The sequence below is a fragment of the Rhynchophorus ferrugineus genome, unplaced genomic scaffold (assembly GCF_030347505.1).
Source record: "Rhynchophorus ferrugineus isolate W39M unplaced genomic scaffold, kcgeb_rfMv2 rfM9, whole genome shotgun sequence".
Taxonomy (NCBI): Eukaryota; Metazoa; Arthropoda; class Insecta; order Coleoptera; family Curculionidae; genus Rhynchophorus; species Rhynchophorus ferrugineus.
In genome coordinates, this window is record NW_027472588.1 from 7723416 (window position 1) to 8716914 (window position 993499).

The 993499-nt window shown below is 31.9% G+C and overlaps 16 protein-coding genes and 1 non-coding gene across 40 annotated transcripts; 6 read left to right on the forward strand and 11 right to left on the reverse strand.

The window, feature by feature from the left end:
- Positions 1 to 7292: 7292 nt before the first annotated feature.
- Positions 7293 to 79037, forward strand: sfl (N-deacetylase and N-sulfotransferase sfl). Its single transcript, XM_076413485.1, has 13 exons — positions 7293 to 7513; positions 7662 to 8169; positions 69158 to 69352; positions 71583 to 71749; positions 71807 to 72058; positions 72112 to 72373; positions 72435 to 72806; positions 72868 to 73030; positions 74219 to 74401; positions 74460 to 74680; positions 74741 to 75016; positions 75073 to 75249; positions 76559 to 79037. The coding sequence occupies exons 2-13, from the start codon at positions 7985 to 7987 to the stop codon at positions 76794 to 76796; spliced, it is 2691 nt and encodes an 896-aa protein (XP_076269600.1). The 5' UTR covers positions 7293 to 7513; positions 7662 to 7984; the 3' UTR covers positions 76797 to 79037.
- Positions 79038 to 79383: 346 nt separating this feature from the next.
- Alg2 (alpha-1,3/1,6-mannosyltransferase Alg2) lies at positions 79384 to 80804 on the forward strand. The gene has a single exon (XM_076413487.1). The coding sequence runs from the start codon at positions 79384 to 79386 to the stop codon at positions 80641 to 80643; it is 1260 nt and encodes a 419-aa protein (XP_076269602.1). The 3' UTR covers positions 80644 to 80804.
- Positions 80645 to 81343, reverse strand: LOC143202188 (protein FAM32A-like). The gene is made up of 2 exons (XM_076413488.1): positions 80912 to 81343; positions 80645 to 80848 (listed from the first exon to the last, which is right to left on the reverse strand). The coding sequence occupies exons 1-2, from the start codon at positions 81128 to 81130 to the stop codon at positions 80726 to 80728; spliced, it is 342 nt and encodes a 113-aa protein (XP_076269603.1). The 5' UTR covers positions 81131 to 81343; the 3' UTR covers positions 80645 to 80725.
- A 422-nt stretch (positions 81344 to 81765) lies between these two features.
- Positions 81766 to 99101, forward strand: LOC143202186 (uncharacterized). Its single transcript, XM_076413486.1, has 8 exons — positions 81766 to 81924; positions 82047 to 82174; positions 95496 to 95727; positions 95849 to 96067; positions 96117 to 96355; positions 96570 to 96817; positions 96870 to 96983; positions 97804 to 99101. The coding sequence occupies exons 1-8, from the start codon at positions 81843 to 81845 to the stop codon at positions 98984 to 98986; spliced, it is 2445 nt and encodes an 814-aa protein (XP_076269601.1). The 5' UTR covers positions 81766 to 81842; the 3' UTR covers positions 98987 to 99101.
- LOC143203123 (uncharacterized) lies at positions 82252 to 86019 on the reverse strand. The gene is made up of 7 exons (XM_076415261.1): positions 85567 to 86019; positions 84612 to 84935; positions 84385 to 84558; positions 83951 to 84323; positions 83725 to 83902; positions 83429 to 83672; positions 82252 to 83373 (listed from the first exon to the last, which is right to left on the reverse strand). Exons 1-7 carry the CDS (start codon positions 85690 to 85692, stop codon positions 82384 to 82386), a joined length of 2409 nt encoding a protein of 802 aa, XP_076271376.1. The 5' UTR covers positions 85693 to 86019; the 3' UTR covers positions 82252 to 82383.
- A 2390-nt stretch (positions 99102 to 101491) lies between the features above and the next one.
- On the reverse strand, positions 101492 to 111650 carry LOC143202184 (uncharacterized). 3 transcript variants are annotated; one of them, XM_076413484.1, is made up of 16 exons: positions 111529 to 111650; positions 111300 to 111475; positions 110658 to 110832; positions 110404 to 110605; positions 110076 to 110347; positions 109879 to 110024; positions 109651 to 109819; positions 109385 to 109591; positions 109183 to 109329; positions 108988 to 109121; positions 106476 to 106739; positions 106103 to 106400; positions 105951 to 106044; positions 105691 to 105893; positions 105300 to 105633; positions 101492 to 102789 (listed from the first exon to the last, which is right to left on the reverse strand). In XM_076413484.1, the coding sequence occupies exons 2-15, from the start codon at positions 111453 to 111455 to the stop codon at positions 105314 to 105316; spliced, it is 2787 nt and encodes a 928-aa protein (XP_076269599.1). In that variant the 5' UTR covers positions 111456 to 111475; positions 111529 to 111650; the 3' UTR covers positions 101492 to 102789; positions 105300 to 105313. The 3 variants fall into 3 exon arrangements, with proteins under 3 accessions (XP_076269599.1, XP_076269598.1, XP_076269596.1); XM_076413483.1 differs by having other exon boundaries at positions 109385 to 109543; positions 111300 to 111467; positions 111529 to 111612; XM_076413481.1 differs by having other exon boundaries at positions 111300 to 111467; positions 111529 to 111612.
- A 999-nt stretch (positions 111651 to 112649) lies between these two features.
- On the reverse strand, positions 112650 to 140683 carry LOC143202183 (uncharacterized). Of its 2 annotated transcripts, XM_076413479.1 has the most exons (12): positions 140508 to 140683; positions 129615 to 129797; positions 126388 to 126510; positions 122116 to 122194; positions 121273 to 121422; positions 121111 to 121215; positions 118730 to 118788; positions 118522 to 118624; positions 118422 to 118466; positions 118164 to 118365; positions 113824 to 115670; positions 112650 to 113768 (listed from the first exon to the last, which is right to left on the reverse strand). In XM_076413479.1, exons 1-12 carry the CDS (start codon positions 140624 to 140626, stop codon positions 112725 to 112727), a joined length of 4059 nt encoding a protein of 1352 aa, XP_076269594.1. In that variant the 5' UTR covers positions 140627 to 140683; the 3' UTR covers positions 112650 to 112724. The 2 variants fall into 2 exon arrangements, with proteins under 2 accessions (XP_076269594.1, XP_076269595.1); XM_076413480.1 differs by lacking the exon at positions 129615 to 129797.
- Positions 140684 to 177429: 36746 nt separating this feature from the next.
- On the reverse strand, positions 177430 to 502453 carry LOC143202192 (adhesion G protein-coupled receptor E2). Of its 3 annotated transcripts, XM_076413499.1 has the most exons (8): positions 493380 to 493532; positions 478091 to 478255; positions 346839 to 346944; positions 289467 to 289627; positions 238772 to 238891; positions 227710 to 227896; positions 178031 to 178333; positions 177430 to 177555 (listed from the first exon to the last, which is right to left on the reverse strand). In XM_076413499.1, exons 2-7 carry the CDS (start codon positions 478246 to 478248, stop codon positions 178049 to 178051), a joined length of 1017 nt encoding a protein of 338 aa, XP_076269614.1. In that variant the 5' UTR covers positions 478249 to 478255; positions 493380 to 493532; the 3' UTR covers positions 177430 to 177555; positions 178031 to 178048. The 3 variants fall into 3 exon arrangements, with proteins under 3 accessions (XP_076269614.1, XP_076269615.1, XP_076269613.1); XM_076413500.1 differs by lacking the exons at positions 177430 to 177555; positions 493380 to 493532 and adding an exon at positions 502360 to 502453 and having other exon boundaries at positions 177899 to 178333; XM_076413498.1 differs by lacking the exon at positions 177430 to 177555 and having other exon boundaries at positions 177899 to 178333.
- On the forward strand, positions 260339 to 269263 carry LOC143202189 (putative peptidoglycan muropeptide transporter SLC46). 2 transcript variants are annotated; one of them, XM_076413489.1, is made up of 9 exons: positions 260339 to 260476; positions 261802 to 261883; positions 263809 to 264066; positions 264126 to 264300; positions 266157 to 266337; positions 268218 to 268455; positions 268521 to 268658; positions 268715 to 268955; positions 269010 to 269263. In XM_076413489.1, the coding sequence occupies exons 2-9, from the start codon at positions 261820 to 261822 to the stop codon at positions 269146 to 269148; spliced, it is 1434 nt and encodes a 477-aa protein (XP_076269604.1). In that variant the 5' UTR covers positions 260339 to 260476; positions 261802 to 261819; the 3' UTR covers positions 269149 to 269263. The 2 variants fall into 2 exon arrangements, with proteins under 2 accessions (XP_076269604.1, XP_076269605.1); XM_076413490.1 differs by lacking the exon at positions 260339 to 260476 and adding an exon at positions 260573 to 260704.
- Positions 273738 to 284200, forward strand: LOC143202191 (putative peptidoglycan muropeptide transporter SLC46). 6 transcript variants are annotated; one of them, XM_076413491.1, is made up of 9 exons: positions 273738 to 273956; positions 276844 to 276930; positions 280198 to 280455; positions 280513 to 280687; positions 280736 to 280916; positions 281928 to 282165; positions 282218 to 282355; positions 283595 to 283835; positions 283895 to 284200. In XM_076413491.1, exons 2-9 carry the CDS (start codon positions 276867 to 276869, stop codon positions 284016 to 284018), a joined length of 1419 nt encoding a protein of 472 aa, XP_076269606.1. In that variant the 5' UTR covers positions 273738 to 273956; positions 276844 to 276866; the 3' UTR covers positions 284019 to 284200. The 6 variants fall into 6 exon arrangements, with proteins under 6 accessions (XP_076269606.1, XP_076269612.1, XP_076269607.1 ...); XM_076413492.1 differs by lacking the exon at positions 273738 to 273956 and adding an exon at positions 274023 to 274208; XM_076413493.1 differs by lacking the exon at positions 273738 to 273956 and adding an exon at positions 274107 to 274224.
- TRNAL-UAA (transfer RNA leucine (anticodon UAA)) lies at positions 302702 to 302785 on the forward strand. The gene has a single exon. It is a non-coding gene; the product is annotated as a tRNA-Leu (tRNA).
- A 1018-nt stretch (positions 502454 to 503471) lies between the features above and the next one.
- On the reverse strand, positions 503472 to 738378 carry knockout (Stork-head domain-containing protein knockout). Of its 9 annotated transcripts, XM_076413507.1 has the most exons (12): positions 738158 to 738320; positions 694555 to 694580; positions 643706 to 643769; positions 611951 to 612133; positions 585088 to 585119; positions 533933 to 534094; positions 518925 to 519120; positions 509906 to 510164; positions 508055 to 508254; positions 507767 to 507982; positions 507555 to 507706; positions 503472 to 505721 (listed from the first exon to the last, which is right to left on the reverse strand). In XM_076413507.1, exons 6-12 carry the CDS (start codon positions 534077 to 534079, stop codon positions 504153 to 504155), a joined length of 2739 nt encoding a protein of 912 aa, XP_076269622.1. In that variant the 5' UTR covers positions 534080 to 534094; positions 585088 to 585119; positions 611951 to 612133; positions 643706 to 643769; positions 694555 to 694580; positions 738158 to 738320; the 3' UTR covers positions 503472 to 504152. The 9 variants fall into 9 exon arrangements, with proteins under 9 accessions (XP_076269622.1, XP_076269621.1, XP_076269618.1 ...); XM_076413506.1 differs by lacking the exon at positions 694555 to 694580 and having other exon boundaries at positions 738158 to 738378; XM_076413503.1 differs by lacking the exons at positions 585088 to 585119; positions 611951 to 612133 and having other exon boundaries at positions 738158 to 738378.
- Positions 738379 to 752927: 14549 nt separating this feature from the next.
- Positions 752928 to 850790, reverse strand: Tet (Ten-Eleven Translocation (TET) family protein). Its single transcript, XM_076413511.1, has 9 exons — positions 849310 to 850790; positions 768359 to 768541; positions 765262 to 765331; positions 763997 to 764171; positions 763731 to 763941; positions 763469 to 763669; positions 758850 to 760220; positions 758028 to 758764; positions 752928 to 756208 (listed from the first exon to the last, which is right to left on the reverse strand). Exons 1-9 carry the CDS (start codon positions 850666 to 850668, stop codon positions 755146 to 755148), a joined length of 5370 nt encoding a protein of 1789 aa, XP_076269626.1. The 5' UTR covers positions 850669 to 850790; the 3' UTR covers positions 752928 to 755145.
- Positions 850791 to 894070: 43280 nt separating this feature from the next.
- On the reverse strand, positions 894071 to 896949 carry Pus7 (Pseudouridine synthase 7). 3 transcript variants are annotated; one of them, XM_076415266.1, is made up of 8 exons: positions 896438 to 896949; positions 896129 to 896398; positions 895603 to 896075; positions 895351 to 895551; positions 895122 to 895296; positions 894862 to 895069; positions 894653 to 894804; positions 894071 to 894593 (listed from the first exon to the last, which is right to left on the reverse strand). In XM_076415266.1, exons 1-8 carry the CDS (start codon positions 896661 to 896663, stop codon positions 894223 to 894225), a joined length of 2076 nt encoding a protein of 691 aa, XP_076271381.1. In that variant the 5' UTR covers positions 896664 to 896949; the 3' UTR covers positions 894071 to 894222. The 3 variants fall into 3 exon arrangements, with proteins under 3 accessions (XP_076271381.1, XP_076271379.1, XP_076271380.1); XM_076415264.1 differs by having other exon boundaries at positions 896129 to 896947; XM_076415265.1 differs by having other exon boundaries at positions 894862 to 895054; positions 896129 to 896761.
- A 941-nt stretch (positions 896950 to 897890) lies between these two features.
- LOC143202200 (popeye domain-containing protein 1-B) lies at positions 897891 to 941342 on the reverse strand. Its single transcript, XM_076413524.1, has 8 exons — positions 941197 to 941342; positions 935637 to 935902; positions 918445 to 918583; positions 915238 to 915418; positions 909607 to 909752; positions 909330 to 909550; positions 909063 to 909275; positions 897891 to 900821 (listed from the first exon to the last, which is right to left on the reverse strand). The coding sequence occupies exons 2-8, from the start codon at positions 935890 to 935892 to the stop codon at positions 900616 to 900618; spliced, it is 1362 nt and encodes a 453-aa protein (XP_076269639.1). The 5' UTR covers positions 935893 to 935902; positions 941197 to 941342; the 3' UTR covers positions 897891 to 900615.
- Positions 941343 to 950411: 9069 nt separating this feature from the next.
- LOC143202201 (popeye domain-containing protein 3) lies at positions 950412 to 959142 on the reverse strand. Of its 3 annotated transcripts, none has more exons than XM_076413525.1 (8): positions 958961 to 959142; positions 956435 to 956524; positions 953984 to 954124; positions 953751 to 953932; positions 953530 to 953661; positions 952812 to 952919; positions 950896 to 951160; positions 950412 to 950759 (listed from the first exon to the last, which is right to left on the reverse strand). In XM_076413525.1, the coding sequence occupies exons 1-8, from the start codon at positions 959085 to 959087 to the stop codon at positions 950530 to 950532; spliced, it is 1275 nt and encodes a 424-aa protein (XP_076269640.1). In that variant the 5' UTR covers positions 959088 to 959142; the 3' UTR covers positions 950412 to 950529. The 3 variants fall into 3 exon arrangements, with proteins under 3 accessions (XP_076269640.1, XP_076269641.1, XP_076269642.1); XM_076413526.1 differs by having other exon boundaries at positions 950412 to 950809; XM_076413527.1 differs by lacking the exon at positions 956435 to 956524.
- Positions 959143 to 969658: 10516 nt separating this feature from the next.
- Positions 969659 to 970702, reverse strand: tap (Basic helix-loop-helix neural transcription factor tap). The gene has a single exon (XM_076415278.1). It carries the CDS (start codon positions 970700 to 970702, stop codon positions 969659 to 969661), a length of 1044 nt encoding a protein of 347 aa, XP_076271393.1.
- Positions 970703 to 993499: the final 22797 nt, after the last annotated feature.

The window sequence follows — 993499 nt, forward strand, 5'->3', positions numbered from 1 at the left end:
AAAAACTTATAAACTTACGTGTTAAATATTGTTATTTTGTTAACAGTGTCTTTATGGTTTTTTTCAGTTAAAATGATTTGTTTAAATCAAAAGACATGTCAGGTGTTGCGTTCCAGGATGTAGTACCCTTTGTGAAATAGAATGCACAACCTTCCTAGGGATCCTGCTCTATATCAGCAATGGCTTTTGTGAGGTCTTAAATAAGAGCAAAGCGGTTTGCAAATATACGTGACACAGACTGACAACCAACTGAAATGTGGAAGAGTATTGCTTAACAGAGATACGGTTTCCAGTTGTTATTTAAATTGTAAGCCTTTTATAATGGTAATCATATGCAACTGATTTGAAAAATATAAGATGCCTTTATTTTAGCTGTGGCATAGAAAAAAGAAAACATTGATCCAAATATGCCAGGAAATGTTGAACACTGAAGTTATTAAAGCCCGACAGTATGATAGATACAATTTGACAAACCCAGGGACTTTTTTACTTTGTTAGCAAATTATGTCTCGACTGTTCTATTTAATTCTCAGGTTATGCACAAAACTTAACTTAACAAGCGGTCTGTTCAATATTTTATATCACAAAATGTTTGTATTTTTTAAAACGACAAACTGTATTGAGCATTCTCAACAAGACGTGAATAAAAGGATAATAGTTAGGTGTTGTTTGTTTTGGTGGATTAGAAAAATGAACAAATATATTGTACTGTACTCTATATTTGGCCGAGTTATATTTAAGATAATATAAAATGTTCCATATTCAATAGTTTATTAAACTTTGTATATTTAAAAGTATAAGTTTTGTGTTAAATCTGTCATATTATATTTTAATGCATTGTTAGCATAACATATTGTCATTAAAGATACAAAAATTTAATATTTATATTTAAATAAATTATATTTTGAAACTTTTATTGCATTTTTATTTTTACTATTTTATTAATAAAATATTTTAAATTTCCCGCTGCTCACATTATCAGTCGCGCCCTCTGGTGGCAAGTAAACGCTAAACTTATTCACAGGTTGCTCTAAATCCTCTGTGTTTTGTGATTTACTCAGGCGTGAAATGTGAAAATCTATGTGCCATATATTGAATGCAGAATTTATATCGATTTGATTTTTATATACACTGTCTTAAATATAACAAAAATTGTGTCGATCCAACTTTTAAACAAAACTCGAGATTGTCAGGAAGCTTTAACACATTTCGTTTCGGAAGGAAATTACAAGGTAGTGAACAAGATATATAGTCTATTCAAAGTTATTTTGTACATACGTCATCTAAATTTGTGACATCAAAACGTCGCATTGTTGCCGCATCAACTATGAGTTTTAGTTCAATTTAGCCGTGACATTCAACAGAATTCTAATCTAAATAAAATAATTGAACAGAAATGTTATCAAATATAATTATTTTTTAACATTATAGTACATGTAAAAATTATATTTAATTATACAGCCGCAATAATTTATAGGTTAGAGTTATAGCCTCTTATCACTATTGCTTTCAAGAATTTTGCGTATGTCTGACAACTGGACGAATTGGACAGGCTCATTCGTTTACGTGTTCAAAATAATCAAACAGAATTGTCTCTTTGTAACTAGAATATTTTTTTTATTATTTAATTATTACATTGTTACTAGTTCATGATAACTTAAATCTAAATATATAACTAGGAGGACCCATCGGTCCTATTTCAGTCTCTGGTGAAATAATGTTTATACATGTCACTGCTGTATTTTTATTACAAGCACCTCAATACTCAACTCTACACAAGATCAGATGGTTTAATTCTTTTGAGTTTGTCCTGTTCTGGTGGTATCCAAAGCTGCAATACTTCAATATTCTCATCAGAATGGAGTCTTTCCTCATGCCCCCTTGCAATTCTCTTGATCATTTCCTGACTGACTGAGGGTATATAGGTCTCGATGTTGGTAATCAGTCCTATAGTATTTTATATATATCCATATATATTTTGTTTATGTTGCTCTTTGCAGAACATCCCCATAATTGAACTCATCCCCATAATTGTAGGTTTCAGTATTAGCTTATAGAATAGCAATTTGTTATGTACTGATAATTGTGATTTTCTTGCAATTAGCCAATACATTTTACTATATTTCAATTCCAGTTCTTTTCTTTTCTTCGTTATATGTTCCTTCCAGCGAAGTTTTGCATCTGTATGGACTGATTGGAAGTGAACTGCACATGCACAGATTTACTTTCGTTAATTTTTATTTTCCAAGCTTGTGTCCAATTATTTATATTGTCACTTGCCTCTTGTAATTTTCGTGAGGCTTCTTCACTATTGTCTCCGACAGCTATAATCGCAGTATGCATCAGCAAATGTAGCCATCGTAATATTCTTCATTTCTGGTATATTACAAGCGTAGGGTAAATAAAGCATTAGCCCCAGTACACTTCCTTGTAGAGTAAAATAAGAAGGAGAATATTGTCTGATTCTGAGACGAATTAGAAAGTGCGGCAGGAAACACATTAAATATCTTGATGACATATGTACAAAAAAATCATTGAATAAACTATAGTAATATATAAATATATATATATATATATATATATAAATATATATATATATATATATATATATATATATATATATATATATATATATATATAGCATGTAGAATATAGTGATTACTGTTACAGATAATATTCTACATGTTTGAAGTATGAAAAGTGCTTGGATGTGATGAAAATCAAAATAACAACAGAGGAACCCTCAAAATTAAGTCACCGTCTAGTAATGAAATAATGGATCAGTAATGACCAAGAAACTTACCAAGAAACAGTCTCAAAAACATATTTTTCGGCCATTTATGAAAAGTACTGACGTTCAAGCTCATCCCGAATAACATCAGCATCACCTCCTGAAACGAATCGAAGCTACGATCTTCTGCGACTTGGGCGTGGAAGTAAAACACTACTCCAATCACCAACAACCCACCGAAATAGATCGTCATCCGTTTATAGTTGACCAGTTTGAAAAATATGCTCCAGTAATCTACCAGGGGTATAGGCATGAGGACAATCATACTATCCGAGCTGAGAATCGGAGAGAGATCGAATAATCCCGCTAATAATATATCGGTGATGCCAACAAACATTTGGGCGTAACCTCGGGCCATATCCTCGCTTGCTGTACCATAGTAAAAGCCCCAACTGATCTCATCTATGTAGATCTGGTCATAAGGACGAAAAATCACTGGCCTGTCGCTTATGAATCCGAAAGAATCCATCAAATCCACGAAAATACCTTTGGCTTCTCCATCAATTTGTTCAACGAATGGAGGCAAACTGGTCCATATGGTGTATAACGGACATTTTCTGAACGGAGACTTCATATCAATGTTATACGACCGCTCATCAATAGCGCAGCTGTTGGTAATTGTATTGTCAAATATCAATGAAGTTGAAACTTTCTCGCCACATTTCTTTAAAATTATTTTATACACCTTGAATTTGTTTATATTGTCCGATAAAACTATAATTCTTGACTTAAGTAATCTAAAAATAAGAAGATAACACATTAACAGCTCAATTGAAAAGTCACCGGCCTACCATAGTAAAACACATTTTTTGGTAAAAATATTTTTTTATCCAATATAATTCCCTTCAAGGGTGATACACTGATTATAGCGACCCTCCAACTTTTCGATACCATTTTTGTATTGCGATTTGTCCTGTTTCGGCGATCACCTCTTCATTTGACGAAAATTTCTTCCCAGCGAGCATTCTTTCCTTCCCAGCAGATCTGGAGAATACGGTGGATGAGGAAGCAATTCGAAATCCAATTCATGGATTCTTGCCATCGTTTTCACTGACCTGTGACACGGTGTATTGTCATGTGCTGCTGGTGTTTTACAAATGTGGTCATTTTTCGGCGATTTCGTCCTTCAAACGGTCCAATAACGCTATGTAATAGTCGCTGTTGATGATCCTTCCTTTTTCAAGGTTGTCAATAAAAATTATTCCATGCGCATCCCAAAATACAGACGCTATAACCTTGCCAGCCAACTGTTGCGGTTTCCCACGCGTTGGAGCGGATTCATCGAGACTGTCGATTGGACTTTGGAGTGAAATGATGGAGCCATATTTCATCCGTCGTCACATATTGACACAAAAACTCGGGTTTATTATGCTTGATCATCTTCAAACACTGCTCCGAATCATCAACTCATCGTTGTTTTTGGTCAAAAGTGAGCTCGCGCGGCACCCACCTTGCACAGATCTTTCTCATACCCAAATATTCGCGAATGATATGATGTTCACGTTCAGTTGATATCTTTAAAGTGTCTGCTATTTTATTCAATTTCAATTTACGGTTGTTCAAAATCATTTTGTCTATTTTTTAAATGTTTTTGTCGGTAATAACCTCTTTTGGGCGTCCACCGTGTTCAACGTCTTCGGTACTCATTTCACCACGTCTAAACCTAGCATACCAATCCTTGATGGTTGGTTTTCCTGGGGCAGTGTCCGGAAACTCGGCATCAAGCCAAGATTTCGCTTCAACTGTATTTTTCCTTTCAAAAAGCAATATTTTATCAACACACGAAATTCTTTTTTATCAATTTTTTTCACAACAATAAAAGTTGCTTCACTCAAAATACTATAATGCACAATCTAATGGTTCGACAGCTGTCAAATTTATACACGCATTTTTTGAGGGTTAGGGCAAACTAAAAAACATATGGATTTAATTCTAGTAGAGCCATCTATGTGTCAGGCCGGGAACTTTTCAATTGATCTGTTACAATGAAACATTTATAATAAAACACTATATACAAAAGCTATAAGAAAATTAAATAATATATATTTTACCATTATAACTACTAGTTATTCTCTACAAAGATTATCTCTATTGCTTTAATAGAATATAAACAAGTAAACAACCATATCCACTTTATTATCATAAGTACTCTATTAACTTTTACATTTTTATAAACATGTCTTTATTAGACCATAAAAAATTTACTTTCTTATCAAATCTTTTAAGGTAACTAATAGTGGGCGAATTTTGAAATTATGTTTAAAACTAAAGTTAAAAGATTATTAAAAATGCCAGATTTCCGCTCACAATGTTGTCATATTGTATGATTTGTATTAACATAGCCTGTCCAATAAAACAGCCAATGCACATCATAGATGGAATTAAATATACCACCAAATGGAGTTTATAAAAATATAATATTCGTTTTATTCTTGGAGCGGATTTTTTTTCTTATTTTATCCGAATTCGAAAGAAACAGAACGCCGTCTGATACGTTGGTATATGTAACCGAATCAATCTATAAAATTCGATTTGTGTCGGTAGTGGTGGACCCTGTTGTCAAATATCTACAAAATTCTTCAAAATATTAATGATAATAATGGGTGATTACATACCGGCAAACGTTGTAAATGAAAAGTTCAAAGTTAATTCAAATGCAGTGAATTGAACGTGTTCATGTCACAAATTTTGATAACGTACATAGGCTGTTTTATTGGATAGATTATACACAGGTGTAGCCACCATATTTTAGTCTTTAGAATATGTTAGGAACGATAAAATCATATGAAATCGGATCAAATCTGTTAAAATAACATTATTGTAAAGATAGTAGTGGATACAAAAGTATTATTACGATTTTAATGCGCAGATGGTACAGTCTACTAGTTACATCAAATACTGACATGAATCTCTTTCATATAACTGGCAAATTATACATCTAGTATTAAGGTTACATTTTTCAAATTTCATTATACAATTATTGATCCTTTTCATACCCAGATGGCGCTTGTAATTGGATGTATTTTTTAAACTGACAAATCAGACTTCAATTTGAGGTTATAGCCCAAAGAATTAGTGATTTTATTAGTCAATATTTGTTAAATAACTATGCTTACCGATAGTTCCATAATATTTTAGCAACCATTTTAACATTGCTGGCGTCTTTAATTATTACAAGATAATTTGCTTCATAAAACATGTCGGAACTGACAATATTGTTCAGTGTTTGATTCAGTAAATCCATATTACGTGAAATAATAGTGTAAGACTGTGGTTTGTTTTTTATATTCAACAAATATTGTTCCAAATTTAAATCATCTGTTTTGTAGACGGCTATATCTAACTTCAAACTGAATTCATGTTGACTTATGAGCATATTATGAACAGTGCTGTTGATATCATGTTGAATAACAGTCTCCAAACATGAATCGTCATTTTCTTTTGTTAGAATGGGAATCAATTTTCCATAACAAGTATAAGTAAAAAAGAGAATCCCTATTAGATGCTTCATTTTGTTATAGGCTCGTATAACTTACACAACTGAGACGTATGGAATGATCGGGGCTCACTGATAATCTCCAAATAGATCTAATTTTCCATTCGAATCAGATGATAAAAGTCACATTTGATAATGTTAGACACTAAACAAATTAGGAAGGGACGGGTAATCGAAAATCATGTTAATGGAAGTGACAGAACCATTAGATAAATCAAGATAGATTAGAGGAGATGGTGATTTAAATCAAATTATACATATTATATGGCCAACATAATAATATTACACTCGAATTGTCAATCTTTCAATTTTAATGGATTACTATTGCAAGAGGCTTATATCAAGTTTATTTTAAAAAATATTATTACAAAATAAATTAAATTTTACTACCAAAATGTAACCTATCTAATTGGACATAGTATAAAGTTTTTTTACTCATTAAAAAACCTTTATACTATGTCCAACCAACCTTGCAAAATCAAGTTATATACATATATTTATGGATACAAGTAATGTCAATAAAATTCCCACAGTATGTCTGCTTCGGTTATCTCCCAAACATTGATTGGAATAATAATTAGGCTTACGATTTCCTTAATGCAAAAATTATACGAAACATAAAAATGCATGCATTGATAGAGAAGATATATCCTGACAAATCGTATCATTGGAATATTAAATTTAAGAGGGTAAATGTACCAAAAATTGATAAATTCAATTAATAAAAATACATGTATAGTTACAACATAGAAATTGTTTTTAAAATTTATAATTAAAGCTAGTTTAATATATATTTTAGTTACTGCAAATTCAATTATAGTCAAATATAACTATAATTTTGTTATTATGCTTGTTAAGAATTAATATTACTATCGATTAAATAAACAAAATTATTTTTTCATAAAATTATTAACCAATATAGAGGATAGGCAACTAGTAATACGCATATAGACAGATCTCTGTACAAGTCATCCGTCGGCCTGAGAATGTATAGAGATTATTTTCAGTTTGTCAATGGACTCGGCGAATGCGACAACAATGACATATATCTGTTTATGAAAATTCAAAATAATTAATAGTGGTTTCCAGTCAGTTGAAAACATTAATTGAAATTATGTTTTATTGACGTTTCCAATATGTGAATAGTGTCGGTTTTTTAAATTATCTGTGTTAAATGAGAAATATTATATATATTTGAAGGTTATACTCCTTTTAGAAACATTTAGGTATGTGTGTTAAGTAAATAAACATCAACTATTTTAACATATAATCGATTTGGTTTTATGATATTTATCTAAATTTAGTGACTTTAAGTAATATTTATGACTTTATCTTATGTACATATCCCTCTTTTTATAAAATTTTTATTTTTAGGGCATTTTGGAAACTAAGGGATGTATTTATCATGCAGAAATGTTCAGGAGTTTAACAATGACATCACAGATTCCTTTCCAAAACATGATAAAATTTATATTCTTCTGTAGTTTAGAAATTTGGAAACATAGCAAATGGAGAACTGTTGATATACCCAGATAATATTTGTGGCAGAGAAGACCCTACTTAGAGCATATTTATCTACATTCCAGTATAGGATGTGCCATACGTTTTAAGCCATAAGAATTCAAACTTAATCTTAGTGTCAGTTGTGTAACCAAAGCCCCAAGTTGTTGCTATAGTTTAAAAAAGAGATTTTTAAAATGACTGACGATGACTGGCCCCTTCTGGGAGACTATCATGGACGAAGAGTGAATCGTGGATTTAAAAGAAGTGTTAAATGCTTTTTTGGACTGGCAGCCTACAAGAAAGTTTTAGTGATACTTTTGGTGTTTGTTATATTCGTACTCATAATATCATTTCGGCTGACTAATACACCTATAAACAAGTAAGTACTTTTCTTAAATTCATATATATTCATATATAATAATGTCTACTTTAATAATAATAATAATAATAATATAATATAATGTTTCTTATTGATAAGAATACTATTATCAATTAAGTAAATATTTAAAGTTTATTCTGAATAGTAGTGAAATTTTGAAATATTTCTCCTGATAAGGCTAGGGTTTATTGTTTATAATTGACCTCTTTAATAGATATCACAATTTTTATATTTTTAATTAAGGATATGCTGTACTTATTTCAACTGATTCTGTAAACATTTAGTATGACAAATAATTAATCTCAATCTAAACAACAATATATGTTACATAATTATCTTATTATATGATACTATATATATATATAAAATAGTATATATTATCATAAACTATATATTTGCAAAACTTCTCAATATTAAACGCCAACTAACTGTATGTTTGCTTAAACCAGGGATTAAAATCATTGAAATGTGAGTAATACCCCGATTTAACTGGTCAATTAAATGGGACTATATTATTGAGCTCCTACACATAGAATTTGGTCAATATTCTTTTGTGTGGGATTAAGTATATATTTTGTATTTTATTTTATTTGATTTAGAGAAAAAAATTTGTTGTATATCAGTGAATGTATAAACCAGCACATCTTATTTAATTAAACACAAAATATTTTATATAGTATCAACGTAATATAGATAGTAGATGAGTGTGTTAGAAAAAGAAAATTGATATAGATTAATTTATCTAGCTTCAGCAAGTATTAATTTCCTTGAATAATGACTATAAATGTGAGACCTTAGCTGAGCTGAGCAATTTGTGAAAAGCTATTAATCTACTAGATCACTTAACATTATATCAAAGTTAGAGCCCTATTTCGAACTAAAAGCTGTAATTTATGATTGTAGAGTGTGTTAATACAAAAAAATTAGCTCATTAATTTAAAAAGACAATTATTGCTATACTTACACCTATAAAAATCTGAGTCGCTCGATGTTTTGCTATTATATTTTGTTTTCATTTACACCCTCTTTAATTAGCCGAAAATAATTAAAATGTTCATTGTAATCCGACGTTAATTTAATCTTCAATAGGGTTTCAATTAGTTCTTAAGCCTTTTTCCTCAGTTAGTTGATTGAATTTCATTCCTAATGACAAAACAGATTGAACAGAATTGATTATCGATCGAGAAACAAAGACAAAAAAACAACTGCCCATCGCCAAGTAATGGCCTACTGGATATCAGAATAAGTGCACGACATTTATAACTTAAAAGAGTTATTCAATTTACCGTATTTAATTTACTGGTTCGATTTTTACAGCTAAAAGGAAAATATTTTCTTGAAGTCCAAAAAAAAAAACTGTAGGTTAGTATAACACGTGTACTGTTTCTAAAGGCAGTAACAACAGTTTCTGAGAACTTGTAAAATCGTTGAGGGTTCACAGTAGGGGTGATATTATAGTCTGTGGGGTGTTGGTCAGTTTTAGGTAAGACTGTAAAAACTACCCTTATTTTAATATTTCTTGGCCTGTACATTTTTATCATTACATATTGCCGTTTATACAAACATTCAACTGAAATGTTTGATAGTTGAGATACTAATTAAAATTCAATCGTTTTTTCGATTATTTGTCAGCAAGTATTATTGACATAACAGTAAAGAAAAGAAACATTTATATTCATTGGGGGTCACCTGAGAATGAATAATACTGACCACACAGATTGTTCCAAAATATGTTAGTGAATAATTTTACTGAATTACTGTACTCAAGAGGCGCTTAGTAATTAACAAAAATTGATAACATATTATTTTTTCGTCTTTTCTAGAATCGTAAAAACCAGCTTACTAAATACTTACTAGGTACAAATTCAAACCATGATTAACATGCAAACCAAAATCCATTTATAGATACTGTTCTCAATTAAATTTCATTCAGTTCGTTTTTTAACATTATATTTCTGGTAGTAAATGATGCTCCTGCGGTGTAATAACTTGATTTATTTAATAAATAATGCATCTGCAATTTGTAATGGTTATGCATGGTTGTATTTGGTTGCAGTCGAATCAGGCACCGTAATTAATATGCTAATAAAAACAATTTTTATTCAGTAACCATATTAACTTGATTTCTGGGACATCTGGATTTCAAAACAAGTAGGGCATTGCCGGCATTTTATGGAAAATGTTTATTTTAGATATAAAATAAACCGAGAGCTTTGTTACAAAAGCCAGTTGTATATTTTATTTCAATTGATATTGACTTAATGATGTCGAAATATCGATATCACAATAATAGATGAAATTTGTGAAGTGTTTTTATAGGATTTAAGTATGTCCTAATTATTTTATTAGTCCGTTATAATCCAGACAGGAAAATATTATCAGTTTGTGTAAGTTTTAGTAAAAAACTTTTTTTTTTAATTTACGTGGATGTTATGACAACTGAAAATTTAAGTCATCATAATTAATGAGCTTTGCATTATGTGAAATAAGATATAATAAAAAGGTGCTAGGTCAGATTGGTATGAAGGAAGCGACAACATTTTCGTTTCTTTGATGGCTTCAATATTTAAATTAAATGTGTAGTAGATATATTTCTACTGAATTTGTAACATTAATCCTCTGTTATAATTTCTCCTTATATTTGAAATGTCTGTTGATATCATATTGACAAAACATTCTTATCTTTTGTCTAAAATCCAAGAGTATTTTATAACAATTCTGGGGATCTGAAGACAAAAGTTTCCTATATTTTTTCGGACTGTCAGTCATCATTTAAAGTAACTTTGTTGTGGAGTTAATTATCTGTAAAATTGATAGACATATTTCAGTGCTTTGAAACCAAATCCGGCTGATAATTAATTTTCTTTTTGCATAAACACATCTGTTTAAATATTGACATGATGTGCGGTTTAGTATTGTGCATTATGTATCATCCCTGTCTTTTATTATTTAGGGATACGTCCACAATCGATTAAACTATATTGTACTCATCATTTATACATGATAACATAACACGGGTAGGAGATACATTTTACATGCGAGGTTCTATGTTTACTAGTAAACGTGATGTAAAATATCAAGAATATTCAGTACCATATCGTTGATTGTAATAATTTTGAAATAGGGCGTTTTTTGCAACACCATCTATATATTTTTAAAGAATAATGAGCAATAAGAAATTTTATATGTAAGATTTTAGACTAACGAGAAAACGATATTAAAGAATGGAGGTTTGTATAAAATAAATTTTTTATTAGTTCAATCTTGCCTTTCTAGCAATGTTTTTTTTTTTCGATTTTCCTATCTTAAAATATAAAAATATATATATCACAGCTGTAATCCGTTCACACCGATTCTGGGTCCTCTCTTCAGATGTATCTGAAAACATTTTGCTTTTCGAAGGCAGTTTTTGTGCCCCACATATGTTTTTTATGTATTTTTTAAAAAGGTATCCCATTTACCAGTTTAGGTGTATTATTTACGACCTAGGATAAAATGTGTTTTCAATATGTTACACTTATCGCCAAGACTGTATCATGTATATAGTTACGGACTCATAAAATATGTATAGTTTTATTCACGTTTGTTGAGAAAATCGCTATATTTTCCCTAAAAGCATTCACTACATCTTATCTACAATAATATAAGTACCCATGCACTCAAACATTCTTATCAGATTCGTATACAAACACATATATTTTTACTATTAATATATACAAATCTAACATGCTTTAGAAATCGTCATACGTAGTTAATTTTTATACAAATTTTCCTTGAATTTTGCTTCAACTTTCAGTGTCACCTTGTGTACTTTGTTAATTATCATATATCAAACATATGCGAGAAAACACCAAGCCGTTCATTAAGTTTGCATAAATCAAAGAACAAATATTATGTTTCTTTTTTAACTAATAAAAGGTCAAAATGTTTTATTAACTTATTTTGATGTATACTATTATTATGTTATTATCCTCTTAATTTATATTTAAGGTATTCTTGTATTTTATCAAAAATTCTCGATACTTTTATAAAGGAATTCCTAAAGGTTGAACTATTTTTCGATGGTACGTCTGATGATCCTTATTGAATTAAGAAAACTGGAAGATATTTAATCTCGTTCTGACTGTAGAGCTATGGATGTCAATCAAAGAAACTTTTCTCGTTTAATTTGATTTTTATAGATTATGGATTCCCTCGACTTCCTAGCAACACAAGCCTCTAGAAATATGAAAGAAAAATTACACAATCCACAGTATTTTAGTATTAGAACCGTCCCGGTGTATATAGAATGAGTTTTATTAACACATATTTTTGAATAATGATGACCTTTTGGTGTACCTTATGAGGAATAACTAAGATAAATTAAACTATTACGAATAACATCTTTTTAGTGTTATTTTGTAAGACAATTTTTTTCGGATGTGTATTACTTTTTACATTTTTTCCTAATTGGCACGTAGAAAATCTTTATCGTCATTGCCTGAACTCTTATTCGAATCTAAATCTTATTCGACAGTCTCTATCTTAATAATTCAATAATTAGACTTAATTTTTTGGTTAATAATTGGTAATTAATTGGTGTAAAATTTTCACCAACTATTTTAGTAAAGGGCCTATATATTATTTTTACTTATATTAAATATGGAACTGAAATAAAAAGGTACAATAATTTTTTTTTGCTTTTATTAAAAATAATATTTCCTCTACATTGAGTGTCTTTTTATTTATGTTCTGATGCCAAGAGAGTTATACGCAATATGGTAAAAGCCTTCCAAGAATTCCCGTGGAGTATATATTATTACATTTGAAAGCCTATATGTTGCTGTTTTTTTATTTTAGATATACTGCTTGCTATTAGTTATTATTGTACAGTATATTAGAAGCCGAATAATTTAGTTGTTCTTAATGTGTACTAAGAAAATTGAACGATTATTATTGTATATGTTATATATGTATTTTTTATTTGGAAATTCCATGTATGTCATTATATGTGTAATATAACATCGTCCATATGTTCTTTGAGGCTTCTCAAAATGATACCGGTACCATTGATTCAATTTTCACTGACTCTTCTGCATAGATTACATACATGCGTTATGCTGGTTTTAAAAGCATATAAAGGTGGAATGTAGCTCTTTGGCATACAAGTTTTTAGTCTATTTCATGTGTGATGTAGTTCCACCACTACCACAGAAGCCAACTTAATATTATAAAAAAGTCAGAGGTGGACTGAAATCATTAGTTTTTGAAACGAATATTTCTGATATTAACGACTTGAGTCCACAAAATAAAAAAACTGACCAAATAAGCTTTTATATTTTTAACAATGGTATATTAACTAATTTTTTTGGCATTAATTCTCATTAAAGCATTTAATAAACTATTGACTTAACAAAGTTCAAGAATCAACAACCTGTTCGAAAAAATCACACTTGAATTTCGATCACATTTTTAATGATTGTGCGATTGTATTTTAAATGGATTTTTGTTAGGTTAAACACTAGAATGTTGATCTTATTATTTACTATATCTGCTTAATGTGAACTCCAAGGCGACAACCGATTATCCCCCTTTGTCAAAACCCCATAAAGTATTAATTTTTAGCAATTCTTGAAGTTTATTGGCAAAGTCAAGACCGGATCTTTAGGTCCAAGTTAGTTCTATTAATGAAGTGATTGAGATTATTATTGCATGGCATTTTACTGTTTTAAATATAAACAATTACTAGGTCTTTATTAATTTTGCCAAGTTGGGATCAGAGGTAGGGGATCTGGCGAATAAATTGAAGATTAAGACAATTCGTACTTTTTACGCGGTTTTTTTAATTTCCATTGGGCCCAGAGAATTAGAAAAGTACATTGACTTTATTGTTTTACCAACACTATTCATTATATCAATTTTTAATTATATCATGATCTGGTTTTCAGATCATAATGATGAACCAAATCACAGAATTCTTTTAACCGCAATTATTGTTGCAATGTCAGCAAATGCTGACTTTATTACTCACACTTGATTTTGTAGGATTATGTCATGAATATAATAAAAATGAAGTTTTAGTTGAGGTGTATGCTGTAAGTTTCTCAAAGTCATTTAAGTTATTCTGGAGTTTTATCGGAGAGCACCGTTTCCATTTGTGAATGGTGGTATTATCTTGAATTTCTTTCGAATGATCTTCCAGGAACAGTCCTTATTAGTGTATTCAGTTACTTATAGACAGACACTCGTAACACTGCAAACTATTAAAGGTGGTACTTCTGAGCATTCTAACCCAATGCTCAAATATATCTATGCCAAAGTCAGCAATATTCACTGTAAGTTTCAGCTAAACTAAAATTTACAGCATATATTGATTTCATATTTGATTCAAGTTTGATTCCACGTCAGTGTGATGAACAAAACAGACTGGTAGACCGTATGCGCACACACGTCATGAGGTCTTGAGTATATTCTTGCAACATGACGCGGACTACCAGTATATTATGATGGGAGAATATGTGAGGTACCGATGTTATCGATATCAGTTGTTCCGTCAACGTTACTATAGGCCTCAAAAGCAATGATTCACTTGATTAAACTTAATGTGTCGTAATGGCTCAGTTTCAGTTCAAACACATATCAACAATGTAATGATGAAATCGTTGGCGGCATCAGAGAATGTTATTATCTTGATTGGCACAAATCATCAGTCGACATACGTTAGAAGTTCATCGCCCTAACTTTTTTGTTTATTTTTGCATCTGAACAATAAAGAGATAAATGCGATACAAAGAAATTACTTGTATATGTTCTGAATGCCACTGGATTTCTTTGTTTTATGTTTAAATGATTCTCATCTTCGCCTTTCTAAGATATCAATGGATATTGCAAAGCTATGATGGTCTTAGGTTATCTGCATCGTGTTATCTCGTTATTTAAATGGGTCGCAAGCCATAAAGATTGCAACTTCATTAATAGTTGTTACATTGTTTGTTTCTACATGTTCTCCATGTGGTACTTTGACTGGTTTAATGACAATAACGCAATTATCATTTTGTAATCTATTGGAAACGGTGTTGAGAAGTTGCCACAAGTTCTCTCTCCTCCATCTGCTTGATGTGATTGTGTAGACAGTGCGTGTTAGTTTTTGCTTCTTGTCACACAAAAATGTTGCCTCGGCATTAAAAACAAAAAACCAATTCGATGCTATACTTTACCCTGAATCTTGAATGTTGTTTTAAAATTCTGACCATCCCCATTTGGAAAGATTTTTGTTGTTCCTAATGATGTAATTTGGAAGCAAGAAGTGCATTTATGTCGCTCCAGCCAATAGTGTTTTCAATGCTTCTCATGACATATGTAATAATGAAAGTAAATATAAGTATCTTTGTAAGTCAACATTAACAGGAATATAGAGGAAACTTCACTAATATAACTAAAAACGTACATTGGGAATGAAACTGACAATGATATTATTGCGATATATTACCATACCATACCAATACACACTGTATAATGTAATACACAGTATATCCCATGAAAGGGTTAAGTTAGCAAATATCTGCCAGGTCGTATGAATACATCAATGTTATGGGAATTAAATTTGGTTTTATTTGATCTTTCGCAGACATCACGTTTTACTCTTAATATTACAACTGATATATCAATATAATATAATATTTAATTTATTCTATCTACAAGAACCGCCATTATTGCGAAGGTTACCATGAAACTATCACTGACACATATACGCCAGTCGAAATCAAAAATATTTTTAAAATTTACTGGAACCTTATCGCAGACTAGAATTAGACCCGGTAGGTGACTACCGGGTCTAATTGTGACTATAAACCATTCTCGAATCGATATAAACACACACAAGCAAAATATTTTCATCAAAATCGTCTAGACAATCGAACAATTAAATTTTGAAGCAGAAAAAATCATTGTAGATATCCGACAAGCTGCTTGGAATAATACTGCAGAAATTAAGAGTACAATTAAAGGGATTAATTATCCGAAAGAAATCAAGGAAATGATAGGAATGGTTCTAAAGCTACATACTGCTAAAACATGGCAGTAAAATAGAACGCCTGAAAATAAAACTATTTTAAACAATATGACCCAAAAGTTGAAAAGGGAAACACTGCAAATTAAAAGCAAATCCATAAATAACTATCTGTGAAATCTAACAGATGACATGGAAACAGTAAGAGACCCATGTGGAAATTGTGCACGCAGCAATTGAGAAAAAGCTGAAGCGTTCGCTGACCATCCAGAAAGAACCGAAAAAAGCCTAACGAAACTGATATTCAGTATAATTTGCCGAACATAGAATGTGAAAATTCTCCAATTCAACGTCACGCCGGGGTTAGGACTTAATGGCAGGACAATTGTTGCATAAACTACCAAGAAAAGCAATTATGAAACCAACAAACTTGATCAATGCAGCATTTTGACTACAAAAAACGTTTGGAAGATGCCTGAAATTATCATGATCCCAAAAATCCTCAAAAATCATCAAATGGAATAAAAGCCTATAGATCTGTTGTTGAATAGGAAAAATCCTATTATAGAAAAAAACCTAAAGCCTACACATCAGTTTGGGTTTGTTAACAAACATTCGACAATAACAGATGTAATTGAAAAAGCATATGAAGGTGAAAAGCTATGTTCACCTATATTCTTAACAGGTCAATTGAAAAGTCCCCGGCCTACCATAGTAGAACACATTTTTTTAGCAAAATTAGTTTTTTATTCAATATAATTCCCTTCGAGGGTGATAAATTGATTATAGCGACCCTCCAACTTTTAGATACCATTTTTATAGTACGATTGGTACTTCACCTCTTCATTCAACGAAATTTTCTTCCCAGCAAGCATTCTTTTGAGATCTGAAAACAGGAAATAGTCGCCGGGGCCAGATCTGGAGAATACAGCGGATGAGGAAGCAATTCGAAGCCCAATTCATGGATTTTTGCCATCGTTTTCACTGATTTGTGACACGGTGCATTGTCTTGGTGAATCAAGACTTTCTTTTTCTTCAAATGCAGTCGTTTTTCGGCGATTTCGTCCTTCAAACTGTCCGATAACGCTATGTAATAGTCGCTGTTGATGGTTCTTCCTTTTTCAAGGTAGTCAATGAATATTATTCGCAATGCACAATACAGGCGTCATAACCTTGCCAGCCGACTGTTGTGTTTTCCCATACTTTGAAGCGGTTTCATTGTGTGCAGTCCACTCGGATGACCGTCGATTGGACTTCGGAGTGAAATAATGGAGCCATGTTTCATCCATTATCATATATCGATGCAAAAACTCGGGTTTATTACGATTGATCATCTTCAAACACTGCTCCGAATCATCAATTCGTCGCAGAGCTTTCTTATACCCAAATATCCGTGAATAATATGATGTACATGTTTAGTTAATATCTTTAGGGTGTCCGCTATTTCATTCAATTTCAATTTACGGTCATTCAAAATTATTTTGTCGATTTTTTAAATGTTTTCGTCTGTAACAACCTCTTTTGGGCGTCTAGTGCATTCACTGTCTTCGGTGCTCATTTCACCACGTCTAAACTTAGTATATCAATCCTTGATGGTTGATTTTCCGGGGATAGTATCCGGAAACTCGGTATCAAGCCAAGTTTTTGCTTCAACTGTATTTTTCCCTTCCAAAAGCAATATTTTATCAACACGCGAAATTCCTTTTTATCAATATTTTCACAATAACAAAAGTTGCTTCACTCAAAATACTATAATTCACAAACTATTGATCCGACAGCTATCAAATTTATGCAGTCATCTTTTGAGGGTTAGGGCTAACTAAAAAACATACGGATTTAATTCTAGTAGCGCCATCTATGTGTCAGGTGGGGGACTTTTCAATTGACCTGTTAGATGTGGCACGAGCCTTAGCGATAGGGTATGACATGACGGCTTTGTTCATAGGCTACAGAAAAAGTTATCGAAATAGTACATTGAGCTATTGAAATCTTACAGCCAGAATGTTTAGACTCAAATACGAGGAAGTCCCCTCTACAATTAAAGAAGTTAAAACAGGTGTACCACAAGGAAGTTTATTAGGGCCAATTCTTGAGCTACTCTACATATGTGATATACCCTTTAAATGGAAAATAGTAGACTTGGAAAATAAAAATTAACGAAATTAAATATATGCGGATTACGTATCAGACAGCATAGGCACCAATAATAATAAATAATAATATCATGCCATATAGAAACGACGCTAAGTAAAAAAGAAAACGAAGTAACTGTAGTTTTGAAACCTACGTGGACATACGGAATTGAATTATGGGGATGTTCCTCGAAGACTACAAATACAATGCAGGTTTTCCAGAATAAAGTCCTGAGAAGTATTGTAGGTGCACCCATATACTTCGGGACTTATACATATACTTTATACATATACTTGATTACTTACACCGAGACCTTCAGATACCCACAGTCAGTCAAGAAATCAAGAAAATTGCAAAGGGGCTTGTGGGAAGACTCCATTCTCATGAGAATATTGAAATATTGCAGCTTTTGGATGCCACCAGAACAGGACACAGACTCAAAAGAATCAAACCATCTGATCTTGTGTAGTGTAGTGAGGTTCAGTTAATAGAAAAACAGTAGTGTTCATGCATAAGCATTATTACATCAGATACTAGAATAGGACTGATGGGTCCTCCTGGTTACATACCTAGATTTAAGTTGTCATAGAGACAAATTGTAGGTTAGTTGGTAACGACTAGTAACAATGTGATATATTTTAAAAAATCAGTTCAACCGTTTAGAAGGAGTTCAATTACATACACACGTATAGAAGAATTATATGTATAAAGATAAATAAGTTTTGCTAGCTTGAACGATACAAGATCAAGAAATGTTTTTTTTGCTTAATTCACCGAATCGCCGTTCATATATCAGTATATATATTTATGTAAATCTTATTTCGCGCCGAATGAATGTTAATACGGCGTGGGTAGCGAGCCGGCTTTGATATCATAATATAATTTGATACAGAACGGTAATTGCAGAAACGGTTCTCCCTTCACATTTAACATTTCCTTATCGGCAAAGTAAATACCTTCCACGACGGATTTTGAATTGTTGACTGTTTTCTTACAACGGCGCTTTTCGTAACCTAAATAAACACGATATTGGAATTTAGTTAATCTTCGGTTAATTGCTCCTTACTGTTCTTAATTCTTTATTATTATTATTAAATACAACTAGTTTTTTTTTATAATACATATAGGCCTATAAATAAGTTTTGAATGAACCGACTTCAAAAAAGGCGGAAGTTCTATGGTCATCTGTATAAATTTTTTGATTGTACGTAGGCCGATTTATCCGTCGATTAGGGACCGATTTTCAAAATTCTTTTTTTATTGTAAAGAGTGCACTTCTAAGGTTGGAACCAAGTTAGGATCTGATGGAGGTAGGGGGGGGGGAGTAATCAAGGAAAACCTCAACTTTCAAAGGCACGTACAATATTTTCACACATTTTTTATCTAAAATAATCAGATATTGATGCATAATGTTATTGCTGAACTGATGTGACGAAAAATCGGAATTAGTTCAGGGTAAAAGTTAGTCAGTTTGCTTTTTAAGCATCAACCATATCATATGAGACGCCGTAGAAACGTTATAGGCAACTGTTTCTATGGTGTAATGATTAGAACGTTGAGCTCACTCGCGGCCGTCGCGGATTCGATTTCCAACAAGACAGCAAGTTTTTTGTTCTAGTTTGATTGGAGAAATTTTAAAAGCAATTAATAAAATAACTGCCTAATTTAATGAATAAATATCTAATACTAAAAAGAAAGAAATAAAATATGTTTAACAAAAAAAATTTAACCGACACTAAAAACTAAAAAATAATCAAAATTAGATTTTTAACACACAAAAAAGTTTTAAAATAAGATATCTACGTAATAATCGTAATAACTAAATAAATGTAAACAAAAAACTTATTTAACCTATTTACTACACGTATTTTATACTCTACTATATTTTATATACAATTTGGTTTAATACCTACCTAACCCTATCTCTAAATATTTCTATAAATTTATATATATATATATATATATATATATATATATATATATATATATATGTATATATATGTATACAAAATGGTCACTTTTAAAACGTTTATTTTCAAAAAAAGCAGACAATATGACTGTATTTCTACACTATGCCTTTGGTATATTCTCAGGGCACTAACAAACATATATATTTAAATATATTTTACATTTGCAGCAGTACTCCACCCAGCAGTCGTCGCATATCTAACTAAAACTACGTAATATTGGTTCTATTATTTAGCATCTATAAATATATAGAATAGAATTGTATAATGGGGGTATTCTAACCTACAAAGGTAGAAAAACAATTTTGTTCATATTTTCAAAGTTAACCCTTTAAGAATACTCATTTAAAAGGATTTTTCAAAATTATTTTTTTATGATCGGATCATACTGATGAGTATACAAGAGATAAATTACTAGACCCATTACATTCCTATGTTACTAGCTACAAATAAAAAATGTAGATACAAGAGATGAAAGGAAAATGAAAATAAGATAAATTCAGTATTACAAGAATGCACACAATAGAATTAAAATAAAAATATAAACATAAAGTAAAGTACACATAAAATTATAGTATATTTTTTATACATATTTTGAACCCTCCTTTTAACAAAGGAGGGTTTATCTGGAGTGGACCTACTGTTTAACCTGGGCTCTGGACCATGGACCTCGGCATTAAGCCTACCGTCTGGCGAGTGACCAAGTTAGAAATCATCCCAGAAGACATCCGGTCTTAACCAGCCTGGTTACTGGCGTAACTGGGATCATTTTCCATTTCGGATTATGCATTCTTGCCTGGGACAATCATACATTTTAAACAATCACAAACATAAATTTATGATCATGCCCCAGCAGGATTCGAACCCGCGACTATCGCAATAGTAGGTGGACCGTCCTGTCGTCTTTACCACTGCGCCAACCAAGCCGCCATGAGTATGAATTAGAAATGGATAATAAAATGAACACAATATAGCCAGATTTTTGTGCGTTAGCTCTTACTTAGGGTAGCTCAAATCTAGTAAATTGCAATCAAATCATCAAAAATACGGCGTCATTTCACTTTGTAACATTAGAATCCAATCACAATAATTATAATGATCTAGTTTAATACTTTATTGCATTTCAATATCATTCTACAAGCTTTGAATCATTAAAATTATCAGATAAATGACAAAAACTCTGTAGTACAAAGTAGGAAAAAACTAATTAATCGCTTTTGATGTAAAAATATTTTGTTTCACGCTACAAAACTAATATATCAAATGTTATGACTGCGGTTTTTCTCTTGAGTTTAAAAGATCGATTTAAAACAAGTACTGGTTGGATTTATGCATGGTTTGCGTCTGGCTGGGACTCTTATTTTAATGAAAATAATATGTTTTAAGAACGCTTGTTTTCTTTAACACGGTGTTATATAACAAAACTAGCTTCTTCTTCCGGTTTATGTGGGTGTGGATGTACTTAAAATTCAATAGCCCACGAGTTCATTAATTTTAACATTCTTAAAATTAATATATTTTCGCTGTTGTAGACGCCAGATAATTGCATTAAAGTTATATGGATGTCCATCTACATATATATAAAATAATGTAATAGAATAAATTTGCATCTCATATTGGCAAGATTCTATGAATAGTTATGCAATAAAATGGACGCTTAATTTATGTCCCTCTAGCCTTATATAACAGGTCAGTTGGAAAGTCCTCGGCCTAACGCATAGATGGCGCTACTAGAATTAAACCCATTATGTTTTTTAATTAGCCCTAACCCTCAAAAGATGCATGTATAAATTTGACAGCTGCCGGATCAGTAGTTTGTGAATTATAACATTTTGAGTGAAGCAACTTTTGTCTAAAAAAATGCATAAAAAGGAATTTCGCGTGTTGATAAAATATTGCTTTTTGAAGGGAAAAATACAGTTGAAGCAAAACTTGGCTTGAGTTTCTGGATACTGCCCCAGAAAAATCAACCATCAAGGATTGGTATGCTATGTTTAGACGTGGTGAAACGAGCACCGAAGATGGTGAACGCAGTGGACCCCCAAAAGAGGTTGTTGCCGACGAAAACATTGAAAAAAACACACAAAATGATTTTGAATGACCGTAAATTGAAATTGAATGAAATAGTAGACACTCTAAAGATATCAACTGAACGTGTACGTATATCATTCACGAATATTCGGATATGAGAAAGTTTTGTGCAAAGTGGATGCCGCGCGACCTCACTTTTGACTAAAAACAACGACGAGTTGATGATTCGGAGCAGTGTTTGAAGATGATCAAGCGCAATAAACTCGAGTTTTTGCATCGATATATGACAATGGATGAAACATGGCTCCATCATTTTACTCCGAAGTCCAATCGGTAGTCATCCGAGTGGACTGCACACGATGAACCCGCTCCAAAACGGGGGAAAACGCAACAGTCTGCTGGCAAGGTTATGGCGTCTGTATTTTGGGATGCGCATGGAATAATTTTCATTAACTACCTTGAGAAAGGAAGGATCATCAACAGCGACTATTACATAACATAACATTATTGTATATATTACATAACGTTATTGGACCATTTGAAGGACGAAATCGTTGAAAAACGGCCGCATTTGAAGAAAAAGAAAGTCCTGCTTCACCAAGACAATGTACCGTGTCACAAGTCAGTGAAAACGATGGCAAAAACCCATGAATTGGGCTTCGAATTGCTTCCTCATCCACCGTATTCTCCAGATCTGGCCCCCAGCGACTATTTCCTGTTCTCAGATCTCAAAAGAATGCTCGCTGGAAAGAAATTTTCGTCGAATGAAGAGGTGATCGCCAAAAATGAGGCCTATTTTGAAGCACAGGACAAATCGTACTTCAAAAATGGTATCGAAAAGTTGGAGGGTCGCTATATTGAAGGGAATAATGTTGATTAAAAAAACTAATTTTGCCAAAAAAATGTGTTTTATTATGGTAGGCCGGGGATTTTTCAATTGACCTGTTACGAACTTATATATTGTATAAGTGTTTACATTTAACTTTAGCTTAAGTAGTCTAATTTATTTTTAGTTTGAGAAATACTGATGTACTTATGCCGCTGCGTATTGATACAAATACAACAGAACCATAGATTGTACGAAAGATATCCAATGTAAGATGTAAAAACAATTAAGAGACACAATTACGGCAATAAAATATCATGTTTTATTTAATATATGTGAAGTATTTACTTCGAAAAGCTGCACTTATCTAAATATAAAAAATGATTCAGCTGATATATGCACTGATGTTTACATCGGATGCAAACACGCAACTGGTTTGCTCTGTCTGAAGATGGAAAACAACTCGGGCCCGTCAAGCGCATGCAGTAAAACTCAAATAATGCGTAAAAATACCAACATTAGAATGCCGGCGTACCAGATGGGAGTGTTCGGCCGATTCGATCTCGAGATTTAAATAACCGCATCGTTATTTCTTTCATATTCGCGTCTCGACGATGGCCAAACATCATTTTCTATCGGGGATATAATTGCACATCCTTTCATTAAAACGGTTTTCATGAAAACTTTAAAAAGATTAATATGACAAAAATAATTTATATAAATTCCGGGTTTCATTATGTTGCAAAATCTCTTTAACAGTTTTTCATCCAATGTTCACGCCGAATGCATCAGTGTTCATTAATAAATTGGGTTTCCCGTGGCCTAAGGTTCGAATTTTTAACATTTACTTCATATTCTTCAAAAGCTTCCAACAGCATCTTGTTGGTTTCTTTCAGTGTTGCTTTGTTTGAATTAACCAATAAAAATTATCTCAAATAATATCTTATTAATTTTAAGTTCCTATCTCTATTACTTGTGAAGAAGATTCTTGCACCAAGGTAATGTCATTCTTGCAGTTTGTTGTTTCAATCTCGATGATATCATATCTGAAATCCGCCCGATAATTTTTTTTCCATTAAATTTAAATTTTACAATTTTATCACACCATATATCCAGCTAATACCGTAATAAAAGTGTAAAATAGTCCTTTGATTAATTATCACTATTTATCGCTACGTGACGAAGGAAGAACTGCACGATGATCTCGAAATCAAATGGGTCAACAAATTTATCGAAAGTTCGGCCTTAAAATATGAATTTATGCTACAAAATTACAGTAACGTGAAAGCAATACAACTAGAATTTGTGTAGTTTATAAGTGTTACTTTTAACTGTAGTTTTAATGGTCTAATTTGATTTCAATACATACTGATATATTTGTCATGCATTCGCCTTGATCGTGTACCCAAGTACAACAGAACAATACTAATATATCAGGTCAATTGAATAGTCCCCGATTTGACACATAGATGGCGCTACTAGAATTAAATCCATTATATTTTTTAGTTAGCCCTAACCCTCAAAAGATGCATGTATAAATTTGACAGCTATCGGAGCAACTTTTGTTATTGTGAAAAAAATTGATAAAAAGGAATTTCGCGTGTTGATAAAATATTGCTTTTTGAAGGAAAAAAATACAGTTGAAGCAAAAACTTGGCTTCATGTCGAGTTTCTGGACACTGTCCCAGGATTTTCCTCAGGAACAACCGTCAAGGATTAGTATGCGAAGTTTAGACGTGGTGAAATGAGCACCGAAGACAGTGGACGCCCAAATAGGTTGCTACCGACGAAAACAAAACACAAAATGCTTTTGAATGACCGTAAATTGAAATTGAATGAAATAGCAGACACTCTAAACCCGAGTTTGTACGTCGATATATGATAATGGATGAAACATGGCTCCATAATTTCACTCCGAAATCCAATCGGCAGTCATCCGAGTCGGCGGGCAAGGTTATGGCGTCTGTATTTTGGAATGCGCATGGAATAATTTTCATTGACTACCTTGAAAAAGGAAGGACCATCAACAACGACTATTACATAGCGTTATTGGACCGTTTGAAGGACGAAATCTCCGAAAAACGGCCGCATTTGAAGAAAAATAAAGTGCTGATTCACCAAGATAATGCACCGTGTCATAAGTCAGTGAAAACGATGGCAGAAATCCATGAATTGGGCTTAGAATTGCTTCCTCATCCACCGTATTCTCCAGATCTTTTCAACTGACTTTTCAATTGACCTATTACATCAGTAAAACCTAAAAATTAATTATTATTATTATAGATATAATTTTTTGGGTTGTTTATTTTTGCATTACAACATTAATTATACTTATATATTAATTATAATTATACCTATAATATATAGATTTAATAATTTTCAGCGCTTCCGCAGTGTCTCTTTTTTAACTGACTTCAAAAAAGGAGGAGGTTCTATGTTCGACTGTATATATATATATATATATATATATATATATATATATATATATATATATATTGCAGAACATGCCCATAATTGAACTCCGTATGTCCATATATATAGGTTTCAGTATTTGCTTATATAATAGCAATTTATTATGTACCGATAATTGTGATTTTCTTCCCAATTAGCCAGTACATTTTCCTATATTTCAATTCCAGTTCTTTTCTTTTTTATATATTCCTTCCAGCGAAGTTGCATCAAAATTCATTCCGACAGGCAAATTAAATTGAAGCGATTTTTCATCAGCGATAGTAAATATGTAACTGTCTTTTTGATAATATGATTCGAATTTATTTTAAATGGTTTTATAAAATATATTTAACAAAAAATCGAACTGACTTCAAAAAATAAATAAGGAACTCACTAAAAATTAAAAAAATAATCAAACTTAGATTTTTAATAAAAAAAAGTTTAAAAAAAAATATGTACATAATAATCGTTGTAATAACTAAATAAAAATAAACAAAAACCGTATTTCACCTATCTACTACACGTATTTTATATTCTACTATATACATACAATTTAGCTTAATACCTACCTACACCTATTTATTTATTTACAATTTTATTTAACTAATACCAACTGTCCACTTTGAAGGTATATATATATATATATATATATATATATATATGTATATGTATATGTATATTATTCTTGATAATGATGATTGAGGTGGTCCAATTGGAAGAAAATCTAATTAGGGAAAGGGGGGGAAAACCTCAAATTTCAAAGGCACGTACAAGTTTTCACATATTTTTTTGTGTCTAAAATAACAGATATATTTGTATAAAGTTATTACTGAACTCATGTAACGGAGTACCGGAAGTCGTTTAGTGCAAAAGCCAAACAATACGAAAATAATAATATAATTTGTTCCTCCGTACCACGTTCAAAGTTGTGAGTTGGTATTAGTTAAATAAAATTGTAAATAAATAAATAGGTGTAGGCAGGTATTAAGCTAAATTGCGTGTATATAGTAGAATATAAAATACGTGTAGTAGATAGGTGAATACGGTTTTTGTTTATTTTATTTAGTTATTATAACGACTATTATGTATATATTTTATTTTAAAACTTTTTTTTGTATTAAAAATCTAAATTTGATTATTTTTTTAATTTTTAGTGAGTTCCTTATTTATTTTTTGAAGTCAGTTCGATTTTTTTGTTAAAAATATTTTATAAAACCATTTAAAATAAATTCGAATCATATTATCAAACAGACAGTTACATATTTACTATCGCTGATGAAAAATCGCTTCAATTTAATTCGCCTAGATCGCTTTTTGCTTCATTCATCGGGTTACATAAAATAAACCGGTTCCACAGCGGCGCAGCGCGTACACATTCTCGTTACATTGTTCGAATTGTTTCCGGCATTTTTTAATATTACGCGGACTCAATAATGTCCGTGGCCTCGATTCCCGTTCGAATCCGACTTTAATCTTATCTCGAATAGCGGTCGTACCGCTCGCGTTGTGTGGACCACTGTATCGTTCGTTGAATGAACCACTGTGCGGTGATTTATTACCCTACAAGGAATATGTTTGAGGATGGGTGGATGTATAGTTGGTTTTGTTTAAATCTTCGCAAGTAATCCATTTGTTTTTCGCACTGTTTGTAAGCTTGAGGTCTAGTGCTATCTAAAAGTATAAGAATACATACAGGGGATAGACAAAATAATTTTTTTTTAAATTATTATTGTGTTAACATTCCACAATCTATCCAGTGGGCAATAAGTATGTGATAAGATATACGTTATACAAAGACATGTAGAAGATGGCTTCAATAAGTTATATCCTGTACAAACTTATCAACTAGTAGGATACTTAATTCAAATTTAATTACTTTTCTATGTTATTCTAAAAACTATTTTATGCGTCTATTAATCAGGTCGAATGGTAATAAACGTTTTAACCTACGCACTTTACTGACATCGCGCACATTTAATTGTCTGCCGAGTGCACTCGGGTGCGCTAACACTCTTTCAGAGTATTTTACACAGGCACTTCGGATTACACTCGTTATGACTTCCCGGGATGAACTAGGTTACTGGCATAATATGGGGCGTCAATAATGGCACGTAGCACTTTATTTTGGAATATCTGAAGGATGGCTATGTTCGATTTGCTAGTAGTACTCCACAATTGTATATCATACGTCCAAGAATTGACTTATACAGCAATATTTTATTATCCAATGATAATTTGCATTTACGCCCTCCGAGCCAATACATCTGGTTCAGATTAGGTCTAGGTTGTTTACGCTTTATTTCTTCCAATTCCTCCAATCCTTCCACATGTTTCTTCATAAACTAAATAATAACTAAACGAAATAAAAGCCTATAGGCCTGTATCACTGCTGCCTCTAAGGTTTCTTCGAATTTAAGCGTCGATCCCGATGCATTTCCAGATATTTAACATTATCTGCTTGCGGAAGTTTATGATTATTAAGATATACCAGGAGGACATGTCACCGAGATAATCACCGAGCAGATCATAGAGAGAAAAAACCTAATACTAACACACCAGTTTGGGTTTATTAACAAATAATTAATAATTGACCAGCTCCACAGAATAACAGATGTTACTGAAAAAGCCTACAAAAGCTATAGTCCTAGGTGTAGCACAAGTCTTCGATAAGGTCTTGATAAACTACAGAAAATGTAACCAAAACAACACACCGAACTATTAAAATCATACATTACAATCAGAATATTAAGAGCAAACAAGAGGAAGCTTACTCTACAATAAAAGAAGTTAAAGCAGGTGTACCACTAGGAAGTGTACTGGAATCAATGCTTTATCTACTCTACACTTGTGATATACCACAAATCGAGAATACTACAATTGCTACATTTGTTGATGATACTGCGATTATAGCTGTCGGAGACAATAGTGAAGAAGTCCCACGAAAATTACAACAGGCAAGTGACAATATAAGTCATTGGACGGAAGCTTGGAAAATAAGAATTAATGAAAGTCAATCTGTATATGTGCAATTCACCTATAAACAGACCGTACAAGCATCATTAACATTAAATAATATTATCATTCCATATAGCAACAACACTAAATATGTCGGAATGAATTTTGATGAAAAACTTTGCTGGAAGGAATATATAAAAAAGAAAAGGACTGGAATTGAAATATAGGAAAATGTACTGGCTAATTGGGAAGAAAATCACAATAATCGGTACATAATACGGATTTCAACTATGGGGATGTTCTGCAAAGAGTAACATAAACAAAATACAAATTTTTCAGAACAAAGTCCTGCGAGGTATTGTGGGTGCACCCAAATACTATAGGACTTATTACCTACATCGAGACCTTCAGACACCCACAGTCAGTCAAGAAATCAAGAGAATTCCAAGGGGGCATGATGAAAGACTCCATTCTCATACGAATATTGAAATATTGCAACTTTTGGATACCACCAGAACAGGACACAGACTCAAAAGAATCAAACCATCTGATCTTGTGTAGTATTGTGTAGTGAGGTGCATATATTAAAAAATTCAGCAGTGACATGTATAAACATTATTTCACCAGAGACTGAGTTAGGGCCGATGAGTCCCCCTAGTTATATTAGTCTAGTTACCTAGATTTAAGTTATCATAAAGGCAAATTGTAGGTTAGACGGAAACGACTAGTAACAATGTAATAATTAAATAATAATAAAAAAACAGGTAACAGGCTTATAAGACGATAGAAGAAAACGTCTTTTGATTTTTCTCTGCTATGAGAATCATAATGATTTGGACCACTTTGTGGGCGACAAGTGCTAGGGAAGTTATTTAGACGTATCATGGCTTTAAAAATATAAAAGCCCTTTTCTGGCAGTTCTTATAATATTTTAACAGTTATTATATTAAATCAGTAAACTGTAAATTTTCGTGTCAAGATAGCCGGTTAATTGCTTTCCACATCTACAGATATTTCGCACGGAAATGGATTAAATTCGCGTTTTTGATGTTTAGAAAGAAAATCCACTATTCTTTTGTTATTCCTGGCCCAGGTGTGACACTACTATGCTTAGTGGATGGTTTTTTTATTTTTATTTTTTTCTGCGATTTTTTGTTTAATCGTTAATGATGTGAATTTAAAATTTTGATATGCTACACTACTAGGAGTTGCATACCATTCTGCATCTTGTATGTTTTTTTGTTACAGACAAAGTAATAGTACAATAGTGCGACGTGTATCTATTGCTCAATTTATATGTCAACCCTTGTAGGTTATATTTCAGTGCTTTACACTGCGACAGTTAAAATAAGCGATGCTGTTTAACGTTTTAAGAGCTACAGCGTACACAAAATATCAATATTTCGTCATGTATCGATATGTCTTTTTAAATATCGATATTTTTTACCGATTTTTCTTGAAAAATATAATATAAAGATATATCTTAAACAATATAAAATATATTAATATTAATCTTTTGATTATTATGAAAAATATCTTAATTGCAATATAATTTATATATTAAAAAATATATTGATATTATTTTAAATGGTGGCTCAACGTCTTAATAAACAAATATTGTGTGTAGGTCAGGTGTTCATATTATTTTGTCTACAGCCTATAGATGTCTATTTTCTGTGTACTAATTTTTCATTAAAATTGTTCATAAGTTTATATTAGCATTTGACGTACATACTCCCATTACTAGACAATTACACATACACACAAAACTATACAGTTTATCAGTTAGTACCTTGCTGCCATTCTTTCTTGCTTTACGTTTTGAGCTCTCTAACTTCTCTAGGATAGTTTACCAACATTAAAATTTAAAAAAGGTTTAAATTCGGACCAGAAAACCCTCCGGTATCATGTGATGTCAGTCCTATGTAAATAAACTGTAAACGTTGTGAGTCAGAGGATCAAAATAATTTATTTAGAGCGTTAGTTATGAATTCTACGGTGTATAAGTGCGGTAGAGAATTTAGCATGTTAAAGCAATATTATTGTATAAATCATGATCTAGTCAAAGTACTTCAAGATTAGCCGTATTAACAGGCTCTTTATAATAACAGGGGCATATGAGGGCCGTTTTAATAAATGCTGGGATATGACTAATTTCATTAAAATCTATTAACCATCTAATGATCACTTCTGGTCCGTTCTTATAAAAATATAGATTGATATAAAAACTATTTGATTTTAACACTGCTAAACTAAAGTCATTTTAAAACAAAAGTAAATTATTAAGTTTGTTGTTCTTCTGAGGGCGTGCTTGAGCATCGGAAGAAAGAAGAAAATACCTTTATAATCATCAAATGATAACTCCAATTGGATTTTGGTTGGTATACATTGGTTCTGTTAAGCTCACAATATTCATGATCTTCAGTCGTCGCTTAATGTTAACTATAAATTATCATTAAGTAACCCTATAAAGGGAAAACTCATTCTGATTCTAAATATCTCGGAATGAATCTCGATGCGAAACTTCGCTGGAAGGAACATATCAAGAAGAGAAGAAAAGAACTGGAATTGAAATATAGGAAAATATACTGGCTAATTAGAAGAAAATCACAATTGTCAGTACATAATAAATTGCTATTATATAAGCAAATACTGAAACCTATATGGACATACGGAGTTCAATTATGGGGATATTCTGCAAAGAGTAACATAAATAAAATACAAATTTTTCAGAACAAAGTCCTGGGAGGTATTGTGGGTGCACCCAAATACTATAGGAGTGATTACCTACATCGAGACCGTCAGATACCCACAGTCAGTCAAGAAATCAAAAGAATTCCAAGGGGACATGAGGAAAGACTCCATTCTCATGAGAATATTGAAATATTGCAGCTTTTGGATGCCACCAGAACAGGACACAGACTCAAAAGAATCAAACCATCTGATCTTGTGTAGTGCTTTGTAGTGAGGTGCATATAATAAAAAATACAGTAGTGACATGGTAAACATTATTTCACCAGAGACTGAGATAGGGCTGATGGGTCCTCCTTATCATAAAGGCAAATTGTAGGCTAGACGGAAACGACTAGTAACAATGTATTAATGTAATTAAAAAAGAATCTCTTAATCTAGTATTACCTTGACTTGATTTTCAAACGCCGTTTTTAATTTTTGCTTACTCACTGTGTTGAGACTATCCAAGACCTCATTTTCTTGTTTTTTGAATTATTCTATACTTTCCAAACATTTTGAAAGTTTTAAAAAATCAATTCGGAGAGAATCTAATCAAGCTCAGACGATGTTTCAACAAGTATAGTGAATTAAAATTCCTCACAAATATCAGGTTGTTTAACACTTTTAAAAAAATGGTTTACATTACATCAGGAATATGTTTGACACTGGTTTTATTTAGGCTAATAAATTCGAAAATTATCTGTTAGTAATACTATTAAAAAGTTGAATAACATTGTTTTATCTTTAATAATGTATTTTTAGAAACCTTTAAGGTAAATGTTAGAAGAAAAATAAGTATATAGAGATGAACTCGAGATATGATCATTAATCTGCCTAGCTTGGAATCTGTTTTCCATGATTGAAATGCATATCCTAATCTAAGTGATACATTTCAACAATTTATTTTTGTTTCATTTTCATCAATTTTCGTGTCAGCATAGCATTTGCATTTTCATATGTTTTCAATAAAAGCACTTGGAAGTTATCTATTTTTCTAGTCATAGTTAGTATGTGCGAATTTGTCCACGTCATCTTGAATGCACCAACACAAAATAACATTAAACAAACATATATTTCATATTCATATTTACTGGATTAATAAAAACATAACGAACGTACGAAAGTGTTGTCTATTGTTCTGCCATAACTATTTGCCTTGTTAATTGAAATAAACATTTGTTTTCCGGGCAAAATAGGTTTGCGTTTTCTGTGTGTGTCGTAATTCCCCAGAGTTGATAATGAATAAAGTAAAGGTCAATATGTTGTTTAGTGTGTTACTTTAAAACTATAAACTGATTGATTTTAATTTATATTAGGTGTACTATTATATTGGAAGGGCTCTACAGACAATACTGCCGAAGCAATATAATTTTAATATAAACAGAACTCTTAATTCTAAAGACTTCACTCATCGTATAACATCAATAACATTATATATATATATATATATATATATATATATATATATATATATATATATATATATATATATATAAAATATATACATGGCATGTAGAAAATCACTTCGTCAAGTAAGTCTATGTATGTCCAATAATCAGATAAGAGAGCCTCAAACGTTTTAGTCTACGCACTTCACTATCACGTCGTATATTTAACTGATTAGCGAGTACATTGGGATGCACTGACACTCTTTCGAAGTACTTCACACAAACACGTTGATTTGCACTCGTTATAGGTTCTAGAGGAATGTCGCGTTATATCCCTTCATTTGAGACATAGTATCAACAATGGCACGCAACACTTTATTTTGGAAGCATTGAATGATGGATATATTAGATTTGCTAGCGATACCCCATAGTTGGATTCCATATGACCAAATAGGCTTGAGTATAGACTCATACAGCAATACCTTGTTATCTAATGATAACTAGGATTTGCGCCCGATAAGCCAATACATTTGATATAATTTCAAATAAGTCCAAGTTATTTCCATTTAGAGAGTATATACTTCTTCCAGATTAGACGTCGATCTAAATGCATAACAAGATATTTAACATCTTCTGCTTGGGGGAGTTGACGATGATTGATATTCACTGGTGGACGCGTTCTTCTATGCAGGGTAAAAGTTATATGGGTGGATTTTGTTTCATTGGCTTTAATACGTCATGTCTTCAACCACAATTGTATTTGCTCCATTTGTGTTTGCAGGTTCATTAATGCTGTGACTGGATCTTAATGAGATGCTAAGATTGCTGTGTCGTCTGCGTATGTTGTTACAGTAGTTATTTTTGTGGTGGGTAGATTGGCTGTATATAGAAGATATAGTATTGGACCCAGTACACTACCTTGCGGATCACCTGAATATATTGGATGTTATTCGGTATGTTCATCGCCATATTATAAGTTTTACTTGGGATTGTAAATGTGGGGTTGCACTAAGACATGAAACCAACTAGTGATCCAAGCTGCCAAAACAACTTTGTTCAATTACCGCTAGGTATTCAGCGAAGAACTGCACGATGACCGCGACATCTAATAGATCGACGAAGTTATCCAATATCCACAGCAATGTGCACATAGCTACTGGATAAAGCGCAGGCAATCTAGGGATTGAAGCGAACCGAACTGGAAATATAAACTGACGTACTAATCTCGCATTCGTATTACTTGTGTATTGGAACAAGTACAACAGAGCAATACTGACCTCTTAATTTGTAAATTAAGATTGTACTAAGCACATCTAATATAAGATATCGTATCAGCTAGACCAAACATACCTTTTTTTCTTCAAAGAACCAGTGCTGTATCAGTCCGCCATATAACATAAATAAGTATAGACTATTCGAAAGAACAAGACACTATCGGCATCTAATATTAAGCGCCATGTTTAGCAGTCGGACCAGTAACTGGTACCGTCTTTTGGTACTTTCTTTTGGTAAGTCCTTCAAAATAGTTTCAGAGTTAGATACTTATTACATAGACAAAATGTGGTTGGGAAAAAAGTGACTCTAAAATATAACATCTTTCAAATGTACATGTTTGTAATTTTCACTTATAAATATTACATATATTTGTTTCTTTTTTTGAAGTTTGCATGAAAGGGTAACAATATTTTTAATAAAACAAACGTTCCATTCTTTGGCAATATACGGCCTAATTTTTTATAACAAAAAACGGACAGAACTAGTTTATATTCCCTGTATATTTTGGATTATTTTTATATATGTTTAATCTCATCAAATTTATCTGTAATATTTTCTCCTTTATATAACTCAGTACACTTCATAGCCCAGTTATAACTTTATTTTTCTCATTTTGTTATAACATAACTACTGGCACACAAGTTTGAGTGGTTTTAGTTATCTTCAGTCGTAGAACAATGTTGTTATCGGATCCATGTTTCTTGTCAAAGCTCTTTTGGCTTTTGCATGAACTATGGTTACCTGATTGTAATGAGTCTTCACTAACAATGCTAAAATATTTTGTTCATAATCATATCAGTTCAAAATCATAAATCAGCTTTGATTTTCTTTATGTTCCATTCTATTTCATCAAACATTTAGCATTGACAAAACCAAATTCTCAAACTTTTCGTGTATTATTACCATACGCTTCATCACCCGTAATGCTTCGAATATCTCGATCTTGTTACAGTAGCGACAAACGGAGATTGAGTCCATTAAATTTATCATTGAAAATTTACATGGAACCCAAGTATAGAGCTTTTTTTGGTATCGAATGTAGCTCGAAATGTTTATGAATTTCCTCGATTTTTTTCAACAATTGACCGCTAGGCCGCGATTCATCTTCGACGTCGACATTTCCGGAGCTCAAACGAGAAAACCTCCTGTAAGTTCCTAAAAAAAGCGTAATAACTTTTGACTGAGTAAGCCTATAAATTAAGCTTTAAAGGATTTTTTTTAATATGAAGCTTCATTGTGAAAAATCAGCATAATGATTTTGCACATAGTTTTGCAACATGTAGTCGAGCGTTGTCACGCTGAGGAGCAATATAAGCTGATTCCACTCGATATTAGCTTGGAACCGGGCCTTGTCGTTGATGTTGATGCATGACCAAGTAGTCCCCATAGTTTGTTTGCGTTTTGGATTATCGTAATGGATTTACTTACCATCACCAGTAACAGTAGGGTGAAAAATACTTTTCTAAATTGGCCGTTGAAACAACATTTCCATATGACCAAACGCCAAATGTCTCTTGGCTTCGATTCATACGGCACAAAATACCCAAGCTTTTAGATCATCCACATGTTCTTCAAGCCATCAGAAATGGTTCTTGTGTTACTCCCAACAATTCTGTATATTCCTCTTGCGTTTTACGTGGATCATCATCGAGTAATGCTTCGTCTTTTCTAGGATATCAAAATTCGCAATTTTAAAATGCAAAAACCAGTATTCACGTGTTGACATCGATGGAGCATGTTGCCATATGTTTCACACAGAATTCAATCATCTTCAGCCGCCAAAAAATGCGATTTACTCAATACAAATTAACATATTTTCAGAGCACTGAAAAAATGAGTTTTACTTCGACGAAATGACATATTGAAATGTAAAGCCTGGTGAGGGTTTAACATGAAGTTGGTTACAAACTTACCCGTTGAGATTTAGTGCATACTAACACCATCCGTTACAAATCCTTTAAAATTAATTTGGAAGACCTCTGATAATATACACAGAATAATGAAACTTGTTTCATGTCTCGATAGGCATATGTTTTGAGCCTGTTAATTCTTTCCCCGAAAATGAACGGCAATGAATCGATATTTCCTTTGATTTATTATGAACGATCCATGTCCCCCCGTCATTTATAACGACATCCACTGGCACAACTCTGACAACCATATTTCCAAATATTATCCGGCGTATTACAATGCCGTTATAGAACGTTGTCGGGACAGGGTTGATCTGTGTTTAATGACCCCGAGGTCTAATAAGCCCCGTAGTTGATTTTGGCGTTATTTACTATTGGGTTTCGTTGTGAACTGTTCCATTATTATCGAATAAACGTGTAGTTCTAATTAGCTTGGATCCTCCATAAACGATGTTATTAAACCTCTTTAATTATACCTTGCTTTAACGTATTATAACTTCATTTAAATTGATGTAATATTAACTTATACTGACATAAATTGATTTATATTAAATTTATATAAAACAAACTATTATTTTTCCAATAGACGAATTGTACTTGTATTAGGCTTTTTGCAAATTATTTTTAAAGGATCTTTTTTATTTGAAGCTTTATTGTGAAAAGTCTCTTGTCAGAACAAGTAATAATCAGAAGAAGCAAGGTCTGGATAATATAGCAGCTGGGGCAGCACATTCCATTTTAATGTTTCCGTGTATATATACACCAGTTTTGCAACATGTGATTGGATTATCGTAATGAATTCACTTGTCATCATAAGTAGCATTACGATGCGAAAGTTCTTTCTGGTTTTGCGTGGGCTTCAGTTCGTTCTCCAAGCTATTGGATCATTCCCATCTCCTTCAATAGATTTGAAATGATTGATTTCTAGAGTGAATTTTGCATGTTCTTCTTGTGTTTTACACGGACCATCATTGAGTAATGCTTTCAAGTCCTTGTCCAATTTTTTAGCTGTCCATAACGCTCTTTGTGTTCGGTGCCAAAATCGTCGCTTTTAAAACGTTAGAACTGGTATTCACATGTTGGAATCGATGGAGCATAGTTGCCATAAGCTTCCTAGAGCCTTTAATGAAGTGAAAAAGTAAAACCTCCCACAAATGCATTTTACTCAACACATGTTTTGTTCACACTTTCGAATAAATTAACAGTTAGCAGTACTTTTTATTTGGTTGTAGATGAACTCAATATATACTGATTTCCTCTGGTTCACCTTTTATTCTTCACGTCCGAGTTCACTTATTTATATTATTACTAACGTATTGCAGTTTTCTGGTTGTTTCTGTGCTATAGTTTCCAATATCTTAGTGTAGGAATATCCGTCTTGTCGGTTGAAATGTGTGGCTGTCGATGCGATTGTTTGTTCAAACACTCACTACTATTTTGTGGAAGGAATTCGCACGAGAACTGAAAACACTGGTTGAAGAAATACTTGTTTATTTCGATTTAAATTGATACATGTGGTCGATGGGAGAAGGGACAGTATATTAGGTTAGGTAAAGGAAATACGGTAGCGCTGTGGAAGAGGTACTGTTACAAGGAGGTAGAGAAAAAAAAGCGAGACGTCGCCGTGGTGGTCTTTTATAGCTGGGAACAGCATGGTACCAATCCACCAGCGTTGCCAACCTTTGAACTTGCTGTAGGTGAATGCGTGGTGGCTTAAAGGGTCGTAGCGGTATCTACAGTAGTATCATCAACAATTGTAAGCATTGTATCATTTTTTAATTATGATATGTACATGTATAGAGTTGTTTTTTGTTTCCTTCATTGTTGAGTAATCTTATTCTTGTTTAATTCTAAACATCCCGACTAAGGTGTAGGTGTTTAAGACAGAGTTTATACATCTGACATAAGGGACAAGGAGTCCCTCACGCCAGACTTTATCAAAGGCTTGCTCTACGTCCAAGATCAGCTATATTGTAATTTGTACTTTTCTGTCTTCGTAAGCTTTTTTAATAATCTTCGTTTGAATGATAAATAATGGTTCTGATAAGTACAACCGAAATGTTTTTATTCATTTAATATTTGAACAAAATGCAGAATACTTCTGATGTAAAACAATGTTATATTCTAATTAATGAGGAGATATTTTCAATATCAGTTGTCAAATACTTATTTTCAACTTGGCAAGAATAAAATTAATTAGCATCATTTGTTAAGATAAATTTTCAATATATACAATTTTTATACTATGTTATACTACAATAATCTTCACCGTATTTACTTACTTAATCACATAGACTTACTCACTATTCAATTAAATATAGGTTAGTAAAGTTCATGCAATGTTAGATAATATATCAATAAAGTATCGACAGTGTTATGTGTGTATCAACGTTTAATGGAACTATTTATCATTTTAAAACAATTTATTATGAAACCACATACATGTTAGAAATGATACATGTTTAAGATAAACTGACCTATATATAACTCTAGGCAGTTAAAAAATGTTTACTTATGTTAGGTGCTTGCATGTATTTCGATCGTTGGTTCCGACCTGATCCAATTTGATAGTTTTGACGTTTGACATTGAATTGTTCAGTGCATACGCTAATTTTGAAAAGATGCCATTTTCGACATTAATTCATTTTTTAATTGCGTGAATAAGACGGCTAACGAAACCGATCAAAAACCTTTAGGGACTTATGGTGTTGCTGCAATAGTGTGTAACATAGAAAGCAAAGCGATCCTCTTGAATGGCAAAGCTCGGCGATATGCACATGTTTCAAAACAAATTTAAATAACACAAATAAGTAACACATTTCTATCTAAAATAAACAAGTTTAAGTTGCGGTTACTCTCAACTCTTAATTTTTACATTCAATTTGTCGATGACTAAAAATCCGAGGTTAATTTATCGTTTCTTTGTCGTAGATTAATCATATTGTGCATTATGACAATATTCACCTGTTACAAAAATGTTGCCGCAGAAAATCAGTTTCTCGTATTAAAATCATGACGGTTTCTGACATTTTTATTTATTAGCTTTACATAACTGGAAATATATCTCTCTCTTGGCTTGTTGATTCGTTTGTTTTAGTTCTTATATATCTTAAAATTCTTCGCGTCTTAAACTTCACAAGAACGCTATTTGTTGAACTAACCAGAATCGAACAACTTATGAAGAGAAAAAGATGAAAGATGATGAAGATGAAGAGAAAAAGAAAAAGAGAGATTTGCATTACATCTCCAATAGATTCAAAGTTACTCTACCTACTTTATTAGAATTTAGGTAGAAACGTCAGAATAAAAGATCACCAAAGGTGGAAGTTGTTAAAAATACTCTCTAAGTGATAATACAGCAGTTTTTTTTGTTATTTGTGTAGAACGACTTGTATTTTTGAAATCTCTCTCTAAAGCGCCAGTAGTCACTAGGTGCCAGATATGGATTGCAAGGTTGATGGAAAAGCGATTCGTTCAATTTGGTCATCGTTTTCTTGACCCTGTTCGTTATTTTGAAACCTAAAAAAAATTGTTTGCTTATAACTGACTGTAACCTTTAAAATAAACGCCCGATGTGTCACTTGAAGATTAGGGCTACTAAGTTAGGTTTAAGAATATTGAAAAGTGGTCATGGGGGATTATATTAGTCATGGACATTGTTCGGCATTAAAATTGTACAAATTATTAGAAACTATGTATGTAGTTAGTATGAGCCCTTGGGATGACTACTTATTAGAGACTATATCTTACGTTATGTAACCTCAGTAGATTCTTAATTTACAAATTATTTTGTTACTGTTATTTTGTTATATATTATTAAAAAATATTTTTATATAAAATTATTTTATTACTGTTATTTTATTATAGTTTCCTTCTAACACTTAATGTACTTAATTTAACATTAAGAATAACACTTATACACTATATAAGTTCGTGTGGTCTGGTTTGGTTCGCTTGATTCTCCTGATTTCTGGCGTGTTGTCCAGCTATATCGCTTCCACGTTGCTGTGGTTTAGTAACCTTCCATGTTTTAATGCGAAATTTTGAATAGATTCGTAGATCTATTTGAGTTAGACCTGATTAAACGTCGGATTATATTTTCAAAAGTAAGAAGTAAGAAGAAACAAAAAAGACCTAAGTTCAAATAGGCTTTCTAATTGACCGATGAACCAATATTTTTGATCTTAAGTCAAACTGGGAATACCGTTTATCTAACCAGTACAGTTCTTTGACATATTTTGAGTATAATCTACCCTATTTTGCTTCTAATATGAAGTCTATTAGACACAAATGGAGCAGTAATACATTTTTTCCCGCAAATAATATATTTTTATTAAAGGAAATGTGCATTTCTTCCACCCCTGCACATGCCAAAATTTCTTTATGCTTACTATCGGTAAAAATAAGGAATAAGCAGTGAGGAAACTCAATAATATAAAATAGTTCTTTAATTGTTTTGATATACAGAGAAATTTGAACCTACATGTAAGAAGAAACAAAGACAAAAGACACACAAATTAACACACAGACTTTATCTTACCTTACTAAAAGTAATTTAACACTTTTCGTTTGCTATTAATGCTCGCTATGCCATATCCTGTATAGGAATCATTTTCATCTCCACGGAATATCTAACGATAATCCGGTGACGTCGTACGATTTTCCTGAAAATGTAATTTGCAAACGATGCAGCAGCAGCAGCCGCGTACGCAGGACAGGGCGCTCGGTCGGTATTAAGCTCGTGTAACTTTTAGTTTCACTAATGGTGTTCGCAGAAGTTCCAGATCGTATTCCAGATTTATCCTATCTAACGTACCATACCGTAATTTATTGTAACGCTAATGAAGTCAATTAGGTACCGTGTTTATTGGTGTTTCACTAATGTTTCAGTGTGTATTCTCCTCTCTAATCCGAAATTGATTAATTAGTACGTTAATTTTAGGTCAATTGTTTTTCCTGGCAGTTAAATTTGAGGGATTATGGATGTAAATTCAATATGCGATTGTGATAAATCGAAGAATGACGTTTTAAGTAACACATCAGGAGGATGTTAGATGCTTGCATGTTTTTGATCAGCGATATGTAGTGATACAAATGTAAACAATTTCTAAACAATCTAACCTAACTGTTAAATTTCATAGCTTTGACATTTCTCTAGATAAAATAATAGTTTTTCATTTAGGATTATTGTGTTATTTCGAGTATTCAGACGCTGATCATAAAACTGCCAAAATATGCATGATGATTAATAAAGAATCACGAAAATATTGATTTATAATAATGTTATAGAGATATTCTAAGAAAATTATTTATTTTTAAGTTACAAGTGCGATTACTTAAGAGTTTTAGCTAATAACAAAATATTAACATTCGCCATATTAAAACAAACACAGAGCAGAAGCGTTACGAAACACTGTGACGTCATTACGAGCAACAAATTATATTTGTTTTGTTTGTAGTTTAATTTTGTGTATATGTCACAAAATTATATTATTTTTGTATTGTGTGGGTTCGGCACTGATTTAAGTTAAAGTAATATTGTAAATAGGTAAATAGGTTTAGGTCGGTATTAAGCTAAATTGTGTGTATATAGTAGAATATTGCAATACGTGTGGTTGAGAGGTTAAATTAGGTTTAGGGTAAATGATGTAGCTCGGTGAATGGAGGTAAAACGAAATGAAACAGTGGTGTTTACATTATGTGACCGTTATTTATTGGCAGTATAAAAAAATGTGAAAAATACTATTAGATAAAAACGGATGGCAGATTTGTTACCTGGAGACGAGGCTTGGGCAGTCGATGGTGGCACGTCTAAACTAAACGATGGTTGAGCACTGAATGAATCGAAATACCCTCCAATAACATCCCAGATAAACGTCTCGGGGTTGCCGCCAGCTATTCGTTATCGGGTTCTAGTTGGCGCTGCTGGCACCCCGCCCGTGTTCAACATGTGGGATTAGATTTCTAGGTATTTTGTAGACCGTTATTCCACGATGTAAAATTCGACATGCCTCAAGGTCGCTACAATACTCCTTTGCCAGAATTTTACATACAATTTAGAATCAAATACAAAAAAAAATTATATACCAAACAAAATGTGCTGCATGAAAAGGGCCTTTTCATGGGCTTTGAAAAATATGGTTGTAGTTGGTACGGTTGCGATCTGGTACGGCTGTTGATATCTTCCGGTCCTACAGATACCGTTGCTTCATCGTCGCTTTGGCACTTGAATGTGGTCCATCGACGACGTTGAGAACAAGCTATTTATCGGACAGGGCTCCCGTAATCGACGCTGTGGGAGGATCGATTGTTCGACGACGCTACAAAGGTTTTTGTTTATTTTTATTTAGTTATTACATCGATTATTATGTACATATTTTATTTTAAATCGTTTTTCTTTATGTTAAAAGTCTATTTTTTGAAATCGGTTCAATCAATCGGTTTTTTTGTTAAAAATATTTGTTAAAAATATATTTTTCTCTTTTTCATGTCAAATATGTCCCCAATAAATTACGCAGTTATATTATTAAGTGTTATATATAATACAATAGGTAGGCCAAGTAAATGCACAGCCCGTATGAGGAAAAATAGTAATAAAGAAACAATGATTGAAAATAGGGAACGCTTCAGGCCCCGGAGTCCTCTAACTAGTCTAGGTGATTTGACAAATGTCGACAACTAGACCAAAGGTAACCAAACTAGAACAACAAAAAATTGTTGCCCCTGTCAGGAATCAAACCCGCAACCTCCGCGTGTGAGTCCATAAAAACAGTTGCATGCATTATTTATATGATATGTTTAGTGCATAAAAAGAAAAATCGAATAACTTTTATACTGAACGACTTCCGATTTTCCGTCACGGCAGTTCAGCAATAACATTATACACAAATATATGATTATTTTAGATAAAAAATATGTGGAATCTTGGTACACGCCTTTTAATCTAAAATCCTTGAGGATTTCAGATCCTGACTTGGTTCCAATGAGACCACCTCGGAAGCGAGCGAGCCCTTTCGAATAAAAAAAGAAATTTGAAAATCGAACCATAGTTGACAGTGAAATCCGTGAACATCCATAAGAAATATACAGTCGAACATAGAACCTCCTCTTTTTTTGAAGTCGTTTAAAAAATAGAATATTTAAACGCCAATTTGTTTGATTAACAACACTCATGATAATTAACACCGATTACAACAATTCCTTAACCATGACCAGCTCATAATTCAAGCCAATAAAATACCTCTGGGAAGCGACAATACTGTCGTAATTACATCATCGGTCATAAATTTATAGTTATCCTCAATAAATTCACTTCACGGCATTGAACTACATCGAATTGTTTCATAACCTAGTGATACACAACATCGGATGAGTACATAAATTTTGATTGTATGGACAGTTTCTCTAATATCGGGTTATTCTAATTTTATTTTTGTCAAGCTGTTGTATAAAAAGATGAGTCAACATATTTTGGTATCACGGTTGAGTAAAATAGAATTTTTAAGTCATTAGTTATTTTATAATATTTTAAGTTGCTAAAATTTATAGCCAATTCAACAGCTAATTTTTAAATTCTACAAAAGATCTACTTTAAATTGTTTATAACAGGCATAATCTATGATTAAACTTTAAACACTCAAAGTAATTCTACAGATAAACTATAGTATCTTTAAAGTTATTTTGTACATACGTCGTTTAAATGACATCAAAACTACATCTAAAAACTGCAGTTAATTATACAGCAACAATGGTTTATAGGTTAGAGTTATAACCTCTCAAGAATTTTGCATTCATTCATTCGTTTATATATTCGAACTAATCAGACAACATTGTGTGAAAATATTGTCTGATTCTAAAACGAATTTACAAATTGCGGCAGGCAATACATTAAACATCTTGATGACGTATGTACAAAATAACTTTGAATACACTATATCTGTGTTGTGACAATTAATACCATGAAAACTAAGCGAGTTTGGTTGCGCAAATTTCAAGAAAAACGTATTTATAGTTTCAACGCGTGGTTATTCTTTGAAACTGTAGGAGTTCAGTGCTATTAATATATTGCAATCCTTTATCAAGCAATCACAGCACACGTAACTGTCTTATCGTAGAGCCTGATAACAAAACTAAAATAGAGATAAACAGATATCATTAACACGATTTTGTTACTTTCCCAATATCCAGACTTTATTATAACTACTTCATCTACAATTTGTACATACTGCATACTGGGTTGATACAAATCAACATCAACATTATACACAAACGTTGAAGTTTCATATATAATTGTGATAGAGTGAATGATTGTGGAGGAACGTCATAGCCTTCACGGTAATTACGTGGCGACCGCCACGACCCTTTGTAATATATATCATTGTTTGGTTTCATCAACATTTTACTTAAGTAACACAAGAAAGGCGAATTAAAACATGGTAATATGATAGGAACCCAAATGAAATAGTGGTACTTCTTCATGGACGTCTTTTTCGACATGTTGAAGCAATATAGTTTTTTAATTTTACGTGGAATTAGTTAAATAAAACTGTTAATATGCTTTAATTTATTTTAATATGTGCAAGGATTGTTTGTTTTTTAACATAGATTATAATGAAAATCCTTCTCGTTGTGAGAAATATATAATTACTACCCTAGTTTTATTGCAATTGTGACTAAAAGGCGCATTAGAAGTTACTAAACAAACCTAGTTAAATGAAAGATATGTTCTAAACAACGCACATTTTGTTCAAACGTTAATCTGGCATTCGTAAGTGGCCTATATAGACTGAGAATAAACATGTTCGTGCTTCATTTGTTTTAAAACAATTACACAGCGTATATTATAAATAAATGCCAATTTATGATCTTTTTGAACTGAAATGTTTATCACAGTACTTAAGAAGCTGATTTTGCTCGGTCCTATTGGCCCGGCAATATGATGTTAGATACTAGCAGATGTGGTGGGGAGTTTTGTTATTGTTTCATGATGATAACGTCAATTTTTTATTCGAATCGCCATCATGGATAAATTGTGACACATCTAAGAAGACAAGGAAGTCAATATCAATAAAGAAATACTCCACTAAGATTATTATTTAAACTAAAGACAAATATATGATCGAGGGACTAGAAATGGCAGCATTTGGTGATAAAAGTTTATTTCTGGAACCTCCTTGAGTTATAATGAGCTGAGAAAAACGTACTTTCGATATGCCATTTGGATTGATGACAAATTACATATCTGGATAATCGACTGTTGATTAATAAAATTTCATCACCTTTTCAAAGATAAACAAACAAACTTATTGAAGTACTCCAGAGACCATCGTTGAACAGTTTATCAGGGAAAGAAAACATAAATAAGTATAAAAGTTAAAGTTGAAATATACTTGACGAATTTCTGTCGAGCTGTCGAGTCCTTGACATAACTGAGGGAAACAGAAAGCGCTGGAGGAACGTCATAGCCTTCACGGTAATTATGTGGCGACCGCCACGACCCTTTAGGCCACCACGAATTCATCAACAAGTACAAAGGTTGGCAACGCCGGTGGATTGGTACCATGCAGTTCTAGGCTATAAAAGACCATCACGACGACGTCTCGCTCTCTTTTCTTTTCTCCATCCCCTTGTAATAGTGTCACTTTTACAGCGCTACCGTACTTCCTCTACCTAACCTAATATCCTTTCAATTCTCCCGTCGACCACATGTATCATTTAACATTGAAATAAACAATATTTCTTCAACCAGTGTTTTCAGTTCTCGTGCAAATTCCTTCCAAAAATAGTAGTGAGTGTTCCGACAAATAATCGCAGCGGCATTCCTACACACTCATAAGTTTGTGAGTTACTATGCTAAGAGTGACACTACTTTTGTTATTTTCAAAACAATAGATCAAAAACAATTTCGTATTTTAATTTTACACTGCTTCTTGATGGGAAAAATACCGCTCAAAGGAAGCAACAATGAAACGTTGGTTTGCCGACTTTGAACGTGGTCGTAGAGACGCCGACGATGCAGAACGCAGTTGACGGGGACTAAACGGAGTGGTAACACCAGAAAACATAAAAAAAATCCACAAAATCGTTTTGAATGATCGAAAAGTGAAGTTGCGTGAGTTAGCTAGCATCGTAAAGTTATTAAAAGAACGTGTTGGTTTTATATTACATGAGCGTTTGACCATGAGTAAGCTCTGTTCAAAGTGTGTACCGCGTTTGCTCACTGTTGACCAAAAACGTGTTGATATTTCTGAGCAGTGTTTGGCCATGTTTAAACTAACAAACCAGCATTTTTATCACTTAACTCCGGAACCAAAACAATCGTCATCTGAGTGAACAGCAACTGGGAACGAGCTTATTTTGAGGCAAAAGATAAATTATTCTACATACATGGGATTAAAATGTTAGAGCGGCGCTGTAATGATTGTTCGGCACTTCCTGGAGATTACGTTGATGAATAAAACCAATTTTGAACCAAAAATCACGTTTTCTTTGTTACGCCTGGGACTTTTCCGATCATGTGGTAGATCAGAATACTGTATGATGAGAGAAAAAAATTAAGCAAATAAACAGATATCCTTAAAATGATACATTTTATCACCCGTTCTTGTATTATACTTTTTTATCCAATGTTCATTTTCAAACACCTTTACCAGCAGGTAATCAAAACTAAGATAATAATCAATAACAATATATCAGACCGGCTTTCGATATTTCGCATCTACAAATGTGATGATTTTTTTTCCTTAAAGCGCTGGCCTTGGATCTGTTATTCTCTCAAACTGTTCTGTTCGTTGTTTTTTTTTAGCAAAGCAGTTCGTTATGTTTGTGCTTTTCTTGTGGTCTACATTCGTATCCTGCTGATTCATCCACTCTAATAAAATTGTTTGATTTTTTCGGTAATATTTAACGCCTCCTACATTATTAGTTTAAGGTTACAACCGAACCGTGTGTATGTTTTATCAATAAATTATTGTTTGTTTATAAACACGAACTGATGATATACGTAAGTTCTAGTCTCACAATATAAATGTTTATTTTAAACGGTTTTACGTTGATATGACTAGTTGTAATGCTTTAGTAGACTTGTTTTGTGGTTTATTAAAAGCAGGTATAGGTTGTACTTAATTATAAAGTGGTTGCTATGCAATGCTGATACTGATAAATTGTTCACAGATACCTAAGAGCTTCTCATCGATACTGTCATATTCTCCGGCATCCTTTTGAATATCATTTATTTTGACGCCTCCTATTAGTTCAAAATTTAATTGAACTAAGTAAGTGTATTATCTCTGGACAAACTTTTCAGGAATGTTATATTGTCTCAGTTTACGAGACATAATTATTCAATGAAGTCTTACTACAGCGCATTTGAAAATCAACAATCATAAAGGTAGCATCATTTACGCGGTCAAAAGTTATTGCGTTTTTCAAATGGAGATTCCTGATAGTCTTTTTTTTTGTTATTTTACTACCAAAACGAGAAAAATACCAATAATTCCATTGTGCTTATGAAGCTAAATACTTGCGGTGCTTATTAAGTGACAGTGAAAAATTTACCGAGTTTGACAAGAGTCTAATTCTGGAGGTTTATGGCATGTGCCCAAGGATTTGAATTTGCAAGGTTGCCAGTACTTGCAAATTATACGTGTATATGAAGAATATAATTTTTAGGTTAAATTGATATGGTTCCGTGAATGAAGGTAAAACCAAATGAAACAGTGGTGTTTACATTATGTAACCGTTATTTATTGAAGTAATACAAAATAGATAAAACGGATGGCAGCGGTGTTAGCTGGTGACGAGGCTTGGGCAGTCGATGGTGGCACGTCTAAACCAAACGATGGTCGGGTGCTGAATGATTGGAAATACCCTTCAATAACAGCCCAGATAAACGTCTCGGGGTTGCCAGCTATTCGTTATCGGGTTCTAGTTGGAGCTGCTGGCACCCCGCCCGTATTCAACATCTGGGATTATATTTCTGGGTATTTTGTAGACCGTTATTCCACTATGTAAAATTCGACATGCCTCAAGATCGCTACATAATTATATTTCATTTTAAAATAGCTTTGAAAGGAAACAAGATAAAATCAAACAATATGTACATATTTCAATACACTTACATTATTACAATAACAAGCCAAAGTTATAGTTCTTGTAAATTAAGTATAATATATATTTCGAAATTCGCAAATTCACCTAAAAGTTTCCTTGAAACTCAAGTTCAAATTTAATTAAATGTATTGATACAATGTTCGTCTTCCATAACACAAATGTAATATGGAGAACCTTTTATAAACATATTTAATTTTAAAAGGAAAAAGAGAAAATCAAACAGTATGTAAGATAATAATCATCCATTTATCTTTTCAATTATGTATCTCAATAGTATATCTAAGTAGTAGCAAATTCTAGATGACCCAGTCAAATCCATATGCATTTAAATCTGTTTGTAGAATATACGCATATACAATCATGGCTATATTCTTTTAACATTTCATATTGTCATTATGATTAAGGTAACATCTTTTTTCTTTAAATCGGGGTAAATATCCAAAAACTGAGTTGTGGCTTATATAACAACAGACATCCCATATTTTTAACCTCATTTACCGATGCTTCAACACTTATAGGGTCACTTTTATTTATACTTTACACTCTTTTGAATTCCTGATTCACTGCACTCAAAAGCTGTGGTTTTTTATATGTATTTTTACTTTCGTAGCCTTGACTATGCCTAAAATATAATAAATTTGGTATAGAATTGTATCCAGTTTGACAAATGAAAATCAAAATTGAATAAATACACACCTGATGATGAAATAACCTCATATATCTCTTCAGATTAACATTCACAAATCTATTATTTACCCTATTTCTGCCTAGTATTTATAATCGTAATACGAATAGTACAAAAATAAATAAATAATAAACATATAACTCTTAACCTTACAAAACAGACCTCACACATAAATTTACCGAATTCCGACTATAATTCTGCAAAATTAGCCATTACTATTTACTTGGCACTGCTGTTGGTGGCGCAGGAACATTCTTCAATAAATCTCGCCAAAGAGGGCCTCTTTTTCAGTCTCTTATTTTCCAGATATGCATCTCTGAATTTGTTTCTCATTTTATTTGAATAATATTATACGCGTTCTCTTCCATTATGTCAATGCTAGCTCATCTAGGGCATCTTCATCGTTTTTCGTTAGTCAGGTTTTTTGAACTTGTGAGAATTGTATATGAATAAATTGTCTTTGAAAAATAAAAAAAAAACGATATTAGCCAATCCAATATATTCCACGTATCTTTCCATATATTTTCTTTTGCATTTCACGAATATTTTTAACACCAGTGATTCAGAAACTTCGGTCGTCTAATATCGAAACTAACAGTCATAACGAACGACATGAAACTGTAGTATTAGGTCATAAAATCAAAGGCAATTAGGTAACATAAACTATACGGCTATTGTTCAGTCATCTCCATAAAGCTTTATGGTGCGGAAAGGAACAAATAGAAGATGATGCTAACTGTTTTGGGTTGGCTATATTATATGAGGCAATAGTAAATTGAAAAAAAAAAACACTAGACTGCTTCTATATGATGCAGAACAGAATCATTTCCGTTTCCCCTTTATTGTGTAATATAACATCTTATTTTAGAATTATTTTTATATGGTTCATAACAAAATTATTGGTACGTCATGACGACACTGAATTCACAAAATCGAAATAAATTTCCCAGCCGACCTAGTAATATAAAATATATATTTAGTGTTGTAAAAAACTATCGATATAAAGCGGCCACTAGAATCGGTCATCAATGTTCATTCACGTTTAAAATTAGCGTACCACTCAATGGTAGTTAATTTCCGTGGGCCAAAATAACACAAACCAGAACACATCTTTCGGAACACAGAAACATTTCTTTTTTCATGTTTTGAACATAAACAACAATTTAGAACAATTTTTGTTTGAACAATAAAAATATAAATGTTAACTATATTTGTTATATTTTTTAGTAATTTTATATTTTGTCTTTGGGGTTTTTACTGAGAATATATTAGGAACTTGCATGTATTTTTGCACTTTGTATTTATAAATCGGTACAATATCTATATTTTTTTTTACTTTTACTATTAAAATCTTCTCATTATTTTCTACTCAACACTTAAACCTATTTCGGCTCTACACTGCTGGTATCCGAACAAACCAATAAAATAAATAGGACTTGGAACATTTACCGACGACACATTTATCGTGGCAAAAGATGTACATCTGCCTAAGGCTATAGAAAATGTACAAGAAAAATACAATAGAAAAATACAAATATACAGTAAGGAAAATACAGCTTAATAACTCCAAATTTGTCCATGTTAATTTTGCGTTACGGCGAAATGACAAAAACACTTGACCGATGCCAGATTTATCCAGCAGAACCAGCTAAATACCTGGGCATCCATCTCGATGGTAGGTTAAATTGGAAACACCATGTTAGACAAAAAGCAGAACAGATCAGATTCAAAATCAAACAACTGTACTGGATAGTCGGAAGATACTCTCAACTTGCATACAAAATGATTAGTTTATCAGTTAATCATAAGACCAATTTGGTTGCTTATACTAAAACCAGTAAATCCAACGCAGCTTTTACTTATCGCTACGTAACCAACAAAAATCTGCAGGATGACCTCAAAATCAAACTATTTACGAAGTGATCCAAGATTTCGTCTTAATACATGAAATAAGTTTGCTAAAACACAGCGGTGTGGAAGCAATACAGCTACTGGAGCAGGCAACACGCAGGAGCTCAGAAGATTAATGCGCCTCAAACCACAGGAACTTGTATAGTGTATAAGTGTTATTCTTAACTTCTTAAAAAGATTTTAGTCTCCTTTTTACCAACGTGGCTTTATCTGGACTGAACCTACAGTTTGACGTGGGCTCCGAACCACGATCCAACCAGTGACCAACTTAGAGACCATCCCAGAACACATTAGGTCTTACCCAGCCTGGTTACTGGCGTATTGGTTATTCTTTGTCGGATTTTCCACTATTGGGTGGGTCAAGTATAAAAAGCTATGATGCGTACAGACTATGATGAGAAATAAATCGCCACTTTTCGTTTTTCTTTTGTAGGCTAAGTACTTATCGGGCCACCCTCGTATTTTATCTGACGTTAAAAAACTAATTTAATCCACAACTTAGAAACTCTTATTAATTATTGATTGCCTTTAATTATCCCATTACGCATAAAACGAAGTCAACTATATTGATTAATTATAGCGCTCTGAAAACTAATTTGATATGTCCATGACTAAAATGGGGTAACCTAAATAAAGTTTAACATAAACAGTGTAGGCATCGCACATTGTTAAAGGAACAGTTCTATTTTTATTTTATTTTGTTATGACTGATTTGTCTGGATAGCCAGATTATTATGGTTTAATAGATTCGAAAGCGACTCAGTAAAATAAAATAGCGGAGATGAAGTTTATCGTTTATCTTGGTTTGGTGTTGATATAAATTATACCAGAAGGGTGGTATGGGGATTTTGAATTTAAATGAATTTTAAATTGGATTAATTATATTTTAAATTTCTGTTGATATCACACAACTTCATCTATTATGATATTTTCGTCAAAGCATGACACTGATATGACAAATGATATTGAAATATTAATGCCATTGAATCTACCATCATACAAAGAGCCAACTTCACTGACCATCCGTCGTACTCACCAGATATAGTCTTGTGCGACTTTTCCAACTATCAATTCGCTAAAATATTACCGATTGGGATAAAGACAAAGGTATTTATGCTACACTCGTCTTGATTATATAACAGGTTAATTGAAAAGTCCCCGGCCTGACACATAGATGGTGCTACTAGAATTAAATCCATATGTTTTTAGTTAGCCCTCATAAGATGCGTGTATAAATATGGCAGCTGTCGGATCATTAGTTTCTGAATTATAGCAGTTGGAGTGAAGCAACTTTTGTTATTGTGAAAAAGAATTGATAAAAAGGAATTTCGCGTGTTGATAAAATATTGCTTTTTGAAGGGAAAAAATACAGTTGAAGCAAAAACTTGGCTTGATGCCGAGTTTTCAGACACTGCTCAAGGAAAATCAACCATCAAGGGTTGGTATGCTAATTTTAGACGTCGTGAACTGAGCACCGAAGGCGGTGAACGCAGTGGACGCCCAAAAGAGGTTGTTACCGACGAGAACATTTAAAAAATCCACAAAATGATTTTAAATGACCATAAATTGAAACTGAATGAATTAGCAGACATTCTAAAGCTATCAACTGAACGTGTACATCATGCAAAGTTTGAAGATGATCAAGCGTAATAAACCCAAATTTTGCGTCGATATGTGACAATGGATGAAACATGGCTCTATCATTTCACTCCGAAGTCCAATCGACAGACACCCGAGTGGACTGCACACGATGAACCCGCTCTGGTAAGATTATGGCCTCTGTATTTTAGGATGCGCATGGAATAATTTTCATTGACTACCTTGAAAAAGGAAGGACATCAATAGCGACAATTATCCTGAACTGAGGTCTATTTTGAAACAAAAGACAAATCGTACTACAAAAATGGTATCGAAAAGTTGGAGGACTAAGTGTATCACCCTTGAAGGGAATTATGTTGAATAAAAAAAACTAATTTTGCCAAAAAATGTGTTTTGCTATGGTAGGCCGGAGACTTTTCAATTGACCTGTTACTGGTGCAGATACGACTGAATAATAGCAATAAATTAATTTCTAATTAATTACGTCTAATGTAAGATGTAATGGTCGTTGAAATCGAGGGAGATTAGTTTGGATGAGAAAGAAAGTCATTTTTACAACTACAAATCAAATTTTCATTTAATTTCCGTGAACTTATCGAACGACCCAGTACGGTTGTTTTGATAATCATAGAAAATAAAATAACCTTTAATTCCAGTTAGTTTTTATTATTATTTTGTATTCGACTAAACATCACACGTGTATGTTGCGGTAATTATCTACCAAACATACAAACACGGTGTTAAACGACCCGACGTGATTTATATCAGTTTGCTCAGAGCATTTCCCTATAAATCCTGTAGCAAGTATAGCCTTTATCTACAGCCAAACTACAGAAACAAACGAAAGATAAAGATATCATTTGAATAATTTTGATTGTGCACAATAAACGTTATCAACGAGATAAGGCCTCCATATGTACAAACTATATCTGAATAGGTCTAAAAAATAGTGTTTTTTTTTAAATTAATGTCGAAATGAATCAGTTCAGTGTCAGGAGTTTTGTTTGTCATATGCTAAATTTACTCGCTTGGTAAAGGCTGGATAGCAGCGATGTTTAGCGAAGGTGCGTTTTCATTTTCCTTTTAGTTAAATGGGCCGTTAAAAATATCCAGTTTTATTATTGACCTTTCCATTATGATGTGCTTTGCTGTTTAGATTTTGTTGTACTATTTTTAGGCTGAATTTGCGCGTATTATTTTTCCATGAATATGCGGCATCATGTTAACAAAGAAATTAATATACAGTAACATAATGTATGTACATTATTCACGTATTAAACATAACAATGGTTATAGTAGAGAGACAACACATTGTACAACTCAAGGGCTCTTTTGCTTTGCCCAATATCCAGATGGCATTATAGGTACCTGTGTAGAAAACATTTTGCTGTGAAGACGTTTGATTGGCTTTTTGATAAAGTTTGGCGCGTGACTGCCCGGACGTCACCAAATGACTAATAAAATTTAAATAAAAAACAATTTAATTTCTGAAATATAAATTATTAAATAAACTTCAGTGAATGAAATAAATATAATCTGTAAAACAGCAAATTATGTATAAAATATAGATATGGTATAAAAATAAATATATCTATAAACTATAAATATTATCATTAACAAAGAATTATATATTGAGCCTACCGACTGGCGAGTGACCAACTTTAGAAATCGCCCCAGAAGACATCCGGTCTTACCCAGCCTGGTTACTGGCGTAACTGGGATAATTTTCCTTGTCGAATTTTACGGTCTTGCATAGGACAATCACAAATTTTAAAGAATCACAAACATAATATCACGACCATGCCCCAGCAGGATTCGAATCTACGGCTATCGCAACAGTAGGAGGAAACAAAGAATTTTGGAACAAATCAAAATTATATCTTCTGTTTTTTCCCTTTTTCATATTTATTTAGGGCCATCAATTGTTTTTTTTTATACTGAAGGCAAACTTTGAGTCTTTCTCTGGGAAAATTCTGTTTACCTGTTTTATTCAAAAGCATACGGTGCATATTATTTTTAAAATTCTATCTAGAAGACCATTATACAATTAAAAGGTTTTAAATTTACATTTTTTAAAAGAAGTTTTAAAATCTAACTTTTAAAATCAAGCACCAAAACACATTACATTTTTAAAATTAAGTACCAACTTAGACAGTTTATAAAAAATTATTAAAAGGTTTTTTATGATGTTTAAGAAATATAATTAATTTCTTTGATATCGATGTTTTTTCGGCATCCCTAAAACACAAACTGATTTAAATATGTACATTACGCGTTTACGTCTAGAGTCACAACATAATATAAGCGAAGATCTAAAAAAAATCTGATACCTTTCTTTATTGTTCGCGAGCGATAGTATGTCTTGAATCTAGAATATACACCCTGTTCAGATAAATGCGCGGATAGCTATTTTCCAGTCTGATGCCAAAATGAACACGTGTTAAATCGCGCGATAGTGTGTAGGGTATTTATCAACGTCTTTTAATAAAAGGGGGATGTAAATAAATGGTAGAAAATCGAACGAAAAGGCGGAATCCGAAGTAAATGTTGAACGCTCGAATTTTCGAAGCTGTTATCACAGATACTGATACAGGCCGTTATCTCAGAGCACCATCTCCTGTATTATATCTTGTAAATTGTTGTGATATAGTGGAATTTCCTGTTGCTGGTTCATTGATAAATCAACAGCGATGACGCTAACAACAAGGTTTTTTTGCTCGTGCTTGGCGCCGAAGGAAACATGTGCTAAAGAATGCAAACACAAAACACGTCTGGAAGGATGGAATTAAATAAATACTACTTTCACGGTTAAACAAAAGAGTATCTTCTTTGTATCGCATTTAGTTAAGTGGATATTTTTTGAATTAACTTATACAGTATAACTGATAATAATAATTTAGACTGTCAAATAAATGTTTGGAAAAAAGATATTAATATAAATCTCAAATATTAGGTCTCGAAATTGATTTTAACGAGTCTACAACAGATGAAGTTACTATTGTTATTCGGGCCAAAATTCGACGACAATGAATTAAATGAATCATGTTAATCATGGCTAATTTAAAAATGATATATTACTAAAATTGTTTGTACAGTATTTTCAATATAGTATCAGAAATGTATTTGATACATTAATTAATTAAAATAATAATGTCTGTATATTAAAACATATTAAAATACATGCAAACTATCTCAAGAATTAACATACACTAACATTTTTTTCCTTTTTTTCAATCATTATTCCTTTATTTCTATTTTTCCTCATACTGGCTGCACTTTTACTTGGGCTATCCATTGTAATACCTAATAAAAATCTGCGTAATTTATTGAATAAATATATAACACTAGCCGGCTTGGTGGCGCAGTGGAAAAGGCGATGTGACGGTCCTACTACTGTTGCAATAGCCGCGGGTTCGAATCCTGCTGGGCCATGGCCGTAAATTTATGTTTGTGTTTGTTTAAAATTTGTAAATGTTCTAGGCAAGAGTGTAAAAACCGACAAGGAAAATGATCCCAGTCACGTCAGTAACCAGGCTGGGTAAGACCGGATGTCTTCTGGGATGATTTCTAAAGTTGGTCACTCGCCAGTCGATAGGCTTAATGCTGAGGACCGTGGTTAAACTTTAGGCCCAGTCGAGATAAACCCATAGTTGGTAAAAGGAGACTTTAAAATATATATAAAAAATATGTAACACTAAAAAGAGAAATATAAAATATTTTTAACAAAAAAATTGAACCGACTTCAAAAATTAAATAAGGAACTCACTAAAAAGTAAAAAAATAATCAAACATAGATTTTTAACACAAAAAAAAGACGTCAAATAAAATATATACATAATAATCGTTGCAATAACTATATAAAAATAAACAAAAACGTATTTAACTTATCTGATACACGTATTTTATATTCTACTAAATACACGCAATTTAGTTTAATACGTATCTAAATTTATCTATTTACAATATTATTTTAACTGCTAACAACTTTTAACTGCAACAGGCTATAAAAACTTGATTAAATCACATTATTCAATCAGATATGTAATATAATTTTATCATGATGGGATTTGATTGATACTTGTGTATTTCTCTGTATTTGGATATATATTTGTAGGAATGTTCGTCGGGTCGGTCGGTCGGTCGAAATGTGTGGCTGCCGCTGCGATAATTTATCAGAACACTCACTACTATCTTTGGAAGGAATTTGTACGGGAACTAAAAACACTGATTGAATCAAAGTTGTTTATTCTAACTTACGATTGATACATGTGGCCGATGGGATAATTGATAGGATATTAGGTTAAGGTGAAGGAAGTTCGGTAGCGCTGTGGAAGTGGTACTGTTACAGGGGGACGGTGATAAGAAAAGAGAGCGAGACGTCGTCGTGATGGCCTTTTATACTCCAGAACTGCATGGTACCAATCCACCGGCGTTGCCAACCTTTGTAGTTGTTGATGGTGAATTGGTGGTGGCCTAAAGGGTCGTGGCGGTCGCCACATAACTTCCCTCCTAGTGGAACAGCCGTGGAACGTACCTATATGTGGTGCAAGTTCCGGAATGCACCCGCAATCAGGCAAACAAACGGGGACTGCTGATGAGATGGGGATCCCAACCTGAGCGAGGAGTTTTACGGGATCAGCTGCCATCGGAGCTGTAGCAGGACGTCGTTCGTCTTGAGGCGTTTAGCTTTGTTTGAGGGTACCTGTAAATGTGTTACGTGTCCCGTTTCGTGATGCGAGGGTGCTCATGTGTTGCTGGTATACATGATGGGCTTCTGTGGTTTTCGTCCATCAGGCTAGTCTCGTGGGATGTCGTCGACCACGTGATGTTGATGAGTTCCGTTCCTCGTACTATCCTTCCGTGCACGTGTCAAGCACCAGTCGAGTGGCTTATGTTGAGTTGAGTTGATTTACCTGTTAGGCACTTTGATCACGTCGGGGTCACCAAGATGTCGTCGATGTAGGCATAGCAAAAATCAAGTCCCAAAAGTACCTCGTCAATGAACCGTTGAAAGGTTTGTGCTGCATTTCGAAGACCGAAACCCATGACTGTAAATTCATACAACCCGAAAGGAGTTGTAATGGCGGTTTTCGGGACATCTTCGGGTGCCACGGGTATTTGATGGTATGCTCTCACTAGGTCGATGGTTGAAAATACCTTTTTCCCGTGGAGTGTCTGTGTAAAGTCTTCAATATGCTTAACAGGGTATCAGTCTGGGATGGTGCGCGCGTTGAGCGCTCTGTAATCACCGCAAGGACGCCATTCGTCGCCTTTTTTGGAGACCATGTGTAACGGAGAAGACCAGCTACTCTGTGACGGGCGGCATAATCCTAGTTTCAACATGGTCTCGAATTCCCTCTTGGCGTCTCTTAGTCGGTCTGGAGCCAGGCGTCGTGGTTTCGCAGCTACTGAAGGTCCGGGTGTCGTGTTTATATGGTGTACCGTCGCGTGTTTTACGGCGGCCGTTTTACACGCTCCATCGGGTCGAGTGATTTCCGGGAACTTCTGAAGGATGTCGTGATATCGCGAACTGTTGTTTATGAGTTTTATACTCCCGATATTTTCGTACTGCGGTTGTCTCCCGTTGACACTCATGCGCGTATTCCGGTCCACCAATTTCCTGTTTCTCAGATCAACTAAAAGGTCGTAGTGAACCATAAAATCAACCCCGATAATAGGCCGCGACACATCCGCGATAACGAAACTTCATGGTACCAATCCACCGGCGTTGCCAACCTTTGTAGTTGTTGATGGTGAATTGGTGGTGGCCTAAAGGGTCGTGGCGGTCGCCACATATTATTTATCGAAAAAAGCCTGATCGAGTTTTAATCGAATACAATGTACGTATAGTTAATTTTATATCTCATTAATTATTTATCAATCAACAGTGTACATGTAGGGCCTTTTTATTATTACATTTCCTAATTTCGAATTTGTCGTCGCAATATACGTGTGTGTCTGTACCGTTTGGAATTTTAAATGAGTAAAAACACCATTTATTATTTATGGGCCGTAGGCTTCCTTATACATACGGTGTTTATTTATTTAAATTTTGGCGCGGTGTTTTTTTAATATGTGTATAATGTACCTATACTATATTGATGTGTTCCTGTGTAGTCGAACTTGATATGGGAAATAAATTAGCTTAATTAAAAATGCGAAGTGATTAAAATTAAAATCAACCGTCGTGATATAACAGTTCAATTACTTCTTATCGCATATCATTTAAACAAAGATACGTGGCATTCCTAATTGTTTTTAGTTACCTTTAGAAATTTTTAAATAATATTATAAAGAAACAATGCCTGTTAGAGTTATAGGATATTAGTATCTCTACACGAAGCGTTCTTTTTATATCTCAAGCCTTCGTGGGATAATTTTGATTTGTAGCGACCGCCACGACCCTTTAGGCCACCACGCGTTCACCTACACCAAGTTCAAAGGTTGGCAACGCCGTTGGAGTGGTACCATGCGGTTCTGGGCTATAAAAGACCACCACGACGACGTCTCAGGTCAGGGACAGGGTTAGAGCCTGGAATGAGAAGAAATGGGAATTATCTCAAAAGTTAGGCAACCTCTCTTCCCCAAAGAAGCTCTGGCGCGCCGTCAAAAGCGTAATGGGCAATTCGAAAGCAATCCCTCCTCTGAAGGCTGATTCCTCTACGGATATCGCTATAAGTCCAGAAAAAGCTGAGCTCCTCGCAGACGCGTTCGAGAACCAAATGAAATGCAATTCCTCTCTGGGCCCACCTCAACAGACATTATCCATCATAAACGACACTATCCCCTCTTTAATGAGGAAAGACTTCCAGTCAGTTCATCTTCTGGAGAGCATAGTCTCTCCCAGAGACTATTTTTTATTATTATTGTAATATAACTTTCCTCAGCTTTGCCGCAATTTTTGCTACTATTCTTGATAAACAAAGCTCATTAATAAACTGACTGGCCAGCTTTTGTATAGCCAGCTAGTATCTGGAAAGTAGGTAAAATATTAATGATTCTTAAACCAGGAAAAATACCAGAAGATGTGACCTTCTACCGACCTATAAGTTTATTACCGATAATCTCGAAAGTTTTCGAGAAACTATACATAAAGAAGCTAAACTATATAATAGAAAAAAGAAAAAATATTCCAGAACATCAGTTTGGCTTTCGCATTTCTCATGCAGGTTAAACTAAATAAACTTCTCCCTCATCCAGACTATCAGTTACTAAAATCGTATCACACTGATGGACATTTTTTTGTAAATCAAGGTTATGAACATATATTCTGAATTATGAATTAAATACCATATATTCAGGAGTTCCGCAAGGTAGTGTACTGGGTTCAGTACTGTATCTTCTGTATACGGCCGATCTGATATATATATATATATATATATATATATATATATATATATATATATATATATATATATATATATATATATATATATCGGAGTAATAACGTAGTACAATTGTTTATTAGTTATTACATACCATTTACAATGTTTTTGTTTATTTCAAAAATAAGAATAATTTTCTTTTTTTTTTTCTTATTATCATATGTTGATTAAAAATGTAACTTTACATTCCGTACATACTTTGTTCTTCCATATTTTAAAACCAATGTATATTACAACACTAAGAATAACACAAAAATTTAATTTTTATTGTTATTTAATTATCAGTTGGAGAAACAATGATTGAAAATAAAGAACGCTTCAAGCTCCAGGGTCCGCTACCTAACCTAGGTGATTTGACTAGAACAACAACAAAAAGTCGTTGCACCCGCCGGGAGTCGAACCCGCGATCTCCGATGAACTCTGTGATCTGAACGCTCTAACCACTACATCATAGAAAAAGTTGCTTGCAATATTTCTACGGCTTGTCATACGTTATGGTTGGTGTTTAAAAAGCAAACGGAACGGCTTTTGTACTGAACGACTTCCGGTCTTCCATTACATCAGATTTCCCCCCTTCACCCCATCAGATTCTCACTCGGTTGCAATGGGACCACCTCGGAAGTGCACTCTTTCGAATAAAAAGAGAATTTTGAAAATAGTTCCGTAATTAACGGAGAAATTGGCGGACATACATTAAAAAATATATACAGTCGAACATAGAACCTCCTCATTTTAGAAGTCTCTTAAAAATGATCGATTATGCATACTGTGGGTAGAAAAAGAGAGTCCAATATATAGAGCGCCGAAAATTTCTTTCTGACTAATGTATAAGTAGTATAAGACATGAAATAGTTCAGAAGAATCAATGGTTTAACAAGTCTAAGCGATCTAATCGAACTTGGGATAGATGTATCAGAGAAATATTTAAAAAGAGAAGAAAAACCACTGCCGAAGCAAGAAGACTGAACAGAGATAGAAGAAAATAAAATGAATTTATACAAGAAGTAAGAGAAAACATACACTATACATAATACACCCAATATCATTATGTTTTAAATAAATAATTTATATTCTATAATATTCCTTAATATATCGACACTAACAGGTAATTGATTATTTCTACAACTATTTGCGAATATATTTAATGATTAAGTAAACGCCACAAGTAAAAGGTACACGTACTGTATGTATGATGAGTTCACGGTACGTACTATAAAATATTGTGTACCATTCGAAATTAATAGATACGACCATAAAATATCGTGGAATTAAATTGCAGTGGGTGTGCCATCAGCCAGCGGATGCGGTTTCAGAAATATTAACTTTTAAACGTTCTGTTAGACGAATAACACCACTGTTATTACGAGGATAGTCTCAAAACAACCCTACTTACCAACAAATTTCAAACATCGAGAAACTCACAGAGAAAATATATTTATTTCAAAATATAGCTGCTATTCAATGACTTTGAAACTTATTGGAATTAGTTTTTTTCTAAATATATTAAAGAAAATATAATAAAGGATATGCCCTTAAGAGGATTTTTAAAATTTAAAATATTTTTTTAGGTTATAGCTGTTTTGGCATGGACCAATTTTAATTGGAATTTTTCCTATAAATCTCACGTCGTCATTTTTTATCAATGGCGGTTTCACAATCACCAACAATATCGTTTAATGTTGTGATAAAGATTATTTTGATGAGAAATACTTTTTTAACAATATATAATAGATTAAAGTGTCCAACAACTGCCGCTTACTGGTCTTTAAAAAATAATGTCGGTGTTAAAACACATAAATAACCAGATGAGAAGTAATTGTGAAATAGCTGAGGTTTTAAAATTAAAATATACATTTGTTTAACTTCCTTTAGACAATAGCGGGTGTACATTTCCTATTATTTTCCTATATCCTATATTACAACATTGTGTAAAAACTGTAGTCTACTAGTCCACTCAAAGTTTTGTTAGTAATGCGTCATGGATATTTAGATTGTGATGTCGAAACATTACAACGTTGCCGCATCAACTCTGAGTTTTAATTCAGTTTGGCTTTAACATACAACAAAATTCTAATCTAAATAAAATAATTGAACAAAAATTTTATCCAATATAATTTATTTTAACATATAACATACGTTTTATAGTACATCTAATACACATACACACACATATATATATATATATATATATATATATATATATATATATATATATATATATATATATTACTGTTTACTTAACAAGTCATCTTGGTATCACTGTATTTTTATTTATTCTGGTACTACCTATGTACACCATTCTTGATAATTAAATTAATCACTGAAATATATCTAAAGCATTTACCATATCTACAAAACAGTATTCATTCTTTCCTCATATGTTCTAACCTATTGCTTATGTTTAATTTTAAATAATTACAATCATATCTGTGCACACAAATCTTTCACACCCTACAATACCATTTTCTACAGTTATATTCAATTAATTATGTGCATACCTTTAGTTGTTTCCACTCTCATCACTCTGTGTCAGGAATTTCCAGCATTATCACATATCCTGAAAGTTTCCTTCAGTCGCTTTCACTTTACGACTCAATGTCCCTAATTCTTTTATGTATACTTTCCAGAGAAACAATTTTCTCTAAAATAATTTTATTAGGTTATGTTTATATCGATGAAATAGTTTCTGTAATTACTGTTTTTATACATTTCGTATATTTGGTCTCGAATAGAGCCAATATCAAGATGGTCAAGATTCGTCACCCGCTTTGTATGTAGACGGATTTTCTTGGGTGAATCTAACGTATTATTCTTCATTTTGTAAGCGATGTTATTCACAGTACCCACAGTAATATTTAGCACGTCAGCAACCCGCTAAAAACATTTTCAATAATATTGTAGTTTATTATATATGCGAGTTAAAATTTATCAAAATAAAGGGCTAAAATAATGTTTGCCGGTTTATAACCTGTAATAATTATAACTAATATTTTGAATAATTGAGCGTACATGTGACAACCGGACGGTGACCAGCTGTCAGACGTATGCAAAATTCTTGAAAGCAATTGTGATAAGAGGTCTTATCTAACTCTTACCTATAAATTATTTTGGGTGTATAATTAACTGTAGTTTTTAGATGTAGTATAATGTTAAAATAAATTATGTTTGGTAACATTTTTGTTCAATTATTTTATTTAGATTAGAATTTTGTTGTATGTCAAAGCCAAACTGAACTCAGAGTTGATGCGGCAACATTGTAATGTTTGGACGTCACAAATATCCACGACGCATTACTAAAAATCTTGAATAAACTATACGTAATTTTTTTATTAAGCTCCCCATATTTGATTTATTTATTAAGTACATTTTTTTACAATATTAACAAAAAACCATTTTTGTGTTAAAAGACATAAATAAGTAGATAAGAAGTAATTGTGAAATAGCTGAGGTTTTAAAAATTAAATGTACGTTTATTTAACATCCTTTAGACAATAACGGGTGTACTTTTTCTATTTATTATAAAATGTAAAAACTACGTAATTTTTTATCTCAGTTTTGTTTGTTTAGATATTAAAATAGAATTAATGTAACCGTTTAGTATAACAATCCAATATTTGATTTATTTATTACATATTAAATACATTTTATCGTAATACTAATTCATTGAAGTTCAATAACACTTATTTCAGCGATCTTGAAATATATAAATGTCATCACTGATTTGAGATCCGTTTATTACAATGTTAATTATACATTAATTTATTAGTACTTTTGATTTGTACTTGAACCAATTCACAAGCAAGACGAGTGCAGTATAAATACATCAGTATGTTTTTCCCAAATTAAAATAAAGTTAAGACTTATAGACCTTATACAAGTTCGTGAGGTTTGATTCACTTTAGACTTCTGATTTCTCGTGCCTTCTCCAGTTATTGCTTCCACGTTTTTGTGAATTATTAGTCTTGAATAACTTGAGATCCGTAATGACAAACGACAATAAAAGGACTGCAGCGTGTGTGTTGATTGGCCAGAACTGCTCATGCGCATTCTTTCTAAACTAGCTTGACAGGTTTCACAGCTGCGTGTTACTATTTACGAGTGTTGTGGTTAGAAAGTAATTTTTAGGTTAGTTTTATATTTATAAAGGTTTGTTGAGGATATAATTATCGCGAGAATAAGCGTATAAACTATAAATTATTAGAAAAATATTATAATTTTGTACACACTAATGTTGTAGATTGTTACAGAAAAGAGAGATATTTATGTTAAATAATATGGAAACGGAATTTGTTTGAAGGTTATAGTAAACTTAATTAAAAATGAACATATTTGTATACTTTATACTTATAACATGTAGATAATAGATAATATAAAACAAATTAATACCATAAGATGAAGCCTTGTGTTGGAAAATTAAAATAACATATAATATAACACATTTTATTGCAATAAATGGAATAAAACAAAGAAGAAAAATACAACAAAAACGTTCATTGTTTTTATTCCTATTTTTTCTCATACGGACTGTACTTTTACTTGGTCTATCCATTGTAATACTTAATAAAATAGTGGGTGTCGAGCCTAAACAATACATTTTTTTTCTCTTTATTATTCCACACTCTGCTCTATAGGCAATAAGTATTTCTTATGTCTATATTATATATGCATGGCATGTAGAAAATCACTTCATTAAGCGATCTCCTGTATAAAATATTATCTTAATTAATTAGTCTTATTCTAAAGCTTATTCTAAAGTCTATATAAGTCCAGTAATCAGATCAGGTGGTGTTAAACGTTTTAGTCTACGCACTTCACTATCACGTCGCATATTTAGCTGGTTAGCGAATATGTTGGGGTGCACTGACACTCTTTCGAAGTACTTCACACAAACACCTTGAATTACAGTCGTTATAGGTTCAAGAGGAATATCGCGTTGTATCACTTTATTTGAAATATAGTACGGAGGATCAACAATGACAACAACACTTTATAATACAAAAATAATAATATAATTTTGTGACATATACACAAAATTAAAGTACCAACAAAACAAATCTAATTTATTGCCCGGAATTAACAATTAAAAAGTTAATTAATTTTCCGAAAACGAATTCTCCAGGTAAAACGTATCCTATACTAATTTTAAGGTAGTTATTTTTGTTTATCACCGTCATAATTCAGGCGGAAGATCGTTCCGATTGTATTATTTTCATAGATAAAGATTTACCTTCAAAATCATTTATATTGTATGTTAATTACAGTTGTTTGTGATGCGCTGAGATCAAATGATGTAATCAATACAATTAATTTTCTGTTGTCCATACTATTCAGGCGTTGAAGCATACCGCTGAGATGACTTGAGGAGCTATGCATACATTATCGTATAATACAATACAAATTAATAGTGCTGTAAAAGTCGCTGGCTCTGTTTTAATATTGTTTTTTTATTTGTTGACGAGGAAACAATTCAAGTTTGTATCTTGTATCCTTTTTAGACGTATGGTCAAGGATTGATTCCTCTTATCGTCAAAATATTTAATTGAGATGGAAATGTATTCAATGTCGTTAATTAACCTTAATTAACGGACCGTTAAAAATAATTACGGGGTCATCAAAACTGGATAGTGTTCTAATTTTATTTACAATCGAGTGACTATAGCTCTTAATGTTAACAGATGAGGATATTATTAAGGTTGGTCAAGGCTGTAAAGATATAAATCTTCTTATTTTGTCTTGATTCACAATTAAAATTGGGCTTCACCTGTCTGTCATCAGGATTTGCAGGATTTTATTTCTAAATATATCGTTATTTAATGTAGTAGATTTGCCAGTAATTGTAGTAGATTTGCCAGTAATTACTTTCCGGTTTTTATGACATACTTCATTAGCCTTCTCTCTGCAAAATTATGATGTGATACATACGTAATTTTATTGCACTGGTATTAACTATTGACGTTGACGTTTAAAGATGTGGAATTACAGAAGTTATTGGATGAATATAATTGATTTATTTCGAAAATTTCAAGGTTATCACCCATCGACTACAAGACCAAATCGCTTCGGCCACAATATCGTTCTCTGTGCTTGATAAGACCAGGTTAGTGTCGTATATGAACTGTTAAAACAGTTTTAGGGTAAATGATATGGCTCGGTGAATGGAGGTAAAACGAAATGAAACAATGGTGTTTACATTATGTGACCGTTATTTATTGAAGTAATATAATACTATAAAAATACAAATGATAAAACGGATGGCAGCGGTGTTACCTGTTGACGAGTCTTGGGCAGTCGATGGTGGCACGTCTAAACCAAACGATGGTCGAGTACTGAAAGAATGGAGATACCCTTCAATAACATCCCAGATAAACGTCTCGGGGTTGCCAGCTATTCGTTATCGGGTTCTAGTTGGCGCTGCTGGTACCCCGCTCGTGTTCAACATCCGGGAATAGATTTCTGGGTATTTTGTAGACCGTTATTCCACGATGTCAAATTCGACATGCCTCAAGGTCGCTACAGTATCAAATCCATCTTGCGAAATCGCTACGGGATTAGATATTAACCATGAAATAATTTTGAGCCATTTACATTAGGCTAGGCACGAAAAGAAACTCGATACTTGGGTTGTATATTTATAAACAGTGGAATATTTAATAAACACAGTTTCTATTTGTGAGTTTATGATTAAACTGTGAAATGAATGATGAAGAGAAAGCATGGTCAAAACCTAGATGAACTTGACCAACCCATTTTGACACCAAGTGAGCTGATATTAAGTGTATAAGGGGATTGGCAATGAATTGTTCATCATGAGCAGGCTAAATCATTAATTAGACTATCGATTGTATACAACTAATACGATAAAAGAATTTTCCCAAAACATATTTAAATTTAAAAAACGCAGATTACTTACATCACACGCGATAAATGTATTTACTGTATCTAGTTTTAACGATATTTTAATAAAGATCTCTACGAGCAACCGTTAGATTAGGGGACTTCAATTTACTTAACCTATTTTAAGCGACCCAAAATCTTTCACAAATATGCTACGTGCAATACGACCATGTTATCCTACTGATGCAGCAGCTGTACGACATTTTATATATTCTTAAATCCTGCACTCAACTTATCTCTTACATGCTTTCATTTCGAAGCGTTGAATATATGTAAAAATAATTCGAAATATTATTTATTACGTACCGGAATTAATTGGTGAAGTTTTTATAAGGAAATAGTTTATTTACTGTTCCCAGTAGATCACGTCCTTCAGATAATGATAGCTTATCGGTATTAACTCATGAATTTCTATACTTGAATAGCGTTATAGAGTTTTGTAATATATTTTTGTCGTGAAGCAGAAGGTCACAAATTAGAACATCGCTTCTCGAACATATACCTGGTTCAATTCAAAAAAAGGAGGTTGTCAGACATTTAAGGCTTTTTCTATTGTTGGTAAACGAGCTCCCAATGATTTAAATAATTCTTGTTAGTAAGTGTAAGTTTCACGATAGTTCATCTGTCAATTCAAATCACACTAACTACTTTAAACATGTTTGTTTCTTCACCTAATATAATATTCTCAGTTTATTCAATATCTTACGAGAAGAAAGGAAATAATGTAAAAAATAGAAGGGCTTCACGGAAAATAAATTTAAAAAGTGTTCCTTCAAGGGTGCAAAAAGTCACTCGCATTATACCAAATCCCATGAGATATATACGCATATAGTTTAGTTTATTACCTACAATTTTTACAACCAAAATATTAACAAGAAAGATAAAAAGAAGAATTAGAGAAAATAATTTATAATTATTAATTAATTAATTTATAATTAATGTTGTTCTATATATATATATTATTAGAGAATGGTAGAAGTCATAGAATCTAACGAATTAGAAAGAGACACAGAATTATAAATACAGAAATAAGATAAAAGTTTAAACAAAACGTAGAACTGATTAGCTATTACTATAACTTATATTCATATAAAAAAATTGTAAATAATATCCGAACAAAAGACAAATATAATTATATATTCATAACCAAATACAAATGAGGTGTTAATATAAATATTAAAATATAAGGTCTAGCCAATATATCATAATGTATGATGTCAGCCCTGTCAAATTTCAGTGTTTTGAGTTTAACTTTACCATATAATAAAATACTAACGTTTTGAAGAATATTTCAGACATTTGGCAACATGGACCCCTAATATTAACCCAAATCGAACTTCATAAGCTGGTTCGGTTACATCGTTCTGACACATCAAACATCGTTCTATTCTGACTCTTTTTATCTAGTGTAAAATAAGAGGGGAAAAATCCACTCCGAGTTTAAAACGAATTGTACATTTTTACAAACTGCATTCGGCAATATATTCGACGTTATCTATGACGTGCATTGACTGTTTTATTCGACGGGATGTAGGTATAAATATAAAATGCAGAATTATGGAGAATGTAAGAAAGTAATAAATAAACAAAAAGTGCGAGTTAACAAGCTCCACATATATACTAGAGACGGGAAAATTATAAACATACCTTATGTACATTATATTTTTCAAAAGGAGATACTTAGAGAGAGAAAACATACTACATTTAACTAGGATCTGTCTAGCATCAGTCTTGGAAATCTAACTCTACTCAAATACGAAACGGATATTTCGTCAATATTTGCTTCTTATGACATTTATGCTAAAAGGAAAAAAGCTGCCGCGAACTTCGGATCCACTTGTACTGAAATTTATTGCCTATATGTAATAGTAAACATAATTTTAAATATTTTATAGGCGGCACCTTTGATAAACCACAAATGGAACATCATAACTAATCTTAACGATATAGATTAACGAGCAGTTTGTTTTTAATAACAATCTTAATGCTAAATGGTGGTGTAAATTGATTTTTCTTATCAATGTTAACACTTCCCGTCCACGTTCTGCTTTAGTATGTAGTTTCTTAATATTTCATGTTGATCAAGTACATATTATTACGCCTTATAAAACTTTCTAACGACGCTGGTTTCTGTTGATATGGTTTTAATTGAAAATAAACTGCAGCAGAATGATAATAAAGCTACAAGGTGCAATACATAATAAATGGTTAAAACCGATGACCTCGATATAAGCAACTGTAGAGGCCAAGCACATGATAATTATGCTGTTATGGCTTGTAGACATTCAGAAGTTTGGCAAAGAATCAAAGAAACAAATCTCAAAGTTGAATTCGTGGTTTAAGGGTATATCGCTAGGTGACCGATATATCGATATTTTTGTTGGCTGATATTTTGCGATATATTTTCAAAATAAAATTGGATAGATTTATTAAACATTATAAAAAAATATTTAATTATTTTTAATCAACCTTCAAAATTGGTACTTAATTATTGGATATAAATGTATTAACCTACCTATGTACCTAGATTTAAAATATGGTAAAGACAAATTGTAGGTTAGTCTCTAATAGTAAAAATGTAATAAATAAATTTAAAAAAACAGCCGATAGTTCCCAAGGCTAGTTTTTTGTATAAGAAAGCAAGAAAACATGAAAAATTACGATTTTCAATTTGTACTCACAATGTCATGTAAAAAAACTGTATCAAACGACATTATGTTCCTTAATTAAGTTTTCCTTTGTTACAGATTTATAAAGACAAATTCCCGACCCGAGCCGAACATAAGATGCGGAGTAATAAACGGACCCAGGGTGTTACAGAATCACGATCACAAGACGGACGCCAGGCTGAAGAGTTACCCGAAGGTGCTGGTGTTCGTCGAGAGCACCCTAATAAACTTGGGGAAGGATATCGCCGAACTGCTCGTTCATACCAGGATAAAGTACGTGAGCGCGAAAATAATAAATTCGCGATACTCGACGATGTTTACCTAAAACGCAAGACATATTTATGTCGGCCGGTAATTGGTTGTGAGTACACGCCCAACTACGTTTCTATCCCAACTAATATATCTTGCAACTATAGTGTTAGGGGGTAGTCTAGTCTAGAAATTTGAAAAAATCAATTTTATTTAATATTTTCCGAGATATGACGAGGCTGTTGACATTTTTTTTTATTAATTATTAATTTTACATTAGATATGATTAGTACAATCTTAATTTACAAATTAGTTTATTACTACTGTTCTGTTGTACTTGCATTAACACAAGCAAGTATGTATTTCCCAATGTAATATACAACTATTTAAGCTACCATTAAAAATACACTTATACACTAAACAAATTCGTATGGTTTGGTTCGCTTCAATCTTCTGATTTCTTGCCTGTTGTCCAATAGCTGTATTGCTTCCACGTTGCTGTAATTTAGCAACCTTATTTCATGTTTTAAGGCAAAATCTAAGATCACTTCGTCAATCCATTTGATTTCGACGTCGTAGTGCAGCACCTCATTGGTTACGTCGCAATAAGCATTGGTAATTAATCTCAGAACTTTGTTTTGGGTGAACTTTTTAACTAGAATAAAATGAGAAGGAAAATATTGTCCGATGCTAAAACGAATTTACAAATTGCGGCATGCAATACATTAAACATCTTGATAACGTATGTACAAAAAAAATTGATTATAATAATATATATAATATAATAGTATATATAATACAATAGTATATATAATATAATAGTATATATAATATAATAGTATATATAATATAATAGTATATAACAGGTGAATTGAAAAATCCCCGGCATGACACATAGATGGCGCTACTAGAATTGAATCTATATGCTTTTTAGTTACCACTAACGCACAAAACATGCGTGTATAAATTTGACAGCTGTCGGATCATTAGTTTGTGAATTATAGCATTTTGAGTGAAGCAACTTTTGTTATTGTGAAAGAAATGGATAAAAAGGAATTTCGCGTGTTGATAAAATATTGATTTTTGAAGGGAAAATACAGTTGAAGCAATAATTTGGCTTGATGCAGGTTCCAGACACTGCCCCAGGAAAATCAATCATCAAGGATTGGTGTGCTAAGTTTAGACGTGGTGAAATGAGCCCCGAAGATGTGGACGCCCAAAAGCGGTTGTTACCGACGAAAACATTTAAAAAATCCGCAAAATGATTTTGAATGACCGTAAATTCAAATTGATTGAAATAGCAGACATTCTAAAGATATCAACTGAACGTGTACAGCATATCATTCACGAATATTTGGGTATGAGAAAGCTCTATGCAAAGTGGGTGCCGCGCGAGCTCACTTTTGACCAAAAAAGACGAGATGATTTGGAGCTGTGTTTGAAGAAGATCAAGCGTAATAAACCCGAGTTTTTGCGTCGATATGTGACAATGGATGAAACATGGCTTCATCATTTCACTCCGAAGTCCAATCGACAGTCATCTGAGTGGACTGCACACAATGAACCCGCTCCAAAACGTGGGAAAACGCAACATTCGGTCGGCAAGGTTATGGCGTCTCTATTTTGGGATGCGCATGGAATAATTTTCATTGACTACCTTGAAAAAGGAGGGACCATTAACAGCGACTATTACATAGTGTTATTGGACCCTTTGAAGGATGAAATCGCTGAAAACGGCCGCATTTGAAAAAAAAAAAGAAAGTGCTTCTTCACAATGTCAATGCACCGTGTCACAAGTTTGTGAAAACGATGGCAAAAATCGATTAATTGAGCTTCAAATTGCCTCCTCATCCACCGTATTCTCCAGATCTGGCTCGCACCGACTATTTCCTGTTCTCAGATCTCGTCGAATGAAGAGGTGATCGCCGAAACTGAAGCCTAATTTGAAGCAAAGGACAAATCGTACTACAAAAATGGTATCGAAAAGTTGGAGGGTCGCTATAATCAGTGTATCACCCTTGAAGGGAATGAAAAAAATATCTTTTACTATGGTAGGCCGAGGACTTTTCTATTGACCTGTTATAATATAATTGTATATACAATAAAATAGGATATATAATATAATACAATATATCATATAATACTATATATAATATAATATTTGTTTACTTATACTTCTTGTCGCGAATTATAATCATTTTAAAAGGAGAAACCGCAAGTTTGATTTTCCGTACTGACAATAAATCAATTTTAGGTATAAAGCTGAGGTAACCGGTAAAAGTTTACCGGTATTAACAAACCTGGACAAAGGAAGATATGGCGTTATCGTGTTCGAGAATTACAATAAATACCTACAGATGGACAACTGGAACAGGGAACTGCTCGACAAGTACTGTCGCGAATATTCGGTGGGAATTATCGGTATGAACCTAATTTTAACTAAATGATTTCGTTAAATTTCATGATAACTTCCTTTAGGGTTTATACCACCGGAAGAGGAAACCTACGTGGGCTCCCAACTGAAAGGTTCCCCCCTATTTATCCACACCAACCTGAAACTACGCGATGCAGCTCTCAATCCGTCTTCCCAAGTGCTCAGACTGACGCGAGCCGGAGAAACCGCCTGGGGCGAACTCCCGGGCAACGATTGGACCGTGTTCCAGGCCAATCACTCGACGTACGAACCGTTAGAGTGGGCGTATCGAAACGATTTCTTTCAAAACAATGAGAGTAAGGACTCGGATATTCGAAAATTAAAGAAAATATACCTATTTCTTCCATAGGTGGTACGAGAACGCCCTTACCCACCGTCATCCAAGACCACGGTTTATACGACAACATCCAAAGAGTGATTTTTGGGTCCGGTTTAAGATTCTGGCTTCATCGGCTTCTTTTCCTAGACTGTCTCAGTTACCTCAGCCACGGTCAATTAAGCTTATCGTTAGACCGGTCAATTTTAGTCGATATAGATGATATTTTTGTTGGCGAAGTGGGAACAAGACTGAAACCGGAAGACGTTGAAGCCTTAATTAACACCCAATCACGGTAAGTAGTCATTTTCCCGTGTATCACTGAAGTCTGAATTAAATTTCTTTTTTAATAAAAGTTTGACCAGCATGGTTCCTGGGTTTAAATTCAACCTCGGATTTTCTGGTAAATATTACCATCACGGGAATTCAGAGGAGGATAAGGGGGACGACTTAATCCTACAGAATATCGATAAGTTCATGTGGTTCTCTCACATGTGGAACCATCAGCAGCCGCACCTATACGACAACTTAACATTGCTGATGGACGATATGATGTTGAATAAAAATTTTGCCAAACAGTACGGTATACCCATCGACTCCGGATACTCCATTTCCCCCCATCATTCCGGAGTATACCCCGTCCATGAACTGTTATATATTGCCTGGAAGAAAGTTTGGAACATTAGGGTCACTGCCACAGAAGAGTATCCGAATCTTAGACCGGCTAGGTAAGTATTAAATTCATAAAAACCTACAATATTTACAGTATAATTTTGTTGTAACGTCTAGATTAAGAAGGGGATTTATACATAGAAATATTATGGTACTACCAAGACAAACGTGTGGCTTGTTTACCCATACAATGTTTATTGATCTATACCCAGGTGGCAGGGAGAAATTGGACGAATCCATTCAGGGAGGAGAATTATTTCAAACGATTATATACAATCCTGTAAGTGTCATTATTTATTAACATAAATAAGTTAAATCATTTTTAAGCTTATAATGAAATGGTGAAGGATTCCTTGTTATTAATTCACCAAGCTAAATAACAGTATTACTTTAATTTAATTGTATTTGAATCATGTTTAAATAAAATTAACAATGGTTTATGCTTGTACATTTAATTAAACAGACGGTGTTACTACGAGGATGGTTCAAATATGATGGAGACAAACGCTGTAGATGGCGCGCATGTATGTTTTGAAGGTCGTGGCTTGAGTATGTGATAGCTGGGTCCCTTACGAACAGTGTGGCATAGTTTTTGTCACGCATGCTTCACGCGCGCCGCAGCGCAACATATTGTCATTCGCTTTAGTGTGGGAAGGCGTTAAAAGGACGGAAATTTTTCTGCGTTTGCAAAATCAGTTTGGTAGTGAGTGCCTGAATAGGGCTGCCGTTTTTTTAAATTGGCCAAAGCATTCAAGGATGGCCGCGAAACCGTCGAGAGTGAGCTGCATACACCAGACAACATTCGCCGTGTAGAACAACTCATTTTGGAGGACAGTGGGAGGAATGTTCGAGACATTTCGGCTGAACTCGGCGTCAGTATTGGTAATGTAGAGTCTATCATCCACGAACACCTTCAATATGGCAAAGCGCGATGGGTTCCTAAACTGTTGAATTTCGAGCAAAAATCTTAAAAAATTTACGAATCTTCACTATAGACGAGACATGAGGACACTATTATATTCCCGAAAGCAAGATGTCGTCTAAAGAGTGGAGGAAGAAGGAAAAAGGCCAGCCAAAGCGAAGACAACCAGGTCCGCGGGTAAGGTTCTGTGTACGGTGTTCTGGGACCATCGGGGCGTGCTGTACGTCGATTTCCCGGAACACCCCCCCTAAATTCCGGATTTATCACCCTGCGACTACCATATGTTTGGACTACTGAACGAAGCCCTCGGAGGTCAAAGGAATTATTCAATACCAGCATCAAAAAACTTCCGGAAAGATGAACAAAATGCGTAACTAATGAGGGAAAATACCTAGAAATACTGTAAAATTTTGTAAATTTTTTCAATAGTAAATAAACGTGTCAGAGTATTTGTCTCGATCATATTTGAACCACCCTCGTACATTTTCTATAATAATGAAATGGTGATTGCACTGCAGACTTTTCCAATTTTCGGTTTTATTTTAGATAAATATATTTATGACGCACATGTCCAATTATGGCAACGATCGACTGGGCCTCTACACTTTTGAGTCGGTCATCAAATTCATCCAGTGCTGGACGAATATCAAATTAACCTCCGCGCCGCCATTACAACTCGCTGAGAACTACTTCAAACTTTATCCAGGAGAATCGGATCCAATTTGGGGAGTAAGTATTGTCATTAAGGCGGCCGAACAACTCGATCTTATTTACTTTATTACGTCAGAATCCGTGCGATACTCAGAGACATAAAAAAATATGGTCGAAAAATAAATCGTGCGATTCTTTGCCGCGATTCCTGGTGATCGGGCCGCAGAAGACGGGGACAACGGCGCTGTACACGTTTTTATCGTTACATCCTGCGATCGCGAAAAGTCTGCCCAGTCCTACGACCTTCGAGGAAATCCAGTTTTTTAACGGAAATAACTACTTGAGAGGATTGGATTGGTGAGGTGTCTTTACGGTGGGCCAGCAAGCTCATTATTAACTTCTGTTCGTTATTTGTAGGTATATGAATTTCTTCCCCAGTGACGTAAACTCCACGAAGTACTATTTCGAAAAAAGCGCCACATATTTTGACAGCGAATTAGTACCAAAGAGAGTCCGCGCCTTGTTACCTCACGCGAAGGTAATAACAATTCTGATATCTCCAGCTAAAAGGGCTTATTCATGGTATCAGCATACGAAAGCTCACGGGGATATCGTCACCAACAATTACAGCTTTCACCAAGTTATCACAGCCAGTGACACAGCGCCTAAACCTTTACGTGATCTTCGCAACAGGTGACTAATGTCTAACTACTTATAATAATCTGTCCTAAACTCCCAACAATCTCCAGGTGTCTGAACCCAGGAAAGTACGCCCAGCATTTAGAGAGATGGTTGGACTATTTCCCCGCCCAATACATCCACATTATAGATGGTGAAGAACTGAAATCGAATCCTATTGAAATTATGAATGAAGTACAAAAGTTTCTGAAGATATCTCCGTTTTTCAACTATACGGAACATCTGAGGTATTAGTCACCAGTTTATCAAATTATATCTCAATATTGATAATTATTCAAAATTAATCATAGACCACATAAAATATCATCATCCGCATTAACATGACTAATTGTAATTGTTCATTTAAAATTAGAGGTTTTTAAAAAACTTGTGGAGTGTAAATAATTACTAAGTTGGGTCGTGTTCAAAATAATTATAAAATGATGGATGATCTATGAACTTATCGTTAATGACAATAACATGATTAGTCATTATCTTAGTGTTTAATTGTTATTTTATTTATTTGCGTGTTTTCACATTTTTGTTGAACATTAACTGAATATAAATTACCAACTTGATATCATATTTAAAAAAAATTAAATGCTTGGACCATAAATGGTGAAGAACTGAAATCGAATTCGATTGAAATTATGAATGAGCTACAAACATTTTTGAAGGTATCTCCGTTTTTTAACTATACGGAGCATCTGAGGTTTTAATCCCCAGTTTATCAAATTATCTCTAAACATTGGTAACTATTCTAAATTAATCATATACCACAAAAAAATATCATCGTCGGCATTAATATGACTAATTGTAATTGTTCATTTAAAATTAGAGGTTTTTAAAAAATTTGTGGAATGTAAATAATACTCAGTTGGGTAATATTCAAAATAATTATAAAATGGTGGATGAATTACGAAATTATCGTTAATAAAAATAACGTGATTAATCATCATTATCTTAGTGGGTAATTGTTATTTTATATATTTGAATGTTTTCACATTTTTGCCTAACATAAACTGAATTGCCAGCTGTGTATCATATTTAAAAAAAAAATTAAATGGTGGTACTTTTTTCAATTAAAATTTATATCAAAACTTAAAACTTGCTTTCATTGAAACCAGTTCAAAAAAAATATACTAATTTAGTTTTACTGGATTTGAACTATATTTGAATAATTCTAATAGTTCATTTGACCTAAATTTCAAGCACTGTCAATGTTATATGTGCCATTTTGATCGATGATCTGTCACTTTTCTTGTAAAATCCATAATTCTATCACCATAGAACTTTTATTGGCAATTTTTCACTGTTAATTAATGTAGAACACTTTTATGTACACATCGATATGGCGTTCATCACTATGAACATGACAGAAGCCTTACACCCCTTCCATATGACTATAAAACTAATCGAGTAGATCCACAACGTTTTTTAATACCAACAATTTTAATATAATGGTGAAGGAACATAGTTCATTCATTATATCGATTTCATTTAAATTATATATGACGTATATCTACATATATTTAATGAATTTCTGTTCTACTAAAGGTTCGACAAGAAAAAAGGATTTTATTGCCAAGTGGTCAAAGGGGACAGTACAAAGTGCTTAGGTCGAAGCAAAGGCAGACAATATCCACCGATGGAAGAGAAGTCATTGAAATATTTACAAAGGTACTATTTGAGTCATAACACGGCCTTGGTAAAACTGTTCAAGAGGATAGGCATAAGGGTGATTCCTAACTGGCTCAAGGATGACCTATCGGACAACAATGAAACGGAAAGTTAATTATGTAAAGTGGTTTTTCATAACCCAATTCTGTCGATTCGTTAAAATCCGCGTTCCCTTAGTTGATATTTCGCCTTCCATTATATTAGGAATAACTTAGCTCTTCTTCTATTTTTGCTATGATTTATAGTCTGTATATATTTTATGTAAATACTCTTTAACAGGTAAGGCCTAATGAGTTATATTAACTTTCTTCATATGTATATGGAAATACGGTAGCACTAAGTATGATTTTACATATCATGTGAACAGCAATATCAACGTTTATTTTTAATGGATATAAAAAGTTTTTATTCGTACGTCACTTTTTACAGATTGTTTTTAACTATTTTTATACGTGGTTGGTTTCGTTTCGATATCACTTCACAGGAATTCACACATCACAACGACGATCTAGTAGACACAGTGGATGTTCTCATTTCCTAGGCCGATCAAATTAATTAAGAACCAGCCTCAAAAACTAAATTTACCAATACGAAAATCACCCCCGACAGCTTCGTAGTATTGAATAGTTCCTATTTTATAAATTAAGTAACACGAGTAACTCTTAAATTCGAGACTGAAAGCATTAGGGCGATAAGACCTGTTTGTCTCTGTTTCGAATGGAATCGAATGAACCTGGTTGTATAAAACAAATAATGTAGCAGTCATTTCAAAGAAATCTTCTCGCATCGTTACAGATTAAGTGTTCTTCAAATTTAGTTTTTGAACGTGGGCTGATTGTATAATATAGATGTGATAAACATCAGTATTTGTACTTAAAAATGAAATAATTATAAGTTTCCATATATTTTATTTGATCAAATGCTCCAAACAAATGAAGGCAGTTCACTTATATATATACATATATAAGGTAATATGTATTCTATTGATAAGGAAATTAAAACGAGTGCAATAGGATGATATCATTACGTCCAATATAGAGCTTATTAAGGGATAATCGATGAATGAAAGGAATAACTATTAATTTAATCACTCTAATTGGTGTATTAAATGTTGAATGTTCAGTAGATCTTAGGTGATTAAAAAAAGCCGTTCTGTTTCTTGTTTAATATACTTGTCGTTAATTTTTTAGGATATTTCAAATTTTATTCACTTCGCTTCATTTTGTATATCTCTGCCATGGTTACAATATACATTTAAGATTTTTAATCGAAGGTAGCTATGTAATTGTTCAAATTTATAAGTTTTGGTGTATGCATTCCAGAAAATACATGCTTTTCATTAATGAAATAGCTTATGACATTTTCAAACATCAATATATCTTCCCTTTACAAATGAAATTCACTGCTTCCCTGATTAAAAATATTGTAACAAAACGCCGAAAAATTGTCTTATTCTTTTTTTTTCTGTACATGTGAAATTTACATGTAATTATTTTAGCTATAGTAATAATATGTTACCAAATAATTTTATTTTGTAGTTATACTTTTTTGTATTTAAGTTATTTTAATTTTAATGGAACATATCCATATGACTGAATGTTTATATAATTGCAGAACCTTTATGTATAGCTTATATACTATATGACAGAAGAAGAGCTAATAAAATCGGTTAAGTCAGTCTTGAAAATCGATTTGATATTATAAAAATACAGCGTATTTTGATTAAATTATATATATTCACAAGTCATTTGTCATATAGTATATTTTAAAGACTTTTCAAAAATAATACCAAACACCCTATCCTTAATATTTCAATTCTTATTTTTAATTGTAAATTTCAGTTGTATTAATAAATCGTACCTGTTTATTGCCTTTTTAAACATTTTAGTTGTTTTAACTTATTTATTTATAATGTTTAGTCGATAGATTAGTCTAATAAGTTTATTTTAATAATAAAGAAATTGTCAATTTTAAAGTATTAGCAACATTTCATTTATTGTTATTATATAAATTATTCAATCATTCTAAGTGTAAACATGTGACTGTACATTAATTAAAATCGACACCCATATTTCGCATCTATCATGTACTTTATAATTAAGATATATTGTGTGTCTGTGGAAGATGTCTATGAGAATGACCAATAATCTCAATGTTATGTTTTAATAAATTATAGAAGAAATCCAGTAATAATAGTTAGCGATATAAATCAATTAATATCCAGAATCAAATATAGATGTAAGATAAAATTCTGAACATGACTACAAAAATTTAATTGCGAAGACAATGTTTGAAATTAACTGACAAGACAACACATATGGACAATAAAAATATATAGAAATAATTTGTGCCACCATTCCAGCCTATTTGTACTTTACCCATTTCTTCCCATCTTTTCTGTTATGCTTTGTAGGTAAAGCGGTAAGTATTATCATGAGCACTAATAATTATTATGAAAAAAAAATCAACATTTTTTGAAAATTCAGAATAACGGAATTAGATAGACCCCATTATGGAAACAAGACAGCTACAAAACAACTTCGTACCGAGCCGATATCTGTACCACAAAATGGATAGACATATTTCGATGTTTTGTTGTCTACCTGCAAAAATATCTTCTAACCTCACATTTACATTCAAATATATGTTTTGATAGACGTGGCTTTTGTGATTAATTTTTTTCTATTGTGATTAATTGTACTATGGAAACTAAAAGAAAACAAAGAATTGCATTTATTCATCCGGATCTTGGTATTGGAGGCGCAGAAAGATTAGTGCTGGACGTAGCTGGAGCTCTAAAGCAACAAGGCAATGATGTTTTTTTCCTAACAAACCATTTTGATCCGTCTCATGCATTCGAAGAATTAAAAAACGAGGAATTTCCCGTAGAAGTTTTTGGAGATTGGTTGCCTAGGAAAATATTTGGAAGATGCCAGGCTCTGTGTGCTTATATAAGAATGATTTACCTAACAATAGTTTTTATTTTATTCTATAGGAATAAGTATAAAGCCGATCTCTACTTTATTGATTTGATACCAATATCAATTCCATTTCTTAAGATAGTGAAGGAAAAAGTGGTTTACTATTGCCATCATCCAGATTTGCTGGCATCACCTTCCGGAAATAAAATTAAAAAGCTGTACCGTATACCGATAGACTGGATGGAAATGAAAGCCACAGCGCTATCTGATATAATTCTTGTTAATAGTGAATATACTGCAAGCATATTTCAAAAAACATTTCCTGAAATTAAAAAACCAATACAAATATTATACCCAACGATTGCAGCATCTTATCAAGAAAGTGTAAAAAACATTAAGGATAAAAAGCCAATATTTAAAATTGTTCCTGAGATTAATTCCAATAGAGATGACTTATTTATTTTTTTATCAATTAATAGATATCATCCTGCTAAAAGGTTAGAATTTGCTATAGATGGAATGGAAAAGCTTCAGTCATTATGTAGTGAATCAGAATGGAAAAAAATATACTTAATTTTGGCTGGTGGTTATGATCCGATAAATCAAACAAATAAGGATACATTTGATGATCTTATAGGCTTAACAAAGGCTAAAAAACTGGAAGACAAAATAATATTTCTGAAATCACCTTCTGATCAAATTAAAATTGACTTATTAAATTCTTGTGATGTATTAATTTATACTCCACTTAAGGAACACTTTGGTATTGTTCCACTAGAAGCCATGTTAGTTGGGAAACCTGTGATTGCAATGAACAGCGGAGGACCTAAGGAGACTGTTGAGCATGGGGTGACTGGATATTTATGTGATCCTACTGCGGAAAGTATTGCACAACATATGTATCAAATAATGACACAGGACTACAAGGCTATGGGCACTCGAGGAAAAAGAAGATTAGAAGAAAAGTTTTCATATCAAAGTTTTCTTGAGAAACTATGTGCTGTTGTGGATCAGACTAATAATATAAGAAAAGAACTGTAACTACTTTTAATACTTTCTATTAATTAATTAAATTTATATAAATATATTGTTATCCTGCATATACATGTTCTCATAAAGTATTCTACTTTGTCCATGAAACCTTTGGAATATCGAAATGTTCTGTTAAGTTGTCAAGATGTTGATTAAATTTTTCTACTCTTTCTTTGTGTGTCATTGAAGCTTTCTCTAAAATCCTCTGTGTTTGCTGGAAAGAGAAGGCAAATACAGTGTTATTAACAATTTGTGACTTATTCTGATTGTGACCTACTATTTTTTCTTGTTGTTTTAAGAATGCAAGTTCGGCTTTTGTTTTTGACACTTTAGTTTGTTGTGTATCCCCAGGTTCTTCTGCATTATTCTCAATCACCTTCGTTATTTGTTTGAGAAGTTTATCCTTCTTTTTTTTCTTTTTCTTGATTCCTCCATCTCCCTTTAGTTTCAGTTTCCCTACAGCAACTTGAGCGTATGGATCATCCTCAAAAGCCATATTTAATAAATGTCTCTCACAAAATAAAAACACTGTCTTTATGTTTTGGGATTGTGCTTAAAATGACGAAAATATTTAAGTTTTATGTTATAGTTGATACTATGACTTGAGGTCAATTGAATGCTCCACAAAATATAAAGATTATTCTCAATGTTTCGTGAATGTACCAAACATTTTATATATTGTCATAGAAAAATATTGTAAATTGTAACTAATGTCAAATATAGTATGGCTGTGCGGAAAATATCGATATTTTTTACCGATTTTTTCGATATATTTCAACAAACCGATGTACTTTAAAAAACAATACAACTTTTGGTTATCTGGTAAACTTGTTAAAAACATAGTTATTTATTCTGTTCATTGACGTTTTTTTTATTGTTGCAATAATAAACCTAAACAATATCTACATTTTTAAAAAGTTTCGATAATCCAAAATTCCTCTCCACATTCCTAATAGGGAGGCCATCTATTGGTCACAATAATAAAATAATTATAAAACTATTACCTAGACTCAAATATTAGTTAGTTTAGGCCACTATACATTTCGTTACTGTATTAACTGGTTGCCATAGTCTGAAAAACATAGAGCATTGAAACTAAAATATTCCAGGGCGCAGCACCATCTGCTGTATTTTGTAAACGTCAAAAGAAACTTCAATTTGGGAAAAATTTTTTTCAATATAAAATAAATGCAAGTGATTTAAGAAAAATGGCTAGTGTCGGTTTCAGGTGGTTAGATATTTTAGAAAAGGAGTTTGATAAAGCTTTTGTCGACTTAGATTTAGCTCTAGGTGAGGAATGTCATTATCGGAAAAATAATATGATTAACACATGAAATTGTATATTAGATATGCCACAATAAAACTTACATATATTGCAACAATTATATTACCGGTTTTTCTCTCAATTTTAGGAGAAATTGAATCTGAGGAAGCTAATGTAGTTTTTAATGTTCGTCAAAAATTGTGTACTCTCGGATCATGTTTTGCCCAGCTGTCTCACAAAGCCCAAACTATATTTCAAAATAGCGCTAAATTAGAGGTAAGTTAATAAATAACAGTCGCAAAACTATTAAAGCAACTTATAATTTATGAACTATCTTGAATAAAACGCCATTATTTATTTAATAAAATTTAATTATGTCTGATAGATTTGTTAGTGTAAATAACAATCTTTGGTAATTAGTATACATTTATATAAGAAAATTATAAAATCAATCCACTTATAATTAGGTTAATCTATTTACTTATTTACTGGGGTAACTCAGTAGTAGGTTCTGTAGTACTAGTATAGTTTTCTGTAGATGTTTCTGTTGTACTTTCATATTCATCCTCCAAATTATAATCGTAATATTCATCATCAAACCTAATATCAATTCCTAATTTAGGTTTTCTGTCTTTCTTAGCACATTTTTTAGGATCATTGCACTGTTTTTTAGTTTTATTTTTTTGTCTCTTCCATATATTTTGCTTCATTTTAATGGGTTTCTCAAGTGGTTTTAAAATTGTTTTCGGCAATTCTTCAAGTGCATTAGTAGTTCTAGTATTATTTAAGTTTAATATGGCGTCACTGCTGTTATGTTTTATGTTTATATTATTTTTTGATTCTGGAGGTTTTCCAAATACTTCCAAGATTGCTTCCTGCAATTCTTTGTCAAGCACATTTGTAGACTTGTTATTTAAGTTTGATGTAGCATTATTAGTTTCAGTAAGTTGCAGGTTTGTTTCATTTTTGGAATTTGTTTTGGTATTATTTTCAGTCAGGTCAGGAGGCTTTCCAAATACTTCCAGGATTGCTTTCTGCATGTCAGCATCAACAAAATTTTGTGCTTTAGTTTTACTTAAATTTGAAGTTGAATTATCACTAGTGCTAGATGTTCTATTGCTGTAAGTGAGATTGAGGGCCTTGGGGTTTTCTGTAGAATAATTTTGCTGTGCAGTTTCATCGATATCATCGCATTCTACTAAATCCCCAGATCTTACATCGATTAAATGCCTGTAATTTTGTAAACATGGCATATTTTTTCGTTTAGATTCTACATTGCTTAAATTCATATTTTTTTTATTATTTGATATTAGGTTTGTAATATTCTTCAAATATTCTATTAATAACTCATGGATTTTGTGCTGTTTTGTTTGATTTATCTTTGCAGCAAGGAAATCTTTTTCATAGGCAGACCTGTCGCTTTTGATTGTGTTAGTTAGATTATTGATTTGTGTTGATATAGAAATAAGAGCATCCTGAAAAGTATATATACATGTATATTAAGATAAGGTATTTAATATAAATACTTGCATTTATATGTGTTGTGTTGGAGTCTTTCTGTTTTGGCAGAACATCCTGTATGAAGGTGAATAACGCATCAATATAAAATTTTATTGCTTTCAATTCACGTTCGGTAAAATCATGATGTTTCATACTTTTCTCAAACAAAGATACAATGTTTGTGCTAACTTGATATACATTTCTATACAATTTGGTATCATGAGTTTTTAGGTTTTTCTCCAAATTTTTTATGTCTTTCATCACAGTGGTCATTCTATAAGTGTATTATATGTATGTTCATTTTCAATTATGAATTTCTTACTTACTTTTTTTCCAGCATGTCTAGTAATTTTCCCAACATTGAACTGATTTCTGTTTCAATTCTTGACTCATCCATTTGAACTCTGTGACAACTCTCTAAAAACAGTCCTTGATTCGCCAGGATCTTTTCGAAGCTTAGGTTAATGCTTCTTTTTAGCGAATCAAACGCATTATCTGCTAAAACTTATTTTGGGTTTATGAAGTAATAAAATGTGAAATGTTGAAACATACCACTGTTTAAAGGTTCTTTGCCGGATATTTTACCTATTTGTAACATAAGTGATCTGATACCATTTTGTACTTCGGTTATAGTTGAATTAGCAACGTTTTCAATAACTTGGAGTTTGTTATGCAGTAGATCATTTTTCTTCCATATATCTGTACTCATATCAGCTACCTTATTTGCATAATTGTTGTAGTCATTTTTTAATTCTGATTTTATTTTTGATATCTGGCTGATGGAATCTAAAGATATGTTCAAGTTATTGGAGCTGATATTTTTTATTTCTCGTAGAGATTCACTGAATGATGTGTTAAAATCCAGTGGCACACTTTGTATAATTTCCTTGATATTTCGTGTTACTTCCATATTTTCTAGAGATGACTGAAAATAAATATAGAATGATTGAGTTTAAATACGTTTTATAACGTGTTTAGATGCATACGTTTAGTATGTTGTTGGTTACGTTGATTATAGTATCCTCGTTGCTGGTGATCGAATTCTTCAATTCTTCCAGAATGATTTGCGTGTCGGTAAATTCGTTCTCTATGTCTGAATGTCTTTGCGACAAGGTCTCCTCAACTTTTTCGATTCTAAGGTGGGTCGCGTCGACTTTATTCTGAAATTTCGTGTTTATATAATAATTTTTTTCCGAATTATAATTACACTTACTTGTAACTTCTCAAAGACCATGTCGTGTTTCCTATCAATATACGATATTCTATGGCTCAACCCGTCGTATATATTATCCAGCTTCCTATATAATTGATTTTTGGCGATGTCATTTCGATAGTTTTTCGTACTAATATTCTCAGATATTTTATCCAGATTGAGCATGATTATCGATTCAAGTTGTATCAGTTTCTTATCCAACGTGTCCAGCTTCATGTGGTAGTGATCAATTTTCGTTTTTATTGTTTCCGAAAACTGCATGGAGTAAATGTTGTCCAAATTTCGAAGACGTTCTTCGATAGAGTTCAGAACGGTCTGAAATGTCTGAAATATATATTTTAAGTTAGTATCAGAATAATTAAATTACTTATAACAGAAGAAGGTGCGGTTTATTTTTTTTAAATTCTGTTATTTAACTGAAAACTTGCACGTATTTGTGCTAGATACTGTGTTTTATATTCTTGTTTCGTTTGGATATCACATCTTATATTAAAGATGCCGCATAAATTCGTTTATTAATAAACTATATATTTTTATTAAATCTGGTTTAGTATATTATTCAGGGATTTATTCTCGTTTCAGATCTTATTATTGATAATAAATTTAGAGACAACACTTATATTAGCGAAATATTATTGGACTGAATATCTGTTACAAATATTTTCAATTTTTTCATAGAATTCAACAATATATGCCTAAATTACATTTATTGAATTAATTTGGTAATAATATTTATGACTATGATTTAATAAAAGCTTAATGATTTTGGAGTTGTATTTTTCTGCAAATTCAGCGTTCAAATTTTGCATTTTATTGAGGAACTATTGTATGTAGATTGTTTTATTTTAAAAATATGACAACAGAGGTAATGATTTTACGTTTTAATTTAAATTGTTACCATTCAACACTGAACTGAATTAACCTAATGTTGGATATAATTTGGGAGAAAACGTACCTGTTTGCTGATAGCATCTTGAAATCTCTCAACGACAACGGCACTACTTACAGCTGGTGGCATGGTGGCAATCAATGTAAAATTGTAACAGATTATGTAAAGTCCAAAAATTAGTGTTAGGTTCATGGCGCGGCGATTTTATTTACGCTATTTGAAAATTTTCTATTATCACTTGGCCGGTTTTCAAGAAATCCGATAGGGTTTTTCCCCTTTACCGTGTTGCTTCAGCCCGACGAAGGAATTTAGTTGTCATCTGTGAGAACCCAGAGCGGACTGCCCAAGCGGGAACAGAAATTCGTAATTATGGGATTTGTGTGTAGTACGACACACCGCAGGCGGCATGGTGGAGTAAAAGTCTGGTACCGGCCGATCAGATGGGTGGTACCCGGAGCATTGCGCCGACAGCACGTTGTAATGGGTTAATTTTCAACCTCCGTGAGACGTACCTGTTTTCAAGGGTTCAGCTCTGAAACGTTGTCATCAGTCTACTAATTGTTTTGACGTAATTATGATATTTCTTTCACAAGATGAAATGGTGGCTCAGTCACTAGTTCCATCGTTAGTTTTGATAGATTATGTAGTGGAGCTACCACTAATTTTTTATATGAATCATATATAATTTAATGTTTATATATTTTTAAATTTATATTCATATTGTGATATTGGCAAAATATTATGTGTTGGACTATTTTTTTTCAAAATGTCATGTATAACTTTTACAATGTTTTTCGTTTTAAGCTTTTGCTAAAACTAAACATTAAAGCTTTAACTAAACATTTCGGCACAATGTACTTTTAATTTAATAGTTTACATTCTTCTATATTTTTATCTGTCAATGGTTAGCTCCGACAGCATTGAGCACTTGAACTATTGGTTCTCGGATCGGAACCGCATTTATTGACTAAAACTAGCATATGTTTCGACAAAGAATGCATCTTCAGTGCAAGAGCGCCGATACCGAAGCTAGACAGGTTATTATATTTGAGCAAGTCATATTTCGTGTTTATTTGTCAAGCTTTGTTATATGCGGTACATTTAACTGATAAAAATTATAAGAATTTTATATTGAAAGCGTGACCATGTGACAATAATAATTTTGTCCCAGTTGAAATGGACGACAAACGTGCAGGTGCAGGCCGCTATCACATTCACGATGTACCAGTTTGTACCGTTGGTGTGTTCCAGTTGTTAGGAACGGTTGAATTGTTGTTCTTTAGGTTTTTATCACGAACAGCTGCGTGTTTGTCGAACGTGTTGAAGCTTTTGCATGTTCAAAACGTCCAACATACGTTCTGTGATTTTGTTTCTATAAATGGACGTTGTGTATTAGCCTTAAACATATTATGTTTTTAAATAAATGTTGTCTGTAAAATACGACCAGTATTCAACTTAATTAAGCGAGTTTCTTGACTGTATTTTAACTTCATCAGCTTTATTGGGCATTACTTACAGCTTTTCGTCAATGACAGTTTCGTGATGGCAAATTTTATTGATAGTTCGGTGTTGCCAGATATTAGTAAAAATTGATATTTTGAATAGCGTTTTATCTTTCGAAGTTTATTTATATGATACGCACATATTGTTTGATCAAACAAAACCCTTACGTAGATATTAAGAATGTAAACTTACAAAATACATATTTTGAAAAGAATCTTATACATTATAGAAAATTATTCTTATGAAAAAATATCGATATTTTTGGCCGATATATATGCCAAACAATTTTTCCAAAAACAGGAAACTATTTTTGATAAACCTTTAAAATTAAATTCTTTGGTACTTGATATTAAAGGTTTATTAAAAATATGGATATTTTTCTTTGAGTGGAGTTTGTAAAAATGTAAAAATTGTTTTAAGCTCCTTTTTTAACTCTAGCTAAAAATATAGAATGATGTCTGAAGCGTCGGAACATGTAACTGAATGAGTATAAAATTCAATTTGTGTTGATACTTGTCGACTTTGTCAAATATCTACAGGATTATTCAAAACATCAGTGATAAATGAGAGGTTACAAACCGACAAACATTGCAAGCCGAAATTGTAAGTTAATGCGGCAATATAGCAACGTGCTGACCTCACAAATTTCGATGACGTGCAGTGACTATTTTACTGGATAGACTTTTAGCCTGTTTAATAAAACAGTGAACTCACTTCACTTAAATTTATAACGTCAAAATGTCACAATGTTGCCGCTTTAACTTTGAATTTAGTTCATTTTGGCTTTGATACATAACAAAATTCTAATCCAAATAAAATAATGAGACAAAAATATTGTTATCAAATATAACATTAACAAATTGAAGTCGTTTCCACTACACCTATGAGGTAAAGTTCTAGGGGCGTTTTTAATGTAGTGGTATCCTCTGGAGGCCTCAATATATTTAACAATTGCCAAGTAATATTTTACGTTTAGTTCTTGTTTCGTTCGTTGCAATGTTTCCTTGTCAAGTCATTTTGATGGCAATGTATTTCTTCATAGTTTCCTTAGTTGTTTTTGAAATTTAGCAATACAAGCAAAGCGCCAAGGCAACGTTTGCTGGTTTATAACCTGTAATTATCATTTTTTGTAGGCGTTGGACAACCAGGCGACTTTTGTAGGATGTTTTGATTACATGTTCGAACGCATCAGACAGTTAGAACTAGTGTTAGAAATTTTATATATATTCATTTAGGATAAAAAAACAAAATTATGTTTAATTAATTAAATGATTATTTCAGTTTTATTAATTATTAATTTGATAGGTATTTCCGGAATTTTACGTAAATTGCATAAGCTAACGTCTAATTGGTACTATTTTACAAAAAAAAAACAAAACCTAATGAATACGAACGGACTTCAACCATTGGACGATCACTAGTACTAAAATTAAGAAAATATCTGAAGTAAACGGAACTAGTACCGTATATTACAATCCAACTTCATCTGCTTTACAAGATAATTATTTGGATTAAAAGAAAAATAATTTTTCCTGCTGGAACTGGCCATTTTAATTTTAGAATGGGGTATTAATTAATCCCCTTCTAAATCATTCATATTAAGGCAATATTGCCGCGAGTTAGCAGTCGGTTTTTCTGCTTTTGATAGCGACGACAAATTGAATCGGCAAATATTCGATTCCTTAATTAAAAAATAACAAATTTGCCACAATACGTTCGTTTCCCTAATGCGAATTTATTGCCGCATCTGCTAGGAATTGGAATTAAACCAAAGGTCGATAAATCACATCGAACGACTAGTTTAAGACCGAACGCATATCTGACTTTTCGCAGCCATAGGTTGATAAAACACAGTCTAATTCTGGAGAATGCCCACGAGGATTTGAATTTGCAATGTTGTCAGTTCTTGCAAATTATACGTGCATTCGAAGAATTTTAAAAAATAGATTAAATTAAATTCATTTCACAAATTAACCTAATTGCCGCATCAACTCCGAGTTTTAGTTCAATTTGTCTGTGACATGCAACAATTATATCAAATATAATTTATTTTAACATTATAGTACATCTATTATATATTTAAGATTGCTCAGTATTTTTACTTAAATCAGTCACCAATAAACCTGAGATTCAGAAACGTCTTCCTGTTAATCCTTTAAGAAATATTTCAATTGGTATTATTTAGGACGACAGGTGGTATGTCAAACTTAATTAAGACTTTTATTTAGTCTTCTAGGCTTGCACGTTATTTCTAAGTATTTGTTTAGGTACTTAACTTAGGGTAACATTCCTTTTGTGCTATGACAGAGAATTGTTATACTATTAAACATAACAGCGCTATTATCAATTCACGTCAATATTTGTTCATTGATAATTAGTTTTCTCAGACGTGTTATCTGTAAATTCCCACGTAAATTTAGAGCTATAGATTTCTATTGTACTTTCTGGAATTCTTCACATACCACAGTGTAATCCGTAAATTTGTATTTATAGAGACGACAGAGATTTATAGTTCCAATAAGTATATCCAGTTCCGGGAATGAATGAAAAAAGGCTTTTGATTACTATGTATTGCTTTTTTAAAATATATTAATAACATTATTATTATTTGTTTTCCACTGGCTAAAAATTGTGGTTCATTTGGATTGATGTATTTAGCTGTCACTGATCGCAAATTTTGCATATGTTCTTTTTCATTTGATTTGAGGTTTCTTATAAGTGGGCTGTGCAAATATGATAGCTATACACATTGACATCGATATTTGACTTTTAATATTATCTTTATTTTCGGGCCTTCTATTTTGATGTAATTTTTTTCTTAATTTTGGATTTTCAGCTACCATTTCCTTAACAATTAAGTTAGTTGATACTTGAGCTTAGATCAAAGTTCTTTTCATCGTTTATAGCCCGTCTAATAAAACGGTCAATGCCTGTCATAGATCTGGTCGAATATATTGCCAATTCCAGTTTGTTAAATTTAAAATTCGTTTTAAATCTGGAGTGAATTTTTCTTTATCACTTCACTATAATTAAAAAGAGATGACGGATGCGTGTAAACAAATCAGGCCATAAAATTCTATTTAGGGTGTTGCCAAATGTCCGCAGAATTCTGTGAAAGTGCAATTATTTCATTTAGTATGTATTATTTTTATTTGATCACAATATCCTTGAATGTGTTTTGTCTCACAAGTTATTGTGGCAAATACAGAGTGCCAATTTTTTAAATGAATTTAAAATGGATTTAAACCATGAATTTCCACAGTTTGGTTTGATATCATGATAATTTGTTAATGTTTAATGAACATGGCTTCTAGGTGGGTATTCTAGTGTAGAAATTTGAAAAACTCGATTTTTCATATTCTTAAAATTTTTAAAATATGACGTTTTTTCAAAATTTTAATTATTTTTGGAGATGTAGATGTTTTAGTGACGTAGTGACGTAGTTTTTTCGAAACGGTTGACATGATATGAAAATCGGTATTTCTAGGCTAGAGAATACTCCCTTAAAAGTATCATTATAAAAATGTATGACGACCCAATGAATTTCAAGTTATCTATTTTTTTTAAACTTTCCATCTTTCAGACACCATATACATTTCATCTACTTGTGAATAAAAATACTTTACACGACACAATCTTACTCTGGCATTTACAATGCGATAAAATGTAATTACATTTAATTGCTGATTACAGTTCGCTATCAAAACTGTTCGGCTGTAATTTTACTGAATTATTTTGAAAGCAAGTAGTCAGATAAGAATATTTAACCAGGCCCCGAGTAGTAATTTTAACGAAATATTTTTGATGATATTTACGGATAGCCCATTAAGAAGATTGGCTTTATATTTATAGTGTTTGCATTGAATCGGTAAAGGTTCGGGTAGTTGTGGTAGTAATCGCAATAATGCGTAATCTATTACGGAGATGGATGGATATAACTTTTTAACGATAAAACCGTCGAATGTAAACACGAAATTTAGAATTGGGTAATTGGTGGAGTTTTATCAATGGCACAAAAAACAGGAAAATTATCTTTGTACGCCTAATTAATAGAAGTAATCTTTGAGGACATCATAATTACCAAATACTCCCGGTAAATTTCAAGGATTTTATTATAAATTAATTGAAAACCATCCAATTATACAAAATGCATTCTAGGGTAATCCAATCATGCCCGTAATCAACCTCGGAGCTTATTTCAGCTAGCGAGAAACGGGGAGAAGTTTCTAAATTATCAAATTTTAAATAACTACTATTTTCTTTGTTCTTTTTTTGTGCTCCATCCCAATGTAGTTAAAAAACGAATAATTATAGTTGAATATGAAATATATACACTATACCAGTGAGATTAACTGGATGTATCTATATTAACAAGATGATATGTAATAGGAACCTAATAAGGATAGTGTTTTTCTTGTGTAATTTCCAAGTCACGTTCGTTAACCACCAATTAATACCAGTCGGTTCTTCCTACCTATTATAAATTGTGGGTTTCTACGTTCTTCAAAAGGAATTAATTATTTCAAATATAAATAGTACGTATTGTTTTTTTACTATTAAAAAAGTTCTATGGTGAAGGCGATGGTTCATATTAACTAAAATTAATTTCTTATTTGAGATGAATGTTCGTTTTTTTAACCGAAGTCAAAAGAGGAGGAGGTTCTATGTTCGACTGTTTATTTTTTTATGTATGATCATCGACTTCTCCGTCAATTATGGACCGATTTTCAAAATTCTTTTTTTATTATTCGAAAGAGTGCACTTCCGAGGTGGTCCCATTGAAACGAAATCAGGACCTGATGGTGGAATCCGGGGAAATCGAGGGAAACCCTCGAATTTCAAAGGCACGTACAATGTTTTCACATATTTTTTTTAATCTAAAATAATCAGCTGTTTGTCTATAATGTTATCGTTAAAACTGTTAGGAGTTAGAGGATATTTATTTAAATATTATGTGGGTATACAGACAACTAATTGTATACTTTAAACTTTAGGTCAGCTTATGATGAAAGCAGGGACGTTATACCGACCGCTATACCCTTCAGAGATTTTTGAGTAGTTTTTAGTAAGGATTTGTTTACCAAGGCCGTTCAGTTTGCTTTTTAAGCACTAACCATATCATATGGGAAGCCATAGAAACATTGCAGGCAACTGCCCCTATGGTGTAGTGGTGAGATAATACAGCTTACGCGCAGATGTCACGAGTTCGATTCCTGGCGAGGGCAACGAATTTTTGTTGTTCTAGTTTGGTTAGAAGGTAACGGACCACGGGGCCTAAAATGTTCCTTATTTTCAATAATTGTTTGTTTATTCCTATTTTTCATCATACGGAAAATATCGACACCTTTACTTGGCCTATCCGTTGTAATTTATTGAGTAAATATCTAACGTATCGTAAATTATATTTTACTATATACACACAATTTAACTTAAACCTATTTATTTAAGTGCAATATTAATTTAACTACTACCAATTGATCACTTTATAGTCGGTGCCGAGCCCAAACAATAGAAAAATAATAATATAATTTTGTGTCATATACACAAAATTAAATTATTAATAAAACAAATCTAATTTATTGCTCGTACCGTAGATAAATGGGATTAGGTAGGTATTAAGCTAAATTGTGTGTATATAGTGGAATATAAAATACGTGTTAAGGTTAAATACGAAATAAGGTTTTTATTTATTTTTATTTAGTTATCCAACGATTGTTATATACTTTTTTTTGTTATATTTTAAAGTCTTCTTTTACCAATTGTGGATTTATCTGGACTGGGCCTAAAGTTTAACGTGGGCTCCGAACCACGGTCCTCGGCATTAAGCCTACCGACAGGCGAGTGACCAACTTTAGAAATCATCCCAGAAGACATCCGGTCTTACCCAGCCTGGTTACTGGCGTGACTGGGATCATTTTCCTTATCGGACTTTGTACTCTTGCCTAGATCACTCACAAATATTAAACAATTACAAACATAAATTTACGGTCATGCCTCAGTAGGATTCGAACCCGTGGCTATCGCAATAGTAGGAGGACCGTCCCATCGCCTTTACCACAGCGCCACCAAGCTGGCGCTTTTTTTTATTTTATTTTAAAAATTTTTGATTTTTGAACATCTTGATTGATTATTTTAAACTTTTTAGTGAGCTTCGTATATATTATGTGAAGTAGGTTCACTTTAAAAAAATGTGTTCCCTATCGATCTCACATTGTTGAACTAATGTAGATAAATCGGTTCGAGACGGTCAGATTTATTGAGTGAATTAATGATGATCGAAAAATGCAAGTTGGAAAAATTACCATATTTCGTTTTAGCGCATTCTTTCGGCGGGTTTACATGTATGCTTGTATTGCCCATTAAAAAGCAATTTAGGACGTCTGTTTTTCGTTTGTAACCACGCTAAATTTTCGGCCAGCATTAATTGCGAACTTTTTATGTTCGAGTAACCAGTAAGTGTCCATTAAGCAACACCCATTTGGCGAGAGATTTTTTTCCTCTCGTCTGTTCGTGGCGGTGTATTAAAGACTAACAAAAAGTGATTTATTATTACCGCCATGAATAAAAACAATATTTTTATTAACCTATTAATGTTATCTTATACTGTTTTCTTGTTTTCGGTGTTAAAGGATTAAATTGCACAACGTAAAAAAGTTAATGGTTTTAAAGCACTGATGTCTTAAACATTGTAAAGTGGGTTTTCCAACAGAGCAATTGCTGGAATATGAATAAAATCTTTTATCTCCCCATATGAATCGATTATTTTTTTCTCTTAAATGTTTGCCTAAGAATATTAATCTTCCACATTATATCTCAGTTATTGTATTGTTTAGGCATGTGCTTATCACATTTTTACGATCTCAATTTTTTCATATTTGTTGGTTCGAGGGGAAATTTTCATTTTGTAGTAGTCATCTTTTGGTGCGGAAAAGAGAATAAATAGATCTTATGCTGATAAATAAAAGACATCAAACATCAATGTTACAACAGACACAGGATCTGAAGAAAAGTTGAGGGCATCTTCCGACTAGCCAGTACAGTTGCTTGACTTCGAGTCTAGTCTGCTCTGCTTTTTGTCTAACATGATATTTCCAATGTAACCTACCATTGAGATGCGTTCTAAGGTATTTAGCTGATTATGCTTGAGGAATCGTCGGGCATCCGCCAAGTGATATAATTAAGTTTTTGTCATTTCACTGCAGCGCAAAATTAGCATGGACAGCTTTGGAGCTATTAAGCTGTATTTTCCAGTTTCTAATCCATTTATAGATCTTGTTGACCTCCACTTGTATTTTTTCTACAGCCTTAAACAAAGATACATCTTTTATCATGATAACTGTGTCGTCGGCAAATATTATAAGTACTGTTTCTTTTGTTGTTGGGATATCAGCAGTATAGAGCAGATGCAGGAGTGGTCCCAAGACACTATCCCGTGAAGCTTCAACCGAAATAGGTTTAAGTGTTAAGAATGCCCCTTCATGCGAGACTCTAAATTTTCTTTCGAAAAGATATGATTCCAGCAGTATTTCTTTTCTTTGAGCGGCTTTTCAACAACCGCGGTTACTCTATGCACTTGGTCGATTATCGAGTTGTGATTTCGAAGTCCAAACTGGAAATTTGGTATTTCTATAAATGATTTAATATGTTTGAATAGTAGTCTCTCCAATAATTTTGATATCGCAGGTAGCAGCGGAATAGCGGGTTTGTCAGGTAAAGAGTAAGATGATTGTTATAAAAATATACGAAAACGAAATCCCAAAAAAGTCTAGTTTTTAATATCGATATTTTCTTTAAAAAAATTTGACAACCGGTGAAGAATATTTTTTTTAACTAATCTCTTAGAACATCAACAATCTGCTCGTGGGCAATAAGTATTATTATATGATTTTAGTTATATAATATAACTATCCTGACATCCAGTAGATCACTTCAGTAAGTATCGCGCTGAATCAGTTTGTTGGGCACGTAATATGAGACATCGGCGATGACTCGCAACACTTTATTCTGGAACAAGGGAAATTCAAAGTTTGATACTCTATTTAAAAACTATCGATGTTTTTACGGTCTCCTTACTGTAAACAATGCTGTAAAATTTTCTTAAAAAAGAATGTAAATTGAACATATGACACACTATTATTTGAACATCGAACACCAGTTTTTGTTATTATCCATATGTTGTTGAATATTGGATGGATTAAATATCGTGATATAATAGAGATTCTAAACGATGTAGATGTACACTATATGCAACATGAAACAAAGTTTTATATTCTCGTCCGCTGTTAATTCCTTTAAATATATCGTAGCTCAATTTTTTTCAATTTTTTTTTACAAAAAAATAGATCTAGATGCTACGCGCGTCACCTTTTGGGTTCTAAGAGCTCGTTGAACAATCCTAGATCGAAATCAACTAGAATTGTTTGAATAAAATGACAAAACTGTATTTAATTTCATGCCAACATGATTTAGTGATTATTTATTGTCTATTCTAGGCTGAATTAATTCACTTGCGTGCCGAATTGGTAGACTCCAAAGCTAAAAAGGAACTACTCGAAAACGAACTGCACAACCTGCTTCTCCAGCTGCATTCGTCACAGTTATCGCAGCTGCCCGACAGTTTAGGCAACAAAAAAGCCGATCAATTCTTTAAACCCGATGTAAACGCGATTAAGAAGAGGCTGGAGGCCGAAATCAGACAGAGCCCGCTGCGTATCCGGAGAAGCAGTAAGTATAGCAGTCAATCTATGGAATAATGTTAAAATGTTCAGTAAAAACCGTCAAAAGTCGACGGTAATTATTTTCCGAAAGGTCTCGGACATACAATAAACGAGCTCGTGCCTTTCAGTGAGCACCGATGCGAAAGATAAGGATCCCGAACTGAAATTCAGTCCGACTCTGCTCGAACCCATCCAGACGAAAATTGAAAATGCCCAGTTGTTGTCAGAAAATACCGCTCTTAGAAATGATATATTAGCTCTCACAGCGGAAGTATACGGAGCCAAGCTGGCGGCCAAGTACTTAGATAAGGAACTTGCGGGGAGAATTCAACAGTTACAACTTTTGGGTAAATATGTTTTTTTTTACTTTAACCGTTTCGAAATTAAACATTTTAGGAAAGGAAATGCGCGGGGAGATTAGAGATAAATTATGGAGCCAATTGGAATCTGAGATACTACTTCAACGACATAAGACTGTTGTAAGAGCCTGCAGACGAAATAGCTCTTTGAATAACAACCAGGACAAATGCCCCAAACCGCCAATAGACGTCAATGGTGGTACCGGTCATTTTGGGGACATCCGTGTTGTCGTGGTAAAACGAAAGCCCGAACAAGGACTTGGCATCAGTATAACGGTAAGATTGCCATTACAGAAAAATCGTTGTCAAAACAAAATTCTTCGATTAATTACGCATCTTTTAAGTGTTAGGGCTAACTAAAAAACACAAGAATTTAATTTTAGTACCGCCATCTATGTGTCAGGCCGGAGACTTTTCATTTGACCTGTTAATAAAGATGTTATCAAAAAAACAGAAATACACACGAAACTGACACTGACGCATTTTTTAGGGTGGTAGAGAACACGGAGTACCCATACTAATTTCTGAACTGGAACCCAACGGACCAGCTGCCATGTCAGAACAGTTATACATAGGAGACGCCATCTTATTCGTTAACGACATAGATTTAAGAAACGCATCGCATAAAGAGGCCGTTTCGATCCTGCAGCAGCAGAGCGGCGATTGTGTCCTTCAAGTCCAGTACATCGCAGCTGACGACAGCGATAACTCTTTGGAAGAGGACGGATTGAATTTCAGGTACACGTAACACCTCCTTTATATATCGAATATTCTAACTGAATTCCACTAGATTTTTCAATGAAGAAGTGTGCGAGTCAAATAGCTCGTGTTTGTTGAAAGGGTCGCAGGAAATAGTTAATACACCGACCGCCCCCAGAACTCCCGAGTCCAGCTCAGTTAGCAGGTGAGAGTTATGTTAAGGGACATACTAAGCAGCTCTTAATTTTGTTTGGTTTTTTTAAAAATTTTAATTTATCGATGACCAAGTCGATGAAAAATCTATTAATCTAGTCAAAAATTCATAAGAATGGCAACGTTCAAAACGACAAGCCTGAGGTTTCTGAACCTCTTAAAAATTATTAATGATAAATTATCATTTATGCCTATCTTCGAGTAGTTATTCAATGTTAACAAGTTCCTGCTTTGTTTTAAAGTAAGCATTATAATGAAAAATGCCAGAAGTTGAAGACAGATTAATCTGTGTACCTTCTTGTAGATATTCGATTTTACAAAGTTTCACTCTTGTTTTGAAGAAAGCATTCCATTTTTAGTGGTACTGGTACTGTTTGAGTATTGTACAAAAACTATTTAGTTGTTACAATGGATTTCTTATAATTTTGGTATCTAAGCAAGCAGTGTTAAAGTTTCCTATGTATAACCCTTTAACCAGTTTAATACGTAAGAAACAATTTCCTGCAACATTTAAGTATTAGACTGCATGGTTACGTTATGTTATCAAAGCATGTTGTGATATAAACATTATTTCTGTATCCTTAAGTTATTACCTTTATATATGTATGTTTTCGTGAAAATTCCTAAATTTTATTTTATAATTTTAGTTTTTAACTTATGTTTCTGTTAAGACTTTTTGTTGTAAGATAAAAATGGTTAAAATAAAATGACTTGACGCTTTATATTTTGTTTTTAGTTTTTTTTCCCTAGGTTTGTTTTGTGTCATTATTACACCTGTTGTATTGTATTTCTAACACTGTTGAATATTCCAGGTTGTCTCAGTCTAGTCTTAGAAACAGTAGCGAGAATTTAAGAACTACGAGCGTTTTAGATCTCACCGATAACGGCAATATCACTTACAAGGAACAAGCGAAGGAAGAGGACACTATTAACGAAACCCTGCAATTGCACAATTCTAATAATAACACGCTGCCCGATAACATTACCAAGTTTAACGACAACCTAGCCAACGTCGACACCAGCGAACTTGTCCTGTTGGATAACGCGACGAATAACATCATTAAGTTGGGAGAGTTCAAGAAGGTTGACATGTTCGCCACCCTCGAGAGCAATTTCAACTGTTCCGCCAACTCCTTGATATCGGATAACTTGTCTTCCCCTATGCAGACCAGCACCGACGTGTACATGGATTCGGAGGTTCTATCGACCGATGTCGCCTCCAACGACTCCCAGTCGCCCAAAAACCTGCAAACGGACACGATAAAGGGCAACCCGTCGTTCAGCTACGACAGTAACGTGATCGAAATCGAGAAGATCAACGACTTCACGTCGAAACCCTCGCTGTACGTGTCCAACGAGTCTCTTTCGGACGCGAAAAGCGACCAGAGCTTGCTGAACTCCGACGAGAGCTGTAGCAGTTCCCCGGTGCATAAGACGAATAGGAATTACAAAAAACAGAAGAAGGTCAAGAAGAAATACTTCGGCGTGAAGACGCTGCAGAGTATTTTCAGTAAGAACGACGGGTATTCGGATATATCAACTACGGCTAGTGAAATCGGCGATGAAACGCCACTACATTCGCTGGAGAAACCATCTGTTTTAACCGGTGATACGTCATCGGTAATACTGGTAAAGCCCGATTGTGCAGAGCGACCTAAGCCGACTAAGAATAACGTACCTTGTCCCGATACGAGTCCCCAGTTCGAAGAAAACATTCATAACATACTGACTGATATATTTTTAAAGAGTCAAATCGATACCACCCCACCGGTCAAACCCTTGAAGCCATCTCTCGGCCCATCCAAAAAATACTTCTCTCTTCACGGGCAAAATCTCAGAGTGAGTAAGGCTTTGAGGCTTTGTCCCAACGAAGAATTAAGCGACACAGTCGAAAACGATCAGAGGAGAGAGAAACTCTTAGCTAGGTACGTTTATAATGCCAATTCAATTAACGTTGATGGTGTTGGCGATCCTGATTTCGGTACACCAGTATAGGTTGATGGCATGACGCACTGAAGCTTATCTGCGCACATATAACGCTAATGAATTTTATAAATTAAAATTAAGACATAACTGTCAAGATTAGATTATACAATAGTAGTATGATAGGTATTATTAACGTTGCTTTTGTATGGATTTTATAGTAAAACATGATTTTTACGTTCGAAGATTTCTCGGCTCATTTTAAACGTAAACATGTAGAGTGCCATGAAGGTAATAGGATCAGTATGTTTCGTATATGTATGCCTTTAGTTGAGATTAATAATTATTTGTACATAACATCCAGAAGGCTGGTTACATTTGTTGCTGGTTATTCATTTACTGTATACAGTATCGATGTACAACTATTATATATATTATCGGAATTATCATTATTGATGTGATATTTAAAAGATATATTTTGAAATCTAGAAGGATATTTATCAAAACTTGTAGATATACCGTAAGATGGTGAAGTTGTACAGGATGATTAGATGAGACATATATTGAAACTAGCAAAGACTGCCTTTTTCGATATGATATTGATGTGTTTTCTAACAAAAAAATTGCGATAATATTACTAAAACACTGATTTATTATTTTTAAGATGGGTCGAGATAAGAAAAACGTTACTTTTTAGTTTCATGTATTGAAATAACGAAACAACATTTATTAGCTTCGTACATTCAATTATTCAGTAATTTAATTGCTTCTAATCTTAATAATATAATGCTTTTATCATAAATATAAGATTGCAAGGAAATTTAGCACGGGTATCTTGTGATGAATTTCCTGAATTATACTAGACAGTCGATACATAGCTTCAATTCACAGTTCTTGTTCCGGTAACGTTAAACATTTTAATTACATAAAATCCAAAATCGTGGTAATCCTTGGATATGCAAGAAAATAGTTGTTGTTACCCGGACGTGGCGCTGTAATGTTTCAGAATAGTTATTCGTTTTTCCTATTGACATGTGTCAGATTTTGTGTATTGAATTCAGTTTTGAAACATTAGATCAAAATTACTTTCTTGCCAATCTGATATTATATTTTAGTTGAACTAAGTGCTCGTTTAAATATGTTTTGTTTTTTTAAGTGTATAGTGTGCTTTTCATAACAATGTTTATGTTACCCGTTCATTTCTCTTGAAGGGTTAAACAAAAATAAAAATATTTTATATTCAAAATTTAACCAGTTAAATAGTTAGATAAAAACAGATTCGTAGGTAGCTCGATGTACATTTAATATAAATTTGGAAGTCTAAAGTATAGTTAGATTTTTTAGCAAATGTTGATGTATGCATATTTTACATCTAAGCTGTACTATTCATTAATGATAGAGGAAATTAAGACGTAAGTACTATTATTAGATCGGAGTTTTTCTTAAATATATCCTACTTTTCGTGAAATAACCACCCATTTTACTCGGTATATTTAAATAGTATGTGCTATAATGAAAGTTGTTGATGTTATATAGATTTTTTCGATATAATTATATCCAGTTGTATAAGCAATATAAAATTTAATTTCCATGTTGGATTCAAACATAGGTAGCGTTGGATGTTCTGTCAGTATTTTGTTCTTCTTTTCGACATTTTGCGGGTTGGAAGTATAACTGGATATAGTATTTCCATTGTTATGGTGTTCTCAATACATAGTTCTATAAGCATATTTTAAAGGCGGAAACGCATTCTCTCAGGTGGTAGGTATCCTTCCCCTTTGAAATGCCCATATCTTAAATAGTAAACAGTGAAAATAAGTATATTTATTTTTATTTAAATCGGAATGAATCTATGTTTATTTAACTATTTCAAAGTTAACTAGCTATTAATATTACATTTTAAATTATACTCCTCTGTATTGTCTATCATTTTATATATCTAAGGCTAAGATACATTAACGACCAAATGGAATGATATGATCACATTACCGAGTTTAACAAAGGAAACAGATGAATACAGCTCTTAGCCTTAGTTATAACGAGATTGGAGAGCTGTGTAGCTTTAAATAGAACGAGATTAATATTTTTTTAATGGTGATTTTATTTTTTTAAAGTGGCTCAAAATATAATAGGAAAAGTATTAGATATAACCCCTTAGCTGTAGACTGTAGCGTTACGACCTATTCTTAATTCAAATGTCTCATTTGACACAAGCTATTGAAGTTTATATTGTGACCGTAATTTAGTAATTACAATGTTAATAATCTCCACCTGTCAAATGAGACTTAACAGTATTTTTTAGTGATATGTAGTGTAACTTAACTAGCTATAACGTTTTTACTTCACTGAGCTTGATCACTTTGTATCTGTCGCCTATATTAAATGTATTTATACTAATGTATTCCTACAATAGTTATGGCCTTATTTTTTTCCTAAAAGCATTTATTAATAATCACATATCTATAAAAAAATTGATTGTTTTATTTGACGTTCAAAATCAATTGCGTTATTATTTTGTTTCACCAGCAAATGGGATTTTTAATCGCGCGGATGAGGAGATGAAGGAATAAGACAAAATAATAATCCTGCATATTTATTCACCTACAAAAACTACAAAATTATTTACATTCTTACTATATCAATCGCTGACATGACTTTTTGCATAAAAAGTAATGATACAATAAATAGTTTTTATTGAAATTGAATAAAGTTTTTTTTTATATATTGTACAAATAAACAAAAAAGTGCTCATTTACGGCAAATTATCCAAAAAAACTAAAATCAATTTCCTAAATAATATACATGCTTTTTATCTAAATTGATTTCAAGCTATACACAAAAACAAAAAATTCACTTATTCAATTTATACCAATGTAAATTCTTAAACTGGATGTATATCATGATGTTTCATATATAATGAAAAAATAGTTCTGTTTTCAACTTATTTGTGTGGTATTTTAACTAGCAATTATTATACAAATTATATATATTTACAATATCTTGTACTAAATCAACTTAAAATGATACTACTACTACTATATAATTTAATATATATATATATATATATATATATATATATATATATATATCAGTGTTATGTAAAAAGACAGTTTAGGTATCTAACCTAGTGGTTCGAATGTCTTTGAACATGACATCGCTCCAGACATGCTTTAAATAAATTAAGTTTTTTGTTTTCGTTGATAACCTGGTACGTTATAGGCATGACGTAATCCAGGAGGTAAAAATGAAAGACACAGTGAGAAAAATATTTTGTTCCTCGTCGAGGAAGCAAAAAGAAACAATTTCTTAGCATCTGCGGTCTCTACAAAAACTTATTTACATTTTATGTACAAAGGCAAGTATATAAAAACTATATTAAGGGGAAATCAGTTTAGGAAACCAATTTAAGATATGCACTGTTTTCGAAAGTGGCGTATGGCATTCGGACATTCATTGTGCATAATATTTAAAAATTATAAATATTTAAATTGTTACTATCACCATTGATACTCTTATGATACATTGTATGAGATTCTGTTCTACATATAAGTTCCTGAAGTTCTATTTAAAAAGGGTGATTGTTCAAGTAATACAGTAAAATCATACAATAAAATCATTATCCTGGCAAATATATGTTCCACCTATCTGACATAAAATGAATACATATTTCCAGTTAAATAATTACAAGGCTATAGTGTTACTTAAATATCCACCCTGTTTAAATGGTATTATAATTCCCTGATTACTTAATCTACTTAAACTATATATATCAACATATAGTAGTTCAGATCGGTTTTATAGCTTAAACACAGTACATAGCTCTGAAGAACTGGCACTGGACTATTCATTTATTTGATCACGTTTCCTCTTAATCCCTAAAAATACAGATATTTTAGTTAAAATGCTTATTTTATATTGAATATTGAATGATACAATTATCATTATGGTTTTTAAAACGGTCTTTTTTAAATGTTTGTTTTTTCACAAGTGGTTCAACTCACAAGTGGCAATTGGATTTTGCGAATAAAAAAAAAAACGGCTTTAGAACTCGGGTGAGTATGTAGGAAGTACTTAGGAGAGAATGTACTAAATCAACAAGTACTAGTGCACTAACACACGAAGGTAGTTCTAGCCTTGCAAATTTTATCTGGCAATCCATGAAAATAAAAGCTGAAATAACTAGACGATCAAACAAGTATTTCGGTTATCACAATAGAAAAGTCTTATAGATCCTTTAGTGTGGCCCAGCCTTTATTCGATTCTTATTTTATTTTTGACATTTCAGGCCTTTTCTTTTGTCATAATCTTTTGTTTGTATAGAACGCTTTACTTATAAATGAATATTTCTTGAATTCCTGGTTTTCTTTTCAAAAAATGGTTTGGAAATCAATTTAATTTCAAAATATTACGTTCTAGTGATTTTTCTATAGTAGTGGCTAGTTCTGGAGCATCTCAACTCTATTCGGTAAACTTCGGTAGGTTCCGCCTGACTATGCGACGTTGCCATTTATAAACAATCGAGAGGTTGAATCTTTATTTTCTCTATTTCCTTTTAAAATTAAATATATTTATAAAAGATTATATAACGTAGACATAATATATAAGCTTAAAATAATAGACAGTAAACGTAGTTAAATTTGAACTTGAGATTTTGGGTTAATTAGAGAATTTCAGAATATAAATTATACTCTTCAAGTATACGAATAATTTACAAGAACTATAACTTTGGTTTGTTATTGTGGTGTTTATGCATTGATAAATAATTAAGTATTGTATAATTTCGCTTTTTTCTTTTTAAAATTATTTTTAAAAAGGTGTTTATAAAAGGTTTTTCATATTATAGGCCGACCCTAAAATATCCGAGTAAATTTTTTTCCATTTATATTATATTCTTCAAATATACGTATAATTTTCAACAACTGGCAATATTGCATACCCAAACCCTTGTGAACACGCGGTGATTCTCTAGAACTAGACTCTTGTTTTTTCTTCTTACAATCAATCTTCTTTGGATTGTCATGGTTAATATCACGTACTAAATACACTCAATAAATCCCGGACTTAACATATAGATGACGCCACTTTTCAAACATTTCTAAACCTAACCTAGTAGTCCCAGCCTTTAAACGCCATATCTTCATATCGTAATTAGCTTAAATGTTAAGATAAAATATTTTCAAAGCAAAAACTAAGCTTTCTATGAAAAAAGAATAAAAATAATACATCACAGCCGATTTTCCTTAACATATCCGCACTGATAAAATTCAATTTTCTCGGCACCAACATTCATTAATATTATATCGTAATAAGTTTTCTTATGCCTATTCAAACTAACAGTGAACTCTCGCATCACTATGTCGAATGTATTGCCTATAGCAATTGTAATTGTAAATTCGTTTTAAAATCAGACAATATTTTCATTGTCATTTTATTATAGTTAAAGAGATACAATGTTGCCTGATATCCTCGAGCACGTAACCGAATCAGCCTATAAAATTGGCCTGGTTGCCAAATGTCTGTAAAATGCCTTAAAACATTAGTGATTATAATTATAGGTATAAATTTATATTAAGGTATATAATAAACTGGTAAACATTGTTTTGGCAATTATAACGTTATTTTTGTTTCATTATTTTATTTTAGATTTTTTTAAGCCAAAATTAACCAAAACATAAAGTTGATGCGGCAACATAGAGACGTTTTGGGGTCATAAATTTAGATAACGCGAGTTCACTATTTTATTGAACGCACTATAGCAGTTCAAACATTCAAATAATGTTAAAATTTAATTTGGCATTAAGTTACACTGGTTTTAGTGAAACAACTTTAGTTATTTTTAGAGCAATGCACATCGTCATCACCTCAAAGGATGTTCCAGGGAAACAGGTTGGGCTCAAATGAAGAAGTAATTACCGAATTTTAGGCTTATGTCGGAAGCAAGGGCAAATCCTTCTATGAAAAGGCATAAAAATTAGATGAGGGCTGAAGTGAATTTATCACCGTTTATCTTCATGAATAATAGAACAAGAATTTTTAATTGGACTGTAGTGGTGATGCAAATTCTTATTATCACTTAATTCAGCACTCACATTTATTAGAATATTAGAATAGATGATAATAAGTCACATCCACCTATGACTGCACTGTGGACATATAAACCCAATATGGCAAATAGCTTATGTTTTTATTTAGACCTTTCTATATTTCTTGTGACTGGTTTAAAAGTTGTTTACACTATAATTAATATACAGTCGTTATTGCCTCTAAATACACCCTAGACATGTCAAATCTCATCAAACAGCGCTCAAATCTTTTTGAAATACAGTTCATACCAAAACTGAACTACCTCTTTGCAAATATGATAATAAATGAAAAAAAATCTTACCATATTGTCTCCCCCTATACAGCCGGTCTTTGACTAGAACTAAAATGCATTTGTGTAAAAGATAATTGGGCTTGCAATGTATTTATTGATTGTATAAAATTATCTGGTACCATAGGTTTGGATAAAGGAACGGCGATTGGGGGTACTGGCGCAGGAGGGGCCATAGCTTCATCTATTTTCTCCTGTTTATGGATAGGTGGTAAGAGGTGATTAAACATGAGATTTTCGGGTATTACGGGTTTCGGTAGAGGTATCGTTATAGGAGGGGGTTCATCGGGGTTTTCTGTTTTGTTCACTGGCTGCAGTCTTCGGATATTGCTGACCACATTCAAACCTAGAAAATCATTGGTTGGTTACATCAAAGATCATACATAACTTTTTTTTGAATTACCATGGACTACTCGCTTGTGTTGAGTGAGGAGGTAACCCATCAAAAAGCTTTCTGAACATAAATCACATTGGAATCTCTCTCCCGTATGCCTTCTGATATGGGCTTTTAGATCATTGCCTTGGGCGAATGCTGCATCACAGTATGTGCATTGGTAAGGTTTTTCGCCGGTATGAGTCCTCATATGAACTGTTAAATTATAGGCCCTAAAAATCAGATGGTGCTCAGTATAATATTCCGGATTTACGTTGAGCCTAGTTTACCTGCCAAACCCACGACCGCATACTGTACATAAATGAGTCTTTTCTCCGGTATGATATCGTTCATGAACTGTAAGATCCGTCGTTCTGGGGAAACCTAAATCACACTTTTTTAATTATGCATCTGTTTGGTTCGATGTGATGAAAAAATATACCTTTGCCACAAAACCGACACTTAAATGGTTTTTCGCCTCTATGCCGTCTCATATGTATAACCAGATAGTCGTTACGGATAAATCGTTGACCACACTCAGAGCACAGAAACTTTTTGGACTGTTCATTGTGAAATTTCATATGCTCGGTCAGGTGGGATTTGGAAAAGAACGTTTTCTCGCACACCCTGCACTGGAACGTCTTCTCGCCATTGTGAGCCTTCATATGGATGTCTCGATATTTTTCCGTCGTGAAACCTTTCTGACAAATATCACAGTAATGCTTCTTTTCTCCCATAACCTGGAAACATATATTACTCGTTAAAGACACGTATCTATGGAAGTTTTTGGCAATTATCTTTGAAATACTACTTACAGCCGACTTATCTCCAATACCATGCTTGAAAGCTTTGTGTTTAGCCAATTGGTCTGCTTTGTTAAAAGGCTTCGCGCAAATATCACATGGATGGTCGCCACTCGATTCATGAAACTTCTGATGTTGGTTTAGGTGGTCGCGTCGACTGAAACTCTTTGTGCATATGTCGCACGTATGAGGTTTATCGTCTGAATGTGATGTCATGTGACGTTTTAGATGATTAGGTCGATTAAATTCCTTCCCGCATATATTACATTTGTGAACCTATAATAGAACAAAATATATTGTATTATTGATAGATATTTTGATATTCTAAGAAATCGGTACGATGTGTCTAGTGACATGATGTGTTTATAAGGGTTTCGTTTATATTAGAGTAAGATTGGACTGGCAGTATTGTCTCTACAGTCATTCCAAAAAGTCACTTAAAATAGCATAGTTGTGGAGTAAATTGAAATTGAACGTCGTCGTCGTCTGTGAAAATGTGCAGGAAATGCGGAAGCAGTCAATGGCGATGTTTTCTGCGTTTGCTACGATGTTGCCAGTTTTAGCAGAACAATGATCTTTTGCAACGAGGCACATTTTTGAATTTTGGAGCAATCCAAAAAGGTTCATCAAGTCCTTAAAAAATACTGTTTGGAACGGATTTTGGGTCCGCGATGTCAAAAAAAACGTTGGTGAGGAGATCATCGTCAACAAGTGCTATAGAACGATGATAACCAAATTGTTTTGGCCCGAATTGAAAGATATAGACCAGGACGACCCTAGATTCTATACGATGGACATTATCATGAACGACCGACCAGGGATGTGATTATCTCTCACGTGAGTAGACTAGGTCTTATGGAGGTTTTCCTTTAATTGTGTCTTTAAAGTTAATATAACCTCGGCCATCATCCAAAACCAATAAAATTGAATATCCATTAGAAAAAGCATCAATTTATTTGGGTCAGTCAAATATAAAAATAATTTCATTAATAACCCACACATCGTTTGTTTATTCCTTTTAAATATTGGCCGGAATCATATATTACTTATTAAACCAGGTGTAGCAGGAGTAATTAAAGTTTTTTTTAGGAAAAAATTACATAATTTTCAAGAAAATTGAAAAATTTATTTATTCAAAGTATTGGCTAATCGATTTTATACATCTTTCCCGTATTTCAGGAAATTTAGGGATGCCTTCCCAAAAAAAACTGTTTGACCTTTGAGCAAAATCATTTATCCACCCATCTAACCTCTTCGAAATTGGCGAATGCAAGCACGTGTCCCATTGATGCGAAAAGTTGATAGTCAGATATGTCCCATGCAAGTGCTTTCAACGGTTTCTTCGACCGGTTTTGCTTTATGAGACGACGCGTTATCGTGATGTAAAATCACTTTACCGTGCCTTCGGACCCATTCTGGACGCTTTTCTATTAATGATGATACAAATTGATCATTTGTTGTTGGGAAGCGATCATCATTAAGTGTTTCTGTAGGTTTCAATAGTTCGTAATACAACACGCCACTCTGGTTCAACCAAACACAAAGCATTGTCTTGCTGCCAAAACGATTTGGTCTTAACTATGATTTTTTGCGCTTAAGGTCTTCAAAATAAATCGATTTCTCATCACCCGTCACTATTCGATGCAAAAATGACTTCATACTTTTTCATACTAATGACGCGTATACCTTTGAAGCAGCACTTCGCGGACGATTTTGAGATTTCCCATTTGCCTGTCATTCGATTGATGGGCGCCACCCATCTTCCCATGTTTTGGATTTTCCCCATTGCTCGTAATCGGTCGCTAATCGTTTCTTGAGCAACATTTAACATATCTGCCAACTGTTTTTGAATTTGGTGTTCGTCCAGTAACTCTTACAGTTTCGCATCGTCAAATTTCTTCGGTCTAAAAGAACTTTCGTTGTCTTCGAAAACACATCGAAATCACCACTTTCGACGAGACCACGCCTCACATGTTAAGGTTAGAGCATGTTCCCCGTAAGTTTCTACCACCAAACGATGACGATGACGACTTTCAGCGGCTTTTTCTTTTGATTAAGAAAAGTAATACATGCCGCAAAAAAACTAGACGTCAGAAATATTGAAAAGTGAACATGAACACCTGAAAAATGAGCAAGTTGTTATAGCGTAACTACTCTGTTCTGGTAACTGATCCGATATGTTAATTAGCAAACGCTTAGTTGCCATGGAATTGATGAAAACAAAAAATTGAACGCATTGGATGGGAGGTTTTATTTATTTCTGTCTTTGTTCAACCTTTTCCTGAAGAGGAGATTAATTGGGATCGAAGAAACACATGACAATTTAAAATTGAACGTTAAAAACGCGTATAAGCGTACTTTTTAGCACAACTAACGTTTAAATTGTAAGAAAAATATCGCAGGAACAATTTATCCCTTTCAAAGAACTCCCCTCAAGTTTTTCGAAATAATTTAGTCACGACGATGCACAATATTTTTTTCACCAAAATACAGCGGCATCAAGTGACAAAAATAAATGAATTACCTTTAGACCTGGATGTGCTTCCCGTGCATGTTTATCCAGTAGGCTCAGCCTATCGTAAAACTCATTGCAAATCGGGCAAGGATAACTGCCGATTTCTTCATCTTCATCCTTGATCTTCTTCTTGGTTGCACTCCCTGAATATACACGAACATAACTGATCACAAATAAAATATAAATTATTGGAATATTTTGTACCTAAAGGTCTCCCACGTCGTCTACCTGGTACTTTAGGTTTGGGCGGATATTTTCTCGGTCTGCCTCTTCGTTTTCCGTTTGGTGGGGTCTGGACAACTTTCTTTGGTAAATATTCTTCGTCTGAACTATCCACTGAACTATCGCGAGCTACAAGAACACGAATACAATGGCGGAGAACAACATTTTATAAATATGCTCATACCGTCATCATTATTATCATTGTCGTTTCCAGTGTCGTGGTCATTATCATCATCATCTTCTTGAACTTGATACTCTATTTTTTCTTCAGACTTAACAAGCGCCGCCAACTCAGCTAGCGGTTTCTCATCGTTTTCAGTATCCTCCAAATCTTGTGATATATCTATGCAAGTTGGAGTATCATTTTGAAGCTGTTCATTCTTATCAAGCGCTAACGTTAAACAAACGCTCAGAAACAGATCTTACAGATATATATGAATTATTCTTTACCTGAATCCTCGATACTTGTGTTTTCTGTAATTGACTGCATGGCGACGCTGGTAGCATCATTTGCCATATCAAGTTTACTTTCGAGACTTTCAGTTACTTCTACTTGTGGTTCAAAACAATCTTCGACATCAGAATTATCGGAGAATGTTAAATTAGCATCATAATCAACCTAGAAAATTTCGATATACTGTACTTATATCCTGATGAGTTCTAAATCTTGAAGCTTACCTCAAAATAGTGTTGTTCTATGTTATCCAAATTTTCAATTGTAGGCAGAGACAGTTGAATACTATCATGCTGTTGTTTGTGAACTTCTAAACTATCTTCTCTGTTAAAAGCCTTATTACATACTGGGCAACAATGAACATTTTCTCCTAAACAATATCTAAACTAGTTTAATAAAATAAGCACAAAGAAAATGTTACCTTTGCATCTTGGAACGTGGTTGTGTAAATGTTCCACTCGATTAAAACCTCTATTACAAGTCTTACAATTAAAAGGTTTCTCCCTTAAATGTATTACAAGATGTCTCTTCAGATGTTCCATCCTAGTGAGTGTTTTGTTACAGATTTTGCAAACATGCACCTTTCTTTTACCATGTGATGCTTCATGTCTTTCCAGATGATTCTTCCTTGTATACTCCTTATCACATTGTTTGCATTTGAATAAAGTACCTGTGTGTGATCGTTTATGACTCCTACATAATAGCACAAAACATGAAATAGAAAAAGTACTTTCCAGATTGTTTTTTACCTTAAGCCTTCCAAAGTTGTAAATACTTTGGAACATTCTCTACAAGTTAACAAAACCTGATTGTTTTCCAAAAATTGTATGTAATCAGATTCTGGTGGTTGCGATTTAATATCAGAAAGTGATGTACTTGGCTCAGCCTGAATAACTGCAGATGGTTCTTTAGGTAAATGATCTTCATTGCTTAATAAATTACTTAAAGATTCTATAAGGTAAATTATCATTTAATGAAACCATCACTTAGTTCATTTACATACCAATAAAATCAGAATTTTGTAACTCTTGCTTGATAGCATTGACTTTCATACTCTTACAGTACTCCCTAAGAGTAATGTCGACAGATTCACACTGTTTTTTAAAACTGAAGGCATTTTTCAAAGTTTGTATACACATATCACAAATCAAACTAGGAAGTCCATCTCCAAATGAAATCTGGAATTTATTAAATACATATATTCAATTATCATAGTAAGTTATCTTTTTTGCAGTTATATATGCTTATATTTTTTTAATACTAACAAAGTGATTATTTGTTTAGAACATCATAACTTAATCCAAACAGATAAGTATATATCTGATATATTTTTATTGAATATATAAAGTGAATACGCAAATGACATATTGAATAAAATACATTAATCAAATAATTTTAATTGATATATTGGTTTTAAAATAATTTTGACAACTAACCAACAATATAGGCTATTGTTTATGTTTCATTTTGAGGGTCAAACAATTCGTAATTTTGGATTTGAAGGCCATCTTGTATTCGGAAGAGAAAAATACATACTACACATAATATAGAACTAATTTTTATTACTAAAATAGATATTAATTTATTTTTATAAAGCTACCCTAGAAACGAAACGTTTATGGTTTCACATGAAACGTTTATTTACCTGGACAGCGGCACAGGCCATTAGCATCTCGTCAATACGGGGATTGCGAGTCGAAATATTCCCACTGTTTAAAGTATCAAAAATAGACCGCATTGATGAAGAAACATTTTTACATGCCCTACAAATTAAGGACATATCTACTCTGTCCATGTCCATTTTTAAAACCACCTATAACACTATTATTTAATAAATTTAATATTACTTCATGATATTTTCTCTTGAACACTACCCAAGCCAACGCAATCGACAGCACTGGAATAATGACAGTCCATTGCCGACGTTTGGACATTTAAAATTCGTTTTTATCGTCTTAATACTTTATTTGACGAATTAAATTTCATATAGATATAGTATTCTCAAGTAAAAAAATTAGGCAATGTTTTAGTGAATTATTTATATATTTAATATTAAAATATAACTATATTTTTCGCGTATAGGCAACTTAATATTCTAAGACTTCCAAATTTTTATCAGGGCCATCTATTGACCAACATACTATATAAGTAATGCGAGTTGAAGTAAAATATAATTTATGGTAATAGTTATATATCAGGTGAAAGAAATGATACGCCTATGGTTTGTCAGCAAATTCAGAATATTGAGTAGAATCAGTGAAAGAATTTCCGTCTTTAAGAATGCCTATAAGTCGTATAATATGAAAGGTGTGTTGTTAACAGTAAATTGTCAAAGAATTAAAGCACCTAATTAGTATATTTAAATAAAATCCTTACCAAAATTTTATTTTTACAATCGTTTGTTATTAATATTTAATAAAAAATAACTGGGAATTTCATAAAATTATAAATTATATAACATCGGTATACTAACTGGAAACTAACTAAAGGTAATATTATATAAAGGCAATACTTTCATGAAAGCTTTCTCAAATGTCCAATGAAATTTCTCTCCTCTTAAACTAGAAATTTGTAAAAAAGAAGTGATTGAATTTTTAGTTGACGATATAGCATCAAGAGTACAGTTGGTCGAGGATAGATGGCAGCATTGTTTGTTGGCAGGCTAATTAAAGGTATATATATATATATATATATATATATATATATATATATATATATATATATATATATATATAAAAATTATAGCATTTTGTTAATTTAAAATAATAAATAAAAAAATATAGTTGACAATATAGCATCAAGAGTACAGTTGGTCGAGGATAGATGGCAGCATTGTTTGTTTGCAGGCTAATTAAAGGTATATATATATATATATATATATATATATATATATATATATATATATATATATATATATATATATATATATATATATATATATATATATTAATTATAGCATTTTGTTAATTTAAAATAATAAATAAAAAAACGCACATGTGGAAGAATAATTTATTATAAAAATATAAAATAATATTAACAAAAACTAAAAAATGTTACAGAAAAATAAAAATTATGTTTTTGTTCCAGATGTCAAATCCTTCATCCACCACAATATATTTTTAATAAAGTTAACTTCTTTATCTACAATATTATTTTTAGTGTTGCCCAGTAATTTCTCAGTACTTTTAAATAATAAATTTTCATTGTTATCATTGAGTTTTCCTACTTCATTGTTAATTTCGTCGAGTTTATTTTTCAATGAATTGATTTTACCAACATGAAATGGATCTTGGACATGTTTCAAGTTGTTATTAATATTATGGAAATTTTCTTCTAAAATATTGGTTTGCCTAGGATTCAGGGGCGATTTGACAGTGGAAAACATTGGTAGTTTTTCAAGCTTCGCATTTTTTATAAAATGATTTAAATCTTTATTATAATTAATTTTTTTCAAAATATCTGAATTCATTTCTTCTAAATAATTAGTTAGTTCTTCTCTGCTGTTTTCACTCCTTGTTGAAGACGGAAAGGTGGGGATATTTTTAAAAATTTCATTATCTGTTTTAATTTTGTTAATTTCATCCATGTTATTTTTCATTTCGTCCATTGTATTACTTAGGGAATTCTTGAACTGGCTGCCTATATTACTTATGTCATTTAAGACATCTTTCAAATTTGACAGTATTGGTAGTTTTGTAAGTTTATTTTCGGGTAAGTCTTCGATGCCGTTTAATAATTTGTTATTTAGGCTAGTTACATCCGGAGATCTTTTGGATACCTCCGATTTTCGACCTGGAGAATCAGACAGAGAATTACCGGTCAAATCAAAAGATCGTGAAAATAGGTTCGGATTTCCCTGCAACTGGTTTTCTAATTCAGCTTCCTTTTCCAATATTTCACCGACCGTTTTCTCGATGACAGCCGAATTTTTGGAACAAGTGGTGTTTTTGCACGAACAGAGTTTGTCAATGTCAACGGTAAGATCCAGGGTTTTGTCGCTTTTCCTGTGTACTTTCATGGGTAGCTTGATCCCGTTTCCTATAAAATAGACTTCGTTGGGATTGGACGACTCTGAAATGATTTTGCCCAAACTGTTTGACCAATCGTTGGTTTCCTAAAGTAGAGTAGTGTGTTATTTTAATTTTAATCGATTAAGGGATTTTACTTACATCTGTAAAACTATTTCTGCTTTCTAGGGTCGGTTCTAGCTGTGATACTTCATTGTCGTTTTGATCTTCGATAAAGTTGCTTGGTTCAGGGGCTTTTATTATATTATCAGTTGGCAACATTGTCGATTGTGGTTTATTTGGTAATTCGCCTTGTACAATTTCATATACAGTTGGTTCCGTATTTTTTGGCAGTTTGTCGGTTATCAAATGTTTTAAGTTATTTACCATCGTGTTTAGCTCCGATTTTTGTTTTTCGACAGATTTGGTTGGTAATATACGTTTTGTTGTGGGATTCAACCTGCTACGTATTGTAGGGACGTTTCTGTTTAACGGTTTCTTCAGCTTTGCCACGAAATCGTCCAGCTTATTCTTCAAAATATGTTTTTTATCGTCATTATTCTCGTTGACGTCACCCAACCTCGAACTTAAATTATATTTGTGAAGTAGCTTGCTGTTCTGTGTCGGCTTGATTGCACCGGAATCGTCATTAAACGATTTCAGGCTGTGACCAAGAAGAGTTCCCTCCGATGGCGATGCTATTTTGGGAAAGTTCCTGGTTTCGGATGCTCTTGACGCCGGTTTGTATTTCTCAAGAGGGGTCAGTTTGGCTTTTAATTTGTCGAAATAATTTTGGTAAGTCTTTTCGTGTTCAGCATCTCCATTTTCTTGATTTTTCGATACTGTAGCGTCCGAGCTTGCACCGTCATTAAAGTTACTACGCTGTGCTAAGTATTCTGGTTCTGTTTTAGCGGTATCAGAAGTTAAAACATCAGCAGCACCGACTTCCGGATTCTTCGTAACATGTTTCAGTTTTAATTTGTCGATATATTTTTGTAGCTTAGTTGGTTTTATTGCCTCGTTTTCTTTAATTGTCGGCATGGTAGGAATAGAGGGGAGTTTGAAGTGTTGTTTTGAAGGTGTGGTAAGTGATTGCAATAATGTTTTAGTCGACTGTTCGTTGTTTTTGTCCGGTAGAATATTATCAGCTCTTGATCCAACTATATTTTCCGTGTTGTCAGTGTCTTTAGGTTTGATTGTTGTGTGGTTTAACAATAAATGGATTTTATCCTTATTTTTGAGGTTTGACTTACTGGTGATTGGATTATTCTCGACAATATCGCTATTTCTGGGTGTTATTAAATTAGGTTCTGTGGATTCTCTAGTTTTACCTGGTGTCGTGTGTTTTTTGGGTATGTACATTCGTTGTTTCTCTTTTAATTCGTTAAAATACTGTCCTAACTTTTTCTTGGATGACGATGGTGTTGATATTTCTACGTTTGCATCCTCGGTGGGGCTTGAAACAATATTTGGTACCCCCACTTGGTAATTATCATCATCAGCACTGTATTTATCATCAAATCGTTGTTCAATATCGACGAGTCTACCATCGCTATCGGGTTGCACCGAAGCCAGATTGTTCTTTTGGAGCTGTGTAGCATCATCCTGTATCTTGTCCAATGAATCTTGAAACGTATCTAGAACAAATTGAGGCATTTTCTTAAAATTCCCGATTATGCTTTTCGTGATATCCGAATGTTGGTCCCTCAGGGTGCTCGTGTCTTGTGGAGGCGACTGCCTGAGTTGATCTCTCTCGTCCTGTATCACATCGAGGACATCCTGGGCCCTGTTCTTCAAATACTGGTTGACTTTCCTTAGATTGTCGACGACGTGGTCGGGAACGGCTGGATGGAGTTGGCTTGGCGATGAGTTCGGAGGTGGCAGGCCTAAGAGCTTCCCATCGACGTTGTTGACTGTATCCCCTTGCATTTTTTTGATCATAGACTTCAGTTCCTCTACCGCTCCCATGATTTTGGTGATTTGGGCATCGTTCACCATTTGATCCTCACCTTTGAATGAAATATATATAATTAAATTTTCAGGAAAATAACAGGTGGGATTTTTAAAAATATTATTACTCTAGTGTTTCAATAATCTGTCCAGTGGGCAATAAACATTTCTTATGATTATAATATATACATGACATTTAGAAAATTACTTCATTAAGGGATCTCCTATGTAAAATATTTTCTTAATTAGTTAGTCCTACTCTGAATGTATTCTAACCAGATCAAAAGGTGTTAAGGATTTTAATCTACACACTTGACTATCAACTCTCACATTTAGCTGATTAGCAAGTACATTAAGGTGCACTAACACTTTTAATTTTAAAGTACTTAACAAAAATTTCTTAAATTACACTCGTTATTGGTTCTAGAGGAATATCGCGTTGTATCACTACGATGGCTATATTGTTAGCAGTACCTCATGGTTGGATTCCATAGACCAAATAGGCTTAAGTATTGATTCGTATAACAATACTTGCTATCTAATGATAACTTGGATTTGCGCCCGATAAACCAACACATTTGATATAGTCCAAGTCCAACGCTGAGTGTTATCCATTGAAATCACTTTTGACAACTGATCAGTATCGCGATGAAAAATTGAATATCATTCTAAGCATAGATAATATGCTGTTGGTCTTAACAAGCGATGGTCGGAGAGGGTCATGTTTGGTGTATACGGCGGGTGTAATAGGAATCCACGGTCGCGAATTTTGAACAAATAGTAGTAGTTTGAACATTGGATTGTCTTTTGAATTGAACGGTGACGCGGTGCCAAGCCTAATTAACATAGTCTGCTGGAATTTGGATAGAAGCTTCAGGGTGAGCGGCCACCAAATGCGAATTATAGTTCAGTTTCTTAATAGGAAACCATTCTGTAGGGGGTACCATTTGAATAGAAACAGTGCTATTTCGAAGGTCTTCAATGTACAATCGATGCTCAAAACCGATTTTTAACTATAAGCTGGCCAGACGGAATAACGACCACATCATTCGGACATCCCTGAGGCCGTTTCTTTAGGAGGGAGGCGTTATGTAATACGAGCCTGACTATCTGGCCATCTGTTTTAAAAAACTACCTGAACGATTGAGACGTATTGTTCTGTTTTATAATAGATAAGAACCCTCAGTGTCGCTTAGTATCGCCGTTTAACATGTTGTCGTTTTTCCGTAAAACAAAACATATTTTTTTAAGTAAAATAATAGTTTTCTATTTTTAATAGTTTTGGTTAGTAGTTAATATTTCTTTCACAAAATAAAACTTATTTATATATATATATATATATATATATATATATATATATATTATTCTAAATATAATTCCCAGAACATCAGTTTGGGTTTCGCAATAAGCATGGGACCATAGGCAAGTGCATAGACTTGTAAACAAAATAAACACTGACCTAAATGCCAAAAGATATTGTTCGGCTGCTTTTCTAGATATATCTCAGGCTTTTGACAAAGTATGACATACGGGATTGCAGGTTAAACTAAAGAAACTTCTCCTTCATCCAGACTATCAGTTACTAAAATCATATCTCACTGATAGACCTTTATTGTAAATCAAATCGCTAAACATACCGAATTAAATCCCATATATTCAGGAGTTCCGCAAGTTCCACGCATGACTGAAATTAACGTTTACCCTGCGTAGAAGAACATGTCCACTAGTGAATATCAATCATCGTCAACTCCCCCAAGCAGAGCATGTTAAATATCTTGGTATGCACTTAGATCGACGCCTAACCTGGAAGATGCACATACTCTCTAAATGGAAACAACTTGGACGTAAATTATATCAAATGTATTGGCTCATTGGGCGCAAATCCAAGTTATCATTAGATAACAAGGTATTGCTGTATGAGTCTATACTCAAGCCTATTTGGTCATATGGAATCCAACTATGGGGTATCTCTAGCAAATCTAATATATCCATCATTCAATGGTTCCAAAATAAAGTGTTGCATGCCATTGTTGATGTTCCGTACTATGTTTCAAATGAAAGGATATAACGCGATATTCCTCTAGAACCTATAACGAGTATAGTTCAACGTGTTTGTGTGAAGTGCTTCGAAAGAGTGTCAGTGCATCCCAACATACTCGCCAACCAGCTAAATATGCAGCGTTATAGTGAAGTGCGTAGACTAAAACGTTTAACAGCACCTGATATTATTACTGGTCATATATAGAGTTTAGAATAAGCATTAGAATAAGACTAATTAATTAAGGTAAGTGATTTTCTACATACCATGTATATATAATATAGACATCAGAAATACTTATTGCCTATAGGGCAAATTGTGGAATCACAAAGAGTAAAAAAATATAATTCATCATATTTAAAATGCTAATGCTTTTACACAACACATTTAATGACAATCATAATTTCTACATTCATGATGGGCATTTTATCTTCACAGAAAAATATCTTTCAATTTCTATTTTTAATATCTGGAACACAGTTAATCTAGACCTGGTATTAAAATCGAAACCCACCTGTCACCAACATTTTGTTGAGTTCTTCGGTTTTTTCTTGTATGCGCGATTGTATTGACGATTTTGCGACAGGCAATTCGGATCCAGGTTCTCTGGTGACTGGTTCGTTTGCCCTCTCGATAGAGTCCACATAATCATACTCTTTATTCCCGTAATCGTTATCAGCATCTTCATCTTGAAATTCTTTTGGCTGAACGATAATCTTTTCATTGAATAAAATTAGGTTAAGAAAAAGTGCGGGAAAACATAAAGACTTACCGCTTTCGAGGGATCACCCACTTTTGGCGTTTCTTCATCTTCATTCTGAAAAAAAAGGAACTTTTAATATCGTGATGCTTTTTTGTGCTCGAGTTTTTACATTTATCTCAGATCTCATCAATGGTGGTGGACCTTCGATGATATCAGGATTTTTCTTTAAGCTGTCTGCTTGGTTCTCCGACGACTCAACATCGAAATCCTCGCTTGAATCGTTTAATATGTGTTAAATATATGTTTGTATTGAGGGATGTTGTTTTTTATATGTAGAAGAAAATGTTGAATAAAAATTGAAGATATTATTTACTTACTACTCTCCGAATCTTGATTTCATGTCTGCTGAATTTTGATTTGGTTCAGGTTGCTTCTGCTGGAATAAATAGTTCTTGTTATACAACGTGCGGCAAAAGTCCCGCTACCATTTTGATTGTCTATACATTTGCTCGAAGAAAAGATAAGTAAGTTTGGTGTTCATAAAAAGTTTCTTTGGTTTTTAAATTTTTTTTCGTTATGATTGTAAATGTATACCGGCTAAATGGTGACTCCCATTCGCAACGCAACTGTCGACTTTCTCTAAAACATTTTTCATGACATACTGAGGCCGAATTTGTTCAATTTCGTAACGAATATTATTTTAAAGATTTTGAGTAGTTTAGGGCTTATTTACACAAAATTTTGATTGAAAAAAACCCTAAGAAAAAGTCTGGTGCTGTTAAATCCGGTGATCTGACTGGCCATGCTAAATGGCCACTTTGCGAAATTAGTCTTCGTGAAAAAGGGCATTCAATAGTTGAATTGTTGAACGAGCTGGTTATGCTCTGGCCCCATCTTCTGAAACAACATGTCCTCTAGTCCCTGCTCTTACATTTCAGGCACAAGAAAATTTCGAATCATGTCTTGGTACCGTTCAGCAGTAAGAGTAACTGTAACACCTTGGTCATTTTCAAAAAATAGGGACCAATGATGTTTCCAGCATGAATACCACACCATACAGTTGTTTTTAGTGGATGCAATGATGTTTCATTAATTAATTGAGGATTCTGTGTTCCTCAAAAGCGACTGTTCGGTTTATTGACGTGGCCACTGAGAAAAAAATGGGCGTCATCGCTGATTATTAATTTAGACGAAAGATCTTCAATTTCATCAGACAGACTTAAAGTTTACATTACTGTACTCAATTCGTTGATCAGGATTTCTCGGTAGCAATTTTTCAAAATTCGCATTAAACTGTGTGCAGAAATGTGTAACTGGGAACCACGTCTCCGAATTGATGTTTCTGGAGACTCTGCAACACTATCGCACACCAGAGTCACCTTTTCAACGTTACGAGACGTCCGTTGTCTTCCAGAACGAGGCCTGTCTGCTGTCGAACCGCACTGTTGAAAATTCGCATGTAAACGATAAATTGTAATTTTGTGGGGCACTGGACGATTAGGATATTTTTGACGTAATTTCCGCTGAGTTTTCAATGAATATTGTTACTATTTCTGCTCGTTCTTGTGGCATATATTTATCCATAATAAAATTTGGACATCTACATAACATAATAGTTGAAGCGAAATTGAGCTAAATATCACATAACTAAGATGGCGCGCAATCAAAATAGAAGCGGGACTTTTGCCGCACAAAACAAGTTTTAGACAAGTTCACGTGGTTTGGTTCTGATTTCCTGTGCATTGTTTGGTCTTTCATGTTTCGAAGTATCGTGAAGTTGTTCCTTGATTACGTAGCGATAATCACCGGTAATCATTCGAAGAACCTTGTTTTAACAGCATTGGATTACTAGTCGTTTAAGTGATTTAGTGCAACTCTATATTTTGCAGCTCAAAGCCCAAATAGGCTTTATTATTGATTGGTCAATTAATCCCTTTGATATTGGGTTAACTTGGTATAATGTGGCGTTTCCAATTTGATATATTTGAGTAAATTAATCCTGCTTGTGACATTGGGCAACTCCAAAGTGATGTAATTAGGTTTAATTTTTTGGCCGCAACGTAACATTTACATGGACAGATTTCCAGGTACTAAACTGTCTTTTCCACTCCCATTAGTCCGTTTGTAGATCTTGTTGACTGCCACTTGTATTCTTCTATAGCTCTAGATCGAAGCATGTTTTTACTATAATGACTGTGCTGTCAGGAAATATTCCAAGTACCGATTCTTTTGATGTTGGATTATTGGCAATGTAGAGCATATATAGGGATGACCCCAAGACAGTACTCTATAGAACTTCAGTCGAAATTTGTTTGAATATTGAAAATACTTCTTCATATGGAACTCTAAATTTTTGTTCGAAAATATATGACTTCGGCAATTTGCTCATCTTACTGCCTGTGAGATGTCAGAAATGTGACATCACAGCGTTCCCCCTTATGTCTTAATAATAATAGTGGGAATTTTATTTGTTCTTGGTTTCATTTTCCTTGAGACTAAAGCATTGTATTAAGTAAAGTGTTATTTTATATACATTTCAGTCTTTTGATCTCGAAGAAAAACGTTCAGAATTTGCCTCACCACTTGCTTAAAGGTTCCCATCAAGTGTGAAATTTTTTCAATAGTTCAAGAGTTTTGGTAAACTCAAAAGAAACGTAAAGTGAGCATTTGTGAGCTACCACAGCAAAGCAGCAGCAATGTGTCTGTATTAATACTATTTATTATTTCAATTACCTACTATTTTTTACATAATACTTACTACAGCTTTTAAATTTTTATTGTTGGAGATAATATCTAAGTCACTGACCACTCCCTCCATTAGTTTTGGTGGATTGTTTGAATATGTTGTCACCCAGACTGTGACCTAAACATAATGTTATGTGATAGTGATATTCAGTTTTTTATCAAATATTTTTGTTACCGTTTCTATATCAGATCTGTCATACAGTCCCACCAGCTTACAAATAATGTCTTTGACTTCTCCTTCTTTGTAGGTCGATATTGGATATAGAGTTTTTGAAAATATGTTGTCCTTGTTATCGGAAGAGATCCTGTTGGAGAGGCTGACCATCTGTAACAGGAATTTTTTTTAAAAATTAAATAATTAAACTGAAAAAACGTATATATTATATATTTATAAATAATTCTAGTTAATACGAATTATGAATTAATTTTGAGGATTTTTTATGTGATATTTAATGACTGCTAAAGCTGAGAAATCAGCAAGTGTGTAAGAATTACTGACTGTTTTCAGATACGATCTTCCATGATTCTCGAGTTCAGCTTGAACTTCTTATTCCACATCCTTTCTCAGTTGCCTAAGGAGTTTTATATCAAATTTATAAAAAACACTTTTATATTGCTGAATCCATTATGTACATGGCTTTATTAACGAAGCATTTTCATTGGAAACCTCCAAAGGTACTAGATGACTTTCAGTGGAATTTTTCGTTGAATTAATATAGGATTGGCATTCATTGAAGATTCTGGATATTAAATTTAATTGTATCGAAGATAAGCGAAAATTCCATTTATTCAAAGGTATTCTAAAGTACTTTAGAAACGAAATACTTTTGGAAAAATCAATAAAGCTTTTTCGTTTTGTTTCAAAAGTCTTGTTTTTCTTGTCATAGTTGTAAATAAAGTTATATTCATGGATATAGCTTTGAATCCTTCAAAATCAATTCAAAATTCTGGTTTCTACTTGTTTAATTATGATAAAATTAACTTCTTGAATTAGATAATAGCTTTTAGTTAAACTTACCTCAGTATCGTCTACTTTATAGCTACAGAACTCTTTACAGTCCGTACATTTGTCTGATGTTTTACATCTCTTGTTGTGTCTGAAAATACGTAAATTAATATTTTTTATTTTATATGTTTTGCGTTTTTAATTGTCATATTTACATTTAAAACATGAATAATTTTCAACAAATTTCTGAGCTTCGTTTTTTTATGCCCATTAAAGAAACAGGCATTAAAAATTAACTACTATAGGAAAAGTAAGATATAGTTAATTCAAAACAGTAGTGACACGTGGGTCAATATGTGTCTGTCTAAAAAAGTTCGATCATGTAACCGAAAGAAACCGCAAGTTGTGCGTTTGTCAAACGTCTGAAAAATTCTTCAAACTATTATAATTACGGGTTATTAACCGACAAACGTTCAGCTGCACTGAACATTAGTACGGGCACGGTCACTAAAATGTCTCAAAAAATGAAAAAGAACATAACTTTAATGAAACCGTGTTTATGCGAAACAGATATAGGCCAAATATATTCAGTCTTGGTTTGACGAATATCATCAGACATCTTGCCTGGCCAGCATAATCTCCTGAACATAAACTGAACCGATATGAGGAATAGATTTCTATCACCAACATCATTGAAGCAATTAGGGGATGTTTTGGTACAAGAACAATATTATGTTCAGACATTATTATTATTAGTAAATAAATACTGTGTATATGTCAGGTGTTCATATTATTATGATCTTCTCCTAAAAAAATTTATGGTGTTATATAGTAAGAAGACAAGAGAGGTTTTAACAATTTTTTTAAATATATTTTTTAGGCTATAGAGCATTAGTTAAGTCTAAACGTTCTTTTTTTTTGGAACTTTCGTCTTTGGATGGTCAGAATTTTCAACAAATTCTCCAACTCAAATACCCATAAATCTGTTTAAATCCAGTAAGCAGTCAATAAAACGTCCTTGGAGCCTTCATAATATGCGTCATTCGTTGTTTTGAAAATAACTAAATTTCTTTTGCCAAATTCAACTTCTAAAACAACACAATAACATAAACTACTCGTAATACGATGATTTTAGTAATTATCTTTGGCCTGTCAGATTAGAAACATCATGGCGATCTATTGCCCGGTTTCTGTTCAAATATTCAGTTCTTTATTATAATTTTCCGTGCGAGAAAAGTCCATTTTCCCCTTAATAAAGGCGTTTCTATGCAAATTTCGCGGTTTGTCCCAGTAGGTGCATAAAAAACTTGTAAATGTTTTGTTTGCTATTTTGAATTTTTAACAGAAGCAGAAGCACCCTGGGGCAATCCGCAGTCGAAAGAGAGTAACGTGGGAAATTTAAATATTCTATAAGGCGAATGAAATTTTTGAGTAGAGGAAATGGAAGGAGGTTCCACTATTTCTATTGGAAAGTAGTTCGCACAAGGTGGTAACAATGAATTATTTCAATCTGAAGGTTTCAAGTTGTAATAGAATATGTGTAGTTTTTTTTATGTTAATTCTTAATATTTAAGTTGAACAAACCTCATATGGTATTTATGAGATTTGTAAATGTGGGTTTCTAAATTTTGGAGATATGTTTAGAGGAATTGGTACATTATATTTTATTGTTCATCGCCTTTTCCTGTAGTTTCTCAATTAGGTAGATGGTGTAATGTTCGGTAAACACTTGTAACAGTTCAATTGAAAAGTCCCCGGCCTGACACATAGATGGCGCTACTAGAATTAAATCCATACGTTTTTTAGTCAGCCCTAACCTTCAAACGATGCGTGTATAAATTTGACAGCTGTCGGATCAGTAGTTTGTGAATTATAGCATTTTGAGTGAAGCAACTTTTGTTATTGCGAAAAAAATGGATAAAAAGAATTTTGCCTGTTGATAAAATATTGCTTTCTGAAGGGAAAAATTACAGTTGAAGCAAAAACTTGACTTGATGCCGAGTTTCCGGACACTGCCCCAGGAAAATCACCATCAAGGTTTGGTCTGCTAAGTTTAAACGTGGTGAAATGAAAACCGAAGACGATGAACGGAGTGGACGCCCAAAAGAGGTTGTTATCCGACAAAAACTTTTAAAAAATCCACAAAATGATTTTGATAGCAGACATTCTAAAGATATCAACTAAACGTGTACATCATATTATTCAAGAATATTTGGGTATGAGAAAGCTCTGTGCAAAGTGGGTGCCGCGTTAGCGCACTTTTAACCAAAAACAGCGACGAGTTGATGATTCGGAGCAGTGTTTGAAGATGATTAAGCATAATAAACCCGAGTTTTTGCGTCGATATGTGACAATGGATGAAACATAACTCCATCATTTCACTCTGAGGTCATTGACTACCTTAAAAAATGAAGGAAGGACTGAATGACCATCTGAAGGACTAAATCGCCGAAATACGAACGCATGTGAAAAAAAGGAATTGGTGCTTCACCAAGACAATGCAGCGTGTCACAAGTTGGTGAAAACGATGGTAAAAATCCATGCATTGCGCTTCGAATTGCTTCCTCATCCACCGTATTCTCCAGATTCGGTCCCCAGTGACTATTTCCTGTTCTCAGATCTCAAAAAAATGCTCGCTGGGAAGAAACTTTTGTCGAATGAATAGGTGGTCGCCGAAACTGAGGCCTATTTTGAAGCAATGAACAAATCATACTACAAAAATGGCATCGAAAGGTTGGAGGGTTGCTATAATCGGTCTATCATCCTTGAAGGGAATCCTGTTGAATTAAAAAAAATTCCAAAAAATGTAGGTAGAATATCTGATGAAACTATTTTTGTGATTTTTGCAACATATGATCGATGTTGTCCAGCTGATAGATCACTTTATTTTGCCCTTTGCAAACTGGGGCGTTGAAACGTCAACGTCCTTCGGCTTAATACCATAGGTTTTTGTTCGTAATATCCCCCGGTAATGATTACATTATACTGGATTAACTCATAGTAAATTACTCTGACTTGATCATGATTATTTTGGGTTGTAGTAGAAGCTTTTCTTCCAGCAGAAATTTCTCCCAATTTTGCCCCTGAAGCTGTAATTCGTAAGTGAAAAAATATTCATTTAACATTTGTTGGCTAGAGTTCATACGGATTCCAATTTTTTTCAAACATTTTCAATGAACTTTTCAGCCAAAAACTTGTTATTTCACATAATCTCTTTTTAACTTAATACATTTAGGTCAGCGTTTTATTATTTCTTTCATTCCCGCCACATAATAGGTCTTCTCATTGTTCTCTCGATTGTTCCTTGATCTCTGGAGTTTTGTGATGTATCTTTGATTTTGTAGCAGTGCAAAAACTCCTTAGATTTGTCGCTAACCATCATCAAGCACTCCTTTGAAGAGGTTGAGCTTATGGTCGAGTGTGAAAACTCATGGTACATTAGAACCTTTGAAAGTAATGGTTCAGAAGTCTCCATATTATTCATTAATCTTTTTCTTGGTTTCGGTGAAAGATAATGCTTTACCAGCACTTGAAAAATATAAAAATTTCAATGGCTGTAAAACGCAAACTAAATGAGTCAAAAATTTCACAGGAGTATGAGAAATTCAAAAAATCAGTGACCTATTGACTAATTAAGTATAACTGCTCTTGTACTTAATGAAGCAGGTTACCCATATGCTTTACACATCAATATGAATATTCATCAGCGGCTTTTTTCGTGAAGTTAAAACACGAAACAGGGTTTATCGAAAAATGAGTATTATTATCACAAGGGTTGACATGGTTAGAGAACAAAAGAAAGGTCTTTTGTTTACGCTGCAGCGAAATGGCATCTGTTTTTTTCACGAAAATGATGACGATTTTAAAATAATCAAATTACAATTTCTCTACTGAGATCCATTTACGTTTAATGGTATTTATGGCAATTTTAAATGCAAAATTTCCCTTAAACATTTGAAAAATTTTATGCTTACAGATTCTGAACTTTAGCAGTTCATTTCAGTATCGAATTTTTATTGATTCCTCTTTTTCTGTCATGATTAATTACAGCTGATTAATTTCAACTGTTAAGATTCATATCAATTGTGTTTGTGTCGGTGTGATGGGTTGATGATATGAGTTAGTTAACAAGTTAGTCGATTGAATAATAATACATTTGTCCCTGCTAAAGAAACTGCTGCCTTCTATTAGTACCTTATAATATTTTAATTACTAGATATACGTAAACAACTTTTTTTTCTTTGGTAGTTGGTAGCACCATGTGGATTTCAAGTTTGATATCTTATTCACTATGGTGATTTTGCTGTTTTTATTAATCATGAATTGATATTATTTTTTTATTACCTGCAATTAAGACAGTTTTTCAAGTCCGTATTATCCCATTTCGAATCTCTCTTGGCTAGTAGAAGAGGTCCACGAAGTGTATGTATTAGTTTGGGTTTATGAATGTATCTTAAAGATGATTTCCTGAAAATAAATTATTATATTAGGATATTTAATTATCATTACTGTTTAAAATTAATTAAATATTCGAAGATATTAGGAGATTGAGAATTTTTGCGGTGTCAAGTTTAACCCATGAAGCAAAATGCTTGCAAGAAAAATATAGAAAAAGGTGTAATGTTATAATTCATTATATTACACTTGATTATATATTATGAAAAGATAAAAAGGAAATATATTACTTGAGCAGTTGAGATTTACGATTTCTATATAATATAATTAAAGGACTAAGAAGAATTAGGTCTCGAATTACTTCTTTATTATGACAGGATCATAAAACAGGAAAAAATATTAACTTTTAAAGCAGCTGAAACTTTTTTTTGCCTGAGTAATAATGTGCAGAAGCTGCCCTGGTAATATAATTCCTTAAATTGTTTTAAATCGCTCTGACGGTGGGTAGCATATTGCCTTGAGCATAATTTCAAGTTTCATATATATTCTGAGATCAAATTAGGCATGATGGATGTTCGATGGGCGAGGTATTGTTATTGCTATTACCTAAAGTTCAGTATGAGCCGGTGCGAAAAAAGTACTCAGATATTCTGGAATATTTAAATGGTTATAACTTATCTTATAGGTTATATTTTTTTTATTTCTACGTATAATTTTAAGAAGATTTGTTATTATGTCATTATTTTTCTAGTGTTTAAGGTAAATATGATTTGTTTAAATGTAAAAATCCCAGTCCAATTCATGTTGTTTTCCAGGATATGAAGATTCAAATAAAGTTAATTCTTTTCCAAAGGATTCTGCTTTAGGGCGATCAAAGTAAACAATGATAAACTTAAGGAAATATCTTCTCAGCTTTTCCATTAAGCTTTTGGACAGAACGTTCTTTGCATTTCAGACGAGATGATAATGGACCCAAATTTTTAACCTATTGAAAAGGAAAATATTGTATTATTCTGCTATTGTTGTTATGTTATACTATCTAAATGTTATTAACGGTACTAAGAAACTATTTCAATTAGTTTGTGTGTGAAACTGTCGATATTTTTTATTATGCATTTTCACCAAGTGACCAATTGTACAGCTTTACTATGTACGCGTTTCAAGACGATTTCGGTACTCATGACTTATCAGTGTTTATTATAGGAATACCAAGGTATTGCAAAGAAACATATTTTAGTGCATTTCTCATAATTTTTCACATTATATCTAGCATATAACATCAATAAACGCAACAAGAACACTTTGAATCGATTTTGTAACGTTGTCCCTGCATTTTCACACGTTACAAAGTACTATCACAACTTGAAAACAAGTTCCAATTGAAGTTTAATGCAATATTGTTAGCTGACTGTCTATTTTGATTTTTGATTGAGCTATTTTGAACTGTCCAAGGGAAATAAACGGCATTTTTTAATTAATAAACTACACTATTATACACGTGAACTATGTTACAAATATCGCGTTGAGTAGGCAACAACGTGTAAAATCCCTTTGAAATTTTTAAAAAACGTAAAAGTGATATAGCAAATTATTGATAAATATGAGAAATAATTGGAGATGGATCATCAAGAGAAAAGGGTTTTACTTAAAGCTCAGAAAAGTCTAACAGAAAAATAAATTTTGCTCAAATGAAGAAATCAAAAATCATTTACACTTTATGATGATTTCTAAAGTTGGTCACTTGCCAGTCGGTAGGCTTAATGCTGAGGACCGTGGTTCGGAGCCCACGTTAAACTTTAGGCCCAGTCAAGATAAACCCATTGTTGGTAAAAGGTGATTTTAAAATATATAGAAAAATATACGAAACGTAGTTGGTCACTCGCTAGTCATCATAGAGAAAAGAGACCTAATACCAACAACCAGTTTGGGTTTATTGACAAGCACTCAGCAATTGACCAGGTCCGCAGAATAACAGAGGTTACTGAAAAAGCTTACGAAAGAAAAAAGTATACTCAGTTATATTCTAGGTGTAGCACAAGCCTTCGATAAGGTTTGGTGTGAAGACCTTGTTCATAAACTGCAGAAAATGCTACGAAAACAACACACCGAACTATTACAATCATCAAACAAGAAGAAGTTTACTCTACAATAAAATAAGTTAAAGCAGATATACCACAAGAAATTGTACTGGGACCAATGCTTTATCTACTCTACACTTGTGATATACCACAAATGGAAAATATTACGATGGCTACATTATAGCTGTCGGAGACAATAGTGAAGAAGCCTCACGAAAAATGCAACAGGCAAGTGACAATATAAATAATTGGACACAAGCTTGGAAAATAAGAATTAATGAAAGTAAATCTGTACATGTGCAATTCACCATATATCATCATCATTCCTTACCATTCCATATAGCAACAATGCTATATCTCGGAATAAATCTCGATGCAAAATTTCGCTGGAAGGAGCATATAAAGAAGAAAAGAAAAGAAGTGGAATTGAAATATAGGAAAATATACTGGCTATAGTACATAATAAATTGTTATTACATAAGCAAATGCTGAAACCTATATGGACATACGCAGTTCAATTATGGGGATGTTGTGTAAATAGTAACATAAACAAAATACAAAATTTTCAGAACAAAGTCCTAAGAGGTATTGTAGGCGCACCCAAATGATGTAAGACTGATTACCTACATCGAGACCTTCAGATACCCACAGTTAGTCAAGAAATCAAGATAATTGCAAGGGGGCATGAGGAAAGACTCCATTCTCATGAGAATATTGAAATATTGCAGCATTTTGATACCATCAGAACAGGACACAGACTCAAAAGAATCAAACCATCTGATCTTGTGTAGTGTTGTGTAGTTAGATGTAATGAAAACAAATTGTAGGTTAGATGGAAACGACTAGTAGCAATGTAATAATTAAATAATAAAAAAAAATTCGCCAGTCGGTAGGCTTAATGCCGAGGACCGTGGTTCGGAGTCCACGTTGAATTGTATGTCCAGTCCAGATATACCCATTGTTGGTAAAAGGAGATATAAAAGACAAATAAATAAACGGGTAATATTTTAGTTAGAAGATTTCGTATTCATAGTCCATTACAATGTTACTATTCCACCCTCCCGCATCCCCATTTAATCGCTCCGAAACGGTACTTACGAATGACAGCGTTTAGTTTTTAAGTTAGGTCGGGCTCCAATGTCGCTCTCCTGCTCCGTCTCGTCTCGCAGCTTTCTTTCGTTTTCTATGTCTATCAGGGATATGGCCTGATCCGTCGTCGACGGTTGTCTGGTATCCGATTTAATTCCATTTTCGTCGATTTGCCGCTTCTCTCTGCACTTTCTGGGGAAGAAACACAAAAAGGGCGGTTACTGCGGAACGACTATCATCTGGTCGTATTCAATGAGCCTGTATTAGGATCGTTAACTTTAATAGAATATTGCTTGCAAAAGGGATATCGTCTGGGAAGAAACTGCCGCTTTATTAAGATATAGTTTATGTTATTTTTTGCATGATTAGGGAGGAAATATTTTTGGTTTAACTATATGGTAATTTGTGGTGTCAAATTAATATTTATTACAATAAAATGTACTATACATATGAGGGTGGTTCAAATATGATGGAGAAAAACGCTCTAGATATGTATGTTTTGAAGGTCGTGGATTGAGTATGTGATAGCTGCGTCTTTTACGAACAATGTGGAATAGTTTTCGTCAGGAGAGCATCTCTCACGCGCGTGCTACGACCTTGAATGTACATCAAGTGCTGATCGCCGTAGTGCAACCTATTGTCATTCGTTTTTTAGTATGGGAAGGCGTTAAAAAGACGAACATTTTTCATCAGTTCGGTAGTGAGTGTCTGAGTAGGGCTGTCGTATTTAAATGAGCCAAAGCAGTCGAGAATGGCCGCGAAACCGTCGAGAATGAGCCGCATGATCGTCGACCGCGAACCAGCGTTACACCAGACAACATTCGCCGCGTAGAATAACTTATTTTGGAGGACCGTAAATAACTTTAACCTACAAACTATTGTGACCGTAGTTTAAATCCTTCGATAATAAATTAGATGTACTATAATCTTAAAATAAATTATGTTTTATAATAATTGTGTTTCATTATTTAATCGAAGTATCGAAGCTAAAATAAACTAAATGGGTAAAATGTCAACCTTAAATACGTTTTGAAGCCATAATTTGAGATGATGTGAGTTCACTGCCACTTTGGATAGACTATATAATAGTTTTCAGAATAACATAGGTCAGTTATTAGGAGTTACAGGAGGTCACTTATTGAAGGGATCTTTTACATTTCATTGTATAATATATAATACCATCAAATACTTATTGATCATTGGGCAGGTTGTGGAATGCTAAGAGAATAATAAAAGATAATTAAAATTGTTGTGTACTGATATAAGGCCAACAGAACAATAGAAATAAAATCATTTTATAAAATAAGATTTTTACTAAGCGTACCTAACGACGTAGGATGTAATAAGAAACGTTATAACAGAAATCGTCCCATTGTTTGATTTCCAACTCTTACACTAATTAAGTTAAAAGGGTTCTCTCCAAAAATCCATCGAAACTTTATCGAGAACAACAGACCTGCCACCAAGAACTGAACAATTAGACGCCCTCTAACGGCGACGATGTTAATTTCGGACGTCGCGGAATCCTGCATAAAAGATGAAAGATTCAATAAATCATCGGCGACGTGGCTACGACATTTTTCATCCGGACTTCCTTCATAACTGCCCCGGTCCATTAATGTACCTCTATTGTGTTGTCGGTGGGAATTTTTTCAGCGATGGGAAAAAAAAAGAAGAAGAAAAGTAAAGACTAAGTGGCGATATTAATTAGAAACGTCGTTTGCTTTGTCGCTGTGTGTATAAAGAGCTCGGAGTAATTAGCTGGACGACAGTCTATTATAATGATTGATTGTGTTTGTTGTTGTTGCGAGAATAACCGAAATCCAAACAACGGAAAAATAATAAATGTTCTTAACCTTAATTGATGTTTCGATATTTCGGCGATTTTGATTGAATATTATCTAATCTACGGTCGTGTCATTAAGGCTTATTTAATCAAATTTTCAAATAATAATATTAGGAAATATATGTTACATTATCGAAATACTTCGGCATCCATCTCGACGGTAGGATAAATTGGAAACATCATCTTAGACTAAAAACAGAGCAGATTAAAATAAAGCAACTGTACTGGTTAATCGGAAGATACCCTTAACTTAGCCTAAGATCAAATAGATTGGTTTATTAGTCAATCATAAAGCTAATTTGGACATATTAGAGGCAAATATGAGGTCAAACCAACTAGTTATTCAACGCTTCCCTAATAAAGTTCTACGATTAGTTACCAAAACATATCTCTACGTAATCAATGAAAATCTGCACAATATTTCACCTTAATACATAAGAAAGGTTACCAAATCACAACAACATGGAAGCAGTACAGCTATTGGATAACACGCAGGACGTCAGACTGAAGAAACGAAACAACTTAAACACTTAACTTTAGCTCAAGTAGTTGAGTTTTATTTTAGTTTGTGAAATATATACTGATATATTAATCCAGTACTACCATTGCTTGTGTATTAATGAAAGTTCAAAAGAACAGTAGTAATAAATTATAAATTTATTAATTAATAACATTTGTAAATTAAGATTGTACTGAGCATAACTAATGTAAGATGTATTAACCTCTTTATAAAAGATAGAACCTATTTATAAAACATCACGTTAGACAAAAAGCAAAACACATTAGAACCAAAATAAAACAACTATTCTTGTTAGTCGGAAGATACTCTCAACTTGATCTAAAATCAAAGAGGTTGATCTATAAGACAATTTTGGACAATTTGGACCTATGGGGTGCAAATATGGGGCTGCACTAAAAATTTAAATCAACTAGTCATCCAACGCTGTCAAAACAAGGTTCTTCGATTAATTACCAATGCCCATCGCTACGTAACCAACGAGAACTGCACGATGACCTGAAAATCAAATGGATTTGCGAAGTTATCCAAGATTTCGCCTTGAAACACGAAAGAAGATTACTAAATCATACTAATGTGGAAGCAATACAACTGCTGGACAGCGCTCAGAATGTCAGGAGATTGAAGCGAACCAAACCATACGAACTTATATAAAGTTTATACCATTAGTGTAAACTATAGTTATAAGTTATTATAATTTTATTATTGAGGAATACATATTGATGCATTTTCTCGCACTCGTCTTGCTTGTGAAATAATCCAAGTACAAATGAAAAGTAGTAATAAATTAATGTATAATTAAGATTGTACTAAGCGTATCTAAAAGTTGTTATAAAAAAATATTTATATATTTTCTTCACAGAGCTTCTATATTACTAGTATGTCGATGTCAACTTCTCATACAAGGTTCAAAAAGTTAATTAAAATAAATGTTAGAAAGCTTGGAACTAATCATTCATAGAAAAAAATGTAATCAGTAATCAGTTTGGTATTATAAACAATAATTGAACAATTGATCAGGTACATAGAATTACATTTTTGAAAGAGCGCATGAAGAGAAAACCTTTTCTCAGTTACATTCTTGGTAGTACGTGGCGCCAACCTTCGATAAAGGCTGGCATAAAGGCCTCCCGCAAAAACCCCATAAATTGTTATCCAAGTAACACTGAACCCTTATACACCTGCATCTGAGCCAGAATTTTTATGTTTAGTTTTTATTATATAAATATTTCTTATGTTTATATTACATATATATATATATATATATATATATATATATATATATATATATATATATATATATATATATATATATATACGTTGAATTACACTAGTTATGTGCTCTAGAGGAATATCGTATTGTATCACTTAATTTAAAACATAGTACGGAGCATCAACAATAGCACGCAACACATTATTTTGGAAATGAGGGATATATTAGATTTTCTAGCAGTACCCCATAGTTGGATTCTATATGACCAAATAGGCTTGACAACAATACCTTCTATCTAATGATAACGTGGATTGGCGTCCGATGAGCCAATACATTTGATATAATTTAACATAACCGATATGAAATTCATAATATTCATTATAACAGCATTCATAATAACATCTTCAAAATGAATTAGAAGTAATTACAAATATAATATTTTTTTCAAAGGAGTGGTTTGAAACAGTACAAAACTAAAAAAATCTCTTTATTATTCATTTAGAACGTTGTCCCTTTATTTTGTGTGTCGAATGTTTCGAAACAATTTATCTATAAACATCGAAAATACTTACTGTATTACCGATCAATTATTAAACAAAACTCATTGTTTGATATAAGCCTACTCAGCACTATTACTAAACGCGAAAATAAATATTATGGTTCCTGAAATAAAAAGGTTTATTATAAATTATAATTTTGCTGAATTTGATTTTAACCATTTTCTACATGAATTACCAAATACTGTAAATAAATATTGTTGTTAATTATTTCCTAATTGCATTAATCCAATACAAACAACAAATTTTAATGAATAAAAGTGACTTTTAATTATGGAATATGAATAAAATAAAGTCCAGCTTTAGTTTTGGTTAGTTCTGTCTGGAAAATGTACTACGATTGTATAAGTTCTAATTTAAAGTGTTAAGAAATGCGCAGGAAAGAAACGAAAACTAATTAGCTAACTTCTTAATGTTGCTGGGACGGTCTTAATTTTGCGTTTCCACCTAAGAGATAATTAAGACTAATTTTAAATTTTCCTCAGTTCCTTTATTTACCTCGACTAGAGAAATAAAGCCTAATTGAAAAATATTTTCTTAACAGACCTTCTATTAGTATGTTGACGTCAAGTTCTTATACAATGTTCTAAAAGTTAATTAAAGGCTGCAGAAATCAATCAGCAGTAGTTCACAGATATAATCTCAGACAATTTTGAAAAAGCCTACGAAGAGAAAATAAGTTTCTCAACTATATTCTTGTGCTTACTGGGAAGCCTTCAATAAATAACTCATTAGAATTCATTAAATTTTTCATATACCAATAAATATCAATAACCCTATCAACCTATACAGTAACAACGCTAAGTACCTTGGGATTAATTTTGATGCCAAACTTCACTAGAAATAGCATATCAAAAAGGACAGAAAATAATTTCAAATAAAATTTTAAAAAATTTATAAGAAAATCTAAATTATCCGCACATAAGTTGCTGCTGTACAAGAAAATATTAAGGCCTTGTTCATAATGGTTCAATGAAATTAAGTTATGGAGATCTTCTACGAGAAGTTATATCGACATAATACAAACATTTTAGAGCAAAATCCTGAAGTATGGTGGATGCTTCTAGATGCTGTAGGAATAATTAGTTACACCCGGACATAATGAGAAAGAAAATATGAGAAAAGACTCCACTCCTATGTTAATATCGAATCTTACTTTATTAGATACTAAGTAAAGGCTAATGGGTGTGGTCTACATAGGTAGCTAATTTTAAGGTATTGTAAGATAAATTGTAGGTTAGTAGGCAACGACTGTTGATAATATATTACTGATAATTAAATGAAACCTTTTGTAAATGAAACTTTTGAACTAATTGAATATCAACATTCATGAATAAAGTCCAAAAAGGCAACAATATTCATTTCCTTAGTGAATATCCACCTAATTCTCCATATTTTTCTCCCTTTGACTTCCCTTTCTGATTTTTTCGTAGGTTAAAAAATACTTTTTTGAATACTATTATCTTTATGTCGCATTTAACTTTTTCTAAATAAACACAAATAATTTACAGTTTTAAATAATTAATAATAAATAATTTAAAAATGCTCATTGGTTGGGTTATGTTATATAGCATTATCTGGAATCCTATATTCAACAATGTAATACTAACAGACAATACGGCATTAATTAATCAGATCTAATTGTTTTCTTTAATTAGGATGTTAGTTAGTGGTAACACGTATCTGAATCAATTGTTTGACTGGATAGCATTATGTCATAATGGACATGTCCCTTCCAATATCATCAGTTATTTATTGTATCAAGTGTTTTTTAATATTAATTCGGATTTTATAGTTCAGTTTAATATATTTCACCTCGAGATTTTTCTATATGCAGTGTTTATAGGAATTAAAATGTAGGGTTTCATATGATAAAATAATATTATAGGAAGGATTTGGGAGGAAATATTGTTGGTTTAACCATGTATGTTTTCAGCTTTTTAATCAATACTTATCAATATTTATATTATTTCGTATTTAGTACTTATCATATACAGGCAACTGATAAAATAATATGAACTACTGACGTATAGTCTATCGAAAATAACAGTGAACTCACATTATAATGGATATGCTGAACTGAAAAAGCACACCTTTGGTTCGGATGAACACACTCAGACATATAGAAGATGAAATTCAGAAATGGTGGAATCGTGAATAAGTAAAATAAGTGACTTGAACAGTGATTCTGATAATGAAAGTGATAGAGACTGAATGAACCTTTCTTGATATGGGCTTATGATCCAATGCTGACAATTACCAATACACAGTGTTAAAAGCGCGATACAACTAAGGATGAGTATTAATAATAGAACTAATTAATATAGGATAATCGTAGAAAACCCTGTTATGTGAAATATGCATAGATATGTGCATATATCTGTACAAAACAATCTTTGTATTGACACCTTTGTACGAAACGAAACTATAATCCATCAAAGTTATTTTCTACATACGTCATCTAAATTTGTGACGTCAAAATGTTGCAATGTTGCCGTATCAACTATGAATTTTAGTTCACTTTGGCTCTGACATAAAACAAAATTCTAATCTAAATAAAATAATTGAACAAAAATGTTATCAAATATAATTATAGCACATCTAAAACTACAGTTAATTATACAGCCACAATAGTGTATAGGTTAGAGTTATAACCTCTTATTACTATTGCTTTCAAGAATTTTACATACGTCTGACAACCGGACAACTTTGACAGGATCATTCGTTTACGCACTTGTCGGACTAATTGTCTCATTTTAACTAGAATAAGATGAGAAGGAAAATATTGTCTGATTCTAATTGAATTTACAAATTGCCACAGGCAATATATTAAACATCTTGATGACGTACGTACAAAAAACTTTGAATAGACTATATATTCCTTTGCTTTTTATTTGACGAAGAATACTTTTTAATAGAAAATATACAAAATATATTGTGGATATTTGCTCGAACATTTTTACAAGTCATTGCTTTGTAAGGTGTAGAACAGAATAACATTTCAGTATATTATATATATTATTCATTGAACATAACAGTGGGAATATGGTGAATATTCACCATAAAATAAAACACTTTCATTTGAACTATGTTAACAATTTGAGGTCTGGTCTAGAGATCAAAGAGGATTGTTATATTTCGTTATAATGTGCGTCAAACAAAACGTTCGTATATCCATCAAAATTCTCGAATGTATATATATGCGGGATAAAATAACTGTATAATAATATATCTTATATGCAGCGGTATGGCATAAACGCCACGGATTTTTGGAATTAATCTAGCCAATATCTATGCAAATTTACAATGGAATTTCGATCGAGGCGCTTTTGTCGATGCCATTTTTGCATGAAGACGCCTAGCAGGGTATCCGTTTATAAAACCGTACTAATATTTGAAAGACAATGAGCCAACAAAGCGAAACCGTTTAAAAAAATATCTTATTGTTAACGTCATATATTAACATATAAATTGAAAAGTTTTCTTTCTGTTTTTTTTTCAGTAAGAATACACTTGACATTTTCTGGGTATCACTATTTAGAGTAAAGGTTTCAGATCATTTGTTTATATTAGGTGTTTGAATGTATTCTGATCATTTTTACTTTAAGAAAATTGGTGTTATGTGGAAAAAATATATTATTAAATAATATCGGTAATATATATTAATCAAGTTATTTTCTGCAACTTTTTTCTATATTTCTGGAAACATAGCGATATTGTGTCAAGAAAGTAATGTCTGTCAGATCAGTCAGAGGGCGCTATATCTGGCTAGGTACGCTGAGTGCTATAGAACTTCTCATTCGAGCCTCAACAGTAAAGTTGTGCAATGAGGAATACGCTCACAACTCTCGTAAGGTGTAACTGAGCGTTGTCATGCTAAAGGATGACTACTGCTGGTCTATTTAGCAACAATATATTGATTATTGAGGAAGTCTCGAGAAAAATTTTAAGACCTTAATGTTCAAGTAACACGATTGAGTTTTACGTTCGACAGGATATGGCACTAGCTTCATTAGATTGTTCATTAATCGAGATACATTTAATAGAAGTTTTTTAGATATCATAGATATCAATAGATCAGATAAGGGATATTTTACATTTTCTATTAATAGAAAAATAATACAAACTGAGGCTTAAGATAATGCGGAGGTTTGCTTGTTTGACGATAATTGGAATTATGGCTTCACAATAAATTGTTATTTTATAAAGAAATTTTGAAGGCTGTGTATTGCACAAAGGAATCAAATATTAATATGATACAAACTTATCGAAAAACGTTCTTTGGAGCATTATTAGAAGTGAGGACATCTACAAAAACCAAAGGATGTTGGAGTACAATATCAAGGAAAAATTACATGTGATTTTAAATAAAAATATGAGACAATTTGATTGCTAAATTAAAATAAGAACAATCCTTTCAGCTAATAAATTTTGGCCCTTGAAGGGAACAGGTGTTGCGAAAAAATATTTTTAAAGGAGCAAAAATGTGATGTGCCCTTTCAGTCTAATTTTAAATCTCATTATAAATTCTATTTTAAGATCACAATTTTTCTGCTTGTTTTAAATTTACCAAATTGCTAAAAATAAATGTTGTTTCATAACATTATACGCGATTATTTGGTTTAAATTTTTAAAATAAATTCTATCCGCATTATGTGATTATTTTAATTGTAGTCAGCGTATTGATTAAACATACGCAACGTTTAACTAATTATTATTACTCGATTGTTCGTTTATAATCAACTTGTTAGCAAAAAAAACACATTTTTTTAATCTTGCGAAAATATGATCTTGATATCAGTAAACCTAATTCAGCCCTATATACCCCTAGAAACCATAGCGAGTGTGATCCAAAGTGCCAGTGTAAAGTACTCTGAAAGAATGTAAGTGTACCCGATGGGCTCGGCACCGACTTCAAAGTGATTAGTTGGTAGTAGTTAAAATAATATTGTAAATAGGTAAATAGGTTTAGGTAGATATTAAGCTAAATTGAGTATATATAGTAGAATATAAAATACATGTAGTACATAAGTTAAATAACAATTTTGGTTATTTTTATTTAACCCCAGACCTGTTAGATTTCTTCATAGTGAGAAACATAACATCCAACTATATAAAAGTCGAAGAAAATTTTGATTCAGATTATACGCCAGTGATTCTGACGTTGAGCGAAAATATAATAAGAAAACAGAACAGACTGGGAAGGATTTGCTGAAGAATTGAACAAACGAATTCAACTAAATGTACCCCTCAAGACAAGTGAACAATTAAATCTTGAGTAAATCTCTTAATTATCCAAAAGAAGCGAAGAAAATGATGAAAAACCTAAATTACGAAAAAAATGCGAAAAGATAAAGGAAACATATAAATGAACATATAAAGAAGAAAAGAAAAGAACTGGAATTGAAATATCGGAAAATATACTGTCTAACTGGAAGAAAATCACAATAATCAGTACATAATAAATTGCTATTATATAAGCAAATATTGAAACCTATATGGACATACGGAGTTCAGTTATGGGGATGTTCTGCAAAGAATAATATAAATAAAATACAAATTTTTCAGAACAAAGTCCTGAGAGCTATTGTGGGTGCACCCAAATACTATAAGACTGATTACCTACATCGATACCTTCAGATACCCACAGTCAGTTAAGAAATCAAGAGAATTGCAAGGAGGCATGAGGAAAGACTCTGTTCTCATACGAATATTGAAATATTGCAACTTTTGGATACCACCACAACAGGACACAGACTCAAAAGAATCAAACCATCTGATCTTGTGTAGTATTGTGTACTGACGTGCATATAATACGTACAGTACGTAAGTACAGCAGTGACATGTATAAACATTATTTCACCAGAGACTGAGTTAGTTATATATTATACAGTTATATATATAGTTATATATACAAATATATTATGGTCCTCCTAGTTATATACCTAGATTTAAGTTAGCATAAAGACAAATTGTAGGTTAGACGGAAACGACTAGTAACAATGTATTAATTAAATAATAATAAAGATAATTTTTATTTAGTTATTTCAATGATTATTATGTACACATATTATATTAAAATGATCTTTCTTGTGTTAGAAATCTAAGTTTGATTATTTTTTAATTTTTAGTGAGTTCTTTTTTAGTGAGAAAATATTTTATTTTTCTCTTTTTAATGTTAACTTGGTTCTAATGGAACCACCTCAGAAGTGTACTGTTTCGAATAAAATAAGAATTTTGAAAATCGGTCCATAATTCACGGAGAAATCGGCGAACATATATTAAAAAAATATATACAGGCGAACATAAAAACTCCTCCTTTTTCGAAGTCGGTTAAAAAGGCTTACCACCATCCGACCTGATTAGTAGACTCATAAAACAGCTTTTAGAATTATATAGAATAGTAATTAAATTAAGTATAATACTAGTTTATAAGTTTGTACAGAAGATCACCTATTGAAGCGATCTGCTACATGTCATTGTGTAAAATAAATATCATCAAATACTTATTGCTCATTGAGCAGATTGTGGAATGTTAAAAGAATAATAATAATAAAAATTACTAAACAGTTGTTTTCATTCGATAGCTTCCAACGTTTATTTTAAACTGTCTGCGTTTGGGTTGGTCTGGTTAACATTTTTATTAGACAGAAGGTTCAACAATTACATCTCGCGCAAAAACAAACTTCTTTTCATTAATTATATTTTCTTTAAAATTAACTCTGGAAATAATTTGCGGCAAACTAATTAAAATATGACAACTACTTACGTTTCAGCCAGATGAGCTTCCGGTTCGACAATCCGTTCATTAACCGGGTCGATTAGGCCGCATTTGCAGTACGCAGAGAAATACAGAACGAGGATTAACAGCGAAAATTTTCCGTACATTTTCGGATATTCCCAGGTGTGATTTTTAACACATTTTAATTTGCACTGAATTGGCGAGGTACCTGCACCGCTCTATGTTTGAATTAGGCGTCGGAAATAGTGTGCATCAGCAAAAATTGCTTTAACTGGGCCATACGTTCGTTATTTTCTGTTTATATTATTGAACATAGTTTCGATTAAATAATAACTATAACCATAGTTATAGTCAAGGTAAGCCGAGACGACCGCTAGTGTTTTGATTTTATGTAATGCGAGGGTTGACTTTTATATTTCGGGATTGGGTTATATTGGTGCTACCGTCGGGTAATTTAAATTTATAGCATAACATTTTATATTTTTACTGAATTCTGAAATCGAATATGTAAGGAAGCTTTGATCCGTCTGACGTATAGCTCGGGCTTTGTCTGGTTAGATTATTATTTGTTCTTTAGGGCTCGCTTAATGTTGTATACTAGAGATGGACAAAATACTATGAACACATCACATATAAGCAATATTTATTTATTAATAAGATGTTGAGTCATCATTTGCTTTTAAAATATCTGCAATTCTTCGCGGAATAGATTCGTAGAGTGTCTGAATACTTTTTACTGGAACATCGTCCCATTCTGGTATCATTATTGTATCGAAACATCCGTGAATTGTGAATTGTTTCAATGACGTTGAAGTTGAAAATCCGCCCCTCACTATCTGATCTGAAACTCCCCATAACGGTTCAATTATGTTGAGGTCTGACGATTATATTCGTCAGGCAAGATATTTAATGATATACTGATGTCCCTCAAATTAAGACTCAACCTTTTTGGATGTGTGTATTATCATCTTGGAATATGACAGTATTTGGCAGTAGTATGCTGGTTTGGGATTCTCTATAGATAAACTCGACCTAAACTATAATGATCCCAAAACCTGGGAAGACACCAAACGAAAAACCTAATACCAACACACCAATTTGGGTTTATTAACAAACACTCAACAATTGGCCAGGTCCACAGAATAACAGATGTTATTGTAAAAGCCTACGAAAGTCAAAAAGTATGCTCAACTATATTCTTAGATGTAGCACAAGCCTTCGATAGGGTTTGGCATGAAGGCCTTGTTCATAAACTACAGAAAATGCTACCAAAACAACACACTGAACTATTAAAATCATACATTACAACCAGAATGTTTAGAGTCAAGCAAGAAGAAGCTTACTCTACAATAAAAGAAGCTAAAGCAGGTGTACCACAAGGAAGTGTACTGGGACCAATGCTTTATCTACTTTACACTTGTGATATACCACAAATAGAAAATATCACGATGGCTACATTTGCTGATGATACTGGGATGATAGCTATCGGAGACAATAGTGAAGAAGCCTCGAGTAAATTAGGTAAAACAGGCAAGTGACAATATAAATAATAGGACACAAGCTTGGAAAATAAGAATTAATGAAAATAAATATGTACATGTGCAGTTCACTTATAAACAGACCGTACAAGCACCAATAACATTAAATAACATTATCATACCATATAGCAACAACGCTAAATATCTCGGAATGAATCTCGATGCAAAACTTCGCTGGAAGGAACATATAAAGAAGAAAAGAAAAGAACTGGAATTGAAATATAGGAAATTGTACTGGCTAATTGGAAGAAAATCACAATTATCAGTACATAATAAATTGTTATTATATAAGCAAATATTGAAACCTATATGAACATACGGAGTTCAATTATGGGGATGTTCTGCAAAGAGTAACATTAATAAAATACAAATTTTTCAGAACAAAGTATTGAGAGATATTGTGGGTGCACCCGATTACTATAGGACTGATTACTTACATCTAGACCTTCAGATACCCACAGTCAGTCAAGAAATCAAGATAATTGCAAGGGGGCATGAGGAAAGACTCCATTCTCATACTAATATTGAAATATTGCAACTTTTGGATACCACCAGAACAGGCCACAGACTCAAAAGAATCAAACCATCTGATCTTGTGTAGTGTTGTGTAGTGAGGTGCATATATTAAAAAATTCAGCAGTGACATGTATAAACATTATTACACCAGAGACTGAGTTATGGCCGATGGGTCCTCCTAGTTATATACCTAGATTTAAGTTAGTATCAAGACAAATTGTAAGTTAGACGGAAACGACTAGTAACAATATATTAATTATATAACAATATATAAAATACATTACATTTGATGACATTATTTTTATTTCATTAATTTATTTTCATTAGCATGTTATTATATAACAAAGCCAAAATCAACCAAAATTCCAAAAGTTGATGCGGAAACCTTGGGACGTTTTTACCTCATGCATTTTAATGACGTGTGTTCATTGTTTGTTGGATACACTATAGATAATAAAGAATTGAATCATTCAGTCACTCATTTCCCCAACGTTAAATTCAGACCTATGTGTGCAATAAAATCATTGAAAATTCGACTTGTCGGATCTATGTGAAAGTGAAAGAACTGTGACAGACACTTGCATTATGTTTTTGTATTCCTCACATGGTCCTATACACTATTTTTAAAGATATTATTAAAGATATTATTGGGTAATTTGATGTTTTCAAGTAGGTTAGTACTGGTTTTGGAACATGTGGTCGAGAGTTCATGTTGAAGAATAACAATGTTGGGTCTTTGCTCATGTTTTTCCGACCATTATTCGTGCAGTGCTCGGCCCAAACGCATCAAATGTAGTCTGTAGTAATCCCCATTGACGGTTTCACTAGGTTTTAGCAGCTCATAATATACCACATCAAATACAGATAATTCATTCCACATCAAAAACAGAGCCTGTGGAGCCATGGATATTTGGTTTTGCCGCTGATGTTGATGTATAACCAGGTGGTCCCAATGATTTTGTTCACTTTGAATTAGCGTAATGGAGCCACTATTCATCACAATATGATGCAAAAACCTCCAATTTTGTTCAATGTTCCTTGGATTCAATGCACACACAATGTGTTCAAGCTTATGGACAATTTATCTATCTTTCAAGTGATTGGAAATGTTTTTTTTGTGTTAATGTTAACAATTCTGCATATTCTTCTTGACTCTTACATGGAGTAGTCATCGAGTAGTGCTTTCAAAATCTCAGCTTCAAATAGTGTAAATTCTGGAAAATGTTTTGTTCACACTTCGACAAAATGACAAATACTGAAAAGTGAAACCTGCTAGTGAGGGTTCGACATAAAGTTGTTTACAAACGTATCCAATGCAATTTAATAAACATTAACACTACATTTTGTAAATTCTTTAACATTGATTTATAGGATAATATAATGCCATAATGGGCCTTACACAATTTCCTCCAATATTTATTCCTCATTCTATTTCAACATCGACCCGCCCTTGTTGAAAACGCCTTATCGAAATAGTTGCTAATACTGACTGTAATGTAATACGGAAGCCAACATAACCGGAAACTGGTTTTATTTCGTTTTGCGTGTCTGAACGTGCCCTTTATTTTCAATTTTCTACTATCGCCCGAGACCAATAAAAAATCAAATGAGGCGCGACTCGAAAGAACACAGCTTTTAAAGCAGGAAACTCCTTTGTGTGTATTGCCTTTTTTATCGGTTTCTTCGTGGGCTATATGTGCACCGTGCCAGGGTCGTTTTTGTTTGGTTATGTTATTTCTCTGCTCGTTCTGGACACGGTGCGGTGCCTTTATTGTTTGTAAAACCATTTGCCGATCTGTATATGAAATAAATTATACATAAGAAGGTCTATAAAGGCCACAATTGACGTATATTACAATATACATATGAATATGTTTTTATTATTCCGAATAACAACCGAAAAAATTGGCAATATGTTTTTATGTTATGTTATGTTAGTTTCTCGTGTGTTTGTTAGGGGTACGACTTCATTTCAAATAGTATTTTCCTAAACAGTCTCTCCAATAGTACGAGGGTGGTTCAAATATAACGGAGACAAACGCTGTAGATGGCGTGCATGTATGTTTTGAAGGTCGTGGCTTGAGTATGTGATAGCTGGGTTATTTAAGAACAGTGTGGCATAGTTTTGGTACTGGAACACAGCCCCCCCCCCCAACAGCCGGATTTATCACCCTGCGACTACCACATGTGTGAGCCACTGAAAGAAGCCCTCGGAGGTCAAAGATTCAACACCGACGACGAGATAGAGAAGTTCGTGCGCGCATAGCTGTCCGAGTTGTCTAAGGAATTCTTCGATACCGCCATCAAAAAACTTTCGGAAAGATGTACAAAATACGTAACTAGTGAGGGGAAATACCTAAAAAATCTTTAAATTTTTGTAATTTTTTCAATAGTAAATAAACGTGCCAGAGTGTTTGTCTCGATCATATTTGAACCGCCATTGTATTTTCGTTGTCTTTCATGAATTTGAAAATATCAAAACACCGAATGTCAAGCTCAAACAGTTAAATAACTTATTAGAATAGTAGACTACCATCACAGACAGATAGATATTTAATTTTATAGGCTATTTTGAGGAAATGTTTCACCTTTTCGTTCCATATTATTGGATTGTTTGAATTGTTATGTTATGTTGGGAGGGTATTTGATTGTTTTATTTAATTTTTATGGTGCACTTGTTTTCTGTGTGCTGGACGTAAAGACTAGTAGTAAACTAATTTATAATCAAAATTAGTTCGTTATAATAGATATTCGTCTCAAGAAATGTAATCGAGTGTACAGAAAATAAAAAACCAAGACGTCTTATTTCTTTCAAGAAGTGTTTGGTACGTGACAGCATTATTTTTACCTACTATGTATAGAATTATATACGTAGAGCATTTGAATACATTTAAATATATACTGTTTTTTTCTCAGAAAATTAACATATTTCCCATCTTATTAACAACTAGTTACTAACAAACAAATGGGTGATGGTTGTATTTATTTTGTTATATTTTAAAGTCTTTTTTTTTACGTTATTCAACCGAAGAACTTTAGTTTTAAAGAATTATAATATCTACATGACTGTTTTCGCGTAAGAAAAAACATCATAAATATATAAGAGGTACAGGAATTTTACTAAACTAAAATAAAACTGCCAGGCCTATAAATTAATTTTAAATATTTTCAACAAATGTATTAAATCGCATTGGGTACATTCGTAACCAACTTCATGTTGAAGCTTCAATGACAGACTGAATCAACCACGAATGTTTGAATTTGTATCGAGTACTTTTGTCGAGTGTGTGAGTAAACCCTATTTTCGGCAACTTTTTTGAACATGATAGAATGCTGTATGATGCTTACACTAACCATTCTCCATCGATTTCAATAGGTGAATAATATTATTCTTTAGCGTGTGAAACGTTCAACCGCATGTTGCAAAACCGGCGAAAATATACTTGGAAACATTAAAATAGTAAGTGCTATGCCATCCATTGTATACTCCAGACCTTGTTCCATCTGATTACTACTTCCTCCGACATATAATCTGTCTGAGCAGCGCTTCACTACTTATACAGTTACCACAAAATGGATCGATTAGTGGATAGTCTCAAAAGATACATCGTTCTTTTGAGATGGAATCCGTAAATTGTCTGAAAGATGGGAAAAAGTAACGGCCATCGCTCGACAATACTTTGAATAAAATATATTGTGCGGATTTTTCTTATATATTTCAATTGCAATGAAAATTAATAGTTGTAATTTTAACTTGTAACTTTTTCTAACTAACTAGTTTCAAAGAATTATATTTTAAATGAACGTTTTCAATTCATGAGTTTTAAAATACTTAAATGAAATGAAAGAAACTATAAGGTTTTTTCCGTTAACAAATAAAAATAGATGTTACAAACATGTTAAATCCTTCATTTTACAACAGTTAAAACTACTTAAAACATTATCGAACGTTGTTGAAATGTTGTAATGGAGAACTGAATAAATAATGCTGTACATTAAGCACTTGTTTCGGAATGTTATTCGTTCTGTTGTACTTGTGTCAACTAGATTTATTTCTGCAAACGACTTGTCCTAAATCCAATTTCGAGACAGAGGAACGTAAAGCCAAAAAATCCGGTTTAAACGAAAAATCCCTTCACTGTTTCATAACGATTAATTTTTTTGAAAGGTCGGATATATCGGGCAGGATTGTTTTTGTCATAAAAAATATGGGTAATTGGGGTGGCTCCGAAGGCATTACAGAAAAAGATAAAGCTCTCTCTTTTTTTTCCTTTTCGAAATCTGTTTTGATTGTCTCTGTATTTTGCCTATTTTTTAGGCGCGAAACGAAGAAGAACGGAAATTGGTATTGAATTTTCCGGATATTTATTAAAATTTTTATTATTGTTTCTTTATATCTGAGTTTATAAGAAATTACTATTTATTTGATGTTTTTGGTTAAAAGAAATATTGAATCCATTAACTAATCATTTTTTTACTGTCAATTCATGTGGAATCTAGCCCTATATATATATATTTTTAAATTACATCTTACATTAGACATATTTAGTAAGAGGTCAGTTGAAAAGTCCACGGCCTACCATAGTAAAACACATTTTTTTGGAAAAATTACTTTTTTTATATAATATAATTTCCCTCAAGGGTGATAAACTGATTATAGCGACTCTCCAACTTTTCGATATTATTTTTGTAGTACGATTTGTCCTTTGCTTCAAAATAGGCCTCAGTTTCGCTGATCACCTCTTCATTCGACGAAAATTTCTTCCCAGCGAGCATTCTTTTGAGATCTGAGAACAGGAAATAGTTGGGGGCCAGATCTGGAGAATACGGTGGATGAGGAAGCAATTCGAAGCCCAGTTCATGGATTTTTGCCATCTTTTTCACTGACTTGTGACACGGTGCATTGTCTTGGTGAAGCAACACTTTCTTTTTCTTGAAATGCGGCCGTTTGTCGGCGATGTCGTCCTTCAAATGGTCAATAGCGCTATATAGTTGTCGCTGTTGATGGTCTTTCTTTTCCAAGGTAGTCAATCAAAATTATTTCATGCGTATCCCAAAAGACAGAAGCCATAAACTTTCCAGTCGACTGTTTCGTTTTCCCACGCTTTGGAGCGGGTTCATCGCGTGCAGTCCACTCGGATGACTGTCGATTCGGAGTGACATGATGGAGCCATGTTTCATCCATTGTCATACATCCACGCAAAAACTCGGATTTATTACGCTTGACCATCTTCAAACACTGCTCCGAATCATTAACTCGTCGTTGTTGGCGTACACTGCGTTCACCGTTTTCGGTGCTCATTTCACCACGTCTAAATTTAGCATACCAATCCTTGATGGTTGATTTTCCTGGGGCAGTGTCCGAAAACTCGGCTTTTGCTTCATTTGTATATTTACCTTTAAAAGGTAATATTTTACCGACACGCGAAATTCCTTTTTATCCATTTTTTTCTCAATAACAAAAGTTCCTTAACTCAAAATGCTATAATTCACAAACTAATGATCCGACAGCTGTTAAATTTATCTTTTGAGGGTTAGTGCTAAATAAAAATATATATGGATTTAATTCTAGTAGCTCCATCTATGTGTTAGGCCGGGGACTTTTCAATTGACCGGTTATTTGATGTTTTTGATTCAAAGAAATATTGAATTCATGAACTAAATTTTTTGTTACTGTTAATTCATGTGGAATTTAGCTTTATATAGTTTTTTGAAATAAATTACATCTTACATTAGATATATTTAGTATAACATTGATTTACAAATTAATTTATTACTTCTGTTCCGTTGTACTTGCAGTAATACACAAGCAGGGCGAGTACGGGATTAATACGTCAGTATGTATTTATCAAATTAAAATAAAACTAAAGTACTTAAGTTAAGGATAGGAAAAATACTTATACATTGTATAAATTCGTGTGGTTTGATTCGTTTCAATCTTCTGATTTCCTGCGTGTTATCTTGTTGCTGTATTGCTATAGCATATTCAGCGTCCTTCAGCTTTCATTATTTTAGGAAAATGTAGCTAAATGTTTAACGTATCTTATGTTACAACAATTTCCCGTCCCTTTTTGTAATTAACATTTTTTTCCCTCAATGTCATCAGAGCATGTCATCTCAAATTTTATTCAAAATTGGATTTATAATGTAATAAATCAGTGTTCCTGTATATATAAATAACGTATATCTAAAAATGGTGCTTTATATCTCCCCAAAATACTCTAATATTGCTCATTTAATTTTTTTTCAATTAATGGAGAACATTTCGTCTTATTCCGAAAACAATTCCAGAAATTGTGAAATCCACTGTTACATGTCCGGAACGGAAATAAGAAAACCAATTATGACATCGGTAATCACTTAAAAATACTAATCGCAGTAAATATCACACATTTTTCGACGAACCTGCGCTGAATTTTTCTTTTTTCGAAAATAAAAATGTAAACATCGTTCATATATATATATACCTGCTTTAGAACTGAAGAAGCTCCGAAAGGAATTTATCACAAGAAGCGACGTCTGATGACCTTGGGTCTGTTTATTAGCTATAGCTGATACTTTCTGTAATGGTACTTCATTTAAATTATTCTGATGACATTATTTTTATAGATTTTTGCTGAGATTTGGATTACTTTTTTACTTTGATTTACCTTACTTGAGACACCTTTGGAAGCTGCTCCCTTAAAATTATTAAACTTCTCCAGACATCTTAGGATGGTTCCTTTAGTTTTGTGAAAGTGTCAAATGATTTATGAAAGTCTTGCTGCTTTTTAACATGATGCTATATTCAGCTCTAAAATTCATCATAATTCATATTGCGGAGATATATGGCTTGAAGATCAATGAAGAAATGTCCAGAATATTGACAAATTATGGATGGTCTACTATTGTGAATTTTAACAGGATCCAGTTAAAGCAACCTTGGAATCAGTAACAAAGGAGAAGAACTCCCTATCTATCAAACATCTATCACTGAAGTAATAAGTTGAATGGGTCAAATAGTAGGAGCTTTTGCTTCTTTAAGATGACAGGAAATGTTCGTTCAATAATAAAAATCTCCTCTTTCGAACGCTGTCAATTTTTCTGTATGGCTCAGAGCCCTGGGCACTGTTCTGTAAGATGGTCTGACATCTGCAAGTTTGAAGTCGTTCAAATGCGATACCTAGGCAATGTGTGAATATTTAAGAAGGGCAATCAGTGCACATTTGAGAAACAAACTCAGCGACGCAGATTGAAATGCTTTAGATATGTCTGTTGAATGAAAGGTGATTCCTTCACAGTCATGGATCAAGATCATTGAAAGCGATTTGAAAAATAGGAGTTAATTGTCCGAATCTAGGACATCTGTAGGCGAGTAGAGATTTCGCAAATATTTTTAAAATCCTGCGGCACCGACAGCCTTCTTTGTTTGAGAATATGTGAGTTGATGATGAGGACATTGATGAAGATCAACAGTGATATTTTTATGCTGATTCTATCAGCCAGTACACCATTTCTTGCTAACTTTACGGAATGTTGAATTGGCTTGTTATTTTGTATGTTATAGTCGATCCCTTTTCATTATATGTTAAATATGTGTGAAGTAAGTACCTACAGTTGTTAGGTGAGTGTAGATAATTCAATATTGATCCAATTTTCAATGATATTTTTGATTAATTCCTTTTAAAGGAATTTGTATCCCTTTCGTTCTTTTGGATTTTGTCCATTCCGTACACTAGCATTGTTGCTTGTTGATTTGTATTAGTTGTATTAGTTTTCTGTTAATATAGGTAAATATTGTATTAGATCTATGTAAGATTTGTAATGTAAATAACAATATGTTTTTTAAACCACTTAATACGGAAAAAATGAGATAAAGAAAAATGAGAAATAAAGAGCGAATATATCACACAATTACGAGTCGTAAAAATCTCTCCATTGCCGCGATATTTCAAGAAAATAAAATGTCTAATGTGGCAAAATTAAAATGAAAAACGAGAGAATGACTGTAAGCGGAGAATGGGCCGACGATAAATAATATAATTTCGCTTTAAAATGATCTCTCATTAGTGTTTCCTAAGTGGCAACTTCTGAATGATGGCGGTTTTTTTTTGTTCGCTATAGTTTGGGCCAGACAAGAAATTTAAGATATTAGTTTTGGAGTTTTGGACTTTTAATTTTTGTTGTGTTACTTCGAAAAGAAACTTTAATTTGATCATCGTGTTTCTTTTATAAGATGAATATTTACTGAACACAATAAATATTTTTACGCTTTATTTAGTTGATATTTGATGATATACAGGGAATGAACTAAACAATATGAATATCATTGGTGTTGAGTCACCATTTGCTTTCAAAAGAGGCACAATTCTTTGCAGAATAGATTCATACACTGTCTTTATAATTTACAATGGAACATCTGTACCAAAACATCTGATAATTGCTTACAATATGTAATAATATATATATATATATATATATATATATATATATATATGTATATGTATATTCATATATGGTACAGTTTTAATTAAAAGAATATTTAAAATTCACTATAATTTGAAAATTTGAAATTAAATAACGTACCTAACAAATATTAAAACAAAAAAAGAACGCATTTAAATTTAAATGAAAGTATTTCGAATAAAGCCCATTATTGAAAAAGTATTTTCAAATAATAATTTTGTTTGCCTCGTCGGAAATTTCATTTCGAATTCGAATAGGACTACAGCAAAAGTTAATTACAGAACTTTCTGATATTCGTTACTCTTCCGGCATCAAACACACATTTCCATGATACAAAAAAGTTTAAAGCGTTAATGTCGTTTTGTATATTATGCGGTGAGTCAGAAATATAGAAATGAGAATTTTAGATTTTGTTGAAGAAACATGAGAAATGTATGTTTTTTTCTGTCTTTTTGTCTATGATTAGATATATGTTTCATTTTTATTTTTTAAAGCTAGTACGTGAAGGAATATGTATGTCTTCGTCTCGTTTACACAACCGTTGGAAAATATAAATACTTATAAAATTAACTGTTCCAATTAATTATCTCCGTCCTTTCATCTCTCACTATTTATACAGTAAAGGATTCGTAAATCTTCGACTGACATCACGAATTTAACACAACAGTCAAACCGTGCACTTAACTGAACACAGTAATTACTAATTTTGCTAGTTTTTTGACTATAGACTGTTTTGCGACTGTCGACTGTTTCGACTGTTTTCAGTTGATAGTCCCCAGCGCTAATAAAAACAACAAATAGCTCATTTAATTTGCTAAATTGTTATAATAAGTAATAAAAAGAAAAGTTTTTGATCAGTCAGCAGTGTTATGAATGAATTATTCAATGAATTAAATGAATTCAATGAATTACCTAGTAAGTTTTTTTAGATATATTTACGTAACTATAATTTTTTTCAACAGCATATCTTTGTTAAATGTTCACAATCACGTCCAATGAAACGCTGTAACGTTGACCTCATTAATTTAATAATTAAAATGGTTGAAATGATCCGGAATCTTGCGTCTGTATCGCGTTAATTAAAAATACTGTTCACCTCATATATAATGGACCAAATTCCTGCTTATCCTACATAATTTCTCTGCGACGGGGTTTATAACTCATTTCACCCATCCCGAGCTGATTGATGAATTAAACTTGTTTCTCAACATAGACCGTTGTTCCATCTATGTGACCCTTTTCAATGTATTATGACGTTGCTCTTCAAATACCCATATTGTTTTGTTACTGCAAAGTTGAGGGCGTGTTGTCGCCCGAAATTAGGGGTAGATTCACAATGGCTTTGTCAAAGAAAAATACTTATTAAAAATGATATCAAACTATAATAATTAATAGACAACAACTTTGTTTTTTGTACAGCTTTCTTTTATTTTTTTTTAATATGTTAAAGTCTTCTTTTTACCAAATAAAGGTTTATCTGGACTGGACCTACAGTTTAACGTGGGCTCCGAATCGCGGTCCTCGGCATTAATCCCAGTCCATCCCAGAAGATATCCGGTTTTACCCAGCCTGGTTACTGGCGTGACTGTGATGGTTATTCCTTGTCGGATTTTCCAGTGTTCCTTAAGATATTTACTAGTACCATCACAAACATAGAGTACATCCATGTCCCAGAAGGATTCAAACTCGCGACTATCCCGCCAAAACCACCGCGCCAAAGAAGCCAGTTTTTGTACAACTAATTTGTGTGTGTGTACTTTTTGTTTGATTTTCTTTTATCATGTTAAATATTAATATCCTTTTTAAATAATTGTTCTATTGGATTGTTTCAGCTTTCTATTTATCATGTTCTTGCTTTTAAAAATCCATCATAAATAAACATATTCATTTTATAAATATCATATCCCTATTAGTCCCCGCTAGTATATTGAACTAAATGGAGGAACTGAAGGAAGAATGTGAACAAATTCGAGATCCAGATCCATTCCAGATTTCCTCTAGATCTCCAGGTCTGTTTCCCTTTTAATTCTTTGTATGTGTTTTTTTTTGTCTCTTGGTTTTTTCTCATCTTTATTCACAATATTCTTGTCTTTTGTCACATCTCTCATCACCTCATATTATCGATTTACGATATGATTTATAGCCTATTTTTCTAGCGATATATTTTCTTCTGTTTAGGATTTTGTCTCTGTTCTTTTAACATGTCCTAGTTAATACATAATATTTTCTTTCAATTTCGTAATTTTATTTTTATTCTTCATATTCAGTTGTCTATTTTGGTAATTTCTAACTCAATTAGACAAGTCCCGTCTCCCAATCTTCTGACATTTTTACTTTAGCTTCTTATACCTAGGTTATTTTTCACGAAAGTTTGTATGCCATATAATAAATCCTATTCGTTTATCTATTATTATTGCATATTTTTGTTGCTGATCTTGTCGATATCTCCACTATATCACCTTATTTTTCTTAATTTGTCACTCATTGAGAACGTGAGTAATGCTTGGCGCATCATTTAAGTGGCCAAATGTTTTCACATAAAAAATGCTCCGACATCGAAATGTTATATTGAAATGTTCCTTAACTATACAATTTTCAAGAACGAGGTTACGAATTGACATAACTTCTGTGGCGCCGGATTTATTGGTTTACGTAGTAAGCTAAACAAATATAGAGAAATCTTTTGAGACATCTTGTATAAATTAGGCCTATACATTAGTTTTAAAGAATTTCTTTTTAATATGAAGCCTTATTGTGAAAAACCGGTGCAATGCATTTTATTCAAGGTATTGTCCATCGATAGCCGCTACTTTTTTCCATCTTTCATATAATCTGCGGGTTCCATCTCGAAAGTACCATGTGTCATGTGAGGCCATCCACGAATCGACGCATTTTAGTGTCATAAGAAATAAAGCACTGTTCAAAAAAGCCAGGATAGGGAAAGAAGTAGTATTCAGAAGGACCAAGGTCTGGAGAATACGGGGGATGGGGTGAACTTCCCGTTTTAATGTTTCCAAGTATGTTTTTGCCGGTTTTGCAATACGCAATCGAGCTTTGCCATGCTGAAGAATAATAATGTGGTGTCTTTCCTCGTATTCCGGCCGGTTTTCGCGCGGTGTTTCAGTTGTAGTTTATAGCGATCCTGATTGCTGGTTTCGTCAAATGTGATTTACTCGGTATAAATTCAGATATTTTCAATTTACTTACAATTTTTTTTCGTTTACACTTAGACGGAATGACTGAAAAGTGAAGCTTCAACATGAAGTTGGTTATAAACGTCCCCGATGCGATTTAATTTGCCTAATATAATAATAATTTTTATTGGAAATTTTGATATCAGTATTTCGAAACGTCTAAAATTATTTACATTTTTAAATATCCTATAATACAAGTATCACAAACCAAATTCACATACTCCGTGATATCGTGCGGTGGTCATGATCATTAATTCTGTTGACTAATTTCGGTAATACAAATATCCTCTTCTGCGTTATAATACAAATCGTCGGACAGCGGAAATCTCATTTTCACTAATTCCAACTACGGGGATCCTAAGCAAATATTTTCAGTTCACTCCATTTTGTTTTGTTTAATTACTCTCTGGAGATTAATAAAGTATTCCGGCCGTTGTTGACATTTTGCCTTTTGTCTTGATATTCGGCAGCGTCATTTATATTCTGTGAGTGACGAACGACTGTATTCTTCTTCTTTATTTATCCTGGATGAATCTTTGTCTTATCTAATGTTGTATTTTATTGTCGCATGAGTTTTGTATATCTTATAGAATTATTTATTTATATCTAAATTTTCTTTATATTTATATTATGAGGGTGGATTAATTTTAAATGGTTATCTGTACATTCAAGAAATTAGTATATTAATATTTTATTTACTGTACAACTACACGTTTTCTCACTTAATTTTATTAAACGTAGATTGTATTTTTACAAAATATGATCTAGTAGTGTTATAATATATATTAATTTGTTTGAATAATGATTGTTCTTATCAATATCATGGACTGTTATATCTGCTTGCTATAGAGATCTACCATTATGTTTTACTCTTCTTTATTCCATTATGCTCCTTAAAAACCCTTGAACTTATTACTGAGTACTTATTTTAAAGACTAAATTTTATCTAAAGTTATGTCAATTAATAAGAAGATAAAAGTCGTAATATATTATATAATAATAATTTGAATAATGTATAACTGTTACGCGCTAGATTGTTCAGAAACTATTCAAGGGAGATAAACTTGATTTATTTTAGGATGTTTTAGCATATCAAAAAGAACAGAAAATAATGGAATTGTGTTGGTGATTTAGAAGAAAGTTCGTATATAGTAAGTTCCTTTTACTGCTACAAGTTATACAATAAACTGCTGTAGCAACCTTGCGGCATGTCGAATTTTACATCCTGGAATAACGGTCAACAAAGTACCCAGAAATATAACAGAGACAACTAGAACACGATATCGAATAGCTGGCAACCCCGAGACGTTTATTTGGGATGTTATTGAAGGGTATTTCGATCATTCACTAACCGACCATTGTTTGGTTTAGACGTGCCACTATCAGCCCAAGCCCCGTCTCCAGGTAACACCGCTGCCATCCGTTTTATCTATTTTGTATTTTCTATATTTTTTAATGTAAAATAATGTAAATACCACTGTTTCATTTCATTTACCTCCATTCACCGAGCCATATTATTTACCCTAAACTGCCAAAACCATACGGACCAATGAAATTCAGATATGGAGTTATTCCGTGGGAAGTAATACCAACATAATAACTGAGAACTATTTTGGATGAACCCAGATATTAAAAGAACAATACTTATATTGGCGCCTTCACATTTCACACGTTACAACTTTCATAGAATAAATTAAGAGATTGGCAACAAGAGATGAGGAAATACTCCACTTCTGTTAACACCCAAGTGCAACTCTTGGATAATACTGAACTATGATGCAGACTCAAGAGAACCAAACCGTGTGATCTTATGTAGTTGTGTAGTGCAATGTACGTAATGGTAAAAAATCTCAAAAAAAGCTATTAACTTATATTTTGTTTTATTTTATATAGACACTAAGTAAGTGCCAATGGGTTTTATTGGATAAGTACTTAGTGTAAAGTCGCTATAGAGACACACTGTCGGTTATAGTTTATAGCGATAACATATTAATAAATAGATAAAATAAAAAAAACATTAGGATATTGAAATGAAGAATCCATAGACGAAGAGAAATAAGAGGTTTAGAGAAATTATTCAGTTAATTAAATATTTCTTTCAAAAATTTTTTTAAATTACTTTTAAGCTTAGAAATTCAATTCAAATTAAATTATGCTGGAAATTTTAATAAATATTGTTTACCGTATAATTCTTACAAAACTTCTAATCTGGTGAGTATTTAAGAAATATTGTGCCGAATCAGCCAAGGAGCAGGAGTTATCAAAACTAAAATCAAGTTCCTTTGATAGATTTTTTATGAGTGTTGCGACGCAATTATATTTTAATAACTTTTTGACAGACAAACAAATTTGAGAAAAACGTTTTTCTTTGTTGTTTAAGGTCTGACTTATTAGGCTTTTTAATTGTTTTATAACATTTAAGACATGGAAGCAGAATTATGGTTTTATAATTTCAACGGAGAAGCTTCAGCAATAAAACACTATGAATATGGTGAATAACGAGAGGGAGTATCAGAATTTACCAACGAATTTCAGAATTAAGAACAGTGTGAGTCAAGAACTAAGAACAGAACAATCAGGAATAAATAATAAGTCAATAACAGGAATTAAAAACAGCAACAGAATCGTTAATTGTCAAGTAGCAGATCAATCGGAATAAAGAAAGAGTTCTTATAGAGTCATTTGTATAATCAGTAGTTGGGTCCAAGGACGACATTAGCAAAATAATACATACGGTTTAGTAAGTCATATCAATTAATTTCACAGTGCTCTCCAGCATACATATCCTTTTATACAATTTCAATTCACTTCCTTTATTTTATATATTTGCTACATTATCCCTTTGATAAGTTCCTCTTAGAGCACCAATTTATACAAAGAAAAGATAAAATTAACAAGTAATATAATTATATTATTAGATATATAATTATAAATTAATTATACATTTTTTTAATCATATTGTTTCATCTTCTTAACACTCAATAATGAGTGTATATACAAAACGTGTATCATAGCACTGATAATTATGACAACAAAGAATTTTATATATTAATTTTATATTTTATTTTTTTATATAAAATGTCTTACATGGTGTTTCGGTTACGTGTTTGGATGCATTGTGCCTTTTTTTAACTGGGCAATACATTCGATATCCTGATGACGTGAGTTTACTCTTATTTTGGTAGGACTGTACGTCCTGTTTATATCAAGTTTACGTCCAAACCACTAAACAGCAAACGATTCGGCCCTTTTAACATACGTACCCTATTTAGATGAACGGTATGAATAATAGCGAAAGAAAACTAAAAGCTTAATGGCGTTTTAAGGCGCAACGTCCGAAACATAAAACCTTTTTAGCTTTTGAAACCTTTTTAAGGCGTGGGCGTTTTAAGGATTAAGACGAAAATTAATAGGATTTAATTCCAGTTCGGCTTTTTTTCCTCTACTCCCGATGGTATCGGGGGATCCCAAATCGAATTGGTCGAAAGAAAGAATTTTATTGAGATTTGTGATGTTGTTAGAGCCGGTACATTATTGGATGTTTAATCAAGGAGATCAGTTTTCAAACGAAATACATACTAATGGGAAAATAAAAAGCGCGTCTTCGATATTATTGAAATAAATTTAATGTAATATAGGGTAGGCCATCTGTTAGTTTAGTTTTGATTTTGGTTAGCTTTATATTTAGATATTTGAGACACTACTTTCGCTAAAAATGGATAGTATTGTTCTTGGACATTGCTACGAAACGAAGTTTTAACTGAGGCGTGAACAGATCATATGTATCTTGTTAAAATTCCTATGAAATTGGCATTTCCAGTGAACTATAATTTTATTAATACAATCACTTGACATTTTTATTCTATAATAATAATTAAGCAGTAAAAATAATATTTTTTACGTTGTTTTAGGAAAATTTTCAATCTCTGTTGCTTCCCATATGATTGTTGACATTTTTCTTATTGTCTTATTGATGTCTGCCATATATTGGCTATTGTTTTCTGTGTGAAATGCTTTTGGTTAGTTTTTCCATAGATAATGTTTTTTTTGTTTTTATCGATATTTTTTGTAGACTTATTTTTCTATTGGATTGTCTTGTGTAGATATTTTCGCAATGGTGGTAGGATATTTCTAAATTCTTTGACTTGGAGAATTGTTCTAGTTTTTTATTCTGTGTTGAATGAATGTTGTTTAAATTTTATCTCTTCTGAGGATTCTGATATAAGATCATCAGCTGCAGCCTTTTATGTGCGGTTAAAAGTTTTTTCTACATATATTTTGTAACTCTGTAATTTTATTTCTATTAAGTTATATATTTGTATTATGTACTGTCATCACTGAATTCCTCGTAAACCAATGATGTATATGTAGAGTAGTCCTAGAATAAAATAGATGCATAGTTGAATCTAGTAGACGGAGTTTTGATAATGTATCAGGAATATTTTTTCAATTATTATTATTTTGATTTTTCTAATTGATTGATTTCAAATTTAAGAGCCTATATTGCATTCAAAGGTGGTAAAGAAGGCCAAGAACAGTGTAATTAATATTTAAAGTACATACGTAAGTACATTTAAAATAAATACATATTTAAAGTACAGAACAACAGTGTTTCCAAGTACATAATTTTCGAATAGGTCATATCGATAAATTGTTATTGGTGCTATGGATAAAGAATACCAACTCTGCCCTGCATTCAAATACAAACGCAAATCGAGCCATTAAAAACACTCTTGGTTGGAGTTATACCTTAATCAATATTGGTTTTACGTCGAATTCAATTATTGCTTTCAAACTACATCATTTGGTTTAACAAAAATTGTCCAGAATGAGGATGATCGCATGTTTAAGTCAAAGTTTAAGATTCTGGCGTATGCGTATATCAAATTGGTTCTTTAATTTCAATGCCTGATTTCGATCTTACTAATTGGATCTTATTGTGATAATTGCATAGTAGTTTTTTTACTGTCGAAACACTTTTTCCATTCAAACGAAAAACCAGTGTTTGGGCAGGATAACGTCTATCAGGTCTGTATATATATTATTTCATAGCCTGTTTCAATTTTACAGACCTGCTACGACAACCAGCGTTTGTTTTTTTAAAGACAGCTTTGCTGCAGGGCCATAAATAGCCCTTCAGCAAAGCAAGTTCGTCAAAGTAATTTATTATTTGGCGATGTTGGACAGCAAGGAAACTTGAGATGTTCCATCCATTAACAAAATTGATTTGGTTCATGTTTCTAACTTAGGGGGGAAAGGCAAAATATCAATTAGTAAAATATCCATTATTTCAGTGGACCGAGGGCGGAGAGAAAAAGATTGTTCTGCAACTACCCGTTGAAAATTGAGTCATTATTATTTTACTATCTATTTTTTTAATAGTTGGCCCAGTCTTACAATCACTTTATGCTGTGCTCTGTTATTAGCTGTATATTTTTTTATTAACTAGGTGTACCGGAAAGTCATTATCGGTTTTTTTAACAGACTTAAGTATGCCATGTTAAGATTTGACATTTTATTGTCATTTTATTCCACTGACATCAAGCTTCAAAGCTATACATGTTATATTTTGCGAAAGTGACACCGCCATAGATTTATATCTCTTTGAGCGTGTCAAGTGTCGTTCCTAAAAACGTGCATTTGCGGCACGTATTACTTTTATTATTTAATAGAAATAAAAAAGCCCCTGAAACTCATTGTTTGTTGGTAGAAAATTACGGTGAGCATACTCTAACCTTAAAAATATGTAAGGCGTGGTTTTCAAAAATTGTTTGAGTCATGTTTTGAGGCAAAATCTTGGATAAAATCGAGGATCCATTTGATTTTGAAGTATCGTGTAGTTCTTTGCGGTTTACATAGCGATGAGTATGACACATTAACCTCTTTGATCTTAAGTTAAGTCGGGAGTATTTTCCGACTAATCAGTATAATTCTTTTACTTTGAATTTACTTTGGTCGGATTATTCCTTAACGTGTTGTTGTCCAATTGAGTTTACTGTCTTATTGATGAAAAAAAATTGTATTTTTTATCAATCTCTTAGAATTTTGACAATATGTCCATGGACAGTACTTTTTCTGATTTCCATTATACAATATAACGACATTGATACGTAAAAGATCGCTTCAGTAAGTGATCTGCTATACAAACTTATAATGTTGTTTGTTGGAGAGGTAATATAGCGCACCGACAATGGCTCGCTATATGTTATTCTAGAATCTCTGAAGGATAGCTATGTTAGATTTACTAGTGGTACACCACTGCTGAATACCATGGGTCCAAATGGGCCTAAGTATTATATGTCATGGTACTGTTCAGCAGTAACGGGAACGGCAACGCCATGGTCATTTTCAAAAAAATAGGGACCAATGATGTTCCCAGCATGAATACCACACCATACAGTTGTTTCTGGTGGATGCAATGATGTTTCATAAATTAACTGAGGATTCTGTGTTCCCCAAAACCGACTGTTCTGTTTACTGACGTGGCCACTGAAAAGAAAATGTGCTTCATCGTTCGTTATCAATTTAGACGAAAAACCTTCAATTTCACAGCACACAAAACAACAACAGTCTCAAATAAGCAACTTTAGAATTGCATTACTGTGCTCAACTCGTTAGCAAGGATCTCTCGGTAGCAATTTTTGGACTTGATTGAATTGAATTTTAAAGAAATGTGTAACTGGGAACCACGTCTCCGAATTAATGTTTCTGAAGACTCTGTAAGACTATCACGCACCAGAGTCACATTTTCGGCGTTATGAGACGTTCGTTGTCTTCCAGAACGAGGCTAGTCTGCTGTCGTGCCGCATTGTCGAAAATTCGCATGTAAACGATAAATTGTGATTTAGTGTGGCACTGGACGATTAGGATCTTTCTAACGCAATTTCCGTTGAGTGGCAATAACAGAACGATTATTTTCAATAAATATTGTCACTATTTCTGCTCATTCTTGTGGCGTATAATTATATACGGTAAAATTTTGATGTCTACACAATACAATAGTTAAAGCGAAACTGGGCTAAACATCACATAATCAAGATGGCGCGCAAGCAAAATGGTAGTGGCACTTTTGCCCCACCTGTTCTATCGCGCCGAAATATCGGTTTATGTATATATCGATCTCCGTCATCCAAATCACGGATAATGACAATGCCCAATCCAATATTTATGCGATGGGACGCTTTCAATTTTGGCGGGCTTAATGAATTTGACAAAATTATGTAATGTAAATAGGTGTTCTGCCAAAATAACTTCATTTTCGGAGTTGAATGTGAGGGTCGCGGACAAAGGCGATACAATTCTCCGTAATTTCCAGTTTACCGAATCCTAAGTAAATATTTCTCCATAATTCTATTCTGTTTTGCCTAATTACTCTGCACGGATGAATAATGTATTTCGGCTCTTAACCGATTTTATATGCCGTGAATATTTTTCACTCGGTACAGGGTCGAGTCAAAATTACTTAATATGAAAACTTATATAGAATCTTGTAATCTTCCTTGATATCTTACGAAATAATTTGATCGTTAGAATCCGACGTTAAGTTATTTTTGATTGCTTATTTGCTTTTACTTCAAATTTATTAAAATTTCATTGTGGTATATACATTTAATATCTATTTGCAACTGAATCGTGTTCGGAATGTTTTAAGATGGCTGTCACAATATGTTACTGGCTATATTATAGTGGTTTGAGAATCTACTGTTAAGACATGTTAAAATACTTTTAAATGTACCTGATTTTCAGTTTGTGCCTAGAGATTCTCATTCAGAAATCGACCAAGGATTAACAGCGATTATTGAAAAGGCTTCTAGAGAATTGAAATACTGTTCTACAATATTCCTGAACGTCTCACAGACATTTGATTGGGCAGCCATTTGAGAGCAATTCACCAAATTGTTGCTGTTGAACCAGTGTACATTTCTTTCGTAACTTTTATAAAGAGAATTTAAGGTCACATGAAGGAGTTCCGCAGGATAGTTTTTTGGTATCATTCCTCTGACGGCTCTGTACTGTTAATATTTTAACAGTAAAATACATTCAATAAAGAAGCAGTTGGCTACAACAGTCATGAGAATACATATATCACTGTGAAGAGTTATGTTAAATTTACAAGTAGCAGTCAACAATATACTCAAGATTAAATTATTAATTATTTTTTATTTTATTTTTTAACATTATATATATATATATATATATATATATATATATATATATATATATATATATATATATATATATAATTCAAGTCCCCGGCCTACCACAGTAAAACAAATTTTTTTGGCAATTTTTTTTATTCAACATAATTCCCTTCAAGGGTGATACACTGACTATAGTAACCCTCCAAATGTTTGGTACCGTTTTTGTAGTACGATTTGTCCTTTGCTTCAAAATAGGCCTCAGTTTGGTCGATCTTCATTCGACAAAAATTTCTTCCCAGCGAACATACTTTTATGATCCGAGAACAGGAAATAGTCGCTGTAGGCCAGATCTGGAGAATACGGTGGATGAGGAAGCAATTCGAAGCCCAATTCATGGATGCACATGCACATGACACGGTGCATTGTCTTGGTGAAGCAGCACATCCTTTTCCTTTAAATGCGGCCATTTTTCGGCGATTTTGCCCTTCAAACGGTCCAGTAAAGCTATGTAATAGCCGCTGTTGATGGTCCTTCCATTTTCAACGTAGTCAATGAAAATTATTCCATGCGCATCCCAAAATGCAGACCCTGTAAAGGTGCCAGCCGACTGTTGCGTTTTCCCACGCTTTGGAGAGGGTTCATCGTGTGCAGTCCACTCGGATGACTGTCGATTGACATTGTCGATTGCGACATCCATTGTCGCATATCAACGGAAAAACTCGGGTTTATTACGCTTGATCATCTTCAAACACTGGTTCGAATCAACAACTCGTCGTTGATTCTGGTCAAAAGTGAGCTCGCGCGGCACCCACTTTGCACAGAGCTTTCTCATACCCAAATATTCGTGAATGACATGATGTACCCATTCAGTTGATATTTTTAGAATGTCTGTTATTTCATTCAATTTCAATTTACGGTCACTCAAAACCATTTTGTAGATTTTTTTAATGTGTTCGTCAGTAACAACCTCTTTTGGGCGTCCACTGCGTTCACCGTCTTCGGTACTTATTTCACTACGTCTAAACTTAGCATACCAATCCTTGACTGTTGATTTTCCTGGAGCAGTGTTCGGAAAGTTTTAAGTTTTTACTTCAACTGTATTTTTTTCTCTTCAAAAAGCAATATTTTATTATTTTATATACACAAAGGTTGCTTCACTCAAAATGCTATAATTCACAATCTAATGATGCTGACAGCTGTCAAATTTATACACGCATATTTTCAGGGTTAGCGCTAACCAAATACATATGGAATTATTTCAAGTAGTGCCATCTATGTGTCAGGCCGGGAACTTTTCAATTGACTGATTGAATTTATATAAACGAATTAGGAATGACTATTTTCATTAATTGACAACATTTCCTTGCAAATTCACATAAACTCTAAAAAAGCCTTAATATCAGGTTTCTCTGTTAAGATTATTCTCTGTCCGACACTTCCTGAACATTTAGTATATAAAGTTTTAATGAAATCGAAGCAGCCGGGGTATGCGAGAACGTTGGACATTCAAACTTTTTATTTTGACGACAGGGAGACAAGAAAAAGTTCTTCTGTAGGGTCAAAGTTAAAGTAGGGTCAAAAACCCCCGATAAAAATGGCCTACTCCATATGCATGGTTTTAGTTGAGGCCATATGCGCCCGAGGCAGGTTTAACCAGTGATAAGGGTTTCTCTTCTAATATCGTCACTATACCAAGATTTTGTTAATAAACAATTACAGATTGTTATTTATGAATTAATTATTAAAAAGGTATAGTCCTCTATTTTTTAGCTGAATGCAATACGATTTTGTCATTTTTATTAATGATATTCCCCATTAGAATAATATTTCAGATAATTTATTGACCTTATTTGTCTTCTTTGATATGATTGAATTCTTCATATAGAAATACAAATGATAATTTGGAGGAGATATCCATTGAATGTAGCGAATAATTCAAATATTGTCTAAAGCATTTGCATACTTTTGATACATCAAGCAACAACAGATGATCTTTTTTGTATAGCTTAGTTCAAATGTGTCAAATATGTTCATACATTGTAGTGGAGAAATGTTGTTAGTATATTTTGGTATCAAATCGTTCTTCAACGAAATACCTAGTAGTAAGAGATATCGATTTCTCATTCTCTATTTACCAATCTGTGTTACTTGAGGACTATTGCACTAGCTCTATTTTTTGAGAGATTTGCAATAGCTATCGATTGTTAATAATTCGGTTTTTTTGAGTATCAACAAAAATCTAACCTAATAATTACTTTGTTACAACCGTAACAACGTTTCGATTCAGTAGAAATCTTTTGTTATCTTCAATTTCTTATAAATATCAAGAATATTTTTTCAACATTATTCGCTGGTAATTTTTTGTAATCTTGACTGTATTTTCAACATGGTGTCTCTTATTGTTAGGCTGTATTCCACACCTATTACATATTCAGTGGTTTTAAAAGAAACGTATGAAAATAGGAAACTAATTTTAAAATTAATCAAATACAAAGATACATCTGGAAGGTTTCTGCTGATTTAAAAGGTGTTACTATATTGCTTGGACTACAGAGAAGTTTCACGAAATATTGTTGTTTCCTCTATTTATGGGAGAGTAGAGACACCAAAAACCATGATGAATTTGAAGATTGACCAAAAAGAACTGACTTTGTAAAAATATGAACCTTTTATTCCACAAGAAAATGTGATTCTTCCAATCTTAGATATAGAACTTGGTTAATGAAAAATTTTGTAAAGGCCATGTTTCATTTTAAATTAAGTTTTTAGGTTTTCTTTAAATTAAGTGATTCTAAAATAAAAGAAAGAATTTTTTTTGTTTAAATTGTTAAAAAATAAATTTCTTGCATTCCATTTCGATTTTTCCACCTAATCTTAGAATGGTGAGTGACGAATAAGGTGAACGCTTTAGCCAAGATATAGAGCAGATAGATCAGCGTTTTCAAGGAAGATGGATTGCTGAAATATTATCAGATTGCTGCTGGTTTGTAAGGAAAGAGTTTGTAAGGAAAGAGTATTCTACTGTTGACAAAAGGGGGAAAAGTTAATATTTCGTCATATTCTTTCAGAATAATGGCTTATTTCTTCTATTTCAATTTTTTTTATCAAATTAATAATACAGATAAATAAATTTTATTAAAATGTCCATACTGTCTCTATTTATTTATAGTACTTTAATTTGTCATAACTTTGAAATGGTACGAGTTACAAAAATCCGTTTAAGTTTTTGGAATCAGTAGGTATAATTTGACAAAAAAGCCGCTTGATTTGACGTTATAGAATAAAAAAAATTGTAACACAGTATAATTATCGTATTCCCTAAAACTTTACTAACCAGTAGCCATCTGTTAAAAATCCCATGTCATAACGACGCGGACGTTATTTTTATTAAAATGTTAGATCAACAGCAATATCTTAATAAATTTGCCTTGGTCCTAATTCAAGACTTATCGGCATTATACAGCGACGAAAATGTTTTAAAAGTTTCCACGAGATCCGCCCGCTTTTATAAAGTTTTTATTCGGCCGAGGGACTTTGGAACAAAACCGAAATCTTTATTTGAAACTTCTAAAATATTCAGGACCTAATACAAACGAGGCTACAAACTTCCAGTATGTGAATTTTTAATGGGAAAGGACCAGAAGGGTCTTTGACGGACATTGCACTTTGAACCGTTTTATTTGAGCGCGACGACTGCGAGAGGGAAAAAATTAAGTGCTTGATAAAAGTTAAAAAGCTACCTAAGAACCGGCTAAAGCAAACAGACTTAAAAATAAAGATTAATTATTCATAAGGAATAATTCTGTGTAGATCAAGTGAGGCATATTACAGATGTATTTGTACTTTGTTCTTTAGAAGGGCGGGATTATTTGCTAGACACTGCTGACGGATGTGACATTCTACCTAAAACAAATAGAAAAGAAGATACTGGGTGTACTGGAAAGTCACTACCGATTTTTAAAAAAATTATCTATTCAGAGTATTGGCCATTTGATTCTTATACATCTTACCTATCTTTCAGGAAATTTATCGATGCCATCTGAAAAAAAATGGTTTTTGAGCAAAACTATTAATCGAGTAATTTTTTAACTTCTTCGAAATTGGTGAAGTGCTGCACTGCAAGTACGTACTCCATTGATGCATGATGGTTTATGGAAATTAAGGCGGGTGCAATAATATGTCCTATCCAGGTGATCTCAAAGCCTCCTTAACCGATTTTGCTTTATGAGCAAATTTATAATTTAATTAGTTATCATAGTGCTTTATGAGTTATCATACTGTAAAATTACTTTACCGTGTCGTCGGGTCCATTCTGGACGTTTTTCGATTAATTCATAGTTAAAATTAATTATTTGTTGTTGGTACAGATAACTACTCACTATTTTATTATTAGTTTCAACAACTCGTAATGTACCACGCTACTGTGGTGCCACAAAACGCAGAGCATGGTTTTTCGACCAAAACATGGCCTTGGATTCGATCGGGCGACTTTGCCAGGTGATAGCCACGATTTTTGTGCTTAGGGTTTTCAGAGTATATCTACTTTTCATCACCCATCATTATTCGATGCAGAAATAACTTCAAATTATACCTTTGAAGAAGCATTTTACAGACGATTCGATTTTCCATTTGCCTGTTATTCAATTGATGTGGCTCCTATCTTCCCATATTTTGTATTTTCCTCATTGGTCATAAACGGTTACTAATTGTTTCTTGTGCCACACTTAACGTTTCTGGTTATTTCAGGTTTTCTTAATGAGAAACTCACGGGTCAGTTTGCAGTGATCAATTCTGAGACACGAGAATAAGCTGAAGATGCGTCTTCTTTTACCTCCCAAGTCTAGATGTCTAAAGATCCTCGTAGAGTGGTACTTCACATCTCTACTCTAGAAGAGATAGTTCTCCATAAGTGATTCTTCCCTTTTTTCTGAGCTGGAATATTTAATCAAAAACAATTCACGTCTAGATTTTAGGGAGGGAAGAGCAAGTTGTCTACTGGGTTGGTGCGGAAGGCCCCCAGGGTGATTCTCAGAGTTGAATTGTGGATTGGGTTTAATCTATTTAGGTAAGAGGGGGCAGTGGATATGAAGCATTGGCAGTCATACTCCAATTTTCTTAACGTTAAGGCGTTATAAATAATTAGTAAGGTGGCTCTATGGACGCCTCAATGAAAGTTGGTCAAAGTGCGCAGGGGACTGATATCTGCCAAACAACATTAAACATCTTGTTGATGTTAGTTCACTATTATTTTGAATAGGCTATTCAAAATATCGTTTTTTACCGAAAAAATTCAGACGACAGTAAAAACTATCCATCTAAGCCTATACAAGTTTCTGTTGGCTATGACTGCACATGCGCACTTGTTCTAATCTAGCCCGACAGTTGTCACAACTACGCGTCCTTTTGTATATACGCTTTGTTGTTTACTACAGTTGTGGTTAGAAGTCACCTTTAGGTTATTTTAGTATTTACATTTTGCTGAGGTATTATAATTATTTCATACGCAAAATTAGGGGCAGATAATGCGAAAATTATAAAGTATGAATTATTAGTGAAATATTATCATTCTATAACACTAATTTTGTAGATTACAAAGGTAAAAATGAAATATAGTCATGTTTGTATACGTTTCTTGTCTATTTGTTATTATACTTATATCTTTCTGATATTACAGATATTTTAAAATATATTTCGAATCAATAAAAATATGGCAATAGAAACTTTGACAATGTATTGAAAACAATCACACTAAGAAGGAATGCTAGGGTGTCAGTTGAAAAACTATTAGATTCGTTAGATGATCTGGTAGATTTGATTTGATGTAATTATCAATCAAATCTGAGAGAATAGTTGTAAAACTTCGTATTGTAGAGAGTGTAAGATTGTGGGTATAGGTATGTCTGTAGCTGTCCAGAGTATATCATAGAGAATACTATGTGCAAGCAAGCATTTCACTAATTTTTTTGCAGATAATGTAGCTAGTGCTCGGGGAGATACGACACTGACTAAATTATAAGACAAGAAATCAGAGAAATCATACCAAAAAACACAGAGTGAGAAGCAGAAGAAGCAAATAAGGAAAATGCTATCAATAACAGAATAGACAATATATCTACAGATTCGTGCTTAAGAGATTTTAACAAAAAAGCAATTCGAAACGAAAATGTAAGATAAGTTATTTTGATTCAAATCTTTGTTTTAATATTTTATTTGTATAGATTGTGTATAGGTCTTTAAATGTATCTTGTTTAGATTACATTTTCGTTATTTATTTTATTCCATTTATTGTAATAAAATTTGTTAAATGATGTAACATTTCGACATTAGTGATCTGCTCTGAGTTGCATAAACTGTAATAAATAATAAATCATAAAGCTTCAATTGTATGTTATCAATTTATTTCAACCCCTTTCTATTAAGTACCCCTTATATTAACAGTATGCTGAAAATTCACGACACTTCGTTTAAGCATTTAGCTTTTTTCTTCTTTTGAAATATCTGTAAAATCAGAAAGATATAAGTATAATAAAAAATAGATAGAAAACGTATACAAAAATGACCGTAATTCATACTTATCTTTACTATAATCTTCAAATAAGTTCTGTTTCCATATTATTTAACATAAAATATATCCTTTGTTCCATAACAATCCACAAAATTAGTGTTACAATATGATAATATTTTACTAATATTTCATACATTATACAATTATTTTTGCATTATCTGCCGCTAGTTTTGTCTATGAAATAATTATATTACTTCAACAAAAATGACATTTAACTACAACTGAGACTGTGGTACGAAAGGTGTAGTAGAAAAGGACGCGAGTTGTGCAGTCCTAGCCAATAGAAACTTGTATAGGCATGGATGGATAGAATTATGGGATCGTGCCTAAGGCGTCAAATTTAAAAGCTGATATATCAACAGCTTTAAAAAATATAGACGTAAATATTTTATTTTGGGGTTATGCGACTTCACTTCCCTTTTCACTTTCACAACTCTCCCTTTCATCCGCGAATATTGTGCATCTCGGCGTACATCTTAACACGTTCCATTTATTTTGACTTTTAAAAGTGTATATCTTTCCGCCCCCCTTCCCGTCACCCAGCACTTTGTCACACTTTCTCTCTCGTTATATATTCAGTCATTATTATAATGGATTTGTTTCCTTAAGCCGGCAGGAAAGAAAAACAAAATTTATCGTTTCATTTTATGCCGCTACGTTATTTTTCGTGATTGATGTTTGCCGTCTTATATATGTTGAAGCTTTTGCTCGAACGGATAGACCGAGTATAAATGATATCTTCCGGAAAAAATCGCTATAAAATTCTATTGGGAGGAAGAATCGTGACTATGATAGTTTTAGTTTCTGTTTTATTGGTTTAAAAATTATGTTTACCGGACAATTACGTTTTTGTTACAATGTACTTGAGCAATGATTTTGGATAATGGTTATGGACTATGATGTTGGTGGAGAAATTTTGTGGTTTCTGATGGAAACTGAATGATTAAAATGCATTTTTAGTGTTTGAAAGTAGTTTTTTGAAAGTAGTAGAAATTTCACTGAAAATGCTCGGCAGATATTGAAACAACTGTTAGTCAGAGGGTACAATATCTGGTCTATACTGCGAATGTACAATACCTTAAAAGGAATAACGTGGTCGAATATTATCATGATGATTAAAGGTAAGGTTTCCAATGTTTTATCATTCTTGTATGTAATGCATTTTCCATTTCCATGTAGCAGATTCTGACACGGTACTTTCACTATCTACAGTATAATTTTTTCAACATTTCTGTGCATACATGTTCTTCTATGAACTACGAATTTTATATTAATAGTTTAGGGTAAATGATATGACTCAGTGAATGGAGGTAAAAAAGAAATGAAACTGCTTACATTATGTGACCCTTATTTATTGACGATATAAAATAAAATATGGAAATTACTAGTGATAAGAAGGATCGACGCTGGGTTGACCTGTTGATGAGGCTAGGGCAGTCGATGGTGGCACGTCTGAACTTAACTCTCAAGTAAAGCAGACGTTTCAATAACTCAATTCAGATAAAGATCTTGGGGTTCCCAGATAATCGTTATCATTTTATAGTTGGCGCTGCTAACACCCCGCCCTTGTTCAAGAACTGGGATTGTATTTCTGGGTGATTTGTAGACAGTTATTCCACGATGTAAAATTCGATATAACTCAAGGTCTCTATAGCAGTATGAGTAACAAAATATTTAGCTGCATCATAACAAGCCGGTGTTATAAAATCCACCCTGATATATTCTAAAAATTTCGCTTTATTAAAAGCATCAATTTGTTATTCCTTAGCTTCATAAAATCAGGGATATTAAAAGGAAAGTAGCCCAATAAACGCCTAATAAATAAATAATTATAAACCTCGTTTGATGATACTCAGGATTCAAATTTGACTTGTATCAAGATTCATCTAATCATATTTTCATTACTGTGCATAAAACTTACGTTTACCATCACTTATATCCTCAAAAACAATAGGCTTAAGGCCTACATAGAGTATTTTAATGTAAGTAAATGTACATTCAATACATGATTTTGTTAATTTAGATCTATGGTATTTTTTTATGAAAATCTGGACGATTTTGGTTGTCTTGTTATATCTTAAATTAAAGTTTGACATAATTATGAAGCTAAGATTTCATCCTGAGAAGATTCAAGCAGAGTGCATTGTGCTTTAAAGGAAAATAATTATATTGAAGAATTTATGCTTGAAGAATATTGATTATTTCGTTTTTTTTTTCATTGTCATTTAGATTGTTGTGTAATTAATCAAACTGCAACTGTTTGATGCGCTATAGTAATAAAGGCCATGACAAAAGTTATAGAAGCATCACTGACATTTTTTACTCCTATATTAATATAAAGAGGCATACATATGACGATATATAGAAAGTATTCGTAACCTTAAACTTTCTGTTATAAATAATATGCATAAGAAAGGATGCAAAGCACTTGTATTATATTATGAATATTTAGAACTAATTAATTTTTTTTCTACCATTATTTAGACATGTAGATTTATAGAAGGATTATAGAAGGTAGTAGTCCCATTACTATTTGAATAATCCTATAAGATTAATCTTTAAAATTAATTTAAAAAATACCAAATAAATATTGAATTTAGATCTTTTTTTTGATTTTAAAATATTATTTGCTCAATTTTCTTCTGGCTACCGCACGGAAAGTACTCGAGCAAGCCGGATTAATTGAATAAATAATGCTAGATTAGAACGTTATCCACTAGGCAATGATTTAATGTAAAGTATACGTAATGCCATTGTGTGGGCTCTGGAGACAAAGTGGCATATACAATCGATTCAATAGTTTTTCCGTTTTAAACGATTTTCTGTTTAAAATTCTTTATATTAAAAAGATTACTATGCTTTTAAAATGTCGAACATAAGTGATTTTGTTTCACTTTCTAGTAACAAATCGTCAAGTACAAAAAGGCTAAATGTATGACATCCTCTGTTTTTATGAAACATTTTATTGTTATAATAATGCAGCAACTGTATGCAGCAATGTACTGTTCTTAATATATTCATTAGTAAGAGCATATAAGTTGATAAGAATAAGTAATTTCGGACTTTCCTAGTAGATAGCTTCTATTAATACTTTTCTCCAACAGTACTTACGATTAAGAACTTACTAATAAGATAGATAATCTTACTTAGTAAGATTATTTACTCAATAGTTATTGTAGCTTGAAAATTAAAATTTGGAAAGGTTAGTTTCGTCATATTTCGCTTTGTTATTCCCAAGCTGGAAATATGCAGAGCAGGATCATTGAAAATTTTATTGCACTTGTTGTAGTGAGTGTTTAAGTGAACATTAGTGTCAGAATTGGTTTGGTTCGCTTTCATTCTAGAAATTTCGATGTTAAAGGTGAGATAAGAGCTTTACACGAATTAGAGGTGAATATTTTAAGGGAAACTCTTTCCTCAATCGTTGTGAAATGATATCAAGCTATTTCAGAAGCGAATAATTACGAGTAATGACTAATATATCATGTACGATAACAATGTGTGAAAAAGAGAAGCTTCATAAACTGTTGTAAAGCCCATTTTGAAGGTAAGTGTTGGTGGAATTGGAAAAGAACGCTCGAATCTGACTAGAATATTAATTCAACCATTAACTATAACTAAATTTAATGGAGTATTCTAGTCTATAGATTTAAATTATTTTTGGACAAATAGCTGTGTTAGAGACGCGGCATCTAAATCGGTTCGTAACTAATCATAAACTTTAGGCGGTACTCTAGTATAGAAATACTAGAAAAAACTTGATTTTTCATCATATATTCAAAGCCTAACCATTTAGGAAAATGTGCTTAAAACGATTTTTTAAATTTATAGGCGATATAGCTGTTTAAGTACGCGGCATCTAAAAAAATTAAATGCGTTTTTCTCGAAACTACTTTTTCTACACTTATTATAAGGCGGGGCAAAAGTCTCGCTACCATTTTGATTGTGGGTCATCTTGGTTATGTGACGTTTAGATGAGTTTCGCATTAAACATTGTGTTATGTAGACGTCCCAATTTTATTATGGATAAATATACGCCACAAGAACGAGCAGAAATAGGGATAATATTTATTGAAAATAATCGTTCCGTTATTGCCATTCAGCGGAAATTGCGTCAAAAATATCCTAATCGTCCAGTGCCTCACAAAACCACAATTTATCGTTTACATGCGGATTTTCGACAGTGCGGTACAATAGACAGCCCTCGTTCTGGAAGACAATGAACGTCTCGTGACACTAAATGTGGCTCTGGTGCGCGATAGTGTTGCAGAGTCGCAGAACGTGGTTCCCAGTTACACATTTCTGCACGCAGTTTAAGGCGAATTTTGAAAACTGATTTGAAAAGGTTCTCGTACAAAATTCAATTAGTCCAAAAATTGCTACCGAGAGATCCTGATCAACGAGTTGAGTACAGTAATGCAATCCTAAGGCAGACAGGTGAAACAGTCGGTTTTGGGGAACACAAAATACTCAATTAATTCATGAAATATCCACTAAAAACGGTACCAAGATATGATTCGAAAAATTTTAGTGCCTGAAATGGAAGAGCAAGGACTAGAGGGGGCCACAGCACACACAGCTCGTTCAACAATTCATTTACTGAGTGACGTTTTTCCACGAAGACTAATTTCGCGAAGTGGCGGTTTAGCATGGTCTGCCAGATTTCCGGATTTAACAGCACCAGACTTGTTCTTATGGGTTTATTTAAAATCAAAATTTATGTGATTAAGCCCCAAAGAATTCAACATCTTAAAGATTATATTCATCACGAAATTGAAGCAATTCAGCGTCGGAAAATGCCTTAAAAATAGCCAAAGTTTCATAGTGATTCGCGGTCACCATTTAGTCGATATAATTTTTCAATCATAACGAGAAAAAATGTAAAGGCCAAATAAACTTTATATGAAAACCAAACTTATTTATATTTGCTTTGAACAAAATTATAGGCAATCAAAATGCTAGCGGGACTTTGCCCCACGTTGTATTTGGGACTGTTGACTAATATCTCAACCAATTTACTTGAAACTTGGTTGTGAATTTTCTCTATACATTCCTCAATCCGGTAAAATTGAAAACAAATAAATTCGTCTAAATTCAAGCGCAATATTTATATCAGTTAAATCAAATTATATTAATTAATTTAATATAATAAAAGCAAACAAAATATGATTACGAAATTTTATATGAAATAAGTGAACTTCGTATTCAAATGCTTGGTATTATGCTAGTAGATTATACGTTTCCGGTCTTGTTACTGACTACAAACGGCAGCTAGAAATTTCCAATTTTACTTTAAGCTGCACTATTATGAAATTTCAGTTGTTTATCTCGGCTGACAGATATTAATTTCCGCTAGTAAAGTACAGTTTGAGGAACATTTATTTAGCAGCGGTAAAATCGGTTAAACTGCTTCCCAGTGTTTGCCAACACAAGAAAGTTTCTGCAAGAATAATACTTAAGTTTTCTCATCCTCTTACATATTGTTGAAAGAGCACCACTTTTTCCAGGTATAAGTAGGTTATTTTAACATGTTTAAAAAATACGGTATGATTAAAAAGCAGTAAAGATATATTCTCCAACCTTATATAAAAAATATATAAACCTATATGGATGACTCGGAATGTATTTTGATTAACGAGTGGTGTGAATGTGAAGTTTTAAAATAACATATTTCCATTTAGTATCATTGAACTATTATACAGACTACTATACTATACAGACACTTATAATGGAACGCTCAATATTGCATCAAAATATATGCAAGCACCTAATAATATATTACAATAAAAATAATTTATTGCGAGACAAATCAGGAATATACGATGGATGGTTAAATTAATGTTTTCAGTGATAAAAATAACTTTTTTCAATTGTTGTCGTTCAAATTTAATTTTTTTACTGATACTCATTAACTTTCTACTACTCTTTATATAAAATACGTTTGTTAAGATATTAATATCCACTAGTAAAGTACAGTTTGAGGAACATTTATTTAGCAGCGGTAAAATCGGTTAAACTGCTTCCCAGTGTTTGCCAACTCAAGAAAGTTTCTGCAAGAATAATACTTAAGTGTTCTCATAACATTTTCTTATTATCTTACATATTATTGAAACGGCAACACTTTTTCCAGGTATAAGTAGATTATTTTAACATATTTAAAAAATAACGGTATGATTAAAAAGCAGTAAAAATATATTCCTCAACCTTGTACAAAAAATATCTAAACCTATATGGATAACTCAACATTCACTAATATTAAACAGTGTTATTTCATCCCTGAACCTTCCCTTATCTTTCCTTGTGACAGTTCAAAGATATAGTATTATATTTTCCAATTGTATTTGAATGGTACTTGAATATAAACCATCTGCTTATTAGAATGAACGTATTAATATAATAGAACGTAAATTTGAGAATTCTAATAAGGGAATTTGATATAAGCCCTTTGATTCTAATATGATGCAAGGACTCCTATAAATTCAATCGGGCCATTCTTGAATAAGGCAAAGGCCTTATTAATTAAATCAGAGATAGGATTCGGCGGATAATGTATTGACGATAATAGAAAGCCTTTAGTAGATTATGATTGAACTTACAAAGTTGTCTTTTATATTTAGTATTTGAAATCAGCAACAATTATTTGTTGTTGTTTAATTATTGTTGTTCTTATTTATTATGTGTAAACCAATGTTGAAAGAACTATTTCCATTTTGCTAGGGATACAAAAATGTATTTTGAATAATATCTGTATGCCCTCACAATTTATGTTTATTGGGTATGTATTTTGATCAGCGTGGGAATGTAATATATAAAAGTAATATATGATCAAAATATATGCAAGAACCTAATAATATACTACAACAATAATAATTTATTGGGAGCCAAATCAGCAATATATGACGGATGGTTAATTTATTATTTTTAATAGTTAAGTGATAAAAATAACTTTTTTCAATTGTTGTCGTTTAATATTAATTTAATTTATTAATTAACTAATATTGATTACGTTTGTATTCTATGTGTAAAATACGTCTGTTATTTTATATTTCTAAATATGGTACTATACTTTTGTGGAACACCGTATGAAATTTTATATCAATATGCCAATTCAAACTTCATGAGCATATATAGATTTTCCAGCTGAAAGAAATTAACTTGTCAGTGATTCTAATAGTTTGTCTAAAATTATCGAAAGAGCTATATACAGATATATAGATGTTTCAGTTACAAGCTGACTACACTCAGTACAGATGAGGGATCTCTTCCTTTCTACTACTGTGATAATTTTTTGCTTATATGTTAAATAAATATAACGATAAAATAAATAAAAATATTTATTTTATTTTTAAAATTTACAACATACAGGGTCTTACGCGTTATTATTGATATGATAATTATACATTTCTTGTTTACATTTCCTTGCTGTATTATATATAAACATTATGTTAAAATTGTTTATATTGATAGACAGTGCACTATAGTAATCTATACATTACGACAACTTAATATAAACGTATCTCTACTAAATGTTGCGTATTTTATATAATATGTATTAGGCAAACCATTTTAATAAAATTATTTACAATAATATCACCACTATACAGTTATATGGATACACAATAACTATGTTAATAGCAATTTAACTTAGTTATTATCAGTACATATGCTAACAATAGAGATATGTAATACATACATTCATACAGGCATTATAGTCTCTCTTCAAATATATAAATACCTTAAAATAGTATTTTTTTTGGGAATACACATATGATGTTTATATGGAGAAAATGACTACTACTAAAATGCAATGACAGTTGTACTTTCTAATATAATTTTAAATAAATTACGAGTTAGTAGTAAAAGCAGAGGATGGCAGTTGTTTCTTATAGATAAAGGTATATGTTTTACAGTAGTTAACTAAAGTGGTTTAATTTTTTGTTTTCATATAATAAATAATTAATAAAATTTCTCAGTTATCACGTTCGCTGCCGATCTGGGATCAAAAACTTACCCTAGAAGCCGACTAGTTTTTTTCTGATTTCTAAAATATTCCTAGTAACGTGTGTATAGTTTAGATTTTAATATTTTTGAGAAAATTTTTCCTGCGTCACGCGCCGGAGGGTGGTCAGCACTGAGGTCAAATTTTATTGCCGATGGCCGCATAACGCGCGAGCGCGTGGCTCAAGAAAATGGACAGAAAATACATTGTTTATTAGAAGATATAAATTAATATACCATAAAATTATATATACATAATGACGATAAATAAGCTACTAAAATAAGATAAAAAAATTCAGCAGAAAAACGAGAAAAAAGTAACTAAGTAAATGTTACTACAAACAAACAAAAAATCTATTCAAGTAAATTGAGAAGTCAATAGAGCGTAATTGGCGCCCAATGAAAGATTTCCAATTACGCGCTAGCGCGTTATTGGCAGCGAACGTGTTATATAACTTACTATTTTTTATATCATCATTATTTTCTCGGGAAAAAATTGAGTATATAAAACAAGAGTAATTAAAATAAACAACTTACCCTTTGTTACTTTTCGAGACAGAGAGAGTAAGAGAGACAGCGACATCTGATCATATTTTCTATTAATATCATTTTCTTATAAGTATTAGGTTCGTCATTTAATGGCACTTGGCACAGAAATCATAATCAAATAATAGATTCCTAAAAGAATAATAGTGTTAAATCACATAAAGTTAAATTCATTGTATTATTGTATTTTACATTTATTATTACCTATATTTACTGATAAATACAGCTTATTTTTGTTTACACCTAACATAGACCAATTTTGAAAACCTATTTCTTGTTGGCTTCTCTTAATATTTGCTGGTTATAGATTTATTTTATTTTCGATTTAGAATTTTAGATTCATGAATTTATTTTAAATAAAACCGTGTTAAAACCGACTTAGTCTAACAACAGTGGAAATAATTATTTGTTGTTTTTAAGTTATTAAAATTGCCCTATATCAGGTTTTTAAAAAATATACTATATATAACTCTAGACTTAACACAATTTTGCATAGTTCAAAGCTCTAATCTTATATTTATTGTACAAATAAATATTCTAACCGAATGGTGCTTCCAAGCCTCAGGACACTATAACTTACTCTTAATTAATCTAAGAATAGTTTTACCCTTTATTGTAGACCGAATTAAACTAAATCTGGTGGTGGGTCCCACGTCAACAACTGAAGACTCGTGGATTTGTTGAGTCCCGAGCTGCTTGCTTGACCGATGTAACTGGGCACATGCAGCACCGCCTTGGTCTTTAAGCTGCGCATGTATAGTTTGAGTACCTGACAATTACAGGTCACCAACATGGCGATTAGGATTCCTTGTAAACCTTGGACTACGTGGAATGAGATCCATATACCATCGGATTTGATCAGTTTGGACAAGGCCGCCAGTACCAGACAGATGAAGAGAACAAAGGTGATCTGAAACCAAAAGTAATGATTGAGTACTTAGAGCACTCTTATACGGTAAATTATTGGTTGTTTCTGTTGTACGTAAATTAATTATGGATGCATAATTTTTAAAATTAAAATCAGTCAAATTTTAAACAGTGTTATTTGTTGAAACTATTAAGGAGTTATGGCAAGTTTAAAAAAAAACGACTAACAATATGAATATGAATCATGTAGAATTATATTTTACATTCTTTGTAAAGAGAACAAATTAACGACTATCGGTGAAAGAAAAATGCGTCATATGTAAAAATTTCATCCTAGCATAGATTAACAAAATTCGAGAATAACAAGAACCGTCTGCCTCTTTGTTTAAAATTGAATGAAAAATGAATGAATTCGATGCCTGGTAAACAGAGAACAGCTAAGAAAAACTGTTCTTGCTTAAGGACTAATAGTAATTGATATGGTTCTGGAGACCATAGTATACCATTGTACTAGAGTTAATTCTGAAGCTTACTTAGATTTTTTAGAAAATATTAATGGCATCAAATTCTGACTCAGTACAGGGTTTTTTGTAAATGCATTTCTTAATCAAGTACTAACCGAATATTGCAGGCAATAAATAGTGAATGTTGTAAAGAATATGAACAAATTATAAAATAGCTTCATAGAATTTTTATTCCTCATTTAGCAACGTAGAAAGTAGTAGATAAAATTAAAGATGTGCTATCTGCAAGGGTGAGGTCGAAAAGTGGAATAAATAAGAAAAAAAAAACGAGAAAATTTAGATTTTAGATAAACAAATTACTGTTTTAATCAGCCTGGTGTTGACAATATATATTTTGGGTGAGAAATATTGATAAAAGGTAAGGACTTTATGAATATATAAATGAAGCAATGAAAATAAAATATGCATGCACTACTTAAAATGAAATTAACTAAATAATTTGCGTAGATGGAATATATAGGATAAGTAGAAGAAATTAGGAATTATTAACAGTAGATTTGTAAACATTTTAAAGATTTTAAAATGTTAAGACGTGTAACGATTAATGTAATAAGATATGTCATTGTATTGTTTAAATTTTGTATCACTTATTTTGATTATTTACTTTATAGACCTAAAAGTGAACACTGCATTCAGTGATTGTAAATACATTCCTTTAGTATTTATATAAATTGTTATATATTTCTAAATTCTAAAAAATTAATTACCTAATTGTGTATTGTTATTGTTTTAATATACATGCTAAGTAAGCCCAGAAGCAGGCACAGATCATTCTCTATGGAAAGCAACTTGAAGATTTAAAAGACCAATTATTCCAGTACAGCCAATTAAACATGTTAGAAATTAATAGGGTCGAAGCAACGATGAAAAAACTGAATTTTTCGCAGAATACTTAGCTAACATATTTCAACCCAGTGATATAGAATCTACAATGGGATACATCTCATGTTTATCAACCGGATGTAGATGTAAATCTACTCCATTGGAAGATGCCACTGAAATTGATTACTTGAATACTAAAAAGGCACCTGGACACCTGGAATAGATGACATTTCACCTACATTATTGAAAGAACTGCCACAAAAAGCAATAATCTTATTGACATATATATTTAATGCCTGTTTAAGACTGAAACATGTTCCTGAATGCTTTAAGATATTGTAATAATACCAGATATCCAGTTTGCTTTACGAAATTACCACTCAACAATCCATCAAGTTCACGGAGTAACTGCGGCTATTGAAAAGGCGTTTGAGGAAAACAAATACTGCCCCGAAATACTCGTGTATGTATCACTAGCTTTTGATCGGGTTTGGCCTTTAGGATTAATCTGAAAGATGGGCAAATTGTTACCGCGTAACTATTGCCAACTGCTGGAGCCATATCTTTTCGGAAGAAAATTTAGAATCTGACACGAAATGGCGTTCTCGATATTTAAAACTATTTCGGCTGGGGTTCCACAAGGTAACGCCTTAGGACCTCTCCTGTATCTGTTCTACACTGCCGACATCCCAACAACAAAAGAAACACACTTGGAACCTTCCCTCAAGCAGAATCAGCTAAATACCTCAGCATCCATCTTGGCGGCCAATTAAATTGGAAACATCATGTTAGATAAAAAGCAAAACACATTAAAACCAAAATAAAATAACTATACCGGTTAGTTAGACTCTGAACTTGTTCTAAAATCAAAGAGATCGGTTTATCAGTCAATTATAAAGCCAATTTGGACCTCTGGGGGTGCAAATATGGAGTTATAGTAAAAATTCAAATCAACTAGTCATCCGACGCTGTCAAAACAAAATTCTTCGATGAATTACCAATGCATATCGCTAAATAACCAACGAAGGACTGCACGATGATCTGGAAATCAAATGGATTTGCGAAGTTATCCAACGTTTCGCCTTAACACGAAAGAAGATTACTAAATCATACTAACTTGCAAGCAATACAACTACTGGACAACGCGCAGGATATCAGAAAATTGAAGCGAACCAAGCCATACAAACTTATACTATAGCTTAACTCTAACTATAGCTTAAGTTATTATAGTTTTATAATTGAGGAATACATATTGATGTATTTATTTCCCACTCGTCTTGCTTGTGAATTAGTCCAAGATTGTGCTAACCATATCTAATAAAGCTGTAAAAAAACATATTAAATTCAAATATCAATTTCAAAACTGTTTTATTATATAGACATGTATTACTTTATTTTTAGTCTATGTTTATGTTTGTAACATAAAATTAAGAAAGACCACATATACTTATATTTGATGCTTTGAATTTGTTACATTTCTGAGAACAATTTTGATACTTTTGTTATAATGTTAAGTAGTGTAGTAATTTAAGGTTATCAATACTTTGATGATTATTGAAAATTAATTGAAATTAAATTTAATTAAATGCAATATAAAAAAAGTTAGTAACAATTCTTGAGATATATATTTGCATATATTTTAATATGTTATAATATACACACACACTGATATATTACTTTAATTAATATTATGTTTTAAATAAATTCTTGAGTTGTTTTGTTGATAATATTGCCAGAGCAAGTTTTAGTGGCATAACATATCATTTTTAAATTATTCTATTTATTATGTGAGAATAATGATTAACTTAATAAGTTAAGGGAAATCATTAGTATATATACAAAAAAAAACAAATTTATTTTAAAAATTAAATTCAAACGTTCGTACTTAATTTACAAAATAATTAGCGATGGTAACTATCGAATGAAAATAGTCGAAACAGTCGATAGTCGCAAAACAGTTGAAAGGATCGATGGTGAAAAAACTAGCGACTGAAAATAGTAATTACTATTTTCAGTAAAATACACGGTCTGTTTTTTTTTTCAATTCGTGATGTCAGACGAAGATGTATGAATCCTTTCTTGTATAAATAGTGAGAAAGGAAAGCACGGAGATAATTGCTTAGGTAGTTAATTTTATATGTGGTTATGTTTTCCAACGTTAGTATAAGCGAGACGGAGATACAAATTCCTTCATGTACTAACTTTAAAAAAGAAAAGGAAAATTAATTACTGATTACTATTAAAAAGCAATTTATAATTTAATTTTAAACAAAGTAGAATTACTTTTATATTTGAACGTTCTGTGGATCCGCATAAAAGAATGGAATTTTTCTATGGAATAGAATACTCCACAAATATACTATAATAAATATAGACAATACAATAAAACTTAAACAAAACCTAAAAGTTTAAGAAGTATAATAACCATAAATATTATATAAAAATTAAACATACACCTAATCATGGAAAAAATCTATGACATAATTAAACATGATCTCAAAGAAATGATATAAATGCTTTATTTATTATTCAGCGGAAATATTTTTTAACAAAAATCGAGAGAGTAATCGAAATATTATGTATTATTGCCATAAAAATAGTCAAAATATTTTACTGTTTATCATTTCTATTTTTAATCTTTTAATCCTATTGCATTAACAATTTTTAAAAATGCTAAACTACCAAAAAAATCATAAAACTACATATATTACATATAAATTTAAATAAGCATAAATTGGGTGCATTTTTGTCAAAGTCGCGGCTAGGACGACAGGGTCAGAACATTAAAAATCAGTCGAATGAAACAAATAGAACTAAAAATAGTAACTAAAAGTGCGACTGAAACAGTCGATAGTAAATAGTAACAAAATCAGTTGGACCGAAAATATAGACTGAAAACAATCAGTAGTAAAAAATAGAAAATCAGTCGAACCAAAAATAGCGACTGAAACAGTCGATAGTAAAAAGTAGTCAATTACTAAACAGTCGATAGTCGATTTCAGTCGATAGTTCCCAACACTAAAAATAATAATTCCTTTTAATGGAAACACAGCTATAGTACTTTATTAATTCCGTTTGTGGAAACAGAAAGCTATATGTCTGAGAATGTCTCGTTTGTTACCCAACGCATCAGAACATTTAGTTTACGTGGCTCTGTCAGCGGGCTTTGTAGGGCTTATGTACGTTTTTTTTTCATTGTTTGGTATGTGAAACTACTTTGCTGTATGCGCCAAAGTGAGCTTAAAATCGATACGTTCAATCTGCCGGAAAACTGATGAAATGGAACGGAATTTGTTTATGCGCTTGCTGAGGATTTTGTTAGCAGTCAAACCTTTGTACGTGGACATATTTCCTATTCAGCGTGGATTATAGGAAATTGTATTGTATTTATTATTATTTATTGTATTTAGTTGTTTTCCGTATGGACTAAATAACTGAAAATTGCTAAATTAAATCTGTTTAAAAATAATGTCGCTCTGAAGATATGTTTTAAATATTTTATTACTTATGTATACTGCTAAGTTTGAAGGAGTTCCTTGTTCTACGTAATTCCCTTCAAGGGTAATACACTCATTATAACGACCCTCCTACTTTTCGATACCATTTTTGTAGTACGATTTGTCCTTTGCTTCAAAACAATTCCTCAATTTTGGCGATCTCCTCTTCACTCGACGAAAATTTCTCCCCAGCGAGCATTATTTTGAGATCTGAGAACAGGAAATAGTCGCTGGAGGCCAGATCTGGAGAATACGGTGGATGAGGAAGCATTTCGAAGCCCAATTCATTGATTTTTGCCATCGTTTTTACTGACTTGTGACATGGCACGAAGACAATGCAGTCTTGGTGAAGCAGCACTTTCTTTTTCTTCAAATGCGGCCGTTTTTCGGTGATGTCGTCCTTCAAACGGTCCAATAACGCTATCTAATAGTCGCTGTTGATGGTTCTTCCTTTTCCAAGGTAGTCAATGAAAATTATTCCATGCATATCCTAGAATACAGCCAGGCAAGATAGAGGCCATAACCTTGCCAGCCGACTGTTGCGTTTCCCACGCTTTCAAGTGGATTCATCGTATGCAGTTCACTCGGATGACAGTCGATTGGACTCCGGAGTGAAATGATGGAGCCATGTTTCATCCATTGTCACATATCGACGCAAAAACTCGGGTTTCTTATGCTTGATCATCTTCAAACCCTGCTCCGTCGTTGTTTTTGCTCAAAAGTGAGCTCGCGCGGCACTCACTTTGCACAAAACTTTCTCATGCCCAAATATTCGCGAATGATATGAGGTTCACGTTCAGTTAATATTTTAAGAGTGTCTGCTATTTCATTCAATTTCAATTTATGGTGATTCAAAATCATTTTGTGGTTTTTTTAAAACGTTTTCATCAGTAGCAACCTCTTTTGGGCGTCCACTGCCTGCACCCTATTCGGTGATCATTTCACCACGTCTAAACGTAGCATACCGATCTTTGATGGTTGATTTTCATGGCTCAGTGTCAGCATCATTGCTTCAACTGTATTTTTTCCCTTCAAAAAGTAATATTTTATCAACACGTGAAATTCCTTTTTATCCATTTTTTTCACAATAACAAAAGTTGATTCATTCAAAATGCTATAATTCACAAACTAATGATCCGGCAGCTGTCAAATATATACACGCATCTTTTGAGAGTTAGGGCTAACTAAAAACACATGGATTTAATTCTAGTAGCGCGATCTATGTGTCAGGCCGGAGACTCTTCGATTGACCTGTTAGCTAAATCGTTAACAGAATCACTGAGAGGATTCAGTCCAAGACCATGTATTTAGATATTTGGCTCAGACTTTTGGAGAATACATGGTAAAAAGGGAAACACTATGGTTATACTGGAATTAAAAGTGTAAGCAATAAAATTGTAAGAGAGAGATGGAGATGTTTTGTTCCAGATTTTTTTTAAGCGAAAATAATTTTCTGTTGGTAAAAAAATTGAGGCAAGTTTTGTTAACTTTGTTTATATGCTTCAACATTAATCTAGACAATATATAATAATCTAGATTATCTATAGTCTATAGAACAGAATATTTATGTCGGGGCTTTGGTATGAGTGATAGTGACAGAAATGTTCGTATTGATAGATTATCTATTATAAATTTTTCAGAATTAATTTATGCCCCCAGCTTTTTAATATACGTTTTATTTTTTAAAACCAAGTTCATTTCTTTCAACACATAATGTAGATAGACGGTCCAAAAGGTATTTAAAAATGATTAATATCTATAGATCAATACTTGTCCTCATAATAACCTCGATATATTATGGTTCCATGTCATACGTGATACATAAATCATTGACAAAGTTGATAATTATGTGGTAATTAATTATGAATAATCCTTTCAGCCTGAAAGAAAAAACAATTTATCATCTATATAATGTAATACCGTCATTATATTGAGTGTAAAATCACAAGTAAATTGGATGAAATAATATAAATATTTGCAAAATAAAACCGATACATTTTCACCAATTAAATGGCAGAATAGAATGGAAATGGTTATCCATAGATAAATGAGATTCATTCATTCATACTTTTGAATTGACATTTGATAACTTGTCAATAAACTTTATAGAAGAATTTTTTTGGGAGTTAGAAGTTGCTTTAACTATTATATATGTTTAAATATTGTTTACTTGAACTGCTCATTGATATTATGGCATATTTTGTGGTGTTAAATATGACGAATAATTTGGATATTGAAATAAGTCACTGAAGAAATAATAATTTATTAATATAATAATATAATAATAATAATATAAATATTTGCAAATTAAAATCTTTTTTTTTTTATTTTAATATTGATAACAAAAAAATACCCTGGAGTAATCCTTGGACATTTATTTAACTGTCGACATATTAACAGACTGGATTTTTTTAATTAAAAATAATTATATCCATGCACATAAATGTTCTAATTAACGTTCACTATGTTTGGCTAACAAAATATTTGTGAATGAAAGTAAATACGTTTGCTTTATATCGGCTATGAATAGCAATTATCGTTCAGATGGAGCTATTGTCTCTTTATACACAGCAATTGTTTGTCGTCGACAAACCAGTGCATGGAAATGAATAAACGACGTTTGCATGCTAGCCCGACTTTATTATGGCGGCAGTTGGATTGCGTTTGTTTGCGTTACTCTCGCTAGAATATGGAAAAGGGGCTTTTTTGATACCAATAAAAAATATATTCTTTTAAGTTGTACCGTGAAAGTTTTTCTTTTTTTCGTTTTGTCGTCTCTTGGTTCTTTTTAATCGAAATATCCATTCGTAAAATATGCAGACTGGCAAATAATGGGTTTAGAATTCGTGCTCTATTATGCTGCAGGCTTTTTGTGTTTTTAGTACTGTACAAGATATGTATTTGCGTGTATAATGTTATAGTAAAACTATAAAATGATTTTTTCTTCTTCAATTAAATGAAATACTTAGAGGAGTACAATGGATGCCACATTGCTAATATATTATTGTATTGTTTGATCACTATTTGATGAAATGAGAGAAGCATCTTTTACATACCAGAGAACTGGAAGGGACCAAAACGTAGCGAATTAAAAAAAGTAAAACAAACACCAAGAGACCACATAATTTCAACAGAAAACGACAATAATGAACACACAAATATGAGTACAATATTAATTTTTTTATTACTCCAGTAGTTCCACAATCTGCCCAATAGGCAATAAGTATTTATGTTTATATTATATACATACATGGCATCAAGTGATCTCCTGTATAAAATACTATCTTAATTAATGAATCTTATTCTAAAGTCTATATATGTCCAATAATCAAATCACAAGGTGTTAAACTCATATTTAGCTATAGGGATGCACTGACACTTTTTAGAAGTACTTCCCACAAACACGTTGAATTATATTTGTTAATATATATATATATATATATATATATATATATATATATATATATATATATATATATATATATATATATATATATATGTATATGTATATTTATATATATATATATATATATATATATATAAATATACATATACATATATATATATATATATATATATATATATATATATATATATATATATATATATATATATATATATATATATATATATATATATATATATATATATATTAGATTGTTCCATGTCATACGTGATACATAGATCATTGACAATATAGAATGGAAATGGTTATCCATAGACAATTGAGATTCACTCATTCACACTTTTGTATTGACATTTGATAAGTGAACTTTATAGAAGAATTTTTTTTGGGAGTTAGAAGTTGCTTTAACTATTATATATGTTTAAACACTGCTTACTTGATTCATTGATATTATGGCATATTTTGTGGTGTTAAATATGACGAATAAGTTGGATATTGAAATAATTCACTGGTCTTATAGTTTTGGCGCCGGTTTTTAGAATTTTGAGCCTCACAATTATTGAAAAATGATTGAAATAAAATGAACTGAATGTTTGTATTCAATTAGTCCAAGTGTTTTTTGTTTTGTCGAATATGGACTTATTGAGCAACCTATTAGTTAATTTACGTCAATAAGTGTAAGAGGTAAGATAAATTTACAATATATTAGGTTTTAGCTGGCCGTAATATACTACAAATTGCTGATCTCACCATATGGCCAGCAAGACCTTATCGTCATCGGTGTTATTATCGTGGTTTTTCTGCTTGGGAAGTATTATAGTAGATCTGCTTTTTGTTGCCAGTCACTATATGTCGCAGAAAACTCTTCTTCTTGGCTTGCAGGTCATTCTTTGTCATTGCCACCAGAATCACCACTTTTAACCAATTAAAACAAAGAATAACAATTAGATGTGGCAGAACATCACCATCATGTGTTTCTAAAGGTGTTTGATGGACTTGGACAACACATTTTTTTTAAATTAAAAAACGAAAGCATTGAATGTCGAATATGCAATCTTGAATGTTACATGATTAGCGTCTATAAACATTCAATAATGTAATAATGCTAAATGGAAAATTATGAAACAGATTTTTTAATTTTATTTAGAGAAATGGTAAAATCATTTAATTCAATAGTTACATTGTTACTTCGCATGTTTACCATTATATACCGCCGATTAAAATATATATATATTTTATAACATCTTTATTAGATACGCTTAGTACAATCTTAATTTACAATTAATTTATTACTACTTTTTCTATCTACTTGGTTTCATTCACAAGCAAGACGAGTGCGAGAAAATACATCAGTATGTATTCCTCAATTATAAAATTACAATTATTTATTAATTATTAACTTATAGCTATAGTTTATACTAAATGTATACAATTTATATAAGTTCGTATGCTTTTGTTCGCTTCAATCTCCTGACATCCTGCGCGCTGTCCAGCAGTTGTATTGCTTCCACGTTAGTATGATTTAGTAATCTTCTTTCGTGTTTCAAGGCGAAATCCTGCACAACTTCGCAAATCCATTAGATTTCAATCGGTATCATTCAATCGGGTTTCATTGGTAATCAATCGAAGAACCTTGTTTTGATAGCGTTGTATGACTAGTTGATTTCAATTTTTAGTGCAACCCCATATTTGCAACCCATAGGTCCAAATTGGCTTTATAATTATATTATAGATCAACCTCTTTGATTTTAGATCAAGTTGAGAGTATCTTCCGACTAACCAGTATAGTTGTTTTATTTTGGTTCTAAAGTGTTTTGCTTTTTGTCTAACATGATGCTTCCAATTTAATCTATCGTCAAGATGGATTCCAAGGTATTTAGCTGATTCTGCTTGAGAATTCAAATATATGTAAGCAATTAATATGTCTATAACTGGAAATAAATCTGGCAAAAGAAGTTTCTAGTTTTTTTCTGTCGCCGGATCCTTCCCTAAAAACAATTTAATAAAATCAAAAATCACTTTCACATGGAAAATAGGCCGTAGACCTTCCATTAGGCAAATAGCACTTTGATTGAATGGACATAAATATGTATGACGGAAGGGTATAACATGATAGAGAAAGTAGAATTCGAAACTAGCAAGTCTGCTTAAAATATACGTCGAACGAGTGTTCGGTTATATTTTCGTGACGACATGAAAATATGTGGAAATTAAATTGATATTTTCTCGGTTTTGTGAACGACCTAACTTTGTTGTACGTTGTTTAAACATATCGTATAATTATTGCGCTATAATTGGTTACGGACTGTGGATATTTATATATGTGAGGAGCTAGGGATGCAGAAAAATATCGATATAGTGTTATATCGATATTTTCTGAAAAAAACATCGATATTTTTGGCCGATACTTTTTGGCCGATATATCGATATTTTTCGATATTTTAAAAAAATAAATTAAATATAATTTGTTATTAAATTATATAAAAATAATATTAAATTATATTAAACTTTAAAAATTGGTACATAAATTGCTTATTTACTTACAACTTATTTCACAGGTTCATCAAAAATATCACTGCAAAGAGTAGTGATGACTACTCTCTGTATATATGTTTATAAAATTTTTGTATTTTTGAAAAATATATATATTTTTAGGGTAATATTTTTACTATTTTTATTTTTTTCGTAAAAATATCGATATATTTTGTTATACTTGTTGAAAAAAATATATCGATATTTTTTTTTCTCCGATATATTGATATTTTTTTTAAATATCGAAAACGATATATCGATATTTTCTTAAATATCGATATACCGAAATATCAATATTTTTTCGATGGCTAACACCCCTATCAGGAGCTTCGATGCGATTGATGACTTGGATGATATGGAGCTTTGGAGCTATTCTGATGAAGATAAGGATATGGAATATGCAAGGAATTCTTGAGATCCTATTTTGATTCAAACTGAATGAACCCCAAGGGTGATAATCAAAAATACCGCCAATATTGAACAATTGGAAAAGCTTTAATTCAAAATAAATACTGCACTCATATTTGTGTGTTCATTACTGTCGCTTTCTGTTGAAATTATACGGTCTCTTGGTGCTTGTCTTACATTTTTTAATTGTCTACGATTTGGTTCCTTCCTTTTTCTTATATTTTCTTTATTCTTGCTTATCTTCCAGTTCTCTCATCGGTGTATAAAAAGTGTTTCTCTCGTTTCATCAAATAGTGATCAATCAATACACATAATATATTAGTAATGTGGCATCCATTATGCTCTAAGTATTTCATTTAATCGAAAAAGAAAAAATTCTCTTCTATAAAATCTTTATAAATTAAAGATAAACAAATTTATCAATATTTTCAGTTACTAAATAGAACTTTTATAGTTTTACTGTTACATTAAATGTACGAATAATAATGGAATAATGGAAATTTCTATTAAAAGGAACCAAGAGACGACAAAACGAAAAAAAAAAAGAACTATTACGATATGACTTAAAAGAATTAATTTTTTTATTGGTATCAAAAAGGCCCTATTTCATATTCCAGCGAGAATAACGCAAACAAGCGCAATCCAACTGCCGCCATAATAAAGTCGGGCAATGCTAGCAAACGTCGCTTATTCATTTCCATGCACTGGTTTGTCCACGACAAACAATTTCTGTGTATAAAGAGACAATAGCTGCATCTGAACGATAATTGCTATTCATAGCCGATATAAAGCAAACGTATTTACTTTCTTTCATAAATATTTTGTTAGCCAAACATAGCGAACGTTAATTAGAACGTTTATGTGCTTGGAATTGATTGTTTTTCGTAAAAAAATCCAGACTGTTGTTAACATGCAGATAGTTAAATAAATATCCAAGAATTACTCCAGGGGTTTTACTTTTGTTAAAGCAGTACAAATATAGGTCAATGTTAAAATGAAAGTATACCCGTTTTTATCTTAAAAATATATTGTTTTTGGCTATAAATCGATTTTCACGCATTTATTCGAAGATTCAAGCTAAACTACGTGATTTCACATTATTCTGGCATATAAAATATGGAATATCGCGTTGTACCACTTCATTTGAAACATAGAACGGAGCATCAACAATGGAACGAAACACTTTATTTTTGAACCATTGAATGGTGGATATATTAGATTTGCAACGGTACCCCACAGTTGGATTCCATATGGGCAAATAGACTTGAATATAGACTAATACAGCAATATATTGTTATCTAATGATAACCCGGATTTCCGACCGAGGAACCAATAAATTTGATATACGAGTCGATCTAAATGCATACCAAGATATTTAACATCCTCTGCTTGGGGGAGCTGTTGTGTCGCCTGCGTATGTTTACACGGTAGTTATTTTTGTGGTGGGTAAATCGGCTATATATAAGTATTGGACGATTGGATAGATATAGTATTGGACCCAGTACACTACCTTGCAAAATTTCTGAAAATATTGGATATAATTTGGTACGTTCGTCGCCTTGTTCTACAGCAAAATCTCTATCAGTGAGATACGATTTTAGTAACTGATAGTCCGGATGAAGTTTCTTTAATTTAACCTGCAAGCCTGTATGCCATACTTTGTCAAAAGCCTGAGATATATCTATGAAAGCAGCTGAACTATAACTTTTGGCATTTAGGTTCATGTTTATTTTATTTACAAGTCTATGCATTTGTTCTATAGTTCCATGTTTATTGCGAAGTCCAAAATTATTTTCTGCAATATTTTTTCTTTTTTTTATTATATAGTTTGGTTTATTTATGTATAAGTAATAAACTTATAGGTCGGTAGGAGGTACAACATTAAATGAATTCGGAAAGATATATCGATGATAGATGACGATAAATGTCAACGCAAATAATAGAAAAAACACAATAAGAACCGGATAGAGACTGATTCACTTCAAAGCATCTAGAAGGCTTCTTCGGGTCTCTTTAAATTAGTTCGTATTACTTCTTGGCCTACTCTCGTAACAAAAGTTTTTTTATTATTCAAACAGGGTACTTATAATACTAATATCATACAATCTATTAATAATTATTTATGTAAATTTGCAATAAAATCACGATTATAAAAATTTTAAACTATTTTTGTTTGCGATTTTTTTCATTTTTGCCAATAACGTTATATATTCTCTTCAGAACAGCTGCCCTTGAATTGAAACATATGAAACTATATAAAATGTATCGATAAAAGTTCACAATTGCCACAATAATTGGGAAACTTGTCTGTTTCGATCGTATTTGTCGCCGTCGAATGGTCACTATTCAATTTTTATATATTAATGGATTAATTGTGTTTTTATATTTAACTTTAAGTTTAAGAAATGACTAACATTGTCTAAATTTTGATCAAAAATAGTTTTATAACTATTTATTTGAACATGTTATCAAACTTACCCTAAATTCCGTATAATAAAATTAATTTTAGTTATGAAATTAATGAAATTTTATCCCTGTGAAAATAAATATGGGACGGGGTATGCTTCCCTATTTGTTGTTAACTTCTTTGACTCATACAAACCGCATTCTTTCCAAGCCACCAAGCAGAAGACAAAGTAATTACATTCTTTCCATAGCTTCAACGTTAAATTCCTTTTAGACTTATTATATTTTAGTTAATTCGCATCCTGTTCTAAAACATAGTTCGTAATAATACGGTTTAAAACTCGTTTTATTTCTGGGTCCGGAAATAATTTGTATCACTTGTATAAGTATCTATTGTACTGAAAGTATTAAAATAACGTTGTGTCTGATTTCATTATTATAGATTTGGTCTGTGGTTCACCACGATGATCCAGAATCAAAACAAGAGAACAAGAGGTGATATCAACCAGATTCTTCAGCTCTTAGGAAGGCAGTAGGTTGGAGACGATATTTAGGTAGTTTTACCGTTTATTTTTTGTAACTGTTTCCTATATTTATTTAATATTTCTGTTTATTCTTTAGATGACAAGGAGAAAGTTGTGGGATTCTCAAGCGATGAAAAAAGATGTTGAATTTATATGAACGAAAGAAATGAGCTAATTTCAAGGATTCTGTGAAAAATTATGATAAATCCGTAGAAAGTGTAGTTTCTCGGAAAAAGATAATCGGTTCTTCGGGTAGAATTAGAACAGCAGCTGGTAAACCATTATTTACAAGTGGGCGTCAGAGGATCTGATTTAGAACGAATGACCAATTGAAAGGCTATTAGGAATAATATATACTCGTTACAGACCAAAAAGAAGGTGAACAAAAAAATGGATGAAGGTATTTTTGGTTCGTTAGTCTGATTTGAAATTTCGTAAATCGGAATCATTTTCACGAGCATATTTAAACCTAAACTGTAAAGGATTAGTTTTAATGCCAAGAAAATATTTAATATTGATGGTACAAAAGTCCATTTAATTATATTATCACTTGAGTGTTTCAATTTTCGTGTAGATTATTCGCTATTGTTTGTGATAGCAAAAATCATAAATCAAATACCTTAGATACTACTGTTAGTGGTGATATAGGTTTATAGACCTTATTTAGTCATTTTCCAGAGAATAATCTGTTTCCTTGCCATCTGTTAGCTTTCTGGGATAGTTTAATTTGTTGTATTTCCATTTTCTACCTCTGGATTATATTGTCTAAAATTTTTTTTCTCAAGTGTTCTATTTTGTTGCCAGAATAAGTTTAATTTATTATTTTGCCTGTAATATCTTTATCATCATCAGTAATTGCAGTTGGACCCTCGTATTTTAAACGACAATATTTAATTTAATTTCTGAATTTTAATAGTGCATTCCCGATTGTCCAGGAATCAAATTAGCGGTTAAAACCGTAACGGCTTTAATTTCGACGGCGAATAACTGCAATAGAGATAAAATGCTTATCGCGCTGCGGGTTTACAATTCGAAACTAATTCGTTTGTCGCAATCAAACCGCATTCTTTCGGTGCCATTGGTCGGTAGCTCGAGTAATGAAATTTCGCCGATAGTTTGAAGTCGAATTCTTCCCGGGAAGTCAATTGCGACGAAATTAAACAAGCTGTAATTATCTGTTTGTTCGTCCTGTTCGATTCTTACCGCTGGTTTTTCCGCTTTTATTTACCACTGTTCCACTGTATTAGGATTGCGAATTAATTTGGAAGGCCTAAGGAATTGGCGTAACGATTATTGGCCCATATCTATTATATAACACAGGAAAATAGTTTGGTAACTTGCTAGTTAACGAAAACAACTTGGACTTAAACTAAACCCAATGTATTGGCTTTGACGAGGCTTTTAACTCGGGATTTCATTTCATCAAATATTTGTGTTTATAGAAATTAGTACGTGCGTCAACTCGAAGAACCAATGTTTATGGTCTTTATTTACTAACATGTATAATTAACATATTACGTTGGATGACTTATTTTTTAAATTTTTTTACACATTGCTTGTTGTTTTTACATTGTTCGTACACTCTTGTCCTAAGTTCTTCTTTATACATGTCAAACTTTATATCTAATTATGTCGAGGACATCCTTTGAAACAACTTTGAACCATCTAAGAAATGAATATAGCCCATCGACGTATAAACCATAAATAATATCTGTGTCTTTAAATATAAGGACGCAACAGGCTTGTCGACCCAAATCAAAATTATCCATAGATAGTTGTACAAATCGATAAATACATTCACTTGATTTTCCGGAATCGAACCATGGAGTACTTCTATTAAATCTAATATAGCCATAACGAGTATAATTTAAAGTGTTAATATTAAGTACCTGATGACAGTCTGATTAATGGATAGATACAGATAGTAGACCAAGATTTATAATAGGATATTTTACACAGGACATTATTTGCTGAATTGATCATAAGACATACTTATTGGCCACTGGGCAGATTATCATATCACTAAGGGGAATTAAAAAAGCAATCAACAATCGCAAAAATACGGTATTTGTCTAATTTATCTCTATACAAGGTGTACCGGAAAGTCATTACATGCATTTTAATATATTTTTTTCGAAAATGGTAAAGTGTTGCTCTGCAAGCGCGTGCCCCATTGATGCGAAAAGTTGATAATCGGATGGGACAAGGTCTGGATAGTAGGCGGGTGCGATAATATGTCACATCCAAGGTCTTTCAAAGCTTCCTCAACGATTTCGCTTTACGCGTTAGAGCCCCATTTCGGCTTCATTCTAGATGTTTTTCGTAATAAACCACGCCACTCTGGTCCTATCAAATACAGGCAATAATACAACAAACAACAATGAATACTCTTTCTTTTTTAATTCATAGAAACATTTAACATATGGTTCAGATTGGTCATTTATTGTCGGTAGCGATCACTATTGACTGTTTCACCAGGTTTCAAGTTCTTCTTCAACAATAACAAGAACCTTCCCTGAAAGACAATGTGTGCTTTCATAAGTGGATGATGGTAAAGTTAACCGAATTGTGATATGAATTGTTTTCCCTCAAAAGTCAAAGAGGTTTGACTCAAATGAGGAACTGATTGGCGAAGTTGAAGCCTATTTTAAAATCAAGGACCGAACTAATCAACTTAGGGCTGAATGTATCTATCTTACAGGAAAGTGTGTTAATGAATAAATTTTGTTATTTAAAGTTAGAGTCTTACAGAGTGCTATGTTAAAGACTAGTGTTACTTCAACGGTCTAGAAAGAATATATTCATGGGTGAGTTCGTATAGAGCAGAACTAAATAGAATCTACAATATTTTATATAGTAACTCAATTAAATTTCTCCATAAACAATTAAAATATTTTTCGAAAACATTTGCAAAAAATTTGGAACGTTGGACAAATATATCTTTTCAATATCTATAAAATATATTTGGTAATAAAGAAATATTTTTGTTGCCTAATCTACTTTAAATAAACAGTTGATATATTATTGTTTTGGTTTAGTTCAGGTTACCTAATAACTTACTTAAGAGTTAAGTAAAATCTAATTATATTTCATTAACATTTTTTCTATTAATTTTTTAACGAAATAATTTATTGGACTGTTATTTCACTACATTTACTTCACACAAGTTTAGTTTTATTTTAATATTTTATTTATACTCATTCGTAAATATTATTTTGTTCTCTGGCCTTTACGGTTTTCTTGTCTCTAATATACTAATGTGTCAGGAAAGAGTAAGAATGTTTTAATAAAAGGCGAAATGTTTACTAATTTTTTCAAATTTATATTCTTCCCTTTCAGATTAAAGATAGATTTCCCGAATACTAGAGGTATTAGCTGTCTCAATTGACTTAACAGAACAATTGGAAAGTCCCAGGCCTACCATAGTAAAACACATTTTTTTTTGGAAAAATTAGTTTTTTTTATTCCCTTCAATGGTGATGCACTGATTATAGCGACCCTCCAACTTTTCTATAGTATTTTAGTAGTACGATTTATCCTTTGCTTCAAAATAGGCCTTGATTATCATCTCTTCACTCGACGAAAATTTCTTGTCAGCGAGCATTCTTTTGAGATCTGAGAACAGGAAATTGTCGTTGGGATCCAGATCTGGAGAATACGGTGGATGAGGAAGCAATTCGAACCCCAATTCATGGATTTTTGCCATCGTTTTCACTGATTTGTGACACGGTGCATTGTCTTGGTCAATTTCGTCCTTCAAACGGTCCAATAACGCTATGTAGTTGTCGTTGTTGATAGTCCTTCCTTTTTCAAGGTAGTCAATGAAAATTATTCCATGCGCATCCCAAAATACAGACACCATAAACCAGCCGACTGTTGCATTTTCTAATGCTTTGGAGCGGGTTCATCGTGTGCAGTACACTCGAATGACTGTGGATTGGACTTCGGAGTTATATGATGGAGACATATTTCATCCATTATCACATATCGATGGAAAAACTCGGGTTTATTACGCTTGATCATCTTCAAACACTGCTTTGAATCATCAACTCGTCGTCGGTTTTGGTCAAAAGTGAGCTCGCGCGGCAGCTACTTTGCACAGAGCTTTCTAATACTCAAATGTTCATGAATGATATGATGTACACGTTCTTTTGATATCTTTAGAGTGCTATTTCATTCAATTTCAATTTACGGTCATTCAAAATAATTTTGTGAACTTTTAAAAAGTTTTCGTCGGTAACAGCTTCTTTTCGGCGTCCACTGCGTTCATTATCTTCGGTGCCCATTTAACCACATATAAACTTAGCATACCAATCCTTGCTTGTTGATTTTCCTGGGGCAGAATCCGGAAACTCATCATCAAGCCAAGTTTTTGCTTCAACTGTATTTTTTCCCTTCAAAAATCAATATTTTATTAACACGCGAAACTCCTTTTTATCCATGTTTTTTTCACAATAACAAAAGTTGCTTCATTCAAAATGCTATAATTTACAAACTAATGATCCGACAGCTGTCAAATTTATACACGCTTTTTTTGAGGGTTAGGGCCAATTAAAAAACATATGGATTTAATACTAGTAGCGCCATCTATGTGTCAGGCCGGGGACTTTTCAATTGACCTGTTAAAGCAATGTCAAGACAGTAGTTTTTTTTAGAAATTAGAGAAGAAAATCATACGGATATGCGTCACAGTTGCGAAAAACCAACGCCTGAATATCAGTTTGCAGAAGAGTTTGCCATACTGTCGTTCAGGAAGGTGTCCTCCTTATACAGAGGTAGAACTGAGATTACATTAAAACCGCCATGTATATACTAGACTAAAACAGTAAATATATTATTGTAAAATGGATGGGTTGAAAGAGAAATTAGAATCAGAATTATAAAAGGGAACGATAGATGAGTGTTTTGAAATGTTGCAACAGTCCTTTGTTTTTAACGTTGTACATAGAATTTAGGTCCTAATGATCGAAAAAACGCCGACCGCAAAACTAGCATTAAATCCATCAACGTCGATGAAAGGTATTACAAGATATTCGCTTTATTCGTCCGTAATTCCGCCTCGTCCATCAAAAGAGTTGCGTAATTCGTTTGCCGCCATGAGTTATCTCCTGTCCCGTTCCCCAGCCGGTCCTTTGAATCGAAACAGATAAAACGGTGTAGCGCGTATCCATAAAAGATTCCGCCTACTACAAAAGCTCGCATAGGCCGGCAACACGCCGCACGGCGATCGCATTTGGCGGCTACGAAAATTGCCGCCCGATTTTCAGCTGCGATATGGACCGTAATGATGGCAAATTACTAACTTTTTTTATTCTAATCGGCTCCACGGGAAAGATAAAATTGCTATTTTGACGGAATGACCTGAATTTTGATCTAAATTACTTTATCAAATAAAATATAATATTTTTAACTTCTCAGAAATATTTAGTAGCAAGTATATTAATTGTTTATGAACCAATTTTCATGTTCTGAATAATATATATAATATATACAAAGTAACTATAAAATATCTGATGCTTGTACATTAAATAGTTTGGTTTCACCATGCTCTGGAGTAAATAATACATGTTTGGTTGTGTTGCGAGATTTTATCAAACGTTTTAAAAGTGGTGGGAGTATATTATGTATATTATTCAACCCCCTGTATTGTCACTGAGACCAAGGAAATAACAGATACCAACCAGACTAGTTTATAGACTCACATTATGGGGACATTTAAGAAAAAATAATATATTAAATCATGTTCATATACGAATTTGTAAACGTATTTGATTAATTATATTGGTATCATACTGGATATACTATTATTTCTATATACAGGAGATAATAACAGGTCAAATGAAAAGTCTCCGGCCTACCATAGTAAAACATATTTTTTTGGCAAAATTAGTTTTTTTTTATTCAACATAATTCCCTTCAAGGGTGATACACTGATTACAGCGACTCTCCAACTTTTCGATGCCATTTTTGTAGTAAGACTTGTCCTTTGCTTCAAAATAGGCCTCAGTTTCGGCGATCACCTCTTTATTGGACGAACATTTCTTCCCAGCGAGCATTCCTTTGAGATCTGGGAACAGGAAATAGTCGCTGGCGGCCAGATCTGGAGAATACGATGAATGAGGAAGCAATTCGAAGCCCAATTCATGGAGTTTTGCCATCGTTTTCACTGAGTTGTGACACGGTGTTGGTGAAGCAGCACTTTCTTTTTCTTCAAATGCCTTTTTCGGCGATTTCGTCCTTCAAACGGTCCAATAACGCTATGTAATTGTCGCTGTTGATGGTCCTTCCTTTTTCAAGGTAGTCAATGAAAATTATTCCATGCGCATCCCAAAATAGACGCCAGAACCTTGATAGTCGACTGTTGCGTTTTCTCACGCTTTGGAGCGGGTTCATCGTATGCAGTCCATTCGGATAACTGTCGATTGGACTTGGAAAATTTGAAAATTGTGAAACGATGGAGCCATGTTTCATCCATTGTCACATATCGACGCAAGAACTCGGATTTATGACGCTTAATCATCTTCAAACACTGCTCCGAATCGTCAACTCGTCGTTGTTTTTGGTCAAAAGTGAGCTCGCGCGGCACCCACTTTACACAGAGCTTTCTCATACCCAAAAATTTGTGACTGATATGATGTACACGTTCAGTTGATATCTTTAGAGTGTCCGCTATTTCATTCAAGTTTAATTTACGGCCATTCAAAATCACTTTGTGTATTTTTTAAATGTTTTCGTTGGTAAAAACCTCTTTTGGGCGTCCGCTGCGTTCACCGTCTTCGGTGCTCATTTCACCACATCTAAACTTAGCATACCATTCCTTGATGGTTGATTTTCCTAGGGCAGTGTCCGGAAACTCGGCATCAAGCCAAGTTTTTGCTTCAACTGTATTTTTTCCCTTCAAAAAGTAATATTTTATCAATACGCGAAATTCCTTTTTATAATTTTTTTTGCACAATAACAAAAGTTGCTTCACTCAAAATGCTATAATTTACAAACCACTGATCCGACAACTGTCAAATTTATACACGCATCATATAGATTTAATTTAGTAGCGCCATCTATGTCTTAGACCGGGGATTTTTCAATTGACCTGTTATATAGTATATATAAACAATTTTCTATTAAAATGTAGTTGTTTATTAAAATATTCTATTTCTGATTTTTCTATTTGATTTGATTATTTCGAGCGTGTGAATAGCATCCAATGCAAGCTTATCTCATTCTTGTACCAAAACATCCGCCAATTACTGCAATGATGTTGGAGATGAAAATGTACTTCTCATTCTTTGCTCTAAAACTCCTCATAACTCCTGTTCTGGCCAGGAAACCAAGACTGAATGTCTTTTAGCTGTGTGTATGGGTGCATTGTCATTTTGGAATATGACAGTGTTTAGCATTAATATGTTAATCATATTAAGAGCTTCATTATTGAAGATGTCAAGATATTCATCCGCAGTAATCCGGCCAGTGATATTACTGACAGGATTAGCGTTCGTTTGTAGGCAAAAATGTAAACGGCGATTAATCGGACCATAGCACATTTTTTAAATCATCATTTGTCTAGATTTTACGATCGTTGTACCACTTTTTTCACTACTTAGCATAGTTAGTACACTAGTGTTATAAGTCACTGTTTTTGTGATTATTTTTAGTCTGGTGGGGCCCACTGTTATAATAGAAATTAGAATAAGTAAGATGTTAAGTAGATATTGTTTTGAAATTGATTCATTTTACATGATTCATGATATATTTTCATGGTATTCTGTAAAAAATATATGCTTCTCAACCAAACGCATATATAAACAGAATTAATGTTTATCACATAGAAGCATTTAGACTGGTGATTTCTTGATACTGATAATGTACAAGAAGACGCATTCTCCAATAAAAAAATTATTTTTTTCCAAAACAAATTATAGTTAATGATTTCAAAATATTTATGTCTTCAGCAAGTTGTAAATTTAGCTCAGTGTAAATTGTTACAAAATCCAACTATTTTAGATCTTAGAACCTATCCATGATGGCCTCGACTTAATTATTTAGTTTTAAAAACATCCTCATAGTCCACTAGAAATTATACATTTTATATATTTATGTATTAACAAACTTGATAATTTTTTGATGCTGATAAAAGATTAATTTCTCAATAAAGGAGTTATTTTTCCCACAAACAAAATGTAGTTATTGATTTTAAAATATATATATCTTCAGCAAGTGTAAATTTATAGAAAAACCAACTATATTGGGCCTTCAAACCTATTTACGGTTCTCTGGACTTAAATATTTAGTTTTAAAAACGTCCTTATAGTCCACTAGAAATTATATAATTTATATACTTATTTATAATCAAACTTGATAAATATGTTGCATACAAAGAGACGTATCTTTCAATACAGGAGTTAGTTTTCTCACAAACAAAATATAGTTATTGATTTTAAAACATTTATATCTTGAACAGGTGTAAATTTATAAAAAATGTCAACTATTTTAAATCTGGGGACCTATTCACGATTCTCTCGACATTTTTAGTTTTAAAAGCAACCACATAGCCCATTATAAATCCTGCAATTTCTGTTTTCATACATTATCAGACTCGACATAATAAACGAGTTACTCTAGTTAATGAGGGGTTCCCGCCTGTTCATTGTTTAAATACTACATCTGAAGCAAAAAGTTAGGTCGAGAGGAAAAGCTGCGAATGACACCGTTAAGAGACCGACTGGGAATTTATGTAGCTCGTAGAAAAAGCTGCATATTCATTGTTGGGTTTTCGTTCGTTCTTTGAGGGCATTTTTGCATTATACAAAATATGCCATTTCCATTGCTTTGTGCTATGTGGCGAACAGCGAACAATTTGAATAATGTTTTTTTTTCGAAAGTTTACTAATAACAGACGTGATGCAAGCCCGTGTCTCCACGTTAAAAACTATTTTTGAAATAAAACTTTAGTATGAGAATAAGTGAAATAAGTCAACCTTGTATTAGTTCTTACTAGATTGAATCAATATAATTTTCTCCTCTATGTTGTCAGGTGTAAACTAAAATAAGCTAGAAGTCAATGTTAGAAGCGGTAACATTGCAAAGTTTTGATGTCATACATTTAAATGACGTAAATTCACTACTACTTAGGATAGACAATCTAGCTATAGATATATATTTTTTGACAACATATTTATTAAATATTCTTAGTACAATCTTAATTATAAATTAATTTTGTACTTAGATTAATTCACAAGCAAGACGAGTGCGAGAAAATACATCAATATGTATCCCTCAGCTATAAAATTATAATGACTTAATCTTCTAATATCCTGAGCGTTGTCCAGTAATTGTACTGCTTCCACGTTAGTATGATTTAGTAATCTTTTCTCGTGTTTTAAGGCCAAATCTTGAATGAATTCGCAAATCCATTTGATTTCCAGGTACATCGTACAGTTCTTCGTTACTTACGTAGCGATAGACAGCGGTAATTAATCGAAGAATTTTGTTTTGACAGCGTTGGATGACTAGTTGAGTTGAATTTTTAGTTCAACCCTATATTTGCACCCTATCAAAATTGGTTTTATGATTGTCTGATAAATCAATCCCTTTAATTTTAGATCAAGTTGAGAGTATCTTAAGACTAACCAGTATAGTTGTTTTATTTTTGTTTTAATGTGTTTTGCTTTTTGTCTAACATGATGTTTCCAATTTAATCTGGCGGGGTATTTAGCTGATTCTGCTTGAGGAATCAGGCATTCTATAGATATATGTCAGTCTATTCTGTGGATAAAAGATACAGTCAGTGGGTCTGGCCTTCTGTTCGGTAATCACTTTGTCATTAAAATTGTCTATTTCGGAGATAAACAATATATTCAATAGATAGCATAGAAAGCCTCAATTATTTGTTCATGACAAGCTTCAAGCGTATGCTGTAACAGATCGTTCTGTATTTCTTTGGAGATTCCTTTAATTTTTTTATTCTTTAGGTGCTCACTTACATCTAGTTCAGCCGAAAATTTTCGAAAAAGTCCACGAAATATCTCCAGTTTTTGGTATCGCTCGCATCATGTCCCCGAATAGCCAGTTCAAACGCTCCACAAAATTTAATGCAATTTGTAATTTTTGATGAAATATATTTGTTTTTTAACACTTCATCTTTATGTCTCTGCATATTTATCCAATATTCAGAATCTACTTGGGCCATAATATTAGTTGACCCTAGTAATGCAAATTCCATACAATTATGAAGATGGATTTTAGAGTTTTATTGACTTTTTATTTTCAAACTTGAGTGCTCTATATCGGTGACCTCCATATACGTCCAAGCTCTATCATCACACAGCATAATGCATTTTTTTTGTTACATCCACAAATCCATGAATTTTTGAAATAAATGTCTGTTTTAAATTTACTACAATACTTTAATATTATCATGAGAATGAAGTCTTTCCTCATGCCCCCATGCAATTCTCTTGATTTATTGACTGACTGTGATTATCTGAAGGTCTCGATGTAGGTAATCAGTCCTATAGTATTTGGGTGCGCCCACAATACCTCTCAGGACCTTATTTTGAAAAAATTGTATTTTATTTATGTTACTCTTTGCAGAACATTCACATAATTGAACTTCTTATGTCCATATATGTTTCAGTATTTGCTTATATAATAGGAATTTATTATGTAATGATTAGTGTGATTTTCTTCCAATTAGCTAGTACATTTTCCTATATTTCAATTCCAGTTCTTTTTTTTTTCTTCTTTATATGTTCCTTCCAGCGCGGTTTTGCATCAAGATTTATTCTGAGATATTTAGCGATGTTGCTATATGGAATGATAGTATTATTTAATTTTATTGGTGCTGCTTTCATTAATTTTTATTTTCCAAGCTTGTGTTCAATTATTTATATTGTTACTTGCCTGTTGTAATTTCCACGAGGCTTCTTCACTGTCTCCGACAGCTATAATCGCAGTATCATCAGCAAATGTAGTCATCGTAATATTCTATAAGTGTAGGGTAGATAAAGCATTGGTCCCAGTACACTTCCTTGTGGTACACCTGCTTTAGCTTCTTTTATTGTAGAGTAAGCTACTTCTTGTTTGACTCTAAACATTCTCGTTGTAATATACGACTTTTAACTTAATAGTTTGGTGTGTTGTAACATTTTTTATGGTTTATGAACACGGTCTTCATGCCAAATGTTATCGAAGGCTTGTGCTACATCTAAGAATATAGCTGAGCATACTTTTTTACTTTCGTAAGTTTTTTATAACATCTATTATTCTGTATACCTGGTCAGTTGTTGAATGCTTGTAAATAAACCCAAACTGGTGTGTTGGTGTTAGGTTACTCTCTATGATCAATTTTATTCTTTTCAACAGGAGTTTTTCAAAAACTTTAGATATTACTGGCAGCAGTGATATAGGTCGATAGGATTTTATTTCATTTGGTGACTTTTCAGGTTTTCAGGTCAGTTTACATTAATTAAATTAAAGACCAGTTCCATAGTCCTAGTTATTAAAATCGTTCTTATTAACTGGCGAAAGTCGATTCAAATTTCTATATAGATAATCGATATCTCATACGGGCCATTCGGCGCTGGACTAAATGCAGCGAAATCTCCACTTGAATGTCTATCGATCTTGTTTTAAACCATTTTGTCGGACAATGGGGAAGCGCAGTACCACGTGGGTGTCTGAAGGAGCTCAAAGAGCACGATTGTGTGGCCCAGATAAATAATAGCGATAGCATAAGTAGTTGCCTAATGATGGTAGGTTATTCCACTGATCCACGTTATTTCCGTGGCTCGCACTTCCATTACAGTTTTTTAAATCATTTATTATAACAATAATTCGTGAATGTTAAGTGGAAGTTACTTTTGGGTAAGCAATAGAAAATATTTTAATATATTAGTGAGAATACATAATTATTTTTGGGACTTTTTTAGTTTTTTTTTTTCGAAGCTCTGCCGCACTGTAGCCCTTATGCATCAGCCGCCACTGGGTATAGCCATAATAGAACACCTAATACAATTATAAATTATTATCTAAATTATATGCCATCTAAATTATCTTAAAGCCCCGGCAATGTTCCTTTATTTGAAACGATACTCTAAGACTTAATGGTACTTTATATTGTGTGTTTTATTTTCATTAGCCACCACATAACGAATGACGGCTCTACAGAAAACACAATGATGGCGTGCGATAATCGAGTGGATGTAATGAAAATTTTAAAATGAAAAACGACCAGTCACAACTACCACACGAGATAATATCGCCCGGGATATTACTTTACATCCTCGCCCGTTCCGAGCTGCCACCTTGTACCACTCTACTTAATTTTAGTTGTCTTCCGCTACGGCCCGGTTCCCGCTGTTTATTTTCCCTCGTGTACTTAAATTGTATATTACCTTTCCTTCTGTTCCCGTTCCAGGTGCAAAGAGACTGTAAACTTGATAGGACGGAAAACGTATGGCTGCTTAGACGAAATTGCGCCTCGCCTGATACAGGGAAGATTAGGTTCTATCGAATTGATCAGCAATTGAACATATATTCGAATTTTTTAATGCCGAATATCTATAGTATATTCAAAGTTTCTTTAGTAATGCGTCATGGATATTTGTGACGTCGAAACATTGCAATGTTGCCGCATCAACTCTGAGTTTTAGTTCAGTTTGACTTTGACACATAAGAAAATTTTAATCTAAATAATGTAATTGAACAAAAATGTTATCAAATATAATTTATTTTAACATTATAGTATATGTAATAAATATATTATCGAAGAACTTAAAACTACAATTAAGAACACAGGTATAATAGTTTGAAGGTTAGATTTGTTTCGTTAACATTGAACTCTTTTCCACACCACCCATGAAGAGAGTTTCTGGAGGTCTAATTCACCTAATTAACAATTGTAAATTAATCACTGAATTCTTTCAATCTGTGAAATCATTTACCATATCTACAAAATATTTAATATTCATTCCCTCCTCATACATTCTAACCTAATGTTCATGTTTAATTTTGAACAATTACAATCATATCTGCACACCCAAATCTTTCACGCCCTACTATACCATTTTCTACAGTTATATTCAGTTAATTTCAATTCAATAAATGTGCTTAATTTTGGTCTGGTCATAGAAGATGTTTGATGATATTTTGTTCTCCTGAAACCAAGACCGACCCTTTTTGCCTGTGTGTATTGGACGCGTTCTAATTTTGGAATATGATAAGAGCTTGATATCAATATGTTAGTCATAGTAAGAGCTTCATCATTGAAGATGCATTCATATTCATCCTCAGTAATCCGGTTAGAATGATGATTCATCGGACCATACCACATTCTTTAGTCATCAATTGTCCAAATTTTATGATCGTTGTACCACTTTTTCGCTGATTAGCATCGTTAGTACACTAGTGTTATATTAAGTCACTGTTTTTATGATCTTTTTTTAGACTCACGATGCCTATTGTTATAATAGAAATTAGAATAAGTAAGATGTTTCTGAAAATATTGTTTTGAAATTGATTCATTTTACATTTTCATGAAATTTTGTTAAAAAATATATGCTCTTCAACCAAACCCATATATAAACAGAATTAATGTTTATAACATAGAATCATTTAAACAGATGATTTATTGATACTGATAACGTACGAGGAAGTGCATTCTTTAATAAAGAAATTATTTTTTCCCAAAAGCAAAATATAGTTAATGATTTCAAAATATTTATGTCTTCAGCAGCTTGTTAATTTAGCTCAGTGTACATTTATACAAAAACTAACTATTTTTGATCTCTTTTTTGGATCGATCTTGGAAACTTGATAATTTGTTGATGCTGATAACATATAAAGAGACTTATTTCTCAATAAAGGAGTTACTTTTCCCACGAACAAAATGTAGTTATTGATTTTAAAATATTTATATCTTCAGCAAGTGTAAATTTATACAAAAACTAACTATTTTGGGTTTTAGAACATATTTACGGTGGTCTCGACTTAAGTATTTAGTTTTAAAAATGTCCTGATAGTCTACTAGAAATTCTAAAATTTATATACTTATTTATAATCGGACTAGATAATTTGTCGCTTCTGATAACACACAAAGAGACGTATTCTTCAATAAAGGAATATATTCGAATAGTTAATACGATATATCTGTATTATATCTATGACTTTCATATGTATTATTTTGTTTATTGGTCAAAAATTGTAGCAGTTACTATGATATCGAATAGTTTCTTGACCTAATTTGGAGTAACTGAGTTAGAATAAACATATCAAGGATATAAATTGAAACTTACGTATATATGTAACAATTCGTCTAGTTATGTTGGGCCTTTTTATTATTTACATGTTCGATTTTCTTTGAAAAACAATGGATCAAAATGGAACTAAACTTATAAAAATTTTAGAACTAAATCATCAGATTAGATTAAATCAATAATTTAGAATGTTGACTGAGGCTTGGAATACATTTATGAAAACGAAGGAAATGAAATAAAATGTATGTCAACTATGGTATAGTCTATTCAAAATAACAGCGAACTTGTATCATCAAGATATATTGCCTGTCGAAATTTGTAAATTCATTTAACCGAATCGGCCTACAAAATTCACCCGGGTGCCAAACGTGTGCAAAATTCTTCAAAATAGTTATAACAACTACAGGTTATAAACCTTGCTTGTTTTGATAAATATCAAATAGTCGATTATCATTAATCCGGTTGAAATCATTAGATAGTCGGACTCAGATTGCCTGTCTAATCAGTTACTTTGAACAGGAACCAGATAATAGAGCCCTTCTTGTCAGTAAAATGCGCTAGAAAGGTAAGTATCTTTACTGTTAAATACTAAATTGCTTCGAGTTTTAACGAAATTGTTTTTTAGCGTATTGCAGCTGCACTGAATATTAGTACAGGCATGGTAAAACATCTCGAAACATTAAAAACAATATGATCGAAATCAGCTTGATGTGGATGGATAATAAGGGAATAAAGCAGTGAGTAGACTTTTCTGGTAAAAGGTAAATATACCCTTTAATGACAATAAATTTTTTGTCTCATTATTTTATTGAGATTAGAATTTTGTTATGTCAGAGCAAAAATGACTAAACTAAATGAGTTACTGTGGCAACATTGTGACGTTTTGATGTCAATTTTCTCTAAATATGCGTCGTAGTCTGGATTCTTCTTTTGTACAAATAGCAGTGTCTGGGTCCTTACTTGTTTTTTAATAACCACTAGGAATAATGACGTTAAATAAAACATCCAAGGCACGTCATAGATGACGTCGAATTTATTGCCAATTGTAGTTTGTAAAAATGTAAATTTCGTTTTATACCCGTAGCGAATACTTGCTTATCTTTGCTGCTTCTTCTATTTCCCAGTTATAAGGAGATGGAATGCTATATAATATGATTATATATTTCTGAATTTAATCAAATTTTTTACTACCCTCTACAATATATAAACAAGTACGATTTTTTATGATGATGATGTCCTGCTACTTAGAAATATGTTTCCGGGAAACACTGCTGAGTTATGCGCCCATTGATGCCATTCTCACTTTTGGTCTAGGAATCCTGATGCTAGATCTGACATAGTATTTCCCTTTAAGGGTGAGACTGTGCACCCTCTGCAGTTCGGCGACTAAGTGTTTAATGTGTTGGTCTAGTCTGGCTCGATAGTTTTTTCTGATTGACTCAATTTCTTCCTTGACTGTTCGCAGATTAATCTAGGTACACATATTTATTGTTTATGTTCGGTCGAATATAGTTCATATCGTACAGTTAGTACGATAATATAGGTTAGTTCGTATCGTATCGAACGTAGTCCTCATCGTTTTATTCCATAGCTGTATACCATACGTCCATACAGGCTTTAGTATAGCATCATAGATGGCTATTTTACTGTCATCTGACAAATGTGGCTTGTACATGCTCTAGAGCTTGCAGTCCAGTTGATTCCTTTTGGTCCATATGTGTGTCCGCTAAGGCGTCGATCAAGATTCATACCCAGGTATTTCTGTATATCTGTATTATAAGAATCTCTGTATTACAAAGTTTTACAGATGGGCATGTTTTTCTTCTTAGTCTGAAGGTTACTTGAACCGACTTATTTGTATCGGCATTAATATGCACAGTGAGTTGAGTGACACTTCGGTCAGAGTTAGGTGTAGTTAGAGCCTTTCGGTGCGAAACCAGTCTTTTCTGCACTAAAAGGACTAGTATAAGTACAGTCATTAGCCATATTTTATTTAAACAAATACCAGTATTTTTGATGCGCACTGGTAAACGCAACCACTGTCGCCAGCCAGATGGGCCGGTTGCTGACCGAGAGGATAAAACAAATGAAATATCAAAAGATCAGCTTACTTGAAATTCTCTCTCAAAAACGTTGCAGGCTATTAGATAAGAAAGCGAAGTGTTTTACAGCATTCTGGTCTCTCCGGAATTTCTCCTTGGGTTCTTGGCGGTTCTACAGTACTGCAGCATTTACGCACCAGTAATCCTTCATGTGTTTTTATACAATTAGTTGACTTAACAAGCTTAATAACAATGTTTCATTGTCAAACTAAAATCCGCAGCTATTCGATGAATATTTTTGTGACAAAAAAAAGATTTGTAGTTTCGATAACTGGTTTCATTATTATGAATTACGGCCGTTTTATTCAATACAATACAAAACCTCGCCATACGGAACCTATGATTTATACCGAAAACGAATATAAATAAGCGAAAACCGAATTCGTCCGATGAGAAGAAGAAGAAAAAAAAAGAGAGGCGAGTTTCGAAATACGTTATTCGGATTTCGTGCAACGATTTCTACTTAAATGTATTCCACCCTCGAGATAAAGATTTATGGTAGACAATGGCAGAAGGTGTTTTAAAATGATTTATTAAGGTCATCAAGCGGCACATTTTCCACTGAAATGGGCAATTTATGCTAGCTCTCTTTTTTTAAAGCGAATTTACATTTTTGCCAATATTGCGGAAGTCGGGAAGCTTTATGTTTCACTTTTGGAATCGGCTAACGTAGCAAACGACGATATAATAATCTGTTCAATACGTGCAAAAACGTAAAGATCTTTCGAAAGCGAAAGTATTATATGATAGGGATAAATTGATATTCTTGCGATTTCGACAATAACTACTAATTGAATTTTTGTGCTTGATAATCTAGATTTGGTAATATTTTATTTAGACTTACGCAAAAATCGTTCGAATAGTAAATTGAAATTTCATAGCTACTAATAAATGTTATATCACAAACTGTATATTCCAAGACAATACGACGTTCTTATGTAGATAAGTGAGACGTCTACATACAGGCAGTTTGGTTTATATTCGAATAGATTTAAATCGTCTGTGTCGTCTTTTCATGAAATAAAATAGTTAAAGGCTTTCAAATATCACAATTGACTCAGTCGGTAGGGTTCAGGTGAGATCATAAGACTGTTCTCTTTTGATTTCATTTATTAACCGGAATGAAATTAATTATCCAGAACAGAAGACAAGTTGATCATTTACTCGAAGCATTTCTTGATGTAGTTAAGTGGAGTTCAGACAAAAGTGTAGCAGCTAAAGTGGTAAGGTCACAAAAGGTGGATTGTAGGTATTCAAAAAACCTTAGCCATAACTTGAAAATATTTGAAAAATATTCTTAGGAAGGAATTCCAGACACAAGCATCACAGCTTAAGGTGTAAGGCCACTAACCATGGACTTAACTAGCTGTGAACTAACATATCCTAATTGGGTTTGGACAGAAGCTAGCAGTTCAGGGTAAAGGGCCCTTCATATTTCATATTTTATTACTTTAGCTAAAGTACATATTGTATTATTAATATATTATGTTATATATTACACTTAAACATTAGTAAGCAACATATTCATAGTACACAATATATTATATTATTAGTATCCGAAAGATGATATATCGAATTTATTTATTACACGTTAAAAAAATTAGTTAAATGTTTGTAAAATATATTCAGTTTATAAAACTATTTTGATATTCGAAAGTACGTGAATATACTCCCCAGTAGATTTCTAAATGCATCCTCTTGAAATGGAGCTTTTTAGTTTTCAGCGTGCTTGATAAGCAACATTTAACTATTATTCGCTGCACGTTCATCTGTATGTTCATGTTACAAGAACTAGAGGCACTTCAATTTCAGCTTTTAAAATAAATTTACTTTCGTAGTTCTACGGTGTCTAGCGAATAGAACATTCTTAATTTAATTTTTATTATGGCCTTATCAAATTTCATCAAGGCATTTCCATTAGTAAGATTGTGAATATATAATGATGTTCGAATGTAATTAATTAGTTATTCTTTGTATAATGGCGTCGTCCATCTGCTCTTAAAGAAGGCTTAATAACAATTTCAATATATTTTCTTTGGTTACAGAGTACATATAAATAATTTATAATTTTCCAAGGATAGAATTACGAATTCTATTTTTAATAATCTGTATTAAACTTATAGGTTAAATAAAAACATACCTCAGTATGTGCCTAATTGATGTATGTGTACTGTATGTGCCTGTTTATACTCCTTATTGAAAAAATAAAAAGACCAAAAGACCTGAAAATGGCAGAGATGATCCTAACAATTAATTAATTTTAATGTTATTAATAACAATTACTACCAACTATATATATTATTTATTTCTAAGGCGAGCCAGATTATTGCAGGGACCGTAATTAAAAACGGAAGATAATGATTTCGGCACTACAAACATTCTCGAAAAAGCTATTAGGGCGCATCCAGTAGGACGAGGGTCAGGAAAGCTGACTTTCGGTGCTGCCATGAAAACTGGAAAAGGACATGTCCGACCCTTAATGGATTTCGTTGACCTACGGCTTCTGATGGCATTTATAGCATTTGCTTTGTAAACCCTCCGATATATGGGATGTGTCATTCGTTATTTCTAATTTATTTGCAAGGATTATCCCATCAATATCGAAATGATCCGATGTATTAATACATTTGTTAACCAAAGAGTAATGTTAGATTTTATTTAAAAATCTTTATATTAGATGAAATTTTTAATCATATCTAACATCAGTAGCAAAAGTAGATAGCTATTAGTAGAAAATACTATTAAAAACATTACTTATATTCGTTTTAATGTACTCCCTATTTATAAACATAAAAAATAGCTGAGAGGCAAGAGATTTCAGTGGAACGAAGAGGTCATCATTGAAACAAAGAGACGTTTATTATTTCGATGGAATAAAAACATTGAAAAAAAACGTTGGTCTAAATATGTTGCGTAAAGGGGGATTATGTTGAGAAGTAAAACAGTAAAACTCTCAGATTACCTCTGGAAATGATTAAAAGTAAATGAAAGAAGATAGTGTTTAATAAATTATCGATTATTCTCACACATTTCAAGAAACTATCACTAAAATCAGTGATTCGCCAAACTTAGCTCCCTGTGATATCCTATATCTTTTTCCCCCCTTAACATGTTTTAAAAATGGAAAACATAATATATTCGGTTACGCGGAAACCATACACAGACGACATTTGAGGAATTATGAAATCATGTCGGTGAACTTATCGAACAATCTAATATATCACGAATTTCAATATAGAAATTATTACAGAATATGACTATAATATAATAAGTCAAAATAATAAGCAAAAACATGAATATATTAAAATTCATGTTCTGCCGGCTTGGTGGCGCAGTGGTAAAGGCGATGGGACGGTCCTCCTACTGTTGCGATAGCCGCGGACTCGAATCCTGCTGGGGCATGGTCGTAAATTTATTTTTGTGATTGTTTAAAATTTGTAAATGTTCTAAGCAAGACTGCAAAATCCGACAAGGAAAATGGTCCCAGTCACGCCAGTAACCAGGCTGGGTAAAACCGGGTGTCTTCTGGGATGATTTCTAAGTTGGTCACTCGCCAGTCGGTAGGTATAATATAGGACCGTGGTGCGGAGCCCACGTTAAACCCATAGTAGGTAAAAGGAGACTTTAAAATATATATATAAAAAATTCATGTTCAAATTCTTTTCTACTATTTTATTGATTGGTTTGTTTTAGTTATGCTACTTAGAAGTGTTTCTACGTCTTTTCTAGCTCTTAGCTTACGCTTTATATTTACCATAATTCTTTGATCACTTACTTTTCCATTAACATAGCCTATATATTTACACGGCACTATCAGCATCAGAAGACGAAATCATAAAAATATCCTTTTGTTTTGCCAGAATATTAATATTAGTGCTGGTCTGAACTACGGAGTGATGACAGTCGATAGTCGGAAAACATATAAACATATAGTCGAATGAAAATATTGATTAGTATTTAATTCGGATGCTTTCTTGTTTCTTCTTTATCTTCTTCTTTTATTTTTTAGAGAGAAAAAGAAAGAGATAATTGTTGGATTCTTTGTGTTGAATTCAATAGTTGATTTTTAAATAAGTTTGATGTAATTCTACAATATACTGTTACTACGAATTCGTAAAGAAAGAATGCTATAATCGTTCCAAATATTTTATATCGTATCCTAATAATAATATTTTGACAATAACCATACAATAATAATATTAGAAAAAAGTAAAAATGTATAAATATATAATAATTTGAAAATTTAACGAATGAAACTTTATCATTCAAAAAGTTCAAACAAGCATCGAAAGAGTCAGAAAATAAAAAAATCGAATACCGAAAAAGTTAACTGAAAAGAGTATTTGTCTAATAGTTACATAAAAATAGCCTTCCTCCAGTTTTTAAAATTTTTTCCCTAAATATCTATATTTGCTTAATAAATGTTTTTTAAATTTTTTTTATATAAATCATTTCATATCAATCAATTTCATATAAATATCAGTTCAAGCATTTTAGTATTTATTAATCAAAATTTGTTTATTTTTGCTCTATTACATTGATGAATAATCCTTAAAAACTTAATATTTTAAAGCTGCTATATAGTAATTATAATTATTTAACATATAAAACTTTATATTATATTTATACTATTAAGGCCATGATAAAGCAGGAACGCCAAAAAGTAGTTAGTATAAGACTAGTAACGAATGAAACACTCGAATGTTTCATTCAGTTGATTTCATTCTAAGTTTTCTAACGGAAAATAAAGCGATTAATAATGCTTTAAAATTATATACTACTCGTAATTTTATTTTGTTTAAATAATATAATAGAATTTAGATGATCTGAAGAACAAAAATGTTAGAACAGTTGGTCTTTTCGTGTGGAAGAAAATGTAATTATTACAGTTTGCTTACAATAGCTCAGACTTCTGCAGCCTGGTATCAGTTCGTGTTCAGTAGGAGAGAGTGTTTTCAGCTGTTGGGTACATATTAACTGTGTTAAGATGTCGTTTATTGGACAGTAGCTCAGTGTTCAAGTTATTTATAAGATTTTCTCCAGAGCTAGGCTTTTAAACGGCTGATTTCGAATATTGATTTTTAAAGCACTTTCACTTTCTTTAATTGAAGCATATAATAATAAGTAAAATATTATAAAGAATTAAAAAAATTTATTCAATGTTGAGTCTTATCTATATTATTTGTCATCATGTTTCAGTTAGTATCAAACTTGTGTTTGTTTCGAGGTTGCATTCGGTATCTTGTTATCGTTTGTAATCTCTTCGAAATAATTAACGTTAATTATTATCGAGTTCATTGTGCGAAAATACAATAGAAATTACATCGAACAATGTTCCATACTGATGTTCGCTTTTTTGCGAAACAAACAACGTAACACAAACAACATTGTTCGGCTTATTGTTCATTATATCGAGCTTAAACGGGCCGAGAATTGAGGAAATGTATCCCGTATATTGTGCCATCTGACGTACAATTATTAAATCGCCTCGCCCAACTACATCAAAGGGATAAACAAATAAAAGCAGGGGGCGTTTTATTTGAAACTCTCTCTCTCTCTCTTTTTTAACAACTCTCGTCCGTTCCTTTTAATTTTTTTAAAATTAGGTCAGCCGTTAAGCCCTTTAAACTAAAGCACGCCCGTGAATAAATCACGTTTTTCAACGTGAAGGATCCCAGCCCTTCTACGTCCATTCCCGACGAAAATTCGCAATGTAAATGGATTGTTCTTTGTGGGCCATTTAGTGGCCTGATTCTTCAATTAATGACTGCATTGTTTAGAATAATTAGCACTCTAAAAACTGCTTTGGATATATATATATATATATATATATATATATATATATATATATATATATATATAAAACTGAAACATGATGACAAATAATATAGATAAGGTTCAACATTGAAAAAAAATTAATTCTTTATAATATTTTACTTATTATTATATGCTTTAATTAAGGAAAGTGAAAGTGCTTAAAAAATCAATATTCGAAATCAGCCGTTTACAAGCCCCGCTCTAAACAAATTTTGATTAATAAATACTAAAATGCTTTAATTGATATTTATATGAAATTGATTGATATGAAATGATTTATGTGAAAATTTTTTAAAAAACATTTATTAAATAAATATAGATATTTAGGGGGAAAAATTTTAAAAACTGGAGGAGGGTTATTTTTATGTAACTATTAGATAAATACTCTTTTCTGTTAACTTTTACGGTATTCGATTTTTTTATTTTCTGACTCTTTCGATGTTTGTTTGAATCTTTTGAATGATAAAGTTTCATTCGTTAAATTTTCAAATTATTGTATATTTATACATTTTTACTTTTTTCTAATTTTATTATTGTATGGTTATTATCTAAATATTATTATTAGGATATGATATAAAATATTTGGAACGATTATAGAATTCTTTCTTTACGAATTCATAGTAACAGTATATTATAGAATTACACCAAAATTATTTAAAAATCAATTGTTGAATTCAACACAAAGAATCCAACAATTATCTCTTTTTTTTTCTCTCTAAAAAATAAAAGAAGAAGAAAAACAAGAAACAAGAAAGCATCCGAATTAAATACTAATTAATATTTTCATTCGACTGTATGTTTGTATGTCTTCCGACTATCGACTGTCATCACTCCGTAGTTCAGACCAGCACTAGTATTAATATTCTGGCAAAACAAAAGGATATTTTTATGATTTCGTCTTCTGATGCTGATAGTGCCGTGTAAATATATAGGTTATGTTAATGGAAAAGTAAGTGATCAAAAGACGCAGAAATACTTCTAAGTAGCAAAACTAAAACAAACCAATCAATAAAATCGTAGAAAAGAATTTGAACATGAATTTTTTATATATATATTTTAAAGTCTCCTTTTACCAACTATGGGTTTATTTGGACAACTATGGGAATAATTAACACTCTAAAAACTGTTTTGGATATATGTATATACATATATATATATATATATATATATATATATATATATATATATATATATATATATATATATATATATATATATATATATATATATATATATATATATAATGTAGAACATTCCTGCATAAACTGTTTGACAATATAGTGTTTAAATGGTTTAAAGATAACTCACAGAGAAAAACTTAATTTTTAGAAGAATACGATTTTTTTAGAGCTTTTAATAAAATCAAGAAAGACTTATTATTTCAATTCCTGTATTTAGATGAGACATGGATATTTCAGAATAGGAATATATACTCATTGGTCACTTATGGCAAGATGACAATAAAACTAATGATAAGACAACAAAAGTTGATGGAAAAAAAAACAAACGTTGAATTGATTAAGATTAATTAGTCATAAAATTCATAATAATTCATTGTAGATAGATGTTTATATAGATGTTCTTCATGCTGGAAAGAGGAATGGTTAATAGCAGCTTTGACTTGGATGAACTCGATCAGACATATCGAAGAAGTAATTGACAAATGATGGAATTGTGAACAAATGTTGGATAGAATATAAATTATCAGCTTAGTTATTATCAACTTGAATGAAACTTTCTGAATATGGGATTATGATTCAATGCCGACAATTTCTAAGACAAATAATATCTGATATATCTAAAATAAGGAATCTTATTGTAGAGTATGAAAGATTTATGTGCACAGATATGTGTGTAATTGTTCAGAATATACATGACCATTTGGTTAAAATGTGTGAGGACAGAAATATTACTAACTCTTTTGTAGATATGACAAATGCGTTAGGGATAATTCAGTAATTAAATCTTTTTTTAATGTTTAATGTTTAATCAAGAGAGATAACAGGTAGCAAGAGAACAAACTACGAAGAAATACAAAGATACCAGAATGACTCTAATGAAAGTAAAATATATTACTTGGATTTACAGTTGTTTATTATGCGGATTATGCCAGAGTATACTACTCGAATAGAACTCTGACTCATACATGGTGTCGAGAACACTCTAAATTTGATTATTTTCGTAGAGGCTTGGAAATATATACCAAATTATGTATAACACTCATGTATTAAAATGGAAGTACAATAGTATTTAAAATGTTTAATTCATCAAAATTAGTTCGACATTCTAATCTGCGAAGACAATCATACATAATAATCCGTTTTCAATACGATTTGTACAATGAAAATAGTAAAAGTTATTTTGACAGAAATAAGCAATATATCCTAAATATCATTCAAATTCTTGAAAATGGTGTACCATGCCTAAAATCAAAGAAACAATTCTATTGATAAATGAGGAGGAAATAACTGAGGATTTCGTAAAAAGTTCTCAAAATTAAAAAAGGAAAAATATCGTTTTAAGATCTGCTAGTCGATTATAATAACAGATATACCATCGAGCTCCAGAAATAAAGTTCGGTTTCCTCTATTTTTGAACAATGCAATAAAATCTGCGCCAGAAATCGTTCTTAAATAGGCCGACGAACCACACTGGGAAGTTTTTACTGGATTGTATGCATTGTGGAAATCCTTTCTTTCCCAATGTTACCCTTGGGTCTCGTTTACTGTAATGGCATGTAAGACTTTGAAAAGATTCGACTTCCCCGCACTTTGCAGTTCCTAAATCCTTATCGGCATCGACTTTAATTCTGCTATCTTATAATTTATGCTGAGTGATGAAAGGACTTGAGATGAAATATCGCCCTGATCTGTTGGAAAAACGGACAATATTTGAACAATAGGAAATATTGTATGTTGGAATATTTATATTCATTGATAACGTTATAAATAAATTAAAAAATTACCGGGCAATTTGAAAAGAAGTTCTCGAAAATTAACTACAATAAGATCCTCATAATTATTATTATTTTGTAAAAAATCAAAGTGTGTAAAGATAACCTGTTAATATATAATGAAAACAAATTGAAATAAAAGGTAGTATAAACTTGTCTCTATTTTAATACATCCTTACATAAATTAAATTTAAGTTTGGTTCTATAAACGCTTTGAGAGAAATATTTTAAATGATATTCATTCTCTTTAAAAATCTTAAAAGAACCACTAAAAACTATACTGGTACTTAAAATTGTAAATAAAAATAACTGGACTGGCCTGGTCGTTAAGGAACTTGTCTCGAATCCTAACAGGTCAATTGAAATGTCCCCGGCCTGTGACATAGATGACGTTACTAGAATTAAATCCATATGTCTTTAGTTAGCCCTAACCCTTAAAAGATGTGTGTATAAATTTCACAGCTGTCGGATCATTAGTTTGCGAATTATAACATTTTGAGTGAAGAAACTTCTGTTATTGTGAAAAAAAATATAAAAAAACAATTTCGCGTGTTGATAAAATATTGCTTTTTGAAGGGAAAAAATACAGTTGAGTCAAAAACTTGGCTTGATGCCGAGTTTCCGGACACTGCCCCAGGAAAACCAATCATCAAAGATTGGTATGCTAAGTTTAGACGTGGTGAAATCAGCACCGAAGACGATGAACGCAGTAGACATCAAAAAGAGCTGTTACCGACGAAAACATCCACAGAAGAAGAATCCACAAACTGATTTTGAATGATCGTAAATTGAAATTTAATGAAAATGAAAGCTCTGTGCAAAGTGGGTGTCGCGCGTTTGATTATGATCAAGTGTAATGAACCCGACTTTTGCGTCGATATGTGACAATGGATGAGACATGGCTCCACCATTCCACTTCGAAGTCCAATCGAAAGTCATCTTAGTGGACTCCACACGATGAACCTCTCCAAAGCGAGGGAATACGCAACAGTCGGCTGGCAAGGCTATGACGTCTGTATTTTGGGATACGCATGGAATAATTTTCATTAAAAAAGGAAGGACCATCAACAGCGACAATTACGTAGCGTTATTGGACCGTTTGAAGGACGAAATCGCCGAAAGACGGCCGCATTTGAAAAAGAAGAAAGTTCTGTTTCGCCAAGACAATGCACCGAGTCAAAAATCCATGAATTGGGCTTCGAATTGCTTCTTCATTCTCCAGATCTGGCCCTCAGCGACTATTTCCTGTGCTTAGATCTCAAAAGAATGCTCGCTGGGAAGAAAGCTTTGTCGAATGAAGAGATGATTCCTGAAACTGAAATTTTGAAGCAAAGGCACACTTATTATTATGTTAAATAATAAATGACTAAATTTTCCGAAAAAATTTGTTTTACTATGGTAGGCCGAGAACTTTTCAATTAACCTGTTATATCCATAATGAAATCCACGTATGAAGTTTTAATAGAAGTACGTAATTCTAAGACCTGAAATAATTTAATTTGCCACCTTCTAACCGCGTACCGCCTAGGAGAATTACCGGAAATTATTAGCGCTGTATGCTTATGTTGGCGGTCACGTAGATGTGGGCGCACTAATGTAAGTCTATTAACCAGGCGCACCTTAGGACACAGTTTCGATGCAACTAGGTCGAAGCAGTTTGTTTGACTTTGTAGTCGCTTTTCCAATATTTGGGTTAAAACGTATAAAGTTTAAAACTAATAATGTTCATATGAATAATATTTTTTTAATATTCGCCATTTTTTTTTCATTTAAAGCCTTTCTGTATTGGATTTAATTGGAGATTTGGAGGACATCCATCGCTTCAAAATAATCTCCAGTAATAGAAGCTTGGTTAATTACATTTTTCATTGTTAATTCCTATGAAATTAAAATATCGATTTTTTTTAGTGAACTATATTAAGCAAATATTTCAGAGCCATTTTATATAGGATATTTAGTATACGAACAGTGTGTTTTATTGAGTGTTGCCTTACAATATGACGATATGAAACAGTCAAACTAATGAAATCTATCTCGAGGCAAAAGCCGACTAACGGTCACAAAGTGACTAACACACTGAACAACACCCAATATATTTAGGTGTTCCGGAGGGTAGTGTTCTTGGTTCCTGTAGACAGCTGACGTACCGAACTCGAAAGCTCCATCATGTCACGAGGATCCAAATCAGCTACAAGGAACCTCCAACTTTATCGCAACAAAAATATTTTGTGAGTGAAAATATGGTCTATCAAGGCGAATGAGACAAAATCCACTTACTTGACCTTCACTCTGCGTAGAAGGACTTGTCCTCCGGTAAGTTTTAATAATAACGAACTACGTCAAGTAGATAATGTTAACTGTCACGGAATTAATGAGGATCGATGCTTAAATTGGAAGGAATATATTCTAAAAAAGTGTAACTGTCTTGGGCTGTACTAGATGTATTGTTTCATAGGCCATAAATCCAAATTGTCTTTGGATAATAAGATATTGTTGTACAACTCAATTCTTAGGCCTATATGGCCTATTGTACCGAACTGTGCGATATCTCACTATAAAGAAAACAGAACGAGTGTGACCTGAAATGTCAATGTAAAGACAGACACAGAAAGGTTTCTTGTTAAATTATTAACGGTTGCAAATGTGATGTAACAATATTTTCTTTTGAATATCATAGCAATATCTTTACTAATTGAGAATATTTAGTTTATCGAAAGAAAGACATTTAAGCAAAACACATCTTTATCTTTAGCCTGTTCTATTCTTGTCTTATAACTCTTTCTTTACACCAACAAACATCTTCGTTGACAAACTATAACTAAGAACTATTCTTCCTAATTTGCTGGCATTATTTGGCATAAATTGCTCTTTTAAAAAAAGCACGTCATTTGGTGTTAAACAGGAGAAAATCTGATTCAGACGTTTCCAACTAGCTCTTTATGTTTTTTCAACATAAGACATTTTTTAAGTTACATTTATATCACTGGAACAGATATAAATAAAATGTCCAGTATGTATTTTTTAAACTCTAAAAACATCACTGAAGTATTCTTACTTGTACATCAATTTTACAATAAAATGAGTACAATAAATTAGCGCACGCGAAATAATGTAATTTGCAGCCTTTTAACCGAAGAGCTCTCAAGGGGATTGCCTCAAATTATAGCTGCTTTACTTGGTTGGTGGTCTTGTAACGGAGGGGGATGGTATAATGTACATAAGTCTTCTCCGACGCTCCGGCTGAGGAAATATCAAAGCGTTACCGTGGAATCTTGATTTCCTGCGAAAAAGCGATGAAAGCGACCGACGATGGCTTTCTACCCACTCTATTGTGTATAATGTAATGCCTTTTTAACGACGTATCTTGTTGCGCACACGTATTACAATTTTCGACAAGCTTACATTACATCATGTTAAATTTTGTAATATTATCGAAAAAAACTCTTTGAGGAATATATATTTTTTATATTATTTGAACACAATTTCCTAAAAAATATGGTTTTATCAATAAATTTGATATGGTATTTAATAATAAAGACCTGCTGTGATTTTGGTGGTAATGATCTCGTATCTATAGTGTAGGTGGAAAGAAAGGGTAGGGTAAACAAATAATCTCGTAATTGAAATTTTGTTCAGGAAAACTGATTTTATCCAAAATATTATTCTAACAGCGAATTAGGCTGGGAAAATTCCCCCGATGTTTCTAGTTGATAAAATTGTTATATTTTTCGTAATAGATGAAAGCGAGCAAGAGGATGGCAGAATTTTCGGAAGTATCATTGGCGCTTTTAGACTAAAGCGTATCAATTTTTTCGATTTGTTTTACTTCAGATCCCAAATTCATCGTCCTAAAAATTTGTGAACCATTCCCAATAACCTCTTTACTTATACACACTTGCAAGTGAGCAGCACTTTTATCATCACACGAGGATCTATTATCAGCCACAAGAAACCTCCAACTTCATCTTCACAAAGTCGAATTGTGGTTGAAAACATGGCGTATCAAGGCAAATGAGACAAAATCTACCCATGTGACATCACCCTTTGTAGAAGAACATGTCCCTCAGTAAAATTGAATAATCATGAACTTCCCCAAGCAGACAACGTTAAATATCTGGAAAAAACGTATCGTGACAAAATGCAAACAGCTTGGATTTAAACTAAACTAAATGTATTGACTGATAGGGCGTAAATATAAATTATCAATAGATAACAAAGTTTTGCTGCATATGGACCATTTTTGGATGGTATTGAACTGTGGGGTACAACTAGCAAATCTAACATAACTGTCCTCCAGAGGTTCCAGAATAAAGTGTTGCGAGTCATCGTCGATGCCCCATATTACGTCTCCTACAAACTGATTTAGCGAGACATCCCATAACGAATGTGATTCGGAATGTGAGTGCGAAGTACTCTGAAAGACTAATAGTGTATCCTAATGCACTCGCCAAACAGTTAAAAGTGCGCGATGACATTGTGCTGCATATGCTCAAACGCAAACTACCATACGAACTGATTAATAGACACATAAAGTGAAATTTAATAATCTCTAGAATAAGTTAGGATATACTTTAGAATAAGTTAGAATAGTATCTAGAATAAGATTTAGATTATAAGTTGTACAGCAGGTCACTTACTGAAGCTATCTTCAACATGTCAGGATAGTTATATAACGGAAATCATATAATACATATTGCCCACGGGCAGATTGTTGAAGGTCTAAGAGATTAATAAAAAAATTTGCAGACCTAAATAAGAATTTGTCGCAAATGAAGCTTATTCGACTCAAAACTCAAAAAGAAGACAATAATTAAATGATGATTAAAAATTGTTAATTCTTAATATCTAAAATAAGATTTTTCAGAATTTTAAAACAAAAATTCCTTAATGGCGACCTCAATAAAAAAGTTCTAAATAATTATTGATGAGTTCTCATCCTTCTCGGCTTATCGGAAACAGCAATCAACTAAGGAAGTGTTTATTTGCTAATGTTTATTTTCGATCTTAGCTTAATAGTTTTTCTGAAACTTGAAGTCATTATTCCATCGAAAATACTTTTCATCCGACAAATTTATAATACCCATCGTGGTATTATGCAGTATGTAGTCATTCCACTACAAGGATAATTATTCATCATCCCGTCAGCACGTCCTAGGAGAATGACAGGACTGGGAAGAAATAATAAAAGAGAAGGATACCTGTATATTACAGAGAAAAAAGCTATACCTACACATCAGTTTGATCGCTAACAAAAATCGACGAAAATATAAAAGCCTGTTTAGTATACAACACTTAGAATATATAATAATATACTTTGAATTAATTCAAGACCTCGACAAGAGGTTCCATCTCAATGTTCAAAAAATGTTGTCAAAGCCACTCAGTGATCTGTTAAGGTATTACATATCAGCCAAAATGTTCATAAGAGGAAACCTAATCGACAATATAAACGAACTAAACAGGTGCACCACAAAGAAGTTGTTAATAACAATTATTTATATATCTTATAACTGTGATATACTATAAATGGAAAATGTCATTTTGGTTCTATTTGCTAATAATACTGGGGCACCTGCCGGTGGAGACAATAGCGAAGAAGCAAGCAGGCAATTGTATCAACAAATTAAGGAATATTGAATTCATATGTAATCGATGTTAAATATTGGAAGGAGCCTTTATTAAATATGGATCTACGGAATCTAGTTATGGGAATGTTTTGAGAAAAGTAATATAAACAAAATTAAAATTGAATTTTGAATAAATTGAAATTGAATGAAATAGTAGACACTCTAAAGATATCAATATCAAAAACAACGACATGATGATGATTCGGATCAGTGTTTGAAGATGATCAAGCGTAATAAACCCGTAAAAAGCGTAATAATAGAGTTTTTGGGTCGATATGTGACAATAGATGAAACATGGCTCCACATTTCACTCCGAAGTCCAATCGACAGTCATCCGAGTGGACTGTACACGATGTTCCCGCTCCAAAGCGTGAGAAAACAGTCGGATGGAAAGGTTATGGCGAATAATTTTCATTGACTATCTTGACAAAGGAAGGACCATCAACAGCGGCTATTATGTAGCGTTTGAATTGGACCGTTTGAAGGACGAAATCGCCGAAAAATGGCCGCATTTGAAGAAAAATGAAGTGCTGCTTTACCAAGACAATGCACCGTGTCACAAGTCAGTGAGAATGATGGCAAAGATTCATGAATTGGGCTTTGAATTGTTTCCTCATCTACCGCATTCTCCAGATCTGGCCCCCAGCGACGCGACTATTTCCTGTTCTCAGATGTCAAGAGAATGGTCGCTTGGAAGAAATCGTACTACAAAATTGTATCGAAAGGTTGAATGGTCGCTATAATCAGTGTATCACCGTTGAAGGGAATTATGTTGAATAAAGCTGGTTAGTCGGTAACTTCCTATCAATAAAATATATAATATTTTTTACAATGAATGCAACTTTTATCAGGATTTTTTAATAACATCGAAATGTGATCGAATCCTTGAATATCGCAATAAGCGATCCTCAGCAGTCCTTACATAAAAGACAAATTTACCGTAAAATGATAGCTCAATTTAGGGTTTATTTTAAACAGATGTTTTTACCAGAACTTTTATTTACCAAGAATAAAACGCTAACCCATATTTGCACAATTAACTAACCACAAAAAAACTATATAATAATCACACTTCTACGCTTATAAAAAGAAACGAATAAAAAAGAATAATTGTTGATTTTAATCTATTGAAATTCGTTTCAGCCCCATTCCGTTCTTACATCTTGTGTTCCCTTTTTATCCTCGAGGATAATTGTTTTAAATTAAATATGGCGATGCCAGTTTTTCTAACGCCCTAAAACAACATTTAACGAATTAAAAAGCAGTTTCTTGTTTAGAATATAAATTAGGATAGGGAGTGGGCTTTTGAATGTTCAGCTTGTGTAAAAAATAAAATTTTCGTTAACCCGAATTAGAATTGCTTTTAATTATAAACTAATATTTGTAAGTATTCTGGCAAAATATTGTGGACGTTGGTGTTGAGTAAAATTGCTGGTAAATTTAAATTGTTGATTCCAACGGGTGTAGTATTTTCAGCAATATATTATGGATATTTCGTTGTACTTGAAGTTGTTCGACACGGGTGTTCTATACAGGGATATACTGATGAAGATGATATCAAATATTCCCTTAAAGCATCGATGTGTTAACAAATAGTTGTCAATCATATTAAAATCTGACATCACAGCCCAAATGTTTAGAGTACAAGAAGAGGAAGTCTTCTTTACAATAAAATGAGCTAAATTAGGTGGAAGGAAGTGTATTGGTACCTGATATTTACCTACTTTACACATGCAATGTATCACAGATGGTAAATAGCACAATGCCTACATTTGCTGATAATATTGCGATTTCTTTAATATATATATATATATATATATATATATATATATATATATATATATATATATATATATATATATATATATATATTATATTATTCAGCAATATATTATGGATATTTCGTTGTGCTTGTAGTTGTTCGACACGGGTGTTCTATACAGGGATATACTGATGAAGATGATATCAAATATTCCCTTAAAGCATCGATGTGTTAACAAATAGTTGTCAATCATATTAAAATCTGACATCACAGCCCAAATGTTTAGAGTACAAGAAGAGGAAGTCTTCTTTACAATAAAATACGCTAAAGTAGGTGGAAGGAAGTGTATTGGTACCTGATATTTACCTACCTTACACATGCAATGTATCACAGATGGTAAATAGCACAATGCCTACATTTACTGATAATATTGCGATTTCTTTAATATATATATATATATATATATATATATATATATATATATATATATATATATATATATATATTATTCAGCAATATATTATGGATATTTCGTTGTGCTTGTAGTTGTTCGACACGGGTGTTCTATACAGGGATATACTGATGAAGATGATATCAAATATTCCCTTAAAGCATCGATGTGTTAACAAATAGTTGTCAATCATATTAAAATCTGACATCACAGCTCAAATGTTTAGAGTACAAGAAGAGGAAGTCTTCTTTACAATAAAATACGCTAAAGTAGGTGGAAGGAAGTGTATTGGTACCTGATATTTACCTACTTTACACATGCAATGTATCACAGATGGTAAATAGCACAATGCCTACATTTACTGATAATATTGCGATTTCTTTAATATATATATATATATATATATATATATATATATATATATATATATATATATATTATTCAGCAATATATTATGGATATTTCGTTGTGCTTGTAGTTGTTCGACACGGGTGTTCTATACAGGGATATACTGATGAAGATGATATCAAATATTCCCTTAAAGCATCGATGTGTTAACAAATAGTTGTCAATCATATTAAAATCTGACATCACAGCTCAAATGTTTAGAGTACAAGAAGAGGAAGTCTTCTTTACAATAAAATACGCTAAAGTAGGTGGAAGGAAGTGTATTGGTACCTGATATTTACCTACCTTACACATGCAATGTTTAACAGATGTAACAGATGGAAAATAGCATGATGCCTACATTTGCTGATAATATTGCGATTTCTTTAATATATATATATATATATATATATATATATATATATATATATATATATATATATATTTGGACTGAACCTACTATTTAACGTGGGCTCCGAACCACGGTCCTCGGCATTATACCTACCGACTGGCGAGTGACCGACCAACTTTGGACCGTACTGTCGCCTTTAGCACTGCGCCGGCGCCAACTAAGCCGGCACTGTGATTTTTGTTGTCGGAGATAATAGCGAAGAAGTATTCCAAAAATTACAGCGCAATCTAATAATGCTAAAGTATCTTAGAATGGCACTTGGTGCAAAAATTCGCTGAAAGGAACACGTTAGCAAGAAAAGAACTGGCGTTGAAAATCACAATTATCAGCGTACAAAAAATTACTATTATATATGCAAATGGTAAAGCCTATACGGACCTACGGAATCAAAATTACGGGGATGTTCCGTGAAAACTAATGTAAATACATAACAAATTTTCCAATAAAAAAGTCCTAAGATGTATTGTAGGTGCACCCGATACTACAGGACTGATTACTTACACCAAGAACTTCAGATACCGACTGTCACTCAGAAAATAAAGTGAAGTGCAAGGAGAAAGGAATATGGTTTACAGTATTATGTTAATATCTGACAACTCTTGGATAATCTCAGAACAGGGCACAGACTCAAAAGAATCAAACCATTTTATCTTGTGAAGTGTAATATCATGAGGTGAATTTAAAAGAATAAAAGCAGCGTAAATACCTAAACGTCATTGGAGATAACATTGGGAAAGACACTTTATTTACTCTTAGTAGTTCCACAACGTGCCCAGAGGGCAACAAGTATTTGTTATGTTTATATAACATATACATGGCATGTATAAAATCGCTACATTAAGTGATATCCTGTATAAAATACTAATTTATATTGTCGGATGGTGTTATGTTGTTAGTTATTGTTAGATGTTTTCTAGGCATTTCTACGTATGCACTTATTTTGGAACCGTTGTATGTTATGATGGATATATTAGACTTGCTAGCGGTTTTCCATAGTTGGATTCCATATGACCAAATAGGCTTGAGTATAGATTTAGGCAATAATATCTTGTTATCTAACGATAACTTGTGTTTGGTCTCGATAAGCCAACATATTTGGTAGAGTGTAAGTCTAAGTTGTTTTCGTTTGGCGTCGATCTAGGTGCATACCAAGATATTTATTATCCTCTACATGCGGGAGTTGACAATTATTGATATAGACTGGTGGAGGACATGTTCTTCTAAGCACCGTAAAAGTTAAATGAGTAGATAGAGTTTCGTTGGCTATACGCCATCCTTTCAGCCACATTTGTATTTGATTTAGGTGTATTATCATATTCGTTCTAATCGGAATCCAAATTAATGTTATAAATATGTTCAGATAACAAAATAATACCATTGAAGAATGAATGTAATTATAAACATTTTATTACCAGTACTGATGCTGATAACATAATTAACTAACACTGTAATTAAAATTCTAAGTATTATTCTTCTTTATCAGTTTTCATAAATCAATTTTCGGTCCTTCATTCGATAGAAAATAAAATTATCTTACCTTTGTGAAAAGAATCAACTGGAGAGTGCCCTTGCGCTGCATTTTATCACGGATCCGCTTGTCCGGCTGCATACTAATGATATATCTAGACAGAAACGCTGATCGAAGAAGGTAGTAGAGGGTGGTGCAGACTAAAATACAGCTGGGCACTACGAGGCCATAAATAAGGGCGTGTTCACTCAAAAACCTGCAAAAAAGGGCATCCATCAATAAAAAAAATATAGTATTGTACATGTACAAAAAATATCTATACGATTTAAGACGACTAATTACAATAATTAATTTGTTTTATATTTTATATAATGAAATTTACATAGTTAAAGAGTCTTATTTTTTCCACTCAACCATCTGTGACACAAAATCATCTATTTTTCTTAAATCATGATAATACTACTTATATCTGTCAGTGCCAAGCTAATTGATATTTCTTTTAGTCCGAAAATATTGCATGGTGTCATTTTTTTCTTGTATCATGTAGGAGACACGATGGAAAAGTAAATTGATATTTTAAATACATAATAACTTCACGTTCACGCAGTTTATACTTCACGGATGTCATTGGGTGCCAAATCAGGGCTGTACGGCGGATGACCTATCAATTCAATGTTTTGAGTGCTAAAGTAGACTATTGTTTGAGCCGATGTGTGAGAGCTCGCATTGTCATGGTGAAGAACAATCAGGCGTATCTTGTTTGTTTTCCTTATTTCACCGAAGACTTCTGGAAAACAAATGGTTGAGTATAAATCAGAATTTACTGTTCTACGATCCTCTAGAGGCGCTATTGCAGTATGACCAGTTTTCCCGAAGAAACAGACCACCATTCTCTTTGAAGGGCTTCGTGCGCGAACAACTATTGTTGGATTTGGTTCAAGTTGGAACATCCATACAGTCGACTGCTGCTTGCTTTCGGGCTCATACGAATATATTCATTATTCGTTGCCTGTCACGATTTTATAAATGCCTTTCGAAGCACCGCGATTGAATTTCTTAAGCATTTCTTTGCACCAATCGACACGAGTCTTTTTGAGCGATTGTCAAATTGTGTGAGATCCAACGCGAACATAACTTTCACACAGCTAAGTGTTCATGTAAAATAGCATATATGCTGGTGGAACTAATGCTTAGGGTTGCCTCATTCTCACAATAGGTGACATGATGATCTTGCTTAATCATTTCGCACACAGCATCGATGTTTTCTGGCTCAACAGCCGATTTTGGACGACCTTCACGAAACTCGTCGGACATTGATATACGACCACGATTGAATTTACTAAACCAGCGATACACGGTGATTTTTGATTGAGCTTCATCGCCAAAAGTCAAATTAAAATAATTGATGCACTCTTGTTGTGATAATCCACGTCGAAAATCGTAAAAAATCATGGCACGAAAATGTTTACTATTCAGTTCCATTTTTTGCCAAGACGAAAAATTCAACTAAATATAAAATAAACAGATAGCGGCGAGCGACGAAATGTTCTGGGCACTTATATCGTCAAAAATGTCAAACTTTACGATGGAACAATATATACATATATATATATATATATATATATATATATATATATATATATATATATATATATATATATATATATATATATATATTATTTATTAGATAGATTACACCCAAATATGTTATTATTGAGCTGATGTGATGGAAAATCGGAAGTCGTTCAATGCAAAAGCCATTCAATTTACTTTTTAAGCACTAATTATAGCATATGAGACCTCGTAGAAATATTGTAAACAACTACGTTTATGGTGTAACGGTTAGAGCGTTTAGTTCCCAAACGGAGGTCGCGGGTTCGATTCCCTGTAGGAAGAATAACTTTTGGTTGTTCTAGTTTAGTTACAATATTTGTCAAGGCTAGGGAGCGGTCCCCGCGGCCTGAAACGCTCCTTATTTTCAATCATTGTTTCTTTATTCCTATTTTTCCTCATACGGCACTCATATTGCACTTTTACTGGGCATAAGCATTTTAATATTAAATAAAACAACTGCGTAATTTATTAAGTAAATATCTAACACTAAAAAGAGAAAATTAAAATATTTTTAACAAAAAAAGACTTCAAAATATAAATAAGGAACTCACTAAAAATTAAAAAATAATCAAACTAAGATTTTTAACACAAAAACATTTTAAAATAATATATATATATATATATATATATATATATATATATATATATATATATATATATATATAATAATCGTTGTACTATCTAAATAAAAATAAACAAAAACCTTATTTAACCTATCTACTACACGTATTTTATATGTTACTATATACACACACAATATAGCTTAATACCTACCTAAATCTATTTATCTATTGACTATTTTATTTTAACTACTACCAACTGATCAGTTTCAGTTCAGGTCGGTGCCAAGCCCAAAAAATGTAAAAATTATAATATAGTTTTGAGACATATATAAAAAGTTAAATTACCAACAAAACAAATCAAAACTAATATGACTGTTTAGGTTCGGCACCGACTTCAAATTTATCAGTTTTCAATAAATCGGTTCAATTTTTTTGTTAAAAATATTTTTCTTGTTTTCTTCCTTCATTTTCGACGCTTCTCTTTTAACACTTGCAGCAGGTGGTATTTCTAAATAAAACTAAATGAATGATTTATCTTTATCCAATCAGAATGCAACCCATACCATTGCCTTTTTATTTAAGCCATTCTACCTCCCCCACCCTTCTCATCATCTTTATATAGCTATTTCTGCGTGAAATATTTGATATTTCTATTGACTTCGGCCAAGTTTCTTTAGGCACGCAACTTTAATAAGTAATATTTTTTGCCCAATTTTAAAATAACTGAGGATAACTTATATCCTCCGAAAATTTTAAAAAAATCGTACCCGAACCCCTACAATTTCTTTCCAGATAATTAAATAGAGACAAAATTCTTACGGTAGCATCGCGTGAGACGAAGATGTACGAACCCATTCCTGTATAAATTGTGAGAGAAGAAAAGACGGAGATAATTGCTTGGAGCTGTTCATTTTATATGTGCTTATTTTTTCCAACGGTAGTACTAACTACTAACACGTACTAACTTTAAAAAGGCAAAGGAAAAGAAATACTGAATATTATTAACGTGCAATTAATAATTTAATTTTAAACGAAGTAGAATAACTTTTATACTTGGTGATCTATGAATCTGTAAAAACGAATGGAATTTTTCTATGGAATGGAATAATATGTTAATTGCTATTTTTATATAATATACTATAATAAATATAGACAATACAATAGAACTTAAACAAAACCTAAAAACTAAAGATGTACTAAATAAATATTAAACATATACCTAATCACAGAAATTTTTTTATGACATAATTAAAAATGATTGCACAATAACTACTAGAGATTATTATTAAATAAAATAAATGCTTTATTTATTATTGAACGGAAATATTTATTAAATATTTACTATTTATCATTCACAATTTTCTTTCTTTCAAATCTTTTTACCCTATTACATTAACATTATTGAAAAATATGGTTCCAAAATGCTGCTATATTAATACATAATATATTACTATTTACAAGCAAACTACCAAAAATATCATAAAACTATATATATTACATATAAATCTATGTAAGCATAAATTGGGTACATTTTTGGCAAGGTCGCGGCTAGGACGACAGAGCCAGGACGTTAAAAATCAATCGAATGAACCTAGCAGAACCAAAAATAGTAACTAAAAGTACATAACTGAAGCAGTCGACCGAAAATAGTAACAAAATCAGTCGGACCGAAAATAGCGACTGAAAACAATCGACTGAAACTGGTAAAAAGTAGTAAAAACAGTCGAACCAAAAATAGCGACTGAAACAGTCAATAGTAAAAATTAGTCGATTTCAGTCGATTGTTCCCAACACTACTCTCAAAGATTTCATGATATCACAAGTCTTCTCTATAATTTATTCCATCGTATTAAAGAAAAGAAGCCAAACAATTTTTTAGTATTCTTAATATTTCCTAATTTTTTAAAATATTAAAAATTTGTTATAGTTTAATTGATACGTTTTTAGATGCCGTGTCACTAAAACTACTATATCCGAAAATAATTTAAATTTTGAAAAAGCCCCTTAAGCGCATATTTTTAAAGGGTTAAGCTTTGATAATATGAAAAAACACGATATTTCTCAAATTTCTAGACTTGTATAGCCACTAAAGGAAAACAATCTGAAGAAAGCAAGCAACCATATGGTCAATACAATAAGCCATTCTCCCATTCTTCCCATTATGTTGATATAGCTGTTTATACTTCTCTGAAATACTTGATATTTCTATTGACTTCTGCCAAGTTTCTTTAGGCACGCAACTTGTAATATTTTTTGCCCAATTTTAGAATAACGTTATCCTCAGAAATTTAAAAAAATCGTACCCGAACCCCAACAATTTCTTTCCAGATAATTAAATAGAGACAAAACTCTCTCGGTAACATCGCGGGAGAGGGAAACTTTAACAGTTTTAAATTAATAACTCGCCTCCGTCCCTTTCATTAAGCATTCATCATTCGTAGCTGTCATTTGATAAAAAGTTCTCAAAAGAATTCGGAACCGGGAGTTGTAACCTCGGGTTTTATATTCGGCAAAAACAGGTCTGCCGTTAATTAGGTTCGAAGTAAACTAGGTCTCTTAAGTAAATGAAGGAAAAGGAAAGGGTTTTGCAAGATCACTTTTGCTATTTTTTGCCGTTTCGTATAATCTTTGGTGGGATTTGATTAAGACGAAATCCGGTAGGGTTTCTGTTCTGAGCGAAGTTACGGAGGATTATAATTATGATATGAGGACACATAATAAATGAACAATGAACACCAAATTATTACTAAAAACCATTATTTACTAGAAGAAGTGGGGGAGGTAGAATGGCTTAAATAAAAAGGCAATGGTATGGGTTGCATTCTGATTGGATAAAGATAAATCATTCATTTAGTTTTATTTAGAAATACCACCTGCTGCAAGTGTTAAAAGAGAAGCGTCGAAAATGAAGGAAGAAAACAAGAAAAATATTTTTAACAAAAAAATTGAACCGATTTATTGAAAACTGATAAATTTGAAGTCGGTGCCGAACCTAAACAGTCATATTAGTTTTGATTTGTTTTGTTGGTAATTTAACTTTTTATATATGTCTCAAAACTATATTATAATTTTTACATTTTTTGGGCTTGGCACCGACCTGAACTGAAACTGATCAGTTGGTAGTAGTTAAAATAAAATTGTCAATAGATAAATAGATTTAGGTAGGTATATAACATATAAAATACGTGTAGTAGATAGGTTAAATAAGGTTTTTGTTTATTTTTATTTTAAAATGTTTTTGTGTTAAAAATCTTAGTTTGATTATTTTTTAATTTTTAGTGAGTTCCTTATTTATATTTTGAAGTCTTTTTTTGTTAAAAATATTTTAATTTTCTCTTTTTAGTGTTAGATATTTACTTAATAAATTACGCAGTTGTTTTATTTAATATTAAAATGCTTATGCCCAGTAAAAGTGCAATATGAGTGCCGTATGAGGAAAAATAGGAATAAAGAAACAATGATTGAAAATAAGGAGCGTTTCAGGCCGCGGGGACCGCTCCCTAGCCTAGGTGATTTGACAAATATTGTAACTAAACTAGAACAACCAAAAGTTATTCTTCCTACAGGGAATCGAACCCGCGACCTCCGTTTGGGAACTAAACGCTCTAACCGTTACACCATAAACGTAGTTGTTTACAATATTTCTACGAGGTCTCATATGCTATAATTAGTGCTTAAAAAGTAAATTGAATGGCTTTTGCATTGAACGACTTCCGATTTTCCATCACATCAGCTCAATAATAACATTACACCCAAATATCTAACTAAACCTTGAAAATTTTCTACGTGCTTTTGAATATATATATATATATATAGGATCGCAGGAATTTTTATAAATATTTGAACAGACCCGGTAGGCAGCTCTGCGATTTTTGTTATCTTTTAAACTCATTTCGATTATAAGGACATATGACAAAAATCACCATTAACTTATATTGTTTGTTTTATTGTGGAAATAAATTACTCTACCCAAACAAACAAGCTATTTGCCCGTTGTCTAATAGAAATATATAACCTTTCAAAAGCACCGAACAATTAATAGTAACCCAGCAGCTGTGAAACTGAAAAATGTTGTAACAACACAGTTTAAGACTCAACAACTTGACAATTCAATGACTGATTTTTTTTATATTACTCTGAAAGCATTTTTATTAGCGCCTACAGTGAATGTATGAAGAAGTATAACAATTTTCTCACCATTTAATATAAAGACTATATAACGAAATATGATATGGTTCAATAACAATTACTACAACTGTTTAATTTGATATTTCTTTACCAATTTGAGCTCTGTTCAGCGACAAAACTTTAACACTCTACATTTTCACTACAATTTCTAATAAAAATGAATGCTTAGCCTTTAAATTGTAGGTTTAAAGACGGTTAGTTATGACTGATTATAGACGGCTATACTATAAAGTATCCAGATATGACCGCCGATGCCATGAAATATTAAATTTCTATTACATCAGATGGGCGACTGGTACCCGTATAAATTAAGCATCACAAGATAACTAGTTGTCGCCACTAGTAAGTCGTTTACCTGTCGGATCGTTGTATGGCAAATTATCTCGTAATCAAAATTTAATCTAGTAGAAAATGGGAAATTTGCCAGCTAAACCGGATAGATATGGATTAATCTCGACAGCCGTAAAGTTGATGGTAATTATTTGGCCCTGATAAAATGGGGACTCAGGATTTAATTCGATTTTTTAATAATTAAAGTCATTTCACGGTTCGATGACCGTATTTTGAATATGTTGCAATAATACGGCCCTTATCTTGTTTATATGGTAATTTTGTTATTTGACCTCTAATGATGATATTTTCGACAATGTGTTTTTCAAGATAGAGGCTCGAAATTTAACAGATTATCTAGACGACACAAGATTTTTCCTCGCCAAAACTTTAGCACACTACACATTATTCATCGAAGCTTTTGAAAAATGGTAGCCGATGTTGGAAAAGAGTAAATAAAAATAACGAAAGTAAATCTGTACATGTGCAGTTCACTTATAGACAGACCGTACAAGCACCAATAACATTAAAGAATACTATCATTCGATATAGCAATAACGCTAAATATCTTGGAATGAATCTTGATCCAAAACTTCCCTGGAAAGAACATATAGAGAAGAAAAGAAAAGAACTGGAACCGTAATATAGGAAAATATACTGGCTAATTGGAAGAAAATCACAATTATCAGTACATAATAAATTGTTATTATATAAGCAAATACTGAAACCTATATGGACGTACGGAGTTCAAGTATGGGGATGTTCTGCAAAAAGTAACATAAATAAAATACAAATAAGAATAAAGTCCTGAGAGGTATTGTGGGCGCACCCAAATACTATAGGACTGATTACCTACATCGAGACCTTCAGATATCCACAGGCAGTCAAGAAATCAAGAGAATTGCAAGGGGACAGGAGGAAAGACTCCATTCTCATAAGAATATTGAAGTATTGCAGCTTTTGGATACCACAAAAAGAGGACACAGATTCAAAAGAATCGAACCATCTACCTTGCGAGTGTTGTGTAGTAAGATGCATATAATAAAAAATACTGAGATAGGACCGAAGGGTCCTCCTAGTTATATACCTAGATTTAAGTTATCATAAAGACAAATTGTAGGTTAGACGGAAACGACTAGTCGCATTGTTATTTAGCTATTTAAGGAAATGAGTGGGCGCTTGTAATCCATAAATTCAAAGTTTATAGAACTGTCTGAGTTACTAAGTAAGTAATTCCATCTAAATATATTTTAGGCCTTTAGTTTATTTGGTCGCCCACACTAGTTTCAGTCAATTTAAATCTAAACATTGCATTCTCGATAATATTTCGGAAATATTAAAATTATTAATAGTTTATATTCTTCAACTATTAATAGTACAAGATCTTTTTGACGATATGTTTTCATAGTTTGGTATGGTATTATAAAATAATTATTTTTATGACCCATTGATAAACATTAACTAATTTTTTAAATTCAGTTTATATAATATACTGGAACTATTAATAGTATTAAGTGTTTATTATACTAGAAGACTTTTTTATGATTTATTTGAAAATTTCAGATATCATTAAATAATATCTAGACATTTTAATGTTAACATAATTTAAAAGTTTTTATTCAGTATTTTAGACTAGTAGTTTAGTGCCTGTTTAACAATAAGGCTGTAAAACATTTGTTTCCATATTTCTATATCTTCTGATATCTTCTTCTTCCTTTTTCATATCGCCATAAAAATACAAGTGCTGAGCAGCAGAATATGGCATCGATTTGAACATGAATAACTGTTCAGACTATTTGCCCTTTCTATGTTTGTATACTTGATTTATTCAGTTAGACTTCCAGATATCGTTATAGACTACTGTATTCTTCTTCCGTATACTTCTATATAAGTTATGTGAATTTTTATGATATTTAATATAAGTCACTAATATAATATTTACTTGTCTTTTGAGGTGACTAATAGACATAAATAGGAACTTAATTTTTGTTTCTTAGAAAGTCGCGAGGTGTATAGTCACGTAAAGATCTATTATTGCTCAAGACAAACATCAGCTGGAAGAGAAATGTCTTGTTTATAAAAAATATGGCCTTAAAATTATTTGTAATAGTTTGTTAAAACAATATCCAAAGTTTCAGCAGGTCTTTCTTGTATTTTGGCATGAATTTTGATTCAATAACGTTTCTAGCTTAAATGGCGTGTAGAATAGAGCTGTCCTTTAAGTATTACCAAGCAGGATTTCACGGGTTCCGTTCCTGATTCACGATACGATATATTAAATTAAATAATTTTACTTCTGAGACTTATTTTTACATCACAATTTCTTGCTGGTTGCTTAATCATATCTAAATGTCATAACAAAAATTTTAATAAACATCCTAAAACATTTTAAATTATAAGATTTTATTTTTATTAATGAAGTATGGTATTGTAAAATAATATTGCGCCCTCTTTATCAATTAGTCTCTTTATATATTCTTGTTTTTCTTCCAGCTGCTTTGCAGAAAATTGGAAACTGGCTGGTTTTGGTATTTATACAAGCTTATTATCATTTGTTCTCGATGTAGGTTTTTTTCATCTCCCTTTTCAGTTATTTAACTTTTCAGGTGACTGACAGAATACATATTTGTATGCTATTTTAGATATTCCGCTTTCCAAGGATCTATAAAATGTATGATATTTTTTAAACTGGAAAATGTACGTATTATCATATCCAGATTTTTTTAATCATATTGTTTAAATTTATGGTTATAGTATAATTAATATTACGTTTTATCTTCATTATTTGTATTTTAAGTAAGTGAATGTTAATTAAAGTTTCTATAACTGTTGACTGTTGTTGATATATTGCTATATTGTTGTTGTTATGTTGTTATAACTGTTGATTATTGTTGTTAAACCACTTAAAAAAAACTACCAAAAATATAATATCTACTATTTGAAAAAGTTCTTTTAATCATTACTAAGTAGTTTATACTAATAATCGCTAATATAACAGGTCAATTGAAAAGTCCGCGACCTACCATAGTAAAACACATTTTTTGTGTTTTTATTTAACATAATTTCTTTCAAGGGTAATAAACTGATCATAGGGACCGCTCAACTTTTCGATACCATTTTTGTAGTACGATTTTGTCCTTTGCTTCAAAATAGACCTCAGTTTCGTCGACCACTTCTTCATTCGAGGAAAATTTCTTCCCAGCGGGCATTCTTTAGACATCTGAGAACAAGAAATAGTGGCTGGAGGCCAGATCTTCAGAATACGGAGAATGAAGAAGCAATTCGAAGTCCAATTCATGGATTTTTGTCATCGTTTTCACTGACTTGTCGTACCGTGCATTGTCTTTGTGAATCAGCACTTTCTTTTTCTTCAATTGCGGCTGTTTATCGGCGATTTAGTCCTCCAAACAATCCAATAACGCTATGTATTAGTCGCTGTTGATGGTCCTTCCTTTTTCAAGGTAGGCAATGAAAATTATTCTATGCACATCCCAAAATACGGACGCCATAACATTGCCAGACGGCTCTTGTTTTTCCCACGCTTTGGAGCGGGTTCATCGTGTGCAGTCCACTCGGATGACTGTCGATTGGACTTCGGAGTGAAATGATGGAGCCATGTTTCATCCATTGTCACATATCGATGCAAGAACTCGGGTTTATTACGGTTGATCATCTTCAAACACTGATTCGAACCATCAACTCGTCGTTGACTTTGGTGAAAAGTGACCTCGTGCGGCATCCACTTTGCACAGAGATATCTCATACCCAAATATTCGTAAATGATATGATGTACATGTTCAGTTAATATCTTTAGAGTGGCTGCTATTTCATTCAATTTCAATTTACGATAATTCAAAATCATTTTGTGGATTTTTAAAATATTTTCGTCCGTAACAACCCCTTTTGGACGTCCACTGCGTTCACCGTCTTCGGTGTTCATTTCACCACGTCTAAACTTAGCATACCAAAGCATTGGAATACCAATGGTTGATTTTCCTAGAGCAGTGCCCAGAAAGTCTGCATCAAGCCAGGTTTTTGATTCAACTGTATATTTTCCCTTGAAAAAGCAATATTTTATCAATTCGAGAAATTCCTTTTTATCCATTTTTTCACAATAACAAAATTTGCTTCACTCAAAATTCTATAATTCACAAACTAATGATTCGACAGCTGTCTCATTTATACATACATCTTTGACTTGAGTTGAGAGTTAGGGCTAAATAAAAACATATGGATTTAATTCTAGTAGCGCCATCTATGTGTTAGGCCGGGGTCTTTTTAATTGACCTAGTAGTTACAAAATGTTCATTAAGTATTCATTTTTAATTTAAGCTTCCTATATTAAAAGGAAAATTATAATTATTATAACTTTACATACTTCATATTAATTTTCAATAACATATTAATATTAATTAGTTAATTATGGTAATAATTACCAGCAGTTTTGATCCCGCAAGTCATGGGTGTCCAGCAGGTGGCCAGATTTATCATAATATTGTACTAGAAGTCCTAAACTAAGCAGGATGGCAGGGAGTCCCCAGCCAAAAAGGGAATATCTGAAAGGAAAGTACTTAATTATTATCACGAATGCAATAAGCGTTTTTAAATAGTACTAATTATATTGTATTTCTTGTTAACCATCTTAAAAAAGATACTATATGGTGTACAAACACTTTTTAAAATATAATATTCACATTTTATAACGACATTAATGTATAAAGTTACAGAACGAAATATAGTTTATATCATTGCACTATAACTTCTACTGTGTAATTTAAACCATATTTATTCCCAACAAGAGTCAGAAGACAAAGATTGAGGACAAATTGATTGATTGGAAACTGGCAGGACCGGATATCACCTTTGATCAATCAACCGTAATTCATATTCGCATTCCATTTCGCGAAAACATAGACTGACATGGAAATTTTCATCCGCATATTTCCGATATCACCGTCTAAATTAAAATCCAGTCTTTTTCCGAGCTGGTTGTGTCTTTATTCAAATTTGAAAGTTGATAAGAGTTATATTTTTCAAAAAAATATATGCAGACAGCTAGAGTTAAATTGAAATATTTTTAATTGTTTTATCTACACTGTGTATCTGTGGGTTCTTTTATTCAAAATCTCTATAAACTATTTTACTAAAGTATCATACTTTATAACTTTCTATTAATTTGCTTTTCATATGCTATTTCTAAACGATTGTCATATATAAAAAAAAGAAAAAAAAAACAATAATATAATAAATAATACAATGAACAAATAATATCAACATACAGTTCAACTTAATTTTGTGACGTAGCCTGATTTTCTAATCAGAATTTCGCCCTGTCTAGTAGAAAATATGGATATGCTAGGAAAAAAAAATGTGTAAAATGTGTAAAGAAGTAAAAAATGAGTAAAGTACATGGAATGGTTTTTGGTTGAATTTAGATCATGAAAGGACTTTTCAATAGACACTCAGGAGAATGTGCTATAAGACAGAAATCGGATGAATCTCTTTCTAAGCGAACACTCCAGGGAAAGGATGAAGAAGTGAAATGAACCCATTTCGGAAGCTCTTGTGGTTTGTCTCGTCAGTCCTGGTGGTGTAATCAGTGTAATTGACACAGCTTCGATGAAGAAGTTTTAGAAACAGTATTTAAACTAAAAGGATATTGAACAAAACAAGTCCTAATTAGACAGAAGAGAAGTTAGTTAAGTTATATCTGTTACCTCACAAATTTAGTGAAAAAATTAGATAAAAGACTTTTACAAAGCTAGGTAGGCGATGTTGTCACTGATTTAGTCATACAACACAGTAAATACATAAAATATAAAATAACGCTAACAATGTATAGTATAAGTAAAATGTAAAATAAGTTAAAGACAAAACATTTAGAAAAACAAATTAATTAAAGCATAAAAGGATATAAATATCTCATTTCTCAGTGAATGTTATAAGTGCTGGAGTAGGTACGTGGCTGTCAAAAAGTCTGAGTCTGACGTTGGTCACACAGGGATGAGCCTCGTTCTTTTAACAAGTATTCGTGAGTAAGTCTACAATGCTCTATCGGCAGACCAGCGGGGATACTCAGTTTGAATCTACTAATATTACTGATATCAAGAAGCTGGTGAAAGACCCTCTTGATCTCTCATCATTTATTATTCTTCTTAAGGAGATCCCAATTTAATTAGTCTAATTGTTTATTGAAAGCTTTCATGAGTGTTTAAGCATCTTTCTTGCTAAACAGATTTACTTTCGTCGAATCATCTGTCCTGCTCGCTAAACGGTCGGCTTTTTCATTTCCGGGTATTGTCCTATGACAGGAGACCTAGAAGTATGTAATCCTTGCCCCTTCGTTGGTAGAGTTGTGTGCAACTCTCTTATATATGTAACCAGGGGCTGCACGGCCTTTGCCGGTTTCAGACTCTTCAAGGCATTTTTTGAATCTGTTGGCCGTTCATCGATGACTTTTCCAATGCAGATAGAGCCTTGCCGATAGCCAGCGGTTTCGCAGAAAAAATACTGGTTAGAGATGGAAGCCAAAAGTGCTCCTCAAACTGACTTGAAGTGTATGTCGCACCCATGAAGTTTTCGTGCTTTGAACCATCTGTGTAAATGGCAAAATCGTTCGGATATTTGTCCTCAATTATCTGGCAAAAAAACTATTTTACTATAGAGTGGTTGATTTTTTAAAGTTATCCGAAAAACTGATAACGGACATGCATGCTTTTGTTTTGTGGAGATTTTGTCTTTTTTTTCAGAGAAGAAAGAGACAAACGGGCTTAATGAATGAATGAATTATTTATCAATATTTTTCCTAAGAAATATCAAATCACACTAATTGAATTTAGCCGTTATCATGTGATTCTTAATTGTTTTCCTTAAGGATAAATATGAATTAAAAATGATAATTGAAAATTAAAAACCATTTTTAATAACGGAAATATAATATATAATATAAATATAACATTATAAATATAATTATGTGTACTAGGCCATATCTTGTATGATTTTTACAGATCACTGATTCATCCATACCCACCTAGCAAAATTGATGGATCAGGAAACTAGAGAGAATTTAATTTAGAAATGCAAATAGAGATGATAGAGTTTTTGTCCGTAAAATTACCTTTGAGCAGATTGAAATCGAATAGGAATTCTGATCGGTTGATAGTCAATGCAGTTTATGCATTTTTACTATTCCTATATACATTTTAAATATATTATATTTATAACGATCATAATCATATTAAAAAGCAACATTATTATTATGTAGTAAGTTTTACACTAAGTTTCATTAACATTTAACTATTACTTATCGAGTTTTGTATACCAATATTGAAAATATATGAATACATTATTAAAAGGAAATAACGTAAACCTAAAAATTCAGTGAATGTTGATATTAATTCTGTTTCATTCTTAATAAGAAACGTTGACATTTCTTTTGAAAACGTTTAAATTAGAAAGTGCACGAAATGAAAACTTTTACAAATTGGACAGCAGAAATTGTATTTCTATCTTTTCCTTGCCTTGGAGAAATAAGTATTTTCCACTTTCCCATAGATTTCTTAAAATACGAATTTTCATATAAAGAATATTCTGTGATCATTTCGTAAGTTATTTGATTTCCATTATACTGAGTATTATTATTATATTTCAAATTAATTAAGATTTTAAGTAGCGTTGGGAAATTTCGACTGAAATTGAATATCGAGTGTATAGTAATTGACTACTTTTTACTAGTGACTGTTTCACTCATGTACCTTTAGTTACTATTTTCGGGTGTATTAGTTTGATTCGATTGATTTTTAATAATCTGGCTGGATAACCTTGACAAAAATATGCCAAACTTAGGCTTATATAGAATTATAAGTAATTATATTTTGTAAAAAGCATTAACCGTAAAGAGGTGTTAAACTATATTCAATATTTATGCTACATATTTCTAATAAATAAATCTTTTGAAAGGAAAACTCTTCTTTAATATTCAACAATTTATTTTCTTGGCTATTAAAAAATACAACAAAGTAATGACGCTCGCCACAATTTTTGGTTAAGATTTATTTTATCAGCAGGTAAGACAGAAAAATCTATTTTACAATCTATATTTATTATTTTATAACTTTTCAGTAGAATCATGCATTCAGCGAAACGTTCTATGGTTTGAGAATATTTTGAAAGAGGATTCTCAACTACTGCTATCTGCAAACCTTGATTTAAAGGATTATTTGGCATTACAAATAATGCCGAGGCTAGACAAGTAATTATCACAGAAGAGATATATTCCATTATAACTTAAAAAATACTTACTACACTTCGTGGAATGTATCTCGTCTGAAGATACTTGGATAAAAAACAGCTAGAATAATAGGAATAATAATAGCAGGTGCTACAGCTTTACAAATTATGCAGTATTTGGAAATGCCACTTACTAGGGGTTAGAAAATCTATTAGAATTTTGGCATGCTCATAAAAGGATATTACTTGATTTATATCAGTTACATTTAAAATATTCTGCTATACAAGCAACATCTATCCCTTCGGAATAAGATTTTTGAAAATCTGGTCAAATTATTAATAATCAAAGGAATCTCATCACGGGAGAAAAGCTGATCATGTATAATATATTTTTGAATAGTGATTAAACAATATTTCCGTTCAATAATAAATAAAGCATTTATTTTATTTAAAAAAAAGCTCTAGTAGTTATTGTGCGATCATTTTTAATTATGTCATGGATTAGTTTCTTCTATGATTAGGTATATGTCCAATTTTTATTTAGAATTTATTGTTTTCGTACGTCTTCAGTTTTTAGGTTTTGTTTAAGTTCCATTGCATTATCTATATTTATTATTGTATGTTATTTAAAAATAGCAATTATCATATTAAATACGATAAAGCATTTGTGGGGTTATTATTCCATTCTTTTTTACAGATTCACAGACCATTCAAATATAAAAATAATTCTGCTTTTTTAAAATGAAATTACTTATTACATGTTAATAGTGATCAGTAATTTTTTTTCTTTTACTTTTTAAAAGTTTGTACGCAAAGAATATATATATATATATATATATATATATATATATATATATATATATATATATCACGAATGAAAAAATAAAAAACAGTCGAATCCCGCACTTTACTGAAAATAAGAATTGCTATTACAGGGTTGGCTAGTTTTTTGACTATCGACTGTTTCGACTATTTTGGGGCTATCAACAGTTTCGCGACTATCGACTGATTCGACTGTTAATTTTAAGTAACATATAAATTTCAGCCGATAATTCAGTTGTTTTTCTTATAACTTATTAGACGTTAGATATTGTTATAGTAATTTTAGTATCGCTTACTTATCATAGGGAGTATTTTGGTAAAAAGTGGTAAGATGATTATTCTTCTCTAATGCTGTTCTACACATTAGTAGATATAAAATCCTCAAGATCCTTAGTAATAGCTTTTTAGAATAGTTTACCGTTCTATGTGATGACTCAACAACATATAAATCTATATTATGAACATAGAAAACGGTTAATCTTCTCAGATTCAACAGTCGCTTGTCCAAGAAGATTGCGTTTTAATGATGTACTATATTACAATAAAGATAAATTTAAATTATTAAATAAAATAAGATTTGAATTTTCCACTTTTTAATATTACAAAAAATATTACAATAAAGACTAAAGTCTCACTCTTTCGAATAGTTATTTTGCCTATTCTTCTCCATGGCCTCGATATATTATACGATGACATCTGTAAGCTTCAATCTCTTTTAAATACGCCAGTACATGTCTAATATATGATATTTTTACTCCGATATTAAATAAATTTAACAAAGGAAAGACGAAATAGTGTATGAAAAAATGTAAAATAAAACTGCCGGCCGAAAATCCGAACCTATCGAAAAAAAAACCGTTATATATTGTGTAAGACATTATAATGTTCGAGGTCCAAGGTAGGACAGCCAAGAATATTCGCCGCCATTCTTTGAAATTCAAAGTCTTTTCGGATAAACGCCGGGTCTATATATAAATCATTCTAATGCTTCATTGACTATTCAGGCTCGCGCAATCCGATGAATACAAAAGACTTGTAATAAAGGTTAGGTAATGGGGCATTTAAAATATATTTAAAGCATTATGTGGCGAATGCTCCCACTTCTTAAAGGGATCTAAGACAATACGTCTCACATTTGTAGTTACATTTCGTACGGTTGGGGTTTAATTCATTTAATGGAGATTCTCATTTTTGCTTAAACGAATTGATGATTATATATAGTAAGATTTTGGTACATTCTTTATTTTTAAGTGTGCTAATGTTTACAAACAAACTTTACGATATATATTTTGGACGAATTTAAGTTAATTAACAAAACATTAATAGAGAATATTATATATTATGGATTAATATAGTAAAATTCTATAGTTTTCTAATACTAATTTATAGATTGCGGTCAGACAATCTTAAAGAACATGAAAATAGAAGATGATAGCAAAGATGGTCATAACAATGTGTTATACATATATATGTTCAATATACCTGTAACATTTTGGAGATCCACAGGTTAACCACTTGTAGATCTTCAGTGGTTCTAAATTGTTAAGATATCTATCCTATATTGACGGTATGTTCTCTTCGAGTCAATAGAGTGAAAACAACAACAAAGACGAATATTTAGATTTTGAGTTGCGCTGATAATTCTATAGGAATAATAAATAAATAAATTACTATGTTATTTTTCCTGGCGGTTTAACATACATTGGTTTTTTAAATATGGATGAACAAATATAAGTGTAGAATATGTTATAGTGGGAATATAGGCTGCCAAATTTGTAAGAAAGCATTTTCAGCATATGCCAAAATTACACCCCAAAATAGTTACAGGTTTCATATAGATAACAAAAAGCAGAGAAGAAAATCATTCTTATTACTTAAATACAAATAACGTAAAGGGTATGAGAGAAATAAACTTTATTGAAAGAGAAGTATTTTTAATAACTATAATTTTAAATAACTATTCGTTTTAGGCTAGTAAATCTACAATAGAACAACCAGAAGCTTGTCCGAAGCTCGTAAGAATAGTAGCTAAAATAGTAGTACTTCTCTCATGTATAATGAATATATATTGTTATATATAGCCACCTTCACCATTATACATAACAGGTCAATTGAAATGTCCCCGACTTGACACATAGATGGCGCTACTAGAATTAAATCCATATGTTTCTTAGTTAGCACGAACCCTCAAAAGATGCGTGTATAAGTTTGACAGCTGTCGGATCATTAGTTTGTGAATTACAGCATTTTGAGTGACGCAACTTCATTGATTACCTTGAAAAGGAAGGACCATCAACAGCAGCTATTACAGAGCGTTACTGAACCGTTTGAAGGCCGAAATTGCCGAAAGACGGCTGCGTTTGAAGAGAAAGAAAGTGCTGCTTCACCAAGACAATCCACCGTGTCCCAAGTCAGTGAAAACGATGGCAAAAATCCCTGAATTGGGCTCCGAATTGCTTCCTTATCTACTGTATTCTCCAGATCTGGCCCCCAATGACTATTTCCTGTTCTCAGATCTCAAAAGAATGCTCGATGGGAAGACATTTTCGTCAAATCATTCAGTCATTTTCACCGAAACTGAGGCCTATTTTGAAGCAAAGGACGAATCGTACTACAAAACTGGTATGAAAAGTTGGAGGGTCGCTACAACCAGTTTATCACCCTTGAAGGGAATTATGTCGAAAAAATTTTTGCCAAAAAATGTGTTTTAATGGGCTAGGCCGGGGACTTTTCAACTGACTTGTTACTTACATGCACAGAAACTGTTGTATTAGTATTAGTTAACTAAACTGTTAGTACTTTAAGGAAATAAAAATTATTGTATTAAATTTAAGGTAATAATAATGCATAATTGGCAAAGAAGATTTCACAAACCAAATTACATGTATAGTTACATTAGATTTGGTGAAAATGAAAACTATTTAATTAATGTTGACTGAGTGGGACGATGATAATATTTAAAGTCTTCAATTATGCCAATATAACACCGTTTATTATCCAGTATATTCCCGTTTAAAATTACATTGCTGGCGTATTTTTTAATAGTTAATAATTACATTGTTACTACTCGTTTCCGAATAACCTACAATTTGTTTTTATGATAACTAAAATCGAGGTATATAAGTAGGAGGACCCATGGGCTCTATCTCAGTCTTTGGTGAAATAATGCTTATACATGTCACCGCTGTATTTTTTATTATATAATATGCATATGCACCTCACTACACAACACTACACAACAGTACACAAGATCAGACGGTTTGATTCTTTTGAGTCTGTGTCCTGCTCTGGTGGTAACCAGAAGTTGCAATATTTCAATATTCTCATGAGAATAGAGTCTTTCCTCATGCCCCCTTGCAAATCTCTGAATTTCTTGACTGACTGTGGGTATCTGAAGGTCTCGATGTAGGTAGTCAGTCCAGTAGTCAGTGTTTGAGTGCTCCCACAATACTTCTCAAGACTTTGATCTGAAATATTTGTATTTTATTTATGTTACTCTTTGCAGAATATCCCCATAATTGAACTCCATATGTCCATATAGGTTTCAGTATTTGCTTATATAATAGCAATTTATTATGTACTGATAATTGTGATATTCTTCCAATTAGCCTATACATTTTTCTATATTTCAATTCCAATGCCTTTCTTTTCTTCTTTATATGTTCCTTCCAGCGAAGTTTTGGATCTATATTTATTCCGAGATATTTAGCGTTGTTGCTATATGGAATTAATGTTATTGTGCTTGTACGGTCTAATTCTAGATGAACTGCACATGCACAGATTTACTTTCGTTAATTTTCATTTTTCAAGCTTCTGTCCAATTATTTATATTGTCACTGGCCTGTTGTAATTTTCCTGTGGCTTCTTCACTATTGTCTCCAACAGCTATAATTGCAGTATCATCAGCAAATGTAGCCATCGGTGGCGTAATGAGACACATTTGTTAAATGTCATTGTCACATACGAGCTTTATTTTAATTTTTATTATTAACTAGTGTAGAAAGGCAATTTTTAACTGTATGCCACTTGAAATATCATAAGCATTTTTAATCAGCTCAGAAATCAGAAGAACAAGCGCTTCTATGCTTTGACTTGTAAAGTGCCTCGACTTTCTCGTTCCAGTTGAAAACGTCTATATCATTCAAAAAGCCATGCATATGATATGATATTCATTATAGTCGACCTCTGTTAATGATAGACACGTATCTATATCGAATTTTCCGAACTTCCTAGGAAATTTCGACATTCATATAATGAGTTCTGATTATATCGATAAATTTCAAAATGTTATTGCATCGGAACTCCAGAAGGGGCGATCGCCGAATCGTATTAAATTCTGATTCGACGGCAAAATGTCTAAAACAGAGACGAGTTTAATTTGACGAATATTATATCGGGCAATGCAAATAGGGAGAGCAGAAATCTCCTCGCCAAATTAAGTTTTAGGGGTTCCGAAATGGGCGCATGAATTTTCGATGATTGATCAAAAGTAACGGCACAGTTCGGAGATTTTTGGTTATTTCGACAAGTCATTTTTGGTGTCGTCTCGTCTCATAAACAACTTTGAGAATTTATCGTGCCTGTTATTCAAGTTAGATGTTAGTTTCCTGCTATTTTTGCCATTTTTTGTTGTTGACATTTTATCTTTAGGAGTGTCACATTAGATTTTATACAAACTTGGACTTGTTTTGTAATATATCACTGCATTCGTATATTTATTAGCGTATATCTAATAACCGTAACGCACTTTTTGCTCGGTGTACCTGTATCTTTCCAATGTATTGGCAAGAATTATTCCATTAATGGGGACTATATTTTTGTTCTGATTTGATTTAAAGAAAATGTGTTTGGTTGTGTATGTTACGTAAATGACAAGACATTGTGAAATCGGACCTATAATACATGCCAACTTCCATCAAGACAATTCTAGACAAAACACATTTTGACCCTAATAATATGTGGCTTAATAATGTAAAACTGGCTTCAAAAGAGATTTGTAAGAACGCCCTTATACAATTTTTCGTTCAGAAATCTTATTTCTATAGTTACGAAGTTTTGAATTTACCAGAAAAGTGGCAAAAGGTCATAGGTTTGAGATGTATAATGTACAGTCGTCAAATATCTTCTCTTTTTTTATGTGGCAAATCATTACAGGTAAATTAATAAATAAAACTTTAGATACATTACTATTTTCTTCTTAAAAATACTCAACAACTTGTTAAATCATTTACAAATTCTGTAAAGACAATGGTAACAACCAAGTACAAAATCTAAATGTAGTTAATATTTATAAAACATATTATAATAACCTATCAGACCTTTTTCAATCATTAGTATAATTAAGTAATTCTAATTTTTCCGACAGTTTGTAGAGACAAATTTTGGTCTTGAACTTTATATGCATCCATTGGAAATATTTAATGCATCTTATGTGACAAACTAGGTATTCAGCATCATAATTCTCGCTATCTTCTTCATTAATAGAGACCAAAAGTGGGTCGTCATCAGACGCTTCCTTGTTGGAAGACTAATTCTTTTCTCTCTCGCCTCTATTTTTGTTGTCTCCTTCACATTTAGTTTTTTTACGCTTCCGTCCTTTTTTTCTTGTTTCTCTTTCATTTTGCTTCTTTTTTGCATTCATAATTTCTTAAAATCTTTAAATATCAAAACACTTACAGAAAGCAAACTTAAAAGTAAGATGAAGTTACCTAAATATCGTTTTTGGACTATATTAAGTCCATGTAATAAGTACCTATTCAACAAAATACACATGTAAATCATACGTTATAATGTTCAGTTTGACAAAACTTTTGTTCCAATAAGTCAGACATATACATATTTTATCAAATCCTAGAATATATTAGTTGAAAAATTACCTTGAACAGTGTTTTCTTTTTTAAAAATAACTTGTGATGCGACGTTTCAATATCACTTTTTTACAATGACCCACAGACCTAACTAACTTTTGTTTCAGGATATAAATACTAATAGTGTTAGTTAGCAGAAAAGATATGACGGAGGATAGATAAAGTTTGTCGACTGCATGTTACTAATAAAATAGGTTTAACATTTATTTTAAAATTTAATTAAGTCTCAAATTTATTAAAACGTCGTTGTTTTACTTCAACTTTAACTTGTTAGTTGACCTACTACATACAATTGTAGTTATATTTTCTTGTAAAATGTAAATTAAGTTAACAATACGAGCGTTCTGTGAATTCACGAATTTTGTTAACGCTCGAAAAAAAACTGACCCTAGACAAGGTCATATTAAATTTAGATTCGAAAGGGAAATATTTAGGACAGAGAAGGCGAGCTTAATTTGGGGAATATTACGTCGAGAAATGCAAATAAAGGGAAGATACATTTCCTTGCCAAATTATACTTGAGCTTGTTAGAACCGCTGGAGTGGTGAACGCGCACACAGGGAATTCAAGTCATAACTAGACATTTTCTTTTATTATAGATGTATTGTTATTATTTAATTTAATAATGAGGTAGGGAGGAAAGAATTTCGATTTTGCCTATGTCTTGTATTTTAGGATTTTTTTCTAATAGATGGCATTAGAGTTATATATTTCCAGTAATATTTAATCGATGAAGTAATATTGTATACAACCTAGAATACCATTTTCCACAGTTATATTCAATTAATTATGTACATAACTTTAGTTGTTTTCAGTTGTTTCTCGTCACTCCGTCTCAGGAACTTCCAGCATTGAACAGCATTATCACATATCCTGAAAGTTTTCTTCAGTCACTTTCACTTTCCGACTCACTGTTCAATTCAATCACTAAACTGTTAATTTTTAATCTATCTAAAACATGTTCAAAGTTCCACCATTTATCAAGTACTTCCTCTGTATGTTTTAGGTGTTATGGTTGCCAAAGCTTCCTTCCACATATCTAAATTTTTTTGATGGACTATCGTTCTCGACCAGCAATATATCAGCAATTAATTATTAATAAATATAACGACCAACAAAACCTAATCGAACGCTGTTGTAAATTTTACCTTTTTCCATCAATTTTGGTTGTCTTTACACTTTTTTGTTACTGTCTTGCCAAGAGTGCCACAATGAACAATTTTGAAATATTCAAGTTTCATCAAGATACACAAATTCAAATAGTTTCTCTTCCTTGGTTTTATTTTATGCCTTTAACAATTAATTTTTTTTAAGGCAATATCCCTCCGAGGGTTATCTTTATACCATTCAAACCATATGCCCTGTAAGAGTGTATGAAATGATGTCTTACATCCTTCAAAGAGCTGCATGTCCCTAACTCTTTTATGTATACTTTCCAAACAGACAATTTTCTCTAAAATAAGTTTATTAAATTATGTTTATATCGACAGAATAGTTTGTGTACTTACTGTTCTCATACATTTCATATATTTAGTATTGAAAAGGGCCAATTTCAAGATGGTCAAGGTTCGTCACCCACTTTTTATGTAGACGGGTTTTCTTGGGTGAATCTAACGCATTTTATTCTTCATTTTGTAAGCGATGTTATTCACAGTATCCACACTAATATTTAGCAAGGCAGCAGCACGTTAAAAAACATTTTCAATAAAATTCTAGGTATTATTTAATATCATCAATAGTTACTTTTCTGACGGAATTTACCGGCAAAAAGGAAATGGAGGTCATTATCTCGTTCTTTTTCGAAATAACCTATTAAAGCTGCAATCAACCTGTGACCCTGACTATCTATTGCTTTCGGCATTTTCAAACAAAATAATATGATATATTACGGAGCGACTTATAATGTTTTCCGGTTTATAACCTGTAGTAATTATAACTAATATTTTGAATAATTTCGCGTACATCTGACAACCGGACGGCGGCCAGACGTATCCAAAATTCTTGGAAGCAATTGTGATAAGAGGTTTTAACTTTTACCTATGAATTATTGTGGCTGTATAATTAACTGTAGTTTTTAGATATACCATAATGTTAAAATAAATTATATTTGATAACATTTTTGTTCATTATTTTATTTAGATTAGAATTTTTTTGTATGTCCAAGCCAAACTGAACTAAAATACAAAGTTGATGCGGCAACATTGCAATGTTTCGAAGTCACAAATATTCATGACGCTTTACTTAAAAACTTTGAATAGATCGTAGAGTTAGTACACATTGAAAATCTTCCAAATATAATTTTCGCATTATTTTTACTACCAAAAGATTAAAAATCCAACGAATGATCTTCGAAAATTATGTTTGTCGGGATGAATGCTTAAGTGAATGTTAGAATTGTTTGCTCGATTTTGTTCAAGAAATTTCAATGTTATACGAGGGAAGTTTGATAAGTCGGCTGTTTGAATCAAAGATCTATTTTTTAGCAAAAATGTATCTTACGTCACAACATAATCTCTTTCTAAACCAATACATTTAGTCCAGATTATTTCAGTTTTTAATTCCTTCAAAATAATAGGATTCATCAGAGCCTTCAGAATGGGTATTTATTCCAGTGCTGACCTCTACATTTGATGCAAATCATTCAATCAAACACCTAGATATCCCATGAGGTTTGAAAACAGGAAATGTGATGTAGTTTTTTTGTTCTACTTGCAGTCCACTAGCCACACTTTATCAAAAACTTCATGTATATCGAAAAATGTAACCGAGTAACATCATATTTTTTTTCATTTATCTGTTTAAACAATTAACAGTTTGTTCTATTTTTTCCGTGTTTGTTGCGGGAACAAAATTCTGATGTTCTGTAGTAATATTTCTTTCTTCTACGATTATTTAGAGCCTCTTATAGGGTGATAGAAGGACATCTTCTGGGTGTGTTTGCTGGATTATGAATCATGGAAGTAATTTAGTCGTAACATGGCATTAAATGTAGATGTTGTAACTTGAAACACTTTTGCAAGATTCTACCAATTATTGGATCAATTTAAACAATTTATAATTTGTTCTATTTTTTTCTTGCTTGTTGCGGGAACAAAATTCTGATGTTCTGGAGTAATATTTCTTTCTTCTACGATTATTTAGAGCCTCTTGATTTATAGCTATTCGAAATATTTAGATATCGCAGCTGACAAACTTATAGGGTGATAGAAGGACATATCTTCTGGGTATGTTTACTGGATTATGAATCGTGGAAGTAATTTAGTCGTGATATGGCATTAAATGTAGATGTTGTAACTTGAAGCACTTTTGCAAGATTCTACCAATTATTGGATCAAGTTCGAGATATTCTTTACCATTAATTTATTTCATTATTGTACGTTTTACTTCCTTAATGAAGGAAAATAATTATATTGTTTTCATCATCTACGGATATATCGTATAATATTTTCTTAATATTCATATATATTTAATGATTTGTTGTTTGTTACTTGTAGAATGATACAAATGCTGATATTTGTAAAAAATTAGATAACACTGACCTACGTCGTTTTTAAAAGCTTTTAAAAGCTCTTTGTTATCACATACCTTGTTAATTATTGATTGGCTACTTTATTAAAATAATAATACTTAATACTTAACTAGTAATGTTTAATAAAATACTCATAACATATATATCAATTAAATAATATATATGATTTTTTCTGAAACTCTATTAACAAAGTATAAATCATATTAAACTTTTTTTATCGGTTCAATACTGTTATAAATTTCGCAAACTCCAGCAGACGAAATTCATAAAAAAGAACAATGCGTACACCAAATAACTTTCCAGCGTTTTGAACGTTACATGAAAAAACAAATTACATCGTTACTAGAGTTTTTTTATTACAGCAACGCTATCTAAATTCATATATAATTTTTTACAAGGCTCTCGTACCAAAATAGATGATATTTTTCACAGATTATTTAATAAAAAATATTTTCGAATAAGAGCAGAATATAATATTATTCATTGGGGTTTTGTTATTTTTAAGCAAAATATGGTGAATTGGTTTATTTCATAAGTGTTTTTAAATTATAATTTTTGGAAACAATTAATTGATATATTGATTTGGATATATTTATATATTAATCTGCTTAGTGAAAATTTTGAAAGAGAACTTCTTTCGTTCTTTATTTTAAACTATATTAACACGAAAAATGAGTGAGTCAAAATATTATTAAGCCGGCTTGGTTGGCGCAGTGATAAAGGCGACAGGACGGTCCATTTTCTCGGGTTCGAATACTGCTGGGGAATGGTCGTAAATTTATGTTTGTGACTATTTAATATTTTTGATTATCCTAGACAAGACGTCAGGCTGGGTAATATCGGATGTCTTCTGGGATGATTTCTAAGTTGGTCACTCGCAAATCGGTAGGTTTAATGCCAAGGACCGTGATTCGGAGCCCACATTGAAACAGTAGGTCCAGTCCAGATAAACTCTCGATGGTAATAAGGAGACTTAAAAAAAATTGTCCGTTTTATCGGAAGGTATATTCAGTTGTGAAATATAGATTAATTAAAATTTCATAATAACAAAAATTGTTTTTGCTCTATTTACAAGGTATTTAGATTTTTGTAAGCAGCTTTTTTACATCCAGAGTCATATATATTTCTCTGAAGAATTTCAATTAATTTGATGGCTGGTGAACTCAGAACTGCTAAGAAAATTTGTTCTTGCTTAAGAACTGCTAGTAGTTGAAAAGTTTCTGGAGACATAGCATATCATTATATTAGAGGTAATTGTAAGATTTATTAAGATCTTATTAACAACTTCTAATCCACTTCAGGTTTCATTAGTAAATACATTTTGTAGCAAAGCCGTAACCAAATATTGCAGGTAGTAAATAAATTAATTTGTGCATTAAGTTTGAAGCTGTTTTCATTTGTTTTTAATTTTTTTGTGTGATACAAGGCAAAGCTAAAAGCAATAGAAGACAAATTAAAGATAAGCTATCTGTAATAGTGAGATTCTAGAATATTACATATATTGGTAGCTTGAAATGAACTAATGTACTCACAGGAACACGTATGACAGCTACTGCATGCAATGTTATTTCTTTAAGATTCCAGATTAAGACACGAGGAAAGACTCAACTCCCCAACACTAAACTAGGAGGCACAATTAAGAGAACCAAAACTAAAAAACGGGCAGAGAAAAATGGTAAAAACACTGAAAAACGCTACTAACTTTTATTTTGTTTTATTAGAAACTAATACTGACATTTAGGAATTCTATTGTTTTTGATTCTTGATTAATTCTCGATACTTCTTTTGTTTTTCGACATTCCACTGCTTCTGATCTTCTGGTTCAATTTTAAGCTCCTCCCTTGGGTTCTTGGTGGTGATGGACAAGAAACCTCTTTCTGTCCATCACCCGATTGTTCAGAATCTCAGAATATCGGGATGGCCAAAAAAAATATCGGGATGGGAAAGAGTCTTCCAGTCAGGAACTTCTCACGCCAATATAACAGGTGCATTTCGGGCAAAAGGCAAGAGAATTCTCGAGAATTCCACGATCTCAGTTCTACTTGATGTTTATGATTATAGGCGTCATAAGGTATAACGTCTAACAGACTTCGTCTAGCAGCCTCGGTACTTGAAACCTCATTATCCAAAACACTCGACAGCCAGTCGATGGGATAACAGTTTCTTGCTTGGCATGTTATCACCAGACATTCGATACCATGCGGTATTATATTTTGTAAAAACAGTTAAATGATCTAATAAAATAGATCCCTAGACTATACATAAAGAAAATATATTAAAATTTTCGTAAACTTAAATTTAAACGACTTCCTTAAATATAAATAACTAAAATTTATCGTCGCAACATTAAGTAAGGACCAATGGGTCTTCCTAGATAAGTATCTAGTTTTGAGCTATTGTTTCGAAAAAAAGGTTAAAAATATAAAACGAAAAAATGACCAGAAATTTAGTAAGTACCTAATAATTAAAATGTTGCTTTTGCCGAGCGACGAAAACTTATTTGTAAACCCGATAGAAAAAACATTTTCGAAAATATTTCTCGGTTCAGTTAATTTTCTTTAAATATAAATCCCATAGGACGCTGTGACCCTGAAAGTGGCATAGTACTTTTCTTAAGCCTGTTATTCTGATAACAAGGAAAAATTACTCTTACTATTCCGAAACTTGATTCCGCGCGTGCTTATTTTCCCTTCGGCTTATGATAACTTAAAAATGTCCCTTTCTCCAACTTTTCAACAAGAACTGTCGTTAATATAAATTCGGAGAAAGTTGGTCTTCTCCTCTACGTTCATCCTACTATATTGTTATTTTTTCCCATATAAAAAATAAGAACGTATAAGACCCCGATATTGGAGCATTAATTTAAAGTTCTGGCCCTATCGGTGCCCTATCCACCATCCTAAACATAACAAAAGGAAAACACGAAGGAAAATGCCCTTTAATTAAGGTTACACGGTCATGGAACTTGGAGTAATTGTGCAAAAAAAGGTCGTTTGTTCCATTGGGAAAAATGATATTGTTTTGATCCTGCAGGACGTAAACTTTAAGACACTGCTTATCGTATTATGTGTCTCCGTAATAGCTGGGTCTTCTGTTGTACGCGGGGGCTTAATTGGACCCTTCGCCCCTCATCAATTTATTTTACTACCCATTTATAATTTATGGAGCGCTTTGTTTAGTTTAACGCTACTGAAACAAGACACTAAATGTTTTATTATCACTAGAATTTAATATAATTACGAAAATTTATAGATTAGTTGTCTAATATGATGCGTGATCTTGATGTTTGAGGGCTGCAATTTTATCTCTAACATCCTAAATTGTATCGCAGTCATAGTAATACTTTGGCAGCCAACACACTTAAGTATAATCCTAATTTAAAAATTAATTTTTTACTACTATTCTGTCATAGTTGCATTAATACACAAGCAAGGTGAATAGGGGATTAATACAGCTCTATGATTTTCCCAAATTAAAATAAAACTATACCACTTAGTCACAAAGTTAAGGATAACGCTTGTACACTATACAAGTTCGAATAGTTCGGTTCGCTTCCAAATTCTGCTCTGTTGCGTGTCGTGCAGCAGCAGTATCGCTTCGACGGCACTGTGATTTAGCAACCTTATTTCATTTTTTAAGATAAAATCTTAAATAACTTTATAAATCCATTTGGTCTCGAGGTCATCGTGCAGCTCTTAGTTGGTATAAACATTCGTAATTAATTGTAGAACTTTATCTTGGCACTTTTGTGTTACTAGTAGGTTTGGTGATTTAATATCCCTTATGTGCATCCCATAGATCCAAATTGGCTTTATGATTGTCTGATAAACCAACCTCTTTGATTTTATATGATGATTTTTAATTAGCTATGATAACTGTGTCGTCAGCAAATGTTCCAAGTGTTGCTTTTTTTGTTCATGGGTTATCAGCAGTGTAGAGCAGATACAGAAGTAGTTCCAAGACGCTACCCTAGGGAACTCAAGTCGAAATAGGTTTAAGAGTTGAAAATGTCCTTTCATGTGACTCTAAATTTTCTTTGGAAAATATATGACTCCAGCAGTTGACAAAAGTTTCGTGACAGCTATTTGCTCATCTTGTAGATTAGTCCCAAATACATTTTCCGGGCAAGAGCTTGTGAAATATCCGGGAATATTAAAGGACAATATTTCTTTTCTCCAAATACCTTTTAAATAACCGCTGTTACTCTGTGCGCTTGGTCGATTGTCGAGTGGTGATTTCGAAATTCAAACTGGAAATCTAATATTTTTGTAAGTTGTTTAATTTAAATTTAAAATTACTTCACAACTATTGCTGCAACTAAACCAGCCGATGATGTGTTAGCTCTCAATGATTTCAAAAATATTTCTTATTTCATATTTCGATCTACACATTCATATTAATTAACTTGATAATAATGATATATTATAGTTGACTGTTAGTGGTCTAAAATATGCCCCACGGTGGTTGTAAAACAGTGAATTTTCTGTTGACAATAGATATGGATGTACAAAGAGACAATAACCAATCATGAATTGATTGAGAATTATTTGTGTAGACATATATATATGGTAAGTTTAGAAGGGTTCTATCGTTTTGATATCTGTTTTCTCTTTTATGTTGATCATTATATGAATGTTAAGCCTATTAAGCCTTATGAGTTTATGGTGTATATTTGAAATCCGGAGGACCAACTAGCTGGTTAAAGTGCAACGTGGGGTAAAAGTCGGGCTACCATTTTGATTGCCTATAACTTTGCTCAAAGAAAAGATAAGTAAGTTTGGTTTTCATAAAAAGTTTGTATGGTCTTCACTTTTTTTTCACTTATGATTTGAACATTATATCGGCTAAATTATGACCGCGATTCGCTATGCAACGACATCCTATAACATCTGAGGCTGAATTTTTTCAATTTCATGACGAATATTGTCTTCAAAATGTTGGGTTGTTTGGGGCTTATTCATATGAACTTTTGATTTTCACTCATCAAATCCGGATATCTGGTTGGCCATGTTAAATCGCCACTTCGCGACATTAGTCTTCGTGGGAAAATTTCAATTCCACATACATTCAATAATTGAATTGATGAACGAGCTATGTGTGCTGTGACCCCATCTTACTGAAACCATGTGTTCTAATCCTTGCTGTTCCATTTCAGGTACAAGAAAATTTATAATCATGTCTTGGTACCATTCAGCAGTAACTGCAACATCCTGGTCATTTCAGTCAAAAAATAGGGACCAATGATGTTTCCAGCATGAATACCACACCATACAGTTGCTTTTAGTAGATGCAATGATGTTTTGTGAATTAATTGAAACTGTTCTGTTTACTGACGTGGCCACTAAGAAAAAAATGGGCGTCTTTGCTCATTATCAATTTAGATGAAAAATCTTCAGTTTCATCAGACAGCCTTAGGATTGTATTACTGTACTCAGCTTGTTGATCAGAATCTCTCGGTAGCAATTTTTGGACTAACTGAATTTTGTACGGGAACATTTTCAAATCAGTTTTCGAAATTCGCCTTAAATTGCGTGCAGACATGTGTAACTGGGAACCACGTCTCGGAATTGATGTTTCTGGAGACTCTGCAACAATATCGCGTACCAGAACCACATTTTCAGTGTCACGAGACGTCCATTTTCTTCCAGAACGATGCCTGCCTGCTGTGGTACCGTACTGTCGAAAATTCGCATGTAAACGATAGATTGTGGTTTTGTGAGGTACTGTATTATTGGGATATTCTTGACGCCATTTCGACTGAGTCTCAATAATAGAAAGATTATTTTCAATAATTATTGTCACTATTTCTGCTCGTTCTTGTGGCGTATATTTATCTATAATAAAATTTGGACGTCTACACAACACAATGGTTGAAGCGAAACTGAGCTAAACGTCACATAATCAAGATGGCGCGCAATCAAAATGGTTTTATGCCACCACCTGTTATATAGTCTTGATCGCTTGATTGTCATTCATTAGGTTTGAGCTGAAACAATGAGAATGTGAAAATCTATCCTCTAGCAAAGAAAATTTAAGATTCTACAAACTGTTTCCCTTTTTCCTAATTTTCATGTGATAAAATACAGTTAGTACATCAATATTCAGATAGATAATTGTTTTATAAAAGCAGACCTTCTATCTATGTAAAAAGCTTTTACAAACATAATATAAAATTGTTTTTAAATAACGCGAATTCATCTTTTTGTTGGCAACAAAACAAATTTTAATCTGTCTCGGGCCAGTTTCAGCACGCACTGCAATATAATAAAGGTCATTAAATTGGACGAAAACTGGAATCCATTTGGCGAGAATCAATATTGGAATAGTGCCCCGTTAAATACAAACTCATAAATGCAATCATTCTGACGAACGAATTTTATTTCATCTCGATATGTAGGGAGTGTTTCGACAACATTTATTATCCACCCTGCGTTGTTAGCATTGCTTCTGTTTGTGTATGGTAGATGTTTGACATTTTAAATTTATTTTATGTATCTATAAACGTATATAGAGTACGACCGAAATAGTCGACTGGAACAGTCACTGGTAAAGAGTAGTAAAATCAGTCGAACCAAAAATATCGACTGAAATACTCGATAGTAAAAAGTAGTCAATTACTAAACAGTCGATAGTTTCGTTCCCAACACTAATACATACATATATGTATATATATATATATATATATATAAATATATATATATATATATATATATATATATTCAAAGTTTTTTTGTACATACGTCATCAAGATGTTTAATGTTACCTGCTGCAATTTGTAAATTCTTTTTAGAATCAGACAATATTTTCCTTCTCATTTTATTCTAGTTAAAAAGAGACACAATGTTGTCTAGTTAGTTCGAACACGTAAACGAATGAGTCTTTCAGGTTCGTCCGGTTGTCAGATGTATGCAAAATTCTTGAAACCAATACACATAAGAGGTTATAATTCTAAATTATAAACTATTGTGGCTGCATAATTGTCTGTAGTTTTTAAATGTACTATAATGTTAAAATAAAATATATTTGATAACATATTTGATCGCTCATTTAATTTAAATTAGAATTTTGTTGCATGTCAAAGCCAAACTGAACAAAAATGCGAGAGTTGATGCGGCAACATTGCGACGTTTTGACGTCACAAATATACATCGATAGTCACATATCGTTATATTGTTTTCGATATTTCAAAAAATTATCGATATATCGAAGAGTTTATAGAAAAAAATATTAAATGGTTTTTGATAATGTTTAAGAAACCTAATTAACTCAATTAGTTAATTAATTGTAAAATATCGGTTTACAAAAGTATCGATATTCTTTCAAAAATATCGATGTATAGGCATCCTTAGTTTAGTATTATTATTCTAACTCTAAATTTAATATGTTGACAAAGTGGTGAATGCCTTCAATACTTCTTGTAAAGACTGATGCAATAGTCTGAACAAAGCTACCGAATTACTGCAAACTCATTATATTATTGACCTTCGGCTCTTAAACATCAAACAACTATCAGTTATCCAAACAAATATTACACTAGAATATTAACACACAAACGCCGTACATTTTCACAGATTTAGTGGAAATATAATCTCTTACTTGTGCATAAGGCAAGGAAACTCTTACCTAAACCTATTAAGATTAATATGTTAGTTATTAATATATCCAGCAACATTGGGCGCGAGTTTTAAACAGCCGTAAGTATTATTTTCTTTGTTTACATCACGTGAACATCTGATTTTGTTTTCAATGGTTTCATCGACCGAGTAAGACATCCGAGCTTGCGCGTCTGTCACGGACAGAAGTAAACATAACCTACAATATATCAAGTGAGATGTGTTTAATAATGCTATTTAATATGTATTTAAGACAGTTTGATTGTGTTAAAGTATATAAATAATTATTTTTTAAAAAAGTTCCTAGAGGTAATTGGAAATACACTTTAAATGTTATTATATTTAATGAATAAAGTTTTGGAAACTTAAGAGCCTTTGTTTTCAATTTGACTATTCCAACAAATAATGTTTTTGTTTGAACTGAGATAGATTAATGAAAAATTGGTTAATTATTCAGTCTCAAAGTAACAATATTTTATATTTACTTAACAATTAAAATAAAAAGGTCTTAATTGTTCGAATATAATGTGTTTATTTGATACAAATCCTAGCTAAATGGTACGACGGCTAGGACAGGATATGTGTTCTGAACGAAGGATTAAGATGGATTGTTCTGGACATATTCTCTAGTACTGGTGCAATTAAGATATCAATATTAAAAACCTAGGGTGTTTGAAGTACAATACACAGTTTTTTTTTGAGAATTATCTCTCCCCTAAATTAGGTTAGTGTTAAAACATATCGAGATCTTTAAACAGAAGTATTTATATATCGATATTTTTCTTCACGGCCGACTACAGGGTCGTATTACTATATTGTTAATATACTGGATGACTATATGTTATTACTATTGTATTTTGGTGTTCCAATTTCTTCGCTTGAAACTTCATAATTTTAATTGAGCATTTTATAAACAAATACATTATAATCCAGATTTTTATAATGATGCTTTCTTTTACTTGCGTAAATTAAACTTCATTGGGTATTTATGGATATGCTTAAGTGAATGAGCATCACTATCAGAATTGCTCTGCTAGTTTCTGTTTACTGAGTTAAGTTCGATGTCTCTTATTCCTAAAAGTGTTGGTGAGACTAGAAATTCGAATCTGACCTTTTGGTTACAAAAATCTGTCGGCACTGATCAATAGAAAAGGCGTTGTTTTCTATCACGGCAATTCTATTAGACATATATATATATATATATATATATATATATATATATATATATATATATATATATATATATATATATATATATATATATATATAAAGAAATTACTTTTTCTCCAAATCATTCTTAAATATTTCTGCTTGCTCCTGTTTTTTTTGGTTAAAATATACCTGAAAGCTTAGTAAAAAATGTTAACGTATTAACAGTATTAACAAAAATCTACTCATTTTTCCAGAAACGTAAAAACCAAAGAATGGGGTTTACACCGACAATAGAAATTCCGTTGTTTCTGGCAACCCTGGGATATTGGCTAACATGTAAGTCAAGAAAACACTATTAATTAGGCTTAAAATTGATACGTGATAACATTATTAAATTGTTTTGGACCAAATAATTTTTAATAGAGTTAATTCTCATATACCAATATACCATAATACCAATTCTGTAGAAGTTCACCAGACACTTTTCGATTCTTAGAAATGTATTTATGGAGACATAAGTCAGTTCTTATTTTTGTGAAGGCCCTTTGTGGTAGTTATTTTAGGTGTTTTTGTGTTTGAGAATACAATAAAAAAACAATATTTTTGGGATCCATATTTTCGACAGATATTTCTTTATATAATATTGATATACTAGTTGATATAATTATTGACAATCTTTTTAGTCGTCCGAATCAAGAAAGTATAAAAACATAAATGGAAATAGAAATCAACTTCAAGGATATTTATTTTTTAAACGTTTGAAGGCTGCATTTTTGCAAATTACACTTTTTTACAAAAATATTCTTCAGAAGTAGTTGTGCCCATCATATTTTTTTTCAAATTATTACATTTTTTATATCAAAAGAAATATTTGCGTTATTAATATCTTTTTATATGCGTTTTGATTTGAATTCAAGATACTGTTACTGTAAAAAAAAATTCTATATTGATATTTTGAAAGAGTTCTTGTTTCGTTATCTGAAGAGATTAAAAAAAAAGATTATTGAGAATTATCTAATATTATAGTGGCATTGTCGTATTTGTCGACAGAATTTAAATTTTTATGGGTAAAATAAGTTTAGTGCCTGTTCTTTGTTGCTCCATATTTAAATTTTTTCCATTTTTTCTATCTCTGATCAGTACTCTAGCTTTGGCCAGGATTTTTCATCTTTTTTGAAGTATTTCTCTCACAAACTCATTCTAGATTCGCTTAGGTCGCCCTCTGATTTTTTTCCCCTCTGTCCTTGCCTGTGGTGTGACCTCCATGAGCTGTAAGTGTCCACACCAGCTTGCTGATTCAATACTGAGGTCTTTTTTTACTCCCTGGAATACCATCTGGCATTCACTGTTTTCGATTTCTATTCAGATACTTAATACCTTACTTGTTCTATTGTAACATCCTCAATTTGGACATTTTCTAGTTCCCATCACCATGACTTTCGGTTTGCCCGGTTGTTTTTCAGGGTTGTCTTTTTAAAATGTTTTTTTTTTATATATTTTAAAGTGGCCTCTGAGGTAACCAATGAGGGTTTATCTGAAATGGACCTATAGTTTAACGTGGCCTGCGAAACACGGTCCTCGGCATTAAGCACTGAAAACATCCGGTCTTACCCAGCCTGGTTACTGGCGTGACTAGTATCATTTTCCTTGTCGGATTTTGTACTCTTGCCTAAGGACAATCACAAATGTTTAACAATCACAAATATAGATTTATGACCATGCCCCAGCAGGATTCGAACCCGCGACTATCGCAACAGTAGGAGGACCGTCCCGTCGCCTTTACCACTGCGCCAACCAAGCCGGCTAAAATGTTTTTGATTTCATGTTGTGTACAGTGACAGCATTTTTCTTATAATGTTATTACTTATATCTCTCTGTTCTAATATAACTCGAAACCTTTTCTTACTCTGTCAAATGCCTTTTCCAAATCAACAAATGCTAGGTATATCTGTTTTTTTATTTTATGCTTTCTACTAATTGTCTTTTACTAAATATCTGGTTTTGTACACTTCTTCTTTTTCTGGTCATGTCTGCTACTGCTTTTAGACGAACTTATGTAATTTGCTCGTATAAATGAGTTTATAAAAATGTATATTTTTGTTTATTGATTTTCATTTCGTAGTTTGCTGATTTAATTGTTTTTTTAATAAAGTAAATCAATTTTCTAAAAAATTATTAACAAATTTTGCGTTAGAAGAATCGTTGGTCGGGTTATATTTAGTTTGATAAATTTTATGATTTTCTTTGTTTATTTCTTACAGTGAATGTCAATAAGAACATATTAGTATACCGGACCTGTTACGCTCTTTTGCATTATAACCAATCAGATTGTGCTTTGCTGGGTATCGTAAACAATAATATGACTCGCGAACTGGAGAAACACGTTCAACCATATGCCAATAATATAAGTTTAGATGAACATATTATACATTCAGTGTTGAGTTCATTGATAGGGCTTTTTCTAGCGCCTTGGACTGATAAATTTGGCAGAAAACCTATACTGATCGCTGGTTTGCTTGGTATGATGTATTATATTACTTATATGGTAGTTTTTACGTTTTTTTTACATTTTTTCTAGGCGGATTGATATCGTTAGGTCTGCATCTCGTGTTTGCAGCAATAGATAATTTGACACCATGGTTTGTTTTGACCTTGTCCTTACCGGTATTTATAACCGGTGGAAGAGCAACATTTTTAGCAACTGTTTCAGCATACTTGGTTGATTCTACCTCAAAAACGGAGAGGGGCTTCAGGTAAGGAATCCACTAGGTTGTTGGATAAGTAGGTAGAGCACCATTTCAACTTTTTAAAATTTTTTTTATAATGAGTCTAGAAAATTGATTGGACAAAAATTGATTTTTTCGGAAAAAAAGGAATATACGTATGTTTTCACATGGATTATTTTTGTGATGTTTATTAGCTCACTAAGCTATTTCTGAGCATCATTTTTGAACTGGCAAGATGCCCTCTGAGAAATTATTATGGTAAAACGGTGACATCTTGGTTTTCATTGGTGTCGGAATTTTAATCAACATGGTTGGACAGTTGGAATTGAAAATATTCTGCCAATAGCTCAACCTTCTATTGATATTTTTCTCAAATGACTGGTTGTTGTATGGTTTAGTGGAATGATATGTGTTTTTAATCTTCCTGATATTGCTCGGCCTATATATGATATATGCGTTCACAATAGGCCAGGTTTTTGCTCAAAAGGGAGTATATTGGTCGAGACATGGGTCTACAACAATGATATTGAATCAAAACAGTTGATTTCTTGATTAGAGATCGGATAAGCAAACGTCAATGTTGAGTTTTAGGGTTATCTCCACACTAGAAATAAACTAATTTTATTATTATGTCCTTTTATACTATTTTTTTTATTAATTACATCTTACATTAGATATTCTTAGTACAATCTTAATTTACAAATTAATTTATTACTACTGTTCTATTATACTTATATTAATATACACGCAAGGCGTGTACGGGATTAATACATCAGGATGTATTTTTCAAAAATTAAACTAAAACTAATCTGCTTAAGCTAAAGTTAAGAATACACTTATACACTAAACAAGTTCGTGTGGTTTGGCTCGCTTCAGTTTTCTGATTTCCTGCGTGTTGTCCAGTAGCTGCATTGCTTCCACATTGCTGTGATTCAGCAAACTTATTTCATGTATTTGAAGATTTCGCCTTAAATATTGGATCATTTCGGATATCCATTTAATTTCGAGGTCATCGAGCAGCTCTTCGTTAGTTACGAAGCGATAAGCACTGGTAATTAATCGTAGAATATTGTTTTTGATTACTAGTTACATTGATGTGTCACTGCAACCCCATATTTGCACCCCATAGGTCCAAATCGGCTTTGTGATTGACTGATAAGCCAATCTCTTTGATTTTAGGTCAAGTTGAGAGTATTTTCCAACCACTCAGTACAGTTGCTTGATTTTGAGTCTGTAGCTAGTCTGCGCTGCTTTTTGTTTAACATGATGTTTCCAGTTTAACCTACCATCCAGATATATTCCGACCGCAACGTAAAATTAAGATATAATGTAATTTTGTAATTGTAAATGTAATTTTACGACTTTATGTCCTTTAAAAATTTGTTAAAATGATCCGAACTACGGAAGAGTAAAACCAATTTTTTTTATCGAAATCAAGCACCTAGTCACATAGCTGGTTGATTCAATAAAAATATAAATTGTTTCAATATAAGGTTCATTTCCGTAATCAAGCACCCAATGACTCAGCCTTTAAACGGCTTTTACAGCTTTAAATAAGTATATTCGTTTCTGTTTTCTGAAATCTTAATTTCAGCTTCGTTAATTTATTAAATAATTCAGTATTGTTAATAGTATTGTGAATTAATTTTAAGGGATTTTTATAATCTATGCGCATTAAAGCTTTGTATCCAGTCTCTATTATTTTAGTAAAGGTAACAAAAAATACCCGATTTTTGAGTAAACTTAGGAAACATATTTGTACTTTTTTGTTTATAAATATAGTGTACTTCGTTTTTTTACGACAAAGCCTTTAATTTGCAGCCAATCTCCTGAGATTAGTTCTCAGTCTTTAGTATTATTATTTATTAGATGATTGTTTGCAGAATGGGCGTATTTGACATATTCATGACTATTGCTGCCGTAATGGGTAACGCGGCTAGTTCTTACCTACTTGTTGCGACTAGCTATATAATGGTTTATTGTATATCCATAGTACTACACGTTATGGCCTTGGCACTTCTCATATTCTTTGTTCCAGAATCGTTACGTGAAAGACAACATGTGGTGAGTAAAACTAAATCATATTCTATTTTAAAGTATTTACAGTGTAACAAATCAAAAGTAAATTTTTCGACAAATATAAACGACACCTTTTGTAACTTTTGTCTATATAAATACCTTAAATTTTTTTCTGTTTGTGCTTAATCTTCTTGCTTATCTCTGTTACGTTTGTGTTTTATTTTGATCTCTCTTTGATAATCCACTTCCATTTTGGCATTGCTTGAAGTACAAATTCATGGTTTTTCCACTTCTGCCATTCATTTCAATCATCTGGCTTCCATTATTTTCGATTTCTATACTCATATATTTCTTATCATTCCGTACGACCTTAGTGTCAAGTTCCATTCGTTGTAGGTATTCTGTTCTATCAGCTGTTATTATTACATCATATTCAAAAGCTCCTACACACATTTCGATATTTATTTAATTCATTAATGTTATAAACATAATATTTAAAATATTAATAATGATAGGATAATTGATAAGATAATTTATTATATTAACAATTGTAATGATGGTGGTAAATCATCCAGTTCTTCTGCAATATTTATGTATGACTTTTTCGAAAGATCCCAAGGTACCGCTATTCTCATTTCTGTCAAAGTTTTGTCGTTATTTTTACATATACAAGTAGTAATTCCTAAGTATGGCAAATAAGGATGATAGAAAAGTACTCTAACCTAACTTTTTATGTAAATTGGCTGTAAATCCTCATATTCGAAAATATTTAGAGAGATGTTCTAGTCTAGAAATTTGATTGATAGTGCCGTTTTTCTGAAGGTCTTTGTTTTCTTTAATTTGTATTTTTCATCAAACAAATCGTATGGTCTATAGATTTAAAATCTTGTAATTTCTTGTAATGTTCATGTGTATAATACATTTTCTTTCAGTGCGTTGAAAATATCTGAATTTTTTTTAATTAAATATTGTGTGAAGCTTATAACAACTATGCTCCATTGATTTCAACATGTGAATACTGATTTCGACGTTTTAAAAGTGGTGATTTTGACACTGAAAACAAAGGAGGATTTGGAGGCGTTACCAGATGATGGTCGGTATAAAACAGAAGAAGAATATGATAGATGGTTGGCAGTAGTACCAGAAACTATTTACAATCGCTTGAAGGACACGGGAATGATGCAAAAGCTAGAATATTTTATGTCATATGAACTGAAGCCAAGAAGCATTAAAAGTTAATTGGCCATGTGCGAAATTCTGCTTCAGCGGCAAAATTAGAAAGGTTTCAGCTTTCATAAAAAAATCATAGGGACCTGTTTGCTGAAATCAGACTGGTGTAATATAATATGAGCTGTTAAATCCTAATGAAGCCATCAATAGGGTCCGCCGTATACTCCAATTTGTGCCCTTAAGCCGAGTACTGCACGAAAAATGGCTGTAATACGAGGAAAGACACAACAATGCTATTAATCAGCATGGTAACGTTCGACTACATGTTGCAAAATCGGTGAAAACATACTTCGAAATATTAAAATGAGTAGTGCTACGCGAAATACATATTCTCCAGACCTTGCCTCTTTAAATTGCTACTTATTTTACTACCTTTTATAAAAATACCAAAAATGAATCAATTCGTGGAAAATGCTTCAAAAGATATATCGCCTCTTGAGATAGAATACTTACATTGTCTGAAAAATGGAAAAAACAACGGCTATCGGTGACAATTTTTTGAATAAAATACATTTTACCTATTTTTCACACAAATATTCAAATTAAAAAAATCTTTTAAAATTAATTTGCAGGCCTAATATCATTTCAGTATTTTTGATAAAAATTGATGGATATTGATATCTATTTTCCTTCTATATTATTATTCACATAAATAATTAATTATATTTCATCTCCTATGTATGTGATATTTTCAGAATAAAGTCCGCGGTTTGTTGAGTTGGTCCAACATTTCTGAAATGATGAAAACTCCATTTAAACGACGCCAAGTCTCTTACAGGGAAATTCTTTTATTGGCGATGTTTTGCATCCTGGTTGGAGATTTTGCTATCGGAGAAGAAAGACTGATGTTTTTTTTCCTAAGACGGAAATTCCACTGGACTCTGAAGCATTACAATTGGTTCTCTAGTGCTAAGAAACTTTTAGGAATGACTGGTAAACGTCGTTATCCAGAAGAGAACCCATGAACTATATTAGTTTGAATAAAATGTCTGTTTCAGGCACGTTTTTGGTGGTTTATCTTGTACATACAGTGCTGAAAGTCAGGGAATCACTAATAATATTTGTTGGGTTTATATTTTACGTCATATCATTTGTTTTAATGGCACTAGCCAATGAGAGTTGGCAAATTTATTTCGGTAAGTAGGAGAGTTTTATTTAAAGTATCGTTAAATGAAAATACGCTTTATTTTAGCTGCTGTTCTGGACTTGCCAACTTCGGGACAATACGCGTTGACCAAATCATTACTATCCAAGGTTGTCCAGGAAGATGAAATCGCCAAGATATTTGCTGTTCTTAGTTTAGGATCGAATATATTGGGTCCAGTCAGCTCAGCTGCATATAGCGCTTTATACAATAGAACTATCGATACGAATCCGGGTTTATACAACTTGGTATCGGCAGTTATTAGTGCAATAGGAATTCTCGTTTATATGTAAGAAATAAGGAATCCCATGCTACTTTGTTACTGTTGTAATTTGGTTTTTAGAGCAATTATAATAATAGAGAAAAGATCATCTGAGCCTGGTTTTGTGGTATTAGAAAACGAGACCGAGAATGAAGATGTTCCAACGACGGAAGAAAATACTGCTGATGTTGTGGATCAGGAGGAATCCGACTCGGAATAAAAAAAACCCGCCGTATTTATATAGTAATAATGCAATATATATCTATATATTTTTATATATAATGAAAAGAAACAGATTATTTTTATATCAAATAATAAAATATATTTAGAGAAAAGCAGGCTTTTATTACCGAAAAAAACTCTTTTCTGTCATTACATCAGAAGTTTGCGGCTTTGCTAAGAACAAGTGGTAATCCGAAAATTCAATATTTGATGAATATGATAAGTAAGTAGGATAATGTGAATATAAAGTAATTCCTATATCATTATCATTTTAATCTAGTTTAACTTTGAAATCCTCATCATCTATATGGATTTCCTAGAAATATTTAGTGATTTTCAACATCACATTTCTTTTAATTGTAAAGTACTTGCAATTATTCTGGTTATTATTTACTTTAAAAAAATATGTGGGATGATTTTAAATGATATTGATAAAAATTAGTTGGAAATTATGTTCTATAAACTGTTCCCTATATTTCTGGAGACATGGCGATGTTGGCTAGCCTGTGATTCATTTTCGCACTTCCCAGCCTTTCAAGCCAAGTCATGCTGCATCGATCCTGATAAGTGATAATCAGAAGGTGCTATGTCTGGTGACTATGGTGGGTGTGGACTTCACATTTGCGTTACATCAGTGTATTCCTCTAAATTTTTACGCGTGTGTAGATATTTGCTGGAACAGTTCAATTTAAATTTGGCAGGTCATAATTCGCCATAACTTTCTATGAATGTATATATCCCTTCGAGATTTAAATGTAGATGGATTTCCTGAACTAACATGTGAGTTGATTGTCGTGGTTAATCCACTTTCTATCATCAGTCACGATCCACCACAGAAAACTTTTTCCCTGACCATCTATGAAACCGTAATGTTAAAACTGTTCGAAATGGTATTTTCAGTTATTTATAGCCTATGGTAGATTGTCTGGAAGTCGTTTTGTAATTCACTAACGCACTAAACCATCTGAGAGCTCTTTCAGAGTTTGAGGTAGAGATTTGGGCAATAAATCTTGCAATTCCTTGTATTCGAAGTTACCGCTTCTCTACTAATTGTCATTGACTCCAAAAGCTCCATTCTTAAATAGTTGAAACCCAAAAGTCGACAAATATAGTAAGCGTCTGGTGTCTTATAACATAAGTTACTCAATTATTTTACTATGAATTGTGACTATTGTTTTATTCATAAAATGGTGAACGCAAAATCATTAATTTAGTTCAAAGAATCAAACAAATCTATGTTACAATAAATAATTTTTTTTACATATATTTTAAAGTCTCCTTTTTATCCACGAGGGTTTATCTGAACTGGACCTACAGTTTAACGTGGACTCCGAACCACGTTCCTCGGCATTAAGCCTACCGACTGGCGACGGACCAACTTAGAGATCATCCCAGAAGACATCCGATGGCTACTGGCGTGACTGGGATCATTTTCCTTGTCGGATATTCCACTCTTGCCTAAGGACAATCACAAACATAAATTTACGACCATGTCCCAGCAGGATTCGAACCCGCGACTATCGTAACAGGAGGAGGACCGTCCTGTCGCCTTTATCACTGCACCAACCAACCGGGTACAATAAAATATTGCATCCAAAACTGAATATCGTTTCAGTTCATTATAATTGTTTGTATATGACTTTATACAAAATAGAAAAGAGATAAACTATATAGCTATCGACCTTGGTTGCCCCAATATCAGTAAATTATGTATTTTTATGATACTTTATTGTAATACACAGCAACTATGTTACGGAACATAATTTGTGGTGTTTATTTAGAATAATTTTAGATAATTAGTATATTTAGAATAATCAGCTGTTTAGGTCGGTTGAAACTAAAAACAAAATAAGTGTTAATATCCGATGATATAAACTTTATTATTGGATTCTTTAGTTATACAATTTTACACAATAAAAACATTGACTTCTATCTACAGTAAATCTATAATATTTTATACCCCTTCTCACGTAACAGGTCAATTGAAAAGTCCCCGACCTGACACATAGAGGGCGCTACTAGAATTAATTTAGTAGAAATTTTTAGTTAACCCTCGAATGATGTGTGTATAAATTTGACAGCTTTCGGATCATTAGTTTGTAAATTATAGCATTTTGAGTGAAGCCACTTTTGTTAATGGGAAATAAATGGATAAAAAGAAATTTCGCGTATTGATAAAATATTGCTTTTTGACGGTAAAAAATACAGTTGAAGCAAAAACTTGGCTTGATGCCGAGTTTCCGGACACTGCCTCAGGAAAATCAACCATCAAGGATTGGTAGGCTAAGTTTAGACGTGGTGAAATTTAATGAAAAACATTTAAAAAATCCACAAAATAATTTTGAATGACCGTAAATTGAAATTGAATGAAATAGCAGACACCCTAAAGATATCAACTGAACGTGTACATCATATCGTTCAGGAATATTTGGGTATGAGAAAGCTCTGTGCAAAGTGGGTCCCGCGCGAGCTCACTTTTGACTAAAAACAACGTCGAGTTGATGATTCGGAGCAGTGTTTGAAGATGATCAAACGTAATAAACCCGAGTTTTTACGTCGATATGTGACAATGTATGAAACATGGCTCCATCATTTCTCTCCGAAGTCCAATCGACAGTCCTCCGAGTGGACTGTACACGATGAATTCGCTTCAAAGCGTGGGAAAACGCAACAGTCGGCTGGCAAGGTTAAGGCGTCTGTATTTTGAGATGCGCATGGAATAATTTTCATAGACTACCTTGAAAAGGGAAGGACCATCAACAGCGACTATTACATAGCACTATTGGACCGTTTTAAGGACAAAATCGCCAAAAAGCGGCCGTATTTGAAGAGAAAGAAAGTGCTGCTTCACCAAGACAATGCACCGTGTCACAAGTCAGTGAAAACGATGACAAAAATCCATGAATTGGGCTTCGAATTGCTTCCTTATCCGCCGTATTCTCCAGATCTCAGCCCCAGCGACTCTTTTCTGTTCTCAGATCTCAAAGGAATGCTCGCTGAGAAGAAATTTTCGTCGAATGAAGAGGTGATCGCCGAAACTGAGGCCTATTTTAAAGCAAAGGACAAATCCTACTACAAAAATGGCATCGAAAAGTTGGTGGGTCGCTATAATCTGTGTATCACCCTTGAAGGGAATTATGTTGAATAAATAGAACTAATTTCAAACGTGTTTTAAAAAGACGTGTTTTTCTATGGTAGGCCGGACACTTTTCAATTGACCTATTTCGTTTTAGTAGAAATGTTTAGTTTTTATTTAAGTTTGGTGATATTGTTTCTCTTTGATGAATTAATGATACATCACGGCACTCTGGTCCCACCCAACACAGAGCATTGTCTTGCAACCAAAACGATTTGGCCTTAAAGTCGTTCGGCCGGCTTCGCCAGGTGATAACCTTGTCTTTTTTGCGCCAACGGTTTCCAAAATAAATCCACTTTTCATCACCCATCACTATTCGACCACTTACGATCATACCTTTGAAGTAGAATTACAAATACGATTTTTTCCAGAAAATTCCAACAACAGACTTTTGTGAATTCGGGTTGGGTTTTCATCTAATAATTAAGCAGTTTCACATCTTCATATTTTTTGGTCTACCAGAACGTTGTTTGTCTTGCTTCTACTAGCAAACGACGACTTTGAGTGTTGTTTTTCTTTTCATTAAATAAGAAAAGTAATGCGTGCTGCAAATACACGTTTTCAGACAGGAATCTTTCAAAGAGGTATACATTTATGATTATGGTATTTTCGCAAAATTATATTTTAGCATGTATAGCTTTGAAACTTGAGGTCAGTAGAATAAAATGATATATGGTAAGTGTTAAATTATAACATTGCATACTTAAGCTTAGTGACATCAGTTAGAAAAACCAGTAATGATTTTCTGGTACACACGGTATATATTAATAAACTCAATTTGTTATCTCCCTTTTGCTATAATTTGTAATTACTAATAAAAAAACTAGTGTTTCGTTAATTTTGTCTGAATTTAATGAAATGAAATTAAATGAAAACGTAACCACAGTAAATTATAAATATAATCAGATATAGGTTATGCTAAGGCGCATGCCAACCAATCATATAGCCTATTCATCGTCTCTTTTTAACTGGAATAACATAACAAGAAAAATATTGTTTGATTTTAAAACGAATTTACAAATTGCGGCAGGGAATATATTAAAAATCTTGATAACGTATGTACGAAAAAACTTTGAGTAGACTATGTACTACATCTTGTTCACTTTCCTGTAGTCTATAAATTCCATCCTAAGCTACGCCAATGCTTTAATCTCTGATCACTGAAAATACGAAACCACTACAGTAGTTGTATTAATAATTCAAATGTGATGCTATCTATACATATCTGTATGTTTTATTGAAATTTTGATATTAATAAATATGTTATTTCCTTTCCATCTTCCCGAGATATATGGATATATATTAATTTCAATCCTGACAAAAAAAACCGATATTTTAAAAAACCTGATTGCGAAAACGAAATAATTAAACCAAAGTAGATAATGAGTTTCGACGATGACCTTGGACAATTCAAACACCGCTCGGCCGAACGAACAAGCGATCTAAAACGTAATAAACCGCGGAGAGAGAGAACACAAATTCTATTACTAATAGCTGTTTGGATTTAGCGAAAAAAACGTCACGTTATGTACGAACTAGGAATTTTATAATATCCTATCAACTCTAACGCACAATAGATAATAATATTAAGTGGCGAAGTGCGAAATAACCAAGTATATTCAATATATTTGGACCGCGGAGCTGTGTACTGACTGGCAACGGAACTAGATGTAAGTATTGGTTTTCTTGTTTATATAGACATGTGTTTTTTGTTTTCGTTCAGTTCGTAGACTTTCAGTAACGTCACGAGAAGTGGACGTACGACGCGGACATAACCTCCTAAAATTTCTTGTATGGTTTTGTTTGTATTCAGTGGGATGATCTTGTAATTTCTATCCGATAATGTTATTTTAAAAATTCTGCAAATAATTAGAATGATTATGCCCGATTCATATCATTTTAATTAAACAAACTGTTAGCAGGTGACATGATAATAAAGTAATGTTTAATTATAGAAATTCGTTACATTTGGTTCGTTGTTTTTTAGACTTGTTACTCAAAAGAAAACATATAGTATTTCTCTTTGTGTGTGTGTGTTACTTTAGTTTTTGAAAAGCTTTAAGAGTTGATTGTGATCTTGGATATATGTTTTAGATTTCGAAATATATATAATATTGAAGAAATTTAAAACGTTTGGTAAATATTATTATATATATTTGCAATATAAAATATTCAATATGTATCTTTACTTTAAAATAAACGAAATAGTAATTTTTATACAATAATAGCGCTCATTAAAATACTTAATGAAGCTCAGAAAACTATTTTCTACTAGAATTATCAGTCTACAACAAATTGTTTGTAGGTGACATGATATTAAAATAATGCTAAAATATAGAAATACCTTAAATTTGATATGTTTTTTTTAAGACTTGTTGCTGTAAAGAAAAATATATTATTAGTTCTGTATTTTTCTTTGTGTGTGTTATTTTACGTTGAAAGTTTTAAAAATTGATTGTGATTTTGGTTATATATTGTAGATATTGAAATAAATATAATATTAAGGAAATTTAAATCACTCGATAAATATTATTACATATACTTTGATATAAAATATTTAATATGTATGTTTACTTAAAAATTAATGAAACACTTATTTTTTATGAATTTTTAAATATTTTTAAAAAATTATTGATCACATAATACCATGTTATATATAGATAATATTATTGTGACATGTTTACAATTTTCAATAAATCTTAGGAAACTATTTTTCTAATAAAATTGTCAGTGCACATCTGAGAAGGTAATTTAGTAAATTAGTAATTTATTATTTAACTTAACAATAAGAATGTAATGTAATTTAAGGCGAATGATTAGAGTGACATATCATTTAAAATTAAGTAAACGATTTGTAGGTAAAATGATAATGAAGTACTGTTAAATTATGGAAATTCGGCAAATTTGGTTGATTTTATTTAAGATATGTTACTATAGGAAACAAATTAAAATTAGACGTGTGTTTTTTTTGAGAGTGTGTGTTATTTTAGTTTTAAAGTTTTAAAAAATGATAGCGATAGTGTTTATATATTTTAACTATTCGAATATAATACAAATAAATAAAATATTGCGGATATGCTATTCCACACCTTTCGGTAAATATTATTATATTTTCACAGAAAATATTCAATATAATGTTTAGCTTCTTGGTTTAGCGGCTTGGTGGCGAAGTGGTAAAGGCTATGGGACGGTCCTCCTGTTGCGATAGCCGCGGGTTTGAATCCTACTGGGGGATGGTCGTAAATTTATGTTAGTGATTGTTTAAAATTTGTGAATATTCTAGGCAAGAGTGTGAAATCCGACAAGGAAAATGATCCCAGTCACGCCAGTAACCAGGTAGAGTAAGACCGAGTCTTACTGTCTTCTGGGATGATTTCTAAAGTTGGTCACTCGCCAGTCGGTAGGCTTAATGCTGAGGACCGTGGTTCGGAGCCCACGTTAAACTTTAGGCCTAGTCCAGATAAATCCATAGTTTGTAAAAGGAGACTTTAAAATATACCAAAAAATACTTAAAAATAAACGAAACACTTATATTTCTTTTTTTTTTGCAAATGAGTCTTTTGTAAATTTAAAAGCTTTACTGTAAACAAACATGATTAGCATTTTCGGCATATTATTTAATTCCTAACTTTTTTTTCTGACAAATTAATATATTTCACTTGTGACGTGCTAAAATACTTAATATAGTATAGAAGACAATTTTTCTAATAAAATTACTTGTGTACGTCAAGAAATGTATTATATATATATATATATATATATATATATATTGGTATATAAAATACGTATATAACACATAACTGAATAATCATTGTTAAAGATTGAATGAACTGAAAAATGAATACCAAAATACCAGTGGAAGCCATCAAATATTCATCAATATATTATTGAAAGAAATTGCTGTACAAAAATATACTCTAAAATGTTCATTGAATACGAAGACGAAGAAGAATTTGTGTTTTATAATCCTTTGGGGACTTTTTAACGATACTTCGTAAGTTAGTTAATAATAATTAAGTCTATTATCAAGGGTACATGCTATTGACTTGAAAAATTGCATAATAAATATTTATATAATCGATGTTTTTGAACCAAATGTACCAACACATTACGCCTACTAGCATAGCAACGGTTATTTTGGTGATATTTTGTCGATATAATTTTTTAAATTATATCTTCGTTAATTTAACAGCTATTTCTTTAATAGAAACATTGATATATATAATATATATGGTAGATGTCTGTTCATTTACTGCATTTAGTTACCAAATGGTTCTTAGAATCAATTTAGTACCGTTTAAAAAGAGAAATCTTGTTACAGCTGATAGTTTTTCTATTTTTATCCACGCATAACACTTTATAAAAAGCTTATCATAAACGTTTTTGGGATTGTTAAGGCTAGTATTGAATTACCAATATTGTATCATAGTATTTGAACCACATTATCTAAAATAATGTTTTTTTACAAGCCTTGGATCAGTATTAATATGTTATAATAGTCTTTGTTTTATACTCTACCTAGAACAATGATCTAACTCGCATCATTTGTGTTTATAGGAACGTAAAAACTAAAGTTCACCATGTCTTTTAAACCGACGATAGAAATTCCTTTGTTTCTATCAACAATCGGATTTATGCTTACCAGTAAGTACGAATTCAAATATTTTTTCTCTAATTTAAAGAATACCGCAATATGTAGTATGTTCTGGTTATTTAAATCAAATTATTTGTTGTTAAACATAGATAACTAATTGTTAAATATGATGTGGTGTCATTGATGAATTAACATATTTATAATGAATTTTTTAACAAAACCTAATGTGAGTTAATATGAATGTGTTGTGTATGTAAATTAACTTTGATGGATGTTTTAAATATATTCATAAATATCATACTGAAAAAATGTTATTTGGTGCTTGCATGTATTCCCATCATTTTTGCACTTTATCTCGACCAAGTTTTGTCTATATTGATTTTGACATTTACTTTCACAGGTTTTTCTTTTTCATTTTCAACTTTAGATACAGTTAATGATATACATGTACTGAATGAAAACTTTATTATACGAGGTTTATATTAATGTAATATAGATAAGGAGATAAAGAATAGAACATGACGAAAGTTTGGATGCGAGAGGAAGTGGCAGTTGTGGTAGTCCTATTAAGTTTGAACATTAATCATGACAGAAGTCGAATTTTCTTTGCGAAAGATAAGCGGTTGGACGTAGCTGCGTTTCCTGGTGCACCCGAGGGATGAAAGTACCATCAATCAACTCGACGTCTCAATTATTACGTCTTCTTTTATCTGCCCCTGCCTTTTTAGATAGAATGCGTGATAGGACAGATTAAATTTTAAGTGCTCATTAAATATTTATTGTTTAGAAGAATTATTTTTAACTGGTGTTGGTAATGTATATATTTGATATGATATATTAAAATATTTTTACAGAGTTGATGAGTTCTGTTCTTAAATTTTGTTTGTCCCCTGTAATAGACGTTTATGCTGAAAATATCTCAAGCATAATCTGACTATATGTATTTTGTCTAAATATTTTAGTATAGGGGTGTCAGTAAGTGTAAAACAAGCTATATGTGAGGTACTAATGAAGATTATTTTTTATTTATGACTAAATATGATATTATGTATGAAATATAGCATCGTGTATATCGAAATATAGTTCGTTATGACTGTTAACTAATTTATCGGCAAACATACTATAGATTACTTTTCATTATACGTATTTGGACACAAGGCTTAAATAAAGTGTATTTTTAAAGGTTTACACTTAACAGGTAAATTGAAAAGTCGCCGGGCCTACAATAGTAAAACACATTTTTGGCAAAACTAGTTTTTTTACTTAACATAATTCCCTTCAAGGGTGATACACTGATTGGAGTGACCCTCCAACTTTTCGATACCATTTTTGTAGTACGATTTGTCCTTTGCTTAAAAATAGGCCTCTGTTTCGGCGATTACCTCTTCATTCGACGAATATTTCCATCCAGTGAGCATTCTTTTGAGATCCGAGAACAGGAAATAGTCGCTGGGGGCCAGAACTGGAGTTCCCAATTCATGGATTTTTGCTATCGTTTTTACTGATTTGTGACACAGTGCATTGTCTTGGTGAAGTAACACTTTCTTTTTATACAAATGCGGCCATTTTTCGACGATTTCGTCGATCAAGCGGTTCAAAAACGCTATCTAATAGTCGCAGTTGATGGTCCTTCCTTTTTTATGGTAGTCAATGAAAATTATTCCATGCGCATCCCAAAATACAGACGCCATAACCTTGCCAGTCGACTGTTGCGGTTTCCCACGCTTTGAAGTGGGTTCATCGTGTGTAGCCTACTCGGATGACTGTCGATTGGACTTCGGAGTGAAATGATGGAGCCATGTCTCATCCTTTGTCACATATCGATGCAAAAATTCGGGTTTATTACGCTTGATCATCTTCAAACATTGCTCTGAATCATCAACTCGTCGTTGTTTTTGGTCAAAAGTGAGGTCGCGCGGCACCCACTTTGCACAGAGCTTTCTCATACCCAAGTATTCGTGAATGATATGATGTACACGTTCAGTCGATATCTTTAGGGTGTCGCTATTTCATTCAATTTTAATTTACGGTTATTCAAAATCATTTTGTGGATTTTTTAATGTTTCCATCGGTAACAACCTCTTTTGAGCGTCCACTGCATTCACGGTCTTCGGTGCTGATTTCACCACGTTTAAACTTAACATACCAATCCTTGATGGTTGATTTTCCCGGCAGGGTAGTGTCCGGAAATTGGACATCAAACCAAGTTTTTGCTTCAATTGTTTTTTTTTTCACCAAAAAACATTATTTTATAAACACGCGAAAGTCACACAATAAGAAAAGTTGCTTCACTCAAAATGCTATAGTTCACAAACTAATGATCCAACAGCTGTTAAATTTATACACGCATCTTTTGAGTGTTAGGGCTAACTAAAAAACGTATGGATTTAATTCTAGTAGCGTCATATATGTGTACAATCTACATAAAAATATAGGAGGTAGCAGATTATGACTAATTTTGAAAAGCCATTCTGTAATATTCTGATGTATTTACTAGTTTTAACAATCTGTTACTCCTAGGAAATAAAGATTGTCAGAATAAAGCCCTTTTTCTTTTTTAAAAAATAAATTCCGATCATAATGCTGTATGTTATCGTATGACGACAGAGTACAGTATTTAAACAATAAAATTGAAGAAGGAAGCATGGAAATCATATATTTTGCTTATGAATTGCAAATTCTAATGTATATTCGTGGTGTGTGATTCTACAAAAATTCAGATAAAATGATTTAATGGTGAAAATAGTCGGAAAGTATCGAAATTAACACACACACACACACAATCAAGTTTATATTCTAGGCTTATTATAAAAATATATCGATTGTTCCGATTCTAAAATAGGTTATCAAAAACGCGAGTTCGCTTCAGTCTTCCGATATTCTGCGTGTTGTCCGCTATCTGTGTTGCTTTTTCTTCTGATTCTGATTATCTTGCTGAATCATGTGTAAAGAAGAAATCTTGCGTTACTTCTTGGATCCCTTTGATTTCGAGATCATCGCGCAGTTCTTCGTTGGTTACGTAGCGATCAGCATTGGCAATTAACTGAAGAACCCTCTCTAGTTTGTCTTTGGGACTACTAGTTGGTTTGATATCTTATTTCAATTACTTTGATTTTAGGTCAAGTTCGGAGTATCTTCCAATTGACAAGTATAATTCTTTGATTTTTAATCTGATCTGCTCTGGTTTTTTTTTTATTTAACATGATGCTGTATGAAGAAATAAGTATTGAAAAAAAAATTACCGCTACTTACTCAATACTTTATAACATACTAAACTATTTGTTCTTATTTATATATCTACATTTCTATTTCCACAGTGAGTGTGAATAACAATCTGCTACTGGACAGGACTTGTTATGCTCTGTTACATGAAAATAAAACAGAATGTGCATTATTAGGCATCGTGAGCAACAATATCACCGAAAAATTAGAAAAAGATGTGGAACCAATTTCGGATCAAATTAGTTTAGTCAAAAACATTGTTGATTCAGTACTGAGTTCGGTATTGTGCCTTTTTATAGCACCTTGGAGTGATAGATTTGGTAGGAAACCCATTCTAGTTGTCGGATTATTGGGTGAGTAACTCTATTCTTTTGTTTTTATGATATATTAAGGCTTAAATTATTTTTTAGGAGGGACTATGTCAATGGGTTTGCATATTGTATTTGCAGCAATTGACACACTGACGCCATGGTTCATTTTGGTCTTGTCATTGCCGGTTCTCTTGACTGGCGGTAGTGCTACTTTTATGACGGTACTCTCAGCCTACTTGACGGACACAACCACAAAAGAAGAACGAGGTTTTAGGTAGGTGGTCTGCTTTATCGGCTGTATTTATTAGATAAATATTTGCAGAATGGGTGTTTTTGACATAGTTATGACATGCGCTGTATTATTGGGCAATACGGCAAGTTCTTATATACTCGTTGCTACTAGTTACGTAATGGTTTATACTATTTCTGGAATTTTACATGTTCTTGCTCTGGTATTCACTATATTTTTTATTCCAGAATCATTGCGTGAGAGAGAATATGAGGTAAGGATTACATAGTTATAATCTAAACCTAATAAGATTAATGTAACTAATTCTAAGAATAATTCACAAGTTTTCAACAACTCTTGTTGCTCGGTTACTTTTATAGTTACTTTACCACTGAGTTATATCTGAATATAATTTATACACTTCTTATCATATTTCTCCTCATAATTAATATGTGGATACAATTTTTTGGCTTTTGAGCTGTGCAGTGTACAAATATTAAAGAGATGCCATTCTCTTTATTGTTAGCCAGTGGTGTATATGTTCATATGAACAACAATATTATGAAAAAATCCCTTTTCTTCAATATTTTTAAACTGTATATATTCTTGTGGTTATTGGTTGATAATATTTAGGATGAAGTTATTTCAAATTATTTTATTACAAACAGTTAAACATAAGGGAACGTTTTAATCAACTGAAGTTTGGGAATATTACAGTTTAGTAGATAAAATTAAAAAAATTGAGCCTAAAATAATTTGGAATTAATATTTGAATCTTATAAATGCAGAATTAATGATTTTGAGTGAATAAAAGCAAAAGGTAGTGGCAGTCTGGTCTATATATATATATATATATATATATATATATATATATATATATATATATATATATATATATATATATATATATATATATATATTTTCATTCCTGGTCACCAAAATAGGCTTTAATATTTGATTTTATATATTTCAATATTCATTTCAATGAATTCGGTTTCAATTATGTATTATATTTCCTTATCTTTGATTTATTAGTGTAGTTATGTATTCCTTCACTATTCCCTTCCAATCTTCCTACTTACCTAATCAAATGATTGAGCTGCTGAATTTGGGAAGGATCAGGAATCACTGCCCTGTCCTACATTTTATTACTTATACATCTTTGTTCTAACCTTCAATCTTTTTTCGGTGAATATATTAAAATTCCTCTAAAATGTTTATTAGATAAACTGGAGACTTCAGTTCAGTTTTATGTTAAATATCTAATGTTTTCTGATATTTACAGAATAAAATCTATGGATTACTGAAGCTTTCGAATATCTCGGAAATGTTTCGCACTCCGTTCAAAGAGCGCGAACTCTCCAACAAAAAAATTCTTTTACTGATGATGCTTTGCTTGTGCGTGGGAAATTTCGCAATGGGTGGTGGAGCTATGATGTTCTATTTCCTACGAGCTAAATTTCACTGGACGTTAATACAATTCACATGGTTCTCGAGTGCCACCAGTATCTTAGGAATCGCTGGTAAGCGTCATCACTGATAATCATAAAAAATTGAATAATACTCCTTTTCCAGGAACATTTTTGGTTATTTATGTTCTTCATACCCTACTGAAGATCCGAGAGTCTTTGATAATATTTACAGGGACCATCTTCTCTGTAGCATCCTTAATATTAACAGGTCTAGCGAACAAAGATTGGCATATATACTTAGGTAAGGTGTTTCAATATGCAAGTAACAGGTCAATTGAAAAGTCCCCGCCCTAGCACATACATGGCGCTACTAGAATTAAATCCATGACAGCTGTCGGATCATTAGTTTGTGAAATATAGCATTTTGAGTGAAGCAAGTTTTATTATTGTGAAAAAGAAATGGATAAAAACGAATTTCGCATGTTGATAAATATTGTTTTTTGAAGGGAAAAAATACAGTTAAAGCGAAAACTCGGCATGATGCCGAGTTTCCGGACACTGCCCCAGGAAAATCAACCATCAAGGATTGGTATGCTAAGTTTAGACGTGGTGAAATGACCACCGAAGACGCTGTGAACGCTGTGGACACTCAAAATAGGTTGTTACCGACGAAAACATTTTAAAAATCCACAAAATAATTTTGAATGATCGTAAATTGAAATTGTATAAAATAGCAGACACTCTAAAGACATCCACTGAACGTGTACATCATATCATTCACGAATATTTGGGTATGAGAAAGCTCTGTGGAAAGTGGTTGCTGTGCGAGCTCACTTTGAACAGTGTTTGAAGGTGATCAAGCTAATAAACCCGAGTTTTTGCGTCGATATGTGACAATGGATAAAACATGGCTCCATCATTTCATTCCGAAGTCCAATCGACAGTCATCCGAGTGGACTGCATACGATGAACCCCTTCCAAAGCGTGGGAAAACACAACAGTCGCCTGGCAAGGTTATGGCGTCTATATTTTGGGATGCGCACAGAATAATTTTCATTGACTACCTTGAAAAAGGAAGGACCATCAACAGCGATTATTAGATAGCGTTATTGGACAGTTTGAAGGACGAAATCGCCAAAAAAACGGCAGCATTTGAAGAAAAAGAAAGTGCTGCTTCACTAATATAATGCACCGTGTCACAAGTCTGTGAAGACGATGGCAAAAATCCATGAATTGGCATTCGAATTGCTTCCTGACCCACCGTATTCTCCAATTCTGGCCCCCAGTGACTATTTCCTGTTCTTAGATTTCAAAATAATGCTCGCTTGAAAGACATTTTCGTCAAATGAAGGGGTGATCGCCGAAACTGAGGCTTATTCTGAAGCAAAGGACAAATCGTACTACAAAAATGATATCGAAAATTCGGAGGGTCGCTATAATCAGTGTATAATCCTTGCCAAAAAAATGTGTTTTACTATAGTAGGTCGGGGACATTTCAATTGACCTGTTAAAGACAGTACAGCAAGACGTTGGATTTCAGCTGCTTCGTTGAACTTGCCAAGCTCTGGTCAGAACGCCATGACGAGATCTTTGATGTCCAAACTGGTCATGGAGGATGAGATAGCAAAGGTATTTTCAGTTCTCAGTATCACGTCAAGCATTTTAGGCCCAATCAGTTCAATTATTTACACTTCTCTGTATAACCAAACCCTGACCTCAGATCCAGGTTTATTCAACTTTGTATCAGCCGGTGTAAGTTCCATCGGAATTTTCATTTACTTGTAAGTAAAATGAGTGCTTTTTTTTAAGTGTAAGTTTATTAATTCATCATTATTTATAGGGCAATACTAATTATAGAAAAAAAATCTTCGAGACCTGGTTATACCGTATTGGAGAGTGAAAACGTGGATGTCGCAGCAACACATTCTAACTCCATTAACGCAGAAACACCGCTGTTAAAATAATTGATATTTAACTCATTAATATAATGTATATAGACATATTACGGTGCATAAGTAACAATAATTATTTTTCGATCTGTGATTTAAAACCCAGGTGATATTTTTCATTTATATTTATATTGTCTAAATTAATCCACAGTAAATTTCCAGTTTTATTATATCTAATAATAAAGAAACATGAAGAACATTGTGATTTTTTTAATAATAGTCATGTAGTTCTTCGTTAGTATGTTGGTATCACTTTAGAACGGCTCGACAGATTTCTTGTTGGCTTTGATACAGAGTTCTTTTAAGAAATAGAGAAATACTTCTAACAGTCTTAACACACATTTTAAACTCTCAGTTCTTCAACTGCCACTTAGCATTATTTATATTTATAGTCAAAAAATTAGGTATATCAAATCATTGTTTAGTTTTTAACCGACCGATTTCTCGGTCAATTGTGGGTCAATTTTCAAAATTCTTTTTTTTATATGAATGCACTCTGTATTTTCGAGGCAGTCCCATTGAAGCCAAATCAGGATCTGTTAGGGGAAAGAGGCGAAATCGAGGAAAACGCTCGAATGTCAAACGTACAAAGTTTTTCCATATTTTTTATCTAAAACAATCAGATATTTGGGTATAAAGTTATTGTTGAGCTGATATGATGGAAAATTAGAAGCCGTTCATTGCAAAAGCCATTCAGTTTGCTTTTGACAGATATGAAGACTGAGGTATTAAGCTAAATTGTGTGTATATATAGTAGAATATAAAATACGTGTAATAGAGAGGGTAAATAACGTTTTTGTTTATTTTTATTTAGTTATTACACCGATTATTAGGTACATATTTTACTTTAAAAATTAAAAAAAAGATTGATTTTTAAAATTTTTAGTGTGATCCTTATTTATTTTCTGAGGTCGTTTCAATTTTTTGTTCACGTCTTCTTTCGAGGGAATTACAACATAATTTCCAAGATATTGCCAATCCTTGAAGGTTGTAGCTTTGTAAGTGCAATGCCCAAGGAAAATTATTCATTTTTGTCTCCAGTATAATATTGGAAATGATGTCAATCGTCTAAAGTGCGAAAATAAGTGTACAGTTGAGGAACAAATTGAGTGACGTAGATTAGAATGGTTTGAATAGGTCTTCTGTGGGGAATGCGACCTTAACGTTGTACGAAGCCAGAACAGTTGCAGACGAATATCCAAGAAGGCTTGCGACATAAAACCAACGTTTTGACTGAGAATTGGATACTCCTCCAGAGGCTATCGATGGATGATGACGATGGCCTTTTGTGACATCACGTACAAATTGATGAGGGTCACTATCCGGTAGATAATTGAGGCATTGTAAAAAAATTGAAACGTTACTTTATCAGAACATTGAATTCCATAAAAACCTTCACAATTACGTTGTATGGTATAATAATATAATAATAAATAAATTGCGTCTTTTGACTGTTTTTTTTTAACTTAAATAATTTATGGAAGAATCTTAGGAAACTGGCAGCGGTTATATTATCAAATTTTTGACAATAATAATGTGTTATGTTGAAAATATCGTCAATATATTGTTTTTCAGTTTTATGGCTTTTTAGTTTGTTTTTTTTTTCAGTCCAGACATCCAAGTGAGAATATGTTTCTAATTAGTAGGACTTACTGTTGTTGAAAGAAACATACGATCGATGGGATTTTAACTTAACAGCTTGTTATAAGGTAAAAGACTAATTGAAAATATTATCCATCTTTATAGCTTTTGAGTTCAAGATCAGTAAAACGATCTAACTAGAATTATTTATTCAAACAGCATATTAAAAACAACATACTAAAATACTCCACAGCAAGAATTTAAACACCTGCAAATGAAACAAAAGTGGTAATAAAAAATAATACAATGGTTTTACCATTTATAATCAGTACAATCAACTGTTTGGTTAAACGAATCTACTGAACTCAGATCTAGTTCCCGATCTGCTGTGTGATTGTACAGTGTATAAAAATAAAATGATAAGGGAATATCAACAATGAACGAAATATGGTTGTCTGATGTATGGTGTCTGATGTATGGTTCTCTGAGTTTTACTCACAATATTTTTCTCAATAAAGTTTAGGTTTTAGTTACTCGACAAGGTTATTTTTAGAGAAAACATCGAGAGGGTGTAAAGTAACCTCAACAAAGACAAAGGCTATAAGATCAACCTTATTCGACATGCCATCCCCCGGTTTTTTATTTATTCATAGATCACGAAAAAGCAGGGTACTTAACAGGTTTTTACTTTTTTTCAAATTAGATGACCTGATTCAAAAAGCTTCACGAAAAGCTGACCCAGAAGATGGAACTTAATAAGTCGTCATTTCTTTTATCAATAAATAACGTCTATATACAGAATAATCCATACGTTTAAAATAGGACTGAAAAAGCTAATTTAAGGTAACTTAATTTTAAACCTCGCTGTTCTTTCAGCAGAATATAGTTTGAAACTTGACATTAGCGATAATTAGTTCTTTAATTTCGACACCATCAACACTTAATTAAGATAACTGGATCTGGAACACCTGAAAACGTTCAAGCTATATTATTAGATTTCCACTTATAGATTATTTTATTTATGATTGAATTCGAACGAAAATCTAATTTAAAGCCAAAATTGTAAGGTGATATCAGATTTGTTGTTTTATATTGTTCTAATTTATTTTTATTTTGAGAAAAGCGTAAGGAGAGAAGGAGATTCAAGTAATGATAAGTAATTTTATATTATTAAATAAGCTTTACGTCTTAGTAAGAATAATATATATTTTAGAAAATTAATTTTTTCCGTTATATTATATTACTGTATGTTATAGTGAACGTAAATTTTATATATTTATATTTTGAGTCTTGACAATAATAAATGTTATGTTTTATCATCTTCTTTATAACGTTCTGTCATTTGGGCACATTGGGATTACGCAAAGTCGTAAAAAATCATTTATTGTGGCAGAAAACGTTGATATCACGATCGAAATGATATTGCAAAATCGTCATGTCAATAAGCATGATGATATCGCACATGAACATTCCGCTATGATAAATATGGGTTCATGCTGGATGTCACATAATTTGACAAAAGTTCAAAAAATCGTATCCGAATTGGTACAAAGAAATGACCAAGAAATACAATCGTGATGCATCAAAAGCAGCATATCTTACCTACACAGGTGACGAATCTTGGATTTAGATATTTGAACAACAATTCACTCTAGGGGTCTTCCAAGGCGATATCTGACAAAAGTTATTCGTGCGCGAATAATCTCCTGTTTCCTCGGAATAATTGGACATGCGGCAACCACGCCTTTAGAGCAACGTAGATCGGTCAATTCCGAATGTCATACGATCATTTGTTTACCAGAAATATTTTGAGTAATTCAAAAATTGAAGCAACAACAAAAGATCATGACAACCTAAGCTCTCACATATCAGCTGGAACAACCACTTATTTAACTGGCTAAAACGTAGAATTAATGGGACACCCTTCTTACAGTCATGATTTGGACCTAAATTAATTTTTTTATTCCCCTATATAAAGAATAAATTGTGGACAACATATTTCGGAGTCTGCGGAAACTACCGATATACTCAAAAACCACTCAAATCACTCAGAAATATTTTAGAGGTAATCAGAGTGGAAACAGTATTACGAATATTGATTAAAATCATGCAAAACATTAATCATCACTCAGAATACTTCGAAAAACAATAAAGCGATTTTTGATAATAAATTACTGTATTTTCATTATTTTGCTTTAAACATTTATAGTAATCCTTGCATAATAGTTGATTTTGTTGGTACAAGATCACTTTGGCACACTTCAAGCCATTGCTTGCCTTCAGCGATATTTTTTCATCAAAAATTAATGTTTTAATAATAAAAATACATGTTGTAATGAAGTGCAGAATGTTTGTTTCAATAACTAATAAGAGTCCTCTGTGTCATTTGTACCTATTTATATCTTCAATATAAGTTGTTTCATTCTGTATATTTAGTTTATTTAATAACTAGCGACCCGCCCTGGCTTCGCACGGGTGCTATGCTGATACTAAATTAAATACACTACAGAAAAAATATGAACGTTGTATATAAAAACATAGCGGCCCGCTCCGACTTTGCACGGGCATAAAATATATATGCCTATGTCACTCAATGAAAACATGATTAAAATCGATCCAGTATTTTTGGTTCATTCATTACTGCCCTTGGCCTGCACGTATTAAATTTGGAGTAAAACAATTCCTCTTCCCCTATACTTACTATGAAGATTTCCTGCTATCTTTGGAATATCTAAATTCATACAATTTTTATTACATTACACATTTTTAAACGCAAATTTTAAATTTGTAATATCTCCGAAAATATTTGTTTAATTTACATGCTGTAAGGAACCATATTGATCTATATTAATTGCACACTGTATTTAAGGTACTTAATTCGATAAGGATTAATGCCGTATTGCTTAAAATAGCTTCGTAAATAAGCCATTTTCTCACGTAAAAAGTAAACAATAAAAATGGTTAATGTGGGTTATCCCTAAAAGATAAACATATACCATCGCGGACTTTTTTGTAGACCTTTTTATGGTGTACAATACTGTAGTACATTAATTTGATCTAACTCGTAGGGTTAGGCAGCGTTTTTGCTAATTGCTAAATAAGCCTAAAAAAATAGGTTAATTTACGACATCACGTTAGAAACCTCTAAAATTAGCAATGTTGCCTTAGTATATTATGCATGTATTATACATATAAACCTTCCTCTTGAATCACTCTATCTATTGAAAAAAACCGCATCAAAATCCGTTGCGTAGTTTTAAAGATTTAAGCGCACATAGGGATATAGGGACAGAAAAGGCGACTTTGTTTTATACTATGTAGTGATAATTGAAAACTGTATATTTATATGCATCAGTTCCTACATAATTCAACTAAAGCCATATTTATTAAACCAATTTTATTATTTGTATTTGAAGTAAATTTCTTGAAAAATCCGTAATAATTATATCTTTTGCCAAATAAATAAAACATACTTACAAGAAATTAGAGTCAACTAATATCTTTTTTCACTTAAAAATAACACAATTTTGAGATTAAATTCCACAGAGTAAATAAGACCGATATTTGCTTTCTTGTCTTTCTTGTGTCAATATTCATGATACGAAAAAGGTGACGTGGAATATTTCGGCTTTATAAGCTAACAACATCACCTATGGGACATCAAATATGCAAGAAACCTGAAAGATTCAGCGCTGGGTCATGTAACAACCACTATAAAATAGGCGACGTGAATACAAAAAAGTGGACATGTATATAGTTTACATGTACATGTTATTACTAAATGAAATTATTTCGTCCGATTCTTAATGTATGTAATGTTAGATCCAATTAATTTTAATAAAACGTTGATATTGTAGCTTTAAGGGAATTTTAAAAACTTACCTTATAAAATTACGTTTGATATGTGTATCAGTCACTGGGTTAAGATACAGCCCAGTTCGGTATTGAGAATAGAGGTTGTGGGTCATTAGCAACATCCAACATAAGACACATAATCGGATGTAGTGTAGTGCAGAGGCCAAAGCTATACAAAGTTGGGAGTCCTGTAAAAAAATGGACGAATGAACATTAAATAAAGCGGTTCTGTTCTTATACTTAAAAATATAAAACATGTCAGGTTTAGATGAAGCAGAACGGTGATGTAGAATGTATAACTAGCTGTGTCTATAACTCCTGAGTGTTTATTTTTCAACTAAAATTTCGCTGAACGTCGTTACTACTATCGATACTTCTTTGAAAAAATATCTAAAACTATAGTACAAAAAATATCGACTGTGACATTTTGATCGTAAAATACCTCTAAGCTTGCAAAATAATACAGCAGAATTATTACTGCATCAATTTGGACTAGTGATGTAAAAATTCGTTAAACATCCGGTCTACCGAAGAAGAAAAAAAAACACTAATTTTATTAATTATCCGATTGCGTCAAATTTAGTTCCTTATCGCCGCGAACTTAGTGAAAAAGCCATTATAACCATATATTTCGGTTTGGTTCTGTTGGAGAACACGGTGAGTATGGCACATGTGCTTTGTTTAGAATGGTGTGGTAATTATGATAAATAACACCGTACGTATCCCAAGTTTTCAAATCTGCCCAATAAATAAGAACAAAATGTGTAGTTTATACGGTCGGTGGTATCATATTTTGTTGGACAGGTGTTTCAGAGGTCCCGGGGCCCGACGCGAAACTTACGGGCTATTTTGTTTCCCAGAAACTTGGGTAAACTATTTATTTCTTAGGCGGGCGGATTGAAAAATATTGAGGTGCATTAAAGTTGTTAAATTATATTATTATAGTTTTTTTTTAACAATTATATGAATTGAAAATAATTTGCACTCGGATGGTGTACTAATTTTGAAGGACTTTTAAACAACCTAACAGATCCTTTAATTATAATTCAAAGTAAAAAACTTTAGTTTAGTAAAATACGATTAGTTCTTTTTATGAAACATAATTCCCTTCAAGGGTTATACACTGATTATAGCGACCCTCCAACTTTTTGACACCATTTTTGTAGTACGATTTGTCCTTTGATTCAAAATAGGCCTCAGTTTCGGCGATCACCTCTTCATTCGACGAAAATTTCTTCCCAGCGAGCATTTTTTTGAGATTTGAGAATAGGAAATAGTCGCTGGGGGCGAGATCTGGAGAATACGGTGGATAAGGAAGCAATTCGGAATTCAATTCATGGATTTTTGACACGGTACATTGTTTTGGTGAAGCAGCACTCACTTTTGATTCAAATGCGGCCCAATAACGCTATGTAATAGTCGCTGTTGATGGTCCTTCATTTGACAAGGTAGTCAGTGAAAATTAATCCATGCGCATTCCAAAATACAGACGCCATAACCTTGACTGCCGACTGTTGCGTTTTCCCACGCTTTGGAGCGGGTTCATCGTGTGCAGTCCACTCGGATGACTGTCGATTGGACTTCGGAGTGAAATGATGGAGCCATGTTTTATCCATTGTCACATATCGACGCAAAAACTCGGGTTTATTAGCTTGATCGTCTTCAAACACTGCACCGAGTCATCAACTCGTCGTTGTTTTTGAGAAAAAGTGAGCTCGCGCGGCACCCACTTTGCACAGAGCTTTCTCATACCTAAATATTCGTGAATAATATGATGTACACATTCAGTTGATATCTTTAGAGTGTCTGCTATTTCATTCAGTTTCAATTTACGGTCATTCAAAATCATGTTCTGGATTTTTTTATGTTTTCATCAGTAACAACTTCTTTCGGGCGTCCACTGTGTTCACCGTCTTCGGTGCTCATCTCACCACGTCTGAACTTAGCATACCTTGATGGTTGATTTTCCTGGGACCGTGTCTGAAAACTCGGCATCAAGCGAAGTTTTTGCTTCAACTGTACTTTTCCCGTCAAAAAGCAATATTTTATCAGCGAAATTCCTTTTTATCCATTTTTTTCACAATAACAAAAATTGCCTCACTCAGAATTCTATAATTCACAAACTAATGACGCAACAGGTGTTAAATTTATACACACATATTTTGAGGGTTAGAGCTAACTAAAAAACATATGTATTTAATTCTAGTAGCGCCATCTATGTGTCAGGCCGCGGACTTTTCAATTCGATTTATAAACAACCGAACACATCATTGAATCACAATTCAAAGTCTTGAGCTTAACAACAAATTTTAAGAAACATTGAACTTCGTTCATAAATACTCTACCGCAAGAGTAACAGGTTTTACCCCGAACATTAATAAATTATTTAACATTGATTCTAAACTAATCTTTAGGTAATACAAATGAGACTTCAAAGAGCTCGCGAAGAGACAAACCAAGAAGAGAAGGTGGGATTTAAAGCTAATCGCTTGATTATAGAGTAATGTATTAGATGTTTATTGATTTTAGTTTTGCTGACAGCTGTCTGTATTGGCACATAGAGAGCAGCTTTTAAAGATGCACATTACCATTGATATTTACTAAACTTCTTCAGTCATCTTATTATAGTTTGATTAGTTACGTATTGGTGAGAAATAATTTGTTTTGATATATAAGTCTTTACAATTGACCGACCGGCCGATATTGTAAATTTTGGTATCCCAAATATTTCATCATCAGAATCAGGAAGCGGCATCAACAGTTGAAGTAGTAGCGGATTCGCCCAAATTGTAAGAAGGGAAGAGAGGCACTATTACATTACAATCAAGACTAAAATCAGTCTCTTTCCATCCGACACCTGGACACTGTTACAATTGGACATATGTAGCTTGAGGTGTTTCAGATATGATGATTAAGATAAATTATTCATGTTTATCTTGTTAGAAATGATTGAAATTACTTTAAAATGCGACTATCAGTGCATAGTTGAGGAACAAATTCAGACAGACAGATTACAATGAAAACTGAATGAAAAGGGGGACGAATTTATCATATACTTCTGCGGCGAAATAGACCTTTTGGATGGAAGAACTGAAAAAGACAACTCTGAGAAAGACACGTATCAAGATAATCGAGATCGATCTGGAAAAAGGAGACTAATGTTATTCTAGGCCAGAACAGCTGCGACCGATTGTCAACTGTGAAGAATATTCGTCTTGCAACACCAACAACAGCTATAGATATAAGAGTCTAATTCTGGAGAATCATAGCATGCACAAGGATCTGAATCTGCAACGTTGCCTGTTATTGAAAATTATACGAACATTTGAAGAATATACGCGGCAGCGTGTGGTTTAAAACTTTGGGGGTGCACAACTTTATCTAAAAAAAGTCCGTCATTTTATCAAAATTTCCGTTTCGGCAGAGATTATTACATTCGCGAGTTACAAGTAGACATGGGCCAGCATAAACCTTGGACTGTCGCGGTGAACACGGGGTACGGGCGGCGGAGGATTGACCAATCAGATCTAATATTCCGATGTACAAAAAAAGAACCAGCGCAGAGCAAAGCGATAGGAATATGGAGTTTGAGGATCCGTCGGTATATAAATGGAGGCATTGTATTCAAAACAGGATAAAGAAACTTTTTATCATATTTATATAACCATCTATGTTCAAGAGCCACACCAAAAAACGGCAAAATATCTACATCAAAGCCAACATTTAGCATATAATACATGTTCTATTTGGATTTAATAGACGGTGTTTTCGTTACCTTTTTTTTCTTGCTCTTTTAAAATGCAAAGCGGCGTCTCACTTAAGCAGCTTGGATATCAACGCAGGTGAATTTTAAAGCGTTATTGTACGAAAAAAAAAGATCTATCCCCAAACGAGAACCTCCAAAGCGGAGAGGATAATAAATGACGTTGGTGTTTATGCGATAAATAAAAAGAAAACACAGAGTCATGCGGTTCGGGCGTCGGTATTTTTTAGGCCGAAGAAATATTATGCCAACTGAACGTGTAATTTATGTGTAGTGGTTTCGTTTATTTTATTTGTTCCAGCGACATACGGATAGTGTTTTGAAATAGCACCGCATAAATCTTGGACGGGAAGGGTACGCTAAAAATCAAATAACAGAGAAAATAAAAAGTGATTTAGTCATAGTTCAATTGATTAAAAAGTATAGTAGGTTTATCCAGAATATCTAGTTAACGGACTTGAAAAAAAAGGAGGTTCTATGTTCGACTGTATATTTTTTTAAAATGTATGTTCGGCGATTTGTCCGTTAATCATGGATCGATTTTCAAAATTCTCTTTTTATTCGAAAGAGTGCACTTCCGAGGTGGTCCCATTGGAACCTAGTCAGGATCTGTTGGGGAAATCGAGGGAAACCCTTAAAATTCAAAGGCACGTACAAGGTTTTCACATACTTTTTTATCTAAAATAATTGGATATTTGTGTATAATGTTATTGCTGAAGTGATGTAACGGAAGACCAGAAGTAGTTCAGTGCAAAAGCCGCTCAGTTTGCTTTTTAAACACAAACCATATCATATGAGAAGTCGTAGAAACAATTCAGTTGAAGTAAAAAATGACTTGATACCCAGATTCCGGACTCTGTTCCAGAAAAATCAACCATCATGGATTGGTATGCTAAGTTTAGACGTGGTGAAATAAGCACCGAAGACGATGAACGCAGTGGACGCCCAAAAGAGGTTGTTACCGACGAAAACATTAAAAAATCCACAAAATCATTTTGAATTACCATAAATTGAAATGAAGTGAAATAGCAGACACTCTAAAGATATCAACTGAACGTGTACATCATTTCATTCAAGAATATGACGAGTTGATGATTCGGAGCAGTGTTTGAAGATGATCAGGCGTAATAAACCCGAGTTTTTGCGTCGATATGTGACAACGGATGAAACATGGCTCCATCATTTCACTCCGAAGTCCAATCAACAGTCGTCCGAGTGGACAGCGAGCACGATGAACGCAAGGTTGTGGCGTCTGTATTTTGAGATAAGCATGGAATTATCATGGACTACCTTGAAAAAGGAAGGACCATCAACAGCGACTATTACATAGCATTATTGGACAGTTTGAAGGATGAAATCGCCTGAAAAACGGCCGCATTTGAAAAGGAAGCATTGCTTCACCAAGAAAATGCGCAAGTCAGTGAAAACGATGGCAAAAATCCATTAATTGAGCATCGAATTCCTTCCTCATCCACCCTATTCTCCTGATCTGCCCCCAGCAACTATTTCCTATTCTCAGATCTTAAAATAATGTTCGCTGGGAAGAAAATTTCGTTGAATGAATAGGCCGATGATCGCCGAAACTGAGGCCTATTTTGAAGCAAAGGACAAATCATACTACAAAAATGACATCGAAAAGTTGAAGGGTCGCTATGAGCTGTGTATCACCCTTGATGTTGAATAAAAAGAACTAATTTTGCCAAAAAATGTGTTTTACTATGGTACGCTGGGGAGTTTTCAATTGCCCTGTTATACTCATACGATATACTGCATCTTTACTTGATCTATCCACTGTAATACTTAATAAAATAACTGGGTAATTTATTGAGTAAATATATAACACTAAAAAGAGAGAAATAAAATATACAATATGTATATAAATGTTTTATTGAGATATTTTAGTCACAATGTCCATAATAATATTGAGTGCGGCTGAAATACAATAAAAATATTTCCAATGAAAACCCCAGACACCTAAAATATTATGACACGTATCTTTTGAAGATTAGTACCTACCTCTTGATTATTACTAGTCGGACCGGAAACTTTTCAGTCAATCATCCGCATTTCTTAGCAAAGGTAATAATTTATCTTATCGCCAAATGATTATTATTTTTTTGTGTTCCAACTGCCAGGCGAAATTTTCGTCAATTGAAAAGATTGGGAACTTTTCGAGAACTTTCCGCGAAACTTTCCGAAAGACGCCAATAAAAATCGCCCAAACTTAATTAGAAAACAGCCACGTTTTATATTAAATCGATTAATCATTTCGAGACGAGCGAGTGACGACCGACTTACCATTTTCACGACTAAAAAGTTCCGAAAGGTTATTTTTCATTTATTCGATTCCTCCTCGATGCGGGCCCAAAGATTACGTTTCCCTTTTACCCGTAATTTTTTCCGAAGTCGCAATTTTGTCGGTTACAATTATATTTTCTTCTTGCTGCGGTCGAATTGATTTCCCTTAAATTCCGTTATTCTTGTTTCAAAGGACGGGACCTTATGATGTCTTTCTGCCCATAAAATATTCAAATTATAATTTTATCGTCGTTTCTTGCTGTGATTCCAATTTCGGATCTACTGATTTTATTTTGTGTTAGGATTTACAACAGTAAACAATCTATAACCTAAATAACTTCAAACTATACAATTAGTTGTCTGTACGTCACCACAATATTCAAAAAAATACTGTTGAGGAGTTGTGTCTTCAGTCACATCAGCTCAGCAATAATATTATACACTAATATCTGATTATTTTAGACAAAAAATATATGAAAACATTGTGCGTGTCTTTGAAAGTGAAAATAAAAGGTGAACAAACACTTCAGATTCTTCTGTGGCGAAATTGACCTTTTGAATGGAAGAATCGCAAAAATTAGCTTTGCAAAAAGCAGGGATCAAGATCATCGAAAGCTATTTGAAAAAGAAGACTAATGTTATTCCAGGTCAGAAAAGCTATGACCGACAGAAGTTGTTGATTTAAATTTCCAACATTGCTAGTTATTGGCAATTATAAATATTATTATTAAAAAATTAACCTAATATTTAATAACTAAAGTTGAAAATGTTTGGTTATAAAAACCTTTTATAAACATCTTTTATATTAAAATGATTTTAAAAGAAAAAAAGCGAAAATAAAGCAATATAACATTGCTTATCAATATATAAGCATTACAATAACAAACCAAGGTTGTGGTTGTAAATTATTCGTATATTTGAAGTAAACTCGGTTATTGTTGTCTCAAAGCACGGGACCTTATGATGACTTTTTGTCCATAAAATATTCAAGTTATAATTTTATCGTCGTTTCTTGCAGTGATTTCAATTTCGGATCTAATGGTTTTATTGTACCTTCGGATTTACAACAGATCCTAGATAGCGTAAGCAATCTATGATGTAAACATCATCATCAGCAGCATCATTCATCATCAGCTTTCCTAAATAACTTTAAAGTATACAATAAGTTGTCTGTACGTCTCCATCATATTTAACAAAATATCATCTAACTGTTAACCATTGAGGAGTTATGTCTTCCGTCATATCAGTTAGTAATAATATTATACCTTAATAACTGATTATTTTATATAAAAAAATATGTGAAAACATTGTTCGTGTCTATGAAAGTTGAGGGTTTTTCCCCGGTTCCACCATCACATCCTGACTTGGTTGATAGCGGAACAAACATTTATATAGCAAAGGTAGTTCAAGTTTGGCTATGTATTAAAGGAAGAACATTGCTAATCAGTCTACAATTAAAATATAGATATGTGGAGAGGATAGAAGTTTCCAGAAGTAACTGACCTTAGACGGACATATTTTATGTTTTTTTCGAACGCTATTTTATACCTTCAACATACTAAATGTAATGAAAACAGTTTAAATCAAAAGTAATTGTAGAAAACTATTTATTCTAAATTTGGACTGGTTTTACTTTCGCTCCCTTTTCTCACATATATCTTTAACGTATAATATATATTACGTTAATATTTCACCCACTTAAACGCACCAAACGTTCAGTTCTGCTTGTTTCGAGAACTATCTAAATTAAAATGGCTGAATGAACCTATGGAACATCGTAGATCAGCAATAAGAATCGCATGCACAAGAACATCCTGTTTTTAACAAATCATATAGTAGATAATAATGTTCAAGAAAACGAAAGCTGATTTTTAAATATTTTGGAGTCTCTTTTTATCAACTAGGGTTTATCCTACTGTTTAATGTGAGCTCCGAACTACGGTCATTGGCAGTAAGCCTACCTACTGGCGAGTGATCAAGTTGGAGATCATTCCAGAAGACATCCGGTCTTACCCAGCTTGGTCACCTGCATTTTCACATTTGCTTAAGTACAATCACAAAGGTTAAACAAACACAAGCATAAATTTACGACGATGAGCCAGTAGGATTCGAATCTACGACTATTGCAACAGTAGGAAGACCTTCCTGTCGCCTTTACCATTGTGCCAATATAGCCAACATTAGCAATATGGCTCATGGCGTGTATAAATTTGACAGCTGTCGGTCATTAGTTCGTGAATTATAGCATTTTGAGTGAAGCAAGTTTCGTTATTGTGAAAAAAATTGACAAAAAACAATTTCGCGCGTTAATAAAATATTGCTTTTTGAAGGAAAAAAATACAGTTGAAGCAAAAACTTGGCTTGATGCCGAGTTTCCGGACACTGCCTCAGGAAAATCAATCATCAAGGATTGGTACGCTAAGTTTAGACGTGGTGAAATAAGCACCGAAGACAATGAACGCAGTGGACGCCCAAAAGAGGTTGTTATCGACGAAAACATAAAAAAAGTCCACAAAATAATTTGGAATGACCGTAAATTGAAATTGAGTGAAATAGCAGACATTCTAAAGATATTAACTGAACGTGTCATCATATCATTTACGAATATTTGGGTGCAAAGTGGCTGACGCGCGAGCTAATTTTTGACCAAAATCAACGACGAATTCAGGATTCGAAGCGAATGAAATTTTGTGTCGATATGTGACAATGGATGAAATATGGCTCCATCATTTCACTTCGAAGTCCAATCGACAGTCATCTGAGAGGACTGCACACGATGAACGCGTTCCAAAGCGTGGGAAAACGCAACAGTCGGCTGGCAAGTTTATGGCGTCTGTATTTTAGGATGCGCATGGAATAATTTTCATTGGCTACCTTGAAAAAGGAAGAACCATCAACAGCAATTATTACATAGCGTTATTGGACCATTTGAAGGACGAAATCGCCGAAAAACGGCAGCATTTGAAGAAAAAGAAAGTGCAGCTTCACCAAGACAATGCAACGTGTCACAAGTCAGTGAAAACGATGGCAAATCCATGAACTGGGCTTCGAATTGCTTCCTCATTCACCGTATTCTCCAGATCTGCCCCCCGCGACAATTTCCTTTCGTACTACAAAAATGGTATCGATAAGTTGGAGGGTCGCTATAATCAGTGTATCACCCTTGAAGGGAATTACGTTGAACAAAAAAACTACTATGGTAGGCCGGGGACTTTTCAATTGTCCTGTTAGTTGATAAATTTTCGTTTTTTAAGAGTTTCCTCTTAATCAAATGTCGAGTGTTTATTTCTAAATTTGATCTAATCATTGCTGATCTAGGATGAGTTGCATATCGTCAATAATTAGTTTAAGGAGTTTTACGACTAATTTAGATATGATTCGTAGCGAAAATATTTGTTTAGTGATCATATACAAACATGTATATGTAAAATGTATATATCTGTCCAGTAAAGTTTACTCTGACCTATGCACTATCTGTATAATTAATTTTATATCAAATAATACATATTAATAAAATAGGAATTAACGAATTTAGATAAAATGTTCCGTAATTAAAATTATACAATATAGGGCAATAATAATTAATATAAACTTCGGGTAATATCCACTAATGTAATTTTAATTATAACACTGTTATTTTAACGCTAACTAAACATTCTGGGTAATTTCCTTGGGTGTGTTGTTGTTAATAAAGGGAGTTTAATGTCCTTTTACTGATTTCCAATAATTAGTATGATGTCACCCATTTATGTTTTAATTATTTTATAACTTAATTATTATTGCTAGTGATATATCATATTTTTTTGCGAATTAATATTATTTTCGATGGATACTTAATAAGTTTCCTGTCTAGAGAAGGAAAAAAAAATTTAATCCACATTTTTCATCGATATAATCTCGTTTAAGGAGGGATACGTGTTATATCGCACGAACGTTACTGATTACGACTATTGAATATAGTTTTGTTTGATAACATCTTTATTAGATACGCTTAGTACAATCTTAATTATACATTAATTTCAGAGAAAATACATCAATATGTATTCCTCAATTATAGTATTATAATAACTTAAGCTATAGTTTACACTAAAGGTATACACTTTCTATAAGTTCGTATTGTTTGGTTCGCTTCAATCTCCTAATATTCTGCGCGCTGTTCAGCAGTTGTATTGCTTCCACGTTAGTATGATTTAGTAATCTTCTTTCGTGTTTCAAGGCGAAATCTTGTGAATCTTGCGAAATCTTGAAAATAAACTTCGCAAATCGATTTAATTTCCAGGTCATCGTGCAGTTCTTCGTTGGTTACGTAGCGATAGGCATTGGTAATCAATCGATGAACCTTGTTCTGACAGCGTTGGATGACTAGTTGATTTGAATTTTTAGTGCAATCCCATATTTGCACCCCATAGGTCCAAATTGGCTTTATGATTGTCTTATAAATCAACTTTTTTGGACACTTTCCAATTTTTTTTTGAATTGTATGCTGCTAACTTTCTCTATTAAATTATAAATAATTAAATTACCTCAACAATCTTTTATAAACGTTCAAATTAACCTAAAAATTACTTTCTAACCATAACTCTCATACACAACAACACGTGATTTTGAATGCATATGAGCAGTTCTGGCCGATCCTTATGCACGTCAGGATCCTTTTACTGTGTCCTTAGTTAAGTGGAGTTTGGGTAATTCTTCAGTTAGTATTTTTGCTGAAATATATGCTTTTGATCGATTTGGATAGCTCACGCTCAGTTGGTAGCAAAGCATGTCGTGTACAGCTACATTCTTATTTGTTTCTGTTTGATATAGTAATATGTTTTCCGTTATTTCAATATAATTTATTGTATTGAATTTGTTTACAAGAAGAATACAGAAATATCCACATTTCACGTAAAGATAATACATTTTGTTGTTTTCAAATTTAGTGAGTTATTTGAAATATATAGAAAACATGTTCGATATTGAATATAACAAGCCTAGTTTGATATATGTTTACGATATTACCGAGGGAAAACGAAATATATCTTACATTTTTCCATTTTAAAATACTTTAAATTAATATTGCAGGTTCTAAAAGTGTTCAAGCCAACTGCCGGTTTAACTTGTTGTGTGTATTTGCTTAGCAAACATATACATAAAAGCCTTACGCTTTATGTTATGGCCATAAGCCAGTGTTATTTAGTCGAATGTTCATTTTATGGTAACGGTAAAATTTCGACGTAAAATAGGAACAATAAAGCTGAAACCCTTTGTTTCAGAGTTCACAATTAAAATATTTTTTTCTCGTAAAGTCGAAATAATGTTTCATTTATATGATGCCAAGTGTTTTATTTACGCATAAAATAAGATTCTCGCCAAAATTACGGATTTAGTACACACAGTGGGGTTTATTGGCTTGTAAAACATCAAGTTATGGCGAACGTTTGTTTCGTCGATATTTTTATATGAGACCAACATCAAGATGCGGCCAGAAATAGTCTGCAAATATTTTTTTTCTAAGAACAATTTTTGTCATAGGACAATACGTTACTCAATAACTTGGATATCTATGTTAAACGAGTTATTACATTAAAATAGAAGGGAATGGAGTTGAAAAATAGTATTTTATTTACAAACTATTAACATTTTTTTTGGCAAAATTAGTTTATTTTATTCAATATAATTTCCTTTAAGGGTGATACACTGATTATAGCGACCCTCCAACTTTTCGATACCATTTTTGTAGTACGACTTGTCCATTGCTTCAAAATAGGACTCAGTTTCGGCGATCACCTCTTCATTGGACGGAAATTTCTTCCCAGCGAGCATTCTTTTCCTCAAATGCGGTCGTTTTTCGGCGATTTCGTCCTTCAAACGGTTCAATAATGCTATGTAATAGTCGCTGTTGGTGGTCCTTCCTTTTTCAAGGTCGTCAATAAAAATTATTCCATGCGCATCTCAAAATACAGACGCCATAATCAGATGCCAGCCGACAGTTGCGCTTTCCCACGCTTTGGAGCGGGTTCATTGTATGTAGTCCACTCGGATGACTGTAGGTTGGAATTCGGAGTGAAATAATGGAGCCATGTTTCATCCATTGTTACATATCTACGCAAAAACTCGGGTGTATTACTATGGAAACAACCTCTTTTGGGCGTCGACTGCTTTCATCATCTTCGGTGCTCATTTCACCATGTCTAAACTTAGCATACCAATCCTTGATGGTTGATTTTCCTGGGACAGTGTCCGGAAACTCGGTATCAAGCCAAGTTTTTGCTTCAACTGTAATTTTTCCCTTCAAAAAGCAATATTTTATCAACACGCGAAATTCTTTTTTATCCATTTTTTCACAATAACAAAAGTTGCTTCACTTAAAAATGCTATAATTTACAAACTAATGATCCGACAGCTGTCAAATTTATACATGCATCTTTTGAGGGTTAGGACTAACTAAAAAATATATGGATTAATTCTATTAGCGCCATCTATGTGTCAGGCCGGGGACATTTCAATTGACCTGTTACGTTCACTAGCACACACTAAAACCTTTTTCTTTTTCCCAGCGAGTGATTTTTGTGCGAATAATCTGGACGGTATTTATGAAGCGACAAACAGTAATTTAGTATCATTGAGGCGTGACATTTCCCTTCGTATCTTATCTCGATATCCTTAATGTCTTTGTGAAATCCTTCATTGACTGCCTAAAATATTTCTCTGATATCCTTAAAAGCAGCCCAAGTATTCATTTTGAGGATCCGTCATGGTCACGATAGGACCAGGAGGACCAGTCATAATAAGTCATAATGTTTGGTCCGACGGAAACTCACTGTTGCTTCTGAGAGGTCTGGAAACTTTGAAATTATGTGTTTGAATTATATCTTTGGGAAGTAATCTTAGAAATAGCTCGATCAATCACAACTTTAGGTGTAGCAGTGATTTGAGTGGTCTCTCATACCTAGGACAATATTACGAAAAAGGACATGAAAATGGTAACAGCAATATTTGCCAACAAGTAAATTTCACTTACATTTCCTGTTATAAAATATTATGGAAGTTCATTATTTTGTAGGTACCACAAACACTTGTATAGTACCACCATAAGTAGTGTGTTCATTTTGTATGTTCTGTTAATTAATTTGTTAATAAATAGTTTCAAAAGACCAGTAAGCTGATTGAAAAGATTTTTTTAACATAATACTCTTTATAGAATAAAGTAATATAAGTCAGGTTGGCCGAGCGGTCTAAGGCGCCAGATTTAAGCTCTGGTTCCCGACAGGGAGCGTGGGTTCGAACCCCACACCTGACAACATCAATTTTTTCATATTAAATTGTTTACTACATATTTAGATAGGCTGTAATTTTAATATTTTTATGAAACTATAGGATATTACCAATGAATAAAAACTAAATTTTGTAATTAAATTTCAAAAGTAACTATACCGTTTTATTAGTATAAAAGTTTAGTATAAAAGTCCAAATAATACACTTTTTTAAATAAAGTAAAAATTTCATATTTACTTTCCATTTTCACAAATACTAGTGATCGCACAGTGGTTTACAGACCACGATTTATTGAGTTTTTCATGTTTCTCATATAATATTGAAACAAGAATAATTTAAAAATATATAAGTTTAAAAATATATAAGGTAAATATAAGGTTTTTAAAAGTTAACTTTTGACAATATTTTCAAAATAACATCGTACGTATTATCACACATTACTATATATTAAAAGATATTAAAATATATCAAAAGCTATTTCAAGAACAGTTACCAAGCTTTTTTAATTGCATTTAATAAAATATAATTTCGATATTTAAAATAATACCGGCATTATATATATATATATATATATATTTATATATATATATATATATATATATATATATATATATATATATTTATATATATATATATATATATATATATATATATATATATATATATTTATATATATATATATATATATATATATATATATATATATATATATATATATATATATATATATATAATCAATAATTGAGCATTCATTCACAAATTGATTATTGAAAGCCTCTTAAAGACTTGACACTCAGAGGATTGTCTCAAACCTGAGATAGGAAGTTTTCCAGCATCATATTAACCAGACCTAGCCTCATCTGATTACTATTCTTTAAAACATCATTAAGGTATTAGGGGTATTACATACTTAATGTTGCACGATACATGTTCCAGATTTCCAAAATTTTAATAATTATGGGGTAATAAATGCGGTAAAACGACTACAATCCAAATAATATTAATAACATCAACCGTAATTCTATATATGACGATTTAACATAATGGGCCCGATAATTGAGAGAAAACTGAATTTAAATTTATAACATAAATTGTCCTTTCATGTAACACTAATATGAACAAAATAATACGTGTCTATTATAATTATTATTTATACAATAACTGAAACATTTTGCATATTAAATTAGAAAATTAATTTGTAACAACATAATAAATCAAAGTGGCTAAATATATGGCATCAATTAACAGTATTTATTATATTATATAGGCCAGCTAATAGTTTTTTGTTGTGAATATTTTTATTCTCCACACAAATCAGGACCCTTCAAATACCACCCAATCAGTTTTCTGGGCTTATTATCAAAAATCTACGCTTTCATTGAAGCTACAAAGATGAAAAACATCATTCAAGAGGAACAAATTTGACGTCTATCCGAACATTTATTATCCCATGAAGATGCGAGCTTAGAAGGCGAATTAAACAAAAATCTTTTGTCAAACTGGCGTCATGGCTTGAATATTCTTTAAGGCTTAAAATTCCCAGTGATCTTGTATGGCTGATGCATTCTTTTATGGAAAGCCGATGATTCCAAGTTAAAGTCGATTATATTATTCCACATGATTCTATTAAATAGAAAACAGGTCAATTCAAAAGTTCCTTGTCTGACATATAGATGGCGCTACTAGAATTAAATCCAAATGTTTTTAAGTTAGCTCTAACCTCAAAAGATGCGTGTATACATACAGTAACGAATTTTGCCAAAATGTGTTTAAGTAGGGTAGGTTGGGGACTTTTCAATTGACCTGTTATATGGCCGCTATCCCTAAAGTTGAAACAGTTAAATCTGTGTTCTATTATGTGGATTGCAGCTACCATTTTTGTATGCTCTGCCTCAAACTCTATGGACCAAGCGACATTTTCTCAGCGTATATTTTTTCAATTTATTTGTTGAAAATATTTTACCTCCAAGTATTCTAACATATTTTGCCTTTTTACAGAAACATTAATTTATATGATTTTCAGCCATTTCATTTCTTATAAAGAAGATAACTACAGGAATTCTTGGAAGAATGACATCATCTTAAAAATATATAACAATTTATGCTTAATATAGTTATTATATAATTCCAAGCTTATTATACAAAGCTTTGTTATTATTTAATAAATCAATGTATTACCTTTAAATAATTTTTAATTATAAATCATTTGGAAGTTTCAAGCTTTTAATAAAGATCATTCTACAATAAAGGCGCGAAAATAACATTTTGCAAACTAAAACTCTGTCGAATTAGTGAAGGATTATTACGCGAAGCATTTCGAATGGTTTAACGGATAAAGTTGCTTTGTTAACATTAATAAAAATTTACAACGCCGAGCTGTAAGAGGCGAAAGGAGATTTCATTCAACAGGTTAGGTAGTTTAGACTGCTCGTAGAGGGGACTTATGTAGTTTGATAATTTATGAGGTACAAACAACGTCTCCAAAAGCGACAATTTGGAGAAAATAGGAACGTTTAGTAGTTGTTTTGTTATATAATTCGTCTTTCGTTTAATGTTCTCATTTCATGTTTAAGTATACAAAATAATCAGAAATTTACTGAATCGTCATTTCTGCTGATTAGAATCTAGAGTATTAGTTAACATTTTAGAGTGCCATGGCTATTTTGTTTTGGGTATCACGGATTTTATGGTATGTACCATCGACTTGAAAGCACAAGAAATCAATTCATAGTGATATATTTCAATTTAGGTGGAAAGAGCCCAACTATTCATTACGATATCGAGCACTTTCAATAGATATTACTTCACTAGCCTCACGTAGGGTGGTCCAATAATTCATCTAGTTCTTACTAATCAATTACACACCTGTCATTTTTCGATAATTAGATGTTATTGAAGTTGTTGTTCTTGAGGTCGAATTGATATTCTTGGACTTTTACCAATATTTTCACAGTTCTGCTTCTACGGCTGATCTTCCCACCACAAAAATAACTACTGCGGCAACATATGCAGACGACACAGCAATCTTAGCATCCCATGAAGATCCAGACACAGCATCAATAAACCTACAAACCCACCTGGAGCAAATACAATTATGGTTGAAGACATGGCGCATTAAAGCTATTGAGACAAAATCCACGCATATAACGTTTAATGAAGAATCAATCATCAACAACTCCCCCAAGCAGAGCATGTTAAATATCTTGGTATGCACTTAGATCGACGCCTAATCTGGAAGAAGCACATACTCTCTAAACGGAAACAACTGGGACTAAAATTATATCAAATGTATTGGCTCATCGGGCGCAAATCCAAGTTATCATCAGATAACAAGATATTGCTGTATGAGTCTATACTGAAGCCCATTTGGGCATATGAAATCCAACTATGGGCTACCGCTAGCAAATCTAATATATCCATCATTCAACGGTTCCAAAATAAGGTGTGGCTTGCCATTGTTGATGCTCCGTACTATATTTCAAATAAAGTGATACAACGCGATATTCTATACTTCGAAAGAGTGTCAGTATCATCTCAATGTACTCGCTAATCTGCTAAATATGCGACGTGATAGTGAAGTGCGTAGACTAAAACGTTTATCGCTACCTGATCTGATTACTGGACATATGTAGACTTTAGAATAAGCTTTAGAATAAGACTAATTAATTAAGATAATATTTATATGGAAGATTACTTAATGAAGTGATTTTCTACAAGCCATGTATATATAATATAGACATAAGAAATAATGAAGAGTGGAATAACGAAGAGTAATAAAAAAAAGTTCTGCTTCTGCAATGATATTTGAACGGTCGATATTCTCTTCATATTTTATAGCACGAATTTTACAAAGTGTGACTGTCAAAAGTTGATGTAAAAATTTTTTTATTACATGATTTGATTAAGCTCACTTTTATTAACTTACTGATTTCTTTCTTCGAAGTTGGTTTTGCTTTGTTTGGGTTATCCACATTTTACCATATTAACTGAGGATATCTCCTGTAGAAATATTTCTGTCTAAAAAAACGTATTCATAACGTAATATAAACATAATTTTAGGAAGTAGCTTAATATATACAAATCTGGAGAATATGGTGGATGAGGAAGCAATTCGAAGCCCAATTCATGGATTTTGCCATCGTTTTCACTGACCTGTGACACGGTGCATTGTCTTGGTGAAGCAGCACTTTCTTTTTCTTCAAATGCGACCGTTTTTCGGCAATGTCGTCCTTCAAACGGTCCAATAACGCTATGTAATAGTCGATGTTGATTGTCCTTCCTTTTTCAAGGTAATCAATGAAAATTATCCCATCCGCATCCCAAAATACAGCGCCATAACCTTGCCAGCCGACTGATGCGTTTTCCTACGCTTTGGACCGGGTTCATCGTGTGCAGTCCACTCGGATGACTGTCGAGTGGACTTCGGAGTGAAATAATGGAGCCATGTTTCATCCGTTGTCACATATCGATGCAAAAACTTGGGTTTATTACGCTTGATCATCTTCAAACACTGCTCCGAATCATCAAATTGTCGTTGTTTTTGGTCAAAAGTGAGCTCGAGCGGCACCCAATTTGCACAGAGCTTTCTCACACCCAAATATTCGTGAATGATATGATTTACATGTTCAGGTGATATCTTTAGAGTCTCTGCTACTTTATTCAATTTCAATTTACGGTCATTCAAAATCATTTTGTGGATTTTGTGTCGGCAACAACCTCTTGTGGGCGTCCACTGCGTTCACCATCTTCGGTGCTCAATTCACCACGTTTAAACTTAGCATACCAATCCTTGATGGTTGATTTTCATCTTTTGAGGGTTAGAACTAACTAATAAACATATGGATTTAATTCTAGTAGCACCATCTCTGTGGTAGGCCGGGGACTTTTCTTTAAATTGACCTGTTATTTGATTTTATATTTATTTGGACAACCTACGGTTGGATCGATTTGGCTAATTTTATGGTATGGTTTATATGGTGAAAAAATATGGAAAGATTGGGTGGACTATAGTAAAAATAATTCTATTAAAAGATATATCTGCATGATACAAAGTTCACCGAGATATTTAGTTAAAAGATTTTAAAAAATTTTATTCGCATTATTAGTATCTTACAGCTCTTTTATTCCATATAATAGAACCGTATCCTAGTTCTTTTGTTAAATTTATCTCATATAATGTATCGCAATATTATATTTGATTCAGTACCCCTTTTGAAAGCGTATGGTAATAAAAGGAAAAAGGGAACATTAGCCCGATATAGCTATTAGAAGGAATAAGGATTTAAGAGCGGATAGAAAGTTTCTATAAAAGCATAGAGGATTGTGGAAGCTCTGCAAGGTAAGTAGTTCCCTTTTCGGGGCTTTATTGATTTGTCACATTGTTTCCCATTCATATGCAGATTTTCAGGAATAAGCTGGGGGATGTTTTCGAGACTAAATTAGTTTATAAGTTATGTTAAATATAAACTGATTTTTCTATTTGTCTAATATATAGGTAATCTATTGTGTATATAGCCTGATATGAGTGTATATCTTACAACCAAGATGTAGGGATAAAATATTAATATAGCGCGTAAAATACTTTTTGAATATCCTTTTCAGCATTGTCAACTTGTGGGGAATTCCCCAATCAGCGGGGAGTGATCACATTAATTGGGGATTTATTTAATAATTCCAATGGCATTATGCGGAGTTTTAACATCTCATCTTAAATATAGTGTATATGTACCGGTGCTGAGTTGACTTGCAGTGTTTCATAAATCTGTGGCAGCATAAACATTAGTTGATAAGTGGAGACATCATGCTATGCTAGATTTTGATTAATATGGGCTTGAACTTCATGAAAATAACGTTGGTGGTGGATATTATTGGACTAAAGTGTCTTTAGTGTGCTGCGAGGAAGGCGATAAAGGAATTGGGCGGCATTATCATGTTTAACCCATCAACTAAATTGTTGTAAGAAAAATATGGAAAAGATAACGTTATAATTCATAACATTAAACTTTATTCCATATCATAAAAAGATAAAAAATAATTATTATTGAAATGGTTGGGACTTGAATTTTCTCTAATAACTTTTAGAGGAACATCTGAGGAATCAGAAAGTTGATTGATTAATTGATTATTGGGAGATTTGATACACTAGAATTAGAAATCCTTTTCCTCTATGACTTATTTAAATAAATTCGTAGAACGTATTTGTTTCAATCAAATATCACGCCATGTTCATGACTACCTGCTAATTTACGACATATTTTAGACCCAGTTGGTCCAATTTTTGGCATCTTCGTAAGTAACAATGTTTGGTGATATATTGTTGATAGTCACAGTAAGGTTTCAGATGTGATTGATTGATTTTAGACGCATAATTCTGCAAACCAAACGATGATCTATGACTAGCATGTGTATACAGTGATTAACTCAATATTAGTAAATAAAAAATTGATATGTCATGTAGATATATATCAAAACTCTCGAGTTTATGTTTTCTAACAGTTGTTTACATTGAAACTAAGTATTTTTTTACAGATATCGCTGACAAAAATACATGTATCATCTAATATAAAAAATTAAATAACATCTAGGAACTGAATAAGGGCATCGCTGGGACATTCCAATTGGAACCTTGTAAATATATTACATGCATTGTATGGACGTAAATATGGATTTTCCTTTGCATTTTTCCATTTTGGCATCAATATTCGAGACGTGAGCGGAGAAAAGTAAAATCCCTCTACATTAAACTCTAACATGACTACCTATGGGATATCAAATATGTAAAAGAGCTGAAAGATTCGGAATTGGCCCACGCGACAGGCTTTATAAAGTCGAAAATGTGGCGATGGGAATTTTCAATAATCATATGCGAAATATTTGAATATATACGTTTGCTGACAAGAAAGTCTTTTCGTATTTTGAAAATACTTGTTTTTTATTTTTGGTTAGAAATTAGGTGTTAATAACTCAAGAATGATCAATCTTTCACTCAAATCATGTAAGAAAGTTATTCATGTCTCTTATCCAGCTGCTATTATGTGTTAATGGGCAGTATTTGAATTACTTGTAATTGAAATACGTAATTGAAATACAAATATAAAAATTGCTCATCTCGAACTGTATTTCCCTGTTATTTTACAAGGAGATTAAAAACGGTCGAATGATATCAATAACACTTTAAACTAGGTGACTATGATCTCTTGAGTTTGAGAATTTTACATTTTTATTTGCTGGGGCACGTCTCCATCTAATAAAGAATGCTGCAATTGCCTGAAAAGGGTAAAAGATCCAACCTTCTCAGCCACCAGACCCATGGTCAGACTCGGTAATGATAAATGATACAAAATATTGCTCCGCTGTATTTCTCGATATATCTCAAGCCTTCGAAGGTGACTGTATGTTAAATTGAAAAAGTTTTTGCCCCATACAACTACTCAAATTAAACCTCACAGAGAGACATTTTATTATGAAACAGGGTGATGAATACACTGGCCTGCATCCAATATATTCAGGCATTCTGCAGGGCAGTTTTCTTATTCCACTGTTAAATCTATTGCATACAGTCGACTTCAAAAAACACTACTGTTGCAACATATGCTGACGATACAGAGGTTTTATCATCACACGAGGATACAATATTAGCCACAGGAAACTTCCATCGTCATCTTAACAAAGTCGAATTGTGGTTGCATATCAGAAAACATAGCGTATCAGAGCAAATGAGACAAAATCTACCCATGTGACAGTCACCCTTTGTAAAATTGGTCCCTCAGTAAAAATAATTAAATATAAACTCCTACAAGCAGAAAACGTTAAATATCTGGGAATGCATTTTGATCGACGTTTAACATGGAAAAAACATATAGTAACAAAAGACAAACAGCTTGGGCTTAAACTAAACAGAGTGTATTTGCTGATAGGGCGTAAATGTAAATTATCATTAGATAATAGGGTTTTCCTGTGTAAGTCAATACTTAGGCCCATTTGGACCTATAGTATTGAACTGTGGGATACTACTAGAAAATCTAACATAGATATCCTCCAGAGGTTCCAGAATAAAGTGTTGCGAGTCATCGCTGATGCCCCATGTTACGTGTCCAATAAATTGATTCAGTGCGATATTCCCTTAGAGCCCATAACGAGTGTGATTCGAAGTATTAGTGCGAAGTATTCCGAAAGACTGTTAGTACATTCCAATGCACTCACCAAACAGTTAAATGTGTGCGATGACAGAGAAGTGCGTAGGCTGAAACGTAAACTGCCATACGAACTGATTGACAGACGCATAGAGTGAGATAAAGTAATATCTAGAATAAGTTAGAATAGTCTTTCGAATAAGTTAGGATAGTATCTAGAATAAGATTTAGATTATAAGTTTGTACAGCAGATCACTTACTAAAGCGATCTTCTACATGTCAATAGAGTTATGTTGTATAACTGAAATCATATTATAATGCTTATTTCCCACGGGCAGATAGTTGTTCAAGCAGCAGTGTTGTAGAAGTTCTAAGATATTAATAAAAAATTGCATTCAGGGCAACAATGGCAAACTTTTGCCTGCTTCGATTTAGATCTTCCTAGGTCAGCATTTGGAAAATTGCAATTTGAAGCATTTTGCTGCTGCTTTTGTGTTTACAATTAAAAGAGAGTTTAGAAAGAAGATTTTAGAAGTCTTAAATTGTTTTCTGAAATAAAAGGGCGACATATTGGCGTCATGCTACCAAAACAGAGACAAACAGCTACAACATTAGTTGCCAGAAAGCATCACAACAGATGAAAGGCAAATAATTCCTTGCAATACATGCCTTAAAAGGAGACTTAAAAATACATAAAATAATTCCTGGAAGTAATAGGAGCAGCAGTAATTGTAAAAAAATATCATGATTTTATTCCTTTGGCAGGCAGTGATAGTAATCCACCACAGACATCAAAAATGGAGTACCAACATTTAACAAAACCTTTTAAATTTAATTTACCTTGAAAACATATCGAAAACTACCGGCTAAAAAAATATGGATATATCGAAATATCGGCCAAAAGTATCGATATTTTTTCTGCATCCCATATTAAGATACACATTAAGATAACTATGAACTGAAGATTAATACTAGTTATAAACACCTGCTGATGTAAATTATAACATGACAGTGTCCTATTGAAGAAAAAATTTTATAGGTAATATTATTTGACTTGATTTTGAAATACTTGATACTCTTAAACGCCTTCTTGCCTTTAATATTTCAGAATTAATGTGTAAGCATTGTTGACTAACAACCTTCCTATCTTTTGTTGCTAGCAAATTCCCTTTGGAAATATTAAACATTTTATTCGGGGAAAAAACGTTTTCGGAGGCGTCTTACACAACTTTGATACCTTATTAAGAAGATTCTCTCGCCTTACGCGAGTAACTACACAATTTCTTGGGGGATTAATTCTAAAGCTTTTAGTAGACTTTTCCCAGATAAGCAAAAGCGCCAGGTCTTATTTGAGTTTATGATATATTCTACGTTCTTGCGCCGAAACTTCGTGTTAGTTGGATAATGGATAAATAATATAAGAAAGTAGGTGACTATAATAAACAAAACTATATTCTCGGGATTATAGTTATGGTTAAAACTACGGTTTGTGCTATTACTGCACGAAGAGAACATTAAATTAAGTAATTTATTTTAGTTACTGCTAATTTATTGTTTTAGTATAATATTAATATCATTTTATAGAACTTCATCTATAAAATAACTCAGATGGGATACATCAACAGGTGCTACTTAAGCTTATTCTCGCGCATCAGTATTGGTCATTATAAACTGACCCATGAGTTTCTCATTAAGGAAAGAAGTCCACCATTGAGCGTCGAATGTGGTTCCTTACCGTCAACCAAACACATACTAATCGAATGCCGAAGATACAACTCGGAAAGATGGTTGGTTAATCTGGTAATGACGATGGATCAGTGTCTTAGGCTGGAGAACCTGGAGAAGCCGATTAATTTACTAACCGTAACAGTACTACTACTAGAAATATAATAGTGGGCATGGATATAATATGATGCATGTTCGTTCGAATTTTTCGTTTCTTGTATCCTTATCACTGTCATGGGTCATTATATTGTAACATTAATATATTCATGCATCTGTATGCTTTTACATATTTTGATGTCATCTTGCAACATACTTGTAATAACATTGTATAATTTAACTTTAACTGATACTGTAAATGTGTTGTATATTGTATAACTGTAAATAGATCCCAAATAGGCCCGGAGGCCAGTGGGTCTATAATATACAAATAAATAAATAAATAAATCTACAAAATAAATATTGATACTTTTATCTTGGAACTCTGAACACCATTTCTTATTATTCGACTAGTTTGTGACACTGTGTGGAGGTTTACCTTAAATTCTGTCTGATCTAATGGTTAGTAACGTATTTCTATTGATAAAACTATTGACAACCTTCCTTTTACTAATTACTGTTAAACCAATACTGATACTAGCGAAGATTATCGTATCTTTAAGAATGTTATTTTCCACCGGTATTTTTTTGGTTTAAGAATAGTCAATAATTGTTTTATATTATCTATTAAGTTCTGATGAAATTGTTATGGATGCTTTTGATACTGCTCACATATATATTATTAAAAGTTAGAATATAATAGGTTAACTACACTAATCAAAAACATTGTAAGAAGTATGAGAAAGAGTAGTAACTTGAAATTATTTGTCAGGTTAAAATTAATTCGTGTCCTCTGAGTTGGTTTTTAGTTAATTTTTGCAACAAAAATTCAATTCACATGATTCTTTGAATTCAACTGTGTGGTGTCAACTTAGTGGCGTCTTTGTATGTGATCTTGTTTTGTCGTTTTAGAGATTGCCAAAATGGGATCTAGCATAGAAAACATGCATGCATAGAACTGCATAGAAAAAACAAGCAAAGCATTGAAACTAAGGAGCGATAGTTAACATTACTATTTATGAACAAAATTATTTGTAAATATATATGCTGAAAAATGTGTTAAAAATAAGTTACGCCCACTGTATTGTTAGTATATTAGTGAAGTGTAAACAACATTATACACATGTAAAATCATATATTGGGTTTCTATAAAAACCCCTAAGAAAAACTCCTACAGATTTTAAAACATCAGATCTTGTTAAGATTTATTTTAAGATGCAACAGTACGTTACTTCTTGGTTTTTAATGGCTCTAGATGAGTGAAACTTAACCAAGCATTATTTGAAAGGTCAATAACAAAATAAAACTGTACCTATTTTGAGAAAGATATTTGCTGAAAAATGTGTTAAAATTAAGTTATGCACGCTATATTGTTATTATATTAGTGAAGTTTAAACAATATTATACACATGTAAAATCATATATTGGGTTTCTATAAAAACCCCTAAGAAAAAATCTATAACCAACTCCTACAGGTTGTAAAACATCAGATCTTGTTAAAATTTATTTTAAGATGCAACAATACGTTACTTCTTGGTTTTTAATGGCTCTAGATGAGTGAAACTTAAACAAGGATTATTTAAAAGGACAATAACAAAATAAAACTGTACCTATTTTGAGAAAGATATATGCTGAAAAATGTGTTAAAATTAAGTTATGCACGCTATATTGTTATTATATTAGTGAAGTTTAAACAATATTATACACATGTAAAATCATATATTGGGTTTCTATAAAAACCCCTAAGAAAAAATCTATAACCAACTCCTACAGGTTGTGAAGCATCAGATCTTGTTAAAATTTATTTTAAGATGCAACAATACGTTACTTCTTGGTTTTTAATGGCTCTAGATGAGTGAAATTTAACCAAGGAGTGTTTAAAAGGACAATAACAAAATAATACTATTGTAGAACCTATTATGAGAAAGAACTTCAATTAGCATTATACCAAGAACTTTTCACCAAATAAAAAGTAACTACTCTTAAACTTATTAAACTTTAAAAATTACTTTGTGTTTCGGTTGTTATTTGTTTATATTTTCTTACTCCTCCATATTGCCCAATAACATCCAAATCTAATTTAAAATTCTCAATAATCATATTCAGGTAGAAGCTATATATCTGCCTGTTTATAAAACAGTTTTTTCTTCCCATAACAGCAATCTAATAAAGATGTTATTACTAAAGTCAACATGAACGATGATAGAAAAACGTCGAATGGATTGGCGCGATAAAGCTGTGGAACGACGTGCTGGAACAATACTGGATAGAAGCATTTACGTCGTCCGGACGCTAGGAGCTTATAGTAAATTGGGATGTTTTGCAGCGACATCGAACACTAATTCGATTACTATCTACTTTCGGTGTAGTGAGATCAATCTTGTACGAGTTTGAAATTTCGTTTACGGTGACGCTTCGACGAATTACTACGAGAATTACTTTATACCGCAAAACTTTCCGAAATCCTGATGCACACTGGGGAAAATCTGATTCAAACTGTAAATTTTATTAGTACAAATTTTAATTATCTTATATAGTTCATCGAATTTTTTTTTGTACATACATCATCAACATGTTTAATGTATTGCCTGGCGCAATTTGTAAATTCGTTTTAGAATCAGACAATATTTTCCTTCTCATTTTATTCTAGTTGAAAAGAGACACAATGCTGTCTGATTAGTTCAAACACGCAAATGAATGAGCCTGTCAAAGTCATCTGGTTGTCACACGTATGCATAATTCTTGAAAGCACTAGTGATAAGAGGTTATAACTCTAATCTATAAACTATTGTGGCTGTTGTCAATTTTTTTGTTAAACATATTTTCTTTTCAGTGGTCACGTCAATAAATAGAACAGTGGGTTTTGGGAACAGAGAATCCTCAATTAATTTATGAAACGTCATTGCATCCACTAAAACAACTATATGGTTTGTGATTTATGCTGGAAACATCATTGGTCATATTTTTTTGAAAATGATCGAGGTGTTGCGGTTACTGTAACGGCTGAGAAAAGTTGCAGCTAAAAGACATGATTCGAAATTTTCTTGTGCCTGAAATGGAAGAACAAGGACTAGAGGACATGTGGTTTAATCAAGATGGGGCCACAGCATATACAGTTCGTTAAACAATTCAATTGTTGAATGACGTTATTCCACGAAGACTAATTTCGCAAAGTGGCGATTTAGCATGGCCAGCTAGATCTCTGGAACAACACCAGATTTTTCTTATGGGGTTTTTGAAAATCAAAAGTTTATGTGAATAAGCCCTAACTGATTCAACACCTTAAAAACAATATCCGTGACGAAATTGAACAAATTTAGCCTCAGATGTTTCAGGATGTCATGAAAAATGCCTTAAAAAGAGCCGAAAGTTGCTAGCGAATCGCGGTCAGTTTAGCCCATATAATTTTTCAAACATAACAAAAAAGGAACGTAAAGACCAAGTAAAATTTTTTTGAAAACCAAACTTACTTATCTTTTCTTATAGCAAAGTTATAGACAATCAAAATGGTAACGGGACGGGATCCATTGAGTGATATAATTTGGTTCTCATTATTTCGCAGCAATGCAAAATTAACATGAACAGATTTGGAGCTATTATGGTGAATTTTACAATCATCACTCTATTTGTAGATTTTGTTGACTGCCGTTTGTACTTTTTCTACTACCGCTGCTGATATATGTCGTTTGCCATAATACGAGTAATTATGTCATCAGCAAAGGTTCCAAGTAGTGTTTCTTTTGTTGTTGGGATGTCAGCAGTGTAGAGCAGATACAGGAATGGTCCTAAGACGCTACCTTGTGGAACTGCAGCCGAAATAGTCGAGATCGCCGATGCCGATGCCGAGAAGTTGACAATAGTTACGCGGTAACAATTAGCTTATCTTAAACATTAATCTTACATACGTGATCAAAATCTTGTGAGACATCCAGTAATATTGCAGGGAATTATTTCTTTTCGTCAAACGCCTTTTCAATAGCCACAGTTACTATGTGCACTTGATCGATTGTTGAATGGTGATATCGAAAACCAAAGTGGAAATCTGGTATATTTGCAAAATATTTAACACGTTTAAATATTAGTGTTTCAAATAAGATTGGTATTGCAGGTAACAGCGAAATAGGCCTGTAAGATTCGACTTGTTCTGCAGGTCTGCAGGTTTTTTGAGCATAATTATTTGTGTCATGTCAGCACCTTAAGCATTCCGGAACATACTTCACTTCTAAACAGGCATATATATGTCAACATGATGATTGCTTTTCGTGCCTTTTTTTTTTCATAATCCAGGTGAAATGTCTATGGTGCTTCTTTAAGATTGTGGTTATAAATTTCAGTGGCAACTTCCAATGGAGAAATTAGATTTAGATCTACATCGGGTTGATAAACAGGACATGTATCCATGGTAGATTCTATATCATTGGGTTGAAATATGTTAGCTAACTAAGTATTGTGCGAACAATTCAGCTTTTTTATCGTTGCGTCAAACCCATTTGGATCATTTTTAATTGGCGGTACTCGAATAATTGGTCTTTGATATTTTCGAGTTGCTTTCCATAGCGAATGATCTTTGTCTGCTTCTGGGCTTAATTCACTTATGTGATCTAATGTATGTAATTTTGTAAAAATTAAAATACATCTACACCCATCTAATTTTTACCCTCAAAAAAAAATAAAAGGCAGTACTAAAATGTGTATATATTTTACAAATATCTGCTTTCACAAAGTTGTGTCTTCAAATATTCCTAAATGTTAATATATTAAATAATATAAATTAATAGCAGACAATTTCTTACTGATACGTATTTTGAAATGTAATTCGTATGAAGCAGACGAAGAACTATTTAAGATATATTTACAGGCAGCGAAGAAAAGCACTATTCCGAGGAGCTATCTCTCCCATTTAGGGAACTCTTTATTTTTTATGCTGAGAGGGATTTGAGCCCCACTTGCCATTCAAACTTTCCTTTCTGGGACCGAGTTTTTATACTGAATAATAATCAGCTCGGCTGCTGCGGCTCTGTTGTATCGTATAAACATGAGGCTCGGCAGCAAACAAAAAAAAAAGACGAATATCGAGGAAACAATTTCATTTTATGCTAATATTTCTTAATAACACGCCGTAGTAAATTTATCATTATTCAGTCAATATGAAATTCATTCCCGTCCTAATACGCTATGGTATTTTTTCCTTATTAAGATACAGCTCATGATAAAGAATTAAGGACAGCTTTTAATATACCATACCTAAAATAGTCTCAGTTCTTGTTGGCAATATAGAATTAGTCCCATATTCACATGTATTATTATTCTTAGCTTCTCTTAATCGTTTTATCCTGATATTTCACTTCAAATTTGTCTGAATGCTGTAAAACTGTATGAATACCCAAAATCCTTTTCCATACTTTTAAATCAATCAGATCTGCCAATGAGCCTAACAGTTTTCCAACTCTTACACTAACACTCCTTTTAGGAGATTGTTCAAGGACTCTATCGCTATATTTTTGTTGATTTCGGCGTTTTTTAGAAACCTAAGAGTCTAAATTTTGTTCGTTCTGTCCATATCTTAAAAGTAATACCAGCAAATATAATATAACCATAACCATAAAGTAATTGTTCATGTAGTAGTAAAAGTAGTACATACTTATACAAATAATTTACAAATTTAAATTTACAAATCCAGAAACTGCATAACTTTAGTTTCATCTGTTTCGTTAATATTTTATTTCATCTCTTATTTTATTTGCTTTTTAGTTCCATACATTTTATTTGAATATTCTTTATATCATGTCATGAACATAAGAGTCTTTGTGGTCAGGCTCCCATAACTTTTATCTAGTTTAGACTACAATTTAACTAAAATATAATATTTTACTAATATCTTATACAATTATTTTCGCATTGATTGCTGTTAATTTATTTTATGAAATAATAAATAATTATATTACTTCAACAAAATTTTGTAAATATAAAATTAAACTAAAAATTACTTCCTAACCACAACTCTTGTAAATATCAACGCATATGAAATCTGCCAATCAACGAATGTTGGGGTCTCTTTACTGTCGTCTCGCAACTCAAGAGACCATATCAGCTTGAGGAGTAGAACAAAAGGAAGCAAGACCAGATTATATCATTATGTCCCCTGTATATGGAGAAGTATTAATTTTTTAAATTTTTTCTACAATATAAGACACTTTTGAAGCATGTAAAGAGTCAGAGGTGCCAAATTTGAAGAGTAATATGGATTTTCAATTATTTTGCTTTCTAATTCATTATTCTAGAGATAGCTCGTTGAGTTGTATGAGCACGTGCCTTATATTAATGGAAATATAGTTTCTTATATAAACTAGGTTTTCTTTTTTATATAAAATAGATTGTGGTCTTTTTACTAATTTACAGAAAATTAACGAATAAAAACTTTTTCAAACACTTTTTCAGTCAATGTAAACTTTTGTTGAGATTCATCCTTTTAATAGTTATTGAAGCTGTAGTTTGTTTTTGTTTTTAATTGTTAGTGAAATTAATCATATTCTATATATATATATATATATATATATATATATATATATATATATATTAAAAAAGAATAGTCCTACTTTATACACAGTTTCTGTCTGCTATTACTTCATCTTTATTTACGTAGAGATCAAATATCAGATGTCACAGTGGAGGGAAACTATTTTAAAATGGAAATTTATAGTAAAAAATATTTTCACAAATTTTTTACCTGATTTAACAATGCTACTTATTAACTAAAACTGTAAATACATTAGCAACATCGAATATAGATTTTGCAATATGTTTGTTACTTATTCTTATTATAAGAATTATAGTAAACGGAAACGAAGGTATTAAAAGTATTAAAAAATTGTATTAATAAGTCTTATAAATATACATAATAAATGATATATATTGAATTTCTTCTGTAACTTTTATAATCTTACTATACGTTAAGGAAAATTATAAAGAGTACCATAGAGCAGCCTTATTAATGTATTAAGTTTTGTCGAGGCAATAACACACATCTGTCACTACACGGAAAGAACATCAAAGAAAACTTTTAATAGTTATTAATATACTTTTGTAATCAGAGAGTGATGTTTGCTTTACTATAATTTGGCATGGTTTGTTGCTACCTACACAAAAATGTAATAAAATATTTTTTTATATCTATCTTTATTTGTATGTAATATTTTACCTATTTTTTTGTGTTTTCATCATTTTTTTACTTAAAAAAACCATGTTGTAGTGTTCAACCAATTCAACTCAACACCATAATCCATTCGACAATCGAATTTGAATTGAATTTTTTTTTGTGTGCAGTACTTCGCACACAAACAACTTAGAAAGTGTCAGTGCATCCCAATGTACTCGATAATCAGCTAAATGGGCGAAGAGATAGTGAAGTGCGTATGCTAAAATGTCTAACACTATTCCATCTGATTATTGGACATATATAGACTTTCGAATAAACTTTAAAATAAGACTAATTAATTAAACTAGTATGTTGTACAGGGGATTACCTAATGAAGTGATTTTATACATGTCATCTATATATAATATAAACTCTCTTATGGAGAACAAAACATAAATATTAAAAAATTAAGCAGATTGAAAACGTGAGTTATCTTTTTTACCCAAATTAGTTAACAACAGGTTTTATCACTCGCTGGTAAAATTTTAAATAGAAAATAATTAAAAATATACTGTATGCATATATATTTAATTTTTTCATAATACTCATAATAATGACAGCATTTTCTGCGAAATTCTGTATTATTAAAGTTAATAGCGTTATTAGCTGTACGCATAACATTTTTATAAGCTTTATAGAATTATTATTATTTTTGAAATGTGTTTCGGAGGACGTAAAAAATGTATATAACAGAATGGATGTAAGGAAATGAGAATATATTGTCAGTTACGGCAGAGATAATCCCATAAATGCCCAGTCATCTGGGTGGGTTTATATTTTTATAGAGGCATTTAGGAATGTTTTCCTTGTAAAACGAACAGACTCATCAAAAATTATTTTACGGTATTTGATAAGTAAAATCGCAGTCTGATACACGATTATGAAATTTAATTTCCCAAAGTATTAGTCGTATATTGTGAATTGAGATTAATTCTTTTGTATTTTTAAATGTAATTTATTCATATAAATATCTAGGAACGACTAACGAAAGACAGAACAAAATGATTTTCTTTTGATTTTTTTTTAAATGCTAAAAGGCTAAATTAACGATTCTTATTTATATTCAAAGGGATATAAACAATATGGTAACAATAATAAAAAATGTTTACTGATATGAAGACTGATACCATAGTGATATATATATATATATATATATATATATATATATATATATATATATATATATATATATATATATAGTGATCAAAACACATGCAAGTATCTAACACGTCATTATAAATCCAAGTTATTCATTTAACGACCGAAAAAGTACGTAAATTGATAACCCAAAATTTATAGGACTTTGATTTTTCGGGATATTTGTCTAAATTGGACATAAAATAAAACTGGCGCTTCGAAAAGGTCTCTAAGGGTCATTTTATATTAAGATATTATCTAACGGCGTCTTATTTCCTAATATTAGACGTCGTTAGCCGAATTAGAGCATTCTGATGTCCGGAATTTAACTTTTCAAACTTGAAAATCTTTTACATATTTATACACTCTCGAATAATATATTCATAAAAATAAGTCGACACTTCCTAGAAATTTCCAGAAATATTACGTTAATTTGCATAAATTAATTGACATTCATTATTTGTGCTGAATATTAAATTTTCTTTGTCCGTTTTCGTTATGTCTAATTTGTTCCAGTTCAGTTGCTTCAGCAAAAACTTGACAGCGAAAAAACAAGTAAGGTCAATTAAGCAGGCAAATTCTTTATATATTTTACATACAACATATATTTTTGTATAATAATCATTCAAATAATATACATTTTTGTTTAAGCCTATATATAAAAAGTGTAAAATAATTGGTTTAATAAATATTTTTAAAAAATAGTTTGTTTTGTGTAAAGTAAGGAAACTAAAATTGACGATTCAAATATAAATTTGAGTAATATCCTAATAGTTTGTGGCCCACATCCTTCATTTAATTAATTTAGCTACAATCTTTTGACAAGGATCCATCTATAAACCATTTCCTCTTGGGAATTTGTTAGATCTATTACCACTTGATACTTGATGACTTGCTCATATGAGCTGATAACATTTTAGGAAAAATAATGCATCAATTATTTAAATAATTATTATTTGTTTCATATTATAACTGATATGTTTTCATGTCATCGATAAAATGCAATGCAAGCTATTAGCAGAAATAGAAAATAGAACATATGTAGCATATTATCAATATGATATGAACATATTATCCGCTTATATGACGATCGTTTGGATTCCGAAGTGAAGTGATATATCCATGTTTCATCCACATATATATATGCTAAAATTTCAGTTTGTTACGTTTCAACATCGCCAAACACTGCTGAGAATCATCAACACGTTCTTGTTTATGGTCAACAGTGAACACACGCGGCACCCACTTTGAACAGAGCTTTCTCAAATTCAAAACTCTTTTGAGGATTTTTTGGATATTTTCTAGTGTTACAACCTCATTTGGACCTCTCACTCGGAATTCTGAATAAATGGCTTTTTAAAGTGATCACAATCAGTACTGATCAGAACAAACACGAAATATTATAAAAAAATAATATTTTTTAATTCAAATTTTCTGACATATTTTAATGTGAAAACGTATAGTTGCAGTTAAACTCATGTTTAAAGCTCATCAACGAGAATAATCCTTCATTATCCAATATTTGTCTACAGAATATTAACTCGCCAAACAAAAATCCATTAAGAATCAGGCGTTAAAATGGAATAAAAGATAAATCAAGATACGAATGATTTATTATTACGGCTCGGATAAATAAAAAAAAGCGGCAAAAAGTTTTGTTTATACAGCGCCAGAGATTGACTTTCTTCGCCGTAACGAAAACTTTTATCAAATTAATCGGAATTCTTTAATTACTTTTATTAGATAAGCAGGAATAATCGGGGAAACTTGATACGTTATCGTATATTAGGGTTGTAATTTTAATTAATTTCGGTAAATTGCGAAAATGATATTTATTATAGTATTAATATATTCTGTAAAGTTTAGCCGTTTTATCCATACATCCGAAAAGTAGAGAGGTAGAAAGCCATAAACTTGTTATATACAGATTCAATGTAAATTTCCCAAAGAAGCATTTGCTGCATTACTATTGGCGCCTTGAACATTCTTCGACAAGCCTTATTATAATTATCATCAATCCACAGCCGAAGTATCTACTAATCAACCAAATCCATCTACTAGTTGGCGAGAGTATCTACTAATCAACCAAAATACTGCTATTGCTGTTGTTACAGTTGGTGATCAGTCGCAGCTGCTTTGGCCTTGGACAATATTAGTTTATTGTGTATCTTCAGATAGATTTCATTGTTGTGCCATTAATCCAAAATCCTGTGGGGTATTCGTTTACGTTTTATTCGAAATATGTGTCCGAACCATTTTATTCGGCGTCTTTGAATTTGTTCCTCAACTGCTCATAATCAGTATCTCATCTTAAATTAATAACTCTTGGAGTGAAACATAGAGTTTGCTTTCAGTATTTTGGTCTAAAATACCAAAATCAATTGATCAGACTTATTTCTACAGCTGGCGATATCATTTTCTTCTATTTTATTATTCCCCCAAGTATTCAAACCCTTGCAGTGGACTATCAGTTCGCAATCTTGAAAACCTTTCGGATAACTAAATAAAAAAACTAAAATATTTAATTTCGTAAAGTGGATTTATTTTACAATTAAAGTTCTCTATACTCTGAGTATATATTTTCAACAATTATGTCAATTATTATTAAGCACCATTAAGTTAAATCAAATTCGGCTGGAACTTTCTCTCAACTCTAGCGACTCCTTTCAGGCAAGTATATCTCGGCGGTTTCCTATCTGAAGTTGTAACGCCGCTGGACATTTGGAAAGTTTACTTTTGTGTCCCGTCGTTCAAACAAAGTGATTCATCTGAATGCAATTTGGATTTACAAAGGACAAGCTTGCCAGCTGGATCCGAATTACTGTCGGTTTAGTGACATTAATATATTTCCTATTTAAGAGTGACATATTTTGTGTTGCTTGTAGTATAAAATACCACAATTTCTACAATATTAGAAAAAGTCCTATATTATATGAAAATACTCTGAAAACTAAAATATAACTGGATGATGATTTTCAAATTATTTAGTTTTCATTGCTTTATATTTTATTTTTCGAATTTGAATGGATGTGTGAATAAGTTTGATTGACTTTGGTGATATACGATTGTATATTTTTGAAGGACCAATTGTATGACACAGGTGGATTACGATTGGTCGTCTATCTTTGTATATATGTCTGTGTAATTGGACCAAATTTCATTTTTGTAACTTTTGTCTCAGGTCTTTTGGTAGTAGTCCAGAGGGTTTAGTCAAAGTACTAGTATTAATTCTTTTAAGTATAGTAAATACTAGCAGTAAGATTTATTCAAACCCAGACTTTTTGTTTTTTATTTATTTAGATATTCCTGAGTAGTGATTGCTTTATCATTTAAATATTTGAAATGTTAGTTAGTTTTTTAGTATCAAGGTCAATTTCACTCAGAAAGTAAATGGAGTTGACGTTGGGTTGATTTCTGAACCTACTAGTAGAATAATACTTTTTCTGTAGTATTTTAGCTGGATCTTTTCAGTAGAAATTGAAAGAATTACTTAGCTGACCTAATTTGCCATTTCTGCTCTTATACCAAATGAGAATTAACTGTGAGGTATGTAATACCTATCTATATAGTCTAATACCTACCTCGAAACTTGCTCGATTATCAGATATTCTTAATAATTTTGCAGATGTTTTTAAAATGCATTAATATTTAGTTATATTCAGTTGTTTATTTTAACTAAAAACATAATCTAATTATTAATCTTCTGAACATATTAATTTTACGCAATACAATACCAACCAAAGTTATTGGTTTGTTAAAAATATGTTAAAAACATTGTTTTTAATACTTTCTCTATATTCAGAAAAAAAAACGAATTTCATATTTTAAAGAAAATGTCAAAATGAAAAACTTGTATTAGAATAAAAAAAATATCCTGCGAAATATCTATTCCGACTCTCAAGAAAAGGATTAAAAAATATATTGACATTTGCCAACAACCAAAAAAGGGTTTCAAATCTGTTATAAGCTCTGTTACATTGAAAAGCACAAAAAGTCATTGATTAAAAAAAGGTTTGTTGATGTTGAAAAGCAAAACAGGAGCATTAATTTGAAAAAAATATCGAGTTATTTACATATTGGCCAAGAATATTAACACATTTTTTCAACAAGTCAATATATTATGATTATCTACGTGTTATGTTTATTTTTATTTAATTGTTATTAGGTAATACTTTGAATTTGATAGAATGTTGTTATCAGCTGACTGAAATAAGTGCGATAATAGCAATTCCTAGAAAGTCGCGCACTACATGTCATAATTTACGTATATTTGGATTAAAATAGTTGGAAAATAAATGGTGACTTAAATAATATGTTCATATTAGGTGTTCATATTATTTTGTGGACTCTTTGTCTGAATAATGGATTATGGAAGTCAAGAGTTCGTCAGAAGCCATTTTGACTGAGTGTCTTGAAGTTCGTTGGATTTGTATGTCTGGTGCATTTACTAAATAGAACCTTAATATTATACCCATTCTGCAAGCAAATTCGAAAATTTAAAAGTGAATATTCAGAACTCATTGATGAAAGTGATATCTCCAGATAACAACCTTCAATATTACTGAGGTTAAGAACAAATTTTTATGATAATCTAAAGAGCGAAGAATAGGAGGCATAAAAGAAGAACTTCATACAGAAATTCCTTCCCATTTTACAGAGATAGACTCCGTTAGCGACTTAAAACAAAGAAACTATCAGAGCGGGGTTGACACAATCTTAACAGTTCTTCGGGAAACTTTTATATTTACCAGCAAATTCGCCGAAAAGAGAAAAAGTTAAATTAATCGCTGTACTTTGTTTAGAATGTCGTTCGAGAATTCCACTACTGCTCCGAGAGCTACAGAAACGATGTCAGGGGGGGGATAGGAGAAAAAAACTTTTTGTCCCCAATAAAATCCGTTCTGCCGCGAAAAAAGTACGAAGCCGCCCGGGGGGGATCCATTTGCAACAACACTTTTGTCGTCTGGGCGGTTTGTCCTTTTCTGGGAACTCGATTAACTTAAGCTGTTACGTGAAACAATTAAGAGTCGATTGGCGACCAGATCGCAAATAGAGGGAGATTTATGTTGGTACGAAATACATTGCTTGGGAAATATATTGTAGTAGGCGCTTGCATTTTAAACTTTTAAACTAACACTTATATTCGTAGGTCTTTGCCTTTCTCTACATAAAATAATATATTTATAATATGTACAGCTTGGTAATTTCAAAATTTTAATTGTATCTCAGTTTGGATTGTTTGGATTAAATGTGACGAACAGATCTGGTCGACCGTATGCATGCATAAAAATCATGGCGTGGTGAATATATTCCTTCATATGACGCGGACTACCACTACACGATGGTGGAAGAATATATGCGATACAGATATTTTCGATATCAGTTTTTTTATCTACGTTACTATTGATAACGTCAGGTAAATGTCTGTAATACTCAGAACGAACCATCGATTGATTAAACTTAATGTATCAAAACGGCTCATTTACAATTTTCGCCTACGTATCAACAATGTATTGAACCGATAGCTATTGACATCGAAGAATGTTATTGTCTTGATTGGCACGGATCATCAATTGGTATAATATAGCAATTAATAGCGTTAACTTTCTTGTTAATTTCTACGCCGACACGATATCGGAAAGCATCGTAAGATCGATGATTTTCTAGGGTCCTTTGCACCGTATTATCTCTGCATTGTATACGTATATATACCTGTTTAAAAGAGTTTCCAGTCATAATAATTACAGCTTCATTAATATTTAGTATATTTTATCTTCCCAAGTGCTCTTCACCGTGGGACGTTGTTTGGTTTAATGACAACAATGTATGTCATTTTTTAATGTGCTGGAAATGGCGTTAGACAGTTGTCCAAAGTTGAATTTAAAACAACCAATCTAACGGTACACTTGGCACTGAATCTTGATGTTTATTCAAAATCACGACCATCTTTATTCTGAACGATCTTTGTTGCTCGATTGTATTTACGAATTTTACGTAAACACTTTAATTTGCAATATCGGCCTAGTGTTCTTTTGTGTGTGTGTGTGTATTTCTATTAAAATGATAGTTACAAACTATTGTTGCATAATGTCTACCAATATTTCCAGTTTTCTGTCCTCGACGACCCATTTTTTGCTATTATTTATATTATTCAATGTATTATCGTGAATTAATATACACTCTATCCTATAGAAGGAATAATTTAAAGCAAATATCTGTGACGAATACCTGAATACCTAGAGAGTTTTGATGGTTGTTACCTAATTGTTCGAAAAAATTAATTATATCTATTCTGTAATATCCAAATTGCTAAATTTGGTTTAAAATATTTAAAAATGGTCATTTTAATGTCAAACACGAAAAACGGTCTAGAACATCAAAAAAGTTTAAAGACAATGCATTACATTATTACGTGACAAGATTGGATGAAAATCCAGCTCAAACTCTCAAATAATTTTCAGCAGGTTAGCAGTTGATGAATCAATTTTGTTCAGAAATGATATAATAAGAATGATCCAAAAGAAGGTAAAAGGTTTAATAAATGTTAATACTTGCAACGCGGAAAAAGGAACATTTTCTGTGGCGTATTGTGACTTTAGATAAAAAGCGAATGTAATATGGTAATTCCAAGCCTAAGAAGTGATGATCCAGGATCATGACTGGAAGTTAGTGGAGGGGACTAATTGATACCAACGTCGAAGCGGAATATTCATGTCCATAAAATTTTGAGTGCATAGTGTATAGAATTTCTAAAACCGAAGTCAACTGAATAGATTAAATAACATATTATTGTAAAAGTACACACGGTCACACGTTGCAATGGCTGTGAAAGATTATGTATTCACCTAGCATAGTGACATCTGATTAACACTTCAGATAAACGCCGTTTGGTTTGGCTGATACATGGTTACAAAATGATGAAAATGTGCGAAAGAGTACCGGTGAAATAGGCTGCTGTCGGAGACAATAGTGAAGAAGCATCACGAAAATTACAACAAGTGACAATATAAATAATTGGACGCGAATGTAAATCTGTGCATGTGCAGTTCACTTACAATCAGACCGTACAAGCACCAATAACATTAAATAATATTATTATTCCATATAGCAACAAAGCTAAATATCTCGAAATTAATATTGGTGCAAAACTTCGCTGGAAGGAACTTAAAGAAAAGAAAAGAATTGGAATTGAAATATAGGAAAATGTATTGGCTAATTAGAGGAAAATCACAATTACAGTACATAATAAATTGTTATTATATAAGCAAATACTGAAGCCTATATGGACATACGGAGATCAATTATAGGGATATTCTGCAAAGAGTAACATAAATAAAATACAAATTTTTCAGAACAAATTCCTGAAAGGTATTGTGGGCGCACCCTAATACTATAGGAGTGATTACCTACATCGAGACCTTCAGATACCCATAGTCAGTCAAGAAATCAAGAGAATTTCAAGGAGGCATGAAGAAAAACTCCATTCTCATGATAATATTGAAGTATTACAGCTTTTGGATACCACCAGAACAGGGCACAAACTCAAGTATCAAACCATCTGAACTTGTGTAGTTTTGTATGGTGAAATGCATATAACAAAAATACAACAGTCACATGTATAAACATTATTTCACCAGAGACTGAGATAGGGCCGATGGGTCCTTCTAGTTATATACCTAGATTTAAGTTATCATAAAAACAAATTGTAGGGTAGTCGGAAAAGATCAGTAACATTGTAATAATTAAATAATAATAAAAAAACTTATTTTCTAAAATTTCTTGAGAGAATATCATCGAAACTCACTTTAACTGTATATACATTTATATAATAACGCAATTATACATTTAAATAATAACGCAAAAAACGTATATACTAGAATAGAGTGTGAGAAAAAAAGCGGATTTTATTATTAAGTGTATCTGGCAGTACCCGAAATAAGCAGGAAATAAATATAAGAAAAGTTAAGGGAAGGCGAGGGCCACAAATACACAAACAACCGTGAAAGTTTTGTTATATTCAAAGTCCCTCGGGCGATAAAGTATGTAAATGCGAATTTAAAACAACCGCGGCATTTTGTGACGTAGTCAAATTAGAAAGTCGTATTTCTTCGGCTCGCTCCGTTCGAGTAAAAACGACCGGTTTCGGTAGACGAGAGCGGGCGGTTTTTCAGCGGGAACGCTGCGTACACGAGTAAATTAAAAGAAGTTCGAAACTTGGAAATTGTTTTATAGCTTGTTGCTCGAGGTTAAATTTCCCATTAAAGAATTATTAAGCGCGAAAGTGGGGCCTAACTTTATGAATGATTAAGCTCGCGTTCGCGGCCTCGTATTTCGGTGCGGCTGAACCTTAACACGTTCGGTTTTTCGCTCGGTTCGATCAAAGGGTGCTAATTTGAATCACTCTAAAATAATTTGCAATCTTATTGCCTTCTTCCTTCCCATATACGAGGACACGGCTTTTGAAGTCACCGAAAATCAGTCAAGGAGAATCGCAAAGAGGTGACGAGGCAAAGTGTTCTGATCAAAATACAATAACTTTGAGAAAAAAATCAACATCAATATATAAAAATCAAATATAGAAAATTATATTGGCTATTAGGTAGACACTCTGAACTATCAGTTCGAAATAACAGGTCAGTTGAAAAGTCCCCGGTCTACCGTAGTAAAACACATTTTTTGGCAAAATTTGTTAATTTTTATTCAACATAATTCCCTTCAGGGGTGATATACAGACTATTGCGACCCTCCAACTTTTCGATAACATTTTTGTAGTACGACTTGTCCTTTGGTTCAAAATGGGTCTTAGTTTCTTCGATCACCTCTTCATTTGGCGAAAATTTCTTCCCAGCGAGCACTCCTTTGAGATCTGAAAATAGGAAATAGTCGCTGGTGCTCAGATCTGGAGAATACGGTGGATGACGGAATCATCAACTCGTCGTTGTTTTTGGTCAAAAGTGAGCTCGCGCGGCACCCACTTTGTACAGAGATTTCTCATAACCAAATATTCGTAAATTATATGATGTACACGCTCAGTTGATATCTTTATGGTGTCTGCTATTTCATTCAATTTCTATTTACGGTTATTCAAAATCATTTTGTGGATTTTTTTAAATGTTTTCGTCGGTAACAACCTCTTTTGGGCATCCACTGCGTTCACCGTCTTATTATTATATGATTTCCGTTATATAATATAACCATCCTAACATGTAGAAGATCAGTTCAATAAGAGATCTGCTATACAACTTATAATCTAAATCTTATTCTAGATACTATTCTTATTTTATATAAGATAACTTATTTTAAAGTCGATCCTAACTTATTCTAACTTATTCTAGAGATTATTAAATCTCACTGTGTGTCCATTAATCAGTACGTATGGTAGTTTGCGTTTGAGTCTACGCACCTCACTGTCATTGCGCACATTTAATGTTTGGCGAGTGCATTGGGATGCACTAATATCTTTCAAAGTACTTCGCACTAACACTCCGAAACACATACGTTATGGGTTATATGGGGGTATAGCGCTGAATTTGTTTGTTGGACACGTAATATGGGACATCGATGACTCGCAACACTTTTTTCTGAAACCTCCGGAGGATATCTATGTTAGATTTGCTAGTAGTACTCCACAGTTCAATACCATAGGTCCAAATAGACTTAAGTGTTGACTTATAGAGCAAAACCTTGTTATCTAATGATAATTTAGAATTACGCCCTATCAGCCAGTTCATTTGATATAGTTTAAACCCAAGCTATTTGCGTTTTGTCATTATATGTTTTTTCCACGCCGAACGTTGATAAACATGTATTCCCAGATATTTAACGTTGTCTGCTTGAGGACGTTCATGATTATTAAATTTTACTGAGGGACATGTTCTTCTACAAATGGTCAATGTCATATAGGTAGATTTTGTCTCATTTGCTTTGATACGCCACGTTTTTAACTACAACTGGACTTTGTTAAGATGAAGTTGGAGGTTTCTTATGGATCTCTAATATTGGATACTTCTGTGATGACAAAACCGCTGTATCGTCGGCATATGTTGCAACAGTAGTGTTTATTGAGGCCGGTAAGTCAGCTGTATACAATAGATAAGTTAGAAAATGACTCTATGAATGGTTTTGCTCAAAGGACAAACATATTTTTTGGTATGCCATCCATAATTGTCCAATACTTTGAATAAAAAAAAATATACATTTTATAGAAAATTATGTAGTTATATATATGTAGTTTGTTCCAAAAAAACCTGTAATAACTTTCCGGTACGATTGGTATATACTCAATATGAGAGTACTTTAGAAACAACAATCGGCGTATTTCTCAAAAACACGGCGTACTAAAAACAAAGGACAGCCGCAGACTGGATACTATTAATAGTAATAATTAAATACATAGAATATACCATCTTTCTCAACTACATAAAGTATGCAGACCACGTAGGACCATAAATCATGTTACTCATAGCCGAGAAATTACGATAAACTCCAAAATAGCTTTTTTCCGCCCACTGTCCTCAATATTATAAATTGGAAAACTAATGAAGCACGCCATTCTCGCCATTGCGACAAAAGAAACGCCGTTACTGGTGACGGATTCAAGTCACGAGAGAAATTTCGGTATTTATGAGATTATCCTACACTGCTTTACGCTTTCTTTTATTGTTGCTTTGCAGTTTTATTTCGGCGCGTATCTCGCCATCTTAGCTCTGTTACTTTCCGGTTACCGCACGCTCTGTCGTCGAGGTCGCGTAAACTGTCAGATAAGAGCTTAGTTGACAGAAGAAATGAATCTGTCCCGACCTATATTCGATCTTCTCCAGGAAAACCGTTTCGCACGTGTTAATTTAGTCAAGGAATTGTATCATTTTAGGAAGTTTTCAACGGTATTCAGAGTGCTCAACTGGAATGTTATGAACCTTTTAGCTATTAATTTAGCTGTAATCAGTTATTTTGAGCAGAAACGAGATAATGAGTCCCATTTTGCAAGTAAAATGCATTAGAGTAAGTATTGAAACTAATAAATATTAAGTAAGTAATAATATTATAAGTTGCTATGACTGAATTGTACACTGAATTGTATGGAAACTGTAAAACTGAAATTGACTATAATGTCTGAAAGGATGAACAACAATATAATGTTGGATACAACGAAAAGAAAGGAAGACAGTTACCAACATATCATAAAAATATTTTTTTATATATATTTATATAATTTATTAAGCCTACCGACTGGCGAGTGACCAACTTACAGATTATCCCAAAAGACATCCGCTCTTACCCAATATAGTTACTGGCGTGACTTGGAATAATTTTCTTTGTCTGATTTTGAATCCTTGTATAAGGACAATCACAAATATTAAACAATCACAAACATAACTTTACGACCATATTCCAGCAGGATTCGAACCCGCGATTATCGCAATAGCAGAAGGACTCTCCTGTCGCCTTTACCACCGCGCCAATCAAGCTTTGCCAATCTATTCTTTGTTTTATAAATATTTACAAAATATTTACCTTGCAACGTTATACTGCTCAGCTCGAACATTCTAGATAAACTACACCTTTTTATAAGTATATTCGATTTGAATGGCGTATATAGAGGAACATTTTCTAAGTTGCGACTATGAAATATGTCAATTTGATATAACTTTCTGCAGTAAAAAGGTCGACTACAGCTAACACGAGCAGGAACAGGACATAACGCTCATCCGTTAGTTCCAATTTAATACTACATTGTAGTATTATATGACACATTTTGAATCAAACTGTTTGTTATGTTTTAAATCCTAGTAAAATACGAGTTAAAATAATTTATTTCATTAACCATTTTCACACTAATAGTATAATTTTAACTAGATATCAAATTTAACATTTTTTAAACATTCAGTGAAATTGAATTTTTTTTAATTGTAGTTGTTTTTCTTCATATTGTTTCTTGCTCGTAGAACTTCTTAAATATATTAATACTAGTTCGTTACAAAATAAATTTCCAGAGTTTTAATACACATTTTGTTCATACACATAATCTTATTCAGTACAATTAATTAGTAGTCTTGAAGATGTGATATTTTGGTAAAAGTCTCCTCTATATATTAGATTTTTTTTGGGACTATTAATGTAAACTAAAAAATGTAAATAAACCCCAAGAGACTCTGTATATTAGAAAAATCAAAACAATAAGATGACTTCATTAATTGATTTTTCATGTTAATGGTATAAAAGCATAAAAGCAACAACAAACTGAGTAAAACAAAGAAATAAATAAATAGTATAGTGTGTAGATAAAACAATAATTTTACCTACAAGGTTACAATTTTGGAAGATTTGGTTTCAAGAAAGCGCGCTCGCGTGAATTTTAATTATCTGATAATCCATATATTCTTGAAAGAGTAATCTTATAAAGCCCAATAAGCAATCCATTGAGCTTTGGTTGTATGTATATTTTCTTCTAGAGAGATAACAAGAGAAAATAAATATTTCTTGATGCACGAAACTTTGTTATATTTTAATCTATAAATGAGAATATATCTTTGACTAGTTTACCATTCATAATAGCATTTTCAGCATTTCTTAAAAAAAGTAAAACCCTAGTAATAAGAGTAGACTGCTCGTGTTGTTCACTCAGTTATTCACAGTGTAACAATAATATTAAAGCATATAGCGTTACTTTGTAGCAATTCAAAGGGAACCAAGACATTAGAACTTCAATGATAGCAGCTGTAATACCTGGTTCCAACTTCTAACGAGATAGGAAGATGCTAGAACGATTAAAGCATATAAAGATAGCACATATGTTAACGTGGTTATTCAAGTTTGATACAAAATTTTTAACGAGTGAAATATTTGGAACGATTATTGATAGGTTTTTTCACTTTTCAATAAGTTTTGATGTTATATTTTGTATTAGTTCGTTATCATTGTTTTCCATTATCTGCTGTTTCTATTTTAAAATCGACCTTTAATTAGTAACGTTTTTTTCTTTATCTTTTCCAACAAAAGTGATTCGGGTTCAAACAGACCGACGGCGCCCACCTAATTAAATTTTTCGGATTTTTTTCCAACGATTCACCGCTATTTGTTTTCTTTTATTGTTAACCCTAATTAACTGAAATGTTTTCGGGAAGCCCTACCTTTTCTTCTAATTTAATTTTTGTTTTCCTTTTATCGCCGAAATCGACAGCACGAACAACGAAAGTTTTACTGGAACGAATGTATATTTCTGGAATACTCTCTGTTTGGATTACTGCTTATATTAATTAAAACCATCCCCATTTCGGTTATTACCCAAAAATTTAGTTCAAAATGTGAATCCATAAATATTAGGTTATTGAAATTAATTCATCTGGGTAACGTTAATTCAATTTTTTAATTTAGTTTCGTAAAATCATAATTTTTATTATCATTTTAGGCATCTATCTGACTTGTTCATTATTATCTGACGTCATTATTTTAATATTAATCATGCTATATAGATTGTATATATAAATTTTATGGTTTGTAGTGTATTCGAGATATTATCCATTCTAAGTCATGACTTTTATTCATCTATTAGGTAGCATACATTGATCAGTATCTACTAGAATAAGCTATAGGTGAAAACAGTAATGTCTAGTCAAATGCAGCGGTTGGGGTAAGACTCACTGAAGTGTCTGCAACGCTTTCTTAACGACTCTTGTCATATTGGATCTAATTGTCGATATCTTATATGTGAATATCAAGTCGATGTTTGATTGATAGTTCATGCAGCAATTAAATTTCTCTCTTTTGTTCTATCCCATATATATGGCTTTGAGATTGTTTTAAATAGCTTGCAGTTTGGTCTAATAATATCTTTAACTAAACACTTACAGCCTTTATTGACGTACCTTCGTGTTCTGTGTCAATTTGATTGTTATCCAGTTTATTATTTTACTGCTTCTTCTTAGTAATACCTAAAAGTGCTGTATCATCCGCGAATGTAGTATAGTAATTCTCTCCAGTTTAAGTATACCGCTAGTATAAAGCAGATTAAGGGTATGTCCAAGGATGCTACTTTGGAGTACTCCTGCAAGAACTTCCTTTAACACTGCATATACATCACCTAGCTTAATTCAGGGGATGCTGTTGTAGATATAGCGCATTAAGACCTCGTTACATCATTTTGGAAGTACTTTGCTAAGCTTATAACACATCAATTGAAAAGTCCCCGGGCTGACATATAGTTTGCGCTACTAGAATTAAATTCATATGCTTTTTTAGTTAGCCTTAACCCTGAAAAGATGCGTGTATAAATTTTGACAGCTGTCGGATCATCAGTTTGTGAATTATAGCATTTTGAGAGAAGCAACTATTGTTATTGTGAAAAAAATGGATAGAAAGGAATATGGCGTGTTGATAAAATGTTACTTTTTGAAGGCAAATAATACAGTTGAATAAAAAATACAGAAAAATCAACCATCAAGGATTGGTATATTAAGTTTAGATGTGGTGAAATAAGCACCGAAGACGCCCAAAAGAGGTTGTTACCGACGAAAACATTAAAAAAATCCACAAAATGATTTTGAATGACCGTAAATTGAAATTGAATGAAATAGCAGACACTCTAAAGATATCAACTGAATGTGTACATTATATCATTCACGAATATTTGGGTATGAGAAAGTTCTGTGCAAAGAGGGTGCCGCGCGAGCTCACTTTTGACCAAAAACAACGACGAGTTGATGATTCGGAGCAGTGTTTGAAGATGATCAAGCGTAATAAACCCGAGTTGTCGTTTGCGTCGATATGCGACAATGGATGAAACATGGCTCCATCATCTCGCTCCGAACTCTAATTGACTGTCCTCCGAGTGGACTCTACATGATGAACCCGCTCCAAAGCGTGGAAAAACGCAACAGTCGGCTGGCAAGTTTATAGCGTCTCTATTTTGGGATGCGCATGGAATAATTTTAATTGACTTGAACTTACCTTGAAAAAGGAAGGACCATCAACAGCGACTATTACATAACGTTATTGGACGTTATACCTTCTGAAGGACGAAATCGCCGAAAACGGCTGCATTGAAAAAAAAAGTGCTGTTTCACCAAGACAATGAATGCACCGTGTCACAAGTCAGTGAAAACTATGACAAAAATCCATGAATTGGGTTTCGAATTGCTTCCTTATCCATCGTGTTCTCCAGATCTGGCTCCCAGTGACTATTTCCTGTTCTCAGATCCCAAAAGAATGCGCTCGCTGAGAAGAAATTTCCGTCGAATGAAAAGGTGATCGCCGAAACTGAGGCCTATTTTGAACCGAAGTTCAAATCGTACTACAAAAATGGTATCGAAAACTTGGAGGGTCGCTAAAATCAATACATCACCCTTGAAAGGAATTATGTTGAATACAAAAACTGATTTTGCCAAATAATGTTTTACTAAGTTGGGCCGGAGACTTTTCAATTGACCTGTTATTTGACATATTTGTATCAAATTTTGTCAAATGTTTATGGTGTTTGGAGAAAAACTGCAAATCATAATTGTTTTAATGAATGATGTTAGTTATTTTATGGACTTTCTTGACTAATGAGTGCTTTTTTCAAAACTCAAATTCTCTTCTTGTTATATAGGGGAATAGGTCTGTTAATGTATTTTAATGTAGTTTTTGTCTAAACAAAAATGTATATATCATCAGTCACTTCATATGCACTTCATATAAAATGATAATAGCGTAGTTTTATATCATAAATTGTCATCGTTAGGTGTTATAATCGGGACAAACTTACTTAGACAAACTTAGATTTATATAAGAAAATAACTTTCTGATATCACAAAAAGTAATTAGAACACCACATTCTCTTTTTTCTGTTACATATATCCGAAATGTAATAACTTACATATATATTATCCCAATTCCATTATCATTTGATAACTTATTGCTAACCATCTTAAATCCAATTTAATTATTGAATCTTGTAGTACTCTAATATCAATAATAAAGATGGAATATTGAAGCTGTAAGCTAAAATCAGACCGGAATAAATAAATCTGGACACGAAAATGGAACAAAGAAAAACCGAAGGTAGGAAATTACATTCCCCAATATTGCCGATTTAATCCCCTGTTCCCGTCTTCTAATTAATTGGTCATTAGAATTTCTTTGAGCAAATCATCAATAATATTGGCGGATTTAATTGAAGTATTCTATCTTTTATTGACTGGAATATAGTGATTATTTTTTTTAATTATAATACTACACATTTTTTACGAATATTTACTTTATGAATTACCAAACCACAGGCGTAATTAATATGAAAACTTTATTATCTGGTAATGTATTTAACATTAATTCACATATCATACTTCTTATTAATATTCAATAAAATTTATTAGCATTTTTCATAATTATATACAGAAACATAATGTCATTTATGCAAAACAAAAAATGTATCCCAGGAAATCACCAGGCTATGATTTGATAACAGGAGAATTACTGCAAGAACTACCAAGAAAGGGAAATTTCAAACTCGCCAACTTCATCAATACAGCACTTAGATTAAAATATGTGCTAGGCCTTTGGAAGGTGGCGGAAACTATAATGATCCCAAAACCGGGAAAGTCACGAAACGAAATAAAAGCCTATAGGCCTAATATACATCACCGCTGCCACTAATATTTAAGGTTTTTAAAAAAAACCTGCTGAATAGAATAAAACCGATCATAGGGCGAAAAAATCTAATACCGAGACACCAGTTTGGGTTTATTAAAAAGTATTCAACCATTGGCCAGGTCCACAGAATAACAGATGTTATTGAAAAAGATTACGAAAGTAAAAAGTATGCTCAGCTATATTCTTAGATGTAGCACAAGCGTTCGATAAGGTTTGGCATGAAGACATCGTTCATAAACTACAGAAAATGTTACCACAACACACCGAACTACTAAATTCGTACATTACAGCCAGAATGTGTAGAGTTAAAAAAGAATAAGCTTACTCTACCATAAAAGAAGTTAAAATAGGTGTACAACAAGGAAGTGTACTGGGCAAATGCTTTATCTAATCTACACTTGTGATATACCACAAACACAGAATATTACGATGGCTATATTTGCTGATGATACTGCGATTATAGCTGTCGGAGACAATAGTGAAGAAGCCTCACGAAAGTTACAACAGTCTAGTGACAATATAAATAATTCGACACAAGCTTAAAAAATTAACGAAAGTATATATATATATATATATATATATATATATATATATATATATATATATATATATATATATATATATAGATATATATATATATATACTGTTTAATAAACTACATAGCCCGATTTACCCAGTAAAATATCCCTGAATATTAATAATCCCATTGGAATGATAAATTTATGGATTTTCCTAAGTGAAAATCCGGAAAACTTTTCCAGAAATCCACAGTTCTCTAAAACTTGAAATTTCAGGTAAAATACTTGCTGACATTGTCTAATGATCCAATAATTAACCATGAAATAAAATGATGAGCCAGCAATTCTCTCTTAATCACCGCAAAACTTATTCAACAAATTATTATTGAATATATCAACTTTTAAAATGTTGAAATAACAAATATATTAGTGAACTTAATTAAAATTACTAATTATATTTGGAAACCAACCCATCCAAACGGATAAATGTATTTTTAATATTGAATATTTCTCGAAATCTATCAGGACTCGTTTATATGCAAACGCTGACACAAACATCCAATGAAATATCGCTTAGTGCTCTTCGTCATTCGTCGCCCTACTTCGGTTCGACATTGATGTAGAGGCTCTTTTGGCATCGCTTTATCACCGTTTTTGATTTAGTTAATACCGCGAAAAACATCATTTCCAGATATCTGCTGTGACATTTCGAAGAGTCGATCAATAGGCGGATATAAAATGGGACATAAAGGCAAATTCAAATTAAAAATAATTAATAAGTGTTATTATTTACGAATGTATTTGTTATAATAAGTCGTGATCAAATTAGTGTCTGTATAATAAAATATTTTTAACGAAAAAGAATATTTTTAACAAATTATTATTTTTGCTTTTGAATGATTTGTATATTAAATTACTTTCGATTTGTCGTCACATCAGCTCAGTTATAATTTTGTAAACAAATATCTGATTATTTAAGACAAAAAAATATGTCGAAAATTTGTGCGTTTTCCTCGATTTTCCCCAACAGATCCTGATTTGTTTCCAATGGGATTACCTCGGAAGTGTACTCTTTCGAATAAAGGAAGAAGTTTGAAAATCGGCCCATAAGTGACGCAGAAATTATATATATATATATATATATATATATATATATATATAAATTTGTGCGTTTTCCTCGATTTTCCCCAACAGATCCTGATTTGTTTCCAATGGGATTACCTCGGAAGTGTACTCTTTCGAATAAAGGAAGAAGTTTGAAAATCGGCCCATAAGTGACGCAGAAATTATATATATATATATATATATATATATATATATATATATATATATATATATATATATATATATATATATGTGTCTAATGAAAATTGAAATTCTTATTTCACCAAATTACCTCTTTTGATTTTAACTACATTGCTCCATAATTAACTGGGTTGCCTTTTGTTATTATCTTAAGTATAATATTGTGGTGTGGCAACTCAGCGTTGTAGTTGTGTTATGTTAATTGTCTATTATTTTTTTCGCCTCGTATACATTTCCTCGATTTTTTTCTATCCCTGCTCGGTCTTCTTGCTTCGGCCGGGGTCTCCTCTTCTGAAGTATTTCTCTGGTACATTCATAGCAGGTTCGTTTAGGTTGTCCTCTAATTTTTCTCTTCTCCGTCTTTGCTTCCCTTATAGTCTCTTTACCTTGTATCGTCCTCCTCCATGTCATCTCTACTAACAAGTCTATACTCATCAGATTTAACACCCATTGTTAATTTCCTAACTGTACATCTTTCGTCCTAGGTTACTGATGAAACTAAAGTTTATTTTGAAATATTGTATTAAAAAATAAGCAAAAACAACTTGGTGCAACGCTTGTCTTTACAGATAAGAGGGATTTTTATCTCGCCGATTTTCACTCCGGGGTGTCCTCTTCTGAAGTATTTCTCTGGTACATTCATAGCAGGTTCGTTTAGGTTGTCCTCTAATTTTTCTCTTCTCCGTCTTTGCTTCCCTTATAGTCTCTTTACCTTGTATCGTCCTCCTCCATGTCATCTCTACTAACAAGTCTATACTCATCAGATTTAACACCCATTGTTAATTTCCTAACTGTACATCTTTCGTCCTAGGTTACTGATGAAACTAAAGTTTATTTTGAAATATTGTATTAAAAAATAAGCAAAAACAACTTGGTGCAACGCTTGTCTTTACAGATAAGAGGGATTTTTATCTCGCCGATTGTCACTCCGGGGTGTCCTCTTCTGAAGTATTTCTCTGGTACATTCATAGCAGGTTCGTTTAGGTTGTCCTCTAATTTTTCTCTTCTCCGTCTTTGCTTCCCTTATAGTCTCTTTACCTTGTATCGTCCTCCTCCATGTCATCTCTACTAACAAGTTTATACTCATCAGATTTAACACCCATTGTTAATTTCCTAACTGTACATCGTTCGTCCTAGTTTATTGATGAAACTAAAGTTTATTTTGAAATATTGTATTAAAAAATAAGCAAAAACAACTTGGTGCAACGCTTGTCTTTACAGATAAGAGGGATTTTTATCTCGCCGATTGTCACTCCGGGGTGTCCTCTTCTGAAGTATTTCTCTGGTACATTCATAGCAGGTTCGTTTAGGTTGTCCTCTAATTTTTCTCTTCTCCGTCTTTGCTTCCCTTATAGTCTCTTTACCTTGTATCGTCCTCCTCCATGTCATCTCTACTAACAAGTCTATACTCATCAGATTTAACACCCATTGTTAATTTCCTAACTGTACATCTTTCGTCCTAGGTTACTGATGAAACTAAAGTTTATTTTGAAATATTGTATTAAAAAATAAGCAAAAACAACTTGGTGCAACGCTTGTCTTTACAGATAAGAGGGATTTTTATCTCGCCGATTTTCACTCCGGGGTGTCCTCTTCTGAAGTATTTCTCTGGTACATTCATAGCAGGTTCGTTTAGGTTGTCCTCTAATTTTTCTCTTCTCCGTCTTTGCTTCCCTTATAGTCTCTTTACCTTGTATCGTCCTCCTCCATGTCATCTCTACTAACAAGTCTATACTCATCAGATTTAACACCCATTGTTAATTTCCTAACTGTACATCTTTCGTCCTAGGTTACTGATGAAACTAAAGTTTATTTTGAAATATTGTATTAAAAAATAAGCAAAAACAACTTGGTGCAACGCTTGTCTTTACAGATAAGAGGGATTTTTATCTCGCCGATTGTCACTCCGGGGTGTCCTCTTCTGAAGTATTTCTCTGGTACATTCATAGCAGGTTCGTTTAGGTTGTCCTCTAATTTTTCTCTTCTCCGTCTTTGCTTCCCTTATAGTCTCTTTACCTTGTATCGTCCTCCTCCATGTCATCTCTACTAACAAGTTTATACTCATCAGATTTAACACCCATTGTTAATTTCCTAACTGTACATCGTTCGTCCTAGTTTATTGATGAAACTAAAGTTTATTTTGAAATATTGTATTAAAAAATAAGCAAAAACAACTTGGTGCAACGCTTGTCTTTACAGATAAGAGGGATTTTTATCTCGCCGATTGTCACTCCGGGGTGTCCTCTTCTGAAGTATTTCTCTGGTACATTCATAGCAGGTTCGTTTAGGTTGTCCTCTAATTTTTCTCTTCTCCGTCTTTGCTTCCCTTATAGTCTCTTTACCTTGTATCGTCCTCCTCCATGTCATCTCTACTAACAAGTTTATACTCATCAGATTTAACACCCATTGTTAATTTCCTAACTGTACATCGTTCGTCCTAGTTTATTGATGAAACTAAAGTTTATTTTGAAATATTGTATTAAAAAATAAGCAAAAACAACTTGGTGCAACGCTTGTCTTTACAGATAAGAGGGATTTTTATCTCGCCGATTGTCACTCCGGGGTGTCCTCTTCTGAAGTATTTCTCTGGTACATTCATAGCAGGTTCGTTTAGGTTGTCCTCTAATTTTTCTCTTCTCCGTCTTTGCTTCCCTTATAATCTCTTTACCTTGTATCGTCCTCCTCCATGTCATCTCTACTAACAAGTTTATACTCATCAGATTTAACACCCATTGTTAATTTCCTAACTGTACATCTTTCGTCCTAGGTTACTGATGAAACTAAAGTTTATTTTGAAATATAGTATTAAAAAATAAGCAAAAATAAGTTGGTACAACGCTTGTCTATACAGATAAGGGGTATTTTTATCTCGCCGATTGGCACTCCGAGACCTTTCAACATGGAGCAACATAATTATTACCGGGTTAATTTTCCCGACAACAATAAAAATAACTTAAGGTGTCCTAATTAGAAACATAAACATCAAGAAACGCAATTACGCCGTTTAACGACGTCTAAATTAAACTTGATTAAAGGAGTGCTTAATTAACTCCACGAACTTTTTGTGGCCGAAATTTAATAAGGACCGTTGTCTGCTTCGAACCAATTTATTTAATCGCCATAGTGGAAAAACTTTGCCAGTTTAACGTGGATAATTTATCGACGCTTATTTCTACAATTATCTTAAGTTATGGGTAATGATGAACCTTTATAATCCATTCTATTTTTCCTAGACAATATCAACGATAAAGTAAACAAAAAGCACATTAATTCGCAAAAAGTATTTTGCCGAATAGTAATCGTAAGAATTCGAATATTATTTTATTTTTTTGTTATATGAGTTGCTAAGATTGTGCTGTTAGTAAGCAGCAATCGTGCTAGTTTCGTTACATCCTATATCACATACACTTAGTACAATCTTAATTTGCAAAGAAATTTATTGTTCTGTTGTAATTGCTTCAATATAGGAGCAATACGGGTGCGGATTACATCCTTCTGTGTGTTTCCCAAATTAAAATTAATTTAGACTAAGCAAGCTAAAGTTAAGACTAACACTTAACACGTCAATTGAAAAGTCACCGGCCTAACACATAGATGGCGCTACTACAATTAAATCCATATGTTTTTTAGTTAGCCCTAACTATCGAAAGATACGTGTATAAATTTGACAGCTCTCGGATCATTGGTTTGTGAATTATAGCACTTTTAGTGAAGCCACTTTTGTTATTTTGAAAAAAAAAAATGAATAAAAAGGAATTTCGGGTTTGAAAAAATATTGCTTTCTGAAAGGAAAAAAATAGTTGAAGCAAAAACTTGGGTTGATGCCGAGTTTTCGGACACTGCCCTAGGAAAATCAACCATGAAGAATTGGTATACTAAGTTTAGACGTGGTGAAATGAGCACCGAAGACGGTGAACGCAGTGGACGCCCAAAAGAGGTTGTTACCGAAGAAAACATTTAAACAATCTATAAAATGATTTTGAATGACCGTAAATTGAAATTGAATGAAATAGAAGACACTTTAAAGATATTAACAGAACGTGTACATCATATTATTCACAGATATTTAGGTATGAGAAAGCTTTGTGCAAAGTGGGTGCCGATACGACGAGTTGATGATTCGGAGCAGTGTTTGAAGATGACCAGCGTGATAAACCCAAGTTTTTGCATCCATATGTGACAATGGATGAAACATGGATTCATTATTACACTCCACAGTCCAATCGACAGTCATCCGAGTAGACTGCACACGATGAACCCGCTCCAAAGCGTGAGAAATCGCAACAGTCTGCTGGCAAAGTTTATGGCGTCTGAATTATGGGATTCGTATGGAATAATTTTCATTGACTACTTTGAAAAAGGAAAGACCATCAACAGCGACTCTTACATCGCGTTATTGGACCGTTTGAAGGACGAAATCGCCGAAAAACGGCCGCGTTTGAAGAAAAGGAAAGTGCTTCTTCACGAAGATAATGGACCGTGTCACAAGATAATGAAAACGATGACTAAAATCCATGAATTGGGCTTCGAATTGCTTCCTCATCCACCATATTCTCCAGATCTGATCTCCAGCGACTATTTCGTGCTCTCAGATCTCAAAATAATGCTCGCTGAATGTTCATGTTGTTTTGAATGAAAGAATTGTGTTCTAATCTAATTTCCCGAAAAAATATGTTTTACTATGGTAGGCCAGGGATTTTACAATTGACCTGTTATATACAACCCAAGCTCGTGTGGTTTGGCCCGGTTCGATCTTCTAATTTTCTGCGTGTTGTCCACTAGCTCTATTGTTTTTACGTTGTTGTGACTTAGTAATCTTTTTTCATATTTTACTAGACATCCCTTAAATTATATAACTAATTTTTTATTCGATTATGAGCTATTACGCCGTTTTTCCAGGTAAAGGCACATGAAAGATAAAAACAATGAAAATATCGAGTATATTAAGAAGCTAGTGTTTTAATACCACTACGTAGATCTAATAGAATAAACGAAAAGGTGTCTTACAGATAATCTTCCCCATAAGATTGTGATTAATTTCTTGAGATGAAACCTTTGATTTTAGAACCTTTTGCTTCGTATTTTTTTCATGATTTTTAATTATAGTTTAATAAGTATAACTGACTATGACACTGTACTAATTTGACTCTGTAACTATGTGAAATATAAATAATAATATTATTGAATATCTTGTTTTATTTTCACTTACAGGGAAGTATAGGAAAATTGGCATCATTTCAATTAAACATCCAGTACTTTTTTTCAATAATCATTCATTAACGTAGCCTTTGAATATAAATGAGAAACATACTAAATAAAGATAATTAATTAATTAATAAAGAAGTAACACTAGCACTGATTACCTAATAGTAGAGGGTAATATGAACCAGTGCAAAGTGTGGTAGAATCTATCTTAGGTAACCAGAATATGAATTGGTAACAAAATATCATACACTTATAACATTTTTCTTATGTATAATCATTTATACTTATTTTTATATGAAGTGCGTAGACTAAAACATCTAGTACCATCCGATCGGATTATTGAACATATTTAGACTTTAGGATAAGCTGTAGAATAAGACTAATTAATTAAAATAGTATTTTAAATAAGAGATCACTTAATGAAGTGATTTTCTACATGCCATGTATATATCATATAGACATAAGAAATACTTATTGCCAATAGGGCAGATTGAACTACTAAGACTAATAAAAAAAATTCACAGGAAATATAATTGTGTTATCTTTTGGAACATCTTTTAGAAATAATTATTCTATACATAGTTGAAATCATTATTATTCCTGATATTATGGTAATTGACAGATTCATCTAATGAGCTAACATTATAATGCTATATAATGTTCTTCGATGTTTTTACCTTTCCCTTTGGCTGCTTTTCTTGTTTCCTTCATATATAATTTTATATATTTTAATACGATGTTTGAAGAGGCACTGATTATTCTTATTTAAGTATTTGGTTATGAAAATTTTATTTAAAATGTGAAATAATTTAGTGAACTAATTTATTCAAAAACATGCAATGGGTTAATACACTTTTTTTCTTGATGCTTGCTGATGATCATCCTGTCCATACGACACACGCAAAGACAAGTTATATTAGCAAATATTTGTAATTTTGCAGTGGTGTAAATATGGTTACGCTTAAATTACTGTGCGGTTTATATACGTCATTGCATTCCATTTCAGCAGCATTGCGCGTATATTTTATGATGTTGCACATATTGCCTGAATGTTCATTGCAGTTGAAAGGTAATAAAACAGACAATCATACAAGGGCACTTATGCAGAATGGAATTGGTACTTCGGAGTAGATTTTACATTCGGATTTCAGTTCAAACTAGGCGCCAGAATAATGGAAACTTCATAAATACCCTTAATTTAAAGATTTAGAGGGTGTATAGATAAGTTTGAAGCTTCTGATAGTGATACTTTAGAGTAGATTTGTAAGATTTATGGCAATCAATATGTTTGTAATTTCCAAGTAATGTAAATTCAATGTAAATATAATAAAAAAAACTTACATACATACATAGCTACATATTATGATTTATCTCTATTTTGTTCGTTCTAAAAAAATTAATATCAAAAAAAATATAAAAACTGTTAAAATAATATAAAATAGAAATCAGTTAACAAAAATTTATCTTACTTTTATGGTATTAGTTTACAAAACAGTGAGAGTAACTCTTTATTCTCGACCGCTCTATTGTCGTCGCTGTCGATTTAATATATATATATATATATATATATATATATATATATATATATATATATATATATATATATATATATATATATATATATATATATATGCCTACAATGTTTCCCATTTACAACACTAGATCTCTAATAAAGTTTCTTCCGTGTTGCGATGGTAGTTAACTAAGATCTTAAATTATAAGTTTCTTTACCTACTACACACACTACTCTAGAAAATTATCTAAATCTATTATGTTAAACGTTATTTTGGGATGCTCATTAATCCTTTAGGTAAGGTTAGATAGTCATGCTGTAGTAATTGGTTGACAGAACGCCCTTGGCTAGGTCCGAATTTAGCTATGGGCTCGAATGTTTGTATCTATTTAGTTGAACAATGGTGGTTATTAGAGCTTGGTAACGGAACAGGAGCCCTCTGGGCTGAAATTCAATTAAAACAAGGGACCAGCTACGACAATGGCCAGGGTAGGAAGCCATTTAATATAAGTATGTTTGTACTTTGTCATGGTTATGTGTAAAATCGTATTAATGTGTGTATAATAAAAGGCCCAAAAATTAGTTTCTGTCGTCTGTTATAAATAACGATTATTTTAGGTACTTACCAAGACACTGCCCACTCCGATAACGTATAAGAGTTGTGTCATGAAGAGCGTGGATAGGAGGTTCAACAATGTAGTTCCGGACAAATTTCGGAGATCCGAGAACAAACTGAAATAAAAAGAGGAATATTTATTTAAGAGATTCTCCGTGTTTTAGTTAGTTAACTTCGTACGGGTGTATGACCGTATGAAGGAAAATGACACCAAATCTTCCCTATGGACTTTACTGACTGAGATAACAATTAACAATTTTGACTACAGTTTACCGCAATATTTTGTAATGTTCAATATTTATTGGTTTTTTGCCTGCAGGAATAACAAATAGCACTTTATTTTTGCTGCTAAAATAGCTCCGAATATAGTTTTTGAATTCAATAACAATTCTTATCTTAAAAAGTAGTTTGTTGAGATAACATAATTGCTATTAAAATCTTTTATACATTAGTATAAATTCAACATCATTAGTCTGTAGACTGCTATCGAACAATATCGATATTTATGTTAAATAATATAAAAATAGAAGTTGTTTAAAGATTATAGAAGTGATATAATAATGGAGAGTGTATAGCATAAACAAAGAAAGGTATAGCATGGAAACACTTTCATACTGTTTATCTTTTTGAGAAGAAATGAGATAGTGTTTCTTTTACATGTACAATGGTTGAAAATGATAAGATTTTAATTTTTAATGAATCATGATCTGAAAAAAAGCTAAATTTGCCTATGAATAAACCCATGATGTTGCACATTTTGTTGACCAGGTAGGTAGTAGTTAATAAAAAATCAAAATGAGGTCAAGCAATAAAAATATAATACATAAACCCTATCACCATTTATTATAATATTTATTTAGTATACTACAATCTTTAATGGGAAAAGAAACTTTTTACTTATCATTGTGCAGATAATTACTGATGTCATCATATAAATACATAAATTATAAATGCTTAAAGCTATATAATTTGCAGCTAGTAAAAGTGTGGATGGGATGTAGTGTTGATCAGGTCTTAGTTTAGTTAAATACAAAGTAGAGGTTTTTTTGTAGGTAGACAGTTACTGAAGAGCAGTCCATATCAATTTTATCCAGCAAAGTTTTTTTCCACTAAACATTTTTAAATATGTTTAGCTTTTTTTAAATATATATTTTAAAATCTTCTTTTTACCAACAAGGGTATATCTGGACTGGACCTACAGTTTAACGTTGGCTCCAAACCACGGTCCTCGGTATTAAGCCTACCGACTGGCGAGTGACCAACTTAGAAATCATCCCAGAAGATATCCGGTCTTACCCAGCCTGGTTACTGGCGTGACTGTTGTCATTACCCTTGTCAGATTTTCCACTCTTACCTAAGGACAATCACAAACATACATTTACGACCATGCCCCAGCAGGATTCGAACCCGCGACTATCACAAGTAGATGGACCATCCTTTCGCCTTTACCACTGCGCCAACCAAGCTGGCATATTTTTAGCTTGTTATGCTTTATGTCGATAGTGAACTTGTAAATATGGTGTACAGATAATTTTTGTCAAAAATATTCTAAATAAAGTAAAGTATATAGTTTCGATAATTGTTTCTTACTTAAATTATTATATCCTTCGTTATAATACTCCTCTTACTGCAATACAATTTGTTATATAATATATTATTTTAATAAAGCTTCAAATTTTATGTTACTATTTTATTTCACATACTTTCTGTTAGCTGTCTTATATTTATTCAATTTTACAAATTTATGAAATATCATTCATATATTTTTCAGCGTTAGATTTTTCAAATAATTGCTAAATGAGAAATGCATATGTATAAACGTGTTCAAATATAATTATTACTTCTACTACCATCTTCAAACAAGTTTTCATATTATTTAACAATAATATTCCTATGTTCCATAGTAATTAGTGTTAGTAAATTATAACATTTTATGAATAATTCATACATTACAGACGTAATTTCATACTATCTGCTCCTATTATTTCTTTATTAAATAATAATATTAACTTAACAAGAAATTTGAAAAATCTCTAATCCTCTCTAAAAATACGTCCTAGCCACTACTCTCGTATTATCCCGAAAAGGAATGCCCTCCCGACAGCTAGGAATGCTGGAAACTAGATCATACACAAAGAGAAAATCGACAATGTGTCTAGTGTAGATTCATGTAGGCTATATAGTGACAGTTCAGTGTTGAATTTTTTTGCAAACCAAGACTAAAAAAAATGCTATAGGCTACTATTGCTAGAACATTTAAAAATAGCAACTATAGTATAATGCTATACAATTTTTGTACTATATTTTTTTCAGAAAACAATAGGGTATGCTTTGAACAATTTATTGAATAGTGTTTAGCATCTAATAGTTAAAGCAATGTAAAAAACCATTGAACGTTAATCTGTCAACCTTCTGCCTCACTCGTTTTTTACTAATTTTTTATATGGAGAAAACAATTGCTTGAAAACTAAATATGTCTTTAGAGATTAATTTATTCAAGACAGAGATAAAATACGCTTGTATATTTTATTACATGTATCCTTTCCTAGATACTTCAACTATATACGAGTATATGTATATAAGTTATATATTAGATTTTGAATAATACTACAATATAGGTAAAAGCCGGCATTTAAACCGTTTAGCCAACATTTGCATATTATTCTAATTTCACCCTCGAACATTCAATTGGTCTGAACAGGAAGTTATATCCCGTAATTAATTCAGATTTTAATTACCCATAGATCCCGTAAAAGTGATTAACTCGAATGAATTAATTCGTTTTTATAATGGGGAATTTTCGACGAATTAATCTACTATCTCTCGTGTTCTAAATCTATGTTGATTGCGGTATTTAGCAATTTTGTTTGATCATGTTAATTTGATGCATTGGACGAATGAACACACTTAATTTTTAATTGGTATTTTCACCATATCATTAGTGTTATTGATTAATTTGGACGACTGATTTGTTAGGTTAGTTTTAAAATGTTGTTAAAATTATTCTCTGCCTTTTTTCGGTTTTCAATCAATAAACAATTTACTCATGTTTTAAGGCGAAATCTTGAATCACTTCGTGTATCCATTTGATTTCGAGATCATCGTACAGCATTTCATTGGTTACGTAGCGATAAGCATTGGTAATTAATCTTAGAACTTTGTTTTGGGTGAGTTAGATTACTAATGATTGGTTTGATGTCTTAGTGCAACCCCATATTTACACCACATAAGTTTAGATTGGCTTTATGATTGACTGATAAACCAATCTCTGTGCTTTTATGTCAAATTGAGAATATCCAACTAACCACTATAGTCTAATTTGCTCTGCTTTTGTCTAACATGATGTTTCTAGTTTAATCTACCATCGAGATATATTCCGAGGTAATTCGCTGATTTTACTTGGGGAATCACGCATCAGTCAAGTGATATAATTAGGTTGTTGGCATTTCGCCGCAACGAAAAGTTAACATGGACAGATTTGGAGCTATTAAGCTATATTTTCTAGGCCCTAGTTTATTTTTAGATTGCTACTTTTTACTTTTTCTACAATCTTACACAGAAATACATCTATTGGCATGATAATTGTGTCGTCACATTAGACATATTAGTTGTAGTTAATTGCGACTGCCAATTGTGAGTATAATTAGTTTTAGTGGTAAAATAAACTCAATAAAAATTGATTTTGCTAATGACCCTGCTGATTTTTCTATCCCGATCATTTCGTTTTTGTCGTTGAAGCACATTTTTAGAAATCAAAAAACATCTATCAGTAAATTTTCCTTCTTATTAATAATTCTCAAGGGTCTTAGACATTTGGCAGACTTAAATAACGTTTGCAGGCCTTAACTAGAGACGATTTATCGTTACATGATCCAAGTTGAATGCGAAATAGCAAGAAGTAAGGCTTGAAGAAGATAGATGAGATTCTCCCCAAATGTAGTCAAAAAACTATAGGTTCTTCTAAAAAACTTTAATGTCTTGACTGCAGGTGTTGATTTTTTGTTTTTGTCATTGCATCAGATGAACTGAGACTAAATACTATTTGGTTTTGTTTTCCAAATATGGATGCTTTTCGATATAGGGTACTTGAAAAATCGTTGCTGATTTAGGCTATATATTGGAGAAAAATGGTTTCTAGTACATGGTTTTCTGATTCATTAAGAGTATGTTCGTCTTCTGTAGTACCCTTTTTTTAATTCTCTTGAATGCTGCTTTATTTGTTTTTCTAACATTATATTTATTACTGTTTTCTTTACATTGATTGTCCATGTTCTTTAGAAAAAGTCAACAGTTTATATATTGCTTCTACATAAGTGCAAGGATATGATTAAATCTAACAACTTAGGCTCTAGAATATGATTAACTTTTATTTTCTTTTCATGAATTTGTTTCTGAGCAAATTATAGCATCCTGATATTAAAATATTAAAACATTGATTGCTGCCCAAGCACATAGTTTATAGAGGTGGGTATATAATTAATATAGTATATCTGGAGGAAATAGTATTGTAGAATGTGAAATGTGTGTGTTTATAAATATGTGTGTAACTGTTCAGAATATGCGTGAGCATTAGTTTAAAATGTATCAGGAAACAATGAACTTTAACTCTTTTGCATATAACACAAATGCACTAGGATGGATGTAGTGATTAAATATAATTTTATAATATAAATATACATAAGTAGTAGCAGAAGAAACTAAGCAGAAATAAAATTATATTAAAATAAGTTGACAAGGAAATACAGCAACGAAAGAAACAAGAATTACACGTGGAAAAGTAAATATACTCTCTAATGAAAGTAAAATGTATTAATTTGACTAGAATCAATTGTTAATTAGATGGATTAGGCCTCCAGGGGACACCATTATAAAACAATACGGAAAAAAGTTTAATGGAAATCTAATAAAATAACTCTAACCTAGAAACAATTGTGGCTGAAGAATTAACTGTAGTTCAAGGCCTTCGATAATATATGCATTAGATGTACTATAATGTTAAAATTTATAATTTTAATAACATTCTTCCTATTTCAGTATTTTATTTACATTAGAATTTTGCGTTGTTGCAAAGTTGATGCGGCAACATTGCGACGTTTCGACGTCATACATTTTGACCACGTAAGTTCACTGTTTTATAGAATAGACTATAGTAAACGCTAGTTCACATGGAGCAATATTTTCGTTCCGTAATCACTAGGCTTTATCAATTAGCATGGCCGTTATTTATCTTAAAAATCTAATCTATTTATAGTTAGACAATAAACACGCAATTGTCATTTAATTCCTTAGATGAGTTAAGTACTTCATCTAGAATATAGAATAATAATAATCGGTAATTCCGATTGGCTTGAGCGTCGAGTGACAAAGTGAGATATTCTCTTTTATCTGTGTCGAAATTACTATTTTTAAAAAGTCGATAACCAATATAATTAATTTTTAATTTAAGTTTTCAGTTTAGAACTTGATTTTAAAACGTTACGAAGCTTATTTCCGTTTATATTCATCAATATAGAAGGTAACAGTCAAACTACGCCCTCTCTAGATAGCAACTAAAGTACTTAATACAGTAATAAGTTAAAAAGCGTTATTATTTATGGTTACACCGGAGCATTTATTTGATGGTATAACTTTTCGCTACAACGAAATCTTGATATTGCGATTTTAATAGCCATAGCTGCTGAGCACTATTTAATGCCCATCCTTCTAGCTGACTAAAGTGCACTTTAAAACTTTTAAGGTTTCCTGATATTCACCGATTAAATAACTAACACGGGATTTATGGAAAACGTGTATAGTATCAAATAAATTCGAAATAGTTTATATCAACATTCTGGAGTTATATATCGATTAGTTGATTTAGAGATTGAAACTATTTTAAACATTTTTAGAACAAACAGAACGTGATAAGTATTGTCTCAATGTAATTTTGTATTTTGTTACATTTATTCAGGAATTTACGAAAGTTTACTGTATAACTCCATTGTTCTTTTAAAACAAGCATTGTGTTTTAAAGTAAATGCGCTTTACTTGGATCGCTAAAACAAATAAGAGGAGGATATGTTTTATGCAGTTATGAGAAAACTGTGTACAATGTAAATTGTTGACAATTCTGTTGTATCTTTGTCTTTTCTATGAATTTAGAGTAAACAACATATCAGAAATAAGATTATATATATGCATACAGAATAAAATTACACTCTATTTATTATACATTCGTATAATTACATTATGAGTTATAATAACAAGTTAATGAGTTTAAACTATATAGGAACTCAGCCTAAATAATTTTTCTAAAATACGGTATATGCTTTCAAACCAAAACGTTCAATACCCTAAATATATTTAAAAGTTGATACTTTTGACATATCAGTTAATTAAATAGCAAGAAACTAACTAAACTACGATAAACTAACACTCAAAGATGATACGCTATCTAATGGAAATACCTCAAAATTAATTTGCATCAAGCATGACGATCAAATATATTCTGTTTTTAAAAGTAAGAAACTCTGAAAAAAAAAATGCATCAACTCAATTGTTTACAGACCTTTATCTTTTCAGATTTTCTCAATAATTGACATAAACACGTTCTGTTACAGGGACCAATGCCAAATTGAACCAATTTCCAGTATTTGAACTGTATTCCAGTATTGAAGCTTTTCTGTGAAATATTGACATATTTGCTTTCAAAGCGTTTACTTTACTACAAGGATATCATATATTGCCAACAATTAATTTCAACATATTCTGAAAAATTACGTATATTAGACAGGGATATGTTATTTCCAGATATTTAAAAGTTATTTAATATTATTTAAACATTTTCGTCGTTGTCATTATTTGCCTAATATTTTCGATAATTGAATTTAATTTAGGATATATTAAACATAATAAAATATAATTTTTTGTTATTTGGAAATTTCTCAAATATTTATTTTAAGGGAAATAAATTTGGAATTTGTTTAATAACTGCTCCCGGGGTAGCCTAAAAATTCAAATATGTTTGTACAAATATGATAATTACAATATTGAATACATATTTCGTAAAATAACATTCCCTTATTGTTACGTATAAAGGTATTTCTTGTAATAAAAAATATAAATATGAAGTAAATTGTGTTTGTATTATTAATATATTATATTAAAACACACAATCTTAATTAATTTATCAAAATTTAATAAATATATCTATCTTCTATTTATTGTATTTTAAATATTCTATTTTTTTCTGTCACACGATGCTGTATCTGGCGATCTATCGATGATATTTCTTGAGGTAATATTTCGGTTTGCAATACAAATTGTATAATATGTCGTGGATCATAGCAAGAGGCTAAAAAAACCTCAAGTTTCTCTTCAGACATCAACCAGAAAAATGTTAGAATTGATTTTTTGGTCACGCAAAACTAGTTAAACAGTGCCCTTAGATTTTTATTCTGAAAATATTTTTGTAACGTTTCTTGAAGTAGTTTATCTATTGAAAACTTATAATCAAAATGTTTATTTATGTATTTGTTAATATTCATATTTTCAAATAGATAGAATTATCTATTGATTTTTGAAATCCCTAAATAAGTAACTAAAATCGCATTATTGCAATTATAAAACGAAAAATTGAAATGTATGCGTTGGTTTTAAATGGTCGTAAATCAAATTTCAATAACATTTTGTAGCGAAAAATGAGCGTATTCCAAATTTGTGTAGCTTTTTATACCGCATACACAAAAAATCGGATTAATGGACGATTTACATCTTTAGGGAATATTGGGAAATGTTGAAATCGGTCCATGTATAAAAATATATCTGCTGGTTTGTCGTGCATGGTCTTATTTGATGTGATATAAGCAAATTAAGCACTAAATCATTTTTATAGAAACACCATACATATTTATTTTACGAAGTTTAATGAAGTTCGTAAGCTTATCTCAGTAATAAAAAACTACTTTTTTATTATTTTGTCTTCTTTTCACAACCAGTGTTATCCTACTACTTGATGTAGGCTTACCTAGAGATCATCCCAGAAGATATCGGATTTTACCCAGCCTGGTTACTGGCGTGACTGTGAATATTTTAGTGTGAATTATATTTCTTACATTATATACTCTTCTTGCTTTATAGACAATCGCAATTATGAACAATTACAAACAAACATTTCTGGCAGGAAAATGGAACTCCAGTAGCAGTAGGTAAAATTCATATTTTATGACATAAAAAAGCTTATTTAAGACCTGTTAAAATCTACTGATATATACTTAGATTTTTAAAGCGTGGTAGATAAATAAACGTATAGAAAAATAGCCACGCTCTAACTGATCCTTCACTAAAATTATTGCTTCAGCAGTATCGATATTTTTATTGAGATAGGCAGTTATAACAAAATCTTTTGTGACCAGCAAAATTCAAACAGTTATTCTTAAAATAGTCCTTAAATCTTCTTTTCAGAAAGACTATTTTCAGTTGCCGACGCATCAATAGATCTTCGATCTTTCCACAACGATTAATCTCCGACAATATCGACATTTTTCCGCAAAAATAATAAATATTTCTAGTGGGATTGATACTACAACCAGAAGAAATTGGATTAGTTTACCGAGTGAAAAAAAGTACGCTTCCACGCTTCCCCTTCTCGCAATATCAGCCCCTGGCATTTTGTGTACGCGCCTTAAAAGCAATCGAAAGTTCTTCTGCTGGAGAACACTTAAATACCGAACCACAAAAAGTTTTTATGGACGTCTGTTTCGCGGAGAAAGCTTCGCAAATATTTTCTTAGACAGATAAAGAAATATATATATTTGGGTCGGTGCAAACCGTTGGTACGTGTGAGATATTTTAAGGGCTTTCAGCCAATATTAGCCTCTTAACTGATATTTATCTCTTTATTAAAATAATTTTTCTTGGATATTTATTTAGAACTTTAACCATATATTAGGATGTGTGTCGTATATATATTTCAGAATAATGTGTGTATTAATACTACTATAATACATAACGGAAATAGCATGACGGATAATATATATTACTACATTTCAGTACTGCGTGGGAATAATCTTCGTCCCCATATTACTATAATCTCATAAAATAATTTATCATAAACTTATGTAGGTTGATCCAAATGAGATGAAACTAGTTCATATGGTAGCTGCTATATACAGGAATTATCAATCATTTGTATATGGCAAACGCATATATTATTTTCTATCAAATATATATGGTATTTAACATCGAAATATTATTTAATGAATACTCATTTTTTATGAAATGAAGTTATAGAGCACAGTAAGCTTCTGTATCAAAATCATCATACAACATTCGTTCACTCCCAGAAAGTTCACAATTCCCTTAAAAGATTTTATTACACATACATTTTATTAAGTGATAGTAAGAGATCTCAAAAATTGATCAACCAAGCTGTCGCAATTTTTATTGGACTATTAAAGAACATGTCGGTTTTTCCTAGGACGGAAGACAGCACCATTCATTACTACAGCATTATTCCTAGTTCAGGTCGTTTTATCCCACAGCACAATTATAACTAAATAGTATTATAAAATCTTTTGGTTGTAGTATATTATTAGTATTAGAAAATACTAATATAAATACATAGTAATTATTATATTATATATTATATTATTATAACCAAACATGGTTTTTATGGAAGGAAAATGTAGAAATAGTTTTAAGAATAAGAATAATAAATAATATTTAATGAGTTGTTCGTTATTTCATTATTTTCTAAATGGTGTTTGGAATTGCTTTTATTGTTGACAAAATATTGTTGATAAATTGTTGATATATGTCGATCAAAAAGTAAAATTCCCATAAGATAGCTCTTATGTTAAGAGAGGCTATTATGACATTATAACCACATAATTTCACCAAAATGTGTAAAAATAATGCATAACAAATAGAATGACCTTAATCATTTCACATCACTATTCATCTGATTTAGCTTCGTCAAATTTCTGGATATTACATAAATCCAAAAGACTAATTCGACTGAAGAAGGTTTTAAATTCAATAGGGTAATTACTTCGAAAAAGATGCTATATATTTAATCATGTTCTTCACTTGAGGACCCAAGGACTGCGATGACATTGCAGTCCTCTCAGTGCATTGTGGCCCTAAAACTGCTTCTATGCCAACCCTAATGCCATCTGAATAAAATCGACAAATGGTTTAACCATTGGAGAATAAAGGCAAACCAAACAAAGTCCACTCAAGTTACTTATACTGTGATATACTCAAATATAATAATAATTCTATTCATTTCATCAAGGCTCCTGTAGTATTTCCGCAATTTATTATGGATAATATCATTTTTGATCAAAATACTTCTCAAGCTGAACTCACACTGTACTGCGGATTTCGAAAACATTTTGTTGCCGATACTTTTTTGAAAAAAGGTATCGGTAGTTGTGAATGAGAGTATCAATCATTCATCACTTAGTCGCCCAGTAAAATATTTATACTAGAACCCATGATTTTCGAAGGAGAATATCGAACTTTTATTGCGGGATTACTTTACATTCGAATCCAATTTTGCGTGGTTTGGTATTGACATTGTTATGGTTGACATTGATATGGAAATATTGACACTTTTCTCCGCTATCAACATCCTATTCGCTACTACTCCATTTATTACAGACACAATATTAACAGTGGAAAAAACTAGATCTTCTGATTATACATCGAGGGTATTAACTAAAAAGGTTCCCAAGAATTAATAACGCTTTTTATTAGAAATAAATGGAAATTATTTTACGCCGTACATATTTTATTCGCCTAATACCCGCAGATATTTCAGGAACTATTTTAATATAGAGACGGGCATCAATTCCCAATCTTCGCTGTTAATTTAATTAGTCGAGATTGTTCGGGGAACTACTGATAAAAAGTCGTAATTGGTAGCTTGATTAAAATCTGAAATCTCCGACTCGATGAAAAACGTTTTAAGGGTGTTTAAGTTTCTGACAAATTGATTCCGAGTTTCTGGAGCTCACGGCAGTGTTCTGGAAGGAAAACTTAAATTAATTAAAAAGTTGATGAATGACATGGTCTAACTCTATCGCTATTCTTTTCTGTCAGAGCTTTCGAAAACAAGTTTTTTTACTAGAGGAAATATGTTGGGACTCAATACTGCAAAGTTGTCAAAACTTTTCTGTAAAATTTTGAAATAAATCGTTACTAAATATAGTGACAATGATTAAATTGTACCAACCTTAATATATAACATTAATAAAAATATAATATTCAAGATATTTCTGGGCATTAAGCTGCAATGACAAGTAATACTACACACCACGTACTTTAGGTTTGAAATTATCAATAGGTAAGGTTTAACGTATACTGTGAGATTAATATTAGTATATTTTAGTAACAAAATTTCCCATTTTGTCCTACAAAGTTGTATCGACCTATACAGACCAAAGGACAACACAATATATGGTTTTACTATATATTCATCACATCGGGTACATTTGTAACCAACCTCATGGTGAAGCCTTACAGTCACTAGTCACTTTTTAGTATGTACCATTTCGATGGAGTGTGAATAAACATATTTTTTGGTATGTTGAAAATATCTGAATATGCACCGAATAAATCGTACTTACGATTTTATTTGTCACTTAAATTTGAAGAAAAGAACGGGATTCGAAGGTCATCGAATGTCTTGTGAAGCTTATGAAACCGGTGCTCTATCACATTTTAAAAGTAGTGATTTTGATATCGAAGACAAGGAGCATTCGGACAGCTAAAATTGAAGGCATTACTCGATTGAGCCGATCACTGTGCGAAAATCGACTAGAATGCGAACAAAGACACAACAATGTTATTCTTCAGCATGACAACGCTCGACCACTTGTTGCAATATTGGTGAAAACATACTTTAAAACAGACCTTGCTCCTTCTGGGCTTTTTTCTTATGGAGATATCAAAAAACTGGTCGGTTTGTGAATAACCCCAAAAGATATACCGTTCTTCCAGGATGGAATCTATAAATTGCCTAAATGTTGGAATAAGTAGCTGGGCAATACTTTAAATAAAATACAGTCGGCTTGGTTGGCGCAGTGGTAAAGGCGACAGGACGGTCCACATACTGTTGGGATAGTCACGGGTTCGAATCCTGCAGGGATATGGTCGTGAATTTATGTTTGTGATTGTCCTACGCAAGAATGTAAAATCCGACAAGGAAAATGATCCTAGTCTTACCTGGGTAAGACTAGCCTGGTGACTGGTCACCAGGTCGGTAGGCTTAATGCCGAGGACAGTAGTTCGGAGTCCACGCTAAACTGTAGGTCCAGTCCCTAATAAACCCAGGCCCCCCAGATAAACCCTTAGTTGGTAAAAGGAAAAAAACAAAATAAAATAAAATGCACTGTACCGATTTTTCACAATCAAGCTTCAAATTCAAAAAAAATTGTTAAACTATTTTGTATAATTAATATATAGTTGTTTGAAAAAATACACCTTACTAATATTTGATCACATTATAAATACAGTATAAACACGTCAAATGCAAATGCTTATTATTCACTTATGTTATAGTGAAGAACAAAACCATTCACTGAGGAAAACCATGTTATTCTGGATCATCAATTTGGTTTCAATATTAATAAGGTTCATAGAATCACCAATGTCATAAAAAAATTAGCACAAGAAAATAAAGCGTGTTGGGCAACCTTTTAGATGTTCCTCAACGTAATGTTGTTTCGCATGAGGGTTTAAAGCATAATATTTAAATATTTCTCACTGACCAAAACTCAGAAATATTAGGAGTATATGTAACTGACCGATACTTCAAATTTAAACAAGAAGATGTCTATTCTGAGTTGAGGATAATACAAGCAGATCTGTGATAGGGAATTGTGTGTATTGGGACAAGTCCTTTTTCTGCTGTATACTCAGAACTTGCCTGCGTTCAACAAAAATGCTTGTTGTTGCTACATTGTTAATGTTTGATTTCACGAACAAAATAAACAAGTACAAGTCAGAATATATAAATCTGCAAGTAGAATCGCATGAAAATACAGTGAAATATATTGGCATGGCCCTTGATTCTAAATTCAGGTGGAAGCTATATGTTAAGAACAATTATAAAGAAATCAAGCTGAAGTACGAAAAACTTAGTGGTTATTGAGTTCTAGGTATATAACTAGGGGGACCCGACCCATCGGCCCTATCGCAGTCTCTGGTGAAATAATGTTTATACATATCACTGCTGTATTTTTTATCATATACACCTCACTGCACAAAACTACACAATATCAGATGGTTTGATTCTTTTGAGTCTGTGTCCCGTTCTGGTGGTATCCAAAAGATATAATACTTCAATATTCTCATGAGAATGGAGTCTTTCCTCATGCTCCCTTAAAATTCTCTTGATTTCTTGATTGACTGCAAGTATCTGAATGTCTTGATGTAGGTAGTCAGTCCTATAGTATTTGGGTGCGCTGACAGGACCTCTCAGGACTTTGTTCTGAAAAATTTGTATTTAATTTGTTACTCTTTGCAGAACGTCCCCTTAATTGAACTCCGTATGTCCATATATGTTTCAGTATTTGCTTATATAATAGCAATTTATTATGTATTGATAATTGTGATTTTCTTCCAATTAGCCAGTACATTTTCCTATATTTCAATTCCAGTTCTTTTCTTTTTTTCTTTATATGTTCCTTCCAGTAAAGTTTTGCATCAGGATTCTTTCCGAGATATTTAGCGTTGTTGTTATATGGAATGATAAAGTTATCGGTAGAAATTATCACAGAAGTTAAGCCGAAAGTGTCTATTGTAAAACAAGTACTTTGTAATTTTAAAATCGTAGCAAATTTGGATAAAAAAATAGTTTATTAGTGTTAATTTATCAGATTCCTATAATAAATAATAAATAGAAATGCTGTATTTGCTAGCAGCTAGTAAAAGTTAACTGTTTTGTAGCCCTGTCAAATACATACACCTATACATTGCTAGATTATTAAATTAAAGTTCGCGCGGTATAAACATATTTCGTAATTACTTCTTTTTATTCATTGTTATGTAAAATTTCGCCAAACCACCATTAATTCTTTCTGGTATGCTGTTTAAACAGTAATATCTCTTAAACAATGGAAACGACCTTGTCAAAATGTGGGTGCTTTATTATCTTTAATACGGGCATTTGAAATGAAATTCAAACACCATCCCGTTGTTTCGGCATTTATCCGGCAAAAATAAATCTGTTGTATAATTTGATTTGATGCAATATTTTTTGTCGCTATCGCCCGAAGCCCACATGTTTATGGGAATAAGGGGGTCTATATACGATTCAGTTCACGTAAAAAATATTGCGCAAACTGTGATATATGAATAAGAATGGTGGGACAAAGGAGATGTGGAAACATGGCCGGGCGTTTGTGTAAAAATATCATGGAGACCAATATAACGATACCGACGACAAATACAATATAGCTCACTAAACTTTACGAATCTCTGCAAATAATCGGCGTAAAATAATATATAATTTTGGGTATATGACTTAATTTTTATGAACTAACAAAGGAGTTAAAATATAGATGAAGATTTGATTCTATACATCTATACATCTTGTCCAACTTTCTGGTAATATATGGATGCCATCGCAAAATGACTGTTTGTCTTTTAAGCAAAACCATTCAAAGACCTGAGAGGTACTTGAATACAACTAGATACTACAGGAGCGATTACATGCATCTAGACCTTAGGATACCGATTGTCACTCAGGAAAACAAGACAACTGTAAGGAGATATGATGAGAGACTCCATTATCATGTCAATATCGAAGTGTTCTTCTTGGATAATCTTGGATGACACCAGAACAGGACACAAACTCAAAGGAATTAACCAATTTCATTTTGTGTAGTGTAGTGTAGTGAGGTGAATTAAATAGACGAACTGCAGTGTTAATACCTAAATATTATTAAACGATAGGTCCCTCTAGATATCGACTAAATTAGATTTAAATTACTGATTAATGACTGAGTTATTATAAGACAAATTGTAGAACACGAAAGGAAATCTAAACGATTCTAACAACTTTTTCAAACAAGACACTTCAAAATAATATGTTTAAAAATTGTAGTAGAAGACCGAAAACTGTATCGCTAAGGGCTACAAAGCCCGTACGGATGCCAAGAAAAGTGATATTAAGTGTTTGGTGAGACTGGAGAGGAATTGTTCATCGTTGGCATCTTGAACCACTGATCTAACCTAACCACTGATTCAGCTCGATAATTTTAACAACTAATGCGGTTGAAGCATGCGAATTTAGGAAAAAAAACCATGAGACTTGATGAATAGAAAAAGTCATTGTCATCCATCAAAATAACGCTAGACCCACACGCGTTTTTAATGATACGACAAAAATTTAAAGATATCGACTGGGACGTGTTGACGCATGCATCGTATAGCCCCGACCTTGCTCTGTCTGACTACACATTTTGTCAATTTGGTCTCTGAAAAATCTTTTGTACGAATCTAGTTTTAAAAAGGACTTGTAAACATTCCTTGAAGTTTTATCATGACGGCATTGTGAAACATCATCAGGCAATACTGCACATATATCATCGATCCCTATTTGGCATCTATATGAATAGGAATTCTAGGAATAGTCAAGCTTACACCAGGTAGTGGAAACAATTGTTGCCATTGGATGAAAGCTAATTGAAATTGTGTAGATTATATGGAATATATAGATAAAATGTGTAATGGGATATATAATATTTTTTAAAATTTATTAATATATTATTATTAGTAATTTCCAACTTACAGTTTGTTTCCACAGTGACTTAAAGCTAGATACATACTTGGAAGACCCATAGGCCGTTAGTCTCTGTGCCTATTGTGCACTTCACTATACAATTACAGTTCCTAGTTGAGTCTAACAGTTGTCCAGTCTTTCATCATTCCTCATTACGGATATTTTAATTTCTTTTATGACAGTTGGAATACTACGAAGGTGCAAATAATTGCTCCCGTAGTATCTGGGTGTATCCACAATATTTCTGAGGACTTTATTCTGAAATACTTGTATTATGTTAATGTTACTTCTTCCAAAACATCATATTTATTGGTTTAAGAACAGTTTGGTGCACTTATTTATATTTTTACTTGCGTGTTGCAGTTTGTTGGTCACTTTTTCGATATTACCTCCAATATTTCTTCATGTTTAATCCTAATTATACAAAAGCAACTTCTAAAAAATTAATCTAAGTATTATTACTCAGGTTAATGCAACTGATTTATATTTTTGACAACAATTTGCTTTTACTTTTAACATGAAAATGGTACATGTCCAAAGTACTATAAATTGGTTTCCGGAATAAACAAATACAACGAAACAAAATAAAGTTAATATTAGTTCAACTAAAAAAATATCAATATACAAAGTAAATATAAAAATATCAGAACCAAACAAGCGATATTTTATAATCAATATAGATAATGAATGGTGCCTGAATCTTAAGTTTTTTTCGTTTCTTAACAGTTTTTAAATAAATATACATTTTCGAAATACATATCTTATTCATTTTATTAATTAATTCACACACAAAACTTTATTGAAACAACAAAAATATTTTCGTATTATAATTTCCATTAAATTGAGATAACGAGAGGAGGATAAATATAAAAAGAAATAATCTTAAAGATAACGTATCTCTGTTTTCCGAGGTGCTTTGTCTAAAATTATACCTAAAGTCCTTATATCCTTTGAATAACGGATGCACAGATGGTATAAACCTGATTGCAGATATATTTGCCATTTAATCTCACTGCCGTGCAACCAGTCATGTTCAGATGTCGACAAGATAGCCTTTAAACCTCTTACCGAGGCATTAGTTACGGCACCGTGAGTTTAATAGAATCTGGTAACGCCTCATTTATTTCCGACAAAATACCGAATTTAATTTTAATTATATATATTTAATGAAAAGGTTCTAAAGACAGAATAATACTTGTGTAGTTTAATGGACGATCTTATAGAAGGTCCAAGATTTTTGAACGTAGGCCAGATTTTTGTCAATTTATAAATGCTGTTCTCTTCTGTCTTAACTGCAATGGTCTAAATCAATCACAGTGGTGTTACCAATGGCAAAGAAGAAATTGCCAGTATCCTAGAGTATAGAGAATGAATTCTTACATAATTTACAAAATAATATGACATGTATTTTATATATGTTACTTAGATAATTAATTGACACTGCTTCGTGAGCAAAATGGTTTCAAATATTTTGCTGTCCATACACCCTTAACTTCATCCTCTCTAAATTCATATAGACCATTTTCCAATTTCGAAAATCGATGTTCTCTTTTAATGGTTTATGGCTTCCCTTATGTCTAATTAACAGTTCATTGGAAGGAGTACTTTGAAACGCTTGCGATGATATAAACGAACTCTATTAAACTAATTAGTGATTGCTTGTATTTTGATAGATTTTTTCACTTTAAGAAAGTATATATAGAGAAAAATTAGTTCTATTCCGGTGGTAGCCATTTTCCTTCATTTTGGATTGTTTAAGTTCAAGAAGACTGTTCATTTCATAAGCTGCGTAATGATCTTTGAGAGCTTGGGCTAGTTTTTCGACCGTTAAGCCTTACAACTTTTTGCTCCATTAAATCCACACTGAAATCTTTAAAAACAAAACTGATAGTTGCGATATGACAGAGCAGCATCAGCATAAGTTTATAAATTTGTTTCATTGGCTTTGGCCGTAGGTTCCTTTAAATCTAACAGCAGTAATGAATGTCAATATTTTTTTATTTGAACGTGTATATACGCTGAATAAGTTAATAACATTAAATGTAAAACTGTTATTTTAGGGAAAAGAATGTCAAAACTATTGTATTTAATAATTAGGTTAGATTTTTTATAATTGTCATTGTCATTTCGCATCGTCCAATCATATTCTAGTAAAAATGGAAACATATATTATAAGGGCTTTACTCGACACACTTTAATATATCTAATGCGAAAATCCTATGCTGAATTAATCGTGCTGTATAATAAACTGGTTAATAATATCAGCATTCAGCCCACATTCAGTAGTTCCACAGGGTTCTTGGGACTACTCCTGAATCTGTACCATACTGTCCATGATGATTTTGCGTAACAATTTAATTATATTACTTGAATGATGCCCAATTTCTCAAGCAGAATTAGCGAAATATCTTGGAAAACATTTCAAATTTAAGTTAAATTGGAAAAATCACGTTAGGCCAAAAGCAGAGAAAATTAGACTCATAATCAAGCAACTGTACTGGTTAGTCGGAATACAACTTGACCTAATATCAAAGAGTCAATTAGAAGTCAATCATAAAGCCAATCTGGACCTATGGGGAGCAAATATCGGGTTGTACTATAACATGAAGCCAACTAGTAATCCACCGCACACAGAACAAAGTTCTACGATGAATTATTAATGCCTATCGCTATGTAACCAACAAAGAGATGCACGATGACCTCGAAGTCCATATGATATACGAAGTAGTCTAACATATTGCCTCAAAGCATGAAATAAGGTTGCCAAATCACAGCATCGTGGAAGAAATACAGCTACTGGACAACACGAAGGACATCAGAAGATTGAAGTGGATCAAACAACACCAACTTGTTTAGTACATAAGTGAATTCTGAACTTTAGCTTAAATAAAATAGTTTTGTTTTATTTTGTGAAATGCATACTGATGTATTAATCCCGCTTTGCTTGTGTATTAATGTAGGTACAACCGAACAGTACTAATACATTAATTTTTAAATTAATATTGTAATAAGCATATCTGATGTAAGATATAATTAATATAAAAAAACATTCAGCCAGTCCGTATATATGTTATATAACTACTGAACAAATATTTCGGTTGGTATTTTGAAACAATAATCATATTTTATAAAATATATACCGATATTAAAAAAAAATTGAAATCATCCTAAAAAGCATTGATATTATTTAATTTTAAAGGCTTTTGACATGTTTAAGAATTTTTTTTAAAATATCGAAAAATGTCACCACATATACACAGTAAAAAACATATTTGAATTATTAATAATTTTTCAACGTCTCTACAACAATAACAATAACAATTATTCCGTCGGAAATTTCAAAACACAAAATCATAAACAATATTTTTCATCAAAATTATTAACTCATCTTATAAATATTTCAAAGAAAATTTAATACCATCCTATCGATCCAGCCATTACACCGGATCAGATTGCAGTAAATTTCGAATCTGGGTAATAAAGCTCATGTTTTACTAATGCTTTAATGACTTTCCCCTGTTCCATTATTTGTTTCTGTCATTCTGGGCCATAAATAAATTCGTTAAATGAAATTTTACGTCCCCTTAATATGAATCCTGCGTATTGCTTAATATTTAATTTTTGTGTGCTATTGCCACTCATAGCAGAATGTTTTAAAATTAATTTACAAGTTCTTTAACCTTTTCCTTCGGTAATAATTGGGAAATTGTTTTTATAAAAAAATGTTTCCTTCAACTGAATTTTCCATATAAAAGAAAGTTACTGACAAAAAATGATTCTTCGAGTTAATAAAAATATAATAATGTTGTAAGAAAAACAGCTATTATAAAAAAGCATTAAAAATATAATGGGAATTTATTGTTAAATGTCTCTCTTATAAGTTGTTTGAGACTACAGCTTAAAAGAAAATATATAGTAAACTCGTGTATTTGCAAGAAAATGTACACCAGTGACATAACGAAGAAAAAACCGCAAAAAGAAAAAGTCATTTCTTTAACATTTGTTCTTCGAATTCAATTTAGAAAAGAAAGTTTTTCTTCGAGAAGTTTGTGTGGATGACAGGTTTTAAAAGCGGAGCTTTATAACAGCATTCTCAGGGCGACTAATACAAATAAAAGCATTATTTCGTTTTCAGTTTGCTATCTATAACGGACATAACACGACAACATACTGCGTAAATGTATAAAGCCTCTATTAAAATAAATTCATTCAACTTAAACTATATTTTGATACAAAGAAAAAAATATGTACAGGAAAATGCGTCGGATTCATTTGATATTGGAGTCAAATATTACATATATCTATTGTAGATATTACAAACATCTTGTCCAGTATGATTTTTATTGACAATAGAGTTATCAGTTAGTAATTAATATCAATTTTGTCAAGTGTATTACAGTACGAACTTTTTTATATATATTTTAGTATAATTTTGTTTGTATAAAAATAGATCTAGACATTACAAATCTTCAAATATGTAGTTATCGTCTTTTATAGTGACTAACCATTTTATGATAATTAAATTGTTTGTCATTTCTATAAGGTAATGTCTAAAGGCAAAGAGAGGAAAGTGCTATTCTAATAAGTGGTAAGCCTCCTAATAAAATCATTTAAATGCTCATAATTTCTTGTGTTGGATATAATTAAACTACATTAAAAACCACCAGCTATTGAAGCTAAAGGCTGCGATTTCAAGACTAATATATTTCGAAACTCTAATAACCCTGGGATATGTTGAATCTTATGCTGCTCCCATTGATTGTAACTACTCCTCTAATGAAGTGTTATTGACTGCGGTAGAACCCACAGAAAAACAAGAGGGCAAAAAGCATAAACAAATAGCAAAAATTATCTAGAAGAATCTCAGTCTTACATAGACAAATCAAAGGAAGTGGAAGGAAGACTACAACGGAAAGATACTCTTGATTTCCAATATTAGAAGAAAACCAACAATATTAAAAATGTAATCGCCATTTCAATTAACAGTAGAACAAAAGGCAAACTATTACTTATTTTTAACTGACTTCGAAAAATGAGGAGCTTTTATGTTATTCTGTATATTTTTTTTCGCCGTATGTATGTATGTTCGCCGAGTTCTACGTTAAATATGGATCGACTTTTAAAATTCTTCTTTTATTCGAAAGAGTGTACTTCCGAGGTGGTCACTGGAACCAAGTCCGAATCTGAAGGGTGTTAAATCGAGGGCAACGCTCAAATATCAAAGGCACGCACAAAGTTTTCACATATTTTTTAACTAAAATAATCAGATATTTGTGCATAAAGTTATTGGTGAACTGATGTGATGGAAAATTGGAAGTCGTTCAGTGCAAAAGCCATTTAGTATGCTCCTTCAGCACTAACTCTGTATAGAAGAACTCGTAGAAATATTGTAGACAATTGCTTCTACGGTGTAATTGTTAAAGTGTTTAGCTTCCGATCAGAGGTCGCGGGTTCAATTCCCCATACGGAAAACAATTTTTTGTTGTTCTGGTTTAGGTAGATCCTTTGTCAAATCAGCTAGGCTAGGTAGCGGACCCAGGGACCTCAGGCGCTCGTTATTTTCAATCCACATTTATCATTATCCATATTTTTCCACATACGAGCTGCAATTTTACTTGGCCTACCCATTTTAAAATTAAAGAAAATAACTACGTAATTTATTGAGTAAATATCTAACACTAAAAAGGGAAAAATAAAATATTTTTAACAAAAAATTGAACCGACTTGAAAAAATAAATAACGAACTGACTAAAAATTAAAAACTAATCAAACTTAGATTTTTAACACAAAAAAAAACATAAAAAATAAACACTAAATAAAAATAAACACATGTATTTTACTACATATATTTTATATTCTACTATATACACCCAATTTAGCTTAATACCTATACAAAACTATTTATCTAGTTACAATATTATTTTCACTTTTTACTTTTAACAATTTTATTGTTAAAAATACTTTTTACAAGAAATCGTCAGGTAAGATTTTTCTAGGAACTTAGATATAATAGAAAATAATTAATATCACATATCATAAAATATATTCTATTTAATTATTTTATCATCGTATCAGTTCGTTAACATAAAAATATATCATCCAAAAACCTTAATATTTTTGTGATGTAATATTCGGTTTAAGAATAAATTATGAGGCTGCGGCCTACTAAAACAAATATCCCTCGGGAGACATATATTTTTATAGGACATAAACTTATATAGATTTATCCCGAAAAATATAATAAAAGGAAGACACCTTCCAAGGGAGCAGCGCATATTGTATTATCATTTTTATTGTTAATAAAAATACAACAAAACCTCATATAATCTAATCATATAAAATAAACCAATTTCGATATATCGAATAAAATATTTATGGGGAGCCTTATTAATATTAGGCTTTAGTTGACATGTAACTTTGTTGAGTCAAGGTTACATCAGAGCAGTGACGTGGCAAATTAATTAAGATAGTTCGTAAACTATAGGAGGGAGGAACTTTTTGTCTAATTAATCAAATCCTGAGCTAATTGTAATGGTTAGTATTTTGGAGGGTAATAATTTCTTATCAATATATTATAATATGTTTTAAGTCAACATCATATTGTGGTTGATTTTTTTTATCACAACGCTATATAGTGATAACAACACAATTAAGTTACTCTTTAGTGACACAATTGTTCCTGCAAGTTAGATACTTCAATTTTATTATAGAAATATGTTATAAATAAACGAATATCCCACCAGATTACATTCATTAGCTTGGAATTAGTTATAGTAATTTAGTAATATACTCTCAAAAACCAAAGTGTTGAGGCAATTATCTTGGACCCCATCAGGGCGGTTAATAAACTCTGACATCATGTTCTAATTTTCAAGGAATTAAACCAATCATTGAAATCACAGTCTGTGATTACTTTTCAGCCAAGGGTCTCATTCTGTCTGGAGTACTACATCTATCTCCACTTCCTTCTACCTGGTACTGTTTAGTACCTACATGGCTAATATATCTGGTGGAAATACTAAAATTCACCTTTTATATTTCTCTGTTCTTGAGCAGCTAAACATATATGTCGCAAACTCCAAGAGCTGCTAAATATTAAGAGTTAAATGGAGATGTTGGAAACTTCAAATAAATTAATATAGTAAAATCACTTTATTGACTTAAAAAATACCATTCCGTACATATAAGTGATTACGTACTTCAAACCTCATTTTAACTACCCTCTAAGTAGACCGATTGGTAATTAAAAACGGTCTTAATATCCTTCGCAAGTTATCTAGTCGTTTGGGTTCCCTACCACAATCCTTTTTCTAGCCAAGGTAAGTTGCACACTGCAAGAAGAACAAGGATAAGAACAAAATATTGAAGAATGTAGCAGAGGATATATGTTAAAATATCTCAAAAAACAATATAACCTTAAATTCACCAAAAATGAACCGTGTTTATGCGAAACAGGTTACAAATTCCGATCAGCTTGTTGTTATCCCTATCAGAGATTAAATATACGAAATGTAAAAAATAGTAAGTAGTTTTTTCAATCGAAACATATTTTAACACAATTATTTCAGAGAAAATTGTTAGTCTGGAAAGTATCTATAAAAAGCCAAAACATATACAGCTATCTGAGGTATGTAGAATAACCCTTCATTAACTGTTGGGTAATATGGGATTTAAGTGGTATAAAGATAACCTACAAAGGGCTTTAATGGAACTTCCAGAGAATACCATTTTTAAAGACATATAAAAAAATCAAACAAGAATTATTATATCAATTTATATATTTAAATGAGATATAAATATTGGGTCGCTTATGGCAAGATGGTAATAAGAAGAGTGTAAAGGCAACAAAAGTTGATGGAAAAATTTAAACCTTGGAATAACTATCGATTGGGTATTGTTAGTCATAACATTTATTAATAATTTATAGCAGATATATAGTTCTTCATGCAGTAAACAGGAATGCTTTTATTGAAGGATGACTACCAAGAAGAAATGTGCCACAACTTGTTTTTGCAGTAGTTTGAAAATCAGCTTTTAAAGAACTTGGAGGAACCATCAGGAGTTATTGTTATGTACAGTGCACGATATCTACCAAATATATAGTACGCTTGTGAGGAAAATTCCAACAAGTGAATCAGCAAAAGCTGCAATTAAGGAATGGTTTAGGGTACCTAAAATAAGTTTCGAGGAAATCATGATATTGGAAATAAACAGCTTAGTTATTAACTTGATTAGTGTTTCTGAAAATAACAGTGACAGAATAAAACTTAATGAATGTTGGTTTATGATTCAATACTGACAATTACCGAGACAGGGTGATGAAAGAGGAAACAACTAAACGTCAGTATACAATTAATATATTTTAATTGTAGGAAATTGTATTATAGACTGTGAAAGCTTTATCAGCATGTGTGTTATTGTTCAGAATATATATGAACATTTGGTTAACAAGTATAAGGAGAGAAATAATGCTGTTTTGCAGATATTGCAAACGCATTAAGGAGAATGCAGTGATTAAATGTAGTTTTATCAAGAAATAGATATGCAGGTGGTAACAGGACAAACTGAAGAGAAATATAAATATGCTCTGTAATGAGAGTAATAGGTGGATTAGGCCTTTAGGGGATACCACTACATAAAAAGCGCGCCTAGAACCCTACTTATACTAGTGTGGAAAATGTTGAATGTATATATAATCAAACAACTCTAACCTATAAATTATTGTGGCTATTAAGTAAGTATTTTAGTAATTGTAGTTTTAAGTTCTTCGATAATATAGAATTAGATCTACTACCAAAAAATTTTAATTATATTCAAAATTTTGTTTCATTATTTTATTTATATTAAAATTTTGTTATATGTCAGGCCTAAAATGTACTAAAACCCACAGTTGCTGCGTCAACATTGCGACGTTTTGACAGGTCTCCCGTGTCACTACTGTTTTGAATAGACTATGACTATGTAACGGATTTTTCTTTAAAAAAAGAAACTCGACTAAATTTGGAATTTTGGATCGCAGCATATTATACAGTAGGTACACTGAACTACATTTATGTACTGTACTGTGTATTGATTTATAATAGAAATAATATAAAACCTATAAAAACAATATGTGATTTGAGATTTATAGGAAATATACTTGTATGGATATATCTACCGAATTAAATATAAAGGGAACAAAGCGCACAGCCAGAAACAGTTATTACATGGGGACCCCAATTCCTGCTTCAGCATTACATCATGTTTCTGATATATAGAAATATGTACTATATGCCCAGATATTTTTTATAGTTTATAACAGAGTTTGCCATAATATTACTGTGAAATATATAGTTAATTGGGACATAGTAGATAGTAAATAATACGTTTTAGGTTTCAGAAAGTCGTATGCCAATAGGTGTCTTACTTAATAACGCTAGAAGAGCACCGTATTTAAATAAAGCGAATTACATTAATTTTCTATATCGTTATGGAAAAAGCTTGGTATCTTGGTATTGAATTTGTTATATCCCAGAAATCAATCAAGAAGTCCCTAGATTTGTTTGTTAGGGTAGAAAAAGAATTGTATTCGTAATTTATCTGGGAAAATGCATTAATAGTGTTAGCATTCACCCATTTTAGCCAGATTTAGCTCCCCCTGTTATTTTCCATTGAAAAAATACGTAGTGAACAGTGTTTGTCATACAGATCAAATCATAAAATCATATTTTAACCTACTTCTTCAGCGTTATTTTTTTCTAATGTATGGTCGCCGATTTCTCCGTCAATTATGGAGTGATTTTCAATTTTTTTTTGTTCGAAAGAGTGTAATTTCGAGGTGGTCCCAATCGAACAAAATCATGATCTGTTGGGAGGAAGGGGGGAAATCGAGGGAAACGCTCAAATTTCAAAGGCACGTACAAAGTTTTCACATATTTTTTATCAAAAATAACCAGATATTTGTTTATAATGTTACTGTTGATGCTGATGCGACAACAAACGAAATAAATTTAGTGTAAATACCATTCAGTTTGCTTTGTAAGTATTAACCTTATGTTATGAAAGATCGTAGAAACAAATTGGGCAACTGCTTGTATGGTGTAACGATTAGAACGTTATGCTCACACGCGGAGGTCGCGGCATCAATTCTCAACGGGGTAGAAACTTTTGTTTCTTCCAGTTTGGTTGAAAAATTTGTCAGATCACCTAGTCCAGGTAGCGGACCCCGGGGCCTGAAGGTTTCCTTATTTTCAATCATTGTTTCTTTGTCACTACTTTTCCTCATACAGTCTGCAAGTTTACTTGGCCTACCCATTGTAATATTATATAAACTAACTCTGTAATTTATTGAGTAAATATCTAACACAAAAAAGGGAAAAATAAAATATTTTTAACAAAAAATTGAACAGACTTGAAAACATAAATAACGAACTGACCAAAAATTAAAAACTAATCAAACTTAGATTTTTAACAAGAAAAAATGTTTTAAAATAAAATATGTACATAATAATCGTTGTAATAACTAAATAAAAATAAACAAAAACTTAATCTTAATATCTACTACACGTATATATTCTACTATATTTATATTCTACTATATACACACAATTCAGATTAATACCTACCTAAACCTATTTATCTATTTACAATATTATTTCAACAACCACCAACGGAGTAGTTTGAAGTCGGTGCCGAACCCAAACAATACAAAAATAATAATAAAATTTGGTGAGATATACACAAAACTAAATTACGAACAAAAAAAAAATTTGTTGCTATATAGTAGTTGAATAACAGTAGATACATAGGTTTACGTAGGTATTAAGCTAAATTGTGTGTATATAGTAGAATATAAAATACGTGTAGTAGATAGGTTAAATAAGTTTTTCTTAATGATTATTTAGTTATTACAACGATTATTATGTAAATATTGTTATTATATAAATCTAGGTTTGCTTATTTTTCAATTTTTAGTGAGTCCTTATTTATTTTTTGAAGTCGATTAAATTTTTTGTTAAAAATATTAATTGTTAACTAGAGGTAAATCTGGTCTCCTGAAATATATTTAGAGTCAAATGATATTGATCCTAGAAGAACCAATTCATGACGAACATTCCTTCATTGTATAATGTAATTTTATATTTTACTTTTTTCATAAACATACAATAATATATACATTACAATAATATGTTGCGATCAAATAGGATGCTTTGAAAGGTTTAGTAAAACTGAAGCAACGACTCAGAAGACATTGGAGCCGAACAAATTTACGGAGCAATTTAAAAGTTTTTCCATTATTCGTAAAAACTGCAAGTCTCGAAATAAATTTAACCTCCGTTAGTTCGGATGCTTGATACCGGAGAACAGCTTGCGCTTAAACGCAAATCCTGAAGAGCTATTCTCGCGAAATCTAAATACCACGACATTAACGGTGCTGGTTGGAAATTTATCGTCGTGCCGCTGGAAAGCCAAAGTGCACCTTCGAACTGTAAAAGTTTTAGGTTTGCAATAATTCAAAATGGCACATTTCTCAAGAGTTATTATTGGGGGAATAGGGCTCTGGCGCTCTTAAATATAACGTTCATCGCTTTTTTTAAAGAAAAATATAGAAAATTGCTCGAGTTTTAATTAAATCATAAAATATGTCCTATTATGATTAATACATTAAAAAAAAACGTGATGGTCTTCGAAATAGCATTGTTTTTACCAAAATATTCATGGGCCATCATGTATGGAAGGTTTTCCCAAATTTATGTGACTCAAAATTCAAATGGTCGACGATTGAGCAAGTGAGCTACTGCAGTTTGCTTTAGGTGGCCGTCTATACTGATCTGCTTCTTTCTAACTTTAAGTGGTCTATGTTAATTGACAGCACCTGCAGTCGCTGGCCTTTGGTGGACCTATATACTGCCGTACTTGAGCTCAAAAAGGTGATTTTTAAAATATGGATGTATCTTAATTGTAATAGTTCAGAACTTTTAATGCAGATTTTGTGACATATGTGCAATACTTTTCTCAACTCCAATTAACCATAACAAGCTATACCATGCTTTCTGTCTTCTTTTCTTGATAAGCAATTTGGTTCAGGCTGTATGTTAAATGCGGCAGATGCTTACTTTTCATGGCTTTTTAGTGCTTATGTGAATGACTTTTAGGTTGTCATTTTAAAATATTTATTTATTATTTCGACTGTATAAGATGGCAATACAAAAAAGAAATGTTTATAGAAATAAGAGGTCTTACTTGTGTCTTGTTAATATACTTAAAATAATGTGGACAGGTAACTAAGAAATTTTTAATTATTTATTATACCAGTCTATTAAAAGGGCATTAATACGCTATTTGTTTTGTCCTAATTTTCTAAGGTTTCAAAATTATACAGTACGTATTCACCACAGGCACTTTGGGCTTAACGTTTATGCCACTGTTATTAATATACACTGAGTTTTAAATATAACTTCACTGAACTAGATCAAATGGTTTACTCTCATTAAACTTCTGACCAAGCTATCATTATATAGGAGCTGGAGAACTTCAACATTGATGTACTGATGGTGCCTCTTTTCATGTCTTTGGTCATAGTCCTTGATAACATTACCTACGGTTTCTACCTTTGGGTCCTTATATAGATTGTCATTACGAATGTACCATATATCATCAACAATATCACACAGTAGCTTGTCTTGGAATCTTTGTGTGATATTCCTATTACTTTGGCTGGTATAACCCCAGAGTTCAACATCATAAGTCCATACTGAATTCAAGATGTGCTTGAGAAGAATGCAGAAGCTTATTATATACTGACAGGGCTGATTATTTACCTAATAACATGTATATATTTTGTGCTTCAGAATGACTTCCTTGCATTTTTTTTAATATGTGGTTTTGACCTGAGCTTATCATCAGTTGTCATGCCAATATATTTGACAGTATTTTTATAAGGAACTACTGGCTGATTTATATATATTGGCTTGTGCTGGATTTTTTGTTGGTGAAATTCCAAATGGTGATAGGTCCCATACACTTCCCTGTGGCTCACCCGCTTGTATTTTCTTCAAGTTAGAATTAGAGTATTTTTATATTTCAAATAGTTAGGTCAAAAAGGGTCTTTCCTGGTTTATAATTACTTCAGCCACTTTTCACAATCGTGGTACATATTGTAGTCTGAATGGAGCATTTATTGAGTTGATGATCTTGATTAGTAGTTTCATGGAAGTTTACTGGTAATAAGGTTAAAACCTTTTTTCCATTAATAGTGAAAAATTAAATTTCCATCCTGTCCTGTCCAATGGAACAGGGCAATTATTTAACGTCATCCACTATATGAGGTTGAACGATTCTTTCGAGGAGCTCCACAAGTCTTGCAGCCTTCTATTCATTATCACCGGCCCTGATGCCATCCTCAATTTTTATTTGGAGACGTTCGTTCGCTCTTCATAGCGAATATTCAGTATTAGTTTTATTAGAAAGACTAGGAAGAAATTCTCTCATTGTGTCATTTTTGAATTTCATGTCTCAGTTGGGACGTAAGTTTATTCAACTTAGTTTTATCTTCCTGAATCCTGGAATAATGCCATTTCCTCCTGCTCCTTTCTTCTCTGATATAAATTCAAGATTTTTCTTTAGGTTAGTTTTTACTGTTTAGTTTCCCTCTGATTTTTGGAGTATTTTGCTGAGTGCTGAATATTCTTGATTAAATTCCCGGCTTCAAAATCCAGTTCTTCTTCAGTTTTTAACCGACCTGTCATGTTAATTCCTTCCTCCAATGTTGTTTCGCGACGTCCAACATCTAGATGTCGCTACTTTTAACTTATTACTTGCTTTAATCGCTATGCTAAGGAGCCTCCTCACTTCGCCTCTATGATGTTTGTTGTTTATTCATTTCGAGCGCCATTCTCAGTGTGCCTCAAGTAAGGAATAGTGCCTTTAGATATTAAATTTTTAGTTTATTGGTATATATAAGTCGGTAGTATAATAATTAAAGTGAATTCTCGATCTAGGAAGTGTTGTGTATGCCTATTTCACAGATAGTAAACAATTGCAGAATTGTTTTCTTTCGAAGAAGTATTTGGCTGTTATTAAAAAATGGTTATCTATCCAACCGCTTTTTGTATTAAAGAGAAAACAATTAACTGGCTTTGATATGATGTATTCATCAATAAAATTGACAATAAGATAAAATCTTAAGAAGAACAATCATATGTTCAAGACTTAACTGTTATATTTGCAAAAATATACCAAAGTCTGGAATATGCAAAAATAACAAACTGGATATATCTCTCGATAAAACACTTTGAATAATTAAATCATTTCTTGATATATAGACTTCTGACATGCGCCCGTCTCTATTAATATTTTCTTCATAAATCAGTTAGTTACCTAGTAATAAGCCGTTAAAAAACAGCGCTCACATAAATATGAAACAAAAAATATCAGCCTTTCGTGACTATTAATCACAAGGTAACCTTGGATCGATTTTTCTAACGTTATATTTACCTTTCGGTCCGTCAGTCTGGTAGAGATCGTCACTCGAGACAAAGGATATTCTACTAAAAAGTCCCTGAAAGCCGCAATTAGCTTTATTGTTGTCTGGTTCTTTATATTACATTTATCTGTCGCTTACAAAGTGATGTCAACAGCAGACGAAAACCTTCTGGCGTAATGCCTATCTATCACTTTTTATAATAACGTTACACCTGTTTGCATGATATAAAATTATATAAGTAATAATGTTTTTGGTATATTTAATTTAATTTGTTTTAGTTCACTAAGAATAGATATGTCTATAGCGTGTTAAGAGCTTTTTTAACTTGAAAGGGACATCGTTATTTAAGAATAGATGAATTCAATTTTGTTATTATTTTATTATTATAGGGTGGTCCAAAAGTCTCGATACCATTTTGATTTAACACTAAGGCGGGGCTAAAGGCACGCTACCATTTTGATTTTAGTTATGTGACATTTAGCTCAGTTTAGCTTTAACCATTGTGTTGTGTAGACGTCAAAATTTTATTATGGATAAATATACTCCACAAGAGCGAGCATAAATAGTGACAATATTTATTTCAAATAATCGTTCCATTATTGTCACTCAGCGGAAATTGCGTCAATGATAGCGGGACTTTTGCAGCACCCTATACTTATATCCGATAAATAGAAATATAATAATAATTCGAAGTTTTTCTTTTTAAATTATAGTCATTTCAGCACTGTTGTGTTATTTGGTGACTTAAACGTATATTTATTTTATTGGGACTGTGATATATATTATTAAGTATGCATAGTTGACAAAATTAAAAAAGAATAAACAATGCTAAAATACATATCACTACATAGTATAAAACAAAGTCGCCTTTTCTGTCCCTATATCCCTATGTGCGCTTAAATCTTTAAAACTACGCAACGGTTTTGATGCGGTTTTTTTCAATAGATAGAGTGATTCAAGAGGAAGGTTTATATGTATAATACATGCATAATATACTAAGGCAACATTGCTAATTTTAGAGGTTTCTAACGTGATGTCGTAAATTAACCTATTTTTTTAGGCTTATTTAGCAATTAGCAAAAACGCTGCCTAACCCTACGAGTTAGATCAAATTAATGTACTACAGTATTGTACACCATAAAAAGGTCTACAAAAAAGTCCGCGATGGTATATGTTTATCTTTTAGGGATAACCCACATTAACCATTTTTATTGTTTACTTTTTACGTGAGAAAATGGCTTATTTACGAAGCTATTTTAAGCAATACGGCATTAATCCTTATCGAATTAAGTACCTTAAATACAGTGTGTAATTAATATAGATCAATATGGTTCCTTACAGCATGTAAATTAAACAAATATTTTCGGAGATATTACAAATTTAAAATTTGCGTTTAAAAATGTGTAATGTAATAAAAATTGTATGAATTTAGATATTCCAAAGATAGCAGGAAATCTTCATAGTAAGTACAGGGGAAGAGGAATTGTTTTACTCCAAATTTAATGCGTGCAGGCCAAGGGCAGTAATGAATGAACCAAAAATACTGGATCGATTTTAATCATGTTTTCATTGAGTGACATAGGCATTTATATTTTATGCCCGTGCAAAGTCGGAACGGGCCGCTATGTTTTTATATACAACGTTCATATTTTTTCTGTAGTGTATTTAATTTAGTATCAGCATTGCACTCGTGCGAAGCCGGGGCGGGTCGCTAGTACGATACAAACAAGAATTGTATAAATAAAATAATAATTAATCAATATATAAAACGAAATAAAACATAAGTAAATATTATACATTTAAAATATCAAAAAAATCAATATAAAAAGTAGAATATGTAACACAGGGGATAAATATAAAAATATAGATAAAATATAAAAATAAATAAATAAAATTAATTTAAGAGCACATATATAACAATAACAGTATAAAAATTATAATTAATTATACATAATATATTAATATATTGAGACCTAAGCAGTGGATAAAATATAACGTAAAGGTTATAAATATAAAATAGTTTGGTTTCTCCAAAATGAAAAGTATGAGATAAGAAATTAAATAGAATATTGTAAATGAAAAGAGTTTTCAGATTTCTAGGCATGTTATGTCCATCTCGAATAGACTGTAGAGCCTCACATGTTTGTAAAACATGTCGAACTGTTTTTACTAATCCACAATAATCACACAACGAAGGAACATCGCCAGTCATAGGATATGAATGTGAGAACTGACAATGCCCGACTATTAGCCTATTTAACAGGATCTGCTTATACCTATTAGTAGATAATGTCATCGAAGCAAAAAAGTTCTGCTTAATAAACCACAATTTATTATCGCCCTCCAGAAAGTCCCACTCCAGTTCAACAAAACTATCGATTTTAGTCGTAATAGAGCTCAGGGAGTCAGTACAAATCAACCAATCGCCGGACTCAACCTCCAATAAAATCTGTGGAGCCTTCCAGATGGCTGTTAATTCTGCCGATACTATGGATGAATGCTTATTAAGCTTGTAAGTTTCTATTCTAGAGGATCAATATTATAATTCAATCAACCATCCGCGTACAAAACTTTATAGCTTCGATACAGCGATAGAAAATGACCAAACAGGCCCTTGAAGATTCTAGGACCAATATTATCCTTGCTGTGAATTGTTAGAGATCTATTTGTGGGCAGCGATGGAAACATTTTTGGTGGGAGAGTTGTGAAGCCGGAGACCTTAAGTTTATCTATATTAAGGTTGATCATGTCTATAACCTTTAAGAACTGGTCTTTGAAAGATCGTGCCCTACATGACGATGTAATGGGTCTCCTAATGGACGGATTTATTATTTTGTTGCTTGTTGATATGGAACAAAATTTTACAGACTTTACCTGCTCTAAGAATTAGCTTGAATCGTCCATATTCAAGCGGTTCAATAACAGCAAGACATTGTAGAGTTTTCTTTTTTAATTTTTTATTTATTTAGGACGTTTTTGGGGGATTATGAAAATGGATACCATACAGAAGTAGCAAAAAAGCATTGTACTAGTTAAATGTTGCTTGGAAAAACAAGAAGAACTATTACCATTGCGGATGACGTGTTTGGTGGCATCGGAGAGACATGCACAGAAATATCTTGATTGAAATATGCGACTGCTATAACCAAAGGAGGAAAAAACGTTTTATTTTCTTATAAATGTCAGCCAATATATTATAAAAAGAAAACTAATTTATTGAAAACTAAAGTTATTCTGGTGGAAGGTGTGAAAGTTCGGTGTGTTCCGGTGACAAATTGTGCACGTAACTGATGCCTGAAAGTTTTTTCTGTCGAAAACATTTTCAATAGTGGCGCAAATCACCCTTCGATAATTTATATGGGGCAATTTATTTTTTTGTGGGGCGAATTTAATGTGTAAGTTTGGCCGAAATCGCTTCTAAGTCATTATCAATCTTATCGCCAGCCATATGTATAAAAAGGGTAGATATTGCTAGTACGTAAATTAATTTTTAATGAAATCTGGATAGATGTATTTATTTCGACAATAGGAAATGTATGTATAAAATTGCAATGCTGTCAATTATAGCCAAAAAATATATCTTTAGGTGCTTGCATGTATAGTCCCCCAATAGAATAGCCAAACACATTGTTAAATTTTAAAGTTCGTCTTTAACTGAGGGTACATTTATCCTACTTATGTTATCCTAATTAAAAAGAGATTCAAAGTTATCTGATGGGCCTATAATACAATGTGGGCCAAAAGTCCCGCTACCATTTTGATTGCCCATAACTTTTCTTAAAGGAAAGATAAGTTAATTTGGTTTTCATAAAAAGTTTATTTGGTCTTTACGTTTTGTTTGTTTTAGTTGAAAAATTATATCGGCTAAATGGTGACCGCGATTCGCCATGCAACTTTCGGCTCTTTTTAAGGCATTTTTCATGACATCCTGCAACATCTGAAACTGGATATCTTCAATTTCATGACGAATGGTGTCTTTAAGATGTTGAATCGTTTGGGGCCTATTCACATAAACTTTTTTTTAACCCCATAAGAAAAAGTTTGGTGCTGCTAAAACCGGAGATTTGGAGATCGCGAAATTAGTCTTCGTGGAAAGACGCCATTCAATAGTTGAATTGTTGAACGAGCTATGTGTGCTCTGGTCCAATATTGCTAAAACCACATGTCCTCTAGTCCTTGCTCTTCCATTTCAGGCACAAAAAAAATTCGAATCATATCTTGGTACTGTTCAGCAGTAACAGTAACTGCAACACCTTGATCATTTTCAAAAAAAAAGGCCTGTCTGTTGTCCTACCGTACTGTCGAAAATTTCCATGTAAAAGATAAATTGTGGTTTTGTGAGGCACTGAGTAGGACGAGTAGGATGCTTTTGACGCAATTTCCGCTTAGTGGCAAAAATGGAACGATTATTATCAATAAATATTATCACCATTTCTGCTCGTTCTTGTGGCGTATATTTATCCATAATAAAATTTGGACGGCTACAAAACATGATGGTTAAAGCGAAAATGGATGGGACTTTTGCCCCATCTATTATAATTCGATTTGGGTTGGTACTAGTAGACCATGTTGCCAAACGTCTACAAAATTCTTCAAGGAATTCATGATAATTGTTAGAGGTTATACCCCTTATAACGATTTAAGCCAAAAGTCAGATTTGATGCGGCAATATTGCGACGTGCTATCCTCTTAAATTATGATGATGTTCATTGGCTGTCTTTTTGAATAGGCTATACATATAAGCTAATCAATTTTTCGCTTGTATGAGGCATTCGTGGGGAGAACTTGGTGCAATAAATATGAATCTGTTAGTGAAATCAAATTACTACAACTCTTATTACTTTCCCATTTTTTTGGTAACATGGCGATACGGTGGCGGAATAACTGTGCAATTATCGATAAGTTTTCGCGCTATTTCAATGTTTCGAAGCCACATCAGAAGGTCAGAAGGTGTTACACCTGGCTAGTGCGATGGGTGCGACAGAACATTCTATCTCAGCTGTAACAGAATATTCTTCGCATGGACTAACGACTGTCTGGCTTGAAATATAAGTTATAGTTGAGAGAACTGCTATTTCAATAATTTTTCAATAATAATGCACTTCAGATACCTGTTTGGTCGATTTTCAATTTTCTGGTATAATATAACTCAATATAGCTCAACTCTAAGAGAATTAATATTTTACAAATTAAATATTGATATCGATTTTATGTTTTGGTAAATGTAAGATGCTTATCAGTTAGATTCTGAAGTTATTTGCTGTTTACTCGGACGGGATCTCAACTATTTCAAGGAAGAAGGTCTTTATGATCATTAATTATAATGACTAAAAGCCTTTTTTGGGGATGAACGAAACCACATATTAGAAATCAACATTTTGTAACTTAATACTGCGTAAAGTTGACACGAAATATATGAAAACTGACTGTGGGGAATAACAAACAATGCAGAAAATGGACGTAAATGCCAAGCAGGTCCAAGCACGTTTGCGGGCTACGACGAAAATCCATTACCTGCTAATGCAGTTGCAACAGTGGCGAAACGTTTGATATACATTTTCACATTGCAACGAAGTTTTACAGCAAGATACTTTTACAGTAAAAACTTTCTATTATAATGTTAAAATTTAATACTCGGGGTATGTATTATTTAACACCTAAACTACATTCACAAAATACATACAAAGTATTAAAATGTAAAATATAATTGATAAAGAAATATGATGTTTTAAATTATAATCATAGTTACGCATTTAGATAAAAAAAACTATGTTACTTGTAAATTAGATGAAGATAAAAGTAATATTTCTGTATTCTGCGGTTTGCAAGGTAGATCTGATGTTCCTGAAAATATAATACGAAATTACGTTAAGTTAATGTTAAGAATCATGAAGAAAAAAGACACACATGCAGCTAGAAATGTCGTCTAGCATAGTACGTAAATAATTAAACTGCTGAATAAAAGTCCATAAAGAGTTCACCAGAGAAACACTATCCTAGAATATTTTCAGTTTTACCCAGCCTGATAACTGTTGATAGACATGGTGTGCTAGACACTCCTTGACCGATCTGATGTTCGTTGATAGTAAATCTTTATTTGCTGATTCAGATATTAAATCCTCTAAAATTCTTATTCTATTATGATATAGTTCATATTGCAGTTATATGGCTTCACAATTAATGAAGAAAAGCCCAAAATACATTACTTAGAACCAATGGATCGACTGATATTGAAAATCTCAACTGGATCCATTTAGAACAATTGCAGGATTACTTGGAATTCATAGTATACTAAAAGACTGATATCTACTGCTGAGGTAACATTAATACTGTACATGCAAGTGATAAAATATTATAGCCCATACTTCAATGTACCTTATTCGAATGCTTATTTTCCTAATTCTGCTATATATGTATGGCTCACAGACCTTTACATTGTTATAGTCTACAATTAGCATTGCTTTACAGCTGAAGAACACAAGGATATTCAAAGTCTTGTGGCACCAATAGAAGCGTATTGGTTGAAAAGTAGACATTGTCCCCAAACGCCGGCTATGAGTTGATGATGATGATGTTTCTTCTTTAATAATTAAAAACATAACTTAATAAGATCTATGTTTTGAGCGAGACTAAATTATAACCACATTTTAAACTTTCTAAAACTTGACTATGTTTCTAAGTGATCTCTAGGAGCTTTCAGGAATGCTCAAATATGGATGGCGATATTAGTAAAAGTTAATCTATTAATAAGAGACATGACACTGTTTTTATAGCACAGTCTATTATTTCCTGATAATTTTTCTCCCACTGTACATTACATAATGGGAGACCATACTCCTATATTCTTTATAGTTTCTATTAACAATATTAATCTAAAATTTTTTTGTGTGAAATAGTATATAACTGTTTAGTACTGTTCATTGGAAACCACTAGATTTTAGGCTATTTGGAATAATTTGAATTCCATGTTGGAGAAATGATAGGTTTATTAAGAGTTGTCTTAGTTTCTAAGGGTTGCACTATTGTCTATTTAATTAAACTATGTGGCATTGATTAAAACAAGGGAAAATCGCGAGAAGCGATATGATGAAAAGAGCAGGCAGATTTTCTCGTGCTATAGTATCGTCAAAGAGGAACAGTGGACGAAACCTGAAGATAACTGATAGAGACAGACGAACATTAAAATGGATTGTGGCCAGTACTACTACTAACACCTACATTGGTAATACTGTATAGACAAAAAGTGTACTGCGGGAGCACCACAGCGTTAATACTCATGGAAGGGCTGAAATTGAGAAACTGTTTATAATGAAAGTCAACGGCAAGCTTCAAAAAAAGTGGTGCAACGACCATAAAACCTGGTCACTTGGTGATTGAAAATATGTGGTATGTTCCGATGAATCATTTTTAATATTTATAAAACCCTAAAATAACTCTCATGTTACCTTTGGCACACTTTTTCTTACATAAATATGATTTTTTGCAGTGATCATATCATACTTATCAACCGAAGCCTTCAGAATTGCAACGGGCATTCCGCCTTGCACATAAAAGCACTGGTGCAGGCCACTTTGAGCAAACGATATGGTTACCACACGGGCTCCAAAGCAGTTGATCGAAAATCCAAACCATGGCCATGGGAGACTGCCTGGACAAACATGGAATTGGCAAAATCAGACACAACAATATGGGTGGACGTTAGTGTTGACTTGGATGAAATAGGTGTGGGCATGTTGGAAAGATAAAATGGGCAGTAAAAAGCATATAGCATTAAGCTAAATGGCAGCTAGCGGTAAATAATGTTAACCAATAATTCGTATACACATTATCAGAACATTACGGCGGGCCGAATTCGGCTCGCAAGGAAGGAATATATACATAGACAACCTCAGGAAGACCTTGAAAGAGCTGAGCGAAATATCTATTAATAAAAACATACAATGGACAAGGGGCCTGTACATACCAGAAAAGATAGGGTAGACAGATTGGGAAAGAAGGGAACAAGAAAGGCGATAGTAGATATGGATAACCATGGATGGATAAGTAAGGGACAGATCAAATGCGAGAAGAAAAGCGACACAATCGACAGATGGCAGCTGGCATGGAACAACTCGAGCGATGGTAAAACTCTCCATGACTTCTGCGAGAGGGTGGGATGCCAGAGATTGAGCTTAAGCAGAAAGGCAGTACAACTAACAACAGGACACGGAAATTTGGCTGTATACATCAGCAGATTTATATTAAGGGTGTAAAGGACACCCAGCACATAATGGTCGAATGCACCCTGGACGAAAGAACAAAACAAGGACCAGAAACCTGTACGGCAGGGCGGTGAGGTTTTACGAATTTAGAGATCCACAAGAGAACAATAACGGTTAAAATATAGACCTGATCAATACAGTTATTGATAAAAATGAACTAAACTAAACACTAAATGAAAAGGTCCGCCCAGTGTGGAAACAACAGGTAGGTGTAACATAAAGAGAACTTTAAAATATTCTATCTTCCTTTTTGGTACACTTAAATTCCAATAATAATTAAATATCCTAAAATTAATTCATAGTATTAATAAGAAAGCATATTAAAAGAACATTCTATCATTAATTATTTGAATTAACTGGAAATAAAATTCGTTTTTGACGTGATTCATGTAGTTACAGCTCGAAAATATCCACAACCCAATTTATTCTAGGTGCTTCTACTGCTGTCCAATTTGCCGAAATTACAGCCGGTAAAAGAATTTTATTTACTTCAGCTAACTTTTGTGGTAAGGTAATTTATTTCTCCCGAGATCGGCAACTTTATTTCTTAATATAATGCATAAATTAGACACTCGACTTCCAGAATCAGTATTACGTTAGATAATTATAGCGATTAGCATGATGAATATTCAATAATGGGAAGGGAACATTCTTAAATTGGCATTAACATTTTGGTAATTTAACTAAATGAAAAGGTATAACTTCGAGGTTGATGACAAAGAGATTGGTTCTTAGTTAATGTTAAAAACTTCTTTTGTAAGTGTCTTAACTTCAAAAGTTATATTATTATCTCAACGAGCTGCAAATAATTGATTTTTAAATTCAAGAAAAATGTTGCTTTTCATTAGCTTGGGGAAATAATTTGTGTTTTTCTTGATAGATGGATTTACAGTTACACGTTTTTAGTAATATTTGTCCAATGAAGCTATCCTATAAAAAGTTTGAAAGGCTACATTCTAGAGAATATTTTCCATAGAACTAAGCAGCAGTATTTATTTATTCAGTTAACAGTTGTGGTACGGCAGCTTTCCTTAACAGCAGTTTAATCGCTATTGACTATTTTCATTTCCTTAGTTTTAATATAGTTTTAATTAACTGTAAATATGTCCTCAACTGCCATCTGTATATGCCATATCAATAGACTACTGTGAGAATTTGAGCAAGCTGTGACATATAGTTTGTGTTTGACAGCCATTACCAGCAGACAGCATCTCTAAATCTAACAACATTGGAATAAAATTATTTTCATGTGGCCACTTCATTTCATTACCAAAACCAAGGAAAGGTTTGATCTGGTGTTGCTAGTGGGACAATGCTATATCAATTTATATGGGTAAGAAGTGGTTTACTGAATTCTGATATGGTCATACCATCATAAATGATGCCGAACGATAAAATACATGGAATAATGATATATAATATAATTTAATAATAACAAATGAAAAATATGAAAGCAAAAAGGGACATGGTAAAACACAAACACATATTGCAGATAAAGTTATTAAGTTTTATTCGCAATGGTGTTTAAGAGTTGAATTCTAATTATGTATAGGCTAGTGAGCACGGGGAAGCCACAGCAAACTAATTAGAATGGGTCAATATTCTAGCAAAATTCGGTTAAAAATTTGGAAATGAGTTATTAGAGACATGAATAGAGTTGTTATTTAACTTGCATTCAATATAAAGCAATATATAGTTGTACTGTATGTTGTGTGTTTTCTGATAGTGAGAGTCAGTTGAAATGGAGTCCTTAGTTCTGAGTTAAATAATTTCATAGAGTTCATAATTGAGAAAAATTCGACGCTATTATCATATAATTTGAAATATATTTTGCATAAGAAGATAATCAAAATTAAATGAATAATAGTTAGTGATACTCTATAGTTTATTAATTAATTAATTTATTTTTTAATTATTTATATTATATTCTATAAAAATATTTAGTTATATTCTCAAGTACTGAGTGTCGTTTTCCATTTCATAAATCTTTTTTTCTAGCTTAGAACAAAATTATAATTTTTTTCCTGTGATGATTCAGATAACACAGAATATCAATTACAAGGTCTGAAAATCTCCAATTACAATTTCTTTGTGTACATGCTTAATTAAAAACTGTCTGTATCTTCGCTGAAACTGGAGAGCCTCAAGGAGAATTTGATCAAAAAAAAATCGGATTTATCGAATTCAGATTAATAAAATAATCTGACGAAAGGTGTTGCCTGGGGTAAAATATTTTCCATTAAAAGGACTGATAAACTTGAGTAACATAATATGTCTAACTATCATTAGTTATTGGTAGTGGTATAATATTTATTTTTTCAGATTTGTTGTATATTTAACATGTTTTTTGGTCTCATTAAGATGTTCTTTTAGAAGAAAGTCGACATTATTCTTTTAAGTGTGGTACGTTTTTTTCTTATTCAAGTATGACCAGCTAGAACCAAATGGTCTCTTGCTTGCGTTACGATTGAAATTGTCGTAGTTGGTTATCTACCGGGGTTTGTGGATGCGTAGGGATTTTATGAAAATTTTATTGTGTTCCTTAGAACCTTACCGCCCTAGCGTCCAGAGATAAACTTACACTTACCATATCATGAAACTGTTCACGAACGGGATGCCTGATCCGAGGTGAGTGTGCTCATAAACCATGATTTTTTTGGATTCGAACACTTGGAGTAGTTCAAGTTGTCTCAAAGACATACCTGTACTACACCTGTGCTCTGAAGAGAGCTTTCTGGGAGATTGGGAGTTTACTTTTACTACACATGTCCTTTAGTAAGTCTCACAAATTTTACTAATTAGGAACTTGTCAACATATATAGTTGGTATATGTTTTAATATTTATTAAGTTAATAAAACCACCAAAAAATACTTCTTGAACACTATCACAGCGCTTCCTACCAGTTTTGGTGAATTTTTGAACCAATGAACTTAGGACAGTTATAGTCGTTCTAACAAAACAACCAATGTCTGTCATAGATGGCGTTGAATATACTGTCAATGTAGGAATGTTCGTCAGGTCGGTCGAAATGTGTGACTGTCGATGCGATTGTTTGTCCGAATACTCACTACTATTCTTGGAAGGAATTTGCGCGAGAACTAAAAACACTGGTTGAAGAAATACTTGTTTATTTCGACTTACAATTGATACATGTGCTCGACGAGAGAATTGACAGGACATTAGATTAAGGTGAAGGAAGTACGATAGCGCTGTCGAAGTGGTACTTTTACAAGGGAGTAGAGAAAAGAAAATAGAGCGAGACGTCGTCGTGATGGCCTTTTATAGCCTGGAACTGCATGGTACCAATCCACCGGCGTTGCCAACCTTTGAACTTCTTGTAGGTGAATGCGTGGTTGGCTAAAGAGTCGTAGCGGTCGCCACATCAAATGTGGTTTATAAAAATGTTTAAAAGTTTATTTTGAACTCGGAGCCGATTTTTCATTCGCATTTTACCCTAGTTGAAAAGGCAAAATGCTGTCTGATGCCTCGGAACGTATTGCCGAATCAGTGATCGATCCTGTTGTAAAATGTCTACAAATTTCTTCCAAATGTTAATGATAATAATTAGAGGTAAGAAATGCTGTAAACCAAAAGTCACGTCACAGGAACGTTAAGTCATATCTCATGGCTGATATTCTGTTCAAAACTACAAAACATAGTAGCAACACATTTTAAGCAAACAAAATAAATAAAAATGTAAAAGCAATATAATTTTCTCCAGTATCGCTCTGATAATTTCATGTTTATAAACATAAACGACTTTGTCGTTATTGATATTTCTGCCATCTTCGACAATTTAAATCCTTAACAATTCGAAATGACATCTCCAGCAATTATTCCAAGTATCAATTACGCCAGACGATCTGAACCAGACCAATTACGATTCCTTTATACTAATGTTTAATTAAAATCTGACTTGGCCCCCACCGTTTTGAATCCAGCAAGACAGAATAATCAAGATGAAAAAATTTGCTACAGGATCGTCAGTCTTGATGTTGATTAATACAATATCTCGTTTGAAATTATCGAATATCCTGTTTTAAATGTCTACATAATTGAATGTTAATTATATATATATATATATATATATATATATATATATATATATATATATATATATATATATATATATATATATATATATATATATATATATATATATATATATATATATATATATCTAATTGTCCTAACACTCAAATGTCTAGCAATCAAATGTTAGAGATAGTCTAAATTACATACATAGATATCTAAATGTATTTACTTGCTCTATTTTTTACACTATCATTTTAATATTTGTTAATTCTCGCTGTCCCGTGACTCATTTCATTTTAGTTTGTGTTGTATTTAGCTATAATATATTATATACAAATTTTCAACAATAGTACTCACGGTTTAAATGATTTTGATACAAATTAGATATACAAATGAAAAACAAACTATTGAAAAGCAAGAATAAAGAACATTAAGAATTTGAAGGCATTACCCATTTAAATTTTATAACAATCAACATTGTGTTGACAGCAAAATTTATAGATATTAATGGTTAAATGTCAAGAATATTGAGTACAAGATGCATTGAGTGAAACAATTATTGATCATCGAGAAATTAAAGATGAAGTAATGTTGCTGCTTTAGTTGTTGTTCTTGTTGCTTATAATGCGATCAAAAAATATGGATGGCCTTGTCAAACTGCCAATAATAGCATACTATTTGACTGATATTTGTCATTGCGATTTTTTTATCATATACACCAATGATAATTAGCGATGGAAACCTCATATGTATGGTACCCAGAAGAGATTACTTTGAAGGGGACAAAGTAATATTGAATTCTCTATTATCGTACTACCTATAAAACTTATAATGAAACACAAACTGTAATGTATATATATATATATATATATATATATATATATATATATATATATATATATATATATATATATAATTTTAATATTTGTTAATTCTCGCTCTCCCGTGACTCATTTCATTTTAGTTTGTGTTGTATTTAGCTATAATATATTATATACAAATTTTCAACAATAGTACTCACGGTTTAAATGATTTTGATACAAATTAGATATACAAATGAAAAACAAACTATTGAAAAGTAAGAATAAAGAACACTAAGAATTTGAAAGCATTACCCATTTAAATTTTGTAACAATCAACATTGTGTTGACAGCAAAATTTATAGATATTAATGGTTAAATGTCAAGAATATTGAGTACAAGATGCATTGAGTGAAACAATTATTGATCATCGAGAAATTAAAGATGAAGTAATGTTGCTGCTATAGTTGTTGTTCTTGTTGCTTATAATGCCATCAAAAAATATGGATGCCCTTGTCAAACTGCCAATAATAGCATACTGTTTGACTGATATTGGTCATTGAGATTTTTTATCATATACACCAATGATAATTAGCGATGGAAACCTCATATGTATGGTACCCAGAAGAGATTACTTTGAAGTGGACAGAATAATATTGAATTCTCTATTATCGTACTACCTATAAAACTTATAATGAAACACAAACTGTAATGCATATATATAGATATATATATATATATATATATATATATATATATATATATATATATATATATATTGTTTTTTATTTTATCTCGAGGATATCTTCCGAATAATTTGATCATCGTTAGAAGTGAGCCTTTTGTATACCGGAGCTCTTTCTCTCTGTAAGTTATAAAGCAAATGCAGTGTCTGACATGAATAGACCAGGTAAGGAAGGGAAGTCCATTTAAATCCCTGGAGCTTTTAACGAGTGAACAAATTTGAATGGCGTTCGGCCTCGTAAAGTGAAAGACATCGTAAGCATCTCGTGCTTTTGAAGTATTTTGGAGACATTTTGCGTGTTTATGTCACGATGCTTTCCAGACAATATCATTATTAATGGCCCCACTTTGTTGCCCGAAACACGGATATCTCCAGACTCTAGAAAATGTACGTGTCGTGCTTGTTTGAACTGAAGTATCTTGTACATTTTACAAATAATGTTAATTGATAATTAGTACATGTTTTAATTAAAATAGTATAACAATGTGGCAAGAATTGGAAGTTGTAATAGAAACTCTTAGGCTTGATGCCTACGTAGTTGTTCATATCCGAACTGAACCAGTGATCTTGCCAACGTCTCGGAACCTATATTGATTGCATCTTCAGGGTGAGACTAATTGACTAATAATCATCAGCTCTTTCATAGACCTTTGAATAATTAAAAAAAAACGATGTGAATTTTAAGCCAGATCAGATGAAAATTGGTCAGATATGTCTTGTCTTTGTTGAGTTTATTTAGGTTTTTATAAATATCAAAACCTTGTGTATGCTTTCTTTCAAAATATCCTTATGGAATAGTTGAAACTTCGAGTTTTTGAAGAAACCTTCTAGTCTTGCCTATGTACAGTTTTTCATACTCATAGTGAACACTTAACGCACACTAGTTACCTTTAAAGGATCCCTTTTAGCTTTGTGATTTGATTCAAGGATCTAAATTAAAGAGAACTGGTTTTACATTACAGTTTGTTCTTCATTATAAGTTTTATAGGTAGTACGATAATAGAGAATTTGTCCCGCTTCAAAGTAATCTCTTTTGGGTACCATACATATGAGGTTTCTATCGCTAATGATCATTGGTGTATATGATAAAAAATCTCCATGTTACTAGTCCATAATTCTGAAGTTCTGAGACATATAAATTCGAAACAATGACTAATATCAGTCAAATAGTATGCTATTATTGGCAGTTTGAAAACGCCATCCATATTTTTTTATCGCATTATAAGCAACAAGAACAACAACTAAAGCAGCAACATTACTTCCTCTTTAATTTCTCGATGATCAATAATTGTTTCATTGAATGCATCTTGTACTCAATATTCTTGACATTTAACCATTAATATCTGTAAATTTTGCTGTCAACACAATGTTGATTGTTATAAATTTGTAATGGGTGCTTTTCAATAGTTTGGTTTTCATTTGTATATCTAATTTGTGTCAAAATCATTTAAACTGTCACTACTATTGTTGAAAATTTGTATATAATATATTATAGCTAAATACAACACAAACTAAAATGAAACGAGTCACGGCAGAGCGAGAATTAACAAATATTAAAATTATAGTGTAAAAAATAGAGCAAGTAAATACATTTAGATATCTATGTATGTAATTTACTAGACGTGGGTATCTCAAAAGAATTAGGACAACTGTATATATATATATATATATATATATATATATATATATATATATATATATATATATATATATATATATATATATAATTAACATCCAATTATGTAGACATTTAAAACAGGATATTCGATAATTTCAAACGAGATTTTGTATTAATCAACGTCAAGACGGACGATCCTGTAGCAAATTTTTTCATCTTGATTATTCTGTCTTGCTGGATCCAAAACGGTGGGGGCCAAGTCAGATTTTAATTAAACATTAGTATAAAGGAATCGTAATTGGTCTGGTTCAGATCGTCTGGCATAATTGATACTTTGAGTAATTGCTGGAGATGTCATTTCGAATTTTTAAGGATTTAAATTGTCGAAGATGGCAGAAATATCAATAACGACGTTTATGTTTATAAACATGAAATTATCAGAGCGATACTGGAGAAAATTATATTGCTTTTACATTTTTATTTATTTTGTTTGCTTAAAATGTGTTGCTAGCTGACCAGTCATGCGTCACAGATGGGAGCAAATTGTATTCAAATAGACCTACATCTGCCGAATAGGAAGGTTCGGGTACGAGTTTTTATATCAATGTTTCCAAAAATTTTTGGACCAGTTTAGCAACATGTGGCAGAATTTAATTAAAAACTTAAGGTGTTAATTACTTATAGGGGTTGGACATAATAAATTGAACAAATATCCACAATATTTATTTATTAACAAGGCGTTGGGCTGTCATTTGCTTTTAAAACGTCGAGAGTCTAAATAGTTTTGAACAGAATATCAGCCAATTATTTCAATGTTGTTTTAGATATTAATATATTCCTCATTTTTTCCTCCTAAACTCCCCAAAACAGTTCAATTATGTTGAGGTCCAAGCGACTGTGTCCATCGGTGAAGATGTTTGATGATATTGTAATACTCTTCAAACAAAGACTGAACTTTGTTGGCTCTGTGTATGGATGATAATGCATCTTGGAATATGCAAATTTTTGTTTAAAATATTCTAATCATATTAAGAACTTTATCACTGTGTATGTCAAGATATTTATTCGCAGTAATCCGACCAATAATCCGACTGTTTGTAGGAAACAATGTATACCATGATTCACAGCACCAATGCCAGGTTTTATGATCGTTACATCATATCTTTCGCAGCTCAACGATAGCTTCAGTTATTAGGGGTTTAGTAATAGCAGTCCTTCCACGTATAACTTTGTGTGGTTCCCATCGTACTGTTTATATTTAAACAGTATTACTTAAGTTGTGAGTGACATGTAAAGTGAGCAGTACAAATGCAGCTTATTCTTTATACGGAAGTAGTGTTGCTAATATATAAGATGTTAAATATATCATGATTCATATTATTTTGCGCATCTCATGTAAATTGATTTAAAAAGTACCTGTTTTAGAGTCTCCTTTTTACCTACTGTGGTTTATCTGGACCTACTGTATAAGGTGTATTCCGAGCCACGGTCCTCGGCATTAAGCCTACCATCCGGCGGTATTTTAAACAGTCACAAACATAACGACATTTGCCCCAGCAGAATTCGAACCCGCGACTATCGCAACAGCAGGAGAATCGTCTTGTCGACTTTACCATTGCGCCTCAAATTCAGCAAATAAAAAATGAAAACACAGAGAAAAGGATACATGAGTATTTAGTGGTGGCTGAGAAAGTTGGATTAAAATATCCTTTCGTCTGCTTAATTTGTTTATATATCTAGCGAGAGAAAGTCTGTTTATGGAACTTCCATCCGGTCATTAGTGATCAAAATGGTTCAGTATATCTAGGAGTCAAGTTGTAATAACTAGATTTACTATGAATTTCTGATAGAAAATGAAACCTAAAAACTATTGCCCTGCTAGACTATATATATGATAGACTCTACTTATACTGAGATATTGATTCACTCAAATTCATTCAAAAGTGGCAAAATAAAAGGTAGGCTAAACTACAACGTAGCAAGGTTAATTGATGAGTAATACTTTCAAAAAATGTATTATATGTATGCATTTTAATGTTATAATGATCTATTTTATTAAAAAAAAAAATTTGAGTAATTTTTTTTTGCTCCATAAATTCGAGTATTTTTATAAGAAATGTCACTCACTAAAATGATAACTCGTCTAAATATTATTAAGATTTATATCCTTTGGTCTGATCCTCTCGAATATTTTCACCTTAGGTCAGGAGGGCACAAAGGACAGTTATTTTATTTCAAGATTTTGAGATTCAGATTTCCTGCTGTATTCATGAATGTTTTAGCATACATTTTTTATATAGTTGGGTTATTTTTGCGAAAGTTGCGAACGTAAGGCAGACGGAAATATCATAGTTTTTTGCTCCACTGAGTTCGAAATCTCAATTTTATTTCTTACAAATTTTATAGTCATTGGATTTTCATAACTTTACTAAAATCTTCTGTGTTTAGTTACTAATATGTTTATTTAATATCTCTAGATTTTCTTCATATTTCTTGTCAAAATTTCCTTCAGAAATCCTTTTGCTATATTTTTTTGAAACACTAAGTCAATAGTAAAATAACTAAGTATATTAGAATATCTTTGCTAGTTTTCTGATACCTTCTAAAGTACTTTTAATCAGTTTGTAATTTATATAACTATTATAACTTATTATATATAGATTTTTGTCTATAAATATATAATAAAAATGGTGTGATCTAAGTAACTTTAAAGTGCTATAAATTAGTAAAATTTGAAGACATGATTAGTCTCTTATTTATATACAATAGAAGAATAATAAAAATCACAAAAATAAAGAAATATTTGAAATTAATTTAATGTTCATTCATTTTAAAGGAAAGTGTGATTGATTTAAAAGTTTGGAGACAATATCTTGGCAAGTGAATGGCAGTAAAAATGAATGCTGGCATATTAATTCTAATAGTTAAAATCCACCTGAATATTGTGATATTTTTCAATTGAGACGAAAGTGCAACAAAAGCGAAAGTCCAATTTTTGTAATGCAAATTGGTATATTTCTTGCTTGTTAAAGATAAATTTAAAAGTCTTAAACCTGAATTTCATATAAATGTAAATAAAATTACAGAGTAATAGCAAAATAATAATAGAAATTACCTATCCTTACTCGAATATGTAAACTCGGATCCTCGACTGTACAAATTACAGATAATCCAAAGAGAAAACATCACACAACACAAACATGTCTACATATATGAGAAGGGTTCGTTCACTGACAGAGAGAGAGTTCACGTTATTACAGTGTTTTGAGTATATCGAAAAGTATTTGGTGAAACGTTCGAAATAATATAGCTCGGATATTCTAATTTTCGGATAACCTAATACGTGGTACTTATATATTTACTTACACATATATTTATTGGCAATATTTCTGGTGAAAATCTTAAGTATCAATATAAGGAACTGTTAGCTGTCTATCCTGTTTTCTCTATCCAGTATATATAGCACAACTATAGCCAATTCAAAGTTTTTTGTACATACGTCATCAACATGTATTGGCTGCTGCAATTTGTAAATTCGTTTTAGTATCAGGCAATAATTTCGTTCTCATTTTATTCTAGTTAAAAAGAGACACAGTGTTGTCTGAGTAGTTTGAAAATGTAAACGAATGAGCGTGTCAATATCATCCGGTTTTCAGACGTATGCAAAATTTTTGAAAGCAATACCGATAGGAGTTTATAACTCTAACCTATAAATTATTCTGGTTGTGTAATTAACTGCAGTTTTTAGATGTACTATAATTTTAAAATAAATTATATTTGATAATATTTTTGTTCAATTATTTTATTTAGATTAGAATTGTGTTGTATGTCAAAGCCAAACTGAAATAAAAATTAGAATTGATGCGGCAACATTGTAACGTTTTTGTGTCACAAATTTAAATGACATATGTTCAAAATAACTTTGAACAGACTATATATGTTGTCTGATTTAAATAAATATGCTATGGAAGTTTACTAAATACTTTTAGAAACTTATAATGATGTTCTTGCGTCATATCCGAAATGTTGGTTTTAATTTAAATGATCTAAAAGTATTTATTTTGATGTCAGTGATAAGTTTTGTCAGTTTCAGGCAGTTTATATTGATGAATCAACTTTCTTTCAAAATATTTTCATCCGACGATTTCATTCAAAAGGAAAATAATTATAATGATGATTATGAAAAATACTATAACTAACATGTATTGGACACATTTTCTATTAGTAAATGCCTTTTAAAACTGAAAAAAAAACTAAATATAATCAACACCATTTCAGCTTCGCCATAAAAGTTTTAATTGAACAAAACAAGATTCATAATTGAGCGACTAGTATTCGAATGTACCTGCATTTTACGACAATCTGAACTCTAACCTTAAAGTAAATGGGACCGTAGGAGTGGAATTATGTGGACCTGTAATGGATCGCTCTAAAAGTTTCTACTCCACTGATTACAAATTGTTTTTAAACGTGCCTAGGGTCCCTCTTCCGAATAGCTCGCGTGCTTCCAGACAGTTTGTCATTGGATTGCTTTAATTATCGATATCGAACGAAGAGCTTGTAGCAGGAAAGGCGTAACACTCGCCCTATTTCTTGGGATTTCGGGAATATATAGGATGCTTGTTTTTTTTTGATTTCTTACATTATATTATTTCCTTTTTTTGTGATGCTAATATTTACTACAAAATATGTATGATAAATTGAGTTGGATCCTTGTTTACAATGAAGGATAAGCATACTATACATACTTTCAACTGCCGAAGTCGTACCTCAGAGAGAAGCATTTTATTATCAAGCAGGGTGACAAATACACTGACTTACTCCCAATATATTCGGGTGTTCCGCAGGGCAGTATTCTTGGCCCATTGTAGCATCTATTGTATACAGCTGGTATATATATACGACCTCAAAAAAATACTGTTGCAACATATGCTGGCGATACAGCGATTTTATCATCACCCGAGGATCCAATATCAGTCACAAGAAACCTCCAACTTCATCTTAACAAATTCGAATTGTGGTTGAAAATGTGGCGTATCAAAACAAATGAGGCAAAATCTACCCATGTGACATTCGCCCTTTGTAGAAGAACATATCCCTCAGTAAAATTGAGTAATCACGAACTTTTGCAAGCAGACAACATTAAATATCTGGTAATGCATTTCGATCGACGTTTGACATGGAAAAAAAATATAGTGACAAAACGCAAAAAGCTTCGGAGTAAACTAAACCAATATCTAAATTATCATTAGATAACAAGGTCTTGCTATATAAGTCAATACTTTTGCCCATAAATATAAGCCCATTTGGACCTATGGTATTGAACTGTGGGGTACTACTAGCAAATCTAACATAGATATCCTCCAGAGGCTCCAGAAGAGTCATCGTCGATGCCCCATATTGCGTGTCTAACAAACTGTTTAGCGTGATATCCCAATAGAACCCATAGCGAGTGTGATTCGGAGTTTTAGTGCGAAGTACTCTGAAAGACTATTAGTGCATCTCAATGCACTTGCCAAACAGATAAATGTACGCGATGACAGTTCATAGACTCAAACGCGAACTACCATACAAAGTAATTAATAGACACATAGAGTGAGATTTAATAATCTCTATAATAAGCTAGAATATGTTTTAGTATAAGTTAGATTAGACTTTAAAATAAGTTAGAATAGTATCTATAATAAGATTTAGATTATTAGAAGTTGTACAGCAGATCCTTTACTGAAGTGATCTTCTACATGCCAGGATGGTTATATTATATAACTCAAATCATATAATAATACTTATTGCCCACGGGCAGATTGTTGACGTTCTAGGAGATCAATAAAAAAAAAATTACATATTAAAATATCGCAAATGTTGATTTGTTGTGTGGAAATCACTTAAATTAACATAATATTATTTTTCAGAAGGTGTCTTAGAGAATATGCCATATATATAGCTTACTTGCCTCATAAATATATTTATATTAATTATAAAACATAATTTCGGAGAATCCTATGTCTCATTTGCTTTCTTTGATTCCTATCTATCCCAATCGAGCAAAATATATTGACCTTATAGCACTATTTCTATCTTCAACTATAAAGGACAGAAGCAATTTTGTCTTTTCAATTATTAATGCTCTGGTAACTCGGATCGTTCATTAGATAACAATAATGAAATAGCCCTAAGGCTAGATTTGAAGGCTGCGTCACAGATTTAATTTTATTTGCCCTTACTGGATTTAACTAATTAAAAGTTAATTCTTTTAGTAACTGGGGGGCTATTAAAAAGTTTCGTGGAAATACCGGTGAGCTCTGTATCACTGATTTTAACTGTTATATTATATTACTAGATCGGAGGTAATCCATTAATTAAATTTCTATAAAATCTGATTCCAATAATTTCGCAAATTACTACATAGCATAAACTTACTTGCTCTGAAGCAGAAGTACCATGTTCATACCATTAATTAGCCTTTTGCTTTGACTCAGAATCATAGTAGCAGAACTTAGTACTCTTCAAAATGATGTCAATAATAATTCTAATTCATTTTTAGTATGAAAAAAATGGCTCTTCTTTCACTATTAGTAATGTACTATGAAATATAACCCAAAAATAGCATTAGGGTATGATATTGTGAAAAAGAAAAAGAAAAGAAGAGTTATCAATGTCTGGTAAAATTACAGGGTGAAATATGAGTTCTCATTTAAAATCCCACATATTGTGAATTTAGCGCTGTTATAAAAGTTACTTTATGATGTTTATATTTCTATAATATTGTTTAAATTTACATAATCATTACTATTCCTTAAATTTTCGACATATTTGTCAACCTTAATCTTCTGATAAAGTCCTGAGAAGTATTGTAGGTGCAACGAGGTACCACAGGACTGATTATTACACCGATACCTTGAGATACCGACTGTCGGAAATGAAGAGAACTACAAAGAGGGATGACAGATATAATTCTCATGTCAATATCGAAGTAATACAACTCTTGGATAACACCAGAACCGGATAGAGACTCAAAATCAAACCAAACCAACAATATGGTACATTTAATAGAAAAACTGCAGTGTTACTACATAAACATTATTACTCCTATAGAGCCGATACAACCCCCCTCCCCCTAGATATATATCTAGATTTAAATTATAGTAAAATCAAATAGTAGGTTAACATGTGTAACTGACATAATAATTTTCCTCATTCTTCGATCTAATTTAATATTAATACGGTTATAGATAAATAGTTAATAATCATTTTAATGAAAGTATTTTATAATCGTTTGAAGTGGACTTGTAAAAATCCCACCAAGGGTGGCAAGATCAACTGCAGTGACCAGAACTGGGAAACTAACGAAACTAGATAATATGCCAAAGGACTTACGAATTTGCTTCTTTAAAGTGCTACTGCATTATCTCGTCTGTGCAATATTGCAGCCATTATTTAATCGCGATTGGAATTACTTGCGGAATGCAAAACTTGAGAAGAAATTCACTGAAATGCCAGAGCACCTTCAGGTACTTGAACAACAGAGCTGAAGAAATATGCAGGATTTTTATATGAGTAAGATATAAGCAAATGTCTCAAATTGTAGAGTGTATCCCACTAAAGTATGCTTGGTATAAAATACAATACTGGATACCCGAGGAATTCTCATAGATAGTAGAAGCAAAACTCATTGATATTGAGAATTACCACAATCTACACAGAAATATTACGCAAGAGCTATATATAATTAATTCAAAACCTTAATATAATATTTGCAAATTACTCTAGGCAACGTTGGCACCGTAAATACTTACTAAAATAAGAACCATTACCGAAGATTCAGTTTCCGTTTATTTTCATTAATTTTGTTAAGCCTTAAATTGGTTTAATTTAAACGATAACAAAATAATTGATATTTTATTTTATAACGCTGCCTATAATCTCATTTAATGCTTCATTATTATAAAAATAAATTTGAGGGAGATTTTGTCAATTAATTGGTTCATTGCCTTAAAAGGAAAAAATTGTAGAGACAAAGTGTTCAAAAGACAGTTTAACAAAAAATCCAAAACTAATCAGCTAACTAGTAGGAATTCCTTAAAATACGACCAAAAAGAAGCTACATTACTTTTTTTTTCAAACGACAATACTTACTGAACAAATTAACATTGTTCTCATTATGTGACCTTTCTTATTTTGCCATTTCTTTATCATTATTTGATTAATGAATCTTTTGGTTTCTGAATTATGGTAAATAACTCTACGCAACGTTAGCACCGTAAATACTTACTAAAATAAGAACCATTACTGAAGATTCAGTTTCCATTTATTTTCATTAATTTCGTTAAGTCTTAAATTGGTTTAATTTAAACGATAACAAAATAATTGATATTTTATTTTATAACCCTGCCTATAATCTCATTTAATGCTTCATTATTATAATAATAAATTTGAGGGAGATTTTGTCAATTAATTGGTTCATTGTCTTAAGAGGAAAAGGGTTGATAAAACGTAAAGTGATTTAATCGATAATTTTATTATAAAATATAAAAACGACCGAGGAAAAGCTGATATATATTTTTACGAACCCTAAAATTTTATTAAATTTATATTTTGTGTAATAATAACTAAATGAAAACCTGGTAGATAGTAATTTCGTCTTGTAGTTGTGTAGTTTTTCTCGGTCTTTTAAATATATTGCCTAAAGCGAAGTTTCATTTGTTTTTTAGGATGTAGCCGCTGTTTTTCCTTCAGACCTTCTGACTATGATTAATAGCCCAGATTGTCATTGATGAATTTCTGGATAGAACAATTTTCCATAATGTTTTGCTTGACAAAAAAACTTACTTGAGATTACATTCACCACCGTCTGAAAATCTGTAGCAAACGTTTTTATGATAACGTTATTTAACATTAACGTCTTGAAGGATTATCCATGCTTTTATTTGGTCAGCTTTATAAGATCCAAATTTATTTCTGTGTATTTATAAATATTATATATTATAAAATTTTGTTTGAGGGCAAACAATTAATCAAAATATATCCAGTAAAAACTAATAAGCTAGTATAGATTTATCAAAATTATTTTGTGCCTACTTTCATCAGCATACTACATGTATGCTGATGAATTTGTTCATCGCTTACCGTAATTAGTATTAAAACAATTTAGTATTATAACCTTTAGTTTTGTTAGAAACAATAAGGCCTTTATATAAGAAAAAATTGTCGAGATAAAGTCTTCAAAAGACAGTTTAACAAAAAATCTAAAACTAATAAGCTAACTAGAAGGAATTCCTTAAAAGCCCACGAAAAAGAGGCTATGTTACTTTTTTTTCTTTCAAACGACAATATTTACTGAACAAATTAACATTGTTCTCATTATGTGACCTTTCTCATTTCTTCATTTCTTTATCATTATTTGATTAATGAATCTTTTGAGTTCTAAATTATGGTCAATAACTTCTATATTTTCTTAATTTTAAAATATAACTTCTTCAAAATACCATTCGAACCAAAAAATGTGCGTGTTGGCGTTTCTTATACTAATCAACAATATAAGATTGTTGAAAAAGTATCTTCCTTTTAATACTCCAAATATATAGATCTAAAATCGCAAATCTATAGTAGTACTTGATCTAGGAAGTCATATTATTATACCTGAGAAAATTTCGTAGAATATTTTATATATATCGGTACTGACATTTAATTAAATAACTACTACAAAAATAGAAATTCCAGACGTAATTTATAGTAACCAGTGATTCAGAGTTATAATTGCTTTGTTCTTGTTGTTTTCTTGCTGTTGTTCTGATATTAGCGATGAGCCTTATTCTGACCTACCAATCCTTGAAAAGACCGATAAAATTCTTAAATATATAACACGTCAAATGAAAAGTCCCCGGCCTACCATTGTAAAACACAATTTTTTGGCAAAATTATTTTATTTTATTCAATATAATTCCCTTCAAGAGTGATACACTTTTCGACCCTCCAACTTTTCGATACCATTTTTGTAGTACGATTTGTTGTCTGCTTCAACATAGGCCTCAGTTTCTTCGATCACCTCTTCATTTGACGAAAATGTCTTCCAGCGAGAATTATTTTGAGATCCGAGAACAAGAAATAGTCACTGGGGGCCAGACCTGGAAAATACGGTGGATAAAGAAGCAATTCGAAGCCCAATTCATGGATTTATGATATGGTGCATTATCTTGGTGAAGCAGCACTTTCTTTTTCTTCAAATGCCGCCGTTTTTCAGCGATTTCGTCCTTCAAATGGTCCAATAATGCTATGTAATAGTCGCTTAATACCAAAATACAGGCGCCATAACCTTGACAGCCGGCTGTTGCATTTTCCCACGCTTTAGAGCAGGTTCATCATGTGTAGTCCACTCGGATGACTGTCAATTGGACTTCGGATTGAATTGGTGGAGCCATGTTTCATTCATTGTCACATATCGATGCAAAAACTCGGGTTTATTACGCTTGATCATCCTCAAACACTTCTCCGAATCATCAACTCGTCGTTGTTTTTGGTCAAAAGTGAGTTCGCGCGGCACCCACTTTGCACAGAGCTTTCTCATCCCCAAATATTCGTGAATGATGTACATTCAGTACGTTCAGTTGATATCTTTAGAGTGTCTGCTATTTCATTCAGTTTCAATTTACATTTTGTGAATTTTTTAAATGTTTTCGTCGGTAACAGATTCTTTTGGGTGTCCACTGCGTTCACCATCTTCGGTGCTCATTTCACCACTTCTAAACTTAGTATACTTCACTCAAAATGCTATAATTGATAAACTAATGATCCGACAGCTGTCAAATTTATACACGCATTATACATTTATATCTTTGGAGGCTTAGGGCTAACTAAAAAACATATGGATATAACGTGTTAGATGTAGACCGACGTATTTCATCTTGCAGCATTCTTACGGAACATATCATCGACCATAATAACTGTATTATTCAATCACTTAAATAAGACTGGATACCAACAGAAGCTCGTTACTTGGGTGTCATATAAATTGACTTCCATTTTTGAATCACTGCCGAAGCGAAACGAAATCCTGCCATTCTTGACACGAATAATGATAGGCAATGAGAAATGGGTTACCTTTGATAATAATGTGTGTGGTTAAAGTGGTTTCAAGGACAGTATTGAAGTTGCGGAAGGTAAAGGTATCAGGTGTCTGTAATAACTTCCTGGTTTTGTTCACTGGTTCAGATTTCACTAATCGCAAGTTTGCAATATTATGATTTGATACATATGTCATTTTATTCTAATGATATTAAGCTTCAAGTTACACAAATTGTGTTACACCAAAATAGTAGCATTGTAGTTTTATAATTTTTTGAAAATGTTTAGCTTTGTGCCTAAAAACGTTTGTTTGTTCATAAAAAAAGCAGGTGAAAGTCATCTTTTGCTGGTATAGTTATTGTTATAGGCTACACGCAAGTTTGCAAACTATTGGAAGTATCTAAAAGATCAGAATATCACATAAGTTGAATGAGAGGGAGTTAGGAAGTCGTCAATTAAATTATGTTTCAAATATATGACGTCAACGTGTCAAGGATAAATAGTTAACACTGATAGCCTACAACAAATGATCAAATTGAACCCTCTCATATATTAGAGTCAAACATCACAGACTACATTCTTTTATAGCGTCGTTTCATATAAGTTCAACAAGCGCGTGCCCATCCATTTTGTAATAGCATCCACAAATTGCCATTTAAATTAGATATTATGGGAATAAGTGATGGAACAAAGTTATTCCTTGGTAGAGTTAAATCATTTAACACCTTTATATTAATTATATATGAAGTATGTAACATAAGAATTCAGTTACGCTGACTAACTGACACCTAAAACTAAATGTAAAAAGGTTCTCTTTGATAGCGTGAAGTAATTTGTACACGTGTAATATTTATTTACTTGAGCAAGAAATCAACGTGAAACAACAGGAGCACTTTTAAACTCACTACTCCTTATTTAATTATGCCATTTATAAAGTCCAAATCCGACCTAGAGAAGGAATTGTGTCCCGGGGAATTTCTATTAAAAAAGAACGAACGCCTCTACCGTTAAATGGGCAAGCGATTACTTTTCAAAACATCTGAAAATTTTAATGAAGTTCCGTGAAGCGACGACAACCTCCAGGCCCTGAATTATTCGCAGCTGCTTTGGGACAACGTTTTTTAATTAATTCGACTTGTTATTGAAAAATACTCTCGGGGACGCGATCAAATATCCTTTAATTTAATCACATCGTGCCCGATAATTAAATAATTATTGTGATTAGTAAAATGTGTTAATGGCATCGGGTCTAACGGAATACGATAATGACGAGATCTAAAATGTATTTCAATTCACAATATTTAAATATTTCTATGCATATGAATGAGAGATTCATCATCCCATTATTATTAATGTATTTTTAATATTTAAAAATATTACGGTTGGAGTTCCCCAGTATAGCATCTTTGAGCCCTTCCTGTATCTGCGCTGATAATCCAGTAGCAAGAGAAATAGTCTTTGCATCATTTTCCAACAACACAGTCATTATGGTATGAAAAGACATATATCTGTATAAGGTAGTAAAAAATAAACAACTAACAGTCAACAAGGGCCCTAAAGGAGCTAGAAACTGGAAAATACAGTTTAATATTTTCAAATCTGTTCATGTCAATTTTGTGTTCGAAACGTCAGAAACCTAATTATGTCATTTGGCAGATATCCGATTTCTCAAGCAGTTTAGACTTAAAATCAAAGAACTGTACTGATTAGTCGGAAGATATTCCTAACTTGACTCAAAAACAAAGTGATTAACTTATTAGTCTAATATGAAGCCTGTTTGGATTTATGGGATCCCAATATTGGATTGCACTAAAACATCAACGCTGCTAAAACAAAGCTTTTTCTATTAATTAGCAATACTTATTACTATGTAAGCAACGAAGTTGTCCAGGACTTTACGAAGTTATTCAAGATTTCATCTTAAAACACGAAAGAAATAAGAAAAACTAGGAAGCAATACAGCTACTGAGCAACCCGCAGGAAATTAGAATAATTAAGCGGATAAAACCACACGAACTTGTATAGTTTACAAGTATTTACCCTTTACTTTACCTTAAGTAGCTTAATTTTCATTTTGGGCACTTGCTTGTGTATTGATGCAAGTACAATAGAACAATAATAATAAATTAATTTTATAAATTAAGATTGTAATAAGCTTACCTAATTTTAGATGTAATAAAGAAATGTTTTTGATATGGTACCGTTAATCTGACAATAATTCAATTCCAACCAATCTTTATAATCATATATCCTTTTTGTGGTTACTAGATGCATTTGTCACCCAAAAGGTCGATTTTACTAGAGAATTCTGAGAGATTATTCACAAACATGTTTATACCATTGTAACATGCGTCTTTAGATTCGTTCATTCGAACTACTTGCTATACATGCTTCAGTCTCATATAATTAGAAATTAATATAGTAGGTTGCTATCCGGCAGTTGTTAAATTATCTTTGAAGCCTCAAGATCTATACCAGCGAATAAAGCAGGCTGATCAAAAAGTTTTCAGCATCATACTTGACGTTATAACTCTTTTAAATACTTTTAGACAGCATATCTTAGTAGACTATTTACTTTCCGCGTCTAATTATATTCTTCCATTAATAGTAAACTTATTCACCAGTAGATTTGAATATCTTTACCATCTCCCTTTTTCAGGAAATTAACTCATTATAAGAAGATTAAATCTGAATATATGCTTTCACACGAAAAACTGGTGGAATCTTCAAATCAACTTACAAAAATTAGTCCAAAAATGGTATCATTATAATTGTAATCACTGGCGTGTTAAGGAAAAAAGAACTCCTATAAGCTGCCATTAGTCCTGTAAACTCGTTGTATTAAGTATTCAAAAATTAATGTTTGCTTCTTTTTTATTCTGTTATTACAATTTTTTTGAAAACAATTAAAAAATTATTAAAGCCATTGTAACTTATGGAAGAATCATTGACTGATATCAAACATTCAGATAACTAATGAATAAAATTTAAATATTTGTTGAATATATATGTAACAACTTTAAATATAAAGCTCTCTCAAGATACCTGAAGGCAGACATCAACGGGATATAACCTAGCAAGAGAAAAGTAACAAAATTCTGTAACGAGAAGTTAAAGCTGCCAAATATCTTATTTAGCTAATATTAAGAAAATCCTAAAATTGAAAATGTTAATTTTATTTCACTACCACACATACAAACATATACTTGAAACTAAACCTACAATCTACAAATAAATGAACTGAACTATTTGGATCACCCAGGTATTATTAGACCTCCTAGTAAGTGCTTTTAATTGGACGAGAATGCAGACGAACATTCTGAAGGTCAATATCCGAGCAATTCTAGATATTAGAATTCCCCAATTGCCTATAAGTCAGAGCGGCGATATTATCCAAGAACTATTTGACACTCAAATACATTAATTGAAGACTTGTTCGTACTTTCATTCTTTTATATTGGCAAATAAAATATCCATACAAAATGTATTCCCATTCTTTTGTTTATTTATAGCTAGACTGAACTAATTTTAAGATTTTAAGATTTTGGTGAAACTGAGTAAAAGTTTATCTATTGGTGAATTGCTTCAAAACACTACTAGTGTTAAAAAAAAAGTTGTTTTCTTATAAATAAAGTTTACAATTCAAAGGCAATGAAGATACCAATTTATTAATATATAAGTTTATAGTTTATAATTTATTTAAAAAAATTATTCAGTTGATAAATAGATAACTATTATCCTTTCGTAATTATCATTAAACAGTAATTGTTCTGGTTAAAATCAAAAAATTGTCTACGTAATATTCTCACTGGTTTCTTTCTTGCTTATTGCTAACGAAAAACATTGGAAACGTTTAATTATCATCTTAGTTTTTGAAATTCGTACTTATATTTGCAGTTTTCTGCTTAGGTCGTCGATAGTCTAACTTACCGACTTCTACACAACTCCTTTCGAACAACTGAGTAAATATTTACTTGGATTTCAACTCCCTGTGGATCCCAATTTCTTCGTCGCTTTACGACATAGCTGCCGGAATATCTATCTTATACGGAAGGAAATATAATTTTTGTTTGACTTGGGAAATGGAAATCTAATAGCAATCACCTTTATTGTTGTTCTGTTTTCGGTTAGCGGATATATCGTCTCGAATTTTCAGTCGATATTGGTGAAGTTTATTTTAAAATGTTATTGGCATTATGAGTGGAATAGTTTCCACTCCGAGTTTTGATTGTTTTTGTTCATCCACGTCTGATTTTCCACACCACTTAGATTTAAACTTAATTCGTATTGAAGTTAATTATATGGTGCATTAAATTCACCTTATTATATATGTAATCAGTAAAAGCTTCTTCCTTTTCGTCTGATGCCTAATGCCTGTAATAATTTGTCACAGTTCTATCTAAGTAACAATCTGGCAAGGTTATACCGCAAAATGCAAATGACAAATCCCCATATTTTATATTTTAAAGGATAATAAAAGGGATAGCAAGTGTGTTGAAATATTATTAAAAGAAATTATTTCATTTTAGGTAGTGTTATTTAAAATTTTATGTTATTTTTGCTTCTTCGCGAATTGTTGGAACTATTAAAGAGTTATGTAAAGTTTGGATAAAAAACGATTAAGAATAGTATAACTACGTAAAATTATATTCTACATATTTTATAGAAAGAACTAAGGAAATTGCAGTGTTTGATTTATCAGAAGGTATATACAGCTGAGAAAGAAAAACCAGATATATGCGAAAATTTCATCCCAACATAGATTAACAAATTTCGAGAATAACCAGAATCGTCAGTCTGACCGCTACTGACATACTTTGATGTCTGGTGAACATAGAACAACTAAGAAAAGTTGGTATCGAATGTCCGGTGATAACATGCTAACCAAGAAAGAGTATCCCATCGGCTCGTTGTCGGGTGTTTCGGATAATGGGGTTTAAAGTACCGATGCTGCTAGACGAAGCCCGCCATAGATTATACCTTGTGACCGATATAACCATAAATATCAAGAAGATCCGAGATCGTAGAATTCTTGAGAATTCCTTAAGAGTCCGAAACGCAGGTGTCCTATCGGCGTGAGAAGTTCTAGCTGGAAAAGTCGTTCCCTCCCCGATATTCTGAACGAATTGACATAGAGAAAAGTGTTTCTTGGACAAGCCTTGTCCACCAAATAGAACAATATTTTCTTTCTCATTTTATTCTAGTTAAAAAAAGATAAAATGATGTCTGATTATTTCAAAAATTAAACTGAACTAGCCTGTTAAAGTCGTCCGGTTGTCAAACGTAAGTCAAAATTATTCAAAATATTACAATTACGGGTTATAAATCGGCAAATGTTGTTTTAGCGCTTTCTTTGAATAAATTTCTAATCGCCACGGCTTTTACTGGAAATATTTTTAGCATGCTGCAGCTGCACTGAATATTAGTACGCCCACGGTCACTAAAATTTCGCAAAAAATAAAGAACTAAACCTTATATTCACAAAAAAAAACCGTCTTTATGCGAAACGACAGACGAATCAATATCAGATTGGTGTTGTGTAAAAACAGTAAGTAAAGTTTTCAATCGAAACATAATTTAGTACAATTATTTTAGAGAAAATTACTACTCCGGAGTATCCATAAAAAGCTGAAAGATATTCAGCTGTTTCAGTCCCAGGTTGACTACCATGGATAAATGAACCGTAACTTTTTTTTCCAGTGGTTTGAAAATCAGCCTTTAAAGAACATGGAGGAACCATCAGTTATTGTTATGGACAATTCACCATATGATAGTACATTGATGCAGAAGATCCCAACAAGTGCATCAATAAAGGCTGCAGTTAAGGAATGTCTTAAAGTACATAAAATAAGTTTTGAATAAACCATATTAAATAATGAACTATTCCAAATTGCTACTCAGTAAATATAAATGAAATATTTCATTTGGCTTTTTTCAATTTACTTTTTTTTAGAAATAAGCCTAAAAATATATACAATAAATCAGATGGCTGAACAATATGGTCACATAGTATTACGACCGCCTCCCTATCACTGTATATTCAATCCAATCGAGTTGATATGGGGGGTAACAAAGAATTATTATAATAGACTTGTTGGTCGGAAGGAAGCACTGCCCACCATAACATATTTGGTTTGGAAAGAACTCCGTAAGACATACAGAGGAAGAAATAGATAAATGGTGGAATCGTGACCATGTCTTAGAGAGATTGGAAATTAACAGTTTGGTGATTGACTTGGACAACGACTCGCAAACTGACAGATACTAAAGGGAACTTTCCAGATATGTGATAATGCTGTGCAATGCTGGAAATTCCTGATGAGAGTGGCTACAATAAAGGTGTGTACATAATAAATAGAGTATATTAAGGGTTTGTAAATATTAAATGTGTAAAAAATGATAATGTAGGGTGTGAAAGATTTGTGTGTACAGATATTATTGTAATTGTTCAGAATTAAACATGAGCATTAGGTTAGAATTTTATCAAGAATGGTGTACACAGTTAAAATACAAGATCACTTGAAAAGTAAACACACCATCGAAGGAAACAAGAACTAAACGTAAAAAGGTAAATATGCCCTGGAATGAAAGTAAAATAACTTACTTTCATTAGGCCTCCAGGGGGATTCTACTACATAAAAAACGCGCCTAGAACTCTACCTCATGGGTGGTGTGGAAAAGACTTAAATGTAAATATAATAAAATAACTCTATCCTACAAACTATTGTACCTGTTCTCTTAATCGTAGTTTTAAGTCCTTTGATAATAGATGTATATAATGTTAAAATAAACTAAAAATGTTTGATAATATATTAGTTCAGTTATTTTATTTAGATTAGAATTTTGTTGTATTTCAAAGCCAAACTGAACTAAAACTCAAAGTTGATGCGGCAACATTGCGACGTTTTGACGTCACAAATTTAGATGACGTATGTACAAAATAACTATGAATATACTATAAATACTTTGCGGCATTGTAATTAGTATCATTTTCGTCATTTTTCATAACGGTAAAGTTACAAGCGGACCGCTTTCTACCCGTGAAAATTTCAATATTCCTCGGGTCTAATGCATCGATAAATTTCGCCGCTTAGTTCTAATCGGTTAGTTTGTCAGTAACGAATACCGATCCGTCGGCAAAGCTCGCTGCTCCATTGTAAGACGCGATTACTTCTCGGAGCATCCGAGAATTTTAATGAAGTTTTTAAACGGGGCCGTCAGCATGCGCTCACAAACGACTTGCAGCTGTTTAGTAGTGATGTTTTCTTCATTTAAGCTATAGGACGACTTTCCCCGATAACTTCGTATTGCTTTCATCGAAAGCTTTGATCAGCTTTTGCGATATCGCTTTCCTTTCCGATATCCAGATTTAATCAAAACGATTGACGTAGAAGTTCAGTTCAAAATAGAAAAAGAGTAGTAATGAAATACGCGACATCAAAAGGACGTGAAAATGTATATATAGTCCGTCCAAAATAGCAGTGAACTTATGCCATCACAGCATTATATAGAATATATTGCCTATTGTAGTTTGTTCTTCCGTTTTAAAATAAGACCGTACTTTTCCTTCGCATTTGGTGATGAACCCTAACCTGCAAATTATTGTGGCTGTATAAGTCCTTCGATAATATATGAATTGGACGAACTATAATGTTACAAGGACTATATGTACAAATTGTTACAAAAAGATCTGTTTTTTATGGAAATCCTCCATATCATAACAAACAAAAAATAAAGTCATGAGAATCAGCTTAAAACACGAAATGTTGCAATATTCGCCTTAATTTTAAGTTAATTGAGGATGTAAAAAGAGTCTAGAAGCCTCCCTTCTAGAGACTTTGTGATACTTAGGAATAAAATCCATACATTAGATCACTGGAACAACTGCATTGAAGTAATTGATATCATTTAATCTTGATTGATTAAAATATACCAAATAATAGTCAGAAGTGAGTGGTACAGGAACACTTTATCGTGTTTATATTTTTACAACGCTTTTCCTTCAGTACCCCATTCTAGTGCAATTATTTGCCACAAATAATCTCCGACTTATCTAAAAAAAAACATCAGAATTATAAACCTCTTTGCATATATTTTACGCCGTTAAAATTAATCTTCACTCATACTATCGTACACTTACACCGTAATAATATAAACTTTATATTATTCCATATAACAAAATCGAAATAATTATTCCATCAAGGGAGACGAAACAGGGAAAACATTTTTGAAATAACTTCGTCGGGCTGACTTTCAAAACAAGACGGGAAGTCGCATGTTATGTCTCAACTTCTATATTGAAATATTCGAAATCCGAATATGGCAGCCGTATCATTCGCCGTTCAGTTTCCAGCCTGTTCATTTTGACACTTTATCTATTCTCGAGTCTCGCGGAGAAGGCCTGGGTATAGAATAAGAAAAATATACGACGCTCCCGTCAAATTGAATTGAATTTACATTTAAAAATTATCTCATATCTTTTTACTCTTAAAAAAATTATTAAAAACTGTTAACTAACTTAAAAAATTAACTTGTAGTAGTAAAGGGTTAGGGAAAAAGTAATTTCAGAATTCCTTCATGTTCCTTGTGATTGCTACTTAGGCAGATGAGTCGTAACCTGTCCAAGAAGAACTTCAGTTCTTATGAAAAGATCAAAAATGGGTCCATTCGGGGATAGCCTGAAAACGCAAATTCCTCGAGATGGAATCTTTAAATTACCTGAAAGATGGGAAAATATAGCGGCTATCGATGTGCAATACTTTGAATAAAATATATTGACACGATTTTTTATTATAAGGCTTCTAATTTATTTAAAAAAAATCCTTTAAAACTAATTTATAACCACAATATATTAAAGAAAACAGTTCTTTCGACCTTGCATTTGGTTATTAGCTTTATATAACAGTTACTAAGCTAATATTCAACGCTATGAATAAAATAATATTATTTCCTTTCTTTAATACATTTTTTACACGTCCGTTGCCAAAATACATAGTAAAATAGCCACTAAAGAAGTCAATTCTTGTTAGAGAGAAGGATATTTTCAACGAGCATTAAATATTTATAGGAATGTAGTAAAACTTGCAAGACCATCAATCTCGGACGAAAATAGCGTGAAAACGTACTCAGAAATAAACTGCCTACACAGAGAAAGCATTAACGCTAAATCTTGGTCATCCCACGCCTCATTTTTAACTTATAATAAATTAGCTAAATTAATATAATATAAATAATAATAAATATAACTAAAAACATAGTGATTGTTGAAAATACTGTACATATGTGGAATACAGAGACATAGAAAGAGAAGTCAAATAACACTATTCGTAACTATTTTCCGACTGTTGTTCAGAACCATCAGAGAGTTTTAAAAGCAAAATAAGTGAGATTTATTGTTTTTGGTTCTGGAAGTAATTTGTTTAAATGTAAAAGTGCAAAAAAAAAGAGTTGTATTCCAGGATGTGAAGAAAAAAGGGTAGATATGCACTCAGATAGAGAGCATTCCCTTCCAAAGTGTCTAGCTCGAAAGGGAACATTTTGAGAGCTCCAATATAAACAAAGGAACGTTTTTATTGATATTTAAGTTCTGATTATTATACATCAGAGTATGGAAGCACATTTATGAATTTACTTGTAGTCCCTAATCGTAAATTAAATGGTAAATATTTCATTATGCTCAATCTACATAATTTAATTTGAAGATATAACATGTATTCTATTCGCAGATCCTTTCCTTTAACATATTGGAATCGAAAATATGGCCATATGGATCAATATTGGAATATTTTGTCAATATTGGAATTAGCAGAAAGCTATATTAGAATCTCCAAAATTAATCAATAGTAAATACAATTTATTTCAATATAAAATGAAAGGTTGGAAGATTGAATTTCAGGCATATAGGAATACAACATAAAATAGACCAAAAACTAATTATGTGATAATGTTGCAGGCAAGATTTATGTGCTGTTTAATAAGGTTTTCATCATTAACTCTTCTTGATGTTTCCTCGTTGGGATTTTGATGACATAGGAAATCGTGTTTATTTTTTCGGCGGATGTTTTCAGAGATGTAAAGAGGAATCGAATTCCTTTAGATTACATTGATGAACAGTTCAAGGTAGATTAGTGGTTCAAGGACAGCGTACTTCTTTCATATTTTTTGCTTCATCTAACCATACTTAGTCTGTGTTAGGTATCAAAAGTTACAAATGTCTGTACAGGTCAAGTAAATCTATTGGATTTTAAATTTTAAATCAAGATAATTTGGCTTAACTCCAAAAGAGACCAAAGAATTCCAATTAAAGAAATTAAATGTATAAAGAGCGTAGACAATTATGCAACTTATAAGAATTTGCCATTATAGTGCCAAATATCATATCATCTGCAGACTAAAAATAGTAAACGTCATCATTGGGACACAATATAAAGAATATATAGTTCAATAAGATCAATAGTTGTTAGTAAGTGAAGACAGTCCTGTAATAAATAATAATAAAATAGAATTACTTTTATACAAATGGATATTTCTTATATTGTAAATATGATTAGATATTTTTAGAACCTTGAACTTTGTGAACAATAAAAAAATATCAAGTTTTAATTCCACCTTCTTTAAAAATGAGCTCTTGTCGCAGGCCATAAAATTTGATGGTGATGTAATAAAACTTCGGAGCCATCAATCTCGGGCGGAAGGGGATGAAATTTTACCAGGTTAATAAGAATAATGATGGCGAAGGTAACACAAGGATAAGAATTTAGCGATGTGCCAAATTTCATAAAAAAGTTATTAAATTAATACTAATTTAATTAAAACTACATTGTTCTCAGACTATTAACAGTTACGATATTGTGTCTGTAAAAGTTGGAATCAATAGCGAAGTGACCAATGGAAATTTAGTACCATTAGACATTGACTGAACCACATTTATATGGGTGGATTATATGGTAGATATTGAAACACTATAAGACATATTTCTCTACAGGTTAAAAAGAAAATAAAGGAATTGTGGGTCAACAATAACAACAATATTTGTATTCATGTCAGGCAGTATGTACTAATGCTAAAATTGAAGTCATTTATAATTTCAGGGTACCATCATATAACAGTGGAGCGAGAGTATATCACTGTTTATTGAATTCCCCACAACCAAACAGTTCATAAACCAATAAAAATGAATAATAATATTTCATGCTGATCAGCTAAAATCCATTTTATGATAATCTATTACTTTCTGTTTTTGAAACAACAGGTTACAAATCAAAAAACCGTCCAAATATCCCTCGGTTTTGTTGCTAATTTCCATTGCTACTACCATTTTTGCTCAACTATTGACGCGGAAATATTGTTTGAACCTGAATTGTAGAAACTGTGGAAAAAATAGTTTACTTAACAAAAATTCTATATCTCTATCGTTATTTAATCTTTAAACAAACTAAATTTACTGAAATAGACATTAATAACAAATTTTAAAAAAATATGGTAAACACAACTAATTAAAAAGAGATAAATGAATTGGTATTTTTATAAATAGCTAGAATTCACATGGTACTAAATTAGCCGAATATATTAACCTAATTTTAACGAACATAATAATTATATTTTGTCCTAATTTATATATTAACAAGATGCTTTAGAAGTTTTCATAAAGACTTTAGATGATTTATAACATGTACATACGATTTTAAAACGAATATTCATTATTGCTGTTGTTGATTGGTCAGAACAGTGGTTATTATTCAAATTTTTGCTCATGAGCACTCTTAAATTATACATACTATTCACAGTAGTACTTGTAGTAAAAAAGAATTTCAACTACTCATCGCCTAATACGGAGAACCAGATATTCTCCGGACCTATAGAGATATTTATTAGTCAAACCTTTTCAACTTAACATAACTGCCGCCAATAGGTGGCGTCACTATACTATGTCTATGGCGACTGCCACGACCCTTTAGGCCACCACGCATTCACCAACAACAATTTCAAAGATTGGCAACGCCGGTGGATTGGTACCATGCGGTTCCAGGCTATAAAAGACCATCACGAGGACGTCTCGCTCTCTTTTCTTTTCTCCACCCCCTTGTAACAGTACCACTTCCACAGCGCCTCCGTACTTCCTTTACCTAACCTAATATCCTGTCAATTCTTCCGTCTACCACATGTATAAATTATAAGTTAAAACAAACAAGTTTGATACAACCAGTGTTTTTAGTTCTCGTGCAAATTCCTTCCAAAAATAGTAGTGAGTGTTCGGACAAACAATCGCGTCGACATCCATTCGTTCCGACCGACCGACCCGACGAACATTCCTACGATTGGTGACAGCGATGTGATCAAAGTGCCTAACAGGTAAATCAGCTCAACATAAGCCACACAATAGGTGTTTGACCCGTGCATGGAAGGACAGTACGAGGAATAGAACCCTTCAACATCACATGGTCGACGATATCCCACGAGACTAGCCTCATGGACGAAAACCACAGAAACCCATCATGTATAACATCAACACATGAACACCCTTGCATCACGAAACGACACACATAAGGCACCACGCTTATAGGTACCCTCAAACAAAGCGAAACGCCTTAAGACGAACGACGTCCTGCTACAACTTCGATGGCAGCTGATCGCGTAAAACTTCTCGCTCAGGTTAGGATGCCCATCTCATCAGCAGTCCCTGGGCGTTTGTTTGCGTGTGAACTTCGGAACCTGCACCACATAGAGGTACGTTCCACGGCAGTTTCACTAGGAGGGGAGTTATGTGGCGACCGCCACAACCCTTTAGGCCACCACGCATTCAACTACAACAAGTTCAGAGGTTGGCAACGTCGGTGGGTGCCATGCAGTTCCAGGTTATAAAAGACCATCACGACGACGTCTCGCTCTCTTTGCTTTTCTCCATCCCCTTGTAACAGTACTACTTCCACCATGCTACCGTACTTCCTCTACCCAAACTAATATACTGTCAATTCTCCCGTGGACCACATGTATAAATTATAAGTTAAAGTAAACAAGTTTGATTCAACCAGTGTTTTTAGTTCTCGTGCAAATTCCTTCCAAAAATAGTAGTCCAACCCGACGAACATTCCTACATGTCACTAAGTCCCGTTAATATAATTGATGTTTTTTAAATATATCCGAAATTATTTTGGGAGAGCAATAATTATAATTAGTGTTTCAGTCAAAGCGAGCTGGGCTGGAATTAAGTTAAAAAATTCGGAATCTATAGGGATCCTTATATCTGTTTCTTGTTTTCCTTCTTTTAGTGCCGTCCGAAATGAAAAACGAGTCGAATTTCAAGCAGAGCAACTTTCGTCGAGCCAATTAAACTTTTAAATGAAGGGGGTCCGTCATTGTGAGCCCGAATTGTAACACAATATTTATTAAAAATGAAACTCCCCGCGGAAGAACAGATGAAAAGTTTTAATTATAATTGCTTCTGATATTTGCTTTATAAATGATTATTTTATTCCGGCACGAATAGCAACGACAGAGAAGAATCAGCTCGAATAAAGTTAAAGACACGCCCGAAATAAGATTTAATATAATGAGAAATGGCCCTGGTGTTTTCGGGTTTCGATAATAATGGGCCGCTTGTTCTCTGGTGGTAACGGACTGTTTATAACTCGAAATTGCTCGCTCGGGACTCTTTCTTCGATAATAGTTGCTTAATTTTTCATACTATTCAAATATATATTACTCGGTTGGTTAAATTGCCTTAATAAAAGACAATTCTTTTCATCCAGGACATTGACAATGGATATTTTAGAATAAGAATACTTTAAAACTTAATAAATCATGATCTTACTTGTATATACGAGGGTCACTATTTATATTTCGGAAATTGGCAACACTGTTGCAATGTAACGATTCTGTCGTAAAGTTTGGCATATTTGACGATAGATGACGATGTACTAAGAACATTTTGTCGCACGGACGATATTTGTTTATTTTATATTTAGTTGAAAGTTTCCTCTCGGCAAAAAATGGAACTGAATCGCGAATATTTTCGTGCGATGTTTTTTTAGTTAGATGTTTGATGATGTTGATGTTAGATGTGTTTAGATGAAGTTGTGTGCGAAATGATTAAGCAAGATCGTCATGTCACCTATTGTGAGATTGAGGCATTCCTAAGCATTAGTTCCATCAACATATGTAAAAGCTGTGCGAAAGTTATGTTCGCATTGGATCCCACACAATTTGACAATCGCTCAAAAAAGGCTCGTGTCGATTGTTGCAAAGAAATACTTAAGAAATTCAATCGCGGTGCTTCGAAAGACTTTTATAAAATCGTCAGAGGTGACGAATCATGGATATAATCGTATGAACCCAAAAGTAAGCAGCAGTCGACAGTATGGGTGTTCCAAGATGAACCAAATCCAACAAAAGTTGTTAGCGCATGAAGCACTTCAATGAAAATGGCGGCCTGTTTCTTCGGGAAAACTGGTCATATTGCAACAGTGCCTCTAGAGGATCGTAGAATAATAAATTCTAATTGGTACACAACCATTTGTTTGTCGGAAGTCTTCGGTGAAATAAGGAAAACAAGCAAGATACGCCGGATTGTTCTTCATCATGACAATGCGATGTCTCACATATTGGCTCAAACAAGAGACTATTTGAGCATTCAAAACATCGAATTGATGGATCATCCGCCGTACGGCCCTGACTCAGCACCCAATGACTTTTTTTTGTTCCCATCTGTGAAGAATAAACTGCGTGGTCAACGATTTTGATTGCCCGTAGAAGCTATTGAAGCGTTCAAAAATCATGTTAGATACCTTATTACCTTATAGACTTACCTTATAGAATCAGAAGATACCTTATTCAGAATGGAATACATGCTTTGAAAATTGGTTTAAGCGTATGCGAAAGTCTATCAGTCATCGCGGCGAGTACTTTGAAAAGCAATAAGTATTTGTAGTTTAACTATTTATTTTTCTCCTATTCGCGAAATATAAATAGTGACCCCCGTATTCAAAATTTTGCGCAGAATCGTTAAATTCTTTAGACATGCAAGTAACTGTATAAATATTAACAATAATATAATGTTGGTGAAAAAGTTATTTAGGTTTATTTCTAATATGGATTGATTTAAAATTTATTAATGCTTATTCAACACAGATACTGAAAGGTAATAGGAAATTTTATATATGTTAATATATAATATTCTATATACAAAAACTCTCATTATCGTTCTGTATCGTCGCTCAACAAGTTACCTCTTCTTTCCTTAAATAAAAAAATATTTTGAAGTAAATTAATACTCTTAGGATGCCTAAGGGCTCTCTGTCATAAACTAATCTAATTCGGAAACATTCAAGAATTGAAAAACATCAGCAGTTCTTGAATTTCCAACTCAAGCATCACATCGATAATGTAAGCATCAGGTGTTAAAATTAATATTACTTAGAATATTAACAGTTATAAAATACCTTTTACCAATTATGGATTTATCTGGACTGGGCCTAAAGTTTAACGTGGCCTTCAAACCACAATCTTCGGCATTAAGCCTACCGACTGGTGAATGACCAACTTAGAAGTCATCCCAGAAGATATCCGGTCTTACCCAGCCTGGTTACTGGTGTGACTGGGATCAATTCCCTTGTCGGATTTTACACTCTTGCCGAAGACAATCACAAATATTAAGCAATAACAAATATAAATTTACAACCATGCCCCCGTAGGATTCGAACCAGCGACTATCGCAACAGTAGGTGGACCGTCCTGTCGCCTTTACCACAGCGCCAAAAAAACCGGCAATAGAATTTTAATTCTTCATTTATGAGTGAGTAGTAGTTTATGACAAAGTAGAGAGCAATATATGAATGAAAACCATAGAAAATAAACTTAAAATGAGGTATCGGAAAGAGCGAGATCGAAAAGCGAAATAAATAAGCAAAGAGCAATGAAATTTTATTTAAAAATTTGGGTAAAGAACTTATTATTTTAGTCAGCCTAGCGGATTAAGTGACTAATATGTATACAAGATAATAACTATATAAATACATAAATGAACTAATAATATACAGGAGTTAAAATTAAACTACCCACAAAACTTGCATAGATGGAACATATAGGACATATATGAATTAATATATTAACAGTACGTTTGTAAACATTTTAATGCGTTGATGAATATTAAGATTAATGTTGTAAGATATGTGGCCAACTTTATGCTTTGAACTTTTTATCAATTATTTTGATGATTTACTTTATATACCTTAGTTTCGGAAAGCCAATAGTTAATTTAATGATTGTAAATACATAATGTACATTTGCAAATTGTAAAAATTAAATCGTGTTCATTATTATTTTAATATACATGCAAGTCAAATGACAATTTCAAAATTGTTGTATTCATATATTCTCTATTTTAATATACAAACATATATTACTTCATTTATTATTACATAGTTATGTTTATAACATAAAAATAAAGAAAGTTCATGTATACGTATATATGATACTCTGAAGTTGTTACATTTCTGAAAATAATCATACTTATAATACTTTGATATAATGTTCAGTGACGTAGTGATTTACACTGATTAATACTTTGTTGATTATTGAAGGTTAATGGAAATTAGATTTAATTGAAGGTAATTAAAAAAAAATAGTTAGTTAAAAATAAAGTTAAAAGAGTTAGTTCTTAAGATAGTTTGCATGTATTTTAATATATATTAATATAGAGACATTTATTATTTAAATTAATGTTATGTATCAAATACATGTTTGATCTTATATTGAAAATATTGTAAAAACAAGTTCTTTACATCATTTTTAAATTAGTCCTTTTACGCTGCACTAGTAAAGATAATAACTGCTAACGTTCCATTCAAATACGGAAATATAAATAAGTTATATTAACTAAATATTAAAAAAAATGGCCATATAGGCGAGTATTTTGCTTTTACTCCGAAAATTTATGCAAGCCGGCTTGAAATAAATTTTAAGGGACATAACACGACTTGACGTAATGTCGTCCCTTTAACAAGGCACCGCTAAAGGCACTCAACCACATACATCATAAATTGTCCCTTTTTCCCCAGCGAAATGATAATTTTACGCCTCCTTTGCGGTTTTTTAGCGTAAAAGCGCAAACAAGGCTTCGCTGTCGTTCGTTGACGTCCTAAAAGTGAAGTGTTCAAATTTATTATAAAGATACCGGAGAGTAAATGAATAAAAATTGCCTTTTTCTGTGCCGTCGTCGAATTTAAATGCACTGTCCGAGTCACCGTTCAAATATTTGAACTACATTAAAGGGGTTGAAGCAAATAATAAAAAAAAAACATTATTATTTTTCTTATAAATTAAATATAGGTAACGACCAACTGAATATACAAGCCTTGTTGAACAACGCATTCTCAACTATTTTAATAAAAATATCGATTTGTTGGCTTTATAGAGCTTGGGTGAAGATGATGGAACAGTTTTACAGCTGAAGTAATAATGACAGATTGCAATACTGGGTCTTCCCGTATAACATCAGAAAAGATACAACGATCTCAACCCATAAATTTGATTATGTATTCAGAAGTTTGACGAGTTGATGTCTTTATTCTAAATTTCATGCCAAAAGAAATAGACACATATTTATTGAATTCGTTTATATTTGCGATTTGTGAACATCTTGTTGCTAAGCCTTGTTAGATATAGTTCAATGTATTGCTTGGTTGTACGACTGTTAGAACAAGCTATAGATGAAATGTGTGATCTCTTTTGTGTTTGTTGTTGTTTTTTAACCCTTCACGAGTATCAATATTCACGGTAAAGAACGCATAAACAAAACAAGTTGAAACATCATCAAACGTCTACAGTCATCAACAAATATTAAAAAAAATTGTGACCAGAGACAACTTAACATTAGCATTTAGCAGCAGTTTTGTGAAAAACAGTTTTCTTTTATACAGCTGACATTCATGTGGGAGGAATGTGATGTTAAAGTCGTTTATACTGATGCAGTGATCATAAATCGAGGATATTTCATTCTATATTCTAATTAGCATATTACTGCATAATTCTATGATAATGCGCCCAAAGATTTAGACAAAAAGCATTGAAGAGCATAAAAATATTATCAAATATCTCCTCTGGCCGGTACAATCCCGAGATCTTAACATAATTGAATTGCTATGGAAAGTCTTAGAGGGATAGTTTAGAGGGAGAAGTTTCAAATCTGACATTATTTGACAGCTGTTTTGTTGCAAAAATGGGACACCATTCCGTTGGAAACTATATAGATACTATTCCGCGAATAATTGCAGCTGATTTAGCAAATGGTAACTCAAAACTTTCTAAATAAATAAAGAATAAAAATTACTTTATTCTAGCGTTTGCATATAAAATACCCTGCAAATATTTTCACCAATATTTTAAGTATTCTTGCACACTCCTTTAACCGAAAGCGTAAAACGTAAAGGGAATCAAACTGTTATTTTCAAACTGTGTAAAAATATTATATATTCGCCTTATATATATATATATATATATATATATATATATATATATATATATATATACCAATATTTCAATCTTCAACTAACATATCTATGGAAAAATATAGGTGTCAGAGAAGATAAATAAAGGCTATCTGAACAGACAGTAAAATTTACGGAGCGTTATCTAAAAAAAAATAATAAATTTCAATAATATAAATAATTAGAATTATCAAATATTGCCTCTTTATTATTCTTAACAGTAACAAATTTATTTGAAGAATGCTTGGAAATAAAAAGCAACATGGATAGATAATTGAAAACCACTATTATGACTCGGATATTAAATGTTTTATGATAAGATGACACTTTTATCATAACGACTGATGATGAATAAATATAAATGAGAGGCGTTCAAAAATCTGTTTCAGACTAGAAATTTAAAGAGACCACACGTTACTCAGCATACTATCAAGAAACTCTTACAAATCGTTATTTGAATGCTCAGCTGTATGCTCACCAGCATCTAGCACTATTTCAATCAATGATAAACAGTCCCATACAAAGATGGAATAGTTTAACAGATGGTCAGAACACATAAGAGAAGCTAAATTGGAAGGCTCTTGCTCAGACTAGTTTATCCAAAAAGTAAGAGGACCTCTTTGGTAAAGACAAAAAGCTCATGTAAAGGAACTATGTTATATATAAGGTCAACAGAACTCTCAACGCAGATGGATAACTCAGTACACTTTTCTCGATCCCAAAAACAGAAATAGCTATTGAAATACAAATTATAATGTAATCCCTTGCTAGAACAACAATAAAGTCAACGTAGGACAAATGTAAGGATTAAATGTGATTAAAAAAACCATCGAAATGTCATCTAGAAAAATGAAAAAACTTCTTGTATTCTTACATGCATGAAACTATATAAACGGAATTCATACGAAATAAATAGACACGTATAACTGAAAACTGTTTCTTCAAGTATCGCTAACTTTACGTCAACTAAAGTATTTCCTTTGATGAAGATTATGTCGGCTAAATAATGACCGCCATTTGCTATCCAACTTTCGGCTCTTCTAAAAGCATTTTCCATGACATCTTGCAACATCTGAGGCTGGATTTCTTTAATTTCGTGAGCAATATTATCTTTAAGAGGTTAAATCGATGGGCTTATTATATTCATAACCTTTTAATAAAAAAAACCTATAAGAAAAAAAGTGGTGCTGTTAAATCCGTAGATATGGCTGGCTATATTAGATCTCCACTTATTAGAAATTAGTATTCATGGAAAAACATCATTCAGTAATTGAACTGAATTAGCGAACGAGCTGTGTATGCTGTGGTCCCATCTTGCTGAAATTACACGTTCTTTTGGCCTTGCTTTTCAATTTCAGGCACAAGAAAATTTCGAATCATGTCTTGGTGTCGTACAGCAGTAACAGTACTCAGACTAGTTTCACAAAAAAATCAAATAAAAAGTGAGAGGGTCACTTTGGTAAAGACAAAAAACTCACGTAATGGAACTATATATAAGGTATATAACACTCATGAACTCTTGAAGCAGATGGAAGAGTTAGTAGACTTTTCTCTGTACCAATAAGGAAATTAGAAATTTAATCCAAATTATAATGCAAACCCTTATTAGAACAACGATAAAGTCAACATAGGACAAACTTAAAAATTAAATGTGATTAAAAACCATTGAAAGGCCACCAAGAAAAATTAGAAAACACTTTTTAATAAACATGCGTAAATCCATATAGAAAAAATAATTTTAACACCGTATTCATACAAAATAAATGGATGCTTACAACAAAAAACCTGTTTCTTCAAGTATCGCTAACTTTACGGCAAGTAAACTATACTGTCTTAGAAGTGTTAGAAAATCAATTTTATTTTATTAAAAAAAAAATAATAAATTAAAATCTCGAGATAGATGACAACATCGTATATCTCCCTTAAATTGTTCTCTTATTGGAAATCAGTTTGAGGGAGGAAATATGGCGATTTATTTTTATTATTGTTTGACAGTTGACAGTCCAGTCTATGCACAGCGGAGCTGGGAAACCTTTTACTTCCCGCAGAAAAGTTCCTGATACGGAATCAATTTATATTAATTGTCCCGGTGATAAATGGGCTTCTTTCGACAACCGGACTGGCTTCTAAGTGGGATATTTGTTATTTCCAGCATAAACAAGATCGAACAATTCTAAATACAATGAAATTGGTTTCTTTTAATCGAGATAATTGCTAACTTTTTATGTTGTCGCTGATGATACAATTACAATATTTATTTAGGTATACGTTACATTTAATGTATCTGACATTAAGAATGATGTTATATACTTGTTTGGGATACGATTTTTTCAAAACAAATGTCATATATATTATAAATTAAATAAATTAAACACAAAAACATTTTAAACATTTTCTGTAAAATAAAAAAACATGAATCATCAAAAGACAATTATGTTAACTGTTATAAAACGAAATTTTACGACTACTATAGTTAATAAAACATAAAGGCAGAGTTCAGAGCAACACGCAAATTGAATTATTTAAAATACAAACATAATTGGAAGAAGTATAAAGTTAATGAGCTGCATACAGCAAACAACAACCAGCAAAATTACTTCAGCGCACTCTATTAAAGGCCGTTTTATTTGAAGACCTTTTCTAGAATTTTACTTTGGCTTCAGTTTATATTATATATATATATATATATATATATATATATATATATATATATCATATATATATCATATATATATTGTATATATGTAGTTGACTAAAACATTCTGCAATAAACTTAAAAAAGCAGTGGTTTTAGAGGTTTACTAACGTAACATTGCTTAATATATAACAATAACCAACACAATTATTAGTTTCTCATCAATTGTCCTTTATTATTCTTAGAAATGACGGTTTTAGTAATTACTTTTATATAGGATATTCTAATATTTTAAAGATAAGTTTATAAATTCAAGAACTATTACTTTATCTGTACATTATTTTATAGTATCATCTGTACTTTCAACAAGACAATGATCCTAAGCATTCGCTAAAATGATGTCAGTAGTTTCTGAGGCAAAAGCAAAATGAAGAAATTTTAATCAAATAATAATGAAATGGCCATAGAACAGCCAGACCTCTCTCCTATCCAGTACAGCCAAGTTATTAGAAGAGTTAATAAAAACAGTTTACTTACATATTGTGAAAAGTCATTTCAAATAAAGCCGCCATTTTAACGAGGTCAAAATTTAACGAAAAATTCATTCAATTTTTATTATTTGTATTGAATAAATTTAACTAACCTTAAATAAATGTTAATTTACGGTTTGATTAAGATATGAGTGTAATAAATCGTAACTTATCAACACCCAGATCCTGGAATATCCCCAAATATTTTAGAAATTAATTCGTCCTAATTTATTTTTGATAACAAGTATCATATGGCTTTTGTTTTGTTGGGATAAATGTATAGCAAAAGTTTTCCAATAAATTGTAACATATGTTCTAATAAAGTTCTGTGTATATAGAAAAAAGTATTACAAACATTTTGTATACAACTTAACGGTTTATTTATTGATACATTAATAGTTATGTGTGCAATAAAATAGTACAATATTTTTCTATATTACGTACTATTTTAGTATACAACTTACATAAATACTAGAATATTATACAATTAGAATAATTTTACATCAAAAGATAACAACGTGAACTTCTACTAAGTGGTGGAACAAAACTCTCGCTACCATTTTGATTGCCTATAACTTTGCTCAAACAAAATATAAGTAAGTTTGGTTTCCATAAAAGGATTATTTGGTCTTTATATTTTTTCCTGTAACATCCTGCAACATCTCAGGCTGAATTTCTTCAATTTCGTGACGAATATTGTCTTTAAGATGTTGAACCGTTTGGGAACACAAAGGGCTTTTATGCCTTGATCACCTAAAATGGCTGATGCAATACGTTTTTACCTTTGTGATGCAAGAGAACCAGAAAAACAACTAAATATTAACATCACTATAAAATATTGAAAATAAAAGTGCAGCATTTGTAACCTCATATTAATAAAGAATTTAAAGTAATATCAATTAATATAGTTCAATTAGCAATTTGGTTTATTGAAACATATTAATCGTTTCGACAAATTCGTAAAATATTACAAAATTAATATACGTTTATAACGAGGACCATTTTAAACCACCCGCAATATTACTAATTTAAATTGCTAAAGCTTTTAGCATAACATAAACCCAAATAAACACATTTGTTGGTTTTATCATTTAATATAAAATGACATAATCTAAAATATGTAATAATAAGTCAATTTGTATTTCAAAAATTTAAAATTAAATTAGGTGTTGTACTAATTAATGTTTATAAATACTTTTTTGAATAACGTGAAGAAGTGTTTGTTACTGATATGCTAATAAATAAGGTCGTAGGGATATGTCAATTTCTTTTATAATAGTTAATTCAGCACTGTAATACAAACAATAATACAGTTTATGCATCTTAAATTACTAAATTTAAAAACCCTACGTCACTAGACAGTGGTTAGTGATTAGAATACATATGCGTTAATGAATATAACTAAATAAAACTAAGCTTGAATAAAATCTGAGGTGACATGCTCACGAAAAACAATTTCAACAACAAAAAGTGAAAGAAAAATTATCGTGCGTAAAATTATTGTACCATAATATACGTTGAACCTTTAAGTATATTTCCGTAAAAAAACCAAAGCTGGAAGATGCTGGAAATGCTACTTCACCTCCATTTTTTTAAAATAAATCTCCTAGAACGTCAATAATCTGCCCGTGGGAAATAAGTATTATTATATGATTTAAGTTATATAATATAACTATCCTGACATATAGAAGATCACTTCAGTAAGCGATCTGCTGTATAAATTATAATCTAAATCTTAATCTAGATACTATTCCATTTATATTAAGTCTATTACTTATTCTAACTTATTTTTAGTCTTATTTCTTAAAGTCTATGCTAACTTATTCTAAAAACTCTTCCAAATTTTTCTAGAGATTATTAAATTTCACCTCTATGTGTCTAGTAATCAGTTCGTATGGCAGTTTGCGTTTGAGCCTATGCACTACACTATCATCGCGCCCATTTCACTGTTTGGCGAGTGCATTGGGATGTACTAACAGTCTTTCACGGTACTTCGCAGTAATACTCCGAATCACACTCGTTATGGGTTCTATGGGGATATTGCGCTGAATCAGTTTGTTGGACACGTAATATGGGGCATCGACGATGACCCGCAACACCTTATTCTTGAACCTCTGGAGGACTATGTTAAATTTGCTAGTGGTACCCCACAATTCAATACTATAGGTCCAAATAGGCCTAAGTATTGACGTGTATAGCAAAACCTTGTTATCTAGGGATAATTTATATTTACGCCCTATCGGCCAGTAAATTTGGTTTAGTTTAACCACAAGCTGTTTGTGTTTTGTCACTATATGTTTTTCACGTTGTCTGTTTGCGGAGGTTCATGATTATTCAATTATACTGAGGGACATATTCTTCTACAAAGGGTGAATGTCACATGGGTAGATTTTGACTAATTTGCTTTGATACGCAACGTTTTCAACCACAATTCGATTTTGTTAAGATGTAGGTGGAAGTTTCTTGTGGCTGATATTAGGTTCTCGTGTGAGGATAAAACTGCTGTAACGTCAGCATGTGTTTCATGAAGTCGGTAGGTCAGCAGTTTACAATAGATATAACAATGGGCCAAGAACACTTCCCTGCCGAATACCCGAATACATTGGGTGTAGGTCAGTGTATTCTTCACCCTGTTTGACAATAAAATATCTGTCTGTGAGGTACGATTTCAGCAGCTGAAAGTGCGTATGGGGTAAAAGCTTTTTGAATTGAATATACAGCCCAGTGTGCCACACCTTGTCGAAGGTCTGAGAAATATCGAGAAATCGCTGCGGATCAATATTTTTATCGTTTGTTTTTGTTAATTTGGTTGACTAATCTATGTATTTGTTCTATTGTTACGTCTTTATTACGGAAGCCAAATTGATGGTCTGTAATAATGTTTCTCTCCTGTGTGATTATTTTGAGTCCCTTAATATATAGTTTTTCGAATAAATTAGGTCACAGGTGACACAGACTTATAGGACGATAAGAGGAAACGTCTTCCGATTTTTTCCCGGGTTTAAGAATCATAATGATTTGAACCACTTTCAATTTAAATTTTATTTTCTTTGGAGTCATTCGATAGGTCAACTATAGTGGGTGAACATTTGTATGTTAAAATGAACTACTTCATCAATCGCAAGAACATATTTATGTCGTTACCATATGCCTGAAACTAAAGGAAGGCTTCATACAACAAGTCATTTCAACTTTCTGAAAGGGACTGTTATTGTGAGAAAACCCTTAGAAGAAACCCTCAGAGAATACATTAGGTCATTTTTGGGTGCTGAGTATTGAGTGAAATGAAGATTAAATATTGAGAAGTAAATTGGTAGGAGCTATATCGAAATAAAAGGATAGTGAGCTGTTTCTATAACGACCGTATTTTTGTCTCGATTTGAGTCCTATTGATTCTTTTTGATAACATTTGTTGTAAATATCATTCGAGTAAATTTATTTTAATTTAATAATAGTTAAAGTTCTGATTTGTATACAGTTGGCCAAATATACGACAGCATAATATTTATAAAAATACTTCAGTAATTCCTTAGTTTAATGGGAATTCAGTCTGCAAATTCATAATTCCCATTTACATATTTTACATGGAATAAATTCCTTATTACCATGCCGGCAACATCAATTGTTTCCACTGAATTAACGGGATGTTAAGGCCTTCGCTCTACCCGAAAATGAGTCTCCAATTTTGTATCTTGGCAGATAATGTCGAGACGTTGTAATAAAATTAACGGATTCCCCTTGGCCATTATGCTTATCCACGTTCCATGTAAAAATTATGCGAAAACGACTAAGAAACCAACCGCACGCTATCGATTCAACCCTTATAATTATCAGAATCTCTTTTCATGCTGGCCTTCAAGCTTTCATGGTAACATAAAATATGCTTCAGTATAATTATTTTATTCAGGAGGAGTGGTTGTCTTAATACTAGATGAAACATATATTTGAGAATGGTTCGAATATAGTAACAGACTGCTAATTTTTTCAAAATAGCTTCGGTAAAACTATAATTATAATACTACGATCCATATATTGCAGAAAATACAAATAGATTCTAAATATTTACTGTTATAACAACATTACTTAATGCTTTTTTCTTATCTTTTTTAAAAGCATTTGAATACACCACTTTGACTAAAAATAGTAAGACTTTTGAAATAAAACATTAAAACACGTGTGGGACGAACATATTATTTCTATCAAAATCAGATGTAATATCAGATATCAGACACAAGATAATATTTAAATAAGGAAACAAGAACTTATTTTTTTAAATATTAGCTCTTGAATTGTTATCAATTTTATTAATTAATTGCGTGTCTTTCAATATTTTACGTGTAGAAATGTGCCTTCCTAGTTTTACTAATTTAATACAATTTATTTATTAAATATTTATCAAAGGGCCATTTTATATAAACTCGCTTATCCGAGAAATTTAGTGACATAAGTTATATATTTGAAACATATACATACATTTTCCAAGAACTGGCAACATAGCGAAATAATATTTTGCAGAATTGTCAATGAGTCTACGTTCTCAATATGCATAGATAATTATGCTTTGTAAGTATAATTGAAATATGCATACCATTTAGAAGAACTGGTAACATGGCAAAATAATATTGGGCAGAATTGTCGATGAGTACACTCTTAAAATACATCGAAAATTATGCTAAGTAAATACATCCGAAATATACATACAATTTACATGAATTCATGATATGTAGACTTTTGTTATTTTGCATAGAAAATTATGCACAGTAAACATATCCAAAATATATATACATGGCTCGAAGGATTGTCTATGAGTAGTTTGTTAAAATCATGATCATATCTCATACTAAACATTATGTTAGACCAAAAGCAAAACACATTAGAACCGAAATAAAACAACTATACTGGTTAGTCGGGAGATACTCCCAACTTGATGTAAAATCAAAGAGGCTGATCGATAAGACAATCATAAAGTCAATTTGGACCTATGGGGTGCAAATATGAGGTTGCATTAAAAATTCAAATGAACTAGTCATACAACGCTGTCAAAACAAGGTTCTTCAATGGATGCCTATCGTACCAATGCCTATCGCTACGCAACCAAGCAAAAACTGCACGATGACCTGGACATCAAATGGATTTCCGAAGTTATCCAAGAGTTCGCCTTGAAACACGAAAGCAGATTACTAAATCATACGAACGTGGAAGCAATACAACTGCTAGACAGCGCGCGGGATGTCAGAAGGTTGAAGCGAACCAAACCATACGAATTTATATATATATATATATATATATATATATATATATATATATATATATATATATATATATATATTGTATACTTTTAGTGCAAAATATAGCTATAAGTTATTATATTTTTCATATCAATTTATAATTAACAAAAACCTACTAATTTAATCACAATCATTGTATTTTTTTTAAATAAACATTTAAAAGTTAAAAAGTGTTGAGTATATACTCTGTTGCTATATTTTTACAATTTCTTATTTGTACGTAACTATCTAAAATATAGGTTAAGTTTCTGGAGAAAAATCACTATATATTTAACAATACAACATCAGTCCCTGAACCTACTTAAAAATTGTTATAATTTATAATTTTGTAAATTTAACTATAATACTCTATTATATACAATTTAAAAATTATGAAGAAGATAAGTAAATAAAATAGATAAAAATAAATAGAATGGAATTTTTTACATATTTTTTAGTCTCCTTTTACCAACTATGGGTTTATCTAGACTGTATCTACTGTTTAACGTGGGCTCCGAATTTACACTCTTGCCTAGGACAATCACAAATATTAAACAGTCACAAACATAAGTTTACGACCATGCCCCAGCAGGATTCGAACCCGCGGCTATCGCAACAGTCCTGTTGCCTTTACCACTGCGCCACCAAACCGACAATAGAAAGGAAATAAATAAATATAATAAAACTGAATAGCTATAGATCTCTAACATCCCTGGGACATATCAAAATACAGCGTCTGACAATTAAGGTCCATGAAAAAGGATCAAAAATGTTGCAATTCATGTTAATTGCCTCTGCTGCTGTGCAATTGCCACCTGGTTTGTTTCTCAGTTATTATCGGAACTCTTTCAGTAAATATAAATGCTTCTGAATAGAAAAATAACAAACTAAAATATCCAAATACAGATTGGCATTGACATCCAAATATCATACATATTTGATACGAATAATGATTTCCTTGAATGACACATGTTTTTGTTTGTGTGAACAAAGTTTATAGAGAAAATACAGACACTTGTTCTTACACTTATGCCCTAAATTTAAAAATAGATTTAATATTGTTTGGTTCCAACAGAATTTTAACTTTTGGAAATTGTGGGGATATAACACGTCAATTGAAAAGTCCGCGACCTACCATAGTTAAACACATTTTTTTGGCAAAATTAGTGTTTTTTGACTCAACATAATTTCCTTCAAGGGTGATACACTGATTATAGTGACCCTCTAACTTTTCGATACCATTTCGGTAGTACGATTTGTCTCAGTTTCGGTTATCACCTCTGTATTCGACGAGAATTTCTAAATAGGAAATAGTCGCCGAGGGTCTATATATATATATATATATATATATATATATATATATATATTTCATATCAATTTATAATTAAGAGTGTACTAAGAGTATCTAATAAAGATTTTATAAAAAAATATCTCATACTAAACATGAAAAAATATTGTTTGATTACTTTCATCATAATTTCGAAGCCAGACAACAAAATCGTAGTTTACCAGTTGCTTTCCCGTACAGATTCTAACCTAATCCAACTGCATTTTCACGATAATATTCCTCCTGAATTATATCCCTTCCCTTTTGTGTAGCAACCGAAAAGGTTAATTTAATTCAACGCCGTCCTAGCGGCGGTACGGTAATCACATTAACGAGAATTCCTCTGTAGCCGAATGTTTCACCTCCATCTGGTTAAACATGAAAGATGCGTAAGTCATCGATAATCAACACAACGAAATTGATTTAACTGAAATTCTATTACGCGAACTTTATCTTCGCGCTGTTCCATTTCACGCCGGCGACACAACGGAATTGAGAGTGTATTGAATGAAACGAATTATTTTTTATTGAGAATTCTTAGCAAGTATCTGTGTTTCGTTACAGTCTTTCCGGATAATTATATTCGGATATTTTTGGGACGTTCCCACTTTGTTTTTCGGTGGAAAAAAGTCACGAACGGTATAGTAAACAAGGGAGACTTACTGTAAAGCTTAAAAAATGAATTATTTGTGTAAATCCGTCAAAGTACTGGACGTAAAATGGGGAAAAGGATTAATTTTAATATGAAGAGCCGGATGGTAATGTAGCTGAAAGTGTATTAAAAATAAAGTTGTTATAAAAAGCAACAGGTCAATTGAGAAGTCACTGGCCTGACACATAGATGGCACTACTAGAATTAAAGCCATATATTTTTTAGTTAGCCCTAACCCTCAGAGGATGCGTGTATAAACTTGACGGCATGAATTATAGCATTTCGAATGAAGCTTTTGTTATTGTGAAAAAAAATTATAAAAAGGAATTTCGCGTTTTAATAAAATATTGCTGTTTGAAAGGAAAAAACATAGCTGAAACAAAAACTTGGCTTGATGTCGAATTTTTGGGCACTGTCTCAGGAAAATCAACAATCAAGGATTGGTATGCTAAGTTTAGATGTGGTGAAATGAGCACCGAAGGCGGTGAACGCAGTGGATAGCCAAAAGAGGTTGTTACCGACGAAAACATTTAAAACATCCACAAAATAATTTTGAATGAGCGTAAATTGAAATTGAGTGAAATAGCAGACACTCTAAAGGTATCAACTGAACGTGTATATCATATCATTCAGGAATATATGGGTATAAGAAAGCTCTGTGCCGCGCGAGCTCACTTTTGACCAAAAACAACGGCGAGTTGATGATTCGAAGCAGTGTTTTAAGATCATCAAGCGTAATAAATCCAAGTTTTTGCGTCGATATGTGACAATGGATGAAACATGGCTCCATCATTTCATTCCGTCCAATCGACAGTCATTCGAGTGGACTGCACACGATGAACCTGCTCCAAGGCGTAGGAAAACGGTCGACTGACAAGGTTATGGCATCCGTATTTGGGATGCGCATGGAATAATTTTCACTGACTACCTTGAAAAAGGAAGGACCATCAACAGCGACTATTACATAACATTATTAAACTATTTAAAGGACAGAATCGACGAAAAACGACCGCATTTGAAAAAAAAAGAAAGTACTGCTTCACCAAGATAATGCATCGTGTCACAAGTCAGTGCAAACCGTGGCAAAAATCCATGAATTGGGCTTCGAATTGCTTCCCCATCCACCATATTCTCCAGATATGACCCTCCGCGACTATTTCCTATTTAGAAATTTTCATCGAATACAGAGGTCATCACCCAAACTGAGGCCTATTTTGAAGCAAACGACAAATCGTACTACAAAAATGGTATCGAAAAGTTAGAGGGTCGCTAGAATCAGTGTATCACCCTTGAACGAAATTATGTTGAGTAAAAAAAAAACTAATTTTGCCAAAAAAATGTGTTTTACTATGGTAGGTCGGGGACTTTCCAATAGACATGTTATATCCCCACAATTTCCAAAAGTTAAAATTCTGTTGGAGTCAAACAATATTAAATCTATTTTTAAATTTAGGGCATAAGTGTAAGAGCAAGTGTCTTTATTTGTATTTTCTCTATAAACTTTATTCACACAAACAAAAACATGTGTCATTCAGGGAAATGATTATTCCTATCAAATATGTATGATATTTGGATGTCAATGCCAATCTGTATTTGGATATTTTAGTTTGTTATTTTTCTATTCAGAAACATTTATATTTACTGAAAGAGTTTCAATAATAACTGAGAAATAAACCAGGTGGCAATTGCACAGCAGCAGAGGCAATTAACATAAATTGCAATATTGTTGATCTTTTTTCATGGACCTTTATTATCAGACGTTATATTTTGATATGTCCCAGGGATGTCAGAGATCTATAGCTATTCAGTTTTATTATATTTATTTAATTCCTTTCTATTGTCGGCTTGGTGGCGCAGTGGTAAAGGCAACAGGATTGTTGCGATAGCCGCGGGTTCGAATCCTGCTGGGGCATGGTCGTAAATTTATGTTTGTGATTGTTTAATATTTGTGATTGCCCTAGGTAAGAGTGTAAATTCAGAGCCCACGTTAAACAGTAGATACAGTCCAGATAAACCCATAGCTGGTTAAAGGAGACTAAAAAATATGTAAAAAATTCCATTCTATTTATTTTTATCTATTTTATTTAATTATCTTCTTCATAATTTTTAAATTGTATATAATCGCGTGTTATAATTCAATTTACAAAATTATAAATTATAACTATTTTTAAGTAGGTTCAGGGACTGATGTTGTATTGTTAAATATATAGTGATTTCTCTCCAGAAACTTAACCTATATTTTAACTAGTTACGTACAAATAAGAAATTGTAAAAATATAGCACCAGAGTATATACTCAACACTTTTTACCTTTTAAATGTTTATTTAAAAAAAAATTACAATGATTGTGATTAAATTAGTAGGTTTTTGTTAATTACCAAAATCTGCCCTTAACCAAAATAATGTTTATATAAAGTAAATCTATAATAACTACCGAACAGCCTATTTTAATCAAAAATCATTTTAAATCAACTAGTCAAAAATTATTTTACAATTTCAAAAACCAAAAAAATTCACGTCATAATACACTTATTTCGCCATGTTAAAAATGAAGAACAATTATTTATTTTTTGTTGTATATAAAACAGCAATCAAGACTGCCGCAAAGCCACCCCCGAAATAAATAATTTATTTTCTTAGGGTAAATCTCTCCGAGATAAGACAGCACAAACCAGACGGAAAAAGAAAGGTTTGAGGTCGTAATAATAACTCAAGCTAAGAAAGCTCAAATCATAATACATTTTAAAACAACCCCAAGATTTTTTTTCGTCATTTATTCATTCATTTTTATCCAGAAACGCATTTTGTTGTCCGACAAAATACTTTTAAAGACATTAAATCCTTTTAATAAAACAGTCAATACACGTCACAGATGACGACAAATGTAGTGTTAAATCCAGTTTGTAAAAATGTAAAACTCCTTTTAATCTCTGAGTTGATATTTCCTTCTCATTTTACAAATTACCATTATTCTACTTAAAAAGATGGTGTAACTGATTCAATTTATAAAATTTGACTTGTGTGGTAGTCTTCGACGCTGTTGCTCTATGCCTGCAAAATTATTCAAAATATAAATGATAATAATTACAGGTTATAAACCGTCAAGCATTATTTTGGGGCTTGTTTCAATATATTTTTAACTGCTGTTCAATATATGTGACTACTTTGATTGAGAATACCAAGGCCATTAAATAGTCAGAGAATCAGTCTCTGTTAATTAGTTATTTCGGACAGGAAGGAGATAATGCGTTAGAGAGATAAGTATTAATATGATTAAATACTAAATTGTTGCAATTTTATTATCTCAGTCAAAGATCTAATCCATCTTTAAGACATTGCTTCAGATACTATTTTCAAAGGCATATAATAAAATTAGGGAAGATTTACAACTTCAATTTATATACCTAGACGAGACATGGATATTGGGATATGGAGACGAGACAGAAAAGAACATTGAGTCACTCTTGGCAAAATGCAAAATAGATAGTATAAAGACATATATTTTTTAACAATTCCATCATCATGATGAAAACAGACCATGTTTATTCCTGGACTTGTATTAGGTTCGGGTAATATATATTAAATTTTTATGTTTAATATAATTTACTTTTTGTAGAAGCAAGTCCGAAAAATATACACTTTAGAAAGAAGCACTGTCTAGAATAACATCTTAGTTTGGATAAACTCCATCAGATAGAAGAAGAAATTGACAAATGGTAGAAATGTGAACAAGCGCTCAGTATATTAGAATTTAACAATTTAATAATTGACTTGAACTGTGATTCTGATTGTCAATGGCTGAATGAAACTTTTTTTTGTGACCTATTACCGACATAATGAGTAATAGAAGTGAACACCATTAAATATGAGTATATAATTAATATAGAATAACTCTAGAAAATCGTATTATATATATATATATATATATATATATATATATATATATATATATATATATATATATATATATATATATTATCCATATATATATATATAGACTTAAATATTTCACGCTCTGCAATACGATTTTCTAGAGTTATTCCATATTATATATAATTAATATATATGTATAATAATATATTAGTAATTTAAAATGATATGACTAATTTTAAAGTAAACACATAATATATATATATATATATATATATATATATATATATATATATATATATATATATATATTAAAATTAGTCATATCATTTTAAATTACTAATATATTATTACTAGTCGTTTCCCTCGTTATCTAGTAAAGCTCATTGGCCTTTACTTAGTCTCTAATAATTACCATTTATTACAATTCTCTATATAACTACACAAAATATCGATACATTCAACATGCGCTTCTCATGTCTGGACTCATTTATTTATATTATTACTTGCATAGAGTATTTTGGTTGCTTCTTGTCTTTAAGAGCAAGCATCGCAATGTCCCCAGCAAAAAATACAGCCATAGTAACATTTCATATTTTAGATATATCATATGTATAGAGTAGGGACCAAAATATTGTCTTGAGGTACGTCTACTTTATATTTCTTCATTTTTGACTTGTGTTAGGTTCGGCTAATATATATTAAATTTTTTTGTTTTATATAATTTACTTTTTGTAGAAGCAAGTCCGAAAAATATACACTTTAGAAAGAAGCACTGTCTAGAATAACATCTTAGTTTGGATAAACTCCATCAGATAGAAGAAGAAATTGACAAATGGTAGAAATGTGAACAAGTGCTCAATACATTAGAATTTAAGAATTCGATAATTGACTTGAACTGATTCTGATTGTCAATGGCTGAATGAAACTTTTTTGTTGTGACCTATTCCCGACATAGTGAGTAATAAAAGTGAACACCATTAAAGATGAGTATATAATTAATATAGGATAACTCTAGAAAATTGTATTGCAGAGCGTGAAAGATTTATGTGCCTATATATGTGTAATTTTTCTGAATATCTATGAGCATTAGGTTAGAATAGTTATAATTTATGAGGAGATAACTAATACTAACTGTTTTGCAGATATAATAAATGCATTAAAGTTAATACAGTTATTAAATCTAATTTTATGAAGAAAATGTACACAGGCAGCAACAGAAGAAACTAAGCAGAAAAACAGAGATATCAAAACAAATTCACAAAGAAACAAGAACTGAGCATAAAAAGGTAAATATGCTCTCTAATTAAATTTAAAATGCATTACTTGGATATACAATTGTTAATTAGCTCGATCAGGCATCTAGGAACTATGTGTGGAGGAAGTTCAGAAAGTATATAAAAATAATTAAAAAATTCTAACCTACTATGCAAATTAAAGTATTGTGTCTATTTAATTAACTGTAGTTTAATTATTTCAATAATATATATATATATATATATATATATATATATATATATATATATATATATACTAGCGACCCGCCCCGGCTTCGCACGGGTGCAATGCTGATACTAAATTAAATACACTACAGAAAAAATATGAACGTTGTATATAAAAACATAGCGGCCCGCTCCGACTTTGCACGGGCATAAAATATATATGCCTATGTCACTCAATGAAAACATGATTAAAATCGATCCAGTATTTTTGGTTCATTCATTACTGCCCTTGGCCTGCACGCATTAAATTTGGAGTAAAACAATTCCTCTTCCCCTATACTTACTATGAAGATTTCCTGCTATCTTTGGAATATCTAAATTCATACAATTTTTATTACATTACACATTTTTAAACGCAAATTTTAAATTTGTAATATCTCCGAAAATATTTGTTTAATTTACATGCTATAAGGAACCATATTGATCTATATTAATTGCACACTGTATTTAAGGTACTTAATTCGATAAGGATTAATGCCGTATTGCTTAAAATAGCTTCGTAAATAAGCCATTTTCTCACGTAAAAAGTAAACAATAAAAATGGTTAATGTGGGTTATCCCTAAAAGATAAACATATACCATCGCGGACTTTTTTGTAGACCTTTTTATGGTGTACAATACTGTAGTACATTAATTTGATCTAACTCGTAGGGTTAGGCAGCGTTTTTGCTAATTGCTAAATAAGTCTAAAAAAATAGGTTAATTTACGACATCACGTTAGAAACCTCTAAAATTAGCAATGTTGCCTTAGTATATTATGCATGTATTATACATATAAACCTTCCTCTTGAATCACTCTATCTATTGAAAAAAACCGCATCAAAATCCGTTGCGTAGTTTTAAAGATTTAAGCGCACATAGGGATATAGGGACAGAAAAGGCGACTTTGTTTTATACTATGTATAGATATAGATATATTATGTGACGTCATAAATTTTTATGAAGTGCAGTGGTTGTTTTATTAAAAGAACAATAAATGATCCTCGTTCTTTTTATTAAGGAAGAAAAGCAATGTAACGGTTTTTAATTTGGGACAAATTTTATTATTTTATCATTAGATACGTTTCAGTCCATTAGGATACGTTTCCCGGTCGGCGCTCGATTGTTTTTTCAAACAATTCCCGTTGTTTTCGTTCGCTCTATATCGGGCTGAGGGTGGGACCTGTAATGTGAGTGAATCGCCCTCAGGAGACAGACCGGTTAGTTAATCGCTTTTATTGCAATAGCTCGTTAGAAAAGCATTAAGACTTCTGTAAAAACTAATTTAGGAACGATTACATCCATTGTCGTAATATCCTTTGATGAAATAACTATTTTTTATGGTATAAAAGTACTTAAGTTTAAATTAATAGGTTAGACGTTGTCAAATAGACCAACAAATTTTATTTTTAATGAAAATATGAGTAATAAAAATCTGAGTCATTATTTCCGTCAAGAATTATAGTTCAAGATACTGTATATCCTAATGTAACATAGAAGAAAGAAATAGTTGTTTCTACACTAAAAACTGAAAAAAATTGAGATAGCAAACGTTGAATATTATTGAAACTTAAAATTAAAAATATATAACATAAATTAGATACATATATAAGTCCTCAAAGAACTTGCAAAGCGAGAAGCGGAGAAGAGCAGAAAACATTTAAACTGAATCTCAACTGTGTAGATGAGGTTTTTGCAGACCATCGGTTAAGGAAAGTATGTGCCAAGGAGAGTTTTGACTGTCTTTCAAAATAGTAGAAGGTACAGTATTAAAAATCTATTAAAAATTGACATGGTGCCCAGTATAATGCTACATACTCCCTGATTAACTTGAGGTTCGCTAATGTTAGCATTTTATTGTAATTTTTCACGATATGGCTCGCATTTTCATAAGATCAACATACTGAAACTGAAGCATCGCCTGTTATTATAAATCTAAAGGGGATGCAGTTATAGCAAACGCAGGGGTTTACGATCAGTAATACAAGATTAAAAAGTGGAAACTAGGACTGAAGTAATAAGCCGAATAGTCTAAGTTGTAGGATCTTTTAGTGTCCTAAGATAGTGAGTGCGGAAGGGAGAAAATATTATAGTCAACACTAAAATCAACCTCTTTCGAGTGCTGATGTTGAAAACATACATTTCTGTATGGCTTCGAGTCGTGGACACTGTTATAGTATTAGTTAGTTATTAACATTAGTGCGTCCAAACGGTAGATTTGTTCATCACACTTACGTCCAATACAAACTGGGATGAAATTGAAAATTAATATTTCAGCACCAGCCAAGTAGGATGTTATGAAACAGTTATCACATTAAATATACATTGCTCCTTCTTGGTATACTTGAGTAATATACAATAACATAAAGATATTCGAGACACAACCAACTTTTCATCACAATTTTCAAAATTCAGTAAAGTATAGGAAAAAATGCCTTAAATAGTACTTATTTTAATTTTGATATTTTGAATAAACTAACGGAGATGTAAAATAAAGACACAAAACTTTGTGTTTACTATAGTTCTTGCTACGGAAAGTTAAATTAGTAGTTATTTTGAAGTCTTATAATTATGTTTGCATAATTAAACAAATCCTTCGGAATGGATTAAATTAGATTGTGTAGCGGAGGAAATTTTGCCGAAAGTGATAAGTCAAGTCTGTACCACAATAGAAATTAAGATATTATGTTTCCAGCACATGCCTTTTGGTGGAATTGAGATAATAAGTTAATTCGCAGGAATTGCAACTACAAGAGCGTCAGCTGTTTAATCTGCAAAATGTTTTAGATGGTCCTATTGGACTTAATACACCAAAATAAGCCAAGCGTACATTTTAGCAGTAAAATATAGATTTATTTTATTTATTGCTTTAAATTTAGTCGCATATTTTTAAATTACTAATATATTATTACTAGTCGTTTCCGTCGTTATCTAGGAAAGTGAATTGGCCTTTACTTAGTCTCTAATAATTACCATTTATTACAATTCTCTATATAACTACACAAAATATCGATGCATAGGAATAGTTTCAATTCAACATGCGCTTATCATGTCTGGACTCATTTATTTATATTATTACTTGCATAGAGTATTTTGGTTGCTTCTTGTCTTCAACAGCAAGCATCGCAATGTCTCCAGCTAAAAATACAGCCCTAGTAACATTTCATATTTTAGATATATATTATATACATTATGCATTTATGAATACAATGATACTTATAAAAGGTAGAACGCTTCCAGCATCTGATGCAGGTTTGGTCAATGGTGAAGAAAACTCAACCATCAGAAATATGACAAATACAAAAACACTACGAAAAGTATAATATCAAAAAGAAGTGGTGAAATATTATAAATGATATATGTTGGTAGAAATACGACTTGTAACAACTCAGCTCAAAGATTTTTTGTGGAGTATCGTGAGTGCCGATCAAAAATGGATGTAGTACAAATCCCAAAGACAATAATTAATGAGGTCATGTAGTTTTGAAGTGCATATGATGAGATGAGCAAGGATAGTTTATTACAAGATGCTAAATCCAAATGAAACTCTTACTGCTGATGTCTAAAGTTCCTTCTGTTTACCACTTTTTCAGATCGATGTTGCCTGGTCTGGGTGTCACGCGGCTTCAAATACTGACGAAGTGCCATAATGTATCAATGATTGGATCTCTACCAAATCAAAATTGTTTTTTAACATGATATGGCTGTGTGGACAGAAAGTACGGGAAAGATGTAAAAATGAAGATGAATATTTTATTTTATTGCACCATTTTTTAAATAAATAACCTTTTAAAGTAGAACAATGAACGATTTACTACGTATTACCATAAAATTCTCAAAAAAAAACCAAGATAGAAACAATCTCTAATATAGACAGCAAAATCAATAATCTCCTGCACGAATACATAGAAGTAAAATATACTTACATATTACAAGAATATAACTTCTAAAATATATGCTAAAATATTTTTTTTAAAGAAAAATAAAGTTTGAAGCGTGTATTATTTTATACAAAATGAACCCCCTTTGAAAAAACTTCTCATATTGACGTCTTGTATATGACCTGTTAAAATTCCCGAACACGTTTTGTGAAAATTCCGCTACAATGTAACGTAATATATTCTGGTGTTATTTCTTTCTCACTGTGTCTCTATTCAACACAGGTTCATCTTCTTGGAATAATTCAGCAGATAATATTTTTCGTACTGCGAGGTTCTCTATTTGCGCGAACATAAAGCATAGAAAGCATGGGCTTTTCTCTTATTTTGAAATTATTTTATATTTAATTATGGATGAAAAGAGACGCTTGCTTGAAAATAAATAGAGTCCTAATAGTTTTTTTTAACATCTAAGATATATTTAACATAGAAAGGTTTTGACATTTTTCTACAGAACTATTCGATTTATTATTATTTAGTTTTAAACGTACTTATATTTATAAATATAAAAGTTATATCATAACATATTATTTTATTTGCAATAAAATATATTATACTGGAAAAGTAATTCATATACTGCGAAATTATGACGAAAATAAAATGTTCTGCAAACAAGGCTTAGAAACCAATTAATTACTATGTAATCAGTATATATCAGTATACTTCTCTTTCTTAAAATAGAATAGCTTGCATTAGTTAAGCTTTTAAATAATTGGTGTAAAATATTCAGTAAAAAAGAAGTTCTTCATTTGGTAGTATTTATAGTATTTGCAGTTATAAAAGTATATCATAATATATTGTTATAATTAAAGTAATATAAGTTAAGTTAATATAAGTTTTCAGATTTTTATTCATAAAAAACAGCTTTTCATTTAGTATTACTTAGTTTTAAAACCACTTGCAGTTATAAATTTAAAATACTCTAAAGTTATGACATAACATAATATTACATTTGTAATAAAATATATTCAACAGAAAATGTCAATCATACATTGCGAAATTATGACAACAATAAAATATTTTATAAATAGAGCTTGGCAAACACTTAATAACTTTTGAATTTATTATATTGGTGAAAATATAATTTTTGTAATGCTAAAATCTCTTTAAAACGATTTAACTGTAAAGTTTAAAGTTTTTGACATTTTTAAAATAAGATAACAGTTTTCCATTTAATTTTACTTACCTATATTTATAAATATGTATATATAATAAAACATGTTATACACAAAATGGTTATCATATACTGCGAAATTATGACAAGAAAAAATATTTTACAAATTGAGTTCATCAATCTATTAATTGTCAAGTAACTTTTTTTCACTCACGGAAGTCACTTTTTTAGTTTATTTTAAGCATTCTAGTATTTCAATTTTATTTACTTTTATCCATATTTACTCTTCAAAATTGAAACAGCAAAACATTACATGACTATGGAATAGAGAATATATATTAGTGTTGCAACATTTCAGTGATACTTCTAGGTTTCATACAGCAAAATTTCAACGATATTTCCTTAATTATAGGTTTTCGCATTCTCTCATTACTTAACGCCGGTTCTTAGAATAAATTCTAACTATATATAAATATAGCTGCTGTCATGTATTTTGATCAGCATCTGTTGGTGAAAATACAAAGTATGAAGGTAAAACTGTGTACATTCATTCCGAAAAGAACGGTAAGTTAAAAATATGGCTGTGATGATTATTTTTGTTAATAATTTTGATGTAATAAATATGGCTACAGGATTCAACAGACAAGTTAAGTTCACATTACCTACATGCACCAAAACTTTAGTAACTGGAATGTCCTCTATGGAGGGATGTTATTAAAAAGTTAGATTGCTTCGAGAAATATAAGATAAAATTCATATTACACTTGCTATTACTATGAACAAAACTATGAATGATAACAAGGTATTTTTATTTTAATTCTTTGAGTAAGAAATGATTCCTTTCTAAGAAGTATGTTATATAATTTTATAACAAATATTTTTTCTATATTTTTTTTATTTGAAAAATAGTATAACACAAAAGAAATTAAATATAAGCGAATGTTAAACAATTTCGTGACAAATATTCGTTCTATTTTTTTTAAACAAATTGAAAAAATGTATGTTTTTCTAACACAATGGAAATGAAATAAAATCGCAATTGAAGTAAAAAGGAGAATGGTTGAATCAAACTTGAAGATCGCGAATTTTTTTCCTTAAATATATTGTCGGCGCTAAATATTACCGACTCTTTTGAAATGGGGCGTTTTAGAAGGAACGGTTCCTTATCATTTTTCTCGCGGTTGCGGTTTAATTTTGCTCGGATGGAATCGAATTTCGGAATGTGAAATTTCCCTGTCTTCGTATCTACGGCATTTTACCGATCATAAACGCGAACGTTACGAATATTATTACCCCAGCGTGTTTTTCCATTGTGCATATTTCAAGGAACTTGACAGATCGCTCTTTAAGCGAGAAAATAGTATTGTTAGTTGATGTATGAAGGAAAATTTACGTCTCGTAAAATAATACATGTTTCAGTCAATTTCAAAATAGTTTGAAGTTTGAGTTCATCCTAGGTAGCAAATTTGTATTTTCGGTATTAGTTATCTAGAGTAACTTTATTTCTTGACTGACATTGAAGTATCCATCTGTTGATTTAAGAATATTAGCCCATGAACTTGGGTGCCATTATAAATTGGCTTGTAAATTAGTTTTAAAGTGAAAAACCTGAATAATGTATTTTATTTTATTGTTCATCATTAGCCGCTAATGTTTACTATCTTTCAGGCAATTTACGAATCGACTTTTTAACATGTTCATAATAAGTAAAGCGCTGCTCAGACAAGTTACGATATATATGGCGCCATATGTAGCAATCAGAAGAGGCAAGAACTGGAAAATCAACGGGTAGTTTACTTTCCATTTTAATGTTTCCAAGTAGGTCCTCGCCGGTTTTGCAACATTTGGTCGAGCGTTATCACGTCAAGAATAACACTGCATTGTCTTTGCTCGTGTTTCGATCATTTTTCGCGCAGTGCTACGCTCGAATGCATCTGTTATAGACAATGGCGATCCTGGTTGATATTTTCATTATATTTTATCATGTTAAGGTATACCACACCAAAATAATCTCATTAAATACAGAATATTAACATGGAGCCATAAATATTCAGCTTGATCGTTGATGTTGATACATGATACACTTTGCATTATCGTATTGAATCCAACTTTTTGCATTAGTAACAATACGATGCCAGAAAATTCCTAATTTGCTATTTAAACACCATTTCATTCATGACATATTGGCTTCACTTCATACGGAAGAAAATATCCAAGCTTTTAGATCACTGTTATGTTCTTTATGCGACTAATTGTTCCTTGTGTTACACCTAACAATTTTTAACATTCCCCTTGCCTTTTATAATCATCAACATCAAGTAAAGTTTTCAAATCCTCGTTTCCAATTTTGCTTTGGCAGTCCGATAAAGAATGGTTGAAATTGAAGAACATACCCAATGGCGAAGTATGTCATTGAGGCTGCAACGTGACTTTGCGGTCTTTAAATAGTCGATGGCTTTCATTACTTTCTTTATTATATTGTATAGTGCAATTTCTTCCAAATAAAAGTATGTGAACTCTTGATAAAGGTAGATATCCTTGGTAGAAATGTAAAATAATTATGGAACCAATTTCTTAATGTTCTTTAAAGGTATTCTCCACTACATACATATAGTGTGGAATGCTCATGGTAATTTAAATGACTCCATTAAAGAAGTCTATCTTCTATGTAGACTTTTCCTAAATTTCCAGGGGTTACTGATGACCTGTTTTATTATATAATGAAAAACTTATTGGAATTAAGGGTTAATTTTTATTTTGAAACATACTATTTTACCAGATCAGACCTTCAGAATCAGACTTACAAATCAGAAAATATTAAGTCGAAAAATATCATTGGCTTCATTGATTAAATTTATATTTGTTATGTCATATTTATAAGTGTAAAATGTTCTAAATAATCTAATTGTTGACGTATTTGGTAATAGTATATAGTAATATTATATTTATATATGATAAAATATTCTACGCAGAAAAGGTGAATCATATACTATAAAATTATGGTACGAATAATATTCCTCAAAAACATAATTTTGTGAGCTTAGTCTTTAAAATCAAACTCATAAATCATAAAATATTGAGCATAAAGTCATAAATCAGTATCATCAAAAAAAAATTAACATAATTTGCGTAATTTTAAAACGAAAAATAACGCTACATTCATCAATTTCATTCATATATTATCCTGTAATATTAAGTTAGGAAAACGCGATACAGATTATATAGAATGTGAGATTATAAATCAGTTCTTCGATGAAAAAAACCTTTTTTTTCGTGTCTTATATTTGCTGTAATGACAGTTCAGTCAATCGAGGATTAATAGTCCTTTTACTTTCGCTTTTCAGAAAGATATTAAGAAGGAAACATTTTTTAGACCTTACAAATTATATTTTTCCTAAAAATAGTAACACATCAAATAAAATATTGGATATGTGTCTTTACGCAAACAAATTATAATAAGACTAATTTGAATCATGTTGCCTAAATAATGTAGTTGCTATATATAAGAAAATAGAATAGAATTAATCAGCCTAAAAGTCGTTCGCTTTTGTAACTAATAATTTTTTTTATAATTCACTACAGATCTATTGTTTTTCATGCTAGAAAGAGTAATCCAACAGAAAGATTAAAACAAGTGGTCGACAAAGGCTGTAATTAAAGAGTTAAAGAGTGAAGTATTTGAAATTGTCAATTTGTAAACATAAATGAAATGTTTAATAGTATTTCATGTAATATACCTTTTAAAAATGGGCGTCAAAAAGATACACCGTAACATAATTTTTATGGGATATGGCAAATAATGTCTACAGCAGATATGCAGGTCGGGAGAGATATACAGGCAGGAACAGTTTGGATATGTGGAAAGAATTATATACAATAATACCCTTCGTTTTGGATAAACTCCATCAGACACACAGAAGAAGGTATTGACAAATGGTGGAATTGTGAACTACAGTTAGAATCGAAAATTAACAGCTTATTTATTGACTTGAATAGGACAGTAACAACGTAGTAACTGAATAAACTAAGGAGAAATACAGTAATATTAAAATGACTTGAAAAGAAAACAGAGCAATGAAGGAAACTAGAAATAAATATAAAAATATGTAAATATGTTTTCTAATGAAAATTAAATACATAACTCAGTTGTACAGTCATAAATTAGGTGGATTAAGATTTGAGAGGATATTACAGGTGGTCTCTAAAAAAGTTCAATATAAATATAATAAAGCACAACCCTAACCTACATACTATTGTGGCTGTTTAATCAACTGTAGTTTAAACCCTTAATAATATATGCATCGGATATACTATAATATTAAAATAAATTATATTTTAAAAGAATTTTGATTCATTGTTTTATTTTTATTATAATTTTGCCACATATCAAAGCTAAAATCATAATCAAATGAGTAAAATCTCAACGCTAAGGGGGAAACATTGCACTATTTTGATATCATAAATTGATATGACGTGAGTTCACTGTTACTTTGGATAGACTATGTGTGAACTGTGTCGGTAAGCATGTGATAAGATTGATAATTTGATTATAAATTTACCTGAACGATTAATTAATTAGTAAAATACTTTGGTTAATCTCTTGATTCATTTCGTTCTAAAATAAATGTATTTTTCACCGCAAACAAACGGATCGAACTAATTTGTACTCCCAACTTAACGACCGCTTACATGACAATAGGAAATTTACATGCTTGTACCAGCGTCTGAAATAATTAATACTAAAATTAAATGGTCGTGTATTTCCCATGTAACCTACATTAACTATGTTGTCTGTGGCCATTTAGGGGACAAGGCCTGTTAACAACAAACAAGATTATCCTAGTTCTAGCCCAGTATGGACTCGTATGTTGCTACGTACGCACAATAGCGTGAATAAATTGAAATGGCATGTTATTTTCTGTTTTTGGACCTTTACACAAAACTCAATCAAACGAACGGTTTTTAGCTAAGATTTATTTGCAGAAGAACTGAGAAAACTCCAACATTCAGACGATAATTACCATCCATCAATCCATCAAACCTTCATAATAACCTTCGTTTCAGATTTCGTCTAGTAATAGAAATCTTGCGTGTAACTTCTTACAAAACATTTTTATTAAAAAAATTATCTTCGTGCAGATCAAAGAATAAATGTTTCATGAGCAGATTGTTTAGTACATTAGTTATCTATAAGGATTTAAAACCAAATAGTAATTAAATATCTTATTGGAAAATAAATATTATTTATATTATAAATAAATATTGTTTATATGTCAAGTGTTTATCTCCTGTATTTAGCCATTTTTGTTGCCAGTTATTTTAAGTAACATTTTATACTACATAAATATTAAGAGCGTTAATAAAACTTAATGGAATGTGTTACCAAATCTGCTGAGTTAGCATGAGCCTTTATTGCCATTTAATATAATATAATATAATATTATATAATATTATATAATATAATATAATTTAATTAATATAATATAATAAATATTTAATATAATATTAATTAAATATAACTCAAGTTATATTTAATTAATTATTATTAATTAAAATGTTATCAAAAATTGAATAATTAATTATTACTAGTTAAAGACAAAGGATTTTAATTAATGACGCTGCACCATGCAACTAGTAAGCATTTGCTTTACATATGACTAGATTTATCTATTTTCAGTAAATGTAATAAATATTCAATAACAGGTAATAATATATTTATCAACACTCTTAAATAATATCTATTTTATTATTATATGCATTGAAAAAATTTATAACAGTTTGATACAAATTCAAATTAACCCTTTTCAATAAATATACAGATTAATTGGGTAGCGCAGACATTGTTTTATTTGAAACAGCTTCCACAGATCCCCAGTCTCGTTAAAAGTTTTCGTTCTACTTATTAAAAATTACGAACTAGCGTTACATAAGTCAGCTTAACGGGAAATTCTCCTGGGTTAGGTTGGGGTCCCAAATTAAACGTTCCATTATCTTGTACGGTGTACGATGTAGTATATTATAATATAATTTATTTTTGGGGTGCTTCTTTTTAAACATGACCTTGTTAAATATAATTATTTACACACAACAATTTATGTTAAAAATAGCTAGTTTTTAACAAGACACGAATATAATTTTCAAGTTTTAATACGGTAATTGATATTATTTGAATGAACAATTATGATTATAAAATGTTCCAAATGATGATTTTTTTGCGAATTTGGTATATCATAACATATGGTAATATATTAAATAGAAAGGGTAAGTCATATGCCGCAAAATTATGACAACAATCAAATAACAACAGACATATCTTAACTACTCATTGACTATTAGATATACACTTTTTTCCTTTACTTCAAAATATTACATTAATTACAATATATATCAAAGGTTTTCAGTGACACTACTAAGTTTCATACAGCAAACTTTTAAGCTTTAACTTTATACAAGTGTATTAACAGTAAGTACAAACTAGTATTATATCTAACAATTTAAATTATGTGAAATTGGTTCAACATAGTGAAGTCGGCGTTTCGATAGACTTTGTTTCTACTAGGTTGTTATATAAACTTTACCACTATATGTTTATCACACTAGAGTCCTTTAAATTAGAAATGTTAAGTGGACTTTATATTATTCACAATAGATTCAATTATTGCAAGACAATATTATAATTTAAAATATAATCTTGATATAATATAATAACGGGAAACTCTAAATTTTCATTAATTTGGTATGAACTAATGTTGTATTAAGTTATTAGTAAGATCAACTTTAAATAAAAGTCCACCAAAAAAGCATTTTAGTAAAAGAAGTGAATACACATTATTCAGTACTCATTTATTTTTAATCTCGAAGCTGAAGAATTGGCAGTTTAAAATCTTCAAACTTGATAAAGTGAATTAGTAAGAAGATATAAATAACTTAAGCCATTCAGTAACAGATGATCGAATATAACCTATATCACATCATTCCCTACAGAGTTCATATGGAGCAACTTTTCTTGCTTTCAGAACAATGCACTGCGTTATAAGACAATAAAACGATGACCGATATCAGTGTATTGCAAATTACCTTACCACTAATTGCACGGCACAGATCTAGCCCCCGGTAACTACTGGTTATTTTAATGAATAAGGTTGGAAACTTTTCTATTAGTTAGGTTTCGACCTTATTGAGTAGCGTGTAACTCGTAAATAAAAAAACTATTCAGTTATTACCATAGTACTACTAAAAACCTACTCATTGATTTTGCATTCTAGCTTTAACTTTTTAATAAACGTGGCATAACTAACATTAATAAATGTATGTGTAGTGAGCCATATTAGTTAATCTGCTATAAAACAAGATACACTATCTCAAAAAATCTAATAATAACCACAATTACAGCAATACCAGTTTCAGAAATCTAATAAAATTAAAGCTTTATTGGTCAATATAAAGTTGGCCCCAACTGACCCTTTTCAATATATTCTGCGAATTAATTACTTCGTGCGACCACTATTAGTTGAAATGAACGATCTCCAATCCCCTTAAAACTTTGTATCCTCCATTGAAAAATATGAATTGGTTACTAATAAAGATAAATTCTTTCTTAAGATTTATTAATGTTGTGGAAACTAATTTAATTCTGACACTGATGTTTTTTTCTCGCAAAAAATTTAAGTAAAATTCTGCTTACCACCTTTATTGATGACATTGCGGTATTACCGATGATTTTTAAATTAAAATCACGAAAAACTGATAAGGCCGGGCTGTCGATTCAGTGGAGCCTAAAATTGAGTAAGGTTTTCGGTTTTTTCTTGGCTAACCCTCATAATTTTCATATAAGATAATAAATGTAAGTTTGTCGACGAATGAAGCAGAAAAAATTTATGGATAATTGACGCCATAAATTTTGCAATGTCAAACTGATAAAAAATAAAATAGGGTGCACAAAAAGGTCTGAAAGGTTTTTCATGTAACTCTGACATACGGATTAAATATCGTAATTTAATAGAAGATCGTCAGGATGCAGTAAGCCCTTCTTGAATATGATATGAATCTTAAGGTTATTTCCATTAGCAATGAAAAATCTTTGATATATTGTAGGTAATTATGGTAACAGAATTTTGGATAATGATTAATATGTAAAATAGAATGAAAACCTATAACGAAAGGTGAGCCTAACAGAGAACTGAAAACGAAGATGAAACAAGGTGATATGTCAGAATTGCAAAATTACATGTTTTAAGAAAAGGGGTATCCCATGTCATTGCATTGTGCTTTAAATAAATATTCAATTAAATGTCCAAATTCATCTGCGCTTTATCTAGTTATGGTGGGGATAGAAACAGTTGATTATTTTCAAAGACATTAACTAAAATAAAATTTTAATAAAATATTTTACTATGTAAATTTTGCACTAGTGCTAGGCTGGTAATAAATATATAAAACATAAAGAAAACCTAAAAGGAAAGATGAGATGAAAACAAAGGTGAAATATGTAGTGTTTCACAACTATTAAATAACATGTTTTAGGAAAAGGAGCATCATATACCATTAAATTGTGCTTTAAATAAATATTATTCGAGTAATATTAATCTAGTAATAGGCAGAATGAAAAAAGATGGATATTCTCAAAAGCATTAACTAAAAGAATGTTAAAGTAAAATGTTCTAATAGTGCACTGTAAATTCAGCACTAGCATTTTGGCTTGTAATAAATATATAAAATATTATATAAAGAAAATCTAAAAGGAAATATGAGATGAAAACAAAGGTGAAATATGTAGTGTTTCATAACTATTAAATAACATGTTTCAGGAAAAGGAGAATCATATACCATTAAATTGTGCTTTAAATAAATATTATTCTAGTAATATTAATCTAGTAATAGGCAGAATGAAAAAGATGAATATTCTCAAAAGCATTAACTAAAAGAATGTTAATGTAAAATGTTTTAATAGTACACCGCAAATTTAGCACTAGTACTCTGGCTTGTAATAAATATATAAAATATTATATAAAGAAAACCTAAAAAGAAAGATGAGATGAAAACAAAGGTGAGATATGTAGTATTTCACAACTGCTAAATAACATATTTAAGAAAAGCAGCAACATTGAATCGTGCTCTAAATAAATATTATTATTTATATGTATAAAAATTATTATACTCTTATAAATATATAAAATATAATGAAAACCAAAGGAAAGGAAATGTGAACCATATAAAGTTTAGTTAAATTGTCAGTTATATTGAAAACATAGGTGAGATATGTGCTATTCAACAACTGCTCTATAAAATGTTTTAAGAAAAGAGAATAATATACCAGTGTATTGTGCTTTAAACAAATATTATTGAAGTAAATGTCCAAATCATCTAGGCTTTATCTTGTAATAACTAGGACGAAAATCGAATAATATACAATAATATATAACAATAATATGGATTAGGAGAAGTATATAAAATATAATGAAAATATTAGGGAAAATCTGAATCGATACATAGTAATGTTAATTAAGCTTATAGCATTTATATTAAAAACAAAGTTAAGATGTATGGTATTCTACAATTCGTCCATGAAAATTATTAAGAAAATGAGATTAGTATATAATTTCATGGTGTTCTAAATATAGATCGTTTAAGTAAATTGCCAAGTATATCTGGACCTTATTGATAATTATATTGAAAACAAAGGTGAGATGTATGGTATTTAACAAATGCCCTATGATATGTATTAAGAAAAGGAAAATCACATGCCGTTGAATTGTACTAAATCTGTTTGAAGTAACTAACCATTTTTGCTATGACCTTATTTATATAACCTTAAGTAATTGAACAGTTATAGTAAGTATATTTATTTACACTGTCACCTTATATTATTCACCATGGAAAATATGATTATTCTTCAAAATATTAACTAATATAATATAAAATTAAAATATTTTATAGTGCACTGTAAATTTAGCACTAGAATCATGGATTATGACAAATATATAAAATATAATGAAAATATAAAAGATAAGGTAAACCTACATATCGTAAAGTCAATTAGAGTTAAGCTAGTTATATTAAAAACAAGATAAATTAAGAAACGGGATTCATACACTACTTAATTGTGCTTCAAATGAATAATATACAGTTGATATATTTATATCGCCAAAAATGTCTGGATGTGTCTTTATCTTTAAGTTGCTATTGAACTGTAATTTCAATATTAAGATTTTATTCTTTTTTGTAGCGTATTAGTATCAGGGTAATCAGGGCGCCAATATAGCTTAAAGAGGATGATGAAGTTTTGGTGGAAGTTATGATGATTACCAGATCTATTACGAATAACATTAAAGGAAACACAATTTATTTCCGCGGATATAAAAATATGAACCAATCTGTAGACTCCATTTACAACATAAACAATTCATCCACAAAACGATAAAAATAGTTCTGTCCGGAATATCAACATGCGTGTAAACCGCTAAAAGATATGATCCAGCTTTCTCCCGCCATAAAAATCACAGTAATTTTTCAATCGGGATCTTCCAGCCCTGCCCTAGATACCAAAAAAAAACTGTCACAATTTTTCAAGCTGTCGGCATTCGTGTAAAAATCTTTACGGAAAGAATTCATCTCGACGCCAATTTCGCCCATCAGCTTTTAGGTGGCGGCGTGGCACGCCTGAAACAAAATTGCCTGATGGACTACATCTATTCATCGATTGGAGAACTTTTTTAACGGGGATTCGGAATTACGGGAGGGGAGAGAACGACAAGATGGAACGTCCCGGTGTCCCTCATGCGAAAAATTGAATATGGGGTTTATACATTTTTTTTTCGAGACCTCCTAATATCGCCGATATGGGAAAAAATTTATTTCTGTGTCGGGGGATTGGATGCGGTATGGTCAAAGATATGGTGCTTAGTTTTAAAGCATGGAAATATGTATTTAATAAGATATATTAAAAATGCTATTTTAATTAAATCAGAATTGTATTTCTAGTTTGTTACCATTCTATCAGAAACAGATAGTTTCTTCGATAGAAACATAAAATATTTTTCAAAGGAAACCAACATTCTTCAATATTTTTGTATGGTTAATTACGTTTCGATGCCATTTTTGTAGTACTATTTGTCCTTTGCGTCAAAATAGGCCTTAGTTTCGGCGATCACCTCTTCATTAGACGAAAATTCCTTCCCATTCTTTTGAGATCTGAGAACAGGAGATAGTCGCTTGGGGTCAGATCTGGAGAATACGGTGGATGCGGAAGCAATTCGAAGCCCAATTCATGGATTTTTGCCATAGTTTTCAGTGACTTGTGACACGGTGCATTGTCTTGGTGAAGTAGCACTTCCTTTTTCTTCAAATGCGGCCGTTTTTCGGCGATTTCGTACTTCAAACGGTCTAATAACGCTATGTAATAGTCGCTATTGATGGTCCTTCCTTTTTCAAAGTAATTAAATTACTCCATGCGTATCCCAAAATACAGACGTCATATGCTCGCCAGCGGACTGTTGCGTTTTCCCACGCTTTGGAGCGGGTTCATCGTGTGCAGTCCACACGGATTGGACTTAGGAGTGAAATGATGGAGCCATGTTTCCTCCATTGACATATATCGATGCAAAAACTCGGGTTTATTACGCTTGATCATCTTCAAACACTGCTCCGAATTATCAATTTGTCGTTGTTTTTGGTCAAAAGTGTGCTCGCGCGGCACACACTTTGCACAGAGCTTTCTCATACCCTCTTTTGGGCGTCCACTGCGTTCACCGTCTTCGGTGCTCATTTGACCACGTCTAAACTTAGCTTACCAATCCTTGATGGTTGATTTTCCTGGGGTAGTGTCGGGAAACTCGGCATCAAGCCAAATTTATGCTTTAACTGTATTTTTTCTCTTCAAAAAGCAATATTTTATCAACACGCGAAATTCCTTTTTATCAATTTTTTTTTCACAATAACAAAAATTGCTTCACTAAAAATGTTATAATTCAAAAACTAATGATCCAACAGCTGTCAAATTGATACTCGCATCTTTTGAGGGCGAGGGCTAACTAAAAAACATATGGATTTAATTCTAGTAGCGCCATCTATGTGTCAGGCCAGGGACTTTTCAATTGACCTTTTAATTAAATCTCTTAAGAGCAACAATTATTATGTATAAAATATATGTAATATAAGTCCATAAGCAGTTGAGAATATTGTTTATTATTTTCTAAGGCTTAATAAGCATATTAAAAACAAATGGCCCTTCGAGTTGATGTACGTGTTTAGTTCTAAAAATAAAATGTGGTGAAGCGAAATCGCGAGTTAAAAGCCCCTACATTTACTATGATTTAAAATAAGGCGCATTGATAAAACATTTTGAAACACATTCTTTTGGTTACAGGTTGCTATTGTAAATATATAGATGTTTCGGCAAAGAAAACACTTTATTCACAACGGATTGTTACTATTTATTTATTTGTGGATGCTATTCCAAAACAACAGTTTCTCCTTCTAGCTAAATCATTCATCGAGCCATTTTTTTACTTCTTCGAAATTGGCGAACAGCTGCTCCGTAAGAGCGTCGATGCGAAAAGGTTGTACTTGGATGGAGCTAGGTCTGGAAAGTACGGCGGATGCGATAAAACTTCAGATATGAGTGGTTTCAATACTTGATTGAATGGTTTTCCTATATGAGGCGGCGTGTTGTCATGCTGTAAAATTACCTTATTTTATCTTTTAGCATATTGTGGAAGTTTTCGATCAATTTACTGTTCATATTGATAATCTGTTTCTCCAGGCTTCAATAATACATCACATATGATACCAAGTTGGTCCCACCATACACAGATGTCAACGGGCTGACCTTGTCAGGTGACAACCATGATTTTTTCTCTTGGGATTTTTGATATAAATAAATTTTCATTACCGTTACTACACGATGCAGAAATGACTTCGTTTCGTAGCTTTGAAGTAGCATTTCATTGATTATTTTTGGAATTTCTATTTGTCCGTCATTATATTCATATGACACATATCTTTACATCTTTCAGATCTTTCCCATGGCTTGTAATCATTCACAAATTACACAACTTGGCTCACATTCAACTTTTTATAAATAAAAACTGGAAAGTGATTACTGATACACCCTGTATATAGGAATGAACATAATATTGATGTAATACCCCTATTAGGATTGCAGTTTAAAAGACTGATTCGTGTATAGTAATGTGACTTTATTAAAATAGATTCACGTGATGAACACGTATTCTCTACACAGGTTTCTATCTTATACTCTCTCTTATACTTAGTTTATAAATATTGGGCATCTCAATCCGCTTTTCCTCTCACACCCATCCAGTGCCATAACTTAATATCATACCATACAAATACTAGCTATAACTACTATTCTATTGATTTAAATATTGCAATAGTTATTTTACTGAAATCATTATGACATATAAAATAATAGAAGAAATGATAAGACATTGTTACACATATCCTTTGATATAACTATCAGAGGATATTTTAGGAGAAAGTTAATGGAAGTATCTGACCATAGAAAAAATTTCACAATATGTTTGTTATTAGAATATAAATATAATATAAACTTAATTTACAAGCTTCATATTCAAAAAAGTTATAATGCCTAACAGACATATCGCAGCCCATACGATAACTTTTCGTTAATTTGTAGATCTTTAAGAGACATATGACGGCATGGTGGCATGGTGCATGGTGAAAAGTTTGAATCATCGCGATTATATTGCTTAAAATATCTAGATATTTGTACGTTTTCCGTTCGAATTTTGGGGTTTATAGCACTTTACTGGTCTCTCAGTCCCTTTGACCAGTTTTTGAATCACATGAATGTTTTAGATTATTCTTCAGGTTACAGCCAATCGCCAATTTTGCAATGCTAAGAATGAACTATAACTGACAAATCACTCACAAAACAAATACGCTTTCTTTTAAAATATCTTGTACTATGTGGGTCTGCGGTGGAATTATGTTTTTGTGGTTGAAATATTCCAATTAATAGAAACACTAAAGTTTTTATTAACTTGTGGATTATTAAATAGTGTTTAAAAGATCCATGTTCATATAAGCGTTTTAACAGACCTCCTCCAATTTTTGTCAAGTTATTAGGACCTGGTGGAATACAGTGCATTTTCTATTGCTCAACTATGGTAGTTTATTTAATCCTTTACTTTAATTTCTTGATTGTTGATAGTAGAGATTGAAATTAATTATTTGATCACTTAGTATCACTTAACGTTTTCTTACCTGACCAAATTTTCATTTCTCGTAAAAAAATGACTCGTTTTTCTTTAGTTTTAGCAGTGATTAAACAAGTAAAAAATCGACCAATTAACATTTTCAGTGTTTATTTATGTGAAACCCAAGTATATTATTTTTCTTTCATTATTTTTATACTATTATGTTAATTTATTATGACGGAAACTAAGAAAAGAAACGGAACATAAGATAGAAACATTCTACAGCTTTACCAATATACTAATTCGGGAGAAATATCATTTTTAGTATGATTTTTCCATCCATATATTTATATATACATACGTTATAATCTTGGTACATTATGATAGGAGTGGAGGGAAATTAAATGACCACTGACTGATTAGAGCCAAACGGGAAAAACGCTGGAACCCGCACAGCAGCTTCCGATTTATAGCTGATCGGGGCAGAGGAAAAGGGTCCAATTAATCGAACTAATTAACCTTTTTCCAACTTTTCTCTTAATTCCTCGTAAACCTTTTGGATGAAACCCTAAAAAAACATCTAAATCAATCGATTCCCAATCCAGAAAATCCCATGTTGCATATTATGAAATTCCAAAACATCCGAAAGGTACTAAATAAAGCTTTTTTCTCTCTACTTAAAAGTTGGTTTTTTTTTCTCTGGGCAATTATTTACCGTTTCCTTGATTTATTCAGATCCAGAAAAGGTATAGCCCAAAAATATCGTAATCCCGCACATTTCGAATCGAATTTATTTTGGTCCTGTTTCCTCCACAAATTGGATCAAGTCGCATTATAAATAACTTGTTTTTGGTTCGAGATAACTAATGGTGCCCTCTTACGACGCAGACTTTTTCACGTGCTTAGAAACCCATTTCGGATTGTGTATATTGGTTTTCGCCTGAGATGTTCTATATTTTTTCTTTCGCCTTCCAGATTTTTTTACTTGTTTGTTCACTATGGCAAACAGATTATTTTCTAGTAGTAACTGGGTCGGTCATGTTTAGAAAAAAACTTCTGCGATGTTATTTATTTGTGTTTTACTCTGTTGGTGTCGTAGTTTCGCACTATTCTGCTTGTAGCCATGTTCTTTATTAGTACTTAAACCAATAATTGTCTAGTCTGACACCTACGGGGGTAAAGTGAACGGTTATCTGCATGAAAAAAATATTTTTAGTAAAATAATTTAACCGACTTTAAAAAATAAATAAGGAACTCACCAACAATTAAAAAGTAATCAAATTTGGATTTTTAACACAAAAAAAACATTTTAGTATAAAATATGTACATAACAATCGTAATAACTATAAGTAAAAATAAACAAAAAATTATTTAACTTATCTACTACACTTATTTTATATTCTACTACATACACACAATTTAGCTTAATACCTATATAAACCTATTTATCTTTTTACAATATTATTTTAACCACTACCAACTGAGACCACCTCGGAAGTGCTTCTCACAAACAAAATTCTTCATGTTTGTGAACGGATGGAAATCTGAGGGTACCAGGTCAGAAGAATATGGGAAATAGCCGAGAAAATAATTCACTGTATTTTTATATTACTGGTTGTAACTAAAACTAATGTTGACCAATGTTGTCACATCAACTTTGCCTCTCCGTTTATTTTGGCCCTGACTTATAACAAAATTATAATATAAACAAAATAAAGAAGATATACTGTCATCAATTGTAATTTCTATTATAGTACTGTAATTAATGCATTATCTAATGGATATTTTATTAAAGAATTTAAACTACAGTTAATTTTCGCCAGTCGGTAGGCTTAATGTCTAGGACCGTTGTTCGGAGCCCATGCTAAACGGTAGACCTAGCTCAGATAAACTCTAGATGGTAAAATGGAGAAAAAAAAGTTTGTAACGTAGGGTTGTTTTATTATATTTACATGGATCATTTTCTAAACTAGCTATGAAATTAGTTTAGGCACGCTTTTTATGTAGTGGTATTTCCAGGAAGTCCTACTATTTAATATAAGTAATTTAGCAATTTCATATCCAATTAATGTATTTTAGCAAATTACCAAATTACGATTATACAGATAATACAATATAGAAAAAACTCTATATTAAGTCATGAACTGAGTGATCACAAATTACTTAATAATTGCTATTTCGAATTTATCAAAACAATCAAAGTCGTAAAACAATCTTTGGTAGAACCTCTAATAATTACTAATATTTTGAAGTGTTTCGCAGACATTTAACAACCGGCCGAATTTTATAGTCTGATTGAAAAATACTGTCCGATTTTCAAGTGAATCTACAACTGCAACGAGCATTAAATTCAATATCATTATGACGTGAGCTTGAAACACTTTTGGGCGGACCTATTTGAATCAGTAAAAAGGTCAATTCAGTCAATAAAGAATGTTGGCACCTTTTTTTTCTCTCGTAATAATTTCACACATTATTTCGCAAGCTTTTTGTCGCGTTAGTTTTACGATCCTAGCAGACACGTTTGTTTTTATAGTCGACAAAAAGTACGCTTAAATTTTATTCCTTTACTTTTACGACAGTTATATGAACGGCATAAAATATAACCTATTTTTGGCATACCTACATCTTTACAGCAAGTTATATAAACTGTGCACATTATTGTCTTTTCTTCGTTATTTATGCGGAGATTCTACTTATTTTTATAGTGTAGCGTGAAGAAAGACGTGAAATAATATGACCTGAAAACGTCTTGTCTTATAATTGAAACTCCCATGGCATATTAGTCATCACTGATATCGTGAAGAAAATTACAAAATATGTATATTAATTATTTTTCATAACAGATATTGTATGTATGAAACAGTGATTTAACAATGCTAAAAGCGATTTTTCTGCTTTTACTATAAAACAATTTTGCACTAAAGTAAATATGAACAATATATTAAGTAAGATAATGAATATTAGGGGCAATATAATAAACACAAATACATTGAGAAAAATATTATATTACAGCAGAGACGTGAACTGTACGAAGTGGTACTTGGAAAGAATCAAAACTAAAACTACTAAAATTTACAGAAAAATGTTAAGAACCTTTAGAATTTACCTCTGGTATAAAGATATATTATGTCTGCAAAACCATTTTAATTAATCTGTCATTAGGCAGGAACAATTTCTCTTAGATGTTTTATGTTAGCAGATATCAAGTTAAGTTAAAAGCTGATTTCTAAATTTTAATTTATCTGGTAAACATAGCGGACCAAGGACCAATTCTATATATATATATATATATATATATATATATATATATATATATATATATATATATATATATATATATATATATATTGTCTGTGTGTGAAGTAGATTTTATGACACAAAAGATTTAGGGAATCCCATCATATTAAACTAAACTCTTAACACAACTGTTTATTCCAGAATTTTCAAATTCCTATTAGAATTTTAATGCAGTTCCCTAACTTTCCCGGTTCCCGGTTCAATGAAGCCATTAAACAAAACTTTCGCAGTAACCCGAAATAGTTCTGTGATAAAAGGGAAATTGCGATGCCGCATTTGTAAATCTAGTTTCTAATACATTTTTCTAGCGGGAGATTTTTTTTGGCTATTTCAACCTTGCTCTTTACTTAATTCGGTAAAGTTTTTTCGCTTACAATGAAAAGCCATTAGGAGAACGGCCGGGAATAGAATGTAACCTTATTTTGTTAAAAGGTCGATCCCAAATAAATTTTCACTAGTGAAAGATATATTTCCTATTTCGATTGGAGTACGTATTCGAGAATTGTTTTAGATACTTTGGGAGGTTATTTAATTTTTTCTAGATAATGATAACATTTTTTTTAGTTTGCAGGCAAATAATTATGTACTGAATTAAAACAATATAAATGATATTCCGGGCACTATTAGAGTAAAGGTAAAAAGGGTTTATATAATAGTCAATGGGTAATAAAATTTTGTGAGTTATTTAATTGTTGTCATAATTTTATTGCATGTGATTCATCTTTTCTGTTTAATATATTACCACATATTATGATATACCATTTCCAAATTCGCCAACAATGTCATCATTTGGAACATTTTATAATGATAATGATTTCCTATTTCGATTGAAGTACGTATTCGAAAATTGTTTTAGATACTTTGGGAGGTTATTTAATTTTTTTCCAGATAATGATAACATTTTTTTTTCAGTTTGCGCGCAAATAATTATGTACTGAATTAAAACAATATAAATGCTATTCCGGGCACTATTAGAGCAAAGGTAAAAGGGGTTTACATAATAGTCAATGGGTAATTAAATTTTGTGAATTATTTAATTGTTGTCATAATTTTGTGGCATGTGATTAACCTTTTCTGTTTAATATATTACAATAAATTATGATATAACATTTCCAAATTTATAATGATAATGATTTCCTATTTCGATTGAAGTACGTATTCGAGAATTGTTTTAGATACTTTGGGAGGTTATTTAATTTTTTCCAGATAATGATAACATTTAGTTATATTTTTTTCTTTTCTTTTAAATATAGGGATTTCACTGCTTGTGAGAAATATTTATTTTGCTTGCCTCATTTGAAGCAATTTGACGATGAAGCGAAGTTTTTGATAATGAGGGCTTGCTAATAAAACAGGTTTTGAAAATTGTTTTGAAAGCAACAAAGTAAAATGTATTGTAATAATTTTATTATTACAAATTATTTTATGTGACACAATAGTATCATGGTATTAGTGAAGATTTATTCTGGTGACTTTTTTGAAACCGTAAAAAACTACATATAAAAGCTTAAATCAAATATCACCTCACCATATCCTTCCTACTCACCAGACCTTGTTGCTTCGAACTATTATTTATTCGCGTACGTGGCTTATTATCTAGATTAACAATACTTACTTACTTTTCGATACCATTCCAAAATATGATTTTTTCACACTGTATCCATTTGGCAATTCAAATCAGAGTTTCAAAGATACTTTCAACTTACCAACTGGTGTTGTGGTTCATATAGCAACAGCCATGGCTCTCGTGGATATGTGCAAGAATAATTTCTTTTCAAGATTGGTTTAATAGCGTGTCGAGTAACAATAGCTTGGTCTATTTTTCTAACAGATAAAATACTTCAGGATCGTTTCATATTGCCGTTCAATAAACTACCTCTTATTTCCTTAAAATATATAAATATATAAAATAATTGATCTATTGTGAATAATACAAAGTGTCCTTGGTACTTCTAATTTAAAGGGCTTTAGTGTAATAAACATATAGTGGTAAAGTTGTTATAACAACCTAGTAGAAACGAAGTATATCGAAACGCCGACTTGAGTAAGTTGAACCAATTTCGCATAATTTATACTGTTAAACTGTTAGATATAATACTAGTTACTACTTGCTGTTAATACACTTGTATAAAGTTATAATTAAAGTGATATCGTTAAAAGTTTGCTGTATGAAGCTCAGTAGTGTCACAGGAAACCTTGAATTTATATTGAAATTCATATCATATTTTGATATAATTTTTTTCAATTTGCGGCCAAATAAATATGTACTGAATTAAAACAATATAAATGTTATTCCGGGCACTAAATAGATTAACTAACATAAATAATAAAGATTACATATTAGATACATCATGTAGAAAATAAACGGTATTTTCAATATGATTTTACAGAGCATATAAACCATGTGCAATAGCTAACTAGGATTTTATTAATCATTATATTGTTATTTGTATATAGTTTTGAAGAAATATATGTTACAGGTGAACTGAAAAGTCCCCAGCCTGATACATAGATGGCGCTACTAGAATTAAATCCATAAGGTTTTTAGTTAGCCCTAACTCTCAAAAGATGCGTGTATAAACTTGACAGCTGTCGGATCATTAGTTTGTGAAATATAGCATTTTGAGTGAAGCAACTTTTCTTATTGTGAAAAAAATGGATAAAAAGGAATTTCGCGGGTTGTTAAAATATTGCTTTTTGAAGGGAAAAATACAGTTGAAACAAAAACTTTGCTTGATGCCGAGTTTCCAGACACTCTCACAGGAAAATCAACCATCGAGGATTGGTATGCTAAGCTTAGACGTGGTGAAATGAGCACCGAAGACGGTGAACGCAGTGGACGCCCAAAAGAGGTTGTTACCGAAGAAAACATTTAAAAAATCCACAAAATGATTTTGAATTACCGTAAATTGAAATTGAATGAAATAGCAGATACTCTAAAGGTATCAACTGAACGTGTACATCATATCATTGAAGTATATTTGGGTATGAGAAAGCTCTGTGAAAAGTGGGTGCCGCGCGAGCTCACTTTTGACCAAAAAAAAACGACCAGTTGATGATTCGGAGTAGTGTTTGAAGATGATCAAGCGTAATAAACCCGAGTTTGTGCGTCGATATGTGACAACGGATGAAAAATGGCTCCATCATTTCACTCCGTCCAATCGACAGTTATCCGAGTGTACTGCATACGATGAAAGCGTGGAAAACGCAACAATCGGCTGGCAAGGTTATGGCGTCTGTATTTTGGGATGCGCATGGAATAATTTTCGTTGACTACCTTAAAAAACGAAGGATCAACAGCGACTATAATACGACAATAAACAATTTTCTTCGAATGAAGATTTGATCGACGAAATGGAGGCCTATTTTGAAGCAAAGGACAAATCGTACTACAAAAATGATATCGAAAATTTGGAGGGTCGCTATAATCAATGCATCGCCCTTGGAGGGAATTATATTGAATCTATAAAGGCTAATTTTGCTCAAAAAAATTGTTTTACTATGGCAGGTCGGGGACTGTTCTATTAACCTGTTAACTATAACTAACATAACTCTTATAATATCTCGTATAATATATAGATGAATATATATTAACAAAAGCGCCTTTACCTATAAAGAAGCAACAGTAAGATAAAAATCAAAGCACTGCATTTTATATTGTAGCAAGTTTCTATTAATTGACTCAGTATTCTCTACGTGTTTAATGAACACAGTGCCGATGATAATACAATTAACAGAATAGACGGGCTAGGCTAAGACGTAGCTTAATTTAATTAAGATTATGATGACAAATGTCGGAAAAAGGGAAAGCGCGATCTCGGTTCGTTTAAATGGGACCGGCGAAGTTGTTGCGTATGAAAGACGACTTCAGCGAATTCCAGATATCATTCATATTTCACCGGCGAAAATAGAATTAATTTCCGAGACAAAAGGGCAGCTTCCGTTCGCGCTCTTAAAACCTGATATTTTTAGCCCGCGTTTATTTATTCATTTAATTTTTTCCGCGTGGAACTAAACTGGACTACTTAGAACTAATTATTTCATGAAGTTTAATAATTTGGTACGATGTGGATCCTTGATTTTCGTTTTAAATTATTTTCTTGGCTCTTGAAATTCGTAATTCAAGATACTGAACTCTTTCCACCAGCAATTTCAGGACAATGTGGTTAGATTTTATGTTTGACCTTTCTAGCCATAACCTTTTTCAGAACGTTTTATTACTTGAATACAACTTATATTACTTACAGTTACTTAAAAACTTTGTCTCAGTAAGAAAATGGGATTAAATCGAGAACATTATAGTGCCATGACTTCTTACTACCTTCTTAATTCTTACTTCTTCTTCTTCTTACCTGCCATATCTACTATTATTATATCTTGTATTGCTTATGAAAACTGCATATTCTTATTTGGATTTTGACGTATCATAACTATCAGGTCAATTGAAAAGTCCCCGGCCTGACACATAGATGGCGCTACTAGAATTAAATCCATATGGTCTTTAGTTAGCCCTAACTCTCAAAAGATGCGAGTATAAATTTGACAGCTGTCGGATCATTAGTTTGTGAAATATAGCATTTTGAGTGAAGCAACTTTTGTTATTGTGAAAAAAAATGGATAAAAAGGAATTTCGCGTGTTGAAAAAATATTGCTTTTTGAAGGGAATAAATACATTTGAAGTAAAAACTTGGCTTGATGCCGAGTTTTCAGACACTGCCCCAGAAAAATCCACCACTAAGGATTGGTATGCTAAGATTAGACGTGGTCAAATGAGCACCGAAGACGGTGAACGAAGTGGACGCCCAAAAGAAATTGTTCCGACGAAAATATTTAAAAAATCCACAAAATGATTTTAAATGACCGTAAATTGAAAGTGAGTGAAATAGCAGACACTATAAAGATATCAACTGATCGTGTACATCATATCATTCACGAATATTTGTGTATGAGAACGCTCCATGCAAAGTGATTGTGAGTGAACTTTTGACCAAAAACAACGACGAGTTATGATTCGGAACATTGTTTGAAGATGATCAAGCGTAATCAACCCGAGTTTTTGCATTGATATGTGACAATGGATGAAACATAGCTCCATTATTTCACTCCAAGTCCAATAGATAGCTATTCGAGTGGACTGCACACGGTGAACCCGCTTCAAAGCTTGGGAAAACGCAACAGTCAGCTGGCAAGGTTATGGGGTCTGTATTCTGAATTAAGAGGTGATCGTCGAAACTGAGGCCTATTTTGAAGCAAAAGACAAATCGTACTACAAAAATGGTATCGAAAAATTGGAGGGTCGCTATAATCAGTGTCTCACCCTTGAAGGGAATTATGTTGAATAAAAAAAAATAATTTGCCCAAAAAAATGTGTTTTACTATGATAGGGTTGGATTTGAATTGAAAAATGTAAATTAGCCACTGATTTACAGCTTTTTTATAATTTAATTCATTCCAATTTTAATAATTTTAAGAAAATATGAATTAGGTTATTAAGCTTCGTGTTCTTTGCAAATTTTGACTTAAAACAAAACATAAATATTCTTCTTTAAAACAACTTAATTAACAAGTCGAGTTTTATAGAAAACTATATAAAAATATTTCAGAAGCATTATTTTAAAAGGACTTACATAAAATGCAAACTTTCAAATCTCGTTCGTTATAAATACCTGGAATGGTCTGGGTATTGCACGAGCAACTATTATTTAACTTTGTTAATTTCTAGCTAGGAAAGTTAAAGTTACAAGCTACGTATTAGACGTTCTGTATTAAATTAATGTTTCGAATTCGGTAAATATTCATCGAAGACCGACTAAATTGCGAATAAATCTCGCAAACGGCTTAACGAAATTGAATTATAATTAAGCGGAACTCTACTGTGGAAAACTAAGAGGGCTTAGAGATTGTCTTGATAATTTTTAGGTGTTTGCATTTATTCGACAAATAAGCCATATAATAATAAATTGAAGACATCAAACATCAATAACAGTTGTTAAAACATACAGAATTCTTTAATATATAATATTTAGAACAAGCAACATTTATTCATTTCCACCAGTTCCTCTTTTATCGCCTTAATTTTCAAACATAAAACTATAAATCATAATGATCTCATTTAATTCGTAATTGGAGAGACATAAAAGGAAAGCAGATATTTTTCGTTTGAATTATCCTCGTTTAATGCGTCCGAAATTACTTGTGATAGCGCAAAGGAGAATGGGAAAAGGCGCTTTCAAATGAAATTACGCTCGTAAAGGTGTGCCTTATATCTTATATGTCAGTCGCCATCTTATAATTCTCCTGATTTAACGAAAAATCTAACGAAAATATTTTTATATAAAAACACGAGAGACACATATTCGCTATTTTCTTATCTCTTTCTTTCTCTCTCTTTCGCTCTTGTTCATTGAAGAACAGTTTGATGTAATATATAATAAGCTTATCTATGAAACGTACAAGAGAAGAGGTGTTAATATTCGACAGTTTTCAAACATCATTGTATAAAATATTTTTGTTTGATATTGGTTAAAATAACTTTAACTTGTAGTTTATTTGTTACTAATATTTAGTAACATTTGTTGAAAAAAAGTGAAAGAAAAATAAAAGTCTGGTAACCATGAGACCACGAGTAAATAGCTCATAGGATTACAGAAAACTTTTTTAGAGAAAAAACTGAACATTTTCAGTTAAATACTTTTAGGATTTTCATTCTCATAATGCAGAATTTTATGATACACCAGAATCTATTAATATTTCTCTTATTTTAAGTCGCATCATCACTGGCAAGTTCTTTGTTACCTACAAGTCTGACAAGAAGACAATTTGCTTCTAGTACAGATTCACTATATATAGGTGATACACCTTATTACTAGCTCTACCTATTGCTGATAAAAGACTGGAAGACATTGTAGAAGATCGTGTTAATCATCCAATGAGAGATTAAAATATTTCGCATTAGAAAAATTAATGTATTGTAAAACTGCGTCTGACCACCATAGTCTGACAGTTATTGTTTATTTGCATAACAAACTTATATAAAAACGTAACGTACATGAGCTAACTTACAAACTTTGTACAAACTTCCAGGGCGTATCATAACAAGTTTCAAGTATTAAATGAAAATTTCGCCTTGAAACTTATATGAGCATACATTTTATGAATATTAGTGAAGAAAATTAATATTCTTAGCGGTAGGATGCCCTAATTTATTTTTATCGCTCTTAATGGTCCTTAATTATTAGCCGCTTTTAATACCTTTTTATTGCGTAGCTGAAATCTTATTAATCCCAATATTCAAGGCAATTTACTTAATGGCAATGGAAGGCAATCTAGCGTATGCTAACTTAATAAAATGAAATGAATATTTATTGAGGAATTAACCTTGTTTATGCTCCGTCAGTTCTTTATAGGATTATAGCGTTGCATAACGGGTTATATGCAGTTTACCTGCTGGTTTATTCTTAATTCTTTTTCCTTGCCCTAAGAATATAAGAGGGTGTTTTTTATGTTTCGGGATTTAATATTATACGATGATTTTATAGTCCATGTATTATTAAACCACATTTCGACGAATTTTTTCCATTCATGCCGACGAACCCTGATATTTGGTCTTGTCACTTGCGAAAAAATGAGAAGTGATGTTTCAAATTCATCAAAGAATTACTGAACAATACTAAGAATAATACTAATATATTAAAAATATTTTACGATAAAATGAATCAAAAATTGAAACACGTGCAAAATATACTTTAGGGTTAAAAAGGGAAACAGTAATAATTGCGGAGTTGTTAATTATTATTAACTACCAATGAGGTATATTACATCAGTATTATGCATCGGTTCCCTGAAACTATTCATCTTAAGAAGTCGACAATTATAGGCAAATTATTAACTACTTTATCATCATCACTGGCAAGTTCATTGTTACCTACAGGCCTGACAAGAAGACGATTTGCTTCTACTACAGATTCACTATATATAGGTGATACGCCTTATTACTAGCTCTACCTATTGCTGATAAAAGAATGGAAGACATTGTAGAAGATCGCGTTAATCGTCCAATGAGAGATCAAAATATTTCGCATTAGAAAAAATTAATATATTGTAAAACTGCGTCTGACTACCATAGACTGACAGTTATTGTTTATTTGCATAACAAACTTATATAAAAACGTAACGTACATGAGCTAACTTACAAACTTTGTCCAAGCTTCCAGGGCGTATCGTAACAAGTTTCAAGAATTAAATGAAAAATTCGCCTTGAAACTTATATGAGCATACATTTTATGAATATTAGTGAAGAAAATTAATATTCTTAGCCCTAGGATGCCCTAATTTATTTTTATCGCTCTTAATGGTCCTTAATTATTAGCCGTTTTAAATACCTTTTTATTGCGAAGCTGAAGTCTTATTAATCCCAATATTCAAGGCAATTTACTTAATGACAATGGAAGGCAATCTAGCGTATGCTAACTTAATAAAATGAAATGAATATTTATTGAGGAATTAACCATGTTTATGCTCCGTCAGTTCTTTATAGGATTATAGCGTTGCATAACGGGTTGTATGCAGTTTACCTGCTGGTTTATTCTTAATTCTTTTTCCTTGCCCTAAGAATATAAGAGGGTGTTTTTTATGTTTCGGGATTTAATATTATACGACGATTTTATAGTCCATGTATTATTAAACCACATTTCGACGAATTTTTTCCATTCATGCCGACAAACCCTGATATTTGGTCTTGTCACTTGCGAAAAAATGAGAACTGATGTTTCAAATTCATCAAAGAATTACTGAATAATACTAATATATTAAAAATATTTTACGATAAAACGAATCAAAAATTGAAACACGTGTAAAATATACTTTAGGGTTAAAAAAAGAAACAGTAATAATTGCGGAGTTGTTAATTATTATTAACTACCAATGAGGTATATTACATCAGTATTATGCATCGGTTCCCTGAAACTATTCATTTTAAGAAGTCGACAATTATGGGCAAATTATTAACTACTTTATACACCCCATTGGACCGATTTTGTTTTATCGGACCTGGTTATACCGTAAATTGGGTGGGACATTATTTTGAACTGATTACAGGGACTAGAAACGAATCCACAAGGCCATTCCGGAATATGAATTGAATAATTCGTTAAATTAATTGAATTCAAGGTAAACTATGTAGGAGGCAAGACATTTCAAAGTCCATTTTTACCATAAAAGCAGATAATAATGAAAACCTAATACCTACGCACTAGTTTAGATTCATTAACACACACTGGCGAAGTGTACAGAATAACAGATATCATTGAAACGGCTTATGAATGAGGTTTGACACGATGGCTGCATTTGCAAACGATGCTGCGATTCTTGCTCTTGTATACAATAGCAAAGAGATAGAACATGTTAAAAAGAAAAGGAAAGAAATGTTATTGAAATATAGACAAATTTATTGATTCATTACATGACAATCATAATTATCAGTACCTAATGAATTATGTTATTATTATATAAGCAATTATTAAAACCTATATGGAATTCAAATATAGGAATGTTCCGCGAAAAGCAATATAAAAATTATACAAGTTTTCAGAACAAAGAAGCATAATAAGTTTACCCAGATACTATAGGTCTGATTATTTACACCTAGACCTTTACCTACCGACTCAGGATCACTCAGGAAATTAACAGAATCACAAGGAGACATGTAGAGACTCCATTATCATGTTAATATAGAAGTAATGTAACTCTTGGATAACCAGAATAGAGCACGGACTCAAAATAATCCAGTCATTTGATGTTTTCATAATGTAGTGTAGTGATTCGAATTTAATAGGTAAAACATCAGTTTTAATACGTAAACATTATTGTATTAGATACTAAGTTAGAAAAGATTGATCCTGCTAGATATATACCTAGATTTAAACTGATGTAAAGCAATATATTTTTTAATAGTACAAATATAATGATGAATATTACTTGAAAATTATAGAGCGGACCATTTTCAGCAGTCGGTTTAATTTGACACATCCGCCTTTATTAAATTCACTGTACATTTGTACTTCCGCTACAATGGCCTATATGCTCCCCGTTAAACGCTGTGAGCCTGCAGGAATAATTAACACTTTGGCTAAAAGGATTTTTAACTAGGTCAGCTGTTACGGGAATATAAATAGATTGTGATACTAATATTACTGCATCAGGATGTTTAATAAAAGACTAGAATAGTTCGACTAATAAGCATTATAGGTGACTTTAAATTTTAATATCTATAATTCAAATTAATCTGAACCGTATACATTTTTTTTTGTATTACTGTTTATTAATTTATTTTTTTTATAGTCTATGATAAAATAAAATTTAGTAGCACTTTGTTGTTACCATTTAGTACACTTCACTACACAACTACACAAGATTATATGGTTTGCTTCTCTCGAGTGTGCATCTTAGTTATTATTAGTGTTATGAGTTACAGTTTGGTGGTAACTGAATAGAGTCCATATTTATTTTTATCTTCCTCTATGACAGCTGGAATCCGAAGGTTTCGGCGTAACCAGTTGTTCCTGTAATATCTGGGTTCATCTATAATACTTCTCAGGATTTTATTCTCATATACTTGTATTATGTTAGTTTTCGCAGAATACCAATTCAGGTTTTAGTATTTGCTTGCACACCAGGAGCTTATTACGTACGGTTAATTTAGATTTTTTTAACGAGTTTTTTTTTCTTTCTATTCAGGTCTATTCCAAGACACGCAGAGTTTTTATTGTATGGGATAATAGTATTATACATTTTTATTGCTATATCAATAAAAAATTTAAGTGAGTCCAATACGCACAGATTTACTGTTACTCTTCTTGACTTTTATTCTCCACGTTTCTCCTGCTTCTCTGTTAGCTCGAATAGCAAACGTCGCAGTGTCATCAGCTAATCTGTAGCCAAAGCAAAATTCTCCATATGTGGTAAGTCTACATATATAAAGTAGGTAAAGAACGGTATCCAAAGCCTTGCGGTACATCTGCATTTGTTTCTTTCATGTATATAGTAAATTATTAAATAAATTTGCGCCTTTATTATTAACTTATTTGTTAAAGCACAGTCTATCAACTACTATTTTCCCTATATTTTTGGTGATGCGATAAATACGAAGTATTACGAAGTAGGAAGTGCCGAATTATCTGTAAGTATCCTTATAAAAAAATGCAGCTCCACCAGATATTCTTTTTGATCAAAACAAAACAAATCGAAATGCACAATTTCTGGTAAATATGACGCCTTTGAACTCTATCTACGCGTTTCCACATGAGTGCTTATGAATGATGTCGTGAACGTTACAGTGTATAACAACACTGTTCTTTATAAATGTCTGGAGACCAAAACGACCATTTTCAGTGTTTCCATCACTTATGTCAAAATCACCATTTCTAGATAATCAAACCTAATACTCATCTATTTGTTTATCGTAAGTGTCTCTTCTGACAGCAATCAATGCGTCAATAACAATTTTCTTAAAGTGTTTGGCATGAGTCATTACAGAACAATTTCTCCTTCTTCAAAGAAATTTATTCAGCTTTAGGAAACTAGATGTAACAGAACAACAGTAATAAATTAATTTGTAAATTAAAATTATACTATGCAAAGTGTTAAGTTAAACATTATTAGACACCTAATATGAATAAATTACTGTAACTTGATACAGAGCTCTCATAATGTTACTACATATTTTATTCTAGCAGAAATTGAAATGGTTATATCTAAAATTTTGTGGCAATATGACAGTTACCGGAAATAGTGTCCCGGGAATTTTCTTTCTATTTTTTTTTATGTGAAATTCTTTTTTCTGTATCTCGATGTGGGAAATTCAATTTCGGAAACTTTTTTTAGTAAGACTTAAACTAAATTTCCTCGCCATTTTCTCCAGTATACGACAGGCGTGTGTTTCTAAATTTCATTACTATTCTGAACAGAATTGTTAAAATGATCAGATGGGAAAAAACATTGAAATGTATAGTTGCTATAACATTTCCTTCAACCATTAAAAATATACGGAATTTTGAATTGCTTCATTTATTATCGACTTTTTCCAGATCTGGTCCCAATTTAATTGGCTATGAAATATAGAACTTCCTTACAATCGAACTATAACCTTTTGTGCTTTATGCGCTATAAAAGCTGATGGAAAAAATTGTGACGTCAACAATTTTTACTTTATTATCTTCAAGGAATGAACGAATCTATGGTAGTCGTAAAGATATTTGATGACAACAACAGCAATTTTCATCAAATCTTATATTTAATAAAATAACTTTTATAATTCTTTTTATAATCGAAGGAAAAGTTTCTTATCTGATTATACGTTGACGTTATATATTAACATAATTAATGCTTAATTAATTAATCTTTAATTATTTATGTTAATATGTAATTTAGATAAGTATATATAGTTGTCAACGTTTCTCATATCAATTTCTTTTATACTTAACTGCAACAATTTGGGGTTTTTAAATTATACCATTCTTTGATTCGCTTTTAGGAAGTTGTGAGGAGGATAAACAAGTAGGTGCTTTAAATAATTACACTGCTTTCTAATGATGAAAGTATCACTAGGCAAATTATGAACTTATGTTTTTAACTCTAGATATTTCTTACCCGAGAAATAAACTAATATACATCTAACGTTACTTTATATTTCAGGCTGTTTAGTGAAACTTATCATATATTTGTGGTATAAATAAATATATGTAAATAAAAATAAATAATAGACATATGGACTTAAAGAAGAAAGTCATGTTCATACACCAACTGATGACTCAAAATAAAAGTGTTAATAATATTGTGTCAGGAATAGCTGTAATTTTGACAAATATCTTCATATAAATGTAAATTTTAAATATATATATATATATATATATATATATATATATATATATATATATATATATATATATTATATATATATATATATATTATATATATATATATATATATATATATTATATATATATATATATATATATATATATATATTTATATATATATATATATATATATATATATATATATATATATATATATATATATATTATATTGGCCAGTAAAGGGTGATGACATTAGGAAGCTACATGATGTCACGGTCTTTACGATAGACTTTGTTTAAGAACAAGTCAACATTATCTTTCACCGACATATTTATATTACCCTGTAATAGAAATTCCACTCAGAATAAAGACCACTTATGGAGATCTTCGTGTAATTTATTGAATGAAACTATGTTTCCCTTAACACTTTATTAATAGACTAACTATTATACAATTAATTAACTAATGAAAATGTATGAATGTTTGACTATTGAATGGATGATTGTTGGTTGAATTTCATTTGATGGTGATACTTATTACTGTACGGTCTGGATTGTTGATATTTTATTGCTTTCTTGAATTCTGTCTGCTAACTCTGCTAACTTCTCAAGATCTTCATCCCTTGTTACAATAACTACTCTTGTGTTTTGTGGCAATTGTTCCAACCAGAGGATTTTCGGGGCGTTTTCTGATATGTTACCTTCGTTTAAAATTTGCATTCTGTGTAATAATTGTGAGGGTGTTTGGTCACCTAACGGAATGCCCCCATCAACCGTTTTATTAAACTATGTTTGAACGTGTCGTATATGTTAGTGCCTGGTAGTTTTCGAGTGATGTCTATCACTTCGCTTAAAACATCGTGGTTTAAGCTAGAGATGGTGTAATCGAATTTGGTTGCATCTGTTGTAATTCCAGCCGCCCTGAACTGAGCCTCTACTTCCTCGCTGTCCCGGGTGTGCTGAATTATGCTATTTCTGGAATATATGGTATTATTTTACCGTTTAAGGAGTGGCAATAGAGAAGGTCATCTAGATCTGGTAGTTGTAGCTGCTCCAGTTGTAGGTCAGTTTTCATTGCTCCATTGAGGATGTCTTCCAATTCTTTGTCTTCCTTTTGTGCTTTTGCAATTACTGTATAGTCCAATGATTGTTCAATTTGATTTATATTTGGTCTTGAAAGATATGTCTGATATCCGTCGTGAATTCCCCAATGAAACTTATATGTCTAATTTGCCTTGTACTCTGCTTGTCTGACTATTTGAAAGCATATATCAATGGTTTGTGGTCTGTGAATACAGTAAATTGACTCCCTTCCAAAAAATGTTACAAATACTGCATGGTACTATATATGACTAGAAGTTCTCTATTATATGTGCTGTAATTTCTTTCAGTCTGAGACAATTTTCTTGAGAAGAACGCTATGGGTTGAAATTCCTCATTTGGTTGGATTTGTGGCCCCCATAGCTTTGTCGGACGCATTGACGTTTAGGACTAGTTTAGCATCGGGGTCTGGAAAAACCAAGAGAGTCGATACAGCCAACTGTCTTTTTATTGTATCAAATGCCCCTTGCATTTGATCATCCCATTTAATTTTTTGTTATTTGGACTTATTATTTGCTAATGCGTTTTTAATTGAATCATGATGTTAGCTGTTTTAGGTATCCATCTTCGATAGACTATGGCTTTAACCAACCAATCTTGTTGAGTTGTTTCTGTATTCCCCCATGTCATAAAATTTGACATTTCTTAATACACTAGACGCCCAAAATATATATAGGCTATATAATATAAATGAAACTAAATCGTAAAGCTCTGAACATGGATTAGTTTAACAACAATTTCAAGTAATTTAAATGAGAAATAAATGAATAATTAAACTTTAAAGGCGAAAATTGATATGTTACCAAGGGAAATACGTGAACATAACCCCAACAAGATAATATGCAATAACAAAAATGCCAGGTTTTATTTCATTTTTAATTCATGTCCACCGATGCTCCCTAAAAGAATATGATCCCGTGACGCTATAGGTTTCCATGAATAATTTCGAGCATTAGGGGTTACACGCCCGGTTTTACAATACGACCAAACGATGTTATTAATGGATTATGTGTGAACGTCCGACGTTACGATTTCTAGCTTTTGTGTAATTCGAACATAAAACAACGGACAAAATGAGCGTGTACATTGTTAGCGTTATGAATTAAAATGGATTAGGTGACTTACGGAGGTTTTTTTTATTTGCTGCAACGCCTATATGAGGATAATACAATTACAGTGATTAAACAGAGTTCAGCGAATATAATGTAACTTTCACAAAAATCATGGGAATAAAAACGAATCTAAAACTATAAACAAGTAATCGTTTTAAAAACTTGACTAACACTTTCAATGCATGCAACTTTGTATTTTGTTTAAAATAATGGTAACATCTAGTAACTGTTACTTCCAGATTTCGTGGGAGCATAAATAACAGGTCAATTGAAAAGTACCCGACCTGAAACATAGATGGCGCTACTAGAATTAAATGCATATGTCTTTTAGTTAGCACTAACGGCCAAAAAGCATGAATGGATAAAAGGGCATTTCTCGTGTTGATAAAATATTGCTTTTTGAAGGGAAAAATACAGTGGAAGCAAAAACTTGGCTTGATGCTGAGTTTCTGGACACTGCCCCAGAAAAATCAACCATTAACGAATGGTATGCTAAGTTTAGACGAGGTGAAATGAGCACCGAAGACGGTGAATGCACTTGACGCCCAAAAGAGTTTGTTACCGACGAAAACATTTAAAAAATCCACAAAATGATTTTGAATGGCCGTAAATTGAAATTGAATGAAATAGAGACTATCTAAAGATATCAACTGTACGTGTACATCATATCATTCACGAATATTTGGGTATGAGAAAGCTCTGTGTAAAGTGGGTGCCGCGCCAGCTCACTTTTGACCAAAAACAACGACGAGTTGATTATTCGGAGTAATGTTTGCAGATGATCAAGCGTAATAAACCTGAGTTTTTCCGTCGATATGTGATAATGGAAGAAACATGGCTCCATCATTTCACTCCAAGGTCCAATCGACAGTAATCCGAGTGGACTGCATACGATGAACCCGCACCATGGGAAAGCCCAACAGTCGGTTGGCAAGGCTATGGCGTCTGTATTTTGGGATGCACATGGAATAATTTTCATTGACTACCGTGGAAAAGGAAGGACCATCAACAGCGACTATTACATAGCGTTATTGGACCGTTTGAAGGACAAAATCGCCAAAAAACGGCGGCATTTGAAGAAAAAGAAAGTGCTGTATCACCAAGACAATGCACCGTGTCACAAGTCAGTGAAAACGATGGCAAGAATCCATGAATTGGACTTTGAATTGCTTCCTCATCAAACGTATTCTCCAGATCTGAACCCCAGTGACTTTTTCCTGTTCACAGATTTCAAAATAAGGCTCGTCGGAAAGAAATTTTCGTCGAATGAAGAAGTGATCGCCGAAACTGAGTTGAACTGAGAAAAAGTTGGGGGGTCGCTATAATCAGTGTATCACCCTTGAAGAGAATTGTGTTGAATAAAAAAAAATATTTTGCCAAAAATGTGTTTTACTATGGTAGTCCGGGAACTTTTGAATTACCTGTTAGTACTTTGACTGTAAAGTCTATACATTAGTCAACTTGGTTATTACTATCGTATTATAGAATAGATATGAGATAAAGTATGAGCTTTCCCCCTAAATAAGCAACAGTAAGAAATAGCAATGACCAACAAATAGAGTGGGTAGGATGTGATGTATCTCTTGCATAACATGTGGTCAAATATGTTCTATTTCTTTCAGTGAAATCTTCTCCATACATGCATTTTGTTATTTAAACGACAACTAAGCAAATCTTGTGAATGTTCCAACTATTGTTGTATCGCTTATATACTAACTAAATTAATTTTATCACATTGGCTCTCACAGACCAATAAATATTGGGCAAAAGAAAGAGTAACTAAAATAACTGCATTATAATTTTGGAAATACTTATTATTAACCAAAATTTTTTGGCATAATTAAGACATTCTTATTCCAGATTAATTTTTTTAAATATAGGATTAATTGTAAACAATATTCTTATACGATATATTAATTAAATAAAGTTTTTTTATATTGGCGTCTCAAGAACCAATAAATAATAGGCAAAAAAAGAATAACTATAGCGACTTCATTATAAATATACAAAACATATTATTAACTAAAATTGGAATATTTATGATACTCTTTAAAAATTTATCAAAACTGTAACCTTTCAGATCAAACCTAAACTTTTTTGATATAAAATTAATTATATATAAAAACATTTTCTCTTCAAACACATGTAAATATTGCGCAAAAAAGGACTCCCTGAAGTTACTTCATTACAAAATTGGAGAAGCATATTATTAACCATAATTGTTAAATATATTTATGATGCTTTTAGAAATATGTTTAAGCTGTGATCTTCCAGATCAAATATAAATTTTAACATAAAATTAATTATAAACTACATCCTTAAACGATATTCATGATACGATGTATTAATCAAATAAAATTTTGTTATATTTTCCTTTCAAAATTAGTTAAGCAAAATAAATAACTATTAAAGCTACTTAAACATACATATTTTAATATAACTTTAATAGTAAATCTAATAAATTTCGGGCAAAAGTAAGAGTAACTCAAATGAATTCTATATAAATATAGAAAAATACATTATTAACTATAATTTTTAGATATATTCATATACTACTATACCCTTGATCCTTAAATATATATCTGTGACCTTCCAGATCAAACATAAATAAATTTAAAATAAAATTAATTATAAACCACATTCCTATAATATAAAAACACTTACCTGTATGTTATAAAAGCAAACACTAAAGCAACAAGAGACACACTACTTCCCAAAACTATAAGAAGCGATAAAACACTCTCCTCACTGATATTCGGTTCCAAAGATGACCGGCTGAAGTTCGGAAAACCGTGAAAACGAGTCGTATATAAAGTGTCCATTTTTGTGCTGAAACAACAAAAAGAAATATCAGTTAAAAATATAAAAGGGGCATCGTACAAAGTCAAATTAAGAAACTATTTTATTTAGTGTTAATTCTCATTTTATTTTTTCCATTCAAGTATCTGTTAGTGAAGCATTTTCGCGTAATTACAACATTTTGAATAAAATATTTCTATCAACAAAGTCTCAGAATTGCAGAAAAATGCTCAAAACTCATAATTGTATGTATAGTAAAATTGCACTAGTTGCATATTTTCATAAGATAATTCGAAAAAACTAATATATGAACTTAGTAGTCTTCAGAGAATATTGTACAGAACTTTTAGCATTAATTGAAAATTGTGCTTAGAAAGTCGGACAAGAATACATTTTATGGATATTTTCAAACAAATATTATAATATTAGCAGTAAAATCACTTAACTTTTTATAACTCTTAATTGTCCTTAATTATTGGTTATTTTTAGTACCTTCTCATTACCCAGCCGTAATCTTATTACTCTGATTATTCAAGGCATTTTAATTAATGTAGATGGGAAGCAATCTAGCGTATGCTAACCTAATAAAATAAAATGAATATTTATTGAAGAATTAACCTTGTTTATGCTCCATCGGTTCTTTATATGATAATGGCGTTGCAGATTGCAGTGTGTACAATTTGCACGGACTATAAGGGTTGCATCTTATATTTTGGGATTTATGTTTAATAACAATAATATTATAACTTAACCTTCATTTCTTGGTTTGCTTATAATTTGGAATATTGAATGTATTATCTGACCAGTTGCAATATAGCTATCGAAATAGAAGTGGAGCAACAAAAGAAGATATTTGAATATTTTCATTTATTTTTATGTTTTTATATCGTTAGGCTGAAAACAAAAAGAACATAGAAATAATTTGAGGACGCCAGGATTTTTTTAGGGATATTAAGAATCTTCCATCAAAAATAAGCCTTGAAGCAGTTCTGCTTCACAACTGCAGTTTTTACGCTTCCTTTTATTGTAAAGTTTAAATAAACCCATAATACCTTAGAATTAAAATATGAATTGCACGGTTGAACAATATGGCTCGACCCAACTGGGCCAAGTTCACCAAATTCTCTCGTTTTCTGTGTGTGAGAGATATTATCAAGTAAATAACTGAACCAAAAAGTCCTGAAGACGAAAAGACCTCTGTCCGCTGACAAATCTTAAAGTTGATGAAAAGAACGTCCTCCAAGAAACGTTGATATATCCACATAAATTTCTTGTAGCACCGTTACACATAAATGATTGTCAACTATAATTGATGAAGCAATTCATAAAATCACTTCCCAAATATAGAGATTGCTTCGAATACATCGTTTCAACGTTTCGAAGCCTTTCACAAGTAGAGCTGTTTCTTGCAAAGGAAAGAAGATGTTTTCGTCGGACGACACATTAAATGGCTAATGATTGGCCCACAATTTAGCATAACCCTCAAAGAGATTAATAGATAACTTCTAATGAGGCCATAGAGAAAATTTTAGGCAATTATATATACCCTAACGATAAACAAACCATTAAAAGAATTCTAAATGCATTTCGAAATTCAAGTAGCCCAATACATCTACAAGTACATTTTGTTTTTCGAAAATTTGAGGGAGGTGGGTGAAGAGCAAGACGAATTCTTCACGTAAGCGAAAATTTACATAGAGGGAAAAGAAAAGGTTTTGATGTCTGCTAATGAACATATATTAGATTAAAAATATATATATCGTTAATGGTTCGTAAATAAAATATAAATGTTCAACTTTATTCTCTTTTAATTTAATAGAATAACTTGATTAACATAGTTATCAAAATTATAAAGGAATACGTCATCCTATATAGACAAAAAGAAGTCATTTTAGGATTCAGCACACCCAGAAACATAAAGTTTACGTCATAAAGAGTTTTTTCTGACCTGCGTAACGAGATAAATCATGAAATTTAACGAAGTTACCTAACATATTATATTATAATATTACGTTGTAACAGTCTATAGTAACTTTCTTTTTCTGCGTCAGAAAAGGAGAAAAACTTATTTCCATATCTAATTTAAAAATACATATACGGAAATGTTAATATAGCCAGATACTGTTTCTTCTGCAATGCCCGACCTTTATATACCCTCACCACGTATTCCTTTATTTCTTTTATCCTAGATGTCATTTGTCGCCTTCTCAACATAAGCTTCATTCTCAGGCCTCCGGGCTTTTCTGTCTTTGGACATCCATCTATTCCCTATCCCTTCTGTCAGTTTTGATGGCCATCGATAAAGCCCTCATCGGTCTTTTATATTTGTCATTTTTTTACGGTTTTTTATTCCAGTTTATATGTCGTCAAAGTCGACGGAAAATTATTAATGATACGTCCTAAAGAAGAAAAGTTTATTAACGCCATTTTTCGAGGGTCCATAGAAAATATTCGGTTCGGTGATATATTTCATATTTTTGTAGTTCAAACTATTGAGTCGGCGACAAAGGAATTTTGGGTTTGATGTGCGAAATACTGTTTTTATATGCTGCTGTATTTTGAAAAGAATACATTTTGGTTAAAAACTTTCATACAATACGAATTCAGATTTCTACAACAAAAGACCCTTTTTGGTGTCTTTTTTATTTGGTCCACTTAGGATTTCACAATATTATATATCATTTTTGATACTTTGAAACTTCCTTTTACAAAAATATACCCAATATTGTATTAATATTATGTATTATATTAATAGTGCTGGTTTAAAATACTTGCGAAAGTTCAGGAAAGGTTTATACGGTGAGAAAAAATCCAATAATATCGAGGAAAATTGTAAAAACAACAATTTGGTTTTCTCATATAAAGTGTCACCATCATTGTCACGAACAGTTTCACTATCACAAATGATCTAGATAACAGGTCAACTAAAAAGTCCCCGGCCTACCATACTAAAACACATTTTTTAGGCAAAATTAGTTTTCCGTTATTCAACATAATTTCCTTCAAGGGTGATTCATTGATTATATTGATCCTCCAACTTTTCGATAACATTTTTGTAGTACGATTTGTATTTTACTTCAAAATAGGCCTCAGTTTCGGCGCTCACCTCTTCATTCGACGTAAATTTCTTCCCAGCGAGTATCCTTTTGAGATCTGAGAACAGGAAATAGTCACTGGGGGGCGAGATCTGGAGATTACGGTGGATGAGGAAGCAACTCGAAGTCCAATTCATGGATTTTTGACACGGTGCATTGTCTAGGTGAAGGAGCACTTTCTCTTTCTTTAGATACGGCCGTTTTTCGATGCTATGTAACAGTTCCCGTTGATAGTCCAGCCTTTTTCAGTGTAGGTAATGAAAATTATTCCATGTACATTCCAAAATACACACGCCATAATCTTGCCAGCCGACTGTGGCGTTTTCCCACGCTTTGGAGCCGATTCGTCGTGTGTAGTCCACTCGGACGACTGTCGATTGGACTTCGGAGTAAAATGATGGAGCCATGTTTCATCCATTGTCACATATCGATGCAAAATCTCGGGTTTATTACGCTTGATCATCTTCAAACACTGTCACTGTCATTCAAAAATATTTTGTAGATTTTTTAAATGTTTTCTTCGGTAACTACCTTTTTGGGCGTCCACAACGTTCATCGTTTTCGGTGCTCATTTCACCACATCTAAACCAATCCTTGATAGTTGATTTTCCTGAGGCAGAGGCTTTCTTCAAAAAGCAATATTTTATCAACACGCGAAATTCCTTTTTATCCATTTATTTCATAACAAAACTTACTTCACTCAAAATGCTATAATTCACAAACTAATGATGCTGTCAAATTTACACACGCATCTTTTGAGAGTTAAGGCTAACTAAAAACATATGGATTTAATGCCATTTAATTTAAGTTTCGCCATCTATGTGTCAGGCCGGGGACTTTTCAATTGACCGGTTACAACAAGCTTATTTTATATCAGTATTGAGAGTGACTACAATGTCCGAGTTATTCAGGGGTTTCGAAATAAGGTTTTAAAGTGCATTCCGAATGAACCTTGGTAAATACGCATTTGTGATTTCCACCGCGATTTGGAATTTGGTATAATTAAGGATACTATCAGAAGATTTGCTGATTCCGATCAAAGAAGACTCCAGAACCACGACAACACGGAAGCCACCAGACTTCTAAATATGAATGTCATTAGACGTCTCAAACGGAAAAACCTTCTGATCTTGTTGATCAATCACTTAGTAATTGAACACTAAGTGATTAATTTTAATTAATCCGAATATATTAATTGTAGTGGTTTGTTAGTAAGTTAAGTTAGATTAAAGTAAATTATTAGTTGTATACTAGTTCCAGAAAAAGATCATGCTCATTGCAGATCGTTCGTTAATAGCACCACCAACATTGGAAAATTTATGGCGAAATAAACTACCTTTAAAGGAATATTATTAATAGCCGTTAATAATCTCGTTGACGCTTTTACTTAACCAGCCCCACTATTATGGCATACAGGTCTGGCCGTGCGGACTAGCTAAAATATTAGTTCATTTAGTTTAAATGAAATTTAATATCCAACCATAAGCGCACTTTTATGGCTTGTGCATAAAACGTAGAGAAACAGGCGGTTGCGTAATTATATTCGAATTACCACGAGGTGGAGGCGAGCTAATGTTACGATTTAATTTAAAAAATGCCGCATACTAGTTTTGCTTCACCCTTTTGCGTGTTGAAATTTGAAATTTTTATTAAAATTTTAATTAAAAAAACGAAAGGCAAATAAAATTCTAGATATATGAATAAATTAGAGCGTTCTAAGTGAAGAAAGAGCGAGATGACGAAAATAATGGTCTGATAACAGCGTAATATTTAATTTGTTTTCATTGCTATGAAATCTGGAAGTTCCATTAGACCTCTTCGATAATTTTCAAACTAACTGTTTCTTCTGAAATTATTGTATTAAATTATGTTTATATTGAAAAAACTATTCACTGTTTTTATACATTTCTTAAATTTGATCCATTCTAGTACCAACATCAAGCAGATTTTTTCTTTTCGGCGAATCCAAGATGATATTTTTCATTTTTTAGATATTTTAATGACCGTGCCCATATTTATACTCAGTGCAGCTGCAACACGCTAAAATATTCTCAATAAAAACCGCAGCAAATTAATATTTAATAGGAAAACTGCTACCTCTCTAACGAAATCTAGTTCCTGTTTGAAGTAACTGATTAAAGACGCAATCTGTTCTATCTGGCATCGGCATTTATTATCAGAGTAATAATAAACAGTGATTTGAAATTTATTAAAACAAGCAAAGCGTTAAAACAACCGGCCTTGACAGGCTGGTTCGGTTACACGGTCGAACTTATCAGACAGCATTGTGTCTCTTTTTAACTAGAATAAAATAAGTAAGAAAATATTGTATATATTCTTGGCATTTGTAATTGAGCTTGTTTTATAGTTACTACGTGAACAACGTATGGCTTCAAAATATATTTGAACATAAATTAACTTAGCGATTTTATTGATAACTTTCAATATGTTTATCTTTGGCAATATCTGGCAATATTTGACCAGTATTATACGTCACATTGTTAAATATCTTGTTATTTTCATTCTAAAACTGTTAATTTTACGAAATTTCTGTGTATTAATTATTATTCTTGTCTGACATTCATGCCCACATAACTGGGGGCCTAGATAATTGACTCTCTTTCGCTTACTTTTTATTATTTATGACAGTAATCCAGTAAATTAACACCAATAGGCTATATTGTTTCTTCTAATCTTCGACGGTTTTAAAATTACAAAGTACTTATTCTACGATAGACACTTTGGGCTCAACAATGAATGTATTTGTTTTTAATGTGGACTGAGCTTAACTTCATTGAACTAGATCAAGTGTACTACCTTCAATCCTTTCATTAAGCCATCATTAACTAGGAGCTGGTGAATCTCAACACAGATATACTAATGGAGCCTCTGTTCATGTCTTTGAGCATAGTCCTTGATAACGTTATCTACAGTTTCTTCTTTCAGGTCCTTTTGCAGACTGTCACTACTAATATATCTTGAAGCATCAGTAACACCTCGCAGTACCTTGTTCTGGAATCTTTGTATGCTATTTCTATTGCTTTGTCTGTATGTATTATGTATTATTTTGTGTATTATGTATTGACAGGACTGAATATCTGCCCAGTAATCAGCATATGTTTTTAATACTTCAGCTGGAGTTCGTCCTATTTTCTCTTAACATGTGGCTTAACCGATGGCTAGAACTACATTGTCATCTGCAGATATCACTTCCCTCTGACACAATTGCTTGTATTTTCCTCAAGGCATAGTAGGCATTTTCTTGTTTGACTCTGAGGTATCGGTCCGTTATAAAACAAGTCATTAAACTTTATTTTTATACAACGTCATATTCCTTTCCAACCCATTACGTACTGGCCGCATCGTATAATTGCTGAATCCAATATTACCGACCTGAAACAGCCATTATTCAATTGAAACCGTAACAATCTCAATACTCCACTATCTACGTGCATGAAAACCGCTTTTCGAAAATTTAGCACAAAATTAACTATCGTTTAACGAACGGGTATAATGACCATAAATAATCGAGTTCGCGCTTTCGGTCCTGCCGGTCCTGCGGCGCAAATACTATGACTGTTCCGGCCTAAACGCACTTAATTTATCTTCGATTAAATTAAATACGGAAAATATAATGTACCTTGAGTAAATAATGGATCAGAAAGGCGGAAAAATCGAAAGAAAGGCGGACGAAAGGTCGAAAACAGAAAAGCCCGCAAGCCTTCAAATAAGACTTGTTTTGGACAAATAACAGATGGTATTTACGGATACAAATTGCCGGGAAATAAATTTCAGAAAGTCGAAATAAATATGGGCGTATAACAAACATTCTAATTAGTGCCTTTATGTGCGATATCAAAAGGTATTTTTAATGAAAAATATATTTTTCGTAACTTGCAAGGTAATATTCGCCGCATATTTGAAACTAAACGAAAAGATTCCGTAAATATTAAAAAGCGTTTGTAGCGGCGCATATTCCTATAAATATCACGAAAAAAGTATAGGAGAGAAGGAAAGAATGATCAATTTCGGTATATTAACTAAAGGGAGAATAAACAAAAGAGAGTCGGATGTTGTCTGAATTTTTTTGAAAAAAATCTTGACTAGTGAGCGACTTGTGGTCGAAATGCAACCACAATTTATAAAGTTAATCATATTTCACTCATTTATGGTTGAAGACATGGCGCATTAAAGCCAATGAATCAAAATCCACGCATATAACGTGTACCCTGCGTAGAAGAACATGTCCACCAGTAAATATCAATCATCGTCAACTCCCCCAAGCAGAGCATGTTAAATATCTTGGTATGCATTTAGATCGACGCCTAACCTGGAAGAAGCACATACTCTCTAAACGGAAACAACTGGGACTAAAATTATATCAAATGTATTGGCTCATTGGGCGCAAATCCAAGTTATCTTAGATAACAAGGTATTGCTGTATGAGTCTATACTCAAGCCCATTTGGACATATAGAATTCAACTATGGGGTACCGCTAGCAAATCTAATATATCCATCATTCAACGGTTCCAAAATAAGGTGTTGCGTGCCATTGTTGATGCTCCGTACTATATTTCAAATAAAGTGATACAACGCGATATTCCTCTAGAACCTATAACGAGTGTAATCCAACGTGTTTGTGTGAAGTACTTCGAAAGAGTGTCAGTGCATCCCAATGTACTCGCTAACCAGCTAAATATGCGACGTGATAGTGAAGTGCGTAGACTAAAACGTTTAACACCACCTGATCTGATTACTGGACATATGTAGAGTTTAGAATAAGCATTAGAATAAGACTAATTAATTAAGATAATATTTTATACAGAAGATTGCTTAATGAAGTGATTTTCTACATGCCATGTATATATAATATAAACAGAAGAAATACTTATTGCCAATAGGGCAGATTGTGGACTCACGAAGAGTAATAAAAAAATATTTCACTCCTAACAGGGTAAAAGGTAAACATTCATTTTAAGCTATAATTGTATGTAATATTCTACAATCTCGACATTAGACAGCTCAGTTTTAATTTGTCTTTCTATGGCTTTTGTTAATCCAATACTTTACACATTGCATTGTGTTCCACATGGGGACTAAAAACTCACCAACAAATGAAAAATTAAAACATTTATCCTAACCCTTGGTGCACAAATTATTCCTGCATTAAGGGTTGTTGAAAGCTAAACACGAAGAAGTATAGAATAATGTAAAAAATATATAAAATTAAAGAGATAAAATTGAAATAAGATAAAACTGATACGTCATGATGAAGAGAATTATGAAATGATTTGGAATGACTAACTAAATCGTATGTCTGGTTTAGCTAAAGCCGATTCCATAATTGGATCCAACTAATGATTATACAAACGACACCTAAGAATTTTAATGTTCTTCTTGATATGAGCTTTTACTTTGACGATAATGGCGATTTGGCTCTCACTATGTCTTTAGAATTAACTATTCTGTTTCTTTGACTTTTTATTTGTTGTCGACTTTTCTTCCTTTTTAATATTGATGCTTGTTTCTGTTCTGACTGTTCTTTGGTCAATTGCAATTCTCACTCTTGATGTATCGTATGGAGATACTCGTTGGAGCTCGGTCAAGAAACTCTTTTCTGCATCCCGATTAGTTCAAAATTTCAGAGAACGAAAGAGTCTTCCAGCTAGGAGCTTCTCGCGCCCATGGAACATAAGTTCCTTGAACATAAGCCTTCTTGAAGTTTATGGTTATAGGCACCATAAGTCTTCTATTAGGTCTAACTCCTTACACTCGTTATCCAGTTCTGGTACCTCCATTATCTAACACTCGAGCCAATGAGACATCCTTTTTACGAGTCATGTGTGTTTTGCTCGATGCCTTTCTTATCTTGGCATATATTTGTCTCGAGTCATAATTTTTTCCTGTCACAAATATTACAAAAGTATTAGACATATGAACTATACAAAAGGGTCATCATATTTTTGTTTCAATTTAAAATTGAACAACTTTCTTATAACGTAGATAAATGTAATTACGTCGCAACATTGCTAACTTGTAATTTTCTATTGGTCCAAGTATATGCTTATATGTCAAATATTTCGCCTCTATACCTCAATAATAATCCTCGATTTCATTGTTTACTTAAATTAATTAAAACCCCATAAAACGAGACCTTTTATCGATAACCAATTAATAACGGCATCTTACCATAGCAATTTATATTAGGCCACACACTTGAACGTAATTAAGTTAGCTGCGAATCTCGCCTACTTAGGCGAGATGGAGGCGGGCTCGTCTTTTCACTTACTGGGGGCCCTTGACGTGACTGGCATCGTAGAGATCGAGGCAAAATAAAGTTCAATATGTTCATTTCCATAAGAGGATTGCCGGGACCGTTCTTTAATATCTGGCGACGAAAATGTTTCAGGCAATAATGTGTTAATTATTTCGGAAGAAATTTTAATTATCATCGATAATATGACATAAATGAACTTTTAACTAGTATACTGTTTTAAACTTATTTCAATGAATTTTTTTAAATGTTGTATTTATGCTTCATTTTGTAAACCCATGAAAGGACTTGTAGGAATTTACGAGAAGATTAAAAAGTGATACTACACACAATTATTTTTGCAGTTCTAAATTTATTAAAAGAAATCATCAACTGCTTTACAGGATTTTGAAGTGCAGAGACTAATACCATTCCTGTATATTATGTTCCGAAGATCGTTCAATTTTGTCCGGATTGCTCTTCTTGAGCAATCCCTTATCGGGATTCAAGATATTCTACTATATTCAGATAGAGACTTAAGAATTTGCCAGCACAGCAATACTTATGTTTTTATCGTACGTTAATTAACAAGGTAGACTTTATTTCAAATAGTCAATACACTCTTCTATATTTAAAATCATGTTCTTCTTTACATGACTCTTCCAGGTTAACCTTCGTGCCCAGTATCGTTTCTAAATATTATTCTGTTAGCCTATAGCGCACGGTTATTACTTATTCTGATAGGAGTTTATTTCCGAATTTTTTTACGTGGATAGAATCAAACAATCCCAATTGCTTTGTCTAATTATTAAATTATGTTTACTGACGTTTGCAATTTTATTTCCCTCCTTGTTCCTCGTGGTACTTACTTAGAACCGTTATGGCAGTACCGTTAGCACCTGTGAAAGACCGATTCCAACACTCTACCCTGCGTGTGTGTACTCCTACTTTTGTTGTTTGAATTTCGAGTAGACATCCACGTACTTAACCCTGAAAGCTTTATACAACATATAAGCTTTTAGCAGTTCTGTAAACTGTTTGAGTAACATTTTGCTTAATTCCAAGTTAAGGCCATCATCCCTTACCGTAAATACCGACATAAAAAAAAGACAGAAAAACTGTTTATCTTTATATAACCTATCAATTATATTCACAATTCTAGGAAGTAGGTCTATAGTCCAGTGTTGTTCTGCGAAACCAAATTGATATGCTGAGATTAACTTGTAATTTTTCTTGTTATAGTGGCTCAATCTCTTCAGATTTCTTTTCGAATAGAGATTGGTCAGTAAAATGAGCCTTCATTTGGCAATATTGCCATTTCGGCTATTCCTCTTATCACAACGAAGGAGCATTAATTGTGCAAATTTTATGATTGCTTTACATGGAAGCTGCTTTCAAATTTTTCCTGTAATCAACCAAATCCAGAAACTTTCTTGTAGTTTGTATGTTCTTTTTAAGTCCGTTACAATTTATTTTGGAGTGATAAGTCGAAATAAATTAATCATTCATGGCAAAATTACCCCAGCTACCAGTGTTTTGATGTTCAAAATTAAATTAATTAGTTTCATCAAATGAATTAGAGGCTTTGTCGAAAACCCATTGTGATCAATACTAATGGTCATTTATATTATAAAAATCAACAATCAGTATGTTGACAAAAAGAGTTTATTTGTTCTTAACATATATTAATTAAGTTTAAATTTGCAACAACAAATATATATAACAGGAAATATAACATTGTGTTGTGTAGACGTCCAAATTTTATTATGGATAAATATACGCCACAAGAACGAACATAAATTGTGACAATATTTATTGAAAATAATCGTTCCAAAACTGCCACACCAAAATATTCTTATCTTCCGGTACCTTACAAAACCACAATTTATCGTTTACATACAAATTTTCAACAGTACGGTACAACAACAGACAGGCCTGGTTCTAGAAGACTTATAATGCTGAAAATGTGCTGTGGTGCGCGATAGTGTTAAAAAGTCTCCAGAAACATAAATTCAGAGACGTGGTTCTCAGTTACACATTTCTGCACGCAGTTTAAGGCAAGTTCTGAAAACAGATTTGAAAATAAGTGAAGATTTTTCGTCTAAATTGATAATGAGCGATGAAACCCATTTTCTTGTCAGTGGCCATGTTAATAAACAGAACAGTTGGTTTTGGGGAACACAGGATCCTCAATTAATTCATGAGAGATCATTGCATCCACTAAAAACAACTATATGGTGTGGTATTCATGCTGGAGACATCCTTGGTCCCTATATTTTTGGAAATGACTAAGGTATTGCCGTTATTGTTACTACTGAATGGTACCAAGATATAATTCGAAATTTTCTTATGCTTGAAATGGAAGAGCAAGGACTAGAGGACGAAATGTGGTTTCAGCAAGATGAGGCCACAGCACACACAGCTCGTTCAATAATTCATTATGTGAATTACGTTTTTCCATGAAGAATAATTTCGCCAAGTGGCGATTTAGTATGGCCAGCCAGATCTCCGGATTTAACAGCACCAGACTTTTCCTTATGGGGTTTTTTAAAATTATAAGTTTATGTGAATAAGCCTCAAATGATCCAACATCTTAAAGACAATATTCGCCATGAAATTGAAGAAATTTAGCCTCAGATGTTGTAGAATTTAATGAAAAATGCCTTTAAAATACCCGAAAGTTGCATAGCGAATCGCGGTCACCATTTAGCCGATATAATGTCTCAATCATAACGAAAAAATGAATGCAAATACCAAATAAACTTTCTACGAAATCCAAGCTTACTTATCGTTTCTTTGACTAAACTTATAGGCAATCAAAAATGTATTGTTGTATAAATACATACATATAAATAAAGAAAACAAAATACAAAACCCTAAAAAATTAAATATTAGAAATACATAATACATTTAAAAAGTGAGCTGGTATTTCCAACGTTTTATATATATTTTTTCAATATTATTGTAAATGAAAACCAAAAATAATATTCTGTTTAACCAGGCGTTTTAAAGATATCTGCCCCAATAACCTTTATAAACATTTACAAAAAAACACATGATGCCGTGCTTTTTTAAATTATTCAGGTTACCAGAGAACTCAAATAAATACCATTTCTACATAAACCCTCATATTTTATTAATAACTTTTAACTGAACATATGCGAAGGAGATGATAAAAATAAAATTTGATACGGTTTGATAAATTGAGATATATTAAAACACATTATAGGTGGACTGTAAATTAATTTTGGGGGATGGTATATATCATTACTTGTCCATCGCCAGATTTTTCATTTCTTTTCCTTCCCAATAAATTTTACAGTAATTTGTTACATGTTGGAAAAACCATCGATCTCGTTGATTTATCCATCAGTCGAGCATCATCCTAAACATGTGGAGATGGCAATGCCTGATGAATAGCAGGGAGTGAAATTTCATTAGTTTCCCAACTTGTAGCAAGAGCTCTTTCTCAATTTTTGTTTGTACAAAAAACATTTTCTCTTAATTTTCAGTTATAACAGGTGACAGTAATCTTCCGTCATGTTTTGTTAGTTGATTACCGTTTGTATCCAAGTTTTGAAACGTCAAGTTAAAAACTCACACCCTTTTATTAATTACTTCGAAACTTACCAGAATACTTTTATAGTATAATACCGTGGGCATGAAATTGTGGTATAAAATACGTTTTGGATCTACGCTATGTAATACGCTTCTAGTGCGTCATAAATTTGTCCTTGTCCTTGTCCTTTTATTATGACAATCATTGAGGAAAAGCATCTTATTCCGAATCTTCAATTTCATTTTAGGAAACAACATTTATTGGATTTACAAAATCAGCGATGTCATAGAAATAGCACTAGAAGAATATAAAATTTGTAATAAGCAATATTTGTAGATGTTGCTCAAACCTTCGATAAAGTTTAGCATGAGGGTTTACAGCATAAGATTAAAATGATCCTCTCTGACTAATATGACCATATTTTAGAGTCATATATAACTGATCGATACTTCAGAGTTAAACAAGAAGATGCCTATTATATCTTGAGGAAAATACAAACAGCCGTAACACAGGGAAGTGTATTGAGACCATCGTCCGTGTTTTATCTGTGGTATACTGGGGACTTGCCTAAATTCAACGAAAATATTGTTGCTACATTATACAGATGACTCTAGAATCCCAGCCATTAGAGATACACAACATTTACCAGCTATTATCGAAATAGAATACAGAAAATAAAAATAGCGAATCAAAATAAATCAGAGCATATTGATTTTACCTACAAAAGAATCAAGCACAAGTATATATAAATCAACAAATCGAGCATCATCCTAAACATGTGTCCTGGAGATGGCAATGCCTGACGAATAGCAAGGAGTGAAATTTCATTAGTTTCCCAACTTGTAGCTAGAGATCTTTCTCAATTTTTGTTTGTGCAAAAAGCATTTTCTCTTAATTTTCAGTTATAACAGGTGACAGTAATGTTCCGTCATGTTTTGTTATTTGATTACCGTTTGTATCCAAGTTTTGAAACGCTAAATCAAAAACTCACACCCTTTTATTAATTATTTCGAAACTTACCAGAATACTTTTATAGTATAATACCGTGGGCATGAAATTGTCGTATAAAATATGTTTTGGATCTACGCTATGTAATATGCTTCTAGTGCGTCATAAATTTGTCCTTGTCCTTGTCCTTGTCCTTTTATTATGACAATCATTGAGGAAAAGCATCTTATTCCGAATCTTCAATTTCATTTTAGGAAACAACATTTATTGGATTTACAAAATCAGCGATGTCATAGAAATAGCACTAGAAGAATATAAAATTTGTAATAAGCAATATTTGTAGATGTTGCTCAAACCTTCGATAAAGTTTAGCATGAGGGTTTACAACATAAGATTAAAATGATCCTCTCTGACTAATATGACCATATTTTAGAGTCATATATAACTGATCGATACTTCATAGTTAAACAAGTAGATGCCTATTATATCTTGAGGAAAATACAAACAGCCGTAACACAGGGAAGTGTATTGAGACCATTGTCCGTGTTTTATCTGTGGTATACTGGGGACTCGCCTAAATTCAACGAAAATATTGTTGCTACATTATACAGATGACACTAGAATCCTAGCCATTAGAGATACACAACATTTACCAGCTATTATCGAAATAGAATACAGAAAATAAAAATGGCGAATCAAAATAAATCAGGGCATATTGATTTTATCTACAAAAGAATCAAGCATAAGTCAGTATATATAGATCAACAAGTAGTCCCCTACCGAAATACTGCCAAACATCTTGGCATGACCCTTGATGTTAGAACTAGGTGGAAGCCACATGTTAAGAAAAAATGTGAAGAACTGAAGCTGCAGTATAAAAAATTTAATGACTATGTAAAAAATTTAATGAACTACTGATGTAGTTCAGTGAAGTTATAGGTAAATTTCAGTCTACAGTAAGAACAGTGAAATGTTAAGCTCAAAGGGTCTATTGTAGAATAAGCGCTTTGTAATTTTAAAACCGTGGCAAGTTAGAATAAAAACAAATAGCTTATTAGGTGACTATAATATTAGATAATTATATAGCTATACTATATAATTTTAAAGAAAAAGAAATATATTATACCTTGCAAACGTTTTGGGCATAATTTATTCAGAAATTTGAAGTTTACAGGTCGAAATTTATTACCCCGCCATACGCCAGTTATAAAACAAAATATAGCCTTATATTAAAAAGCAGGTCTATTCAGACAGATCCGCGTACACCATAAAAATATCGTTTCTTTCATCAAAATTACCTTCCAGGTAATGTGCGCTCGTCTCCGTCAACCTATTAGTTCATCTCACTTGGTCGACGCACACCATGATTGCAACACGTGGTCGCGTGTTCGTTCCGTGCGATTCGACGGCGCGACGTGTTAGCAGGAGGCGCCCGCGACGCAAACTGAAAATAGCCAAATACTCGGCGGACGCGGGCTTTTATCGCTAAGGGTGGACATGCGCTGGCACGTCGTTCTGTGGTCGGAGAGCGCTCTTTAATCACCACCCGAAAAGAACCAACTTTCGACCTCGCTCAAATTATTTTGCATTGTCGTCCGTCTCACAGGAAACGGTGGAGTCTTGACAGAAGCGAATTAGTTCGGGAGCCCTGCTGTCTTTGTTTATTTTCGGCGATCTCAACTTCACCAACGTATACTCAGAACCAGGTGTCGAAATATTCATATCAGATACGATTTTGTGAGAATTTCGTCCTATTTCTGCGATAATATATCGTAAAATGAATTACTATCTAAAGAACAACATTTTTTCATTGCTAGAAAACATTTTGTCCAGCTACAGTTCATAAAATATTATCTGAAAATAATTAAAATCATCTGAAAATATTAGTAAAAATATTATAAACTAATTTTAAAGGAATTACAACATATGATGCTAATGTGTATTAAATCGCAAGTACATTTATAACCAAATTAACGCTGAAGTCTTTAGGCTACCTTATGTCTTTATATAGAGTATTATATAGAAGTTTAACTTAAATAACGAAACCCAAGAAATGTTTTGCATGGTACCATCAGTGCAGGCATTGACACTTTTTTGATTGATTCCTTTGAATTGCTCTTCAAAGTCATCTGATTGGCTGAATTCTATAACGCAATTGTTTGTTTCGGTTTGTTTATGATGCCATTTTTTTGTAGCTGATTTGTGTGTTGTGATTCAGCATTTTTGTGACTTAATTATAATCAATATTATTTGATTATAATGTATCTTTAATCTCAAAAGTGTTATCCAATGTACGTGCGGAAATAAAAAAACAAGACTTCATCTTCCTTGAAAGAAACATATATATATCTAATGTATTGGTTGAGATACTTTAATAATTTGGCTTAAGGCTACTTAACCGAGAGATAGGATTTTTTGGATCTACGCATATAGTTAGAAAAATTAATTCTTCAGCAAGTACAAGTTCAACAATTCGTAGACCAACAAGATAACACTGATTTTGTAGACAAGATAGTATCTCATGATTGTTTTATTATATTGTTAATAGATTTTTAAATGGTTTCTTTATCTCCTTAATTTTACGATAATAACAGCACAGTAATAACTTTGCTTTATATCATAAATTTTAATTTTTTGTTGCTGTATATTTAAAACATTACTTTGTGGTATAAGTTTTCTATTCCATCGAATATCATACAAGTTAACTATTTTAAATATCTGCTCTACAATCTTCAGTAACATTGTAAACATAATTATGACTTTTCTCAATAAATTTTTGTATTGAAAAAGTTAATACATGTTATATAAATTAATAGCTCTATAGAGATATGTAATTCATAGATATACATAATTTTGATCATATTTTACGTGAGAGTGTTCTCTGGTAGGTTACCACTTTTTTAAAATTTACATTTAATTATTTTTTTAGCCGACCTCGTTGGTGCAGTGGTCAAGGTGACAGGACTTTCCGCCTACTGTTGCGACAGTCGCAGGTTCGAATTCTGCTGGAGCATGGATTTACTATATGTTTGTGACTGTAATTATAGATGTCTTTATAGGCAACAGTGGAAAATCCGCCAGAGTAACCATCCCAGTCACGCCAGTAACCAGGCTGGGTAAGATCGGATGTTCTCTGGGATGGTCTCTCACTTGGTCACAAGTAATGCCGAGGACAGTGGTTCGAAGCCCACGTTTAACTATTGCTTCAGTCCAGATAAACCCTCGTTAGTAAAATGGAGACTTTCAAATATTAAAAAAATATATTTATTATTGTTTATTATTTATTATATTTATATATATTATTTTAATAACGTCTTTTTGAGAAGTTACATTTCAAATTTAATTGGTCAATAGAATCTGACGTCAAGGGTTAATCACGTGATGCGTATGAAAACCTCAACCAATAAAAAACCAAACCAAAGGCAATTTCAACTAACTAAATGATATGCAGCGACATAGCGTGCTCAGCACCTTCCTGCTAAGACCATGCAAATCAATTCTGAAATGATATGTATTAAGTTAACGCTCCAAATATTACTGTATGTTCGCCGATGTTCACACAAAAGTCACATAAAATGTTTTCAGTGAGTTTAAAATGTCACAGAAAACAGTGGGGTCTTGACAGAAATGCTTTAACATTTTCATATCAAGTGTAAACGTTAACAGCAACTGAATTCCTGTTTTGCAAGTTCTGTTTGATATATTTAATGAAAAATATATTATAGAAAACCGTTATAATTTAATAAGACTTTGTAGCAAAGTAATGAAAATACTGATAATAATTAAGAAACTAACATTGGTAATTTGAATTGATGGAAAACATGACAAATAGAAAAATATATGAACTAACCATAGTAAGTTAGTAATTATTTTAAAATTCAGAAAAGTTTTAGAGCTTTCGTCAAAAATCTTTTACGTAATTTTAATTATTTACTTCAATTTTGTCTTAAAAAAAACATGTCAATTTCAATTATTATTGATTGATGGTGATTTCATTTGGTTTAAACTTCTTGCGAATAAATTGTTCAAATTAGTTATTTTACTAATTGTAAAAGTTCAGTTCATTATATACTAGGAAATATGCGATAGCTTCGCAGAAGAATTCCAGTCGTTCACCTATATTTTGTTGGTTAAGAAATTACGTCCAGCGCCTTTGCATTTCACGTCCGAGAGGAATTGCATATAAAATGGAATTTCTGGAAAATTGCCAGCATTTTCCAACGTAAGCGAGAAGGCCCTACAAAATGAAAGGGAAAAATCTTTAATTTCGAGATAGGAAAGATATTATAGACTGTAAATTCATAGAAAGGTTTAGTGTTGACGTTATTAAAATATTAAAAGAAATATGTACATATGAATGTTTTTTTTTTAAATTAACTTGATACCTATATTACCATTGAAATAAGGAAATATTAGGAATGATTCAGGAAAAGTATAGAAAAAGACTATATCTTAAATATGACGGCGCTATTTGAACTATAACATAAAAATATACAGTAATCTAGATTATTCTATAAACCCTCAACAAATATATTAAATTATTACTAAAAGTAAGCTATATTCTTAGATGTAGCACAAGTTTTTGATAAGGTTTGGCATGACGGCCTTGTTCATAAACTACGGAAAATATTACCAAAACATCACACCGAACTATTAAAACAGTACATTACAACCAGAATATTTAGAGTCAAACAATAAGAAGCTTACTCTACAATAAAAGAAGCTAAAGCAGGTGTACCACAAGGAAATGCACTGGGGCCAATGTTTTATCTACTCTACACTTGTGATATACCACAAATGGAGAATATTACGATTGCTACATTTGCTGATGAGAGTGCGATTATAGCTGTCGAAAACAATAGTGAAGAAGCCTCACGAAAATTACAACAGGCAAATGACAATATAAATAATTGGACACAAGCGTGGAAAATAAGACTTAGTGTAAGTAAATCTGTGCAAGCACAAATAACATTAAATAATACTATCATTTCAAATAGCAACTACGCTAAATATCTCGGAATGAATCTTGATGCAAAACTTCGCTGGAAAGAACGTATAAAGAAGAAAAAAAAGAACTGGCATTGAAATATAGGAAAATGTACTGGCTAATTGGAAGAAAGTCACAATTATCAGTACATAATAAATTGCTAATATAAAAGCAAATAATAGAAAAATATACCGTGTTTTAAAATGATGTGGGGTACATCAGTGGAGGTACCACCAAATGTTAATTACAGTTATATTTTACATCTGGATAATATAAAGGAGAAATGACTTTCTAGTTGTAGTTAATAATTGTAATATGTGCGCCATGTGCTTTTAAATTAACAAACCTCAAGTTACGTAAGTTACGTAAGTACGTTAACATCCAAAAATAAAAGTGCGAAAGAATTATGCCAAATAATGCAAATAAAGGCTGTTAATTATGTATATTCAATAATTTCCTTACATTTTATATTGATAGGTATTGTAGTCAATTGCAACAAATAACACTAGCAATGATAAATGCATACATAGTGACAGCCCGTTACGTTAATATATACAGCATATAAGTTGTCTATACTCCCAGATAAGACGACTATCATATGGGGCAAAAGTCCCGCTACTATTTTGATTGTGCGCCATCTTAGTTATATAACGTCTAGCTCTGTTTCGCTTTAACCATTGTATTTTGCAGATGTCCAAATTTTATTATGGATAAATATACGCCACAAGAACGAGCAGAAATAGTGACAATATTTATTGAAAAAAATCAAAATGGGACTTTTGTCCCATCTTATATAATTAAAAATTCTTAGTGTGACGACTATATTTTTTTTCATTTTTGATAGAGAGAATATTAAATAATAAAATATCACCGAGAACATTTCCTGAATAAAAAACAGTGCATACCTGCAACTTACAACTCGGAAGACGAACAGGAAACTTTTCATTTCATATTAACATGTGCTTTCTTCGGCTGTAGTCACGTTTTACGCTGGTGCGGAATCGTAAAGAGGACTAAATGTCTAGGGAAATTGCCGGTAGTTTTCCTTGCGAAACGACGACATTAGATATACAGAACTAGGCGAGAGATTTTAATAAGATGCTTCGCATAATAATGGCATTAGATTTTTTGCTACTTAATAATATTTGAAGTTCACAAAAATATGTATTTTATCCTAAAATTAAGTACGTAACACAGCCCTATTATCAAAAACTATCTCTCACTTCCAATAAGTAATTGCAACTAGTTTTTGGTTGAAACTGTTTATAAAAGCTTTGCCTAGGCGGTGCTTTTTAACCGACTTCAAAAAAGGTTTTATGTTTGGCTGTATATATATTTCTTAATATATATTAGCCGATTTCTCCGTCAATTATGGGCCGATTTTCAAAATTATTCTATTCGAAAGAACACACTTCCAAGGTGGTCTCATTGGAACAAAATCAGGATGTGATGGAGAGGAAGGGGGGAAATCGAGGGAAAACATAAAATTTCCAAGGCATGTACAATGTTTTCACATATTTTTTATCTAAAATAATTAGATATTGGTATATAATGATATTGTTGAACTGATATGAGAAAAAATTGGTAGTTCAGTGTAAAAGTCAGTCAGGTTGCTTTTTAAGCGATAACCATATCATATGAGACGTCGTAGAGAAGTTATAGGTAACTATTTCTATGGTGTAATGGTTAGAGCGTTGAGCTCACACGTGAAGGCCGATCATTCAATTCCCAACAGGGCCGCAGCTATTTTTGTTCTCATTTGATTAGAACAATTGTTAATTTACCTATACTAGCGGACCCCGGGGCTTGAAACGTTCCTTATTCTCAAACACTGTTATTGAAAAATAAAATATTTTTAATAAAAAACTGAACCATCTTCAAAAAATAAATAAGGAATAAATAAAAAGTGAAAAATAATCAAGTTTGCATATTTAATATAAAAAGGAAGTTTTAAAATAAAATATCTACCTAATAACCCTTGTAGTAACTAAATAAAAATAAACAGAAACTTTATTTAAGCTGCCTACTACACGTATTTAATATTCTACAATATACACACAATTTAGCTTAATACCTACCTAAACCTATTTATCTACTTACAATATTATTTCAATTAATGCCGACTGATCAGTCTGAAGTTGGTGCATTTTGATTTTGTTTGATAAATATACGCCACAAACACGAGCAGGAATAGTGACGATATTTATTGAAAATAATCGCGTCAATATTGCCACTCAGCAGAAATTGCATCAAAAATATCATAATCGTCCAGTGCCTCACAAAACCACAATTTATCGTGCCTAATATGCGAATTTTCGGCAGTACGGTATGACCGTAGACAAGCCTCATTCTGAAAGACAATACACATTTCTGCATGCAGTTTAAGGCGAATTTTGAAAACTGATTTGAAAATTAACCTGTACAAAATTCAATTGGTACAAAAATTGCTACCGGGAGATCCTGATCAACCAGTTGAGTACAATAATGCAATCCTAAGGCTGTCTGGAGAAATTTAAGATCTTTTGTCTAAATTAATGTACGACGAAGTCCATTTTCTTCTCAGTGGCCACGTCAATAAACAGCACAGTCGGTTTTGGGGACATAGAATACAGAATCCTCAATTAATTCATGAAACATCATTGTATTCAATAAATATAACTGTATGGTATGCTGGAAATATCATAGGTCCCTATTTTTTTGAAAATGACCAAGGTGTTGAAGTTACTGTTATTGCTGAACGGTACCAAGACATGATTCAAAATTTTCTTGTGCCAGAAATGGAAGAGCAAAAACTAGAAAACATGTGGTTTCAACAAATTGGGGCCACAACACACACAGCTCGTTCAACAATTCAATTATTGAGTGACATTTTTCCACGAAGACCAATTTCACGAAGTGGCAATTTAGCATGGACAGCCATATCTAACAGACTTTCTTATGGGGTTTTTTAAAATCAAAAGTTTATGTAAATAAGCCCCAAACGATTCAACATCTTAAAGACAATATTCGTCACGAAATTGGGGAAAGTCAGCGTCAGATGTTGTAGAATGTCATGAAAAATGCCATAAAAAGAGCCGCAAATTGCATGGCGAATAGCGGTCACCATTTAGCCGATATAATTTTTCAATCATAATGAAAAAAAACATAAACACCAGATAAAGTTTTTATGAAAACCAAACTTACTGATTTTTTCTTTGAGCAAAGTTATAGGCTATCAAAATAATAGCGGGACTTTTGCCACGGGTTGTAGATTTTGAAAGAGGTTCAAGCGTTCATCCACTCAGAATAGAAATGTTTTTCTAAACACCAAATTTCAGTTCCCATCTGCGAAATATTAATTATATTATTAGTAAAAAAACCCAGCTGACCAACGACAGCTTTCGCGTGACAAGACAGACGCGATTAATCGCGGAAAAAGCTCCTAAGCCATCCGAGGCAAAAAGAAAAACTTTATCTCGCTTTTTCCGATTTTTTTCTTCGGTTATCGCCTTGTTTTGTCGCATCCTTTTTGCTCAGCTTATATATATATATATATATATATAACCCATCCCCCGGAATGTCGCTGGATCCCTTTCCGCCGTACAAAAAGTTAACCGGAATCGGGAGTGTACTAACGGGTATGTCGGTCACGTCTCTACGTAACAAACAACCAATTAGTTAGTCCGGAGCAGGTGGATCTGGAACACGTTTGCGTAAAATCGTCCGGGCTGGCAAAGCGCCATTGTTTTAAAAGGATTTCGGGAGTGAAGAAGGACGACCGGCTCGTAGGAATTCAAATTTTCGTACCTAGTTTATGGAAAACTCGCTCGATTTACCCGTAATGTACGTGGCTTCGTCTAGTACACGTTTACGTGTAATATCAATATATTCCTATTATTTCTATCGGTTCCAATCGAAATTAACATTCAAAATCTGAAAATACAAGAGATGTACAATATAATAAGAACACCTGACATATATGTGCGTCTAAAAATGAAGTACTGACCGTTAGTCTCGCTAAAATTCGAGACATATTACACCGATTTAGCCAATTTTAGCTCTGTAACATTTATGGAAATCCTGTGAAGGTTTATATGACAAGAAAATAAGAAATCATTGTGAGGAAAATAATAAAAACAGCCATTTTCTTTTCCTTTACAAAGTGTCGCTGTTACAGTCATCAATATGTATCACTACCACAAAGGATCTATATTTTTGTTGATTGTCAATTATTCATGGGTGCGTTTAGAAATGTATTCTAGAGGTAAAATGTTGAATACTGATTAAAACTCACAAGTCTATTGAAAAGTCCACGGCCTGACACATAGATGGCGCTACTAGAATTAAATCTATATGTTTTTTAGTTAGCCCTAACCCTCAAAGGATGCGTATATAAATTTGACAACTGTCGGATCATTACTTTGTCAATTATATCATTTTGAGTGAAGCAACTTTTGTTATTGTGAAAAAAATTGACAAAAAGGAATTTCGCGTGTTGATAAAATATTGATTTTTGGAAAGAAAAAATACAGTTGAAGCAAAACGTGACTTGATGCCGAGTTTGCGGACACTGCCCCAGGAAAATTAACCATCAAAGATTGGTATGCTAAGTTTAGAGGTGGTGAAATGACCACCGAAGACGGTGAATGCAGTGGACGCCCAAAAAAGGTGAAAAAACTCACATTCTAAAATAGCCACTGTTTGATAGTATTTTCATTAAAAAGGAAAATGAAAAACGGACTTTATGGACAATAATATTAAAGTACAGAATAAATTGAATTGTCAAGACTCTTTAAGCCAATTAGTTTCTCATAAATATTAAGCTATTTTTTCTGGAATCATACTACATTCATATAAAAATAATGTAAGTGTAGCAATCAAAAGAAAACCTACACATGGAGCATTCTAGGCTTACTATTGGACAATTTTAAAACTTTTTAAAAATTTTATTAAAGTTAGAAATTATTTATATTATATTATATATAATATTTATGTAATGATATATCATATATATATATATATATATATATATATATATATATATATATATATATATATATATATATTAACGAATGTATAAATTCGTCAATTCAACAATATGTTGCCTTTTTTTAGTAGACTGTTATTGGAAGGCACTAATATCGTTGCTTTTTAATTCCGATATGAGTAACATTATTCTAGATAATATATTAGGCGTAAAACAATTGCAAAATGCTTATTACTAATACATTAGACAATCGGTAATATGACCGCAGCTGTTCACTTAAAAACTAAGGATGCGATCAGAACTTTTAAAACTAACAGACGCTTACCTTTTTCTCAAAAGACCAGATACGACCACGATACGTAACGATCTTGCACTTTATACATTTAAAATAAACGCACATTTAAATCCAAATAACACTGAACGGGTTTCCGAATAAAACACTGTATTTTTTATAAACAATATAAAAAAAACGATAACCGCCAGTTCATATACCACCCTATCAATATAAACTGTTTTTTTCCTAGAGTACCGACTTCGATTCATAGATGGCACAAGGACATATTATAATTAAATATTGTGCGTGTACTTATTGATTATTAACAAATTACGAAAAATGTGTAATGATTTTTGATACAACATTCTAACCGAATAGGATATATATGCCATAAAATACAGCATCTTTGGTCAGTAAAGAAAGGTTTCTGCACATCAGGATGGATAGTAGTACCATCGCGTTAGCAAAGATGGCTCCACACGTTAGATTTTTGTTATACAATGAAGTTTTATTGGTTGACTAACATCACGAAGACGTTATTTTTCAAAGTATTATTGTATATATTAATTATTAAGAAACTACGAAATATTTTTAAAGATCTTTGAGACAATATCTAGTGTGGTAATTATATATTCAAATATGACACCAATATTACCGTCAGAAAGATATCTGGGGGATAAAAAGCATTGTAATACCGCAATAACACAGACGATGGCGCCTATTGCTATAGATGGTGTTTTCACCTGATTTACTGGTTGACTACCTTTATTAGAAACCTACTTATTGGGTATATAGTATATATAAAAATATATACAAACCAACTATGAATTAATTTGCCATAGAATCATCCGTAAAAAAGACAGTGATTTCTGAAAGCTAAGAAGGATGGTAGCATTACTTTATATTGGACGATGCTGTCAACTGTTATTTTTTGTGTATTTCTGTGTTTTGCTGGTTGACTACCGCTATTTTAATATAACAATTCAAATAACTGATCCTGTTTATGTGTTGTTAAGTTACATGTGGTCGACTAAAAGACGAACAGGAAAGGGAGGTAATGTCACGGTAATTTAATTGATATAATAATAATTAAGAATAGAAAAATAACTTTTATTATTTTGATTTACCAATGATATTTTAAAGTAATAAAACTACTAATAATATTTTATAAAATGTATAATAATGCTGTACATATAATAAGTAAGTTTACAAAATTATTATTTATAGTACATGTGTAATAAAATAAATATACAAAATATTACATTTACATAGCTAGAATCATGAATTAATTACAACAATATTAGATCGTACGCTAATTTAGGCCACCGAATTAATTGACTTGTTAGAAATAGATTCGATTAATTAATTTTGACATCCTAAAGCGAACTTTCCCGAGGAAAGTTGACATAAGACGATGTCCCAGAATGATTTCTCGATTACTACAATGAAATGATGATGACGAAGTGTGCTTTGCATTTATATAGTTTGACGTTCCATGGTCTCTCCTCACGATATTTGACGAAAACAAAAATGACATGACAAGAGAAGAATGTGATTTGTTTTCCAAAAATATCGCCATGGAACTGGAAACAGTGAAAAGGTATTTGCCTTTAGGGAACAAATAGTGACCATCTCACTCGAGTTATTATCATTAAGATCTTAACACAACATGACACAAGGATTTGTCTTTTTTAAAACTACTACTAAGCTCACGGTAAGAGAAAGGGGTCTCTGTTTTACCGACCCGCGAAAGTGAGGTTAGTTCGGATAATGTTACGAGGAAAACCCCTAAATAGTTTAAATTAACATGAATGGCACTAGATGGTTGTATATATTGTCATTTATTAAAACATGCCGAAATCGGTATGAACCACCTCGCAGTTATTTTGTTTTTCGATGTTATTAGCGGCCATATTTAGTTCCATTAAAGTGTCCACACTATTGATGCTGACGCCTTTCAAGATTTTCTGGGCAGCAAGACTGGTAAAGTTAAACGACAAATCACTTAGACTGGGAAATTGTTGTTTGCTGTTCTCTCTGGACAGGGTTCGCTCTTTGTAGCAGATGTTGGGCTCGGACCCAATGCAGTTTTTATCCAGAATTTTGTTGTCTGACATTTTATCCAGAGATGTTTTCGAACCCACGTCATTTTTGAAGAACCTCCCGATGGGGATGCCTTCGTAGCTCTTCGTGGGACTTGGTGGATTGCTACCGTAAACGGAGTTCTTGGAGAAGTCCCTGAAGGTGTTCGCTATTGGTGAGTCGGGGTTCGAGCTTGAGATGTATTGATTGTGCGTGCTGGATGACACGTTCTTAATTAAGTTATGGAAATTCAAGCTTTCTTTCGTCGGTATTTGCAGGGACAGTTTCCTGCTGTTGTTCATGGTTTCCACCGAGTCCTCGTTCACGGTTTCATCCTTGAGGTTCTTCAGGCTGGCTTGGGATTCTTGATTCGTGTTCTTCGTTGGTTTGGATGATTCCTCGGTTTCCGGTTTAGACTCGCTTTCGTTCTGCACGTCACCATTTATGACGACGACATTAGGGTTGCTACCGTCATTTTGTCCATTTTGGAAGGTTATGACGGACCTTACGGGGGAATTTTGGACATATATTTTCGTGTTGCCCCCTGGACCGTTACCAGTGTTGATGGTTGCTGTTGCGGTAGCGTTGGAATTACCGATGGAAACCCCGTTTTGGTTGGTGGTGACTTGTAGGGTGAAGGAGTTGCTTTGACTCATCGCTGGTGATAAGGCCCCATTGGTTTTCGCTGATATTTTCGTTGTCGTGATCTCTTTTCTTATTTTCTTCAAAGACTTGGTGTCTGTTTTTGGTGTATCAACGCGATTGATAACCGTTTTGTGCGATTCCAAGCTGGAAGGTCCACTAGTAAGCGAGCTTCCAGTTTTACTGCTTTTATGCGACTCAATGCTGCTCGGACCGCTGTTGTCGATACTGGACAAATGTTTTATCGGTGATGCTGATGCCTGACTCTCAGACGAATTATCGCAACTGTAAATGCCACTCTCGTTCAATCTCTGACTAGTTTTCAATAGAGTTTCGCTAGATTTTCCGTTGATTTTCGGGGTGCTCCTGGCTGGTTCCAGGGAATCCCGACTTTTAGCTGGACTGGTGTCGGTTTTCGTGTCGTTGCTGGTGGAAGGTCGCCCCAGACTGGACCTACTGGCTTTCCTCGAACTGTCCCTGCTCCTGTACGCGTGTTTCCTGGGTAGGGTGCTCGCAGAGTACGAGGGTGTGTTAAATCTGGATATGGGTGAGTTTTCTCGCGATTCCATTAGGGAGTTCGGTAGGGTTGCGTCGCTGGAGTGGTTTCTTCGATGGTTTCGCGGTAGGGTTGCGGATCGGGAGCTGATTTCGCATGTCTCGAGGTATGTCGCTATGTCGATGCCGGAATCCTGAAAAAGGTTAAATAAATTTTAATAAATGAGTAATCATTTAATAAATTGCGAGCGAAGGTCATCGAATATTGTGTGGAGCTAATGGCTACCACGCTCTACCGATTTCTTCATGTGAATACTGGTTATGTTGTTTTAGAAGTGGTGATTTTGACACCCAAGTCAAAGAAAATTCTGGATAACAAAGACATTTCTCGATGATACTACCAATTGGGAGCGTTGTCGATTACAATGTATTCGTTTGAGCAGAACACTGCGTGAAAAATGGCCGGAAAACCACAACAATGTTGTTCTTCAGAGTGACAAACTCGACCACATGTTGTAAAGCCGATGAAAACATAGGTGGAAACATTTAAATGGGCTACACCACTTTCTGTATTCACTAGTCCCTGCTCTTTCTGATTACAACTTGTTCCAACATATGAGTCGTGACCTGTCTGAGCGGCGCTTCGCTTCTTATGAAGATACCAAAAAATTGGTCAGCAGGTCAAAATCTGACATGAATAGTTTAGGCAAAATCAAATTTAGGTAACGCAATTGACAATGTAACGCCTCAACGATGTGAATCAGTTCATTTTAAAATTTAATTTTTAACCAGTTTTTCAAGTTGTTGATGTACGGCACTGCAGAACAGAGCAAAAATTGAAAAATATTATGGTGATTTACTGGGATATAACATCCTATAGTTGGTTCAAATCAATATTGCTGGCCAAAAATGTGCTTCATCACGCAAGAACTCAAGATTTCTAAGCCAAAACACCTGCCGAGATGGTATAACCTTTTAGTTTTGCTTCATGTAATCAGTGAAAATCTGGTAGTTGTTAATCCAAATGGCAACTATCAAGGAAAAATTAAGTTGGAGCCTTAAGCTACCATATTAAGCTACCGAAAAAAATTTAGAGCAGATCAGACAAGCTTTGGATGGAGATGCATCATTAGGAGAAAATATAAGCCAAATCTTTGTCAAAACTACTGATTCAGAAATTGTTGCTTCTAGGAAAAAAAGAAAATTTCGAAATTAGAGTATTATGAGGGCAAATAGTTAGTATATTGCTGGTTATCTTTAATATTTACACTACAATTAAGAAATTAATATTGACAAAATTGATTTAAAAAAAAAAGTTACAGCTTATTTTTGATAAGTCGACTTTTTTTGTTTATATATATATATATATATATATATATATATATATATATATATATATATATATATATATATATATACTAGCGACCTAGCGATATAGAATGTTATTTGCGTTATAGAATGTTGACTTTAAATAGAACTCAAGTTATAGGTGGCTTGAAGGTAGATCTGTTGACAATCTATCAATTTATTAATTTAAATTTTAGCCATATATTTTGATGATATCTAATGCACAATATTAAAATTAAAATTGTTCTTGCTTCAAATTTCATCAATGTATATGACAAAATCACACAATTTATCTTATCGACTATTTTTTATCAGCTTATTCTTTTCCTGGATTGAAATATTAATGAATGAGTGAAATGAAGAATCTTCAAGAATGAAACAGAATAATTAACTCTATTGTTCAAAATATTATTTTGAATTAGTTTTATTGTTGCTTCCTACTAACCAGACTGGAGATGTTTCAGATAATATATTACAACAAATCAGGGGTGTCGGCCACCCAGAAAAATATCGATATTTTACAAAAAATATATCGATATGTTTTAAGAAAAAATAAAAATATTGAAAGATTAGACTAAAAAATATATATTTGTTATATATAAATATCAATAAATCGATATATCGGCCAATCGATCGATCGATATATCAATATTTTTTCGGCATCCCTACTACAAACTTACTTTTTCTGATGATGTTTGTGTTCCAACGCTGTGTAGATGTACGGCTTTGGAGTTGAACCATTCACTGGGCGGGAATTGAGCACCGAAAGTCCCGATTTGGCACTGGGACCTCTTAGACCTCCTGAATATCCTTGATAACAGGGATTCTTTCTCTGAAAGGCAAACCGCAAACATAAAAAGGGTTTTGCGTCGGGAATTTCGATTGTTCTTACTTGGAGTTGGCGTAGAATCCCCACTGTTTGGATATTCAGTGCTGCTACTGGTATCTACGTAATGCTTGTGAATGGTTCTGGTCGACGCCGAGCGCCTTAGTCTTCGGTTCGAGCTCCAGAGCCTAAAGGAACCGCGCCTGTCCGGACTTCTGTGAGCTGGGAATGATGCCGATCGTCGTTTGTTTCGTGGATACATTATTTTATCACTGGCGTTGCCTGTGTAACAGTGTAACGAGAGTACAAAACTTTCGATATTTTTTTTTTCATTTTCTATGTTCTAACACTTACCTCCACAGATAACATCTGCTAAATTAGTTTGTATGCATTGATGTGTTACATTTCCATCTCTAATAGTTGACATGTCCCCATGCACCATTACCATAGCTTCTTCGGTTGACATGAGCATCGTTTTGTTGGGTGCCACCTCGTAGCCATTTTCGGGTTCACGTCTGCTTCTGGTTCTGGAATGGCTTCGTGATCTTTTCCTCCTTAAAAGGCCCATTTACAATTAAAATTTATATAATTTACATGCCAGGGGAACTGTCAAATGGTTTGTAGCGACGCAGTTTTAGTTATTTATATTTAGGGAAGTCGTTTAAATTTAAATTTACGAAAATTGTAATATTTTTTCTTTCTGTATAGTCTAGGGGTGTCATTTATAGACCGTTTAACTGTTTTTCGTAATATTTTGGACATGGAAAGAGAATTATGGCTTGAGACAAAATAAAATATCACACGGTATTGAATGTCTCGTGTTAATATGCCAACCAAGATAGGATTATCACATCGGCTCGTTGTCGAGTGCTTCGGAAAATGGGGTTTCAAGTACCGATGTTAGACGAAGCCTGTCAGAAGTCAAGACGATCCAAGATCGTGCAATTCTCGAATTCCGAAACGCACATGTTCTATCGGCGTGAGAAGTTCCTAGAGAAAGAGCCGTTCCCACCCCAATATTCTGAACTAATTGGGGTACAGAAAAAGGTTTCTTGGACCAGCTTTGTCCACCACTATCAAGAACCGAAGGAGGAGCTTAGTCGATAAAACACCGGACATCGGCAACGGGAATTAGAATTGTTAAAAGACTAAGGATTTGCAACTAAGAAGAACATCAGAATTAGACAGAATTAAGAAGAAAGAATTTATAAGAAAATGTTTCCGAAATACTAAATAATTACAAGAATTGACAAAAAAGAATTACTGAAGAATTGAACCAGAAGACCAGAAGCAGTAGAATGTCGAAAAACAAAAGAAGTATCGAGACTTAATCAAGCATCAAATTCAATAGAATTCCTGTATGTCAGTATTATCCAAAACCAGGCATACGATTTAGTAAGTCCATCATTTCCATCTAATTCATAATTCTTTTCACCATAACGTACTGATTAATATATTTAAATGTATATGTATATTGTATTATTAATTTAAACCAAAACAACTCGTCTTTGAGTATTAATTTACTCATAGAAGAGAGAAAATAAACTGTATTTTATAGAAATACATATGACTTTTTTTTTCATATTTTTTAAGCCTCTTTAAGGATAAGTCCTTAAGATGATTTTTTTTAAATTTATTTTTGGTGATAAAACAGATTTAGTGAAGCGGTATCCAAAAACGAAACTTTAAACACGTTTTTCTTGAAACTACTTTTTTCGAGTCCACTGTGTTCTGCATCATCGGTGTCTCTATGACCACATTTGAAGTCAGCAAACCAACGTTTTATTGTTGTATCTGATGGAGTGAAGTCGCTAAAACACTTTTCAAGTCATTCCTTAGCTTGAACGGTATTTCTTCCCATCAAGAGGCAGTTTAAAATGAAAACACGAAATGAGTTTTGATCCATTGTTTTGAAAATAGCAAAAGTAGTGTCACTTTTAGCACAATAACTCACAAACGTATGAGTAGAATATCATTAAATTTTAACAGGTTATTTTGGAAGGTTAGTACTAACCGAAAAAGCGGCCATGTGTTAATTGTTAATTTTAACTCTTATATATGTTTCCCTTGATAACTCCCCTGATACCATTCAATAAAATGATATACTATAAGAACTAAAAGTCTGACGTAAATACCAGACAAGCTGTTGTAATCCCCCAACATTAATTCACAGTCCTAGGAATAGGAATAAAGTAATTAACTCACTCTGGTGTCACAATGAAGTAACCGCTGGAGGTGTTGTACAGTTTTCTTTCTTTGCTCAATTGCACGAGAGTGTCGTACAGTGCCTGTTCGCTGGGTGGTGATACGTGAGGGAATGCCATAATCAATGCTTCCCGGATGGTTTCTATTCCTGCAGGTCTCCCTTGACTAGATAATCTAAGCACTACGGCACATACAGCTTCCGGTAGAGGTGTCCATTGGGTTTGTGGCACTGACAGGGCACTGCAATGTTCGATGTCCTCTGTGAAATGAAATAAATGTCAACCTTATTATTGCTACAGGTGTTTAAAAGGTTTAAGCTTTAAAATAGTAAACATAGAAAATAGAAACTAGGTGATAAACGTCAATATATCGATACTGTTAAAAATAATCCTCATTTTTAACGCATTCCTCGTTTTTCAAACCTTTTCCTGGACTTATTCTTTTTTCAGGATCATCAGATATATCTAGTTGGACTATACACTAGTTATTATAAGCTGTTTAGTGTTTATAGCCTTTTTATTTGATCGATACGTCCGACTTTTGTCATCTGAACACAACTGATTAATTAACTGGTGATGCAAGGAAATCAATTGGTAAATAATTATTTCTTTTCATAGAAAATATTTGCTAACTTATGAAAAGTTTATTTATGGACAGAGCGACTCACAGGTGGGAACTGCTTAGGGCATCAGGTAATTTTAATCTCACACTGAAGAAAATCTGAATGACTAATATTTTATAAATTAATTAAAGGTAGTACAGATCCTAATAACAAACAACATAGGATGTTAGAAGAAACAACAAATGAAATTATTTGAAATATTTCTCACATAATAATGCATTCACAATATTACAAGAGTATGATAAACAATAACGGAGAAAATAATTAAAAAATGGCACTGAACTTAAGGACCGAAATATCACAGTTTTAAGAGTTAGTTTTTAATATTTTATTTGCCGGTAACAAAATATAACCTTGAGTAATTAGACGAATTTGTCTGGTGTTACGGCCATTACAATAACTGCTGCCGAGAGTTCTAAAAACAAACGATGGCAAACTAGATATTATTCGTTGGATAGATTTAGGATGTAGACACGAAATATAGGGACTAGAGAAGGGAAACTTGAATAGACGCAGCTGTAACCACGTTCGAGCATTCTGGAGAAGCTACCTCACACCACCTTGTACAAAACTGATTAATACTTTTAACCCGAAAAATACTTTTAATAGAAATGAATAGAAAATAGAAATATATGGTGACTCTCATTTCGATGGTGAATTATTTAAAAGTGGTGATTTTGATGTCAATCAAGTCCAGGCCTTTTGTGGCATCAAAAATCACAATTATAACGAATTGCGATACTTTCTGGATAAAACCCCAGTTGAAATTCTCTAGGAACTTTTAGACAACTTAGAACTTGATAAATTCACTGTTTTCGGGATTTCGAATGCGACGAGAAAGATCAAAATGTTAATGTTAATGTTAATGGACACTACTGTAACAATTAATGTTTTGCGAGATTAAACAGAAAATAGGACAAGTTTATTTTGTAGATCATGATCAGTTTGAAGAAATAAAGTACTACAGAGAAGGTATCGCCTTTATTTACACGTGTTTCTTCCTATACTATATGTGTTTACAAAATAAGAGAAATTGGCTGCCGCACGAATTGACTGAATATGACATTTCGAAACGTTTCAACATCGCGATTTCTTTGCTTGCAATGCAAAACGAGCAGCGTTTTTTATAGCGTATGGTAACTGGAGATGAAAAGTGAATCTACCATGACAATTTCAAGCGAAAAGAACATTGAAGCGGAATAATTAAAACTAATAATTAAGTCGAGCTATACGTAGGAGCTATATTGTGGAATCAGAGAGGTGTAGTGTATAACGAGGTGCTAGAACTGAAAGAAATTATTACTGCAGATACGTACCCATGTCAAATAAACAAATTCAATGATATATTGCTTTGAGAAAGACTAACAATAGTTGGGAATCAGACACAAAGCAATATATTTGTGTACGACAACGTGTTGCAAGTGTTTTGAAGAATACAGTATTCGAGTGAAGCTCGAATGACAAGCTCTGGTAAACCCGCGAGTTCGCAAACATATCGCATTCTGATAATTACTTCTTACATTCCATTAATTACTAATTACTTACGGTTTCCAAATATTGAAGAAGTGTCTAAAATATTGGGTCGCTACCAAAGCCAAAGCCAAACATTGTTCGACATGATATCCCAATTTTTAGAAAAAAATATGAGAAAAAGTTGTTGAAATCATGGAAAATGTTGTGATTAATATATATTGTAGTGACTTTTGTTAATAAATACCTAAAAGTGAAACAATTATCAGAAAATATGCAAACACCCAACAAAAGGGTAGTAATGTCAAGTTTGTTGCTTGTAGTAGTTATTTAAGTGTTAATTTATTCATTATATTTCCATAGCTGGAACATGTAAATATTGTCTTTTAGATCAAATATTACCAGACAAGACTGCATAGCTAGTAATCATTTACCTATGAAGGAGCATTTGAAGAAGACGTAGTTCTTAAGGGGTAAAGGAAGAAGCTCCAGTTTTACAACCAATCATAAAGCTATTTGCGAGAAAAATCAAAAGAATTCTAACTGTTATCATAAATATACAAAAAATATTTGTACTTTGCCTAAGTGAACTGAACTGAATCGGACCACGTGACTACTTACGTCAATGGAGTCGCACGGGTCTTTTTATACAAGCTCAAGAATTTTGTGCTTAACACAAAATATACTACAATAATCTCAATAAAACTGTATTAAATTTTACCGAGTTTAAACAAATAAATTTTTCCCCTTGTTTTCATTCAATTATAACACGTAAAATATGGCAAAGCGCTGTTAGTTTGTTTATGGATGTGAGTCGCATTTCAATTCAAATGCAATTAAAGCGATTCGAAAGAATGGTACTGTATGCAGTTCATGGAAAAATCGAACGGATCTCGTCTGAAAATACAACACGCAACGAAAAATCGTAACAAGCGGCTAGTCATTGTGAAATTACCATATAACGGTACTACATAAATACAGAGTATGAATGTTTAAAATTAATATTTAATGTATGATTAATTGTTATAGGTTGGAGAAAAAGTAATTACGGTTTTTCCGACGGATGGCTTTAAAGACGCATATCGCTAGTAACGCTCGTTCAACGAAGCCATATTATAGCGCTTTTGAAAGGTAAATATTTTGCATGTTATGTCTTGTTGGCTCACGAACAGAGAACAGATAAGGTTGGTCGAGTCTACAATAGATCTAATTTAGCTTATCTAATTAAACACAACGATTAACACAACTATATATATATATATATATATATATATATATATATATATATATATATATATATATATATATATATATATATATATATATATATATATATATAGTGTATAGTTTGGATGTTGCTTCAGTATAGAAATAAGCTACATTTTATCAACTGGTATTTAGCTAAATTAGATCTATTGTAGAGAGTCTTTCTGGACCAGCCTTATCAGTTACCACCAAAAAGCAGAGGGAGGAACCGACAGAGTCTGTGTACAAGTCAAACAATCAATAATACATAAAAAAATCGGTCCTATTTGTGACAGTAACGGAATCGCATTATCAGTCGAATCTCTGTTCCTGAGGCAATAAGCTCACATCGTTCAGAATGTTATATTTCTCACCAGTTAGTGTGTTTAATCATCAATTTGATTGATTAGTATTATATATATATATATATATATATATATATATATATATATATATATATATATATATATATATATATAGTTGTGTTAATCGTTGTGTAGTTTGGATATTGCTTCAGTATAGAAATAAGCTACATTTAATCAACTAGTATTTAGCTAAATTAGATCTATTGTAGAGAGTCTTTCTGGACCAGCCTTATCAGTTACCACCAAAAAGCAGAGGGAGGAACCGACAGAGTCTGTGTACAAGTCAAACAATCAACAATACATAAAAAAATCGGTCCTATTTTTGATCGTAATGGAATCGCATTATTAGTCGAATCTCTGTTCCTGAGGCAATAAGCTCACATCGTTCAGAATGTTATATTTCTCACCAGTTAGTGTGTTTAATCATCAATTTGATTGATTAGTATGATTTGTTTCTAAACAACGCATTAACTTTTTTTAGAGATTATCAACACAAACCATGAAACATTAAAGAAATCCGAAGCTAAATACATTCCGTCAGTTGCGCATTCAAAGGTATTTCAAAATAATAAGGCACAGCCAATCCACAGTTATCAAGCTTAAAATTTAAAAACAAATAAATAAAACAGCAACCATATTACCGCAAAAAAAATATCAATACAAAACAAATAAATAATAAAATTGTGTATGGATAAAAGTCATTTTAAACTGAAGCTATGTACAGGTTAAATTTTAAAATAAAATCCGAATTCGTTGAGTAAATCAAAGAATTTGGGTAAGTTTTGAGGAAACAACACATCCCTCAGAAAATCAGGTAAGCCACGACTCCAGGCGGTTGGTAAATTTTTGTATTTCAACCAAACATATGTTAGGAGACTGACATTAGTTCCTCACAATTGAGACACAGAGGTATCTTAGTTCTATCCATTGGGAAGGAATAGGTATATTAATAGTCACCAATCAACAGTCTTTTTAATTTTACTTGCATATATCTGTTCTCTAAAGAGTGCGCAAGGAAAGTCAAAGGACCAAGACTTGTTTTTATATTTCAGCGGGTCTTATTCAAGTTTTATCAGACTATTTAACCTTCTATCTGTAAATGGAAAAAGATCATTATAATATGAAGTATTTATTATTTATTGGAGTTTCGCCAATCAGAACATATAAGCCAGGTTTTAGCATGATTATTAAGTGATACTACAAGCTTTAGAGTTTCCTTTATTGCGAACATTTCAGCTGTGCCTACGAAAGTAAAAAAGTATGCTCAGCTATATTCATAGATGTAGCACAAGCCTTCGATAAGGTTTGGTATGAAGGCCTTGCTCATAAACTACATAAAATGTTACCAAAACAACACACCGAACTATTAAAATCATACATTACAACCAGAATGTTTAGAGCCAAACAAGAAGAAGCTTATTCTACAATATAAGAATCTAAAGCAGGTGTACCACAAGGAAGTATACTGGCGCCAATGTTTTATCTACTCCACACTTGTGCTTTACCACAAATGGAAAATATTATGATGGCTACATTTGCTGATGATACTGCGATTATAGTTGTCGGAAACAATAGTGAAGAAGCCTCACGAAAATTACAATAGGGAAATGACAATATAAATAATTGGACACAAGCTTGGAAAATAAAAATTAATGAAAATAAATCTGTGCATGTGCAGTTCACCTATAATCAGACCGTACAAGCATCAATAAAATTAAATAACACTATCATTACATATGGAAAGTTGCTATATGCAACAATGCTAAATATCTCGGATTCTTGATGCAAAACTTCACTGGAAGGAACATATAATGAAGAAAAGAAAAGAACTGGAATTAGAAAATGTACTGGTTAATTGGAAGAAAATCACAATTATCAGTACATAATAAATTACTATTATATAAGCAAATACTGAAACCTATATGGACGTACGAAGTCTAAATATGGGGATGTTCTGCAAAGAGTAACATAAACAAAATACAAATTTTTCAGAACAAAGTCCTGAGAGGTATCGTGGGCGCACCCAAATACTATAGGACTGATAACCTACATCGAGACCTTCAAATGACAGTCAGTCAAAAAATCAAGAGAATTGCAAGGAGGCATGAGGAAAGACTCAATTCTCATGAGAATATTGAAGTATTGCAACGTTTGGATACCACTAGAACAGGACACAGACTCAAAAGAATCAAACTATCTGATCTTGTGTAGTGTTGTGTAGTGAGGTGTATATAATAAAAATGTACAGCAGTGACACGTATAAACATTATTTCACCAGAGACTGAAATGGCGCTCTGATGGACTGAGAAGTTATCATAAAGACAAATTGTAGGTTAGTCGGAAACGGATAGTAACAATGTAATAATTAAATTTTAAAAAATCAGCTGTAATTCTAGAGGAAATAGACTAGGTAGACTAAAGATAGGTAGACTAAAGAGTTTATCTTGATTCCTGGATGATAGGGAGGTATATCAATTGTTTTTGATAGCTTTGTGATGAAACCTCTTCGTTCTTTGGAGGCAGGTACCATATAAGTGTCTGTCATTTCAGAGCTGTCGTCAGCCCGGGCAAAGAAAAGTGGAAATAAGTTGCGTTTTAATACAATATTATTCTTTCTCTTTTTAATATATTGACTAAGTTTATACTTATTTAGTTGGATGTTAAGTTAAACATGTCAGATGGAACGATAGCTAGAATTAGCTTAAAGTCAAGGTATATCAGAAAAGGTACATAATCGTGCTGGTCTTTTATATACTAGGACTGCATGCTCCTTGCTATCGTCCACATTACGGACCGTAAATTCCTTTCTAGATGTATATTTGGTGGCCTGTGGTCTCTACCTATTTACCACTATTTTATTATTTTTGTGTATCCTTGTGAAGCCTATATATCGGTGAAACTCGTCTATTACGTAAAATCATCTCATTCCGTTATCTTCTTTTGATTTAATACCGCGCTGCTCCATTCATTATCTGCGAGTGAGGCATTTAAACGCCGATTATCTAATATCAATCCATTTTAGGTGACGACAGGTTACGTAACGAAGAAGAATGCCCAACGGAGAAGTGGATCGTGATGGTATATTTTTAATTATAAAGCGGGTGGGCAGATATGACGACAGGTCTAAGTTCATTGTTAGGCCCGAGTTCCTATTTACGACGTAATGGCGCATTGTTTACCTACTGAGGTGTCCTTCCCAAGAAACGTTGGTTAGCTGCCGGTGCACTCTTATGTGGGCCGGTTTCAGGCGAGAGATGGTTATCGAGTAAAAATTTGAAACCTTCACAGGTCCGACCGTTTAGCAATATGAAACAGAAACAATTACTGGACGTAATTATACAATTGCAATTAAATAAATTAGCATTATGCCGCGCTATCGGTGGTTCTTTATGAGTTTCTGGCCGATAAACAGCAATTATGCAAATGTATTTGTGTATTATCGATATTATTGTATCAAATAATTTAGTGCATTTGAAAAATTGCCCATGGAGTATTTCAGATATTAGATGATTGTACTTTAAAAATACATTAATTGACAAAAATTGGCCCAATATATATTAATCAAAATATTTTTTTGATTTCTGCATCTCCTTACCATCTTGTGATAACAATGTTAGTTTGGCAGAGATCCACCTATCAATCGACTATTGCACATTTTCAGAATTTCGAAACCATGTGCCAGCCAAGCCTTGCAGCAGTGGCAGCTGAGCAGCTGAACAGAAGGCCCTCTATCTGGCGAGTGTATGCTTGCAGCGACAGAACTGTCCATTTGAGCTGTTACAGTGTCAGCTTATTGGTAGTCTTTATTGTAATAACACGTCGTTAAATTCGATCGATAGCAGCTTGTAATACACTACATCTTGATGATGCCACTATATGCAGGGCAAGACTTTACTGTTAAGAATATTCCGCTCCTATTTCGAGGTGGATGGCTCTCCTGGATGATTTTTTTAGATTTGGGATTGTCGTAGTATATCACTGTTTCATCGCCAGTCATAAAACGTCAATTAAAACTTTCCTTTTTGCCTGGAAACCAAAGAAATCGCATTTTACCTCCCTTTCTGTTGAGAGTTTTAGCTTGGTTTTCCTCTAATAAGATTTCATTATTGTTCAACTTTGAAGGAACTTTCGAACCAAAATACTATTGGTTTTGTAGGTGTGCTCAATAGAGCAACTTTACCATAAATTCTTAAAATATTAATTGTAATGAAGAAGTATTAAAATAAGTGAAGTATTGAACATCGAAAATGCAATTCTAGCATTCTATGATTGGCATAACATTAAATAACACAATAATACTAAATGAAAGACTGTTATTTTATACAAATAAATATCTAAACAATTTAATTAAACACTTATTTTCAGTTGATTGTCGTCAAAAGTTGTTAAAGGAGTTTTAAGTTGTAAATACTTTTAATTGTAAAATTCGAAGAATCAACTTCGCATTTTGAACCACAATAGATATAGCTGATCAAAATAAATACAAGGTAACTGCATTCAATTATTTCTTCAAAACCTATTGCATTTAGAAAACGGAGATCCTAGAAGAAAATCTTTCTAGATTCGGGAAAACTTTGAATCATTCACATAAGACTGGATACCAAAAGCTTTGTACATGAACTCTACACGAATTAACAGTCAATAAATGTAATGGACTGAGGTTTAAAAGTAATATAGTCCATTCTTTTTATTATTTTTTTGAATTGAAAAATATGGAGCAATTAGCCAAGGCCTAGAGAAGTTTCATAGAAGGCTGAAAACCTCAGAATGATGCTAAAGATGCAAATATTGACAGAGATTTGTTAGGAAATTTCAATGCAACCATCGCATAGTTCAAATGTTATCTCGTTAGGCCATCACTTCGGTCGGTTCTTGCAAAATTCTCTTAATTATGTTTGTTAAAGCTCTGTACATAAAAGACTTGTAAATATTACTTAGTCCAGATTTACGTCCAGTTCAGATTTACATGGATAAATTTTACTAGAAATCTACGAAAAAATCCGAAATTACTTTTTCTCCAGTCCAGCATGTACTATCGAATACTTTTCTTGAATTAAAGAAGTGTAAAATTAAAGTGTATTATACACTATTTCATTGTTGGGACAGCTACAGAACCGAGTTTGATATTTTAAAAATATCTATGACGTCAACTGCTCCTTGTTGTTCGTGGCACTCTCTAAAAATTTGCATACGTTCTTGTTGTATATTACTTTGTAACCTTTAACGTTGAACATGAAAAATTTACTATCACGTACAATACAGAGACGCCAACATTTTTATTTTAAATCTTCTAACATTATTTCCGCAATTAACTTACCCAAACCAACGATTTGATACCCTGCTGGAGGTTGAAGTACTCGTCTGGCCCATGCATTTCGGAGGACTTCTAAGGCACAGGGTTCCGAACTGACCAATAAGGCACCAGGGTTAACGTAGCCGTAATACACTAGGCTTTTGGTGGCACCATTTAAAGCATTATTCCACCAACAGACGGAATTTGCAGATAATAATCCCTGAAAAGGAAGAAACGCTGTGAAAATTGATGTTATATTCTTCAAAAAATGCAAAAAAATATTATATTACATTTTATATCATTAAACGCTGCACAAGGTTTCTTGACTTAAGCTTGCACAATACCTAACATTGTTATATGTAAAGAATTCCTACATAGAAATATTATCAACTCCCAAAGTTTTATAAATTCTGTTAACTGACATCTAACATGAAGTGTCTAACTTCAATTCTTATGTCATTTAAATCAGTTCCTTCATATAACTTCTTTTGTTGATATATAGAAATATGATTATCAGTTTAAAAATATTATTTACAACATATTTAACATTAAAATGCCATTCTAATTAACGTAAGCTTAACGCATGCCGCCCTGTCAACGCTATCTCTGGTAAAACAGCGAGAAGTTATTCAAATACGTGTAAAATTGTTTAATCAGTAATTGCTAGCTGATGAAAATACGCACAGATGCAGTTTTTGAATACGTTTTTTATTCCATAATAGTATAAAATAAATTGTTTAATTTAGTTGTTGGTTAGTTTAGTTATACATTTTGCTGTACAAATTATTAATAAGATTATATTTCTAAGTTAAAATTAGTTACAAGAGAATACGTAGTAGAGAATTTAATTAATTAATTAATTATTATTCATTATGTATTTATCAATTATATATTATGTATTTAATTTTATTACAAATTTACTCAATTTTTCGTAAAACACAAAATTAAATTTTCAAAGACCAAATAAAATTAACATGTTTAAAAAAGGTACTTTTCTTTGAATACAGGAAATATTATGGGACGACATTTTTATAATCTACTATTATCAGATTTATACATAGTTCTTAGTATCCAAAAGACTTTGGAGATAACATTAACAATATAATATCACAATTTTCTAATCAAAGATGTGCAATTAACATCGATTAGTTTATATATACAAATATCAATAGGGATGGGAATATTATTCTACTTTATTAATGTCTATTTGTCACTGTCTATCTTAAATATTTATTTGCTATTGCTAATCGTACTTGGTAGACAGATGAACAAAAAATCTCGGTCGTAGTGATATATGCTAGATAGTTATAAACAGACATATTTTCTCCTATAAATTAAGCAGCCTTTCTTTGGCAAAAGCTCTTTTTTTATGACTTCATTTAAATGCGTTTTGTTTATAATTTTATAACCGGCTGCAAAAACTTGAATATATGAATACAAACATTTTATAGAACGATTAATATAATTAATGATCAAATGGTGACTTCATTACCAACATGTGCATGATTAAATGTATTTTAACTAATGACAGTATAAAAAGTGTGTCGTGGTACGTGTTGGACGCCTTCTAATGAATTCGTTCAGGTCAACCAGTCCGAATTTCATAACCTATTTCGAATCTTCAGTCCACCTTTCATTAACAACAGCGATTACTATGAAAAAAAAATGAATGGTCTAGTCAATGAATATTCAGCGATAACGCGAATTGGCATCGGAATTCGTGCGGATTATTTCCGATGTATTGTACAAAAAACACGTGAGCACGATTAAGCATTGAGTTAAGAGGTATGTCAAAGCTAGAGTTATTATTTCAGCCAACTTTATCAACGTCCATCGAGAATATGCCAATACGTTTGAAAAAAAAAACTAGATGACATCGAGAAGGTGAAGAATTGATACCTAACAACAAGAAGAGCTATAAAAAATATTAATTAAGAGATTGATCATCCGAATGTCAACTCACATCCTCATTTAAAATGAAAAAAAATTGATATTAACTTTGATCTAGGTTGTTCGGATTATAGGAACTCCTAAGTGTAATTTCGACATCTATTTTTTGATTAATTTTTTGTTTTTATTCTATAGCACCACGTCCATTATCCTGACCTTCAAGGTTTATCAAAATCTACTCGAAATTTAATATAAAACTTAATTATATTTTCTTGTAGTAAGATCACAATTTGATGCAATGTCAACCTTTGAAAACATTTGCTATAAATTATCCATTCTGTAAAGTAGCTTAACTGATAAAAATAAGCTTCAACAAGATTTAAAGCCGGCTTGGTTGGCGCAGTGGTAAGGGCGACAGGACGGTACTGTTGCAAGATTCCCGGGTTCGAATCCTGCTAGGATATGGTCGTAAATTTATGTTTGTGATAGTTTAATTTTTGTGATTGCTCTAGACAAGAGTGCAAAATCCGACAAGAAAAATGATCTCAGTCACGCCAGTATGTCTTCTGTGATGATTTTTAAGTTGGTTTCTCGCCAATCGGAGAAACTCGTTAGAGCCTGTTAAACTGTAGGTCCAGTTCAGATAAACCCTCGAAGGCAAAAAGGAAACTTTAGAATATACAAAAAAAAAGTTTAATTTAAGAAACGTGGTTACAGTTCTCAAAATAAAGAAAAAAAATATATTTATCGAAGGAGTTTAGCGTGAACAGTTACTAAATTTTCTTAAAATGAAAACCACATTATTTCTATTTTATTATAACAAATTAATAAATTACTTTCTGTGTTCGGATTAAATTGAGATATTACCACAACGTTAAACTGCATTACAATAACATAATTTCGCTGATCTCGAATGACTATTAAATTTGTCGAAAAAATACATTTAATCTTGAATTTATTTTAATTTTATATTTTTCACACAATTTCAATAAGTATAACCTTAAATACTGAATAACCTTGGTATATGAATAAACTTATATATAACTATATGAATAATAATAAAAGTTATATATCAAGAAATTTTCAATAACAATTTTAAAAAATATTTCGACTATGTATTTCAAAAATGTTTATATTAAAGCAGACATATATGGTATTTTTATGTATAGAAAAATTAATAATAAATCTACAATAGATAATTATAGCATAAGAAAATGTTTAAGTTATGATTATGAGTATTCTTTCACTTAATTAATTATATTTTTATAAAATATTAATTGCTTTTTTTACCTTTTAATTTGTCTCTACAGTGAAAACTAGATACTTATCTAAGAAGACCCATTGACTTTTAGTTAGTATCTAATAAAATAAAAAGTTAGTAGCATTTTTCAATGTTTTACCATTTAGTACACTTCCATGCATAACTACACAAGATCACATGGTTCGGTTTTCATATCTTGTTGAGAATCTATAAAGTTCCTCTCTGACAGTTGGAATTTAAAGATTTCTGTGTGGTATCTGGGAATATTTACAATACTTTTCAGCACTTTATTATGAAATACTTTCTACACATTTATACAAATTATTTTGATATTACTTTTTAGAGAACATCCCTATGAATTTCATAGAGCCATATAGTTTTAGTAATATAGTAGTCAATATTCACCGAGTCACTCAATGTGGACTGTTACCTTTTAAACCCGTACTGATGATGGCTTCACTGAAGAAGTTTTAGTAGAGATATGCGAATTTTAAGCAACCTATTAGAAAAAACTGAAATTATTTTTTCTCCAACCGACAAATACACAATCATCTACTATAAAAAAAGAAGATTGATGATGTCCAAAATAGCAATCGTTCAGATTATTACTGTTTAACTGTTTTTATCATTAGTGAGCAACTAGTGATTTATAACTATTAAATAAAATTGATTATCATAATCAAAGTACTGATGATGACTGACTCGAAGCTTTCTACACTATATAAAAACAATATTTTAATCTCATTAAAATGTCACAAATTGTTGCCGGAGGCTGTAAATGTTCCTATTTGTTTGAATCAGAAATGAAGCGTGGTAATTTAGTTTTAGTTCTTGAGCTGTCTTTATACCAGATATATTTCTCACTTATTTTATGGCCAAAATTGTTCGATTAAAATTGATTTAAAATATTGTATATCCGATACAAGAAATTTATCTTAGACATTATTAAGTTGAAAACATTATTTAGGGTTGGTGAATTGGGAGATAATAATTTTTAAGAAATGTGATTTATAATACTATGTGGGACAAAAGTCCTCCTACCAGATAAGTAAGTTTGGTTTTCATAAAAAGTTTATATAGTCTTTATTTTTTTTTGCTATGATTGAAAAATTATATCGGCTAAATGGTTACCGCGATTCGCCATGCAATTTTCGGCACTATTCAAGGCAATTTTAATGATATCTTGCAACATCTGAGGCAACATTTCTTCAACTTCGTGACAAATATTGTCTCTAAGATGTTGAACTGTTTGAGATCTTGCTGGTTAAATCCGGAGATCTTGCTGGTCAGGCCTAATCGTCACTTCGCGAAATTAGCCCTCGTGGAAAAACGTCATTCAATAGTTGAATTGTTGAACGAGTTGTGTGTGCTGTGGCCCCATCTTGCTAAAACCTCATGTCCTCTAGTCTTTCTTCTTCCATTTCAGGTACAAGAAAATTTCGAATCATGTCTTGGTACGATTCAGCAGTAACAGTCACTGCAACTCCTTATCATTTTCAAAACAATAGGGACCAATGATGTTTCCAGCATGAATACCACAGCATACACCTGCTTTTAGTGGATGCAATGATGTTTCATGTTCTAACTAATGATATAATAACTGTAAATAACTGTTCTAATTATTGACGTGGCCACTGAGAATAAAATGAACTTCATCGCTCATTATCAATTTGAACAAAAAATCTTCAATTTCACCAGACAGGCTTAGGATTGCATTACTGTACTAAACTAGTTGATCAGGATCTCTCGGTAGCAATTTATGCACTAATTGAAATTTGTACGGGAACAGTTTCAAATTAGTTTTCAAAATTCGCCTTAATCTGCGTGAAGAAATGTGTAACTGGGAATCACGTCTCCGAATTGATGTTTCTGGAGACCCTGCACATTATCGCGCACCAGAACTACACTTTCAGCATTACGAGATGTCTGTTATCTTTCAGAATGAGGCCTGTCTGCTGTCCTACAGTAGTGTCGAAAATTCGCATGAAAAGGATATATTGTGGTTTTCTGAGGCACTGGACGATTAGGATATTTTTGACGCAATTTTCACCGAGTTGCCACTCATTGCCATAATGGAACGATTATTTTCAATAAATATTGTCACTATTTCTGCTCGTTTTTGTGGCGTATATTTATCCATAACAATATTTGGACGTCTACACAGCACAATGGTTAAGGCCAAACTGAGTTAAACGTCACATAACCAAGATAGTGCACAATCAAAATGGCAGCGGGATTTTTGCCCCACCTGTTATTTCCTAATATGTGTAAAATCTTCTTGATCTTGATGACTGAAAATTTGTTCTAAAATTTTTCTCGGCATTGTCCAATATTTGTCCGGTAGTTGTAAAAGACTGATATTTTATTCTAACCTATGTATAACCATATCCTGTAAATTTTGTGTTTTCAATAACATTTCAGAAGAGAAGAATGAAATTGCAGGTGACATAGCATATTGGTCAAAATAAAATCTTCGAAAGTAGAGATTTTATGAAAAGAAAGCAAGGTAACAATTTAACAATTGGGTGTATAATAAAATTACTTGAAAACAGTCTGTGAGAAGAAATGTCAACCGAGTTCAAAAACTAAATAACGCTTTTTACTATTCCCAGGTTTTGAAGCTTTATTACTGACTTGATCTATACAAACTATGTAAATAATCGAAGACATGGAGGGTAATAATAATATCACCGAGGTGTGCTGATTAAAGAGCCGCCAAGTTAAGTGGCAGCCTTTAGCCAATCGTGTTCATCACTGAATATAATTTCGAATTTCGCGTCTGAAATAAATGCCACATTGTTATTTGATCAAGAAGGCGATGTGTTATCGTCAAATTACAGAGAATGAATCGAATATTTGAATATGTAAAAAGATTTTTCAAAGATAATTTTTAATTATGTTAAAAGTGGTAGAAATTGTGGTAAAAGTATGATTAATACTGTTTAAGTAAATTAGCATTATTAAATTGTTTCCGTTAAATATTAAATTAATTACTTAACAGCATTATATTGTGGTCTAATTTTCGTCCTTTTTTATTGCTTACTTCGTTTTTAATTTAATATTTTTGAAAATTATCATCATTAAATTGTTAACGAGTAGTTATTAAATGCTTGCATGTATTTTAATCAGCGATAAATATTTAGGGAAATGGTAAGTATTAATGTAAACAACTATAGAACAACCTAATCTAACTCCTGAATTTCATGGTTTTGACTTTTTTGTACATAAATTAACAGTTTCTCTATTAATATTATTGTGAGATTATCAGAGTGTACAGACGTTAATTAAGGAACTGTTAAAATTGCATTTTCGATATGCATAGCTTTAGCCGTTTGATTTACAAAAATTGGTAGATTTTTGTTTTAACAATTTAGACGTGATGGTTTTGAGGTCAATGATGTCGTGGAGAAACAAAAATATATTAGGTAAATGGTTTACAAGACTTATTGTACAAAAACTCGCCTCAAAATCTCAAAGAACTTTCAGCAGCTTTGTAATTGAAAAGTTAACTGATTCCAGGTGTTTACTTGCAATCGATACAAATTGTTACAACAAGAAATTACTAAAAATACTATATAAAACTGCTCATTCATTACAATTGCAGTTCCTTCGCTTGTCAGTAAAAAGAAGGATCACCTGTGGTATATTGTGACTGGCTACGAAAAGTGGTGAAAAAAAAAACAACAGGCACAAGTCATCATGTTGCGTGATAACTTTTGACCACATATTGGAATAGTTGTATAATCACTGTTGCGTCTTTAAAACAAAGAACACTGTTGCATAGGATTCGGAAATACTGAAGAAAATATATCAACGATTGTATCGCTGTTCACCAACATTGTTTGTTGTTGGCAAAAGTATCGAAAATTTTGCAGAAAGAAAAGTATTAATACATATTGTACAAATTTTCACAATGCAATCTAATCAAACCAATCAAGAGACTAATCAAAATGTACAATAATATATAATAATTTCTCATATTATTTTCAACACAAGATGGTAGTTCAAGCAAGATCATTTAAAACAAAAACCGTTAAATGATCACAAATAAGTTTTCTCGCTAAATCAGACACTCCTCGCCGATATCACACCTGCTGCAGCAAATTGGAAGATGGATTTTTACGATAGCGCACCGAATTGGAAACAAAGCGTTCACGTTTCCAACAAACGGCGTTCATAATCTTAAAAAGGATCGATCACGAAACAGCACTGACCTCAGATCGTAGAAAAACGCGAAATAAACTTAACTAACCGCAATAATTTCGCCTGGCTTTTGAGATTATTACATCACCACGCTATGGCCAAAATCGTATAATGTAATACTCTTGACCTACGTCGATCTGGCCATTAAGAGCTTATTTAGATCGAAAGGATATTGCTACAAGAACCGTAGGATATGAATGGCGCATAGTTTTTATGTGTCATGTATGAGTTTCAGTTTGTGTTATATTCATTATCTGTCTGTTTAATTTTAACAGACAGATAATTGACCAGAAAGTTTTACCGACATAACGGTCAATTGAAATGCCACCGGCCCTAGTTTGCCTAGTTAGTTAGCCCTAAACAGCTGTCGGATCATTAGTTTGTGAATTATAGCATTTTTATTGAAGCAACTTTTGTTATCGTGAAAAAAAAATGGATAAAAAGGAAATTCGCGTGTTGATAAAATATTGCTTTTTGAAGGGAAAAAATACAGTTGAAGAAAAACTTGGCTTGATGCCGAGTTTCAGGACACTGCCCCAGGAAAACAGACGTGGTGAAATGAGTTTACCGTCTTCGGTAAACGCAGTGGACGCCCAAAAGTGGTCGTTACATACAAAAGCATTTAAAAATCCACAAAATGATTTTGAATGACCGTAAATTGAAAATTGAAACTGAATGGAATAGCAGACACTCTGAAAATATCAACTGAACTTGTACATCATATCACTTACTTGAATATTTGGGTATGAGAAAGCTGCACGAGCTCATTTTTGACCAAAAATAACGATGAGTTGATGATTAGGAGCAGTTTTTGAGGGGGACATTGGATGAAACATGGCTCCATCATTTCACTCTTTCGCGTCTGTATTTTGGGATGCGCATGGAATAATTTTCATTAATTACTTTGAAAAAGGAAGGACTATTAACAGCGACTATTACTTAGCGTTATGGGGCCGTTTGAAAGACGAAATAGCCGTAAAACGGCCGCATTTGAAGAAAAAGTAAAGTGCTGCTTCACCAAGATAATGCACCGTGTCACAAGTCAGTGAAAACGATGGCAAAAATTCATGAATTGGGCTTCGAATTACTTCCTCACACACCGTTTTCTCCAGATGTCAGATCTTAGAAGAATGCTGGCTGGGAAGAAATTTTCCTCGAATGAAGAGGTGATCGCCGAAACTGATGCCTATTTTGAAGCAAAGGACAAATTGAACTACAAGAATGGTATCAAAAAGTTGGAGGGTCGCTATAATCAGTGTTTCACCGTTGAAGGGAATTATATTGAATAAAAAAACTAATTTTGCCAAAAAATGAAATATGTGTAACTACGGTAGGCCGGGGACTTTTCAATTGACCTGTTATGTCGTTACTACTTACTAATCACTAATTTACTAGAATACTTGATTCTTTAATGATAATTTAAGAAAAGAACAATTGATTTTCAGTCACAAGAGATGGTTATGGAAAGTGTTGTTGATTTTCAAAACTAAAAATTAAACGTCACTTCTGGGAAGATTAATAGTATAAGTTATATTTTTTATTACTTATTTGCAACAACTTATATCTAAGTAAATATTTAGATCTCAAGTGAAATAATATTTATGTATTAACGCTGCTGTTTTTCTATTAAATGCACTACACTATAACATCAAATGATTTATTTTGAGACTATTTCGTGTGTTGGTGATCCAAGAGTTGTAATATTTCGATATTAATATAAAAATGAGGTCTTCCCTCATGTCTTGTTACACTGTCGCTTGGTTTTTTAAGTGACAGTCGGTATCTGATGTTCTCGCTGTTAGTTATTAAGTCCTCTACCATTTGGGTGCACCTACAATACTTCTGGGGAGTTTATTCTGGAAAACTTGTATTTATATTATAAAACTATTACTGCAAGTGCCTACCAATGTCACTTAATTGATATCAACCACATAGTGTTCCAAACGATACCAAAGACAGTGGGTAAGAGATGAAGCATGAAATGCTGAAGAAGTGCGATCGATGATTTATGTTTCTAACCATCATTAATTATTTTAATCAAAGATATATCTTCAAGGGAATATATATTTAATGCAGATTTCTGATGAATTATTAAATTAATTTTGTTTGAGTCCTTAAAATACCTTTACTTGGAGATATACGAAAGACATTTCTTTTATATGAAGTATAAACGCGTACTGTATTAAAAGACAACTGTATTCTGAACTTAACTAAATAGGAAGCATCATCATATACCAGATGTATTTCTTTCGCAGCTGAACATAATAATAATACACCTTAACCACCTTTCTTTTATTTTAAAACGTATTTGATATTCTCTTCACTTCCTAGTTCGTTAGTTTGTTAACATATAACCGTGCATTAAAATTAAATTAAAGGGATAGCAGTTAATTAGAGTATCTAAATTAAACCTAATTATACTCGTACGGTATCGGCTTCCTGAGCTAATACATATGACACATTAATAACGTTGAAATACAACGGTCACAGACGTGTTCGGTGATCCTACAGACCGATTTAGACATCAAACTAGGAAACTAATTAATTTCTTTCTGGGTCCTAATCAAACATTCGATCTATAAAGATCTTCATGTAATTATATATTTTACCGAGTCACTTGTTAAAGATATTGTACTGTTAAATTAGATTTATATCGTTTCAGATTCGTATTATCGATGATAATAGATATACTTATCTAGGTTAATATTATAAGTTACAAATAAACTGTATTAGAACGATAATAGATAGATTGAAGACCACAAAAGGAGTTCATTAAAGATTATATCAAATTATTAACATACATAAGATATATATTGTCACAGATTGATAGAAATAAAAGTGGAAGTAGAACCTAAGATGGAAGACATGGATATATCAAGATAAACAGTAAATATAGAGACTTGCAGAAAACATATCTATAGATATATGAAAGAATAACAGAAGATGAAAAAATGATAGTGAAATGGAAGGAATAATCTAAGGAGTCTGCAGGAATCAACATACGAAAATATATAGCTAACAAAAAGTAAAGGGAATGAGAGCACAGATGGAAACAAAAATCGAAGAAGTAAAGAATGTACTGGGAAATCTGAAGAAGGTTGTAGTAAACAGTATGGGAAATTCCAAGAAAAATTAAGTATTAGTACAAGTTTAGAATAGTGTATGGAATGAGCATTTAGTATTATTTTGAGTGAGTAAAAAGAAGAACACAACAGAGGAAGAATGAACTGATTTAAGTAACAAAATTGTTAGAATAATTCAAGAAATATATAAGATCAGTACCAACGTCGCCATTGCAGACAATAAGAAATCAGAAACCATTAAAACTCAAGCAGGACTAAAAAGAGAAGTTTAAGCCCAACAGTTTTTAATATTAACGGATAAAATAATAAAGACATTCCAAAGAGACAAAACAGACCCACATATAGAGTATAACAATATATACAAGATAGAAATGTCGGTTAGTTCTAAAGGAGATGATGGTAACAACAACTGATAGAAATAATACTACACAAATAAATATATATACAAAAATATTTATACACAAACAAAAAATATTAAACAGAGGAAATATGATACTAAAAGAATACGAAATGATAATGAATAAGAGCAAAATATAACACAAAATGGTGATAGAAGAGCCAGAAGAAGTAAATCAAAACTGAGATTGTACAAATAGGACAAGTAAATACACTTAAATACTTGGATATAAAAATAGAAAGTAATGGTAGGCAGAAGTTGAGAAATAAAGGCAATAATTGAGAAAAGCACGAATTTGTTGCTTGGCTGTAAATAGCAAATTTATCAAAAAAAAAAGAAAATATCCGGCAAAACTAAAATGGAACTCTACAGAACAATTTACCGACCAATTAAAGCATTTGGTTCCGAAGCTTGGGTATTCTTAAAGAGATAAATTAAGCAAGACATAAAAACTAAGAATGATACTTCAGAAGAGTCAGGGGTGTAACTAGATAGAAAGAATAAGCAAAAAAAAAAAGAAAATACTGCAATATGTAATCAGCGGAAGACAATAAGTCAACTGATGGAGGATACAAAACACGAATGTATTAGAAAAATGTTTCAGAATGCCTCTATATTCTCCAATCCAAGCAAGACGACGAAATACGTATTTACTGTACTTTTGTTATCTTTAGCACATTTTAGCAATATCGCAAAGAAATGGCAGATTACTAAAAAGCTACATGTATTAAAAATAATCTTCCATTTACTTAAAAATAGGGCAATATCATAATTCTAATAATAGTCTAATATAATTTTTAAAAAATAAATTAGTGTGAAAGAGATAATTTTTATTATGCGTTGGGAACTATCGATTGAAAACATTCGAAACAGTCGATAGTTAAAAAACTAGCCACTGAATATAGTAATTACTATTTTCAATCAAATGCACGATTCGACTGTTTTATTCAATTTGTGATATCAGACGAAGATGTACGAACCCTTTCCTGTATAAATTGTGAGAGAGGAAAGGACGGAGATAATTACTTGGAGCAGTTAATTTTATATCTGCTTATATAACAGTAGTATAATCGAGACGGAGATGTACATATTCCTTTTCATAACTTTAAAGAAAAGGAAAAAAAATAATTACTGAATATTATTACCATGTAATTAATAATTTCATTTTAAACCAAGTAGAATTACTTTTATATTTGAATGATCTGTGGATCTGCAAAAAGGAACGGAATTTTATTATGGAATGGAATAATACCCCACAAATATTTTATCGTATTTTAATATGTTAATTGCTATTTTCAAAGAATATACTATAATAAATATAGACAACACAATAGAGCTTAAACAAAACCTAAAAACTAAAAATGTACAATAACCATAAATAGTAAATAAAAATTAAACATACACCTAATCATAGAAAAAAATCTAATTTATGACATAATTAAAAATTATCGAACAATAACTACTAGAGCTTTTTTAAATAAAGTAAAAGCTTTATTTATTTTTGAACGCAGTTTTAATATTTTTACCCTATTACATTAACAATTTTGAAAAATATCGTTCCAAAATTCTGCTATATTAATATACAATATATTGTTATTTACAAGGAAACTACCAAAAAATCATAAAACTATATATAAATCTATGTAAGCATAAATTGGGTACATTTTTATCAAGGTCGCGGCTATGACGACAGAGCCAGAAAGTTAAAAATAAGTCGAATGAAACTAGAAGAACCAAAAATAATAACTAAAAGTACACGACTGAAACAGTCGACAGTAAATAGTAACAAAATCAGTTATACCGAAAATAGCGACTGAAAACAGTCGACTGAAACAGTCACTGGTAAAAAGTAGTAAAATCAGTCGAACACCAAAAATAGCGACTGAAACAGTCAATAGTAAAAAGTAGTCAATTACTAAACAGTCGATAATCGATTTCAGTCGATAGATCCCAACACTACTTTTTATGTTAATCCAACCATATTTAAACCGTTTATAAAAAATTGTTTTTTTTTTCAAAATGGCAATTTTATATAGTGGAACGTTTGATATCACATTACCAGTAGGATCTAACAACACAGGTGATCTTTAATCATAATATCATTTCAATAATACTCTTGGTAATTATAGATCTATGAGAAAAAACGTTATTTACATATTCTGCGCTATACCAACGGGCTATAAATACGTATAATTGACACGTCAAGCTGAAGGAAAGTCGACTGTGCTCAAAAGATTATGCTTATCGTCGCTTATTGATCGTTGCTTATACAGTATAAGGCTGGCGAGATAGCGATCGCTACATGCCAAACAAAGAAAATCGTGTTTTGTCGCTTTTCTCGTTCGATTTTTCGAATCTGTTTACGTAAGCATTAAAATGCTGAGGCGTCCTAGATCGGATGGCGGGGTGTTGCAACATTTTCGGGGCACTGTAACTGTGTCATCTTGATGATATATTAGTTTCGTTATGTCATGTCGTTTTTTAGTCTATTGGTTATGCTAGGAGTGGTACTTAATGCCTCCATTATGTCATTTGTTATAAAGTTTGAGGGAAATTATTTATTTATTTATGTGTATAGTTTAAAAAATAGCATTATAATTGTGAATTGTAAAAATAATCAACGCACGTAGGCATTATGTGTTGCTTACTCAAAATTTGTGTATTGGAAAGAGTAACATGGATAATTATTTTTATAAATTACTTTCGCATTATTTCTCAAATTGACAGGAGAATCCTTGGAAAGGTGTTTATGGAGATCATACAAATGAAACTTCATGAGGACAGTAACACAGAAGAAGAAAGTAGAATCTACTGCTGAGGTAATAAGCCGAATCCGCCAAGTTGCAGAAGGTTCTACTTCTGTGAGATATAATGAGATGAGATGAGAATATTACATTTAAGAACAAAATGTTTCGAAAGCTTCGAGACTTTTCTTTTGTTTTGGCCTAAAACCAAGGCGGTGGAATGCATGACGCATACCTGGTCGCGGAGACTTGCCCTGGAGTGTCAAATAGGACCTTGGGCTGACCAATATACCAAGCCGAAACCGCCTTACAGTTGATCCCTATGGGCCCCTACTGCTACTGCATTAAATTTGGGGAAATAGCACCCGATAACGGCAGCCATTATTGGGCACGCGGACCCGGTGAAAAAAACGAATAGTGAAACTAACTATACATTCTTGAACTTAGTGAGTTAGCACACGATGCTGTCTTATGGGGGCAAAAATTATGACTGCAGCGACGGGTAAGGTTGTTTCAGCCTGGATTTTGGGTGGAAGACGCAGTGAAAGCTCCGAAAAAAGGCATGGATCAAGATCAACTGGAACGACATTTTGTGAAGATTATTCGAAATATTGCGGTGTAATGGTTGAGAATAATAGTTGAACAGCAGTGTAATGGTTGAGAGGTACACACATGTGTATGTTAATATCACAGACAAGATCGTTTGTTGGATGAGAACGTAAGAACGACTTTTTGTTCCTCCTCTAATTTGGGTGAGTTGCCTGTTCTTTTAGTTTTCTTGTTGATTGTTACAATACTTTTTTGTTGTTCTTGTAGACTCATTATTCTGGGAGACAGATCCCTGGTTATTGAGAAAATTGCTATATCTAACAAAATGTACCAAATTTCAATAATAAAAAAATCACTCGAATTATAATACAAAATAATATATTGGTTGGAAGTAAATATAAATCATCTGATAATATAATAAGTTGCTGATTTCAAAGCAATGAAATTCAGGCATGGGGATATTCTAGAAAAAATTAGGAAATTCTCAACAAGGTATGAGGAAAGCTACGCTCATGTGTGGAGACGAAAGTGCTGCAACTTCTGTAGAACACTTAACGAGGTTGCAGACTCAAGAGAACCAAACTATGTGATCTTGTGTAGTTGTGTCACTTACTAAATAGTGAAAACAGTGATAAGCTTTATTTTATTAGAAAATGAGTAGTAGGGACCAATGGGTCTTCTCAGATAAGTATCTAGCTTTATTTATGTCTTGTATTGATGATTGCAGTAGGACTGAAATTGGAGAAACTTTCATACATAGTGATAAAGCTTCTCTTAATCCTTTATAAAGCTGTACTTCAGTGTATTTTAGTTACGTTATTAAGGAATGTGACACCTTTAAAATCATTCAAATGAGCTGACCAAATTTTTATTTTGTTCTTATGAAACATGTCGTCGATTCTTACCTGAAATAGGAGATATCCATTTTCGTACATCCAAAAATCCCCGGGATCACCCTGACAGCCCTCCTTCCTAACGATAATGGCCAGAACTTGTGTGAGTTTCACGCGGCAGGTACTCCCGCAATCTGATCCTATTCGACTGGTAGTCATGTTTAGGTGATCATCCTGAAAAAGAGAAACGCCGTCAAATACTTATCCTGGGAAAGCGTTTGAGCCGCAACAACAGTCCGCTCGTTATATTCAAAAATACGGAATAATTCCTGCTACCATATCTGCGTGTTAGATTGCACAAATAAGGCGAATTCCATCTGTACACCAAGGACAATACTAAGGTTTGTCGCGTAATCGGGCATTTCGATCTCCGCGTAATGAATAGTTTAAAGTTATCTCAATCTTTTGACGTAAAACGCGACCGAGACTTTATTATTCGAAAACGAAATCGGTAGAAAGTATTCCCGAGACGATTTATCGTCATTTTCTATAACGTTCAATAACCGAACGATTGGAATTCATTTTTACTTTCAAACTGAGGCTTATTGGAGGTTTTTAAGGTATTTTGTTACATGTTTCATTGACTTACTCTTAAATTTTATAACAGGTGTAACTTGTATCTTTAGAAATACTGTGGTCAAATTTCGATTATTGTATTAAATTAATAATGTTTCTTTCATGAATGAATCCAAGGACTAATATAAAAATAACTAAATAAAAATAATAAAAAGAAGTTATAACATATACATAACATGAATTAAAATAATCAAGAAATCTCACCCATTCCAACATTTTTGAAATTGCATTTAATTAAATCTAATTTCCATTAACTTTCAATAACCAAAACTGTATTAATTTAACATTATTAAGATTAACTGTATTAATTTTTACATTATTACTAGTCCTTTCCGACTAACCTACAATTTGTCTTTATGATAACTTACATCTAGGTATATAACTAGGAGGATTCATCGGCCCTATCTCAGTATCTGGTGAAATAATGTTTAAACATGTCACTGCTGTATTTTTTATTATATGAACCTCACTACACAACACTATACAAGATCAGATGGTTTGATTCTTTTGAGTCTGTGTCTTGTTCTGGTGGTATCCAAAGGCTGCAATACTTCAATATTCTCATGAGAATGGAGTCTTTCCTCATGTCCCCTTGCAATTCTCTTTTTTGTTGACTGATTGTGGGTATCTGAAGGTCTCGATGTAGGTTAGAAGTCCTATAGTATTTGGGTGCGCCCACAATACCTCTCAGGACTTTGTTCTGAAATATTTGTATTTTGTTTATGTTACTCTTTGCAGAACATCCCCTTAATTGAAGTCCGTATGTCCATATAGGTTTCAGTATTTGCTTATATAATAGCAGTTTATTATGTACTGTGATTATAATTGTGATTTTATTCCAATTAGCCAATAAATAATCCTATATTTCAATTCCAGTTCTATTCTTTTTTCATTATATGTTCCTTCCAGCGAAGTTTTGCATCAAGATTGATTCCGAGATATTTAGCGTTGTTGCTATATGGAATAATCATATCAGATATTATTTAATGTTATTGGTGCTTGTACGGTCTGATTGTAGGTGAACTACACATGCACAGATTTACTTTCATTAATTTTTATTTTCCAAGCTTGTGTCCAATTATGTATATTGTCACTTGCCTGTTGTAAATTTCGTGAGGCTTCTTCACTATGGTCTCCGACAGCTATAATCGCAGTATTTTCATTATCTTATTTTTTATATATAATTTCTGGCCTAAGATATATATTACAAACACAACAACAGTAAATACACTAGGCTGATCTTTTCTTTACCTAAATATTTGAATAAAATCGAATTATTCTTTATTTATTTCATTCTTCGATCTCACCTTTGCAGATAGCTCATCTTTAATTTTTCTTTTATGGCTTTGTCTTATGTCCCATGTGGCTACTAACAACTCATCGACTAATGAGGAATTAAATTTATATGAAAAAAATTTCTAACGGTTAACATTAAAATCACCTTTAGTACAATATAATATTTCTTCACCACATCAATTAATAAAGGTCTTCAAGCAAGGACTATTTTTTTTCTATTTATTCAGTAGACGTTTTTTATCCAAACTTGCTTTAATTAACTTTGTAAACTATAATAATTCCAATAATAGGGGAATAACCGAAAGTAACACAAAATCTTAACTAACACTGCTTAAATTAAAATAACTTGGCTTAATTATGTTTCAACCACTAACTTTTCATTTTAGTATCGTTTTTAATGTAAAAAACACTCACTTAATTTTAACGAACATTATCCTTGATTTTATTTTATAAACTTGCTGGGTTTGTTTATACATTTTATATCACCGATCTGACGACTATCCAGGTTGCTTGATTTGGACCTTTTGGTTTTATTGGGATATATTTATTTGTAGCGCTTATTACTAAAAAAATATTAAGCCTAAACATTCTTCCTCGGTATGAACTTTAACCGTGCTAACTTGCACACCTCCATGTGCCCCAGTTTTCATCAAAAATGGAGGCAGAATTTACGCAAAGCCGATTAATATAGAGATCCACCTGCATCCCAGGAGTTACTAACATGTAGACCATTATGGGATTAATTTAGAAATATGTATGGCTTAGTGGTACTCGAACTCGTGAGTATCACTACTCAGAACCACTGCCATGGCCATTAATAGAGACATTTTTTATTGCAATTGTAACATCTCCAGATTTAGTAAAATTTAGTCATTAAATTTATCCTTTGGAACTTTATGTTAAATATACATTCAAATAAAAAAATAATTTCTAAGTGGCCTTGAACGAAATTGAACTGCTCAGTTCAATCCTTGTAAAGAGAAGTAAAACAAAAGGATACAAGCGGGAATAAGCTACAGTTCTCTATGCCTAAATTTTACAAAATTTCCCAAGCCCAAAGCAGCAACATTAATTTTTTTTCTACGCGGTAACAAAAAATAGACATTTGAAAGCAGGATGCATAAATTCATCGTTTCTTAAATTAATTAAAACGACGTCATATATTTTCCCAACGCGCACATAATACAGTGAAACTGCTAATGACCCATCGTAAATCGTTTTATAGAAGATTTTACCATATATTAGTGTTTCAAGGTAAGAAATTATAAATAAATCATAACGATGAATTATCTACGCGTTGCTATCCATAAATCATTCGAGAAAAAGGAACAGAGACTGAGATAAAACGTGTAGTTTCAATAAACCTAAAATAGGTGATGCATAAAGAGGAATCTGGGTTAAACATTCTGATACTTATTAAATATAATTTTAAATAATTACGTAGAACAAAATGAATGGATATATTAGGTGCTTTTTGGTATTAATAATCCTTAAATCTTATTGAAAAAGACATTATTTATTCAGAGAAACTGGTACAATTATTTTGCATCATTTTCTACAACTTTTTCCCATCTATCTGGCAACATAACGATTTAGTATCGAAAATAGCATTCAATATTTCAAAACCGTCTGTGATCTGAACAAGTAGTATACAGAAGACCATTTATTCCGTCAACAATGTCTCTACCACAACTCTAGCATCGTGTAGCCAAGATTTGTCATGTAAAAGGATGAATTTGCGTCTACTACCCGCTGTTGCAGTTGTTTTTTGCAACAATTTGTCATTCATTATATACAATTGGCAATGGTGCACCTCTGCAGTAACATTTTTATTTGGTTTTGGATTCTACTAAATACACTACAGCTTTCTATTTCCACCATATATACAGCAAGATTTTATGCCGATGAATATTGCGCTTTGATATCATTGTAGATGACTCTCCAGAACTAAGTTATAACTTTGGAGCTTGGGATTATGGCAGGGCAACATAACGATTTCGAATGGAAAGAATAGAAAGTTCAATATTTCAATATGATTTTGCGTGCATTTCAATGCGTTTTGTGCGCCTACCAAGTCGTGGTGCATCGATCTGAACAAGTGGTATACAGAAGACGCTATATCCATGCCATGACTTTGGAGCTTCGGACTATGGCGATAGATATATTGTTCATCCTCAGTTACAACACGCCCCAGAAAATTCTTCTTTTTTGCCTTCTAAGTAATGAAACCGCGAAGTTGAAATAGTTTGAAAGTCTTTTCCATAGCATGTAAACGGCTGGAAATTCCTGGAAAATCAGTCTCACAATTATTTTTTTCGAAATTTGCGGTATTTTTTTTATAACGTTTTGGTTTCCTACAAATTGTATGTATAATGCATACCACATTCTTTAAGCATAACATTCGAATACAATTTTCAAAGTGATTGAACTGATAATGTGCACCAAAAACATTATCCACTATTGGATAAGACTAGGGTCAATAATCTAGGATTATTAATGAAAATATTTGGTTATAAAATTTAGCCAATAAGGTTTTGGAGACAATTTTTTGAAATCCAAATCGAATTCTCTTAGAAAACTACTACTAAGGATTAGTAATATAATAAACTTACGTGAGTTCGTTAAAATGTTTAGAAAAACGTGGTTTACAAAAGAAAATTATATTTCTAAAATTTTCTAGGTAAGAGAAAAGTCACTGAAATAAAGCATATATTGTTGAAATATCGACTACATTAATCAAAAGAAGAAGTTAAGGGATGTAATCCAAAAATAAATGGTTGTGAAATGGCGAAGGAAGAACTTGTACCTTAAAATGGTTAATTTTTTTGATTACTCTTCGTGAGTCCACAATCTGCCCTATTGGCAATAAGTATTTCTTATGTCTATATTATATATACATGGCATGTAGAAAAGCCACACTTCAATAAGCAATTCTGTATAAAATATTATATTAATTAATTAGTCTTATTCTAAAGTCTACATATGTCCAGTAATCAGATCAGGTTGTGTTAAACGTTTTAGTCTACGCACTTCACTATCACGTCGCATATTTAGCTTATTAGCGAGTACATTGGGATGCACTGACACTCTTTTGAAGTACTTCACAAAAACACGTTGAATTACACTCATAGTTTCGAGAGGAATATCGTGTTGTATCATTTTATTTGAAATATAGTACGGAGCATCAACAATGGCACGCAACACCCCATAGTTGGATTCCATATGCCCAAATGGGCTTGAGTATAGACTCAATACAGCAATACCTTGTTATCTAATGATAACTTGGATTTGCGCCCGATGAGCCAATACATTTGATATAATTTTAGTCCCAGTTGTTTTCGTTTAGAGAGTATGTGCTTCTTCCAGGTTAGGCGTCGATCTAAGTGCATACCAAGATATTTAACATGCTCTGCTTGGGGGAGTTGACGATGATTGATATTCACTGATGGACATGTTCTTAAAATTGTTAATAAAATTTGTTCTCTCGTCAATATTTGGAGAACTTTTTCGGTAGCTCCCGTAATAAAATGATTTTGGAGAACTTTTATTTGGGTCTTTATATCGAGACTTCTCGAACCTGAGATATTGATTGTCAAGGACAATGAAAGAGAACATGTATGTCACGCCTACTTTGAAAGCATACTGTAATTACTAATCACCTTCTTTCCTAATAAATACCCATTTATAAAGGTTTTACCAAGTTCCAAATAAACCAAAGCAAAATGTGATCAAGAACTGACCGATACAGTGACAGAAAGACTCAAAATACCGTTATAAAGCTGCAGATGTCATAAAAATGGTATTTTGGGAAATTACTATTACAGTTTTATAAACGTAACAAGTAAAATTGTTTTACTCATATATTTAATCGTAAAAACCGACAAATTATTAGTGAAAACTGAAGTAAAATTTAAAGAATTTAAACTATGTTAAATCTAAAGATTCCCGCTTGGTTGATTATCATTCAAAACGGAAGCAATTCTTCCTAAAACAAAATAAAAAACCACCGATAAACCAAATGATATGTTATAGTTGATTTATTGTTCAATAATTTGCGGGCTCTTATATTTTCTGTTGGTTTTTCTTCAACGGCAACTTCATTTTCCGCTCAACTAACCCGATAATACCGAATATTTCCACTGAAAAAAATCGCCAGGGTAAAATCATAACCGTAATTAGCTCGCAAAGCAATTAAATCAATTCGCCAGATATAATTAGAATCAATTACCGACGGTTCTTAATCGGCTAATTAATGATAATTCTTTCTGTTTTTTGTGGCGGTTATATTAGTCACGGTGGAGAAGTGCCGGAGGATGTGTAATGTGTAAAGGACGAAAGGTTGAGGACGCTACAGTTACATAAGGTAACGGTTGGGAAGGGGACAATTAGAATCGATGAGAGTTGTATTCTGAATCGGTTTTGCAATATCCTTGGAGAAGTGTTATTATTTCAAATGTTAAGTGGGATATTGTTTATGCATATTGTTAATTTGTTCGATAATTAATGTCGCAACATCCTTCCGTTATAGTGTTTTTAGATCATCCAGTACACATTTATAAACAACTCTGCAATTTTTTACAACCGTTTTTTTTTTCAAATTTAATATGTTGAAACTTTCAAAGCGAAAAATATTGTGTATCGACAAAACAGTTTCTATCCCATGTTATTTGGTTGAAGATTTAAATTCAGCCCTACCAACCTTACTTTCCTTATATTGCTCCATCTGCCATAGCACTTGCTTCATATGAAGTTTTTTTTATAAACATTTGATAGTATCCCTTTACCAACAAGAGCTTACCTAAACTAGACGTGTTGCTTATTCCTTCTATTCTAGTTTAAACATTTTTTCTTACCGTCTATTAGTTTATTTTCAAAGCTCAATCTTTTAGTATCATGGTCCTAAGATCTCAAATTCTACTGAATCAATTTACTTAAAATTTAGTTTGGGCTCCATACATTCATTTATGAATTTTTTTCATCAAATTACAGCTGTTTTGACATTACCATTTTGTTTTTAATAGTAAAAATCAAATTTTGTTAAGTTCAAAAATGTCATACTTTTACTTTGATACGATAGAAGAATCGATAGATTTAGAATACAGAAAAGGCTCACAATTTAATTAACAAACTCTCATAATGTGTCAAGATTATTTTTCTGTCTTCACTGCCTCTGTTATGTATATCTCTTTATTGATGAAGTTGTAAAGTATTTATTTAAAGTGTCCATCGAAATCTCTGATATCTATTCATCTAGAATAAAGTGGATTAACAAGGAACTGGTACAATATTCTTTGATGACTATTAATTGTTCTTTATTATTTTTGATGCAAGATTTTATATGTAATATATGTGTTTTATATAAAATATATGTAATGTATTTCATCATCATTCTTGAACGATTCTTTTTTAAGAAGCTATTATTAAACTATAAACAAAATACCTTTGGTTTCGAATGAATCAAGATTACCTTTACCAGAAATGATTCGTGTTTATTCCACAAAAGGTCTCGATGCTCGTATGATGACAATGTGATGTGATGAAAGGTGTTTAATGAGCTTAAAAAGAAGTGGTTCATCATGAGCTGGCCGAACTTGGCCAAATTACTAATTCGACTTTTTAATTTAATTATTTTAGGAAAAAATTTTAGGACATATTAAGAGGAAAGGGGTTGTCTTTCATCGCCAAAAGGCTAGACTACACATCCACATTGTTGTTCGGACCTTGTCCATTTTGATTAAATTTATTTCTACAAAACTCTCAACTGAAGAGCTGCTATCCCTTGGTTCAGTTTTAACCCAGGAATCTCAAAATACCTACAGTTGTGGAATTATAGATTTACAATAAAAGTGTCAAAAGTCTATTGATCAAAACTACAAACGTATCATTGACTATATTCTAATTTTAAAGGATTTTTTTTCTAAATTTGCTACTTTATTCTGTAAAGTCAGTACAATGTATTTTATTCAAAGTATTGTCTATCGATAGTCCCTACTTTTTGCCATCTTTCCGATAATTTATCTATTTCATCTCAAAAGAACCATGCATCTATTCGGACAGGCCAAAACTCGTATATTGGAACAAGTAGTAACCAAAAGCAGCAAGGTTTGGAGAATATGGAGGCTGGCGTAGTACTTCCTGTTTCAGTGTTTCCACTTATGATTTCACCAGTTGTGTAAGATGTGGTCGGGCGTTATCATGTCGAAAAATAAGATTGCTGTGTCGTTACTCATATTCTCGCCGATTTTCGCGCAGTGCTCGATACAAACTGAAAAAAATGTTTTTTATTCTTCAGCTGGATGACACATACTGAAAAGTGACTTCAACAATGAGTCGGTTGCAAATGTACCCGATGTGATTTAATACAAAACAACACATTCTGTTTCAAATCCTTTAAAATTAATTTGTAGGCATGATATGGTATATGAATTAATTTGAAATTAATAAGAAGTAATTAAAAAAAGATAAAATAGTACTTCTCCAACCCACTATATCCGAGAGTTATTCAGTAATTTAAGATCAACAGGTCTAATAATCAATATATGGTACTAAACCACCAAACATCACGCTTGCATTACATCGTACATCATTAAACTTTTTATGACATCTTATTTCACTGCGAACGCAGCGAACTCACGATGCCGTAGAGTCGGAAACGATTTGCAAATACGGCAGCATGCTAACAGAAAATAACAATTTCGTGGTTGCTGTGCCGTGGCAAGCCCGCAGTACTAACAGAATTAAAACTGAATTATCCAATTCCGTACCGCCTAGGACTATTAAATCGTTAAAAACAGACTGGAGGCTCTCCCACTGAAGCCTTTCGGTGTTCTGCAACTAGATGAGATCCCATTACTGCTCCTGGATCTTAAATATTATATAAGATTTATGTAATAGACGAGGATTGAAGAAGCTTGTTCTAATTGCCTGATTTATATTATAAAAATTTCATGAATTTATGATGACCATTAAGTTAAGTGACACGAGAAGTTTCTTTGTGTTGTCTCTTAATATAATTAACGAAGAAAAATATTTTGCATTGAACTAAACAAGCATTGTGTTGAAAATTAAGTAAATCCATACCAAATTTTAGTTGATATTGAAAATATCTATGGCTTTGTTTGTTTATTTTAGTATTAGGATCATATTAATCTTTAGTCGAAGCTCATACAAAATAACTGGTTCGCATCCCTTCTTACTATTGAACATTTCTTCTTTCTTTAGATATTTTTAACATGATTGCTGTTAATAACTACTACTATCTGCGGTGACGACACTACTGTCCTGTCCTGTGCATTCTAACTGAAAAACTGCTTCATTCCATATAAGTAAAATAGAGAAATGGTTTAAACAGTGACAAATGTAAGCCAAAGCAATGTTACTTAGATGACGAGAGAAAGACGAGAAACCTGTCAGTCGGTAAAATTGCATAATGAAAACATCCTACAAGAAGAAAACTCTTCGGCCTTTATTTGGATTGAGATTAAGCTGGCAGAAGAACATCTGAACCAAACTCGACAACAAAACAAACTCCTTAGAGTACATTAGTTAACAGTTCGGCACTTCCGCTTAAGCAATGAGAGCAAAATGATGGTATACAAGGCCATCATCTAGCCAATCTGGGCGTAGGGTATTCAACTATGGATTACAGCAAGCAAGAGCAATATTGAAATAGAAAAAAGGTTCGAGAATAAAGCATTAAGGAACATGTTCAATATTCTCCAAAGAATGAGCAACAGATACATGCATCTAGGAATACATGGAATTTGGTGGAATATAATACAACAAAGAAATAGTTTAGAAGTTGAACAACACGGTGACTTATCCTTTTGAGACAAATTGCTATGGTGTAAAATTGATGAAAAGAAAACCAGTTGGGGATTATTAATAATTGTTCTAGCTTAAAATATTATTAACATTTTATTTATCAGATTGGTATTAAGAGATGGAGTTTGTCATTAAAAATTAATTTTCTTTGTTTTTGGAATTTTTGATCTATTTCGATAATTTTAGTTCTGTATCTAAATATTTATATATATATATATATATATATATATATATATATATATATATATATATATATATATATATATATATATATATATATAATAGCTGACAAATATCCAGTTAATATTCCATGACCTATATTTGTTATCTGTTATTCCTTTTATTACACACATATCTCTACTGGCATTCTAACTGTTTTAAAATGTAGGCCTATCATATAAAATACTATTAGCGTCATATAAATTCTTTTGGTCAATGAAAATTCTTAATTAACCGCACGGTTCAAGATCGAACCTACAATAGATAACGTAATTGTATCTCGAATATCTTTTACTTCGGTAGTTTTATGTACACACGCTTTTCCAATTATCATAAAGAATCAATTAGTATTTAAATAACTTCGATGTAAACATAATATTAACCTAATTATGAGGTATTTTCCTTCGCTAGAGTGGATATTTTGTAATAAAATAACTCGGCGATGCTGTGAACGGTCACATTAAGATGAAAATTTATACAAAATCTATAAATTAATTGATTTACGAAAGAAATGTCCAGGTCGCCGACAAACGATGAATTCGTTAGCATATTTGTATATATAAATGAGATTATTGGAGATATTTTGTTCTATATCAAAAATGGTTAGATTTTTTTATTATATAAATTTTGTTGGAGTTCATTATACGCTATGAATCAATAAATTATATAAATTATGCAAAGATTATACTAATATTTTAAATGTAACATATTTTACGAAATTATAAAATGAGATGACATCAAGCAGTTTATTTTAACTGTTATATCTACTGAATTAACTATTTTCTGGTATAGTAAAAACTATTTTTATTATTTTCGTTATTCATTTTAATTTCTATTAACATCTAAAAATAGGTACATGGGCCATACAATAATAATATACTAACAAATCGTTAGTCTTTATGTTTTTATGTCTGTTGAATCCAAAAATGTCTTATGTTCCTTGACAATTTAGGTAATTATTACAAATGAGTCCTTACATTAAGATGAAAGAGAATATACTTAAAACATATTATTTTATTTATAAACTTATTTATTAAATACTGAAACAGTTTTTTATTGGATACCTATGTTATCCATTTGGAAATATAAATGTATTTGCTCCATTTTCAAAAGATAATACTGGTTGATACTGACAGCTTACTCAGAGAGTTCAGTAAAACCATATGTAGAGATTCCATATAAGAAAAATGTTTTTTAAAGTGTTTTAAAGTTATAACTAGGCAATGTTTGCGATAGATTTTGGTTACTAAAGAACACTTAGTTTATAATTTGAGGCATTTTATTTTTTCTATAAATTTTAATCGAGTTTATTATCCAAATATTTGTATCCATTCTTACACCACCCTCACCAAATAGTTACTTTTGGGCTATGAAGGGAGTTAGGATTAGTTTTGACCTCTTGATATCTTGGATTAGTTGTGGCCGATCTTTAAGGATTTTTTTATTGTTTATATAAAATATTAAATGAAAATGGGCTTCATCACTAAAGATTACCGTCTTTCTATCTAAGAAAAAACATTGCTCTAACGCAACTGTTTATGAATATATATATATATATATATATATATATATATATATATATATATATATATATATATATTTAAATCCTGTATTAATTGAGCTTTGTAATGATAGAAATATAACATTTTCTTTGGGATAAAATAAAATGCCGGCTTGTGAGTACCTAAAATGTAGTATGACCAAATGGCCTTACTAATAGAAACTCTGTATCAATAATTTTAGTTTGACCATTCTGTTAGAATAAAGAAGTTAAAAACTGGCTTTTATATATATCAGAGTTCCTTATACAATATTAATAAAATAGTTTAGTCGAATAAATTAGCAATATAGTTAAAATATTATATAAAATTAATTCTGTTATTTTAAATATGATCATTGTTATCCGAATCACGTTATTGATATGAGATCCAACAAACACGTTCGATTTATATAAGGTCAGAACAAAAGGATTTTTTCTGGTTCAGCAAAAACCGTTTAATGTACTTTTAATTTCCTAAACATCTAAATAAGTGTTCGAATAAGAAAGTTGAAAGCCCGCTTCGTTGAAATAATGAAACACATCAGGCTGGTTGAATGACTTTAAGCCATTGACCAGGATCAAACGTAATATGGTTAAAAAGGTAGAGAAAATTTCACATAACTAGCAGGGTATAATCTGAATATGTATCTACTGTGTTGAAAAATAATAAGAAATTCAAGTTTAAATCAACCGGGCGTTCCCCAAATCGGATTAATATCATTTTCGTCAGATTCGTAAGACCTTGACTGCCTTAATTGTATTAAATTTTAAGGGTATAGCGTCAGTAACTAATAAAATTGCGAAAGTTTTCGATTTTTAATGTGAGTTAAAGCATTCAACAATAAATCTTCATTGAATCTGTTTTTAATTTTTTTTTATTTCCCAAACCTCATATACAATGAATATAAACATCTGATAATATTCGTTTGAAGAAAATTAATGCTGTGTGTTAAAATACGTGAAAACATTATACGTGCCTTTGAAATTTGAGGTTTCCCTCGATTTCCCCCTTTACCCCCATCTGATCGTAACTTGGTTCCAGTGGGACCATCTCGGAGGTGTACTCTTTCGTATAAAAAAATAATTTTGGAAATAGGTCCATAATTGACGGAGAAATCGGCGAACAAACATTAAAAAAATATATACAGACGAATATAGAATCTTCTTCTTTTTTGAAGTTGGTTAAAAAACTCAAATAAATTTTCTCCAACTTAGTAATTCGCGACCATCTTATTCTGCTATTTAGATTTCGTAAGATTTTTGAGCATATTCTAGTCTGACAAAGCTTCTTTGAACTCGAGTCTTGAGTGGATTGAGGAAGAAGAAGACTTGATTTGAATAAGGGCCATTATCTTGATCAATCAACTTCATATCTTCTTACACTTACTCATCAAGGATATTAGCATCAAATAGTGACTGAATATGTAAAATTTAATTGCAATATCAGACTACCGTAACATTTCCGACATATATCAGTTTACGGTTGGGATTATTAACGTCAGTTCCTGTAGTGGGGCAAAAAATGGCCATCATTAGAAGTGGTAATCGACAAATCTATTAAAACGGATCTTTACATCATTCGGCCGCCGTGGGACATCGATATGGGCTAGAAAAATGATTAAGAAAATAAGACCGGCAAAATCTGAGCCGCCAGCACGAAAGTCAGTCCCGCTCAGTAGGTGTAGAAACTAACCCGGAGGGAAATCAACGCTGGAGTCCGCGATCCCGCTTTCTTTTTCTCGTAATTGAGCTTGCAGGCTTTGAGAATGCCGACGCCACATACTACAAAGTGTATTGATAAAAAGATAATGCCGAAAAATAGTATTATTGTTTCTTTTTTATTGGGACGGTGATTTGGCGATTCTCGAAACAAAACCCAATCGTGTTAACAGAACCACGGCATCTATGATTCTTTGTTTCCAATGTGCATGTATCGATTTAATTGTTTTACTTTCTTGATCGTACTGTTTCAATGGCTTGGGGTTTTTTAGTTTCGAAATAAGTCGATCTGACTTAATTATAACATTATAGAAAGTTGAGGTATATTTGAAAAAGCCTACGGAAATAAAAAATTATAAAAATATCGTAATACACTATTGAGAAAGTATTAAAAATTAATTTATTTGAAAATTAAAAGAGGTATAAGTAAGATTTTAACATAAATAAAGACACAACGTTTCGAAATTGGACATGTTAAGTTTTAGTTCTTATCTAAAACTAAAACTTAAATGTTAACTAAAAGAACTAAACGTCACTAACTCTTTTAAATTGCTTTTGATTAAAATCATACTAATATCAACACACCAGTTTGGGTTTATTAACAAGCACTCAACAATTGACCAGGTCCACAGAATAACAGATCTTATTGAAAAAGCCTACGGAAATAAAAGAAGCTAAAGCAGGTGTACCACAAGGAAGTGTACTGGGACCAATGCTATACCTACACTACACTTGTGATATACCACAAATGGAGAATATTACGATGGCTACATTTGCTGATAATACTGCGATTATAGCTGTCGGAGACAATAGTGAAGAAGCCTCACGAAAATTACGACAGGCAAGTGACAATATAAATAATTGGACACAACCTTGGAAAATAAGTATTAATGAAAGTAAATGTGCACATGGGCAGTTCACCTATAAGCAGACCGTACAAGCCCCAATAACATTAAATAATACTATCATTCCTTATAGCAACAACGCTAAATATCTCGCAATAATCTAGATGCAAAACTTTGCTGGAAGGAGCAAATAAAGAAGAAAAGAAAAGAACTGGAATTGAAATATAGGAAAATGCACTGTTTAATAGGAAGAAAATCGTAATTTTCAGTATATAATAAATTATTATTATATAAGCAAATACTGAAACCTATATGGACATATGGAGTTCAATTATGGGGATGTTCTGCAAAGAGTAAAATAAATAAAATAAAAATTTTTCAGAACAAAGTCCTGAGACGTATCGTGGGCACTTCTAAATACTATAGGACTGATTACCTACATCGAGACCTTGAGATACCCACAGTCAGTCAAGAAATCAAGAGAAATGCAAGAGGGCATGAGGAAAAACTCCATTCTCATGAGAATATTGAAATATTGCAGCTTTTAAACCACGATAACAGGACACAGACTCAAAAGAATCAAACCATCTGATTTTGTGTAGTGTCGTGTAGTGAGGTGTATATAATAAAAAATACAACAGTGACATGTATAAACATTATTTCACCAGAGACTGATATAGGGTCGGTCGGTCCTCCTAGTTATATACCTAGATTTAAGTTATCATAAAGACAAATTGTAGGTTAGACGGAAACGCCTATTAATAATATAATAACTAAATAATAAAGAAAATTGTGTTTGATATAGTTTCTTGATTTGTAGCCTGTACATCAAGGATACATTAAACCTTTCTCACAGTAGTGTTTCCACTTGCCTGAGTTTACGATAGCGATTTCCGTCGTTCTCTCCTGAAATCCATTCCGATTTTTCGAAAGAGTCGTACCTCGATGGAGCACGTCCGTTCGCGGAACAATGGCATATTCTTTTATAAATTTGCAACCATAAACTCACCAAAGTTGATAAAAATCTCAGATTTTCGCCACTATAATTGTCCAACATTAGCGGCAACCACATGAGACCTAGGGCTAACGAACTCACCGGAGAAGATAATAATCGCGAATTCGTGGGAACTCGCATTATTCAAGATTCAAATTATTAGTACCAAACAGATTCAACATGATAGTTTAATTGTTCTATAATACTGAATATAAATATACAGGGAAAAGACAAAATAATATGAACACATTGTGGCAACACTGCTTCCGTGTAACTAACGCGACAAATATGTATTGCTCAGTTCACACGCAAAGTTTTGTAGGCTATATTTCAGAAATAATCATGGAAAGACAATATTCTAGTAAGATATAAACATTAAGATACATTATAAATTTCTGTTCTGATCTGGAATACGTTTTGGTTTTTCCAGCACGACATTTCCTTCTTACATATCATTGGTTCTTCTCAAAATTTTCACCAATAATTCAACTTATATGTTTTCAGAATATAATTAATAAAACTATATTATTCATTCGTTTCAAAACCAAATTTATGAACATAAAGTACACTTCGTCACCTATACTCGACTTAAATTTTTCAATTTCAATTTATAGCGTTAATAGTGAGCCTTCCACACCAATCGTGTCTTATATATTGCTCAAACGGTGTACATTTAGCTCAAAACTCGAACAGAAGCAAATGAATTGTGATGCTTCTGCGTAATCGCTAATAGTTGAAGGTTATTTAATTTTTCGAGAGAAAAAAAACTCAAAACAGGCTTAAAAGTGTGTAATCTTCGAACTGGTCCCAGTTAATTGAAATATTAGGGGATGTAAGTAAGCGCTATCTGATTTCAGATAAATTTCCTGGAAAATAAATGGAATTACCACTATAGCGGAATTGTGTTGTCATAGTAAATAGCACAAGTTGCGCGATGCAACCAGAAACTGCTTGTTACCGAGAAGAAAATCGGCGCGAATTGTTTCTTTATTTTAGTTTCACAGATAATTAACAATATAGGTTTAAATTTATGCAACAGTTATTAACTCTGCGGGTATTCCGGCTTATTTTTCAAGAGATATAGTTTAATATAGATGCTATCTTTTATATTACGAAATTTCTGAATAAACTCAAAATTATATTATATTATTACGTGGAATAAATTCATATCATTTCATATATGTCATAATAGTTTTATAATAGTTCATGCCATCAAACATCTCAAAAACTATCCATCTTGAAGTTCTTAAATAAGCAGTCCTTGCATTATAGCTATCACCTTAGATGACTAAAATTTGTGGTATATTAATCTTATATAAACAACAGACTCTATTGGCTGGGCTTTTAATACTTATAATAGCTTATTTAAATCGGATATATACAACTAGCTAATCTGAAGTGATAGCTGTATGGAGCAGAATCTAGCATAGTGGGATAAGGTTTTCCATTAGATGCCCCTCATTTTTAAGTTTTTTTTGTAGTCGTCCCTCCAATAAAACAGCTAATGCGCGTGATCAACTCCGTCGAATGTATTGAGAAATTCAGTTTATAGAAATGTAAAATCTCTTTAGAATTCGGAGCGTTTTTCTTCGCATTTTACTAATTAGCATTACTCTAGTTGAAATTAAATAGAATGAAGTCTGATGCGTCCGAACATGTAACTAAATAGGCCTATAAAATTGTATTGATTTGTATTGGTACTTGTTGACACCGTTATCATATGACAATGTAAATATAATAAAAGGATTCTAACCTACAAACTATTGTGGCTGTTTAATTAATTGTAGTTTGAGCACTTTAATAAATATGCATTAGATACACTACAGTGCTAAAATAAATTATATTTTACTATGCTATTTTTGTTTCGTTCTTTTATTTATATTAGTACTTGGTTATCGAGTCAAAATAAATGAAAACCCAAATTTGGTACGTCAACGTTGCATAATACATTTCGATGGCATGCTTTGGCTGTTTTTTGGAAGGACTGCTGCTGTTCAAAAATATTACTCTGCCGTATTTTTTAGACAGTTATTTAAAAGTTCATGTTACAGCTTCAAACCCAATCAAATTCCGTGAACTCTCAATAATTCGGCTTGCAACTGATGTTAGCGATTTGCTGGGTCTCACGTTTTTATATTGAAATTAATGTAATTCTCAATAATGTGTAATTGCGGCCTTTAGAGACGATTCGAGGAAGATAAAGAATCAATTTCTTTCCTTATTTGTCATTCTCAAGTCTTTTAGGCTATTAACTACTGTAAATAATCCCTCCAACTTCCAATAATTTAGAGTATTAATATTATTCCAATAATTTATCGCTGAATTCTGTGTGGGGTTTTACTATTCAAAATCGTTATTTTTATTCTTGCTTCGTACAAAATCCAATATATTTCGTAAAATATAAATTACTATTTTTCCTTTAACCAAGTAATAGATACTGAAATAGATACTTTTTAACAGCTATTATAATAGAAAGAAGTAACGGTATGTGATATGTCCTACACCATCTTCTTTAAAACTATGTTTATAAACATAAACAGACAGTAGATAATTCACCACTTTTATATCTGTCACATGTGATAGCAACCTTTTTTGTTTAGGCAAATACATTTGTTCTAAATATAAACAAGTGTTTATATTTGTTCGTATTTTATTATGTTTATTTGGGTTCCTAATTAATGTGACTATATTATTTATTGATGAATTTAGACAGCATATAAAATATTCGAAGAAATTTTCCAGTTTGCAATACGAAAAATCACCAAAATTAATATTTAGATAGCCAGATATTGAGTTGCAAAGCATCGGTTCATCGAAATTAGTCATTTTTCAAGGAATATTAACTATATAAAAACGACATTTGGTATGCGATAAACGTTTTATTTCATATCTATGCGATTCGCATCACGTTTTCTTTTATTTCAATTCACAAAACCCGGATAAAATCTATTATGTCATGTACTAAGACGCAACTAAAGACAAACGCTATTCATGTGAAATACATTATATCATATACCAGTTTTTGTGATAAAAATCGGCATATAATATTTTTAAAATCTTTCAAAATATGTTTACTATTGTTTTTATACTGTAGATAATATAACAACATTTATGTAACTATTGTTAATTAATTTTGAGAAAATTTTTGTGTATTTCAGGTCAGAGTGTGATAACATTTGATTTACAACAATTTCACAACGACTAGTTGTTTATTAACTATAGTCCATTCAAAGTTTTTTTGTACATACGTCATCAAGATGTTTAATGTATTGCCTGTCGCAATTTCTAAATTTCATTTAGAATCAGACAATAGTTTCCTTCTCATTTTATTCTAGTTAAAAAGTGACACACACAATACAGTCTGATTAGTTCGAACGCGTAAACGAATGAGCCTGTCAATGTCGTCCGGTTCTCAGACTTATGCAAAATTATTGAAAGCAATAGTGATAAGAGGTTATAACTTTAACCTATAAACTATTGTGTCTGTATAATTAACTGTAGTTTTTAGATGTACTGTAATGTTAAAATAAATTATATTTGATAACATTTTTGTTCAATTATTTTATTTAGATTAGAATTTTGTTTTATGTCAAAACCAATCTGAACTAAAACTCAGAGTTGATGGGGCAAAATAGCGACGTTTTGATGTCACAAATTTAAATGACGTGTATACAAAATAACTTTGAACAAACTAGTTAGTATTAATTAGTCAATTATGACCTTTTCTGATGAATACTTTGATTAGAATAATACTTTCATCTAGTCGAATATCTGTTTATATAATGACCATTACTGAGCCAATTGTTAACAGTGGATTAATATATTTCATACAAAAATACAGACCATATAGATTATAGTATAAATACAGACTTCTTGGCTAAGTAATCCGCTGTTTCATTTTCAATGATCCCAGAGTGAGAACTCGATGAAGCGGGTAGCCTGAAGTGTCTTTCCGACATCACCTGTGTAAATGCTACCCCCACATAGTCATCGCTTTTGGAAAACCACCATATATAGTGGACATATAAAGGAAAAGTTTAGTTCAAGTTCCATTAGTTAGCCAGTGCAAGAATATAATGTCAAATACTAAAAAGGAAGCCCTGATAATAGAACTTCAACAAGAATAGAGTTGCAGAAATATCCGGCACGAAGTAATTACGTCCAGAACACCTATATAATTAAGTAGATATAACTTCTGTATATAGTTATTACATCTTGAGAAATGAAAAAAGACTTAAAAGAAGAAGATAAAAATGATTTTGTGAATGGTCTCATCAAAATAATTACCTTTCGATCTACAGCCATGATTGGAACTCAAAATAAGAGTGACGTAATGTCCGATTTCGTCTGAATGAAGTAGATCAAACTTTTATACTCCAAAGTGAATTTCGAAGATGAGATGTCGACCAAGAAATATTGCCTCCAAGATAGCAAAGCTATAAAAGATGTAAAAACAACACAACTGCTACAATTGCACGAAATATTGTTAAAGTCAATGAATTGAAGTACGAAATACTTCAATATCCAGCTTATTAGTCAGATTTAGCTCTCTTTGACTTTAAAGTCTGTTCGAGCTTGAAATCTGTATCATGAAAAACTATTTGTAAGGAACAAAGACGTACATGACTTTTTTAGAGGCCTCATATATATTTTTTATAACCATTTAAGCTATATTCGTAGTAATAATTGAATGTTGTTTTTCAAAATGAATTGCAAAAATACTTTTACGCATCGCATTATTAAATCTGTCTAAACAAGACTATGTTTGTTATTCGACGAACCTAACAATAACGTCAAAAATTAATTTCATACAACAATCGATCTCGCAGCAAGGAAAATGAGACCCATTCAAAAAATATTAGTTCCTGTTTCTTTTGATAAATTTTTATTGATCACGAAAATGACTGGAGACTTATTTCGAGCAAAACATATTTTCGATGCCGTTTATTTTTGGATGTGAGCAATACGATCGATTCAGAAACCGAAAAGGGGACACTGTCACCGTGACGGTACTCACTTGCAAATCTGCCTTGCGGTACTAACTGTACAACTTCTTCGTGATCCTAAATTATGACCAGATCGTTTCCTTAATATTCCAATTATGTCGGCGACATCATCCGTGTCCCATCTCTTCTTACAGTTTTATAAATTCGGCCTTTCTATCATTCATGAAGCGGATACAGTTCCAGAGGAAATATTTTTTTTATTATTTAATTATTACATTGTTACTAGTCGTTTCCAACTAAATTACAATTTGTGTTTATAATAGTGTAAATCTAGGTATATAACTAGGAGGACCTATCCGCCCTATCTCAGTCTCTGGTGCAATAATGTTTATACATGTCATTGCTGTACTTTTTATTATATGCACATCACTGCACAACACTACACAAGATCAGATGGTTTGATTCTTTTGAGTCTATCTGGTATCTCGATGTAGGTAATCAGTCCTACAGTATTTGGGTGCGCCCACAATACGTCTCAAGACTTTGTTCTGAAAAATTTGTATTTTGTTTATGTTACTCTTTGCAGAACATGTGAAAATGCCCTTACTCTTTGCAGAACATCCCCGTAATTGAACTCCGTATGTCTATATATGTTTCAGTATTTGCTTATATAATAGCAATTTATTATGTACTGATAATTGCGATTTTCTTCCAATTAGCCAATACATTTTCCTATATTTCAATTCCAGTTCTTTTCTTTTCTTCTTTATGCGTTCCTTTCAGCGAAGTTTTGCATCAAAATGCATTCCGAGATATTTAGCAAGTTGAAATATGACAAAAATGAATTACAATATTCTTTTCTGTTATTTTATATATTATTTCTACCTCAATTACTTTATGTAATAAGTTGTTCTAAATGTAGCCAAAGCAATAATAAATTATCTCATTCACAAATACTAATAGGTTTAATTCATCTAAAATATGACTATTATATATTGAAGTTGTTTTATGCTGAAATCATTATAAGAATTATTATACTTATTATTTTGTGTTAAGGACCCTCCAGAACATTTTAGTTTTATTAATACGCACAGAACAATAGAATAAGTTCAAAAATTGATCAAAAGTAAATAAAGACCTAAATGATAAAAGATATTGTTCGGCATCATTTCAGGTTTTTGACACATTAACTTACAGGGCTGTGAAGAAGCTAAAGCCAAAGTAAAAAAGCCTTATCCACACTTTTAGGTTTTTTTATCCATGCAATATCTAATACAAAAACAAAGTAATGAACACACAGAACTCTATTCAATATAGTCAGGAGTTTCACAAGGTAGAGCACTGGGTGCAATTATTGTACTTCCTCTATAACAGGTGTACCGGAAAGTTATTACCAGTATTTCTAACAAATGTCGCTAGACTTAAGTGTCCAATATTATAATTTGACATATATATCATTTTATTCTACTGTCATCAAGTATTATTCCTTATATATTGGTATAGTATTAAATCTTTCGAAAGTAACAGCGTCATAGATTCATATATCTTTGAAAATTACAAATATATATATATATATATATATATATATATATATATATATATATATATATAGATATATATATACATACATATAAATATATATATATATATATATATATATATATATATATATATATATATAGATATATATATACATACATATAAATATATATATATATATCTTCTTATATATAAAAATGAATCGCAAAATATGTTCCTAAGCGCATAACTCAACAACGCCTGGACCAATTTGGCCAAATCTTTTTTTAAAATGTTCGTTGAAGTTCAGGGATGGTTTTTACGGCGAGAAAAATTAGAATTATTGCTGGAAAAACCCTAAAAATAGCCCTTTTTGTTTGAATTTGTTTCGTGTATCAGTTGACAATTCATCTGTCATCTGTCAAAAGTCATCTGTAACAGACAACTTTTTTTTTTTAAATTTGATATGACTTGAACTCAAATCCTTTTAATCCGTACGAATTGTTTTATTTATTTAAAATTTTTTATTTGTTTAAAATTTAATTCAAATTTTAAATAAATAAAACAATTCGTACGGCTTAAAAGGATTTGAGTTCAAGTCATATCAAATTAAAAAAAAAAGTTGTCTGTTACAGATGACTTTTGACAGATGACAGATGAATTGTCAAGTGATACACGAAACAAATTCGTATATCGTGTTTTGTGCAGAGTGTTTAGTTAGTTAGTGTTTGTTTAGTTCGTGATTAGTGAAAAAATAATTTATATTTGATATGCCTCCTATAAGACGAAGCAATTTAGGTAGAAGAACCAGAAATGCTATAAACCAAGCTAATTACCGATCTAATCCTACTGCACAAGAACGTGACGACGGAAATGAACGTGAAAGAATTCGGATATCACAAACGCGTGAAGCGCGAGCGCGACATTCAACTAATAATCGCGCAAGTTTGAATCCAGCTGCTTTCAGTTACGATGTGTCAATTGACTACAGTAACTACCAATGTGTTGTTATTGGTTCTATGAACTTGGTTTGCTCACACTGTAAGGCATTAAAATACAAAAACGAAGCCAATGGATTGTGTTGCGCAAATGGTAAAGTGAAATTGATACAATTGGATCCACCACCAGAACCATTGTACTCATTGGTTTCAGGAATAGGAACAGATTCTATACACTTTTTGACACATATTCAACAATATAACAATTGCTTTCAAATGACTTCATTTGGGGCAACAAATGCAGTTCGGGAAAATTTTATGCCAACTTTCAAGGTATGTATTATAGCAGTTACTCATAATTATTTTAGCGAACAAAATTTTCTGTCACCAAAGTTAAGATGTGTTACTAATCTTCAATTTCTTAATAATTACGAAATATATCACTTAGTCATCATATTATATGGTGATTCAGTTTCAGTGACACTTTTATTATATTTTATATTTGATAGATATTAGTTAAAACTAAATATATACTTTTTAAGATCAAATATTATTTAAGTTTGATCATTGACAATCCATTAATTTATACCACACCATAATATTTTTTTTATTTACAGATACAAGGGCAAATATATCACAGAGCAGGTTCACTGTTACCAGTGTCAGATAGCGACAACAAATTCCTGCAAATTTATTTTATGGGCAATTCACCACAAGAAATTGATCTGCGTTGTGCACATAACAATTTAGTAAAAAGGTCTATTGTAGAACAATTACAAACTTTATTTCATCAACACAATCAATTGATTATATTGTTTAAAACTGCCCTGGATCTGATGCCATCCGATAATCACAAAATTGTAATCAGAGCTGATAAAACACCTGCAGGTCAACATACAAGACGTTTTAATGCACCAACTATTGATGAAGTTGCTATCGTTGTAGTTGGAGAAAACTTGGAATCCCGTGATATTGTTTTACATCGTCGGAATTTTCAATTACAACCTATAAAGGAAACACACCGCTCATATGATGCACTGCAATATCCCATTATATTTTGGCAAGGGGAAGATGGCTACGATTTATCAATAAAAATGATAAATCCCATTACAGGTAACTAAAATATTAGTTTAGCTATGGCGATAATATCTCAGTCACTATATTATGTATTTTAATTTTATATTTGAATGTTATTAAAACAAAATCTGTTTACAGGTTCTGAAACCAACAAAAAAGTCAGTTCAATGAACTATTATTCATACCGCCTAATGATTCGGGAAAATGCAGATAATCACATATTGAAATGTCGGCGATTATATCACAAATATGTTGATGACATGTATGTTAAAATTGAAACGGAGAGATTAACATTCATCAGGTTGAATCAAACCAAACTCCGATCTGAAGAGTATATTCACCTTCGAGATGCGATTAATACTGATGGAAATGCACAGAATGTCGGTCGGATGACTATTCTTCCAGCAACATACATCGGAAGCCCTCGGCATATGCACGAATATGCTCAAGATGCCATGTCGTATGTTCGTCATTATGGTACAGCAGATTTGTTCATCACATTTACATGCAATCCGCAATGGATAGAAATTAAGCAGGAGTTATTACCTGGGAAATCATCCATTGATCGTCATGATATTACAGCCAGAGTCTTTAGACAAAAGTTGAAATCTTTAATGAATTTCATCGTAAAACATAATGTGTTTGGTGAGACACGCTGCTGGATGTATTCTGTGGAGTGGCAGAAACGAGGATTGCCACATGCACACATTTTGATTTGGTTGGTTGAAAAGATAAGGCCAAATGAAGTTGATGCAGTGATATCAGCTGAAATCCCTAATGTACAAGTAGATCCTGGATTGCATGAGGTAGTTATCAAAAACATGATACATGGTCCCTGTGGAACTCTTAATCAAAATTCACCGTGTATGATGGATGGTAAATGTTCAAAACGATATCCACGGACATTAATATCGGAAACAATTACTGGTAATGACGGTTATCCATTGTATCGTCGCAGATCGACAGCAGACAATGGAAAATCAACAATTGTCAAATTAAATTAACAAGATATTGAAATAGATAATCGTTGGATTGTTCCATATTCACCCATTTTATCAAAGACATTCAAAGCACACATCAACGTTGAATCTTGCCATTCAGTGAAATCGATTAAATACATTTGCAAATATGTAACCAAAGGGAGTGATATGGCTGTGATTGGAATTGGTGCAGGGAATTCTAATGATGAAGTTACCCAATACCAAATGGGCCGCTATGTCAGTAGTAATGAAGCAGTTTGGCGAATATTTTCTTTTCCTATTCACCCGAGAGACACCCTTCTGTTGTTCACTTAGCTGTGCATTTAGAAAATGGACAAAGAGTGTATTTTACAGCACAGAACGCAGTACAAAGAGCTGCTCAGCCACCATCTACTACATTAACCAGTTTTTTTGAGACATGCCAAAACGATGATTTCGCACAAACATTGCTATATTCTGAAATGCCAAAATATTATACCTGGAATCAATCCTCAAGGAGATTTATACGACGGAAACAAGGAAAACCAGTTCCAGGATATACAGATGTATATTCCACCGATGCGATTGGCCGGATTTATTCAGTACATCCAAGCAATGATGAATGTTTTTATTTACGACTGCTATTAGTCAATGTACGTGGCCCAACATCATTCCAACAGTTACGAACTGTTGATGGTGAATTGTGTGGATCCTACAGAGAAGCCTGTCAACGTTTGCAATTGCTTGAAAATGACGCTCATTGGGATCAAACTCTCAATGATGCTGTAATATCATCACACACTCATCAAATACGAACATTGTTTTCTATAATCATATCTACATCCTTCCCATCAAACCCAATTGATTTGTGGATGAAGTACAAAGATTATATGTGTGATGATATTTTGTATCAAATACGGAATAGAATGGGAAATCCAAATATACAAATCAGTGAAGAAATTTACAATGAAGCATTGATTTCAATTGAGGACATGTGCTTGATAATGTCAAACAAACTATTAATTCAATTAGGCCTGACCGCGCCCAATCGTCCAATGCATGACGCTTTTAACCAAGAGTTGCATCGAGAAAGACTGTATGATCTCAACGCTTTGAAAGAATAAATTCAAACAAATCTTCCACTGTTAAATGAACAACAGAAGTATGTATTTGAAACTCTTATGAAAGTAACAAATGATGAAACTGGAGGGATTTATTTCTTAGATGCACCTGGTGGTACAGGAATAACTTTTTTTATTTCATTAATATTAGCAACAATTCGCTCACAAAATAAAATTGCACTTGCACTCGCTTCGTCGGGAATCGCAGCAACTTTGCTTGAAGGTGGTCGAACAGCCCATTCAGCACTAAAATTGCCATTAAATATGCAAAGCAATGAAACTCCAACCTGCAACGTTTCGAAGAACTCTGCAATGGCAAAGGTTTTGCAGCAATGTAAATTGATTGTTTGGGATGAATGCACGATGGCACATAAAAAATCTTTGGAGGCTTTAGACAGAACCTTAAAAGATCTACGTAGCAATAATAACCGATTTGGTGGTGCAATGATTTTATTAGCAGGAGATTTTCGTCAAACATTGCCAGTGATTCCACGATCAACGCCAGCTGATGAACTCAATGCATGTCTAAAGTCCTCCAATTTGTGGAAACATGTTAAAGTACTTCATTTAAGCAAGAATATGCGTGTCGAGTTGCAAAATGACCAATCTGGAAACATATTCTCTAAACAACTCATTGACATTGGTAATGGCAAATTTCCTATAGACATGTTGACGGCTTGCTTTTGCTATGACTATAAACAAGTCCCAGGGGCAATCATTAAGTGTTTGTGGTATTAATCTAGAAAACCCATGTTTCTCACATGGTCAATTGTATGTTGCCTGTTCCCGTGTTGGAAAACCGTCAGATTTGTTTATCTATGCGCCAGGTAATCAAACAAAAAACATCGTATACCACAAAGCAATATAATGATAATAATAATAATAATTATGATTCACATGATTAACAATAAAGCGATTACTTACTTTTCAATCCTTATATATGTTTTATTTAATTATTTTTTATTCACAACGCCCTATCACCAGGGTGATGGTTCTGTTCAGGAGAATTTTTTAAAATACGTAGGCACAAAAACTGCCACATTACAAATCTTTTTGACAGGACGAAGTCTGTCGGGTCAGCTAGTATATAGATATATATATACATACATATAAATATATATATATATATATATATATATATATATATAGATATATATACATACATATAATATATATATATATATATATATATATATATATATATATATATATATATATATATATATATATATAGATATATATACATACATATAAATATATATATATATATATATATATATATATATATATATATATATATATATATATATATATATATATATATATATATATATATATATATCTATATATATATATATATATATATATATATATATATATATATATATATATATATATATATATATATGTATATATATCTATATATATATATATATATATAGATATATATATATACATACATATAAATATATATATATATATATATATATATATATATATATATATATATATATATATATAGATATATATATACATACATATAAATATATATATATATATATATATATATATATATATATATATATATATATATATATATATATACATACATATAAATATATATATCTATTGCGAAATAGATGTTTGATGATATTCTCATGAAACTCAAACCAAGACCACATCTTTCTGCATTTTGGCATTATCATTTTGGAATATAACAGTGTGTGATAGCAAAATCAACCCAAGTTCCGAACGGCTATTTGTAGGAAAAAATTCTAAACAATGATTCATTTGTTTCATGTGATCAACATGTCGTTGATTCATCATCTGTAATTTGCAATTTTTTACATGTTTTTCGAGCAATACTAATTTCAATTATCTAGTAATCTATATATCGTCGATGATATTCTATAAATTAAATCATTACAAATTTATTAATGACATATTCACTTGTACCACAACTTGTTTATATTTACATAAAAGCCCATTATGTATTGATTGAAGTAATATATCTTGAAACGCGTAGGTCATCGTTGAAATCTCATGCAAAAATTTCAATTCATCGTTGCGTATTACATCATTCGAATTTAAATAGAGATGACAATTTAATAAGACAATGTACGATGTTTGATTTATTGATGACGGTTGACTATTTGAGATAGTAATTAACATGAGCTACTATATACGCTCCAGCGCTATACACCTGTTGCTTGCGTGATAATGAAAATTGAATTTAGTTTTGTAGTTTTAGTTATATTTTATCAAAACAGAACTTAACGGATAATATTGTAGTTTAATAACATATATCGGCTTGTTTCTTCACAAATCTGTCTTTAAATGCTAACAGAAATTTTGATAACATAACACATCAATTGAAATGTCCCCGTGAAATGCCTACCATAGTAAAACACATTTTTTTCGCAAAGTTAGTTTTTTTATTCAACATAATTCCCTTCAAGGGTGATACACTGATTATAGCGACTATCCAACTTTTCGACACCATTTTTGTAGTATGACTTGTCCTTTGCTTCAAGATAGGCCTCAGTTTCGGCGATCACCTCTTCATTCGACGAACATTTCTTTCTTTTGAGATCTGTGAACAGGAAATAGTCACTGGGGAGCCAGATCTGGAGAATACGGTGAATGAGGAAACAATTCTGAACCCAACTCATGGATTTTTACCATCGTTTTCACTGACTTGTGACATGGTGCATTGTATTGGTGAAGCAGCACTTTCTTTTTCTTAAAATGTAGCCGTTTTTCGGAGATTTTGTCCTTGAAATGGTCCAATAAGGCCATGTAATAGTCGGTGTTGTTGGTCCTTTTTTTAAGGTAGTCAATGAATACATCATATAATTACATGCATCCCAAAATACAGACGCCATAACATTATCCCACGTTTTAGAGCAGATTCATCGTGTGCAGTCCACTCGATGACTGTCGATTATATTTCGGAGTGAAATGATGGGGCCATGTTTCATCCATTGTCACATATCGATGCAAAGACTCGGGTTTATTACGCTTGATCATCTTCAAACACTGCTCCGAATCATCAAGTCAAAATTCGTTCATTTTGGTCAAAAGTGAGCTCGCGCGGCACCCACTTTGCATAAGCTTTCACATATCAAAATATTCGTGAATGATATGATATACACGTTCAGTTGATATCTTTAGAGTGTCTGCTATTTCATTCAATTTCAATTAACGTTCATTCAAAATCATTTTGTGGATTTTTTAAATGTTTTCGTTGGTAACAACCTCTTTTGGGCGAGCACCGCGTTCACCATTCGGTGCTCATTTCACCACGTCTAAACTTAGCATACCAATCCTTTTGAAACTTTATTTTTTCCCTTCAAAATGCAATATTTATATCTATTTTTTTCACAATAACAAAAGTTGCTTCAGTCAAAATGCCATAATTCACAAACTAACGATCCGACAGCTCTTAAATTTATACACGCATATTTTGAGGGTTAGTGCTAACTAAAAAACATATGGATTTAATTCTAGTAGCGCCATCTATGTGTCAGGCCGGGGACTTAGCTTAAACTTCTAATATCCAATATAACAGTGAGTTCTTCAGTCAATAAAAATTTTTCTTCTATTTAATTCAACGTGTGAGTTCATAGGTTCACAACAAATGTATGTTGCAATTAATACAAATGATATAGAGGTCTACTGGCTGAACATCTTTTGATTTTTGATGTATAATCCAGAAAATTCAACCAGAATTTATACCTGGAATTAAAAAACATATTTAAAAGTACGCATATTATTTTCCAATAGTAATTTGGACCAACAAATAACATTTCGTACAACAAAATGCACTAGAACGTTATCGTGAAAACCAACTTATATACATTTACATAGGTAATTGGTTAGTCTTCGGGGTTTTCCATCTCCTACGCTGTCAGATATTTCTCAACTGTCATTAAAACCATAATCGATTCTAATTATAAAATTAATAATAAACTAGTTCGAACTCGGTATAATATAGAAATGCTTTTAAACTGTTTCCTGTTATAGAAAAAAAAAAGGATCAAAATTAATACGGCTAATTGTTTTCGTTAGCATGGAGATAATATATTTGGTATTGCATTCTACCGTTCATCAATCAATCATTAATATCGTATATTTACTCAATCACTTTTTTGCAATTATGACAGTTTAGGAAACTGACCCTACTCATATTGAGGTGTATAAAAAATCGTACAGGAAGTTAACGCCTTAGCACCAATTTCATTCATTCAGTGTGATATACTAGACGTGAAACTTAGTTGGAATGATGCTGTTCCTATACCGTTATAATTAATAGTAATTATACTGCTAGTATATCTTTCTAATATACTTTACTTTAGTTAGTAATTGTCGATTAACAAATTATAAATAGAAGTTTTTAGCTACCTGAGAACCTACTACATATTTAGTACTCGCTGGGTTCCAAGGTTGTTGACCGAAAATCAAAAACACGTCAGGTCGGAGATTCGTATCTTAATATCATACTAAATCATATCTGAATCGATTTCGACAAGAAGAGGAGGTTTTTGATTGATCGATACATTTATTTTACAAATTTACCATTTATATTTGATCCTCCTCCTCGTATATTGACGCTAGACACTCACAATTTAGTCTCTATTATAATATATTTTGTTAATACATCGGTTTTAGGATATAAAGAGTTTTACTTATTGTTTTTCAACTCTGTTATCATTACTGAAGGGAATACGCCAGTTGGCAAGTCGGAATTTGCCGTATCCACCGAAAATCAACCGTATTATCCAGATCTAGCATACTCTAACTTTTTTCCCGTCTTTGCACAAGACACGAGAACGAACATATTTTCAAAAAAAAAAATTCACAATATAACAACAAGCCTTGTACTATTATTTATGTCTTCACTATTATATAAATAATTTCTTCGTTTTCTACAAAACAAGTTTCCTTCGTAATTCCTAAATAAAAAGTCATTACAGCCGTCAGATTCCCATCAACGTTTCCTCGATTGTACTTTTACTTTTATCAATGGATGTCGATCATCGGACGAAAGTGTTCGACAAAAAAAAAACAGCATCGAAAAAACACGAACAGCTACGAATTAGTTAGAACACGTACCCTACCAGTAGGTTTTTTATTTCCCAAATAGTATCGGATGAAATGCAAGGTAGACGAAAGTCCACATTAATTGTGGTTTAAACGGATCAATCGTTGTCAGAGTTAGATGAGGTACACGTATTAAACTGTTTTTCCAGCAACGTTGCCATATCTACTAATTTTTTGGTAGATCTACTTATTTAGATCTATCATCTATATTAAAAATATGTCTATTAGAAAACTAGTCATTCTATTAAAATTCCTAAATTTTTTATAAATATGACATTATGGCGTTACTTATTAGATTAATGATCATTAATATTAATAATACTCATATATTTACGTACTGATTGAATAACATTTTTATTAATATTCATTTATTAACATTTAACAAAATCTTATTCTCATTTAATTGAAATGCTCGAAATTATTACGAAAAGTATAACATAGAAATAAAATAAACAATTACAATTAATAAGAACAAAATTAATTAACAAGTATTAATACATACAAAATATCTGCTCAATTAGCAAAAATCATCAACTAAACGATAGTAATAATCACACGTAATAATCAGTAAGATCTCAAAATTGAATATCGATATACTGAGGAGAAATACACAAATGTTTTGAAATGGATTTTATTTTAATTTTTGTTCCTAAAACATATTTTAAAATGGACTTTGAACTGGATAGTTTTGACCAATTTTTCGCACTTTGTTTTAACAGATAACGAGTGTAAACAATAAGAAGTGAGCTATATAGGTCGTATCCAGGTAGATTCAGACATTAATGTGCATTAATTGGTTCAACACACATCTAACATTACATACGCTTTTGGTCCTTAGAGAAGATTTATTCTACACCAAACCAGCACACATAAATCATCTAAGGGAGCTTTTGCTAAGTCTAGTATGCATATTTTGGAGATGTCTTAATTACAACAAACAATTTGAGTTGTTCGGTAACTAGACTCTCAACACATACACATATAACAAACGCTTAAATACCTCACGCTATATTCTACAAATATTGAGTAATGTTTCTTGTCTACTACCGCAGTAGTTAAGATGGTTGCAACTTATATATTTTCTCAGATGACTTTAAGTGATATCCTAAAATATAATTAAAAGAAAAACAGCATATTTTTAATGAAATAAGTAAACATAGTTTGGTAATGTTTTAGAGTAGTATTTCCTGTCTAGTAGCGCAGTAGTTAAGATGGTTATAACTTATATATATTCTCGGATGACCTTAAGTGATATCCTAAAATATAATTAAAAGAAAAACAGCATATTTTTAATGAAATAAGTCCAACATAGTGTGGTAATGTTTTAGAGTAGTATTTCCTGTCTAGTAGCGCAGTAGTTAAGATGGTTATAACTTATATATATTCTCGGATGACCTTAAGTGATATCCTAAAATATAATTAAAAGAAAAACAGCATATTTTTAATGAAATAAGTCTAACACAGTTTGGTAATGTTTTAGAGTAATATATCCTGTCTAGTAGCGCAGTAGTTAAGATGGTTGCAACTTATATATTTTCTCGGATGACCTTAAGTGATATCCTAAAATATAATTAAAAGAAAAACAGCATATTTTTAATGAAATAAGTCCAACATAGTTTGGTAATATTTTGGAGTAATATTTCCTGCCTAGTAGCGCAGTAGTTAAGATGGTTGCAACTTATATATTTTCTCGGATGACCTTAAGTGATATCCTAAAATATAATTAAAAGAAAAACAGCATATTTTTAATGAAATAAGTCCAACATAGTTTGGTAATATTTTGGAGTAATATTTCCTGTCTAGTAGCGCAGTAGTAAGGACGCTTATAACTTATATATTTTCTCGGATGACTTTAAGTGATATCCTAAAATATAATTTTAAAAAAACAGCATATTTCTAATGAAATAAGTCCAGAATAGTTTCGTAATATTGTTTTTTTAATTTATTACCTCTAGTCACAATAATGTAAATAGCTACGTATAAGGAAAAACATTTCTTAGCTAGCCGAGCTTTTACTCCGATACTAATTGGGTTTAATCCTTGAAACCATAATTATGAAAACATATCTGACTGATATTAGATTTAAAGCTCATTGCAACCCATCATTAAATAAGCTAAAAGTAATCAATGCCCGATTGCGAAAGCCTTTTGACGCTCCCATATCGTAAATAAAGATTACTTACTCCTATTTCCATCAAGATTAACGTAAATAATCACGAAGCAGAACTACTTAACCAAACCACACCAAATAAACATTAGGATTTCCGGAATTCGGGACTTTACTTTCGCGTTTATTTAAAACGGTCAACGCTTTGCGATTGTTTAATGATCATCCTATCGAAAATCTTCATTCAACGCGTAATTACCGTCGAGTTTCACCTTCGACGTCGAATTCAGACCGTGTCATAGCAATACTAATTAAGTCATCGGTCTCGTCTAAATAATGCAGGAATATTTGCATCGAAAGGATACGACCGCAAAAAGAATTGACATTAAAGAGAAATCATGAAATTATCTGTATCAATGCTACCGTGTGAGTGCTGGTCGGAACGTCTATATTTGGTTGGCTCCAGCCGCACGTACATGACGAGTTATGGTTCTGAACATAGAACGTAATTTCTCCTAATCTTAAAAAAGTTCGAACAATTATTTTGACACTACACTACACTCCCTAACGGATTTCAAATTACCATAATTACAATTCGCTTTCTTTCAGTAATTGTTAAGTACTCGGATATTTGTCAGAATTAATAAGAGAAAATTCTCGCGCAAAAAAAAACGGTGAGCATCACAAATATTCATGAAAACGTCCATTAAAATGTATTCTTTTTTGTCGTTATCGCTTTCGGTTAATAGAAATTAAAGAATACATTATATTTACGATATTATTCTCGACATGACTGTGGTTCGAAGCCCTTGTTGAGCAGTAGGTGTAGTTTAGATGTAGATATGTTCATCTGTTTATTTATGTACCACCCAATACTTCAAAATACATTGAAAACATATTTGCAACGACAATGAAGGACAAACATTAACTCAAAGAAGATTTTTGGACTTGAATACGAGAGAAATTTTAAAGTAGTTTCTACGTATGTCAGTCGTATTATCGATTTAATCGATTAATGCTTAATAGAGGATAGCTATAGTAACGCCTAAATATGAAAAGCTACAGAAGATATCAACATAATCCCAGTACATTAATTTGATATCGTTCGACTATAGACAAGGCTTATAGAATCCCATATATAATTGAAAAATCCCATGAAGAGATTATTTCTTCGACTTGCTTCATGTAGCACAGATTGTTTATATGATGTTAGTGATTTAGAATGAATATTGCAGTGTATCCCAGAAGCAAAGATTATAAAAAGCAGGAATTTGTAAGCGTCAGTAAACAAAATTGCAAGGAATAGTTTCGACAAGCAAAAGCAAATCAATTTGAATAACGTCAAGTCTGTCCACGTGATTTTCACAAATATAACAAATCAACATATCCCTGTTGTTAACTGGCGATTCTTTGGTCATAATACGTCTACTTGTAATATTTTGAGTCTCAACTAGCCTATATATATATATATATATATATATATATATATATATATATATATATATATATATATATATATACATATATCTATATATTTATATTTATCTATCTATATATATATATATATATATATATATATATATATATATATATATATATATATATACATATATATATATATATATATATATATATATATATATATATATATATATTTCCGAGGTGGTCCCATTGGAACCAAGTCAGGATCTGTTGGGGGAAGGGGGGATATCGAGGGTCACCCTCAAATTTCATCGGCACGAAGTTTTCACATATTTTTTATCTACTGAAATAATCAGATAGTTGTATATAATGTTATTGCTGAGTTAATGTCATGGAAAATCGAAAAAACCATTCAGTTTGTTTCTAGCACTATCTGTATTATATTCTATAGTATACTCTACCTCGTGGAAATATTAATGCCGGTTGCCTTTATGACGTAATTGGATGTTGTGGATTCGCTCCCCGGCGTGGAGAATACCTTTTTGATTTTCTAATTTAGTTAGTTATTTCTGGTTAAACAATACGCTGATAATAATATAATTTTGTGACACATACAAAAAATTAAATTACCAACAAAACAAATCTAAATTATTATAACTGTATGGGTTCGATTGTTTTCCTAAAATTAAATTACCAACAAACCAGGTCTGATTTGTTGTTCGCCACCGACTTCAAAGCTTTATCACTACATAGTATAAAACAAAGTCGCCTTTTCTGTCCCTATATCCCTATGTGCGCTTAAATCTTTAAAACTACATAACGGATTTTGATGCGGTTTTTTTCAATAGATAGAGTGATTCAAGAGGAAGGTTTATATGTATAATACATGCAAAATATACTAAGGCAACATTGCTAATTTTAGAGGTTTCTAACGTGATGTCGTAAATTAACCTATTTTTTTAGGCTTATTTAGCAATTAGCAAAAACGCTGCCTAACCCTACGAGTTAGATCAAATTAATGTACTACAGTATTGTACACCATAAAAAGGTCTACAAAAAAGTCGGCGATGGTATATGTTTATCTTTTAGAGATAACCCACATTAACCATTTTTATTGTGAGACTTTTTACGTGAGAAAATGGCTTATTTACGAAGCTATTTTAAGCAATACGGCATTAATCCTTATCGAATTAAGTACCTTAAATACAGTGTGCAATTAATATAGATCAATATGGTTCCTTACAGCATGTAAATTAAACAAATATTTTCGGAGATATTACAAATTTAAAATTTGCGTTTAAAAATGTGTAATGTAATAAAAATTGTATGAATTTAGATATTCCAAAGATAGCAGGAAATCTTCATAGTAAGTATAGGGGAAGAGGAATTGTTTTACTCCAAATTTAATGCGTGCAGGCCAAGGGCAGTAATGAATGAACCAAAAATACTGGATCGATTTTAATCATGTTTTCATTGAGTGACATAGGCATATATATTTTATGCCCGTGCAAAGTCGGAGCGGGCCGCTATGTTTTTATATACAACGTTCATATTTTTTCTGTAGTGTATTTAATTTAGTATCAGCATTGCACCCGTGCGAAGCCGGGGCGGGTCGCTAGTTTTAGAATATAAAATACGTGTAGTAGACAGGTTAAGGTTTTTGTTTTGCTATAAATGTTATTATGGACATATTTTATTTTAAAATGTCGTTTTTTGTGTTAAAAATCTAGTTAAGTTTGCTTATTTTTTAGTTTGTAGTTAGTTCCTCATTTATTTTTTGAAGTCGGTTCAATTTATTTTTTATAAATATTTTATTAAATTATTAACCATGATATCATATTGTATCATACCAAATGTTAGATATATTATATATGCAGTCAAACAATTGAATTCATTCTCATGTTTATTACCCACGTAAAATATACTATATTCCCTCAGTATTTAGTAACCAATTAATTATAAGAAAACTTAGGTCGTACTCTTGAATATATAAATCTACATGGGACCAGCGAAAGCGTGTGAACAGTTTTTTACAACTTGGCGACAAATAAAAGAGAATCAGTTCTCCATGACTACAGGAACTATGAGTTAAATCACTTTCTACTAGAGTCAGTTTTGTTAGAAAAACTATCGGTTTAATGTAGCGTCAAAAAAAATCCTCTATATGCAATATTAATTTTTACAAACTATAAATATATTCGCCAGTAAGAATACATACATTATGACTTGAATTTATGACAAAGTCACATATAGATTTTGCACTAGCCAGGTGCATTTTAATAATATTGATATGGTTGCGAGAATAAGCCTCATACGAATATTAATGATGGCACAGGATAGGCAAAAGTTTATTCGCAGTTAGTGGTCAAGTTAATTTTAGCTTACAAAGCAAAGCATGCAAAATTATATTTTATAATTTGAGTTTTATTTAAATATATACACTAAAATGTAAATATTTTAGCATCCCATGAAGATCCAGTCACAGCATCAATAAACCTACAAACCCACCTGGAGCAAATACAATTATGGCGCATTAAAGCCAATGAAACAAAATCCACGCATATAATGTTCACTCTGCGTAGAAGAACATGTCCACCAGTGAATATCTATCATCGTCAACTACCCCAAGCAGAGCATGTTAAATATCTTGGTATGCACTTAGATCGACGCTTAACCTGGAAGAAGCACATACTCTCTAAACAGAAACAACTGGGACTAAAATTATATCAAATGTATTGGCTCATCAGGCGCAAATTCAAGTTATCATTAGATAACAATGCACTGCTGTATGAGTCTATACTCAAGCCCATTTGGGCATATGGAATCCAACTATGGGGTACCGCTAGCAAATCTAATATATCAATCATTCAACGGTTCCAAAATAAGGTGTTGTGTGCCATTGTTGATGATCCGTACTATATTTCAAATAAAGTGATACAACGCGATATTCCTCTAGAACCTATAACGAGTGTAATTCGACGTGTTTGTGTGAAGTACTTCGAAAAAGCATCAGTGCATCCCAATGTACTCGCTAATCAGCTAAATATGCGACGGGATAGTGAAGTGCGTAGACTAAATCGTTTAGCACCAGCTGATCTGACTACTGGACATATGTGGACTTTAGAATAAGCTTCAGAATAAGACTAATTAATTAAGATAATGTTTTATACAGAAGATTGCTTAATGAAGTGATTTTATACATGCCATGTATATATAATATAGACATAAGAAATACTTATTGCCAATAGGGCAGATTGTGGACTCACGAAGAATAATAAAATTATTTTTTTAAGTATATACACTAAAATATAAATATCATCATGAATACTTTATAAATAATTCCATATTGATTTACTTAATATGGTTTAGCAATTTTGACTTTATAGTTATTGTCAATGGTCAAGAACAGAATTCCTAACATAGTGTTGTGATAGTCACGGGTTCAAATACCTTCTACATTAAGTTTTTCCTGATGGTTTCGAATTGGTCAAGCCGGACAGTAATGCTAACATGACTTCAACATTTACGTGAAGCCGTAGGTTCAATCCCAACAATATCTTATTACTCCTTATGTTTTTAGTTGTGCCCAACCATATATAGACACTAACTTTGTTATAAAAATTAATAATTAACCAATTTGGCTAAATATTTTCCAGTAACAGCTTATTTAACATTTCTAAAATTATGACTAAGGCACTGGAATTGCAAAAACACTTAGGACTTAGACGTATTTTTGAAAATTTCCCAAATTCGAATTAAAGGCCTTGCTGATGATGGGCACACTTCATGGTTCGAAGATTAGTTTATTGTGAAAAATGTATCGCTAAAGCTCAAAAACTCCGGCATCTATATTTACCAGACATGGCATCGTGTTATCTAAAAAAATTCAAGAATATTCCTTAAACCGAAGTAATATTAAAAATAAATTACTGAAAGAGTTTTAAGTTATCCCTAAGAATATTTGACAAAGTGTCATGGGAATTTAATTTTTTTATGTTGATGGTGTAGATGACTTAATGCACATTAATGTCGATGATTTTTTCTCTAAACAATAAAAAATTTCGTAAGTATCTAAACATGCCTCGTATAACTTAAGTATACGGATTAGACCAAAGATGACCTTTGAAAACTCATATAGTGATGTTTTATGATATACTGTATCTAGGTCGATAGTGTTATGGATACAATTAGCTGTAAAATGTTTCTAATCATCTACGTCGGAATATTATTAGTTTATATGTACATACGTCAATTATAATATGTGAATCTACCACATTATTATGTACTAGTATATATATAAAATTTCAAAACCCGTCATTTTACTATTGTACGTCACGAAAAATATTTGAAAGTGTTGTAATTTAATTTGATATATTCTTAATTGCTTGTAATATTACTTAGTTTTAATTGCACGATATGTAATAAGCGTTTTATATCCTCTTAAATCTGCTGGTAATTACTAGGTTATTAAGCATTGCATTTCTAACGGCATCAAACATATCTAAGTTTTATGGATATTCTAAACTTATAGCAGTATATTTTTGAATTTGTTCCACCATATCAGTTGTAATTCTTATAAATGTTATATGTGATTTTCACACATTTTATAGCTGGCGCAGTCAGTAGTAATTCGGAGAGATTACGAGATTGTTCTCTTTTGAATTCATTCAATTAGACCGAATCAAATTGATTATTAAGAAAAAAGACAGGTTAGCGTTGTATTGGTAGTCATTCTACAGTTGCTCGAAGCATTCTTAGATGTAGTTAAGTAGAGTTTCCTGAAAAAGAATTACAGTTGAACCTGTAAGATCACAAAAGGTATATTTACAGTGCTTAAAGACAACTAGTCATGAACTGTTCTAACTCGGAAACATCCCTGGACTGTTGATTCCTAGATCAAGCATTAACATTCAGTGTATAAGGCCATCAAAGTCGAACTGAAGTTCCTTAGAACAATCTTCAGGGTGAACGGCCACCATTATTGGAATCTGGAGCCACCAAAACTTGAAAAACTATTCCATACAGTGATACCATGAAAATTTGGTTATAAACAGTGACATTTCGAAGATGATTGAAAACAAACTGGCGGATGAAGGTACAGGCGTTACTTAAAATTAAATTTATTACAGTTATCCAGATGGAAAAATGACCACACACATCTCTTTGGTCGCTTTTTTAGGGGGACGTTGTTATAGTATCATGCGACTGATACGGTTCCGGCTACGAAGACTGAGCAATCGAAAGAACAAATCGTTCCATAGGGAAAAAGACATATCTATGCTTGGTTTATATTAGACTATATTTAACCAGTGCGGTTTTGTAATACAGTTCAACAAGTTGTTGCCACTTCTGTCCATAAAATAAAAGTGTATTTTTAAAGTAAATTAAAGGTTTCTTAAACTTGTAATTATAACTAAATATGTAATACTCTTTTCTATTGATTGAGAATAATGATTCAATACATAAAACGGAAACCAAAAATGAATACTTTATAGCAATGGAATAGAACAATATTGTAATCAATTCTCAAATAATATCAAATAATGCCGATATAGTTTCTCAAGTAGTAATTTAATTTGGACGATATCTATGATTTTCTTGTTAAATTCTCCAAGAATTTGATCAAGCATTAACATTCAGTGTATAAGGCCATTAAAGTCGAACTGAAGTTCCTTATAACAATCTTCAGGGTGAACGGCCACCATTATTGGAATCTGGAGCCACCAAAACTTGAAAAACCATTCCATACAGTGATACCATGAAAATTTGGTTATAAACAGTGACATTTCGAAGATGATTCAAAACAAACTGGCGGATGAAGGTACAGGCGTTACTCAAAATTAAATTTATTACAGTTATCCAGACGGAAAAACGACCACTCACATCTCTTTGGTCGCTTTTTAGGGGGAAATTGTTATAGTATCATGCGACTGATACGGTTCCGGCTATGAAGACTGAGCAATCGAAAGAACAATTCCTTCCATAGGGAAAAAGACATATCTATGCTTGGTTTATATTAGACTATATTTAACCAGTGCGGTTTTGTAATACAGTTCAACAAGTTGTTGCCACTTCTGTCCATAAAATAAAAGTGTATTTTTAATGTAAATTAAAGGTTTATTAAACTTGTAATTATAACTAAATATGTAATACTCTTTTCTATTGCTTCAACACGTTCGAATGGAATGATACAAATCAATTGCGTAAATAGCAATTTAAAAAATAAATGATTTTATTAGTTTATTTTTATTGGTGCTGTTTGCACGACATCCATGCAAAATTGAAGGTCGCCAAATCGAGATGTGAGGTAACGACTTTTTGACTGGCGGCCCGCACGAAACCCGACATGTGCCAATTAATTTAACTAATTAATTTTACTAAATACCGTCACGTGTACTGATTATACCATTTAGGCAACCGATCTGGGCTACATGCAAATCGTTCAAAACTACGGTCGGGTCAGTACAGGATGTCCGAAATATTCGTAATAACACGCGACACGATAATTATTAGCTCTGATACCGATGATAATAAATCAGACTAAGCTACTAACACATTTTTATGTAACTGCAAATTTACCGTTCATACGCCTTATGTGGAATCAATATATATTTTCGATAGAATTATTCGACGCACTGTACATACAGTTTGGATAGCTTTATTGCTTTTAAATTATATAAATGGATATGATAACATTCAAGGTTTTTATTCGGGCATATTCGGGATTGAATAAAACTCTAATATAGAGTGGGTTATATGTCGGTTTCTTTTAACAATACTTGTTCGAATTACTGTTCTAAATGGTTTTAGAAGATTATTGTCCCGTACAAGAGGGTACAAGTAACTCCAAACATTGACATATTCTCATAAAAATGATTCTAGTACCCTTAAAGCATCTACACGGATCAATAAGTATCTTCAAAATGTGAGATTTGACCTAAAAATCATAATCTCATAGAATATCATATTATACAAAATGTTTTCTTAGGTTTGAGTTGATTTACACCGAAAGCCAAAACAAGAATAGAATGGTAAGTATCTTGGAGTAATAATAAACCAACAACTGAATAACGAACTGGACATCAGGTACCATACTGAACAAACTAAAAAGGGGTTGGCGAATTCAGAACAACAACAAAAATGCTTCAAGCCTTTTCAATTTGATTAGATTGGACAGACATGATAATTTCATAACATAACATAAACAACATGACATAATATATTTCCATAAAAGTAATCCAATGGTTTTAAAACATTTACATAGACCAAAAATGTCTGCAAAATGACTTATAACATCAGGTGGTGTGGAATATCCAGTCGATGGATAGAGACGACATAGATAAAAATATTAGGTACAAGATTTAAACAAAAATGAAATTTCTATATAGTATATTGTGAAAAGGCTTTAAATTTCGATTTATTTATACATACATAATAATTTTTAGCAATTTTTCTAGTAATATGTGCAGATATAGGATTTCCAAATTTAATTAGAATTTGATTATGCAATTTTTATACAGGATACAGTTTTAACATATAGCTCAGCTATATTAATTCAAATAGTTTCAAGTGTCTACTGTTATCAGTTCCCGATTACGCATGTGGGCCCCCCTATCCATAAATTAACTAGTGTCCTTTCGCGTGCTAGCAAATATATATTTCTTTGGTGTCATTTCTGGTACCGCCCAGGATATGGTGTCCTGAACAAATGCGTTATTTCCTAATAATCTGGCACTGGCTGTTGTCAACTTCTTTTTTTGGAGGACACATTTGTTGTTGGATCGTTTAAATTCTTCGTTAGGCCTTGGTATTATTAGGTTTTTGTTGATGCCTTCATCTCTAATATGAGGGGCATTCATAATTATGAAAAAAGGGTTGTTTTTATAAGTTTGAATCATATTGATAATGGATATCTACGCGTAACCTCATGTTGCAGAATAGGTCAATAATCATAAAACAACAGTTTGTTTTGAGATGACAATTCGGAATATCGTCGAAGATACCAGTAACTTTTTGAGCCTTCTCAAAGATCTCCTCCTTTCTTTCTAACGAGTAATTTCCACTTTAGCTTGGTATTCAATGTTAAGCTCAAGTTTATTGCTGTGTTGACATATGTAATGACTCTAGAACCAATTATTAAAGGCAAGTAACTACGTGAAATCCACATGTGTACATATTAATAATAATAATGATTCAATACATAAAACGGAAACCAAAAATAAATACTTTATAGCAATGGAATAGAACATTACTGTAATCACTTCTCAAATAATATCAAATAATGCCGAAACAGTTTCTCAAATAGTAATTTAATTTGGACGATATCTATGATTTTCTTGTTAAATTCTCCAACAATTAAATTTAAATTCACCTGTCCGACATTTTAAGGTCAACAATGAAGGTTCAAAGTCTTCATAGACATAGTAAAGGTTTTGTTTTTTCTGTAGTATACAATTTACTGTGATTAAGACATAACAATTGATAATATTATAAATAACTGTAATTATCAGTTAAAATCAATGAAAAATTGTGTACACAGAAAAAAAAACGAGAAACAAATATCAATTTCTCACTTTTTAAGATCCGAATACGGAAAAAGCAATACTCACTTCATCAAGTATCGGCAAAATGTAATACATAATTGCCAGAGAATTCCCTTAAATTAATCCCTCAAATAATCCGGGTTGTCACTGTACTCGGCAACCACAGAAATTAATTAAGCAAGGTATTACTGTTATTAATTCTCAAATAATATCATATAATGCTACAGCAATTTCTCAAAGAGTAATTTGGTTTGGACAACATCCATGAATTTCTTGTAAAATACATCAATAATTAATTTTAAATTCACCTGTCCGACATTTTAAGGTCAACAATGAAAGTTCAAAGTCTTCATAGACATAGTAAAGGTCTATTTTTTCTGTAGTATATAATTTACTATGATTAACGCATAACAATTGATAATATTATAGATAACTGTAATTATCAGTTAAAATCAATGGAGAATTGTGTACACAGAAAAAAAAACGAGAAACAAATATCAATTTCTCGCTTTTTAAGATCCGAATACGGAAAAACCAAGACTCACTTCATCAATTATCGGCAAAATGTAATACATAATTGCCAGTAAATTCCCTTAAATTAATCCCTCAGATAATCCGGGTTGTCACTGTACTCGGCAACCACAGAAATTAATTAAGCAAGATAATATTGTTATTAATTCTCAAATAATATCATATAATGTTGCGATAATTCCTCAAAGAGTAATTTGGTTTGGACAACATCCATGAATTTCTTGTAAAATACTTCAATAATTGAATTAAAATTCACCTGTCCGACATTTTAAGGTCAACAATGAAAGTTCAAAGTCTTCATAGACATAGTAAAGGTCTTTTTTTTCTGTAGTACACAATTTATTGTGATTAAAGCATAACAAATGATAATATTATAGATAACAGTAATTATCAGTTAAAATCAATGGAGAGTTGTGTACACAGAAAAAAAACGAGAAACATATATCAATTTCTCACTTTTTAAGATCCGAATACGGAAAAAGCAAGACTCACTTCATCAATTATCGGCAAAATGTAATACATAATTGCCAGTGAATTCCCTTAAATTAATCCCTCAAATAATCCGGGTTGTCACTGTACTCGGCAACCACAGAAATTAATTAAGCAAGATAATATTGTTATTAATTCTCAAATAATATCATATAATGTTGCGATAATTCCTCAAAGAGTAATTTGGTTTGGACAACATCCATGAATTTCTTGTAAAATACTTCAATAATTGAATTAAAATTCACCTGTCCGACATTTTAAGGTCAACAATGAAAGTTCAAAGTCTTCATAGACATAGTAAAGGTCTATTTTTTCTGTAGTATATAATTTACTATGATTAACGCATAACAATTGATAATATTATAGATAACTGTAATTATCAGTTAAAATCAATGGAGAATTGTGTACACAGAAAAAAAAACGAGAAACAAATATCAATTTCTCGCTTTTTAAGATCCGAATACGGAAAAACCAAGACTCACTTCATCAATTATCGGCAAAATGTAATACATAATTGCCAGTAAATTCCCTTAAATTAATCCCTCAGATAATCCGGGTTGTCACTGTACTCGGCAACCACAGAAATTAATTAAGCAAGATAATATTGTTATTAATTCTCAAATAATATCATATAATGTTGCGATAATTCCTCAAAGAGTAATTTGGTTTGGACAACATCCATGAATTTCTTGTAAAATACTTCAATAATTGAATTAAAATTCACCTGTCCGACATTTTAAGGTCAACAATGAAAGTTCAAAGTCTTCATAGACATAGTAAAGGTCTTTTTTTCTGTAGTACACAATTTATTGTGATTAAAGCATAACAAATGATAATATTATAGATAACAGTAATTATCAGTTAAAATCAATGGAGAGTTGTGTACACAGAAAAAAAACGAGAAACATATATCAATTTCTCACTTTTTAAGATCCGAATACGGAAAAAGCAAGACTCACTTCATCAATTATCGGCAAAATGTAATACATAATTGCCAGTGAATTCCCTTAAATTAATCCCTCAAATAATCCGGGTTGTCACTGTACTCGGCAACCACAGAAATTAATTAAGCAAGATAATATTGTTATTAATTCTCAAATAATATCATATAATGTTGCGATAATTCCTCAAAGAGTAATTTGGTTTGGACAACATCCATGAATTTCTTGTAAAATACATCAATAATTAATTTTAAATTCACTTGTCCGACATTTTAAGGTCAACAATGAAAGTTCAAAGTCTTCATAGACATAGTAAAGGTCTATTTTTTCTGTAGCCCACAATTTATTGTGATTAAAGCATAACAATTGATAATATTATAGATAACTGTAATTATCAGTTAAAATCAATGAAGAATTGTGTACCTAGAAAAAAAAACGAGAAACAAATATCAATTTTTCGCTTTTTAGGATCCGAATACGGAAAAAGCAAGACTCACTTCATCAATTATCGGCAAAATGTAATACATAATTGCCGGCGAATTCCGTTAAATCAATCCGTCAATTAATCCGGGGTGTCACTGCACTCGGCGACCACAGAAATTAATTAAGCACAAAAATAAACACGACAAGCGACAAAAATCGTTATATCATTAACCGCACCGCCGCTACCGACATCTTATCACCGGACCGAACGGTTTTTGACTGCTAATAAAGCGGACAGCATTGAAATTTCTTCTCTCCGTGCCAATTGACAATGCCCAACGTGAATTATCACCTACGCGAGACGATCGACCACCTTGCGAACCCAGGATCGCTCGTTGCTAATGTTCCGCGTCAACATTGTGTGTACGTTCTGTACGCGATAATAATTAGGATTGCTCGGGTGACACGTGGTTTGATACTGGCTGGTTCGGTTCGAATATTGTTTTACCTAGAAGACGGAAACCAGTTTTGATTCTCGTTCTTTTTTCGTGGCGGAGGCGTTTACGTAACGAAAGGAAATTTAACTATTCAATTATCGTTTTTTTAGGTGATAACAGCAGAGGTGAATAATTATTATATAAAGATTACCTTAACAGGTCCATTGAAAATTACAACCAGCTTACACTAAAACATATTTCTTTGGAAGAAACAGTTTTTTTTTATTCAACATAATTCCTTTCGGGGTGATTCACTGATTATAGCGACCCTCCAACTTTTCGATACCATTTTTGTAGTACGATTTGTCTTTTGCTTCAAAATAGGCCTCAGTTTCGGCGATCACCTCTTCATTCGACGAAATTTTTTTCCCAGCGAGCATTCTTTTGAGATCTGAGAACAGGAAATAGTCGCTGGGGCCAGATCTGGGGAATACGGTGGATGAGGAAACAACTCAAAGCCCAATTCATGGATTTTTGGCACGGTGCATTGTCTAGGTGAAGCAGCACTTTTTTTCTTCAATTGCGGCCGTTTTCGGCGATTTCGTCCTTCAAACGGTCCAATAACGCTATGAAATAGTCGCTGTTGATATGGCCCTTCCATTTTCAAGGTAGTCCATGACAATTATTCCATGCGCATCCCAAAATACAGACGCCATAACCTTTCCAGCTGACGGTTGCGTGTTCCCATGCTTTGGAGCGAGTTCATCGTGTGCAGTCCACTCGGATGACTGTCGATTGGATTTTGGAGTAAAATGATGGAGCCATATTTCATCCATTGTCACATATCCATGCAAAAACTCCGATTTATTACGTTTGATGATCTCCAAACACCGCTCCGAATCATCAACTCGTCGTTGTTTTTGATCAAAAGTGAGATCGCGCGGCACCCACTTTGCACAGAGCTCTCTCCTAGCTAAATATTTGTGAATGATATGATGTACACGTTCAGTTGGTTCTCTAGAGTGTTGTCTATTTCATTCAGTTTCAATGTACGGTCGTTCAAAATCATTTTGTGAATTTTTTTACTGTTTTCGTCGGTAACAGCCTCTTTTGGGCGCCCACTTCGTTCACCGTTACGTTATATAGCAGAATTAAAAGAATAAGATTTGGTTTTATGTGATTATTAACATAGAACAAAATTAACAGTGTTGTCAACTGTTACTGGGTGGCTGGTTAGACTAGTAGCCACTTTTTCTATAGATGTTTAAGAGGTATAGGTCTCAATATTCTGCACTAACGATTTAAAACAATAATACCTATGTTTGTAAAATATTTCACTGCCCAGCCTAGTTTTGATTAGATAATGAAAATTGAGTAATTTTGTTTGCTAATTCAATACAAATGTAATAAGGGTTGCAAGTAACCGCCAAAAGGAATATACTAAAAATCAACATAACATCTACTTAAAGAAGGCTCTTTTATTATATTTGTGGTAAATTAAGAGAGTAATTTGTTACGAATCATTATAAACTGGCCAGACAGACAGAGAATACGATAAGAAAAATATGACTGTATGAAATACATTTGCCAAAATATCTAAAAATAATTAGACATTCACCTAATACGTTTCACCCAAAGGAAAGACGTATATTTTTTATAATGGAACGCAAACCGGTATCACATACTCTAAGTACCGCAATAATTATAATTTTATTTGCTATTGCCTTATTTTGTGACAACGACGAAAGTTATTTTGCCTATTATTGTCGTCGATATTGCGCTAGAACGTTGCCATTGTTTGTGTGGTTCGCATGGCGTGGACACTGTGACATAAATAAGAAACTGAGGAAGTTGACTAAGATGGAAACCAATTGGAAATAATTATAAAAGTACTATAGGGTTACACAACATATGATTTACCATGTTATTATAACATATTGTTAACGTAAATTCTTTCAGTCTTTTTAGTCTGTGCAAAGTTTAAATTTTTTCAAGTTTCAAAGTTTATTGCTAATTTTCGTAAAAATATAAGAATCGAAACTATATAATCAATCGTAAATATTTTTATATAGCAATATTATCTGTACCAACACCCTATCTTCAATACATACCTAGTGGATTTCAGCTATCTTTAAATTAATTTAATTGACGGAGCTACACATATTCCTGTGGTAACATTGTAAAATGTAGATATTAAGGAAAAGGGAAATCCAACGCAAATAAATATCTCGACGTCCTCAATGATGGAGTACTTACTATGAGTAGTATATTACTGCCAAATACTTCCGCATTACAAGGAGATAATAGGCCCATAAACACAGCCAAAAATTTGCAGTCTTAGTTTGAGAAGCATCAGAATATTAACGAATATCTTCCGTGACCTGCACACTTGTTAGATCTCAATATAATTGAACAGTTATGGGAGGTTTTAGAGAGTGAGGAGTAGATTTCTATCTCAAATAATATCTTACAATTTTTTTTTGTTCTGGCCTAAAACCAGGTGGTGGAAAGCATGACGCATACCAGGTTGCGGATACTTGCTTTGGAGCGACAAGTTGGACCGGGTTATGTGAGACTGCCTCTGGGCTTACCAATACACTAAACCAAAACCGCCTCACAGTTGACCGCCTGTGGATCGTTACTGCTACTGCATTAAATTTTGGGATATGGCACCCGCTGTTATTGGGCACGAGGACCCGGCGGTCCTATTGATTCGCAAACTTGCGTTAACAACTGTATACTGTCGTATAGGTGCAAAAGTTATGACTCCAGGGACGGATGAGGTCGTTTTAGCCTGGAAAAAGGGGTGGTTAGCGGTGACGCGGTGCTAAGCTCCCAGCATGTCCACCAGCTCGCGAATTTGATTATTTCTGACAAACCATGGCGCGTTTAGGATACTCCTGAGCTATCCCAGAACCTTTCTGGATTGCCTTCTAGATTTGTGAACCGAACCGTCGGTCGAAGTGGAGAGATAGGTACGTGACGTTATCCAGCCAAGGAATTGTTGGTGTGTCGATCTTAAGTAGCAGGACGCGCAGTACGTAACGCGTCTTATGGAAAATGATGGCCTCGGTTTTCAGGGAGTTGATTTGCAACCTCCAGTATTTGAACCACTTGCCCGCATGATCGAGCTGCTTAGACGTTTCTCTATCGCAAGAACGTTTATCTTGAATTTTAACCTCCAACCTGGAAGCCGTGAAGAATGCAGTGTCGTCAACGTAAAACGCGACGTTAATGTGGTCTCTTGGCAGATAAAAAGACGCTGAAATAAAGAGGTTAAATAAAGCTGGGGCCAGCGGGGAACCTTGAGGTGTAAGATTTATTTTCAACTGGAATGCGTTTTCTTGATCTTGACCTGGAAAGATCTGTCCGATAGGTAAGATTGATACGCGCGGTTAGGTCTTCTGGGAAGCCTAACCGCACGCACTTTGCAATCAAACCGTCGTGCCAGACCTTGTCGAAGGCTTTGGTTAGGTGGTATGCTACAAGAATACGACAATATTCCGTTGGAAAATATTCAGACAGTTCATGAATCTACTTCGAGAATGAATCGTAATCAGAGAATCTGTTTTAAAGTAAATGATACTTTACACTTAACACTTTATTGATAAATAAATATTGTGTACATATTATTTCGTTCATCCCCTGAATATACTAATCACTACATAGTATAAAACAAAGTCGCCTTTTCTGTCCCTATATCCCTATGTGCGCTTAAATCTTTAAAACTACGCAACGGATTTTGATGCGGTTTTTTTCAATGGATAGAGTGATTCAAGAGGAAGGTTTATATGTATAATACATGCATAATATACTAAGGCAACATTGCTAATTTTAGAGGTTTCTAACGTGATGTCGTAAATTAACCTATTTTTTAGGCTTATTTAGCAATTAGCAAAAACGCTGCCTAACCCTACGAGTTAGATCAAATTAATGTACTACAGTATTGTATACCATAAAAAGGTCTACAAAAAAGTCCGCGATGGTATATGTTTATCTTTTATGGATAACCCACATTAACCATTTTTATTGTTTACTTTTTACGTGAGAAAATGGCTTATTTACGAAGATATTTTAAGCAATACGGCATTAATCCTTATCGAATTAAGTACCTTAAATACAGTGTGCAATTAATATAGATCAATATGGTTCCCTACAGCATGTAAATTAAACAAATATTTTCGGAGATATTACAAATTTAAAATTTGCGTTTAAAAATGTGTAATGTAATAAAAATTGTATGAATTTAGATATTCCAAAGATAGCAGGAAATCTTCATAGTAAGTATAGGGGAAGAGGAATTGTTTTACTCTAAATTTAATGCGTGCAGGCCAAGGGCAGTAATGAATGAACCAAAAATACTGGATCGATTTTAATCATGTTTTCATTGAGTGACATAGGCATATATATTTTATGCCCGTGCAAAGTCGGAGCGGGCCGCTATGTTTTTATATACAACGTTCATATTTTTTCTGTAGTGTATTTAATTTAGTATCAGCATTGCACCCGTGCGAAGCCGGGGCGGGTCGCTAGTTTTAAATATAAATGTAAATAATTTAAATTGATAAAATGAATCTGGAACTCTCAGCTTATCAGAAAACAATTACCTACTCAAATGCTAATTATCTAAGTGTAAACCCAAAAGTTGACAGTGTGTAGGAGTAGTTTAGAGTCGACTGCCGATGCCTGTAGTTTGATATCCATGTTACATTGTAGGTGCTGTCAATAAATATGCTAACATGTTTCTAATCGTATGTAAATAACATAATCCAAGCGACATTGGGACTAAAATTAGTTCCTAAATTGTAATGGTAACTCTAGCAATATCAGAAACAACAACCGAAATAAATTATGATTAAAAAGTATTTGGAAATCGTGAATAAAAACAGAATAGGAGTAAATACATAAGATTCTTTGATAGACTAAAAATCTGTCCATCTTTTTGAAACTAAAGTTATAATTTTTTTGATTCATTATTATTCTTAGTCCTCATTATTCCTCAGTTTAGAAAGTATTGTTCTTAGTTTTGTTAAATCAGTAATAATTATATATTTGTCATTACTTCTTACATTATTTTAATGAAAAGCGAAGGATTTTTAATCCATAAATTCTTCCATTAGTTCGTTACTGTAAATCTTTTTTGAAAATAGTCTGTTATTATTTTCCAATCCTTTGTCAAAACTTTTTTTTTTAATTTCCGTTCAGATGTCACCAGAACTTTAGCATTAGCATAGATTTTATTGATAAAAACGAAGTTTTTTCTTAATTCCTTGATTACTTAAAATGTTTAAATCTAATTTAGTTTGTTTTACATATACATAACACGCATACCTAAAATATATACTGTTTCCCGTTATGTTAGTAAGAATTTATTCACTCAAATGCTTCTGTTACATTGGACAGTTTTATTTCAAACAACTAATCAATTAATAACGATTGCAATCATCTAGAAAGTTAAAGAAACAAGATTTAAATTAATATAATATATGTGGGAAACGTGCACGATACACAAAATGTCTTATTTAATGCGATAGAAATTTTCGTTATCTTATAGAAATTGCGTTACAGACAACTGTAATTTATTAAAAGCAATATTTACCTATGGCGAGGACTGCGGAGTATTTCAATTACCTGAAACAAATGAACATGTTAAAAAACTGGTGAAAAATAATCGAAAATTTCTCTGTATAATTGTGAAAATAATTGAATTTCAACTACGCGAAAATTATTCAGCAGTTTCTGCAATGTCTGTTATATTTTAATATTTGAAATGTGCGCTAGGTAGTTGGAAGTGTCAGTAGAGGCATAAATAATGAACGCGATCAAGTAGAGTTTGGGTATCGGGACCTTACTTGATAATTAATGTTGACATAAATATACAGACAAATTATAATAATTAATTGTCAATGGCCATTATACGGTAATTAAGGAGGGCAAAACGAAATAAACAAATTGACGGGCACTGAGGGACTGAAAACTGACAGTATCCCGACAGAATTTAGATAGCTGGGCTAAGTCCAAATCGCGAAAGCGCGTTAGGACCACTGGAAAAATGACCCCAAAAGATATTCCACAGAAAACTCGTCTTGTTTTGCCTGCGAATTAATAAAACTGCGATATTGGAACTTTATGAACTGACTTCGCTTAGTAGTCATTTTCCCTTCTTCTGCAACAACAACAAATCGCATGTAAACCTCTGGAGATAGTTTGCTCTTGCTCTATATTAAGTTCATTATAAATATGATCTAGTTTTTCGTCCAATAAGTTTTATAATTCAATGTTTCCGAACATTTTTGATCTCTCGGATCATTTTTTATCATTGTCATCGAAGTCATCCACCTTAAATAATTAAAATCAAATCTGACAATTGAGATATGAAGAGACAGCATCACAATAAATTTCTAGATATATTTGATGGGCTTGGAAAAGTTTGTGATAGGTTACATGGTATGTGACTAAACTAAATAATGAACGCGATCAAGTACAGTTTGATTATCTGGACCGTACTTGATAATTAATGTTGACATAATTATACAAACAAATTATAATAATCGATTGTCAATGGACATTATTCGGTAATTACGGAGGGCAAGTGGCGTCCAATTTGTAGTTCTATTGTTAGAAATAATTTAGTAAACCCCTCAATATAAATTCATAATACTACTCACAGGTTAACAATATAACATATTTGCAGAGCCTTGACTACAAAATATGAAAATCTGATATAAACGCATCTTCAGTTTCGACGAAAATTTTATATACACTTTAATAAGCAGATCCAACATCAGTTGTACATTAACAAATTATAATTGTGGAACGTATCCTGAACATGTCGCTTTTTTATTACTCTATTAATAAATAATTATTAGTTATATGGTACTAATACATAACAAAATAGAAACTAATATGCTCGAAATATATGATACCCTTATTGACATAGCACCCATTATTTGATTTAATTATATCTATATGGCGGAAATTGATTGAAAGTAAGTGAAATGCCTTCAGGGTATCTCACACGGACCCCACATTTTAAATTAAACTTTAGAAAAACTCCGACAAAAAAACCGAGATGGTCTTGGATGTGGACTGAAAGACCACTTGACAGAAAAATGCAACTTTCACTGCTACTACATAAATAAGTTATTAATAACATGTTAATTACCTTGTCGTTGAAAAAATTATGAAAGGTTTTAATTTCGTAATTGGTAGTTGGAAACAAATTTCATTCAGAATGAGGTATAATAAATTAAATTTATATTGCTAATAAAACTATACAATATGTTTCTTTCAATGCATTTATCAGTCTAATGCTTCTTCGAAATACTTAGGCTTATTTTTATGGAATTGTACACCATTCACCTCCATTCAGGTTTCAAAAAAGTAGTAGAAAGGGAGAGTAGAGAAGTTTATCAGTTTCAAATGTTCTCATAAAACAAGACAATGTGATATTAATTCTCTTAATATAAAAAAACTACTAGCTATGTTTAAAATTACTATGTAGAAAGAATAATTGTTTGTTTTTCCAGAGCAACTCTCTAGTATTTATGAAAACATTATCATCTACTACAGTAGCCTAGTTCATAAAATAATATTTTATTAAATGTGTTTGAAATCTGTTTTAAGAGATTTTCTTAATATATAGTTGGAATAAGTTAATATACTTTTAAGTATAGAAAAAGAAAAATTTTATTAATTAATTTATTAATATAATGTAACTAAAATAAATTAACACTAATAATCTATTTGTTTTTATCCTAATTATCTACAATTTTAAAATTACCAAGTACTTATTCTGTGATAGACAATAACAATAACAATAGGGCTTAACATATATATCACTATTTTTAACTTTACTTTACTTTTACTACCTAATAAACAGCACATTTTTTTTGTATTTCAGCTTAAATCTTTCACTTTTTTTTAACATGTCAACGTTTTAAGAGATTTTGATTCCAAAATGAAGTACGTTGAAGTAAATTTTGGTTGTAAATAAATATAAAGTTAATTAATGTGCTTATTTATCAAGTCAGCAAAATATGGTTTACTTAGAAACATAGTGAGTTTTTTAAGTTTGATGCAGAAGAATATTGAACATCAAGTGTTTAAATGCTCGAGATAATTCAAATTAAATTTACAGTCGTTGTTTTAAAATTTAAATTTATGTTTTCCACTAATAAATTGTCATTTATTAGAAATACGAACTTTTTAAACATATATTTATGAGCAACAATGAAAAAATTAAATAACTCATGTTGGTAATGTTTAAATCGACTTGTCGAGTCAATGTATTTAATTATTTATCTGATACTTTCACACGAAAACCCATCAACTTTCCCCTACCGATTTGCTATGATGATATATTGAAATTATATATCCAAAAGTGGAGATTCATTGGCGCGTTCCACGTTTCTCCATGTTTGTTTTATGTATGGTATCCCATTAGAACGATGGTGATATAATGCGAAAGGTAACTATACAAAAACAGGTATATTGCAGTGTTTTATCTCGAATTAGTTATATTATTTTTGTTGAATTTAGATGCCTATAGTGGAACTAATTTGGCTTTAGATAATTAGTATGAAGACTGAAGATATTTAGTACTAGTTATTTGTTTAAATTTAAGTCACCATTTTTTAACCATCTAACGGAAACTAAGTGTTTTTAGATTTATGTCATTTCCAGATAGCAGTTATGGTAACAGCTGCTTTTTAGAAAAAGAACTATATTTAGAGTTCCAGATGGATTCATAATATCTTAGACTTGGTTGTAGTTTTTTTTTTGAGAATATGCTTTGTCTTTGGAAGTCGACATTTCATTTGAGAATGCTCTATATTATATTATCAATATTATTTATGATCTCATCTACCTTCGATCTCTGAATCAATTCAATATAATAACTGAATTTTTGAGAGCTTTGTTAGTTGTATATTTGAAGCTTCATTAGGGGCATTATTTTATTCATTCATTCATTCAATTCAAATTAAAATAATTATTTATCTTATGAACAGGTTCCAGAATCGTTACTATGTCTCAACTTGCCGTTGAATTTATTCATGCATGCTAAATTGGGCGTGCAAAAATAGGGTTGCTCATACAAATCAAACCGACAGTAATCCAACACTGCTTAAATACAGCTCTTTTCTTAATTACTTATGTTTGCTGTATATTACTTGTGTTTATCTCTACATAATCAACGAGGAACTACATGATGACATCCGAATAAATTTGATCTATGAAGTTATCCGAGATCCCGTCATCAAAACGTTATGTAAGGTTACAATTAGCACTGGGAACTATCGACTGAAAACAGTCGAAATAGTCTATAGTCGCAAAATAGTCGAAACAGATATCAGACCAAGATGTACGAATCCTTTCCTGTATAAATTATGAGGGAGGAAAGGACGGAGATAGTTGCTTAAAGCTGTTAATTTTATAGATGCTTATATTTTCCAACGGTAGTATAAGCAAGACGGACATATACATATTTCTTCAAGTACTTACTTTTAAAAAGAAAAGGAAAAAACTAAGTACTGAATACCATTAACATGCAATTAATTATTTCGTTTTGAAAGAAGTAGAATTACTTTTATATTTGAATGTTCTATAGATCTGTAAAAAGAAATGGAATTTTATATGGAATGGAATGATAACCCGCAAAAGTTTTATTGTATTTTAATATATTAATTGCTATTTTTAAATAATATACTATAATAAATACAGACAATACAAAAGAACTTAAACAAAACCTAAAAACTAAATATGTACAATAACCATAAATACTAAATAAAAATCAAACATATACCTAATCATAGTAAAAAAAGTAATCCGTGATATAATTATTAATAATGGCGTAATAACTACTAGAGTCTTTTTTAATAAAGTAAATGCTTTATTTGTTATTGAACGGAAATATTTTTGAGCAAAAATCGAGACAGTAATCGAAATATTACTTATTGTTGACATAAAAACAGTGAAAAGTATTTTACTATTTATCATTCACAATTTTAATTTTTTACCTTATTACATTAACAATCATAAAAAATAACGTTCCAAAATGCTGCTATATTAATATACAATATATTGTTATTTACAAGCGGACTACCAAAAAAATCATAAAAATATATATATATATATATATATATATATATATATATTACATATAAATCTATGTAAGCATAAATTGGGTATTTTTGCCAAGGTCTTGGCTACTACGACAGAGCCAGAATGTTAAAAATCAGTCGAATGAAACTAGTAGGTCGAAAAATAGTAAATGAAAGTACAGGACTGAAACAGTTGCTCGTAAATAGTAACAAAATCAATGGGACCTAAAATAGTGACTGAAAACAGTTGACTGAAACAGTTAATAGTAAAAAGTAGTAATATTAGTCAAACCAAAAATATTGACTGAAATAGTCCATAGTAAAAAGTAGTCAATTACTAAACAGTCGATAGTCAATTTCAGTCGAAAGTTCCCAATGCTAGTTACAATATAGCTACTGGGCAACGCGCAGGAAATCAGAAGATTGATGCCAATCAAATCTCACGAACTTGTATAGCAATGTTAGTTTAAGCAGTCTAATTTAAAATTTTGGGAAATACATACTAATGTATTTATCCTGCACTCAATAGAAAATGCTCAATAGAAAATTATTAATATTTAAAGGTTATGTTGTTGTATTTAATATAACCTCTAAGAGCGTTAAAATCTAACCCCTTAAAATATTAATTGTAATCAATGAATAGACTTATGAAAATTATAACGATCATAAAACTATTGAAATAAAATGTAGACTTAGATTTATTGTAGTAATGGTTTGTTAGATTTTCGAAGAAAATTATAAGATAAAAGACTAGATTTATTGAGATATTTTTTAAAATAATGTTTACAACAAAACGTTTGATCTCATCTACATACGAAGAATTAACTGATAATGATCTATCGCTATAAAATTGCTCTAGCATAATAAAAAAAGTCGTTAAAAACCAAATTAACGTTTACCATACTTGAAGCTCGGGCTCACACATCACTTTTACCGTTTACATATTCTCTCCGCCATTGTTAATGAAATAATACGTTTTTTATTCATCTGTCGAGAGACTTTCAGATATAGTATCTGGTTAAGGAGGCGAACTGAATAGTCCGTAAGGTATGTGTATTACGGCAAGAACTTTCATCCCAAAAAAAACGGCGTCATTGTTCTGAACTATCCAAGTGTCACATTTCCACTAGGAAACAATTGCTGAATTGAACAACTGCATTTCTGCACTGTTTTCGCCGATCATTGAGTAATAGTGTGTTTATGCCGGTTTCGGTGTGTGCCTTTATCAAAAGAATGGTAGTACCAGTGCCTCATTGTATTCGCAAAGCGCAAAAAGTCGACATGTAGGACAACGGTTCTATAATGATATCGAAAATTTAATTATAGTTCTTAAAATATTTAATTATTCATATATAATCATTAGATTAAAAAATACTGTTACCAAATATAATTTATTTTAACATTAGGATAGATCTAATGCATATATTATTAAAGGACCCAAAACAACAATTAATTATATATTTTTCTTGATAAAACTAGATTTTTTTAAAAAATATATTTTAAAGTCTCCTTTTACCAACTAGGGGTTTATCTGGATTGGACCTAGAGTTTAACGTGTCCTCAGCATTAAACCTACCGACTGGCGAGTGACTAACTTTAGAAGTCATACATGAAGACATCCGGTCTTAACCAGAATGGTTACTGGAGTGACTGGGATCATTTTCTATCGCAACAGTAAGAGGACCGTCATATCGCCTTTACCACCGCGCCACCAAGCCGGCAAAAAATTAGAGTTAATAACTGAATTCTTCCTAATGGATTTGCCATATTTCCAAAACAGTTAGTATTATTTATCTCCTCACACATTTTAACCAAATGCTCATGTATATCCTGAACAATTGCACACATATCTGTTCACATAAAACTTTCACACTCTACAATAATTATATTCATTATATCTCTCCTTTAGTTATTTCAACTCTCATCACATTGTCAAAATTTGCAGCATTGAATGCATAATCCAATATTTAGAAAGTTTCATTCAAGTGACGACACTAAGCTGTTATTTTCCAATATACCTAACATTTGCTCACGATTCCATCATTTGTCAATGTGTGCCGATTGAGTTCATCCAAACCGAAGGGGAACCACTCCTGTTTCCCGTATAAGGAACGATATATCTGCAATGACCTTTTAAAAAATGTTATGACTAATAACACCTCATCAATTTGTATTCCAACGTTTATCTTTTTCTATCAACTTTTGTTGCCTTAATACTATTTTTATGATCATCTTGCCAGGAATGGCTATTGGGTACATTGGTCAGCTTCTGAAATATTCATGTCTCATCTAAATACACATGTTGAAATAACAGGTCTTCCTTTGATTTTAATATATTTTTTGAAAAATTGTATTTTTTAAAGCAATGTCTGATGAAGTCTCCTTACACCATTTAAATCCTCTATTACCTAAGAGTTTATGAAAGGACGCTCTGTATCCCTCAAAGAACTCCATATCTCCAAGTTTTCTATGGATATTTTTCAGATTAACAGTTTCTTCTGAAATAAATATGTTAAATTAAGTTTATGTTGAAAAAAACTACTTTTTCAGCAGTTTTTTACTCCATTATTTCGTTCCCATTCGAAGTAACTAATTCGCAATGAATGAACATAATCTGTTTTGTCTGGCTTCGGTATTTTGCATCAGAGTAATAATAAACAGCGAATAAAAATTTATCAAAACAAGCAAAGCGTTAAAACAACGTTTGCCGGTTTATAACCTATAGTTATTATAATTAATATTTAAACAATCTTGTAGACGTTTAACGGCCGGACTTTAGCAGTCTGATTCGGTTAGATGCTCGAACTTATCAGACTGCATTTGATCTGTTTTAAAATAGGGTAAAATGTTAAAAAATATTATCTGACTCTAAATACCGATGAATACAGCTATGTTGGCAGCTATACTGGTGTTGCTAATTCCGAAACAAGTTGTTTTTTTTTTTTTTAGTTGTAGATATGTTGGTTTTAGATATAGCCAGTCAACACAACACCTTACCTTTACAAGACAATTTGTCAAGCATGGTTTGAATTTTAGTATCCGCTGTCTTTCTTAAAATAATGGAATATTATTGTTAAGTTTTCTTTTTTAGTCTCTATATGTTTTAATAAAAAATAGTTTGAGTTTATTGAGGTTATGTTTTACATTAAAAAAATTACTGTTAATACAATACGGAGTGATTTATCACCGCCTTTGTTTTGAGTTTTTTCTGTCAGTGCATTGTTGATTCGAAATTCCAAACCATTTTAAACATATTTGGTCGGCTTTGTAACATCTATTTTTCTGATATTAGACTGATGAAGGGAATAACGTTAATTTCTATTTTATCTACGTCACCTTGTATAGAACGCTACGGATGCTCTACTGAAAGCTATGCTGTTGGTCTTAACATATTCTTACACAACGTTATGTTCTCAGAAACAAAACAGCACGTACTTATTTCACTGTACCAGACAATTTTCTATATTTTCTGAACAATAAAAATATCAAGGAACTTTTCATAGAAAATCGCTTAAATTTGCAATATCATACATTTGAAACCTAGTGTTGAACGATATATGATTAGTTATGCAAAAAGTGCATCAAAAATCAGCGAGAAACTGTATTGGAAATATATATATTTTAAATTATGTCCCACTTATCACTTGAATATTATAAAATGGACAATATTCTATAATAAAACTTAAATAATATACAAAAAATATACAAAACAAAATAAACTATAAGTATATATATAGATTTGTCATCCTAATTTTAACTATTATCGTCACAAGGTGAACTTGTTCTGCGACCACTACTAGAAGTACCAATCCTTCAATGTTGACTAAATAAATCTGAAACGAGTTTAACATCTTTTTCAAACACGTAAGCAAGTCCAATCAATTTTAGTTTCAATCGTGTACGTGCAAAAATCCCAAAGAAATAGTTACAAAATAATAATTTATAAACGTTTTTATAGTACATAAATGCAATAGGCAATCAATTAATAATAATATTGATTGTTAGTAATAATAATGGTGATATATTAAAATGTATAGAAATTTTATTTTCAATTTTTGTATATTTTTGCCAGTACTAACTAATTATAAAAATAATATTTTTAAAAACATAATAACGTTTATATCCAGAGAATATAATTTAAACAATGAAATATATTCATTTTTATTCAAAACACAGCTAATTGACATATAAATGATAAGGTGACACATTTTTTCAGTAACTTAAAACTATGTACTTATAGAGGAAGACCCATTGGTTCTTATTTAATCTCTAATAAAATGATATAAAAGTTAATGTGTTTATCATATGGTTTCTTTCTCTTAAGTTCAGTGTTATTCAAGATTAATTTCTCTCTTAATTTCTTCTGTAACAGTTGGAATCCGAAGGTCTCCATGTAAGTAACTATTTCTGTAGTATTAGTGCATTCATAATTCTTCTTAGTATTTTATTTTGAAATATCATATTGATATTACTTGTCCCAGAACATCCCCATAACTGTAATCGGTAGGTACAGAGAGGTTTTATTATCTGGTTGTATAGTGTATGTAGTAAGTTCAGGTAATTTAGATCTTCCAAATAACCAATAATTTTTTTTATTTCATTCGATTTCTTTTATTTCTTTTTCATATGAAGATTCATCCTAAGGTATTTAGCATTGTTAATGTATGGGATAATATTACTATTCATATTTATTGGTATATTGGAACAGTTTGGGTTTAGGTGAAATCAAAATCTACTATTTTAATTTTATTTTCCATATCTGGGTCCACTTAATTATATTACCACTTGCGTGTTGCAGTTTTCTAGTTACATCTTCACAATTGTCTCCAGTAGCAAGCATCGCAGAATCATCACCAAATGTAGCTATAGTAACATTTTCTGTTAGTGATATGTTGTATTAGTGAGTAGGTAAAGAGTATAACAATAGGTAATATAAGCTACAACTTCTTCCAACAGTGAATATGTGTCTGAAGAAAACTGAGATTAGTTCTTCACAATTCAGATACAGAGTTCTGTGTCTCATTACAAAGGAATGAGTAAATTGGCAGTGACCAATCAGCAGTCTGTTTAATTGTATTTTCCAAAGAGATAGCAGGACAAAAGAAGGAAGACCATAATGAGACAAAGCTTGTTTTCTTCATCAAGCTGTCCCACTCAAGCTGCACCAGGCTATCTATCTAAAGAGCCCCAAATGGGAAAATATCTTTGTAATATAATGTATTTAAAATATATTGACCATTTGTAATAACACCTTTATCGGTTTGCAGGTATGTCTCTGACTCTCTTTAGAGCAATACCATACTGTTGTATCTAGAGATTGCCAGATTGTATAGCATTAAATAAATAATCATCCTATTTGTGTACCCTGATAGGATATGAAGGAATAATTGCAGAAATGTTGAAGAGCTTAAGTTTTATTTATTATAAGACGCTAATGTCAAATTTATTTTGATACTGGACAAACTCATGATGACGCAGTTGAAACATATATTGAATCCTAGATGGTAGGAGGCATATTATTGGTTCTGATAGGTTAGCTTATATAGTATTGCGGTAAAAAGCTTTTTTGCGTTCCTTTTTACATTGAAATTTGTCGACCTAAAAGATTTTTATCCTGCATCAGGCAAAAAAAATCATTCAAAAATAATTTTTTTATTGAATTTTGTTACTTAAATGACCATTCTTTCGGTATGCAACAGAAACATACATTTTCGCGTGACCTGGATCATTTTCCTTGTCGGATTTTACACTCTTGCCTAGGACAATCACATATTTTAAACAATCACAAACATAAATTTACGACCATTCCCCTGCAGGATTCGAACCCGCGGCTCTCGCAGCACTAGGAGGACTATCCTGTTACCTTTACCACTGCGCCACCAAGCCTGCTGAGAGAGAATTTGATATGTGAAGGCGAATATTTGTATACAGTTTCTCATTAATACATTTGTTAATTAGATACCAGTGAATATATTTTAAAAATTTGTCTCTATATCATATATATTTATATAGAAATAAATAATAAATACATTATTTTTCGACCACGCTGCGTATATCAAAAGGCGTGTTCATTTTTACAATACACTAGCACTTCAAATTATCTGTCTTCCTGCTTCTGATATCACGCATATGCCAAACGGCGTTATAAACCATCCTATAAATAGAATTTAGAAAATTATAACTTCAAGTACTCTAGGGCGTATCTACAAACAAGTTTCTATCACTACAACTTGTTTATAATATTATGTTCCTCGATCAAACACAGCCGACAGTTATATCAAGCAGTCAGCGAACAATAGAAAAAAAATACTTTAGAATGTTTTCCTAACTGAATTGTTATCATAACTGTTTAGGGAAGAGGGATCGATCTGTAAAGGTAGTAAAATTAATTTTAATTAGTCATTGCTTTTACTTTCTCCGGCGTATTTAAATACCAAAGAATTAAAACGTGAAGGCCATTTATATTTGCACTTGTAGAATGCAGTTATATTCACAATAATTCTGATGTTTATTACGTTTAATTATGATTTTGTGTCCAAAAGGAAGACAAAGAATGTGTAGGAAACTATTTTTCTCTCTCTCTCCTGACATTTGATAATAAATTATAATTCCTGAGAGCTAAGTCTGGCTAATAAAGTGAATTGTAAAAAAATACTATATGATACTACATTTAACTGTAGATAACATTGCTTACTGATGGACAACGAACAAATAATACAGCAAGTCACTGTAGTGTTTCTTGTCACCTTATGTCACCTAATATTTTCTCAAGAAAATTGAATGTGGTAAAGAAAGGAGCCTCTGTGCTGCGCTTGTGGCGGGTTTGAAAACTCTCTAAGCCTCTAAGGTGTATTTCATTTATATTTGTAATTGCAATGGACATTATCACAGTAACAAAGAACCACAAAATCATTTACTTATTGTTAGGTCTAGTGAAAAGAAATGAATTATTTACCAATTGATTCTTTAATAAAACGTATCTTGTGTTGCAAAAGTCTTACTGTGTTACGTTAGATGGTATTCGAAAGCTAACATTTCGTACTAAAAAAATTATTTGATAGTTTTATTCACACATCTCAAATACACTCAGTTTTATTGGAATTCATGTCAAAAATAGACGCCAAGAAAGAGAACATACTCTATATTTTACTTTTTTGTGATTAATATGATAGTGAAACAGCCAATTAAGAGCAATTTTGCTGTAATTTGTAACACGGTATTTTTTTGAACGGAAATATTTTAATTTATTCAATACAATCCATAATACTAAAGCCTATCTGATCTTATCCTAGAAAATGTTAGGTCCTTTTCTTATAACTACTTTCAGTTCTAACGTAATCGATGGTATCAGCGATTGGTTAGTTTTTATACTTTTTAAAAGAATTTAAGCGGAGATAATTAATTACCATCTAGTTTTATTAATTAACTCACTCTAAACACTTTTTCTTTTAATATCATAGTGAGAATAAAAGCAAATTTTTAACAAGATTTTGATATTGCCCGAATTTTGAGTAAATTATGTTAGAGACTTAAATATATTACAACACAATTTAACAACACTTTGATGTTTTTGTAGCTTAATGTAAAGAGAAATGTTGCTGAAAGCGTGTGCTTTATATTACAGTGATAAATAACTTTAAATAAGCAACACATAACTGTGAAATAATATTTATTTTCTTTCTGGGGATGATGATTTCGATTCTGTCACAAGGCACTCCTTGATTGGGTCCTATGAGTATAAAATGCTCCTATCGACCTGTTATACTCACCAGGTATTGTCCCATCCAATTATTATTTCATAACGGGAATATGTAGGGATTAACCTATGTAATAAGACCAAAAATAATATAACAGATCAATTGAAAAGTCAAATGGTCAAATAACGTTATGTAATAGTCGCTGTTGATGGGCTTCCTTTTTCAAGGTAATCAATGAAAATAATTCCATACGCATCTCAAAATACAGACGCTATAAACTTGCCAGCCCACTGTTGCTTTTTCCCAAGCTTTGGAGCGGGTTCATCGTGTGCAGTCCACTCGGATGACTGTCGATTGGACTTCGAAGTGAAATGATGGAGCCATGTCTCATATATTGTCACATATGGATACAAAAACTCGGGTTTATTACACTTGATCAAACACTGCTCCGAATCATCAACTCATCGTTGTTTTTGGTCAAATGTGAGTTCAAGCGGCACCCACAGCATAGAGATTTCTCATACCCAAATATTCGTGAATGATATGATGTACATGTTCCGTTGATATCTTGAGAGTGTCTTCTATTTCATTCAAATTCAATTTACGGTCATTCAAAATCATTTTGTGGATTTTTTGAATGTTTTCGTCGGTTACAACCTCTTTTGGTCATCCACTGCGTTCACCGTCTTCGGTGCTCATTTCACGACGTCTAAACTTAGCATACCAATTCCTGATGGTTGATTTTCTTGGGGTATTGTCCAGAAACATGGCATCAAGCCAAGTTTTTGCTTCAACTGTATTTTTTCCCTTCAAAAAGCAATATTTTATCAACAGGTGAAATTCCTTTTTATACATTTTTTGCACAATAACAAAAGTTGCTTCACTCAAAATGCTATAATTCACAAACTAATGATCCGACAGCTGTCAAATTTATAAACACATCTTTTGACGGTCAGGGCTAACTAAAAAACATATGGATTTAATTCTAGTAGCGCCATCTATGTGTCAATTACAACCTTACCATGTATGTTAGCTTTATGGAGCTCCCGTCCTAGCACAAACACTTTTGTTAAAAACTATATTACTCTAGTGAGTTCTGAGTTCTTTTACTTTTGCCGAAGTAGTGTTGTGTTGACTTGTCACAATCGTATTTAATATTCATCAATCTCTGGCAGTTAACTTTGGGTTTCGCCTAGTATTTCTCATTGACGATCAGGTTTTACTAGGTCCTGCGTATGCTATCATAATCGAGGATATAGCCCTCCTGTGATTCCCCTTTATTGCAATTTGAATTGTTTATTATTTTAGCTTAAATGTCATTATTTTGTTTACTTTATTTAAAAACTACGTTGTAACTCGACCCTAAATAACCCAAGAGGTTGATGGGCTTTTCAAATAATAAATAAAAAAATAATTATAAACGATTGTAGCTATCAATCATTAACCATTAGCTATTTGCTTTGTATCTAACTAGTAAAACTTTCAAATAACCCTCAAAAACTCCGTAAAATATTCATATAAAGTTAACGGACGATATTTGCTAAATAAATAACAAATATAGTTTACATTTAACATTGTCTGTTATAATATTTAGCACGCCAATGTTACTTTATGTCGTAAAGTTAATATAGAAACTCTAATATGCATACAACAATAAGATTTATTCAAACTACTACCATTTTCACACTATTTAAATAATGCATATAATTTTTAACGATTATTATTATCGATTATCCACCATTAATTGTCGGTTTCGTATGCGAACTGCAAAACTATTTCAATAAACGACAACTAACGACCGTCGCCTTTATAAAAGGAGATACCAGCGCCAACTTGACGGGCTTTAAAAACACAACCGGTGAATTATTGCAATGAATTTGAATTTGAAATGCGCCATTTGCATTTTCAGCGCGGAAAAATCAATATTTGTAATTTTATCGTGATTTAATGCCAAGCGATACATTATTGCTGAAAACGTTTACTAGTTCTCAGTTAATACGTTTTATTTGTGGCATATTCGATTTTCTTTTCTCACTATGATATTTTATGCTTAATATATGTGTATATAAAAAGAATAGATTGTTTAATAATTATTCAGTTTTATATTCAAAAATATGTTGCAAATTAATGTATAAACTTATTGGGTTTTTTGATTAAAAAACGTTCTTTCGATTTTTGGTGATTTTAAATGATAAAATATAAACAATAATCCGATGGCATTCATTAAGCATGCAAAATATTAACTCAGAAAATAATACGTGAAAATTAAGCTATTCTTCATATGCAACGAATGAACAAATATGCTTTTATTTTTGCAAATCTACAAATACAGAAATTTAAGAACAGAATACTATCGAAAAATGAGAGAAATATCAGCGAGGAGAGATTTATACCTGAATATAACCCCAGATTTCATAAATTAAAGGGGTATTTTGGTCTAGATATTTGAAAAAACTGTACATTTTTAAGAATATGTCCTCTAGGGTACTTTTTAAAACATTTACGAAGCTACAGTGACAGCGATCGATCGAATCGACTTTTCAAAATTACGGCAATCTCTGAATAACCAAATACTCAGTGAAATTACGAGGTTAAATCATTTTTATTACTATATATTTTGTTATCATTTTTATTACTATGACGTTAGAACACGCAAACTGAGAACTATATTTATTTTTTATTCAACAATGATCACCGAGACAAGAATAACTTAAATTTATATTTTTTTGGAACTACTTTCTGTCAAATGTATTATGTATCTATATATATATATATATATATATATATATATATATATATTCTCGTTTTTTCGAACAACCATAACTTGGTGAAAAAGTTGTTTGACATTTTTTACTTTGATACAACAGAATGCATGAAGAAAGCTCACTCAAAATTTCAAATAAATCGGTTCTGTAGAACTTGAGATACCATGTCAAACGTCTCGAAAAAATGTATATGCGAGAAAAATGCGTTTCAAATTTCGTTTTTAGATGCTGCGTTACTTTTACATTTACATCTTTGAAAATAACATAAATATACACAGTTTTCAACATGACCAATCAAAGACGTGTATATTTCAAAAATATAATTAAAAATTGTAATGCCGGCTCTGTAATTTAACATATCCCAAAGTACAATCATAGTACAAAAGCAAGTTCGAAATAATGTTTACTGCAACGTTGTCAGCGGACAGCCGTTATAAGAGGGCAGAACTGCCAAACTAGAACCAATCTTGATAAAATTGAATTGAAGATAACGTTAAAATTCGATCTCATCTGTTAGGGCCCATAATTTGAACCGAGTTAGTAACCTTGTGTAATTCTAATTTCTAAAAAGTCAAGTAAGGGCACATATATATCCCCTTATATTCTAGTTCAAAAAAAAGGGGGCGGGATCCAAAACAATCTTTTTTTGTTACCTTTCTGTCATTATTCTCTACTACAATAAATTCTAAGGAAACAGCATCGACAAATTGATCGAGAGATAGAAGGCGATCGTCACGTTTTTTAATTAACAAAAAAAACTCGGTAATTGATTAAACAAACCAATGTTTAGACTGCTTGATATTGAAACACGGTCGCAAAGTATTATATTCTCACTTTCACAGTAACAGCACATTTTGTATATATTGCAAAACTGCTTTAAATATAATATCATTTAAATAAAGTAGATTAGCATCGTAAAAATAGAAACGTCTTAATTGGTGAGAGTCTTAATGTCCTTTCTAAATACGTTTTTTATTTATAAGACATGAAGTCCAGATGAAAAAGATCACTGACTATCGTCGTACTGTTTATTTTTTTCGCTATAGCGCGATATTTTGCATACAGTACGACATGACCAGAACCGTTTTTCTTCGATCGTTTTTGATTAATTACGGAAAATCAACCGGGCGAGACTAACGATGACAAAATCGTTCGATGAATGAGAGAAACGTTCGATAGCGATACAGCATAAAATCGTAGCGAACTGTAAAATGTACGATGTGGTTAAGATGTTACGGATCTAGCTAGAGATGTAGAAATACTAAAGATATTCGAAACCAGTGCGTTCATTATGAGAGAATTCTAATTCGTTTAGTCTGGATATTTGAAAACACCGATTTTTTTCATATTTTTAAAGCTTAACATTTTAAGAGTATATCCTTAAGAGCAATATTAAAAACTTTGGTACGATAGAAGAACACATAGCGAAGGTACTCGCTACATTTTAAGTAGCGTTGGGAACTATCGACTGTTTACTAATTGACTACTTTTTACTATCGACTGATTTTACTACTATTTACTATGGAATGCTTCAGCCGTGTACTTGGTTACTATTTTCGGTTCTATTGGTTTCATTTGACTGATTCTCAACATTCTGGTTCTGTCGTCCTGTGCCGAATTTATGTTTATGTTTATTTATGCTTGTAATTAACAATATATTATATATTAGTATAGCAGTATTTTATAACGCCATATCATTTAATAATTGAAATTTTGCAAAAATCCTTCGATCGATTGTTTCGTTAGCGAAGAAATACATGAAGAATGAACATGAAGAACACCTTTCCACTGATGTAGTGAAACTATTCCTCCAAATAGGAGCCAATTATAAACGTATGTGCAGTGCACCAGTAAGAGTACATAAATTCTTCAACGCTATTTATGCTTGTGTCTGAATAGTCATATCTGAACTTAAATAACAATATTGCAGTCATTTATAATGCAGCAACCAAACCTACGCAAACAAATATTGAAACAAAAGTCAATCTGAAGTTATGTATATATAAAAATTAAATTTAAAAATAGAAAGATTTATTTGAGGAAATTTAATAATTTGGGAACGTTTTGAGGCAGAAACACATTCCTCAATGAATCAGGTAAGACATGACTTCTTCTGACAATTAGTATATTTCTGGACTTCACCAAAACATGTGAAGTATCTAAAGGATGGAATGGGTAAATAGACAGAGACCAATCAGCAGCCTGTTCAATTTTACTAGCAAATATATCTTCCCTAAAGAGGTAACGGGGGAAAAGAGGTCCTTTTAAGGAGTCAAATCTCGTTTTCCTCTTCCTATGGAAGGAGTAACATAATTTAATAACATAAATTAACAGTTCCAGGAATATTACAAAATTGCTCAAGTTGTAATGGTACCCAAACCTGGTAAACAACTACACGATAAAACCAGTTATTGTTTAAATAAAAGAAAAAAAATCAGTCTAAACAGAATGAAGGAGTACCTAAACAACATAATTCCCTATTACCAGTTTGGATTCCGAAAGGATGATGGAACAGTCTAACAAGTACATGACATTGTAGACGTCGTCAGTAGATGCCTGGAAAATGAACAAGAATGAAATTAAAATAGATGCAGTCTGGCATGATAGGCTGAAATATAAACCAAAAAAATGCGCTTCCACGTACATATTGGAATATGAATGGCATAGGACAACAGTACATAAGGTTCTAGAGATACAACATCCCTAGCCTCAGCAACAGATTGGTTTAGAGAGATGGGGGTTGTACCCACAGATTTAAATTCTCTTATTAAAGAAATCAATAACAAGTAGTTTAAAAGACGTACAACACAGTGGATTATTGGTCTGAAACGTATTGCCATGGTGCAGGTAAAATCCGAACTTCTACTGAAAAATTTAATTAGCTTTTGATTCAATGGTCCGATTACAAAAAAAATCGTTAACCGAAACTCCCACGGAGCACTTTCACTGCATATGCAATCGATATTGGCAATATGCTCCGGCCCGAATAAAACTGAATTCGTTTTTGATTTATCGTCGGACATTGTCACATTTTATTAGCGGTCCGTGTTTGATTGCCGGTTTCGGTATCGAGAAAAGTCAATTGTAACTAAATCCGCGTATAAATTCCATTTGCCGACGCGCTGAACATATGGGAAAACGCGAAATAATCACGGCTTTGATTGCTTCTCGAGACCGTTTTGCATGTGGCGATTGTTTTCGTGTAGAGTTGCACTTGTTATAGCCGCGAAGCTGATTAGGAGAGAAGGTGATTGGCCCTTTCTCGGCACCAGTCATCATTTTTATGTCTGGTGATGAAGTTCGCGTACTTTCGCATCGAGTACTCTAATAATTTCACTCAGTTTCAATAAATTTATTGTGAACTGTTTTGCTAGATGAACGTCATTTTCCATGAAATTTGGTCTATTCAAAATAACAGTAAACTCACGTCACCAAGTTGTTTAATCTATCACCTGCCGCAATTTGTACATTAGTTTTAGAACCAGACAATATTTTCCTTCTCATTTTATTCTGGTTAAATAGAGACACAGCGCTATCTGATGAAGTTCAGATATGTAACTGTATCAGTCCGTAAAAGTCGGTCTGTTCAGACATTGTTTTTGAAGGAATACAATTTTTAAACGCATATAATAAAATCAGCAAGAGTTATTTTAATTTGCATATTTAGAGCAGACATGGATATTTCATAATGGGACCAATATAAGCAATGGTCACTCATGGCAGATGATAAAAAAATATTGTTAGGACAGCAAAAGTTGATGGAAAAAGTTGGAATAAAAATTGATTAGTTTTATTAGTCAAAAGTTCGTTCTTCATGTTCGTTCACACCTTTCATTTAGATTGAACAACCTGTTTGTTGAACCATTTGTTTGTTTAATTCACTGACTTAAACTATGAGTGACGTTGTATATTTCTCCTTCATCTTTCATCATCCATTCTTCTTTTCCTGAGTTTTTTGGTAAATTTTTGTTACCAGTTAATTTAAATGGTTACAATTACTGAATTTATTGTTCTGTCAGTTTGTAGGCACTCTATCAACGAATTTAATTTTTTATTTAGCTGTCGATATTTGAATAATTGTGAAGCCAGGTTTCATACATTACCAGAACAATATCACAACATTCAATGAACATAAATGCATGTTTTTGTGTTTCATATTTTGATGAAAAGTGAAAATTTAAAAGTCGGAAAAATAACAATGGCTTTTATTTTAATTAAGAGTTATTACAATAAGGAAATACAATATAAAACAATCTTTTTTTATTACCCTTCTGTCATTATTCTCTACTACAATAAATTCTAAGGAAACAGCATCGACAAATTGTTCGAGAGATAGAAGGCGATCGTCACGTTTTTTAATTAACAAAAAAACTCGGTAATTGATTAAACAAACCAATGTTAAGACTGCTTAATATTGAAACACGGTCTATTTCACTGACTCCTTCGATCTTAATTAACTTGAGAAACTTACCGGTCAGGTTCTTAAATTATGAGTGACGTTGTGTATGTCTCCTTCAGCCTTCATCATCCATCCTACTTTACGAGTTTTTTGACAAATTTTTGTTACCAGTTAATTTAAATGGTTACAATTACTGAATTTATTGTTCTGCCAGTTTTTAGGCACTCTATCAACGAATTTAATTTTTTATTTAGCTGTCGATATTTAAATAATTGTGAAGCCAGGTTTCATACATTACCAGTACAATATCACCACATTCAATGAACATAAATGCATGTTTTATGTTTCATATTTTGATGAAAAGTGAAAATTGAAAAGTCGGAACAATAACAATGTTTTTTTTTATTTAAGAGTTATTACAATAAGGAAATACCTATCTTTTGAATTTATATGTGTTATTTTAATCTCTACTATAGTTAAAAATATATAGAATGTAATGAGATACGTTATTGATATAAAAACTTACTTTTTGATCTCTAAATACAATATTGTTGCTTTTCAATCTGATATATTTATTATACGTTCAGTGCTCAACAGCTTGAAAGCAAATAATTAGCAGCGCAAAATATTTAAGTATTTAATAAAGGCAGTAATGTATAATTTTGAAAAATACATTGGAACATAAAATATTATTATACACCTGCTCTACATACAACATATGGTTTCTATTTATTTGTCACGGGTTTCATAGCCACTCCAAGATATGTAATTCACTCATACGTGTTAGTTTATTTAGATATATCGCCAACGTCGATTGCTAAAGTTTTCAATGAAAAAAATGCATTGTGAAATATAGTTTATAAGGAAATATATATATGCTGCATTATAGTGGTGGGTTGTAGGGCATTTTTATTAATATCTATAATGCAATACACGTATTATTACTCCTTTATGCATAAGTAGTATTATGCAATATAAGATTATGTAGAGTTAATTAGATATGATATTTTTATTATTTAATTATTATATTGTTACTAGTTGTTTCCGACTAACCTACAATTTGTATTTATGACAACTTAAATCTAGGTATATAATCAGGAGGACCCATCGGCCCTACTTCAGGTGAAATAATGTATATACATGTCACTGCTGTATTTTTTTTATTATATGTACCTCACTACACAACACTACACAAGATCAGATGGTTTGATTCTTTTGAATCTGTGTCCTGCTCTGCCGGTATCAAAAAGTTGCAACACTTCAATATTCTCATAAGAATAGACTCTTTCCTTATGCCCCCTTGTAATTCTCTTGATTTCTTGACTCAGTTCAGTAGTTCTGTAGTATTTGGGTGCGCTCAAAATACTTATCAGTACTTTGTTCTGAAAAATTTGTACTATGTACTGATAATTGTGATTTTCTTCCAATTAACCAGTACATTTTCCTATATTTCAATTCCAGTTATTTTCTTTCCTTCTTTATTATTTCAGCGAAGTTTCGGGTCAGGATTCATTCCGAGATATTTAGCGTTGTTGCTATATGGAATGATAGTATTATTTAATGTTATTGGTGCTTGTAGGGTCTAATTGTAGGTGAACTGCACATGCAGATTTATTTTTGTTATATTTAATTTTCCAAGCTTATGTCCAGTTATTTATATTGTCACTTGCCTGTTGTAATCAGCAATTGTATCATCAGCAAGTAGCCATCGTAATATTCTTCATTTGTGCTATATCGCAAGTGTAGGGTAGATAAAGCATTGGCCCCAGTACACTTCCTTGTGGTACATCTGCTTTAGATTCTTTTAATGTAAGCTTCTTCTTGTTTAACTCTAAACATTCTGGCTGTAATGTACGATTTCATTAGTTCGGTGTGTTATTTTGGTAACATTTTCTGTAGTTTATGAACAAGGCCTTCATGCCAAGTCTTATCGAAACGCTTGTGCTACATCTATGAATATGGCTGAGCATACTTTTTTTACTTTCGTAGGCTTTTTCAAGAACATCTGTTATTCTGTGGACTTCGTCAATTGTTGAGTGCTTGTTAATAAACCCAAACTGGTGTGTTGGTATTAAGTTTTTCTACTCTCTATGATGAAATAATTTGAACTAAATAATACGGGAGCTTCAACTGATTTAAAAATGTTTAATTCTGGTGTACTTATGGTCCTTAAACAGCCAGTCACAACTGGACATATGTCCTCCTTACGTTTTTCATTTTGATCGCTACTAAGCTGTGTATGATATGAAGGTTGTTTTCCCAATATAAGATTTTTGCTACATGAGGTTGGTCCAAAAAACCTTATATCATTTCTAAGTCTGGATATTTTATAATGTGGGGATGTGGGGATACTGTCAAAACGTTTTTCAAGATGCACAAAGTCTAAAAAATGTCAATATAATATTCATAGTTATTTATCTTCAAAAGGTATTTCATAAGATATCTAATAATATCTCAGGATTTCAGATTTCTTGAATATCAAATTAAAATAATATTTTGATATAGGAAGTTATTTAAAGGCCAAAAGAGAATTCATAAGAACTAATAAGAATTAAATAAATCTATAAAAAATAAAACTATGTAAATGTAAATATTAATTGAAGTTTCATAAATTATTTAAATTATAAAGTGTTTTGGTCCATATACAGTTGCTCATCAATATAAAAATGAAAAATATAATGTTGGTATATTGTTAAATTATATTTTAATCTCATCCTATTCATTATGCTATAATAAACGAGATATAAGAGAATAAAAAGGTAGTTGCATTATTGTTTATCATGTTAATTGCGTATGTTGCTTGACGTAGTCACAAAACAATTTGATTAATTAGGTTTAATAAGATATATACGTGGAAAGTGTTTTAGATACGTTACGTTTGAGATTTACTCAGGATCTACACAGGAAACATAAATATCTTTGTCTAGAACATTCCGTTTAACATAACTTTAGAATATTTATTTGTTTTGAAAGATTGGTTGGATCTATATCATGTTATTTATGGAGACTATATGAGAATATTTAATTAAATTATAGCGTAAATAAAATTAAAAGAGTATCATTCACCGTGGGTAAATAATTGTAATTAGAATCATGGTGTGATTTGTTCAACTTAAATAGAAATAATCCTGTATTCACTCCAACGGCAACTTTAATAGTCCTATCAGTATGCATCAGAATACATCCAGGATCAACAATCTAATCAGTTTATGAACTGAATTTTACATGATTAGGAATAATTCTTCTTTGCTTACTTATTAATAGTCCCGTTTTTTTTTAATCTACAAACTATTTAATTGTAGAAACAGGGAATATAATAATATTATTTAATACTAGTTTATTGTCCGTAATATGGAGAGAAAAAATTAATATTATTTTCTCGAATAAAAAGAGCAGCTATTAAATAAGTAGCTTTACAATTACAAAGAGTTTTGGTTCACCAAAAGTTAAGCAATACTAAAAATATTATTAAACATTTACATAGATTACTCGATATAAAAGAATTGTCATTTCTAAGTTCACAAATTACAATGTCGTAGCTAGATATAGGGTAAGAAGAAGACGAAGAATGAGTTTAGTTATACGAGAGTTATAATATAGTCTACAATTGTTAAGAATATTATTTTCATACGACTTAATAGTCAAATTTTGAAATATAAGAGCAAGTCATACAGCCAAATGTAGTTTTATGAAAGCCAATTATTTAAAAAATATTTATTGTGGCTATATATGACCATGATACCCTTTCTTACCACCAATTCCGCAATACTATTTAGTACTGTCTGAACTGTCTTCCGTATTTCTAATGTAATTACAGTGACCATAAAAATAACTATTTTTACTAGATTTCTATATTTAATTATTTGCCTACAACCAGGAATGAGCTATGCCAGTGTAACGTTCTTTTTCTACATTTGTTTTGTAGTACAAAGTAGTTTTTAATAGTTTTCACTTCAAGCCAATTTCTATCTTCATTTTATCAACAGTTTGTACAGGGATAGCCTCATTTACTGACTGTATACTGATGTCAAAGAAGCGCTTTATTCTAAAGACGTTTATTTCCTGCAGAAATAACATATAGTCTTAAGAAATAGCAAATATATAATATAATAAATATACGGAAATAGTAAATTGACTCCAACTTATGCCATATATTAGGAAAAATGTCATGATCTTTTTTTCAAAGCCAACATATCCAATGATCTTTAAGATGCATTTCAACATTATGGATAGGGGATGAAAACTGAACAGATAATGATTTATAATTATAAAAACCATTGAACAAGTGTCGACATAAAAACGTTATATCCATTTTAGTGATGCGATTAATTACTAGTAAACAACGTATATTATTGCTGTCCCAGCAATCGCTTTACCATATTTACAGTTACCAGCATCTATATAGGACTCTATTGTCGGACCATAACGGCAAATAACTGTATTTGTATTCAGTATATGTATAGCAATTACAATAAAACGTAAACTAATCCCTATTAAGCCAGGCGATATTCCTCCGCTATAATCACGTCATAACGCGAGATTCTAACCGAAGAGAAACTTGATGTCGATGTCACGACCTATGACTTCGACGCTTATTAAGTCGCTAACCCAATTTCGAAAAATCAAAGCAGCAATCGAATTTAAATACCGGTAGATGCTCGGCAGATTACTCCGTATTTGATTGACGTGACGAGCTATCTGAAATCAGAAAGCTCACTTTAGATCAAACATTGAAAATGCCGGCCAGGTGACGATATATTTCGTTTTTTTTTTGTCGCGGTCTGGTCGTTTTAACAATGCCGCTTTAGCATAAAAGAGATGCTACACGGAATCTAGGTTAAGTAAATAGTACATAAGAAAAAGTTGTGTTAAAAAAAAACCGTAAAAATTACGTATTCAGTATTCGTTGTCGTAAGTTTGATTCCATTTTAACATTATTTTCGAATAAAAAGAACATGTCCAGGTGTACATTTAAACCTATTTCAGCTGGAGCTTTATATGGTAGTGTCTTGGGACCACTCCTCTATCAGCTCTACATTACCTATATCCCAACAACAAAAGAAACCGTACTTACAATATTTTCAAGAACGCAGTGATTCTGACAAAACACATATTTCTGTCTAGACTAGTCAAGTGGTAGTCAATAGTATCTACAAATGAATTAGACTGAAAAATACAGCTGAATAACTTGAAATCTGTCCATGTAAATTTTGCATTTCGGCGAAGGGATATAAACCTAATTATATCTCTTGAAGACTCCCCTATTTCTTAGACAGAATCAACGAAATACACTGGCTTCACTGCTGAAGGAAGAACTGTCCTTCACTGCTATAGTTATTTATCTTCAAAAAGTAGTTACTAAGATATCTAATTATATCTCAGGATTTCAGATTTGTTGAATATCAAGTCAAAATAATAATTTGATAGAGGAAGTTATTTAAAGGCCAGAAGAGGATTCATAAAAACTAGTAAGAATTAAATGAAACTATAAAAAATAAAACTATGTAAATGTAAATATTAATTGTTTCAATAAATTAAAAAGTAAGTATTAAAAAGTAGACAGAATCAACGAAATACACTGGCGTCACTGCTGAAGGCAGAACTGTCATTCACTGCTAGAAACACGTCACGTCATTTTACAACACTTTTTTGTATCAGAAAAAGAAAGTAGGTTAGAAATTATCCAGTTTATTCCATATTGGAGGGTTAAATATTTATTTCAAAGACAATGGACAAATACACTTTCTGAAAAATCTAAACAAATTTAATGTCATACACCTAATATATTTTTAAAGTAATTGAAAATGTGTGATTGCATATAGACATTTTGTAAACTTTGAAGTTGCTGGTACACATAACGATATGTTGCAACATGTTTAGCCATATAACTTTGAAATGACGTACAGCTCTTGACAATTGATACCATCGAGGGAAGATTTTGTTAGAATTGAGTGTGTTTTCCGTCCATTGAAAGTATTGGAACAGGTTGCTGAAAAGAGATATTCGTTTCAAAAATTAACTAGTATTTTGTCTAATTAGGATAGAGCCTTTGTTTCAGTACTCAAGTTTTCAAGTAGATCAGTCAAATTGCCCAAGTAAGTCTAAGGCTGAATAATCTAGTCGTCATCTGGTTACAGGGAATCGCACAGTTTGTGCTTGTTTATCCTCACTCACGATCGTTATCCAATGGAGCAAATACTTTGTATCACTTGTTGATTAATAATGTGACTTAAAGTAAATGATTTTAAGAAATATAAGCAAAAGCTGTTAAATGTGTCGAACAATACAAACATTCATGATATGGTGTAAAACGATAAGAGCAACAATAAAGCAACAGATTTCGTTGAAGACATTAAGTTCAAAGAATCATTTATGCAGCTTTTGTGCCGAGAAAACATTCTACAATGAATCAAATAAGTCAGGTCTCCTAATAGTTAATAAGTTGACGCATTTAGTTAAAATGTGAGTACAAATTTGAGATATTGTTCATAAAATAATGTTGTTAATTTAGATTGACAATATCCAATCAGCAATCTGTTTGAGCACTCTAAGAATTTCAAATAATTATGATTAATATATAGTCTATCCATTAGAGTTACTAGTTTAAGTATATTTTATTCAAACTTCAGTACACAAGTTTTCCTTTCATATTTTACTGTTTCTTACATTTCAACTTTACATCTGTCATCATACAAACTATATTTTAAACTCAAAAGTTCAGCAAGGTGAACTCTACAAACACAATTAAACATTTTTAAAGCGCAGTTATGGACCATATTTCCAATTAAATTAATTGTTACAGATTTTATTAATAACACACATTTGGAGAAAAATCTGTAGACATTTAAATTAATACGATCAATGTCATTTTTTCAAAGTAATAGGAAGCTTATGTTATTTTGTTATTATCAACACGCAAAATATTTAACGGTATTCATGTTTAAAGCCAAGAACTGTGGTTGGAACCCCCCGCTAAAACCAGTAAGTTACACCCATCTAGATAAAATGAAAAGTACTTGAACGTATTGTAAGAAAAATTAATTTATAGGTTTGAAATAGGGTTTTTAAGTATTAAAATCGATCCATAAAAAGATTTTTATAATTAATTAACACACATATTTAACAGTACTTAAAATATTCTTTATTTTGTATTAATTTCTATATCAAAATAAAGCTCGATCATTTTATACCACGTACTAAGGCTAATTAGTCACTGGTTTATTATTTTTTGTATCAGCCATTACAAAATGGTAAAAGGTAAACTAAAAACAGTTTATAAATTACGAGAATTAATTAGATGTAATTATTACTGGTGATTATTGAACAATAAAAAATTGTGTGATTTAATAGCACTATAAAAACGTATCCTACAACAATTAAAGGATACTTATACGCCTTCAATTACATCGAAAATTAACATATTAGCCCAAAGGCTTACCGAACGCGGACAAGCGCAGAATAATCGAGCAGAACTCTTCAGAGCTACTTACATACTTACCTAGAAAGACTTAAAAGTCCATCGCAATCACATTTTCGCCACTCGAGTCACTTAAGCTGATTTATTCCTATTTACTATACGGTTTCGTTTTTTGTTTATTCAACAGATGGCGTTTGATGGAGGCGCGTTTTTGTGTCAGAAGGTGATGGAAACGAATGGGTCCGCTGGTTGCATTATAATTACCTGTAAAAAAGAGTAAAAAGTTCAGTTAGGTTTACTTTAATATTGTGGAAAAATCTTTATTTGAAAGTCAAAATAAAACAGTTATCGTATTCTTTTTTTTTTTGTTGTTGCAAATTCTGGTGTTAAATAATATTAGGTTTTAAAACTAAACAAGTAAAAGGTTTTTGTTGTGTAGATGGATATTGCGAGATAGGTAACGAATTAACTAAAATATGTTTGCTAATGGAAGTATTTGTAACGAAATATAATTCGTTTAATTCCTGACTGTACCCATTAAATATTTAATTTGATTTTATTATTTGCTGTGTCTAACACAGGCTAGTCTTTTTATATGCAGTAAGAAATATATTTTGGGAGATTTATGAGATTTTATAAAAGTTAGGTTAAGATTTTCCTGTCATAACTCAACAGCACACTTTTTATTTTTACAATAAATTTATTAAGCCTTGATCAAGAGACTATTCTAGTATAGAAACTAAAAAAATGGTTTTCGTGTTTCGTAATTTAAGCTTGGACCTTTGAGAATATGGTCTTAAGAGGATTTTTCAAATTTTAAATTATTTTGGTAGATTTGTTCTAGTGATCTACTATATCTGCTCATGATCTAAACCGGCCTAACTTTGAATGCGTTTTCCTTGAAACATGAAGCACATTTTTCCGGATGTTTGTTAAGATATCTCAGGTTGTACTCAACCTACTTACTTGAAATTGAGCCTTCTATATACATTCTTCGACCACACAAAGTAAACTAACAAAACTATAATAAGCCATCTTGGTTGGCGCAGTGGTAAAAATGACAGGACGGTCCACTTACTACTGCGATAGTCGCGGGTTCGAATCCTGCTGGGGCATGGTCGTAAATTTGTGTTTGTGATTGTTTAATATTTGTGATCGTCTTAGGCAAGAGTGCAAAATTCGACAAGAAAAATGATCCCAGTCATGCCAGCAAGAGGCTGGCTAAGACAGGATGTCTTCTGGGATGATTGCTAAGTTGGTCACTCGCCAGTCGGTAGGCTTAATGCCGAGAACCGTAGTTCAGCCCACGTTAAAGTATAGGTCCAGTCCAGATAAATCTCTAATTGGTAAAAGGAGACTTTAAAATATAGAAAAAAATGTATATTATAAAATTTTAACAAACAGTGTCGTTTTTTAATTAGAATTAGAATTAGAATTAAAAAGGGATTAAAATTGTTCTTCTTTATTTTGGTTCCAGATTACTAGAAAGGTTGCAATCATGTCAACGAGGGTGCGCCATTTTTTTTTAAGAAACCGCACTTGACCACCCTGTAACATTGTTTGTAGCTTATTCTTTAAATGTACCAAAAATATAGTAAAAAATCTATCTAGTAAAAAAATTGATAGTAAAAGCACTGTTCTAGTAATTTCTCTTGAACAAATATTTCAAATTTAAGCTCCTAGACTAATACATCCCCTTAAACCCTAAAACTCCACTCGCTATTTCAGTTAATTATTCAAGTTAATGGTTTGACCCTGTATTTATTTATAATAATGTTTTTTCGATAACTTTGCTTTTTAACTGCTTATTTCTTTCAATATTTGACACATTCCCTTGTGGATTCCTCATATTCGTACTCTAAAATCGGTTTATAGGTACTCTAGAGATTTTTTTTTGTAGATTACTATATATAACGCAACTTAATGTATTATAATATGCTCTGTTATAATTTTTGAGCATTCCAATATTTATCTACTGAGTATTTTATTCTACATTCTTTCCTAAATTGTAAATTTCAATCCAACTTAATCAGTGCAATCAACCTAGTGTTTAGATATTTATTTATTTTTTAAGCAGTTATTTTCATATTATTTTTATTTGTAACTATACACTTTAAAAAGTTTAAGGGCGTATGTTAGTTATATTCATTTTGTATTTTATTTACTCCTTTTTACTTATTACATTTCATAGGGTCCTTTTTACCAACTACAGTTTGTCTACAGTAGACCTACTGTTTAAAATATTGTTCAAACCATACTTACTGGTACTAACCTACAGACTGGCCAGTGAGAAACTTAGAGACCATCCCAAGCATGACTGGGATGGATATTCCTTGTCGGATTTTAAACTGTTGCATAGAAACATTTACAATTATAATAATAAACATGAAGCAGATTCATGTTTTTTATTTATTCTTGTGTTTTATTTATACTATTTCACTTAATTTCTGTTTTTCTTTTGTGTCTTATAACTGCACCAACTGTCTCGCCCAGATACTATAGGAACAATTATTTAGACCTAGACCTTCGGTCCAACTGTCATGGATGAAGTTTAGGGATTCCCAACAAAGTATGACGAAAGATCTCACTTCCATATAACATAAAAGTACTCCAACTCTTGGACAACACTCAACACACTACACTGAACTAGGACGTAGACTCAAGAGAGTGATCCGTGTGAACTTGTATAGTTAACTACAGTAGTAAGTACAGTATAGTAGTGTTAGCACTGAAAAATGTTTGTAACTTTTATTTTATCTTATTTTATTAGAGATTAAGTAAAGACTAATAGGTTGCCCTATATAATTAATATAATATGTTTTATTTCTTTAATTTTTCTTGTTTTTAGTAATAAAATTATCAATATACCATAAAATAAATTATCGATTCTGCTACTGCTTTCTAATTTCTGTTTTTATTATGTAAGGAAACTGACACAGAAGAGTATAATCAATGCATTAATGAATTACGTTTTAAAAACAAAATGAGTATTGTTAAGTATAAGTCAAAACAAGGTAATTATTAATAGCTTATGACCGTTATTTGTATATATTTAAATTATATATGATCTATATCGTTATGATTCCCAATAATCGTGTATTATCTGACCCAGAGCAAGTAAATACAATATTTACTTTAGTGATAGTATCATTGATGCAACAGTAACAAGCATCAGGTGCTAGCCGACCTTGATATAATGAATATACAGAGATGGAAGCGTTTCCGAAAGCGAGCATTTGTTTTTCAAGTTTGTTTTATATCCCACTGGTTCAGTCGACTGTTTTATTTACGTACTATTGCGATCTATTGTATGCGGAAAAAAAAGCAAGAAAATACTAATTATGACGGCAGTTTCCTTAATAAAAAGCTGCAAACAACGGCGGTGTTGAATAACAGAAGGAATTTTAAGCAGGAACTATAAATACGAAATATTTTCGATATATTTATGTACAGGTAATATAAATAAATATTATGTTGCTTTCTAATTACCTGCAAATGTTTTGTTTATTATAATATCGTACAATACCGCCGCGACTACTACGGAGCATTCACCAGTGATGTGAATGAAGTGGTCAATGACAGTCAATGATGAGCAGTTTATGTTCAACAGAATTTTTACGATGGCCTTGGTTTGTTTGATATTTTGTGTGATTTAAGTTTAACTGTGACTAGCTAACGTAGACCTACATTTTCAGAAAACTAGCATCTAAAAATAGAGATCAACGAAAGTGTTAGTCAAAAATTAGCATCAAGTAGTTACTACATGATGATGCATTACTTTTTATGAGTTACTTTTAGCAATAAACAACAAATGGCTATAGAAGATGGCTACTAATATCGAATCACCTTTATTGAAAAACACAGAATCATTTACGATTAAAGGTATGATGTTTAGCTCGAAGTTACATTGTTATAATGTAATTCTTATTAAATTATCTGGCAATTATATAATATATATGAATAATATATTTCTTACAAACTGTTGTTGCAAACTTACAGCACGCATATTCAACATAGAGAAACTTGTAAATATTATTTACACAAGCCAAGTATAACTATGTAGAATAGTAGGGCTTATGCAAAGTTACAGTTAATGTAAATTCGAACTCCATTGATGCATACAAAAAGATTAATTAATTAAAAAACTATTATGAAAGCTCTAAGAAATAATCATATAATATTTCGAAAATACACTCAGACTTTTCTTGAATTTGCCTAAAAATTATAATTATATTTCTGGGTTTTGTTGGGCCTTGTGTGTATTTATTTTGTTGTAAGAAGTTTTGATTAAATTTGTTTAGTATAACTAACCTTGCTCTGGCAACCAAAATTCTCGCCCTATATTTTCGAAAGAAAAAACTGAATATGAATATTAGGGCGAAAATTAAAATATCTTGACACTTTTCCATTTTTAACTAGCAGTTTAACACTGAATTTATTTATAAAAACCAGCGGATTTCTTGTTAGCCAGCGTTTTTTGCTTACGCAAATAAAAACATCCATACTTATTTGCAAGCAACCTTGATGTTCTAAAATTTAGAATTCTGTCGGATTTAACTTACTCTTTCTTTTCGATAAACAATGAACTGTGCACTAAGAGATAGGTAAATTCTACGTATATAGCTGAGATTTTATTATTGATAACACATCAGCATACAAAGCACCTAGTCTAGATTATTAAAAATTTTCAAAAATCAAATATAAACACTAATTTTGTAAAATTAATTTATTGATCAATGGTATGCACAAACTAAACATATTTCAGTGTAGTCACCTACGTACTCTATACAGCCTTGCCTACGATCCAAAAAGCTTGAATATTGCTTTTTCATAAATAGTTTCGGGACGAGTTGTCAGCCAATTGCACACATACCCCCTACTCCTTCATTTCTTTCTTTCGAATCTTTTGTCTCCGAGTGATTTTTTCAAGGGCGTAACAAAAGTAATCACAAGATGACAAGTCAGGGCTATAAGGAGGGTGCCCTAGGGTATCCCAGGGTTTTTCTTTCAATATATACCTTGTCAAAACTGCGATCTTTCAGTCTAATAAAACATATAAAATATCTGTCTGTCTATCTATAATAAAATCTATAAAATATGCTGATGTTTATTGTTATTTAATATTATTATGACACAACATGAACTATTTCATATAATTTTTAGTTTTGAGTAGTATAGTTTGTTGCAATAGCATAATTTTTAAACTATATGGAATTCAAAAAATGACTTTAAGTAACTAATTTTAAATTTACTGAAGATACCTGACACATTTCTACGAAAAATCGATGGCGAGAAAGCTTTACTCCAAGTATATGAAGCCTTTGTTCACGATCTAACAACATAAAACAAAGAAATCCAAACATACCCGATACTATTCTTTATTTCCCACATATCGAGGACATAAAACAAGAAACGCCCTATTGAATTTAGCAGAAACAAGTTAAAAATCGCATAATAGCTGAAATTTCTCTCGATAATTCGATCTGTGAGAAAAATACCAGACATGATTGCCCGTAATGATGTCGTTTTATTTTGTGATACAGCGTTTTTGTCGGCCGTCCTAACGATCTCATAGACAGATTACAAAAGAAGAAAAAAAAGAACTGTTCCTTGTTTCTCTTTCGCTACGACGAGATACCTATTGAAGATGTTAATAATATATTAATAATAATAATCAACTTTCTCCATATGCTACATTTAAAAATGCCGTCAGACTATCTCTAAATTGGCATTTAATCGGTTGTTCGAAAAATTGCCTCGTGAACGGCATGAACTGAGTTCTTGTAGTGTTAAATGGTCATCCTGAAATAATCTGATAATAACATACGTTGGTGTGTTTGAGGATAAATCGATACATATATTTTTTTGCTATAATAGAAACTCGCAATGTTGGGTTAGTAGTCCGAAGAAAATTAAGATAACACCAAAAATTATAAGATGACAGACTCTATATTAGATGTAACACAAATTAGCGTATAGTTTATTCAAGGTTTTTTGGTATAAACGTCATTAAGATGTTTAATGTACTGACTTTCGCAATTTGTAAATTCGTTTCAGAATCAGACAATATTTTCCTTCTCGTTTAATTCTAGTTAAAGAAAAAGACACAATGCTGTCAAAGTTGTCAATCCTGGAAGGCAATAGTGATAAGAGGTTATACCTCTAATTTATAAACTGTTGTGGCTGCATAATTAATTGTTGTTTTAAGATGTACTGTAATGTTAAAATAAATTATATTTGATAAAATTTTTGTTCTATTATTTTATTTAGATTAGAATTTTGATGTATATCAAAGCCTAAACAAACTGAACTAAAACTCAGTATTGATCCGGCAACATTGCGACGTTTTGACGTCACAGATCCAACCATCTCACTTCAATATTATTTCTTTTTCTTCTTTACTTTTCTATCGAAAACTTTGAGGTTCCCTTTGATTAAATGATAATCAGACCAAAACTTTGTTTCGGCAGTATAATTTGGCATCTGGAGACAATAGAAAATCGACAGATATAGTTTAGAGACTAAATTGTGTTAGCTAACCTTCGGTAATTCTTGGGATTAGCGGAATTAAGACAATCTCCATATAATAAAGGGGGTCATAATCATCACAACTAACATTTCCACTTTACCGAAGAAACAGTAACCAGAAGAACATGTTTTGTTATTCCATCGCCAATGTAGAGCAGAGAGAGAAGTTGTTGCGCAAGTCCAATCAATATTGTCAAATGAATTGTAATAATTGAGAATAGTTCCGCACTTATCATATATAACAAAACATAACATATTCATACTTAAATAATAACAATAATAATGTTGTACTTCTGTTACTAAGGTCAAAGCACCGAAGATACCGAAAAACCTTGTATTTGATAGGAAGCTTGTTCTTTGGTCAACTTATTAACATACATGGATGAAAACATATGAGCATTGGTTTTAATATGTTAGAGATGACGACTAGTAAACTAGACAGTTTTTCATCGTAGAACCAATATTATGCCATAAAAATAGGAAAAATATCACGGCTAACTAATGAACAATAGATTAGGAAATAATCATTTAAACAACTTATAACGACAATGCATTAAATTTACGGAAAATACCTCTAAATTTTAGTTCTTATTAATTATAGACTTATAGTTATATTGTCAAGTAGATATATTACTTGATGATAGTAGAATGGGAAAGTCAAACCACTGTATAATGTTTTAATAAATTTATAAGTTGTTTAATATATTTAATATATTATTTTTATATATTTATATTTTTAATATATTTTACAGCCCTTGGGAGACATAAACAAAGAAGTAAGGGTTTTGTTACTATATTTAATCGACATTCAGACCACTCTAAACATATTTCAATCAGTTTGTTCAGCAAAGAACTTTTCTCGTATGTACCTATTAATGTCAACTCTACACAGGAAAATACCCATAATGCAATATTGTAAGGAAAAACACATCTAGTAACCATATATTTTGCACAATCTTTGAAATGTATGAGACATATTAAAGAAGATTAATATAGGTGTAAAATGGTATATATAGTGTAATATGTATATATAATAATATAGGTGTAATTTTCAAAGATTTTGGTCTGCTATTCACCAAAGATTCTGCTTATGAACAATATGTTATTCTCAGGATTATAATTAAAATTAACGGTCATCACATATCACTAAAGACCAAGAACCAAGATCATGTCGTTGGTACTTTCCTTTTTGGTATTTGAATATGATTCTCTAGCACTTTTTGTAAATTATCCACAAATAGTTTTGCTTATTTTCAGTGAAACTTGCAAGTTCAATCTATTATGTATTCCAATTTTTCGTTAGCGCTTACAATGAGATACTTCTATAAAAATCTCATTTAAAGACAAGAATATAAGAACTATAAGATTTATTAAAGAATTTGAGGTAATATATACAACAACTATATGCTCGAAAGAGACAGAAGCGAGATATTTCCAATTTAAAATATATGAGGAAGTGTATACACTAAACATAAACTTAACCACAGATAGATGCTTGATAATCCACAAATACAGTTTAATAATAAAAACATATTTTTGTGCTGAAACTGTAAGTTTTATCACCACTCAGCAGGGAGTATAAACCCCACTAGAAATACTAAACTTCCAAAAGATATTTATATGATAAAAAATCGATTTGTTTTAGAAGACTCAAGCCGTCTTGTTTTGTCGCATGAACTCGCCATGTCAAAACTCGATACTTCAGGTGCACATGAATGGCTGCGACGAGGCAAGACCTCTAGAGCGCAAAGGTATATCGGCAGGCGAAGCCTTGTAGAATGGCATTTCGTTTGTTTTTGAGAAGATTACGATGCTATCTTACGGTAAATTCATACAAACCGTTAGTTATAAGTAGTTAATATTAGAATCGATTACATTTTGTAGAAAACAGTATAGAAATAAGTGTTTCCCAATATTTAAAAAAATCAATTTCATCATACCTATACTAAATGCCAATATTAGACAGTCAAATATAAAACATGTAACCGCGGTAAATTATTCTTGATCATCAAGGAGAACACAATCATGATCTGTAATCGGTTTAGCGAAAATATTGCCTCCCTTTTGAGGAAAATAGGGTACCTGGAGACATGAAATTGGGCACGGGTTATTTGGCAAAGCTTGTTACTTTTTCATTGCTTTGCCAGTTTTGCAAATTTGTTTTGCAAAATACCGGTAGGAAATTTTGAATCAAAAGACAAATCCCAAAATTTTTCGTTCTAAACGATGTTAAAATGGAAAGTGAGTATGTTAAAATATTGCTACATGAAGTTATTTAATTTTAATCAATGTTATTTAGGATTTTGTATTATTTTCGGTTATTTCCGTATTGTTGGATCTATTAAAGCGTTAGGGGAAGGCAATAAAATTATGCATTTTTTGTAGAGAGAATATATTAATATACCCAAACTTACTAATTTGTATATGTACTGATTTGATGCCCTGAAGTTATTACAGTTCTGAAAATTATTTTTCTTATGATACTTTCTTGTAACGTTCAGTGGTGTATCAATTTATACTTATCAATATTTCGTTGAGTATAGAAACTTAATGGAAATTAAATCTAATTAAATGCCATTTAAAAACTTTAGTAAGTGTTAGTACATGAGATAGTTATTTTAATATTTTTTAATATACGGTTATTAATTATTTTAATTGACGTTATATCATATGTAATAAATAATAAATTTCGTAGGATTATACTTACAAATATGTTTTATTATCCGTTTGAGGTAGAACTTTTTCTTATAATTTAAAAATTTTTTATAGTAAAAGTTAGAATTAAAGCTCAATATTTATATACGTTATTTTCGACTTGTTTTCTATTAAGGCATTTGAAAATATCATAAAATTGGTCACGACATGACCATACAATACATCACCTGGCTAACCTCCGAAAAATTCTTTGTTAGAAAGCCGATAGAAGATAAACCGCCGAAATCTAATCTTAGAAATGACAAATAATAAAATTTCTAAAGAGAATGAAAGTACCGAAAAAGATCCACAACTCGTGAACGTACAACATTCGACTTTAATTAATTCATATCGTGCCGCCATTATCAATTCAAGTTGCATCCTTGCGGAACAAATGTACAATGTAAAAATCTCAAAACATTGTGAAAGGTCTTATCTAATATTTCGGCGAGCAGCGGTATTGGCATCTAGCGCAAATACTTTTCAAGATGTATACGTGTATAACCTTGTCAAATCCGCTTAGCCGTCGATATGTTTGGTTTGGATTGGAAGGCTTCTTATTTGTTTTAACAGCGTGGTGAATAGGCACGTGTGTTCTTGTATCATTGAAAAATTCATCGAAGTAGTATAACAAAGATGTAGAGAGAGTAACAAACAAGAGAATGTATTTGTACTTTCGAATTGTGGGGAACTATCTTTAGATCTAACCTAATGTTCTTCAATTTTGTACCCAAATACCACTAAAAAGGCATAAAATCGTGAAATATTCATTCCTTTGTAATTATACGGGAAATGTGCATTCATTCATTTCATTATATGTTCAGTTTGTGATTTACTATGTAATTACCAGTGATTAACAAGCTTTTTAAAAAGTCGCAATGCTACTAAAACAAAGTTTTAGATGAAATACCAATATTTATCGTAACAACCGAAGAATTGCACGATGGTTCCAACGATGGGTCCATCCAATATTTCGCTATGAAACCTAAAAAAGGGTTAATAAAGGCTGAATTACACCAACGTGGAGACAACACAACTATAGGAAAACGCTGGTGATATCAAAAGAACAGACCACAGGAACATGAATACAATTTTATTTTGGTAAATAGTTATTTATTTATTTATATATATCTACATGTATTTTCGATGCGAACTGTATTGATCCAGTGTAAATGAAAAGTAGTAGTAAATTAGTTTATAAATAATATTGTTAATTCTAAGCAAATCTAATAACCGATTTTATATTAAATACATTATCCACGACTAACTCCCTTTATCCAGTACTAATTATCCTTCCATTTATGGCCACTCAACTGGTGTTAACGAGATAAACTCTAATGAGCTTAACATTTTAACCAGTATCAATAAGTATATATTGTTTCAGATATTGGGAAAAAATGAGATTTTGTGGCATCGTATTTATTTTAATAATTACGTATATTTTAGCATTTCAGTAATGGCTCCTAGTGATCTGAATTTAGTTTATTATGTTGAAATATATATATATATATATATACATATATATATATATATATATATATATATATATATATATATATATATATATATATATTAAGTGATTCTTTTTCTTAAAATAAATTCTCATCATTTTTACCGACACCTTAAAATAGAGAACCAGATCAGTGTGTTTAAATTCCTTAGAACTAAAAATATCAACGAAAATTATACTGCGGAAACGAAGATTAACGAATCTCTTTCATATTAAATTTTTTTTCTCAATATAATAATATAATTTCGAATGATTTTATATGTTAAGAGAAAAAAATATAAACCACCAATTTCAGAAAAATTAATTTAACCTAACCACAAAGTGTTTAGCCGAATACCACAGTCGTTTAAATGACAAACTGATCTGAAGCTACCGCGTGTGGGTATCTGTCCTTCAAGATAACAAATTTCTCTTTCGTGCCCTTGATTCGTCACTGCGGTTTGTTTTAATGGCGGTAGAAAATGATGTGATTATAAGCACAAGAAGTCAGTATATATAGAAATAACCGTTAACAGATGTATAAAGTGACTGTAATAAGAAAAGCATAAAAGGAATTACTACATGTGTTAATAATTACATACTAAACACTTATTTTTTAAGTTAGGGTCATCCTATTTTTAGTTGAGATGAAAAGTGCTAGCAATTTATTTTTTTAAATATATTTGTTACACTGTTGCTAGTCGTTGCGGACTAACCTGCAAAATAATTCCAATAATGAAAACTACTTATATCTAGGTATAAATCTAGGAGAACAAGTCGGCCCTGTCTTAGTCCCTGGTATCATAATGTTTCTGTATTAATGCTGCTATTTTATTATTAACTGCATCCCACTACACTACACAAGAACAAATATTTTGATTCCTTTGAGTCTATGTCCTGTTGTTTTTTTTATCCAAGAGTTATATTACTTCCAGATTAAAATGAGTCTTTCCTCTTGTTTCCTTGTAATTCTCCTGATTCCCTGAGCGACAGTCGGTATTTGAACGTTCCGATGTAAGTAATGTCCTGTGATATCTAGGTGCACGTACAATATTTCTCAGGAATTTGTTCCAGTAAACTTGTATTGTATTTATATTAGTTTTCCCAGAACATCCCCATAATTGAATATCATGTATCCGTATATGTTTCAAAATTACAGCAATTTGTTATGTACTTGTAACTATGATTCTCTTCTAATTATCCAGTATATGTTTCTATATTTTTAGTCCAGATCTTCCTTTTTTTTTTAAGTTTTTCATCAAGATTCATTCCCAGTTGCTATATGGAATGTTAGTATTACATATAGTTATTCGTAATAGGTGGAGCAAAAGTTCCGTTACCATTTTGATTGCGCGCCATCTTAGTTAGGTGACGTTTATCTCAGTTTGGCCTTAATCATTGTGTTGCGAGCGGAAATAATGACGATATTTGTTGCAAATAATCGTTCCATTATTGTCACTCAATGGAAATTGCGTCAAAAATACGGACTTACGAATTTTCGACAGTAGTGTACGACAGCAGATAGGCCCCATTCTGGAAGACAATGGGCATCTCGTAACGCTGAAAATATGGCTCTGGTGCACGATAGTGTTGCAGAAACATCAATTCGGAGACGTAGTTCGCAGTTACAAATTTCTGTACAAAATCTAAGCCGATTTTTGAAAACTGATTTGAAACTGTTCACATACAAAATTCAATTAGTCCAAAAATTGTTACCGAAAGATCAACGAGTTTAATACTATAATGCAATCCTAAGAAATTGAAGATTTTTCGTCTAAATTGATAATGAGCGATGAAACCCATTTTCTTGTCAGTGGCCACGTCAACAATTAGAACAGTCGGTTTTGGGGAACACAGAATCCTCAATGTATTCATTAAACATCCTTACATCTATTAAAAACTACTATAAGATGTAGTATTCTTGCTGCAAACATCATTGGTGCTTTTTTTTAATGTCTAAGATAACGTTTTTCCACGAAGACTAATTTCGCGAAGAGGCGATTTAGCGTGGCCAGCCAGATCTCCAGATTTAACAGCATCAAACTTTTTCTTATGGGGTTTTTTTTAATTAAAAGTTTATGTGAATGAGCCCCAAATGATTCAACATCTCAAAGACAATATTCGCCATGAAATTGAAGAAATTCAGCATCCTATGTTGCAGGATATCAATAAAAATGCCTTAATTAGAGCCGAAAGTTGCATAGCAAATCGCGGTCACCATTTAATTTTTCAATCATAATAAAAAAAAACGTAAATATCAAATAAACTTTATGAAAACCAAACTTACATATCTTTTCTTTGAGCAAAGTTATAGACAATCAAAATTTTATCGGGACTTTTGCCCCACATTTTAATTGTGATTATTCTAAACTGTTTCCTAATCTGCACATGCATGGATTTACATTCTTTAATTTTTATTTACCGAATTTGGGTACAATTCTTTATATTGCCAATGGCCTGTTGTAATTTTCGTGTAGCTTCTTCGCTATAGTTTCTGACAAGATCAGCAAATTTAGCCATTGTGATACGTTCAATTTGATATAGGTCAAATGTATAGAGTACGTGAAGAATTGGTTCCAACACACTTAGTTGTGGTACACATTAACTTCTTTTATTGTAGGGCAGGATTCCTCTTGTTTAAGTTTTTTAAATATCTTAGATAATGCTGGTGGCAATGCTATAGGTCTCTTATTTCATTTCCTAATATTTCTATAATATTGACATCTGTACTTCCCTTTCTTGGTAATATCTATCAGACAGTTTTTGTCCTATTATTAGTTAGTATTTTTCTGGATTAATGTCAGCTTTATTAACTTTTGTTACTTATTTTGAACGTAACTAACTGAATCATTTAATTATCACATTTTATATCCGGCAAATTATATCCAATATCAGTTTCGTTTGATATGAAGGCTTTCTCCAGTTTGTTAGCTACTGTTTTTTCTTGTTCTTGATAGCAGTGAAATAGTATCAAAAATAATTCATGAACAACCCAATCTACCACTTGAAGCTATAGAAATGACATGAGGAATTTCTCATATCAGCATATGACTATCGATTATTTACTAAACACATACACCACAGATAAATGGACAGCAGCGAGCGAATGTCATAATATACATCCAAAAATGAATAAATTAGAATCAATAAATCAATAAATTAGAATTTAAAGAAAAAATGTAATAACTGAAGCATACAGTAATACAAAAATTCTTCTTAAACACTGGGAACAATAGCACAAAATAATAATACCACGAGTATTAAGAGCTGTTACAAATGTCTAAAATAAGAAAGTGTTTAAATAGAATCTAAATCTGTTAATCACATAATAATCAATATCCAATCTCCATCAGATTGTATAACATCAACGATAAAGAAAAACTAAACCCAAAATATTTTTTAATTAATTTTTATTCAGATTTTATTAAACGCTGTCATCGATATAATAGAAATCTTTTCAATCCACCCGATACGTTGCCGAACTCACCTGGCATAGTGACTTAGCAAATTATTATCGATTTAACATTAACATCTACGATCATTTTCGCAGATTCCATCAAGTCAAAATATTCAACGAAGCGGCGGGTTGTTGCCATTCAGATGCCCAATTCCGATACCCGTTTAGCACCGAGCGATTCTAAAGGTTCCTCTTAGAAATAAATGAGTGATTGAAATGACGGACGCTGCTTTTAATGGAGGTACGTCGATAATCGCGTAGTACCATTATTCATTGATTGGAAGCGTCAACAAGGAGTTGCGCAAGGCGACCGTCATAGGAAAAAACCAATTCTATAATAAATTGAGCTTTTGTTCGTTTTATTTAGTTTTTTTGTTGTTTATTAATTTGGATTTTCCGTAAGCATTATACCTAGGAGGATATTATAAATAGATCTTATTAAATATATAGAAGACATACTTTTGTTTGTTCAGATGCTTTCTCTTTGTAAGCTGTCGAACTTCAACCAAAATAATTTTCTCACTCTATTTATCAGTTTTAATTTTTCTGAAATGTTGATACTCATTGTTCGTTAATACTTTATTTAAGTTTCTGTTCATATAAGATTGCGCAAGATCATATCAAATATAGTCGGTATAAAATATTAATTAAAATAATAAATGTCTGTATATTAAAACGTATTATACTATATAATAACGTTTATAACGTATACTAAGTATATATAAACGTTTATAAATATCTCAAGAACTAACATTCACTATTCACTTTATTAAATGACATTTAATTAAATCTAATTTTCATTAAATTTCAATAATCAAAAAAGTGTTGATAAGTTTAAGTTACTATATCACTGAACATCATTCTTCAGAACTTTTACAACTTCAAAGAATCAAATACAAGTATCCATCTTAACAGCCATAACCAGATAACATCTTAACATAATTAGATAATGTATTTTTTAAAATTAAGATGTGTATGTTAAAGTAATCTATAACTTAGGTCTATAAAATAAGTTTCCAAAATAATTGATACAAAATTCAAGGAATAGAATACCATATAGTCATTTATCATCATTTATTAACGGTCTGAAATGTTTACAAATGTACTGCTAACAATACAGAATTTCTACTATTTGTCTTATGTGTTCCATCTTTGCAAATTATATAGTTAATTTTATATTAATTGCTGCAAATTGTTATTACTTCTTTTATGATTTCATATAATCTTTATCTTTTATTCATATATCTCACCTAAATAACATATTGCAAAAACAATAAATAAATCAGGTTGATTAAAAAAATAATTTTTTTCCCAACATTCAAAAAGAAATTGCATCGTTCTTTGCTTATTTATTCCAATGTTGGATCACAATTTTGCAGATTTGCAGACGAGAAAAACTTTAACTGTGCCAACTTTTACCCCTCCAGGTGCCCCGATTTTCCTCAAAACGGGAGACAAAATTCTCGCTAAGTCGATTATTATATGGAAGACATACTCGATGTCATATTATGAAGAATTTTACATGATTAAAAGTGATATCAAATACAGCTAGACATAATTTATATAAATTATGTTACGTTAAATAAATGTATATTCATTTAATGATCTGTAAGAATTGGCCTTAATCTTCAACAGCATCAAGAATCAACTCTTCTTTCTAGAACCCATTTAAATCTGAAGGATGCGTGTGAGTAATTTAAAGCCATCTGTTTCAACAGTCAATATTATTATCTAGTTAACTGAATTAATTCAGTCTAATTAGCTTGAGTAATAGATGCAGCGCTGTTTGTTGTGATTGAGCAAGATGTAGCAAGATGTTGTCAGGGTAATTGTAAGTTATGTGTGATGGCAGAGAGTGTCCGTGTAGTCCCGTTTTAAATTACAATTAAATAGTTTATTTTAAATTGATTCATGATATCTAACTTTGATTTATTGAACTCTTATTTACAATAAATTTCACAAATATAATAATAAACAATAGAATGTTATAATATATTTGACGGAGGAAACAAAATTAATTAAAACACACTTCCAGTGAATGTCCTGTTTAATTTTGTCTGTTGTGTTTCAGTCTTGACAAGGGGGTTAATATTATACCAACCCTCGACAAAAGACTCCCCTGCACATATGGGAGGAAACTGACCATTCATTTTATTTTTACTGTGAGATGATTAGCCTCTGTTGTTCCTTCTTTTATTACTAATCAATATCTTTATCATAAATGTTGTGATGTGTTTTCTGCTTGCTACTAGAACACTGTATTATATCAAAACTCAAATAAACACGAATATTGTGATAATTGAAAAAACGTTCTGATTCTTCGTCTATGATTGTCCCTACCCCTCCTATACTAATTATCATACATCTTTGTTTTGATATATTAAGCATCTCTTTCGTACCAACGAGGCTTTATCTACTGAACCACTGATTTATTGATTAACGTGGGCTCCAAGCCACAGTCCTCGGTATGCAGACTACCGACTGGCGAGTAACCAACTTAAAGATCAGCCAAAAGGACATCCAGTCTTACACAACTTGGTAATTGGCTTGACTAAGATAATTTTCCTTTTCGGATTTTGCACTGCTATCTATTGCCTTATGGACAATAACAAATGCGACGACAGGATTCGAACTATAGCAACAATTGAAGCTTTGGGATGTCACCTTGATTACTATTTAAGCCAAGCAGTCTATAATTTAGGCTTGATTATACAAGAAGTGCTTCACAAAGAACTCAAATAAATAAAATGATTTTTCTTAATCAAAGTGCAGTAAATGATTTCTTATTGTTTTTAGATCTATTTGTGTTAATATATCTGCAATAACTGCAGTAATTTCGCTACTAAATCGTTTCGTTTCATAACATGACCGTAATAGCAATATTCCATTCATAGCGAGGTGTAAACCTAATTGAAAAATTAATTTAATGGCGAGATCTTAATTGAACAGTTGTTGTATGAAACCCTGTTGGTTTTACATAATATTTACTGTTGCAAGTTTTACTGTTTATTATAAAGAATAAAATATCATTTAATATCCACTATTTTTGTAATAAAAAGTGTCCTTGATATTCTGGCGTAAATAACGAAGTTATATGATATAAATTAAGATGGTATTTTAGTCTATAAAGCTGAAAAAATAGATATTCTTTAATATTGTCCAAGCTTCATCTTTTAAGAATATACCCGTAAGTAGATTTTTATTAATTACAATTATTTCCAAATCTAGCTGTTCAGTGAAGCGGCATCTAAATTCTTTAAATAATCGGAAATTATAAACATTCTCTTTTTTTCTCTTATTTGACCAATATAAGAATTTATATAGTAATTTATTTTTTGGTTTCAGATTACTAGGGATATGAGTCATGTGAACGATGGAGCACATTAACACTTTCACCTTCATTCTCCTTCATGTATTCCTTAAATATTAATAAATATCACAGGGTGATGTCTTGGGACCACGCTTCTTCTGCTCTATACTGCTGTTATAAAAACTATAAAAGAAACAATACTTGGAATATTTGACGATGACACAGTTATCATGGCAAAAGGTATATCTCCATCTAAGGCTGTAGAAGAAGTGCAAGTAGTGATGAACAACATCTACAGATGTTCTAGAGGCTGAAAAATACAGCTTATTAGCTTCAAATCTGTCTAATGTTAATTTTGCGTTGCTGCGAAAGCACAGAAACCCAATTATATCACTTCACAAAGGCCCAATTCCTCAAGCAGCTTCAGTCAATTACCTTGGAATACATCTCAATGTTAGGTTAAAATGAAAAAATCATATTAGACAAAAAGTAGTGCAGATTAGGCTCAAAGTCAAGCAATGCTACTGGTTAGTTGGAAGATACTCTAAAATTGACCTAAAATCAATCAAAGAGATTGGTTTATCACTCAATCATAAATCCAATTTGGACCTGGGATGCAAATATGGGGTTGCACTAAGTCATCAAAGCAATTAGTAATCCAGTTCTCGCCTTAAAACATGAAATAAGGTTGATAAATCACAACAACGTGGAAGCAATAGAGCTATTGGGCAACATGCAAGATATCAGAATAATGAAGCGAAACAAACATGAACATGAACTTGTTTAGTGTGTAAGTGTATTCTTAACTTTAACTTAAGTAGATCAGTTTAGTTTAAGTTGGGAAATATATATTGACGTTTTAATCCCGTACTCGCCTTGCTTGTAACATATATTAATGCAAGTACAACAGAACAGTAGTAATAATTTAATTTAACGTATACCTAATGTAATTAATATAAAAAAATTAATAACTATTCAGAAAAAAGTCATGGGAAAATTACTCTTCATCTTTTTCTATTTCTGTTGAAAGAAAACCTAAAATGCATATGTTTAGAGTAATATACGACCTTAGTCCTTTAGTATAAAACTAAAAAAAGATATATTATATCAGCTTACGTCGATATTCCAAATATTTAGTAGTATGATTTGTTGTCCCTATCGAAACTCGAGAAACCATCAACATCAACAAAACAAACCATTAAAATAGCATCGGAATGCAAGAATAAACATATATCCACAAACACATCGATTTTACTACACACCCTCTGGTGATCGCCGTGTTGAAAAACTTCATCCAGACCAGCCGGCTACGCTTTCGATGCATACAAAGTTCGAACGACCCGAGATAGAGACGCGGAAACCATCCAGGACGGTCCCCCATAAGCGAGACGCGTCGCGCTTTACCGATGACTAAAACCAGATCGGGAACTGAATACGTACAAGAGCCTGAGTCCCTGTTCGGCATACCGACGCGTTTCAGGGGTTCTTGGAACAGTGGCGTCGAAACAAGTTTCAGTTTATTGGGATATCAATCCCCATACAGCCGAGGATTATGATTCAGAGGAAAAAACTAATAATAACAGTAGGGATACTTTATTTTTGTTATCCAAGTATATTTTTATCCTCGCCTTGTGGAGAAACAACTAAATTTTTACTTTTTTTTAAAATAATTATGTGACTACATTAAACTGTAAATGCTACTAATATCATAAAGCCTTGGTAGCTTCTCACTTATCAAAAAATACATAATCTAGATGACAATAAAATAGATTATTGTTAAATTTACTATTTATTAATAAAAATGAGTGTATATATATATATATATATATATATATATATATATATATATATATATATATATATATATATATATAAACAAAGTAATGAAACAAAAGCAATAAGTAGATATAATTGATAATTTTAACATTTTAACATATAATGTTATTTAAGGATTTAAACTACAATTAACTACGTACCCTCATTAGGTGTATGGTGTAGAATTTTTGTATTTAGCTTATATTAAACTTCAATTATCCTTTAATAGGAATAGACAACATTTTATCCTAGACAACATTTATTTTATTGCATATTCTCGGTAATTAAAAACATATAAATGTCCACAAATCTTACACACTCTACTCTATAGCTATCCTCACATATTTGATCAAAATATAGGTTGTATGTTTTATCTTGAGGCTTTATTTCAAATTTGCTAAATCAGTAATTATTTATGCACTGATATTTGGTCGCTCCAGCTCTCTGACGAGCTTCCAATTTCATTCCAACAGATTCTCAATTGTCACCCTAGTCCGCCTTTTTAGTTCATTTATTTTCGATAAAATAAGATTCAATAACTATGTTAGTATTAACTAGAAAAATTAAAATATGTACTTCTATAAATAATCTAAACATTCAGTTTCATTATCATCTTGTTGCATCACTTGGGATTCTCATAACTTTTGTCCAGGCATTAAGCTATTTTGGACCATAGTCGCTGAATTTCCAGTTCTTCTTGAATCCTTTTTTAAAGTACGCCTAATGGTTTAAGTCAGGAACTTGAGGCATTGAAAGAAATACTACGGGTTTAAATGAATACTTAAAAACAGTTTCTGAACCTGTTGATCTATTAGATTGATAAAGAAATACAATTGAAATCTTAATATTTCTACCATCCTTAGCTAATATTATGGTTAACTCCACATATATTTTCCATATCTAAGGTTAAATCCATATCTATGGCAAATGTTCATAATTACATCAAACATGTATAGATACATATAATAAAATATGTTTTTTTGACTTATTGAAATCTTCTAAAATACTACATATCTACTATATAAACATAACTATCCTTTAACCTCCGTCAAATCGGTCAATTCGTATTAGTGCGAAATGTGTTTTAACAAACCTAACAAATAACAACTCGCGAAACTTTGTGATTTTAGCGGAATTTTTAGAACTGTTAATATTTTGATAGCCTGGGTTTTTGTTGTCTCATGGATTTTTCCAATTAATTGAAAAAAAAATATGTTCGACAAATAAAATTCACGAATCACTATTCAAAAAGGTAGCGAAATATAACCTAAAAAAATCCCCTGCCAGTGAAGTGCTTGTTGTAAAAGATACTAATTCGATCCGTAGTCTTTTATAGGTTAGGTCAAAGACATTCCCAAATTCCGAAAGAATAAACTCCCAAGTTCACTGGGAGCTGACGTGCCACTGGTAAAGACATTCATAACTAACTTCATCACAGATTCTCAGCAACAACAGTAGGTTTTGGTAGAAGTACGATAGAAGTAATTCCACAAAATCTGTCTTAGTCGCAAGCCTCCCTTGATAGATATATATCAAGAAAGTTTCCTGCCTGTATCAGGAAAAAATTTAACATATGGTGAGCTCGGTTAATCATTATGGTTTAGGCATATTTCTCCCCAGTCTATGTATTGGAACCTTTAACGCATTAAAGTTGAAGTGCCCGAACTTTTAAATAAATCGGATTATGTTGACTATAATTTATATTCTTAGGATTCACACTAATAGGACGCCTATACAGCTGGACCATAGCTTGGCAAGAATAGATATGACAAAGGCATCAAAATTATTTTAGAGCTCAGTGCCAGGAAATAAAAAGGTTAACCAAAAAAATTGCATAAACGCGTAACCAAACAATGAAACCCAACAGTTTTGTCATCATAGCCTTTTATGACATATGGTAGCATGCTTTTAATATGACAAATATTTTAGATTATTTATCAGATAAATGTTATAATAGGCGGCTAATTGGTGATACAGTGATAAAGGCGGCAGTATGGTCCTCCTACTATTGCGATAGCTGCGGGTTCGAATCCTGCTGGGGCATGGACATAAATTTATGTTTTTGATTGTTTCATATTTGTGATTGTCCTAGGCAAGAGTGTCAAATCCGACAAGGAAAATGATCTCAGTCACGGCAATAATCAGGCTGGGGAAGACCGGATGTCTTCTGGGAAGATTTCTACAGTTGGTCAATCGCCAGTCGGTAGGCTTAATGCCTAGGACCTTGGTTCGAAGCCTACGTTAAAATCTAGGTCCAGTCCAAGTAAACCCCTAGTTGATAAAAGAAGACTTTAAAATATATATATATATATATATATATATATATATATATATATATATATATATATATATATATAAATCATATATTAGCACATTGATGCTAAAAATTGTTTCCGATAAAAAAAAATACTTTAAATCACATTTTTCGCATTATAAAGTAACACTAATCTCTTTGTTTTAACACAATCTAAAGACAAATAAATAATTATAACGCTAATGAGAATAACTATCATTATATATGAAGTTATTAACGTTAGTTACACTTGTATTAAGTTGCATTTATGTTTCCTTAAACGTATAATTAACACTCATAATTAATCCAAATTAACCATTAACTATTTAAACTGCCACATTTCTGCGTCTTTATATATGAATGAACAAGATGTTTTTATCTCAATTGTTTTTTAAACTAATTATTTGCTGTATTACGACTCTTCAGATATTAATTAATATTTTATATTTAATTTTATAGTGTTTTATGTTCTATAAATGGTCGTTGATTGAATCGAACTCTAACTGTTTTCATGATATTTCAATTATATTTTTTTTAGCTTACCCAATCAGAAATTTCTTGCAATTTTTCTATTTTATAGCTTTCGATAACTTAGAGTTTATGGTTTACGTATGTGTTAAATTAATGGGTTTCGTAATTAATTAAAAAACAGCTCTTTTATATCCGATAAACACTTAATAAAATTTCTAAAATTAAAATATAAAATTAATTATTTTTTGCAATATTTGGAATAAATCATTTGATAAATATAAGGTAATAAAATAAATATGAACACATACTTTTTTAAGAGAGGAATAGTTGAATTTTATTATAATATAACAGTAATTTTTTTTTTAATTTTTGGATTTCGAAGATACTATTCTCATTTAAATAACAGGATTTTCATTCGAACTGACACAAATCATATCGTATAATTCAAGACGTGATCGACGCAGTGCCGTGGCAGTTTCACGAATTTAGGGTATAAAACGTTACTTATTTATATTCTTGATTAAAAACGAGGTTATTGGTGGATGCGCCAATGTGGCGAATAAACGAAACAAAATGCACTTTTATCGATCGCAGCATTTAATTTCATCAGTTGTGTTTAGGTTTGGGGATATTGCTAACCCTCGAGTGTCAACTCCCCTTCATATGTGTAGGAAACTGACCATTCATCGCTTCTCTCATTGTAGGATAATCAGCCTCAGATGTTGTGCTTTATTTTATTGTTAATCAATAACACGTGAACAGAAATATTATGATAATATTGAATATAGATAGAGCTGTGAACTCGCTATAAACTCAAAGTGATATATTTGTTATTTTAAGACATAAAAAAGAGACAAATGTAAAACATTGTTGAACAAAAAAGTGAAAATTATATAATCCGTTTATATTTTTCTCTAGTCTCTTCGCATTTTTTGAATACAGAGCTAGTTATGACATTGAAACAAATTTTTAAAAAATGCTTGTGTGTAACTGCTTATACGAGGTTAAAGGTTTCTACTTGATAATGAAATAATGTGATTTTCAGTGAAAAAAATTATTTTATTTTCATTCATAATCTCCTCAATCTTCAGTACACTTGGCCGAACATTTATTCAACATCATTCCTTCTTGCAAGTGAGATATTGAAAGACCGTGACAATATTTATCAGATTTCTTCATGTTTACCACAGTTTGTTAAATGTTTTCGTGACGCTTGTTTGTGTATTTACTTTTGATACAATGGCATTCAGCAAAATTCATGTAAACAGATTACTTCAGAGACTATATGCATATGTTCTCTATGTCGAGGTGTGTAGTTTTCACTCTATACCTGTTGTTATTCAAGAATTAATTGTTCTCATTTTAATTATCTGTTTATATATTATCAGCAAATTAAATGTCAACTTATATATGCCTTTTATATTCCTTTAATATTTTCATGAAACAGAAAAAATAATGAGCATTTTCAATATCCCCTTTAATTTTATCACCCCATTTTGGAAGGGATCATTATTTATTGTACTACCCCTCCACAATTATCATACTTTCGCATATGGTCTGATAAAACCAATAATTCGATCATCTCTATATGATTCATTACTATGATGATTAGAATTTGGGATAAACTACCAAAATATATAATTAAATAGAATTGAATATATATAAATTTTAATGAATGTGAATAAATGCGCGTTGGTAAATTTTTATGGGTAAGCCACCAAATTTGTTAGATTAAAATACACATATAAACTTTATGAATAATTTATAATATAAAGAAAACTTTAAACCACGAAGCTGGAATGGTTAAAGTATTCAATAACAAAAAAACATTCGGCAAAAAAAGGCTAAACAAATATTAAGGTGCGTAATAGTGTTCAATGACCAAGGCAACGACAAAATAAAAAAATTAATATCAAGACTGAGATTAAGATCGAAGTCATCAGCAAGAAACAGTCATTCACGATAAACTCTAGTTAATAAGAGAAAGAAACATAATTAAATTAAATTAAAAAATATAGTTAAAAATATATTAAATTTAATTATACACTAAAATATAGTCTCTCAACATTTTATCATGTCTCAACACGTTCGCTGCCGATCTGGGATGAAATACTTACCCTAGAAGACGACTACTTTTTTTATGATTACAATAATAAAATATTCCTAATAACGTTTTTTTAACGTGTGTCCAGTTTATACTGAGGTAATATATGGTTGATTAGAGGATATAATTTAATATACTCTAACAAAATTATATATATATGTATATATATATATATATATATATATATATATATATATATATATATATATATATATATATAATAGGAATGAATCAATTACTAAAATAAGATAAAAAAATATTCAGCAGAAAAACGAAAGAAAAAATAACTAAGTAAATATTACTACAAACAAACAAAATATTTATTCAAATAAATTGAGAAGTCAGTAGATATAAATGAACGACCAGAAGCTAATACAAATTTTCACCAAAACTCACAAAAACCCTATTCAGATAAATCATAAGATGTCACTCATGACTAATTTTTGCGCAGTCTAAACATTAACCAGGATATCCAGGACATGCAGTGCATACATAAATAGTACATTTTCTTTTTCTTTGTAAATGACAATTTTTGTATTGCTTTCTTACTACCTTTTCTTCTCCTCCCGTATTTTCAAAACATATTCGCTGATAACCGCTCTGGATGTAGGTTGGGACGTAACTTTTTTATAACAGACAAGCGAAGGTCATAATTGGTGTACGCTTGCCTGAATATTTTTTGTAAAGATAGGGCACGTTTCACATCTATTTTTCCACTTTTAGGACGAGTGGGCCCTGACATATCAATATTTTTCTCGCCATATACAATTCAGTAATACATATGAATCAAAAAGGGAAAAATCGAAATCAAGCATGTAAATGACTCAGCTATAGTCTTCGGATAATGCCGATACAACTATACGTGCACACTGCTTAATGCCGAACTAAATACAAGACTTAGAAAGACAACCGCACGTATAATGCACTTAAGCGTAATTGGTGTCCAAAGAAAGGTTCACATTATGCTCTAACGCGTTATTGGCAGCCAACGTACTAAGCATCTCTTTTCGAAATATTATACGACTATATCCTAGTTTCGTTTCAAATATCTTAATATTGTTTATGCGGTTTTTTATACAATTATTAGCATAGTAAATTATATTTGTTAGGACAGAACGAGGGTTTTTAATCTACATTACAGAATACATATTCCTACACTGCCTTGTACAATTTTCAAGTACTTTGATTTTTCCAATACTAAGATTTATATCTACTTTTGCAATAATATCACACGCCACTCTATCCATATATTCACCAGTATCAGTAATTATTACTTCAGTTAACAATTTTTTAAACATTCGTCAATGTGGCGTTACGAACCAATTGATTATTGATTAATTAATTCAAATTATATGCTTATATCCATTAAACGTGACACAGAACTAAGGCAATCCACATACATTCGACGTTATAACCGTATCGAGTATTCAATTAAAATTGTCACAATAATTTTTCGACATTGAGTAAACAAATAGAAAGTTTACCAACATTCCAGTGTTAAAATAAACCAGATAGAGTTAAAATGCTTAGAAAACTTTCTTTAGCAATAACAGTTTAGTTATTTATTATAATTAATGTGTGGTAGTAAAATTATTCACATTAAAATAGAGATAAATAGTATTCCTTTTACATATTTATTTCATATTTTAACGAGAATATATTAGGCGTTTGAGTTAATTTTGGAAGTATTTACTCATTTAGTATACTCACCAATTATTATTTATTTGCAAATAATAATTGGTGACAAAATACATATAATATATTAGGTGATCGCGTATATTTTGAACAGCGATATCTATTGGTTAAAATGTGAAGTATCAATATAAACAACTGATAAATAATCTGATCTAACTATTAACTTTCATCATGCTAACAATTCTCTGCATAATTTTGATAACCTCTTAGAGCTTCAACAATCTGCTCGTGGGCAATAATTATTATTATATGATTTCCGTTATACAATATAACTCTACTGATATATAGAAGATCGCTTCAGTTAGTGATCAGCTGTACAACTTATAATCTTATTATAGATACTAGTTTAACTTATTCCATAGTCTATCCTAACTTATTCTAAAGACTATTCTAGAGATTATTAAATCTCACTCTATGTGTCTCATTGTCTATGCATTACACTAGAATGGCGCACATTTAACTTTTTAGCGAGAGCATTAGGATGCATCAATAGTCTTTTAGAGTACTTTGCTCTAACATTTTGAATCACACTCGTTATGGGTTCTATGAGTTTATCGCGCTGAATCAGTTTGTTGGAGACGTAATATAGGACATCGACGTTGACTCGCAACGTGTTATTCTAGAACCTCTGGAAGACAGCTATGTTAGATTCAGACAGTTCAATACCATAGGCCCAAATGGGCCTAAGTATTGACTTATGCAGCAAAACCTTGTTATCTAGTGATATTTTAGATTTACGCTCTATCAGCCAATACATTTGGTTTAGTTTAAGACCAAGCCTTTGGCGTTTTGTCACCATATCTTCTATCCATGTCAGACGTCGATCAGAATGCATTCCCAGATGTTTAACGTTGTCTGCTTATGCAAGTTCTTCCAACTACTAAAGTCCTATATCACATATAGACATTTTATTGTGAATGGGGGCAACAAATACAATGACTGTGTAAATATATGCTGACAATACCAATATCAGCAACAAGCAACCTCGAACCTCATCTCAACAAAATCAATTAGTAGTTGAAAACATGTCGCATCAAAGGGAATAAGATTCCTACAAGCAGATAATTTTATATTTCTGGAAAGCCTTCTAAGTCGACGCTTAACTTTGAAAATAAATAAATTAATAAAGTGTAAACAATTTGGAGTTAAACTGAACCAGCTGTATAATTGGATTATCTTTGGATAACAAGGTATTGGTGTATAAGTCAAATTTTAGGTCCATATGGAGATATGGTCCCAAACTATTACTATTACCTTACTTTTTATAGGGATGGTTCTAAACGGGATGATTTCGTGGGTGTTGCATACATATCAAATATATTAGAGGAGCACTTTTGCCTTCCTACTATTACCAGCATTTTCTCTGCGGATCTATAGGGAATTTGAACTATTTGGGGAGCCTGATATCAGTAAGGACAGTCCACTATCTCGTCACAACCACCAGAGAACTACATACAAAACTGGAGATCAGAGGAGTAAGGATTAATTATTTATGGGTCCCCTCTTATTGGGGAATATCCGGAAACGAAAGAGCTGACTATCTGCCGAACATAAAAGATAATTCAACTAAATTAAGTGAGTTATTTAGCAGGGAAGAAGCCCAAACACACAAATGCCTCTATATAGAGGACTTGATCAACTAAATAGAGATCCCCTTATGGCAAACAACAAACTGTGGGAGATCAAGAGGGTCGTCCATCAATCTCCTAATATTAATAACTTTAACAGGTTCCAACTTAGTATCCTTGCCCGATTGCAAATAGGACATAGCGGACTGACCCATGAACACTTGTTAAGAGACCTTCCACTGTCTGTACAACAGAGTTTCAAACACATCCTTCTGGATTGTACAAAGCTGGAATTACTTAGACCGCAACTCGGGATTCCTAGGTCATCAGAGCAAATACTCAGACCCAAATATTTGAACACGCTTATCAACCTTTTGACGGCATTTGATACAGTGATTACATTTTGTTAGTTATCTACCGTATCTTATGTAATAACTATATAATATATATAACCAAATATTGATTGCCTATTAGACAGATTATGGAATGCTAAGAGAATAGATATAAAAAAACACAACAATATCAATAATTTCGTTTCTTTTCTTTCTAATTAATTTTAGGCAACTACCCACAATAAAAAAATTAGACGAAAGGTGAAATATCAATTATAACTTTTTCCTATTAACTCGCACGGTCGAAAGGTATCTGAAATTATCACTAAAAAAAATCTCATCCTAATAGTTGCCAGCTTTCGGTTCTTAAATTTCTATTTAAGAAACACCGACCATTAATCTTTTTAATCACCCAAATGACACATGTTTACAACAAATTATTAAGACAATCTTTACATCATAAAATGTTTGATTATTTTAATATAAAAAGTACGATTTAGAAGAGGGAAAAATTAAGTTTCTCGACGTTTATTTTCTATTAAAACTGTATGAGGAAAGGTTAACTGTATGTTTAACCTTTTTCTTTAAGCTATTATTATGCGCTCTTGATGATAGTGTCTTTTTTCGACTGGCTGTAGACCTAGGTGTGATTATTATCTAAATCCACTAATCTAATAAATTTCGTGGTTAAATTACACTTCTCGGTGTTTAGGCAAACTTTCTTCCCATTAAAGGTGTTAATCTCTAATGTTTAATAATATACAGACATAAATGTAGTGTGTGATTTTTGAACAGAATTATCCAGAGTCAGTGATTCTTTAATACATCTTAATTTTGTACGATCATAATTTATAAATCAATTTCTTACTGTTGTTCTGTTGTACTTGCATCAATACACAATGTGTATATCTTAAATTAAACTAGTTAAGTTATAGTCTATTCAAAGTTATTTTGTACATACGTCATCTGAATTTGTGACTTCAAAAGATCGCAATGTTGCCGCATCTACTCTGAACTTTAGTTCAGTTTGGCTTTGACATAAAACTAAAACAAAATTCTAATCTAAATAAAATAATTGAACAAAAATATTTTATTTTAACATTATCGTACATCTAAAAAGTACAGTTAATTATACAGCCACAATAGTGTAATGTCTTATCACTATTACTTTCACGAATTTTGCATACGTTCACGCGTTCGAACTACTCAGATAGCATTGCGTATCTTTTTAACTAGAATAAAATGAAAAGGAAAATATTGTCTGATTCTAAAACGAAATTATAAATTGCGAAAGGCAATACATTAAACATTTTAATGACGTATGTACAAAAAATTTTGAATAGACCATAAAATTAAGAGTACCACTTATAAACTATGGTAGTTCGTGTGGAACTCCATATTTGCACACTGTAAATCCAAAAGGCTTTATAATGGACTGATAGGATAATTCTCTTTAATCTTAGATCAAGTAGAAAGTATTTTTTAACTAATCAGTACAGTTAAACGTGATATTTCCAATATAAACTATCTGCGAGATGAATGTTGAGGTATTTCGCTGATTCTGCTTGAGGAATCGTGCAGTCCACAAGTGACATAATGAGATTTGTGCCATTTCGGCGCAATGGAAAATGGAGATGGAGATATTTCAATTTATTAATCTGTAATTTCCAGTCTCTGGCCTATTTGAGGATCTTTTTTCGGGATACTTGTACTTTTTTAATAGCCTTATTCAGAGATATAAAAAATCTCTGGAGGTAAAAAAGATCGGTTTGTGATATGTATGTTCAAGTGATGATATTACAAACTATTTCGATTACAAATACTTTTTTATAAAGAAAGTAAATGAGTGAATTTTAATAGATTTGTTACAGTTAGTTTATGATTTCTGCAGAATGATATCTACATAATTAAAATTTGTTGGATATCTTATAATTATTTCAAATAATTTTAAAAATATTAAGTATATTTAAAATAAAGATTGTTTGAAGTTGTATATCAGTCAGACTTTTGTATATGGGCATTTAATTTATTTGATAAAGCCTCAAAATACACCATGAATTTAATCTATACTATTTGGTATCACACTAACTCCAATTGCTTTGTTTTTGTTATTTTTTTAAATTTTAACGAATCATTAACAAAATTATCAACAAACCAGACATACCAATATATTTTATCTTGTTCTGTTTGTTTATTGTATTGTTTTATTTGGAATTATATTTTTTATAACTGATTAGGTGGAATACAAATTAATAGTAAACTAATATTTGTTGTTCTGGTGTTGAAAGTGACGTTTGATTTCATTTCACGATTTTTAATTAATTATAATTTTCTACATCAAGCTGATAATAAAGTTTTTTTCCTGAAAATGTTGCTACCTATTATTAAATAATAGTTATAACATCTTGCAAACATAAAGCAGAAATGACTTCGATTTTTGTAAACTGTAATATAATTGTTTTTTACTATATAGTACATATTTTGTCAATTTCATTAACTACTGCTTATAACAATAACTAGGCATCTTTGTATATTATGCAGAATCATATGTATATATATATATATATATATATATATATATATATATATATACATATATATATATATATATATATATATATATATATATATATATATATATATATATATCTACAGAATATAATAAAAACTTAATAATTTTTAGTTTAGACATGTGTGAAATTAAAATTGAACCTTTATACTTTTTAGAATTTAGAAAGATGTATATGAGCGATATTTTGTAAAAAAAAATTATGAGATATGAATGAGAATATTTTCATTTAAAAAGAAATTGTAGCCGGCTTGGTGGCGTAGTGGTAAAAGCGATAGGACGGTCCTCCTACTGTTGCGATAGCCGCGAGTTCGAATCCTGCTGGGGCATGGTGGCAAATGTATGTTTGTGATTATTTAAAATTTATGATTGCCCTAGGCAAGAGTGTAAAATCCGACAAGGAAAATGATCCTAGTCACGCTAATAACCAGGCTGGGTAAGACCGGATGTCTTCTGGGATGATTTCTAAAGTTAGTCACTTGACAGTTGGTAGGTTTAATGCCGAGGATCGTGGTTCGGAGCCCGTGTTAAACTGTAGGTCCAGTCCAGATAAACTCCAGTTGGTAAAAGGAGACACAAGAGAGTTTAAAATATAAAAAAAAGAAAAAGAAATTGTTTTAAAAAGTATAAAAATTTTAAGTATGAATAAAAGCTATGAATGATTTCCAACATCTACTAAATTATAAACTTATACTCATTCATTAAGAAATTAAAATCATTAAATATTCAATGAGTTAAACTTATATATATTTTTTAACTTTAATCTGTAATAAAAAACTAAATATACCGGACAAGAGGCTATATTTACCCATTTTTATTAGGCAATATACTTGGAAAGCGCCGTTTGAAACGCGGAAACTTTATTCTGAATTTGTAAATAACCTTAATCAGACCTGATAGCTCATAAATGCTTTCTACATAATCCCTCGTTGGTTTTTTTTTATTTCAGGCAACTTTAAACTTTCCTTCTTGTTAATTAAAACAGTTGTAAATTACACAAAATCGGTCATATATCCTACTAAATGTATTAGAATTACTTGGCCACAACAGCCTCTTGTATCTACGCCTTGGTTTATGGCCTTGGCACCGCCAATAAATCAAATCAAGAGACAGTTATACACGCCACAAGAAATTACGCTAGATATTACCTCGATAATTGACGGGCACTGTTTGAAAAAACGCCCTTTTGTTGGAATGTTCATTAACTTTCTCTAAATGCACCGGCTTTTGTTAAGATAAATGCCTATTTTGGGCATATTAGATCGTATTCGATTGCTAGATTCCGAATGGTACTTTCAACCCTTAATTTGTAAGTTACCTCCAATAATTAGATGTAACTAACTTTCTTATTGTTATTATTCCGAGGTTTGTAATGATATCATTATATATCCTTGATAATTCCCTTATACCTTTAGAATTCAAACATGATCACATAAAAGGAAATTCATTTTTCTCGTAATATCTCATTTTAACTTTCAATATTAAAACATTATCTGTTATTAAAAACATACCTATTATAAAAGTCAGATGAGGTACTCCTTAAATACAGCTGATCTGAGGATCTCGTTCCTAATCCTGAAACAAAAAGGTCGTTATTATTATTTCCTAAATATAGGCTATACTTACTAATATTTATTATATATACTAATATTTCAATCATTAACAAACTTGTCAACAGACCACATATACCAATATATTTTATCTTGTTCTGTTTGTTTATTATTTTGTTTTATTTGGAATTATATTTTTTTATAACTGAGTAGGTGGAATACAAATTAATAGTAAACTGATATTTGTTGTTCTGGTGTTGAAAGTGACGTTTGGTTTCATTTCACGATTTTTAATTAATTAGAATTTTCAACATCTAGCTGATAATAAAGTTTCTTTTCCTGAAAATGTCGCTACCTATTATTAAATAATGGTTATAACATCTTGCAAACATAAAGCAGAAACTTACTTCGATTTTTGTAAACTGTAATATAATTGTTTTTTACTATATAGTACATATTTTATATATATAGTCAATTTCATTAACTACTGCTTATAACAATAACTAGGCATCTTTATATATTATGCAGAATCATATATTTACTAATATTTATACTAATATTTATTATATATACTAATATTTCTAAAATTTTAATTTTCAATAGTAGCTATTATTCACTTGAAATTGAAATATAAATTTATGATATTTTGCAAAACTGAACAAAAGGTTTAAATTAGAATATTATATTATTTGTTTTCATTTGTTATATTGTATATTTCAGCAAATAGTAATAGTTAATGCAGTCTGAAGATTACATTAAATTTCTACATTCATTTTATATCTCCCCAATGTTATTTAATAGTATAAAATAAGAACATTAGTTACCATAATCATTAGCCAATATGAAAAATTTGAATAACACTAATTTAAATAAAAATAAAATGGATGAAGAATTGTATGTCTTATTGTATTGTCTCTTTAAATAATTATAAAATTATTTCCTTTAATTACTTTCTTTTGTTAAATCTTACATTAGATATGCTTAGTAAAATATTAATTTATAAATAGTATACTATTGTTTGGTTGTGCTTACATCAATATACGAGTACGAGCAAGTTGAAAAATTAAACTACTTAAGCTGAAGTTAACAGTGACAGCTATACACTTATATATTAGTTCGTATGGTTTGGTTCGCTTCATTCTTCTGATTTCCGATGCATTTTCCAGTGGCTGTATTCATTCTACATTGCTCTGATTTAGTAACCTTATTTCATGTTTTAAAGAAATATCTTGGATAACTTGATACCTTTCGAGGTCGTCGTACAGTTCTTCGTTGACTGTGTAACGATAAACATGGGTAATTAATCGAATCATTTTGTATCGGCAGCGTTGGATTACTAGTCGGTTTGTTGCTAGAATGCAACCTCATATTTCCACCGTATAAATCCAAATAAGCTTTATAATTGGCTGAGTAACCAAATTCTTTGATTTTGCATCTATTGGGCGCATGCCTAATTTCGAGTAACCAGTAGAGTTCTTTGATTTTAAGTTGCTCTGGCTTCTTGTCTACCGTTTTGTTTTTTTTTGTTCATAACTGATATTATATTTGGAAGTTTAAAAATTACAAGTTATCAAGAAAGAATTACTACTACGTATTTAGATAAAGGGCATAAAAACTAATTTTGAGGGATATACAAAATATGCCGTACATAATATTAAATAGAATTGAACTATATAGTAACTATACTTATGCGAAAGTATCATTATTACAGTTAAAAATCAAAATGTATCATTCACCTGAATGTAAACGTTTTATGTTCTTTCTTTTCTTACTATACCAATTTAGGTATTAACAAAAATAATATACTGGGTGAAAACAGCTGAGGGATAAAGATTTCTATGTAAAACATGTGGGGAATAAGGAATCTTTGTAGGCTCATCACTAAGAAGTCCCACCTCAACCGTTCTATTTATCACACATTGTCCTTTCTGAACCGCACTGGTTCCAGTCGATATCCCCGCTCTACCAGCACTTTACTTGGGTTGATTCTTATATTGCTCCAAAGTGTCAGAACTTTTCCAGTGTGGTACAAAATACAATAAATGTACAAAAGGCGTTCATTACAATATTGTAAAATTTTTCCTGAAAAAAAACCTTTAAACTTTATTTTAAATTTAGTGAGAGCTGGCTTGGTTGGCCCAGTGGCCAAGGCGACAGGACGGTCTTCCTATTATTGCAATAATCGCGGGTTTGATGAGTTGGATGTACTTTATATTTGTGATTGTAATTGTAATTGTCCTTATAGGCAACAGTTGAAAATCCGACCAGGAATAACTATCCCAGTCGCGTCAGAAACCAAGCTGGGTAAGATTGGATGTCTTTTGAGAAGATTTCTAAGTTGTTCAGTCGCCAGTCGGTAGGCTTAATGCCAATGAACGTGGTTCTGATCCAACGTTATACAATACGTCCAGTCCAGATAAACCTTCGTTGGTAAAAAGGAGACTTTAAAATATAACAAAGCGGTTTGGTGGCGCAGTGGTAAAGGTGAAAGGACGGTCTACCTATTGTTGGGATAGTCGCAGGTTCGAATCCCGCTGGGGCATGGTTGTAAATTTATGTTTGAGATTGTCCTATGCAAGAGTGTAAAATCCGACAAGGAAAATGATCCCAGTCACGCCAGTAAACAAGCTGAGTAAGACCGTGGTTCGGAACCCACGTTAAACTTTAGGTTCATCAGATAAACAACATTTAGTTGGTAAAAGGAGATTTTAAAATATGTGTAAAAAAATATAACAAAAAAAATATAACAAGAATAAAAGAAAATTAATCAATGCAAGAGAAGATATTAATATTTTTAATTATTGTAGTAATAATTAAACATAATTATAACATTTATGAAAATAACTATATAGCTATAATTCAATAAGTCCAATAGCATAGTACCAGTAGAAATAATCACATAAAGCTTTAAAAGCTTTAAAGATAATTAAATAGACAATAACAAGTCATCAAACCTTCTTTTCACCATTTTAGAGAAGACTTTGGTCTAGCACCATGATACTGAATCAAAACAAGATAAATACAATCGATATATACCCAATTCTCTGCCTCATAAATGAAAAATTTGTTAAATGCATAATTTGACATGTAAAAGACATTATTGGTATATTACTTTCAAGCTGAGAAAATATTTTGTGCCAGACGGATGAAATAATTTGTGAAGAAATAAGTTTTATTAAGAAAATATATTATACCATCAAAATAATGTATTATCTCCTGCATACTAAGAAATAATTCCCGAAACCCTATATCAGAAATGTTAGCTAGTTCTTACTATAAGACAATGAGATGTTAAAAGAGCGCCAGAGCATAAAAAATTATTAAATGGATATTATATGTCACAGCTATTATATGAACAAAAATATTATTTTATTAATAGTACCATTTATGGAGGGCAGTGTTCTTGATCCATTGTTATAACTATTATATACAGTATACAGATGACCGACCGACCTCAAGAAATACTATTGGTGTAACATATGCCGACGATTCAGTGGTTTTGTCATCACACGAGGATCCAATATCAGCCACAAAAATCCTCCTTCATCTAAACAAAGTCGTATTGTGGTTGAAATCGTGGCGTATCAAAGCAAATGAGACAAAATCTACCCATGTGACATTCACCTTTTGCAGAAGAACATGATCCAAAGTAAAATTGAATAATCATAAGCTTCCGCAAGCAGGCAACGTTAAATATCCGGGAATACATTTGGATCGAGGTCTGGGGCTAAACTAAACCAAATATACTGGGCGTAAATCTAAATTATTATTAGATAACAAGATTTTGCTGTATAAGTCAATACTTAGGCCCATTTGGACCTATGGTATTGAACTGTGGGATACTACTAGCAAATCTAACATAGATATCCTTCAGAGGTTCCAGAATAAAGTGTTGTAAGTCATTGTCGATGCCCCATGTTACGTGTCTAACAAACTGATTCAGCCCAATATCCCCTTAGAACCCACAACGAGTGTGATTTGAAGTGTTAGTATTCTGAAAGACTATTAGTACATGCTAATGCACTCGCCAAACAGTTAAATGTGCGCGATAAGAGTGTAATGCATAGGCTCAAACGCAAACTACCATACGAACTGATTAATAGACACAGAGTGACATTTAATAATTTCTAGAATAAGTTAGAATAGCCTTTAGAATAAGTTAAAATAGACTTTAAAATAAGTTAGTGTTAGTTTAAAATAAGTGATCTTCTACATATCAGGATGGTTATATTATATAGCAGAAATCATATAATAACAGTTATTGACCACAGGCAGATTGTTGACATTCTAGGAGATATTGGAAGCATCACGTTAGACAAAAATCAAAACACATTAGAACCAAAATAAAACAACTATACTGGTTAGTCGGAAGATACTTTCAACTTGATCTAAAATCAAAAAGGTTGATCTATAATACAATCATAAAGCCAATTTGGACCTATGGGGTGCAAATATGGGGTTGCACTAAAAATTCAAATCAGTTAGTCACACAGCGCTGTCAAAACAAGGTTCTTCGATTGATTACCAATGCCTATCGCTATGTAACCAATGAAGAACTGCACGATGACATAGAAATCAAATGGATTTGCGAAGTTGTGTAGGATTTCGCCTTGAAACACGAAAGAAGATTACTAAATCATACTAACGTGGATACAACTGCTGGACAGTGCGCAGGATGTCAGGAGATTGAAACGAACAAAACCATACGAACTTGCGTGAACATTTAGTGTGTTATATTAGTGTAAACTATAGCTATAAGTTAATAATTAATAAATAATTATAATTTTATTATTGAGGAATACATACTGATGTATTTTCTCTCACTCGTCTTGTTTGTTATTTAATCCAAGTACATAGGAAAAGTAGTAATAAATTAATTTTAAATTAAGATTGTACTAAGCGTACCTAATAAAGATGTTATAAAAAAATTCTAGGAGATTATTAAAACATATATTTATTTCTTTAACGTATTTCAATACAATTGCTTCACTGTTCCATACCCTTCTCCTAACCAAGCCTAATTTATTATTGGGTGTAGCCCCAACAAATTATCAATAAAAATAATTTACAATTGTAGCTACGAGTTCGTGATCTCTTTCAAATTCGTTTGGCATTTCAAGAGTATATATCAACATCCGGTTCCTGTTTATATATACTAAATATTAATTTTCATCTTGAACCAATGAAGTTTATACAACTCTACGTGACGCACAACATGTTACTAAATCATTTAGATCCATTGCTCGACGACTTGCTTTAATAATCCGAACAACAATAAGATAAAAATCAGAATTTCTTGATTTCTTGCAAAATCCCTGGTCTCCGCTGGTTATAACGATATTTGATAGATTTGGCAGGCGGCCGCGTGTTGCGAAAATAGCTTGAATCAATGCAGGAATTTCTCGTTTATCGTCAATCTGCACGTTGAAATCGAAAAAAAAAGAAAGAAAGGTTAATTAGCATTGAAATTCGAAAAACGTGTCTTACAAGGGAAACTAATGAGGTGGTTTGTTGGATTTAAACACGTGAGTTGAGCGATTGTCGGTGATTTTAGTGCTTATAATGTTCGAAAAAAATACGGTTAGTATCTTTATTACCACATACTATTGATACAGAATGTAGGAAATTGTTAAAAGGTCTATTGTTCTTGTTCATGTCGATTTCAAGTTTATTTAAATTTAATAACTTTTAGAATAATAATGATTACTAATCTCAATGTTTTTATAATTTTAAATATCGACTAGTGTTGATCAATTAGAAATAATGTATTCCATTTTGAAGAGAAAGCCGTCCTTATGATCGTAAAACACTGAGAAAAATTGGCTGAAAACTTTTTATGCGTCCATTCTACAGGCATGATAGGTCCAAGATTCTGAAATAATCAATCCAATCAAAACAATGAGTCCAAGGTCTAAAACTAAGGTTTAGTCTCCATAAAACTGTTAAACGTGTAATACTTACTGGTGTTCGAAATGTGCTAGTGGAAATCAGTTAATTTTTTAGCTAGAAATCTTGGAAGTGCTACAGTTCTACATTTTTAAATGTAGTTTAACTTGGTACAAAAGTTCTTTATATGCATATATGAGGGGTATCTGTATATATTATAACATACGTTTTAAAAAATAATAAAACAGGAAAAAAGGAAAAATAAGTTATGCATGTTATATATATATATATATATATATATATATATATATATATACATATATATATATATATATATGATTCCCTAATTATCTCTTGTAGAGACATCATCAAGTAACCATAAATATCCAAAAGCGGAAGCCAGTATTTTGACAATGATTCAAAGATTTGGAAGTTGTTTTTGGTGGAATCCTAATCATTACATTTTTAAGAGTTTCCCACAAATTTATATACAGAAAAGAAATTGGTTATATAGCATTATTTTTCAATATCAAACTTTTCATTTTTATTCATATTATTTATAAATAATACAACTTAATAAATATTACATTTATTAAGATCCATTAAGCATTATTATTATATGAAGTTACTAAGAAGATCTTAAATTGCTCAATTATTTTAAAAATCATTTTATTTGTTTATATTTCCTTTAAATGTCAATCAGCAATAATGATGAACACCCCAAAATTCCTTGACATGTTTTTTATTACAGCACTATACTAATATGTATCAATCAATAAACATAGTAAAAACGTTTTTATCCATTTATAACATTATTTACTATTCTTATTTATAGTGATATAAGATAATATTTTTCTGCTTACCGTAAGAATTATTTATCAACGTATATTATGAAAAGAATCGCACATGAATATTAATTATTTTTAATGTTAAAGATAGTATTACCCAATAGAGAAATTATAAGACTAATTCTCCTAAATTAATTATTCGAAAATATTAGGCTTACTACGAGAGTAGTATCAGAAGTTTGAGATCTGAATTATATCTCAAGAAGCGATATCATATCAATCATCGATTTGGTATCATTGATGAAAACAGTGATAGTAATGGAAGCCAGTTGGGTGAAGATATGGTAAAGGACCAAGCTTAATTCACCAAACTTATCATCCTTATTATTTTTTTGTTCCAAGTGTATTTGACACCAATATAGTGGCTGAATGAAAATTTTGAGAAACTAAAGAAAAATATGAGGTTAAAAGAGGCTGTTGTTTAAACATAAATATATGAATTTTTAATTATATTGTTTTGATTCCCAGTCAAAGCAATTATAGGTACAAACCTCGTACATATTAAATTAATATATCTTTGAAATACATTAACCATTTCCCAAGCTTAATGTCGATGATGAAACGTACTAAATTAAAATGTAAATAAATATAATCGATCAGTTGTTGTGATGTCGGAACCAATTTAATTGGAACTAGGTAAATAAACATGTTCATAATCAACTTATTACCTAATAATCTAGAGGGACGTCATAAAATTTAAATTAATCGTTGAAATTATAGCTGGAAATAAGGATAATGAGACTGTTTATGAAGAGAACATTCACAAAAATGATGTTACTACACAGCATTTGAATAATTGTCGAGTGTTATTTACTTACGGTTAGGATTAAGTGAAGCAATCTCTCTAATTTATTAAGTAATGTGTTATTTTCATTATTCGTTTTGCAAGAAATAACGAATTTGTTATTATATATTTACAATTTCCATGGATATTTTGTGATTTTCCCTCCTATACTTCTATTACTCAATTTTCCTTTATATTTCCTTTCACATAATGTATTTGCAAGTGATTTATAGTAGGGATGTCAGCTACCGAGAAAAATATTGATATTTCAGTGCCTTTAAATGAAATCGATATATCAGAGAAAAAAATCGTTTTCTTTTGCAATATTCAGGAAAAATATTGATATTTCACGAAAGATGTATCGATATTTTTAATAAGAAATAAAAATATTAATATATCGGCCCAAAAAATATCAATATTCTTTAAAAATTTTTAAAACTAACGATATTTTTAATAAACATTTAAAATCAAGTACCAAATGTTATTTTTTCTAATAATTAAAAGATTTTTAAAATGTGGCCTTAACAAATTTATCTATATATTAGTACTTTTTGAATGAAGTATAGATATATTGATATTTTTTTCGGCATACTTAATTTAAAGTAGTCATCCAGACTAATATAGGACTTTCTTAAAAATAATTAATGGATAAAAGCGGCCATATTTTTTGTAGCTTCTGTTTTACATGCTATATCTATTTTACATCATTTTTGGTGTACTGATGTCAAATTACGATAGCAACTTGCACCATTAAACGCAAATAGTAATCGTTAAAACATATATATGAAACATAAACAATATTTTTGACAATTTTGGATAAATAAATGTATACTAAGAAGCCTATTTGGCTATATGGAACAATGACAGTCTACATGCAATCCACTAAGCCGTCGTACATCTAGAAAATGATGTTAATTAGTGAAATTTTTGGGCTGGCGTTTCTATTGGTCCTTTCTTATTTTGTTTTGTTTGTTATTGTATTTTGTATTTTATATATATTCTACTTAGCAATCTGTTTTCTTGAAACAATAATCCAAAATATTGCCGAGCTATCTATAACTGAGTTGTGCAGCCATTGATGCCGTCCTCATCTTCTCTCTGCTAAATTCGGACACTATTTGTATACTGAGCCGTAAAAAAAGCAAAAAAGTAAAGTAAAACCAACCTGAATATCTTAAACTACCCACTCCTTGTAGTTCAGTGCTAATTTGTTAATGTGTTTAGTTTGGCTTGATAGTTCTGGCTGTATGACTTAACTTCTTCCCTCGCTATTCGCAGATTAAATTCTAAGTACTCTATTTATTGTTTATGCGCGGCAGAAAATTCAACGTAATTTTTATCATTTTATTTTGAAACCTATTTCGATATTACTGTGGCTGTTTGTGCCTCAAAGTTTTATGGCATACATCCATAACCTGTACAGCTTTATAGGTGCTCATTTTACTGGCCTCTGAGAATTGTGACTTGCGTCAGATTAGCAAGTACTTTTGCAGAGCTTTCTTCTGAGTGTGAAGGTTAGTTGAACCAACTTATTTGTACTAGATTTATTACGCCATTGCTCGAGCCATGCTTCGATCAGAATCAGGTGTTGTTGGAGTCTCATGTGTTTAAAGGATTGTGGTATCATCTGCATATGTCACTGTAGTGACCCCAGGACTGCAGATGTACCGCATTCTGACTTAATTTCGTGCGTTTAAGATGTATTCGATACTAGCGACCCGCCCCGGCTTCGCACGGGTGCAATGCTGATACTAAATTAAATGCACTACAGAAAAAATATGAACATTGTATATAAAAACATAGCGGCCCGCTCCGACTTTGCACGGGCATAAAATATATATGCCTATGTCACTCAATGAAAACATGATTAAAATCGATCCAGTATTTTTGGTTCATTCATTACTGCCCTTGGCCTGCACGCATTAAATTAGGAGTAAAACAATTCCTCTTCGCCTATACTTACTATGAAGATTTCCTGCTATCTTTGGAATATCTAAATTCATACAATTTTTATTACATTACACATTTTTAAACGCAAATTTTAAATTTGTAATATCTCCGAAAATATTTGTTTAATTTACATGCTGTAAGGAACCATATTGATCTATATTAATTGCACACTGTGTTTAAGGTACTTAATTCGATAAGGATTAATGCCATATTGCTTAAAATAGCTTCGTAAATAAGCCATTTTCTCACGTAAAAAGTAAACAATAAAAATGGTTAATGTGGGTTATCCCTAAAAGATAAACATATACCACCGCGGACTTTTTTGTAGACCTTTTTATGGTGTACAATACTGTAGTACATTAATTTGATCTAACTCGTAGGGTTAGGCAGCGTTTTTGCTAATTGCTAAATAAGCCTAAAAAAATAGGTTAATTTACGACATCACGTTAGAAACCTCTAAAATTAGCAATGTTGCCTTAGTATATTATGCATGTATTATACATATAAACCTTCCTCTTGAATCACTCTATCTATTGAAAAAAACTGCATCAAAATCCGTTGCGTAGTTTTAAAGATTTAAGCGCACTTAAGGATATAGGGACAGAAAAGGCGACTTTGTTTTATACTATGTAGTGATATATTTTATTTCGTACTATCTTTTTCTGAAGATAAGATTTTAATAATGACAAAAAAGAGTGTATTAACATGTTTTAAATTTTGCACAGACCTTGACTAGAGCTCTACCAATTGTAACCGATTCACTTGCTCTATGGTACCGTGGCTCTCTCTTAAGCTAAACTTGTGAGTTAGTATTATGTCTGCCAGATGTTCTATTTCTATTTAATATGATATTTTTCAATAGTTATCCAACTACTATAAGGAGATTTATGGGTTTATAAGATACCAACTCCTGAACTTGTTTGCCTTGTTTCAGTATCATTATTACTTGGGTTTTTTGGAACTGGTTTGGATAGAACGACAATTGTAGACATGGGTAGAAGATAACATCTATGAGGCAGTAACCTTGTTATCCGGGCATTTACCTTTCTGAAGTTTTTGAATCTCAAATAATGCCTTAGTTCATATAGTAGACACAATTGAACTGCGGTATTTGTCCATTTCATAGTCGAGATATTGACTATTGCTAGGAAGTGGTTCAAAAACATTATGAAGAAGCATTAAGATATTAACTAAGATCTTTGTGACTTTAAAGAAAGTTTACACCATAGTCCTATTGACGAGACATTGAACTTTTGTTCCCTTTTTTTATTTATAAAAATTCGATATTTATCTGTTATGGTAGACCTAGATTACTCCTGGGAATTTTAATTTCGTGATTCGTGAGCGAAAACGCAAATATTAAGTTTTGACGGCCTCACAGCGAAATATCTATAAGAAAAAAAACGGAACGCCAGAAAACCACTTTTACGACTATCAAGTGATCAAACCGACACGATGACCGAGACCGATCATTACCGGCTCAAAAGGTTGTTCCGTTATTTTTTTCTTTTGTCATCTCGTGCTTTCTTAATCGTGATGTACAAATGATATTGATATTTAATAATTAATGGTGTGGGATTGGTAGCTATCAATAAAACAGTAGATTTTCTATTTGAACGCTAGTATGGCGTGACCTTAAGCCAACAGCATGTCATGATAATGTGGTGAAGGAAAATGATCTCGTAAGTTAATTGTCGACCATTATTATTTATAATTTTATGCAAGAATTTAATATTTATTTATAACATACACGAGATTTAGTATTAATCAACCTTGTTACTTTCTAGCTCAATACATGTATTAAAATGTTTGTAAAAATAATCATTGGCTATAGTTACATAATAATTGCTGCGACTTTCCGAAACAATTGCATGTTCAGTTAATATAATTGCTAGAGACATCACGGTGAAGAAAATTGTGACAAACAGGACATGTATGTTACTAGTCGTTGCCGACTAACCTACAATTTGTCCTTACGATAACATAAACGTACGCATATACTCAAGAAGACTAATCGGTCCTATCTTAGTCTCTAGTGTAGTGATTTTTATGTATCAACACTAGTGTTTCTATTAAATGCACCTCATTATACGATACTACACAAGTACAAATGGTTTGATTCTTTTGAGCCTGTGTCTTGTTCTGGTATTATCCAAAAATTGTATTATTTCGGTATTGAAATGAGAATGGAGTACGTCCTAATATCTCCTGCAAATTTTCTGATTTCCTAAATGACAGTCGGTATCTGAAGGTCTCGGTGTAAGTAATCAGTTTTGTGATACCTCAGTGCACCTACAATACTTCTCAGGACTTTGCTCTGACAAACTTATAATGTATTTATATTAGTTTTCACGGAACATTTCCATAATTGAATTCCGTATGTCCATATAGGTTTCAATACTTGCTTGTATAGTAGCAATTTATTATGTACTGATACACGACCAATACATTTTTCTATAGTTTAACTCCATTTTTTTCTCTTCTTTGTTATATATCCCTTCCAACGAAGTTTTGAATCAAGATTCATTCCAAGATAAGTAGCGTTGTTACTCTTTGGAATGATAGTATTATTTATTGTTATTGGTTCTTGCCTAGTTTGATTATACGTCATCTAGACATGCACAGACTTATTTTCGTTAAATTTAATTTTCTCGGTTTGGTTACAATTATTTATATTTTTACTTTCCTATTATAATTTTCGAATTTTCGACTTTCGAAAAGTCACAGTGTGTCACATCACCAAATGCAGCCGTAGTGTTAACTACCCTACACCTTAATATTAGCATTTTTATGCAACTATGTTGGAAAGAAAACATCAAACAGAAGAGAAAATATGTTGGTTAAATGGAAGAAAATCCTAACTGTTCGTACGTAGTAAGTTGTTATTGTATGATCAAGTATTAAGAACTATTTGGACCTATTAAATCCAAATATGATGATGTTCTAAAAAGTATCATAGATGCATTCTAAGTACTAGACTTTCAGGTACCAACCTTCATACAGAAAATCAAGAGTCTCGTAAGGACCCATGAGGAGGGTGAGAACTCAAAAGCATTAACAAATAATAAGAATTTGGTATTGTGTACTAATAGAAAGTGTATTTAACATAAAGAGTAACGGAAATAGTGGATCTAAATTATTACTGCATTGTTACTGATGAGTCCTCCAAAATAAATACAATTTGAATATTATTTACACAAAAATAAAATAAGGTGAGTATTTTTTCTAGGGTAGAAAACAGCAAATAATCGCAGAATGCCCAAATTATTATAACTTAGCAGTTGATGATTCAACTGCTTCTAGACGTTCTATGCAATGAAAAAGATCTAAAATGAGCGCAAATATCGAATTGACTTGATAATATCATTTAAAAATGGCTTTTATTGCAGGTCAGGCAAAAACAGAAGAGCTTTCTCTAGCATGAGTTGGCTGGCAAGCGCAAGAAGTCGTGAGTAAGTCCAGGAAAGCCATCCAAATCGACACTGGAGTGGCTATAAAGTCTTGTTGTCCATAGGGGAAAATCAGCAAAGTTTAATATATTTTAAGCTCCTCAAACAACTAGTAGTAACGAATAACAGATACAAAGAAAGTCTTTTATAACAGCTCTCAACCGCACGTTGCTAGAATTATGAAGGTCACACTGTTATAGTTTGAATGGGAATTCCTGTCGAAGTATATTCTCGCAGAAAGTCTAGTAAAATATTTTGATTAATACATACTATGTGTACTGGATTTTTGCTTTACGCATTGCGTTTCTTATTCAATAAAAAGAAAAGACCGCTGATCGTTTTTTGATATAAATTTACAGTTTCGAAAATCCAGAATCGGTGATTTCGAGATTCATGACAAGGAACGTTTTGGTAGCCCAACACATTTTAAAGATGTGAAACTGCAAAAGTTATTGAATGAACTGAATTGATCCAATCCAAACTCTAAAACGATTACCAAAACCAGAAGTGTTAAATATGGTCCCAGAAATGATTAGCGACCGATTACAAGCCATGGGGAAACTCCAAAATGTAAGAAAACAGTTGCAGCATCAATTAATTGACAGGAAAATGGAAAATCGAACCATCCTCTGTAAAATTCTGTTTCAAAGATATGATAGGACGTAACTTCTACGTTGAATAATGACGGTTGATGAAAGGTCGATTTATTTTGAAACCCTAAGCTCAAAAAATCATGGTTATCATCTGGTAAAGCCAGCCGATCGATTACAAGACCGAATCGTTTTAGTCACAAGGCAATACTGTGACTAGAGTCGCGTGGTGTACGAACTATTGAAACCTGGTAAAACAGTTATTAGTGATCGCTACTGATAATAAATGATCAAATTAAACCATGCATTGATCGAAAAACGCGCAGATTGAGACCGAAAACACGGTAAAGTGATTTCACAGCACGAACGTGCTGTCTCATAAAGAAAATCCTGCTAAGAAAATGTTGAAAGTACTTGAATGTGACATATTATGGCATTCGTCGTACTCTCCAGGCCTTGACCCGACTATCAACTGTTCGCATCAATAGGACTAATCCTTGAGAACAGCATTTTCTAAAATGTTAGAAAATGACTCGATGAATGGCTTTGCTCAAACGACAAACAGTTGTTTTGAGATGGCATCCATAATTTACCTAAGATATGGACAAAATGTATTAAATTCAAATGGCCAATACTCTAATAAATTAATTTTTTCATATTCTTAAAATTTATGTAATATTTTTCCGAAAAAAACAGGTAATGATTTTAATATCATAACAATGGTAATGGTAAAAATATAATTAAGTACATGTAAGCACCTAATAAAGTCCATTCTTAACTTTCAGTTCAATTATAAAATATTCAAATTATAAAAAAGTAAGCTGAAGGTAAACAAAGAAATAACCAACCTTAACAGAAAAAAAATATCAAACTAATTAATTAATAACATAATAGTAAATGATTGATATAATTAATTAAATTATATACGAAGGATATATAAAGAATCACTAAAAAAATAATTAGGTGATAATATAAACCGTACTGTCCAAGAGACGTTAATAATCAGGAATAATTGCATTAATGTAGTTTGAGAAAAAACGACACTAATGCTCTATATGTTCTTGCGGATTCCATTCTAACTCGCCCGGGCAATCATCGCCTTATACGTAGACAGGATCGCCACTTCCTGCTTCCTGCTGGCGAACATTAACGGTGCGGCGAGAGCGCGTTCGAAAAGGGCATGCGTTGCTGCGTCAGAGGTTGCAGAATTATTATTCTCCGCGTTCCTCATCTACTCGGCGAACTGATCTAAATTGCAGGTTGGTTTAGGTGTGGAAGAATGTTTAATATAACGAACTAGTTAATTCACGACCATAATTCATCGAGACGGTCGTGCAAATAGTTTTTTTTTCTCCTCTATTTATACAGTTTCCATTAGGTTAGAAACATTCCGCGGACCACCTTGTCCGTTAAATAAATCAACATGCCGTGACATATAAATAGAATAATATATACATGGATATCCGAGATGGTGAACGTGAAACGGTCATAAGCCAATTTAAAATAAGTTATTTTATATAACTTAGCTAAAAAAGGCGAAGGTGCCTTTATATTAAGTTTATATAAAGCATGAGGTTCTAGCCAAACCCAAAATGTATTAATATTAAATCTTTAAGGTGATATAATAAACTTTTTTTCTAATATCGGTGAACAACTAATTTAAAGATTATTATCGAATTATTAGTTATATTAACTGGATTAATTTTTATTAAAATATTGATATATACTTTAAAATAAACTTGATATGAATTTCAATCATCAATTTGTAACAGCCGTTCAGCGAGAGTGGGTACTTCTCAACCAATACGCTGTTGTTGATGGTGCAAGACTTATATTCGACGAATATTCCTCACCAACTTCACTTTCCTGCGTTCTAAATAGGTAATCCCCAGCAGTGATTGATTGTGAATGACCTCGTGTATTGTTGGTATATTATTTTGAAGATGACTTTCTACGATCTTGATCCATGTCTTTTTTATTGCAACTCCACCACAGATATACGTGATTTCATTCAACAGACATGTCTAAGTCATGGTTTGTTCAAAATGAGATTTACAACAGCAATCGAAGCGTCAGTTGTCAATACTGGTCTTTTCTTCATTTAGTTTCAAACCATACAGTTCTGCAAAGCGGGAGGTATGATGAAGAAGTTTTTCACAATTTCAACAATTTTATGTTCATAGTCTCTTTCATTCCCTACATCTAATATATTGACAAAGGACTATATCCTACTTGTTCTTTCTACTGTGTTTTTCAGCTTGTTACAGCTGGTTCAAAAGATATGAGGTCTCATTTATATACATTTCAGCAATAATTTTACCAATAATAATAGAAAATAAGAAATAAAGATAATAAATAATACTAATTAGAAAAGAAAATTTGGAAAATATTTAATCCAAAATAAACAGAAAAATATATCTTAAGATGATTTTAAGATGATGAAGTTTTTAAGAAATATCTTTAACAAGTAAAATTCTAATCGAAATATTGTGTGCATATTCCAAAGAATATTTCAAAATTATTATACAATCGCGTGGGATATCCTACATCTAAAAGTTCAAATATAACTATTCCGATTATCTTATCTTATTATTGTTGATGTTATACACCTAGATTTCTTGAATTGCGTATTCAAATACGTCATAATTATAGTTATTAAGATTATCCTTATGATTATCTGTATGGTAATATAATTAAACAATATAAATCGCATGATTAGATTTATAGCTTTGTGCGAAAATAAGTCGAAAAGTGTACTGGTAAACTGGTAACTAATTTAATTATTTTGAATAGCATTGAACAAATAAATAAGTAATAATTTTCTGGTGTTCATTGGTGATTCCTAATAAGATAATTCAGACTTATTGTATTGTATATTGTATTATGAACTGAAATCCGTCACTTTCAAACGCCTATCTTGAAAATGTGAACGAATTAATCACAGAATATGAGAGAGAAGAATAAACATAACAAATATGCTTAAAACTAATACTAAATATTAAAAAATAATATTAAATATCTTGAAAGAAACACGAAATAAAATCATCCAAATATAGACCATTATTTAGTCAAGCTGGCAATTTGCAACAGACACTATATTCCGTGAAACACGCCGTGAAAGACGATTTGTTGACGTAAATCTTAAACCTGAGACTTCCCACAGGATAAAAAATAACTAAATATATATGTTTAACAAGCCCTGATTATGTAATATAATTATTTCAAAATTGTATAACTTTACTAATGCACTGAGATCTATAAACTTTCACTTTACTAATAAACAGAAACTTTTATTCCTAGTTTACACCCTGAAATACGTCTTCATTCACCGTATCTTTAACTGATATAAATGATTTAACTGTCAACACTTTTCTACATAATTGCTCTCTTAAGATACGCACTTGTTCGTTCAAATAGCGTCGATTTGAAAAGCTATTATATTTATCAGAACAATTCATTTCTAAGCAAGTCGTGTAAATATCTATTTGTTTATAGAAACGTTAGATATAATGAGTGGGCGGTCATTTTTTTTCATCAACCTCTCACTATTCATCTCAAAGAAGAGCGTAAAATGACTTGTTGTAAAATGCTCGTTGTTGAATGGTGTTTTTGTTGTCTTTTTCACTGTTATATTTGCCAGAGAAATTAATTAAATCAATAGGAAAGGTATGGGTGCTTATTTGATTTGCTTTGTATGGAAATAAAAAGGGTACAAGAGAAAATAGTATATCAATAATTAATGATATTATTATATTTGTACCTAAAGAAGCAAGTGTTACAGTTACAGTAGCGTTAGTGAAAAATATGTTGTTATTTTGGAAAATAAATCAAAAGGTCTTGATAAGTTTTGTGGAGACTAATTTCTGAAAAACATACTTTTATCTTTTTCCGCTTAGACTTTTCAATAACATTAACTAATAATTAATAAATAATTAGAAATAATCTATAAATTATCATTAGAAAGCTTGACGCCATAACAATATTAAAAATCTTAAGCCAACATTTACAAATTGTAAATGAATATGTAAATGAACATGTTATTTATATTTCGATTCACAAAATTTTGTTCATCAAAACCTGGTGATTTTTAATATGCGAAGGAAATTTCTTCCTATAGAAGCAAAACTTTCTTAGACATACTTAGGAATAATATGTATACTATTTATTATAGTAGTTCGTATGATATTATGTAGTAGTATGCGTAATGGTATCACATAGGAGTATTACACTTAATTACCCCAAATTTTAGATAGAACCTTAGACACTCGAAATGCATTAGCATTTGTCTCATATATCTAATTTACATAATAAATGCTAGTCAAGCCTATTAGGGTTATTTTTTCAATGGATTAAATTATTGATTACAATTTTGTCTTAACTTTTATTTTTTAATTTTATTAATGAATTTGGTATTAATTTGTATTATTTGGTATTATTAGTTCTGGCATTAATTCCCTTTTCCTGACTTTAATTATTTCCCATTTCTATTTTCAGGTATTCGAATTATAATTTATATGTTCGATTTTTACTTTTCCAATTTGCATGTCGATTCTTCTAGATCTCCCATCATCATAACCGTCATTTTGATTTTGTAAGCGGCTTACAAGTTGAGTGACTATCAGTATAGCATGTGGCATTTTTTTATTATTTTGTCCATAAACATTATAAACAATACCGGGCATACAAATTATCCTTAATCCTTCTCGAGTTCTAAGATGTTTGTTTTCTTATTGTTTGTAATTAAAGCATTTTCGTTGGTCCTGCATATTTATTGGTTGCTCTGAACATTTTATAGAGGAAAACCTGATACACACAAGTCAGTTTGGATTTGGTCGCCACAGATACAACTGAAGAAGCCTATGAAGCTAAAAAGGTTTGTTTAAATACATTCTTAGATATCAAACCAGCCCTCGATAAGAAATGGCATGACAGCCTTGTTCATAAGCTTCACAGAATGTTACAAAAACAACACATTGAACTATTAAAGCCCTATATTACAGCCAGAAGATTTAGAATGAAATAGCAAAAGACCTATGCTGCAATAAAAAAATACTAAAGCAGATGTACCACAAGGAAGTGCATTGTGGCAATTGTTACTACATATGGAAAATATCAAGATGCTACATTTGCTGATGATACTGTTATTCTTGTCAGCGAAAATGTCACACCAAAATTACAATAGGCAAGTAACCCTATTAATAATTGGACACGAACCTGGGAAAGAAATTAACGACAGTAAATCTGTTCATGTGCTGTTTCGGTATAATAAGACCGCATAACTACCAATAACAATAAATAGTACCATATAGCAATAACGCTAAATATCTCGGAATGGATCTTGAGGCAAAACGTTGCGATAAGGAACATGTAAAAATGAAAATCAAACAATTGCAGTTACAATAAAGGAAAATATATTAGTTAGTTGTGAGAAAATAACAATTATCAGTACATAATAAACTGCTATTATAAAGCAAGTATTGAAACCTATACGGACAGACGGAATTTAATTATGGAGATATTCTATGAACAGTGATACAAATACAATACAAGTTTCTCAAAACAAAGTCCTGCGAAATATTGTAGGTGCACCGAAATACTACGGGACTGATTACTTACACCGAGACTTTCAGATACCAATTATAACCCTGGAAATCAAGAGAATTGCAACAAAATATGATGACAGATACCAATTTCATGTGAATATTGAAATACTAACTAACTAACTAACTAAATACTAACTCTTGAATAATACTAGAAAATAATACAGACTTAAAGGAATCAGTGTTTTTGTTGTCTTTTTCACTGTTATATTTGCCATAGAAATTAATTAAATCAATAGGAGAGGTATGGGTGATTGTTTGATTTGCTTTGTATGGAAATAAAAAGAGTACAAGAGAAAATATTATATCAATAATGTAATTATATTATTATATTTGTAACTAGAGAAACAAGTGTTACAGTTACAGTAGAGTTAGTGAACAATATTTTGTTATATTGGAAAAGAAACCAAAAGGTCTTGGTCAACAATGTTACGAAAAATACTCTTCAACCTAAAAGTTGGCTTGTTAAGTTTTGCAAATAATACTGAGCAATAATCTATAAATTATCATTAGAAAGCTTGACGCCATAACAATACTAAAAGGCTTAAGCTAACATTTACAAATTGTAAATGAATATGTAAATGTAATGTAAATGAATATTCTGTGAACAGTGATACAGATACAATATAAGTTTCTCAAAACAATGTCCTGCGAAGTATTGTAGGGGCACCGAAATACTACAGGACTGATTACTTACACCGAGACTTTTACGTACCAATTATAACTCTGGAAATCAAAAGAATTGCAAGAACATATGATGACAAACTCCAATTTCATGTGAATATTGAAATACTAACTAACTAACTAATTAAATAATAACTGTTGAATAATACTAGAACGTAACACTGACTTAAAAGAATCAAAACATTTGATCTTGTGTAGTGTAGTGTAGTGCCATTAATAGAAAAACAACAGCGTTAATACATATACATTAATACACCAGAGACTAAGATCAGGCCGATGGATTCTTTCAGACGTATACTCACATTTAAGCTATTGTAAAGACAAATTGTAGGTTAGTTGACAATAACTAATAATTATGTAATAAATAAATTTAAAAAAATCATTATCATTTAATAACTTAGTCCAATATACTTCATAATATTTATCTTCTTACTTTGTCAAACTTACATCTTTTATAAGAAATGAAAGTGTTTCATTGCTATGATTATTAGATGTTGTATTTTGTGCCTACTTGTCTTATGCTAAATATATTATCCTGTAAACTCCCATGGTGGGTCTTATTATTCTTCTTTCCTATAATTTTGAAAGCTTCTGCGTGATTCAAATCCGAGACTAATGATATTTAATATAACAAATTACATATAAAAACTATATCATATCGTATTGTACTACTTATTCACCGCCGATAATCCAAGATCACGAGCCACATAATAACGCGAAGGTTGTTTTGATCCATCTATGCGGATATCGGACAAACGGATACAATTTCTTTCGAGCCAAACAAAACCTATTTAAACGTTTCATTGAGATACGGCGTTTAAGTGGCACCTTTTAAATGCTATCGACAGTTGACCATCACTTCACAAACGTTCGCGGTGCCCGATTCATGCCACCTTGCGTTCAACTGCTCATAAAACCGCGCGTAACAACTTTGAAAGTTGGATTGATTAATTGCAAAGGTCACAGTAGGCCAACGAAACGAGAAAAAAAACAACATCAAAGCATAGGTTCGTGGTGGGTACGTTGTCAGTGAGTGTAATGATTGGCTGGTTAGGAATAAATACGGACCGTTATTATAATTCAGATTTTTCGCGGGGTTTCTGTTCAAACATATTTTCAAGTTTACGTGACAATGTAAACGTCGCTTTGCGTGCTATTGAAAGGATACGAGATAATTATGAAGTAGGTTATGTAGTAGGTTTAAAACGTACTTGTCAGGATTTAATTTGACGTTAATTTGTCCGGTAACAAGGGTCGGTTACCAAAAGGAGAAAAGATTAATGAGGTAATAATCTCGGAAAATTAACATCTTTATTGGAGTTGAAAATATAGATTCGTGAAGTTCCTATGTGAAACAGTTTGTGTGTGTTGTGTTGTTTAAAAACTGTGGAAAAAACTGAATGGAAAATATTGAGTTCTCTTGGTTTATAATTCAATCTAAAAAATTTTTAAATTTGATGGTTTGGATATTTTTAAAATAAAATAACCGTTTTGCATTTAAAACGAAATTAAGTTATTCGATGCATCATGGAACGTTCAAAATTGTGTCATAAACATTGATAACTTAACAGGTCAGTTGAAAAGTCCCCGGTCTACCATAGTAAAACATAATTTTTGGGCAAAATTAGTTCTTTTATTCAACATAATTCCTTTCAAGAATGGTACTAATTATAGCGACTCTCCAACTTTTCGATATCCTTTTTGTAGTACGACTTGTTCTTTGCTTCAAAATAGGCCTCAGTTTCGGCGATCACTTTTCATTCGACGAAAATTACTTTCCCATCCATCTGGCCAGATCTGGAGAATACGATGGATGGGAAAGCAATTCGAAGCCCAACTCATGGAGTTTCGCCATCGTTTTCTCTGAATTATAACATGGTGCATTGTTTTGGTGAAGCAGCTCTTTCTTTTTCTTCAAATGCGGCCGTTTTTCGGCGATTTCGTCCTTCAAACGGTCCAAGAACGCTATGTAATATTCGCTGTTGACGGTCCTTCCATTTTCAACGTAGTCAATGAAAGCTATTCCATGCGCATCCCAAAATACAGAGGCCATAACCTTGTCAGCCAATTATTGCGTTTTCGCACGCTTTGAATCGGGTTCATCGTGTGCAGTCCACTCGGATGACTGTCGATTGGACTTCGGTGTGAAGTGATGGAGCCACGTTTAATCCTTTGTCGCATATCGACGCAAAAACACTGGTTTACTACGTTTGATCATCTTCAAACACTGCTCCGAATCATCAACTCGTCTTTGTTTTTGGTCAAAAGTTCGCGCGACAACCACTTTGCACAGAGCTTTCTCATACCCAAATATTCGTGATATCTTTAGAGTGTCTGCTACTTCATTTACTTTCAATGTACGGTCATTCAAAATAATTTTGTGCATTTTTTATATATTTTCATCGGTAACAACCTCTTTTGGGCGTCCACTGCGTTCACCGTCTTCGGTTCTCATTTCACCACGTCTAAACTTAACATACCAATCCTTGATGGTTGATTTTCCTGGGGCAGTGTCCGAAAACTCGACATCAAGCCAAGTTTTACATCAACTGTATTTTTTCCCTTCAAAAAGCAATATTTTATCCACACGCGAAAATCCTTTTTATCCATTTTTCTCACAATAACAAAAGTTGCTTCACTCAAAATGCTATAACTCACAAATTAATCATCCGACAGCTCTCAAATTTATACACGCATCTTTTGAGGGTTATGGCTAACTAAGAACATATGAATTTAATTCTAGTAGCGCCATCTATCTGTCAGGACGGAGACTTTTCAATTGTCTTTTATGTTGTTTAATTTACAGAAATCTTCAGTTGTAGCTCATCAGCTATTTTTAGCAAGTTATGGCGACGCTGCACAGTCATATTCCAACTGTTGATTTTGCTTTCAACGATTTAAATGTGGTCATATTCCTATTAAGGATCGAAAACAATGAATTGAAAGACCTATTTTACAAAAACCCAACTTATACTATATTCTGAAACAATTTTAACATTATGAAAGAATCGCTACTACGCGGAGTGATTGAAAATGCAGTTTCATTGCTCGTCAACCAACAAATCTGACTTTTCTGTGACGCATTATGGCTGTCGATGAAAACTGGACTAAGCTATCAAAGAAGATCTCAATTTGCCACCTCCTAAATATATGCGCGCCTTGCTACTCCAACGCTAGACCTTTTTGCAACATTTTTTTCTCACGTTTGAAACGTTTACCGTCATTTCCTATCAATTAGCGACAGCTTAATTAAATTTGCAGGGCATTTTAAATAATTAAAAGGCTTTAAAAGGTTAGTGAGTTTCTGTTTACGACACATATATGCAAAATCATATATTTTGAAGCAACTTAACATGATATGTCACTTCTTGCGCGGCAGTAATACACACATTTCTAAAATTCTATATCTATCGTAGAGGTTTTGAAACTTTTTCCGCATATATTGTCCAGAATTCATTTTGACACTTAACCGTGTTTGTTGAATAGAATAGTGCTGTCAAATGCTCTCAAATAATGAGAGGTTAATTAAATTTTCAGGGCTTTTTAAAGAATTTTAGGCTAAATCGAATAGTACTACGATAATTTTGAAAGTATAAGCTGCTCAGACGGAAGAATATCTCTTTGATCATTTGATTATGATTAGGGTGTTATATGGTGAATCTGATGTACTGCTCATGCACATTATGAATGAGTGAATAGTTTATGTTATAATGTCTTAATTTATTATTTTATGGTTTTTTAATTTATTTTCATTAATTTTTATATATTTCTTTATTGATAATTGACTATGAAGAATTGGGTTAAGGGTACGTTCTGTCTTATCCAAGATATATGTACGATACTAGCAAATAATTTTATTTCGTACGATTTGGAACTCTTTTTTATGCTTGTTGATGTTGCTTCTAAAAACTTTCGCATATATTCGTGAGACATCATATATCTATAAAAATTAATGATTCTACTCAAAAGAATACTTGAATACAAAACGGACAAATTAACTAAAACTTTCACTTTTCTTGTATTATCCGCAGACACATTTACGTATGTTAATATTCCGATTATACAACGACCAAAAAAAGCGCAAAGAATTTTTTTAAGCCATAGATAATTACCAAAAAATAAATACCGATATTTAATGCTTCGTTTAGTACGGCATCGAGACAAATTATCATTTTGTCTTTTCAGGTATTTATTATTTGCTCGTTCGGTTCTTTTTCGGTAAATTCTTCCTGCTTGACTGGTTATATATAGAGTTAAATGTAAATAATTCGTTAGCGCATATCAGTAAATTCATAAATCAGCGTATTTTATATATGTATGGCCAATTTGGTTAATAACAGAGTGAATGTAAGTGGTTAACTGAATTATGTGTTGTTGTTTCTGACAGTAAAGACCTTGATAGCGAATGTATGGTTTTTTTAATACGTTTTAATGATTTATAAAGTGTATATATTTCCCTTTTTCCGTTTTTATTTATCAAGTTGCTTTTTTTTAGATTTTTCTGTTTCTATAATGAAGTGGGGTAAATGAGTGTGGGCACGAGCTGTCTAGTAACATAATCTAATGGGTTCATTTATGATTTATCCGAGTTATTGACAATTCACAACACAGCTGCTCGAGGGAACCCGGAGGAAGAATGTCATCGAGTTTTTTTCTTATTCCAGAATAACCAGCTAGAAGCAAATGGTCTTTTGCTGATGTCGCTTTGGGTTCGGGATAGTGGAGTGTTTTGCGGACGACAGAGCCCTAGGTTACGACTGGGTTTGTCGAAATTGGTTATCTACCGAGTTTTGTAGATGGGTAGGGATTCGATCAAGATGTTTTCGTATTCTAAGCCGCCTAGGGATAACCTTACACTGAGCATGTTCCTGCAATTCTTCATGACCGAGATGCCTGATTAGAGGTGAGTGTTGGCGTTCCTCATAAACTTTGAAGCAGAGACGTACCTGTACCACATCTGTGTTCCAAAGAGGCAGACTGTCCGTCAAGTCTAGCATGTTGTACAAAGTCGCTTTCTGGGGGATTGGAAGTTTTCTATTTCTGTATAGAATTAAGAAAAGGATACTGTACATACCACTGCCTTTGCAGGTAGCGTACTGAATTTGGGCTGACCACTGGAACCTGCGGTCGAACTGCAGACCGAGGTATAATAACTTTTGTAGGCAGGGGATAAGAACATTATAGATTTGGATGCGATAGGCATCGTGATTGTAGCCGGCTGTGAATAAAGCTGTATAATCTGCATGAAATATTGTGTTAGAATATTTGTGGAGTATAAAATCAGTCAAGTAAAAGTTAAACAGGGCAGGGGCCTGCGACACCGATCTTCACTTGGAAGGACCTACCGTCCAAGTATGAATATATCAGGAAGATTAGGTCATTCGGTAGACCAAGCTGACCAGAGTGATCAAAACAAGTGACGCTGAAGGATTCTTCTTTGGTTTTCATATTTTAAGTTTCTACAAAACACCCTTTTATGACTGGTATTGAGAAATTAATTGACCCAGTAAGCCAAAATTACAAAATTACAGAGGCATTACAAATAGGCTTTTGTACCTTTAAAACTTTTATATAAGTTTTATATCGTGACTTGTAGAAGGGAAGTTGATACTCTTGAATATCATCAGCTGCAGGTTGAATATGATTCTTTCAAATGGACAATATAAAATTGTTTGTCGAAAATATAGTATAATCGACCGAATTTTATGTATTTGATTCGTTAATTAATTAATATAGATTATACCTTGCAATAAATTGCGTTGATGGCTATCTCTTTCAATAGCTCCTATGTAGATGTTAATAAAACATACACATACCACGTACTGTTGCTGTATAATAGCTCAGTGAGTATCATTGGCTCTTTTTATATCACTTAATTGATTTGTCTTACTATATGCTCTTTTTATCCTAAGAGATTTATAGCGAATACTGTCTAGATCATGAGGGAATGCATAGTTTTTAAAGAACATGTCAACAAACATCTTCGTAAGAGGAACTAAACCATAATTTTTAAATAACTATTGTTGCAACAGTGTCAAATTTAAATCAGTAAAACAAATTACAATTTTAGAGATATATGAACGTCGCAATTTAATAATGACTTTAAAAAAAGTAATATAACATAAGAAAATTCAGGGTATTGTATAAAATATTATATTAGGTATATAATTAAATCATTAAGTTTTAGCCTCTGTAATAAACAAGACAACTGACGCATGATTTTACTATTGTACGACGTCAAGATAGATCTAAACGATACAAATTATTTCAGACATATATCTGAGATATTATACTTTAAACACGACTTTCTGTCTCAGCTTGTCTCTTATCGTATAACTTATTTTTCGTAAAAGTATTTGATTTATATTGGCGATGATATCAGTTGCATTGTTACAGCGTATAATAATTGATATTTACTTATACCGTGAACAAGAGTACAATAAGTATTAACTTTGTGCAAGTTATATACAGACATTGGGTTGCGATAATGGTATTGTTCTAAATATTTTTATAACAATGCATGATAGGAATGTTAATGAAATGCTACTTTCTGATGATAAATATATTATCATCAATTCATCCTATGAATAGGACTTCTATATGTCTATACTCTTTCGTTGTTTACACATAACAAGGGAACCATGAAATATTTTCTCTGACGGACCACGTGGCGCACAGGGCTTGACGGAGTGTTTTGTTCTGCATTACTCCCAGCTTTTTGACCAGGCTAGGCGCAGCATAGCTGAACCAAGTGTTTGACCCGAAGAAGCAAATTTGCTTCGACGGCATATAAAGGGGTTCAGAACAGAGGAGATTCCTTAGCCTTCGGGTACAGCTTTATTTATATGGGGTCTCCAGATGAATCGGCGTTCAAAAAGGAGACCTGAATAAGTGGCTTATGTCGATATCTTTTTCTAATATTCCATATAAAATTAAATATATATATATATATATATATATATATATAAATATTTCTTCATATTACATTTATTATATTATGGAAGATGAACATTGTACCGATAAACTTAATTTGTTAATCGAAAATATATATGGTATTCTTCGAAAATATTAATAGTTTAAACGAACTATAACTTTGGTTAATTATTGTAATATTTATATGTTGATGAGTAATTACAAACTGTTTTATTTTCTTTTTTTCGATTCAAAATTATTATTATTATATTCTTCAAATATACATATAATCTGCAAGTAGTCACAACGTTGTAAATATAACTTCTTGTTGTTGATTCTCTAGAATTAGACTCTTGCTGTTGATTTCCTATAAATTAATCGTGGATAATATCAATATTGTTTCCGTTCTCAACATCATATATCTAAAATTGGCTAAGATTAATTAGACAATAATTTGATGCTTTATTATATGTTCTCAAAATCCAAGAGATGAAGAAAAAATTAAACCTAATGTTATGTTTCTTTTAGTAACTGATAGATATTATCAATACTGTTTTCCTTCAGAATATTGCAGTTAAATTGAAAATCTTTAAGTGTTTTCCGAGAAGTCTTAAACGATACCTGGCATGAAGCGCGCATTAACAGACGAAATTATCATTAAAACCATTTTTCTCTAAAACGAAGAGAAATGCGTGGCGTATCTGAATTTAATACCGTCATTACGGCGTAGAGAATCCAACAGCATCGGCAGCACTTTCAAACGGCGAATATTTCGCGATAAAACGCGCAACTTGACCCACATAGAGGTAAGATTTTCGAATTATTTCAAAAACGCGACCTTTGTTTCTGCGCGGAAGGTTAAAGTAAAAGCGCCCGCCGCTTAAACCTTAAAAGGATAAGAATAGATCGTGGCTGTTTTTAAATATGGAGTTACCGTGAACTAGAATAGAATTTATTAGAATCGTTCGATTTTACTACTATCTCCGTTTCGTAGTTTAGGGGCCATTCCAGTCTAGAAATTTGAAACATTGATTTATTTATGTAATATTATCAAAGCGTAATCTATTAAAAATATATATTAAGAATATCTAGCGGATTTCTTAAAATTTAAATTGTTTTTGGAGATATAGCTGAAAAAATCAAAACTTCTTTAAACGATTTTTCTCTAGTTCTTTTCTAGTTAATTCTCTAACCAATTTTCTTGTGGCGACTGACATGATATCTCAAGTTCTACTGAACCGATTTACATCTAACTTAATGTGAGTCCTCTAATCTTACTGCAATCAGCTATCGTATAAAACAACAACAAAATTTTGATTTTCACTATCTTTAAAAAAGTTAGAAGTCTCGAACAAAATATAAAAACAACAGGTGGAGCAAAAAGTCCCGCTACTATTCTGATTGCGCGCCATCGTGTTTATATGACGGTTAGCTCAGTCTCGCTTTAACCATTGTGTTGTGTAGACGTTCAAATTTTATTATGGATAAATACACAACACAAGAACGAGCAGAAATAGTAAAAATATTTATTGATTTTTTTTATTATTTAATTAATATATTGTTACTAGTCGTTTCCGTCTAACCTATAATTTATCTTTATGTTAACTTAAATTTAAGTATATAACTAGAAGGACCCATCGGCCCTATTTCAGTCTTTGGTGAAATAATATTTATATATGTCACTGCTGATTTTTTTAATATATGCACCTCACTACACAACACTACACAAGATGAGATGGTTTGATTCTTATGAGTTTGTGCCCTGTTCTGGTGGTATCCAATAGTTGTAATATTTCAATATACGTTCTCTTGATTTCTTGACTGACTGTGGGTATTTGAAGGTCTCCATGTAGATAATCAGTCCTATAGTATTTGGGTGCACCCACAATACCTCTCAGGGCTATGTTCTGAAAAATTTGTATTTTATTTATATTACTCTTTGCAGAACATCCCCATAATTGAACTCCGTATGTCCATATAGGTTTCAATATTTGCTTATATAATAGCAATTTATTATATACTGATAATTGTGATTTTCTTCCAATTAGCCAGTACATTTTCCTATATTTCAATTCCAGTTCTTTTCTTTTCTTCTTTATATGTTCCATCCAGCGAAGTTTTGCATCAAGATTCATTCCGAGATATTTAGCGTTGTTGCTATAGGGAATGATAGTATTATTTAATGTTTTGGGTGCTTGTACGGTCTGTTATTGTAGAGTATGCTTTTTCTTATTAGACTCTAAATATTATGGTTGTAATGTATGATTTTAATAGTTCCGTGTGTTGTTTTGGTAGCATTTTATGTAGTTTATGAATAAGGCCTTCATGCCAAATCTTATCGGAAGCTTGTGCTACATAATATAGCTGAGCATACTTTTTTACTTTCGTAGGCTTTTTCAAAAAGATCTGTTATTCTGTGGACCTGATCAATTGTTGAGTGCTTGTTAATAAACCCAAACTTGTATTTTAGTATTAGGTTTTTTCTCTCTATGATCGGTTTAATTATTTTCAACAGAAGTTTTTGAAAAACCTTAGATATTACTGGTGGCAGTGCTATATGTCTATAGGCTTTTATTTGGTTTGATGACTTCCCTGGTTTTGGGATCATTATAATTTCCGTTCAGTTCCTCACAAAACGACAATTTACGTGCGAATTTCCGACACTACGGTACCACAGCAGACAGGCCTCATTCTGGAAGACAAAGGACGTCTCGTAACGCTGAAAATGTAGCTCTGGTGCGCGATAGTGTTGCAAAGTTTCCAGAAACATCAATTCGGAGACGTAGTTCCCAGTTACAGATTTCTGCGCGCAGTTTTTGGACACTGACTTGAAAATGTTCCCTTACAAAATTCCATTAGTCCAAAAATTGTTACCTAATGATCCTGATCAGCAAGTTGAATACAGTAGTGCAATTCCAAGGCTGTCTGGTGAATTTAAATGAGCGATGAAGTGCATTTTCTCCTCAGTGGCCACTTCAATAAACAGAACAGTCGGTTTTGGGAAACACAGAATCCTTAATTTATTCATGAAACATCATTAGATCCACTAAAAACAACTGTATAGTGTGGTATTCATGCTGGAAACATCATAGTTCCCTTTTTTTTGATCAATGTACTGCAGTTACTGTTACTGCTTAACGGTACCAAGACATAATTCGAAATTTTCTTGTGCCTGAAACGGAAGGGCAAAGACTAGTGGACATATGGTTTCAGCAATATAGGGCCACTGCACACACAGGTCGTCCAACAATTCAATTATTGAATGACGTTTTTCCACGAACATTAATTTCGCGAATTGACGATTTAACATGGCCAGCCAGATCTCCGGATTTAACAGCATCAGACTTTTTCTTATGGGGTTTTTTAAAATCAAAAATGTATGTGAATAAGCCCCAAATGATTGCCACAGACGGGCCCAGAGAAGAAAAATTTTACATAAAGAAGAAACCTACAAAGTTAAGAATGTATGTTCTTTTAAATTCTTAGGTGTAGCACAAGTCTTCTATAATGTATGTAATGACGGTCTTGTTCATAAACTACAGAAAATGATACCGAAACTATACACTGTACTGTTAAAGTCTTACACTACAGCCAGAATGTTTAGAATCAAACAAGAGCAAGTGTCTCGAAATGAATCTTTATATAAAACTTCGCTTGAAGGAACGTATAAAAAAGAAAAGGAAATACATACAAAACAAATTTCCAGAACAAATTCCTGGGTAGCATTTTAGGTGCACCCAGATACTAGAGGACTGATTACTTATTCCTAGACTTACTGCAACATCTTAGTACAACTCTGGGATAACTCCAGAACAGGAAATAGATTCAAATGAATTAAACCATTTGATTTGAAAAAAACAGTAGCATTAATTATTAATACATAAAGGTTATCACACCAGAGACTAAGATAGAGCCGATAGGTCCTCCTAAATTGTTGTTTATATTCATTCTTGTATATTATTTTCTTCAAACTTAAAATGTTTTCGTGGTTTTTTTATTGGTTTTGGAAGAATCACAAAGCTACAGAATAGGGAACAAGACATCTATTTGAGACATACAACCTCCATGCTGCATTACTCATTAATTTGAACAACAAGAAATGTTTCTAAGGCGCGAGCATCAATTCCTAACTATGTTAAGTATCTTATAAAACATAAAAATATTAATTGGATAATATAATTTTATCATAGTACCTTGGATAGCTTCTAAAATTTGAAGATGCAAAACCAGAATGTCTACTTAGGTTGCAGCTAATAAATGGAAAAATTATGCGAAGAGCTTGAACAAAAAAGAAAACTCACTGAGAATTAGAGCAAAAATTTAATAGGACTGCATAACAGTAGTATTTAATTATTTATGCATCAAAGGCATATTTCCCTTCGTGATCATTAGATATATAATAATTTCACGGGTATATTGAATCGTAATTCTTAAATTTTGAAATTAAATTCAACGAATTTTCTAATATCGTCAACAAATGCCAACATTTTCATTTTGTTTTTAATATTTTACTATGAAATAGTGCGATCTATGCTATGCACCTGCCAAAAACTTTTAAAAATTGTTTGAACAGTTTAAAAAGTGTGCATTAGAAAATAACTTACAAAAAGTAAGCAAAGCAAAAATCTATTCACTATAACAATGCCATCTGCACATCTCAAAATTGGTCAAAATATAGTGGAATAGAGAGTTCCACCCCATATGTCAGACATATTTTTCAGATGTTGCTTCGTTAGGTTACTACTGGCTCTCATCTACTGATGAACCATGAGGTATTATAGCTATTCAATTTCAATATCTAATAACATTAATATATTACAGAATTTCTTTCTAATATACATTAATTTTGTATGACTTCAGAGTAACAACATATATACGTAAGCCACTTTCTTGACAATCTAATAATGCATTATATAACATTACGTATTCAATTAACAAAATGCATGCATCCAAAACTATAAAGATAACAATATTAATGTTTAATAAATTATTGCTTCCTTATTGATTTATAATATTTATGATACATAAAAATAATATCTTCTCCATATATGTCCTCACAACTCAGGCAACTTAGAACATTTCCTTCGATAATATTCAATATTATGAACCATCGAGATGTAGGAATGGTAATATATTTGAGCGACAACATGTTTTCGATATCTATATTTTATAAAATTTAAAGCAGAAAACTGCTATTTTTATGAAGAACAGGACACTTGTTTTATTAACAGTTCTTGTTAAAATAAATTGTCTTTAACCAACAATGATACAACAAGAATTAAGTTTCCAGTTCGCAGAATAATTAAAATATTGTTGTTTTATGTTGAGGTTTCACTTAAACAAATATCAGAACAAAAATCAGTCGTAACTGCTAAAGCTATTCCTTTAGAAAATCATCCGTATCTAAATAATTACGGATTATATCAAAATAATTGTAATTAATGATTTAATTAATTTAAAACACATTTTAAATAATCTGTTAATATATATATATATATATATATATATAGAAAATTCTCACCTTATTTTATTCACGTTAGATTCAAACAAACCTCGCACTGTCCACGCAACACCTCTACAAGACACAAAGACACAATAAGTGCGTTCAACAGTAACAAACTGTTTATGAACAAAAAACTACCTATATTTTAATAAATTCGACAATATCCGTTCAATCAAATCGATATTTCGACATAAAGTCATAACTGGTACAACAATAAGACAATGTGGGTTACTTTGTTGCTAAAGTACATTGGTAATAATTATATTTATGCTAACGTATTAATGCTTCATGTGTCATGTCGATTTCGATTAATATAAGCTTTTCTGTTCCATGATTGTAATTTTATAGTCTATAAAGTTTTGTGCTTTTGTCTATCTATTATATAAGAGGTCATTCAAAAAGTTCCCGGCCTGCTAGAGCAAAACAGGTTTTTTTGGCAAAATTAGTTTTTTTTTATTCAACGTAATTCCCTTCAAGGGTGATACACTGATTATAGCGACCCTCCAACTTTTCGATACCATTTTTGTAGTACGATTTGTCCTTTGCTTCAAAATAGGCCTCAGTTTCGGCGATCACCTCTTCATTCGACCAAAATTTCTTCTCAGCGAGCATTCTTCTGAGATCTGAGAACCGGAAATAGTCGCTGGGGGACAGATCTGGAGAATACGATGAATGGATGGATTTTTACCATCGTTTTCACTGACTTATGACATGGTGCATTGTCTTGGTGAAGCAGCGATTTCGTCCTTCAAACGGTCCAATAACGCTATGTAATAGTCGCTATTGATGGTCCTTCCTTTTTCAAGGTAGTCAATGAAAATTATTCCGTGCGCATCTCAAAATACAGACATCATAACCTTTCCAGCCGATTGTTGCGTTTTCCCACACTTTAGAGCGGGTTCATCCTGTGCAGTCCACTCGGATGACTGTCGATTGGACTTCGGAGTGAAATGATGGAGCCGTGTTTCATCCATTATCACATATCGACGCAAAAACTCGGGTTTATAACGCTTGATCATCTTTCAAACACTGCTCCAAATTATCAACTCGTCGTTATTTTTGGTCAAAAGTGAGCTCACGCGGCACCCACTTTTCACAGGGCTTTCTCATACCCAAATATTCCTGAATGATATGATGTACAAGTTCAGTTGATATCTTTAGAGTGTCTGATATTTCAGCCAATTTCAATTTACAGTCACTCAAAATCATTTTGTGGATTATTTAAATGTCGTTCGTCGGTAACAACCTCTTTTGCGCGTCCACTGTTTTGACCGTTTTCGGTGCTCATGTCACCACGTCTAAACTTAGCATACCAATCCTTGATGATTGATTTTCGTGAGCAATTGAAATCAAGCATCAAGCCGAGTTTTTCCGTATTTGTTCCGAGTTTTTCAACTGTATTTGTTACCTTCAAAAAGTAATGTTTTATCAACACGCGAAATTCCTTTTTATCCGTATCCAATCCTCTTTATCCTAATTAATCTACCTTAAACCTCTTCAGGCCTCTTACGATGATTCCACTAACTGTATGTAAGTGTAATATGTAAGGGTACGTCGTTTCAACTGCTTTTTAACATATTATGCGAAAAATTTTAAAACCAGATATGATGTTCAATATAATGCTAAAAAATATTGACAACTAATGACAGCGCTCGCTATTGTAAATCCTAACTGGATTCAGCTTAAAGAGTTTCAAGTATTTGGGATTACTAACACAGTAAAAGAAAGTAGCAACCTACCACTGAAGAGCTTGTGGAAGACAGGAAATACTACAATCAACACTAAATCCAATTCTTTCAAATGCTTATCTTGCCAATCAATCTGTATAGTTTAATTTAAATTAATGATGATAGATTATATCCTTTTTTGAATAAAAGTATTTTATCGGCCATTTCTGTTATTGCCAAATAACGAACGTTTTATATAAATGGTTACCATCTATAGAATAAACCACCCATCAACGTGGGTTTTGAGTTGATACATTTAAAAGGAATTAGAATTAAATTTCTGGTCTGGAACATATACTTACAACATAACAATAAAAAACCTGATATAGTGACTTTTAATGATTTTTAAATATTTTTTAGAGCTCAGTTATATTATATAATAACATTTTATATTGTTATATCGTTAGTTTTTTCTTAATTAATATACAGTAAAGTTGCGCATAATGGTTTTGCAGCTTTTTAAATACGTATATATAAAAAAATTATACATTTCCTGATCGTATCGATGATTTCCTAATTAGAAAGCTTTATCTAACTCGGTACAATCTAAAAAGAGCAAGGCCATATCCTATCAAACGATTCAGATTTATATAATGTACGTGACACCTTAGATATTACGTGCGGCCTTTGAGCCGACTTTATATGACGTTGAACTTGAACCGCATTATGTAAACACGCTTATCAATTAATTATTCATTCATTTTCGGATAGATTTTGGCGGTATACCATTCGCACGTCGTTATTTATGAATTAGAACGCCAAACGGACTAATCACGTCTAATTTTAGAGAAGTGGAACGCTCAAAGTGGGAAACAATCAATGCTCGTTCGATATTTTAATACAGGAAACGCTTAAAAGGACAGCATAAAACTTATTATATTCGGTTTTAACCACAGCGTAACCCGAATACGCGCGAACTCTTACGACATTCCCGATATCGGTAGATCCGTTAAGGTTATGATGAGCTTAGTACCGGGTTTAATTAAATTTACTGTATGTAACTACGGTGTCGTTGACGTAAGAGGTATTATGAATTTTATTTGGTGTGGCCCAGTAAATCGATTGCAGTAAGAACCGGCGGATTTTGCAACAACGTGTCTTGATTTAAATACGTTCAGCTTTTTTTTTTCTGCAGTGTGCAAAATGAATGGGTTCGATAAAAACGCGTTTGACGAAAAATATATTATGCAACAAAAGATGTTCTGTTTACCTTTAAAATATTACGAAAGTTAAATGCAAGTTGCTTTCTTTTCTTACTTTTTAACACGGCAAGGAAGTACTTTCGGATTTTTTTAAAATTGATTTGGACTACCTTAGTTAATGTTGAATGTCCCCTTTGACATTTGATAGCAACGATCTAGTATAGATCTAGATCCATAAGTAATAATTCATGGTTAAATATCCGATTCTATTGAAAGAGTTATTACTCAAAAGATTTTGCAGACTTCCAGCTGCTGTGAAGTAACATTTCCTGTATCTTCCAGCTTTAACTGTTTACGAAAATCTAGCTAAAATTTGCAACGAATCTTATGATACAATAATTTCCTGATAGTTTTTGTCCCTTTCTGTTATTGACATTATTTTCTTTGAGTTTGTCACCTTAGATTCTGTTCAAACTTATTTCATAAAAAAATCGGTATTTTTAAGGTCACAGAAGATGGACTGAAGGTGCTTATGGTTTCTTAGCCATGAACTATTACATAACAATTATTACTATTACAACAACAAAATATTACTAAACAATATTTAATAACATGTAATCAAAATTAAATAAGTGTGATAACTAAAGGTGGGTGGTATTATGATTAAATAATTGTTAGAGGCGAGAACATTACAGTTTCTTTGTGTTGTTTGTGATGTTCTCCTTTTTTCTAAATTAAGAAATTAAACCAAAATCATCAGCTAATTACAACGAATCTTCATATCGAATAATTACACCCACAAGTGTAACACACCTTTCCATTTATATTTCAAATTCTGATACATATTACGCAAAAAATTAAAGATATATATTGCCTAGTTTCCTCTAATAATTCTATAATAATAAAAACATGTAGGATTGCTTTATTTTTGTAGTTATGGCAGGTAGAAAGGGCCCATAGCGAATAATTTTGTTTTTTTTAAACGTTTTTCTTATTTTGTAAGTAGAGCTATTAGCATTTATTTTCTCTTTGATTTTAGAGCTAAAAAAATGATTCTCTAATTTCAGTAGCCGTTTTCAGAGCTATATAGTTCTCATTACGAATATATGTGTAATCATGATTTAATTAAATAATCTATTATGTCGCTAACATTTATGCAAATGAGGTTTAAATATCAATTTAGAAAATTATCTGCGTTTAATTCCGATAACTTTCGTATACGCACAGAATAGACCCAACAAAATATATTAAAATGTATTGGTTATGTTGATAGCTCGATGAGGTTTCAAACACATTAAAAGTTAAGGCTATTATTAGTAGAATATTTTAAAATAATTCAAGCCCTTTAACATAATAAATTCATAACATCCACTACAGGCCCTACATCCATTCGACAGCTATATCAAAATTATTTTTTTCTCAACTGTGCACTGATTATCGCGGCATTTCCCTATCTCAGAATGATATAAAAAGAGTGCCATAGCGAGGCTAAACGTTCAAAAGAGGCAGATATTGGTCTTATTTATAATATTTCGTTTCTTCCACAAACACCATTTTAGAGAAGCGACATACCTTGCAGCTTGGTCGATTAGATTTAATATTAGTTTTTTTTTAAATTAAGGAACTCAACATTTTTAATTCTTCTTTCGCTAATCCATAGTATCATTTCGAGAACCAACAGCACTCTAAATTTATTTTTCAGAATTGCGGGAAATATTCACGAGTAATGCTAATAATATCGAAATATTAAGATTCCTTATTGATCGATAATAAATATACGGTAAATAGAAAGTATATATTTTGAATTTTTGCGATAGTAACGCTACTATCAAGATAAAAATATAACTGAACAATTAGATTGATGACTAGATATTTCACTAAAGCAATAAACCCTGACATTTACATACACAAGTTATTATGTTCGCTATTCGATTGTTAACAAATGAAAATATCGTGGAGGAAATGCTACTTAAACGCAGAAACACATTTTTTGTAATTGCCCGTCCGCAAATGTTCAACGTTGAATTACCAAAAATGTCAAGGTCTCAAAGATCATCGAGCATAACCCAGATATGAACAGTGACATGTTGAACTTGTCCGTTTACCTCGTCCTTGTGCAGATTTGCTATGTTATTTGCGGTTATTTTCTATTCATTACGCGTTTCGCGTTTCAAAAATGGCCGATATCATTGCCCAATCCACAAAGGAACATCTGATAGTCGTTGCAAAACGTTTACACCCTAACGACTTGTTGAAAAAAAAACTATCTTCGTAGGTAACATTTCACTTATTTTTGTTAACTTTCTAAATTTTAATATAGACGAAACCCTTAATTCTAAAGCTTTAACGGAATAAACACACCATTTTTTTAAAACAGTTTTTTATTAAGTATGTAAAGCATTTATACGGAAAAATTAAACAGGTTTAGCGAGGTAAGCGATTTATTAAATCGGTTTAGCGAGGTTTGTACAAGACAAATAAAGATACTAGCTCTACAAACGCCTTAAACATTACTTCATGGAAAACTATCGGAAAACGAAGAGATAGTAGAAGAGAAGAATTCCGTTTTTCATTATGTTTTCAGAAGTGTCATTCCCTCCAACATATAAAAAGACAGAATTTATTACAAGAATACATAAACTATACATAAGTACAATTACTAAATAAAAATCCAGTAATAGAAGAAGTTAGTTTAACTAAAATAAGTTTTTGCTTTGCTTGAGTCCTTAAGGTGAGACAGAAAGATAGAATCACGATCTATGACCTAAATTTATTCAGTATCAACTATTGCTAATCTATTATAATTAAGGACAAACCTTTTCCATATATCTGACCTTTACCAAATAGCACATATCAAATCAAATTTATCATCCTGTCGTCGAGGATATATATCATAAATTTGCATATGTATTAAAATAATAACATTCATTTTTGATGCTTTAGTATCCCGCTATAATTACATTAATATTTTGTTTGATTTAATACATTATTTTTTGAGCATATTCAATTGCAAATATTAAAAAAATAGAAAGCAGTTTTAATGGCATATAAGGAGGATATTTGCACACAGCACATGCGGCAGATGACCTTTATTGTTTGCCATAATTTATCTAATATGTCATCAAGGATGCTTATATTAAATTTGCATTGAAATATACATTAAAATTTTGAACTGAACTACATTAAAATTTATAAATATAGTCATCATTTTGTTACAAAAAATATGCCGCATATTAAATATTGTTTACAGATCTTGTACCTTAATTTGTATGCAACTTAAATACATCACTACATGAAGTTAATTGTTTTCCTATCACTTATTTCAAAGGCTTCGGCATTTTAAAAATTCTAGTCTCATAAAGTGTATGTAATATTAAATATTTTGTGCATATTTCAAAAATTCAGTAATTACACGAGTTATACGTATAAGGACTAGAACAAAATATTTATTAAAGTATTTGACGTTATTGTTTCATACAGAACAAGGCAATACTTGATTATTCACAGAAAGTCTATTTAATTGCAGTTTTGTGCAAAACATTTTTACGTAACAATAAGAAAAAAAAATGCATGATATTAAATGCAAATATGCGAAAAACAAATTATATTATTAGCGTTTCTTATACATAACCTGGGACTATTAAAAGCTAATATATTCAGTATAAGAAAAAAATGTAATGAACTTCAATTTACGGAAATATTTGTAGCCACACCTGATACTAGAGAATGCATTTCTATTGAATATATAATCAAGGCTAGTATTTATTAGAAAAATGCACTTAGAATGGAAATAGCCAACTCAGAAATATAAATAAAGGAAGTTCTGTAAAAATCGTGTTATTTATAATAACAAATATTAAAACAAACTTTAACTTTTAATTTTAGATGATTTGCCTATTTCTGTTCAATATTCCTTAAATTAAAAAGAATAATACTGGAAGTTTAATACAAAATCTGATAGACGACAAAGAAACAGACTATTTGCCTTGACAAAGAAACATCAAAGATCTAAAGCCATAATGATTGAACAACTTCCTATAAAAGACAGACATGGTGTCTATCAACGAACAAGAAGTTGAAGTACTACCTGACCATATAGAATAAATCTTTAATCTACTAATAAATAGAATTACAAAGCTCACCTACTTCTTTGAATGCAGAATTTGAACTGAAACATGAAAATATGATGAACAACATTTCATAGGTTTTATCTATGTAGAAACACTTAACAAATGACCATTATATATGTCATATTAGTAGCATTTCTGTAGCGATATTCTTAAGAATAATTCACAGCTCTGGTGGATTTTCTTATCCTTTAAATATTTCAGTTAATCTACACTTTAGTATTTCCATAACAATATTACTTTTTTAAGGTTCTAGCTAACACAATGAAGAAAGTATTATGTTGTTTATTCGCTCGATTGATTCCAAATTATCAATTAAATTACAGCTTCCATAAAAAATACCGTTAATGTTTACCTTATCCCGATCAATCCTGCGTTCAATACTTTTTTCTGCAGTACAATTGATATTCCGCTAACAATATAACAGACTGTTTGTTCGCTTTTGTAGTAGAAAGTATCGATTTTTTCCTCTAAATAGAGTTGTTTATTATTTAATGATTCTGTTCACACACAAAATATCATAAACCAAAAAATGCGTTTGGATTTGATTGAATACAAATGGTACATAATGTAAAATGTGCAACTGAAAGTTTCTTATCTGCGTGTATCGTTGAATATTTTAGCAATAAAATGTTAGGTATGTTATATTTTAATTTATGCCTAACTTCGACATTATCTCATTTATATACTAAATAAAGCAGAACCCTGGTAAGTATTTCTGTGACATTAATATTTATTGATTTTTTATTGCAAATATAACAGCCAATACACGTGATCAAAATGTACATTGTCAGCATGCCACAATGTTGCCACATCAAATTAATCTTTTGGTTTATATCGTCTGACGGTTTATAAACTCTAATTATAATCACTAACTTTTTAAAGAATTTTGTAGACATTTGACAACAAGGTCGAAAACTACCCACAAACACAATTCAAATTTTATAGGTTGATTCGGATATATGTCCTGATACATCAGGGGACATTCTCTCTATCTCTCTTACTAGGGTAAAATGAGTAGGAAAAACCGCTCCGATATTAAAACGAATTTTCATTTTTAGGATTTGCATTTGGCAATACATTCGACGTCTTCTATAACGTGCATTGACTGTTTTATTCAAAAGACTATATATATATTATAAAATCTTAAAACATTTCTTTTTACAGAGTCTGCGTTCATTTATTCTTCATTTTGTTTTCTTAAAGTTACTTATATATATATATATATATATATATATATATATATATATATATCTTTAAGTTTAAAGTTTATCTCGAATTAAATAGTTTTCACTCAGTCAATGTTTCTACATTCTTGGCTTTTGAGAATATGCTTATTTTTTAATATATACGTCTTTTCTAGGTAGAACTAAAACATAAACGAACTTTGGAAATAAAAAAAGACCACCTGCCAATTATAATTAGTTATAGATTAAGTTCGTATTCCAATGCAGGAGAATGTTTTTAAATAAGCTAAAATTGAAAAATCCCTTTTAAATAAAATGAGTCGAACTTTATATGAAGCTCAACAATTTTGGTGCCTCCTTGGATAATCCGAATTAACCCTACTTAATAAATTGTTATTATATAAACAATTTTTGAACCTACAGTTTGCAATTATGATGTACACAAAGATATCTAACATCAATATAATCCAATCTTATCAAAACAAAGTTCATCACAGCATTGTTAACGCTCTAAGGTGTTTAAAAATGAAAACATCCAGGGTAATACATTAAGCGGTTAAAAAAACACTGAGGTTGTATGAGCATAAGAACTTTGAAGCACTACAAGTACTTTACAACAGTTTACTCAGATGTTGAAGAGACAAAAACCTTTGAAATAGCAAAGTTAAGTTATATGTGGCATCTGAACTTCAATAATAATGTGCTTCTTAAATAAAATGTAGCCATGAAAGAGAAAAAATATATTACATTAATATTATATAATTCAAATTTCAAAGTTCTTCACAGTATTGTTAACGTTCTATGGTATACTAGAAATGAGAACATCCTAAAACATCCCATCCCATCGAGAGAACACCAAGTGAGATTGTGCGAACATAAAATCCTCAAAGCACTAAAACTACTTGACAACAGTGTATCTACCTATAGGTTGAAGACACAAAAAACAAGTATGGCGGGTCTGCGAAGTTTTAAATTTGTGTGAAGTCCATCCAGTGTTTTTAAATAAAGAATTGCACAAAAATCATGACAGAGAAACAACTAAAAGGAAACGTAAAACCATTAGGAGAACTTCCTTGCCGTACATGAAATAATAATCACAATATTAAAATAGATTTATATAGTCTATTCAAAGATTTATTAATAATGCATCATGGATATTTGTGACGTCCAAGTATTACAATGTTGCCGAATTAACTTTGAGCTTTAGTTCAGTTTGGAATTGACATACAAATAAAATAATTGAACAAAAATATTCTGAAATGTTATTTATTTTAACATTATAGTAAATCTAAAAACTACAATTAATTATACAGCCACAATTATTTATAGGTAAGAGTTAAAATCTCTTATCACTATTGCTTTCAAGAATTTTTCATACATCGGACAGCCGGTCACCGTCTGGTTGTCAGATGTATGCTAAATTATTCAAGATATTAGGTGTAATTATTACAGGTTATAAACCGACAAACATTATTTTAGCCCTTTGATTATTTTGGTAATGTAAGTCGCTGCGTGATATATCATATAACTTTGTTGAAAATGCCCAAAACAATAGATATTCAGGGTCACAAATATGTTGCGGCTTTAATAGTTTTTTTTGAAAAAGAATGAGATAATGAATGCCCCTTTTTGCTGGCAAATTCCTCTAGAGTGGTAATTATTGATGATATTAAATAATATAAGTCCCTCAAATTTTATTGAAAATATTTTTTAACTGGTTGCTGCCGGGCTAAATATTACTGTGAGTACTGTGAATAACATCGCTTACAAAATGAAGAATAATGAGTCAGTTTCACCCAAGAAAACACGTCTACATGCAAAGTGGATGACGAATCTTCACCATCTTAATATTGGCTCTATTCGAGACCAAATATTTACGAACTGTAAAAGAATAGTAAGTACATAAACTATTTTATCGATATAAACATAATTTAATAAAATTATTTTTGAGACAATTGTCTGTCTGAAAAGTATACATAAAAGAATTAGGGACATGCAGCGTTTTGAAGGATGTAATGCATACTTTTATACATCCTCTTACATGACATAGGATTTAAATGGTTTAAAGATAACCCTCGGAGAGGTTTAATATAACATCCAGACATTACCTTAAAAAGAATGAAATTTTTAAAAAATTTTAAGACATAAAATAAGACCAAGGAAGATGAACTATTTGCACTCTTGGCAAGATGGTAACAAAAAATGTAAAGACAACAAAATTGATGGAAAAAAGTAAAAGTAATAATAGCATTCGATTAGGTTTTGTTGATCGTTATGTTTATTAATAAGTAATTGCAGATATATTGCTGGTCGAGAAGGATATTCCATCAAAAACTGTTTGGATATGTAGAAGGAAGCATTGTCAGCCATAACACCTTGCGTTTGGATGGCCTTGTTTAGACATAAAGAGGAAGTAATTAATAAATGCTGAAATTTTGAAGATGTTTCAGACAGAATAGAAATTAACAGTTTAGTGATTGAATTGGACAATGAGTGGGAAAGTGAAATGACTGAAGGAAACTTTCAGGATATGTGATAATGCTGTTCAATGCTAGAAATTCCTGAGACAGAGTGATGACAGTGGAAACAACTAAAGGTATGCACATAATTAATTGAATAAAACTGTAGAAAATGGTATTGTAGGGCGTGAAAGATTTGTGTGCACAGATGTAATTGTGATGATTGTAATTGTTCCTAATGCTCATGTTTGCATTAGTTACAATGTATGAGGAGATAATGAATACTAACTGTTTTGTAGATATGGTAAATGCATTAGACAGAATTCAGTGATAAATTTTATGAAGAATGGTGTACACAGATAGTTGAAGAAGAAATAAAATATACAGCGATGCCAAGATGACTTGACATGTAAACACACCATTGAAGGAAAGAAGGACTAAACCAAAAAAGGAAATATGCTCTTGAATGAAAGTAAAATACGTTTTTCAGATATAAGATTGCTATTTGGGTGGATTAGGCCTCCAGAAGTACAGCACTACATAAAAACGCGCCTAGAAACTCTACCTCAATGGATGGTGTGGAAAAGAGTTTAATGTAAATAAAACAAATTTAACCTAGAAACTATTATAGCTTCGATAATATATGTATTAGATTTACTATAATGTCAAAATAAATTATATTTCATAATATTGTTGTTCAATTATTTTATTTAGATTATAATTTTGTTTTGTGTCAAAGCCAAACTGAACTAAAACTCAGAGTTAATTCGGCAACATTACAATATTTCGACGTCACTAATATCCATGATGCATTACTAAAAAAACTGAATAGACTATACATTAAATTTCTTAAGAATTGAAATATTTAAATGTATCTGTAAACTATAACTGAATCTTTTTCCACCATTCATTCGATTGTCACCGCTTTCTATCTTCTCACAATACCAATTTTTTTCCTAATTCCAACTAGCAGTCTGCTTTTGACGATCAAATAACGAATTATATCATTCGCGGTTGTTCGCACCGATGAAAGTGATTGCGGCTGTACCGTTCTCGAGAAAGGCTGACAGTGCTTCGAACAACAATGGGCCAAACTCGGAGTAGGATCTTAAATAGTAAATGGTAATTGATCAAAAATTTATTATGTATCGCCGGTGTAAAAGGCATGAATAATTTTACGTTCGGGTTGCACGAGACGGCAATAAAACTGATAAAATATTTCAAGGCGATACCGTCGGTTTTATTAAACAGCCTGTAATAGACGGTTCGGTCAATGTTTACTGATTGAACCGTGGAAATGCAATTAGTGCAGCCCTGAAATTTTGTTTCGTTTTGCGTTATACCATATATCAATATATAAATACCGATAAAACAAAACTAGTATTTAATATTTGTTAAATATATTACGTGCTTGCAAATATTGTAAGGTGATGGTCTTCAATAAAAATATTCAAGCAAAAATTACGTGGATAAACGGGGTTATCAAGTCACGAATAGCCGGCTTGGTTGGTTCAGTGGTAAAGACGATAGGACAGTCCACCTACTGTTGCGATAGTCGCGCGTTCGAGTCCTGCTCGGGCATGTTTGTAAATTTGTGTTTGTGATGGTTTAATATTTCGAATTACTCTTAGGTAATAGTGTAAAATCCGACAAGAAAAATGATTCCAGTCACGCCAGTAACCAGGCTGCCTAAGACCGAATATCTTCTGGGATGATTTCTACAGTTGGACTCGCCAGTCAGTAGGTTTAATACCGAGGACTGTGATTCGGGGACTACATTAAACTATGGGTTCAGCCCAGATTAACCCCTAGCTAGTAAAAGGGAAAAAAATAGGTTCACGAATAAGAAAATAAAAAGGTATAATTTTACCGAGGGTTTTCTAAACCACTAGGAATTTCCTTTCAGCTGCCACTACTCTCCACATAATACAGGGACTCCTTATTAAGAAGAAATGGTACAATATATAAAAAATCAAATTTTTAAAAATGTATATTTCATTGTGTAATAAAAAATATTTTAAGGAGTGGTTCTGGTTGAAGTAACCCGGTTTTTCCACTAGTTTTATAACTCGCTAGATAAATATTGCTCTAAACTTGAAATCTTCATATACGTCAAAAAATCTTTTCATTCAATAATTGTTTAAGTATTTTAAATAAACAAAACAAAAACAAAAACTCACAAGTATCACTACATAGTATAAAACAAAGTCGCCTTTTCTGTCCCTATATCCCTATGTGCGCTTAAATCTTTAAAACTACGCAACGGATTTTGATGCGGTTTTTTTCAATAGATATAGTGATTCAAGAGGAAGGTTTATATGTATAATACATGCATAATATACTAAGGCAACATTGCTAATTTTAGAGGTTTCTAACGTGATGTCGTAAATTAACCTATTTTTTTAGGCTTATTTAGCAATTAACAAAAACGCTGCCTAACCCTACGAGTTAGATCAAATTAATGTACTACAGTATTGTACACCATAAAAAGGTCTACAAAAAAGTCCGCGATGGTATATGTTTATCTTTTAGGGATAACCCACATTAACCATTTTTATTGTTTACTTTTTACGTGAGAAAATGGCTTATTTACGAAGCTATTTTAAGCAATACGGCATTAATCCTTATCGAATTAAGTACCTTAAATACAGTGTGCAATTAATATAGATCAATATGGTTCCTTACAGCATGTAAATTAAACAAATATTTTCGGAGATATTACAAATTTAAAATTTGCGTTTAAAAATGTGTAATGTAATAAAAATTGTATGAATTTAGATATTCCAAAGATAGCAGGAAATCTTCATAGTAAGTATAGGGGAAGAGGAATTGTTTTACTCCAAATTTAATGCATGCAGGCCAAGGGCAGTAATGAATGAACCAAAAATACTGGATCGATTTTAATCATGTTTTCATTGAGTGACATAGGCATATATATTTTATGCCCGTGCAAAGTCGGAGCGGGCCGCTATGTTTTTATATACAACGTTCATATTTTTTCTGTAGTGTATTTAATTTAGTATCAACATTGCAACCGTGCGAAGCCGGGGCGGGTCGCTAGTTTTAAATAAACGTAGATCATCATTACACATACAAGAACTAAAGCACCAGTATGCTCCAAAATCGCTTTCCTCTCTTTAGCAGCATATTGTTTTTATATTGAAATCGTGTTTCACTTAATACATACGTAAATCAACAAAATTATCACAATTGGAGTATAATGAATCTGAGATGGGAGCATTAGAATATACTTCATTCGTCTAAAGTTAAAATTTATAAATGAAATTGTGGATATAACTAATATATAATAAAGATATATATAGCTCGGAGAATAGATGTAAAACGGAATGAAACAGTTATGGTTTACTTGACGTAACCATTACCTATTGCTGTAAAATAAAATGTGGAAAATACAAATAGATAAAAGGAAGAGGCTCTGGGTTTATCTGAGGACGGGGCTTGGGTAGTCGATGGTGTCACGTCTGAACTCAACAATGGTCGGTGACTGAATGATCCAAAGTACCCTACAATAATATCCCAGATAAACATCTCGGTGTTGCCAGATGTTCGATATCGTGTACTAGTTAGCGCTGCTGGCACCCCGCCCGTGTTCAACATCTGGGATTAAATTTCTGTTATTCTACGATGTAAAAGTCGACGTTCCAAGGTCGCTATAAGTTATTGAATGGAAATGCCATAAAAGCCCTTTTGTTTCTACTGAGTAACCTCAATCATTTACGAGTTGATAGACTTATCTTCGTCTTGTAATAAACGTAACGTTCGTAAATGCTTTGTACTCAATACACAAACTTCAATTGGACTTCGGCGTAATCAACCACTCTTAGCATTCACATATTTATTAAGTAAATTTGTGTTACAACTAATTATACATAATGAAGTAAACCAGGCGATAGGTTCATTACGATGCTGCATATTCAACTTCTTAAAATGTGAATACTTCATACGATACTCTCTAGCTGCATACAAACGTGGTAGATATTTAACTCCACTCTCAGAGAATATGATATTTTTCAATAACCTTACACCATTAACGGATGTACAAGTAGTCCTGATAAATACTCATAAATCTTGAGAGGTCCTTTCCAAGTATTTCCACTATTTCCAGGTAAATACTGTCTCAAAAAAGATGCGCTATGGACTATTTTTTAACTAGATCAAACGGTTTCACTCTCTTTAATCTTCTGACTAATCCATTAGTATCTAGTAGCTGGAGAACCTCAACACTAATATGCTGATAGAGCCTCTGTTCATTCCTTTCAGAATAGTCCTTGATAATGTTATCGACAGGTTCTACCTTCAGCTTCTTATGCAGATTATCATTACGAATATCATGAAGCATCAACAATACCTCACAGTACCTTGTTTTCAGATCTTTATATGATATTTCTATTACTTTAACAGGTAAATACCCAGAGTTGAACGTCATAAATCCAACTGGTTTAAAGAATTCTTGGTAAGGCAAAAGCATACTATTATATACTGACAGGATTGAATATATATTCAATAACTAGTAAATAAAAGTTAAAAAGCCTAAAGCCTTAAAATGTGGCTTTCACTTAAGTTTAACCTCCAAGGCCATGCCAAGATACTTGGCTATATTTCCATACGAAACTACTTACTAATTTATATATATTGACATGTAGTTGGTCCTTTTGTTGGTAAAATCAATACTAATTTATTTTTATTTATTTTAATACACCATTTTTCTATTCAGTATTGCACTTCGGCAATAGCTGTTTGTCAGTTTTCAGTTGATTCATTGTTGTTATCTCAAGTGGCTAGGATTGCAGTTATATTCAAAGTCAATTCAAAATCCCGAGTGCATAGCGGATAAAGAACTGGTCTCAATACATTTTTCTCTGCCACATTTTCTTGTATTATCCTCAAGTTGTAAAAAGCATTTTTCCTGTTTGACCCTGAAGTATAGGTCAATATATATATACATATATATATATATATATATATATATATATATATATATATATATATATATATATATATACATATATATATTATATCTTATATATATATATATATATATATATATATATATATATATATATATGTATATATATATATATATATATATGTATATATATATATATATATATATATATATCTTATTATTTTTCTTTTAAAAGTGTTAAATTATTCAATTATGTTTTAATCCAACATTACATGGAGCCTATAATACCATACATTATTTTAATAGTCATAAATTACGCTGTCAATAACTATTAACAATATACTGCCGGGCCTTGCCTAATAATAAATAATAAATTGTAACGCAAACACGTATAATTGAAAGTCATTAAACCTGTAAGAGGCCTACTTACTACCACCTGTATTTGAATACGTTTCGAAAGACGTCTTTCGAACAAAAGAAAAATACCATTTCGATATTATTAAATTAGCTACTTATTAGTCAAAAGTGTAAGCTCTATTTGTTTCACCCGAAAAACATTCTAGACAAGTTCAAGTTCCTAAACATAAAATCACTGGCCTATAGCACTTTTTGTCGCCCGTTTCTAAATACATGAATGATGAAAAATCGTCACGCCAAATCGATCGTTTCAAAATGGATCATGCAGAAGCCGAGAGAATAATAAACAAAACGCCGCGACGGCTAAAATGATCTTTTCGGATACCGTTCCGTGTTTTTACCGCGCTAATTGATTGCCATGAAATGATCTTGCACCGAAAAAATATGCACGGACTTTCATACGAGACTATTTTATACATGGCTGGAGCGGGTATCAATTTACTAAATTGCTACTTTCAGTAAATGGTTTAAAATATACCGCCGGCTTGTTTCAGGTCAGACGTAAAGCCAGAGGCTGATGAAACTTAAACCCTTACAAGCAAGAAGAGAGCGTTTCAGTTACTTCCACACACTCACACAGGCACACTCATATACACGCTACTTTCTAGCGAATAAAAGAAACAAAATCGGTATTTTTTTATCCACTTATTTGTGGCGGATTTAATTGATCGAAATTCTGATATATGTCAGTCACGAATAATCAATTCACTAACATCGGCTTGCAGTACTATTCCGCTTTTGATTTGAAACAGTTCGAGTGTATAGATCCGTTCCAAATTGATCGTAGCACCGTTTAAGATACGGAACTATGCCGCAAAATCTAACGATTTCAAACAAAACTAAAATAATACTCTATTAATTTGATAGATCTAATAAGCTTTCATGTATTACAGGTAATCTTTATATAGCAATATAGCTTTAAACTAGATTAAATTACTATTTATCTGACTTATTTCTTTGTATCAGCTACAGCGATATATTGTTAAGATTCAGTATTAGACCTTACTTTTCATTGTGTCATTTTGATGCAGTTATTATTATATTTAACGGTTCAAAAATATGCCCAATGGGCAATTAGTATTCCTAATAATTATTATTACCTACGTGATATTGCAGAATAGCATTACTGAAACAATTTTTTTTCGACCAAATTAAGGCTGTTCGAAAAAACGATTTTTTTAAATAATAAATATCCTAATTTTGTTAATTTAATTAATTTAATTACTTTAGTACACTAGAACAATGCATGAAGAAGACTCATACCAAATTTCAACTAAATCGGTTCAGTAGAACTTGATATATCGCAAGAACCATCTCGAAAAGAATATTTTTGAGAAAACAAGTACCTGACTGCTTCCTATAGCGCTATATATGATTTAGGCGACAATATTGTGATACTTAGTTGGTCCTCACATTCGTATCACTGGCCGGATTACTGCGATTGAATATCTGGACATGCTGCTGTCAAACACTGCCATATTCTAAGGTGATGATGCGCACATATCCCAGCCATTAAAGTTTGTCTTGCTTTGAGTAACATCGCCACACCTCAACATATTGCAACTGTTATGGAGAACCTTACCTGAGCAGAAGGTTTTTATCTCCAATATCATTCCACCAATTGGCAGAATTATACAACATTGAGTCCGAAACTACTCAGACAGTCATTTAGATTTAGATTACAGTCATTATATAACAAACCAATGCCTAACTATGTTAAACAAGACGAAAGATCTTGCAGATGTTAGTTGAAAATTGTTAAAGAGAGAATAAAAAATATTTCTGCGAACAAATCTCTTAATATCCTTGAGCTTCAAGACGTTGATTAGTCTTTTGCTTCCTTCTTCATGCTTCTCCAGTTTTTTAAGAGTTTGTCTACTATCAATAAATGAACTTTTGAGGAGCACAATGGAACGTTGTGTTACTTGCCATATCTGTTGTAAATAATTGCGAATTAAGCCCAACACCTAATAATTGTTATTGATTTTGTTCATTTAACCTTATATAGAGGATATTATATAACACTCTACACGATTTTACAATGGCATCAGCTATTATATAAAATCGAATTACATTCGTTGCTTTCAAAGACATCTTTGTATTTCATACAGAACCATATATAGATCTTAATTAATACTTCTAGAATTTGGTTTGATGATATCAATAAACAATCGGGACATAATAACCAGCTGTCTAGCATCTGCTGAGTTGCGTCAATCTTTAAAGATAAATAATGCGAAAGAAACGCGCTACGTGTTACTTGAAAAATTATGAAGAGCTTTTTTACAACACGGGACGCAGTCGGTATAGTTGTGCTTGAGGCCTCTGGAGTGAATAATGATCGCTTGTTTTATAATTTGGTTATAAAATGGCGTATTTTTGATTGACCTAGGTGTATCGGAATGCGATGGTAATGTTTTAAAATAGATTGGTTACCAAGAGTTTTCGGTAAGGATGATTAACGGCATTTACATGACAGGATTTCACGAGATTTATATAACCTGTTGTACCGGCTTTGTTCGTATTTACATATTGTGTGTACATCTGACTTCCTTTAATATCTATTTGTGTCGCTAATATTTACAGAAGAACTTGCACCTGGAGGTCAATAAGCTCACCATTGAATCGATTGTGTCTCCAGTACCTGAAAAAGAAAAGAATTTCATTAGATATCGGTGTGTTTAATCTTACACTATAAAATGTATTTATAAGTATCGTGACTAGGACTATAATTCATTTTTGTATATACATTTTTATTATTATTTAATTATTACATTGTTACTAGTCGTTTCCGTCTAACCTACAAATTGTCTTTATGATAACTTAAATCTAGGTATATAACTAGGAGGACCCATCGGCCCTATCTTAGTCTCTGGTGAAATAATGTTTATAAATGTCACTGTTGTATTTTTTATTATATGCACCTCACTACAGAACACTACACAAGATCAAATGGTTTGATTCTTGTGAGTCTGTGTCCACTTCTGTGATATCCAAAAGCTGCAATCCCCCTCGAAATTTTCTTGAATTCTTAACTGACTGTGGGTTTCTGAAGGTCTAGTTGTAGGCAATCTGTCCTATAGTATTTGGGTGTGCCCACAATATCTCTCAACGCTTTTTTCTGAAAAAATTGTATTTTATTTATGTTACTCCTTGCAGAACATCTCCATAATTGATCTCCCTATGTCCATATAGGTTTCAGTATTTGCTTATATAATAGCATTTTATTATGTTCTGATAATTGTGATTTTCTTTCAATTAGCCAGTAGATTTTCCTATATTTCAATTCCAGTTCTTTTCTTTTCTTCTTTATATGTTCCTTCCAGCGAAATTTTGCATCAAGACTCATTCCGAGATATTTAACGTTGTTGCTATATGGAATGATAGTATTATTTAATGTTATTGGTGCATCTACGGCATGTTTATAGGTGAACTGCACATATACAGATTTATTTCATTAATGTATATAAATAATGAACTATTATGTATATATATAATGCTTGTTCAGTGATTAATTCCATGGAATACCTGTTTTAATTTATGCAAAATGGATAAAGTAGTATTTTCTTATTATTAAGTTCTAGAATATATTTTGATCAGCGATATCTAATGATGAAAATGCGAAGAATCAATATAAACAACTATTAAACAACATAAACTAACTACCAAATTCTAAGGTATTGAGATACTTACGCTTAAAATTACATTTTCAAAATTCATTTTATTTTTGATTTAAATAAATCTGCTACCAAAACTCATAGAATACGTTTAGAAACTTATGGTTATGCTACTCCATCATATCCCAATTGTTGGTTTATGTTTTTAAAATTTAAAAGTGATGATTTTTATATCAAGGACAAGCAATTGTCTGAAGGAACAGAACGAGTTATTCGACGAAAATCTAGATACAACACTCAAATCTCTTTTAATCAGTTTAGCAGTTATTCACTGACTATTTTCGAGCAACAAAAAACAAAGAAATGGAAATAACTACCATACGAATTGACTGCATATGCCATTTTGGACCGTTTCAATATCGGAGTTTATTTGCTTGTAAGGTAAAGAAAGAAGAGTTTCCTACCGCGTATTGCGACTGACAATGTGAATCGACTACTATAACCCACAGTGCAACCCAAGGTCATGGGATGGCCTAGAAGAGTCATCAAAGTCAAGAAAAATATGATAGAACACATTCAAGCTTTTAATACAAAAGTTTGGAAATATAAATAATAAAATACACTTAAGGAGAACCATCAGCATATAAGCAACATACTGCATCAGTATTACATAATAAATATGCGATTTTTCGGATGGCAAATTTTACAGTCATCTTTTAATCAAATGTATCAAATTATATTTGCTCTGTTGATAAACATCATCACCATCAGCATCATCATCACATTGGCGATCTTATAGCGATTATTCACATTTTAAAGATTATTATCCAAAGTATCTAAAATAAAAATATTTAGTTGTCAATAAGTCTTGTTAGTTTGAGTACCTCCATTATTGAAGTTGATTTAGCATTAATTTGAGTGCAAAATGCAATTGGACCTTATTTTATAGTATATAAGCTAATAAAACTAAATAGGCTCAATTCTAAACAACAGCATTCCACCATTTTTTGATTAAAACCATAATGACTTGCTTTGCATAAAAATCGATCAAATATTGATCTAAGGCCATCAAATTTGTCCATTCAAATATTTTATTTCATAGGTTTTTAAATGCTGCTGCAGGGTTTCTTTTGGGTCAAAAAAAAATATATATAGTGTTTTAACAATATATTTTTTATATGTTTTTTTTAACAATATAGTTTTTTACTATGTGAGGAAGAAAACTTCCTCAAACACAGAAGATTCTCCTTCTATGAGGTACCATGATGAAAAGAACTCGGCTGTACGATACTAAACACTCAAATCACACCTGCTTTATTTCAAAAATTTTCTTTTCACATCTTTCAAATTACTTTTACTATGCCATAGTTTAATAGTTTCTGGCACACTGTGTCTGTTGAAATACAGAAATTTTATTTGGGACTAAATCCAGAAAATGAATAAAAATTCACCATTCTTGTTGTGTTGCGAACTATCAAGGCCTCACACATAATTCCAAAAAATTGTCTTCTGATCATCAATCATCAACTCGTCGTTGTTTTTGGTCAAAAGTAAGCTCGTACGGCACCCACCTTGCACAGAGCTTTCTCATACCTAAATATGTGTGAGTTATAAGATGCCCACGTTAAGTTGATATCTTTAAAGTGTTTGCTATTTCACTCAATTTCAATTTACGGTCATTCAAAATCATTTTGTGGATGTTCTTTATGTTTTCGTATGTAACAACCTCTTTTGGGCGTCCACTGCTTTCGCCGTCTTCGGTGCTTATTTCACCACGTCTGAACTTAGCGTACCAATCCTCGATGGTTGATTTTCCTAGGGCAGTGTCCGGAAACTCGGCATCAAGACAAGTTTTTGTTGCAACTATATTTTTCCCTTCAAAATGCTATATTTTACCAAGACGCGAAATTCCTTTTTATCCATTTTTTTACAATAACAAAAGTTGCTTTACTCAAAATCATATAATTCACAAACTAATGATCCAACAGCCGTCAAATTTATACACGCATCTCTTGAGGATTAGGGCTAACTAAAAAACATATGGATTTAATTCTAGTAGCGCCATCTATGGGTCAGGTCGGGGAGTTTACAATTGGTCTGTTATTGAACAAATTTTTAGGAATATTTTAATTTTTTTTAATCAAAATAAACAATCAGTATGTCAGTTTTCCATCGGAAGTTTTAGTGTCTATTGCGATATGTTTTACTTTAATTACAAATATCTCAATAGTGACGGTTTTCTTTAAATTTACCAACTATTTTTTAGTAGAGTTAGACTCAATATTATGAAATTTGTATATGACCTACGAACATAATAAAATTCCTCTCATTCACTCGAACGTACAAAATATGCTGAATATTTTTTTATGAAGTAATCTAATGTCTTTTACGTGGGAACACTGCAATTAGTTTCAGCAAGAAATAATCGCGTTTTAATTAAATCAACTAGCTGAGGCCGTTCCCCATTGAATTCGTAACATGCATCCGTATTATCCTCCTTTCCATTAACTGTTAAATTATTTTTAGCGATGCTGTCCACCGACGACCAACTGTTCGATTGCGCTTTTGGTGTTTGTCAAGCACATTGGCGCGTTCAGAAAACATCGGACAGTTTCACTGCGGGCGAAACAACTTTCGGTCAAGTCGCGGGAATCTAAGGAATGGCCGATTTAGCACCTTGTAGATAAAGCGACGTAAAATATAGCGGCGGCTCTGGGGCAAGAAGTCGCCCCGAACACGAAACCGCAGACCTGTTTTAATGAAATACAGCGGATAAATACGGCGTCTTATGCAGCTTTAGGTAGTTGTAATTCCAATCCCACACACATTTTTATCGCGTCCTGAGTTTACCACATATTCCACTAGAGAACAAAAAAACAAATGATGTAAAATATACAGCATACAAAGAGAAAATTTTAACATAATATATATATATATATATAGATGTTGAAAAGTTTGGTCTACCAAACACATTTTTTTGGCAAAATTGGTTTTTTATATTCAGCATAATTCCCTTCGAGGGTGATACACTGATTATAACGACCCTTCAACTTTTCAATACCATTTTTGTAGTTCGATTTGTCCTTTGCTTCAAAATAGACCACAGTTTCGGCGATCACTTCTTCATTCGACGAAAATTTCTTCCCAGCGAGCATTCTTTTGAGATCTGGAGAATACGGCGGATGAGGAAGCAATTCGAAGTCCAATTCGTAGATTTTTGCCATCGTTTTCACTGACTGGTGACACAATGCATTGTCTTGGTGAAGCAGCACTTTATTATTCTTCAAATACGGCTATTTTTCAGCGATTTCGTTCAGAACGGTCCTATAACGTTATGTAATAGTCGCTGTTGATGGTCCTTCCTTTTCAAGGTAGTCAATGAAAATTATTCCATGCGCATCCCAAAATACAGACCTTGCCAAACGACTATTGCGTTTTCCACGCTTTGGAGCGAATTCGTCGTCTGCAGTCAGCTCAGATGACTGTCGATTGGACTTCGGAGTCAAATGATGGAGCCATGTTTGATCCGTTGTCACATATCGATGCAAAAACTAGGGTTTGTTGCGCTTCATCTTCAAACTCTCGTCCGAATCATCAACTCGTCGTTGTTTTTGGTCATTTCCATTTCCAGGCTCATATTTTCTAATTCTCATAAGTTCTAACATTCATAACAACAGTATATGTGCTCTGTATGTTTGAGAAAAGAAGAAAGTAATGATCTACGCAGTCAATCAAGAGATCTAAGAGACGAAAATTGCAATGAAATTGCAAAAAATGTGAGTTAGGATCAAAGAGAACAATTTCAAAAATGCGAAAATAATATAATTTCTCGCGAAAAGTGTGGCAGTGCATTCGTTGTATTGGTTAAGAATTTAAAAAATCAATCAATACTTCTGAACTAGTTTTTAACCGACGTCAAGAAAGGAGGAGTTTCTATGTCTGGTTGTATATTTTTTTAATGTATGCTCTCCGATTTCTCTGTCAATTAAGGACCGATTTTCAAAATTCTTTTATTCGAAAGGGTGCACTTCCGAGATGGTCCCATTGGAACCAAATCAGGATTTGTTCCAATTTTGTTCCAATTTCAAAGTCACGTACAAAGTTTTCACATATTTTTTATCTAAAATAATCAGATATTTGTTTATAATGTTACTGCTGAGCTGATGAGACTTCTAAGGTACTCGCGTTGGAACCAAGTTAGAATGTATTTGGGGGAAGCGGGGAAATCGAGGGAAAACCGCACATTTCATAGGCACGTACAATGTTTTCACATATTTTTTATCTTAAATAATCTTGTATTAGTGTATAATATTATTACTAAACCGATGTGATATTATTATTGCTAAACAATGCAACAATAATAATTTAATTTTGTGACATACACACAAAATTGAATTATGAAAAATCAAACCTAATTTATTTAAGATATCAAAGTGAAAAGTTGGTAATTGTTAAATTTATATTGTAAATAGATTAGGAGGTATTAAGCTAAATTGTCTGTATATAGTAGAATATAAAATACCTGTAGTAGGTAGGTTAAATAAGTTTTTTGTTTATTTTTTTTAGTTATTACAATGATTATTATGTACATATTTTATTCAAAACGTCTTTTATTTGTATTAAAATTCTAAGTTTGATTACTGTTAGTTTTTAGTGAGTTAGTTGTTTATTTTTTGAAGTCGGTTCATTTTTTTTTGTTCAAAATATTTTATTATTTCTTCCAAATCACGAATATATTCGACAGCTTCATTATGCGGTTCAGTTAGTAATTCGAACACAATTCACAATTCAAATTCATCATTTTTCATTGGTATGTTAATTATAATGATTCAGCGATGAAAAATTTGGACCTACTATGATTAATAACTCGATTTAAACCTTAAAATAAATAACTATCTTTGAATAGTGAGCAAATAAATCATTCCCATACGCAACTATTACGAGTTTCATTGAATGGAATTTTTTTACAGGTATTCCAATGGTGGGCGGCAATTTGGCGTATGTAATCTCAACAGATTCGTAAATATTTTATCCCACTTGCATAACGCATATGTAGGTTACTTGTAATATCGGATTTTGTTACGCTATTTGTCAACCGTAATCTGTTTTAAACTGGTCGTAAGGAGGTGGGTAAAGATTGGCCTTTTTCGCCTATCGACTATTTCAAAACACCTTATTTTTTTGAGGCAAAATATTCTGCCTTTGTTCATTCATATCCATTATATAATATGTCTGTTTTTAAGACTTTCAATATTTCCGCTGATAAAAATTGAATAAAACGTCTAAAATACAAAAATATTAATTTTGGTACACTACTTGATTCTTAGTATTATTATTACTCATTAGAAATTATAGGTGGTAAGCTGGTATCCTGGATTTTGAAAATACCAAAAGTAACCTAGCAAACCCAGTTTATATAACACATCAATACTATTATAACATTGTGTCTTACTTAAGTAATACATTAGAAGCTAATTTTATTAAACATGTTGAAAAGGGGTACCATAAGTACTTTCTGTTTATGGAATAATTAGTGGAATATATGACACACTAGATTTAAAAAAATAAGTTACTTGTATACATTAGTATTGTCTAAATATAAAGTTAGGAAAAAGATAACTTTCACTTTGTAGGAAATTTTAAACGAAAAGACAGAGTCAGTAGTTACTCAACCAGTATCAAAGTTGGTTTGCTCTTTTATATTCCGGACTCAGTATTAAAGGTGATCCTTGAAAGAAAATGAAATTACCATTTCCGCAAACCATTATATTTCCGTTTTCTTTGATATCAAGGTAATTGTAGACTTATATATTAATTTTTTGGTAAATTTTGATTTCTATTAAGAGTTGTGTTATATCTAGAAAATAGTGTATTTTAATAATCTTTTGAAATCCTTTAACTTACGACCGAACTGTTATACTGGATTATAAACACTAAACTATAAAACCTAAGCACATAACATTTTTTAAAAATCCTTGAAATATCAAAAATATCGAAATTTATAAAAGTTCAATGACAAAAACAGTGGCTTTGATATGTAAATAATATGGGTTCAATATTGAGACCCCTATTAAGGATAAAAATAAAATTTAATACCAGAACTTGACAGATAAAATGAAATAGATTTAAAGCCTTCAACTACAGACTTGGTTAGCGCAGTGGTCAATGTGACATAACAGTCTTCCTACCATTGGGATATTAGCGGTTCTGAATATTTCTGATTGTCCATAAGGCAAAACTGCAAGAGATTAGGCTCTAATCCTGCCGAGACATGGATGTATTTAATGTAACCGAAATTGTAAAGGTCTTTAAAGGCAACAGTGGAAAATCCAATGAAGAGCAACTCCGTTACGCCAGTAACAAGGCTGGATAAGACCGGATGCCTTGTGGGATAATCTTTGGAAGGTGGTGACTCGGCAGTCAGTAAACCTAATGCGCAGGATCGTGACTGGGAGCCCACGTTAACGAGTAAGTTCAGTCCAGCTAAACCCTAGTTGGTAAACAGAATATTCTCAAATATTAGCCTTCAATTTACATGCTTATAGTAGGCAAACATCTTCACCTCTCATCTCGACAAAAAAGAATATCTTTGTCATATAGTATTCGTTCTAAGAAAAGATCCGAAACCACCGTAACGGGAAATGTCTTTTGTCCGGTTTATAGTTAATGGCAAAACGATCTAATTATTACCTTGAATAACGAAAATTATTACCGACGCTTCGTTGCGCGATTTATTATCTTACAATGGGCGGTGGTAACTGACAATAAAGACCGTTCGATTAAATAATGCCTATAGAAATATGATCATTTCGTTATAGTAAGTAGTTATGGCGGGGCCGGTTATTTTGTAAACCGCGATAGCCAATTTGTGTCAATAAATGCCAGAGCGTTTTATGATCGAATATGGTTTCCAGCGAGTTATTTTTTAATTAAATTAGGATAAAATACCGTATTAATTAAAAACACTACATAACAGCAAAAATGGAAACAACAATATTGTAAGTATTTATGTAGGACTTACATTTCCTTCCAAATTACACCATTTCGTTTTTAAAAGAACTCTGATTTATTTGCATCAAGTTGTAATATATTAGGTGACTTCTTCTGTTGTATTGGTTAAAATAGAAACAATATTATACTTCTAACCTAACTGTTAAAGTCGATGATTTTAATAACTCTCTATATAAAATAACAGAGACATTTAGTATAAACAGATAATAATCCTGCTAGCCTAGAGGGCCAAACAGTTGAGGACTAGTGCAAGGCTTATTGCCAAAAACTCAACTCAAACTCTCAAAAAGCTTTCAGGCAGCTGAACTACTCTTGAACCAACTATTTTCATATAGATACATGCAGTGGGAACGATGAAGAGTTAGAGCAAATAGTTACCAGCAGAAATTAATTGTTTGCAGTTTCATTATTTGCCAAGCAAAAAAGAACTGGTGACTTCCGACGAAACGTGGATCTACCGAAGCCACTTGAATAAATTGTCAACAATGTCTTGCTGCTACAAATAGGGAGTAACAAAAAGCATAGATCAGCTTCGGATGTCCACTTGTTCAGACCAAAAGTTCAAGACCAAGAGTTCAAAAATGCACAATACAGTTTAACATTATATACATGATCTATATAGTACCAACGTATTTGCATTTATATTATTCGACTTTAATATCGTGTAGTAACCCTATAAGAATAGACGTCCAATTTTACATGCTTACCATAATATAATGAATAAATTACCAACTACCCCTTTAACTATTTAAATAAACTTGTGGGTTGATACACAAGTTGTTCATCCTACACAAAAGAAATTTCTAATTTGGAAGGCAATACGAAATATCGTACACATACAGTTCTACAATCATTTAGTCTTAATGTTACTACATCTATTTTTGGTTGCATTAGGTTCAAAATATTCTTAATAAAATTATACGAGTGTAGGTCTAAAAATAATGCACATAAATTTGGATAAAATTTGATATGACGATTTTACATAGACAAAGGTGTAAAATCCGAGAAGGAATAACCAGGCTAGGTAAGACCGGATGTTTTCTGAGATGATTTTTAAGTTGGTCACTCGCCAGTCGTTAGGCTTAGTCCTGATGAGTTAGTAGGTTCAGTCCTGATAACCCTATATTGGTAAAAACGAGTAAAAATTTATTTAAAAAGGTTAATGTTCCTTCTTTTTAGATTTACTGTATTTATTATATCAACTACTTTTTAGTGAATTATATATAAAATATATTTAACAAAAAATTGGACCGACTTCAAAAAATATATATGGAACTCACTAAAAAGTAAAAAATAATCAAATTTACATTTTTAATACAAAGCAACGCCAAATTAGACAGATTTGTTTTGTTCGCGATTTAATTTTGTGTATATGTCACAAAATTATATTATTACTATTGCATTGTTTGGGTTCGGCACCGATTTCAAACTGATCCTGAAACTGAAACTGATTCAGCTTAATACCTAAAGCTACATGTGTGTAAATTGTGTGTATATTGTAGAATAAAATATAAATAAAAGTATTACAACGGATAGCTCAAGTAAAAGTATAGCACTAATGAGGAAAAATAGGAATATAGAAAGAATGATTGAAAATAAGTTACGTTTCAGGCCCCAGGGTCCGCTACCTAGTCTAGGTGATTTAACAAATGTTCCAATCAAACTAGAATAAAACAATATGCTGCCTTGTTGGGAATTGAATCGTCTACTTCCGTGTGTGAGCTCAACGTTCTAACCATTATATCATAGAAACAGTTGCCTACAATGTCTCTACGACGTCTCATATGATATGTTTATTGCTTAAAAAGCAAACTGACTGACTTTTACACTGAAACACATCCGATTTTTCATCGCATCAGTTCAGCAACAATATTATACACCAATATCTGACTATTTCAGATAAAAAATATGGGAAAACATTGTACGTGCCTTTGAAATTTGAGGTTTCCCTCGATTTGCCACCCTTCCCCCTATTAGATCCTGATTTGGTTCCAGTGGGACCACCTCGGAAGTGCACTCTTTTGAATAAAAAACTAACTTTGAAAATCGATCCATTATTGACGGACAAATCGGCGAACATACATTAGAAAAAAATATACAGCCGTACATAGAACCTCCTCCTTTTTTGAAGTCGGTTAACAACTATAATACCATTGTAATCACAGTCACTCTTTTCAGTCTGCAATCAAGATTCGTCAGTTTTAATCCACAACTCAAAAATATATAACGCGACAGTTTTACAAATTTAAGGAATCAGAAGTCCAACTGAGATAAATTATGCGAATACGAGGTATATCATTGTTTAAAGATACAATTATAAAGAACCAATATTTTCTAAAAGAGCCCATTATGATCATTAAAATGTAACATTCAAGTAATATTCCCTATTGGAAATTTGATCTGATGAAAAAAACATAACGTACTATACCATGTTTTAATTTTAATACGTCTCACTATTTTACGGCTAAAGTAACACTATATGTATTTTAGCTACTCAATTTTGTAAACGTATTACTGCTAATATGAATTAACATGTACATGTGTTATATAGCACGACTAATACGTGATTTCAGTGTAGTTGTTTCATAACAAATGTATATAATGTGATTATTTTACAAAAAACATTAACCATTTTAATAATTCAGTACGATATGACATATTGTGGTTTTCCACCACAATATGGCAGTGTTGAATTATAATAATTATCCGATCAAGAGGCCTTTGTTTACCACTATACCTTAATAATTCATGTCCGACTAAATGTTTATGGAAAGGGCAAGTCGATAAATTGTATAATTAATTTCAGTATCGACGTAGAATGGAAATTCATATCGAATGGTTGATATTTGTGTCGCATCTCTAATATGATAATATCGTTGGTGAGCTACGAATATTATTAGGGAGTTGTGTCCTACATTTATTCATGAACAAATTACAATATCTAGAATGAGATCATAGGATAAATTAAACAAACTTTAATAAGCAATTATATTTCAATGTTTTCGGTTTGTAGATATAGGTAAGTGTGTTTGAGCAATATTAATTTTAAAGGATTTAAAACAGATGGCGTTTCTGTGTATTAAATCGCTTGGGGTACATTAGTAACCAACTTTCTGTAGAAGCCTTAGAGGCAGGCTTGACTTTTCTGTATGTGTTATTTCGTCGAAGTGTGAACAAAGAATGTTTTCACTGCTTTAAAAATGTCTGAATTTGGCACCAAGTAAATCGCATTTTCGGGAAATTTTACTTTTTTACTTCAATTTGATGAAAAAGATGGCTGAAGGTCATCGAAGGCTGTGTGGCGCTTATAATAACCATGCGATTGTGACACCCAATCCAAACAACGTCCTGGGCAGCCAAAATAATTTGAAGATGAGGGTTTGAAAGCATTACTCGATGTGATCCATGTAAAACACAAGAACAATATGCAGAATTGTTGGGAGTAATACAAGAAACTGTTTCAAATCACTAGAAGAACATGGGGGTGATCCAGAAACTTATATATTTTGTGGAAAATGAATTGAAGCCAACGGAAATTAGTACTTTCTCTTTATTTATAGGAATCAGCTTGGGGTGGTATACTATGAGCTGTTAAAACCTAATAGACAGTAAGAAAAATGGCCAGAATAAGAGCAAAGGCCCAACAATATTATTTTTCATGAAGGCAATGTTCGACCACATTTTCAGAAAACCCTGAAAACATACTTTAAACCACAGTATTCTGCAGACCTTGCTCTTCCTGATTATTATTTGTTCCGACATATGATTCGTGAGCTGTCTCACTAACGCTTCACTTCTTATGAATATACCCCAAATTTAGTCAATTTTTGGATAGATGGGAAAAAATAACATGTATCGATGGATAATACTTTGAATAAAATAGATTGTACCAAGTTTTCACAAAGTGGCTTCAAATTAAAAAAAAATTTTTTTAGAAGACTTTTTAGAAGGCCTACAAAAGACTTTAAACAATACGTTTTCCAGTAAAACCATTAATGAATAATGAGAAGATCCAGGGGTCTGAGAATGCCAAATCTCTCATATTTTATTAATTGTTCATTTAACCAACGTAAGCGGATTCATTATGTTACTGAAAACATTGCTTCCTTCAGTAAATCATGTCTTCCGTCATTAAAATTTGCATCCAATTGAACTAAAGACTCATAGTAATTATTCATTATTTTAGAATTCATTGTTTGACCAGTTCTGTCATTTAGACGAAATTGTAAGCAAAATTCTCTTCAACATCACGTTAGTTTTTTTATGACATTTTAGGATTCAGAATAGCGCTGGTAAACCATGCCTCATACATATATTTAAAAATCGATAGTAAGATAACAACGATAGATGTTACAAGGTTTGTATTCATTCTTATGCGGTGCTTTTAATTATCCTGCATTGAGACAGATTGTTCGTTATATTTTAGAGCTTCCTTTCTAATAGTTAACCGTAGTTCTTAACACTAAATCTAGCACCTGGGCAATAACCAACACAGGCCATACCTGAGGACATTCGGTCTTATATTTCATAATATGTTTAAAAATATGTTTATTGTATTATAACTTAGTATTATATTATAAGTTATTTTTTTAATGTAATTTCTTTCAACTGGAAACTATACTTTCCTTTTATCCTAATAACTTTTAACTAGTTTAGAACTAAATTTTCTTAACATAGTTTTCTAAAATTCATATACCTATTTTCAAGGCAAATTAATTTTGATATGAAAAGCTTTATATCATTTATATACCTATACATTATTATATAGTAGATGATGCTACAATATTTTGATAGGAATGTTGCAGAACATAATATAAATGCTCGTTGTTAATTATTAAATTTTTGTTATATTCTTATATCTTTCGCGAATATACTAAACAACTTTGCGAATGAAGCGAGAAACTTTTTAAATTATAATGAAACAATCAGAATCAGGTTTTTTTTGTGACATTATTTTTCAGGACTACTTATGTTATGCTATATAAATACCGAAGAGAAATCGTTCACACAGCATCAGGCATCGTTAGGACCCAGATCATAATTCCTTAAGTCATCTGAAACTCACGAGACAAATAGGTTAGATGTAGATAGTGACCGACCCAGTTGGTGAGTTCGCAGCGTGTGCTACAGCCTGATGATCTGAAATGAATGGACCTTGTGTTGACCGTGGGTACGCGGTTTATTAGAGCACTGTTATTGTTTACGATTGTTGTAGCGCAGATACACTTTTACAAGGCTGTGTATTAATGTTCTAACGATATATTTGGTATACGTTACGCGCGGACAATAAGGCTATTTATCAATTAAATCAAATTAACCCGTGAAATCTAAGAGAATGTAGGTTGAAGTAATTTCGTTACAATTATCGGGAATGATAATGCGCAAACATTTAATGGTAATGATTGAGTTTACTGTAATAATGATGGGTACTTATGGCAATTACTACAATTAACAGCAATTATATTTGCACTACATCGGCTTATATTTAAGGATTATGTACACCTGATCACCAAATTTGCGTCCGCTTTCTATTTAATCTTTGCTAAATTATTCAATAATAATTTTACAATCATTACTAACGAATTTACTGGGTAATTGGGTAGCTAGTCCTACATAGGTATTTACTTTACAGTAATCAAAAACCGTAATATATCTCCACATGATGTAGAAACTAATGTGAACACCATGCAATATAGCACATCTTGTTGCATATTAGCAACACTGCTTCTGTATAAATAATGCTACGCGTAAATATTTCCCAGTTAACAAGGCAAGTGTCTTGGTTATATTTCAGTATATTATACGTCTTGTTTTTCGATGATTAAAATATGCGATCGGTGAAATATGTCTCAGATGTTGATGGGTGAAACCCAAAATTTACTGACAGATACAATAAACATTAAAAAGAATTGTGGCCAGACAAGCATGGAGGAGCTGTCATGGCGAAACATTTTATATGAGAAATCAAGAAAGCTGCGAAAGAAGAGGTGAAACGATCATAAACCGATAAATAAACGATAAAACGATCATGTCCGATAAATAATAGTTTACAATGTTTCCCACAAACTCATGTTACCTCCAGACTTTTTGGATGCCTAAAGAAATGACTAGATGGTAAAAGATTTGGTTGGAATGAAGAGGTCACAGAATCAAATCGAGAAAAACTTCTATTGGAAGGAATAAACGAATTGGAAATAGACTATATTAATTATATTATTATTAAAATTACAAAGAAAATTAATGAGAAGCAATTAGAAGAAGATTATGTTGAGAAATATAATAATTTTACCTGGCTATATTAATTACAGTATATCAGACTGCCCACGTATATTATAAAAAATCTCTGAACTTAGCAAAATAACTGAAATATATACCTCGTATTCTTAGAATTTTTCTTGTTTCTCTTTAATATCAGAATAATGAAGATATTAAATTCAAAACTAAATATTAATTAGATAAAATATCATCCAGGTTTGTAGATCATTACTCGTCCATAAGTTCTTCAAATCCACTCATTCATATTTACAGAATTGTTAACAATTCCCCAGGAAAAATATTTCTCCCGAATAACGTGTTCAAGATTTCTACAAAATTTCTCTGAACAAAAAATAAATCAAGAGATTTCACAGCGATCTATCTTACTGAATCCAAAATCTATTAATATTATTTCTAAATAACAACACCCGCTAATTATTGTTATAAAACCAATATATATTGTATAAGAGCGGTATTCTATCTACACCCGCAATAACTTTTATTATTTCAAAACACTTACTTTTGTGTAAAATTTTACAACAAACTTAATACCACTGATCATCATTAAATAATATTATAGACTTCCTTTATATTAATATTACCATTAATGCAATATCTAAAATGAAAGGCATATATTTATCTGTACAGTTTCCTTCATATATAAAAGCCATTAATTACACATAATTGAGAAACAATAATACTTTATTATTATATTTATTAACAATAATTTATTATTTCAAGATCATTTTACCGCTATAGTAGACTGTTATAATTCCCATAAACCTTCGATCTGGATTAAAACGATAACAAACGATTGGTTTATTGCTATTCGCGCTACAGTTATGTCGTTCCATATACATGTTGATTTCTCGAAAAGGAGTTTGATTCTTCCCACCCCCGATTCATGTCCGTAATTATCGAAAACTAATTAGTTGGGAACCCCGCTGTATTGTTCTGTTTTCAACGATCTAGGTTAACCCGCATGAGGATCTGTATTATAATGCGGGAGTATGGAGCAATTACCATTTTGATGGAGTATTTTTCAGTGAAACAAGTACGTCTCGATCGTAGTTCAGTGTCAAAATACTGTTAAAGTGACCCAGTTTGCTTTACCCGCAATTATTTATTTATTCGAAAGGAAAAGAACATTATGCAAATGTAATTAATAAATATGTGCAAGTGCTTATTTAAATAATTAGCATGTGAATTAATATAAATTAGTTATTAACAAGATATTAGTTGAGATAGTGGTAATAGTTATAATATATTACCGATATTTATTGGTCATAATGCGAAATATGAATATAAACAACTGTTAAATTCGATGGTTTTGACATTTCTCTACAAAAAATAATTTTTCTATTTATTATTATTGAGTTACTGTACTGTACATTAACGACATTCATTACTTTTGTTGTTTGATTAGAAGTAATATGTTACCAAAGTGGTTTGCGGTATGTGTGGTGATGCTGTTTCATCTTATCCCAATTAGCTGTTTTAGTTTCAAGGATTTAAAAGTGGTGCTATTGATGTCAATGACAAAAAATAGCCTGGAGACCTAAAAAGAAGATAGTGAATTGGCGAATACCTAGCTAAAATTATCAAAGGTTTTTGGAACAACTTAGATGATTCATGAATCCCGTGTCTACAAATGTTAATAGTAACGTCTATTTAACAAAATTAATAAAATTAATAATATATTACTGTAAAAAATGTCAGAAATAACAGGTAAACACACATAGCCCCTTCCAGTTACCACTTGTTCTGATCGATGCAGCGTGGTTTGGCTGAAACACGATTTCGAAATGCTTAAGAAATGTAAAAATGGATCTATAATTGAATCGCTGCCAAACAAACATCATTTTTTCGACACGGTAGAGCCATGTTACCAAAAAGATGGGAAAAAATTTTTGAAAATGGTGCAAAATATTTGGTTAACATAAATTTTTCTCAATAAATAACTTTCTAAAGCATCGTTAAAGTGTAATTACAATATTTACATTATTCAATGATTCTATCTTTTTTCCTATGAACATTATCACAACTACCAACTATAAATCCTGTAAAATGTAAAAAAATATAAGCAGCAACATTACCTGTACATATAGTAATAAAACATATAGTTATTTTAGTAAATTAAAGTCAACAAAGTCACTGAAAACAAAAATAGTTATTGCATATAGCGTACAAATATATTTTACAATTTTTGTTACATATAATATGCCATTTATTATAGCTTCTATAGTTTATTATACTTAGCTGTGACATTTTTTATATTATCGACAATATAAGAATTGAAGATTGGAAAAATCCCTCCTCCTTTAATCCAAAGCAAAAACAATATCTATGACCAACTGAATTTTTGTTATTCTTCTGAAGAATAAATAATAATCATACTTCATACAACTCCAACTTCATACGTACTACTATATGCTTCTAAAAACAATCCGGCATCAATTATTATTAGATAGTCACAAAAAAGACCGCAGTTAAATAGATATTGATGAAATAAAGATGTTTTTAGTGAGAAAAAATCTAAACATTCTTGGTTAAAGCACATGACGCGACTAAACAATTTTGCAGAAAATACGCATAACAAACATGGAAAATAATTATACTATAAAAACGCATGTATTTGAAAATTAGTTCCATGTTAAGGTGCGACCAAAAATCGAACACGCGAGAAATAATAATTCTTAATTATTATACACCACATCGTTACGGAATCTGGGTCAGACCAAACCGAGCGCCAAAAACTATATAAAATTGCTCTCTTGTCGAATCGCCATTCGGTGAACTTATAGACACATCGAGTTTGGAAATAACATTCAATTGACGGCGTTATTAGTAGATAAATTAAATTGAGTTTTATCGGTTCTATTGAGTTAGTTGAAAAATTACAACATATCGCCATCAAATATTAGTCAATTATGACAGGCTGATGGACGTTTTCCACTTAAAAGATAATTTATATTAAAATAATTAGCTATATATATATATATATATATATATATATATATATATATATATATATATATATATATATATATATATATATATCGCGTTCGAAGCAACCATTATTTTATATCAAATCTACCTTTTGTTTTAACAGAACCAAAAAAAGTTTTTTAGGGTAAATTGATATAGCTCGGTGAATGGGTAAAACAAAATGAAAGAGTGGTGTTTACATTATGTGACCGTTATTTATTGAAGTAATATAAAAATATGGAAAATACAAAAGGGATAAAACGGATGGCAGCGGTGTTACCTGAAGACGAGGCTTGGGCAGTCGATGGTAGCACGTCTAAACTGAACGGTGGTCAGATACTGAATGAATGGAAATACCCTTCAATAACATCCCAGATAAACGTCTCGGGGTTGCCAGCTATTCGTTATCGGGTATTCGAGTTCAACATCTGGGATTATATTTCTGTGTATTTTGTAGACCGTTATTCCACTATGCAAAAATTCGACATGCCTCAAGGTCGCTACAGTTTAAAAACGGAATCCTTAATTCTAAACACCTTACAGAACTGTGACACAGCTAGACTAAACATGCCTTCTTTACAAAGAACTACGGCAGTATCAGTAACGTTATATAACATCTATCTCCTGAGGAAGCGACCAAAGAGATGTCCCACCTGGATAGATCACAGTAGTAGTCAAATTATTCTTCTGTACCCACAGTTTCCCATATTTTGGTTCTGCCAAAATCCTCCTTTAGTCGAGCTAGGGATGATTTTAAAAGCATAGATGATTCCTCATTCCAATAGTACATGGGTAGGAATTTCTTAGCACCTTTAATCCATCTTTAGTTAATTTATAGCTTGGACTGCATTACTCTTGTCCTAATTCCACCAAATTATGTCAAAAAATGCTTCTAGTAATTACGGAATGATTGTCAATGTTATGATTGTTAAGCTTGCTTTATGAAAACTAAGATGATTTTAGTTAGTTTAATGTATCCAGAAGAGCACAGCTTGTATGACTTGCTATAAAATAATATTTACTTGAAATTTAAATTTTGTTTTATCGGAAAAAGTTACGACATGTCTGAAGCAATGTAATAACAACACTGTTTTAGCCAATTCTCAAATTTTATTTTAATTGCTATATTTTATAAGCTAGATTGATTTCAAGACACTTGAAACTAAACAGTTCACATCTTTTAACTTCAAATCACTAACGCCTTATTGGTGTCTCTGTATAACATAAATATACATTTTTTTGTCATAAATAATATAATTATGATAAAAAATAAGTACTTTTTGAAAATTATTCGGAAAATAAATTTATGATGGGATACATAAAGCACATTTAAAGTTAAAATGAGAATTATTCCATTAATGTTAATGAGAAAGCAAAGTAAGTTGATATTGTTGAGAAATGTAATACATATAATTAAAATAATCAATTAGAAACAAATAAAGTTGTCCCAAAAACAACAATTTTGGTTTCATATTTTAAAACCTAGAAAATATAGAAAGAAGGTCTAGTGAAAAATCATTAATCACAATTTTAGTTAGAAAATTTATATTTTCAAAGAACAAACAATCTCGTTCGAAATTTGAGATAATTAGAATGGCACTCTTCCATAATTAAAAGTATGGAAAGTGGAAAAAATCTATGACTAAATTAAATTTAAATAGTATTATCTGATGTATTTTCAAATGTTAAAGAAAATTGATTAAAAATATGTTATTAAGGCAGATATTCAAATATGAATATCACCTGTACGAGTGTACCACAAAATAGTGTCCTTGGACTGATAGTGTATTTACTGTATACCAATCTCCTCTAAAAAGTGAAGGTGAAGGTGAAGAGGCAACAACCTGCTGTCAATAACATTACTGAATGAGCTAAGAAACGCTACAGTGAATTGAATTAAATTCTGCGAAGTTTACAGATGTGGATTTCACATACAGATAACTAAATTACCAGCCACAGCAAAATACGTGGGGATGACACTGGATGCCAAGCTCAAGTTGAAAGACCATGTAGAAAGAAAACAAAAACTGAAATAGAACTTTGTATGAGGCTCAAAATATATGCGATTGTTGCTTGAACGACACTACAAGTTAACACTCCAGAGTAAATCATTATTATATAAACAAATTTGGAACCAGTTTGGACCTACAGTGCAAAACCCTGGAATCCAAATGATTCAAACTTACCAAACCAAAGTTCTTCAGAGCATTGTTCACGTCCGATGGAATAGTAGACATGAGCACATCTACACATCCATAAAGATCAAAAGGTTGCAAACAAACATCGAAGAACGTACCCGAATATTGTTTAGAATAATTAGTTATTATATATGTGACATGAGTTTTTAGAATTGTAAAAATTGAATAGTGAAGGGTTACATCAAGCTTTAGAAAAAAACGTGGTAAAATATTCTGCTAATCTCAGAGTTTATTAATCTTCAACAACTTTATAGTCCTCATATAAAGTTTTCCATTCTTAACTTATTTTTAATGATTGATACCTTCAAAATTAATTTACAATCAAAATATTCCAAGAGGTTAATGAAATAATGTATGTAGCCTTCCAAACAACAGTTGATGTAACCTACAAGCGCTGACTGATATATAACAGTAAACATAGGTTGGTGACAAAAGACAATGAAACCGTCCGAAAAAAAATGACTCACTGACTATGGAATAATGGTTAAATAACCTATGAATAAACCATTGTCGGGAACATTAAACTTTCCGACTTCCAGGAACACTCAGGTCAACCAACGATATCCAACACCGCGAATAAAACTATAAATTAGACGTGTAAAAGTAAAGTGATATTAATTATTTCGCGAGAGCTCTATTCAGCTTCTCGCCGCCACCTCTTGCCGCTAATTGCCAACTTGAAGTCCAACGAAGCGGTTAAAAAATACGACTGTGTCGTAACATCAAAGATATCATAATGTTTGCGAGGGACTGTTCGCCAATTAAAACCATATACACCAAAATATTATCTCGTTTCTTCTATTTATTTAACAGTGTAATCAGTGGTGATTATGACGGTTGATCGTGGACGGATCTGGTCATTAGTTTTCTTAAATTACTCTGATATTTTGTTCGTTATGTAACGTGAGTAAATAAATTTGGCTTGTAATTGACAATTATCAGTAGTTTTTCGAAATGGGGAAAAAAACCTACGTAAACAGTAAATGCGAAACAAATGAGGTTTGTATAACTGCACCATGAGACTTTATTTTCAACATTTCATGGTTGGCGAATGTGGTGAAGCTTTCATATAAAATTTTGTATTTAATATTTTTGATATTTTTGTTCAGTGAGCGAGCATTGATGAAATATTACGGAAATATTAATGAAATACTAATTAATTTTTCAAACGTATTGAGATTAATTAATTAAAAATACTTTTCTAAGATTTGTAATTCTTATTTGGATAAATAAAATTGCGATGCTGGTGAATATGATATGATAAAGAAATACAACTATCTCTGTTTGTCATATATCTCCAGTAATACGTATCCATTGAAGTCTAGTGATAATGTACTTGAAAGGCAACAATCCATAAGACATTTTGAGTATAAAGGTAGCATCAAAAGTTCATCATCAATAAAGATCATTATACAGTTTACATCATTTGTTTACACCGTTAAAAGTTATTAAGCTTAATTTGTCGTAATTTGACGCAGGCTCTGGATAATTCATAATTCACCGATTAGGTCTCTTCGTGCTAATTACAGAAACTCCATGATAAATTCTACGAAAATATCAGTGAAATTCGGTCTATTTTATGATTCAGTTTAGTCGATTTTTTTTTGAAAATATCGATATATAGCCTATCCAATTAAAATTATTTCTCATGCTTTGAGGGTCGGCAAGTACCAACACAAATAAAATTTTATAGATAGATTCAGTTATAAGTTGCGAAGCATCATACAACACTCTATCTAGTAGAATTATAAAGAAAATTCTGCTCCATTTTTCCCATGGTATGCAGTAAGTACCGAAACCCATAATGAGATTAGATTCTCTTTACAAAATTCATGAACTGGGCAACTGAAGCAAAAAATCTTAAGTAGTAAACATAGTGCAAGAAATATAAATTTACATAAAGAAAAATATGAGAGACGATCCGAAACGTCAGTTAAATTCCGATTAACTCTATCTAAAGCAAAACGTGTAAATTACATTCATGCTTGCATTTTTTTAATGCAAATTAATTATTTTTTGAGTTTCAATGGAGATAATAAAATACCTGAATATGCATGGATTCCATTATTTAATACATTTTGTCAATTTTCATTATTTTCTGCTGTCTGTAAACCTTGAAACCGCCAACTAAATAATAATATTCTACCTAGTGAGTTCATTCGATCGAAACATTTCATTATTACCGCCGCAATTGTAGGACGATCAGTCTGTAAACGCTACTATTTGTTCTACTGTTACTACTGTATGGTTAAAATATAAATATATTGATAAAGTAAATAGTTAAATGTCTTATTATATAGCTTATATAATTTGAATATTGTTTTAATAAGAATGGGGCCCATTAATAAATTAAATTATGTTGTGCTTTAAATATTTATTAGATCTGATCTGACCAGTAATCATAATAGCTTATCAAAAATAAGCCCCTCCTCTATAAAATGATGGAGCTATTTGGGCCACTCTTTCAAGATAAGCTAGACAGCATTTCTCTAAACTTGCCTTTTAAAATCACTACTAATACAGCAATAAACATAACATAAAATATTCGAGGAAATTATAGGAAATTCAAGAATTCAATACAAGATATAAGCAATAGGTAATTGTCCACTACGTAGAGTGTTGTATTCCTAATGGTAATAAATAAAATTTATCGAATAAAGCAAGAAACTAGCAAATTATTTTAAATATAAACCAAATTCAGACTTTAACTAAAATTCAACTAAATTTATTGATACTTTTCCACCTCTATTACCTCTCTGTCTAATAACGCAGACATATAAGATATTTTTGTTTCAGTATTCAGGTTGAAATTACATTTATACATTCCTGGTGGTGTTAATCAGTTTGTAAATCTACCCATGCAAGTTTCATGAAATAAATTAATGGTACTAAAATAGCAGAGCACGGATCTGATTAATATTAACACAGATTTTTACATTAACATGTGATTTTTATTTAGTTTGCGAACACGGCTATAAAACTAAAAATTCCTGTCGAGTTTCGCCGGAATAATCGTCACTTGCAAGAACTTTCTTTCATTTACAGAAATATATAGTCGATGACCACTGATGGTTTATTCCTACAACCATTCCCTGTATTAATTTGATATTATATGAGCGGAGATATATCTTGATTGACGCATCTAATATGCTATAAGAAGCAGATACGATAAACTCATAGAAGTTAAAGGAGATAAACATTTCATTATTTTAGGCATTACTAAATCGATTATTCACATACCTGTGAACAAACAAATATTCTTCCAATACCAAATTGTCAAGACACAGTTCTTCGATTGATTACCATTGCCTATCGCTACGTAACCAATGAAAACTGCACGATAACCTGGAAATTAAATACAAGAAGACAACTAAATCATACTAACGTGGAAGAAATACAACTAAGCAGACAACGCGCAGGATATCAGAAGATTGAAGCGAACCAAACCATACGAACCTATATAAAGTGTATACCTTTAGTGTAAACTATAGCTATAAGTTATTATAATTTTATAATTGAGGAATACATATTGACGTATTTTCTCGCACTCGTCTTGCTTGTGAATTAATCCAAGTACAAATGAAATGTAGTAATAAATTAATTTATAATTAAGATTGTACTAAGGGTATCTAATAAAGATGTCATCAAAAAATCAAATATCAAATTGAATTGAAACAAACTGTAAAGAGAAGATGCAATGAACTAATATTGGACATTTTTCGTAGACACTATTGAGTAAATACTGTAATCTTCAGAGTTGAAGCCTGACTGCATATATGTTGTTACAGAATTAAATCACAGAAGATTACTACACAATTCAGAGGTATAAGTTTCCAGATTTTCAACTAAACTAGTATATAATTTTGAATTGAAAACAAGAATAGTCCATTTAAAGTCAAAAACAAGGAAAAAATATAGAGAACAAAAATAAAACGTGCAAATCATTCCTATCCATTTTTTCTAATTAATCCAAACAGTAGCAAGTAATATTAGCGTTAGTTTAATATTGAATTATCATTTTATTTGGATTAAATAATGTCGGTTCTAATATATGTGACACAAGGCTAAACAAGACAAAAATAAAATAACCAAATCATCCGTTATTATATTTGATAACCCACACCAGGCACAAGTAAAATTGGGCGTGTAACAATCGTTAATGTTGTGGAACAAAATAGGGTTTATATCAAATATCTACCTATGCAGTAATGTATTTTATACCGAATTATCTACAGCACATAAATCAGACACGAAACTGATATTTATGCGGTGTTACCAATAAAAGGTTATAATTTTATTACGAAAAATCTATTATATATAATCTGATCAGATATTTGACTTTATCACGTAGTATTCTATTATATATTGTGTGTATATACACGCTTTTATTATATAAGACATAAGCTATGTGCAAGTCTAGGACGGAACGTCGTTGTGTTGGTTTACATATCAGAAAATCACATCTCTTGATCGGTATAGAAACCTGACGAGATAAGCCCGAATAGTTCTCCAATTTTGGAATGACTACTTTAATATTATATATAACAAGCATGATATGTTTTTGTTAAGAATATATTCAGTTATAAACTTGTAAGAAATCATTAAAATTCTAGTAATAGTTGTTAAACAACTCATAATTCTGACGTGAAGAAAAATTGCTTCACAAACAACATATAACACTTCATTCTATGGTAAAAATGGTATCAGTCCTTTCAGGAACGTTCATTGGTCATCATACAGCCCAATTTTTAGTTATATAGTTGTTACCTAATTATATACAATAACAATGGCAAAGGGTTTCATAAAGAAACATATTTCTCTTGGCCTCTTGGCATAACAAAAAGAAATAAATTATTAATTACATTACATCACTAAAGCAATGTCAAATATTTTTAATAACTTACTAAAATTGCAATGCAACTGATGTTCGAGTTAAATGGCTGCAAAATGATAACTACAGCTTACATAGAATTTCCGAAAATCTCGCATGAAGGGGTATTCTCAACACTTAAACCTATTTCAGATATTCCCCCAGGATAGTGTCTTGAGACAACTCTTGTATCTGCTCTACACAGCTGATATTCCAACAACAAAAGAAGCAGTAGTTGGAACCTTTGCCGACGATACAGTTATCATGGTAAATGATATGTACTTATAGCCTAAGGCTGTAAAAAAAGTACAAGTGGAAATCAACAAGGCATCTGAAAGGAACATAGGCCAGGAACCGAAAAATACAGCTTAGTTTTATTAATCTTGCATTGCGTCGAAATGACAAAAATCTGTTAATATCTTTTGACGGATTCCGATTCCTCAAGCAGAATCAGATAAATTCCTTGGCAAGCATATCGATGGTAGATCGAATTGGAAACATCGTTGAAAAAGATTGGCTTTTTAGTCCCTCATTAAGCCAATTTGTACCTATGGGGTATATATATGAGGTTGCATTAAAACATTAAAGTAACTATAATGTATACATCAATCTAATACTACCAAAACAAAGTTCTACGATTAACTGCCAATGGTTATCGCTAGTTATTTCGGAATTGGCAACACTGTTATCATGTGAGTCCATCTGACGGTTCCATCGTAAAGTTTGACATTTTTGACGATATACGTACTCAAAACATTTTGTCGCACGGACGCTATTTGTTTATTTTATATTTAGTTGAAAGATTCGTCTCAACAAAAAATGGAACTGAATCGTGAACATTTTCGTGCGACGCTTTTTTACGATTTTCGACATGGATTATTACATCAAGAGTGCATCAAACACCACTGTGTATCGCTGGTTTAGTAAATTCAATCGTGGTCGTAGTTCGCTGTCCGGCGAGTTTCGTGAAGGTCGTTCAAAATCGGCGAAATGATTAAGCAAGATCGTCATTTCACCTATTGTGATATTGAGGCAACCATCAGCATTAGTTTCACCAGCATATATGCGATATTACATGAACACTTAGCTGTACGAAAGTTATGTTCGCGTTGCACCCCACACAATTTGACAATCGCTCAAAAAAAGCTCGTGTCTATTGGTGCAAAGAAATGCTTAAGAAATTCAATCGCGGTGCTTCGAAAAACGTTTAGAAAATCGTGACAGGTGATAAATCATGGATATATTCGTATGAGCCCGAGAGTAAGCAGCAGTCGACTGTATGGGTGTTCCAAGATGAACCAAATCCAACAAAAGTTGTTCGCGCACGAAGGACTTCAAAGAAAATGGTAACCTGTTTCTTCGGGAAAACTGGTCATATTGCAACAGTGCCTCTAGCGGTCGTAGAACAGTAAATTCTGATTGGTGCACAACCATTTAATCGCCAGAAGTCTCCGGTGAAATAAGGAAAACAAACAAGAGAAGCCGGATTGTTCTTCAGCATGACCATGCGAGCTCTCACACATCGGCTCACACAAGAGACTATTCGAGCACTCAAAACATCGAATTGACTAGTCATCCGCCGTACAGCCCTAACTTGGCACCCAATGACTTCTTTTTGTTCTCATCCGTGATGAATAAACTGCGTGGTCAACGATGTTCATCGCCTGAAGAAGCTATTGAAGCATTCTAAAATCATATTTTGAAGATACCTGATTCGGAATGGAATAAATGCTTTGAAAAGTGGTTTAAGCGCATACAAAAGTGTATGGATCATCGTGGCGAGTACTTTGAAAAACAATAAGAATATATTCGCAGCTAAACTATTTGTTTTTTTTCCTATTCCGGAAATATAAATAGTGACCCTCGTATATTAATCCGGTACTCGCCTTGCTTGTGTATTAATGCAAGTACATTAGTATAGTAGTAATAAATTAATTTGTAAGTTAAAATTGTTCTAAGCATATCTAAAGTAAGATTTAGTTAATAAAAAATATAAACATTTTAAAAAATTCTTAGTCCATTCAGTCCATACAACTATTTGTTTTGTCTCAATAGTGCTACTTGCAACGAATAAGACAACAAATGTATTGTCCTCACACTTATTCACTCCTTCACATTTAGGAATATCACTGTAATAAAGTAAATGTTATATTGGAGAAAGGACATTTTTGGTAATATCTTTTACAACACCGAACTAAATGGGTTTTAAATAGGTAAATGATTGAATATTCGTCAATATATCTTATTTTGAAGTAACGATTAAAATTTGTATCATACCTTATTAAAGACTTATGCCACATCTAGAACAGTTGAGTATTTATAAACACAAATCGGTAAAGCGGGATGAGTTACTTTTGTTTAATAAAAATATACTTGTTAAAAGCTTTCCTTCCATTAAGACAACATTTCTACCATCGAGCGCAACAAGCAATCAAGTCGTCCGCATGTGTATGTATCATTATTTTTATATTCTCACAGCGGTTAGGGATATAAACCGTAATTACGACGTTTTGTTTCCCCGTTGGGCATTCGCTTGTAACAAATAGGAAAGTGGATGAGAAAACGCACCGGGCGAAATGTTTATTTATTTAAATTTATGCCTCTAAAATAGCTGGCAGCTCTGAAATGGAGAGAAAAAGGCCGAGATTTGTGGCAAACATTTACAACACCTCGAAACCCGTCGGGGAGCGTTTGACTTTTACGGAATCAGTTCGATTATTTCGCGGCGCAATTTTGCGCCACACAGAACGAGATTGTCTGCCAATTTTGACCGTATAAATCCTCAAAGAGATATCGGCTTTCGAACGTAAATCCTGTCAGTTTACAGAGTCTATTAGCGTTGGGAACTATCGCTGAAAGCAGTCGAAACAGCCGATAGTCAAAAAACTAGCGACTAAAAATAGTAATTACTATTTTCAGTCAAATGCATGGTTCGACTGTTTTTTTTCAATTCGTGATGTCAAACGAAGATGTACGAACCCTTTCCTGTATAAATTGTGAGAGAGGAAAGGACGGAGATAATTGCTTGAAACACTTCATTTTTTTATATGCTAGTATTTTCCAACCAAGGTAGTATGAGCGAGAGGGAGATCGGAGAAGAGACATTACTGAATGATGAACTACTTTTATATTTGAATGTTCTGTGGATCTGTAAAAAGGAATGGAATTTTTCTATGAAACGGAATAATAGCCCACAAATATGTTATCGTATTTTATGTTAATTAATATTTTCAAATAATATACTAAAATAAATATGTTTAATAATAGTTTAGTTGCCAATTGCTTATCAACTACAGCAAAACCAAGGCACAGCAAATATGCATATTTGAGTACATTTGTCATAATTTCTCCACGATTAAAACACCCACAACTGTAACCGAGACAATTTGAAGCAATATTGTCTCTATATTTTCAATTTTTTCGGAGCGCACAGAGGCAGTCGTTATAAGGTTTCAGTACTGCCAACATGAGGGAATTCGAAAACTAAAAGCAGTCTCGAAACACGAATTAAAGGCAAGGGCATCAAATAACGTTCTCATCTGCTCGGCTTCAAAAGTTTACCCGAATTTGTCGACTTGTGTGATTTATTGTACTCAAGCCGTTAATAATATCTTAGACTGAATTTTAGTTATATTTTTTGATTAAATATATTTAGTACAAATAAAAAAGCGGCTGACATAATTCTGAGACAATGTTTAGGGTCAATGTCTTGTTGAAAATTAACTTCGGTTAATTAGATTAACTCTAGGAAGAATCGTATTTTTCGAAAGTATTTCGGGGAGTCCTTTTTGTTAATTTTTCCATCAATTTTAATTATTTGGTAGGGCTTATTATTATCTAGGCGTCCCCAAACCATAACGCTTCGTCCACCATGCTTAATAGTCTACATAGTAGTTATCAAGCACAAGTACACTGAACTCCAAATTAATTTTTTTTTAATTGTAAATCCATATTTAAAATATTAGATTATATTCAATTTAAAACGAATTCTAAGAAATTAACAATTGGCGATATACTGAACTTTGCGTAAAAACTTTTTGGTCATAAAATACATATGCCAATCTTTTTTTCAAAATAAGAAACAATATAAGAATAAGCCGGCTTGGTGGAGCAGTGGTAAAGGCGATGGGACGGTCCTCCTACTGTTGGTTGCAATAGCCGCGGGTTCGAATCCTGCTGGGGCATGGTCGTAAATTTATGTTTGTTGATGAATGTTCTAGGCAAGAGTGTAAAATCCAACAAGGAAAATGATCCCGGTAATGCCAGTAACCAGGCTGGAGATGTCTTCTGGGATGATTTCTAAAGTTGGTCACTCGCCAGTCGGTAGGCTTAATGCTGAGGATCGTGGTTCGGAGCCCACGATAAAATTTAGGCCCAGTCCAGATAAACCCATAGTTGGTAAAAGGAGACTTTGAAATATATCAAAAAAAAAAATATATATATATATATATATATATATAATACTTTTATTAGACACGTTCTAGTCCACTTTTACTTATACGTGATTTTACTACTATTTATATCTTATTGCTAGGTCATATAAATATAATAAAATCATTATGATATTGAATTAATTGTAAAAATTAATTAAGTATTGTTTTTCTCTCAACTATATTTAAATTATATTTTCTAAAATTTTAATTTTTAATCGAAAAAAAAATTAAAAATTGGCTGATCCTCCAAAAATAATTAAAAATTCTCGCATATCCCCAACGTTGCAATTTTTTCTGACATTAAAGGTTTTTCTTAGTTCCTAGGTGGCAAATAAATTGTTATATTTGGGTCATATAATCTTAGACACCTTCCAATTCACCGAATGGACAGAGAAGTTTCGACGACATTTGAATACCACTTATTTAAAAAATTCCGAATAAATTAACTAAATATCACATTTTATAGTATAATTTTAGATAATATTCAAAATTATTTTAGACCTCTTAAGTGGTACTGTTTTATTTTAAGTAGATTTCATTTTGCGTAGTAATGTGTGACTATGGAATTTGATAATATCATAATTTGCTTCATTTTCCGTCACCGATATATCATTAACTTCAGAATGTAAAAATTTCGGTTCTATTTTTTTGTTATTTTTTAAAGTCTCCTTTTTACCAACTCGAGCCTACCGACTGGCGAGTGACCAACATAAAAATCGTTCTAGAAGACATTCGATCTTACCCAGCCTGGTTACTGACATAACTGGGAGCATTTTCCTCGTCTGATTTTGCACTCTTTTGGAGAATCACAACCAATTTGGATTCTTCATAGCTTGAGGAATTAAGAGAGTCACCTGGTCGGTAAAATCAAATAGAAACGACATTATGGTGGTTCTGTCATGTACTTAAACTTTTTACAAAAATCTTCTTCCTTTTTTTGGGGGAAGACCCAAAGAGCATTAGCCAAAAAAGAAAATATCGTAATCATGGAGCACTGGTATGTGGTATGTCACCTTTATTTGAAAGTTACGTGATTGAGCAACAATAAATAACAATATCGAATCAGGGCGTTACTGAAACAGTTTTCCATTTCTATTTATAATAGCTACAACATTCCACTTTCTATGTTATAATTTAAAAAATGACTTGGCACGTACATATGACTCTGCATAAACCCTATCCTTCCATAACCGATCTGTAGTTAACATTCCAATTAATGATTTCTGTACCACAATAATTATATCAGTCATATGTCTCGGAGATAGTATCGAATTCTCGCGCTCCACACCGACCGTAACTCTGCCTATCTGAACAGTCCCATGTCAACTTACAACATATTCCTCCGATATAATAACCTGTTCGGAATTGTTGTTTATGTTAAAATAGATCTTTGTCTCATTGCTGACACGTTCCTTTATCTGCTTCACTACTGAGAAATATGCATCGATTTAAATATGTGCTCTACCCACGCCCAAATAATGAAAGAATCGCTTATAAAGTATGCGACGTTATTACAATCTATCAACCTCTCGTAATGATATATTGATGTGGCATTTTAAAGTGGCAAGTCATTATGGGATTAAATGGCATTGTTTGAAGCGCCCGGTATGCTAACAGCACATTAATTGTAATTTGTGTAAAATAGTTTCGGTAATTTATCGTATCATTTTGGATCCATTATACATTGTTATTTATTCGTCTTGTTTCCAACTATATACTCAAACATTGTACATTATAAGAAAATATATACATTAAATATAATAAAAATATTTTTTATTATATTTTAAAATTTCCTTTTTGCCATGGGTTTAGATAGCTATTAAGCTAAATTTTGTGTATATACAACGTGGCAAAAGTCCCGCTACCACTTTAATTGCCCATAGCTTTGCTCAAAAAAAAGATAAGTAAGTTTGGTTCTATGATTGAAAAATTATATGGGCTAAATGGTGACCGCAATTCGCTTTACAACTTTCGGCTAATTTTATGGCATTTTTCATGACATCCTGCAACACCTGAAGCTGAATCATTTGGGGCTTATTCGCATAAACTTTTGATTTTAAAATACCCCCTAAGAAAAAGTCTGGTGCTATTAAATCTGGAGATCTGGCTGGCCATGATAAATCACCACATCGCGAAATTAGTCGTCGTGGAAAAGCGTTATTCAATAACTGAATTGTTGAACGAGCTGTGTGCGCTGTGGCTGGGAATGGGAACCACGTCTCCGAAATGATGTTTCTGGAGACACTATCGCACACCAGAGCTACATTTTCAGCGTTACGAGGGGTCCGTTGTCTTCCAGAACGAGGACTGTCTGCTGTAGTACCGTACTGTCGAAAATTCATATGTAAACGATAAATTGTGATTTTGTGAGGTGCTGTGTAGGATTTGACGCAATTTCCGTTGAGTGGCAATAGTGGAACGATTATTTTCAATAAATATTGTCACTATTTCTGCTCGCTCTTGTAGCGTATATTTATCCATAATAAAATTTGGACGTCTACACAACATAATGGTTAAAGCGAAACTGAGCTAAACGTCATATAATGGTAGCGGGACTTTTGGCCCAACTATTATTAAAACTATTAAGTTTTGTATCTATATTTACACATAATTATTGTATCCAATAACCATGTGAGCGATATTTGTTTTATATACCCGAATTTATTTATACTTATTTTTCTTACATAAATATATTGTTATTCGTTTGAAATAATTCATAAAACATAATGATACTTAACGACTATAATATAACTATTATATTTCGCTAATCTTGAACAAAATCGTTGACAAGTAAATTGAATATTTAACTGAGCGATCATCGAAACCGCCATGGAGTACGTACAACATCCGACAACACGATTACATAACAAAACCAAGTTTGTATGAAGGACCTAAATAAAAATGGACTGGTTTCATTGTCTGTTCGACGAAAAAAAAACACGATCAAGTTGTGTCGTAAAAGATCTTCGGCTCCTTTGTAGAACCTAAATTTTGTCGAGAATTCGTGTCACACTAAATTGTTTTGGGTTTTGCTTCTGTGCCGTCCTGCTTCGTATAATAATCTTGGCGACGTAAACAACAGGATGTTAGTTAGATGTATATTTACGAAAATATACGTTATTTTGGTGGATCGGGCTCTTGTTGTGGGTAAAAGGAATATCACAGCGTTCTCACATATACCGAAAACGGTATTCCTTTAACTTCCTGTGTTTTATTGTTTGTAATAAGCAGTTTCCTTTAAGGATTCCAACTGTATTATTATTGTTGAAAATAAATTCGTACTATAAACATTATAGCAAAATCTTTAGTTTTTATTTTAGAAATTTTCTTATGGAAAATGTGAAAAATGTTGTATTTTGAGTTTCTTATACAATAATTTAAATTCTATATTGCAAACCCCAAAGGTTTCCATGTCCAATTTATGTTAAAAATGCACCATTTTATTCGACAACCTGTTGCTGTTTTAAGGTATTTTTGTTGTAACTCTCTTATAGTAAACCTTGTCCATACTGCAAAATACTGCAAATTTTTTAGCAACTAAATAGTTTTCTATTATCAGAAACAAATAGTAGCCACTTGGTGCTAAGTCCGGGTAATAGGATCTAACATAAAAACTTCCCGACCAAGCTCTCAAAGCTTATGGGGAGTCTATATTTTCTTGATATACTGGGACTTACCAAGTGATCCACTTTTCATCATAAATCATCTTCATCTTTGGTTTTTTAATTCAACTCGAGTGCCGCCCATATATATATAGCTTCTTTTTGTTCTAAGCCTTTTCAAAAATATTTTAAATGGTTAAAGTTACAAATAAACCATCAAGTAAGTTTTTTTAGTAGGAAATATCAGCGTTCCAGAACCACCTAATGTAAACTGAGCGAACTTTTATAATGTGAAATGCAACGTATTAAAATGGTGATAAAAAATCTGATTAATAAGTCCGAATTATAAAGAGGACAATTAATTGAAATTGAAATACTACTTAAGCAATTAATTTAATTGAACAAAGCCTCACAATTTCTTATTGTCGAAAGAAAAAACGTTCCATGAAAGAAATTCTCACATAATTAGTCCAACGAAATTGTCGGTAAAACTTATTTGCAAGCTTTCATGCTGATTACTTATTTGTCGGTGTATATGTGGGAATTTCAGGTACTTATAGTAACAACAGTTATTAGAGAATAATGATAGTATGTTACACTATTGTTTGGATAATAAGAAAACTGGCCAGGTTAACTGTACCAAAAAAATATATCGCCGTTCCTTGTTCAATAGTCTATTGTCCTCTTGTGAAACATAACAATATATATTGTAGTAAATTATTATGTAGTTATTTGGTTCATATAAATTACAGTTACAATGTCATTTAATTTTTACTGTTTTTCGTTTAAGTATGTATCCAAACCAACCTAACAAATAAATTTGATAATTTCCACATTATTTATATTAAAATAGCAGTTCTTGAATTGAATTGTTGATTTTCCAGCACTCATTACTTTTGTTATTGCTTGGTTATGATGGTGTAGCTCCAATTTGTATGAATACAAAGAACGACCTCAAGGACCAGAAAACTTGAGGAAGAAAGACAACGAATTGCAACACTTATTGGATGAGCAGTCGATGAATAAACTATATCCAGATTTTTATATGGAACGACCCTTTCCAAAAAATATAAGAATTGGCTATTACTGGAACTGACTGGAAATGCTATAAAAAGAACATAAGAGTCTCGGCACTATTAACGATGAAAACATTTTTAAATTTTAATAATCATTCATATTATACAAATAGCAATATTACTACTTCCTGTATTACTTTCCATTTCCTATTTACTTGATCTTCCCTATTAGTTTTCACAAGTAAATATCGTAAAATTCAATAATTTCTACGTACAAATCTGATTTAAATTAACAGAACGACCTTACCTGCAATTGAATTGTTTTTTATAACAGTAACTTTAACGAGAATGTGCAATAAATTAAGGTCTCATAAACCTTATGATGACGGCCACGCAACATCGTAAAATTTCGAATCAGATTAAGTCAATAAAACTTAATTAGTAGATGCGTTAGAAGTATAGCAACCGTAAACACATTAAATCACATCTAGTGTGTGTGTAATTATTAGCTCCAATTGTTTAATATTTGTTCGACATAAAAAATATAATGGAAGTTAAGTTAATCTTAAGGGTTTATATTAGAGGACGTAATTTAAGTAATTTTTAACATTTTTTGAATACTTTTATGTTAAAATTAGGTTCAATTTTGCTAGTTAGTCATTTTGCCGAAGAGTAAACAGCCTATTTTTTAAAGTGTATGAAATGAATTATGTGATCTAATGAGGTTTGCTCTTGAGTATGTAGGTTTGAGATTCGAGATAGCGTTCGACAAGAAGATATTGTCTGTCCACGGTTCTTCAACATAGTAGTGGGTCAAATTGTGCGAAAAGTTTTTAAAACAGTCGTGGCGTTCAATATGATGCTACAAATTCCTTGATCAATCTAATGTCTGCTCAAGACTCTCTACTTTGAAGGTTCTGATTCGTATTAAAGAGCCATACGGTTTGTGATTATTGAAAAAAGATTAAAGAATTGACAAATGATGGATCGCTTAATATCTAAATTTCAAAGGAATAAAGCTAAATCAAGTGCATGATCTCAAGTATTTGGGATCAGTAATACAACAGGAGAAAGTGACATCTACCGATGAAGTAATAATTCGAATTAATAAGGAAGTCTGGCATCCTTGAACTTGATGTCCCTCAAATACGATGTTTAAGGCGGCAAATTCTACATACAACGTGCGGCAAAAGCTACCGCTTTGATTGCCTATAACTTTGCTCAAAAAAAAAGATAAGTAAGTTTGATTTTCAAAAAAAGATTATTTGATTTTTACATTGTCTCTTTGTTATGATTGAAAAATTATGTCGGCTAAATGGTGACCGCGATTTGCTATGAAATTTTCGGCTCTTTTTAAAGTATTTTTCTGACATCCCTCAACATCTGAGGCTGAATTACTGCAATTTCGTGACGAACATTGCCTTTAAGGTGTTGAATCGCTTGGGTCTTATTCACATAAACTTTTGATTTTAAGAAACCCCCTAAGAAAAAGTCCTTATTATACTTTAGTACAATTCAGCAGTAACAGTAACTACAACCCCTTGGTTATTTTCAAAAAAATAGGTGATGATGCTTCATGAATTAATTGAGGATTCTGTGTTCCCCAAAACCGACTACTGTGTTTATTATTGTGGCCATTGAAAAGGAAATGGTTTTCATCGCTCATTATCAATTTAGACGAAAAATATTAAATTTCACCAGACAGTCCTAGGATTGTATTACAGTCCTCTACTAGTTGGTCAGGATCTCTCGGTAGCAATTGTTGGACTAATTGAATTTTGTACAGGAACATTTTCAAAACAGTTTTCAAAATTCGCCTTAAACTGCGTGCAGAAATATGTAACAGGGAACCACGTCTCCGAAGTGATGTTTCTGGAGACTCAGCAACACTATCGCGCACCACAGTCACATTTTCAGTATTGCGGGACATCCATTACCTTTCAGAACGAGGCCTGTCTGCTGTCGTACCCTACTGTCGAAAATTCGCATGTAAACGATAAATTATGGTTTTGTGGCTAACTGGACGATTGGGATATTTTTGACGCAATATCCGCTGAATGACCATAATGGAACAATTATTTTTAACAAATATTGCCAGTATTTCTGCTCGTTTTTGTTGCATATTTTTATCCGCAATCAAAATGGTAGCGGTACTTTTGCAACACCTTATTTCTTTCTAAAACCGTTTTAGAGAAGAAGATATTCATTTAAGATGCACAGTTGAGATCAAAGTTAGAAAGTTGATTTTAATTTTGTCGACAAAAAATTCAATAAAGACCCCAGTTATAATTTCTTCTAGTTATTTTATTATTTTCATTAACCGTAATACAAAAATACCTTAAAAGTTAATTCACACAATTTTTATTTTATTTAATTTTGAGCCAAAACCTATAATTTGTTATATCTTTAGTAAAAACCCCAAAGAAATGGATCAACAAACACAATGGATGTCAGATCGAACCTTATTAACAGCGTTTGCATATTATTAAGCCATATTATATCAGCTAGAACCTAATATCTGACCGTAGAACTATAATGGAGTGGAACGAAATCATCCAAGCATCGCAACATAAATACAAAAACTGAGCTCAATGAAATGGTTTGTACATAACCGTTTACTACAAATAAAACTGAATCCTTTAACGAATATTAATTCTTCTATGTTACAATGATAACAAAGTTTCTTGTGACTTAAATAATATTAATAATTTTTATACACAAAAAATACACGTAATGAACAATAATTCGTTGAAAGAACGTCATAAAGTATTTGTATTTGTTTCAAATGATCTAGTAATTGCTAATGATATCAGTTTACTTATTACGCTTATAGTAGTGAAAGTGCATTGATTATATAAACATTAGGAACACTTGCCACAAATAGTTTAGCAGGAATTGAGTTTGGTTACCATCATATTTTACCATCCTAGAAAAATGTCATTTAATGTTATATAATCTTGTATTGGTAAACGAGCGATTTCTTTTGTTTATTTCTAAGTAGTGGTATTTTAATACCGCTTGGTGATATAGGTGTCCATTATAAAGACAAAGTAAGTTGATGTCCTTCTTAGTCGCGTTTGGTGTTTGTAGGTTCGATACTAGAGCATTAGGTGAAATCAACCGGTTAATTAACACCAGCGAAAGAAAGTGTAATAAAAACGACTTATATAGAAGTTAAGGTATCTTAAAAGTTGCGCCATTACTATTTTGTAGAATTGTATTATTTATTTTAATGAATATATATGGCCAGTACTGTAGATACTTAAATGATATAGAACTCAAAATCGTGTTTTATTTAGTAAATTGTCCCTTAAACAGTATCTGATCACAGATTATGTAATAAGGTATGTTCACATGGATAATATAAAAAAATCCTGCCCAAGAATTGGCTCAAAGAAGCACCCATGTACTTCGACCTCATGGTGTCCTCATCAAAAATCAACATTCAAATTAAATATACAGACCACTTCCATAACAATTAGTGTTTTTTTATTTATTCATCAAATTGGATACTAATATTTAATAATGGTACAATTTGTCTTTATGCTAACTTAAATCTAGGTATATAACTAGGAGGACCCATCGGCCCTACCTCAGTCTCTGGTGAAATAATGTTTATACATGTCACTGCTGTATTTTTTATTAAATACACCTCACTACACAACACTACACAAGATCAGGTGGTTTGATTCTTTTGAGTCTGTGACCTGCTCTAGTGGTATGCAAAAGTTACAATATTTCAATATTCTTATGAGAATGGAGTCTTCCCTCAACCCCTTGCAGTTCTCCTGATTTCTTGACTGACTATGGGTATCTGAAGGTCTCGATGTAGGTTAGTTCGGTAGTATTTGAGTGCGCCCACAATACTTCTCAGGGCTTTGGATTTTGTTTATGTTACTCCTTGCAGAACATCCCCATAATAAAACTCCGTATGTCCATATAGGTTTCAGTTCTTTGCTTATATAATATCAATTTATTATGCACAGATAATTGTAATTTTCTTCCAATTAGCCAATACATTTTCCTATAATTCAATTCCAGTTCTTTTTTTTTTTTTCTTCTTTATATGTTCCTTCCAGCGAAGTTTTGCATCAAGTTTCATTCCGTGATATTTAGCGTTGTTGCTATATGGAATGATAGTAATATCTAATGTTATTGGTACTTGTACGGTCTGATTGTAGATGAACTGCACATAGACAGATTTACTTTCGTTAATTTTAAGGTACATGATTCGAAGCTCATGTCAAACAGTTCAATAATTTTCAATTCAATTTTCCGTAACGTAATGGTGATGCTATTTAGCCCAGCCCTTAAGTTTTCTCTGGTTGGAACATCTGGTCGGCTTCATTAACGAACTGGCGTAGTTCTTCTTTTCGCATTCCGCCGACCAACGATGCCAACGAAAAAAAACAGCCCAGAAGAAACTTGTATTCAATTCACGTAATTATGTCAACGTTATTAAAGTAAATCTTCCAACATCTGCTAAAATTCAACCACTTCTTACGATATACCGTAGGTAATTTATTAACTGGTTTACGTCGCGTTTCTGGTTTATATGAAAATATTCATGCCACGGACTGAAAGAGGAGCCTTTTCAAGTTAAGCAATGTTCATTCCTACTGTATTTAAGAAGATATTAAAGTACCAAACATAATCAGGTATAAAAAATAACTAATGTAGACTGACCTTTCTATCCTAGTAATTATATTTTTTTCTAATAGTCTTATTACGTAGTTTTTAATTATTAGAATTGAATTTGCACTTTCAGCTGGTGCTTCAGCCTCTCAATGAGGCTTCAACTTGAATTTGGTTACAAATATACCCGATACGATATAAATACACAATATTGTTGTAAATAATTTAATATTAACTTATAAACCTAGTTATAAAATCCAAGCAACAATGAAGACATAAATGAATTAATTTTAGATCAAAGTTCATTGATCAGAAAATACTGAATGCACTTTACATCGTGTAAATAAATAAAGCACTCATTTGATATTTTGAATCGAAGCCAGCTAGTACAAGGCTAGCTGGTTATTTTCATTTTTATACTCGCCAAGCATTAACACCAATTTAAACAATAAAAATACATCATATGAGTTTATAAACATTCTTAGAAATACACTATATAATGTTATAAAAAACTTAAATATATTTGCTATTAATTTCACAGCAAATTTATATCTAACGTTATGTTTTTGTTACACCGTTGAAAAGTCATATTGAAAATATAAACATTATTTGAAACACGCATTATTAAGTAAAAGTAAAAAGCCATAAATACTATTTATTAACGATTCGGTCATATGTGCGTTCCGTCTTGAAATAACATTTCAGTTTCTGCAGAAATAACAGTTACTGGACTGAATAAACTCGGTAGGATTGGTTGCTTTAGGCAGAGTTTCGTTATGCGCCAACTTGGACACCATCACATTATCTTTTAACATAATCGCTAACATTATTCAGTTCAACAGTGTTATAAACTGGCCACAGCAAATTGTTCAATCATTGTTAATATATTTCACGTCAATATATATCAATATGCTTTATATTATTCAGTAGTTATTCAAATTATAGAACAGTGCCAATTTTAATCGGAAAATATCAATTTCTTTTGATAATACTTTGATGAACTTATACAGTATAATATTAATTATATTTTATAATGAGTTATATATTTGTGGATGCCCTTGTAATTATTTTTAATGAAAACTAATATTCTCTTTTAAATAGCTATATACCTTATATGTTTTACGATACAGGTACGTAAAACTGAGCTTCAACAAAGAGGGCTTGAGGCTGAATCACCAGTTGCTCCAAAGATGATGGAATTTAATCCAAACTATCGCATTTCATGGATGGTCTCTAGGTAAACTGATATTGCTTAATATGCTTCTTACTATAGATTCTTTACTACTCAGTACTTAGAAAACTACTGCAATTTGGGTAAACACATAAAAGCATAGGCCAAGCAACAAAAGATAATTGAAGTATTTCTAGCATTCATTTTTAGTACAATTACTGACAACTTTCTGGTTTTTTCCTTAACATAGATCGTGTTAGATTTATAATGAATTTTTACATTATAAATCTTCCTGTATATTATTTTATATGATGACTGAACTACCAAGTGGCCAATCTTTCTCTTGATTTTTTTAAAATTATTAAAAACGAAGAGTGAATTGACATTTGATGGTGAATTTTGTATATGTTAAATCCATTTGATATGGCGAATTTAGGAAGCTAGTAATTTTGTTTTCATCATCGTGTGATAGATGGAAAGGATGAATATCAAATGAGAAAAAGGTTTGTTCACTTTTAATCCCGCATAGTTTGACAAAAGCTCAAAAGGATGCTCGTGTTAATTGATGTAAAGAAATGGTCAAGAAATAAAATCGCGGTGCATTAAAAACTCAACAACATAGTATGGTGAATTATAAATGTTTAGAACCGTTTAGTAAAAGACAAAAAAAAAGCAAAGAAGGATTATTTGTCATCAAGACAATGTAAGCTCCCACAGACCAGCTCAATCCATACAGTTATCCTCCATACAGCCCTGTTCTAGCACCAAATAACTTGTTAATCCCGCATAGAATAAATTGAGTGGTCAACTTTTTTCAGCGCCTGAAAAATCCATGAGAAACCATGTTTTGGAGGTATCTAACTCAAGGTTGAGAAGGCGTTACAAAGATTTATTCAAACGCATGGAGAAATGTATTTATCGTCATAGAGGATACTTCGGAAAACAACAAAACCATTTTTGTTAATAAATATTCGCTTGTATACAGATTTTAAGAGTCATGTTTTATCATACATTACATTGTATTTATAGTAATTAACTATCTACTTAGGACCCTCTCAATTAATGTTATCTAGCGTAATAATTACCAGGTTCCTTGTTCATGTATTGATAGTAAAATATATTCGCCTCTCCTATAAAAAACTGTAATGAACTACCTCAACACTAACATAAATATGAGCAAAATGTGTTTATCAGGTTGAAATTCGCATTAAAGCGTCTTTTATAAAGATCTTTCATGGAAGCGAGTTCAATTTTGCATATCATCGGGTCTCGGTAACGGTGTTTCGACTTACGGCTAGTTTTTTACGACGGATTCGACCGGTTTTTATTAGTTATGTCCGTCTTTTAAGGTGTACCTTTCGGGTAACCGATAAGTTTATTTGTTTTATGCAAACAGATCGGCGAGAGAGTCCCCCCATTTACATATTCGACGAACTATTCCGGGCACACATTCCACGAGAGCCACCGCAATACCTTACAGTTTATTATTATCGGCGCAATATTATTCTAAACAGCAGTTATGTGGTTTTATGGGCAAAACCTTGTTAATTACACGCCAGAAAGTTCTTTATAAATAGCCACGGAATGGTTTTTTACAACATTAAACTGTATCTTTCTTTGAAATTTTATAAAACGTCTTATCGTTGGTGCTTATTAATATCGGTAATTATAACAAAAGTTATTTTATAACTATTTTGTAACATTTACTCTCATGTATATGATACCCACGAAAGTAGCAATAAAACGATGATAAAGACCGATTGTCATATGCTGGTATAAGGAACTGTTATTCCCAGTACAAATATACATATTTGATAATAACGTTTCAACCCAACGCTTTCGTGAAGACCGTAAGAAATTTCATTGTTATTTGTTTCAGACAAACAGGTAGATTATAGAGTAATGACATTAAACGCGTACTCCGTACATATATCGTGGATATACCGAGAAGTAACAGAGAAAATACATAGGCAATAAAAGTAAAACACCCATAAAAATACAAGGAAAAAATATTAGTTATTACTGTAATAAAATATCGTGTATCATTAGTTTTACGTCTACAAATAGTTCTGTCAAATCTATCTTTCAACATATATATTATATAACATTGTTTTATATCATTTTTTTCAAATTTTATATTGTCTATTACATTACAGTAAATGTCAGAGATATCAACAGACGAGTAGAAAAGAAACCTCAGGACAAAACTAAAAAGCATTTTAAAAAAATAATGGTTATACCTGTAACCAATGTTCATTAATAAAGTACTTATATGTTTTAATAAAAATATATTAAAAAATCATTCAAATTGTTTTATACCTCGGGATATATATTTTTGTAAACATTTTCCATATTATTAACCCATTAATTACTTAATAATATAACAAAATATTAATAAAAACGTTGTATTTAATACATATACAGAATAAACTGACGTCGTATTCACTAGAAAATAATCACCTGAAATAATAATATTTAATACTGATAATTAAGCACATATTAATTTATTAATAAACATCTAAAAATACAAATAATATACAATAACAACTGTTTTAAGTTAAACTTTAATAGTTTAGATGATGGTGATTAAAAATATTAATTCATATAGTATAAGTTATTATTTAATATAATCATATTTTTTTTTTTTCACAATAAAAAAGTCTTGTTATTTATTATAACTTTTATTAATGGTAAATAAACTTCGTGTAGAACCACCTGAACTCAACGCAAAAGCTTATAATAATAGACCACTGATTGTTACAAATAAGAATCTGGTTAAAATCCAGAACCACTAGCAGTAATACTAATTGTTGCTCTACTGAATGATATCGCTAGTTTGCATATATAACGCAAAAAAATTTAAACTGTCCTCAATATTAACATCCTAACATACTGGGTTTTCTTCTAAAGAAGCTGTATTTCTTCATCCAGTTCATCTCGTATAACAATAAAGAGAAGAAAAACAAATGTGTTTTGGTATCAACATTCCCACCAGAGTGATACAACCAGTTTCTAAGTAAATAATTTTAATATCAAAACAATTAAAGAAAGTCCTAATTTATATTGTAGATTAAACTGTATATAGAATATTAAATATAATGATCTCGAACGCTTTGAATATTAGTGCGTTATTTTTTAGCACTTGCATTCTTTTAGTAAAAAAGCCTGTTTTCTGAAGAAGGTGAGAGTCGTCCTTCTCATATAAAAAAAACCTATATTGAAAGTAAAAAACACGGTTTTATAAAGCTCAAGTGCATGGTGATCTCACTGATAAAAAGGTGGAAAATTCCAGATATGTGACATAAACAATATCAGGTCCGAAACTACCACGAATCCGTATTCGCCGACTAAACATCAACGTTTTTGAGATCCTACCTTAACGAGTCACAGCATTGTCGCTGAATTCCACAGAAACGGAGTCGGAAAAATTAAATCGAGGTCGAATATAGAATAAACTGACCACAGGTTCACTAGAAAAGAGTCACAAGAAATAATACTATTTGATATTGATAATTAAACAGTAATATTTTTAATAAACATTTGCACGTAGATACAAAATAACTTTTTTACTTTAAACGTTCATTGTTTCGCTGATAATGATAATTAACCTAAGTTTATTCACGTATTGTAAGTTAATCTTTATTATAAGGACATAATTTTAATTTTAACATAATAAATAATGCTTTTTTTGTTTATAAAAGCTATTATTGGCAGTAAATGAAATTCGTGTAGAACCAAATTGACTCTACGTCGAAGCTTATAATAATAGATCACTGATTGTTACAAAAAAGAATATGGTTAAAATCCGGGATCATTAACAGTAATATTAAAAGTTACTGTAGGTATATGATACCATAAATCATAAATAATACAGTTAATTTGCATATATAACGCAAGAAATTTTGAACTGTCATCAATAACAACATCCCATGGTTGTATGTTTTCTCTTAAAGAAGCTGCATTTCTTCGTTCTGTTCCCCTTCGCATAACAATAAGAAGAGGAACAACAAAAGAGATTTGGTATCAAATTTCTGATTAGAGTGATAAAACTAGTTATCGTGTAAAATTATTATAATATTAAAAGCAATTAAAGAAAGCACTAATTAACACTGTAGATATTTAAACTAAATTTAGATTAATATATATAACGATATAGAAAGATTAAACAAGCTGAATGTGAGTGTGTTATTTTTGAGCACTTGTCGAAATAAAAACCTGTTTGCTGAAGAGGTTGGAACTCGTCCTTCTCGTATAAAAAAATCCTAAATTGAAAGTAAAAAACACGGTTTTATAAAGCTCAAGTGCATGGTGATCTCACTGATAAAAAGGTGGAAAGTACCAGATATGTGACATAAATTATATCAGGTCCGAAACTATCACGAATCCGTATTCGCCGACTAAACATCAACGTTTTTGAGGTCCTACCTTAACGAGTCACAGCATTGTCATTAAATTCCACAGAAACGGAGTCGGAAAAAGTAAATCGAGAACGAATAGAGAATAAACTGACCACAGATTCACTAGAAAACGGTCACCAGAAAGGCGGCGATTTTAAACAGTTTGAACGGTCGAACAAGCGGGTACGAGTGGCGACGGCACGCAGATACCAAAATACCTGTTCGGCGTAGAAAGGTAGACGAAACACTGAACGGGCTGCCATCAAAGAAACGAGAAATTGCGCCGAGAGATGGGAGTCGCGCTGCGTCCGTCCTGCCGACCGACCGTAGACGCTGGTGAGAAAGCGAACATCTACATCGGCAGGTTTGTCTTTAGGCCATTGTATTTTACTGTGTTGTTTTTTTTTTTCCTTTTTACACGCGATCCTAATATTAGAATAGCATAAACTGATGATGTACAATTTTTTTCATTACTGTAATCTGAATTATTCCAGTTCATTTTTATACTTTTGTCATGCGAACTTTTTTTTTACAGTTTGTTGGAAACTAGGAAACTAAGACTCAAGCGAGTACTCAAAATATATTTTCATTTATACATATTGTCGTCCGTTAAACATCCGCATCTATCACTTTGTCATCTATAACAGAGTTCGACAGTTTGATTACGTAATTTCAATATCTATTAGATGCTTGTATGTTATAGATGCTATATATATATATATGTATATATATATACATATATACATATATATATATATATATATATATATATATATATATATATATATATAAATATATATATATATATATATATATATATATATATATATATATATAGATAGATATATTGTAACGTCATTAAAAAGGTGGTAACCAATCAAATACAGAAAAAAACTACTACATTAGTTTTGTAGTGCAAATATTCAACAATTGATCAGTCACAGACATTATTATTGAAAAAGTCTATAAAGAGAAAATTCTTTTCTCGACTATATTTTTGGAAGTAGCGCAAACCTTCCATAAAGTCTGAATACGTTGAAATCTTAAACTTTTACACCTCAGCCAGGATGTTTAGAGTTAAACAAGAAGAAACTTATTTAACAATGACAAGAACAAATACAGGTATAACGCAAGACAGTGTTTTGGGACCCTTTCTTTGAGATATGCCACCAAATATTACTATGGTTAGGTTTTTTTTATTATTTAATTAATACATTGGTACTAGTCGTTGCCAACTAACCTACAATTTGTCTTTATGCTAACTTAAATCTAGGTATATAACTAGGAGGACCCATCAGCTCTAACTCAGTCTCTGGTGAAATAATGTTTATACATGCTTATGGCGTTATAGTGAAATGCGTTTATACACTGCTGAATTTTTTAATATATACACCTCACTATACAACTCTATACAAGATCAGATGGTTTGATTCTTTTGAGTCTGTGTCCTGTTCTGGTGGTATCCAAAAGTTACAAAATAACGATATATATGAGAATAGAGTCTTTCCTCATGCGCCCTTGCAATTCTCTTGATTTCTTTACTGACTGTGGGTAGCTGAAGGTCTCGATGTAGGTAATCAGTCCTATAGTATTTGGGTGCACTCACAATACCAATATTTGCTTATATAATAGCAATTTATTATGTACTGATAATTGTGATTTTCTTCCAATTAGCCAGTACATTTTCCTATATTTCAATCCCAGTTCTTTTCTTTTCTTCTTTATATGTTCCTTCCAGCGAAGTTTTGCCTCGAAATTCATTCCGAGATATTTAGCGTTGTTGCTATATGGAATTATAGTGTTATTTAATGTTATTGGTGCTTGTACAGCCTGTTTATAGGTTTATATATAAACTGCACATGTACAGATTTACTTTAATTAATTCTTATTTTCCAAGCTTGTGTCCAATTATTTATATTGTCACTTGCCTGTTGTAATTTTCGCGAGGCTTCTTCACTATTGTCTCCGACAGCTATAATCGCAGTATCATCAGCAAATGTAGCCATCGTGATATTTTCCGTTTGTGGTATATCACAAGTGTAAAGTAGATAAAGCATCGGTCCCAGTACACTTCCTTGTGGTACGCCTGCTTTAGCTTCTTTTATTGTAGAGTAAGCTTCTTCTTGCTAAACTCTAAACATTCTGATTATAATGTACGATTATAATAGTTCGGTGTGTTGTTTTGGTAGCATTTTCTGTAGTTTATGAACAAGGCCTTCATGCCAAACCTTATCGAAGGCTTGCGCTATATCTAAGAATATAGCTGAGTATACTTTTTTACTTTCGTAGGCTTTTTTCAATAACATCTGTTATTCTGTGGACCTGGTCAATTGTTGAGTGTTTAATAATAAACCCAAACTGGTGTGTTGGTATTACGTTTTTTCTCTCTATGATACTATGGTTAGGTGAGACTGCGATACTTGCTATATATACTAGTATTTTGGGATGAATCTTGATCTAAAACTAAGTTATATAAACTTAGGAGTATATAAAAAAAGGTAGAAAAAATATTGCAAATTGCTACTGTCTAATGCAAATGCTATATGAACCTATGGAGCTCAGTTAGGGGGATATTTGAGAGATGCTATATTAATATAAACAAATGTCAATATAAATGTTAAATTAAAGTCCTGAGGAGTATTGTGGACGCACCCATTCTGAAATTTGTTGGTATATTAAATTTATTTACCAGATCACAAAAGTACATCCATCGTCACCAAATTAGCCCACAATCAATGGGCATTATTCATCAGTATTTTATACTATCCCCAGATGTATACATCACAGCTTCACATACATCAAAAATGTGTTTATGCTGAAGTTTGTTGTTTTCAATTTTGATTTCAATACAAAATCGAAAAACGCAATTATATTTTTTTATGAATTAACATACTGACTGAAAATTAAGCATGACCGCAATTGAAATTGCAACCCATTCATTAATGTTTATCATTATATCTCGTTTTTTATAATACCAATTATCTTATGGCGTATGACTTTATGTAAGAAAGGCGTCGACTTGAATTACATCAACTCGCCATGAATCATACATTTGAAAGCTTAATAAAAAGTGGATTAAACCTTACAAAAAGTAAATTTAAAAAATCTGTTTTCTTATAATTAGGCATTTGCATGTATTCTGATCATTAATTTACCTAAAAGATAATTGTATGCAATATATATTAATTAAAATTCTTTCTATCGTCTTCTACAATTTTTGGGCAATTACCGACCCATTTTCGCACATCTCCAGTTTCTAGAAACCGTATGCCAGCTAAGCCACATCGATCTGAGCAAGTGATAATCTGAAGACTCTATGTCTGGCGAGTATGCTGGGTGCGACAGAAATTTCCATTCGAGCTTCACAGCGCATTATTCAGAACTCATTTAACGTGACTTGTTGCACTTGCTTCTTGGAATTTGTGTAATCGATCAACTTTTCACATTTCATTAATTATTTTTGTGATCGGAAGCAAAGAAACCACAATTTTGAGTATGAGTTTGAACAGTTTGAAGTGGTATGGAAATGGTCATATGTCTCCTCCTTTGGAACTTTTTCATGATCTGGAACGCCTGAAAACAGTTGAATCATCTACACTGTTAAACTGTCCGAAAGTTTTGAAGTTAGTTTAAGAACTTATTTACTCCTCCGGTCTGTTTGTTTACGTGGAAAATTGAAATTTTCACCAATAAAAAGCTCTAACAAAATACATGCAAGCACATAATATATTATGATATTTCAATTTTTTCCGGGTTTTAGGTAATTAAATAAATATGTTTTGAATTTTCGTTAGAAAACTATAAATGGAATTAAATGAAATTAATAATATATGCTCATAATTTTAACATGGTTGCAAAATAACGGATATAAACCTAATAAAATTAGGTTTTACATATACAGTATGAAAAAACAGCTAATTTTCAATTAGCTAAATACCAAACTGAACTAGAGATACTCGCTGGGAATAATAAAGCGAAACATCTGCATTTTCACGAAAAATCAGCATATAGTTAAGCTCGATTTGTGTATTTAAATGTTAAAAAACTACAGAAAGAACCATTATTTTTCGTTCGAATAGAGGACATGACGGTTTTCGAATTTAAATCTAATAGATAGTCATTAATTATCAAAACAAATGAAACCATTTGCACATGAGTTTAAGGAATTACAGTTACATTAAAAATAAAAAATCAGCAATGATGTTGGAATTAATTTGTAGCGTATTACAAGAAATGTAGTTCAAATTCCCGTTGTTTTATTTTTATATTTATTTTTTGTTTTAGTAATAGATACTAATAGAATTTATGGACTGGATAATTCGGAAATGATATTCTGAATACATTGTGTAACATAACGTTATTACGTAATTCCTATAGAAACCTTTTCATATAATAAATATGTTTGAACTCTAAGATTAATGATACCCTTGTTTCTCCTCAAAAATAATCCTCAACATATTATTTTGTAGCGCATTTTTTGATGTTTTTCGGTTTGAGATAATTGGGAGGATTGTAATTAAGATTAATAATAGCTAAATCTACCCATTATAGTGAACAATGTCATAACATTTCGTGGTGGCTTGACAAAATATGCAGCTTTTGTAGTCACGAAATGAGAACTCCAACCAGTAAATTGTTTTTTTAAATAACGCTTAATTGCTTAGATATTTTGTGGATGAATTTGAACCATTTAACTGTTCCTTTTAGTTGCTCTTAGCTCTTAGTTTCCCATCAGTGAATCTCCTAAATGAAAGTTAATCATTGGCCTTAACTTGGAATACCACATACATATTTACAAAGCTAAAACCCTGATAAGAAGCAAGATAAGAGCGCAGCCAAAAAGGCTATTGCCATTTTGAGCTCATTGAGATCATTGATCTATAAACAAGGACTTCTTTCCACGCGAGATTTTTGTATTATCCTAAAAGGAGCTAAAACGTCGTAGTTAACAATAAATCAATATTTTTAAAACCGGCTTGGTTGGCGCAGTGGTAAATGCGACAGGACGATCCTCCTACTGTTATATACGATAGTCGCGGATATGAATCCTGCTGGGACATTGGTTGTAAATTTTTGTTTGTTATAGTTTAATATTAGTGATTGTCCTAGGCAAGAGTGAAAAATCCAACAAGGAAAATGATCCCAGTCACGCCAGTAACCAGGCTGGGTAAGACCAGATGTTTTCTGGGATAATTTCTAAGTTGGCGACTGGGCAGTCGATAGGCTCAATGCTGAGGATGATCCCACTTTAAACTATAGGTCCAGTCCAGATAAACCCACCTTGATAAACAGGAGACTTTAAAATTTTTTTTTTTTTAATTTTCCAAAGTCATTTTAAAAGATTATGTTTTGTCAAAAATAAAAACGTTGCAAATTAATTTCAACATCTAATATCTTAATATTAACATAAAATAAAACAGGAAACAAACTGTGCTAAATTTTACAGTATTCGCATATTCAAGGAAAAATCTAATTTTAAGACATAAATGGTTATGGGAAGCCAGAGTTCTAACATTTCAGGAAATAAGTTTCCTTTACTATTAATATTTTAATTTGCCTCTCATGAATCTCAATTGCTATATGATGTAATACTTATGTGTATGGGAACAAATACAAAATTATTACAGTTAATTGATCTGACTCTGAATACATTGTGTAACATAACGTTATTACGTAATTCCTATAGAAACCTTTTCATATAATAAATATGTTTGAACTCTAAGATTAATGATACCCTTGTTTCTCCTCAAAAATAATCCTCAACATATTATTTTGTAGCGCATTTTTTGATGTTTTTCGGTTTGAGATAATTGGGAGGATTGTAATTAAGATTAATAATAGCTAAATCTACCCATTATAGTGAACAATGTCATAACATTTCGTGGTGGCTTGACAAAATATGCAGCTTTTGTAGTCACGAAATGAGAACTCCAACCAGTAAATTGTTTTTTTAAATAACGCTTAATTGCTTAGATATTTTGTGGATGAATTTGAACCATTTAACTGTTCCTTTTAGTTGCTCTTAGCTCTTAGTTTCCCATCAGTGAATCTCCTAAATGAAAGTTAATCATTGGCCTTAACTTGGAATACCACATACATATTTACAAAGCTAAAACCCTGATAAGAAGCAAGATAAGAGCGCAGCCAAAAAGGCTATTGCCATTTTGAGCTCATTGAGATCATTGATCTATAAACAAGGACTTCTTTCCACGCGAGATTTTTGTATTATCCTAAAAGGAGCTAAAACGTCGTAGTTAACAATAAATCAATATTTTTAAAACCGGCTTGGTTGGCGCAGTGGTAAATGCGACAGGACGATCCTCCTACTGTTATATACGATAGTCGCGGATATGAATCCTGCTGGGACATTGGTTGTAAATTTTTGTTTGTTATAGTTTAATATTAGTGATTGTCCTAGGCAAGAGTGAAAAATCCAACAAGGAAAATGATCCCAGTCACGCCAGTAACCAGGCTGGGTAAGACCAGATGTTTTCTGGGATAATTTCTAAGTTGGCGACTGGGCAGTCGATAGGCTCAATGCTGAGGATGATCCCACATTAAACTATAGGTCCAGTCCAGATAAACCCACCTTGATAAACAGGAGACTTTAAAAATATATTTTTTTAAATTTTCCTGTTATTTTTTTAAATTTAAAGTCATTTTAAAAGATTATGTTTTGTCAAAAATAAAAACGCTGCAAATTAATTTCAACATCTAATATCTTAATATTAACATAAAATAAAACAGGAAACAAACTGTGCTAAATTTTACAGTATTCGCATATTCAAGGAAAAATCTAATTTTAAGACATAAATGGTTATGGGAAGCCAGAGTTCTAACATTTCAGGAAATAAGTTTCCTTTACTATTAATATTTTAATTTGCCTCTCATGAATCTCAATTGCTATATGATGTAATACTTATGTGTATGGGAACAAATACAAAATTATTACAGTTAATTGATCAGTTATTTTTAAATTGTACTAAACTGAATATGCTATTAACCCCAAAGATCAATTTGTATTAATAATACCATTTATAACAATAACAATTAAATAACATTCGTATATATACATATATATATATATATATATATATATATATATATATATATATATATATATATATATATTATTTATGTATGCATTTTCTAATTATATATTATAACATATGTTATTTTCCTCAGTTTTAACATGAATGTCATATAGAAACAAACAAGAAAAAAAGAGAAATTCATCGTGATTAGAAATTAAAATTTTAGAAATTTGTTTACAATCACGGATTATTGAATTGTCATTGTCGGAAATACGGTATTCATATTTTTTGTTGCCGAATACTACGAAGTACAGAAAGAGCAGTACAGAACTATCGACTACAGTGGAAAGTAAGCAAACCAAAACTAAATTCTTCTTTCACATGAAACCGATTTTACCTAATATATTCGTTTTACGCAATACAATCAATCAGTATTGTATGAAAAGCATTTAAACGCTTTAATGCTCGATAATGTCCTCCAATGTACCAGAAAATTGGTAAAGTTAATGATTTAAGACCACTGAACATTTGTGAAAATCATGTTTTTTTTTGTATCTAATACTTAAACTAATCAATATACATACGTATACAATCATTATAAAGAACACAGCATTTTATTCTTATGCAAATTGATTCCAGATGTGGTTTTATATAAGAAATAATTTGACGTTAACATACTTGTTTATACCGAGAGATATCAACAGCCAGTAAGAACACGAACTTTCTCAGGTAAACGAAAACGAAAAATTAAATTTGTCAGTGTAGCCTACTGAGATCTATAACTGTAATAACTTTAGTTAAAAATATATGAAATGCACATTATACTATTACTGGGTATAATGTAATTTGTCGACCTAATTCGGTTTGAGACAACTTCGACTCAACTAGTGGATATTAACAGGCAAATAATTATATAAAATAGATTTCATCTTAACGCTTGAATCATGTATATTTGATAGTCACAAGGAACAATGTCTGATAAATACAACATGTGTAGTATTTACCAGACAGTATTTAAAAAAAAATAAAAACAAATTTCTATTGATTCTGGAACATGACAATTATAGAAGATATTTTCTAAAATTATTTTGCAATTTATTTTCTTTGAACGATTTAAATCTCTTCCTAACGCATCAAAAAATTATTAGGCCTATAAATTAATTTTAGAGGATTTTCTAATTTAAAACTATATTGTGAAAAATTGGTACAAAATATTTTCGCAAAAGAACGATGAATCTTTTGAGGCTATCCACGAATTGGCCATTTTCTGGAATCTTCATAAGAAGTCGAGGGCTGCTCAGATGTACTAGTAGTACTCAAAAGTACTAAATTAGAAGAAACAATGGGCGGGGTGGCTCATTTTAATGTTTCCAAATATGTTTTCTGAAAATAACAACTGAAGTGTGTTGTGTGTCTGCTCGTATTCCGGCCATTTCTCGCAAAATATTCTGATTAAACACATTAATAGTAGTCGACAATCATCCCTATTGATGGTTTCATCGAGTAATGCCTTAAGATTCTTGTCTTCAATTTTTCTTGGCCGACTTCAGTGCGCTATTTGCTTTCATTATCAAAATAATCACTTTTAAAACGTCGAGACCAATATCGACATATTGAAATCAACAGAGCATGGTTGCCATACGCTTCACACAGCATTCGATGGCCTTTAACTACCTTCTTCTTCAAAACGAATTTATTTTTGTTAACACGTCGACTAAATTATACCTACTAAAAAGAGACATTTCATTATTTTTATTCAAAATCAAGAACAGCAATCTCTATTGCCTGAAGAAAATGGTTACCATAAGTTTGGACATGAATTGTAGATGCTTCAGTTGGAAATCTGAATTGCATTAATAAAAAAAATTCTCGCAAACATTTGATAATTTTAACAACTGAATTTCAAGCTTATTTATATAATACTATTAGGAAAAACATCTGCTACTATTGTGTAATAACAAACAATTTCTTACAAATCAACTAAAATATTGTTAATATCCATCCAATGAGTTCCTATAAATTTCTAAATGAAAAAATCAGAAATTATTCTCGGCGTTGATAATTTCATTTCGGTTTTATTGGCAAATAACTGTATAGTGACCTTTCAGGGAACTTAAGAAAGTATAGTGGACTTTACGATAAACATAACTTAATGGAAGTGACGCAAGAACACAGTATATGACAAGAAATACGGCCTTATAAACATATTTAATTCCCCATAGACATTCCGGAAAATGTTTAATAACCTTAAGTATTTACTCAATTAAATTCGATTTAAATTTATATGTAACATAAAGTAATGGAACTATATACATAGCAATTAGCAAATTCATTATAATTTTAAAGTATATTAGTCAATATGTCAAAATAAAATAGTAATTCTAATTAATTCAATCTCTTTTATTTGAAACAAAACAAAATAAAATATAAGGCAGACAGAAAGAATTCTTTTACCCCACTCAGTCATGGTCAAGGATTTTATAATAGATGATTCACTGTTACTTTAAGGGAGTAAATAAGAATTCCCACTGTATAACAAACTGAGTGGAACAGGCTGATGTCAAAACCGTGTGAATACGAGGAATCCATAAGACCATGACCGTATATTCTTTTACTAGTCCCTGTTAAATAAAGCTTAAGTTTCTGATAATAAATCAGCGGTACCAAATGTTTTAGCTTCATAGAATACTGTATTCAATTAAAAATTACTCTTGTTTCATTTTTCTGTATTAGGTATGTAATTTGCATAGTGTACAAAACAGTTTTAAAGTTTTTTGTTACACATTTACATGAAATATATATATATATATATATATATATATATATATATATATCCTCAGCCACGTTCACTCCTCGCCAGTTGGTAGGCTTAATGCTGAGGACCACGGTAATGGTATAATACATATATATATATATACATATATATATACATATATATATATATATATATATATATATATATATATATATATATATATATATATATATTATACCATTACCGTGGTCCTCAGCATTAAGCCTACCAACTGGCGAGTGACCAACTTAGAAATCATCCTAGAAGACCTCCGGTCTTACCCAGCCTGGCTACTGACGTGACTTGGATCATTTTCCTTGTCGGATTTTACATTCTTGTCTAAGGACAATCAAAAATGTTAACAATCGCAAATATAAATATACGACCATCCTGTCGTCTTTATCATTGCGCCATCCAAGCCGGTGTAGATTAATTTGATAGAATTTTTGAATATTGAAAAAAGTAATTTGTTTTACTGTTTTAGAATTGGTACTAAGTAGTAATGAGTCTGTTTTGTACTTATTAACAAATTTATTTTATTTGTATTATTGTATTTTAAAATTATGTCAATAATTACACCTATTTAGTTTCAATCCTGTTTAACATTTATCTAGCTAGGTGTTTAGACATTTTTAGAATATTTTTTTAGAAAATGTGATTTCAACAAATTAAAATCTTCATAAGTCATAATTCATAATACATAAATCATGTATTAAAGCTCTTACTTTGTGTTCAGTGGAAAACCTACTGGTAAATGTACAATTCCAATGAAAACCATGATGGAATTACATGAAATATTGACTAGATCGACCTGTCACAGTGTAAGTGTGGTAAAAAGGCAACCCAGATTTCTAATAGTGGATCTCTATCTTCAATATAACCTATCGAGGATAAAATACTGTCTCAAGAAAATATTTCTTTAAAGTAATCCTAAACGTCTTACAAACTTTCGAGTTCGTCTTAACAAAACTAAACAAAATGATTCTGACATGGCATGTAGAAATAGTAACATTTTAAACCTTGAATATACTGTTACTATTTACCAGTGGTCATAATTCATAATGAAGCTGCGGAATTGAACTATTTAGGAGCGCAGAGAACTCAAAATACAGCCATAAGAAACCTTCAGGTAATTAGAGATACAATGGTTTGTATAAACCGCGAATAGCAGTTAACAAACTCAAATCAATTACCATTCCATACCATATGAGAATTGTGATATTTAGGAATGGTATTAGATGGTAAATTTAAATAGGAATGATATGTTAAATATAATGTTAATGTTAGTTATATTAATATTATATATAACTTAAAAAATACGAGTTGAAAATACTCGTGTACAACTAGAGACAGCAAGATTTAAAATATTCAAATATTTCAGAACAAGATACTATATAATGCAGAGGCACCCTAATAAACAAGCACTCTAATTGTATCAGGTTATTTATTTTATATATTATAATGGGAAACAGTTCTTTAATCGTTTCCACTGATCCTCATGTGACTGGAAATCCAAGCAATTGAAATGGTCCTGTTGAGCCTTATATATCTCAGTGTGGTTGAAGAATATAGCTTGGATCACTTGAATAGCATTCATTGAATCGGTACAAATCAGTCACTCATCGAATATATAGAAGATAGATAGATATAATAATATAGATTATATATATATATATATATATATATATATATATATATATATATATATATATATAGGAATTATATACCCTTGCACTATATACACAATGATTCATGAAAATACTTTAAAAAAATCAGAATACCTTTCTCCAATATTGACCTATCGCCAAATTATATTCACTAACGGTAAAACGTCGATATTTTTAACAGTGACATTAAGTTGTCTTATACCGTAAGATGGTTACCTAAACCCGAACCACTTTTTCCGGAATACAAGATATATGTGTATGTATATAAACTCCTTAGGTTGGGCAAATACAAAAATAAACCTGAAAGAGATTGGCATTTGTTAGTCATCGGTATGGTTTTGCAAAGGTCTCGGGTTTTCATCTTAACGAAATCTGCTCATTATGCATGAACGACAGGAGACTCAGAGCTTTTTATAGCTGTTTCTTGCTTAACATTTTTTTATTTTTAGTTCAGCCCACCTACAACTTCTTATTAGATTGATCTAAGAGGCATGATGTTTTAATTATAATCAGACGTGGAAATATTATCGTAAATATTCAATAAAGTTCAAAAATGGTGAATACTCAGTTCATTTTCTCTGTACCTTCACGTAGAGCCCAAGTATCGAGCTTCTTCTGGTATCTAGTCTTATGTAAATGGTTATAAAACTATTTTATAGTCAAAAAAAAAAAGAAATGAAACAAGCCTTAATTATATAATATTTATTTTTTTATACATTCATGATATGGAATAAAGTGTATTGTTATAAATTATGACGTTACAATATAATGTATGTACATATATATACAATTTTCCATAGACCTACGCTTCATTCTTCCTTTTTCTTGGAAATGATCTCGTTCACTCTTAGTCTTCAATGAGCACTAACGTTGATCTAAGTAAATGAATAACAACACTTTTATTTCTAGAATGTTCTGTAGACTACTACCTTCAAATTAAAAAAAAATATTGAGACATGAACTCGATTTCCCCCTAATGATCTATTGATATATTTTACCCAAGAAACCTGAAAGAAACCTGCTGGTTGCTCGATCTTGAATTAAAAAATAATATACGACTACAATAATTACATTACTTGCTATTAGTTAATAACAATAAGGAAATACACTTAATTCAGTAATGCATACCTAATTATTTTATCTCTACATATTTATGTTCTTCCTTATCCACTTTTATTATACACAAATAACCTCCCTATATTTTATCATGTTTTTCTACATTTTAATTTTTAGTTCACAAAATTCGCGTTGTAGTCTCCGAATAACACATATGTGTTGGAGCGACTTAAAGAAAAAGGAAAATAAATAATACAGAAAGAAGAAACAGCTATTAAATACCGTGTCTTATTCCATTAAATAAGTTATTAATGAAATTTAATTGATGCAGTTGAAATTATTCCATGGGAGTTCCTTTATCTTCGGCACGATGCCAGTTACTATGTCGGAATGTTGTACATGCGTGGAATTTTAATATAATCTCGTTCTCATGAGCTGTCTGGTTTCAGGGCGATGATTCACCAGTTAAAGATGATCTCAGAATGGTCTTTTATTCTTTTTAATACCTCGGTACAATCGGTATGCATGGCATTAAGTACACTTATGCACGTGACGAGACAATGAAAATGGAAACAAACAACACAAATAATGAGAAATAAAAATATGAGAAGTCGGTAGGAAAAAATATTACGGTTTTTTGCCTGCCAATTACAAACTTTTCTGGTATTTGAAATTACAAAGTTAAACAAACAAAAAACCTCTGCCCTATACAGCCAATACATTTAATTTAGTTTAAGCCCAAGCTATTTACGTTTTGTCACTATATGTTTTTTCGTGTCAAACGTCAATCAAAATGCATTTCCAGATATTTAAGCAAACAGCTGGCGGAAGTTCATGATTATTCAATGTTACTGAGGGATAAGTTCTTCTACAAAGGGTATCAGATGGGTAGATTTTGTCTAGTTTGCTTTGATACGTAACGTTTCAACCACAATTCGACTTTGTTAAGATAAATTTGGGGGTTTCTTATGGCTAATATTGTATCCTCGTGTAATGATAAAACCGCTGTATCATCAGCATATGTTGCAACAGTAGTGTTTCTTGAGGCCGGTAGGTCAGCTGTATATAATAGTTATAACAATGATAAAAAAATATAATTAATAAGACAGTTCTATCTTTTATTTCTCATAACTTTTTTTATATTACTATTAATGGCATAGTTGAATAACTAAGCCTATTGGTCCCATTTACTGTTTCACAACTGTTTATGTTAATGTTAATTAAGTCATGTTAATGGAGGATTTTATTAAGGTACATAGAAGCAGTATTTCAATATTTTTGCTAAAAGAATTACTGAAATATTTTCTTTAGAACTCCTTGATGACTATCAGGCTATATCATTTAATTAATCATTATTTAATCTTAAAATGTTCAGTATATGGACAATGTTACAATAGCATATGAGAAGAGTGAGTTATAAGAAGGTAGAAAGGTGTTCACCGAAGATTCAAACACTATGAATACCAATACACTAAACACTACGCCCTGCTTATCTAGTTTTGACATAAGGAACATCTGACTATGACGCCGGCGTGGTGAATTAGTGCCTATACAATGAAAATCGACACACAATTGTATCACAATAGATCCCTCCCAGTTCCTCAAAAAAAACTAACTACCCCCACAAATGTTATACTGAATCATTTTTGATTATTGTGATATGTTTCCTTTAAAATTTAATTGATATTACATCCCGCTAGACATTAAATAACAAATAGAGTTCATTAAACAGAGATGTTACTGTTACTTTCAAGTGTATTTGTTAATATTTTCGGCTTAAGAGGGGCCAAAATTGTATAATTGTATTGCAAAAATCGAACGCTGCCAAAACAATGTTTTTTTCGTTTAATTATCAACTTTTAATTGCTAAATAACCAATGAGGAACTACACAATGACTTTGAAATCATATAGATTTATGAAGTCCAAGATTTCTCCTAAAAATACGAAATATGTTTATTAAAATAGCTACGTGATAGCAATACAGATACAAAAAAAGGAAGCAAGCCAAACCACACAAATTTGTCTAGTATATAAGTGTTACTCTTAACGCTGGGAAGCACATATTAGCGTATTTATCACATATTCATCTTGCTTATGTATTGATTATTATTATACAATTATACAAATATATCTAATGTAAGATGTATTGAAAAAAAAAACAAGTGTTTAAGGTTAATGAAGACAAGAATTTATTATTTACTCCAATGTACGTTCTATAAAGGTCGGAATAAAAACAAAGACACCACCTATTTTATAAATATATTCACAAGACAATTACACATATTTGGTTTCTTAACTCTAAAATAAAAAGTCTATAACTAGGAATTACAAATGATAGTATCAATCAATTAATAAACAGGCATTTTACTTTTGAGTAGATACTTCCACGCTTGATATGAAAAACTTTATAAATAGTTAAGATATTGCTTTTCCTTTTTCTTCCCAATTTGGTATACCCTAATGAAAAAATGAGTGAGAAATCTTACAAATGGATCAACAGATGGAATGCAAGTATCCACTTAAAAAAATATATACAACTTGATTGCTTTTCCCATTTGCAGTTTACTGGTCATTACTAAAATGGTGTAAAAATATATATACATTTCTAAATTCGATCTAAACGTATTTTCTTGGATAGTTTCCCACCACAGGTCAGTAATACTGAATCGATTGTTTCTATTGCACAGAAAATAATACTATTGTTCCCCTGGCTTTTGTTTTTACTGTTTGGTGTTGTATAGTCTTGTTGATTGTTTTGGGTTTGAATGAAGAACATAAGACAATAAGGTGACCTATGGTGGAAAAATATGTTTCTACTTGGAACAATAAATCTAAAATAAATAATAAATAAATAAATTAAAATTGTGCTCTAAACTATAGTACAAGGTATGGTGTATCAACCATGTTATTGGTTTTGGAAGCGATCGCTACATTATATATGTAGGATGAACGAGCGAATGTACTTGGCAAAATCAGTGAAATCATGATCAGACTGGTAGTTCTTTTCTATTTTTAATTTGGAAGACCAAGTTTTATTCTCTATCATTCAATAGTATATGATACTCTTCGCAAATGAATCGCACAGCTGCTAAAACCCGAACTGTTTTTGCTCAGTACATTATATAAAATTGGCAATAAAAACGGAATACTCTTATAATTATAAATTTGGCATCAAGTTTAATAATATAAACATATATATTACTTTCTCCAAACGACAGTGTTATACTAACCCTATACATTTAATATTTTCGTATGCGATGACACGAAAGAACATTATTATATTTTTTCTCTTCATTTTTTTTAGTAAAAATATACTTTAAAATCTCTAAAAGGTATTATCGTTCAATTTACAAACAACATTATGGCCTTTTCTGAAGAATCATCATCATTTCTTATACATAATACACTATGTTTAGTTTTAAACACTTTTATAAATAGAAACAAACTTTATTTCAGGATCAATAAATTAGTACTTTTTTTCACGCCACTTTTCGTAAAAAAATATATGTGGCCACACTACTGAAGGCAAACTATGGAAAGAAGATTCAAACTAATTCAATTTTTTCCTTGAATACTTAATTTTATTTCTGCAATAGTTTTTTAATCCAATTTTCACACCTAATTTCAATAATGGGGTTAGATATCAATAAATTAAATGGCTTACTTTAGTCTATAATTTAATCGTAACGAAAGGAAGTCGAAGAATTCAGTATTGAAGATAACCGTAAAAAACGTTGATGCACTCGGGGTGATGAGAATTCTTCCACGTTCTTTCGATGATATTTCATTTAAAAAAAAACCTAAAATTCGTATAAATACTTAAAAACATCAATGCGTATATATATATACAAAAAAAAATATATAATTCAATTACAGTCATAGCATATAAAATAATTAATAAAAAACAATTCAATACTTATTTCTGGTAAAAAACTTTGGTATAAAACAATGGAAAATTGATGTGGTAGAGGCAGACAATGACAGATGTACTGTGGTTGATGTTCAAATACTTTTTTAGGCTCGTATATACAAAGAAAATAGTATTTCCATTACCACGTGTCTTATATGATTTTGTACTTTGTTTCAACAATTTGTGAACTATTTTTATAGCATTTCTGAGATCATAGAGGCACTCATTTAGTGGTTCGACGCTCCCTAACAACTATAGTCGAAACTAAAACAACGAGTTTGAAGTCGGGATATAAAGAAAAACAAACGAACGAGTACTATAGCTGTTAAGGGTTTCTAAAATATATTCGGTAAGCATATTTGGTGGTGTATAATAGTTCTGGTTCGCGCTTATTTCGGTAAGTCAGATGAAAACACCGATTCGGACAGTTCGGTGTGTTTATCTCACTCTGTCACTGTGTCGTGTTGAACTCTGTCAATTAATTTGTGCACTAACAAAACAAAAACCTAGAAACTAAACCATCAGGAATGACAATAACTTGAAGTAAAACAGTGTCATTTGTTTGGCATCGATAGAGCACTGGCCAAATGTTCCTGGTAAGGACCTGTAACCATACAGGGATACATTGGAAACATGGTAGTTACAGATATGGTGGGGGCAGTAGCCGCCCTTAGCATCACCTCGCCCGAACACTTCTCCAAACTACTGTTCAAACTACTATCGAGACTCAGGTCGTGGTCCGACTGGGACTCGTCTAATTTACTTTTCTGTTTCAAAGTGTACTCGTCTAAGCCATGCTGTGATTTATTCAAGTTTCTATGTTGGTAGAACACGAGGGAAATACGGGTGGGATTCTGTCTATTCGGTTTTCTAAGGGCGGTGGTGGCATGCAGTTCGTGTTTGGCGCACTCGAATAATACACTACCGTGGGGCAGCGCGATCGCCACGCCACCTATCTCCGGATCCTTGAAGCACTCGGAGTTGTCCGTGTATTTGATATCGACGGACTTGCTCTTGGGCTGTTGTAAGGCGGGCGGCACGTCGCCGCCAGGGGGCGGTAGTGGATTATTCGAGTACATGTCGTCGAAGGGGTTGTTACTTCTGTATGCGGGGAACTGATACGGTGTGTAATGCGAGAAAAGATGCGGAGTGGGATGATGATTGCTATATATTGCGGGGCTGAGATGATTCGTGAAACCGTTCACGTGTCCATCCGGACTGTAATTATTGAAGCCGCTGTAGTTGTACGAGTAGGAGGTTTTGAAAACGGAGAATTGCGGAAGATTGGAGGGGATGAAGTTATTGCCATTACTATGCACACTGGTATTGTTCTGATAACTATTAGGAAAATGATCGTACCTCCAACTAGAATGTCTACTTGGAGAGTCGAGAACCGTACTCGACACCTGACCGCTTTGTATTTCTGAACTATTATAAGGACCGGGACTGATCGGGTGCCTTTGGTTCGGGTGCTGCAAGGTGGTGGACGACACGGAGGGCGACGAGGGCTTGAGGGACGTCGAGGCTTTTCGTTTGCGTTGGGTCTCTTCTTTTTTGCTCTTGCGATTCCGACATTTAGCTGCTGGTTCTGAGAACGTGCGAACTTCGCATTCATATCTAGAAATCAAGAAAAGGGTATAAATAAGTATCGGAAAATCATCAAAATATAGGAAGCCATAATATGGCTTATTTAATTTACTTTATAATGATCAAAATACATTATTTAACAGTTAAATGAGTAGTATTAACAAACAGAATGGTTGATTACTTGACTGAAAATTGATTCTTTTCCAAGATAAACAATGAAAAGCTCCTAAATAATAAGGAAAATGAGCTCCCACGTCAAGCTTCTCGACAGAAAGGTTTTTCTTTTCATTTCAAACCAAATAATTATGGGACCGAATGAGGAAGAACGTTGTTTCGCCGCGTAAATAGTAAATCTTTCATTAAAATGTACATTAATAATATGTGTATATTCGCAGATTAATTGCCTTAATCTATTGAGAAGGAAAATATTTCAACAAGTTCAACATTGCTATCAGCAGTTTTTCAGTCCACATGAGAATCATCAATAGAAATCGATGCAAGTACTTTTTTTTTCAAAGAAAGTAAGTTGAGGGGTTTGAATATTTAGAATTACAAAATACTTCTCCACAGATTCATTTGAAATAGATTAATATGTGCCTTCAAGTTGACCACCATAAAGGCTGACGCTGACTGACAAAAAAAAAGAATGAAGTCTATATGTGGTAATATTACAAGCAAGAATTATTACATATCTTTTTATTGTTCTACTATTGTTATTTTATTTTTATTTTATGTATTTTAATTCACTTGTTTGTGAAGGTTCCTCTACCTATTTTTATTTATTGCCAAAAATATGTACAAAACCTAACTTACTTTTTAAAACGATTAATTGTGTATACCATTCGAAGCAACGTAATATAATAAGGAAAATAATAATTAAGTGTTGCTTGTTCTGGCGAATCAAACAATCAATACGATTTCAAAGAATAAAATTGATATAGTGTCCAATTATATACACATTAAAAGAAATATATAAAAACAGAAGAAAATTTAGAAATCAAAAAATAAAAATGTAATTCACTTTAGTATATTTAAGCATATTTTGTATTTTTGTATATACTTTTGACATATTATTTTTTAAAGTTGGTACATATATAAGTTAATTAAATGTAAATTCTTTGAATATATCGAATATTTATTCTTAATTTCTTGTACTATGTTATAATTTAAGGCAATAACAATGTTTAGTTGGAAAATAAGCTCTCAGTTATCAGATTAGATACTGTTTTTTGATATATTTTGAAAATGTTTTATAGTATTGTTAAATAATTTTTAAATATTTTTTTTATGAAAATCGAATTTTTTTTATTTCCCCCTGTAATAAATATACCCTCTTGGCCCGCAAAACTTAGCTATAGCTTCAAACATAATAGATGTCAATCTGTTTCTCTTTATTTTATGCAAACCCTATTATCTACTGATAGTGAAACTATAGTTCATTTCGTTCGAACCTTTACTGGACACAATCTTTCATTCATAATTAGTTGCAATGGATTGATTTCTACGGAACACCATATTGTTGTATTGTTAATAATCTCATCTCAGTACACTGAGGTTAATTAATATAAGCTTAAGCCCTCAAAACATTTAAAAACATAGCTTATAAAATGTTCAAAATTCAACAGAAATTGTACAAAGAGTAAAATTTGGACGAAAAAAACTCTGACGCAGAGAAAACATATAGAAATGCTGTATTAGAAACAGTACTATCTGAGCTCTTTTAAAACATTTCTCAACAATGTATTTACAACATTAACCAGATCCTTCAGAATCTGAATATTATTGGTGCGTTTAAAGGTATTAAAAAGAAAAAGTAAAATGATTGAGTAAATATTAAAAAAAAACTTACTTATTAAGCACCTCCAGAGCTCCTGTACGAATTTTTAAATCCTGGTTCTCCTTGGATCCATGTTCATCAGTGGCATGAGGAACGTAGAGCGGCAGTACATGGAACTGTTCTTCGTCCGGTTTGCTTAAACCTCGGTGCTTCGTTAGGGTCACCACTACGGTACAGCCGTTGTTCATATTGTGGATATCCTTGTGAGCGTGCGCGCAAAAATCGATACAAGCCGTAACGCCGGAGAAGGGCCGTTGAGACTTGGTACCCAGACGACAATCTGGCGCCACGTCCTCGAAACCAATCTGATTCTCGAAAGATTGAGGCGCCAAGGTCTTGTACAGCGGATTTATACAATCGGCCAGACGCAGTAGTTTCTCCTCGATGACGTTCTCCTCCTCTTTGACACTCAGTCGGAATTTCCGCACCTCCTTGGATCTGGTAAACTTGCATCCGTTATAGTACATGCTCCAGGAACATCCGAATGAGAAACTGGCTCCGCAGGTATCCTCGTTGATACCCTGACAAGCGCAAGTTCTAGGGTCATTGGTGGCGCACCTCCTCTTCGTAGGCAATCCGAACTTGTTCAGTTTATCGGTCAGTGTCGAGTATAGGTCATCGGCTTGATCGTTGGCTATTCCATCCCAAACTACTAAGCAAATAACTATGAAAGCTGATTGACAGGTGTGACCCGTTCGATGCTTAACTATGACTAGATACTTTTCTTCTACACTAACTCGACGGAGGACCTAAAAATTGTCTTGTATGAGAAATACAGGCAACAACTTGTTGGGTTATCATTGAATTCCAGTTAAGACCGTGTCAGAAACTTACCCACTTCACAATTGGACAACCTTGGGCTGTCTTTCCTTCCTTCCCGGTATATTTAACTTTTTCGATCCTAATAGCTGGTCCGCTGCAACCTGTCTGACATTCTAAGTTGTGTCTCAGGGTCCTAAGATTATTAGCACAGCCTAAATGCGTATAATAAGTTCCTGGCTCGGGTGGGCTTTGGTCCGGAGGAAAACATTGACAGTGCGGTATTTCCTCTCCCATCTTCGGTGGTGATCTGTCAACTTTCTCCTGCGATTTCAGTTTGATGAGATTGTCACTGCTGTCGGGCGAGTACAACTTGTTCAGCGGCGAGCTGAGCGGCGTCTTGTCTTTCTTCTTCTCCATCAGCCAGGTTTTCGTTCTTTCCGGCGACGCGAACATGTGACCAAGGGTTCTACTCGCGTCTAGAACCTTGTCCTTGTTATCAACCGGTGATCTCGTAACAGTTTCGAATGGGGACTGATGATGAGGAACTTCCTCCTGTTTTATTCGACCGGTTGCAGGTTCGCTTCCAGTGGGATGATGTCGAAATGGTTCGATTTTATTGTATCCAACTCCTGAGCCTGATATGTCTGTTCTTAACGATTGATCGTAACTGTAATACTTATTTGACTCGTATCCCAGCATCGCAGGATTATTCTGCACCGATGTCATTGTCGCGTAACTACGGTCACCCTCAACTAATTTCTTCGAATTATCATAAATATTATTAGAACGTTCACTGACGTCTTTTAGAGTATAGTCGTTGTATTGAAGTCTTACATTATCGTGAAATTTTACGTTATTTTGAGCAAGCGATTGAGTATTATGCGACACGTTATTCTGATAAAAGTCGTCACCGTTGGGTAGATTGTTTTTGTGGGGGCCACCATCAACACCTAGCGGATCTAAGTGGTGATGGTGGCTATACCATAAAAAATGACCGGTAGCGTTGTTCTGTTCTACCGGTTTGACGTCCTGCTCCATCTTGGCGTCGTTCTGTTGTTTGTTCAGGATCATCGTTTTTATCCGCGTGTTCAAATTCACCTTGTCCGCCTGGGAGAATGTCTTTTGCACGTTATCACTTTGCATTTTATTCGGAGACGGATTGTCTGGGATCTGATGCTGATGCTGATGGTGCATGTAACGTTCCTGGTTTCCGTGTTGGTCTTGTTGCTGGTAATTCTGTTCCAGTTTCGTATCGGCTAGCTGTTGTTGGTGTTGTTGTTGATGTTGTTGTTGTTGTTGCTGCTGCTGCTGGTGTTGCTGATGCTGTCGATCCCATATAACTTGATGATCCTGCCATTGCTGTTGGTTATGTCCGCTGTATTGCTCGTTGCCTGGGTAGCCACTAGAGTTGTGTGAAATTACCTGCGGACTGCTGGTGTTCACCTGCGAAAAAAAAAAAGGAAAACATTAAAAGCTACTAATATAGATACGATTAATAGGGATTAAGTTGACAAAAAATAGTCTTGGTTTTTTTGTTATAAATCCAAATATTCGGTATCCGAGGTTTAGGAATATTTTTATCTCAATTTAGGAACATAATTAAAACTATTGGTATCAATTACTAGCGCGTAGCGAGTGCTTAGTTATTAAATGGATATCAAATTCTCATATATAACTTAAAATTTTGTCATGTCTCTGTAACTTTATTTTAATGGTTTATCCTAGTACTGTTACCATTTTTATTGGCAAAGATCTTTTTTTGTTAATTACATCTTACATCAGATATGGTTAGTACAGTCTCAATTTACAAATTAATTTATTACTACTGTTCTGTTGTACTTGCATTAATACACAAGCAAGGCGAGTACGGGATTAATACATCAGTATATATTTAACAAATTAACATTAAACTAATACACTTAAGCTAAAGTTAAGAATACACTTATACACTAAACAAGTTCATTTAGTTCGGTTAGCTTCATTTCTCTGATTTTCTTCAGAGTACGTTGGTTTAGCAACCTTATTTTATGTTTTAAGGCGAAATCTTGGATCCATTCGATTCCGAGGACATCGTGCAGTTCTTCGTTGGTTACGTAGCGATAAGTATTGGTAATTAATAGTGGAAATTTGTTTTGGGTGCGTTGGATAACTAGTTGGTTTGATGTTTTAGTGCAACCCTACATTTACATGATTGCATGAGTGACTGATAAACCACTCTCTTTGGTATTAGGTCAACAGAGTATCTTCCAACCAACCAGTACAGTTGCTTGAGTTAATCTACTCTGCTTTTTCTCCAATATGATTTTTTCAATTTAACCTACCATCCAGATATATTCTGAGGTATTTAGCTCATTCTGCTTGAGCAATCGGGCATCAGTCAAGTGATATAATTATATTTTTGTCATTTCGCCGCAACACTAAATTAACATGGCCAGATTTGGGACTATTAAGCTGTATTTTCCAGTCAATAGTCCATATGTAGATCTTGTTGACCGCTAATTGTATTTTTTTCACAGCCTTAGATGGAGATACATCTTTTGTCATGATAACTGTGTCGTCGGCAAATGTTTCAAGTACTGTTTCTTTTATTGTTGGGATATCAGCAGTATAGGGCAGATATAGCAGTGGTCCTAAGACACTGCCCTATGAAATTCCAGCCGAAATAGGTTTAAATGTTGAGAATGTCCCTTCATAGAAGACCCTGAATTGTATTTCGAAAATATATAATTCCAGAAGTCGACAGTAATTCCGCGGTAGCTGGGAAATAATTGAGGAACAAAAATAATTCCATTTTTAAAATCACCAAACAATGATTCTAAACGACCAAGATTACTATGAATTAAAATATCTCAATATTTTCCATTAACATTGTTCAGTCAAAAACACTGTGATATATATTACTGAAAAAACTAAGAAGAAATGTAAACAATTGTTAAATTCAATGGTTTTAATGTGTCCCAACATAAAATTCATTATTTTTATTGTTTGATTTGATTCCGAATCCCAAAAAGCACTGTCGGAAACTAATGGTCATATGTCGATTTTGGTTTTAAAGATATGAAAGTGGTAAATTTGATATCAATAGTAAACAACTTCCTGGAGAAATAAAAAAGTTGGTAGACAATGAATTGTATGACTTATTGAACGAAAACCCAACACAAACTCTGAAGAAAGCTTCAGAGAGCTTAGCAGTTGTTGAATTAATTGTTTTCAGAAATTTAAATGTGATGAAAAATGGCTACAACATGAAGACGCCAATTCCTCTGTTTCAAAATCTCAGTTTCATTGCTTACCGGATAAAAATAGAAGAGTTTTCTGTGGCGTATTGTGATTGGTGATGAAAAGTGGATATGATACGACAATCCCCAGCACAAAAAGTCATGGGTTAGTCCAGAAGAGCCATATACGTCGACACCAAAACGGAATAATCATGACCAAAATGTATTTCTGTTAAGATGGTGTAATTAGCAAAATGTAGTGTAATACGAACTACTAAGAGAACTGAAAACAGGAATTAGCCGCTGGGGGCCAGATCTGGAGAATACGGTGGATGAGGAAGCAATTCGAAGCCCAATTCAGGGATTTTTGCCATCGTTTTTGCCGAGTTGTGACACGGTGCATTGTCTTGATGAAGCAACACTTTCTTTTTCTTCAAATGCGGCCGTTTTTCGGCGATTTCGTCTTTCAAACGGTCCAATAACGCTATGTAATAGTAGCTGTTGATGGTCTTTCCTTTTTGAAGGTATCCAATGAAAAGTATTCCATGCGCATCCCAAAATATAGATGCCATAACCTTGCGAGCCGACTTTTGCGTTTTTCCACGCTTTGGAGCGGGTTCATGGTGTGCAGTCCACTCGGATGACTGTCGATTGGATTTCGGAGTGAAATGATGGAACAGTATTTCATCCATTGTCACATATCGACGCAAGAACTCGGGTTTATTACGCTTGATCATCTTCAAATACTGCTCCGAATCATCAACTCGTCGTTGTTTTTGGTCAAAAGTGTGCTCGTGCGACACCCACTTTACACAGAGCTTTCTCATACCCAATATTCGTGAATGATATGATGTACACGTTCAGTTGATACCTTTAGAGTGTTTGCTATTTCATTCAATTTCAATTTACGGTCATTCAAAATCATTTTGTGGATTTTTTAAATATTTTCGTCGGTAACAACCTCATTTGGACGTCTACTGCGTTCACCGTCTTCGGTGCTTATTTCACCACGTCTAACCTTAGCACACCAATCCTTGATGGTTGATTTTCCTGGGGCAGTATCCGGAAACTCGGCATCAAGCTAAGTTTTTGCTTCAACTGTATTTTTTCCCTTTAAAAAGCAAAAACACGCGAAATTCCTTTTTATCCATTTTTTTTTTACAATAATAAAAGTTACTTCACTCAAAATGCTATAATTCGGTTCGGGCTTACTAAAAAACATATGGATTTAATTCTAGTAGCGCCATCTATGTGTCAGGTATTTTTCAATTGACCTGTTATCTTTTTACTGTATGAAGCCTGTAGCAAAAGCAAATTAGTTTTAATGAAACATAAAGTTCAAAGCTTGACAAAATTGTTACTACCTATTGACTAAATCTCTATTGCGAAACTATCTTTATGTCAACTTAATAGTGATCAAGATATATCGAATCTAGATAAGGTGAAGCACAACTGATGATGCCACTGACCTACCTGTGGATACCCAGGCTGACCGTTTCCCGAATTCGCATTAACATACTGTGTCGCTTGCTGATTAGAACTCGGACTGAAAGTTGCCGAGCTCACCGTAGTATAAACCGTCTGCTGCTGAGGCTGTTGCTGCTGCGACTGTTGCTGATTCTGGTTGAAATTTTGATTCGGAGTTGGTGGATTCTGATTCACAACGCTGTTTACCTGAAATGAAGGTATTCTCCGATAAATAACCCTGTGAAAAGGTGTTTGTTCTATAACTTACCGAACTGGGACGGGATTGAGAACCCTCATTTCCCGAATTATTTGATCCGAACTGATTGTATTCCTGGTACGGTCTGTTATTGCTCGGTTGCTGCTGGCTTTGTTGTTGCTGTTGAGATTGGGGTTGTTGAGCTGCCGGACTAGGACTGGGTGTGTGAGCGTAATTGGAGTTTGGTCGTGGTGGGACCATCTGACTTTGTTGGTTGGGTACACTGCAAAAAATGTTTCGTTATTCGATACGGCCTTTGGCATCGAAACAATCACTACCTTGGTGGTCGAGCATTAGTTGGCGTTAAGACTTGGACGGCACCAGCGTAAAATGTATTGGCTTCAAAAGCAGGCTGCTGATACGTGGTTTGGTAAATCCCATTCGGGTACTGCTGGTACGTATCGATTGGTTGTCCTGCAGGGGGGATTTGTTGAATGAATTGTCCTTGCCATCCTAAAAATTCAAAAGAACAACAAATTATCACGAATTCATCTTTTAAAAGGTACTGTTAATTAAAATTGAGAGATTGTTTTGTTCGGTAGTCATTACTTTGGAAGCGTTTGGATTTTTATTTTTCTCATAATTGTCTAATACAGTAATAAAGACGCCCAAATAAGTAATAATTAATGAGATAACACGTGAGTTTTGGAACTTATTATCACTTTTCTACTTGTATAGCGATGTTTATTCTTTCAATACTTAACCAAAAGGATTCATTTACATATTTCCTTAAATCTTACCATAAAAGATGGAGACATCAAGCGACTCCAAATATTCGACATGGTCAGATACCCTTATAAATGATATATCTAGATAACATGATTATCTAGATATTTTGTAGAGTTGCTGCTTTCTTTTATCAGTATTTTATTTCGGATAAAGCCTTCAGGACTTTAATCATGATGATCAATTGAAAGAAACAAAAGCTAGATTGCCGCAGGGTAGTGTGTTGGATCCTTTACCTGATGTACACCGATGATATTCCTGAGTTTCAACATAGTACAATAGCTAAATTGGCTGATGATACCACCATAATAGCTCTAGTTGAAAAACCATTAACAAACAGTAACGAAATTTCAAACATCAATAAACAAAATTAACAATGGGACAAAAAAATAGGGAATCAAATATAAGAAAAATATTGAGCTACGATCTTAATGTCTCATGATACTTCAGAAATAGCACAAAATGAGTAAGATTTTGAACTGGTGAAGTGCGATGTTAGTGGAAAAGCAGAGAACAGTACTAATGTATATTAGTTTAAACAAATTTATAGGACCTGAGATACTTTAATGTGAAAATATGTAGTTTATTTGATAATTTAGGACTTCATTGTTGAACAAATGTTATTTTGATTGTAATTTTTATTAGTATCATTTAGATATTATTGTTATTTATTAACTGAATCGAAATGACTACTTTTAAAACCATCAAAATCAATACTAAACACTTTTCAATTAATAGAATCAATCCCTCTAAATTAATTTACAGTCATAGTATACATTATTTCACCAAATTGTTACTTGCTTTCCATCATACGTACCTTGGGATGGATCTGTCTGCCATACTGGGGTTGGAAACCGATTGGGGTCAGCATAAAATGGCATTGGTGTCTGAAAAATAGCAATCTATGACCACCGTTACATAAAAAAACACATAATATTTTTTTTATTTATAATGTTATATATTATTAATTATGATTTATCAGTATTAATTGATTGAATCAATGTAGATATCGTTCAAACTAAAATATTAAGTTTCAGTTGGTTTATGTTTCTGTAAAAGGTCAAGACAAAACAGATAATCGGTTCAGTGAGTCAATAAAAAACAACAAGCTCCGATATGTAACTTACAAGATATTTTGATTCATATCCATTCACAAACATTATGCGAGATATATAAACAATGCGCTTTTAAATTTAATCTGAAAATATCCGTATTACTGCTAGAGTTTGTGATTAATATGAATCAGTATGCACTGCAGCAAAAGTTCAAGATTATGAAGCGATAACTATAACCAGTTTAGCCAGTAAACAACGGTACGAGATTAGAATGTCTTGACCATATTCAGAGTACGTGTTTCATTCATATAAATGGAAAAACATCGAATATAAATCAATATTTGTCATGTATTATTTGTTAATACGTGTAAACGAAAGTATATTTTATTTGATGTCGGCAAAAAATGGCAGTGCGAAAAACCGAGCTCGTTGAATCCCGTCATTAACGGTAAATGTGTTAATTACAACGTCTTCTTCCGTTAGAACTTAATTGGTCATTGTCAAGGGCGAAGGCCCGGCAAAGGACGAACAGATCCACACATCGACAAAAAGTAATGGTCCCCGTCCTTTGTCGTAGTTTATTTGGAGACCGAGGTTAAAGTTGAGACAGACAGAATACGATTTCGTTACCCCCGGGGGGGGAAAGGGCCTCGTACCGCGACCTACCCCAACGGTAGGGTGTTTATACAGCAGACCCTTCATCCCCTTCAAGCTATCAAATGGAGAATCTCCCCAGCTCAGCTGATGATAACACGGACTTTTATTTTCAAGGTTAATGTTGGGTGCATTTTTCACGAGAAGATTCCCCCCTGGGTCGGAACGGGCGATATGTTTACTTGGGGGAAGGGGAAACGGATGGCGAGACCGTTCAAATTTTCGCGGTATTCGGATAAGTGGTGGGGGAGGGTAGGGGAGAGAGAGAGAGGCCGCAGGAAAACGACCGTAAATAATTTATAAAATCTGGAACATCTCCGAGCGTTGTCATTGAATATTAACTCAAGATCTGTCGCATCACGTGAATATACATGGCTGATAATGAAGAAACGCGAAGAGTGGATTAATAACACACTAGAAAGAAAATTAATTATAGTTGCTAACAAATGAGGTTATGTCGCATAATTTGGGAAATCATCACGTAAAACGCTTAGAACGCAATATAATTGTTATTATTTTATAATTGTTGTGAAATAACTATTTAAATAGACGAAAATGTCAACAGCATTCATTATTAGGCTTAAGATACCAAAAAGTTAATCCAGCATATTAACAAAGATTAAAACAATTAAATCATATAATCATAATTCGACATTGTAATAATATACTTCTTATTTAACATCCTCCATAAAAGAGAAGCAAAATGTACTAAACGAATATAAAAACAACTAGCAGAAGTTGTAAAGAAATAAAATAAAGTAATATATTAGTTACACGAAAATACAAATAATTAAAATTCCTGGTTAACAATAAACAACTAAAAGTAAAACGAAATTCAAACAATTCACCCAATTTGATCACAATATCAATTAATATCGAGAAACATAATGAAAATTCTTGATTCAACAACCCAATTATTAAGCGCTATTTTCTCATAACAATGGCATATTTAAAAATAAATTGAAAAGGATTATTGTTAAAGATATTGTCCATCATTGTTACTACTTTTTCAAATAAATCCTACATCCTTTTGTTGAGTTACAATTTATTAATCGACTATGAATAATTCTAGGAAATACTGGACATCTTTATTAATAACCTCCATAAAAGAGAAGCAAAATACACTAAAGGAATATAAAAACAACTAGTGGAATTTGTAAAGAAATACAATAAAATAATAGATTAGTTACATCAAAATACAAATAATTAAAATTTCCTATGTCCACTAATTATTTCCATTAAGTACTTACTGGTTAACAATAAACAACTAAAAGTATCTGAGTCAATTTTTCCATATTTCAATCAATGTCAATTATTCATACATTTTACCACTACATAATAAAGCTGAGAATAAAATACAAAACAAGTACCGCTTAGATGAATCAAAATTAAAAATAACTATACAGTATTTAATACTTGTTCAACATCTATATTTAGATGTAACAAATGGTCCACCAAATAACAAGAAAATTATTTGAAAATCCATGTAATAAAAATGTTTTTGTTTTAAATCGCCAGCAAGGTTAAAGTATTTGTTACTAATACTAGGAAGAAAATGTATAAAATTTAATCAGCCTTGACATAATTTCCTCGCTCTTGTCAAATATGAACATTATTTGAATTTTTATCATACCCGTTTTGTCATCAAAAAAAAAAACAAATTTCTCCTATATAACACCGATCAACGTTAGAGTGTTGATATTATCGACCAATTAAAATAATTAACGAAAAGTAAATCAAACCACAATGATTAACATGAATATCCTGCTAAAGCAGCACAAACTGGGATGTGATATGGGTAACGATTATTCTATCATCTTCATTATTCGAATCAGGCTAATACAAATGCAAAGACCGATTGATATGGGCCTATCACTATTGTAAATAAATCAGTACGATTTTTATTTGCATTTATAATAAACAAACAAGATATTGGTGAGTTTAGAATAAAGCGAAGCCCTCGTTAGGAAAACTATTGTCGCGGCCTTGGCTCCCAGGCGATTTTCTTCTTTAATTTTTATATTTTTAACTATCAGGCCGTAATATTGCGGTTGCTTATTTTCGTAACAAGGTCACATATAAATTACGTTACCTTGAGAGCGATTACGCGCATGTAGTAAATATTCTAACGGTAATTTAATTTAATAAAATAAATCGATTCGGTTTAATTATACGCGCGTATATAAATAAATAAAGCGATCTTACCATTGGTTGTTGTTGGACGGGCATTGATTGGGGGCCAGCGGTTGGTGGTTGAGGACTAGGCCGTGAAGTGGGTTGCTGCGGTGGAGCTACAGCACTTCCGTTGGTCTCGTGTGGTGGTGGTATACCGGCGTTCCCGACTCCCAGCGATGTTATTGGACCATTGGGTTTCCTACCTCTATAGCTCTGAAATTAAACAAACAATGCATCAAAAACACCAAAAAAATATCAATAACAGTTCATCATTCCATAACTAATATATAAAAACACATTTCCCGAATACAATATTATTTCATTTCCTTTTCAATCATCAGTTGAACGTCAAAGATAATCCCTATTATCAACAAATCAAACATAAACCCAAAAAATGAATAGAATATCTACCTGAGGTGAATCGACTACCGTTTTCGATTTCATAATGACTAGAAAAGAAATATCTTCTTCTTTACCTGTCGAGCAAATTCGACCAGACAATACCACGAAAATAAAGAGAAAAAAAACATAAATTACATTATTTATTTAACATGTTTACAAAATAAATTAAATGATTAGATAATATTAAACGAGAATATTTCGATAAGAGACAAGTTGACAGAGATATTTCGATAACAACTCGGTGTAAATTATTGTTAGTGTTTCCTTTATATTATTCAAGGATTGTGAAGCCTAGAAAAAAATAGCGAGCTCGAAATATAAAATTAGCGTATTAATTAGACATTATTTATTCGATGTGTATTATTATATTGTTAAAATCTATTGAATTAATCATGGATATAGTCTCAGCATTAATTAAACATCACATAAATATGTTTAAAATTTAATCATGAAGTGAGATAAGAATGTTGTTCGTTTCTACACATGAAAAAGTTTTCATGAAACAAAACTTATAGTATATATTTATAATTAATAGATTTATAAAACAAAATATTTCATATTATAATGTTTTAGGGTAATTATTACATAAAAACATATTGAACTACAAGTAAGAATATGTTTATTAATTCTTGTTTAACTTTCTCTCTGGTATAATAAAACAGAAATTAATTTAAATATTTACATTAACGTATGTATCAACAATATGTTAAATTAGGGTTTCAGGACTGAATTATTTGAAAATATATGAAAATTAATAATATGACTGTGCGCACTATACAATATACAATAAAACTCATGCAAAATAAATATATTTTTAAATAACCCACACCAAGATATTTATCTTATTCAATTTTATTTTAAAATAGTTATATTTCGTACGTGAAAAAATCAGTTTACAATAAAACGTGCTTAAGTTATATCACAACAAAACCGTACCTTCAACAACGTCAACAGTGCGCAGGAATGTCCTATATATAAATTCACTGAACTTACGCTATTACGAAAGTGAAATAATGTCGAAATCCTGCCCAAAAAATCAAATAAAAATCATCGATTCGACCAAAACTATCGAGATATTATTCGTATATTCGTATTTATTTAATTTTATTGATACATTCATTCAGTCTCATTTATTAATAAGTAAAAAGGGTGGTGCTCGAAAGAATTGACTGTATATGAACACGTAGTCACAACCGCGCGTCACGTAATATCTTTTTCGTATTCAGTCTAAAATTATTTATCTTGACCCCTAGCCTAGAAGCGTACTAACTAGTGCGGGCTGTAAATCGTAGAGCTTTACATTTTTTATTTCATTGCAAGGTACCCACCCACCGGCGTAACGTGTGTCGGTTATGAATTCGAAAGAGTGCACGTCGACGAGCTGCGCTCGAGATTGTTCGGGCACGCTCGGTACGTCGGTTTCGCTGTCAATAAACGTGACGCAAACAAAAAACAAAAATATAGGAAATGCGTCGGGCAAACGAGGAGAAGGGGGCAGGTCTTGTTCGTGATACTCCGACAGCTTCGAGAGCCCCGAAGGATTAATGAACTTGAGGAAGGATGCAATGTATTGTTGGTTGCTATATTATCGGAAAATTACGATTAACCCTACGAAAAATCGCTTTACAAGTGAACGTATATATATTTTCTTACTTAACACATAGAAAAACAAATTCTTTTTTGATAATAGCAGTGGAAATTATTATTTTACATTCTAAAAGTGCACAGTGACTATTTAAAAGACATTTCTGGTATTTCTATTAACATCATTGCCATCCATAGTTATAATTTATTAATGATTTCTAAAATAACACTATAAAGAATTGATTATTGCTAGATATGACAACGAACAAACTTGGAAAGTATCTGTAAAATATTGTAAAACATAGGTGCATACACCAAATGTCAAGAAAAGAATAAATGTATGGTGCAATTGCATTATAATTATTTTTACACTATTCTAATTGAAATTTTATTGTTTTAATTGTTTGTTTTTGATTCACAATTGTTCCGTTTTACTTTGTTATATTTTAATAATTAAACAGACAAAAATAACATCAAAGAATCAAATCAAAGAATTCTCAAAATTGGAATAAGATGAAATCGAAGGGTAACAAAGCTTTTTATTAATATTTATTGAAATAAAAACCAAACTAAAAACAACTATTAATTATAGACATTTCACGTTTGTTACGTCAGTCACCAAACTGTGTATAGCCGGATATCTCAGGATGGTCTGTTAAATCCTAATGGTGAATCAATAAAGTATTTACACAACAGCTTGTAGGTTTAAGGTTATGCATTTTTTAATTTTAATTAAATTTTAAGATTATGAGTACTTTAATTAAATAATTAGTTAAAATCAGAAAATTTTAATAAATAATTTTGGAAAATTAAATTAGCTTAACCATTAATTATTTATTTTGATTTTTCTAAATTATTAATTATTGTGTTTTTGTGCATTAAATAATTAAATTAACTATATAGTTAGGAAGTTATAATGTAATGTTAATTATGTAAGTTCTTAGATGTTTTTTCATTTAAAATATTTTACTATTGCTATATTATTTTGGGTCGATAATAATATATAAGTAAGTAACAATTAATATCTAATAAATTCAAACAATGACACTTATTAGTAATTAGTTCATACTAATCATTACTTATACAATAATACTATCAAATATAAATGCAAGTGTAGATAGAAAGTTTTTCGACCCTAAAATAGTTTAGCTTTCCTAAACACGATTTAAAATATTTTGCTAAATTGTTGGACAGTGTGTGTGTGTTTTAATGCACTATTTAATTAAATATATGAATAGAAAGTTTTAGACCAAAGAAATTAATTATTCTTAAAATATATCCGGTGAGACCATAAAAAAAAACTAATACATAATAATATATTTAATTAAGTAATTAATTGGACTTACCATATCAAACACAAATAAAATAGTGGACAGAAAGTTAAAAGAAATCTTAAATAGGTGAAGTTTCGTTTTAAGCATAATTTTAAAAATTTTGCTAAGTTATTGCGCATTGTATTTTCAATGCACTATTTAATTAAATATAAGAATAGAAAGGTTTGGACTAAAGACATTAATATTCTTAAAATATAACTGGCGAGACCAAAATAAATCTAGTGCATGATAATACATTTTAATTTGCAAATTGAATCAATCAATATTAAATATACCAAGTAATTTTTTTTTAATTTTAGTAGTTGCAACTATCAAAGTATGATTACTTAGTTCCTAATTACATAAATTTCAATCTCAAATAGGTTAAAATTTTTATTTTAAATACAATTTCAAATATTTTACTAAATTATTGTGCATTCTATTTTAAAACACTAATTAACTTCTTAAATGATCTTAAAATATAAGTGATGATACTAAAATAAAACCACTGCATGATAAAGTATTTGAATTAAATATATAATTGGAATTTGAAAATTGAATCAACCAATTTTAACTGCAACACGTAAAATACTTCATTGCTTTTGCATTGCTGCAGATGAAACTGTCAAACCATGATTACTTAGTTCCTAGTTTCCTAAATTTCAACCTCAAATAGGTTAAAATTTTAATTTTAAACGCAATTTAAAATATTTTAGTAATTTATTGTGCATTCTATTTTAAAACATTAATTAACTTCTTAAATGATCTTAAAATATAAGTGACGATGCTAAAATAAAACCACTGCATGATAAAGTATTTGAATCAAATATATAATTGTAATTTGAGAATCGAATCAACCAATTTTAACTGCAACACGTAAAATATTTCATTGCTTTTGCATTGCTGTAGTTGAAACTATCAAACCATGATTACTTAGTTCCTAGTTTCTTAAATAAAAAAACTTCAATCTCAAATAGGTTAAAATTTTCATTTTAAAAGCAATTTAAAATATTTTAGTAAATTATTGTGCATTCTATTTTAAAACATTAATTAACTTCTTAAATGATCTTAAAATATAAGTGGCGATACTAAAATAAAACCACTGCATGATAAAGTATTTGAATTAAATATATAATTGGAATTTGAAAATTGAATCAACCAATTTTAACTGCAACACGTAAAATATTTCATTGCTTTTGCATTGCTGCAGTTGAAACTGTCAAACCATGATTACTTAGGGTTTTTATGTGACTTTTTTATATGATATTTGCCTATTTTTCCTAGTTTCCTAAATAAAAAAAACTTCAACCTCAAATAGGTTAAAATTTTAATTTTAAACGCAATTTAAAATATTTTAGTAATTTATTGTGCATTCTATTTTAAAACATTAATTAACTTCTTAAATGATCTTAAAATATAAGTGACGATGCTAAAATAAAACCACTGCATGATAAAGTATTTGAATCAAATATATAATTGTAATTTGAGAATCGAATCAACCAATTTTAACTGCAACACGTAAAATATTTCATTGCTTTTGCATTGCTGTAGTTGAAACTATCAAACCATGATTACTTGGGGTTTTTATGAGACTTTTTTATATGATATTTACCTGTTTTTCCTAGTTTCTTAAATAAAAAAACTTCAATCTCAAATAGGTTAAAATTTTCATTTTAAAAGCAATTTAAAATATTTTAGTAAATTATTGTGCATTCTATTTTAAAACATTAATTAACTTCTTAAATGATCTTAAAATATAAGTGGCGATACTAAAATAAAACCACTGCATGATAAAGTATTTGAATTAAATATATAATTGTAATTTGAAAATTGAATCAACCAATTTTAACTGCAACACGTAAAATATTTCATTGCTTTTGCATTGCTGTAGTTGAAACTATCAAACCATGATTACTTGGGGTTTTTATGAGACTTTTTTATATGATATTTACCTGTTTTTCCTAGTTTCTTAAATAAAAAAACTTCAATCTCAAATAGGTTAAAATTTTCATTTTAAAAGCAATTTAAAATATTTTAGTAAATTATTGTGCATTCTATTTTAAAACATTAATTAACTTCTTAAATGATCTTAAAATATAAGTGGCGATACTAAAATAAAACCACTGCATGATAAAGTATTTGAATTAAATATATAATTGTAATTTGAAAATTGAATCAACCAATTTTAACTGCAACACGTAAAATATTTCATTGCTTTTGCATTGCTGTAGTTGAAACTATCAAACCATGATTACTTGGGGTTTTTATGAGACTTTTTTATATGATATTTGCCTATTTTTCCTAGTTTCTTAAATAAAAAAACTTCAATCTCAAATAGGTTAAAATTTTCATTTTAAAAGCAATTTAAAATATTTTAGTAAATTATTGTGCATTCTATTTTAAAACATTAATTAACTTCTTAAATGATCTTAAAATATAAGTGGCGATACTAAAATAAAACCACTGCATGATAAAGTATTTGAATTAAATATATAATTGTAATTTGAAAATTGAATCAACCAATTTTAACTGCAACACATAAAATATTTCATTGCTTTTGCATTGTTGTAGTTGAAACTATCAAACCATGATTACTTAGGGTTTTTATGTGACTTTTTTATATGATATTTGCCTATTTTTCCTAGTTTCCTAAATAAAAAAAACTTCAACCTCAAATAGGTTAAAATTTTAATTTTAAACGCAATTTAAAATATTTTAGTAATTTATTGTGCATTCTATTTTAAAACATTAATTAACTTCTTAAATGATCTTAAAATATAAGTGACGATGCTAAAATAAAACCACTGCATGATAAAGTATTTGAATCAAATATATAATTGTAATTTGAGAATCGAATCAACCAATTTTAACTGCAACACGTAAAATATTTCATTGCTTTTGCATTGCTGTAGTTGAAACTATCAAACCATGATTACTTGGGGTTTTTATGAGACTTTTTTATATGATATTTACCTGTTTTTCCTAGTTTCTTAAATAAAAAAACTTCAATCTCAAATAGGTTAAAATTTTCATTTTAAAAGCAATTTAAAATATTTTAGTAAATTATTGTGCATTCTATTTTAAAACATTAATTAACTTCTTAAATGATCTTAAAATATAAGTGGCGATACTAAAATAAAACCACTGCATGATAAAGTATTTGAATTAAATATATAATTGTAATTTGAAAATTGAATCAACCAATTTTAACTGCAACACGTAAAATATTTCATTGCTTTTGCATTGCTGTAGTTGAAACTATCAAACCATGATTACTTGGGGTTTTTATGAGACTTTTTTATATGATATTTACCTGTTTTTCCTAGTTTCTTAAATAAAAAAACTTCAATCTCAAATAGGTTAAAATTTTCATTTTAAAAGCAATTTAAAATATTTTAGTAAATTATTGTGCATTCTATTTTAAAACATTAATTAACTTCTTAAATGATCTTAAAATATAAGTGGCGATACTAAAATAAAACCACTGCATGATAAAGTATTTGAATTAAATATATAATTGTAATTTGAAAATTGAATCAACCAATTTTAACTGCAAAACGTAAAATATTTCATTGCTTTTGCATTGCTGTAGTTGAAACTATCAAACCATGATTACTTGGGGTTTTTATGAGACTTTTTTATATGATATTTACCTGTTTTTCCTAGTTTCTTAAATAAAAAAACTTCAATCTCAAATAGGTTAAAATTTTCATTTTAAAAGCAATTTAAAATATTTTAGTAAATTATTGTGCATTCTATTTTAAAACACTAATTAACTTCTTAAATGATCTTAAAATATAAGTGACGATGCTAAAATAAAACCACTGCATGACAAAGTATTTGAATTAAATATATAATTGTAATTTGAAAATTGAATCAACCAATTTTAACTGCAACACGTAAAATATTTCATTGCTTTTGCATTGCTGTAGTTGAAACTATCAAACCATGATTACTTGGGGTTTTTATGAGACTTTTTTATATGATATTTACCTGTTTTTCCTAGTTTCTTAAATAAAAAAACTTCAATCTCAAATAGGTTAAAATTTTCATTTTAAAAGCAATTTAAAATATTTTAGTAAATTATTGTGCATTCTATTTTAAAACATTAATTAACTTCTTAAGTGATCTTAAAATATAAGTGGCGATACTAAAATAAAACCACTGCATGATAAAGTATTTGAATTAAATATATAATTGTAATTTGAAAATTGAATCAACCAATTTTAACTGCAACACGTAAAATATTTCATTGCTTTTGCATTGCTGTAGTTGAAACTATCAAACCATGATTACTTGGGGTTTTTATGAGACTTTTTTATATGATATTTACCTGTTTTTCCTAGTTTCTTAAATAAAAAAACTTCAATCTCAAATAGGTTAAAATTTTCATTTTAAAAGCAATTTAAAATATTTTAGTAAATTATTGTGCATTCTTTTTTAAAACACTAATTAACTTCTTAAATGATCTTAAAATATAAGTGACGATGCTAAAATAAAACCACTGCATGATAAAGTATTTGAATTAAATATATAATTGTAATTTGAAAATTGAATCAACCAATTTTAACTGCAACACATAAAATATTTCATTGCTTTTGCATTGCTGTAGTTGAAACTATCAAACCATGATTACTTAGGGTTTTTATGTGACTTTTTTATATGATATTTGCCTATTTTTCCTAGTTTCCTAAATAAAAAATTTTCAATCTCAAAGAGGTTAAAATTTTAATTTTAAACGCAATTTAAAATATTTTAGTAAATTATTGTGCAGTTAAGTAATTAACAAACTTTAGCTATACCCCGTTAAATATTGGTATTGCTATTACATTGCCTACAATTACATCGTTGCAGTTGCAAATACGAAGCTATGATGATTTTTTATACTTTAATTTTAAATGTAGCTTAAAATATTTTACTAAATGATTGTGCATTGTATTTTAAAGCACTAGTTAAATTCTTAAATGTTCTTAAAATATAACTGACAATAAGTGAATAAAAGTATTGCATGATAATGTATTTTAATTAAGCCGTTAACCAAGTTTAACTATACTACGTTAAATATTTCATTGCTTTTTCACTGTTGCTATGATTATTTTTTATAATTCTTTATGTGATTTCCTCTATTTTTTCTAGTTTCCTAATTAAATAAATAAACGTCATAGTTGAAAAATGCTCCCGGTGCGAAGTTTGTCCGAGGATAAAAAAAAACCCGAAAATTCCAAATATTTTTACAAGTAAAAGAGGTTTTTTCCCGGCCGAAAAGAGGTAGAAAGAAACTTTCGCAGCCTCCCAAGACGGGAGAATCAGAAACGCGAGGAGAGACGACGACGACGTCGAGCAACCGAAAAAAAAAACCCGATATTTTCCTATCGAATTATAAACCGCTAGGAAATAATTAAATTTCTGGGAAATTGAAATACCCCGGGCCAACGGGGTGAAAATGTTATTATAAAACTTATCTGCCTATCTGCTCGTACCGCAAGCATAATTTTGTGAAAACTGTACGCGGAAACACGGGGATATAATTGCAAATTCGTGGAGCGCCGAGGCGCACGCGCACCCGGCCTGGCAATCAATAATTTCCACCTCGTTCTGGGGGTTGGTGGCGCGACGTTGCCACGTCGTGCGCGCTTCGAAAGTGACAGTGGTTCGACGGGGCGGGAGGCGGCGGCGGAGGAAGGGGTGCCGGGGGGGCCGGGGGTCGGTTTGGTGCTGCTCGGTAGCAATTAAAATAGAATTTATGTTGCGTATCGACTTTGCATAATTATTTTCGGATATTATATATTCAAATTTCGACTAGCTGAAACAACCGATCGTAAAATCGAGATAATTTCAGATTTCTGAGAAGCGAAAAATGAAATCGTTTAGGCGTGATAATTTTCGGAATTAATTTCGCGCGATTTATGTGTTTTGTGTGTTCGAATCGGGTTAAATCGATGTAGACACAGTATAATGTGCGCTGAAACATCTACATAACATATATCTACTCATTTTCGAATATATATAATAACGAACAAAATGACGACTGGAAGAGGACAAATTTACTCGTTTCTTTTTTTTAGTTCAACGAAATTTGTTGCAGAAAACAATGAAACACTGTTGAGATTGTTAAATGAGTACCAAGCAAACACAAGCATCATGGAGTATTCTAACAGATTACAAGTAACCCTTATGAGTATAAGTATAATTGGTCGTTATATAAAATAAAATAGGAAAAAGTGAACTTTCAACATAATATCAACAAATCAGCACATGGAGAGAACAATTTGGACTTTGGAGAGACACTGTTGATATTGTTAACAATTATTGCTAGAAAACAGGCTCCAAAGAAACAAAACCACCATGGAGGATTTTAATCGATTATAAATAACTCTTATGAGTATAAGTATTGAAAGAAAATTGGTCCTTATAAAAGAAAATACAGGGGAGAGTGAGTTTTCAACATAACATCAACAAATCAGCATAATTCAAAGAAATTTGTTTCATAAAATAAGCAGACACTGTTGATATTGTTAACAATTATTGCTAGAAAACAGGCTCCAAAGAAACAAAACCATCGCGGAGGATTTTAATCGATTATAAATAACTCTTATGAGTATAAGTATTGAAAGAACATTGGTCCTTATAAAAGAAAAAACAGGGGAGAGTGAGTTTTCAACATAACATCAACAAGTCAGCATAATTCAAAGAAATTTGTTTCATAAAATAAGCAGACTCTGTTGATATTGTTAACAATTATTGCTAGAAAACAGGCTCCAAAGAAACAAAACCATCGCGGAGGATTTTAATCGATTATAAATAACTCTTATGGGTATAAGCACTGAAAGAAAATTGGTCCTTATAGAAGAAAAAACAGGACAGAGCGAGTTAATATGACATCAACAAATCAGCAATTGGAGGGTATAATTTTACTCTATCCTCTTTTAATTGAAAGAAATTTGTTCCAGAAAACAAAAACACTGTCACATGCATTAAATTTTTCGTTAAAAATTATATAACAGAGCTTTACCTTAGCCGTCATATTCGTCTAACTTTACATCACTTGAATTTGGCTGAACAACAATTATATTGTACAATATATGAATTCGATGATTAATCTTCTTCGCATATATATTTTGAGGTTCAGCCTCTTAAGGGTGTACTCTATCCTAGAGATTAGCCTTCAAGAGTACGCCCTTAATATGATATTTCAAAATTTAAATTATTTTCGGAGTTTGTAATTATTTGTTTTAGTGACGTAGCATCTATAACCGGCTTTAAATACGTTTTTGTCGAAGCTACTTTTTTCGACACGGTTGTCATTAGACATTAGTAAAACAAAATCATAAAAAAGTTTTCCACTATTAAATAACGTTGTTCAAATGCCAAAATTATACATTTTTTGCATGTTCTTATTGTCTATTAATTCGCTAGTTATATATGTAATTCTATTACAAATTAGACTTATAATCATTTCGCAAGTACCCGATAAATATATATATATATATATATATATATATATATATATATATATATATATATATATATATATATATATATATATATAGAGTTCTAGGAGAAAACCAAACAAAATCATTAATTGAATGTTATCGTAATCATCATAGTACTTGTTTCATTGTTGAAATAAATCCAATCCAACCAAACAAAAAGCCAATGTTCGGGCAGGATCTTCTGGATACGCCAATATTTTTATATTTAGTGATACTTTAATATTCATTGCTACGCCAATTTAGAAATTATAGTTATTAATTGAACTTAAAAAATAGAGACATGAAGATAGAAAACAGAGTACGTCTCTATGAAACAAACTCCTATAAAAATATTATTGACATATGACAACACAATATATGATGAAAAACAAGGAATATATTTGTGATTTTGCGTTGTTTGGACGTTAAAAATTTACGATTTCGAAGACAGAGCAAAAATAAACGTAACAATAGAACGGAAAAAATATATGAAAAAAAAACCGAGCCGAAATCGACATAATTCCCAGCGTATTGCACGGTTGAGGAGTTGCCGTTAGGCCGACATCAATTTTTAATGGTTGAACTGCACTACAAAAAGACCGAATGAACGCGCGGTCCCCCGGTTTGGCAACGTCGCTGCAAATATAACCGAAATGCGCATCGTGTCGAGGGCTGCTTTCGCTTTTGTTGGTTATGCACAACTCTCGATTTCGCTTACGCTACGGTCCCGGCTTTGGCCGTCTATCTTTCTTCGTCGTTTATTTTCCGCGCGGATTAAAATTTAATATCCAGAGATTTTTAAGCGGAACATATTAAAAAAACCGAGATTCGTAGTGTTCTTCGTCGTATCTTTGATAAAAATGTTTAATTAAATAACATCCAAATAAAATTCTTAATAACTTGTATCCGTGTTAAATCCATGGCGCACTTGATGGCCTTGAGAAAAATGTCCTATGACGAGCTCCAATATACGGCCAAGGATTCGGTATTGGAGAAATTCTTAAAAGTATTTCGAAGATAAATAAGTTTAGTAAAGAGGACATTCTACTTGCAATACAATTCTACTGGCGATATTTCCATGATAATTTGTCAGTATTTTCTGGACAAACTGGTGTGAGGATGAATGATAATCAACTATGGAGATACTACGGAATATCTAACGTCAAAATTACCGGAATGTTTCTATGCTTTGCCATTATTATAAATTGTCTTCGGAATCTTCGGAGCTTTTTCTTAAGATAAATGCACGTCTAGCAGAAATTTGCAATCAAAAATGGAAATGCAGTAGAGGTTTAGCATTTTAGTTTTTAGAGGCGGCTTGATTTCAATACAAAATCCAAGATCTTGATTTCGGCTTAACACTGCTGATGATTTAAGTTATATACAAAAGATTTTAAGCATTTTACGAAGTAAATCTAGTGATTTTCTTGGACTTTTTAGCCCTCCTGCTGGATCCGCCTCTCTACAAATATAACAAGGATAGGAAAGCATTACATAAAAAGAATATTTAAGAAAGAGTTGTGCCTAAACTAGTAATACCTGACCTTAAAAACCTTTTTGGACTGAATCTAATTTACAGTATCGGAAATTAAATCTGATAGTGTTTTTAATAGACACGGTAGTATGAAAAAGTACCAGAGAATAAATGTTTTTAAAATAATTAAATACCATATATAATTACGTATCTCTCTATTACCAAAATTAGAGCTTTTCTTTAAGTACGTTTTAGTTAAAGGTTTTCAATATTCAAACCTATTTCTTCTCTAGTTCCACAAAGCTGTTGATATCCCAACAACAAAAGAAACCGTACTTTTACATTTGCTGGCGATATAATCATTTTACCAAAAAATACATCTGTATTGAGAGCTATAGAAAAACTACAGTCATGTCTGTTAAATATATGACTTGTCTCGATACAAGAGCCAGTATAGAAAGGACGAAGAAAAGTTAGTAGAGGGCGGTGTTACTTTTATCGAGTGGGTATAAATTACCAGGGATCAAAATAAAGTTTCTCTTTTATTCCAAGGCCATAAGTGGTGTATTAATTCCGTCCCGTCCCGAATCATAAGTGATTCGTAAAAATGTCAAGTATCACAGTCAACAAAATCGAGATTGGAGACTGGAAAGTGCAGTTTTTACCTGTACCCCTTGACAAATTATCAATTCCTCAAGCAGAAGAAGAGAAATATCTCAACATACTACGAAATATTTCGATAGGAAAAACATGATTATCTCAAACTTCAAATTGTACAACTGAATGATTGATTTGACGGTCAATAGTATAGGCTATTTGAACTAAGTCACCAAAACGATTAGTAATCCAACGCTAACAAAACAAAGTTTTTCGATTAATTACCAATTATTATCGCTACATAACAAACGAAGAAGTACACGATGATCTCAAAATGAAATAGTTCACACAATGTTATCCAAGATTTCGCCGTAATACACGAAAGAAGATTATTAAACCACATCAACGTGGAAGTAATCAATTACAGAAAAGCTCACAAGACTTGAGAAAAATGAAGCGAACCAAACAACAAGATGTTATATTAAAAACTGTTGAAGATCAATGTATGATACGAATAAATTTTTTTAACTAAATTTGATTCATTCTTGTATATTTTTAAATATTTCAAATTCATATGAATCAAATCCAAATACAAACATATCTCTACCATATATATTTATAATAGCTGAGGTTATATTGTACATCCATCGTGATTTATATTGAAAATAAGTTTACATCTGTACCCGTATGGGACGAATTGTCACCCTTTAAATATGTGAGTATTTAATCCAGTAACACGAGGGTTTGGCATATCTAGGGGTAAACCTTGATTATTGTTATGGACACTGACTGTGAATTTTACGAGAATCTAAAACAAAATATTTAATGGATGGTTATTTCGTGTTGTCCAACAGCTGTATTACCTTCACGTTGCTGTGATTTAGCAACTTTATTTCTTGTTTTAAGGCGAAATCTTGGAAATCGTGCAATTTTTCGTTAGTTACGTAGCCATAAGCATTGGTTATTACTTTTAGAACTTTCTTTTGGCAGCGCTGGATTACTAGTTGATTCGATATTTTAGTGTAATCTTATAATTGCACCCTATAAGGCCAAACTAGTTCTTCGAGTGACTGATAAACCAATCTTTTTGATTTAGGTCAAGTTGAGAGTATTTTCCAACTAACCAGCAGAGTTTCTTGATTCTGCTTTTTGTTTAACATGATGTTTCTAATTTAAGTATTTAGCTGATTCTGTTTGAGGAATCGGGCATCCATCAAGTGATATAATAAGGCTTTTGTTATTTCGCTGCAACGCAAACATGGACAGATTTAGCTTATAGTCCATTTGTGGACCATGTTGATTGCTACTTGTACTTTTTCTACAGCCTTAGGCAAAGATTTATCTTTTACCATAATAACAGCAGATACAGCAATGGTCCCAAAACACTACCTCTTCATTCGTAACTCTAAATTTGACTTAAGCAGTTGACAATATTTTCTTGGTAGTTATTTGCACATCTTGTAGATTAGTTTCAAATGTTATAGTTCAAAGGCTTGTGAGAAATCCAGGAATATTTAATTTCCTCAAATTACGTAATAAATGAATAGATGGCACGTAACTCATCTTAAGCCAAAACAATTTGTCTTATTTCGCGGAATATACATATTAGCTTCAACCGATCGAAATTTGTTGAGAAATATTAATGATATACTGTACGTAATCTAGCCCCAACATCCTCTATATGCAAAACAGGTTAATTTTAATTGAATCGTCGCTAACTTCGTGCCGAATAAATTCGATTAATTTCCATATAATAATTCTGATTATTTTCAGCCGGTAAGAAAACGTTAATATTACATATTTCCACTAAGTTCCGTCCTAATAACGTGCCATTTCTAATTCAACTTGGGATATTTCGGGAGCCCGCTCACAAAGACAAACTTCGTCCTTGTTCGTATTTTACTCCCCGCGAAACTTTGCCCGTACGCCTTTGTTCATGTCACTCTCGCCGAATAATCTTTTCAGAGTTAAATTGAAATCCTCTCTATATATCCGGCTCATATTCACTGGAAACTTAATCCGCTCGAACTACCGTTCGCCAGTAAAGTTTTCAATCTCTGTTGATTGTTCGGATATATGGTCAGTTAAATTGTGCTTTATCAAATAACTCTTTTCTGTCTCCCACCCGTGTCCCTCTTTTTCTAGCGATATCAAATTAGTCCATAAATTAGGGCAATGATGGACCAATGATCGGAATAGGTGATATTATAAATAATAATTCATGGAATATATGATATATTCCACCAAACTGAATTTGCACCCGTTGTTGATGATTGCCTGGGTTTAATAAACGCCCTCTTGCAATTGGGATTGTAACAACCGGTAATGAACTGATCATCATTATGAAGGTTGAATGTCTCTTTTGGCTGAAGCGGTAAGTCCTGGATTTAAATTCGGTAATTCGAAGCTAATTTTCCCCCTTGTTAATCACTGCTCTTAACTGTGCCTAATGTGAGGTACTCTGATACTCTTAAAGAGCAAACTGGCAATGATCTTAACAATTACTGAATTCTATTCTTATAAAATAGATTTCATTGGAGAAATTCCTTCAATTCTTCATTACTGGACCTTGATGTCTGAGTAATTTGGTGAATTGCAAAAGAAAAATTTTTAGACGAAAATCTATATTATCCGCACATTATTATGAATGTTATTGCTGAATGCAGTTATGGAGAAATTCTGCGAGAGTATTAAGTATTTCAACACAAAGTCGTAAGAAGAATTGTGGATGCACTCAGATAGGGGAATAGTGAATGCGACTGTGAATAGAAGAATTTGACAGATTTGCAACAAGACATGAAGAAAGACTTCATACCCACTAACACTAACACAACTCTTGATAACTCCGAACTAAGACGCAGACTCAAGAGAGCTAAGCCGTATAAATTAGTGTAGCTTATTTTATTTAATTTTAATATGGACTAAATTAAGCCATACGAATCTTCCTTCTTTCTAGATAAGTGCCTAGTTTTAAGCGACTGTACTATTTGGTATAAAACCCAACATACAACTATACTGGTTAGTCGGAAGTTACTCTCAACTTGATCTAAAATCAAAAAGGTTGATTTATAAGACAATCATAAAGTAAATTTGGACCTATGAGGGGCAAATATGGGGTTGCACTAAAAATTTAAATCAACTAGTTATCCAACGCTGTCAAAACCAACGAAAAATTGCACGATGACCTGGAAATGAGATGGATTTGCGAAGTTATCCAAGATTTCGCATTGAAACAGGAAAGAAGTTTACTAAATCATACTAACATGGAAGTAATACAACTACTGGACAGCGGGCGGGATGTCAGGGGTTTGAAGCGAACCAAACCATACGAACATTGTAAAGTGTATAGCTTTAGTTATTATAATTTTATAATTGAGCAATACATATTGATGTATTTTCTCGAACTCGTCTTGCTTATGAATTAATCCAAGTACAAATGTAGTAATAAATTTATAATTAAGATTGTACTAAGCGTATCTAATAAATATGTTATAAAAAAAACTTCATTATACATAAACTATTTTTACTCTTTCTGTAACCAAATTGTAAAACGCCGCGTATTATTTCCAACAAAATCTCTCGAATATGGAAAAACTGCCACAGCACTTTTTTAAAAACTATTATCTTAAGGTTTAAATTAGTTAGAAAATAAAAAATATTTAGTTTTATATAAAAAGAATGCATTTTTGAAGAAAATTTCAAGAATCTTTGTGCCATAACTTTATAATAATGACGTTATAATTTCAAAAAATCAGAAATTATTTCGGATTGTTTATCTTTATTGCAATTTATATTCTAAAAGCTAAAAGAATATCAAATTATATAAACAAGATTTTATAAAGCCTTACTATATTCATTATTTACTTCCTCTAATAAATATATTTTATTCTCTGCTTTTGATTATTTAGCATTTTATTAATACTTTGACTTTAATTTTGTGATTTTTGTTATTTATATTTATATTTATACAATAAAATAATGATAAATGCAATATAGTTAGATTTGAAAAATTTTCACAAAAAAGGATTCTTTCCCCTATGTAAATAATTATCCTGATTTCGTCTATTAAATAGTACTTCTATATTGGTATCAATGGATAATCTTATATACTGAATATTCCTGATAAATTACAAATATGATATTCTTTATTAGCTTTTCAGAATTAAATACCTTTTATCTTTTCTTTTTTACTGTCGTGCTATTTTAATAAAATGTTATAGGAAGTTTTTACCTTTCCAGTATAATTTGATCTTTGAAGAGAGTGAAAGATCCTTTTTAGTGAAATACCCAGGAGAATAGTCAGGTCGATTACAGAAATATATGAGTTGGTGATAAAAAAAGATATGAGGAAGTGACGGGGTACGAAAAACGCGTTATAATAATCAGAATACAACAAGTTATCGATGGTTACAATGATCGAACATCGTAAGATAATAATTTTCTTATTTTCGTTCTTATTGTGTTTGTTCCTATTATGTTTTGTTCGGTGGAAAAATTGTTAATAAATATATCATAATAATACCGTCGACTTTCAATATCACCTTGATTTTCAAAATACTTTCCCTTACAACAATATTCGTTTGATTGCTCGACAGTTTACACTAATTAAAAGCACTATTGGGCTCGTTTAAGAAGTTAAAAATATTTTTAAAGTAAAGATTGTGCAACTTTACAATTTCGCTAATGGACACAGTCATAATGTTCGACCAACCTAAAGAAAGATTAGCAACTATACATTTAAAAATTCATATATTAGATATAGCCGTCCAATATATCGTAAACTTGAAATATCTATTGTGCAAGTGCAAACGAAAATTGTCAATATATACCAAAAATATCACTCGTACAATACTAAAAAAAGCTACCAAACAATAACTGAACGTAAAAACTGAATAACCACCACCCTAAATCATAACAAACCAAACCCTTCTTGCTGGACATACATGCACACGATCCTCTCGATAACCGCCAATCGATAGATCGTGATTTCCTGCAAGAGACCAACCTGCGCAGATCATCAAAAAGACCAACAACACACTACGGAATACGTCTTTGTACTTCAACCCTACACCAAACTCTAAATAACAGGTGGTTTTGTTTTAGGACACCTACCGCTCCACCACGACCCTTCCCTCGGCCGCGTCTCGATTCTCCTCTCATGTACGGCTCTCCATACAGATTCTAAAACAAAAAGATAAAAACGAAAATAAATAAAAAGATAAAAACGAAAAAAGAACAAAAATAAATAAGCAAACTAATCCGAATATCGAGGAGGGGGATGAGATGTCGAGAGTAATGTCCAATGTACAACATGTACCCTCAATGTATAATCTAATTTGTGTATATAACATATAGTTCCAAATATAGTCTAAAAAGTAGAAATTAATCTATTAATAACATTCTTTTATTCCAATCCAACGTTGGGGCATTTGGTGATTACATGTCCCTGTATTTTGATCATTATTTTTACCTTTAACAGACATTATTGAGAAAAATTACCCCTTTATATATTAATCAAGATATTTTTCATCATTCCCCACAACTTTTTCACATATTTTTGCTAACATGATGACACCATTTGCATATTCTCACAACCAAACCAAAGCAATCAGAAGGCGCTATGTACGATGAGCATACAGGACGCGGCAACACTTTCCATTCAAGCTGCAACAGTTTAAACCTCACAACTTTAACAAGTATTACTGTCTTTTTTTTGAAGCAATGGGTCTTTCAATTTATTAAATCAACGTCGATAAATATCTGCAGTGCCAGTTTCATTCAGTTTTAACATCTCGTAATACACAACACCTGACCCCACTATATACACAGCAAGGTTTTATGGGTATGAATACTAAGCTCCGGTGTCTATATGGATGATTCTCTTAAACTATAACACATGCCTTTTTGCGCTTGAAATTATCATGATCCACTCATATTTTATTGTACAGTCACAATACCTCACGGAAAGATCTTCTTTTTTTTACCCGGCAAGTAATAAATCCGAGATATTAAAACAATTTAAAATGCCATCATTACTCAGTTTCTAGGGAATCCATTTTTCCTTCTTTTGGATATTTCTAATTGCATATAAACGTTTGTAAACAGCTAATTCATCAACTGCTACGCTGTCCGAAAATGCTTTGAGAGATTAAGCTGTGTTTCCGTCCAATAAGTCATCAAACAGTCCTTTTAGGGCCTCCGATCCATTCTTTGTCATTGACATCAAAATCGCAACCTTTAAGTAAAAAAAGTGTTTGATGGGCTTTGGCAACAGATTCCTTCAAATAACGATTTCAACCTGATAATTTTGACTCATAAGTCAAAGACCACAGAAAATCGCAAAAAGAGAATGTGCTTGTAAGTTTCATTCAACGAGGATGTACCTAAAGCACTATCAGAGTTATTTTCAACACTAATACTCTAAAAATACTAAAAATCTCCAAAATGGTTTTAGTGAAACAACTAGTCCAGTTCTGCACCTCGGTAACAACTGGCTAGTTATAGAGCCCGAGAGAGTAATACAAAGAGATTTATCTCAAATGAAGAAGTGATTAATATAGTGAAGTGAATACTATATAAACCAGTGCTTAACCAGACAGAATGATGAATCTGGGTAAATAAAGTTGAATTTTGCTTAAAAGTTGTTGCTTTATTAGTTAGAGAACACGGGATTTAATGATATTGAGTCTTATATGTATAATATTTGCTGGGTAAATTTAAATAATTAATTTAATAACCACGGTAAACATATGTACGCTAGAATACTTCCCTAATAATTAATATCAAACTGCGTCACAAAGAAGCATGGCCGAACTTGGTTTCATATATAGTAATTCGACTGAACATTACAAAAAACCGTCAGTTATATTAAATTAGTTATTTCGGTAAAATTAAAATAACACTGGATATTTTACAGGAAGTTAAAATAAAGAGAAACTTAGCGCAATAGCCATATATATATATATATATATTGATTTACTGATTCTGCAGGTAGGAACCCTGATGGAACATGATGCTAATGTTGATCAAGGGCTAAACTATAATCTTCAGCAATTGTCAAATATTTGATGACCTGATGATAATTATGAAGATAAAGACATTAGTAGCAAGTTATTTACATAAAATGCCTGTGTTTTATATTGATCTCTAAACAAACTATCCATCTGCTGTGATGTTCACTAAAAACCAAAAATAAAATATAATTTTTATAAAATAGAACCAAATACATGGCAAAATACGAAAAAAAAAAGGTGTAGGCATGTAGTAGTAATTATCCTTTGAATTCAGTCAATGAACCAAAACTAACTTAGTTAATAAGAAATGAAGACAGGTTGATAGGTAGAATTGATAGTAGTTACTAGAGATAAAAAAAGTCACAGTCCAGGTTGTAAAAACACCAAAGCTGCATTCCTACCTATCTATTATTGAAATTAGAAAATATCTGTGGTCTGAAAAACTATCCCTAATATGTAGGTGCAACACATGGTGCAAGGTTATCCAAGGCGGAATACAATAGCTCAGATACTCAGATATTAGATGTTGGGGACACCAAAACTTAAGAAACTATTCTGTGTATGCTATAACATGGAAATTCGCATAAAATAATGAATTCAGAAGATCAGCATAGACAAATTAGTGGACGGAGATGGAATTGTAATGTTTACTTTATTCGGTTGTTTCTTTCAAGAGAGGGGTTATATAGTTTCGTTTAAAATTAAAATAGGATTAGATTGGCAGTACCGTTTCTGCAATATATTTCATTAGCCGTAAAAATAAAATAGTTTTCAAGTAAATGAGAAAAGTTTTTATTTCAAACCCTAATCGTTTTATAACTTATATCACGCCTATAAATTAGTTTTAAAGGATTTTTTATAGGAAGACGAGCAACAAATTAGATTTGTTTTATTCGTGATTTAATTTAGTTTATATGATACAAAATAATATCATTATTTTTGTATTGTTTGGGCTCGATAGTGACTTCAAAGTAGTAGTTAAAATAATACTGTAATAGATAAATAGGTTCACGGAGATATTAAGCTAAATTGTGTGTAGATATTAGAATATAAAATACGTCTAGTTTTGTTTATATTTATTTGGTGATTACAACGATTAATACGTACATAATTTATTTTAAAACGTTTTTTTTTAAATTATTTGAAAACTTTGCAGGAGCCTTTGAAATTCGAAGGTTTCCCTCGATTTATCAGTCAAAAAATGTAAAATTAACTTATTGGCTTAATATATATTTGAGAATAAAAATTTTTACGGCCGACAAACCGGGAATAAAAAAAAACAACAATTGATCGCTCCACCGAAATGCCGTTACTAATTAATTAGGCGATTTCATTTCGGCTTTGCGCGATTCGAGAGAACGGATCGCGACTACCGACAAAAGGAAGAAAAACAATACTTGAAAACGGAGATGAGAAGCGGGAAAAGAAATTAATTAAAAGAGCAAACACGACGTAGTGAAATTCTAGATGAGTGGTTTTAAAGTTTTCATTTAAGGGCTGAAGCCAAGGATCGTTCAGGATGTCGGAGGTCGTTAACCCCGGTTGCGTTTCGTCGAGAGGAAGGAATCGATTAAGAGAGAGGCCCTTTTGATGTTTCACGTTGCTCGGTATTTATTTATTATTTGCAGATATGCACTTAACACGAAAAAATTCAATAATATTCAACAACTGTTAGAGTAATTTTTTTGTATACATAGTTTTATTGTGTACTAGTTTAATTGATATCAGTACTATAAAAATATTATAGAAATTCATCCTTGCATAACAATATTAATTAAAAAGTTATTAAAATATTATATTAAAGAAATAAGTTATTAAAATACAGAAGACAAACATTTAATAATCCTAAACTTTAGTGTTCATTCTGAGTTTCTTAATGTTAATATAAAAAAGATAACAAAAATAATATAATAAATACAAAATATATTATTATTATTATTTTTAAGAAATATCTTAAGTTTAATTATCGTCGGCTAGATGGCCCAATAGTTTTTAGTACTAACCTCAAATACTTATTATATTAAAAATAATCACATTCCCTTTCTAGCTTCTTCTTCCTTCTATATTTAATTTTTTTTCTGGCTATATATATTTTTATTTTTACTAGATTTTTTTTTCGGTGCGCATTTTTAAAGTTTGGCATTGGGTACAATAATAATTGTATATTGGGCAGGTTTCTTGCAGTCATTTTAACACATGGCGCATTAAATCCAATCCGCGTTAAATTTTATTTTCTCGAAATTTTCGAAACCTTCTACACATTATTTTGTCATATTCTGTTACGAGTCTGACTCCTTTAAAAGAGTTTCATCTCTTGGTTGAAAACTTAACCTATTTGTTTTGTCTCCTGTGTTGTTGTATATAGATGCATCAAGCGCATCTGTACGCACTGCAACTTTGCGCAAAAACTGGGGCATCTATCATTTCTCATGAGGATAGACATGATTCCAGTGAAGTTCACGGTGTAGACTGATTGGAGGGATGGGGTAAGCTTATAAAAGACGAAATACTGGGAACTTCGTTTCCGTACAGTCGCTGCATAATTACTTCGGCATCTATCCTCCTAATACATCTACCCCACATTTACCCTATTATATATTAGAATGTCTGTTTCAAACCAAATTAAACTGAGTTTGAACTACAACTACAATCTACCTATCAGCGAGTGCGATCTTCTAATTGAACTTGTTACATCAAGAGAAGTCTCCAAAGCTATAATAAGTGACATCAATGGAAAGAAAACCCCAGACTGACTTAATAACCGATCAAGTGCAAAAAAATCTACCAGGAAAGGCAATTATAAAAATTAATTGGGATATGACCCTAGTCCTAGAAGCCTAGGATTCTACTAAAATGAAGTAAAATGTTATCGATCAATTTCACTATTTAAAAAACTCCTAAAAAAGTTAAAACCAATTATAGAAAAATGTATAGTTATGGTATAGTTTGGTTTTATAACCAAACATTCAACAATTAACCAGGTACATAGAACAACAGACAATATTGAAACAAAGTTTGCTCAGCTATATTCTTGGACGTAACGCAAGCCTTCTATAAAATCTGACATAAGGGGTTCATTTATTAACCCTATAAAATGTCACCGAAATGAAATGTTAAACTCTTAAACAGCAATCAAAAAAGTTTGTAAAAGAACAGATGTACCACAGGGCAATGTTTTGGGTCCTGTTGTTTAACTACTCTGAACATGTAACATACTCCAAGTATACAATGTTACTATATATGACTACTTTTACTGATGACACTAAGATACTTGCTATTGAAGACAATAGCGAAGAAGCAGAAGAAAATTGCAACACGCTAGTAATAATATAAATAAGTGGACCCAGGCATGTAGAATAAAAGCTAACTAGACTAAATCACTGTATATTGAATTCACCTACAGCCAAGCTGTTCAAAAAACCAATAAATTTGAACAATACTATTATCCTATACGGTAACAATGCTAAATACGTTGAGATAAATCTCTTGATGTAAAAGTTCATTATATCAAAAAGAAAGAACTGGAATTAAAATACAAAAAAGTTTGGTTAGTTGACAACGACCACTAATAATATATAAATATTTAATAAATGTCTATTAAAACAATATCAAAAAGAAATAAGACACATTTTTAAATTACAAGAGTAAGTAAAATTACATAATCCTAGAAAACTAACATTCCTTTTGTAAAGGAAGAAATTAGTTTTTATTATAGTAAGGCAATATAGAAAGATATATTGATAATTATTATTGAAGAATTTCGATCGATTAATTGAGATTATTAAATCTTTACATTTATATTTTTTTCGATTATTTCATTAATATGATTCCTCAATTTATATAACTGTTCTGAATAAAAAAAAGTTCGTGGACTAGTTTTCTATTGAGGAAACAAACTCCGAGTGGTGGGTGGAGTTTGGTGCAGCTGTCAACGATATAGGAACCACGTGTTACCCGTCAGGGCTGTCCAAATGTGCTGTTACTATAAATAATAGGGGGTAAACTATAAAATTGTATATACAAGGACCGTACCAGACTAAACTACCTTGTAATATATTCAAAAGCAGAGGCGTAACAAACATCCATTTGTTTCCATGGCAACTATTACGATTTAAAATTATTTATAGTTAATTATACCATTGATTATGCATTAAAATAGTTGTACTGTGGACATTCTTTTATTGAGAATACTTCCAATGATCAATCAATTTTCGCGGTTTCTTAACATTGTGGTAATCAGATGGCATTATGTCGGGTGAGTACGCCGTCTACGACAAAACCTTCCATTCAAGTCAGTGACATATGATATAGAAATATGTTCTTTTACCTGACAGGTAATGAAACGACAATATTGGGACGGTTCGAAATAGGATTTCCAATCAATTCGTGTGGTAGCCATTTTGCTTCTTTTTATATCGGTTTAATTTTAATACTATGTAAACTGAAATTAAAACCCACAATTGGGCTATAACGAACCAGAATCACCATAATTTTTTAAATGTATTTCATGGGCTTCGATAGCAAATTTTGTTAAGTAGCAACTAAATAAAAAAATAATGTCTGTAGAAAATCCGTGTTACATTATTAGCATCTCTATATAGTGAATAATATATCAAATACCATTGATTAATCGATTTTAATAGTTCTTTATATTGATCCATTAACTTACATGACATACAAAGACAATTTATTGAAGATTTCACAAATCACAATATGTCTTCTTAAAATATCAAAACTACATTCCCGTCGTAATAATTTCTTAGAAACATTGAATTTATGGTTTCTATATAGCTTCCAATACAAGTACGAATTAAGATAAAATCTAGAAAATAGAATATTTGGAACTTGATGTCGTGGGACTCTTCGCTATTTTCTTTTCACAAGGATCAAACGAAATATGGCGTCAAAATCTCAGGTGCGGCTATTTGCTTATTAAAGCAAACTCTGGAAATGTGATACAGTTGCGTAAGAGCACGGTGAAAAACGACGACTTCCCGAGAACCAAGTCATATCCGAATAAATATTGACGGAAGATTTCGAGCCCGACGATGAAGAGAGTCCCTATTTGGACAGCCCTTAAAAATGGTGCATCTGGTTGGTCGCGCACCGGATACGTGCACGTCGCGCCCCAGCCGTTTTCTACTGTTTAACACCCAATATGGTATTAATTCACTAGAGCTCTTAGGAACATTAACCTGGACCTAGTTTTAAATAGAACTTTTACCTCTGGGCGAAGGTACGGTCGATTTTTCTTCTAGTATGAAGACGAGATGATTTTAAATTGTCTTTTATGCGTTTCAAACATATCAGCTGTTCTGGAATGCAGCTGCTCGATTTACATATTCTATTTCGATTCATTAACATCAACCTGTACTCGTAACTGTTGAGGAATGTTTTTTTCGATGTTTCTTTTGTGGTTTCCTGTAATTAGATGACTTATTCTTAATTTATGAATTAAAATTACTGAATTATAGGTATATTTCGTTCTTATCTATATATAAAAATCAATTTATAATACTTTTTATTATGGCCATTTAATTAAACACAGTAATAATTATCATATCAGAGTCTACAATAAATTTTAATCATTTACGGCATAAATTACAGTGAACTAATAATATTTTAAATATCTGAATCAATGTAAACGTATTAGTTCCAACAGTATATGATTCACGTATCCATATTCATTATCCATAAACTTTTTTAAATGAAAATGAAGCTGCAAAATAAAATCGCTGACAACATAATCGTTATATCAAAAGGCATATAAGTATATAGATCAGGAGAAAATGTACTAGTGGCAGTAAACAGGATCTACAAAAGCACTGAAGTATTGAAACCAATTTTCACAGCTTTAGATTATATTCAAGGCAACAACTATTACTTTGGCAAATTCCTTAATTCATGCCAGTTTACCTCAAACAAACAGAGCCATACTGGAGTCATTCTACCGCACTAGTTAAATGCGTTGGTTACAAGGAAGCATCCAGCAGATGAGAGGCAAATCATTCAAAATCTTGCTCAAGCCTTGAAGGCAGATTTTAAAAAACATGAAATAATGCTCAAAGGTAACAGAAGTAGCAGGACCAGTAAAGAAAATTACAAAATTATCATTTTTGATGATAGTTAGAGCTGATCAGTTTCGTAAACAATCAAAGCGAAAATTTTATCATCTATGCACTCTATGCAAATATAAAGAATGTGTTCATACATTATTACCCAAGTTTGTTCTCATCACGATCCATAGAAAGAGTGTTTTCTTTAGCAGGTTTTATTAATTACCCAACAAGATGCTATTTATAGTGTTAGTGCCTTTAAAAATCTAGTTTTCATGAAAGCAAACTGTTATTTTACTGGTTAACTGACTGAACTGAGTTGGTTCTATTCTGTTTCAATATCCTATCACCTGACAGTATTTTACGTACACATTACATTTTACACTTAAACAGTGTATTGTAATGAGTAATTTATATTTTAATAAAAGCCAATAATGTATTTTACCCTGAAAACTCTGAAATTAATACTACTAATGAGCAACACGAAGGAAATTGAAGAACATTGAAGCTAACTAAACTATAGCACTTGTATAGTGTACAAGTGTTACTCAACTTTAGCTTCACTAGTCTAACACAATTTTAATTTGAAAACTGCATATACTGATGAACTTATTTTTTAAAGTAAAATCATTCTTAATTAACAACATAACCAATAAAATTATGAAAGAATTAGATTTACGGATTCAGGGATTTGTATGAGCATCAAGTCGGATTTGATCTGCCGGCAAAATTATAAGATCGTCCATTTATTAATTTCCATTCGAGAGGTAATTAAGCGACTCCCCCAACGAAATCGCGCCAAAAAATGAGCAATCATCCAAACGATTTCACTTCAAATAACCTTCACATTTTCCCTTTCAAAAAGTTTTTTGAATAGGCCACGAGGAGAACTTACCGAACCTTCTCCCTGCCGAACCCTTTTGAATTTTCATTAGCAATAAAGAATACCAATCTAAATGATTTATATATATATATATATATATATATATATATATATATATATATATATACATATATATTAACACTTTTATAGTTTCATTTATGACGTTATTAAGCCTCACTTTATTAATATACTTAATATCTTTACTGCAAGCAGTGAAATAGTTGAACAAGAAGATCTGTTGGGCTTATTTAGTTACATATTTGATATTCATAATGAATTCAAATAACAGGAAATGCACTTGTTATTATATGAACAAAGTATTATTTCTAAAAACTATGATCCACCTAGGTAAGCATCTAATTTAAACTCATTGTAAAGATAATAAACCGGCATAATTATAATAAAGATATAAGAAAAAAGAAAATTTCGATAAATAATTAGGGTTACTAATATTAAAATAATTAAAATTATTGAGATCTAATTAACTGCTATGATGGTAAAACTGCTGAAGATAACATATTGCCTTGCCACTACAAAAACGTTTGCTATTGATAGTTCATAGAAGCAGAAAATCTAATATCTGAAATGTCCTGTATCAACTAGCGATGCGTGAAGAACTACTTTTAATAAAAGGAAGACTTTTAATAGAAACAAACTTACGTATAACTTTTCGATCTGATAAAATGCATTTGATATCTGAGGTGGTATTCGCCAAGGAGATGTCTCCAATTTAAAATCAAATTTCAATGTCTGTGTAAATTAGAAGAAGAATAACCCTGAACCTTAAACAACAATTCTAGATACTTATAATAAAGACAGATTACTTAAATCATTTAAAACACAAGAAAGACTAGACCAATTTAAATGATTTATGATTTGTTGGATTGGTATCCGCCACAAATAGCAGAATAACTATTAAAATATCGGAAAAATTCTGCCAATTTCCGGCAAACAGTGACAGTCATTCCAAAATCTATTGCTGATCTATGGATGAAATAAGTACTCGATGCAAGGCAAGCATCATTAAATCGGTGGGACTACGCAAAATAACTACAATTGACAGAAAACGTGACAACTGAATTGATCAAGATTTGTCCAAGGCATTTCTGACTATCGGCAATGTATGTCTTGCTCTTGTGAATTGGTCAGATTAACAAATATAGAAGCTTGAATTCCAAAACAATAAGACAGAACCAGGAAGTAGTTATAAAACTTAAAAACGATTAAATAAGTCAGCAGCCAAATCTTTACAACAAACATGGTGACAAAACAAATATCTAGGCAGACAAATAATTTTTTATAACATCTTTATTAGATACGCTTAGTACAATCTTAATTATACATTAATTTATTACTACTTCATTTGTACTTGGATTAATTCACAAGCAAGACGAGTGTGAGAAAATACATCAATATGTATTCCTCAATAATAAAATTATAATAACTTATAGCTATAGTTTATACAAAAGTTATACACTTTATATAAGTTCGTATGGTTTGGTTCGCTTCAATCTCCTGACATCCTGCGCGCTGTCCAGCAGTGATATTGCTTCCACATTAGTATGATTTAGTAATCTTCTTTCGTATTTCAAGGCGAAATCTTGGATAACTTCGCAAATCCATTTGATTTCCAGGTCATCGTGCAGTTCTTCGTTCGTTATGTAGCGATAAGCATTGGTAATCAATCGAAGAACCTTGTTTTGACAGCGTTGTATGACTAGTTGATTTAAATTTTTAGTGCAACCGCATATTTGCACCCATAGGTCCAAATTAGCTTTATAATTGTCTTATAGATCAACCTCTTTGATTTTAGATCAAGTTGAGAATATCTTCCGACTCACCAGTATAGTTGTTTTGTTTTGGTTCTAATGTGTTTTGCTTTTTGTTTAACGTGTTGTTAGACAAATAAATAATCAAACATCCACGCCTATATGGATTCCAAAATATATAGATAAAAGTCATCTTTAAATGAAGTATATGTACAGGTTAAAATTAGATTTTCAAATAAAGACCAATTTCCTTGTGGAGACCAAACAATTCAGGAAAGTTTTGAGGTAAGACACATCCCTCAATGAATAGGATTTCTACTAAAGGTTAATAAAGTTCTGCATTTTAACCAACCAACATGAGACTGACTGACATTGGTTCCTCACAATAGGGACACAAAGATATCTCAAGTTGATCCATTAGGAAGAAATGGGTAAACTGGCAGTGACCAATTAGCAACCTGTTTATTTTTACTTGCAAATGTGTTTCCTAAAGAGGTAGCAGGGGAAAATATCTATCCTACGAATATAAGTATTTATAATTTGTTAACTATTCGCAATAGTACCTTAGGCGAGTTTCAAGGCGACAGGACGATCCTCCTAATGTAGCAAGAGTCGCGGGTTCGAATCCTGCTGAGACACCATTGTACTTTATGTTTGTGATTGTAATTGTAAATATATTTACAAGAAACAGTGGAAAATCCTAATTACACCGGTAACCAGGCTGTGTAAGACCGGATGTTTTCTCTGGTGGTCTCTAAGTTTGCCACTGCCAATCGGTAGGCTTAATGCCGAAGGACCGTAGTTCAAAGCCCACGTTAAATAGTAGGTCCCGTCCAGATAAAACCTCGTTGGTATAAAGGAGACTCTAAAATACAACCAAAAAAATATTCACAAAAAACACGCACCAATTAGACGACAATACGGCGGTTATACCCTCTCCATTGTCATCGGAAACAAATCGTCCATTACCTGGGACAATGTGAATCCCGAAAAGCCGCTCTCACCCCCGCAATTCTCGCCGCCCCGTCACCGCTCTCTCGCCCCGCGGCGATAAATCACTCTCGAGTCGTCAAAACACGTCTCGACCGTCACTTTGGCGTTATCCGAAAAAAGGACACGGAAGCCCCCGCGCCTCAGTCTCGGTCGACACCCTTCGCTTTGATCCGATTCAAAAAGTTTCCGAAGGGGGAAATATGGGGGGTTGATTTTATGGGTAATCGTTCGTGTGATTGGCCTCTTTCGGTCCGATTTTTCCCGATGGGGAGCCGTCGACGTTCGGCTACGCGTTTAGATCATAACAAAGACGCGCGTTGTATAACCTGTTGTTTTTTGTTTTTTTTAATTTAATATAATTTTATAGTAAAATAGGATGACGAATACACTGAACTACATCCAACATATTCAGGTGTTCTACTGACCTCAAGAAACACAACTATTGCAACATATGTTATTCTGACGATACAGCGGCCTTATCATCACATGAGGATCCGATATCAGCTACAAGAAACTTCCAATTTCGTATCAATGGCGTATCAAAGCAAATGAGACAAAATCTACCCATGTGACATTCACCCTTTGTAGAAGGATATATTCCCCAGTAAAAATGAAAAATTATGATATCCGTCAAGCAGATAATGTTAAATGCATTGTGATGGACGTTTGACATGGAAAAAACATATAATGACAAACAGCTTGGGCGTAAACTAAACAAAATGTATTGGATAATTGGGCGTAAATCGAAATTATCCTTAGAGAACAAGGTTTTGCTGTATTTATAAGTCAATAATTGAGTTATTTTATTGAAGTGTGCGGTACTAATAGCAAATTTAACATAGTTACCCTTCAGAGGTCCCAGAAAAAGTGAAGCGAGGCATTGTCGATACACCATATAACGTCTCCAACAAACTAATTCAGCGCGATGTCCCATTGGAACCTCTAACTAATGTTAGTACGTAAAAATACTCTAAATGACTGTTACTGCATCCCAATGCACTCGCCAAATAGTTAAATATACGCTAGGACTGTGTAGTTGTATGTTGTTTGTGTAGTATGAAGTGAATAGGCTCAAACGCATACTGCTATTATAAGATTGTACAGCAGATCACTTACTGAAGCAATCTTCTACATGTCAGTATAGTTATATTGTAGTAACAGAAGTCATAAAAAATACTTATTGCCCAAGGGCAGATTGTTGAACTTGATGAACTTGTTGAACTGAAAATTTGATAAAAAAACACTATGAACTTTAGTCGATTTACAGTAGATGATGCAACTAGATGTTCAGCTCGTGCTGTTGGAAGTTATTAATGTTTGGGTAAATTAGTAAAAGTTGCCTCAAATTGAACTATACTATACTATCATCTACGAGTATTGAGATTTTAGGATGATACATTTAATTGTAAATTTCATACAAATCTGTGTTAGGGAATAGTATTCAATGCTATTTTTAATATTTTTAATTAAAATTTTGTTTCCGAACTAAACTAGTTTCACTTGAATTGTGAACATAAAGCCTAACAATTAATGATCTACATCTGGTAGTTGTAACAGCACTCCTAGTAAGTGATACATTTGTTCATTTATCTGTAATTGCATAAGATATTGTTAACTTATTTCAGATTGAATCAATTTTTGATTTGATCAAAACTGAATGTTATCAAAAAACTTTTATGAAATAACGAGACCTTGAAAATGGCCACGAAATTGTCCTGTACAATATGCTTTGCACCAAACCATCATTCCCCATCCCAAAAACTATTTAGCGAAAGAGATCTGGTGGTAGTACCGATTGTAGCAATGTTACTTTTCCACCGGCACAACATAACCCAGTATATTCACCGCTGTTTTTCAATGTCTTACAATATTCACAATAAAGGACAATTTGTTGCTGATTTCTTGGTATTATAATCATAATTTCCTAATTGTAGTTAAATGTCCGTTGCGTTCTAAGCTTATGGATATCCTTACATTACAAAACATCGATGTTGTGTGCGAAATGATTGAGCAAGATCGTTATATCACCTATTGTGAGATTGAGGCATTCCTAAGCATTAGTTCTACTGGCATATATGCGATTTTATCTGAACACTTAGCTGTGCGAAAGTTATGTTCGCGTTAGATCCAACACAATTTGACAATCGCTCAAAAAAAGGCTCAATCGCGGTGCTTTAAAACACGCTTATAAAATCGTCAGAGGTGACGAATCATGGATATATTCGTATGAGCCCGAAAATAAGCAGCAGTCGACTGTATGGGTGTTCCAAGATGAACGAAATCCAACAATATTTGTTCGCGCACGAAGCACTTCAAAGAAAATGGTGGCCTGTTTCTTCGGGAAAACTGGTCATATCGCAACAGTGCCTTTTGAGTATCGTAGAACAGTAAACTCAAATAGGTACACAGCCATTTGTTTTTGCCAGAAATCTTCGGTGAAATAAGGAAAACAAAAAAGAGACGCCGGATTGTTCTTCATCATGACAATGCGAGCTCTCAGACATCGGCTCAAACAAGAAACTATTTGAGCACTCAAAACACCGAATTGATGGGTCATCCGTCATACAGCCCTGATTTGGTACTCAATGACTTCTTTTTGTTCCCATCCGTGATGAAAAAACTGCATGGTTAACGATTTCATCGTCCGGAGAGCGCTTCAACGTTCAAAAATCGTTTTGAAGATAGCTCATTCCGAGTGGAATAAATGCTTTGAAAATTAGTTTAAGCGTATACAAAAGTGTATCTATCATCGTGGCGAGTACTTTGAAAAACAGTAAAAATATATTCGCAGCTTACCTATTTGTTTTTTTTTTCCTATTCCCGAAATATAAATAGTGACCCTGGTAATAAATTAATTTGTAAATTAAGATTGTACTAAGCATATTACTACGATGTAATTAATTCAAAAAAATAATGTATATAGATTACAAGATTGCCTATATAAACTTTAGTGGTCAATATTTCCGAACAAAATCGAATAAAAATAATGCACCGAAAGCTCTTACACGATAGCACAATCATGTAAATGTTATTAGACACTCCCTCAGGTGTTATACGTTCTTTTCTCATCTTTATTTCCGGCAAATCCAAGACGAAACAATGTCTCTCGAGGGACTCTCTCTCTTTCCTCTTCGGTTAGACGACGGGGAACGTCCTTAAGCCCATTCAACATCTCCGGTGTCGTCGTTTCCTCCGGGCCGTGGGGGAACCGATCGAGAACGGTAAGATTGTCGCCTTTTTTGCCTAACCGCAATGGGGCCTGACGTGACGAGGCTGACAGTGATCTATTAGCGAGGGCGTGAGGGCCGGATTGTGAGGACCCGAAATACCCTTACGCTGCACGTTGACTAAGGTAAGGGTTGCCTATCCGTCAGCGGAGACGGTCGGTCAGTTGTGGTCGTCGGCCGGCCGACTAGACACCGTCCAGACGTGGAGGGTCCCCGACTGATGATATTTTTGGGTAAGATTTCAGATATCCCCTCCATTGTTAACGAGTGGGAAGGGTTATTTGGATAGAGCGCGCATTATTTTAGGGATAAAATGTGCGTAAACAATGGCCATTATCTCTTTATAGTTGGAATCATAATCCAATGACAATAGATTGAATTTCCATATATTCGATATTAGACTATATATAGATATAGATATATATTTGTTCAAAATTGACTTTATTCATCAACATAACCTCCATCAAGTGCCACACAATCATTCCAGCGCCGCTCTAACATTTCAATACCATTTTTGTAGAACGATTTATCCTTTTTTTCAAAATAAGCTTGTCACCAGTTCCTGTCCACTCAGATGGCGATCGTTTTGATTGCGGAATAAAGTGATGGATCTATGTTTCATCCATTGAAAATATCGACGCAAAAATTCCGGTTTTTTACGTTCAAACATGGCCAAAGCTCAGAATATTCAACATGTTTTGTTTTTGGTAAACAGTGAGCAAATGCCGTGCAAGTCAAATCCTCAGGCAATATAAAACCAATTTGTTCTTTTGATATCTTTACGATATTAGCTAACTTGCGCATCAAAAAGCAGTGTAAAATTAAAACACGGAATTGTTTTTGATCTAGTGTTTTGAAAATAATAAAATTAGTGCCACAATTAGCAAAATAACTCACAAACTCATGGGTAGAATATCACGAAATGTTTTCTTTTTAAACAGCTTTTTGAACAGCTTTCTTTTTAAGATTAGTACTAACTGAAAAAGCGGTGAATTTTATAAAACTAAAAACACTATCTCTGTATTAGGCCCGGGATATTTCAGACCAACTTACATTGTGTATTATATAAAATCTAATCTAATGATAATTAGAATTTTCGCTCGATAAGTCAGTATATTTGGGAGAGTTTAAGTATGAGTTGTTTCCATTTAACAAGTATGCGCTTCTTCCAAATTAGGTGTCGATATATATGCATATCAAGATATTTAACATCATCTGATTGACGGAGTTGACAATTATTGATATAGACTGGTGGACATGTTGTCCTACGGAGCGTAAAAGTTATATGAGTGGATTTTGTTTCGCTGGTTTAATACGTCATGTCTTCAGCCACATTTTCTATTTGATTCAGGTGTGTTTGTAGGTTGATTGGTACTATGGCTGGATGTTCATGAGAGGTTAAAACTGCCATATCGTCTATGTATGTTGCCACAGTAGTTACTTTTGTTGTGGGTAAATCGGCTGTGTTCAGAAAATTCATCACCTTGTTTTACAATAAACTGGCAATCTGTGAGGTCAGATTTTACAAACACATAATCCGGACGATGGAGAAGTTTCTTTAATTTAACCAGTAATCCCGTATGTCATAACAGGTCAATTGAAAAGTCCCCGGCCTACCATAGGAAAACACATTTTTTGCCGAAATTAGTTTTTTTTATCCAACATAATTCCCTTCAAAGGTGACACACTGATTGTAGCGACCCTCCAACTTTTCGATACCATTTTTAGAGTACGATTTGTCCTTTGCTTCAAAATAGGCCTCAGTTTCGGCGATCATCTCTTCATTCCGCAAAAATTTCTTCACAGCCAGCATACTTTTGAGATCTGAGAACAGGAAATAGAAATAGAGGAGGAAGCAATTAATGGATTTTTGCTATTGTTTTCACTGACTGGTGACACGGTGCATTGTCTTGGTGAAGCAGCGCTTTCTTTTTCTTCAAATGCGGCCATTTTTCAGCGATTTCAGCGAAACACTGCTCCGAATCATCAACTCGTCGTTGTTTTTGGTCAAAAGTGAGCTTGCGCGGCACCCACCTTACACAAAGCTTTCTCATACTCCAATATTCAATATTAGAATGTCTGCTATTTCATTCAATTTCAATTTACGGTCATTCAAAATAATTTTGTGAATTTTTTTAATGTTTTCTTCGGTAACAACCTCTTTTGGGCGTCCACTGCGTTCACCATCTTCGGTGCTCATTTCACCACGTCCAAACTTTCTTTTTTCTATTATGTAATTTAGCCGTTTAATGTACAGTTTCTCCAAGAATTTTAAGATTTTCAGTAGTAAACTTATAGGTTCACCTTCTGATGTTTTCCCTAGTTTGAGAATCATTATTATTTCAGCTATCTTTCAGATGCTAGAAACATAATTAGTTCGTAATATGGCATTGAATATGAATTTTAATAATTTTACCCTCTTCTCTAAGGAACAAATGGTAAACAATTAGCATCAAGTCTTTATGAGCGAGAAAACCCGAGTTCAATTGGCGATGGCGCGAAGAGCCACAGGCGACCGACCACTACGATTTAGAACCAAATAAAAATACTTCGGCCGAGTGGCTAATATAAGTGGCGCATCGGGCACCGGAGACCCGAAAAGCTTATGACAGCTTTGCCCCAGGATATTACCTGTTCGTAATATGCCCGTTCCGCAAATCTCGCCCCATAGCCGAAAGGATTCACGCAAGCAGGGGCACGGGAGAGAGGGGGAGGGGATTGGTGAGGGAGGACGGCGTCCGAAGGTCACCCTTGTTTGGGTGAAGCTGTGACGTGTACAATGGTTATTCTTAGGTCGGCGGCCCTTTTCGGGAGCCCCGTCAAAACAAATCCGGCCATCGTTTGTTTTATCTTATAAATCTGACGGCGAACGGGGGCACGGGGGAAGGGAGGACCCCCGTCTGACATTGTCGTGGTTTATTGGCCGAGAGATAAGGTGCGGTGGCAGAGAACTGGGGGAAGTCTTCGGGGGGGATTATGGCGCGGCAAGTGTGTTCTTTCGTCGGGATATTTTTTCCGCTTCGGAATGTGAAGGGTCGGCGTTCAGATAAAGAATTACGCACTCTCGAAGATTGTGCATATGTTCCAGGCGATATTCTGTTTGTTTTGATACCTAATTGAATTATAAAATCAATGAAATACACTTAATTGGATATTTAAGCATTTAACAGTCTTGTACGAAGTCATTCTTTTATTGCGTAAGACAATTTGGGGAGCTGGACATCGACTATGTCTGGTTTTTCGTACAAGGGGATGCAAGATTACAAAAACGCGCCAAATTTAGGATTACTATAGGCAAATAATCATAATATTAGTAGCAAAATATGTCTGATAATGAAGATGTTGGATTTTTATTTATTAATTGTATCTTACATTAGATGGCCTTTGTTCTGTTGCACTTGCATTAATACACAAGTAATACCTCAGTATGTATTTCCCTAATTAAAATGAAATTAAATTATTTAAGCTAAAGTTAAGAACACGTTTATAGACTATACAAGTTCGTGTGGTTCTATTCGCTCCAATCTTATGATTTCCTGCGTGTTGTCCAGTAGCTGTATTATTTCCAACTACTGTGACTTAGCAGCCTTATTTCATGTTTTAAGATGAAATCTTGGATCGCTTCGTAAGTCCACTTAAATTTGAGATCATCGAGCTCTTCGTTGGTTACGTAGCGATAATCATTGGTAATTAATCGTAGAACTTGTGTTTTGGCTCTGTTTGATTACTAGTTGGATTGATGTTTCAGTGGTACTTCATATTTTCACCCCATAGGTCCAAATTGGCTTTATGATTGACTGATAAACCAATCTCTTTGATTTTAAGTTAAGTTAAGAGTATTTTCCGACTAACCAATATAGTTGCTTGAATTTAAGTCCAATCTAATCAGCTTTTTGTCTAACATAATGTTTCGAATATAAGTTACCATCGAGATGGATGCCAAGGTATTTAACTGATTGTGCTTCAATAATCGGGCATCTGTCCAGTGATGGATTATAACTAGGCCTTTGTCATTTCGCTGCAACGTAAAATTAAAATGGACAAATTTGGAGCTATTAAGGTGTATTTTACAATCCATTTAGTCCATTTCTAGATATTGTTAATTGCTACTTATACTTTTTACAGACTTAGGCAGATCCTTTACCATTATCGGCAAATGCTCAGTTCGTTTTGTTGTTGAGGTAGCAGAAGTGTAGAGCAGATACAGGAGTGGTCCCGATACACTACCGTGGCGAACTCCAGCCGAAATAAGTTTAAATGTTGAAAATTCCCCAAGTAAAATCGTATGTAAAGTTGAATGATAAAAAAAACTTTTAAAAACTTTACTTTAAACCTTTAATATTTCAAAAATAAGGATTACTAGCTCCTTTGTAGGTAAAATAAAAATTAAAGCAAACCAAAATAGAGGAGGTCAAAAACTGGCAAGAATCGTCTTACATAATAATAATGAATATTCATGCAATATGTGATCCTTCAATTACTGCTACATACAGTAAGTTTTTCAAAAATAATAATAACTAGTCAAGCTTTAATTAAGCTTTATGTATAGATATTTAATGTTTTATTATTTTTAACACTACGACTAATATTAATTAGTATTATTAACTAATATTTTTCCTAATTTTGTGGCAGCGTATAAATTCTATTGAGATTAAATTACAAAACTTTTGACACAATCTAATATATACAGGAATGTTCATAAATTATCGATTTTTTTAACTTAAATAACAAAATATAAACTATAAAAGCAAATAAATAGACCAGAAACTTTTCAAATCTATTATTTTATATCTACGGTTGTTAAAAATGATACATCCGTCTATCAATTTAAATATACTAAACCATTTCCGGTGTTATTAGTGCAAACACTACGCGAAAAAAAAACAGAGAGCGTTACGTCACTGTATCAATATTTTTTCCATTCATGTAGAACCAGGTCATGATTTCGAAGCTGTCAGACGGATGGTTTTCTTGAAATACAAAGGCGCGTATATCACCTGGATTCACACCTGGGACCGAGTCCCTTTGTTACCGAAGATTTTTACGCCACCAAATTGCCGATGGATCAAATTTTCATTACGTCCGCTTTAGTTGAGCTTCTTTTGCCGTACCTGCGACAATAGCCGCGAAGTACCGGGATCTATACCGTCGACGTTTTAAATAGGAAGCCCGATGTTTGTTATTTAGCTACTGGGAATCTCCCATAGATTATTATCCATTTAGAGCGAGATCAAATTATAGGTCGCGTAAGCTTTTGATTAAATATTCAAGCATCGGTAGTTGTTCGTCTTTCAACCGACATCCCTTTTAATACAAAATAAAACACTATTATATTCAAAATTAAATGATTATAATATAATACTAAAATGCAGAAATAATGCTGTGAAATATCTATGTCATCTAAACTAAAGGTCCAAAGAGGGCGGTCATTCTGCTTTCGTGATAGTCGTGGGTTCGAATCCCGCCATGATATGAATATATTTCATGTTTGTGATTGTGTATAGACAATGATCTAAAATCAGACAACGACAATCATTACGGTTACTCCAGCGGCCAGACTGGAAAAGACCAAGTGTCTTCTGAGATGGTTTCTAAGTTGGTCAGTCCTCACCAGTCAGTAGGCTTAACGTCAAAACCCGTGGTTCGGAGACCATGTAAAAGTCCAGTCACTAAAATGTCCTAAGAGTTGACGTAACTATAATTCTATATACATGTTTGTGAAAAACTATTAAATATACAAAAAAAAGTGAAAATATATTAACAAAAGAATGTTAAGTGCCATCTTAGTCATAATGATTTTCTAATTGATGCCTTTATTAACTTCTAGTAACCTTGATGAAGGCTCTAATTGAATATTTTCATCATTTCAATGTACACTTTTATAGTATCAGTATTTTCACAACCAGAATCAGTAAAATACATCAGCTTTCATCTCAAAATTAACCAACCGTGCGGGTTAGTCGGAAGGTACTCCCGTCTTGGCCTAATATCAAAGATATAATAAAACCTATTTGGACTGATGAGGTGTAAAATAGAGTTGCATTAGGACATCAAACCCTCTAGTAATCCAACGCTGTCAAAACTAATTTCTTCGATTAATTATCAATGGTTATCGCTAAGTAACCAAAAAAGAAGTTCTCCAAATCAAATGATTCTACGAAGTTATCAAAAAATTCTGCTTAAAACATAAAATATGGTTACTAAATCGCAGCAACGTGGAAGCAATACAGCTACTGGACAACGCGCAACGAATGAGAATATTGAAACGAACCAAACCACACCAATTTTTGTTAATTTTACCAAAAAATTTTACTCTAACAACTTTGCTAATTATAAATATTGACGTATTGACACACTCGTTTTGTTGACTAATATACAATTGGGTAGTGTTCGGACAGCATTTACAGTTTCTTGAAGAAATCTAATCTTCTTGAATCACTCGAAGATTGGTTTGATTTGAAAAATATTCAACTTTTTCAGCGAGTGACCTATATGTTGGACGAAGATTTATTTCTGGCTATAGATAATAATAATTTTAATAACACATCTACGAAGTAATCCTAAATATCGCCGTAAAACATAAAATAAGGTTGCTAAATCACAACAAAGTGGAAGCGATATAGCCACCGGACAAAGCGCGAGAAATTAGAAGATTGAAGCGAACCAAAGCATACCAACTTTTATTAGTTTTACAAACAAATCTTACTCTTACCTTTACTGATTATAAATATTGACGCATTTATCACATACTCGTCTTGTTTATGAATTGAAGCAGAATAATTCAAAATTGAAGTAAGATGTAATAAAAAAACTGATATTGTTAAGACAGCACTTTCAGTTTCTTGCAGAGGTCATCTAATAATCTCAAGAGATCTCTCAAGTTACCCAAGTTTAAATTTAAATTGTATTATTAGAAGACATAAGGGTGGGGCCAAAGTACCGCTACTATTTTAATTGCGCGCCATCTTGGTTATGTAACCTTTAGCTCAGTTTCGCTTTAACGATCGTGTGATGACCAGATTTTATTATGTATAAATATACACCACAGGAACGAGCACAAATAATGTCTGAAGGCTATCTAGTGAAATTGAAGATTTTTCGTCTAAATTGATAATGAGCGATGAAGTCCATTTTCTTCTCAGTGGCCACGTCAATAAACAGAACTGCCGGTTTTGGGGAACACAGAATCCTCAATTAGTTCATGAAACATCATTGCATCCACTAAAAACAACTGTATGGTGTGGTATTCATGCTAATTTTTGAAAATGACCAAGGTATTGTAGTTAATGATACTGTTGAACAGTACCAAAACATGATTCGAAACATTCTTGTGCCTGAAATGGAAGAGCACGGACTAGAGGACATGTGGTTTCAGTAAGATGGGACGCGCACGGCTCGTTCAACAATTCAATTATTGAATGACGTTTTTTGCACGAAGACTAATTTCGCGAAGTGGCGATTTAGTATGATGGCCAGAGAGATCTCCGGATTGAACAGCACCAGACTTTCTCTTATGTGGTTTTTTAAAATCAAAAATTTATGTGAATAAGCCCCAAACGATTCAACATCTTAAAGACAGTATTCGTCATGAAATTGAAGAAAGTCAGCCTCAGATGTTGCGGAATATCGTGAAAAATGCCTTAAAAGGAGAGTAAAGTTGCATAGCGAATCGCGGTCACCATTTAAACCATATAATTTTTCAATCATAACGAAGAAAAGTAATAAAAATCAAATAAACTTGATTACTAGTTGAAATCGTTAATTTCCATCTACATTTCCACTTCAGGTGAATCGACAAGAGTTGGCCTAATAGATCCTGACTCATATATACATCGATTCATGCCCGGGAACCATTACGGTACGCGAACCGGAATCATCCGGACCGAAGGAGTGCGTGTACATTCGGCAAACGATGCCTCCTGGACCGACATAATCCAATTGCCGTCCTCCCCCCGTTATTACGTGCGCCTAAACGGAGGGACAGGTCCCCCACATCTCCGGCCGCGTATCGTATCGTATCGGACGAACCAGGAAGAACGTAACATCGTAAACAATAACAGTAAAGGCCGGAGTGGGGTCGACGACGACGACGACGACGGTCAAGGTCATCAGGGGGAAATCCCTCGAAGGCGCCCACTTTGCGGCCGGGTTAACCCTTCCCAGTGGCCGGACACCTGCTGGGAGAGTCGCGTGCCACGGACCGAGATCAGTTTCGGAGAGGAGCGCGTGGGTGCCGGCGAGGGGACTCTCTCTCTCGCTCTTTCTCTCTGTGGTCGTCGGCCCCCTCTTCTGCGATTCAAGAAGCGGACCGTTCGGGGTGACTAATCTGTCATTATTACCGTTTCTTTTTTTTATGACGGCACGAGCTCAACATTTTTACGACGCGGGGACGCAGGAATACAAATTTTGACGGAACGATGCGGCTCTCGCCAAACGAGCAGGACGCTGCGGGATTTTCTCGGCGATTACTTTGAGTACCGACGTGTCACGACAATTTTTACATAAATGAAATAGTACGGAGAGCGTGTTTTAACTTCACTTAAACGCTGATGGCTCCGTATCATTTTGGATTGTTGTTAGAGATTCTTCACTGCGCTACATTCACATTTTATGTCTTAATATATACACCCACGCCGAGGTCTAAGGCTGACAACGCTAGAGGAGTGTTTTCCCGAAGAAAGTCATTAGACACATATTCTGCCGTGAATGAAGTGCCTACCGAATCAACAAGATTCACGTGCTCGACACTCACATGCAAGGAAAGCATAAGGAAGTCATCAACACTACAGGCCTAGTTTTACATGTATGTGGAGTACACCAGTGATAGTACATCCATCATACGATAATTTAGTTGGGGTCTGAAACTTTAGATCTGGTCAATATTACAGAAAAAAAATATTAAATAATGAAAGCTAGTTGTGACATGTGTGCAATGTCATTTTCAAATTTATAGTAGCAAGAATAAACTCTTAAAGGATAACTCAACCTCCGGTACGTCATATGACGATCATTTCACGCACAGCACTAATATTTTCTGACACAACAACAAATTTCTTCTGGTGGTTGACCTTCACCAATTTCGTCCCTGAGTAAACTGAGGCCACGATTAAATTCGTTATACCAACGTTTCGCAGTGGCTAAGGATGAGGCTTCATCGCCAAAAGTCGAATTAAGTTAATCAATGCACTCCAGACTTCACCTCGAAATATTCAAGTAACTGTACACAACACAAGTTCTGCTCAGGCAACAAGACGTTCTGAATAAAGTTTTTGTATATAGGTCACACTTCCTAATGGAAAAGTGAAATTGAACCCGGTAATGACAGCTGCGTAGAGGAGCTGTTGAAGAAGATAGGAATCCAACCTCAGTCAGGAGTTTTGCAGGATCAGATACCATCTACAGAAAAGCAGGACGCAGTTCGTCATGGGGAGTACTTATTTGATTTAGGGTACCTATAAGAATGGCAGCTTACGTGCGTCATTTCGTAGTATAAGAGTGTCCATGCAGAATTGTTACGTCTATTTGAGCTATTGTGATATTCGTCCATTATGCTAGTCTCGTAAGAAATACTAACCTAAAGGATTTTTCCCTCTTCAAACTCCGGATAGGTCTATTGTTGTCGAGTAGTTGTAGTACTTCAACGTTTTTATATTCGTCCAATCTTCCTTCATATTTTCTTGCAAACCGTTTAATTTGATCGCTGATCGTTGGTATTCTTAGGTCGTCGTTGGTATTTGCGGCCGCCCCATTCCCCACTGACTTCAAAATGTGTTTATATAATCACAATTTGTTGTGAAGTGACAAGTCGAATTGTCTTCCAAGCAACGGTTTCCTCTTAACATATTGCTTTCACTTTAACTTGCTCTTTCAGGAGTAGCATATTTACTAAATCTCTATTTACTTTTATACTTTTCTCATAGCACTAAAATAAGCTTCAACAATCTCTTTTTAATTTGAACCAAATCTGCTTCCATGGAGCAAACCTTTGAAGCTCCGCAAATAACCAGTAATCACTGAGAGTCAAAAACAACGTTCCAAATGTTCTATTTGATCACAATTTTCAACGACTTGTCTTTGAAATCTGTTTCACTAAAATCACTTTTAAACTATGCACAAAAATTTCGCTCTTGTACTTTGAAGATTATGATTGCTAGGTTAGATTTAGTAAAGTTAAGAGAAAGCGCCATATGTACATCAAATGTAAGACCTATTGAATGATCTGTTATATCAGTAGAAACTACTGTAACATAAATAATCTAGAAAATCTAAATTTGTGTTTTTGTATAGTTATTAAATTTATTATATACTGATATAATTACCATCAATTTATTATTTCCATCGATTTATTTATCCCACATTCATTTTGCTTATATATTATAATTAAATTTGTACTAGACATATCTAATATAAGATGGATGTATCGAAATATACATTTTATAGTTAAAAAGTGGTTCTTATTTCACACTATAAAACCAGAAGTACTTTTTAACAAATCCAGCAGTCGTTTTATATCGACACTATCATTAAAAGATCATAGAGCATTCGTAAATAAGTCAATCTTCACAACAGCTCACGTCCTTCATAAACTATTAACACTCATAAACATATGTAACAAACTCGGGATAAACACGACAGCAAAAAAAAGAGAGACCGAAAGGTCGAAATTTACGACAACCTTTTTCATTCAACAGTTATCCCTGTCCCTGTCCGACCTTGACCTGCTCCTTTTTACCGTCAATTTTATGTTTTTCTTTTATTTTTAGATCTCGCATTCCCCCAACGAGCGCCAACAACTGTCTAAGCTATTTTAAATCTTCTAGTCCAAAATGGAATGGCGGCAGGGAGCTCCGCGTCAATTATCTTGTCGTTAACAGATAGTTCGCGTTCAGAAGACGATAGTTGTTGGGTTTAGGGGGGGTCTCCGGGCTTCTCGAATGTGGTGCAAGCAATTTAGTTAGAGAGGCCCATAATCAAGAGTCTTGTTTAGTTCTGCTGGTTCATGTCTGATATAAATTGGAGTTAATTTGTTTTAAATACTACACATATTGTCCCTAAACGCTTAGAACTAGAAATTAATCGTGGTTTGATACTTTTTTTTAGATTTTTGTATTGAAGATTTTTTGGTTAGATTTTAGAGTCCCACAAACTCAAACTTTTTTCCATTAGAGATGGCTGTAAGTGCCATTGGAGCATTTTGTTTAATTTTACTGGGTGGTATCTGTTATAGATTGTACTTAATTTACTTTAATTACTGCACATTGAGTCCTAAATACATTTAAAACTAAAAGTTAATCCTAATAATATTGTGTTTAATTCTACTTGTTCGTGTCGGTTATGTATTGGAGTAAATTCGCTTTAATTACTGCACATATTGTCCCAAATACATCCATAACTAAAAATTAATCTTGGTTTGATGCTTCTTTTTAGATTTTTGTATTGAACACGTTTCTGTTATATTTTTTTTACAATCAGTGATATAAATGAGACTATCATAGCTGCTGAATACCACGGTAATATACCATCCAAATCATCATCGATTGGATGGAACCTCTCCCATGCTTAACTGTAGGAAGCAGGTAGTCCGAATCTTAGACTTCTTTTTGGGGTTTCCCTATATAAACCTTGACGTTTACTGGAAGCAATGTAAACGATGATTCATTGGACCATACCACATTTTGCCAATCATCAAGTGTCTAAGAGTTATGACCGTTGCACCACTTCTTTCGCAGCTTAACATTAATTTACTTCATTAAAATTATGTTATAAAGAATTTCGAAATAGTAATCATTCAATCATGTTAGCTTTGTGGCGTTCCCGCTGTACTGTTCTTATCGAAAGAGTATTACTAACAACAAAGTGTTGAGTTCTGATATCTATTTTGCTTTTTCGTCGATCTCTGTCAGTTAATTTTGAGTTTCGTCCACTATTCCTCTTTGCTGATGCTGTTTGACCAAGTTTTGTGTATACTGTCATTACCGTGGTTACTGCCGCTAGTGAAACTTTTGAAAAAGTCTGAACCATTGCAAAACAAAGCTTATAATACGCACGAAATATAACCGACAAGACTTGGCATGTGGCGCAGACTGAGCAATACATACGCATCATTATCATTGTTTACACTGAAGCAATGTTGCCAACATGTAAGAGGATGTACTATACTTTACAAATCTCTAGAATATTATTGATAACGATGTATATAGTTTTATTTTTCCTAGAATATAGATATACTTATATTCCAAAGTATGTTCAAAACATTGACTAATGAAACTAATTAAATTACTCACCACAACTGCAACTATCTACCGATTAATATTTGCTAGGTCATACCTGAAAGAAAAAAAGAAGAAAATTACATTACCAAAAAGCCTTTCAATTACTACTTTTTTAAATATATTCTAAAGTCTCCTTTTACGAACTACGGGTTTATCTGCACTGGACCTACAGTTTAACGGGGCTCCGAACCACGGTCCTCAGCATTAAGCCTACCGACTGGCGAGTGACCAACTTTATAAATCATGGGAATCATTTTCCTTGTCGGATTTTATACTCTTGCCTAGGACAGTCACAAATTTTAAATAATCACAAACATAAACGAACCCGCGGCAATTGCAGCAGTAGGAGGACCGTCCTATCGCCAAAAGCAAATGATTATAAACGGACTCAAGACGATAATAATAAAGTTTAAGAACGTGTATCAAAAACAACAAGAAAATATCGGCAGTCGATGGTCTTTTTTGCTTTTTTAAATGGATATTTAATCACCGTTTTTCCGCCCTTTATCCATCTCCCTCCGATTAACACAATTAACGGGAGGGAAAACAAAAACGCGAAACAAAAATAAAAATTCCAAGAAATAATTAATATTAAGCGGCTAACGACATTCTTCTTCGCCATTTTTATAAATGCAGATCATCGTCGTATCGAAGCCTTTTAATTAAAATGCGGCGCGGAGTGAGAGGGGGGGTGGGTGGTTGGTGGGTTCGTTGGTTGATTGCTGGTTTGTTGCTACGTTGTCATTATTATTTCCGTACAGGCCGAGCCAGCAAAATTAGATTCCACATCCACATTTCACCCTCCGCTGCGTTCCTACCGGATATTCTGCAGCTGTCGCTTTTTTTAAAGCTACGCGTGTCTCGTGATAAGGAAATCGGCATAGCAGTACAACAACGGTCGAACAACGGACCAAAAAAGAATCGTGTTTTATTATATTATTTCATTTTACCGGCGTTGTTCTTCTATTTTTTTTTTGTTTCTGTTAATAAAACTCGACGACGTCATCATGAAATCTAAGGCGATCCAATTTTAAATAAAAGCTTTTGTTTTCCTATCGCAAGATGATTTATATAAACAGGTGAGAAAATCTAGATACTACAAAAATATTATAACTTATTATAAAATTTGCAGCTGATCTAATTCTAGGCATCAGGTCTAGATTTACATCTGACGTATGAACAAATAATAAATGTTTAAATATTTATTTATCGGCATGTGCGTGAAAACGACGTGCTGTCATTGGAACTAATTCTGAAGATTTAACTGTAAATACGCCTCCATTTGTTGACACAAATGTGTTGAATGGTAACAAATATTTAATATATTTTATAGTAATATTGTGGATGCATCTGTTGGATTTTAATCGGTTGATACTTTTATAATATAACGATTCACTGATTGCTTGATGATATACAGACATTTAAGTGTTTTAAATATTTTAAGAAAATTAATAAATAATAGTAGCTAGCAATCATAGCGATAATAATGTAACAAGTAACACATTTAAGTTTAACCAGAAGCCAAGTTCAATGAAAAAACTTCCCATCCGCCATATTCGCTTAACTAGAGCTAAAGTAGACTAATTTAATTTACCTATTGATACAACCACATTAGAACAATAGTAAAAAACCAATTTATAAATTAAAATTATAATAACAACATATATAGTAAAAGAAATAATAATAAGAAGCAGCTAGTAATAAATTATATAGAATGCAGATAATTCTTCATAAAAAACCTTAAACCCTAAAATTTTATTTTTTTTATTATTTAATTAATATATTGTTACTAGTCGTTTTCGTCTAACCTACAATTTGTCTTTATGCTAACTTAAATCTAGGTATATAACTAGGAGGACCCATTGGCCCTAACTCAGTCTCTGGTGAAATAATGTTTATACATGTCACTGCAACACTACACAAGATCAGATGGTTTGATTCTTTTGAGTCTGTGTCCTGTTCTGGTGTTATCCAAAAGTTGCAATATTTCAATATTAGTATGAGAATGGAGTCTTTCCTCATGCCCCCTTGCAATTATCTTGGTTTCTTGACTGACTGTGGGTATTTGAAGGTCTCGATGTAGGTAATCAGTCCTATAAAATTTGGGTGCACCCACAATACCTCTCAAAACTTTGTTCTGAAAAATTTGTATTTTATTAATGTTACTCTTTGCAGAACATTCCCATAATTGAACTCCATATAGTGAGTCTATATAGGTTTCAATATTTGCTTATATAATAGCAATTTATTATGTACTGATAATTGTGATTTTCTTCCAATTAGCCAATACATTTTCTGATATTTTAATTCCAGTTCTTTTCTTTTTCTTCTTTATATGTTACTTCCAGCGATGTTTTGCATCAAGATTCATTCCGTGATATTTAGCGTTGTTGATATATGGAATGATAGTGTTATTTAATGTTATTGGTGCTTGTACGGTCTGTTTATAGGTGAACTGAACATGTACAGATTTACTTTCATTAATTCTTATTTTCCAAGCTTGTGTCCAATTATTTATATTGTCACTTGCCTGTTGTAATTTTCGTGAGGCTTCTTCACTATTGTCCCCGACAGCTATAACCGCGGTATCATCAGCAAATGTAGCTATCTTAATATTTTCCACTTGTGGTATATCACAAGTGTAAAGTAGATAAAACATTGGTCCCAGTGCACTTCCTTGTGGTACACCTGCTTTAGCTTCTTTTAGTGTAGAGTAAGCTTCTTCTTGCTTGACTCTAAACATTTTGGTTGTAATGTATGATTTCAATAGTTCGGCGTGTTGTTTTGGTAGCATTTTCTGTAGTTTATGAACAAGGCCTTCATACCAAACCTTATCGAAGGCTTGTGCTACATCTAAGAATGCTTTTTTCAATAACATCTGTTATTCTGTGGACCTGGTCATTTGTTGAGTGTTTGTTAATAAACCCAAACTGGTGTGTTGGTATTAGATTTTTTCTCTCCATGATCGGTTTAAATCTTTTCAACAGGAGTTTTTCAAAAACCTTAGATATTACTGGCAGCAGTGATATGGGTAAATACGATTTTAACCCTAAAAATGGTACAAAAGTTCTTCTCACTTCTAATGACTTGTTAGAACGTAGCGTAACAATAATATAAAGTAATATTGTCTACTGAAAATGCAGTAGAGAAACCTGCTATGAATAGCATAAAGTAAATCAAAACGAAAAGGTGTATAGAGGAAGTAAATACAATTAGAGAAATGAGAAAAAAATTAAAACAAAAGTATCCAAGAATAAATAACAAAGATAACTAAGGCGACCATAGAATAGAATAAACGAAAGACCTTGCGGAACTGGAAAACTGAATAGTTCATAACGTTGAAAGATACCGCTAGAAATCCCAACATCGAAAAAATATTACTAATGTGGCGACCGCCACGACCCTTTAGGCCACCACCAATTCACCATCAACAACTACAAAGGTTGGCAACGCCGGAGGATTGGTACCATGCAGTTCCAGGGTATAAAAGACCATCAGGACGACGTCTCGCTCTCTTTCTTATCACCGTCCCCCTGTAACAGTACCACTTCCACAGCGCTACCGTACTTCCTTCACCTTAACCTAAGATCCTGTCAATCCTCCCATCGACCACATGTATCAATCGCAAGTTGAAATAAACAACTTTGATTCAACCAGTGTTTTAAGTTCCCGTGCAAATTCCTTCCAAAAATAGTAGTGAGTGTTCTGATAGATAACCGCAGCGGCAGCCACACGTTTCGACCGACCGACCGACCCGACGAACATTCCTACACTAATATGCTAATATAAACTCTCAATATAGGTAAAATGATATGTAAAAGGAGAAGGGTAGTAAATCGCAACATTACAACAAAATAGTAAGAAGAAAGAACACAAAAGTGAGAAGAAGGACTCACGGAGGCAAATTAGTGGAAGAAATGAAGTAAGGAAGAAATCAAAGACAAGTACATCAGCAAATGGAATAAAGTAATAATAAGAATGAACCCATATTGGTTAACTGATACCCTTTTTCCCATTTCCATATTTAACTATTCATTCAAATATAATAACATTTTTAATAATTAAAAACAAAAATATTTCCTGCTTAATAATTAAAAACAAAAATATTTCCTGCTAAAGGTCTCTAATATATTCCGAGAGTATCTTTTTGTAAAACTGTAAATAAGAACAGTCAAATAACCATTTAGTTAAGTTTCCAGGAACCACGAGATTCTACACAATCATCAACCTTCTTAAAAATCTTTAGTTTCCGCGAACATAAAAATCCGATCATATTTATTATTTTATTGAACCATATTCAATCGAAACCCACGTAACAAACCTTGAAAAAAAAACAGAGATATTTTGTTAATATGAGCAACAGTTCATCCATCGATTCTACTGGCGAATTTCCTTTGTTTGCGCTCTTCTCATCCGATGAGACGCAATATAAATTTTTATGAGAATTTATGAACGAGATAAACAACAATAATGACCTGTTTATGAGTCTTAAACGCTGCGTTTAAGGGCTGGGCGAGCTTTTCTCTTAAGCTAACACGATGGAAATATGGTATCGACTAAGTCTCGAAATATACGAGAATAATCTTATACAAAGCTCTGTTTATGGCGCTAAATTGCCTCCCTTTCTGCTTATCTACTGTGCTGCTTTGTCACCTCAAAGGCTCGGGTTTATTGCGTAGACAGCAATTATTATATTGTGTAAATGGGTGATTCTGATTCGGATCATCCTGTCCCTATTTATATTATCGTTTTCTTTTTCGATATGTGTTTACCTATTACTTCGATTTCTGTGCATTATTCGCAATATATATCATGATGATGGTAAAGTACTTGATCAATTTAGACGGTTTTACCAGACAATTGAAGAAATAAACCTTTCATCGACATACCAACATACCATGTCACATACCAACGATAAAAATATTTTAATTGTGCGACATTACGCTTAATTATTTTTGATGAAATGAAAAGAATGCCACTATTTCTGTTATATCTCATGAAAAATCGACACCTATTATACGATACTTATTATCTGCTGGGCTAAAAATTTCCAGGCCCAACACATAGATGGTGCTAGTTTTATTGCATTCACCGCTTTTACAGTTAATAATAATCTTCCAAAAGAAAGTTGTTAAAATTTCATGATATTCAATTCATAAGTGACACTACTTTTGTTATTTTCAAAACAATGGATCAAAAACAATTTCGTGTTTCAATTTTAAACTGGTTCACGGTGGGAAAAAATAGCGTGCAAGCGAAGCAATGGCTTGAAAAGTGTTACAAGCACTCCATACCATCAGAAACAACAATAAAACGTTGGTTTGCTCACTTCAAACGTGGTTGTAGAGACACCGATGATGCAGAACGCAGTGGACGTTCCAATGAGGTGGTAACACCAGTAAACATAAAAAACATCCGCAAAATCGTTTTGAGTAATCGAAAAGTGAAGTTGCGTGAATTAGCTAATATCGTAAACATATCAAAAGAACGTGTTGGTTTTATATTTCATGAGCATGTGACTATGAGAAAGCTCCATTCAATGTGGATGTCGCGTTTACTCACTTTTGACCTAAAACTAGAAGGTGTTGATGAATCTGAGCAGTATTTCGCCATGTATAAAAGCGTTTTCATTGTTATGCTCGCTACTTTTCAGTCCATGGGTTCAATCATTCAATTAATCTATTTGTCTTAGCAGCATAGAACTCTCTGTTAAGGTGTAGTAAATGAGAAATGTAAAATTATAAATAAATGGGATATCTTGTGTTTCCAGCTATTAAAATATCCATTTTCTATGTATTCCTCCACTTGTTCAGCTTTGTATTGGTATTTCTGCTGCTTGTATTTTACATTTACCTATCTTTGACAATATCCACGTCTCGCTACCTAAAGTTAGGAATTGCTTTGTAAATTAATATTATCCCTGAATAAAACTTTGTATTTATGTATTTAACAGGTCAATTGAAAAGACCCCGGACTGATGCATAGACGGCGTTGGTAGAATTAAATCCATATATTTTTAAGTTAGCCATAACCCTCCTAAGATGAGTGTATAAATTTGACAGCTGTCGGATCATTAGTTTTTGAATTTTGAAGGGAAAAATACAGCTGAAGCAAAAACTTGGCTTGATACCATGTTTCCGAGCACTGCCCCGGGAGAATCAACCATCAAGGATTGGTATGCTGAGTTTTGACGTGGTGAAATGAGCACCGAAGATGGTGAACGCAGTGGACGCCTAAAAGAGGTTCTTACCAACGAAAACATTTAAAAAATCCACAAAATAATGACCGTAAATTCAAACTGAATGAAATATCAAACATTCTAAAGATATCTACTAAACGTGTACATAAAATCATTCACGAATATTTGGGTATGAGAAAGCTCTGTGTAAAGCGGGTGCCGCGCGAGCTCACTTTTGGCCAAAAACAACGACGAGTTAATGACTCGGAGCAGTCTTTGCAGATGATCAAGCGTAATAAACCCGAGTTCTTGCGTCGATATGTAACAATGGATGAAACATGGCTTAAGTAAAGTGCACACGATGAACCGGCTCCAAAGCGTGGGAAAACGTAAGAGTCGGCTGGTAAGGTTATGGCGTCTGTATTTTGGTATGCGCATGGAATAATTTTCATTAACTACCTTGAAAAAGGAAGAACCATCAACAGCGATTATTTCATAGCATTATTGGACCGTTTGAAGGACGAAATCACCGAAAAACGGCCGCATTTGGTAAAAAAGAAAGTGCTACTCCACCAAGACAATGCACCGTGGCAAGAATCCACGAATTAAGTTCGTATTCTCCAGATCTGTCCTCCAGTGACTATATATTGTTCTCAAATCTCAAAAGAATGGGAAGAAATTTTCGTCGAATGAAGGGGTGATCGACGAAACTGAGGCCTATTTTGAAGCAAAGGACAAATCGTACTACAAAAACGGTATCAAAAAGTTGGAGGGTCGCTATAATCAGTGTATCAGCCTTGAAGGGAATTATGTTAAATAAAAAAAGCTATGTTAGGCCGGGGACTTTTCAATTGACCTGTTATAGACTGCACCTGCAACATTCGAAAAAATCGATGCTCTAAATAATTAAGCACCCTATCGAACCGAATTGTTTTACCCCAGATATTGTTCAAAACGAGCGTAGCCGGTAGCTCGGAATCATTACCTTCCAGCTGAGTACCTCCATCCATCCGACCCCATTGAAGACGGGCCACCCTCACATCGCTCCACGTTACACCACACCGACCTACGTTACCCCACGACAAATTGTCTCAAAAACCTTCCGATTTGCCGTTTTACCCTTTTAAAGCCGTACTCTGTGTATTAAAATTAACCCTAATATCGGAAGCGGACCAAAAAACAGGGGGAACACGGGACGTCGGCACCTTATTGTACTAATTCGAATATACAAAGTAACAGGTTAGTGTCAATATGTAACCTTGCAAAACGGATCCCCCTTTTCTTTCGAGAATGGGCGAATATCTGCGGTTTATTTGGGGGAGATCCCCCGGAAAATAGGTGGTATTTTGACGTGGATGAGACGGTAGGGGGCGGACGCCCCGAGGGGGAACGACGTTATCGAGACATAATCATAACGCTTAAGAGGCGTTAATAGCTGTTCGGATCTACCACACTACAGTTAACGTAAAATCGTTCTATAGTGAAGAGCTTTTTACTCTGTCTCTTTTTTTACACACATAACGAATATTTATATTAAAAATTGCTGTAAAATACGAAGATACTGTATTCGCTGACAAACTGAATACGTTTGTGGCGACCGCCGACAACTACAAAGGTTGGCAACGCTGGTGGATTGGTACCATGAAGTTCCAGGCTGTAAAAGACCATCACGACGACGTCTCGTTCTCTTTTCTTTTCTCCATCCCCTTGTAATAGTACCACTTCCACAGCGCTACCGTACTTCCTCTACCTAACCTAATATCCTGTCAATTCTCCCGTCGACCACATGTATAATTTAATATTAAAATAAACAGTATTTCTTCAACCAATGTTTTCAGTTCTCGTGCAAATTCCTTCCAAAAATAGTAGTGAGTGTTCTGACAAATAATCGCAGCGGCAGCCACACATTTCGACCGACTCACCGACCCGACGAACATTCCTACACGTTCAATAATCGAAATTTTATCAATAATGATGGATAATGATATTTAGCTCAGTACTCACTCACAAACATTAACTCCAAGAAGATTTCACTTGATTACAGGAAATATTTTAAAATAGTTTCCAGGTAAAGACATTATAAAACTTGCACATTTCGTTGAGCTTCTTTTAGGTACTCATGACCTAGAATTGTATTGGAAAAGTCACTGAATAAAGCTTCATCTTAGAGACCAATATACTTGTAACTTGAATTTCTAAATTATTAACAAAATTCTATTTAAAAGAGTGAAGTTATTAACAGAGGATAACAACATAGTACCAGCGCATCAATAGGGCTTCAGGAAGAAACATCCAGATAGTAATGTTCTTGAGATACTGCTACTTTTGCTGCTGATCCTGTCACAGGGTTTGAAAATAAAGACGACTAGAAAGCATCAACAAAATTACAAACATTAGTAAACAAAATTAACATTTGGAACAAACAATGGAGTATCAGTTTGAAGAAGACTATATCTGTCGATATCCCATATTTAGGAATAGCAATGGACACAAAACCATGCTGGAAAGCTCGTATAAAGATACAGAAAAAAGAAATGGATATTAAATTTGGAAGAATATTGTTATTCTGTCAACGTTCAAGTACTGCTGCATAAACAAATCATTGAGTCTAAACGTATGGTCAACATATGGGCTTGCGTCATGAAGAGCAGTCTAGGAATAACCCAGCGGCTAGTGCTGTTAAAGTACCGTAATACTTCAGAAAGAATGATCACCACAAAGACTTGAAAATAAACAACATTAATCAGGACTTTAAAAAACTTTACCAGAATCATAAACAAGACGCCTTCACCAAATTTTTCTGCAGCTTTTCAACGCCATGGATAGGACAAAATTATTCAAGTAAACTTTTCTTTGAAGGTAAAAGATATAACAATTATTGATTTTATAAAAATAATAAAATTACATTATGTTGTAACAAATATGAAATAATTATTAAAAGACAAAATAAATTAATATTTCTTAATCACATTTTAATAAATATTACGACAACACAGAGTGTCATTTTAACGGAGAGGGAAATCATATATTTGATATTTTACAGACGTGGAATGGAAAAGAAATGGCGGAAAAATCCCCATTAAAAATGTCGTTATCACTCCGTTCCGGGGGATCTCTTGATAGAAACCAATCTGACGGATACCAGCTATTCAGCACTCTTACCTTACTCAATTTAAATAAAGATATCGTGGAAAGCTGCGTTGACAAGGGGCTACAAGGCTTAATTGTTTCGGGTCTGTTATGCTTGGGCTTGTTTGTCTAGATAATTAAATGTTAGTATGCCATTTAAGATTTCGACAAGGCCAATATTTACATAAACGAGAACGTTGTTCGGGAACGATTATTGTTCAGATCTCCATCGAAACTCAAACATCAACTGTTTATTTGAAATAAACATAGAGAAAAATAACAATATTTTTCGAATAAGTGAAAAACAAATATTTTGGTGAAGGAACAGATCCTTCGCCAAAATGTTTTAAAAATGTCTAATACTGTATAAAAATATGTTTTCTTTACAACGTTTTCTTTCAAGTTAACTTTATATTTACCTACATTACACGTGTTTTTATTAGGGGACCTCTGATAAATGTTGATTTTTCGACATTATAACCAACTGTTTATGTTCTAAATTTAACCCGGCGAGTATGAAAAACTATAAATAGAGAGCACATTCGATGACAATTTTAAACGTATGGCCTACATCAAGGTATCGGTGTACCGGATATGGTGGTGACGTCAGTCGGTTCGTTGGGGGTAGGACGAGGGGGTCGCAGGGCGTTGGGAGACGTGCGGGGGGTGGGGGGGACGCGAGAATGAACGACCGAGAGTCTGCCCGAATGGAACGGATGCGTGCACACATGTCGAGACTCGGTTTTCCGGTCACCTATGACCCAGGAGAGCGGGCTTAGTAGGGATTTAAACCGTAGTTTGTAGCAGGGGGTTCATATTTGAGACACTACGCAGTTTTTACGATCAGTTTTACGTTCCCAGGTGATTTTTTTTTGCCCAGGAGTGCTAGGGAAAATTATAACGGCTGTTATAACGAATGTTCTAGGGACTATTTTTTATATACTAAGTCTTGCAGGATGGAGTAGTTCCTGTATCATATAAAATTTGAAAAAAAACAATATCTATACAAGAAATAAATATTTGTAGAATCCAAAAGAATTGTATTTTATAGTTATTAAAAATATGATACTATCTCAAGATCTATTAAAAATAAAGATAAATTAAATTGATTCGACTATTATATATTTTTAGGTCATTAAATACCAACCGGCCAAATTTGTAGTTCCTTTCAAGGCTTTGCTTTTTTAATTTTTCAAAATAAAACCTCTTCAGACTCTATTCACCGAACCAAGTGGTTCTAGAGCTTCCTTTGTCAATCAGGCCCATTATATCCAAACATTTTTTCCCACTGCTTTTAACTCAGTTTAAGGATGCTTCACGTCGAGTGATGCCTATTCTAAAATATAGTTGGATGAGCTATGTTGCATTTCTACCATTTGACACGTTTTTAAAAGTATATATCTTTTTCGGAAAACACCTCTATTCTTTTTAATTTTTAGCTAATTAGATTTATTAGAAGACGTATATATTAATAGATGTTTTAGAAATGTTGAACATTATTTCATCTGGTATTTAGTGAATCAGAAGATGTGTTTTTTAGATCAAAAATAACACTAAATTCAGTCAATTGCAAGTTCATATTATCACAAATATATGCACGTAAGATTAAATTAGTAGATTTTGAAATAAGCAGAAAGAGATTTGAGAAATTTCTGATATAATATTAGGTGCTTGTATTTTGTGATTAACAATTGATGAAAATAGGAAGTATAAATGTAAACAACTATTAAACAATCTAACATGCTAAATTCGATGCTTTTGACATTTCTCCACATAAAATAACAAATTTCTATTTAGCACTAATAGATTATTCAGTGTATAGAGATGCTAAAAAGGGCATGGTGGGCCAAGAAATTGACAATGAAAGCTCAAACTCCTAAGTAACTTTCCGGCAACTTGCATGCGATGCGAAAGAACCATTAGAAGGAACTACCACATAATGTCTAGCATGTCAAACCAAAACCAAGGAGAACCAATCCACATCCACATCGAAGGGGAATATTTGTGAGATTTGTTGGTATAATAGGATTAGCAAGATGCTGTTTGTTACTAGCTACCAAAACTGAATGCAATCAACTGAACAAATTGAATGACGTATTGTTGCAACATGACCAGCAATAGCAAAATATAGGAAAAATGTAGAAAATTATTTATAAATATTTTAATTAACAGATATTATAATAATTTTTCTCAATAAATGACTTTTTAAAAAGAAAAAATGATCAAAATACACGCACCATATAAAATGTCTTCTGGGCTACTGCACCTGCTGTGTCCACAAAACCGTAAAATTTACGAAAACAAGCTGAATGGATCGACACAATAGTTAAAATGAATTGTCTAGAAAATATCTGATGCGCCTTTAATGATAAAAGAAGTTTATTATTATGTAAGTCAGATGCAGATTGGCAATATTTCTGTCTTCCGTGGTTTGCAAAGTGGTTCTGATCTGTTTGATACAGTTGGACTTAAACTTTGTTAAATATTATGAAAAGGTTAAGTTAAATTAGTATTAAAAAACGTATTAAATATATTAAGTATTCTTCTGTTAAAGTTATGTATATGCTGCTTCTTTCTTAGTCGTCTAGCATAGTATGTCTACTAATTAAAATTGCTAACAATGTTCATAAATAGTTAAGAAAAATTTTAATATTTGGGAAGCAAAATTATGATTTAGAATCCTCAATATACGCAATTAGTTTATTGCAGAAACCACTGAAGCAACACGATGAAGGTAGAACATCAATAAAAAAAGGAAAATTTTTAAAAAAAGACAAAGTTATAAATCCATTTCAGATTTGGAAAGAAATATAGAACCGAAAAAGGTTGATGTTAAAAAGTGAGAGCTGCAAAAATCAGGTTTCAAATAATATACAGTTCTCTAAACGTGTTGGCATTACTGCGCTATACTGACATCTGTCAATATCAAGTGTGGTACTTAGTTTTGCTCATTTTTTATTATCGAAATTATTTAACTTGACCGAAAGAAGCTGCAACTTTTGAAATGTTACTAGAAGGCCTTTTCAATTAAAAAAAATGATGAACGATATCGAGTGTTATTTCCACTGCCATATCAGCCGTTCAACATTGAGTCGTCTTAATCAAAACAGCCCAGAACCGCCAATATTCAATTAATAATAAATCACTCCCGATTCCATTTGAATAACGCCAAAACGATTCCGTCCCGATAAAGATTTATAAACTGTTGTATTGTGTTTCGACAGAAAAAAAAGGCACCGAAACAAAAAAAAAGAGTGTCGGCCCTCGCAGGAGACACATTCCCGGTATCGCCCCGAATGTCCAATTCCCCAACTTCCAAATTTATGTGCTACAGTTTTTTCTAATTACTAGGCATTATTTGACTCGGAACGCGCTACGTGAATTTGACTGCGTTATTTATGTGTTTAATATCGCCAACGTACTGCCTGGCCCCGGATCGAGGGGGCGCTGTTTTCACCGCGAAAAAAATATAGGCCGACGCACCAACAACGCCACCCGGCACCCCCGCCCCATTATCTACGGGTTTTTACATTATTTCGTGCGGAATCACATTCGGTCCCCGTTTTCGCCGCTCACGGCCGGCCTCGATGTGAAATTTTAATATGGAGGATAATCTGAATGACGTAAAAGATTTCATCTCGTTTTCCACTTTATGTTTATTTCTCAACAACAATGATTGATTAAAAAAACGCACAGTATTTTTAAATTACTATTTCAACGCATCATGAAATTATTTTAAAAATTACGTTATGGTGAAGGAGCATTTCCTTCGCCAAAATATCAAAATTTTAATTAATGATAAAGTTACTATCTTTCTAGTATTCTTTAAGTTTATTATACATTAGATGTATCTTCTGCTTCTAAAATAATTAATGAATAAAATAAAGCGACTACGCGGTAACGGTGTTTTACAGGAAACCCCGATTATCAATTAGTTGCTGTTTTTGTGTTATTTCGCGTGGAGTAACATTCGGTAACGATTATTAAAAAAAACGTTTTGGTGAAGGAGCATTCCCTTCGCCAAAATATTATAAAAATTATTAATGAATAAAATAAAGCGACTACACGGTAACGGTGTTTTACAGGAAATCCCGATTATCAATTAGTTGCTGTTTTTGCGTTATTTCGCGTGGAATAACATTCGGTCCGCGCTCGCGGCCGGTCCCGATGTGAAATTTTAATAATCGGAGTGACGTAAGAGATTTCATCTCGTTTTTCCTTTTATGTTTGTTTTTGAATGGTAACGGTAACGTGCGCGAAAGGGGTAGGTTTTGTCAGGTGGCATTAACGATTTAATAATGCCGTCGATTTATTTTCCGCTTAATTATGCTCTAACCCGGGAATTTATTCGATTTAAATAAACCAAATTTGAATCAGAGCCGGGCTGTAATCATCATTTAGCTTAACACTGTTAAAATATGTATTATAAATATGTAGTAGCACCACGACATCAATATATTTGAACAAAACTCAGTATTAACATTAATAATCCATATTTTACTATTTCAAATTAATATTATATTGATATATGTGACTCTAATTAATAGAAATACCTCAATAATAGTTTGATAAACAACATAAAAACTATATAAATACATAAAAACATATACATATAAACATATAAACTACATAAAAACTTAAACAGATTGAATATAACACAAAGAGAATATGGAATGATAATGAATAAAAGCAAAATAGAAGTAGTAGTGATATGAAAGCCATATAAACTAAATATGCAAACTGAAGAAGAACGAGTAAATGCATTTAAACGTCTGGGTAGACAAATCGAAGGTAATAAATCCGAGGGGAAGGAAATGAATGCTAGAACTGAAAAAATCATTAATTTGCATCTCGTTAAAAACGTAAATATCAATCAAAACTAAAATGGAAAGGTACAAAGCAATATACAAACTAAGCCTATGATATTAGATTGTAAAATCTAGATATTGTCAAAGAACGATAAAATGAAGATAGGAGCAAGATCAGAAGAGTCAGAGATATAACAAAGATGGACAGGTCTCAACCTGAAGTAAATAATAAGTAATATTGAGCCAGTGGAAGAGTACATAGAAAGGAGACAACTCAGCCTATGTAGGGCACAGGACAGGTAAAGAGACTCTGAACAAGAGCACCTACATACAAAAGGTGTTTTTCTTTGATTATACTTCATATATGGGTATATATAACGTAATGTTGAAGCCTCACTGATAGACTTCACTTTCCAGTATGTGTCAGTTCATTGAAATGTGACCACATTTTTTTGGGTATATTAACAATTTTTAAAAGTATAACAAGTAAATTAAATCTCTTGACACCGAAGACAAAGAACGTTCTGAACAGCCAATCAAATTTAAAGTCGAGGATTTGAAGGCATTACTCAGTATTGGTGAGAGCAACATAAGAAACCGTTTCCAATCCCTTGAAGAACGGGAGAGTGATCCAAAAACTTGAATAATTTGTGCTGTATAAATTAATGCCAAGACCTTGAAAGGTGTTTGGTCATGTGTGAAATTCTGCCTCAATAGCAAATTCAGAAACGTTTTTTGCATCGTAATGTTACTGGTGGTTAAAAGTGGATCCATTACGATAATCCACAACGGAAAAATTATGGAGATTACCTGGCCATGCATCAACATCAACAGTAAAACCGACAATCGGTGGCTCCAAGCGAACACCCTATATTTAGTGTCTGAGCAGTGTTTCACTTCTTGTGAAGGTAGTAAAAAATTGTCGATTCGTGGATAACCTCAAAAGATACATCGCTCTTTCAAGGTAGATTCCGTAAATTGTCTGAAAGATAGGAAAATGTAGCGGCTATCGATAGACAATTGATTGAATAAAGTACGATTTTTAACAATAAGACTACAAATTAAAAAAAGAAACTTTAAAACCAATTTATAATAATGTATACATATATAAATTAATGTCAATTAAACCTACAAAAATAACAAGGAAATCGAGAATAGAAGAACAAACATCGTGTTGACTCACTGTACTGAAGCCGATTATCGTTCCATATATTCAAAGCCACAAAAACTAGATATAATTGATTAGTAGCTGCAATTTTTATATCTAGAACATTATATAATTTAACAGCGATGAGAATACTTTCCAGAGGAAGTACCTAGTCGGACGCAAAGTCAACTCTGTTAGATTTAACAATCTATTTCCTAAATTAAGCCGACGACAGATTGTTTGCTCGCCACAACTTATTATTTTTGATGAATAAATTATGTGCAACATGTTAATCAGTTTATCAGACGTTTCTTCGTTTGTCGTTTTTTGTTATAGTTGATGCCAGTGATGTTCAGAACCCAACGTTTTTTATACATAATATTATATTAGTTTAGATTAAATTGAGTGCAATTTTTTAAATTCTTGAATAAACGTAGCTCATATTTTGTGCTGATAATCGAAAGTCTTTTTACAGCTCTGTTTTATTTCTCATTTTTTTACTACATCTTACATTCGATATGCTCAATATATTAATTTAAAAATTCGTTTATTGCTATTGTTACAGCAACAGGTTGTAGCAAGACGAGTGCGGGATATTTTATGTATTACCCAAATTCAAATGAACTTAAATAACTTGAGGTAAAGTTAAGAGTAACACTGCTGCAATCTTCTGATTTCCCGCGCGTTGTTCAATAGCTGTATTGGTTTAAAGTTGCTGTGATTTAGTCATTTTAATTCATGTTTTGAGACGATATCGCCAAATCTTCATAAACCCATTTGATTTCGAGGTTATTATGTAGTTTTTCGTTAGTTTCGTAGCGATAAGAATTGATAATTGCTTCTATGGAACCCCATATATGAAAATAGGATTTATAATTGACTGATTATGCCAATCTTCTTGATCTTAGCTCAAATTGGGAGTACCTTCGTTTTTTGCTTTTTAGTCTGATCTGGCCAGCTTTTCATCTAACCTGATGATATTGCTTTAATCCAAGGTTGTGTTGTGTAATATTTTATTTTTATGATTTATTTAATAATTTTTTATGATTATCTCATATTAATATATAATTTATAATCATTGTTCTACCGAGAATATACCCAAATATTGGCTTGATCGTATTGGTTTGAAAGAAAAGCGTTTCATTGGTTAGATCGGCGACTTTTCATTCGGACGACGTGTTTTCCTAAATTTATATTTCATTTTCGTAAACGCCCATTTTAATCAATCGTACACGGAGGTGAACGTGTTTTTACAAAGAACCAAACCGTAGGGAAGACCGTATTTAAATTTGCGAAAGAAAATAAAACAAAATGATTAAAAATTAAATGAAGCTCCCAAAAATAGCTCATTGTTTATTTCCGATTTACTTGCAAGGACAACTGTTATGATTGTTAAATTACAATTTGATTGAGGATAAAACGGTTGTGAAAAATAGTACCTATACGAGCTTATTGTTTCTTAAACAATTTTTTTTTGGTTTCAAACTGGTTCTGCTACATATGATCGATATATATATATATATATATATACATATATATATATATATATATATATATATATATATATATATATATATATATATATATATCGATATCGATAAACCATATAAGATTAAATGGTTTCACTATTTGTTGTTTGTGTCTTGGTCTGATGTTCCATTCCAAGAATTGCAATGAGAATGGAGATTAGCAGAAAATCGATTTAACAGGAAAATTACTTTATACGTTTTTTCAATGAAACCTGTTATTCAATACACCTGATCAATTGTTGAGTGTTTGTTAATAAATCCAAACTATCGTGTTAGAATTAGGGTTTTTCTCCCTATAATATATATAAAATTAAAATATCAATGATAATCTGGATGATTTGAATTGTTTATTATTAATTTTTATGACATCTTAAAGCTAATTTTGATGAGAGTTTAAGGTATTGTTTATATTCTGTTTCTCAATCACCTAAACCAAATTTTTGTTTGTAAGAATATTTGTATAAACACCTCTTCTAACAATTGTTTTTTATTATAAGTCTATTCTTGCATATCTATGAAATTATACTCATTTATAAACTTTAGGAGGATTTTTTTATATATTAATATAAAAAATACATGAATTCATATATTCTATATTGAAGTAATCAATACATGTTTACTCAATTTTGAATAAACACTTATTATTTCTTTTATTTTTAATTCATAAATATGAAAGTAATTGCATTTACTGTAATATTAATATAGATATGTATTATAGGATCATAACAGTTTTAAAATTCTTTATTGGAGAACCGTTAGTTTAGGTATTCTAGACTACAAATTTGAAAAAATCGAATTTCTTTCATATTTTCAAAGCTTGGTCCTTTAGGAATATGCCCTTAACAGGATTTTTGGAAATGGAAACTGGAACTCTAAAACCGAAACTCTCGAAACTACTTTTTTTCGAGATGATTCATATAATATCTCTAGTTCTACTGAACCGATTTAGCTTAAATTTGGAGTACGCCTTCTTTATACATTATTTTATCGTATTAAAGTAAAAAAAAGTCTGACAGTGTTTTTTTTCGCCAAATTACGGCTGTTCGAATATATGAGAATATTTCCATTTCTCTTTGTCATTTCCAATTTTTTTTATGGTAGAAATCGAAATTTTATTACAGTTGGTATTAAAATCTAATGTTTCGAGTTTATAGACTAGAATTTCGCTTTAATCACCAATACAGATAAACTTTTTTGAGTTTTCGTCTTTACTCAAACTTCAAAACCAAGTTAAATAAGAAGAATATACAACGCCACAAATATTTGAACCATTTACGCGTACCTAGGGTTGTCAATGTCACATTTTCGCGGACAGATTTTTTTTTTCGAAAAAAAAATCAAGTCTCATCACCGCAAAATACTCTGTAAGGAACGTGTAAAACCATGGAGGATGGAGATGAATGGCGAGTGATAAAAGAAAATTGCCGACGCCATCGGTAGGGGAATAAATTTCAGTCTGGCCGTATCCTCGACTCTCCCCAAAATACCTCTCTGGTTACCATCTAGCGTTCACTTCCGACGATACGGTGTCAACAAAGGCTTAACTTATGCTGATTTGAAGTCGTAAAGTAGATTGAGTTATTACCCGAAAGAATTTTTGCTATTGAACAATTTTAAGGCTTAATTTACTAGAAAATTAATGAATTCGCATATAAAATTTGTTTGTTGTATTATAAAATGTTTGTGGACAGTATTTAACGTATTGCTGAATAGTTTTTCGGGTTTTAAGTTTCGATAGTTCTGAACTGTGTTCTTTTATATATAATATAAAAGGACTTTTATATTGACTCGTTTTGTTAAGTTTCCCTCATTTTAATTAGCAAACTTTGTTTACAAATAACGTTTTCGGTTTGCTTTTAATTTAAAACAGATTTCCAACTTCTTGCAATTAATTACCCTACAATTAATTTACTAATTTACAATTACCCTATTAAATATTCCCTGCTCATATATAGTATTAACCTTGTAATGATAACTGTCAATATTTTATATACTTCTAATTATTAGTATACTATTTAAGCTGGTTTTAGTGAAAGAGCTTTTCCTATTTTCAGAACAGTAGATAAAAATAGTCCATTGTATTTAAAAACACTATGATTACTCACTAAGTCAGAAAGTGAGTGTGCAAATGACTCTTGATGCGAAACCTCGCTGGAAGTACCATATTAAAAAGGAAAGAAAATAAATTGAGTTATAATACCGACTGTGACACAGGAACCCAAAAGTATGGAAACTAATGGATAAAGCTAAAGAATCAAACCATCTGATATTGCGAAGTTTAATGTAGTGAGATGCATTTCATAGAAAAAACGGCAATATACATCAATATTATTTGACTAGAGATTAAATTAGGACTGATGGGTCCACAGAGATATACATCTGCAACGACTAGTAATAATGCAATAAATAATTTTAAAATATATTATTTATTATTATTAGAATTTTGTCCCGATATTTTCGATCTTAAAACTTGTACCACTGTATCGCGCCCGTTAAATTTAATTATCGTTTCGCACATATTCGACACAGAATAACTAAAAACAGTGCATGTCAAAGCGCGACGAACCCAATCCCGACCCGTGTAACCCACATAAATCAATCCGATTTTTAATCACTCGCATCTTCCGTCGAAATCGAAAATATTTTTAATCTTAATCAGCGCCGACTGTTCCGCACACACATATTTCAATCTCGCCGTGACACGTAACGTCCTATTTCCCGTTCCCAATTTGTAGCCGGGAAATCCTTTCGCGCTTTCCACTTCCACGACGAAAAATCAATTCGCCCGGTTGGCGTTTTCGTTTTCATTCGCTTTCCGCCTCTAATCATTGTTTTCGCTGGAAAAGCATGTGTCACCGAAACAGAAAGTGTTGTCATTTTCAGCGGCACAGGCCATTCCAATATCGACGCCATCGCCAGGCTCTGATGGCCACCAAATTAATTCTGGATCAGAAAATAAATTTCCTTTTATGTTGACATATATATATATATATATATATATATATATATATATATATATATATATATATATATATATATATATATATATAAAGATAGCAGATGGGATGCTTCCGAGACATCGTAAAAAATTTATAGTTACTTCTAAGAACCAAACGCAGATTTGCGGATTACCACTTTAAATTTCAGCATTACCAACTTATTATAGGAAATTTCCCAATCTGCTGGTAATCTTATGTTGCTTGAGGATATATTGCGGAGAAAATGCGGAAATTCTGACACCTGATCGTAAATATAATATTGATATTACGAGTCGAAAGACTTCTACGAAATATACATTGGAATAAAAACTGGATAGAGTTCTGATACTTGACAAAACGACGATGATTTTATATTCGTAAATTCCTCAGAAACACCACAACTACAAATTAAATCACCAGTACCAGTGCCTCATAAATATGTGACAGCACAAAAATTATATTATTAGTGGAGAGCTCTTGCTAAGCTGGATTTTGATCAACATGGACTTGAACTTCATCAAGATGACATTGATTGTGAATGCTACTGGACTAAAGTATTTTGCCTTAGAAACGCTGTGGGAGAATACTTGTTCCCAAACACAAAAATTCTGATGTCCTTACTGTTGATACTGCCATTTCCGAACGCACCGATCGAGCACAAATTTAGTGTCCTTAAAATTTAAGGACACTAAATAACAGCAATCGACTATACTATTGTGTCTTGAATGACAAGAAGCGGGAATTAAAAACACGTCAGTCAAATGATGTCAATAACATTACAGTTTATTTCACATTATGGAAAGATAACATAAATATTGTTTAAACGGTTAAAGCTTCTTTCATTTCTAAAATTACTGTTGAGGAAAATTTGTGGAAAATCTGCAGAATTTGTCTCCCCAATTTGGGGAATTTAGACCATTTTTGTTCAAAAGCAACTAAACTGGATTGTAAAGCATCGTAACTTGGCTATATAGCTAAGACAACTTTGGAATAAACCAGTAAAGAAAGAGTTACAAATACGGGAAGAACAAATAACATAAACGTAATATTCGAATTCAGAAAAATGGCGTATTTTGAATCCATGTCACATATACCTGAATAATACACACAAAAAATAGAACATAGGCCACAACAATTATATATGAATTATAATAATATACGAATTATATATGAAATAAAGTTTTACAGAAAAACCTAAGTAGATATCACAATATGCTTCTGTTAAACGTTAAATTATGATGGGAAAAACATAATGAAGAACATTTTATTTAATTTTAATGTGAAATCAAGATGTTTATAAAATATATATGAACAAAAACCATTTTATTTATCTTGACAGTATACCAGCAGGAAACTTGTTAACATATAATTTGAATTAATCCCATTTCTGTTCCATATCTTAGCGATATTGAGAGCAAATATTGATTTAAGCGTCACAATAAATTTCCTAAACATATTTTGCTTCCATGAGTCATTTAGAATTGATATTTTCGAACAGTGCAATATAAAATTTGATTACTAAGAATCGATACGTAGGAGTATTTACGATAAATATTTCTATCGTAACAGATATTGTTTCTAGAAGTTGTGATCGATTTTTCGCAAATATTTCCGAGACATTTCGAACGAATGTGCCTACTATAATAGCATGACGAATGCATGGGTAGAGTGACGCATCCCTCGAAAGGACCAGACGCAGGGCTAAAATATTCCTGCAAAAACCTCGACAATATTGTGCAGTCCTGCAAGCCGACGGCCTGGCGTAGATGACACCGGTGAACTCGGAGATCAATAAGAACGGTAGTGCAACGATGACTCATGCACCACCCCTTACCTCCCCCCTCAGTCTTTCGCCAACCCGTAGACGCCGCACCACGCACCGATGTTTTCAGTGGCGTTGCAAGCTCTTTTTCCTTATTCGTCTCGCACTTGCAGTAATTTACAACAATCCCAATATAACGAAGTACCTTATTTTCTTGATTTAGATAACATATATATCTACTATTATTGTCTGGAATTATAAATATATCATGTTTTAATATACTGAAAATATAAATACTTAATAATCAAGAAACCTATCAAAACTTTGCATAAAAATAACAAAAATAGAAAAGGTGTATCATATCGAGAAAAATTATGCTGGCACAAAAATTCATTTGATACAGCATTATGGATTTCCTAGTCTCCAGATTGAGTTGATATTGAAGATATCGAAACGCCACTGAATCTTTTTCCGTCTCAGTTTGCGTCGCGAAAAAATCAATCCAACAAATGCCAAATGTTGCCAAATTTCCTATAGACATAACGGCTGCAAATGACAACAGTTTCTATTCGTATACTATACGTTTTAGACATACGCTGCAACATATAACATAACATTGAATGAATTTATTGACGCACTGTACTTTATTATTCTTATATCAGGTTCTATGTAGGAAGTTCTTGGTATCTGATGAAATGAAATTTTACACATTTGAATCAAATGTATAGTTTTTTAAATATATATAATATTTCTACTTGCAATTATTTTCTAGAATGATATTGATAACACTGTGATGAGCTGAGGGCAAAAGTTGGAAGGACAAAAGTTGTGGAAACTAGGTGTATGTAGAACATATGAACAATATCCTTAATTTCAAAATAAATTGTTAATTATTAATAATTTTCAAATTTTAATGTACTGATTTCATGTAATATATTATAATATTATATTTATAATCATCCAGAGCGGCGTCAATATAAAATTTGCACTATGCTTACGGATCTTACAGAGGAGATGCGATCCTGATGGATAAGGAGATATTTTAAAGGTTTATTGTACAGCACAATAATAACCGCCACAGCAGCTTTTTTTCTAAATGTTCATTCTTTTATTTTAAATCACGACATAAAATGCACAACAACCAACGTCCGATACTTATAATTTTATCGATTAAATAATCAATAACTTTCCTATAGTAGTTGAGGATAGTTGACTATATTTCCTAAAAGCGCCTCTATGTACTTCATGATGGTTTATGTACTCTATGTGGTATAGAGTCATCATTATAACATATCTTCTAGAAGCTTCTCTAGATTCTTCAGTGTGACTTTGATACTATTTTCAAGTAGCTTGTTTATTACTAACTGTACTTGTAAATATTTTCCTTCTTTCTTTGCTCTTGACAGAATATATTAATTCATTAGCATAGGTTCATCATTATTTGGTTTAAACTAATTTGAAAATGTTTTTCGACGGTCTTCTTTGCCACTCTCTTCATATTATGAGATATTTAGAGCCAGGATGAAAAATATCGAGAAATAAAATTAATTAAAAAAAATTGTCTTTCTTCGATAATACTTTCTTCAATAAACATTGGTTAATATGTCACTACTAACTAGAAACTATTGTCTTTAAAATGTGTCCGTAATTGAATCTATTTTAGTGCTGGATTAAGATTTACATTTGTTACAAACTGTAGTATCTCCAATGTTTTGGAAAAGCGCAGATTTTAAAATTATGCAGAATTTTAATTCAAGATGTTTTTGAAATATTTTAGGAAATTGTGCTTCCAAATAATTTTATATACTTATATACTCCTCACCATCCTTCCCACAAAGATCATTACGAGAAATAAACGTGCATTGTGAATGTCGGAACGCCCGATTTTTTCCGATCATTTTATTGCTTTCGGAAAATAAAATATAGCTCTATCGGGCGCGGTTGTCAGCTTTTGAATGGAACAAAAAGTGAGCAGATGAAACAACAATTGGGCAGATAAAGAAAATCTTGTGTGTGTGTGCGTGTGTCGCGTGCCCATCGGGACTGCAGCTGCCGTCAGAGGCTCCGCCACATTTTCTGTGCACGATCTTTTTTTTTAAATATATATTGCCATTTTATGTTTATCTTTTGCGCATTGCTTTCTGTCGATATTCGGTTCCGTACGGCTTTTTACTCGTCCATTTTGTTTTCCTAATTCATTGAGCTCGCGGAATAAAAACAAAATGGGAAAATATAAATTAGGGTGTTGCTCGGATATAATATTTTCTCGAAATAATTTATATTTTTAGAACAATAAAAATATACATTAAATATGTACACGTAATGTTTATGACTATATTTCAAACAATTTAGTTACATTAGTTTGTTATATTAGGTATATTAGTGTTATTAGGTGTAAAATAATATATATGATATGATATGATATGATATGTAAAATAGAATCGTACTACCTAAATATTTGAATTGCTTCTATTATATTTTTCAAATGTAAATTAATAAAGATCAATTTTGATGACACAATCTTATATCATCTACCAAATATCTGTTATGGTCCCCCCCCATTATCTCCTACAGTAACCACGCTTAAGTACCTTGAGATGAATATATGATTCTTGCAATAAAAATAATAAAAATAAATAAAATTAATAATATTAAATAAATAATAATAATAATAATATATAATATAAAAAATAATCTGTCTTACATGCCAATTGTACTTTATTTAATTACTATCACAATGACATGATAAATTATTTAAACTACCACCCCTTTCATCTCCTAGTCTATTTTTACGGTCTAATATTTTAACTGTATTTTCCCAAACTGTATCTATAAATATACTTGGGCGTTAATTTAAAATGAAAAATTAGTGGTTAAATAAAATATATTATTGAATTACTAATTAAAGTAATAAATTACTAAGTATAATATTTCTAATAAAACAGCCAATGCGCGTCGTAGATGACGTCGAATGTAGTACCAAATTCATTTTGTAAAACCTCAAATACAATTTAATCTCAGCCGGATTTCTCCTTCTCGTTTTACTAACTAGCTAACTATTCTGTCCCATTTTAACTAACTCTAGTTAAAATGAGACAGAAAGCTGACTGATGTATCGGATCATGTAACCGAATCAGTCTATAAAATTCCATTTGGGTTGGTGTTGGTCGATATTATTATCGTATGTCAGCAAAATTCAAATTCATATTCAAAACATTAATTACAATAATCCTAGTTGCTATTTAATATTTGTGATTACTCCGTTTGAAAATACGAAGACATTAAATAATTAGAGTTAAGAACTGATTACGTACCCAATTAAGTACTTCGAACAGGAACGCGGTAATGCAGTTACTAAATCTAATTTTATGAATTTTATGAAGTAAAATGGGTTCCCTCTCATAGGGGAATATGCGGTAATGAAAGATCTGACTATCTGGTGACAGAAAAGAAGATTCAATTAAAGTAAGCGTGCTATTTAGCAAGGAAGACGCTAAAACACATATAGGGATTCTATACAAAAAAGTAGATCAAAAAATTGGAATCTCCTTATAAAAAATAACAAGTTGTTGGAGATCAAAAGGGTTTTTCAGCAATCTCCTAATATTAATAACTTTAGCAGGTTCCAACTCAGCATCCTTGCTCGGCTGTCGATAGGACACAGTAGCCTTACTCATGGGAATTTGTTAAAAGGAAGAGACCCTCCACTTTATAATCAATGTCAAACACAACAGAGCTTCAAAGACATCCTTCTGGACTGTCGAAAGCGTGAAATAATAAGATAGCAACTCGGGATGCCAAGGTCATTAGAGCAACTGGCCCAACCCAAGCACTTGGGCATGTTTATCAACTTTTTGACGGCCGCGGGTTTATTACCGGTCTTGTGATATCTTCAGAGAAATCAGTTACTATGTTCTATTACAATTTGCATGATCTATTATTTTTATTTAAATGTCTTTATTTTGTCTTATATTTTATTATATCTTCTATTGTTAGTTTACTATTGCCTACCGTATGTTATATAACTACTATAGGTCATTATATATTTTATTTAAATATTATTTTTCAATCGACCCTAAATAGTCCAAGAGGCTGATGAGCTTTTAAAAATAAAAAATAATAATAATAAAATAATGTATGAAGCAAAATATACAGAGGCAATAACTAAACGTAAAAAAGTGAATATGCTCTATAATCAAATTAAAATAAGTTACTTAGATGTACAATTGTGAATTAGGCAGATTAGGCCTCCAGGGGATGTCACTACATAAAAAAACGTGAATAGAACATCATAGATAGTTTAGAAAAGAATCAATGTAATTCAATGTAAATATAATAAAACAACTCCAACCTACGAACTATTATAGTTGTTTAAATAAACGAAGTTTAAGTTCTTCAATAATATATGTAATAGACTAGCGACCCGCCCCGGCTTCGCACGGGTGCAATGCTGATACTAAATTAAATACACTACAGAAAAAATATGAACGTTGTATATAAAAACATAGCGGCCCGCTCCGACTTTGCACGGGCATAAAATATATATGCCTATGTCACTCAATGAAAACATGATTAAAATCGATCCAGTATTTTTGGTTCATTCATTACTGCCCTTGGCCCGCACGCATTAAATTTGGAGTAAAACAATTCCTCTTCCCATATACTTACTATGAAGATTTCCTGCTATCTTTGGAATATCTGAATTCATACAATTTTTATTACATTACACATTTTTAAACGCAAATTTTAAATTTGTAATATCTCCGAAAATATTTGTTTAATTTACATGCTGTAAGGAACCATATTGATCTATATTAATTTCACACTGTATTTGAGGTAATTAATTTGATAAGGATTAATGCTGTATTGCTTAAAATAGCTTCGTAAATAAGCCATTTTCTCACGTAAAAAGTAAACAATAAAAATGGATAATGTGGGTTATCCCTAAAAGACAAACATATACCATCGCGGACTTTTTTGTAGAGCATTTTTTATGGTGTACAATACTGTAGTACATCAATTTGATCTAACTCGTAGGGTTAGGCACCGTTTTTGCTAATTGCTAAATAAGCCTAAAAAAATAGGTTAATTTACGACATCACGTTAGAAACCTCTAAAATTAGCAATGTTGCCTTAGTATATTATGCATGTATTATACATATAAACCTTCCTCTTGAATCACTCTATCTATTGAAAAAAACGGCATCAAAATCTGTTGCGTAGTTTTAAAGATTTAAGCGCACATAGGGATATAGGGACAGAAAAGGCGACTTTGTTTTATACTATGTAGTGATGTACTATAATATTAAAACAAACTATATTTTGTAACGTTATTTTTATTTCATTATTTTATTTACGTTAGTATTTTGTTGTCAGTCAATTTTTTATGCAGCAATATTGTGAGGTTGTGACATTATAAATTTGGATGGCGCATCCTGGTTATTTTATTGGAAGAACTATATATTTAGTTTTTAACAATATATGTGCACAAATTATAGTTTGAAGGAGAGACTGAGCAAGCAATATTAACGTTAAATGAATAGCTCTGAGCTATTTCATAAATATCAGAACATACCCCTAGCGTAATCAACATAATAATAGATCGCTGATTGGGGTGGCTAGATAAATACGAAACCCTAACCCGTACACTGTAGAAACGGGTTGGACGAGTAACTAGATCTGAAAAATAGACTCGGCTTTTCGACGCCGCGTCTCATCCCCTCGGAAGCTGGGAAAGGTACCGGTGATGCGTTTTCTCGACCCGTAAGGTCCGTTAGGACTTGTCTCGATTAAAATGCGTAAGAAGCAGAGCGCGAAGTGCAAAGTTCACGTAGCCCGATGTGGGTAAAAACTTTATTTCTATGTAAGGAATCGGGAGAACGTTGGATTGTAACTTTTCAGGGTGATTTCGTTTTAATTACGGAGGAAACTAGTTTCGAGTACAGATGTTTCATGGCGTTTTTCTCAGAACCGAAAGGTTTAATTGACAGATTCCAGTTCCATGGGAAGATTAGATAGAAAAACGAGATTATAGAACCAATCCTTTTTCTAGGCCATATATGTATATATTTATATATATATATATATATATATATAACGTAATTAATGACCTTAGACGATCTGTTTTTTATCTCCTGGCTGGATGAGGTTTCAATAGCTCATGATTAACATCACAGCATTAACACCACCTCTCATTCCTGTGGAATCTGGGTATAAAGCTTCAGTCTTTTCGTATCCAGTCTTTTGTAATGTGCTCAAAATAGTTTATGGTCAATATTTAGTTCTGCACCGACATCGCAATATGTGACAATGTTGGTCTAATATATTTAAGAATTTAGAGATGAAAAACAGGTTTACCTTTGAGAATTTTCGTATACAAAAAAGCAAAATATGACGAAATAAAATTTCTGAAATATAAAACTTGAATAATCATTATTTAGAATTGAGTAAACGAATTTTTTATGAATGGTTTGGTAAGACTTCATTAAATATGTATTATTATATAGATATGCAATTTAAAGACATTTAATAGGGAAAAATTTAATATATAATACATTCGTGATGTATTACTGAATGCAGAACGTTACGTATTAACTTAATTATTTAAGAAAAAAGCAAAGTATTGATAACTGCATTAAAATATTGCCGACTATTATGGACTTCAAGTTACAACGGAATCAAGTTAGAGCAAGTACAGGAATTCAAATACTTTAGATCAGTAATACAGGACCAGAAAATAATGCGTATAGAAGAGAGGAAATCAAATACGATGTTGCGATGTAAATTCTATCATTCATTTAAAAAGCGACATCAGTGCACAGTTAAGGAACAAATACAGAGAGGCAAATTACAGTGGTTTGAATGACTTCCCAATGCAAGGTGAACGAGTTCCTCCCGGACCTTTGTGACCAAAACGAAAGCGACAAAATCATAGAATGCGATCCGAAATAAAGGAGACTAACATTGTCCGAGAACACCTGCGGAATATTCGAATTCCTGCAGCACCAACAACGGCGTATAGCTCGACTATGATAATTAGCGAAAAGGTTGCTACACTTCATGATAATATTTTCAATTTTTGTTTTTAAAATTAGTGACTTCTTGAAACAGAAATCTCAAACTTTATATATAAACACTTCAAGGACTAATAAAATAAACTCTCTTTTATATTAATGTGAATATCAACGTCAAATATGCAACAAAATGGACCACCTCTATTTCAAAATGTTTATGACTGTATCTTATATCGCCAAACTCTTAGATGCCATCTATACGCGAATGTTAAAATATCATAAACTGCTTGAAGCAATTTTAATTATGTGCACCAATTTTGAATATAACTGTTAATGTATACATTTTTTAATGAAACTGAAGATAAACATGAAATTCGTATTACATGTATTATTAGTAGACCGAAACGACATTTTATTACTCCGTAGTAAAACACAACCAAAGTTTATACAAAATAGCAGTGAACTCACGTCATCAATATGTGCCTGTCGTAAATTGTAAATTCGTTTTAGAGTTCTGGTTGACAAACCTCAGCAAAATTCTTCAAAATATTAATTATTGTGACTACAGATTATAAAACACAAAATACAAAAATGCTAAAATAAATCATATCTTATACCAGTAGTTTTTAATATAATAATATAATATTTTATTTGCAACAGTTTAATTATTTTATTTAGATTAAAATCTTGTTATACGTCATAGCCAAAATGAACTAAAACTCAAGAGTTGTGAGACTTGGGTTCACTACTATTTTGAATAAACTCTATATCTCTGCTTAAAAAATTTTGTTAACAAATAATTAGTTCACTAAGTAAAACATTTCTTATTTGATTATTACAGACGTTTCATCATGCAACCAAACAAAAAGCTAACAAGTTTACTGCAGTAAATTATATCCAGATGAAGTGTGCTAAACATATATTAACGGTAAACCGAAAAGCTGTTTTATTATTTCATGATGAACACGACTATCTCTCCTCTTTTTTAGTGAATAAGTAGTTCATCAGGTCATCTTTTCAACCATCTAGTTTCATTTCAAATTTCAACCATTTCAAAGTTCATCAGATGCATATTAAAACAAACCAATCCCATAAAACAATCGCAGCTGTCGATTAAATTTCTCTAATCTGGTCATTTGGCTAGCACGGGCTCTATTATAATGTACCATAGCCCAGTTTTTTTTCCTTTTTCGGTATCGGTTCGTTATAGCGAACATTGAACCTAAACTTCGGGCTTGTCCCATCCATCGGGATATGTTATATGCCACCGCATTCAGCATATGCCATCATATAAAACGTTCTCAAACCAGGTAGTACGTCCTGGCCCGAAACGTAACAGCTGCACTGTTTTGAAGAATAAACTTTGGCCAGCTGTTTGCTCGCAATGGCCCAGACGAACGAGTCGCCCGCAACTAGGCGCAACCCCTAGAGAACTCCGCTGGCCCACTGCCGTTATGCACATAATAGCAAAAATGTATTTAGAGAATATGTGCGTTCACATACACAATGGACGTATAATGATATCGATGAAGAGAAATTACATTAAATTTATGTCGACATTAATAAGGTTTGACGACTTTTTTTTCATTAAAAACTGTGAGAAAACTGGATGGAATATGTCTAATTAGTTGTATTTATAATTTTATTTGAGAAGAAAAAGATAACAACGAGCGATATAGTAGCAAACCTCTATAACCAAGTTCTTAAGTTAAGATCTGAATATAATAAATTAATTTAAATATGTTTTCTCCTGATGGTATTATGCTTGGTTTTCGACAACCAGATTAGATTAAGCACTATCAGAATTTCCCTACCTTAACACTAGTGTAAATAAAAACATAAATGTTCGGCATAGTCCTGTTAAATACGATTAATCACAAACAATAATATTATGACTAAGTAAAATTTAGCTCCTGATTCTATTACTAACCTAGTTTAAAAGTTAGATTAATGTTATCTTTCTTCAATATTGTCGCAAAATAGAGAAAGTATTTCGAAACATCAACCAAACAAACCTCAATAATATTTTTAGAACAAGTTTATTTCAATTAATATTATACACAGATGGCTTGAAAATTTACACTATCTTTACTAACACTAACTACTAAATATATAATGAAAAGAAATACAATGTAAATGATAGAAGAACAATATTATTAATATGATAAACTGAACAAATTTTCACTCAAAACTGAATGTAGTGATGAGAATAGCTATACTTAGTGATAATTAGGTATTCAACGATATAAAATTTGTTACATATAGTCTATTATTTTCAACTTAGAATTCAGCGTGTAAAAGTTTCCTAGAAATACTAGAGTAAGGGAAACCTAATAACAATCAAGTTGACTTAGTTTCGTATTTTTAGTCGAAATAATAATAAAAAGACGATTAATAAGACAATAATATAAACAATATAAAATGAAAATACAACTCTAATAAACACATTTATAGTTGAGAACTTTAAATACCCCAGAAAGAAAGGTCTAATATGTGTGTTCTGAAATTAATAATAATAATCTACTAATAAAGGAAGTAAAAAAAATATATGGGAGCATAAGACGTTAGAATATATTAATGTGAAACAAATGAAATATATTAATTTTAAAAAGAAACCATCAAAAGTAAAATTTTTCAGCAACATAAAAATACTAATACCAAAAACCTAAGAATTTCATTAAAAATACACATAGGTCTGTATAAAATAAGTTTGGAGAAAGTATTTTTGGTTGAAAATTAGTAAAAATTAATTTATTAATATCAGAGGATGCAAGATTTAAATTGTACTAGGACGATAAGAATGCTACGTACATACATTAATATAATGTTGAGAACAATCCGTAAATCTGTTGTGCTACAAAATATGTATTATGATCTATTATATCATTTTCAAAATAACAATAATTAGCAATATAAGTAATAATAAGTAATAATAGGTTAATTTAATATTTTTGATGTAAATATAAATTATAATAAGGCCATGGCATTAGATTTCATTTAATAACACTAAAAGCACTAGGAATGGCTATTATGGTCCAGAAAATGGTAGAGAACTATCTATAAACTGCAGAATTAATATATCAGCGTAAATATAAATAAACATATAATGATATGATTAGGGAATAATTGAAACTGATTATTATTCATTTTGTAGCACTAAAAGACCCTCGGATTGCTATTCTGGTACAAGAAGTTCAGTGTTATGTTCTATTTTTTCAAAAAATCGAATCACTTTAATAAAAACAGTATTGATGAACAATAACATTATCGACAGAAAAATAGAGCATCAATATGAATAAAATAAATCACTGTATATTGATTTCACCACCAAAAGGATCAAGCACAAGCATGTATGTACAAACCAATAAGCATGACCCGTGATGACAAGCCAGACGTTAAGAAGAAATATGAAAATCTCAAGCTAAAGTTCAAGAAAATGTATTGATTTTTTACCAACGAGTCTTTAAACCAGAATGGATTTGTGGTGTTCGCTCAGTATAGACAGTGGAACTGGAGTTGTACCAGCCAAAACAACAGAAATATTATATACAGATTCCAAACCAGGACACTGAGAGGTATTGTTGATACTCCATGGTACATTCGTAACGACAATCTGCATAAGGACCTGAAGGTAGAAACTGTCGATAACGTTATCTAGGAATATGTCCAAATACATGAACAGATGCTCCATCAGTACATCAGCATTGAAGTTCTCCAGCTCCTCGATAATGACGGCTAAGCCAGAAGTTTAAAGAGAGTGAAGTCATTTGACCTAATTCAGCGAAGTTATTGGCAAAACAAAGCTGATTAGTGTTAATTTATTAGATTGTTACAATAAATAATAACAAATAAATTTTAAAGAACTTATTATGATGTTAGAAACAATCCATGAGGACCTTGAAATTGTATTCAATATTTCTGCTCCAGAATGAGTAACAAACAGGCCATTGGCGAGGAGGAAAAAAAAAAGCGAAACTCGATATTGCATATCCGGCGGGGCTGCAAAACCATTAATTTATCCGAGGTAGTCAGATAATCTCGAAAATCTCGAGACCTAGTAACATGGCGGCCCGAATTCAGTCGCACAGTTGTCGTGCTCGAAACACGAGACGCGGCATCCATCCCTCGAGCTGGCTGACACACACACACGCACACACAAACGCACATGGGTCGGCCCCGATAGCGGGGTTGAAAAGTGGCATCGCTGTAACGCCACCAAGATGGAAATTATAACGACGAACTAGAGTCGAACCGCGAGGATGTTACCGAGTCGGCACTCGGGCTCTCCCGATGACTATTGCCGTTCTGTTAAATTCACGTTTAGCTGATAACTAAACGAAAATTGCTTTGGCTTCTATCAAACCAGGGATAATTGTGTTGTTCGAGTAAATTACGTGGGACGCGTACTCGCCGAAATAATTGCTTTGTCTTGACTTCAACTACGATTATGTAAGCAGGGCGTATTTTGGAACGAGGACCGTTCATATTTAGATATCTGCTTTAAAGGAGGCTGTTTAATATCAATTATCAAACTATGGCGCAAAGCTTCAGCTAGGCGAAATAACTTTTTTAACCGTTCGTCAAAAAGATATTTAGGATCCTACTGACCTAATATTCCAGTACCCTCTAATCTATATTAATATAGCAATCTAGTAAATTAACTCAAACAAGCTACTACTTTTTAACATAGTATCCTAAAGGTCTAAAATTGTAAGGCAATTGTTCTACGATAGAAATTTGGGGCTTAACATATATGTCACTGTTTTTAATGTGCACTGAATTTTAACAGTCCCCGGCCTGACACATAGATGGTGCTACTAGAATTAAATACATATGTTTTTTAGTTGGCCCTAACCTCCAAAAGATGGGTGTATACATTTGGCAGCTGTCGGTTCACTAGTTTGTGAATTATAGCATTTTGAGTGAAGCAACTTTTATTATTGTGAAAACAATGGATAAAAAGGTATTTCGGGTGTTGATAAAATATTGCTTTTTGAAGGGCAAAATACAGAAGAAACTAGAAGCAAAAACTTGGCATGATGCCGAGTTTACGGACACCGCTTCAGAGAAATCAACCATCAAGGATTGGTATGTTAAGTTTAGACATGGTAAAATTATTAAAATTCGCAAAATGAATTTGTATGGCCGTAAATTGAAACTAAATAAAATATCAGACACTCTAAAGACATCAACTGAACGTGTACATCATATCGTTCACGAATATTTAGGTATGAGAAAGCTTTGTGTAAAGTGGGTGCCGCGCGAGCTCACTTTCAACCAAAAACAACGACGAATTGATGATTCGGAGCAGTGTTTGAAGATGATCAAACGTAATAAACCCAAGTTTTTGCATAGTTATGTGACAATAGATGAAACATGGCTCCATCATTTCACTCCGAAGTCCAATCGACAGTCATCTCAGTGGACAGCACACGATGAACCCACTCCAAAGCGTCGGAAAAGGCAACAGTCGGCTAGTAAGGTTATGGTTCTGTATTTTGGAATGCGCATAGAATAATTTTCATTGACTTCCTTGAAAAAGTAAAGAATAAAGAAACAGCGACTATTACATATACATGACCAACATAGCGTTGTTGGACCTTTTGAAGAACGAAATCGCCGAAAAACGGCTGTATTTGAAGAAAAAGAAAGTGCTGCTTCACCAAGATATTGCACCGTGTAACAAGTCAATGAAAACTATGGCAAAAATCCAAGAATTGGCCTTCGAATTGCTTCCTCATCCACTGTTATTATCCAGATCTGGCCCCAGCGACTATTTCCTGTTCTCAAATCTCAAAAGAATGCTCGCTGGGAAGAAATTTGGCTTATTAAACTGAGGCCTGTTTTGAAGCACAAACACACCAAACACACAGGACAAATCGTACTACAAAAATGGTATCGAAAAGTGGGAGAGTCGCTATAATCAGTGCATCACCCTTGAATCACCCAAAAAAATGTGTTTTACTATAGTAGGCCGGGGACTTTTTAATTGACCTGTTAGTAATAACTTCAGTGAACTAGATTAAACAATTTTATTTTCTTTAATGTTCTCCCTTAATTTTTTAGTAGCTGGGGAACTTCAACATTAATGTGCTTCTGCTAATGTGTTATGTGTAGCACTTTCTACCACCAGGTCCTTATAAACAATACCTTCCAGTACCTAGATTTTAAATCTTTTATAATATTTTTATTACTTTCGCTGGTACAAGACCCGAGTTGAACACCATACTGGTTTAGTTTTTTTAGTTTTTTTAAGTTTTTTGTCCAAGTTAGGATAGGCATCTTCTTGTTTCACTCTGAAGTATCGGTCAATTATATATGACTCTAATATTTTTGAATATTAGCCAGGGCGAAGCATTTTAATCTTATGAAATCTTTAAATCTTCATGTCAAACTTTATCAACCCGTCATAACATCAAAAATTGTTATTTAATGTAGAAGAACGTCATAGTCATCAAATTTACCAGTTCGGTTAGATTGCTCTTAGTTGATTATATTGATACTTCGCATTTTCATTAGTAGTTATTGCAGATAAGTATATGCAAGTACCTAATATAAATTATTGATTGTTTATGCTAGTTAAGAGGTGAAGTTATCAATAATAATGTAACAATAGTGTACCGATTGTTAACTTTTCTCGATTTGCGAGGTTTTTCAAAAATCCATTATTCTTGCAATATACACTGATACTGTTAGTTAACTTACTGTGTGTAACTATAACTGCGAAGCAAATGTCATTTTTCGTAAAATTAAAATATTTTTAGACCTTATAATTGGTACTGACATGAAGTGGAAGCAGCATACATTGACATATGTGGTCACCATCAAAGACGAATATAATCTATCAACATCATGATAGTGTAACCGTCAATTCAAAACACCGATTTAGAGACTACCTTGTCTTATTGTCCTAATTTAACGCCAAAGAACTCTTCTTTATTCCATACTATTGAGATAAAAATATTGTCGCATTTGAAGAACATTGAATTCTTCATGTATGTATGAAAATGTATGTTTTAAAGATATCCCAATAGAAGTAGAGGACATCGAAAATACAAAGATATATCAGTAATAAATCCATGTAATAAAAAGCAGTATGTAAAAAGCGATATCAAAATAATTAATTTTTTTCGGATGTTATGATTAAAGTTTTATGAAAAATAATTTTGAAAATCGAAATTTTAAGACAATTTCAAATTTTTAAAATTCAATTTGACTTCGCAAATGATAATAAAATAATTAAGTTTAAAAAAATCCTCTTAAGGGTAAATTTATAAGCTTTGAGAATATGAAAAAAATCGATTTATTCAGTTTTCTCGACTCCAAAGACTATCCCTTTAAACAATCAAAGTACAAAAAAAAATTAAATATTAAAGTCTTACCTTTTTTTCAGTCAATTTCTCACACCTTCTCTGCTTGCAGATCTGGTGGCTCTTGTCGTTGCGACACGGCGCACAGTCACCGCAATTGTCCTTCCTCTGGCACCCAATACATTCTCCGCACCTCTTCCTCTTCTTCTTCACTTGTTTGTCCATACCACCACCGCTGATATCGTGTTCGAGACCGATGGCGAGCCCGTGCTGCGCCTTGAACCCGTCCGTACTCGAGACCGCGGCCACCTGCCCCGAATTCTCCGACCCCAGGTCCATGTTGCTGGACGCCCCGTCGCTTTCCGCCGAGCTTTCCAAGCTGGACGCGCGGATTTTTCGCCGTTCCTTCTTCCGGAAGTCGTTCCGCGTCGGTGAAGTCATCGTGTCGGTCAAGCCGTTGATTTTCTTGTCCAGGCCGTTGTAGAGGCCGTTATCGGTGTTCAGCGGCGGCATCGGGTTCTGGAACTGACCCGGATGGATAGCCACGTTTTGGAGCTTGAGTCCCTGGTCCGTCTGATGTAACGCGGACAGATTCGTCAATTTGATGTCCGACTCCGGCTTCAACACCGTCACGACGGTGGGCGACGAGATGATCTGACTGTTCTGGATGATGGCACCGTTCTGTGCCGGGAAAATGCTCGCGGAATGTATCGTATTGTTCAGGGCCAGATTGGCCGTGGGATGCGAATACAACTGGATGTGTCTCTCGTCCAGGAACTGTTGCTGGATGGAGGGGATCTCCCGCGCTTGGATGGGGGCGGGAACCAGGGGATAATTTCTAGGATTAACAGCACTTAAGGTATGAAAGCTAGAGTTCAGCGTGGTGAGGCTCTGGTTCTGGGGACTAGAGGAGGAGTTCGGAGAGACCGGCGTGAGGTTCGTCAGGGTGGTGAGAGTGGGTTCGCTGGTGGTGACCGGGTCGTTGAACGCCTGGAACTGGCTCTGGAACGAAGGCAACTTTGAAGCACCGTTTTGCGAAGCGAACGAGTCGGGGAGCGCGTTCACGGGCGTGGTGGCCGAGAAGGCGGACGCCGAATCGACCGGCTTCGATTCCCAGGGACGGTACTGCGGCTGCGACGAGATGATGGACAGCCCGTTCTCGCCGCGTTCCACCAGTCTCGTCTCGGTGTAATAGTCCCAGTTTGATATGTCTAACAGACGCGTGTCGCTGAACAAGCGATCGGACACTGACGTGAACGTTCCGCTGGAGTCCATGTCGGAATTGAACGTAGAAAATGGAGGTAGATTGGCTCCGGGCGGTACATCCTGTACCGTGGAGCTAGGTGTGGCCGGCGTCGGTGGATACGACGGCGTCAGCGTGGTGTAGGCCGCCCCCAGTCCATCGGGATCTTGACTCAACGTTTCGCTCATGTTTCGATTTTCATCGTCGTCCGCTAACTCAGCATAATCTTCGGAATCGATATACGTCGGTTCTCTGAGGCTGACGTTCACAAAAATATCATCTTTATTGTCGTGAATGTAAAAAATCCTGAATGTTCGCTGAGAATGGAGCAATTTGTACTTTTCTGTATTTGTACTGTATGTTTGGTTTCGTATAAAAATAGCACTATCGTCTATACATCTTATAGATTATCTTAGGTTTTACAAAAATAATATCTGAAACAAAAAACAACGCATTAGTGAAAGTGCAAGCGTTAACTACAACTAACTACAAAAGCAATCCAAGTCTACAACATATAACATGAGAAAAAACCTCTCCAAATTTCAGTAACTTTAAAATGGTTCGCTTTAAAAAGTCATGTCGTCCATTATTTAATACATACCTAGCACATTATTTAGTAAATAGTTATTCATTTTTTAATTAAAAGCATTTATTAAGAAAAATTTATGCAATTTATATTAATAAAAACATCTTTCGTCATTTCTTGAAATTTTTTCTACCAAATGCTGGTTTGCCAGCCATCTAACCATCATCTATTTTCGTACACCTTCAGAATTTCCATCATCTTAACTGTGTATCATCATTTGTGTCTGTTGTTTACGGTAGCAAATATTTTAAGCAACAATACGTCATTCAACCTGTTCAGTTGACGTCATTAGATATTTACAGTAACCATTTCATTTATTATTAACAGCTCCTAATATACTACACCTTGCTAATCCCACAGTATACACTCTAAGACTTTATAACCATCAATATTCTACTTTCATATCGATGTGGTTCTCCTTAATTATCAGTCACAATACGCTACAGAGAACTGCCCTGCAAATATTGAAATAGCATTTGAGTTGATAATCATTTCTCCATATTTTTATATTTTCCATCGAATTTAAGCATCTGGAAACAGTTTATTCATCAAACATTAAGCTACCCAAAGGTTCTTAGTACTTAATGTCATCAAAATAGTTTCTTATAGTTGATATCATTAAATTTATTTCAACAAAAAAATACTAGCAAATCCAACATTTTCTATAGAACCAATATGGGCACAAAATAACATGTCACCGAATTTTTTCTCTATTCTGAAGCGAGATTTTCCCCGACAAAAATCTATATTGATCGAATTTCAATGGGGAACGACCACCCGAACATTGCGCTGGAGTATTTTATTCAAAGACTCCAGACATTTCAATACCAAGATCTCGAACGGAGAACAAGTTATTTCCATTCTCGCCTTTTTTTATATCAAAGTGCAGAATATATAACTGGCATCACTATTACTAAATAGATATTATAGTTTTAACCAGTTTTAGATCTTGGGTTACAGACCGAAATTTTTTTTTGGTGACAATGATCGTAAGATTATAGGATTCATCTAAATCTTGATGAAAGATCAACATAGGAAATTATCCCAGAGAACGTCTAGTTTAAGCCAGTCTGGTTGCTGGAATAATTAGAATGGTTGTTCCTTATTAAATTTTGTACTACTAACTTTGAACTATCGCCATTCTTTGGTCTTCAGAAAAATATATATAAAACATAGTTGACAATGAAAAGAAAGTAGATATCATTTAATTCCATATTTAAAAATAGCAAATCGGAAATAATTATCCTTTTGGAAATGCCTCAAAATAACCTGCAATATTAAAAATTAGTAGTTCAAAAAATAAATAATTGAAGGTATATGTATTTCATCATTAGGACTAGGGAGAATAAAACGTAACAAATATACGGTTACTTTAAGAATCCCAAAAATGTTTTTTCTATCCTCTTTTTCCATTTCCTTTTACACAAAAATGCAGGAAATTATAGTTGCTGGAATGGAATACCGAAATAAGTGAAATGGTTGTTCCTTATTGGATTTAATATATACCATGCCTATAAACAATCAAAAGAATTAATTAAAAACAACTACACCCTGTATGGAATTCGAACTTTGGACGATTGTCCATTATTTTGATTTTCAGAAAATTATAAAGAAAATCGATGACAACAAAATAACAAAGGGTATCATTTAATCATATTCCAGAAACTATAGAGCCAATTACTTACACCGACACCTTCAAATAGCCACTATCACCTAAGAAATCAAGACAATAGTAAGAAGACCTTCCATTCACATATTAATTTCGAAGTATTGCAACTGTTGAATAACACCAGAATAAGACACAGATTCAAAATAATCATTTCCCCCTTAAACCAAATGTATGACGGAATAACTAATACAAGTAGTAATTAATTTAGGGTATATGAAGTAATAAAATTACGAAAATAAAATAAATCAAAAGTATAATACAATGGTTACTCCCTTGTTTTAGAACGTAGAAATTTTAGTTTAAAATTCTCTACATGTTAGTCACAATTTAAACCAATAATTCATCAGCTAAAACGATAAATTCAAACATAATTCACCTCTCTAAAATATTTTATTATACACCAAATATCAAAACTGATAAAGGCATAAATAATCAGGTAAATATACAAGAAAAGACAACTGGGTTGGCAGCAAACAAAATACCGAACATGAAACGAATCATCAGCTACGGGGCTATTCTAAAAATTCAAAGAAAATACGCGCAAAATTCGCGGATTTCTGAAAACCCTTCTGAAGAGAGGCCGTTTTCCGCCTTTAAGAGAATATTAAAGGAAACCGTTGTACAAACAAGAGTTGTATGAAGGCCGGTTTTAATAAAATAAATTTCGCTGATAGCGAGATACGTACGTTTCGAGGCAATTCATTTAAATTATTTTGCGTCATTAGAGGGGGCGCGGAAAAATTGATATGCACCCCCGGAGGAAATATGTATTATTTCCGATTGAACTATATTGGAATATTTCGTTTTGCGAATATGTGCGTGAGAATATTAAAAGCACCAGACGATCTTATAGGCAAAACGCTTTGTCGCCGTGATTCTGAGCTACCAGTTTTCGAATTATTGATTTTCCTTTGTATAGTGACTCATTTAGAGTTTAAGAGCGGCGCTAGGCTTCAGTGGCGTCGACTACGTCAATATCTGTTAATAGATCGAAAATCTGAACAGAATTACAAACATCGACTTTTTACATTGTAAATTAACGAATTACTACTTTTCATTTCTACTTGGATTAATACAAAGTTAATAATAATGCTTATACACTTTATACAAATTCTTGTGGTTTGGTTCATTCAATCTTCTGATTTCTTGTGGATTCTCCAGTAATTTATATTGATTTAACCTTTTTCATATTTTATGACAACATTTTGGTTAACTTCATCGATACAGTTGATTTCGAAATAATTGTTCTGCACTGCTAATTAATTGAAGAACTTTGTTTTTACAGCATTGGATCACCAGTCGGTTTGAGGACTTAATAAAACGCTATAAACAAAGAGAAAAATGAATAACTTTAATCTTAGGTCAATTTTGGTTTGTTTGTCCTTCGATTTTCTTGTCTAACAAGGTATTTGGCGATTTGGTCTATATATTGATCTACCGTGGATGGACTCCGAGGATTCTGATTAAGGAATTAGACATTTCTCAAGTGATATAGTGATATAATTAAAGTTCGGTCTTTTAGCCTATTTAGGTATTTTTTAGTATCTAGCCCCTTTGTGGATCTTCTTCTTTGTCATTTGTGGTTTATTTATAGCTTTAAATTAATTTCTGTGAAGATCTCAATTACCTAACTATATGTGTTCTAATAGTACAGATTTACAGGATTAGTAGTTACCTTTTTTCGTATTATTGAACAATAACTATGTATTTGTCAAAAAAAAGCCTGAAGCGGCTATTATATACATTTCTAAGTCTCTATAGATCTATATAAAACAGCAAAGGTACCAAAGGTGTCATATTATAGTGATACCTTTTCTTACGCAAATAGTAAAATATGTGCATTCATAATTCAAAACCACAGGCAGGTCTAATATAAATATTATTAATTTTTATCAACTATAATTTCTCGTCATATCAACAAAAACAATTCCACAGGTTTCCTACGGAACTGCAACTGATAATCGATAAAAACAGTAATAATATTTGATGATTCTTAATGTGGTCAATAATAATTAATTACTTTAATTTTTGATAAATATAACATGTCTCTTCTTTATATTATTTAAGACTGTAGAGGTAAAGAAGCAAAAAATAACAGAAGCCTCTAATTTTACAACGAATACATATATAACAAACTAACGAAAGTAAATATGTGCATGTGCAGTTTATGTATAATTAGACCGCACAAGAATCTATTACAATAAATAATAATATAATTCCATAGAGCTGGAAGGGACATGTTAAAAAAGCCAAGAACTGGCATTTAAATATAGGAACATGTGCTGGTTAATTGGAGGAAAATCACAATTATCAGTACATAATACATTGCTGTTATATAAGCAACTATTGAAACCTATATGGACATACGGAATTCAATTATGGAGATTTAATAATTAATAAATATAAATATAATCCAAATTCCTGAGAAGTATTGAAATTGCACCCAGGTACTACAGGACTAATTACTTGCACCGAGACCTTCATATACCGACTATCACTCAGGAAATCACCACCAGACCAGAACACAAACTCAAAAAAAACAAACAAAAATGTTATTAAATATAATAAATTTTAACATTATAGTAAATCTAAAAACTACAGATAATCATACAGCCACAATAGTTTATAGGTTAGAGTTTATAACTTCTTATCAGTATTGCTTCCAAAAATTTTGCATACGTTTGACAACTGGACGATTTTGACAGGCTCATTCGTTTACGTGTTCGATTAAATAAGACGGCATTGTGTCTCGTTTTAACTAGAATAAAATGAGAAGGAAAATATTGTCTGATACTAAAACGAATTTACAAATTGCAGCAGGCTATATATTAAACATCTTGATGACGTATATGCAAAAAAACTTTGAATAAAGAATTCATTATAAAAGAATAAAGTAATTCCAGATATAATTTCTGGAAAAAATGTATTGATTTGCTATAGATTTTCCAACTAAATTTACCAATTCATTGTTTCAACTAAGTTACGTGAACTTCATAGATAGAGTTTTACCCAAATAATTTTTCGCAATTATTAAGAAAATATGCGGTAAAAACATTCGAACAATGTTTGTGTTTACATCTAGAACGTAAAATATCTGCGGTTTAAAATAGATTGTTTGTACGATCAACAAATCATCGGGCTTATTCATAAGTCGGCGGCTAGAACCAGCCGGTAACGTTTCCCCCCACCGAGTTCGTGCCGTCGCCGCCACTGAGTCTGCGAGTCCGCGAGCTTTCCGAATTCGCAGGAGGCACAGGCGGGCGGGCAGGAGCAGCAACGGCAGAGAGGCAACGCGACCGTGACCTCGCCTTAACAAGGAAATGCGTTACGCACAGCGCGTGATTCTCCTGCGTGTTGCGAGAAGCGCCGAATCCTGAGGGGGCTTTGCTCTATACCTTGGCGCGTCTTTTTCGTCCATAGCTGACGATTTGATTTCATCTGCCGTACTGACGATTCTAATTTTTCGTTTAATGTTTAAATCCCTGTTTAATGAAATTTTTGGATTCATTTTTGCAACTAATTTTATTATTATTTTCAGTTTAAATGGCCAGGTTTTCAATTGTTATTATTTGTTTGCTGCTGATAAATTGATATTATTAATGCTGTTAAATTTTCTAAGATATAATTGTTTTAATTATATTTTAAACGGTTACACATGGTGCTACTATGTATTAAATCGTAACCAACTTCATGATGAAACCTCAGTGTGCCTTCAAAATTGAGAAAATTGTATTTGCAAAGTTCTACTTTTTATTTCAGAAACGGGCATCCCTAATGAATTTTTTTAGATTTATTTTTGCGAACAGGTTTATTTTAAGTGTAAATACTCAGGTTTTACTACTGATTAATTGACATTATTAATATGTTATTGTTAAAGTTTCCAAAATATAATAATTATAATTATTATATTTGTTATCAATGCCTGTATGCGACTTTTTGTTCAAGACTTTTTAACTTGTAAAACAAACTCCAGCATATCAAGCTTTTATAGAGTCTAATTAGGCCTATTCTGTAATTTTTCAATATTTTCTTGAGAAACGTTCGAATCATAAACGTATTATGGTCAGCCTTCATGAGCTTTCAACTCTTCTTTTAACAGATTTTGAACTTTGTGTGAAACACAGTCGATGTGAATATATAAGAAAGAGACACCCTTTATTATATTTGTGCCTAAATTTTTAACTGTATATTTCTTTTTTTCTGTAAGTATTTCTAATAAAAACGTATATCCCTAAGTATACGAACAATATTTTCTCAGATATGACTGCCCTCATTGAGCTCATCATCTGTCTTTAGTAGCATTACATTTTGTATTTCAAAACCGTCTGCTATTCAACAACAAATTAAACGGAATACCTATAGCTCGAAAACAGAGTCAGACCTATGACCGATGTCGAAAACATAACGACGTTTCATCAGGTACTTCAGGAATTCAAGGATTTTTGGCTTATTTTGCCACAAAGTTCATAGCAAATAAAATAATTAAAATACTAACGACGCTTTATATTACAGAATGGAAAGATATTCTAAAAAGTTAAATAACAGGTACTTAAATGGGTTCAGTTTGAAAACTCAGTCAGGCTAAAGAGCAAAAAACAGTGACTCAAAATAAACAACCAAAAATGTACAACGAAATCAACGATGAAATGACCTATGCTCAAAGCATAAACCAAACCGCTCAAAAAGAAACAAAAAAAGAAGACGTTACAACCAACGAACTGCTATTGAAACTTATAGCAAAGCTGGACAACCAGGAAAAGATTATTGAATCGTTTTCTGAAAGATTACTTAAACTCGAAAACAATAGGGCGGTGGCCTCAAGAACTAAAAATGGCAAGTAAAGACATCCGCATCGCAATTTGGAATGCTAATGGGATTCAGAAACATCACGCTGACCTACAAGTATTCCTAGAATTGCAAAAAATAGATATTTGCTTAATATCTGAAACCCATTTGACAAAGGAATCCTTTATTAAATTTAGAGGATATTACTTTTACCACACCATTCATCCAGCTAACACAGCAAGAGGAGGAAGTGCAATAATAATAAAAAATAATATATGCCATCATCAAGAACCCGGACTCAGTTTAGCAGAAAATCAGGTAACGGCAGTAACTGTTATATCTAGCAAATACAGGGTTACATTAGCTTCCATATATAGCCCTCCAAGATACAACCAAAAAAAAGAAAATTACTTGAATGTTCTAAACAACCTAGGAGAAAAATTTATAATCGGTGGTGATTTCAATGCTAAAAATACAAGATGGGGATCTAGAATGACGACAACTAAAGGTAATGAATTACATAAAGCAGCTGCTGAGCTAGGGTGCAGTTACATGTCGACAGGAAAACCAACTTATTGGCCTACCGATCCAGAGAAAACTCCAGACCTGTTAGACTTCTTTATAGCTAGAAACATAACCACTAACTACATGGAAGTTGAAGAAAATTTTGACTTAAGTTCAGATCACACACCTGTGATTTTGACGCTGAGTGAAAACATTATAAGAAAACAACAAAATCCAACACTAACCAACAAGAGGACAGACTGGGAAGGATTTGTTGAAGAAATAAACAATCGAATTCAACTAAATGTTCCCCTTAAGACAGAAGACCAATTAAATTATGAAACCGAAAAATTCGTTGCAGACATCCAACAGGCTGCTTGGAATAACACTCCAGAAATTAAAACTTCAACCAAAGGAATAAATTACCCGAAAGAAATCAAGGAAATGGTAGCTGAAAAACGAAAACTACGGAAAAAATGGCAGCAAAATAGAACACCTGAAAATAAGAATATCTTAAACAACATAACACAAAGGTTGAAGAGGGAAATTTTGGAAATTAAAAACAATTCCATAAATAACTATCTACGAAATTTAACAGATGACAAGAACACAGACTACTCGCTCTGGAAAGCCACTAAATACCTAAAACGATCCTGTCTACATAGTCCTCCGATAAGAAACATGCATGGAAGTTGGGCACGCAGCAACCTGGAGAAAGCAGAAGCATTCGCTGACCATTTAGAGAAAACTTTCAAACCAAACGAAAGTGAAATTGAACATACTTTACCGGACATAGACGGCGAAAATTCGACAATTCAATTAACAACTCCGAAAGAAGTCACCAACGTTATTAAAACTAACATCAAGCCAAATAAATCACCAGGCTATGATTTAATAACAGGGCAATTGCTGCACAATCTGCCAAGAAAGGGTATTATAAAGCTCACTAACTTAATCAATGCAGCATTTCGACTGAAATATGTCCCAGACGTTTGGAAAATGGCTGAAATAATAATGGTTCCAAAACCTGGAAAATCACCAAATGATATAAAAGCTTATCGACCTATCTCACTGTTACCGATGATAGCTAAGGTATTTGAAAAGCTCCTCTTGAAAAGATTAAAACCAATTATAGAGAGAAAAAACCTAATACCAACACACCAGTTTGGATTTATTACCAAACATTCAACGATTGATCAAGTGCATAGAATAACAGATGTTATTGAAAAAGCCTATGAAGATAATAAAGTATGCTCAGCTGTATTCTTAGATGTAGCACAAGCTTTCGACAAGGTATGGCACAAAGGCCTCGTCCATAAGCTACAGAAAATATTACCGAAGCAACACACCGAACTATTAAAATCTTACATCACAGCCAGAATGTTTAGAGTGAAACAAGAGGAAGCTTACTCTACAATAAAAGAAGCTAAAGCAGGTGTACCACAAGGAAGTGTACTGGGGCCAATTCTGTACCTACTTTATACATGTGATATACCACAAATCGAAAACATTACAATGGCTACATTTGCTGATGATACTGCTATTCTTGCTGTCGGAAACAATAGCGAAGAAGCAACCCGAAAACTACAACAGGCTACTGACGCTATAAATAAATGGACCCAAATCTGGAAAATACAAATTAACCAAAACAAATCTGTGCATGTTCAATTCACCTATAAACAGGCCGCGCTTACACCATTGACCATAAACCACACTGTCATACCATACAGCAATAATGCTAAGTATCTCGGAATGACACTTGATGCAAAACTACGGTGGAAGGAACATGTCAAAAAGAAAAGAAAAGAACTTGAGTTAAAATATAGAAAAATGTATTGGCTAATTGGAAGAAAATCTCAATTAACTATACATAATAAATTACTTCTATATAAACAAATATTAAAACCTATATGGACATACGGAATACAATTATGGGGATGTTCCGCAAAAAGCAACATAAATCTAATACAAGTTTTCCAGAACAAAGTCCTAAGAAGCATCGTAGGTGCACCCAGATATTACCGGACCATTTATTTACATCGAGATCTTCAGATACCGACTGTCAATCAAGAAATTAAAAGAATTGCAAAGAGACATGAGGAGAGACTTCACTCTCATGTTAATTTCGAAGTATTACAACTCTTGGACAACACCAAAACCGGACGCAGACTCAAAAGGACCAAACCATTTGAACTTGTGTAGTGTGTTGTAGTGTAGTGCAGTGAGGTGCATTAGAAAAAACTCAAAGTGTTAAAACAATTATTATTATGTTAGAGACTATGTAGGACTGATGAGTCCTATTAGATATATACCTAAATTTAAGCTATTATAAGGACAAATTGTAGGTTAGTCGGCAACGACTAGTAACAATGTATATAATTATAAAAAAAAAAAAAAAAAAAAAAAGTTTGAAAACTATATAATTTTGTATATCGCCCTCAGATATAATAAATTTGCCCAAAACAAAAATACCAAGTAAACATAAAATTGAAGAAATGTTCTATAAATATGGTAAACAGAATGCTGATTTCAGAGATGAAAGTTTAAAAAGGTAGATAATGTCAATTATTAATTGATGAAATTTAGTGAATAGAAATATAAAAAATCCTTAACTTCATAAAATAAAATAGCAGTTAGTTAATTGTATCCAATTTTAAACTGAATAATCACTTCTATCGGCTTCAGATGTTATAAATTTGATTTGCTTTATAAACATAGTAAACAGAAAGCTGATTAGAGAAGGCCTTCAACAATTTACAAACGTTGATGTTGTATCAATTTTTTAATCAATAAGTATAGGGTACGGCAAAAGTCCCGCTACCATTTTGATTGCGCGCCATCTTGGTTATAGCTCAGTTTAGCTTTAACCATTGGATAGACGTCCAAATTTTATTATGGATAAGTATACGGTACAAGAACGAGCACAAATGGTGACAATATTTATTAAAAATAATCGTATATAATTGAAGATTTTTCGTCTAAATTGATAATGAGCGGGAACGCAGAATCTTCATTTAATTCATGAAATATTCTTGCATTCACTAAAAGAAACTGTATGGTGTGGTATTCATGCTCGAAACATCATTGTTCCCCTTTTTTAATGACCAAGGTAATGCAGTTACTGTTACTGCTGAACGGTACCAAGACATGATTCGTAATTTTCTTGTGCCTGAAATTGAAGAGCAAGGAATAGAGGACATGTTGATTCAGCAAGATGGGGCCACAGCACATACAGATCTGTTCTGCACACACAGTAAAGTGGCAATTTAGCATGGCCAGCCAGGTCTCCGGATTTAACAGCACCAGACTTTTCTTATGGGATTCTTTAAAATCAAAAGTTTATGTGAATAAGCCCTAAACGATTAAACATCTTAAAGACAATATTCGTCACGAAATTCAAGAAATTCAGCATCAGATGTTGTCATAAAAATGCCTTAAAAAGATCCGAAGTTGCATAGCGAATCGCGGTCATCATTTAGCCGATATAATTTAATGAATGATAACGAAAAAGAAAATGTAAAGACCAAATAAACTTTTTGTGAAAACCGAACTTACTTATCTCTTCTTTGAACAAAGTCATAGGCAATCAAAATGGTAGCTTTAGACTTTTGCCCCACGTGTTATTATTTTTATGCAAAAATACTTTACAGAAGATCGCCTGATAACGATGCCGTATATCTAGAGTGGTCAAGCAATAATTGGACGACGAAAGTGATCTAACAGGGGATCCACCAACCGCGGACATTGACTGCCAATAACCCAGGTCAGCATCCCCTTCGGGCAATCAACCCTTGGTTTGTACTTGACCGTTAACTTCCTCTAGAGGGATTTCACACATTTAATTATCCCGGCGGCCTTCTTGGTGGGACCGAGACGCGATGAATTGTAAAACTGGGATCACCACAAATATTCATGTTTCATTTCGATAGATTTATAGTAAATGGTGAAGGAGCTTATTGGCGAAGGAGCCTGAATAATATTTGGAATATTAAATTAGATTGTTGATTTCTGAACGGAATTAATTTAGATCGCGTGATTCGTCGGCTCAATCCGTTATTTAGGAAACAGTCGCGTATTAAAGCAACCTCCAAATTAATTGCTATTTCTGAAAACGTTCATTTCCTAGTACGTCAAAGACACGCTCTCCTTCGACCTCTTTGGTTCGTCGGGACTTAATAACATAAAGTTCGACGTTATCGATTAACAAATCAAAGTCGTTTTCAGCGCCTACCGAGAACTGGAACGCCGAACAGCCAACAGTCGGGATCCGGGGATATTTCCTCTTTATAACAGAACTTCCTCGGGGAAAGTTAGGTTTGGTAACTTCAAAATGCATCTCAGGTCTTATTTGAAACTGTTATATAAATATTTTCATATAGATAAACCATATATTTTGTTTCTATTTAATATTCCAAAGCTTCAGCAACCATTAACTCACGTATAAAGATATAATACCTTTTTATTACAAAACCAAACTACAAATAGAAACGTATTATTTCTTTATAAAAATCTTTTGTTTTTTTTTGTATTTTACTAAAATTCATCTGATATCTCCTTGGAAAGTATATATCAGTATTTTCATATAGCAACATATATTCTGTTCCTCATATTCCTCATATTCATATTTCACATTCCTTTATCCACTCCAGAATAAAATGTTTCGAGTCATCGTCGATGCCCCATATTACCTCTCCAATAAACTGATTCAGCGTGATATCCCCTTAGAACCAATGATTCGAAGTGTTAGTACGAAGTACTCTGAATAACTATTAGTGCATCCCAATGCACTAGCCAAACAGTTAAATGTGCGCGATGACAAAGTAGTGCATAGGTTCAAACGTAAACTCCCATACGAACTGATTAATGGACACATAGAGTGAGATTTAATAATCTCTATAATAAGTTAGGGCAGACTTTAAAGTAAATTAGAATAGTATCTAGAATAAGATTTAGATTTTAGTTAAATTGTACCGCAGATCACTTACTGAAGCGATCTTCTACATGTCAGGATAATTATATTACATAACGAAAATCATATAATAATACTTATTGCCAACGGGCAGATTGTTGAGGATCTAAAAGATTATTAAAAAAAAATTAATCCAATACATCAACAACACTAGCTCAGTTATAAAAATTTACTCTCTTTTATACAAAACCATTAAATCGTCTCAGTTGAAACCGTATACCAATAATTTCATATAGAAACATATATATTGTTTCCACATATTGATCCAAGACGTCAGCAACCGTGATTTTATTATAAATATTTTAATTGCTTATTAAAGAACTATTATATTGAAATTGTGTTAACTATATATATTATAAATTCCCAAAAAGAAGAATGTATAATATTTCACATACATTAAGAAATAAAAATATTTTCTTTTCCTATAGAAATCGAATTTTATTTTGAAGTTAATATGATCAATTTTCATTATCAAAGTAGATATGTTAAAAAAAAAAACAAGGAAAAACCTCTAATTAAGCTTATTATAGAAAAAAATGAATATAAAATTACAAGATCTAAAAGAATTTAGATAATTCTTCTAAAATATTTCTAAGATTAGTGTGTTGTTAATAATATAAATATAAAATACGCATTATCTTAGATGTAGAAGAATATTGAAACTCGAAAATAAAAGCTCGAAGACATTTCTACTTCAAATTTATATGGACTAAATATTTATCTCAGAAAGTCTTCAAGACTATATATTTCTATGGACAAAAATAGCTAGCCATACATAAATGTCATCTATTTTAAAACTGTTCTATTACTGATCATATATTAATAAATATTAATGATCAATTACAATCATAAAGTCAATTTGGACCTATGGGATGTAAATATAGAGTTGCTTTAAAACATCAAACCCACCCCAACGTTGCCAAAAGATGGTTCTACGATTAATTACCAATGCTTATCACTAACTAAACTACGAAGAGCTGCTTGATGACCTCGAAATCTAACGAATGTACTAAGTTATCCAAGATTTCGCCTTAAAACATGAAATAAAATTACTAAATCACAGAAATATGTAAGAATGATTCTTAGGATGATGATTTTGATGAAATAGTTCAAGGAAAACTAGATTATTTGGAAGTGAAACACATATATTACTTTATCTCTTTACATCCCTATACATTTATCAGCGATAAATCAGCTTACTGGTATTTAATAATAAATTATTCCTAATAAATATTGTCATTAATATTTAATAAAATGTTAATTAACACAGTCGATATGAAGTTAGTAAATGGAACCTAATAAATTATGGCTAGTTAATTTCACAAAAGCTAAACTTTGATCAAGCATGGTTTATTGATTATTATACTGAAAAAGCCTCTCAATGGGGCAGAATGTCGAATTTACTTTAAGCATCGTATTTCAAAGAACTCAAGCTCAAGCAAGACTGTAATAGTATCCAAGTTTCGGAGCAATACAGAAGGATTGGCAAAATAAGCGTTGGAAACTTTAGTTCTGATGGTAATATTTCTTTCCTTTCACAAACATCATATTATAGAAGCAAAAAGTCCTGCAGCTTGGTCGATTTAGCTTATTATACGATGGGTACTACTTTCTTCTTCTATATTACTGATCCCAAATAATTGAACCACTGCACTGGCTCTAACTAGATCCCGTTCAGATTTAAACAGCAGTCGATACGTCAGTTGTCAATAATTTAGTATTTTAAACCATTAAAGCATCCAAAAACCATATTTATCTTATTGAAGCTTTCGATAAAAAATATAAAATAATTATTTGAAGCAGTTAAATTCCAGTTGATTAAAACTATAGATGACAGTTATCGGACTATTTTAAAGAGTAAAAATTAACAACACAAGATCTAACAGAAACAGGTATCTAAAGAAGTTTAAAATTTTAACGCCTCGATGATATTTGTGTTAAGTATTTTAACTCATATATGATAGAAACACTCTCCTATCACTCGTTTTGGTCGGAAGACTACAGAAAGGGAGCAGTATACGGTTTTTTCTAATCACAAAATTGATTTGTTGTAAAAATCAATCCAGAGTTGCTATTCCCTATTGGATTTTAAACAATTCAGTACAAACAGTCACAAATATTAACCAAAAAACAATCATTCCGAGCACAAGATTCATACTTGAATCTATCGCATCAGTAAGGGGATTAACCACTACTTTACCGAGACAACTCAGATGATTATAAACAGTAATATATCAATATTCATCCAAATGTTAAGTATATAAGTAAACAATCAGATATATAAACCAGAAAACTGTCATTGTCATGCCAATATTAAAACTTGAGACTACTTTACCAAGACAACATAGAGAATCATAAACGGAAATAGAACAATATTCATCCAGTGGTCAAATATTTCTTTAAAGAAAAACTTTTGGGTTTCCGAACTTCTTCCGTACGAAGTACGAGAACATTATTAACTAACCCGCCTCAACAGTAAACAACCGAAAAAAATATAAACAAATACCAGTTCCCGATTCGTCCCAATTTTCCATAAAAAGCTTACGACAGGCCCGATCCCAACCGTCACAAATTTTACGGTCCCTCTCACCTCCTCCTCCTCCACCTCCTCCTCACCGCCATCCTTCCATTCGGAGGCGCTTATTCGGGACAAGCATCAGTCAACTAAGGTTGCCAAGGCCGAAACGCGTAAATAAAACCTTTCATAAGAATAAGGTAGCCCACGCGTGTGTATATCGAGAAAGAAAACAAAAAAGATAAATGTTTATAAACAGCAAGGCTGCGTGACGCAGATGATGCGCACGCTGACGACGTCATCGCCGTGTTGCCCCGGCTCAACGAAAACGAGAGCTTTCGTGAGCTGCAACGTTGTCAAGTCGCCTGTAGCGACGAGCATTTTTCAGTCGGCTTTATTATTTCGCAATATTTCCCGATATGTATTCGTTAGAGCATTAGGAATTCGATTCTCCGGCTATCATCGATCCAGTTTTTTTGGATTTATTTATTTTAAGCAAATTTTTTGATGTTAAATATTTATCTTCCTGTATTATTTTTATCAAAATCATTTAATATATTTATTTTTTTACTTATGTGTCTTATATCAATTCTGTTTATAACAGTTTCATATATTCTTGAAAAAAAAGTACCACTGCTTTTATTTTTATCACTTCATTCATTTATTCTATTTTATTGAGAATTTAGTCGCATTTTTATATACAATTTCTATCATATACATAAAAAGAATTGGCCGTAAAGTTTACAAATATTTAAAAGAATAATTTAAAAAAGTGATAGTTTTATCAAAATCCCATTTAAAATATTTATTTTTTACTTATGTATCTTATACTCGTATCAATTTTGTTTAAATCAGTTTCATATATTCTTGGAAAAAAGTATGTTTTAGGTACTACCGCTTTTAGTTTTATCATTTCATTCACATTTTTATATACATTTTGTGCTTATTGACAATCTTTGGTCATATACGTAAAAAGAAGTTGACAAGTAGTAACATAGATATAAAAAATATCAAAAACTATAAAAGAAGAAGAATAAAAAAGTGATAATTTTATCAAAATCCCATTTAAAATAGTTATTTTTTTACTTATGTTTCTTATAGCAATTCTGTTTATATCAGTTTCATATATTCTTGAAGAAAAAGTATTTTTTTAATTACTACTGCTTTTATTTTTATCATTTCATTCACTTATTCTATTTTATTGAGAATTTCATCACATTTTTATGTACAATTGTGCTTATCAACAATCTTTGGTCATATACATAAAAAGAATTTGGCATAAAGACGCATATAAAAAATATCAAAATATATAAAAACATAATTAAAAAAGTGATAATTTTATCAAAATCCCATTAAAAATATTATTTTTTTTATTTACGTATTTTATATCAATTCTGTTTATAACAGTTTAATATATTTTGGAAAAAGAAGGATATTATTATGTTCTATTGGTTCACTTTATCATTTCATTAATTATTTTATCTTATTGAGGATTTAATCACATTTTTAATGAAAATTTCTGCTTTTTAACAATATTTGGCCATATACATAAAGAGAATTGTGCATAAAGTAAAATGGATATAAAAAATATCAAAATATATAAAAAGATAATTAAAATTATTTCGAAAAAAATATATTTTAAAATGCAGATTAAGAAGACAAAAATCAATAACAAAAATCACAGGAAACTTGACAATATTTTGGGATATTTGGTTCAGTTATAAATATTAGTATTTTAGAGAAACATATTTATATGTCGTTCTATATTTTACTAATTCAGAAAATAATATTGATATGTTTTGAAAAAATATATTTTGCTATAAAAGTAGTTAAAATTATAAGAAAAAGTGAAATTAATGACAAATAGATGAAATTAAAATATAAGGAACCAAATTACAATATTTCATGAATAGTGCTTAAAATTTATAATAGATAGTAATTTCATAGTACTTGAAGAAACATAGTATTTGAAACATTGAAAAAAGTTGAAACGGTGAGAAAAAACATAATAAAAAGTTGAAAAATGAAAAATGGGAAATTGGAAGAAAACAAACTGTAACAAATCAATAAAAATTATTAAAATATCTGATAAATAGTCGTTACAATGTATAGAGACTAGACATTTTATTCTATTATATATTAGTACTTTAAGGAAACATATCTATATTTTTTTAATAAATTGAAATATTTTTGACTTTATTAATAATAAAACAATGAAATATATTGGATATATTTAATATATTATTTAAGAGATTTTTAATAAACAACCCCGAAAAATATAATAGCTCCCCCAACTAGCAAACTTAATTTAAGTTGATAGATTCTATTTACTCTGGTACGGAACCAGATCCGACTCCGAACAACATAAGGCTTTGATCAAATATTAATAAGCCCTATTAAGAAAGTTATATAACATCCATCTCGCTTGGTCCGCCTAACGCAATAGTCTTTGTTAGACATGGAAGCTGGAAGAAATTGGCGCTTGCAGGGTACTCCAACAACGACTGGTTGAAACCGCATATTCCTCGAATTTCTCTAAACTTAGAGGCATTTGCCACGTGTCTGTCATTAAGAGGAACATGCCTTAATACCATATAGTTTCGGGTCTGTTTGTTTTTGTCGAGTACAACCGAAAGTTGAAAATAAGCTCGTAAAAGAACTCGATGACATTTTTAACGCAGTACACAACAGCAGAAGGAACTTTTTATGAATGATATAACTAAGATATGGTTTTGTGCTTTTAAAAACTACTAGTGACGGTATCAGCGCATCTATATCGACAATTTAAATTACAAAAAGTGTATTTCTCTATAACTAAAATGATCTCTTCTTTTCCTTTTTTCTTCTTATTCTCTTATTACCAAAATGTCAAATATAATTATTTCGTGGATTCCTAGTCCTTCAGGAACTTTCAACAATGTGAAAAGACCTGTTTTAACAAAGCTATTCATAAAAGAACATATCTCGGAATTAACAAAATCATGATGACATTATTATATTAAAATTTGCGTTCTACATCTTTGAACCAAATATATGCTGAGATAGGTGGTGATACCATCACTTATTCCTAATTATCTCGTTACAGTTTCTTTGTAGAACTTCAAAATGCGATATCAAAACAAGAAACTAACTAGCTTCAAATAGGCTGGGGCGGCGAGAGAAGCGAGAGAGAAAAAAAACAACATTCGGAATTGCTCTGCGGAACCTCAAACTTTCATGAAGTCCTGCTGGTGTCTTTCAAGATGCGGAGATCGCTTTTAATTACAAAAGTTTTTTAAAAGCATTTCTAGAGCACTTAAGTGAAAGAACAAATAAAAGGGAACGGAAACCTGGCCGCATTCCTCTCTTTTAACGTAATGAAAAAGAAACTAAAAGCTTTTTTTATTTCAAAACTAGCTGATCTCTCCGAATGAGTTTCCATTCGGATAGGGCATTTCCTTTGATATCCTTTCGGGAAATGAGGATGATCGGAAGTAATTTAACAGGTAGGAGGCCCATGGCTCGCTAATCTGCAGCGGATTGTTTATATTTTCAGATTTTCATATTATCTCGGTGACGTTGCTTTTGTTTTTGCCAAAAACAAAAAGGGTTAAGCTACAGTGTATGCATCTATAGTATGAAGGAAGTGTTTAATTTAAAAATTTTTGTTTAGGTTCCTAAAGATAATTTAAAGCTTTAAAATTTATAAATGATTTTAGGACACAATTAAGATAATTAGAATACAAATGATAAACATTGTCTTAAATCTTAACACGAGGGTTGCCTCTTATATTTCGGGATTCTTCTTAACTAATATTGTCAAAAAGAAAACGAATTGAGGCTTTTAACTAATTCGAAGTATGATATAAGATAACTTTTACAACTTCCGTGGCTTTTGGTTTGGTGGTAAAGTCTATTTTTATTACCCGTTTATTGATCATAAAAACGAGATTATAGATCCAATTAAAGTGCATTCAATATCTATTGCATCAAACAATATGATGAAAGCCCTGAATTTAAAAACTGGAAAAGCTCAAGCTTATTTTTGAGGATTTTTCTTTCAAATGTTTAATGAACGTTTTAGAACACAATTATTATGATTAGAATATGAATAATAACATTGTTTACCTATAAATATAGAACAACCTTGATACGAGGGTTGCCTCTTATATTTCGGGATTCAACTAACTAGTACTATTACACATTTCCCAAAAAAAATGTAGCCTAATCATTAAAACGCTTGCCATATTCGTTAGAGATGGTTTTATTAAATTAAAAACGATTCACATTTTCTTGAATGAGTCTACCGTTTTAACAGATTCGAAGGGTGATGTAAAATAATCTTTTCAACTTCCAAAGCTTTTGGTCTGTTGGTAAAGTCTCTTTTTATTACCCGTTTAATGATCATAAAAAAACGAGGTTATAGATCCAATTAAAGTGCAATCAAAATCTATTGCATCAAACAATATGATGAAAGCCCTGAATTTAAAAACTGGAAAAGCTCAAATTTATTTTTGAGGATTTTTCTTTCAAATGTTTAATGAACGTTTTAGAACACAATTATTATGATTAGAATATGAATAATAACATTGTTTACCTATAAATATAGAACAACCTTGATACGAGGGTTGCCTCTTATATTTCGGGATTCAACTAACTAGTACTATTACACATTTCCCAAAAAAAATGTAGCCTAATCATTAAAACGCTTGACATATTCGTTAGAGATGGTTTTATTAAATTAAAAACGATTCACATTTTCTTGAATGAGTCTACCGTTTTAACAGATTCGAAGGGTGATGTAAAATAATCTTTTCAACTTCCAAAGCTTTTGGTCTGTTGGTAAAGTCTCTTTTTATTACCCGTTTAATGATCATAAAAAAACGAGGTTATAGATCCAATTAAAGTGCAATCAAAATCTATTGCATCAAACAATATGATGAAAGCCCTGAATTTAAAAACTGGAAAAGCTCAAATTTATTTTTGAGGATTTTTCTTTCAAATGTTTAATGAACGTTTTAGAACACAATTATTATGATTAGAATATGAATAATAACATTGTTTACCTATAAATATAGAACAACCTTGATACGAGGGTTGCCTCTTATATTTCGGGATTCAACTAACTAGTACTATTACACATTTCCCAAAAAAAATGTAGCCTAATCATTAAAACGCTTGACATATTCGTTAGAGATGGTTTTATTAAATTAAAAACGATTCACATTTTCTTGAATGAGTCTACCGTTTTAACAGATTCGAAGGGTGATGTAAAATAATCTTTTCAACTTCCAAAGCTTTTGGTCTGTTGGTAAAGTCTCTTTTTATTACCCGTTTAATGATCATAAAAAAACGAGGTTATAGATCCAATTAAAGTGCAATCAAAATCTATTGCATCAAACAATATGATGAAAGCCCTGAATTTAAAAACTGGAAAAGCTCAAATTTATTTTTGAGGATTTTTCTTTCAAATGTTTAATGAACGTTTTAGAACACAATTATTATGATTAGAATATGAATAATAACATTGTTTACCTATAAATATAGAACAACCTTGATACGAGGGTTGCCTCTTATATTTCGGGATTCAACTAACTAGTACTATTACACATTTCCCAAAAAAAATGTAGCCTAATCATTAAAACGCTTGACATATTCGTTAGAGATGGTTTTATTAAATTAAAAACGATTCACATTTTCTTGAATGAGTCTACCGTTTTAACAGATTCGAAGGGTGATGTAAAATAATCTTTTCAACTTCCAAAGCTTTTGGTCTGTTGGTAAAGTCTCTTTTTATTACCCGTTTAATGATCATAAAAAAACGAGGTTATAGATCCAATTAAAGTGCAATCAAAATCTATTGCATCAAACAATATGATGAAAGCCCTGAATTTAAAAACTGGAAAAGCTCAAATTTATTTTTGAGGATTTTTCTTTCAAATGTTTAATGAACGTTTTAGAACACAATTATTATGATTAGAATATGAATAATAACATTGTTTACCTATAAATATAGAACAACCTTGATACGAGGGTTGCCTCTTATATTTCGGGATTCAACTAACTAGTACTATTACACATTTCCCAAAAAAAATGTAGCCTAATCATTAAAACGCTTGACATATTCGTTAGAGATGGTTTTATTAAATTAAAAACGATTCACATTTTCTTGAATGAGTCTACCGTTTTAACAGATTCGAAGGGTGATGTAAAATAATCTTTTCAACTTCCAAAGCTTTTGGTCTGTTGGTAAAGTCTCTTTTTATTACCCGTTTAATGATCATAAAAAAACGAGGTTATAGATCCAATTAAAGTGCAATCAAAATCTATTGCATCAAACAATATGATGAAAGCCCTGAATTTAAAAACTGGAAAAGCTCAAATTTATTTTTGAGGATTTTTCTTTCAAATGTTTAATGAACGTTTTAGAACACAATTATTATGATTAGAATATGAATAATAACATTGTTTACCTATAAATATAGAACAACCTTGATACGAGGGTTGCCTCTTATATTTCGGGATTCAACTAACTAGTACTATTACACATTTCCCAAAAAAAATGTAGCCTAATCATTAAAACGCTTGACATATTCGTTAGAGATGGTTTTATTAAATTAAAAACGATTCACATTTTCTTGAATGAGTCTACCGTTTTAACAGATTCGAAGGGTGATGTAAAATAATCTTTTCAACTTCCAAAGCTTTTGGTCTGTTGGTAAAGTCTCTTTTTATTACCCGTTTAATGATCATAAAAAAACGAGGTTATAGATCCAATTAAAGTGCAATCAAAATCTATTGCATCAAACAATATGATGAAAGCCCTGAATTTAAAAACTGGAAAAGCTCAAATTTATTTTTGAGGATTTTTCTTTCAAATGTTTAATGAACGTTTTAGAACACAATTATTATGATTAGAATATGAATAATAACATTGTTTACCTATAAATATAGAACAACCTTGATACGAGGGTTGCCTCTTATATTTCGGGATTCAACTAACTAGTACTATTACACATTTCCCAAAAAAAATGTAGCCTAATCATTAAAACGCTTGACATATTCGTTAGAGATGGTTTTATTAAATTAAAAACGATTCACATTTTCTTGAATGAGTCTACCGTTTTAACAGATTCGAAGGGTGATGTAAAATAATCTTTTCAACTTCCAAAGCTTTTGGTCTGTTGGTAAAGTCTCTTTTTATTACCCGTTTAATGATCATAAAAAAACGAGGTTATAGATCCAATTAAAGTGCAATCAAAATCTATTGCATCAAACAATATGATGAAAGCCCTGAATTTAAAAACTGGAAAAGCTCAAATTTATTTTTGAGGATTTTTCTTTCAAATGTTTAATGAACGTTTTAGAACACAATTATTATGATTAGAATATGAATAATAACATTGTTTACCTATAAATATAGAACAACCTTGATACGAGGGTTGCCTCTTATATTTCGGGATTCAACTAACTAGTACTATTACACATTTCCCAAAAAAAATGTAGCCTAATCATTAAAACGCTTGCCATATTCGTTAGAGATGGTTTTATTAAATTAAAAACGATTCACATTTTCTTGAATGAGTCTACCGTTTTAACAGATTCGAAGGGTGATGTAAAATAATCTTTTCAACTTCCAAAGCTTTTGGTCTGTTGGTAAAGTCTCTTTTTATTACCCGTTTAATGATCATAAAAAAACGAGGTTATAGATCCAATTAAAGTGCAATCAAAATCTATTGCATCAAACAATATGATGAAAGCTCTGAATTTAAAAACTGGAAAAGCTCGAGTTTATTTTTAAGTATTTTTCTTTTAAATATTTAATGAACATTTTAGAACACAATTATTATGATTAGAACATGAATAATAACATTGTTCACCTATCAATATAGAACAACCTTGATACGAGGGTTGCCTCTTATATTTCGGGATTCAACTAACTAGTACTATTACACATTTTCCAAAAAAAATATGTAGCCTAATCATTAAAACGCTTGACATATTCGTTAGAGTTCGTTTCTTGAATGAGTCTACCGTTTTAACAGATTCGAAGGGTGATGTAAAATAATCTTTACAACTTCCAAAGCGTCTCTTGGTGAAGTCTATTTTTTGTTACCTGTTTATTGATCATAAAATGTGATTGTAATACAATATTTCTTGAACCTACATAAGAAATGTAAATATTTCAAACTTTAGTAATAAAAGAAAAAAAATTAAATGCTTCCAAAACTCTATTTTGTTTTTTCCCAATATCCAATTGTAATTAATACGGCAATTTGCCCCGAACGTTAATTAACAAGAAGGTATTTCGGTGTTTTTAATAAAAATCTTTTCTATAATTCATTCAAAAATTTCGTCCAAGAACTTTCAACTTTCCCCGAGTTGTACGTGAAAACCCCTCGAAAGCTGGAGGCTTGTAAACAAAGAACAAACTCCCAACTTCGGTGAAAGTTCGAAAAATGGCGCACGCGTAGCTATGTGGTCGATTTTTCGCATTCACGTTTCGTCAATGAGAAGGCATCGCGATTTTTTTTTCAAAGAGCCGCCACAGATTTTTTTTAATTAAAAATAATCAAATATAGGTACGAATGGAAATCGATCTGGAGAACTGAGTTAGTATGAGGGTAATTTCAGTTTTGGTGATCAATTCTCACAAAGCGTTAGTTGCTCTTTTGCTATCCAAGCTCCAGCAATGAATGAATGAATGTATTCTCGAACATAATTGGTCAGAATCATATACAGGTAAACTAAACATATGACAAAACGATTTTTTCGTTTTCACAGGACATTCTGGCACCATGAAATAAGAGATTTTTTCACACACACATAATAGATAGCACGGCATATATCATACTCAGGTAAGTTTGCTACCTTTTGTCAACTCTAAGACAGCCTTGAACACAGGATATGGATACATCGGTCTTTATGCAATTCTAAACCTGACGAACTATGAACTTCGTTTATTCTTCAGGGTTAGAGCTGATATCAATATTTATAAAATATCCCTATAAATATTTCCGTTTTAAGCTGCAATAATTCAAACGTTTAAAAATATCTTTCAGGATAATTTGCGTAATGAATATCTGAATTCTTTGAAAAAAAATATACAGTAATGTGAACAGAATTTATAATAGAAAACATGCAAAATAAAATTCCAAACATTCCACACAATATTCCCCATTAAAATAGTTGCATAATTATTACGTTATTTAATTGCTTGATAATATTTTATGAAAATCATTAATATTTTATATTAAATTTATTCGATAAATTAAATTAAAAGCTTTATATTGTTATAGATTTGAAGCGCGCCAAATATATGTTTACAAACTTATTGTTAGTGTTGCTCAAACGTTTATAATAAACTTGAGTATGTTTTCGATGATGTTTTTATGAAAATTTCTCAAAATATTGAATGAAATTTGGTGTTTTTATTGTTGTGGGAACTGTATCAGTGAAAATGTTGTTTATTTCGTTTTTTAATGTCGAAAAAGAATATTTATTGTTAAATCCATGTGATCTATGAAAATTTCTCGAAATATTGAATGAAAGTTGGTGTTTTTATTATTCTGGGAACTGTAGAAGTGGGAATGTTGTTTATTTTGTTTTTTATTGTTATCAAAAAGAATATTTGTTGTTAAATCCATGCGATCTACACTAAAATAACTAAATAAAAATGAAGAAACATCACAAAATACCTATGGTAAATTTATACAGAAACAATCCAGAATTTTGGGGGTAGCAAATCGAGCACTGACCATGTGTAAATAAAAAAGTCCACACACACACACCACCACGCACGTAGCTTTCAACTGGCCGTCGGTTTTACGCACACTTTAAGCGTCCATGTCTCGCGCGGTGCCACACATCTGTCGTGCTTTCGCACCAATCAGGGGACGCGAAAGTCCTTCTCGGTCGGACCTGGCACGGAAGGAGCCGAGCTTTCGGCACGACGACGACGGTGTGTGTGCCTTTTTCGCGATTTCCCGCTGTTTATCCACGGGACTACGCGGGGCCGTATTCCCATCGTCTTCCGAACTCGGACTTGTAGTACGGCCGAAGGTTTTTTTTTCATACGCCTACTGACCATCGCCGAGAAAACTTTCCCTAATTGCAGAAAAACATGTGTAATATTCGATAACTTTATTATACAGGACGTAAAAATATATTTTGAGTATTTTTGTAATTATTTCTGCATAAAAATCGATACGTTAACTATGCCTTTTTCTCATCTCTCACCCGGCAAATATTTATTGTCTCCTAGTGATATCCAAGAACCAACCAGAACAAATCGGAGGTGATCGCAAGGGGTAATATCTGGTGAATACGATGAGTGCGGTAGGAATTTCCACTTCCCATTAGATTTTAACGACAGCTTGTATTCAATGCTCGACTCGTAAAATGATACTGATATGTTCTTAGAGTTTAACCGCTTTTACGAGATGTTCCTACATATTATTATTTTTACTTCTATAGCGAAAATTTGTATTCAAAACTTGGCTTTTAGAGTAATATAGATATATCTCAAAAAAATTAGTCTAACAAATGTAATAGGATTAACAAATTGAAAATAGAAAATAAAAATTTTTCAACATTTCCATATAAACAAAAGTAATAATAAAAGTTAAAAAATAAAAGAAAGTCGCTCTTACATGATGTTCCAAAAGATGTGGTAAAATTACATATTTTATTGTTTCTTTACAGTACCTTGTAATCAATGCTTGACTCTTAAAATAACATTGATATGTTTCAAAATAACTAGTTTAAAAAAACGTAATAGAAATAGAAAATTGAAAATGTTAGGAAAAGTAATGATAAAAAGTTTTAAAATAAAATATACGAAGTAAGCAGCATTAAAGCAATAAGAAAACAGTACAAAACAATGTAATAAGTATAGATATATATTAGGACTTCATTTTTCACAGATTAATGATGAATCAATGAACTATATTACATATATTTAATATATTGTTAATTATTTAAACGATGTTTAATGAATATACCCGAAAATATAATTGATAAGCCTTGGCAAATCAATGGATATGGAGAAAGCAGTGTTGAACATCTTGTGTTTAAACAATAAATAAGGTACCAAAATTAGCTGGTAAAATCTCAAGTTATGCGATCCAAAAACAGACAAGTTGGAGATAATCGGATGGAGCAATATCTGTTGAATATAACGTATTCGATAGCACTTTCCATTTTCAATTAAATTTTAACCACTTTTACGAGATGTTCCAAAACTTTATCATGTTTACTTTTATAACGAAAATGTGAATTCAAAGCTTAACTCGTAATATTCGAATATCTCGTAATATTGATATATTTCAAAAAATTTAGATTAAAAAATGCAATAGAAATAAAAAAATGATAATAGTTGAAAATATAAAGAAAAGTAATGATAAAAAGTTGGAAAATAAAAGATTGTAGCTGAAGCTGAAGCCAAAAACCAATAACAAAACAACACAGAACAAAATTATAGATGTAGAAAAATATTAACACTTTATTATTGACAAATTAACGATAAAAAAACTATTTCAAATATATTTGAAATATTGTTACATTATATTGTATTAAATAGAAACTCAAACCACGGAAAATAAATAAAACTATAATAAACAATAATTAACATTGATTACAGTACCATGTAATCAATGCTTGACTCTTAAAATAACATTGATATGTTTCAAAATAACTAGTTTAAAAAAAAGGTAATAGAAATAGAAAATTGAAAATGTTAGGAAAAGTAATGATAAAAAGTTTTAAAATAAAATATACGAAGTAAGCAGCCTTAAAGCAATAAGAAAACAGTACAAAACAATGTAATAAGTATAGATATATATTAGGACTTCATTTTTCACAGATTAATGATGAATCAATGAACTATATTACATATATTTAATATATTGTTAATTATTTAAGCGATGTTTAATGAATATACCCGAAAATATAATTGATAAGCCTTGGCAAATCAGGATCAATTTATAGCGGTCTTCGGTGATGATTTAGTCCGGTCTTAACCTACAATTTAATGTCTTCACACAGTTTTCCACTATATTTTTAATCTGTTATCCTTAAACCCAACGAAATCCTAACAACATTTTTCACTTAACTTAGATTGGCAATACCATGTGATTATGAAAGCAACTAATGTATATTATCTACAGATTGCTTGAAAAGTAATTTTATTTAACAAAGTAATTAAAAAATTAATATAGAGAAAGCAGTGTTGAACATTTTGTGTTTAAACAATAAATAAGGTACCAAAATTAGCTGGTAAAATCTCAAGTTATGCGATCCAAAAACAGACAAGTTGGAGATAATCGGATGGAGCAATATCTGTTGAATATAACGTATTCGATAGCACTTTCCATTTTTAATTAAATTTTAACCACTTTTACGAGATGTACCAAAACATTATCATGTTTACTTTTATAACGACAACTTCTATTCAATGCTTGAGTTTTAAGAAATATTGATATGTTTTTAGATTTTAAACGCCTTTGCGATATGTTCCAAAAGATTATACTTTTTACTTCTATAACGAAAATGTGAATTCAAAGCTTAACTCGTAATATTCGAATATCTCGTAATATTGATATATTTCAAAAAATTTAGATTAAAAAATGCAATAGAAATAAAAAATTGATAACAGTTGAAAATGTAAAGAAAAGTAATGATAAAAAGCTGGAAAATAAAAGATTGTAGCTGAAGCTGAAGCCAAAAACCAATAACAAAACAACACAAAACAAAATTATAGATATAGAAAAATATTAAAACTTTATTATTGACAAATTAACGATAAAACAAAACTATTTTAAATATATTTGAAATACTGTTACATTATATTGTATTAAATAGAAACTCAAACCACGGAAAATAAATAAAACTATAATAAACAATAATTAAAAATGTATGAAAAGAAGGGAAATATGGAAATAAATTATATAAATATGATAAATCAGACAATTTTAGGCTATTTAATTGTAAAATATTCTTTTCTTAAACGTAAGCTAAAGCTATTTTTTGTATACATACTATTAGGAATACTTAATTTTTTCACCCAAAACTAGATTTTATTTAAAATATTATTCATTAATTCCACAACATCACAAACCATATTTGTGACAACATAGCTAGTTAACAGAGCAATCAGTTTATTTCTCAATCAATTTTTAGTCAATTAGTATGACAGTTATTTGGGTCTTAATTGTTTTAACGTCTATGAACTAGGTTTAGAGCAAAGAAAACGTTATCTGCAAGCTGATGGAGAGTTAAAATGACAAAAAGTTTCTTTACCATTGACACTAAAGTCACTACTTTTAAACCATTGAAGTGGCTGTATTTCGCTAGCTTCAGAAAGGTTTAATATTTGTCAATAATATTCAATATATATTGCTTTTAGTTATACCCAAAGCTCTTGAAAGGTTTTAGTAGTCTGCTTTAATTACAAATAATTTAAAATGGCGTGGGATAGACTACGATTACTACTTCGTTTTAGAAAATGTCATTTTAGTGTTAAAGGCAAGATAAATAGGATAGATAGATATATAATAGGAAGGATAGATAATAAATAAGAGAAAAACAAGGTTTTGCCAACTCATATGTTATGCATCGAGATTGTTCTCATTTCCTACTTGGGATATATATTATTTCTATATTGACTATTTTTATAGCATTTTTATTAGATACGCTTAGCACAATCTTAATTTACAATTAACTTATTACTACTTTTCCTATGTACTTGGATTAATTCACAAGCAAGACGAGTGTGAGAATATACATCAATATGTATTCTTCAATTATAAAATTATAATAACTTATAGCTATAGCTTACACTAAAGGTATACACTTTATATAAGTTCGTATGGTTTGGTTCGCTTCAATCTCCTGACATTCTGCGCTCTTGGATAACTTCGCAAATCCATTTGATTTCCAGGTCATAAACATTCATAGCGATAAGCATTGGTAATCAATCGAAGGACCTTGTTTTAACACCTTTGGATAACTAGCTGATTTGAAATGTTAGTGCAACCCCATATTTGAACCCCATAGGTCCAAATTGGCTTTAAAATTGTATTATAGATCATCCTCTTTGATATTAGATCAAGTTGAGAGTATTTTCCGACTAACCAGGATAGTTGTTTTATTTTGGTTTTAATGTGTTTTGCTTTTTGTCTAACATGATGTTTTCAATTTAATCTACTATTAAGATAAATTGCGAGGTATAGTTGATTCTACTTGGGGGACCGTGCATCCATTGAGTGATATAACTAAGTTTTTATTATTTTGCTGAAATGCAAAATTAACGTAGACAGATTTGGAGCTTTTAAGTTGAATTTTCCAATTATTCGTCCATTTATAGATTTTGTTGACTATTACTTGTACTTTTTCTACTGCCCTAAGCAGAGATATGTCGTCAGCAAAGGTTCCAAGTAGTGTTTCTTTTGTTGTTGGAATGTCAGCAGTGTAGAGCGGATATAGGAGAGGTCCTAAGACGCTATCTTGTGGAACTCCAACTGAAATAGTTTTAAGTGTCGAGAACGCCATTTCGTGCGATGCTCTAAATTTCTTCCGAAAAGATATTACTCCAGCAATTGACAATAGTTACGCGGTAATAATCTGCTCATCTTATAGATTAATCCCAAATGCCAAACCCGATCAAAAGCTTATGAGACATCCAGGAATATTTTAGGGCAGTATTTCTTTTCCTCAGACGCTTTTTCAATAGCCGCAGTTACTCTGTGCACTTGATCGATTGTTGAATGGTGATTTCGAAAACCAAACTAGAAATCTGGTATTATTACAAAATTTCTAACACTTCTATATATTAGTTTCTCAAATAGTTTTGATGTTGCAGGTAGCAGCAACATGGGCCTGTAAGATTCGACTTGTTCTGCAGGTTTGTCAGGTTTTTTGAGAATAATTATTTGTGCCACCTTAAGGCATTTCGGAACATGCTTGAGCCTTAAACAGGCATTAAATGTATAAGTCAATATGACAATTGCTTTTCGCGGTAGTTCTTTCAATAATCCAGGTTATATTGGGTATAGTCAGCAAATTTCATCGATTTTTATAGATATTTTATTTTAAGATATTTTTAATGACCTCTTATCATATATTTCTTATATATAAATATTTGATACACACTGATTATATCGTCTTGTTTATATATTGATGCAAGATGCAGCAACAGAACAATAGTGATATTAATCTGTAACAAAAAATATACGAAAATAGAATAACTAACATTTGGGGATAAAATATTTATTGTATCTATTATAATCTTTTCAAGATTAATATGCTCTAATTAGTTTTTAATTCGACACAGGTTAGACATTTACGACACCCACTTACCCAATCCCTGCTGACCTGGAAGGGTGTGATAACCAATTTTCATTTCAGGGTATATGACGCAAATAAATATTTATGCACGCTTCTATGTTAACTGTATTTATACATAAGACACCTAAATTAAAACGACTGAGAGTGACAGAAAGAGATAATTACAAGGCTGCATTACATCGATTTCAATTGTACGACTTAATCGTTTATTGCTATATTAGTTTTTAATTAATTTTTCTTATTGTTTATATCACCTAGCTATATTATTATACAGTCTATGATACTTTTATCATTTTAGTCAACTATTTTAAATATACACGACAAAAAAATTAGTTGGTGTAAAAAATTACTTGAATTTTGATATTCCTTATCGAAGTCTCATATCTAAGGAAAAATTCGATGGTATCTATGATGGAGTCGACAACATATTTCATGTCGTACTGGCCGAGGTACTAAATATCAATCAGAAAATAAATCTGAACCATTTACATGGGACTGAGTCCCAGATGAAATATGAAACAAAATCGAGCCATTTTTTGACTTGAATCATTACAGACGATGAAAAGTGGATCTCGTACGATATTAATGTTTGAAGAACCTTAGTCAAAGCCCATTGAAGCTTGAGAAACAGTTACAAATTAATTCGCATTGGCCACGAGGAATGTTATATTCAGTTTAAACTATTAATTCGACTCTTTAATCAAGAACTATTAAAATTGAAGCAGGCCATGATAAAACTAGTCAAGAACTGATCCATAGCAAAAGTGTTGAACATTTTTATACACGATATAGATTCATAAACGCTTACATTTCTAGTGACTCACAAAAATTTAAATAGACTGTATCAATTCAGACTGAGTTAAATGTAAAAATATTCTCTATAAAATAGTATAAAATAGTTATGTCGTTCAATAGAAGAAGACGAATTAGAACCTGAAAACATAACATAGTCATCAGTAAACTCTAACATTTTCAATTATTAGTGATTTTGAATCAAAATTATATAATCTGGTCATATTTAAAAAATAAGAAATAAACGTAATTTATAAGTAATGCATCTGGAATACAGGATAAATTAGAAACATCACATTAGACAAAAAACAGATCATATCAGACTCAAAATCAAGGAACTGTACTTGTTAATCGGAAGATACTCTCAATCTGACCTAAAATAAAAGAAATTAGTTTATCAATCTGTTACAAAATCCTATTTGGACTTATCGAGTTAAAATATGGGGTTGCATCAAACCTATCAGTAATCCAACACTGCTAAAACAAAGTTCTTCAATTAATTACCAATTATAGAAGCCCTCCTCCTTTGTCCGTGGGCAATAAGTATTATTATATGATTTCAGTTATATAATATAACTATCCTGAGATGTAGAAGATCACTTCAGTTAGTGATCTACTGTACAACTTATAATAAAAAACTTATTCTAGATACTATTCTTATTTTATATAAGATAACTTATTTTAAAGTCTATCCTAACTTATTGTAAAAACTATTCTAATTTATTCTAGAGATTATTAAATCTCACTCTATGTGTCTATTAATCAGTTCGTATGGTAGTTTGCGTTTGAGCCTACGCACTTCACTGTTATCGCGCATATTTAACTGTTTGGCATTAGGATGCACTAATAGTTTTTCAGAGTACATCGCACTAACACTCCGAATCACACTAGTTATGGGTTCTATGGGGATATCGCGCTGAATCAGTTTGTTGGACACGTAATATGGGGCATCGACGATGACTCGGAACATTTTATTTTGGAACCTCTGGAGGATATCTATGTTAAATTTGCTAGTAGAACCCCACAGTTCAATACCATATGTCCAAATGGGTCTAAGTAGTGACTTATACAGGAAAACCTTGTTATCTAATGATAATTTAGATGTACGCCCTATCAGTCAGTACATTTGGTTTAGTTTAATCCCAAGCTGTTTGGGTTTTATCACTATATGTTCTTTCCACATCAAACGTCGATCGAAATGCATTCTAAGATATTTAACGTCGCCTGCTTGCGGAAGTTCATGATTATTCAATTTTACTGAGAGACATGTTCTTCTACATAGGGTGAATGTCACATGGGTAGATTTTGTCTCATTTGCTTTAATAGGCCACATTTTCATCCATAATTCGACTTTATTAAGATGAAGTTGGTGGTTTCTTGTCGCTGATATTGGATCCGCGTGTGATGATAAACCGCTGCATCGTCATCATATGTTGCGACAGTAGTCTTTCTTGAAGTCGGTAGGTCAGCTGTATACCCTTAAAACATGAAATAAGATTACTAAATAGCACCAACGTAGAAGCAATACAGTTGCTGGGCAACACGCTGAAAAACAGAAGATTAAAGCACATGAACTAGCATAGTACATGGCGTTATTTACTTAACTAAGTTATTTTAATTTCATCTTAATATAGACTGTTTGTATGTTGATGCAAATACAACTGAATAATAATGCTAAATTTATGTTACAAATTAAGATTGTGTGTAAGAATATCTAATGATGTTATTAATTAACAACAATTATAAGTACGTTTTTAGGATTGAATGTGTCTACAACTGATTGCTTGTTAAATCATACGATAAATGGAGAAAGCTGTCATGAATTTTAAAGGTCTAGCCAAATATCGTAAAGGAAGAACATGAGGAATCCGCAAGAAGAAGCCTAACTTCAAAGTCGAATCAATCAGTATCATCACAGCGGATTTATTTGATCGCAATTACTAATTTTACTAGACATTTCTTCTTCAGACACATAAGGTGACATCACTATGCTACTATAAAATTGATAAATAAAGTATTTCGAAGTAAATAGGCACAAATTTATTTATACTCCAAATGTATACATTTATTGTGAACAGCAATTGAATGAACACAAAATTAAATATAAATATATTTTAACTTACAAAATATTACAGAAAAATAATATCAGCATCTAAATTTCAAATAAAGGTATTTTATACGTTATATTAGGTTATTATATTATTACATTTTAATATTAGTACTTTTACGGAGTATGGAGTTCTACTTTATTCATATAATGTAATTATAACAGAATAATAGAGACTTTTTACATTTTTAAGTTTTACACAAAAACTAGCGACTCAAAATAGTAATCACTATTTTCAGTCAAAAATACGGTTTGTTTTTTTTTTCAATTCGTGATGTCAGACGAAGATGTACGAATCCTTTGCTGCATAAATTGTGAGAGAGGAAAGGACGGAAATAATTCCTTGGGGCAATTAATTTTATATATGGTTATATTTTCCAACGGTAGTATAAGCGAGACGGAGATGTATAAATTCCTTCACGGACTAACTTTAAAAAAGAGAATGAAAAAAATTATTACTGAATATTATTATAATAATAATACATAACATGCAATGTATAATTTAATTTTAAACGAAGTAGAATTACTTTTATATTTGAATGTTCTGTGGATCTGTAAAAAGGAATGGAATTTGTCTATGAAATGGAATGATAGCCTACAAATATTTTATTGTATTTCAATGTGTTTATTGCTATTTTGAAATAATATACTATAATAAATATATACAATAGAACAAAGCCTGAAAACTAAAAATTTACAATAACCATAATACTATATAAAAATTAAACATATACCTAATCATTGAAAAAAAATAATGTAAATGATTTATTTATTATTGAACGGCCATAAAAACAGCCAAAAATATTTTACTATTTATCATTCTAAATATATTTTAACGAAATGCTATATTATTAATATGCAATATGTTGTTATTTACAAGCAAACTACCAAAAAAAATAATATAAAACTACATATATTACATATAAATCTATGTAAGCATAAATTGGGTATATTTTTGTCAAGGTCGCGGCTAGGACGAATGAGCCAGAACGCTAAAAATCACTCGAATGAAACAAATAGAATCAAAGAAAGTAACTAAAAGTACAACTGAAACAGTCTATAGTAAATAGTAACAAATTCAGTCGAAACAAACATATCAACTGAAACAGTCGATAGTAAAAAATAGTCAATTACTAAAAATTCGATAGTCAATTTCAGTCGATAGGTCCCAACACTAATTGAAACCAAAATGGACAATTTCATGAAATGATCTTTGGTAGCATATTTCTTCAAATCAAACAATATTTTTGGACTTTGCATTTCTCTTAAAAGGCGTTTGGACTGAACAACTAAATCAAATGTATTGGCTGATATACATTTTCTTAGATAGCAAGGTTTCGATGTATATGTCAATACTTAGGTCATTATGTCAATACTTGTCAGTCATAACAAGTGTGATTCGAAGTGTTAGTGTAAAGTACTCTGAAAGACTGTTAGTGCATCCCAACGTAACTACTCGCCAAACAGTTAAATGTGCGCGATGGCAGAGAAGTGCGTAGGCTCAAACGAACTATTACGAACGAAAAAACTACTATACGAACTGATTAACAGACACATAGAGTGAGATATAATAATTTCTAGAATAAGTTAAAATAGTATCTAGAATAAGATTTAGAGTATAAGTTAGTACAGCAGATCACTTATTATCTTTAAATAGTATAAAACAAAGTCGCCTTTTCTGTCCCTATATCCCTATGTGCGCTTAAATCTTTAAAACTACGCAACGGATTTTGATGCGGTTTTTTTCAATAGATAGAGTAATTCAAGAGGAAGGTTTATATGTATAATACATGCATAATATACTAAGGCAAACATTGCTAATTTTAGAGGTTTCTAACGTGATGTCGTAAATTAACCTATTTTTTTAGGCTTATTTAGCAATTAGCAAAAAGGCTGCCTAACCCTACGAGTTAGATCAAATTAATGTACTACAGTATTGTACACCATAAAAAGGTCTACAAAAAAGTCCGCGATGGTATATGTTTATCTTTTAGGGATAACCCACATTAACCATATTTATTGTTTACTTTTTACGTGAGAAAATGGCTTATTTACGAACCTATTTTAAGCAATACGGCATTAATCCTTATCGAAGTAAGTACCTTAAATACAGTGTGCAATTAAAATAGATCAATATGGTTCCTTACAGCATGTAAATTAAACAAATATTTTCGGAGATATTACAAATTTAAAATTTGCGTTTGAAAATGTGTAATGTAATAAAAATTGTATGAATTTAGATATTCCAAAGATAGCAGGAAATCTTCATAGTAAGTATAGGGGAAGAGGAATTGTTTTACTCCAAATTTAATGCATGCAGGCCAAGGGCAGTAATGAATGAACCAAAAATACTGGATCGATTTTAATCATGTTTTCATTGAGTGACATAGGCATATATATTTTATGCCCGTGCAAAGTCGGAGCGGGCCGCTATGTTTTTATGTACAACGTTCATATTTTTTCTGTAGTGTATTTAATTTAGTATCAGCATTGCACCCGTGCGAAGCCGGGGCGGATCGCTAGTAGAGTTATAAAATAACTCAATAATACTAAAACTACGAATACATGTATCTATGCTATTTATTGCATTATTACTTTGTATTTTCATCAATCACAATCATGATCAAAATACATGCGAACACCTAGTGAAAACCTATAAAATGATTGCTTATATTAAAAAATGTAAACGCAATATTTTCAACAACATAATATTTAATGCATTTTTTAAAAGAAACTTCCGAAAATGGATGGGTCGTATTTATTATGAATAAATGGAAAATACATATCCAATTGATTTAATATTTTTAAAAATATATAAACATATTTAACAATATATGATGTTTTTTTTTCCAATACGTTTTGAAATGTCAATAAAGATAAAGCTCGGACAGAAAATCGAAAATTTATTAAGCTACAATTTAGCAAAATAAACCGAGAGCTTGGATGTGTGTATTCTTGAGATTTTGGCGGGCGCGCGAAACAAATGTTTCTTTTTTTTTCTTGCGCTAAGGTCTCGGAATGAAAGGAATCGTAAAAGCGAATCATTCTTGGTATGGGACTTCTGTTAGTGATAAATGGTCTTTGTGCTTTGGCTCGCGCCAGCGTGCACATCTGCTCTCCTATAAAATCTTAAAAGAAATCAGCTGGTATTATCCTCCAGACAGCGGCATTGTATCTACCTGTGAATATATGGGTGGGAATTCGCGCCAGAATCGGAAATTTCACTATCTAACGTTTTCTGATATTGCCTTGCTATAATAATAATTTAAACTTCTTTTTATCAATCTTTTCCTGACCAAAATACATCTAAAATTATTAAGTACAATATTAGAAGCTCATTTTTTATTAACCTTTAATGCCGTAGTATAAGTAATTGATTTTGTGTTAAAATTTTAATTTTTGTTTAATGGTTAAAGAATACATAAAAGTGAAAAAATGTAATTTTAAATTTAAAAAAATGCCGCGCCCTCGTTAGAACAATTTCACTAACAACACATAAACATCAACATTCATACTGATGTTATATAGTAAAAAAAATACTTATAAGAAAATAAAAATATTTAATAAATCCACAGTTCAGTCTTTTGAAGGTTTTAAGAGCATCAGAATATATTCACTGACCATCATAATTGCCCGACTTCGACAACATAATTGGACCGTTATGATGAGTTTTGGAGCAGACAGTTAGAAGTAGTTTTTCCGAGAGTAACATGGAGTAACTTTCTATTGGATGCTATTCAAATACTTCACGAATCTATTCTACGAAATATTTCAGCTTTTTTGAAAGAAAATTGTTGCTCAATAACTTATTAATAAGTAAATATTGTGTTCATAATTTTTCCCACACCCTGTAAATTTGCTCATTAATTTTTCCCACACCCTGTAAATTTGCTCATTGTTTTAGAAAAGAACGCTGTGAATCTGAAATAACTTATTAACTTTTCCAATGATCTCCATGGAAACAAGTGATCATACAATAATTATAGTAGTTATCAGCCCTTAAGAAATATTAACAAAAACAAAAATTAAGTTAACTATAGTCTAATAAATACCCATTCAAAGTATTCTGTATTGTCTACCTTCATTATATTCTGGCCATCAGATAATTGCTATAAAATAATGAGAGATACCTAAAGATTCATTGACCATCTGGGTCAAGTCACACTGAAAGTTATTGTATCAAGTTCACCATTAGCAGCTGTTTGCAACAGATGCTCTTGTAATGCCTCAAACTGTACTTAAGAACTGTGCTAATTTAGTTAACGAAGTTACATTTAATTTTACAGTTATAATGAAAATACTAATATAATAATTACACTCAAACACAAGTAGGTTTTAAAAAAATCTTTTTATAGTAGTAAAACAAGTCAGTTGACAACGCTGTTTTTTTAGTCACAATGTATTTATCGATCAAACAAAATATGCTCAATAACTTAATTAGTCGTAATGCTTTAGTAAATATTAGTGATCATTTTCTAGCCGGTGTAATTTTATATTATTTAGATTAATTAGTTCTAAATATTGATAAAAAAAATCTTAATATTGGCCTCATACTGATTCAATTTATAGTAAAAGTATAGGACATCTGAGAAGAGAATAAAAACCTGTGAAAATGAAAGATATGTGACAAGTAAAGTCTTGGCAGCTGCTTGGACCAGATGTCTTTATGTAATCTTTGAAATTGTATAAGCGATTATCAAGCTGTGATATATTGATTCATTGAAATGATATAATGTTAACTGTAACCATGTAATTTGTTATATATTTATATAAGCTTGTTATATATTAGTATAAATTATGTAGTAAATAATACGTTATTGTGAAGTCGATTATCAATTAAAAGTAAGATCTAGATTATATTAGATGCTTAACAGGTGAATTGAAAAGTCTTCGGCCTGACGCATAGATGGAGCTACTAGAATTAAATCCATATATTTTTTAGATAGCCCTAACGCGTGTATAAATTTGACAGCCGTTGGATCATTAGTTTGTGAATTATAACATTTTGAATGAAGCAACTTTTGTTATTGTGAAAAAAATTGATAAAAAGGAATTTTGCGTGTTGATAAAATATTGCTTTTTGAAGGGAAAAAATACAGTTGAAGCAAAAACTTGGCTTGATGCCGAGTTTCCGGATACTGTCCCAATATCAGACACTCTAAAGATATCAATTGAACGTGTACATCATATCATTCACGAATATTTGGGAATGAGAAAGCTCTGTGCAAAGTGGGTGCCGCGCGAGCTCACTTTTGACCAAAAATAACGACGAGTTGATGATTCGCAGCAGTCATGTAAATCATGGAGGCCAACGTTAATTGAAGAAAATTGTGGTTATTGTAAAAGACATAGGCATTTAGTTATAGGAAAAGTACAAGCCGCAGTCAACAAGATCCTCAAAAGGACTAGTAACTAGGAAATACTTATATTAATTACTATACTTATATATTATAAATTTATAAATCTCTTCCCAGCGAGCATTCTCTTGAGATCTGAGAACATGAAATAGTAGCTGGGGGTCAGATCTGGAGAGTACGGTGGATGAGGAAGCAATTCGAAGCCCATTTCATGCATTTTTGCCATCGTTTTCACTGACTTATGACACGGTGCATAGTCTTGGTGAATAGCACATTCTTTTTCTTCAAATGCGGCCGTTCTTCGGCGATTTCGTGCTTCAAACGGTCCAGTAACGCTATGTAATAGTCGCTGTTAATGATTCTTCCTTTTTCAAGGTAGTCAATAAAAATTATTCCATGCGCATCCCAAAATACAGACGTTATAACCTTGTCAGCTGACTCTTACGTTTTCCCACGCTTTGGAACGGGTTCATCGTCTGCAGTCCACTCAGACGACTGTCCATTGGACTACGGAGTGAAATGATGGAGCCATGTTTCATCCATTGTCACATATCGATGAAAAAATTCGGACTTATTACGCTTGATCTTCAAACAGTGCTCCGAATCATCAACTCATCGTTGTTTTTGGTCAAAAGTGAGAGTCACCGACTTTGCACAGAGCTTTTTCATATCCAAATATTCGTGAATGATATGATGTACACGTTCAGTTGATATCTTTAGAGTGTCTGCTATTTCATTCAATTTCAATTTACGGTCATTCAAAATCATTTTGTGGATTTTTAAAATGTTTTCGTCTGTAACAACCTCTTTTGGGCGTCCACTGCGTTCACCGTCTTTGGTGCTCATTTCACCACGTCTAAACTTACCATACCAATCCTTGATGGTTGATTTTCCTGGGGCAGTGTCTGGAAACTCGGCATCAAGCCAACTTTTTGCTTCAACTGTATTTTTTCCCATCAAAAAGCAATATTTTATCAACACGCGAAATTCCTTATTATCCATTTTTATCACAATAAAAAAAGTTGCTTCACTCAAAATGCCATAATTCACAAACTAACGATCGGACAGCTGTCAAATTTATACACGCTTCTTTTGACGGTTAGGGCTAACTAAAGATATAAGGATTTAATTCTAGTAGCACCATCTATGTGTCAGGCCGGGGACTTTTCAATTGACCTGTACTCTTATTCTACCCCAATCGAAAGAGCTTCATGTAATGATGAATATTCTGCTTTGCACAAGATACGCTAGGGTGTCCTATAAGATTCTCATTATTCATCAAATCTTGGGCAACTGGCATATATATCTAGATCTCGGTGTGAGTATAGGAATAGTAAGGCAGGAAATAATATAGTATAGCATAAAGTATCAGAGGAGACCTCAGCAATGTATAAACGATCTGGCATTGACTCTGAGGCTGAAGAGATGGCATATCCTTAGTCTGAGCAACAGAGCACGGATGGAAGCTGCACCCACAGATTAGAGCTCGGATTACAGGGAGAAAAACCTAATGCTTACCCAACACTATTGACCAGGTGCATAGAATAACAAGTTTTCCAGATCAAAGTTCTGAGAAGTATTGTAGGTGCACCGAGATACTACTGGACTAATTACTTACACCGAAACGTTCAGATACCGAATATCATTGAGAAAATCAAGCGAACCCGAAGGAGACATGAAGACTGACTCCATTCTCCTGTCAATATGGAAGTTATATAACCCGTGGATAACACCAGAACAGGACACAGACTCAAAAGGATCTAATCATTTTATATTGTGTAGTGTAGTGTAGTGTAGTGAGGCGTATTCAATAGAAAAACAGCAATGTTAATACATAAACACTATTAGAAACTAAGATAGGGCCGATGACTCCTCTTAGATATATACCTGGATTTAAGTTATTGTAAAGATAAGTTGTAGGATAGTCGGCAACGACTAGTAGAAATGTAACAAATAAAATTTAAATAAAAAAAACATATTATTTTGTGTTTTTGAACTTAAACATCTAGTCTAGTAAGATCTCATACGATAAAATCTAGTAAATCGGCATTATAGTTTTCAATAATTCGTCACATATAGGAGGGTTTTCGATTTGTTCGATTTAATCCGGCCGAGCCGGTTTAGGTACAAGGTTACTAAAACAACTATATCTTCGAGATAAAATTAAACTTTGAAAAATCCTGGTTACGATATAGTTCTAAGCTATAAAATTATGAAACAGTACGATCCACCTGATTATCCTAGGCAAGAGTGTAAAATCCGACAAGGAAAATGTTCCCAGTCACGCCAGTAACCAGGCTGGGTAAAACCGAATCTCTTCTGTCGAGGACCGTGGTTAGCCCACGTTAAACTGTAAGTTCAGTCCAGATAAATCCTGGTTGGTAAAAGGAGACTTTAAATTACACAAAAAAAGCATTTTTCGCATTTCTAGACTACTTCCGTAAACATTATTCAATCTTTCATTTGTTTATTAATATTATAAAAAAATCGGCAACATGCACGCTTTATTTTAAACTTGCAGGAAGGCGAATATACCTATTCTTGGCGGTTATTTTCGCGGGGAATTGTCGTCGATTATACGCGATATTACTTTCGACCTTTTGGTCCTTTATAACCTTGCAGGAGAAAGTGCGCCGTTTGAAGGCCCTTCCAGGTTTCTGCATAAATCAAGAGCCGGCGCCAGAAGCGTCGACGCTCACGCCCGAAAGCCCAACTTATGGCGGAATGTGATTCATGAATCATAAACGCGGCCTGCCGCAATTTCGCATTGTTCAATGGTTTTTGTGTGGTATAATAAAACATCACCCAAATTTTTACGAAATGCCACGGATCCGATCCCATTTGGCGGGCATATCCGACACCTTCACTGTAGATTAAGTTATATATCAATTACACGACCGGATGTCTTAGAAATCTTTTTATTAATACACCCATTGATTTACGCATGTTGGCAGATATATACTTTTAATTCAAATCAAATTTATGTAGTTTTCAGAACAGTACAAGTAGTTATACAATCCATATTATATTAAATACAATTAAGAGTTCATTATAATAATTTAAAGCAACAACGAAACTTATTTATTTTAAATTCGCTTGCCAATAATAAGCATATTGCCGAACAAAATAATTAAAAAAACTAACCTAACGCATTCGCCATATTGTCAAATATGGTGCTCTAACTATTTATAGTATGTATGTATACAAAGTTATTACCAAATAAATAGAAACTTATTAAAAATACCACTACTATATGGGAAATAACAACATTATATATTTATCCATCTACATATACTAACTTAATCTGAACTATATAATTTAGTTAACCTGCGCATTCGCCAAGTAATCATATTTATAAGAGATTTTAACAATGAAATTTTTTAACGTTTAAAATTTTAAAGTCTTTTTCAGCTCCAGTTGTACCACGAAACAAAACCAGGTGAATAAGAAGGTTATGGAAAAGATACGGTTTATTACAAAACAAAATAAAAAAATCAGTTTGATAAAATGTATTCTGTTGATAAAAAAAATCAACCGTTATCGACCCATAATTTCCGTCTCTTCAGATAAATTGGTTTCAGACTAGTAAATGTATATTTCTTCAACCAAAAGCTGGAAGAAGTCAATTCACTAATGTGGTTTGTCCATCAAGAATAGCAGCAAATATTGTACTAACTAATAATCATGAAACATTTACTTTAATCATGATATATTTTAGTAATTATTAAATTTTTCTCTTATATGTAAAGTTTTGCTAGAATTTATCAAGATTGAAAGCCAAAGACAGCGAAATTAGAATAAAAGAAGAAGATATTAGACAGGATTTTGCGAGAATAATGGAGAACAGTTACTTTGAAAAGATGTAATTTACTAAGAGTTGACCTGAATTGAATGAACAATGCATATATCATTAAATATAAATAACACCGTAATGATCTATGAATACTTCTTTTAAGGTGGAAAACCCAAACAAACAAAGAAAAAATAATTAATTTTACCGTTATCGGTTCCTAATTCCAGTCTCTTAAGATTTCTTCATGTAAATTCTTGTGTAAGTGTCGAATACTCTATTTACCAATTTGACAAAATATAATGGGTAACAAACAAAGAATGTGCATTTTAGTAGGGGTAGTACGAATACAATACAATATACATGTTTATATTTTATCTCAGTAAGCGATTCTGAACTTGTTTTGTTGTAATTACCTAACTCACATAACCGTAAACTGGGAAAACTATTTCATACACTTGACTATAGGTAAATAAAATTCCGTCATGGGTTTTGAAATTTTTCTAAACGTATCCAAAAAAAATATTGTCCGTAGTGTAGTGTCGGATATATATTTCGTAAACATAGAGTTTCTCTGTGGCTGTAACTTATTTCATAAAATGATCTCATAATATACCTGTGGAACCTTCTTAATAGGTCACCATTTTACTCTCAAAAGATTTCTTATTTTTTATATAAACTACGTTCAGCCAATAAAACACATCCATATATAATTTAGTTTCCCTTTCATCACATAAAAAAAAAATTGTAATTACCTTTTAGCTTAAAAGTTATTCTTGAAAACAGAATTAGTATTATAGCATCATTTGCAAAAAATCAAAATATGCTCAATATGATTTTTGATCAATAGTCAAGAAAAGGAGTAAAAAAGCCGATTAATTGATGGAAACATAATCAGTTTCTTCAACGTAAGAGTACTTAATAAATAACAGAAAACGCTGTAATTAAAGCAATTACAACGTAATAGGATGACCAAGTCTAGGGACCTATTACGATAAATAATTCAAAAGAAGCTTCTCGTTACGTCACTTTATGGGAAAAGTTTTGATAATGTTCCAAGAAAATATTTATTATTAACATAAAATGCATTAAACTGCGAAAACAAATGACTTGTATTGTTGTCAGAAAACATTTCATTGCTACTATGATGAAATTTAATCCAAAGTACATGACAAATGAAATAAATAAAGTGCACATCCTTGATGATTTTATTTTAATCATTTCCTTTTAAAATGTGAGACATTCAACAATAACCTGAGTAGATATATAAAAGCCATTTATTTATTATATAAAAGATAAATAATATATAAATATAGAACAGGAAGTCAATCGGTAAATCATCATCTAGTCTGTCTTGGATTTTTTATTCATTGAGTTGTCATCAACACCATCACAATCCAGGTTCCTTTTGGATGATGGTTCCTTAGAACCATTATCGATAAGGTTTTTGAATAGATTGTTTTTGAAGTCCTCATATCTCTTTTTGTCATTGAGTAAGCTACCTGGTATCGTTTGCACATGCTCCTCTACTATTTGAGTATCATCCTTTATACTGTCCACTATAACTTTTGGTTCTGTTTTTACTTCTCCATAGTTATTTAATTCAGCCTGTTTACTACTAGAGGTATTGCACTTCAGTATTTCCCTTAAAACCATGGTAGCATATGAAGACGCCCTTAACGTAAAACTTAATATCACTGCCTTGTATTTTCCATCTAAAAAAGTAAGTCTCCTCAGAACATTACCTTCAATTAGTGAAATGCGAGATTCTTACTTTCAACGCTTTCTGGTTCTTTAATTTTTTTCAGTTCATCTAAATCAGATAGTATTAAATTATCAGTCGGATCATTATAATACATTATTTTTGATTCTAAGTCTTCTGGTTTGCCTAATAATTTTCTATAAGTACCACTTAAATTATAAGTCCTGAAGGATAGTAATAGTTAATATATATAGTGCTTTACAACATAAAACTTTGCATACTTTACAGATTGTTTTGGCATTTCCAATTGAAGACCATGTTCTTCAATTGCTTCTTTATAATACTGCTTCAAGTATTCAGGATAAATAACATTATATCCTGGTAATGGTAATAAAATATCATAAATGCTATAATCTCCTAATTCATTAGCTGTTAATGCCTTAACAGTTGGCTTAGTCCCTTCTTTATCAGTTTCTTTTGTTGTTTCATCTAAAAATAGTTAAACAAAGAAAAATTGATTTTTATACATAGTTTTATCTACCTGTGTCCAAATCTTCATTATTGTCCAAAATAGTTTCTTCCAGAGAACTATCAACATACACTAGGTCACCCTCCACTGGCTTCATACCGAATTCTTTAAGTCTACGTGATGCTATTTTATTCCATATTAAACTTTGGAAAGCATGAGTATACATCAATCTGGTATTCCTAGGAATCTAAAAAAATAGTATTAATAATTCTTTCAAATAACACTAAATCCTGTTGCTAACATTTTCTAAAGCTGTCACATAGTTGTTTTTACCAGACTTTACTAAGCCTTGCAACAATTTAAATTCTAAATATTCCTGACTATTTTCACATAATTTTAGAGCAGCTGCCGCATCACCTGTATCTGCATATTTCTGTTTTGCTTTAGTTATATCCAATTCTGGATCGTCACCTGATTTTACTTTTAAAATCTGATCAATTGCCTGGAAATTATCATTGGTGAAACACTTAATGTGTTTAAAATACATAATTACCTCTTTCCATTGCCCAAGCAACAATTTAATACCTATTAAAAATGTTGGAACTTCCTTTTCGTTTCCAAATCTTTGCAGTCCATAGTAATTTATAAAACCGTTATTTTTAATTTGTTCTACACTTTTCATAATCAAGTCATCATCTGCCTTTACATTCCTCAAAGCAATTCTGAACCTGTTTCCTTTTAAATCTCCTATGGATAAACTCTTATCTTTAAATTCTAGATTTCCAATTTTCAAATTTCTAACATGTCTAGCTACATTCAATAATTTATATGGTTGTACTTTTTGAATGCAGAACCACTGAGAAGTCTTTGCTCTCCTGTCCTTTACTCCAGCATATGTTATTTTATTAGGCATTCTTAATGCCTGACTGATCTTCAAAGATGCCTCCATGGTATCCATCATTTCCTTGTACACAATGAAATACACATATTCACACACTCCTGAAGGCCATTGAAATCTTGGTTTTTCTGAAAGATATAAATAGTAATAAAGGAAACACTAAGAAACAAACCAATTTTACCATCCTTGGTAAGTCTTTTAAATTCTATTACTGTTTTCTCATCTTTAGTTATAGTTGACGGAATAATTTTTTGGCCAAAATAACTTTTAATACACTCATGTATTGTACGCCTGTCATCCTTAGTAAAATTTTCTGCATTTAGAATTATCGGTTCTCCCTGAGAACTTTCAGCCAGCTTCTTTACAGCCTCCCAAATTTCTTGAGGTATATTTTCAGCGGGACTCTTTTCAGTGTCTTTGGGTGAAAATTTCTGAAGCTTCACACAGAAGTCTTTAGGTATAGTAGTATCAGTTAATTTGGCCATTTTACCTTCTAAGTTTATTTCACTAACTTGAAAGTCTGAAAATCTGGCTTTTATAATTCCCTCATATCCTTCCAAATCGCTAATATATTCGGAAATGCCCACCTCCTCTTCGGTGAGTTGGTCTTTATGTCGGTACTCTTGTTTCCCACGTTTTGGCTTTACATCTCTGTTAAAAAACTTCGGCCCCCTATTGAAGCCTTTTTTGTTATTTCGTTTATTAAACCGAGACATATCTACTTTAGTAAGATTATACTCATCAATAAGACTGGAGTAATCTTTAAGAATGTGTTATAGTAAAGTACTAACCCAATTTAAGGTTATGTTTTATGTGTAACTTAGGGATACCAAAAAATATCGAGGGAAATCTTAATCGATATTTTTTAAAAAACTTTATGGTCACTATTAATTTTTGTATAGCTTTGAAATTATTAATTACTTGTTTGATAGAAAGAATGATCAAATCAATTGCATAAATAATATATTATCTCGTTCACAACTTATTTCTAACTTTCTCTACTAGCATAGTATTGACAGTTGCATAACCTTAGTTAATTTTAAATAATTTACTAGAATTAATCCTTATTATGACTGTTAAAATAATTAAGGTCCATTGCAATAATGAAATTATTTGCACGCCCCTGATAAAAAACTTAATGTTTGTTCTAAATGTACTTTCTTAAGATGGTATTATAAAAAATGTATATTTGCTGCTTGTGTATGTTTTTTATTTGAAACAGAATATAAAGAACAGAGTTTTGGATATATTGTGATTTGAAACAATTTATTCGGCATTTATCGTAAATTTAATCAAAAATATATTGCATTTTTTTTATACCGTTTTGACTCCATTTTTCAAGTAACTATGGCTTATGTCGTTTTATTAATATAATTTTATGCAGATGTCTGTAATATAGTTAGTTATTTGTAAATACATATTCCTTTAATGTTTGGTTATAGATTTCTGTTTCATTTTGTCCTATATTACAGTTTTCTATGACATATATTTTTTTTAAGTTTCTTATCAATTCCTGAGAGGGCACCACATAGATGTTACAAATAGGCATTCTATATAGATTTCAGTAATATTGGTTTGATATTAGTCTGTTAGTATAGTATTTTTGATAGAGATGGAACCTCCAGAAAATAATTTTTTATATTAAATTTTTTTATTTATGTGTTGAATGATAAAGGAATTAGTTTTAAACAAAGTGGTTATTTAGTTGCTTTAGTGATGATATAGGTAAGGTAAATTAATTCGTCAATTTTTGTATAAATTTGAAATAATTTACTTGAAATCAATAACATTTTTAAAAATCTTTGCTTTATTATGTCACAACTATATGATATAAACACGACAAATATAAACATACAAATATAAATATATACATCTATAAACAATATTAACGTATAACTATTATTTACAATAACTGTTTATATAATATAAAAAAATCAGTTGCAATACATGGAGAATATTTATAAAATATATAGTTTTTTTTTTGGAAGGCAAATTGTGGAGTTATTTTTAATCGTTTTTTTAAATATATGTAGTTCTACTTAATATTAGTTTATATTAGTTTTTAGTAGTATAACGACATCAAACATTGAATATGATGGCTAATCTATGAAGATTAAATAAACATTCAGATTTATTAGTTAAATATGACATATGATATATGACGTTTCCACAAAGTATTTTAAAATTAGCCGTTTTAAATATTAGCGTATATATGTCATTTTTAGAAATAATCTACGATCTCCAAAGAGAATAATAATTTGGCACTTCTTTCTAATTCTGAAATACTTTGTATCGCATCGGATAAATATTGATACATTTAGGCTTTACATTAACATACAGATGCTGTTGTTTCAAACCAATCGTGCGAATAAAGGAATAAATAATGTTTTTTTTTTATAATAATAACTTCCTAAAGGCACGGATATTAATGCGTGGTCATTTATATCGATTTTAAAGCTGATTTTTATGTTTGTTTTATTTTTATTTTGACAGACCGATGTAGAATGATGTGATTATATTTTGACAGGACTGGAAAATTCGACATTTTCGACTTTAATTCTTCAGTATACGAAAGACGTCGAGCTTTTAAGGCCCGTAGAAGATTTATGGAGATAAATATGAAGCTGCGATGACAGTTATAAGGCGTCTCTTACAATTCACAGTAGGCTAGGTTTTTGGCCCCCTGGAAATTTAGATATTTTGGTTTTTAATTCCAATGATAGGAGCTATGCAATAAAAATACAGCGTGTATATTTAGTTGTATACCGAAAATAAGTCGGGAAAAATTAAGATATTCTGTTAAACGGTTTTAAATGAGCTTTTATCGAATATTAACGAATAAATGTCGTATTATTTCACGAAATAATCAAACACGTGCGATATTAAATGAGTGAAATATTATATTCTAAGACAAAATTTAATAATATAGGTCAGTCAAGTTTATGAGTATTTTGTTTAAGAAAATTTCATATATGGTCGTTTTATATAAATTCTGTATTGCAACTATAATATATTAACACGCAACATAATACGTTAATGCCATATAGATTAGGTATCTATATCATGTCAGACGTTTTCCTTTGTCCTTCTTTCCAATCACGGGTCGTACTATTATCATTTTCAATTTTATAAATTCATATTTTATGCATTAATAAGATAAAGAACTAATGATATCTGCGTTTTATTAATTAAAAAATGGTTTTGGTGATTATGTTATGACGATATTTATATAGAATAGGATCTGTATAGTTATTTTTATGTTAATGTAGTTTTTAAGCGGGCTTGGTTGGCGCAGTGTTCAAGACGACAGGATGGTTGGATACTGTTGCGATAATTGCGGGTTCGAATCCTGCCATGGATGTACTTTATGTTTGTGATTGTAATTGTAAATGTCTTTATAGGCAACAGTGGAAAATCCGAACAGGAATAACCCCCCGGTCATGTCATTAATTTGGCTGGATAAGAACGTATGTCTTATGGGATGGTCTCTAAGTTAGTCACTGGCCAATCGGTAGGCTTAATGCTGAGCACCGTGGTTCGGACTGTTTAATTGGTATAAAGGAGACTTGTTAAATATATATAAATTTTTAAGTGATAATATTTTAAGGTATAAGGATTTTGTTTTCTATTCCTATGCAATGCAATTTCTACTTCTAAATGGTAAATAAAAAAATTAAATTAGATAACTGTTAATTTGTTGTTGTTATAGTGTTATACTTGTTGATGATTGTATAGCAATTAAGATTTTGTTTAATTACCACGGATAGTCAAAACGTCCCTAAAAAACTACAACTTAGAACTAAATCAAGTCAGTCAATTTAGCAAAAAATATTTAATTTAAAGACCTTTTTTATCGGTAGCCATGGTAGGTACATTTTCTAAAATTTACCCCATTGTCAAGACCAATTTTTGAAATATGGGTTAACAAAGAGTGTTAATACCTTATGGTAACTGGCGTAAATACGTAACTGGCGTGTAAACGTAAATCTTAATATAATCGAGCTTGAGCTAGATAAAGATTTCCCTGACTTATTGTAGTATTATATCTAGAATATTAAAATACGAGAAGTCTTTAAAAGTAGTTCTGTGAAGATTAAGTGACCAATATATAGTTTATCTTGAAGGTATACTCACATCGAATGACTTTCTCATGTTCAAAACAATGTTGCATGAATAGTTACACAACCATTAGGAAAGAAGAGATTGTACTGGACCAAGTATAATATTTCAGTAGTTTCACTAACCCTAAACATTTGTTTAACTTGGTGTTGATTATTTGTACTGATATTTTTTAATAGATCAAACACAGATATTTTAGTTCTATTTAAAGATGATATAAGGCGATGAAAAAGTTCCGTTACCATTTTGATTGCGCGCCAAGATCATCCATAATAAAATTTGGACGTCTACACAACACAACTGTTAAAGCGAAACTTAACTAAACGTCACATAACCAGGATGGCGCGCAATCGAAATATAAAAAATATTTGTTTTTGTTTTGCTCAGAACAATATTTATAGATTCATTACGAAGAAATATATAGATGTTCATAACTTAACGCACAATTCTTAGTAAGCAATACCCTTTGTAAGCAACCACCTATCAACTCGATAAAGTCCGTTTTCGTTTTAGATTTTGCTGATACACATTACTAACAGATTCCTTCGTCTACTTCTGCGCTTGGAATTTGACCTCGCGGTCCTTCTTACTCCCTTTCAGCGATCGAGTCCTTTGCGGGGTGTGCACTTCGGGAATCTTGTAGTTCACGATCGAGGAATTCTGTTGGATGAATGGCGATGTGGTGGGAAATTGGCTAGCTACGATTGGCACCCAGCTTTGTTGCTGATTATTTTGCAGTTTTCCTATCGATCCGACTGAAACACAAACGTTATCTTAAATAATAAGTAAATATAGATTTTAATAAAGTCACTGTAGTACGACCGTTAAACTGCGGTAACATGTGAGTCAATAAACCCCGCCATTTTTCTAAACATAACCTAGTAATAATGACCTAACTAAAAACCAAACCACGCCATTAATAAAAAGTATGTTTAAACATTGTTTTTCAATTCAGAGTATACTGATGACTGATGGTGATATATTATATGAAGTTTTTGGTTCGAGTAAATGAAAAAATATAGAACAAATAAATACAGAAAAAATGGAGAAATAAATAGATCATAGACAATAAGCAACAGGATTGAGCATTTATCAACATAACATCATTTATAATTGCAACATAACATGATTAATATTTGCATTATAACCATTTTGTCATTTGTTCATGTGTTTCGTATATTTATATATGTTTTTAACGATATTACATAAGAATATTGGACGAAGAAATATATATCATATGTTTTTCAAAATTGGGTTGCTTTATCATCAAAATTTGCGAATAATTATTCTGATTCTAACTTTATTTCAGTCAAGTTTACTGTTTTGAATCGACTTTGAAGATTTGGGAACAAATAAACGAAAATCAGGTTTGATGAATACGATACAATTCATATACTGAGTCATGGAGTTTAGTTCTTAAACCCAATGATAATTGATTCATTGTGCTGACACAATTATCAATTTTAAAACGATTTTGAACAAACAAGTAGCGTTCTCATAATTTCATAAGTTATGATTCACAAGTTCTATTGTAACATTAAAAAAAATTTTGCCAGTTAAAATTGTTAATTTAAAGTTTACAAGGCTTTTAGCGAAAGAACAAATGAATGGATGAACAAAATTGCTTATTAGACATAATGGTTTTATGCTGAAAATACTGTTTTTGAAAAAAATATTATGGAGGCTTTACAGCAAAGAAATCATTTTTTATTGTCTAGTAGATTGACGATTGTTGATGATAAACTCTATTCTTTTCATATTTTCAAGGATTAGCTCATCAAGTATATGTTCTTAAGAGGATTTTTCCAAATTTAAATTATTTTCGGAGATATAGTTGTTTTAGTAACGTTAAATGCTAGTACCTTTAAATGCATTTTTCTCGAAATGACTTTTTTAGAAACGGATTTACTAGAAATTTAATATTCTCTATATATTCTTCTATTAAAGTTTAAAAGGTAAAATAAACTTATATAGGTCTACACATTAGTTTTAAAAGGTTTTTTCAAAATTTGAAGCCTTATTGTGAAAAATAGGTACAATATATTTTATTTCAAATATTGTCCATCGATAATCGCTATTTTTTCCCATCATTCGGGCCATTTACGGATTTTATCTCGAAAGAACGATGTATCTTGTGTGATGTGTAGGCTACTTGACACTAGGTGTGAATCGCTACTTAGACAGGTCTCGACTGATATGTCGAAACAAGTAGTAATCAGAAGGAGCAGGGTTTGGATAATAGGACGGGTGGGGTAGAACTTCCCATTTTAATGTTTCCAAGTATGTTGTCGCTTTTGCAACATGTGGTCGAGCGTTGTCATGCTGAAGCATAACATTGTTGTGTTTTTGCTTATATTCCGGTTATTTTTCACACAGTGCTCGACTTATACGTATTAATCGTAGTCGATTCCCATTGTTGGTTTCATTGGGCTATGGCAGCCCATAGTATGCTACACTAGGCTGATTCCATCAAATACAGATCATTAGCCTGGAACCATGGATATTTGGATTTGCCCTCAATGTTGATGCATGATCAGGTGGTCCCCATGTTTTTGTTTGCTTTGTATTATCGTATCGTTATATATATCGTTTCAGTGTCTCTTGGTTACAATTCATACGGCCCAAAATATCCAAGACTTTGGATCATACCCATTTTTTTTTCAAGCAATAGGGAATAGTTTCCTGAATTACTTCCAATAATCGAGCATATTTGTATTGCGTTTTGCATGGATCATCTTTGATTAATGCCTCCTAATCTTTGTTTTAAAATTTTGTTGGTTGTCACTTTCAAAAGGTCAAGACCAATACTCACATGATCAAGTCGACAGAACATGATTGTCATTAGATTTATACAGCATTCGATGAAGACATTTTTTGTTCACAGTTCGAGTGAAGCTTTAACATGATGCGAAATATGCTCGATGCGATATCATACACAGTAATATAATCTGCTGTAAACCCTTTAAAATGAATTTATCGCTATATAAGCTCTTTCAAAGGGTTTTAACTATACGAGAAGCTAAATATAGAAGAAGAAAGATGTTCTTAGATGGCAAAATAAATCAGGGTCGATATAAAAAAAGGATGGAGACGTCATAGAGAGAGATTGAACGTATATTTGCATAAAATCCTTAAGGGCGCTGTTGATATTTTTGTTGTAGAAAAATATATAGGAGCCGGTGACGGGGCAGAAATTTCCTTTTAGCCTCAGGACCGACCGTATTCATCATCCTCGCCGTCAAGAAAAGACAGGGAACCGCACTCTTTCCCGTCATCGATCGCGGAACAACAGCCAGAAATACCAAAGAGTTATTCTGTTTACGTCTCGCGACTCGGTTTTTTTTGTCTTCCTAAATACCGGGACTAATTCCTTCAATAACGGCTTCGCGACCGAATTAATTTCCTTGTGTTCGTATGCAAAATTCTGTGGGCGAAATTTAAATTTTAAATGAGGTTTCCATGTCGGGGCCTCCCGGGGCAAAGGTCAAAGCCTAGGGGGTGGCGGCAATATTCGGAAAGGGTATCGAATGCGCGAACTGTGTGAATTTATTAGCTATAAAAATTATGTTATCGAGAACTAAGCGATATCTAATTATTCAGCAATGAAACTTGCTGGCAATACAATACCATTCCGTAAAAATAAAACGTTTTTCAAATAAAATTTCGATTCAGAAACGTTATATGTCGGCTTGGTGGTGCAGTGGTAAAGGCGACAGGACGGTCCACCTACTGTTGCGATAGTCGCGGGTTCAAATCCTACTGGGATATGGTCGTAAATGTATGTTGGTGATTGTTTAAAATTTGTGATTTGGAAGGAAAATGATCTCAGTCAGGCTGGGTAAAACCTGATGTTTTCTGGAATTATTTCTAAGTTGGTCACTCGGCAGCCGGTAGGCTTAATGCCGAGGCCCGTGGTTCGGAGCCCACGTTAAACTGTAGGTCCAGTCCAGATGAACCCATAGTTGGTAAAAGGAGACTTTGAAATGTATATATAAAGAAAGATATATGATAAAACGTTATTTATCAACAAATGCTCCCATTTTTTATATTAACATCAGATAATTAAACTAGGACTGGGATGAACTTTATTTCAAGTACTTTCATGTATCGTGATCAGCGATATCTATCGGTAAAATGCGAATTATTTCCAGTTTTGGTTTTGGAAAATCATCAAACGAAATAAAAGCCTATAGACCTATATCAGTGCTACCAGTAATAACCAAGGTACTTAAAAAACTCCGGTTGAAAAGAAGAAAATCGATTATAGAGAGAAAGAAAACTTAATACTTACAAACAGTTCGGATTTACGAGAAAATATTTAACACAATAAAAGATGTAATTCAAAAAAAGCATATGAATGTAAAGAAGTATGTTCAGTTTATTATCTTAGAGATAACACAAACTTTCGATAAAGTATGACATGACGGCCTTGTTCATAAACAACAGAAAATATTACCGAAACAGCACACTGAACTATTAAAATCTTTAATTTCGTCCAGAATATTTAGAGTCAAACAAGAGGAAGCCTATTCTACAATAGACGAAACTAAAGCAGGTGCACTTGGAGGAAGTGTTTTGGGACCAATTCTTTACCTACTCTATACATGTGGTATAGTACTAATGGAAAATATCACGATAGCTACATTTGCTGATGACAGTGTGATTCTTGCTGTCGGACTCAATAGAGAAGAAGCCACACAAATATTACAACAGGCAAGTGACAATACAAATAGTTGAACACAAATCTGGAAAATGAAAATTAACGAAAGTAAATCTGTCCTTGTGCAGACCGCATAAACACTAATTACATTAAATAATACTATCATTCCATATAGCAACAACGCTGAGTATCTCAGAATTAATGTTGATGCAGAATATCATGAATATATAGAATATGATATTCATATATGAATATATATGAATATCAGAATATATGATGGAAGGAACAAATATTCAGAGTGTATGTTAGAGATGCTAATCAAGCAACGCTAAAAGTGTATTATCGAAAATCATTACTCTTGCTGTTTGATCTAAATAAATATGCTACCGAAACTTATAAAACGATATCAGAAAGTTGTAGTGTTGGTGTTCCATCATATCCAAATGACGGTTTTTGTTTTAATTATTTAAAAGTGGTGATTTTGATGTCGATTAACAAAAAAGTTCGAAGATAATAAATTGCAAGGCTGATTCATAAAGAATCAGTCGTTGATGTTCATAAGATTGCTGTTTTTTTGTTCTTCATAATCATTTCATTATTTGTAATCAAGATCATTAGATAAAGAGGAACTAGCAAACAATTTGAATGTGTAGAGTTCGAGTACCAGATGAAAGAACAGATTACTCGGATATTTTACTCTTTCTGATTTCCTGGTTAACAAATGTGCTTTTATCTTATATGTCAAATACGAATAACGATTATCTACTAGTGATCTTTTTTCCTAATCATAACAGTAATGGTTAAGGTCCTAATAAAATGGTTTTTTTTAACTGTTTAGTGCAGGTGTGTAAGTAAATAACAGCGATCTCTTTATAATGCTTGCATTGATACATCGATAGGCTGTCTTTAATCGTAAAATGTGAAAGCTACCAATATGTTTTTATCAAGAGTTATAATGAAAAATTGTGTGTTAAAGTTTTGTCACGCAATTATGTACTTATATCTGAGAAGTGTAGAAACATGTCGTTTATCAAAATTCAGTTTCAGATTCTGTCAGTGCTGAAATGTCTGGTAATGAATTATTATTTATAGTTATAAATGTTGTGGGAGACTGAGGACTATCCTGTCTTGTGATAACCTCAATTGTTACACCAATATATCGTAGATGTCTATGTCAAAATAAAAATCAAAATCATATATCAGACATCTATACCCTGAAAAAAATCACGTTTCTTTACGAAATGAGGTTGTAAATTACAAATAAGTTTCAGCTTTTCTTAATATAATAAACCATTTATTATCCTAACAAATCTGTATATCTCTGGTAATAGTTCTTCAATGAAGCCATGTTTTAGTGTCCATAGAACATTTTAGTTAAGGTCACGTCATCCATTTATCCAGCCAAAACTTGTTACGTTTTGATGACGAAAATACCGGGACTGCCAGGATATAGATGAGCAACAAGTTCAGAGATGCAGATTACAATGGTTTGGCCATGTCTGTCAAATGAATGGTGAACGAATTCGTCACAGACTTCTGTAGCGAAATCGGCTTTTTGGGTGGAAGACACAGCGGGCCACTCAAAAAAAGACACAAATCAAGATCATCGAAAACGATCTAAAAAATTGGAGACTGACATTGTCTAAGGCCAGAACAGTTGAAGCTGATCCACCAAACCAAATGTAGTAGAATTTAGTTAAGAATTTTCAAAAGTCCTAGGGCCCCAACAGCAGCATATTTGTTAAGGAGTACACATAGATGGATTAATGATGATGATAATGATGATGATAAAGATGAGCTTCGCCTTAGCCAATCAATCAGTCATCATACATACTGTTTATTTTATTTAATCAAACTAAGATACGCCTAAGTAACGCGTAGATAAATACAACTATTAATTAACAATAACAGGTCAATTGAAAAGTCCTCGGCCTACTAAATTTGAGACATATACTTGTAGAATTATTAAACTACAATCTGTGTAAGACTGTTTTAAAGTTATTTTATTGAAGGTTTTCCTATTGTTTAACAGGTCAATTGAGTCCCCGGCCTACTATAGTAAAACGCATTTTTTTCGCAATTATTTTATTACTCAACATAATTCCCTTCAAAGGTGATACACTGATTATGGCAAACCTACAACTTTTTGATACCATCTTTGTAGTGCGATTTGTCCTTTACTTCAAAATAGGCCTCAGTTTCGATCTCTCACCTCTTCATTCGACGAAAATTTCTTCCCAGTGAGCATTCTTTTGAGATCTAAGAACAGGAAATAGTCGCTAGGGGTCAGATTTGGAGAATACGGTGGATGAGGAAGCAATTCGAAGCCCAATTAATGGATTTTTGACACGATACACTGTCTTGGTTAAGCAGCACTTTCTTTTTCTTCAAATGCGTTTTTCGGCGATTTTGTCCTTCAAACGGTCCGATAACGTTATGTAATAGTCGCTGTTGATGGTTCTTCATTTTTCGAGATAGTCAATGAAAATTATTCCATGGGCGTTCCCAATATAAAGACGCCATAAACTTGACAGCCGACTGTTGCGTTTTCCCACGCGTTGGAGTGGGTTCATCGTGTGCAGTCCACTCGGATGACTGTCGATTGGACTCCAGAGTGAATTGATGGAGTCAAGTTTCATCCATTGTCACATATCGATGCAAAAACTCGGGTTTATTACGCTTGATCATCTTCAAACACTGCTCCGAATCATCAACTCGTCGTTGTTTTAGGTCAAGTGTCTACTATTTCATTCAGTTTCAGTTTACGGTCATTCAAAATAATTTTGTGGATTTTGTGGAAAATTTCTTTCGAGCGAACATTCTTTTGAGATCTAAGAACAGGAAATAGTCGCGGGCGGGCAGATCTGGAGAATACGGTGGATAGGGAAGCAATTCGAAGCCCAATTCATGGATTTTTGACACGGTACATTGTCTTGCTTAAACAGCACTTTCTTTTTCTTCAAATGCGGCTGTTTTTCGGCGATTTCGTCCTTCAAACGGTCCAATAACGTTATGTAATAGTCGCTGTTAATGGTTCTTCATTTTTCAAGGTAGTCTATGAAAATTATTTCATGGGCGTTCCCAATATAAAGACACCATAAACTTGACAGCCGACTGTTGCGTTTTCCCACGCGTTGGAGTGGGTTCATCGTGTGCAGTCCACTCGGATGACTGTCGATTGGACTTCGGAGTGAATTGATGGAGCCAAGTTTCATCCATTGTCACATATCGATGCAAAAACTCGGGTTTATTACGCTTGATCATCTTCAAGCACTGCTCCGAATCATCAACTCATCGTTGTTTTTGGTTAGTGTCCACTATTTCATTCAGTTTCAGTTTACGGTCATTCAAAATAATTTTGTGGATTTTGTGGAAAATTTCTTTCGAGCGAACATTCTTTTGAGATCTAAGAACAGGAAATAGTCGCGGGCGGGCAGATCTGGAGAATACGGTGGATGGGGAAGCAATTCGAAGCCCAATTCATGGATTTTTGACACGGTACATTGTCTTGCTTAAACAGCACTTTCTTTTTCTTCAAATGCGGCAGTTTTTCGGCGATTTCGTCCTTCAAACGGTCCAATAACGTTATGTAATAGTCGCTGTTAATGGTTCTTCATTTTTCAAGGTAGTCTATGAAAATTATTTCATGGGCGTTCCCAATATAAAGACACCATAAACTTGACAGCCGACTGTTGCGTTTTCCCACGCGTTGGAGTGGGTTCATCGTGTGCAGTCCACTCGGATGACTGTCGATTGGACTTCGGAGTGAATTGATGGAGCCATGTTTCATCCATTATCACATATCGATGCAGAAACTCGAGTTTATTACGCTTGATCATCTTCAAGCACTGCTCCGAATCATCAACTCGTCGTTGTTTTAGGTCAAGTGTCTACTATTTCATTCAGTTTCAGTTTACGGTCATTCAAAATAATTTTGTGGATTTTTTTAATGTTTTCGTTTGGGCGTCCATTGTGTTCACTGTCTTTGATGCTCATTTCACCACGTCTAAACTTGGTATACCAATCCTTGATAGTTGATTTTCCTGGGGCATTGTCTGGACACTCGGCATCAAGTCAAGTTTTTGCTTTACTGTATTTTTTCCCTTCAAAAAGCAATATTTTATCAACACGCGAAATTTCTTTTTATCAATTTTTTTCTCAATAACAAAAATTGTTTCACTCAAAATGCTATAATTCACAAACTAATGATCCGACAGCTATCAAATTTAAACACGCATTTTTTGAGGGTTCAGACTAACTTAAAAACATATAAATTTAATTCTAGGAGGTCGGGGCTTTTCAATTGATCTGTTATAACAAAATTTTCAGTACTTACGACTGGTGGGACTAAACGCGCTACTATTCTTTAAAGCCGATTTGTAGGCCTGCGACCTCACCAAACCCGTCGTTCCGGTATTGACAGCGTCCAGCGACATGCTTCGATTATGGGTCTTCGCCCATATCTCGTTCCTTTTTCCTCGATTTCGTTCATCGCTGATGTCGCTCAGATGCTCGTTGAGGGCGTACAGTTTTTGCGTTATATCTTTACCTGAAAATCAATTATTTTCTATACAGGGAACTACAGGGACATAACCTCTCGTACCTATAATCGAATCCAGAACGGTCTTGAGCATAGGCCGATGTCTCAAAACTCTTTCCAGTTTCATTCGCGACCAGCACAGGTAGGTGCTGTCTTCTTCCGCGGTGATTGTCACTTGGAAAACGTCGTCCGATTGCTCGTGGTTCGCTTCCCATTCGGGCGAGTCCACGAACTGATGCTGATTGATGAAATGTAGATGGGTGTCGTCACACGTCACACGTAACCTGGAATCAATTCATTAGCGATGAAATTAAGTAAGTTTTGGGTTGAAACTGCTCACCTTCCTTTGAGCAATATGGATAGTCTTTCGTCAGCCGGACTGATGTCCTCGACAGCGTAAATATCACCACATTCTAAAGTCATAACTTTAGCTTCTTTGACTAATTCTTTAAAATGTTTCTTACTGACTTTAAGAGGTTTAAAAACCTGAAAATGTCATGTAAAATGTTAACGTTAAATAATAATGATCGGTGTATCAAAACTAAGTTTATATTTGTGTAGCTGGCTGATGAGTTTTGGTCACTATCAAGCGTTTTTGCCACTTAAATTCCTTGGACATCACGTATTCCTTTCATTTCAAAATGAACGAACGAAGAAATTGTGAGGAATGTTGCTTAGTGTGTTTGTGTTCTGAAACTTTCAACGTATTTAAGATCCATTTTTTATCACCAACAGTTCATTCACTATATGACAAGGATTATATGGGTAAAAAATTAGAGAAAATTTTAAAGACAAAATTAAAAAAAACGATTTTCTTGTTCACTGTGAAATGACTAAGACCAATGAAATAAAAAAAATTATGTTAATATTTCATCATCTTTGGTGTCATATCTCTATCTCTTTTAGGTCCTGACTGAAACTGCCTCCCTCGGCTTTTTACTCGCATCTTCTAAGTTAATTAAATAAATCAAGATGGTTGTACAAGAATTGCTCGTCACACAGCTAATAATTTGGACGTGCCTTAGCATCTATAAGTTTATAGTGTTTGCACATTAGCCAAAAACTTAGTCAAAACTCCTTTAGAGGCTATCTGAGTATTCTTTCCTCCATACTCATTGTTATTTCGAAGTTGAAATCGAATAATTTATGAACAAATCTAATGATAATCTCTTTCAATCATTGTCAGCTTCTCATGAATATTCTTCATCAAAGTTCAGCACTAAATGATCAGTATAGAAACTGAATATTGCTGTTGTGGCAATTTCTTATTAATTAAATAATAATTAATTTCATTTAAATGGTAATATAGAAAATTTGTAAATCATATTTATTTATATATTAAGGAAATATGAATTATTAGAAATTAAATTAAATAGTGAATTGATGAATAAAAATACAGATATTATCATTATTATCGTAATTCCTTCATAGTGGACATTTGTTTTAATTATTTTAAGAGTTTGGGCTTAGTATGTCAATGTATATATGTCATAGAGAAGAATTGGCAGAACCTGCATTTTAAATTAGTTTTTTAGCTTAGATTGTAATATATTTTTCCATCAGCTCTTTTCTAGAAACGTTTTAGCTATTGTACTTTCATTTGCTCAAAACTAAAACTATTTCTTTTCAGCCACCTCTCTTCGTAATACGAAGTAAAAAGTTCCAAAAGTCTTAGGATCTGTACTAACATTATACTTGGGGATATATCTGTTCAATATCTCTTGTTATACTATTTTAAATACATCAATGAATAATATGAATGAATAATTCCCTCCATCATTCAGCAATTCTTGCTTAAACAGTGTTTTCCAATTATATGTACAGCTGTAACAACTTACGGTCACAGTATTCCAGTAGATCTCTCTTTCTAAAATCTGTTTTTGCCTAACTTTGGCGTGGTGACTTAATTTGCGATCAGATATCATGTTGTAGGTGATGATTTCAACGAATCTAAGGAGATGGAAGGTTGAATAGAGGATCTTCTATAAGATTCGAGTATTAAGCTCGAAGCCATGCCAGCTCGTGCCAGGTTATTTAATTTGAATTTAATATAACGGAATATATCTCTATACTGTTCACCAGTTCGTTAGTGTTAATGTGGTAAGTTCTTGAAGATCATTGTGCCGGTTTATTAGTGGACATAAATATTACGAATATTAATTATTAATTACTTTGCGTTATTTTGCTGCCATAAAGGTATAATTTGAGTGCTTGACTAGGTTAATTCTTATATTTAGTCGAATGTCAAATAAGTGTTAGGACAAATGGACAAATGACATAATTTAACAAATAATCCATAAATATTAAATAACTTACTTTCCGTGATTTTTCTAGATTTTCCTATTCTCAATTATTATAGTTTGTCCATGCCATTTACCACAAAATGATTGGTTCAAACAAAACCCATAAAATTCGTAATTTAGTCGACGTAAACGAAAAAAAAATTAATGATATATAATATATATATTGTATGCTTTAATAAAATTCAGCGATTTATTTTAATATGAAAAACTAATAGTCCGAAACTGTAGGGCCGAAAACTTTTTATCAGCTAACAGGATTTTCGGCCCTCACAATGATCATTTAACAAATTATATAGACAATTATGTACACGCCCATCGAATAAATAAGTTTCGAGCGGTGGATTAGAATGGTTTCGTGACAACGCAAATATATCGCGAAAACAGTTAATTCTTAATGGTCACATATTCATCAAATGGCCATTTGTTTTTTTCTCTCGTTTATCGGGCACGTTATTATTTTGTTATGATTGTTATTTTTTATTCCTAAGTTTTTTGCTTACTTTTCGAAGGAATAAAATGAACGTTATATTGAATTGAAATTATTGTGTCAGAATTACTTATTATTATTTGGCATTCTTAAATAAAAATAACTGTTGCGATTGCCGCGGGTTCGAATCCTGCTTGGCCATGGTCGTAAATTTATGTTTGTGATTGTTTAATATTTGTGATTGTTCTGGACAAGAGTGTAAATTCCGACAAGGGAAATGATTCCAGTCACGCCAGTAACCAGGCTGGGTAAGACCGGATGTCTTCTGGGATGATTTCTAAAGTTGGTCACTCGCCAGTCGATAGGCTTAATGCTGAGGACCGTGGTTCGGAGCCCACGTTAAACTTTAGGCTCAGTCCAGATAAACCCATAGTTGGTAAAAGGAGACTATAAAATATATTTAAAAAAAAATAAAAATAAAATTAAAATAAATAATAAATAATACAAAGTACTTTACTTTTCAGTATAATGTCTTTCAACTTTAAATACATTTAATTGAATTTTGCAACAACATTTTTTTCATAATTTATTCTCCAATTTACATTTACAGTACTGTTTTTTGCTTTCAAAATATATTGTGTTATTTCCTTGTAAAATCGTTTTCCTTTCTTTTGAGGACGAGGATGAAATATCGTTTTCCCTTGAAGAAGTTTCCGGTTCTTGTTTAAAAACAGATATGTTAGGCCATATAAAAATCCCATATTATTTGAATTAACCATGTGTGGTGTGTGTGATTCAGCATTGTTCTTGTCCGGTATCTATACAATTATATACATAGGACTTTTGAATACATAAAAATATGATGTTTTTATTAAAAACTTGTTTTTAAGTTATTACCAAAAATGGGTAATAATCTCAAAATGTATTTTGATTTCAAAAGTGACTACACTATAAGATGATTTGTATCAACATTTCTATAGAGTCTAATTGCATTGCTTTTCAAGAATATGCTTAATAAAATAGCATAATGTTTTAGAGGTTAATTTATTTAAAGAAGTATACAAATCAAGGTGTTGTGGCATAAGGCTACTTAACCAAGATAGTTTGGAGTTTTGTTTTGGATCTTTTAGAAATCACGTCAAAATATACGTGCCTTAGCAATTATGTTAAAAAACGAAGTTAGGTTGACATTTTTGTTTATAATTTGTTATGGCTAACACTGGGTACACACCCTTATGAACTGCCTCAAAATTATTTTGTTATATTGTAATATATACCTTATTATTATTATAAGAAATATTTTGTATATACTTTACTCCATTCCATATTATAAATATTTACATATGTATATAAAATATGTATAATTATAAACCTGTATGTATTTATATATATATATATATATATATATATATATATATATATATATTGTTTCTATATATACTTTTTATGTTTTTATTGAAATGAAGTTAATCTGGTCTAGTTCGCTTCAATTTCATTCAAGTTTGGTTCAATCAATCATTCTTCTGGCACTGCCTGCGTGTTCTCTAGTAGATCTATTGCTTATATCTTGGACAATTTAATAAATAGATTTGATTTCGACATAATCGTTGATTATGTAGCGATAAACATTAGTAATTAATGGAAGAACTGTCATCGTTGAATTACTAGTTGGTTTGATGTTTTAGTGCACCCTCATATTTGAATCCCGTAAGCCCAAATAGGCTTTATAATAGATTGATAAACCGATATCTTTAATTTTAAGTCATGTTGGGAGTATCTTTCGACCAACCAGTGATTTTGAATCTCTGTCTCTTGTCTAACGTGATATGTTGATAATGAGTGTTAATAATGAATGTTCTTTGTTGATTCATGATGATTCTAAGGAGTTTTGGATGAGTATTTTGAGTCAATTATGAAGTTGAATCTATCACTCGACTCTATAAATATAATATATGTATGAGATGTTAAGAATATTTTATATGGAAAGGTATATTAAAAATTGTACAACATAGTGTAGTGTAGATAATCAGTGATACTTGAATATGTTTAAACATAATATACCTGAGTTATACCACATTATTTTGAAATTTAAAGGGAAAAAACCTAATACCAACACCAGTTTGGGAGTTTATTAACAAGCAATTAATTAACAATTAACACAATAGTGTGTACTGGGAAGTGTACTGGGGCCAATGCTTTATCTACTCTACATTTGTGATATACCACAAATGGAGAATACTACGATGGCTACATTTGCTGATGATACTGCGATTATAGCTGTTGGAGAAAATAGTGAAGAAGCCTCACGAAAATTACAACAGGTAAGTAACAATAAAAGTAATTGGACACAATCTTGGAAAATAAAAGTTAACAAAAGTATCTGTGCATGTGCAGATCACCTACAATCAGACCGTACAAGCACCTATAACATTAAATAATACTATCATTCCATATAGCAACACCGCTAAATATCTCGGAAAGAATCTTGATGCAAAACTTCGTTGGAAAAACATATAAAGAAGAAAAGGAAATAACTGGAATTGAAATATAGGAAAATGTACTGGCTAATTGGAAGAAAATCACAATTATCAGTACATAATAAATTGCTATTATATAAGCAAATACTGAAACTTATATGCATATACGGAGTTCAATTATGGGGATATACTGCAAAGAGTAACATAAACAAAATACACATTTTTCATAACAAAGTCCTGAGAGGTATCGTGGACACTTCCAAATATTATAGGACCGACTAACTACATCGAGACCTTCAGATACCCACGGTAATTCAGGAAGTCAAGATAATTGCAAGGGGGCATGAGGAAAGACTCCATTCTCATGAGAATATTGAAGTATTGCAGCTTTTGGATACTACCAAAATAGGACACAGACTTAAAAGAATCAAACCATCTGATCTTATGTAGTGTTGTGTAGTGAGGTTCATATAATAAAAAATACAGCAGTGGCATGTATAAACATTATCTAACCAGAGACTGAGATAGGGCCGATGGGTCCTACTAGTTATATACCTAGATTCAAGTTATCATAAAGACAAATTGTAGGTTAGTCGGAAACGACTAACCTACAATTAAAATATAATTTTAATACCTGAATAATCAAAGTCTCAATCAACCCTGTCTGTTAAGGCAATTTGTGCCGTAAGGAAACTTTTGCAATGGCTAATATTTGGCAACGCCCTTTTTCTACCTATATAAGAAACTTGGTCATCTGTTCTTACCTTAATATAAAGTTCGGTCAGTTCCAAGGTTAACGTAGGAGGGAGAAACCTCCACGTTAGCAAGGCAGTATGCGTACAATTTAATATGACTATTATTGAATTCCAAAGTAGGATATCAGGGGCGCAGACTTCGACGCCACCCCATATGGCCAAGAAAAAGTAACCAAAAGACAACAGGGCCCTGCAAATAGAAATAGGGTTAGCGAAATTAAATCTCATTAATTCTGACGACATTCTGTTGAACAACATGACGTGTATAGGAAATGTTAATATCCTCTTTTTATATATATATATATATATATATATATATATATATATATATATATATATATATATATATATATATATATATATATATGTTGTATACTGTTGCCGTTTTTATATATGGTTGTGTTATCTCAAAATAATAAATTACAAGAATTTTTGCCTCAGAGTGTTTTCTGCGCTAAAATTTAAATTCATTAAAAATTAAAGGTTAAAATTAAAGTATAGCTATATTTTTTTTACTATTTTTCATATGATTTCAGTCAATAAAAAATATATATGGTTAAAGTCAAGGATTGCGAAATAAATATTGGGATATTAGCCAAGTTTGGACATTGATTTTAAAATTATTCGAACTATTTTCTCTAATAATTGTTAATTTTTCTTTGAAGCCTTTCTCGATAGGGATTTTAAGGGAATCACAATGATATTTGATAAAAATAGGATGGTAGATAGGTAAATATTACGAATACTGTGTCTACATTTATAGATTAAACAGTAGGATTCGTGTGATTTCTAAGTGTATGTCCCAGATGATTATGTGTCATTAGAAGATCTGCCACAAACTTTTAACAATTATTGCAGACTTTATGAGTTTCCTGTTAATATTATTGCGTAGCAGACAAGTTTTCTGAGATTTTCTTAAATTGCAAGATCATTGTGTTCATGTTTCCATAACTGAATATTACAGTTTTGTAATTTTAATGCTTCTTACATTTTATGTTACCATTATTTTAACACGCATACATTTCTCTTACTTTTCTTAGCTTTATTTTGTCAATATTTGTAAATATTACTTCGTGTAATTGTCATACTAACTGGCCCTTCATTTAGTAAATAACAACAAGTGTATATTATCAGTATATATATAAGTGTATATTTTTTTAAATTAAAATACCACTGGGTCAGGTTGTTGCACTACGGTTATGTTTTCCTTGTTAATAAATCAAGAAGGTTAAATTCTTTGGTTAAATAAGGTATAGTGCCATCTTTACAAATAATAAAATTTTCATAACTCTCGCTATTTTGCTTTGAATTTATTAGAATTGAACAAGTTATCAAGAAAAAAAGATAGCTTGACTTTGGATTTCTAATCCAAAAGTATCTCAAAAGACATACGACCATCAGGGGAGAACTAAAGTTGGAACATATACATTCAGACATGAAATATTTTATTTCGGGAACAGTGAAGGAACACTTAGGAAACCATTCCAAAGCCTGTGTATAATTGACACTTTAATAACAATTTCGCTATTTTAATTTCTTTATTTTATTTTTATTATTATTTGATATTATATATTATTTGATTATTTTTATTTATATTTTATTTTAATTTTTATTTCTGTAAATGAAGTGATTATTTGTAAAATAACAAGTCAGTTGGAAAGTCCCCGGCCTGACACATAGATGGCACAACTAGAATTAAATTGATATGTTTTTAGTTAGCAATAATCCTCAAAAAATGCGTGTACGAATTTGACAGCTGTTTGATCATTAGTTTGTGAATTATAACATTTTGAGTGAAGCAGCTTTTATTAATCTGAAAAAAATGGATAAACAGGAACTTCGCGTGTTGATAAAAGATTGCTTTTTGAAGGGAAAAATATACAGTTGAAGCAGAAACTTGTTTTGATGCCGAGTTTCCGAACACTGCCCCCGGAAAATCAACCATCAAGGATGATATGTTAAGTTTAGACATGGTGAAATGAGCACCGAAGACGGTGAACGCAGTGGACGCCCAAAAGAGGTTGTTTCCGACGAAAACAATAAAAAAATTCACAAAATGATTTTGAATCACCATAAATTGAAACTGAATGAAAAATCAGATACTCTAAAGATATCAACTAAACGTGTACATCATATTATTCACGAATATTTGGGTACGAGAAATCTCTGTGCAAAGTGGGTGCCGTGCGAGCTCACTTTTGACCAAAAACAAAAACGAGTTGATGATTCGGAACAGTGTTTGACGATGATCAAGCGTAATAAATCCGAGTTTTTGCATCGATATGTGACAATGGATGAAACATGGTCCAATAGACAGTCATCCGAGTGAATTGCACCGCTCCAAAACGTGGGAAAACGCAACAGTCGGCTGGCAAGATTATGGCGTCTATATTTTGGGATGGGCATGGAATAATTTTCACTAACTACCTTGAAAAAGGAAGGATCATCAACAGCGACCGTTTAAAGTACGAAATCGCCGAAAAATAGCCGAAAAATAGCCGCATTTGAAGAAAAAGGAAGTGCTTCTTCACCAAGACAATGCACTGTTTCACAAGTCAGTGAAAACTATGGCAAAAATCCATGAATTGGACTTCGAATTGCTTCCTCATCCATCGTATTCTCCAGATCTGACCGCGAGCCACTATTTCCTGTTCTCAGATCTCAAAAGTATGCTCGCTGAGTAGACATTTTAGTCGAATGAAGAGGTGATCGCCAAAACTGAGGCCTATTTTGAAACAAAGGACAAATCGTACTACAAAAATGTTATCGAAAATTGGGAGAGTCGCTATAATCAGTGTATCACCCTTGAAGGGAATTATGTTGAATAAAATAATAATTTCGCCAAAAAATGTGTTTTACTATGGTAGGCCGGGGACTTTTCAATTGATTTGTTATATTCAAATACATTAAAATACCTTCTGTTTTATCAACAAATTATTATCGTTTGTAATAAGAAAATTTAACCCTGTGGTAATTTATTTACTTTTTGAAAATTTAAAAGATTTCTTATATTTAAATGAGAATAATCTACGAACTTATGGAAGAGTTTTCTTACTACGTTTTATATATTATTTATAGAATGTTATTACGTCGAAATAATATCCTATTGGTTTTGGTCTAGCCCTAAAAATCAATCAGACGGATCTGCGGGATACGGATTTTAATTAACCCGGTGCAAAAACCGGCATAGTGACGCCCGTTATCGATTGCTCTTACCTAACTAATAGAACACTTTGTTTGAAGCTACCGGGAACTAAAAAGGCGGCCGCGAAAAAGAAGTTGGCGGTCTGGAAAAGGCTGTGTTGCGCTGGTGTCCATTCTTTGCACATCGACCACGTGGAATCGTCGATAGTTCCTGAAATAAAAATAATCACAATTAGCAAAATGTTGATGCAAAGATTCGTTGACGACAAAATCATTTATATTCCTTTTTCCCTTAACAATAGATGAAAATTTGCTGGTATTTTTAAAAATCTCTCTGAAATTTGAGAGATATGTAATTTCGGTTTTTCTTAATGTATATCGTAAGATCTTTATTAAGCTGCCGCTATATGCAACCATTATATTGACATACATATTTAATGCCTGTTTGAAGCTGAAGCATGTTCCGGTTTAGCTGTTCCAATGTTTTACCGTTGCCCAAATAATTATGCTTAAAAAACCTGAAAAACCGGCAGGACAAGTCAGATCTTACAGGCCTGTTTCGCTACTATCTGCAATCTAAAATTTTTTAAAGTAACTGCTGCGAGAACCTATTGAGCCATTTATAGAGATACCAGAAATATCAATTCGGATTTCGAAATCACCATTCAACAATCGACCAAGCAGTAAGACTTACGGGTAAGAGCAGTTGTTGAAAAGAAATTTGAAGGAAACTGGACGTCTCACAAGCTTTTGACGGGGTGCAGCATTTGGGACTAAATGAGAAAATTGCAGCTCTAGCAAAAATAACAAATCTTTTCGAAAGATATATCGTGTGGTCGAAAGAAATGTTTAGATTTTAGCATAGTTCTAGGTAGTATCTTGGGACAACGATAAAAGAAACGGTTCTTGGAACATTTGCAGATGACACAGTTATCATGTTGCATGACAAAAGATGTATATCTATGTAAGCCTGTAAAAAAAGTACAAGTGTCAGTCAACAAGATCTACAAATGGACTAAAAACTGGAAAATACAGCTTAATTGGTTCAAATTTGTCTATGTTAATTTTGCGCTGCTGCGAAATAACAAAAACCTAATTGTAACACTTGGCGGATTCCTCAAGCAGAATCAGCTAAATACCTCGGCATCCATCTTGATGGTATGTTAAATTGGAAAAATCATGTTAAACAGTGTAGTACTATCGGGTTATCGATCAATCATAAATCGAATTTGTACCTATGGGGTGCAAATGTGGGGTTGCAAAACATCAAACCTACTAGTAATCCATCGCTGTCCAACCAACGAAGAGCTACACGATGACCCCGAAATTAAATGGATTTACGAAGTTATTCAAGATTTCACTTTAAAAGATGAAATAAAGTTACTGAGTGAAACAATCCATAGAACTTATGTACTGTATAAGTGTTATTCTTAATTTTAGCTTAAGCAGTTTAATTTTGGAAATGCTTGTATGATGATGATGATAGTGATGTATTAAACTTGATTGTCTATTAATGCAAGTACATCAAAAAAGTAGTAATAAATACATTTGAAAATGAAGATTGTATTAAACATATCTAATGAAAGATGTAATTAGTAAAATATTAATATTTAAAATTAACATAGATGATAATAAAATACTCTTTCCTTTGTCCATTTACAAATATACACATATTCACGATTGGTTTGTTTCCGAAGCTAGGATCGAAACCGACCATCGTTAATTTTTCCCAGTTCATTGTCCACACATTAGTGTCATTAGCCAGACCGTGCGATAAAAACCCCCGCGGACATATTTTTTTCTTAATTAAGTCGCGTGACAGAACAACATTCACAGACAATCGGAATATCATCGTTTTGTATTGTTTTATGGTTCCCATCTACGTTATAGTAGAATCGATATTTATGATGAAACCGAAAAGGATTTAACATTAAACGTCGAGGGTTTTCAGGAATCATTTATATTTTTATTGGAAATCCATTATGTTAACAGTATCAATTAACAAAATTATAAGTACTAGTTATCGGCCTGCGGTCGAAATTCGACCACAGTCTCATAATAGAGTAAAAGGACCAATTTAAGAATGATGTATATTCAAAACACTATTTTTCAACGCTTCAATAGCTTCTTCGAGCGATAAAAATCGTTGACCGTTTATTCTTCAAGGATGGGAACAAAAAGAAGTTATTTGGTGCTAAATCAGGGCTGTACGGCGGATAACCCATCGATTCGATGTTTTGAGTGCTCAAATAGTCTCTTGTTTGAGCCGATGTGTGAGAGTTCGCATTGTCATGATGAAGAACAATCCGACGTCTCTTGTTTGTTTTCCTTATTTCACTGAAGACTTCTGGCAAACAAATGGTTGTGTACCAATCAGAATTTTCTGTTCTACGATCCTCTAGAGGCACTGTTGTAATATGATCAGTTTTTCCAAAGAAAGAGGCCACCATTTTGTTTGAAGTGCTTCGTGCGCGAACAGCTTTTGTTGTATTTGGTTAATTTACCAAAAACAGTCGACAGCATACAGTCGACTGCTGATTTCGGGCTCATACGAATATATCAATGATTCGTTACCTGCCACGATTTTATAAACGTCTTTCGAAGCACCGCGATTGAATTTCTTAAGCATTTAAAACTAAAAATTCTAATAATAATAGATATAAGCTTTAACCGTGCCAAATTTCACATTTTTCTTCAAAAAGGCAGGCAAAATTTTCACTAAGCCGATTAATATATAGACATCAATGCAAATTAATATTTGTAATTAGATTATTAAAATAATACATTAATATTGTTTAACTTCATCTAACAAAAATCTTAAGAAAATTATCTAGTAAGGATTGTAATGTATCAATTATATTATATTTTATTCAATTTAGTTATTTCTTTACACATTATAATAAAAACGTGTTTAGTTTGATGCTTCACATTATCTAGAAATACTATGGGTATATTCACAATGATGCCATCTATATGTCGGGCAGAATACTTATTGATTACTCCATTAACATCATAAATTATTTTCGTATTTCGCAAAGTAATTAATATAATCTACCGAACTATCAGTAATCGATTAACTAGCAAGCACAGCATATACCTACACAGACCAAACAGCTTGCAATATATTGGAAAATAATGCTCGAAAAAGCTACATAAAATTTGTTTTAACTGTATAATTGTTTATGTTCTCAGTAGCACGCAAAATTCAAGTCTTATCATGGTCCATTTTTTTTCTTTTTTGATTACATCTTTATGCATTATAGTACTCTATTGTCCCATGTCATTAACTAGTACGGTCATGCTCTTGGCTCTCGTGATAGTATATGTCTCTCAGTGATTCTGTTACTTGAAGTTGATTATTTTGATATAAACTAAATATTAATATCAAATAACTTATGTTAGTTTCTCATCAGGACTTTTTAGACTTAGTTATTAAGTTGGTATGCTCTTGTACAATGAATTTTTTTTTATTAATCTTTTAGAACTTGGGCAATAAGGATTATTATATGATTTCCGTTATACAATATAATATACAAATATACTATATTGACATGTAGAAGATCGCCCCAGTAAGTGTTGTACAAACTTATAATCTAAATCTTATTCTAGCGCACATTTAACTATTTGGCGAGTGCATTGGGATGCACTAACAGTCTTTCAAAATACTTTGCACCAACACTTCGGAATCACTCGTTAAGTGATATCGTGATGAATTAGTTTATTGGAGACGTAATATAAGACATCGACGATGACTCGCAACGTATTATTCTGGAACCTCTGAAGAATAGCTATGTTCGATTTTTTAGGCCACGGGTCCAAATGGGCCTAAGTAGTGACTTATACTGTTAAACATTGTTATCTAAGGATAATTTAGATGTATTCCCCACCAGCCAATACATTTGGTTTAGTTCAAGCCGAAATTGTTTGAGTTTTACTTTAGTCACTATATGTTTTTTTCCATGTTAAACGTCGATCAAAATGCATTCCCAGATATTTAGCGTTGTCTGCTTGCGGGAGTTCATAATTATTCATTGTTACTGAAGGAAGTTCTTCTACAAAGGGTGAATGTCACATGGTTAGATTTTATCCAATTTGCTTTGATGCTATGCTTTCAGTTGTTGAAAGTGCATATGTGGCAAAAGCTTTTTCAATTTAACATGCAGTTCAGTGTGCCACACCTTGTCGAAAGCTTGAGATATATCGAGAAATGCAGCGGACCAATATTTTATACAATTTAAGTTTGTGTTAATTTGGTTGCCTAATCTATCTATTTATTCTGTTGTTCCGTGTTTATTACGGAAGCGCCCTTTCAAATAAATTTCGTTAATGTCTTCTACATAGCTGTTTAATATCATTTGAACATGCTTTATTGACAAACTTCTTATTAAGTAGAGGCTCTTGATTGATTTACGTCCATTGTGTGTTTTTTTAATAATCAAACCGTTTTAATAATCAGATAGAAAACTTCTTAAATTATATAGATATAAGTAGAAAAATTGGCGAGAGATTCTATCGCTATCCCAGATTGAAATGCATCCAAATGACGTTGCTGCCTTCGAGTTTTCCCGATAGAGATTGTTTGTCACGGACACGTGAAGCCAGGTTCGTTTTGTTTTCCGATTACGTTCACGCTGAAACAGTCTTGGAAAGCCCCCAGCAATCTGGGAATGAAACGGAGTAAAAATACAGTGGCCTATTGTAATAAATTTGTCAGTGCGGAAAACCATGCGAGTTCTCAAGCTTGGAAACGAATCAGTCGGATTGCCACCACCACTGTTTCTGTGCTCCAGATTTTATAGTTTCAGTTTTTTTTTCGGAGAAGTTAATGTATATGATCAGTTTCATTATAAAAATATGTTTCCTCTTTTTCTTGTCTTAATGTTAATATAGGCAACACACCGTATCTGCTACGTCATTTTGTCGAGTTCAAGTGTATAATATTTTGGCAGTATCTTAGAGATTAAATAGAAGTATCATTAAACGAGATGCCTTTTCTATTTCTGTTATAATAAAATTGTTTAAAGTCAATTAAAACGTTTAACACCTCCACATTTCATAATTTATATGCATCAGAATGAACCAAGCACGTCCAATTATAGTATTTTTTAGAAAATTGAAATGTTACAATCTAAATTATACAATAAAAATGAACTTTTTTCAGAATTAAAATGTCCGGATACAATGGATATTTCATCGTAGTTATAACCACCCTGTTTTACCAGGCATTATACAATATCTGTTGTGGTTTTGCAATGTGTATACTTTGCTTTTCAATGAAATATTAAGAGGTTACACATTTTTTACGATATTCAACAACGTTAACAGTTGTGGTTAGACGCAACCTGTCACCAAAAATAAGCAAATGTTGTCAAATAGGTTTGAGACTTTGGACAGATACCTTGAAAATAGATGAAAACACGAAAGCAAATAGTTAATTGTGGTTTTTATAATATAGTATTTTCATATTTTGAAATCTTTTGTGTTTCGCTAATACAATTAGAGATAAAAAGCTAAAATAAAACAACTCTATTTTAATACCTTTTAATATTTCCTTGTATAAGCAATTTAAAGTTGACGTGTGAGTGAATTTTTCAAAATAGAGATATTCAGTATAACGTAGTCATTAAATTTCTTCCAAAAAGTCTACAAAAATCCATATATGAAAGAACGTTCCAATATCACTCTATGTATTATTTAAAGTACAGGGGATAATACAATAATATTAATATCTGACCTATATAGAATATCTATTTATTATTAAGGTTCGCGTTAAGTCATCATTTGCTCCTAAAACAGCTGCCATTCTTTGCGGAATAGATTCATAGAATGTCTGAATAGTTTCCAACGGTATTTCGTCGCATTATTATATCAAAAAATTGTACTAAACACGCAGCTAGTTTCAATGATGTTGGACATGATAATATACACCTTAGGCTCTGCTTTAAAATCGCCCATTTTGGTTCAATTCTGATGAGGTCTAGCGAATGTGCTCGCCAGATGTTGATGATATTTTTCATTCAAACTAAAACTGAACTGTTTTGTCTGTGCGAAGACTACATTTTCTGATGGCATTGCAATTCCGTCTATTGGAGACAATATTGAGAATGTAAACGATTGGGCCCAAACTTGAGAAATAAAGATTACAGAAACTAAATCTGTACATGTGCAGTTCACGTATAATCAGATCGCACAATCATCAATAATAGTAAATAATACTACCATTCTGTGTACAGCAACAGTGCTGGAAGGAATATATACAAAAGAAGAAATATTTGGAGTTAACATATAGGAAAATATATTGGTTAATTGGAAAAAAATCACAATTATCGGTACATAATACAAGCAAGTATTAAAACCTATATGGACATGCAAAATTCAGTTATGGAGATATTACGCGAAAACTAATATAAATACAATATAGGCTGTCTAGAGTAAAGTCCTCAGAAGTACTGTAGATGTAACTGGTCAATTGAAAAGTCCCCGGCCTGACACATAGATGGCGTTACTAGAATTAAATCCTGTTTTTTAGTTAGCCCTAACCCTCAAAAGATGCGTGTATGTTTTGACAGATGTCGGATTATTAGTTTGTGAATTATAACATTTTTTATGAAGCAACATATAGTGAAGCAACTTTTGTTATTGTGAGAAAAATTGATAAAAAGGAATTTCACGTTTTGATAAAATAGCTTTTTGAAGGGAAAAATACAGTTAAAACAAAAACTTGGCTTGATGCCGAGTTTCTGGACACTGCCCCAAGAAAATCAACCATGAAGGATTGGTATGCTAAGTATAGACATGGTGAAATCAGCACCGAAGACGTTGAACGCAGTGAACGCCCAAAAGAGGTTGTTACCGACGAAAACATTTAAAAAATCCACAAAATGATTTTGAATGACCGTAAATTGAAATTGAATGAAAAAGCAAACGCTCTAAAGATATCAACTGAATGTGTACATCATATCATTCACCTATATTTGGATATGAGAAAGCTCTGCGCAAAGTGGGTGTCGCGCGTGCTAATTTTTTACCAAAAACAACGATGAGTTGATGATTCGGAGCAGTGTTTGAAGATTGTCAAGTGTAATAAACCCGAGTTTTTGCGTCGATATGTGACAATGGTTGAAACATGACTCCATAATTTTACCGCGATGTCCAATCGACAGTCATCCCAGTGGAGTGCTCACGATGAAGTCGCTGCAAAGCGTGGGAAAACGCAACAGTCGGCTGGCAAGGTTATGCCGTCTGTATTTGGGATGCGCATGGAATAATTTTCATTGACTACCTCGAAAAAGGAAGGACCATCAACAACGACTATTTCATAGCGTTATTGGACCGTCTGAAGGACGAAATCATCGTCGTCCAGAAAATTAAGAGAATTGCAAGGAAGCATGAGGACAGACTCCAGTCTTATCCCAATCCATTCACAAGACTTTTGGATAATTCCAGAACAGGACACATTCAAAACTTAGTTAGAAGTGCAGTTAATAAAAAAATAGCGATGTTAATATATAAACGTTAATACATCATAGACTAAGACTAGTTAGTCGGCTACCGCTAGTAATAATTAAATGCATTAAAAAAAACATAAAAATATACACTCTAAAAATTGACACGTAAACTGATCAATACATAGTTGTGTGTCATATTATTTATATAGAAATACTGTTGCCAACATGCAACGTAATATACTATATTGCATGTTGTTTATATTATTTTATGTATCCCCTGTATCTTGTAAGTATTTCATCACTTTGGATAATACTTATTTTTTAGGACATATTTTGTATTCAATATAGATATCCAAGAGGTGATATAGAAACGACATCTCGGCTCCAAAATGAGCTACTGTATAGAAATTATACCAAAAAGCTATTAGTACGCCTTTTTAGAGTTTAAAATGAATTTTGTTAGTGAATTACCGAACCAAATTGTTCAAAAATAAATTCAAACAATCATTGTAAACTTTTGAACCGTTTGTATTCAGGAATTTGCAAATATACCCAATCTGCAGAAGATAAGCGAAGCCCAAACATCTCTAAATACCATTTCGAAAATCGGTAATCAGTGAATCGGCAACTTTCTCTTGTTTTTCCTAAAATATTTTTGTGGAAACCGATTCTCATCAATTAAAGGTTTAATTAGAATCTATTTTTAGGGAACTGATGTCGACATATCTGCATTGGAAAAGGTGACACGCTAATTATATCTAGAAGAAAAACACGACTTTATATTCATTAAATCAATTAATCCGTCTAAGAATGTCTAAATTTGTAGTTTCAGTTAAAATAGCGTGCGAATAACGGCCAGATATGGATCGGACGATTTTAAATTTGGAGCACATTGTAATGGGCGTTTTGCATATAAAGACCTAAAAATATAAAAGCCAAGGAAACTCACGACATCTACCTGAATATGTTAGAAAAAGCGTTTGGAAACGAAGTACGTGTGTACACCGAATTACCATTCGATAAAATGCCGAACAAAAGAGTATCATGCATAACGTGTTTTTGAAAGTATTACTTATTCTAAATAAAAAATATATACTTTTTCATATTATTTTCATATGCATTTTCGCGAAATATTTAAAAAATAACATTAGGGAATTAAATGCGTACCAATCTAGTCTTGATTTAGCCTTTGTTAGCCAACATTATGTCTCTTAGCTGTTCTATCCTTGGACAATATTAGTTTCGTATTTTTCATGTCATTCTTTATAATCTTAATCCCTGGTTTCCTCGAAGCTGCTCTCTGCATTCGTCAGACAAAAGGTCGAGTTCCCAACAGAAATATATGAGGAATTCGTTCACCTTTCATCCAGCAAACATGTACAGATAATTATAATATGCGTCCTCTGCATGATATATATATATATATATATATATATATATATATATATATATATATATATATATATATGAGAAACCAGGAATATGCTAGGTACATGGATAAAAGAACATCAAAGATGTTTTCGATATGGACATAGGGTTAGCTGAACATGGGATTGATACTAGTCACAACATTTAGCTTAAAAATTTTTATCAGCTATGATGATGTATGTCACAGTACCAGAGCTCTGGTCCTGAAGATCTCTAGTAATTACAAAACGTCAGCCAGAAGTTCTGAGGAATATTATGGATACATCAAGATAACAAAGGAATAGTTACTTACACCAAGACGTTTGGATATCAACTGTGGTAGAGGAAATTAAGAGATTCACAACAAGATATGAGAAAAGACTTCACTTCCATGTAAACACCGAATTGCTGCCAACTCTTGGACAACACCGAGCTAGGAGTCAAGAGAACAGTGTGATCTTGTAAAATTGTGTACTGAAGTATATGGCAATAAGACTATATGGGAAAAACATTAAAAAGTGCTACTAACCTTTAAAGACACCAGTGTCCTAGATAAGTATCTGCAGTAAATTTTAAGTCACTGTAGAGAATTAATGCAAGTTAGTCGGCAACAACTAGTAATAATATATGTATAAATTTAAAAAACTTTGCATCATTTATTATAGTAATTTTACTTTTTATTTACCTTCTAATAAGTTAAATTAATAGTCGATATGACATACAATTTTAACAGGCATTATTTGTCTAAAAGTTATACGGGTTTGTCAGCAATAGAGCCATGCTAATGATATATAGATGTACTTTAAATCTACTTTTCATTTAATTACTTTAATAGCCATGACAATATTTGTCTCTCCATTTTAACTCTAAATAGTTTTCATAATTTATGAACACTATTGAAAATTCATTCAATGTTGTGACAAGCGCCATTAAATTTTCCTATTTTAGAATCGGTTAAAGCGAGATAATAATTTTGCTAGTTATTTCCTGATAATGAAAAGGAAACCGAATTTTAGGCATGGCTAAAATACCATTTTCTCCTTGTCAAAAAACTAATGGATTCAAATTATAACTGTCGGTTCGTTTACATTTTATTGTTATAGCCTATAAAGATGAACGGAACGATATTTTTGTTTACGTTCGTTTTAAATCAGATTAAAGTTAAATTTTAGTTATTTTTACTCAGTATTATTTAGCATAGTTATATTATTTCATTAAGTTACATTTGCAGATATAAAACTGAACTTAAATTATAAAGTATTTAAGGTATTTCATATGTTTGTCCTGCAATAATAATATATATAACATAAAAATAAATAAGTAAATAATCAATCATCATATCAATTAAGTAGAACGATCTTTCTTTGTTATAAGCTATATTTTCTTATATTGTTATGTATTCTTATTTCTGATTTATTACATTGAAATCAGATAATCCTAACAATAATCCTCAATTAAAGTGGAATTTTCTCAGTTAATCTAGGCTCTATACCTGTTAAAGGGATTACTGAACGGCTTTTAATGTTTAATAAGCGTATGCCACAGAATATAATAGATATTTTAAAATATATTAACAAATATTAAATTTGGAAAAATCATGCATTTGTACTAGGCCATAAATAAGAAATTTGTTTACAAAAAGTATTTCATCAAGAAAAACTGAAGGGAAACCAAAATGGAAGTGTACAGAGCGACTAAGATCATCTCTAATATTCGATTGCGAGACATATGTATTGTCAAAGAAAATTAACAAGAGAGCAATATAGAACTAGTAGAAATGAAATATCTCAGAAGAGTCACAAAAATGGACAAGATAAGAAGTAAATAAATCAATAAAAGGTCAATTGCCGATACCATTTTTGTAGTACGATTTGCCCTTTGCTTCAAAATAGGCCTCAGTTTCGCCGATCACCTTTTCATTCGACGAAAATTTCTTCCCAGATTCCTTTGAGATCTGAGAAGGGGAAATAATCGCTGGGGCCCAAATCTGGAGAACGCGGTGGATGAGGAAGCAAATCGAAGCCCAATTCATGGATTTTTGCTATCGTTTTCACTGACTTGTGACACGGTGAATTGTCTTGGTCAAGCAGAACTTTTTTTCTACAAATGCGGCCGTTTTTGGGCGATTTCGTCCTTCAAACGGTCCAATAACCCTATGTTGTTGATGGTCCTTTTTCAAGGTAGTCAATGAAAATTATTCCATGCGCATCCCAAAATACAGACGCCATAACCTTGCCAGTCGATTGTTGCGTTTTCCCACGCTTTGGAGCGGGTTCATCGTGTGCAGTCCACTCGGATGACTGTCTATTGGATTTCAGAGTGAAATGATGGAGCCATGTTTCATCCATTATCACATATTGACGCAAAAAGTGATATGCTTTCTCATATCAAAATTTTTGTGAATAATATGATGTACACGTTCTGTTGATATTTGAGAGTGTCTGCTATTTCATTTATTTTCAATTTACGTTCATTCAAAATAATTTTGTGGATTTTTTAAATACTTTCGTCGGTAGCAACCTCTTTCGGGTGTCTAAACGTCTAAACTTAGCATACCAATACTTGATGGTTGATTTTCCCGGTGCAGTGTCCGAAAACTCAGCATTATGCTTCACTCAAAATGCTATAATTCACAAACTAATGATCCGACAGCTGTCAAATTTATACACGCATCTTTTGAGGGTTAGGACCAACTAAAAATATATGGATTTAATGGATTTAATTCTAGTAGCGCCATCTATGTGTCAGGCCGGGGATTTTTCAGTTGACCTTGACAATGTTATTATTGTTAATCTACACTTTACTTTACACTACACATTACACTTTAGTGTTGATATGATTACGGATACGCTGGTAAGTTTGAGCATTTAATATAAAGAATAATCTGTAATCAGTTTTGCTATTACATGTAACACGACTAACTGTGTACAATTGTGTTTTCAGTAGAAGCAACTTGGACCAAATTTGTAAAATCGTCTTATGAATTACCGATTTAGTTCTAATTCACATTCCAAGTAATATTTAGCATGCTAATAACGTTGCCATTTGCCAAATTGCATTATCTCTTATAGTTTCAGAGATATGGGCTATCGAAATTTTACAATTTGAGCTCTGCTTCTAACTTAGGCCAAAATTATAAAATCGCCTTACGAATTACCGATTTCATTCCAATTCACATTCCAAGTAATATTCGGCATCCTAATTACGTTGTTGAATACCAAATGCATCTCTTATAGTTTCCGAGACATGGACTATCGAAATATTACACCTTATGCTCTGTTTCTAACTTGGGCCAAATTTGTAAAATGGTCTTATTAATTACCGACTTCGGTCCAATTCACATTCAAAGTAATATTCGGCATGCCAAGTAAGTTGTCGATCTCCAAATTGAATTATCTCTTATAGTTCCCGAAATATGAGCAATCGAAATTTTACACCTTAGGCTCTGTTTCTAACCTGGGCCAAAATTGCAAAATTCTTTTTCAATAGTTTTACGAAGAAACAAATACTTTTTGATACCAATAATTGTAAACATAATTTTTGACTGTAACTTGACTTCGGGGGTCTTTTACAGAGTTTTATGGGCGTCTTTTTAATATTTTTAGACAAATTACTTAATAAAATAACACCAATGAAGTAAAATTTTATCGATTAGTTTCACTGCTAACAGTAATATACAAAGTATTAAAATCACATATGTCTAATAAGTTAGTATCTCCCATAGATAGCAAAGTATCTACCTACACGTTAGTTTGGTCTTATGACTAAATATTCAACAGTTGACCAGGAACGTAGAATCACACGCATTATAGAAAAAGCCTACGGAGAAGAGAAAAGAGTTTGTTCAGCTATAGTCTCGCCAAACCTTTTATAAGATGATACCGAAGTAATACTTTGAACGCCTAAAATTCTACAGCCAGGATGTTCAGTGTTAAGCAAGGCAATGTTTGAGTCCTGATCTTTATCTACTGTACACATATGACACAAATGATATGACACGTATGACCATAAATTCAAAATGTTACTATGGTTATATTGCTGATGATACGCGACATTTGCTATTGGAGACAATAGCGAAAAAGCAATCAGAAAACTGCAATAAGCCAGAAGTAACATAAATAAGTGGAGTCAGGCATAGATAATAAAAGTAAACGACAGTAAATAAAACACAAACTGTTCAAATATGACTAAAGGGAAATAATTCCATACAGTAACACTGCTAAAAACATTGGGATGAATTTTGATGCAAAACTTTGTTAAATCGAATTAAAATACAAAAAATATTGATTATTTGGAAGAAAATCTAAATTCTCCGTAAAAATAAGTTGTTGTACCAGAAAATACTAAAACCTATATGAACCTATGGAACTTAGTTATAGCGATGTTTTCCAAGAAGTAATATTAATATGATACAAGTATTTCAGTATAAAGTCCTGGAAGGTATTATGGTTCCATCCAAATATCGTCAGAACAATTACTTATATCGAGACTTTCAGATTCCAACTGTCATAGAGGAAATTAACAGATTAGAAACAAGATATGAAGAAAGACTCTACTTCTACTATGTTAACATCGAAATGCTGCAAGTCTTGGACAAAACTGAACTAAGCCGCAGGCTCAAGAGGGACTTTTTAGATAAATGTCTAGTTTTAAGTCACTTTATAGACAAATTGTAAGTTAGTCAACAACTACTAGTACAGATATATCAATAAATTAGTAAAACGTCTTTGTGGTTTAAGTAATAATATTTACACAGTGGGAATTATTTTTTAACCTAAATAGCTACCCTAATTTGACCTAATTTATATTTTCTGGTTTCAGTAGTTTTTGTTGCGACAAAAGACGTATAAAACAAAGAAATTTAGTAGAGCCCGACTTTATAGCCGGTGTGCTAGATCCACATCGATCTAACTATAGGTAAAATCATTCATAAAACAATAAAGTGATTTATCAAAACCCCTAACAACCCAATATTGTTAGGGTAGTTGACGATTCAATGGTTTAAATCGCACGATATCTGTCCGTAAACCGACCAAATAAAAATCGTGTTATGTTTCGGGCTTTATTTTGAACAAAACATGAAAATGTTATCCTCGGGAAATAAGTTCGGAAGGAGGGCGAAATATCCGCTTTGTTTGCTTATCCTTTTTAGTTGGATGAATAAAGGATATCGGTGCTCTAAGAAGTTTTTCAGAATGTAAAGGCTCGCCGTGATGAGAGAGGCAAACAAACTTGGGGAAATATTTATAATACTAAGTTGAATTAGTTTCGGCGACTTTACAATTTTAAAATTAGAGATTTAAAAAGTTATTTGCGACTGTAGATGTCACATATTCTTTCTCTAGTTTATAATTCTGATTTATGCTATTCTGATATAGAAACTGTGTTTTAATTCTAATATAAAATTAAATATAATTACTATATTAAATATAATTGCCAGATATGTCCGGATTTTTCGATAAAGACAAAGCGTTACTTACAACAGATAGTTAAAGTTCATGTCATATAATGCAAACGCAAATGTTCTATCCATGCAAAAAGTGTAAGTCGCATGAATTCATGTCTGAAGAGCACGGTGGAAGTAATAAAACTTTCCATCTAAGAGTTTTCAACACTTTTCTGACTGTAAAATAACCTTATCAGGTCTGTGAGCCTATTGTGGACCTTTTTAAACCAATGCATAGTTTAAATTGATCATCTGTTGTCGGTAGCGATCGATCTTAAATGCTTCTCCAGCTTTCAGAAGTTCCAAATATACGGTGCAATCAGATACAGAGCATGGTCTTGCGATCAATACAATTTGGTGTTGCAGTCGATGGGTCGGCTTTACCAGGTGATGCTCACGACTTCCTTGCTTGGAGTTGTCGAAATAAATCCATTTCTCATTACCTGTTCCTACTCGATGCAGAAATTACTTTCTTTTATACCTTTGCAGCAGAGTTTAACTGATTTTCAATTTATTAATTGCTTGTTGTATAATGCATATGGCATCCATCTCTCCATTTTCCACTTGTGTTCCAGTTTGTGTTGAGTCTTCATCCAATAACACCTTCAACTTCGCATCTTCAAACGTTTTCGGCCTACCAGGTCGCTATTTACCTTGAATATTGAAATCACCAAATTTTGATTATCCAAATAACATTTCACACGTTGTCGTGATGTAAACAGGATCACCATAAGCCTTTAGCAGCAAACTATGGCTTTCAATAGATTTTCTCTCATGATGAAAGAAGGAGAGTAAGGAATGAAACACGATATCTAAAAAATATTCCAATTCCTTATCTAACAATGTTTCTAAACATGTATTTTATTAATAATTTTCATATTGGCGGATATTCAGAAATGATATATTTTATATTTATATTAGCAATCAATATATTTACATATTTTAATATATAGAGTTTTATTTGGTGAAAAGATAACCTAATCATTAAATATACATAAAGTTATTAAAAGCAGACCCATTATATTAAGAGTATTACAAATTAGTTCATATTTCTCATCCTAATATAAAGACTTTTAATTAGAAATTAAGGAGTTTTATTTAAGAAAAAGAATTTTCAATAAGGGCATGTATATTATCTTTGTTAAATTAAAAATAACTTTTTTAAAGAATTTAATTTTAACTTTGATATAATTTTTTTGATCTGAGATTTGTTTTTTTGTGATTTTTTATGAAACGGTTTTGTTTAGTATGCAGTATTCTTCATATACCTTTAAATGCAGTTTTATTACAGTTCGTACTTTATTGAACAACAGGCTATTTAAGAAATTGACGTACATTGAATGTTTTTGCACGGTGACCATGTTGTAATTTACATAAGAAATTAATTTAAAGTGGTTAGAAAGGACATAATTATAAATCAATATGCCTTATCAGCTACTTTAGTGCTAGAAAAAGTATTATTGTGCATGACAAGGACAAATTTTGCTCATGAAGCTAATGTACACGTGATTATGTTCAGAGTAGATGTTTAAAAATAATGTTCTTTCTCTGGAAACGTAGAGCAACACACTGCTATGAAAATAAAAAATGGGTTGTAAATAGAAATATGGTTACATATACACACCCAACTAAATTACCATTGATACTAAATTTTGGTAGTTATTGCTAATCTTTCCCTCAATTTAATAATATTTTACTGATTTGTTGGTTTTGGAGTTCTGTTTGTTGTGTGTAGTTTTAGTGCTCACTTATCACCAGAAATTAAATGGTGGTGTATATTGTAGGAATTATTAAATTGTATATATATAAAATATATATCAATTAAATTATTAATTATTTATTGTATTACATTACAAATGAATTTCAGTAAGGAGTTGTAGTGCTTATTGTATTTAAGCAAAATCTAGCAACTGTATAAATGCGGCTTTTATTTTGTTAAGACTAACTGGCATGAGGCTTTACCATACTGAAATTATTGTTCAAAACATAGTTGTAAAATGTGTCTATATATAATTTTAATAGCCTCCAGGGCAGGTATTTCATTAAGTCGCGCAAAATTAATTAGTAAATTAACTAATTGTTGCAGCTGAATATTTACTGCGACATATCAAAATAGACTTTCGTCTAAATAGTATGGATTTTTCATTGAGAGCTATGTACTACATGATAAAACAATAGTATTTTTTTAATCAAAAAGGTTTGATTATTTATTTTTGAAAATTTATTTTATATCTTTCTGAATAATCTCTTTTGTATAATATGCTACAACAGTATTTATAATCTTCAAAATACTTGTTCAATACAATCTATAGAATGGCCTATACAGCCTTTTTCAATTGCGTTTTAATCTCTATATAAATATTCTGAAAAGGTTTCTTTTAGTTTAGTGAACAGTTTAGTGATGCTTCTTTTGAAAAGCTAGTGATGACTGGGCTAAATCAAGGAAATGTTATAGAAAATCAGGACGAACTAATGCTTTGTGATGCATGCAATCCATGAAGAAGAATCCAAGAACCATCCAACCATGTTATCAGTCTTAAGTTTTTGAGTTGGAAAACTTCACACAAATAAGGAACTATAACAAACTATAACTACCAAATACTATTCCTTTAGGATAGTTTGGCGCGTGAGAATGCATAATAAACTGTGTATTGTTTACAACTATATATATTTTAATACAGTAGTACAGAGAAATAAAACAGCATAACATATAATCGCTACAACCATAGTATTATGTTTTAAAAGATAATGTTTACGTGAATGAATACTTAATTACATCATAAAGTCAACGCAATTCCATAAATATTTATAATATGGTTATCATAAACCATTAAATTATGTATAAAAATTATAACTAAATAAATAAAAATTAGAAGTCAAATTTGCAGTTCCAACTTCTAAACTTCTTAGGATAATTACTATACCAACTGTAAAACACATAATAATACAATTTGATAACTCACCATTCATCATTTGATAGTCGTAGTCCAAGTCTGAACTGTTTGAGACATTGTAGTAAAAGTCGCTGCTGTTCCACGTAACCAAATTCTCTAAATACGTATAATTTGACTTGGTTACATTTAGTTTCGGTAAAGTTCGGTTCAGCTCGACTTGCATGTCGTCTTTTGGCTTGATCTTCAGTTTCAACGTAGAAAAATTCGTTTTCAAAGGAACCAAATTTGAAGAGTAAGTCCTTGCTTGAATCACAGATATTTCCATAATTATATCACTGCAACAATAGTAACGGTCAAACACAGTCATATATTTCAATTTATTTAAAAAAACTGCAAAGAGAAATAACGTGATATCTACATTTATTCTGTTATAGCTATACATGTTTCATGGAAACATCAATAGCTTTTAACGATGTTTCCATTGTTCTTACGATGGACGAGTATACCGTTATATTGAATAAAAAGAATATCAAATATTTCATTATAATATGATACAAAAGTGTAATGGATATTATAATGGATATAGATATATATATATATATATATATATATATATATATATATATATTTAACGTTGGTTTTCTGGCTTCAAACGTCGTCGTAGAGTTAGTGGACGTCAAAATGAGGTGGTAACACCAGAAAACATAAAAAAATATCATAAAATCGTTTTGAATAATCGAAAAGTGAACTTGCATGGGTTAGCTAACATCGTAAAAATATCAAAACAACGTGTTGATTTTATATTGCATGAGCATTTGACTATGAGAAAGCTCTGTTTAAAGTGGGTGTCGAGTTTGATCACTGTTGACCAAAAACAATAACTTGTTGATGATTCTGAGTAGTGTCTGGTCATGTTTAAAAGTAACAAACCGGAATATTTGCGTCGATATGTGACGTGGATGAAACATGGGTCCATCACTTCACTCCAAAATCAAAACGATGGTCATCTGAGTGGAAAGCAACTAGTGACAGGCCTATTTTGAGGCAAAAGATAAATGGTTCTACAAAAGTCGTATTAAAATATTAGACCGGCACTAGAATGATTACGTGGCTCTTAAAAGAGATTATTATGATGAATAATATAACATAATATTATAAAATTCCTGTTGTACCAGTGAAATAGCACTTAATCCTCTTAACTTACTAAATGCAAAATAATTATTATTTATGCCTAGTGGTATAATAATCAATTTATGATCGATATCTTGCATTAGGTTTTAAACTTGCATGTTTATTCTTTTGTCTACTGCTATAAAAATGCTAATATAATAAATTCGTGACAACTACTCAAGTGATATAAATCGTAACTGTTACAAGAAACGTTTCTTACATATAATAAAATTATGTCAATAAAATAGTTAAAGATTGAAGAGATTTTTTACTTATTTTTATAATAATTTTAATACCTTGGCTTCATTTAGAATTATTTTTTCATACTAACACATTTATTAATATCGAAATAACTTTAACATTAACAATACTAACATGATTATTCCTATAAATATCCTATATATGCTACAATGATACATTGTGAATGCCTCTTGAACTTATTTTATTAACATAACGGAAAAGACGTTTTGCGTTAGATTATCAATTACTAAATTAGCTCTCTTGGCGAAATAATCCGGCTTAAGGGATAGAGTCACCAAAAGCAATCTTAAGTTATTAAAATAATCCTAATTTATTGAAATTTTTGTAAAATACAATCTTTGAAATGCAGCCTTCGTTATAGACGTTTTTTTTAATATATATTTTAAATAATCTCCTTTTATCAACGAGGGCTTATGTGGACTGGACCTACTGTTTAACCTGGGTTCTGAACCACGGTCCTCGGCATTAAGCCTACCGACTGGCGAGTAACCAGTCTGGAAATCATCCCAGAAGACGTATGTCTTCTGGGATGATTTCCTTATGGTCCGTATGATAACCGTATGGTCTTACCCAGCCTGGTTACTGGCGTGATTTTCCTTGTCGGATTTCCCAGCAGGATTCGAACCCGCGACTATCGCAAGAGTAGGTGGACCGTCCTGTTGCTTTACCACTGCACCAACCAAATCGGCTATAGAAATTTGTTTTTATTCCTATACAGATCAAAACTTTATTTTATTAATAATTACCTGCATATAATTTCATTAATTATTTTATAGGAAAACATAATCCCATATGATAATTATAGGAAGCAAATATTAATACAAGTTAATTTAGGTTATGTAATTAGCAACAGGACGCGTTCATTTACATGGTCAACATGTATTAAGTAATTAGTTTAACAAGGCTCAAACAATAGTTATATCATAGCAAATTTAAGTTATTTGATGCAGCATATATTATACAATCTTATTAAGAATATGTGAAACGTAAGATTGCTAAAGGCACAACTATATTTTGTTGAATAATAATTCATATAGATCATTTGTTGAGTGTTAAGTAATTATAGTAACGATTTACATAAATTTATATCGTTCTTTTTAATTAAGCGAGTGACAATGACATATGACGCATCGTATATCATTTTGTCATTTTCTTTATGGATACCTGGCTATCGGTTCCATTTTAATTCATTTAATTGGATATATGATTTTATTAAGTGAATATAAATGTTGTTATTGTCTAATACCGTTACTGAAATGGATAATTAATCATCGAGTTTATGAGTATTTTGGTACAAAAATTTAATGAATAAACTCTATAACAATTATTTTAAACTTTCGTTTTTTACTTTTAAATTTTCTATGTGTATAAATATTATTTTTCTATTTATTTATCCAACGTTTGATAATTTTGCATATTTTGGATATATTTATGTAATTTTTTCTTCATATTTTGAAATAATATACTTAACGAGTGGCCAGAATTTCAACAACCTTAAATAAGATACGTGTTGATTTTTATTACGATAGCTTCTTGTTACGTTCTCGTTGACAGTTAAGCTCAGTCGAAGTAATATCCAATGTAAAGTTAGTGTAACATTTTATTGTATAAACCATAGTTGTTAAAGAATGTTGGATCCCAAATCATCACTATAAGGCGAGTAATTAATCAGAGTACAAATAGGGTTAAAAAGTCCAACTTTATGACAGAAACATCACTTATCGGATATGCTAGTTTAGTATAAACTCAAAATATAAAACGCTACATTTATATAAATATATCGTCTCAGTGATTTACAATATGGTTTTTATTGATTGATTATATTCGTGATTTATTAACAGTAGCATAATATTTAACTAACTAAGTATCAAATTATATAGACATTTTACAAAATTAAATCCAAAAATTAGTTTTGATTACTTAATATGACTTATGTTTCATACAATATTTCGAAAATTCGAATCGAATGTTGTAGGATTCATTGGACCATAAGCAACAACATGCCAAAAAAAAAACAGCAGAGCTTATAGCTCATATTTATACCTAAATAAAACGAATAGTTACTGGAAAATGTAATATATTTCATTCGTCGAATATTATTCATAATTTGAAGAACGGACTACGAAGAAAAAATTATTACCAATAGTCAACATTATAAGCAATTTAAGAATATTAAGAAATAATTTACTACAATATAATGTTACATAATTAATCGATAATATTTCTTTTTTATTTTAAAAAATCAACACTAACCTTACATGAAATATTTTTCTCCGGCGATTATTATCTATGGTTATTATATATTAGCTAATTTTTAAAAGTGAACTCTAACAAATCTTATCTCTGAGGAAGAAAACATACCAACTTAAATTAAATATATATTTTTACTATCAAGGTAAAAATTATTTTTTATTAATTGACCGTATACTTTTCAGTGATGTTACTTCCAATACACTTTTTATTCATATCTTATTTTAACTTCTTTGTTTAATTTAGTATAAATCTACAATTATAACCTCATATTTAACATAAAATGTAATATGTCAAATATTTTGTTAGAAGTATATTCGTTAATATAAAAGGATATTTTTTATTATTTTTATTACAATATAGTAACTTATATAAATACTTTTACTAATAGCAAATTTTCATTGAATCTTCAGAAAAAATTAATTATTTATAAAAGAAAAATTAAACTGATTATTTATCAACATTGAATAATAAGTTACATTTTAATGTGTCTTCTACAATGTTGTATGGTAAACTTAAAGTTCGTAATGATTGTTATGACATAATAAACATTGCTTTTATTTGTTGTATTGTTACACTTTACACGTCAGACTTGATCCTCAACAATTATTATCAGTTCTAATATTTAAGATTGAGTTTGAAAATGAGAGACGATCTTGTTTCTAAGAAGGAAGCAACTAAGTCAAACTAAAACAAATCTTCTATATAAAAAAGGTATAATTATCTTAGAAAATGTTATACTGCTACGTATGAAAATTATTTTAATTAATTAGTATTTGTAGTGATGTGATTTTCAATAGATACAGCTTGAATTCTTTATTTAATTTAGTATAAATCTGTATACAATTATAACGTCATATTTAACAACAAAAATAATATGTCAAATAAAGTAATAGAGGCGTATTCATGTTTTAATATAAAAGAATATTATTTTTTATTTTTAGTATTGGTTGCCATATTTCCATTAAGGTTTAAACAAAGTTAACTGATGGTAAAGCTAAAAATTGAACAGATTATTTATAAAAATTAAATGAAAATTTATATTTAAATATAACTTGCACAACATTGTATGATGTTGAGTCATTGTTTTAACCTAATAGTCATTGCTGTTATTTATTGTATACTTACATACCTCCTTACATGCTCAACGATATTCAACGATTATTATCAGTTCTAATTTTTGAGATTGAGTTCAAAAAACTATTTTATCTAATAAGAAGGAGGCCATACCAAATCAATCTAATAAATATAAATATAAATCTCTTATATCAAAGCTATATTTATTTCGAAAAATGTTATATTAATATAGGTGAAAATTATTTTTTATTAACTAGACCGACTATTTTTTATTTGACCATCGTCATTTCGATTTGGAATTTGATTTTCAATAAGTTAATTTATTTTGAATTCGTTGTTTAATTTAGTATGAATCTGTAGACAACTATAACCTCATATTCAACTACATAAATAATATGTCGAATATTTTGTTAGAAGTACATGGATATTTTAAGATAAAAGAATATTATTTATTATTTTTAGCATTAGTAGCAAAGTTTCTATTAAAACTTGAAAAAAAAATTATTTATAAAAGCATTGAACTGATTATTTATCAACATTGAATGAGAAGTTATATTTAAATACAACTTATACAATATTATATAATATAACATAAGTTTTGAGTGATTGTTTTAACCTAATAAACATTGCTGTTATTTATTTTGTTGTAATAAATATATTAATTGTTTTATATAAAGTTAAGATTGGTCAATTTTCGTAAAGCAAAGGTTGTATTGAATCAATGTAAACTTCAAGTCAATTACCCTAAAATCTAGCAATAAACGTACTGCTGTATAAACGTAAATGTGGTTAAATTGAATTTTGTGGTTAATAGAAACTGCACGGATGGTTAAAACAACGCCAATAGGTTTAAATTAAAAGAATTACTTACTATAAGCATCTTTTGTTAAAGTTCACTAATTGTTCTGTCCACTTTGTACGAAGCGATCGACTCGTTCATAGTAAAACGTAGATGGAAACGTGTCCAGATATGTTTTGAAGCGTATTTAAGAGAAAATTCGTGTCGGCGTGACAGTCTGCACGACACGCCCCGGTCTACTGCTTCCCAGAATGTTTTCCGAGAGATCCGCATCGATTTTCCAGGTTGTTTCAGTTGGTCAACTACCCCATTGTGCATGGGCACGAAATCGATATTTCTGAAGAAGTGAATCAAACTGGTTACTGGTCGCTCGACGGTGTTGTTTTTTTATCAGCCAGTCGAGTGGGTCTACGAAGAATTAAGCAAATTACTGTAATGAGGTCTTTACTTTATTACTTGTTGATTCGCTCTGGGGAAGGCTTCAGCGTTGGAAAAGTTGGTAAACACGAATATCGTTCGCATGCCGTCTGTCCGAACTACACGAAGCGATCAAAGAACGTTAATATTTTACTAGTTTCCGTTAACTTTTCCTGTAATTGGGAATGGATTGCCTCACGACAGTGGTCTAAATTAACTATATTTTGTTGTGAATTCAAAACTTTATTTTAAAAAATACTGTAGATTATTAATTTTCAATGCCCACTCGTTATATTTATTTCTACGTTTAAGAAAATGTTCTTGTTTAAAGTAATTATTGGATTCTTTGTATAAATTAAAGTGCTTCTCAATCACACCATCTGGTATTCTACCAGTAGAATAAGTAACATTCAGAAAGAGTATTATTTAAGCATTTTATTTAGATGTTAGATTTTAAGGATTTTCTAACATGTCGCAAGCTTGCAAAATCATTTGCTAGTATCGTTGCTATTTCTCAATATGCAGTTGAAATGCACAAATATTAATCAGTAACCGTCTTATATTACGATAAAATTTGGTATGGGCTTTGAAATATTATTTTCTTTGATTATGGAGATTGTTTTGACACAAGAAATAATTTTTCACAATTTTGCTTGAATTAAACAACTGAAATAAAACTATACTCAAATTGTGTTTGATGGTAATTCTTATTAAGAAAAGAACATATGCTATTTGATGTCTTATACAGAAAATGGTATCTTTAAGATAAATATTGGTAAACATTTAAATAACAACGTATAATTAATGACACATACATACTTTTTTCAACTAATCAACCGTAAAATAAATGCTTTTAAATGGTATTTGGTGGTAATTTTCTATTCTGACGAGTATAGGTTTTTTGGTGCCTTTTAAAGAAAAATATTTATCTCGCATAAATAACTTTGACATAAATATAACTACAGAATAGTTTTATGCAATGTAGCATAAGTTCAGAAATATACTTGTTTTATATTTTGTGGGAGAAATGTCATATTTATGTCAATCTTTGTTGAAAGCAATATGCTGATATTTTTATGAGGTTACTAAATAATGGTAAAAAGTTAAAAAGCTATTATTATAATTCCTTTAAATTCTTTTTGTTATTACACATTACTACATAATATAATATAGTTCATTAATAACAACGTGGTATAATGTTTCGGGTGAGAAATATCAAGGTTTAAGTATATAGACATCCTAGCAACATTTGATGTATGTCTTTTGTGTTAGTTGTGATATGATATGTGTACTTTTATCTGTTTACATAACCTTTTAAATGAAACCGTGTTCTCTCACGAAATATACTGAAGAATAACAAGTATAACAAGCCTATATAACGCACTTGACGTTTGTTTTATAGATAGACAATAAACTCTTTCTTCAATATTTTCGTATGCTTTCCTTACAAAAATAGTAAGATATAAAAGTAATTGCGTTAACATTAACACAATAAATAAAATTTAAACAAATAGTGATATAAAAAACTTTTAAAAATGTAATAAAATAAAGATAAAACAACAGGTATGTAAAGATAATTATTCAAAAGAATAGTAAAATTATCACGGCGTCTATTTCGAATGAATAATAGATGTTCTCCATTTGGATGTCGATGAACTTCGACGTTTCTTTCTAAATATTGGAAACGATAATAGGAAAAAGGCTGAACATTTTCAATAACTCACTTTATGCTATAAATATATTTATGTTTCTATAAAAACTACTAATTATAAAAAATATTAATATTACCTGTAACGATTTAATGAAGTATATATACTATTTTGGTCAAAAATTTTTAAATATCAGAATATATAGCACAGTTAAGTTAGAATTATAGAAAACAGAATGATGCATATAATTTTAGTACAGTTATCAATTATTATCATAGTTTAAAAGGGTTCATGAACTGTTTTTAATACCATCGAGTGGCCATTAATCGAATAAAAATTAGATAAGCTTGAAAAATTATCTAAAATCAGATGTTCGTAATTTTGGTAAGTAAGGGTGATATTCTAAAAGCGTGTATTTAGTTTCGGCAAAAAGTTTTCGATTTTTTTTAAATACTAAAGAATTGTAAGAGATACATACAGCAGGCAAAAAAGCAGTAAGCATTTTATTAATTAGGTCTATAATATAATTAAAATTACCTTTGAAATAGAAATACAACTGCTCAGTTGAAAAGTCCCCGGCCTACCAAAGTAAAACATATTTTTTTGGCAAAATTAGCTTTTTTTATTCAACATAATTCCCTTCAAGGGTGATATACTAATTATAGTGACCCTCCAACGAACGATACCATTTTTGTAGAACGATTTGTACTTTGCTTCAAAAATAGGCCTCAGTTTCGTCGATCACCTCTTCATTCGACGGACATTTCTTCCCAGCGAGCTCTGTTTTGAGATCTGAGAACAGGAAATAGTCGCTGCGGACCAGATTCGAAGAATACGGTGGACGATGAAGCAATTAGAATCCCAATTCATGCACTTTTGACACGGTGTATTATCTTGGTGAAGTAGGTCTCTCTTTTTCTTCAAATGCGGCTGTTTTTCGGCGATTTCGTCCTTTAAACGGTCCAATAACGCTATGTAATAGTCGCTGTTGATGGTCCTTCATTTTTCAAGCTAGTTAATGGAAATTATTCTATGCCCATCCCAAAATACAGACGCCATAACCTTGCCAGATGACTGTTACGTTTTACCACGCTTTGGAGCGGGTTCATCGTGTGCAATACACTCGGATGACTGTCGATTGGACTTCGGAGTGAAATGATGGAGCCACGTTTACGGTTCACGATTTCGGTTTACGGATTACGGTCATTTAAAATCATTTTGTGGGTTTTTTAAATGTTTTCTTCGGTAACGTCTTTCTTTTGGGTGTCGACTGTGTTCACCGTCATCGATGCTTAGTTCACCACGTCTAAACTTAGCATACCAATCCTTAATGGTTGATTTTCCTGCAGCAGTGTCCGCAAACTCAGCATCAAGCCAAGTTTTTACTTCAACTGTGATTTTTCTCTTCAAAAAGCAATATTTTTCAATTACAAAAGTTGCTTCACTCAAAATACTATAATTTACAAACTAATGATCCGACAGATGTCAAATTTATACACGCCTCTTTTGAGATTTAGGGCTAATTAAAAAATATATGGATTTAATTCCGGTATCGCCATCTATGTGCCAGGCTGGGGACTTTTGACCTGTTATTCTACAAATAATCACTTCATTTACATAAATAAAAATTAAAATAAAATAATAATAAAACTAAATTAAAGATATTAAAATAGCGAAATTGTCATTAAAACGTCAATTGACCTGTTATTGTATGTTTTAAAAAATATTAAATTCATACAAGAAAAAAATGTTTGTAAAGCAATGGAATTAATTCTTGATATTGGTAATTTCTCAATTATTGAAAATTTTGAAGCTTGGATATTATAATCTCGGCTGAATGAAGTTTCAACCCAAATACAATAAGCTGGAAGTTACTGATATAGCTATCTCCAGGGGTTTATAAAAATTAAAAAGACTTGGAAGGTAGAACGTCAATCACACTTGGTAAGAATTATTGCTAAGAAGAGGGTTTTTTGTATCAAGTATGATATAAAATTGATCCTTTAATAAGAATTTCTGGAAATCATCTACGGTGGTCATAGAAGGTAATAGAAACCATTGTTTCATAAATATTATACGTCTAATATTTTGTTTATTTATTTATATTCTCAACCTATGGGTTTTTCTATATAATATTTCTCCTATAACTGATATAAAATATATGTTTAATTAGTATTATCTTATTTATTATTAATCATTGACTTTTTAATTACTATAAATATTAACGTAATTCACTATAGTTATTTGTAGAAAAGCCAGACATATTTGTTATCCTATTCAATATAATTGAACTTGAACAATGTTTCTAACGTTACATGTGTGCAAGACATTTACGTGTCTTGAAGCAGTAACTATATCGTTTAAACTTGATAACGTAAGAAGTAATATTACGTCAGGAACTAGTCTTGTATGGGGGCGGAAGTTAATTTGTTTCTCATTAGATATCAAGCGAATGTCTGCTAACAATATTTTTGATTAATATTGAGAATTCCATAATTCGTGATTATAACCTGCTAATAATATTTTAATATACATTTTATTTTATATATTATATTTATATTATATTGCAAAAAATATTTGGTTATCATATTTAAACAAATTACGAGTAACATAAATATTACTGGACAACTAAAATGCAGAAATTCTATTTAATTATATAGTTTAACCTTATAGGAATTTTATCAACAATATAACTTCAAATATAGAATCATACTCCATCATCTTTTTGTCCAACTTCTGTGGTTCGTTTGGTCTACTGTATTATATATATAAATATATATATATATATATATATATATATATATATATATATATATATATATAACATAACAATATATGTTTTATTTTGCATAATATATGTTACAAAAAGAATTTTGTTACCACATTTAAACTAATTATGAGTAATAAAATTATTACTGGGCAACTAAATTGCAGAAATTCTCTTTAATTTTATAGTTTCATACTATATGACTTTTATCAACAATATAACTACAAATATTAAGGATTTTCCATTTTACATATTTTCTCTTTTCTTTTTTTGTTTTCGATAATTTTTTTAAATAAAAAACATATATAAAAGCATATGGCATGAGACAAATGGACATTTTGTGTTACGTGAAAGAGTCTCAAGAGTTATTTAAGCAGTTTAAACAGGTTCTATTTGTTATAGAAAGCAGAATTGAAAGTTAAGACAGAGTTACATAATTATAGGAGTTCATTATACAATAAAATTGATACATTTGAGTTAGATTGACACATTTGAAAAATAGAATCATACTCATTCATTTAGTGTTACTTTATTCAATCATCTTTTTGTTCAATATATATAATAAGTTAGCTGAGAGTGGCCAATTCGAGTCTTCCATAAGTACCAAGACGTAGTTTACGACCGATCGTGATACTCATGACCTTGGTTATATTTAATATTATTAGCAAGTGTCATTTAGTTTCTTATTATTGTTTTGAATTTATGATCATTGACATCTGTAGTACGTAATAATCGTCCAACACTGTAACCAACACTGTGTCAACCGTCCCTGTAACTTACGAATCTTCTTAAGGACATATTTAACAGAGTGTTTTAGAGTTTTTGGAATTGTGAACTGACTCTTGCTGGTACATACATATCCAGATTTATAGCCATGGTATTTTGTCTAAATATTGTTAATTTTATGAAGCTTAGTGTACAACGAAGTAAATACCAAATATAAGATGATTTATGAAAGATGATGAATCGCAATTTAAATTTTCCTACTCTACGTACTTCCAACGGCAACAATGACACATCATATATATTTAATCTTCATTAGTGCAGAACTTGTCTCGCAAAATTTGCAGTGCAGCCTAACGTACTGAATTATTTAGCGAATTTTCTAAGCCAAATGGAATATTAGATTAAGTCAACGCATCTGAAGGCGTACAGTCGCAGAACGCCGCATTACAGTTTAAATGACGTAATGTAAATGGACATTGTATTCATTTAAAATATTCGGATATGAAATAAACAGAAAAAAAAAGATCTTATAACTAACTATATAAAACTTTTTCAACATAAAATAGCTTTTGGTTTTATTTATCGTTTTATTAATGAGAAAAGTCTTTCAAAATTACATAACTTACTAACTAGTAACCATAAAACTGTCTATTCAAACTAGCGAAACAATTAAACTGTATTTATATGATACATTACATCGATTAATTGTATTTCATTTCTTTGTTGAGGTCAACTTTCATTGGACAAAAGTTATAATACAACGAATTTCCCCCAAAATTATTTTATACATTTTATTTGGATATTTTAATAACTTTATAATGTTGGTATTTTTAATAATACCTAATAGTAATTAGTATTGGATTTGATTTTTACTACATACCGCCATAAAAGTTTTAGTAAAATAAATGTTTTACCTTCTATTTTATGTATTGAGTATATTAAAACTGTTCCAGATATTCTGACATATGATTTATAGCCGAATTTGTAATTTCAAAGAACCTCTGAGAAACATTTTTTTACACAATAAATATGTTAGAATACCGAACCAAATCTCTCTAGAAAAGGCTTTTTCCTTAAAAACCTCTCTGGAGAAATGCCGGAGATTTGTGAGTCGCCAAGTAATACTATTTATTTGGCAGTAAAAGTAAATGAAGACTAGTTATTCGGCTTAGTATGGCAAAGGGATTTACGGTTGACCGAGAAATAAAAATATATATATTGCTTTATATACGTAGATATAGGCTTAAGCCCATATTGTTTTAGTTTCTTCTTTGGCGACCTGAATACTCTCTTTCATTTATAGTTAATTTATTGATAACATATTGCATTATTTTGTAGGAATGTTCGTCTGGTCGGTCGGAATGTGTGTTTATTGATGCGATTGTTTGTCCGAACACTCACTACTATTTTGAGAAGGAATTCACCAAAAGGAACTAAAAACACTGGTTGAATATGAACTCGTTTATTTCGATATTGAATGATACATGTGGTCGACAGGAGAATGGACATGATATTAGGTTAGGTAGAGGAAGTACGGTAGCGCTGTGGAAGTGGTACTGTAGCAAGCAGGTAGAGAAAAGAAAAGAGAGCGAGACGTACCAATCTACCAGCGTTTCTAACCTTTGAACTTGCTGTAGGTGAATGCGTGGTGGTCTAAAGTGCCCTACAATTTATTGATTTCCTACATTGGTTTAACTATAAAGTATACTCCAAGAGTCTATAATTCTTAAAATAAATTATCTTTATTACAATATTAATCTAGCTAGTAATTATAATAAGAAAAAAATGCATTAACAAATATTTCGTTGATGCCAGACTTTGTCATTATATAAAAGTTTTTTTATGGAAATTTTATGCACACTACATGCTAGTAAGTTGAATATTGTGAAAATTTAGTTCAGTAAGGTCGACAGACAAAAGTTTGCAAATGTAAAAGGAAAAACTATGTCAGTTTTTAGTATTTTTATGCATAGAAAAATGTTCAGTTTCATAAAATGATGCAAGCACTCGGTGCACGTTAGCACCAAATCTCAGATGAACAGAAATATAATTATCTCTATAAATATGATGAAATCTCTCACCGCCAAGAACTATCTTATAAATATTAATAAAGCTTTATTAATTTGATTAGTAAAATGTTTAATTACAAAAGTTTTATTACTAAATATAAGGTTGTGGAAAAAGTAATTTAGATTTAAACCCCTCATTTTGAAAGAAACCTATTTTATTTATTTTGATACTGAAAATAATTTAAAAAATTCGAATAGCCGTAGTTTGGAGAAAATTTAATTTTTAGAAAAATAATAAATACCGAATATAATCTAAACTAATTAGAAATAAGAAATTACTACGTAATTAATCGTTTTTATTTTATTAGAATTCGTTTTCTTACCTTAATGTAATTTCTTATCTTACAACAGTCTTACCATCTGTAATTATCTCAATTAACCTGTTTGCCAGTCGTTTAATTTCCTCGGTACATAGCATCAGCATTATTGGTCGTAAAGAATGATGTAATACGTAGTTTGTGAGATAAAAATCAATACCTTGAACTTTATTCTTAGAATGTCGTGTCGTAAAACCCGAGAAAGAACGGTAATGATACATTAGCGGAAGTAGCTGACTTCTCAGAGTTGACACTACATATTTCATGCCATTTTCAGCCATTAGATGATGTTGCTTTGTCAATTTACTGAGTTATATAGATACAAGATAGGTTTACTAGCAAGAATAATTGATATAAAGTATAAATTTTGTAATGAAATTAAGTGAATTTTAGGTTAACAGAATAGTGAAATCATATTAAAATCTTACAAAATGGAATTTAGTATCTAGGAATTATAGGAAATATGATTTACCGATTCTTTGCATCGTGTAATACCTGGATAACATTTATATGATGGCTAGCGATTAATAGTGATGATAATACCTCTACAATATAATCCAGTTAAAAAGTATTGATATTTTTCATTCCCAATATCCTACAAGTGCATGTGAATCAAAATACATTGATGTCAATGATGAGGATAAAATAAAAATTAAATTATTGTGCTTTTATAAGGTTATTTAATTACTTCGCATTTGAATGCGATTTTAATATCATAGTTTGGTTGATATCATCATATCAAGCAAACTTTCATTATTAAATTAGATTCGAATTGAGCATTTAAGACAAGATGCGTCAGCATTGATACTTAACGATGATTGATGATCATTGATGATTTAAACGTATTAAAAAATCTATGTGGTAAAAAAAGGTTTGTGTAATTTTGTTTCCTAATTTTGTTCGTGGATTACTCGCAGAGCAAAATAATAATAATAATTCAATTATTATAACTCTTTGAAGCAATTGTTTGCAAACATCAAAACGCAATAAGGTCTTAGTACAGAATATAAAAATAAACATCCATCAATAAAATACATCCCACGGTATACTCAAGTAGGAGGAACAGTACTATGAGTTATGATTATAATTCAAGTTTTTTGGAAACTGATCGGTGTGATCATCACATCCTAAAAATTTCAAACCAATTCTAATATTTCCTTCCTCATATAAGTCATCATCATTTTATTGCAGAAAAAGCTTTTGTATATATTATATTTTAATAAATTTAGTGTCACAAACATTTATTACTCATACTAGATTCATAAAATATCCTCAATGACTGTAATTAGATTTTACCAGCCTTGATTAAATCTTGTTTACTGTTTTAGATATAAAAAAACTATTAGAAGTAAATTTATTTATTTTTTAATCACTATTATAATAAATATAAAATTCCACTTTACAAAATACTCAATAAATTAACATTTAGCTCTGTATATAAATACCATATCTGAATAAACTTAATCCATATCGACAATTTCACAGCTGTGATACTTGGAACTGGTCTCCAACCAGCTTTCCACATCGTTTGACGTCAGGTCGTCTGACGATGGCAGCTCTGTTAAGGGTTCCATCTCACTCACGTAACAAGTTTGCGAAATATTCCCATTTTCTTTAAACCTATCGTATATCTTCGGCTTGGGATTGGCATTTTCATTGCAGAAAGCTTCCACCGATGAATTACACACACCTGTAATAGCAGGAATAAGATCAGGTCGATAAAATATGAAGTTGAGACGCCTGGAAGCGTGAAAATTAATGTTAGCGGAATTTATGGTATTCGCGGAATTCGACTTTTCGCGATTTTATTCGTAAATTCGACTCACCTCCATTTGCCTTTTTCGTTCTTATCGGGCTTTTATATTCGCCGCCTGACGTCAGCGACGATGTTATGCTCGGCAGTCTGATATCTAGATGAGATCCTTTCGCGGTTACAATTTTATTATTCATAGCGTAAAGTTTAGTGGTTATATCGCGTGCAATTAGAGTGGTAAGGACGGTAGCTATGTACGTGTCTTTCACGAAAAGATACTCCAACGATGAACGTTGCCAGTAGAGATATCTGCACGAGCTTGCTGCTACTATGGACACCTGCAACAAAAATGATACCGTCTATTTAGTAATATAGATACTAACTATCCTTTATTCTTATACATTTTTGTACATATTTAGTTGCTGGTAAAATGATTCAGAAAACATAACAAAAGGCTGACGTACATATCCTCAACTGTCAAACTATTACTCTATTAAACCGATTTAACGATTAATGAATGGTCTCAAATCTAATTACAATGGGGTTTCAAGAATTGAATATGGTAAATATAGCATTATATCATGCTATTTCTTTGTCACTTGATATTCTTATATTCTTGTTTCTTGTTTATCTTTTGTTTTTTTTTTATTAGAACGACTGATCATCAGTATTGAACTGTACACCATTATAAGTTCTGAAAAAGGCTTTGGTCTGTGGAATTCCAAAGTCTTGGAAAGTATCTTCAATTTAACTAAATTAACTATATAGCTAGAAGTTATACCATGGTCATTTAGGTAGAAACATTTAGGTAAGAATTTTATAAAGAAAATAAAATTTAGAGCTGTTTAGACGAAACTATAAACTACTACAGTTCCTAGGGCGTCTTCTTAGTGAGTGTTTTTTTATTATTTAATTAATACATTGTTACTAGTCGTTTCCGTCTAACCTACAATTTGTCCTTTTAACTAACTTAAATCTAGGTATATAACTAGGAGGACCCATCGGCCCTAACTCAGTCTCTGGTGAAGTAATGTTTATACATGTCACTGCTGAATCTTTTAATATATGCACCTCACTACACAACACTACACAAGATCAGATGGTTTGATTCTTTTGAGTCTGTGTCTTGTTCTGGTGGTATCCAAAAGTTGCAATACTTCAATATTAGTATGAGAATGGAGTCTTTCCTTATGCCCCCTTGCAATTGTCTTGATTTCTTGACTGACTGTGGGTATCTGAAGGTCTCGATGTAGGTAATCAGTCCTATAGTATTTGGGTGCACCCACAATACCTCTCAAGACTTTGTTCTGAAAAATTTGTATTTTATTAATGTTACTCTTTGCAGAACATCCCCATAATTGAACTACGTATGTCCATATAGGTTTCAATATTTGCTTATATAATAGCAATTTATTATGTACTGATAATTGTCATTTTCTTCCAATTAGCCAGTACATTTCCCTATATTTCGATTCCACTTCTTTTCTTTTCTTCTATATATGTTCCTTCCAGCGGAGTTTTGCATCGAGATTCATTTCGAGATATTTAGCATTGTTGCTATATGGAATGATAGTGTCATTTAATGTTATTGGTGGTTGTACGGTCTGTTTATAGGTGCACTGTACATATACAGATTTACTTTCATCTTAGTGAGTGATGTACGACATCTTATGACTGTAACAGATCTAGTTATTCAAAGAAATATTTAGGATTATTATCCGCAGATGATAATGATCAATATTAGCAGAATTTTTTGAAGCTAGGTAGTTCAATAGTTTCAACTTCCTTCTCATATTACAAAACGTTTTATTTACAAAACATTTTATTTATTAATTAAGAAATAAGTGTGCTCTCATTACATATCATGACTGAAAATACTTTCTACTGTATATTAAGCGATATGATCGAGTCATATAATATCTGTATGGACCTATTCAGTTTATAACACCAATTATAATAGATATATTAATGTATTATTTTGATATTTACCTTAAATTTGTCATCTACGGTATTTCTGCTTGATTCAAATTCTGGCGAGTCCATAAACTCGCATGGTAGTATTGGATGTAAAAACTGATTATCTGACAAGACATTTACCTATAAAATATAGAAGAAGAAATAGCATTAAACATTTTATGACTAAACTAACATTGATAACTCTTTTGATATTTTATAACTTAGTTGCACTGCAAAGGAGTGCGAATTAATTTAAGAAGTACTGTCACTAGCCACTAACTTTTTAGTCTCTCTTCAAATTTAATATCATAAAAAGAAATTTCCGGCTATAGATGCTTCTGTTTACTTTTTACTATTTTCGTAAAATTTCAAATAATACTTGTAGCAAGAATTGGATAGTCAGAAGGGACAATGCATTGTAAATACGGTGAGTTTCATACAAGTTTACTTTATATATCTCACGTAACGGTTTCATTGGGCATTAAATTTCAATTTATTATGTTTGAATATATTTCAACATAGCATTCTTCGCCAATTTTATAGACATCATGTGGGAACCAATACTCACGTATTTTTACCATTGTTGCGCTTGATTACTCGATACCATTCTAGCATTTATGAAACTGGAGATAAACTTCTTGAAAAATAGAAAATTAGCACTATAAAATCCAAGATAAAACTTTGACATGTATATCCTATGAAATTAATTCACAATCCCAGCTGAGGTTACTTTTTACAAAGTACTGTTTACCTTTCCTGACAGGAGAAGTCCTAGTCGATCTGTTCGAGTCAAATTTTGAACAGCATAAGCTTCACCAGCATGAAGGGACATAATTTGAGCAAAGTCTGGACTAACCATACGTTTAAACTGTAGTCTTGATAACTAAAATTGTATTGGATTATCATTTCTATATAATAATAGTTGTAAGAAAAAGTAAAAGAAAAAGCTGGTAATTTGGCAGAATTATTTACCTTGAATGGTTCAAATAAGGTATGATACACCTCCTCAAGTTCTGGATCAAATTTCACCGGCCTTAATTGATATAAAATATGAAAAACTTGTGCCATGTTCATTAGCATAAAGGCAAAGTTCCAGGTAAAAACATCGGGAGCACAAATAATATTCCACGCCCATGTCGAGAACAACATGAGTCCTAAAAACTGCCTGTACAGTTTATACTTCACACAATATCATATTATATTACCAAATATTAACCAGCAATGCATAAACAACACGCCTTTCTTTGAACATGTCGAAGAATAGGCTAATACAAAACAAACATTGGCTAACTGATACAAAATATGTTGTGGATCCTTCCAGTAATCACACCAAGGCCACCAAGTACCTAGATAAGATAATTACGAAAATTTTAGCTTAATTAGTTCTATAAGATAACACTATAAGGAAAATGTGGCAATGTTTTTAAATCTACTTTGAAAATATTCTGCAATTCAACTAAATTATTGTAGAAGCGCAAGCAATTAAATCGATTTTTTTAATATAATGTGTATTAACAAGTTGAAAATATTCTGGGATGATATTTGATTGTTATCTTAAATGCTGGCTGAAATAACATGATCATAAATCATCGAAATGTATTTATTTTTGTTTAAGATAACAATCTTTTATATATATATATATATATATATATATATATATATATCGCTTTATATTATATACATATTTTTGTTTGCAAACTATACTCAGTTTTAAAATCAAACTATATGAGATTGGATATGTTGACGCAAATTTTGTAAAATAAAAATACGTATATCATTAATACATTTCAAGGAATCGTGTATATTTTGATGCTAAAGAATATATAAATACTGCTGAATAATTTTGCAGTAACACTGCTGCTCCAAAAAGCTATTAAAAATAAGTATAATAAAATATGAGGGTTTAATTGTCTACTGTGGATACCTTTATAGGAACGTTTGAACGAAGAATGAAAAAAATTTTGGCAATAATGTAAATAATATAGTACCAAATGAATAGTACCAAAGACTAGATAACTTTATTAGAAATGTTATATATAGTCTATTCAATAATGCAGTAAACTTACGTCATCTAAATTTATAACGTCAAACCATCGCAATGTTTGGTCCATTTTGGCCTTTATAATAACAAAATTCTAATCTAAATAAAATAATTAAACAAAAAGAATGCTATCAAATATAACTTATATTAACCTTGTAGTACATCAATACATATACTATTGAAGGACTTAAATCGTAGTTAGTTATGCTATCATAATAGTTTGTAAGTTAGGGTTGTGTTTTGTTTTGTGTAGTGAACTCTTTTCCATACCACCTGTAAGATAGAAACTTCTAGGCGCGTTTTCTATGTGGTGGTATACCCTAGAGGCCTTAAGCACCTAGTTAACAATTGTATACCTAAGTAGCTTTCATCAGAAAGCATATTTACCTTTATACATTCAGTTTTTGTTTCGTTAGATGCAGTTATTCCTTTTAAAGCCATTTTGATAACATTTCTACTTAGTTTCTTCAGTTACTACCTCTGGACAAATTTCTTGGTAAAATTAGATTTAGTTCTTCGTTATATATTTTCCATATCTGCGAAACAGTTAATATTCCTTTCTCCTCATACGATTACACGAGTTTTCATACAGTTATCCTATATTAATTATATATTTACTTTTAGTTATTTCTACACTCATCTCCTTGTTTCCGTATGTGTCAGCATTGGATCACAATCCACAAAATTCCATTCTGTCACTGTTACGTTTTGACTTCACTGTGTACGAAGTTGTTCGAAGTAACTGATTATAGACGCCGTCATTTTCAGTCAGAGTAATAATAAGGAGTGATTCGATATTTATCTTAACAAGAAAAGCACCAAAACGACGTTTATCGGCATATGGCCTGTAACTATTATTACTAGTGTTTTGAAGAATTTTGCAGACGTTTGACAACCAGACGAATTTTGTATTCTGATCCGGTTACATGTTTGAAGGTATCAAACAGTATTGTATCTCTTTTTAACTAGAATCAAATGAGAAGGAAGATATTGTCTAATTTTAAAACTTTAATTTACTATAAATTGTGATAGGCAATAGTTTACTGTTATTTCGAATAGATTATAGAGTTTAAGAACCATTCTATAAAGCAGAAACAATCTCTTGGTGGCGTATGATAAAAAACACTCCTCAGGATTCAAAAGAATAAAGCTTTACAGTCAGCTTGTTTATTGTTTCTTTAAAAAAATAATTTCCGTTGTTTTTAATTGAGTATAGTTTGCATAAAATATTATTAAATTTTAATTGTCCTGAAATAAAATAAACTAGTACTATATTTCTACCTATCTAATTTAAATTTTGCACTTTATACATGTACGTACTACTACTTAAAATAATGACTTCCATTTACAATGAGTTGTTATTTTGATCGTAATAATATATGATATCGTAAGTCATTAAATTAAAATAGTAGCCGCATCAATGAAATATTCGTAGCAGAAATACAGCACACTACATTACCCAAACTCCATTCCAAAAATTTAGTTCATCGAACAATTCGTAAACAAGTTCGTTAATGATCTGATTGCAAATATCTACCCTACTAACTCTGATTCAGTATTTTTTGATGTCTTTGAGTGAGTAATTTATTGTGTATATTTATTAACTGGTAAGTACCTGTTGAGTTAGCGAAAAAGACATCAAAAACCTTCCTGACAACGTCACTAAACTTACGACCTTCGGTGGTGTAATAAAATTCATCACAGACTGCATAAAAATATGTGACACTTTATTATTAAGTTTGAATCGTTCTTATTTTATTACTATTTTAATAATACATATTATTGAGACTTAAGTATTGTTACAATGTTGGATATATGTATAGTGTTAAGTTAAATATTGGTTAGATGTCAATCATGTCTAAACAATTTAAAAATTGCCGATTTATCGTTGCTGGTGAATCAGCCATACCAAACAAAAAGTTCAAATTTGAGACATATACTTGTAGAATTATTAAACTTCAATGTGTGTAAGACTGTTTTAAAGTTATTTTGGTTTTTCTAATGCTTAACAGGTCAATTGAGTCCCCGGCCTACCATAGTAAAACGCATTTTTTTTGGAAAAATTAGTTTTTTTATTCAACATAACCTCCAACTTTTCGATAACATTTTTGTACTTCGATTTGTCCTTTGCTTCAAAATAGGCCTCAGTTTCGGCGATCACCTCTTCAATCGACGAAAATTTCTTCTCAGTGAGTATCCTTTTGAGATCTGAGAACAAGAAATAGTAGCTGCGGGCCAGATCTGGAGAATACGGCTGATAGATGGATTTTTTGCATCGTTTTCATTGACTTGTGACCCGGTGCATTGTCTTGGTGAAGCAGCACTTTCTTTTTCTTCAAATGCCGCCGTTTTGCAGCGATTTCGTCCTTCAAACGGTCCAATAATGCTATGTAGTAGTCGTTGTTGATGGTCCTTCCTTTTTCAAGGTAGTCAATGAAAATGATTCCATGCGCATCCTAAAATGCGGACGCTATAACCCTGCCAGCCGACTGTTGCATTTTCCCACGTTTTGGAGCGTAGTGGAGTCCAATCGGATGACTGTCTATTGGATTTGATCTTGGCTTGATCATCTTCAAACACTGCTCCGAATCATCAACTCGTCGTTGTTTTTGGTCAAAAGTCAGCTCGGGCGGCACCCACTTTGCACAGAGCTTTCTCATACCCAAATATTGTGTGTCTGCTATTTCAATTTATTAAAATCATTTTTTGGATTTTTAAAATGTTCTCGTGGGTAACAACCTCTTTTGGGCGTCCACTGCGTTCACCGTCTTCGGTGCTCATTTCACCACGTCTAAGCTTAGCATTACCAATCTTTGCTGGTTAATTTTCTTGGGGCAATGTCCGGTAACTCGGCATCCAGCCAAGTTTCTGCATCAACTGTATTCTTTTACCTTCAAAATGCAATATTTTATCAACACGCAAAATTCCTTCTTATTCTTTTTTTTCAAAATGAATGATCCGACAGCTGTCAAAGTTAGGGCTAACTAAAAATATATGGATTTAATTCTAGTAGCGATGTGTGTCAGGCCGACGACTTTTCAATTGACCTGTTATTTATTGACGCCATAATATAATCCGTTTGAAGGGTAACAGGTGATATAAAATATCATATGTATAAAGACTTATATATGTGAAAAGAAGTCTGGTACCTTAGGTCTCAAGATTTCATTTGTATTGATTGAAAATCATCGTTTCACTAAAAAAATACTAACATAGTTTATTTTTCAATGCAAGTGCTGCTAAAAAGATAAACTACCTAAGGATTAGACTAGAATCTCTTTCACGGTATTATTAAAAGAATTAACTAATTTTAGCAAAATATATATATATATATATATATAAAAGAAACTGAAATGTTTTAATACTTAATAAAGCCAGCTTGTTGGAGCAGTGGTAAAGGCGATTGGACAGTCCTCCTTTTGTTGCGATAGACGCGGGTTCGAATCCTGCTGGGGCATGGTCGTAAATTTATGTTTGTGATTGTTTAAAATTTGTGAATGTTCTAGGTAAGAGTGTAAAATCCGACAAGGAAAATGATCCCAGTGGCGCCAGTAACCAGGCTGAGTAAGACCGGATGTCTTCTGGGATGATTTCTAAAGTTGGGTGGTCACTCGCCAGTCGGCGGTAGGCTTAATGCCAAGGACCGGGGTTCGGAGTCCACGTTAAACTTTAGGCCTAGTCCAGATAAATCCATAGTTGGTAAAAGGAGACTTTAAAATAAATAAAAAAATACTTAATAAAACCAATGAAAATAAATAAAATAACTAAATAAGAAGAAACTCTAGAACTGTAATAGAATAAATATAATTTTAATAAAGGAAAATATGAATGTTGAAAATCAGATATATAAAAAAAATTACTAACTGAAAATGAAATGTATAATCAACACTTTAAACAATAAATCAGCAATTTGTGTGTGTGTTAATTGTCTTCATTGCATTTAAATCTAATTATAGATAATTAAACTTACTCTCTTACAAACCAAATTACATTTCCTTATTATATATTTTTAAAGTTCTTATATGTTATAAATATAGAAACTTTTAACACATATAAAGCCAATAAGATTCAATACCACTTTTACTATAAATAATAACATTAAACATTCAGTATAGTTATGAATTTTGTATGTAACCCTTACCAGAAGGAATATGATAACTGATGTTCCGATCTTTATCAGGCCATGACAGATTTCCACCGGGACTAACAAAGAGGATATGAGGTCTGTCCTCATTCGGTTGTAGACCAACGTCAGGGTCGGATGGCATTTTTGTTAAACTTTACTGGGACATTATGTCGTACAGCGGAATCTCTTATTTCTGGTTCAGAATGACAGTGGGTGAGGGTAGTTGCGCATGAACTGTTACGGTAAAAAGACATGGATCGATTTTTAGGGGGTTGAAATACGGTAAATGATGTTTAGGATTGGCTTAGTATATTGACGCCGCAGAAGATGTCGCCACTATTACAACTCCTCTCTGGTTTAACAATATTACAATGTCAATAATTAAATAATAATTATAACACCTCAGAGCTAAAAAGTGACATCATGGAATCTTTTGGTACAAAATAATTTGAGTTTAGGTGGCTTTAGTGAGTATAAATAATACTATCGTAGACGTTAAGTCACGGAGGGTTGGGTAGACTGTGTCATGCGTTAGGCTGCTATATGTTTTGAACGAAAGTCATAAAAAAAATTCATTTCTGGAAACAAATAGTAGTATAAAAGTTATATTAAATTTATTGACGAACAGTTAACTAAAGATGTAATGAAAATTGCCGTTAAAAAACGTAGTTTTCAACAAGACAATGCTGCTGTTCACACTGCGAAATTTGTTAAAAAGTATTTATTGGAACATAGTATTCAAATTTTAGTGGTCAGCTATTGTTGGGGTAGGCTAGTACGTGCTGTGTACTCAAAAGGCAAACAATTTAATAATATTGAACAACTAAAAATGCCCTCTCAGATGAGTGGACATTGTTGAATTAACATTATGTTAAAATCTATATGAAGCGTTTCGAAAGAGGCTGATTGAACATGTGGAAAATAAAGGAATGTATACCCATTATTGAAATAAAAATGTTAAAGTTTGAAGAAGCTGAATATTGCGTTTTGTTCAAGATTACTTTTTATTAACATAGGACTTTTATTCGTTTTACACATCTGAGTTTTAAATACATTAGTATGGTTTACAAACAGGCTGTATCCAATCAGACTTTTACATAATTTTTTTTATTATTAAATTAATATATTGTTACTAGTCGTTTCCGTCTAACCTACAATTTGTCTTTATGCTAACTTAAATATCGGTAAATAACTAAGAGGACCCATCGGCCCTAACTCAGTCTCTGGTGAAATAATGTTTATACATGTCACGGCTGAATTTTCTAATATATGCACCTCACTACATAACACTACACAAGATCAGATGGTTTGATTCTTTTGAGTCTGTGTCCTGTTTTGGTGGTATCCAAAAGTTACAATATTTCAATATTCGTATGAGAATGGAGTCTTTCCTCATGCCCCCTTGCAATTATCTTGATTTCTTGACTGACTGCGGGTATCTGAAGGTCTTGATGTAGGTAATAAGTCCTATAGTATTTGGGTGCACCCACAATACCTCTCAGGATTTTGTTCTGAAAAATTTGTATTTTATTTATGTTACTCTTTACAGAACATCCCCATAATTGAACTCCATATGTCCATATAGGTTTCAATATTTGTTTTTATAATAGCAATTTATTATGTACTGATAATTGTGATTTTCTTCCAACTAGCCAGTACATTTTCCTATATTTCAATTCCAGTTCTTTTTTTTTCTTCTGTGTATGTTCCTTCCCGCGAAGTTTTGAATCGAGATTCATTCCGAGATATTTAGCATTGTTGCTATATGGAATGATAGTGTTATTTAATGTTCTTAGTGCTTGTACGGTCTGTTTATAGGTGAATTGGTGCACATGTACAGATTTACTCTCATTAATTCTTATTTTCCAAGCTTGTGTCCAATTATTTATATTGTCACTTGCCTGTTGTAAATTTCGTGAGGCTTTTTCACTATTGTCTCCGACAGCTATAATCGCAGTATCATCAGCAAATGTAGCCATCGTGATATTTTCCATTTGTGGTATATCACAAGTTTAAAGTAGATCAAGCATTGGTCCCAGTACACTCCCTTGTGGTACAGCTGTTTTACATAAATAACTCTATAATCCAGAACTCATCTCTACCATCTCAGAATATAACTACCACAATACCACTGATCTATAATAATCAGTTTCTTCAAGAATTTCTTTGTAAGCATCACAACTAGAATCATCAAAAGATAGTTTCATTACTGTATAACACTGTCTATTGAACTACAAAAATATTTTTATGTTTGGCCATCTAATATAAACTGCAAACTTTAAGGAAAAATAAATTCTGCTGCTGTTATTTAGTATTATGTTAATAAGTTGTACAAATTGTGAATTAAGTTTAAACGTTTTTTTAATACAAAAGTTTTATAAATGTTTAATAATGTAAATATTTGAATACATTTTAATAATTGAATGCAGGAACAGAGATTTATCTTTGAAGTTTATTCTGGAGAAAACTTATCTAGTTAGTTAAACCATGTGCCATCGATAGAAATATGTGACTGATACATAGAGTGTTTAGAGAGATGGTATTTATGCAATATCTCTTTTACAATATTCTTCTTAAAGCCTACAATTGAAATCGATTGTGATCTTTCATGATGGTTTATTTTGATTTTAGTTTAATTGAAAAAATGAAGAAAGTACACCCTCATCTTCGAATGACCTGAAAATGTACTGAAAAGTTATTTCTTACTATACAATATCAGTAGAACATATATATTCACCTGCTAAAATATCAAATAAATATACTTAAACTATTTAAAAATATTTAATAAATTAGAAACAAGTGTAGCTCACTTTATGGCATACATAGATTTTAGTTTGTTATATTAACACTTTTTGAGGATATTACTCTTTGGCAATTCGCGAAGCCAATTGATTGAGGAGTTACCCACGTTAATCTTATCTTAACGTTTGGAGTAATTGTAACTATACGAACATCTATGACCTATTTTTTGTCTTGATTTTTATTTCCGGCTAATCGCTAATGTATTTAAAACTAAACGCCGAATCTCACAATAGCGAGGGTCGTTTTGTAGCAAGGCTTTGTACGCAAAACGAATTCGCCCCACCTGCTCCTCTAAATGTCCGCTACAATACTATCTGATGCTGCGGAACAAGCTCTAATCTTTTTTAATCTTAAAACATTGCAACTGGCCCGTAAAATAGCCCCCTAATCGATGTATGATAAGTATGTAATTCTAACGGCTTTGGTGGTAGATTATCCCTAATATTTCGAACGATTTCGAAAATTGTAAAAGCGTCAAGAACGTTTAGAATATTAAGTCAAATATTGAAGTATAAACATATTCATGAACTAGTTGTTATTTTAAAAATGTTGCGGCCTTTTTATCAACTAGGGTTTATTTGTGATAGACTGTTGAGTGACCAACGTTGAGTTGCTTAATAATTGAGATTGTTGTTCCTAAAAAAAAACTATAAACATCTATATGTTGAGAGCGAATTTCCATAATCTGAATAACAGTGTTACCAATCCCCCTGCATGTTTGTTCATTTGTTTTATATAACAAAAAAATATTTTATTTAGATTAACTAGCGATGTTATTTAACAGTAATAAAAAATGAACATTTTTAAATTTCAACGCAAAATAGTTAATTAAAGTATAGCTCATAGATGGTCTTATATAATAAAAATTAATTTTAAAGAGTCTCTTTCCTAGCACTTTGCTTCGATTGCCTTGAAACTTGTTTTGGCAAACGTGTTTCATCAATAAGAAAAAAAATTTAAATATTCCAACTTAATCCACGAAAATCGACCCAACGTGTCATTAAGATGGATATTATCAAGAAATATTAATTAATAGGTTGTTTAGGTAATATAAAGAATATGAATTAATTTTGAGGGATACTGTTTGAGGGATTTCTTAGTAAAGAAGTACTGCCCGTGGCTGAACGAAGGATTTAAAAGAAATAAAATTTGAATTTTTATTAAAGTTATTAATGAAGAGTTTCAAAAAAGTTTAGTGCAAAATAATTAAAGTTACAGTTAAAATGTTATTCCTGGATACTCTTATCGATCTATATAGACCATTGATAAGACAGGATAGGTAATACAATTTAATACAGTTAGGAGAATGATGATCTGAAACAGAGTCTAATCCTAAACACAAGAGAGGCATCATGACAGATTACTATCGATTATTCATTATAGATTATAATTTATTGGAAGTATGTTGAAACAACTTGGTTTATTTAATACAAACAGAAATGCTACAAAATGATACAAAATGATTTAGTAGCACGACAATAATATATATTAAGACCGTAAAAACTATTATGTTTACTTTCTATTACGATTCAATAAATGTTCAATGAATTTCAATGAATATCTTATAACTTCATTATATTTTTCTTAATTCGTGATGAATATGAGCTGATTTTTCGATGACTTTAAGAGACGTGCCGTAGAAAGAAATTAGGGAAAAGTAATAACTATTCACTTGGAAATACTTTATAATTTTTCACAGCAATGTCTTACATTTGTTAGGTAGGTAATCTCTTATGAGAATTAACTTACAATCAAAAATGTTTTCAGATATAAGAAGTCAAAATTATATCGGCTATTATGGTCATTTAAAAAATATATCAGACATATCTATCTTCAAATTGAAATTGTTAAAATCCCGAACATCTATAGACCTATATTTATGATATTAAAAAAATAATAAGTTGGTGTGAAAACTAAATTTTGAAGTTACATTTGGTATGTTACGAGTTTGTTCGGATAGGGCCATCTTTTAACTTTGAATCAGTCTCATAAGTAGAACCGCTAGAGATAAAGAGGATGCCGCCGTCCTTTCTACGAAATTCGCTTTCACGCTACAGGATTCCGCCATCCGTTTTTCCGTTTTCCTAAAGTTTATTTTGTAATAAAAGCCACCAACCTCGATAAATATGTTTGTCGAACACACAAAATCACATTCTGTTGACACAATTTCAGTAGCAGTAGCAGGGCAATAACCAGTTAAGAATATTAAGAAAAAAATTAATTACGTATATCTAAACGATATGTGGCAGTGATTATCTGGTCTTATCTATCAGCAACTGAACTCTATGAGTGATTTGTAAATAATTAATTCTAACAAAATATATAAAGTATAAGCCAGAACGGGCATTATTACAAAAATCCTGTTTAATATCCTTACGAACACGTGCAACCCCCGAAAAAAAAAATGGGAAAAATGTCAAACCCCATAAATATATATGTACACCTAAACAAATAAAGTTATATATTTTGCAATTATTTTGATTTTTTATTACAATGCGTAGTCAATGTTTCTGAATATGAGTTATTTGTGCACTATAATTCCACGAATCGCGGTTATTAAGTCCGTTTAACTTCACCTGGATAATTTAATTAAATCCTAATTGCCATCAATTTGTTAATAATTATTACCCAGTAATAATATTGAATCTTCAATAAATTTTTCATAACAACCAGAGGACTATCTTCACAAAATCACAAGTGTTTTCTTAATTATGTTAGCAAAACTTCATCAGCATTAAATCTTCTCTTCATCACTATAACTGACCGATATCTACTGCATTCTGTTTTAACTTTAAATCTGAACAGAGCTGATCAAGTTTCTTGTACTGGTTTCCTCAACATATATAACAAAAAGAGTAACATTCATATCTAACCGGGCACGTTGTTATCTAAACTTGGGTTTTTCTGTCAGTAACTATGTGAAATGTACTAAAATACAACATAGGAGTAGATCGTAGCTCCATCATCCTAAACATTTTATTATTACATTAATTATTAACTTGTTAATATAATAATAATTAAATTACACTTCTTCAGGCGTCTTTTGATAGTTTCTATAGCTGTGTGTGAGTTTGAAATGATTTGTGTTCAATGTTCGCCAAAGAAATATAATCTCTGCGTTGCTTGTCGGAAATGTCAGCGGATGCAATTATGCGAAAAGTTTTTCAAAATAGGAATGGCTTTTAGTATGAAGTTACAAACTTCTTAACCTATCTGATATTTGCTATTGATAACGCCATAATCGCTGATAGAGATATTGAGGCTTCTAGCGTATGACTTGAGATTAATGAAGTATTGGCAGATAACGAATCGTCTGCTATTAATAATTTCAAAGGAGGGATCCAGTTAAATAATATGCAGAAGTTCAAGTACTTGGGATCAGTAGTACAGGAGAAAAAGTGGCATCTATTTCTGAAGTAATAAGTCGAAACACCCAAGCTGCAGGAGCTTCTGCTTCTCTAAGATGGTGCGTGTAGAAGAGGGGAAATATTATAATCAAGATTAAAATCCGTTCCTTTCGACCAGTTTTATTTATTATTATCGCCTTGAGGAACAAATTCAGAGAAGCAAATTACTTGAATATATCTATCGAATGAAAGGTAAACGAATTCCTCACAGCTTACAACAAGTACCTCCGAAAAAGACATAAACTAAAACAAGAAGACCTGCAGCACCAACAGCACCGTATATTAGTTGAGAAATGCCGGCCATTGATAGATCATGATAATGATCTCACTTTTCTTATTTTTCAGGTTGTACAACATTGAACAAAACAATTATGAATATTGTTAATACACTAAGAACCAAAATAAAATAACTCTGGGGTGAATTACATCGTCTTAACCTTAGATATATACAACAAATGTAGAACAAGAGGTTATAGCTGCACTTGTATATAATACCGTCATCTTAAAGATAACTAAAAGTCACAAATCATTGACTAAATATTAGGCAGTGTCATATGATATTAGAGCAGTGTTTCCAAAAACTAAAAATAAAAACAATAACTACGTAATAAAAGGCCGAATGTATACCTACATACGTCATCAAGATGTTTAATGTATTTCCTGCCGCGATTTGTAAATTCGTTTCAGAATCAGATAATATTTTCTTTCTCATTTTATTCTAGTTAAAAAGAGACACAATGCTGTCTGATTTGTTCGAACATGTCAATTCGCATATTCGGCCTGTAAAAGTTATCCGATTGTCAGGCGTATGAAATATTTTTGAAGTCAATACTGGTAAGAGGTTAGAACTCTAACCTATAAACTATGTAAGTATTTGTACTGTAACTGTAGTTTTTAGATATACTATAATGTTAAAATAGATTATATTTGATAATATTTTTGTTCAATTGTTTTATTTAGATTAGAATTTTGTTGTGTGTCAAAACCAAACTGAACTAAAACTCAAAGTTGATGCGGCAACATTGCGACGTTTTGACGTCACAAATTTAGCTGACGTTTGTACAGAATAACTTTGAATAGACTATATATGAAGATATAAAATTTAAAGTTCATACTGAATTAAATTATCATTTGAGATCTCTATTATATATACAAACCGTCAAAGAACATCAAAACTAATTTGAACATGCAATATTAACGTATTAAATATTTAATAATAATTAACAACATAATTAATAGTAGATACATAATAACGGTTTTTACAAAAACCTTTATAAAAATATATTACACCATTAAAGAACCCGTAGCGAATGTATCACTTCGTAAAACAGATTTCATACATAATCGGTAGAGGATGTTTCATCCCTATTTTTTATTCAACACTTTACGGGGATATTCACCATAAAATATCCCATAAATATAGTTCGACGTATGAGGAAAGGGTTACAGTTTTCAATACCAATATTTGAAAGGCATTCGTCACGACAAAAAATTTAATGTTTCGAAAAAATTGTAGCAGAAAATTTCGGTTCCGTTTTGCCAGATTCTGTGCCTTAGAACAGATGTTAAGTCATATTTTATAGGTGTCAATTGGTAGGGGATAAAGCAAGCACGAAGACTTACCGATTTCTTTTCATTTCTATTGTTTAACGTTACGAACTTTTTTAATTAAGGAAACAGTCGATAGTAGCAAAATAGTTGAAAGTCAAAAAACTAGCAACTGAATATAGTAATTACTATTTTCAGTCAAATGCGCAGTTCTGCTGTTTTATACATTCGTGATGTCAGACGAAGATCTACGAATTCTTTCCTGTATAAATTGTGAGAGAGAAAAAGACGGAGATAATTACTTGGAACAGTTAATTTTAAATATGCTTATGTTTTACAACGGTAGTATACGCTAGGCGGAGATGTACATATTCCTTCACGTACTAAATTTAAAAAAGAAAAGGAAAAAAACAATTATAGAATACTATTAACATGCAATGAATAACTTCATTTTAGATGACGTAGAATTACTATTATATTTGAATGTTCTGTGGATCTGTAAAAAGGAATGGAGTAATAACCCCACAAATGTTTTATCGTATTTTAATATGTTAATTATAGATCTAGATTCTATTATTCTATTATAGATCTATGTTAATTATAATAGAACTTAAACAAAACCTGAAAACTAAAGATGTACGATAACCATAAATACTAAATAAAAATTAAAAATATACCTAATCAAAAAAAAAATCCATGACATAATTAAAAGTGATCGCACAATAACTATTAAAGCTTTATTAAAAAATAAAATAAATTCTTTATTTATTATTGAATGGAAATATTTTTTAATCACTATTCAAAAATATAATATACATGATCAGCTTTTCTTCCGTGGTGAGATTTCTTGGATTATTAATAATTCGACCAACTTTTGAAAAACTTAAATAAATTAAATACTATCATTGTATGAGCGAGCATGCCAAAAATGAAATAAGTATTCTAAACGCACAATTTCCAAATACTGCTTAATTTGTAAAGTTGTTACAGCACCTGGTGTAATTATTTCTTTCATTCTAGCTAGTTTTTATCCAAATGTTTGCAGATGAATTACATTCTTCGTCAGTATTTGTGTCTTGAATTTCGAGTTATAGTATTTTACTTGTTTTTTTAAAGTTAGAATGGAATATATATATTTTGTGATAATTTCTTTTATCGTCTCGGCATTATTTGTAATACCAAATCCCGATTCTTTCAATGGAGTATTGTAAATAGTAGAAGTTAAGGATTCTCTTTCAAAATATTCTCAAACCATATACCTTTCAGCTGAATGCATCATTCCACTGAAAAGTTAGAAGATAATAAAAATAGATTATAATAAAAGTGAAATAGGTATCTGCCTTACCTGCTGATAAAATAAATCTTAACTAAAATGTGTCGCGACCATCATTATTTTCTTGTATTTTTTAATAGCACAATTTTACTCCTTAGGGTTACTAATTACTTAATTACCTTAACAATCTTGAAAAATATCGTTCCAAAATGCTGCTATATTAATATATATTGATATTTTACAAGCAAACTAGCAAAACTTTATAAAACTATATATATTACATATATAAATCTATATAAGCCTAAATTCGGCATATTTTTGTCAAGATCGCGACTAGAACGACAGCCAAAATGTTAAAAATTAGTCGAATGAAACTAGAAGAACAGAAAATACATGACTGAAACAGTCGATAGTAAATAATAATAAAATCAGTCGGACCGAAAAGAGCGACGGAAAACAGTCGACTGAAACAGTCACTAGAAAAAAGTACTAAAACCGGTCAAACCAAAAATAGCGACTGATAGTCAATTTCAGTCGAAAGTTTCCAACGCTAATTATTATTAATTAATAACTCACACATGCAATATACTAAATAAATTATTACTCCATATATATAATTATCCAACATAACAAGGTGTAAAGTAATCAGATTTGTAAAATATGAATAAATATATAAATCATAAAATATTGGTGTAAGAGTTTTGCTTCGCAAATAGACGATAAAATTTAAATTTCTAATACAACATTTCAAACAAAACGAGTATATATGTAATTATATATATATATATATATATATTTTTTTTTTTAATTGACCAGGTCCTATGTTCTATATCCGATTTTACTTTCCGTTTTGTTCAGGTTAAAACAGACACCAGTAAACCAAAATTAGCGTAATATATCTAGCAAAAATCATCAATAACTAGCCAATATTAAATTTTGTTCAAAAACTTGATTTTTTTAAAGGAAATCCAGTAATTCTGTCTGTATTCTATTCAGGGAGACGATAGATCTAGTAGAAATTAAGCGACACTATTCATTTAGGGGATGGCAAATGGCTGTGTTCCTTAAATGGTCATAACACTCACCCAGTCTAGGTCTATTATTAATAATAGTGTATTTTCTGCAGTATGGAGGTTTTAAAATCAATGTGGACCAATATTAAGGAATTTGTTGGCCAATTATTACTCAATTAATCGACAAAATTCGTTCGAGTCCTTCTAGGGCATGAATTCACACCTAATGAGTCACAGCAGTAACGTAGCGGTTTAATAACAGACCAGTACTTGTTCTAAGGTATGTATTTTGGTCAATATATAAACCCTAATTTTAAAAAAATGTAAAGTTAATTTAATTTAACAGTCAGGAAAAGTCGTTCAATTGGTAAATTCTTTATTGAAAAATATAACCTTTTATAAAATGTAAAAATATTTTACAAATCACATATAATCATATAATATTACAATAGTTTTTACAAATATTTGTTGACTAGATCAATTATATCACTTAAGAAATGGTATAAAAATACATTTTATCTAATTGCAACAGTCGGCTGCTTCTATTGAACTGTATTAGACTGATTTAAATCCTAAATTTTTTAACTACCATGATAAAATATACCTATTTTTGCACAATATTTATTATTGAGATAATAAAATATATATTTTTAGTGTTTTGTCTTAAACTTTATACTTTCATATACGTATTATAATTATACATCACATTATTGTTAAAAGAGTTTGAGGGGTTGCTATAATGCTGACTAGAATATGTGTTAGTGGAGTTGTATTGGTTGTAAGGCATCCCGTTAAAGCTCGAGTTATAAGGCACGGTTTGGCTTGGATAGCAAGGTGATTGGTAATGTTCGTTGGGACTAGAATACGGACTATTACTGTTAGTATCTGCACAGGCCATGTTGTAATCCTGCATGAAACTGGCGTTGGTTATACTACCACTGATTACCGAAGCACTCGATCTCCCTTCTTCGTACCCGGTTGACCTAATGGTGTTTCCGTCTTTGTTAATGGAAACTACTACGTTTCCTACGTTGATGATGACGTTATCTTCGACCGCATATTTGTCTACATCCTTGGCGGCTTCGGATAAGGCGTATATATAGTTATGTGCAAATCTTAACGTTTCTATTTTCGTTAGTTTGGTGTCTTCAGGAAAAGTTGGTAAAGCACATCGTAGCCTATCCAGAGCTTCGTTCAACATATGCATCCGATTTCGTTCCCTATCGTTCGCCTTCAGTCTTCGAACTCTCTTGATTCTCATTATCTGCGATGGACTTTTCGCTCTGGAAACTCGATTCCTTCCGGTGGCATAACGCTTTTTCGGTTTATCTTTACCGTCATCATTCGGACTGAACATCTCGATATCGTTCTGTTTTTCCTGTACCGGACAATAACGGGTCTTTTCGTCGTTGAAATCCTCCATCAAGTTCCTCCTGCAATGCGGCGGACTATGCCATTGATCGTGATGAACTGGCCTCCTATCCAACTCCCTTAAACTGCTGTAGAACGCAGTGTTAAATTTGTCGTACAGTGCGGTGTTTATTTCCGGCGTTTTGGTGCATTTTTTTGGCGTCGTGAAGTCGTTGTCTAGTTCGAAGAGGTCACTGCGGTCATCGGTTAGTTCGGTGGTCTCGGATTTGAATGAGAATTCCAAGCCGGAATCGCAACTGTCTTCGTAAGACGGGTCGTACTTGTAGGAGTCATAATGAGACATTCTGGAGCAAATAAAATAGCAAAATAAATGATTTTGTATTGGTTACAATAAGAAGTATTTATTTTACTTAAGAATGGTTTATTTGTTAAATTATTCAAAGAATATACTCTTGCTAATAGTAGAGGAATTTATTCTCATATTCTCAATTTGCCAATCATAATTATACAAACTTTCAACACTCTTTTTGACGAATTGACAATAAAACACGATTCCCCCTTTTTTTGTTTACTCCAACGAAAATGTTGAATTATATTCGTCAGTTATATTGGAAACTTGTGCTTAATATTGATTTCTAGATTTCAAGGAAGGATTTCAACATAGCTTGTAAAAGAGCTTATATTCAATGGCATCGTTGTGGTATAAAGCGAATATGTATTGTCAAATCGAACAAAACCATCATTAGAGACCACTATTAATAACAATTGATATACTTCATACAATCTTTGAAACAAGACCGGCAACTTCTCATTTCTTTTCATTAAAGTAAGAGTTTAATGTAAGAGTTTCAATTAGTTATTCATGAATATACAGCATATTTTGAAACAGCCTCAATAAACCTGTATTTTTTGAATCTCAAACGCTGCCAGAAAGATGGGAAAGATAGTAGCTAGCCACAGTAATTATTTTAGGAATAACAACGCATTAAAATCAACTCAATTTTTATCAAAACAAAAGGTTTATGCTGGGTTTGTGTAAGTGTAAATATAATAGCAAATATTTTTAGATTATATATTACAGATACCAGATTACAGGAAAGCTTAAAGAGACTTTTCCCATAAATATTACAATACAACGTTTTTTATAAAATTAATTTTAACAATTTAAAGAATCTTTGTTGTGCTTTTTGCTTTGTTACTCTCTATAACAACTGTTCTTCAATCAACATTAATATGTATTGCTTTAAACGAAATAAAACGCTCGAATCTAATTGAGAATGAAGCACAAAATCAAGCTCTTACCTGAATAAAATAAAAAGTTATTCCAATAGCACACCGAAAGGGTTAAATAGCAAGCACCGCGAGACCGGAAAACTGTTCAAGGCACATTGACATACTGTTCGGGCCCTAGCAGGCTTTTTTTGATGCCGAGTCGGGCTTCTAACCAGAATATGGGGTGGGTGATTTATACGGAGGCCCCCTCCAGCGTTTAAGCTCCCATTTAGAGCATAAAGGTAAACCAGCCATTGGTTGACGGGTATTTAGGTTGGGTGGTGCCCGACTATCATTGAACAAGGACGGTGATAGTTTTCGAAAAATCAGTAGAGCTTTGTTTTTCAATTTTCTTGTACAGATAAAATCAATTGTGAAAATACAGAATGTAAAACAGTACTTTATCCTTTGGGCATCTTCGCAAATTGGCCCATTTTTTGTATTTACGTATTTTTTTTAAATACCACGAATTATTTCAAACAGTGTCCAAGTATTAACTGATCAAAATATACTTTGTATATATATATATATATATATATATATATATATATAAATATATATATATATATATATATATATATATATATATATATATATTCACTTTCATATATAGACACTTTTATCCCAGATATACCACAACATATTTTAATGTCAAATGTTATTTTTTATTAGAGAAAATAATTGGTTACTAAATATAATAACTCACTATATACATTTGTCTGAATTTGAGTCTCGCGTATTTCAATTTCTGACACTGGTATCTAAAATCATTCTAGAATATTTCTTTTTAATTTCACCTTTTTTTTTTGTTGGTTATGAAATGAAATTTAAAAGTATCGGTTATTTAGAAAAAGATTTAAATTATCCCGTCATAGTAAGGTGCAGCTATATAAGCAGGTACTAAAACCTAAAAGGACCTACGAAATTCATCTATGAGGATATTTTTCGACAACTAATACCAACATAATATTAGTATTTCAGAATAATGCGCTAAGAAGCATTGCGGTACCCAGATACCCAGGAACCGTTACTTACACCGAGTTACCTTCGAATTCTGTCATAGAGGAAATTTAAAGATTCGCAACAAGACAGGAAGAAAGACTTCAGTTGGATATAGACGTCGAAGTACTGCAACTCATATACTGCATTGCATGCTATCATTTATATTTTTATCTGCTATATTTATATTTTGCTTAAATCTATAAAAAAACATATTTTTGAAACGTATCTGCACTTTTACATATCAAATTTGTTATCTATATTTTTCTCTATATTTAGTATATATTTGTTAGTTTTAATTTATTATAGAAAACCTATAAAATACATCATATACCTTAATGTTTATGAACCAAACCCATGAGGCCGATGACTCTAAATTGTTTATAAATGAAACCTACCAGTAAAGTTACTTCAAAATAATATGTACAGTAAAATATGCATGAATGAATTCATTCGAAAGCCAAAGCGATACTTGGGTATAACATTTTAACTTTCAACCTGCTTAAAAAAACTTAAAAAACTGAAAAACTTAAATTATTTACTACATTTATAATTAAATGATGATCAGGTATATGACACAACAAAAACTGAACTGATTGTGGTTTAGTAGTAACTGTTTTTGTAAAATATCAAGACCTTCTTTTAGAACCTATATAACAAAGAAAGATAATTAACTTTTACTTATTACTAGTGTTAGGAATTATCGACTGTTTCGTAACTGATAATTTTTTACTATCGACTGTCTTTAGTCGCTATTTTTGGTTCGACTGATTTTACTACTTTTTACCAGTGACTGTTTCAGTCGCTATTTTCACTCCGATTGATTTTGTTATTATTTACTATCGACTGTTCCAGTCGTGTACTTTTGTATTTTTGGTTCTATTAGTTTCATTCGACTGATTTTTAACCTTCTAGCTCTGTCATCCCAGCCGCGACCTTGACAAATATGTACCCAATTTATGCTTAAATAGATTTATTTGTAATGATATTTTTCAAGATTGTTAATGTAATAGGAAAAAAAGATTAAATTATAAAAATTATTCTATTGTATTGTCTAATTGTATTAAAGTATATTATTAATAGCCATTAACATATTAAAATACGATAAAACGTTGGTGGGGGTATTATTCCATTTGATAGAAAAATTCCAATCCTTTTTACAGATCCACAGAACATTCAAATATAAAACAAATCCTACTTCGTTTAAAATGAAATTATTAATCCATCCTTTCCTCTACGTCCTTTCCTATCTCACAATTTATACTGAAAAGGGTTCGTACATCTTCGTTCATACATCATAGACTGTCTCGACTGCTCCCAACGCTACTTATTACCATAATATCTTACTGCAAATTGATACTAAAGGTCTTAATCTTTTTACCGACACAATCAATTAATAAAATTGGCCCGCGCTTTCGGATTAACATGACAGTGGGCACGTTAACAAACAAAACGAGGCCTAAATCCGTCATAATCTCACTAAGAGGGAGAGCTGAGCTTTATTGTATCATAGCTCGAAATGCACAAAAATACGAATTGCACCGTAGTGTCTTGTTTAAATAGTATTCAGTATTTACGGTCGGATTTCCATAAAATTAGCAATTTCATGGTATAGTTGAATGGTACTTTTGGGGGATAATGTTTGATAAAGCTTATGTTTGATGGATATGAACAATCATACACTGAATATTGTGAGGTTAAAATCGACAAAAATTCGAAATTTGTTAAATGTAGTTTATTTGTAGTTACTGTGAATTACTTTTTAGAAATTTTGTGGAACATTTAGGACATCATTATTTATTATTATTTAATTAATATATTGTTACTAGTCGTTTCCGTCTAACCTCCAATTTGTCTTTATGATAACTTAAATCTAGGTATATAACTAGGAGGACCCATCGGCCCTATCTCAGTCTCTGGTGAAATAATGTTTATACATGTTACTGCTGAATTTTTTAATATATGCACCTCACTACACAACACTATGTTACACAAGATCAGATGGTTTGATTCTTTTGAGTCTGTGTCCTGTTCTGGTGGTATCCAAAAGTTGCAATATTTCAATATTCGTATGAGAATGGAGTCTTTCCTCATGCCTCCTTTCAATTATCTTGATTTCTTGACTGACTGTGGGTATCTGAAGGTCTCGATGTAGGTATTCATTCCCATAGTATTTGGGTGCACCCACAATACCTCTCAGGACTTTTTTCTGAAAAATTTGTATTTTCTTATTGTTACTCTTTGCAGAACATTCCCATAATTGAACTCCGTATGTCCATACATGTTTCAGTATTTGGTTATATAATAGCAATTTATTATGTACTGATAATTGTGATTTTCTTCTAGTTAGCCAGTACATTTTCCTATAGTTCAATTCCAGTTATTTTCTTTTCTTCTTTATATATTCCTTCCAGCGAAGTTTTGCATCGAGATTCATTCCGAGATATTTAGCGTTGTTGCTATATGGAATGATAGTATTATTTAATGTTATTGGTGCTTGTACGGTCTGTTTATAGGTGAACTGCACATGTACAGATTTACTTTCATTAATAAGACATCATGGACCACAATTTTTTCATTTTGTGCATTTTAAGTTTCAATTTGGGGTTTCTAATGAAAATCCGGATGTGTTTTTATCAATAACTTTGGATCAGTGTTTATACAATTTTTTCGGCGAACTATGTTCATCAAAGGTTTTTTAAGAGTATTTTAGTACTATTTATCTTAAAATTAAATAGGATTAATGTAGACTCTTTTTCACTGGTTCATAATTCGAGATTTTTCAAAACTAGGAACCATTTGTACTGAAAATCATGTCTAGCCAATATAAAACATGTTAAATATAGTTTGAAATTATTATTTGTTCTTCAGTTTATTTATTTTATTATGATATTTATGCCAGTGTTCATAGTTTGTTTATTATTATATTTAATATTTTATATATTTATACGTTTTCGTTTCTAAATTTCCGTTTCTTTTTTTAATTGTAGATTATTTGAATATTAATATTATTATAGATTTGAAAGTAGATATTTTATTAGCTTCAACTTCATATATATTATGCCTTGTTCGTTATAAGAGAATAGAAACCACAGAGTTAAAAAAATAAATTTTATTAACAGAAGCAGTTCTTATTTAATTAAATTAAATTTAATTCGAAGTTAAAGATTACATTAAACTTACTGTACATTATTTTTTATTGTAAATTATTGCAATTTACAAATAAATCGATTCTATTAAACATGTATGAGTATCAGAATTTTAAAATACTCTTTTTATTGAAACCTTTAAAACAGTTGTCTCTTGAATAGTTATCTATATAAAGATTTGTTCATACGGGTTGAAATAATACACGTATTTTTCTTGTCAGCTAGGTTACTTTATTTTTTATCAGTTTAAAAATAAATTGTTAAATTATTAAAAGTATATACTCATTTAATTGTCGAAACTATTCTCTAACGAAAAATAACATATACTGTCTAAGAAACAACACTGCTATTGAAAAAAGAATAAGAGATATGTTATCCAAAATTAAATATTTGTATTTGTTAAATTAAAAATATCCATTATTTATAAGGTTTTTATCCTGAAAAGTTGATGCTACACATCAGATGTCAATGAAATTAAAGGTTTGTATACTATATTATATACTCAATTTCTGCGTTAGTAACTGGATATTATATATGCTTGGCACTGATTTCAAAGTGATTAGTTGGGAGTAGTTAAAATAATATTGTAAATAGATAAATAGGTTTAGATATGTATTAAGCTAAATTGTGTGTATGAAGTTGAATATAAAATAGGTGTAGTAGAGGTTAAATAAGGTTTTTACATATTTTATTTTAATTTTATTTTGTGTTAAAAACTGATTTGATTATTTTTAATTTTTTGTGAGTTCTTTATTTATTTTATTTTGTGAAGTTGGTTCACATTTTTTGTTAAAAATATTTTATATTTCTCCGTTTAGTGTTAGATATCTACTAAAAAAATTAGGCACTTATTTTATTTAATATTACAATGGGTAGGTCAAGTAAATGTGCAGCTCACGAGGAAATATAGGAATAAAGAAACAATGATTGAAAAGCGTTGACCTAAAGTTGAGCGCTTTAGGTCCCGGGGTACGTTACCTAGCCTAGATGATTTAACAAATGTTCTAATTAACCCGCGATCTCTGTTTGGGAACTAAACGGTTAAAAACATATTTTACGAGGTCTTATACGCTACGGTTAGTGATTAAAAAGCAAACTAAATGGCTTTTGCATTGAACGACTTCTGATTGTCAGATCAGCTCAGCAATAACATTATACACAAATATCTGATTATTTTAGATAAAATATATGTGAAAACTTTGTACGTGCTTTTGAAATTTGAGCATTTCCCTCTATTTCTCGCAACAGATCATGATATTGTTTCAACGGGACCACCTCGGAAATGCACTATTTTGAATAAAAAAAGAATGTATACATTAATTATTACACATTAATTATATATATTATTATTAATTATATATATATATATATATATATATATACAGCCGAACATAGAACCTCCTCCTTTTTCGAAGTGGGTTAAAAAGAGGAAGAAATATAATCTTTTATTTCACAATAAAAAGTCATAGATTCAAAAGAAAATATTATTGTTATACTAACTGATAATCAGCCATAACCAAATAGTGCAAATTACTTATTCATAGTAATGCAGTCAAGTAGATGGTTGATCTGCATGAAATGCGTTGGTGCCGGCTCCTTCCATCCCCCAAATGCACCGCCAACTCACCGACCCTTAACGTGTCCCCATTAAGGTCGATTTTGGACCGTCCCGCGACACAATGAAATAAGCTTCGGCACCCCAGTGATTGCCAATAGCAATTATTTGCTCCCTTTGAATAATTAAATTTTACTGGGCTCGATTTTCTGACCATCTGTCCAAATTTGTACACGTCCAGATCTAAAATTTCTAAAAAAATGTTTTATCAATATTTGTGATTTCGAACAAATTGAGAACAAGAACGGTCACGGATATTCGATACCGATATGGGGTCTTGAAACCAAAGAGAAATTTTAATGAGGCCTTATGGCATGACCCGGATACTTTCTAAACAAACACGTTGATATTTGATTATAATTAATAGTTCCTAAATGGTCTTATTTAGATGGTGACAATATATGATGGCAGCACTTTCAGTCATGCCGATGGGAGAGTCAAACGAAATAAATATCCATATTAATTTAATTATATGTCTATAGAAATCAAACATCATGGAAGCCAGGAGGAAAAAACGAATACCAGAATTGGAATTGCTAAGAAATTGTACTTCGCTATAAATATATAAAAAATATTGTCAAGGAAGGATAAAAGCAAGATATAAGAAATAAAACAGTTCAAAAAAGTCAGGGATGTAGCAAGGATGGACAAAATGTTAAGTAAAGATTCTCATTATTGAATCAGAATCTTAAGGTTGCTCGAATAATTATGCTTAAAAAACCTGACAAATCGGCAGAATAAGTTGGATCTACCAGGCCTATTTCCCTGCTACCTGCAATATCAAAATTATTTGAGAAACTGCTGTTAAAACGCTTTAAACAATTTATAGAAATACCACATTTCTAGTTTGGATTTCGGAATCACCATTCGACAATTGACCAAGCACAGAGTAGCAGCAGTTATTGAAAAGGCATTCGAAGAAAAGAAAAACTGCCCTGCACTATTTGTGGATATATCACAAGATTTTGACCGGGTATAATATTAGGGATTAATCTACAAAAAGAGCAAATTGCTACAGCGGAATTATTGTGGACTGTTAGAATCTCACATTAAGGGGTATTCTCAACACTTAAACCTATTTCGGTTGGAGTTTCACAAGGTAGTGTCTTGGGACCATTTCTATATCTGCTCTATACTGCTGATATCACAACAACAAAAGAAACAGTACTTGCTAATTGCTGATGCTACAGTTATAGTGGTCAAAGATCTATATTTGAATCTTATCTATAGAACAAGTACAAGTAGCGGTCAACAAGATCTATAATGGACTAGAGACTGGAAAATATAGCTGAATAAATCCAAATCTGTCCATAATAATTTTGTGTTCAGGTGAAATGACAAATCTTAATTATATCACTTGACGGATGCCCGATTCCTCAAGCAGAATGACGTAAATATCTCGGAATATATCTCGATGGTATGTTAACCTGGAAAAATTATGTGAGACAAAAAGTAGGGCAAATTAGACTCAAAGTCAAGCAACTGTACTGGTTATTCGGAAGTTACTCTCAACTTGATCTAAAATCAAGGAGATTGATTTCTCAGTCAATCATAAAATGTATTTGGACCTAAAACCAACCAGTAATCCATCGCACCCAAAACAAAGTTCTACGATTAATCTCCAATGGTTATATCGAATAAACATATCGAATGATTAATTTAAGAAACGTGCCGCTGAGAGTCACTGAGTGCTGTTGTAAAGCTGATACGTAATGTAAAGCTGTTTTATGGGCTATTCAACCAAATTCATCATTGATCAACGGAACCCAAGCAGTTTTATCCAAATATGGCTTACAAATGGAGCAAAAATAACTATAATTTATTTTTTGCATATGACTTGAATGCATTTTGGTTATGAAGACAACAAATTGTTTGGCATCCCTTAGATGTTGCTCCGTTAAATACTGATGTTAGTCCTTCATATTCCGAGTATTTGTCTTGGATTCAACGATTATCGCGATTTTGATGTTAATATGCAATTACGTCAAAATGGTCAGACTTATTGCACGAAAACCCAGCTCAAACTATCAAAGAACTTTCAAAATGCTTATCAGTTGACGAATTAAGTGTTTGCAGACTTTTGCATGTGATAGGGAACATCCAAAAACTGAGAAAATGGATCGATGATTGCATCTCTACATGGTACCATCAGAAAGTTGGAAAAAATTATAGAAAACCATGGAAAATAATTTGACTTATGTATATTATTAAATAAATGACTTTTTATAGTGTGGCTATTATCACAATACATACAACGATCTAATATTATATAACTGAAACATATATTGATTTTCCTTCATTGGTAAAAAGGAGATTTTAAAATATAAAAAAAACTTCTTAATATTTATCACACGCTAACCGAATCAGGCATATCAATATCACAAAAAAGTTCCCTAATGGACCCGCAAAAGCTCTTTTAAATCTGTTCATAAAAAAATGGATTTCAAAACGGAACCTAAAAAAATAGATCGAGCCTAAGGCCCAATTATCTAATGATACTGTAATAACACCATACCAAATGACACTTCCGCGAAAGCGTGTCTGGCACGTGCTTGGTCACCTACACCGATTTCCTGGTCACGTGACCACCACGCGTTTTCGATTAACTATAGAATTACCGCGTATTAAGATGGTTAAGTTGCTATTTATTGGTGTTGAGGCTCGATAACTGAGTGGCGATGATACCTTTTGAAAAAAGCTTTGGTTTTTTGAGTGGCCTTTTGAAGAAATATAAGGGTTCACATGGGAATTGACCGGCAAAATATTCGTGAGAATATTTTTGTATTATCTTTATATACACATACTACATAAAAATATAATAGTAAAAAACGACATAAAGAATTTATTATAGTATTTGAAATGAAATATAACCAAGACTTTAACAAGCCGGCTTGGTGGCGGAGTGGTAAAGGCATGGTGGGGCATGGTGTGATTGTTTAAAAATGTGTGATCCCATGTCCATCCCAGTAATTCCAGTAACCAGGCTGGGTAAGACCGGATGTCTTTTGGGATGATTTCTAAAGTTGGTCACTCGCCAGTCGGTAGACTTAATGCTGAGGACCGTGGTTCGGAGCCCATGTTAAACTTTAGGCCCAGTCCAGATAAACCCATAGTTGGTGAGAGGATTCTAAAATATATTTAAAAAAAAGACTTTAATAAGATATTTTTGTTTCTGCAAAATATTTTTGGAGAAGTAGAAAAATAAAATAACAAATAACAACAAAATTCGTAGAAATAATGTTAGTATTTATGAAATGGAATTCATTGTATATTATACTATGATATTACTATAATTATTTTTTTTCATTTTAGATATTTTTTAAAGCATGGATTTCTTTTGCTTAAGTTAAATAACATTTTTATAATCGTTTATTAAGTATTTGAATTTAATGTATCTCCCAAGACGTTCTGGAAAAAATGCAGGAAAGAAAAACAAGGTTGTTAAAAATGATGTTAACTTTTACAAAATAGCATTCATTGTCTATTATATTATGACCTATTACCGTAATTCCATCATTACCATCATACCATTAGCATCATAGTCGTTTTTCTATTTGATTTTAATATATTACCTCAAACATTTAAAAAATAGAAATAAAATTAACAAATAACAAAAACATCGTTAAAAATTATGATTGACGTTATGTTATCACAAAAAATTTTCGAATATTTGTCAAAATCTTGATTTGCTTTCTTTTAATTTAGTTTCATTTTTATAGTCGTCGACAAAATTCTTCTGGAAACTACTCAAACACTGTACGAATATATTCTGGGAAGAATTACAGCTTTCTTTAAAGTAAATTACTTCACACCTTGTTAATAAATAAATATTGTGTATATGTCAGTTGTTCATATTATTTTGTTCATCTGCTGTATATATCAAGTGCGGGACTTATTAAGAGAAATTGAGACTTTAAAAATAGTATCCAGGAATTAAATGGAATAATATATATGCCGGCTTAGTTGACGCAGTAATAAAGGCGATAGAACGGTCCACCTACTGTTGCGATAGTGGCGGGTTCGAATCCTGCTGCGGCATGGTCGTAAATTTATGTTTGTAATTGTCCTAGACAAAAGTGCAAAATCCCACAAGGAAAATTATCCCAATCACGCCAGTAAACAAGCGGAATAAGATCAGATGTCTTCTGGGATGATTTCTAAGTTGGTCACTCGCCAATATTCAGATATATAATCCCCAATAATTATTTAGAAATGTTAATATAAGGATATATCATTCTGTACGTATTACTTTAATTATTAGTAATTATTAACATTGGAAACTATCCACTGAAAACGACTGTCGATTGTTTAATAATGACTGCTTTTTACTGTCGACTAGTTTCAGTCGCTATTTTCCATCCAAATAGTTTCATTTGTGACTAGTTTATCCGACTGGTTTTTAAAATTCTGGTCTTGCCTTTCTAACCGCGACCTTGAAAATGTGCCAATTATATGCTTATATGGAAATATATAGTTTTATGTTTTGTTTGCGACAGGACGGTCCTCCTACTATTACGATAGTCGCAGGTTCGAATCTTGCTGAGGCATGGTCGTAAAATTTATGTTTGTTACCGGATTTTTTCTGGGATGATTTCTAAGTTGGTCACCCGCTAGTCGGTAGGCTTAATGCCGAGGACCGTGGTTCGGAGCCCAGGTTAAACTGTAGGTCCAATCCAAATAAACTCATATTTGGTAAAAAGAGACTACAATATATGTATGTGTATACGTATATGTATGTATGTATATATATATGTATGTATATGTATGTATATGTATGTATATGTATGTATATGTATGTATATGGAAGTATATGTATGTATATGTACGTATATGTATGTATATGTACGTATATGTATGTATATGTATGTATATGTATGTATATGTATGTATATGTATGTATATGTATGTATATGTATGTATATGTATGTATATGTATGTATATGTATGTATATGTATGTATATGTATGTATATGTATGTATATGTATGTATATGTAGGTATCTGTATGTATATGTATGTATATGTATGTATATGTATGTATATGTATGTATATGTATGTATATGTATGTATATGTATGTATATGTATGTATATGTATAGGTATAATCTGGTGAAAATATACTTGGACGTATGAAAAATGGAAATGTTACATGACCCGCCGTAATTTCCAGACCTTGCTCCTTCTGATTATTAGTTATTCCGACGTATGAGTCGTGAGTTACCTGAGCAGCACCTCATCTCTTAGATACCAACAAAATTTGTCAATTCCTGTATAGTATCAAAAGATACATCGTTTGGAGATTGGAGAAGGTAACGGCTATCAAAGGAGAATACTTGGAATAAAATATATTATTCCGATTTTTCACTATAAAGCTTTAACTTTAAAAAAATCCTTTAAAACTAATTTATAGGGCTAAATTTAAATTAAAATTATTTATTTTTAATGAATTTATAGAATATTGGTAAATATTTTGTAATTTTTTAATTCTATTTTTTATTTTCAATTTCATGCCTGATATATTCTCAATCAAAGCATTAAAATCACCCTAACCGAACTATAATTGCCGCATTTTTTACGGAAAAAACTCTAAATAATCATCAGAGTCTCGTACGCCCCAGAGATTTTGCTTGCTAACATCTGCCAATTGTAATAAATTTCCGCATTTCGGAAAAAAAACGAAAAAAATATTCTATCCGGACACCATGCGGTGTAAAAAACTATTCTCATTGACATGCTCCAGGTAACGTGTTTGGATTAGGAAGGGTCCAACACCTCGATCTATTCTGATTTCGCCTTTAATATGATGTCACTCGGAATAATCCACAGGTAAAGTAGGTAATGACGCAAGGGGGACAGTTTTAGGGCCTATTAGACCGAGAAGGTTTATGTCTTTTCAGCTGAAATTCGTAGGTGATGCAGAAATATTCAAAAAAATTTTATGATACTTTTACTCGACTTCTTAAGACCCAAAGTGTTGTGCAGGAAGAATCTACACTATTAACAGAAATAGGTGAATATAACAATTCAAATATAATAATTTATATTGGATAATTTCATATTTATATATATATATATATTAAAGTTTCCTTTTTACCAACGAGGGTTTTTCTGGACTGGACTTATTGTTTAATGTGGGCTCCGAACCACGGTCCTCAGAACCGACTGGCCAGGGAGTAACTTAGAGACCATACCAGAAGTCATCCGGTCTTACCCAGCCGGTTACTGGCATGATTGGGATGGTTACTTCTTGTCAAATTTTTCAGTGTTGCTTATAAAATTTATTTATAATTACTGTCACTAACAAAAAGTACATCCATGCCCCAGAGGAATTTAAACCCGCGACCATTGCACCAGTAGGGGAACCGTTCTGTCGCTTAAACTACCTGAAACTAAATAAAAGAAAGATGCTGCTTTTGAAAACGCACATTTTACAAAAAATTTACAAAATAGTTGGTGGTCCGGGAAACAGAAAATCTTTAAATTTACAAAGGCGCTTAAAATTGGGAAATATGTTTATAAGTAATGTTTAAAACAACTGGAAAATATATCCCAATTATTGGCGAAAAGGACTAAACTGTTAAGCGAAAACCTCAAGAAACTATAAATTTCGTAACTAATAATGGAAGGCTACAACGATTTGGAACCAGCAATGGAATTTGACTGCAGTCTATATCTAATGAGAAATCATCAGTGCAACTAGAATTAATAGAACCATACAAATAACAATTCATGAAAACCCCGTTAAAGGTTTTAGACTTAAGCATAGAACAATTTTGTTATGCCGATGAAATTTACGCCTTTATTGGACAATGTTATCAGAAAAAATAGATGTTGCATGATTTAGAAAATCTGATACGGGTAGAAAGCTGAAAAAGCAACGAATAACGTTTCTCTACGAAGTACTAATACTAATGGTTTACATAAAACATAGTCTATGATAAAAGGAAAAGCAAAAAATCCGCGCACATTTAAATACTTTAATATCTCTGTTAATTATGATTGTTCAAAAACTGTTTGTATGCATAATATAAAGGCACAGCAAGTTCGATTTTACAGACCTATATCACTGCTAATTGCAATTTCAACATTATTTGAGAAGCTGCTGTTCAAACGTGTTGAACCATTTATAGAAATACTAGATATTTAGTTTGGATTTCTAAATCATCACTCAACAATCTACCAACTGCACAGAATAACAGCTGTTGTTGAAAAGATATTTAAAGAAATGAAATACTGTCCTGTAATAACCCTGGACGTCTCACAAGCCTTTGACCGGGTATGTCATTTAGGACTAATCTACAAGATATCAAAATTGCTACTACGGAACTATTGTCAACTGCTGGTTGATTTTTTTCGATAAATATGGAGTTTCGGAGAATGGTCATTTTCAGCACTTAATCTATTTTCGCTGTAGTTCCCCAGGGTAGTGTCTTGGGACTATTCCTTTATCTTCTCTATACTGGTGATCAGCATCTCAACAACAAAAGAAGCAGTACTTGTGTATTTGAACAGTGGCAGTCAAATATATCTACAAATGAACTAGAGACAGGAAGATACAGCTTAATAGGTCCAAATCTGACCATGTTAATTTTGCGTTGCGATGAAATGACAAAAACCTAATTATATCACTTGAACGGATGCCCGATTGCTAAAGCAGAATCGATCTAGAGAGTTCTACCATCAATTACCAATGCTTATCCCTACGCAATCAACAAAGAGCTGCACGATGACCTCGAAATCAAATGGATATACGAAGTTATACAATATTTCGCCTTAAAATATGAAATAAGGTTACTAAATTTCGCTTCAAAATAGGCCTCAGTTTCGGCGACCACCTCTTCACTCGATGAAAATTTCCTCCAGCAAGCATTATTTTTAGATCTGAGAACAGGAAATAGTCGCTGGGGGCCAGATCTGAAAAATACGGTGGATGAGGAAGCAATTCGAAACCCAATTCATGGATTTTTGCCATCATTTTCATTTACTTGTTACACGGTGCATTGTCTTGGTCAAGCACCACTTTCTTTTTCTTCAAATGCGACAGTTTTTCAGTGATTTCGTCCCTCAAACGGTCCAATAACGCTATGTAATATTCGCTGTTGATGTTCCGAATCATCAAATTGTCGTTTTTGGTCAAAAGTGAGGTCGCGCGGCATCCACTTTGCACAGAGCTTTCTCATACCAAAATATTCGTGAATGATATGATGAGTACACGTTCAGCTGATATCTTTAGAGTGTCTGCTATTTCATTCAATTTCAATTTACGGCCATTCAAAATCATTTTGTGGATTTTTTAAATGTTTTCGTCGATAACTACCTCTTTTGGGCATCCACTGCGTTCATCGTCTTCGGTGCTCATTTCCCCACGTCTAAACTTCTATAATAAAAGTTGCTTCATATTTTGAGGGTTAGAACTAACTAAAAAAACATATGGATTTAATTTTAGTAGCGCCATCTATGCGTCAGGCCTGGGACTTTTCAATTGACCTGTTATACAGCACAGAGAATGAATTTATTATCCCCGTCCTTTCCACTTAAAACTAATACGTAAAGGAATTCGTACATCTCCGTCCGTTATCACGAATAGAAAAACATTCCAAGCCTGCATATAACTGAAATAGTAATTACCATTTTCAGTGGCTAGTTTTTTAACTATTGACTAATTCAGTTTTCATTCGATAGTTCCCAACACTTTAGTAAATATCGTTAATAATTTTTGGTGATAAACTGGATTTTTTACTTAATAGTAATAGGTTTTTTAATTTAATAACTTTTTTTAATGATTGTTGCCATAATATCATACCACTTAAAAGTATCGCATAAAATTATCACGTAGTATTTTGTGTATTTTTTAGTTTTAATTTTGTAATAATTTTAATCTTTGTTGTTGTTTCTAACCAACTATAGTTCACGTTCATCACCATATTCTCACCCCTTTGCTGGCGACAAGATCCACTTGCAGAGCCATCTTGTATTTTTGTAACATTATTGGTTTGTAACGTTCCTGTTTACTTTGGCATGTTAAGTACCGGCGAGCATTTTAAACCACCCTACCCTTAATCCGCCCCTAGACGTAGGAGACAATAGGGCCAAATTATCGAGTTTTTGGGGTGCTAGTCTTCAAGTAAAACTCCCCCGGGCCACTTGCGGATCTGTCTGATGCGTTATCATTGGTCTAAAAAGATATAGGGAAATTTTATGCGCGGCCAGAGAAAAACTAATAATAAAAAAGAACGACTGCCCTGTGCGTTTTCCCGAGGGACTCTTAGACGGGCTATTATTATAGCGTGGTTGTGTCTAAAGTATTATTTTACAGTGGGGTTATTCAAAAATAATTTCGTTTTTTCATACGAAAGAGATCAAAAGGTCTTTCACTCTTTTTCAGATTCATATATGTATATTCAATTAATTATTTTCTAAATTAAGGAGATTCTATGAGTGCTCATCTCTGGGTACTACATCTCCTTATATTTTTCCCAGTAATAGAATTATTATTTGATTATTATGTATTGAATTATTTTTGATACTAATATCAAATACTTCATCAAGAGTAATCAAACGCCTAAAACCTTAGGAATGACAAACAATGAAAGGAATTCGATCATTGATAAATTTAAATCCAATGATGGAGGACAGGGAGCTGTTTTTTTATGTATTAGCTGTTTGAATGTATTTTGATCAGCGATATCTATTGGTGAAAATACCATTCTGATACTGAATGCCCAGACTGGCGAAAGAAAAATGGCGATATACCATGACAGTAATAACTTCAATAAGTCATGGGTTAGTCCAGAAGAACCATCCAGAACAACGCCGAGGAGGAATATTCATCACCATAATGTCTTGATCTGCTTATGATGGGATCAGTTCGGCCACATGTTGTAAAAGTTGCTAGGGATAGATAGATCGTTCCATCTTAAATGAGAAGTTGTGCCATATCCAACGTAATAAATGAACAGTATCTTCTGATTACCACTTGTTTAGACCGGTATAGCATGGCTTGGCTGGGACGGTATTTTTAAATGCTGAAAATGTGCGAAAATCAACCGATGATTATATCGCTGTTAATCCAATATCGTTTTTTTGACATGATATGGCTATGTGGACGGAATAAAAGGAAAAAGTTCTAGGAAATTATGAAAAAATAAATATATGTTGTTCCATAATTTCTCAATAATTTCTTTTTAAGTCAAATAAGAAAATAAGTGCCAATATCTAATATGACCTGATGCTACAACAACAAAATAAACTTTCTGTGTGGAATCCTCATTGGTGAAAAATGAATCTAGTACAATATTTACAAGATTAAAAAGCTGTGAATTAAGCCGGGTGAACCATCAAAATCATTTGTAAATTCAATTTATCTAGTTGGCGGGATAAGGAGATGGATAACAAAATCAAATTTTCGCCATCAGAGAGGAGAGAAGAGAGAGATCTCAGGACAGAGAGAGATCAGGATCAATGGCGCATATTCTGTCGGGGTTCAAGTTTCCTTGTGCAAAAAATGAAAATGATTTATTACATGTAACGACAGGTTAAATGAGTTCTTCCGAAGGAAGATCAGTCTTCTTTCTGAAAGATGGGAAATAAATAAGGATGGCCAACATTTTTGAATTTAACTATTTTCTTTATTTAAAAATGTTACGTATTAGTTGTAATTAATATAAAACACAGCCAGACCATTCATGTATGCTGAGATCGTGGTATATTGGAAACAAATGCTCAAAAAAACAAATGTTTTAAGTATTGTAGCCATTACTTCTTGATGACTTCTTTTTAGATGTCAATGGAAATTCTAAATATTGATTGTTAATCCCATAACAATAAGTTAATAAGTTAATAATAAATTATAGTGATATAATAATAATATAATAAATAATAAGTTTCATCAATATAATTATTCAAATAATTTTTCAATGTTTCGATTGATATACACTAATGCCATACCATCAATTTAACACCATAATTTGCTATTTCTGATGTACATTTATTGGAATTGGCTTGATGTAGTACAGTATAGATAAAGCACTTACAAGACAAAAGTTATTTTGCAACAACAGTATTTTCGAAGCCTGTCGAATGAATAAAACATTGTAATAAAAATGAGCGTTTGTTAGAACCCCAATTTGGATTGAAAAAAATTAATTATAAGTATAATATGTAGAACGACGAACGTATATAGTCGAAAAAAGACAATATCCATGGGGTTATAAGAGTATGAGCTTTGTATTTTTATTTCCATGAAATGGAAAGCGATAACGAGCTAAACCATGTAAGTTTTCACGGGTTGTCACGTCATCATGTCATGTCATGTCATGCAAAACTATTATGTCATGTATCTCTTGATAGAATGACCAGTAATGCTCGATGCTCAGATCAAACGTGTTAATTACAATTGATAGCAATTTCCTAAGGTAGTTTATCTTCGTTTGAACTTTTGTTTACTATTGTAGTTGTAGAACTTCGTGTGGTTTTGTTCGATTCTGTCTTGGGATCTTCTGCGACTTGCCCAGAAGCTGTGTTGCCTCCAAGTTGCTTGGATTTAGTTGTCCTAGTTCAGATCAACGTGTAATTTTTCGTTGGTTATGTTACGTTATATTACTAGTCGGTTTTATGTTTTAGAGCAATGCCATATTATCAAGGCATAAGTCCAAATAGGTTTTATAACTGACTGATAAACCAATCTCTTTGATCTTAGATATACTTGGGAGTATCTTTCGATAAACCAGTAAAGTTATTTGATTTTGCCTCCGATGTATATGCTATTTATTTAACGTTTCGAATTTAATTTTTTTAGTGTTTTAATATAATAATTGTGTCGTTAGAAAATGTTCCAGGTACTGTTTCTTTTATTGTTAGGATATCAGCAAAGCAGATATAGAGGTTATCCTAATAGGATATGATTCTCTTTCCTGGCAATATATTAAACACAGTAAGCAAACAATTTTCGATATATGATTTAACAGTAGTTCCTTTGTCTAGAGAACGTATAAAAGAGATTAATAAAAATATTCATGTACTTAAAATATTCAACAAAAGTAAAATGTATTATATTATATTAGTGAAAAAGTAATATCGGTTTATCCTAATACACCTTTTTATTATCCACAAAAAATATATCGATTTTTAATAAAAAATATCAATATTCTTGAATATTTTTTTAAAAAAGAAACTTAATTCTGCTTGAGGAATCGGACATCCGTCAAGGTTTTGTAATTAAGTTCATTTCGCCGCAACACGAAATAAACATGGGCTGGTTTACAGTTATTAAGCCGTATTTTCCAGCCTTTAGTTCATTTATGGATCTTGTTTACTGCCAGTTGTTCTTTTGGTACAGCCTTAGATGGAAATGTATATTTTACCATTAGAAGTGTGCCGTCGGTAAATGTTCCAAGTATGGTTTCTTTTTCTGTTGGGATATCAGCAGTGTAGAAAATATCCTAATATAACATGATTCCTCTTCGTGACATTATATCAAACACAGTAGACAATTTTCGATATATCATTTAACAATAACAAACTTCTTCGTCTAGAGAACGTATAAAACATACTAATAAAAATATTCGTATACTTAAAATATTCGACAAAAGTAAAAATATGTGTTATAAAATAATAATATTAGAATGTTGAAAAAGTAATTTTGGTTCATTTCTAAAAAATATTGATACCAAATATTTGGTACTTAATATTAAATGTTCATGCAATCCAACGCCAGTAATATTAATAAATAAAAAATAAGGGGGTTGATATTTCTAGTAATAACTCAATAAAAATAATAAACACCCACTGGTATTAAGCGATATCTTATGCCTAACCACCTTCAAACAACCGTTAAAATCGAAATCAAATATTCCCGAATTAACCCAGAAATTCGGCCGTAACGAGCGGAAACTTTGATTTCACGGCAATGCCGCGAAAACGGATCGGGGCCAGGAATTGCAGTCGGCTCGGTGGAGGCTCGGACCGTGCAGCTGTCTGATCAACAGACCAGAACAACCCTCGCTTCGCGGGGTACCTTACCGACAGCCTCAGGGCTGGATTGGCGAGATTTGGATTTTACCGCGAATCTGCGCGTCCACGGTAAACGAGGTGGTTGTTTGTCGGCCGTCCTGATTTTTTTTTTCATTGGGGTTCGTCGTATATTTGTTTTAGCTCGAGGCTAAGTCAAATAAAGTCTTTGATGTGATTATACTGACTGGTAAATAATGAAGACAGGTCATTGTCATGAATATAAAGCGAGGAAAGGTGAGGAGTGTTTGATGCTGACGTTATATACGAGGTACGTTTAGCAATTGTCATTTTTTTTCATCTTGGTCATAAAGACATAAACTCATATTATCACTTATAACTTCAATAATCAGCTTTATACCACCAATGTTGAATACTTTATGTTGGTATAAAGATATTAACGCTCATACTTTGGAATTTTATAGAAGGCTTTTCCTTCCAACATCATTGAAGCAATGTGTGGGTGTTTTGTACAAGAATAGGACAACATTCCATTGGAAACTATTCAGACATTATTCCTCGAAGAATTCCATCATTTAAAAGCAAATGGTGGTTCGTCACCTTATTATTAGCTACGATCAGATTAGTTGGATAAAATCGAGTAGCGAGAGGAAAAGTTTATCTAAATATATTCGACTAAAAATAGGACATTGTGGGATAACCCATGAGTTGCTTTTGGAAGGTGCACTTCCTCCGGTTTGTACTGAGTGTGACACTACACCCGCAGTTTTTTTTTTATTGGGCGCAGAAAATACCGAAATCGAAAACTGAGTTTTGTGATTGGAAACAACTTGAAAACTTACCTTAATCTGATAAATTCGGATAGTTTGATGTCATCTCTGAGGGGTACTGATCTCTATAAGGGCATAAAACGCTTCATTAATTATTAACTAATTCTATTTTATGTATGTTAATATGCCTTATGTTTGTATCCTTATACTTTTATTAAGATCTAGTTTATTATATTTATATTATCAGTTATTGTCTGGGATGTTTTGATTTTTCATGTAAGTCAATTGTACTATACGTACATTGTGAATCATTTATGTAAAACATGTATCAAGAATATAAAAAATATAACGTCTCCGTAAAAATTCAAATAAATAAAGTTAATAAAAAATAAATAATAATCTTTAAGTTCCAGATTCCTTTTATTCTAGCTTTTGGAAGAAGAGGTTGAGGAGATATTGAACTCTTTCAAAAAATATACCAAGTCTTGATCACATCAAATGTCTCTGAAAACGAGGAAGTATGTGTTTACAAGGAATGTGTACGGTGTGGAGCATAATTGGAATTGACAGATTAAGAGATTTACAAAGTAAATGCTACATTTAGATAAATGTATTTTCCAGAAAGGAGAAATCACCAGCTAATTATTAAAATAAGTTAACGGTATACCGCATAAACAGTTAACATAAACTTCTAAGAAATACATGGGCATAAACACTGCTAATAAATTTATAGATAACTAATAGAAGCATGAAGAAAAATTATATAAACACTTATAATTCAAAAGAGTTTCTTCCCTAGTAAGTAGTAATTAGTAACCAGTCAGAAATTTGAAAGATTTTGTCTATAGGGAGGATTAACATATAACATATAACACATATATATATATATATATATATATATATATATATATATATATATATATATATATATATTAAAATATATTATATATATAATAATTAACAACATTACATGATAGACCAGCAATCAGTGTAGAACTAATTACGATTTAATTGTAATTATTTTTGTATAAGTTTGATTTTATATGTTAGTTTTTTACTAAAAATTCCAATAACTACCTGTTGGTTTCATGAACTATTTTCTATGTAAATAATGTTGAGGCCAGTCCTGGAAACTATCGAAATGGTAGCTTTATTTATACGTGCTAGCAGAACAATGAAAGACCAACAGGGGTACATTCAGGCAGTTCGTACTTCAGTGTTATATATTTTGTAGTGCTGCCGAGTCAAACCACCCTTAGGTTGGCGCACGTGGGGTTGTTAGCATTGGCGTAGCAGTAAGAGATATTTGCATTGTTATAAATAATAATCCATATTATAATTTAGTATTACACCTTTGTTATTTGTGTCCATATCATACATCACTCAATAAGACTCAACTCTGGTATATAGATGACATTACTTTTAACAGACCCATATCATTTTTGGACCATTTTAATTGTTTGTAGTTCAAAATTCAAAGCAAAACATTATGGCTTTATTATATACTAGCGATCCGCCCCGGCTTCGCACGGGTGCAATGCTGATACTAAATTAAATACACTACAGAAAAAATATGAACGTTGTATATAAAAACATAGCGGCCCGCTCCGACTTTGCACGGGCATAAAATATATATGCCTATGTCACTCAATGAAAACATGATTAAAATCGATCCAGTATTTTTGGTTCATTCATTACTGCCCTTGGCCTGCACGCATTAAATTTGGAGTAAAACAATTCCTCTTCCCCTATACTTACTATGAAGATTTCCTGCTATCTTTGGAATATCTAAATTCATGCAATTTTTATTACATTACACATTTTTAAACGCAAATTTTACATTTGTAATATCTCCGAAAATATTTGTTTAATTTACATGCTGTAAGGAACCATATTGATCTATATTAATTGCACACTGTATTTAAGGTACTTAATTCGATAAGGATTAATGCCGTATTGCTTAAAATAGCTTCGTAAATAAGCCATTTTCTCACGTAAAAAGTAAACAATAAAAATGGTTAATGTGGGTTATCCCTAAAAGATAAACATATACCATCGCGGACTTTTTTGTAGACCTTTTTATGGTGTACAATACTGTAGTACATTAATTTGATCTAACTGTAGGGTTAGGCAGCGTTTTTGCTAATTGCTAAATAAGCCTAAAAAAATAGGTTAATTTACGACATCACGTTAGAAACCTCTAAAATTAGCAATGTTGCCTTAGTATATTATGCATGTATTATACATATAAACCTTCCTCTTGAATCACTCTATCTATTGAAAAAAACCGCATCAAAATCCGTTGCGTAGTTTTAAAGATTTAAGCGCACATAGGGATATAGGGACAGAAAAGGCGACTTTGTTTTA

What these genes read in the sequence shown, in the direction of transcription:
- sfl (XM_076413485.1), top strand. Translation starts at nt 7,985, where the DNA reads ATGACTGACGATGACTGGCCCCTTCTGGGAGACTATCATGGACGAAGA. An exon ending in CCGAATCTTAGACCGGCTAG is followed by an intron (nt 72,807 to 72,867) that starts GTAAGTATTAAA and finishes TGTAACGTCTAG; the next exon opens with ATTAAGAAGGGGATTTATAC. An exon ending in TTACGTGATCTTCGCAACAG is followed by an intron (nt 75,017 to 75,072) that starts GTGACTAATGTC and finishes AACAATCTCCAG; the next exon opens with GTGTCTGAACCCAGGAAAGT.
- LOC143202186 (XM_076413486.1), top strand. Translation starts at nt 81,843, where the DNA reads ATGGCTAGTGTCGGTTTCAGGTGGTTAGATATTTTAGAAAAGGAGTTT. An exon ending in AAAATAGCGCTAAATTAGAG is followed by an intron (nt 82,175 to 95,495) that starts GTAAGTTAATAA and finishes TGTCTATTCTAG; the next exon opens with GCTGAATTAATTCACTTGCG. An exon ending in GCTGCGTATCCGGAGAAGCA is followed by an intron (nt 95,728 to 95,848) that starts GTAAGTATAGCA and finishes CGTGCCTTTCAG; the next exon opens with TGAGCACCGATGCGAAAGAT.
- Alg2 (XM_076413487.1), top strand. Translation starts at nt 79,384, where the DNA reads ATGGAAACTAAAAGAAAACAAAGAATTGCATTTATTCATCCGGATCTT.
- tap (XM_076415278.1), bottom strand. Translation starts at nt 970,702, where the DNA reads ATGTCTCATTATGACTCCTACAAGTACGACCCGTCTTACGAAGACAGT.
- LOC143202200 (XM_076413524.1), bottom strand. Translation starts at nt 935,892, where the DNA reads ATGGAAATATCTGTGATTCAAGCAAGGACTTACTCTTCAAATTTGGTT. An exon ending in TGACCGAACTTTATATTAAG is followed by an intron (nt 909,753 to 915,237) that starts GTAAGAACAGAT and finishes TGACATTTTCAG; the next exon opens with GTTTTTAAACCTCTTAAAGT. An exon ending in TCCATATTGCTCAAAGGAAG is followed by an intron (nt 909,551 to 909,606) that starts GTGAGCAGTTTC and finishes AATTGATTCCAG; the next exon opens with GTTACGTGTGACGTGTGACG.
- Pus7 (XM_076415264.1), bottom strand. Translation starts at nt 896,663, where the DNA reads ATGTCTCGGTTTAATAAACGAAATAACAAAAAAGGCTTCAATAGGGGG. An exon ending in TGCTTGGGCAATGGAAAGAG is followed by an intron (nt 895,552 to 895,602) that starts GTAATTATGTAT and finishes GATAATTTCCAG; the next exon opens with GCAATTGATCAGATTTTAAA. An exon ending in ATGTGACAGCTTTAGAAAAT is followed by an intron (nt 895,297 to 895,350) that starts GTTAGCAACAGG and finishes CTATTTTTTTAG; the next exon opens with ATTCCTAGGAATACCAGATT.
- Tet (XM_076413511.1), bottom strand. Translation starts at nt 850,668, where the DNA reads ATGAGCGAAACGTTGAGTCAAGATCCCGATGGACTGGGGGCGGCCTAC. An exon ending in GCAGACAGATCCATCCCAAG is followed by an intron (nt 764,172 to 765,261) that starts GTACGTATGATG and finishes TTGAATTTTTAG; the next exon opens with GATGGCAAGGACAATTCATT. An exon ending in GTTGTCCAATTGTGAAGTGG is followed by an intron (nt 758,765 to 758,849) that starts GTAAGTTTCTGA and finishes GACAATTTTTAG; the next exon opens with GTCCTCCGTCGAGTTAGTGT.
- LOC143202201 (XM_076413525.1), bottom strand. Translation starts at nt 959,087, where the DNA reads ATGCCATCCGACCCTGACGTTGGTCTACAACCGAATGAGGACAGACCT. An exon ending in CTTTTTCGCTAACTCAACAG is followed by an intron (nt 954,125 to 956,434) that starts GTACTTACCAGT and finishes TATCTTATCTAG; the next exon opens with GTACTTGGTGGCCTTGGTGT. An exon ending in AACGAAAAAGGCAAATGGAG is followed by an intron (nt 950,760 to 950,895) that starts GTGAGTCGAATT and finishes CTGCTATTACAG; the next exon opens with GTGTGTGTAATTCATCGGTG.
- LOC143202184 (XM_076413481.1), bottom strand. Translation starts at nt 111,588, where the DNA reads ATGTCCAAACGTCGGCAATGGACTGTCATTATTCCAGTGCTGTCGATT. An exon ending in CCACGTTCCAAGATGCAAAG is followed by an intron (nt 110,025 to 110,075) that starts GTAACATTTTCT and finishes GATATTGTTTAG; the next exon opens with GAGAAAATGTTCATTGTTGC. An exon ending in TAGAACAACACTATTTTGAG is followed by an intron (nt 109,820 to 109,878) that starts GTAAGCTTCAAG and finishes GAAATTTTCTAG; the next exon opens with GTTGATTATGATGCTAATTT.
- LOC143202189 (XM_076413489.1), top strand. Translation starts at nt 261,820, where the DNA reads ATGGGGTTTACACCGACAATAGAAATTCCGTTGTTTCTGGCAACCCTG. An exon ending in TACGTGAAAGACAACATGTG is followed by an intron (nt 266,338 to 268,217) that starts GTGAGTAAAACT and finishes TGATATTTTCAG; the next exon opens with AATAAAGTCCGCGGTTTGTT. An exon ending in GAAACTTTTAGGAATGACTG is followed by an intron (nt 268,456 to 268,520) that starts GTAAACGTCGTT and finishes TGTCTGTTTCAG; the next exon opens with GCACGTTTTTGGTGGTTTAT.
- knockout (XM_076413501.1), bottom strand. Translation starts at nt 579,155, where the DNA reads ATGTATTACATTTTGCCGATAATTGATGAA. An exon ending in TTTTGCCGATAATTGATGAA is followed by an intron (nt 534,095 to 579,125) that starts GTGAGTCTTGCT and finishes TCTCTTTTTCAG; the next exon opens with GATGATCACCTAAACATGAC. An exon ending in TACTTCATTGTGACACCAGA is followed by an intron (nt 508,255 to 509,905) that starts GTGAGTTAATTA and finishes GGGCCTTTTAAG; the next exon opens with GAGGAAAAGATCACGAAGCC.
- LOC143203123 (XM_076415261.1), bottom strand. Translation starts at nt 85,692, where the DNA reads ATGAACCTAACACTAATTTTTGGACTTTACATAATCTGTTACAATTTT. An exon ending in TAACCAACAACATACTAAAC is followed by an intron (nt 84,324 to 84,384) that starts GTATGCATCTAA and finishes ATTTATTTTCAG; the next exon opens with TCATCTCTAGAAAATATGGA. An exon ending in CTAGACATGCTGGAAAAAAA is followed by an intron (nt 83,673 to 83,724) that starts GTAAGTAAGAAA and finishes ATACACTTATAG; the next exon opens with AATGACCACTGTGATGAAAG.
- LOC143202188 (XM_076413488.1), bottom strand. Translation starts at nt 81,130, where the DNA reads ATGGCTTTTGAGGATGATCCATACGCTCAAGTTGCTGTAGGGAAACTG. An exon ending in TAAAACAACAAGAAAAAATA is followed by an intron (nt 80,849 to 80,911) that starts GTAGGTCACAAT and finishes TTCTCTTTCCAG; the next exon opens with CAAACACAGAGGATTTTAGA.
- LOC143202192 (XM_076413499.1), bottom strand. Translation starts at nt 478,248, where the DNA reads ATGGACACTTTATATACGACTCGTTTTCACGGTTTTCCGAACTTCAGC. An exon ending in TTTGCTTTTATAACATACAG is followed by an intron (nt 346,945 to 478,090) that starts GTAAGTGTTTTT and finishes TTTTTATTTCAG; the next exon opens with TTTGTTCTCGGATCTCCGAA. An exon ending in TCGGAGTGGGCAGTGTCTTG is followed by an intron (nt 289,628 to 346,838) that starts GTAAGTACCTAA and finishes ATTTTTTTACAG; the next exon opens with GACTCCCAACTTTGTATAGC.
- LOC143202183 (XM_076413479.1), bottom strand. Translation starts at nt 140,626, where the DNA reads ATGTACGGAAAATTTTCGCTGTTAATCCTCGTTCTGTATTTCTCTGCG. An exon ending in GAAGCTCATCTGGCTGAAAC is followed by an intron (nt 129,798 to 140,507) that starts GTAAGTAGTTGT and finishes TTTCTTCCCCAG; the next exon opens with AAAGTGCAGAGAGAAGCGGC. An exon ending in GCAGAAATAGTTTTACAGAT is followed by an intron (nt 113,769 to 113,823) that starts GTAAGTAAAATC and finishes ACTCTACTTTAG; the next exon opens with GAAACCAACGATTGGTCAAA.
- LOC143202191 (XM_076413491.1), top strand. Translation starts at nt 276,867, where the DNA reads ATGTCTTTTAAACCGACGATAGAAATTCCTTTGTTTCTATCAACAATC. An exon ending in TCTAGTTGTCGGATTATTGG is followed by an intron (nt 280,456 to 280,512) that starts GTGAGTAACTCT and finishes ATTATTTTTTAG; the next exon opens with GAGGGACTATGTCAATGGGT. An exon ending in AAAGAAGAACGAGGTTTTAG is followed by an intron (nt 280,688 to 280,735) that starts GTAGGTGGTCTG and finishes AAATATTTGCAG; the next exon opens with AATGGGTGTTTTTGACATAG.